At 44.8% G+C, this 1,153,433-nt stretch overlaps 1 protein-coding gene and 1 long non-coding RNA gene across 2 annotated transcripts; one reads left to right on the top strand and one right to left on the bottom strand.

The window, feature by feature from the left end:
* Positions 1-182,386: 182,386 nt before the first annotated feature.
* Positions 182,387-1,152,485, bottom strand: GRM4 (glutamate metabotropic receptor 4). Its single transcript, XM_069238851.1, has 11 exons — positions 1,150,349-1,152,485; positions 1,002,902-1,003,897; positions 758,417-758,633; positions 547,282-547,417; positions 491,009-491,163; positions 487,390-487,530; positions 384,675-384,875; positions 349,816-349,952; positions 339,133-340,071; positions 218,961-219,207; positions 182,387-183,225 (listed from the first exon to the last, which is right to left on the bottom strand). Exons 2-11 carry the CDS (start codon positions 1,003,409-1,003,411, stop codon positions 183,176-183,178), a joined length of 2,733 nt encoding a protein of 910 aa, XP_069094952.1. The 5' UTR covers positions 1,003,412-1,003,897; positions 1,150,349-1,152,485; the 3' UTR covers positions 182,387-183,175.
* On the top strand, positions 283,770-453,066 carry LOC138300025 (uncharacterized). The gene is made up of 4 exons (XR_011204868.1): positions 283,770-283,851; positions 449,741-449,803; positions 449,924-449,995; positions 450,158-453,066. It is a non-coding gene; the product is annotated as an uncharacterized lncRNA (long non-coding RNA).
* Positions 1,152,486-1,153,433: the final 948 nt, after the last annotated feature.

The raw sequence follows: 1,153,433 nt of genomic DNA, 5'->3' as shown, positions 1-1,153,433 counted from the left end.
ACAGATTCTTTACTCTTTCACACATCTCTGTCCTTTTCTTCATCTACTCCTTTTCTCCCTCTCTTCACCTGCCCTCATCATTGACTTTAACTCTCGCTACCTCTTCCTGTCTCTCTCCTCTATACCTGTTCTTTGACTTTCTCTCTTTACCTACTCTGCCTGACCCCTCACAAACGTTGTATTTCTTTTTCTGTACTCACCTATCCCCCTTGCTCTTTCATTTCTGTCTTCCTACCTGACCTCACTCCTTTTTTCTCTATGTCTCTACTTCTGTTTACCTCCCTCTAACTCAGTCTTCATATCACCTCCATTAAATCTATCTTGCCTCTCTTTCTACCTCTCCCTGCTACACTTCACCTCTCTGCCTCTCTATCTTCTTGTACCTCATCTCTCTGTCAGGAATGTTCCTGTTCCCCCGAGGGAGTGTATGGATCATGATTCAGATGATAATTCACCAATCTCCCTGTAAGAACATCTCAGAAGAAGGATAACATAACTACCTCAGGAATAAGGTCTGAAATATATGTACGAGGGGTTTAAGGGTAAGGTGGGTAACAGAGAGAACAAAACACAACGGCAACTGCAACTAGAGGACTACACCACGGTAGAGTCCCTCAACAGTGCATAATGCAGGAGAGCAGCATTTGCATCTGGTCAAAACTCTATGACAAGCACAGAGAGGTTATCACATGTAAATAATACCATGGAAGCACTAACATTTAAATAGAAAGCTGAGCTCACTTACCAAGTGTGTCGAACAGACACCAGGAAACACCACGAAGAATGAGGACAAGATGTCAGCTGGCCAGCTGAGAAAATGTAAATGATTAGTCCAATGTACACTGATTGCAGTAGACAAAAGCAAATATCATTAACCACAACAAGTGAATGAGGGGAACACAAACTGTGTAGTGAACAAAACAATAAAGATGTGGAATCCAGAACAATAAAAAAACTTATCAGGAGCTGAACAACGCACGAAACGTTGTCAAGCACAATCTTTCTAGTTTTTTTTTAAAAATATTTTTTTATTAACATTTTATCATTCAATAAACAGTATTATGTTTACAGCACCATCTTGTTTGCTTCGTGTTAGTGCATAACAGTGTTAATATCACTACTGTCTACATTGTTTGAATGTTCTACTTCATTAATTATTCGATAACCTTTATACTTTAAACGTATGCAAGAATGGAACAACAGTGGCGCTTCTTCTCGTATGGGTTGCCCAGTTGGCCTAGTGTAGCAGAGTCATGTTTTGCTAGCTATTATACAACACCTATAACTCGTTTCAAACATTAATTAACTTAAACTTAAACACGATGGCAAAGTAGGGGGTGGAGGCTGCTAATGCAGGGGGATGCCATTTCTTGGCTTTTCCAGTATGTATGGTGTCATTACTCATAGACTTGTTTGGTTTCAGGTGGGTGGGGCGTCTACCGGGTTCAGCCTGTCTGTTAACCAATGTCATGGGCTCGGTCCCCTGTTGTCCACCTTTTGTTCAATCTCGGCCTTATCGTGTCTTCCCTTATCATGTCCTAGAGGGCGAGGCAACATTTCCTCCCTTCCTATGTTTATCCAGTCTCCACTCCTGTTGGAGTGTCTGCGTCCGCTGTTCTCAATATATTGTCCCAGCTTGTCATTGCTACTTCCCATTTCTGTGCTATAGGGTGGCGACGCAGTCCCCTCCCCTCCTCGCTCTTCAGGACCTGGAGTTCGGCTCTAGCCCATGTTGTAACGTCTTGTCTCCACCCAACCCGGGGGGGCCGAAACTGTGCCTTCCAGTTCTTTGTGATCTGTCTCCTATATAATACCAGTGCCAGACTCAGAAATCGGGTCTCCACTCTTCCCCGCGGCAACCCATTCCCAAAGCCCATCAAACATCTGTCAGGGGTCGGAGTCAGGTTCATATTAAGGAGTCTCGATAGGTCGGACATCACCTCTTCCCACCCCAGTTGGATTTCTGGACAGGTCCATACCATGTGGTCAAAATTTGCGTCTACATTTTTACATCTGGGGCACACCCTAGGAACTCCCCCATAGATTACTGTTAGCCGATGTGGGGTGAGGTACGTTCTGTGGAGGTAATTATATTGTATATATCTCAGGCGCGTGCTGCGAGCTACGGTCCGGGGGTAAGCCAAAGCTCTGTTCCATTCCGCATCTGACGGTTCCCTACCGACTGTCCTCCCCCATCTCTCTCTCAGTGGCCGCAGGGAATCTAGTGCATCCTCAACTTGAACTCGGTATAATTTAGATATCAGATGGGACTCGTCTCCTGACGTCAATAGGAGATGCAGCACCCTGTGGGTAGCTGGTTCCGCATTGACCGTGATCCAGTGCGTTTTCAGCACATGTATCAGTTTATGATACATAAGGAACTGACCCGGGGAGACTCCACTGTCAACAAGATTAGTGAAAGACCTCAACACTCCCTCCTGAAACAGGTCTCCCACCGTTTCTATTCCTGCTCTTCTCCAGGTTCCGAGGCTCATGCCTCCCAGGTTCCTCTCACCAGCCTCGATCGTAAGTACCGCCAGGGGTAGGGCCGGAGAGTACGGGGGGACAGTGCCATCCCTTTTCACGCACCTCTTCCAACATGCTGACGCCACTTTTGTCATCAGGCTGTGCATGTGGGGATTAAGCTTCCTATTTGTCATTCGAGCAATGAACTGATTTATGTCCTCCACTACTTGGTGGGCGTATCTCTCCAGGTGACCCTTACCTGTAAGCCACCCGGCAACCCATTGCAGCTGGGATGCCAGGTAGTAGGCTTCAAAATCTGGTGCTCCTAGACCCCCCTTGTTAGTTGGCCTGCATAGTATCTGGAGCGAGGTTCGTCTACGGCCATCATCCCATATAAGTTCCCTGAGTAGGGTGTTTAGTTCACGAAACCACGCTGTTGGAATCAGAAGGGGCAGGTTAGCGAAGTAGTATAGAAGCCGGGGCAGCATGACCATTTTGGACAATGCTACTCTGGCCATTATCGTTAATTTCAGCGACCGCCAGAACCCCACTGAGGACCTTAGAGATCGTAGAGCTCTGCCCAGGTTACCCTCGCGCAAGTCTGCCCTGTCGTGAAACACCTGTATGCCCAAATACTTAAAGGTTCGAGGGGCCCAAATCATATCCCCAGGGCATGTCGTCGGGCGTTCGCCGCCCGGAGCCATAGGGAACACGCAAGTCTTGCTACGGTTGAGGCAAAGTCCAGATATGTTCCCATAGTTCTCCAGCACTCCCAGCGCCCATGGGAGATCCTTCTCTCCGTCCCTAAGGTAGACAAGTATATCATCAGCATATAGCGAGATGATATGTTCTTGGTGTCCCCATTCCACTCCTCTACCCACGCCCTCCCGCCGCATCTGGGACGCCAGCGGCTCGATGGCCAGGGCGAATAAAAGTGGGGACAATGGGCAACCTTGTCTGGTTCCCCTGTGAATTGGGTAAGTTCCGGATACTGTTTTACCTGTTCTCACTCTTGCCAGCGGTGACGTGTACAACAAGTCCACCCATTTGACCCAATCTTCACCCATTCCCATACGGAGCATCACTGCTCTCAAGTAGTCCCATCTGATCGAGTCAAATGCCTTTTCAAAATCCACCGCGAGCAACACCCCTGCTGCAGGTTTCATGTCGCTAGGCATATTCAGGACCGCAAAGAGACGTCTCAGGTTTAAGGAGGTGCTGCGATTCGGGACGAAACCATTCTGGTCTACATGTACCAGAGTTGGTACAAGAGGGAGTAGACGGTTGGCCAAGATCTTGCTTAGTATTTTAAAATCACTGTTTAGCATTGACAGGGGGCGGAAGTCAGTCACCGAAGGTTGCCTAGATTTTGTCTTAGGGAGTGGGACTACCATTGCCTCTCTCATGGTGCACGGCATTATCCCATTCTGTAGCGATTCTGTATACATCTCTACCAACTGGGGGGTCAGTTGCTTCTCGAATTTTTTATAAAAGTCCATGGGGAGGCCGTCTGTTCCCGGGGTCTTCCCTGAGGCTAATTGAGCTATAGCTTCACCGACCTCCGCCACCGTCACTGGACCCCCAGCCTATCCCTGTCTCCGGCCATCAGGCTCGTTATAGGTATATGTTGTAGGTAATTATCAAACACCTCCGTACTGATTTCAGCCGGTTTTCCATATAAAAAGGTGTAATATTCCTTGAATGCATCATTTACAGGGCCTGGTCTACTTCTGCATGACCCTTCCTTATCCAGCACATTCGTGATGGGCTCAGCCTCTCCACCCGGCCTCACCAACCAGGCTAACATTTTCCCAGACCTACCCTCTTCAGATTGTAGGGAGGCAAAGTATTTTTGTGTGCTGTGACATCTAAGTTGTTCTTCAATCTGGGAATGGTCCCTCTTTGCCTGAGTATATTTCTCATTTACTAGTGTGCCAGTCCCCTGAGTAAGTTCTCCCTCATGTATTATCTTCTCTAGCGTAGTCAGCTCCCTTTCAAGTGTGCGTCTCACTCCGGCCGATTGTCCAAGACAAAAACCCCTTGTCACCACCTTGAGGGCCTCCCATTCCGTAGATCTAGAGGTGGTGGATCCACTGTTAAATTGAATATGGTCAGTCAGGTGCTGTCTCAGGGCGTCTCTATATGCTGGGTCCTCAAGTGCTGTAGGGGATAATCTCCAGGCCGGAATGGGGGGCCTAATCTCTGCTGCCCTCCATGTTACCAATAGGGGGCTGTGGTCGGACAGTGTACGGCCCAGATATTCTGAGTGAACCATCCCACGTGCAAGGTCAGCCGTACACCCCACCCTGTCGATTCTGGTGTGGAGTCGATGAAGGCCCGAATAATATGAGTAATCCCTGTCGTGTAAGTGTTGTTCCCGCCATATATCCACTAGCCCCCAGTAGCTCATCCATTCACTAAGTTTCCCAGCTATCTTACTTGATATTACACCCTGTAGTGGGGGGGAGGATCTATCCAAGTCTACATCTAATATACTATTGAAGTCCCCTCCAACCAAAAGCTCTCCTCTCCTCTGGCGGGTGAGGTGGCTCGATAATTTCGTCAAAAAGGGGATCTGGTCTTGATTTGGGGCATACATGCAGCACAGGACAATCGGTGTGCCGGATAGCCGCCCCTCCAGAATCACGAACCTCCCCTCACGATCTATGTTGGAAGCTTCTATCTCTAGGGGAACCCCTGCACGGATCCAGATCATTACTTCCCTTGCGTACGCTGAGTACTCTGTTGCGAACACCCGCCCCCTCCACCTACGTCTCAATCTCTCAGGTTCACCAGCCGCCAGGTGGGTCTCCTGTAGCATTGCTACCTGTATATTCCTCCTTTTTAAATAAGCCAGTATTTTGTGTCGCTTGGCCGGTGACCCCATCCCTCTAACGTTCCACGTTAAGAAATTGTATTCTGCCATGTTGGTGATTTTAAAATTTACATTGGCTACTCTTTGCTACTTTTACCGTCTGCTGTCCCCTGATCCTTAGTGAAGCACTGTTACACAACCATTCACCACCCCTTGCCATCCTAACTTGTAACTGCTTATCCCAACTCCCCCTCCCCAGGGCACCTCTCAAACAGTAGGCTGCCCAAAAACAGAAAAAACACCCGTGCAACAGTGCAGCATGTTTCATCTTTTAGTTGCAGTTCTCGCCAGTCCACCTGTACAGGCGAGATTCCAGTAGGGGGGTGGCCCTGCACGGAGGGGCCATTAGAGCACCATTTGTGCCCGCCCCGGGGTATCCGGTAAGCCTCTGGGCCTCAGAGGTCATCCGCAGTCTGTGGGGTCACTACCGGGGCCTGCACCGAGCTGCTCGAGCCCCCCGCCGATGACATCACAGTCTCGTCAGATTCACCGCCTGAGTCCTCCCGGGGGGTTCCCTCTCCGTTCACACGGGCCGCTGCCTCCAGAGCTGCTCTTCTGCTACTTTCTTTTTGGTTCCGGGATGGCGCCAAGCGTGGGCGACTTCGGGTCCGTCTTCCCCTGGGGGGCCGGCGCGGTCCACCCCCGGTCGGGCCCCCCCTCCTGAGCCGCTCTGTCTGGGTCCCATGAGTTTCCAGCCATTCCCATGCCTCCTCCGGGGATTGAAGAAATGTTGTTTTACTGTCAAGCATTACTTTCAGCTTAGCCGGGTACAGCAACGAATATTGTATACCTTCGTCCCTTAGGGCCCTTTTGACTGCCATGTATGAGGCACGCTTACTCTGTACCTCTACTGTAAAGTCCGGGAACAGCGTGACTTCGCCATTTGCTACCTTAAATGGGCCCTCTTCACGCGCCCTTTGTAGCAAGATGTCCCTGTCTCTATAGTGCAGTAATCTTGCGATCACCACTCGGGGGGGCCTGCCCGGCGCCAGGGGCCTCGCAGGCACGCGGTGCGCTCTCTCCAGAGTGTAGAATGAAGTCAGCCGGCCCGGTGCCACTACTGTGCTCAACCATTTTTCCAGGAATTCTACCATATTTGATCCTTCTGCCCCCTCCGGGAGGCCCACCACTCGCATGTTATTCCGCCGGCTTCTCCCCTCTGCGTCCTCAGCTCTTCGCTCTAGTCGCATCACTTTATCTCTGAGATGCGACATTTCGGCCTGCAGGTCTTTTTGTTTTGGTGCGATGTCGGCCAGTGTGGTTTCTGTCTCTTTGACTCTGTCCGATAATTTGTGATGGTCACCCCTCAAGAGGCCCAGTTCAACCGCGACCTGATTGATGTCGTGTTGCAGTGTTAACTTAGTGTCTTCTATCGCACCCAATATTTTGTCCAGGGTGTCCTGTACATCGACCTGCGATGGACCCCGCACGTCCCCCCCCCCGCGCCCGGGGGCCGCTGTGCCGTCCATGACTTTAGCCCTGTGGCGGTTCTTAGGGGACATCGATTACGTAGGAGATCGTCCCCCCCCAGTGGCGAATCCGACCACAGTGCGTTAGCTCAGGGGATCCCCCATCTAGGACTTCCGTCTCAAGCGCAGTTCAAGGCCTGCAGGGGCCGCCAGGTAGAATCTCATCAGCACCAGAGACCCGAACTTTCTCGCTCTGGATCCCCGTGGACTCGGGGCGCGTTGCGCCAGGACACGAGGCGCCACACCAGTTCGATCACAGTAGTCGCCACTTCAGGAGCCGGGCCGGTCCGGTCAGGCAGGACGCCCACTATCGACCATCCCCCGCGGTGGGCCACCGCGCGGAGTACCGCGGACCGCTCCCAACCCGTTTCGGCAGGCGAGCCTTGCCAGGCAGTTCATCCACTCTTAAGGAGGTGCTGAAAAGCGCAGCTTCGCTGTGCCTTACCCCCGGGCCATCGGCCGTCCGCCGTTACTCAGTTCCTCGATTGGCATGCTCCAGTCAGGGTCACCCCGGGATTCTCATCTCCCCAGATGCAGCTGGGCGATCCTTCATGCTCTGTGGCCCGGGGCCCTCCATGCTAGTTCTAAGTTCAGGGGCCAGCGCCCCATACGCGCAGTAGGCCACCACGGGCACGACCATCCAACAGGGGGTCCCCCTATCCGCCGATTGTCTCGCTCGGCCGAGGGTCCGGTGTTTTCCTCAAGGGCGGCCCTCCCGGGGCCCGGCACGTTCCGCAGGAGTGTGCCGGTGCTCAAAGTGGGTGTCCGCTACACCAGAGGCCCCTTCCGCCAGACACAGCGTGCCGCATGCAGGGGCGGCGCCACAGCAAGGCTCCCGGCAGCCGGGCCCCCCGTCAGGCCCAGGGGCTCCGGTCGTTTCTCCTTACTTGCAAGGGTGGGGCCGGAGGGCCCGCACGCACCTCCGGTCGCCGTCACACCGTCCTCCGCGGTCTCGGGAACACAAGGCTTTCCACGAACAGCCCTGCAGCAACCCCCAGGCAGGAGGGGGGCCGCCCCGTCTCCCCAGCCGCGGTCGGCTGGCTCCCCCTCAAATGGCGCGCGGTCCCACGCCCAGCCGCGTGTCCGCTCACTCGCTCAGTCCGGCTTCCGACATTAACGCGGCGACAGACCCAAGGCCGAGGGGCTCGCCGGCCGCCTCCGACGGGCTCGTTCTGGGCTCCACCGGTGCTCGGGTCGCCCACACGGGTCCCCGCACTCGCTCCCCGTCAATTTGCCCCGGGGGGAGGCCCAGGATAACAGGAGAAGTTTAGGCCCCTCCGGAGCAGACGGATCAAGCGTGCGCCATCTTTGGCTTCGTGACCACGCCCCCCACAATCTTTCTAGTTCAGACCCCTTTTGTAGAAACCTGTAGCCTTGACCCATAACTATCTGTCTCCGACCTCGTATGGATTTGTGTGGAACTGCCACCAAGAGCTGGCCCTTCATAGTATCCAATATTTCCCTGAATTCCACGCATGTCAGTAACAATTTATTATGTCATTACATTGGTGGTCCCTTCCTTGGTTTCCCATTGATGAAATCATGATGCTGTCTTTCCCTTATCAATCATTAAAACACCACCTTTTTTTTATCTACCCTCCTTCACCCACGACGTATCTTTCTTTCTTCACTTATCTTTCTGTCTATTTTGCTTCTTAATTTTTTGACCCATTTTTATCACTTTGTACCTCTTGTTTGTTTCTGGCTAACTCACTTTTCTTTCTACAGCTTACATCTTTCTATTTGAACTATTTCTCGACTGCTTCCCATTGCTACCTATCTTCTTCTGCTTCGTCACCTTTCTCGCTGTGACATTTTCATTACCCCCTTGCGCTTCTCCTGTCCCCGGCTATCTATTTTACTTACTCAGCACAGTTAGGGCTCATTGCCTAGCTGGAGAAGAGGAGACGGGTGAAGACAGGGGGAGAGAATTAAGAAGAAACATATAAGATTTACCTGGTTGGAATGGTGAAAATCCTCAGAGCAAAGCGTTGATATTTGCTGTCGCAGTTGACAGTAGTGATGAGGGACGTATCAGATGTATCATTGGTTATGAACACTCAGCACTTAAAGGTACAATTTCAAGTGCTTTGCGCATGTTTTATTTTAATATTATGCACCAATCCTATAAACATTGAGTAAGTTAGCCATACTGTCTGTCTTCTACAGTGGAAGGTGCAGGCTAGCAGGCTGGACAGACACCCATTTCAAAGTAAAATATGGCTTCTGCGAGACAGAAATATTTGACCCTATTGCAAAAAGAAGTGACGATGTCAGTGTTTATTCAAGCTCTCCTTTATACTGCTTGGCTTTCTGGACTCTGGCAGTTTAATCTTTTGTTTTCTTCTGCATGCCCTATTGTGTTAAAGTATAATTTGTTATATTTTACATAATGGGTGCTTCAATTACCTGAAACTGGCTAAAAAATTCAAAGGTGGTCTAACAATGGGCCCCAAAATATGCAACATATGCACACAGTGTTTTGCACTTCTTTGTGATGTTTTGAGGCCTCACTCTCTCTGGTCCTGCATTATATGATACTGTGTGTCAAGTGTGGTGTAGCAGTTGATGGCTCAATGCTTTTAAATTTAAGGAGGCATACTTTGCGAAGAGTGAAGCAGGGAGACTATATACAGTGTAGATTTTTTTGATTTTTGTTTTATGGAGAGATGAAGTTTTACGACGCTCCGTTGGCATGCGGTCTAGGGACCTCCCAAAGGAGCGTCACTTAATGTCGTGTAGTATGGTGTGCTACAGTGTTAGGAGGTGTGCTATCATGTGAAATAGTGTGGTATACTTTAATATGGTACACTGCAGTGTTATATGGTGTTGAATGATGTCAAGTGATCTGCATGCTTTGAAGTTGGGGTGTATGATGTGCTATGTTGTGGTATAGAGTGGTGCAATGTGATATAATGTGGTGGAGTGTAGGGAGCTGTGGTGGAGAGTGAAGTGATGCTATTGTGCGGTGTGATGGTATGGATTTATGTGGTGAATAATGATATGATGTGGCATGGTAAGCTGTGATGTGTTGCAATATCATCCGTTGGGTATCCTGTGATATGGTGTGGTATTGTGTGTTATATGATGTATGATATGGGGATTGTTAGAAATTTGGTCTTTGGTTGGCAGTCAGATGACCCCTGTCCAAGCAAGGACCCTCAGTATAGTCAGGGCAAAGCAGAAACATACATGGTTAACTCCTACTCACCCTCTTGGTAGCTTGGCATGAGCAGAAAGGCTTAACTGAGAAGAAATATGTAAAGTATTTGTACCAACACACACAGTAATAGAGTGAAAGCACTACAAAATGTACAATATATCAGTTTAGAAAAATAGGTAACATTTATCTAAATCAACAAAACCTAAAGGACAAAAATCCAACATACACAAGTCAAGATATGAATTTTCAAAGTAAAAAGAGTCTTACTCCATAGAAAACAGTGGAAACGGTGTTGTTACATAAAGTATCTGTTTAGGGTAAAAAATAAAGCTGCACGTGTGTCGGAAAAGTCAGCAGTATGTTGATTCCTTACTTGCAAGTAAGGTTGTGTGTCATTTCTTCTCTGGTCGGGTTGGCGATACGTCATTTTTCTCCCCCGCAAGAGAGTGATGTGTTGATTTCCGGATGGGGCACCTCAGATCCGCACAGGTTCACGATGACGTGATGCCCAGGGATGATGCGTGAGAAATCCGGTTGCACGGTGTTGGAAAACCGTGCTGCTTGGGCTTTGCATCATTATCAGCCGAGTTGCCGATGGTGCATCGAAAATTTCCCCGCACAGTGTTCTGTGTGTGGATTTCAGCCTTGGTTCTGCCAACTTCACCTTTCATGGGCCCAGGAATTGGATAGGGCACCACTTGGCAGGACAGGAGTCTTAGCAGAGAGTCCGGACGCTGGCAGAGGAAGTCTTTGATGGCCCTGAAATTTCAGGACAGGGGGTAAACTCCGTCCAAGCCCTAGGAGATTCTTGTCAAGCAGGAATGCACAACAAAGTCCAGTCTTTGTCCACTTTCACAGGCAGAAGCAGAAACTGCTGGATAGTCCAACAAAGCATAGTCACAGGCAGGGGCAGCACTTCTCCTCATCTCTTCCGCTCTACTCCTTGGCAAAGGTTCCTCTTGGTTCCAGAAGTGATCTTGAAGAAATCTAAAGTCTGGGGTTTTGGGTCCACTACGTATACCCCTTTCTGCCTTTGAAGTAGGCAAACTTCAAAGGAAAGTCTCTGTTGTTCACAAAATCCTACCTTGCCGAGGCCAGGCCCCAGACATGCACCGGGGGTTGGAAACTGCATTGTGCGAGGGCAGGCACAGCCCATTCCGGTGTAAGTGACTACTCCTCCGTCCACTCTAGCACAGATGGCTCATCAGGATATGCAGGCTACACCCCAGCTCCCTTTGTCTCACTGTCTAGAGGGGATTCACAACCAGCCCAACTGTCAGTCTGACCCAGACAGGGAATCCACAAACAGGCAGAGTCACAGAATAGTTTAAGCAAGAAAATGCCTACTTTCTAAAAGTGGCATTTTCAAACTATCAATCTAAAAACCAACTGGACTAAAATATGTACTTTCAAATTGTGAGTTTAGAGACCCCAAACTCCAAATTTCTATCTGCTCTCAAAGGGAATCCGCACTTTAATAATATTTAGGGGCAGCCCCCATGTTAACCTATGAGAGAGGCAGGCACAGTGAAAACCGAATTTGGCAGTATTTCACTTTTACGACATGTAAAACACATCAGTACATGTCTCACCCTTAACATACACTGCACCCTGAACATGGGGCTTCCTTTGGCCTACCATAGTGGTGCCCTACATGTATAAAAATGAAGGTTTGGGCCTGACAAGTGGGTACACTTCCCAAGTTGAATTGGCAGTGTTAAAACTGCACACACAGACACTGAAGTGGCAGGTCTGAGCCATGTTTACAGGGCTACACATGTGGGTGGCACAATCAGTGCTACAGGCCCACTGGTAGCATTTGATTTACAGGCCCTTGGCACCTCTAGTGTACTTTACTAGGAACTTACTAGTAAATCAAATATGCCAATCATGGAAAAATCCATTACAGATACCATTTCATATAGGGAGCACTAGCAATTAAGCACTGGTCAGCAGTGGTAAAGTGCCCAGAGTGACAAAAACAGCAAAAACAGAGTCCAGCACACAGCAACAACCTGGGAAGCAGAGGCAAAAAGTTAGGGGAGACCACTTCACGGATGCCAGGTCTAACAGAGATTGTGTTGCATGGTATTATGTGTTGCATGGTACTGAGGAGTTTAATATGTGTGATCTGATATAATTTGGTTTGGGGTGGTGTGTTACTGTGAGGTATAAGATTATAGGAAGCTTTGAGATGAGATGCAACACGGGTGATTCAATTGTGGCATTGAGTAGAGCAGTATTGTCTTATAAGAAGGGCTCTAACAATCATTAGCATGGTTATGTTAGATGGCGCGATATGATGTTGCAAAGTGTAGTTTAACATGTAGTGGGGATGTGTTGTGTATTTATTGCGAAGTTATGTAGAGACATGGTATTGGAAGGTGTGGTGGATGTTTTCTGGTAAAGTGCAAGTGACTTTGTGTGATATAGTTTCAGATGTGTAGAGTGATTGATGTGCTGTGGGTACATGAGATGTGATTGGTAGTTCTATAGTTTGAGAGAGTGCTATTTGATGCTCTATGGTGTGGCATAATGCACTTCAATGTGATGTGTTGCGTTTGATCCTGAGACTGTAAATAGGAGAGAAGAGTGAGTGAGATTGAGTTGAAGTAGCAAAGGGAGCTAGTCACACACAAGCCAAAGTCACAATGTACCACAGATACTTTGTAAGTTGGAAAAGTCTTTCAGACTGGTAAAGTGCCTTTTGCAATTTATTGCAAATCACAAAAACGCGGGGGCACAAAAGAGGTGTGTTTTTCCTCATTTCGAGTCTTAAATGTATGAACTAATGCTTTTTAACTGTAATTGCAATTGTGGGCACGATCCAGTCACAGGTAGACGACACCTGACATAGGATAGTTAGCCATTCCCAAAGCAAAGGCATTCCCTGTGGAATAGTTTTTACACCATGAATGGTGGGAAGCAGCCTCAGGCGAACACACAGAGGCATGTGGAATCACTACATTCTACCACTGATGTTATTCTCCGCATACTGACATTTTAATTCAATAAATGTTGACATGTAGGGAATGTGAATGCAGGGATGTAGGTCTGATGTCCCCCGCAGACTTTCATCCCACATTTGAAGATATTCAAAGGGGTCACAAAATGCCGCCTGTTTCATATACATTAATGAGATCGAGAGTTTTGTGACCTGCAAATGTACATTTTCAGTGTAATGGATTAGTACTTCAGTTGTTTGGCAAAATGAAGGGCAGAGCACAATCCATTTGGTGTGCAAAAACAACGAGAGGTGTGCAAAGTGTATTTTGTACATCGGGCAATAAGTCCAGAACTTGAGGCATACAGGTTGCTCTTTGGGTGTATTACTTTTGTAATTTCTGTCTGTTTATAAACATTCTGAGCACAGCGCTTACGGTAGCTTATCACATTCATTGGTATGTGTGCACACAGCACATGCTTCCCGAACACTAGAGGTGTGCCTGTTGTTAGAGTTTCCCGCAACTATTTGATAACATTTTCATTTGTGAGAACAAAGTTTTAAGTTGATGGATGTTGCCCATAAAGGACAACTCCGCCCTCCAATTCTTCTTTTTCACTTCTTTTCTTTTGATTTCCTTTCCTTTCTTTTCTTTTGTAATGTTTTTTTTTCTTTTCTTGTCATCTGCTGATAGGCAATGACAACTGGCTTGCATTATAGAGATTTTACCTTCCCAGACACCTGCATGAGGATGGAAAATCTGCTCAAGCTGTGGGATCGCTGACTCTCATTGGCTTTGGGATCTGACCCAACTGCATGACATTTTGGACATTTTAGACTGAGTTTTCCTTCTGTTTGTTTTAAAGAAGAACGTAATCGGGTCCCAACCATCTTGGTCACTTTTACAATTGGTCCTTTCAAAACATGAAGCCGAGTGCTGCCAGTTTCCTTCTGACTAAGAAAAATCATGAAAACCCATGTGGAAGCTCTACTGACTTTCTCATCTGTTCCTGCTGGAGCTTGCCTACACAGAGTTCTCAGCCAGCCCAATGATTCCAGTGATGTGGACATTGCATCTTGAATACCTTTCTACCCCTTACCAAACATTCAGAGGAGGGTTGCCCATGAAGCCTACTGCTACAAGTGTGGGTGAAGTAAGTGAGGGTCTCTGCCTGGCAAGGCCACAGCAGCACCTTCTGTTGCTTTCAGAGTGTGAACCCCCCCTTAATAGATCTGATTTTAATAGTGCAGCTTTCAACCACGCCTATTTTTGACAATACATGTAGAGTGGGCTTTTTGTCCACCTATTTAAAACATTGAGGGCCATATTTATACTTTTTGACGCAAAACTGCGCTAACGCAGCTTTGCGTCAAAAAAATTAGTGCCGGCTAACGCCATTCTGAAGCGCCATGCGGGCGCCGTATTTATTCAATGACGTTAGCCGGCGTTAGCCGCGGGCGCTACCTGGTGTGCGTGAAAAAAAACGACGTACACCAGGCAGCGCCGGCGTAGGGGGATATGGAGCTTGGGCGCCAAAAAATGGGGCAAGTCAGGCTGAGGCAAATTTTTCGCCTCAACCCGATTTGCGCCATTTTTTTCGACTCCCAACCCCCATTGAAATGACTCCTGTCTTAGCAAAGACAGGAGTCATGCCCCCTTGCCCAATGGCCATGCCCAGGGGACTTATGTCCCCTGGGCATGGTCATTGGGCATAGTGGCATGTAGGGGGGCACAAATCAGGCCCCCCTATGCCACAATTTTTTTTTTTTTTTAAACTTACCTGAACTTACCTTAATGTCCCTGGGATGGGTCCCTCCAACCTTGGGTGTCCTCCTGGGGTGGGCAAGGGTGGCAGGGGGTGTCCCTGGGGGCTTGGGAGGGCACCTCTGGGCTCCTTCCGAGCCCACAGGTCTCTTAACGCCTGCCCTGACCAGGCGCTAAAAAATGGCGCAAAAGCGGCCGGACGTCATTTTATTTGACCCGCCCACTCCCGGGCGTGAATTTTGCCCGGGAGTGTAAATACGGCGCACATGCCTCGGAGTCAATTTTTTAGACGGGAATGCCTACCTTGCATATCATTAACGCAAAGTAGGTGTCCGCGCTAAAAAATGACGCAAACTCCATGGACTTTGGCGCTAGACGCGTCTAACGCCAAAGTATAAATATGGAGTTAGTTTTGCGTCGGAATTGCGTAAAAAAAAACAACGCAATTCCGGCGCAAACAGAGTACAAATATGCCCCTGAATTTCTTTGAACAGCCTCTTTCAGCTCTTGGCTTGAGGCTTTGTCAATCATTTCTTGTTTCAGTGCAGTGGAGTATTCATCTCTTACCTAAAGCTAGATTGTTAGGGTATATCCTTTCTCCTCCACTCATGTAAATGTAGTGAACTGCATGAAGGACTACTCAGCAACTACAGCCCTCTCCCACTCCATCTCTTGTGTTACACTTTAATGTACTAAAGCGGTATGTATTAACACATTAAACCCAAACCTCTTGGCCTTTCCAGTGCTCATTATGCAGGTAAAACAAGCTCCTTCCAATTCGAGGAGCTGGCCATTGCTGTCTGAGCAAGTGACACACACCTGAGCTTTGTTGGGTAACTAAGCTACAGGAACTAAGAGCAACAGGACATAAACCCCCAGAGCACCAGTGCTAATATAAAAAGGGGCCTATTTACAAGCCCTGTGCACCACTGGTGCGTCACTTTTGTGACACACCAGTAGCACATAGTAAAGGCCCATATCTAGAAGGTCTTGTAGATTTGGTGCACGGTAGCGCAGAGCAAGTCGCTGCAATGCCTTACACTGCATCAGGGAGGCAGGTCCATGGCCGTTGCAGTGGGTTTTCTCACTGAACATCCATGGGTTTTGATGCATTCCCAGATTTACAAGACTGTAAACCTGGGAATGCGTCAAAATGTAATGCCTCCCCAGGGGATGCGCAACAGGGAGAAATATCTTTATTTCTCATCGTTTTTCCTGTTTCTGTGTGCTGCATTCTGCAGCACACATAGAAAGAGGAAAAGGCCTCCATGGATCAATGGATTGTTTTAGTGCAGGAAGGTGTCCCTTTCTGCACAAAACAGTCCTGTATGCAAAGCAGGCACCCTTGCACTATGGTGCAAGGGTGCTTGTGTCGGAGCTAGGCAGCCTATTGTGGTCCATCGCAGGGCCAGAGGACAGAATGTGCTGTATCTTGTAGATATGGCGCTTTTCTGCCCTTTCCCTGTGGCGCAGGGCAGCGCAGCAAGGTTACTTGCTTCACTGCCCTGCTCTACGGGGCTTTGTGACTAAGCCCCAAAGTGTGTAACTCCCTTTGTACTGCAGTGGCAGTACACCGAGCAGGTAGCCTGGGATCCCTGAAACTGGCAGGCAGTACTTTGCCAGGTAGTGGAGGCCGTACCCTCCACTGTCTTGCCCAAGGGCACTTGCCCAGGATAACACAATGCGGCCTAGTGGGAATCCTAGGATCCATGTCTTTCAAATCCATAAGCAGCAAGTTCGCCTCTAGGCCACAGTATTCTCCTCTACATTTGCTCAACTCATCACAGACAATATGCCACGATGCCTTTCTTATCGAGCAGTTCATTCTTGTTTGATACCACATTCTCCTTAATATGCGGGACAGTGCTTCAGAGGTGGACTGACCATACAGCGAGTAATTAACCTTGATTTCAAGTCGTGGTAAAGCTGGAGACTGCGGTTCTAAACTTGCAGAGTAAATCCGCAGCTTGCATGGGCTGTGGAGCTCTTATCCGACACCGGCTTCGCGCTTGATGAACTAGCCAGGAAATACATCTTCAGGTGTCATTGCGCCGCTAAATGTCATCTTTTGGAAATGAGATGCAAGTGTTTGACATTAAACGTAGAACGACTCTGTCCATTCAAATGTGGTCTCATAGCAGCCCTCTCTAATAAACTTAATGGTTTATTTAGAAATAAGTCCTTAACTTTACCTCTAATGAACCCTCTGCCCCAAGAGGAGCGACTAAAACTGGACTATCAAAGCAGAAAAGACGTGGGCTATAGTCGTATTAGCTTAGCGTTCATTTCAAATAATGTTGTTGTTTTTTTATGGTGTTGACGGCGAGCCTTGGAGAGTGTCGTCTTGGCAAGAATGTGGGTTAGTTACAGCCTATGGAACACGCGCAGAGCGAGGAAGCGAGATGTTTCACTGCACTATGGATGCGGGCCTGGCTGCTGCCCCTACACACACACTCGCATCACACACACGCACGCAGGCATACACGCACCCTCCACACTCCTGATAGGAGCCCCTCCTTCAAGGAAAAGGGGGTGTACTAATGGTCCCTGAAGTGACGGGTACTGTACAGACAGACGCTGTACTGATGGGCACAGTACTTGTAGAAACGGTACCAAGCGGCGTGGTACCCGAGGATTCTGTACAAATGGGCGCTGCACTGAGAGGCAATGTACTGATGGAGACTGTACTGGTGTGCGCAGCACTGATGGACAGTTTTCTATTGGCCTCTTTTTGGTGTATGCTTGTGGCTGTACTACTGGGCACTGTTCTTAAGAGCTCTGCACTACTGTGAACTGTACTAATGGAGATGTTACTGCTGGACTTTATAGGTGGGGACTGTACTAACGAGGACTGTACTGATGCGTACCGCACTGATGGAGACTGCTCTGGTGTGCGTTGTACTGATGGGCACTGTAATAATGGTGAATGTGCTAATGGTGACTATATTTGTTTATGTTTATTGAGTTATATTTATTCATAAAAGCACACTTTTGTGACAAGGTTATCTTTGTAAAAGGTGTTTTAAAACAAAAAGAACAAATTAAATTGTATTGCAACATTTATATACAGCTTACTACCCCTATGTGGGACGCTGGAGCGCTTGCCTGCATGGGTAGCACTCAACACCGTGTAGGGTGTGTGGTTGGAAGAATGTTGTTTTTGTTTTGTTCCTACATGGGAAGTGTTACCATGTCATGTGTGATGGCCACTGAAGTGGGTTATCACCTCATAGGGTGCAGCACATTGCAGTGTGGTGGATTAAGAAGTGTGAGGGACAGGTCCTGTTATGGTGTTTCTTTTGTTCATAGTCCACTCAGCGGGAAAATGCACTGGGTTGTCCATTCTTAGATATATTGTATAAAGTTTATGGTCCCGAGCAGGCACAGCAGGCAAAACCAGCCCATCAAAAAAACTCAGAATACCGTCAGAACATTCAAGTCTTCACAGCTTGTGTAAATTGCCATGATGGACAAGCCTTGTATGTGGAGGGTAGAGATTATGAGAGGGTGGTTCATCCAAAGCTGTCGTGCCAACATTCTGAAAGATTTCTCATCTGAAACATCTTGCAAAAGTGGGGGTTCTTCTAAGCAGCAATTGAGATCTAGAGCGCAAAAGCTTTCCTTGAACATGGGTCAGATTCAGAGAAATACATTGGGGAATTGTTTGGTATAAAGTCTGGTGGTGGCTCAGAGGGCCTAAAGTGTTTACACTGCTTCACAGTCGGTCTTTGCAGTGCCTCTTGGGCAACAGAACTGTGGTCTAACTTTCGAGTACTACAGACAAGTCTGATGGACATATTCTGAAGTCATTGAAGCTTAGACATTAAAGATCCTCTAGTTAGATATGCCACATAACAGACTGTACTAGTGATCACTCTACTAGAAGCTCTGCACTGGGGACACTGTACTGGTGGGATCTCTACTGAGGTTTCTCGGCTTGGCAAGTTCCTACTCTCCTCAAAATTCTGATCCTATATGCTGGACCTCAACAACACCAATCATTGCACCGATCACTGGCCTTAGTCTCTACTACTAATTACCCATCTAAGTTACACCCTAACATGTCCCTACTCACTCTACCCAGCCTCTTAAGCTTATATTATGTTTACATTGTTACTTTAAAATCACAAGAGGCCTATTGAGTCCATTAGGGAGGGGATCCCCCTTACCTCTGCCTACTGTCTTTGTAGGAGGGCACAGAGTGCAGTCCATTCATTGCTGAATTGAAACACCATCAAGTTTAATGCCACAGATAGGTTCAGTTTTTGTTATGAACGACAAGGGAAACCTATGGATATCAAGGGACCAGGGGTTCACATATAATTATTAAAGAAACAATGGTTCCTAATTAAAAGATGAACATATATATATATATATGCATACAGGAGAACAATCATACCCTTATGTACAGTCCAGTCAACACAAGATATATTTTATTATCAATTGAATAACACAAAGGAATGCAAGTGAAAAACATGTTGAATAAGAACAGACTCGGGCAAGTTTGTGACAAAAATAAATACATCTGATCACTCACTATGCTAACTATCTGGGAGACAAATATATTAGATAAATCATACCATGCTAAACTGTACAGGAAGCTCAGTACACCATATTTTGATTATCATGTGCCTATACCCCTGTGAGCTGAAGTCTATTGGAGTTCCTGAAACCTTTCTGAAAGTTTCCATATTCAGAGCCTCTCAAGAAAAGTATCCTGGATCAGGTGGACCATTGGTGTCCATAATGGTGGAGTGTGCAGTGTGCACTTACAGCATGTAGCAAATGTGTAGTAAACAATGCAGGATGCACAGTTGTGTGAACACCTCATGTAAAGCTGCGCTCCTCCAGTAATTAAAGAAGCTGGTGCTTGGCTTTCAGTGGCATTCCGGACCGGTGAATCCAGTGACCATGACTGAGGTACTGGGTTTTTCAGAACCGGTACTGATCCGGTAACCCAGTGGTGCCAGGGTACACCCAAAGACCTCGGGTACTTTCCTGATTCAGACCACAGAAACTCAGAGTCTTCTAGGTGAAGTCAAAGATCGAATTTATTGGCTGCAACCAAGTAACAAGCGTCCTAGAAGTACAACAGCACGGTTTGTATGTTCTCAGGAGACTGTGTGTCAATGCAAAGTCAGGTTTCCTTATATACAGTTTTTTAAGCTTCAGGCAAACATCCTTGACATTTTGGTTGGTCATTCACATGTTTTCACTACAAAGGAAGTGCTAGGGGTAGAGCGTCAGGCCATTTAAGACCAGAGCTCGCTTGTATCTATGGCCAATTTTAGCTTTAGAGTGCCATTATAGCACTCCACTAATCCAGCTGATTGGGGGTGATTTGCAGCGTGAAATTTTTGGTTTATGCCTAGCCCTTCGCATACTTTCTTCATCACTTGATCCACAAATTCACTTCCATTGTCACTCCAGATCATTCTCGGCATTCCGAATCTAGGGAAGAACTCTTTCACAAGGGCTTTGGCTGTGGATAGCGCAGTATTGTCTTTTAGGGGATAGGCTTCCACCCATCTTGAAAAGGCACAAACAACAACGAGTACGTATTTTAAGTTGTTGCACCTCTCCATGTGGATGAAATCTAGCTGCAAAACCTCAAACGGATACGTAGGAGGTGCAAAATGACCAGCTGGAGTTGGGGTTCCTCTACCAGGGTTGTGTTTCAGGCATACCATGCAATTTTTAACCACATTTTCTGCGCATTTGGGAATTCCTGCATTTTGCCATACTGGGGCCAACAACTTACAAATCCCTTTCACACTGATGTGAGCCATTCCATGAGCCATTGTAACTACTGCAAGCACATACGCATCGGGTAGCAACCATCTTTGATGTTCTGACAACTCGACCCAACAACCATTCGCATCCAATTTACCCGTACTTTCTCTCCACACACTCAATTCTCTCTCTGTGGCTTCAGCTTGAATCGATTTCACGCTTTCTATCGTGTCTTCACACATTCCAACATCACCAATCCATCTTGCAGGGCCCGCGACATACATTCGGCTCATCACATTCCTTGCCGTTTCTTTTGCAACCTCGTCAGCAAATGCATTCCCACGACCAACATCATCAGTCACCTTTTTATGTGCGCTACACTTCACAATCGCAACTTGCAACAGTAAAGTAAGTGAATCAAGGAGCTCATTTACCAACTGACCATGCTGTATTTTAGTTCCATGCGAGGTCAGGAACCCACGTTCCTTCCACAAACGCCCAAAACTATGGGCCACACCAAACGCATATTGGCTATCGGTATAGATAGTCACTTTCATTCCTTTTGATACTGTACATGCTCTTGTTAGGGCTATTAACTCAGCTGCTTGGGCTGAATTGTGTGGGATACGTGCAGCTTCAACAATCGTACACAAAGTTGTCACAGCATACGCCGCAGTCGTGTCACCATTCGTGAGCTTAAAGCATGAACCATCCACCCACAAAGTACCATCACTCTTTGCAAGGGGAGTGTCCAGAAGGTCTATTCTCCCTTTCGTTTCTTCTTCTGTTCTGTGGAGACAATCATGTTGTTCAGAAGTATCTAACTCCGTCACAATTGGCAATAACGTAGCTGGGTTAAGTGTAGTGCATCTTTTTATATGTACATGGCTTGCTAACAATGTCAACTCGTAACCTGACAATCGAGCACTAGTTAAATGCTGTGTCTTGGTTCTGTTTAACAACGTGTCCACTGCATGTGGAACCATTACGATTAATGTGTTATTCATCACTAAACCAGCAGACTGTCGGATAGAAACAGCAGTTGCCGCTGCCGCTCTTAAGCAGCTTGGTAGTGCCTTAGCTACTGGGTCTAAGGTTGAAGAGAAATAGGCGCATGGACGCTCCCTGTCTCCAAACTATTGTGTCAAAACTGCTAACGCACAACCTTCTTTCTCATGGACATACAATGTAAAAGGCTTGCTGTAGTTGGGGGTACCCAACACAGGAGCTGAACATAATGCATCACGTAATTCGACAAAACTTTTCTGACAATCTTCAGACCATGGGACGGGATTTGGTGTATCTTTACAAGTTAATGCCACCAAGGGTTTGGCTATTAACGAAAAATTAGGTATCCATTGTCTGCAATATGATGTAATACCCAAGAAAGCACGCACTTCTCTCTGTGTTCTTGGCACACTCATTGCTGCAACAGCCCTGATTCTCTCTGGGGTCAGTTGCCTTCCCTCCTTCGAAAAGAGATGACCTAAATAGGTCACTTCTTTTTGACAATACTGTAACTTTGAAAGGGACACTTTGTGGTGTAAATCAGACAAATGACGCAATAATGACAATGTTGCTTCTTTGCAGATCTCCTTAGTATCTGCAGCAACTAGCAAATCATCGACATATTGAATGAGAGTGGCGCCATCAGGTAACATAAGAGTGTCAAGTTGTGCTTTCAAAGCCTGACTATAGATAGATGGACTTTCACAATAGCCTTGAGGAGCTCTCTTAAATCTGAAGCTTCGTCCTCTCAAATTGAAGCCAAAAATGTCCCTGCTCTCTTCTGCAATAGGGATGCTGAAGAAAGCATTTTTCAGGTCTATCACTGAAAACCAAGTGGCTGAAGCTGGAATCATTGACAACAATGCAGTGATATCGGGGACGACTGGAAACTGTGGCACAACTATTTTGTTCACCTCTCTAAGATCAATTACAAACCTATAAACATGTGGCTGAGTAGGGTCAGTATGCTTCAAGACAGGCAAAACAGGACTATTGCAAACATTGCCTCTTGTCTCTTCAATTACATCCTTCTCAATCAGATCACAAATAATTGCTAACAACGCTTTTTCCCCTTCACTAGAGATCTTGTATTGGGGAATACGTGGCATTTTAACATTGGCTTTTAATGTTATCACATATGGCTGAATTTCCAAAAGACCAACATCATTAGGTCCAGTAGCCCAAAGAGTATTAGGAAGAGACGAAAATTCTGGTGGAAATCTGTCCTTTGACAAATACATTGGTGAAACCACTTTCTTACCCAATGTGAGTTGCACTCCAGAAGGAGAGCAATACAATGTTGCATACAATCTCTTTAACAGATCTAATCCTAACAAGTTCTCGCCACAACCTGTCGTCAAAATAAGGGGTGTTTCAAATTTACAAGGTCCAACAGAAAGAGATATAGGGTTAGAAATCGGATTTCTAACTGGGGCGCCGGAAAACCCTACTGATACATTTGTTTCGCCAGACAAAGGTGCGCCAGGGAGTTTTGAGTGCATAATAGAACTCTTGGTAGCACCAGTATCCAACAGAAAAGGTTCTGACACACCTGATGCAATCACCTTAACATAAGGCCCACTCTAATCTACTGGAACTGAAACAACTCCCTCTCTTTGTCTATGGCTATCCTAGCAATCATTACTGTCCAAATGCTCATCCTCTGTATAGTAATCATCAGTATAGTACTGAGCCGTCCTACCAGATGCATTAACCTGTTGATCAAATCTGTTCATTGAGTTTTGAGGGAGGAATGGGCGCGCGCTCTGGGGAACATATCCACGTCCTCTTCCTCTAGGTGCTTGTGGAACACCTCGACCTCTTAAACCAGAAGTACCATTTGCGCGCTGTAGCAAAGCAGGGCAACTATACTTGAAATGACCCTCTTCCTTGCAATATGAACACTGATTGGGACCTACTGGGATACGTGGTTGAGCATACTCGGCTCTTTGCGAGTTTCTCTGAAACGGTTGGGCCTTCGTTTTCAATTCTTTAGTTTTCTTCTCTACTCTATCTCTCTCATCTTTATCTCTATTTTCGTAGTACTGTGAAGTAGCCAATATCTGCGCTGAAGAGGAAACTGCCCAAGAACTTTCTGAATCTTTTAACTTTTTACACAACTCAGGAAGCAGATTATGCACAAATTTATCGACGAACAAACGTTGACCACCTTCCGTGCTCATATCCTGACCACTGTGGTCCACAAACGTTTCTTCAAACCTGGTGAAGAAATCTGATACCGTTTCTTCTTTCTTTTGCTTACATGCAGACAATTTATCCCAGTTTACACGCATCGCAGGCATTATAGTTTTCATGTAATCAATAATCCTACCAGGAAGCTCTGTCACTAAAGGCTCAGGTTTAGCACCACCAATTTGTCGGGCATCTGCAGCAGCAATATTAGCCCATGTGTCACCTAACTCTTGAGCATGGTCTGTATGGCGAATCTTTCCCCATAAAGGCTGTGGAACAACATTCCCAAACAACATGTCTATGTCAGCTAAATTCATAATGCAAGACCCCGCAGTCTGTGACAATTCCTTGTAATACCCTGTAGGATTCTTACGGGGATCAGGCAATGTCTGCTTAAGGGCTAAAACTTCAGCTCGCTTCCATGGAACGTGTACCCATACACGCTGGAAATTAGGCAGGACAGCATCAATGTGATTAGCATCATCAGCCTCAACAGCGTCCTTCCATACCGGAGGGACTTTTCTCATTGGGTACTGTTGAACCTTTTTTTTAACAGAGGAGTCATGTTGGAACAATGACTGAGAAGGATCCTTATTCCTAAAGGACAACAACGTTGCAACTGCTGTCTCAACATCGGGACCCACAATCGTGCCCTTTGCAAACTCAAACCGTACACGGCACAAATCAGGCGGATTTGTTTCCAAATCATTATCTTCCAATTCCTCACAAAGGAAAGCACACATTTTCTCAAAAACGTATCTCTGTTTCGGTTCTTCCCACTGATGGAAGACATCCATAACAGACTCTAGTTCATATCTCGCTGGTTCAGTAACCCATTTATGCGCCAAATAATTCAGTGTCTCTTTCTCCCTACCATCAGGCAATTGGCTATGCAATTGTTTACGCTCTGAAACTGGGGTCGTAGCTAATGACCCAAAGAGAGGGGATAAAAGACTAGTCATAGTGTTTGTCATTCTCTGACGGATAGAGGGAGAGGTTGACAAATGAACAGGAGGAAAAACAGAATGAGACAAGGCAGAGACAGAAGCAGTGTCAGAAACAATACCAGGAGTGGTAGTCGCTATAGTAGTCAAAGTTGTAGGAAGTAAAGGCAGAGCAGATGTCAAAGCCGGTGGCCCTTGAGGAGGCTGCACCGGAGGAATAGGAACCAACTGAAGAATAGCTGGTGGGTGCTGTGGAGGAGCAGGAGGCAATGCAACCACTGGTTGTGCAACTAGAGGTTGCGGAGGTGCCGTGGCATTCTGCGCATAGGGTGGTGGCGAACTTAGCAAATGCAACATTAGGGGATCTTTTTCAGAGTCTTTTGCTGCATCTTGCTGAAGAGGCGGCAAAACTGGATAGCATTTATCTCCTGTCATTTTATGTCGCCTATGCAACTGCTCATTCAACTGTTCTACTTCGTTATCTTTAAACTGTATAGCAGCTTGCATAATCGAAATGCCTTTTTCTCTCTTATTTTTCTTAGCTAATTTAATTTCCTTTTGCTTGGCTTCCTTACGCCATAAGCGGAAAGAATCAAACATTGCCGGCCGGGCTTTCTTCTTAAAAAGTCTAACTTCGAGGTTATCTAAGATTTCTGTGTCAAAGCTACCATTTTGGGGCCATTTTAAAACACCATCTTTTCTGGTGTAACGGATCCATACTTCATTATATGTGATGGGGCCTACTCCGTGCTTCACATATAGTTCATAGGTTAGAGTTCCAATCGGAGGAACCGGACATGAGTCCTCCAACCAGGAGTCCCTTTTACAACCATGACAAAACAAATTTCCAAGTCTGCTAAGACCAGGCATCTTCGCTCACTAGTCTAGCTTCAAACTTCAAAGGATTATCGTTTACGATAGACTCGTGAATACACGAGTCCTTCGGCTTTGGTACTTGCAAGTTCCAAATCAAAGTGATCCCGCAGTGATACCAAACCAAATGTCCAACTAAGGACCAAACCAAGTGTCCAACTAAGGACTGGGAGACGCTCCACTTATACTTAACTGAAAATATCGATGACGTCACCAGAAGACTCGTCTTATCGTTTCGCTCTACCAAACAACAAGGGTCCAAATCAGGGCGATAGCCAGGGCAGCAGTCCTTCGTAGCCGTCGGGAAGCGGGGAACCTCGCAGCAAAGACTTTCGGACCACGTCGACATACAGGGGTCGATGAAGTGGCGGCCTTCCTCCAGAATTTTCACACGAAGCTCCTCACGAACCTCAGGCTTGGACCGGTACCACTGGTATCGCCCCACGTTGGGCACCAACTGAGGTACTGGGTTTTTCAGAACCGGTACTGATACGGTAACCCAGTGGTGCCAGGGTACACCCAAAGACCTCGGGTACTTTCCTGATTCAGACCACAGAAACTCAGAGTCTTCTAGGTGATGTCAAAGATCGAATTTATTGGCTGCAACCAAGTAACAAGCGTCCTAGAAGTACAACAGCACAGTTTGTATGTTCTCAGGAGACTGTGTGTCAATGCAAAGTCAGGTTTCCTTACATACAGTTTTTTAAGCTTCAGGCAAACATCCTTGACATTTTGGTTGGTCATTCACATGTTTTCACTACAAAGGAAAAAACAGTGTCATGATGAAACCTCATATTTCATGTCATCCAACCCATAATAAATTACCCGGCAAGGCCTAGTATTTTACATCAGATAAGTGTGGACCCCCAATAAAAACGGGCACCTCCCCCTCGTAAAGTAAGAAGAAGAAAAGAGCAGGTGCAGGTGTGAGCAAGATTAGGCAGGGTGTGTGAGCGATAATAAGGGTTTTATGGCATGGTGTGCCTTGATGCTATCTGATTCGGCCACTGGGAGAGGGACTGACCAAACAGGTTTGGCCTGAGGCAATGGTTCCAGCTTGCCCAGGTCAGAGAAAAGTCAATCAAGGTGTACGTGTCCTTGGAATCAAATCTGACTGTATTATAAGCCTATGTGAGGGCAACTTTTAAAAATGGCTACCGTGTATAAAATGGGAGCCACAAGTGCAGGACGAAAATGGCGATTTCGAGGTGAAAACACTGCTGGAATTGAGCGAAAATGCTCATGCTTAGTGAACTAGTCATTATCGGTCTTTTGATACTAAAATCGTACTGCTGTGGCAAAGTAAATTACATGGGTCCAGAATTTTTAGAACCACATGTCATTGCTGGAGATGATATGCACCTGATTTGGGGTTTTACACCATATAGCCTGCCTCGAAACTCAGGAGGTGTGCTTCGTGTCTGTCACAGGCTGTAGTGTGCTGAGAAATAAAAAGTCAAAAGAGGCCTCCACGCTGGAATAGAAAGTTCCAGTTAATTTGTTCACACCAGTTACTTACAGAGAGTTATGGAAATAATTTCTCTGTAGCAGAGTGAAAAACACATCTAGAAGGTAGGTTGCTTCTCAGGAATGCAGCAACAGTGTCACATTCTGGGCTGTTTTTCAGGAGTGCAGGATCAGTGTCACAAAGCATTACTTGTCACTAACTGCAAATCAGCTGACATCAGTGTCAATGCTGGCAAAACTCACAGGGTGGCATTACTTAGCAGATGATTTTCAAAATATGAGCTGTCAAGAAGTGACGAGGGAGCTGATATCTGATGCTGTCTATGTTGTAGAAGTTGATGGCAATTTAGGTAAAGTTTTCATATTCAGTTTTGAGAAGACGTTTGGGGTGGTGGGCATCTAAGAGTTTGACATGGCAGATGGAAATGTGCGTATAGTTGATGAGACTTAAGACAAACCAGAAGAACTGTCCTTTCTAGAGAAAGAAATCTATATTACAGCCCCCCTCGGGCACTGATGTAGGGGTGCCAGAAAACAACAGGTGTCTGGGACATTGAAAACACCATCTGAGGAGGTGTTTTTTTCTGTCTCGGAGCACAGTGCCATAGGGCTGTACTTGTATTGAAATATAGTGGGTTCAAAAGGAAGACTATGGAAAGAATGTCCCTTCCCCCATTGTGTAGGGTGGCTGCTTTATGAAGCCATGATTGCGATATTGAAAATAAAAGAAGCTGTAGGGCTCAAGATATGGGTAAGTTATAGGCTGTAAGGTCTCGCGATGTAGCATCACGAGCTAAATAAATGGGGAGGAGTCCATAAGAGACTGTTTCCACAATGTGTTTCTCGTGCACTACCTCTGTAACTTTGAACAAACATTCTGGGATAAATTATATTGTTTATTCTTTGCTTTGTGATAAACTGTGTCCATATGTATGTGTGTCTGCAGACCCAAAGTTCACGAGATCTGTGATGAAAGCATGAGGAAGTCTCTTTTGAGATGTACTAGTCGGAGTGATTTCGGTGTGAGTAAGACTCAAAACAAGTGGCTGAGACCAGTGCAGGTGGAATTGTTAAAAAATGAAGCACAACAGGCGCGGAAGCCCTCCAGTCTAACATGCCTTCAATGCAAAAATAACAAGCAGCACAGAAAATCAAAACATTATCTATTTCAACTGACCAGCGCTCTCCTTACATTATTTGTTTTAGTATATATGTTTTATCTCAGTGCAAGTCTAAGTGACAGAAACGTGTTACTTTCAGAAAAATCTAATTAGCAGGTGGCGGGATATTCTCCTGGGAAAAGTGTAAGACACTGTTGAGGAGAAGGTATCATTCATGGATACAGTACTGAGTTCATTATTCTTTTAGAAATCCACTTCTAACTGCCAACTCTTAAAATTAAAGTAGGCTTTGCAGAAATGCACAAGTATACTATCCCGAATAAATTGGCTTCTGAGCCTGTTAGAGTCATGGAACTTAGCAAGCATAATTGAGGCTCAATAACACTTCAGATCTGTAAGAACTTACATCCATATTTGAAAATGAAATATATCAGTACACACAATAATATATAGAAAACAACGCTGAGGTACATAATATGCAATTATGTCTCCATATGTTTATTGTAACATTTTCTATACACTGATTTACCCATGTATGATTCATTTTCCCTGTATGAGATGTAAGTTGTTCCGACATCCTACGCTGGTAAGAGAGGCGCTATAAAACAAATGAAATACATGTGAGAGAGCAGCTATGGAGAGTTGAGAGGCACTGTCAGAGTGTGCTGGTGAGGGAATAATTGAAGAGCCCTGATAAAGACTGCCCTATCCTGGTCACTGCAAGGTCATCATTTACTATTTTTTTTAAAACTACCGCAATTGAATATATAGGGGTCATTAGGAGTTTGAATTAATTGCCGCCAAATGACCGCCAGTGCGGTCAAATCCCCGCCGGCCCTATTTTGAATTTCCCACTGGGCCGGCGGGCAGAAACACCGTTTCCGCCAGCCAGCACAGGGGGAAACAGGGCCTTTACATTACCAATGTGGCGGAGCGGCGGGTCCAGCAGCACCTGTCACGTATTTCGGCAGTGATATGCATGACAGGGCTGTGCATGAGGGACCCTGTACTTCCCATACCAAGTGCATGGGCAGTGCAGGGGCCCCCAGGGGGCCCAAGTCCCCCATTCCCCAGGCCTTTCCATGGCGGTGTTAACCGCCATGGAAAGGCTTGCAGAATGAGACTCATAATCCCCAGCCCAGCACTGCTTGCAGCGCTGTCCTGGCAGATTTGAAACGCTGAGACCTCCAGGCTGCCCGGTGGTGGCAGCCTGGCGGTGGTGTCATTTCAACTGTGGCAGCTCTGCCACGGCCATAATATGGCTGGCGGACCGCCACTACCGCAGCAGTCCGCCCCCCATCGTGAGTCTGGCGGTCCATAGACCTCCAGACTGCTCGGTGGTGGCAGCCTGGCGGTGGTGGCATTTCAACCGTGGCAGCTCTGCCACGGCCATAATATGGCTGGCGGACCGCCACTACCGCAGCGGTCCGCCCCCCATCATGAGTCTGGCGGTCCATAGACCTCCAGACTGCCCGGTGGTGGCAGCCTGGCAGTGGTGGCATTTCAACCGTGGCAGCTCTGCCACGGCCATAATATGGCGGGCGGACCGCCACTACCGCGGCGTTCCGCCCCCCATCGTGAGTCTGGCGGTCCATAGACCTCCAGACTCATAAGGAGGGCCATAATGTATGTATATAATAAAAAATTAAAAATGTGTGGTATAATACACTGTTTTTGTCTTTTTCCCCCATATTTTCATTGGTTGGGGGATCCCCCATGCACCCTATGGGACCTGGTCTGACAAATTTGACAGGGCTACTTTGGGTTCCCAGTCGGGCCTGGAAGACCAATGATGATGAGACGAGGAAGTCCTCACTGGAGTGTGCGGTCACTAATTAAGGCTAAGTGAGACTTCATTTATTTGCATAAGATCAGTGTATGCATTTGGCCAGTTATGAGGGAACGAGTGGGAGTCTATTGAAGTGCACAGTGATCAGGGTCGGATTAGGAACTTGGGGGGTCATTCTGACTCCCGCCAGGTGCGGTCACCGCGCGCCCGGCGGGAGCCGCCAAAATACCGTACCGCGGTCGGAAGACCGCGGTGGGTATTTTGAGGTTTCCCCTGGGCTGGCGGGCGGCCTCCAAAAGGCCGCCCGCCAGCCCAGGGGAAACCGTCCTTCCCACGATGAAGCCGGCTCGTAATCGAGCCGGCGGAGTGGGAAGGTGCGACGGGTGCTGTTGCACCCGTCGCGTATTTCACTGTCTGCCAAGCAGACAGTGAAATACTCATAGGGGCCCTCTTACGGGGGCCCCTGCAGTGCCCATGCCAGCGGCATGGGCACTGCAGGGGCCCCCAGGGGCCCCGCGACCCCCCCTACCGCCATCCGGTTCCCGGCGGGCGGACCGCCGGGAACTGGATGGCGGTAGGGGGGGTCGGAATCCCCTCGGCGGCGCAGCGAGCTGCGCCGCCTTGGAGGATTCAAAGGGGCAGCGGTACACTGGCGGGAGACCGCCAGTGTTGCCGGTCTGACCGCGGCTTTACCGCCGCGGTCAGAATGCCCTGCGGGTCACCGCCGGTCTGTCTAAGACCGCCGGGGTCAGAATGACCCCCTTGGTGTTGCCTGGACCTTGGGCCATTCCCACTGTGACTCCCTTGTATCGGACGCGGCCCAGCAGCACTGTTTATCCCCTGACTCCTCCCTGCCAGGCCATAACATTCAGGCCATGGTGAGCAGGGGAGGAGAAGGTACACTGGGGCATCGCTGGGGGCAAGGTGCTGTCATCCCAAGTGTCTTTTAGGTCTTGGTGGGGGAGGGGGTGCTTTTGCAGAGTGCTCAATGAGGCCACCTTTCTAGGGGAGAAAAATAAGATGTGGACAAGGATCCTCAGCATCAGCTCAAAATCCTGTGAGCCTGGGCATATCACTTAATCTCCCAATTCCTAAAATAAATAAAAAATGAATTTGATCTGGGTTAATGTAATTGGCATGCATGTAAATTGCTCTAATGCCATTGGATCGAGTTAATGCTATATAAAACTACATTGACACAAATAATCCAGCCAGATTCTGCAAGGACAAAAGCATGATAATTGAAAAGAGGACCCTTATAAACATCCATATTCATTTTTAACAAGGTTTTTCTGCCTTTGTCTGGTTTATCTATCAGTCATGGATCATTACGGCAGCTTTAGTACACATTTTCATGCCAGTCTGGACACTAAAATACAGGTCAACTGGTAAAAATACAGCCAGGTGGCAACCCTAGCTAGATTGTGTAATGTGCCCTTTGGGCATTTGTTTTTTTACTTAGCCAGGCTCGCCAAACTGCAGTACTTCTAGTTTTCACCATTGTTACTGGCTACATACCCCTTAAAATACTTAAATTAATAATCATATCACCAAAATGAAATGAGACTAACCAAACAACATCCATGAAAGGGATGATCCAGGAAAATGGGGCCACTTTTTTGGGAGTGCCCGGACATAATTGTGATCCCAGTCTGAACCTGACAGTGATTAAGGCACACTTGAAGTACCCGCAGGCAGTGATTGAGGAATGAGACTCTGCAGAAGGGATGCAGGAATGATTCTGTCCCCACAATGTATTCCTCCCACATCTTCTCGTGGTCGCAGGTCAATGGCTGCTTCAGGAAGCTCGTTGAATCAGAAACAGTCTTGTTTTGCTCAGTATTAATCGCTATGGCCTTGAAGCTGAGTCAGAGCTATGTGCTGCTCGCCCCCTCCAGTCTCCACAGCCCTCTCCTTCCTCGAGCCCCATCGCCTACCTCCGCAACCTTTCCTTCTACCACCTGGGTTCTGTGTCTGCCCCCGGAGGGAGGAAGGGGGTGGGTGAAGAAAGAAAGAGAGAGGGGCGGGAGAGATTTTGGCAATATTGAAATTGCATTAGGGGGAATGTACTCAGGGAAGGTACCGAAGACCGCCCTCTCTGTCCAACCTCAGTATTGGCTGTCTTTGACACCTTCAACCTCAACTACATTGCATATCCCACGCGAATTTCCTCTCAGTTAATGTATCCATCTCCCGGAATGCTGCTTTTTCTTTTGAGGGAAGGAGGCATCAATATTGTAACCAAGGTGCAAAACATTTTATTCAGCCTCTGACTCACCCTGCCACCAGTCCTCTACCCTCCTTGCACCTGGACGTTCTGCTGCAGGAAACTTCACTATTCTACCGTTGTTTCTCTCTCCTTCCCTTCTCTTTTTTCTCGTCTTTGTAGATGAGGAGCTGAGAGACAAGTTCTGAGTGTATGATGCAGTATCAGCAAGGTATCACAGCAAGGTAAAGTAGGAGGGCAGAGAAAGCTGTGAGAATGAAGGCATATGGGACGAGTAACCAATTCGCTGAGTGTTTATAAGTAAGCATGAAAAATGAAAGTTATGAGTGACTGTCTCTTTTTGTGGGAAGATATATGTGGCTGGGAAATTAAGGCAGTGAATTCGTAAATGAGTGGATGCCTGAATGTGAGTGCTGGAAATGAGCATCTTTTGTGTGGTATTCCCCCCAGGAATTGTGTCTTCTTTTGCTTAACCCGTTTTTGTTGACCATGGGACTCTGCACACTTTTCACCTGCTAAACAGTAGTAAGGTGCTTGGGCTCTCCCTGATAAGCATGGTGAATTGATATACACCTGTTTGGCACACTTTATTTGCTTGTATGACCCTAGTGTATGGTACCACCTGTACCCAGAGCCTGCATATTAATGCTACTAATGGGTTGCAGCACTTATTGTGCTACCCACTGAAGCAGCATAGTAAGACGTGTTTCTAGGCCTGGCACTGCAACCGGGGTTTGCAGTTTAAATTGCCACTTTTATCTGGCTAAATAAACAATTTGCCAGGCCTAAATCATCTTTTTAATACTTTAATACTTATACGTAACCCCAATGTAGACCTTAAAGCACATAGGACGGATATTTATAATTAATGTATATTTAATGTATATTGGCAGGTATATTGACAGGTATATTTAATGTTTTACATGTCCTGGGAATGAAAACCTCCACAGTCGTTTTTCACTGTGACAACGCTGGCTCTCCCGTAGGTTAACACTGGTAACAAAATTACCTGTAATAAGTGCTAAATTCAGTTTAAGAGTAGGTAAAAAAATTGCTCAAGGATTCATTTTTATAGTTTTAAAATCCAATTTAATAGTTAAGGCGGAAGTTAATGTAATCATATGGAAATTACACTTTTAGAAAGTTGTCATTTTCCTGCCTGAAACTGAAAAGGGTTTTCTGCCAGCGTCCACATCACCTGCCCCCTCTGTCCTCTTCTCTCTTTCTTGATACTCATCTTTGCTCTCTGACTGGTATTCACAGTTATGAGCTTTCTCTCCTGTTTTCCCATACCCTCAATCCCTTTCCATCTATTCTTTCTCTACATGCATTGTCTCTTGCTCATTGGCTCCATGTCTTTTATGCCCTACTCTGTCTTATGTTTTCCTTTATTGTCTTTTCCATTAGTTTCTATTGTCACTCCGGTTTTTTATTTTCCTTATGGCCTACCCTCCCAAACCCTCTCTCTGACACACACACACACACACACACACATCACACACACTGTGTATCCCTCTATCTCTTTAGTTCTGTGATTTTGCTTATATTATTATTTTGCATTCCCCATACTTTTTTCTTTTCCATGTTTACTATCTTCCTCCCGCTCTTCATTTGCTCTGGTTATATCTTTCTTCTTCCTTTAAGCTGCCCTTCATTTTGTGTTCTCTGCATGTCTGTCTCCATTAAACACTTTGCTGGTGTTTCTGTTCCTTGCTGTGTTTATAACATAGCTTTCTCTCCTTCACCTCCATTACCAACTGGTTCAAGTGAAGTTACTATCTTTAATCCACTGCGAATGTCAGCTGGTGCAACACAGCCTGTCCTCTACAAGCCTTGAAAAGGGCTCTATGGATCGACGGACAACGAAAAGGCGGACTGCAGTGAAGGATTGGGTGTGGGACTAGAGACCAGGCTGAGACTCATCAATCTTCTGGTCTTTCAGACCTTTTTTCATTAACTGTGCAGCAGCAGAGTTTATACAATTTTTTTACGCATGCTCCGCAGTGTGTAGAGCTCCCTGCGCTCCCCCAAGATCTGGGACATTAAGGGCCTTATTTATACTTTTTGGTGCAAAACTGCACTAAGGCAGTTTTGCCCCAAAAAGTTTTGCACCGGCTTGCACCATTTTTTGGCACCAGCAGGGCACCATATTTATGGAATGGTGCAAGCCGGTGTAAAGGGTAGGCTAGCTTAAAAAAAAATGACGTTAGGCAGTTTTGAGTCAAAATAAATGATTCTGACCAGATTAACATCATTTTTTGACGCTAAGGGGCATATTTATACTCTGTTTGCACCGAATTTGCGCCATTTTTTTTTAACTCTAATTCAGTGCAAAACTAACTCCATATTTATACTTCTAGCACCAAATTTATGGAGTTAAAGTCATTTTTTGGAAGTGGAAACCTACCTTGCCTTAATGAGATGCAAGGTAGGCGTTCCCGTGCAAAAAAATGACTCTATGGCCTTAACACCATATTTATACTCCCAGGTAAAAATGGTGCAAGGGAGGGAGGAGGGGTAAAAAAATGGGGCAAAGCTTGCTTTGCCCCATTTTTTAAGACCTGGGTCAGGGCAGGTGTAAGGGGACCCTTGGCCCTATTTCCATGGTGGAACATCATGGAATAAGCCCAGAGGTGCCCTCCCTAGGCCCTAGGGCCCCCCCCCACCCACACTAGAGGGACTGCGAGGATGGGGGACCCCATCCCAGGTAAGTACAGGTAAGTGCATTTTATATTTGAAAGTGCCATAGGGGGCCCTGAAATGGGCCCCCATACATGGCACCGGGTGCAATGGCCATGCCCAGGGGAACCCTGTCTTCTGTGCTGGCCACTGGGGTGGTGGTCATGACTCCTGCCTTTTCTAAGGCAGGAGTCATGTGGCATGGTAGATTTAGCACCGTAAAATGACGCTAATCTGGTTAGAGTCATTTTTTTTACTCTAACCTGCCTAAAGCCATTTTTTGGTGCTAAACCCTCTTCTTCCATACTGCCAGTCCCACCCGACTAAAGTAATTTAAAAAAACTCTAGCCTACCCTTTGCACCGGCTTGCACCATTCCATAAATATGGTGCCCGGCTGGTGCACAGAAATGGTGCAAGCCGGTGCTAACCTTTTTGGTGCAAAACTGAGTTAGTGCAGTTTTGCAGCAAAAAGTACAAATAAGGGCCAATATTTTGTAAGTTTGCGCCACTTTTGTGTCATAAAATGACGTTAATGCAGTGCAAAAAAAGTTTAAATCAGGGCCTTTGTGCTAGATGGGTCTAGCACCAAAGTATAAATATGGAGTTAGTTTTGCACCGAATTAGAGTAAAAAAAAATGACACTAATTCGGTGCAAACAGAGTATAAATATGCCGCAGAGTATAAATATGCCCCTAAATATGGCGTTAAGGCCATAGAGTCATTTTTTGCACGGGAACGCCTACCTTTCATCTCATTAAGGCAAAGTAGGTCTCCACTTTCAAAAAATGACTTTAACTCCATAAATTTGGTGTTAGAGGGGTCTAGCACCAAAGTGTAAATATGGAGTTAGTTTTGCACAGAATTAGAGTAAAAAAAAATGACACTAATTCGGTGCAAACAGAGTATAAATATGCCCCTAATTGATTTTTCCAGATCATACCATGAGAAACAGAAGCTTTCCAGAGAGTATTACCAAGCACAAGAGTCAACCAGCTACTGTATTATTACTTTCTAATGGCATTTTGACAATCTAGGGTGGAACAAACATCCTCCTTTACCAACAGCAAAAGCACAAAAGGCAGTGTTCAAGAGGAGCCAGCGGTTGCAGATAGGGCCCCCAGAAAGTGATTTTTGAGGCCCTGCACTTATTTTGTCCACAAGAGATTTTGATCTAGTGAACAGAGAGAAAAAACATTAAATGGGTAGAGAAGGAAGACAAGAAAGCCAGAAAAATATTGGCATATGGAGAAAGAGGGGAAGAAAAAGAAGCTGCAAGACTGAATACATAGGCAAGAAGTGTCTGACAGTGGATGAAAGAGGCATGAGCAGGGTCATAGCTCAGTCAGTGAGATTCAGGTGTACGGATCTCAAAATTTCCAAATAAAAAAGCAGTGGGGTGCAGAGTGAAGGGTTGAGCTGACCATGGTTCAAGATGTACCATTTCCATGAGGAATAGGGTTAGTACTGATCTGCATTAGATGGGTCTCTGCTTAGAGTGGTGATGTGGGTGAAAAACAATGGATTAGGTCACTACCCTGAACACTTGTCACTGGTTAGACTATTTGCAAGCCTTCAACCCATCACCTTTTGGGTGTTTGATCGCCAGAAGTATGTTGTGAAATGTGAGACTGGTGCATCTTTGCAAGCCTAGAATTACAAAAGCCAGTAATTTTGCACCTAGTAAAAGCTTACTGAGAAATGAGGATGGCAAGAAAAACTGACACAGACATAGCAAACTGAACTCAGTGCCCCCAGGTCCACTACAAGCCAAGAATACATTTGAGGGATATCACACCCCTGAACCCCTCCACCCCCCTTAAGCTATGCCACTGCCCATTCCAACTGGGCCTAGTATTGTTCCCTGGGAAATCAGGCCTATGGTCATGTACAATGCAACAGCATAGAGTACCTGCCCTGGGATCACTTATTTTAAGTGTATTTTAATTGCAAGCAATCTTTATCTCTGCTACGAGAAGGCTTGATGGTAGAGTTGTCAAATCTGTGCATGTAGTTAGAGCTCTATATTTTCCCTCCTCGACTTCTACAAACCATTTTATCAAGTGACTGACAGCCGCGAGTGCTAAGCACATGTTGCAAATAGAGGTGGGTGCAGCAGCAAATGTGTAGACTGAACTGACCTACAGCCGGGCCCAGGATTTGGCTTGGCTCTAAGAGGCTGTGCACGAGCCAAGCCATGAAAACATTAGACCTGCATATTGTTCAACAAACGTAATGTAAACATATGATGCAGTCTCATCAAAACTCAAAAAATTATATTTCTTTAACATGCAGAAGTGCTTCCCCTTAGTATATCAGATTATATCACTTTATTAAAAGCATTCAGTTTTATCAAGTTATAAACATTAATGACTCGCTCCCAACAACAATATCATTAATGAACTAAAAGGCAAGTCAGTAGTCATGTAAACCCCAAATGTGGCCTACATTCTTATTATGTATGCCTAAACTTTACAATCAATTAAATCATATATAGGAGGTGTTTGTAAAGCGCTCATCCTGAAGACAAGTATTCAAATCTGCTCTAAAAAGGAGGCTCTGTAAAATAAAATGTTGCCTAGGATCACACAATTTGTATAACCAGGGAAGCTGTATTGATTCCAAGTTATGCTGGGTATTATATGAGAGGCATGGATTGGTATTCAACATTGTATGTTGGGGATTGTCCTGTACAATGTATAAAATTGTACGTGGGCTAGGAGTCCCAATTCTATGAGAAGGATTTCTTATACAATGACACTTCATATTGTATTGATTGTTCCCATCCAAGATGGCCGAATCTTTCTCCCCAGAGCCTGTTGATATCCAAAATCTTTTGTTATTATCATTATTATTCCCACACTTAAATAGTGGCTGGTTTAAGAACATGTGAGCGTGAGCAAGGCCAGTTGGCCAAAACTCATCGCATGGATTGGTGTCATACTAAATAAAATTGAACAACTTCTGAAGAGCTCTAAGTGTACCGTTTTGATATTGTGAATGTTGGTGGAAGAATAATATCAGGTCTGCTACTGATTCACAGTGACAACTCAGAGGAGACTGCACGTATCAGTTGGAAATTCGTATATATATATATATATTTATATATACATATATATATATATATATATATAAATATACAGATCAATATATATATGTGTATATATATATATATATATACACACATACATATATGTGTGTGTGTGTGTATATATATATATATATATATATATATATATATATATAGAGAGAGAGAGAGAGAGAGAGCGAGAGAGAGAGAGATAGATAGATAGATAGATAGATAGATAGATAGATAGATAGATAGATAGATAGATAGATAGATAGATAGATCTTTTTTTCCACTGAAAAAAACAAAGGTGAAAAGGATGTTATGGGTAATAAATAGAATACAAAAAATACCTTAAACATTCACTAAAAAAACCTAAGGTGAAAGGGATGTTATAGTCAGGCTCACATTTCACTCATACAAAACCAGTGAAATTCAGCAGTTATAGTTACCTGAGCTAAATATAACTTATATCTCGCCAGTAAGCCGGTAAGCCGGAGCATCCCAACCTCCATTAAACCACTCATTAATGGGGACCATCTGGGCCGCCAGGTAGTAGATGTATAAGTCCGGTATTCCCATCCCATCTTCATATGGAGATTTCTGCTACGAGCTGAAGGCCACCCTATGTCGGCCTCCTGCCCATATAAAGGAGGGGAGCTAAGAAGTAAGGGATTGGAACCAGGCCCGAGGCACCAAGTACGGGTAGTTTGTCAAGATGTACAAGTATAGGGGGAGACAGATCATCTTAAAAAGAGCAGTGCGACCCAGAGTGTTCAGGTGGAGGCATCGCCCCCGGCCCAGGTCCACATACACAGTCCGTGCAAGGGATTGGAAGTTTAGTTCTCAGGCCAGCTCTGGGATCATCGAGAGGTGGAATCCCAGGTATTTGAAGGCGTTACCCTTTACCGGGATGGTGGGACACTATTTGTTTCCCCCTGCCTGGCCTCGCACCTCCATCTCCACCAATACCGATTTCCCAGGGTTCAGGCACAGACTTGACGCCTCACCATACAGCATCAGGAGCTCGAGGCATTGGGGGCCAGAATCTTGAGTCCTCCCCAGAAACACCAGGACATAATTTGCATATAGGGATACACGATCCTCGCAGCCACTCCCCCATAGCCAGCCCTCCATAAGTGTGTCACCCCGGAGGAGGTGTGCCAGCAGCTTAATGGCCAGGGCAAATAGTAGGGGCGAAAGAGGGCAGCCCTGGTGCACTACTCGCCTGATCGGGAAGGGGTCCGGCAAGATGCCATTGACCCGCACTTCTGCCAACGAGTCATGATAGAGGAGATAAACCATCCTTCTAAACTTTGGGCTGAAACCCATTGTCAAAGGCCTTGTGGAAATCCACTAGGAGGAGCGACAAGTCACCCTCCAGTCTGTCCATCTGGGAGAGTGCCACTTGAACCCATCTTAGGCAATGATGCGTGCTCCTACCCAGCATGAAGCCACACTGGTCCGGATGAACAAGGAAAGGTAGCGTGTGGGCCAACGCTTTTGCGAATATTTTAATGACCATGTTAATCAGTGAGATGGGTCAGTATGAGGAGAACTGGTCGCGGGGTAAGTCACTCTTTGGCATAACCACAAAGGTGGCACTGTCCATACCGGGGGGAACGTGCCTTGTTGAGTTGCCTCCTCGTAGGCATTCACAAGATGGGGAACCAAGCGCAGATGGAACCTCTGGTAGTATTCTATGGGGAAGTTATCTGGGCCTGGGGTCTTCCTAGTCTGGAGCGCCAATATGGCACAGTCTACCTCCTCCTCCATCAGAGGCAGTTCCAGCTCTGCGGCCAAGGATGCCATAATAGAGGGCAGTTGAATATCTTCCAGAATGGGATTTTCCTGTTCTGCCAGGGGTAGGGGCACTCGGACATAGAGGTCCTCGTAATTGGAGGCAAAGGTGCACACTATCTCCTCCAGGCCCTCTCGAGCAACTCCGGTCCAGTCTCTAATGAGGGGTACCACCTGGGCTGAGACATCCTGGGTCGCCAACTAGTAGCGCAGCTTCCCAGCCTTGTCCCCTGACTCATAGACCCTCTTGGTCGAGGTCTGCAAGTACTGCCTGGCCTCTGCAAGTGATACTTGTCGAATCTCTGTGCGCAAGAGCACCAACAGTTCCTCTGTCTCCTTTTCCCCGGCCTGCTGAGTTCGACCTACCAGGTCCATCAATTCACCTTCCAGTTCAGTCACCCTCTGCGATTGCTTGGCCTCCTGCTGTCTGATGTTTCCCTTAATGACCCCCCTCTGGGAGGGCTTGCTAGCAGCCCATAGGATCCCCTTTGAGGTCACTGAACCCGCGTTCTCTTTAAAGTATTGGTCAATTTGTTAATCAAGATATTCGCCACAATCAGGGTCTTTCAAGTACCAGGCACTGAAGTGCCACATCGGGCTCCGGGTCTGCAAAGGAGTCTCCCAGTTCATCAAGATCGGAGCATGATCAGAGTTCCCGCGCACCAGTATTTGCACAGAGGTCAGCCCTAAGAGGTCTGCTGGGAGCCATATCTGGTCAATCCGCACCTCCGTGTGGTGTGCGCTGACTGATGGGTGAATGCCTACCAGTCGTCGCACACGCCCAGTGAATCTGCCTACACCACGAGACACGATGGCCCGCCCCGTCTGCCTAGATGGGGGTTGGCCGAGGTGTCCCGAAGCGGGCCCAGTCCCGCATTAAAGTCCCCTCCAACAATTGTGGTGCCCTGCAGAAGGGGGACCAGCAAACCATGCAGGTCGGTGAGCATGGACCCAAGGAGCCATGGGGGTGCAGAGCATAAAATTATGTTAATCTGTCTATTCGCTAGGCATCCCTCCACACCTGTGTATCGCCCCTGAGGGTCGGCATGGACCTGGGTCTCCAGCAGGGGCAGCGACCTGTGGAGCATGAGCACCACCCCTCTGTATCCCCTGGAAAATCCAGCATGGAACACCTGTTCATATCATACCTCCCAAGAAACATAAACCGGGTGCCAGCCAGGTGGGTCTCCTGTACGAGGACTATGTCCGGACGATACTTCTTGATATATTGCAGCACTGAAGGCCTCTTAATACGGTCTAACAAACCGTTGACATTCCAAGATAGTATCTGGAGCAAATTGCTGGCCTGTTAGGTAGAGCTTGGCACGCCCACTGCCCTGCTGCCAATCTGTTTCGCCCTGTGCGCTTGTCCCTCCAGGCACCCATGGACCACATATGGTTGCACACAGCACTCACTGTAAATGTAACAAACCTTAAAAGGAAACCGTTAAGGTAACTACAGTAAGAACAACTCATAGCAACAACCCAACCTCCGCCTCAACACCCCCCACCCCACACTTCACCCCTTGAAGCATCTGTCACCCTACCCCAACACATTGCTAACTAGCAATATCAGTCAAGTGTGGGGGTCCATATATTCGGGCGGTGCCCTAATTACAGATGTGCCACCTAACCTCAGCTAATAGTATGATTCAATCGGTGCAGTCATCTGGGCCATCGCCCCTCCTGGGCCATGTGCCCTTGCAGCCTCCAGGCACTGCCCCAGGTCCCGTACACAAGTTCACCCTGCATCCTCCAGTTCACTCCTGGGAGGTTGGGATTGTCTCTGCCGATACAAACAATGCAGGAGTGGCTATCAAGTCAGCGTCCAGCACCTGTTCCTCATGCAGGTAGTTAGCCAGATGATCATTGGTGCTCCCTCGTCACCCTTCGGCCGCTGTCTAGGCCCATCGTGACCGGGAGCGCTTCCTCTGCACACGCGCCGGGTGGGGGTCTGCCAGGGTCTGCTGTCTCCGGTCCCGCCTCTCCCCTCTGTGTCACCGATCTCAAGTCTCGTTTTTCTGTCGCCCAGTCCCAGGCCTGCTCTGGGATATCAAAAAATACGTAGTAGATTGAAACATCACTTTGAGGCAGGCTGGGAAAAGTAGCATATAGCGGAGGTTCAACATTCTAAGTTTCATTTTAACTGCCACAAAGGATCTGCACTTGTGTTGCACCGCACTGGAGAAGTCCAGGAAAATCATGACCTTAGAGTTTTGGTGTCATAGGTCTGCCTGGGTCCTGGCCTCTCGAGGATTGCATCCCTGTTCCTGAAGTTCAGGACCCGCAATATAACGGGCCGGGGGGGTGCGCTGACCGGGGGCTGAGGTGCCAACGAGCGATGTGCACACTCTATAACAGAGTTGGTGGACAGCTTCCCCACCAGCATCCAGGCTCGGAACCACTCCTCAAGTGTTACTGCCAAGTCAGATGCATCTAGGACCTCCGGCAAGCCAACCAGCCGCAAATTGTTGCACCGAGCCCTGTTCTTTGCGTCTTCCGCTCTTTTCTTGGTGCTTAAGGAGGGCCAGACCACCCTTTGCCGCTGAGATACGCTTCTCTGCCTCGGTAACTCTCCCGGTCCCACCTTGTAGGGCCTGGGGGATTAGCGAGAGATCTAATCAAAGCTTGTCCACCTCATGTTCCATGGCCACTCGCGATTCTTGGATCACCTTAAGGAAAGCTTCAAGATCCGGGTGGGGAGCTGTCAATTCTAGGGGTGAGCTACCGGCTCCAGCCTCTCCCCCCCTGTTGGCAAAGGGATCATATATTGGTCCACTGTTGTCTGGGCCTGCACACTCAGCTGCTGTTTGTTGGGGCCCATGGCTGCTCGTGCGACCTGCCCCCGAGACCTTCACCATGACCACTCATGGCCTCAGCCCAGCTCACAATTGGGGGGTGGAAATCACTGCACGCGTATCATCTCCACTTGGTCGTGGGGGGTTGGCGTGAGGGAGCAAAAATGGGGGCCGGAAGCTGAACCTCTGTGGCCCTGGTCCCCAACCTTCACTTCAACGACCCCTGCTGGGGTGCCATCCACCAGGTCCACCCCGGGCACCAATCTGCTTCCTGGGGGGACAGGAGGTGTATCAGCAGGCAGCCTACACCCCTTTGGCCTCCCCGCATCCCCCCGCAGGTCCGGCCTTCACCTGGTCACCGCTGCCTCCTCCAGGGCCTTCTGTCAGGGTCGGGGGCCCCTCATGCAGTTTCTTCATGCCATTTTGGCCCAGGAACACTTTACGCAGTGCCCGCCATGTTAGGGCTAGTGAGCACCGCGCGTCATCACAGGTCCGGATCTGCTGCCGACAACCACCAGGTCCGCAGGCCCCATCTTCCCTCACTCGCTGGCATCCTCTGTACTGTGGCTCCCCCTGCTCCAGCAACCGCGCAGCTCGGAGAATCAAGGTTCCTCACGTGGTACCCACCATCTTAGTGTCAGACGGGCCCGCTGCAGGTGCGTCATAGCACCCAAGTGCGGTAGTCCGGGTCCGTCGTGCCGGTACCGCCTCGCCCAGCCTGCCAGTGATCGTAGCTCTGTCTCGACAGCCCCTGTGTCCTCCGGGCCACCGGGGTCAGGTAGGATGGTGCCAGATTCGGGGCAAGCCTTAGAACCCCACTAAAGTGCGACCGCCATGTTGGCTGGCCAAGCCACGTCCCCGTTAGGCTCACATTTTAAATGTACAAAACCCCACTCATATTACATTGTTCACCCCGGGGAAGTCCCCAGGGCTGTGGGGGAGGCCATCGGGCCTCCCCATGTTAAAAAAGTATTTTTGCCACGAGGGAAGTGGTCCCCAGAGGCATGGTGGTTACACGCTCCTCCCGCTCATGTTACATTATTCGCCCGAGGAAGGTGGTGGTCCCCAAGACTGTGGGGGGACCAGGAGGCCCTCCTATTGAAGCCAAAAAAGTCCCCCTGAGATTTGGACCATCTGGGGGCTTATTTAAAAACAAGCGCTTGTTTCTTAAACATTTTTACTGCAAATTAGTAATTCTGTTACAAATTGTGGTACATTTTTTTTTTTTTTATGCTTTTAGCCCTGGGGGTCCCTTTGGTATTCCAGGACCAGAGCTAAGTAGTCAGGGTGTTGGTGCCCTGGCTTATTTTGTACTTTTCATTCTTTTTTCTTTCAGGGACTCAGCTTCAGCCAAGCCCCAAGATGGCTGCCCATATTTCAATGGCTTCCTTGGCTGTTGGCAGCCAATCAGATCTCAGCAGGAGATCCGGAGGGGTCGCAAATCCTTTGCGTCCCTGTATAAATTAATTTGAATTTTCTTTAAATTTTTCTAAAACTACTGAACAAATTTACTCCAAACAAAAAAAGTTTGTTTTCTGGACCAGAACCTACATTTCTGCCATATTTGGTGTAATTCCATCCAGTAGTTTGGGCACTATTGCTGTTCAAAATCCCTATGAAAAAATGAATGGGGAAAGCGTGTTTTGGGATCCCCCTTTTTCTAGCCCCCTGGACGGATTATCCCAAAACATTCCAGACAGAAGCTGACCTCACTGGCAAATTGTTTTAGAAAGTTTTGTGAAGATTCACCAAGCAGCGCTGCTAGCGTGCCCTGTCCTTAGTAAGTAAACTTACAAGGGGATGCGTATAGGCAGATGAACATTTTGGGTCGCATGGAGTATCCTAGCTATGTAGTGACCAGTGCTACTAGAATGCACTATAACCAATCAACAATCACTATTGGGAAACATTAGTCATTAGACAACTAGATCAACATTTAATGAATAACCACAACTCAATATACATTTTAACAATTTTATTTCCCTATTAGTTACAATTCTAATGCATCGGTTAATTCAAACTTTATTCAATTAGCTCAGAATAAGTTTATTAACGACCACCAATAACATAATCTAATCAGAACTTGAGAAAACATATGCTCGAATGTTTCAACACAAGCTAACAAATATGAATATATTGACATTATTAGCAGAGGACAGCAAACAGTTTGTCAATCATTTGTCACTGTCAACGTCACCCAAAGGACCCTTACCTAACCCAGATTAGCATTTAGCATGTGGGACTTCATGCAAAAACAATTTAGAAAAAGTGAATTTGGAAAACATCTAGCTACGAGAAAAACTATAAAAACAATGCATCTGGCTTTTAAGAGCGTGAGCCCAATGACAGAATCTCGAACTGTGTCTCTTGACGTCATCAATTCTCCCTGTAATTGTGAAGTTTTAGTCCCTTATCATGACTTTTTATTAGAGTTTTTCATTCCATCCCCCTAATTCCTAATCGGTCAATTAATCTGCATATGTGACACTATCCAATACATTAAATTCTACAAATCTATGAATTCTAGCATTTCACTGTTCTCAGTTCATTGATAGGTTCACTGTACGATGTCCTCATCATCCGGCTCATCAGGTATCGAAAATGTTGCATCTTCTTCTCCAATCAGTGCTTCTATTGATCAAGTCCTGGGAAAGTACATCGAGTCTGTCTTACACCAAAATTGTTACATATCCTAGTCCCTCATCTCCTGTTCGTCGGTACATTGCAGAAAATTCTAGCTAAGCAGATTTTATTAACGTATGAATTTCAGGGACAGTTCAATGCACCAGCTTCTTTGCAGTGCACTAGCAATTCAGCTTCTGCATTAGGCCTGGCAACTAGGCCACAACTTCGGCTAAGTTAACTCTGCAATATAATGCAAAACATAAGCTATACATCTCAATATGACATACTATTACATTATTATTAAATATTTTCATTATTTCACGCATTTTTTATCATTTTAGTATAAAGTTCCTATAAGTGGCGGCCACTCTCCACGGGCACATTTCCAAATGTGCACATTCATTTTTCTCTACAATTAATTTCTCTATGAATTTTTGTTAATCAAAACACATAAACATTCATTAATAATTTCTAATTAGCATATCTGCTTCAACAGCGCCAAAGGTATAAATTAGTTAAAAAAAATGCTTTTTATGTAGAAACTATGGGGGTCATTACAACATTGGCGGTATAAGGCGCTTACCGCCGTGCAGAAGACCGCCAATACACCGCTGCGGCGGCGGTAGACCGCCACAGCTATTATGACACACATCACGGAATCCGCCGAAACTCAGACACCCACACAATACCGCAACACCAAAGGTCAGCGATAAACATGCGGAAACAAATCCTCCACCTCCATGCCAACAGAAACACGCCCATGCCATTACGACCCACGAATCCACGCGGCGGTCTTTCAACCGCAGTATTCCATTGGCGGTACACACCGCTGCGCTCAAAATACACACGCATCTCAAAAACACAGCCACATTGGACAATTCAAAATACACACACCTGAGACACATACACACACCACACCCACACATCCAATACAATATAAAACACACACCCACATCACCCACAAACCCCTACAACCAAAAATTCTGAGAGAAGGCGAGAGAGAGAGCACAGAATTGACAACCCCATCACACAGAGGCACACTACACCATCACCCAACCCACATCCACGCACAAAACAGCACATACCACTACACTCACCACACTCATCACCACATACACCACCCCACACATCACACACACCACCCCATGGCACGCCAAAGACACCCCCGCTTGTCCGAGGAGGAGCTCAGGGTCATGGTGGAGGAAATCCTACGGGTAGAGCCACAGCTATTTGGCTCACAGGTACAGCACACATCCATAGCAAGGAAGATGCAGCTATGGCAAAGAATAGTGGACAGGGTCAACGCTGTGGGACAGCACCCAAGAAATAGGGAGGACATCAGGAAGAGGTGGAACCACCTACGGGGGAAGGTGCGTTCCACGGTATCCAGGCACAACATCGCGGTACAGTGGACTGGCGGTGGACCCCCACCTACTCCCCCTCAACTAACAACATGGGAGGAGCAAGTCTTGTCCATCTTGCATCCTGAGGGCCTCGGAGGAGTCGTTGGAGGAACGGATACTGGTAAGTCAAATCTTCACTATCATATCCCCCACCCTACCTGCATGCCAAAACACACCCCCCACCCTCATACCCTCCCCTATCACCCTAACTCCTCACTAATGTACCAATAACACCAACTACACATCCCAACCCCAAGACCTGCATGACACAATTAAGCATGGACACCCATCACTAAAGCATGCCCACTGCACATACCCAGAACACCCCCCCAACCATCATCACACAAATCCACACACAGGAATGCTTGCACTGGGGTGCACGCACACCCAACCATTGCACACCATGAAACACACACATGCAATAATCATGTACTTATACCCCCGCAGGAACCCGAAGGAACATCACCACACCAGAGGGTCCAGACAACACCACTCCACCCCCAGAAGAGGCCCACAGTGACGAGAGCAGCTCTGCCCTACTGGATCTTGATGACCAGCCCGGACCATCGTGGGCCTCAGGACAGTCGGTTCCCCTTGCCCAGCCACAGGCCAACACCGAACTTCCACCCTCTGGTAACACCAGCACAGCACCCACCCAGCGGGCCCAAACCTCCCTACCCAGGACAGGTCAATCAGCGGTGTGTCCACCACTACAGGGCACCCAGGATAACCCACCACCCCAACAACAACAGGGACCTGGGGGCAGTGGTAGTGGGCACACGGTCCAGGGGACGGAGGCACAGGATCATAGGAGAACTGGGAGGGCTGCTGTGCGACAGAGGGAGGACAGGCCAAGGGAACCTACTCTCCACGAGGCCCTCTCCTCCATCATGGGAGCCTACCACCACTCCCAGGAGACGATGGCAACGGTCCTGGACAAGTTGCAGGAGACCCTGCGTCTGCAGGAGGAGCAGTATTTGGGGTTCAGGGAGGAGCTCAGGACCATCGGCTCCGCTCTGGGCACCATCGTAGGGGTGCTGACGGACATTCAAAAGACCTTGAGGGACACCGTGGCACTCCAAGGGGCCCCTGACACTAGCCAGGACGACGAACTGCCCACCACTTCCGCCGGCGCTAGTGGACAGGACGCCCGCCACAGGACCACCACACCAGCACCCCACCCCCTGCAGACGGAGAACCACCCGCAAGCGGTCCCTGAGATCCAGGAACAGGACAGAGCAAGATGGCAAGACCCCCACCAGGAAATAAGACCACCCTGATTGTCCCCCCACTGTCCCACTTTGTTACCCTGTCCAAATCAGAACTGCCCCAGCTCCACTTCCAATGGCCAGATGTGCAATGTACCTGTGAGACTAATAGACTGCACTCTGCCATGGACATTCCTCCACCATCACCCATCCCCATTTCACAACCCCCCTTCATTTTTTAGCACTTAAATAAACACCCTTGAAACACTAAAAAAACTGGAGTCAGTCTATGATTTTGAACTTTGTATTGTCAATTACAGTGTCAAAATGGATTACCCATTGGAAGGCTAACATACCAATGTCACACATCACATGCCCTTCAATGATGCAAGCAGTTGACACGTAGGTTACCACATTTGTGAAACTGAAATGGAAGGGGACAACTCAGTTAACAAATAGTGAGTGAAATGTCGGTAAAGGATAGAGGTAGACGTGTGAAAGTTAATATAATGTGAAACCTGAAAATGTACTCACCTCTGTTTCACTGGAAATATTGCTGTATGACTGACTCCCTGTTGTCATTTTCTTCTTCCTCAGCTTCATCCTTATCACTGTCCACAGGCTCCACAGCTGCTACAACACCGTCATCTGGATCATCCTCCTGCAGAAAAGGCACCTGGCGTCGCAATGCCAAATTATGGAACACGGAGCAGGCGATGATGATGTCGCACACCTTCTTCGGTGAGTAGAATAGGGACCCACCTGTCATATGGAGGCACTTGAACCTGGCCTTCAGGAGGCCGAAGGTGCGTTCGATAACCCTCCTAGTCTGCCCATGTGCCTCATTGTAGCGTTCCTCTGCCCTGGTCCTGGGATTCCTCACTGGGGTCAGTAGCCAGGAAAGGTTGGGGTAACCAGAGTCCCCCAATAGCCATACACGGTGCCTCTGGAGTTGACCCATCATATCAGGGATGCTGCTATTCCGCAGGATGTAGGCGTCATGCACAGAGCCAGGGAACATAGCATTTACCTGGGAGATGTACTGGTCTGCCAAACAGACCATCTGGACATTCATGGAATGATAATTCTTCCTGTTCCGGTACACCTGTTCACTCCTGCGGGGGGGGACCAGAGCTACATGGGTCCCATCAATGGCACCTACGACGTTGGGGATATGTCCAAGGGCATAGAAGTCACCTTTCACTGTAGGCAAATCCTCCACCTCAGGGAAAATGATGTATCTCCTTACGTGTTTCAGCAGGGCAGACAACACTCTGGACAACACGTTGGAAAACATAGGCTGGGAAGTCCCTGATGCCATGGCCACTATTGTCTGAAATGACCCACTTACAAGGAAATAGAGCACTGACAGCACCTGCACTTCAGGGGGGATTTCAGTCGGATGGCGGATTGGTGACATCAGGTCTGGCTCCAACTGGGAACATAGTTGCTGGATTGTGGCACGGTCAAACCGGTAGGTGACGATTAAATGTCTCTCTTCCATTGTCAACAGGTCCACCAGAGGTCAGTACACCGGCGGATTCCGCCATCGTCCCATATGTCCCAGCTGACAGTGCCTAAGAAGGACAACAGCGAAGAAACAGTCACTATTCCTCCAGGTATGTACCCACAGTCACACACAAGATTACACAAGACAATTAACCCTTCCTGGATATGTTTTGAGTGTAGACCTCGGTATGTGTGACGCAGTAGTAAATGAAGCCATGTGGGCCCCTGAAATGGCGGCTGCCTGACCGCTAAACTGGGACAATGGGATTGTGGGGTAACAGCGCTGGCGTTACACACCGTCGCGGTAGGCAGTCGTAGATGGCGGCGCAATGCTGCATTGGTTAACATTGGACCCTATGGGTCCCAGAAGCCAATGAACAGGTGCGCCGGCGGTGATGATGCGCACCGCCGCGGACGTCACCGCCATTTTCTATCTGTTCAATCACTAGATACCTGATCTTCGACAGGAGAGGACCTACACTGCTAGTGCTGCTGTGACCTCGGTCTGGAAGTGACGATGGCTGCTGCGTCTGGGGAAAGGGCCCCTGCCTTCACTGCACAGGAGTTGGAGAAACTTGTGGATGGGGTCCTCCCCCACTACATGCTACTCTACGGTCCTCCAGACCAACAGGTTAGTACACAGGGAGCACGTTGTATGGGCTAGGCCTGGGTGGAGAGGGCTGGTTGGAAGAGGGAAGGGGGCAGAGTTTATAGAACATTAATGCATGTGAATGAATGGGCCACATGGCCAGAGTAGGGAGGGGGCCACTCAAATTGACGGTGCAGTTGGTAATGACTGTTCCTCTTTCCTTGTGCATGTCATGTAGGTCAGTGCCCACCAGAAGAGGGACATTTGGCGTGCCATCGCCAAGGAAGTCCGGACCCTGGGGGCCCACCAGAGACGGGGCACCCACTGCCGTAAGAGATGGAAGGACATTCGCCGCTGCAGCAAGAAGACGGCGGAGGCTCAGCTTGGGATGGCCTCCCAACGTGGGAGGGGTGCCCATCGCACCATGACCCCCCTGATGTTCCGGATCCTGGTGGTGGCCTACCCGGAGTGAGATGGGCGCTTGAGGACATCACAGCAGACACAAGGGGGTGAGTACACTCTCATTCAGCCGACTTTGCGTGCAGTGGAGGGGTCTGGGTGGGGGAGGTGGGCTGTGTGTGTCCCTAGGCCAGGGCGAGTTAGGTAGGCAAGGCCCCTCCGTCATGTAGGCCATGTGGCACTCTACCCCAGCTCAGAAGAGTGGCAAGTTGAGGCATAGTTGCCCCTTTGCCATCCATGTGCGCAGATTTCTACCATTGCCATGTAGGCCATATCCCAGAAATTGCATGTGCAGAGGCCAGGAGCACGGAATAATGCAGGGGGCTGCTGTGTCTGTATTGTCCGCCAACGGTCGCGGTATGCCATGCACTCAACCTGTCTTACTTCTGTCTCCCCCCCCCTTTTCCTGCTGTCCCTGTTCTTTTGTGCAACAGCATCATCAAGCGGAGGTACAGTGGCACCGGAGCACGAGGGAGCTGCATCCCACATGGCCATGGAGGGCCACACCACAGACTCTGAATGCACCAGTGGGACGGAGGGCGAGGGGAGCTTCACGTTGGCCACCGGATCACCAACCAGCGACACAGACTCGTCCGCCGATGGGAGCTCCCCTGTGGTGGCGGCACCATCTGTGCACCCCACTACTACAGGTACAGCCGCCACCTCCCCTACCAGCACCGCCCTCCCAGCAGCCCCTCAGCGTTCGCCCCGTGCCCGCTCACCCAGGAGGGTGTGCATCACCTTCTCCCCAGGCACCTCAGGCCCTGCCCCAGTCACCCCTGCTGCCCTCAGTGAGGAGGACATTGACCTCCTCAAGTCACTCACTGTTGGGCAGTCTTCCATTGTGAATGCCATCCAGGGTGTAGAACGAGAGTTGCAACACGGTAATGCATTCTTGGAGGGCATTCATTCTGGTCAGGCTGCCCTTCAGCGAACCCTGCAATCTCTGGCCTCAGCACTGATGGCAGCCATTGTCCCTGTGTCCAGCCTCCCCCCTCCAACTTCCTCCACCCAGACCCAATTCCCCGTACCCCAGTCCATCCCAAGCACACCTACAGACCAGCATGCACACAAGTCAACACCCAAAAGTAGCTCAAGCAAACATAGGCACCACACACACCACAGGCACTCACACAAGCATCACACTCATACAGACACAGCAACATCCACTGCCTCCACTGTGTCCCCCTCCTCCTCTTCTCCCTCCTCCCTCCCTGTCTCATCTACACACACACCTGCATGCACCACATCTACAGGCACTAGGACTCGCACCAGGACACCCAGCACCACAAGGCGCTCACCTGCACTCACCACCTCCACTCCCATTTACACGTCCCCTGTGTCCTCTCCCAGTGTGTCTGTGACGCCCCCCCCCAAAGTACACAAACGCCGGAAATCACTCACCCAACATCCATCCACCTCATGAGAGCCTCCAGTACCTGCCCCTGCACCCAAAACACCTAAAGTGACACCTCCTCTTCCTCCACTCCCAGACCCCCTCCAGCTACCCATCCCAGTGTCCGTCAGAAACTGTCCCTATGTCAAATTGACCTTTTTGCCCCCACCCCCCCTCCAATTCATCAGTCCCGTCGTAGCGCCTCAGCCAAAAAGCCTCCACTACCAGTGGTGCGTGTTCCAGGTTTTTGGAGTGCACCGTCCACCAGGGCAGGCAGTAGGACCCGGAGCCAAGGCACTGCCAGCCCACCCCCTGTAAAGGCTCTGAAATTGGGGAGTGGACGACGGGACCGTGTCAAGACTCCTGGTGGGACAACAAGTGAAATGGGATCGAAGGCGATTGGTGAGTCAGCTGTAACTCCTAAGAAGGTGGGGAAGGTCCAGAGGAAGTCTCCCCAGCCTGTTGTGAGTGTCACGGCGGAGAAGTGCGCCATCATTTCCGGAGGTCCAGACACAACCGCCAACACCGTTGTCACTGGTCCAGAGCCCACCACCAGAGTCACAGCCCAGGAGGGCCCAAGTATTGTTACTGGTCAGGAGACCACCGCCGGAGTCAGTGCCCAGGAGGGCCCAAGTATTGTTACTGGTCAGGAGACCACCGCCAGAGTCACAGCCCAGGAGGGGCCAGGATGCCACAGCCCCGCTGGCCAATGATGGAATGTCATGCCACACACCAATGTCCAGTGTGGAGATCGTCATGCCACACACCAATGTCAGTATCAGAACCGCCATGGCAAAGCACCGCTGAACAGGGCAAAGACCGACATGGCAAAGCACCGCTGAACAGGGCAAAGACCGCCATGGCAAAGCACTGCTGAACAGGGCAAAGACCTCCATGGCAAAGCACCGCTGAACAGGGCAAAGACCGCCATGGTAAGGCACCGCTGAACAGGGCATGCACCATGTAGGAATGAATGTACCGCCACATCAGGCATCCTTATCCCATGTGCAGGTGGGACAGTGACAGGACAGGAACTTTCACAGGGAGACTCATCCAGTCTGGGCACCAGTCCCCCTCCAGAAACAGTGGAGACCTGCATCTACTTGAGAGACTGTGGCTTTGCACTCCCCAGGATTGAACAGTGGGCAAACTAGCCACTGTAGAGACTTGAGAGACTGTGGCTTTGCACTCCCCAGGATGGCACAGTGGGCAACCCACCCACTGTAGAGACTTGAGAGACTGTGGCTTTGCACTCCCCAGGATGGCACAGTGGGCAACCCACCCACTGTAGAGACTTGAGAGACTGTGGCTTTGCACTCCCCAGGATTGAACAGTGCGCAAACCAGCCACTGTAGAGACTTGAGAGACTGTGGCTTTGCACTCCACAGAATGGCACAGTGGGCAAACCACCCACTGTAGAGACTTAAGAGACTGTGGCTTTGCACTCCCCAGGATACATCAATGGGCATGGAGCCCCGTCGTGGATCTGGCTTTGCAGTCATCCGGCTGAGGTGCCCCCCCTTCCCTTCCCCATGAGGTGCCTGTAGTGTTTCTATCTCATGCCCCGGCAGTGTTCTCTCGGATTTTGGTCAGGTATCTATTGTGGGCCTCGCCCATGCATTTTTGGACTGTTGGTGCACGGACATTGTTGTGTACAAATCTGCACTACTTCTTGTACTGTATATATAATTATGAGTGATTTAGAGATGTATATATGTATATTTTTTAATGACATGTATATTGGCACATTAGAATGTTTGGAAGCAATTTGCTTTGTCTTTGCATTCTTCCAGGGGGATTGTGGGTTGTTAATGTGATCTTTGCGACTGCATTGGTCTGTATGTTGTAATATGCGAGGGTGGGGGCCTACGTCGCTGTTGGTCGTAAACGAGCAGAAAGAAAATGGCAGGTAGAATTTGGAGTTCCGGCTCCATGGAGTCGTCGTTCCTCGTGGGATGTGTTCAGGTGAGCGTTTTCCCATAACATAAGCTGTTTCCGCTGTGTTTTTATCCACGGTGAATCCACCCCGGAAAACGTGGCGGATTGGCGGGTTGTAATGGTGTGGGCGGTACATTGTCTCCCGCCTGTCTGTTGGCGGTAACCGCCGCGCTGCTTGTCTGTACCGCCGTGGCGGGCGGTGTGTTAAAGTGGCTGTCTTTGTTTATAATTCCCTTTTTTTGTCCGCTGGCCTGTTTGCGGTATTACCGCACATTTTCCACCGTCCGCCAGGGTTGTAATGACAACCTATATGCTAACCTATCATTCTATTTCACTCCCCCCCTAATTTTACTTCAGCGGTTATTGTTTTGTCATTTTTAGCAATAATCTCAACTCTATTCTTGAAACTATGCCTCTCAGCATTAGGTGGAATCAAGACTGTACAGGCTTGGCTTTGGCACCCTGCCCTTTAACAGCATTGGTCATGGGCTTCTGAAACTTTGGTCCTGGCATGTAGGGTAAGATGTGTAAACACTTAGAATAGCGGGTTTAAAATATCTATTTCTTTTCTGAATAACTATTTGGTACTCACTATTCTTAATGCATGAAACTTTAATTTCTTTAATGATTCCTAGTGTGGTCGCAAATCAACCTCCCCCATTAATAATAATGAGATAGCTCACAATTTGCAACTCATTAGAAAAGACAGCCATCACAGGGGTGGTGGCCTGCTAAGTTCAGCAGACTACCATGACTGTGATTGTTTTTAAATTAAGCAGTATTTCTTTATATGAAACCCATTTTACTTAAAGAAAAGCAAGATATGTTTAATTTTGTATTTAGGGCGGGTGGGGGTCGGGTTTTTTGGGGCGGGGTGGGGGCTTTGGGTGATTTTGTATTCAGGGCAGGAGGGGGTTGGTTTTTAGGGACGGGGTAGGGATAATTTAGTTTTTAGGGGTTGGGTAGTTTTACTTTTGGGGATGGGGTCGGTTTTAGGGCTCAGGGTGGGTGGGGGGTATCGGGGTGGTTTTTAAAGGTGGAGGTCGGGGTACTTCTGTTTTTAGGAGTGGGTGGGGGGTCAGGGCAATTTTGTTTGTTAGGAGTTGGGTTGATTTATTTGTGGGGGTGGGGGTCGGTTTTAGGGATCAGGGTGGGGGGGGTATCGGGGTAGTTTTTAAGGGGGGGTCAGGGTTCCTCTATTTTTCAGGTGAGGGGTGGCATGCGACAACCACACATGCCGTTTACACACATGCCTCTACTAGGCATTCCTTTACAATGAAAAATCGTTGTAAAGGCATGCATGGTAAAGGCATGCGTGGAAACAACGTAGTCGTTATTCCGACCGTGTTATTCAGGCATGCGTGGTTGCCGCATGCGTGGTTCCATCATACAACCATTGCTATGCCTCAAGGTAAATGAACAAAAGCATTTTTTACATTTTTTCTGCTGCAAATCAAATCAAAATGAAATTATAAAACCAAATGTAAGCTGGATACAGCAGGGGCCCTTAAAGGGGGTACTCCCTACCTGGAAAAATTAGGCCTAAACTGAGCACCTGTCAATGACGCCTTGTTTGCAGACATTGGGCAGAAGACTGCAGACTCTATCCATCACCAGGTTAGTGGATTCTGACCATAACACCCTCATTTCATCAGAGGAAGTGAAACCCAGACCTAGCCAGAGGCTGTTCAGGGTGGCCTGTGTGTTGAGACCAAGAGGCTGTGGAGTCAGCAACTGGGAATATGAGGGTGTGTTATCCCAACTCTGTGGGCAGGAAGATACAGAAAGATTGAAGGGCAAATTAACTAAGGACTTGCATTGTCCTTGCATGACTGAAGTCGTCACAAGACAATACAAGTTCTTAACTGGGAATACCTGGCTGATGAGCTCTTATCAGGGGGAATTAGTCCTAGGTTGCTTGCGTTCTGGTTCAATGAAAAGCAATACTGCCTGCAGGAAATCTGCAATGGCTCCTTTTTAGAGTCAAGCCTGCAAGAGCATTCACAAGTGCATGTCTCTTGCTTGCGAAACACTGCTGCATACAAAAAGGGCTTGGAGCCCGCCCCATTGCTTTACCATGTGTTGCCTTCACATAATTCTTCTTTGTAGCCATCTAAATTGGCTGTTACAGCGGAAATGTAATTTTCAATCATTTCTGTGGAGTAGGACCAGGCACAGTTGATTTAAGTTAATCTGTGCTCGTCCACTGCTCAAGACAAGATTGAGGTACTATTTTTCTTTATTGATACTTGTCCCTCCCCGTTCTCTCATTGTTGCTTGCTTTTTTTTTGCTTTTGCATACTTGTATAGCGTAAACTCACCCACAGATATTCTAGCTCTTTACATGGCCAACGGTCAAACTGTCATGCATAAAACAAGACTAAAATGTGCATTTAAGATACATGTGTAATGGATGACTAGCTGAAAATGTTTACAACCACCATATTGAATGAATGAGATGCCTAAGATATGTTTACAAGATCTGCATGTAAGAACATGTTGAACATTTTGTTATAAAAAAACAGACAATCTCATGCTGAAAGACCCTGCTAGTACCAATTGTGTAATAAAAAAACACAGAAAATCTGCCTTCTGTTAACAACCTGCACATGCAATTGCATGCCGGAAAATAAGTTTACAAGGTCAGCAAGTGTCACGGGGAAAACGCTAAAAGGTCAAATAATTGGTGATGTACGGATACGCAGTAGACGAATGTGATCTAATGAGATGTATTCTCGAAGTTCAACATGCAAGAACATGTCCAAAAGATATTTACAGCAGGCACAAGCATTGCCTTGCTGAACATCTGTTAACAACTACCACATTTAATGACATGCTCAGAAAAACGTGTTTCTAGACTCACTTTGAAGGTACAAATTACCCAACAACTCTCCATAAATTGTACACCTTTTGCAAAATACTCCCTCAGAAACACAAACTGCTACCTTCAACAACTGTTTAAAGATTGTGAATTTAGGAAACAAAGGACTTAAGTTTTCTTTTCTCTCAATCAGTGCGGCTTTTCATTTGAAAGGATTTTGATATTTGATTTCAAACAGTTTTTATTGATTTCAATGAAATACAGCATAAGACTGTTATAAGAACAAATAGGTAACCTTGCAAATTAAGAAATTCAGGTTCTTCTCTAATTATACCTTAATTATGAGAGATATTCACATGTTATATATTTTATATTTGAGTGGATGGAACCTAAATAAATTGCAATATGTACCTTTGCGAAAGAAGAGAAGAGAGGAAGAAGGGGGAGTGATTTAGAGGAAGGAGAGGTTCAGGGTGGGTTATTTTTTTGTAAGTCCATGTCAAGCTTGGACCATAGGATGTGAGATGATTTTTTATTAAAAGGGTGGTTATGTAGCCCGTTATCCGCCCTCCCGGCAAAACATACCCAAGCCCACTATGCATGAAAGGAAATGTTGTAGTTTTTACAGTTAGCAAGTATTGTTTTGACATCTATGGTGAGTAGAACATCTATGAGAAAAGAGTTCGATGTAGATACTGAAGATATTATGTTAAGGTCTGAGTAGGCGTTTGTATCTTATGAGACTAGTATATGTGATAAAGATAACTGTGATAGACTAGAAGATGGTCTAGATCACCTGTGGGGTGGTGACAATGCCAGCAGGCTGCTGAAGACAGGAGGCCTCTTTTGTGTAGGTGTTCCAGAGTCCAGAATGCTCTGTATGTGGCCCACAGTTTGCATTGAAGGATAAGAGGTGAGATGTTATGTTGTAGCATGGATTTCCAAATTTAAAGCCAATGTAATGTTCGGATAGGGTCAATCTTGTGGTTAATACAGGATTTTGTTCATGTTTATTTTATTTCTTCTACGATTGTTTGGGGTGTTTATTTAAGTGTATTATAAATTATAGATACTGTGGTTTTTGATCAATAGTTTTTGAAGAAAGGTTAGGCAGTCTACTTTGTATGTTTTTTTCATTTGTAAGAGAGACTTTAAGTGACAGGAAGTGATAGAAACATATCGGGCAGAGTTAGGTGGGTTTATTCCACCTTGTGATTTGCTTAGTTGTAGTTTCCAAAGAGTAATTCCACCCTTTTTACCTTTCCAAATGAAAGCTGTTAATTAGGCGTTGTTTGAGGAAAAGAAGGATTTAGCGAGATGGAGTGGGAAGATATTGAGAGAAAAATGTATTTGTGGAGCAATCATAATTTTCCACCCCGCCCCACCATGTGATTAATTTCGGTGACCATTTCTCAGTACGTTTTTGGATTCATGTGAGTAGGGAACTTTAGTATCAGATATAGATTTTGCAAATTCTATTCCCAAGCATTTGAGTTTGTTCGATTGCCATTAGAGATTGAAATTTGAGGCCATATATGGCAAGCAGAATACATTAATTCTTTATATGAGGTTTATTTATATATGGCATATTCAGTGATAACTTTGAGTATTCCAGGGATAGATTGTTCAGCATCACTTGAGAATATTAAGTAGTCATCAGCATTTGCTGCTGGTTTTTGGAGGTTATTTTCGAATGGAATACTTTTGATTTTTGTGTTGATAAGAATAGTATGTAGGAGGGGTTCAATTGATAAGAAAAATAGTAAAGGAGACAGAGGGCAGCCCTGCCTCGTGGTCTGTGCAAGGTTGATTACCTCTGAGATCCGCCCATTTAGTTGTATTCTAGCTTTTGGGTTATAATAGATTGTAATGGCCATTCAAGTAAATCTTGGGCTTAAGTTGGATTATTCTAAGGTGGTTTTTAGAAAGGTCCAAGAAACCTTTGCTTTTTCAGCATCTAGGGACATGGATGGGGATTTTAGCATTTTGGGTTTTTCAAGAACATGGCAACAAGTTTGAATATTGTCAAATGCTATGCGTCCTCTTGCAAAACCTGTTGGAGAAGAGTGTATTAGCAGTGGAAGGACTTATTCAAGAGAGAGTACCAATATTTTAGTATATATTTTGTAATCTGAATTTAGTAATGAGAAAGGTTTGAACTTTTCCACTTCCAGTGGATCTTTCCCTTCCTTTGGAATGACGACAGTATGTGCTTCAGAAAACGATCCACTAATTATACCTGTGGAGTCAAAGGTATTGGATAGTTTCAGGATATGGAGTGATAGTATCTATTGGTAACACTGATAGAAAGATGCAGGAAAGCTGTCTGGAGCAAGGGCTTTTTTAGGCTTTAGGGATTTGATAGCTGGTGTGACCTCATCTAATGTGATGGGTTTATTAAGCTGTTTCTCTGTCCTTTTACAAAATTGTGGGAAGTTTAAGGGGCTTTAGAAAGGTTTTACATGCTTCTATATTTTTTAGTATGTTCAAATGTAGTCAGGTTGTAAAGCAGGGGGTAGAATCTGTCACATGTCTGCAATTGTATTAGGATCCGTTTATAATCGTCCTTGTAGATCTTTAAAAGCAGTGACATTCATGTTTTTCTGTTGTTTTTAAGAGTTAGGCCGAGGAGTCTCCCAGCTTTATTTTGTTCTAAAAAATGTTTAGATTTAATTTTGTCGGGCCAAGTGTGCACTATTTCACTGAGAATTTTGTTATATTCATATTTAAGCTGCTTGATTTTGGGAGTTCTGTCAGGATTAAGCTTCTTGGACCTGTTGTTTCTTAATGGCTGGATTTGTTTTTCCAGTTTATGAAGTGTAGAGTTCAGTACTTTATTTGCCATTAAGCCAATCATTTCTCCTATAACTGCGGCCTTCATAGTGTCCCACTTAGTGCACACATCAACTTCTGAGTCGATGTTATCTTTAAAAAAAGTTGGAAATTGCATGAGTGATTGTGTTTTTGGAGGTGGTCTTCGAGAATCTCTCATTCATTCTCCAGAATTTAGATGTTGGAGGAGTGTCACAGCGTTTCAGTGTCAGCATAATGGAAACATGGCCCAAAATTAGGATAGGCCCAATAATGGAATTGAAAGATGATTGGACTAGGGAATCTCTAACAAAGAAGTATTCAATTCTAGATAGTGAATTTTGTGTGTGTGTGAGTAGAAAGTCCCCAAATATCATTTAGGTCGTTGTCTTTAATTAATTTGTGGGGTAAAGCGTGCTATCATGTGGTCCTGTATGTGGTATTGTGGCAGCCTGTCAAGAGTGGTGTAAAGAGGCAAGTTAAATCAGCTGCTAAAATAATTTTGTAGTTGGGCGGAATTTCAAGTAATCTGTGGTTAAGCGTTGAGCAGGAGGTTGGTTCATCCGCAGCTGGAGCATTAATATTTGCAATATAAAAGGTGAGGTTGTTTTCAGAAATTTTCGAGATACGTCCTCTGCCTTGATTATCGAGAGCAGTAGTTTGGAGCTGGCAGCATGATTGTCTTGATATTGTTTTATTTATGTAGTGCAGGGGAGTAGGCATAATCAGAAATCCATGTATGTTGCATGCTATGAGCTTCTATTATACCTCCTCTGGTTTCCTGGAGTAGGAGGATATCACTCTTCAATTTACAACAGTGGTCCAGGATTTTTTTTCCTTTTAACTGGGTGACTTAGGCCCATATTTATACTTTTTGACGCAAAACTGCGCTAACGCAGTTTTGCGTCAAAAAAATTAGCGCCGGCTAACGCCATTCTGAAGCGCCATGCGGGCGCTGTATTTAATCAATTACGTTAGCCGGCGTTAGCCGCCGGCGCTGCCTGGTGTGCGTGAAAAAAAACAACGTACACCAGGCAGCACTGGCGTAGGGGGATATGGGGCTTGGGCGTCAAAAAATGGGGCAAGTCAGGTTGAGGCAAATTTTTCGCCTCAACCCGATTTGCGCCATTTTTTTCAACTCCCAACCCCCATAGAAATGACTCCTGTCTTAGCAAAGACAGGAGTCATGCCCCCTTGCCCAATGGCCATGCCCAGGGGACTTCTGTCCCCTGGGCATGGTCATTGGGCATAGTTGCATGTAGGGGGGCACAAATCAGGCCCCCCTATGCCACAATTTTTTTTTTTTTAAATGACTTACCTGAACTTACCTTAATGTCCCTGGGATGGGTCCCTCCAGCCTTGGGTGTCCTCCTGGGGTGGGCAAGGGTGACAGGGGGTGTCCCTGGGGGCATGGGAGGGCACCTCTGGGCTCCTTCAGAGCCCACAGGTCCCTTAACGCCTGCCTTTTGCAGGCGCTAAAAAACGGCGCAAAAGCGGCCGTACGTCATTTTTTTTTACCCGCCCACTCCCGGGTGTGAATTTTACCCGGGAGTGTAAATACGGCGCACATGCCTCGGAGTCAATTTTTTAGACGTGAACGCCTACCTTGCATCTCATTAACGCAAAGTAGGTGTCCACGCTAAAAAATGACGCAAACTCCATGGACTTTGGCGCTAGACGCGTCTAATGCCAAAGTATAAATATGGAGTTAGTTTTGCGTCGGAATTGCGTCAAAAAAAACGACGCAATTCCGGCGCAAACGGAGTATAAATATGCCCCTTAGTCCTTTGGTGTTAAGGGTTTTAAATGGATACCTGAGATATGTTGTGGGTGGTGAGATGTTTGAGGATTCTGTGTGAGAATATAGGGATTCTCCATAGGAGAGAAGGTGAAAGGTAGGCATAAAGGATAAGAAAACAAGAAACCAGAGCACAAGATGCAAGCTGTATTAGGTGTTTTTGAGATGAGCAACAACAATGAACCGACCATCTGGGAGGTGAAGTGAAACCTCCATTTTAACAACACAGAGCTGAAATATAACCCATTGCTCCAACCCCCGAACAAACGACCCCCCCCCAAAGTAAAAAAAGGGAAATGGACTCCTCGGAGCAAAGAGGACCGCAGCAGAAACATTGTGGGTGGGCTCAATCGGAATGACATTAATGGAAAAAGAACATTGTTATACACCAATAAGAAGGATCAAAAACATCTAGACAGCTTGTTGTAATAACATCTAAAAATGGCAAATTACACATGTAAAGTCCTAATTGACAATTTGGTTTGGAGCATCTCCAAAACAGTGTAGGGATTGGAATATTTATCTGCAAAACATTCTAAGAAAAAACAGCTTTAAATTGAAAGTAACCGTACAGTTTCTGAAAAATAAGTCAGATGATACATAGTTGATAACGGCATTAGAGACAAAATTCAGGTACATAAACACTGCAAAGTGAGGTTCATCATATCATCATATAGTAGCACAATATAGATAACACATTGTGCTAACCTTAGAACAATTACCGATTTGTGGATTTGTTGGTAAATAGCAAGATAACAGTAATATACTATTTAGGAATGAAAAAACATATTGCCTATGAAGGAATAGATGGATCAATGTTAAGATCTTAAGCAAAAATTACTGTGACATTAGATTATCTGATATTTGGCAAATGAAGAATTCTAGTTCTCTTGGTTCATCAAAAATAAGTAGTATGCCCTCAAAGATGATTCTTAGCTTTGCGGCCCAACGAAGAAGAAAGAGATGTTAAGGGATTTGTGATCAGAGAATAGATCTAAGACTTTTTTTCTTTATTCCGCTGTGAGTTTTGCGTAGTTTTGTGAAATGCCAATTCTGTGGCCTTTCCAGGTGAGAGTCTTAATTTTTTCATATGATCTAGGATCATTTCCATGTGTTGGTATCTTAGATGTCAGAAGATAAGGGCTCATGGTTTACTGCCTGTGGATGAGGTGTGGGTTGGGGTTCGGTGGGCTCTTTCCATCTCGAAGCATTGGTCAAAATATAGTTCAAGGACCTGCAGAAGCCAAGATTCCAGGAAGGACACACAGGACTTGTTGCTATCTTCTGTGTCTTCTGGTAAGCCAAAAATTCTAAGTTTGCCTCTTCTATTTCTATCTTCCAAGGCAGCTACTTTCTTTTCTAAAGAGCTTATTTTCTCTGACAACATTTCAGTGTTTTTAGTGATGGAGTATTGGTTGTCCTCAATTTTGCTTATCCTAGATTCAGCTTCTTCCATATGATGCACTAAAGAACGCACATCTTGCCTGAGACAGGTCATTTCTGAGTGTAGGATCTCAGTGTTTGCTTCGTTGACTGAGTTAAATCATGTAGGGCATTAAGATTCAGCAATATAGTTTCCAGGCTGTTTGATAAGTCTTGGTTCCCCTTTATTGGGGAGTCTGGTGATGGAAGGTCCTGTTTGGATCTTTTTTTGGTCTGGTTTTTGCTCTTTGAGGTCTTTATGATCCTTGGTTCCCTTGGGTTCTTTTTCTCTTCTGTCAGCTATGTTTGTGAGATAACTGTTGTCAAGCAGAGCTCACACATGCCTCTCAGAGGCTTAAAGTGCACTATGTGGTGGGAAGTGGGTCTGTTTTCTGCCAACGGTTGTGGTGTATAGAGGTTGTAGAGAAGAGATTGTTTGCAAAGAGTTGAGCACCATTGATTATGGTTACAATGGAGGTGCTGGCAATGTCCAGGTAAAACACAAAGTTAGATATTCATATAAACACTGGCAAAAACACTAGCTGTTTGGAGGCTATTATGGCAAAACACTGACAATAACGTTGACTGTTTGGAGGATATTATGGTTGAGTTATAGGGAGTCCCACATTCAAAGTATGTTGTTGCTGCAAGTAGACCTTGTTTAATAAAGACTGGATAAGGCTGGATGTTGCTGAAAGTTGAATAGCGAGACTGAGAAACAGTGTAGCAAACCTGAGGGAGGTGTAGGGGAATCGCCACAGGCAAACCAGGAATGTAGGAGGGCCTCGGGGAATGACCCAGAAGAGGCTGGAGGCGAGTTTTCCTTTCTGGGGAATCCGGTCAGAAACATCCCGCTTGGTTAGTGTTATCGAATCTTAAAGCTTAGTTTGTATCAGTTGATTATATTTAGTTTAGATTGTACCCCAGAGCATGGAATTCAGACATAAATGTGTTTTGCATATTAAGTGAGGCGGGCGCTGAGGCGGTAGTGCTGCGTGAGAGCAGGAGCCAGTACAGATGGTCACAAGGTTGTAGATGCGCAGTATTAAAGAACAACCGATTTGCCAAAGAGCTCATGTAGCTAACCGGAGATAGCAGTGTGTTCTAGTATATAGCACTGAATAATCGGTAAAATATCCTCAGGATATACCGCTCTTTGCAGTGAAGGAGATGGCAATTCATAAAGTGGGTATGGGCGCCATCTTGTCGAGCTGTTACATGTGACGCTGACAGGCTCAGAGTTACATTGCGAGGTAGTGTCACTCCAGAGTTTTAATTACACTCGTATCAGTATGGCAGATGTCTGGAGTGTTCGTGGCCTTGTTTCCCAACCTAGTCAACCTTCATGGTGTTTCAAAAACGGTGGGGTAATTTCACTCGGCTCCGGAGCTACGCTACAACATCACCATCTTTGTCGGGCACTAACCACGCCCTTCTTAAGGATTTTGATAATGGATTAAAAATGAAAGAAGGAGTCATAAACCAGACCTGACTTTAAACTCAGAGAAACTCTGGGAATTGGAAACCCCAATTTATGGAGTCTTACCATTGTCAATGAAGACTGGCCACTCCCGGTTGTAACAAGAAAAAATATGGATCTTTTGGTGGGAACTGTATGATCAGCAATACTGTGCGTTGAAACCCCATCTGCAGAAAATGACTAAGAAGCCCCCTCCTCTTTGTGCTACATGTATGTGATTTCTTTGCTGTTTTTCGAGATACAGCTTCTTATTCTTGATGTGAGATGTTGTCTTTATAGCTACTCAGTTTTGTGGGATCTTGTGCACAGAGGACCGCATGACAATGTACATATATCTTGTGTAACAGAGACTTTTGGCATGTCTTTCATTTCACTTACTTCTTATGAACAGGATTTAGTATGTCATTGCACGTGGATCTTGTACACAGATTGTAGCACACCGCTGCACGTCACGCTTGTAAACAGATTTTGTTTTAAACTATACTGGGCACATCATCTGGAAGAGATGGACACAGAGGAACTCTACCATGCTTACTGCACTCTGCATAAATTACCTAAGACCATCTATGTCATTTAGAGATGCCTTTTGTCCCTTGTTATGAGAGTGTATAATGCTTAATTTTGTCTTGCTTATATCTAGCTCTGGGCGGAACTCCGCGAAGTGACCCCAAAACCCTGGCGCGCATTGTGGAGTTCCACAAGTGGTGGAGTGCGTTAGGTCACGCCGTTCAAACAGATTTTTTGTGCCCCATGTTTTTGGTATCATGCTGTAAAATCAGCGCAAATGGCACCCAGTGCAGCGCAAGAGGGTGCTGCTTCTTTTCTGCCGCTCGAGTAGATTTTCTACTCGAGCTGCAGCTTCCTCAACGTGAACGGATGGTTTCAGAACGCAAGTGGTTATGGCCATCCACAACCGCCCTCATTGAGAAATCTCACTAGAAGGTGATCTTGAGTAAGAATTTCTTTGCTCACGGTCGCCAACTCAAAGCTGGAGACCGCGAGCGAGGAAAAAACTACGATACCCAGACTTTTTCAGAACTCCGCACTCTAAACAGAGCACAGAGTGGGAAAAACTCTGCAAACTCTGCACGCGGAGTGGAGTTCACTGCCCACCCCTTCTTATACCCACTAGAGGTACATACATGCAATGCCCAGCTGATCCCATTTGGTAAGTATACCTTGTATATTACAGCCTATATAACGCTTGCTTCTATCCAGAAAGTGGTGTAGACTTGAATCCCCCTCCGTGTAATCATTTTGAGGAGACACCCTGTTTATTCAGTCCCATATAAACGTGGCTTCTACTCAAAAGAAATTCACGCAGTGGAATCCCCTCTATATGTTCATTTCAAATGTGTACTGAACTATTGCATCCCACACAACCCGCTTTCCTATCCAAAAGAGATGCAACTAGCTGAAAGAACTCGTAGGTATTTCGGGGATGTAACTTGTTTATTGCAATACTATCTCACGGTTGTGTGTTATTGAAAAGAGATATGCGCATTCATGTCTCCCCTTTTGCACCAATTTCGGGGGGTGTGGGGCGTATTTATGATCTTTGACATACTAAGATATCACAGTTCGCCTGCGACATTTTCACATGTTTGTTTTTTAATTATTTTTCTAACACAGGTAATATGAAACCACTATTTTCAAGCCCAGACAAAGGAAGTGAGTTCCATACAGCGGAAATATTTTATACTGCAGTTGTTTGTGGTATTACAATGGGTTCAGAAAACACAGGTGCTTCTGCTTCCAGAGCTGTTATGTCAGTGTTTAATTTGTAAATAAAAATGTGCTGGTGCCCATAGCCCTCCTCTTAAACAGGCGGCTGCTGCAAATAAACGTGCGAGCACGGAATACTGAGACAGCGTTATCTTTAAGCCATCTCGGGCCTCTTCAATCCATTTAAAGCCACACACTGCCCCTTCAGCTCACTCTTACAGCTTTCTGATTTCTACCATTGGGACGCTTTTTTGTTTTTCTCTTCCTCCGTCTTTCCCATATGTGCCTTTTGCTCGCAGTAAATGCCTTAGACAGAAAAATAAGTGCCGGTCCTCAAAAATAAGTGTCGGTGCTCCACACCGGTAACAACAAGCACAAATTAAGCACTGTGGTATGTATAGATGACCAATTAATTTCTCATTGCAGTTCGGGTCCTTGAAAAACACAGTAATTGGGCGAGTTAGTCCAGTGGTTCAAATGGAAGAAACGCTTTCTGCATAGCCCATAATACACGTGCTTATTATATGAAAGCTCAGAACTGTTCAGCTGTCGCTCTGCGCGTACAGCCTCTTTCAATTTAGTTAAAATAATTTATAAATATGATCTCAAAATCAAGCAAAGAAAACCAGGACAAGATTCAGGAAAAAAACTCTTCCATTGAACTGCTGTCCTCAACTTTCTAGATTTTTTAAAATTATATGTAAGGCTGTGTTTCTTGTTTAAAGAAGGAGGGGTCAGTTCCCGGATGCAGGAGCTGAGAGGCTGTACAGTCTGAGGTAGGTGACCCCAGGAATCGCAATGCTTTGGGTTGGGGGTGTTTTTAAGGAGTAGGGGCCGAAAGAGGGAGGACTGCTCCTAGCCACAGTACTATACGAGATTTGCTTTGTCAATGTTTTGCCTTTGTTGAACAGCGGTTGCCGTGTAACATGTCGAAAAACATTGACAAAGCCCATAGACCTTGTATAGGCAGAACTATTGGCTTTGCCAATGCTTGTTTCTCCTTGTGGTGTAGAGATCCGGTAACCTTGGACTTAGAAGAACTAGGTGTCACAATTTCATCATAAGAATGCCGCCTGCCCTTCAATTTAAATTCAAGTTTTACCCACCATTTGTTGAACTTTTTTTAGGCCACATTTCACATTTTTTGACCGGCTGTAATAAAAAAAAATAGTATAAGACTGCATTTTTATTTATGTTATTATTCATATCTAATGTGACCAAAATAGGAGTCCAAGACATAACATGGTAATCAGGACTCATAATTGTTGTGTTACAGCATTATATTCTTCCACATGTTTCTTGTTGATCCATCCTATTGATTGACCTTAGGATAACAAGTAACATTCTTCATGCAATACCATTAACTTACCAGAACTTTATCAGTTCCTTCAAATTTCCAAAGGATAAGGCGTAGTTATTGCAGATAGCATTCTTGGCTTCTTTATAGGTTAATGGTTTTGAATTGCAATGATACAATAATACATATCTAATTTTGTATTTGATTTATCGGAGCTGTTGCAGCCTGTGAAAGTGACCAAGTGAGTTGAAGGGTATATGTAACAGCTTCAAAGTAGAATAACAAAAGCGGTATCTCTTCTTATACTTGATGTCAGCGAAGAATGCCCAAACAAAAACAAATGCAGTGGGAATGCAGAATATTGAATTTGACTATCTAACGGATAAGGAGGATCGTGGAGATGTACGTAGATCTAAATTAAAGTTAGTAACGTTTTGCTGGAAAGAGAATAATTAAATCAGACTGACATTATGAGTGGCATTAATCTGTCAGAGGAGTGAACAGTTATCAGATGCATAGAGATGACAAATTAAATTTACTGTGCTAATAAAATATACCTTGTCATACAGATTGAAGTATATGAATTATTGCATTCTGTTCTTAAAATTGGCAACATTCAGTTTTCTGCAATGGAAACAAAGATTAATTTTAGATTATTACTTACTAAGGTGAATAATTGAGTTTTCCTCTTCAGCCACCTTTGATGGCTAGGGAAATCATCCAAGTGGGGGCACCATTTGTTATAACCATTCTTTATTAACACTTTCAGTTTGTTGACATCTTCAGGCCCAAAGCTATATCATAGATTTCAAAACATGCATGTTAGTACATAACTTTGAACCAAATTCTTAATTTCCCATCCCTCTCACCAACCCTTGATATTGATTTTTTAGGACAATTTCATCCCACATATGAGATCTGGGTTTGAACAGGGTGTGGTGTCCCAGCTCCATGGGTAGGAAGATGCAGAAAGATTCGAGAGCAGATTTAGTAAGGACTTGCATTGTCCTTGAGTGATGCAAGTTGTTAGACGGCAACACAAGTTCTTAACTAGGATTTACTAAGCCATGCAAAACCGCTGTGCATGGTTTAGTAAAAGCAAACTAACCCAACGCTGTGCATTGTGCTGCCTTGCGTTACTTTGGGTTGGGTAGGCATTACATGGATGGAACATGGCTGGTCCCATGCATCCACACATCTATTTTGAGGCAAACACAGATTTACAAGGACTTGTAAACACAAGTTTGCACAAAAAATATGTGCCTGCCTGACAGAGGAGTAACAGGGAGAAATATCTTTATTTCTCATCATTACTTCCTGTTTCCATGTGTGCTGCTTACTGCAGCATACATAGAGAGAGAGGAGGGACATGCTCTAAGGATTGTTTTTTGCAGGAAGATTCCCTTGTTGCATAAAATGAATCCTGCCCTGCACAATGATGCAAGTGTGCCTGTGTTGACACTAGGCAGCCTCAGGGGCAACAGTGCAGAGAGAGAGCTGAAGAGCGCCATATCTTAATAGACATGGTGCTCTTCAGCTCTCTCCCATTCATGCAACGCAGCACAGAAACCTGGAAGAATGGTAAATCTGCCCTCTATGTTTAGGAGAAATATACAAATAGACATATGTGATTGCTTTGAGGAATACTTACAATTATGTTTCATAGAGGGGATGGGGCATAGCCATCCTGGCGACGAAGATGTGTGCACTGCTCTGAAGCTCCAGAGGACTCTGCCCAATCATACTACCTTGGGTGGCATCAAGCCCAGACATACCCAAATACTTGCCCTCCTACGTGTGTGGGAACCTTCTGCGCCCCCCTGATTGGGACTTAGACCCTGGCATGATCCTAGAAAGGCCGCTGCACTATAAACCAGCTACTGCGGCCTGACACAGCCCTTGTAGGCCCCATGGAGGTGGTCCACAGGTGAGCCTGAGGGCAAGGTAGTGGCCAGCGTTGCTCACCCCCTGTGACATGACTGACTCCGGTGGCTGGAGACTGTGACTGGCACCACAGTGTGAGCCCCCTGAAATGCCGCGGGGCTTGTCTACACATATCTGGAAAAGAGGCTGTGCTGGGGCTGATGGCCGCTCCAATCTGGAACGGGCCGGGGCAGACTATATTGCTGTGTAGCGGCTTTAGCACTGGCGCCTTGCTCTCCTGCAATTCATCGACTCAACCCAGCCTGAACACTACCGGTGAGTGCTGGTGGGTGCAGGGGCCTTGCCTGCCTTCTACCATTACCCTGACTACTGAGTGCTGATTCTTTCCTGATTGCAGTCTGGGCCTCATGCTGTGCCATTGCCCCTCCCTCACCTCTGTCGGCCAATCTACTTCAATTACACACTGCCCCAGCACTGCGTGAGAGGCGCAGCAGGTACAGAAACTGGGGACATGCTGCTGGGCTTAATGTTACAGCACTGCTGTGCTGGCAACGGTTGCTTGCCAGTAACTCTATCACCTCGCCACAAGTGTACTGCCTGGATGCCTCAATGTCCTCTCCACACCACCTACCCCTGCATTAAGGAGACGGCAATTCGATCACAGCTTCACTAAATAACAGGGACTGGCATATTTATACCTTCAGTGTTGTGAATCAATGCGAAGGCACTGGACCCAGGCTCGACCACGCACCGTGATACTGGCGGTCATCACTGTTGGTGTGGCTACCCAAGTTTCATCCCCCACGCCTCATGATAGAGTGCCCTGGAGGGGCCTGGAGGGGATCTTTGGGACTTGTTGCACCATTTCTAAGCTGCTGATGCTCTGATTTTCTGGGACCACCACACCAACATAGGCATGATGAGCCACACTGATCCCAAACAATAAAGGCTATTCTGAGGCAGTTCTAGGACCCCAAGTGAATGCCTTTCCTCATCAGACACAGAGGACCCTACACCAAGTGAAGTCGAATTTTCCTCTGTAGCAGATATGTCCGCCATTACGGCTGAACTGCATGCTGGCTTCAAATCTATTGATGCATGCTTTAACACCCTCATTAGCTACTTAGAACACATGGGAGAGTGACTAGACAGGCACACCGAGCGGTTGGATAGTGCAAAGTGTAGAATCTCCGGGATGGAAGACGATCCTGTGGATAGCCGGAAGATACTGGAAAAAGCTGAACGCCTACTAAAAACCACCATGACCAAAAACGAGGATTTGGAGGCACATTTGTGATGCAACAATATATGAATTACAGGAATCACAGATTCCACACATATGGAGCATCCTGATACGTTCATAGAGATCCTTTTGCTTGAACTCTTTGGTACAAAAGCTTTTACAGACACCTTTGTTGTTAAAAGGGCTCACAGATCACTTGGACCACAGCCAGTACCAGGAGTGCCACCACACCGATTATAGCCCACCTCCTCAATTTCAGAGACAGGGACACTGCACTACGCCTGGCCCATGAGCAGGGACCCCTTAACTATCAAGGTACAACACTACCCATCTTCTCAGGATTCATGCAGGCTGTGCAGAAGGCGCAGCATAAGTTTACTGATGTGAAGTGTACGCTTCAAAACCTCGGCCACAATTGCAGCATGCTTTATCTGGCGTTTCTGGAAATCAAGGTGAATGGCCGGCGCTACACCTTTCAGACCCTGGCAGAGGTGGCTCAGTTCTGAAAGCAGTGCACGGGTGGTGCAAACTTCCCATCATGGATCCCCACTGTCCACTCTCAAGCCACTGACTCGATAAGCTGTCAGCAGGACACACTGCTTTGAATGCTCCTACTTTACAACTGATTATCTAGACTTCCATTAAACCCCACAGTGCTGAACCTGTAACATCACGGCTACAGTGCCCTCCTGCACACTCAATAAGTATGGGGCTGCTGCCCACTTGGTCAGAGACTACCCTCCTACATACGCAATATTCAGAAAGGCGATGTCCTTGGTAGCGTCACTACACCCCCAAGGTGCAAATCAAAATGTTTGATTTGTGGGAGTATTGAAGGGATTCACCAGTTGTTTTTCTGATGGTGCGGGTGGGGGGTTGAGATTAACTTTTTATCTGTTAAGTTTGTTATTGTTCTTTACTCAGACCAAGCTCCTTCAATGATGTTACAGACCTTCCGACAGACACACCCTATACTTAAACAATACATAATATGACAATATCCTCTAGTAGTGCACAGAAATTCAGTCTGTAGCATAAGGTGTTTCAATAACTTTAAGAAGGGGAAACAAGTCCTTTCACATCTAAACAGACACACAGTCAAGCTTGCATTTCTTCAAGAGACCCTCCTTTCCCCACACACAAAGTGCACATATGCTACTACATGGGGGCCCAACCGTTTCTTTGCACACTATGGTTCATACTTTTGGGGGGGGAGGTTTATGCATACTTGTTCACGGGAGTATCCTGTTTCTTTACAGAGATTGTGTCACTGACATGGAAGCCAAGTATTTATTAGTCAGTGGGACCATTGTAGAAAGGTTATTATTGCTTGTTAACGTCTCTACACACAATGTAGATTCCCTGGGATTTTACCATGAGATATCTGCCCATATGGTGTACTTTCAGGCTGATCTTATTCTTATGGGTGAAGATTTCAATCTCTGTTGTAACCCTCCACTCGACACCGCTAGGTCTACTATAGTTACTAAGCCTCACTCATTGCAGGAACTCAATAAGCTTCTAGACACCTTTCAACTGACAGGTGTCTAGCGCAGTTGTAACCCACAAGGACTTCACATTCTATTCAGCACAGCACAATGTGTGGTCACACATTGGCCACTGGTATATGCCATGTGGAGCCTTACTATGTCTCACAGATATAATACACCCCCCCTACACTCTCAGATCATTCTCCAGTTGCAACGACTCTCCTTCTCCCATACCGTGAACGGTCAACACAGTACTGGCGATTCCCTGAGAAAGCATTGCATGATGATGTCTTTTAAATGGAATTTCATGACTACATTCAAAGCTATTTCAAGACCAATGTTGGTGCAGTAGCGGTTTGGGAAGCTTTTAAGGCTTATATTGGGGGGGTGGGCATTGCTACACATGCAGGAGTTCTGCAAAGTATCTGGAATCACCTGGATAGGGTCAAACAGTCATTGCATAACATAGACCAGGGTGATCTAACTGAGGCATCATGCTCCCGACTGTAGAACCAGTCCAAATTGCTACAAGAGCTCAGTGAACTAGCCAAGAGAGAGGTAGCCTATTTAGGTAAATACACCAGAGTTCGTCAATATGGAGAAGGTTAATGGCCAGGACATACCGGGCATGACTCCTTCAGCCAGACTACCATAACACTTCCGGAGCTTTTAACTGACAATGGCACTATGGCCAGTGATAACGTTACTATTACCCAACTGTTCTCTAGTTATTACCATCTCCATTTTTGGCGAGAATGATGTAGAGCTGACACACTACCTGACCGAAATAACTATGGTGTGGCTCACCAGTGGACAGCAGCAGTTTCTTGCTTCCCCGATCACATTTGAAGAAATAACACAGGCCATAGATGCCCTTAGTGGCTCTAGGGCCCCTGGGCATGATGGGTTCACTGGGAACTTTTCTAAAGCACATAAGCATACCCAAGCACCTCACCTTCTGGAGGTGTACGCCGAGTCTCTGCGGACAGGCGTTCTACCTCCATCTCTCCGTGAGTCTGTCATCACCTTAGTGCTAAAACCAGGCAAACCAGCTCACCATTGGAACTCTTTCTGGCCATTGTTCCTCTTAAATCATGATAAGAAGATATTGCCAAAGGTCCTGACTGCCCAACTTTCTCTTCTACTGGAAAATATACTTTTTCCCATGCAATCAGGATTTGTCTCTCATCGCTCCACATCAAAGAATCTTCGCACTGTTTTTGCCATTTTAAATCAAGTATCCCCCACACTTCCTGCGGTGGTCGCACTATTAGATACTGAAAAAGCGTTCAACTCACTTGAATGGCCATTGCTGCAGGTGACATTGGCCAAACTGGGAATACCTAACAGATTCTGTGACCTCATTATATTGTTATAGAAGGAACTCATGCCGCGACTGAGAGTAAACAGTACCCTCACAGCAGCCTTACCGGTAACAAGGGGTACATGCCAAGGCTGCCCCTCCCTTAATCTTTATCATAGCGATGGACCCACTGGTTAGGCACTTGCCGGAGTATCATTGGGGCAGAGGCCTACAGTTTCTACATGGCCCACGTTTAGTTTCATTGTATGCGGATGACATTTCCTTATTTGTGTGTGACCTGTCTGTTAAATCCCCCTCCCTCCCCCATGTGCAAGATTGAATGGTTTGGCTCTTTCTCTGTCTTACTGATTAACTGGGGCAAATCAGAATTATTCCCACTAACAAATGCCACTTTACCCTGCAACCTAGACTATCCCTTCCACTGGTGTACTGATTCCACAAAAAATCTAGGCATCTTTCTACACAGGGATAAATCAGGAGTCATCCATAGAAATTACGTTACGACCCTGCAATTGATAAACTTGCCTCACAGATAGAACAATCAGTTAAACTTCTATTATTGGTAACAAACAAATCACCATCATTAAAATTATGGTACTGCTCCACTTTATGGATCTGTTTCTTAATATTCCCATCTCAATGACCAATAACTTCTTCGCCACACTGCAGAAACTCTTGACAGGACTCATTTTGTGCAGACACTGACCACGCGTTGAGAGACCTTAACACTTCCCTATGAGGGTGGCAGGCTTGGAATCCCTGACATGCACCTGTACTACTTAGCAGCTCTATGTCACTATGTCTACCAATATTATCACCCTGGTGCTAGATGCCGTATATTAAACCTGAAAAGGCACAAGTACCTGACTCCCCCCCTCTTCTCTCTTACCCCAAGGTTCACCCCGTGACTCTGCAGACATACAGACTCTCTCCACAACATGCTGTGCCTGGTTCAAACTTCAGAGATACCTAGGCAGCGTAGCCTTTTATTCCCCACACATACCACTTAGGAACAACCCATGGCTACCACTGACACAGGAGGGCTAGGTGCAACGGATGCTTACCACACATCAACTACATGTGATGGGGGACCTTTTTATGAATGGCAGAATGAAGCCTAGCGCAACACTTTTAAAAGGAACTAGTGCAATGCTTATGGATAGGTTCACGTTTCATCGACTACGAAGCACCATGGGTGCAACCCTACATACATACCCCGAAGAACCCCCTGATTTCCTTCCCCTATCCTTAGTAATGTCTACCCATATAGTAATAGACTAGTCTCCCAATTATATCATACATTGTTGCAATTAAAGCCCGCTGTTTCAGGCCTTTTGTGCACCGGCCTGTCCTGTGTGCACTACATATGAGGCAGGTCGGTGCACAACAGGCCTAGCAGCTTTCGCCTGCCTACAGCCCTGGCCTGAAGTCAGGCCAGGGCCATAGGCAGTGAAAGAAAGGTGCCGTTTCAGGACTCTTGTGCACCGGCCTGTCCCTGTGCACACAGGACAGACTTGTGCACAAGAGGCCTAAAATGGCAGCTTTCACTGCCTATGGCCCACCTGAATGTGTCCGATCTCAGAAGTACTAAGCAGGGTTGGGCCTGGCTAACCGGGCCTGAACCCGATTAGTGCTTCTGAGATTGGGCGCTTCAGGACTCCGCGGGTCATGGAACTCCGCCTCTGTGGAATTCCATGGAGTTTTTATTCAACTCCTCGAAATTCCGCAGAGTCAGTCTCCGTGAACCGGCCAGGCTTAGAGGGGTGACAGAGATACAGGGAGACATAAAACTTGGTCCATGTACGAAGGAATGTGGTAAAGTTATGGATATTTATAGGAATGCAAATTAATTTGCATTTCGAGCCCATGCCATCCCTTTCTCTGGTAATCACACACAAGACAGTAGTGTCATCAGTAACCTGCTAAATATAAGCATGCCAGCTTTAGAATGTCCTCTCTCTGAGGAGAGACCCCTGACCTTTTGGCCGGAGCTCGCTCCCCTGCGCCGACAGCACCACCTTGCTGTGCCGCTTCTCCCCACCCCCACCCACGCGACCGATCGCGTGTTCGAGGCCCTTCTCCTCATCCCTGGTGTCTAGCGACGCTGGTTAGTGTTCTACCCTGTGCATTGTGTTTTTGTTATTGTGCCTTCCCACTGTTTCTGACCGTATCTTTTTACCTTCTCTCTTCCGCTGTTCTTTGCTATTCTGTGCAGTGTGTTTTGTCATTGTGCCTTTCCACTGTTTCTGACCAGATCTTTTTACCTTCTGTCTTCCGCTGTTCTTTGCTATTCTGTGCATTGTTTCCTGTTGTTGTGCCTTTTTTCCACCGCTTCTGACCGTATCTTTTTACCTTCGGCTGCTCTTTGCTATTCCGTGCATTGTTTTTTTGTAGTTTTGCCTTTTTTCCACAGTTTTTACCTTCTCCGGGCCATCTCGACCCTTTTGCGCTCCCCCGGCTCTGCTTATTCCCCGCTGCTGCGTCCCTGCGGCCCCGCCCTGCTCCCGCCCCCATTCACTCTCCCGTTCCCGCCCGCCTCTCGCCTCCCAGCACCCCCTCCATCCCACCTCCCCCTCTTAATGACGGTCGCTGTGCGGCCGTCCCGCTGGTGCGCCAGAGGCAAGCCCGTCTGCGCCCGTCCGCGCACATCGCCAGTCCCCCTGGCCCAACCAGCCAAAATCCCCCCAGACTACACTACCACCCCCTCTCGCTCCTCTCCCTCAACCCCGGAGCCCGCCCCAACTGCTTTCAAACCACTCCCACACACACACACACAAAGCCCCTTCTCCTGCCGCACCTGCCTATTCTCCTGCTCCAACCCCACGCACCCCACACCAACACCAAACACAACAGCCTCCACACAACAACATCCGCACCCACCAACAAACCCCACAACCTACCCAAGCCCCACGCCAATGCCACCTCTACCCTCAGCAACACCACAAGCATCCCCGCAAACACTATCACACATCACAACAACCACACCACCCGCAACCATCTCAGCTGTCTGCTACTAAACACCCGGTCCCTTCACAAACATGCCATAGAACTCTGGGACCTCATCACATCACACTCACTTGACATCGTCTTCCTCACAGAAACATGGACAAACCTCACATCTGAGCCAGACATAGCCACAGCCACCCCGGAGGGCTACAAACTCCAACGCAAAGACAGCCTCAACAAACCAGGAGGCAGCATCGCCATCCTTCACAGAGACACCATCAAGGTCACCACCAACACCCTCGACACCCTCAACAATGCAGAACGCATGCACTTCCTCATCCACATCAACAACACCACCACACTCAGAGGCACACTCATGTACAGACCCCCAGGACCACGCCCCACATTCTGTGACACCATCAGCACGCACGCTCTCACCTCCACAGACTACATACTCCTCGGCGACTTCAACTTCCACCTGGAAAACCCTCACGACCACAACTCCTCCTCCCTTCTGGACAACCTCACCAACCTGGGACTCAAACAGCTGGTCACAGCCCCCACCCACTCGGCTGGACACACACTTGACGCAATTTTCACCTCAAGCCAACACTTCACCTACACCCACACCACCAAACTCCAATGGACGGATCACCATTGCGTCCACTTCTCCTACAACAAACCACCCACACACCACCACCAACACATCACCCCCTACCACATGTGGGACAAGATTCCCACTGAGCTCCTGAACTCCCAACTGACACAAACCCCCCCAACATCACCGACCCCAACACCGCCGCACACAACCTCAACAAATGGATCACCACCTGTGCCGACGCTCTTGCACACCTCTGAAAAAACATCACCACCCGCAATATCAAGAACGCCCCATGGTTCACCACTGAACTCCACGAATCCAAACGCAAATGCCGCAAAGCAGAGAAAACTTGGAGACAAGAACCCCCACCACAAACTTCTCCGCCCTCAAAACTACCACACGCATCCACCACCAACTCATATGCACCGCCAAAAGAGCACACTACAAGGAACGCATTGACAACAACTTCCGAAGCAGCAAAGAACTCTTTACCATCATCAAAGAGCTCTCTAAACTCAAAGCCACCAACCGAGACCCCACGCACACACAAACCCTCTGTAACTCCCTCTCAAATCACTTCCATTGCAAAATCCTGGACATACACAACAGCTTCACACCACACACACCCTCCACATGCACCCTCCACCCACCCAACACAAACCCACCACACACACCCCCCAACCTACTCACCACCTGGGCCCCCACCACCGACGAAGAAAATGAAAACACAATGAACTCCATTCACTCTGGCTCCCCCTCGGACCTGTGCCCCCACCGAATATACAACAGGGCCAGCCCGGCCATCGCCCCCATACTCCGAGCCATAATCAACAGCTCATTCGAAACCGCCACCTTCCCAGACCTCTGGAAACACGCGGAAGTCACCGCGCTCCTAAAAAAACCCAAAGCCGACCCAGACGACCTCTCCAACTACCGCCCCATCTCCCTCCTCCCATTCCCAGCCAAGGTCACGGAAAAAATAGTCAACTCCCGCCTATCCCACTTCCTCGAGACAAACCACACACTCGACCCCTCCCAATCTGGGTTCCGCAAGAACCACAGCACAGAAACCGCTCTCATCGCATGCACCGACGAAATCAGATCCAGAGTCGACATGGGCGAGACCGTAGCACTCATACTCCTGGACCTCTCCGCAGCCTTTGACACTGTCTGCCACCACACACTCCGCACGTGTCTTCACGACGCCGGGATCAGCCACAAAGCCCTAGACTGGCTCACCTCCTTCCTTACCGACAGAACCCAAAAAGTCCGTCTCCCACCCTTCCAATCCTCCGCCACAAAAATCACCTGCGGAGTCCCACTAGGCTCCTCCCTCAGCCCCACACTCTTTAACATCTACATGACCCCACTAGCCAACATCCTCAAACCCCACGGCATCACCATCCTCTCATACGCTGATGACACACGTCATCTTGTCCCTCACCCGCAACTCCAACACCGCCAAATCCAACCTACACACTGCACTCCTTGACACCGCTGCCTGGATGACAGCCAACCACCTTAAACACAACTCCAACAAAACTGAAATAATCATCTTTGGCCCACACAAAAACACTTGGGACCCCTCGTGGTGGCCCACCACGCTAGGCCCGCACCCACCCCCGCAAACCACGCATGCAACCTCGGCATCATCCTGGACTCCTCTCTCTCGATGACCCAACAAATCAACGCCCTCACCTCCTCATGTTTCAACACACTCCGCACACTGAAAAAAACGTTCAAGTGGATCCCCACAGAGACCAGAAAGACAGTCACCCACGCACTCATCAGCAGCAGGCTTGACTACGGCAACGCCCTCTACGCCGGCACCACACTAAAACTCAAGCGCAAACTACAGCGAATCCAGAACTCAGCAGCACGACTCATCCTCGACCTCCCCCGACATGAACGCATCTCACCACACCTCAAATCCCTCCACTGGCTCCCCATAGACAAAAGGATCACCTTTAAGATCCTCATCCACGCACACAAATCGCTCCACAACACCGGCCCAACCTACCTTAACGAAAGAGTGACCTTCCACACTCCCACACACCACCTCCGCTCCGCCGACCTCTCTTGCCACTGTTCCTCGCATCAAACACACCACCACCGGAGGCAGATCTTTCTCCTACCTAGCCCCCAGGGCCTGGAACTCCCTCCCCACCCACCTCCGCAAGACCCAGGACCTCCTACTCTTCAGGAAGAGCCTTAAGACCTGGCTTTTCGAACAGTGATCTCCTCTCCCCTCCTCTCCCTCCTCCCGCCCCCAGCGCCTTGAGACCCTCACGGATGAGTAGCATGCTCTATAAGTCTCTTTGATTGATTGATTGATTGATTGATAGAATTGAAATTCTAAAGAGGGCTTGTCCCACTAACACAGACTCCTATGGGGTGATAGCACGAGTATACCCTTTACATGTTTATCGAATGTTTTCCTGTTATGAAATGGTGAAAGGTGACCAGAACAAGTAAAGATCCAATACTAACTTTTGGTATGAAAATGAATATTGCCTGCTCGAAGTCTACAATGGCTCCTTCCTTCTTTATGTAGTTTTGTGTCCCAGAAACCTTGCACACAGAACATTTAGGTGTCACAATTCAGTTACAAGATTGCCACCTGTCCTTCAATTAAAATTAAAGTCTTCCTCGCCTTTTGTCTTTCTTTCTTTAGCCACGTTTTGCATGTATTGACTAGCTGCAATGAAAAATATTTTAAGACTCCGTTTTATGTAAGCTACAATGCACAACATGACGAGAGTAGGCGTCCAAGACATAGGCCCTCATTATGACATTGACAGAAAATCCTACTTACCACCATGCCGACTACCGCAAACATAACACCACAGCGGCGGAAAACCGCTAACCATATTATGACACACACATACCAATCTGTCGCTACACAGCCACACACACAAGTCCGCCAGCCCAAAGGTCAGTGATAAACTGGCAGTATCAAAATCTACACCGTTACACCAACAGAACAACGCCCATCACATTATGACCCACAAATCACTGCGGTGGACATTCAATGGCAGTAAACCATTGGCAGTACATACTGCCCTGCTCAAAATACACACACACATACAAAACAACACCATACTGGACAATTTAAATAACACACACCTGACACCCATACACACGCCACACCCACACCACTATAAAACACACACCCACATTACCCACAACCCTTTACGAATACAAACAATCACCAACAGAGAGAGATACAGCAAGAGCACCCACACAACCAGAGCCACATACCACCATCACCTATACACCACCCACGCACCTTCCATCACACACCCCAAAACATCACCCCACACACCCTCACCCACACCACTCACACTACACCCATGGCACCACAACAACATCCCAGGTTCTCAGAAGAGGAGCTAGTGGTCATGGTGGAGGAAATTATCCGGGTAGAGCCACAGCTACTTGGATCACAGGTGCAGCAGATATCCATTGCTAGGAAGATGGAGCTATGGAGGAGGATCATGGACAGGGTCAACGCCGTGGGGCAGCACCCCAGAACAAGGGATGACATCAGGAATAGGTGGAACGACCTACGGGGGAAGGTACGTTCCATTGCAGCTAGACATCAGCTCGCAGTACACCCCTACCTCCTCCCCCACTACTAACAACATGGGAGGAGCAAGTCTTGGCAATCATGCATCCTGAGGGCCTGGCAGGAGTAGGAGGACTGGACTCTGGTAAGTCAACTCTCTATTACTATCACCTCCGCTACCTGCATGCCATCACATACTCCCACCCTCACCCTCACTCCCATTACTCCACCACCTCCCACATACCCCACCATCACAACCCACTCATCGCACTATCAAGCCCTGCATGCAACACCAATGCATGGACACCCCTCACAGACCTGCATGGACACCTATCACCACTGCATGCACACTAGAGAGAATCACCTAGCCCATGAAATAACAACTCACACACAGCAAATCTGCCACGGCAATAACAACCATAGAGGGCAACACACCCATGCACAATGTGTCGCACACAGAAACAATAACACTGGAATAACATCCCCACAGGTATCCCAGTCAATGTCACCGGAGAAGAGGCGCCAGCAACATCCAGTCCCCCCACAGAAGAGGCCCACAGTGATGCCAGCAGCTCTGCTCGCCTGGATCTGGATGACGAACCTGGCCCATCAGGGATCTCTGGACATTCGGTTACCCAGGCACAGACTCACACCACCACAGAGCCTCCCCCCTCAGGAAACACCACCACAGCACCCACCCAGCAGGCCCATACCTGTGTCCCCAGGACACATCAATCAGCAGAGTGTCCACCACTACAGGCACCCCAGGTCACCCCACAAACACAGGACAATCAGGGACCTGGGGTCAGTGGGCACACGACTCAGGGGACAGAGGCACAGGACAACAGGGAAGCTGGGAGGACTGCTGTGTGACGGGGGAGGACAGCCCCAGGGAACCGACTTTCCAGGAGGCACTCACCGCGATCCTGGGAGCATACCGACATTCCCAGGATATGCTGGGCCAGATACTGGACAAGTTGCAGGAGAACATGCGGCTGCAGGAGGGACAGTACCTGGGGATCGGGGAGGACTTGAAGGACATCAACACCACCCTGGTCTCCATTACAGGGTGCTACCAGACATGGCAAACACTATGAGTGAGGCTGTGGCACACCACCTGGCCCCTGACAATAGCCAAACTGCCGAACAGCCCTCCTCCTCCTCTGCCGCTAGTGGACAGGAGGCTCTGCCACGGGAACAACAGGTCACCAGCACCCCTCCTCCTGCAGAAGGAGAACCACCCCGCAAACGTTCCCGGATATCCAGGCAGAAGTCAGAGACTATTGCCAAGACCCCGCCAGGAAATAAGACTCTCCTGATTGTCACCCTTGTGTCCCATCTGTCACCCTGTCCAGCTTGAACTGCCATTGCTCCCCTTCCTATGCCCCCCCCCCTTGGACAATGCACCTGTGATACAAATAGACTGGACTCTATCTTGGACTTTCCTCCATCATCACCCCAGCCCATTACACTTCCCCCTCTACTTCTTAGTACTTAAATAAACACTGTTTGAAAAAATACAAGTATGGAGTATGTCAAATGATTTAAGTATATATTCGTTTAACAAGGTTTAAACATTGCAGTTCAACTGTACAGTAATGTATACATAGGAAAGACCTGTAGTTGGCTGCAGTGAACACACCAGGAGTGATAGTGGGGCACCAACATCTGTAAAAAGAGTTGCCAAAGGGTACAGTGAGTGGGCTTAGAAGTGGGAAATCACAGCCTGCCAGTGACAATCTCAAACACAAAACTGTCAATTAAATGTGAAGTTACACTGTCTTACCTGTGTGTCATTGGAAATATTGACGAATAATTGCAGTTCTGTTGGCCTCATCCTCTGCCTCATCATCTTCACTGTCCACAGGGTCCACTGCTGCCACATGGCCATCTTCAGCCTCCTCCTCCAGCAGAAAAGGCACCTGGCGATGCAAGTCAAGTTTGTGCAACATACAGCATGCCACAATGAACTGGCAGACCTTCTTGGGTGAATAGCACAGGGATCCACCTGTTAGATGGAGGCAACAAAACCTGGCATTCAGGAGGCCAAAGGTCCTCCCTATAATTCTTCTTGTTCGTCCATGTGCCTCATTGTAATGTTTCTCTGCCCTTGCCCTGGCATTCCTCACAGGGGTCAGTAGCCATGAGAGGTTGGGGTAACCAGAGTCACCTGCAAATATCGAGGGACAACTGTTAGCCACACACTAACCCTTAGGGCCCACACCATACCCATACACCAACATATACTGGGTGGGAACCAGAGCTCACCTATTAGCCACATCCTGTGCCTCTGGAGATGAGCCATCACATTTGGGATGCTGTTATTCCTCAGGATAAAGGCATCATGCACAGACCCAGGATACTTTGCATTGATGTGGGAGGTGTACTGATCCACCAGGCACACCATCTGCACATTCATGGAGTGAAAGCTCTTTCGATTTCTGAACACCTGTTCATTTCTCCGGGGGAGGGAGGAACAAATGGAATATGTATTCCATCAATAGCCCCAATAAGGTTGGGAATATGTCCCATTGCATAGAAGTCAGCTTTCACTGTGGCCAATCCTCCACCTGAGGGAAAACGGTGTAGCTGCACATGTGTTTGATCAGGGAAGACAACACTCTGGTCGGCACTATTGAGAACATTGGCTGAGACATTCCTGCTGCCAAGCCCACTGTCACTTGGAACGAGTCAGTTGCCAGGAAATGGAGCACTGATAGCACTTGCACAAGAGGTGGGATCCCAGTGGGGTGACGGATAGCAGAGATTAGGTCAGGTTCCAATTGGGCACAAAGCTCCGTGATTGTGGCCCTGTCAAGTCTATAAGTAAGGTTAATGTGCCTGTGCTCCATTGTTGCCAAGTCCACCAGGGGTCTGCACACGTGGGGATGTCTCCATCTCCTATTCATCTGCAGCAGTTGCAAACTATGGGGTAAAATAGTGAGCAACTAGTCAGTATCTCAATATTCCAACCACTACAGTTCAATGCATGTTGTGATTGTTACAGTTTTTTGTTGGAGATCTCCAAATGATGCATTTGTTTACTGTGACGCAGTTAGGATTCATGGCCTGCACCCCCCCTGAAATGGCATCCGCCTGTCCTGGATGGAGGGATAGGTGGAAATGAGGTAATTCCGTTGACGTTGTGCACCGTTGCGGGAGGCGGTCGAGAACCGCCGTGCAACTCCTCATTCGTTAACATTGGGCCCTATGGGGTACAGTGGCCAATGGTGATGTACGCCGGTGGTGACGGTATGCACCCGTCACCGCCATTTTCTATCTGATTCCTCACTTGCTACCTGACCTTCAACAGGAAAAGACCTACACTGCATGTGCTGCTGTAACCTGCGTCTGGGACTGACCATGGCTCATGTGACTTGAAAAAGGGCCCCTGCCTTTACCTCGGCAGAGTTAGAGCGACTGGTGGATGGGGTCCAACCACAGTACCAACTGCTTTTTGGGCCTCCAGACCAACAGGTGAGCACACCCTGAGTACGATGCATGGGGTGTGAATGCATGGAGTGCTGTGTGTGAAGACCTCATGTAGGGGGTGGGTGGTGGATGGGCCCTGGGCAGCCTGCAGCATGTGTGGTGGGCCATGTCTGTGCTAATGGGGATGGGAAGGGGCATGGTGGGCCATGAGTGTAACAGGCAGGATGGTCAGACTAATACCTTTCCCTGTGTCTATTTCCCTGCAGGTCAGCGCCCATCAAAAGAAGGGTATTTGGTGTGCCATCACCAAGGAGGTGCGGACCCTGGGGGTCTACAGGAGGCGGAGCACCCACTGTCTGAAATTATGGGAGGACCTGAGACGCTGGGCACAGAAGATGGCGGAGGCCCAGCTGGGGATGGCCTCCCAACCAGGAAGGGGTGCCAGTCAAACCCTGACCCCCCTGATGGCGTGCCTACTGGCGGTGGCCTATCTGGAGCTAGATGGGCACTTGGGGGCATCACAGCAGCCACAAGGGGGTGAGTACAGTGCCCTAATATACAAATTGTGCCTGGTGGTGTGGTATCCGGGTAGGGGGTGTGGGCCCTGCGGGTGCCCCTAGCCGAGGCCTGGCATTACAGGGTAGGTCTCATGTTGGGCAGGGTTCTGATGTGAAAGTACTCCAACCAAGCTAGTAGGCATCCACTACTGGGCAGGGGTCTGTGAGTCTCAAGTATGCTGCAATTGGAGTTAGGTGTCCCTATCCATGGGCTGGCATTGTGACTGGTAGTGCATTGCTGTAGGAGGCTGGACTGGCTTGTAGTGAGTACCAAGGGGTACTTCACCTTGCACCAGGCCCAGTTATCCCTTATTAGTGTATAGGGTGTCTAGCAGCATAGGCTGATAGATAATGGTAGCTTAGTAGAGCAGCTTAGGCTGAACTAGGAGACGAGTGAAGCTCCTACAGTACCACTAGTGTCATATGCACAATATCATAAGAAAACACAATACACAGATATACTAAAAATAAAGGTACTTTATTTTTATGACAATATGCCAAAAGTATCTCAGTGAGTACCCTCAGTATGAGGATAGCAAATATACACAAGATATATGTACACAATACCAAAATTTGCAGTAATAGTATTAGAAAACAGTGCAAACAATGTATAGTTACAATAGGATGCAATGGAGACACATAGGGATAGGGGCAACACAGACCATATACTCCAAAAGTGGAATGCGAACCACAAATAGACCCCAAACCTATGTGACCTTGTAGAGGGTCGCTGGGACTATTAGAAAATAGTAAGGGTTAGAAAAATAGCCAACCCCAAGACCCTGAAAAGTGAGTGCAAAGTGCACTAAAGTTCCCCAAAGGACATAGAAGTCGTGATAGGGGAATTCTGCAGGAAAGACACAAATCAGCAATGCAACAATGATGGATTTCCAGTTGAGGGTACCTGTGGAACAAGGGGACCAAGTCCAAAAGTCACAAGCAAGTCGGAGATGGGCAGATGCCCAGGAAATGCCAGCTGTGGGTGCAAAGAAGCTGCTACTGGACAGTAGAAGCTGGAGATTCTGCAGGAACGACAAGGGCTAGGAACTTCCCCTTTGGAGGACGGATCCCCCACGCCGTGGAGAGTCGTGCAAAAGTGTTTTCCTGAAGAAAGACCGCCAACAAGCCTTGCTAGCTGCAAATCGTGCGATTAGGCTTTTTGGATGCTGCTGTGGCCCAGGAGGGACCAGGATGTCGCCAATTCTGTCTGGGGACAGAGGGGGCGTCGAGCAAGACAAGGAGCCCTCTCAGAAGCAGGCAGCACCCGCAGAAGGGCCGGAACAGGCACTATGAAGTGGAGAGAAACAGTGCTCACCCGAAGTCGCACAAAGGAGTCCCACGTCGCCGGAGGACAACTTAGGAGGTCGTGCAATGCAGGTTAGAGTGCCGTGGACCCAGGCTGGACTGTGCACAAAGGATTTTCTGCCGGACGTGCACGGAGGCCGGAGTAGCTGCAAAAGTCGCGGTTCCCAGCAATGCAGTCTGGCGTGGGGAGGCAAGGACTTACCTCCACCAAACTTGGACTGAAGAGTCACTGGACTGTGGGAGTCACTTGGACAGAGTTGCTGGATTCAAGGGACCTCGCTCGTGGTGCTGAGAGGAGACCCAGGGTACCGGTGATGCAGTTCTTTGGTGCCTTCCGTCGACCCACGGGAGATTTCTTCGGAGCTTCTAGTGCAGAGAGGAGGCAGACTACCCCCACAGCATGCACCACCAGGAAAACAGTCGAGAAGGCGGCAGGATCAGCGTTACAGAGTTGCAGTAGTCGTCTTCGCTACTTTGTTGCAGTTTTGCAGGCTTCCAGCGCGGTCAGCAGTCGATTCCTTGGCAGAAGGTGAATAGAGAGATGCAGAGGAACTCGGATGAGCTCTTGTATTCGTTATCTAAGGAATCCCCAAAGACAGAGACCCTAAATAGCCAGAAAAGAGGGTTTGGCTACCTAGGAGAGAGGATAGGCTAGCAACACCTGAAGGAGCCTATCAGAAGGAGTCTCTGACGTCACCTGCTGGCACTGGCCACTCAGAGCAGTCCAGTGTACCAGCAGCACCTCTGTTTCCAAGATGGCAGAGGTCTGGAGCACACTGGAGGAGCTCTGGGCACCTCCCAGGGGAGGTGCAGGTCAGGGGAGTGGTCACTCCCCTTTCCTTTGTCCAGTTTCGCACCAGAGCAGGGCTGAGGGGTCCCTGAACCGGTGTAGACTGGCTTATGCAGAAATGGGCACCATGTGTGCCCATGAAAGCATTTCCAGAGGCTGGGGGAGGCTACTCCTCCCCTGCCTTCACACCATTTTCCAAAGGGAGAGGGTGTAACACCCTCTCTCAGAGGAAGTCCTTTGTTCTGCCATCCTGGGCCAAGCCTGGCTGGACCCCAGGAGGGCAGAAACCTGTCTGAGGGGTTGGCAGCAGCAGCAGCTTCAGTGAAACCCCGGGAAAGGCAGTTTGGCAGTACCCAGGTCTGAGCTACAGACCTGTGGGTTCATGGGATTGTGCCAACTATGCCAGGATGGCATAGAGGGGGCAATTCCATGATCATAGACATGTTACATGGCCATATTCGGAGTTACCATTGTGAAGCTACATATAGGTAGTGACCTATATGTAGTGCACGTGTGTAATGGTGTCCCCGCACTCACAAAGTCCGGGGAATTGGCCCTGAACAATGTGGGGGCACCTTGGCTAGTGCCAGGGTGCCCACACACTAAGTAACTTAGCACCAAACCTTTACCAGGTAAAGGTTAGACATATAGGTGACTTATAAGTTACTTAAGTGCAGTGTAAAATGGCTGTGAAATAACGTGGACGTTATTTCACTCAGGCTGCAGTGGCAGGCCTGTGTAAGAATTGTCAGAGTTCCCTATGGGTGGCAAAAGAAATGCTGCAGCCCATAGGGATCTCCTGGAACCCCAATACCCTGGGTACCTCAGTACCATATACTAGGGAATTATAAGGGTGTTCCAGTAAGCCAATATAAATTGGTAAAATTGGTCACTAGCCTGTTAGTGACAATTTGAACAGAGAGAGCATAACCACTGAGGTTCTGGTTAGCAGAGCCTCAGTGAGACAGTTAGGCACCACACAGGGAACACATACATCACTGGGGTCCTGACTAGCAGGGTCCCAGTGACACATAACAAACATACTGAAAACATAGTGTTTTCACTATGAGCACTGGGCCCTGGCTAGCAGGATCCCAGTGAGACAGTGAAAACACCCTGACATACACTCGCAAACAGGCCAAAAGTGGGGGTAACAAGGCTAGAAAGAGGCTACTTTCTCACACAACCCTCCCCAAACGAAGGACAATAAGGCTAACCTTGGCCAGTTGAGACTTTATTGTCTAAGTGGCGATAAGTAGAGAGTAGCTCTGCAATAGACTGGTTACTCCCTTTATCATCCACTATATGGTTACTTCCCTTTGGGGATGTAAACCACCCTGTTTGAAGTTTTTTAGCTAAGCAACAATGTGAAGATGTATTTTCAGAGTTTCTATCAGTAAGGTTTAGTTTAGAGCAGTGGAAATTGTCCACTGAACCTATTTGTAGTGATGGAAATGCCAGACAGGGATGCTGTCTCAGAAAAGCCATAGCTGGGCAAAAACGTTGTCCATATGGCTGGAAGAAAGAACAGGGATGCTGTTTCTCTTGAGTTGGAGCAGGGCAGGGATGCTGTCCTATGAGCTCCACACTAGGGCAGGGATGCTGTCCTAAGTGTTGTGAGGCAGTGCAGGGTTTCTGCACTAAAGTTTCTCTGGGAGGGTTGGAGGGATGCTCCATGTTAACTAAAATGGTGCTCTTTTTCTCACCAATGTTAGTTATCCCACAGAGAGGTACTTCTACCTCAGGGAGTCCAGCTTTGCCAGCTGATGATTCCCTTGGAACAGGTGCCACCCCAGCAGAGGTTTCTCCCACCACAGGAATGGTATCCTGAATGGTAGGGTGGTTAGGGGATACTGTGATACCCTTTTTACCTGTTGATGGAGAGGGATCCTGAGTTTTCAGGCCTTCTCTCCTTTGCTTTTTCATTTCAGTAGAAATGAGAGGGAACAATTCCTCAGGGATGCCCAGCATGGCTGCATGGGCATAAAACTCTACATCAGCCCATCCTGAGGCCTCTAGGTCATTACCTAAGAGACAGTCTACAGGTAAGCTAGGTGATACCACCACCTGCTTAGGGCCAGTAACTCCACCCCAACTAAACTGAATTATAGCTAAGGGAAGAAACTTAGTGGAGTTATGGACATCAATAATCTTATACTGTTGTCCAATGATGTGTTGTTCAGGATGCACTAGTTTTTCAGTCACCAAAGTGATACTGGCACCTGTGTCCCTGTAGGCCAAGGCCTCAACAGCATTTATTGAAACTATCTGCCTGTACTTATCCATTGTAAGGGGAAAAGCAGCCAGTGTGGCAAGGCCAATGCCACTAGGTGTGACAGAAACTGTCTTTGGACTGACTACCCCAGTTTCTATTATGGACCCATAAGTGAACCCAACTACACCCTTAACTTGACTGTTGCCAGCAGTCCCACCACTAGTACCACTACTGCTAGGGGCACTAGAGCTTGATGTATTAGTGGTGGTAGGCTCAGGGGGTTTACCTGGACAGGACTTATCCCCTGGCCTATGGCCTCTGTTTTTACACACAAAGCACCAAGGCTTTTTAATGTGTGCAGGTTGAGAAGAAGAGGAAGAATTAGTTTTATGCCCACCTTCTGAAGAGTGTTTAAGATTTGAAGTGGGATCTTTGGTTTTACCCTTATCCCCATGCTTATCTTGAGATTTTTCACCATCTTTCTTCTTGCCATCCTTGTCACCACCTGTATGAACTTTTCTGCTCACTCTTGTTCTGACCCATTTGTCTGCCTTCTTTCCCAATTCTTGGGGAGAGGTCAGATCTGAGTCCACTAGATACTGGTGCAACAAATCAGACACCCAATTATTAAGAATATGCTCTCTCAGGATCAAGTTATACAGGCTGTCAGAATCAGTAACTTTACTGCCATGTACCCACCCCTCCAAGGCCTTCACTGAATGGTCAATGAAATCAACCCAGTCTTGTGAAGACTCCTTTTTGGTCTCTCTGAACTTTATCCTGTACTGTTCAGTGGTTAAGCCATAACCATCCAGGAGTGCATTCTTAAGAACTGTAAAATTATTGGCATCACTTTCTTTCACAGTAAGGAGCCTATCCCTACCCTTTCCACTAAATGATAGGCATAGGATAGCAGCCCACTGCCTTTGAGGGACATCCTGTACAACACAGGCCCTCTCAAGTGCAGCAAACCACTTGTTAATGTCATCCCCCTCCTTATAAGGGGGAACTATCTTGTGCAGATTCCTGGAATCATGCTCTTTTGCAGGATGACTATGGGGAATACTGCTGCTGCCACCATGGGTTTCTAAACCCAACTTCTGTCTTTCTTTCTCTAGTTCCAAGGACTGTCTATCCAAATCCAGCTGTTGCTTCTTAAGCTTCAGGCTGGTTTGTTCCACTCTCAACTTATTGAGCTCCCTTTCTAACAATCTGTCATCAGGGTGGGTGGGAGGGACATGCCTTGAAACAGAGGTATGGTGAGAATTAACAGAAGGAGACCTATCCCTTACAGAAGGCATCCTAACGGCTTGGTTAACAGAAACATCACTTCTACTGTGGTGAGAAGGAATACTCTTGCTATGATGTGAGTCAACACTATCTGTATGGTGTGACTCTACATCAGTACCAACTATGCTAGGCTGTCTAGTAATGGGCAGGCTAGGAAGTTTCCTTCCTGAATCTTTTTCTAGGGGAGTCCCTGGATCAGATTGGGAACCATTAGCTACTTTTTCAACAGATGGGGCCCTTCTGGCCTTATCTTGTTCTTTAAGCATGCTAAGCAATAATTCCAAAGAAGGATTCTTCCCTACACTCAAACCTCTCTCTATGCAGAGACTCCTTGCTCCTTTCCAGCTAAGGTGATCATATGCAAGTTTGGACAGATCAACAGTTTGGCCTGTGCCAGACATTTTTTAGAAAGAGTTTAAGTGACAGAAAAAGAGAAAAACAATTTTTCAGAACTTTTAGAAAGACAGAAAAAAAACGTTTAAAACTTTTTAAGAACTTTTAGAAAGTTTAGAGGTACTTTTCAGCACTTTAGAAAAGAGGTGAGAAAAGAAATGCAAAACTTTTTGGTTAGGTGTACATACACTGAACTTGTTTTGTATATTTTTCTCTTATGAAAAGTACAATGACAAAAGTGGTAAGTAGTCTCAAAGCACTTATCCCACCACTGCACAACCAATGTAGGAGGCTGGACTGGCTTGTAGTGAGTACCAAGGAGTACTTACACCTTGCACCAGGCCCAGTTATCCCTTATTAGTGTATAGGGTGTCTAGCAGCATAGGCTGATAGATAATGGTAGCTTAGCAGAGCAGCTTAGGCTGAACTAGGAGACGAGTGAAGCTCCTACAGTACCACTAGTGTCATATGCACAATATCATAAGAAAACACAATACACAGATATACTAAAAATAAAGGTACTTTATTTTTATGACAATATGCCAAAAGTATCTCAGTGAGTACCCTCAGTATGAGGATAGCAAATATACACAAGATATATGTACACAATACCAAAATTTGCAGTAATAGTATTAGAAAACAGTGCAAACAATGTATAGTTACAATAGGATGCAATGGAGACACATAGGGATAGGGGCAACACAAACCATATACTCCAAAAGTGGAATGCGAACCACAAATGGACCCCAAACCTATGTGACCTTGTAGAGGGTCGCTGGGACTATTAGAAAATAGTAAGGGTTAGAAAAATAGCCAACCCCAAGACCCTGAAAAGTGAGTGCAAAGTGCACTAAAGTTCCCCAAAGGACATAGAAGTCGTGATAGGGGAATTCTGCAGGAAAGACACAAATCAGCAATGCAACAACAATGGATTTCCAGTCAAGGGTACCTGTGGAACAAGGGGACCAAGTCCAAAAGTCACAAGCAAGTCGGAGATGGGCAGATGCCCAAGAAATGCCCGCTGTGGGTGCAAAGAAGCTGCTACTGGACAGTAGAAGCTGGAGATTCTGCAGGAACGACAAGGGCTAGGAACTTCCCCTTTGGAGGACGGATCCCACACGCCGTGGAGAGTCGTGCAAAAGTGTTTTCCTGAAGAAAGACCGCCAACAAGCCTTGCTAGCTGCAAATCGTGCAGTTAGAGTTTTTGGATGCTGCTGTGGCCCAGGAGGGACCAGAATGTCGCCAATTGCGTCTGGGGACAGAGGGGGCGTCAAGCAAGATAAGGAGCCCTCTCAGAAGCAGGCAGCACCTGCAGAAGTGCCGGAACAGGCACTACGAAGTGGAGAAAAACGGTGCTCACCCGAAGTCGCACAAAGGAGTCCCACGTCGCCGGAGGACAACTTAGGAGGTCGTGCAATGCAGGTTAGAGTGCTGTGGACCCAGGCTGGACTGTGCACAAAGGATTTCTGCCGGAAGTGCACGGAGGCCGGAGTAGCTGCAAAAGTCGCGGTTCCCAGCAATGCAGTCTGGCGTGGGGAGGCAAGGACTTACCTCCACCAAACTTGGACTGAAGAGTCACTGGACTGTGGGAGTCACTTGGACAGAGTTGCTGGATTAAAGGGACCTCGCTCGTGGTGCTGAGAGGAGACCCAGGGTACCGGTGATGCAGTTCTTTGGTGCCTGCGGTTGCAGGGGGACGATTCCGTCGACCCACGGGAGATTTCTTCGGAGCTTCTAGTGCAGAGAGGAGGCAGACTACCCCCACAGCATGCACCACCAGGAAAACAGTAGAGAAGGCGGCAGGATCAGCGTTACAGAGTTGCAGTAGTCGTCTTCGCTACTTTGTTGCAGTTTTGCAGGCTTCCAGCGCGGTCAGCAGTCGATTCCTTGGCAGAAGGTGAAGAGAGAAATGCAGAGGAACTCAGATGAGCTCTTGCATTCATTATCTAAGGAATCCCCAAAGACAGAGACCCTAAATAGCCAGAAAAGAGGGTTTGGCTACCTAGGAGAGAGGATAGGCTAGCAACACCTGAAGGAGCCTATCAGAAGGAGTCTCTGACGTCACCTGCTGGCACTGGCCACTCAGAGCAGTCCAGTGTGCCAGCAGCACCTCTGTTTCCAAGATGGCAGAGGTCTGGAGCACACTGGAGGAGCTCTGGGCACCTCCCAGGGGAGGTGCAGGTCAGGGGAGTGGTCACTCCCCTTTCCTTTGTCCAGTTTTGCGCCAGAGCAGGGCTGAGGGGTCCCTGAACCGGTGTAGACTGGCTTATGCAGAAATGGGTACCATGTGTGCCCATGAAAGCATTTCCAGAGGCTGGAGGAGGCTACTCCTCCCCTGCCTTCACACCATTTTCCAAAGGGAGAGGGTGTAACACCCTCTCTCAGAGGAAGTCCTTTGTTCTGCCATCCTGGGCCAAGCCTGGCTGGACCCCAGGAGGGCAGAAACCTGTCTGAGGGGTTGGCAGCAGCAGCAGCTGCAGTGAAACCCCTGGAAAGGCAGTTTGGCAGTACCCAGGTCTGAGCTACAGACCTGTGGGTTCATGGGATTGTGCCACCTATGCCAGGATGGCATAGAGGGGGCAATTCCATGATCATAGACATGTTACATGGCCATATTCGGAGTTACCATTGTGAAGCTACATATAGGTAGTGACCTATATGTAGTGCACGCGTGTAATGGTGTCCCCGCACTCACAAAGTCCGGGGAATTGGCCCTGAACAATGTGGGGGCACCTTGGCTAGTGCCAGGGTGCCCACACACTAAGTAACTTAGCACCCAACCTTTACCAGGTAAAGGTTAGACATATAGGTGACTTATAAGTTACTTAAGTGCAGTGTAAAATGACTGTGAAATAACGTGGACGTTATTTCACTCAGGCTGCAGTGGCAGGCCTGTGTAAGAATTGTCAGAGCTCCCTATGGGTGGCAAAAGAAATGCTGCAGCCCATAGGGATCTCCTGGAACCCCAATACCCTGGGTACCTCAGTACCATATACTAGGGAATTATAAGGGCGTTCCAGTAAGTCAATGTAAATTGGTAAAATTGGTCACTAGCCTGTTAGTGACAATTTGAACAGAGAGAGCATAACCACTGAGGTTCTGGTTAGCAGAGCCTCAGTGAGACAGTTAGGCACCAGACAGGGAACACATACATCACTGGGGTCCTGACTAGCAGGGTCCCAGTGACACATAACAAACATACTGAAAACATAGTGTTTTCACTATGAGCACTGTGCCCTAGCTAGCAGGATCCCATTGAGACAGTGAAAACACCCTGACATACACTCACAAACAGGCCAAAAGTGGGGGTAACAAGGCTAGAAAGAGGCTACTTTCTCACAATTGCCTAGTGCGTAGGGCTGTTTCCTGTGTGTGAGTGTGTTGTGTACGCCAACGGTGGTGTTGTTAGCACCACTGACCATGTGTATCCTTTGTCTCTCCACCCCCTTTTTGTTTTGTCACCCTGTCCTTATGTGCACTAGCACCATCTGGCGGAGGCACAGGCAACTGAGGGAGCTGCATCCCACAGGACCCAGGTGCCGAATCCACTGACGGTGAGGGCACCAGTGGGACGGAGGGTGAGGGGAGCACCACAGCAGAGACAGGAGCAGACAGTTCGCACACGGATAGCTCCTCCAGTGGGAGCTCCCTGGTGGTGGCGGACACTTCTGTGACCACCCCAGCTACAGGTACAGCTGCCACCCCCATACCAGCACCACCCTCCCAGCAGCCCCTCAGCGAGTTTCCCATGCCCGTTCATCCAGGAGGGTGGGCATCTCCTTCGCCCCAGGCACCTCAGGCCCTGCCCCATTTAGCCCTGCTGCCCTGAGTTAGGAGGCTATTGACCTCCTGCAATCCATCTCTGTTGGGCAGTCAACCATTGTGAATGCCATCCAGGTGCTGCAAGCCCAAATGCAACAGACAAATGCATTCCTGGAGGGCTTTCACACTGGCTTGGCGGCACAACATAGATCAATCCAGGCTCTGGCCTCCTCTATGATGGCAGCCATTGTCCCTGTTTCCAGCCTCCCCCCTCCAACTTCCTCTTCCCAATTCTATTCCCCTCAACCCCAACCTATCCCAAGTACACAGTCAGACGAGCATGCACCCAGGACAACACACAAGAGTGGACACACAAACATCATCCAGAAGCAGACATACCAACATCCACTGTCTCCACTGTGGCTCCCTCCTCCTCCTCGTCCACCTCCCTCCCAGTTGCATCTCCACTACATCCTCATCCACTACCACCTTTACCATCTCACCTATCAGTACACGCCCCTCACTGTCAGTCACCACCCCCACATCCATGTACACGTCCCCTGTGTCCTCTCCCACTGTGTGTGTGCCCCCTCCTCCCAAAGTACCTAAACGCAAGCACTCAGACACCCGACAGCCATCCGACTCACAACAGCATCCAGCCCATGCATCTGCACCCAAACACAGCAGAAAGACACCTCCTACCACCACTCCCTCCACTCCCAAACCATCTCCCTCTTCCTCTCCACCATTGACCTCTTCCCTACCCCTCCCCCACATCCCTCACATCAGGCCAGGGTGGTCAAAACCCAGGCAAGCTCCTCAGCCACCCAGTCCATGGGCATAGTCATGTCCCCAACTACTCCAGTTGAGAAAGGATCACGGCCACCAGCGAGCCAGACGGACTGGGTGCCAGCCCCAAGTGCGGCAAGGAAGGGCAAGGAGTCAGCCCCAGCTGCAGGAAGGAAGGGCAAGGAGCCAGCCCAAGCTGCAGGATGGAAGAGCAAGGAGGCAGCCACAGCTGCAGGACAGAAGGGCAAGGAGGCAGGCCTAGCTGCAGGATGGAAGAGCAAGGAGGCAGCCCCAACTGCAGGACGGAAGGGTAAGTAGGCAGCCCCAGCTGCAGGAAGGAGGGGCAAGGGACCTGCAACAGCAGGCAGTAGAGACAAGGGGCCTGGTGCGTGGACTCAGTCGGAGCCCCCACCACCAACCATGGTGGTGCAGCCATCCGAGGCTGCAGGGGATGAGCTGGAGCCTCCCCCCACCACTGCCAGCACCGCCACCAGCACCACTGCCAGCAGCAGCAGCCCCAGTGGGTAGTTGTCCGAGGCTGCAGGGGATGGGCTGGAGCCTCCCCCCACCACTGCCAGCTCCACCAGCAGCACCACCACTGCCACCACTGAGCAGCCATCACCGCCGGCTGACAGTGTGTAGTCCTGCATCCATGGGCTGTTGTGCGGTCTTGCCCCTGCAAATCCTGTGGGTCTGACACCCAGGTGAGAGACTGTGACCTTGCACTCCGCAAGATTTGCATCTCAGGGTACAATGCCCCCTCCAGAACCAGTGGAGAAGCCATCCACTCACCCCATCCTCCACAGTCTGAAGCCCACAGGGCACAATGCCCCCCCCAGAACCAGTGGAGAAGCCATCCACTCACCCCATCTTCCACAGGATGAAACTCACAGGGCACAATGCCCCCTCCAGAACCAGTGGAGAAGCCATCCACTCACCCCATCTTCCACAGGATGAAGCTCACTGGGCACAATTCCCCCTCATGAACCAGTGGAAGAAGCCATCCACCTGAGAGGCTGTGGCCTTGCACTCCCCAGTATCAAGCACAGGACATGCTGACCCCTCCAGAGCCATTCGGCAAGTCACTCACTTGAGAGACTGTGTCCTTGCACTCCCCAGGATCAACCACAGGGCATTTTGCCCCCTCCAGATCCAGTGGGAAGGTCACCCATTTGAGAGACTGTGGCCTGCACTACCCAGGACAGAGTAATGGGCATGTTGCTCCCTCCAGGACCAGTGGCATTGTACCATCTTCCGGCAGAGGTGTACCCCCGTTCCCTGTCCCCCTGAGGTGCCTGGCTATTTTCAACCTGATGCCCCTGCAGTGTTCTCTATGTGTTGTTGTAGGAGTGAGGTGGGGCCTTGGACTATGTGACGTGGCCTTGTGGCCCATGGACATTGAGGGCTGGGCAGTGTCCCTACATATGTAAATATGTATATACTTGTTGATTTGGATGCATGCATCTATACTATTTTATCTTATTACACTCACTTTAATCAATTCCTTTTGTCCTTGCATTATTCCTGAGGGGTACTGGGTGAATATGTAATGTTACTGCATATGCTTTTGTGTATGGTGTTGGGGGTAGGGGTGTTGGGTTGTGCGTGTGTGTGTCACTCTCTTCCCCCCCATTCCCTGTGTGCTAGGTGGCAGTACTCACTGTGGTTGTCTTCGCCGACATTGGTGTTCGTAGTGGAGCAGAACCTAGAAGAGCCTGGGGAACACATGCAACTAGGGCTCCGTGGCGGCGTGGTTCTTCCTTGAGTCTCCAGAGGTGAGTCGTTTCCCTTCTGTGCAGAGTTTCCGCCTGGCTTTTGATGTCGTTGGTACCGCCCCGGAAAAGGTGGCAAATTGGTGTCTCATAATACATTGGGCAGAACATTGTTACCGCCATGGTGCCTGTTGATTTCGGCCTGGCGGTCGGTGTGTTAAAATGGCTGTCTGTCTGAGCGGTTTCTGCCGTGGTCATTGTTTCATATTTATTACCGCCAGCCTGTTGGCAGTATTACCGCCACTATATCACCGACCGCCAGGGTTGTAATCAGGGCCATAATATGGTCATGAAGACTCACAATTGTTGTGTTACAGCATTATATTCTTCCACATATTTCCTACTGATCTATCCAGTCACTTGACTTTAGGATAACAAGTAACATTCTTCATGCAATACTATTAACTTACGAGAACCTTATCAATTTCTTGAAATTTCCAAATGTTAAGCAGTAGTTATTGCAAATAACATTTTTGGCTTCTTTATAGGTAATAGTTTTGATTTGCAGTAATACAACAATATATGATTAATTTTATATGTGATTTATCGGAACTGCTGCAGCCTCTGCAAGTAGTGAGCAGAAGGGTACTTGTAAAAACCTCAAAACAGAATAACAAACATTTTATTTCTTCTTATGCCTAATCTTAAAGAAGAATGCCCTATCAAAAACAATTGCAAAGGAAATACAGAGTATTCAATTTGACTGTATAATTAATGAGGATGATCGTGTAGCTGTTCGTAGATGAGAATTAAAGTCAGTAATGTTTTGTTGGAAAGAGAATAATTAATTCATAGTGACATTTTTCTGTCGGAGTAGTGAACAGTTATCAAATGCACAAATATTACAAATGAAATTTACTGTGTTCATAAAATGTACCTTGTCATACAGAATTTGGTATATTAGGGTAGTGTTGCTTTCTGTTCTTCACTGTCCCTCATTATGACAATGGCGGGCGGCGGACGCTGCCTGCCAAAGTCTTGCGTCAGGATGACCGCATATGCAGCTGTCCCCCCTCGGTACCTATTCAATCAATCAATCAGTCTTTGTAAAGCACGGCTACTCACCAGTGAGGGTCTCAAGGCGCTGGGGGGAGGGGCCTCATCTGAAGAACCAGGTCTTGAAGTTCTTCCTAAAGATGGTGAGCGACAGGCTTTGTCTGAGGTGCAGGGGGAGGTTGTTCCAGCTCTTCACTGCACAGAAGGTAAAAGATTGTCCTCGGATGCGAGGGATGGTGGCCCAGGCAATCTGGAAGGAGCAGAGGGATCTGGCGGGGGTGTGGAAGGAGACGCGATGGTTCAGGTAGGCTGGTGCTGCGTTGTATATGGCCTTGTACGTGTGGGTGAGAACCTTGAAGGTGATTCGCTTCTCGACCAGTAGCCAGTGGAGGGTCCTCAGGTGTTGGAAGATGTGTTCTTGGCGAGGGATGTCCAGAATGAGTCTGGCGGGGTGTTCTGGATGAGTTAAAGTTTTTTGATGTTCCTAGTTGAGGTGCCGGCGTAGAGGGTGTTGCTGTAGTCGAGCTTGCTCGTGACTAAGGTACGGGTGACTGTCCTGCGACAGTCTGCTGGGATCCATCTGAAAATCTTCTGGTGTTTGCGGAGTGTGTGCCAGCAGGAGGAGGTGACATAGTTTACCTGGCGGGTCATGGATAGGGAGGAGTCCAGGATGATTCCTAAGTTGCGGGAGTGCTAGGTCGGTGCGGGGGGGTGCTGAGGGATGTGGGCTACCCGGAGTCGTCCCAAGCATTGGTGGCGTTTCCGAAGATGATGAGCTCCGTCTTGTCGCAGTTGAACTTGAGCCAGCTTTCTCTCATTCAGGTGGTGATGGCTTCCGTTCCTGCGTAAAAGTTCCTTTTGGCCGTGTCCAGGTCTTCGGTGAGGGAAATGATGAGTTATGTGTCATCGGCATATGACACGATATTCATACCGTGGCTTCTGACGATGGCAGCGAGAGGGGCCATGTATACGTTGAAATAGTGTGGGACTCAGTAAGGATCATTGGAGGACTCTGCAGTTGACTCCTGTCGGTCTGGAGGTGTAGGGCGGGAGTCTGACCCCAGGGCTCTTCCACAGATTCCTATGTCGTGGAGTCTGGTGCGCAGAATGCTGTGGGAGACCGTTTTGAAAGCTGCTGAGAGATTGAGGAGTATGAGTGCTGCGGTGTGGCTGCGGTCTAGGAGTAATCGGATGTCATCGGTGGCTGCCAGGAGTGCTGTCTCTGTGATGTGATTGCTGAGGAAGCCAGACTGAGAGCTGTCCAGGGAGTTGTTGGCCTCTATGAAATTCCATAGTTGTGCGTTGACTGCTTTCTCTAGTACTTTGGCGGGGAAGGGTAGCAGCTAGAAGGGCTGGAAATTCTCTAGTTCTGATTGGTCGGCCGAAGCTTTTTTCAAGAGAGGGCATATTTCAGCGTGTTTCCAGTTCTCTGGGAATGTGCCGTGCTGATGGAGCAGTTGATTGTGTTACGAAGCTCGGGCGATGAATGTGCTGGCTCTGATGTATATGTGGGTCGGGCAGGGGCACGTGGGGGCTCCAAAGTGGGTGCAGTTCATGATGGTGACTGTTTCTTCTGTGGTGAGCGTGGACCAGTCGTGGATGGTCATAATATGGCAGTCAGACCGCCCTTGTCGATGGCAGTCCGAGCGCCACCACGAGTCTGGCAGTCCTGGACTGCCAAACTCGTAATGAGGCCCCCAGTCTTCTCCAACAGGAAAAAATAAAGATTTATTTTCGATATTACTTACTATGTTGAATAATGACTCTTGAGCCACTTCGGATAGCTACTGGAATCACCCAAGTTTGAGCACCATTTGTTTTAACCATTCTTTCAATTTGTTGACATTTTCACGCCCACAGCTATATCATAGTCTTCATAGCATGCATTTTGATAAATAAATTTCATCAAATTCTTATCTTCCCACCCCTCACACCAACCCTTGATTAAAACCTTTGAGATCCCCACTGTGGAACATTATCCCACATAGAAGATCTGGGTTTGTCGCAGCAATATTGGCAGGAAGACGATTCCATCAGAAATAATCCTAAGAGTTACCAAATATGAACACCAAACACAGCTAAGAGCATAGTAAGATTCCCTTAGACTGCCAGCATAAATGACCACTAACCACCCGCTCATCAACAAGAGGCAATCAGGTGCGTCTGGATATCAATTGTCATTATAAATCTTTCCCATATTTTCTGAATTTTAACCTGAGTATGCAAAGTTTTGTTGTTGCTATTGACTATGCAGGATATCTTATCCAGTGATACATAATTTCTATGTATCTAGCTATCTCATGTGACAAAAGTGCTTAGCTGGTTAGATTTTGTTAATTAGCTATAATTTCTCTTATTATTCTCCACAACTCTGTCCAAAACTGGCTCAAGTTAGGACATTTCCAGATCAGGTGTACAATATCAATGTTTGAGTGTGTGCATCTACAGCACTTTTTTCTGAGGAGTGGGTCAGCCTCATTCAACATTTTTGTAGACCAGTGCCATCTGTTCCATGTTTTATAGCGGCCCAACTTCAGGTGGATTTCTTTAAGTAATTTGGTATGATCATCTATCAGTTCGGACCAATCATGATCTTGATTATCGATTAATAGATGAGATGACCACCAGTCTTGTTTGGAGATTGACTATCAAAAGGCCTGATCTCTGATTATTTTATAAGTTGTGGTTACTACTGCTTTGTATTTACCCGATGGGCCATATTTACAAGAAATGACTCATTGCTGCATTTGGGCAGTGATGCATCAAAAAAACGTGTTCCCCGGTATGACAGATTCCTAAGCCAAAGATGTGTCATATTTACAGTTCAGTGCACAGTGGCGGAAGGATCCTGCTAATGTAAAAAAAATCTGTCACATCCGTGTGTCCCATGTCCTGGTAAAATCTGACACTACTGCTTCAAAAGTGCTGCAGGGCTAACTTGTGGCACGTTGAGTAATGCAAATAGGCCCTGCATCACTTTTGAATGCGCAATGCATCAAAAAAGTTTTTAAAAATGATGCTTCATTGGAAAAAAATGTAACACTTCACAAGGCAGCCATGGCCCAGGTACCAGGCAGCAGCAGCAGAAACGCAACCCCAGCACCAGCCAGAAGAAGAGGAAGAGGAAGTGTAACTTCAGTGGGAAGGAGAATAACATCTTGGTCACTGAGATGGTAGAGCACCGACATCAGCTCTTTGTCACCTCCAAATTTACATTAGGGAGGAAAGAGGGCATTTGGCAGTCCATTGTTGAGAAAGTCAACAGTGTGTGACAAGTGAAATGGATCATTATTGTTTGCAAGAAGTGCTGGCACAATTATAATTGCCAGACAAAGGAGAAACTGGCTAAGAACTTGAAATGTAAGAACTTGAAGGCAGGAATGCAGACTGGAGGACGGAGCCCAGCACCCCAGGAGGAGCTGAATGCCTTGGAGGAGCTGGTGGCAGCTTTTATTGTAGTTGAGTTGGTGGCTGGAGTCTCAGGATAAGACAGTGCAACACACAAGGAGAAACCACAGACACAAGGTACGTATCAATAAGATGCAATGATGAAACAAATGTCAAGTTGTGCAGTTCTGCTAGCTATGTCCCAGTGCTCCACTGCACTGTCTGCAGGGCATAAGGCAGGAATATGGATCATGCCCTGTCAAATGCTTCTGAAAGGTCACTCACACTGCGCAGTAATATGTTGTACAGCTCAGTCAGGCTCCATGACAAGTACCCATAACATTTGTGAATTGCAGCACCAGTTCATCTCAACCTGTGTATTTTGGGATATGTAGTGCAATGTACAACATGAGTCACCAGAACTACAAGTCACACAATACAAAATTAAAAACACGAGGAGGGCATATTTACTGCTTGTGGGTGCAGAACAGTGCTGCAAGCCCTCTTCAAAAGAAAAGAGCAGGAATGCACCGTACCTGCGAGATACAGTGCATTCCTGTCCTTTTCCCCTGCACTGGTGCACAATGGGCTGCCACGCACCAATGCAGACACCCTTGCACTATGGTGCAAGGGTATCTGCATTGCAGGGATGATTGTATTTGTGCAGGAAGGAACATCTTCCTGCACTAATCAATCACAAGGGACATTTTTCTCTTTTTTATGCATGCTGCAAAATGCAGCACACAGAGAAATAAGAAAAAAAGATGAAAAATAAAGGTATTTCTCCTCTTTGTCCTTTTGCTATGCATCCCCTGGGGAAGAGGAGACTTTTGACACATTGTCAGGTTTACAAATCCTTGTAAATCTGGGAATGCATCAAAATCCATGGATGGTGCATGGGAATACACACCACAACACCCATGAAATGCCTCTTTGATGCAGAGTAAGGCAATGCTGTCACTTGCAATGCATTGCCTTACACCATATCTACAAGGCCATGAAAAGCCACGCAAAGTGGTTTTGTGTGTCCTTGTAGCTATGGGCCTACAGACTGCACTGCCGGTGTGTCACAAAAAGTGAAGCACCGGCAGTGAAAGCCGCTTGTAAATATGCCCCAGGGGCTCAATCACAAGCTAAGTGGTGCAGAGCAGCAATGCAAGTCATCTTGCTTCCCCATCCTGTGCCACCATGTTCACTCCCTCTGCGGTGATGCACACTGGGTGGGTGAGGGCCTGGTACACGCACCATGGTATCCATATTGCAAGGATGCCTCCTTTGACGACAGGATTGTCACTGTGCAGGAAGAGACACTTTCCTGCACAAAAACAATCATGCCAGGGTTTGTCCTCTTCCTATGTGCGTGGCAGAATGCAGCACAAGTATTAAAAAGAATACAACTAGGATAATAAAAGATATCAGTCCTTGTTATGGCTCCCCTGGTGAGGTGTTACACTTTTTGGCATTACCAGAGTCACAAAACCTTGTAAGTGTTGGCTGAGTAGGTGGAACTGCCATTGTGTCTGAATGAAGAGACATTGCTTAGCAAGGATAACAGAATGGATGTGTGTTCTGAAGGTAACATAAATAATACACATGTACTGCTGTGTCTGACAGTGTCATACATGTTGCAGCTGGGAAGGGATTACAGAGAATAGCACATCCTATATGTTATGTGGTCCTGGGTGAAGATGTAGCATCTGGCAGGAGGGAGTCTGACAGGAAATAGTATCACCTTGCCACATATTTCCCGGTTGGAGGATGTAAAATACGGATCTATCAAGGGACATGGAAAATAGTCGTCCAACACAAAAGGCAGGAGTCAGTAATGGTTGGAGACTGAGGTGGATGCTATCAGTCATGTTGCAAAACCAGTTAGATACATGTCACCATTTCCACTGCTCCCATGTGGGTACAGCTTGAAATATAGCTCATTATAAAAGCTAGACATGCCAGTACATTGGCCATGGTCACACATGTTGTTGGTGTTGTAGGCACAAGAGAGTCAATGTATGGCTTAAGTTACATCACTGTGTGGCAGTAAGTTGTGTCCCTGGGCCAAAATGAGGAGTGGCAGAGGAGGCATGTACATGTACAAGTGAGTTGACCTCAGTCAAAGGATGTGTCACTCTATGCAGAAACTCTAATCCGGCAAGCATCAACTCAAGTGAGTGTCAATGCTAGCAAACTACCTACTGTGACATTGACTATAGCCTCCAATTTGGTACATAGTGCCTACTGTTCACAATGATGAACCCACAAATGTATTAAATCATTACAAATGAGGAGACAGATATTGGAACTACATGGGAAATACATGCCCTCACACATTCCTGCAGTCTATCACTTTCTTCTGTGTGTAGGGTTGTGCAGGATATGTGTAACAAAAGCAACTCTTGAACACATGAATGCATGATGTGCATGATAGCACAACAAGGCAGAGTCCCATAGTGTACACTGTGAAACCCAGATGGCAGGATCATAACAACATCATGAGTAGAGCCACATCACCTGCACAGAAGCAGGGGAATGAATACTGGCACAGGGAATATAGACACCCTGGGGAATAGGTACAATCAGAACACAGTGTGGTCAACATGTCAAAACACAATCACCATAGGTATCATGTCAACCAATGCAAATCACCTTAACAGATGTGGACAAGATTTCTTTACATACGTTCAGGAATGGTAGGCCTAGTGACCTGTGTAACAGTGTTGCAATATGTGCCATTAGTCCAAAGGTCTGTCTGCTCAAACAGTGGTTGTAGTGATAATGCAGAGATACTGCCATTTTAAAGGCAATTACAGTGCATCTGATACTCAAATAATCGATGTAACAGACATCCTATACAAAAATGTTGTTTTGAAAGTCAAACATTACCAATTCAGTTTGCAAGACAGTTTACCCATGTAACATCTCAAAAAGGACACCCTGAACATTGCTCTCTTTTTTTGCAGAGGATGTACCTACACCTCCTGGGCACCTGCCTGTCCAAGATGACGATCTGGCTGAGGATGACAGCCTGCCCACCCTTCATCAAGAGAACCTCTGGGAAATCCTCAACAATGTTGCAGAGTCTCCAGAGGTTCCATCCAGTACACAACAAACACCACCTGCCACACCATCACCTGCCACAATACCCCAAGCCCTGTACTCTGAAGACCCCCAAGTAGAATTTCAACATCAGGTGGAAGGAGTCCAGCGGAAAATGCTAGATATTGGGAAGGGTGGGGATGGAGACCATGGCCGGCACCTTAGAAGCAGTCGAAAGGTGCCTCACTCCAAATAAGGACACCTCGTCTGATATACCAGACACTTACACTCCAATCTGTGGACTCCAGCATTCCCTGGCTGATATCGCTGGTGTCATGAGGCAGAGGAATGAACAACTGCCCTGCCAAAGTGGCACCAGCTAGCTTGCCACACAGTTTGGGGCTTTACATCAGATCCTGGAGTTCATGGATTGGAAGCAGGACATGGGAGCCTAGCACTGCGACCTTGGTGCTGTGCTGGCAAACTAGCAGGCCCTTCTCAGTGCAGTGTTGCCTCAGGAGCCATGTCTACTGACCCTAATGTGTGTGTGTGTGTGCCTCCTTTACCTTCACCTCCAGCACCTACAACACCACGTCATGGGAAGCATCACATACATCAGAGGAGGACGATGTGGACTTCACCACTTTCCAACATAAAATTGCACGGTAGCAGTTTTCTGTGCCAAGATGCCACTTCCTCCTTTGTCCAGTGCTTATGGTTATGCCAGTAAATGTCACAAATGGTAATGTCCTCAACTTGCTGACCTACCTGTTCACCTCATCCATCTGTGTACTGTCAATGTGGCTTTCCCTATTGGTAGTTTGTTTATTCTCCTCATCATTGAAACATTCCTCTAATTCACATTGCACATCCAGTGGTTCACCTATTGACTCTGCTGAAAAATTAAATGGTGAACAAATGTGGGGTGTTGTTGCTGTAAGAACGGTGCCTGTGATCTAAAACATTTAGCACATGTAGATAAATACACTGAGTCAAATCTGTGTGTTGTATGTCTGTAGTATGCAACAAATAGAACCTGGTGGATTGTGTGAGGCAAAATGAAAAAACTCCCCATAGGGACACATGCGTAAGGATGCATGGACAAAGCTCTACTGGCTCCAATGGTGCCATGGAAAAAACTCCACTGGCTGAGGGAAATAGATCATGTGAATCCCATATTTATGTAGACTAGCATGTAGTCACCCAAGGTTCCAAGCATGAAGTGCAACATGTAACATGCAGTCAATGTTGATGATGAATTATGTCACAGCACTAGTGGGGAGTCTACCCCTGGACACTAGTCAAAAACCTACACTGCTGTGACAAGAAAATGATGGAAGGCTCAGTGCATAAGGGCCTGTCAATCATTGTGTGACCACGGATATCCCGAATTCATGTCAATGGTTTTACATCACCACACCTCCAATGCATGTGGAATGACACACACACATAGATAAATAAAGTGAGGAATCATGGTTCAGTCCATCTCCCCTTTCACATTAAGAGTACCACTTACAAAGCACGACTATGTCTGTTAATCCTAATGTCATTCTGTGGTGTGCCCAACCTGACAGATTCCTCACCATAGTCATTTCACCAAGTCACACATGTCTAAAAACAATGCTAACAAAATCAAATGCATGTAGTTAACGTTACGTAGGTACATATGCTAACACTCCCGCAGTAAACATGAGCTAGACTCTTACATAGAATTCAAACAGATTTAATGTAAATATAAAACTTAGCCTACATAAAACTTCCTAATCTACACTACCTTAACCTATTTAAACTATTCTAAACCTAATCTAAGCCATACTATATAAACTACACTATTTTATCAAATCTAAACATACCTTATCCTAGCTTAGCCTTCTCTAAACATATAACACATCAGGTTAAACATTAAACCCCTCCACCCCTTTAATATACCTCTGGATACAGGATCAACAGACACTACCCCTATACAAAATCTACCTATACACATAATCCTAAAGAAATGTTTTTGTATTTTTTAAATTGTAATGTTTGAAAAAAAAACATACACAAGACGTCATCCCCCAACTACAAAAAGCCCTAAACACCCCGACTTGCAAAAACCTTACCCACCCCACATAAAATCTTAAAATACCTATACCTACACTATGTCTATACTAACTAACCCTAAACTAAGCTACAAAACAGTATTTACTAAAAACAACTTTATGCATGTGGAAGGGTAGAAAGGGTCCCTTTGCCTCATTGGGCTGGTAACAGTCTATCAACAGCCTGCTGCAGATCCTAGGGGATCCTAATGACTGTATCCATTTTGAATGCAAGGCCAACAACTCTGTATTATGGTCAGAAATGTCCTTCAAAATAAGCTGCTCAAATGAGCTAACATGTCCTGTGCTCTGAGCCTGGGGTAATGATGGTCCTATGAGTAGGCTGGTTGAGGTACTGGCAACAGGTTCTGCAGCACCACCTTGGTCTGCTGTGAGACCCTGGACTTTGCTAGGCTTGTCCTGTTTTGATGGTGTCTGTGATGTGATTTGCATTTCCCAGATGCCCCCTCCTCTGCAAATTGCTTTCCCATTGCCTTATAAGCTTTAGCAACTAGCCAGATGTGGCAGTACCATTCTTTGCATATGTAGTGTGCCCTTTTCTGCTCCGGGGTCATGTTTTCTGTTAAAGCAGAATGAAAAACTGCCAAGCAAAGGGTAACTAGGAACTGGTTCAGTCATCATGATCCTTATTTTCAGTTTCAAACATCACATGTGGCATTTCCTAAACCAAAAAATATATCTGTAAGTTTATAGTGAGCATCAATCTACCTTACATTTAAAATCTCCAAATCTACTGAGGCCAAACTACCAAGGCATAGCAACTCTTCGCCAATGTTATTGCATTAGCTTGGCATATCTAAGTACAGATTATGTTTAGGAACAATGCTGTTGTGTACACATGGAATAGGGCCATGTCATAATTAATGATCATTAGTGTCCCTTCTGCATCGTTCAATGGCCTTGATTCCATTGGCATAAGCCTAAGTAAGATAAGCCACGCCAGCAATGTACATGTATTGTGTCACAACATTGGGTATCTGATAAGGCAAAGACACATAGCTACATAGACTTAACATGTGTCAGGTATTAGATCTAAGAATGGAGGGTGGATAGCTAACTCACATCACATAAAGAATGTTGAAAGATCTCCTATATGAACTGATGTAAGTCCATGGTGGACCATCCTATGGCTCATTTCATGCAGCCACTGTAATAGCATATGTCCCTCCCTCTACACAGCATAGCGTTTGTCCCTACGTGTCAGATATTAATGTCACCTTGCTGCACAGCAGCACTCAGCACATCCATGTGATGGTTGTATGCATGTTCTACATCTCATCTGCCAGGAATTTAACTGGTAACACAATCAGAAGGTGGATTAGGCAATGGCATGTTGGATGACTATGCTGTGCAGACATACCTCTGATCATACACGCCTTGGTATTTCTGTTAAGAAGACAAGGCAAAGGTATGTTTATGTATTCACCGTATAGTATGGTGCATTAGACAATATGAGGGAGGCCTTAAAATGCTTCACCATGTGTGGAAATGTGACATCTGGGCTTGCTACACTTAGGGGCTTATTTAAAAGCCCCTATGTTCTGCCGGAATGTCACTTTTAGTGGCAGTCCTGTGGCATACACAGAGGAACCATAGTTACAAGGCCAAGTAAAGCCATCCTGCTGGCTTTTCGTTCTCTTTTAAATATGTCCCTTACTCACCTTTTGTGTGGACAAGCCATACAAATTTGACAGAGAATACAATGAGAGCTACAACAGTAGATTTACGCACCTGACATGAATTTGGAAGGTTTACCATCAGCAGCCATGTTCACCTATGAATCCACTACCACATATTTTCACAGACTATGGCACTTAGGTCATGGCTCCTTTGTCAGCCCATCTATCATGTGAATCAGCAAAGATGGGCAATATATTCACCTTGACATTAGTCAGATGTGACTGCACATTTTACAATTCAAATTTAGATCTCTGACCTCTCCTTTACATGACATATGTTTTATTTGTGTTAGGGATGCACATTGAACATGGCATTGCACACAGCATCCTACATCACACACAATCCATGTACTACACAATAAGCACTCAGGGTGACACTCACTGACAACATCTGGATCTTTGAAGCACTCCACCTCACCGACTGTGTATGGGTCTGGTCCACCTACAAGACATAACCTAATACATTGCACTGTGAATGTAGAACACATACACTGTGGGCAAATGAAGCACAGTACATATAATTACCAATTAGCTATGTAACTCTTCAGGTTGTAATTAGTCAAATGGCACAGTTGACATGCCTAAATGATACACATCGGTAAGGCAGGCTGAAGTGTAAACACATATGATGCCCCAAAACATGCATCTGTTGGCCAGGTTGCTGAACCAAATCAAATACCTCTCTACTACAAAATGTCACAAGGGTGGCTGACTTTCATGGCTCTGTTTACCTAAAGAACTCACATACCACAATCTGCAAGGTATTGTAATACCGGTGCCTTTCTCATATCTCTACATGTCCATGACAATGTTATGTACCTCACACAACAGCCATCCTTGTTCCTTAATCTGACTGAGCTCAGTACCTGTCAGTGATGCATAGTACCAGACATTGTCCATACATGTCCTGTGCAGCTCCAGGTAAGGCATTACAAGGAGGATCATGGGGAATTATCTTTGTGTTTTTCAGTATTGTATGTGTGCTGCCTTCTACTGCACACATAGAAAAGGGAAAACACCTCCATTTAATGTTTTGTGCAGGAAAGTGTCCCTTCCTGCACAAAAACAATGATCCCTGCAAAACAGACACCCTTGCACCATGACACAAGGGTGCCTGTGTTGGCGCATGGCAGCCCATTGCTCGCCAGCGCAGTGGAAAAGGACAGGAATGCTCCTTATCACATAGATAAGGCACATTCCTGCCCTTTTCATTTGGTGCAGGGCAATGCAGCAAGAATCCTTGCTGCGCTGACCTGTGCAAAAATGTTGTAAATAATGCTCATAGTTTTCTGGCGGCATGGCACCTTGACTCAATAACATATGTGTGCCACATAAACTATTAACTCAAATCATCTATATCCAAATGAGACACAGGGAAAAACTCACAGAATATGCGTACTTACCACCATCTCCACCAACTAGGATTCCAAGGTAACTTAGGAGGTCATTTTCAGCTGACCACATCCGCCAAGCGATGGTTGAGTTAGTGGGTCATCCTCTTAATGTTGTAAAGGCAAATTATGTGTTGCCACACCTTCTCCCATCTGGTCTTCGGCTTCTTTGTTGGGTAGCTCTGTATCACACATCCACCACTGGTTATCATGTTAGGCAGATAGTGGGTTATGCACCACAGGAACTCACCAAACTCCTGCTCATTCATATTCCATGCCCTTCCCTTCCAAGACATATCCCTCCCCAAACACAATCTGACCCTAAAATATCCAAAAATTCCACAACTACCCCTGAGAACAATAAAGCCCCAAAAGACAGACACCTGACAATAGACAGTGCAAATGATATAATCAATAAAGACAAAGCACAAATTAAACTTTAGGAACATTAAAGTGACAGCACACGCTACAACAGTTGTTAAAAGACACCCTCCAGCACAGCCAAAACATAACCTCCACCAAGTACAGACAAAAAGACTGTGGGGCAAAGTGAAAATAACTTCACATTTCCTGGTTTACAGCATGCCAGAGCCATTGCATAATTTCCTGGATGGATGTGTCACGTTTTCAGCTAATGCAACTGTTTCTTTACTCATCCAGTGTAAACATAGCCAATGCGTGAACTTCACACAAGGCTTGACAAGGCACCATGTGGTAAATCTGATGCATCGGCTGGGATGCATTACATCATCCAGACGCGATAGCTGCAAAAAATCATGCATTATGAGAATGCGTTTTTTTATGCAATTGTTCAAATGTGTGTTTTACAGCGTAGTGTGTGATGAAATGCATGTAAAAGAGTAAATAGATGAGTGTATTATATAGGAGAATTGAAGAGGATGTGCATGAAGTATATGAATGTGTTGCATGTGCATGTTGAGAGTGTACATATGTGTGACTTATTGCATCACTGGTGACCCACTACCAGTAGTGGACATTTCTTTTATTTGTGTAACAACATAGCTTACAAGAGGTGTGTCCTGCACTAACTCCTAAAATGCACACAATTTAAATTTTGCACTAACTCCAGGTTTGGGGCAGAGTTGAATTGCCCTGGTGGCTGCACACTGAAATGTTACACAGAGCATTGTTTCAGAACAGCTCCATGTTGCAATGTGCATGACGCACCTAGCTGCCATTAGATGGATTATCACAGATCCCCTTGTAGAATTATCATTGATACTATGCAGTAAAGCAAGGCAAGTTTATGCACTGCGTTTCATGGTATGGAGAGGTCAGAAATCCACCTTGAGCATGAAGATTTATTGTTTTTACTGAGTCTCTCTGCGCTGATGTAGTGCAGGCAGACTAGCACAACACAGGCACTCTTGCAGCATGGTGCAAAGGTGTCTGCGTTGTTTGCATGATTATTAATGTGGAGGAAAGGACCCCTTCCTGCACAAAAGACAACAAGTGAATTTGTTTCCTTTTACCTGTGTATGCTGTATAATACCACGTACATGAAAATAGTCAATGACAATGTCACAGACATATTTCCCTCATGGTCACACCATCCTCCATGATGCGTTGGTAAATTTTCAATCCCTGTGGTACATACTTCGTTCAGTCAGTTATTGAATGAAATCTGTGGGTGTATGCATGTTAACTGCCATGTTCTCCATATGGAATGGCTTTCAGAATGAGATTTAATGCATTACATCACTTGAAACAGATTTGTAGAAATATATTTTAGGCACACACAAGGAGTGTTAAATTGTCCCTTCCCTGGCTTTTGGATTGTGTTTGAACTTTTTGTCTAATGGATGCGTAACAACAGTGGTGTAATGTGGACACAAAATGGTAGGTGATTGAAGCAGAAATAATCAACATTTATTGACACTATGCTGCTCATATACAAGGATCCTGCCCCACAGAAAACTTCTTTTCTTGAATGTTTTAGTGTACAGGACTCACACTCACACTGTATGTGCAATGCAAAGCAAACATGCATAGCTCTGTGTGACCTTATGATCATTGGGAAAGGCAAGGAAGCATGAAGTACAGCATAGCTTGGGTCTGTATCAAGAAGCTGTGGCATGTGCATCACAGTGAGTATTAACAATCAATAGCCATGGAGATTGACATTGACCCAGGTTTTTTAGCTCACATGAACCTAGTGCAAGGCCAAACCTTTACACATTCCCAGAAGAGGCATAACAAGGTGATCCATTATCAAACATGCTTGTCTTTCAATTTCCCATGTGTTCTGCTAGAAGTATCACAAATGGTACATGCCAAACAAAATCATGTTTGGTTTATGGGCTTGAACCTGCTTAGGTGACTTTGACAGAACTTGACATGAGATTGGATAGAGGTATAAGCCTTTACTGCTACTCTATGTTTTAATCTTAAAATTCACTTTACTCATCCTGGCTATCCATTTGTGTTGGTTGTCAGAACACCCTTCAAGTCATATGGAATGCACACATGACACAAAGTCGATCAAGGCAGCCTATTAATGTGCCTTGAATTACCTAATAGCTATGAGACCAGGTTGAGCCACACATGATGACTTGGCACGCCCTCATGGATATTTTTGAGATGGATCTGCCGCCAGAGTTCCATGTTGATATGTGCATACAACAGGTACCAGAGAGCCATATCAAACAACCACCATATCATGTCACGGTACCACACATCTGCTGTATGGGTTTAGATATGGAAGGATATGTTGTGCATTGGCACAGTGCCATTATACAGAGGTTGACTCAAATTTTTCTCATCGGTTTGAGTTTGCAAGGCCAGCTTGGCTAGCCAAAAAGGGTTCTGAATCATTCCAAGGAGGGATCTGTTTGCTATTGGCAAGCATCATCATATGTTGAATTATTGAGGGGTAACTTGTACTTTGGATGATGGTATGCATTCACACAAGTGGTTAAGCTGTGCATCCATTATTACAGTCTGCCACTCTTAGCTGGAATGCATCAGTGCATGGTACCTTGGCTAGAATCAGCTTGCATTTAGTCATTGCCTCTGAATGTAACATGATCAGATGCTTTGTGTTGAGTTTTTACAGTCACACATGAAATGTAGTAAGAAGGGTTCACCTATCGTTTGTATCTCAGTGCAACGCAGGAACATGGTATGTGATATCCCTGCTTGGTCCATTTTCATGATCGCCTAGGGGAGCTAATGTGGCAGGCATTTGTAGTAGGTAGACAATCTTGTACTGCCATGTTTGTGAATCTTCCAATGATGTGTGTGTAGTGTTTTGTCTCAATGTATTTTATATTTGCTTGTGCACATTGATGAAGCCTATGTTGACTATATGGGTTGGACTGGGTTCCCATGCATGTTCTATGTGCCTTAGCTGATAGGCAGCAGACTATGAGTTGACTCGACTACTCTTCACAAGTATGTGGCTGTACAAATGTGTAGTTGAACAGCACATACATAGCTCTTGGACAATATTTACTTTAAAACATATTTTTATAACTGTTTTGTTGTCTGACGTTATTTACACTGCAAAATAACACACTGTCATGAGCTTTACCGACTTAGCCACATTACAATAGTTGTTTGTGGTCTGTATTCCCAACAGACCTGCACGTGCCACAGGTCATTGGCATGGACATTATTTTTGGCTAATAAGATGATGTGCAGCCCTGTTTATTACAAATTGCTACACCCCTTTGCTGTGTGCCAATGATTAGCAGATATGATTAGATGTCTGAGTGGTTTACAGTAACTTAGAATAAAAATTGCTTACACATTGTAAGTGTTACAAATTGTTTTTTATTTTTATTATTCTTTTGTCAGGTAGACATTGCATTTGTTATTTGCATCATTTGTTTCATGTATCTCTGAAGAAATTGTTCACAATTTGGTCTCTCCCCGGTGTCTCGGCAATTGATGCAACATTTTGATGTTGACACTCATCTTCCTGTTCATCCTTAGCAGGACCTTTCTTGCTCACATTTTCCTCATCCCATGGGACATTGGTATACAAACAAATATTATGCAGAATGCAGCAGGATGATTTTACAGACCATAGGTGGGGTGTAAAGCAATCTCCCCCGAACAAATCAAGACAGCAAAAGCATGACTTGAGTAGTCTGTTCAATAATGAACTGGGTTCTGCTGAGGACATGGTTGTAGTTGCGCTGTGCCTCCATCTGTGAATGTGCGTATGGGGTCATGACCATATCCTTGGTCAGCTGTAAAGTCAGGAGGGGAACAATCAAACAATGTTCATAATGGTGGATGTACCAACATTCATTTACATACTGTTGTATGTCCTGATTGACTCAATCACTTTTCACACAGTACAGGAGGTGTACTGACATTGTTACAACTGACACTGTACTACACATACAAGTGTACTGTCCTTGGTATTACGATTTGTCTAACTTGTGAGTGCCAATGCAATTCTAATAGTATATCCATACTATTAATGACTCACCATTAATAGTATGGATAGTCAGCAATTGAGCTGATACGTCTATCACACCTCTAAATTATTTCTTTATGGGACAACTGTTGGCATCTCTGAACACATACATGTCAGAATGTTCAAAATTTGGAAAGTGCAATGGATGTTGTCCAATTTATTCACATATATTTGTATGTGAAGGTAGTAGTCATTAGTGTTCATTAGCTACATCCATGGAGAGCTGATAAGTGCATGTCATTGTGCTACATGATAGTCTACACATGGCAGTGCACTGTGTCCAATGTGTTGACAGTACAAAAGGTGAGGGATGTGTAGGATTTTTGTGCTGTACAGTGCAACTGTGGAGCTCTCAGAACTGCCCTGCCTCACTTTTTGAGGATAGTGTTGAAAACATTTTTCTACATGATGCAATCTCCTGGGTTTGCCACCTGCACTTGCAGATGGTGAGCTTAATAGTACCAAGATGGACAAATTATGGAAATGGTGAATGGATGGATGCCTGGTGTATGAGCTAAACTTTGAGGCTAAGGTCCTATCTTGCTGCACATTGGGAAGCCTTGGGTGACTGTTGGAATAGGTTTTTGTATTACAAAAAGGAGCAGACACAGGATGGCTGGTTTGTTAATATGAAGAGTGAAGTAATTTCCAAGGAAGAACATGAGATTGGAATGGTCAAATATTTGGGCCTCTTCAAGTTCCACACGTATTGGATACATGATATTCCTCATGGTTGTGGGAGTTACCTGTGTACACACAGACATCACAAATGGAGGCTCTTCCTTCAACCCATAATTGTAACACATTTTACATTTTGTTGCATTGATGAGGATCTTTCCACACACACAGGGCCTCATTTCCAAGTTGTTGCCACAGGGCAGCACAGGGAGTCACTTAGCTGCACTTCCCTGCATTAATGAAGAGGTCATGAATGTGTCATAATATTTAAAAAGGCATATTTGTGTTTCTTCTGAATGCACAATATCACTGATTGGTGAATAGTGACAACACATGCCCCCTTGCACCACGGTGCAGGTGTGTCTGCATTGTGGACTCACTTGTTTTATGCCGTAAGGGATACTGCCATGCATAGGGGCAAACAATGTGCTTGTCAGTGATGGACAGTAATAAAATGGCTACATGTCCTCCCATCCTGATTGAATCCAATACTGATCCTATTTCTCTGACAGCCTTTACTCTGTAGGTCCATCATAGAGGTTTGGCTATGGTGGTGATGCAGTAGTCACCGCCATATCCAAACTGAAAGTCTACCTGCATTTAAGTCGGGTAGGTTGACCTTCATGTTGGCGGTATGGATACTCCGTCACCATTGCGACATACATACTGACAACATTTAAATCGGACCCCTAGATAAGATCAGCATTTATTTAATTGAATGAAAGTAGTGCTGACTTTCACACATGAGATGGGCTTCAGATGTGTCTTTAGAAAGGTTTTAAGCTCTTTTCGAGCCTATATTTCTCTAAACAGGGATAAGTTCTAGATCTGTAATGATATTGGTTAACTGTTTGTCCCACAGCTTTAAGTGACCACCCTTTGCTTCAAATGTAGCTTCAAGGCATCAGCTTTAATATTTAAACTGCTGCAGCTGAGTGTGGCAAATGCTGGTAATTGGTCAGTTCCTGATTATTAAGCCACATTACAAAGAATCTGTGATTTGTTGGTATGACTTTGAAGTAAGCACATTTTTCTATGCATTTTACATTGGAATAAGTCCAGCATTAAGGGGATTCTGGTTGGGAAAACATGTTGGGAATATGAAAGTAATAGAAGAAACTTGGCTTGTACCACTTTGAAGAAGGCCTCTGTTAAAGAGCTTTGCAGTTTGGCATTTATTTGGCAGATGGATAATGTGAAAATGGATGCTTTTTTCTTGGTGGTTGCTGCAGTGTCTTGAGAGTTAACGTTGCTGAGACCCTTTCCGTTCCTGATGGACCCAGTAGAACTCCAACTTAAGTGTTAGGGTGTGGTGAATCAATTTCATGTGTAGATTGTTGAGTTTGTGGTTACAGCAGCGCACGAAAGTTGTGTAAGACAAAGCTCCTGTGTGGCATAGTCATTTATTAGAACCCCAGATGGGGACGACACTACAGTTGCCAGTGGCATCAAGCAGAGCTAATGTCAGGAAGCCAAATGCCCAGGTAGTTGTATAATGGAATGTAAAGCAAAGTGTGACTGCTGAGGGACAAATGCTATTTTCCTTTTATTTTTACTTTTGCCAAGGATAATTTCTTAGGGTAGAGCGCAAAGCACTCTGTCCCTGTTGTAATCTCTGTATGGGCTTGTAACCATGACCATGTCAAGCCCATCAGTTTGGTTGATTCGTGGGCCCTCCTTTTAAAATTTGCTTGATTTAATTAGTGAAAGGCATGCATATGTCATGCCTTTTCTGGTGTTTAGCCTGCGTCGAGCGCACCGGCCAACTACTTAAAACTTACGAGGCTCCATGTTTTCCGTATGATTTCTGCACTACTTTTTCCCATTATTTCGTAGGCAGTGCGATCTCACTGGGCAGCAGTAGAGCGCTTTGCATGACATCGACCCTATTACAAGGATATTTGCACTTTTGCCGGTTCAATGGATATTTGCACTTTTGCCAGTTACATAGATAATTGCACTTTTGCCAATACGTTTCACTGCGAGTGAACTTCTGTTTCCTTTTGTGTGTTTGCTCTGCACTCATGGCGGCCATCGGCTCGCTTATGTGAAACCGTTTTACTTTTTAGTTTATGTGGCAAGAAAAGTCCGGTTAAGAGTTTACAACGCTAATAGCTTTAACTCGAGAAAACACGAGACCCATTGCATTACAAATGCTTGTCTTGTTTTGTCTTCATTGACCAAGCTTGTTTTTCTGACTGTAAATACGAGGCCAAACTTTGTTTCATAAACTGGTACTAAATCGTTTGCATACTTTAATAACTGGATGATTTACAGTACAATCCTGGGGAAAAATGACCACGCTCGAGTGAAGGCGAGCCTTATGTCTGCAGTATAGAGACTGAATGAAAGGGGAGCCAAGACGTGGCCCTGTTGATGTCTGTAGTGGTGTACACTGGCTTAGTGGCATGATTCCCTGGCTCTTGTCTTGACTCGAACCTGAGTGTCTGTATTTAATGAGATAATACGTCACAACAAGGATTTTGAGACATCCCATTTCGCATGTTAGGACCATAATGTGTTGCTGCTCTATCAAAAGCCACCGAACAAGTGATTAAACATGCAAAAAGGGAGTTGGGGTACCAGGTTTGTTGACAGAATTATAGACCGTGTCATTTAATGCTAGAATGTTGTCCATTGTGCTGCAGTTTGGCATGGATCCATTCTGAAAAAATGGAATGATATGTGTGTCATTCACCCATTGTTCTACTTTCTCCGGTAGAATTTTGGCATAGAGGTTAACTTCTAAATCCAAAAGTGCAAAAGGAGGGTAATTTGCTGGGTTGTGTCTCCCGCCATACTTGAATATTGATTGTAAAAATCAAGCTGTCGGTCCAACAGTTTAAATCGAGCTTATATGCGAGTTCTAATGGACCGTTTCACGCATTTGGCCTAGATGTCTAGTCAGTTCATCCGCGAAACATGTAACCATGGTGTGCTCGTTTTCTGTGATGACTGCAGCGTCTTCTTGAGAGTAGTAAAGTTTGTTATGTATTTAACCCACTCACTTGCATTTATCGCATTCCCCCAGGTACCGCTTGCGGAGGTGTCTAGGCTGTTTACAGACTGTAAAGATGTGGCTTGTTCTTTTGTCTCAGAAGACTATGGAGGTGGAGCCACTTCTTCTCCTTGTGTTTTCTCTTTTCTTCCCAACTATTTATGATAAAGGTTTTTTAGTTTGTTGAAAGAGGAAATGTCATGGGGCAGGTTTTCCTGTAGGTTCTTGTTTGTTTGCAAATCTCCGTCTTTGATGCTTTTAGTCTAGGCGTGAACCACTTTCCGATTAAGGAAAGTGTCTGTAACATCTGATTGCTGCACACATTCAGGTAGAGATGTAATGAACTTGCGCCAAGTGACTATGGATGAAGTGTTCTCAGCAAGGCACTCCTGCAGCTCCTTGATATTGGTAATTTGCTCCGAGACTTTTAGTTTGTCAAGATGTGTAGAGCTCCATTTTATTCTCTTCATAGACGCGGGTGGCAGTTAAGTTCCCCACAGTGGTGAGTTCCTCTGCTCTCTGATTTTTTAAATTATAATTTGAGGTTTATGGAAAATGATCACTTTCCATCCGCTGAATTATCTGAAATGAATTGTACACTGAAAAACGTTTTTGGGAGACAGAAAGTGTTGTCTGTCTTTGCGGTTTTACTGCATGATTTGTTTGTGGGAGTTTGAAGTTGAGTCGGAGGTTCAAGGTCTGCAAGAAACTGGAGACCAGATGAAAGAGGCTCCTGGTCCCACTGGTGACGGTGTTATTGACGTTAAAAAACTCTTCAGCATCTATGAGGGTAGTGTGAGCCTAGGTTAATATAATAAGTGTATATTGAAATCCCTCGTTATAACCACCTCGTGCCCTGAGTGCTTGAGTAGTAAGTCTTCAAGTTCTTCCAAGAAGGCGGAGGCTAACTTTCTGCGGTTTGCTTGGTGTAGCTTCAGGTAGATTTTAGCAATCTTTATAGAGAAGGTGATCTTGCCAAAATGGCACTGATCTAACATGATAGCCTGAGAATATTAGCTGGAACAATTTCCGAGTGTGATTTTAGTCTGTAGGGTAGTTGTGTTATAGAGAGCAAGCCCTCCCAACGGGCATCTGAATTTATTAACTTCTCTGCCGGGTGATGAGTCCCCTGATACCCATTTATAGGGAGTGATTTCGTGCTCTTGGTTTCTTGGAGACATAGGATGTCCCAATTGGTCAGGAATTCAAGGGTCTCTGATTTCCAGCAATCTATAAGCACCGCAATGTTCCAGGAGATTGGTTTGAAATTATTATGGTATAGTTTCCTATTGTTATTTTGACTTTGGACTGTGCTAGGAACAGTTGTGGGACTTTGAACCAAGGGATGTGGCAAGCCAGCTTCAGTCTTGCTTTATTGATGAAGGGTTGGACCTATTCATTTTGCAATATCTTTCGTTGTTTGGACCTACTTTAATTGAAACCAAAGTCCTAGGTGTTCAATGTGGTTCAGAGCTGCCTCGTACTGTTTTGAGGATGGAGCTGAGCCTTAGATTGGGCATTGTGTGTGCAACATTGCCTGCAGACAAAAAAGGCATCTGGATATTTGTCATGTTCTTCACGTCATCCTAATTTCCAAGCAACCAAATGTGTCATGATGTCTGTATATTGGTTCAGATATTTCTGTAGCGTGCCAAGTAACCACTGTATCTTCTCAGAGCAGATGGTCTTTGTTGGGGATGAATTGTATGCCGAATATATAATCAGTAGTCAGATAGGATAGGACAGTCTTGTGTGACAGTAAATTTAAGATGTTGCTTCAGTTTATAGTGTTTTGGTGCCAAAAGCAGATAAACTCTGGTGTGAGAAGAAATGTGTTGTGAGGCTGCTTCCCTTGATAAGGGAGGCTCTCATATCTATTCAGTGCATGGTTGCATGTTGGTGGTGGGTAGGAATGGACAATTGTGGAATCCCGCTGGTCTTCCTAGATGGTACCAAGTTGACTAGGAGGGAAGTTGTGTTATTGTTAGTGCTTGAATGGTGCCCCAGTCAGAACTTTAACCTTCCATGTGTGTTCTTAATGTTAATAAAGTCTAGGTTCTAGATAAAGAGCTAGGTTTGTTAACGGATAAAGCACTGACTACTTGAGTGCTAAGTCCAATAGCCCTATCATTCAAGGGAGCCCTAAATGAGTGAGAGGAGGCAGACATTTGTGAGGTCTCTTAATGTGATAGGGTGGGTTGAAAGAGAGATCGTATTCTCATTAATTTTTAACTGACTCCCATTGTCAATATTCAAGTCTTCTATCGGTATTCTTAAAGATGATGGATTCTGGATAGTACGTGGAAAGATACAATTGGTGGCTGGTAGAGGTTTAGGTGGGCTTCAACTGATGGCCCTATCTCCAAGATACACTAACTTTGGCCCTATGGTGTGAAATTGGGTAATTTTGTACTGTTTCAGAGCCTGTTCTTAGTTTGAAGGTTTCCAGCTTGCTTAGAGGGAGTTTCTAATGACTTTGGGCCTAATTTAGATGTTGGCAGCAATGATCTCTCTGTTGGTTTTCCGACTGGAAACACATCAGTTGCCATCATGGTCTGCCTGCTGGATTTAGATGTTGGTGGCTCCATGGAATTTAACATACCTGAGACCCGTCGACTCCGCCAAGGATTTGCACCTGCCATGACACCACCATATGAAAGAGTGGTTGATGGCAGGACTCCAGTCACACTTACCGCTGAGCAGATTTGGATGTGTCTTACCGCCAAGCAAAAAATGGAGTTCAGACCTCCACTTCTGGCTTGGCAGATTGGTGAGGAAGCGTGGTCTCCCGATTCCACACAACCTCGCCATCGCTGGACATGAAGAGAGACAATCTGCATTGGCTGTGTACGCTGGGTGAGGGGGGGCCACTGAAAATGGGCTCGGGGTCACTGCAGACACATACATGTCACAGTAATTTGTGAAATTTCTGTGACATGCAAATGTCAGGGACGCAGGTGGGTCAGACACGGACGGGGACACACCGGTACACAACACATTTCGGACACATACACAGCTGTCGTTATGGTGCCAGTATTCATTGCCAAATGAATGCGAGTACCACAATGACTGTACATTCACACTTGTCAACTGTGCCGATGTGTGCACATTGGAAGGAGACCGGTACCTGTGATGTTGTGCTTGAGTTGTGTGTGTGACTCAGTACATGTATGTGTGTTAGACCTGTCATTCTTGCTGTGGTCTCCCCTAACTTATTGCCTCTATTTCCCAGGTTGTTGCTACACGCTTGACTCTGTTTTGCTGTTTTTGTTACTCTGGGCACTTCACCACTGCTGACCATTGCTAAAGTGCAAGTGCTCTCTATGTGAAATTGTATGTGTAATTGGCTTTTCTATTATTGTCATATTTGATTTAATAGTAAATCCCTAGTAAAGTGCACTAGAGGTGCTCAGGGTCTGTACATCAAAAGCTACTAGTGGGCCTACAGCACTGGTTGTTCCTTCCACATGAGTAGCACTGTAAACATGGCTCAAACCTGCCACTGCAGTGTTTGTGTGTGCAGTTTTTAAACTGCCAATTCGACTTGGCAAGTGCAGCCACTTGGTAGGCCCAATACCTTTCTTTTTTATACATGTAAGGTACCTCTAAGGTAGGCCCTAGGTAGCCCAATGGGCAGGTTGCAGTGTATGTTAAAGTTGGGACATGTACTGATGTGTTTTACATGTTCTAACAGTGAAGTACTGCCAAATCCAGTTTTCACTTTTGTAAGACCTATCTCTCTCATACATTAACATAGGGTCAGACTGACAGTTGGGATGTTTGTGAATCTCCTCTAGACAATGACACGAAGGGAGCTGGGGTGTAACCTGCATATCCTGATGGGCCATCTGGGCTGGAGAGGAGGAGTGGTCACTCTCAACTGAAAGGGTTGTGCCTGCCCTCACACAATGCAGTCTCCAGGCCCCTGGTGTGTGTCTCGGGCCTGGCCTGGGCAAGGCAGGATCATGTGAAAGACAGAGACTTCCCTTTGAATTAGGCCTACTTCAAAGGCAGCAAGGGGTATTTGTAGTGGACCTAAAAAACCTGAAAATCAGATTACTTCAAGGATTCAAAAGGAAATTATGCCTGGAGAAGAGCTGAAGAGCTGAGGAGAAGTGATGCCCTGGCCTGTGACTGTGCTATTCTGGGCTATCCTGCAGTTGCTGCTTCTGCCTGTGCAAGAGGGCAGAGACTGGACTTTGTTGCCTTCCTGCATGAGAAGTGATTCCAAGGGCTTGGGGTAGAGCTTGCTTCCTGTTTTGAAGCCTCAGGAACAGCAAAGTTTCACCAACCAGACCTGAGTCTACCTGCTGTGGACTCTAGCTTGCCAGAGGGTGCCATTCCAGTTTCTGCCCCCCTGGAGGTGAATTCCTGGAGAAAAAACAGTCTAACAACGCCAAATAATGCCATGCAACTTTGCAAAGGGACGCCGCTGTCCTTCTTCCCTGTGGCACCGGAACCAACAACGCATCAGACCCAGCAAAACCGTTCTCCCCGACTCCGTGCACCGTCCTCTTTTCTACTTGTTTCTTAAGGTGCTGTACCTGAGTGGTCAAACGACTCCGTAAACGGTGCCATTGGTGTGGCATTGTAGGAAACGACTCCGTCACCACACCATATAATACCAACTTGCAGTATTTGTGCCTCAAGGCACTTCTTTCTTGCTTTTAAGTGCTAAATTTGTATTTTTAACTTTATAATTTTGGATTTTTATTGTATACGGTCTTGTTTATTTAGATAAAATATTTACTATTTTTCTAAACCTGTGTTGTGTCATTTAGTAGTTGTTCACTATATTACTGTGTGTGTTTGTGCAAATAGTTAACACACTGTCTCTGAGTAAAGCCTGCCTGCTCGTGCCTGAGTGTGATTCTCCTTTACCCTGACTAGAGTGAGGGTCCTTGCTTGGACAGGGGATAACCTGAATGCCACGGTCCCAACTCCCTTCCTACCCTCTCCACCCAGAACAAGTCCCTCCCACCAAAATAAAAAAATGAATAAAGGGCTCAGAAGAGGGCACTGTTTATTTGGGTCCAGAGCTGGTCCAGGCAGTTCTTGATCCTGGCGAGCTGGCTCTCCATACTGCCCATCCACTACAGAGCAGGAAGGGGCTTCAGCAGTTGCAATCAGGGACCCTGACAGCTGTTGGTGGTACTGGCGATGTAGTGGCCTGGAGGGTGGGGCAGGCATGCTGCTGAACTAAGTCCTGGGTCAGAGGCAGCTATATCCCCATCTTCCTCTTCCAGGACCACCAGCTGCCAGTATTCGGCCTGTATACTCTCCAGCCTCTGCTGCCGTAGATGGGCACTATCTCCTGCCTAGTGGGTGGTGCTGGTTGAACTGCAGGAGTAGCTATATCGAGAAAAACAAAAATAAAAAGAAACATTTTAACAGTGCTCCAATCAAGCACTTCTTCAAAAGTAGGTAAGGGGTGGCACAGTAACAGTACTTTGCTGGTCCCCTAGGGATATTGGAATGAGAAGAGTCACAGGGCCAATTTTATTTGTTTACCCACACATCTCACATAAAAAATCACTGACTGTCTGGTAGAAAAGAGTTAAGGCAGAATAACACCAGATTAAAAAAAAACGGTGATTTCATTTTTTCTTCTTTTAAAGGCTGTTCTAGTAAATAAACAGACACTTTTAATGGAAACATAAAAAATAATTACCTCTCATTTATGAGCAAGGTATTGTACACTATGGAGTTCAAGTTGTTACTCCAAATTAATGGAGGCATGCTAGCCACTGCTTCAAGTACTTTGCTACTGTCTGCAGCTGGGGCAGCTGTTATTGACAATTATCTATCTTTAGTTCCAATGGACCTGTTCTTCTCCAAACGTCTTTCACTTACTTTCTACCCTGATTCCAAAGAAGCAGATGATATGTCGCACATGTCACGTATAAAATGCGGATATATTATCCTGTCTGCCATTAGTAGACGGTGGAGAAAACAGTGCACTGCATTACAGGGAAAGGAACAGGCTATATAGATTGTATTTGTGATGTTTGTCACAGAGTATCCCTTACGCCAAATTTAAAATCAAATTGGGCACTTACTAGTCCCACTTTACTCACTGGCCTCACTCACCACCACATATTCTTTCCAAGAAATTCATTCGTTGGCCAGTAAGGAAAGGAAACTTGACTTCCTCTACTGCAGGGTAAGGCAAAGGAATTAGGCGGGTAGGTTTAGCTTTTGCTATAGAATAGAGGGGTGCCACTGATCATCGATTCATCATGTGCCTAAGCTTTGGCTTATTCAGTCACTGTTCAGGTGAAAGTCTAAAGGGAAAATCTGAACAGGCGTAAAATAAATCTGTTATGGGAAACATGAAATATATTTTGGATTCCCTTCACATGGTCATAAAAATGTGGCACATGCCAAGAATGGATTTTTCAATTTGTTTGGTAGGCTGGGACAGAAGAACTTAGGAAAGAATAAAGGAGTGAAGTACCAAGAGGTGACTGAGTGGGCAAAGGGAAACACACCATGGCCCTCATTACAACCCTGGCGGTCGGTGTTAAAGCGGCGGTAAGTCCGCCAACAGGCCAGCAGTAAAAAAAATTGAATCACGACCATGGCGAAAAACCGCCAACATAGACAGCCCCTTTAACACTACGACCACCATGGCGGTAGAAACAAACAGCATGGCGGTCACCGCCAACAGACAGGCGGAAGACAATGTACCCCCCACACTATTATGAGAGGCCAATCCGCCACCTTTTCTGGGGCGGAACCAACGTGAACAAAAACACGGCAGAAACAGGACTTGGAAGGGGAAACACTCACCTCTACACAACCCACGAGGAACCAGGACGCCATGGAGCCAGAACTCCAAATCCTCCCTGCGATAGTATTCCTGCTCCTCTACCAGGAGCACGAATGACGGCGGCGACGACCACGGTGAGTACTGAACCTACAACACAGGGGATGGGGGAGGGAAAAGAGAGTGACACACACACGCAACACCCCCACCCCCACCCTCACACACAACACACACACCAATACATGCTGCAACATTAGATTTACACCCTCCAGTCCCCCATGGAAGAACGCAATGACAAAAGGTTTGTAACGATTGTAATCAATAAAAATCCATCAGCCAAAACTTTAAATACAGTATAAACAATTATGTACACCAACTATACAAGTCCGGATAGTGCACCATTCATAGTCCGTGGACCACTGGGGCCAAAATGCATGGGCGAGGCCCACACTCGATACCAGACTCCAAACAGAGAGAACACTGGTGGGGCATCAGATCGAAATGAACCAGGCACCTCAGGGGGAAGTGAAGGGGGGGCACCTCAGCCGATGAGTGCACGACGCCAGCTCCACAAGGGGGCTCCATGCACATTGATGTATCCTGGGGAGTGCAAAGCCACAGTCTCTCAAGTCTTTTCAGTGGATGGGTTGCCCACTGCTTTATCCTGGGGAGTGCAAAGCCACAGTCTCTCAAGTCTTTTCAGTGGCTGGTTTGCCCACTGCTTTATCCTGGGGAGTGCAAAGCCACAATCTCTCAAGTCTTTTCAGTGGGTGGGTTGCCCACTGCTTAATCCTGGGGAGTGCAAAGTCACAGTCTCTCAAGTCTTTTCAGTGGGTGGTTTGCCCACTGCTTTTTCCTGGGGAGTGCAAAGCCACAGTCTCTCAAGTCTTTTCAGTGGGTGGGTTGCCCACTGCTTTATCCTGGGGAGTGCAATGGTACAGTCTCTCAAGTCTTTTCAGTGGGTGGGTTGCCCACTGCTTTATCCTGGGGAGTGCAAAGCCATAGTCTCTTAAGTCTTTTCAGTGGGTTGGTTGCCCACTGCTTTATCCTAGGGAGTGCAAAGCCACAGTCTCTCAAGTGGGTGCCTTTCTCCACTGGTTCTGGAGGGGGCTTGGTGCCCAGAGTGCTTAATCCTGCCAAGGACTGAGGTAGTGGATGTCAATCTCCACTGGTTCTGGAGGGGGCTTGGTGCCCAGAGTACTTCATCCTGCCAAGTACTGAGGTGGTGGATGTCTTTCTCCACTGGTTCTGGAGGGGACTTTGTGCCCAGAGTGCTTCATCCTGCCAAGGACTGAGGTAGTGGATATCAATCTCCACTGGTTCTGAAGGGGGCTTGGTGCCCAGAGTGCTTCATCCTGCCAAGGACTGAGGTAGTGGATGCCTTTCGCCACTGGTTCTGGAGGGGGCTTTGTGCCCAGAGTGCTTCATCCTGCCAAGGACTGAGGTACTGGATGCCTTTCTCCACTGGTTCTGGAGGGGGCTTGGTGCCCAGAGTGCTTCATCCTGCCAAGGACTGAGGTAGTGGATGTCAATCTCCACTGGTTCTGGAGGGGGCTTGGTGCCCAGAGTTCTGCGGGCTCTAAGGAAACAGTGCTGGCGGCGGGCTCTGTGGCATGGGTGCTGGCGGCGGGCTCTGTGGAAATGGTGCTGGCGGCGGTCTTTGTGGCGGCGGTGCTGGTTGAGGTCTCTGTGGCGGCAGTGCTGGTGGCAGGCTCAGTGTCTGCGGTGCTGGTGGTGGGCTCACTGACTGCAGTGCTGGTGGCGGGCTCAGGGTCTGCGGTGCTGGTGGCGGGCTCAGTGTCTGCGGTGCTGGCGGCGGTGTCTGTGGCAGCGGTGCTGGTGGCGGTCTTGTCCACCGTGCATGTTGGCGTCGACGTGGACCTGCCTTTGTTTTTCTGGCCCTTCCCCACATTGGATGGTAGCGCAGCTGTCTTGCCACTTTCCACTTTTGTTTTGCCTTAGCCCTTGGTGGCAGGTGTTTTCACCTTCTCCCTCTGGGATGTGGGCAACTTTTTCAGTTTTGGAGGTGGCGGAATGTCCTTGCCCTCGCTCCTTGGGACACTGGCAGCCCTGTTGCTTGGCACACTCCAAAATCCCGCTATTGCTGGCACCACTGTGCCCGGTGATGTGGTGGCTGAGGTGCTGGGTTGGGACCTGGAAAGGCGGGCCCTAGGGGACGGACGGGAGGTGTAGGGAAGAGGTCAAGATTTGATAGGAAAAGCTTTGGGGCAGGTAGATGGAGGGGGTTTGGGAGTGGAGGAAAAGGTAGTGGATGTAGGAGGTGTACATTTGCTGACTTTGGGTGAAGGTGCATGGGCTGGAGGCTGTTGTGAGGTGGATGGCTGTTGGGTGGGTGTGTGACTGCATTTGTGTTCTTTGGGAGGAGGGCTCACAGACACACTGGGAGAGGACACAGGGGATGTGTGAATGGTAGTGGGGGTGGTGAGTGCACGTGAGCGGTGTGTGGTGATGGGCGTGCTGGTGATGGAGGTAGTGGCTGAAGATGTAGTGCATGCAGGTGTGAGTGGAGACGAGACAGGGAGGGAGGAGGGAGACGTGAAGGAGGGGGACACAGTGGAGGCAGTGGATGTTGGTATGTCTGCATGGGTATGATGGTTGTGTGAGTGCCTGTGGGATGTGTGGTGCTTATGTTTGCCAGAGCCACACTTGTGTGTTGAGGTGTGTGCATGCTGGTCTGATGGTGTGCTTGGGATAGGCTGATGTACAGGGGATTGGGTCTGGGTGGAGGAGGTTGGATGGGGGAGGCTGGACAGCGGGACAATGGCTGCCATCAGTGCAGAGGCCAGAGCCTGAAATGCTCGCTGTTGGGCTGTCTGGCCAGAATGAATGCCCTCCAGGTATGCATTTGTTTGTTGCAAATGCCTCTCTACACCCTGGATGGCATTCAGAATGGTAGACTGCCCAACAGTGAGGGATCTCAGGAGGTCAATAGCCTCCTCACTGAGGGCAGCAGGGCTGACTGGGACAGGGCCTGAGGTGTCTGGGGTGAAGGAGATGCCCACCCTCCTGGGTAAGCAGCCACGGGACACACGCTGAGGGGCTGCTGGGAGGGCGGGGCTGGTAGGGGTGATGGCAGCTGTACCTGTAGATGCGGGGGGCACAGAGGGGCCTGCCACCGCAAGGGAGCTCCCATTAGAGGAGGAGTCGGTGTCACTGGTCTCTGCTCCTGTCCCCGTCGTGGAGCTCCCCTCGCCCTCCGTCCCACTGGTTACTTCAGACTCCGTTGTCTCGCCCTCCAAGGCCATGTGGGATGCAGCTCCCTCCTGCTCCGGTGGCACTGCTCCTCTGCCTGATGATGCTAATGCACACAAGAACAGGGAGACCACAAAAAGGGGGGGAGAAAGAAGAAAGACTTGTTCAGTGCATGCAATACAGCTACGGTTGGTGGACACTACAGACACAGCAGCCCTCTGCACTACTCCCTAATTAATCACAGGGACATGAGGTACAAGGCCGATTGCTGCACACATGGAAATCACAGGAGCCAGACTAGGTGTAGATGGCTATTACCACTGGTTGGGTTGGGGTGCCACATAACCTGCCTCACAAAGGGTCCTTGCCTACAAAGCTCGCCCTGGCCTAGGGGAACCCACTGCCCACCTCCCCCACCCAGACACCTCGTAATGCGCGCTGAGTCAGATAGATGTGACTGTACTCACCCCCTTGTGACTGCTGTGATGCCCTTAAGCGCCCATCCAACTCCGGATATGCCACCGCCAGGATCTGGAACATCAGGGGGGTCATGGTGCGACGGGCACCCCTCTCACGTTGGGAGGCCATCCCCGGCTGGGCCTCCGTCGTCTTCTTGCTTCAGCGGCGAATGTCCTCCCATCTTTTCCGGCAGTGGGTGCTCCGTCTGTGGTGGACCACCAGGACCCGGACGTCCTTGGCGATGGCACGCCAAATATCCTTCTTTTGGTGGGCGCTAACCTAGAGGAATAGTACAGGGAAAAAGGATGAGCTTTAACCGCCCGGACCGTCTCTGTCATTGGCCCACGTTCCCACCCTTGCCCTGACGCATATACACTCACTGTTGGCTCATGCTGGCCTCAGTCCCTCCACCACGTCCTTTATCTTCCATCCACACCACTCCAAACAGGCATTGCCCATACAGCATGCTCACAGTGTACTCACCTGTTTGTCTGAAGGATCGTAGAGTAGCGTGTACTGGGGGAGGACCCTATCCACTAACTTCTCCAACTCCTCCGAAGTGAAGGCAGGGGCCCTTTCCCCAGACACATGAGCCATCGTCGCTTCCAGACTGAGGTCACAGCAGCACTTGCAGTGTAGGTCCTCTCCTGTCAAAGGTCAGGTATCAAGTGAGTGAACAGAGAGAAAATGGCGGTCACGTCCGCGGAGGTGCGTGCCGTCACCGATGGCGTACATCGTCATTGGCTACTGGGACCCATTCGGCCCAATGTTAACCAATGCAGGGTTGCGCCGCAGTCTTCGGCCGCCTACCGCGACGGTGTACAACGCCTGCGCAGTTACCTCATATCCCCTTGTCCCACCTTACTGGTCAGGCAGCCGCCATTTCAGGTGGCAACATGGCTTTAATTTTAAATGCGTCACACCTATCTAGGCCTTGCATACACACAGTGACAGGCACATTGCGGATTGACAAATGTGTGCAATAAAATCTTTTTTAAATACCTCAATGTTGGCTGACCCTGTGCTCGCTGTTCTCGTCCATAGGGCACGTCCGCTGGGGCTAGTGAGGAGATGGCGGCATCCTCCGGTGTACATACCACTGGTGGACCTGTCAACAATGGAAGACAGACACATCATTATCACTTACCGACTTGATCGTGCCACAATCCAGGAACTGTGTGCCCAGGTGGAGCCAGACCTGATTTCAGCTATCCGCCATCCCACAGGAATCCCCCCTCTAGTGCAGGTCCTGACACTACTCCATTTTCTGGCAAGTGGGTCTTTTCAAACAACAGTGGCCATTGCATCAGGGATGTCCCAGCCTATGTTCTCAAACGTGTTGTCCAGAGTGTTGTCTGCCCTGCTGAAACACATGTGCAGCTACATCGTTTTCCCTCAGGTGGAGCATTTGCCCACAGTGAAAGGTGACTTCTATGCCCTGGGATATATCCCCAACATCATAGCTGCCATTGATGGGACACATGTGGCCTTGGTACCCCCCTGCAGGAGTGAACAGGTACACAGAAACCGGAAGAGCTACCATTCGATGAATGTGCAGATGGTGTGTTTGGCCGACTAGTACATCTCCCATGTGAACGCCAAGTTTCCTTGCTCAGTGCATGACACTTACATTTTGAGGAATAGCAGCATCCCTTATGTGATGGGGCAACTCCAGAGGCACCGTGGGTGGCTAATAGGTGAGGACAAGGACCCTATACAGTGTGAATAGTTGTCTGGGTCTGGGGTTGTCCCTAAGGGTTAGTGTGTGTCAAAAAGTTGTCCCTTGATATTTGCAGGTGACTCTGGGTACCCCAACCTGTCATGGCTACTGACCCCAGTGAGAAATCCCAGGACAAGGGCAGAGAACCGCTACAATGAGGCACATGGGCGAACTAGGAGAGTGATCGAAAGGACCTTCGGCCTCCTGAAGGCCAGGTTCCGGAGCCCCCATATGACCAGTGGTTCTCTCTACTACTCACCAAAGAAGGTGTGCCAGATCATTGTGGCCTGCTGTATGCTACACAACCTGGCTTTGCGACGACAGGTGCCTTTTGCTGCAGGAGGATGGTCCAGAAGGAGGTAGCTGTCGAGACTGTGGACAGTGAAGAAGAGGAGGCAGAAGAAGAGGATTTCGACAACAGAAACAACGTGATCCAGCAATACTCCCAGTGAGACACAGGTAAGAAGACATCACTGCCTCCTACATCTCATACAATTGTTCGATTCCTGGGAATCATGGTACGCTCCCATGATGTTGGAGAGGGCCTCGTGGAGAGTGAGTTCCCTGGGCCTGTCCTCCCCTTGTTGCAAAACAGTCCTCCCAGTTCCCTTGTTTTCCTGTTCCTCTGTCCCCTGAACCGTGTGCCCACTGCCACTGCCCCCAGGTCCCTGATGTTCTTGGTTTTGTGGGTTTCCTGGGTTCCCTGTAGTGGTGGACACACTGCTGCTTGACGTGTCCTGGGGACAGAGGGAATGGGCCCGCTGGGTGGGTGCTGTGCTGGTGTTTCCTGAGGGGGGAGGCTCTGTGGTGGCATGTGCCAGTGTCAGGGGAACCGACTGTCCCGAGGTCCCAGATGGGCTGGGCTGGTCATCTAGATCCAATTGGACAGAGCTGCTGTCATCACTGTGGGCCTCTTCTGTGGGGGGGTGGACATGTCTGGAACCTCCTGTCCGGTGACGTTAGGTAGGGGTCCTGCAGGGGTGTAAAGGCATGATTGTTGCATCTGTGTGTGCCATTGTGTGCAATGTGTGGGTGACCCTGAACCCCAGTGCTTACAATCTTGTCTAGGACCTTGTGTGATATTTGGTTTGGGGATCTGTGTGGGTATCTGTAGTGGACATGCTTTGGTGATGGGTGTCCATGCTTTGGTGTTGCATGCAGGACTTGGTGTTGGGATGGGTGGTTTGTGATAGTGGGACATATGTGAGGTGTTGGAGTGATGGGGGTGAGGGTGAGGGTGGAGGTATGTGATAGCATGCAAGTAGAGTGGGGAATATAATAGTAAAGATTTGACTCACCAGAGTCCATTCCTCCTGCTACTCCTGCGAGGCCCTCAGGATGCCGTATAGCCAAGACCTGCTCCTCCCATGTTGTTAGTTGTGGGGGAGGAGGTGGGGGTCCACCGCCAGTCTTCTGAACTGCAATCTGGTGTCTTGAGACCACAGAACGCACCTTCCCCCATAGGTCGTTCCACCTCTTCCTGATGTCATCCTGTGTTCTTGGATGCTGTCCCACTGCGTTGACCCTTTCTACGATTCTGCGCCATAGCTCCATCTTCCTAGCAATGGAGGTGTGCTGCACCTGTGATCCGAATAGCTGTGGCTCTACACGGACGATTTCCTACACCATGACCCTGAGCTCCTCCTCAAAGAACCTGGGGTGTCTTTGAGATGCCATGGTGTGGTGTGGGTGATGTGTGAGGTGGTGTGTGTTGTGATGTGTGAGGGGATGTGTTTGTGTGTGTTGTGTGAGGTGAGTGGATGTTGTGTGAGTGATGGTGTTGTGTGCCTGTGGATGCTAGTTTGTTGATGGTGGTGTCTCTCTCTGTGCTTCTTTCTTAATTTTTGTTGTAGGGGTTTGTGGGTGATGTGGGTGTGTGTTTTATATTGTATTGGATGTGTGGGAGTGGTGTGTGTATGTGTATCAGGTGTGTGTATTTCGATTTGTCCAATGTGGTTGTGTTTTGTATATGTGTGTGTATTTTGAGCGCAGCGGTGTGTACCGCCAATGCAATACCGCGGTTGAAAGACCGCCGCATGGATTCGTGGGTCGTGATAGTGTGGGCGTATTCCTATTGGCGTGACAGTGGAGGTTTTGTTATCACCAGTTTATCAGTGACCTTTGGTGTTGCGGACTTGTGTGGGTGTCTAGATTTACCCATTTACCCAGTACTCACCCACACTTCCTTTCACCCACCCATGCATGCTTTCCAGTGCTTAATTTGTAAATACAAAGGTGCCGGTGCCCAAAGCCCTCCTCTTGAACTTGCGGCTGCTGTAATTAAATGTGTAAACATGGAATACTGAGGCGGCGTAATCCTGAAGCCATCTCGGGCCTCTTTAATTCATTTAAAGCCACTCGCTGCCACTTCAGCTCCCTCTTGCAACATTTTACTTTCACCGTTTGTGACGCTTTTTCGTTTTTCCCTTCATCCGTCTTTCCTATATGTGTCTTTTGCTCCAGCAAATGCTTGAGGCATAAGAATAAGCCCCGGCCCTCAAAAATAAGTGCCGGTGCTCAGCACCGGAAACAACAAGCACAAATTAAGCACTGATCCTTTCCTTTCACTCATTTCACCCATCCTTTCTGTTAACCTTCTGTTCTTTCCCACTTCCACCAAGCTATCATTATGTGTGATTCTTCTGAGTTGAAGATGGAACAGGCCATAACCCAACCACTGCTGTAGCTGGTAATCTGGGGGGGTTCACAATCACGACACCCTTGTAGCTAGTGAGTATAATAGTAAATGTCTATAAGCAACCAATGTGACTTACCACTGCCCGCCCCTGCTGCCACTTCTCCGCCTGCTCCATCTCCTCCTGCAACAGCACTTGAGCCAGCACCACTGGTGGTCAGTGTGGCTAGAAAAAAAACATTATACAGTTTTTAGATGTCAGGTACACCTCCACTTAATTTTTTTATTCAAAAAATGCTACTGCAATTACTTTACTACAGTTCATTTAGCACTGCATTATCTATAAACAAAAATATCACTCTGAGCATTTTGTTGGTTCTCACTGTTAGAAAAGCCACCACTCAAGCCAACCAAAAACTTTTCGTAATGGAGGGACAGAGCTATATCCTATGATGATGATTACTCAGAATCATGGAAGTGCAATAAAGGGGTGGAAAAAAATGGTCAATGAAAGACAGAAAAAATGATAATGTAAGGATAGCAGGAATTTAACAAAACGATTGATAGGGGAGTTGGAAAAGAAAGGAGACAGCATAAAAAAAAAAATAGGGCAAAATTAAAAGTAGTATAATAGTGGGCAGAGGTAAAAGTTAGGGAAATGATAATTATAAATAATAGGACTTACTGAGATAAGCAGAGCCCTCAGCATTGGCGCTGGTGGTCGGAACGTCCTCCCCAGCTCTTGCCGGACCTGCCTCTATGACCCCCTTCCTGCCCTTGGGTCCTGATGTAAGAAATAAAGAAGATAAAAAAACAGATTAATGGTTCAGTTAATCTCCACAAAATTATTATAACAGGCAAACACACTAACATTGTATTAATCTGAATCAGATTACCTATTATACTAGTATGATTGACTATTATTGAGTTGGCTATACTCCTAAAGTCCCCATTCCAAATTTCCTTACCAAAATCAACATTTGGAACTAATGTCTTATAATGAACAATTTTTGATTCCATTCTCTTTTCTCAACACCTTGATGGACCAGCTCAGTATCCCTTTTTTGCAGTGCATAGATGCATATTAGTGCTGCACATCACTGCGAAATTGCTTGAGACTGAACAAGCTACCTAGATAAAATTTGCAGAGAAAGCTAACTCACTGATGTCACTAATCCACTATGGTGACAGGAGGACAGGGGAGTCTGCATTACAATGGATTCTTAAATAATCAGCCAAAGTGAGTACCAACAAGTACGACGAGATAGTGCCTAGCATCTGCCTCATAGTACGGACTACTACGTCCTGTTGTACATTTTATTTTCCCTTGACACTATTTTTTTTAAATTAATTTTATTTAATTTCCCCTTTTTTGGCCTTCTGATTGTGACATCACTCCCATTCTTGATTACTCTGCTTAACATGATTACCTTCACATTGGTTAATTATGCATTTCCTCCACTGGTGCTTTATTATGCCTCCTATGCATAGTCGTCTTATTTTTATGGCCAGGATGTTTTTGTGACTCAGAGGCACAATTTTCAGTTGTCCAGCATACTGATTACATCTATATTATAGTAATGTATATATTATGATAATTTTGTGGTTGGGATGAACTAGTTTTTTGTTTCTATTTAGGTGATGGGAATATGCATTATGTAATATGTTAGAATTTTGTGGGCATGCTCATAGGAATTTGTAGATTACTGTTGAAGTGGCATGCACCATTGTTTGTGGCATCATATGTCTCATTAATTTAATCTAACTTCATCTTGAATGCTCTAATTATACTTAATTGCTCATTACGTGACCTGTCAGGTCGTCCCTTTAATTAGACCACATATTGGTTGTACCACCTATTCCAGCGTATGTGTATATTATCGGGTGTATTAGGTTTCAGCCCTTTCAATTCATTTCTGTTACTTCATTTATCCTGCTTTAACTTCATTCCTGGCCCTAAGATGGCCGTCCACGGACGCATTTTCAAGTCCTGTTGATGGCTTTGGCCGGGAGCGTATACCTCTCCTGAGACTGCATGTGGTTAGTATCCACTCTGCATTGAGTGCACAACGGTAAGGATTTTTCTCTCAGAAGCTTTGGTTCCTTGATCACGTCCTCATTCCACTTAGTTTTCTATCCCTTTTCTACCTAGATCACATAACTTTAAGTATAGGCTTCTGTCCTCATTGGATCAGAGGCCGTTTTACTTAACTTGACATTGGCTGGTTATACAGTGGTTTGCTATTGCTCATGGTGTGAGACTGCGATCACAGGTATGCTTTGATTCTCTGAGTCCACTTCCAATTGTTATAGTACTGATTGATATAGATGAGGGACTTAACTGTTGGTTACTCTTCTTCAGGAGTTTTCTTGATCACATTATTAAGTAGTTTGAGGGACCATTTCTGTGGCCCTTGGAGTAGTTCAGCAGAACTTGCCCTGGAGCCTTAGTGTCCTTTGGGTATTAACTCCTTTATTTTGGATGGAGGGATTGTCTCTTGTTGGTAGGTGCCACATCCTGTTTGTATTGTCTTTCTCACTAATGCATGGTTATTGACCATAACTTTTTTGCACTTTTTTTGCACTTATAGCAGCAAGTGATAGTGATTATCCCTTATAAGGCTTGATAATTCCTAAGTCTTATATACTCACCATTGGACCAGTGGAGAGATCCTTTTATGCATGATTGCCCTACCATACCTAAACAGCTTTCATTTATTGGCCAAATATTGTTTTTTTTAATTCTTTTTCTTTTCTTTTGTTCTTACCTCCCCTACCCTTGTTTTTATGGGTTTTCTTTATATACCATTGTGTTATAATTCTCAGGCATGCATCTTGATACCCTGATGATGATCCTATAATTTAAGAAGGATCAAAACTTTGACGACATAGACACACTGACCCTTTTTGATTATGTACAATTGATTATGGGCGCATATATTTGTGACTCTGTATTCTTAGAAAGATTTTGTCACATCTATGCCTGAGCGACTTCTTGTTATTTATTTTTGTACCCCTGGGGGAGGGTCCTACCCCTACATATTATTTGAATTGTGTCAATAAAAACATGATTTAAATGGTTGATCAAACAAAGGCCCTCATTATGAACACAGCGGGAAAGACCACAGTGCCGGCGGTAGCGGTAACTACCGCCAACAGGCTGGTGGTCTGGGCCGCCAAATAATGAAGCACATGAAAAACAGGCAGCCTGAAAAACACTCACCTCCAGCAGAGGAGTGTAGACAACGATGGAAGAGGCCTCCCACAGGCGGACGGAAAGGCCCTACCCCCCCCAACAAATAATGAAGCACTAGACCGCCATCAGTTCCGGGGCGAGAACCACCGCCACTCAAAGGCTGGCGGAAACAAACCAAATAAAAGGAAACACTCACCGGAGGCTCACACAACACGCCGAAGCAGAGATGGAGAAAGAGTTGGAAATCATGCCAGTGCTGCTCCTTGCAATATACCTCCTGCGACCATGAACGCTGACGAAGACGACGACTGTAAGTACCGCAACCTACTAAACAAGGGAAGAAAGGGCACAGTGACATACCCACCCACCCACTCCACAACTCACCCACAACCCATCACAACATCACAAGCCATACACAACTGAGCAAGAGGTACTTACCTGACACAAACCCAAGACAACCTGCCCAAAGTACCCATATGTGCACAACACCCCCTCCACAATGAAACAAGGAACCACGGATCCAGAGTGTGCCAACACCAACACTGGGCACACAAACTTTATTAATGCTCCAGGAGCAACACATTATCCAAATTAGGCCATTGGCCAGTCCATATCAAAAAGGCTGATGGGCCCAAATGGCCTGAACTTGACTCCCACATGTCCACATGGTATTCCATCATGAAGGGGCATCAATGGGGCAACCGGGCACCTCAGGGAAGAGGGGTGGGGTTGGTAGGGGTGGGGACTTATGTCTGGGGGGGCTTGGGCTTACATTTGGGAGGTGGAGGGGGTTTTGGTTTAGCCTTTGAAGGTTGGAGAGCGAGCTTGGACTGGGGGGTGGCAGATGGTCCAGGGCCAGCACGGGGCCTCTTGCTCACTGGGGAAGGTGTACGGGGATGGAGAGGGTGGACAGGAGCGGACTTGGACATGGAAGGAGTGGACAGGGCAAGGAGGTGTGCAAGTTTAGGGACAAAATGGGGTGGGCCATTGGGTTAAAAAAGGTCTACACGGGATAGGAAAAGTTTCTTAGGGGCAATTGGGGTGGACCTGGAGGAAGGTGTGGGAGTGGAGGGAGAGGGAGTGGTTGTAACAGGTGTAGGTGTGCATGACGTGGATGCAGGTGCCTGTACAGTATGCTGAGGTGTGGTGGATGTGTGTTGGGTGGGTGTCTGGGAACGTCTGAGTGTAATGGGAGGAGAGAGGGTGATCACAGTGGGACAAGACAGGCTGCCAGTGTAATTGGATGTTGTCTAGGTGTCTGAAAGTTTGGTGAGTGTGCTGCAAGTGTTACTCAAAGTCATGGTGAGTGCAGGTGTGGTTTCTGGTGTGCATGACTGGATGTCTGAAGTTGTGGTGACTGCATGAATGGGATTAGAAACAGTGAATGAGGGTGCAGTGCCTGTGAGTGTGGATGTAGAGGGGACAGACAGGGAGGCGGAAGAGGTGGACACATAGTGGGGGAAGTGGATGTTGTTGTGTGTGTCTTTGTATGTTGGCTGTGTGTACGCTTGTGGTGGGAAGTGTGATGCTTGTGTTTCTCTGTGTGCTTCTTGTGTGTTGAGGTGTGTGCATGGCTGTCTGAAGGTGTGCTTGGGATGGGTGAAGGGAGTGGGGTGCTGGAAGGGGTAGAGGTGGTTGGAGGGGGGACAGAAAGACTAGGGACACTGGCTGCCATCAAAGAGGAGGCCAGAGCCTCAAAAGATGCCTGTAGGCCAGACATGGCACTGTGAATGCCTTCCAGGTATCCATTGCATTGCTGCATCTGGGATGCTAGCCCCTGGATGGCATTCACAATGGTTTTCTGCCCTACAGAGATGGTCCTCAGGAGGACAATAGCCTCCTCCGTGGGGGCAGCAGGGCTGACTGGAGCAGGGGATGAGGTGCCTGGGGCAAAGGAGACACCCACCTTTCTGGGTGTGTGGGCACGGGCAACTGGGTGGGGTGCAACTGGGAGGGCTGTGATGGTATGGGGGGTGGCGGAAGATGTCAAGGTTGGGTGGCCCCACTAGAGTCCGCCACCAACACGGAGCTCCCATCGGAGGAGGTATCAGAGTCACTGCCTCCAGTGGTAGTTGCCTCCCCCGTGGTACTCCCCTCGCCCTCCAACCCACTTGTCCCCTTGGCGTCAGTAGACTCTGCTTGTTGGAACCGTGGGCCGCTGCATCCCCACTCACCAGTGCCACTGCTCCCTCGCCAGATGATGCTGATGTACACAGACAACACAAGAGAAAAGGGTTGGGGAGACAAAACAGGAGAGAGAATATTAACATCTGAATGGATGTACATATCTGGTTCACCCATACTCTCACCCAGCTAATACACCAACATGCAGCACCTACAGCTATACTCATGGCTATGCCCCTGACTAGTGACCACAACCCTAGTATACAACCATCTCCAACATTACAGAAGGACCTGAATAACTGCAGGCCTGCCCCTTATCATCTAACTGCCCATGGGGGCCATAATGCTAAATGACATAAGCCAGAGTCCATGCCATTAGACAGCATACATACTATAGCACCCTCAGACATCCATCAAGGAGGCATTATATGGTCTTGGTACTGAACCCCTTGAGTCTGCTGTGCAGCGTTCAAGTGCCCACCCAAGTCTGGATATGCCACCGCCAGAATGCGGTGCATTATGGGGGTCAGGGCCAAACGGGCACCCCCTCCTTTTCCTTGCGATGGCCTGCCAGACTCCCCTCCTCTGATGGGTGCTGACCTGTAGGAGACAAACTGAGGTCAGAAAAAGCTAATTTGATACCGCTGGCCTTACGTCCCCTATGGGACAGACACTTAAAACAGCATTCCAGCACCTCACTCACGCTGAATGTCATGCATTAAACGTCTGTGCAGTTACAAATCATGCACACATGCATACAGCCATTTACCACCATCACACACATCCATGCACCCCATCCGCCTACTCACCTGCACCTCTGGTCGACCATATAACTTGGCACACAGGGGTAGGACCCCGTCCACCAGCTTCTCCAGCTTCTCTATGGGGAAGGCCGGGGCCCTTTCACCTGTGCCTCATGCCATATACAGGACCAGAGTCAGGACACAGCAGCACACTCAATTGAGTACTTGCATGCACGGAATCCGGGAGTCAAGTGAACCTGTGGTGAAGAAATGGCATGCCTTCCGCGGCGGTGTGAACCATCACCGCTGGCGGCGATCATGATAGGCCCATGTTCCCCATTGAAAACCATGTTAACCAATGAATGGGTGCATGGCGTGAACACCGCCTTACGCCATTACAACAACCACTAGAGGTACGAGGTCACTTACACTGCTACTACGCAGATATTATTTGGTCATGGGCCCCATGCAGGCCCTATGGACCCCAGCCCTCAAACGCATGCCCAAAAGACTATTTACTCACCATAGCAGTCCAGATGTATCAGTTAGGACATGTCACTCCAGTCTGACATCCTACAATGCTGATGTGTCACTTAAATGTTTGACAGCAGTGTTGAATACACAACATGTTGTGCAAATGAATTTGTGTACCTCACATGTGTTCTGCACTCCTCCTAGGTACGGACCCATGTGGCGAGGGAGGGCCCATCTGTGTACAGTCCACTTGTTGATTTGGAGACCATGGTACAACGTCACATCATTATCAATTACAGACTCACTCGTGCCACTATTCATGAACTTTATGCATTACTGGATCCAGTACTTAGACCGGCTAATCGGAATCAGCATGCCATCCTTACTGAAGTGCAAGTGCTCTCTGTACTCCATTTCCTGGCCAAGGGCTCATTTCAGGTGACAGTGGGCATGGGTGCAGGGTTTTCACAGCCAGTGTTTTGCCTTATGCTGTCCAGATTCCTGGATACATTTGTACAACACCTGCAGTCATATGTGAGGTTTCCCCAAAGTGCTGAACTACCTGCCATCAAGTCTGACTTTTATGCCTTTGCCAACATTCCCCATGTGATAGGTGCCATCGATGGCACCCACATAGCTCTCATTCCCCCAAGAGTAAGTGAACAGGTGTACAGAAACAGGAAGAACTTCCACTCCATGAACATTCAATTGGTGTACTGCAGACCAGTACATCTCAAATAAGAATGCCATGTTCCCTGGATCAGTCCATGATTCATTTGTGCTGAGGAACAGCAGTGTGCCACACATGATGGAACAACTACAAGGGGACAGAAGATGGCTCATAGGTGAGTGTGTCTGACACTTTTTCTGTACATAGCTGACAGCCAGGCTGTCTGCAACTGAAGGTAGTTAGTTACAGTCATGTTTGGCCCACTCTTGCAGGTGATTCTGGCTACCCCAGCATGCATTGGCTCCTGACACCAGTGAGGAATCCTAGAACAGATGCTGAGAGGAATTACAATCAGGCCCATGGACATACTAGAAGGGTGATTGAGCGCACTATAGGTCTCCTGAAGGCTAGATTCCGTTGCCTCCATATCTCTGGGGATTCCCTGTGATATGGCCCTGAGAAGGTGTGTACAATAGAGGTGGCCTGCTGCATGCTGCACGACGTGGCTGTGAGGAAATCTACCCCCGTCTTCTAGGAGGAGGGTGCTGTATATCCAGACTAGCTTTCTCTGAGAGGGGATGAGAGTGATGGTGATGATGAAGAGGGCAAAGATGTACACCCCAGGAACCAACTGATCCAACTATACTTACAGTGACTAAGAGGTACTGTTTGCTGATGATGTTGTCTGTACTGCATACTGTCAGTCTGACTTATTCTCTATGGGGGTCTGGGGCCTGTAGCTATTTACACTTTAACATGAATTTCAAGTTTCATGTGATATGATAAACAACTTGTTAGACATTTCTGTTTACTCCATGCCATGTTGTGCGTGGGGTGCAATTCCTGCAATAAGAGGTCTGATTATTAAATTTAACTGGCAAATGCATTCACACTTCGTTTTGATTCAACATAATGTCAGGGGACATTGACATTGGTGTACATGTGTTTTAATAGGTGTCAGGGATGCATTGGTGCTCTTTACAGTGATGGGAGTGGGCTGATGGTGGATGTCCATACTGGCTACATGGTCTCAGCGATTGGTGGCAGTGGTTATATGTCCATGTGTATTTTACTAGTTGTTGAGTTGCTATTGGCCGGTGAGGATGGTGGTTCAGTGGCACACTTGGGATACAGTTTGTGTCAGATTCACTTCTTTGACTGTGCCTTGGTCTTGGGAGGTGTACCAGTGCCATATCTGGGTCTGAGGGACCATTTGTGTGTCTGGTGTTGGGCTGTACGGGCAGGGGTGCTGGTCTCCTGTGTGTCCTTAGACAGTGGCACCAGTCCAGTTGCTGCTACTGATGTTGATGGCTGGTCTGTATCGTGGTCTGTGGTAGGGGCTTCCTAGTTTGTGGGGATCTCAGGCTGGGTTGGGAAGTGGTGCAGCAGCGCCCCTGCAATAGTGGCCATGGTGGCATTGAGCTGTTTCCACTGCTCCATGGCCTCTTGGTGGGGTGCTATCTGCAGCCTTTGATTCTGCTCCAGGGTGGCCACGATCTGGCCCATCCTGTCCTGGGTATGGTGGTATGCTCCCAGGACCTCAGAGATCACCTCCTGGGCTACAGCATCCATCCTTTGGCCTCCCCTCTTGGTCAGCAATGCCCTCCCACTGGTCCTAGCCCCTTGTGCCTGTGTCCCCTGCACAGGTCTGGTACCACTTGTACTGGGGCCATTGTCATCCTGCCTGTTGGTAGGTGGAGACTGTGGCTTCTCTACTTGTGTTCCACCAGTCTGTGGCCTGGATACACTGGTGTGGGGTTGTTTGCCATGTGCTGATGTTGGAGGCTGGGTGGTAGGGGTGTCAGTGGTGTCAGTGGTGTCCTGGGTGTGGCTGCTGGATGGTGACAGTCCAGGACTGTGTGATTGGCCAGGGTATTCCTCACTGTCCAGAGTTCCCTCTTTAGTGTTCTGAGTGGTGCCTTTGTCTCCATGTGGGGTAGTGGCACTCCTTGGCCTTTCTGTCAGGGTGGCATGGGTGGTGGTGCCTGTGGTGGGGAATGGACATGTATGTTACATTTACCCGATCGGATGGGGTGCACAGGGCAGGCCTATTTTGTGCAGGTTTTCCACTGTTGGGCCATGCAGGGTCCTTTTGTGAGGTTGCCATTTCATTTAGCATGGGATGTGGAGGTGCTTTGTGGGTGGTGTACTGCAATTGTGATACTTTGCAGGGGTGGGTGGCCGTGCACAGGGGGAGGGATGTGGTCCTGTTGGTGGGTTTGTGGGCATGCAAGGTGACTGGATGTAGTGATTGGGGCAAGGGTGGGGTGTGGTCCTGGTGGTACTTGGAGGGGTGAGCTGGTGCATGCATTACAGGTGTGGTGGATATGGGGAAATTGTAGATGACGTACCCAAATCCATTCCTCCAGTGAGTCCAGTGATGCCCTCCGGGTGCAGGATGGCTAGTAGCTTTTCCTCCCAGTTGGTGTAGTCGGGGGTGTTGGTGTGGTTCCCCCCCCCAGTCTTCTGGACCGCAATGTTGTGCCTGGATGCCATTAACCTCACCTTCCCGCACAGGTCATTCCATCTCTTGCGGGTGTCGTCCCTTGTGCATGGATAGTTTCTGTAGGAGGCTGGACTGGCTTGTAGTGAGTACCAAGGGGTACTTGCACCTTGCACCAGGCCCAGTTATCCCTTATTAGTGTATAGGGTGTCTAGCAGCTTAGGCTGATAGATAATGGTAGCTTAGCAAAGCAGCTCAGGCTGAACTAGGAGACGTGTGAAGCTACTACAGTACCACTTAGTGTCATATGCACAATATCATAAGAAAACACAATACACAGTTATACTAAAAATAAAGGTACTTTATTTTTATGACAATATGCCAAAGTATCTTAGAGTGTACCCTCAGTGAGAGGATAGGAAATATACACAAGATATATATACACAATAGCAAAAATATGCAGTATAGTCTTAGAAAACAGTGCAAACAATGTATAGTTACAATAGGATGCAATGGGGAAACATAGGGATAGGGGCAACACAAACCATATACTCCAGAAGTGGAATGCGAACCACGAATGGACCCCAAACCTATGTGACCTTCTAGAGGGTCGCTGGGACTATTAGAAAATAGTGAGAGTTAGCAAAATAACCCTCCCCAAGACCCTGAAAAGTGAGTGCAAAGTGCACCAAAGTTCCCCTAAGGACAAAATAGTTGTGTTAGAGGGAAAATGCAAGGAAAACACAAATCAGCAATGCAACAACGATGGATTCCTGACTGAGGGTACCTGTGGAACAAGGGGACCAAGTCCAAAAGTCACAAGCAACTCGGAGATGGGCAGATGCCCAAGAAATGCCAGCGGTTGGTGCAAAGAAGCTCTTACTAGGCTGAAGAACTGTGAATACTGCAGGAACGACAAGGGCTAGAGACTTCCCCTTTGGAGGATGGATCCCCCACGCCTTGGAGAGTCGTGCAGAAGTGTTTTCCCGCCGGATGGACGCCAACAAGCCTTGCTACACGCAAATCGTGCGTTTGGCGTTTTTGGACGCTGCTGGGGCCCAGGAGGGACCAGGAGGTCGCAAATTGGACCTGCAGAGAGAGGGGACGTCGAGCAAGACAAAGAGCCCTCACTGAAGCAGGTAGCACCCGGAGAAGTGCCAGAAACAGGCACTACGAAGATGCGTGAAACGGTGCTCGCCGAAGTTGCACAAAGGAGTCCCACGTCGCCGGAGACCAACTTAGAAAGTCGTGCAATGCAGGTTAGAGTGCCGTGGACCCAGGCTTGGCTGTGCACGAAGGATTTCCGCCGGAAGTGCACAGGGGCCGGAGTAGCTTGCAAAGTCGCGGTTCCCAGCAATGCAGCCCAGCGAGGTGAGGCAAGGACTTACCTCCACCAAACTTGGGCTGAAGAGTCACTGGACTGTGGGGGTCACTTGGACGGTGTCGCTGGATTCGAGGGACCTCGCTCGTCGTGCTGAGAAGAGACCCAAGGGACCGGTAATGCAGCTTTTTGGTGCCTGCGGTTGCAGGGGGAAGATTCCGTCGACCCACGGGAGATTTCTTCGGAGCTTCTGGTGCAGAGAGGAGGCAGACTACCCCCACAGCATGCACAAGCAGGAAAACAGTCGAGAAGGCGGCAGGATCAGCGTTACAGAGTTGCAGTAGTCGTCTTTGCTACTATGTTGCAGGTTTGCAGGCTTCCAGCGCGGTCAGCGGTCGATTCCTTATCAGAAGGTGAAGAGGGAGATGCAGAGGAACTCGGCTGAGCTCATGCATTCGTTATCTGACGTTTCCCCAGAGACAGAGACCCTAAATAGCCAGAAAAGAGGGTTTGGCTACCTAGGAGAGAGGAAAGGCTACTAACACCTGAAGGAGCCTATCAGCAGGAGTCTCTGACGTCACCTGGTGGCACTGGCCACTCAGAGCAGTCCAGTGTGCCAGCAGCACCTCTGTTTCCAAGATGGCAGAGGTCTGGAGCACACTGGAGGAGCTCTGGACACCTCCCAGGGGAGGTGCAGGTCAGGGGAGTGGTCACTCCCCTTTCCTTTGTCCAGTTTCGCGCCAGAGCAGGGGCTAAGGGGTCCCTGAACCGGTGTAGACTGGCTTATGCAGAATTGGGCACCTCTGTGCCCAACAAAGCATTTCCAGAGGCTGGGGGAGGCTACTCCTCCCCTGCCTTCACACCATTTTCCAAAGGGAGAGGGTGTCACACCCTCTCTCAGAGGAAGTTCTTTGTTCTGCCATCCTGGGCCAGGCCTGGCTGGACCCCAGGAGGGCAGCTGCCTGTCTGAGGGGTTGGCAGCAGCAGCAGCTGCAGTGAAACCCCAGGAAGGGCAGTCTGGCAGTACCAGGGTCTGTGCTACAGACCACTGGGATCATGGAATTATACCAACAATGCCAGGATGGCATAGAGGGGGCAATTCCATGATCATAGACATGTTACATGGCCATATTCGGAGTTACCATGGTGAAGCTACATATAGGTAGTGACCTATATGTAGTGCACGCGTGTAATGGTGTCCCCGCACTCACAAAGTTCAGTGAATTGGCTCTGAACAATGTGGGGGCACCTTGGCTAGTGCCAGGGTGTCCTCACACTAAGTAACTTTGCACCTAACCTTTACCAGGTAAAGGTTAGACATATAGGTGACTTATAAGTTACTTAAGTGCAGTGTAAAATGGCTGTGAAATAACGTGGACGTTATTTCACTCAGGCTGCAGTGGCAGGCCTGTGTAAGAATTGTCAGAGCTCCCTATGGGTGGCAAAAGAAATGCTGCAGCCCATAGGGATCTCCTGGAACCCCAATACCCTGGGTACCTCAGTACCATATACTAGGGAATTATAAGGGTGTTCCAGTAAGCCAATGTAAATTGGTAAAAATGGTCACTAGCCTGTCAGTGACAATTTGGAAGTAATGAGAGAGCATAACCACTGAGGTTCTGGTTAGCAGAGCCTCAGTGAGACAGTTAGGCACCACACAGGGAACATATACATGCACACCTATGAGCACTGGGGCCCTGTGTGACAGGGTCCCAGTGACACATACATATAGGCCACAAACCTCTGAGCACTGGGGTCCTGACCAGCAGGATCCCAGTGACACATAACAAACATACTGAAAACATAGTGTTTTCACTATGAGCACTGAGGCCTGGCTATCAGGATCCCAGTGAGACAGTGAAAACAGTGACAAACACCCTGACATACACTCACAAACAGGCCAAAAGTGGGGGTAACAAGGCTAGAAAGAGGCTACCTTCTCACACAACCCCCCCCCAAACGAAGGACAATAAGGCTAACCTTGGCCAGTTGAGACTTTATTGTCTAAGTGGTGATAAGTAGAGAGTAGCTCTGCAATAGACTGGTTACTCCCTTTATCATCCACTATATGGTTACTTCCCTGTGGGGATGTAAACCACCCTGTTTGAAGTTTTTTAGCTAACCAACAATGCGAAGATGTATTTTCAGAGTTTCTATCAGTAAGTTTTAGTTTAGAGCAGTGGGAATTATCCACTGAACCTATTTGTAATGATGGAAATGCCAGACAGGGATGCTGTCTCAGTAAAGCCATAGCTGGGCAAAAACTTTGTCCATTTGGCTGGAAGAGAGAACAGGGATGCTGTTTCTCTTGAGTTGGAGCAGGGCAGGGATGCTGTCCTATGAGCTCCACACTAGGGCAGGGATGCTGTCCTAAGTGTTGTGAGGCAGTACAGGGTTTCTGCACTAAAGTTTCTCTGGGAGGGTTGGAGGGATGCTCCATGTTAACTAAAATGGTGCTCTTTTTGTCACCAATGTTAGTTATTCCACAGAGAGGTACTTCTACCTCAGGGAGTCCAGCTATGCCAGCTGATGATTCCCTTGGAACAGGTGCCACCCCAGGAGAGGTTTCTCCCACCACAGGAATGGTATCCTGAATGGTAGGGTGGTTAGGGGATACTGTGATACCCTTTTTACCTGTTGATGGAGAGGGATCCTAAGTTTTCAGGCCTTCTCTCCTTTGCTTTTTCATTTCACTTGAAATGAGAGGGAAAGATTCCTCAGGGATGCCCAGCATGGCTGCATGGGCATAAAACTCTACATCAGCCCAACCTGAGGCCTCTAGGTCATTACCTAAGAGACAGTCTACAGGTAAGCTAGGTGATACCACCACCTGCTTTGGGCCAGTAACTCCACCCCAACTAAACTGAATTATAGCTAAGGGAAGAAACTTAGTGGAGTTATGGACATCAATAATCTTATACTGTTGTCCAATGATGTGTTGTTCAGGAGGCACTAGGTTTTCAGTCACCAAAGTGAAACTGGCACCTGTGTCCCTGTAGGCCAAGGCCTCAACACCATTTATTGAAACTGTCTGCCTGTATTTATCCATTGTAAGGGGACAAGCAGCCAGTGTGGCAAGGCCAATGCCACTAGGTGTGACAGAAACTGTCTTGGGACTGATTACATCAGTTTCCACTATGGACCCATAAGTGAACCCAACTACACCCTTTGCTTGACTGTTGCCAGCAGTCCCACCACTAGTACCACTACTGCTAGGGGCACTAGAGCTTGATGTATTAGTGGTGGTAGGCTCAGGGGGTTTACCTGGACAGGACTTATCCCCTGGCCTATGGCCTCTGTTTTTACACACAAAGCACCAAGGCTTTTTAATGTGTGCAGGTTGGGAAGAAGAGGAAGAATTTGTTTTATCCCCACCCTCTGAAGAGTGTTTAAGATTTGAAGTGGGATCTTTGGTTTTACCCTTATCCCCATGCTTATCTTGAGATTTTTCACCATCTTTCTTCTTATTGCCATCTTTGTCACCCCCTGTATGAACTTTTCTGTTCACCCTTGTTCTGACCCATTTGTCTGCCTTCTTTCCCAATTCTTGGGGAGAGGTCAGATCAGAGTCTACCAGGTACTGGTGCAACAAATCAGACACACAATTATTAAGTATATGCTCTCTCAGGATTGTGTTATACAGGCTTTCATAATCAGTAACTTTACTGCCATGTAACCACCCCTCCAAGGCCTTCACTGAATGGTCAATAAAATCAACCCAGTCTTGTGAAGACTCCTTTTTGGTATCTCTGAACTTTATCCTGTACTGTTCAGTGGTTAAGCCATAACCATCCAGGAGTGCATTCTTAAGAACTTGGAAATTGTTAGCATCATTTTCTTTTACAGTAAGGAGCCTATCCCTACCTTTTCCAGTAAATGATAGCCATAGGATAGCAGCCCACTGCTTTTGAGGGACATCCTGTACAGCACAGGCCCTCTCAAGTGCAGCAAACCACTTGTTAATGTCATCCCCCTCCTTGTAAGGGGGAACTATCTTATGCAGATTCCTGGAATCATGCTCTTTTGCAGGATGACTATGGGGAATACTGCTGCTGCCACCATGGGTATCTAAACCCATCTTCTGTCTTTTACTCTCTATTTCTAAAGACTGTCTATCCAAATCCAGCTGTTGCTTCTTGAGCTTCAGTCTGGTTTGCTCCACTCTCAATCTATTGAGCTCCCTTTCTAACAATCTGTCATCAGGGTGGGTGGGAGGGACATTTCTAGATACAGAGGTATGATGGGAATGAACAGAAGGAGACCTGTCCCTTACCAAGGGCACCCTAACAGCTTGGCTACCAGCATAATGTGAGAGCACATCATCAGTATGATGTGATTCAACCTCTGTACCAACTATGCTAGACTGTCTAGTAATGGCCAGGCTGAGAAGTTTCTTTCCTGAACCTTTTCCTGGGGGAGTCCCTGGATCAGATTGAGAACCATTAGCTACTTTTTCTACAGATTGGGCACTTATGGCCTTATCTTGTACTCTAAGCATATTAATTAACAGTTCTAAGGAAGGATTCTTCCCTACACTCAAACCTCTCTCTATGCAGAGACTCCTTGCTCCTTTCCAGCTAAGGTGATCATATGCAAGTTTGGACAGTTCAACTTTTTGGCCTGTGCCAGACATTTTTTTGAGAGAGTTAAAGTGATAGCAAAAGAGAAAAAAGTTTTCAGAACTTTTTGGAAAGACAGAAAAAACTTTTTAAACTTTTAAGAACTTTTTGAAAGTTTAGAAGTACTTTTCAGCACTTAGAAAAGAGTGAAAAGAGGAAATGCAAAACTTTTTGGCTATGTGTATATACACTGACCTTGTTTTGTATATTTTTCTCTTATGAAAAGTACAATGACAAGAGTGGTAAGTAGTCTCAAAGCACTTATCCCACCGCTGCACAACCAATGTAGGAGGCTGGACTGGCTTGTAGTGAGTACCAAGGGGTACTTGCACCTTGCACCAGGCCCAGTTATCCCTTATTAGTGTATAGGGTGTCTAGCAGCTTAGGCTGATAGATAATGGTAGCTTAGCAAAGCAGCTCAGGCTGAACTAGGAGACGTGTGAAGCTACTACAGTACCACTTAGTGTCATATGCACAATATCATAAGAAAACACAATACACAGTTATACTAAAAATAAAGGTACTTTATTTTTATGACAATATGCCAAAGTATCTTAGAGTGTACCCTCAGTGAGAGGATAGGAAATATACACAAGATATATATACACAATAGCAAAAATATGCAGTATAGTCTTAGAAAACAGTGCAAACAATGTATAGTTACAATAGGATGCAATGGGGAAACATAGGGATAGGGGCAACACAAACCATATACTCCAGAAGTGGAATGCGAACCACGAATGGACCCCAAACCTATGTGACCTTCTAGAGGGTCGCTGGGACTATTAGAAAATAGTGAGAGTTAGCAAAATAACCCTCCCCAAGACCCTGAAAAGTGAGTGCAAAGTGCACCAAAGTTCCCCTAAGGACAAAATAGTCGTGTTAGAGGGAAAATGCAAGGAAAACACAAATCAGCAATGCAACAACGATGGATTCCTGACTGAGGGTACCTGTGGAACAAGGGGACCAAGTCCAAAAGTCACAAGCAACTCGGAGATGGGCAGATGCCCAAGAAATGCCAGCGGTTGGTGCAAAGAAGCTCTTACTAGGCTGAAGAACTGTGAATACTGCAGGAACGACAAGGGCTAGAGACTTCCCCTTTGGAGGATGGATCCCCCACGCCTTGGAGAGTCGTGCAGAAGTGTTTTCCCGTCGGATGGACGCCAACAAGCCTTGCTACACGCAAATCGTGCGTTTGGCGTTTTTGGACGCTGCTGGGGCCCAGGAGGTCGCAAATTGGACCTGCAGAGAGAGGGGACGTCGAGCAAGACAAAGAGCCCTCACTGAAGCAGGTAGCACCCGGAGAAGTGCCAGAAACAGGCACTACGAAGATGCGTGAAACGGTGCTCGCCGAAGTTGCACAAAGGAGTCCCACGTCGCCGGAGACCAACTTAGAAAGTCGTGCAATGCAGGTTAGAGTGCCGTGGACCCAGGCTTGGCTGTGCACGAAGGATTTCCGCCGGAAGTGCACAGGGGCCGGAGTAGCTTGCAAAGTCGCGGTTCCCAGCAATGCAGCCCAGCGAGGTGAGGCAAGGACTTACCTCCACCAAACTTGGGCTGAAGAGTCACTGGACTGTGGGGGTCACTTGGACGGTGTCGCTGGATTCGAGGGACCTCGCTCGTCGTGCTGAGAGGAGACCCAAGGGACCGGTAATGCAGCTTTTTGGTGCCTGCGGTTGCAGGGGGAAGATTCCGTCGACCCACGGGAGATTTCTTCGGAGCTTCTGGTGCAGAGAGGAGGCAGACTACCCCCACAGCATGCACAAGCAGGAAAACAGTCGAGAAGGCGGCAGGATCAGCGTTACAGAGTTGCAGTAGTCGTCTTTGCTACTATGTTGCAGGTTTGCAGGCTTCCAGCGCGGTCAGCGGTCGATTCCTTATCAGAAGGTGAAGAGGGAGATGCAGAGGAACTCGGCTGAGCTCATGCATTCGTTATCTGAAGTTTCCCCAGAGACAGAGACCCTAAATAGCCAGAAAAGAGGGTTTGGCTACCTAGGAGAGAGGAAAGGCTACTAACACCTGAAGGAGCCTATCAGCAGGAGTCTCTGACGTCACCTGGTGGCACTGGCCACTCAGAGCAGTCCAGTGTGCCAGCAGCACCTCTGTTTCCAAGATGGCAGAGGTCTGGAGCACACTGGAGGAGCTCTGGACACCTCCCAGGGGAGGTGCAGGTCAGGGGAGTGGTCACTCCCCTTTCCTTTGTCCAGTTTCGCGCCAGAGCAGGGGCTAAGGGGTCCCTGAACCGGTGTAGACTGGCTTATGCAGAATTGGGCACCTCTGTGCCCAACAAAGCATTTCCAGAGGCTGGGGGAGGCTACTCCTCCCCTGCCTTCACACCATTTTCCAAAGGGAGAGGGTGTCACACCCTCTCTCAGAGGAAGTTCTTTGTTCTGCCATCCTGGGCCAGGCCTGGCTGGACCCCAGGAGGGCAGCTGCCTGTCTGAGGGGTTGGCAGCAGCAGCAGCTGCAGTGAAACCCCAGGAAGGGCAGTCTGGCAGTACCAGGGTCTGTGCTACAGACCACTGGGATCATGGAATTATACCAACAATGCCAGGATGGCATAGAGGGGGCAATTCCATGATCATAGACATGTTACATGGCCATATTCGGAGTTACCATGGTGAAGCTACATATAGGTAGTGACCTATATGTAGTGCACGCGTGTAATGGTGTCCCCGCACTCACAAAGTTCAGTGAATTGGCTCTGAACAATGTGGGGGCACCTTGGCTAGTGCCAGGGTGTCCTCACACTAAGTAACTTTGCACCTAACCTTTACCAGGTAAAGGTTAGACATATAGGTGACTTATAAGTTACTTAAGTGCAGTGTAAAATGGCTGTGAAATAACGTGGACGTTATTTCACTCAGGCTGCAGTGGCAGGCCTGTGTAAGAATTGTCAGAGCTCCCTATGGGTGGCAAAAGAAATGCTGCAGCCCATAGGGATCTCCTGGAACCCCAATACCCTGGGTACCTCAGTACCATATACTAGGGAATTATAAGGGTGTTCCAGTAAGCCAATGTAAATTGGTAAAAATGGTCACTAGCCTGTCAGTGACAATTTGGAAGTAATGAGAGAGCATAACCACTGAGGTTCTGGTTAGCAGAGCCTCAGTGAGACAGTTAGGCACCACACAGGGAACATATACATGCACACCTATGAGCACTGGGGCCCTGTGTGACAGGGTCCCAGTGACACATACATATAGGCCACAAACCTCTGAGCACTGGGGTCCTGACCAGCAGGATCCCAGTGACACATAACAAACATACTGAAAACATAGTGTTTTCACTATGAGCACTGAGGCCTGGCTATCAGGATCCCAGTGAGACAGTGAAAACAGTGACAAACACCCTGACATACACTCACAAACAGGCCAAAAGTGGGGGTAACAAGGCTAGAAAGAGGCTACCTTCTCACAGTTTCCCACTGCATAGACCTTGTTCACTATTGTCTGCCATAACTCCATCTTCCTGGTGATGGGTGTGTGCTGGACCTGTGCCCCGAATATGTGTGGCTCGACTTTGAGTATCTCATCCACCATTGTTCTTAACTCCCTTTCTGTGAAGCATGGGTGCTTAGGGGGTGCCATGGTGTGTGTTGTGGGTGGTGTGTTGTGTGGCTATTGGTGAGGGTGCTGTTGCGTGGTTGGGTGTGTGAGTTGTGTGTTGTTGCATTCAGCGTCTTCTTGTAGTGTTGTCAGTGTGGCTCTCCTATTGGCGATGCAAATGATTGTGGGGTGTGTATGTGAGTGTTTTATAGTGTTGTGGATGTGCGTCAGGTGTGTGGGTTTCAAACTTGCCAATGTGTGCACTTCTTGCTGTTGGGTCCCATTGCTGGCCGTGGCAGTCTGTACTGCCAATGGTCGTTCAGCATCCACTAACCGCTGCAGTGATTTGTGCATCATTATTTGGAGGGCGGGTGATTTATGTGCTCGCCGGTGGCCGGGTAGGGATTTTGGCATCTTTATATGGCGGGTTTCTGTTCACCGCCACTGGTGGTATTCTGTTCACCGCCACCACGGCGGGCGACGGTGTTTACCGCCATGTTCATAATGACCCCCCAAAGTGTCCTGGGGTTTATTTGCTCCCACAGTATTTCTGGTTATATGCTCTGTTTAGGGGACTCTTCCTTACAACAATTTTTACCCTTGTTTCCTAGATATCCTTGGGCTCCCCTTGTGTCTGTAAAACATGTAATAACCAAGAAAGACATAAAAGACAATTGATTTCCACTTGGGAAAAACATACAGCACCATGTGAATCTATACCCTGGGTGATGGTGGTTCCCTCCATGTCTTGTTGCTTAAGCCAATCCAATATCTTTCTTGTTCTGTCTCCATCCTCATGCTGCCTCGCTAGGTACTCAGAGCAATTTATGCATCTCAGCCTATCCACCAGGACAGTGTATCATTCCTTTATCACTGTCAGCACATCACAGATGGTGTGACTGACCTTTACTAAGTCTTACAATTCAGTGTCACACACCCTTGAGTCCCTCTCCAGGGTTTTGCAACTCCCTACAATTTCCCCGATGCAATGGAACCTCACCACCATTTTGAACTCCTCTCACTCCATCAAGAGTGTAGAGGCAATTCCTTGTTTTTGTGGAAACTATGGGGCATATTTACACTTTGTTTGTGCTGGATTATCGTCATTTTATTTGATGCTAATTCAGCACAAACTTAACTCTGTATTTATATTTTGATGCTAGACCTGTCTAGCATCAAAATATAGGAGTTAACATCATTTTTTGAATGCGTGAAACCACCTTGTGTCAATGAGATGCAAGGTAGGCGTTCCCGTTCAAAAAATTCATCCAAGCCCCTAGTGCTATATTTATTCACCTGTGCAAAAATGACGCACAGGTGGGAGGCGGACCCAAAAAATGATGTTAACCCCCATGTGCATCAAATTTTAATGCCTGGGTCAGTCAAGGCATTAAAATGAGGCTCACACACCACTACTTAAGGAAAATACACAGAAGCAACATTGGCAACCCACAGGACAAGATGGAAGTGTTAGTGCTCCAGCTTGGGACACGACGCAAAGGACAACAACCACAACGGCACCCTCCACCACTACTGCAGCAACCACAAGCACCACCACAGCACCACGGTCTCAACCGGTAAGCCATGCTGTGCCTGCTGCACCACATTGAGCCACAGATCACAGACAGGCTGCAGACACAACATAACATTCCACCTGTCACAAAGCTGTTAGCTGTCCTGCATATCCTGGCAAGTGGCTCGTTCCAGACAACAGGTGCACTGGTTGCTGGTGTGTCACAGCCGTCTTTCTCGGTCTTCCTGCCGAAGGTATTAGATGCAATCATCTCCCTCACATCCTGACACACCTGCTTCCCCAACACCCGGCAAATGCAGCAGGAGATAAACCAAGGCTTTTACCCATTTGCTGGCTTTTTGCATGTGCTGGGTGCAATGGACTGCACCCATGTCTGACTTGTCCCACCTGCAGCAACAGAACATTTATACAGGAACCAGAAACATACGCATTTCATAAATGTGCAGGCTATAGTTGACCACCGTGAACTATTTACGAACATTTTAGCCAAGTATCCTAGTAGTGTCCATAATGCCTACATATTCAGGCACAGCAGGATGGCCAATATGGCAATGGCCTACTTGTGGGTAAGTCAACAAACCTAGCAATGTACAGACAACACACCAACCTTGTAGGACATACAAGACATCCACAACTCAAAAAAAACACATGGCCAGGGTAACACAGATGTGCAGGAAATAATACATATGCACCATGCTGTAGTACAGCACAATCAGTGTACAGCACAAACACATACACCCACATGTATGTAACACACCCACAACTTGACAGGCATAGCACGTGAAGGACAGGTGGAGCTATGTACCCTTTGCTAACAGAAGGTGTCCACAAACTACTACAAGTGCCCACAGGTTGGCTACTAAATGCACTTCACACACACATTACACCAAACAAAGAATAGCACAGCAAAGCCAATGGCATGCACCATGGTCATGTAAAGAAAGTCACACATAGGCACAGCCCCCTTAAATTATTCTGTACAAGTCTCTGCCAGAACATACATCAAATGCCAGACAACTGGTGGCAATACTAACTACACCCCGTCAAACATACCTGACTTACCTGTTGTGTGCATATACATCTGCCTGATGCATTGGGTCACACACATAGGAATACCAAATTTACAGCCATTACATACCATGTGCCAGATCTGTGAGAAGTGGCACCACACCTACTGTAGTGCCACCTCACATGCACCACTTACTGACCCACAACACCATCATGTCTGTACCGGAAACAATAAATGGCCCACCATGGGGCAGAGTCACTGTTAGACAGTGCAGATCATGGATGCTGTAGTGGGACCCTGTATGAGTATTTAGGACATCACTGACCTCACATGCACTGTGCTAAGGGACACATTTGTAAAGTAGCTGTGCCCCATCCATTAGCCTGCACTGTGCATGTGTTGACAGTATAAATGCTGATTCAGGTATTGGAAGATAGGAGAAACGGGATACACACCCTTGTACACCTGATGGCTGGCATAAACATCAGCTGCCACTCAAGATCACTAAGGGACATATGTAAGAGCCCCTAGTGCCATCAACATGCTCTGCACTGTATGTACAAGTTGGCGGATAACCACTCTTTTGTGACTTGATGCCACATTGTAAATAGGGCCCTTCCCACGCAGCGCATTATGTGGAAGGGGCATGTTGCCGTCGGTGTGTCAACGCAAGACACATAGCATGATGACGGTGACTCAGATGTAGTTGTCACCGAAAACCTGAGGCAGTGCCAATATCAAACACTACCCCAGGGGTGGCGTTTGCAGGTTGCAATAAGGAAATAGACTGTGATTTGACCACATATGAATGTGCCACCTATGCATGCTGCATACTGCTGCACACACAGAAAGAGCATATTGCCCATGAAAATAGTATATGTATAGGAAGGTGTCCCTTCCTGCACAGTTTTATCCACCTCCAGAGGGCAGCTATCCAAGCACCCTGGTGCAAGGTTGGCAGAATTGTGCAAAGCTGATTATTTGGTGCCGGCACAGGGGACAAAATAGGGTTGCTTTGTAACATATTACACATGGGGCATTCTTGCATAGTGAAAATGATGCCAATTTTGGAGCTGTGTTGTGCACTGTCATTTACTCTTTAAAATGGGCCTAAGAGTTGCACTTCATCTGTACTGCCACATTTCAAAATGGCTGGGATGCCCAGGCTTTGTAGGGCTTCCATGTCGTCAGAACATCTGACCCTACTGTGTTGCAAGGATGTGTCATGTCCCCTCTAGTAATAGCACATTGCTACAAAGATTCACTACACATCACATGGGTCCATATTTAAACTTATTCACGCAAAACTGCGTTAGCTTAGTTTTGCGTGAAAAAGTTTACCGCCGGCTAGCACTATTCCAGAACGCCATTTCAGGCGCCATATTTAAGGAATGGTGCAAGCTGGCACTAAGGGTGGGCTAAAATCAAGGAAAATGACATTAGCCAGGTGGGGGTGACGGTATGGGGGAAGGGAGTTTTGCACTGAAAAATTACATTAGGCTGGATGGAGTAAACAAAATGACTCTTAGAAAAGACAGGAGTCATGCCCACCAACCCATTTGTCATTGCACCCGGTGCCATGTAGGGGAGCCCATTTCAGGGCCCCTAATGGCACTTTTAGGAATTGAACCAAATACTTACCTCTACTTACCTGGGGTGGGGTCCCCCATGCTCCGCTGTCCCTCTGGTGTGGGTGGGGGTGTCCCTGGGGCCTGGGGAGGGCACCTGTGGACTTATCCCATGGTGTTGCACCATGGAAATAGGCCCACAGGTCCCCTAATGCCTGCCCTGACCGAGACGGTAAATAATGGTGCTAAGCTAGCTTAGCACCATTATTTAGGCCCGCCTCCCTCCAGTGCACCATTTTTGCACAGGACAATAAATAAGGCGCTAGGGCCTTAGAGTCATTTTTCCCCGGGAACGCCTACCTTACATCTCATTGATGCAAGGTAGTTTCCTGCTAGCAAAGAATGACTTTAACTCCGTCAAAAGTCAAAATATAAATATGGAGTTAGGCTTGCGCTGAATTAGTGCAAAAAAAAATGGCGCTAATTGAGCACAAACAGAGAATAAATCTGGGCCATGGTACATACATACTGAGGATCAGTTAGGAATCAAAATTATATTTCCCAGGTCCTTGAGCCAATACCCACGATTGTCATGTCCAACAACACAATGTTAGTAAAACTTAGCACAAGGCTGAAGCTCACACCATACCACAAACACGTCTGAGTCACAACCAACTCCAACTAACAACTGCCATGCTACATGCTAAACCTGTTGCAAGATTTAACAACAACTAACATATTTTACCTTTGCAGCAGATCAGGGTTACGGCATACAGCCATGGGTGATGACTCCATTTGCAAACCCTAACACAGCAGCAGAGCGTGCCTACAATGAGGGGCGCCGTCAGACACGCAATGTGATGGAAAGGACATTTGGCATCCTAAAATCCAGATTCAGGTGCCTGGGCCTGACAGGAGGCAGCCTCCTTTATGCCCCATCCATTGTGTGTAAAATAATCCCCACATGTGCCATCCTGCACAACATATTTGTGCGAATAACATGCCATTGTAAGACCAGGTTGCTGACCTGCCTAAGGATGAGGAGGACAATGGTGCTGGCTACATGGAGGAGGAACAGCACAACACATTTGCTGGGGTACACCAGAGACAACATATTGTTGACAACTTTTATACATAAGAACCACAGAAATCTCCATGTAAAATTTGTAAATAAACATTCCACATTTTTCCACCAATCCCGCTTTGATCTATTCAATCCCCACTACATATACCATAGGAATGTGACTCTAACCTCAGGGAGCACGTAATAACCACTAAGCTGACAAGTACTGTAACAATATCATATGTGATGTTTTAGATCATACTATCATCATCACACACATCACTTACAGCCTTATCACTGGTATGTGACATTTGAGGGACACTATCCATGAACCACTACATATTTTGTACATTCACATTGCCAACTTGCTAATCAATAGTCCATCATATCCAATTACATCATGCCCTAATAGGATGTATGCAAGGGGCCCACACATGAGATAGGGATGTCTAAAAGTGGAACTTAAGTAATGTTGGAACTGAACACTGTCACAACTCAGTGTGATAGTTGCAATGGCTGCATGGAACATGTGTGACGAGGGGGGGGCTTCATCTGTAACTATGGTCATCATGATTTGCCCAGGGATAGCAACCAACGGAAGAAGTTGAGCCTGCACAGTCTATCCATGGTAAACTGTCCTGCCACTGCCATGGGGCACAACCTTGACAATGGGTAAACATGACATCACTCATTGCACAGACACGTCTGTGGAATGCACATTAGTATGTATGAGAATTTATGCAGCTAGGGCTGCAGGTCCGCAATACAAAAACAACAACTATTGGTCAATGCAATGAGTTAAATCAAAAATGTGTGATCAAACCATATTCTGGGTGGAATGTAGGCAGAGTGTGTCACACACACTATGTACCAAAGATGTACACATCAGACAAATATGCTGTTTTCACACATGTCTCCAGAAAATCTAACTCTAAATACTGAGACAGATAGGTAGGTAGCAACAGTTCACCCAGCATCAAAAATGCCTGACCTGTGTATGCAGCTTTAAATAGTATGCTCTATATGACAACATCACACATCACATACCAAAACACAATACACAATCACAATACAGAACAATTGCATGGTACTAAATGTTAAAATGTGTCCCATACATGTTATGGACTCCAAAAGCACAATCTGGACTGGGTGCGCTACTATGTATTGCAAAGTCCAATACAATCAGATATATAATATCACATTGAGTCGGAGTACACCTCGCCATGTAGGTAGGTTGTTCGAAGAGATGAATACAGACCTGAGATGATTTCTAACTCTTACATTATACAGTTGTGGTTAGAATCAGCCAGGTTGTGGGATGCTGGAAGAATTGCATGACCATGTTCCAAGGGGGATGTGGATGGGCAGCTCAGAGATACCCACTGATAGTTCCAAATAGTACACACCATGTCACCTGGAGACTACACAAGTGCTGTGCCATAAGTCATGAAATGTGTGCATAGCACTCATTACATCTCTTAAATACCACCAATGGTACAGGAACTAACAAGTTGGCAGTAGGAGAAGGAGGCAAGATCCCAACATCACCTAAGTCACATGTTGGATTCTGTCCCCACATCACCACACAATGTAGTTGTAGAAAATGTGTACAAAGCAGTAGCTGCCAAATATCTGTGATTGACGGAGGACATAATACATAACTTCACAGTAATGCCAGAAAATTTTAGGGAAACAAAGATTCTCCAAAACAGACAGTGCAACACATCAATGATTGCAGGCCTCTTCTTCACATATGTATATTGAGGCTGGCCAGGTACGTACATGACCCAGACATCTTTGGCACTACCATAACTTGACAATTGGCCTACAACTGCCACCATGACATGAGCAGCTTACGTACAACACCATCTGTACCATGCCATTAGTTGATCGTTGAGACAACTATACTCATGCAACCCCTAAACATGCTGCAAATGGAAACAGATGACGAGACCCATGAATGTGAGATGTCTCACATGTGCAAGCATCCAAGCACTGTACCTGAGAGGGGAAGGCCTGACATCAAGTGCCGCATAGCAAAGCAGTACATCCTGGTCTGTATGAACACATTTGTGCATGTGTAGAACCACTGGGGAGTCATCATAGGCTGCTGAGTTCCAATCATTAATGGCCAAGATCCCAGCTTTGTTAAGCCACAGACCATTGTCCTGACTACATCAACATATGACATAGTCAGGTGCCTGTTGTAGCTGCACAGGGACAAGAACAAAGTGGAGCAGCAGGGACTTGCAGCCTTCCAAACAAACATGTATTTCTGTTGCCATTCATACCCACACAGTGATGACAGAGAGTAGCCCTGCAAACTATGCCACACTGCAACACTGGTACCCGTGGTACAGCAGAGTATGTGACAGTAATGACAAACATGAACAAGACAAATCGGATAGTCCATTTGGAGATTAGCACACATATACAACATATCACTGCACACTTTCAACCATTTTGGCCCTGGCATTGTAATATGTCAGGATTCTGGACAGTAAGCAACCTAGAAGTACCATGATGGCATAGGTAGCAAAACATCTGTGACATCCATATATGATCTCCACATGTGTACCCACATACATATTGAATACATGCAAGTGATGTTACTGCAAATGCAATAGTCAAATTCCAAAATCTGCCCATGATGTAAGATTGTAATGTGACCTTGAAAATCCCCTTCAGACACTAATTGTATAATGTGTTACCAAAATGCACTTACACTTGTTTCTACACACATTGGGAATATTACATATATCACAAACACTGGTGTACATGACATCACCAGCAACTGAGATGCATGGGTAACCACATGACACACGTGTACTTGAGCAACAAGATGGAACATACAACTACAAACCACAGAGTCAACACACAATGCCACGTAACTCATCAGTGGAATGTGATGTTAAAGCAGGTCAAGTACACTGCATTCTCTGAGTCCAAATGGTAATGGCTGACAAATGACAGAGCATGTGTTGGAGTCAAGCCATCTCATATCATCAGTCATGGGTATGTCTAAACACTATTGTCATAGAGTTTACTATGTGGTACACCCACACATTCAAATACCTACACATATCTACACATAGGGCACACATGTGCCAAACATATGTGAACACACGATGTGCAAATGATTGCATGCTGTTGAATCTATAACACACTTATTGGTGGAACCGACCAATCACACCCTTACCACATTGATGCATGGACTTCCACATGTGACCATACCCCATATGCCACATTGCAGAACAACCCATGTCATATGTATGGTGAATCGGGGTGCACTCAAGGACAATGCAAAAAACCACGCAAACAAGAAATTAGTAAAAATAAATGACGCAAATGTGTCAAAAACATCTGCAAACATTGAGAAAACAACACTTGGGCCCTTAGTGTGACTTCTACGTTCACACTCCTCTTAATGCAGCCTTCTGTGAAATCGACACATAACCGTCATGTGTCAATGTAAATGACGCATGTGGCTTATGCGTTAAAAAAAACTACGCATATGGCTAATGCGTTAAAAAAAACATGCATAAGTAAAAAACGTGATGCACACGCCCAGGAAGTGATGTAATAGGAAATTCTGTCTACAAGCATGGTACAGTGGCTCTAGTTTCACTTTCTCTTTACAGTCTCTGCCTTTGTGACTGTGTGTGGTTGTGAATTGGAGCTGGTGGTCGATTGTTAAGTGTGATTGCAAGTTTGTGGTGTTCCTTGTGCTGTGTCCTGTATAATTTTGTGTGCATTTTGTCCTAGAAGTTGTAGTTTTGTATATTTTTCGTAGTGTGGGATGTCTGTACGAGGTTAGTAATTAGTTGGGATAGTTGGGTTAAGTTAGTGGGGTTAAGTTTCATTTTATTTTGCATCCTAATTTATTGGAGGAACTCAATACATCTGTTGACATGTCTGGCAAGGGGACGATGAGCAGAATGACTGTGGATGAGCTTGGAGGATTCATTTGGCTAGTTGCACACAACCTGCCAATGATGCTGCAAATGGGTGGCCGGGTGATCCCGGGTGGCTATCGTACAGAGGCCAGGCGGCGGCAGTGGGACAAGGTGCTCCACCACCTGAGGCGTGTCTACCAAACAGGCCGTAATGACCACCAGCTGAAGCATCACTTGGCAGATCTGGTGGCCAGGGAGCAGAATCTGCTATATCACCTGGGGATCAAGATCGGCGGAACTGTTGGTAAGTCTCCCATTGGCATATTATTGACTGCTTACTTCTTTTGAATGACAGTAGGAGATCAGTCGGAATGCTGCATGCAATGCTTGTGAACAAGTTGTATGCAGCCGGTATGAAGAGTATCTGCACCAGTTCAGACCTGGAGTTCACATGTCCAACAATGATACCACTGCAGGTCAGATGTCTGATGAGTCCTGCACAACCATCACAAAGGCATACATTTCAGAGCCCACAGTGTCACCTGTGCACCTGCATTGTGTCATGTATGAAACGCTAAGGCACCGCCACCCTACCATTTTTCCCAAGATTGTGTCAACAAAGTGGCAAAATGCATGCATAGTGCTACACTGTCAACATATCACGCACAAGACCTGCCCCAGCCATTATGTTTGCAAAGGGGGTTTACCTGCATTAAGGGGGCAATGAATATGACCGATTTGGTTCCATGAGACAACTTTGCCTCATAAGTCATGAAATATTCAACGCATGATCATTGCAGACATTAAGAAGAGCTGCACTTCAATTACAAAGTGCCTCTGAGTGCCTTGCAGGACCAGCTTAAGTACTTGTTGTAAGTTGTGCAAAGCGGCAGGGTAGTGTCATGTATTTAATACACAACTTCCCCTTACACCATGTTGCGCCGTTTTGTACAGACGGTCCACACATGGTGTTGTCAGGGGTGTGCTAAGGGGCACACTTCATGTGGGGAAGGCACTAGGGGCCAGATTCATGAGAGGTTAGCACCTCTGTTGCATCATTGTGTAATGCATTAGCAGCACAAAATCAACATCAAACACATGATTTGTAACTTAGCGTTGCTTTTGCTTCAGAAAATGACGCAAAGGCGGCGCTCACTTTTCATTACTCAAGTCCCAGGTGCTGCACCACTGTTGTCCTATTGGCCCCTTTGCATCATTAGGCAAGGCCATGTAAGGGAGATTGAACATGAATTGGGAAGAGAATACTGACAGTTCCATGTTCAAGTTCATGTTCTGTCACAGACAGCCTCTACCACCCCCATACCACACACATATGCCAAGTCTGTTCCACTGGCCTACAACTTCTCACTGACAGTATGAGGCTGCACTGCATCAGCTCCATCTCTGCCACATCACTCACTACCCTGCAACACCAGATGCATCATCTGACCACAGAGCAAGTGTGTCTGTGTTGAGCGCTATTTCTATGCCCATGCCCTTCTCCCTCACTGGATTGACAATAGTGTACAATGGCAACAATGGCAGGCCACCCACTATTTGCAATACATACATGTCACAATGCAGTCAATGTGCAGATAGGTAAACCAACTGCACAAGTCCACAGCCATAACTATTCCTTAAGTGTGTCTGCCTTGTGATGGCACATACATTTAACTCTGTTCATTGCAGGGTGTAATGCAAATCCCCAGCACCTTGCAATACCCACACAATCCCAGGGTAGTAGTGAGCTATGATGACATAGTTGTTTCCTACATCTGTTGCAGGCAGAAATGCCATGGGTGTGACAATTGTTCTGCCACTGCTACAACCATAGCATGGCTTTCAGATGAAAAATACATGATCAAACAGTCCCATTTGCCAATGGAGGTGTCGTGCCCAAAGACAGCTGCATGCCACATATAAATGTTGCAGGGTGTACCACCACAGAAGTCTCTGGCCCAGTGCTAGTGTTCAAATGTGTGGTTCTACCAAACCTGAGTGTATGTGTTGTGTGATCGTAGTGGTGTTTCTGTTGCATGGATTTCCACTAGGATGACTAGCTCACTCCTCTTAACTAATTCACAGTGAAATTTGTTGTCCACTCGCAGTGACTATGATTTGACACTAAGCATGGTTTACCATTCATGTCTTACAGGTGGACCAGCCCCCTACACAACTGGTGAAGTGGCGTGGTTTGAAGACCCTGATGCACCCAATAAGTGTGAGAATGTGTGTCCTGTGAAGTAATCCAGGGTTTGGTTTGAGTGAGTCATGTGTGTTGAATACAATGTCAAATGTGATAAACTGTCCAATGATCAGATATCATAGTAGCCTGGATGGTGATATCATGGCCCATCATGGCCCATTTTAAAGAGCCCCAAACACCACCAGAGGGTCATGTCTTGTGAGGCTTGTGGTGCGCAATGGCCAGCATCATATATACAAGGTGGTGACAAACCACAAGTAGGGCCATATGTAACTAAGAGTGCAACGCTGTGAGAAAATTGGCAGTGGCGCACTCCGTCATTTTCACAGCACAGGGATGCACTGTATTAAATCATATACAGTTCATCCGTGTGTTGTTGCTAAATTTACAACCAAGCCCCAACACATCCACACTTGTGCCATGGTGCATGGATGGCTGCGTTGAGAAGGGGGTTAGTTGTTGTGCAGGAGGTACACCCTCCTGCACAAAATAGTAACTCCATATGTGATTTTCTCTTACTCTGCGTGTCGCAGAGTGCAGTATGCATAGAAAGAGCAACAAACAAGGGGATATGCCAACTTTGCTTCTCATTGCACCCTGCTAATGCCACCACTAGTACTGGGTTAGGCAAATTTGCTCTGACTGAGGTGTAAGTAGACTTCAATATCTGGGGCAGCATGATAAGCTGCGATGGGTGTTGCTGTGGCATAACCACAGCAACACCCATTGCATTTAGACGCAGTACCACATTAACAGATTTGCTCACACCAGAGTCAGTACCGACTTCAACACACACCCCTGGGGGGGCCTTAGCAATGTGCAGCAAGGATGAATACTGTTATGTGTCCTCCGATTGGGATCTTAGGCAGCTCACATCTATTGTGTATCCTCTTTCTCGGTTACGGTATTGTGGCAACACAGGGGTGCGCCGTATTGATTCTAAGTGTCACATTTTCAAACACCAGGCATCTTGCTCTCATGCTCGTAGAAATGGTGCCACGTTTATAACAGAAAAATACATGTGTTTAAATGGAAGAATTTTAAGTCAAGAAACATGCTTCATAAAACAAAGACTTAAGGCTTAATTTTAAATTGGAGAAAGACATTAGGACTTAATGGGGCAGATTTAAGAAAATTGGCGCTACATCCAATGCAGCATCACTTTTCTTGCACCCTTTAGTGCTCCCCTAATGCCACCATGTCTGCACCATGGCAGTAGTTCGGGAACTAGTGTCAAACTTTTTGACACTAGTTTGGCACTTTGCAAAGCACATTGAGGCCCATTTTAAATAATGGTGTGCCTCCTCTTAATGCCTGCTCTGTGCAGGTGTTAAAATGTCACAATAAATGGAACTTAGAAGTCTTTATGCCATTTTTTCAGCCCCCCTAATGGGTGGAACGCCCCCCCTTACATACATTATTCCTGATTCAGGCATAATGTTACACAAGGGGATAAAAAGTGGCGCAATGCATGCATTGCACCACCTTGTAAATCTGGTGTGGCGATTTAGGCCTCGTTGGGCCACATTAGCATCAAAAAGATTATGATAATGTGATGCAAGGAGGTGCTAGGTCCTCTTAATTCTGGGCCAATGATTCATAGAAATTGTTTTTTACACTTCAAATTTCTCCCATTTAAAAAAATTGCTGTTTTCCAATTGCAAATATGGTACAGTGTCTACTGGCCACTGAGAGCAAAAGGCCTGCTGCTTGTAAATGTGACACCTTGAAGTAGCAGAAAAGTAAAATGAAGAGTTAATCATTAAGGTAACTTTTCATTTTAATTTTCTCCTATTGAAAAGCATGCAGAAACATCATTTTGTTCTCACACTCCAATAATGAGTCAAAAAGAACTCTTATTTAAGAGTTAAATACTTTTTTAAGAGTTAAATACTTCAGTGCTTCAGTTCTTCACTTTCCTGCACAAGCCTGGCCCATAAATCTGACTGAGCAGTGCTGAATATTAGGCTGTTCTATCTGCAGCCTGATGATAATAATGTAAAGTAAACACACCCTTCCATTAACCTTAAAGGAAACATGTGACCCTGTGCTGATTTAAAAATGAACTCAAGGTGAGCTACTCTGAAGCTACCTGGGGATTAGATCACAATCAACTGCTTGGAGACACCTGGGCTAAAGACAGTATGAATCTGTTACTTCCACTTGCCTCTGTGATGTTGTTGAGGAGAGGACAGCTTCCGGCTTAAACACCTACTCAGAGAACATCCAGGGCCAGGACCAAACTGAACTCAAAGCAGCCCTGAAAACTTTTGCCAAACCAGCCCCTGTGGGGTACATAACGATCGAGCCTGACCGCTACAATGGGGCTTGTGGGGGTTCTCCCCTCCAAGAAAATTTAAGAACAAATGACAAAAACTGAGCATTCTACAACACATTTTTCTTTATATATTTAATTGTATTTGTTTTTAAAGCATAGTAAATGATGACCCCTATGCACCAAGATATGGCAAACTTTATTGCGGTTCTTCAATGATTCCCTCACAGTCACCCTCTAACAGTGCCTCTCATCTCTCCAAAGCCCCTCTCTCACATGTATTTAATTTGTTTTATAGCACATCTCTTACCAGCTTAGGGTGTTGGATCACCTTACATCATGCACACATACAGAGAAAATGGATCATATGTGTGTAGATTAGTGTATAGAAAATGTTACAATAGACAAAGGGGAATACAAGGTGTGGAATTCACATGTTATCCATACTGGTAGGCATTGTTTTAATAGTGCTTGGTCTGGGGAAGCATAAACTCAGGATTCAGAACATAGCAGTGGTTAGGTTTTACTTTACTAATAAGAATTTATATTTACCCAAACAAATGCCTTTATGCAAAATTAGGAAATGGGAAAGAAACATAACTTTCAAACCTATACGAAGCAGCTTGCATTCATCTCTTTGATGACAGTTTAAATCTTACAGTGCTATATTATGATTGTAACTTATGAATTGCACAGTAAAAACAAGTGTCTCTGCGGCAAAAGCAGTATCCCACTGAGCATTGTACATAAAATACTGTTTGGTGATCTGCATAGTATACGTTCTTTGCAGCCACCATATTCACCCTCTGAGCTACCCTAGATAAGAGAAAACTGCCACTAGATAAATCTACCATCTCTCTCCAGCAGATACATTAATCACCAGAGTTATCTTGGCAGTTTTATTGTTGCCTGAAAACTGTTTGATACACAGGGAAGTCTGCAGGGCTTTTGAAACTGCTGCACTGTTACAAAATGGCCCCCATAACAGAATCAGCCCCACTACCCTTCCAGCCTCCCGGGGAAATACCAGATGCTTGGTATGGCCAGTCCAGCCTTCCTGGGAGCACTAGTCCTACTCCTCCCACTGCTGTTCAAAGCCTTGATTTTTGTATGCTGCATCCTGGTTCTTATCTTTCCGGTGTCTTTATCCTTCTTGGTTCAGCCACTTTCCTTATACCATTCCTCCCACTGCTATACTCTTTGCTGGTATGCCCCATGAATATTTAAGACAAAGGGGGTCATTCTGACCCCGGCGGTCAGAGACCGCCGGGGCCAGGGTCGGCGGGAGCACCGCCGACAGGCCGGCGGTGCCCCGCAGGGCATTCTGACCGCGGCGGTTCGGCCGCGGTCAGATGCGGAAAACCGGCGGTCTCCCGCTGGTTTTCCGCTGCCCTTTTGAATCCCCCATGGCAGCGGAGCGCGCTCCGCCGCCATGGGGATTCTGACACCCCCTACCGCCATCCTGTTCCTGGCGGGTCTCCCGCCAGGAACAGGATGGCGGTAGGGGGTGCCGCGGGCCCCTGGGGCCCCTGCAGTGCCCATGCCAATGGCATGGGCACTGCAGGGGCTCCCGTAAGAGGGCCCCACTTTGTATTTCAGTGTCTGCTTTGCAGAAACTGAAATACGTGATGGGTGCCACTGCACCCGTCGCACCTTCCCACTCCGCCGGCTCAATTCTGAGCCGGCGTCCTCGTGGGAAGGTTGATTTGCCCTGGGCTGGCGGGCGGCCTTTTGGCGGTCACCCGCCAGCCCAGGGCAAATCCCAAAATACCCTCAGCGGTCTTTCGACCGCGGAGCGGTATTTTGGTGGGGGAAGTCTGGCGGGCGGCCTCTGCCGCCCGCCAGACTTAGAATGACCCCCTAAGTATTGTGTCATAGAAATATTAAGGATAAAATGTTGAAACACAATATATCAAAAAGTAAGTATAGATTTTTTAGAACTAACTCCACATCTACTCTACGTACCTTAACAATATATATGTTTATTCTCAAGGTGTGTAGATGTGGAAAAGAGGAATAGCAAATCTGTACTTCACCCTATATACACTTATGTTTTGATATTTTGGTTCTTCGATATTTTGTTCATGATATTCTTGTATCACAAGCTTCATATGCTCAAATTTAGTAGTACAATGCTGTTTGCTGGTTCCTGTTCAGGCTCTACTTCCCTTTCCTGTCCTGGCTCTCCTGCTTTTCTTCTTTCTCATCACTTTATTCTGTTATCTGTGTCACCAAGTGTCTCTTTTGAGGAATGCATCCTGTGTCTGAGCCATCTTGAAAGGCTGGTTCCATGCCATCCTTGATGTATTTAAAACAAAGAATCTAACACGAAAACATTTAATAGTGGTTATCCTGAACCTTTTGCACATACACTAGACACTCCTCTCTGATAGGCCTAAAATGCTTACATCTGCACACTTTTCCACCGTTCACACCTTTTTCTACATCTATGCCTATATATGTTTCGATCACTGTGGAGAGATATCACGTCACAACCAGAGGCAAATATGCAGAATAATGAATTTGAAGGAAGCATCAGCTACCATCCTGAGCCTTCACATAGGCTCCAAACTGATCTTAATCAACATTACCGACCATTAAGAAACCGGGCAGGTCAAATAAAATACTTGATCATCCAGATATAGCAGTGTCTTAATTCATCAAAATGCCTTGATGAAGGGAGTGTTCTTGTGAAAAGTGTGTTGTCATTGATGTCATAAATATTCTGGATTGAAAGGTATAATAAGTATAAGAAGAGTAATTAGATAACTGAGTTGAAAGAGACTTCAATTGCGCATTATTAAGGAAGATGCTCTAATATGGATAAACTGAGTTTTGAATCCATTGTGGAGAGATATCCCCTTGGTTCCATAGTTTCCTTATGCATAGTCCCTGAGAGATATTCAGATGGGTTATTCAGAGCCTTGACCCAAAGATGTCACAGTTTTTTCCTCACTGCGTACTGGATTAGGTATTTGTCATATTATGAAAACAATACAAGTGCAGCCATGATCCGGCAGAGTTTCAAAGGATTCCCTAATTTTCAGTATCTGAGGTAATCTTCAAATAATCCACAAGTGAAGTATTAAAGGAAGTGAAATAAGTTTATTCCTTCATGCAGGATATATCCACAGCTGTACTTCCTTCTCCAGTAAAGTCTTTTCTCCAACTGTCCCGCCCAACATTCCACAATCATCCATAAACACTACTGGAATCTTCTACCTTTCACCTTCTACTCCACTCACCATCTCAAGATATCGCACATCTCCTTCCTTAGTCAAATAACCACACTAGAAAAACTACTAAAAGATACATTCAATATGCTAGATCTATGCAAACATGTGAACTCAAAAGGGAATCCATTAAATGTACACCCAGCAATAATCATATGTCTTCAGACATTTTACAGTCATAAACTATTAACATAGCATAATCATCAAATTTCCTTAGATGTTTTTGATTGCTTTTCCCTACATTCAATTAAGCACCACACTTTATTTCCCGTCTGTGCACATCATCATAAATGTCTTTTTTTCTCCTTAACTTTCCGGTTTTCTTTCTCCTTTTCCCATTGTTCTTGCATCTGACATGAAACTTCTTTATTTCCTCCTCCTTATTCATCCTCCCCTTTCTTTGAAAATGTTACCTCTCTATTAAGATGTCAGATGTGTCCATCCTCAGATTTTATTGCAATATTAAAAACCTTAATTATTTTCATTGGTCTGATAATATTGAATACATACTGTGAGTGACAGGAGCATTGATCCTCACAATGTCTCCCACTTTTACCCCCAAGTTTTGCAGCTTTCTTTCCATCCACGTACCTTTTCCTCTCCATCACTTTACATTTTACCTTCTCCTTCTTTTCCTCATCATCTCCACTGCCTTTCATTTCTGTACAATGATTGACCGTTGCAGGAGACAATATTGAATTTGCTCTCCTTCCTTTAAACAATTCAGAGCTTTTCAAGTGGTAGCATGTGATGTCTTCCTCTACACTTCCACCCACTTGAAAAGTTCCTTTAGCCACTTCTTTTACCAAGCTTTTTACTAACTGTATAGCTTCTTTTATTGTGCTTATCATTCTTTCTACTGTACCATTCGTCGTTGAGTGATATAATGCAGAATCTTTCTATGGTATGCCCCTTTTTTAAAAGAAATCTTCCATCTCTCTGTAAACAAACTTGACACCATTTTCAGTTAAAACTGACTCGAGCAAGCCTTCTCTTGTAAATATTTGTGATAGGAATTCTATGATCTCTTTTGATGTTATTTTATTTACAACCTTGGCTTCTGGGCACCTGGAATATAAATTCACCAAAACAATAATGAATTTCCTTAATCCACTACTCTTCAGTGGCCTAAAATGTCCATAGACACTTCACTACAAGCATATTTTGGTAACCCTCTCACTATCATGGGCTGTTCTCTAGTTTTACTTATTTATCACTAAGATTACATTCAATACATTCCCTCACTACTTTCTTCACTTCTTTATCCATCGCTGGACACCAATAATCAGCCTACAAATGTCCTATGGATCTAGAAATCCCTTGATGCCCTTCATGTGCCACACACAGCAACTTCTTTCTAACTGTTTCAGGGGGAATCATTCTAGTACCCCTGGACACAAACCCATTATCACAAGATAATTTTTCTTTAACACTCCAATGTGGTTTAACCTCTGGTTTAACTTTGGTTTAAAGTTTATTTTCTCCCCAGCCCTTCTCTAACTGGCACATCACATATTGCAACACCCAGTCCTGCTCGATTTATTTTCTATTTCTCCGCCATACTCACAATTCCCTCATACACAGCACACACTTTTTCTTCTATACAATCTTCTTCATTCTCATCCTCATCCACCATCGTCGACATACAGCCAGCTACAATATTGTTCTTTGCAGGTATACACTCCACTTTAAATTCAAATTCCTGCAAAGCCACCACCCATTTTGCTATCCTACTTGACTCATTATCTATAAACTTTTTCTCAAAAACTTCCCTTAACGGTTTATGGTTTGTCCTTATAGTAAACTCCTTTCCCCACAGAAAACATTTGAAATTTTCTCACTGCCCAATAAATGGCAAGAGCTTCACACTCAATTACAGTGTATGTCCTCTCTGCCGTTCTGAAGGTGCGTGTAAGGAACATAATTGTTCTTTCAATACCCTCATATATTTGAATGAGAGCAGCCCCTAACCCTTTCACACTGGCATCAGTGCAAATTATGTTTTTCTTCATTGGCACAAAACCTTTTCACATTCTGTACACATTGCAACTCCTTTTTCAAACATGAAAACTCCTCTCCATCTTTCTCTTCTGTTCCACTTAAACTCTACACTTTTCCTCAACAATCCACACAACCTAAAGGTTTTTCCAGAAAACAATTCCACAAACCTACTATAAAATTCTACCAGACTTAAAAAGGATGCTAGCTCATCCTTGTTCTGTGGTGCAGGCATCTTCATTATGCTTTGCACAAGTTCCCTTTTTGGTTTCCAACCACTTTCCATCAACATATAACCAAGAAATTCCAACTGTCTCTTATGAAATGCACATTTATTCACCCTCAGTTTTAACCCTTTTTCACTCAACTTTATCAGTACAGCACATACCCACAAATCATGTCCTTCAGGAGTGTCCCCAAAAATCAAGATGTCATTCTAATACACTTTAACTCCTGTTAAAACACCCAATAGATTCTCCATGAGCCTTTGATGACGCCGACACGAGGCCAAATGGCATTCTCTTAAATATTTAAGTACCATTGAATGTAACAAACACAGTAAGACCCATAGATTCCTCGTCTAATTTGATTTGGTGATATACCGAAATTAAATCCAAGGCGGAAAGACACTTGGCATCATCCAACATACACATCAAATCATGTATACTAGGAATAGAATATATGTCAACTATCACTGCTTGTGCACATTCCTGAGGTCCACACATAACTGAATATCTCCATTCTGTTTCCTTGCTATAACTACTGGAGATAACCATTCTGTCCCTTCTACCTTCTCAATCACACCAGTCTCCTCTAACTTCTCTAACTCTTTAGTTAGAGCATATCTAACCCCATATGGAACTTTTCCCACCATACACACCAGTGGTGTAGATCCCGCTTTTATTTTGATCTTGTGCACATATCCTTTCAAACATCCTAGTGACTTTTCAAACACTTCAGGAAACTCTTCACAAAATTAGCTCAATACATAACTCCTTTCATCCTTCTGAACTAAATCACTTATTTCATCCTTTTAAACCTTCACCACTTTGACGTTCAGATCTTCACTTAATCATATTGGTGGGTCAGAATTTGGATCCAACATTACTCCTAGATTGCACTAGTTAAGCCAACGTATAACTGCATCCCATTTGGTTGCCACATACACTTTTCCCACAGCCAGTCTTCCTAAATACTCCAATATCCCTTGAAAATACCCCACCAATTTTATTAGCTCCCCTCCATACCTGTAAAATCACTGCTTACCATTCCTCACAATTCCGTGGGCCTTGTATCTGCTTTAAACAATTGTACCTTTTCATTTATACCTTTCAAAAAACATTCTAAGGAATTATAGTCAATTAAGCCCCCGAATAAAACAGCATCCAGATCTTCTGTCTTTTTGCATTCATGAAATCATGAGGACTTACATTAAGGAATTAACCTGTAAGATCTTCTTGTATTATCTCACTTATCTTTCCCTGGTCATTTTTACTTCTACAGAATTTACTCCTGTGTCCTTTTTTTCAAAACTAATTTTGCACATTATTTTCTAAGCAGGACACCTTTTATCATTTGCCATGTGTCCCACTGCCCTGCACCGGAAGCATTTCCCTTTAAAATGTTTACTCTTACTTTGACTTTGCACCTTGATACTTTTGTCACTGCACTCCTTCCTATTTATGACTGACACCATTTCAGTCCTGCTGCAGGAAGCATGATTTTTTATCTCCTCAACACATGCCAAACTATGCTCTAGTCTCTTAACTAAATTAATCATCTCATTACGAGAGGGATCATCCCGTGTCCATAACTCCTCCCTGAATTTTTCATTATTACACCCCTGCATAAATAGATCCTGCAAACATTTACAGGCATGTCCAAACTTGCAAGATGATGCTAATTTTCTTAACACCGTAATATCTTTTTCAACAGTATCACCTTTTGCTTGCATGTAATTTCCAAAATGAAAATGTTCAAGGATGTACGATACTCTAAGTAAAAAATGTCAGTCTATTTTCCTGCTAACACCCAGACCCTCTATTGTAATACTTCCTGGGGGGAATACAGAAAGGCCAACTGCCAACTACACCTAGCCATGTGACCCAGGGAAACAGGTTGCAATCACCAAACCATTAAGACAAGAAAATGTCAACTTTCTAAACATGGCAGTTTCAGAATTGTGACTTAGACCCTGACTTTATCATTGAACAGGGTTTTAAATTACAATTCCTCGGACACCAAACAAGAGATTCCGACCTGCTCCCACACAAAGGTAATCACTTATTAAACTTAATAAAGTAACTTAATGTTATCCAAGGAAAGTGATGTGTCTGGCAATAGTGAAAAACAAATTTGAGAGTTTTTTAGTACCTGGACAGTCCTATATTTTGAATACAATGCACCCTGCCCTATGGGCTCTTTTGGACCTACACTAGGGGTGACGTATGTGTATTATAAAGGAAGGGTTAGGCCTGGAAAATGTTGCTTTTTGTCAGGACAGTATGACAGCTAACCTGAACCCACAGGCTACAATGGCAGGCCTGAGACTTTTTTAAAGGGTTACTTGAGTGGGTGTCGCAATAAGTTCTACAGGCCCACTAGTAGCATTTAATTTATAGGCTCTGGTTACATTTAGTACCACTTTATTAGGGACTTTCCAGTGAATTAATTGTGCCAATTGGGTGTAGGACAATGTTCCCATGTTTAAAGGAGAGAGTACAAAAACTTTAGCACTGGTTAGCATTGGTAAAGGGCATAGAGTCCTAAAATCCAATTAAAACTGGCTCAGAGCACAGGATAGGTGAAGGCAAAAGTCTAGGTGGTGACCCTGCAGAGAGGGCCAGGTCCAAAAGTCAAAAATTACAACTAATCCCATATTCAGCATAATGACTGAAGGTCTGATGTGACTGAAGAAATCGGAAGGCAAGTGGATGCTTTAACAAAATTTCTTGATGAAAACCAAAGACTGAAGAAGGCAAAACTGTGATAAATAGAGGAGAAAGAGGTGATGAATGTGATGAAAAATTAACACCTTTGAAGGCTTTGCAGTGCAAGGAAGTGTTCTAGGGCCCAACATTTTATAAGGACTACATAGGAAGAATTTGATGATTCATTAAGACATCACTCAAATTGGATTGTGCCAATTTGGGTTAGGGTAGTAAAAACAACTTGGCCAAAGAATGCTGGTATTTCAAAAAATATGGGCCCCGCCAAAAGCCTTAACTGGTATATGGAATGCACTAGCACAGCAGTGAGACAGGGATCACCAGGTAATGTCCCTGAAATAACCACAGCTGTGCCACATTGAAATTATACTTCCTACTCAAGGTGGATTGCACGCTGCAGGTTTAATGACCACATACGAGGCTCCCATCTGGAGAGAGATGAGGGTCTGCAAAGTCTCCTCAGGGGGTCCATGGCTGCTTAGGAAATTAAATAACAATAACAGAGTAATAAAGTGTAGATATATATAAAATGGCTAAATGTCCAACTGAGAATTTTAACATGTACTGTAAATGTCAAGGAATTTGAAATTGGAGTCTAAAAATTAAATAAGTATCCTCAGATTCATTTGTAGGAGCAGTACAGGTACATCAAACAGAATATAGTATGGGCAATGTGTGACCAATTGAATTTAGAAAAGCTCCAACCTTCCTATTAAAATTATTTTTAATGTATTTTTTTATTCATATTTGCAAACTAAATAAAATGTGTTCATGTTTGTGTATGTATTTAATGAATGCTTGTTTCTATACTTTTTGTGCATTGTTTTGCATTCTGAATCATCAACAATGTTTAGGTCAGGGTCCCCAATTTTCAGTAATGACTCAATGGGGGGATGCCCGGATTCCAATAATGATGCAGTGGGGGTCCGGGTTCCAGTAATGAAAAAGTGCGGGTCCACAGAATTCACAAGGTTTGCGAACCACTGCTCCAGGTTAATGTGGGAATTGTTCAAAAAATTATCAAGGCAGCAGCATGAACAGAACCAGGATTTTCTCAGGATCGCTTGCAAGGCAGGCAACACTTCCAGTCTGTAAGAAACTACAGCTTCCTTCTACACATTTGAGAGTCACAAACTGCAGGTACTTTGAACTTTTGAACTTCATTGAGCTTAGAGGAAAAATGCACGACAATCGATCTGACCTGAAAGGCTTAAGTGGGAAGAACAAAAACCTAGGTGAAACTTCCAAGCTGAAGGAAGATGTATCTTGCTGTTATATGTATAATGCACTGGGTTATCTTGAACAGTCTATATAAGTATTGTTTCAATTAATTGGTATAAAAGGGGAGACTTCAGGAATAGAGAAAATAGACACATTTTATCTCCAATATTGTAAAGAGGATTAGTCTCACGATGAGTGTGTTGGAAAATGGCTTCCTGTTGCAGTTACCCCCCACTTTTTGCCTGATATTGATGCTGATTTGACTGAGAAGTGTGCTGGGACCCTGCTAACCAGGCCCCAGCACCAGTGTTCTTTCACTTAAAAATGTACCATTGTTCCACTATTGGCACATCCCTGGCACACAGATAAGTCCATTGTAAAAGGTACCAGGGGTACCAAGGGCCCTGTGACCAAGGAAGGTCCCTAAGGGCTGCAGCATATGTTGTGCCACCCTAAGGGACCCCTCACCTAACACATGCACACTTCCATTGAAGATTGTGTGTGTTGTAGGGAGAAAAAGGCAAAGTCAACATGGCATCCCCCTCAGGATGCCATGCACACAAAATGCTGCCTGTGGCATATGTAAGTCACCCCTCTAGCAGGCCTTACAGCCCTAAGGCAGGGTGCACTATACCACAGGTGAGGACATAGCTGCATGAGCAATATGCCCCTACAGTGTCTAAGTCTATTCTTAGACATTGTAAGTACAGTGTGGCCATATTAAGTATATGGTCTGGGAGGTTGTCAAAATGAAGTCCACAGCTCCATAATGGCTACACTGAATACTGGGAAGTTTGGTATCAAACTTCTCAGAATAAGAAACCCACACTGATGCCAGTGTTAGATTTATTACACAATGCACACAGAGGGCATCTTAGAAGATGCCCCCTGTATTTTACCCAATCCTTCAGTGCAGGACTGACTGGTCTGTGCCAGCCTGCCACTGAGATGAGTTTCTGTCCCCCTGGGGTGAGAGCCTTTGTGCTCTCTGAGGGCAGAAAAAAAGCCTGCACTGGGTGGAAGTGCTTCTCACCTCCCCCTGCAGGAACTGTTACACCTAGCGGTGAGCCTCAAAGGCTCATGCCTTTTGTTACAGCACCCCAGGGCATCCCAGCTAGTGGAGATGCCCGCCCCTCTGGCCACTGCCCTCACTTTTGGAGGCAAGGCAGGAGAGGATAATGAGAAAAACGAGGAGTCACCCACCAGTCAGGACAGCCCCTAAGGTGTCCTGAGCTGAGGTGACCCCTGCCTTAAGAAATCCTCCATCTTGGTTTCGGAGGGTTCCCCCAATAGGAATAGGGATGTGTCCCCCCTCCCCTCAGGGAGGAGGCACAAAGAGGGTGTGGCCACCCTCCAGGACAGTAGCCATTGGCTACTGCCCTCCGGACCTAAACACACACCTAAATTTAGTATTTAGGGGCGACCCTGAACCCAGGAAATCAGATTCCTGCAACCTACACAAAGAAGGACTGCTGACCTGAAAGCCCTGCAGAGATGACGGAGACAACAACTGACTTGGCACCGGCCTTACCGGCCTGTCTCCACACTCAAAGAACCTGCACAGCGACGCATCCGACAGGGACCAGTGACCTCTAAAGCCTCAGAGGACTGTCCTGAACCAAAGGACCAAGAAACTCCAGAGAACAGCGGCACTGTTCACTAACAGCAACAACTTCGCAACTTTTTAGCAACTTCCAAAGAACTCACTCTTCCCGCCGGAAGCGTGAGACTTCACATTCTGCACCCGACGCCCCCGGCTCGAGCTTCAGAGAACCAACACTGCAGAGAGGACTACCAGGCGACTACGACCTCGTGAGTAACCTGAGACGACCCCCCTGAACTCCTGCAGCAACGCATGTAGAGAGGATCCAGAGGCTCCCCCTGACCGCGACTGCCTGGAACAAAGAACCAGACGCCTGGACCAAGTACTGCACCCGCAGCCCCCAGGATCAAAAGGAACCGAACCCCAGTGCTCTACAAACACCCCCTGGTCTCCCCTCCGAAGATGCAGACCTGTTGGCAGACTGGAACCAGAGCACCACTGTTCTCCATAGGCACCTATGTGTTTTGGGCCCTCCTTTGACCTCTGCACCTGACCGGCCCTGTGTTGCTGGAGCGGTGAATTTGGGGTTGCCTTGAACCCCCAACGGTGGGCTGCCTATGCCCAGGAAACTGAACTTGTAAGTGCCTTACTTACCTGAAAAACTAACCAATACTTACCTCCCCAGGAACTGTTGATTTTTGCAGTGTCCACTTTTAAAATAGCTTGTTGCCATTTTAACCTATACTGTGTATGTTATTGCTCTAATTCAAAGTTCCTTACTTTGTGGAGTACATTGCATTTTATGTATTTACTTAAAATCTTGAATCTTGTGGTTCTAAAATAAATTAAGAAAATATATTTTTCTATATAAAAACTTTTGGCCTGGAGTTAAGTCTTTGAGTGTGTGTTTCTCATGTATTGCCTGTGCCTGTGTACAACAAATGCTTAACACTACCCTCTGATAAGCCTACTGCTTGACCACACTACCACAAAATAGAGCATTAGAAAGATCTTATTTTGCCACTATCAACCTCTGAGGGGAACCCTTGGACTCTGTGCACACTATCTCTCACTTTGAGATAGTATATACAGAACCAACTTCCTACATTGGTGGATCAGCGGTGGGGTTTAAGACTTTGCATTTGCTGGACTACTCAGCCAATACCTGATCACACGACTACATTCCAAAAATTGTCATTAGAAACTGATTTTTGCAATTTGAACTATTTTTCTAAATTTGTAAAAGTCCTGCAAGAGCCTTGTGTAAGTCCCTGTTAGCATTTCTTTTAGAGTTTAAAAGTTTGTAAAAGTTTGGATCTAATTTCTGGAAGTAGTTTTTAGATTCTTAAAAAGTAATCCCAACTTTTAGAGTGGTAATGTCTAGCACAGATGAGATGGTGGTGGAACTCAACCTCACCCCTAACCTGCATCTAAGGATGTCAGAGTTAAGGACTCTCTGTAAGCTAAAAAAGATAAAAACTGGGTCCAACCCTACCAAAGTAAAGCTCCAGGAGCTTTTGGCAGAGTTCAAAAGGGACCATCCCTCTGAGGATAATCCTTCCGATGGAGAAGTTAGTGAACAGGAGGATGGATTCCCCCCTCCTGTCCTAATCAGGGAGAACAGGGTCCCTCAAACCCTGACTCCTCAAATCATAGTCAGAGATACTGGTTCTTCCACAGGGGAGACCAGTGCCTCTGGAGGCATTGAGGGCAGCCTCAATGAAGATGACCTCCTGTTAGCCAGGATGGCCAAAAGATTGGCTTTGGAGAAGCAGCTCCTAGCCATAGAAAGGGAACGACAAGAGATGGGTTTAACTCCCATCAATGGTGGCAGCACCCTAAATAGTGTCAGAGAACACACTGACATCCCAAAAATCCCTAAAGGGATTGTAACAAAATATGAAGATGGTGATAACATCACCAAGTGGTTCACAGCTTTTGAGGGGGCTTGTGCAACCAGAAAAGTAAACAGAACTCCCTGGGGAGCTCTCCTTTGGGATATGTTCACTGGAAAGTGTAGGGATAGACTCCTCACACTCTCTGGTAAAGATGCAGAATCTTATGACCTCATGAAGGCTACCCTGATTGAGGGCTTTGGATTCTCAGCTGAGGAGTACGGGAGTAGGTTCAAGGGGGCTCAAAAATCCTCGAGCCAGACCTTGGTTCATTTTGTAGACTACTCAGTGAAAACACTGGATTGCTGGGTAACTGTGTTGTAACCCCCCACTCTAACACAGCAGACAGGAACCCTGAACCCAAAGAAGCCTGTAACTTAGCCCCTTCCCTTGTAGGTGAGGAGCTAAAGGTGTGGTTCTGGGCACTGACAGCTGTCAGTGCCCTCTGCTGGGTGTTAGCCTTTATGGCTGCACTGCCCTGGGCATGGTGGTCTGACCCCATGCCAAATAGCAACTTAGGCCCCCTGACCCAGTATGTCATGGTGGGGTTACTCCAGCTATGAATAACCTCTTTGGGTAAGCTAGGGGTGACCCTGGCTAAAACAAGATTAGCAGAGGTGGATACCTCTAATCCCAAAATAGAGAGAATGGGTGAAGACACTAAAAACACAGACAAGAGGCAATTCAGACTAGGTCCTATCACTGTGGAAGTGGGTCAGTTCCTCAGAGGGAATGACCTGAACAGGAAGATGTACATTGAGGCCCCGCTGGAGAGGAATACCATGCAATAAGACCACTCTGCAGTTTCCCTTGGAGATCACAACAACCTTTTCTGGCTAAATCCTTCCAATAGGAATATTGGCTCCTGGTTCTAGAGTGATTGGACAATTGAACTTCCTGCTGGGAAGCAAGAACAATTTCATATATTTCTCCAAAAATATCAGAAAATGGTTAATACTGGAGTGTTAGAGATTGAAGAACATTTTCTGTACTTTAGTTCTGTGGTTTAAATACAAGACCCTTTTTGAGAGCCAATAGTTTTCAGAGACATAGCAATGGTTGTGACAGAACTGGGAAGATAGAGAGAAGGTCCTTGTTACCAAATTGATGTAAGCATTGTATTGGGCAAGCCAGGGAACCACCAAGATTATTGCATAACTGGGTGAAGGGTGAAGTTATAATATTGAATGAATGATACCAATTACTTATGATCACCAAAGGTCACAGTCAACATGTCTTTACCTGGACTGGAGACCGGCAGAGAACCATCCACAGTTTGGACCTGTTCCGAAGAGTCTTTACAGACTCATAGAACATTTCTGTCCGTGCCCATTTATCATCCATGTATAGTACACTAGCTCCACAATACAGTAGAGTGGACATCTCAAAACATTTTCCTTAGGGAAGACTAGCCAACAGAGGAAGCAGGAAAGGCAAGGAACGGGAATCTCTGGGAGATCCAACAAAAGGAATTTGATGCTCTCCCGCCCTCTTCTCCTTTACTAAGAACTAGTCATTTCCCAAAGGCCTTTGTGGATGTAAAGAAAAGCTTGGACTAAGTGTTCTAATGGTTCTCAGTACATGCAGAGTCTGTTCTTCTGAAGGTGTTCTATACCAGCAACTGAAAGCACTTCCTGAGATGAACAAATATGCAAGGATTAGGAAACGTCATAAGCAACGCATTGTAAAAACAACACAGATGTTTACCACGCAAGCATAACCACGCTTGCCGGAACAATGACTGCCTTTTTCTGTACCTTTACCCGTGCATGTGCCAAACTACACATAGGCATGGTTAAGGCACAGAAAACGGCAGGGTGGATCGGGAGAGCGCACGGTGAGGTAAGTGAGGCTGGGGCAAGGTTGGGGGTAGTTTTTAGGGTGAGGGGCGGATTAAGGGCTTGGGGTTCTATTTTTTTTTTTTAGGGGTGGGGTGGAGGTTTGCTTATTTTTTTATGGCTTAGGGTGGGGGTCTGGCTATTTTGTTTTTTTTAGGGACGTGGTGGGGGGTTAGTGTATTTTTTTTTTAGGGCTTAGGGTGAGGGAGGGGTGGTTTATTTTTTTAGAGGTGTGGGAAGGTTTAAGGGAGGGTGGGAGGAGAAAACAGGAGCAAAGATCCGGAGGGAATGCAATGAGATAAGTGAGGTTGGGGAAGGGTTGGTGGGTAGTTTTTAGCAGTGGGGTGGATTTAGGGATTTTTAGGGATAATTTACTTTAAGGTTTTAGGGTTCAGGGCAGGTAGGGGGTGTCAGAGTAGTTTTGTTTTTAGAACTAGGGGTGGGGGGCTGTGGTATTTTTTTTAGGGCTCAGGGCAGGTGGGGGGTCGAGGCAGTTTAGTTTTTTGGGGTGGGGTTTGAGTAGTCCACACATTTTTTTTAGGGCTTAGGGTAGGTGGGGGGTCGGGGTAGTTTACATATTGGGGGATGTTTGTTGGGTTCAGGGTGGGTGGGGGTGTCAAGGTATTTTCGTTTTTAGGGGCAGGGTTGGGGGTCAGGTCGTTTTTTTTTTAGGGCTCAGGGTGGGTGGGGGGTTGGGGTATTTTTTTTTCATGGGCAGTTGTAGGGGGTCGGTTAGCTTTTTTTTAAGTACTCAGGGTGGGTGAGGAGTCTGGTTAGTTTAGTTTTTAGGGCTTAGGGTGGGTGGAGGTCAGGGTACTTCAGTTATTAGGGTTGGGGGAGGTTTTAGGGCTCAGTCGTGTCTGCATAATCTATTTATTAGGGGTGAGGGTAGTTTTGGGGCTCATTTGTATGACAGAACCACGCATGCCATTTCCACATATGCCTTTACTAAGCATGCTTTTACAACAAAATGTGTTGTAAAGGCATGCGTGGTAAAGGCATGCGTGGAAAAGACATGGTTGTGGTTCCGACTGCGTTGTTAAGGCATGCGTTGTTCCGGCATACGTGGTTCTGTCACACAACCACATGGATTCCTCTCCACTAGCAGTTGAAGGTTCCTCAAGATTTTTTGGAATCTCCTGGTGAAAACTCTAGCGCTCCAGGCAACATGGGAAATTTGAGATTTGAGCTTCTCTGACTTACGTTACTGTAGATGGTGTTTAATAAGAAGTGCCAGATCTGTCAATCTGTATATGGTAGCAGCATGAGCAGAATGAATTAGCTCATTCATTATCTCCTCTCCGAGTCCTCTCCATTACATGGTCATTAGGGTCCACTTAATCCAGGTTGTCTCAGTTTCTGTCTGTGGGAATCTGGTGATATAATTTAGGACATCACTGCTACCCTGTTAAATATCACACAATGTTTCCTCAGTAGAAAACACCAGATCTAATCTCGCAAACATTTCCCTAAAGCTTTTAAAGAAATTGAACTTATTGGGAAGATTGAGATCTCCATTGTAACCAGTGACTAGGCCACAGCCTATGCTGGCCCGGTCAGAGCTCCCATTAGATATACCCCCATAGATTTATCTTCAGAGAATTTCATTGGATGGAAGGGGAAGTGCACTGTCAAGCCATACAAAAATTATTTTAAATTATTTCCAGAAAAAGACGGAATAGAAGATGACTACACTGGAAAATCTGCACCACTGGTAGACATGGCCTGACTTGAGGCCAGATTTTTATTCCACAGTTGCAGGGTTTCCTAGGGTTGCTAATGTGCTTTGCAAGAGCCTGGGAGGGATCTTGTCAAGGCCCTTGTAAGGGATCCATCTCTTTCTCTAGACTAATTAGTGTGTGCCGCAAGCAGGCAAGAACTGGACGTTGAGTTTCTCCTAATTTCTTGGTCTTTGTCTACCAGAGGTAAGGGTGACTCCTTCCAGTATCCAAGATGATGCTGGTGCAAAGCATGCATGCAAAGAAGAACACGCCAAAGGCAAAATGCCTCTTTGAAACCGGCGAGGAATGGAAGTCTATAAGGCTGAAGGTCCGAGCTTGGCTGAGATGAGCTAAAGCCAAGTGGATGCTGGAACAAAACTTTCTGAAGAAAATCCAAGAACAAAGAAGAAAAATCCTGGGACAAAATTTGACAGGGGGACTTTGAATGCAATGAAAAATAAACAAAACTGAATACTTTGCAGCACAAGGAAATATTCTAAGGCCACTCCATTAAGAGTCAATATAGAGGAAGCATCCGACGATCCATTCATTCCATCCAGTACATTGAGCATAGATAGCTGTCATCTTGAATTAGGATAGTGAAAACAATTTGGCCCATTGAATGGTGAGATTTCAGGAAATCACAAGCCCTCATTGGCATATGAAGGGCACAGCGACAAGACAAGCGCAGCCATGAAAGGGCCCAAAGATACCCACAGCTCTGCTGCATCATGCTGATACTCCCCAGCCCTTGGTTATCAGCACGCAGCAGGATTGATGATCACATAGGAGTCTCTAAAGTGATTAGAGATGAGTGCCATGGCAGCTGCATGACAATAACTGGGGGCTAAAACAGTAGGTGTGGATGTGGGGTCAAAAATGTAATTAAAAAATGTACTGTAATTATTTTGTTGGCCTTTCACCTACAGGTAACTGCTTATGAAGTAATTGGTCCAACAACAAACTTAGCTGATACAACTTAACAAGTTTATGTTGATTATTAAAGCATAGATTGTTGACCTTTAAACACATCTACAAAAGTCACAGAATCACTACCATTGATTTGCTGGGAGGGAACTATCTTTGAAATGTAACCTCTAATATACAGCGTTAGATATTCCTCTCTGCAGTATTTGCAGTCCCTGAAAATGAAAGACAACTACAGATATTAGTGTTTAAAGTACGATTTCAGCTATTTCCCCTCTCTATAGGTACGTTTTCCTGTTCACATATTCCACGATTGTACAGTAAATTGCACTCTATTGTTTATTACATAAATAGTGAATAATATTATTCACGTTTTGTGTAGTAAAACAACTGAATAAAACCAGGAATGTGGAGCCCCAAGCGACTTCCATTTGGAAAAGCAACCCCTGTGCTCCAGTCACTGACTGGGTGTCTTAGGCCAGGGTCGTAAAAGCAGTGCCAGGGGTCGCAAGGGGTCCCAGCTTTGGCGACCCCTAAATGACGTCCATGATGGGGCTTGGTTGAGACTGACGTCTTGCAGACACCTGATTAACAAAGTTAACGAACAAGGGGTCGCAATTCTGAAAAGGAGGAGTCATCTCTACAAAACCAAGCTTTTTCTCTTTTATTAGAAATATTCTTGTATAAAAATGAGACTTTTCATGCTTTTACACATCGGCATCGGATAAGTCATAAACAGTCAGGCACTGTACTTCGTTTTTTTCTCGCTTTGATTGGTCGGTACATAAAGCAAACGTGTGTGTTTTTTGTTTTTTTATCAAACCATATTTCGTTACATACAATGATCAACCAACAATGGATTCGGCACTGCCACACAGTCTGACGCTTTTTTTGTCTTGCTTTTTTTTAAACTTTTTTTGCACCAAAGTGTCGAGGTAATGGGCAGGGAATGGTATGAATGGGGGTGGTGGTAGAAATGAAAGCAAAGGAGAGAAGTAAATAGACCAAAAATAACTGGTGGGAATGGAAGATAAGAAGCAAAACTGAAGTCTTTGAGAGTGACAGAAGAAAAAAAGTACTTTTCCACAATCCACAAACGTTCCCACAATTTTTTGACAAAATTAAACGAAGCGGACAAGAGACGTCCTGCCCCGGAAAGACTTCCCGTCCGTCACGCGTGTCTATCGCGCAACCTTGTCCCGCCACCCCGGCATCCGGCGGAATGTTTGTTTGCCTTTGTGTCCCTTCGCTGGGTTTGCCATTAAGCCAGGATCATCTCCAGAAGCACCGCAGTAGCCCTTGGCTGTGGAATCCGGCACCCCGGCGCGCGCAGGAGAAACGTGCACTCCTTCTGCCGCCGAGTGGCGCTGACGGCCTCCCTCGTGCCCTCCCCGGGGGAGGGCTAATGGGCATGGTCACAAAGTTGCAATGTTAGATGGCGTGGTTGCTGTAGCTGACGTAGGTTTGTTTGGTCGCCAGAGCTAAAGAAAGAGAGGAAAGCAAAAAGAATTATTAATAAGTTATATTCATATTTCAAGATATAAATACCACCTGCTACAGTTCAGCCATTTAATTAGCGGTCAGGAATGAGTAATAGCTAGCACAGTGTCAACATCTATATGCTTCACTAAGTAACGGGACATTCTTACCCACTGAAGTAGTCAGATGCAGTGTCAACATAAATATTTTTTTGTGATTCAGATTCATGGTTTCATATTGCAATTTATTATCTATCAAATCAAATATTCATAAGGCACATACTTTCATCCTATATAAAGGCCTTTCTTGATGCGATCAAAAGATAGAAACCAGAGAGGAAAACAACCCTGAAGATACGTCTGTCATGTAAGGCTATTTTGTCATACAAACTGGCCATGCATTTCTTCCTAGAACTAAGATAATTAACTTTTCTTAAACAGGTTAGGGAGTTCTGCAAGCTAGCACATTGTGTTCTGAATGATCTTTCCACCCCCTTCATATGTGGTGCTCCTCGCCGAGAGAATTTGGGAACTTGACCACAAACTGCATGAGGGTTCGTACATCTGGATTTCTCAGGTACAATTGAAGGAGAGTTGTTATAGGGAATGTGCTGCAACCTTTGAAAGAGGTTCATTTTGATAGATGGCGTCAATGAAGCTCCCCGGTCTTTGCAGAGACATGGACATATTTTCTGAAGTCGAGGAGGACTCATGCAGCAGCATTTGAATATGTTGTAATCTGGCTACTGCTTTAGAATAAGTAATTCGCGCTTCTGGCCTCTGGATAACGAAAGATTAAATAGAAAATGTAAACATCAAAAAAGGAAAATGTCTAAAATAGAAATACATAAAATGTATGGTGACAACTCCTAATCTAATATGGTGGTGTAAATTAGATCAAAGGAACAGTAAACTTGGTTTTCCATTTTGAAGGACTGAGGTAAGTTTATAGGGAAGACACAAAATAAGACAGAATGCCAAACGAGTCAATAACGGGGGGATGGCATAGCCAGAGAAAGGGAGAGCTTCAAACCCTTGCCCTTTGGGACAATAACGAAGAGGTAAGGTTATTCGGAAGAACCTGCAACCTGGGTGAGATAGGTGAAGGCTAACCACAAACCTCGGGACAGACACAGACTTTCAGGTAGAACTGGATATCAGCCCTCAAGACGGTGCACGAATCAAGCCGTGATCTGCCAGAATCGTGCAATAAACAGCATAATGTGTTTTACAGTAGTGGCCTGTACTGTCCAGTTATCGTTTCATTATATATATTACTGCATCGCCCAGTATTGCGGTGGGAGTGAGCGGGTCACTAAAAAGAGTGCTGTGTGCCACCGTATTCGGTCTCATCAAGCAGTACTGTGTAGCGTTCACTTCATATATACAATGCACTTCAATGTTTAGTTCCCTCACTCAGTATTGTTCAATACTCAGCTGCATCTCCTGGTACAGTATGTAGCCAATCAGACAACATTATACGATGTCTGTTAAGCATGGCAGCATTAAACACTAATAGCCATTATTATGGAACAATTTTTGCAAGCATGATGAGCTGTGCAGAGTTAAGCAGCATCACTTACACTAGAGATCATGTTATGAATTCATTCGCTGCTGAGTAAATATGATGCATTGCCGAGAAGGGTTGTTGGGAGGACCCATAACATAACGTGTATTTGTAAAGCACACATATCCCCTAAGGGATCAAGCGCTGAATAACAGATGTTAATTGTTATCTAACTCAATGGTACTCATTGTATCGACCTCAGAAGGATGAAAGGCTGAGTGGACCCACCGGGATTTGAACCTGTGACCATGAGGTCAAACACAGGCCCCTACAGTGGACGTGGTAGGCCACTAAACTACCAACTTGGCAAACCATATTCTCACAACTTTTGAGGAGTTACGACAGGTGGGTCAGTTTCTAGTATTTGGGTCAGTGATGTGATATCTGAAAAAACAATTGGAACCAGAGAGACAAGGAACCAACCCCTCACCCCGACTCTCTGCCAAGTGTGTTGGCACATGATGATGCCACAGGAGCTTTAATAGTGATGTACCAAAGCTTAATTACACAGTCTAAGACAGATCTCTCCTCTTTTAAGGAAGTATGGGAAAGAGATGTTGGGAAGGACTTCCTTGAAAAAGTGTGTCCTCAAATACCCAGTACCCCTTGAATGCCTGAGAAACACATGGTTTCAGATCTTACATTATAAGATACTTCATGGAGCGTACCACACAAGTAAGAGGCTGCATATGATCTTCCTGGCAATCCAGACAGTTCTCCCAAATGTATCAGTACTAATGCATACTTACTACATATGTTCTGGAGCTGCCGAGATCTCAAACTCCACTGGGAAGCAGTGTATGAACTACTTAGAGAGGCTACTGAGAGGTACTATGACATGTACTACTAGGAGTCTATTGGACCTGCTTGAAAGGTAGACACTTGTCAGGCTTAAGAATAGGCTTGCTGATTTGGCATGGTTTATAGCAACCCGACAGATAGCCATGTCCTGAAGGTAGCTCACCTGCCCAGCCCCAGCATCCTGGAACGAGATTGTTCTTGAAGTGGACAGTGGCAGAAGCTGATACTTTGGCCGCCATGTAGAGGCAAACCAGAGGAAAGGTGAATATAACAAGATGGGTTGAGATGATTATTGTTTTGAAAGCCAAGACAAACAAAACACCACCTTCAAATGGTAGGCTTGGAAATAAGTGGGCGAACAAGGTGTATTAGAGGGGAGCACATGGGCCTGGATCACCTGCAGGAGAAATGCATGTAAGCGGAATACGGTCACCTTTTGCTGAATGAATCACTATCATATTGCTGGGGTGTTATTGTAATTCTCAGGGTGGGACACCTATCAAGATCAAAATTGGAACCTTTCATTGGGGTTCTTGGTAGGTGTTTGCCTACCCATGAATAGAAATATGTGTTAACCATATGTGATCAACTGCATTGTTGATGATTAGGATAACACGTATGACGCCTTGCCAATTTCTCAAATATTAAAGGCTTGATAGTTGGTTATTGTTTTTTTATTGTCATCTATGTGAATAACATGGAAATGTGATGTTGAACCTGTTTTGAAGGAAACACAAAATATAAATAAATGGAAAAAGCAACATCGCTTACATTCTTATGAATGTGTCCTCATCACACATTAATTTGTAATTGTAACCTCTGCTAGTACATTGCTGGGTTCAAGCTCCTTACTCAGTATGTTGAATATTGCAGAAAAGTGTGCAGAACCCCTTCCTTACATAGTGGAGAACAGGGTTCAGCCCATCGCCCAGTATTTGTTTTCGCAATATCCCCTCATGACCTAGAATAGTCCTGAGCTGTATTCCCCAGTGTTATGCAGTATTCCCCAACTATTTTACGATATTTCGTCCTATTCCCCAGCATGGCCCAGCATGTCTCCCCTTCACTCAGCACAGATCAATAATCAACTAATCCACCAGGACGGTGCAATCTTCTGCTCTATCCCAAATTTGTATGCAATATTCAGATCCACCTCAGAGCAGTGTGCATTATACAGGCTCACCTCCCATTATGGCGCAGTATTTAGCCCTCTCTTCAGTACTGTGCAGTACTCATCTCTTTCACTAACTACTATAAGATATTCACCTCCCTCCCTTGTCCAGTACTGTGCAGCGTACCCTCCATCCTTCAGTACTGCACAATAAACACGCCATTATTCCGTACTAAGCAGTACTCATTCCGGCCTTCCACTGCTGAACGGTGTTCACTTGGTCATGCAATATTCCAGCCAGGCAGTTAAATATTTTATTACTGATTAATTTAAATCACTACAAAAATACAGAAAGGGTTGTTTTTAGATTATTTATTTACAGACTTTAAAAATGGATTTGTCATAAAGTTAAAAACTAAAACCAGAATACACCGAGGGTGTACTTGATCTGCTATTTTTCCAAAATGTAAGGCTCCTACGGTCTTTTATTGGAGCTCTCTACCGAGGCCAATTCTAACCGTTTTGTTGCCTCAGCTAAGAAATGGTGCCATGCTGGCAGCTGAGGCTAAGAATGGCCTCCATTCCGGCCTTGTTCATCTGCGTTACCGCCTGGTCGTACGTCCAGTTCGCGGAGGAAGGGTCACAGACGGAGTTGCGATGGTGTATTAATACGCAGATTCTTGAGTAGTGCACGTAAGTTACGTGCGCCAACGTCTCTGGTGCACTGGTGCTCAAGCACCCACGGTATTTGAGCTGAGGGGCTTGTGAAAGTGCACCAAAGAGTGTCCTCTGATCGGGAAAAAAGACATCAGCAGTCAGTGTCGGAGCGGGACAGAAAATAGGCCCAGGCGCATGGCTCAAAAGCCACAATGTCCTGAAGGAATCATACATGACATGAGATCACAGGGAAACATTTTTAATTATTTATTTTACTACATAGTCTACTCCATTGTCAAGACTGTTATTGCCTGATCCCCATGTAAAAGCAATCATAAATCCTGTTCACCTAGTAAATGAAAGTGCATGATTTCATTAATTTCATGCATGAGAACAAGCACTGGCATGTCATTTGTCAGAGCGGGTGTACATGAGGGAGCCGGTGTGTGTGTGAGTGCATGTGAGAGTTTGTGTGTGTGTTATGCTTGTGAATGTTATGATGGTCCCGACATGCTGGATGTAATTCTTGGCTTAAGGGGAGAGGGAGACAACATCTGCATATGGGCACATTACCATGGCAAAATGCAGGCCCTGTAATAAAGAATGTAATTCTTGGCTTATGAGGGTTTGCAAACTCCTGGTGCTGACACATCGGAGGTATTTTTGCCAAACCAGGGGGCACGCAGAAAAAGAGGGCATCTATGGAAAAATGGTGGCAAGACAAATGAAGGCACGCATGCTTTATTGGAAACATCCTTAGGAAATTTCTGGATTTGGGATGTTGTATGTACTTTTAGAATTAGGGACACTAATGACAAAAAACTAGCTCTGCAACACTGGAGGTAATTGTTGACATATCGGGTGAACCCATGACAAATAAAAAAAAAATGTGCGCTACTTCGAGGGAGTATTATCCTTAATAGCACAATGTGAAAGTAATGGAGTATTTCATGAGTACTCTTTCAGACTCTAAGACTTTGAAGCACACTTATACTTTAAGATGCACTATTTGATCCCATATGTCTTGGTGGACAAATCCCCAAACCTGCCTTGAAGAAGTGTGGCTCATACTTTTAACTTGCCCCTGAAATTTGGGCAAAATGTTATGTCCCAACAAAGATCACCAGGAACAGTCTACCAGTGCTTGTGAATGTGTTATCTTCGTTGTTAGGGTGTAGGAAATACTTTAATATCATCCCTTACCTATAAAATTTGAACTTCAATTTACGTTGTGGTTCTCCTTCTGTAATGATGGCCATAATGTCCAACAACAGACTAGGCCCATGTCACTTTTGGGTGAGTCAAATACTGAGGTATCATTTGGGTTATATTATATCCAGCTACAAATTACGATTGGCGTTTCTGTTTGCTGTGTGATATGCTGATCTCCTACCAGAAGTTAAGGCAAATATCACTGTGTCCTTCGGGAGATGCCCTTCTTTCAATAGGCAACTGCAGGAGCGTTTGTGTAATCGCTGGTAGTGGCCTAATCAATGTGAGGTGCCTTCAAGGAACCCCATTGGTGAGGACTGATCATGCCATCCCAGTAGTCTCAAACATTATACCTATGAAATGAACTTGCACTGCCAGCCCATGCTAACTTTAGATAAAGCTCCTGGGGCCATATTGTGTACAGTGCCTTAGTTGATAACAGTCTTTTATGCCCATTTTTTGTACCCTGAGGGCAGCTTTCTGGGTTGGAGGAGGGGTCTTCTGGATCGCCCCAACTCATTGCTCACACCTGCAGGGGGATCTCTGCCCCCTTTGAAGGGCAGGCAGGTGCCACAGCACAGAGAGAGCTGGAGTGGCTGCTTCAAAAGCCGCTCCATCTTTCACTCATGCGCTTGCCTAGGGCAGCCATGAGTGATAGTCTGTGCTGTGGCAGTACTTTATCGGTAATAGGTTGAACTGTCCCTGTCTGCCAGTGCACTAGTTTGAAGGTGCGCAGGGTGTAACCAGGTACACCCCTATTTGTAAAATGTCCCCAGGGGTCATATTATCAAAGAAGCTTCAAAGCACCATGGTTAGTGTCTGCACACCACTAAGAGATATCTCCTTATTTGTGTGGTGACACAGTTACATTTAAACGAAGAAACATCTTTTATGGCACACGTGTCATATTAGAGATGTATAAAAAATGGAGGAAAACTTAAAAATACATGTCAGATACATTTATCTCAAGCACTTAGTAATTACTCTAGGGTGCATTCCAGTTCACCATTTTTTTCTCACTGTGCCACTGCTAGGCCATGTCAATATGCTTTTGTTTAGTTGTTAGACAGGTGCACCTTGAGTCTTATAGTGCAATGAGTTATGGGATCTGTTAGAAATGAGGTCTTTGCTTGGCAGTCAGGTTGCCCCCTGTCCAAGCAAGGATTCGCACTCTAGTCAGGGTAAAGGAGAATCACACTTAGTTAACCCCCACACACCCCCTTGGTAACTTCGCACGGGCAGGCAGCCTTAACTCAGAAGCAATGTGTAAAGTATTCATACCAACACACACAGTAATACAGTGAACAACTTCAAAATGACACAACACAGGTTTAGAAAAATAGTAAATATTTTATCTAAATAAACAATACCAAATACGATAAAAATCCACAATAGACTGTTAAAAATATGAATTTAGCACTTAACAGCACAAAAATAGTGCCTAGAGGCACAAATGCTGCAAGCTGGTATTAAGCGGCGTCGTGATAGTCGTTTCCTACAATGCGAAGCCAATGGTGCCATTTACGGAGTTGTTCGAGCCCTCAGGTACAGTACAAGGTACAGTACCTACTTTAGCAAGCAAGTAGAAAACAGGCCGGTGCACGGAGTCTGGGAGCGAAGGATTGCTGGATCCGATGCGGCGTTGGTTCCGTTGCTACGGGCAGAAGGGGAGAGGCCTTGCACAGCAGCGTTGTCTCCTTACCGCAGAGCTTCAAAACATGAGGCAACCCCTTTTCCAAGCCCTTGGAGTCACTTCTCAAGCAGGAAGGCAACAAAGTCCAGTCTCTGTCCCCTTGCACAGGCAGAAGCAGCAACTGCAGGATAGCCCGACACAGCATAGTCACAGGCCAGGGCAGCACTTCTCAGCTCTTCAGCCTTTCTCCAGGCAGAGGTTCCTCTTGAATCCTTAAAGTAATCTAATTTTCAGGGGTTTGGGTCCAACACTTATACCCATTTCTGCCTTTGAAGTTGGGGAACTTCAAATGGAAGTCTCTCTTATTTGCAAGATCCTGCCTTGCCCAGGCCAGGCCCCAGACACATCACAGAGGTTGGAGACTTCATTGTGAGCGGGCAGGCACAGCCCATTCAGGTGTAAGTGACCACTCCTCCCTCCACGCTAGCACAGATGGATCATCAGGATATGCATGCTACGCCCCAGCTCCCTTTGTCTCACTGTCTAGAGGGGATTCACAACCAGCCCAACTGCCAAACTGACCCAGACAGGGAATCCACAAACAGGCAGAGTCACGGAATGGTTTAAGCAAGAAAATGGCTATTTTCTAAAAGTGGCATTTTCAAACTACCAATCTAAAACCAACTTCACTAAAAAATGTTTTTTTAAATTGTGAGGTCAGAGACCCCACACTCTATATTTCTATCTGCTCTCAAAGGGAAGCTGCACTTTAATAACATTTAAAGACAGCCTCATTTAACCTATGAGAGAGATAGGCCTTGCAACAGTGAAGACTGAATTTAGCAGTATTTCACTGTTAGGACATGTAACACACATCAGTACATGTCCCACCTTTAACATTCACTGCACCCTGCCCATGGAGCTACCTAGGGCCTACCTTAGGGGTGCCTTACATGTATAAAAAGGGAAGGTTTCGGCCTGGCAAGTGGGTACACTTGCCAAGTCGAATTGGCAGTGCAAGACTGCACTCACAGACACTGCAGTGGCAGGTCTGAGCCATGTTTACAGGTCTGCTAATGTGGGTGGCACGACCAGTGTTGCAAGCCCACTAGTAGCATTTGATTTAAAGAGGGACTTACCAGTAAATCAAATATGCCAGACAAGATTAAGCCAATCAACAGTACAATTCACACAGAGAGCATATACACTTTAGCACTGGTTAGCAATGGTAAAGTGCCCAGAGTCCTAAAGCCAACAAAAACAGGTCAGAAAAAATAGGAGGAAGGAGGCAAAAAGTTTAGGGATGATCCTGCCAAAAAGGGCCATTTCCAACAGTCTCCATGTCTATGACTGATTTGCATACAATTGTTTCTGTCTTTATTGGTTAGTAAAAAACAATGGCCTGAAATGTTTCTGAGATCAATGTAAGCATTGCACTGATCTCCTGTTTTGCCATAATACAGATAAATGCAAAGAGGTATGTGTGTCAATAAAGAGGTGGACCAGAATTAGTGTTCCCCTCACATACCTATTTGTCAGGGGCATATAGAGGGCATTGGGACTCATAAGTGATCCCCATGAAAAGGGTGTGGTGCCTGTCTCTGGATCAGGAGTGCCACGCTGCCCAAGGCAGCTTGAATTAGAGTGGGTGCAGAGTTTGACTAAACCCAGTCTATTGGGGGCATTATGTCCCTATCTCAAAGGTGAGATGTGCCTTCAGCAGCGAAACACTGCATTGTCTGAACTGCCAATCAGTGTTTCCTGCTCTCCTACACATGAGCTGCTAGTTGGACACATGGCGCAGCCCCAGAAAAGGTACACTCAGGAAGCCTGCCCCCACCCCCCCCCCCCCCCTACCATTCTATCAATTGTTCTCAAGCACCGCACTGCACCAAAGCCATTGCTCTGGGGTGAAGAATCTGCAGTTAGAGTCTCTAACAGAAAAGGTGTTACAGAAGGTAAGCAACATGTTCTTCTCCCTCCCTCTAAACAGGCCAGCTCAGGACTACAACTATACACAAAATATCAGCTTGGACTACCAGAACAGTAACCAGCTAAGTAAACTATATCATATGAAATAGCATTTAAGGACTTGGAGGTCCACCTCTCACACAGCAACAGTAGAGTAAAGGTATGACACTTCCATTGATTTATGTGCCACCTATATGTGGTACCAGGGCACTATCACAGCATCATGTGACCCACTAATGGCAGAAGAACTACAGCACCACGTGGCCATCAGAAAACATCCCTGCAATGAATTCATTGGCCAAGCCGCATCCACCTCCTTCTATAGCAAGGAGCAAAGGCCTAGTCTTCCACTGCCATCGAACCACTGTGACACCCTATTCTGGGTATTCCCATCCCACGTATCTCTCTGTACGCGCAGGATTTCTTTCAAATAAATGCTCATGGTTCGTATTCTTTTGACAGTTTCAGGATGCAGTAAGGCGCAGACGCAGGCGAACACCGACAGCAATGCCTGGGTGGGCCTCTGAACTTCTGTTCATTAGCTCATCGAGCCTGGCGATGCTCGGAGTGCCTCTCCGGTAGATCCATTCTGATGTCAGAGGAAATCTCGAGTAAGCAGCTTTACTCATTTTCTCCTGCCACAGCTTCAAAAATATCTGGTACGTTGCTATTTCCCGTCACCAGCATCCCAAAAATAGTTATAATTAGGTGTCAGGAGGCTCTGAATGTTACTACGATCAACACGCGGCAGTGAAAGCATTTTTATCCACATGGCCACTGGTAGGAATTCCGCCTGCTACCCTCTCTGTACTTGGTACCAGGCCTGTCCCCTGCCTGGGCCTAGCAGGCAGCCGGGGTCTCTCTCAAGAGCGTCTCCCTGACTGTCTGGGTCTCACTCCTGCTACCGGTGGGGTCTGCACATCGACCTGAAGTGGAGAGGTATATTAGGAATTATCACTAGAGTCAACATCTGCAGATGTGCATGTTGGGGCAGATGTTGCTTACACATGTAACTGCACCATCAGTCACGTGTCACCATCAAGCCTCTAGGTTTACAAATGGCATAATTTGTACTCTCCATCTCATGGGAAGCTCTGCTATCTTAGCCCCTCCTTGGTCTGGCCTGCATCAGATCTTTCAAATAACCACTAATAAAAACATGCACCACTTCCTTAATCCACACTTGACATTTTACGCCTAAATACATTTCTGCAAACTTGTGCGACCACAGAGTGCACATTTTCGAGTCGACCACAGAGTGCACATTTTCGAGTCGTTTCTCTACCCCACTTGAGGCAAAACATCTCATTTAGTAGGTAACGTGTAATGGACACTAGCTCCTGACTCTTAGCAGACCACCATAAACTGAGTCTTTCGTGGAATGCCACGAGCAAAATGTATAGATGCAGATCTCAGGGCCAGGGTCCATGGGTCCAGTGAATTAAGCCAGAGGGAAGAAAGCAGCAAGTCTTCACGAATCCAGCGAGTCAAGTCATTGAGAAGTACTCATGCTGTAAGCTAAAGTCTTGATCCAGGCTTTAGAGCGGTGTGATGGATGCTGCTGCACTGGGCGCCAAGCTCGGGTGCCTCCCCTTTGCGTGAATGGCTAAGGCGAGATAAGAGCAGGATGCAAAGATCTTGGTGTGACTAGCATCATTTTTCAGGTGATAATAAAAACACCTTGATAACTCTGGTGATCAATGCAATTGATGGAGAGATCTGTGGATTGTCTAGTCACAGTTTTGACTCATGATAAATAGCATAGAGGATTAATGTTCCAGCTGAAAAGCTTGATGTGTAACATGCAGATCACAGATTTGTAGATTATGTAGCTAGCTCAGTGGGTTACTGATTTTGACACAGAGATACTTTTCTTACTTGGAGTTCAATTAAAATCCTACTAATACAGTATATTGAACAATGAATTTGCACAAAAGTGCTGCGTGCAAATTGCAGATGTAGTTTTAGAACCTTATTTTTTCAATATTTCATTCTTTTAGGATTGCTAAAATGGGTTCCTTTGGATAATAATGCAATTGTATTAGTATGACAACTCTGCTTCATAACATTTTAAATCCTGAATTTTTAGGGCAGATTTACCAACACTTTGCACCTGATTTGCATCACAAAACGAATGCAAACCTGATGCAAAATTTTTGTTTGTCTAAATTGCGATGGAAGTAGCTCTAAAGTAGCACAAAGTAGCACTATGACCGACTTCTCTTCACAGAGACGTATCATGGGTGCTAAATGGACATTCCTGTTCACCCACCCTTGGTTTTTGACACTAATCCTGATTTACTAACTTTGGTGGATAGGGATTTGCATCAAATAACCAGGCCTCCATGAGGCTGGCATAAAGTTGGGGAAAAGATTCATTTTCTCCAAACTCTTCCAACTTTGCATGTGTGCTGCAGTGTACAGCAAACATAACTAGTGGCAAAGTGCTAAACTTTGTTAAAGCATAGCATTTTGTGGTGGAAGGGTACCCTTCCAAGATAAACCCAATGCTTGAAATCATGCGTAAACCCTGCCACCAATGCAAGGTAGCCAAAGGTATGCCAACACAAGAGGAGAGAGCAACAGCTCTATATCTTAGTTGAAATGTTGCTATCTTTCTCTCTCCTTTTCATGCAATGCATCGCAGCACCTTTGGTTACTACACATGAGAAATCTTAGAAAATCTGCCCCTTCCTTTCTCCATACCAAGCACTCTTAACATATAATGCCTAACAGTATGGATGACGTGAATTTTACACCTTGTAGTCCTCATTGTCTTATGTAACATATCAAATACATTGCTTTAGACACTTTTATAATTACTTGTCTCAGTATCTGTTTGTTATGTAAAGCGCGCTGACACTCTACCTTGTGATGAGTAGTGCTATAAAATAAAAACATGTAAAAGAGGGGCTACAGAGAGAAGAGAGGCATCATTGCAGGTTGGAAGTGAGGACATCCACGAAGAATGAGGTAATTTTGGGGGGTTTCGGGGTTGCCCTCACAAAGATTGTCACAACGGGCACAGTCAATGCTAAAACTGGCCATGGCTTAAATACTCACTACAAGTCTGAACCACGATAGCAAAAGTCGAACAACCTCTTGTACAACTCCAAAAAGTCTGCTATGTATGACATTTCCTTATTAAGACCTGCTGACGGAATAGATCTATATTACAGCTAAACCAACTCATCTGTGTGATGTGTCTCTGTATAAGAGCGCTTAACAGTCTGGGCCAATTGCAAACCTGGCAGTCACCAAGTTTGTTTGTATCTCCTCTCTTTGTCGTTTATACCCAGGTGTGCCCCTACGACCCCCTGCAATGGTGGAGAGTAGGCCAGAGCGAAATTTGAACTAAGCCAACAAAATTCTCAAAATACCCGAGTTGTGTGTGAAGTTCTTGAAATCCCTCAAAATGATGGTATCTCATGAGACATTTTAACAAGATAAAAGGTGATGCAAGATACTGGCAAATCACATTTCACTACAAAAGCATAATTTCAAACAATTTCATGAAGTTCCATGAAATTTCATGAGAAAAAATGTGCGATGTCTCCCAGCCCTTGTGACAAGGGTGTCTGTGAAGGTGTAAAACCCATCTTGCTGGGTGGGGTGAGAACAAATTCACAGAAAAAATGGTGCCGTCTTCCAGATACAGCATTAATGAGGTTTTGCAGACCCAGACAGCCTGATTAATAAATACTCAAGAACTCCGAATGGTGGGGTGCTAGAATTTGACTCTCTCAAAGTAGGGGCATTGTGACACTATTTGAGGGAGTACGTCAGTCTGTCTCAGTCACACCAGTTTGGGTGCTTCTCGAAGTCTCAAGCCATTCTAGACATGTGAAGATATGCCCCTGGCAGGTGGAGAGGAATCTCCTCTGCAAGAACAGAGCTCTGGAGGTGATAATGCCCACTATCACAGCACTGAGATGACTCCCAGATCGCTGAAGAGACAGACCAGTAATGGAAGAATAGAGTTACAGACACACCTAAAAGTTCGCCAGCAAAGCAAGCGAACTCCTGTCCCTTGAGAAGCTTTCATCTTCGAAAAAACAACAACCACAAGTATCCAACCAAGCAACTTCCAGGGCTACACATGCTCCAAGCGCCATCCCATCCAAGGATGGCACAAGCAGTGGTAAAAGTGAACCCGAAAGACCCACAATGAAATCCGTCAGAGAGCTGAGAATAATGGCTTGTGAAAGGAAATTGCACGAAAGAGCAATAGGAATGAGAGATTTAAAAAAAGGAAGGAAGGAATGGAAGAAGGACTCATCGCGGGACAGAAGTCAAGGAAAAAGAAATGGAGCCCCTATAAAAGTCTTCGACCATTCTTCCTTTGCAATCTGACAGGTCACCTTACAGATAGGGTGCGCTCTCTTGATGAGCGGAAGTCGGCCAGCCATGGACCATGGTCCTGGAGCTGACGCGCCAAGGACCATAGTCTTTGCATACACTAGATTAGGTTTTCCACAAGCAAAAGGCTTTCTTTTAACCTGACTTCCAGCCTCATGCTTGTATTTACAAGGCACCATCTCTACAAGCCTGCAAGGCAAGAATACAGTGAGGTACTGATGGGGGCTAGTCTGCTTTTCGTGTAAAATGAAGGAGGGTCACAGCGCACACCCCAGCTTCGAGTTGGCCCTACCTTGAGAAAAAAACCTCTGTGCTAAGTAGGAAAATGCAGACTGTGTAAACGGCAGCAAAAAAAACGTTCGAGCAAAGAAGGGCACCTTGAATTGGGGATGAAACATAGGGTAAAGCTGGAGACTGAACGGAGTCTCTAGATATTAATGTAGGCACAGATTATTTCTTCCGGAGCTGCTTTTACTGATTCGTTGATGCAGAAAGTAAAGAAACTGCAGAAATTAAATGTGCCTCAGAACTCATGTTGCTTCTGGGCCCAGTATATTAAAGGTATCGCTATTACCAAGCCAATGGTACGGAGTGCACCGTTAGAAGCATGAACATGTGAGATGGCCTTGCTCAGATTAACATGTGGAACCTCTGGATCGCTGTCGATGCCTGATGCTAATGTTTAACTCGTTGGCCCTTCCTACTAGGCCACTGCAATAGCGAACAGTGATACATACACAATGAAAGAGAAATACCAATGCCAGAAAGGAGCAAAATGAAGAAAGGCAGGTATGAAAAAGGAGAGAAAGAAAACCCAAAAGAAGTGGTGACGTGCAAAAAAAGACAAACAAAAAAAACAAAAAATAAAGAAAGGAATGGAACGGAGAAGGTAAGAAAGGAAAAGAGAAGCAGGAGTGGAGCGTGATATGGAGGAACGAAGGAAGGAAAATATTTGGAGAGGAGGGGTGCAAGGAGGAAGGAACAATGTGGAAGGAAGTATGGAAGGAGGAGAGAAAAGAAGATGGCAAGAAGCAGGAGAAGAAGGAAGGTTTGAACAAAGACGCGAGAGCTTCCTGCTATGCCCGGGCTCATGGAGTTATCACCACCCACGAGGAGCGGCCGCACCGGGGCAAGCTAAGTCTATTACCTTGTGGATAACGTGGAGAAGGCAGCTTCTAACCGCCCGGCTTTGTGGGAGAGGGAGCGGCAGATAAGCGAGCCTGAAGAAAGGAAGGCCTTGAGTGCTGCCGCCATGATGCGGCGCACTGCACGCCCGCCCCCTCGCGAGCCTGGCGCGAGGACCAGAGCCTGCAGCAGCTGAGCCTGCAGCGGGCTTTTCTGACTGAGGAGGAAAGTGGGCAGCTGAGGCACGACAAAGACATGGTGGGAGGGGGAAAGGTAGACACAAAGAGAGAGAGAGAGAGCGGTGGAGAGAGTGAGAGGAGAGGGTAAGAAACAGAGTGGGAGAAGGGTAAGAAACAGAGTGGGAGAGGGAGCGGAGAGAGACACAGAGGGGAAGAGATAGTGGAAAGAGAGGATAGAGCGAGAAATAGGAAGGAAGAGTTTGGTTGAGAGTGTGAGAGAAAGAAGTAATTGCAGAGAAGAGAAACTTAACGAAAGAGCGAAGTTAACGGGATAAGAGGGGCAGCAACGAGGAAGCACATAGACTGGAGATAAAGAGAAGGTGGGAGAGAAGAGGAGACAGAAAGAGAGAAAAAACAGCTAGAGTGGGTGGGGAAGGCAACAGGACTCAGAGTGCACCTGACGGAGGGGACAGTGTGAGGCAAAAAGAGAAATATTCAGAGGAAGGGGAAGAGATAGAAGAATAAAAATACAAAGAAAAGTGAAAAGAGGGAGAGGACGAAGGGGACAGAATAGGATGAGGGGTTGAAAGGAAGTTAAAAGTGAAAGCCCGGGCCCTCAGGAGAGGTGCTGACCTCTTATTTCAAGGGTATGGTCGTAAAGGAGGTGTATTTATTTGGGAACTTTGAAACGCACATTTCATCCTGCAGTCACAACGCTGAGCTAGGGGATGCAATCGGAAACTGGATATACGCAAAGAGTTGCAAGGAATTATGTAGAGGAACCAAATTCAGGATGTCACGCCTCTATTCAGTATTTCTTTAGTACTGCCCCCCTTCTTCAGCAGAAATTCAGCCTGGGGAGACCCGTTTCCAGGTATTTTCTAAACCGGAAGTGGGAAGCTTTTGGTCTTTGACAGGTGCTCAAGAGAATGCCAAGTCCTTGCCTGAACACCCTGAGATGTGGTCCACGCCTGCGTCAGTCGAGTATCTGTTGGTCACTAAGGTGCAGGCTGGACGATTGAAGGGTTTTTGCAGATATATGGTGGAGTCAGCAAAGCTTGTGAACGGCCGGGCTCCTCATCATAACAAACCTTGAGGATGGTGCACAGGGCCTTGTATTTAAGAGACCAGAAGGGCCAGAGGCACTGAGACAATAAACTTTATGGAAAAATGGAATGAGGGCCTAATAGGGGAGGATAACGGCTTTTTGAAACGGTGTGCTAGGGGAATGAAGATAAAGGGTATATAGGTAAAGAAGGAGTAAGAACGAGTGAGTGATAAAGAGGGAGATGAGAAGAGATAGTCAGGAGTGAGAGAAGGGAAAGGTTAACATACTTGGATAAATGAGAAAGAGGAAGAGAAAAGCACGATTTTTAGAGAAAGTAAGTGACGAGGACTACAGATAGATTGAGGGAATACAGGCAGGGAGAGGGGTGAAGTAGGAACAAGGGGGATGCTAGAGGGATTTAGTAAAATGAACGAGCATGAGACTGGAGCTCGAAGGCAAAATATGAGAGAAAAATTGAGAAAACGAGATGGAGAAGCAGGGAATCAAACAAGTGGACGGAAAAAGGGAAAAGGATGATAGGCTGATTGCAGGAGATGAAGACGGTAGGAGGAAAGACTGCAAAAGAGAGCCAGCGAGAGAGAAAGCAGGAGCTATCTACAGCAAAGGACATGGGGCATGGGACAATATAGGGGTAATACTAATGTGTTTTTTGGATACTATTAGTGCCCGGGAGCTGTTAGGTTGATCTTGTTTGCTTTATCAATGTCCTGTTCTTTCCTTCATATAAACGTTGTGTCATACATATTAGCTGGGGAGCTGATCTAGGCTGTGTCGACGTCTGATGAGGAGTGCCACTAATGAGAGTTGTAATGGTTCTCAAAAGGTAGCCAAAAATGGCAGATGAGGGGCAGGTTATGCCCCGACCCCTTCACAATTTCATACTAATTCACTAACTCTTAGAAAAGGGGCATTCATGATTAGAAGTGTGAACAGGTATAGCAGGCCTCCTCGTCCTGACGAATTCCCCCCTTAAGGCAGGGCTTTGAGTCCGACCTGTTTATACTTTTATCTTGAGAGAGGACTCAGTTTGCTTCACAGACTATCTCTCCATAGTGCGCCCACAGGGATGCATGAGTGTCCACTAAGGTACATTTCACACAGTAAAGAAACAATAAGCAAGTCCATAGAAAAGAAAAAAGTAAATACAATTTACCTCTGTCCCAAAATTAAAAAGCATAGCGGGGTTACAGAATGCATTGTAAATCTGTACCGTGTTAAGCCCAGAAGACCGTGGGAATGAGCCAGGAGTAAGAGATGCACTGGCAGAGTGGGCGCCTCAAGGGAAGAAATCTAGATTCGGACTCTGAAGCACCCACACAATCAGAGAATAGAAATGCCTGGTTCTGTAACTGACTTCTAAGGCACCACTGCCACATGCTGCCGGCAGGGCTGCTCCCAATAAAACAAAAACAAATGTTTCTGTTCTGTTCTTCTTGGAGTTTGTGGTGAGCCTGACATGTCCTCCCAATAATTATAGCAATGAGAGGAGCACTCAGAAAATCACAAATATATTATCAAAACTGTTATATCCAGAGTCCGAATGTATACATTCCACATTCAGTCCATTAATTCCAGGAATCTAGTACAGGGAGTGCAGAATTATTAGGCAAGTTGTATTTTTGAGGATTAATTTTATTATTGAACAACAACCATGTTCTCAATGAACCCAAAAAACTCATTAATATCAAAACTGAATATTTTTGGAAGTAGTTTTTAGTTTGTTTTTAGTTTTAGCTATGTTAGGGGGATATCTGTGTGTGCAGGTGACTATCACTGTGCATAATTATTAGGCAACTTAACAAAAAAAAATTATACCCATTTCAATTATTTATCATTACCAGTGAAACCAATATAACATCTCAACATTCATAAATATACATTTCTGACATTCAAAATCAAAACAAAAACAAATCAGTGACCAATATAGCCACCTTTCTTTGCAAGGACACTCAAAAGCCTGCCATCCATGGATTCTGTCAGTGTTTTGATCTGTTCACCATCAACATTGCGTGCAGCAGCAACCACAGCCTCCCAGACACTGTTCAGAGAGGTGTACTGTTTTCCCTCCTTGTAAATCTCACATTTGATGATGGACCACAGGTTCTCAATGGGGTTCAGATCAGGTGAACAAGGAGGCCATGTCATTAGATTTCCTTCTTTTTTACCCTTTCTTGCCAGCCACGCTGTGGACTACTTGGACGCGTGTGATGGAGCATTGTCCTGCATGAAAATCATGTTTTTCTTGAAGGATGCAGACTTCTTCCTGTACCACTGCTTGAAGAAGGTGTCTTCCAGGAACTGGCAGTAGGACTGGGAGTTGAGCTTGACTCCATCCTCAACCCGAAAAGGCCCCACAAGCTCATCTTTGATGATACCAGCCCAAACCAGTACTCCACCTCCACCTTGCTGGCGTCTGAGTCGGACTGGAGCTCTCTGCCCTTTACCAATCCAGCCACGGGCCCATCCATCTGGCCCATCAAGACTCACTCTCATTTCGTCAGTCCATAAAACCTTAGAAAAATCAGTCTTGAGATATTTCTTGGCCCAGTCTTGACGTTTCAGCTTGTGTGTCTTGTTCAGTGGTGGTCGTCTTTCAGCCTTTCTTACCTTGGCCATGTCTCTGAGTATTGCACACCTTGTGCTTTTGGGCACTCCAGTGATGTTGCAGCTCTGAAATATGGCCAAACTGGTGGCAAGTGGCATCGTGGCAGCTGCACGCTTGACTTTTCTCAGTTCATGGGCAGTTATTTTGCGCCTTGGTTTTTCCACATGCTTCTTGCGACCCTGTTGACTATTTTGAATGAAACGCTTGATTGTTCGATGATCACGCTTCAGAAGCTTTGCAATTTTAAGAGTGCTGCATCCCTCTGCAAGATATCTCACTATTTTTGACTTTTCTGAGCCTGTCAAGTCCTTCTTTTGACCCATTTTGCCAAAGGAAAGGAAGTTGCCTAATAATTATGCACACCTGATATAGGGTGTTGATGTCATTAGACCACACCCCTTCTCATTACAGAGATGCACATCACCTAATATGCTTAATTGGTAGTAGGCTTTCGAGCCTATACAGCTTGGAGTAAGACAACATGCATAAAGAGGATGATGTGGTCAAAATACTCATTTGCCTAATAATTCTGCACTCCCTGTATATATTTAATTCAACGTTATTCTTGCATCTTCCTGTTAGCTTTTAGTGACTGTGCTGTGAATACATGTCTTCCCAATACAGTAAATATCGACCAACAAGTATCAAGTGTAACAACTATATATCTCGAGTATGATAACCATCTCTCTTTTTTGAAACATGAGTAGTGAAGCTCAGTTTTCAAGGAATACTCAAGCGAGGTGGTATAACCTGTATCACATCATTTCTACAGGGCCTATCTCTCCAGAAGGGAGATGGCATTTCCATAACTATTCTATCCTGATACTTGTTGGTTGACACAACATTGAATGGTCACATGCGTGCTGAATGATGAGTCTTCTAGCATGGGAAAGTGAAGAAGACATAGGCGGTGGTCAACAGTTATTGACCGCACTTCGGGCTGTGCAGCTTTTTAAATGAGGGTGGTATTCTCCACTATATTACACTAGGGTGCAGCACTACTGATTCTATCAAACCTGTGTATGTGTGTGTGTGTGTGTGTGTGTGTGGGGGGTCTGATTGTATGAATCGAACACACAGCAAATGAGGCAAATGATTCCAAGAGCCCATGAGAGTCCACCGCCCCTCTGCAATAACTGTACGAATGAATGATATAAGGACAAAAAGGGGCAAAAAAATATATTTAGCTAATGCTTCTAATTTATTCCTTTATAAGGGTCGAGCACACAAAGCGTTCTGTCCCTGGTGTAATCTCTCTGTGGGCTTTCAACCACGCCCATGTCACCCCCGTCAGTTTGGTTGGTTTGTGTGCTTGCCTTTTAAAATTTGCTTGATTTCAATAGTGAAAAGCATGAACACGTCATGCCTTTTCCTGTGTTTAGCCCTCCTCAAGAGCACTGGCCAACTACTGAAAATATACGAGGCTCGATGTTTTCCGTATGGTTTCTGGACTACTTTTTCTTTGTATTTCGTAGGCAGCGTGATCTCACTGAGCAGTAATCGAGCACTTTGCATGGCATCGACCCTGTTACATAGATAATTGCACTTTTGCCGGCTACATGGATAATTGCACTTTTGCCGATACGTTTCACTGTGAGCGAACTTCTATCTCCTTTTGTGTGTCTGCTTCGCGCTCATGGCGGCCGTCAGGTAACTTATGTGAAACTGTTTTACTTTTCAGTTTATGTGGCAAGAAAAGTCCGGTTAGGAGTTTAAAACGCTAATAGCATGAACTCAAGCAAACGCGAGACCCATTGCATTGTAAAGAGTAACTTAGGACACGTATCATCATAAAATAGGCACATCTTCATAGCAAAGATGTAAAACAACCGTCACAACTGGTCTCAACTCAAGACCGATCAACTTAGTGGGTCATCTGTTAAAATGAAGACTGCACAAAAATGGCCTGAATTTACTCTAAACTTTGGGAGAAACTTGAAAGAAGAAATGGCAGAGCAACACAGTAATGGGGACTGACAGCACCTTGAGGACTACACAAGTCAGTAGAAGCTTTCTGGGTGACGGGCACCCTTAAACACTCCCTGCAGTAAGATCACTAATGGGCAGCACAGATCAAACTCAACACAGTCTCTTCACTGTCCATCACGTCCCACACACAATGAGCAAGAATACATGGATCGAGTATCAGATGCCGCCCACGGGTTACAAAATTCCATGCTGCCATCAACCCAAGCAGACATCAGTTCCTAACATTACAAGCCCGTTTGAATACAGCTGTCCGCACCAGATAACTGTGGTACTGAGGCACAAGCCTGCACAATGGTTTACACAGCATCACGCAAGCTGCCTATATAGGGAGGCCAGTGTCAGAACTTCCTTCTAGTTTCTCAACAAACAACTTAACCCCAGATCACATGTCCCCCATCCTACATCAAACATCCAACGAGAGGGCAGTAAGGAGATCAGTGTACAAGACTGACAAAAAAAGCAAATGTATTTTTCAAATATAGGTCTGATTATGAGAAAGGGCAGTGTGTACTAGATTTTTTAAAAGTGATAACAACCTGCACCGACAGGATGAAGCTGTATTTTTCCAGGATTGGGCTGCCATTTGCATTTTTAGAGAAATGGAACATTATCATCTGAACATGAATGTAACCAAAATGTCACCTAGGTCAGCTAAACACCTTCACCCCTACTAAATCTTTATGCAAATAGTGGTACATTACAAGGGAGTGCTGTCAAAGTTCATAGTTTTCCAGTCGTAACCGGAAAGAAATCTGTTAAGCAGAATGTTCATTTAGCTTCAACGCCCTAAGTCGAGGCCGAAGCTGGTCGAATCCAGTCCGGAAGCCGGTTTCAAGAAATTTCAGTTGAGAAGTAATTCAAAAAGCCATTGCACCGTTCCACAGAGACCGTGGATCATTTTTTAAGGAGCGCGGATTTGACAGATCGTAAATTATGCTGGAGGAATGCCGAGGAACATTAAACAAAAGTCACAATTTAGATGTAAAGTAAGTAGCTCTAGCCCATACAATCATTTTTTTCTGTATTGCTTTTCACAAGAAAAGTCCCTGATCGCGGTCATTCTGTGAGTTAGAACGCCTCCGTTTTTTGTCAGCTTTCCTACTTTCCACTGCTTACCACAGCTGTGGGCGGAACCACAAGCGGCTTGGATATTTTTTGTCACCACAATTTTTAAGGCGCAAGCAGATCCTTTTTTTCCTTTTTAAAATGTTACTTTACTTTATGAGGATAACGTTGCCTTGTACTCATTTTTTTTTTTTTTTACTGAAATGAATAGAGCAAACTATGAATTGCGGCTTCCGAACATGATCAGCTGTGCGATTTTAATTAAAATCTGCTATCTTCCTATGTCTTATTAACTTAATGTGGATAATTGTTGTAGTTATAAACACGTTAATACCCCTCATGGACTCACTAAATATCCGGCCAGGTGCACTGTCATAATATGCATACTTTATGAGGCATTTCAGGGGGATAGTGGTCTAGTGGAAGTATTCTGTGGTCTGTAGTAGTGAAAAGAAGAGCTTTGCATCACATGACAAGGGTGCACATTAACCTTTTTTAGGTTTAGGGAAACTAACTTAGTATTCACAAAAATATATCTAAAATCAAAACATTTTCCCTTACATTTTAAGAATTTTTGAAGCAATAGTGCCCACTGTAGACCTCAGATAGCCGGATCCATGTCACAATTTTTTGGGACAGCCATGGAACTGTACTATGATATCCACTTAAATTAATCATTTGTAAAAGTATGGCATAGGGAAATCTTGAAAATGTAACTTGAACCCTGCAATCCTGAAACTGAAATAAATTTGTACAGCTGTGCACTAATGCACAACCTCTATTATTCTGGACATTTTATGCAACCTCTATTCCTCCTAATTCAATGGAATTGATCCCACAGCTCAATTGAAGTCAATTAACTGTTACCCACCAAATCACAAACTGTTTACTTTGGACCCAACAGCCATCAAAAAACTGCCACCCATACGTGGTTCACTTTGAACATACGGCCATCAAACTAACAACCTCCAACAACTAGTTTACCATGACCTAAGAGCCGTAAAACAAACTGCCATGCACAGCTGGTTTACCTTGAACCTAAGAACCATCAAACAAACTGCTTCCCACAATTGGTTTACCTTGACCTAAGAGCGCTCAAACAAGCAGCATCTCACAATTTGTTTATCTTGACCTAAGAGACATCAAACAACCTATCATCTACAATAGGCATACCTTGAATCTACATTAAAAGAACTTCTGAAGTAAGAGTGTCCAATGTAGACCTCAGAGGGCCGGATTCTTGTCACATGTTTTGGACAGTAATGGAATTGCACAATGATACTATGGGGAAATCCTGAAAATGTGTCTTTAATCCTGCAGTCCTGAAACACATTTGTACAACTCTGTTCTAAAGCACAAACTCTGTGATTTTGGACAGTTTATGCAACCTCTACCGCTCACAGTTCAATGAAGTGGCACTATGCACCCACAATCAAATCACAACGGTTTTACCTTGGATCCAACAGCAATCAAACAAACTGCCTCCCACAACTGGTTTACCTTGAACGTAAGAGCCATCATACAAACGGCCTCCCACAACTGGTTAACATTGACCTAAGGGCCGTAAAACAAACTGCCATCCACAACTAGTCTACCTTGAACGTAAGAACCATCAAACAAACTGCCACCCACAACTGTGTTATCTGGAACTTAAGAATCATCAAGCAAACTACCACCTACAAATGGTTCACCTTGAAACTAAGACCCATTAAAAACTTGCTGCTAGGCAAAACTATAGCTCCAGTTTTAAACAGAAAATAACCTCAGTAGTTTTTTAGTGGCACCTTGTGACTACAAGAAAGTGTTAATCTCTGTCAAGAAATACTTCCTATCTACAATGACATCAACAACCTTCCTCAAGCCTGACTGTATCAAAGTCATTCCCAAGGTATCTCTAGAACTCTCCCAGAACCTGGATCGTTCCTCGAGATGGATGGATTACAGTGGACAGAATGTCAATGATTGAAAAACAGAGGTTATGATTCTTTGTCCCAATCATCTGAACTAATTCCCGACTACACTGCCAAATTAATCTCTTGCCTCAGACCCTCCCTATGCTTTACTTAGTCACTGAAAATCCTTGGTGTTCATCTAAACACTGACCTAGAAATAAAGTCTCAGGTTAGCTCTACTGCCAAAATATTGTTGTACATTGTACCTAGAAAGGAATTGTAACTTTTATTCCCAAAACCTGCAACACCTTCTATTTGGCTCCTGCAAATCCAAACAGGGATATGTCAATGCCTTCTTTGATGTACGCGGCTACCAAATTACCAATTAAATGGCAGCCAGACTGTTCAAGCAGCAGTTGGATGACTGATTGTAGAACAGAAAAGCATACTTCAGTCTCTCCTATCCTCAAGAAGCTCCAGTACCTACCTTCCCTAGGAAGGATTAGGTTTGAAATCCTTTGATTCATCTACAACACAGCTGGCCAGTCTCAGACCGACATACTACTGCAGCAATAATATACCCTACCCAATTGCTCAAAAATTGGTCTAATCCCACTATCACCTCCTATCTACTCCCAACTCAAGATTTTCAAAAGGAGGAGCCTGAAACTTCTCTGTGTTTAATCCGAAACTGTGAAATCAACTTCCCCTTCAAATAAGAGCTCTCCCTTCCATCTCAACTTTTGAAAATGACCCTGAAAATATTTCCTTTAAGCTATCTTTGTGTCCATCTAGGAAGCGCCATGACTTGGCTCATACCTGGCACATTGATTATCAGATTCAAGTGTAGATAAAAAAACACATATCTATTGATAGCACTTAATGACTGTCCTCTCTATGGAGAACCTCTATTGAATACTCTTTCTTTGGATGCAGAGTGTGAAACATTCTCTCTATGGTGAGACTGTACCCAGTGTTTGCACTATTTTCAGTCTGTATAAACTATCCTTATTATGAGTTGTATGGAGTTTCCTGTATGTTATCTCTGGAATAACCTCTTTATAGTCAATCAGTAGGAAGGTGTCCCATATTGCATGGAATGCCCTCCCCACCAGTGATGGCCAGTAATTTGAGCTAGTGGGTGGGACACAAACACACATGCATACTCACTCACACCCGTGCATTCACATGCGCACATGGTCATACACACCCATTCACAGCACCAGTCACAAATACAAAAAACAAACAAAACAAAAAAAAAAATCTACCTGGCCACAGCAGTGATCTCGGGTGTGGGGAGGGAAGTCTTGGTGGCGCCTGACGATTAGGACTTCCACTTCCTCTCATTGCCTGACCTTGGTATGGTGAGACTGCAGACCTCACCCACTCTGTGATGAGCATCACTGATAGGCTCCTACTTTAAAACTGAAGCACCCAGGTCCGAGACCACCAAGCGCTTTACTGGGCCAGGAGGTCACACCCACAGGGCTGTGGCATCTTCAACCCGGCAACGTTCAGCTTAGGCAAACAGGCACCCGCACAATTAGCACATGTACAGAACTTGGCTGCTTCACCTGAAGTTTTGGCTGTTATGCTGACCTTTGCTTTGCCTTACAGACACTCTTCAAGTTTGGAAAAAGGTAGGGGGCGGGGCCCTCCACCTTAAAGGATGGGCTGCCACTGCTCACCCAGTCTCAATGATTGGTTTAAGTAAAGTGTTTTCGTGGACATCACCCAACATTGAGCATGTGCTCTATGGTCATTTACTAAGGGAAAAAGCATTTGATGCTCTACTTGTATGTTGTTTTATCTGTAAGCTGTGTGTACAGGGTGTTTTCACATTCACAGTGTTCAGAGTTGCATCTATGGAATGTCTTTGCTATGTTTAGAGGCAATGCGTACCCTTTTAAGGTTCAGAGTGACTGATGTGTTCTTTCTATACAAATAGTGTCCTCTACGAACAATTTGTTTGCAGTGTCCTTTGTGGTACCCTAATTAGAGGGTCTACATTATATTTAAAGTGTATGGGATTTCATCTCTGGTCACCATGAAAGGAGGGTTCTATTGGAAGTGGTGTACTGTCCATGACCTACGTCTATGAAGAGTTGTCTGGACTGACCTGGCCTCCATAGAGTCTCCTCACAATGAAAAGTCTGTTTGAAGTATTTGTCATACGTTCGGGATATGGAGAGTACGCCCCATATTCAATGTGAATCATGTGTCCTCTCAGCAAGTGGTAAGTCTGTTTTCTAGTCAGCATGTAAGGAATAGATTTTCCATGTTCAGATTGGTTGGAGTGGCATCTGTAGAGAGTCTATGTGTACGCCCTACTGTCAGCCTATCTATAGTGCCACCTGTAATGCAAGTTCAGTTTAATGAATTATTCATTGCGTGGTCAACCTGCATAGAGTGGCTTCTATATGTCTAGTCTCCACAAAGTGCCCCACTTACTGTTAAACTCTATTATGTTTTTTCTCTATAATGAGCCAGAAAGGGATTTCCTTTTAATAGCCAGGTTCTACAGAGATCTCCCTCGATAGTCAACCCACAAGGTGTGCCCTTTCTTTGTGAACAGCCTGTACGGAAGGACCTCTCTATGTCCTGTCCTTATGGAGCTACATCGACTTGACAGTTGCCTGCAGTGACCGCCCTGATTCTACGGTCAGTCCTTTTGGAGTGGCCTCTCTAGGGGCAGCCTGCATGGTGTTTCAACTGTCAGTCACGGCAGAGGCATCTGTCTGCAGTTTGCTTGTATGAATATCCTCTCTATGATGACATGGCTCTTCTCTGTGACTAAGGGCCTGATGTAGAGTTTGGTGGATGGGTTACAAAGGTGACTGAAATCCTGTCTGCCATATTATGATTTCCATAGGATATAATGGAATCGTAATACGGCGGATGGGATATCCATCACATCTGTGACCGAGGAACCCCATCTGCCAAACTCTAAATCGGGCCCTAAATCTACAGGGAAGCATTCTCCCTATGACCAGTCCTTATGGGGTGATATTTGCAGGGATAGTCTGCATAATATGTCCCCTCTGCAAGAAGCCTGCATGGAATGACATCTACATGGTCAGCCTTAACTGAGTGACCTCTGCTGGGCAGTCTGCATGGAGTGACCTCTCTATTATAGTCCTTAGGAAGTGACCTCTCTAGGGTAAGTCAGTAAGTGACTCCCTCTACTGTTCCCTGGAGGTATTTGATGCTGGTCTGCTTGCATGAAGTGTCTCTTAGTCAGTCGCGGCTCACCAGAGTTACAGGGGCGGGACAGCGGGGAATTTTTTAATAAACTTAAAAAAAATATATTTAAAAAAATTAACTTACCTCCACTCTGCTTCTCGCCACGCCGCCACTACCCGTCTTGCAGTGCAGACACAGGCTCCCAGGCTGCCCTGCGGTTAATCCTGACACTGCTCAGAGAAGCGTTAGGATTGGCTGGGAGCGCCCAGCCAGGGCGCTCCCAGGCAGACGGGAAGCCTGTGCATGCTCTCCATTCCAGCAACACAGTGATGGGCTGGAGAGAGCACACTGCACATGTGTGTTTTGCCAGCCCGAGACGGCCGGCCAGACATACATGCGCACTGACGGGAGTGCCCAGTGCACCCCTATGGCCCGCCCCTTTCACAACAAAGGATAATAAACATAGTTTGTTATCCTTCGATGAGGAAGGTTTGCAGCTTCTGCTCTTGCCGCGGGGGTTGGGGAGGTGGCACTTCTCTGCCTTAGCGGAGGAGCCCCCAGTGCGCTTAGTGATGCCCTGTATTCATGCTTCTCTCTGTGACTAGATCTGCAGGGAAGTGCCCTCTCCATGCCTGCATGTTGTCGTACTGTACGATGTGACTGCTGTGTGTTCAAGCAGGAAGGCTGTTGTCTTTGCGTGTTCTGGGTTGTAGTCCTATAAATGTTCACTAAGACAACGTTCATCTTTTCATGCATGTCACCAATCGGAGGTTTTCCAAGTTTCATGTGAAAAGTAAGAGAAATGCTCGAAACGCGATTTTCTCCCTGGAACGTAGACAAACGATGCAGCCTTGCAGAGGTATTTTGCACATGAGGTAAATGCTGAGTTTTCACGAGGGGGTGTAGAGCCAGCGAGTAGGGGAGGGGAAGAGGGGCGCTGGAGTGAGAGCGCTCAACACTTAGCGCTGTCGCCCAAGCCCATCACTGACAAATGAACCCTATTGAGTCTTTCAGACCTGGTTACGCTCAGGGTAACACTTGGATCAGGCTGCTCCAAATGGGAGCCGACAGGCCCATTTGTTAGTCCTTGATGTTTTCATAACAGGTTGGCCCGAGATGGAGAACCGCAAATTATTTTCGCGGCTGTTTATTTACAGGTACGTGACCAGCAAGCGATGGAAGAGGAAGACGCCGTGGCAGCTCTTCCCTTGCGTGCCATCAGGGGCGCAGGGGCGCCCTGCTCACGCGTACCCCGAGCTGTAAATGATTATTCTCCATGGTGTCAGAAGGAAGCTCTCTGCTGGGTGCTCGCGCCTTATCTTCCGGTTAGTGCTCCAAGTGGGGGCGTGGCTGATCTCTGTAAGGCCACGAGTGAGCTATAGTGATAGAGACCCTGGGGTTGCAATAGCAGGTAGTGCTACAGGTCAAAGTTGAGGTGCTTTGCCAGAGTGGTGTACCCATCCTAGAAATCTAGTATGAAGAGTCAAGTGAAGGGGCGGCAGCAAAGAGTGCCAGGCCACATAGAGGCACCGTAGCTCCAGTTCTGGTGTGTTTGTGTGTCGCACTCGTGTGTACTGACCTGGAGGTAAGGGGGGAGTCTATGTGCGTGTGTGTGTGTATATATGAGCACATGTAAGCAACGTAAGAGGCAGGAGACCATTTCTCAAAGTGATGGTAAAATCTGGCTCCGTCATTATTCTCCATCTCTACGAAGGGTTTCTGTTACTTTACAGTGTTTTCAAAACATATCATTGCAGAAATGCGCACTAGGGTTAGAATAATAGCCACTTCATTAAAGTCAGGATGTGGGTGTGCGTTGTAAACCTGCATAGTAAGTACTACAGGTCAAAAGGCAAGTTGTAGGAGCTTAAGTTGGAGTAAAGTGATTAATTCATGGGTCATCAGCAGACGATTCTGCTGCTGTCCACTAGAAGAATAGATGGTTAGGAAAACAGTTGTAATTACAAGGTAATGTGCACTAACGTCATCTAAATAATAGCTAGCAATTACACCAGAATTTAAGTGTACGTGCACACATTATTTAGATGACGTTAGTGCACATTAACTTGTAATTACAACTGTTCTCCTAACTTCCTGTTTTGAGCTAATATTTTTATTTACATTATAAGCAAGTCTTTGCTAATGAAACACCTCACAAAGTGGATTTAGATTATAATTTGAGATTGAACTATAAATGCTTCTTTGGGGAGATATTCAACATGTATTGTGTAATTGAGAGAATTACATATTTAAGCAGCAGCAGGAAAGTGAGGAGATACACTAAATAGCAGGTAGGGTTCTGAGAATTTCCAAATGGTCCCGAACATGTACACTGAATGTTGACAGCTGTGGGTTGGCCTAACTGAGTCCCTGGAAGGCTCCCTTAGAGAGTATTTGATTTGGGTTGAAAAGTTAACAATCTCTTAACTGTGAGGGCCCAAATAAAATGCGGGCTTCCCTGCTTGATAAAATTGAGTGACCTTGGGCAGAACTCTCTGTCAACGTGCCGTAGGTACATTTTGAGGCCCAAGCCTACCAGACAGGACAGTTTTCTGGTTTGCTAAAGACATCTTGAGGACATTCAGAAAGATGACCGAGGAATGCATTTTGCCCGTTGCTTACCATTGGCTTTGTGGATTGTATCTTACATTTTCTGGTTTTCTGTTTGCTGACCTTGTTTGTTTTAGGCTGTCCAGATTGAGTTTGTCCCTCCCTTTGGCCAAACCTTGTTTATTGTATTTGTCCACGAACTTGGTTTCTGTAACAGGCCTTTAAATCTTGTTCTTGTCGCATTTGCTATGCTTTCAGAGACAAAGGTGAAATGTCAAGCTCTCTCTTCCGAGGGACCTTGGTGTTTAAAATTTCTTTCTCTAAATTAAAAGTGGGAGAATTTATCTGACAACCCTGCTGAGTATCCATATGGGATAAGTGGGTGTAGGATGATTTTTTTTCTAGCACACAAAAGAAATCTAAATGAACTGTGCTGATGGTTCAGAATATATCAGAATTAGTACAAATGAAGCACATTTTTTTGTAATTCTGAAGTGTGGTGGAAACAAATATTTGAATACAATCAAAACACATCAATACGCTAGATGATGACAAATGCACACATTGGCCCTCATTTGGACCTCGGCAGTCTTTTTTCAAGGCAGCAGCTTGTTTATTGCCAGAGCTAGGTGTAGATTCTAATATTGGAAAATCATTTAGTGGGGACGGTACCGCGGCACTGACAGATATGTATGTATATGAGAACTGGATCCGCACTGAGCCTTCCAGTAGTGAGGTGGATTGACAGAGCTACGCGTTGGTCATAGTCATGGAATAGCAGTTGGTGCTGCTGGTGTGAGGTGGATTGGCAGAGTTCAGTGTGGGTTTGAACACTAATGCAGGTGCTGCAGGATTGAGGTCCATTGGTAAGCTATGTTTACAGACCAGTACTAGAACAACACTGAGTTGCACAGGTGAGGTGCACTGCCAGAGCTCCCGTGGTTCCTAGTACTGGAAGAGTGTTTGATGCTGCACAGTTGTGGTGCACTGGCAGAGCTATGTTAGGATATCAGTACTGAAACAGCAGTGTGTATTGCAAGTTAGAGGTGCATTGACAGAGCTCTGCTTTGGGTCCCAATACTGGAAGTGCAGTGGCTTTTGGCGGGGTGAGGTGCACTGGCAGAGTTATAAGTTTGGTCCTAGTTTGGAATAGCAGCTGGTTCTCTAAGTGTGACATGGATAGGCAGATGTATGAGTGGCTCTCAGTACTGGAACAGCACTGTGTAGTGCAGAGGTGAGGTGAACTGCCAGTTTAGACTGAGGTGCATCGGCAGAGCTACGGTTAGATGTCAGAACTGGGACACCGGTGGGTGCTGCAGGACTGAGGACCATTTGCAGACACATGACTGGGTGTCAGTGCTAGAACAACATTGTGTACTGCAGATTTGAGGTCTATTGCCAGAGCTATGATTTGGTATCAGAACTTGAACAGCATTGGGCTTTGCAGACGTGGAGTGCACTGCCAGCACTCCTGTAGGTCCAAACAGTGGAACAGCAGTGGGTTGGTGTAGGATTGAGGCATATTGACAGAGCTATATTTGGAAACGAATGGCAGAAGAGTTGATGTTGCAGAGCTGAGATGCTATACCAGAGCTCCTGTGGGTCCCAATAATGGAACAGCATTGTGGATTGAGGTGCACTGACAAAGGTATATTTGGAATAGCAGTGGTTGTTGCACGAATGTGGTGCACTGCAGAGCTCCCGGCGGCTCCCAGTCCTGGAAAAGCAGTGAGCGTTGCAAGAATGCAATGCATTGCAGAGCTCCATGTGGATCTCAGTAGTGGGACAGCAGTGAACGTTGCAAGAATGTTGTGCATTGCAGTGCTCTAGGTTACTCCCAGTGCTGGAATAGCAGTGAGTGTTGCAAGAATGTGGTGCACCGCAGAACTCCAAGTGGCTCCAGTCCTAGAAAAGCAGTGATTTTTGCAAGAATGCGGTGCATTGCAGAGCTCTATGAGGCTCCCAGTACTGGAACAGCAGCGAATGCTGCACAAATGTAGTGGAACAGCAGTGATAATTGTAAGAATGTGGTGCACTGCTGAGCTCCAGGTGGCTCCCAGTACTGGAACAACAGTGAGTGTTGCAAGAACGTGGTGCATTGCAGAGTTCCAGGTGGCTCACAGTACTGAAACAGCAGTGGCTGTTTCAAGAACGTGGTGCACTGCAGAGCTCCATGTGGCTCACAGTAATGGAACAGCAGTGAGTATTGCAAGAATGCGGTGCACTGCAGAGCTCCAGGTGGCTTCCAGTACCGGAACAGCAGTGAGTGTTGCAAGAATGTGGTGCATTGCAGAGTTCCGGGTGGCTCCCAGTACCGGAGCAGCAGCCTATGTTGCAAGAATGTGGTGCACTGCAGAGTTCCAGGTGGCTGCCAGTACTGGAACAGCAGTGAGTGTTGCAAGAATGTGGGGCGCTACAGAGTTCCAGGTGGCTGCCAGTACTGGAACAGCAGTGAGTGTTGTAAGAATGTGGTGCACTGCGGAGCTCCAGGTGGCTTCCAGTACTGGACCAGCAATGAGTGTTGCAAGAATGCAGTGCATTGCACAGCCACGGGTGACTCCCAGTATAAGAACAGCAGTAAGTATTGCAAGTATTGCAAGAATGCGGTGCACTCCAGTTGGATCCTAGTACTGGAACAGTGTCGAATCTTGCATGATTGTGGTTCTAGGAGCTAGGAGGTAGGTTTGTGTAGAAGACCTGTAACAGCAGTGACTGCTGCATGGATCGGATGCTTTGACAGACCTACGTTTGGACGTTTGGGTCGAGTACAGGGACATCAGCGGATGCTGAAGGATACAGGTGAGTGAGAAGAGAGATGGAGTCCTCTGAGACGGTCTTGGCAGAGATCCAGGAAAAACACAGGGGAGGGAAGCGAGCGATGTAGAAGAATTGTATAAAGCATAAATGCAGAAAGAAATGATTTATGATCTGCGGCAAGTTATTGTACAGAAAATGAACAAAAATGCAGAAGGAGAGACGAGCAGAACGCAAAGCATCTCCATCATAATAAATCGCTGCAATGCTCATAGTTAGCAGCTGGGACTTAATGCGCTGATGTGTTATTCATGTGTCTGTCACCAGGAGGAAGGAAGCGGACCAGAGCATCAGCAGTGGCTGTGGTGAGAGGGGAGCTGTGCATCTATCAGAGCCCAGAGGGCAAGATCAGAGCCGCCGACTTCAAAGGACCCTCAGTGTGACCTCAGAGCCTCAGACCTCAAGGGGTCCTACGTCTAACATCAGGTCCTCCGATCACCGGTAACCCTAAGTGTGACATCAGATACTCAGACCCCAAGAGGTCCTAAGCCTGACCTCAGATGCTCATACCTCAGGGGACATTAAGTGTGACATCACATACTAAGACAAAAATAGTTACTACGTCTGATATCAGAGCCTCAGAACTCAAGGGACCCAAAGTGTGACATCAGAGCCTAAGACTCCAAAAGACCCTCCATGTGCCATAAAACCTTGAGAGCTCAAGGGATCTCAAGTCTGATATCAGAGACTCAGACCTAAAGAGACTCAAAGTGTGAGATCACAGCCTCAGATCTCAGGGGGCTGTGGGTGTAATATCACAGCTTCAGACTACAAGGGGTCCTGAGTGTGAGATCAGATCCTCAGATCTCAGGGGGCTGTGGGTGTAATATCACAGCTGCAGACTACAAGGGGTCCTGGGTGTGAGATCAGAGCCTCCGATCTCAGGGGGCTGTGGGTGTAATATCACAGCTTCAGACTACAAGGGGTCCTGAGTGTGAGATCAGATCCTCAGATCTCAGGGGGCCCTGGGTGTAAGATCAGAGATGTATCCCTCCTGGGGCCGTGAGTGTAAGATTAGAACCTCAGTGTGAGAGCAGAGTCTCAGATCTGAGGGCGCCCTGTGCTGTGAATGCACGATCAGAGAGAGTCTTGGTCGAAGCCCTGGAGGTGTCACAGGTCTCAGGCAGGCCCCCCAATGCCCCAAAACATACGGCATGTCTGCCGTCACCTGCTGCATCTAAGCTTCCACCATGCAAAGAGAGGGACAGGATTACTACATCACATCTGCAAGAGGGGGGTCGGGTGACTATCACACTGTAGAACGAACTGACATCTATTTATTAGAGAGGCCATTGACTACTACTGAAATACTCCTGGCATGCAATACCTCTGGCAGCAGACTGCATGTATGCTAACACTTGGCCCTGCATATATAGCCATACAGTAGGGAGCTCTCCAGACCAGCGCCAGAATCACACACTCGACTGCACAAGAATTAACATTGCTAGTTTTTCCTTCATATAATGATATAATCACACACATTCAGAAAAGGACAATAGTTTTGTGTTGATAGAATGCATATGGAGCCCAGTCCTATAGTCTTGCATTTTTACACTGTTTAGTTAACGCGCTGCGTTTGGTCAGACTGGAGCCTTATCCCTCTGAAAGGACCGAGCTTCAGTTTACTGGAGCACGGCCGTCTGCAGCTGATGAGAGCAGTAGTTACCTGGTCATTATCTTCCAACGAGGCGTTGAGTGGGGGTTCTGCTCTTTTCTCTCTGTCTATAGCGGATCCGAAATGTGCCAGGTCCCCGACTCACCTCTCTCCATTCCAGCCCGGCAAATTCTGGTTCAAGCAGAGCTGAGTCCGAACAAAATATGGACTGGCAACGTCCCAGGATTCCAGTGAGACTTTTAGCCGCAAGCTCCACTCCGATTTCCTTCCCATTCGTATATTTTTTTGTGTGTTTTGCAGTGGGGTGGCACTGGAGTAGGATGCTTAGAGGAGTTCTCACGGTTGGTTGGAAAGTTTTATTGCTGAGCAGACTGTGCAATGATTCGTCAGATTGATCAACTGATTTGAAAGTCACAAGGTCGAATCCCAGTAAGGCTAACTCACCCTTCCATCCTTCCAAGGTCGCTAAATTAAGTGCCATAAATGGGTAATGGATATATCTGCTACTAGAAATTAGAGACGTGCAGCTTGAAACATTATATAAAAACTAGTTATTATAATTAAGGTTGGAGGCATCCACCTTTTTCAGGAAAGAGAGGGCGTTTTTTACCAAGCGGGCACATCCATCTAGCGCACTCAGATATACTTAGCACTAAATTCCTTGGTAAAAACATGAAAACACCTTTCTGGGACTTGGGAGTGAATTAGTGGTGCATCCATTACAACCCCCTATTGAGTTTATATTGATGAGTTCTAAACTGCACCCTTCTTTGGCCACTAAGGTGGGCCTGCAGTAATAACCAACTCTGGCCCAAGGCTGTTTAGCCTTGGGCTTCCAATGGAATCTTCCAAGAAGACTCTGTTTATGCAAGAGTAGCTGCCAATATAGTGCCCCAGGGAACAATTCTGGATCCCTTGCCTCTTCCCCGACAGGAAGATCCGGGATCTTGTCAGCACCGCCGGGGTCCCTTTATAGCAAAGTGGCATTCTCCTGGCAGAGTCACATTGGCTGTGGCTTTGACAGTCACAATGCTGAAAAAGAGTCCCTAGCTTTGGAACAATATTCTGTGATCTTTGCTAGCCCACCAGAGAAGGTGTTCATGATAAATCTGCTTCCTGCAGAGCTCCTTTGGGGAAGCCACGGGACTCCATAACTCATGGACATGGGCAACTGTTTTACTTCTGCAAAGACCCACACAGAAACACATCCCTTACAAACACGTCTTCTTATGAGCCCCTGCGGACTGGAACAGGAGGGAAACATTAAACCACTTTAAAAATATATTTTTTTACGTTGTGACATTTTCCAGTAGAGAAGGAACTACTCCTTTGCTTAAGTGAGAATATGTAAGTGTCTGCAGGGGACAACCGGTCCATCCATCCACACAGATACTGACACAGTCTGCTGATCATTTCATATGGACTACGTCTTCCCATTCCAAGTTTGTATTTCATTATTTTTTTTCTAAACTTTTTTGACTATGTACACCATGCATACATACATTCAATTCGTCTACTTCATTCTAAGGAGTGAACATTTTATTACTTGGAAAAGAAGTTCTCAACGATCCCTAGTTTGGGTTCATCTATTTCTGGTTTTATGTTATGTCGGAAAATTGATTTTTTTTTTCTTGCCTGTACTCAGGGCATTGCTTTCAAAGGAATTCTCATAACTCTCTTAATGAAGGTCTATGTAGAGAAAATAGGCCATTTTCAGGAAATCACTAAGCAAGGTCACCCCACCCACAAATAAATACATTTAGATATTTTTTTATAATGCAGATATTCATGTATGGTAGATATTTTTCACCGTTTGTTTTTGCAGTCCGCATTTTATCAGACTATGTTATTGCACGCTACTATCCGGTGGCCCGTGCTTATATTGTTGTAAGGTTGGTGTACATATTCACATTTAAAGCGATTGCTTCTGAGTCCTCAAAACAACCTCTCACTGTTGTTACCCAGTCCAAAGTTAGCTTCGGGAGAATCTTGAGGACTTAAATACTGCATGAGAAATCTTTAATTGCACACACCTTAATACTACAAATGGTAGAAAGGCATACTAGATGTTATCCTGTATCATCAATATCGAAGCCAGTAGCCAAGGCAAGAGTAAACTAAAGTTCTTCAGATGCATACCTAAGGAAGTGAGATGACATTTAATCAACACGAAGGCTGTCTTTTATGGAAAACGTAGAGCGGCATCCTGGTGCCGTTTTCTCCTTTTATAAATGGTTTTCAGTTAATACAAAACAATTGTCATTGCCCATATGTCAAGGCCGCCACACATAAAAAGCGATTAAGGCTGCAGACAGCCAGGAGGGGCGCTGGCGGGCCTTACCTTGTGTTTCCAGGTTGTCACAGAGTTCAGACTTGGCCTCTCCGTTGGGGCGGAAGCTGCCCTTCTGTGTGAACTTGTTGGACATTGTTGCAGCTGTTACCACCGCCTTCAGGCTGCGCTTACGCTTGGGCACGTTCTGCTCAGGGTGGAAAAGGATGATGTACACCTTGGGCATGTAGAGCATTCCCAGAGAGACCGAGGCGCTCAGGCTCACAGAGATGGTCAACGTCATCGTCTGTATGTACAGCTGAAAAGCGAAAGAAACCCAGCTAAATCAGTCTTTCATTTTTCACTTTCTTTTGGTAAATGTAGGATCTCTTTGAAGGGTGAGTAGAATAATTTACTTTAAACAGACACATAATCATAACGTTCATATTATGTAGGGGGAGGGAAATGGGAGAGAATATCTTTATACTATTGATATATTATCAAGCTATCTGTTCATAAACACAGAACTTTGTATCTTTGTGTATTAGGATACCACTTAAGATTGAATACATGAATACTTTTGTATTACATAGTTCGGAGTTGAAGTTTTTTAATGCGTTTTGCAGAATGATTACCCTGGCAAGAATCATTTAATTTTTGCTCAATTGCAAAACCTAGTATCAGAACCCTGATTTACGTTGCAAAACCTAGGATTAGAACCCTGATTACGTTGCAAAACCTAGGATTAGAACCCTGATTTACATGGTACAATGCCGCGGCATGGCTACTAGACACATATCACAGCTCCTGAGGGAAGGACTTACAAGCTCCCCCCATTGCACTAGAGAAGACCCACTGGGAACATGTGGACAGCTCAAAGCAAAGCTAGCAGGCATTGCCAGAGGCCTGACCTCAGTACTAACCGCTGAAATTAGAAATACACGCAGACTGTGAATATAGAAGTTCAACTTGCTTGACCTTCACACTATGAGGGAAGCCAATGAGAACGTGACAATGATTGCTGATGGAGGGCATTGTAGTTAGAGGAGGTGGCAGAAGCTGATGAGGGGCTACAGCTGTGTCTGCACTAATATAAGCGGAAGATGTGTATAAAGAGTGAAGGATATAGTGAACAGGTGAAATATACAAAGGGCAGCATATTTCTTCTACAAGTGGAAAACAGGTATAAGATAAATACCCTGGTCCTGCGCCTTAGCAAATGATAAATCATTTAATGATTTAGGTTAAACTCTGTATATTAAACTACCATTTCCCTGACTTCTCTATAGACTTTATTTGAGGAAACCATTGTGAGAACCCCAAGGACTTAATTTGCGGTTGCACAGTCATATGACTTTACCAAAACTTCAGGGAAGGTTACAAATCCCATGACATTCCTTGATCACTTTATCTGAGATTGTGCACCTTGGTACTTACTCCAGTGCTCCAACTGAAGTAGCAAACCATGTTATAATCTCTACCTTAAAATGCCGCCTTCAGCCTTTCACCTACTACTACATTACCCATGGCAAGGTCTAACCATGAAGTTTCTCAGCCATATACCTAATTTTACACACCCCATGATCCTCTTTAGGCTGCGCAGTATCCTATGATAGGCATCAACCCTCCACCTGATGTGACACACCCCAGGAACTTCTTCAGGTCATCAGAGGATACTATGCACAACATAAGCTTCTTCGGACTGTAAACTGATTCTACACACCCATAAGCTTGATCCAGAACTTGATCTCATGTTATGTGCCCGATAATCAACTCTAACACTTATACATTCCCTATCAATCAGCATTTCGTCATCTCATCTAAGGCTGTGTAGCTTATGTACTACTATTACATAACGTTACACACTGGATGATACGTCATGCAGTGTGTTGTAAAAGACTGAGGGCTAAAGAGAGGCACATGGATGAATAGTTTAGTGAGCTTCATATAAAAAGAAGCTTTAAATATCGGTTCGAATATATAGCATTACATTGTGCACAGAACCATTCCTCCACGTTGTGCATTCTGTTAGCTCTTTGTAACAGTTTTCAGCCCAACAGGGAGTGGCTGACCGACATTGTTGTCTTACCTTTAATCGAAACTACTATATTCTACTTGTTTGCTAGGTTATGTCGAGATTTTCAGTGGGCAGAGCTGATAGTCGCGTGCAGCTCATACACACATTTCTGAGGAGCCTCCTGCTTCACTTAGTAAACATTTCTGTTCCTTTTGGTACATGTTCCATGAATATCCCATTAATGGCACCATTCTCTTTCTTCAGACTAGAGTGTGGTGTCTGTGGGTATTATCTGCTGTAACAGTATGTATGTTGCCATTTTGGATGTAGTGACTGTGGTCCTAAAGGTGAGGTGAGTGAAATCCATTTCAGCTTCTTTTACCACAGATAAAGTCCCTGCACTCATGCAGACAATGCCCGCGCCCTAGAAACAGGGGTTTCCATCACTGGGCTGTCTGACTTGGATGTTGAATACACATAGCTCGAATCTTGCCTGGATCATGATATCTGGAACCCCGATAAGGGCTGGGTTCCCTTGGTACACTCTATGGGTGTGGGCACAGTTGTTAAGACCTACCCAGCAACCATAGCCTGGGCAAAGCATTGTCTGGGATGTGTGGAACCCAAGACATATCTAAGACTGGTAAGATACCTTTGGAGTTCATTTGCCAGACACCAAGTTTCAAGCATAGAACCATCTGTGATAAAGTTCCTGTTTACTTCAGTTATGTTATGTTGATTTGTATAGCACACTAAGCCGTAACTGCTTGAAAACACACACTAAAGATACTCAATTCCTTGGCAATTCTTATCGAAAGAGTAGTCTCCATGATTTAGTTTCACCAGAGGTAAATGTTATTCATTTGTGAATGACTCAGTATCCACCGACTCTTCTAGGAGCCGGAGATATAGCTTGGTGATAAGAAGGAAAAAATGAAGGCAATGTTGGAAGTGACGAATCAAGAGAAGATGTAAATGCTAATGGATGGATGGAGTAAGGCAGTGATGTACAGAAGGACAGCTAGGTAGTGATATGTGTAGGGAATGAGTAACAATGTGATGGATTAATAAACTGTACAAATAGTGATGAATGAAGGGAAGGTGCACATAGGAACGATACATGGAAGCTGTAGGCAATGCGTAAAGTTGTATGTAGCGCTAAATATACGAAAGGAGAAAATATGTAAGTATGCATCGGAGTATGGTGTATGGAACGCGCTGGTGCAGAGAAGGATTAGAAGACTGAAACTGGTGTGAATGGAAGCAATGAGAGTTAACAGGTGAAATACCGCTTTAATGAAGTGACTGGGAGAGTCTGCAGGCGGGGCACTGATTTATTTTGGCAATGTGTAAAGCATGAGAGAAAGAAACCTACAAGAGGAGTATGCGAATGAGCATGGACTACCTTTGGATAGAATGTAGGAAGTTGTCTACCTGAGGAAGATGTACGTGGATTATTAATGAATAAAGCTGCACCAGCAAGCAATCACAAAACAATAGGTTTTTGAATGAAGAAATAAAAGGAAGGTTTTAGGAAGAGACGTGCTGAAGGGAGTAAAGGAGGGCAGAAAATGTAAGTGAAAGATGGCTAGAAGGTACAGGGGAGAAATGGAATGTCTGTTACAGAGTTGATGGGTAAAAGGAATGTGTGAGGCGGAGATAGCTGTACCAAGCTATGGACATTTATGAATGCAAGAATAATATACGATATAGCTGTACGTAGAAGGTGTAAGGGCATGCTGTATTGAAAAGAAGAGGCAAGGGAGTCGTGCATGGAATATTAACAATATGATCAAAAACACAAGGTGGAAGAACACTATTCGTGTTCATCATTTGTGTCTGAGAGCAAGAGGGGAAGAGAGCACGAGCGAGGTAGGGATTGAGAAACAAAGAGAAAGCTTTCCACTAGACTGAACACATCTCCTTGCAAGGTGGTGAGACACATGTGGGATCAAACACCGCCTCCGAGCACAAGAATAGAATCTCACCTGCCCAGTTAGCGGAAGCGCCTTATTGAGCGCCATCACCTGCTCTGAATGCAGACTCTCAGCGAGGGCAGTGGATGGATAACACCCCCACACACAAAGTGTCCAGGGAAATATCTCAGACTCACACCTGTTAAGTCCTACTCGAACAAATCGAATTGCTAAACACACTGCACTCCAGCCAGGCCTGTGGAAGCAAACCGCACTCCTAGTAACTCAGTACTGTGAGGACAAATCACACTCCCGTCAAGCGAGCTCTGTAAATACACACTTCCATATTCTTAAAGTAGCACTGTGAATTTAGAGCACACGGGTTACTACGAACCACACCAAATCTATTAGTCTCCACAAGCTATTATTGGGCCTTCTGAACACATAATACACCCAAGCAGTCCCAACCAAGCATTTCCTGGGGGAAAAAGGGCCACCTCACCCAAACAACTCTGAGAGAACAAAACAGGCTTTTACTCAGTTAGCTTCACAAAAAGGTACACGCTTCTATTCACCCAGTTGTATGAGCATAGTACATGTACCCACTGAGTCAGTCCTGTGAGTACGTGCCACATATCAATCCACCCAGCCCACTGGAAACAAGCCTCTGCCAAAAGAAAATGTGTAATGAACAAGTTGGACGAGAATATACTACGCTCTAATCCACAATGTAAACATACTAAAATTCCACTCATTCAAGCATCAAGCTAGTACACAAGAAATCGTTTTTTGATTAGAATCCTGTTGATTGCACAAATGTGTAAACTGGCTCGTTTGGCACCAGCGCCTTCTGCTCAATACCTCGTATCAACGAGCACCACCCTACACTGAAACCTTTGCACCCTACCCCCAGGGCCCTCCTAACACTGCATAAAATAAGACTACTTGACATAGGAGTTTGCAGTAGAGCTAGTGAAAATGTAATTTGCATAGGTATAGAAAAAGTGGTATTAGGAGACTTCTAATTCCTTAGTGGCCTCTCAGGAAGTCACATCTCAGGAACTTTGCCCCTAATAACAGCTATTGTATTGTTTCTTTTAATTTTTTCGTATCTTTTCTCCTCATGTCCAGTGCACTAGAGAATGTTCTCTCTTTATACCTAGTGCTCCAGAAAACGCATGTATCTGTGGGTATCTGTACAGCAGAGACATATTCCTCCGGGGGATAGTAGAGTGCCATACATGGCCAGCGGCCAGGAACATGATGCAAGATTGTTACAGGGCTGAGTGGAGCAGGGTTACAAGTAGACACATGTTTTTTATTGTATTCATATGTAATTTTCTTTGAAAAGGTGAGCCTTCAGCTCTTTTCGGAATTGATCGTTGCAGGGATGTTGCAAATGTGCTCATGTAAGGCAATTGTGCCAGTGTAGTCCCTTACCACATGCAAATATGCGTTCGAAATACTTTCACATTAATATAAATGAGAATTCTCAAAACTTTTCACAGATTACTTCTATGGGACCTGTCACCGTCAGACTTGTCACAGGTCCATCTTTCAAAGCATAGCCCTGGTAACTTTTGAGAGTTCCAAATTATTAAACAAGGGCAAACCTATTATTAGTGCAGCAAGTGCGATGGCACCGGGTTGTGAGGGGTCATCTGAAATCTAAAAATGTATGTTTTTACTATCCAGCATAAGGAGGCATTTGCCATGCTTGCTCTTTACATCCTTGCTATGCAACTACCTGTTAATGTAAGTGAAAACAGTCAAACAAGAAGGTGTCCAGAACGCAGATCAGAATGACTGACTAAGGACACTTATATAGCTCACTGATATCCGATTGAGTGTCTAGGCGCTGCACTGGGCACTATACTCTAACCTTGCTCTGAATTTGCACTTGTGTAACTCATCTGATGCCAGAGTGGCGATTATTGTGAGAATCTGCTGGAAAAAGAAACATATGTAGATAGGTTTCTTTTCATTAAGATTTAGTGTTGTGCCGATATGAAATGTATACGAGGATTTTGCTCTCAGAAATAATTGGCACCTTTTCCTTAAGGACGGGCTGCGGGGAGAGCACCTCGCTGTTCCTTTTGTGGCTCCGCACAATGCAATACTTTAACTCGGGTGTGGGAGAGACTGTACATGGTGCTCGTGTTTCGTGCTGCTGAAGGGAATTTGCATGTTTAATGCAGCGTTTCTTCCACTGCGGAGCCTCTAATAGGATTAACTGTCTGTTCGCGGTCCTCGAGCTCTTTGTCATGTCTGGGTGGCTACCAATGGGCCTTTACACAGGGGCGGCCGCAGAGGACTATCATCGCGAGGCAGTGTGTTGCTGTTTATGCTGGCCCTGCGCCGGGTTAGCCCTCCACGGACGCCCCCAGTAAGTAAACTGCACCAATTGCAAATCCCTTGCTGTTGGTCAGGTTTCTAATTCCGAATGGGAGCAAAGCACTTTTTTTCTCAATGCGCCTACTCTGGTATTATTCACACTCAAAAGTCGAGATCACGAGAAGCAAATCTTTGGACCCCTCACAACCAGTGAGTTTGGAGTGCAGAACCCCCTCCAGTCCATCACCACATACGTCTCTTTATTCTTACTATTGCTGTTTTTTTAAATCCCAGTTTCTCTCTTTGACACTGTTTTTTCTCCTTTTTTTTTCTCCTTCCTTACCCATTTTGCGATTCTCTCCCCTCTGGATAGAAGTCTGTGTCGAAAAAGTAAGTGCCAGTGGGCCACACCTGCTCAAATTAAGCACTGCCCTTGACATTTGATAGATAAGCTATATGACAGACATAACAAAATGCGAGTGATATAATCTTTTACAGTTTCATAGAACTTACTTTTTGCAAAATCATTCACTAATCATGACGATCATGTGCATTAAGATATTAATTCATCCGGAAACCTAAAAGACTGACGACAAGTAACTAGGGGAGTCCTCCCAACAAATGAAAATACCATGATGGGACATCGCGGGTAGAGCTGCTAGCTGCCCACCCTTCGGCTGTGTTCAGACCCGTGGTGCTGATTGCTGCCCTCCTTTCCTTCCTAACGGGATGTTGGCTTTGGGGATTGCTTCGTGTTTGCATTCACAGGCACTTGGAGAAGCAGAACACACACACTTTTGGTAAGCGGAAGAATAACTCTCTTATAGGGAGTCAGAGAGGAGTCTTGGAAGGAGCAGATACAGAGGTGTTTCCAGAGAGAAAGAGAGGAGATGTAAGACAGAGAAGAACTGGAGATGCAAGTGGAGAAGGACAAGGAAGTCAAGAAGGAGATAAAATGTAAGAGAGGGGATGAGGGGGAGCAAAAGAGGTGATGTGAGAGGAAGGATAAAATATGTAAGAGAGCAGAAAAGGATGTGACAGGGGGCGGGGGTTGTGAGAGGAAGCAGAAGAGGAATTGCATTTAGGATGCATCAGAAGAGATGGAAGTGGGAGAGGGTAAAGAGATGGAAGTAAGGGTGATCATGGAAGAGGATGATGTAAGAGGGAGCAAGCAAGGAAATAGCATTTGGATGGGCAAGAGATAAGATTATAAGGGGGACAAGAGAGGAGATGTAGGAAAGGGCAGGAGAGGAGATGTAAGAAGGTGCAGAAATGTGAGAGTGCAGAAATGTGAGAGTGCAGGAGAGGAGAGGGGATGTAAGAGAGTGGAGAGATGAGATAGGGAGCAGGCGAGAGGATGGAAGAGGAAGCAGGGAAAGTTATTAGTGCAATCATGAGAGAAAATGATGTAAAACAGAAAAAGAGAGAAGATGTAAAAGAGAGAGCTGGAGAGGACATGTCTTTAGGATGGAGAAATAGAAGAGCACTATGAGGGATTAGGAGAGGAGATGTACGAGGGAGCATGAGTGGACATCCAGTAGGGAGCAGCTGAGGAGATGCACGAGTAACCAAAATAGAAGATGTGGTAAAAGAAAATGAGAGAAGTTTTTCTGATGAAGAAGGAAATGTGATATAAGAGGGATCAGAAGAAATGTAAGAGGGACACATAAGAAGATATAAGAGGATACAGAAACAGAGATGTAAAAGGGATTAGGAGAACTGATGAACTGATGTAACAGAACAGGAGAGGAGATATGGTAAAAGACAGCTGGAGAGGAGATGTGGTAAGTGAGTGGACTAAATGAGATGAGCTGAGGATGGAGCAGGATGGAATAGGAGAGGCGATGTAATGCTCATCAGGAGATGAGATGTAGGTGAGATCAGGAGAGGAGATGTGAGAAGGAGCAGGCGAGTAGATGCATGAGGCAGCAAGAACAGAGGTGTGTTAGAAATGTTTGTTCGGAGCAGAAAGCGTGGTTAGATCAAAGTAAGGAGAAGGAAAGGTGTTTGAACGGAGCAGGATCCCGATTTTTGAAGGGAGACCACGGACTAGTTACCAGAAACTGATGCCTACAGCATTCTGTATTTACTTTATTTAAACTGTGTTTTTTTCCATTGAATTTGATGCTCGACTTAAACTTGATGCCGTAAATGATTGCCTAGTTCAGGGGTGCACTTCTCAGCAGCACAGAAAGTGCAGTGCCAGTGGGACCCAGGAGTGTGAAGGACCTTTGTATTACAATTATATCTGTATTTCACTGCCTAAACAAGAGGGAAGAAGGACACATTCATTTCTTGTATAAGGGGACATGGCACTCTTATGACGTCACTGAACTATTTCGGCAAAACCTCAATTTCTCTGAGGGAGCAGTAGGAAGGATTAGTTGAATCCACAGAAGAGAAAATGTGTTTGGAGGTAATGGGGAGATATGTGCCTGGAAAGATTTGGAGGGCAAATGTGCTTGAACGGGGCACATCATATATGTTTAGAGGCGAGATGGCATAGGTTTGGAGGGAGCCAGAGAGATTGGTCTAGTGGAGAGCAGGAGAGGATTTAAATACAGCAGGACACGTGATATCTTTACATATTTCCTGAAATCTTGAAGGCTGGCATTGGAAACCACAGAACTCTTGCTTGAGAAAAAAACAACAATGAACGAATGCTGTCCTGTAGATATTCATAATGGAATTGCATTGATACTACTTTACACTGATATTTCATTATTACATAGGACTTCACTAGTGTCGGTTCAAATTTCCACCAACAATTTTACCAACCGATCGCAAAGGTCACCTAGAGAAAATATATTTTTGAGCTTGTATTAGTGAAAATGTAACGTGAGCACTCACTAGTAGGAAACAGTTGCACCAGTGCAGTCACGAATAATCGGGTCCGTGTCCTAATGATTTAAAAATAGCCCCCTAAACTGTATCAATCTCTCCATTCCCGCTCGTTCTGATATATATTTCTTCTACTTTCCAGGATAGATTACATGGAAACAATAAACCTGTTTCTTGGTCTATTCCTCAGTGTATTTGACACTGATATTTCGCAGGTTTGCTTGTGTAACTCTTTTCTTAAATTTAATTGTTTTCTTGTCAATAAAGTTTTGTCGAGAAACATAATGTAGCTAAGCATAATTGTCTGAAATGTCAGACACTCGATTCCTCAGCCAATAATGAAATAATTTAATTCGAAGACTGGTAATTTATTGGACTGCTATTTATTTAAAAATAAAAAGCACATATTATCCTTCAGCTAAAGATAATTTAAAACCCTTGCTGCAAAGAAGGACTAGTACCAGAAACTGAAGAGGAGTCATGTACACCTACAGAACAGCACACACCACATAGGACATTCTTCTACAGAGAGGTAAGAATGAGCGAAAAATATAAATCTTAGAATTATGTATGCCAGGGTCTGGTTGCCCATCGCTTTAAGAGGGCTGAAAAGGTATGGAGACTCTAGTAGGTGCTTGGCCAAATAAACGTAATCCGCAATTCTTTTGAGGGTGGCTGGTGCATGTAATTAAGGGCATGGCTTAAAAAACGCAAACTAAAATCCAGCCCAACAGATGTCACTTGACCAGTATGTGAGCATCTCTCTGGGAGTTTTCTGTTATTGCATCCATGCAAGTCGCACAGCAACCCACTCATACACTTACAAGTCAGATCTACTGGCTTTGCCAATGCTTGTTATCTGTGTCAAGTAGACAAAAACGAAGAATTTGGTGAGAGCAATTAGGTTTAAAATGTTTCAGTCCTGAAAATATGAGAGTGCGAATTAAGCATTATTAGTCTGTGGAAGAGGTAGTGGCGTTCGCACTGTCTCAGACACACTGTTTTCCTTTTAGCACCACTGTCCTCTCTGTCTTTCTGTCGAACACTTACGCCCTTTTTGTCCCCACGTTTCTGAAACCCTCAATCTGCAAATCTCAAACTCTCCCACAATTGCTATTGCATGTATGCGATTATCGCTGTGTATGCTGTGCAGAAAAGCCAAGGACTGGATATGCATATAGTGTGTACACCTTTATGACGCAGTAAGCAGCCGTGTCAGAAACTCACGCTGCCTTCAGCCTGCCTCAACTTCAGAGCTCTCTATCAGGCACTTCCATTAACACCTACCCAGTGCTTAATTTGTGCTTGTTTCCGGTGCTGAGCACCGGCACTTATTTTTGAGGGCCGGTGCTTATTCTTCTCCCCGAAGCAGTTGCTGCGAGCAAAAGACACATATAGGAAAGACGGAGGAGGAGAAAAACAAAAAAAGCGTCACAATGGGAGAAAGCGAGCTGAAGGGGCAGGGAGTGGTTTTAATGGATTGAAGTGGCCTGAGATGGCTTCAGGATTACGCTACCTCAATATTCCGTGTTCCCACTTTTAATTGCAGCAGCCGCGTGTTAGAGAGCTTTGAGCACCGGCACCTTGCTATTTACAAATTAAGCACTGCACTTACCCACAACCTGAACTCACTCAGACACCCGGAGGTGACTCAGTTCAAAGTATGCATTACATAAGAGTCTTATATTGCATGAAAAACACTAGAGTAATACATTGTGTAAACACAAATACTCTTAGGGAATGCAAGATGAAGTCAAATGTGAAATTGAAACAGGACTGCATCGCTAACATGGAATACATTAAGGGTTTTTACAGTCATTTGAAAGAAAACGATCAGTGTTTTTGCCAGTAAAATTAAGGGTAAGAAGATAGAGTCCAATAGGGAGTTGTTTCAAATTTGTGTTTTTTAAATCACTTCTGGGTTTAGAACCCGGCAGAACCCTACCCACTTAAAGCCCTGTGGTTGTCCCTGTCATGTCTGAGTGAGAGGGAAGATTTTCTTCACTAGGAAAATTTTGTCAAGTTATTCATTTTCATGCGTTCACAGTTTAAAATGTTCTCTGCTTACCTGTTCATTTGAACTTGTGAAGCTTTCCTTCAGTTAGTGAATCATTTTCACTCTGATTTAAACCAGTCAAACTGGAAATTATGTGCATAGTTTTATATCAAAATCTGCCATTTGTGACTTTACGACTGGTAAAGATAAATGTATATAGATATTTTCTACATACGTATACCTTTTGTAGAGATTTTCTATGCACATTGGCATTACACAGGAAAAGACTACAAGTTTAATTTTGAATACTAAACCAACAGCGGAGAAAAAATCCTGCCTGAGGGATTCGGTCAAATTTTATGTCTGATTACATTTGTGGAAATCAGTGGGGAATATTTTCCAAAATGTTTTTGTGTACAGTATTTCTCCAAATGCAGTCTTTCGTCTGCATAATTTTCCTGTACCAAGAGAAAAGTGTCTGAACTAAAATTGTGATTGAGCAATATTTCCACTAATCCCATATTGAATGCAAACTGGAAAATAGGCACAAAATGGCGCTCAAATTAACACTGACCACTAATAAGGCCCGAACTAGTTTCTGTGAAGTATATGTTTGGCACAACCTTTTTGGTAATGTTAATATGGATACATGCAACATAAATTGCCTCAAGCATCAAGGCATTCCGGTGAACGTAGTAAATCACAAAGACGTGTTTACTTCGCAGTTGCCTTTGCAAAACCGCTCCAAAAAAAATCACATCACAAACTCCTACATTCAACACAGAATGAATTTCTATAGTCCGAGCACGGGATACAACAAAGGCTGATGATGACACAGAAATTATGCCTCATTCCTACACACGTGAAAGCTTAGGAGATGCTATCCCACCTACATGCATGTTCAGAAAATAACAAACAGCTGAACTAGGCGTTCCAAGAGATTATTGAACATGTCCAAGTGTCTTTGCTAAACAAAAGGGGTGAATATATGATGGAACAATGAATGCTAGAACCATGCATGCCTGAACTACGCAGTCAGAACAACGACTGTGTTGTTACCACAAATGCCTTTACCACGTATGCCCTTACTATGATTTTTCATTGTAAAAGCATGTCTAGTAAAAGCATGTGTGGGAACGGCATGCATGGTTCTAGCATGCGACCCCCCACCTGCCCTAAGCCCCAGAAGTATCCCACCCTGCATACTTAAATTACCCGACCCCCCCACCCCTAAAACAAAACTAACCCGGATACCTCCCACCCACCCCGAGCCATAAACCCTTCCCCGACCTCCCCCACCCACCCACAAAAACAACCGACCCCCACCACGCCCCTAAAAACCAAACTACCCTGATTCCCCACCCCATCCCCAGAAACCAAATTACCCTGATCCCCCCACCCAGCCCCTAAAAACAAAAGTACCCCAATCACCCACCCCGCCCCCAAAAACCTAGCTACCTGACCCCCACCCCCAAAAACTAAACTACCCCAATCCCCCACCCCCAAAAAACAAACTACCCGACCTCCCACCCCACTCCCTAAAACCAAACTACCCCACCCCCAAAAACAAAAGTACCCTGACCCCCATCCCTCAAAACAAACTACCCTGACCCCCCTAAAAACAGAACTACCCCAATCTCCCCACCCTGTCCCCTAAAAACAGAACTGCTCCAATCCCCCCTATCCTTAAAAACCAGAACTACCCCAATTACCTCACCCCTAAAAAATCAAACTACCCCTTTCCTCAACCCCCCAAGCCCTTAATCCACCACACCCCTAAAAGCTATCCCCAACCCTGCACTAGCCTCTCTTACCTGACTACGTCCTCTGCTGATGTATTCTCCCTTTTTCTCTGCCTTAACCACGGCTGTGGGTTGTTCAGCACTTGCATGGTTAAGGCAGAGATAAAGGGAGTCGTTGTTAACGCAACCGTGCTTCTGCTTGCGTTAACAATGTAATCGTTGTTCCAGAGTCGTTGTTCTGGACGTTTCCCCCCTGAGAGACATAACCACTTCCATAGCTCAAAGAGGACCATATCTATGAGACAACTGGCAAAGTGTTTTGGATATTATCGGGTCACACATCCCCTGCTGCCAGGTGCCCTGTCATTATTATATTTCCTTTACCTCCGGGCTCATAATCTATAGATTGCTAAACATTGGAAGTGTATGAGAAAAGGCCTTTTCGAACCCCCTGCATTAGCAATTACTTAATGGCAGGTTCTTAATGGTCTTTCCGCCTGGAACCAGTAAAACAAAAGCTCATAATTAACACTAAAGAAAGATGGGTTGATACAAAAGGGAAAGAAGGATGTAAGGTTGAAAAGAAGGATGGGTGGGTGGAAGGCTGAATGGGTGAGAGGATTCATGGACAGGTGAAAGGGTGGATGGGTGAAAGGAAGTGTGGGTGGATGAATGACCGTGTGAAAGGGTGGATAGGTGAAAGAGTGCATGAAAGGGGGAATGATTGAGAAAAAAATCTTTGAAAAAGCATAGGGGTTGAAGGATGCAAGGGTGGGTGAAAGTGAATGGGTGATGTAAGACCTGGCATTGCAATTTGTTTTGGCTGGTATATTGTGTCTGAAAATCTTACCACTGCTAACCTGTGCTAAAGTGCAAGTGCCTTCTTTCTAAATTGTATTGAAGATTGATTATCCATGATTGGCATACTTGATTTACTAGTAAGTCCCTAGTAAAGTGCACTAGAGGTGCCCAGAGCCTGTAAATTAAATGCTACCAGTGGGCCTGCAGCACTGATTGAGCCACCCACATGAGTAGCCCTGTAAACATGTGTTAGACCTGCCACTGCAGTGTCCGTGTGTGCAGTTTTGAACTGCCAATTTGAGCTTGCACGTGCACCCACTTGCCATGCCCAAAGGTTCCCTTTTACTACATGTAAGTCAACCATATGGTAGTCCCTAGTACCCCATTGGCAGGGTGCAGTGTATTTAAAAGGTAGGGCATGTACTGATGTGTTCTACATGTCCTGATAGTGAAATACTGTCAAAATAGTTTTTCACTATTAAAAGGCATATCTCTCTCATAGGTTAACATGCGGACTGCCTTTAAATATCTTTTAAGTGCAGTTTCTCATTGGGAGCAAATATAGATGTGGAGTTTGGAGACTCTGAAATCACAATTTAAAAATACGTCTTTTGGTAGGGTTGGTTTTTAGATTGTCTGTTTGAAAATGCCCCTCTTAGAAAGTGGGCATTTTCTTGCTTAACCATTCTGTGCCTCTGCCTGCTTGTGTTATCCATGTCTGGGTTAGAATGACAGTTGGGCTGTTGTGAATTCCTTCTAGACATTGACACAAAGGGAGCTGAAGTAAAGCCTTCATATCCTGATGAGTCTCCTGGGCTAGAGTGGGAAGGGAGGAACTAACACTTACACCTGAAAGGACTGTGCCTGTCTACACACAATGCAGTCTCCAACCCCCTGGTGTGTGTCTGGGGCCAGGCCTGGGCAAGGCAGGATCTTGTGAAAAACAGGGACTTTCCTTTGATGTTTGCCTACTTCAAAGGCAGAACTATGTTTAAGTAGTGGACCCCAAACCCCAGATTTTCAGATTACATCTGGATCAAGAGGAACCTCTGCCAAGGAGAAGAGCTTAATGCTTGAGGAGGACCTGCCACTCTGCCTGTTGCCTTGCTGTGCTGGTCTGCTGCTGCTACTTCTGCCTTAAGAGGGAAAGGACTGGACTTTGCTCTCTGAAATCCTGCTTGTGAAGTTCCTCCAAGGGCTTGGAATGAGCTTGCCTTCTGTTAAGAAGTCTCAGGGCCATCATAGATTTCACCTACCAGCACCTGGGTAAACCTGCTGAGGACCCTGACTTGCCAAGTGGTGCCAATCCATTTCCTGGGCCCTTGGAAGTGAGTTGTGGTGAGAAAACAGGAAGTTTGTGTTTTAAGGACCTTGTGTGTAACATCATTGTAGTAGACCTCCTAGCCTTTTAAATATATAATGCACTACATCCACCAAGGGCTAAATGTATGGTTTCACTGCATCACTTTCTACCATTCTGTGTTCATGTAGCTATGCCCTCTAGGGGCTAACTATATGGTTACATGACCATGCTTCTTATGAAAACTATTTTTTGTAGTGTCATCTAGGGGCTGTTCTGAACATTACACTCAACATACTACAATATTGGCAGTACTCAGAAACTTGCCCCATGACGCTTTGCAGGGCATTCTTTTGACAAAACATTTTTACTCATAATTCAGCCTATGCACGTCCTAAGACAATGGGACCATCTTCCAAAATTTTCACCACAACATGCTCTCTCTGTGTAGATCATTTCTGGGTCCTCACACTGGGTTGGTGTGGGCCACAAAATAATAACATGTCCCACCACTCAGTGTGTTTTTAAACTCTCTTTTGGTTGGAACTTTTGTTTTGCACCTGGGAGAAGTTTGTGTTTTAGGAGCCTTGTTTGAAAAAGAAATTCCAGTAGGCCTATTAGCCCTTTAGTTATATGAAGGGTCACTGGAATTAGGTGGCAGAAAGGACCAAGATATGTTGCAGGGTTGACCAATTTATGTAGCAAAAAATTTCCAGTTATGCATTTACAACTTCAAGAGCTCCAACTCAAGTAAATGTGCGACCTATTGCATTGCAAATGCTTATTTGATTTTGGGAGTTCTGGCCTGATTTCAACTAATAAAACCATCTGGTGCGCTGCTTATCATGAGCGCTGGTGCTTAACCCAAGTAGCTACTGAGAGGTCTGTGTCAGCAGTAGTATGAGCAGGCTCCTCTGCAGCATCATTAATAAAAAAGAATTGCAAACTTCCTATAACCAGTAGGTTCCTCAAAAGGCATGTTGGAGTCTTTCTAGAACACTGCACCAATGACCAAATCTTCACCTTGTAGACACTAATCACAAGCAGGTAAGAGACACCAAGCAAAGTGGGAAATTGCCAGTATTTAAAAATAGGCTGACACTACTTAGAGCGTTTTGGTTGGAAATGCACTATTCTGGACCGTAATCAACATGAAATCAATAATGTTTCAAATTCATACAAGGTAAAGATCAGGAACATACAAACAGCACTCTTCATTAGGAGCCTTGGATGTGGCAGGATTGCAACCTGCTGTTTAGGGTATACATGAATGACATCACCACAACAGGTGAAGAAAGTAATCAGCATGGTGGAATATGGTAATGAAAGGGCCAGCGATGAGGAAACAGACTGGAATTGGAAAAATACAGCTATAAACCAGTCCAGAAGCTCTACTATGCTTAAAATCGACCTCCAACTCAGATGCTCAAACTTACGAAAATGTATAAAGGAAGAATGTCCTTGCAGAAAAAAGTTACACTGCTGGCACAAAGATACGCATGCCTGGAAGCACTGGAAGACAGGGCAGTGGAGAGCAGGAAGGCCATTTGCTGCTAAGGTTGAGAAGTCGTAGTCCTGAGGTATAGAAGCAGTTTCCACATCCTGTGCATAAAAGGCAGTAGCAGTTCAAAGTACAGAAAGAGTATGGACGACGCTTGGAAAACAGAGATTGTTGGGCTCCTTCCACAATAAAATAAAAGATCACAGAAAACAATACAGGAAAATAAGGAGACAAATTTCATATAAAGAAAAGGAAAACCTTTGGATTGAAGTAATCAGAGCACTACAGAATAAGAGAACAAAGCAGTTTTGGGGCATAGTGGGTAAATCCACACAAAAAAAAATATATATATATATTTTTCTCTTTAGTGGCAGAGAATAAATTGATTATTTAAATTTGAAACCTTATAGGCGATATACCATCTTTTCGATTTAACTGCCATTAGTTTGCAACATACCTTAGACCAATTTCCTAAGAATTGCTAAGAATTGTAAAAATATCTATTTAAAAGTAATATAAAGAAAACTAAAGTAATGGTATTCTAAAGGATCTGCAGCAGTCTAATCTTCAGCGCCAAGCTAAATGCTTAACTTTTTTTTCAAATGTATTTTTATTGTTTATAAACATAAATGGAGAAATTATGAAGGAATATAGGGCATTGTCGAAAGAATACTGTGCACATTTATATTATATCATGTCATTATATCACAAGCTAGATAGAGAAGAAAGGAACAGTCAAGGAGCAGTGGGGGTTGGGAGAACCACTTAAAATGCAGTTTCTGGGGTCCGCGATGCACAGTAAAGAAGTAATGAACAGGCATTACTACCTCAGACATTAATACCTATGACCACCTCGGCCCTAGCAACATGTCTATCACTGGTTGGTGCTGGTGTCAATGCCATGCAGCCACTCACCACAACAGGAGTGCATGGGGACTACCATATAGTAGAGGAATGCAATAAGTGTGTAGTCGTGTTACTAACACTTGACTAGACCATAGCAACTCTGGGGCGTTTCCTCTAGCATGCAGCAAGTGTAGTGCATTAGCCTCCACGTGTGCCCACTGCAGCAGCCTATGTGGCCCACTCTGTTTATTTGGGACAGAGGGTGCCTTCCATGTCATTGCAATTTGTTGTTTAAAGAGCATAGAAGCAAGGTCTATAAACCTATGTAAGTGTTTGTCCCCCTTGGCTTTAGGGCAAAGGCCTAAGAGGTAGGACTCAGAAGTGGGCTTCAAGGTGTGTTCTTCCAGTGTCACTGTGGTAGCTGTTACTTCCACCCAGGTCAATTGCAGCAGCGGGCACTTCCATACCATTTGGAAAAAAACAGCCTCCGCCAACTTGCACCACAGACACTCAGGAGTGGATTCAAGGAGCATATGCTTAGTTTGTGAGGGAGGGAAGATATGCATACTGTGTGTAATTAATTTGCCTAAAATGGAATCTGGGATTCCGGACACCTCTTTCAAGTGCTAAAGCACTCATGCCCAAAACTTGTCCATCAGTGTTTGCAAGAGGACTCTGTTCCATCTAGTCAGCATAATCCCCATGTTCTCAGTGCTAAATAGAATGTGGAGATAGCTCTCTGTGTGCCACTATGCATGAAGAGAGCATGTAGAATGAGCAATGGGGACGGTTCCGCCTTCCCGGCCTCCCATGTAGCCCTCACAATCCCCAGGATGGTGTGGCATGCCAAAAAGTGCCCTGCACCTACGTTCTAAGTGTTCGTTATATTCTAGAAGGCCGTAACGACTACGTCATGAAAGAGATCCCCTAATGTGTCAATCCCTGCTGCCATCTAAAGTGCCAAGCCAGGTCTCTCAGCCAGTTCCCAAATACCCGCCAAATGCTTCAGTACTATTGATGGCTAGGAAGGAATGTGGGGTTTCTTACTGTGAGCAAACCAATGGTAGCACAACTGCGCCAACACCATCTGGCTTGATTCCCATTGCGGTCTGACAATCACAAGCCATCAACCGAGTATAAACGCTCATCTCACCCAGTACTATTTGGACAACCACCCACTAAGAACAAGGAGTCGCATCTAGCCAGCGCAGCGGGCATTGTAGCAGTGCTGTTGCATAATACATTTCAAAATATGATGCACCAAGCCCTCTGTCAAGCAGGGGTTGTTGTGAAATGACAAGAGCCACTCAACGGCCTGCCCCCCCTCACATATCAATTCCAAAAGGAGACAATTCAACTCCTGAAAAAAACATTTTGGGTGCATGGGCAGAAGTGCTGCAAAAAATACAATAGTCTGGGCAGCATGAGCATTTTAGCAATCGCAACTTGCCATAATGGGGAGAGAGGTAACAAACGCCAAAAAGAGAGGCATCCCCCAATTGATCTTAGTGCCCTACCCCAGTTGCCCTCCCTTACAGCCCTGTCAGTTGGTAAATTTGACTGCCTAAGTAATTAAATATATTGTGTTGTGACACCATTTGATCTGGTGTTCTGGTGAAACACCTCTGGGGGGGCATAGGAGATGGAGCAAGAGGGAACACGCATGATTTAGGCCAAATGACTTGGAGCCCAGACACAACTCCAAAGTCATCTAATAAGTGCATAAAGCCTGGAAGAGACGTCCCCATCTCGGAAAAGAAGAGCAGGGCATTGTCTGCATAAAGTGACATGATGTGGTAGGTGTCCAACTCTGTGATCCTCCAGTCCTGCGCTCACATGCGCAGGTGGGAAGCCAGTGGCTTCATGGCTATCGTAAAAAGCAATGGTGATAAAGGGCACCCATGCCTAGTGCCCCGCTGGATGGGGAAGCTATCTCAGATCAGCTGACCCATCCAAACTCTAGCCATTGTGTTCAAATTTAGCGTGCAAACCCAGCCCACAAACAACAGCCCACATCCAGTGTTCTGCAGGATAGTCAACAAGAATTTCCAGATCAGGGTATCAGGAGCTTTTCAATCTCAAGGGACACACTCTGCCAAGTGCTTCTGGCAGGGTGCAGTGGATAAGCTGCAAGAGCTGCTGGTTATTGAGAAAGGTGTTATGTCCAGGTATGAATCCTGATTGATCAGCATGCATCAAACTACTGACTATAGGGAGCAATCTGTTTGCAAGCACCTTCTACAGTTATGCTTACGAGGGAGGTACGAATGCACATCTAAGGGGTTGCACCCCGGTTTGGGGAGGGCCGCGATCAATGCCTCACTCATCGACTCTGGAAGCTGGCCATTCAACTTGGCTTCATGAAACACATCCAGGAGGTGCTGGGTAATCAGGGAAGAAAATTTAGCATAGTACTCAACAGGCAACCCATCTGTTCCCGGTGTCTTGTTTCGGGCAATTTGAGCTATGGCCATGCCTATCTTTTCTAACTGGATAGCTTCATTTAAGTAGGGGACAGGCTAGGCAGCATGCTTAAAATGCTGCGCATCAGGTAAGGAGCACGGGCGCCCCCATACCAGCCTGTGTGAGTACCAATGAGTCATCTCCGCATCTGATGGCGTCAATTGGAGCACGCTGCTGGTCCTCCTTAGCCAGCCATGCTAGCAATCTACCTGACTGGTCTCCCTCTGTATGCAGTCTCCCTAATCATGTGTCTGCCTCTCTAGACTCTGAATTGCTGGAGACGCTCAACTCTTGTTGTGCAAGCAGCCACTTCTCTTTCTAAGAGGTTCAGCTTCCTCTCTATCATCATGAGCTCTTCCTGTAGCACGCAACGGACCCCCCACGTGGCAGCCATGCAGTGATCCCGGACAACTATTTTGTGTGCATCCCATTCCAGAGCCATGGATGGGATGGACTTATTCTTGAGGTCCAAATACTGAGTGAAGTATTTTGATGCATCTTCCCTGACTGAGGGATAAAGCAGCATTTCAGTCTGTCGCCACCAGGTGGGATTTCTTGGACTTGGTCTACCCCTTTGTAGAACTATTTTTTTGTAGCAGACAATGGTCCACTAGAGTGCACGCTAAATACTCCTATGTGATAATCTGTTTAACTAGTCAGACGGTGCATCTAATTAAATTTAGTCTGGTGTGGATGTTTTGCCCCAGGGAATAAAACAAATATTCACGGTCCGCTGGGGGTCCCAGGTGCCACACATTATATAATCGCCTTTGGGTTAGCCTATTGTGGAAGTGTCGTGTTTTTCTGATACATGTTGCATTGCACAAGGGAGGGAGAAAACAGTTCTAGTCCACAACTGGCACACGATTAGCGAACCCACCCTACAGGCTTGTTGCATGGGGATCCAGAAAAAGTGCAGGGGTAAGTGAGTCAAAGAAGGCCAACTGATTGGAGTTAGGTGCATAGATCCACACTAGTTTCAGTTGAGCCCTGTCTTAGTGCCCCTCCATTATCATATATCTGCCCTCTGTATGTGTATTGTGGCTAACCACTGTGTACTGTACCCCTGGAGCAATCCACATAAGCACTCCTCATGCATATGTTAATGTTGATGCACCATAGACCTGTTATCGCTACTTCACGCTGACTTTTTGGAGTTCTGCAGTTGTGAGCTGCATTTCCTGCAGTATGGCAATATGTATACGATGGTGCTTGAGGTAAGCATAAATTCAGTATTTTCAGCAGGAGTTACCATATTTTGCATTCCAGATCATCACATTGTGCTGTGGGGTAAGACTGTCCAAGCATGTTCACATGACATGTAATGGTAGTATGAGTTCCAGGCAACGAACTGGTGCCCCAAGTCCTCATGTACCCTATTTCCAACACTGCTTGCACTTGCACATTGTAAACCTCCCCACCACCGACAAGTACACCAGATAAGCTTGACTGCGAACAAACGCTCCATAAAACCAAACATAAAACAACAAAAACACCATAGTAATACCCCAATCCGGATCCGGTAACATATGAGTCCCCAGCCATAGACCCGCAGCAAGTAACCAAGACCTAAGAAAACTGTTCAATAGATTAAACATGTTCAATGGGTGAAACATGCCCACTTTGGAATCTTTGTGGAGCATGGAAAAACTAGTGCCCAATGTCCCCGTGGCATGAGCCCAATTCGGAGGACTCATCATCCAGCCCGCTCAAATCTCAGTGGCTTACTCTAGTAATGCCCAGTAGTGCTAGCAGTCCAAACCTGCAGGTTTGCACTCAGAGGACCCAGACGTGTGTGTACTAGAACTGTTGAATACCCACAGGTCGGTATTTGACCCTCACATAGGATCCACAAATACACTGCACTTTCACTGTAAAATCATAGCTCCACGCTGGGGCCCTCTGATTGAAGAGTAGCTTCAAGGTGACTCAGCATGTCCAAGGTATGATGTGGGGATAGAGGGTGGTGCTGGGCCACTGAAGTCTTGTGTCAGAGACTTACCAGGCTTGGGTTTCACCATCATTATATCCTTCAGCGTAGCCCCCTTAAAAGAATTGGAAAGGCAGCAGGCATGTTGGCTCCCTATTCCTTACAATGGCACGTACCAACAGCCCAGTGGCAAGGGAGCAGGATACAGACCTCTGCTTCCAGTTAGCAGAACTCAGGCCCAGGACAGCAACTCCTAATAAAGCCTGTGGCACCTCGACCTGCAGCAGGAGGTGGGTGCTCACAGCTGGGAACTCAGATTGGAGGGCCTCTGGCCTATACCAGCATCAAGGGCCCCTTATGTCATGCGCAATGTCACACTGTCAATCCATGAATGGCTTGTTCAAGGCAATCATTCCTCTTCAAGTTGTCTGCCCTGTCCTGAGAACCACTTCGGCCCGCTAGACAAAAGTGGTAAGAGAGGTGTGCAACTGTGTGGGGGGTAGCTGATGCAGGATACAAGTGAGCAAGACTACTGTTGGACAATCGAGCTCCAAGAATAACAAGTGCTGAAAGGGGCAAGCGGTGCTCAGGAAAAGAATAGCATGACGTGCTGCCCTAAAATAACAATAGGCACCACCGACTCACACCCCTTAGCATGCCCATGTCTGTTCTATAACAGTTGGGACCTCCAAGGGAGCGAGGTGCAGGGAAACCACTTAACTGTTCGGGACCGCCCCGACTCAGGCATGGCTCTAGGCCTTACCTGAGGCAGCACTCCTCACCTCCAAGGTCACTAAAACAGACGTAACGCACATTTCTCTCTTTCACAATGTGTGTCATTCTGCAAAGGCCGGCAGCCTGGGCAATAAGTATCAGTATATTGTGGTGTGATGGGGAGGATAAATGGAAGATTATGCATAGGCCAGCCGTGGAACACGTTAAGTTGCATCTGATACGGCCCCGATTTTGGCTAAATGCTTAACTTACAGATATTGTACCTAGTTATTAGTACTTAAGAGTGATCTTCTCTAATAATTTCACCAACAAATTGATTCTATGATAGTACCATCCAATACTATAGAAAATGCTTTAGGTAAATTAGGCACTAATGCACAGCACAAATCAACCAAGTTATTAGCTTAAAAAACTAAGAGCTTTCTGCTATACAGTAGCGAAATACTGTCCAAAAGGATTTAAATATAATTCAGTGTAACTCTGGAAAAGCGTAAGGTCAGGTAAAATATGCACCTGGTTTAAATCTCTTTCTGATACTCTAAACGATCTCTAAACCACTAGGATAGCACCCTACTGACCAGACAATACATTCTTTGTTATATCATGAAAAATGTTTTAGAGACGCACACAAAGTTGTCCTTGGCTGATCAATGTATAATAATTCAGGCAAGTCTGTTCTTAATGGAAAAAAACGGGTATGATATTTAGAGCACCAATACTTGGAAAATAGGGATCAGGAATGTGCCTAAAAGGGCATTCGCATTCAACGAACTAGACCAGAAACGATGTCTGAACAACCATCAATATGAATGTATAATTAATTTGGATAGCCCTCAAACACATTTGCTAAATATCAAATCTACAAAATTCGAAGGTGGATATTTGAAACTAAGAACGGGCGATATTCATCAAGAATGATGGGTGAGAGGAGTCAGAGTAAAAAACCTTTACCAAACTATAGTGTCCTTTATGTCATGGATCTGATCTACCCTGATTCACGTTTTGCTCTTTAACATAGTAATAGAAAAGCAATTCAGCACATTTCGATTTCCAGTTTTTACCAAGCTACAAATAGCAAGAGTTCAGAAGCTTATAAACTACGCGATGAACTGTAGAAGCATTGATATGCTTTGTACCATGGAAAATATGATATTTTAGCAGAAGAAATTAGGAAATTGATTTTTATAATTATCTGTTATGTGTGTGGCATGGTAGATAAACTCAACGGTCAATTGTTTTTATGCGTTTTTAGATATATTTGTATGGCTTAGTGAGGCATGGTATGAAGTAAACTTGAATTGATTTTATTAATGATCTGTCAACCCCGCCCAATAGTTCTCACAGCCAGGATGTCTGGTGCACCAAACATCAGAAACAATGGCAGCAATATGGATACAACCTGATTATTCTTCCCAGGACTCTTAAATCTTAAAGGTGCACAAAATATTCAAAGTCTGGAAGAGGCCTCTAGAGCAAAACATGGGCTCTGCATGTCAACCCCGAGACAACAACATGATCTTTCAAACTGAAGCCTAAAACAATCAAGGTATAGTTAAAACTCGATAAAACACGCATAGAAATCTATCTCTGCATAGCAGTGTTGCTTAAGTCCTCTAGAAGCATTAAACTACCGATATCCCATGCAATGCATTGCAAATACTACAAACCATAAAGAACACATTTGGAAATGAATCTTCCAATAAAGTAGGTGCAGATACTACTTTATGGTATATTTCTGCTATTTATATCATGGAGGAGGGGCAACCAAAGGCAAGAAACTCCCAGGCAGAACAAAACACACAAAGAAACCAAATGCTGCTCACCTACAAGTCCACAAAAGCATACTATGTGTGCACAGAAACTGCTCCAACAATGGAAGCAGAGCAGAACGTGGAAGGTGCTGCCTCTTGATATGTCTCTACAACAAAGAGAGTTGGATGTAGGTCTGTAGGCCTTTGGGGTTACAGGACTTTAGACGTGGTGTGGTCAATGTCGTGGATATGGCCAGGTCCTGTCAGGGAAGGACAAACATTGGAGACTACCAACCAATCTCAGAGCCTTCTCAGTGTGGTCTTAGGTTATGCCAACTGGGATCCATGTTGATGAATCTTTTTGGCAGAAAGTGGCCAAAGGGGATGTCCTGCATCCTGAGCAAAACATGGGCAAATGGTGTGCCCTCCAGGCTCTGGGATCAGGGTACAGCAATGACCAGATGACACAACTTGAACCTAGAGCCTGACTAGCATGGCCAAAGGCCATGCCACACCTCCTCGAATGCAGGTCCTAAGTCAGTGCTGAAGGGTATGTCTTTGACAGCTCACTTCAATAGCAGTGCCTTTTTTGCATCATTAATTACTTTTTCATATCCCTTGACTATTTTGCATCAAACATAGACGCACTCTTCAAAAAAGTATGTCAAGTTTGCTACAGATTAGTCACAGGGGACAAAGGGCATACACAGAAAGCATCACAATAGCAAATGTTGGCTTCCAAAATAGTAACAATTCAATAAGATGTTCAAAAACATCTAATACGATAAATAAAGGGCATAAGTTAAGGTTGTACATTTACAGTCAAATTTGCTATCTTTTGAGGTTTCTTTTTGTACTCAGCATTAACATCCAGTCAGAATTCACTTCTCTGACATATTTTTTAGAGAACATATATAGATATGTACGTCTCTACCCATTTCTTTCTCCACTTCCATCTACCTCTCGAACACCTACTCATATCTCACTTCTCCCTTCATCACCTCGCTGCCTGTCTTCTCCACTCCCCTCTACCTTACCCATGCCCAGTTCTCTTTCTTACTGTGTGCCAGTCTCACTCAAGGCCTTTTTAGACCGTCTCAGTCATCTTGCCTTAATCAATGACCTTCTCACGTTTACTTTCTCCTCCTCCTTTCTTTTTTCCTTCTCTATTGTCTGTTGTCATGAAACTCCTATTTATTTTGCTTGGTTTGTCCATTATCCCTCACTGCTGCCGCCCCCCTTATATTCTCTTTTCATTTCTCTCGCTCTCTCATATGCTCACTCTCTCGCCCTTGCTTGATTCTGCACACATACTCTTCTTCAAAAGTGTAATTGGAATTTCATCGGCTCGCTCCGGAGTGTGTTGTAATGTTAGTCACATCTCCCACACCGGCGTAGCCTTTCTGCAGTCAAAACTAATTTCACGCTCACTGTCCAGGACTAACAGTGACAGATGTTTTGCAAAATGAAAGCCCATTAATCTGAGAGTAGAATAATCCATTTTTCAATGGGATGCCTCACAAAATGCCCCATAAGCTAGAGACATGTCAATTGGGGAGCGTCAAAAAGGTGAGTGCACCATAGACTGGTCTTTTCTGGGGCACATTTAATGGGGAAGGGGGTGGTGACAATTCTGGGAGCAGCAGTAGCATTTTAAGTGGTATCCTAAAAGAGCAAAGAGGTGGAGCAGGCTTCGTTCCTTCAGTGTGTGCTGTCTGACTTCCCCCTCTTTGGATCCCCTTGTGCCCTTTCTAACATGGCGCTAGTAGGATTTAGTGCTCCTCACTAAAACTCTATCTCATACTTTGGTGGCGCCATGCTTTTCCCCAATATGACAGAAGCCCCTCGTGTACCCTCCAGCCCGGAACAACTTGCGTAAACTCAAGCTGTACTTCCTCTACCCTTTCTTGACCTCACTGTTGACCCGGTAGTAGAAGCTGCCCTTTCCGAGCTCAGTTCATAAACTATTCTAGAGGATCTTTCTCATCATCCCTGGGGATCTCGATGAACAAGCTCGCAAATAGCAGACCGCACACTGCAGAGCCCGCTGGTTGCAAATTTAGGAACATTGTCTTCCAAAAATATGGATTCTAAAAACTTGACCTAATGTTTCTTGCAAGTGGTGTTTGAAGCACAAAAACACGTGTAATGCAGAATGAAAACTGTAAAATACCGAAAAATACGTAGAAAGGTGCCATGAGGGGAAGAGACAAGGGGAAATGCTATACGAAGCGCTAACTCGCAGGCTGGAAGGAAAGCAAAGGGGAAAAGGGGGAAGCGCAAGGAGAGAAACTTCTGTAAAAATAAAACAAAAAGAAGAAATCAATACAAACACACCGGTGTTTTGCAACATCGATGCTTTGTCATCATTGTAATCACACGGAGCAATGAGAAGCTGCGCGGCCTGCTGAGTCAGCAGGGGCGCCGTATCACCTTCCTTTAAGACAAATGTTCACATTACTCTGTCAGTACTAAGTGTACCGGAACAGCAATGTTCCAAGGGAAGGTGAAACTGTAGCTCTCGAGACCAGTAACAAGTTATATGTAATCATTTCTTGTGCGATGTGATACCAACAATGTTACAGGATTCAAGGATGAAAAAGAAGGCTTACAGCCACTCCGTTTTACTAATGTCTTTCCCACTGGGATTCTCTTGACTCCTGGAGTCTGGGGCCGCACTCGTGACCCAAAGAGCAGCCATGGGTACAATGCTCAAACCAGCCCAGCTCCGTTCATCTCCTCACGCTATCTCTGTCTTTCCATCAGGCTGCTCTCTCCCTCTCCTCTCCTCTTTCCCTTCTGCCTCGTTGATCCCTTTCTCTCTACCTTTCCCCTCCCTCCATCTCTCTCTCTCCCTCTTGAATTCTCTCAGTGATTAACCTCGGGAACTTGGGAAATTGACAGCAGCACCAGGAGCATCGTGGGCTTTCAAAAGCGACATCCAAGGAGGAGACCATGGGGAAATCCCTGGTAGAGTAAAAGGCATGTCCAAGGGCTGAGTACTGGCGAATGTTCATCCTTCAGAAAATTGAAGGTATTGCTTAGCTAAGCTCAGCATACCATTGTCTCCCGGTGGTCATTCTAAGGCCGTCTTTTGACAGGTAAGAGTTATCAGTCTCATATCAAGAGTATATGTATTGGTGAAGTCTGTATCCGCCCCACCTCCGGTTTCTATTAATTTACTCTGTATGATCCGAATGTTCACCATACATGGTTGCTGAAATCCAAGGGCCATGTATATACTGGAACCTGTACTTTAAAGAAGCGCCATACCCTAAAGTCAATCCTTCTTCATATTGAGAGATACAAAGTTGATGGTGGCTAGTTCTACTTTTCTGTTGGCTACAATACAATATTTTTGCAACCGAAAACTAGTTCTCCCCCTCCCTCATCATGTCCATCACTGGGTGATTGTGCTAATTATTTGCAGGTACCTAAGATCATGCAGAAAACACTGAAGGCAGATCCAGGAGAGTGCTCAGTGACCAACAAAGACACTGTGAGAAAGTTGACAAGACACCCGGGGACAGGGAAGGAGGCGGGCTTGGAGCCCTAGCTGCACCACACTGTGTGTGGACTGTGAGCTGGAGGAAGGGGAACTATGTTGACTTGACGCTTATGCCTGTTAAAGAGCAGTACAGATATTTTTTCAGCATGTCCCCAGAAAAGACATGGCCCAAAAAAAAAAAAACTTCTCATAGAACACGGCTGTAACTATTACACAACCATAATTTAATGACTACTGTGGGAATGGGCATGGGGGAGTTATGGGCCAATCACTGGTTCGCTAGCTTTCATTGTGACAACTGGGGACTTTTATCTCTGAAGTCCTGTGGCACCTTATTATTACATCTAAAACTTAGCACCAGTTATCCTCATGATAGCTATGCAGATTGGCACATGGATTACTTAGGGAGGTGATGTGGGCTAAAAATTCAGAATTGGTGCATGACTTACTTAGGCAGGTGATGTGGGCTAAAGATTCAGAATTCAAACAACAATAGAACATATCACTCTATATTAAAAAACACACAAATAGTTTACTCTGTATACATCTAAATACTACACAGGAAAAGTAGAATTACATGGAAAATCTATACTTATGTAACACTGCTGTTTCACAGTGATCAGACCCTGCTTACTAACTTTGGCACTGAGTCAAAGTAATCAATAGCCCGTCTACATGCTTTAACAAGGGGTGATCAGAATCACTAAGCTAATGCAGGTTGGCTTTAACACAATTGATACTGAGTTTGCATTAATGTCTCAGCATATGTTTCAATCAAAAAAGCAGCCAGACCATCGTTTACGGCTTCATTTTCAGTTAGAATGTTATATGAAGTTCACAAGCCACGGGAAACTGAGAACTTAATTTGCTGCTTAGTGGGGGCATCATTAGGTCGAGGTCAGAAGAAAGTAGGCCCTCTGCTTATGACTCTTTGGAGGGCTTAGATGTTTTCTACCACTGTCACTACCACTGCCACTGCCTGAATCCAGTTGAGCTCCACTCTCCTAAGGCTTTTGGGTCTTCATTGGTCCCCACTCCGCGCCCCCACTCAAAGGCAAACCCATGCTAACAAAGTGACAGATCCTGCAACAGGTGGCCACAACGCGGGAATACAATGGGACAGAAAAGGGTCTATCTGGTGTGCATGTAGTGTACATGGGTTGGTGGAAATACAGAGGCCAACACCGCTTGTGCAAGGACTCTGACACTGCTGAATGTGGGAGAGATGGTACTGACTTTATTTGCCGATAACTGTGGAGTGCAATGTGAAATGCATGACACGCTTTTGTGTTTTTTAGCAACCATACTCTTCTTGGGCCTCTATCAGAAAACCTGCTAGTTGCAGTGAGGGTTTCTAATGCCTGCAGAACCCACACAGCTATGGGTGAAATGCATGCCCTAAAAAGTTTCCACAAAGTATGACTTTAAAAGGGGATAACTTTGCAAATGATTGATGGATCTGGATATGGTCTGTGAGGCTTTGAGGATTTAGCTGTGTTGGCATCCCCAACAAACACTCTCAGGCCAGGAAGGAAGAGCAATCAGGCTCACGGTGCTGTTAGGGGCAATCAGTAGCACACACAGTTTCGGGGCTGGGTAAAGCTTACCGCAATATCATGGAAGGCTGATCTTCCCACTGATCTTGACGGTGTAACTGATGATCAATTTCCTCAGCCAACTTCCTCAGTTAACAGGGCACTGGGCTGAGATCTCCATTACCGCACTCTTTTTGGCGGCAGAGATACCTCCTAGTATCCTCGGCAGACTATTTGGCTTCGTCCCAAAAGGGCAGAATTAAGCAGCTTTTCAAGCACAGATCAGGATCCTCAAGTCAGGTAAGTAGGCTGGCAGCTACACACCTCGACTCTGGAGCACAACAGACACCTCAGGTACACTGCTGTGGGCCTCCCTTCGTGGTCAAGAGTATCCTGTCACTCTGACTTGGGGTTTCTACCCAGCATTTATCACTGGTTGGCAGGCGCAGATGGGATTTACATATTGCCTCCTGTTTCGTATTACGTCTGATTTTGTGGGAGTTGGAAAGTGTCCTAAAGACGCCCCAGCCATATCCTTTGATCTGAACGTTCAGCAGCAACGAGGGATGGGGATTTGCCCTGACTGGGGATGGAAAACAAAGGCACCAAGGAGGGAGCACTATACCCACCTGCCACTTCACCAGTCAGTCTGCAGTGACAAGTCTGGTAAAAGGAGAAGCAGGAAGTGGCAGGGGCTCCCTACCTCTGTGCTTCATGGCCCCACCTTCAGCCCCGGAGGCCTGTCTCACTTCAAAGGGGAGGCTGCCATGCCATAACACAGAAGCCCTAAGTGAATATGTGTTAATCGTGTGTTCACTGAAGTGAAAATTAAATACCTGTAACTTTCCTAGTAGTCTACCAGAGAGTATGGGCAAGTGCCCTCCAGAGCCAAGCTGGGGACATTTCCATACCAAAATGTAGGTATCCTCTATGGCAAGACCTGTCTGAATTATTGTGATAATAAATTATCAGTGCACTGCGCTGTGCTGAACACCTAGGCTTCGTTTGTCTTGTTCCAATAATTTCCTAGCTATATGGCACAGGGATTGTAAATCTGTGTATTTTTTACTAACCCAAAAGTCGCAGGGCAAAATAGGCACAGCTGTGAGTACTGCACACTCCAATAGAGCTCCAGCCTCGTCAGATCTCACTGCGGGGCCCAGCAGAAAAGCCAGCGTGGCAACCTAGGGGGGAGGTTTTGAGTGATTAAAGCCCAAACCAGGCAAGCCTTGGGCACCCTGAATTCTTTGTCCACCAGGAACAAGAACCCATGGAATTGACGAGCTCCCCAGTGAGCGCTCCCTCCCTCCCTCCACCCTACTGGCTTTCAGTGGTAGATGCTCATGTAAACATACCTAATGAAGAGAGGCTTCAAAGGAGGTCTGACTGTAGATGTTGTGAGGACAGAGGATGGGTCAGTCTCCTAATTCCCACGGCATCTCTATGGCCTCTGAAAAAGTACAACACCATATCTAAGTTTCTGCCATGATTCCTGACACAGTCACAAATCCCCCTTGCTCGGCCCTCCCACATACAACTGTTTCTAATTTTACAAGGTTCTGTTTAAAATCTAATTTAAAGTAACCTATTCGGTAGAACATTGCTTCACTATCCTGTTTACAAGATTTTTCTAAATGGATCAAATTCCCAAGATTTAGAATCCATCCTGTTGAGTGCCAAAAAATGATCCCAGTTCTATTTTGCAGGATCACAAATGTTTATTTTCCTTTTATGGGAGACATTCTGCTGCACTATGTCTCATTTGTATTCAGAGGTATCCAACTTTCGCTTTCACCTTTCTTTCTTCCTCCCTTCATCCCGCTCTCCATGCCCAGATTAGCTTTTCAATTTCTCCCTCCTATGCCCTGAACTCTGTTTTTCCTTTCCCAAGTCTTTTATGCCTAGCTCTACCCCTTCCTATACCCTAGACTGTCAACCCATGCCTATGCTACTAAGCCTTAGCCTGTCTCTTTCTACATTCACCCTAGTATCTCTACCTACAACCTGGTACATCTATGCATACGTACACGTCTCGTGCCTGCACCTCTATTGCTACCAATCCTTAGCATCACTTCCCATCTAATACTCTAATACGTCTACCCATACCTACTCCTTTCTATACTTTAACACCTCTACCCCTACCTTAATTCTTATTCTTGTATCCACTGTTTTTATGTGTACCTATACCTTAGTGTTTCTACCTCTTCAAATACACTCTACAACTGTAGCACTGTGCCATTTGATTGCTTTTCTTTATTGGATTTTTCAAATTTTTCAATGAAACTAATTTCTCTAATTTTGCAAATGTACCTCAATGGAGTTTCGCTAACTGGGGTCATAACTAGGAAGGTGTTATCCATTGTGTTTTTTTTATTTTTTTTAAAAGGAGATATAGCTGTTTTGTATCTTTCTCGCCCCCCTTCTGCATTTCCTGCTCTCCCTCCTGAAAAGTAGGCCTGCGAGAAAGTTTAAATACGATGGGCAAATTCACAAAATGTTTCAAATAATGTGTTAGGCGAAACTTGTGAAATTTATCTGAATTTTGTGTTATGTTTATTTGTAGAACGCACAATCACCTGGTAGGGTATGCTTGTGGTAAGCAGGTGTGAGATTAGCCTTGCTAAGAGCGAACAAGGAAGCTATTTGAAAAGCCAGATCTTCAGCATCTTGCAGAACTCAAGAAATGAAGGAGTCTTTGATGTTTAGCGTCAACACTTAAAGGGCGATGTAGGAGAAGGCCCAAACTCAGGATCTAGTTCTGCATATGTGTAGGATGCATTATAGTAGGAGTCCGGCTGAGCAGATGTGTCTCGAAGATTTGTGAAAGGGGATGCAGCTGTTATGGTAGACAGGGCCAATGTTGTGTAGTGCGCTAAAAGTGTGAGTGAGGAGTTTGAACTGTGTGTGCTTGTGTATTGGGAGTCAGTGGACCTCCTTGAGGCATTGTGTGACGTGACTGCTGCAGATTTGCACATTCTAATATCTTTTTTACACCAGGCACCCAACTTGTGTATAAAAGTATTGTGCAACACCAGCGTGAGGCTTGCTCATACACAAAATGTCTTGCTGAGAAATATTCTTTGTCTGAGCCAGTCTCTTTCCGGTTTGTTGTGAGACGTTTTACATGAGGTGTGAACATGCTAAAATTTTCTAGATATGGGCATTCCACATTTCTCCATAAAACCATAATTTCACTAAATTTCTATGACACTTTGTGCAATTTCATGATGAAAACAAAAGAGGTGATTTTGCACACCCCTCAATATCTCTCAAGCTTCCTCCACCTCTATGGTCAGGCGCTTGATACTGACTACTCATAATGCACTATCACTCAGTCCAGTACTTCAGTCTCTCAATGTAATGGAAGTGGGTGATGAGTACAAGTATGGTTGTGATTTACTCTAATAGGCTAATGGCCCAGGAATAGAACCGAAGTGCCCTAGTGACTTAGATTGACATGCTCACCCTGCACAGTCTCTCGAGATCACAAAGCTCAGCAGTAGTTAAGGACGTAGGAAATCACCCAAAACAAATCCGGCAGCCTGGAGAAGCCAGGAACCCCTCTAGCAGTTGGAGCATTTCCAAGGACAACGGAACCCCCCAGCCAGAAGTCAGTCCTCTCCGCAGCTGCCTTGCCTGTTCCACAGTGCCCCGCGTGCATCAGAAGTGGGTCAGTGCCAGCGGGGGCCACGACAAGCTGGCATGGGAACTATTAGTAGAGCAGCTTAGAATCTAAGGACACTACTGGAAGTCAAATGATCATTTCAAATCTGATCATGGAGAAATAAGAAAAAAATCTGGAATGATAGGCAGGCACTTTTAGATGTCGGGAGTGCAAAGGAGCATTTCCCAGCATTCTCTAGAATTAAAGGCTTGCCGTAGAGGGGGACGCTGCTGTTCAGTTAATGCCTACTCATGTCTTCAGGTTAGACAAGTCTAATACATGATACATTTTACGTTTAACATGGTGGTCCTCATTTTGCTACCCTAGCCCTAAAGAGATACATACTTATAACGTGTGCACCAAGTATCTGCAGCACACGTATTGCCCACTGAGCTATGTGGCCAGGACTGCAAATTGTGACCTGCAGATTACACCCGGATCTCTGTAACAAAAACGCATACTCGTTGTGGTCTGTTACTAAGATTCATAGGTGTGCCTTTCAGATTGCACATGCTGATCTACACCAGGCACATTAACTATTTGAGCTATCGCACATATTTTGAAAGCAGAAAATATACTTAATTAGTTCCCCTTAAGAACCGAGTATGAAAGCTAAGATTATTTTAGCCATCATGTCTATGCACATTTGCACAGTAAATGTGCCCTTTGGCCTCAAGTTTTAAAATCTTTTCAAAGATGGAAGAGGAGAGTGGTACCAAAACATCATCAGAAAATCACTAATTTATCCTCAACACCAAAATATTGCCCCAATCAAGTAAATAATAGACCCAAAGGGGACAATGTATTGGAAATAATTGTTTACGACACAGTATTTATGTCAGATGATTTTTCTGCATATAATATTCTGACACACAAGCTGAAGAGCCCTCCCAAGCCTTCCTGACAGGGCCAGGCTCACTGTCTTTGCCCACTTGATCAGTGCAAAGTGGATGATAGAACCAATTTTGCCAGGGGCTGATTTTGATTCCCGGGAGCAGTGCGCATCTTCTGAAGAGCAACTCCTCTAACCTACACCTCTGTGAAGGACTGTCTATCAAGTACAACGCTCAATTCCATTACAGCTAACTTTCCGCTTCACAAGTACCCTACAAAAACATACACATATGTACTCTTGTACCAGGAAGCAGGAATTCAAGTCCTGGTGTCTCAAGTTGTGTGACATTCGGCAATTCTTTATTGCTATATGTCTCTATATCCAGTTGAATGAATGAAGAGTTTTATTAAGAGCAACAATTGCCCAGCGGCTTCGTGGCACTATGCGAGATAGGGACAGGTGGAGCTCAATTGTCAGACTGCTGGACAAAGAGACAGGTTTTCAGAGATTTCCTAAATATTGAGAGAGATGCATCTGCTTTTAGATTATAAGGGTGATGGTTCCAATATAATGCTGTGGACCTAAAGAAACTTCTGTCACCTCAGGATAAACGTTTGTAAGATGGCACCACCAAATACATGGTAGAACTGGAGTGCAGATTCCTGCCAGGCATGTACCACCACAGATTCTTCTTGAAGTAGGTAGGGCACACCCCATGAAGTGTCTTATATGTCTTATAAGCTGCGCATAAAGCCTTGAAGATGACACGTTGTTTAACCGGCAGCTAGTGCAATTTACTTATGGCCGCTTTCACCGAATGAAATTTAAGGATTTTCAGGTGGAACGTGAGGCAGCGTTTTGAAGAGTTTGAAGTTTCTTTAAGGAAACCTTGGGTAGATTTTAAAAAAAGACTGGCACAGTAATCTAGTCTTGCCAAAACAAGTGCAAAGACCACCGTTTTTAAAAGATCGAAGGGTATAACATTTTTTGTTAAGTGACCTTATTCACTTGATTATGTATTTCAGTTCATTATCCAATAACACTCTGAGATTGTTAACCTTCAAGACGGGTGTTGGAAGAGTTCCCAGATCCAATGGCCACCACAGCAGGGACCAAAGGCTGAGGTTATTTCCGAAAATAACCTCAGCCTTTGAGGAGTTCCGTTTACATTCCATCCTTTAACTTACTGCACTCATGCAGTTCCTAAGAAGGTCCCTTGAGTGGACATCATTTTATAAAATTGAGATGATCTGCGTATCATCAGCATACAATGCAAATGATAGGCTTGATGATTTTATTAGCGCAGCCACCGATGTTACATACAGGTTGAACAGAGTTGGGCTCAACGACGATCCCTGGGAACTCCACACGGTAGAGAATAAGGTTCTGAAGTGAAGTCTCCTAGAGACACTGGAAGACCCAGGTAAGCCCTAATCTCTTTTCTTTTTTCTTGTTTGTGCACACTGGTGCACAAACAAGGACTGAAACGGCAGGTTTCGCTGCCTATGGCCTTGGCCTGAATTCAGGCCAGGGCCTTAGGCAGCGAAAGCTGTCGTTCCAGGCACCAGCCTATCATGTGTGCAGTGCACACGAGACAGGCCGGTGCACAAGAGGCCTTAATCAGCAGCTTTCACTGCCTATGTCCCTCTCCTGAATGGGCCCGATCTTGGAGGCGCTAAGCAGGGTCGACCCTGGGTAATCAGGCCCGACCCTGCTTAACGCTTCCGAGATCGGGCGCATTCAGGCCTCCGCGGGTCACAGAATCCTACCTTCATGGAATTCCACAGAGTTTTTAATCAACTCTGCGGAATTCCACGGAGTGGAACTCAGTGAAGTCCGCCCAGGCCTAGATTTGATGTGTGTAAGAGCCTTTTCCAATTGATCTACTGGATGAGCTATAAACTGCCCAAACTTCTGCCAAATTGTGGTTAGTGACCGGTTGAGCACATTTTAAAATGTTACATACAAAAAGGAACACTGTTCAGACTTTGTGCCTACCTAAGCGCAGTGCTTTTCAAATCTGTTATATATGTGTTAGGTGGATATTCAGCATCTCACATACAGAAAACCCAGTTCACAGCAGTGCAATAGACTCATGGTAAAGTAAAGTGATGTGCCCAAGATCACACCAGTGTGAAGGGTAGGAAATGGCATGGGATCTTGACAGAACAGAGACGTGGTCGATTGCCCCCTCCCACAATCAGCAAATCAAGCCTTACAGCGACTTAAAACTCGAGAATTATTTTGAACAAGAAATAGTATTAATGTATTGTGGTCCAGCAATGATTTCTTAGAAGTCTATTCATATTAATCACACATCTTTATGATCCAGTAAAAACCACTAGTTCTATTACAGAACCAAAAAAACTTGGACACCAGCCAGATTTTCTCTATGTAGTTGATAAGGGATGTACAAAAGACATGCATTTATGCTAAATTGCAAGAAAATGTTGCAAACTTATGCGTAATTAATTACTCTAAAATGCAAATCTGTCATTTAGCACTATAGTTTAGCTCCAAATGTGTTGTTAATTTGTGATGCAAGGATGCATTTTGTGCTAAAAAGTTCCACAAAAAATAAAATTGTGGCAAACAGCAGCTGCCTTCATTCTTGTTATTTGCCTTGCTCTATGTTCCACTGAATAATTTAGAAGCGAGCTTAGGTATAATTATAAAATGTGGCTTAATGGAATAATTTTGGATATTTCACATGGCAAGTGTAGTGCAACATTTACAAAACGACGCCTTGTGATTGTATATGCCTTTTGGGTTAGGAGCACTGCAGTGGCATCACCTGCTAACCTAGTGACCGTAGGTTATATACAAGGTATACCACACAAGTAATCAAGAAAATTGTAGTTTCATAACAACATTCCCTAAAGAAGTCAGGTAAAAGGCTCATATGGTGAATCGCCATAGCGATAAAGAGATTCTGTCCAACCCTGGTGGCACTCGGCTGGGCTGGAAACCAACATCAGCCCTGGCAGAAATGTTCATATCTGTGCCACACTGCAGGAGTTCACAACTAGAATGGGGTCCTGGAGACTCGTATGTGCCATTGCAGCTCACCCTGCTCTGAAGGCAGCCCACAGCCTCTCAGCTTGCAGCCTACAAGGAATGTTAGAAAGGGTGAAAGGCTCTTCCGGCCATGGTGGCACTAACTTGAAAAGGACTTTTATGTTACTACTGGAAAATAAGTAATTTAGACATTACAACACTCATTAATGACCACTGACAATAAAATAATATTAATCAGATTAAATAATTCGTTTAGATTACTTTGTCGCCTCTACTACTTTGTCCTCAGCAGGCAACAATTTCAGAGGGTCCAAGAAAGAAAGGCATGTGCAATATTACATTAAAACATTGCAAACGTATTTTTCTAAAGAGTTTTCTAGAATAAAAAAATTAAATTACAGAGTAATTGCGTTTATGTACCTTTGTCTTCTAAACCTATCACATTACTTATGCTCGTCCATTCATTTTCACATTTTTCTCCTGGTTCAGTATACTCATTAATCACTCCCCCTGAGATGATTAACTGTACTTCCAAATTAACAACCATAATTCCAAACCACCAATCATCAGTGGAAATGGTGAATGGTAACAGAAATTCAAATTTATAATGTGTGAATATTCTTCTTTTTGTATAATATTTTGTTATGATGGGGGAAAACATATTCTATGCATAGGGATGCTGAATCTTTTCAAAAAAGCGTTTTTTGAAAGTAAGTCTATGTTTCACAACACTGACTACTTGCCCGATGCTGAGGGCAGTGTCTACAATACATAAGCCAACGTGCTCTGGGAGCCTGTGCACTATTGCAAGGATCACTAGAGTGTCATGATGATCTTGTTTGGTGCACGAAGTGGTCACACTAAATCTAGAGAACGGTGTGTTAGAAGCTTAGACTATAGGAGTAAAGCCTAGAAGAGGAAGGTAGTTTGTAAAGTCTTTGAGCTAAGACTAATTCAATATACCACATCCCTTCTGTAGTCTGTTACTCAAAGATGGGAAGGCACCCCTTGCAGCGAAACAGAGCCACATTATCGTTTCACCCAGCTTCTCTTCACTGATAACCCACTTTTAATCCTTTCAACACAATCTCTCCCAGGTGGTCCTGCCTGGTGCTACATATTAGTACAGCATGTCTGTGTAGCAGGAGCCCCTTTTATTACTGTATGGTGCTGCATAACCATGTTTTTGTCTTAGCCCAGATACTTCTAAACACCCACATAAATATCAGGTCATCATATTTCGGGGCACAGTCTGCAACTGGAATAAAGCCTAAAACCCAAGAATAACAACAGATTTAATAGTAACTATGAAATCAGTTATAATCAGTATTGTGAGACTCAGACATGATCACAATATGTAAACAGAGTTTTATCTAGCATTTTCTTGTCTGAAAACAACCCCTTCCCCTTTCATCATGCAGCAACTAGCAGCAACATTGGATTACTGCCACAAAGTACTATGGTGATGAATAAAGAAACTGTGAGCAAGTTTCACAGCTAGATAATGGCCATCACCCAAGCCAAGAAGAAGGCCATCACCTCCCTCAGGTACCAACTGTGGCTCGAATCCAAGAGAGAGTCAGCACCAAACTAATGCCTTCCGCATGCAAGATGTTCTACAGCGTCCAGGCGTATATCAAAGAAAGAATCCGCTGCCAGAGCTGAGAAACACCATAATGTGCAACATGGAGGTCATTCTCTAAATAGCTTCCTCCTGCAATTCCTCCAATGAAGCTGTATTTGGATAAATCAACAACAGAATGCACTAATTACCAAAAATCTGAAGCATGAACCATGTACTTAAATACTTGAGAGCCTGATGTCTAAAAACAACCTAATGCAGTAGGAGAAATGATAAATAATACTTCTTCTGTTGCGGCTTAAGGAAAGAGCACCAGTGGACAAGAACGGTAAGAAACCATCATAACAAGATAAAATAGAAAACAATTTAGGATGGGAGTGAGCTGGAAAGGGCGTGCAGACATCTCTCCTAGCTCAGAAACCAAGTTGAAGACAAACCCTCACAATCTTTTCAGATTTGAAAAGAGCTGGTAAAAAACATTGAGGCATGCAAGTTAGTAGGTTTGCATCGATTCAAAGGCATTCCAACCCTGGAACTATTGCTTACTTCTTCCTCGAGCCACAGTATGTAGATCTGCTGAAAGGTGGCAAAATAAGGTATTTACTACTATTCAAGCCCTACTATATAATTAGCCCTGGCATATTATCAGAGCTTTTATATAATGGGATTGCTGCCATAATTTGTCGCCTAACTACATGGTACCAAAAGGGACAAGTATATATTTTTTCAGGACAAGTAGATTCATGATGCAACCTGTCCCATGGACGAGGACATGTTTTATTAAATTCCACATCCCTTTACTAAACTAGCATGCATTAGCAAATTACGCTTAGAACTATTGGCTCTGACAATATTTGTTTATTCAGGGGTCTAAATTATATCTTTTATAGGTAAGGATCCTAACTATATTTGAGTAAAGGCAGAGGCAGACTTAAAACATTGCCCACCTTATTAATGAATGGCTTCACCCATTAAGGACGGCGTGGACTCTTTGTTATGCATGCTTCTAAGGTCCTCATTAGAGGTGACCCTGACCACATTGAATTGCACGCTGTGGTGTTTTAAACTGAAATTGTGACTGCGGAAAGCAGTTGAAAACTCTGTGTGAAACATTGGGGAAAGCAAGAGGAAATCAATACAGATACAATTCCGAAATAATATTTACCCAAAACTTGTTTTCCCATTTAGCTCCCCACTCCAGAATTATTATGCTCTCTGGTATCAGTAATTTTGGCGGTAGGCAAGTAGGAGGAATTATTCTGGAGCCGCCCTAAGTGTAGTCTTCTCGGGATATGTTTCTCAGGTATATCTGTACCACTGAGGGGCTTCAATGCCTGGGCACCACGCTCGGGCAGTGGTAGGCTTGACCTCATCTGCAATCAGAGCAAGGAGGTGGGGGTTGCAATATTTCAGGCTCCATTAAACAGTTACAAAAAAGCTATTCAGACTTCCAAATAGTCCTTCATAACATCCATTAATCTGTTTCTAACTGCTCCCAGCTTAAGCCAGATAAGGAATATGAAGCACAAGAAGATAATGTGCTTATCCTTGGATCATGCAGTGCTTTCAGGTGGAGGACTGCTGAATTAAACTCCTGTCTTCTGATTGGGCAGTCAATAGTTTCGAGCCTTTATTGAGCTGTCTTGTTCTGCGTATCGATGAATGGGGTTTGACACTGGGAAAATGTACGTATATAATTCTCAACGGGAAATAGGGTCATTTTTTACAGGCAAATTGAAGATCATTCAATATAATCTATTCCAACTAAAGACGTGAGCAGTTTGGCTCGTGCTTTTATGAAGCAAATAGAGAACAACAGCAAAGACATCAAGACTTGCATTAACGGGGGTGGCCACAGACATCCCAAATGCCCCCCCACCCACCACCGACTGTGCCCCGAAATGTTTTTTTTCTGTGATGGTCTGCTAGAAATTGTGTCTCTGGCTTGCATGGATATGAATGCGGCACGTCAATATCCCCAAATGTGCATTAGCACACACGCTTGTTTATCTTCAATTCCAATGTTCATCGCAATCACTGCATTTGCCATGTTGCTGATAGGAGATTACCGCATACACATGATTTTGTACTTGAGCACTGGAGCGTTGAGGAACTGCCCGATGGCAGGTCTGCTTTGCACTGCAGGAGAAGCTTGGAGGACTTGCTTGTTATTCTACCCCTGTACGCATATGATGATGTATATTCATGAAAAGGCCAGCTCCACTTGATGAAACCAAACTCAGCTGTTTATTGAAACTGTAATCAAAGTTCCACATCGCTAGAAGCTGAAATATTGCAAGTGACTTTGCAATACTTTTTTGTCAGGCAACAAAAATAGGTGAAGCATTGAAGAGAAAGTCACATGCAATGCCAGATGTCACTGCCAAAGAATTGTATGTCACTATATCTAGGTTAACAAATATTGCCCTACAAAAGTATAAGATTCATTGCATTGCTTACCGTTACATTGTCATGGGAAGTGTAAATCTACATTTCTTAATTCCATATCTAATCAGCTTGTTATTGTAGTGGTAGCTGATATACTTAATGCAATATTTTTTTCTCCTGCGATCAGTCGCATATAAATGTTCCTTATGGCCCAAGTCAGGTAATCGGTAGCAGGATGATGAAATATTATCCCATACCTGTTGAGTTACTAGTGTCATACCTAGATGGTATAAATCCCCATACTCGTTTAAATAGGTACTGATGTGACGTCAGAGCAATACATGTAAATTATTTATATAGCTGCAATGATGCACTTTCATCGGTGGTTACTAAACATCAATGTGTTCCAGATGTCCCTTTGATCTGTCTTTACTTTGGTTTCCAGGCAGTAATTCTGCTGTCAGTTTCCTAAGTCAACTTTGCATGTTGCACTGTCTCCGATGGTGGGCATGTCTCTTTCACAGGGATTATTTTACCCAGTCGTTTGGAGGGCATCCTATGAGTAGATGTCCATGACACATAGTGACTGAACTGGTGCTCACCCACAGGGACACTCTGGAGGTCTAATCATTCACTGATTACCTAAACAAGTTTTTTTTTCTAAGAAACGTTTTTAACCCTGCTCACTCAGATCTTCCACCACGAGTCTCGGTTCATGAGACGTTTGGAGTCTCAGTCAAATAATCCTAAATGTCACCTCTCACTGCTGAAGCCACCAGAACACCTACTACCCATCTGCCACAAACCAAACGACTCAGGCACTTCGCCTTCCATGGACTCTCAAGTAACTTGTGTAAGTTGCGCACATATTTGGAGCTGTGTCCATCTCAAACATTATATCTGAGCATTGCCAGCCGGCTAAAACTGAACTCGGACAAAATGGAGGTTCTCATCCTTGGGCCTACCCCCTCTGCCTGGGACTACTCGTGGTGGTCAGCCTCACTTTGTACCCCTCCGACACCAACCGACCACGCACGAAACCTCGGCTTCATCCTCGACTCATCCCTCTCTATGTCAAAACAGGTCAACGCCATCACCTCCTGCTACAACACCCTCCGCATGCTTCACAGAATCTACAAATGGATCCCAAACGAAACAAGAAAAACAGTAACTCAGGCCCTCGTCAGCATCAGGCTCGACTACGGCAACGTACTCTACGCAGGCATCCCGTCCAAACACCTGTAACACCTCCAACGCATCCAAAACGCCTCCGCCCGACTCATCCTCAACATCCCCCGCCGCAGCCACATCACCCCCCACCTAAGAGACCTGCACTGGCTCCCCGTCGACAAGAGGATCACTTTCAAACTCCTCACCCATGCACACAAAGCACTCCACAACACCGGACCAGCCTACCTTAACAACAGACTCAGCTTCTACACCCCCACCCGACAACTCCGCTCTGCCAACCTTGCCCTCGCCTCCATCCCCCGCATCTGGCGCAAATCCTCCGGCAGCAGATCTTTTTCCTACCTCGCCGCCAAGACCTGGAACACCCTCCCGTCTGACCTAAGACAGATCCAGGACCTGCTCACCTTCAGAAGACACCTCAAGACATGGCTCTTCGAGCAGTAGCAGCCCCCCAGCGCCTTGAAACCCTCACAAGTATGTAGTGCGCTTTATAAATAGACTGAATGATTGATTGATTGATTGATTGCCACACATTTATCAATCTCGTTCTGTTGCCTATGTAGTCAATATCAGATAGATACCAACTCAGTTCAGTAAAAAAAGTTGATGACACATCTCTTTAAGGAGATTTTGTTAATGACAACTTTCCCTGGTCCGAAAGACTACCCTTAACTATTTTTCATTTGTTGTACCTTTCAGGATACCATGCCTCTTCTTTCAGAGCTGCCTTGTGCTATGCAAATACTAACACATACAGGCACATTGATAGACACATAATATATAATTAATCACATAGATCATTATATTGATCATTATACTGAGCTGTGGCTACATATATATGTGTATATGTGTGTATATATATATATATATATATATATAAGTACAAAGTGTATTGTCCAGAATCAGGGTACACAAAGGGTTAAACCTACTTAGAAACAGTCACACTGATTAGGCCGCATGACTTTTAGCACAACTGTTTTTTTCTGTCACGTCCCTGTAGCATGCATTCTACACATAAACAAATTAGTCATTAGTATGTGTTTTCTTTGAAACTATTATACAGGCAATGATTTTAGCAATGTATTGAGGGTGAATGATCACACTTGACACACTAGGAGCTGAACATGTAAATGCTGACATTATTCAGATTTGAGATGAAGATCATGCACCGACCTGATGTTACAGACACAACCAGCCCTCCATTGGGTCTCCAGAACCACTGCAAAACACAAGCCTTACAATGACTGACTTTAAATACAGGGCTGTCACTGTGCTGATGATTCAAGGTCTCCTCTTGGGCTGTTAGGGGAACATTGAGTAAATATTGTGTATCAAAGCTCTGTTGTGCCTCAGTTTCAGCTTAAAGGATTCAATCAAACTGTGAGACAGGAGGAGACAGAAGACAATGACGACTAAAACCAGAATAAAAAGAGAAAAGTACCTGAAAATTGCACAGTGAAATGGTGGGCTACTTTTCTGTGAGGCAAATTAAAACTAGGAACCAATGCAGTGACTTGCTTTAACGGTAGAGCACATTAGAGAGTGTTGATTTAATGGCATGAGTAGCCTTGCTCTGTGGGACTAACAAATGCCAATATAATGTTCTCATTGTGAGCTCACAGGTATCCACCCATCAACCACATATGTAAAGTAACCCGCTAATAACTGGGGACAAATGAGTACTGTGCAAAAATGTTTTGCCTTATTTGCATTAGTGCTCACCAGAGAAGCAAAGCATTGGAACTCCTTCATGTTAACAACACATAGGCCCTAATTATGACTTTGGCGGTCCTTTCAGAAGACCGCCAAAGCCACGGGTGCCAGAACACCACCAGTGCTGGCAGTCTTCCGACCACCATATTACGAGTACTGAAGGATTTCTGCCACAATTTGGGTGGAAATCCTCCAGTAGTCATGCTGGTGGTTGGAGGTGCAGGGGCTGTTCCACCACCGGCCCCTCCCCACCAAAAGGACTCTGCCAGCCGTATTATGACCTGTAATATGGCCTGGCGGTGTGCTGATGGGAGGGCGCTGCCGGCAGTGGAAGCGCCTGTTCTTGCTCCCTGCCAGATGACCTCCTCGCCGGACAAGGCAAGTCGATCGTCCGACAGGGGAGCAGGGTGGGGTGGTGGTAGGTGTTGTGTGTGCGTGTGTGAGTGGGTGTTGTCTGCGTGTGTGAATGTAAGTGTGTATGTGTGTGTGTGTGTGTGTATATGTGTGTGTATGAGTGTTTGAATGCGGATTTGAATGCATGTTTGTATTCATGTGTGCATGAGTGTTTAAATGCGTATTTGAATGCATGTGTGTATGGGTGTTTGAATGCATGTTGGGATGTATGTGTGAATGCGTGTATGGATGTGTGTGAGTGAATGCGCGTATGGGTGCATGTGAGTGAATGCGTGTATGTACATGTTGGTGAATGAGTGTATGCGGGTGTGTGTGGGGGTGTGTGCGTGTATGTGGGAGGGGAGTGGGTTGCTGTACCGGAAGGGGGGGTTGGTGGAGGGGGAGTTCTGGTATGGAAGGTGATTGGGCGGGTATTGTGATTGCAGGGAGGATTGGGGGAGTGGTCTGCCGGTGACAGAAAATAAATTTCCTGTCATCAGTAGCCTTTCTGCCAGGGTTTTCGTGGAGGTGCTACCACCACGGAAACCCTGGTGGAAAGCCAACTCATGATACCACCGGCGGTCTTCAGTGGACCCCCGGGTCAGAGATGCTAATCTCCGGCCCTGCTGTCCAACCACCCTTGTAGTACAGGCAGAGATGTGGCGGGTTGTCAGAAGCCAACCCGCCACACTCATAATGTGGCAGTCTTCACACCGGATCGTCGGCGGTGAGACCACCACCGTGGCCCTGCCGGTCTTCGGACTGCCAGGGTCATGATGAAAGCCATAGTCTTTACCTCGCTCATCCTAAAATTCCCTATGTAATGGTGAATCAAGTGACCTGCATGCATCTTTGTGTGGTGTGTATGTACTATATGCTTGAGTGAGTGGTGCACTTATGTACTGTATGCATGCCTGGTGTATGTGTGTATGCATGCAATGTTATGTGATGCATATGTGTTTATATATAGAAATATGCTTGTGTGATTTAGGGCTGTGCACATGTGTGTGTGTGGTGAAAGTGTGTATTATGTGTGTGTTGGTAGTCTGTGTGTTTGTGCATGTGGTGTATGAGTGTAATATATTTGAATGGTGCATGTGTATGTATGTATGATGTATATGTATGTGTATATTTGCCTGTGTTTTATGTAAGCGTATGTGGTGTGTGTGATGTGTGTGTATTATGTAGAAGAGTCACAGATTTCCATTTTTACAGATTTGTACAGATAAATGCAGAAAACAATGATTGTCCTGTCTGTGTTTAAATTTTACTGCGGACAAATATGGAATTGTGAGAGACTCTAGGAGCTGTATTCCATTAACTCCAGGCAAAATCTATGCATATAGACAGCATGGAGATTTAAAACCCAGGATGAGAATTTCTTGAATACAGACATGTTAACATACATGTGTAGTATAACTCTAATAGGCACCCGTGGGTGTAGTGTTTCGTTATATGTGACTGCTTACTTTATTAAAACATGACAGGCATTCACATATGCATGCACCTTAAATAAATGTGGAAATATGCCATTTTACGACTCCATTTATTCTCAAAACACAAAATAAATATGGATAAATACCAGTAAGATGGCCAAAAAATAAATATGGATAAATACAGATGGAAATGTTAAAAAATAACTACTGTAAAACCTGGAGCCCTAATTATGTGTTGGGTGTGGTGTATGAATGTAGCGTATGAAACTTGAAACTGGTCCTGCAAGTACACTGTAACATTCCAGAAATCAGTGCCAAAAGCTAGAACAGGCGAATGGCAGGGCTGCACAGTTTGACTCGAAAGTTAGAACTATACTTAAGACCAAAAAGGGTAAAATGGGGGATGGGGGAGGCATATTGGTGGATATAGCCTTGCTGTTGGTGAAAGATGCACTGCCACCACCTGGAGATTTTCAGAGGGACTGTGGGAACAGAAATGGTTAAACGTTTGGCGTAGGGAGATCGGATAGAAGCTGAAACATTGAGGCTGGATAACTGAAAGTACTTGGCAAACGGGAACTCACACAGTAGTAGGAGGACATTCTAATTGCATTCCCTGCAGTACTCACCACAGAAAGCTTTTTGATAGAGACAATGGTCAGTGATAATTCCAGGAAATTAATAAATGACATCATCTTTACTATACGGCAACCACCCGTCACCTGACTTCTCCATTTCTTCTTGCTTTACTGAAAAAACGTCTAAAACATTGTTTTCAGAGTATACCCCAAAAACCTATTATGTTTTATGTTTATTATTTGGTACTGATCTCCTAAGCCTTTTCTTAGTACATTTTGTTTTTCAAAAGAACATGATAAAAGATATATTTTAGAAAAAGAATGCAATGTACGAGTGTGTTATAGATGTGTGTACCCATGTGTGTAATGTACATGTATGTTTAGGCATGTAAGCATGTGTTTCTGTGGTGTGTATTATGTATGTAGCATCTGTAATGGCATGGTGCAGTGTCTGTGTGGTGGATGTTTGTGTGATGTATGAGCATTTATGGGTGCAAGTATGTGTTGTGTGTGTGGTGTATGTGTTTTTTCTGTGTAGTGTGTGCACATTTGTGAGATGTGTGTGTTATGTGTGTGGTGTATGCGCAATGTGTGTATGTGGATTATGTGTTAATGATGCACAATGTATGTGTGTGTGATGAGCTTGTGGTGTATGAGGATAGTGTGTGGTGTATGCGGATGTGTGAATGTTTTATATGTGTGTGATGTATATCTGTACGTGTGATGTAAGCGTATGTGATGTATCTTCATATGATTGTTGTGTAATTGTGTGTTATATGTGTTTCGTGTGGCACATGTGAGTAGCTTATGTGTCTGTATGGTTCTGTTTGTGTCCCTCAAGAACCTTGTTTATAACAGATGGTTTCTTCTAATGGTTACAGAGAATCGACATGACAGATAGCTTAAGTTACAGGCCCAAGTTTGTGTCACCCATCTTTTGAAACACTGATGCTCCACTGGAGACATTACCGGTTTTGAGTAGAATCTGAAACTAATTTTCCTCCTTGTACATAAATGTTGATGCCATGTTAAGGGCACTAAAAACCTGGATCCTTCTGAGAAGTATAATAAAAACATACAACCCTATTCACAAAGGTAAACTTACATGTGAGTAAATCTACATGTGTAAGTTTACTCTTACGCTTTGGAGTAACATTACTGTTTTTGGCTATTAACCATTTACAAGTGTAAAGTTACACAAAAGTCGAAAGTGTACACATACATGTCTCCTCACCCTGAAACTGTGGGAGGAGGTAAATTGCAAAGTTACTACAGCTAAAAAGAAGTAGTAGTTAGTAGGTCCAGCACCACAAATGGCCAACCACTGATATGACAATGCCCTCCCATAGAAAGGAAATAATATAAATTTTACACACATATATATATATATATATATATATATACACACACACATATATATATATATATAATAATGTTACTTATAAATATACTTAAAAATAATCATTATGATAAAGTGTTTTAATAACCTTTCTACAACTTAAACATACATGTATGTAACTTTGATTTGTAAAAAATAATTATACGAATTTAAATTAATTCTCTGCATTAATGTTTGTAAATTTTGGTACATAATAAATCAATATAAGCCTTTCTTATGGGGTTTTTCAAATCCCCAGATCCATTATTTTCTGTAAAAATGTGTTGCAGTACCAGTAATTGCCCTGTGTGTGGCACCGAAATTAATCCAGCTCTGAGACAGAGTGCATTTATAAAATGTTGTGGGTCACTTTTGGCTGTAGAGACTTTGGAAGCACATTCTGTAAATAGGAATGGGTTTATTGTATAAGGGTGCAAGTGCCTCCCTAAACTCCTCTGTAACCCTTCAATAACCCCTTCTTACTACTCCCTTCACCCCTCCTCTTTAGTAGGAAGTTTATCCCATTTTTCAGCCACTTCTTCAGGTCCCTTTCATATTCATTGCTAAAAAGTATATTTATGTGTGTGTGGAGAAACCAGAGTTGGTAGTGCAGATGACAGGATAAAAATTGATAAGAGTGAGGGAGGAAGATCATACTCACGGAAATATGTGAATAGCATTTTGCAGTTCGATAGTAGTACTATTAAAGTATTACTAAACATAATACAAAATATTGTTTTCTAATGGGCCCCTTAGTTATCAGACGCTGGTCTATCTCTGAGTAGCGCCATTGTTTAATAATATCAGTGTCTGGCAAATGATAATGTTCACATAGGGATCTGCGACAATCAGGAGTACCTTTTGGTTACTGAAGAACAGAACTTTTATCCTTAACATGGTTAACTAACATGATAATGACAGGATGCAGGCATGATCGGTTGATGACTCTGAAATGGGATAAACCTGAAAAGAAATTAGAGGACTGAGTCCCCTGCCAAAGGACAGCTCCACCCATGGAACCATAATACCAACGAGAAGACAGATCCAACAAGATACCCCAGCTCGTCTTAAATTCTAAATTCAACAAAGATTTGTTTTGCCCCAAACTAGAGATGAGAACTGGTGAATCTATCATGAGCAGTCATCTCTTCTTTGTGCTGGATGCAGCTTGACACGAACAAAGGTTTAAGTTCGACATTTGACCTGCAGCCTCTGAGATACCGTGATTTTCGTAAGTGTAATGATGGGTTTGGTGGGATCTCAACTGGCCAAACATTCGTGACACTTCAAGTAGAAATGATACTTTTTTGGGCGCTCTCATTTTTCTCAAATTCCTCCTTAGGAATGCTGAAATGAACATGGTGAAGAAAGTCCCACGCACAGAGAACAGACATGAGCGAAATCAGAGAGATCAACACTTCAGGCAGGTTTTCTTTCAGATATTCAAAAGTAAGGTAGCTATACATTATTAAGATATTCACAGGTGAAGAAGCGGTACATTCACATTTCCACAAGTGAGGTAGCTATGCATTCAGATATTCACACTTGAGGTAGATATACTTTCGAATATTTACACGTGGGGTAGCTGTACATTTCGAAATTCACACTTGAGGTAGATATACATTCAGATATGCACGTGTGAGGTAGCCACTCACTCAGATGCTTCTTTTTATCACACAGAAGCTTAACATTTCGTCGTGCATTTCACAAAGAGAAAGGCATCCTTACGTGCAGACAGTACGCCCGATGTGTGCTTTTAACGAGTACTGGCAAACATTTAGGTAGAGCTCATAACTTACAACGTTCTCTTTGAGGTACTATCTCATCCCTTGTTATACTCACAATAAATGGCTGATGGGATACTGGAGACTACCAGCTCTGAAACCCAGATTTTTTACCAGGGGACCTGCCATGCCAAGTTATGTGTATTTCAATGACCTGCAAAAACATCTGCATAGTAGTGGCCATTTATTACCTAATTGAATGCTGATGGAGTGAATCTCTTTCTATGGCTGGGGATGAGCAGCACACACTTTTGAACTGGCCTCAAGGCAGTGCAGCCAGAGAACATATTAGGAGAGCTGCCTAAGCCAATCCCAACCTGCAGGTCGCCGATTGCCAATCATTCCCATCTTGCTGGCGGTGAAGCACTTTGTTGACTGCTGGATCAAACTAGGTATCTGAGAAGCCAATGAAAATGCGAACATGTGTGCCTGTGCAGTTTGAATGAATGTGTTTATGTGTATGTCTGTGTGTTTTACATTACTTGTGGTGTGTGTGTGTGCCTTCGTGTTATGACTGGCGTGTGAGTATGATCTGTGTGTGCTGTGGTATATATCTAACGTGTGGGCGTGTGCAACATATCTGGTTTTTATCTCTTGTGTGATGTGTATGGGTTTGGAAGATATGACTGGTGCATTACTGTGTTTGGCCTGTTTTCTCTGCGTGTAGTGTAAGCCTACCTTGTTTGTAGGGGTGTGCGTGTTGTGAATTATGTCTGGTGATGTGTGTGTGTATCCGTGTGTCCGTGTGTGTGTATGTGTGTGTGTAAGGAGGGTGATATGCCTGAAGAAAGGGTGTGTCAAAGATGTTTGGTACCTTTAGCATGATAAGTTGGATGTATTTTGTTTGTCCATTATGTCAGTAGTGTGATACATCTGGAGTTTGGGAAGCGTTTGGTTTCCTGACAAAACAAGATTCCTCTCTGACGTTATTAGTGCTACAGTAGGGATGTATGAAGAGTTCATGGGAGGGTGCGAGTTAGGACTGTGGCTATGGTGAGGTCAATTAAGTTCAGTTAAACAGTAAAAGATAGGACTTAAACTAGAACTTCTATTAGGGTTACATCTAGGCAGGGGCGGCCTCTTCCTGAGAGCAGAGGAGCATCGCCCCGCTAACAAAATGCCCCCAGAACTGAAAAATAAAAGTTTACTTATTACCACTTTATTTTTCAGCAGCCTGTCCTGAACCGAGTGTGAGGATGGGGTGGGGCAATTGCTGTTGAGTGGCAGCAGGGAGCTCTGCTCTTTAGTTTAAAGTGCCCATGTCCCTTTGGCTGGTCATCATGCGATGGCCAGCCTGACATGCAGACTTTAAACTTCTCTAACCCAGCTGTCTTAAGACAGCTGGGTTAGGGGAAGCCCAGGCCTCCAGCGCTTGTGAGAGCACTAGAAGAGGCCGCTGCATCCAATCCTGATGATTCTCTCATGCTGTTAAACAGCATGAGAGCAGCACCAGGAATGATTAGTGCAGTTTCCTTGGTCCCGTGTTGGAACTTCCAGGGGAGAGGGACAATGAGAGGAGAGGAGAAGAGAGGAGAGGAAGACGCCGTCAGGTAAGTACTATTTTTTTTGTTTAAATATTCTTATTCTACCACTCCCACTAACCTGTAAATACAAGCCATTCTGCCGCCATTGCATTTAAGATTCGATTTAGGATTAGGCTGAGAGTTTAGAATATGGTTAAAATTTAGGCAGTTGATGTTACGGGTTACTGTGAATTTGGGGGAGGTTGAGTAGAAATTACTTTCATTGCAGAGCCATTTGTTGTAGCAGGTTCGTTGTTGAAGACAAACAAATGTTAATTAGAACATTCAATATATAGGAGTACGTTACGAGGGTTCTGTGTATTGACTTTCATCCAGTTGAACTCCCCTTTACAAGACGGGCATCTGGCGGGACGTAGATAGGGCTGATTGAGAGAATCCTTGCCCTCTGGGCCCTCTTCTGTCCTCTACTTGCCTCCTTCTGTTTCCAACAAGGACCGTTCTCCCTGCTTTCTTCTTTCCACACATGGCTGTGAGGAAGGCTGAAGGTCGTTCTTTGTGGACCTCTTTCTCATGCATCGTATGTGGCGTCTTTGATGACTTTGTTTAGCTCCTACTTCAAACATCTCCCCTGCTCTGGACTTCCAGGCTCTGAAGCTGATTCTGTCTTGCATTTCTACTCGGTTTCGTTTGGGGAGGCATGGGGCAGACACTGTTTGACCGCCTTAGTTAGAATGGGCACCTGGTAGAAGTCATCAAGACATTGTCTTAAGCCTCTCACTGGACTGGGAGCAGTAGAAATAATAGGCAAAGAAAGAATCGTGGGACTGAGCCTCGGCAAACCTCTTGTAACTAATATAGCAGTTGTTTGCAGAGTCTGAAATAGTCCATAAGTTACAGTGGGCAGGAATTGATGAGTGGGAAGCGGCTGAAAATGCAGATCTGAAGGGATTACTGGACACACCAATAACAATTTATAGTAATGGAGCACGGAGGAAAATAAAAATTAAGTGACAGAATTTAGCAGCAGCATCTGGCCTGACAGGAATAACACCCAGAATGGGTTCTGGCAGTTTCTCATAGTGTCTGTGATCAGTGCAAACGAGAGACACTCTAAAGATCTGCTGATTTGCTCTTGCGTGCAACTGCTTTGCCTTTTTATTTTAGCCCCAGTAGGAACAGTCCTGTCCTTCCACTTCCACCTTTCGCCTCTCATTCCACAGGCCCGTCCAGCCCACACCTCCAGCCCATGCCTCCCTGTCGGCTGCCACTCGCTACTAGCCTGCAGACCGACACTTTGGTTCATACTGTGTCATCGTACAGTGTGGCATGACAGATCGGTAGATCTCAAATGTCCATACTCCACAACATACCAGAAGTTGATGAAACAATTGTTGAGAGGTAATTTGTGGTACAATGGAGGTAGAACATGGCCCCGGGATGTGCAGCTGAGGACTCTATAAGCTACACCACTCTAATCCTGTGTGCATAGGCGTACATGGTCTTTACATATGTGCAGTGTAACCCAGTGGCTAAAATCTACTTCTATTCCAATCACCCTTCCCCCGGCAGGAGAAAGTTGCCTGCCTACAGACAGGGATGTCAATTCACCAAAATTAAATTGATGGCAAATAACATAATTTCCACTTTGACCCTCCAACTAACATTGCTTCACTTCTTCAATTCCAAAGAAGATGAAGACCAGGCTTTGCAATGAACCAATATACCATAGGCAGGGTCTGACACCACACTTGCTCAGCGCTGGGATATTCTCCCAGGAGATAGTGCACTTTACGAATACATATAACAAAACATTAAATGACGTTTGATGCGGATGGCATCACATGAATAATTTTAGAGTTTATGAAAGTTTTAAAATGCTGTTTTACCCTTTACAGTACACTTTACTTCACAGTGTGATATTGTGTTTTTTTATATCATTGTACCACAGTGACTGCAAGTAGCACCAGTTTAGAATAATGCAGTGTCTGCCTGCTTGGCTGTAAATCGTCTGTCTACAGATTTTTGCATTGTGAATATAAGAAGCAAGGAACATGAGTGTTATAAAGATGATCCAAAGCGGGTATGGAAATGTTTCTTACATTTATTTCTTACAAGTTCAAGTTTCCGCAATGAAAATCCCAGCCTCCTCTCCTGAACCAACCGTCTCTCTCAACCCTTCTCCTTCACGCCCCCACGTTCTCGAACCTCCTTAGGTTCTACTTCTATACACATTACAACACACCTCCCCCCTATGCAATATAACCCAAAAAATGTCAAGAACTTTAAGAATCACAATAATAAAGAGAACATAACAACAATATAAAGATAACACAATTTTCAAAGTCCCAAAATTTGCAAGCTAAAACAAAGATACATATTAATTCACCAAACAAAGATACATATTAATTCCTAACAAAGTTCTTTAGATGGAAAGGAGTCTTGATACTTCTCTTTGGTCTTTCATCCTCCACATAGAAATACTTCCTCTTCATCCATTTGAGATGTAGTCCTTTAAGTGTGAAGGTGTCTTGATGTTCCTTTCAGATTTCCTCATTCCCATATTATCAGCAGGACACTTTGAAGTTTCCAAACTCGTAGCATGAGCATTGAACTTACTTATTCTATTTAAGTTCCAAATTCGGCCATCACTCAGTTTTACAGCATTAGTGAAAAGTTTCACAACCCTTAAAGGAGAACAAAATCTCTTACTACCAGTCTTCAACACAGGATTCTTGACCCTGACCCAATCACCAACCCTTACAAAAGTCTTCTTCACAGCATTCCTTCTATCAAAATAACTTTTACTCTTAGAAGATTTCTCTTGTTCCCTGAATTTCCAATCCTCATTAACACCCTTTCTTCCTTTCTCCCCCAAAAATTCATTGACCCAATGTGGCTCTAGAATAGTATTTCCTCGTCTTCCTCGAAACAAAACAAAAGGAGTCTGTCCTGTTGTAGAATGTGGAGTAGGTCTATATACAGCAATTTTTTTTATCACCTCTTGTTTCCAGTTAAGACGATTATCTTTAGCCAAAGATATAGTTTCCTTTAAAACTCGGTTGAACCTCTCAACTAATCCATTACACTCGGGATGATATAACGCACATAACTTATGTTTTATACCACATTTCTTAAGAAATTCTTCCATCTCTCTCGAAGTCAATTGTACCCCATTGTCAGTAAGGAAGGTGGAAGGGATGCCTTCCCCAGTAAAGAGAGTTTTAAGACTCTCTATTACTTTTCGCGTATCTATCCCTTTGGTAAAAAAAACCTCAGGCCATCTAGAATACATATCTATGACTACAATAATATAATCAATAGAACCATCACTATATATAGGACCCAAAATGTAAAGTGAAATATCTTCCCAAGGTCCCTTCGGTTTATCTCTAACTATCATCGGTTGAACTCTTGACTTCATAGTCTTCTCATTAAGAGCACACTGCATACAGTCTCGAACAACCCTTTCTACTTGAATATCCATCCCAAGCCACCAATACGATGATCTTAACCTCTCTTTCGTTTTAGATATTCCCATGTGACTGTCATGTGCCTGACCAATAAGTAGATCTCTTACACTAGATGGTGGAATTAATCTCATACCTCTAAGTAATAAATCTTGATCAACAGTTAATTGTTCCCTCACATTCCAAAATTCTCTGCACTCCACACTGCCTTGATTCTTGCTCTTCCAACCAGAACACACTAACTTGATAACTTCTTGTAAAACTTTGCCAGACTTAGTATCTTCACGCCACTTTTCTTCAGGAATCATTTCAAAATCCACCACACAAACTCTATCAAATTGCTCAAAGTCTTCAACATCTTCAAAATCTGCCATTTTAGGAGAAACTAATCTTGATAACACATCTGCAGAGTAATTATCAGTCCCAGGAACATACTCAACTAGAAAATCATACTCTTGTAAAGCTATGATCCATTTGGTAATTCTGCTTGAGATTGAATCAACACCTTTGGACTTAAAAACTTCAACCAATGGTTTGTGATCAGTTTTCACAACAAAAGGCCTTCCCCACATTTTTTTTTTAACTTCTTAATAGCCCAATAAACCGCAAGAGCCTCTCTCTCTATTACAGAGTAATTTGCCTCCGTATCTTTCAGACTTCTAGAGATGAATGCTATGGTATTCTCTTCACTACATAAACCTTGTTGCAGAACCGCACCCAACCCTTTACTACTGGCATCAGTTGTCAGTATAGATTGCAATTTGGGATTAAAATTCTTCAGTTTGGGAGCGTTACACAAACAATTCTTTAATTTGATGAATTCCTTCTCACACTCCTCATCCCAAAGAAATTCTTTACCTTTCTTTAATAACTGTCTCATATTGAAGCATGAGCTTGCAAAATCTTGAACAAATTTACTATAATACTCAGCCATCCCCCAAAATCTCATTAGTTCTTCCTTGGAGGTAGGAGAAGCCAAACCCTTAATCGTGTCAACCAGATCTTTCTTGGGAATTAAACCACCACCAGTTATGGTGTGTCCAAGGTAGTCAATGTTCTCCACTGCAAATTTGCATTTCTCCACCTTAATAGTCAATCCAAGTTCAGAAAGTTTCATTAACACCCTTCTGAGGATTTCATCATGGGCACCACTGTTCTCCCCATAAATTAGAATATCATCCTGATACACACACACACCATTGATCCCTTTTAAAATGCGTTCCATTGCCCTTTGAAATACAGACGGAGCCGAGATTAAGCCGAAAGGTAATCTAATGAATCTGAACGTACCAAAAGGTGTGACAAACGCCGTTAGATCTCTTGAAGATTCATCTAAGATGATCTGATGATAAGCTGACGTTAAATCAATAGTAGAGAAAACCTTAGCACCCGAAACCATAGTTAGTAAATCAGAAATGTTGGGAAGCGGATATCTGTCTACCATTACACATCTATTAAGCTTGCGAAGATCAACACAAAGCCTGATTTTACCATTAGGTTTTTTAGCTACAACTATGGGAGACAACCAATCAGTTCCCTCCACCTCTTCAATTATCCCTTGATCTTCTAATTTTTTGAGTTCTGATCGTAACTCATCTCTTACTGCAAACGGAACATTCCGTACTTTACTACAGAACGGTACAGCATCAGGAAGCAATTTGATTTTATGAGAATATCCCTTCATACAACCTATTCTGTCACTGAAAACATACGGAAATTCTTTACGCAACTTCTCAGTGAGATTAGTTGTAGAAATTACATCCACCCCATCTATGTCTCCTAAATGTTTTACTATAATAGGAGGTGAACTGTTGGGATCAAGCATTACTCCAAGATCTTTCTGATGCCACCAACTTATGATGCTATCTCCTTTTTTAGAAACGTAGACTTTTCCAGAAGTGAATCGTTGATCATACTCTATCAAACCAACAAAATAACCATGCAAATCAATGGGCTCACCACCATAACCACAAGGTTTGATATCAGGTTCCAAAAGATTAACCTTACCCTTTAACTCATTCTGATAAAACTTATTAGACACAATGGAAATCTTTGCCCCTGAGTCAAAAATTACTTTGGTTCTTTTACCTTCCACAGTAATAAAATCTAGAGGACCAGATAATCCGTCACTAATTTGAAGTACTATTTGACCACAGGCAAAATCAGATTCCACCTTACAGACATCAAAATCATTATCAACCACTCTAATATGCTGTTTTGTTCTCTTCAGATTACATACAACCGAAAAATGACCCTTCTTTTTACAAAACAAACCAAAATTATTAATAGCCGGGCAAAGTTTACTATTGGCAAGATGTTCCTCTCTCCCACACCTAAAACATTTCTTGTTGGCAACACTGGAGGATGATTCTTTAACAAGAGGTTTGATTACTTTGGGTTTAGTATCACCAACTACATTTACATCTTTGGAATCACTGTGTTTCACAACATCAACACACTTAAGGGAATGTTCTATTCTTTTGGCTAAAGAAATGACTTGATCAATCTGAGGATCATCTAAAAGCCATAGTTCACTTCTTACTTTTTCAACATTGCACCCCAACATGAACTGGTCACGAATTCTCTCATCTATTGTGGACCCAAATTTACATGAAGAGGCTAAACGTCTCAAATCAGTGATATAATTTTCAATAGATTCACCTTCCAATTGAAAACGCTTGCCAAAATAATACCTCTCTAGGATTGTGCTAACCTTAGGAAGATAATGCAGATCCAGCTTTCTAATACATATTTCATACTCATTCAAACTGATCGCTTCACTGTCTGGAAGATCAGGAAGATGGTCAAAAACCTCCTGACCCTCTGTTCCTAAACAATGAAGAAGTAAAGCAGTCCTCCTCTCATTGCTCAAAGATGTACCACACACTTTGGAGTACCTCTCAAAGACTTTCTTCCATTTAGCCCACTTAATTGGGGGTTCACCAGGAGTGGAAAGAAGGAAAGGCGGAGAGGAAACATTCTGCATATTGGTAGAATGAGTACACAAATAAAGTATTTAAATCACACTGTATATATAAATACAGATGTGCCAATAAAAAAAATATTTATGTATATATAAAGAATTTTCCCAGTAGAAAAATAAAAGCTTAAATCCAAAGTTGTTTGAAGAAGCATTTGAAATAAAGCATACGTTTAAAATAGTTTGAATATCCCCATCTCAAGATATATAAGAGTAACAAGGAAAAAAAAACACGAAGATTAATCACATAAATACTATAATTCTCAAGGAAAATGTCCTGGAAGAGTTTCCCAATGAGATATGAAGAACCGTCTCTGATTGCCGATGGATCACCGTAAAGCGTCTCCTGATTGTTAGGAGAAACTGTCGAGTGCAGCCGAAGACGTCTGGATAATTAAGAACGAGACGCCGAGAAGACGTTGTGCCGGCGTTGCTAGGTAACGACACGTTGTCCTTGTTGAATGTATTTAAGAAACACTAACATAAAAAAAAAAGAAAACTCTTGAAATTATTGGTCAATGACAGCCGGAAGAGCTGTACTCGTCTCCACCCCCTGATCTGTAGCCGGAAGAGTTGTTCTAGGATGCCGAGATGACGTTGTGCCGGCGTTGCTAGGTAACAGCATGCTGTCCTTGTTGAATGTATTTAAGAAACACAAACATAAAAAAAAAAACGAAAAACTCTTGAAATTATGGGTCAATGACAGCCGGAAGAGCTGTACTCGTCTCCGCCTCCTGATCTGTAACCGCCTCCTGAAACGTAGCTCCAGGTCCTGGCAGACGGCTGCTCGAAGATACGCCGAACTCGAAGATACAGAGGAGTTGGGATGTCAACACGCAGAGTTGACCACCCTCGTCGCCAGTGTTATAAAGATGATCCAAAGCGGGTATGGAAATGTTTCTTACATTTATTTCTTACAAGTTCAAGTTTCCGCAATGAAAATCCCAGCCTCCTCTCCTGAACCAACCGTCTCTCTCAACCCTTCTCCTTCGCGCCCCCACGTTCTCGAACCTCCTGAGGTTCTATTTCTATACACATTACAACAATGAGTCAATCAAATCCCTTAAACAAGCATTTGCAATGCAAAGGGTCTCACATTTTCTCAAGTTAGAGCTATTAGCATTGAATACTCCTAGCCGGACTATTCTTGCCACATAAATTGAAAATGAAAAGTAAAACAGTTTCACATAAGCGAGCTGATTGAAAGCGCTAGGGCATAAGCGTGAAGGAGGCACATAAAAGGGAAAGAAGTTTGCTCGCAGTCAAATGTATTGGCAAAACTGCAATTAGCCATGTAACAGGGTTGATGTCCAAGGCGATAACCAAACCACCCCAAGGAGGGACAAATGTAAAGCATTTACCAATGATAACGATGGATTTTTGAAGGGCAAGCCCATGAATGAGCGACAGTGATGGGTGTGAGGTGGGTGTGGTTAAAAAACCAAATAGATAACAACACTTCAGAAAAGCAGCGCTTGTGCGCTGCTACGTTCAACCTAAAAATGAAGGCATTGTCATAGATGCATGTGATGTCTTCTGTCGGAGCAGCCTGTGTGCCCCAGGCATGATAGCACACATCTCTGTGATAGCCAACAGCTGGAGTTAAGGTTACACTTGGAATTCGCTGTCTGCAACATAGCCAGAATTCTCGGAATTGAGACATTTATCTCCCCCTTCATGGTGGCCTTTGCGGATCCATGCAGCAAAGCATGTTACTGTAAAATCAATGTGGTGCTGCCTACCGCAGAAAGAGTTCAGTGTACCGCTCAACAAACCATAGAGCTCACTGCAAAAACCAGTTTTCAAGTTCAGTAGACTGCAGCCCCCCCCCCACCCCTGCAGATTTCAATGTTTTTTATGAATGGGGAAAGGGGGCAGCACTCTGTGATGTACGATGACAAATAAGGAATGTTACTTCTAGAGCCGCAAGTCCAGCGGAATACCAGGCAAAGTTTACTAGGCCTTCTGTTCCGGGATTATTGTACGCTGCTCATGAGCTTGGTGCTTGTGCAAACGCCCTAGAATCTTCCACTCTGACACCACTTTGTGAATTATATAAAATCATACAAGTAACCAGTAGCAGCTCCTGGGCTGGGGAAGGGGTAGGGTGGGGTGGAGTGGCCGGGGTGGGGGAGGGGTCGCTAAAATTTAATTTAATTAAATTAAAAAAAGAAACATGCTTACCTGTTCCGCACGGTCCCGCGCCGCGCTCCTCTTCCTTGCTGGCTGGATGCAGGCTCAGGCTTCCAGCCTGCCCTGCAGCCAATCCTGACGCTGCCCAAAGCAGCATCAGGATTGGCTGGGAGAGCCCTGGCTGGGCGCTCCCAGTCAGACTGGGAGCCTGTGCAGGCCCTCTCCAGCCGAGCAACTGTGTTTCTCAGCTGGAGAGAGCCTTGTGCGCATGTGTGTTTGACTGTCCCGAGACGGCCGGCCAAACACACATGCGCTCTGAGGGGGAGTGCTGAGCACTCCCCCCAGTGCACGTCATCCCCCACTGCTGGCAGGGGGCAACGCCCAAATAGAGGAGCCGCCACAGCAAGTCACACTGATAGTGGAAAGTGGGCACCTCAAAATAATCTCCACTTCCTGGTGGTGTGTTTCAGCTATTGCAATACGTTGCATTTCCTTGGGAGAGCGATTGCTTCTGTTAAGGTGCACTGAGAAGTGTAATTAAATGCACTGGAAATAGTTCAATTTCAGTTTCATGGGTGACTTCGCCTTGAGAGGAAGGCAGCCCTCTGCTCTGCCATCCGATTGGAAATGCAATTCACCGATGCTGTATGTGCGGGAAGCCACCGACTCCTTCAGATCACTGCCAAATGCAGCGGGGCTGTTAATTGGTGCCTACCTCGGAACTCCACGAAAGGCTGCTTTCTGCTTGAAGAGCAGAAACGTGTTTCAAGTTCAAACGCAGTCTTTAAACTCTGTGCATGCAGGACAGAAATCCGCTAGTGGCTGGGTGCGGTGATATGTGGGTGATTACCACTTCACAGCAGCACCAGGCCCGTTCATAACGAGACTGGAGCGCAGCAGATCGGAGATCAGCTCAGACGCCTTCCTTACAAAGAAGAGTTTATTTGAAATTGATGCAGAGGTACCATAGACTGGATATGTATCAACAGCAGGCGGTAGAGTCTTCACAATGCACTCTCGGGCCAATTCACAACTTTTTTTCTTCCAGGCATTAATCGGACATACAGCAATTTTAATTTAGACATGTGTTATATATGGGCAGGGCCACTGGAATTAAATAAATCAATTAAATAAGTCAACCCAATTTACGTAGAAGGGTTGACAATATTATGCCAGAACAAGAGGCAAATTATATGAAAATATTAGTTCATTATTTTGCCATTTCAACACACATTGCAACTTTGTGGGCAATGTTTACCAGTTTACCTCGTTGATGCAGCAAAAAGGTACGCATAAGCCATTAGTAAGGCTTTTCAAAGGGTCTGCCACTGCGCTGAACCTCTTTTTGGAGCATTTGATCAATTTGGACTAGAAACCTTTTTGTGGGTGAAATTAGCAAGATATGCAGCATATGGTAGATTATGTGGAAAATAGGGCAAATCAATAAATTTGCAAAAAATGCTACAGAATTGCATACATCGAGTGACTTCGGGTATTGTAGATTCACAATGATACACTTCTGGTTTGTGACTGTGTGTTCAGTGGTGTAACAAGGGTGCCATGGGCTCTAATACAAAGAGCAAAATGGGCACATGGACTCTGGTTTGAAAGTAAAAGGCAGGCTTAAACCCTTTGGAGCTACTGCAGATGATCCATTAATGATATTGCCTGCCGAACATGTGCAATATGCACTACCTCTGTGTTTATTACACACTTGCAATCTCCAAGTAAGTGACACAGGAGATACCATGTGAGTGGAGTGACTACACATTCACAGAAATAAAGGAATGCACGTCACATGTATTTTCATATTTAAGTTAGACACCAATGGATCTTTAAGCAGTGCACACATTGGTATAACACCTACATTTCAACTCCAAAATATCATCTGACCATAATATTATGGTAAAAATATTGTGATTACAACAATACGGTGGAAAAAACTTTCAAAGGTTAGTATATCATTATTATTTTATTTTTACAATAATACATATTGTTTATAATATTTATTATCATGTTGTTTTATTATTTTGTGTTAGTTTTAATTTTTTTATTCATCTTATCATTACATTTCTTTTTTTTTATTATATATTGTTGTGCAATGTTTTTGGATTGTTGGGCTTATTGGGGAACTGTGTGCAAAGTGTTCTTTTGAAATTATGTGTTAATTAATGTTAATTAATTGATATTTTAAATATTTAATTCCATTCATTGCTTTTTATATGTATACATGTTTAATTTATTAGTTAAGTAATATATTTCAATTTCAAGCTGTGGGATTCACTGGGGAATTGAGTATATACTCCATCAAAATTGACTAATATATTATATTTCTGACTGAAAATTGTTTATTTAATGTTTAGTCCATAGTCCATTATATAAATATATGTTTAATTAAAAACATTATTATAATTTTGTTAAGGGCTGTGAGGCATGTGGAGGAATGGGTGCATATATATATGTGTGTGTGTGTGTGTATATTCACACACACACACACATAAATATATACATATATATGTATATATATAGATATATATATACACACACACATATATACACACACACATATAAACTTAATTAAAATATTTTAAAAATTAGAAGTAAAATATGTTACAGTTCAAATTTGTAAATAATTTTGGTTTTCATTTAGTGTGGTGTGTTTTCGGGAGGGGGTTTGATGGATTTTAGTTACTTTCAGGATGTTTTACAAATTTTGCATTTACTTGAATTTTTTATAGTTCTGAAATACGTTTTAATTGGTTCTTAAATTATTGCTGGGTACAGTGAAACAGGGAATATGGTCCTCCCAATGTAGACAGTTTTCCACAGTAAATGTGACCCCCTCGCCAATGTATACATTTTCCCCAGTCTTTGTCAGATTGGGTATCGAATGGTAAGTTGCCCCCACCACCACCACATAATCTGTGCACTTTCCCAAATGGTTGTTTGGAGCTACAGTTGCAAATCTGCCTCTTTGCAATGTATGCACTTTCCCCAATATTTGTTAGATTTGAGTTAGGATAGTAATATACATAAAGCCCAATGTTTCTTAGACTTGAATGAGAACGGTAAATCTACCCATCAGTGTATAGACATTCTTCAGTATTTCTCACACTGGAGTAACATTAGTAAATCTGCTTATTGTAAATTGTCTTAAAACCCAATAAAATAAATAAATTGTCTAATACATGAAAAATTGTGTGTGTGGAAAGTAAGGGGCTTACTTACGGACAAAGAATATAGGTATATCTAAATACCAACCCTAAATCCCCCTGTATATACATTCTCCCTAAAATACATAAAACCGGGTATTTTCCACTGGGGAGACCAATAATACCAGGAATTGGCTCACCAACTGAGAACCTATCAGAATTTATTGATGTGTTTTTACAACCATATGTTCAGAATTTACCATCTTACATTAGAGATACTAAAGACTTGCTTTCCAAGGTTAATTATTATGATTGGATCAGTGGACATATATTGGTCACCTTGGATGTAGTCTCCTTGTATACCAGTATTCCAAGAGACAAAGGCATCAAGGCTATACAATACTTTTTAGAATCAAGAGATGTCACTCTACTTGAACATACTAATATGTTGGTAGATTTACTTGAAACAGTATTGGATAATAATGTATTTACACACAATGGTGCTTGGTACCGTCAAACACGAGGCGTTGCCATGGGGGCAAAATTCTCTCCATCTTTTGCCAACCTATACATGGGCTATTTTGAAAAACAGCATCTTTGGCACGATTGCCCACCGGAACTCACTGAACACGTCTTATATTGGGAGATTGGTACATAGATGATGTCTTAATGTTCTGGTCAGGTGATGTTAGGTCCCTTGATTTGTTTACTCAATATCTAAATCGCAATTCTTTTAATATTCAATTCACTAGTACCCATAGTGAGAAAGAGATTGATTTTTTGGATATAACTCCTTATGTTATGGGCAACAAGATCTGTTCTAAAATATACAGGAAACCAACTGCATGTAATTCCATTTTACACGCTTCACGTTTCCATCACAGATCACAGATTAATGCAATACCATATGGGGAAGCGATTAGGATCAGGCGCAATTGCAGTCAAGATGAGGTCTTTTTACGTGAATTAAATCTTATGGAACAACGACTTTTAGGGGTATCCCAAGAAATTGCTTAAAAATACTAAAGCGAGAATTAGTCGAGTGAATAGGCTTAATTTACTCTCGAATACCAATCGTACGACTTTGGGTACGGACAACAATCAAAAGAAAAAGCATATAGGAAAAGAAAAAATGAAATTATCTTTGATTTTCCCATACAGTGCAATATGTCTTGAGATTTATAAGATATGCCGGAAAAACTGGCCATTACTTTTATTCGACAATACTTTGAGTAAGGGAATTAATAGTAGACCGTGTATTGTACATAGTAGGGGACGCATCCTCAGGAACCAGATATGTCATAGTTATCTACCACCCTCTCCAGTGAAGAAGATATGGCTGCCTAATTTACCCAATGGTTTTTATAAGTGTGGGCGATGTAGCATTTGTTATTATGTGAAGGATAAAATCTCTACTTTTAGTTACCATACTAACAGAACGTATAAGATCACTAAATTTATGAATTGTAACACTAAATTAATTGTATATTGCCTAATTTGCGTTTGTAATTGTGTATATGTGGGTAGCACAATTAGGACATTTAAGGAGAGGATCCAGGAACATATTAGGGCCATACGACATAATGACACCAACTATCCCTTTGCACAACACAATAATTTGGCACATGGGCAGAGAGAGGTTTTGGACATATCCGTGCATGGCATTGACACCATAGGCACTTGCCCCAGAGGTGGGGATAAAAATCTGATGTTAAGACAGTTGGAGAGTAAATGGATAATTAGGTTGAGAGCTGTTGAGGCAGGGTTGAACACAGAGAAAGACCTACATGTATTTCTGGAATAAAATGCTGTGTATGCTTTTGATGTTTTACTAATTTGGTTTTCTCAAAACTGTATTCGTCAGATTAATTTCGCATACATTGTAATATGTATTATTACTTGTATATGTTGTTACTTGTTTTTCTGTCGAGTACTAACTGTATGGTTGTATTTCAGTCATGTAGTATGATTTTATTGTACATGCCCCCTTGTGTTTGGGTAGGGGTGGCATATATGATTCTAGCCTAGCATTATCCATACTGTATGATTCATTGACCTTAGAAAACCTGGCAATTTCCACCATGTTGTGGTTATTATTATTGTCTTACAACCATGTTATTATGACTTTGGCGTTTATTGCTGGAATACACATATAGGTCTCTCCACTTCACTGTCCTTTCTGGGTATTGACTCTTTGTCTTGCTAAGAGTTTATATACTGTGGGTCATGCTCTATTAATAACAACTGAGGGTATGTTTCACCTTCACACCTCAGTGGTTAGTGTAGTTCGTCCTGCTATTTTTATTGCAAGGTTAACCATGGTTTAATTACTGTCCCTTTAAATGGATGGCAGACAGGCTGGTTCGTGCTTTCTACTTTTATTTGCTTTCACTCTAGAACATTTTATGTGGTCGAAGATGGCGACCGGAGGTTATAGGTAATCCAACTCCTGTTTTGTTTACGTAGTCCTTCTTCTATTTTGATTACTATGAGGTCCTTTAAAATGGCTGACACGGGAGAATGGTAGCTTCGCGTTTCTCGCATAGACGGGTGCTGAACAGGATGATGACGGTAAGCTTAGCACACCTTGGGTTTGGGAGGCATGATCATTATAACTGTGTGCCCTTTTATGCCTTTACTTGGCATTACGCGCCGGCACCTTTGGGTTTGTCGGATATTATTATTAGGGGTGCTCTTTGATTCCTAGACCTATTATTACGCGCCGGCAGTGGCTATAAAATTATTTGACTTTTCGCTACGCGCAAAACTTTGTATTTCTGCCACTGTTTAGGGTGGGGGTCGGGTTCCATCGTAATTGAGACTGCTAGGTTGTTTAGTTTCATTTTTACGCTTCCCTTCGGGAGTTTATTTCATGGGTATCTTTTGGAGGGTGATAGCACATTTTTCTCTGTTTTATTAGATACTTTTAATAGCCCTTCTTGTGTACAGAGGTTAGGGCACCTACGTTACTGCGGAGTTCGCTATATTTTAGTTAACTTTCTTCTTGCTTGTATCTAACATTACTGGCTGGCTCATTTCTTCATTTAGGGAACTCGGTTGTTCGACTCATTTGTTCATTTGGTGTCTCTGATTTGGCAAACTTTTGCTTGTCCACCATTAGTGTCATGTTTACTATTGCCTCTTTTTCAAGGCTTATCAGGGTCGTTACATTATTACGTTTTTGATGCTTTGAATTTGATGCATTGCTATATGATAAGACATTTGGCGTACATTTGAATCCATCTTTATATCGTTCTGAAGACGCGCTTTTGTGGTATTTCAGGTAGGTTTAGTAGTGTTTGCTCGGTTTGTGATTGCTCACTTAGTTGTGTGTTCATACCTTTAACTCACTTGCTTGTTTTAATTTTAACATGATGTGCCACCATGTCTATGTGTTGTACATACTACTTTGGGCTGTAAGGTTGCTGTATATGCACTGTATGTTATTCGTTTCCCTCACAGGGTTTCGATAAGCACTTTATTATTTTCTCTCTTGTCACGTTCACATGAAGGAGACCCCTTTGTGTTTTGGTTTTCTTTTTAAGTTCAAGTTTATACCTGCATGGTCCTACATGATGGTAATTGGTACTTATGTTAGACAACAGTTTTTGCCAATATGATATGCAAGTCTGCTTTATATGTATTTGTTCAACAACCTTGAAGAAGTCTTTTTGACGAAACACGTGTCGGCTGTATTTTCATTTGAAAGATGTCTTGTGCACATGCAACACTTGTCTACACCGGAGATGTACAATTTAACCAATGAATTAAAAATATTTCTCCTGATGGAGTTTTACTGCGTTGAGATATGATTCTTGTCAACTACACAAAGGACTGACGTATGGACTTCTCAGTGGTGTGCCGTGCTACTTGATGTTATAAGATTGGGTTGTTTCTCAACCTGGATTTTGCACCTTAAGTGGCTGGGTGTGGTATTGCTTGGCACCCACGTGATTTAGCATTATAACTATAGCAACTTAGCTGTTATTTCAAGGAAGTGCGAAACTTTTTTGCACAGCCACTGTCATTTGTTTGTCATTAGTAAATCTGCACTCAATGTGCATTCTTCCCTGATATTTGCTAGAATGAGTTAAAATAATAAACCAGACTCCCCCATGTCTCCTAACACACTGTATGTATTTTCCCCAGAGATTGGATTTGGAATACTAAATCGAAATAGCAGAATGTATGCACTTTCTCCAATGTTTCTTGGATTGGAGTTAGGATAGTAAACCTAAACCCTCCACAACCATGTATGCACATTCTCTAATGTTTGTTAGATTGGAATTGGAAAAGTAATTTTCCTTGCCCACCCCCACAAACATACACTTCTCATAGTGTTTGTTAGACTGGAGTTCGAGTAGTAAATCTCAATCCTTCATTATATGCACTTTCTACAAGTGTTGTGCTGAGCTTACATTGTAAATCTGAACACCCATTTCCCATAGTGTGGGCCACTTCCCCAGTGTTCGTTAGATCAAAGTTAGAATAATCCTCCCTCACTACAAAAAAAGTATAAATCAGGGCCTATGTTCCCTACTTATGAAACTTCCTATAGCTTTATAGGCCAGGGTGAGGCCCCAAGACTGATTTATTCTTATTGGAGTATTACATAACCCACAAATCAAGTCTTGAACTTGATGCATGCTAGTAGGTGGCTCTATAAACAATGCAACAAGCAGTGTATTTGATGCATACTCGTATATGTTTTGTGTGATAGAATAGAAGCCAGTTCTTAGTTTAAGCTGATGATTGCCCATGGAGCCCACCAGTACTTATTTTTGGGGAATACCACTTATCAGATCATTGATGTAGCAAATGAGATTAAAAAACACAAGTCGGAAAGACAGAGAAAGATGGCAAAACTATCACACTGAGAGAAAGTAGGTGCATGCAAGAGTGAGATAAATGGGTAGGGAGTGTTTGATAGTAGATTAAAGAGGCATGAGGTGGTTTAAGACTCCCAGCTTAGGTATTCAGCACACCAATGTTTAATTTCACCAGACACAGGCTTCTGAGCTTGACCTTAGGCACCAGCACTCTTTCTTTAAAAAATTAAGCATTGGTAGAAGCCTTGATCATGATGCATGCTGGTATAACTTTGGTATGCTAGAGTACAGTCCTTAAACTCAATACATTTTAGTAAGGGGCTCGCTATGTCAAGCAAGGAGCCTTAAATTTAGAGCATGCTAGTATGGACCTTATAGGGTAAGCTGCAAACTTTAAACATAATGCATGTTGGTAGTGACTCTCTACACAAAGCAGATAGCCTGAAACTGTTTTCATGCTGATAGCAGCTTTGTAGGCCAGACAGCAAGCTCCATAGATAAGGAAATAATCTGTGAACTCGGGAAGGAGGAGGATATGCATGCAGAAAGCAAGTCTTGCGCTCAGTGTATGGGCAGGCTATCACTTAGCTAATCTGTGTGGTAGTGACACCTACATTTGGGGCCAGGGGCAGCGTTGTTATCATGAATAGGTGAGTCAATGAACCCTTAGAATAACATTTGAAACAGCATTTCAAAATGCAGTCAATAAAGGGCTGACAAAAAAAGAAATTCAAAATCAGTAATTTAGAGAAAACCATGAATGCTTGTTAAAATACTAAAGTGCAATACAATACACAAAAATATCACTCAGTCAATTCAATAGATCAATCCTCAGGCATAGAAGTCATTTGCCATGAATGCTCATAGAATTTCAAAAAGCTGCAACAATAAGCAGAATCTGGACATGAACCAAGTTCAGAATATGCAGCAAATCAACAGACAATTGAGCAGCGAACCCAAAAATATCAAATTCACCCCTAAATTGAGGGTCTTGTATAGCAATTTCTAGCGTAGAAAGCATTAAAGGATGCACAGTCAGCATCAAAAGAGCAAATGTCGCTTTTTATAAAAAAATAACATTTCAACATTGTAAAACATCATATTATACCACCATGTTACCACTACCCCCAAATATAAATATATTTAACTCGTTCTGACCTAATGTCATCAGAGGTGTAGGAACACGTGGTACAATAACAATGCAAAGACTCATAGCTGAACAGTCTACAGTGAGTGACCGGTGAGAGCCTTGAAAGTAACAAAAAGCTTCCTGTGAATTTTGGTGATAGCATATCATCACTAAACAAACAGTGTACATTCTGCTATGTGTGATATCAAGAGAGAAATATAGGCACACAATGAACATCATGAAGCAGAAGCCATATTCTTCAGGAATGGAATTGAGGCCTATATACACCACAATATTTTAATTTCAATTGCAATAGATTCAGGTCAAGAGGTTCAAATGATCCAAACTAGAAAATGACTCCCACCGCTACATTCTAGGATGGGCTGTACAGATCAACCAGAACGCCTTTAACTTCATGATTGTTGATAGGAACTATCGCCATGGAGTGACCTTTGAACTCCATGCCTATTAGTAGATACAGCCAGGGAAGTTCAGATGGAATAGGCTAGAGATGCTAAATCTTCCTTATGTCCACGATCAAACAGTAAAGGGGGACATTGCTTCAACAGGGCATAGGAACAATGCGTAAGCTCTGCCAAAAGCATTGTGTGTTTTTATGGAGGAGGAACTGACCCTAAGTGATAAGCAACAGCAACATATGAATGTATATACGCATTTACAACTGAAGTTCAACTGTAACTACTTGAAACCCTTTGGAAATGTTTGTCTCAAAAATCAACAGTGGATCAACAGCTGATTGATGTTATCAAATTCATCAGGTGAGGAGAGGGCCTTCTGAGTCAGGTACAGACAATAACTGAAGGGGTAAAATGGAAATTAAAGGTAAATTGGAATCCTGTCTTCCCACTATTCCTGTGCCTCAAAATACAACCTAAAAGACTGATTTCAGGAGAGGATGATGCTCTTGGATACCACCTAGTATCGACCAGCCCTGTTGCGTTGAGAGGTTAACCTATGCATTGCTCGACAGCAGATTGGCTCGTTGTAACTGTCCTTGAGTGAGTGGGCGCAATTCTCTAGTACAATTTGTTAAATGAACGATCTACAGTGGATACTCCGTAAGATTCCTGGCCTCAGAAATTATTTTAAGATAAAAAAAGAAAGGCCTTATGAAGAGATGTATACATCAAATGAGGTATTATAAATGGAATGTGACTTTGAAAGCAACATCTAGCCCGAACTAGAGCTGCAGATTCCACCCGTGGTGTAATAGTTGTTTGGTGCAAAGTTGAGTAGGCCACACGACCTCCATGTCCTACAGGACTGAGAACACTGAGTGATTTCTATTTACCTGGCACAGTGGGCATCTCTACTTCAGGTGCAGCACTCACATTTCCCACTGGCTTCTACTGGGAACCAAAGCAATAGAATCCAAAGGGTCAGTGACATGACCGCTGTTAGGCGGCTGTCAGGCTTGCTTCTGCATTCTATGCCTTCTGTATAGGGGTGAGGAAATGTTTCATTAGGAGAGTAAAGTCTCATGTAGATCCTAATGATTGCCCTTCCCGTAGTTTGAGAAGCTTCAAACGTTCCTGAAGTCTATGCAATTGCACAATTCTTTCACAGCAAACTGCAATATTTCCTTGTGACAACCGGCATGAAAATGGATGAACTCTTTTCTCAAAGTTTAAATTTAAAGCATTTCCTTGTCAGTTTCAAATAAATGGATTTTGGTGAAATTTTATCTCTTGAAACTAGTATCTTAAGGATTTTGGGGGCCACAGGCAAGAACTATTTTTGGGACCCTTGCTTGGAACAACTTTGAATTTTAATACCCATGTTTTGATAATTCTAGCTCGGTGCTGTCCAACAATATTGAATTATATGTTAAATGTTAATATACAAAAACACACAGAAATTAATTAGAAAGCAAGTCCATTTTCCTAGGGGGCCCCTAGGGAGGGTGGAGGGTCCGGGCAATTGCCCACTTTGCTCCATGCCTTGTGTCTGCTTGAAATAGTCCCAAAGGTCCTCACGGTAAGATCAAACGCACATGCAGGACTAGTAATGCTAGTGTTTGAGCAAACGAAAGGAAGTCTGTGAGGAAAACTCCAGTCCATTTCGCACACACCTCCTAGATTTGCAACCAATGCTTTTCACTTGTGGAGCGAGCTGTAAATGGCACTGTTGCCTTTGTACTCTGTTTCAATGGATTGCATTGTAGAGTTCAGCTTTTGGGCTCCTCCAGCTGAATAGAGGGGGTGGTAATTAAAAATAAATTGTGTTCCTCTGATTTTGGAGCTGAACTGTATGCACGTTGCGAGTACAGGCACAGAAGGTTCTATGGCGCTCATGGTGCCACTGCTGTTATTATTCACATTATCGATCATGCCTGCAACATTTTGTTTTCCAAGGTCTAATAGCGGTTAGACAAATAATTTTGTTTAGAGAGAGCTGCTTTGCTTTTGTAGTGTAATTTTGCTAAGTGTTTTAGGCATCTTGCATCTGCATAATTAGGCGGTAATGGTTTTGATATCAGAGCTAGTTCTACTGTTTATTTAGTTTGCTTGAATAAGCAACTAATTGCTTGTATGCTCATAATATGGCGCTAATTTGCATTTTTATGGAATTTGTCTTACAAGAAGCAATATTTTAAAGCTGCTTCAATTGTTTTTTTTTTAATTTTATTTCCACGTGTGAAAATTACTCTCACATATGCTCACATAATTGATTGAAGCAGTACAGACTGGCCCATTACATTTTGCCCAACTTTAACGTTGCCATATTTGTATTTTTACATTTCCAGTCTTATTTTATTCGCACATCTGCAATATTTCTGATCTCACTTTTATACCATCGTCTCATTTTCAATCTGGCTCTTTAGTGTTTTTGACATCCATCATTTTTATTATTCTTTCTTGTGCATTGGTTAGGTTTCAAAGCAAGCATGTGATCTTCCAGTGGAGTTCTTCTCTCGTGTTATGAGTGGTAATAAGGTACTTAGCATAGGTAACTGACAAAGCTCACGCCATTGTATTACAGTTGTTATTGTACCACAACTCAATGGCACCCATTTTGAACTAGAAAGGTGAAATGCACCGTCCCTCAAACAAGGACTGCATCACGAGAGTTGAAATTTACATGCAGGCACAGTTAGTCATTAGCACACTAAGCCACAGTCGCTCCTTCAGGTAAAACAGATGAATATGAGGCGTGCAAGCACATGCAGAAATCTACATTATGACTGAGCCCACTGAGATATCTGCGTGCCATCAGAGAAAAGACCTGAACCTGGGACGTACTGCAAGTTACATACAGAGCTCTGCATAAGGTGCTCAGTGCACGGACCTATTTTAAGACTCACTATGTAAAATAACTAAAACCTTTATTTGTCATTAACTTTTTAAACTGTGAAGATATCAGAATAACCTATCACCACTGACACTGAAATTATGTTGCAATTGAAGACTAAATTGTGCAACATGGTTGACTAAATTATGTGACAAAAAAAACAAATTGTGCAGCATATTTTCTGGACAAAGTTTTGTCGCATTTGTACAAATTTAACATGTAAATACACCTGAACGTGATGGAATCAGGTAGTGTCAAAGAAAGACAGTAAAGCAGGGGAGCCCCACCCTACAAAATACATGGAGGGGGCCTCACTCTTGAGGACCCCCCCAAACCAGTCAGGACCTCCTAGGCGAGGAACCTGCCACCCGCAAAAAGTGCCGGGCAGTGCACGGTGCGTGACTGTGTGCGGGGGCCCCCTGGAGCTTGGGCACCCTTGCATGACATGGTGTGCGAGGGGCTATCATTATGCCACTGCAATAAAGACCTTCACTGACTACCAACAGGTTTTTTTTAATAAAAAACTGAAAGCAAGTGGGTAACCAATTTCATATTGTTTCATATCGAGCAGAATCAGACCAGTGTTGCAGGATCTTGAAAGCCTTTTAAAGCCCAAAGCTGTTGAACTACCAGCCCAAACTAAGCCCCAAATGAACAGGTCCTAGTCCAAAAATTTGCCCAAAATATTAACACTGAAATAATGTAATCATAGGCTGAAGCAAGCATTTTGAAGCATACATCGAATTTCCAATTTAAGTAAATATGTGGAACTCCCAACACCCTAACCCTTTCTTAGACACTGCCCCACATTCTTTGTATGTACTTTCCTACATATCTTAGGGCCATATGTACGAACACATCTGGCCCTTAGTCTCTTCAGCAAACATGGTGCCTCAAAGGCAGAAGAGAATTAGAGATGGTATAAAGTAATGTGCCTAATAGGGAATCTTGTGTGGAATAACATAATTTACCAGCAACAAGCATCTTATTTTACACCCAGAATGCCCAAAGGCATGAATGCCTGCTTTACTTAGGAAGATGTCTACATTTAAAAACGACTCCATTAATCGCTGCTCTTGAAACAAAACTTTCCATAATTTCTAAATCCATCCATTCCATCCATGATAATCTCTCAAATGTACTTTAAACAGTGACATTTACCTTCATTGGATTGCATGCCATACAATGCAATTGAATCTTTTGTGCAGCACTTTTCCTCAGCATTCATTTCAAGACGCTCTCATGTGTGAATGGCCTCACTAGCACATGACAGCGCCTTAATTTACTTAAATACAGCATGTGTGCTGTTTAACGGAGATCAGCAAACTATCAGAGGGATCCAAGCTAAGGGTGGGCACTGGCAAGAAGATCCTGTACACCAACAGAGCACTGCAAACAATAACCACATAAATGATGCCAAAAACATGTTAATATATAAGATGTTCTAAATTCAAAAACGTGTATGCATTTACCACGCAAATGGACCATGGAAGGCAGGAGCTGTGTGCTGACCATGCAAGGCAGTTGGTATGGGCACTGGAAGCACAACACAACATGGAGGGCCTACACACGGACGGACAATGGAGAGAAGGTGGAAGGAGCAGCAAGCTAACCACACAGGATAGGTGGGAGGGAGCAGTAGCTGCACAAAGGACCATGCATTGCACGTGGGAGGGCTAGTAGCAGGACAACGGCCATGTTGGGCAAGATGGAGGGGGCAGGGCCATGCACAAAGGACCATGGAGGACAGAAAATCCTAGAAATTAACTAAAAATATACACAAAGGTAAATGTGATGTTATACTTAGGAATATTAAGAATTTCTAACTTTATGTTAAAAAAACTTTACAAATGCACTGAAGAAATACAAAGTTCAGAGGGATGTTATAGTTAGGTGACACTTTCACATAAAACATGCCTTTTGAAACTAACAAAGCCACTGGAATTCACCCTAAAGTAACAATTATTTGCGCCCTCGCCATGGACTTCTTTCGACCTTGCATATTAAATTACTGATGACATTTGTTGACTACATTTACAACATCCCTAATCACATCTGAAATGCTATCATACTCCTACATATGACCTAAGCATCACCCCAGATATTTGCCACAAATCTCTTCACCATATTCCTCTAAATATGAACTAAACCCTCTACTGCTTACCGTCACAGGTCTCTCCTTCCCTGTAGTGTATAAAGCTTTCTTGCAAACTTCCCAAATGCTTCCATAGCCCTGCTGGTGGGGGGTGCACTCTTGTTGCTACATATAATTCTGTAATTGCACAAGTGGGATAGGTTGTGCAATATAAACAACCAAGATAAAGTTAGCTGATTGTGCTACCATCCTTCCAGACCATGATGTCCTCACCGTACACACATTGTGGCAGCCAAATAAATACTCTTTAAAATATGAGCTGAGCTGTGAAGTGCTAGCTTTTAAGGGACACCTAAATAAAAAATGGTTAAGGTGTGGGGTGGTCTCTAATATCTAATTTTTTGGAAGCAGCATTGTCTCTTAAACATTTTTTGTGCATTTTGCAGCAGTCAATTTTATGTTGCATATAATGACTTAGATAATGACTTAGATATTCATAGTGCATTCTATCTCTGGGTGGCGCCTGGCCTGCAGTACTAAAAATACAGAAGTCAGTATTCTCCAAATTCTCTACTGCACCACCAAGATTTAATGCTGTGTGTCTCTAGTTACACCTAGACCTCTGCAGCACATTAACTAATAGGAAGTTTTTAATTTACTATAGTGCATTTACTACCGAGTAATGTAACGTTTTTTATTTATTTATTATTTAAGCTGTGCAATATTTTATATATAACTACCTGAGGATGAAAGACCAAAATTACTTACAGAACATTTTGTTGTTTTAACCACTCGATCCCGCTCCCGTTGCATGCAGCTTCACTGTTCCCAATTTCCCATTCTTCATAGAAGTTCAACTTTAGTAGTCAGTGTGTGCAAACCCCAGCTGCCACCATGCCAGGCATCTCATGATCATCTCTGGGGGCAGCCAGTGGCCACTAAGGCCAGTGCATGGCCTGAAGTGGCTGTGCCGCCACTATCTTTCTTACACACTATAGGTTACCTAAACTAGTGGTTGAAGTGCTAATGCGAATGCACGTCGACTGCTGGTTTAATTAACCTACAATGTGTAAGTCAGACAGTGGTTGGTGGATTGCACGCACAGTGTACTTTGAAGTTCGAACAGAACTTCTTATTTTGAAGTATGCGCATTGCTCAAGCACACCGCACACCACAGAGTAGCACTTACCTACATGTTGTGCTGACAGTGGGGTGTGTGTGCATTTTTAGTAGAAGCAGAGAGTGAGCTGAGGTTTGTTGGATGCAGGGCGTGGCTCAGACGAGGACTGCTGACCGACTGCCCACATACCACCAAGGGGAGGGGAGTCGGTGGTGAGATGAGACTGCTACTGACATTAAAGTTACAGCCCGGGTGCGATCGGACTCGAACTCCGTTGCCAAACTTGGTGCTGTGTCACTGACAATGCAGCTGCCCCGATGCCCCCACAACTGAAGGGCCTGGTCCCTAGCCAGCGGCCACCCTGACTCTAGGACACACGCTGTGCAAGAGAGACCCTCCTCTAAACATGCTGCTGCGGTGCATCATCACAGCTTTTAAGAGAGCCACGTAGGCAAAGCCAATAATTTTCAGCAGGGTCACCAATTGGTAGCACTTTCCTGCATTACTAGATTGACAGCTCTGTGGCCCCATAATAGGTGAAAACTCACCGCACCTTAGCTAGGATGTGTTAGCGCATGGGCAGCAGGCGTGCTTGCAGTTCACACAAGCACTGCAGCAGCACTGTACAATCAGAATGCTTCACTGTATCCAATTTGTGGCCAATCATGCTCCGTAACCAGAAGCAGCAGCCACTGCATCATGTGACACAATTAGTTGATACACAATCATCACCACGGCTACTGACTGTAACTCGCTGCCTGTGCTGGCTGCCATTGCAAATGATGAGAGAGTGTCAACCTCCACTGGAGTGCTGAAGACACAGCTAAGGCCGGCCCGCCGTGGTTTATAATTTGCGCACAATGGGCTAAATAACGCTGAAAAATGAGGCACCTGCAATTGGGGTTATTTCTCACACAAATGGGAAAAATATCGCCCATTTGTGGGGTAAACAGCCCAATCTGGCAAAACTGAATCAGACCCTAATCTATATTTAGTTAAGATTTTAACAACCTTTCAGACAGGTAGGCGTGGCCCAGACTAAACATGTACAAGCAGTTCTAGTGATGTAGGACTTGAGCATATAGTCGGAGGGTGGAATTGTACAAGAAAGAGGGCAAAACCACAAAGCTGGTAGAGGTAATATTCTGTACTGCACCGACAGGGGGCCTCTATTCATGTCAAAGGAGACAAGCACACATGCTCACAGGCAGTAGGAGCAGTGACCACAGCCAGTCATTCACAGTTCCTTCACAAGACATAGATCTCAGTGGGCAACACACATGCTAAATAGTGCTCACATTCTGCTTCACCTGCAATGGGTCCACCTCTGAGTCTGCCGGTGCATCCTTCACTAGGATGAGTCAAGAAAGCCTGATAGGATCCCCAGATATCTTTCTGATGCCTGCAAACTGGTAACAGTTCACTGTAAGTGTCTGACCATGTGCTGCAGTATTCCACAGCTACATGCCAGTCCTTTAGGGTCAGGAGCAGGCCTCTGACCCGGCACAGCACATGTAAACACTTCACCAACGGAAGACCGATGGACACTAGGCACCTGAAAGCTGCACAGATATCTCTGTCATATCCCAGCAGTGCCATTAAGGGGGCTGATGCCAGGAGTTCGCCAGTTATCATCCTAATTTCTCCAAACACAGTTTCCGCAAACCTCTGTAATCCTGGGCAATACCAAGCCACATAAGCGAACTCCACACCCTCCATGCCACATCGAAGACAACAAGAGTCAGCACATAGGCCATACTGGAAAAGATGAGCTGGTGTGTAGTACACTCCATCAGGTACTTGAAATGTAGTAGCTAGAGGCTGCTTTTCAGGAACACAGATTTTACAATGGAGCAGCAATAGTTCCATTGTTTGTCTTTGATGATAATGCCCAGATCTCTCTGCCAATTCAGCCTTACCTTTGTGATACCGTGCTTCCTGGGTGTACGCATAAAGTGTTGCAATAATGCTGCATGGAGTAGCCAGTTTGATCAGATGTGTCAGTGCCAGCAGTTCGGAGGGTTAAAATAAGTAATTCCACAAAAGGGCTCACATCTTATGGCATGCTCGAAAGTAATGGAAATGACCCATGACAGTAGACACGTCACTCTGCTCGCAAACATGTTCCCAGCTACACATCACACCATCACGGAATAGGTCGCCCATAGTCATCAATCCCAGGTCAATGAGTGCTCTCATTGCCCCCTTCTCCTGCCCATTGGGTAACCATGTAAACCATTCAAGGGGTGCTCAGGGCAACTAAAGCCATGATCCGTTCTGCCGCTGAAGGAGCTGCTGCCGGGACAACACTGTTGTAAGCAGCAGGTCAGAAACACTGTAGTGTTGTACCGGCTTCACAAATATTATCTGGGGAAGTGACAGTGGAGAGGCAGCATCATGCTCTAGCCACAAATGTGGTAGATCCCTTGGGCCGTGTAGCCAATAGTAGGCAGACATACCTTGCATGGCCCTATAATATCTCTCCAAATCTGGAGCATTCAGCCCTCCCATGTCATAAGGCAAAGTTAGCATGTCCCAGCTCACCCGTGGCTGCTTCCCAGCCCATGCCAGAAAGACCAGAAAGTTCTGTAAAATATCAAACACCTCTTGGGTCAGGAAGATAGGGGTATTTGCAAAAAGAAAAAGAAACCAGGGTAACACTACCATTTTCATGATTGCTATACTGCCAGTTAGTGATAGCGGAAGTCATATCCAGTGGTCTATGGCATCTGAGAGCTTATGCACCGCTTTACCATAATTGTCAAACAGTACTACAGACGGATCTGTGTGGATATGTATCCCCTCGTAATGGGCAGATTCATTCATCCATGGTAATATGTGTTCAAGCTGTACTGGAGTGGTGTCAACATGAGCGGAAAGATCATGGACTTATCCCAGTTAATACGCAGACAGGAACCACTCCAAACCGCACGATCTCCCAGAGAACTGGGGACAAGTTATTTTCAGGATTGGGCATGTACAGCAATGTGCCATCTGTGTGCACAGAGATTACCAGGTTATAATGCGGGATTGGAGTCCTCTGTGGACATGGAATTAAAGGGAGTGGGCTTGACAATGGTTCAGCTACAAGGGCACACAACAATGGCGATAATGGCCAGCCCTGTCTTGTGCCCTTTGTGATATCTATGGGATCTGTGACCATGTCATTAATCTGGACATGTGCCGTCGGTCTCATGTAAAATACCTGAACCAGCTGCAAAAAGACATCCCTACCCCGATACACTCCAACACCGCCAGCATAAACCGCCACTTTACAGAGTCAAACACTTTTTCTGCATCTAAAAAGACAGCCATGAAGGACAACTCTCCATCAACTCTGGAGATCACACTAAAAAGTGTCCAGTGGTTGTATGACAGGGATCGGACAGGAATGAAAGTGGTCGGTTCTGGGTCCTCCACCTCCTGGAGTAATGGTGCCAGCTGATTGGCTAGGATTTTCAAAACATTTTTGTGTCTATGTTCAGTAGTGACAGCGGTCTATAGAATGAGCAACAATCTGCTGATTTACCCAGCTCCAACAGTGATCAGTAGAGCCTCACACTTTGTGGGTGGCATACAGTTGTCCTTCACCATCTCTTCAAATAAGGTGATCAGGTGGGGGGTGAGCTTGTCCTGATAGGCCTCCACTGGGCACTGCAGGGCCATGAGGTGTTTCCTATAGGACACAAAAAGCCACTTCATACTTATATGTCTGAGATAGTATGCCGCTGCCTGATCATCATTAGAGAGCCACAACATGTAAAAAATCTCTATAATAACATCACAACGGTTCCAATACATGCCCAGTCATACACAAGGTGACCCCCCATTCATCTCACAACTCCAGGATCATGGCATCCTCTTGCCGACGCTGTAGGAGCAATGCCAGAGTGGCTCCCGGAAACTATCCCTCACTGTACACCCTTTGCAATTGCATATTTCGCTAAGTGGCTAACTGCGCTTTGTTCTACCTCGTTTAATTCTTCCATCTTAACCCTTCTGTCACACAGGAGGCCCTGCCCCTCTGTCTCCCTATGCCGCCTTTCCAAGTCGGCAATCTACACCTCTAAACGTGACAGCCGACCGCGCAGTGGCCAAAGCACTCCAGCATGCTTGGAAATGGTGACCCCTCAGATATAAACCTTAATGGCTTCCCAGACCGTTGCAAAGCATTCTACAGAACCAATGTTATTGTGGAAAAACTCATCTATGGTCTGCGCTAGCTTGTCTCGAAACACTGCATCCATGAGATGGCGGGAACCTTCATGTAAAAGCAGAGGGCTGCAAGCCATGCAGTTCCAACTCCAGTAAAACCAGCAAGTGATTTGAGCACTGACACAGCAAGCAAAAATCAAGGTGTGTGTGGATGTCATGTACCGTGGAATAGTGGGTATAGCCCACGCCCATTGGGAACTTATAATGCCATACATCCAGTAGACCACACTGGTCGGTGATTCAACTGTGATCCTACTCGGGGCGCAGCACACAGTTGAAAACGCCTCCCCACATCTGAGGCAAGTCCCCTACTGAGCCAGTTGAGCACGCAGATTATAGTAACACTGAGGATCATCATAATTTGGACCATACACCCCCATCAGCAGCACCGCCAGATCATCCTTATAACAATGCACCTCCACATATCTGACATACGGATCCACACATACTTCCTGGATCCTAATAGCGGAGCCCCTTCAAGCCCACACCATGTGAAGTAAAGCCGGTCGCACAACAAATGTGCGTGTATGTGACAGTGAGTTTTCAGACCACTCTTGGGCGCTAAGTGCATCTCTTGTAGTGTAGCAAAATCAACGGCATGCCACTGTACATATGCCACACCACTTTCCATACCTTCTGACAATCATTCAGATCCCTGACATTCCAAGTGAAAAACTTCAGGAGCGATGGTCTTCTAATGTCCTTTTCGTCATCCAAAGGTCCATCATCCATCTTCATGCAACACCTGTCATCAAGACAAGCCACCTGACTAACCACTCACAGTCTAAAACCAATGCCTACGCACATTAAACAGTTTCACAAATCAACCCCACCCACACTGTGTACCCCATCAACAGACACAGCAAAACTTTACCCTCCCCCATCTCGTCCAAAACCAAACCAACAGAACCCTGAACAAAACCAGGTGGTGCACACATGGCGACGGATGTTAGCCAGCCAGTCATGTTGAAGGAGGCCATACCACAAACACAATGTGTGTTTCAAAACTGGATAATTGCCATACTGGACTGTGGGTGCTAACCACATACACCGCCCACACACAACCACATACAGTATTCCAGACTTAATTCAGAAATGAGACCATACCACAGCAGCGACAGAAAGCAGCCCAAAGGATCAGCATTCAATCACCCCTATGGCATTTCTGCACCAGTTCACAGAGGCCCTGCTTCCAATACAGCAGGTCACTACATTGTCTAGTATTTATAGTTAACTGCACCCGCTATCAAGGGAGTACAGTGAATTGCTTTTGCCGCAAGGCCAAAAACTCTCTCAACCAAGGCAAGGAGCTTATTGTTCAATAAATGTTAGTCTTGCTCCTCCACGTTCTGAGATACCGCAGTATCCCCATCCTCTGATTTGGGAGAGTGTTTCTTGTGCTCACACCATCCCACACTACTTAAGGAACTGCTGTAGTTGCTTGTGGTTGTTGAAGATTGTTGCATTCCCGTCAACCATTATCTGCAGAAGTGCGGGATAGAGCATACTATACTCCATCTGCAGCTCCTGCAGTTTGTGCTTGGATGGGATGAACTGTCTCTGGACCTCCTGGACCTGTTGCACACAGTTCAGGTAGATCTACAGTTGAGCACCCTCATAGCGCAGTGCTTTGAGTTGACAAGATTTATAGAGTGCAGCGTCTCAGTCCCTGTAGTTCAGGATCCTTGCGATGATAGGACTGGCACAAGGGAATGGTGGGCATGTTCCACAACAAAAATGTCTGAAAACGTTTCACACCCCAACTAATCAGAGTGGAGTTGCTCTACGAATTGCTCCATGTCGCCTACATTAGTGTATTCCACCAATCCCACAATTCTGATGTTGTTACACCGCAATCTGGCTTCAAGGTCCTCTGCACTGGCCTGCAGCTTAAGGAGCATCTTGTTGAGCTTTTTTTGAGCTGTGGAGGCTTTGACCTGTCCATCCCCCAAATCTGAGCAACATCTCTCCACCATGGCCAGCTGTTCCATGTGTTTGTCAAGTCACTCCAACATGCGACCCATGCGGAATGTCAGAGCATAAAGTTTGCCATCTATTTTAGTTAAACTGTGCTGCATTGCAGTCAGGATCTATTTCAGTTCACTACTCATCTTCAGGTCAGTATTCTCCTGCCCAGGCCCTGATGCTGTTGCTCCATCCTCACAAGTTTTAGGGGTCTTCCAGATTCAAACGGCAGTTTTGATTACAACTTGTCCACCTTGCCCATGATGTCAGTTCCTCTCAACCAGCCCCTTGCACAGGGCCCTCAGCTACTCCATGTCTCTCAGGTGGATGCACTTCACGCCAACATGACACCCCTGGCCATCATCGTCAGATCATATGCACTCAACATCATCTCCTATGCCGATGAGACACAGCTCATCCTCTCACTGTACGAAGATCCCTCCACCACAAAAGCTAACTTCCACAGATGTGTGATGAATGTAGCGAACTGTATGCAGGACAACTGTCTCAAACTCAACACCGAAAAAACTGATCCTCACCTTTGGGAACAACACTTCACAATGGACTGACACATTGTGGCCTGTAGAGCTTGGCACCCCCCTCCCCACCAAGAGACCATGCCCTCTATCTCCGCATCACCCAGGATAGCAAGCTATCCATGAAGAAACAAGTTGATGTAGTCTTATCCACCTGCTTCTAGATCCTTTGCATGTGCCACAAAACTTCAGGTGGCTCCCGGCAAACACCAGAAGGACCGTCACACAGGCCCTCATCACCAGCAGACTGGGCTACGGAAACATGCTCTATGTAGGAATCACAGCACACTTCCTGGAGAGACTCCAGACAATACAGAACTCAGCAGCAAGACTCATACTTGACCTCCACAGAAGGATCTGCATCGAACCCCATATCAAGAACCTACACTTGGCCCCGATTCAGAAGAAATTATAGTTCAAGGTACCAATTCATACCTACAAGGCTCAGCACAACGAAGGACCAGCATGCTTCAACAAAATCCTGACCTTCCACTAACCGACCAGACACCTCTGATCAGCTTCCCTCTCCCTCACAGACACACCATGCATCTGTCGAGCCAATAGAGGAGGAGGGTGTTTCTCGCACCTGCCAGCCAAGGCTTGGAACAACCTGCACCTCAGGACCGCACCGTCAGTCCAACAACTGAGAAGAAAGCTAAAGACCTGGAACTTCGAATGATCATACTTCCATTCAGCAGCGTACAGCTCCAGCACCTTGAACCCTCACGGGTGATTTGCCACATCCATAAATGTTTGATTGATTGATTGATGGCAGCAAGGGAAAGGGTCTTCTCCTCTACACAGCAGCCCCTGCAGCAAAGGAAGGCAGCCGACCGTCAGCACAGGTCTGGTTGAGCCCAACACTGTGGACTGCCAGTGCCCAGGTTGCTCTCCACCTAGTGGAACCGCATCCTCACTAGCAGCAGTGAAGTTCAAAGTGAAGACTCAGTTGATTAATACTGGACCTGAACCTGCCAAAATGCCGCTTTGGGCCCCGTGCACTAGCTATGTCCCTGTGAGCAGACTCGGGCCAGCGAGTATCTTACAGCCTCAGGGTTATGGGCAAAGCAGCCACAGTGGGCAGCCTGTGTGCATGAATGCCTCGCTCCTTGTCAGGTAGTCATTCCAGGGTGGGGATCTTCCTGACTCCCGCACCACATCCACAGCTCAGTTCCTCAGCAGCACTGCAAAGCAGGAGGGATCCCAAAGCTTCGGGGGGCTGCTGAGCACATCGAGGCAGCAGCATATAGTTGTGGGAACCTCGCTATACCCGCAGGGTCCTAGGAGGCAGTGTAGACATTCCTCCCAGGTTAGCAGCCTCTGTGATGTCTGGTAGGCTGCCACTGCCTCGTGTCCCTGGGGTCTGCCATATCATGGAGTGCTCCATGCAGCTCTAGCCCCCTACACCCACAGCAGTCCACACTCACATCCCTCACCTTTTTGGGGAAAAACCACATGCTCAAAGTGCCATGAGTATCAGGCCCGGACCAAGCTCTCCCAGGGCGCCGGTCTTAGTTGTTGATGGTGGGCCGCGCAAACAGCTCAGAGTCTCAGCGCCACAGTCCTCTGCAATGGTCTTCCAGGGCCGGTTACGGCTTTCAGTTGCAGGATTTTCAGTCATGGCCCTGACTCCTGCACCAGGAGGCTAGGTTTGGGGTAGTTGTGGGGCCCCTCAACTGCGCAAAGCACCAGAATGTTGCTGGATAGATGTACGGCTGAAGGGTGCTCGCCTAAAGGGCAGCCATCTTCGAGCCTGGCAAGCTCCGCCCCCCGTGGCTTAGTGAGTTGCCACCCCTACTGACAAACTTGTCATCTCAGTATTCTATACTTCCTGGATTCATACCACAACCTGGGTGGGCTGCAGCTTGTAGTGACTGTTACACATCAAGTGGTATCATTTGTTAATACTTGGTGCATTATTAAAGATGACCTGTTTGTTAGTATCCCATTGCTACAATTATACATTGGACTCTACCATGGGCATCAATTCACAAAAATCCAAGGGGTAGCATAAGTTGCATCATGCATCCTTTGACTCCTCGTAGTATCCCCTGGCCCTGAAAGAAATTACTTTGTGTGCATATGTGCTCCTTGTGAAAGATCAGAATGCCATCACTCACAGTGTAGTTAGCCAGTGAGCTAATGTAGACTGCTCCATGCTGTAGTGGGTGGAAGACAAATGTGTATGACAGAACAACAGACTAATGACTATGTAAATGTGTATTTATTCACTGAAAAGTACAAATGTTAAGGAGACGTTACAGTTGGTGAAAATGTCAGCTAAACATACCATGTTAAACAAACAAAACCACTGAAATTCATCAGTTATAATTATCTCAAGTAACTTTAACTCCTGTAGTGAAGTAACAATAAATTGTGCCATCACCATTCACAGTATTGTCATTAATTTTAGATATTGCAGTGATATTATCAATGAGGTCATTGAACATGGCATGAGTGTTGTAATATGTGTGATAATTAGCAGTTCAAGGTGGGAGCCCAGGTTTAGGTCATAAGTAATAGTTACTTGGCATAAATATAATAGGTGAGTTTCAGTGGTTTAGTTAATTTAAAATGGTATGCTTTAACTGACAGTTACAATTTCGGCCATGCACAGCATGGGGGTGGGCTCTGCATCCAAGCCACTGTGGGCACCCAACCCATTACCGCCCATGGCCGAAACGGTGTTGGCTCAGGCCGCTGGCCAGGCCTTGCACCTAACCCCTGTGGGTACCCACCACCATGCTGCACACAGCTGACTATATCATGTAACAATATGAAGAGTGTAATTTATAATAAGGCACTGTTAGAAATTAGGTTTCTGGTTGGCTAGGGTATGCACCTCAGCAAGGCAGAACTTATCCACTCTAGTCAGGGCAAGGGAGTTACACGATCAAGATAACCCCTGCTCACCCCCTTGGTAGCTTGGCACGCACAGTCAGGCCTATCCCAGAGGCAATGTGTAAAGCATTTGCACAACACACACAACACACGTGACACAATATCCCCACCACAAAGGAAACACAACACCAGATTATATGAAAATATACTGTATTGTACACAATGCAATTATTAGACCAAACATCACTTATCAGTACTATCCTGCTACCTTAGCAGTTGTCAGAACGTTACACATTAGTTACTCTGCAAACTAGCAGTAGTCACACATAACACACAGGTTACTCAGTATTCTGCAACATAAGCAGTAGTCAGGAAACACGTTATTACACTAAAGCACTTGTCACACGAATCTCATAAAACATCCATAGTAGGATCATTAGAAAACATAGGGCGAGTCATAGAAGTACAAATCAGCAAATCATGTCCATAAAAGGAACATTTGCACATGTATATAAAAAAACACCATCAAACAGGTAGGCAATATATGAATCAAAAAAAGTCTCTAGCAAGAACATATGTTCTACATATTGGTCCTTAGTAAGTACCTGTAAAATGAAGGCACCTCTAGGGCCCAAAGAACGAAAAAAGATTAAAAATGCCCCCCCCCGGCGCTCCTCTGCGCATAACGGGTGCCTCCCTTATCTTTAGACCAGAGGAGGGCGGTACGCACCTCCTCTCTTTCCTGGATAGGCCCCTCTGGGGACCCATGATCACTAGGGGCCCCCCTGGCCTCAACCGGCCCTCAGAAGGGGGGGCCAACGTCCTTGAGATAAGGTGGGAGGAGGGGGGCTCCACACACCCCCTCCGACTTTGTAATGGGCCCCTCTGGGGGCCCATGGTCTCCTATGGTCTCCCCCAGGCCTGTCCGGGCCCTCCGCTCTGGGGGAGACCACAACTGCCAAAACTGGCCCGCACAGGGCAACACCAGGAAGTCCGGGACGTCGTGGAGCAGGGGGAGCCTCCGGTGAGGTTTCCTTTCCCCCTGCCCAGCAACAGTCCTTCACCAAGGGGCCTGGTGGGGTGAGGGAACCTCCGATGAGGTTTCCTCTCTGCCCGCCGGCTCTCACAGTACTCAGCGGCCCGCCCGGTCATTGAGAAGGGGGCAGGCACCAAATTCGGTGCCTGCCAGTGCCCCGGAGGCACTCCACGGAGCCCGCTTCTCCCCGGGGGCACGACAGGAGCGCTCATGCTCCAGGTTTACTGAAAGAGGTTTCTTCGGGTGCCTCGGGGCACAGAGCAGCCCGAGCATTCATGCTCAGGACAGCAGCTTTAACCTGGGCTGCGGCGGTGATTTATTTTGGGCAAAAAGAAAGTAGCGCTTCTCACAGCGTGGTACACCAGCAAGGGGGGAGCGCTTCAAGCACTAGGAAAATCCCCCAAAGGAGCGCTATCCCAAGCACTTAGCTCCTGAATGAAGTGAAGCACCCCTCGTGCTTCAGGGTCAATGCAGGGGTCAGCGGCAGGGGTCAGGGGCCACAGCACCCTGCCCCTGGGGAGCAAAGTTACTAGAAAAGGCCCAAAGGTGGAGGGCCCAACAACAGGCCAGCTCAAGGAGTATGCAGCAAGTGGAAAGTCCTCCTCAGTGACCAAGCAGGTCACAGGTCAGCACAGTAGCAGTAGTCCGTGGCGGTTCCTGGTGAGTTCCTCCAGCATTTCTGTGTCCAGTAGATGGTTAAAAGTCTCCAAAGTGTGTGGAAAATTCCCCTGTACTTATACTCAGTCCTTACAATGTTTTGCAATGGCAGGGAGAGGAGGTTCCAGCCAGTTACAACTGGTTCTGGGAGTACCCCGCCTCTCCTTCAGCACAGGCTCCAAACATCAGTGGGGGGTTAACGACCCTATTGTGTGAGGAAAGGGCACAGCCTTTACAAATGTAGATGTGCCCCGCCTCTCCCTTCTCTCAGCCCAGGAAGACTATTCAGTATGCAGATGCACCTCTGTGACACCTCCACCCTCACTGTGTACAGGCTGTCTGAAAAGTATGCACAAAGCCCCAACTGTCACTCTGCCCAGATGTGGATTGGAGTCAAGCTGCAAAACACCGGAGTCATAAGCACAGATAAATGCACACTTTCTAGAAGTGGCATTTCTGTGATAGTAATAAAAAATACACCCACACCAGTAAGCAGCATTTATTATCACCATCACAACCATACCAAACACGCCTACGCTACCCCTCATATATCAGACAATACCCCATACACATAAGGTAGGGCAATCCTATGAGAAGACAGCACTCACAGCAGTGAGACACCCGGTTCGGCTGTTTGTCACTACCAGGTCAGGGCACGCAACCTGGCACATGACCTGCCTTCTACATACATGGCACCCTGCCCATAGGGCTAGCGAGGGCGTACCTTAGGGGTGACTTACATGTAGTAAAAGCGGAGTTCTGGGCCTGGCAGATAAATTTAGATGCCAGGTCCCTGTGGCTGAAAACTGCGCCCTGCGCTAGCAGGCCTGATACAGGTTTGAAAGTCTACTTCAGTGGGTGGCGGAAACAGCGCTGCAGGCCCACTAGTAGTATTTATTTACAGGCCCTGGGTATAGAGATACCACTGTACAAGGGACTTATAGGTAAATTAAATATGCCAATTAGGTATAAGCCAATCATACCAACTTTAGATGGGAGAGCACCTGCACTTTAGCACTGGTCAGCAGTGATAAAGTGCTCAGAGTCCTAGAGCCAATAGCGAGAGGTCAGAAAAACCAGGAGGAAGGAGGCAAAAAGACTGGGGATTACCCTGCATAAGGAAAAAAGTCCAACAGGCACACTAACTGACTTTGTGATAAGGTCAAAATATAAAAAGTGATGTTTCATAGTGTTAGTTCAGAAGATCTAATATTTACCACTGACAGTAAATATTATGCTTTAGAAAAATATTCTTGAAATAAACATACTATTAAAGGCCTTCCACACTCGTAGGGAATTATCAGTCATTGACGCTCAATTATTGATAACTTTTAGCAGACCTTACTTAAGGCAGGAAGGCTCAATACTGTCTCATGAAAGATCTATTTCTCAATTTATTTTGTTAGCTAGCAGGCCCATAAACGTAAACTACAAACAACATTACTTGTTGCTCCCTTAGAGAAGTCAACAGCACTGTGCATCTTCATTGACTTTTGCTCTAGACTTCAGCGACATATGCTTCCACCCAAGATGCTATAAAAGGACAATAGCCTAAGGCTTAAGTGAGGATTGAAATTGCATATATCAGTGTACACATATGTGGAGGTTAAGGTCATCGGATGTGTTTTTCACCAGTTGTCTTGACATTTTCGAGGTCATTGGAGATGTTCCACATTGATTTTGTTTGTTCCTCCAACAGTGCAAAGGAACTGCTGGGCTGGGGGTACATGGAAAGTGTGCCCTGACACAAAGAAGTGGGTGGTGGCTGCTGCAGTCAGAAGGCTACTGAGAGACTGACAGCAGGTTGCATCTTTTTTATCTATGCAGAGACAATGGGTTTTATCTGCTTCCCAGGAAATGCATTTATTAGCCCCCTTGTGGAAAATCTGTTCAGTCCTCATAACAGGGATTCTTTATTTCCACCGCAATGCATGTTCTTGCACGAGTTTTGCACATAGACTGTATGCTCTGTGTGCAGTATCCAATTTTAGGGCACAGCGCAGCTCACTTATGATTGTTGTTCACTCTATCTGTGTTAAAGTCACTATGGTTTCCTTATATTTGGCATCAACAGACTGTTCCTTGGACACTTTATAAGAGTCTTACACTTGTTTGATTTCTGGGATGCAATCCATATTCAATCAATAGACCTTTCCAGGAACAGTGCAGTGATTGATACCAGGTTGGATCCCTGCCTAAAGCTCAACATTAGCAGAGATGTTTGTCTTGTGACACCCCAAACCACATACCTTTTGTAGAATCACATTTCCTGGGACCCATTTTGGGCCTGTTGGGCCCTGTGATACCCAATGACAACTAGGCTTGTTTCGGTTGAACAACTCATGACCTATGAACTATGGTTACTGATATAATTTACTGTTATTAGAACAGCCACCATGAAATATCATTGCATGCGAGCTAAAGCAATCTGTCTTGAGAAATGTACCATCCTGCATATGTGCTATTCTCAATTCTGTAGAAAACGTATCATGCAATATTAGAAACGTAGGACTTGTTCTGTAATTTCCTTGTCTGTGCTTTATTTTACCATATATGCTGTGTTAGGGAGAATGTATGGTAACATCTTTTGTAATTCTAAAGAAATGATCATACGTCAATGTCAAGAACCAATTAAATATACAAACATATTTGTGGTTTGATAGCTTAAAAGATCATGTACTGCTTCCTTCTTTAGACTGTTCAGGCTTGATCTCCCAGGATGTTCAGTCTCTGTGTGCACGTAATAAATTACTATATCTTAGCTAAAGAACAGGCTGGTCTTTGATTTCTGAGCAGAACTGAGCTGAGTTGATTTAGCTTCAAAATTTTGGTGAAGAATGTAGTGTTCGGATTGACGGTCTCCCCGGCCCGGCTCCCGGCTCTGTGTAGGGGGAGCCGCACCAGTGGCTTTCTCACTGTGTGCAAGAAAGGCACTTCCTAGACAGGGAGCTGGGCTGTCCTGAGTATTGGTCGCTTCCTTGGTCACCTCTCGTTTTGCTTTTCTTGGCACCCAGTTTGTGGGGATAGGGTGGAGCGAGGTGGAGCACCTTACTAACCTCTTAATAATAAGTTATTCCCGCCTCCCTTCATTGCAGGGATCTTGGGATGAGCCCTGTAAAATGTCTTACTACTTGGGTCATGGATTTTATGTTTTTGTAACCAGTTTCAAAGATTTCACAGAACGCGCAGTGTTGAAAATTCTGGTTATGAATTTTGAAAGTGGCACTGTACTGTAATGCAGAGAGAGAGTATTTTGCATTCTCCTAACTTGAAGACGTGTGACTCTACGTGAGAGGAAGACACAGAACTGGATTTTGACTTCAAGAAGTTGTTTAAAAGCCTGGGAAGAGACTTGGATCTAGAGGAGGAGTTCCTGCTGCTGCAATCGGGAGCACCAGATCAGATTAAACTATGCTGAGACATATGTGAAGGATAACACAAGAAGATAAGCCTGTTGTGGGAATCACAGGGATCTGCAACCAAGCTGGCCAGGACCAAACAGAAGTATCTTTGCAATATTGTACCACAAGATGACTGGGAATATGCTGGATTCGTAGAAGAACATTGCCTGATGTTGATTGTGCATTGGTTTTCGACCCACCTCCTAGATACAGATGCAACCTGTCAGTAATGAGCACCTGGACTGGAGTATAGCATGAAGAGTGTTGCTCAAACCTTTTTTGACATTTGGGGAGCCCATTTCTCTCTTCAGAAGCCTAAGAGGACCATCAGATCGCCCATGTCCACAGCAGACTCAAGTACATATTCATCAGGCTTAGTTTGGTCACCTTCAGGATTATAAAAAACATTCTCATTGAATATATGACTCTCTAGAAGTGCAGTTTGAATGTTCAAATGCGCCACAATCCCAGGGCAATTTCTTCTGTTGTCCCTGGTATAGGTCAACCTGTTAAGAGAGTTATGTGTGCCCCCATCTGTATGTTAATCAACTACAACATTCAATGTTACAGACCCATGAACGTTGGAAAGGCTACTGAGTGCCATTACAGAGGTACTAATCAATTTATCAGTGCCATTTGGCAATGTATAGTACCAGCTGCACTAGACCATGGAAGCCCTGGTACACTGGATAAGAAAGTGTTTTTGGATACACTTCAGTTCTCTATGTTAACCAGTGTGGTAGCTTACTGAGCTTTAAACACCACCCCTGCAGGAATGACTCGAGCTCACTGAGATATGGTTCTTGAGCCAGTGGCTGCAAAGAATACCAGGACAAAGAACAGACATCCTATAATTTAGATACATTGCTATTAGGAATGTGTGAAACTGCAGTCTCAACAAGGTGAATAAATAAGGCACTGCTCAATTGCAGGAAATCACTCCTATTGTACGTGTGCAGTCAACCTATCACCAACACCCATCTGTCCATTGTTGGCCCACTAAAAGAGCTGCCTCTCAGGGTGGGACGTGCACTTGGTGGGAATGGGTGGAGCTCAGCTGCATTCCCACACTAAGAAGCAACACTTTAGGGAGGCGGAGAATGGATGTTATGCTTCTGTTCCAGCACTTCTGCTAAGGGAAGCCAATCCTGTAGGCTGACATCCTGCCCTTCTTGGGTGGGGCATCTGGCTCTGTGGAATCACTGCCCGAAAGACGCTAAACTTTGCCTCAAGCAAAGTGGGGAAATGTCCCCAAAGTTTGCCCAGCATCCCTGGTGATCACTACTTTTTCCATGCTATCGATTGGTTGAGTTGAAATTGATCCGCATTTTAGTAAACCCCAGGCCTAGCCAATGAAAGGGGCCAGAACTGCAAAAGCCCCCAATACCTGTGAATCCTAAAACAGCATTTATTGCTGAGGCAGGGAGCCATAGTTAAAACGTATAAGTGCTAAAAAAAACACAGCAAAATCAAAGCTCAGCCCCCAGCAGGGTATACATCCTTCTGGCTTTCTGCATAGTGTCTTTTTTCAATGCTTTGTATTCTCTACCTGTAATAAAGCCCTCTTGCTTGCAAGTGAGAACCCCCCCAAAAAAAGCATCTTCATGGGGTCTACTATCTTATTTTAAGTTCCTTCTTTGACAGGTGTTGCTTCTGGCCACCATAATAACGTAGTAAATGGTGGTGGAGTGAACTACCTGGAAGATGTAATTTTAGTAAAAGGTCAATATAAGTTCCTAAAGTTCTTGGAACCACTGCCCGGCATCTTTGAGGGTGAGGTATGCGCTCACTGACAATGTAGCCTCACTTTTGGGGTGCATTATTCGTATTAACATTCAGTTGTGCAATTTCTAGTGCTTAATTTGCATGAGTGGTTTCAGGTCGGCAAACCGGCACTAATTTTGGGGATCAAGCACTTACTTTTCCTCATTAGACTTTTACCCAGAGCAAAAGGGAGAAAAACACAAAACAGGGAAGGAATAGGGAATATGAAGACGGACAAACTGTGACAAAAGGAGAAGACGAGGACGAAAAAAAAACTGTTAAAGTTAGAAATAGGTGTAGGGAGTGCCTAGTGGTGGATTAAAGGTGCATGAAGTGAAATTAAGACTACTCAACCATGGTATTCAGCCCCTCGCCCCCTAAAACTTTGAATGTGCACACCTCGGAATTCTGGGCAGAACTTTGGAACCTGGAAGTTATTCTTTTACAAATTAAGCACAGGGAATTTCCACTATTTGCCATGATCTGACGTCACATTTCTACCAGATTTGCCCCCCTTCGAACAGCTGCCTCCTTTACAGAGACAGCTAAATTGATAAATAAATACCTGTGCTCATCACAGAGAATTCTAAAGTGGTGTTTTTTTTCATTGTCAGTGTGGAAAAGACTCTGAAACCAGTGCACTGGCAGAAGGAACGCCGTGCTATTTTTATAAGTAAAGGAGCTGAAAGACTATTCATTTTATTGAGTGTAATTACGGAACCTTACCTCACCTGAGTTACAAATCTACTACCTGGTCCTAGAAGAAGCCTTGACCTCTAAAGAGTAAAGTGTACACTTGTAGTACTTGGGTAACAAATTGGAAACTTGTAGTGCTCAAGACTTTGGGGCACTACGTATAATAAATGGCACAATAGCATCTCCCTTAAACAATAAAACATACAATGGGGCGAGACACAAAAAGAGGCGAGGAGGGCTACTGAAGCTGGGTACACACCTGGAGCGCTGTCCGCTCCGTCCAATCAAAAGACAAACCACCTACCTGAAATTACATGGAAGAGTGCCAAAAACACAACATAAGATGCAGCTGATTAGAGGCCCCAGTTTCTTAGCAAAGAATTGACTGTGAGATAGTTGGCAGCTCCGGTACCACGCTGGTGACCGTCCTGCACTGAGTTGCCCTGTAATCATGAGTGAGCAAATGAGTGCATTTGTATTCAACACGTTGCCCACTAACCATCTAAAGGTTATAAATAACCGGGCGAAGTCCAGGTGGAAATGTAATGAATAGGGCACTCACAAAGGTGCATTTCTAGCTGGCCACCACGTTTTTGCAGGCTCTCCCGGGCTTAGGGTAGATTATTCCTCAAGGATCCATATAAAATTAAAAGAGTGTAAGACAGACTTTATACAGACAATGTCATCTGTTTTACATGACATTCTCAAATGGTTGTACCAGAAGTAATTATGCATTACCTAAGGCAGTCCCACAGTGGTTTAGATTTTTATAATTGACTCTTATAATACCTTTCATCTGGACCCCATTGGCACCCTGAAAATATTGACCAATTTAAATGGGCAAGTGACAAGCTCAAATACCAGGCACTTCATTTAAAGAGAATCCATGCTTTCTTCTACCAGAATTACACTGCGGACTTGGTGTCGAGTCTGTTTTCATAATTAGAGCGTTTGAATGAACAAAATTCATACTACAAAGGTAGGATTATCAGTGTCAAAATGAATACCTAACCTCAGTTGTTATACTTTTTACAATGCTTGCTGAATCTGACACCTGCAGAGATAATCAAAAAATGTGCAAGGGAAGATTGTGCTGTTTATTTGGAAACAAAAGCACCCAAGGGTATCTAAATGAATCAATTTGACTTCAAAGATAAAGAGAGGCTCGCTTTCCTATATGCGGAGAATATGTTTTTCACTGAACTCTCAGCAGTACGTGAGTGGCAATCTCTCTTCAATGATGAGCAATGTATCCCCATTTAATTAGACACGAGGGGCCACGGTTGCCCCTACCCGTTATCTAAGAGGCTATGTGTACCCGTGTTTTTTTATGAGCAACGCGGAGCCACATATATCCGTAGGTGATGGAAAGCAGCGTCTGCTGTAATGTTGCCTTTAACCCACAGCTCATCGCTCAAAGTTTTTTTCTTTGGATGAATGGAGACTTGTCTACCTTGCATCAACTCCATATTGAAGGACAAACTTTACATTTTGAAATCTGTAAAATGTATTGCTATGTATCAGAAAAAAAGAGAGACTTCAATTCTTATAAATTCGTCACTGCATCACAAGTCCATAAAGCCATCAAGGGAGGCATCTGTCCACTGAAAGACTAAGAAACTTTTTTGCCTGAAGGAATTACACATACTGCAGACACACGGTTGTACCAAACTTAGACATGAAAGGGCTTCTGCTACACTGAAAAATTATGAACAGTGGAGTCTCTAGGTGTGATTTTTAGAAGGGCACACAGTGGACCACAGATACAACTGGGGGGACCACATACAATCGGTGATCAAGAAAATTATACATATATGGCCTGAGAAAAGGGAGGTCGCCAAAACACGTTTCCCCCATCCAATTTCCTGTAGGAATTTTAAACAGCAATATAGAAAAAAAGATGAACAGAATTACACCACATTAGGCAGAAAACTAAATCTTTACTCAGAAACCGTGCCTTTTGTGATTTTCTTATAAATCCGTTAAGAGTTTTTGAGACATTAAGTTCCAAAATTAGTGGTATATTGACAATAGAATATTGTGTTCTAACTTGCTAAGAGGAACTTTTTTCCCCTCTCGGCTGCTTCTGTCCGCAAGAACAAGCAATGACATTGACTGGTTGCAACATCAACAGAAATAGTGATCTCGCTATTTCAGTCCATCCAGACATCCACTGAGTAATCCAAAGGGTGTAATGATGTTATAGTTAGGTAAGGCACTAAGATTTTATTTTATGTAAAGAAAACCTAGAAATTCACTGAAAAAAGCAAAGTTTAAAGTGATGTTATATTTAGGCCTTGTAATACTATGAAATCTGCTGTTTTAAAACAAAAATAACACTGAAATTCACCAATTATACTTTATTGAGTCGATTAAAGCTTGAACCTTCACCATGCACTGCCTATGACCTCACATATTACAGCTCTCATGGCCTATTCAATGATGTAATTGATGACACCACTTATCTCAAATTACATCATTGATGACATCACAGATGACATCATCCAACCTATCGCTGTTCAAATTACCCTATAAACCAGTCCATCATTTAGGATATTAAACTAAGTACTAAATGGTGCAAAATCATGTCCTGCATAACATACCCTTCAGACATACAAGTCCTTCTGGGTGAACCTCCAACACAAAGCAACACTCTGTACCGATCACTTTGTGGATGTACAACTTAATGTGGGAAATCATCCAGACACAGATTGGTAAGCCCCTTTTGTACATGGTGTTCGCTCTGTGCATAACCTTTTCATGGAGAACCAACTCCCTCCGAGACTCCTAAGGCCCTACTACTCACAGTCTTTGCCCTGTACGTAACCCTTTGCAGACAGCTGACCTCTCATGGACAATGAACCAGACATAGATGGGAATGTAATTGCTACGAACAGTCTTCATCCAATGCACAGCCCCTCCACTGAGAGCCCACACCCTCTAGACATATAAGGTCCCTTAGGCTGTAAAGCTCCTACTACATTCTGACTTTTCCCTTCCTCCATACACTCAAACCCCTTTGGAGACCAAGCCACCTACTACATACATCCTTTGCCCTGTAGCAACTCTTTTGCAGTTAGCCAACCTCTTATGGTCAATCAACTAGATGCAAACCGGCAGGTCTCTGCTGTTTATGGTCATGGCCTATGCACGGCCATTTACAGAGATCTCACTTCCTTCACACACCCAATACCTTTTAGGAGGCCCAGCATGCTGTTAAAGCATAACCTATTGACAGTGAAAAAGCTATAGAAAATTTGGATTAACTATAATTTAGGTCTAGATGATGTCACCAGTGAAGTCATCAATAGTGTAATTTGAGATGTCATCAGTGATGTTATCAATGATGTCGCTGAACATGTCATGAGTGATGTAATATGTGAGGTTATAAACAGTACAAAGTACGAGCTTAGTAACCTGTAACTGGTGAATTTCAGTGTTTTTGTTGTTGTTTTAAAACAATAGTTTTTATATTATTACAGGGCCTATACTCAACATCACTTCATCATGTCAAGCTCTGTTTTCTTCAGTGAATATATAGAAACCCACACGCATATATCTATATAAACAAACACACAAATCCACACAATAATAAAATAATCTAAACTTTTTATGCAGCCTGTGAATTAAACCTTACTATGGTCTGTGGAAAGGCAAGGTCTTTGGTGTGCATCAATCACTTGCAGTCTCCACTCAACATCACTTTTTCCTGCAGTCTCTTTGTTAGAAATGTATGCTTTTTTTCCACACGTTTCTGAAACAGTCAATCTCCATACCTCACACCTCATCTTGTTCCTCTTCAGCATGTATTTCCTTGTATCTTGTTATAAATGGGGTTTTCATCGCAGCCAGCAGAACCCACCACTCTAGTCAGGGCAAGTAAGTTACACACCAAAGACAACCTAAGCTCACCCCTAGTAGCTTGGCACAGAGCAGTCAGGCTTATCCCCAGAGGTCATGTGTAAAGAGTTTGCACAACACACTCACACCAGTGACACAACAAATACACCACAAAAGAGATTCTACAACAAGTTATATAAAAATAAGCAGTATTGCATACAAACATTATTAGACTGAAAACAACATGAATCAGTAATACTTTGCTAAGTAAGCAGTTGTCAGATCATCATCATAAATGAAGAATAACACACATTCCCATATTGCATATGCCACATAAAACATAATCAAGAATGCCAAAAAAGAAATATTTCCACCTCGTCAGGATAAAAACATCATAGAAGAGACATTATTGCGCATATCACTAGGCCCCTAAAGTGGTATTCTGTGCCCTTATCTGCAGGAAGCACGACCTACATCAACTTTGGAAAACATAGATATGCAGTATGTCGTAAGGAAAACCATTTGGCACCACAAGCGTATAGCTCAGCACTCCTGGGCTCCTCTTATAAGTTATACGGCACCAAGGCTTCACCAGGTTCATCACAGGAGCTCTTGTGCTCCTATCATTGGGAGTACGGTAGAAGCACCATGCTCTGTCCTGCACAAACAAGGCTCCCGCATCCACAGGTAATCCCCACTGTGGGGGGCAAGACAGCCCATCTTTTCTTTGTCCGCGGGAAGATCTCTCCCGGTCTCCTGGCAGGGCAGGGCAGCGCTCAAGTGCAGCTGCCCACGAACATGCAGTGTAGCTACTCTTCACAGGCGGTTCACTCCCTGCCTTACATGGGTCCCAGGAGCGAGTCCAGAGTGCTCCAGGGCCCTCAAGGCTGATACCTTGCTCCTCGGGGAGCCCCATCAGCCCAGGAAGTATCCTTAGTGTCTGAGTCACAAGCCGGCTACTTCGATGCTCTCGCATGGGTTGCAGCAGTGAATCCTCCTCAGTGAGTCCCCGCCTGTGCCCCGGGGGCACTGGGGAGTGTGTGCTTCATTCACACAGGCCAGGACACAGCCGCTGCACTCTTCCTTCCCTCCCGTGGGTAACATGGCACAGCGACAGAGACCTGTGCCTACTAGGAACGCTGGCCCACTACGCTCTCACTGCAAGAAACAAAAGTGGAGTGTCAGGCACTCGCTGTGCGGTACTGACCAGCAAAACAATGAAGGAAATTCACACAGTGCTTGTGCTCACGATGTGAAACAGCGCTCTTCAAGCGCTGCCACAACCCAATGCGGGGGCAAAAACGGGCACACCACCCAGCCCCTGGAGCACACTGGGGACAACAAGCAGGATGCAGGCAGACCAGCACAAAGGGTCCTGGGCACAAAGTGGCAGTCCTTCTTGTGACATAGCAGGCCACAGGTCAGTACAACAGCAGGACAGTCCTCATGGTGGTTCCTTCCTGGGCAACAGTTCCTTTCAGCAGCATCTGGTGCAGATCTATGCAGTGAATAGGGGAAGCAAAGTCAGGGAGTACTGGGAGCAGGGCAACAATAAGAAAAGCAATCCAGATAAGTCCTTTGTGCCACCTAGCAGACACCACGCAGCAGGGCAACAAACAGAAGAGCAGTCCAGGTGAGTCCTTTTGTGCTGCTCAGCAGTCCTTCTGAGAGAGGTTAATTCTCAATTCCAAAAGTGATCTAGAAATCAGAGGGCAAGCCCCTTCTATTATACTAAAAAATGCCTTTGTTCAGGTGGGTAACTTCAAAGGAGACCTTTCAAGTCAAGCACAACAACAGTTCAACCCAACCCTGTCCCCAGACATCAGTAGGAGGTAATCAGTCCATTGTGTGAGGACAGGACACAGCCTATTCACATGTAATGTGTGAGCAATCCTCCCTCCACCCTGCCCGGGAAGACTATCAGTAAGCAGATACTTCTTCTGTCACACCCAGCCCCTCCTGTGTGATGGCTGTCTGGAAAGTATGCACCAAGTGGAACAGGCACTCTACCCCAGATATGGACTGGAGGCAGGCGGCTAAAGCACTAGAGTTATAAGCACAGAGAAATGCTCACTTTCTAAAAGTGGCATTTCTACAATGGTAATAAAAAATTCACCTACACCAGCACGCAGGATTTCTCACTACCTTTACAAACATACTAAACGTGCCCACTCTATTCCTCATAGATTACCACTTAGACAGATGTCAGTGCATTTCCAATGCAGCCCTACGAGAGGGGTATCACCCACAGTAGTGAGAAACTAAATAGGCTGCTTGTCATTACTATGACATGTAGTACAAGAAGACATATGCCCTACTTTTTACATACAAAGCAGCCTGCCCATAAGGCTAGCTAAGGTCTACCTTAGAGGTGACTTAGGTGTAGCAAAAAGGGAGTTTAGGCCTTGACAAGTAGTTAGACTTGCCAAGTCAGTGTGGCAGTGAACTGTGCACGCAAGCCCTGAACTGGCAGGACTGAGACATGTTTGAAAGGCTACTTCTGTGGGTGGCTCAATGTGCGCTGCAGGCCAACTTGTAGAATTTAATTTACAGGCCCTGGGTATATGGTATACCACTTTACAAGGGACTTACTTGGAAATTAAATAAGCCAAACAGGTGTAAACTAATTATACCAAGTTGTAGGGAAGAGAGCACATGCACTTCAGCACTGATTAGCAGGGGTAAAGTGCCCAGAGTCCTACAGCCAACAGAAAAAGGTTTAGAAAATAGGAGGAGGAAGGTAACAGGTTTGAGGATAACCCTGCAGAGAGGGTCATTTCCAACACATCTCCTACCCTTCAACAATCATCCCATCACAATGCACCCACCTGCCTGTGAACACTGAATTTTTAAAACTTTTTCCTTGTCAATATTTTGACAGCTGTGTACCTCCTTTACACACATTCACATATAATCACAATTACAACTGGCACATCTGATCATTGCGCTGTGTGGTCTTCAGACAGGCCAATGATTGGAAGAGCATGTATTCCGAACTCCTTTATGTCCCACTGACAGGAACTGTGAGAAATGCACTCTGCATTCAGCCTGAACTCCATAGCTGTTAATCATGGGCCACCCACAACCTGAACTCACACAGCTACACAGGAGTAACTATTCACATTATGCACTATACATGAGTAATATGTTGCATGGAAAAAACACACACAAACACACTATCTGGAAAAAGCAAATATTCTTAGGGAATGCAAGGGTAAGTAAAATGTAAAATGCAAATAGGAACAAGCTCTCTGATCCCGGATTGGAAGAGCAATGTCTGTTATTTCAGCTGCACCTGTTTGGCAATGGTGTGGCACAAATGGGACCAGGACATTTACAGATGGGGCACCTTCACCATCAGCCTCCGTTCACCCCACTAGCGACACCACTACCTATACAATTATAGGAGGACAAACTTAAAATATGAGTCTCATTAATACTGGACCCACATGTAGACCTAAATGTCTACATACCATCAGTTTAAAAAGAATATATCAACTGTTTGTCACCAGTGGAACATCCTGCAGATAGACTTGCACATATATCTCCCATGTATTATCCCAATGATGGATTGTGTGTCTGTGGGCGGTTGGGGGATGAGCATTTTCTGGAAAGAAGACATGTCCTGAATTAAAGACATAACTGGGTATAGTATCTCAAATTACCTGTTCAAGATGTGATTCAGCGAAGAGGATCTTAAAGACATCTTTCGGTTGCTCCTAAATTAATCATGGCTCACTCCTGGGAAAAGACACAGTCTTAACCATCCTAACCATCGATTCATGGTGGAACAAGATATTAAACATGTGCCTCAAGGAAATATAACTTAACTCATAACTAAATGCAAGGTTAAGTTTGATATTATATTGGGCTCTTTTCTCGAACAGACACAAACTAACACCAGCAGCTCTGAAAGGGGAAATAGAGGGGTCTTAGAAATGCATATATGTGATTGAATGTTTGTAGGTCTAAAACATCAAATGGCAGTATATATAATGCAAACTTTGTATGTATCCCCTGTACCAAGCATTCCCCACTTTTTACACTCCTGAGATTGTAATACTATTTTGTATGAATACATGCCATAACTCACGCTATGAAATATCAAATTATTTTTATCGAACTGGCTAGTAAGAGTTATTGTACAACAGTTGTTCTCGTGAGTACAAAGCTTCATGCAAATAACTTTTTGAGAAAATATATATACATGTGTTTCAGCTCAGAAGTCACCGTTCAGTAAATTACACAGGCAACTCCAGCAGAGACCAGAAGTTCAGTTGCATACTGGAATATAGTTTTAAAGTCTCAGAAGCACTTCGGGGGTTCACAAAGAACTGTCTCATTAGTCGGGCACTAAGAAAGGTGACGTGATCTCTCTTAGAGACCCAATAAATCAATGTGATAGCTGCAGTTTGGGCTTGCAATCTGTAAAGTTTGACATTGGGAGGGTCGGAATAAAGGTTTTAGTAGTCAGGATTTGAATATGGCAAGACTGTTATATGATGGAGGAGCTAGGAATAGACTAGAAGTTAGCCATGATGTACAGAACCTGGCTGTGTTTTGTTAGTAGTGATTTCACCCACCCAAATTTAAAATTGGCTGATACTATCCTACAGAAAGGAAATTAATGCTGGATCACAAGCTTTTATGACTTACCCAGGGAAAGGACCTTGTAGTGGCTTCACTGTGCCAAACATGAAGGAGGACTGCTTTGTCCACTTTAGTAGTAAAATCTATGGAGGAACCTTTTATAATAATATTATCAAAGCTATTTTCTGATGGCAGAGCAGCGTTTGAAGGAGGGTTCTTGATGTTCCCTCTTTTATTTGATAAACAAGTTTCATTTAATTTTTCAGTAAAGATATGTAGAAGGCATGTTTCCAAACAAACGCAAGCATAGTGAGAGTGAGTCTCCTGTTTAAAACATATAATCACCATCTCCGATCAATTACTCCCCCTCACTAGTCCCCAAGGGTCCATCGACTTCACATAACATATCGTCTAGTTTAACAGATAAACCATAGTATTCCCACATTTACCCTACATTCTAAAGATTTGTTTGGGGCATCCTCGGGCTCTGTGGATCGGTTCCTCCTGCCTGGCACACCAATCTATGCTGGTACACCACTGGCTTAACATTGGAGGATCAGGGTGATTCCAGGATTGTGCTATGTCCTTTTTGGCCACCACAGTGACCAGGCCCACCAAAGCTCTATACTCCATGGGCCCCACAGGTCTACCAGCATCCCCAGCAATGCCAGTTTAGGGGTCAGTTGGATCTGGGCATCGAGGACAGCTGAGAATGTGTTTCCAATGTTAGACCAGTATTGGGTAACTTTTTGACATTGCTACATCATGGGATAAAAATCGACTGTGGGAGTGTGGCAGCATGTGCATATGGCATCAGAAAGGATACCCGCTGCACCAAGGCACCGGGGAGATGTATAGGTTTGGTGTAGGTACTGTAATTGTATCTGGCAGAGATGAGCTGATATCGCCAGCTCGCGAGGAGCCATGCATGCCTCTCGCCATTAAGCCTCTTTCATCTCCTCGACCCATTCCTCCCACCTCCGGCGAAGCCTCTCCATAGTCTCTGGACTGTTATTTATCAAAGTGCAGTACAGCTGAGAGATACCACCCTGCTCCATTCTTCCCATCACTTTCTTGCATCAAGACGATTAAATCCTGTGAGATCCTAACGGCGGGCAGAAAACAATTAAGAGCATCTGGAGATATTTATGCAATTGAGTGCTAGAAAGGGAGAACTGGGTTTGGAGGTCGGTGAAGTAGTACATGCAGAGCCTTTCCCATACATCAGCTAGTGTAGTGATCTCCAGCCGCATTCCATCTTATAATCTTTATTTTTAATTAAAGGATCAGTCAGATTTTGGCATTGGATAGCGTAAAGACTAGTGAATTCCCTCCGCGGATCCCATCATGTCAGCATTTCTGTTTGGCTATAATGTTGGCCTATTTGTGTTTCACTAATTAGGTATGGGACACCAGATTATTTTCAAAAGATTGCAGTTTCCTCCATTTGGAATCCCACTGATGAGTAATCATCTTTGTCCCTGCATCAATGTTTTATGGTCTACCCATTTTGAGAGAAGAATTCTGGTGAAACAGTGATGCAGTAACTTCTCAAGCAAGCAAGTGGTGCTTCACAGTTGTCTGTAAGATGGTTTCAATATCCCTTATGCAAAAAAATTCCCGATGGTTCAAATTTCTAGGGTATGAATTGTGTAGGGATACTGAACATACAGATTATTTAGACAAAAAGGAGCAAAAAGTGAGCTGAAAACCTCAACAGCTAGGATATATCTTGTCACATTAAATATTTTTTTTTAAACACTATGTCCATAGTATGGCCTTTGAAGCTTGAGCTTGGAGATGCCATCTGGCTACGGAAAAAAGATTCTGCATTTCCAAAAAAATCAGATTATGGTGTGATAAAGTGCCTTTGAGTTTAATGCATATTGCACTCCAATAAATCATAGCTACCCATTTCCCAATGTGCTGGCTAATTTGGCCTCTGGACTGCATGTCTTATGTTATTGGAGAGGTTCAGAACTTCATTTATAAAAAAAAAGTGTCAGAGCCCAAAGTTTTGCTCAGAAGCCCACAGCCGCACTATCAAATGTAAGGCATGAGGTATACCCAGACTGTAGTCCTGATTCCAACTTATGCCTCTTGATTTCATATTATTTTTCATCTCTGCTTTCTTTGCCACTGTTTTTTACACTTTCTCTTTGTCTTTCTTTTCCACTTTTATGTTTTCTCTCTTTTGCTCTGGGTCAAAGACTGATGCGCAACAATAAGTGACTTCTCTAAATATGAGTGGCAGGGATGCTCCACCTGTAACAATCGTCTCAACTTATGTACTAGAGGGTATTTGTAAAGCACACTGCCACTGAAGGATCCTGAAGCCAAGAAGGGAGTAGAAAGCAGAGTCCTTAAGCTACCTAAGCCTAAAGACAGAATAGCCAATTTTTAAGGGGGTGTTTAAAGTCAGGAGGTACTCTCACATCCTTGCTACAGTTATAAAAAATTACTAATGCATAATTGAACGTGGTATCTTCAACGAATGTTCCTAAATATAAACTCTTACTAGGCATCCAGCACTGAGGCTATGATGCCCTATAATCACATTTAAAACCCTTACATAGTCCATGGAGATTTTAGAATATCCAGACTCAAACACATAAGCAATATTAGCCCGAGCAAGCATCTCCCAGTCTATTACTAAACAAATCCAGCCAGCATCCTAACATTATGGTGACAAAGGACTAGCCTGTGGCAAAATTATAAATACATTTGGGCTATCCAATTTGTGTAATCTTGTGCCACCTTTTGCCGGTTCAAGCAAAAAGTGATTCTGCTCAAACCAGTCTCCTACTAGTATCTCACTTGAATATTTTTCGCTAGGTGTATCCTATACTCATATATATATATATATATATCATGATACTAGCAAAGCTTATTTCATGCATTTTGCACAATGTGGCATAATATGTGAAAACTGTCAGGAAATTATGAAGAATAGCCAATATCTAGTACAATTTCAGACCCTGTACTTTGGGTCACGTGGCAAGCAGGGTCGACTGGACTTGAACTGTAGGGGTTGAGGTCATTTGCTTCTCAGCCAAGTACAACCTATTCAGCAATTTACTCTCAGCTGTAGCTATGACAAGTAGTCACTGTATACTTAGGGAGGTATTGTGGGGGTTCTTGAGCTCAAAGCTCAACAATTAACCAACAGACCCAATAAAGTGAATATGTACAGCCCAGTGCTTTTCGGTGCAAGAAAGAAAATTCTTTAAACACACAGCTGTACTAAATACTGTATGCTTCAATAAACATATAGAAGTCAGTGATTCTGGGCACAATTGCATTTAGACACTAACCCCACCCTGGTCTCAGTCTGTTCCCTGGTTCTGGGTTCCCCTTCCACTAAGGGTTATCATCAGGAGCAGCATGCATCAGGCTTAGGTACATTTTGAATTCCCAACAGTTCAGAAAGGCACTCAGTCTTTTTATCTTAACCCTTCTAGTTTTAGATGAGTTCTCACAAGTAGTATCTGGTGCTGCTGTGTATCCAGAGCAGCTCTTTTGTGCATGTGATAGAGACACAGAGAACCAAAAAGCTTTTGTAGGAGTTCATTGGAGCAGGGCGCAGCTTGCATTCAGCAGCAGGTCCGCCCAGCCTTCCACTTTTGTTCACAGCACCCAGCCCATGAGATTCATGAATCGGCCACAGTCCCCTGGAAGATGTGTCCACCAGGAAGGCTACTTCCATGTCTCGGGAGGCATGCTTGTAGGACTTCAGAGCAGGTACACAGCTCCTCCAGAAGGAAATCCAGACTTCATGCGATGTCCCCCCATCCCTGGTAGTCTGATTGTCAGGCTGGTTAGCAGTTCTTTGAGTACTCTGTGGAGCACTCCCTTCCTTAGTCATAAAGTTATTGGAATTGGACCAAGGTTGGACTGCCCTGTCCTGAAGCATCCCAATCAAGGGCCCAAAAACGTGTGAGGTTTCTGCATATAGCTGGCATCAGTCCACCTGAAGAACAAAGTATGGAAATTCAAAAGAGCAGACCTCACCTAGAGACTTCCTCACTTTTTACAACAGAGTCTGCAGTACCATGTCTCATCCCTACTAGTCACTAAAAGGCAGTGCCAGGAAGACTAATCACCTGTTCTTTGTTAACCAAAAGGTTCATAGAATATCTAAAGACACCCCTGTTTCCACTCACTGTATGAGTATCTTCCCTTCAGCTGCAGAAATGGAAGAAAAAAACTTCAGTGGTTGGGGACACAGTCCTCATCCTCCCACTTTTACTAGACTAGGTCAGAAGAATCCAAATTGATCCCACTGGACCTCATTACTCTGGTTCATCCACACACCAAGCATGTGCTACACTGCTACACACAGAAATAAACTTAGCATGCGTGTGTGATGCTAGCGCAAGGGTCTGGGCAAGCAGATAGAGCTGGATCTTTACACAGGTGGGCCAGTAGTCCTCACTCTGAGTGACAGAGATAAAAAAGGTCTAGTCTCAGTATTCATTCTCTTAATCCTAGTATGTTGCTACCACAATGTTCTATCTTCTAAACCCATGACAGGGACATTAGTCCACTGTCAACAAAGAGGGAACACTTGGTGTGCCTCTCTAGGTCATAGTACAGGTCTGGAACCTCTCATATCATATTGAGTGACAGGCCTAGATTTCTGCACACAAGTTTAGATTAGCGTGATGGCAGGGAAAAAATTAAAACGTCAGGATACCATACATACAAGCAGTCAGGCAGTCAATGCAGAGGAACAACATACAACATGGCTGCTCATGGTTTCCATGATCACATTGCACCCACAACTATTGTTTTTCAGCTCACAGGATTACAATACTACGTGTATCAATTTTCAGCTCAAAGTATTTTTCTATACAAAAAAGTTTCTGACTCAAAACAAAAAGATCAATTTATCACGAAGTGTCTCACACCATAGACGAAAGGATCTCTCTGGAAATCTGGGACAATGGGCTGAGAGCAGAACTTTTTTTTTTTTTTTTACTGAAACAATCCTTTTCAACAGGGTAGAATGCTCTCCATCCCCAATCAGCAGAATATCAATAAAATTAATCATACAAGGGGTTACCCCCATTCATGAGATAACTTTGCGACTGGAAAACTTGCTTCCAGTCAAACATCTCTAAGGCAAGGTCCAAAGTGATCTGCAAGCAGCTTTCTATCCTTTGTGAACTTGTGAACATCTTGTACTCTGAAACAGCATCATTGTACTCATACATGACAAGATCCTGAGGCGAAGTAGAGGATGATACAAACAGTACCACTTCTTCAAAATAGGCAGCTCACTGCCGTAACAGTCGTGCCCTCAAATGAGGGTTTTTTTCTGGTATCTCAATCAAATCTCTTCCTCTGTACACTATGGTAACCGCCTTGCGGCCGCCAATGCAGCCACACTCCCGCCGTGCCCATTCTGACATCCCCGCTGGGCCGGCAGGCGGAAACAGAGTTTCCGCCCACCGGGCCAGTGGGGATGTCGGCCGCAACATGGGAGCCGGCTTCTAATGGAGCCGGTGGTGTTGCGGCCGTGCGATGAGTGCAGCTGCACCCGTCGCGCTTTTCACTGTTTGCTGTGCAGACAGTGAAAAGCAGTGTGGAGTTGTGCCCGGGGGCCCCTGCACTTCCCATGCCAAGTGCATGGGCAGTGCAGGGGCCCCCAGGGGCCCCATGACTCCCCTTCCCGCCAGCCTTTCCAGGCAGGTCCTACCGCCATGGAAGTCTGGCGGGAAGGGGACTCATAATCCCCTGGGCAGCGCTGCAAGCAGAGCTGCCCTGGCGGATTAAAACTGCCGGCACGACTGTGGTGGGAAATTACTGGTCCCGGCGGTGTGACCGCAGCGCTTCGGTTGTGGTTATAATCGGCAAAATTGTACCGCCAGCCTGTTGGCAGTACAATCGCCGAAACTGCCTTGGCAGTCTTTGACCGCCAGGGTTGTAATGAGGCCATATGTATTCACTATGGCGGCACTCTAAGCAATCACTTGAAGATTGTCCAAGATGTTTTCTAATTTTATCTGTGACTTTTTCATCATTAATGTTGAGCATTTCTGATACTTTGCAAATCTCAGACATGTAGATCACAGAGTATTCACAAAGGTCCTAACTGTACATGAACTGTGACTGCACACGCCTAAGGACTTGACCTCTTGCTTAGCACAGAAAATCGAAGCCTACCACATCTAAGAATCTGCGTTTTTATTTTGAGCCCGAGTAACCAGATTCTATGTTGGAGCAAGACGATAGGCATTCGGCAGATCACCTCTCTGAACTTGGTAACTGAGTTCATATCAGAACAACAGTGATATTATAATTTGGACAAGGTTAACAAAGACTTCTCTTACCCATAATAGTACTGAGGTTGAAAAATAGATGACAAACAGGCTACAGTGGATTGAATGGGCCCAGCCCACACACTGGACTACAGTGAATGTGGCCCATTGTCCAGTTATGCCATCCTTAGTAGAAGAGCTACCACAAAAATGCAATACATTCCTTTAAAGTCAGCTCCTTAGAGAACAAGTGACAGAGACAAGGCAAAGGTTTGTTTAGACTATTTATGTCCTCCAATCACCAGATGTTATTGACAGCAAGAGCATAAACCCCAGCTCAATCTTTAAAAGGCTAAGAGGGTTGCATTTGAAAATATCGATAACAAAATTATTGCCTGACATAAATATTGTTTCCTAGATACTGTTCACAAAAATATCACCCCTTTAGCTGTAGATTTCTACTGTTAACTCAAAGGGGGTGAAACTTCTGGAAAATATATTTGGGCTATTCTGTCAGATGATATTTTGGGGATGATATTCTTTTTAGGCTTGGGCGGAGTTCACGGAGCCCGACTCTGCAAAATTCCACAGAGTTGAAGAAAAACTTTATGGAATTCCACAGACGCGGAGTTCCGTGACCCGCAGAGTCCTGAATGCGCCTGACCTCGGAAGCGCTAAGCAGGGTCGGGCCTGGCCAGCCAGGCGTGACCCTGCTTAGCGCATCTGAGATCGAGCGCATTCAGGAGAGGGCCATAGGCAGTGAAAGCTGCAGTTTCAGGCCTCTTGTGCACCGGCCAGCCCCATGTGCACTGCATTCAGGCCAGGGCCATAGGCAGCAAAATCTGCAGTTTCAGCCATTGTTTGCTCACTAGTGTGCACAAACAATGATATAAGAAAGTAAGAGATGAGAACTTACCTGGGTCTTCCAGGGGGTCCTTCTCTCCTTGTCGTCTAATGACAAGTCTCACTTTGCAGCGACTGCCTCCCTCTGCGCTGTGCAGCCCATAACTGGGCTGCAGCTCGTACTGGGTGAGCTCTGCTCCGCTGGCAGGGCTAGCTGAGTTTTTGGACTTACTCCACGCTCCAAGCGGAGCATGGAGTTCCAAAAACTCCATTAGCTCGGTCAGCAGAGTGGAGCTCCCTGCACACCCCTAATTCTTTTACCATAACACTGTGAGGCCTTTATGTAGGAGTTTCATGCAGGCACCAATCATTTATATTGCTTTGGAATGAACGAATGAGGGTAACCTGTTTGCTAAACTGCCTTTCATTTACTGGCATTCATGAACATAAAGAAATCCGCAAGCTTTGCCAATGCTAAAACCCTTGCCATAGAGGAGTGTAAACTGACCATGGTGAAGACACAAAAACAGCAGAAGACAATTGCTGTCTATAAGCCAATCTGAGTCCCCACTTCTGTAAAGGACTATCTCGAACATTGAGGATGCCCTGCTCCATTACTGCCATTCTAATCACAGCTCCATTACCCATCACCTGCCAGCACAGTGTCCTGGGATGTTGTTGTTGTTCTTTCTGTACCATCATTACAGGAACCAACTTGAGTGACAGGAGATTTGTACCTAAGAATCAAAGAGGCTGAAGATGCCACGGTCTTCAAACTGAAATTGCCTCCCACGACTGTGCCTGTATCTACTTTTCATTCTTGATTTTCCTGAGATGCTCTGTGGGTCTGTGTCAGCCTATTCCAGTTCAGGGAGACTTAAAAATATCTCCACGGTTTCTGCTGGTGTCTGAAAACTTTCTGTGTTTGACATGAACAGACAGCCCGGGCAGGGGCGGTAGAGGGTTGGTGAGATCTGCACATAATGGTTATGATTGATATTAATGAATTCACTAAAAAGTAAAACAATGCTATTTGTGGAAAAATTGGTGGTATTTACCTAATATGACTGGTATCTGTGGAAATAATAAATGTATATTCGGTAATAACTTGCTGGTATTTCGGCCCTATAATTGCCTTTTTCTGTGAAAGAAAAGTATGATGCTTGAAAAAAAACTTAGTTTACTTGCTGCAAAACAAACTGATACTTTGGGACAAAATAAGTGCATCTACTAAATATTTTCAGCTGGTACTTGAAAAAGCAAACAGATTTATGGATGCATATTAAGGGTGTTTAGTTACAATTTCCGCGATCACCAACAGCACTTTTTCTGCTGTATCATTATTTCATGATATTAGATGTATATTCATTAAAATACCAGGGTGAGCTGCAGTTAGATAGCACACACCTTCATAAGTGGTGTAAAGTAAAATGATGGGACCCTCCTGCAGAATATGAAGAGGGTCCCCTTATTTTCCCATAGCTCCAAAATATGCATTGGTCTTGGCATAAATGCCCCCCCATCAAAGGGTTGAGCAGTGGCGGCCCGTCCTTTAGGGCGGAGGGGCCACGCCCCCCACCCCATGAAGAGTGTCTGTCAGGCTGAACCATGGTCAACCTGACAGACACTCTTCATGTTCAGGTCAGGCAGCCAGGAGCAGACATGCACGATTTGCGCAGACTCCTGGCTGCCTGAGCTGAACTTTGCTGGGCTGAGGAGATCACAGCTCCTATGGGCGTGACCTCCTCGGCCCAGCAAAGGTGCCTCGAGGCCCTCCCCTGGGTGACGAGGAAAGCGTCACCAATTGACACTCTCCCTGGGCGCTTCAGTTTAAGCCCTGAAGCCCCCCGGGTGAGTGTCAATCAGTGACACTTTGTCACAGAGTGGGGTGGGGTCAGCAGTTTCACTGACCCCATCCCACTCTGTGACGAGGCTGGGACTGCTGCCTTCCCTCATTGGCTGACCTCAGGTCAGCCAATGAGGGAAGGCAGCAGTCCCAACCCTCCTGGGACCTGGAGGCTAAAGGTAAGTGTGTATGTATGTGTGTTATGTTTTACATTGAATGTTTGGTGCGCGCGTGCATGTTTGAGTGTTATGAGTGTTGTTAATGGATGTGCGTGCGTGCGTGCGTGTGTGTGTGTGAAAGAATGAATGTGTGTGATCTTGTAAAATGAATGTTTGGTGCGTGCGTGCATGTTTGAATGGAATGAGTGTTGTTAATGGATGTGCGTGCGTGCGTGTGTGAAAGAATGAATGTGTGTGATCTTGTAAAATGAATGTTTGGTGCGTGCGTGCATGTTTGAATGGAATGAGTGTTGTTAATGGATGAGCGTGCGTGCGTGCGTGTCTGTGTTTGAAAGAATGAGTCTGTGTGTGTGTGTTTGTGTGTCTGTGTGTGTGTGTGTGTGTGTGCCCCGCCCACCCCCCTCCCAAAGCTGCCGGCCGCCACTGGGGTTGAGTGCCCCTGAATGGTTCCCATGCACCGCAGGGCCTGCATGGGCCAGTGTTACACACTTGCCTTTCACCCCCAACAAACACTGCTTGGGTAAACCCTTTTTTCCAGCTGTAGCCCCTCAACAGTCTCCTGTTAGTTACCAGGCCCTAGGGTAAGGTAAGGTAAGGTAAGGTAAGGATCGGCAAACTAGAGAATGTTAACATGGATCTAACTGTCCTGCTAAAAGGTTCTCTTCCTACTGTGGCTACCTCCATGACCACCAAAACTAGGAGCAGCAAAGGTGGTGCCAGGGGTACTAGTGGCCAAGCCAGGGTAACAGCCTCTATCCTTCACTGCTCCTAATTGACGCCCATGTTCATGATTCATGAAGGTGCATGTCATGAACTATAGCGATAGTTTTTATGAGCTTGTTATCACTATTGTAACTGTTGCTTGAGGCCTGAGCCTCTATATTTGATGTGATGTAACTAGACAATCTGACCAGGAAGATTTATTGACATAAGGAATGGCTTATTTAGCTGAGGTCTGAAGTTATGAGATCTGTTTAACTTTTAATTTTCCAGTCCTTCCCCTTCCATGCAGATACTTATTCATGTTGTGTGACAGATAATTACTTACAATACTTAGGTATGGACAGCAAAATGAAGTGTAGGCAGACGTGAAGGCAGGTGAGTCATACATTTTGAAAAATGATGGGTTCCTGAGAGAAAATGTAAATGCAGATTATTTGAACTGCCTGTAGAATGCATAGCTGTGTGGGTAATTTATTTTAGTAGTAAATGCTACAAAACGCAATCTTTGATTTTATTTTTTTTAGAATGTTCTTGTGAGTAGGATCCCACTTGCACTTAATGCCACAGGGTATTTTTGGACTGGCACAGCAGGCTATCGACTATAGCAATATGTTATGTATACCCCTTCAGACAGTAGGATAAAAAGGTGAGGGGTCCCTAAAAGGGCCTTGGCCAAAGAGGCGTAGCTAGGAATTCTTTACAAAAGGTGTGGCCTATGCAATTAGGGAATATCTGAGCACATGTGAGCTAAAATCCTGTGCTTCACATAGCATGTCTCTGCTCAGTATTTGGGTGCCTCTACGTGAGTTTTCTGTTATTGTATCCAGACATATCAATGAACTTACACCTAAAAACAAGCTCACTTTTGATAAATGAGTATCAAAAATGATTTTGTTCTGAATATTTAGAATGGAAAATATTTCAGTTCTGAAATGAAACAAGAATTAAATATCACTAAGGTTTGTTGAAAGGGTAGTAGTCTACAAGGTTTCTCAATAAACCCCCACCACCCCCTTGGTTATCTCCCTCACACTTCTTTCCTCTGTTAGTCACTTGTGTCCTTTTTCCGAACATCTTTCTGAAATTCTCCATTTGACATACTTCCTCGTGTCACCTCCCCTCCACCAAGTCCTCTCTCACACACTCATGTACACTCTCTGTTATTTTCTTTTGCTTTGTTGCTGTGAAATAGCTATGCACTTCTCCACCTCACACATAATATGATGATTACAATTGGCACTTATATGACCATCGTTCTGTGTGCTATGCAAAGAGAACAAGGATTGGATGAGCATGTAATCTGGACACCTTTATGGCCCACTGGTAGACACTCACACTGTCTTCGGCCTCAACTCTAGAGCTCCCCAGGTGTGCTCAGTCATGAACACTCACCCACAATATGAACTCACCCACTTAGTGGTGACTCATTTCACACTGTACAAGAGACCTGTGTTGAAAGAAAAAAACCTACAGAAACAACATCTGGAGAAAGTAAATAATCCTTGGGAATGCAAAATGAATCAAATCCTGAAATTAAGATATGGACTGCATCCCTGACAATTACCACAAAGGTTTTTACAGTTGTTGTTGAGAAATCAGTTCGTGTGTTGCTTGTAAAGCTAAGGACATGAATAGATGGCCCACTAAAGACCCATTTTAAAGATCAGGTCTTGATTTCTGCTGGGTCTAGCAAGACCGGGCCCACTGAAAGCACTGCCTTCAGAGGTGCCTCTGTAACCAATTTCATTGGAAATGTTTGCAGCAAAATGCATGCACCCTTGACCCCCATGTTCTGCCAAATGTTTTGAATGGGAGAATTCTCCAAGTTTCCCTTTGAAGGAGTCAGGCTTAATCGTGCAAGGGGGATCGGAGGATGCCAGTTGCCTAAAGAAACTTCATGAAAACAACCAACCAGGCAGAAGGGGAAGCTCCAACTGCTGTCTCCTCTTCCAACCTTAACATTCTAAGAATACATAGGGGTTATAACATTGGAATTAGAACCAAACACATCTACCTCCTTGCAAACCAAAAATATTAAAATAAAAACTTAGAAACAAAAACAGCAAACAAAAATTGATTAATCTAGAAATAACAATTGTTCATTACAGACAGTTACACATTACACATAGACCTGGAATTTTATTAGAGGCGTCCTCGCATCTGACAGCCTCAACTCACATGTGTTCCTAACGCGCACAGCACCACCGCCCTATCCACCACACCACCCCATCACATTTCTCCTGTCTATTGCTACTGTGCTGAAGTGAAATTTGTTCTCCTCAACCTTGACTACACAATCTTTAACTTTCATAGCTTTCTTAGGTTGAGAAAACCTGGATCAACCTTTTACCCCGAGCCCAGGAAGCCGAACCTTAAACAAAATCTCCTGGTTTAATGGACGCGGTATACTCTATTTCCGTTTTTACTAAATCAGCATACTTTTTCGTGATATCTCATGTTTCAGTTTTACAGATGATAGATCTCTCTCTTTCATGAAATCTTCCATCCAACGGACCAACCAACTTAGTTGCAATTTCTTGGCCTTTGAGAAGAGTGAAAGGAGATACCCCGTGGCCGCATTAGGGGTGGTATGAATGGCCCACAGTAAATCCCTTACTTCTTTGCCTCAATCCAGTCCATTGACAATAGACAACTGAATTTTGTCTTCGATGACCCTATCACACCTTTACACCAGACCATTATCGGTTATGACCTCATCAGGAGCTCATCCCTCATGAAGACCTTTTGCAGAAACTCAGTTACCTCCGAAGAATCAGCTGACCTCAAGAACTCCACCTCACACCATTGTGAAAAATAATAAATAAGTACCACCCCATACCAACAGTTTCCCTCACTACATTGAGGGGTCAAATTATGTCAATTCTTAACTTAGACCATGCTCTATCAAGAAACGACGCTGCTTCACAGGACTGGGAACAGTGACTTGGGACTTGTCACTAATGGCACATGCTACACATTCTCTAACAAAATGTTCCACCTCTTTGTCTAAATGTGGGCACCAAAATCTGCCTCTAATCCTTCTTTTTATGGCTTGCATTCCTACATGGCCCTTGTGTGCCAATTCAAACACTTTGTTACGAATTCCACTGGGTACAATCAAAGTATCCCCTTTTCTCGTTAACCCAGATACAACATTTAACTTAGAAAAAACATGTTTATAAGCATCAACATGTACAAACGTCTTGTCCTTAGGCCAGTCCTTACCAATGAGACTCCCGATAGCCATCAAATCTTAATCTTCTTCTACAGCAGATCTCCTTTCAGCTTCAGTTATGCACTCATCCGTAAAACTGGATATTGCTCTGACCATGTCAAACTCATCAATATCTACAGCATCCTTTACATCACTTAAGGGTAAACGGGACAGGCACTCTACAAAAATGTTTCTCACACCCGGAATATACTCCACCCAGTACTGGAACTCTGAAAGCCTAAATTGATATTTGGCAATATGTGGTGTGGCACTGCAAGCACCTTTATGGTGAATAGATTTATTTACGGTTTGTGGTCCACCATAATAGTGAAATGCAATGTAAAATGATTGACAGCCCACCAACAGGCCAAAGCTTCACATTTGATTACTGAATGTGTACTCTCCGCTCCCCTTAAAGAATGAGATGCAAAGGCCGCTACTTCATCTTTCCCTTCCCACGTTTGAAACAATACAGGCCCCAATCCATATTGACTGGCATCTATGACTGTGACAAATTCATTGTCTATCTGCTGACTCCACACAAGCTTTTAATTTTTCTTGAACAATTTAATTAAATTGCAGGTTCTCTCAGCACATTTGGGAATTAACTAGAATAAAATTATTGCATGCCAGAGAATGACTGAACTTGATCCTTATTAGTGGGAGTAGGAAATTCGAATATTGCCCTTACTAAACTATCTTTTGCTTCCACACCTTTCTCAGAAATCTTGTACCCTAAATAGTCCACACACTTGACTGCAAATTTGCACTTGTCTGTCCTCAATGTAATGCCTCTCTACCTTAAAACTGATAATACCATATCCAATGATTTGTCATGGGAAGACATGTCCTGACCAAGAATCAGAATGTCATCTTAGAAACATTGAACAATGGGTATACCGTGACTCCACAACTCTTTGAAAAACAGAGGAAGCGGAAGCCAAACCAAATGGCATGTGCTTAATCCCAAATGCACCTTCAGGCATAATGAATGATGTTAGATGTCTTGACTCATGTGTCAACACAATCTGGTGGTAGGCAACTGTCATATCATAAATACTTTGGCACTTTGGCACACTTTGGCACACTTTAGAGAGGCCAATATCTCTGTTATGTTTGGTAAGGGATGTCTGTCCACCCAGATTCTTTCCTAGAGGCCACGTAAGTCAATGTACCTCCCCAATTACCCATTGGCTTTCCTTGCCAGTAAAATTGGGATAGCCATTCGGAACTCTCAATGATGCCCTGAACACAGGGATTTTTTTTATTCCCTGCTGAGCTCTTCCCTCATGGTTAAAGGCACTCATATCACTTTGTGTACCACTGGAACAGCCCTAGATTTCAATATGATTTGATGAGAAAAACATTTGAGTTTTCCTAATTTCCCTTGAAAAACTTCTGGGAATGCTTTCACCCATGGACACATACTCTCAGATGCAACACACTGTTTCTTTAATAACACTTGCTCTTAACTCTTGGAGTTGAGGATTATCCCCTATTTCCTTTGCTTCAGCCACTCTAATAGGCACGACCCATCCTTAGCTACATACACAGTAGCTTGCACCTTATTCCCCTTGAATTCCAACACTGACTCAAGTTCACCCACCCCCTCTAAAGATTATCCCCCAGACACCATGGGTCGCACACTTGATTTTTTCAAAATAAGTTATTTGAATCTTTCCTATTCCTTTATATCAATTAAAGTGAAGAAAGATCCTGAGCCAGTCATAATTTTGACAGGAACATCTCCCACATTAACTAAACAAAATGGTCTCTTTACCTTCTCAGATCCCATCTGCATAACAACATTACACATTTTCAGTTCACTCTCCTCCTCCATTTCTTGTACAAAAAATATAACATTATCTTCATCGGACTGAGAACTATATCCTTTGTTGCCAGTAGTTTTAATTGCATTAATCTGTTTGGACACATATTTCTCATTTCCAGATTTGCACACCTTGGCGAAATACCCTTATTTCTTGCACTTTGCACACTTCTTATCCATAGCAAGACACACAGGAGAATTTCACAAATTATTTCTATTTCCACACCTATAGCATTCCGTGACTTTTTTTGTCTCCAACGTCTTTTCTTTTTGTTTCCCAGAGTTCCCTCCCTGAACAACTTGTACATGAGACCCCAAAAATATTTGTTCAATGTACATTGTATTTGCTTCTATAATGTTAGCAATCTGGATAGCTTTGTCCTGGGTTAGGTTTTCAGTGGTAAACAACTTTTCTTAAATCGTTTTGTTATTTGTTTTTTCTACAACCTGGTCCCTGATAATTTCTCCCTCAAATGCCCCATAATTGCATATAGAAGCCAAAATTCTTAAAGCTCCCACATAATATTCAATGGATTCACCAGACAATTGATGTCTTGCATAAAACGTATGCTTCTCCATTATTGCATTTTGTTCTTGGAACGGGCATCTAAGATCTTAATAATGTTTGCATATGCATCTACAGCATCACCCTCCCCATCACATTAACAATGGGAAGATGTATTAAAACTGTCCTGCCTTCTAACCAAAAGAATGTCTTAAAATGGCATATTTCCTTTTTATGTGAAAACATTTCCCCTACTATGGCCTCCAAATAAGCCTCAAAACCCTCTTTCCACAGTTCACGTTCTCTGTGGGGAACCCCTAGGACAGGTAAAAAAAAACGGGAGAGGGACGATATGCTGTTGCATTTTGCTAAAAATATATTTGTCAACAAATAAGAATTTTAATGTTAATGCAAGGTGTGTGAATCACAGTAATTCACTGTTGGCGAACATGTGTGCAGATCCCGGCTATTTAGGTAGCTAGGTAGGTAGCTTAGTTAAAAGGGTGAGTGAATCGCAGCGGTCTGCTTAAGTTACCTGTCAAAAGTGTTCTCTCGCATGAAACTGCATAGTTTCTGCAGAAATGCCAGAAGAGAAAGTCGTCCTTGTGAAGGTGTGCGATCACCGCCATGAACAAGTTTACTTAATATTGCTAATGGTGAGCGAATCACCGTGATCCGTTTCAGTTTCTTGGCAGCGCATAGGAGCTGCATAGAAGAGCTTTTGAAGAAACCCTGTTATGCAATGAGAAGACATAGAGAAGCGTCGACTTTTGATGTTTGAGCGCGTTGCATAGGATACGTTGCTATGCAACTAGCAGGGAAGTAACTCCAGAGGACCATGGTGATGACGCGTGATGCACGCACACGCGCGCGCAGGGACAAGCCCGAGACTCGTCCAAATCAGGGCTGATTTGACTCCAAAAGAGTCAAAATCCCCAGAAAGCTGATTAAAAACACCGCTCCACCGTGCTACCAGCACACTAAGGCAACGTCCTGGGCAGGCACGACAATGGAACTGTCACAACAAGGTAACAGCAGCGAAATGCCAAGTGCCTCAGTTGGTCATGGCTAAAGGTTTTCTCAGCTCATCACCACTGCAAGGAGATTCGGATGACGCCCGGTGCCACACAAATTCTTTCAATTATTTCCTTTATACAGCATGCACAAACAGTGAAAACGACTGACCAAGGAGGGAAAGCTACAACTGCCGTCTCCCCTTCTAACCATAACATTCTACGCATACATAGGGTTGCTAACATTAGAATCAGAACGCAAATTAGTGCCTTCAGACGTGCCCCTGTAACCAATTTCATTGGAAATGTTTACAGTAAAATGCATGCACCATTGACCCCCATGTTCTGCAAAATGTTTCTAATGGGAGAATTCTCCAAGCTCCCCTTTGAAGGAGTCAAGCTTAATTGCCTTGTTCACTCACATGCGGCATGTTGGCAGGGCATTTATGCCACACTGACTGAATGCCAAGCTTGGTTTTATACATTATGTAAAAATGATCGTGTTTAACCTCAGCCTACTGATTTCCACACAACACCTTAGTCAAAAGAATGACATTAATTTCACTATATCATGAGTCTTGGAAGCTACCAGTTTAATTATAGAAGCTTGTCAATTTAACAATCAAACCTGTCAGTGTCTCATAAGCAAACATTTCACTGACGATAAACCATAACTACAGCATTACATGCTACTGAATCAAGAATGTCCAATTTAGATGCAGGAGAACAATACCCATAACGGACTTTCAGGATACCATTGACAATGTCAATAACTTTCATTTAGATTAACTGTATATAAATATGTTTTATGTGGCTGGTTCCAGAACATCAAACATGGATTTGTCCCTGCTGGACTTCATTGGCCAACTATGGTCTTTTCAGGCCAATGAAGCTATGAGATTCTGCAACTACCATGTTTTCTGAATAATTACAGGTTTGCTGCACTTGCCACACAACCCATCCTATGCTATATGATATTCAGAAATTAACAAAAAATGGTTATACTTCAAACAGATTGAAAATTACTAAATAAGCTGCCACATCTGCTGCTGCCCAGAGGCTGGTCCTTTGCCACACACTGGCAGGTCACCTTTCATTTACTGACTACTGTAGTTAAGTTTTAAACCTATACCTAATGAGGTGAAACCTTTGCCAAGATAATGTTAACATATAGAAAAATGGCAAAATAATGTCATAATACTGCCTCAAAATGTGTCACATTATGCTGCGTAATTTTACTTTTTTTGTTGTGTAATTTATTCAACCATGATGCATACTTTGGTCTTTCCCTGTGACATAATTCCAGTGGCTCACCCTATGCTTCCTTTGGTGTCTGTAATAAGCATCTCAGGAGAAAGAGGCTTCCCTCGCATCCTCAGTTTATGGTGACAGTGGCTATTGATAAGGAGACGAATGGCTATCTGCCAACTTTGATACTCCTATCTTGGTTGATATCTTGGTGAATTTGTATTCAGGTTTAACAGCTAGACTCCATTGAAGCGAGGGAGTGCTGAGTAATGTAACTAATTGGGTTTTCAGAGCGACATGCATTTTTTGTATTTTGTAAATTGCTAGACAAATTAGCTTTTATTCTCCAAAGTTAGTCATGGAGCGTATAACAGGTTGTTCTGCTTCTGGCCACAAACAGGCCAATGACAAACTCAAACTCAACCTATGAAGGTGAGAAAGGGTTTGTACGGGTCCCACCAATGCCATACACCTTAGGCTTGCAACCCCCCCTCCCAACACACACACAAACAAACACTCCGACGCCACCTCCCCCCCCCCCCCCACCCCCTGCGTCATAAAAAGGTCCATCAGTCATTTCCACGGTGGGACCCCGCCAGAGGACGTTTCCGGTGACTGTCACTTTCCCCAGCTCCCTGAGGTTCACTGCAGGAGTCATGGGGAGGCTTCAAGCAAGAGACAAATAGAAAGAGGGGAAGGTAGAGAGAAAGCGACCAGAGAGTAAGGAGAGAGAGAGGATAGAGAGAGAATGGATGGATGAAAAGACGGAGAATGTCTGAGGAGACAAAGGGCGCAGGGGTGGTTCGAGCATTTCGCCGGGGTTGCTTTGGGTTCCCTAGTCGGGCGGTGCAGCTAGTTTTGCCTTTTGCTCAGGTTGCAGCGTAGCGGGCAGCATCCTGTGCAGGAGCGGAGATGGCACCTTGCCTAGCATTCGGGTTGGCGGGAGTCTGCGCTGGTGCTCTTGGCAGCCCCGCAATAACCCGACAGGCCTCCGTCAATAGGTGAAGCGCCCGACGCATAATCGGCGTGATTACCACCTTGTACTCATTATGCACAGCGCACTGCTCACATTCAGGCTGCACGCAGGGAGCCTTTCTGCAGTTGTTGTTCCCTCCCTCGCGCTCTCGCCTTGTTTTTCCACATGCCTCACGCCAACACAGTCGCTGGCACAGTAGCAGGATGCCTGCACCGTGCCTCATCTGCTGCCTTGTCCCGGGCGAGCAGAACATATGCCCCGGGAACAAAACCCTTGCCTGCCTTGCAGGCATCAGAACATATACAATGAATCTTCCCTTACAGGCCAATGGGCAATACGACATAACCAGATGTAAGCACTAACCAAATGGCTCGTAATGTGGCAGCGCGGGGCCCATCTCCGGTTTTTATGCTCCTGCAGTGAGAAAAGTGAATTCACTAATCCCATATTTCGAGTTAGGGCTTGATGCTCAGACAGTACAACTCGGAAACAGTGAACAGGGGTGATCTGTGCTGTCTAAAAGAATGCAGCAACTTAAAGGAACATCGGTTTAAATAAGTTCACTTCCCACCCTACAGGCGCTTTGGAACATGTTCTTATCTCTGCGCTGAGCTAGCGCAGCCCATCATTGCACGGCCCCTGATACCTGTGCTTAAATGGTATGCAAGTGACTGAGCAGGGACTAACAGTCAGTCGGTCTCGATACTGGCAGTGGTGTGAATGTGGTACCCATGCAGTGAGTGTCTTGTCAGTATAGGAAGGAAGGAAAGGAAGGGCAAGGAAGAAAAAAGGAAGAAAAGGAAAGGAGGGAAGGAAGGAGAAGGGGGAAGTTCACAACTTTCATAATAAACAGACTTAGGATGACGTGAGGAACAATAAGAAAAATAAGAGAATCAAGGTGTGAAGGAAATTAAGAAAACAGTAGCAGGCATTTGAAAGAAAGGAAAGACCTCAACTGGTAGAGTAAAAAAAATAAATGAAAACACATCTGGAAATCGCTTTTGTTATATAGAGAAATCTCTGAAGTTACCGCTGGGAGTCCAGGATCTAAAAGGATTAAGACTTACAGGGTTATGGAACTCTGCGAAGAGGCTAGATCCTTATATTTGCTCTCACTGGAGTCCGTAATCATCAACAATAGAAATCTGCAGTACCAAGGAAATGAAAAGACAAAAATTAAGTGCTTACTTTCTCTGCTGATTGAGAGGTCCCGAAGAAAATGGGGATGAAGGCGAGCCAGACAATGCAGGTTGTATACATAGTGAAGCCGATGGGCTTTGCCTCATTGAAGGTTTCTGGGACCCCACGAGTCTTGATGGCATACACAGTGCAGGTCACCATGAGAACCATACTGTAGCCCAGCAAACAGATCAAGGATAGATCAGAAATGTCACACTTCAGGACCCCCTGAGCAAAACGTGGGTCCGCAGTCCGCTGGTCCTCATAAATGACGACAGAGTGGGAAGGATCCACAATGAACCAGATGCAGACCCCCATGAGTTGTAAGGAGATAAGGCTGAAAGTGATGACCAGCTGTGAGGCGGGGCTGATGAAGCGTGGGGCACTTACTGACTTCTTGCCCTGCTCAAAGATGCGGTAGATGCGGTTGGTTTTGGTCAGTAAAGCGGCGTAGCTGATGCTCATGCCCAGGCCCAAGAAAATGCGCCGCAGGGAGCAAATTCCTTTGTCCGGCTCTGCGATCATTAGGAAGGTGGTGGCATAGCAGAGGAAGATGCCAGTGAGCAGCACATAGCTCAGCTCCCGCCCTGAGGCCTTGACGATTGGCGTGTCATTGTAGCGCACAAAGGTCACTATAACAAAGAGGGTGGCGATGATCCCCATGATAGCGATGAAGACCGGCACTACAGCCCATGGCGAGCTCCACTCCAGCTTGACGATGGGAATGAAGAGGCAGGCAGTGTGGTTCTCATTTGGGCGCATGCCAGTGGAGCACACCTTGCAGGTGTAACGGTCCGCCAGGTATTGGTAGCCAATACAAGGGTCACAGTGCCAGCAACAGGGCATCCCCTTAACGTACTTTTTACGCTCACCAGGGCGACAAGGCTGACTGCAGATGGAAGAGGGGACTTGGCGCAGACCACCTCCTGGCCAACTCATACGGTCAATCTGGGGAAAGAAGCAGAAATGAGAGAAGGAACAGTAACTAACACTAACATAAAAGTGAAAATCAGTAGACATGTCGCTGACCATGCAGACATTTAATAGTACTTTCTTAGTTTTGGTGTTTACTAATTGTAGCTCTATCTGTCACAGTTAACTAACCAATAAATAGACAACGCTCTATTGTTAGAATAACCATTATCACTTTGTGCACACTCACCAAGTACTTCATTGTGTAACCTCAGCCATGTCCTAAGACCAGTGGAGTACTGAAACTTGAGGGCCCCCTCTGCAAAGTACATGGAGGCCTCCCCTCTGGACTCACTCAGGAGCTCCCACGCCAGGGCCCCCGCACCTCTGGGGTTATGGGGGCCTTTGTTGTGCCACTGCCTAAGACCTGCATGTGACTTGGTAACCCAGCACAGTCAGTGCTCCATCAAAGGATTTCACCCATGCCCCAGAAGGATGATAACCATGTGGTCCCATTACATCCAAGACTTTATTAAAGTATACTAGTCAGGGCATAAAAGAAGGTAATTAGCATCCATCACGGCCAACACTAAGGTAAAGTATTTTATCCATGTCCCAGAAGGGGCATATGACCTATGGCCTCTCCCATGTGTAAAATTCCATCTAATCATTTCTGTCAGGCTCTGATTAATGTTTGCTGGTGTCCATACCACTCAGTACTCCATCAACGGATCTCCATGCTCCACAACCAACACTGTTCATACTTGTACATCACATGCAAGCATCCATTAAAGAATCTCAGTACTCCCTTGGAGCACATTATCATGGACTTCCAACGCTCCAAGGCTCCATCAAAGCATCCTAGCCAAGCCCTGGCACGTGTGATATAGCAAGCACCCAGTGCTCCATCAAACTAACTCAGCTGTATATTAGAAGAAATAAATGGCCATGGGAGTTCATAATAAACAAGGTCCCATCAAAGGATGTCAGCTAAGCATAGAAGGACAATATGGTAAGCAAATATCCAGCATTAATGGACACCAGATATTCATTAAAAAGCTCACTCAATTCTGTGCCTCAAATGAAGAAACTTCTCCTGTTTTCAGTCTCTAAACTGCTCTATCAAGAGAAGATGGACTTCGTTTTTTAAGGACTACTGCATCGCGGGCCCACTATCGCATTTTGTCATCGACTGGCTGCTGTCTTGGGGGCGGTACACGATATGCCAAATTGAAGGGCCTTTGCTTCTCAACCACTTGGAATTCCTCTGGGTGGCATATTGTTACCTCATTTTTTTAAAACTTTAATTCTGCACCATATTTTAGCCATTTTAGTAACTGTCAATTACCCAGCGCATTACAAATACTGATTAATAATAAACCATTAGAGGTGCAATGGATGTCTACTTTATGGTGAAAGACATCTTTAATCACAATTACCTTAATAAATGATACGGAATTTAATTACGTAAAAACTTTAACCATCACAGGTCCTTAAGAGTATAAGAAAGCACAGACAATAAGAACACTTGAGGGGTGATAGTCATAAAAGTACATCAAAACGGTACAGATAAAGCAAAAGCACACTCTGGTACACATTACAGTCATAGATTCACTCAGAATATGTCTTCAGATTTCCAACAAAGTGAGCTCATTTTCTTTAAGTGTACTCAGTGTCCCTTTCCATGAGGCATGTGACGTCATTTCCCTCACCCACTCCTAAAAACAAAGTCTACATTTTATTTTCCCCTAACGAACGGTGATCCTTTTCACAATGGTGAGACTTTGGCTTTCCAAAGCAGTGTGGTCCACTATACACTTTCAAACTTCAGACATAATTAAAGATAACATAATTCTAGGCGCTTTCACCGTTCTTCTTGAGGGGGGATGTAGCCATCGGGGATGAAGCGCTCCTTTGGAGCATGGTTAAATCTGATGTGCATGGTATAAGTGCCCTCTTGTAATAACACAGACAAGCTAAAATGGTGGGATGGGATGCTACCAGGTCAATTTACGTAGGTTTACACGGGTTCACGTAAACATGTATTCCCGTTATTGATAAAAGCAGCTCACCAAACACAATCTAACTGGTATGACCAACAAGTGGGTTTTGTTAGAATGGCTTACTGGCTTTGTGTCACTCTCACTGTCTCTGGGTATGTTACTGTTACAGTCTGAGCGTCATGACTTGAGCTGGGTGGGTCTTCTTTCGTTTCATAGCTAATTCTAAATTGTGTTGGAAATCCGAAAATCTAATTAGTCTCAATGTAATTATTTTCACAATACCTAAGCACTATGAACTACAGCTTTTTCTGTCTATCCATCCTTTTCAGTAACAGGGTTTTTTCAAGTGCCAACAGCGGGTTTTAAAGATTTGCCTACCAGACAGCTCAAGATGTCAGGATGCGAAAAAATTACTGTGGGCTAACCAAGAATTTACATTGAGTTGACAGCCTGCCCACTGCTTTCTATTGATTGGCTTTATTGTCACTCTCCTTTGCGTGCTTCTTATTCAATGGCTTGCCTTCCTCTTCTTATGGTTGTCCCTCCCCTGAAGTATAGCCTCCTCGCCATGTTTCTGATTAGCTGACTTCGGTCTGATCTGTGCTCACTTTTAGGGAACTACTTTGTTCCATAAAAGTGCAAATGTTTTCAGCTCTGTCCTTCATGTGCTTTTCCACCCCAATGCTCGATAATGCTCTCTCCCTTGTGTGCTGCTCTCTCTCATATGCTTTTCGATCTGACAAACTCCCCCTCCCTGCCACTCCATGTTGCTCTCTCCCTCACGTGCTGCTTTTGCCTTTGCTGTTCCACCAGGCTTTATTTTTATTTTATACTCTCACCGACGCCACCCTCTGCCTGTTAATGCTCGATGAAGTGACTAATTGCTGAGGCTTCTCCACCTTAAAGAAAAGCACTTTCATGCTTTACTTCGTAGGCGCACAAATTCTTGGTGACACATGCATGCACTTGTGATGGATCATTGCACTTTATTTTTATTTCACCCAGTGCTGCACAGCATTAGCAAAGAATGTTTTTGCCAATGTTGTCCAGCATTGGCAAACAGCATTTGCAAATCCAACAGGTCTAAAATGCATGACCTATTGGCTTTGCCAATGCTTGTTTCTTCATGCAGTACAGGCAGAAGTTTTTTCCTCTTCCCCCTAAATAGAAAAAGTACTTCCTTTTCCATGGTAACCACATTACCAATCATGTGTGGGCAATAAATTCTACTCTGCCAGCAGATTTTGCGGAATTTCGGACACTCCGTTTTACGCTACTAACACAGAGTATCAAACAAATTCTGTCAACCGCCACACAGTGGAGTTTTTTCTTGCATGTGGCTTGCCAACAGCAGTTTGTGAGTACGAGTGAGAATTGGTGTACCCTAGCCTGATTTTAGGGTGCAAGGAGAGCGCTCTGCGAGATTTTCTCACCACGAATGGTCACGTGCAGCCACGACCATTTGTGGTGAGAAAGCTGCTGCTTGAGTAGAAAATCTACTTGAGTGGCAGCAAAGTAACTTGAGCACCAGTGCCCTCTGGCACACGACGTGGTGCCATTCATGCTGATTTTTTAGCATGGAATGAGCTCCCAGCACTGAAAATTAGAGCAAGCAGCGAGATGTGCTGATTTTGGCCCTATCACCCACCTCCACGGATTTTCTTGTAACTCTGCAGAGTTACATGAAATCCATGAGTTCCGCCCTCCCCTGTTAACAATAATGTAAAACCTCATCTAGTTAGTCGTTTCATTGAACAGTCACATAACATTTAGCCTTTATGGCATTGCACTGCAATGCCATTAAGGTCAAACCTAACAAGCATTTGCAAAGTCAGCAGGTCTCGCTGTTGAGCCCTACTCGGTATGCCAATGATTTTTGGCAATGCTGAATAACATTGGTTAAAAGCAAAACCTTTTTCCAGTTCTGTTTGGCATTAGCAAAAAATATAAACAGCACAATGACGTGGCCTCTGTTGGAGGATGTGTCATTCTGTAGGTGCATGTGCCATCATGCATGCACACACTTACAGAATGAAACGCATGCTTTTTTATTATTTATTGACTAACCTAAGATCAGTCAATACAAAAATAAACTATAAGTGCACAAAAGAGGTTTTGCGGAGGAGTAGCAGCTATATGCTGCCTTGACCTCAAACACATATATATTTAAAAAGTGTATTTATAAAAACGAACTGCAGAGGTGGTGGTAATTTAGGAGTGAGCCAGGATTGGGTAGAAATGGAGAGTGGGCAGAGGCATGAGGGAGAGAGCAACACATGGGGCAGGGCAAGAAGCACACAAGAAAGACAGCAGCATGGAGACCCCGGGAGAGCTACACAGAAGACAGAGCAACCAACCCGAGATGGAGAGAGCAAACAATTGCTTAATTTGTGCTTTTTGTTTCCGGTGCTGAGCACCGGCACTTATTTTTGAGGGCCGGGGTTTATTCTTCTGCCTCAAGCATTTGCTGTGAGCAAAAGACACATATAGGAGAGATGGAGGAAGAGAAAAACGAAAAAGCGTCACAAAAGGAGAAAGGAGAAAGTTGCAAGAGTGAGCTGAAGGGGCAGGGAGTGGCTTTATGTGGATTGAAGAGGCCCGCAATGGCTTCAGAAGTACACCGCCTCAGTATTTTAGCAGCTGTGTGTTTTAGAGGAGGGCTTTGGCACCGGCACCTTTTTATTTACAAATTAAGCACTGGAGCAAACATAGAGCAGCGGTATGAATACTTTTTGTTGGCAGGAAGGTGAGAAACTCGACAGAAAGAGAGACACAAAGGACCCATCCCATAGCTAAAGTCCCAGGAATTAAGTGAGTTTGTGGCTGTGGCATTTTCTTCATATTTATGTATTTTCCACACTTCTCACATAACTCATTATCTGCTGCATAATCTGCAAAATTTAAAAAATAAAATGTTTTCTACCTCAAGCATATGAAACATTACTAAGAATGCAGCACCACTTGTTGCTGTCCAGTGGAAGGCCCTGCGCTAAGGTTGACTGGTCATTTTTCGTTTGCTAATTGCTCTATTTGGGTGTCTGAGTGATACTAATGAGAAAAAATCTTTGTCCAGATAGTGTTTACATGTCTACAAATTACAAAATAATTAGGTAATATCACAAGAAAATGTGCTGTGTTATGTTGCATACGTCTCTTTTTCTTGACGCATAATCTAGCAAACCCTGCCACATAATTTGGTCCTCCCCTGCTACATAATTTCAGTAGTCCTACCCATAAATTCATCATGAAATGTGTGCTTGCCCCCTAAAAGCCATAGTCACCGGGGGGAGGGGTGGGGGAGGGATGGATGAGAGACCAGGACCTTTCAAGTAACACGGCTCTGCATAGAAAAGAGAATCAGAGAGAAAACAAGCAGCCTTCCTGAGAGGTGGGGCCCACAGCACTCTGTCACCAAGGAGATGCCACCGGTAGATCCCCGTGAAGTGCTAGCGAGGCTGTAATAGGCATTTGATTACAGCAACAAAAGGAGGAACTGATACAGCAAAGGACATGGGCTGGTATTATCCATTTACAGAGCCTTGTCGGGTAGAGGGACAAAGGACAGGCAGATGAACCTTGCATTAAGGGAGGTGTAGCCCTTGTCCACACAGGCCTCCAACACCCAGCTCTGACCATGCTGTTACATTACAAGAAGACCGTGCTGCCTTCCTGAGGAACCATGTCAGAGCCGAGCTCACAGAATGCAAACCTCCCCATACAGAACAGAACACAGGATGTACACCTACCCACACAGCACCGGACACTCAGACCCTAAGGCAAAATCCCAGGTGAGCTCTGTTCTACAACAGAACAATTACCCCATTAGACATAGTCGGCTCTTCTTAAAAAGCCATCTTATATCACCTCTGGGACACAGACAAGACCCCGCTCCCCCAAAGCACAGTGTGGAGCCCTTACAGAACCATGCTATACCTATTCTATAACATAATGCACTCCGTACAAACACATCCTAACGGAGCTCTGGGGCTCAGCCTAGACTAATTTGACAGCCCTTTAAGAATCATCGAATACTACCTTTATAATACAGGATAGAACCCCCTCTAAAACCAGAGGGTGCAGAGAACCTTAAATCCCATCCTATATAGGCTCTGTCACAGAATGAAGAAAAGCCAACACCCCAAACAGCAGTCAACACATAGAGACAACAAAGGGGAACATTTTTCGAAAGCACACCTCTAAAATGTTTAACATAGGCATGAAATAGAATAAATTGCATAGAAAGCTAGGCCTTACAGAACATCTGCTGCCAAATGATGCATAAACAGGTTCACTTTGTTTTTTGAGCCTCACATCAAATTGTGAACAGGTTGCACAACTTTAAATAATAACAGTGTAGTGGCCGATGCACAGTTAGCACCTGGAAAGACCCCAGGAACAGACGGCCTCCCCATGGATTTTTATAAAAAATACAGATCACTGCTGGCTCCCCAACTGATGGAGATGTATGCGGAGACACTGAAACAAGGAGAGCTACCGTGCACACTGCGGGAAGCCTTGGTGGTGCCACTCCCCAAGACAAAAGACAGGGAAGTTTCGGTGGCGGACTTTAGGCCTTTATCAATGCTAAACAGCGATTTCAAAATTCTTAGCAAGATCATGGGTGCTCAGCTACTCCCCCTTATGACCAAGCTGGTGCACGCTGACCAGAACGGTTTTGTCCCCGGCCGTAATACCTCCCTGAACCTGAGACGGGTTTTTACGGTTCTGCACATGCCTAAGAACCTGAGGCCGACGGCGGTGGTCTTGCTCGCGGTGGACTTCGAGAAGGCCTTCGATTCTATCAGGTGGGACTACTTAAGAACTGTGATGCTTAAAATGGGGCTGGGGGAGGAATGGGTGAAATGGGTGGATCTGTTGTACTCATCCCCACTAGCAAGAGTTAAGACCGGAAGGACGATTTCTAGTGCATACCCAGTTTACCGGGGAACTAGGCAGGGCTGCCCCTTGTCCCCACTGCTGTTTGCTCTGGCAATTGAGCCCCTGGCCTCGCGGCTGCGATGTGAAGGCATGGGTAGGGGAATTGTGTGGGGTCCGGATGAGCATATTGTTTCTCTGTATGCTGATGATATACTTATCTACCTGAGAGACGGGACAAGCGGACTCACGTGGGCACTGGGGACGCTGGAAGACTTAGGAGACATATCTGGTCTCCGACTTAACCGGAGGAAAACATTTGTATTCCCGGTGCTGTCAGACGGCATGCGCCCTGATGCGTGCCCAGCGGATATAAACTGGGCCCCGCGGACTTTCAAATACCTTGGCATACAGATATTTCACGAATTGAACGACCTTAGAGACGGGAATATTGGTAGGACACTCGGATTCCTGCGCACCTCGGTGGGGTTCTGGAGATCATTGAAGCTAACAATAATGGCCAGAGTGGCGCTCTCAAAAATGATCATGCTTCCGCGCCTCCTTTACTACTTTGCTAACTTACCGCTACAGGTCCCCTCTGCATGGTTCCGAGAGCTGAATGCTCTGCTCAGAGAGCTGATATGGGATGAGGGTCGCAGGAGAACAGTGCTTTCGACCATCTGTAGACCGACACACTTGGGGGGGCTGGGTGCTCCTGACTTCGAGGCTTATTACTTGGCATCCCAGCTACAATGGGTGGCCGGCTGGCTGGCGGGCAGGGGGCGGCTGGACCTAGCTACCGCGCACGGAGTAATAGACACAGCTCGGATAGCAGCAAGTATGGTGGGCAGGAAGATTGCCCCCATAAGAGACAACATAATGTGCAATGTGGCGATGAAATGCTGGAAACGGTGCGAGAAAAGGACTGGGGTGGGGCCGCCGTACTCTCCCGCTCTGCCGCTGGCGGCCGTCGCTCTGGACCCGGGAGTGGGGGAGCGAGGGGGGCTGGGATTGGGACCATGGACGAGAGCAGGGATAGTGACAGTGGGGGGGCTATTCAAGGAGGGGGTGCTGAGGAGCTTCGCTGATGTAGCAGGGGGGGGAGTGCCGCAAGGACAATTTTTACTCTTCAGGAGGCTGGTGCACACCCTGAAAGAGCATTGAGACACGATCAACGCGGAACCCACGATTCACGGGGTGTTGAACCTCCTGTTGACAGCAGGAGAGGAACCTCACTTGATTGCAAAAATATACCGGGCCCAAATAGAAGCAGCAGTGGACCCCCTGCATTCCCTAAGAGAAAAATGGGTGAAGACAATTGGGCGGGATCTGTCTGAATCCGAGTGGAACAGAGCACTAGCTTATCCCAGGATGATCTCGCGCAACACGAGGCTGAGATACGTCCAATAAAACTATCTACACAGAACATACCTCACTCCTCAACGACTGCACCGCATATATGGGGGGGGTGCCCAGGACATGCCCAAGATGTGGGGACGGTGAGGCCGACTTTGACCATATGGTGTGGGGATGCACAATACTCCAGAGGGGTTGGGACGCGATGATGGCAATCCTCACGGAGCTGTTCGAGATGGAGCTCAGGCCAACCCCTGTCATGTGTCTATTGGGCCTTAGAACCGGCATCAAGTGGAGTAGGGTAGGGGTCCGTTTCCTTGACCTGTCCCTAGCCCTATATAAAAGACTGATTACGAAGGGTTGGAAGTCTCCCACTCACCCATCTCTGACAGAATGGAGAAGTGATGTCACAAGATGGTCCAGAGCTGAGCTGCAGGTCCTTAAGGCCGAAGAAGCCAGGGGGTACGCCAGACTCCCATCGCCTCGGAGTGGGAAAACCTAGTGACAAACTGGGATGACCTAACGAAGAGACCAAAAGCACCTGAGGGGGTGGGATGAACTAATTGAAATGGCCAGCAGATAGGATCGTGGGGGAAGGTCCCCGTAACTATGACAGGAGGAATACTAGGCGCCCCTCCGAGCCAGACGCGGAGAGTGAGTGAGCGGGGGGACAGGACACAATAACTAAAATGATAGAGGACGGAGGGGCGCGAAGCACAGGCCAACCCTACATAACAAGTAATGCCCTGACAATTGCCCCATTAAGAAATTAAGCAGATCCACCCACTTAAGCCAATAAGTTTATTCAAAGTTTGAAGTTGAGTTAAGTCTGTTATTAGTTCACAATATCCAAGAGGTAACAAGGGGTACTGAAAGTACTGACAACATAAAAGTGATCTGATTTAGAATTGGAAATACTGATGTATAAGTATTATATTATAATATCATTGAAATGTACAAGTAATTGTAACACGCATCGCAAGCAAAGTATAACAGAGTTGCGGCTCAGTGAGCAGAAATGTACAATAAGGACAAAATGTTACAGTAAACAGACCTACATATGTAAAACAGCAAACAGTTAATAAAAATATATTTGAAAAAAAAAAAAAACAGTGTAGTGGCCGAAACACATGGCTGATGTTGTGCTTGGTACTGAGAACACAACAAATGTAAGATTACACCCCTTACCCCACAGTGCTGTTTCATTACAGAACCCTCTTTGAGCCCTGTGACAGTAGATGTAATAACACCTTCAAGACTACTATACATCCAGTCCTTGCAGGCCATTTCAGACCATTTTTGTCACACAGGATAAAATAATATCTGCCACAGCAGACAGACTGCAGGCTCGCAGACCATGTCAGACCCCCTCCGTGACACAGAATAGAAATATACCTGCCACAGTCCTTACAGGTCATGGCAGGGCAGCTGTGGACACAAGATAGCATAACACTCCCAACAACATGGCTTGGAATCCATTTGCAGATTCATCCTGACAGGATCTGTGATCCAGGGCTCAAGTATTACCCTTGGGCCATACACTTGCCTTCAAATGCAGGTGACCAGCCCATTGTCCGATGACTTTGTACTCTGGCGTTGAGTTCTTGAACTGGTACTGGTAGATGTCGTACCGCCCCGGGGAGTCTCCGTTCTCATTAAATGTCACTGGTGTGCCAGCAATTCCTACAGAGAGAGAGAAAATCACAGGTTATCATCTTTATTGTCACATTTCAGAGACCTGGGCTTGTAGATTGAGTGTGGAAACTTCAAATGGAGTTACACTGGAAACAGAGGTTCATTACATGGACCCCCCCCTCCGCTTGGTGCTGCAGTACTTGGATCACACACAGCTCTTCAATTGCTGCTATGAACATCTCTCTTCTATCTGATTAATTGGACCCTCTACAACAGTGATTTTGCCTGTGGACCCCCACATAACCTGTACTGGAACCTGGTGATGCCTAGTGACTCACTACTGAAATCCAGGGACTCCCACTGAATCATTTCTGGAAACTGAGGACCCCGGCCTAGGCATTTTCAATGATTTGAACCACATAACAATACACACAAAATACAGAAGAAAAAAAATTCATCAGACTTACACAAACGATTAAATATGTTATTAAATAACTAATACGTTTTAAACAAATCTAAATTTGAATTTTAATGGGAAGACTGGAGCTGTTCTAAATTCAATTAAGGCCACTCATTGTCCATAATATATGATGTCCGATGCCCTTTCACTGCTCCCACTAAGTCATCCGCGTATGAAAGAGCTGGGACTTAGAACCCTTCAACTGCTGAGACATTTTGTATTGCTGCCAGGTAGTTTATACATTGACAATATGTGCGCAAGCAAGCACCTCTGTTTTTCTTCACATACAGTGGCAAATTTGCTGCTGAAGATGTCCTTTTGATTGAGCCTGAGATGTCATGCTGGAGAACAACATTTTTACTAATGACAGTGAAGCAGGCAAACCATTCAAATTGTTCCGTAGCTTATGTCTCGGTATTATGTCAAAGGTGGCCATGAAGTACATACATGTATGCTACATACAACGGCATCTTTTTTGCTGAGCTGTACTTGTGTATGAAATGATGAAAAGTAAATATTTAGTCAATCGTTGACAGACCTTTCTCAATCCGTCTTAGATTGGGTTTGATATTTTTTCCCTTTTGAACCCAGTTGCCTAAAACCCTGCGTAGCAGCTTGGAAAAGGTTTTACAATTGATGTCTGTAAGACTGATTAGTCTGTTAAATTTAGGGTAGTTTTTTAGAGCCCTTCTTATACAAAGATACAATTATTCTGTTCTGCCGGGTTGCAGGGCTAGTATTTGTCATGCGGGCTCAGAGATTGCTGCTGTTATGGGTGCTTTGTCACCATTTGGGTGAAGATTTCTGCTGGTATGATATTTGGGCCCAGACCTTTTCCCATTGCTATGTCCTTTATTGGTGATAACAAATTCTGCTCTTTGAATATACTTTGGTATAAGTTCCTCCTCGCAGAACTTCATGTCTTTTGTTCTCATTTGTTTATTAGAGGTTTTACAGAGGTCTGCAATGTGGCATTGATCAGTAGGTTAAAATACTGAATGTATTGTCTCCAGTTGTGTATGAAATTCTGGCTTCTAGGAAATTTATTTTTGTTCCAAGACTTTGTCAATTTGCTGCCAGAATGACTGCCCATCTTTCTCGAAGGCAGCTTTTTCTAGCATTAGCAATTGTCTCAAAGCATACCTTGCTTTCTTTTGTTTGATCAACTATTTGTAGGCACATCTATCTTTCTCGAATTTCCTCCAGGGCGCCACCTGTCCCCACTAAAGTTTTCCGGCCTTCATTTAATATTTTGTATTCTTTATCAAACTATCCTGTGATGGTGAACTTTCTTCTGACGTTCAGGATTTTAGAGAGCTGTTTTGAAACTAATGTTAGTAGGGACTTGATAATCTCCTGACAGCCAGTGTCTTTGGATAGTTATTTTCTGTCTCCATTTTAAGATACGTTTTCAGTGTCAGCCCCGTTTTGCTATTATTTAATTTGGGGCTGATTACATGTTACCCTTATCTGACCGTAGAATTAGTAGTCACTGGTTCTTGAGATCGGTTTTCTTTGATGAGTAGGGATAGGGCACTGTGGTCACTTTCAACTTTACATAAAACATTTGGATTTTCCAAACTAGACTAGTCCTCGAACCCGAGGAGAAGGTAGCAAAGGGCATTGCATGTTGGAATCTGACTTTTGTGGAATGGTAGGCACATTTCCGTGATAAACATGTGGTTTTCTTCTCCCCTAGTGTTTTAGTCCAGTTGTATTTGGGTAGCTATCTCAGGATCAGGCCTAAAATCTTCTTTGGACGTTTTGCTTAACTTGTTGTTTTGTTGCCTGCTGACTGTTCTTTTCTAGTTTACAATATTCAAATGAGGAAACAACGTAGGCTGGTATTCTGTCCCTGTCATCTTTCTTCATGTGTTTGAAAATTAGGATGCAAGGCTACTTGGGTCCTATTTTCTTCAACGTTGTGGAGCCTACACAATTCACTATTTAAACCGTGTTCTCTCTGATGCTTGTGTTTACTGACCAACAACTCAAAGGATATTTCATTCCAGTTTGTATGCTACTTTCTGAAATGGGTTGTAAGCGGGACAGATCTCAGCATAAATTCATCCAATTTGAGTTTAAGTGCACAGAAAGATATAATCAGTTAAAATATCTGGCTCTTGAGTCTGTGTTGTGCCTTTTCACCATTTTGAGGGCACTCATTTTGATGGTGTCATCTCACAAGCTGCCTGTTAACCACTTATAGACTTTTTGAGTGATAATCTACATTCATTTGCTGAATTTCTGAAGAATTGGTTATGGCGAAGTTTCATGTGTCACGCAGTCTGTCTGTGACTGTCTAATCATCTAGTACATTGTTACAGGTGTATATTAACCTTAGATTTTAGGTTGCTTGTGATTTGCTGTTGTCTGATCATTGGGTTGATCCGACACAGTCACTTATATACAAATTCTGCAGCATATTTGTTTGTTCACTACTTCTTTGGTGTCCCATCTGTATGTGTCCCATCGTGATAGTTGACTTGGACATTTAGGGACTCATTACAGCTTTGGCAGGCAGCGTTGGCCGCCCACCAAAGTCCTGCGATGGGATGACCGCCTATGCGGCCGTCCCTCCACGGGCCCTATAACGAGTTTCCCGCTGGGCCTGCGGGTAGAAAGATTGACACCGGCTCATAATTGAGCTGGCTGCAATGTTGCGGTGTGCCGGGTTTGACACCACCCGTTGCGCTTTTCACTCCCCATAGTTCGGGCAGTGAAAAGCGCAACAGGGCTGTCCATGGGGCCCCCAACACCCCTTTCACCAGCCTTTGCCTGGTGATCCAACCGCTAATGCAAACGCTGGAGGAAAGGGGACTTGTAATCCAGAGGGCAGAGCTGCTTGCAGCATTCCCTGGAAGATTAAGACCGCCGGCACCGCCAGGCTGTCAACTGGCAGTGCCAGCTGTCGGACCATGTCGACTTTGCCAAGGTCATAATATGGAGGATGGACCACTGCTTTTGCGGCGGTCTGACCACCATCGTGAGTCTGGCAGTCCCAGGACCTAAATGCTTTTTTGGATTATGGCTTTTCTTCTAGAACTCACCTTGGGGCTGGATTATGGCAAGGCCTGGGGTATCGTTTAGGTGGAGCTTTTTTCCCTTGCCCTTTACATTTTGCATGTTTGATGTTTCAGTCATGTAGGTTAATTGTTTTTTATTTTCAAACCGTTTGAGGGCATGTGAAAGGTTCTCAGTTGGGCCTCTTAATTTGAGTTGTGGTATATCTTGTCTTAAATCTTTCACCTCCTGGCTCAATTTCAGCATGTATGAAATTAGGTTAGTGCATATGTGAGGAATTTCTTATTTTTGTTCTGTTGACTTATTTCTATGTTAGTTAGATTTCTAGGTTTGTATGCTAATTCATCTACAAAGTAGATTTTTTTTTATAGGAAGTTTGCCATTATATCTTAATTTGTTACGAACTGGGAATTGCACAGATCCTTTTTTATTATGATTATGCTTCAGGGTGTGTCTCTATCTTTTTTGTGTTTATACATCCAGATCTTTTGCATTGTTTTCAATAGAACAGACCATGATCTACCCCTACACCAAGTTGAAAAAGTACCAGACGATCAACCTGATCTAAAAACAAAACGTACAGGCAATAAAATAGCATTGCATATGAAACTAAATATTCTTCCAACTGAGCCAGGATTACCAATAAAAGAACTGCAAAAAAACTCTCTTACATCCCTTGACCATTCAGAAGCATCTGGTTTCCAGCATCAAGGAAAATGCCATGAACAATAGCCTGCATGGTATACATACCAGTTATCACAATATATAAAGACTATTATCCAGCCTATAGTATTCCTTTAAAGAAGAAAATGTGATTTGTTTTCAATTAGGATCATTTCTCAGTTAAAACACTGAACAATGGTGAAAATTAAAAGTCTATATCACTTACATCTCTTGTGATGCCCCCAGATTTAAAACAGCATGACACTACATAGTCAGATGGCCATTATTGTCTATTAATTCAATAGGACTATATTACTCTTTCGAGCATTACCAGGTCCTTGAAGCTGTAGGACTTCTTCGACGTACCAAATGTGACAGTGACTATGATGCCATTCTAGTGTATGGGATAGAAACTTTGGCCTCCAAATCCTCCTTGACTCTTTGGGGAGATTAGGCAAGCAGTCAAAGACTAGCTCATGAAGGTTAGTCAGTCAGCCAGACAGCACCGCTATGGCACACCCAACAAGTGTGATGAATCAACCAGGGTTATCACTTTAAAATAGACAGTACTTTAATAAACACCATAACATAATTGTTCAACATATTTGAGAAGAATGTTGGTAGGCTCATGTATCTACCCCTAACTGCTCAAGTTAGCCGTGGCTATGCTTCATGATTTGAAGACAGATTTGGGCACTGTCTCCCATACAACTGTGCAGGATACCTCTTCATAGGAGGCAATAACCCACTGTCCTCTTATGAAAGCTCCATGGAGGGCTCTGAAGCTGTCCAGGGTGTTGAAAGTCTTTAATGCTGATGTCTAAGGAGGTATCTTGTGTGGTAAACCGTAATTTTGACAAATGTCTAAAATGAAAAAATGTCAGCCTGACGAAACTTCATTTTAGGGAAAGGTCAAAATTATAAGATAATTTTTCCACAACAATACGTTTCCATGTAAAACATAAATGTTATTTTAAAAGTCAGCATGATAAACAGTAGAATGGAAAAAGGGTTAGATATTCAGTATCGGTGGAAGTACGGACGGGAATGGGAAATAGTAAGGGGTTTAAAAAAGGGAAGAAAGTGGGAGAGCGTGTAAGGGTTTTAAAAGGAAGTAAAGTGGGAGAGGGAGTAAGGGGTTTGAAAAAAACATGCGCTAAGAGAAAAGGGGACTAAAAGGTTTGAAAAGAGTAAAGCAAGAGAGAGAGCAAGGGGTTTAAAAAAGGAATAAAGCGGGAGTAGGGAGTTTGTAAATAATGTGAAGAAAGTGGGAGAGGGAGTAAGGAAGTTAAAAAAGGGGAGTCAAGTGGGAGAAGAAATGAGGGATTTGTAAAAAAAAAAAAGTGAGAGAAACGAGAAAAGAGGAATAAGAGATTTGTAATCAATCAAGTAAAGCGTAACTAGCACTGAGTGGAAGTACGGGGCTTGAAAAGGAGTAAAGTTAGAGTTATGGGGTTGTAAAAAAAGGAATTAAAGTGGGAACTGGGACGATGATTTCCAAACAAATGGAGTAAAGCAGGAGTGGACACAAGGTGTTTATGAAAAAAGGAAGAAAAAGAAGAGACAAACTAAGTGATTTAACAACATGAAATAAAGTTGTAGAGGGAGTGAGGGATTTGGAAAAGGAGTAAGAGGTATGCAAAAAAAGGAGTAAAGCAGGAGTGGAGTAAGGAGTTTAAAAAAAGAAAGTAAAATTGGGGCATGAGTATGGGGATCACAGCCAACCAGTCATTCTGTTCGTCTGTAGACCGTTAGATCACAGTTGAGGTTACAGAATGGGTTTTCTGGAATAATCTGCTTCTTTGAGGCTTAATGCCTGTTACTGTTTGATCCTTTTACTCATAAATGGACCAGGTTTTCCGTTTTCTAGGTATTTTTTTCTCTAAATGCACTGTATTCAATATTCTCGTTCACTGGATGAAAAGCATTTCTCTACCCAAAATCCAAGTGCACGTAATACTATAAATAAGTGGCCACATTATCTTTAAACTTCGCTAACACGAAGATAAAACCACATAACTTTGTGGTAATCTTCTGACTTACACGATATGCAGTCTAAAACTACATGTTTGTGGGTCACCACCTATTTATTGTACTGGGATGCTTTCTTAGTTTTAGAACTTAAATGATCACTAAAAAGGCGGGTTGGCTGGTTGTGACATAATTTGCAATCTAATTGCCTACAAATGAGCAGAATGACTGGTTGGCTGTGATCCAACGGTGTATAGTTAAAGGCAGGGACTGGAATGGAGGACACTAAAATGTGGTGCTATTCGAATGGAATAGAAGCCATGCAACTTTGAAATCAGGTATACTCCAGAAAGTGAAACTATGTGGAGTAAGTTGGAAATTATGAGAACAATTAATACAAAGTGGGGTTTTTAATTATTTTTATATGATGTAAGTATTTGCATTTTTGTGGTATGAGAATAAAATACATGTATTTTTCATATACAGTCTGAAAATCAGCAATTGGTTCGCATTGAAATTAATCCCTTTTCTTTTTATTGAATGGCTATACCAGTTGGATTTCTGGTATTGTTAGGGTAGAGACACAGGGCATTAATGGGTTAAACAAACCCAATTCTATTGTATTTAACTGTGCACCCTCCTTTCAATCAAATGCATGGCAATTGGTTTATGATAAAATGGGAGGACTTGGCCAGTATTTCTGAAACACTCATTCAGGGTTGAATTTTTCATGTGATAATGGGTGCCTGGAGAGCCTGGCACTATTCATTGTGGGATTGGGACCGCTTCCTGGCAAGGGTGTGTGAAGATGGTAAGTCCAACATTCCAAGTTTAAAACTGACAAATGTCACAATCAGCAACAGCCAGGTTCTCTTCTTTGATTCACTCAGGGAAGATGGCATGTTCCTATACTGTTGCTCTTTAGCAAGCAGGTTGTGTACTTCATCTTACAAGTTAGACACATTGACAACAACTCTTTATATGGTCACATGCGATGTTAAAAGTGACACTAAATGAAAGAGCAGGGGCAGCTTCTTTGCTATGGCGAAGTAGCATCGCCCCACTGGCATTGCCAGAAGCGATAGTTTACTATTGCTTTATTTTTTTGCTTCTGACATAGCCAGCAGTGCAGGGAGGGGTGGGGCTGGGCCATGGGAAATGGGAGGGGAAAGGAGGGGAGAGTGCACCTAAGTGTGCATGTGTGTTTGGCCGGCCATCCGGAGAAACTGCACAGACCCCAGGGCTATGTCTGAGCGGCAGTCACTGCCGCTCAGACCAGTTCTGGTGCTGCTTTTATGCAAGGTTTGCAAGAAAGCAGTGCCAGGATTTCTAGGGAGCCTACGCTGGTGTCCCAGCAATGAATACTGGGACACCAGAAGAAGAGGAGTGCGAGGCGGCAGGCGGTGGCAAGCACGGAGGCAAAGTAAATGCTTTTTTATTTTTACCTCGTCTCGCTCGTGCCTTGAGTTATGCGGCTGCTGTCCCTGCGAAAGAGAAACATTTCCACAGAGTTCGTCATCGGCTGTGGAATCACAATACTATAGTCAAGCCTCACTTGTGCAGGGACCTCTGTTGTTCGTTATTACATTCTTGCACTGTTATGTGAAACTCCGTGGAATTTACATTGGCAGTATGCAGTAAAAATATATAATCGAAATATGAAAACCTGCATCTAGACATGCCTTTTCCACATAGCCAAAGTAAGGAAATTGCTTTCTAGAAATCTGAATGGGAGACACTTTGGGCATACCCTTACTCGGCTCACATTGGTTTCCATGGTTTCAAGCATGTACAGCTAGCAACTAGGTGGTCTCTGGGATAAAATGTAAAAAGTATGGTAGACAGCTGTGACAAACAACTGCAGACTTATATCCTTTTGTGGATCTACACAATGTTTGAATAGTGCTTCCCCACCCTGATGCACTATTTGATTTCATGGCACAGTAACTCACACCCAGCTCTGCAACAAACCCTCAACCTAATAAACAAAACGTTCTGCTACTAAATACACATATCCACCAACAGCTTAAACAAAGTTCATCAAATCTGTGCACTGGATCTCGTTTGGCGAGTCCACCTCTCTTATTGCGCTGTGCCAGTCTATCCTACCCCCGGCCCCCAATTCTGTACCCCACCGGCCTGCCAACATCGGACCATTGTTTTGAGCATAGACATTTTCCTCATGTTGTACTCTCTTCTGCCTTTGTCTTGCACACAGTGTCGGCCGGCAGCTTTAGGAGGGAGGTGGACGGGCGGGAAGCACACACACACACACACTCATTCTTTCACACAGAGACATGCACGCACATCCATTAACAACACTCATAACATTCAAACATGCACTCACGCACCAAACATTCATTTTAAAAGTTCACACACACTCATTCTTTCACAGACACGCACGCACATCCATTAACAACACTCATACCATTCAAAGATGCAAGCACGCACCAAACATTCATTTTAAAACATCAGACACACACACTTACCTTCAGCCTCGAGGTCCCAGGAGAGTTGGGACTGCTGCCTTCCCTCATTGGCTGACCTGAGGTAAGGCAGCAGTCCCAGCCTCGTCACAGAGTGGGATGGGGTTAGTGAGACTGCTGACCCCAACCCACTCTGTGACAAAGTATCACTGATTGACACTCACCCTGGGCGCTTCAGGGCTTAAACCTGAAGCGCCCAGGGTGAGTGTCAATGGGTGACGCTTCCCTCGTCACCCAGGGGAGGGCCTCGAGGCACCTTTGCTGAGCTTAGGAGGTCACGCCCACAGGAGCTGTGACCTCCTCAGCCCAGCAAAGTTCAGCTCAGGCAGCCAGGAGTCTGGCAAATGGCACATGTCTCACTCCTGGCTGTCTGAGCTGAAAATGAAGAGTTTCTGTCAGGCTGACCTTTGTTCAGCCTGACAGACACTCTTCATGAGGGGAAAAAGGTGGGGGGCGCCTGCTTGCACACCCCTCTGATGTCCATGAAAGGAAGCAGCAGTCAGTAGTCAATATTTGGTGTTAGCCAGAGATCCTGGGGGCTTACACAGACCTGGGGAAGGAGCCTTGGTCACTCGCCCCTGTTTATCCAGTACCAGGCACCACAGCCAGCTTTTACAATTAGCTCAAAAACTTGGACTAAAGTAACCCTTCCACATTGCAGGACTGGGCCTATCTCTGTCCGTGGCTCTCCCAGTGAACCCCAAACCTGAACTGTGGTTGCATATGCTGTTCTGCCATGCAGGTTCTGACACCGTTCTGCCTAGCTCCCCGATGCTGTTCAGTAACAAACCCGTGTGCAGGACTTGCTGCTGATTGGACCAACGTGCTCGTGTGGAGTTTTCCACACACTTACAGACCCCGAGGGCAGCAGAGACCTTGGACCGGGCCTGCTCTCGGTGCAGCCGGCCTCTCTCGCGCCACACTTGCCAAGGGAGGCCGAGACTGCGCCGACAGCTGAGCAGCACGCGCAGCACGCGCAGCAGGAAGCTCACTGCCCGTCACACAGCTCATTACTCCTGACGTACAAGACGGCTGATTAAATATGACATCTGTTGCCATTCAAGTTCACTGGAAACTCCTCCGGAGCAGCGTTTAGAGAGGGCGCCCGGGGAAGAAACACTCGGCATCCGAGGGAAAGAGCACGGGGGAAGGGGTAAAGGCAAAGCACTGGGGGTGACTGTGGGCATCGTGGGAGGAGGATTAACCAGGAAGTGAAACAGGAGGGCGTATAAGCTAGAAGTGACGGGGGATGCAGAAGGGTGCGGGAGACTGGGGGCACAGTGGTCAAGGGTCACGGGAAAGAAGAAATGCAGGGAAATGTGGGTCATATGGAAGGACATGAAGATCGGGTGTATTATGAACTTGGAAGAGGGGGAGAAAAGGAAGAAAAGAGGGTGAAAGTTAACAGACCTGACAATTGCATTAGAAGTGGGCGAGCCAGCGAATTAATGAAGAGAGAGGAGCTGGAGACGAGCCAATGGTCTGGCTTGGCTTTAAGAGCCCCTACATGAGCCGCGCCAAGAAAATATTTGTCATGCAAATGGTGCAACGAATATTATGTAAACATAGGAAAGGGCCCAGGAACGTTTAACTTTAGTACTTTAGATTATATCAGTGCACTGAGTGCAATTTATTAGAAGTGACTTCCTAATGATAAATTTAAGAACAAACCCATCCTGCCCTGATAATGATGCCATTAGACAACAGTGAGAGGAAAGTCAGGCGTCTCGACCCGACTGTATTTGATTTAACGTGTTATTAAACTACCTACCAGAAAGTATTGTGTACAGCGCACACCCTGAACTGATGTATTTCACCTAAATGCCTAGCATCACACAGCTGAGTGAGCAAGAAAGCTGGGACTGTTCACGGTTTTCCTGGCTCCGAATTGTTCATTTCAGCCACTAGACGGATCTCTGGTTTTACTTCAAAGGTTAATGTTTCGCGTTTAATTATTTCAGGTGCTAAACCAATACACTCTTAGACAAATGTAAATTATTACATGTTAGATCAGGTTGGCAAAAGTAGCCTTTCTAGTTAAAGGGAAGGCGACTTCCTGGCAATGATGTCATCTGCATCCCTTGGCTTTAGGAGCGGCTCAGCATTTCAACAAAGGCAATTGCACATTTAGCAGAACAAGAGATGGGGAGCTCAAACAACATGACACCTTCACATCAATAAAAATGACCGCTGTGGCAGAGCTCCCACTGTGAACGGTTTTTTTGTACGTTTTTTTACCCTCTGCATGTGAGAGCTGTGTGTCTATGGGCTGTACTGCTCCGCACTGTCCCTGTCTGAGTAATGGCTGCCCCGGCAGCGGAGGAGCAGTGCACAGTGAGAGGAGGTCTGCAGCAGCAGTGAGGGGCAGCCACATGGAAGCTCAGCTCGCTTCGGGCTTGAGGGTTACAGAGGACTTCGAGTTCGAGCCTGCGGTGCCTCTCCCACCTCGAATCTGCATTCACTGAACACACACAAAGGAGTCTCTTTGAGCGGTTGTCAGGTCATTGTTGTGTATTGTGAACCAACTTTACATCAACGTCAGATGCATAGATGAGAGGGTGTGCCTACTCGACACCCACACTTCTAAGTGAGGGACAAATGATCACTACTTATAGTCCACAGAGCCACCAGAGACTGGTGAGGGAGGGAATCCACGGACAGGGAGAACCAGACTGGAGAAAACACAAGGAGTGAGCTCCCAAGGAACTCGTGCTGTGCCATGAGGTGTTACTCTAAACTAGTGCCCAAACGCCTTTACCCCAGAACTCTTGTTTAAATGTATTTTGAAAGCATACCAGATTGACAGTGCTCCGTTGCTTGATTTATTGATTGGGTGTACAGGGAGTGCAGAATTATTAGGCAAGTTGTATTTTTGAGGATTAATTTTATTATTGAACAACAACCATGTTCTCAATGAACCCAAAAAACTAATTAATATCAAAGCTGAATATTTTTGGAAGTAGTTTTTAGTTTGTTTTTAGTTTTAGCTATGTTAGGGGGATATCTGTGTGTGCAGGTGACTATTACTGTGCATAATTATTAGGCAACTTAACAAAAAAATATATACACCCATTTCAATTATTTATTATTACCAGTGAAACCAATATAACATCTCAACATTCACAAATATACATTTCTGACATTCAAAAACAAAACAAAAACAAATCAGTGACCAATATAGCCACCTTTCTTTGCAAGGACACTCAAAAGCCTGCCATCCATGGATTCTGTCAGTGTTTTGATCTGTTCACCATCAACATTGCGTGCAGCAGCAACCACAGCCTCCCAGACACTGTTCAGAGAGGTGTACTGTTTTCCCTCCTTGTAAATCTCACATTTGATGATGGACCACAGGTTCTCAATGGGGTTCAGATCAGGTGAACAAGGAGGTCATGTCATTAGATTTCCTTCTTTTATACCCTTTCTTGCCAGCCACGCTGTGGAGTACTTGGACGCGTGTGATGGAGCATTGTCCTGCATGAAAATCATGTTTTTCTTGAAGGATGCAGACTTCTTCCTGTACCACTGCTTGAAGAAGGTGTCTTCCAGGAACTGGCAGTAGGACTGGGAGTTGAGCTTGACTCCATCCTCAACCCGAAAAGGCCCCACAAGCTCATCTTTGATGATACCAGCCCAAACCAATACTCCACCTCCACCTTGCTGTAGTCTGAGTCGGACTGGAGCTCTCTGCCCTTTACCAATCCAGCCACGGGCCCATCCATCTGGCCCATCAAGACTCACTCTCATTTCATCAGTCCATAAAACCTTAGAAAAATCAGTCTTGAGATATTTCTTGGCCCAGTCTTGACGTTTCAGCTTGTGTGTCTTGTTCAGTGGTGGTCGTCTTTCAGCCTTTCTTACCTTGGCCATGTCTCTGAGTATTGCACACCTTGTGCTTTTGGGCACTCCAGTGATGTTGCAGCTCTGAAATATGGCCAAACTGGTGGCAAGTGGCATCGTGGCAGCTGCACGCTTGACTTTTCTCAGTTCATGGGCAGTTATTTTGCGCCTTGGTTTTTCCACACGCTTCTTGCGACCCTGTTGACTATTTTGAATGAAACGCTTGATTGTTCGATGATCACGCTTCAGAAGCTTTGCAATTTTAAGAGTGCTGCATCCCTCTGCAAGATATCTCACTATTTTTGACTTTTCTGAGCCTGTCAAGTCCTTCTTTTGACCCATTTTGCCAAAGGAAAGGAAGTTGCCTAATAATTATGCACACCTGATATAGGGTGTTGATGTCATTAGACCACACCCCTTCTCATTACAGAGATGCACATCACCTAATATGCTTAATTGGTAGTAGGCTTTCGAGCCTATACAGCTTGGAGTAAGACAACAGGCATAAAGAGGATGATGTGGTCAAAATACTAATTTGCCTAATAATTCTGCACTCCCTGTATTGACAAACCTCTGGAAGGTGGAAGCATTATTACTTTGTGATGACTTTACACCTTAAAGAATGACCAGCCAGTAACCGGCTGAGGTGTATCCCAAAAATACCCTCCATAGAATATGGTCACATATTGAGGAGTCCTCCAAGTAGATTTCATTGAAAGGGGAGAACCCTCTAGTTGCTGAATGAAGTGGAGAATTATATTAATCAAACCACCATCTATGTTGTCATCTGTGACAAAGGAGGTTAAACAATCTTCTAACATTGCATTGAGCCCAAGAGGCAGAAAAAGGTTTTTAGACCGCCTCAAGTTGACTGGTGATCCAACATCTCTTAATGCAGGTGGGGAGCTGAAATACTGATTGTTAAACTTGTCAGCCTTATGTTGTTCTTCCCCCACACTTTTTGCCTCTCCTTCTCCAATATGCTGTACCTATTTTTGTTTGCCTTAGTACTCTGAGCACTTTATCACTGCTAATAAGTGCCAAAGTGCATGTGCTCACTCCTTAAAACATTGTAATATTGTTATTCCTCAAATGGCATATTTAATTTACCTATAAGTGTCTACTAAAGTGCACTACATGTGCCCAGGACCTGTAAATTAAATGCTACTAGTGGACCTGCAGCACTGATTGTGCCACTCACTTAAGTAGCCCTTTAAAACATCTCTCAGGTCTGTCACTACAGAGGCTGGGTGGACAGTTTACACTGCTGTTCAATCTGGCAAAATAAACCTTTTCCAGGGCTCAAACCTTTCTCTTTAATACATATGTCACCCCTAAGGTAGGCCCTTGACGGCCCAGAGCGAAGGGTGCAATGCATTCAAGGAGTAGGACATGTAATTTTTTTTTACTTTTACTTGTCCTGGTAATGAAAAAGTCTTAAATTCAATGTTCACTACTGCAAGGCCTATCTCTTCCACAAGATACCATTGGAGTTGTCTTATTACATCTCTTCAATGTAACTTCCAAGTGGGAAGAGATAAACCCTTCTTGTTTGGTGTTTCTGGAATCACGCTGCAAAATACTTATGGTGAAGTTGGATTTTGAATTGTAATTCTGAAAATGCCACTTTTGGAGAGTTGGCATTTTCTTGCCTCACCCATTTGGTGACTGCACCCTCTCTCTGGTTACATGACTGGGTTTAGGTGGCAGTTGGACGTTGTGTATTCCTCCTAGACAGCCATACACAATGGGAGCTTAGGTGTGAATTATTAGGTCATTCTGGGCAGGATGGGACGTGGGAGCTGGACTCAGCCTCACTTACACCTGATTGGGCTGTGTCCTTTCCACACACAAAGGGCTAAACAACCCTGTATTGTCACTTCAGTCAGCATGGAGCCAAGGCAGGGGAGGAAGGGGATTCCTTGCACTTCAAACCTACTGTCTTGAAGCTTCTCCCACCTTCCGGAAACGGGGCACCAAAGTATAAATACTGGACCTCAGACTTCACCACTTCAGTACACATCTGGACCTATGGATAGTCTACTAGGAAGAAAGAGTGCTGTGTTGCTGGAGGCCTGCCACTTTTCTGGCCTGCTGTTTTGGTGGGCTTCTGCTTTGCTGCGCTGACCTGTGACTGCTGCCTCTTGCCAGGGAGTGAAAAGGACTGGACCTGCATCTCTTCATCCCAGAACCCAGAGTGACTCCAAAGGCTAGTTGGCTGGCCTCCTGACCTGACATCTCAAGGACAGAAAAGACTTCCAACCACCCTGCTCCTGCACCTGGATTCTGCTCAATGTGTGTCTGCCCTGCCAAGTGGGGTCACTCTAGTCCTGGATCCTTGGAACTGGGCCAGAGATGCTTTGCTCCAGCGGAACTGATGCATCCACTGCTGTGGGAGCAGAACCGACGCATCGCTGCTGGTGCATTGAGAAAAATCGACGCACCGCCTCTATTGCAGTGGTGGGTGGTGAGGTCTGCTCCACTGGCTGAGTTATCAGAGTTTTTGGCACTCCATGCTCGGTTTGGAACGCAGAGTTCAGCCAAAAACTCTGCTAGCCCGGCAGCAGAGCAGAGATCACCGGAGTGCGCACTGGGCCATGCGCAGACAGTCTGCAAATGAACTGTGTGGTCCATAACTGGGCTGCACTTTACACTCAGCCCAAAACAACTTTTTCCCCACTATGATAGGCTTTGCTTTCTTCCTGTCGGCGTGGAGCTACTCTAAGATGCTGCTAAGAAGCTGCACCGGCCCCAGAACCTGGTCCTGGCTTCCTACCTTTTACTATCTCAGCAGCCCGGGAGCAAGGGGACAGCAAGAGGCAGACGCCAGGCTGCTGGCAACAGGGAGCCTCCTGGACCCAAATCACACCCTTGTTTCGCTTTCTCCTCTATGCGCACACGAGGGCCGGCTGTGGGGGTTGACAGTATTTCCATATGAGGGCGGTTTGTGCTTGGAAAAAAATGAAACGTGCAGTCACAGCTACACTGAAAATAACCGGTCTCCTCAGAGTCCCTGGGAAAGGAAATGGTGTTATGGGGTGCGCTGCTGAGGCCAGCAGAGAGAGTGGACACCGGGGGAGCATCAGCTGCTGAGTGGTAGACTGGCAGACCCCCTGACAAAGAGATGTGTATGGCCTGAGAGAGTGCCTTAGAGACCAGTAGCAAGCCAGTATAGGCACTTTGTGAAAATACTCGGCTGCTGGTGGTGAGCTGGTTTGCAGCTGCTAGGTCTATGCCCTAAAGAAAGAGTGGTCTGAGGCTGTGTGTAAGGGCAGAGGAAGAGAGTGTAAATCTGGTGCAAGTTGGAGAAGGGAAGTGTGCAGGTGTAGAGGGTAGCAGGCTCCAGGCAGGTGGGCTGTGTCAGCACAAGAGGCCTGAAAGAGCAGCTTTCACTGCCTATGGCATACTACCCGGGCCCGAATGTGCCCAATCTCAGAAGCGCTAAGCAGGGTCGGCCCGCCCGACCCTGCTTAGTGCTTGTGAGATCGGGCACATTAAGACTAAGGTGGTAGGGCAGGCGGCACTCCACAGCACGCTGACCTCTGTGGAATTCCACAGAGATCTTAGCTGACACCATGGAATTCCGCAGAGTATAACTAAGTGAGCTCCTCCCACCGCTACGCTACTACATGAGTCAGAACCAGCACAACGAGAACCACAATACCAGTGTGCCGTGCATCTCAAAACCGACAGTGCAGCATCCTCACCCCCCGTTGACAGCAGCCTCGATGATGCAACTCCATATCGCAGCATCTGCGCTCATCAGATCCGATGCATTGCTTCCACTGTCCAACATATCCTCAATGATGATGCATTGGGAACTCGCACCGCAGCTTCACCGAACCTCGGAAGTGAAGCAACACCGCTGTTGCATGAAGAAAAGCAACACATCCCTTCTACTGTGTGGTTCGTAACTGATGCATCACTTACAACCCAGATTAGAAGCACTTTGCTTCAGCGGACCCAACTGGGTCTCTGTAGCCAGCCTGCACTCCATTGTGGTTGGCCTGAACTTTTTACTTTGTCCCAGTGTGGTGCGGTCAAATATCCCAAGTTGGAAATTCTTGCTTCTAAGCGTTATCTTACAGTTCAATCTTTGAAAATTCATAACTCAAGCTCTGCTTATTGGATTTGTGTCGTTTTTGGTATGTTTTTATTTATTAAAAGTAGTTCAATTTTTTCGAACTTGGTGTGGGGTCTTTTTGTGTGCTGTTTTCACTGTTTACTGTTTGAAGTGTCACATGAATTCTTTACACATTGCCTTCTGGTTATGCCTGACTGCTCCTTACCAAGCTACCAGGAAGTTGAGCACAGGTTAATTTAGGGTTTACTTGTGCCTTACCGTGACTAGAATTGTGGTTGCTGCTTGACTAGGGCTCACACCCCAGTCAATCAACAACTACATTTCTAACACTGATCTTCATGGCCCAAAGATTTATCCGAGGTGGGGATGAAAGTTCAAATCAGTAGCTCTTAACAGCATTTTTTAAGGAGACAAGCAAATGGCTTGCAATAAACATGACCTGGATCATGATTTCATTGTTTCAATCTCATAATCCCAATGGTTTTCATAAGATCTGTGGCCCCATGTGAAGGATTTTATTTTGTTTTATTTTGTGTTTCAAGAGCCTTAACATTACATTGGTGGGAGTGGCTGATTATCTTTTTGTTGCTTGAGGTGTTCAACATTCGAATGTGGGAGTGCCTACTTATCTTTTTTTTTTTTCTCGATTTGACTCGACATTTGAGTAGTGGGAGTGCCTACTTATTTTACTTATTTGTTTTTTTCTTCAGGTGACTCGATATTGGTTTGGTGACTGCTTCTCTTTTGGGTTTTTTACTTCATGTGATTTGCTTTTGGATTGGTAGCAGTGCATACGTATCTCTCTTTTTTTCTTGAGGTGACTCAATATTGAATTGGTTGGAGTGCTTGCATAAATTGTTTTTGCTAAAGGTGACTTGACATTGGATTGGCATAAGTGTCTTCCCGTGACCTGCGTGCTTGTGTTTGTGTTTTTTTGCGTCATTTCTGAGAGCGAACAGATGTTCTGTTTGTTTCATCCTCTAAAGAGCAAGGTATGTGCTGTTTTTTCAACCTATTAAGGGCTCTATTTTCACCATCCACCAGTGAATAAAGTCTGACTTGTGGACCCGTCTGGATGGAATACTTTGGGCCTGATTTAGATATTGACGGATGGGTTACTCCATCTCAATGGTGACCGATATCCTGTCTGACGAAATCTAAATCCCATAGGAAATACTGGGATTTACTGTTGTGACGGAGTAACCCATATGCCAACATCTAAATCAGGTCCCTTGTGTTTTCCTGAAGACAGTGGTAGCTCTTCCAGTTTTTGGTTTCTCACAAAGTCTCGATAGGTATAGCATTTTCTGTTACGGGTGGTTTGACTGTGTGAGATATCTTGCCACTATCGCCAGGTCAGGCTATGTAGTTTCGGTTACAATGTTTGTACAATGGCAAATAACCATGTTCGTTTATAAACCCCAAATAGGGAAAGGATATATAGCTGTGTGTATGAGCTCTGCAATGCATGTGTATTTCTTTATTTATTAGTATTGATGGTTTCTACTGGCTCATTTCAGCCCCAGAGCAGAGTCGAGGTGAAGCATGGACTTCTGAGCTATGTTATTATTTGTAGAAATGTTTTAAATATTGTATATGCTCTTACATATATTATATATATGTAAAAACATTTGTTTATTACTCTAATGCTACCTGTAGTTACCTCACATCTCTTCAAACACATCATCATAGATTGTATTGTATTTTAGATTGCTGTTGTGGTGCCGCAGAAGTGCGTTAACCAAATAGTAGTTTGCTGCACAGGAGGGGATTGCTTGGCTGAAAGAGTGTAAATTTAAAGTGTGGCCAATGTGGGTGTAATTTTCGCACCGTGCATGATTTGCCTTAGTGGTGCTCCCATCCTGGTCGCTGGGACGGAAGAGAAGTGAGAGACAGAATACGTGTTTACATTAATGTATTACTAAATCTGATTGAGAAGCTATGAATCATAAGTGTGATCTATGTGGGAAGTGTTGTGGTGTTATGTGTGATGAGCAGTCAAATGCACTTTTTGTGTCACTGCAATCGTGCTCCTGTACTTATGCTTGAAGTCGTATGACGTACAGTGGGAAATAGATGTGCTTGAATATTAGCCTAGCAACCTAGTGGAGGTTCATTGTTTTCATTCTTGCATGGGTTTGTGCAGCAAAGGGGCAACCCACAGAAATGTTCTGATAACAAGGCAGCAATGGTAAATTCATAAAAAAGTCCACTCCAGGAGCCATCGAGGGGAGGACGGTAAAAACCCACTGGAATTCAATGGCTACAGGCAGCTAGGTCAACTTTATAGAGGATTCACCAAGAGAGTAGCATCTCACTGCATGCGCTGGAAGCAGACAGCCAAGGGCAAGATGCCTCAGAAACTACCCAGGAGTGACAGAAGAGAAAACTAGGGCCATGTTCTGGCTATGGGCAGCCAGTGGCCATTATCATTATTGGGCAAGAAGGCCTACAAAGAAATGAAACTGATAACCTATGAAAGATAGACACTAACAAACAAATGAGGCAATTACAAATCAAAGAGGCTATGGCTTAATGTCAATTCCTACTTGTCACATTCTGCCAGTTACCATCAACAGTGATAAGCTCCAAGCATATTTTATATTTGCTTGCTATGGTAAAGTCTCTATAAGATTCACACAGGAGAACCAGAGGAGAAACTTGTGGCTTGTACTCATCGCTCTCTGTCACTGTAGTGACAGGTGAGCAGACCATAAGCATGAACGGACTGTAGACAGCCAGGGTATGCGTTTTGCAGTGTCAACCCACGAGTTACTTTGTGTAATAAGCATAGCAAGTACATAGAGTGCCACAGTAATAGTGTTGGTCATATCGTAATGTAGGAATGGAAATTATTTTGTATTTTGTAGGTTAGGTGAAATGCAAGGGGCATTGTTGGACCTCACATCCTTGCTATGGTCTTCCCTTAAACATTTTGCATTCAGCCCTCCTGTTTTGCTGGATGTGTTTTGTTAGCTTTAGTCCTGTGCACTTTACCACTGCTAACCACTGCTAAAGTGCTCATGGTCTCTCCTTCAAACATAGTAAAATCGGCTTACACTTAATTGGCATATTTAATTTAGGTGTAAGTTCTGGTAAATGGTAGTACATGTGTACAGGGCCTTTACATCAAATGCTACTAGTGGACCTGCAGCACCCATTCCAACACCCACTGATTTAGTCTTCTGAAACAATCCTTAAGCCTGACAATGCAGCCTGAAGAGTGTTTTTAAACTGACATTTCACCCTGACAAAATAAACCTTTTGCTAGGCCCAAAGCTTCCTTTTTAAAACATATAAGTCACCCTTAAAGTAGGCCCTATGGGCTCACAGAGCAAGGTAAGTTTTATTTAAAAAGTAGGACATGTGGGTTTAAGTTGTACTTGTGTTAGCAGTGATAAACTCTGAAAGTCGTTTTTCACCCTCATTGACTAACACTGGATTACCGTATTACATTTATTAAGTGATAACTTTGACTTGGAGAAGAGAAAGATAATATTTACACTCAAATTAACTGAAATGTAAAATCCTCTTTAACAGTAAAGTCAGATTTTAAATCATAATTTTGAAAATGCCACTTTTAGGAAGTTGACGTTTTCTTGTTCTAACCATTTGTGCCTTCTGCCACTGTCCTAGGCCACATGAGTGTGAATAGCTCTGCTGTTGGGATTTGTGCATTCCTTCCAGACAGTGGCACAAACAGGATTAGGTGTGGACAGGAAGGGCCATTAGGCCACGATGGTGTGGAGGAGGGAGCTGAACCTAGCCCCACTTACATTTCAAAGGGCATTGTCTTCCACACACACAAAGGAACCTGACACTAGTCTTCTAACCCCTGGACTTCTTGGAAGGAGAAGAGAATACCTTTCTGGAACCAGGAGTGAGGGGTAGTGCAGGGTATCATAGGGAATCCCTCCACTTCTGCAGCTGGCACCAGGTATAAAGCCAGCACCAGAGACACTCTTCAGTACTCTGCTGGACCTGTTAACATTACAGAAGAAGGACTGTCTGGCCCCCCACCAGAGGACTGTCATGCTGCTACCAGAGGATTCCCCTGCTCCTTGAGGCCTGCTGTGCTCTCTGAAAAGAAAGACTGGACCTGCTCTCTTCATCTCAGGGTAACCTGAGTGACAGTTGGCTGACCTCCGGTCCGAGCTACAGCTACAGGGACACTACGAGCTCACTGCATCTGCACAGCTGACCTGCTGCAGTGGACCCACAACTGGACCTGTCTGACCCCTGCTGCCCTGTGCTGGAGTGAGGTCCTGATCCCCAAGAGGTACCACCCCATGGCCTGGACAGTTGGCTAGCATCAGTTGAGCACCTACTTGGAAGAAGTGTGAAATCTTGAAGTTTTGGGCTCTTAGGACCACAAAGGGGAATGTTCGTGCTGATACCCTGCCACCTCCAAGGTGAAGCTCCAGCAAACCTAACTCTTTGTGCAACAGTGACCGCCAGTTACAACTGGCAATACGAGATTTGCCCCTTGCACTGCAGCAACAACAGCTCTCAGTGACCGCCAATGCGAGGCTCCGACAACAGTAGTCTGTGATGCCTGACTGGCTTTTTGCACTACAGCGATGACAGTCCATGCTGCCCAGCCTGCTCTTCATGCTACATTGATGGCCCTCTGTGACACTCTCCATGCTCCTTGCAGCCTCCTCCTCTGCAAACAGAATTCTTCCCACCAGACCTTGGGAAGCCAAGTCTCCCAGTGGTACTGACCTGGAGCCTGTATTCCGCCTGCGCTCCATCGTGGTTGGTTTAAACATGTGACTTTCCCCCAGTCTAGCATGACCAGATGGCCGCTAGTGACGCTTTGTGCTTTTAGGCACTATAGTTACTTAAAACTGTAAATTGTTTATCTCTGGTTTCATTGAGTGGATTTTCATCATTTTGGTATAATTTTAAATATTTAAATTTACTCAGCTTTTTTCAATTGGTTTGGGATTTTTCATGTATTGGGTTTTCATTTTATTGCTGTTTTTGTGCTGCATAAATACTTTACACTGCCTGTAAGGTAAGCCTGAGTGCTTTATGGCAAGCTACCAGAGGGTTAAGCGCAGGTTAATTTAGTCACTTTTGTGGTTCACCATGACCAGGATTATGGTTGTTGTCTAAGTGAGGGCATTCACCCCCCCTCAACCAATAACCTTATTTCTTACAGGCAGTGGTCTAGGGAAGGATCTGTTTAGAAGGAATGTTAAGAGGTAGGGGTTCTGGACGTGGAACAGCATGGGTCCCAGGTGGCACAAACATAGAAGAAGGCTAAGAAAGACACCTTTATCTCTGCTCCCTTTACCTGCATGTCTGGGCTGGATGCTCTTGGAAGGAGGGTTAGGCAGGATTTACATGTCAGTCAATGGGAAGTAATAGAGAGGGTTTGCAAGACAAAGGGTCGAGATCACATTACATAGCATGCCAATTGGGGGGAGGTGGAGAACAGGAAGAGGCTGGACTAACTTGCAGGGAGCCAACAATGTGCTTGCACAGAAGTAAAGACCCTAATCCAGCACCTTCAGCAATTACAGTATAAAATTAGATGATATATTTGGAAAGTAAATAAACAATTGCAGCACAAAGTTTTAAAACTTTTGTTGAGCACAGTTACCATAGCTTATTTGAGAGGAGCTTGCACTTTGTGCCAGATAATCCTGGGTTGGGCTCACAATTACTGGAACATCTCTCTCCTGTGAAGATGGCAAGTGAGGGACATTCTATCTAGGTGAGTTTTTTAAGTGTCATCGTGTCAGATAGCTGACATCACATGACTCAGTGACCAATCAAGTTGCCTTAGTCACTGTGAACATTCTGTGAGTGTAAGGACAGTAACAGGCTTAAAAACACAGATTTGTAACTTGCATGAGGATAACGTCTAGCATGCACACAAACCCACACAACTGCCTGTCTACATCAAAGCACTCGTACCAGCACAGCTGAAATTTGCATACAAGTTGTAATGCCATTGACATGTGTGTCTTAGTGAAGAATACTTTTGATTTTTTGTTTTTGAAAGCAATTCCAGTAGTGATTAAAGTCTCGTGGAGTGGTAGTCTCATGCACTGAGAGGCCACGACGTTTCTGACTTCTCTGAATTGATCCTAATTGATAAAACGATCCAAACATCCCGGAGAGGTTAGCCAGCCAAGTAGAAAAAGACCTGAGAGATGTCCATGTACTGAGACATCATCATGCCACCCTACGTGGTGAAATGTCTGAACTTTCAGATGATGCCTCTGATTCCGGAGTTTTGAGAAGCACGGGTGGACTAACAGAATATCGAAAGAAAGACAGGTGAAATCACAGGTCTTCTTTGTCCATTCAATTTGTCTGAATCCCAAGAATCTCAAAGAAGAAGAGACATTGTCACACAGATACAAGCATCCTTTTACAAATCTTACCTCTTGAATCAGGGTAGGATTAGGTCTCCCTGAAGGTAAGTGCTGTTTATCTTGAAATGTCTGCATACAATCTGTTCATTGAACATTTTCAGGGTGGTGACTAAGTAGAGACTGACTTGATTATTTGTTACTCTAAATATTATCGATCTTTTTAAAGATGGTATTATCCCTAATTTTAGGGCAAATAGGATGTCAAATGGCACTCCAACAAGCTCAGTGAATGGTGGTCTGGTGGAAACCCTGTACAGTTTACATCTCAAGGACTCCGATGAATCTCCTCGACACTGTTGAAAAACAATGAGCTACCATCCATTAAATTGTTTAATTTATAAAAGGAGAGGAACTGGAATTGTACACCATAATGCATGAAGAGTTCAAAATCTCCTGTTCCAAAGGCCTGGGATTCGGTCTTCCAAATTTTGAGCCAGTGAGGAATGTAGGAGGAGGTGGCACATCTTTGGTCCTGGCAGAGATAGGTAGTAAAGCCTCCACACCCAAGTAAGGACCTATGTGAGCCTTGAATCACAGACGGACTTGCAAAAGTGGGGCCTGTGACTGTTACTACTAGCAGTCAGTTCTTAGGGGAGGCCAGCAGGGGAAGGAGGAATCTATCAAGGGCATGGAAATCATGATCACGGCTAATGAGACCGTCAACTGGAAAGACCATTTGCTTAGGGTTTTCTGTGGACTTTACCAAAACGTTATTGCCCTTGGAATAATCTTATGTGGAGCATGGAGAGTTAAGATGCCCTTATTTGGTGGCCTGAGTCTGTGTTTTTCAAATTGTGAGCCAGTGAGGTATTCAGGAGGAAGCACATGTTTGGTCCTAGCAGAACTGAGCAGTAAACCTCTATCCCAAGTCAGAATCTAATTGAGCCTTGAATTATAGATTTACTTGCAAAAGTAGGACCTCAGTCTGTTACTAGTAACAGTCAGGTCTTATGGGAGCCCAGTAAGGAAAAACAGAATCTATCAAGGTTATGGAAATTATGATCACGGCTGATGAGACTGTCAACTGGAAAGGACCGCTGATTAGGGTCTCCTGTCGTCTTACTAAGTTCTGTTCTAGGTATTGTTCAGAAAAATGGTACTGCCCTTGGAAACATTAATGTGTGGAGCACTTCTCCTGCACTTTGGCTGTAGTTCGGATGGGGGTCAAATATGCCACAGCAATTGAAGAAGGAAGACGTGTGTTGAAAAGCACCCTCCTGGCCACCTCTTGGCATAAAGTCCAGAAATTAGGTGTAGAATTCCGAGTTGATGGCAGAAGGGTCTTCAAAACGGTTTTTGCTTTAGCACAACTTGGTTTAACTGGAAGTTTTTTTTATGCTCTGAGACATTAATAAAGATCAAAATACACACACATTTCTGTGTATTGCATCTCGTTGTTTTGCTTTTTTGCTAACAAAAAGTGTAGACCCAAGTATTCCGTTAAAAATGCGATATTTGCAAAGATCACAGCGGAAAGTAAGTGTGTAGGTGGGCATTCTTTGGGCCAGGGATAGGTGCAAGCAGGAGAGCTGCTTATTCCCCTGCATACGGAGCTGCACCTCACCAACTGGTACCACACCATAGTGAAACGGACAATACACTAAAAACAGCGGAGTACCACCCTCGTCATTGTGCAACATGAGGATTCCTTCATCAAGGATGAACGAAGCAAACGCGTTTAGAGTCAGGGAAAAAATGAAGCATCTGGATTTTGAAACCATGCATAACAAACGTGGCACTTTAAACTCATTTTAAATCACTATGGAAATACAAGAAGGAAATACTCCACGTGTAACCATTTAAAAATCAAAGCAAACTTATTCTGCAGTATTTGTTCTACTTATGTAATAAACAGTCTAAGCCATGTTTTTTTTTGTTTTAAAGCACATACATACATACATACCAGTATACATACTCAGGCTTTGGTCAGCTCTGTTCATCGATTGGTCTGTTCAAGTGTCATTCACATTTTGCTTCCACCCATCACAGAATACAGCGTGGGCCAATGGGTCAGGAAACTTCAGCCATTGACTCTCTTCACTCACTAAATGGATTTTACTTGTGCACACCCAGCTAAAATGTAGCCCACATCAGAGATAGGGTTGTTCTGCCAGTCTCTGCTTCCGCTTCAGCTTTAATGGGCTTTTTTACATTTATTTTTGCAATGGGTATTTTGATCTTTACTTTTTTTTTTCAAACAATTCAGTGACACCTTTAGATGGGAGCATTTTTATTTTAAAACTTTTTGTGCCTCCCGTGCATATCTGCACAAAAAAATGCAGGTGTGGAAGATCAGACAGACCTTTTGGCTTGGCCAATTCTTGTTACCGATGTAAAACTATCCAATTACATATGCCAGTGATGCAACTTAAAGAAAGTATTCTTTAGCATTGTTTGTGTAAACTCCTAAAGACATCTGTCACGGTTGAATCGGCCTTTAAAATAACCGTAGTGACTGCACTGTGTGAGAAACCTCCTCTGATCCAATAGATTTGACCAATTTTACACCAGTCTCAAACTTACCCTATCCAGCAAAGTACCAGAAAAACTAATTAACAAACAGCTTCAGGACTCCATTGGGAAACATTGGCAAAGCCATTAGGACTTGCCTATGCAAGAGCTATGGGATTTTACAATGTGTTTTTGCCATGTTGTACACCAGTGAGGCTGCTGTTCAGCATGGCTAAAAGTTAGTGGCGTAGAGGAGAGTAGCATGGAGTGTAGTAGAGTTGAATGGCGAAGAGTAGAGTAGAGTGCTGTAATGCAGAGTGGCAGAGTGGGTCGTGTATTGGAGTGGTGTAGTGTGGAGTCGCGTAGTGTAGCATACATTGGAATGGCATAGAGTAGAGTGGACTGATGTAGAGTGCATTGGCATGGAGTGTTGCAGAATATAGTGGCGTAGAGTGCAGTGGCATTGCGGGCAGTGACATTGAATTCAAAGGCAAAGAATTCAGTCTTGTAGAATGCAGTGGCGTAGATTAAAGTGGTGCATAGTATAGTGCAGTGGCACAGAGTACCGTGGTTCAGGTGCAGTGGCACAGACTAGAGTGGTGCAGAGTGGAGTAGCACAAAATAGAGTGGAATAGAGTTAATTGGCGGAGAATGCAGAGTTGCGAGTAGAGTGTCTGAGTGCAGTGATGCAGAGTACAGTGTGAGTGCAGTAATGCAGAGTAGAGTGCAGTGGTTAAGAGTGGAGTAGAGTGCAGTGGCATAGAGTGGAGTAGAGTGGCATAGAGTACAGTGGTGTAGCGTAGAGTGCAATTGTTTTGCATGGCATAGAGTACCATGGGGTAGAGTAAAGTGCTGTATACTGCAGCTGTATAGAGTGCAGTATTTCTATCCAACACACCAGAAATAACAAAAATGTGCTACATTTGTGTTTCTAATTCTGACATAATTCTGAAATACTTACACAGTTGATTTAAATGTTGTTTTGAGCTAGAAAAAAACTATTTCCTAACCCCAGTATCCAGCAAGATTGGCACATATATCCTCTTGCTTTGGAGTCAGAGAAAGAAAGGTAAATAAGCACATTCGGAATACAGGCCTGGCATTTGACCTCGGTCTTTGAATTCACAGCACATGTGACGAGATATGAACACGATTTACAGGCCTGTTTACTGAAAGGGAGCACTTGGAAGGCTACAGTAAATAGGGTTAGACAAGTGAAGGTATGAACTCAAGCTGGACAGCCTAAAAAAATGGAAAGTCAGCAAATGGAAAGCAAGAAAATGTCAGTTTGCAAATCACAAAGCCAATGACATGCAACAGGCAGAATGCATTCCTAGGTCAGCTTACTGAATGTCCCCAAGATGTATTTAGCAACCACACAGCTGCACTTTCTTGTAGGCTGTGAACTAAAAAGACACTCCTATATGCATACCAGTTGGAGTTCAGATTAGCACATGCCAGGAAGAGAGTGCACAGCCATCTCTTGGACAGCATGAGAGTGAGGTGAATGGCGGCAGTGTGTGAGCACTTATACTGCTGCCTTTTTGAACGTTTAGTGTACTGTCCACCTGTTGCTCTTGTCCCTGGACAGGTTGTGAGCCTACAAGTGGCTCCTACACACTGTGAACATGAATTGCACACAGAGGAGACTGCAAGGAGAGTGTGGTTAGGCTACTGGTGGACAGTAGATGTCCTGCAAAACACATTTTTCAAAAAATGCTTTTACCTTTCAATGTGCTCGTAAAGAGGAACGGGGCCACCTACAGTGAGGAGGTCCTAGACAAAAAGACACTGGCCTCAAAGTCTTTTGCCAGTTTGCCCTAATGGCTAGTCCGCTGCATCTCCTGCTCTGTGGATTTGAGGGCTATCAGATTAAAGATGCTGTCCTGATATAGGTGTCTCCCGTCATTTCTATCTGGGAGATCACACTACTGCCATTCTCCTTTATACCCCAAGAAATGACCGACAGTCACAAAGCTTCACCTTTCCCCCTCCTTATTTATTTATACATTAACCCACTCATGAGCCTCAAGTGCCCATGGAATGTCCTTTGCCAGGTGAGCTAAAGATACCCAGCTTATGCTAATTGTTACTGCCCACTCCTCTGAAGGTAAACATCCATTCTCCGGCCCACTGGACACTGGACAGGCCCAAACTAGCTAAACCTGATTCCACGTGAAACTGATAATGGTAAGCATGTCTCAGCATCACTCCGACAGGATAAAATGTGGCCCCACAAGACGGATCCATGCCCACTTCCACTCACAAAAGTAAACAAAGCTATACAAATGATAGACTTCCAGTTGGTATAGGGCCCACAAATGTCAAATTTAATCGTTATTTTTAATTCTGAAAAGTATAATATTTTTAAAATTTCAAAGTTTCTTCCACAGAGTAGAGGCACTGGCACTGCCAGGGTAGGATTATACCAACAGTACCTATCGAGGCACACCTAAATAGCTCCTAGACACATTACAATGCCCACTAAATGCCACTGATCAGGCGTTCCTGTGCAATGTCTAAGAAGTGGTCGAAAGGGTGAAATTAAAACCACTGCGCATGACCCAGAAGTGAGGGACAGAGGGAGACTGAAAGAGTTTGCTGTTGCCTCTGAGAGAGGATAGGGCACCTGGATAGAGGATGCTATCTTTGGGAAGAGTGTTAGCATGCAGCATCGACTTGCAATGGGAGCCTTTTTCGTCAACTTAGTCTTGGTCCGATGCCTCCAGCAACAGTAAGACTCGAGTCACAACTGACAACAGAATCAGAAAAGTAGAGTAAGGCTGCGCTTTGGCATATGTGTGCGTTCATTTTTTTATTTATTTTTTTAATTAAAGTTAGTACATATAGCTGATGCTTCTTAAAAGGAAGACCTACATCTGTGTTCCCTCTCCAAATGGGCTTTAATTTGGGCCGGGTCCTGCTGGTGCTCACCATCAGCAGTTCTAAAAGCAGGTGCTGAGACGGGTGGCTATCGGGCTCTCCATTATTCCCTCACTCTTAGGATGAACCAAAAAAATCTTAGCTTGGCAGCAGTACCGCCCTTTACTGCTTTTGTCATAGTTATTTCACAGTCTAATCATCTCAGAACTGAAGCATTTCCAATGTTACATACAACAAATACATTGTTGTACTTGTTTATCTTATGCACCTAACAACTACTGACAAAGCACACAGTCTTGGCTTGTTTTAGGCGTAAGAGATGCAACGACAGAAAGAAACAGCAAAATACCATTTGGGCGGCAGGCTATTCTAAGCACAGATTCTAAGCTTGAAGTGCTTTGAACCGTGCCCTTAATTATACAGGCACCCCCTTGGCACGCCCAGTTTTTTCACCCCCCTTAAAGCCCTGCTCTTCATCCAGTACCTCACAGCTCTGGGGGTCAAGACATTTGCAGATCGCAGGTTTCCGCTTCGCTCCTCGGAGTCCTGGTATATCACATTTTGAATTAAATCGATGAGGACCAGGGCTGAGTGGAACTGATGAAAAAAACTGCGGCCATTCCCCCATTCCACAAGCAGCATATTCGGCTGAACGCCCCTTTTTTATAATGTTCGGAATATTCATTTCGGAAACTCTACTTATATAACGCACAAGGCTGCACTCGCACCAATAAATACTTAATTTGCTGTCCTTTCCACCTCGGTGGAATAGCATCAGCAGAATCAGCATTTTTCCGCACAGTATGCAAAATATTGAGGAACCCCCCCCCCCCCCCCCCCCCTTCTGCTTCCATGTGGAAAATGTCACCCACATCTATTCATGGACAAACAAACCAGGGATCGCGGCTGGTTTATGTGTGTAATGAAGATGCCATCGATCTATCTAAAAAGGTCATTTGTTACCCAGAAGTAGTAATCCACGTCTTGAATAAAGTTGCATCCTATGTCCACAGTCACCTTTCAGAGAGGTCACCTCTTTGGTAAACAGCACTCCCTTGCGCAGAAGTCAGGTTCTGCTGCTTTATGCTCTGGTGGGCCGGTTTTTACTGCGGGATTTATCTGATATTATCACAAGCATTGCCCACAGCAAGCATAGATGTATGTAGAGCCCCATAACTTGCAAACAAACTATGCAGCGGGTCTTTGCATGTCCAATCTGCCCTGGTTTTCAACTGTGGGCCTCCTTTTAGCTATTGATTCTCTAATGGAGGCCACTTTTAAAGTGGTGTCAAGACCTATTTCTATCCCTGTCCGACCTTGGACGTATGCAAGCTGTCAGTACAGGCCAGAGCATCAGAGACCTGGTTACCAGAGAAGTTACTCTTCCCCTACCCATATGATTACAGAAAGAAAGAGCTTTCGCTGCCAGAGGTTGTCATGCAATTTAATCTTCAGTAGCCAAGCAACAGGTCCACTTAGTAATTGCTGTGATGTAGCGGTGGATAAGCTGCAGGAAGGGCAAGCAAGCCTCAAGCCTGAGGACTACCTTTGGCTCAGATCAGGGTCCTGTTGGAACCTCAAGCCCATAACGAGCCGAGCTTTCGTGTTGCTTCTGCCTCCCACCCTCGCACTACCCTATTGCACAGAGAGGTAAAAGCAAAGTATTTAGGTTTGAAATAAAAATGAGATACGAATACCCATTTAGTGGCTGATTCATACAAAGTGAAACAAGAAAACCTGTATTAGTTGTGGCTTCCACGCTTAACCAAATTGGGTGATCTTTGGCAAATATTTCATTTTATCGATCTTCCTTCTTCACTATTGCATATGAAAGCACCTTGAAAGACAAGAGTTCAGAATTCCAGCTTTATAAAAACATGTTGTGTTTAACCTATTGTGTTTAATTTAGACTATAATATTGCTCTGTCTATTAAAATCTGGCCTCATACAGTGTTCACATGACAACAGTATTCCCTTGTATTTCATTAATGGGACAGTTGCCAGGGTGGTATTTGTGAGGATTGGGTGTACAATATGGTATTGCTGGGAAGCCTTACCATGCAGTACACTCACAAATACCGCCTTGGATCCAGTCAGGTACATTTACTTAACTCAACCCTAGGTAGCTGTGGCTTTGAGCAGTAAGGCTTAGTAAAGGAACAAGAGAATAAAAAAGTCAAACAGGAAAGAAACAACACCAGTTTTTAAAAATAGGGCAGGTGTTCATACATTTTTAGAGACCTTAATCATCAAAATCCACCAGAGGATTCTGGAGATACAGATTTTAGAAATAATAAATAACTTTTATATAAACCGCAAACAAGCATTGGCCAACAGAAAGTTTAGAAACTTTTGAAAAGTTTATAAAAGTTAGTTTGACAACTCCAGCCCGCGTTGTGTGACCAAATCCAACAGGACAGAGGTCTAAGGGGACAGAAGGATACTTTGGACAGCTACCTGGCCACCAGAGAGTTTTTAGAGCAAGATCCAAACTTTATAGGATGACCGCCATAGATGAGAATGGATTGGTCCTGATGCTAAGGAATGCAGGCTCAAAGATACTCCTGATGCCGTACAGTCGATGGAGCTGAAGTCGGGTTGAGTCCTCAGTCCACCAGTGAGTAGGGGGCGTCTCTGTCCACGGATCTCAGGGTCCCACAAAGTCCTCTTTGCAGGGTTACAACGGCTGCTGATGCAAACCTTGCCTTTTTGCAACACAGTGGTCACAGTGAAAATCTTTGGTGGAGGCTGGTGTCCCTCTTGAAAAACTAATTTGGTCATAACCAACAGCCACGGGTTCAGCAGACACAGGTGCACCTTTTGGCTATCCCCGAATTGTCCTTTGGGGTGCCCATCATCTGGTATTAGCAAAACATTTGTGGTGGCTACCAGAGATGTGACGGGCTCTTTCAGCTTTAATGTCCCCACTGACATTCCAGGAGGTCAGCCAACTGGCTCTTTGAGTCTCTGCTTCCAGCTATCCCAGATTGTCACATTTTAGCACACTTCAAGATGGCATAAGCCTTAGTCGGACATTATGGAGCAAGGTAGCCCCCATAAAGGTGTGACTACCTGAGGTCAACACGCACATGGTAAAACCAGTTTGGGGGAAAGATTCCCCTCTCTGGCCAGGTCTCCATGCTGTCTACAGGAACAAAAGGCATCCTGCTCAGGGGTGTTGGGCCAGGCGGCTTCCTCTTTGAAGCACGCCTCTGGGCTAACCTCGCTGCTGTGGCACTGCCTTTGTTTCTGAGTCTGGGAGTCGTTCACATGTCTCCCCAGGCGGTCAGAAAGCTGTCTGTCTGTGTATGCCTTTATGAGGCCACTGAATGAGCAGGACACAGAGTGGCAACTTTCTAAAAGTTGCCTACCTTTAAGAGGGACACTACTTTCGACCTGGGTTTAAGGTTGCATTTAATGCCACAATTAATTTGATACCTTACACGACTGAATTTGGTAGTCACAGTCAAAAGTTAGCCGGGTTGGGATGCTGCCAGGTAACTCTGTATTGGCCAATGGGGCAACCAATTTTCAATTTTACCCACAGCAAAATGACAATGTGGAAGTGTTGCTGCTAAGACATAGTGCAAAACATATGTTTTACTTAGCAAAAAAAAGCTCCCTGCCATAGGACTCTATAGGCCTTCCTTAGGGGAGACTTACATATAATATTAAGAGGAAGTGTGGCTTTGCAGTTGGTTTAAATGACAATGTCGAACTGTCAGTGTAAACATTGTCCTTCCAGTCTGCAGAGGCTGGCTGAGAACCATTGTGTACATTGTCACACGAAGGATGGCACAAACAGTGCTGCAGCCCTGATTAGATACTCTGTTTTACATACCCTGGGTACCACATACTAGATACCTATAAGTAAGCCAGGCCTTGCCAACTCAGTGTATCCAATCCAACATACAATTTGTATGAGGTTAAAATACTGGCAATGAGGTCTGGTTAGCAGGCCTCAGTTCACTCCCAGAGTCGAAAAACCAGCAGCATCAGCTCAAAAATGTGGGAGTAAACATGCAAAAAGAGGAGTGGTTTAATGTCAACACTTCCACATTTAAAAAAACAAAACGTTTTTTGTAAATTTTGAAGAGAATTCATCATATTTTATGTGATATTTGTTATATGATTTATATGGCAGACATGTTTTGGTCTCGGCTCATGCACAGGCTCTAAGAGCCAAGCCAGACCCATGGATCAGCTCTGGCTTGGCTCCCCCTTTTAATTTGTTGGCTCGTTCACCTCTACTGGGATCACAGTGATTCGGTCCAGCTCCAAAGGAAGCCAAGGAGTGAACAACCTGCCATAGAGGCACTTATTTATACTGACCCTTCTGACTGTCTCTCTTCAGATGGAGGCAATATGCCCTTGGTTTCAGTCTGAATACACAACAACCACTGGCAAAGAACAAAAAAAAGTCTCACCTTTTGGCCCAGATAAGTCTTTGAGCCCAGGTAAGCCCACAATAAGTCTTTTGCAACCAGATAGCTCCACTGTTTAGTGGGCTCTACCTAAACAATTAGGATTCTGCCATAAGGCAGCTCCTCTTTGTCTACATTGGTATTTTGCCCTACACATAAGAATGCTGTTGCAGGTTAGAGTATACTAAGAACCTTGGTAAGAGCAATGCACACAATGACGTCTCAAATGGCTACGAGTAGCACCTGTTAGTGTTTATTAGATCAGGAAATAATCTCTGTTTGTATACTACAGGAAGAATCCAGAAAGGGTGTGGATCCTGACACCATTGTGTGCTGACCCTCTACGAAGCACATCTTTCTTCTACCAGATACCACACAAATTGTATGATGGTCCACCAGATTCTGTCTCTAACGGTGATGCAGATGGAAAGCAGGTTCTTTAATTTCCCATACTAGCTGATGACCTCTCTGTGCCTTGTACTCTTTAAAGGATGCATAGTTTGTATCCCCTACATGCACCAAAATATTGATGGACATGCTGAGAAGTGTGTGTCAATATCCCTCTCACATCAGAGGCCAATGTACTGATCAAGAGTCAAGAGCAGCTTGTCACATAGTTTATCAATTGATGTAGGATCTATCTAGGAGCATCAAGCTCTAGGTCTCATGTAAACACCAGAACGTCTCATTTTTCAGATACTGGCTTGCAAACTATCTGAATGGTTGACAACTACTTTCCACTTCCTATTGTTACTGCTGTGGAATATCTCTTTTCTAAAACACATTGTTATCACATATTCTCCTGGAGATTAGAGTAAACAATTGCCTAATATGCCATTTTAAGAATTCTGAGATGAACACATATTAAGAGGCCAGCCATCTGTCTGGAATGTTTTAGGGAACCTTGACCACATTAAAGAAACCTGATCCTGTGGGGAGATGGAGAATGGAAGCAGATCAAGTAGTGCAACTAGAGGAAATAAATGAAAGTGGAAACATTTCAAGGGAAGTAGAGCAACAGAAGGGTTAAAGAAAAGAGATAAAAACACTGGAACTGATTGAAAAAGAGAGTCAGGGTACAAGAAAAGAGGAATGGAGGCAGAAGAGGAGATGAGAACTAGAAAGAAATCAAAGCTGCCAGTGAAAGAAGAGGAGGAGACACAGACGGTGTGGATGAGTATAGAGACAAAAGTCAGTGGAAGGAGGGTAGCACGCAGAGCAATGCTTGGAGGTGGAGTGCCGGTGGGTTAGAACAGAAGGAATGAGGTGGGATAGAGACAATTGAGAAAGATGTTCGGAAGTGGGATTAGGAGAAAGACATTGGGTGTGTGGCCGGAAGTAAGCCACTTGTGCGGATAGGAATGCACAAAAAAGGAGCAGATTGAAGGAGTGAAACAAACAATGTATTTGGAGTATAGAATTGAAACACAGGTGGTGTGGAGAGAAGTAATTTGGGGAGTGGTGGCAATGAGACAAAACCTGAAGTGTGAGCACAAACAATGTAATTTCCTATATAATTTTTGCCTGTAGTTACAACTTGGCTGGCAATTCCGGTTTGGGCGTAAACTCCTTTTTTTGCTCGAAATTGTATCATGGGTTGAGTGCCAACTGTGCCCTCCAGAGTTGTGGCTGTAAGAACCTGCTGCACACCAGGGAGACAACTAGAGCATAATATTTTTGGTGCACTCAGAATGCAATTTTGATATTATCCCTCATTCAGAGGATTGTTACTCGAAATCAGATGCAGATTGCACGTTCCCTTATTACGTAATACTGCTGATGGAAACTGGCTACATGTGACTGCATGCCCCTTGTAATCTGGACCTTTGTGGTTCCTCTGTGAATAGACTGTGGGGAGGCTCATAGGTTAAGAGCACCTTTCAGTTTCGTATCTGGCTTTCACATTGGCCATCTTACCCACACCCACATGTCAGATCTAGACATGTGGGACATGTTCAGAGCAGGTCTTTGGCTTGAGGATCTTGGAGAATGTTTCAATAGGTTCACAGTGCCTGAAAAACCAAGTGACGTTCATGGCATGTTTATCATTGCCTAAATCGAGGATCGTGAGAACATTGTCCTGATGGCCCACCTGAGAAGTTGACGGTCCGGATGTACTTAAGCAGCTCAACGCCATCCACTGGATCCATCCTGGAGCAGAGCCCAACCTTCCCTGGACACAACTGCTTGTGCATGTTATGCAGTGCATGAGCCATTGCATAGACAGCATCAATGACAAACTGCACCTTCCCCTCCTGCTCATATGTGGAGTCTTGTCCAATGCGCTCACGGTCTGAGAAAAGAGACACAAAGAAAAAGGAGATAAAATCCTCATGTTCACCGTACAAGGCAAATGTACACAACTGTCTTCTGGGCCTTACTAATGGAAATGACTTTCTCCATGCTCAGCCCAACTTCACCATTCCTCTGACTCACCATACTTAGTGCTATTGAAGTAATCAACACAGCCAACCCACGTACAAAAATCCTGCACAATGGTGTTCTGCAGCTCCATTACAACCCTCATTCCTACACCATTCTTCACAGCTTGTCCACCGTCAGCGTGCCTGCACCTTTCCATACTGATTCTTCACATTGAGCATTCCCGCTTCACGTCATGTTGCTCCATTTATCTTCTCTACTCTAAAAGCCTTACCACCTCCCTTGCCTTCAGCAGTTCCTCACCATTACAAGGCATTTTTTGAAGTTATATTTTAGTGCATCAATAACAATGAGAAGAATGCATTTTCTACACTCACTGATACATGTATAAACTGTTGTAGTATTCTTGCTTTTATAAAAACATTTTTATAATGTTTAGAAGTGTGTTTTATGATGTATGTTGGACAGGCCATATTTTAGTGCAAACACGGCACCCACCATCTCTCCTCGCAAACTCTGCAGCACACAGTCAAGCAAAAATGTATTGGTTTATTTCCACTGTTATTGGTATTCTTCTCTTGATTAACTTTTCCTTATTCCGCCACAATTTTTAACAATCCCAGGTCTTTCTGCAAGTTCACTGTGCTCCATTCTTTCACATAACAAAGTTTATGTTTTATGTACCTAGTTATTTTCTAGCATCTCCAGGCGACATTAATATAGAGGGTGATGAATAATTATTCATGGAGTATGTTAGAGCTTAGGTATTAAGGCAATGTGACGTTTATTTTTCATGTGCTCTGACTGGCTGATGAAATGATACATTTACTCAGACTGTGGTCTCTGTATTTCCATTTGCAAAAAATAAGATATAAAAGCCCTCAATGTTGGGGATGAGCTGCAGATTTTCTGAATGCTACTAGGGATGCTGTGCATGTGTCTATTGACTTTGCTGCCCACTTGGGATTTTTGCATACTGTGTATAAGTCATACCTCTGCTTTTGAGAGCCATTAATTTTAATTCTGTAATAAAACTTTTAGCTTTCATTGATCTGGACACAATTATTGAGTGGGCCTCACCATTTACTTAATGATTTGTATTTCTGATTGTGATGACTGGGGAGGCGGCTCAAAGCAGGGGTACATTGCCTCATATAAATTGAGACTTAACACAGTCTCCGATACAGTGAAATGTGGGAGATCTGTTTGAGGTAAATTTTGCAGTGTGAAGATTTTTTTAACCATTTTACTCCCACACCATTCTGCACTTCATCGCCACAGGTCCTCCAGCACCATTTCCAGAAGTTCACTCATTATCATTAAAGTACATGTTTCTATATTCTCCCCAAATTTAGCACTGTTGCGCCATTCCGGCTTCCTGACCATAAGAATAGTTAGAGGCAATAGGGTCAGCAGAACGGGCAGGCATAACTCGCGTAATCCACTGTAGTCTAATCACACAGAAATACCAGCCAATTTGCAAGATTACGGGAAGGTATGCGAGAAGAGTAATTTTGCATTTAGCGCTATTTATTTAGAGCAGAAATGCCTCCACACGTCCAAATGGGCATGAGAATGCATTTTATGCTAAGAAATAGTGCTAAATGCAATAGAAAACAAATATGGGATGTGATTAGCCACCTGTGCACACTAAATGTGCTCTTGGGGTTTGCTTAGTGCAAAATGCATCCTTGAGTCCAAAATGGACGCAGGAATACATTTTGCACTAAGAAATAGTGCTAAGTGCAGTAGAACATGAATAGCAAATGTGATTGGCCACTCCCTCTTGTTAGATGTGCTCTCACTGTAGGCTCACCCCGCCAAATTCCTTATAATTACACGAGCAGGAGTAATTGCTTAATTAGCAGAAGTTCAGCATCAAAGAGTAACATGGTATCACCAAAATTACTCTGATTACTCCAGTGTAATTGAAATTACACCTACGCCTAATCAGCATCTCACCCACACTAGTCTGCTCAGTTATATAGCAGTCAGCAGAACTACAATATTTTCTTAGAGTTTGTTGGCTAGGGAATGCATCTATGTTCGCAGCAGAAGATTAATTTACACACTAACTGGACACGCAGGGTCCTATAGCTACCCTTCAGTCACTATATTAAGAGGCCCAGGCCCACAGCTCTACATGGAACATAGTAAGGGTACAGGATACAGTGCAACACGCATCCAGCCCTTCAAGGGTACAGGATACAGTGCAACACGCATCCAGCCCTTCAAATGAATGAAATTTTGTTGTATTTAAAATTATAATGATTTTTGTTTACAGCAATCAGGGCCCTCTGGAACGCAACACGAGCCCAATCCACAAAACAACATGCATGGATTTCAGTAGAAATATATATACACAGCACTTGTGAGGTATAATACTCAAAGAATGCTTAGAATATTATGTTAGACCCAGAATCCTTCTTCAGCAGCACTCAACAGGATCCTGACATAGGACACATGGGCAGTTGGGGGGAATTTACAATAGGTCCAAAACAAGCAGGTAAACAAATCTAAAATGGCACAAATCACTTGCAGAACATCTCAGTGTAATAATAAAAAACATAAAGCACACTCTCTGCAAATGCAAAATGGGGACCTATTGCACTGGACTTTAGGGCAATCAGACAATGCCTAAACGGCGGGTCTGACAGTAAGAGTGCATGTTATTTCTTGGCTGTTTGTGGGCCAGTTTTGTTGCCTAATGAGTCATTTTTAACTGTTAATTTTTCTGATATTACCATAAACATTGCCCGCAGCAAGAACAAATGCCTCCAGTCATCTGCACATTGCAAAACACCTGTAGAGCATGCTGGCATTCCATGGTAAAATACATTATTTGAAAAGCAGAGCATGAGGGGGCTTAAGGGAGAATGGGAAGGGACAGCCGTGTGGATTGTAAGGGTTACTAAAAAACAATGGCCCACATTTATGAAAAAGTGGCGCCTCAGCTATGATGCGCTAGTTTTTCTGCACCCATGGCACTAGTTAGCACAATAGCGTCAACATTTTTGACGCTATTGTGGAGCTTTGCTACACTAGCGTCAAAAAATGTTATGCTCGTGTAGCAAAGTGCAAGGAGACCCATAGGTTTTTATCTGTTAAATTTCACTGCCCCATTTTTGTGGGCCTTCTAGCCCCAGAACGCCCCACTTGCATACATTGTGACTGGTGCAGGCATAATGTGGCGCAAGGGGATACAAAGTGGCACAATGCATGCAGGGAAAAGGCCACCTTAGCGCCGCCTTAGCATCAGAAAACTACACTAAGGTGTCGCAATGGGCTCTTAAATATGCCCCAATATGTTGTAAAACTGAACTGTTTTAAGAATTTCAAAACGGAGAGGAGGGATAGAGTACGTGTGTATGTTTTTACCTGTGTGTGCATGTAAAAATCCTAGGTGAAAGCCAACAGACACCTCACCATACCCGACTGAAGGCACCTCTGCCCAACATTTTACAAGATAATGGATTTATTATGGGGTTATAACACCCCAGTCACCCCTTCTGAAGCTACACCCCTGCTGACTGCTCAGCCCTATTTTCTGTCCCAGTCCGACCCTGCATACAGACTGGCTGACATCAAAACAAAAGACTGAGGTAAGAATCTGCCAGCAGTTTGCACTGTAAGAAGCTTCACTTCAATTCATTTACAATTTATGAAGCATTCGGACACTTCGTGGAGAAGCTTGATGCGGTGAGGCACCTAAAAAATCAGGAAGTAGAAAAAAGATAAGACAACCAACACTTAAAACACTTAAACCAAACAATAAAGTTTTCAGGGCCTGTTTAAAAGAAAGGTGATTCTGCAGTGTGCACAGGGACGTCATCCGGCATCAAAGGGCATAAGTATCTGATGGAGCGACCCCCAGAGAGGTTCTACTTGGGCCACGGAGCAGGCACAAGAAGTCGACTGTTAGAGTGAAGAGCTATCACACTGTAGTACCTAGAAGATCTGCCTGTAAGACCAGAGAACAAGCTGTGCATCATGTGTAGAATCAAGAGACACTTTCTTCTATAAGGTTCGACTTAGAAATACATTTGAGACACTTACAGTGGGGAAACGTAAGCCTTTGGTAGTAAACCTGAAGGAGGCCTGCCAGAAACATTGGGGAGACCAGTAAACTATCTCTATATGTGTCACAAAGAAGAGGCTAAGGGCCTTATTTGGAGTTTGGTGGACGGGATACAGATGTCCTTTCCGCTGTATTACATGTGCATTTAAGCCAACGGCACTTGTAAAATGGAAGAACGCACATCTTTACATTTTGATGGAGTACTCCTTCTGTCAACATCTAAATGAGACAGACTCCATCTGTCAACATCTAAATAGGATTATGTGTGGGTCGGAATTACAAGTTGGGTGATATTTAATGCATCCAGTTATCACTCAGTGAGTCAAATACCTCACTCTTCACTGAATTTCATCAAGTCAAACTTGCAAGAATTTTGTAGGGGAAAGAATACAGTATTTACTTAGGCCTGGGCAGAATTTCAATTATGCGGGAGTAACCTGGGTAATTTTGGCAATTCTGTGTTACTCTTTGGATCAGATTTACTGCTAAAATGCAATTACGCCCTCTTGCATAATCAAGAGTAACATGGAGCAAAAAATCACCCCACTAGAGTACATTTAGTAAAAGGTGAGCAGCTGCTTGCACTGCTGTTTATGTTCTGTTGCATTTAGCACTATTTCTTAATTCAAAATGCATCCTCTCATGCATTCTGGTGTGAGGGTACATTTTGTGCTAAGGAAATAGAACTAAATAAAGGGAAAATCCTACCCCATGTGCACACTGAGCAAGTGCGAGCGGCTGATCTTGACTGCTTATCATGTTCTGTTGCATTTAGTGCTATTTCTTAGCACAAATGCCCCCTCGTGTCCATTTTGTATGCAAGGGGGGTTTTTACGCTCAGAAAATATTGAGATGTGCAGAATAACTCCTCCTGTGCAATTATGCATAATCTCACATAATTTAGGGGTCCTTCCATATGATTATGCTACAGTGAATTACTCGAGTTATGGTCACAGCTATATTTACCATACTATGCAGTTTTTGGTGCATTAAGCATAAAAAATCAACATGTTGTTCTGCAAAAAGTCATGATACGTGCTATTTATTGCATCCGCTAAATAATGAACAATGCAATATCATTAGTAATCAGGTGAGATAAATAGCATGTTCATTCTGACGAACTTGAAATGAGAGCTCCAGTGTGAAAATGATGGACTTTCCAATGACCCAGAAACTGCAGAAGAAATTGAAATATTAATTTTATTTTTATGTGTTAAGCTTGGAAACACTTGTTTGTCTTGTCATGCCAATCAAGAGCTTTGCATTGTATTGTGGTAACAGACGCTTCTCGCTTCAATATCTGTCCAATAAGCACACATTCCAGCAGAATGTGCTCATAAAGTATGAACTAGCTCCTTTTTAGAGTTCTACATTATAAATTACATAGCAGAGAGGCAACTTTAACGTTTATTCCATAACTCTGTGGCCATCTCCGATGTCTGATCACATCTGGGGCAATTGTCAAAGTCTGTCAGCTTTTGTCACCATTAAATGTGCATGCGTTTGGCTCAAGTAATAAAAAATAAAAAAAGAGGGGCAAGCGTATTGTCCCATGAAGGCAGGACCACGTGCTGCAACATTATAGACGTACACTTACTCATTTAAGGTGAGTACAGTAATTCTGAGTCAGTGTGACACCAGAATTATGACATTGAGGCTTTAGTATGTTCATAGACATATCCAAAGGATATAGGAATACTGAACAGATGCCAAGATTCCCAAAACGTACCCCAGCTGTAATCCACATTGAGAAGTAACCAGCAGGTCTTCACTGAGAAGATCTGTAAAGCATTCTAGAGAGGGTCCCTGCTGCCTACACAAGGAAAGACCCTACGTAATAAGATGCGATGATCGAAGGATTAATCTTCAGCACAAGCATACTCTCAGATCTGTAAGCCACCTGGAGGATCTCAAGTGTCCATGGTAAGCCATCTTTGCATGAGTGTTTGGCCCTCGTAATTGGCTTCTGAGTGATCCCTTGTACCAATTCAAAAGTACAACATATCAAACAGAATTATGTGATAGTGAAATTATTTGTCCTGCTCCCAGGTTTTTGGGGCATAGTTAACACCTGATGGGATTCAACGGGTAGATCAGAGCTGAGATCGTAGGTCATCCATGGGCGCAGCTATCAATGATGTAGCCGGGGCAGCGGCACTGGGGCCGAAAGGTGAAAGGAGCTTCAGAGCGCTCTGAAGCAGTTGCAGACTATTAAACAGGCTGTCCATTCCCCTCACAAAGTGTTTATGCTGCCCCCCTTGGCTGTCTCTGTGTTGACACTTCCTGGGGGCAGGCGGAAGAGCGAGACCGAGGCAGGCCCCAACCCAGGGAAGATGCAATAGGGAGCATTCGCAGTCTGTACACTGCGCTCATTATGGGAAAGGCATTTGAGGAGAAAGAAAAGGAAGAGAATGAAAAGAGATGAAAGAAAATGCGACAAAGGCGTTAGAGGAAGAAAATGAGAAGGACGGCAGTGGAGGGAAGGAAAAGGAGCATGGCAGGCAGGAGGAAAACAACTGATACAAAAAGAAGGAGGCCGGGGGAAAGAGGAGGGCAATTAGACATGTGACAGAAAAGTGAGGGATGAGACCTGATGGAGGGAGAAAAAAAAGGGATTATGATGGAAGAGCACAGATGGGCAGTTAGGTAAGAAATAGAGAAGAGAAAGAGAGATATAATGAGAGTTAGAAAAGGAGAAAAACCTAAGAAGAACCAGGAAAATAGAAGGGTAGCAAAGGGAGTGTGAAGAACGGAGAGAGGAGAAAAGACTGGAAGGATAGAACATTTTGAAAAAAACAGTTAGGCAACGAGAAGGAGGGATAGTGAGATTTTGAGGTGAAAAACAAGGGAGAAAAAAGAATTGACTGTGGAGAGAGAAATGGAAGGCTGCAATGGAGAAGGTAGAGGGAACGAGAAAATAAAGGTGGATGACCATACAAAAGTAAAAATGACAAGGACATTGTACACGTGTGCAATCATTTAATTAATTATTAATTAAAAATAAATTACCAAATATTCTAGTTTATATTATTCAGATTGTCCTTTCCTTATTAGTATGGGCAATTCCACTGTTATCTTTTCACACACTATGCCTTAAAAGGGTGACTCCAACAAGGACTTGCTTTGAGCTTGAAGGCCTTGGCACACACCAGCAACTCCCCACACAAGACATAAATACGGCTTAAGTGGCAGCTAATGCCAGGCTCTCAGCCCTCATTGGAGCGTGAACATGTCAGGTTTAAATTTCAGATACACACAAGCAGAGTTCCTTATTATCAATCCCTTGCACATATGGGAGGACGCCTGCTGTAATTTGTTTCCCGTTTGCAGTAGGGAAGAGATTCCAAGGGGGAATCCACCTTAACATGATCCACTTCCAAGTACTGCTCACTGAAAACATTGCACAAATAGTGGTCAAATACCATTTCAATCCACTTAGCACTGCAAGATTACTGGCTGGCTTTTCCTATTACACCCACTCCGTGAGAAAATGGGCAAGTAGTAACAGGACAATGATGAATGATTTTCACCAACCAATCAGAGTGTTTTCCACCAGCCAATCAGAATGTTCTAACTTCGGCAGCTGTTTCAGAAATTATTTTCAGCTGCTCTCAACACACTCTGATTCTTTGAGATCAACAAATAAGAATTGCTGAACCAGCTGATGTTTCAATAATTCTGACTCGATTCTCTCACCCAATCGGAATGAGGCTCTGATTGGTTTTTGACCCAGGGAGATGTGGGCAGTCCGAAAATGAGTGGTGTTTAGGTGAAAAATCCACGTTTTTTCCTTCTTGTCGAGCTGCAAAGCAGATTTTGATGGTATTCTTTGCCATGACCCTCTCCCAGTGATTAGTCTGTAAAAGAATGAGTGCTGATGACCAAAGCTCTGTTCAGAAGCCTGTAGCCGGAGCTATTAAATATCTGCGTAGTCTTCAATCCACCGCATGACTCTTTAATCCATTCACAGCCAATTCCGACCCGTTTATCTAATTTTTGCAGGTTCCTGCTTTCTCCCTTTGTAACAGTTTTTCTGTCTTTCTCTTCCTCCATCCTTCCACTTTCTCTTGATCTTGGGAAACATCTGATGATGAGAAATAAGCACTGGTGAGCCCCACCAGTTACCACCCGCTCAAATTAAGCATTACCCTTTTCCAAAAAGACCCTGGCCCATGCATAGCGACTGCAGTTGACTGCCTGCTGTAGAATCTAAGCTATATCACTACAAATTATTGCATCTACAGCATTCAGAATCACCACAGTTAGTCAAAGTGCAAAGTCATAGCTTTGTTCGAAAATCCTGATCCCACTGCCAGGATGCTCTTTGCGAATTGGTCTCAGCCTGTCCCTGGGTCATACTTTTTTTTAGCGAGAAATCCTCAAGTCAATACCATGATAGAGGCTGAAGCTTCATTACATTTGCTTTCAGCACACCCTGTACATTCCTTCAGCCTAATGTGGTGTCTAGTTTTCTTAAGCCATAGAAAAATTAGCAAACTTGAACTTTAATCTATTATAACGGCAGCGCCTTGGTTCTGCACATCAAACCATGGACATAACTAGCATCACTCCCGTACCAGAACTAATGTTAGCCTATTAGAAAGCCAAACTGACATCCCTTTTGCCTTTCCTGTGAACTAGCTCAGGTAGCTCCACAGGTTGATAAACAGGTCATAATAACAATAATATTCTTCTAAACATGTTAGCAAGCAATACAGTTCTATACCTGTAGTCGAGCCATCATCTGCGAAACACAGGACTTGCGTTGTGGTCCCCGCAAACTTTGTATAAAAGGTTTTTACAGCTTTCGATGTCTGTAGAAGATATGAACTATGCGAAGAGCAGACGGAGCAGTAAAAACCCTTGCTTCAAACTTTGCTGTTAGAATAAGATCTGTTGCATCCCTCGCCAAATCAGCTTTTATCATGATCCAAGTGTTTGACTCCAGTGTTACACCGATGTTTAACAACGTGGCCGAAATGACTCACCTTCATAATTACACCAACAACCTTCAAAGGTCCACTTTATCAAAAGCTGTTGAAATATCGAGAAAGGCAGCTTTTTTTTGTGTCTACTGGTCTGGCAGCAAACTTCAACAAGGCGATGCGAAACAAGACAATTATCAATGGAGAGTGGGCCTTCCGATAACCTACCAGCTTAAATTGTAATAATGATTCCTCATCAGTCCACCTTTGTAACTCTGAGAGGATTCGCCTCTGAGATGAATGCGACATTAATGATGGCATCCATCAGTGTAATCATTCAGGAACACGTCGGATTGGCTTGACTACCTTTTCTGCATATTAGGACCATAAATCCTGCTTTCCATGAAAAAATGGGGGTTGATGTGCTGGATGAAGCCTGGCTGTTAATTAGAGTTGGAGGGAGAACAGAGCTATAACAAGAGCTGCGGGAGTGGTGTGAGATTCAGCCTGCTATGTTTGGTGGAGTTACTGGAGTTGTGGGATTTATAATACTTAGTATGTTGAAACGTGTGCCAATTCCATATGTTATTCATTGCGTTTTGGTAAATGACAGTACCTTCTGCTTGATGTGATGCATATGCATGACAGGAAATTAAAGGAGCCAATTAGCCAATAGAGCTATGAAAAAACGCTATTTTAATGATGCATTTCTTCGGGAATGTGATCATGAAAGTTTACTGATGAGTTCATCGGGTTACAAGAGTCTGAAGTGTGTGTTGGACCACAGTTCTTATTTTCAAGGGTTCGAGTAAATCATGATTCTGTATAAGGTTCAATCTACCCAATGTATGCAGATCAAGTTGGGATAATGATCATTGCACAGGCTGGTAGCTATGTGCTTAGTGAATATGTTAAGTGAATGTGGAATGAGAGATAGGATTGTGACTCCAATGTGTGCTAAGTGCTACCTTGGTTCATTGGACAGGTACGTTGGCACACAGGTAAGTTGTTCCAGTTCTCTTGTCTGGGACGATTGTTGGTTGCACAGTAATTGTGTTTTTATAAGGGGATTATTACTAGTGCATCTTTTTGACCTTATAAGGAAACAAGGTAACAATGAGCGTGCCCGCAAATAATGGCTCTGTTTCAGTGCTACATTCTGTATCCCATCAACTGGTGGGCAGGCTATGAGAGTGGAGTGCTGTTTCATGAGGTCAATTGTGGACAAAGCTCTCTTGAGGTTGCGAGAGCATGGAACACTTTGGTTGATTGTCTAAATGAGCCGGACCTTCCATCTGTGATGTCGTTGCCAAGAAGTAGGGAAGACCAGTGGGTAAGTGGGAGCTAAAGGAATAGGGCTGCTAAAATATATTTTCAATTGGACTGTTGTGTTCCCTATATAACAGTTTTGAACTAAGATTGTGGTTGGAATAGTATCTACGGTCCTGGATCTAATGTTAACAGAAATGTGCTGATGGTAAATGGCACAGCTCAGGGGAGGAGGGAGGGACGTATGGGGTACGGTTGTTTGTTTGTTCTTAGAATTCCGAATTGTAAGCCGAGTAGGGAAACAAAATGAGGGGCATGTGGATCAGGAATCGTCTGTATATGTTCTATAAACTAATAAAACTCTGTTTACAAAAAAATATTGCTTGTTCTTAAGATCCCTAATAGTGTGACTTCCGGTAAGATTGGTAAATTGGATTGTTCCTACATGCAAATGCAATAATCCAACTTTTGTCTGTGTGATGAGGGTGTGGCGGATTCCTTGAGGCCACACACTTGTTCAGAGCTTTGCAAATACCTGTGAGCATTGGGCTAATTTATTAATTCCTCCCACCTGTGTAAAACCTCGATGTAGCTCTAACGCGCTTGACAGAACCATGGGCGTAGGAAGTGTGGGGGACGCGGGGGACGTATCCCCCCCAGATTTTGGAGGATGGGGGACACGGGGGACGAAGGTGGGGGGGACAAGGGGACAAAATAATTTCCCCTCACATCTATTATTCAGAGGGCCATTAGCGCACAAAAGCGCTACTTTTAATAGCCCTGTAGGGACCATCCTCCAATCTGATGGTAACAGAATGAAGGTGAGTCAGGAGGCCCTCAGCCGTTTTGTTTGTCCTGTTCACAGCTGTGGGCATTAAGGGTGCTCATAAGAACAAAGGGCACGAGGAGGAGAAGAGTTTTGGATAATTACTGTCTGCATTACCTGCTGCCTTGAAGAGGAGCACTGCAGGATGCCTTCAAGAGGAGCTGCAAGACAATGAGGAAGATCTAAAGAGGAAACAGAGTCCCACTCGCCCTGATGCATGCAGGCTAGAAAGGAGACTCTGTGAAACACAGTATTTGTATTTGCCTAAGATCACACCAGTTGGTGAGACAGTGAAGTCGAAATTGGGCCCAGATTTTACCCTTTCCCACAACAATTTAGGTATTAGAAGGGTATATTTTTCTAAGATTTATGCTTAATTCTTTTTTATCTAGGTAATGAAGGGTTTGATTATAGCGTGGCTAACAGGGAGAAGCCATATTTCATTTTGGGCTGTTATACTTAGCGTTATTATTTATGTTGTTGTTATCGTTACATACTTAAGCACATTGAAGTATAATATATTTTCTCTATCTTTTCTTCACTGTACTCTGAAACAATCTACCCTATGCCACTGCACCCTACACCACTTTTCTCCACTCTGTGCTACTCTATGCCACTGCAATCTATGCTTTACCACTCCACTCTACATGACTCTACTCTGCAGCACTCTACACTACGCCACTGCAATCTATGCTATTCTACTCTAACCATTGTACACTACACCCCTGCACTCTTCACCACTTTACTCAAAACCAATGCACTCTATGCCACTGCACTTTATGCCAATCTACTCTGCACCAGAGCACTCTATTCCACTGCTTTCAATGCCACTGTACTCTGCGCCACAGCACTCTAGGCGACTGCACTCGATGCCACTCTACAATACACCACTGTACTCTGCGACCCTCTAATCTGCAACATTACACTCTGCCACTGAACTCCACACCACTCTACTCTGCACCACTGCATTCAATGCCACTCTACTCTGTCCCACTCCACTCTTTTCTGCACCACTGCACTCTAATCTACTCCACTCTATACCACTCCACTGTAGGCACTTTACTCTACTTTGAAATCATCTCCTCTATGCCACTGCAATCTACACAATTCCACTCTTTGCTATGCCAGTCTAATCTACCCTGCACCACTCCAATGTACCCTGCGCCACTCCAATCTGCTCTGCACTGCTCTATGCTACTGCACTCTACATCACTATGCTCCACTCTGCAACAATCTACTCTTCACCACTATACTGAACTCTGCAGCAATCTACTCTATGCCACGGAACTCTATGCAACTCTATTCTACTCTGCACCACTGTACTCTAAGCCACTGTTCTCTACTCTGCATTACTCTACATCACTGCACTCTACACCAATGCATTCTATGCCACTCTACTCTACACCACTGCCTGTTATGACACTCTGCTCTGCAACACTGCACTCTGCCACTGAACTATACTCCTCTCTACTCTGCACCACGGCTCTCTACTCTGCACCACTCAACTATAGGCCACTCTACTGCACTCTACACCAATGTACTATATGCCACTACACTCTATGCCACTCTACTCTGCATCACTGCACTCTACACCATTCTACTCTACCTTGCACCACTCCACTCTACCATGCACCGCATCACTCTATGACACATCACTCTGAACCACTGCAATCTATGCTGTGCCACTCCACTCTGCTCCCCTCTACTCTTCACCACTCTACGCTACTGCACTGTACGATAAACCAGTGCAGTCTTCGTCAATGCACTCTACACCACTTTACTCAAAACCAACGCAGTCTATACCACCACACTCTACACCAATCTACTTTGCACCACTGTACTCTATGCCACTTCACTCTAGACCACCCAACTCCACTCTGACACTTCACTCTGACATTACACTCCATGATACTAGACTCTGACACTCTATTCTATTAAACTCTAACAATTTCTCCACTGTGTAACTCCCTACACAACTCCCTATACGCCACTCCATTCCACTTTACTCCACTCTATGCCACTCCACACCACTCTATGCCACTTCAATCTACGATACTCTACTCAACGCCACTGCACAACCCTCTATGCCACTCCACTATACAACAATGTACTATGCTCAAAAGCACTCTACCCAACTTTCTCTATGCAAGTTCACGTTACTTTACTTCACTCTACTCCAGTTCACTCATATTTATGCCTTTCCACTCTACGACACCCTGCCACTCCACTCTATGACACTCTATTACACTGTGACACTACTCCACTCTACTACTACTTTATGGCATTGGCGCTTGATTAGAGATTCAGATCTCCATTGATTGCCTTGTCACTCATATGAGACGTGAGTCAGATTTATCTTGGCCGTTTTGGTTACAAGCACTCTGTAACCCTTTTAACTCAAGCTTAACAAAGGCTTAGGATGATCCTGATACTTGTCTAGGGGATCGAAATATCATCAGCCAAAGTACCTTGACCTGAATTTGTGATAGTGTACATAAGTTGGCATAAGCATAGGTACTATGAGCTAATGACTTCTTGATTCACTATTTGAGTCATTCATGTAAAAGTGGGTGTATAAAAGCTTGTAAATCATTATTGTGGATGCTTACCTTGTAGGAAAGTAGCCTCTTTCTAGCTTGGTTACCCCCACATTTGGCCTGTTTGCCAGTGTGTTTGAGTGTGTCTACTGGGATCCTGCTAATCAGGACCCCAACAGTTATGCTCTCTCCCTTAAATTATGGTTGTTGCATACTGGTAACTCAGTATTTCACCCAAGATTGGCATACTGGTGCCCCCTTATAAGTCCCTATTATAAGGTACACTCTACTTACTCCATGATACTATGCCACACCAGTCGATGACACATCATTCTCCTTTATGCCATTAACTTTGAGCCATGCTGAATAGTAGTCTCACTAGTGTACAGCATGGCTAAAACACATTCGCAAAGGCAATAGAACTTACATAGGCAAGACCTATTAGCTTTGCCACTGCTTGTTTATAAGGTATGAACTTTAAGGTGACTTTCAATATCCTTATGTACACAGGGGGTATTTTACCCCATATAATACATGGTCACACCACCAACTTTCCCACAAACCACTTAAAACCTTAGTGCATAGGTTCTGTCATTCCAAGCTATTAAAGTAGAGCAGAAGAAAGAAAAGCAACATTAAATTTTTTGCTTTAAACAGCTTTATTAATTATGCTTCTTGACCTGATCTGCCTTTTCCCTTGGCTGCTAGTTCTGGCAGAAAGCATTGTAATGTCAGAACTCGACTGTAATAACCCTATCATAGTCATTTTCTGATGTCTTTTCTTTATAATCAGTGAATGTCTTTTCTTTACACGCTGTGACTTGGTGCATCACAAACAGCTGTTTCTAAAGAAATTAGTGACTGCAGTTTATACAGAGATTAGAGAATTCATGTTTATATAGACTGTAACTCCAAGAGTTTCTTCAGTTGAAATGCTCACACACAGGAGTAGAAGTGTTATTAGAACTATGGTTTCTGAGCACAGTTTACAACTATTGTACCTAATCGCTTTTGATCTCTCCAGTACGGTTCCAATTGTCATGAGGCGAAGGGCATGATGGGTGTGGGGCACAAAGGGTATGTTCTTCATTTTTACTCTCCTACCTTGATTTGCTTGGTGCATGAAAATGCAAGGTTAATCAACATGTTATTTTCACAATTGAGCTAATTACTTTGTGAATATAAATAACAATAAAAGATACTTTCAGACTGTGTAAACATGCCTTCCTTTCTCCCTATTTCACTTCCATTATATATGATTGTGTATATTTATCGGAGACTGCAGTTCGTAAACAACGAGCGATTTGTATAGGGTTGATTGAAAGTCCCCAAGGCTGTCCCTGTCCCCCCCAGAAATTTATTGTCTCCTACGCCCCTGGACAGAACTAATTCCTTACTCCTATAAAATGTAGAGCTCAGTTCCCTCTCCCTCTATTTTCGCCTTTGGCCGTGCGTGTGTCTACTTTCTTGTCAGTCCTGTTCACCCTTCAGCGGATTACCATTCCTTTCGGACGTCGCTTCTTTTGCAAACCCTTTTGCGGTGCTCCGCTCTCAGCCAGAACCCGGGATGAGTCTTCTGCCATCTAGCTCTTTCCGCTCCTCACTTACCCTCGTCCCCTCACTCTTCCTTAATTAATTAGGTCTTCGAAATGAATCCATACCATGTTTCTACTTGTAGCATCCCTTGTATGGGCCCGTGTGATTAAGTATGTCAGTTTCATTGTTTGAATAAAAGGGAATCAAAACTACAACTACCAGCAGGCACTGGGTGGTAAAATGAAGGCCGGGACTTCACCTCGCATTCACACAGGCTCGCGCAGTCTTTGTATCCCGCCGCTCTGCTGCCTGCGCCCTGCCCTGCTCTGCCTGCCTCTAGCCTGCAAGCCCTCAGCCTGTTGCCTTGTCACCTCCACCCACCAATGAGTCCTCTGCCCGCCTGAATGCTCAGCTCCGGCTGCTCGGATCGAACTCCCCCGTGCCTTCCTGCAAGGAGCCTCCCCGGGGCTGAAGTCCGGGGTAATTACAGGAGACAGCTGCCTGCCTCCGCCGCCGTAACGGCTCCTAATGGGACATGAAACATGCTAATCATTCGCGAAACGGCCCCCATTACTGTCTTACTCCGACACATTAGTAAAACAAACAGAGGCGAGGTGGGTGCTGGCAGGAGGGGCAGAAGACGGAGATTGGACTTGTACAAAAACGTACCCTGAAATGTTTCACACCATCGCAAACAGGTCTTCTAATGCCCTTGACAGAAGGAACTCGCGAACAGTTAAGAGAAACACAGTCAGAATAACAGTCAGTATATATATATATATATATATATATATATATATATATATATATTTAAAAAATAATGGAACCAAATAAGCACCAATAACACCAATATGTATGGATTGTCAAACTGATGTGATGGCGTTTTTTTATTTTTATTTTGTATTATTATAGGCATGTGTCACAAATATACAGCGACGAATAAAAACAAAGCATGCCTGCATCCTGAAGTGGTGGCCATATGCTTGCAATAACAATAAAAATTAATCACCACATATAATTTTAAAGCAGCTTTAGTGGTGCTTCCTACCAAGCAGGTGTACTCAGAACAAGTATAGGCATTTTTAATGTACATTGCAGGAAAAAATAATCCTATTTATGCAAAGAAAAGGCACTAATGGCTTTGTATTACTGTAACTTGAAGACATAGTATACACATACACGATCAAACACAGAAAGGAAAGACAAAAAGGGACTGTCAAAGCAAAGAATCGGCTTACATGCCCTGTCATTGTCATGTATTTCTTTTTAGGTGGGTGTACACAAGTAATCAATCAATATGCAATCTCTCACAGTATGAGGCTCACAAGCTCAAGTGGGCCCCATGCATTATGGTGTAGTGGGCGGAAGTAAAGTGCGAATTCTAGGTAAAGAAACCAATAAATGAAGACAGCTGAACCAAAAACCCTCTATGTATGTGCATATACATATACAGTAACGGTGGCAGGTGAACTTTCATACACGTGGGGCGTAAAAAGGTGGTGAAATTCCATCGATCTGGCACAGCTCTTCTGACTGCCTCTAAGAGGCCCTGTATTGGGGAGCAGTCGTAACGTTATTTTCCCTTAATTTTTCTTATATCTTTTTCCCCGCAACTTTGTGTTTCACTTTTAATGTTTCTTCACCTGTGTTTATGTTGCACACCTTTTAGCTCTGAATTGTCTCAAGCTTTTACTCTTGGTCCTGGCTTTTTCATTCTTTTCCTTTTAACCTCACCCGCCTTATTTTTTTCTTCTATCTCTTTAAAGCTTTTTCTGTTATCTTTTTGATTTCTGAGACACCACAGTCTTCTTTACTCTGTACCTTTATCTCATGCTTTAATTCTCTCACCCTTTGACTAACACTCACTCGTTTTTCTGTTCTTCTCCTTGTCTCTCTCTTTTTGGATTGCATACAGTCATTCACATGATCAGGTGTGTCACATTAGTCAGTCACACAGTTTTGTATTTTAAACAATTAGACAGTGACACCTACTGGAATGATAGACCTAAAATAGTGCGTAAATTAGCTCTATAACTCAGGCACCTTAACTCACTATTAGTGAAGGCACGTCTAACAGAACGACCAAAACCAGTGTCAGTGTCTCCACTGCTAAGGGCATGGGCAAGTTTAAATACAAAAATCTAAAAATGGCAGCATTTAAGGCTATGTATTTCATTACTGTCCGCACGCTATACCTGATAGGTTGCTGTCCAGATTTGAGTAAAACTGCATCAGGAAAAGTTTTCTTTCCTAAGCAATGTTCATCAGCAGCTTGCACAATTGTTTCAGACGGTCTGAGAGTGGAAACAGTTTTGTTTTCCCTCTTTCAGTCACTCAGGTGAAGAGAAGGCTTGGAAGTGTATATGTCATCATACAGTAGAATGGAAATTCGGACTCACCTGACCAAAAGTAGCATGTCAGAATGAGGGTTACTACTGCTGAACTTCACGTGCGCATGCGCTTTATTGAATTGTCACAAGAGCAGGCCAAGCATGACGTCTGACGTTTTGGTGGGATTGAAGAGTGGGTTATGTCCTCTCTTCCACTTTCTACTGTGACTGTGTAATTTGGGGATGAAAGTCACAGATCAATGTGCATGTGCATGACAAGTTAATGAAGACACAGTTAAGCAAGGAGCGTGAAGTTAGTCACTTTGCTCCAATGTGCAAGGCTCTGTCATTAGAACAGCTAATCCGGAATGACGTAAGGGGCAGTCATTTATAATTTGTGGGGCTGAACCCCAACAATCTAAAGAAGAAATCGCCCCTGAACCGTTTTCGTTTTTTTGTTTTCATTATAAGAGGGTGGTGAGAAAGATAAAGTTGTCTTGTGGACCATGAAAAAGGGATCCCCTCTATAATGAGCATTTGCAATGCAATAGGTCTGCAGCAAAAAATGAAAATATTGGCATTCATTATTTTATTTATTTATATTTTTATTTTGGGGTCCCCCCTAACATAGTGTGGGGACCCAGAGATTACCTAGACAGAAAGAGTGTGTCACGTTGAACGTTTTGATGGTAGTCCCATTGTCCTAGGACCACCACACAGTGAGTTATGGACAAAAATGTTTTGTAAAAGGAACGCCCTGCAAAGCGCTATGGGGTGAGTTTCCGAGTGCAGCAAATATTGCAGTATCTTGACTGTAATGCTTAGAACAGCCACTGGAGGGCACCACAGTAAAAACAGCATTTGTGCGAAACATGGTCATGTAACCATATAGTCAGCCCCTAGAGGGCATAACCACAAGAAAAGAGAATGTCAGAAAGTAATGCAGTGTAACCATATATTTAGCACCAGGAGGACAAAGTGCCTTACACATTTTGAGGCCTAGCAGGCCTACTGCAATAATATTACAAACAAGGCCCTTAAAAACACAAACTTCTCCCAGCCATAAAACAAAAGTTCCAGCCATGAGAACTTAAAAAGACACTGAATGGTGGGTGAGGTTACTATGTTGGGGTCCCCCTAAGCCTAGTCTGGGGAACCAGAGATGACCTAGACAGAAAGAATGTGTCATGCCAACCAATTTGGTGGTGGTCCCTTTGTCGAAAGCCCACCCACAGACTTATTTATGGACCAAAATGTTTTGTAGAAGAAATGCCCGGCAAAGCATCATGGGGAGAGTTTCCTGAGTGCAGTGAATATTGTAGTATCATCTTTCCCGTTGTGCCAGGTGAGCTGTGTTGATGATTTCTGTGTTTTTTCTGTTTAAAATGCACCACTTTGTATATTTTTCAACTGCTAAATTTGTACGTAAGTGGTACTCATGTAAAGTGCTCCTCCGATCTAGTTTGCGCTATATGAAACTTCAAATAAAATAAATAAATAAATAAATAAAAAAGGACCCCCTCCTCCAGCTTGCAGCCTTTGAGCGCAGACACCACAAAGAAACAGCAGCATGCTCAAAGACAAGGAAGACAAAGAAACAACATACAGACATGGAGAGTGAAGCAGAGAAGTAAAAGAAAAAGTAGTGCGCCTCACTAAGGTATATGGCCGGTCATGCAATAATCCATGTAACAGGGTCAGTCTCCAAGGCAGTAACAAAGCAGCCTCAAGGTGGGACAAATGTAAAGTATTTATCTACAAAATCAAGGAAAGTTTGAAAGGCAGGCCAAGGATCGAATGAAAGTGGTGAAAGCCTACAGAAGTATATTACAACATGTCAACAGATAGCGCATGTGCACTGCCTAGGCTTGACCTAAAATGGGACCAAAGACGAGATGCCTGCTTGTAATGTTGAAAAAAATACTTAGGGAAAATAATACAGACATCTCTACTTTTATGTGAATGCTATGCATTGGCAAAAAATCCAAAATTGCCTAACTTTTTACATGTGCAGAAGTATGGAAAATTAAGCGTAAGATTGTGAGGGGTAAGCAAGCAAAGGAAATTTATAGGAACTTAATGATGGTTGCAAACTATGTATTCTATGGAAGGCAAACTCTATCATTGTAACAGTAAACATTTACAAAAGAGGTGTGTTAAAAGGCAAGAAGCTTTTCTGACCATGAAAACAAATTCACATCTTTGCCTAATTAGTTTTGATATAACACAAATTGCATTCCTTTCCAAATACCAAACCACAAGCCTCTCTGCTTACTTTAAATGAATCCTTTAACGAAGAAGCAGCCACAAGCCTTCAGGGGCCTGCTCTACTAGCCATAAAACGATATTTCCATTCACACAATAATAATATTACCCTGAACCACCATGTCTGTTAAATTACTCTCAGTTTCCCTCCATCTCTTCCTGATAAACACTAGCATCTTCCTACTCACAGAAAAACCTCCCATTCACAGTGTAGTTGTTGACAATGAATTGAATAAATCTTTGTCAGCCATCACCAACACTCTCAGTTTTTAGACGAGGACTTAACTCTACATGGCAACATCATGACCAAGACCATGAAAGAAGCCCTCACAGTCAATCAACACCATGGGGTATACCTCCCGCATACCAGTACCACCACAGTGTTAAAGCACAGATTATACCTCCTCATCTCTTTAACACTCACTGCTTCCCTGCCTGTATCTCTGTCCCTAGACTGGACCAAATGCTGTTGTGGCTGCTCTGGATTCAATATCACACTTAATTTCCACTCCACAAAGGTTCACAAAGGTCGCACAACACAACGAACAACCAACACTCTACATGAGAGGCTCACAGGGCTCTCGCTAACCCCAAAGCATAACACTGACCAGTGCACTGTCACTGGCCTCTGTAATCCATTCTGCATCTCCTGCCTCAATATCATGCAACCTGCCGACATCAAGTTAGATAGAAAAACTGCCAACAAAAGAGTAATTTGCCAACTTGAACAACGTTGGCAAAATTACATACAGGAGAGACCTTGCAACACTACCATGCAAACATAACAGCAACACAGCCAAACAGAACATTTACACTAGCAACATATCATAGGGTCAAGGGCAAATAACAAGAGCAATAACCCTTCTTGGTCAGCAACAACTACATATACCCACACTCCCATCCTTCTGTCCCACAACAAATGTAAATATTAAATGACATCAATAAACTTTAACTAAATCAACACATCATACTCAGTCTACATCTTATAAAGTCCCAATAACAATCCAAAAATTACACCTTGTGCCATCAATTCAGTAAAACATTTTGTATGATGATGACAGCAGACCTTCCCTCAAATACCGAATCAGTGGTACACAGTGAACCCCATCATCAACATTACCGTTTCCTCCACCACTCTGCTCCTTACTAGTATTGTGTCCGATAAAAAAGAATGTGAAAAAAACACAGGAAGTAAGTATTTATTTGTTTGCATGATTAATAAAAATCATTGCAATCAGGTACGAAAAAGAGTTAAAAATGAAGCACAGACAATGCATTGGCTACGATGGACATCATGAAACTAAAATAGGGGTACAAAAGTACAAGATAAAAGGTTTTTAAAAAACCCACAGGTAGACTAAAATGCTGTGGTACTGGTAAGCCAGCTAAGTGCAAATGCTGCAATGTTTCTTGTCGTGAGGGATGAAGGGTGGGAGGGAGAATGGGCAACCACAAAGCCTCACCAAGTCTGATAGTTCTGCTTTGTGCGGGAAGCTCACTGTTTTATTATGTTAGCTCTAGAGCCTGACGGCAACAGGAATAAAGAGTGAGTGGGGAGTTAAAGTGCTGTGCAGATTGTCATACGGCATGGAAATAAACCAGAAGGAAGGAGTCAGACATGTTGCAGAAGCTGTTGATCCACCACGTTCAAACTTCCCTCTTGACAATGATTGCTTAAGCAGGTAGTCTGCTTTTACTATAACTTTTACAAAGCATGCCATATATTTAGGTGTCAGCCCCTTTCGACAGAACAGAATTGTGCGGCGGCAGGTCCTAATGCCATTGGCATTTAAGATGTTTCAATGTATAATTCACACGAAGGAAGCAGATGTGGACATATACAAAGTATATGTAGCAAACCCTCTCAAGGGGTTATTTGTGCTGGAGAAGTACTGTGTGGAAGTAGAAAGATGAGGCAGAAGGCTTTGGTCTGTACGGCATTCAAGAAGTTAGCAAACTTGCCGGGAATAACTTCCAAGCCATATGACAACATAGGAAGAAACTTTTCGTTAATAACAGTAAGCAGTGGGCACCTAGTTGGGCTTTGCAATTTGGTTGACAGGACTTGTAAGGCTGCAATTTGGGATGCCATCCTTGTTTCCAGGGTGTTTAAATATAGTTGGTGAAACCAGCGATCCTGTAGCTAAAAGCCAAAAAATATTTAAAACAGCCACTTCTGCCCACCGGATGTTCCCCACAAAGCCTTTGCTTTTTCTTAATTACTCACTTTCCAAAGATGACTACTGTATCTTGGTTTTCTCCAGATTCACAGATAGTTCATTTGACTTGCAATATTGTGTATTGATGGATCAAATTTAACAAGGTTAGCAGACCAGTGCCAGAAAGATTCAATAAAACGATGATCTATGCATATAGTAATTCAGTTATTAGTTGCTGGCCCAGCTTGGGAGGTTGGGAGCGTGTAGAGCCCAAATGCACGCACAGGTCTTCCAGGTATAAATTGAATAAAATTGGGGCCATCACACAACCTTGTTTGATATCTCTGTCTCTGTGAGTTTTGGAAGTTACTCTTCTATTGCCAGCAAATGTAACCTTGGTTTTGTTTTCTGAATATTAGAGCTGTATTCCTTTTAACAAATTTGGCGGAATATTCCAGTCCCCTAACTTTCTCCATAGCCAGTACCTGTCAACCGAGTCATATGCTTTGAATAAATCCACAAAGCAAGTGCATAGCGCTAGTTTCTTCCTTCTGTATTTTTCGGCTAAAATAGCCAAGGCTGTAAGGTTGTCAGAGGTACTCAGTGATGGACGGAGCTGGTTTGAGTTAAGGGTATTAGGTTTAAATCTGTGGCCCAGGCTTCCAGGTCCTCTAGCAGAAGGCTCACAGACATTTTTGTGTTGATATCAAGTAACACAACCATAGGGTAACTATCTGTTTTACCATGTGGCCCTTCTTGTAAATAGGGTGTAAAGTTACCCCTTTCCATGAATCTGGTACCTTATTTTTCTTAATGCAGGCTTTGTACGTTTTGTATAACTGACTGCTCCAGAAACATGGTTGTTTTTAAATAGGGCTGCAGGAAGGCCATTTGGGGCAGGAACTACACAGCTTATACAGGGCCGTAATCTCCCTTCTATTTTTTGCTCCTCAAAGTTAAAGGGGGATGACTCACTGCATGTGTTTGATAATTCAGCAGCCTTCTGGTTATAGTATAGTTTGGAGATATGCCCTACCTACTCTTCTTCTGATACAGTATTGGCTAGAACTTCGACGGACCCACGCTCGAGTTGATTAATAATGGAGCAAAGGAGATTGCTGTTCTTTCCCTTATAAGCCTCTGTGATTCTGACCCACTTCTGGTCATGAGGGCCTGCTTGGCTTCCAATAACGCCTTCTTGTATTTCTTTCTTAGTACCAGAAAAGTACTAAGAGGGGTGTTTTCCGAGTGTTGGAGCATTAGGAGTCTGGCTGCTTTGTTGCTTTAGGGCCGGCATGAACCATCGCTTTTTTATCAGCTCCTGGCACGGAGGACTGATATTATTGAGGGCCCAACTGTTTCCTTAGTGATGTCAACATCCCCTCGCAGTTGTAGATCACATCTGAGTTTCCCCGTTAAACTGTTAGTAGGCTAGCTTTCCATGTTCCATACTTTTTCGAGGATATATTCAACCATCGTATTCATAGAAAATGGCTCCCTGGATCCTGTTCTCCAAGATTGTTTTTTTATAATTGTCATACTGGTTGTTGTTCAGTATTTTCATAAGGTGAGTATGACGGTCACTCTCACATCTTACTTCTACGTGAAAGTCTGTATATAATGAAATATCACAATAGAGGCAAGGGTATAATCCAAGGTTGATACGGATTTCTTTGATTTATGAGTGATGTTCATTGGAGAATCCTCTGGAAATCTGACATTAAGGGCCCCCAGCCTTCCATGACTCGTAAGCAAGTGTGGTTTCATTTATCATTAGGCATGGAGTATAACACAGGAAAAACTAGCCAACTGCTGCTGCACTATCCATCTCCCCTTTATGGATGATGTCCTGGAGACAGTCCTACCACCTGGAAAAACAGAAGCAGAACACAAAACAATACGAGCTGTTGCCAATGTGTTTAGATTCACATGCCGAGGCTCCTGAACATGCCAGTAATACCTGGCGCTGTGGATCACCTACACATCACCCATACATTCTCTAATTCTTGTATGCTAGATAGAGTCCCTTCTTTCTCAGTGATCTATGCTGTCTCAAAATGTTTATATTGCAAGAATGAAATTTGTCATAATATGGTGTCCCTGGTGTCGTTCTCTTTAATCACACCACACCCACACATCAATATGCAGATGTCATGCCTCTCTTCTCATATTATTTTTGCACTGAGATCCAGTAAATGAGGGCTCACTTCAGTATCACCTAGATGTGACCCACTCTACTTCCATATCAAAAAACGCTCTCTGACATTCACCTGGCAGACTTGTCTATATTTACTGTTTAAATTCTTTGGGCTTCTATGTGGATTTCAGCCAGTCACATAAAAACCATGTAAGCAAAAATCTCAGATAGCCTTGGTCCAGCCAAGCATCATTAAACGATCCCGCTCCCCCTGCAGCCACCGATATTCACACATTTGTGCTTGTCCTTTTACTTTTGCACATTGACAATGGCAATTCATTTCTCACTGCTCACCAAAATGTCACCCTTGTTTCAGTTAAAGGTGTTTAGTTACGTTCATTTATATCATTATGAGATAGGGAAATAATTATTATGAAACAAAAACCTACGAGTAGTCCAGCCACTACACTTTCCAGTCTGCATTCGACTCAAGGCACTGTTATCTTCAAGGTTAAACACCGAGCAGAATGCCTGAATATCTGATTCATTCTGCACCACTTAGGGTATCACTCTGGCCAGACTTGTGATCCAGAAAACAGCAAAGGGAAGTGTTAGACCTGACAGCCTTAGGGTAGTCACCCCTAACTTTTTGCCTGCCTCCCTCCACTTTTTGGATACTGTTTTTGCTGGTTTTTAGACTCTGCGCACTTTACCACTGCTAACCAGTGCTAAAGTGCATATACTCTCTCCCTTTAAACATGGTAACTTTGGATCATACCTGATTGAACTATTTAATCTACTTATAAGACCCTAGTAAGGTGCACTACAGGTGCCTAGGGCCTGTAGATTAAATGCTACTAGTGGATCTGCAGCACTGGTTGTGCCACCCACTCAAGTAGCCCCCTTAACCTTGTCTCAGGCTTGCCATTGCAAGACCTGTGGGTGCAGTTTCACTGCCACCCCGATTTGGCATTTAAAAGTACTTGCCAAGCCTAGAACTCCCCTTTTTCTACATATAAGTCACCCCTAATGTGTGCCCTAGGTAACCCCTAGAGCAGGGTGCTGTGTAGGTAAAAGGCAGGACATGTACCTATGTAGCTATATGTCCTGGTAGTGTAAAACTCCTAAATTCGTTTTTACACTACTGTGAGGCCTGCTCCCTTCATAGGCTAACATTGGGGCTGCCCTCATACACTGTTGAAGTGGCAGCTGCTGATCTGAAAGGAGCAGGAAGGTCATATTTAGTATGGCCAGAATGGTAATACGAAATCCTGCTGACTGGTGAAGTCGGATTTAATATTACTATTCTAGAAATGCCACTTTTAGAAAGTGAGCATTTCTTTGCACTTAAATCTTTCTGTGCCTTACAATCCACGTCTGGCTGGGCTTGGTTGACAGCTCCTTGTGCATTCACTCAGACACACCCCAAACACAGGGTACTCAGCCTCACTTGCATACATCTGCATTTTGAATGGGTCTTCCTGGGCTGGGAGGGTGGAGGGCCTGCTCTCACACAAAGGACTGCCACACCCCCTACTGGGACCCTGGCAGACAGGATTTAACTGAAAGGGGACCTGGTGCACTTCTTAGCCACTCTTTGAAGTCTCCCCCACTTTAAAGGCACATTTGGGTATAAAACAGGGCCTCTGCCCTACCTCATCAGACACTTGCTGGAGAAGAAACCTGAACCAGAAACTACATCCTGCCAAGAAGAACTGCCTGGCTGCTCAAAGGACTCACCTGTCTGCTTTCTACAAAGGACTGCTGCCTTGCTGTTGGCCTGCTGCCTTGCTGAACTCTTGTCTGGCTGTGAAAGTGCTCTCCAAGGGCTTGGATAGAGCTTGCCTCCTGTTCCCTGAAGTCTCAGGACCAAAAAGACTTCCCTCTTTCGCTTGGACGCTCCGTGCGCAGAAAATTTAGACGCACAGCTTGTTCCGCGGTGAGAAAAACACCGCACACCGACGCGACGCTCTTGGGACGACCGAAAATCTGACGCACGGCTTCGCAAGGACAACGCCGCCCGACCTCTAGAGGAGAAATCGACGCAACGCCTGCCATGAGTTCGTAATTTCGACGCGCAGCCCCGCAGAACGACGCGCAGCCGGAAAACAAGCAGGAAAATCCACGCACAGACCCGGGACATCTGGTAATCCCCGCGATCCACGAAAAGAGACTGTCCGCGCGCCGGAAAACGACACACGACTTCCCCGCGTGGAAAATAACGACGCAAGTCCATGTGTGCTGAGGAGAAATCGACGCACACACCCTTTTTCCACGCACCTCTTCTTTTGTGGCCCTCTGAGGAGTTTTTTCCACGCTAAACCAGGTACTTGTGCTTGAAAGAGACTTTGTTTATATTCTAAAGACTTAAGACACTCTATATCACTTTTCAGTGATATCTCTACAATTTCCCATTGCAACTTTATTCTTTTTGACCTACAATTATCCTGATAAATATTATATATTTTTCTAAACACTGTGTGGTGTATTTTTGTGGTGCTATATGGTGGTATTGTATGATTTATTGCACAAATACTTTACACATTGCCTTCTAAGTTAAGCCTGACTGCTCGTGCCAAGCTACCAGAGGGTGGGCACAGGATAATCTTGGATTGTGTGTGACTTACCCTGACTAGAGTGAGGGCTTTTGCTTGGACAAGGGGTAACCTGACTGCCAACCAAAAACCCCATTTCTAACAGGAAGCATAAGGAAGGAAGCCTTCTTCAGCTGGGCCATAAAACTCAGGAATGAGTTGCCTCATAAAACCGAGACAGCTCCCTCCCGATGAGCTGGGGCCAGAGGTTCTGCTGCAAACTGCGTGTCCTCAGCCCATCTCAAAGAGGTACCAACAGACCTTTTTAGGGGCGAGGGTGGAGGCTATGGAAGATAGGACTATAGAAGATAGAAAGACTTATATGGTTTAACCCATACGCTTCCAGGGTAATTAAGGTAGCTGCAACACAAAATACCATCTCATCATGGGCTCCGTCGCTGGCAACATGTGCGACTGCATTAGTGCTCGCTCTCGTTACAGTTTTCATACCGACCTCCGTACCTCACACCTTTCCTTTGTTTTCCTATCAGCCGCCTCGGTGTCTATCCTCCAAGCTCCTGTCCTCTCTTACCCCAAACCCTCGCTTTCCTCAGATTGCTTCATCTGGTTGCAGTTCGACCTCCTGCAGGATTAGGGACTTGGGGAGGGTTAGGATACTCACTGGGTTCAGTGCTTAGCATCCTCAAACCTGACACCCCTCTCTATGGGTTATTAGCAGCCTCGACACATATCTGTCATGTAGGTCTGTGATTGTTATCACTTGGTGCATAACATGCTTGTCAATATGAAGACAACATTTTCCAAAAGGTTTAGGAGATTTGAGACAGCAACAAGTGATCAGGTGGGAGAAGGAGCACTGACAGAGTGAACATGTAGGGTGTGACAAGGACGTGGGCGGGGCCAGCCATTCAGAAGTGCAGACAATGGAACAGGATTGGACCACTGGTGTGAGATGGAAGGCAAGTGGACGTAGCAAAACATTGTAAAAAAGTATTTTGGCATGGGGTGGGCAAAAACATTTGAAAGCTAGCAGACGGAGCAGGTGATTGGGCAAAGGAGCAGAATGTGGAATGGAGTGGACCAGGCAGAGGGCGATGTGCAGCAGACATGGGTGAAATTTCATTTACACCAGCATAATTTTGCATAATTTCCAGCATTTCACATTTTGATTGTCACATGAAAGGCCTGATAGTACACTATTAAAGTATGTGTTGTAATAGAGACTTTGTTTGGGCAAAAATAATGTTGCTGCAGAATGGTAAGAACACAAATGAACCAAACACGAGTGAGTGGTGTTCACGCCATGCGTTATTTTGCACTATGTCTTAGTAAATGTGCTCGCCTGACAAAACGGAAGCAAGGACATTTTACACTAGAAAATTGTGTAAAATGCCGAAGACTGCATGTCACATAATGGTGCATACTATTACATAATGTTTTGGGCTTTTCCCTAAACAAATTTCTATCATATCTACTGGAAATGATTAAGTGGAAGGTGAAGGGGATTTAAATGGACTTGGGACAAAACTGATTTTGAAGGGGAGCAGAGTTTGAAGGTGTTCCAATGTTCCTTTATGCACGCATACTTCCAGGTGCACCAGGGTTGAAAAATAGGATAACAGTCTTGCATGAACTATTGACTATTAAGTAATTCACAACAATGCTAAAGGCTCTTCTCTCCAAACAATGTCTAACTAAAATGACTGCCCACCTCTTCCACTCCCCACAACACCAACCTTACATGACCTGTGATGAAATGACTTACACACTCAGGTGTAATCTTTGCAGCCCTATGACCTTAGGTGAGTTGCACGCCATCCATGATCCTCAAGTGCTGCTCTCTTGCTACAGAAATATTCCAAATAAAGTTGACTGAGCAATCAGAGAGGGATAATGCTTAGATAAAATACATGCATTGTATTTTGTTTATTTTTGCTACAGAAGTTAGCCTCCAAAATTTGTAAAAACAGTCTTCTCGTTCTATTTTGTAAGTTAAAGTCCTATAGTTCTAGGAGCTTTAGAATGTCCTACACTGTTTAGGAATATTAAGCAAGGTGTAATGTACCACTGTAGATGACCATTACATGATTATTCGGAAATTGATTGGTTACCAATCCAAATGTATGTGTAAAGTTTAAAGCAACATCAAATACACTGCCTACAACCTAATTTTCTTAAAATTCAGGAATAAATCTGCTAAACAGATATTGTGCCCAAGGCTTAGAGAAGATGAATTCAAAGAACAGCATTTCAAAACATTGGGCTAGGCCAAGACAAAGGGAGAACAGAATGTCTGGAGTCTATACAGTAAGTCAATCAAAATGAGTTTATCTAGACCCTAGTGTATTTAACAAGGACAGAAAGTAAAATAAATGTATATGCTCGCTCTATTAAGCACAAAATATATATCTAATACTACAATTTCATAAATAAATATTTATTAAAACTCTCTAAAATGATTTAAAACTTCTTTTCAATTATAGAGAATAAAACCTACCCACAGCACAGATTACATCTAAACAATAACACCAGAAAAGTCTTTTACTTGCCTCATTATGATTTCTTTTTCCATAGTTCAATATTTTTGGTTAACAAATCATTGGTCTTAGTCGTTTTAAAATAAACAGTCTAACAACACGTGTGCAATAGTACATTTGAAAGTTGTGCCTCCAAGAACATTTCTCTCCATTTTCTCGAATCAGATTTACTAGCTCTAGATGCAAAAGGTAAATATTAAAACCTATTCTCAACTTTAGAGGAGCTAATCTCATTTTGGCATTAGGCAAAGCATGAATATATCGATAAATAAAATGATCCTTTTCTTCAAACCTGAAGGTACTGATCCCGGTACTTGTGTTAAGAAGTTGTAATTATATTACACACAAAGGTATTAAGGATTGGTGTTAGACTCAGTTTCCTGGGCACCAGGGCACTCAGGAGCTACCCCGCTCCAATTGCATCAACTGGCGTGTCCCCCAATGGTGTCCTGAGGTCTCATTACTAGTGAACCCAAAACTAGTTAACCAAGTACCCCTCTCCAGCACTTGCTCTCTCAGGGTAGCAAGACAGTGCAGTTCAAGGTTTACTCAAGGAGGTGAGATGGGTTTAGATGTTCAGAATGCAGGGTATACTGTACTACCAACTAATAAGGTCAATGTAAAGTCAGTGCTGTACTTTTTAAAAAGACAAGTACTTTGTTACACATAAGATCAATATGCTACACATAAAACTAGGATAAACAGTGAAAACTAGACATCTCTATAACCCTCTGGGCCAGAGTTCTGACCCCAAACAGTATTATAGCGCCTAGACACTAAGATTATAAAACAAAGATAGCATGCAGACACAAAATTAACATTGCATATTGCAGACCATGTTGCACAGGGTTGCTGTCATTCGCTAGAGCCGTGATACCAATCCTTTTATGGCAATGGTGTAGTTTCACCATATGATGTGAAGACAAACGATCCAAATCAGCCCCAGAACCCACCACCCAAAGAACAGAAGTGCCCTCTTATCCTTAGCAAGGACACCGCTATGATGGCATCAGGGATCTGATCACAGGTGCTTGATGTCTTGACACAGTTTACTGGAGTCCCACTAAACCAGTAGCCACTGGCTAGCTATAGGAGGGTATCAGCTTGCCAGAGTGCCAGTACGCCCTGGTTCCCCCATGTGTTACAAAGAGAAAGGTAGGGGGCCTGTACCACATGACACTCTTCCCCAGCTACAGATTGTAACTGTAAGTATCCCAGACTCCAAAAGCACAGGGGAGGGGTCTGGCCAGAAGTGACCTCATGTTCAAAGGCTTTGTGGAATCAAGCTTCCCAGTCTTCCTCTGTTGATGTGCTGCAAGCTTTCTTATCTTGAGCAGCTGTTTTCAATTTCCTTGTCTTCTCAGACGATGCTGCTTCCCTCGATGAGCCCTACACACAGCTAGTCCTTTGCATCTGCATTCAGATTGTTGATTGATCCTTTTGCTCTTTCACATCTGGCAAATTCCTTCACAGCAGAATCCATCCATCACAGAGAAATCTTTCCATTCAGACATTAGGGCACCTAAACAAAGATAAGAGCAAGTGTCTACCCCAGCCAACCAGGCTTCTCCAAGGACTGGGGGGGGGGGAGGGGCATGAGGGAGCTGGAATGTCAATCAGAACAAGTCAGCTGACATTAAACACAATGACTCACCTCACCATTCTCCCCTAGGGAACCTAATGGCTCTCAAGTACACATCCCAGGTAGACAAAGGCAACAGTGCCACAGGCAAATAAGACTGTACAGACTTGATCAGGAGGGTGGCTAGTAAGCCCCCCAACCAAGGGTACAAGGATACAGGTATCCCTGACTATAGATGTATTGCTACCACCACTGTCAATCCACCACCGCCTTGGTAGAGAGAGCAGTAGCCACTCTCTGTGAAATAGGGGTGCACTAAGAATGCCCCCCTTCGACCTCAGAGCTAAGCTTTAGGGTCTCAGTCCATGTAACAGGGAGATCCTCACTGAACATGCATGTTTGTCATGTTCACTGAGGTAGGGATCCAGAAACCACACAGTAACTTTTAAGTGACTTACCTGTAGATCACCATAAGGCAGGGGAAGCAAGTTCTCCAGAGACTTAACATCCCAACAATCAGTAAGTATTTTAGTTGAGAAATTTGACATAGCATGACGGGAACAGGGAGGAGCAGTGAAATGGGTAAGAGCATTTCAAATAAGGTTTTGGAATGTATGTTTATGGTTTTTCGGCTCCATTACTTTTTTCTGGGATTGGAACTGAAAATCACACTGTGACTTTGTACCAGGAATTCAGTGACAGAGCAAGCACTATTAAAAAAACAACCTTTCTTCCCCAAAAACAAGGGCGGGTCTGCACATGTTAAGTGTCCTGTAACATTGATATCCTAAAACAACTTCTACATGGACTGTAGTGAAATGAAAAACAAGCAACCAAGCCACTAACATAATCTTATGTCTAACGTGGAGATCAATTTCCCAAAGAAGGGCTCTCCAGGAATCTTGAGAAAGTGCGCTGTGCTCCTCAGCACTCTTCACTATTTATATCAAAGAACACAGGTGGTGTGAAAGGAGTGTCTGCAGCATGAACTGCTTCTCTGCACTGAGAGTAACCAGGGTGCCTGCCAAATAAGAGCCGTAAACAAGCTAGAACCCACCAAACTTAGGACTTGAATTAGAGTTTGGTGGATGGGGTTACTCTGTCACAAACTTGATGGCTATCCTGCCCACCGTATTACGATTCCATTATAGCCTATGGAAATCAGAATATGGTGGACAGGATATCTGTCACTTTTGTGATAAAGTAACCTGTCCACCAAACTCTAAATCAGACCCGAAGATTTTCAAAGGAAACACGTGATACACAAACAAAACTTAATGGTGCTAACATTTCAGTCTCTGAATGATCAGCTTACAGGAGCCTTCACGATCTTAATGTACTGTCCAGCAAAGTTGGACAGGGTCTCCCAGTTGTCTAGGTTTCCAAATATGATGCTTCCTCTCCCATTAGCCACTGTGAAAAGGCCTGATACAGAGATAAAGTGGAAAGTAAAATTGTTGTTTCTGTGCTGAGGTTTTTTTTCCCAGGGTTCAACGAGAGGACATACCTGGTGCAGGTCTTTACTTTGCAAGGGAAAGCAGTGAAGTGTTTTACTCAAGAGAACTTGATCAATAATCAGAGTGGGGAGCAAACAGGAGCCTGACAGAAACAAGACAAAAATAAAATCGAAGGTTGGATACGAAAAGAGAAGGGACCCAAGTACAGGTAGAAAACAGATCTTCTTCCCTTCAGACTAGAGGCCCGCCTTACCAGATACCGCTCGCTCCGTACACTCGTTCCCATCACAAGTTCTTCAAAGCCCAGGAGATAAGGGAGAGCTATTGGACACACCTCGAGCAAGTGCCAGAAGAATTCAAACAAGAAGTACAAGTAAAGACCACCGAACCTGCTATCAACAGCAGCTAGATTGTTTTTTGCAGACATTTCAACGAGTTTATTCATTTTTGTTTGCTTGCTACATCTCACACAATTTTTACCACTCCGATCAGGACACTTAAAAGCAGTTGATTAGACTGGGGGCACTTACAAGAGACACTCTGTCTATCCCATATTATTCTGCATCTATTTGTGTGCGTTCAAGATTAAACTTGTTTTTGTACAATACTTCACGAACTGGTTCGGTGTTGATCTATTCCATTGCTTACCCAAAAATATTTAAAGAGGTTCTGCTTTCTCTGCTGCTCACAGACGGGACTGTACACCTTAAGCTTTTTGAAACCAGGATGACCGCAATTGTGAAGGTGGAAAGCAGGGAGGAAGGGGCGAGACTGGTACCTTGTGCTCTGAAGCAAGAATTACTAGTGTGTTTCTCTGTTTTGTGAGAGAACTCTGTGGACGGAGCCTGCAGGTGGAGGACCTGTCAGGTCAGCAGACCCTCTTCCATCCAAACATGAAACACCTAACAGTGCGTGTGTTAAGCCTGCAGCTGAGCTGAGGTGCAGAGCCAGTGAACATACTTCCGTTGTTGGGGAGCCCCATCAGCAACTTGCTGAGCCAACCGACTGTATACTTCATGCAAACTCGGTTTGCGCAATGTGGCGAGAGTTGTTGGGAAACGAGAAGGGGCAGGATAGCGCTTCGCCAGGGTTAAACGTGTGTGGTTTAGTCAGAAAAATGTGCCCACGTAACGTGCTGTCCCTGTTCAGAATCCACGCTCTAGCTGGAACATTTCCCTCACAGTCTCCACTTGAGCCAGACGTGCTGCATGGTGAGTGTGGGATATGTACAGCCCCTTATCCCTTTGAATTCATGCAAACCCATCATTCCTACACTTACTTGTCCACTTCCTAATTTCGGTTTTCTTCCGCTACTCAAGATAGCTGACAGATCGAACCCCATGATGAACATGTAAACCATGTATTGAAACAGTGGAATAAGAAGACTGAGGGGGTCATTCCAAGTCTGGCGGGCGGCGGAGGCCGCCCGCCAGACTTCCCCCCTCCGAAATACCGCTCCGCGGTCGAAAGACCGCGGAGGGTATTCTAAGTTTTTCCCTGGGCTGGCGGGCGGTCGCCAAAAGACCGCCCGCCAGCCCAGGGAAAAACTCCCTTCCCACGAGGATGCCGGCTCGTAATCGAGCCGGCGGAGTGGGAAGGTGCGACGGGTGCTGTTGCACCCGTCGCGTATTTCACTGTCTGCCAAGCAGACAGTGAAATACTTGTAGGGGCCCTCTTACGGGGGCCCCTGCAGTGCCCATGCCAGTGGCATGGGCACTGCAGGGGCCCCCAGGGGCCCCGCGACCCCCCCCTACCGCCATCCGGTTCCCGGCGGGCGGACCGCCGGGAACTGGATGGCGGTAGGGGGGGTCGGAATCCCCTCGGCGGCGCAGCTAGCTGCGCCGCCTTGGAGGATTCCAAAGGGCGGCGGTACACTGGCGGGAGACCGCCAGTGTTGCCGGTCCGACCGCGGCTTTACCGCCGCGGTCGGAATGCCCTTGGGAGCACCGCCGGCCTGTCGGCGGTGCTCCCGCGGTCCTCCAACCCGGCGGTCATTGACCGCCAGGGTTGGAATGACCCCCTGAGTGTTGCCCAAATGACACTAGTGGCCACCTCATCCAGTATGAGCTCTAAGTGCTTGCTAGGTTTACGGCTTCCCCCTAGATTCCAACATGCTGTGAGATATTTATTCCTAGTGTGCATGCATTTCAATGGATCTAGAACCTCTCTATAGGCCCTTTGCGATGGAAAAGGAGTTACTTTTGGTGCATTAACAGGAAAAAAAAAGTAAAAGTAGAACACAAAAGTGCACATATAATGACAGGCAATAAAAAAAATCAAACATGCTCTTGATGTGTGCTCCAAAATAAACAATACTAACTGCATGTACATAAATTAGTGCCATGAATGTAAGAAAGGGAGCATAAAATAAGGACAATAATTAAATAAAGCAGCAGTGACTGAGATGGCACAATCACTGTAATTTGCTGAGAGTTAAAAATAGAAGATGTTAAGGCAGAGCGAGGTGAAATATGAAGTAGATGACCTAAATCTGCTGGAATGCTTATTGCCACTTGCATTAGCTTGCACCTGTAATAATGTAAAATGGGCTACAAATGGTCCTCAACTCCCCCCAATTCTAAATTGAGTGGCTTAAAATAATTAATCTTTTCAATCTCAATTTTCACTCACTACTCAGAATCACATTACATTGCACTCTGATCATTACTGTATTCTTGTCTATGTACAGCAAATAGCATTTCATTATCCACAAATCAGTTTCTGTCAGTTCAAAAGCCATTTTTACTATAGTTCTATTGCTGCATGGTTTCGGGACACCTACAGGTGTAGTATTACTTTTATCACTGCACTCTTCTTCCACTTGTGTGTGAGCACTGGATCTCTTGAGAAAAAAAACAGAAAGTATAACAATGATATGAGAAACAAATCGACTGAATACATTGTTATACAGTACTTTCTGCCTGTCTTTTCTCTCCTCATTCTTTTTCTGTCTTGCCTTAGGTACAATGTAAAATGTTTTATCAAAGATATATAGACAAACTGAATTGTTCTCTTTATATTAATGGAGACATACTGGTCTCTTGAAGTGATTAAGGGGGTTATTCTAACTTTGGAGGAGTGTTAATCCGTCCCAAAAGTGACGGTAAAGTGACGGATATACCACCAGCCGTATTACGAGTTCCATAGGATATAATGGACTCGTAATACGGCTGGTGGTAAATCTGTCACTTTTCCGTCACTTTTGGGACGGATTAACACCTCCTCCAAAGTTAGAATAACCCCCTAAGTCTTAGTGAACCACTGTTTTCCTGGAAATTTTGTATCACACCAGGTTCTCACAAGTCTTTGGGTTACCCTTGTTCATAATGTTGAACCTCTAAGCCCAGGACACAGACCCCATAAGGAGGTTGGTTGCACGTGAGCTGTTATCGGATAAGCCCAGCCTTGTCAGTCTACCAAGAGACAGACCACAGGTGGAAGTCTGAAGATAAAGGGAAGATCAACAGACCTATGGGTGTACGTGGTGCAGGACTTGGGCCTGCTGAACTGTTAGTGGGAATGTAATCTCCCTCTCTAACCAAGAACTGTGTTTTTAGGAGAAATGATCAAGGTGCACTGCTCTCCTGGATGCTGTGGGGGCCATTAAAGAGCATGAAGATTCTTCTTATGAAACAGACCCGTTGACCAACTGTGACCAGACCCAAACTCGAGGAAGATTCTTTGTTGGAACTGCTAAGTGAGTGACATAGCAATCTTATGTTCACTGTAGCTGGTATGTGGAAAGAGGACTCTCCAGGGGGTGGCAAGGACTTTGGTGTTAAATTGACCAACAGGCTGAGGAGCCGGAGGCGCCATCTAGGCATAACTGAAAGGACTGAAAGAGACTATCTGCCCTGGAGTCGCAAGCTGGACACACCCACACAGGAACTTTGTGAAGATTGTGAGCTGTGAACTGGGGAGCTTACATAAAAGTTGACACTCATACAGTCCGTTTGGCCTGGCTGAAGGTAAGAGGCAGATTGGAGCTGGGAGTCATGCTGTCTAACTGTAATAGGAAGAAGCCTCTAGTGGCCACATGTCAACACTAGACAAGTACAGCTAAAGACTTTCAGTGCTGCCCATACATAATGGAAAAGTAATGTGGAATGGAAAGTTAGAAAATAGAAAGTGGAATGCCAACTTTTGTAATTTTGACCTTATTTTAATCATAAATTACTTTTTGTGCTGGGTGCTTTACTGAATGGTTTCTTGCACCGACTGTTGTGCTGGCTCTACTAATTGTTAGCACACATTCTCTAAAGTCACTTTCCATCTCAGGGGTAGACGAGGCTGCCTTAGAGAGGCTGTGTAAGCTTGAGTGGAAGCTAGTTGTCTGTGGAGGTGGGAACATTTTCCATAGTGACTAACCCGGATTCCTACACTCCCCAAAGTTGTAGACCTTTACAGCCTTCCACAGGACATTCTACACCCATCTTCCCAAATCCCCAACTTTCACGCCTGACACTCCACTGCGCCATACTCACCCATTTCATCAACTAATCAAATACTTCACCGCTCGCCACATCTGCCATGTTTGTTTACACATGAAGTAAATGTGTGAATGCTAGACCCATCGCTGTGCACCTTCCCCTATATAGTTCTGTCTATAGAATGATCGACAAGACAAAAGACATCATTAACTATTTTGACACTCACTACTACCCAATACACTTTGCTATTAGTGAGACTTGGCTAAATTCAAAGAAAACCACAACACCAGTACCTATTCCTACTGAATTCACCACATTATCCCATATGCCACAAAGCAGGCATAAGAACAGGGGCGTGGCCTTTCTCCTAAAAACACGTTTCACTACACCCACTCCAGCATGAGCCTCCCCTCCCTCATCCCCGAGTACCTATATTCTTGCATTTCCGAGTAGCGTGCCACAGCTGCAAGGCATTTCAACACCTTGTATGGGGTAGTAAGTGCTGTATAACTACAATCTACAATTACAATCACAATAACCATCAACTCCTATCATTGCACCATCCATGTTCACATTGTGGCCATTTACCGACCCAGTAAGAAATTTTGAATTCATTTTTTCGACCTTGATGATGTTTCTATAGCACCCATTAATCCTTCCATCATTCTTGTGACCGTAACATCCATCTAAAAAAATCACCAACACGTCACCCAGTCTGTCTCCGATCATTGACTGAAAAATGCTCTTCTCCCCTACACCTTCACATGGCAATCCGGTTGACCTAAATCTAATTTCCAAAATACTCACCAAATCCCCACCCATCATTATATATGTCACCCATCATTATCCTGCTGACCATACCAAATTTCATTCTCCAACCCATCCACCCAAGATCCATATCAACAAAAATAAACACTCCGCAAATACTATGCCAACATTCCCAATTCAAATGAATGCCTTACATGAATACTCAATGCTACCTCTTTTGAGCAACTGAATAGCACATAGAGTATACCATTTGGCTTGCTTACACAATCCTCTCTGTAACAGCACTGTAGTGAGCCCTCAACAACCATTGATTACTCCACCTATCCAAGCATTTAAAATAAAAAATATGTGCATTTTTCATAAATTCATGAAAAACCTGACCACAGGACTCTCACAAATGCTAAATCCTCCTAATATCAGAATATAATCTCTACCCACCCTCAATATCTTGCCCACACATTTAGAACCCATCCACACATCTCTCCTCATTTAGAGCTTAGGACTTTGTCTCTCCCTTCTGTTTTAAAGACTTGGACATTATCTGGGCAACATTTTTCCCAAACCCATTCTTTTCATTTTACATATCTTGCCTTTCCAGTATCTCTAATAATCTCACTGTTTTATCTGGAATGTATTCCACGAATACTCACACTCAAACCATCTGAACCATCAAACCAACCTTTCAGTCCATGTATACACAGATCTCAAAATCCATCGCAACAATCAGCCATTGGATGACTAATTGATCAATTATTCTGAATCCACCCTCAATGGAAATAATCTACTTTCCGACCATTTCAGCACCCACATTTCCTCTGCCGTATTTGTTTCCCTCCATATTTTCTGATTCCAAGACCCTCATCTACAAATCTCAGAGTGCACTTCAGCCCCTACTGAGTGTGGAAACCTTAATAATAAATACACCCAAGGAAACCACAATTCAACTATATATCAAATAATATCTTTAATTCACTTCCTCAACAAAGTCAGGACACTGATATCCTCACTGGTTCTCCCAGTGTTCTTGATTACTGTACCATACTTCCAGAAGGCCTCCCCTGTACTATTTTACAACACTGGACAGAGTCCTAAAACTTTGCCACAAAGACCGTTTACAGTTACCTTTAAAGTTTTACTCTGTCTGACCATATGCCTCTATCAATCTATCCGCTAGCTCCACTATCTGACTCATCCCAAACTCATTCTACCCTTATGATTGCCAAAATAACCTTTTCCAGAGTCTTCCCTCCTCTACCTCTCCCAGCTCACCCTAAACCTCAGTTTACGACTATGAACTCCCAAACAACCCTACTAAATTCTCCTTCATTTATCTCTCCTTTGACTCATTCCAGAACCCATTTAACTACTATGATATCCCTAATACCTTTCTACAGACTCTTACATCCTCCACCTCTCCTTTACTCATGCCAAACCTCATCTTACTATTATGATCTCCCAATTAACACTTCCGGATCCTTCCCTCCTCTTACCCTCCCCTATTCTATTCAAATCAAATAAAAGACTCACATGGCCTCTGCTCAAATTAACCCATCCATCCCTATACTTATACTATACTCATACTTCCCTATATTAATCCACCACAAATACTTTTGGGTCCCGGAGTAGCATGCTACTTGCCAAAAAAATGTGTCAATGCCTTGTCAGGGGTAGCAAGCACTATGTACATACATACAATTGCAATCACTGTACTCCTATGCCAGACTACTGAAAGCAAACCAGACCAGTCAGAACAGTAAAGCACCTAAAACACATCCACACTCCTCGGAGTGACCTAATATAACCCAATCAAAAGATGAAGAATTGTCAATGAACTAACAGCAGACCTGCTTTTTGAATGGTAATTGACATCCATCACCGCCCAACACACGTCATTCCACCAGGTCTTTCACTTCAAAACCCAGGGAGTGGAGGGACTCAATGATACGGTAGGAAGAGACATGTCGAGCATTCCCCACCATTGTCATTAAGGCACAGTCGACTCAGTACACATAAATTAAAATTATTCCAGAACCAGAGGCACCACATGGACAGGGAATCTGTACTCTGAAGAGTCCCTGGCTGACGTGAGTGTGGTGGAATTAAAAACTCATTTTACATATGGTGAACCACCACGGTTCCCAGATGTGGTGATCAGATGTTACCATCCATGCCATCAATGAAACCATGTGTGACGTGATGTTATATCGCCGTGTGATATCGGCAAGGCACCGTAAGTGCAAGAAAGAACATTGACAGCCGCCAAGAATGGCCTTTAGTGAGTTTACCTTAAAACCCTGACATTCTTCAACTACAGTTTTTTAAACTGAATTCACGTTTAATTATCTGCCGCAAAACAGGGGCATGGTGCGATTTGTAATGTTAGATTAACTGGTGTTTTTTCAATGAATATATACATCTATATATATCCAGAACGCTCCAACACTACGGGTATATTTACGTACATCGCCGAGGCGGTGTGATGCGCAAGGTGTTGAGAAAAGTGCGTATACAGCACAGGAGGGGGCACGTGTCTCACTTCATTCACAAAATACTTAACTCTGCGCTTTCGCAGGAACGCCTCAGGTCCTCGTTAGGGACATAAAGTGGGATCAGCCCTTCAGGGGTGAAAAAACAGGGAACTCAGTTTCAAAAGAGTTTGTGAATTTAAACTCCCAGCACTGAAGCATTTCAGAGCCGCTGCTCCACGCAGCCCCTGATCACAGAAGACCCTCTCCAGAGATTCAGGAAAGGTGTTACCCTTTAAGAAGGAAACCATCTGCTTCGGGATCGATGATTGTGAAAGGCATCCACCTGTCACCTACCCATACACCGACCAATTACCACACAACGCCTGGGACCACGCACTCGCTAAATTCTGTATATATAAACCACACTGAAGTGAACACAGGTGAATCCTTGTGAAATGTTTTTTGATGAGAAACACATCTGTCTTTTCCCAACCTCTGGTCGTGATGCACAATTATCCCAAATGTCCTTATCCTCGAGCTGTCAATCAATTCTCTGACAAATGTGGGTAGTCTCCTATGGAAGGAGCTCGCAGAAGTTAAGTATGTCCCTTGGAAAGTGTGAGTGCTAATCTTCGAAACTTAAAAAGAAGGCATGTCATTCTTGCTCAAGTGATTTGCTCCAGCAGAGCTTAATATGAACTATGTCATAAACAGGCAATCTAGTGGGTGCAGTTGCTGCGGCACGAACATCTTTCCCATGTTCTCGCATTCAGGGCCGCCAAACTCCACCTGAGACTCATTGCCATCTTCTATCCCAGACAAAGAGTTGTCTCACTCACTTTGCCACACACCACACCCACCCTCTCAGCCACCCCGCTGTGTCAGCTAAATACTGGGCCAGGTATCTAATAATATACTTAAGGGAAAGAATACTCCTGACATTAAGAAGCGCCTTGTCTGCTTGTACAATTTACCCATACCTACCTAGAGAATATTTGGTCACGTTCTTGGATTATATTGATGACCTGAGGGTTTTCGACCGAGGACTCATCATTTACATCACTTCAAGCATTTTTACCTTTCCACTTGAGGGAGTAATGATTATTTTTTGTTTGATCATGTACTGGTAGAACCAATTTCTGAAGGTATCTAGTAAGTAGGGTTCATCCATACATCATATCATGTTTTGGCAATCATCTAAGCACTATTAGCCTTGAAAGGTCACTGTTCATGGTTAAACACATGTTGGCTGTTGTCTTGATGACATAGTACATCCCCCCAAAAAATATACGGATATAAACCTAGGGAGAATGACGTGGTCCAGTGCAAAAATCTCCGTACATGAACCTATAGCTGAATTCCACCAATTAGGGTAGGAGTCTTTTCGATCACCACATGCATTAGTCTTACAGGAACAGTAGCCCTCACTCACCATTGGGTGACATACTTCATCATCGGGCCATGCTCTTCATCGGGCCATGCTCTTCATCAGGTACTCTACTGATGACACCTAAATAGGCCAAAACCAGTCTCAGGTAGCTTGTGTTCTGGTTCAGAGTGACCTGTCTTAGCAGTTCAGGCTGGCTATTTTGCCTGATTTACCTGTGGCTGGTCATGCCTAGTGTTGCAAGGTGGGAAAAAAATTATGAACTGGGATTTAGCCCGATGATTGTCTCTCCAATGCGGGTACCACAACATTAGCACAGTATGAGGGACCATCTTCTCCAGCACTAACACAGAGTGAAGGTTCCTCTCTTCCAATACCAGTACAGCTTGAAGGCCATGGCCTTCAACACCAACACAGACTCAAGGTCCGTTTCAATCAGCACACCACAATCTGGGGGAACTTCTCAAAAACAGAAACGCAGACTGAGAATTGATTTTTCTGACACTAGCACAGCCTATGCATTATTCTCATCCAGTACTAGCAAAGACATGGGGAAAATTGCTTCTTTTAATACTACTGACTGAAGGTTCTTCTTATCCAACACACTCACAGACGTTGGGGCAGTTTCTTGTGACACTAAGACAGATTAAGGAATCTTCTCATCCAACACCACCATAGACTGGAGGCTTTTCTCTTCTGACAGTAGCATAGACTGGCAAACCCTTGTGTTACTCAAAGCAGACAGAGTAACGTTCCTCAGACAGCAGCATCATCTGAGGGACTGTCTCCTGTGACACTAACACAGACCATGGGGTGTTCTCATCTATTATTAGCAAAGCCTAAGGGTCATGTGATCTTTCACACAACATGAAATTGTAGTACTTCATATTCAAAACGCCATGGACAGGGGAACTTCTCACAAATGTAATACAGACTGAGATACTGTCTCCGCTGACACAAACATAGACTGAAGGTTATTCTCATCCAGCACCATAAGAGACAAAGGATACTCGTCACACAACAGCAGCACAGAATTATGTCCATTCCCTTTTGAAATTAAGACAAATATGCTTATCCACTCTCAACATTAGCACAGACTGGCAATCCAGAACAGACTGAATGCCCTTCCTCAATCACCAGAACAATACAAGGGATGGTCCCCTCTGACATTAATTTTCACTGGTAGTCCTTCCCGTGCAAAACACTATGCAATGTGTGAACTTCTCATGGACATAAGCACAGGCTGAGCGACTGTCTCCTTTGACACAGAGCCTGAATATTCTTCCCATCCACACAAGCATAAACTGAAGGACATTCTCTTCTGGTTCTAAGGCAGACTGAAGGTCTTTCCCATCCAAACATCAAAAAATTGGGACACTTTAAAAAACACAGCTACAAAGATTGAGGAACTGTCTCCTCACACAGACACAGGGTTCTTGTCATCCAACCCCAGCAAAGATTAAGGGTCATGCCCTTCTGACTCCAGCTCTGACTGACAATCCTTCTTGAGGACCTCGGAGCATACTGGGGGGGGGTTTCCTCCGACAGCAGCACGGTTGGAGGGACTGTCTCCTATCAGACTAATGTAGACTGAGAATTCTTTTCATGTAACATGAGCACTGAATGAGGAACATTTTCATCTGACAGTACAACAGACTGGTGAATCTCCATGTACAATACATAGAAGACAAAGAGAACTTCTCTTGGACTGCAGCACAATTTGCGGGACCTTCTCTGCCACTACCAGTTCCTATCTTTTTCTCTTATCTAGCACTCACACCTGTCAAACAACTTTCTCTTTTACAAGCAGCATGAAACGGGTGTCCTTTTCCACAGACATTTAAAGAAGCTGAATGTCCATCACTTTCAACAACATCTTATGTTGATGGACATTCTCTATCTCTACCATCAGCATAAGCTGTGTTCACCTCTCTCTAACCCACACAGACTGGGTTCTTTCATTTCCTGCAGCAGAACAGACAGGGTCAACTTACCTTCTCCAGCAATGTCATTACAGACAGAGGGAATTATTCTCGACAGAAGCAAAGACTGGCCATCTTTCTGCTAACACAATAGATCAGATGTAGGCAATGTCTACAAGAGAACATCACAAATTGTGGTAATTTCTCTGTCTCAGATGTCAATACATGGTAAGAAAACCACTCCATTGTGACAGTACAATAGAAAGGTCTACCTTCTCCATCTCAAACACCACTACCTACATTGCTACCTTGCAGTGACCAGTTTGAAACAGAAGGAATCAAAAAGACTGGAGTAGAGTAAATACAACCCAATTCCATTGCAAAGTCGGCGGTGGAGGAAAATATGGAATCAACTGTAACAGAGAGCAGAAAGAAAATCACAAAGCCATGGATTACAGGATTCAGAGCAGTTTGGTTAAATAGGGTGTGAGAAGTCAAGAGATGCAGGTGCCATGTTGATTTCAGACACATCTTATTCATATTGCTAACAGTGTCACTAAGGGAAGCCTAATGTATATGGTGTGTTCTACACACATCATACATGTCTGCAAACAAAAAAGCTGTCAGCACAATGTTAATCAGCTTCTGTTTAGGTCCTCAGTATGTGATCTATGCTAAGAACTACTTGACCACCATAAGTTAAAATGATACAGGAGGTTGGAACTGTCTCTGAGTAAAGAAAGTCACCCATGACTTCATCAGCCACACTGCAGAGAGAAAGAAATGACACTAAGATCTACAAAGGGCCTGATGACCCAGAAGAGGCAAGAATAAGGCAAAACGAGGTTGTAAATAGTATTCTATGGGCCCTCACTACGAGTTGGCCACTATTGTATACAGTAATTATCACACCTGATAAAAACTAACACTGAGGTGTTTGGTATTTACAGTGTATGATAATTATCTCCTATTAAATGTTTATCTGGAATAACATGCAGATTTTGTTGCTTACTCCATAAAAATCCACATCCTCCTGTATTTACCAGGCATTTTCCCTCAGCAGTTATGACCTTCCGATATTATTTATAACAAAACTCATAATTCCAATGTTTGGTAACATGAGTTAATGCATATATCTAAATTTACTGGACCTCTCCTACTGAGAACCAGGCAGAAAGCCAAGCACTTTGGGGGAAGTAATCAAGAGATTCTGTTTACCATGGGGAGAGGCTATTGAGATCCTCACGCACGAGACAGAGCTTGAGAATATTTTATCCAATGGCCCAAAGTGTAGAGAGAGCAAATGAAGGGTCGGGAGTAAATGTGACATTTAGGTCTGTGAGGGTGGGAGGGTGATGTCGTGTCCAGGGGCGTAGCTCCAGGGGGGTGTTTGGGGTGTTACATCCCCTAATAAGTGTATTTTCTGACAAATAGTTGGGTACAGGTGCTTTCAGTTGGGTATGATGAGGTGTCTGTCGGATTTCACCAGAACTTTTTAACATACACACAGAATAAAACGCACACACACTGTGTCCCTCTCTGTTTTGAAAGTCCTCAAAATGATTGGCTATTTTACAAAATATTGTGCTTTCTCTCTTAGTACTCCTATTAATCTGCACACCACTCCCCCTCCACTGCCCCGTAGGCTCATCTCAAGCACCTTACTTGTCCCATATTGTACTTAAACATGTCAGCCTGATTGAAAATCTGAGGCTCACACACCCCTACCTTACTGATCAAGATACGCCCCTGCATGTGCCCCCTGAGTATATCATTGGAATACAGTCAGCTGAAGCGCATGGCAGGGACCAACTCTCCCAGCCTGGCACCGCCACAACCTTTACTGACACAGGCATGGACTGAGGGAGCAAATTTGACTGTCCGATGCAAGCAGAGTTTGGGAGAGATTGATACAGGCTGAAAAAGCACCTCCCTTTGCCTGACAGGGGCACAGACTGAGAGAGCTCGTCGTCTAGAGGGAAGAGAGCGACAAGTACGGACTGAGTGGGACTCAAACAACCGTGGCCCGAGGGAGGACCTCCGTCGGCCTGGCGCGAGCGCCTCTCATCCCCTGGCACAAGCCCCGCCCAGGGCTACCCTCTCCTTGCCTGGCACAGGGACAGGCTGAGAGAGCATCTCCCTTTGCATGGTACACGGAAAGGCAGAGATAATCAATCCTCTGTCTGCTTTGAAAGCAGGGAATTAGTGCGCACTCTCTTTTTTTGACACAAGAACAACTGAGGAGGGTGCCCTCGCACAAACACATTTGCAGGGCCCTCTTTCCTGTCACAAGAACAGGCAAAGAGGCATGTCCCGTCCTCCCTTACACCAGGCAGTCGCAAATATTGACGAAGAAGCCCTAGCAATCTAGAGCCAGCACAAGCGGATGGGCACATCTTTCGGCGTGAAAGGGACCCACTAAAGGGGCCCCACTCAGCTGCAAGCTTCTCAGTCATACCCAACCCATCCCCCCACCCCCCCTCCACACACACACCAAACACAAGCTCTTCTTAGTGCCTAGCTCCGGCTCTTAGTGCCTAGCTCCAGCTCAAATTGCCAAATGCCTTCTGACTCTGACAGGGCACCTTATACTCTGCCAACTTTGGGGGAACAGTCACGGTTCTTAAACATGAAAGGCCGTTCTGAAGCTGGGTCCCAGAGATAATACTGCAGCAGGGAAGCTCTCAGTCGGAAATCAAAACGAAACAGGAGGAGGCAGCTGCCTGCCTCGGCACCGAGACGGCAAAGCCACCCAGAGCAGACTGGCAGCGATGATGGTGGTCTGGCACTCGGAAGATAAAGCATTTCGGAGCTGGCTTTGCACGGCATGTTAGGAGCTCTGCCGGAGCCGGTGTGATACAGCTGGGTGCCCAGGCTTTGCCCGTCACTGTAGGGCCTCCTGATAGCCCACGTGGTCACTGGGCTAAGAGCTGTGAAGGGAGAGTACTTAGGACATTACACGACACTGGCACACGCATTCGGGCTTTACTTTTGCAACCACCCCACCCGAGTCTGCGACCTGTCTGTACATCGCCAGAATCACCCACTGTTTCAACCCTCCATGTCCGTCTTGTCTTTTTCTCCCTACGCCTCATCGCTCAATGACCTCAGGCTTTCCTCATCCCTCCCTTTCTCCTCTCTGCGGGACAGAAGGCTGGTACTGCCAGTGGCGTAGCGTGGGGGGTGCAGGGGGGGGCGGCCGCACCGGGCGCAACATCTTGGAAGAGACTCGAGTGCTAAAATCCACGGGTTAGGGGGCGCAAATTACTTGCCTTGCCCCGGGTTAGGGGACGCAAATTACTTGCCTTGCCCCGGGTGCTGACAACCCATGCTACGCCACTGGGTACTGCTATTGGGGGGTGGTGGTGGGGGGGGGGGGGGTGAGATGTACCTTTCAGCGTCTTTTTGTTTTCTTTTTGAATTACTCCTGTTTACCACATTTTCACAACGCGCTCAGAGGTATACGCATCATTAATGCAGCAAATGTGGTGGAACTGAGGCCAAGGACAAGTGAGGGGCCTACGGTACTGCAGCTACAGCTATGATTTACTGCCCACGGTGGGAGGGGGGGGGTTCTTTCTTACTTTAAGACCCCCGCACACAAGTCAAGTTTATTTAAATGCATAGTTAATACAAACCAATACATCATACATTTAAAAGGATACCACCCCCTTTCAGAATAAGAGGCAATTACCTTCCATTCTAGTCTAAAAGGTATTCTTAAATTTTTTTAAATATAGGATCAATATAACTAACCCTGATTTCTTTTCTTCTAATTATGCAATCCATAAAATATAACTAATGTTAATTGATTTTTGGCAGAGTGCCCTTCTTATTAAAGCGGGTATATTTTAGTCATAGCCACATAGATATTCCTATAAAGTGCATCAATTTCACAGTCTCCTCATGTTATGTATATAATTCTAAACATGTTAGAGAAGTATCCTAAAAGCTTAAAACAAGTTATGAATTTATTTACAATTAAATTGATACTCCAGGCTAAAATACCTCCGTTAGTACTGTATGAAGGCCTTATAGGCCAGTGGAAACCATATATTAAGTTTATACTAATTGATGAGCTTGCTGAAGTTTTTTAGATGTCAGACGTAAAAAATTTCTAAATCTGGCATTCAAGATATAGTCAGTAGGTTTAAAGCAGGCAATCACCACTTTTCTGCAGGACCGTATTCCCCTTTGATTGAGTGCTGCTTTTAATAGCATCTTGCATTCATTCATTAGGCCATTACAGATGCATGTCAGAAGAGTAATGTCTTCCAGCCCACAACCACATAGCCTACACTGGGGAAATGACACAGTACATTCCCATGGTGCTTGGTGGACACAGTCAGGAATAAGGTCAAATCGCTGTTTAATAAAATGATCCTTCTCAACTTTTTACCACCCGGCCTCCAGGCCCCCGGCACACGTTTTACCACTGGGCCTGCCAGTTTTAATTTCCTGCCTTGAAGCATTCAATTGTACCCAGTTACTCTGAATGCTCCTTCTTTCATCATCACAGGCACTAACTTCCAGAGTAAAGAATGGGTGACAGTCTTGTTGGAGGCAGTATGCACTTAGAGTGGTTGGGATGAACCCTTTCTCTTTTACCCAGAAGGAAGAGTTCTACTAGTTTTCACCTAACTCCTATGTGGTCACTCCATGTTGTGTATAAATGTGTGGTAAATGGATCTTACGCCTGCGTGGAGTCCCTGGCCACGTGGATGTGGCATGGAAATTGTGCTTTTCTGCCTTTGTTTGTCTGGCACTCCTCCACATGCCCCTGTGTTGTGGCTCACCCTTTCACAAGTTCCTCCTGGTCTCTTAAAGAATGCCTTTGCTTCCTGAGATCTGTTTTCCTCTACAGTACACTAGTTTCAGTTTCATCCTCTCAGGGGAAGTTGACAAATCTGGCTTTGCCTCTGGTTGACTACACTAGGATTTTTTTAAGGAAGTTGGACTCCTGTCCATCTCCCGGAAACTTAATTTATATAGGGGCCTTGGCCCAGTACACAATGTAGCTGTGACTTCATCCCACCATGCAGGATTTCACTCCTTCTTTGGAAAGTACTAATCACTGCGGAGCTCTGTCTGTCTGCCTGCTGAAGGGCTCACCTAAGAAATCAGAAGAAACTCCAGCAAAATACAAGGAATAGCCTGCATGTTCCACAGCAGAGAATAGCAATGGTCACAAGAGTGGACACTGGCTTGAAGGCCCACAAAAGAGCTGCAGTTCTCCTATGATTTGTAACTTTCATGATTGTCGACTATATTGAGGACTGACAACTATATTGATACTTTTTTATCATGCTGAACAAAAGGATCTGAAACTCACTGTTATCTTGATCCATAGGACTCTGAGACGCTTATACTGGACTCAACAAGCACTTTTCGATACTGCATACCACGAGGTATGGAAGGCTTCACTGACACTTATCTCAAAATAGGTTGTGGTAGACGTTTTGGTGCCTGAGCAGTGAATGGGACCCTCTGAAATTCACAGAAAGTCAGTTTGATGCCTGACACTTTTTATGGACTGCTAGAGCTAGAACTACCATTCAAAGCTTTGGAAATCTTTCACTGGATGGACCCTAAATGGGTTATCCGCTAGAATAGGTTTTGAGGTTAGGACATTAATAATCCAGATGCAGGAAAATCGTCATCTTAGTCTTATGTGTGTAAAGGGTGCCCACTCCAATGCCTCATGCCTCACTGGGTGGAAGTCATAGGGTAGTCATGTGTGCCTACAGAGACTCGCAGGCCACCAGGAGGATCTTGGCTTCAAGCCCAATCTAGCTGGATGGAGGCAGGTGGGCACTTGTTATTGAGGAATTAGGGGTTCAGCTAGAAGAACACAACCTGTTCCTTAGTCAGTACATGGAAGTAGTCTCCCCAAGCTGAATCACTACACCTGACCTGCTCACCTAGATGTTAGTGATCATAAGTATCATGCTCCTCTGGATTCATCTCCTTCAGACCACTGATCCACCCAACCAGTGTCACTTGTCATTCTCGGCCACCGTCCATCATCCGGGATTGGTCCCTCATTGCAGAGGCTGGGGCTGCTTCTGCTCATTCAGACAGCTCTTAATCAAGCAACCATGAAAGGCAGTGCCTTCAGGTAAACTTCTCCAGCTGAGGGGTCAGTGGGGGATGGACAGCATGCAATCCCCAAAACACCCAGGAAATGCTGAGATCAATGGAGAATCTTCTACTCTTCTTCAGTTCATGGCACCGAGGGATTCAGTACTATTTGATTCTTCGAAAGCTGCAATGCTTAATGTCTAATGTCAGTCTGCAGTGGGATCTTCTCAGATCCTAGCACCAGGGAAGAGGTATCAGTGAGTGCTGTATGCAGGTTTCCGCTCAGAAGTCAGACATAGAAAATTAATTTCTTACAAGGAGCTTTTCCTGCAGGCAGGGCGAGACACAAGGCCCTTATTCCACTGTCACTGCTTTTTTCACACAAGATGAGTGTAACAGCTCCATAAACCAAAATAGAATTTCTCAAGCCAAAATATAAACAGAGAGAAAAATACCCCCCCCCCCTTCACCTAAGCACAAAAAATCAGAAAGACACAATGGTGAAGAATGGAGAACATTAAATAGATACAATGGTTTCTAGTTGTTATCAGCATTACTAAAAGACTGGAGAAGCAACCAAAACGTTAATACAAATATCCATAAATTTTGTGTTTTCTGCTTTGACCTTCACAATTGGATGGCTTGCTTCCCCTCCCTCTGTGCTGGATTCGTATCTGACCTACAACCCCTGTTGAAAACTGCTGTGTGCAGGAACCTTTATGGCACTGGTCACTGGAGAAGCACTAGGGCTGGGTAGAATGTTCAAATATGCATCTGCAGGACTCGTTGTCTCTTGGGTCTGGCAGGACTAATGCCAGTAGCCTCACTCCTTTGCAAGCCTCCACTCCTCAAGAATGTGCCTGGCAGCAGCCACTCAGCCCAAGTGAAGGGGGATGCTCTGAACTTGCCTATGTTCTTTCGAGGTCCGGCTGGAACCACTATGTGGTCACAAGCAGGGGTGTTCGAAGATGCAAAACGTTTCTAACAACTCGTTCTTCTTGCAAAAGCAACATAAATGTGCGCAGGTTGCACAGTTCTGTAGGATCGTGGTTTCATGTGAAAAGCTTGACTTTTGCATTGCTGTAGCACCTAACAATCCTTATTTCCACCATTTTGCAGCAGTGTATAACATGCTGATCTTCAAGCTCCAATCTACATGTTAAAAGAATAAGAGATGGGAGACAAAGTGCAAAGAGTTGTTTTGTGCATGGTTCATGCGTGTACATGGTACTCCTATACCTTGAACCTAGCTGAAAGTCACTGGAGCACTCTACCGGGTCAATGGCAGACATACGCTGGAGGACTGCTTGGAGGAGTCACTGGAGTCTAAGAAGTGCAGTGTGGACTGCTACTTCAAAGTGTTATTCACTTGGGGTAAAAACTACTCTTGTGGGGGAGGAGGGAATGCAGGAAACTCTTTAAGCGAAATGAAGGTCAGTAATTGGGAGCTACTTAAGCCTATCCTCTCGTAATGAAACATTTGCATATGACATATTTTAGCTAGAACTGATGGCACTCTAAGATGAGCTGATGTTACCGGGGCTGCGCGGAATCGGGCGTTTGTGACTCTGACATTACAGGGGGGCTGTCCACTCAGCAGGGGGGCATTTGTGGCTTTGATGTCACCAAGCCTACCATATGTGCCGCTGGCACTGGAGGACTTTCATGGGCTGAAGATACCTTGCGTGTCTCTTGTGCTGGTACCACCGCGGAGGCTTCAGAAGCCTATAGCGTTGGGTCATTGTGTGAGACGATGGCTCTGTAGCCGGTGACTCCAAAGGGGATGAATGTTGTTCACTCAATAATGCAGCTATATCTTCACACCAATAGACTCCCAATAATCCCACCTGTGTGTCTTTCGCTGCTGGAGTGAGTACCTGCCAGTACATTAGATTTACATTAGATTTAAACTCACTTGGAATCCTAGTTTTTACTTTGCTTACTCCCACTTTCACAATAAGCCGTTCAGACAGGCAGACAGGAATACGACTCAATAAACGAGAAAATAAATTCTAATGATCTGAAAACCACAGCTACTTCTAAGTGCCCGCACTTTAACATCTGAAACACATGGCAGTTATTTAAAAACGTAATAAAACTCTTAATTTATTCTACAGTTTTAAAATGCGTTCAAAGACTAGCAAAAAATGTAAATGCTTATATGCATTGCAAGAAAGGATATCTAAAATGTTTCTAGTTATTATCACCTGTTGTTATAGCTGATATGGAAACAGGTATATTTCTGTATCTACAAGTTCAGCAGGATGCGTTGGAAAGTGAAGGATTCCAAATGTAATCTGTCCAACAGCATGGAACCCGTTACTCGTGCATTCTGCGAGCTTGAACAGTCATCTAGTTCTGTACTGGGGGTACCTGGTGTCATCTGGCTTTAGTCAGTGGGGGGAGCAGGGGGCTCCCAACAGCAGTGAGTAACCAGCCTGACCCAGACATAGACAGTGGTTCCACCAACCACAAAGAGCCCCTGGAACACAGCCGAACACCTTACACCAAAGAAAACAGTAGCGGTGGAGGTGGGACCTCCATCCAGCCTCAGCCCTGGGGAGAAGATGGCTTCAGAGCAGAAGGAGAGCATGGACAGAGGCTGCTGTAGGAGAGAGGGCAACAGCACAGAGCCAAGAGAAGACATCAAGAACACAGAGATCTTGCATCACACAGGACGCAAGCACATGGATGCATGTAGAGCCCCAACTGCACAGCAGCATGGAGACAATGGCGAGGAACAAAGAGAGCACACACTCATATGCAGGGCGGATACCAGAGAGACAGAGCTCAGTGCCTGGCACAGGAAGATGCAGAGACAGGCTGGGCACTGAACAGTAAGTGGGGGCAGACAGGGTCCTTATTATTACAAAAAAAAAGTTTGCCAGAGCGCAACAGCGCTGGCAGTAATTCTAGAGTGTGTACTGCTGAATAGCATAAGTTTAGAAAGGTATTAAATGTTGGCATTCCCCTGGATGGTGCAGTAATTGATGATATGTAAGTGTGGGTTGTGATTGAGGGTGTAACTGTAGCGGTAACTGACAGTAGCTGCAGACATCAATATCGTGAGGGCAGTGATTGCAGCCATAAACAATGTGCTGGGGCAGCCAGCGCAGTAATAAAACCTGTGCCAGGTGGAATGAGCCTGGGCATTAGTTATGTGTTGGCACTAATGAATGCAGATGCACTACCTGTGCTATTGACTCCAGACATATAACCTTTACAGCGGAGTAGGCATGATTGGAGACCCCTGGCTTTGCTATGACCGAACAGGAGAGGACACAGTCTACCGATGGTGAGACCTTCCTGTCCCACCATCTTCTTGTGATGACACAAGGATGCTTTTAGGCTTTTTGTGTGAAATTGTGTAAGTGAAGGCGGTAGAACTGAAGAGTGTCTGGTGATGTACATGGGGGCATGCTGCCTGGCGTTTTCACACTGTGAAAAGTGTCCAGTGGCACTTCTGCAACATGTTGTTGTCACACTTTGGGCTTCCGATGGAGTTACTCAATCCTGGCCCTGGGTTAATCTGTTACCCCACATTGCAGTTTTAACCTATGACAAAGTCACCTCACCATTGCAGCTCGGAATGGGAAAATATGTGCCTAATCACAGTTGTCAAACTAAAATTCTACACACTTTGCCTCGTTCTGAGCTGTTTTCAACACCAAGTTCTACCAGGTACAAAAGTTGCATGGGGAAATCACAGGTGGGTGAAATGACTGCTCATCTTAAGCACCCTACTTATCCGGGGGTTCACCACAGGGATTGAGCAGTTTGTATTGTTGGTACCTAAGATGCTTCCGTAGCTGTTCCACATCTGCCCTGGTGTGAATCTTTCAGCTCTAGGAAGTTCAAACCTAAGTCCAAAAATGTGCGTCGTGGCCACACTCTAACAAAACAGGGTTCATATATCTTTAGCCCAAAGCCCAGACGACATTTGCATGCATACCATGCTTAGTTTTATTAATTTTTGCTAAAGTGCTCCTAAAACTAACAGTGGGGATATGAGTAACATAAATGACACAACCAACTTATAAGCATCTTAATGGCACACGTTTTATCGACCAGAGCACGTTGAAAGGAGGAGTAAGCTGACTATGAATGAAATGCGTGCCCTTCAATTGCACCTCGAGCTCATTAGATGCATCATCCCTCCGAGATATCTTATCGGTTGCACACTGTGCTCCGATCCATTCTTCATAGCCTATTGTACTCGTACAATCCAGCGCATCATAGGGGGTGGAATAACAACTCTGCATTTCTGTATCATGCTTCCACTGGTATCTCCCCTAATTGCAGATCTGGGAGCTGCAGAAGTACTTCTCAGCCGTCCTCTGGGACATTTGTCCGAGACAGCCAGAGAACGAAAGCATCAGAGGCACCTGGGGAATCGCTCCGGGGATGGGAGTTTTAAATATTAGGACTGAAAGGAGAAATGAGAATTCTCTCTATTCCCAGAAACGCATACATTTAGGAAATACAGGCATGTCTCCGGAAGATGGATGCTGTGGGTGATACAAACCTAGTTTCCTAGGCAGCAGGATGTGATACCCTGATGCATCGGCGAACAACAGGAGTGTTTGTCACGCCTAGTCCTCCATAGGAGTGATGTATTTGATAGGTCGAGGTCACTGGCTGAACGACAGATGGAGTGACTGACTACTTCACAGATTTATTGACAACGACTGACCGAGTCACTGACTAAATCACAGCTAAGTCGCTTATTGCTTAACTAAGCCAATTAATGATCAACTGTATAATTGACAAACAGATGGTTTGAATAAATGAGTGAGTGACTGATAGACAGACTATGCAAATTCACTGACTCACTTTCCTCACTGGTGACTCGCCGTTTTATTGGCTGACTGACCGAATGGGTAGATTACTGACTTATTTTTGAGAAAATGGCCATTTGACTAGCTAGTTCACTGGCTAATTAATTGATTGAATGACAGATTGGTTGATTGATCAACTCATTTAATGACTGATTGATTGAATGGGGGCTTTCTCTCATATCTCTTGCCTTCATTATCACCTTTGGGATGCTTGCAAAATATGGGTCACAGAAATTGGCACAATACTGCACGTGAGGCCTCTAGAAGTGGATACAGCAATCCAGATGATGCTTTCAGAATGAATTCAAGATGCCTAACAAACGAATGAGCATTTAACGGGAGGGGTGGGAAAGACTAACAAAACCTCACATTTCCCTTGGCATATCTCTTCCTCTGCATCTTGCTTCATGACTTTGTCATGGTGTTTACTCTTTTAGAGGCCATCAAATTACCACAACCCCAAGACACTTGAAGGCAAGGAAAGCTTCCACTGCTGAGGCATGTTACAAAATTATTCTGTGTATGCCAGTGAATCCTGCACTGCTGCTGCATGTGCTAGAACTCCTCCTTCAATGTCAATGAAGCGTGCACTGCGGCTGCATATTATAGAGCTGCTCACTGTATGTCAGTGAAGCTTGCATCGCTGCTGCATGTTATAGAACTGCTCCTTGCATTTTGGTGAAGCTTGCATTGCTGCTGCATTTAATAGAACTGCTCACTGTATGTCAGTGAAGTGTGCACTTCTGCTGCATGTTATAAAACTGTTTCATGCATGTCAGTGAAGCTTGCACTGCTGCTCATGTTACAGAACAGATCACTGTATGTCAGTGAAGCTTGCACTGGTGCTGCATGTTATAGAACTGATCCTTGCATGCCAGTGAAGCGTGCACTGCTACTGCATGTTATAGAACTGTTCATGAAGCTTGTACTGCTGCTGCATGTTATACAACTGATCCTTTCATGTCAGCAAAGCTTGCACTGCTCCTGCATGTTATGAAACTATTCTGTGTATGTCAGTGAAGCGTGCATGTCTGCTACATGTTATGGAACTTTCTGTGTGTGTCAGTGAAGCTTGCACTGCTGCTGCATGTTATGGAACTAGTCTGTGTATGTCAGTGAAGCTTACACTGCTGCTGCATGGTATGGGACTAGTCTGTCTATGTCAGTGAACTGTGTGCTGCTGCTGTATGTTATAGAACTGCTCCTTGCATGTCAGTGAAACGTGCACTGCTGCAGCATGTTACAGCACTTCTCACTGTATGTCAGTAAAGCTTGCACTCCTGCTGCATGTTATAGAACTGCTCCATGCATGTCAGTGAAGCTTGCACTGCTGCTGCATGTTATGAACTGTTCCTTGTATGTTAGTGAAGTGTGCACTTCTGCTGCATGTTATAGAACGGCTCCATGTATGCCAGTGAAGCTTGCACTTCTGCTGCATGTTATGGAACTGCTCCATTATTACCAGTGAAGCCTGTCCTACTGCATGGTCTGGAACTAGTCAATGCATGTCAATGAAGCTTGCAGTGCTGCCTCCTTTGGAGTACCTGTTCTGAAGGCTGCATGTACATGGTTCTCTGTACTGTTGCTTTTGCTAGTACTGTTCTTGTAGACCTTGCAAGGTCTACAGCTATTCTAGTTTTGTTTTGGTTATCTGGCAGAGGGGAGACACTGCAGCCAGGCCACTGTTTTGCTTTAGTATAGCCAGGGCTTCCTGGGCAGATGTTTGGCTGCATTGCCTCTGTATGAGAGTGCAGGCACTGTGAATGCTTTCGTTCGGAGAACCAGTGATGCCAGCAGGGAATGTCGGGCTGGTCCCACTTGCAGTAGAGTGCTTGAGGCAGTATCTGGGAACTGGGATTGAGCTGACGTCAGTGAAGGAGCTGTGTCCCAGCAGGAGCCCAGGGAACCTTCTTTCACACACTCCCAGTAAAGGTGTGTTTTTAAAGGGGCCCAAGGGCACTCTCCTGACTAGCCAGTCATCCGTGGGGCGATGCACTGAGTCTTACAAAAATAGGTACTTGCCTGTCTTAGGGTGAGACGCTGTGCGATGTGTGAATTGACCCAGCCTTATAAAGTTTGAGAATGAGAGAACTGAAGCGTGATCACATTCCAGCAATGAGTACCAATGAGGTGACTGTGAGCCGAACACGCCGAGGGGCTGGAGGGGCCGGCATCCTTCGGTTACCTTGTACTGCACTTGTGCTTTGCCCTTGTTACATCTTTTTTCCTCGGTGCTGCCGGATTGCAATCTGCAATCAACCCCTGAGACGCGGAAGAGCGCGGGCTCATGCTGACTGGTGAAAAAGAGCTGCCGAAAGTAAGGACTGTGTGAAATGCTAGAGGGCCGCATTATCCTCTCACCCCCACTGTGCGCCCAAAGGCCAAGGGTTGTTAAACGCTTTCAAACTACTTCTCCCCAGCTCTTCCCCTTGCACAGATATCATGATTCACAATCCTTATCACAGAACATTTGAAAACTGCTCTTTACGTTCTAATATTTTCCGTTCGCCTAGATTATCTGTCCTTCTGGCAGGCCAGGGCTTCGGACTAACAAGAGTCGGTGAGGGATGGCACCCTGCATCGCTGCTGCCCACGGTGGCCCTGTCCTACAGGGGGAAGTGGGCCTCGATGAAAAACATCTCACTATGTAAAAGCCAAAACGATTGGCCTTGTCAAAATGTATTACTGCTAAGTCTCACTTGGGTATACGCCCCTTCAGATATTTAACTTGAAGGATTTCCTATCGGAAATCATGTATCTTTAGTCCCGCAGTTATTTAGTATAGTCTTCAATTGACGCTAGCTCTTACGCCAGTGATGTGTATCAGACTGGCTACAACAGTTATGTTCATGGACACACAACGACCCTACATGCGCAGCAGTTAAACTGCCAGAAGGGTCCAGCGGTCTCCCACCTTCTAGTACCTTCTATTCAGAGCCTTACAGAAGTCTGAAGCTACGGGGTTACGCAGGGGGCATTCATTGAGAGGACCCAAAGGGCAACACCTGTGACTGTGAGTCACATGAACCGTATCAACCAATAGGACGTTAGAGAGCACGCGTGCCTGTAAAAGATGAATGAAAAGTGGCAAGACTGAGCTGTAGTCATGTGTGATGGAGTCAGATGTGCTAACATCACAGCTCAGGTGCAGTGACGATGTGACGAAAATAACACTCAGCGCTTGAAAGAGGGTGAAAATACATCGAGAAAGCAGTGACAAGGAGGTATAACGATGCGTGCAGAGGAGCGTAGCATTGTACAAAGATGTAGAAGAGTGAAGTAAAAACGAAGGTAACTATAAGAGAGATGATATTAAACCGAATGCATCCTGATCATCGCTGAAGTTGAAAAAAATTGACTCTGGGTAGCTATAAACTGGGGGTCAAGGTGCGGCAGTGCAAAGGGGTGGAGTCACAAGGGGTGGAGCTAGAAAGTAGAGTCTGACAGTCAAAAAATATTTATTTATTTAAAAAAAAAAATCGTTTCAAAGAAATTGGCAACAAGGACATATTTGAAAGTAAATCTGCTCTATATTACTGAATTGGTCACAAGCAGGCTGCATTTTAAAATATCGTATAGGCTTACACCTGCTGCAGAGGCCATTGTGTGCCCAGGGACTTTTGAGGGCATTATACGAGCAGTAAGATAACGAGCAGTAAGATAACGTTAGAGGTTAACCAAGTTCTGGGAGAGTTCTGTGTTTTGTCCAATGGTAGTTTTGACTCATAAAGTAGCATTGAGGGTTAATGTACTTGCTGCAAAGCACATTGTTTTGCATGCAGACCACAGCTTTTTTTTTTTTTTAGCTAAGTAAGTGGGCTGCTGCTTTTTACACTGAGATCATGCTTTTGCTTCCAGTTCATAAGTTGCAAGGCTTCTAAAATAGCACAGTGCTCTATTTACTGGCATCAATGAGTTGCAGGCAAACTCTGCACCATGAGCTTAGATCCTTATTGTCTTTCCTCAATCGGTTGTTATTCTAAGATTGCAAAGATGGTTCCTTTGGGAAGTCATGAAGTCCTAATAGAACCGAAAGCTACAATCACTGCATTAAGTTTTATATCCCGACTTTGTGTTTACCCCATCCATTTACTCAACATATGATCAGGGCCACTGGAGTTATGCAGCAGGAGAGGGCCAAATTATGTGGCAGGTTTGAGTAAATTATACATCAGGAAAGGCAAATTATGCAGCATAATGAGGCATATTTTAGAACGGTATTACTTCGTTATTTTATCATTTTTAACTTGGTAACACTCTTCAGGGCATTGGTTGAAACACATTAGTACCAGCTTAACACCCAAATATAGCAATATGCAACAGAAACATGGCCAGTCCAGTTTTGTAAAGGGCATTCCACTGCACAGCACCATTTGTTGTTTTATTTTTAGTAACTTTTGAACTGTTTGAGCTAGAAATAAAGTTTTTCTTTTTTTATAAATCTGCAGATAATGTGGCAGATGATGGATCAGGTGGCAGCGTGACAAATCTATAATTATGCAAAAATAGCTGCAGCTGCACAATCACATATTTCCAGTGATCCTGCATATAATGTCTACAAATATGGATGATATGCGATTTCTACACTTTAAGTTATAACCCTCATTGTCTCATGCAACATTTCCTGTACCTTGATTTACACATGTGTATGATTTATTGTGTCTCTGTGTGCGATATACACTGTACACTGGAATTAGTAACATTATAAAAGAATTAAATAAAAAATAAAAAACTGTAGGTGCCATTTAGATCATTATTTGTGTAATTACTCATGCAGACAGATACATCTTGTATTCTTACCATGTAAGCATATCTCTTGTATAGGGAGTTGGACAAAGTTAAAAGCCTGCTTCTAAATTATAGTTTCTCTTAAGTACTTGTGAAGTGATAACATGCTGTGGACCTTTGTTTTCTTCCATTGCTCTGGTTTTTAGGTGTTGGGCTCCAGATAGCTCCAATCCAGATTTACACTCAAACAAAATGAGGGCTGACAGACTTTTAAATTAAGACTTTGGTCCCACCTTGAAGTGTAAATAAGAAAGCCCCCTCACCACATGCAATGGAATGCAGACAATGTGCGGGCTCTGCTGAATTATGTAATGGTGTCGGAAAATGACACCATGACAAATTCAGCGTGTTTTTCCTTGGTTGGCCGGATCCCAGATCCGTCCAGAAATAGTTCTCAGAGCCAGGATATGGTACGATCCTCCTACTTTCCAGCAAGGATCCTGAACTTCATTTCTGATCAGGAGCTTCAGTTAAGGGAATCATAATGGTGTCCATCAAAGAAAAACACATTTTGTATATAACAAATATTAAAAATTCCTCTATAATGAAGCACCTGAACACGTTATGGATGATGCTGGAACCACAGCCACATTGTCCCATTGCCTGCGAGAGACTTATTTGAGAATTTACTGACTCTTTGATGACAGGAAACAATACACTGGCTGTCTCAATGACTATTGTGAGTAAGTAGCCTCTTTCTAGCCTTGTTTCCCCCACTTTTGGCCTGTTTGTGAGTGTATGTCAGGGTGTTTTCACTGTCTCACTGGGATCCTGCTAGCCAGGGCCCAGTGCTCATAGTGAAAACCCTATGTTTTCAGTATGTTTGTTATGTGTCACTGGGACCCTGCTAGCCAGGACCCCAGTGCTCATAAATTTGTGATCTATAGGTATGTGTTCTCTGTGTGATGCCTAACTGTCTCACTGAGGCTCTGCTAACCAGAACCTCAGTGGTTATGCTCTCTCTGTACAAATTGTCACTAACAGGCTAGTGACCAATTTCACCAATTTAAATTGGCATACTGGAACACCCTTATAATTCCCTAGTATATGGTACTGAGGTACCCAGGGTATTGGGGTTCCAGGAGATCCCTATGGGCTGCAGCATTTCTTTTGCCACCCATAGAGAGCTCTGACAATTCTTACACAGGCCTGCCACTGCAGCCTGAGTGAAATAACGTCCACGTTATTTCACAGCCATTTACCACTGCACTTAAGTAATTTATAAGTCACCTATATGTCTAACCTTTACCTGGTAAAGGTTGGGTGCTAAGTTACTTAGTGTGTGGGCACCCTGGCACTAGCCAAGGTGCCCCTACATTGTTCAGGGCAAATTCCCCGGACTTTGTGAGTGCGGGGACACCATTACACACGTGCACTATACATATGTCACCACATATGTATAGCGTCACAATGGTAACTCCGAACATGGCCATGTAACATGTCTAAGGTCATGGAATTGTCACCCCAATGCCATTCTGGCATTGGGGAGACAATTCCATGATCCCCCGAGTCTCTAGCACAGACCCGGGTACTGCCAAACTACCTTTCCCGGGGTTTCACTGCAGCTGCTGCCAACCCCTCAGACAGGTTTGTGCCCTCCTGGGGTCCAGCCATGCTTGGCCCAGGAAGGCAGAACAAAGGACTTCCTCAGAGAGAGGGTGTTACACCCTCTCCCTTTGGAAAAAGGTGACAGGGCTGGAGAGGAGTAGCCTCCTCCAGGTTCTGGAAATGCTTTGATGGGCACAGATGGTGCCCATCTCTGCATAAGCCAGTCTACACCGGTTCAGGGATCCCCCAGCCCTGCTCTGGCGCGAAACTGGACAAAGGAAAGGGGAGTGACCACTCCCCTGACCTGCACCTCCCCTGGGAGGTGCCCAGAGCTCCTCCAGTGTGCTCCAGACCTCTGCCATTTTGGAAACAGAGGTGCTGCTGGCACACTGGACTGCTCTGAGTGGCCCGGGCCAGCAGGTGATGTCAGAGACTCCTTCTGATAGGCTCTTACCTGTGTTGCTAGCCTATCCTCCTTCCTAAGTAGCCAAACCTCCTTTTCTGGCTATTTAGGGTCTCTGCTTTGGGGAATTCTTTAGATAACGAATGCAAGAGCTCATCAGAGTTCCTCTGCATCTCTCTCTTCACCTTCTGCCAAGGAATTGACCGCTGACTGCTCTGGAAGCCTGCAAAACTGCAACAAAGTAGCAAAGACGACTTCTACGACCTTGTAACGCTGATCCAGCTGCCTACTCGACTGTTTTCCTGGTGGTGCATGCTGTGGGGGTAGTCTGCCTCCTCTCTGCACTAGAAGCTCCGAAGAAATCTCCCGTGGGTCGACGGAATCTTCCCCCTGCAACCGCAGGCACCAAAAGACTGCATCGTCGGTCCTCTGGGTCTCCTCTCAGCATGACGAGCGAGGTCCCTGGAACTCAGCAACTCTGTCCAAGTGACTCCCACAGTCCAGTGACTCTTCAGTCCAAGTTTGGTGGAGGTAAGTCCTTGCCTCCCCACGCTAGACTGCATTGTTGGGTACCGCGTGATTTGCAGCTGCTCCGGCTCCTGTGCACTCTTCCAGGATTTCCTTTGTGCACAGCCAAGCCTGGGTCCCCGACACTCTAACCTGTAGTGCACGACCTCCTGAGTTGTCCTCCGGCGTCATGGGACCTTCCTTTGTGACTTCGGGTGAGCTCCGGTTCACTCCACTTTGTAGTGCCTGTTCTGGCACTTATGAGGGTGCTGCTTGCTTCTGAGTGGGCTTTTTGTCTTGCTGGACGCCCCCTCTGTCTCCTCACGCAATTAGGGACATCCTGGTCCCTCCTGGGCCACAGCAGCATCCAAAAACCCTAACCACAACCCTTGCAGCTAACAAGGCTTGTTTGTGGTTTTTCTGCACGGAAACACCTCTGTAAGCTTCTTCACGATGTGGGACATCCATTTTCCAAAGGGAAAGTTCCTAGTCCTCTTCGTTCTTGCAGAATCTACAGCTTCTACCATCTGGTGGCAGCTTATTTCCACCCACAGCTGGCATTTCCTGGGCATCTGCCCACTCCCGACTTGATCGTGACTTTTGGACTTGGTCCCCTTGTTCCACAGGTACTCTCGTCTGGAAATCCATCGTTGTTGCATTGCTGGTGTTGGTCTTCCTTGCAGAATTCCCCTATCACGACTTCTGTGCTCTCTGGGGAACTTAGGTGCACTTTGCACCCACTTTTCAGGGTCTTGGGGTGGGCTATTTTTCTAACCCTCACTGTTTTCTTACAGTCCCAGCGACCCTCTACAAGGTCACATAGGTTTGGGGTCCATTCGTGGTTCGCATTCCACTTCTAGAGTATATGGTTTGTGTTGCCCCTATCCCTATGTGCCCTCATTGCAATCTATTGTGACTGTACATTGCTTGCATGGCTTTCTATTGCTATTACTGCATATTTTTGGTATTGTGTACATATATCTTGTGTATATTTGCTATCCTCATACTGAGGGTACTCACTATGATACTTTTGGCATATTGTCCTAAAAATAAAGTACCTTTATTTTTAGTATATCTGTGTATTGTGTTTTCTTATGATATTGTGCATATGACACCAGTGGTATAGTAGGAGCTTCACACGTCTCCTAGTTCAGCCTAAGCTGCTCTGCTAAGCTACCTTTTCTATCAGCCTAAGCTGCTAGACACCCCTCTACACTAACAAGGGATACCTGGACCTGGTGCAAGGTGTAAGTACCCCTTGGTACCCACTACAAACCAGGCCAAGCCTCCTACAACTATGAATTACGAAAACAAGCTGTCCCAACAGACAAATATCAGAAAATGCTCTTTTATTTGCTGTGTGCATCAAACACCGTCCTGCTGCTGCCATGATAGAACTGTTTGACATACTTCTGATGACATCCCGATGCCATCAGAAAACATGCTGTCTCACCACCAATGGCATCAGAGCACACAGGGCACTGTCATCGTCTTGCATCTAATAACATGAGACAAAATACTGTCCTGTTGTCGATGACACCGGCACACACATCTCATTGTTGTCAACATCAGAGAATGCCGTCACTCCTAATGACAAGCCCAGTAGATTATGAGAGCAGCAGAGCTGCAGCTCCTATCTGTTCAGGAGGTGCATTGGCACAGGGTCCTAGAGGCCTGAGGGGCCCGGTGAGCCCGAATTATTACTGTATTTTATAACTGAAACTGCAGCCAGGCTACCATTTCCTTCCTTGCACTAGGGCCCAAGATGCAATGTCTGCACAACTGTGGAGGAGCGATCCCAGTTTGAGTGCCTGGGGAGCAAGTGTGTGGGAGCGACTGAGAAAAACCATAACAACATAGCCCAGTCACAGAGCATGTGAGCAAAGCAATGGATGGGAAATGGTGACAAGTCACATTTCTGGTTGATGAGAGCCTAAAATACTTGCTGATTGGAATTTACTTCATGGAATATTGGGAAGTCTGTACAAGTGCTCATGATATATGTTTGGCCAACTTTAAAGGATACTTCATTCTGAACAATTTTAGGGCCTGCGTGTGTTTATATGAAAGAGTAAATAACATACATGAGATCATTCCTTATAGGAGTTTGTCCTCCTTCATTGTGAAAGTTCTTCATATGAGATTATTTTTTTGTGACTGTGTGATTCTTTACATACTTTTGGTCATTAGGGAATTGCATAAAAAGGGTTGCATTGTCTGTCTGCGTTAACCCAGGAATCAAATATTGAGCCAAACATCCAAGAGGTTCCCCTCACCAAAGAACAAAGATGGGTATATCGCCTCAAGACCCACACGATGGAATCAATGATCACATACTAAGGTTACAAATAAGTACTGGTAGTTACTTTGACTCTGGACATTAATCTTGACTTTTACACGAAATCCAGTATGATTAGTGGACTAACCATTGACATTCCCCTTTCTCTACATCTACACTTTAATGCTTGTCTCCAGGGAACATGTCAGTCTGACGCACACCCCCACAAGCCTCCGTTTGTGATCAGAAACCTGCAGTAATGAGAGTACAGTATGTCCTTTGATACTAGGCACTCTGAACCCAACTTATCCCACCAGTGATCATAAAATTATTTTATGTATTTATTCACATTTTTACACCTTCAAAATAGTCTCCGCGTGGAATAAATAAATATATACATCACTGGGTTACCATGACGACATCGCCTAAACAAAACTATGCTGCTCTGTCTCGAAGGCCAATGGCACCCAGTCACCAGAAGGAACCACCATACCACAAACCCCACATTGCATCATGGATAGCGCGACGAGTCACACATTCACATCCTGAATGTCCCAGAGACCACAAGGAGGAGGTTGACATGCCAATGACATGCTTTTGTTCTCAAAAACATTCACACTGCCCCCATTCTCCAATATTTGGGGGCGACTCAGAGCAGATAGGATCCTTGGATGAAATTAGTATTCATTCTTCAACTCCCTACGACCCTCACTAAGCAATAACTGGCAAATGACTGATATACTTTATCTTCGTTTCCACCTCAGTGTGAGGGTCCTTTTGTGTGCTCCCTTCATGGGGCTATAATTCCCATATTTTAGGGTATGAATGTCTAAGTGGAGGACACATCTATGCACTGAGTGCCATGTGTGGTTTGCATTTCATCACACTCTTTATGTGTTTTTACAACTGTTTGTGTGTGATTTGCAGTGCACTTTTTGAACCTATTTGTTGTAGCACCGAACACGTGCTGGAGAGACATAACTCGTGACATCTTTCTTCCTTTTAAAGTTGTCTCGTACTTATGTGCATTACTTTATCTGTATCCCTCCAGGACTACCCTCAGCTAGAACTCGTTGGAGAACTGCGAGTATTTTGGGATGCTTTACAGGAATGATGATCAATCTGAATTCAGCCTATAACATGTATTATGTGTTTGATTAACCAGATTATAGCGATCCAGCTACTGAAGAAAGCCAGGGACGACGGAGGGGTCCACACAACGGCTGAAGTAGGTTGACCAGGTGGATGCAGAAGTAAGAATTAAAGATTGGTGGCAGACTCAGGGATTTTTAAAAACATTATTTACATGGATCTCGCTCTCTCTCTCTCTCTCTCTCTCTTTCGTCAGGAAAGCCATTTTTTGCAGTAATAATTTCCGATGAAGGAGCCTGCCCAATGATGAAACATGCCACCAAGGTTGGTGAGTGAGAGTTCCCCTTACAATTTTTTTTAATGAAATTTAGTGTACCTGATGGCCATATGTAGGATAGACAAGGGCCTGCAGTAATTGTTTTAAATTCACAAGGAAGACCCTTGGTGTTCTGTTTGTCTAATGTGTTTATTGCTTATTTTCCCTCAACAGATGTAATCCAGAGGAAGAGGATGAAACAAGGGATGAAAAAGAACCTACAATAGTGAGTTAGGGAGAAAGGGGGTGTCTGTTGGTGCATTAAAAGGCAAGAGCTCGGAGCAAGACTAGGTGGCTTCAAAAATGTGCACTGGTGGAAGTATATCTCCATGGTATTTTTGACTCTCTCAAACCAGAATCAACAGATCTGGGTTAGGCATATATTACAGGAGGTTGCAGGAATAAGCTACACAAACTACTAGCAGGGGCTGCACGTTGCAAAAGTAGCCTAAGTGGGGGAAAGCGGCCAAACTTTAATTCAACAGTTCTCCCACTCATCACTTAGGAATACCGGTTTCTCCGTTCCAGGTACCAGGCTGCTAGATGGCACTGTAGTCCACAGAAGTCAAGACACTTTCAGAAGATGCTCGTGGGGCCTGTCTGAACAGAAGGTGCTATCATAGGCACATTACAAAGGACATGGCAGTGCTGATGCAGAGGGAAGAGTGCAGAGGCAGGATGGAGGACTTGGCAGTTGTGATGAAGTTAGAGGAGATGGAGCGGACATGGCCCTCCTGTGGCTATTGTGTGGACAGAGTCAGGAGGCGAACGCAGAGCTGATCAAGCAATAACCGCCCTAAGATGCGCCTAATTGTGACTTGGGGACAAATAAGCAAGCAGACTCTCATGAAGGAAGGAGGGGGTTTGTTACATGTGCAGGGGGTGCTCCCTCAGGCTGCGAGGGGTGGGGGGCACAAACTGCAGCTGCTGCCTCTGTAACCCCAGCAACCCCGCTATCCAACTGGCCAAGCGCTGAAGCCATGAAGAGGTATAAAAGTGAAGCTTCATAGAAAACAGAGAGTGGGGGCAGAGTTAGAGAAAGAGAGGGCGAAAGAGAAAGAGAGGGAGAGAGGCCAGTGTAGGCTTGGTGCAGGGTGACTGCGTCTGAAAGTGGAAGCTCACTATCTAGGTCACTGAGATATGCTTGCTTGCACTGGCTCCCTACACATCAGCCTTGTGGCTTTTCAAACTGCTCCTTTCCTTCTAATTCTTTAGTTTGTTCCATCTCTGGCCTTCATTTACAGTATTTTTCCAAATCTAAGGCTATAACTAACGCTCTCTTTATATCCTTAACTAATTTAAGTCAGTTTCTCTATCTTGCTCTGTAGGTATTATTTAATTCTGCCACCCTGTCTCCCTCTGTGTCAAGCTCCTTTCTCACTATCCCTCTCTCCCTACTCTGTCTATTTTAGCCTAGTGTGTATTGCTTGCTCCTGTTGTTTGAAGCCCGGAGGTAGTTGTGTTCTAGCACTGATTTCCCCTGCCCTCATTTCCTTCTGACCAACTTGTACTTGTGGGTCATTCCTAAGGCATTTTCCATAGTGTGCAACTTACTGGCAACCTATGTGAGTATTCGGGGATCAGGGATGCGAATTGTGTCAGTGGCTTCGTTGTGGTATGTGGTGTGCCCATCAATCCCGCCGAGTAACCACTCCTTTTCACAGGATGTTCCACAGCGTCGTGAAGGATGAGGGGAGTTTGCTCTGTGGCCCTCTATGCTGCACCTGTGCTGTTTAAGCATGCTTTGCTGACGCCCATCAGACACATTGTTTCACTCTAAAATACTAAAACGATTGAATTTGCCAATGTTTGTTTTGCCTCGCCAGCCCTCTGGAGAATGTAGTCATTCCTTCTTGCATCGTCTAACACTGATTTGCCACACTCACGCATTCCCTCTCCTTCCCCTCACTCACCTTTCTCATTCAAACACTCAATTTCTTATTCACTTCTGTCTTGTCTCCTCCATTTCCTTGATGTTACCGCTCTCTTTCAACATGCCTGTGTGTGTCTCTCTCCTCAGTGGTCCCTTCTCTCTCTGACAGTCTATTCATGGGTCTGTCATTCCCTGCTCCCCTACAACTTACGCAAACTCTTGCACTGAATCTCCTCACTTGCGTCTTTTCTCTTTAGCTTAGTGGCCTCCCTTCCCCCACTACTTTCTCCCTCCATTGTCCTTTTATTCATTCCTCATCCTCTGTCCCCGGCACTTACTCCCCTTCCCTTCACGCGCGTCATGTCCAAAACAATACTAACTATTTTGGGAAAATAGGCGACCTTGACTGGTACACTTGCTGTTGCCAAAGTCATTTTCCATCATGTGACATCACAGCACAAGGGAGCAGCTGCTGGGGGCCTCCCCACCCCAGGCAGAGTCTGAGGCAAAGGCAGCCCAGAGCTTGCAGTCAGGAGGCGAGCTGTGCCTCAGTGCAGATGGAAACCGCTCCATAGAGGAGGAAACGCTGTAATTGTTCTCTATTGTTCTTTGTCGACACCGCAACAAAGCACATCTCCTGGAAATGTTGTAAAAAGAAAAAAAAAAACAGGGCATGCGGGCATTATAAGCAGAAATCTGGGAGGCGGCCTAGGAAGAGTGAATGGATCAGGGGTGAAAGGCAAGCAGCTGAGATCACCAAGAGGGCAGAGCTAAATATAACTGTTCACATCACATGAGAGAGTGACTTATCTGATATTACCTGCTAAGACCGGCCAGTTTGTTGCTGCCTTCAGCTGACTTTAGAGCTCGAACTGTGGAAAATGAGGTTTCAGAGCAAGTTTATGGATTGAAAGGGTATGGTTAATACATATCACCTGGGAGCGAATTGCAACAAAGTGGTACTAGAGGGGGAAAGCATCTAAATCCTCAGGGGTTGTTTTGGGGGGGCAAAAAGATAAGACTCTCTGGGTTTTCCAAGTGTTGAGGAGCTCCTCCTTGGGGCATGCCAGATTTTGAGCAGGAATATAGGTGACAAAGTCTCATTAAGGTAGATGAGAAAGAAGCCACGAGTGATCTTAAAGACTGAGGCCCATATTTATACTTTTTTAGCGCCACATTTGCGCCGCTTTTTAACGCAAAAGCGGCGCAAACATACAAAATACAATTGTATTTTGTAGGTTTGCGCCGCTTTTGCGTAAAAAAATGACGCAAATGCGGCGCTAAAAAAGTATAAGTATGGGCCTGAGATTGTTAATTATGAAGGAAATGAAATTCTCCAACCCGATGCTGGGAATGTGAGAGAGGTGGAAGTCTGGGGAAGATAAACAAGGTGACAATTGTGAAGTGAAGGACCACACCAAAGGGCGTGAAAGGGTATCAAGGTAGGGCGAACAAGGACTATTGAAATACTCTTGTTTGAACATTACTAACATTGAGTAGAGGTCTAGCTGCGTGAAATGGAAATAGGTGACAAATTTGGTGGATCATAAGTAGCCAATATCTTGCTGCAGTGGCTCTAGAGCAGATGATGTTTCTGAACCTAAAACTGCTATCAAATGAAATGGATGTGTTTCTGTTTGAGGTGGATGGCGACACTGTGTTAGGTCAGAAGGAGAAAGGTTGGGGCATAATTCAGGGTGCTGTGGAGATGGAATTTAGAGCCTCCCAGGATGTTTTTGCAGGGGTGGCATTAAGGAGCTGCAGGGGACAGAGATGAAATAACATGTATATTGTCTGCAAAGTGGTGACAGGAGGAGGCAAGAAAATGAAGATCACGCTCAGAGGGGAGGTCTAGGGCACAAATGGAACAGGAGCCAGCACTGAGCCTTGAGGAACACCAGAAGGTAGTTGGGCCTTAGGGGTTTGCACTCAAGACCACAAAGGTCTAAAGGATCTATCAGAATATAACACAGGATTCAACTGTACCTAATGGTGGGAATGTCTAGGGTTTCAAGTGGTGTGGGAAAATGGAAAGGGTAACTGCTTTCACGTAGTGCTGAGGTCGAGCAGGATGAGTCAATAGTTTGCTGATGTTCACAGGCGATGAAGTGTGGTACGCTGGTGAGAATGGCTTCTTTGGAGTTGAACATCGTTGTTGGACCTGGCTTTTTGACAGGGACATCCCCAAACTTTTTGCCTCCTTCCTCCTATTTTTTCTGACCTGTTGTTGTTGGCTTTTGACCTCTGGGCACTTTACCACTGCTAACCAGTGCTAAAGTGCATATGCTCTCTGGGTAAATTGTACTACTGATTGGTTTATCCATGATTGACTATTTAATTTACTTGTAAGTCCCTGGTAGAGTGCACTACATGTGCCTAGGGCAGGTAGATTAAATGCTACTAGTGGGCCTGCAGCACTGGTTGTGCCACCCACCTCAGTAGCCCCTTAACCCTGTCTCAGGCCTGCCATTGCAAGGCCTGTGTGTGCAGTTTCACTGCCACTTTGACTTGGCATTTAAAAGTACTTGCCAAGCCTAGAACTCCCCTTTTACTACATATAAGTCATCCCTAATGTGTGCCCTAGGTAACCCCTAGAGCAGGGTGCGGTGTAGGTAAAAGGCAGGACATGTACCTGTGTAGTTATATGTCCTGGTAGTGTGAAACTCCTAAATTCGTTTTTACACTACTGTGAGGCCTGCTCCTTTCATAGGCTAACATTGGGGCTGCCCTCATACACTGTTGAAGTGGCAGCTGCTGATCTGAAAGGAGCAGGAAGGTCATATTTAGTATGGCCAGAATGGTAATACAAAATCCTGCTGACTGGTGAAGTCGGATTTAATATTACTATTCTAGAAATGCCACTTTTAGAAAGTGAGCATTTCTTTGCACTAAAATCTTGTTGTGCCCTTCAATCCACGTCTGGCTAGGTTTAGTTGACAGCTCCTTGTGCATTCACTCAGACACACCCCAAACACAGGGTACTCAGCCTCACTTGCATACATCTGCATTTTGAATGGGTCTTCCTGGGCTGGGAGGGTGGAGGGCCTGCCCTCACACAAAGGACTGCCACACCCCCTACTGGGACTCTGGCAGACAGGATTGAGCTGAAAGGGAACTTAGTGCATTTCCTAGAGACTCTTTGAAGTCACCCCCACTTCAAAGGCACAACTTAGTATAAAACAGGGCCTCTGTCCTACCTCATCAGACACTTGCTGGAGAAGAAACCTGAACCAGAAACTACATCCTGCCAAGAAGAACTGCCTGGCTGCTCAAAGGACTCACCTGTCTGCTTTTCTACAAAGGACTGCTGCCTTGCTGTTGGCCTGCTGCCTTGCTGAACTCTTGCCTGGCTGAAAAAGTGCTCTCCAAGGGTTTGGATAGAGCTTGCCTCCTGTTCCCTGAAGTCTCAGGACCAAAAAGACTTCACTCTTCCTCTTGGACGCTCCGTGCACCGAACTTTTCGACGCACAGCTTGTTCCGCGGCCAGAAAGACGCCGCACACCGACGCTGATCAACGCGACGCCTTCGGGACGACCGAAACTTTGACGCACGGCCTCGCAAGGACAACGCCGCCCGACTTCCCGGGAGAAATCGACGCGACGCCTGCCGTGAGATCAAAACTTTGACGCACGGCCTCGCAAGGACAACGCCGCCCGTCTCCGCAGGAGAAATCGACGCGACGCCTGCCGTGAGATCCACACTTTGACGCACGGCCTCGCAAGGACAACGCCGCCCGACTCCGCAGGAGAAATCGACGCGACGCCTGCCGTGAGATCAAAACTTTGACGCACGGCCTCACAAGGACCACGCCGCCCGACTCCGCAGGAGAAATCGACGCGACGCCTGCCGTGAGATCGAAACTTCGACGCGCAGCCCCGCAGAACGACGCGCAGCCGGAAAACAAGCAGGAAAATCCACGCACAGACCCGGGACATCTGGTAATCCCCGCGACCCACAGAAAGAGACTGTCCGCGCGCCGGAAAACGACGCCCGACTTCCCAGCGTGGAAAATAACGACGCAAGTCCGTGTGTGCTGGGGAGAAATCGACGCACACACCCTTTTTCCACGCACCTCTTCCTTTGTGGCCCTCTGAGGAGATTTTCCACCAGAAACCAGGTACTTTGTGTTTGAAAGAGACTCTGTTTACTTTCTAAAGACTTAAGACACTTTATATCACTTTTCAGTGATATCTTTACAAATTCATATTGCAACTTTGATCGTTTTGACCTGAAGATACCCAGATAAATATTATATATTTTTCTAAATACTGTGTGGTGTATTTTTGTGGTGTTATGCTATGGTGTTGTATGATTTATTGCACAAATGCTTTACACATTGCCTTCTAAGTTAAGCCTGACTGCTCGTGCCAAGCTACCGGAGGGTGAGCACAGGCTGATTTTGGATTGTGTGTGACTTACCCTGACTAGAGTGAGGGTTCTTGCTTGGACAGAGGGCAACCTAACTGCCAACCAAAAACCCCATTTCTAACATTGGTGATCAGCGGTGAGGATAGGACTTGTGTTTGTGCAGTGACATACAGTAGCTAAGTATTTCACTACCTACCCACAGTTGAAGGTCAACTTGATTTTTCATCTTTTTTGGCTCTTGGTTCTCTGATGTCCTCCTGGATATACTATTGATATTTTGGACTTTGGATTTTGGTTTTTGCTGATAAGATCTTATCAAAATGGGATTGTGTACCTACTCATTCTTTGTTCGTACTGACCACCTCACTAAGGCTGACCTAAGGAAGCTTTGCAGACAATGGGGCCTTCCTGTAGCAAGGAGATCTACTAAAGCGGAGATGCTCCATCACTACATAGTCTGGGGGGAGGAAAGATGGGCAGAGAGAGAGGCAGCAAGAAACCAAATGACTAAGTACCCCTCAGATGAGGAGGAGGACTACGCACATGAGGAGGAAGATTACTCAGATGAGGAGGAAGACTACTCAGAGTTGGACAGTGACCCAGAAATAGATGAATGGCTCCGAAGTCAAAGGCGACAGGAGCAACAATTAGAGGAGTATCTTGCAGAGGTTGAGGCAAAAAGACTCTTAGCCCTGGAAGAAGAAAAGATTGCAGCTCAAGAGCTGAGCTGTAAAGAGCTGAAACTGGAGGCCGGAAGGGCTGAGTCCAGTTCAGATGGTGGCAGCAAAAATCTTGCATCTAGTACTGCTGAAGAAGGGCACAAGCCCAGAGATGTGGTGCCCAACTTGAAGAAGGGAGTTGACACACCCCAGGCAGTTCAAGGGTATGAGGTAGTTCCCGTTATGCACAGGGTCCCTGAGAAGGATTGGGGAACTGGCACAGGGAGTCATATTCCTACTGGGGGGAGGGACACTTTACTGACTCTAGCAGAGAGTGACAGAGAAAAGGGTTCCCTCCTGGTGGACGTCCTGGATATAGAGTGTAGAGACATCCCAGAAGAGTTTGGGTTGAGTGTCAGGGACAGACAGATACTGTCTCACCAGTCTCAGGAGGGTGAAGTAGAGTGCTTTTCCAAGGTTGAGTTACTGGGTGGTTGGGTGAAGGGTACTGTGGTTAATACATGTGAAGGGCAGAGTGATGTAATTGCTGGAGAGCATATGTCTGGTCCTTATTTTCCAGAGCTACGCCAACACCAGGTGGAGTGTGAGTTCTCTGACCCCAGGGAACTTACAATGGAGGCAGACTTCTGGGTGAGTACCAGAGAGTCTGAAGAGGCATTTGGGGGTGCTCCTGAAGGGAGTGGTCTAGGTGGTTCCCAACCGAGTGTGGTGGGAGAGGATTGTATTGTCCCAGGTAGGTCCCAGGTCCTAGAGGGTTCCATGAGGGAACACCAGGAGGAAAGCCTAGCCTGTACCGTAGGGCCACCTTTTGAGGGAAGCCCCGCAGTGTCAGAAGAACTTGGGGGGGTGACTGTAGCCAGCATCCCAACAGTTCTGGTGTCTGGCAGTACCCCTCCTAGTGAGGGGGTGCAGAAGTCCAGACATAGGGTTGAGAGGGGGTTGCAGACCCCAGTGGAGGACCTTGAGAGTCAGGGGACAGCTCTGAGAGCAGAGCCCCCCAGGAATGACCCAGGTGAAACCGTTTCTGGTTTGGGGGAAACCCAGACTCTGCCGGATGGGCAGAGGTCGGGAGACCTGCGCCAACCAGACTCTTGTGTGGCCCTTGGGGACGGTGTGTCCCTTGTGGGGGGTGAGAGTGCCCCCCAGGAAGTCCTGGCATGCCAGGCAAAGATTCAACCTCAGGGTGGTGACTCTGGGTTGGATACCCAGGTTCAGAGGTTAAACTCTGACCTGGTGGGAGGTAGATGTGCCTCCCAAGAAGTCCTGCTGTGCCAGGCAATTGTCCAACCTCAGGGTGTTGACTCTGGATTGGATGACCAGGTTCAGAGGTTAAACTCTGACCTGGTGGGGGGAAAGGTGTGCCCCCCAGAAAGTCCTGGCGTGCCAGGCAATTGCCCAACCTCAGGGTGGTGACCCTGGGTTGGGGAACCAGGCTCAGAGGTTAAACTCTGACCTGGTGGGAGGTAGGTGTGCCTCCCTGGAAGCCCTGGCCTGCCAGGCAATGGTTCAACCTCAGGGTGGTGACTCTGGGTTGGCTAACCAGGTTCAGGGGATAAGCTCTGACCTGTTGGGGGGTAGGCGTGCCCCCCAGAAAGTCCTGGTGTACCAGGCAGTGGTCCAACCTCAGAGTGCTGACTCTGGGTTGGATAACCGGGTTCAGAGGTTAAACTCTGATCTGGTGGGGGGTAGGTGTGCCCCCCAGAAAGTCCTGGCGTGCCAGGCAATTGTTCAACCTCAGGGTGGTGACTCTGGGTTGGATACCCAGGTTCAGAGGTTAAACTCTGACCTGGTGGGAGGTAGGTGTGCCTCCCAAGAAGCACTGCTGTGCCAGGCAATTGTCCAACCTCAGGGTGTTGACTCTGGGTTGGATGACCAGGTTCAGAGGTTAAACTCTGACCTGGTGGGGGGTAGGTGTGCCCCCCAGAAAGTCCTGGCGTGCCAGGCAATTGCCCAACCTCAGGGTGGTGACCCTGGGTTGGGGAACCAGGCTCAGAGGTTAAACTCTGACCTGGTGGGAGGTAGGTGTGCCTCCCAGAAAGTCCTGGTACGCCAGGCAATTGTTCAACTTCAGGGTGGTGACTCTGATTTGAATGGCCCAGTTCAGAGGTTAAACTCTGACCTGGTGGAGGGTCAGTGTGCCCTCCAGGAAGTCCTGGTGTGCCAGGCAATTGTTCAACTTCAGGGTGATGACTCTGAGTTGAATGGCCAAGTTCAGAGGTTAAACTCTGACCTGGTGGAGGGTCAGTGTGCCCTCCAGGAAGTCCTGGCGTGCCAGGCAATTGTTCAACTTCAGGGTGGTGACTCTGAGTTGAATGGTCAGGTGCAGAGGTTAAACTCTGACCTGGTGGAGGGTCAGTGTGCCCTCCAGGAAGTCCTGGCGTGCCAGACAATTGTTCAACTTCAGGGTGGTGACTCTGAGTTGAATGGGCAGGTGCAGAGGTTAAACTCTGACCTGGTGGGTGGTAGGTGTGCCTCCCAGGAAGTCCTGGTTTGCCAGGCAGTGATCCAGTCTGAGGGTACAGACCCTGGGCTGGAAGACCAGGTTCAGGGTGTCCCCCCGGACCTGGAGGGAGGGGCTACTGATAACAGTGCCCCTACCATGTTGTCTTCTGAGGAGGCCACTCCTAGTTGGAGGGTGCTGGACCCCAGAAGGGAGGGCAGGGGGAGGGAAGCCTCACCCCGGGCCCTAGTCCAACCTGAAGGTACAGGCCCCAAGTTGGAGGGCCAGTTGCAGGTTAACAGCCCTGCACTGGTGGAGGAATGGTACAGGGTGACTTCTGTAAGCACCCTGACCATGTTGGACTCTGGGGGTACCGCTCCAGGAGGGAGGGTACAAAGCCCCAGAGGGGAGGACCAGGTTCAGGCTGTCATCCCTGACCTGGTGGAAGGGAGAGTGGTTAAAGGGTGCCCAGCACCGGGGGCTACCGCCCCCCACTCTCCAAAGCCACAGTGGTTGGAGAGCTTTGAGAGGCCTGGGGCCTGGCTCTCATCCCTGGCAGCTGTCGTTAATCACTGTGGCTTGCTGTCCGGGTGGACAGAGTTATCCCTGGGGAGGGGACAAGTGTCACACCCCAGGGGTAGAGTGGGCAACACCACTGTGTTGGTCATGGTGGTACTATCCTGCTCCTGGGATACATCTGTGAGCAAAGTAAGGTTAGGTGCTGCACAGATGGGATCCGCAGGTAAGGAGAAAGGTTCCCCATGGGTTGGCTTAGTGGGCCCTGAGAGTATGGACAGAGTGATCCAATTGGAGTCAGGAAGGCGAAGAACTGGAGCATGCCCCTGCTGTTGTGGGCCTGGGTCCTTGTTCTGTCGCCTCAAACAGGGAAGTACATCAGGATAGTGATTGTTCTCCCCTGGCTTTAGGCTGGTAGGGGGTCATGTTGGACCTGGCTTTTTGACAGGGACATCCCCAAACTTTTTGCCTCCTTCCTCCTATTTTTTCTGACCTGTTGTTGTTGGCTTTTGACCTCTGGGCACTTTACCACTGCTAACCAGTGCTAAAGTGCATATGCTCTCTGGGTAAATTGTACTACTGATTGGTTTATCCATGATTGACTATTTAATTTACTTGTAAGTCCCTGGTAGAGTGCACTACATGTGCCTAGGGCAGGTAGATTAAATGCTACTAGTGGGCCTGCAGCACTGGTTGTGCCACCCACCTCAGTAGCCCCTTAACCCTGTCTCAGGCCTGCCATTGCAAGGCCTGTGTGTGCAGTTTCACTGCCACTTCGACTTGGCATTTAAAAGTACTTGCCAAGCCTAGAACTCCCCTTTTACTACATATAAGTCATCCCTAATGTGTGCCCTAGGTAACCCCTAGAGCAGGGTGCGGTGTAGGTAAAAGGCAGGACATGTACCTGTGTAGTTATATGTCCTGGTAGTGTGAAACTCCTAAATTCGTTTTTACACTACTGTGAGGCCTGCTCCTTTCATAGGCTAACATTGGGGCTGCCCTCATACACTGTTGAAGTGGCAGCTGCTGATCTGAAAGGAGCAGGAAGGTCATATTTAGTATGGCCAGAATGGTAATACAAAATCCTGCTGACTGGTGAAGTCGGATTTAATATTACTATTCTAGAAATGCCACTTTTAGAAAGTGAGCATTTCTTTGCACTAAAATCTTGTTGTGCCCTTCAATCCACGTCTGGCTAGGTTTAGTTGACAGCTCCTTGTGCATTCACTCAGACACACCCCAAACACAGGGTACTCAGCCTCACTTGCATACATCTGCATTTTGAATGGGTCTTCCTGGGCTGGGAGGGTGGAGGGCCTGCCCTCACACAAAGGACTGCCACACCCCCTACTGGGACTCTGGCAGACAGGATTGAGCTGAAAGGGAACTTAGTGCATTTCCTAGAGACTCTTTGAAGTCACCCCCACTTCAAAGGCACAACTTAGTATAAAACAGGGCCTCTGTCCTACCTCATCAGACACTTGCTGGAGAAGAAACCTGAACCAGAAACTACATCCTGCCAAGAAGAACTGCCTGGCTGCTCAAAGGACTCACCTGTCTGCTTTTCTACAAAGGACTGCTGCCTTGCTGTTGGCCTGCTGCCTTGCTGAACTCTTGCCTGGCTGAAAAAGTGCTCTCCAAGGGCTTGGATAGAGCTTGCCTCCTGTTCCCTGAAGTCTCAGGACCAAAAAGACTTCACTCTTCCTCTTGGACGCTCCGTGCGCCGAACTTTTCGACGCACAGCTTGTTCCGCGGCCAGAAAGACGCCGCACACCGACGCTGATCAACGCGACGCCTTCGGGACGACCGAAACTTTGACGCACGGCCTCGCAAGGACAACGCCGCCCGACTTCCCGGGAGAAATCGACGCGACGCCTGCCGTGAGATCAAAACTTTGACGCACGGCCTCGCAAGGACAACGCTGCCCGTCTCCGCAGGAGAAATCGACGCGACGCCTGCCGTGAGATCCACACTTTGACGCACGGCCTCGCAAGGACAACGCCGGCCGACTCCGCAGGAGAAATCGACGCGACGCCTGCCGTGAGATCAAAACTTTGACGCACGGCCTCGCAAGGACCACGCCGCCCGACTCCGCAGGAGAAATCGACGCGAAGCCTGCCGTGAGATCGAAACTTCGACGCGCAGCCCCGCAGAACGACGCGCAGCCGGAAAACAAGCAGGAAAATCCACGCACAGACCCGGGACATCTGGTAATCCCCGCGACCCACAGAAAGAGACTGTCCTTGCGCCGGAAAACGACGCCCGACTTCCCTGCGTGGAAAATAACGACGCAAGTCCATGTGTGCTGGGGAGAAATCGACGCACACACCCTTTTTCCACGCACCTCTTCCTTTGTGGCCCTCTGAGGAGATTTTCCACCAGAAACCAGGTACTTTGTGTTTGAAAGAGACTCTGTTTACTTTCTAAAGACTTAAGACACTTTATATCACTTTTCAGTGATATCTTTACAAATTCATATTGCAACTTTGATCGTTTTGACCTGAAGATACCCAGATAAATATTATATATTTTTCTAAATACTGTGTGGTGTATTTTTGTAGTGTTATGCTATGGTGTTGTATGATTTATTGCACAAATGCTTTACACATTGCCTTCTAAGTTAAGCCTGACTGCTCGTGCCAAGCTACCGGAGGGTGAGCACAGGCTGATTTTGGATTGTGTGTGACTTACCCTGACTAGAGTGAGGGTTCTTGCTTGGACAGAGGGCAACCTAACTGCCAACCAAAAACCCCATTTCTAACAATCGTGAAACCAGACTGAATAGATTCACACACATTGCATTAATAAAGGTGCATAGTAAAGAGAATAGACATCATAGGTTCTGGAATTTCGGAAAGACACATCTTTGAAAGGTTGGTGGTAGCTGGAATTTGTCTCGGTGTTGGTATGTTTGAGCAGTTTCAACCAAATTACGGTAAGATCCAGTTGCGCAAGAGACATTGTACAGAAACGCCACACAAGTGAGAACACTAGAGGATAGGGTGAGTCTTTAGTTCTGTGTGAGCTGAAAGCTGCAGGTGGTGCACAGCTTGGACTGACTACTGGAAGTGCTGGGTAAGCTTCACCGGAGTGGTGAGTGAAAAGGTGGAGGTGAGTGGTGATGGGAGAGCTGCGAGCAGGCTTGATAGGGGGGATGTGAGAGAAAGAGATGTTAAGAACCTGTTGCAGCTAGACATTGGTGGCATGTGCTGGTTTTGAAAGGAACCATACCTAAACTGGAAGTGGTATCTCAAGGCATTGAAACGGTCATGTGCTGCAGTGAAATGATTGAAGACAGACATTTGGAGGTGGTGCTGAGAAGAGGGGCAACGTTAAGATGAGTTTGGGCGATATAAGCAGGAAAGGCTTGAGTTAAAGGAGCATTATTTGGAAGAGTGGCACTGTCAGTGTTGTATGTTAAATAGCATAATATGTGGGTGCTGTTTCAAATGAGAGTAAAGTGGGATAGCGTGTTTTATAGCAGGATTAGGTCTAGAGTTTTAACATAAGTATGTGAAAGGAGCGATTGAAGGTTAACTAGGGAAGCTTGTCAAGGAGAGTGTTGTTTCCAAATATTCAGGTGCCTTTTCATGTCACTGACATTGATGGGAGGATATGTTGAGCAAAGTCAATGATAGTTTCCAGTTAGTTTCTCCTTCATGCATCAGAGATGGAGGAAGGAAATTATGAAAGACAACTCAAAACTTTGCAGAAACTCAATTTCCCAAAGGCTCTAAGCTAGATGGAGAGGGGGCATGCATTGAAGTTTGCTAGGGAATTCAAAATGCAGGTCAGGGCAAGAAGAGAGAGAGTGATTCACAGTCCATTTCCACTATATCCACTCAGGCTGAAATAGTTTTAGGATGCTGCTTAGAAATGGGTAGGTAGAGTGATGGAAGAAAATTCAACTGAAGCGGGCTTGATCACTGGAAGGGTTTGTGTGAGTAATGTATTAAGTAGGGGAACCTCACCACACTTTCAGTTAAGGCACCCCGAGTAAATAAAGAAGACAGGTTTCTTTTTTCAAGGCTGCAGATGAAGCATTAGCATTAGTGTCAATCAATGGACCAGCTGTGACTATAAGTGGAGCAGTGGAGCCTGTGAATGAAAATTGTCCAGAGCTAAATTTATGTTCTTGCCGACTGATCTGCATTCCACAAGCAGAGGAAGCAAGACATTGGAATGAGCACTTCGGTAGTCTTCCACAGATTGCATGTTCAGCCTTGATGGTAGATGAGGTTTCACAGAGGCATCTGTTGGGATGCCTATGAGAGTGCTAGGGTGGGTAAATGTATGAGAGGACCCTGGGGAGGTGGTATTACGACTGGCCTTGTAGGCAGGTAAATCTGTGTAAGAAAGGGCATAGGAGGAGAGCTATGGCAGCATCATAACAGTGGCAGATGAAATCCAGAATCCAGCGAAGTCATACTGGGTACATGATCAATGTGTGTCCACAGCGGTCATAGCTCATTCGAGGTGGAATTTGCAATGGAATGTGATTCATCCTATTAGAGTGAGCACGATCATGTGAAGTTTGATCACAGGTACATTACACTTATTTGACAGAAGAGTATGGGCAAGGATATCATCAAGAAGTCAGGTCGTATATGGCCAGCAAATGCTTTAAAGTGTTCATAGTGGACACAGTACACATATGATGCTAAGCGTCAGGGGCGCATACTACTCAGGGTGTTGGGTTGGTAAAAACGATTCAAGGTTCAGATTTGTAGTGAGCATGTTTACTTTAGAAATCATGTGGTGAGGCTTCATATTTCCTAAAGGAGGCAAGGTCATTGACTGAATAAATGACTGCACGTAGCTCATTACTTACGTTGAATATAGAGACCAGAATTTTGTGCCCATCACTACATACTACTTGTTCAAATTACGCACCCTTAACCAAATGTGCACTGCTTTGAAGTATTTTGTAGGCCCACAAGAAATCATATACATGTAGTAGGCATGCAGGTTGCATTGAGGGAATAGGAATTGGAACCATGAATGCTGGAACCACGCATACCTAAACAACGAAGTAGGAACAACGCCCACGTTGTTACCCCAAATGCCTTTACCACGAATGCCTTAACAATGATTTTTTATTGTAAAGGCATTCCTGGTAAAGGCATGTGTGGAATGGCATGCGTGGTTCCAGCATGCAACTCCCCCACCCTGGACCCCACCCCTAAAAAAAATCGTACCCCAACCCCTCAGCCCCACCCCTCCCCTAAAAACAATTCTACCACTACCCCAACACCCAACCCTAAAACTTAAACTACCCGCCCCTAAAACTACCGCAACCCTCCACCCCTTAATAACTAAAAATACCCTGACCACTCCACCCCACCCCTAAAACTACAAAGTCCCCCCACCCTGCCCATAAAACTACTGTGACCCCCCACCCTCAAAATCTAAACTACCCGGACCCCCCACCCTGCCCCTAAAAACTAAAAATACCCCGACCCCCCACCCTGGCCCTAAAACTACAGCAACCTCCATCCCACCCCTAAAACTACTGCGACCCCCACCACCTAAAACCTAACTACCCTGACCCCCCACCCGCCCCAAAAACTAAATATACTCCAACCCCCACACCCCACCCCTATAACTACCCCAATCCCCCTCCCCTAAAACCTAAACTACCCCAACCGCCACCCGCCCCTAAAAACTAAAAATACCCCAACACCTCCACCCCACCCCTAAAACTACAGCAGCTCCCCACCCCGCCCCTAAAACTACAGCGACCCGTCCCCCTAAAACATAAACTACCCAACCCCACCACCCGCCCTTAAAACTACAGCGACCCCGCTCCTAAAATTACTGTGACCCCCACCGCCTAAAACTTAAACTACCCCAAACCCCCACCCCCAAGAACTAAAAATACCTCAAGCCCCTCCCCTAAAACTAATGTGACCCCCGCCACCCCCAAAAACCCTAACTACCCCCACCCCTCATCTGCCTCTAAAAACAAAAAATGCCCAGTCCCCCACCCCTGTTTCTAAAACTGCCCCAGTCCCACTTAGCTGATCGCTTTCTCCGACGACGAAGAAGCCGACTCCCTTCTTCTGTGCCTTAACCACGCATGCACGTTGTTCAGCACATGCGTGGTTAAGGCACAGAACAACAAAGTTGTGGTTAACGAAAGCATTGTTCCACTTTCGTTGTTCATGACTTCGTTGTTTCGGAGTCGTGGTTGGGGATGTGTCCCGCATTGAGTCAGTACTAGGTGGGCCATGCTTCTCCCATAGCGGCCATAATAATAGACAAAAGCAGATCCAATGGGTTAACGAAAGACACATGGTTGTCAACTGGCTCATGGGGCTCACTGTCTCACGAGGGTAACATGCTTTGAGTCCAGACTCTTTTCCAAGAATGCTTTATATTCTGTAATGTGTATTTTACTCTTCCTTTTATAATGTTTTGACACTCAAGTCCTAGATCTAAAAGACCAGAACTGAAGGAAGCTGACTGTAATTACGTATTGCCCACTGACACCTATTCAGGAGCTTTACATGTGCAGGTGGAGAGTCCCCATCAAAGCTCACCCCATGTCATATCCGTCAAGTTCCTCTGCCGGTAGAACAAGACTCTTACCTCTTTTGTCAGAGTAAGAACACTAATCACAGCTATCACACTACTCCTTCCGCCTTGGTCTGAAGTACCCTCAGGGTCAAGAAGTAACTTAAAACTACCCGATATACATTCAGTTTACCACCATCCCTTCTGTTACCAGTGTTGGCTGCAGGGCGAGAAAGCGCTCTTCCATTCCATCATTGGTCCTTATGTCACAGTTCCTGATAGGAACTTCTCTTTGAGGCCAACAATATATGCCTGATGGTTGACACCACCAACTCGCATCCACATCAGGCCCTGTTGCTAAACACAAAAGGAGACTATCATGTTTAGTATCTGAACATAAGGGTTTCCATAACTGCTGTCAAACTTCATGCTTTCTGGTGGGAAGGTGTGAAGGTGATTGTAAGAATTCAAGATGGGTGAAATTTGTATTCCACCTGTGGAATGTTTGGAAATTTGGAATTTTGCAGTTCATGGAATTGCTCCAACTCAAAACTTTATGCATGTGGGTTTTGCAGCATCTTCCCCTGTGGAAAAGTAAAATGTGGATCCGTTTTTGGCAAAAATGGAAATTGCATATTGGACTAGTGCAACGTAGACTCCATCCTTTGCACATCACCATTGCAGAATTACCCATTTATAGTCAACATTATATTCACTGTATGCCTTATTATCTACTTGTGTGGAGCATTTAGATGCACTAGTAAAATGTAATCACTGTAAAGACTAAGGCCCTGATTTAGATCCTGGCGGAGGGGGATAGTCTGTCAAAAACGTGATGCATATCCCGTCGGCCTTATTAAAATACCATTATTTCCTCTGGGGATCGTAATAAGGTGAATGGGATATGTGTCACATTTGTGATAGAGTATTTCAGCTGCCACAATCTGAATCAGACCATAAATGATTATAAATGCTGGCATTAATATTTAGTTAAATATGTTTACATGTATTCATTATTCATGTTTTACACTTATACTTCAAGTTATACTTTGCTGATGTAACATGTACGCTCTCATCAATGCACATTAAATGCGTAGTTAAATGTAGCCTGATTACAGGCCTCGTTCTGAAATGTACTTTGTTTGGTCAGCATGCTCTTTGCAGGAGCATTTTCATGATTTCATTTGATAGAGAAATGAATATTGTTGTTTGTGTTAGTCAACTGATCGTATGGCTTGAGAAGAGAAATCTTGGCAAGGAGTGTGGAGACCTAACATGCAGATGAAGCTTTCTATTCATTGTGTACCAGGAACGCAAGATATTCAAGTTTGAAATAACTGTTTAAGTTTTTGTCAAATGGAAAACCTAGGTGACGTTGCAAATGGACATCACAACTGATGAATTGATTTGTTCCTTGTGGTGTGGAAAAAGATGTGAATATTTCTGAAGCTTCTGTTTTTCTTTTACTGGAGTCAACACTGTTAGTGGTTGAGAGATTCCCTTTAGACTTTGAGGAGTATAAACCTCTCTTCTTCCCTTTATTCTTCAAGTGTGAAGCGTCAAGCTAACTACTTATTCATTTTTCCTGGAGACTTCTACTAAAGTTTTTGGTATGCTGACACCTTCCTGATATGCACGAATTTCCAAAGACCCTATTCCAAAACCATCGGAATTCCCTAATTAGAGCTATAACTAGATGACATTATAAATTCTCTATGTTTAGGAGAAAGAACCAGAGTTTCTTTATGGAAAACCTATTTCTAATTCTCAGTTTCTGTATTACAATGACCTGCAACTCTTCTATATCTTTTCCTGCTACGGCTGACCTTATTGAGGTATTTTAGCCTGCCAGCTATATTGCTGTAATGTTTGAATATACCATTGGCATGCATATTTATTGGATTGATGAATAACTTCAAAGAAAACCCCGTTAACTTAATTTGGTGATTCCTAGTTCACATTGGGGAGGCACAATGGTTTCATTCACAAGCCTGAACTATATTATTGATGTCATCTCCCATTCAATGCTTTCTGTCAACTTCAATAGGTCCATATAACCAATGGGGAAAAGTTTTGATGATCATAGTACGAGATTATTGTTTACTTCCGTGCGCATTCTCAATTCCTTTTCAACAAAAGATTTTGCAGTGGGAAGAATTTTCAAAGATGATCATTTTTTTTCTACATTTATACCTCAACCTGATTTTGTGGAAGAATTTTGCTGTTGCACTACTCTTCAAACTTTCCATTTCTACAGCTTTATTTTAGCGTTTTGTTTCTCATCAAAACGCATTTACACAGATCTGTGCTCTGCAAACCGTGCATAATTTTTTTTTTAATGTCCCTCTTATTTTATTTATTTTCCCTTTCCGTTCCATTTGCAGCACTTTGGGCAACAGTTTGTGAAACAGATGAATGAATGAGATATTGTTAAAATGCACATAAGCCCTGTGAGTGTTGGTAACCTCACTCTGGAGACAAACAAGGTGTGTTTGATGTACTTGGTGTACTTAACAGTATATAAAAGGTCCCGGTACCTCTGTGAAATTCCCTATACATTCTGTTCTCTGAAGGTTGCTCCATTGTCCGGTGGTTGGTTCCTCTCTACAGAGCATCGAACCAAGAACTGTGTTCTTGGTTCGAGGCTCTTGCTCTGTACATAAGGCTACGCTTTATCTCCCCCAAGGTCTCAAAATGTGTGGCACAAGGGTATTTCTGTTTGTATGGGCTTGATTTTAAATTTCACAAATTTGCAAGAGACTACACGTTGGATCCACTGAGAGCCCTTGCACATCAATTCTTCTATCAATGATAAAAAAGGCTCTCTCTGAGGGCAGATCCAGGTGCAGTGAGTCAAGATTAATCCTGAAAGCTTTCCCTTTATTGAGGCCGTATTTCATCTTTTTATTCTATTTACTTTTTAACTCTTTAATCACAAGACCTTGTCTCTTGAGAAAGAAAGAGACTTCCATCAGCTTAAAAAATAATTTCCTCTGCATGAATTGCTCCTTTGGGTGGCTGGCGGGGGCAAGGATGTTAAAAAAGCTTTTCATTCTGTGGATCAGCAAGGCAATATTACCTTGCATGCTTTTTGCTTTTAATATTAAGATATTGCTAAAGCTCCCAATGCCATGTCTAAGAATCCCGCATTACTCTGCCATCCCTTTGACTTATGTTTTCTACGTACACGTACGTGTTTCAAGCAGTGGGGTAGTTCCACCGCTTTTTCCCAGCAGTGGTTTTGGCTTCAAGTCCAAGGGGAATAACCCTAAAAGGGCTGACCGGCCATTTTAACACTATGGCATTTTTCCAGTGGTCTGCAGGCTAAGGGGCCTGCATGGGCTTCCATGACAATGAAAGCCCCCATGGCCCTTTCTAGAGGTCTCCTTCAGTGTGAAGCTGGTTTAAACATGTTTCCCAAGGCTGATTATGGTATCTAGACAAGGTCAGACAGATAGGGACCTGATTCCTTGTTTCAGTGACCAGTTCATTGTCCTGTCATTCCTTCTGTCGACACTTGTGGCTCAGAGGGACTAGAAGTGAAGGCCTGGCACCATATTCTCCTCTCTGTGGGGGAGTCATGATGGATTCCTCAGCTCTTGCACGTTGTCTCTATTTAGCACTGCGAGGAGCTGCAGCAGTTTGCTCTGTCTTGGGGTACACACCTCAACTGACTGCTAGTGGCTCTTAAGGGTAAAGAGCAGGCAGGAAATTGGCACCTTGCTTGCATTTAGCACAAATGTGAGAGTAGCTTATTACTCAAAAGATCATTTCAGTCTGAAAGCTGAAATAATACAGATGCCATTCCACATGTTAATACATGTTTTTTTTTTTTTTTTAAAGTTAAAAACAAACCCTGGTTCTGCTTGTTGCGTGTATTGTAAAATGTGAACGTATCATGATGGCGGCACTTACTTTAGTACCCAAGCCATACCCTCCTAACCAGTTTCAACCTGTCAGACAGAATGTCACAGTTACACTAGCCAGCCAGGCACATATGCAGGCCCTTGTGAGACCGGAAGTGGTCACCAGGGCCATGCTGGAGTAAAATCATAGACTGGCTTGAAGCGTGGTTGGCTGCCGATTTCCACATCTGCTATTCTTCCAGAAGCGTCTGTCGGACGGGTGCCTTCAATGTAAATTCTGTAGCAAATTAAACCATTCAAACCACTATGGTTCCTACGTGTCTCTTGATACCTGGATATTACTTCTGTTACAAACCATACACAGTACTAAATAAATATATATATGAAACACAAATCTTTAGTACCTCCTAGAAGGGAAGAGGGTATCTGCAATAGTCTGGATTTAGTTTCTCCTGCATGAGTCAGAGATGGAGGAAATGATGAAAGGCAACCCCGACCTGTGCAGAAAACCAGTTTCCCAAAGGGTCTCGGCTAGATGGAGAGGGCACATGCATTAAATATTGCCATGGAGTTCAAAATGTGGGTCAGGGCAAGAAGAGAGAAAGGCGACTATGGTCTATGAGGGGCGATGGATCGAAGGGGGATCAGTGTGAAAGGGTGACCAGTCACTGAAGAAGAAGAAGAGAGGGAAAAATAAACAGAGTAGAGGAACTAAAGGTAGAGTTATGAAAAGGAGCTCAGATACTTAGCAAAATGCAAAAAGTGGAAACTATGAGAGAATTAAAGATGATTTGAGGGAAAGAGAGACAGAAAACTGAAGAAAGTGAAGGGAAAAAGAAGAGAGGAACTTGAGATAAAGGTGAATGAAGAGGAGGGTAAGAAGTAGCAATACAAACATGAAGAGCTCAAGATAGAAATAGAGACAGGAAGAGAGAAATCAAAAGTGAGCAGCAGAATGATGTTTAGAAAGAGAAGGGATATATAGAGAGAAACAGAAAGAGAGCGAAAGGCACATCATCTCAACATGTCACACACAACTCTACATAGAACAATCTGGATATAACTTCGAGCACTTAACCCAAGCTGTCCAGATAACATGCAAAATACTTGTCAATGAAAATGACAGATAATCCTGCTGGAACCCAGTGGGTTTGGTAAGATCTCCTTCACTACCATCCAACACTACAGCTTACTAACAAATGAATGCATACGATGCACTTACTGGAAGCAGGAAAAGAATCACAAAGTTGATGATACACCTTCAAAAGTCAAAGCAAATTCCACTCTGCAATGGGATGCTGGAAACCTATGCTGGTAGCTACCCAGGTTCTGTTAATTCTATTTGCCAATATTAGAGGCAGAATGCATGCTACAACAAACATTGGAAAAGCAAATCGGTCTCATCTCTGCAAGCGCTATTGACTTTGCCAATATGTTTTAGCGATGTTGTACACCATCTTGGCTGCTGTTCAGCATGGCTCAAAGTTAGTGGAGTAAAGGAAAGTGACATAGAGTGGAGTGTCATAAACTAGAGTGTTGTGAAGTAGAGTAGAGTGTTATGGAGTGGTATACAGCTGAGTTGAGTAACGTGGGGTGGAGTGAAGTGCAGTGTCATGGAGTGGCATATAGTGTTGTGGAGGGGGTAGAGTACCATAGAGTGAAGTTGATTGTCATAGAGTGGAGTGATATAGAGTGCTGTGGAGTGGTGTTGAGCAGAGTGGAGTGGTGTAGAGGGATCTGCGTAGAGTGGAGTACAGTGCTGTAGGGTACAGTGGAGTGGCATAGAAAAGAGTAGTGTAGGATAGTGGAATGGCAGAGTGGAGTGGAGTACAATGTTGTAGCGTGGAGTGGCATAGAGTGTCAAAGAATGAGTAGAGTAGTTTGTCATAGAATAGAGAGAACTAAAGTAGCATGGAGTGGCATAGAGGGAGTTGCGTAGCATGTACTAGAGTGGAGGAGTGTCATAGAGTGGATTAGAGTGTTGCAGAGTGGAGTGTCATAGCATGGAGTAGAGCATCAGAGTGGAGTGTTGTAGAGTGGCCTAGAGTGGAGTGGCATAAAGTAGTACAGAGTAGATTGGCATAGAGTACTGTAGCATACACTGCACCGGTTTTGAGGAAAGTGGTGTAAAGTGCTTTGGCAAAAGTAGAGTGGTGCAGAGTGGAATAGAGTGGTGTGATGCAAGAAAGATTGCAGTGGCATAGAGTGCAATGGCCTAAAGTGGAGTGCACAGGGTAGAGTGGCGCCGGGTGGAGTAGAGTTGCATGGAGTGCAGTGGCTTAGAATAGATTGTTTGAGAGTAGAGCGAAGTGGTGCAGGGTAACATGAAGTGATGTATGCTGATAGAGTGCGTAGGTGTACATTAGAGTGAATTAGAGTGCAGTAGTGCAGAGTGCAATGCTGTGGAGTGCTGTGGTGCAGAGTAGATTCGAGTGGTGTAGAGTGCAGTGGAGTGATGCAGACTGTAGTGGCATGGATTGTAGTGGCAGAGTGCAGTGGCATAGAGTGGAGGGGTGCAGAGTAGCATAGAGTTCAGTGGTGGAGACCGAGTATTGCAGAGTGCAGTGTCTTAAAGTGCAGTGTTGTTGAGTGCATTGGCAAAGGGTGCAGTGGTGTAGAATAGTGATTCAGAGTAGATTCCTGTAGAAAGCAGTGGCATACAGTGCAGAGGTGCAGAGCAGAATAGAGTGGTATAGAGTGCAGCGACAGATCACAATGATGTAGAGTGGCATAGTGTGCAGAGGCATAAAGTGCAGTGGCGTAGAGTAGAATTTGCAGAGTAGATTATAGTTGCATAGAGTGCAGTGGGGCAGAGTAGTTGGCGTAAGCTACATTGGTTTTGAGTAAAATGGTGTAGAACACATTGGGATGAGTGCAGTGATTTGGAGTAAAGTGGCATAGAGAGTAGTGGCATACAGTAGAGTGGTGCAGAGCAGAGTGGTGCAAAGTGGTGCAGCATAGAGTAAAGTGGTGTAGAGGGCATTAGTATAGAGTGCAGTGGTACAAAGTAGACTGTTTGAAAGTGAAGTGGTGTAGAGTTGAGTGGTGCAGGGTACAGTGGAGTGGCATAGAGTAGTGGCATAGAGTGTAGTGGTGTAGATTTGAGTGGTGCAGAGTAGGGTGGAGTGACCTAGACTGAAGTAGTGTAGAGTGCAGTAGTGCATAGTAAATCAGAGTACAGTGCGCAGAGTAGAGACATGTAGAGTGCAGTAGCGTATAATGCACTGGCACAGAGTGCATTGGCAGAGTAGAATGATGCTTATTAAAGTGGCATTGAGTGCAGAGTAGAATATAGTGGCATAGAGGTCAGTGACGTGGAGTGGAGTGGCACAGAGTGCAATAGCATTGAGTAGAGTGTTGCAGTGTAAAGTATAGTGCCATACAGTGCAGTGGTGTAGAATGTATTGGTTTTAAGTAAAGTGGGAGTGCATTGGCATAGGCTGCACTAGCATAGAGTGGAGTGGCATAGAGCGGAGTAGTGCAGAGTGGAAGAGAGTGGCATAGAGTGCAGTGGCATAGAGTAGAGTGCAGAGCTGAGTGCCGTAAAGTTCAGCGGTGGAGAGTGCAGTGTTGCACAGAGTGGTGTGGCATAGAATGGGGCAGTGCAGAGTGGAGTGGTGCAGGGTAGATTGCAGTGATGTAGAGTGGGGTTATGCAGAGTAGAGGGGCATAGGGTGTAGAGTGCATTGGCTTGGAGTGGCATAGAGTAGAATGGTGCAGAATAGAGTGCAGTGGTGTGGATACAACAGCATAGAGTAGAGTTGCGTAGAGTTCAGTGGCAGAGAGTGCAGTGTTGCAAAACAGACTGTTGTGTAGTGATGTATAGTAAAGGTGTGTAGAGTGCAGTAGTGTACAGTCCAGTAGAGTAAAGTGCCATGGAGCGGTGTAGAGTAGAGTGGAATGGGTAAAGTGGACTATGCATGGTGTGGTAGTGCATTGCCACTACAAACAAAACCTCTTCAATTTAAATGATCATTACATTTGCACAGACACAGAATTTTAGTGAAAACAGTATACAGCGCACAAACAATATGTGGAGAAGTCATCACCTAGGGTACTGATTTGTTTTGATTCTATTAAAATATTTGTTTCCTTCACACTACAAAATCACCAGAATTATCCTCAGTAGCCAGCATGATTGTCACAGAAATCCTCTCACTTTGAATTCAAGAAAGAAAAGTAAATACCAACCTTCCTGGAAGACAAAGTCTGACATTTGACCAAGATCTAAAGGCCCATTTACTAAAAGGGAGCATTCCGAATGATACTCTAAATAAGATTTGGGTAATAGAAGGGACAAACTCAAGTTGGACAGCCTGCACACACTAAGCCAGCAAATAGACAGCAAGAAAATGTGAATTATAAACTACAAAGTCAATGGAAAGCAATGGGCAAAATGCATTCCCAGGTAAGATTTCTGAATGTTCCCAACATGTCATCAACAATGGCTTCGACCTAAAAATAACTCTAACATAGCACAACAAAATAACAATAGCACATTCAAAACCATGAGCAAATCAATATAGACTAGAAACACAAATTCAACAGAACACATTAGAGCAGTGTTTCCCAAACTGTGGGTCATGACCGAATGCTGGGTCACATAGAGACCTGGGCGAAATTTCAATTATGCAAGAGTAATTGAAGTAATTTTGGTAATTTTGCATTATTCTTTAATGCAGAATTACCAATAATAATGCAATTACTCCTTCTGTCATAATTAATAATAATTTGGAGGTAAAAACCCTACCAAGAGAGCACATTTAGTGAGTGTGAGCAGCTTCTCGCACTCATTATTCACGTTCTGTTGCATTTAGCGCTATTTCCTAGTGCAAAAAGCATCCTTGTCTTCATTTTGAAAGTGAGGGCACTTTTGAGCAAATAAATAGAACTAAACATAGAATTACTCTTCTCACTTAATTTGGGAAATTCTTAGGGGTTATGCAACCACCCCCAGTCACAAGCCGGTTTTTGGTGGGTTGGTATAATCCTATAAAAATTGGATTAAAGTCTGTATTTATCTTGTCACATTGTCTGCACTTCAAAGACAGAGGTCAAATATCAGGCTATGTCCTTTGACTAATTGCTGTATATTTTTAACATGGGGATTGAAGTTTACAATCTCTTCTCACTTTGCAGTTAGGGAAAAGAAAAGTAAAGTGAATTATGAGCTATCTTGCTGGTTGACAGGGAATGTGTATGTAAAGGCTGTAGAATGTCATTTTTGTGACTCACAACAAAATGTAAATACCTGTAAAAGAACTGTATACATTCAGCAGTTAGGAAAGCAAAAACAAAGTACATTTTTTGTAATTCTGAAGCTTGGTGGAAACAAAGATTTTAATAGTGTCAAATCGAGACACTTTAGTAGGTGATGCACAAATGATAAATATTCACTGAAACCCAGTTTCCACACATTACCATTTGTGTGCAATTTAGTTTTATCAGTAAAGCAGTATGTTCCTGCCAGTTTAGAAGCCATTTCAATGGAAAGTGTGCTAAAAATTGCCTCATGCCCATTAAAGCTAGGTGGATCGTAGAAGTTGGTTGTTCTAAACATTGGGTCATAACTCTAAAACGTTTAGGAAGCACTGCACCAGAGAAAGCAAATGTCACATTCCCAGCACACCATTGGTATACCATCCATGATCACTTAGCACTATCCATCATGATAGGCCACACACAAATACTAAACAGAATCTCTTGACGTTCACCTAGCATAGCACAGACAGACACACCACTGAGTTTGTTATATTCATTCCAAAACACATCCAAAACTTGTGCTGTTTAAGTGTTTATTCTGTGTGATTTCCCCTAATATTGCCCGGAACTGCACAACATTCAACAGGTCTTGTTAGACAGAAATATCACACACGCAAAACATGGCCAGATACGTTTTATGATTAGCAATCAGACTGTGCTTAATCTCAGCACCGAGACAACCTTAATACTGTGCATCCTAGCAGTGAAAGGAAGCAAGCCACCCTTCCTGACACGAGAATTCATGGGATAATGTGTCTGCCTCTTAGATCTGCTCACTTGAAGGTTCACAGTTTCAAATCCTAAATGCACGAGCTCAGCTTTTCATCCTTCCAGTGTCTATACAATTAGTAGTTTTGGATATACTAATGAATCCCGCTATTAACGGCTCACACATAGTCTATAATATGCTTACTAATAATATTAATATTATTATCATTAATAATAATAACAACAACAATAATTATAATACTATTATGTACGCGCTCCAAGAGCTTATAAACAAATCAATTGTGTATAATACAGAAGGGCAGTGCCCTGATCACGTGTATCCAAACAGTGCTTTGTTGTAAAAAAAAGTAGTTTCAATTACCTTGTAATGGCTCGGTGAGTTTAGCACGTGCCACACAGAGCCATTTAACCTACAGGCTGATTGTTCACTTAGTGGCCAAGGAGCTCAATTTTTGTTGCAAGCTCCAATGCCAGATGGAAAGCGTGGTAGGTTAACCTGCCTGCCGCAGATACCTGCGTGCAACCTGGCTGCACTTTCTATCAAGCACTGACACCTTTGTGTACCCTGCCTGTGCTGGGTATCGATCGGTGTGAAATAGCTGAGAGGCATAATCTGCCAGCTATGGAGAGGTCCATGTAAGCAGCAGGTTGCACGTTCCCTGCACAGTAAGACAGCATGCTCCCATTACAGTGAGATAGCATGTTCCCTTTACAGTAAGATAGCATGTTCCCTTTACAGTAAGATAGCATGTTCCGTCACAGTGAAATAGCATGTCTCATCACATTAAGACAGCATGCTCCCATCACAGTGAGATAGCATGTTCGCAATACAGTGAGATAGCATGTTCCATCACAGTAAGATAGCATGTTCCCATCACATTAAGATGGATAGTATGTTCCCATCACAGTAAGATAGCATGTTTGCATCACAGTAAGATGATTGTATGATGGAACCGCGCTTGGGGCAACCACCCATGCCTGAACAACGTGGTCAGAACAACGACTGTGTTGTTTCCACGTATGCCTTTACCACGCATGCCTTCACAACGATTTTTCGTTGTAAAGACATGCCCAGTAAAGGCATGTGTGAAAACGGCATGCGTGGTTGTCGCATGCCACCCCCACCCTAAAAAGAGAAGTACCCCAACCCCCACCTTTAAAAACTACCCTGATACCCCTCACCCACCATGAGCCCTAAAACCGACCCCCACCCCCAAAAATAAAACCCAACCCCTAAAATCAAAAGTACCCCGACCCCCCCACACCCGCCCCTAAAAACAGAAGTACCCCGACCCCACCTTTAAAAACTACCCCGATACCCCCAGCTAGACTGAGCCCTAAAACTGACCCCTACCCCCTAAAATAAAACTACCCAGCCCCTAAAAACAAAATTACCCCAACACTCCCACCCTGCCCCTAAAACCTGACCCTCGCCTGCCCTGAATACAAAATAACCCCAACCCCCCACACCTGCCCCTAAAAACCCGACCCCCCCACTCGCCTAAATACAAATTTACCCCGACCCTCACCCCTAAAACCCACCTTAAATAGAAAACTACCCCAACCCCTCACACCCGCCCCTGATAACACGACCCCACCCACCCTAAATACAAAATGACCCCAACCCCTGCCCCTAAAAATCCGACCCCCCACCTGCCCTGAATACAAAATTACCCCAATCCCCACCTGCCCCTAAAAACCCGACCCCCCACCTGCCCTGAATACAAAATTACCCCAATCCCCACCCACCCTAAAAACCCGACCCACCCTAAATACAAAATTACCCTGACGACCACCCCTTAAAACCTGCCCCTGCCCTAAATACAAAATTACCGCGACCTCCCCACCCCCACCCCTAATAACCTACCCCCCAGCTGCCCTAAATACAAAATTCCCCCAACCATCCACCCGCCCCTAAAAACCAGACGCCCCACTAGCCCTGAAAATACAAAATTACCCCGATCCCCACTCCTTAAAACCCGCCCGCCATAAATACAAAATTACAGCAACCCCCTCACCCCCACCCCTAATAACCTACCCCCACCCCCTAAATACAAAATTACCCCGACCCCCCCGCCCCTAAAAACAAAATAACCACAACCCCCCACCCTGCCCTAAAAACCATAGTACCAACATCCCCACCCCACCCCTTAATGGACCTTCCTTTTTCTCTGCCTTAAACACGCATGTGCGTTGTTCAGCGCATGCATGTTTAAGGCAGAGAAAAAGGCCTACGTTGTTCAGGCAAGCGTTGTTCCGCTTGCGTGAAAAACGCAGGTGTTGTTCCAGACGCGTTGTTCCGGATCTTTCCACTGTAAGATAGCCTGTTCCTATCACAGTAAGATAGATTGCATGTTCCCATCGCAGTGAGATACAATATTCCATCAAAGTAAGATAGCATGTTCCAATAACATTGAGATAGATAGCATGTTCCTATCACAGTAATGAAGCATGTTCCATCACAGTAAGATAGCAGGTTCCATCACAGTAAGATAGCTCCCGTGGTTAACGTGCTTACTGCGAGCTCTAGCTCACCCTGCAATTGACATATCTCTAATGCCCATGAGATCGCTCAGGTAGCAGTGCGACAGCTACGCGGATCTACTTGAAGCCTGTGTGTAACAAGCTTCGATATTAAAACAGAATAAGATCGATGAATTCCTGCCCATCACACTTCACTGCACTTCACCCATTTACTGCTGCGAGGTCGACAAAGTAGTGTATTCACATCTTCATGTGTCTGATACCAGTGGCAGAAGCAGCTCCTCCTCGGGCTGGGACTCATTCCTTTCACTCTTCTCTTCAAGAATGGAAATGCACATACTAATGTATGACACAAAGGATTTGTAAAGAAAAGCAAAGAAGTACAATCCATACAAAAACCCTAGACATTGTTCTTAAAATCAGGACTGTCATCTTTAAGAGGGGCATCTGTGCAGATCCAGGAGGGCTCTTGGCACATTCCGTCCTTATACCCACTAATAACTTAGATTTACAAGGAGAACTGCTTGATCTATCTTGTTGTTCTTTTCTGTCTGTGTTCCTTTATACCCCAAAGAGAAGTGGAATAGAAAGAGAAACAAGCGCACAACAGACTGATTAAACAGCAAGATATTCAGTGTTGTCTAAATTAGAGGAAATGTTGTCTGCAAGGAGAGAGTATGTTTTTTAAACTAGATGGAGCCCCACATACTTTGATTCCCCTCCCCAAATTAGAGTCCCTAAATTATGATAATACAATTTAGGAGGTTAATTATACCTTAAAGTCGGGCTGATGTTTACGGAAACTCTCAACTAAGTAGTGATGTTGATTAATCCTGAATTAATCCTCAATGAATAATTCTGTGGACTATAAAGAGTGACTATATTGGCCGATTTCTTCATCAATAGTGTGTGAAGCAATTGGATTCAAATATTTGTATTGTACTGATTTATCCAGCCGCTGCATTTTGAGTACGTGGAAGCTTCGTATTTTATATTAGATACAACAAGCATAGGAAAATAGTGCGATGTGATGCTGCATAAACACATTGACCGCGTGAACTCGTGTTAGAGACAGAAAAGGAAAAGTACTATACAACAGTTATAAACAGTTTCTAGCAAGACCTGAGGATTAAAGAAAAAAGACATGGTCCCCATGAAGAATGATAAAGCATTCACTTTCTGACTGGGGGGAATTTTGAGTTACAAAAAGGTCAGATTTTGAGGGGTTCATCCTGAGGCAAGTAGCATACATCCATTACCCCAAGGACATTGTGAAGGTTATGCAAGCCTGCATTGCTCTCCTTTGCAATGTTTAACAGTATCGGTGTGTGATCAGTATACAAGAAAAGGCTTTACTCCAGCTCATGATGCAGAGAGGTGAGAATGCACAGAGACATTAAACAATAAAGGTGAGAGCGACCCCGGGCGCTGGCTTCTGAGAGGATGTGAAGGTCCCAAGCACAATCCACAGCGTTCTGTCAGTATGGAAAGATTCCATCCAGTATAGCATCTTAACACCAGTGATGGACTCAGATAGACAGGTAACAAAATTTGATGGAGAGACAGTGTTGAAGGCCACTGTAAAATCAGGGCCGTGACACCACCTTGATCACCTTCAGTGCTCAGTTCGCTGAGCATCAAGGCCAACACTAGTTCAGAGCTGAAACACCAGTTAAACCACTTCCTAAAATGATATGGACCTGGGGCCAGATATACAAAGCTATTTTGTGGTTGTAAAGTGTGAAATTCGCCTTTTGCGACTGCAAAACGGCCTTATTGGATGCACTATCCCTATTTTGCGAATCAGTATCCTGTTACCGACTTCCAAAATAAGAATTGCCACTCTCAAGTAGGAAGGGACATTCCAAGGGGGTCCCTTTCCTAATTGCAACCTGCGGGCCCATGTATGATTGTTTTGTGACCGTGAATGCGGTCGCAAAACAATCACAGTTACCACCAACTTCAAATTGGCCATAACCCATTTGCAAACTGGAAGGGGTTCCTCAGGGACACCTTCGCCTTTGTGAATGTGGGTGCTGACATTTTTTCAGAGTAGGCAGTGATCCCACGGACCACTGCCTACTCTGAAAAAATGGAAAGATAACTTTTAATTTTCGTTTTTTAAATGCATCCCATCTTCCTTTGAGGAAAATGGGATGCATTTAAAAAAGGAAAATTGCTTTATTGAAAAAGCAACCGCAAAGATGGTGGTCTGCTGACCACAGCAGGTCACCATTCCTATGAATGTTCCCATTCACAAATGGGTCGCAACTTGCTTCCTTCCCTCCTGAATATTGATGAGGCATGTCGCTTGCCACCCTCTTGCGGATCACAAACAGTGTGGTTGACACTGTCGTACATTTTGTTTTGCGACTCGAAATTTGTGATTCGCAAAAAAAAAACGCAAATTGCAAGACACAAAACGAAATGGTCATACAACTGGCACAAGGTTATGCCCTACAAAACTTTAAAGCTGGTGGGTAACAGTGTGATTTGAATCAGAGCACTGCAGCTCAAGGGTTATGTTTCAGCAGTGGGTTATGTTTTTTATTGTATAGCCTGCAGGTCATAAATCCCAGCTGTGGCAATGTAGCTCAGTGTGTCATACATTCACTGTAAAGAAGGCCATAATACTTGCCTGGAAAATATTTAAAACCCTCCTTGTTTTAACTCCATCTTCAAAGTCTGATTAAATAATTATCGCGTAGTATTCTTTTTAAGTAATGCCAACATTTCATTTATATATGAAAAGCAATTCATTTTTAGTGTAATATGAATAACCATTACTAATTTAGTTAAACATATAAACTTGCATAAGCCAAATACATTATGTATTATATGCCCTGAAAGGACGAGCGTTTCATCATCAGTCATAAAATACAGCAAATGAACAAAACTTGTCCTCTCACATTCTGCAAGTATAGTCATGTACGATTTATTCCGTTTTCCTTGAAAAGTCTTTTGTTTTCCTTAAAGCTTGAGAAAGTAAATCACGTTCATACCACAATTTATCTATTTGGCAACTTGTGAACCCTTGCCGTGGGCTATATTGTTGTTTCCTTTGAGGAGTTGCTGAGGCAGGAATCAAGTTGTGGAAGAGTGCCGCTCACCTCCATTTGACCTTCAACTCCCGCTCTCTGCTGTGATACTTAGCTAAACGGGACTATTGATTGCCCTTGAGCTGGAGATGGGGTGGTTGGGAAAGGAATTTGCAATCGCTTTCTGCTCTGTAGATCAGCACAGCTAAATATATACGGAATGTCTATGGAGCAATGGCTCTGTAAGCTACACTTCCTGTTGGGTGGCAGAACGTCCACCACACAGACACATGCCTGTGTACTGCCGGGGCAGTCCCAGTTACACTTCCAACATTTAATCCAGATTCCCCAAAATTCCCACTTAATTCTAGCACTGACTCCCAGGACATTTATCAAGAGATCCATGCACAGTCTTGAGTCTAAGAGCTTGTTGAGTCTCCTGACACCGCCTGTATGTGTAGGGTTGTGCGGCATTAAATGTGGTCGCTTAAGTACTTTCACTTTCTGGCCACGAGGTCTGGGCCACCAGGCCTTTTGTTACCTTCCCCTGTCTCCGTCACAACCATCACCATCCTATCCAGACGGGGCAGGGTACAACATACATTTCTCCTCCTTAGTGCGACAGATGGGTTGACCCATCCCAACATAGCATCGCTCAGCAATATCTTTGTGAATTTATCACTCTCTATAATTTTGCCTGCATCTTCTGGAACTACACGTCATAAATGTGTGCATTGGGGGATGGAAGGGACAGGGAAATAGCAGGACAAATAGAAGGCTTCAAAATCTCCTGTCCAGTTGTGCAGGAGCAGATAGTAGATTTACTGCACCTTTGCCAGCAGCCCCTGCCCCTGCCCCTCTTCGCTTGCTGTTCTGCGGAGTCATATTTGCACCTGGTAAAGATGGATGTGGTGCTTGTGGAATCAGTAATCTCAGGCCCGGAAATACCACAACAGATGTAGTTGCTCAGAAAGATAGCCCCTGCGTATGTCACTCCACGCAACTCCTGATAAGGTCTAATATTCGAACCTGTAAAATGGCCTGAGAGATAGATCTACCGTCTTAGCCATCAATTAGTGAAATAGATTTAACTTTGAAGACAACTGCTGTGTAACGCCTGCATGTTTACAAGTTGGATATCTTAAAATCTGTCTTAGTCAGGAGATTTTAAAAGTAGATTAATTTGTGCCTTTTTAAAGTAGAGACCTGCGACTTTATGGTAAGTTCACCATTAAAATCAGCAATGGCGAGGGAGATAAAATGTGCTATTTTGTTGTTATATGCTTTGCACAGCGTAGAGTTCTCCATTACAATTCCAGAGCAATGATTCTTGTTGGGAAAGATCCGGAACAACGCATCCGGAACCACGCCATCGTTGTTCAGGCAAGCGGAACAACGCTTGCCTGAAAAACACAGGACTTTTTCTCTACCTTAACCACGCATGTGCTGAACAACGCACATGCGTGGTTAAGGCAGAGAAAAAGGAAGGTCCATCGGGAGAGGACGTGGTCAGGTAAGTGGGGCTGGGGCAGGGTTGCAGGTAGTTTTTAGGGGTGGGGGCGGGGGATGAAGTAGTTTGGGGTGGTTTTTTGTTTTTTTTGTTTTTTTAAGGGGTGTATACTATGGTTTTTAGGGCGGGGTGGGGGTCAGTGTAATTTTGTATTTAGGGTTAGTGGGGGGTCGGGTTTTTAGGGGCAGGGTGGGGGTCTGGGTAATTTTGTATTTGTGGGGGTGGGGTAGGTATGTTTTAAGGGTGTGTTTTCATGGGTGGGGTCGGGTAATTTTGTATGTATGGTGGGGTCGGTTATTAGGGGTGGGGGGTCGGGGTAATATTGTTTTTAGGACAGGTGGGGGGTGGTTATTAGGGGTGGGGGTTGGGGTAATTTTGGTTTTAGGACGGGGTAGGTTTTAAGGGGTGGGGTACGTTTGTATTTAGGGGTGGGGCTCGGATTTATAGGGGTGGTGTGGGGGGTTGGGGTAATTTTGTATTCAGAGCAGGTAGGGGGGTCGGGTTTTTAGGGGTGGGTGTGGGGTGTTGGGGTAATTTTGTATTCAGGGCAGGTGGGGGGTCGGATTTTTAGGGGCAGAAATGGGGGTTGGGGTAATTTTATATTTAGGGTGGGTGGGGGCTGGTTATTAGGGGTGGGGTGAGGAGGTCAGGGTAATTTTGTGTTTACGGCAGGGACGGGTTTTTAGGGGTGGGGGTCGGGGTAATTTTGTATTTAGGGTGGGTGGGGGGGCGGGATTTTAGGAGTGGGAGGTTGGGGTAGTTTTGTATTCAGGGCAGGCAGGGGGTCGGGTTTTTAGGGGCAGAAGTGGGGTGGTCAGGGTAATTTTGTTTTTGGGGGTTGTGTAGTTTTATTTTTCAGGGTGTGGTCGGTTTTAGGGGTTGGGGTGGTTGGGGGTATCAGGGTAGTTTTAAAATGTGGAGGGTCAGGGTACTTCTGTTTTTAGGGGCAGGAGTGGGGGGTCGGGGTAATTTCGTTTTTAGGGGTTGTTTTTTTTTTTTGGATTGAGGGTCGGTTTTAGGGCTCAGGGTGGTTGGGGGGTATCAGGGTAGTTTAAAGGTGTGGGTTGGGGTACTTCTGTTTTTAGGGGCAGGGGTGGGGGTCGGGGTAATTTTGTTTTTAACTGTTGGGTTGTTTTATTTTTGGGGGTGGGGGTCGGTTTTAGGGCTCAGGGTGGGTCGGGGTTATCGGGGTCGTTTTTAAGAGTGGGGAGGTTGGGGTTCTTCTGTTTTTAGGGTGGGCGGTGGCATGCAACAACCACACATGCCATTTCCACACATGCTTTTACTATGAAAAATCATTGTAAAAGGCAGGCATGGTAAAGGCATGCATGGAAACAACGCGGTCGTTGTTCCGACTGCGCTGTTCAGGTATGCGTGGTTGCCGCATGCGTGGTTCCATCATACAACCATTCCTGTTAGCATTCTGTTATATGCTTCTGCTTCCATCCTGACTTCGCTTGTCATTTCCCATGTCTGCAGCCAGCTACATAGGCGGATCCGTTTAAGACGCAGGACTCTCCGCCCCACCCTTACCGATCGCAGCACGGCCTCCGGCACCAATTATAAATATTCCTCTCCATAAAACTGTACGCCTCATGATGGTTTGCAATAAAAAGGATTGTTGTGAGGTCGCTGGATGCTCCTGGGGCAGCTCACTGCCATGTAATAACATCTCATCTGGTGTCAGCTGGTGCAACCCAGAAATACAGGGAAGATCTGTCCTAAAGCAATGATCGGATCCGCTTATTCACAGAAGCAGGGTTAGACCCAAGACCGATCAACCAATAACCCAATTCCTCACAAGCAGGCTCTCTCTTACGCCCTTCACAACAACTGTATGCGTCAGTCCCAGAAAACTGTCACTGCCAACTCTTCCCCCAACAAATAACTCACACCAATACAACTTTCCCACGATGGCAAACGTCACCACACACAGTGACCATGAACTATTCACAGCCCAACAGCTGTCACCTCAGCAACTCCCACCTCACAATTATGAACCAACCCATGACAATTTCCACTCCAGATAATTCACACCCTAAGCATTGATTATTATGGGAGCTCCAAATCCTGAGAACTCATTATTACTATTATCACTCTAATAATTGTCAATGACCATTTTCACTCCAACAACTGCTACCCAATACCCCATCCTCTGAAAACTCCTCCCAATAAAAAAACTTGTCAGTGACAACTCTCCCCAATGGCAATTCATACCACCGTTTTCAAACAACAACAGCTCGCAGCTGACAACTGTCACTACCAACCCTATGTATGCCAAGACTCAGCCTGACGGTTGTCACCCCCTTACAGTTTCCACTATGTCAGATCTAATTTTGCATAACTATAATCCAAGACAAAGCCTAGTCCTGACAATTCCAAGCCCTGATAGCCCCAAATCATGACATACCCCACTGTGACTGTACCCATCCTGATAAAATCACTATGAACATTTCACACCCTGTCTATCACAAGCAAAAATATTTTCAGAAAAAGCTCATCCCAAATGAGTCTTAACCTTCTAACTCCCACTACTAACACCTTTTCCTATGAAACCTCTGAAACTATCACTCCTAGCAGCTAACCAAGTAACACCTCGATGATGCCCACCCCCAACAACTCCCACTCAACAAATCCCATCCCTGAAATCTCCAACTGCCAACAAATCCGACTGCCTTTGAGGTGGTCTCATTGAAGCCTATGATAAGGTCCTTGACAAGGCAGTAATGATGTCAGGGACTGGGCATCAAAGCAGTCCCAGTGAGGACAGTGAGCTCACAAGTCGACCAGTAAGGAAATCACTGAGGTGTTAAAGTCCTCATAATAAGTAACACATCCACATCATTTGTTTCCAAGGACCATGAAAGCATACTGTTTTTGTCTACAGGAGATTGCCCTGTCCAAGGCTGTGTTGCAACTGTTTTTTCTACAGGAGATTGCCCTGTCCAAGGTAGTGCTGCCAACTGATTTGTCTATAGGAGATTGCCCTGTTCAAAGCTGTGTTGACATGAATTTGCTCCAGTTTCAATCATATGCCCATTTAACAGTTAACTGATGCTAGGAACCTCTCTGCCATTCATCCATATTAAAGACTAAGGGGGTCATTATGATCCCCAGCGGTTCAGACCACCATGCCGGTGGCGGGTGAAAAGACCGCCACCGGCATGGCAGTCTGAAACGCCATATAAACAACACATGGAGGGCCAGGCTGCCGCCGACAGGAAGCCTGACGGTGGAGGAAATCATCACCCGACAGGGCAGCGCTGCTGCCCCTCGGATAATGATCCCTTTTTGCACCAGCCATTCCCTGATGGGTTCCCCCGCCAGGGAAAGGCTGGTGGAAGGGGTGCTCCGGGGCCCCCTGCGGGCCCCTGCACTGCCCATGCATTTTGCAAGGGCAGTGCAGGGGCCCATGGGCAGTGCCCCATTGCGCAGGTCACTGCCGATTTACGGGCAGTGATCTGCGCGATGGGTGCAGCTGCACCCGCCGCAGAGAGGAATTGACAGGAGCTGCCGGCAATGTCCCGGCCATACATTCTGGTGGGCCGGTGGGGGGAAACAATGTTTCCGCCCGCTGACCCAGCAGAATGTTCTTTATGCGGCCGGCAGGGTCCCAGGGGGGCTGGCGGTCAGTAGAATAACCGTCAGCATGAACACGCCGGTAAACACCGCCATGTTCATAATGAGGGCCTAAGTCCAGACTCATAGCTGCCACAACTATATCCAGTGGACTCCATTTTGCATATACCAAAGGAAAACCCAGATACCTGATCAATCGTATGGTATCTAGGACATTGCCGCTTTGGTAACAGATATTTGGGATTGGAAATTAACTCTGGTCTACTGTTGGTCTTTTGTGAAATCAATTGCGAACCTGACTTTTGGCAGAATGCCAAACCTTTTGTGTTTTCAAACCGGATTTAGGTAGTCTCATCTACTAGTTTCTTTCACAGACATGACATTAAGGAACACTATCATATTTCTCATTGGGGAAGATTGGGTTCCTGCTGTTAGTGTGACTATGGTTTGAAAGTTGAATGCATTGTACCCAGGCTGGCTGAAATATTAGATATCTCCCAAAGCCTCCGTTGAAGTCTCTTTGACAACTATGAGGTGCCACTTACTTGTGCACTTCTTGATGTTGCTTCCTTTCTTCAGTGCATGGCGACTCAGCTTACAGTGAAAGTTATCCTCCCAGAACTCTGCAAACCAGATGTTCCGCCTGTTATTGTCCAGCGTCCGGCTTGTAAAATATCGATCAAAACCTGCCAATGATAAAAATTAGAAGGAACCTAAGGGAAAACTATATATCACAAATGGTCAACTACAGTGGTGACTAGTGAAACTGGAAACCCTTGGTCCTCTCTAAGATATTTCTACAGAAACACTGAAATAATCAAACATAACTATCGTTGAGGGTCTTCAGGGAAGCAAGAGGGCATATTACAAGAGAAACTAAATAAACATGCACAGCTAGTAGTGTTCAGAAATAAGAGAAGAACCTGCAAGTATCCCTGAGATCTGTACCAACGTCTGCTAACATAGCTCAGTGGGTGCAACAGTTTCAGCTGAGAGGAATTAATTTGTTATCTGCAGGTCAGAAGGTTGAATCCAGGACTTAAATTTAGTGAATTTAAGAAATGTGGGGCTCCTGTTCTTATCTTTTTGTAAGTCAATGCTCCTCTCCTAAAATATTCAATTCAGTTTCTATTCATCGGTTCATGTGGCATTATGTTGAATGTGTGTTATATATCACATTATTGGCCCTTGGAGAGAGGAGCGGTGATAGTAAATTTGACAGACTATCAAAGGAGTTAGCAAAGGATCAGGTGGATTTTCAGAGCTAGATGGAAGCTAAAGTGCCATCAACATACAATGTGACAGGAGTTGATTTGTTGAATCCAGGTTAAGGGGTCATTACGACTTTGGCGAATGGAAAAGCCTGTCTGCCGAAGTCCTGATGGGCAGGTTGCCGCCAGTGGAGCAGCCTTCCCGAGTGGCCCCATTAAGAGCTTTCCACTGGGTCCCTCAACAGGCCCAGCGGGAAATGGGCAATAGCTCATAATAGAGCCAGCAGCAATGCTGTTGTGGGTAGGGGGCACCAGCACCCATCGTGATGTTTAAAGTCTGCAAAGCAGACAGTGAACATCGAGATGGGGCTGGCCAGGGGGCCCATGCACTGCCCATGTCAAGTGCCTGGGCAGTGCAGGGGCCCCCTGGGGCCCCCTGCACCCTGTCTCTGCCAGCCTTTACATTGCAGGGCTACCGCCATGTATTCGCTGGTGAAGAAGGGACTCGTAATCCCCAGGGCAGCGCTGCTTCGAGCACTGCCCTGGCGGATTAGGACTGCCAGCACAGCCAACACCACCAGCTCCTCCTGTGGAGGAAAACTGGTAGTGCTGGCGGTCTGACCGTGGCACAACCACCACAGTCGTAATGTGGCTGTCAGACTGCCAGAATGGCAGCAGTCCGACCGCCCCCACGGCCCTGGTGGTCTTAAGACCGCCAGGGTCGTAATGAGGCCCTAAGTCTCACTGTTTTATCCAGATTTGTGATCAATGCAATAAGCCAGCCATAAATGTTAAAGTATAAAAAAGGATTCTAAATGGGGACGTCTGTATAGAGGAGGGAGGTAATAGGGTACTCCAGGGCCCATTAAATGGGAAAGAGGTGTTGTTTAAGTTCCCTTGTGCGCACTGGTCGAAGGCAAAAGCAGTGCCCGGCTGCACCAATGAGGACATCTGCAGCCATTTCTACAGACACATTCTGGCAAAGTGCTCAGTGACAGGGAGTCCTTCTTTCCAAGAGATTGACTAAACAGAGAACAGCGAGACAGATGAGCACTTAGTAAAATGCCAGTGTCATAATATCAGGGTGAGTCAGGAATGGGTATTAATTACAAATGGAGGAAACAGACAGTAAATGACTCCAAAAGTTACATTAAGCCTGGGAATGGCCAGCGAACAGAAAGTCACACAGGTCCTATGGGCACCTGCCACTTCTCTCAGAGTCACTCTGTGCCAGTCCCAGCTTGGTTCAAAAGGCATCTGTGAGAAGCAGGCAGAATCAGAGCCAAGCCGGTTATTGGCATGATGGAATGGATCCACTTCTCTCTAATAGGCGCAGCTTGGACAAAAAATCTTGCTGTGACTGTTAGAATGAGATATAATATTATTTTTTGTGAGCCATATGGCAATAGCAATTGCTATTCATGTAGTTGTTATACCGAGCCGCATCCCTTTGATTGGTGCAGTAGGATGGAGCCCTCCCGCTGACTGTCACTGTAGACACTATTTCCATTTCGGTCTATGACGCAATGAGACAGACTCTCTATGACAGGAACAGTGAGACATGTTCCTCTCTCGGTGATTGGCACAATGGGATGTGTTCCCCTTTCGGTGATTGGCACAATAAAGTGGATCACTATCCCTGAGTAAGCTATGGAGAACAAGCTTCCTCCGCAATACCATCTTACCAGAGGGGCAGCTTTAAACAGTGCTCAAAGCGATGACAGAAAAGAGGAATCATTAACATCTCTGATCTGACAGGGCACGAGGGATGGGCTGTCACCAGCCAGAGATAAGTGCTCGGCAGAGAAGACCTGTGTTCGCAAAGAAGCTGGCAGCAAGAGGCACTGGTGGCAGCGCCGCGAGGAGACATTCTGAAGATAAGTGACCTTCACAGAGCTCTGTGATTAAAAGCAATGCAAGAGGGGAGCAAGGAGAGAACACAAGAGAACAGTGAAACCCGGAAGACAGGAGAAGAGAAGAGAAGAGAAGAGAAGAGAAGAGAAGAGAAGAGAAGAGAAGAGAAGAGAAGAGAAGAGAAGAGAAGAGAAGAGAAGAGACAAGACTGTCGTATAGCAAAAAAAGAAATTAGAGGAAACGAAATAAGATGGGAACAAAGGAAGAGATGATCGGGTATTGTAAATTAAATAATGTAATAGGAAGGAACAGTCTGAGTTGGAATCATTTGCAGAGCTGGGACAATATTAATGAGTGGGATAATATGCAAAAGCCAGATAATATAATGAACAATAGGAGGAGATGGGATAATATGGATAGATGGGTGACATGAGAAGAAAAAGTATTGAGTGATGGACGAGCATGAGAAGATGGGGCAATATAAATGTGCATAATTTTCAGGGATGGGTTAATAACAGTAGATAGCATGAAGACTGTGCTGTAACACAACTAGATATTTAGATACACTAGATAATGAGACATTTTATGGGGGTCATATTGTATATTGATGTAGAGCAATAAGGTGACAGTCAACAAAGCGAGGAAACGAGATAATAAAAGGAAGTAATACTGTACAAGGAGATGAGGTATTATGAGCAGATGGCATTTTATGATGTGACACAGTTAACAACATAAGATGGGTTAATAATAGGAAATGTGACATTATAAAGAGGTGACTGGCCCAGGTATATCAGAATAATTTAAAGAAAAACAGAAATAGGGGAAAGAAATAAAATAACAAATAACAAAAATGCATAAAAAGAAAATGGAAATATGAAGGAATGATCTAAACGGTCTAGTTAACTTGTGTAGAATTCAAGAAATAAGAACAAAGATGAGAAATTACAGCAAGAATTACTGAGAATAAAAACAGTGAGAAAGGGGATGACAACAAAAGGAGATACTTTGACAAAACAGAGAACACACAAAAAAAGAAGATATAAAAGCAGAAACAAGGCAAGTAAAAGTAGGGCTGCAGAAAGCCGGGCAGCCGTCTTACCGATAACGGAAACCCTCTTAGGAAGGATGGTGACAGATCCCTCAGCCACATCCTCTTGGTGCAAAACAGGGGAGATCTTGGACCCCCAACTGTCCGAACCCACCCATACGAAGTGACCAGTCTGATTGGCCTTCTTTGCTGCCACCAGTACTTTCCTGCAGAAAAGAAATGAAGTTCCAGATTAGAAAATATAACCTTGTCAAGGGTATGGCAGAGACAGTAAGGGCACAGGCAGAGGGAGGATTTGAAACCACATTATAAGACAGTAGTCTTTTACAGCCACAGAAGCATGTGTCTACACACCCAAGTAGATGCTTGAGAGAGGAAGGGGAAGCCCAAAGCACTTATGCGGATACAGAAGATCTTAGTGAGATTCACATTGCCTAAGATCTCCCGAACTATATGGAGGAAGCCAAAGCCAAAATCTCAATGTTCTTGAATACACACTGCCTGCCCTTGTGGACAGATGTTTTTATTAGCTCTAGTTGTCAGCACTGGACTGTATAAGTCCAAATAAAAACATCAAGGGGTATTCTTATAGTTATAATATATATATATATATATATATATATATATATATATATATATATATATATATATATATGCGCTTTTTATATAGAAACTAGGTCCTAACTATAACTATCTAGTGGCAGCCGGCACTAGCTAGTTATAGTTAGGACCTAGTTTCTATATAAAAGCATTTTTATTTTTCTTCCCTATATCTTTGGTGCCGCATGACGAATCTTCCTGAAAAAAATTTCCAGTCCCGTCAGCTGCTGCCCAGAAAGCTTCAGAGTGATCCGTTCAGGGGTGGCGAGAAAAATGCAGGGTCCCAAAACACATTTTCCCCATTCATTTTTCAATAGGGATTACGAACAGTTATAGCGCAATAACGACTTGACGGAATTACACCAAATTTGGCAGGAAGTTAGGTCCTGGTGCAGAAAGAGTGCTTTTTTGTTTTGATGTAATTCTGTTCAGTAGTTTTAGGGAAATTAAAGAAAATCCAAATTTGAATATCTAGGGATATGAAGGATTCGCGACCCCTCCTGATCTCTGATTCAACAACAGAAGTCGTTGAAGTGTTGTCAGCCATCTTGGGACTCAGCTGAAGCTGAGTCGCAAAAGAGAGTAAAAAACAAAACATTATAGGGGCTAGGGTACAAACACCTTGACACCTTAGCTCTGGTGGTGCACCCCCCACCCCTCCCTGGGCTAAAAAGCACTTAAAAAATTTTTTACTTGGGAAGTTGCAAGGATCCGTGGATCCACCGTAAAATCAAAAAAACTAAAGAAATGAAAGGTGGGCTCCTGCACTTCGTTACTATAATGCCCCTGAGTGGGCCAAGTCTTTGGGGCTTTTGTACAAAAAATGCACCACCACCTCCCCGGGGCTTATTAGTTTTATGGGAGGGAGACTGCATGCCCCCTTTGTTGCCCTCTGGACCACCACCTTCCCATGGCAGTTATCTAATGTGGGGGGTGTGCTTCTTGGCCCTCTCCCACTGTCCTGGGAACCAACCCGCCCCCTAGGGAAAAATGCAATTTATTTGCAGGGGCCACGCAGCCTTCCCACCCCCGCAGACCACCACTACCCGGGCAAAATATTTAAAATGAGAAAAGGGTTCCCTTTGGGACTCCTGCACCTTGGGGATCACGATCCCTGGGGCTATGTCCAAATTGGAGGGGGCCACGCAGCCCCCCCTCTTGGACCCACAGATGGCTCTGGGGACCACCACCCACCAGGGCCAGCTCCTACTATGTCCCGGAATACCCAACCCCGGGATATAGCTGTTTGCTGCAGCCAAGCCACAGCAAACACTTCGGGTTTTGACAAAGGTCCCGCTGTCAAAATCCGAAGCTTTTATCTGTGTCCCCTGGCCTTGTGCAGGGAACAGGGATGAAATGCATCAGCAAGCACGGAGGTGCCGTCAAAGAACCTCTATGGTTGCTGAAGCAATGGCACTGCAACGGAAGCCTTAAAGTTTCCCCGCTGTGCCAGGATGCCGGTAAGGGCTTTTTTAAAAAAAAAATTAATAAATAAATAAATATTTGAAGGCTGACTTGCAGTCCCAGATAGCCCATAAAGGGCTACAAAAAAAAACAAAAAACACACACCTCAGCTGGACTCATTTCCCTTTTTCTTTTTTTTTTCTTTTTTATAATATAAAAAATTATTATAGTTTTTGAAAAATCAAAAATATTTTTTTTATTTTAAATCAAACACAAATATCTCATTCTAAGTATATGATATATTAAAGCCTAAAAAACTCAACTTTCCTCTCATTTTCCTTCTCTCTATCTCTCTTTCAATCAATTTCCCCCAGTTACACACCCACTCAGACACTTACGCACCCACTCACAGACCCACTCAGACACTCACGCACCCACTCACAGACTCACTCAGACACTCACGCACACACTCACAAACCCACTGGCACCCTCATGCACCCACTCACAGACCCCTGCACACACTAACGCACCCACTAAAACACTGATGTATGCACTCTCACACCCAGATAGGCAATCTGACACCCACTCTCACTCCCAGATACACCCTATCACGCCTATTCTCACACCCAGAGAAGCTGTGGCCAACTTCCGCCACACATGGCCAATGGGCTGTGCACAGCATGGGTTTGGGTGGTTAGGGGGTAATCGTCTCAGGGTCTGGCTGCAGGCCACGTCTTGCGGGCTACCCCCTTGCACATGGGTGAAGGCCGTGCACAGTGCAAGGTTGGGTGCTTATAGGGGGTTGATGGCCATGAATGGTGGAGGTTGGAGTGAAATTACTATTCATTAAAGAAAAACATAGAAATTCACTGAGAAACCCAAAGGTTACAGGGACACTATAGTTAGGAAACAGAATTAATAAAAAACATACAAATTCACTTAAAAAAACAAAGGTTACAGGGATGTTATAGTTAGGCTCACATTTTAAACATAGCAAACCATAGAAATTCACCAGTTATAGTTATAGTTATCTCAAGTTACTATAATTTGTGCCGTAAGGTAACTATAACTCGAGCCTTCGCCATGCACTTCTAATTACCCCACAAATTACGCCACCCATGACATCTTTGGTAGCATCATTGATAATATCAATTTAATATTTGCAGTAAAAGTTTTAAAGAAAAAAAACTGTGCATGGCGGGGGTGCAGTTATAGTTACCTTAGGGCACGAGTTATACCCACAGGAGCTGGTTTCGTAACTACCATCCATCCATCCATTTAGTAATGGTTTGGCATTATGTCTATTTGGCGTGCCATTATTTTTGGTTAGCAACGGTTCTGGTAGCACCGCAATTCACTCCATATCCAATTGCCACAACTTCACTGCTGAACTGCTTTCAGGAGGGTGCTTCCATCGTGACTGTGGCCTTCATGTTATATATACACAAACTGAAATAAATACGAGTTCCATATAGCAACCGAGATGAAATTCAAGTATCTCCATTGTGGTTCAGTAGATGTCCGAGAACTTAAATGTGCGCAGTTGCTTCCTGTAGAAAACATTCGTAACTGGCAACATGTTTTTCACCACAGTAATACACAAACTGAGACCCAGCTGCCCTCTCCTGCCTTTTCGAACTTTTTAAAACGTTTTTCTTACCTAAACCATAACCTATTTAGTTAACTTTCTGCAGCTTTTAAAAATGGAAGAGACCCTAGAGGAGTACAGGTAAATGCAACATTTCCATTTCCAGTTTTGCTGGTGTTCATGTCTACAGACGGCTTCTGATGTTACTTCTTGTAAAAGTTGCATGCAATTAAAAAAATGAATGCTAGTAAATCAGATGCTAGAAAGAAAAGTAAAAATATTGCACATAGAAGCCGTTTTTGATTAAGTGCCACAGAAGTTAAATATTTGCAGTATGAAAAAGCAGACCTTCCCCATGAAACATAGTTGGAAAGGAACCTACAAGACACCTACTATGTAATACCGAACATTGTAAACTACTCTACAACTCACAATCAAGCTCCAAATCCAGGAGAGGGAGGATTCCCTCATCTGTCTCAATGAAAACCACAAGTCTGCCCTGTTTTATCCTTGTCTATTGGCAGCATGCAACAGACCACTGCTTTCCAACATGAATCCTTTAAAAGGTTTCCATCAATGCTCTGCAACCAGAGTCCACGAGAAAGCGAAGGTTTGTGTAATGGAACTGCTCAGGGAGAATGCTAGAGAGTTGGCAGGGTGTTGTCTAAGCTGCCAAAGTGAGGTACAACTGAGCTCCCACTAAGTGCTAACAGTTTCTGTAATTTTACAATTGGCTCACGCGTGGTAGCTGAGATCAAGTAATAAGGCCTTTCTAAGAGAAAGTGTGTATGTTATATGTCCAACAACTAATCAAAAAACACTACAGCAGAGGCTTTCTTTTAAGGATGGATTGTTATCACAATGCACTGAAGCCTGTAGGTAGGTATTGTGTTACAAGGAATCTCACAAATTACAGTAATTGGCAAGAGTTTGGTGTTGGTGATACACCCAAACAAACCATGTGGCTAAAAGAAATGCATTGCAATAATCCGTAGTAGACTCTATTAGAAGGGGCATTATACTGTTTTGGCATCTGTGATTTTATTTTTTATTTTATTATAGTATACCAGACGATTGCCTTGTGTGAGAGCTGATGATCAACACAGTAGGTCTGATTGTTTGCTATGAAATGTTACATGAAAGGAAGAAGGTCCTACCTATGCATTGGGTAATGCATAGGTTAAAGTCAATAGGATGGATTATCACACTGTAACAAAGCCTACAGATAGGTATTTTGTTTCACGGAATGCCACAGATTACTGTAGTGGCAAGGGTTTTGGTGATGGTCACCCCCTCAGAGAAAGTGCGGGTTTTGAAGATTTGCATTGTGAGAATCCATGTTAGGCCCTCTTAGAATAGATAGCATATTGGCTGAAGGGCATACTCTTACATCGGGAATCCTCTTACTTCGCTCCTAAAGCATGGAATGGCCTTCCGCTTAATATCAGAGACTCCTACTCTTTCTTTGAGTTCTGCACTGAGCTGAAGAGCTGATTTTCAAATACGCAACCACTGTAAGCAGGGCTAAGCACATATACCTGCTCAGTGCTAGGATACCCTTGTAGGTGAAATACACATAACAACTGTAAATAATGAAAAGTTGTAAATCAAATTACTTTCAAAGAAAAAAATGTAATCAGACAAGTTATGTCTTATATGGGCAAAAATGTAAAATTGCTATTGCAAAACTAAACATAATAATTAAGAATAAAACTCAGCCAAAAAAAGGCCAGGTTATTCTTAAGTTTTATATAATTGTCTCATTGGTACTCCAGTTTAAAGAAGTTGAATGGTCAAAGCAAAATACTTGAGGCACTTGGTGGGGCACAGCAGCACAATGACAATGTCACAATTCAAGTGACTCCTGTTTTACTTTACTTGAATGTAAAGAGATTCATGTGAAGCAGCAAGTCAGATTATGAGGAGTGGGTGGTTAAAACAGGAATGACAACAGGTGTAGGCGGCTTAGTAATACCGGGTTACTGGCAATGTTGTGTAGAATTATTCAACTGAATGGTGGTACTCCAAACAGATGCATATTTGTTGAGATTTACTTCACTTAAATTGCTTTCCAACATTGACAACCTCTGCAGTTCAACATATTGTTTTTTAAAAGATTAGTTGAAAAGTTCTCTGGAAAAGTTAAGATTTTATTCAGGGACAGTTTCTTCCAGGAACAGATTCTTTCTGGGTCGCTTCTGGTTCTAGGCTAGGGTAAATCCCTCTTAGAAAGGGCAGCACCTTCCAGCAGGCAAGTTTGTTTCACCATCTTGGAGCAAGTTCAACTAATGGGCAGCCTTTCTTTTGCATGATAGCCCTAGAAAACATAAACCTGGTCCTCCCAGCATTAGAGAAGAGTGCATAAGGCGGCAGACCTTTGCAAACACAGTTGAAAGCAAACTCCCCCCTAAACTCTGAAAAAGAGTCAGAAAGGGTTCTCTGCAGGTGCACAGGGACGTCCACTGTTATCTATAGGTCCCAGGCAGGCTCTGTTCATGCAGTGATTGATTAAAACGGTGTGTTTTGTAGGCTAAATCAATTTACTCTATATGGTAATTCTTAAATGAATCCTAATAAAACACCTCTCTTGCACCTCCCATATTTTCAAAAAGCGTGATGTAAGTCTTGTTCTAGGAATGTGTTTTGTGACATTAAGGCCCTCATCCTGACCTTGGCGGGCGGCAGAGGCCGCCCGCCAAAGTCCCGCCGTCAGGTTACCGTTCCGCGGTCGAAAGACCGCGGCGGTAATTCTGACATTCCCGCTGGGCTGGCGGGCGGCCGCCTTCAGGCCGCCCGCCAGCCCAGCGGGAAAGAGGCTTCCACGATGAAGCCGGCTCGGAATCGAGCCGGCGGAGTGGAAGCTGTGCGACGGGTGCAGTTGCACCCGTCGCGTATTTCACTGTCTGCGCAGCAGACAGTGAAATACATTTAGGGGCCCTCTTACGGGGGCCCCTGCAGTGCCCATGCCAGTGGCATGGGCACTGCAGGGGCCCCCAGGGGCCCCGCGACCCCCCATACCGCCATCCGGTTCACGGCGGGCGGACCGCCGGGAACTGGATGGCGGTAGGGGGGGTCGGAATCCCCTCGGCGGCGCAGCAAGCTGCGCCGCCTTGGAGGATTCCAAGGGGCAGCGGAAAACCGGCGGGAGACCGCCGGTTTTCCTGCACTGACCGCGGCCAAAGCGCCGCGGTCAGAATGCCCTGCGGGGCACCGCCGGTCTGTCGGCGGTGCTCCCGCCGACCCTGGCCCCGGCGGTCTAAGACCGCCGGGGTTAGAATCACCCCCTAAATCATTTGAAGAGTTCCATACAACTAAGTCCAGGAGTGGAACCATGTGCAGAGTTTTGTTGAACACTCCCATTCTTTCAAGATTTAACCATGCCCTATGCACTTCATCTCCTTGAACTGCAGAAAAAAAACAGTTCCCTTAGGCAACACATGAGCTGGGGGTTTCTCAGGGAAATAACAACAGAAAGCCTTCATGGATCTGTACCATGAAAATAGAGGAGGGTTATAGAAACCATTTGCTCACAGATGTGTTAATGACTAGCCGTGACCAGCCCCTTCCAGCAGCATAGCAGGCACCAATTGTGAAGGGAGGGTGATTTGTGACATATATGTGTATGCTGCTGGAATGCAGAGTGTTGGAAACTACTACAATTTGTGTGGTATTCCTCAGATTGTTGCCATCAGTACCCTATTTTTGCTTAACCCATTTTTGTTGGTGTTTGGACTCTAACCTTGCCCCTGCTAGTCCGTAGAAAAGTGCTTATGCTCTTGCTTTTAAAACATACATACAAAATATACCTGATTGGTACATTTACTTTACTTATAAGTCCCTAGAAAAGATATTATGTGTAACCAGGGCCTGAAAAATAGATACTACAAGAGGATTTCAGCATTCAATGTGCCAACCTCTAAAGTTGCACTCTAAAACATGTCTCAGGCCTGCCCCTGCACCCGTTAGTGCTGTTTTAAACTGCTATCTCAATCTGGAAAAATAAACGTTATGCCATACCTAAACGTTCTTCCTTAATATATAGGAGACACCTCTAAAGTAGGGCCTGAAAGCTCATAGGGCAGGATGCATAGTAGGTAAAGCGGAGGACATGTATATTTAATATTTTACGTGTCTTGGCAGTGAAAAACCTCCAATGTCATTTTTTGCTGGGGCAAAGCTGGCTTAGGTAATTGTGCCTACTACCCATCCTGAAGTACAGGGCATCAACCAGGATGTGCCAGCCATCTGTGTCATAGGTTTTTCTTTCATTCTGACTCCAGTTGTAACCCATCTCTGTGCACTCAGCCTGAGGCCTCGGTATCCAGTGTTTCTTGGCTGTCCTTTTTTTTCCTTTTCTCTTGAGGGTTCCTGGTCAGGGGTTGCCTGTTGGTGGTTGATGCGTACTTGCAGAGGGTGTGACCTAATCAGCCCCAGCATCTTTTCATGATTTTTTCATGAGCAGGAAGTTGGAAAGTCTGTTGCCCAAGGTCGTTGTTGCTGATGTTGTTTGGCCAGTGGATTTGGAGGATTTTCCTCAGACAGATGTTCCTGAAGGCCTGGACTTTGACGGTGGTGGTCACTGTTGTCCTTCATGTTTCTGCTCAATACAGAAGAACTGATTTTATGCTGGTGTTTAAAAGACTGATCTTGGTTTGCAGCATAAGGTCCTTGGAGCTCCAGATCTTCGTTAGCTGAATGCAGGAAACCCTTACTTTACTGATGCTTGCCTTGACGTTCGTGTTTGTGCCATCCTGCTTGTCTATCACACTGCTAAGGCAAGTGAAGGACTCAACCTCTTCCAGTGCATTGCCTGCAAGAGTTATTGCAGTTGTGCTGGCTGTGTTAGCCTACAGGCTCTTGGTTTTTCCCCTGTGGATGTCAATGTCAAGTAATGCCTATTGTGGCTGGCACATTTTTAAACTTCTCTTGCATTTGCAGGTGTGGGAGAGTAGAGCCACGTCATCTACAAAGTCCAGGTTATTGAGCTACGTCCAAGATGTCCACTAGATCCTATTTCTTCTACGTGCTATGGCTGTGTTCATGATCCAGTATATGGCCAACAAGAGAAAACAACCCTGGCAGACTCCGGTCCTCACGTATAAGGCTTCAATGAGTTGTTCTCCATGGATTATCTTTCGGGTCATTCCCTTGTAAGAGTTCCTGATAATTCATAAGAGTTTCTCTGGCACACCATAATGGTGGAAGAGTTTCCTATGGGTCCCTCTGTCCACACTATTGAATGCCTTCTCAAAGTTGATGAAGTTGAACCAAAGGGGGGTAGTTCTATTCCATCTGCCGCTCAAGGATGCTGTGTAGTGTTGCAATCTGGTTTGTGCAGGATCTGTCTTTGTGGAAGCCAGCTTGCAGTTTGAGCAACTGGGTGTTGCCTTGTTCCTTCATTCTGTTTAAGATGACTCTGTTGAACACTTTGCCTGGGGTTGATAGAAGAATTATCCCTCTGTAGTTTGTGCAGTTACTCAGGTCAGCTGACTTAGTGATCTTAATGAGATATCACTCCTTTCAGTCTGCTGGCACCTCTTTCTCTTCTCAGATCCTTCTAAACATGGGGTAGAGCATGCTTACTGATGTTTCAATGTCTGCCTTCAATTCTTCTGCAGGAATGTTGTCCGTTGTTGCTGCCATTCACGCTTTGTGCTGGTCTTTCTTGAGACCCAGTACTGTCCAGACTGTGTCTATCAGGTCTCTTTGATGCCAAGCAGGGCAAGGTTGTATTTCTTTTTTATCTCTGCTACCACTTGGGCTGTCTTGCATGTTTTGTAAATGGTCTTCACATTCCATTTCCCAATGGTGATGGTCTTGGTTGAAAGCAGGTGAATCAGCTTTTTGGCTTCCAGGGAACTCTGGCTTTCAGCACAAGGAATCATAGCTCTATGTGAAGGAGATTCCTGTCTCCCAGTTGCCAGGTGTCTTTTGGTTGACATTTCTTTTGCTAGAACTTTTATACATGTTGGATTATCTAGCCCCACCTCCAAAGTCATTTTTTGCTGGGGCAACGCTGGCCTCCCTTAGACAAACACAGGTTTAGCAAAATACACTTACTTAGGTAACTAGCCCATAACCCTACTTATTTCGCAGCTGGGTTTAATAAGCATTTCATTCAGTTTGGGAACAGCTAGGAAAATACTTATTCCACTTATTTTAATGGTAATTTAAAATCTTCTTTAATGGTAAATTCTGATTTCAATTTTTTTTTTTTTAAGTTAGCATTTTCCTGCCCATGTCAAATTTGCCTTTCTACCAGTGTCCAGGATCTCCTGACTGTTGATGGTTTGCTTACTGCAAAGCATGTATTGGAATTTCACAGTGGACAAAGGACCAGGGTCTAGAGGAGAGTAATCTCCCTCATATGATGGCTGGGGAGGGGCTGTGCCCCACCCTGGTTGCACTTCAAAGAGTAGTCTGGGGTCTTTACCCAGTCCTCTACAACTTCAGAAGAAGCCTGCTCTGTCTTTACAAATGCAGCTCACACCTTTGATTCACTGTCTTCAAGGTCCTACACTCTTAGTTGGAGTTAGAGCACACTTCTCCCTTCCCAACTGAAGGTTTCATTGGATCCGATGCAGCTTGACAAGGAGCCCCATAAAGCCGGACAGATCCTTACCAAAGACTTCACTGAATCAGACACCAAGCCCGGCAGAGGAGTACAAATGCCAACTCCAATCATCACCTGAATCAATGCAGCATGATACAGCTGATAGATTCACACCCTGCAGCTCATCAAAGGCTTCACCCAGTATGGTGTTGAGCAACACAGACCCCGCAGAGTCATGCAGGTCCGGACTGAAACCTTTGCTGGAACCAACTGTTGGAAAGTGAGTTATTGGTAAGGGCAGGTAGCTACCTACACTTAGCAATAGGCCACAAACCCCCACTAGTTCCTGTCAAGGCCTCAGTATATTAATCCTTGCTCAACTCTTGGTTGCTTGACCCACAAGCATTTAGGCTTAACTTAGGGGACAGGTGTATAAAGCAGTTAATATCAACAAAACAGTAAATAAGTAAAGCACAACACACAATAAAAAACCAACACCTGTTTATAACAATAGGAAATATTTGTATCTTTAAAATGACACCAAAATGACAAAAATCCAATGTAGGAAATCAGAAATATGATTTTTTAAAGATTAAATGTAAAACTAGCTCTTAGAAGCACATAGCACGTAAAGGGTTAAAAAAGGTAGCACCGGACAGGGACAAAGTCCAGAGTTAAGGCCACCCATGATGTAACACTTTTACACCTACTTTCAGAAGTGTTTCTTGATTCAGGAAAGTTGTCCACAGCACCAGCCAAGGGTTCAGATGCTTTGGTTTGCCTCTTGGGGTCTGGGCCTACAACTCCCACAGTGCAACTCTTCAACTTATTGAGCTTTTTACAACAGTTGTCCAAACTTCTGGATCTTGTTCCAGAGGTTATTTTTGGGTCTTTGAAGGGTCCACAAACTTGATCCAAGGTTCCAGAAGCTCTGTGTTACTCCTTGGAAGTTGGGACTATAATTCTCAGAATGCTCAAATGGCCACTGGACGCTGGTCAGCTGGGCTCTTCTTGTAGGACTTGATGGTCAGCTCCTTTGTACCTGTAGCTTACAGGGAGTCCACTCCTGGAGTTTCAAGAGCAAGGCAAAGACCTTTTATTGGTGAAGTCCAAAGTGTGCAGATGGCACAGTCCTTGTGAGTGCAGTTCTTCAGGTGCAGGCCAAGGATTCAGCATGGCAGTTCTTCTTGTGCAATATCTTCTTCCAGCAGGGATATGGATTGTGGGGCAGCTCTGCCTTGCTCCTGGGTTGGGAATCAGGGTGGTGCTCCTGTCCAATGGGGGGCAGGGCGACACCCTCTGGCGTGACCACTTCATGTGAAGTGTGGCAAAAATCAATCCCAGAAAGCAACATTCTCCACTAATCCAACATGGAGAAAATTCATTCTTGGAGGTTAGATTGGGCTGTGTCCACCCAATGGTGTGGCAAAGTCTCTCTTAACACACCCCTTCAGCCCCTCTCCTAATCTAATCATTGGGGAGCAGAAAATGGGGCAGGGCTAGTTTCTATCCCAAGTGGCCCTCCCCCTTTGAAGACCAGTTTGGCTACTGCCATCTGCTGCACCAGTTCTCCTCCCACCAGATGCTCCCTTTGTCTCAGCCCAGGCCTCCTCACACCTCATTAAGGTAGCCTGGCTCACGCTGCCAGAGTCTGACCAGTCCGTAAAAGACACTAGAGGGCTGAATTTGGTAACTTTCAGAAAGAGTTCTAAAACTCTTTCTCTGTGCTAGTTATAATAAGTTCAACCTTGGCAAGTTGTTGGATTTATTATAAGATTTAACTTGATACCACATTTGAAATATTTAGCTCCTCGCTGTCAGAAATAAGACTTTATTATTTTATTTTAAAATAAAGTCTACCAATGTTAGCCTATGGAGCCCACTGACTACACTGGGGAAAATGAATGTGGCTGTTTTCTCCTTACCAGGATCAACAAAACATCTTTTATAAAGTCCCTGCTTACGTTTACACTGCACACAACACTTGGGGCACCTAGGGAAAACCTGAGGGGTGACCTGTATGCAAAAATAAGGTACTTTGAGACTTTGGAAGTACTTTTAATTCCGAAGTCGAATTTGGGGTTAATTTTAACTGAAAAGCAGCCAGCAAGGCAGGCCTGCCTTTACAATGACACTGGGCACCACAGCAGTGCATCTATGGATGCACTAACTATGCTGAAGCCCCTAAACCTATATGCCCTACCATGTACTAGGGACTTATAGGTTGGTTGTCAGAGCCAATTATAATTAGGCATAATTTGCATATACCATTTTAAACAGAACACTGACCCTGGGACTCGTTAGCAGTGCCCAGGGTACAATGAAGAAAACACCAGCATCAGCAGAAAATGAGGGCAGAAAGTGAGGGGACTTCTGTAATCAGCCCAGTTTTCCCACACCAACCCATTACAATACAGGATGACGCAGAGCCCCAACGAACCATGCTGCGCCATCCTTGCATCCAAGTCAGAATGTAAAACTGCAGGGGGTGGGATCTTACCCTGTGTCCAGACTGCACTCCATAGGGTTTTGCCTCAACTTGTGACTTTGTTTCTGTTATGCACTGCCAAATGCCAGAAATTGGTGCTTCACACTTTTTCACACTATTTTTCCTTACAGTTTTAAAAACTCATAACTCAGGTTCTATTAAATGGATTTTTGTCGTTGTGGTGTAATTTTGTTTATTAAAGTTTACTCTATCTTTTCTAAATAGGTTTGGGATTTTTCTTGTGCTGTATTTTCAGTTTATTATGGTTGAGTGCTGCATAAATACTTTACATATTGCCGCTAAGTTAAGCCTCAAAGCCTTTGTGAGAATAGGTTTATTTAGTGACCTCTTTGGTTCACCCTTACATGAAATTATATTATTATTTGAAGTGGGCTCTCACCCCCTTCAAACAATAATCCAATTTCTCACACAGGGTAGCTGAGTACATGAAGAATATACATCTTATCTCACAAATTCAAACAGTGTTGATAGGTTTGCATATAACTTCATCACTGATCTTTTCAGCTCAGCTTACTTGCAAGCTGTGAAGTCAAATGTCATCATATTGTTCACACAAACGTAACACACTAAGGGGGTGATTCTAACCACGGCGGTCTTAGACCGCCGGGGCCAGGGTCGGCGGGAGCACCGCCGACAGACCGGCGGTGCCCCGCAGGGCATTCTGACCGCGGCGCTTTGGCCGCGGTCAGTGCAGGAAAACCGGCGGTCTCCCGCCGGTTTTCCGCTGCCCCTTGGAATCCTCCAAGGCGGCGCAGCTTGCTGTGCCGCCGAGGGGATTCCGACCCCCCCTACCGCCATCCAGTTCCCGGCGGTCCGCCCGCCGGGAACCGGATGGCGGTAGGGGGGGTCGCGGGGCCCCCGTAAGAGGGCCCCTAAATGTATTTCACTGTCTGCTGCGCAGACAGTGAAATACGCGACGGGTGCAACTGCACCCGTCGCACAGCTTCCACTCCGCCGGCTCGATTCCGAGCCGGCTTCATCGTGGAAGCCTCTTTCCCGCTGGGCTGGCGGGCGGCCTGAAGGCCTTCGCCGCCCGCCAAGGTCAGGATGAGGGCCTAAATCCCACATTTTTCATAGCAATGGCAAATCATCAGCATGGTATGCCTGAAAAATATGCAGTTAAACTAACTATTCTAGTTTTAGAAACCATATAGTCAATTTGTCCTTCACCATCTTTTCCTTATGAGTACTCTGGACAGCTGCCAGGGATCCTGCACAAACACAGGTCTCACGAGAGTGACAGTAGTTGCACTGTACAGAATAAACATTTTACAATTTTAAACATAGCACACGTGACTGGGACGAATTAGTAGGCCTCATTCAGAAGAGAAGAGCAAATTCCAGATGTACAGAGCAACAGAATAAAGGGAAGCTCCAAAACATTATGGGGGTCATTCTGACCCTGGCGGCCGGTGGCCGCCAGGGCCACCGACCACGGGAGCACCGCCAACAGGCTGGCGGTGCTCCCACGAGCATTCTGACCGCGGCGGTTCAGCCGCGGTCAAAAGCGGCAAGTCGGCGGGCTCCCGCCGACTTACCGCTGCTCGGGGGAATCCTTCATGGCGGCGGAGCGCGCTCCGCCGCCATGAGGATTCTGACCCCCCCTACCGGGAAAGCCGCCATGAACAGGATGGCGGTAGGGGGGGTCGCGGGGCCCCTGGGGGCCCCTGCCGTGCCCATGCCAATGGCATGGGCACGGCAGGGGCCCCCGTAAGAGGGCCCCGCAAAGTATTTCAGTGTCTGGCTTGCAGACACTGAAATACGCAACGGGTGCCACTGCACCCGTCGCACCTTCCCACTCCGCCGGCTCGATTACGAGCCGGCATCCTCGTGGGAAGGGAGTTTTTCCCTGGGCTGGCGGGCGGTCTTTTGGAGACCGCCCGCCAGCCCAGGGAAAAACTCATAATACCCTCCGTGGTCTTCTGACCGCGGAGCGGTATAATGGGGGCGGAATTCTGGCGGGCGGCCTCCGCCTCCGCCGCCCGCCAGAATCAGAATCACCCCCTATATTTCCTCACAAGGTGATACAATTACATTCTAATGGCTTCATTTTTGCACAAAGCTCCAAATTCAGCATACAAAAAAATCAGGAATCTTTGAATCCTGGACTTGGACCTATCGTTCACTGAGCAGTGAAATAAAATGTTAATAATGATCAACTTTCAGCAATGCTTCTTTGTGAAATCATAACCGTTGTCTGCACAAACCACCGGTGAAACTGACTGGAGCACTGAGCAATGTCTGTCTAAACAACTACAAATGTATTTCTCGCCTATCTAAAAATGCATTGAGAACTTACAGTCAGTAAACTAGTGTGGGGTCAGATAGCAAACTCTGAGGAAATGGATCACACAAACCTGTTTTAAAACATCCCACAAGCTCCCAGTCAAAGTCATTATCAAGGTTAAAACCTTGTGCATTATTTTTACCTGCAGGCACACTTTTTGGCAGACTCATAGCTACACTGGATTACTAACTAGTGAAGCATTTCAATCCAGCCTTAGGAGTGCAACTCAACTACCTTACCTTCTGAAAACTGCTAAATACAAAAACGTTTAATTGAGCTCACGGTTAGGACTATCAAGATAAGTGATAAATTAAGATGGCTGATCCCCAACTGCATATGGTCCAAAACTAGTAGCTAAATATCCAGAGGTGGTTTAGGGAACCAAAAGCAATCATGGCAAAAAATATTCAAAACAGCCCCACTTCTTTCCTCTCCTCGCCCACTCACTTTGCATTGTCTGCTTTGCTGAAGATATCTTGAGGACATTCAGAAAGCTTCCCTGGGAATGCATTCCACCTGTTGCTTATAATTGACTTTGTGGTTTTCACATGTTCTGGCTTTATTTGTTTTTGGGTGCCCGGCATAAGTTTGCTCCACCCAAGCAGTAAAACTTGTTCAAACTACCTCTCCTTGTATTCTTCCACAAGTGCTCCTTTCCGTAAACAGGCCTGTGAATAGTGTCCTTATCGTGTTACATTTGCTGTGCATTCAGAGACAGTCTTGCTGGATACTGAAGGTAGGAAAGATAATTTTCTAACACACAACATTTAAATGAGCTTTGCAAGTTTTTCAGAATACATCAGAATTATGAAGGCACAAATGAAGCATACTTTTGGTTAATTCTGGAGTATTCTGGAAACAAATACTTTAATATGATGAAAACAAATCACTACACTAGTAGATGCCATTTCCACACAGTGTGTGTGTGTAGTTTTCTTAGTAAAACTGTATGTCTGTGCAAATGTAATGTCATTTCAATTGAAGATGTGTTGTCTGTAATGGCAGTGCACTACCACGCCATGCATATTCCACTCTATGCCACTGCACTCTAATCTGCACCATTCTATGCCACTGCACTCTACTCTGCACCACTCCTCTTTAGACCATTCCATGTAACTACACTCTGTGCCACTGCACTCTACACCACTCTGCACCTTTTACCTCCTCACATGCCACTGCACTCTGGGCCACTGCATTCTACTTTACATCACTCAACTCTATGCCACTCCACGCTACACCATTTCACTCAATGTCTCTCTTCTCTACACCACTCTACTCTATGCAACTCCACTCTATTCCACTCCACTCTGCAACACTGCACCCTATGCATATACACTATATGCTAATGTACTTTTCTCTGTACCACCCTACTCTACGCCCCTGCACTCTAAGCCATTAAACTCTTCCCGTCCACCGCTCCACTGTATGCCACTTCACTCTACTGTGAAACAATCTACTCTAATCCACTGCTCACTCCACTCTATGCCACAGCACTCTACACCACTCTATCCTAAATCATTTCACACTATGCCACTGAACTCTATGGTAATGCACTCCACACACCTGCACTCTATATCACTGCAATCGCCACCACTTCACTTTAGTCTGCACCACTGTACACCACACCACTGCTCTCAATGCCTCTCTATGCAGCTGTAGTCAACGCCAGTGTATGCTACATCAATCTACACCATTGCACTCTATGACACTCTACTCTGCAACACTGCACTTTCTGCCTCTGAACTCTACACCATTCTACCCTGCACTACTGCACTCTACGCCCAGCACTCTCCATCACTTCACTCTATGCCTCTCCACTTTACCCAACCCCACTCTGCACCAGTCTTTGCAACTGCACTCGCTGCCACTCTGCTCTGCTCTGTACCACTAAACTCTACACCACTGTACTCTATGCCACCCAATCTGCACCACTGCACTCTAGTATGTACCACTCTAATCTACACCACTGCATTCTATGAAGCTGCATTGTACACCATTGAATTGTATTCCACTGCCCTTTACTCTACACAACTCTGCTCTATGCCACTGCACTCTACTCTGCACCACTTTACTCATCTCACATGCACTGTCCATTTCTCTACACTATTGCACTCCACAACACTCTACTATGCAATGATGCACTCTTTGCTACTCTGCTCTGTATTACTGCATTCTATACCAATGTACTCTATGCCACTGAACTCTACGCCTCTCTACTCTGCAGTCTTCTACTCTATGGCACTAACCTCTACTCTGCACTACTCTAAGCCACTCTACCCTGCACCACAGTGTGCCACTGCACTCTATGCCTCTCTACTCTACATTAATGTTCTCTATGCCACTGTACTCTATGCCACTCTACTCTACACTACTGAACTATATGCCATTGCATTCTACTATGCAGCAATCCAATTTATGCCACTACACTTTACGATGGTGCACTGTACACTGTTGAATTATTTGCCACTGCACTCTACGCCACTGTAGTTTATGCCAATATACTCTGCAACTCTGTACTTCAATGCACTATAGACAAGTGCACTCCACTTATGGCACTCCACTGTACGCCAATCTATGTGACTCCACTCTATGCCACCCACAATAACAACACTCTATGCCTTTCCACTCTACAACACTACACTACACTTCTTCATTCCACTCTATATCTGGCGCACAACATGGCTAAAACACATTGACAAAACTAATAGCTCTTGCATAGGCGACACATATTGTCTTTGCCAATGCATGTTCTCTTCTTCCTGTCTGTTTGCTTTCCTTCTTCCTCCATCCCTCCCCTCCCTCTCACTTGAAGCCCCACTGTCTCCATTGCAATTAATCTTGGGGATCAGAGGAAAGTGAGAGAGGCACTAGCAGGAGCTGCAGAGCGCTACTATTTTTGAGGTCTTAACCTTGAGCTCACAAACAACTTTTCAAAAAATTACATTAAAAACATAAACTACGGCTCAATTGCTAGTCTTGATGCCATCCGTTTTGACTTGAGCTCTCCCAGAATGGGTGTAACCTTAAAAGTATTACTTAAGATTGTAGAGTCGCCATCTGTACAGAGATGCATTAAGGTGCCAGCCTCTGGATAAAATGATTTTACTCCAAGGTTTTATTTAAAGTGTTGTTCGTCAATTTTACACCCACCCATTTGGCACAAAGTTAAATGGTGAACAAACAAGAAAATCTTTACTTATTTTTCACTGGGAAATTATTTTTTCCAGTAACCTAACACAAGACCTGCCTAGGGTTCTCATAAGTGATAATCCTTGGCCCTCTCTTACGCATGTACTATATGGCCTCTGGATGCCCATGAAGGAACCAAAGACTGGAGATTAATCTTTATCACCCAGTCCTGGCTGTGTCCAGGAGGGGTCCCAAAAATTATGCCTCCATATTTTAACTGTCCACATAATGGAAAATGCAAAGCAGGCCTTACATGTGGTTGTATGCAAAACTGTATACACAAGGGTGTTTATAAACAAGTTTATGAAAAGCACTATGATGTAGTTAACGCTAGCCGAATCATAGCGTTTTTTTAACCTACAACCATGCTGCACAGCAGACGTGCTGCTGTACAACATGGCAAAACCACTGACAAAGCCAAATAACTCTACTGTTTGGCTTTGCCCATGGTTTTTGTAAGGACTATAATGGGCCCAGCATTGACCACTTCATAGAGCCTTTCTTTTTTTATTTTTTTTATTTCATCATTGTGGCACAGCAGCCACGCTGCTATATAACATGGCTAAAAAAAATGACAAAGCCAATCAAGCTCACATAGGTAAGACCTATTGGCTTTGCCAATGCTTGCAGCAGACCCGGACCACCTTAGTGGTATTTCTGAGTGGCTGGTAATTTTGGGACAGAACCAGTTAGACAGTGTTTTTAAAGGGTCAGTAGCGATAGGACAGAGTTGGTCACTTGCAAGACAGTCTGGTACTTCTGAAAAAAACTGTTGTGGTGAAGCAGCCAAACTCAAAGGCAGTAGGTTAATGCCTTTGCTAGTCTAGTTAAGCACCTGTCAGATGTCATGGGTAAAATGGTGCATCTAAATGATAGGTTTGTTGGGAAAAAGTCAGTCACACGCCCGAGAGCGGAGCCATTTGATTTAACAAACTGAGGGCAGATGGCACAGAGGCAGGAGATGTACACTGAGGAAAAGGGAAGGAAGAACAGAAACATTACATTTCAGTCTCCACGGCCTGAGAGAGTGGTCAGTCAGTACACTCGTCTCTTCCAGAAAGGACCATATTATATGAAATGAACAAGGCTGGATGTGACTGCAGTAGAGATTTTCCAATACGGACAGAAAGTCCAGACCCTGAGAGCTAATAAGACTCTTGGCCCCAATAAAGGCCAAACCCTCCACTAAAAGTAAAGTAATTCCACCATATTTATCTTTACTGGATCAAACAAACCTTTAACAGCATCAAAAGTTAGTGTTAGTTCCCAAGGCATGACGCAGATTGCAAATTGCAAAGAAAGTGGCATTTTGTGCCATCTACATGGGTGCAACCTTTTTATTAGTTTGACATTCAATCATTTCTATTTAAGCCTTTAGTTATATTGCTAAAAAGGGATCTACAATTCCCAGCATGCTTAGTACTGCTGGTTGAAAAAAATGCACTCGCTGATAATCACCCTTCGTCTACTTGCATCTCATCGGGGATTCCCAACTCACAGAAATGCAACACTTCCCACTGTCGCTTGTTGTTTTGTTAAACACGCATGTTTGCAGAGTCTGAGGTTTCGAAAGAGAAAAGTTTGCATATGGTGCCACAGCTGTCAACTCCCGCCCTATCTGTACTCCATAAAGAATGAAACTGATTTCATGGGGGGTGAGGGAAAGACATCTGTTGTCGTAATCTGCAGGCCTTGACTGAAAAGTACCTCCATATAAGAGTCAAAGGAAAAGAGGGGGACAGGATCCTTCTGACAATAACCCGCCTGCCATGAATTTTTGGTACAGTTTCTGACGAAGTTGAGATTAGGGGTGGGAGGAACTCATGGAGTTTTAGTCTGTGGAATTCCACGGAGTTACATAAAAAAATCTGAGAGATTCCACGGAGTTTCGCCCACCCTTAGTTTTGCTTTAAACACCCGAAGCTGCTTATGCCACGGGATGCTGAAGTCCATGGCGTTAATGCCCACTTGTTGACTTTGAACAAAGCACTTGTTAGCCAATTTCTGGCAATGTCCATCTTTTGAAGTTCTGGTATTTAAGGACCTAGGTGCTGCCTAATATCTGCTGCTTCTTCAAGTCCCGACCAACAGCAGTTTATAGGGTTAGTAATGCAGAGTTTGCGACTCACCCGATCCTGTTGCTCCGGACTGCTGGTAGCCGGTGCACCGGTGCTTAATTTGTGCTTGTTGTTTCCGGTGCTGAGCACCGGCACTTATTTTTGAGGGCTGGCACTTAGGCCCTCATTCTGACCTTGGCGGGCGGCGGAGGCCGCCCGCCAAAGTCCCGCCGTCAGGTTACCGTTCCGCGGTCGAAAGACCGCGGCGGTAATTCTGACTTTCCCGCTGGGCTGGCGGGCGGTCGCCTTCAGACCGCCAGCCAGCCCAGCGGGAAAGAGGCTTCCACGATGAAGCCGGCTCGGAATCGAGCCGGCGGAGTGGAAGCTGTGCGACGGGTGCAGTTGCACCCGTCGCGTATTTCACTGTCTGCGCAGCAGACAGTGAAATACATGTAGGGGCCCTCTTACGGGGGCCCCTGCAATGCCCATGCCAGTGGCATGGGCACTGCAGGGGCCCCCAGGGGCCCCGCGACCCCCCCTACCGCCATCCGGATCTCGGCGGTCCGACCGCCGGGATCTGGATGGCGGTAGGGGGGGTCGGAATCCCCGCGGCGGTGCAGCAAGCTGCGCCGCCGCGGAGGATTCAATGGGGCCGCGGTACACTGGCGGGACCCCGCCAGTGGTGCCGGTCCGACCGCGGCTTTACCGCCGCGGTCGGAATCCCCATTGGAGCACCGCCGGCCTGTCGGCGGTGCTCCCGCGGTCCTCCGCCCTGGCGGTCAAAGACCGCCAGGGTCAGAATGACCACCTTAGTCTTCTGCCTCGACCATTTTCTGTGAGCTAAAGACACATTTAGGAAAGATGGAGGAAGAGAAAACCGAAAAAGTGTCACAAAGAGAGAAAGTAGAAAGCTGCAAGAGTGAGCTGAAGGGGCAGGGAGTGGCTTTAAATGGTTTGAAGAGGTCCGAAATGGCTTCAGGATTACGCTGCCTCAGTATTCCGTGTTCGTACATTTAATTGCGGCAACCGCGTGTTTAAGATGAGGGCTTTGGGCACCGGCACCTTTTTATTTACAAATTAAGCACTGCGGTGCACGTTTCTTCCCTGCTTGTGCTCCTGACATGCTGTTTGTCTAATGCTTCCTCGTAACCCCTTCTCACAACGGCCACTCAGACGAGAGATGTGCTAGACACGAGTCCTCGTCGTGCGCCGCCAGTTAGAGATGGCCCACGCAGGCTCAAAGAAAAGATTGTCTGCCCCTAACTTCCGGGGTTAATAAGAGACCAGCTTCTACACAGACACATAAGAATGACAACAGTTGCACAATTTTGGCTGCCATGCTATCCCTAAGATAGCTAAACAGGTCAAAAAAAATTCTGCCACACAGCAATTGGCTGAAATCGGTCAGAACTCCGAAATTACAATAGTAACGCAAAGTTGTCAAATTCCACCAATTTCACGAAAGGAATGACATTTTCTGCCCAGGTCTAGTCAGAGGCTCTTTTCTGATGTGTAAACAGATGGGGTAAGAAGTACTTTGATTCATCCTTTCATGGTATATCTTTTTGATTGTCGGGTAATGAAGAAAGCATTTATTAATGGTTCCACTAAAGAGGGTACTGTATTATTTTTGGATGTACTGCCTGTGTGTGAGATTTGCTAGAACATACAATGATGCATTGTGTTCTTTGTGTGTCTATAATGCATGGAAAAACAGTTTTCTTGGAGTGCTTGTTGATAGGGAAATAAGATTATCTGTGTGCCTTTCTAAGGGTATATGATTTCTTGATGTTCCTAAAAATGGGTTTGGCTTCTCCTGGTGGGAGCCCCTATGTGGAGGAGTTGTCTTTGGACACCCTTTCTTAATGCACTTAATGTGGAGTATTTTCTTACCCACTGATAGTCTAAAGTGTGCTTAAGGCTTTTTTGAAACCTAATAATGTGGTGTCTGCTCGAGGCTCCATCTAATAAGATTATTGATGTGTGTGCGCAACAATAGGCATATGTTTTGTTGCTATGCCCTGTGATGTGAAAGCGTTCACTTGATGTGCTTGTTGATGAGATACATTGTTGCCTCTGCCTGCCCACTGTTGAGATAAGTGTAACTTTTGGTGTGGGATACTTTTTTAATTTTATTATGACAAGATAATTATGCTTTTCTGTGCACGCCCACTGATTTCCTGCCTTTACTACAATCCCACTGATGAGATATAACTTTTTTTCCAATTTCAAAAGCTACATCAATGATGGGTCTGCAGGAATTCTATAAAACTGTATTTCTTGTGTAGTAGCTAATTAGTATTCGTGGCGAGTGCAACATCACTGAGAGATAAAGATAAACCATAATGGCACCATGTGTCAGCGGTTCCATTAAAAGCACAAAGATGGGCTGTCGCCAGGGACCCAGACACCTCACTTACTGCAAAGATTCATTTAATTAAAAATGCTCAGAGGTGGTAGCAACAAAGCCTCCCCTCTCCTGTGTTTCTCTGCTCCAACCTCTCACTCTCTCTCTATTCCCACTGTGTTTGTACTTTCTTCTTGTACTTTAACACATGCTCCCTTGTAACTTTCCATTGCCATACTCTCATAATTCCTTACAATTTAGCTCAAAGAGATCTTTCTTCTTTTATTCTTCTCATTCCACGAATATTGGAATGTGCAAAGTTTTTATTGTGTAAGTTTAGTCTCACAGAGCTCCCAATTGTTTCCTTGCCTATAGTTCACTCAGCTTCCCATTTTTTTATGTTGAATCACTTGGGGATTTTTTTTCAGTACAAGTAGGTAGTGGTGGTTCCTCGCAAAACTTCTGTATGGAAATCAATACATTGGGTACTTTTTCTTCACAGGTACTCTAAAACCTTTTCACGCCAGTAACTCATGAGAATGTTTTAGGTGAGTGTATACCTCACGTAGGGCATCATTATGAGTTTGGCAGTTCATAGACCGTCAAACTCACGGAGAGGATACCACTGCCCTAGCACTGACGTTCCCCCTGAGCGTATTACTATGCTCCTGCCTGAAAGTCAGGAACATTGTAATGCACATTTCTGCCTGGCTGACCGGTGGGGAACAGCGTTAGTATCTTGGCTGTGGTTCCCTTAAAAGAACCGAGGCCACTATCCTAACACTTCAGCACCCTCAGAATGCACATTCTGACAGTGCGCATTCCGATGGTGCTGGGCAAGTGGGACCCCAGCACTTCCTTTCCACCAGCCTTTTCATGGCGGGCTCCCCACCATGAAAAGGCTGGTGGAAAGAGGAGTTATAATCAGCCAGGCACTCTGAGCTCAGCGCCGCCATGGCTGGCTGGAAGCCCGACCGCCATCATGTTGTCGGGAACTCTGATCCTGGCAGGGGCTGCAGTCCTCTGGCAGTCCAACCGCCGAAGTCATAATTTGGCGGTCAGCCCACGCAGGACGTGGCGTTCTAACTGCCACCACAAGTTTGGCAATCTCATGACCACCAAACTTATAATGAGGCCGTTAGACTTTTCTCAAGGCTACTCCAAAACTGTTTTCCAACAATAGCCTGAGAGACTTTGCAAGTGAGTATGTAGCTTGCTTAGTTTTTCTTTGCAAGTAACTCAACATAAATTACACACTGGTATAGAGTACTCACAAGAGCCATTTCTCACTCACAATTCCATCTTAAGTAGGACTTTGCGACTTCCGTACTTTTGTACTAATTGAAAGTACTGAAGGTTCAGGAGAAAAACACTTTATTGCTTTGCACGTTCTTCGTTAATTTCGAATTCTACATTCAGCGATCTCCCACTTGGTTGCAACCCTGTTAGCCTCTATCTCTGTTTCTTACATTACCACTCATAACCTTTGTTGATGCAGAAGTCAGTCTTCCACCTTCTGTGTTATGTTCCTCTTAGTAATAGTTGTCTTTTCTTGCAATGTATCATTGTCTTCCCTATTTGCTTTCATCCCCAGCCCTTCTCAACTCTTGTCACATCTCCTCATAACTCCTCTGACCTCGTGTCACACTCCCTGACTTGACCCCTCCAGCATCCGCTCCATTTGCCCCCTCCCACTAAGGATCCGTGGCTCCATCCATAACTTTTCCAGCTCATACCGCCCTCTTTCTCCCTGCGCTTCCTCCATAGACCGGCTAATCCCTTCCCTTTTACCCCAGTCTCTCTCCCCCTCGCCCCGTTTCTCTCTTGCGTGTGCTTCATCTATTCTTTAACATTCTCACTGATCACTGCCCTTGCAGTCCGGCGATCACCTGCTCCCTAACTCCTGCAGGTCCCTCCCCATCTCTCAGCTTCCCCTTCCCCTCTAGTTCGGCCCTTCTACCACGCCTTACCCAGCCCTCCTTTGCTACTTTCCCACTCGTCCATCTCACCCTTGAAGTTGATTCTCTCTCTCCATTCAATTCTTCCCTGTAACCTACACACTCCCTTTTCCCTCTGTTTTCTATTCGCCTCGCGACTGCTCCCACCCATCTCCCACCCTCTGCGCCACCTCCTTCGCCCTATTTGTTATTCTATCCGCCTCTCCTGGGCTGTATACATCCGGAGATGTAAAAATCCCCCTGCACTCTTCACTTATTAAATTCCAGACGGATTCACAAGATATTTCATCACTCAGGGCGCCCTCCCCGCCCCCCCTTTCCAAACACTGCCTACAGGTTGTTCCAACAGCAGCACCGCGAAGACAGGACTTATTACAGCTATTGGAGGCGGAGGCCATCTCTATGCACTAGCAACGAGTGGGTAATTTAGAAAAGAGACGCATTCTGGTGCATGCCCGATCTGAGTTGTTGCACCATCCGTCCTGGTTGTGTGGCAGTGTAAAAAGGAGGTGGAGGCCGGGATGGGGCGACGTGAGCTGCTAGAACCATTCATTAGAGGTGCCACATGAGTTGGGCGCCGTGATGTACAGTTCTTTGTATTTATTTATTTCTGGATCGCAGCATGCCCGAAGGCTTCATGGCGCTAGTAGGAATATACAGAAATGTACAGGGCATAGCGTTTAGAAATGACGTTTAGCTTTGCAGATCAGTATCCCAAAATCACTAGAGAGCATGGTTGATGCCAAGGTTGGAGGGTGGATTAAGGTGTGGGATGATGTTGTGATGGTTTGGCTAGGCTTGGGGGTGTGAGCTGGTTGGAAGAGTGCCTTTTGTGGTCCAGGAGTGAACTGCAGTTCAGCAGTGTAGCTCCAATCTCCCTCTAGGGAAGAGGGCCAGAATGCAATTCGGTCTGATGTTTTTGTGCTTCTGAACGCGTGTTTATTCAGTATTGGCAAAAAGGCGTGTTCTGGTGGAAGGTCTTGTGTGCAGTGGCGGGGCAATTGCACATCCTGACTTTCGGGGGCTTAGACCCGCCATGCTCACTGTGTGGCTCAGCAGTCAATGGATGACGCAGGGTAGAGGAGCTCGCAGGGATCTCCTAGTGGCACCTATTGAACATCTGTGTCCTCAATGGATAACATTGGATAACAGTAAGCGGGGGGCTTGAAGGCGGCAGAGAGCAGCTGAGCTGTCCACGGTGCTGAACCTATGTCACAATGTCAGCAGCAGCCTGGGATGAGTTGGTCTGAGTGGTTCTCCCATGCTTGATCTGTGGATCAGCCTTTCCCTCTGCAGCTACTTCCCTCTTTAAGCTGCGGTGCTGGAACGATTTTCAGAGTGGTGGTGCTGACATCAGTGTTACATCACTGAAGTCATAGCGATTGTGAAAAGCCCAAGCGTCATACAAAGAACAAGCATAGCCAATAAGTCACAGCCATTCAGCAGGAGAGTGGTAAAGGCGAGGAATGTAACAGTGGTGCATTTTGGACTACACTGTCACAATTATTTTACTAAAGTGTGGTGTAAAGCTCGCATTTTACAGACTGCACATTTTCTTCTGCAAATGTCACAAAACCCACACTTTCATATAGTTGACTGATAAAACTACATAGCACACAAACGATAATGTGTGGAAATTATGTTTCAGCAATTATTTATAGTTTGCTCATTAAAAAGTAAAGTGCCTTTGACTGTTTTGACCCTAATATTTTTTTTCTGTCACACTTTAGACTTACAAAAAGCGTACCACTTGTGTTTTCCTAACTTCTTATATGTTTTGAAATACATGAACAGCTCACTTACAGGTACTTATTTTTTTTAAGGGATGGGATGGGGACGGGGGAGTATGTCTGTCTACAGGGAGTTTGGTGGGCTACATGCATAATTAGTACCCTTATACAGTATGTTCCTGATCGTACAACAGGATAAAAGAATGGTGTAAAAGAACCATCCCACATAGGAGGGCCAGTCCTTGTTTAAGGCTGGTCATTTTCCATTTGACTCATAAGTGGATCTGGAAATGGCAGTCATCAGACTTTTGTTTAACTCACTATGTAGAGTAGCAAGAAGACTAACAGGTCAAACGTCAGTATCCTTCACCTGCTGGAAGATTCTTGTGCTTTGCTTTTATCAGCCCGAGAGCTGAAACATTTCCACAACAACAAGGCTAAACAGCCTCTCACCAAATGTAATAAACGACTACAAGAGATATCACTTTCTGTGTAGTTCAGATAGAAAGATTCTACAACCAAACCACCACAGGCACCACACACATGAGTCCTCCAGAAGCCAAGATACCTCTTGCAACTTCGTGTCTTTTAATTAGGAGACCGCATTTTAAATGTATTTTGAAGACACGAAAGACTGCAATATTTCAGGTTTTACAGGAATTCATATTACACATTTCTAGGGTTTGTCCCCCGGCCTCACTAAGAACATTTTGGAAATTTCACACTTCAATCAGGATTTGAGGGGAAACGTCTGTTTGAATTGTTATACTCCCAGATCTCAACCAGAAAGGTGGGCAGGGATCGTTGTCGTTTAATGGATCAGGTTTAGAACCAAGTTCTGGATTTGCAACTGCAGTGTCAATGGTTTGTTTGTTATCCTATCCCAGGCACCAGGTGGGTCTTGGTGTAAGTGGGTCAGACTCCTGTGAAAAGACTACTTTCGTGCAGACATATACCTTATACATAGCAGGGCTATGCTTTGTCTGGTTTTACTCCTTCACGAAACAAAGGACTGACTTATTCACCCTAAACCCGCACCAATGAATGACCCATCTTTGACCCACAGAGTCAACCTGTGCTTCATCTTAATAACTGTCTATTAAGGTGTGCATGCTTATTAAAACCATGGTCAAAAACTATGGTCCTCTTCCATTCTGTATGTGGATGAATGGCACTTCTTTTACCTTCTGTTATGATGCAACAGAACATGTGCAGTGACTAGAAGCCACAGAATTCCACAAACTGAAATTAATATAATTGGACGCTATTTTAAATACTTGCACACATTTGAATGAAATAGTTCATTGAGGTGCCAGGTGGACTCCTCACCTTTGAGCAGATTGCACAGACTTCCACGAAACCAGTGCTGGGATCCATTATCGTTAACACTGTCCGATCAGTGTTAAAACAGCAGTTTTACAGGCTAGTATGAGCAACAATCCAATGTTTTGTATATGTTGAATGGTACACTTTTTCCTCACAATCTGCGTACAGACCACAAAACAGAGCAGTCAGTGAGTTCTTATGAGCACAGGTAATAGTGGAAGCTAGAGGGGAGCTCGCGGTTGGGAATAGGCTCAAGGTCAAAGAAGATGGTCAGTCAGTTATAAAATACTTTTGGTCTCCACAACTGTAAGTGATAATGAAATCTATGGATAGCAAAGGTGTTGCTAATGTTGGAAATTTGGAATGTTGGAATTTTAGTTGCAAGTCCCAATTCAAAATCATATCGACCCGATCTGAAGAAGTGATTAATTTGTGTTTGAGACGGGATTATGCCTTTGGGTACAGGACGATTTTCGGGAAGCACGAGAGAGAAAAGACATGAAAAAATCTGAAGTCTGTGTTGTTTATGATGAGCACCATAGCCTCGCAGGGCTCTCAGCACCATCCAGCAGGGACTGAGAGCAGAAAAACAGGCTCATTAGTAGTCAGTAGAAGTAAGAGTGGCAGTGGAGAGAATGTAGAAGGGAATGAAAAAAGCTGAGTGAAAAAGAAGGCTGTGTTATGTTCAGAAAGCAAATTATGGGTTTGACTTCAAATACATTTATAATCTGGGACATGAGTTTGAGTGACTAACCTGCAGTTTTCAGAAGAGGGCAGAATAGGATCGAATCTAGTTTCCTACTGAATCCATTTTTTTGATTCTTTCTCTTCGTACGACAAGAATTAGTAGTGACTAGAAGTGAGTCGTTTGCAATACACATTGGTTCCCGATACTATAAAGAGTGAGTAAAGCTCCATTTTTATATTAAGAAAATGCACTTCACACAGCTTGAGAACTACAAAAGCATGCACGGAATCAAGTCTGCCGCCTTTGGAAATCTAGACTTGGGTAATTTCCTCATGCCATCATTGACATTATTTTCCTCTGGCACGCCATGAAGGGAGGGCAGCAGTGCCTATTCTCATTTTTTATGTGCTGCTACTGATCAGCTAGAAATCATGCCTTTTCTCCTTCAAAAACTTCAGGGTCACTGGAGCTCAGTGCAACCATAAGGGTGCCCCAAGCACTTTTCTGGTGGACAAAGTCAACAAGGGAGTTTTAGAAGGTTCATTCTAGGTTTAAATACTTAAAAACTGCCCAACAAAACCGTGCCCAATCCCTTTATTCGTGAAATGTGAAGAAAATATTACAAAACTTAAAAAATATATCCACTTGACCTCACCATTGAATGCTGCCTTTTAGTAGTGAAGATCTATTCAGACAATGACAAGTATGCAAATCATTCAGCAGAAGCGATTACATACGCGTCCACCAATCCTCGGCCTCAGTTTTGCATGCTCAGGACACCTACAAATTCATGGATCATCACATTTTAGATTGCATGGTTATTACAGAATCTGGCTCTATGCTCCTAATGATCACAATATAAGCGCGAAAGTCCGCAATGGATACATCATACTCAGAAGAGATTGATTAAACGGAAAAGTGGGTGTGGTGGAAGCCATTAATAAGGCTTGTCTGGGAACATTGTTTCAGTTAAGGATCTGAGAGCTGAGATTATTCAATTAGTCAATCCTCTACGGCAAAGACCAGCATAAAAGTGTTCATCCTGCATAGAATACATGATTACCATTGAACGTTTGCATCCTAATTATTAGATTATCTATGCAAAACTATCTAAAACACCATTAATTTCTAAACCTGAATGCCCCGCTTGAATATTGTGCAGTATGCTAAGTCCCCAATCCACAGCAAAGGCCATATGCCAGATCTATTTTTCAGCTGGAATTTAGCCCCTGGAGACATTGGGATGAGGCCTTCTGCTTGATCTAACAATCCAGCCATGCACTTTCATATCAAAAATGGAATCTGTACAACCAAGCAGGACCTTCCAAAGAACGTTAAATGAGATGAGAAATATGGAGAAAGTCATTCCAGAGTCCCTTCTCTGCCTCCGTAAAATGTACAAACTTTCATGTAGACTGAAAACAAACAAGTTAATATCATTTCATCCCTATCACCATTTATTTAACACTTATTAAAATGAACAATACCCTGTTTTATTGAGGTGCTTAGGTCCCTTCAACATACAAAACATCAGCTCGAAGCTCTGTAGGACTAAAATTATCAATTACCAATTCCAGAAATCAGTATCAGAGATTAAGAGCCTGATTTAGATATTGGCAAACGAGGGACGGATATCCTGTCATTCGAAACATAAATAATCTGCCAATACCTAAATCAGGCCCTAAGTTAATCAGTCTCTAGCAGGTGGATGAGATAATATAAGGTACCCTCTCTATTAATAGACCTTCATCTCAGCATATAGCTCCCCAAATACTGTCAATCCATGTGCGACAAGACATTGGTTTCCTTTTTGAATTAACAATATCTGATAAAATGGACAATATTGCTTAGATTGAGGTGTCAGAAGTCTGTCGGTATATGTAGAGACCCTTGTTCATCACTTTCCTGCCTTCTAATTATGTCTGCACTCTATACATAATTATATATACATACATGTGGACTATATACAAATACATGCAAACATACATACATACATATATACATAAAAACATGCACAAAAACATACATGTGGAGCACTCTTATCTGAAGGCCAAATTATCACTTCAAAGATGGGCTATAGTCATTAACCAACAATTTTCACTGAGACCTCCGGGAGGCAAAAATCCCAAGCAGAATGTTCTATCATCAGCTGCGCCTGAGACAGGTGATTATCTCACACCTCCCCCCTTGAAAGGTCAACTCATTGTGGCAACAGGGAATATTATACTTAATTATGTTAAAACCCTGCACCCAGAACCAACCTAAAACTGATACAGAATATCCCAGGTACTTGAAGCATAGGAGTTAGAAACATTTCGAACTCTCAGAAAATATTTTCCTTTTTCTTAATCGTAACTCAGTTACGTTTAATGGAGAGTGACATGATGAACAGTGCCCAGAACCATGGTGATGTACAGTGCACTGTTATCACCAGCACAATAATGATCATTGTGACAATGGGATAGAGGGTGAAAGAGAAATAAATAGAGTAAGAGAAAAGGGAGAGGGAGATGAAAATAAGAATGGGAGGAAGGTAAATAGGCATATAAAATAGATAGCAGCAAACTTTAGGATCAGGATTAGGAAGATATGGAAGAAGATGAGAGTAAAGGTTGTGAATGGCTGTGAGGGGGCGAGGCAGAGAGAGATACATAGTGAGGTGGAGACAAGGAGGAAGATAAGAGAGGAAAATAAAGAGGATTATTGAACGTTAAGAAGACAAAGTAAAGAAAGAAACATATAAAGAAAAAGAAAGAAGTCCCCCTTGCCATGAGTTTTTTCCCAGAGCCCGCAGCTGAAGGCTACATGCATCATGTTTAGGGTGTGATGAAAGGCTAGACTTAGTCCATATTGCATTGTGCTGAGCAAAAAGTCTACAGAAAGAGGTTTCTAGGTGGACAAGAAGGATCGTAAACAGGTGGAGCCGATTGCCACATCCTATGTCCATTGCCCTGTGTCAGTGGTTCCCAACATTTTGACATCTGTGGACCCCCATTTCATCATTACTAAAACCCAGGGACCCCCACTGAAACATTATTGGAAGCTGGGGTCCCCCTACTGAATCATTACTGAAAGCTGGTGGTCTAATCTGTTAATAATATTTAATTTTCTAAACAGTGGGGGACCCCCTGAAGCAGCTTCGCAGACCCCAAGGGGTCCCCAGACCACAGGTTGGGGACCACTGCCCTATGTGCATTACTAAATGTCCTAAAAAGATGTTAATTGGTTTCACAACACCAAAGAAGAAAACAGCTGCTCAGCACAAGGCATGACTGAATGAGTTGACATTCAACAAGAGGCACATTGCATGTAGTCAAAAACAATGAGGATGACTGCCTGAACCAGTGTTTGTTGTAGGTGGCCAGTGTAATCTGGGGACATTGTGTGATCAAGGGCCATGTACTAGACTATGGGGGTCATTCCAACCCTGGCGGTCGGTGTTAAAGCGGCGGCCAACCCGCAAACAGGCAGGTGGCCAAAAAAATGGAATTCTGACCCTGGCGGGAACCGCCAACACAGACCGCCACTTTAACACTCCGACCGCCACGGCGGGACAAACAAACAGCGCAGCGGTCACCGCCAACAGACAGGTGGCAGACAATGTACCGCCCACCCTATCACAACTCACCAATCCGCCACCTTTTCCGGGGCGAGAGCCCCGCCGATAAAAACACGGAGGAAACAGACTACGAACGGGAAAACGCTCTCCCTACACACTCCACGAGGAATCTGGACAGCATGGAACCAGAACTACACATCCTACCAGCAATTGTCTACCTGCTCCTCTACCAGGAGCACGAACGCCGGCGCAGAAGACAACGGTGAGTACTGCACCTACGACACAGGGGAGGGGGGAGGAGAAAAGAATACGGGCACACACATACGCGACACCCCCCCCCCACCCAACTACCTACACACCAATGCAGAGCAACAACTCAGAGTGAAACCTCCACAAACCCCCCGGAAGAATGCAAAGACAAAATAATATGTTATTGGAATTCAAATATATTGTAAGGCTAAGTAAATAAGTAAGTCGAACATCCCATAACTATATACACATATGTAAATTGTCCCGTCAAAATTGGCTTTCTGTCATTGTACGTGGGCCAATGGTCCTCAACACATGGGCAAAGCCCACACATGAGACCCGAATCCATTGGAGAGAACACTGCAGGGGCATCAGATAGGAAAACTACAGGCACCTCAGGGGGAAGGGAAGGGGGGGCACCTCAGCCACATGAGTCCACGACGCCAGATCCACGAGGGGCCTCCATGGCCACTGTTCAATCCTGGGGAGTGCAAAGCCACAGTCTCTCAAGTTCAGACAGTGGGTGGCTTGCCCACTGTGCCATCCTGGGGAGTGCAAAGCTACAGTCTCACAAGTCCCTACAGTGGGTGGCTTGCCCACTGTGCCATCCTGGGGAGTGCAAAGCCACAGTCTCACAAGTCCCTACAGTGGGTGGCTTGCCCACTGTTCAATCCTGGGGAGTGCAAAGACACAGTCTCTCAAGTCCAGACAGTGGGTGGCTTGCCCACTGTGCCATCCTGGGGAGTGCAAAGCCACAGTCTCACAAGTCCCTACAGTGGGTGGCTTGCCCACTGTGCCATCCTGGGGAGTGCAAAGCCACAGTCTCACAAGTCCCTACAGTGGGTGGCTTGACCCACTGTTCAATCCTGGGGAGTGCAAAGCCACAGTCTCTCAAGTCCAGACAGTGGGTGGCTTGCCCACTGTGCCATCCTGGGGAGTGCAAAGCCACACTCTCACAAGTCCCTACAGTGGGTGGCTTGCCCACTGTGCCATCCTGGGGAGTGCAAAGCCACAGTCTCTCAAGTGGATGCAGACTCCAGCGGTACTGGAGGAGTCTTGGTGCCCAGAGTGTATCGTGCAGCCCTGTCCGACACTGATCCGGGCCTGCCCCTTCTGCCAATGTGTCAGCGGTGCTTGAGTTGAAGGGCCCAGCGGAGCGGTGCTTGAGTTGAAGGGCCCAGCGGAGCGGTGCAGAGACGGCGGTGCCCAGCGGAGCGGTGCTTTAGTTGAAGGGCCCAGCGGAGTGGTGCTTGAGTTGAAGGGCCCAGCGGAGCAGTGCTTGAGAGGAAGGGCCCAGCGGAGCGGTGCTTGAGTTGAAGGGCCCAGCGGAGCGGTGCTTGAGAGGAAGGGCCCAGCGGAGCGGTGCTTGAGTTGAAGGGCCCAGCGGAGCGGTGCTTGAGAGGAAGGGCCCAGCGGAGCGGTGCTTGAGTTGAAGGGCCCAGCGGAGCGGTGCTTGAGTTGAAGGGCCCAGCGGAGCGGTGCTTGAGAGGTAGGGCCCAGCGGAGCGGTGCTTGAGTTGAAGGGCCCAGAGGAGCGGTGCAGAGATGGCGGTGCCCAGCGGAGCGGTGCTTGAGTTGAAGGGCCCAGCGGAGCGGTGCTTGAGAGGAAGGGCCCAGCGGAGCGGTGCTTGAGAGGTAGGGCCCAGCGGAGCGGTGCTTGAGAGGAAGGGCCCAGCGGAGCAGTGCTTGTCTTGAAGGGCCCTGTTCAGCGGTGCTTGTCTTGAAGGGCCCTGTTCAGCGGTTCTTGAGACAGCAGTGCCCTGTTCAGCGGTGCTTGTCTTGAAGGGCCCTGTTCAGCGGTTCTTGAGATGGCGGTGCCCTGTTCAGCGGTGCTTGTCTTGAAGGGCCCTGTTCAGCGGTTCTTGAGACGGCAGTGCCCTGTTCAGCGGTGCTTGTCTTGAAGGGCCCTGTTCAGCGGTGCTTGTCTTGAAGGGCCCTGTTCAGCGGTTCTTCACATGTGTCTCCAGGGCACCAGATCCGGCCAATATATGGTGTTCACTCGCCATCCGACTTCTCACTTGCGGGGCCCTCCTGTGCTGGTGTCCCGTGCCCATGGGTGTACTCCTTCACCCCTGGAATGGGGCTGGTGGGGCCCTCCTGGGCAGCTCGCCTGGTGCCGGACTTGTCGGCTGTGCTGCCCAGGCCATCCTTGCCTGATCCTCTGTGGCCCTTGCCTCCCTTTGGAGATGTGCCAGGTGGCACCCCACTTCCTGACGGTGCCAGGGTGGTGCCTGTGGAGGCTGCCGTCTCTGTCCTCTCGCGCCGGCCCTTGCCTTTTTTGGATTTTTTCCCAGGGGGTGGGCTGGCTGTCCCTTTGCTGCTGGCCGATGTACCTGCCCTCGAAGGTGGTGGACTCTAATATCCCTGGACTATGGTCCTTGTAGGTCCAGGGGTTGTGGTGGCTGAGGTGCTGATTGGACTTTTACGAGATGGAGGGGGTGGGTCAGGTGATGGAAAGAGGTTAATTTTGGAGAGGAAAAACTTTTTAGGAGCAATGGGAAGGGTAGGTGCAGTGGGTATGGGAGTGGAGGAAGAGGATGTGGTTGTAGGAGAGTCAAGTGTGCTGTCTTTGGGTGCAGGTGCTTGTGACGGAGGCTGTCGTGAGGTGGATGGCTGTTGGGTGGGTGGGTGCCTGCGTTTGTGTGGTTTGGAAGAGGGGGTGACAGACACACTGGGAGAGGACACAGGGGACGTGTAAATGGCAGTGGGGGTGGTGACTGCACGTGTGCGGAGTGTTCTGGTGGGTGTGCTGGTGATGGACGTAGTGGCTGATGAAGTGGTGCATGCAAGTGTGAGTGGAGACGTCACAGGGAGGGAGGAGGGAGACCAGAAGGAGGGGGACACAGAGGAGGCAGTGGCTGTTGGCATGTCTGCATGTGGATGTTGCTTGTGTGAATGCTTGTGGGATGTGTGGTGCTTATGTTTGGATGAGCTGACCTTGGGTGTTGAGGTGTGTGCAGGCTGGTCTGTAGGTGTGTCTGGGATAGGCAGAGGAACAGGGGAGTGGGACTGGGTGGAGGGAGTTGGAGGAGGGAGGCAGGAGACAGGGACAATGGCTGCCGTCAGTTCTGAGGCCAGAGCGTTGAACGATCGCTGATGGGCAGCCTGACCCGAATGAATGCCCTCCAGGTATGCATTGCTCCGATGCACCTCCCTTTCCACCCCCTGGATGGCATTCAAAAGGGTAGACTGCCCAACAATGAGCGTCCGGAGGAGGTCAATGACCTCCTCACTGAGGGCAGCAGGGGTAACTGGGGCAGGGCCTGAGGTGCCTGGGGCGAAGGAGATGCCCGCCTTGGTGTGCGAGCGGGCACGGGGCGAACGCTGAGGGGCTGCTTGGAGGGCAGAGCTGGTGCGCTGGGTGGCGGCTGTACCTGTTGTTGCGGTGGGCACGGATGTTGCCGCCACCACAAGGGAGCTCCCTTCGAGGACGTGTCGGTGTCGCTGATGTCTCCACGTGTCCCCGTTGTGGAGCCCCCCTCGCCCTCCGTCTCACTGGTGAAATCAGAGTCCATTGCATGGCCCTCTGGGGCCATGTGAGATGCAGCTCCCTCGTGCTCCAATGCCACTTCTCCTCCGCCAGATGATGCTAATGCACACATGAACAGGAAAAGCAGACAAAAAAAGGGGGGGGGGAGAAATAAAGACATGTTGAGTGCATGCATTGGCAACACAGTTGGCGGAGAGGACAGACACAGAAGCCCCCTGCACTACGCCGCGCACTTGGGGTACACTACTCAATCAGTGAGACTTGGCCTACAAGCCAATGGACGACATCTGCACACATAGGTGACACAAGGCCATGGATACTGTACTTGGCACCCTACAGAGGTGGAGGGCGGGGGCACAGGGCCATGCCTTACGGAGGGGACTAGCCTACAGAAATCGCCCTGGCCTAGGGATACCCACATCTCTCCTCCCCCACCCAGACACCTCCACTGCGCGCTAAGATAGCAGAATGTGCTTGTACTCACCCCCTTGTGTCTGCTGTGATGTCCTCACGCGCCCATCCAAATCTGGGTAGACCACCGCCAGGATCCAAGACATCAGGGGGGTCAATTGACGAGTGGCACCCCTCCTACGTTGGGAGGCCATCCCCAGCAGAGCCTCCACGGTCTTTCTGCTCCCGCGGTGGATGTCCTCCCACCTCTTGCGTCTGTTGTGGACCCCCAGGGTCCGGACGTCCTTGGCGATGGCACGCCAAATGTCGACTTTCTGATGGGCGCTGACCTATGTGACATGTACAGGGAGAGAAAATAAAATATCATCATTTTCTGCATGCTCGATGTGAGTGTCCCCCCACCCCCACCCTTGCCATGTGGCACATGCTCTCATCTGTCGTTTGATGCATGCCTCATACGCTCCCCTCCGCACCATCGTTCATTCACCCCACTCAACCCAGGCATTGCCCACAAAGCATGGTCCCAGTGTACTAACCTGTTGGTCTGGAGGACCGTAGAGTAGCGCATACTGGGGGAGGACCCCATCCACGAGTTTCTCCAATTCTTCAGAAGTGAAGGCAGGGGCCCTTTCCCCAGTCACAGCAGCCATTGTCTCTTCCAGACCGAGGTCACAGCAGCACTTGCATTATAGGTCCTCTCCTGTGGATGATCAGGTCTCGAGTGATTAAGCTGATAGAAAATGGCGGTCACGCCCGCGGTGGTGCGTACCGCGGCGGTGCGTACCGCGACCGCCGGCGCACTTCGTCATTGGCTCCTGAAACCCATAGGGTTCTATGTTAACCAATGCGGCTTTGCACCGCAGTCTTCGACCGCCTACCGCCACGGTGTGCCACGCCAGCGCATTGACCTCACATCCCATTGTCACACTTCACAGGTCAGGCAGCCGCCATTTCAAGGGCCCACATGGCTTAATTTCTACTGCGTCACACCTTGCATTGCCACTCAAACAAGCCATTCAATGCATAGCGAATCGTGTACTGTGCAAGCTGTGGGAACGTACCTGTGGTTTGCTTGACTCTGTGCTCCATGTTGTCCTTCCTAGGAACCGTCCGCTGGGACTTGCGAGGAGATGGAGGAATGTACCCGTGTACAGACCGCTGGTGGACCTGTCGACAATGGAAGAAAGACATGTCATACTGACAAACAGACTTGACCGAGCCACTATACAGGAACTGTGTGCCCAGCTGGAGCCAGACCTGATGTCACCCATTCGCCAAACCACAGGGATTCCCCCTCTGGTGCAGGTTCTGTCAGTACTCCATTTTTTGGCAAGTGGATCATTCCAAACAACAGTGGCCATTTCATCAGGGATGTCTCAGCCTATGTTTTCTAAGGTTTTGTCCAGAGTGTTGTCTGCCCTGATGAAATACATGCGGAGCTACATTGTTTTCCCTGAGGTGGGCGATTTGGCTACAGTGAAGGGTGATTTCTACGCCCTTGGACATATTCCCAACATCATTTGTGCCATTGATGGGACCCATGTGGCTTTGGTTCCCCCCAGTGAAAGTGAACAGGTGTACAGGAACAGAAAAAGTTATCATTCGATGAATGTCCAGGTGGTCTGTTTGGGTGACCAGTACATCTCCCATGTAAATGCCAAGTTCCCTGGGTCAGTGCATGACGCGTACATCATGCGAAATAGCAGCATCCCTTATGTGATGGAACAGCTACAGAGACACTGTGTGTGGCTAATTGGTGACTCTGGTTACCCCAACCTGTCGTGGCTACTGACCCCAGTGAGGAGTCCCCGGACCAGGGCAGAGGAACGGTACAATGAGGCCCATGGGTGGACTAGGAGGGTGATCGAGCGGACCTTCGGCCTCCTGAAGGCCAGGTTTAGGTGCATGCATATGACAGGTGGATCCCTAATGTACTCACCGAAGAAGGTGTGCCAGATCATCGTGGCCTGCTGTATGCTTCACAACCTGGCTTTGCGACGCCAGGTGCCTTTCCTGCAGGAGGATGGTCCAGAGGGTGGTGTTGTGGCAGCTGTGGAGCCTGTGGAGAGTGAAGAGGAGGAAGACGACGGGGACGACACAGACAACAGGGACACAGTGATACAACAGTATTTTCAATAACACACAGGTACGAATCAACACCGCCATTTTACATGTACTTACAGTCTCCTGCCTCTCTACTGTCTGAGTTTCCCCCCAGTTTATGTTAACTGAGTTGTGACTTTCCCTTCCGTTTTCAGAGATGTGGGCCCCACTGCGTGACCTCTGCTTTGTTTGCCCATGGACTACAGCTGTGTGACAGTGGTATGTTGTCATCACAATGTAACTGAACATTTTGGCACCGTTATGTCTAATACATTTGTTCAAAATACAAGCAGACTCCAGATAATTTTAGTGCAATAAGTGATTTTATTTAAGTGCTAAATTTAGGGACATGCTTGAAAATCGGTGATGGGTGATGGTGGAGTAATGTCCATGGCAGAGTCCAGATTTTCAGTCTCACAGGTGCATTGTCCATATGCCTGTGGAAGGATGGAGCAGGGGCAGTTTAAGGTTGGACAGGGTGACAATGTGGGACAGTGGGATGACATCAGGGGGTATCCTTTGCTGGCGGGGGTCTTGGCATCCTACTCTGTCTTCTTCCGAGATCTCAGGCCCGCTTGCGGGGTGGTTCTTCTTCTGCAGGAGGTGGGGTTCTGGTGGCCTGTTGTTGTGTGGGGGCCTCCTGTCCACTAGCGCCGGCGGAGGTGGTAGCCTGTTCTTGGTCCATGCTAGTGACAGGGGCCCTTTGTGGTGCCACATGGTCCCACAATGTGGTGACAATCTGGTTAAGAGCCACGACGATGGTCCCCATTGCGGAACTAATGGTTCGGAGTTCTTCCCTGAACCCCATGTACTGTTCCTCCTGCAGTACCTGGATCTCCTGGAACCTGGCCAGTACCGTAGCCATCGTCTCCTGGGAGTGGTGGTATGCTCCCATGATGGAGGAGAGGGCCTCGTGGAGAGTGGGTTCCCTGGGCCTGTCCCCCCCCTGTCGCACAGCAGCCCTCCCAGTTCCCCTGTTTCCCTGTGCCTCTGTCCCCTGGACCGTGTGCCCACTACCACGGCCCCCAGGTCCCTGCTGTTGTTGGGGTGGTGGGTCAACCTGGGTGCCCTGTAGTGGTGGACACACTGCTGATTGACGTGTCCTGGAGACAGAGGCATGGGCCCGCTGGGTGGGAGCTGTGCTGGTGTTCCCAGAGGGGGGTAGGTCTGCTGTGGCCTGTGGCTGTGTGAGGGGAACCGACTGTCCCGAGGTCCCCGATGGGCCGGGCTGGTCATCTGGGTCCAGGGAGACAGAGCTGCTGTCATCACTGGGGGCCTCTTCTGGGGGTGGGATGGACATTTCTGGACCCTCCTGGGCGGTGTGGTGGCGTTCGGGTCCTGCAGGGGTATAAGAGTATGGTTATTGCTTCTGTGTGTGCCATAGTGTGCAATGGGTGGGTGGCCGTGTACCCCAGTGCTGGAATTTCCTTGTGGGGGCTGTTGTGACGGTGGCTTGTGGGGGAGATGGGTTTGTGCAGTGGGCATGCTTTGGTGATGGGTGTCCATGCTTTGTGGACGCATGCAGGGCTAGGTGTTGGGATGGGTGGGTTGTGATGGTGAGCCATTTGCAAGGAGTTGGTGTGATGGGGGTGGGGGTGAGGGTGGGGGTATGATTTGGCATGCAGGTGGGGTGGGGGGAATGAAGTAGTGAAGATTTGACTTACCAGAGTCCATTCCTTCAGCTACTCCTGCGAGGCCCTCAGGATGCAGGATGTGCAAGACTTGCTCCTCCCATGCTGTAAATTCTGGGGGAGTAGGTGGGGGTCCGCCGCCAGTCTTCTGCACCGCAATGTTGTGCCTTGATACCATGGAATGCACCTTCCCCCGTAGGTCATTCCACCGCTTCCTGATATCGTCCCGATTTCGTGGATGCTGTCCCACAGCGTTGACCCTGTCCACTATTCTTTGCCATAGCTCCATCTTCCTGGTAATGGTGGTGTGCTGCACCTGTGTCCCGAAGAGCTGGGGCTCTACCCGAACTATTTCCTCCACCATGACCCTGAGTTCTGCGTCAGAAAACCTGGGGTGTCTTTGGGGTGCCATGGGGTGGTGTGGATGAGGTGTGGGGTGGTGTATGTGTTGTAGAGTGTGGTGAGTGTGGTGGTGTGTGGTGTTTTGTGCGTTGATATTGTGTGGGTGATGTTGTGATTTGCCTCTGTGTGATGGTGTACTCTATTCTGTGCTGTCTCTCTCTGGCCTTCAGTCGCAATTGTGGTCGTAAGGGTTTGTGGGTGATGTGGGTGTGTGTTTTATATTGTATTGGGTGTGTGGGAGTGTTGTGTGTATGTGTCTCAGGTGTGTGTATTTTGAATTGTCCAATGTGGCTGTGTTTTGTAAAGGTGTGTGTATTTTGAGCGCGGCGGTGTGTACCGAGAATGGAATACCGCGGTTGAAAGACCGCTGTGGGGATTTGTGGGTCGGAATGGCATGGGCGTATTTCTGTTGCCGTGACGGTGAAGGTTTGGTCATCGCCAGTTTTTCTCTGGCCGTTGGTGTGGCGGACTTTTGTTGATGTCGGGTTTTTGGCGGTTTGCCAGTTGCGGGTCAGAATGACCGTGGCGGTTTACCGCGACCGCGGCGGTGTTATGGCGGTCTTTTGACCGGCGGTAAGCGCCTTTTACCGCCGAGGTCAGAATGACCCCCTATGTCTTCTGTGTATGGCCCAGGGCCGTGCCCACTAAAGAGGAGGGAACAGGGTCCCGGAGATGCCTGTGCCACAGGCTGTCTCCGGTGACCTGTACACATGTCCAAGGAGGTGCACTGTAGGCTCAGAGGAAGAGAGGTAGGGAGTGGGTGTGGAGTGTGTTCAAATGTTACAACACTACGGCCTTCATTCTGAGTTTGGCTGGCGGCGGTAGCCACCAGCCAAACGGGAACCGCCACTTGGCCGCTCCGCGGTCAAAAGACCGCGGAGGCCATTCTGGCTTTCCCGCTGGGCCGGCGGGAAAGGCCCTGCAACAATGAAGCCGGCTCCGAATGGAGCCGGCGGATTTGCAGGGGTGCGACGGGTGCAATTGCACCCGTCGCGATTTTCACTGTCTGCAATGCAGACAGTGAAAATCTTTCTGGGCCCTGTTAGGGGGCCCCTGCACTGCCCATGCCATGGGCAGTGCAGGGGCCCCCAGGGGCCCCACGACATCCGTTCCCGCCATCCTGGTTCTGGCGGTGAAAACCGCCAGAAACAGGCTGGCGGGAAGGGGGTCGGAATCCCCATGGCGGCGCAGCAAGCAGCTCCGCCATAGAGGATTTTCCCAGCCGGGGGTAATCCGGCGGAAAACCGCCGGACCCGGCTGGGCGACCGCGGCTGTAATACAAAAGGAAGCACCGCCAGCCTGTTGGCGGTGCTTCCGTGGTCGTCGACCCTGGCGGTCGATGACCGCCAGGGTCAGAATGACCCCCTACGTCTGGTCTGCACCACTGAAAACAAAGCATTAATGATGAAACGCTCTAATAATTTTCATAAGAATAAAGTTGTTAGAGTGAATAACACAATCATGGCCGCTGCACCCACTACTGGTGACCTCCCAGATGATGTCACTGATGAGTTCACAAATTACCTCACCAATAGCTACAGTGAAGTTGTTTTGAATATCTGCGCCATTCAGTGTCTGTGGAAAAGCCAAACCCTGAATGTAGAATACCTTGGGTATAATAAAAGTCTGAATACAGTGAGTGCTTGAGGTGGCTTTAACTCAGGGATCACTGGACCGGCTGGAAGGCCATATCCACTGGATGTTGGGAGAAGAGTAGCCGAAGGCAAGGCACTGCACATAGAATACAGTTGGATTTGCCTAAGCTATGCCCTTTGAACTGCAGAGGTAGGGGTGTTTAGTACGGGGTGTTGCTTTAGTCAAGCATAAGTCTTGTTTCCAGAGCCCAGTGGCCACCATCAAAGTGGGTTCTGGACTTGGCATGCTTTCTGCATTTTGTGGTGTACTCAAGTTGATTATTTCAGTGATGCTATTGATGTCCTGGCAGAATCGTTCAAACACTACATGGACTTATTGCCCTCCTAGCTAAAATGGAGAGTACTGCAACAAAAATAATTAACTGATAAGGAACAAAATCGTAAGTGAGCAAGACTATGAATGTTGGAGCTCTGGGCTTCCACCAGCTATTGTATATTTATGAATATGGACATTCCTGGGCTGATTTACAAAGCATGTAAGAGTACCTGAAAGAGTACTGTTGTAGTACTTCTTCCCATACTCATGAATGCTTCTTTAAATTGGCCTCATCTTGTAAATGCTTACATTTTGGAGTAAGCAAAGAAAACCACAGCATCTAGGAAGGATTGATGACACAAACATTGATGATCTAATTTGATCAACAGTGATGAATGCACTGCAAGCAGGAACTAGGTACTCTAAGCTCTTACTAAACTCCATCATGAGCATGTCACATCAATGTCCGCATTTTGTTCTCTAAATAGACCAGAACCCTATTTGAGCCAAGCACTGTTTTGGGCTTTTTATGCAATGATATTACTGATTAACCACAGGTGTTGTGCTTTTACCAAGTATTCATTTCATGGGTTTTATATTTTAAATGTTCGTGGTATAAAAAGGCCCCAGAAGTGTTTGAAAACAGTCTTTTTATCAAAGAGCTATGACTGATAATCTTTAGGGTGAAGTAACATCTGATGGCACCTCTGCTGTTCCTGATGATAACATTGTGTACATCACATGTGAGGTCAAGAGCAGTGGGTTGGAGCAGTTTTTACTGTACTGATCACTAAGGTGAGCGACTTCAAGAGCTTAGGGGGCAACAAAAAAAGACCCCTAACCTTGGCAGAGGTGATACGCATCTACAACTATAAACAAACATCTAAGGGTCCTATTAAGAGTGGTCTGTTATTTCTGATCCCAAATACCACAATTTTATTCAGAGACATTTCGATAGGTCAAACCTGCCAAAATGTACTGAAGCAAAATGTCTAACAAATACTGCGCTTGCAACGCCAGCTCAGAAATCCATGTCATTACCAATTTGGATGGGAAAACGCTTGAAAGCAGGAATTTATCGGATTAGATAAATACCTAATCTGAGGTATCTCTTTTTATTTGGCAAATACATAACTGTTGCCCCATCGCGGTACTCATAATGAGGGCCTTAGTGTTTTTTTTTAGATAACAAATGTTTTCTTATCTGAGTTTAAAAAACAGTAAATATGAAAGTGCACAGAGTATTAGATATTATTTACTACCATTATTGAGTGTGAAGACAGAACAGGATTCGTGAGATCTGCACCACTAGTGAGTCCTGAGAACGCTCCCGTCCCTGTTAAATAGTATTTAACAGTCATTGTATCTGTATGCAAAGATGATCTAAACGAAGGGATTTAGATAGAACAAGAACACAAGACGTAGACACTTAAAGTCTCATTAAAAATTCCCGTGAGTCATGACCAGCTGTACACTTCAGTGATCTCAAAAATTAAAAATGGAAGACGATATCCTATACTATAGTAATGATATGGAATTATTCTTGAACTCTCGTAATAAATGTCTGAAGATCAGTTTGCTAGATCATTTGCTCCACTATAACATTTTTATTTGGGACAAAGTAATTTCCACAGACATGACATGAATAAAGGAGAGAGAGAGAGAGAGAGAAAGTGAGGGGTACAGAGATGGAGAGTGAGAGAGAGGGGTAAGTCTGATTGAAGGTCAAGAGGATCCAATAGGACTAAAGGAGAATGACACTATGGTAAAATGAAAAATATCAGATGAAAAGTCTTAACATTGAAAATCATACCACTCAAAACAAATTCAAAAGAATATCTAGAAATTCAACAGAGATGGACACTGGGAAAGAAAATTATTAAAATAATAACTCAGATTAAAAATAATAAAATAACTGTGACGGACAGACAGGAGGGACGGTTATCAGTGGATACACATTTGGCTGGAAGTCAGAGGAAGGAAATTAAATATGGAAAAAAAATGAAAAGAAAGAAAAGGTGCAAAACAAGGAAGAAAAAAGAAACAGAGGCGCGGGACAATAGCTTTAATGTGTAAGGGAACACAGCAAAGAGAAAGGAAGCATCATTAATTTTAACTTGCTCTGTAACAATTGGTTAGATCCATGACTGTGAAGCCCTGTTTCTTTGCTCAGATTGATGAGCATCAGTGGTACGGATCAGAGAGAGGTGCTGTAGACGAGCATGCACAGATCAGTAATGGCTCCCCCGGGGTGGCGTATGCTGGGTGCCAGCACCCTCCTGCCCAGGAGCATGTGCCAGGCACCTCAGGCAGCGGCTACAGTGTCATGTCGCTACAATCGGCCTTGAGCAGCACTGCCAGCATTCATTCCCACGTCTGTCGAGTAATAATTGAATATGCAACTTCTTCAATAGACATCAGTGGCTCAGAGTCCGACAATGGGCTAGATACTTACTGACTCAGTAGCCACCTCAGTAGGGCCTGAGAGGACTCATCTCAGCCTGGGACCTGGGCTGTGCTGTTACTGGAGCAGCCAGAAAGGGAGCCCCCCACAACATCAAATTTGTCTTATCGATGAGCAACCAGAGCCTCTAAATGTAATTATATCATGACTTAGGACCTGATTTATAGTTTGGTGGATGGAGTTTACTCCATCGGAAGGGAAGAGTACATTATTTCCGCCATCCAGACAATTCTTCGCCTGTCAGATTTTGAGATGTCCACCAGCCACATAGACATCTCTCTACATTGACAGGACCACTTTTATGGTTGACGGGCAGTACCATCAACCATGACAGCCGTCCTTCAAACTTTCATGTTTTTTTTAAACAAAGATTGGGTTTGTTTTTGAAAAATAAAAAAACTGATGGCCCCCACGGACTGGAAGATTTTTCCCAGAGTGTGTCAGTCATTTTGTTTTATTTTTTTTGTTCCGACTCTCACTGCCTGGTTTTTCCTGGCAGTGACAAACAGGTTAAATAGGCATAAACTTCCACTATATGTACACATCACTACATTGACAACACTGCATTATAATACATTACCACTGGCATGTCTTAGAGGTAAGAGGATGAGTTGGTGTGGTTAGATAAAGGGCAGTAACAGGTTTAGGATTATGTTTATGGTAAAGGGTAAGATACGGTTTGGAAATGGGTTAGGAATAGGTCTGAGAGAAAGTTTAATTACTGTGCCAAAATATACATAATTCCTGAATTTCGTGTTACAAAAATGTTCCATAACCTTTTGAAATTCCATGTAATGTTTGCATATAAGAGATTCGTTTGCACAGAAAATATTTCACCACATGGTATTTTTTGTTCAAATCAGTCTCCTGATGGTAAATCATGAGGCATTTTACCTTAATGCGCTTCTATATGGAAAATGTCACATGAGGTACTGGCAAGCTACATTTTGCCTTTATAGGATTACTTAATGGAATTTTTAAGACAGTTTGCTCATTTCATCCACCATTAGTTAGGGCTTGGGTTATGGCTAGATTTGAGGCTAGGGCAAGAGGTAGTGTAATGTTTAGGGTTAAGGGCAGGGTTACGTAACGCACAGACTGCTTCGTTAACCCCAGTTCAGTCAATTCAGGGTTTTGACCAATTTGGAAATTTCAGGTAACTTGGGCACTTCATACTGGCATTTCTGGGCTTGTTTTTTTTCTCCCCGCATTTGTGAAACCAAAAAGCAGCAGATTTCATCTGGTTTGTTTTTCTGCAAACGTTTTCACTCAGCCCTACCAAAATGCTTGCTGATTCACATGCAACAGATTCCAGAATTTCAGGAATTCATAAAGGTTTTAAAGTGAAGCCTTGTACATTCACCGCAGCTGCAAATTTCCAAGAGTCTAGAAAAGCTGAGTATATTGTAAAATCGCTTTCATGAAAACGACTGTTCATCATATGTCATTATACAAAGGGAGTAATTGGATATGCAAAAATTCCTCCACGTTTATAAAATCGATTTATTTTATTTCTCCCCAGCAGAGAAAACCCTTTTTTCTGTTTAGAAGCTCATTTCTTCATACGCCAAAAATGTTAAAGTTTTTCGTAGCTCCTGTCCAACTTGAAAAAAGATTTACTTACACCTCTGACTGAAGTAAATCTCCAGCCATTTCTAGGACGGCAATGTACAAACAAGAACTTTCAGAGATGTTCCACCATGGTATCCCCACTTCCTGCCCCTGACACTTTACTCACAAAAAATCTTTAAGCATGTAACTCTTGAAGCTTTTATGAATTACAAAAGAGGTTGGACATATTAAAATGCTCATAGCCAAATGTATAAATGCAGAGAGCATTGTGACTCAGGCCCACGAAGTCTAAAGAGGAATCTGGAGTGAGTGTGATTAATGTGAGAAGTGAGTTCTGGAGAGCTATTGAGTTGTGCTGCTGGGAATTGTGAGACAAAAGTCTGTTCTGGCAGTTTGGGCTGGACTGTTCATATTGGAAGAAATGGACCCGATTTCCTTTTGGAGAAAGGGGCAGCTTGTGTTCCTGTTCAGAAAGGGCTTGCCCTGATAGTTCAGATTGGACTGTTCCTTCTGGAGCAAGTCTAAGGCTGAATTGCATTTTGCATGTTCTTGTCTGAGGAGGCATTGTGGGCAAAAACACGATGGGCTGAAATGCAGCCTGAAATGATTACCAGTAGCTGAGATTAATTCAATCATTCCACACTGCAGTTTTTATTTGCTTGTTAAAAATGTTCAGGAATTCTCATGAATTTTGTGTGAAGAATAGAGCATCAAATGTGGCAGGAGCCTTGAAGGGTATCCAGTAAAGAGGCTCAATACTGGGAAGCCTGAGTCCCATGTCTTCTTTCCATCGACTGGTCTTGCTGCAGGTTTCCACTCTGCAGACGTATTGCTTGATTGCACCTGGTGCCAGGCAATTCTGCATTGTTGCACCGCAATTTTGTACAGACGCTAGCACTCAATGACTAATGCAAAAACATTTCGCATTGATTAATCAATGCAGAACCTTTTCTCTAGCTTTTGCTTCTAAGCAAATGTGACCTGTATTTGTATGAAGCCAAATACATATCTATGGTGCTTTTGTTTTTAGCAATTGAATTTTATCTTCATGGTTTCTTTTAGCATTCACTGATTTGTATTTATCGAAAACATGTGCAGGCAATTTAGTTAATATTAATTATTACTAGAATACTTTAATCCTAATGATTACCTTTAAGCAAATGCAAACAAGACAAAACAGCAAGCGCATTTGTCCGTCAGAAGTACAATGTATATATTCTGCCAAAGGAGATGAGGGTCTGGATGCTTTAGCAAGGTGGGTTGGTTCAGTTAGTGAGTGGAGATGGTTGCTGGCTGATGGTAAGTCCCATGATTGTCAGAAAGCACTCATGTGCTATAGGTATATCAGATTGGCTGGTCCCATCTGGGGTTAAGCAGTGGTTTCAGTGGAGGGTGATTTCACTACTAATGACCATGGTGCAGGTTGGCAATGAAATAGACTAGAATGTGGTAAGTAGTTTGCTCCTTGAGGCGGATTGTAGCTATTTGACATTTAGAGGCAGATTTACTACGTTTTCATGCAAGACTTGCATGAAATTGAGACAGCAGAACTGCTCCATATTTATTAACATATGGTGCTGTTTCTCTCACGCCCTCACCTCCGGGGAAGCATTAGTGTGCCTTGTACCACCGCGTGTGCATGATGTCAAGTGTAGTCCTTGGACTGGAAGGCTAAACTTTCAGTACAAAATACTATGCTTTGACATAATTTAATACTTTTCCCTCTTTGTATGAGCAAACTTGAAATGTTTGATCGCACTTGACTTTCCGTGAGTGTTTCTGTTATATTGCATTCAATTTAAATTGGTGGTGATTTTATGTTTCAAGAATTTTGGTTGTACAAGAGAGGTGATGTGAGGCATCAAAAGTTATTGTTCAGGGCAATTTGGAATGTTCAGTTCAAAACGACTCGTTCTGAAATAATTTCCCCCAAAATACTCGTTTTCGTGCAATTTATACATTTCAGCCTTCCTAATCTTTTTGTTTCCTATTAATTACACAATGTATATTCATTGTGTAAAATGTCTTTTTGCATTGACTCCATATAGTTGCTTCTGAATAAAATAATATAATCCTCTTTTTTGCTTTTAAGTAAATGTAAATTGCTACACAAGTAATGGATTTTGTTTTATTTATAGCAAAGTGTATCCATCTTTTTAACTTGTGTAAAATCACAATAGCACTAGTCTGTTATTAATATATCGTCATTGTCGGCTTGACAAGCGCCAAACAAGCCAAAATAGCATTATATAAAATGAATCAGTATATTAAACAACACAATTAATCATTAGAGGATATAAACATGAGCTCATTATCATTCTTAATATCAGGAATGCATGTTTTTACTGTTTGGTACTAAAGAACTGTCTCATGCATTAATTTTCATCATCAATCAAACATTCATCCGTTAAGGCACATACAAGCATCCGCGAATTGATTCATGGTTTACAAAGAGAAAAGTGAAAAAAAATATATACAAGAGTGACTAGTCAGCCTTATTGTGCAGACAATAAAATTGTTTCTCCTTCTCTAGTCTTACTCAAGCACCAACTGCTCGGTAGATGCTTGATTTCGAAGACCATCAATTATTCTATCTTGACTATTATTCAACAAGATGAAATAAAGTGTGGGCTTGTAATAAGAAATCGTACAAGAATGTGTATTCTTCTGCCTCAACCCGTCTAGATCACTGGCGTTTGCGAACATTGGTAGTCATGGATGTTTAAATACTGACATGAACCTCCCCAGGTCAATTAAAATAAATTACGGCCCATATTTATACTTTTTGACGCTAAACTGCGCTAACGCAGTTTAGCGTCAAAAAGTTTTGCGCCGGCTAACGCCATTCTGAAGCGCCATGCGGGCGCCGTATTTATTGAATGGCGTTAGCCGGCGCAAGCAGACCGGCGCTGCCTGGTGTGCGCGAGAAAAACCACGTACACCAGGCAGCGCCGGCGTAGGGGGAAAATGGCGCATGGGCGTCTTAAAATGGGGCAAGTCAGGTTACGTCGAAAAAATCGTCGTAACCCGACTTGCGCCATTTATTTTCGACGCCCATCCCCCATCAACATGACTCCTATCATTGTAAAGATAGGAGTCATGCCCCCTTGCCCAATGGCCATGCCCAGGGGACTTCTGTCCCCTGGGCATGGTCATTGGGCATAGTGGCATGTAGGGGGGCACAAATCAGGCCCCCCTATGCCAAAAAAAATTATTAAAAAAAAAAAAAAAAATACTTACCTGAATGTCCCTGGGGTGGGTCCCTCCAGCCTTGGGTGTCCTCCTGGGGTGGGCAAGGGTGGCAGGGGGGGTCCCTGGGGGCAGGGGAGGGCACTCTGGGCTCATTTTGAGCCCACTTGTCCCTTAACGCCATGCCTGACCCAGGCGTTAAAAAGCGGCGCAAATGCGCCGTTTTTAGCCACGCCCACTCCCGGGCGTCTCTTTTGCCCGGGAGTATAAATACCACGTAAAGGCCTGGGAGTCATTTTTTAGACGGGAACGCCTCCCTTGCATATCATTAACGCAAGGAAGGGGTTCACGCTAAAAAATGACGCACATTCCGGGAACTTTGGCGCTATTCGCCTCTAACGCCATAGTATAAATATGGCGTTAGTTGGCGTTAGTTTAGCGTCGAATTTGCGTCGAAAAAAACGACGCAAATTCGGCGCAAACGGAGTATAAATACGGCCCTACGTTGGTGCAATTCATGTAATTTCAGGAATTCACAATATGCTTGTTACGCAAATTTTTCAAAATGATGGCATCACCCTACATCACATAATTATTATGCTATTTGTGGTGGAATAATAGGAGAGGAGTATAGAACAATCTTAATAAGCAGAACACAAGTGGAAGTTGTTCACAGCACTTGTGGTTTTTGTACTTTTTCTAGCGCAAAATATGTCCTTTCCCCAAAAATTGGACCAAGGCCCCATTTCACACTAATATTTAGTGTGGAATGACAGATTTTTTTATTTCGCATTATTTTGCAATTTTTTTCTGAAATTGTGCTCAGTTAACAGGGGTGGCCGTAACTCGCTTAGTTATGCCAGATTACAGAAACAATACACTAGATTATGCTGAATTTAGGTGAGGAGCGTTACACAGCCCTTAGTGATATTTTCTTAGTGTAAAATGGACCCTCAAAACCAAAGTGGACCCAATAATGCATTTTGCGCTAAGAAAATAGTGCTAAATGCAAACAGAATATGAATCGTAGCAGCCAACAGCATGCGGCAAACACTCCCTAACTTCACTCTTTCTGTGCTCCTTGAGTAGGATTTTTGTGCCAAATTACTCATAACTAAGTGAATGGTTGTAATTGTGTAATGCTTGGTAATTTTGCTTTAAAGGAGTAACACAAAATTACTCAAATTACTCCAGCGCAATTTCATTTTTTTACCCAGGCCTAGTAATTACATAAAAATAAATTATGCAGATTTTGCACACCGATCACTATCACTGTCAGGTCTAACCATACAGATGTACATTAACAAAATATATCACTATGTCCCTCATGATGCCGTCTTAATGCCGCTCCTTAGTCTAAGGAAAGGGGTCCTTTTCTGCTATAGATAACTAAACCAACTACAAAATAGTAATTTGAGACAAACTGACCAATTTGATTAGCAATCGAATTCAAACGTAATACATAATCAGCAAAATTGAAGTGGATACGTAGGCCCAGAGTTCGCAGGAATGATGAACATGAGTCTCATCAATGCTGAAAAAGTGGATCAAGACCTGAACTCTATCTATGGGTTACCCAAGCAGTATTTTTTAATTGTTTGCACCGCCTATGGAGCCAATGGCATTTCAACATAGATTTCGTCACCTAAACTAATAATGACACTATTCATATTCCATGTGCACATTCGCTGTATTGCTTTAAACCTAAACCAAACTGAACTCTAGCATTAATTTTATTAAATACAAATAAAGTGTGATTAGATTTTTTTATAATTTTTTTTTAAACTTCAAAGTTGCTTCAAACATGTTTTGGTTGTATGTCAGAATATCATAGTCAGAAATATTGTCTGACATAAATGTCTTGTCCTGAAAATTGGTTACAAAAATGTGATAGGGTGTAGACTTTCTATCATTAACTCCAATGGGACAATAGTTTGTAAACTACATTTAGGACACTAAAACATTATTTATGTTAGATGATATGTGTACCATGTAGTACCACAATATTGTTCCTCGGGAATAACACAAAGCCAGCCTCATAAATTGGAGGTCAGTAAAAGAGAGCGAAAATGATCTTTTTGTACAGCAAGATTATTTCTCAATTCCTTTGAATGCACTGAAATCAATTGATTTTGCCTCATTTCTTTGACCTTAATTCAAATAAAGTTAAATAGGTGGCTACAGTGTTTTTGTTCTTAGTAACATATGTTTAGCTTTATTGTTTCTATTAGCATTTGCTGTTTTTTATTTTATGTAAACAAGTGCAGCCTCCTTAGTTAATATTAATTATTACTAAGGTACTTTAATCTTATCGATTACCCTATAGTGATATTTTCATAGTTCAAAATGGACCCTCACACCCAAAGTGGACCCAATAATGCATTTCACACTACGAAAATAGTGCTAAATGTAACAGAACGTGAATCGCAGCAGCCCACCGCATGCTGCAAACACCCCCTAACGTCATTCTTCCTGTGCTCCTCCAGAAGCATAACAACTTATAAAAATGCTTTTTTTATTTCCAATTTGCAAATGTGATCTTTCACTTGCTGATGACTCGGGGGCCTGTTTCAGATGTGGCATAATTAACCGTAAAATGTATATGAGTGTCCATTCGCCCCTGACCTTAGAAAAGGAGAGGTGGGTGAGAATGCTAGAAGGCAGGATTCCAGTTGTGATTTCAACAAGAATTAAGAAGGTATTTTTTTAAGTGCAAACTAAGGCTCAGGCTTGGGGGGAGAGGGTTGTCTGAGGAGTATTCTGAAATAAAATGTTCTCATACACTTTTGCAAAGATTACAAGCCTGCAAATTTTGCAAAACTGCTAACAGGGGAACATTCATGCAAAAAATGTTTTTGTGAAGAATTTCGTTTCCAAAACCATTTTAAGAAAGTTCTCATCCTAAAAATTAGTTTTTCATGTGCAGAGGAAAATATTTGTAACTTACCAAACCCTTAGTCAACAGACCGCTCCCATCACATTTGGGTGAAGATGTAAGCCACTAGATGCCCTTTGAGAAGAGTATTTGCCATTTTGTAAACAGCCTAAGAAATCTGCAGAGCCTTTCGCATGACGGACGCAACTGGTTGCCGAGCAACCAGTAAAGGCACCAGTCCCCAAGAAATGTTTCACCTAAACAAACTGACATGGTGTGAAAAGGTTCTACAAATTTCAAATAGACTGGTGTAATTTTTTAAAACCCACAATAATAATTTAGTAACACAATGCACAAACTAAGAGACCCTGTCCCTCAAACAAAGGTTGAAGGTCATTCAGGGGTTTGGAGGTTTTATTGCCTGATCAACAGTTATTTTACATCCTCTAGCCAGGTTCCAGGGTAAAGCTGGAGTTATAGTGGGTGGGGTCTCACCAGGGTCTCAGTAAAGGTAGCCTTGTAGGGTACAGTCCGATCTGACTGGACCTAGGTGACTATTTGTCCTCATTGAAATGTACAAATGGATGAAAGTAGCCATTGGGAGGGAGCATCCTATCATGACAGTTCATTCCAAATGCAATCAATCAAGCGTCACTTCCTGTTCTCACAATCAAGGAGTCAATCTTTAAGAAAAGAAGCGCCCCTGGCGCCTCTGCGTGCCCTATCCTGGAAATAGTTCTTACAAATTCTAGGATGGCTGACCCATGTCTATTTGAAGCATAATACGTCACTCCCACATGAGGCAACAGTGAACGCAAATGCACAGATCAGCATAAATTTGTTGTGTTTCATCTCCTGTGGGCCAGGAGGTATGTGGCACACAAAAACCTCACACAGCTTCAAGCACCCCTTGCATTCCTGTAGCTTCGTGTTCAAGCTGCTCTCCTAGGGGTTTAGGGAAATATCCTTAGACAGTGATTTCCAATTCATCGACGAACCCATACTCATTTGATCCACATATAAGACCAATGACGGTGAGGATGTTTTTTCCCTGAATTTTGAAACCGTTTCAAGGCCTGAAACATAGTACACCGCAGAAGAGTGAGTGCACCCTCAGTTATTTTTAATCTTATCTGTGGAGCCCATTAATAGAAGTTTAGAGGTTACTCTAGGAGACTAGAACCCGACTATAATGAGTTCAGTAGCACTGGAGTAAATAGACAACACAATGAGGCAGCGGTGAGCTCCACACCTGAATACATCAGTTCACGGGAGTGACTGATACCCTGAAGAACCTTTAGGTGCGTGATAAGTAAAATAAGTGCCACATCTCATGGATGAGACTCTTGCTCCTTTTACATAAAACAGCCGAGTCACCTTTTGGATTTACTCACTCCCTAGATGTAATAAATACAAAAAAACACACCCAGAAGAAAGTTGGGTCGCTATATAGCAACTGTGGCTGCCTGTTTTCCTCTAACTCCCCCATATTTAGCTGCGTACAGCAAGGGCCGAGCCGGGGCCGGTATTTCATAAACCTGAATAACTTTTCACACCCTTAGAACGGTCCCTCACTCTCCATAGAAACTGAAAGAAGGTAATCCCTCGGTTCCAGGGAGGCGAATGTTACCCACGTGTCAGTCTGCACGTCCAGTTGGAAGGTGGTGACGTCGACCTTTATAAATAGCTGCCACACAGCAGGTTATATCAGCAAGGTGACCGGGAAATAAGACCCTCGTAGCCTGACCCCTGGCCCCCACAGCCCCTTACAGCCCATGCTACGCCCAAGAGTTAAGGTTTTGATAGGCAAAGTTGCATACTAATGCCAAAGACCTATATCAAAATATAATTCCTTACATATCACAATATCAAATAGATTTTCCGCCACCAATCCATGCAAAGTCTTTTTTTATTGGTGCAAGAAAAGGTTTGTGCAGCTCCTAGCTTTCGCCATTCTTTAAGTTTGCAAAGTTTCCAAGGTTATTTTCGCACCATGAATGATTTTATTTTGGCATTGCAATTTACTTTTATTTGCATAATCAGATAGCCCTCCTACTATTCGAATCCACCCAAACTGGAAATAGTATGCACAATTTTCTCAGCTCGGTCACGTTTTGCAAACCTTTTCTTTGTACAGTTATAAACGTTTGAATTGCTTTTCTCACTGCACGGTTATGTTTTGCACATATTCCCCATAAGCAGTGGGACCGGGCAGCAGAATACCAACAAGACCCTAATGACAATTTGAAAGATAATACAGAATCAGGTGGACATTGGAGTTTCTGCCCGAATTAAGATTAAAAACACGCACTCAAACCCTCAATTCTGCTTTTGACCATAACATTTAGAAGGCAGGAGGAACTTCCTTGGGGAAACCAAGAACAGAATAACTGGAAAAAGAAATGAAATTAGTGTCCAAACAGCCAGTCGCCATTTTGAAGTGCAAAATGTGTAAAATCATACCGCATCTGTGCCCCTTGCTATTGGAAATTCTGCGAGCAGTAGTGGCATTACTGCATGAATTTTCTTGCATGCCATGTAAGGAGGGAATAACTGTTTCCTGTGAAATAACTCTTTTACCGACCATTGGGTGCCTTTTTATTAAAGATGTAAATGTTGTGAAGTTCCACATACTTTCACGAAGGTAGAAAAAGTATTCACAAATTCACACAGTCCTAGATGCTATTACGTTGCACACATCTGACACAATAACCTATGGCATTGTGCAGTTATTCTGGAGTCACAGATAAAAGCAACTGCTGTGTTTACCCTTCAGCAGCAACACCTGCTGAACAATGGATCCCGAGACCCTGATCACAGGTGGGGATGGTGGACGTAAATTTAGATCTCTTTGCAAACTCCTGCGTCCCGCAGAGATGGACATTCTGAGATCTGCAGTTAAAACTGCATCCCCATAACTTTCCCCTGAACAATTTCAGTAGCTCAAACCTGCCAAAGTTTACCAGGTAAAAACGTGCTAAATTACGATACACAAAGCAATTACCTGGTAACAAACTAATGCCACAAGTAATTCCTAATTTTTCAGAGGAAAACTCAGCATAGAAGGCATTTACCACGCCTTGCAAATACCTCACCCTTAATTCTCAGTATTTAACGAGTGGGGTAGACCCTTTCCTCAGCCACTAGGAATCAGAGGCTAAGTGTTAATTCCTCTATTTCAGCACACAATATAAGATTTTGAAACAGCATTGTGCTACAAATATTTTACAACTAGCTCGTACAGAAAGATAACCTGCTCAATATTTAAATTACATAAATAACAAACAGTGATATTGTTCTTGCTTATTTGTTTACAAGTGTGCAGTGGTTTATATAAACCGATCTTGTGCTGCTAATAAGATGCTCACTGCAACTTTTGTTTCATCTAATTGCTGTTTTTATCATGCACCTCAATATTTGACAAATATTCAAGAATCAGTATATTATCATTATTTTGTTCTAAATGTCTAATTCTTATATATTTCCTCAACCCAGACCTAAATGGCAAACCTACCACTTGCCTGTACATGTCACACGACCTCGCTCTATAGTTTTTTCCCTAATTCCTACACTCTATCCCCTCATTTTCTCGTGCAGTAGCATTATAGCCAGCTGCCGAGGGCTATACTGGTTGTTAAAGGCCCTGACTCTTCTAATGAGTGTGAGAATCTTTAACAACTGGCTGAGCAGTAGACAGAAATTGTATAGTGATATTAGACCATTCCATCCACTGAGGTAGAACGTCATTAAGAAAGGGGAAACAGAAAAACAAGCATTGGCATGTTGGAGCAGAATCTATGACTGTGAGCCACTTCAATTGTCATCAAAGGAGCTCCACGAATTCCGATGTTCTACTGCCCAATCAGGACCTCTCAACTTCTTGTTATCTCACTCCCTTTGTCCCTCCTTTATCCCACTTGTCTTTCACCATTCCTCTGTCATTCCCTCATCACTTTTTTTCTGTAATTAGCCGCTTTCCTCTTTATTGCTTTCTCTGAGAGACTATCTTCTTCCCTTCCCACTTTCTATTCACTATCAACACAGGTGTTCACCCTTTTCACCCCCACTGGAGAGCATTACCAATGAACCCGCTGAAGAGAGATGTTCCTACTAAGCTGGTAAAAACTCCGGGAGCGGGTGCAAACATTTTCCCTTGGAAAGGACACCAGAATACCTTCAGATGTCCTGCTTCATTTCCCCATCCTGTCACAGTGCAGAAGGCCCCCAACTCACCTGATATCATCCTCATTGGCGAAGATGATGACTGCACGAGCGTTGGAGGTCTCCAGTAGGCGTTCAATTATCTTGTCATATTCGCCAGGCTTGGGTTCTCGTGGGATCTTCACTGACTGTGCCACGCAGACACCACCTACAAGGGGAAGCAGCAAAAAGGGATCCTTAAAAATATGTCTACCTCTCACCCCAAAACCATACATCTCAAACTGCAGGCAACTCTATTAGAAGACAAGCACCAATTAGCATTTGAGTGCAAAAATACCCGGATGAGAGCATGAGGCATTTAAATCCTGCACTGTGATCCCCCTAAAATTAAACATTCAATACTGACAAAATCTTGGTATCCTTGGCATCTTATTTCTTAGTCGAACAATTATTCAGTTTTCAAATGTCTAATGTCAGAGCAGATCAACATACCATGATTGTTTCTGAAGGACGATAGGCCACACTAAGACCCCTCCAACAGTGAGATGGATAGGAGACATAAAAAAGGGACAAATATTGAAGAAAGGACAGGACAAAAAATGGGGAGCGTAGAAAAGGCTTCTGAATGGAGATGCCTAGCCTGAAATCCTGTTCTCACACTGAACGGAGCGAAAGGTCTTCCTAAATAGGTACAATGTTTGAGGGCTGGGTATGGGGCAAACTTTTGATTAGAGAATTGCAGATTTTACTATAGAAGGTGCCCTCACCAACCTCTGCAAATTGATAACTTGCAAAAAAATATGGTACAACTACTCGTTGGCCCGTTTTCTCTTCACTCCACCACCTGGCTTTTTCTGTCTTTGTTGCTAACTGGATTATTTCACAGAGAAGCTTCCAGAGTTCTTTCGTACTGTCAGAGGCATTTTCCCAACTTACTGAAAGGGCTCAAGTGGAGCCTGGAGATACAATTATCCTAGACAGTCAGCACAGCTGGCCGCAAACAAAGCCTATTACTCAGAGACATTTACAAGTGATGAATCTGGGTTGAAACAGCTAGTCACATCGCATCTGGCCTCAATTCAACATCTCAGACCCATGGATTTGGCTTTCACTCCTAACAAATGTTTTCTTAAAGTATCAAATGGTGTCCAAGAATGGCTCTGTATTGTGCCAGTCATTAAAAATATCATTTGATGGTCGGTATTTACATTGCAGTTGAACTGTCGGGCATGTTTTGTTTTAATATCAGACGCATCATTTTAGTTTTTAGGGGTGTACTAGACGACTTTGCAAAGGTCAAACTATTTCGCAATGCCCCCTTTGCATGGAAATTCCCAAAAATCATGTTGCATATAGGGCCTCATTACAACCTCGGCGGTCTTTTAAAAAGACCGCCGAGGCTGCGGGAGCCAGAATACTGGCGGTATTCCTGGCTCCCTATTATGACTTTTCCCCTGGGCCAGCGGACGGTAACAGTGTTACCGTCCGCTGGCCCAGTGGAAAAGTCACATCAACATTGCTGCCGGCTCGTAATAGAGCCGGCAGCAATGCTGATGTGCAGCGGGTGCAGTAGCACCCGTCGCGCATTTCACTGCAATAAATTCGGGTCTATGCCTGAGGGCCCCGGCACTGCCCATGCCAAGTGGCACCCCAAGTCCCCTTACCACCAGCCTTTCCATGGCGGTTGACAGGCTGGCGGTCGGGGACTCATAATCCCCAGGGCAGCGATGCTTGCACCACTGCCCTGGGGATTATGCCCGCCAGGCAGAAGCCTGGCGGTATGTTGGAGGGGCCGGCGGTATGGCCGTGGCTATTGCGCCACGGTCATAATAGCTGGCGGAACACCACCAGCCTGTTGGCGGTGTTACCGCCAGCTTACCGCCGGCCTCCAGGGTCGTAATGACCCCCATAATCTTTTTTTAACATAACATTTGTCTACCCTATCAGGAAACAACTAATATTTATTTTTTATTTTTTATTTTTCTCTTATACAACATCAGTATGCTTAGCTAAATATGGGCAACGTTAATCTTGCGAAGAAAAATTCTGTATAGATCTCCAGCTTGGCTGAATTTTATCACAGAGGAAATTACCTCCAAGGTCCAAAGAATCCTACAATACACACAAAAATCTTACATTTGTGAAGGAAGTCCAAAACCTTTGCAGGTTGTGCTCAGTACAAAAATCATGAACTTTTCAGGCAAACCAAATCTTTGCGTATCGCTTATGCAAATCACTCAGTCATGAGAGACATATCTGTAGCCCACTACCACTTTGCCATCACGCATTGTGCAAAATAATAAGAGATGCCAGATAGGGTACCAATAGCATTCAGGTAAATTATTATTTGTATGTATGTTTTGATATTTGTAGAAAATGAACCTAGTTCAAAGGAACAGTGCGCTGAACGGGGGCATGACATAGCAAGACATAAATATTGGAGAAAGCTCAAGGGGAGACTGTTGGGTCAAGAGCACTGTGTCTTGAAGAGGTGAGTCTTTAAATATTGTCTGACTTGAATGAGGGTTGGTGCTCATCTAATGTCGAATGGGATGTTGCTCCAGATCCTGGGGACATAAACAGAGAATGCTTGCCTTTCATTTTTCGTTCTTGCAGTGTTTTGTTTCCTTTCTGTTAAATCCTGGCTTCTGGTCTGGCAATACCCTCAAGATGCAGATGGCTTGTTTGCCAGGTAAATTGGGGTTTTTGGTTGAGGGTTTTATAAGTGAGGCAGACTTGGTGATTCGGTGTAATTTCTTCACATCCTGACTCTGCATACAGGATAACTTTAAGGTGCGCTGTGGTTGTACCAGGGAGACTTCTGAGCAAGGTATTTCCTTCATCCAGATATGAGAGATTAGGGATTATCAGCTGTGCTGGTCATCTTCTGGTAGAAACAACATCACATTCAGTAGAAACAGCATCATATTCTTCATGTGGGAGAGTTGGAATAAAGCCGTCTTAGTCTTCCTTGCTATGTGTTGCTTGACTTAGAAGTGTGTGTTGAGGGTAACTGCCAGTGATTATGCATAGTCTGTCAACCTTGGAGTGAAGACAGATAGGTTTAATTTGGAAACTCAGATTTGACCTTGGGGTTGTTCTGTTCTAAAGCAAACAGAATGTATTCAGTTGGGTGGGGTTTCACTTCAAGAAGTTGATTCACGTTCCACATTTGAATGCTTTTGAGGTGGGGTTTTAGTCTCTATACGTTGTTAAGTGAGGATATATTTAGGTAGAGTTGGTTATCACTGTGTATTGGTGGCTCTTGATCTTGCTGTCTGCAAGAATAGATCCAAGAGGTTCCATGTAGAGGTTAAAAGTAAGGTAGAAAGGATGGAGCCCTGAAGTAATCCGCAGAAGCGAGGGATTGTCTGCCATTTTGTGGAAACTACTTGCTTAAGCTAGTGCTGGTTGGTGAGGTAGGATGTGAACCATTTCAAGATGGTGGCTGAAAATCTCATGCATGTTTTCTGGTTGCTGATCAGAGCTGGAAGGTCAACTGTGTTGATAGCTGCAGAGAGATCGAGCAGGCCTAGGGGGCAGGGGTTGCTCCTGCTGCTAAAGAGAAAGTAATTGTTGACTGATTAAATTGTGGCTGTTTCACGACTGCTGCATGTTCTGACTCCTGATTGGTAGTCCGCAGAAGAATATTCGTGCTAATGTGTTCCTGTAGCTGGGTAGTGGCTCCTTCCTCAATTAATTTTTCTATAAATGGAAGGATAGCAATAGTGTGAATGTTGGTCAGGTAGGTTGGATCCAGGGCTGGTTTCTTTCGAAGAGGAAGGATCTTCCCTGTACTAAAGGTATCTAGGAGTTGTCCTTGGATTAGTGGCCATTGACAACATGGAGCAAGGAGCTGAGGGCTTCTCCTTTGAGAGATTTGAATATGGAAAAATGAAGGATGTTGTCTTCATTTTAGGTTGCCTCGCAAGAGTTCAGGATAATAGAGAGATCCATATACGAGAGTGGATTGAAGAAGGTCTATTTGATGGTGAGGTGATGTATGTTGGGTTATGGCTGGAAGTGAGTGGGCTAAAGTGTGAGGGTTGTAGAATTGGTAAATGGTGTTGGATCTGATTGTGTCTACCTTCTCAGCGAAGAGCAGGTTGATGGCATTGTCTTTGTCGACTGAATCAGGGAATGTGTGTTTCGACAACCTTGAAGAGAGCTTTGCTTCTATTGTTGCCTCACTGATGGTCTTGTAGAAAGAGGCGGCAGCTATGTTATGTGTTTTGATTAGGCTGAGGTTATCAGGAAGTTTTGATCTACTCTGTTTCTTTTCCCATTTTTGTGCATTAAGCTCTGGAGTGTACCAGGGTGCTGAAGGCTTTGGCTTAGTGGATCGGGTTTTCAATGGAGCATGGCATTCACTATGCATTCTCATGGTGGTGCTGTATATGTTGAAGAATGTATTAACATCTGTTGTGGGCTGGAAATGTTCTGGGCTGTTTAGTTCTCCTTGGATTTTTCCCCAGATTGATGTCTTTGATGGATTGGAAAATTACTTTTCCTATTCTTGTTTTTTCATGATGCTGAAGTGTAGTTTATGTAGTGGTAAAGGGGAGGGCATATTGATAAATCCAGTCAAGGACTATAAATATCTGGCAATGAATATACGGGGAGACTGATAAGATGACATCTAGTGTGTTGCCTTTGGAGGGGGCTGAGATAGTAATGAGTTGTTTATTTGTAGTGTGTAGAGTTATTGATGAGTTGTTTCATTCTTAGCAGGTTGAAGGCTTTCTTCATAAATTTCACTGTGGAGTTGCTAGGGAGATTGAAATCCCTGAGGAATGTGGTCTAGATCTGTTGGATAGAGGCAGAGATGATGAGGTCTGGGATTTCTTCTAGGAACAGCTTGCTTGGTCAGGATGGTTTGCAGATCAGATGAAAGGAGGCTGCTTTGGAGGTAGAGAGAAGAAAGTGGCAGAAAGGGAGCTTAAGAGGCTTAGATATGGCAGAGGTCCTCATAGTGTAAGGCAGGATGTCCTGTGTATAATGAATGTGGGGTCTATGTGCTCTATCTAGTAACCATTGGGGATTAGAACATTCAGGATGTGCACAGAGGAGGGTGCGAACTAGGTTTCAGTGTTAAACAATGCATCTGGGTTGTGATGAGTGATGATGTCAGTGATGTGTGGAGCATGTGGGATTGTAGAGTGCACATTGATGAGCAGCAATAGAGTGTGCTGTGGGAGGGGTGTGCCCACACTTTCTCATAAAACGGAGATCTTCATTGGAATTAGTAATCTGAAGGGAACGGTATCTGGATGAATTTCTAGAGACTATCGTGACAGTTTCTGTATAAAAAAGTAGACTAAAACATTTTATATCAGTGCACCTAAATAGGGGAAGAGGAGTGTTGGCTGATTTTTACTTTTTCTGAACATCTTTGTAGAAATAATTTTACTCCCTCAATCTTAAAATGCCGTTATTAAATACATTTACATACCTTCAGTCATGTGTGACTATGGTCATACTTATGTGCATTTACCAGCACTCAAAGTCTGTAAGGGTATCCAGAACAGTGGGGTAGTGCATGCCAGGAAGACGAGGAGACTGAGAGGAGAGAGAAGAGAAAGAAGCGAGAGAGAGGAGAGAGACAAACTGGGTGGTCAAACAGAAAGAGGTGGTGAATGGCGAGATAGAGAGAGAGAGATGGAATTAAGATGTAGGTAGAACAACCTGGCTAAGTATGATAGAGACTGAAGAGAGGAAATAGACACATCAGCAAAGGCTGACTGTGCGCAGTGGGAGAGAACATGCGAGCTCTGCACAGATGCAAAATCTAAAGTAATAAGGCAGTTACGAGTTTTTTCAGTTCAATTTATTTTATTTGTGATTTGGAGCTCCAACGAGTTCCACATGATGAAAACGACACATAACTGATAGATAGAAGAAAAAATGCCATGCATGATTATACTATGAAATTGATGACCCACCACAACATAATCAATTTCATAATATAAAGGTTTTGTCAATAAAGGTGTAATTATAGAGTTTTCTTAAGGAATGGGTAGGCAAGTGATGGTACAGGAACCGAGAGAACCTAGCTGGGATGCAACAGAGCGCTGAAAGATATCACAGGTTAATGCAGTAGAAGCTTTTTCTGGTGTAGTTACTTTGATTTGCCCATGTGTTCTTCTGGGTGAAAAGCCGCTGATGGGGAGTTTATCATTAGACATAGACATTCAATGTAGACTAGGCCCCAAAACTAGGCTCTATCATTCATTAGCCACTGCTCTCGGGTTCTAAAGATAAACTCATTGGCTGCTTTGAGGCTCAGGACATTTTCAGGATCTGGCAGCAGGGGAGCCACCTCTTGCGCTGAATCTGAGTCAGGCGGCGCGCTGCCTGAATTGTCCCCTTTCACCTAGACCTACTGATGCCAGAGGCATCTGTAAAACCAGTGTTGGGGGGAAGACATATTGTTCATTCTGATTCATTCTTTTGTGGCATCAAGAAGCAGGAATCTGTGTTTCTGAGCTGATCCCAGTATTTTTATTTCCACCGATTTCCACCCAAGAAATTTCATCAGTTTTCAGCGGCCAATGCTTCTGGGTTAAATGCCACAACTTGTAAGCTTGACAGACTCACTCAACTCATGATAGCAACTCTGTAATGCCCATCGGAACGTATAGTTTGTTGACATTTCGGCCCAACTCATATAATTTGTGGAACATCCTCAGGCTTTGATGAAGGTTAAAAATGTATAGAGTACCCTATGGACCCTCTAAATACAAAACCTTCTTCGGGTCCTGAAAGTAGAGCGGGTCATCTCATTGAAACACGAGGAGAGGGCTTTCTTCTTCATATTTGGACCCTTAGCTCCTTGGGCTTACTTTCCTGATTTGTTTTTTTTTTAACTGTGTTTCGTGTTTTGCACCAATGTCTTTTAAAAGGAATGCATGATGTAGTTATTGTGGCTCTGCGTGGGGGCACATATAGAGTATTTCTGTGGTATTTTTTCTAAGACTCCAGATCTTGCTCTATTCAGTCTGCTAAGCAATATGTTAAAAATAAAACAAATAACAGAGCCTCAGAGGAAAGAGAACCCCCGTGGATCCGTTTTTGAGTAAGGCTGAAGAAAATACTTTGCAGAGACCTGACTCCCAGGGTTGGTGCTCCGAGGACTGAGCTGCGAAATCTTTCTCTGACCACTCGGTTTAAATATAAGGCATCTGTTCTAGAAGGGGTGCTTAGCCACGGTCTGTGCTTTATCAGTATGTTATTTAATTTCAGTTTGTTTTGTAGATTGCAGCTTTTTTTTTTTCATTCCATATTGCAATGAGCTGACTAGCGTCAGCAAATGTAACTTAGGCATCATTTGAGAAAAACAGTAGCTTTGATTTTTTTTTTATAAAAAGCTTTTTCTGTGTTCAAACACCTACACGTGTGTACAGGGGGTTAATTTAAGAAGAAGGTAGACTGAAAGATGGGAGAGTGTGCATTTCTGAAAACCTGCTGAGAAGTTTCAAGAAATGTCAGTGACAGCTCTGCATATTACAAGGAAAAAATACGCCTGGGTGAAATTTAAATTATGCTAGTGTCATTTCAGAAAATTTCAAAGTGCACTTGTTATGCAAAATTCTTGAAATTCCACCATTACACTACGTTGTATAATTATTCTGCCATGCATGGCAAAATTATAGAGCAGGAGCGTGGGAACAGCGTGAACAACCAGAACGCGAGCAGCTGTTGTTTGTGACAATTGTGGTTTTTTTTGTGTAAAGAGCATTCTCATGTCAAAAATTAATACAAGGACTCATTAAAGGCTAAAATTTAGCACAAAATGATTTCATTTAGTATAATTACGCTGTTTCTTTTAAGTTTTCTGAGATGTTGCTTAATTACACAAAAGGAAAACACGGATATTTTGCACACCCCTAGTAAAAATATGAGTGGGGTACATCAGCACGTTACTGTTACATTCTGGTATCTATATGCTATCAGAATGTCAACTGTTCTAATTGTTTTAGTGTCAGTCAGTGGATCAAAATAACTACTCCAGAGATATCTTTGAAATCCTCAGCTTACATGTTCTAAATCTAATCTTGGGTGAGAACATGCAGAGGGAGAATTCAGCTATTTACATATATGCGTATAATAAGCAAGTCATAAATTCTAATCCTATCGGGAAGCTTCATTGTGTAAGCATAAAACCTCAGCTTTCATCAGAGTGTTACCTGTAAATAGCAGATTTTAGTCCTAATCAGTGAGTGAAATCTCAGAAGTGCAATATCAGAGGAGCCACTCAGTGAGTAAGATAAAACTGAAAAAAAAACACAAAATTACCACTGTGGTGAAATATTGCACTACCGAAAACCACACAAAATCTATTCATCTCTTGCCCTGTCCATCCCTACCCACACCGGCTCTCTCTGCTGTTCTTGTCTAGGGGGCTCTTTCAATCAATTAAATCTACCACAGGGACACACCAACCACGGCATCAGCTTAAGAAGTGCTGTTCTAAAGGCTGAAATGTATTCCCCACCTGTCCTACCCATCTGTTTAGCACACAGCTTTGCACTGAACAAAGTGAAAACATGTTTTTTTTGTGAGAAAAAAAACAAAGCAGGGTCAATTCACAAGTCTACCTGCAGGTTTAAGTTTAGCTGACAACTACGAAGCCAGTTTTGAAAATCACAAAAGTTGGTTTAGCACTCATAAAAGGATTTAAACGTGGACGTCTTTTAGGGGTTGCCAGTCAGGGGCATCAGAGACAATACATTTCTGGGGGGGGGACAGCGACAGCCTTGGGGACTTTTCAATTGACCCTATACAAATCGCCCATTGTTTGCGAACTGCAGGCTCGGGTAAATGTACACAATCATATAGTTTGGACGTGAAATAGGGAGAAAAGAAAGGCATGTTGTCACAGTTTGAAAGTATGTTTTATTGTTACTTACGTTCACAAAGTATTTAGACCAAATATGAAAAAAAAACATGTTGATTAACCGTGCATGTTCATGCACCAAGCAAATAAAGGTAGGAGGGAGAAAAAGAAGAACATACCCTTTGTGCCCAGCACCGATCATGCCTCTCACCTCATGAAAATTGAAACCACACTAGAGATATCAAAAGTAATAAGGTACAATAATTGTAAACTGTGCATTGAAACCCTAGTTCTAATACCACTTCTGCTCCTCTGTGATATCTTGGGCAGGTCAGCTGCACATCAGTCAAAACTGGGAGAATTTATACTGAAAAAGCTTTTGGTATTACAGAAACAGCAGTCATTAATTTCCATATAATCGGCTACTTCTGATGCATCAAGTCACTGATTATAAAGAAAAGACATCAGAACTCGACTATTAGAAGGTCGTTACAGTCCAGTTCTGACTCACAATGCCTTCTGCCAGAGCCAACAACCAAGGTGAAAGGCAGGTCAGGACACGGAACATAATTAAAGCAGCTGTTTAAAGCAACACATGGAAAGTTTCTTCTGCTCTATTTTAATAGCTTACAATGATGGAAGCTGCGCACTAGGGCAGTGATTCCCAACCTTTTGACTCCTGAGAACCTCCATTGAATAGGATGACCAGACTTCCCGGATTTGCCTGGACAGTCCCGGTTTTTCGATGACTGTCCCATGTTGCAAAAATAGATAAATGTCCCAGTTTTGAGAGAGGGTCGGCTGAGCATGCACATGTATCACTGTGCTCTGAAGGCTCATGTTTAAACCGCCCATCTCATGGCACCAAGGACAGAGATGTGTTTAAAAGACACTCCTGTTGTGCTGCCTGACTTAATTCAGGCTGCACAGCAGGATTTATTGGGTGGTTAATTACCCCCTGCAGAGCCCATCACCTGAGACCAGAGTCACAAAGCCCCCCTTGGAATACATGGCAGCGTGCAGAGTAAGTCTTTAATTTGCGTGCTACAGAGGTGTGTGTTTCTGTAGCATGAAAATTTAAGACTTCCTTGGGCATGCTGTAGTGTGTTCCATAAGGATATGGAAGGCGTTAGCCGAAACGCGTAGACATTTGGTTGGGACAGCGTTATCTTTATCACTATTGAGAAAAAAAAAAAAAAAAAAAATGATATCTTTGGAATCTTATTTTTCTCAGCTTGACGTCAGATCCTTATGTGACTTTGTGCAGCCGTTCCGTGAGCAGCTTTTCACCGTTCTTGGAGTATGTATATATATATTAATTGATATAGAAATAAGACTAAATGTTGGCACTAGTTACTGCAGTGTCAACATTTAGTCCTATTTCTATGTAAATGACTGTCCCATTTTTTTATACTGGAAACTGGTCACCCTACCACTGCATCATTATTGGAAGCGGGAACCCCCAAGTAATTTGTATGATTTGAATTTCAAACAGTAATTCGCAAAAAATACACAAGCAAGTTCACACCAAACAAACACTAGAATTACTAAAGATCTTATTATTTTATATTGAAAAAATATCCAAGAACCGAAAAATCTTAATGGGCTGCATCTTAGGTGACTACATTTTTAATGTTTGGTCTTATTTAGGAAAGCTGAATACTCAGGTCAGATTCTACATTTCCCAAGCAATTTCTGTTTTTATTTTTCAAGTACATAAGATTTGAGATGGCTTTTTCACATAAATATGTTGTGGGGAAAGGAAGTAGACCATAAGGGCCTCCCATCTCTCCATAGTCTCCCTGTCACGTGTAATTCAATTGTTTAATAGCACCTCTCATACCCATGTAGGGTGTTGGAGCACTATACAGGGGACTACAAGGTGTAGGATTCACGTGTCATCCATACTGGTAGGCATTTTCTAAGAGTGCTTGGTGTGGAGAAGCACAAACCTGGGATTCAGAACAAAACACAATGGTTAGCATTGACTTTAATGATAAGAATATATTTCCAACAAGCAAACCTTTATTAGCAGCATAAGGAAAATGAAAGACTGGGAAAACAAAACATATCTTTCTAATTTGTGCCATGCAGTTTGCAAGCAGCTGTTTGATGGCACCTCATAGCTCACTGTGCTAGATTACGATTGTAACTTATGACCTGCACAACAAAAGAAGCTCTGTGACAAAAGTAGTAACCCACTGCAATAGGCACATAAAATACTGTTCTTTGCATGATACATGTGCTTTGCAGCAGGCATATTAACCATCTGCACTACCTTAGATGAGTCAAAACTGCCACTAGACAAAATCCCTACCTCTCTCCAGCAGATACATTAATCACCAGAGTTAGCTTGATGCTTTTGTTTTTGCCTGAAAGCCAGTGGTGGCTGCTACAGAACAGGGGTGTTGGGGGTGGAAAAATAAAAAAAGAACACTTAATCTGTGTATGCCTGCCGTCTCTTCTTCGTCCTCTTCTCTTCCTGACTTCCGGTAGCACAGAGGAACACAGGCTCACAGATTCCCCTAAGCCAATCACAACGCTGCTGTCATCAGCATGAAAGCAGCATTATGATTGGTCTGAGCAGCCTGGTTCAGCACTCAGAAAGGGAGTGGGAGCTTATGCATGTTCTCCACCCAGCTGTGCAACACAGCGGGGTGGGGAAATGCTAAGTGTTCATGTCTGTTTCACCAGTCCAAGACGGCCGGCTAAACAGTTATGCGCAAATATGCGGCACATACCACTCCTCCTCCCTGTGACACAGCCCATCCCATCCCACCTGCCCTAACCTGGCACTGCACTGAAAAATAAAAGGATAATAACATTGCGTTATTATCATTTTATTTTTCCTTTTATGCACTCGTCAGAGCAGTGGGGTGACGCTCCCCCGCCTAAGAAGTCGCTGCTGCTGAAAGCTGTTGGATGTACTAGGAACTTTTTAGTGCTTTTAAAACTGCTGCACAAAGGAAGTAATAAATATAAAAACACACATGCTTTTAGAGGCCCCAGCTGGAGAAGTGCCTTTCTGCCGACCGAGGCCTGCGGATTCCCTGGGAATGTATCACAGATCCCATGGGGGCCTCAGACCACAGGTTGGGAACTAATAAGATTTTAAGAGGCTTGTGGGTAAGTAGATGGTGTGACTGTCTTATATGGGCTATTGTACCCCTTGGCATAGATGATAAGGATACTGCAAGTCATCTTGGAGTTCCATACTTTATAAACAAGCATTACCAAAGCCAATAGGTCTCACCTATGCAGAGCTTTTGGTTTTGCCAGTGTGTTTTAATCATGTTGTAAAATAGCATGGTTGATGTTGGGCATGGCTATAAGTTAATGGCATAAAGGAGAATGACGTTTCATAGAGTGTTGTCGATTGGTGTGGCATAGAGTGTCAAGGCATGAGTAGGGTGTCGTAGAGTGGAGTTGTGTCAGAGTGGAGTAGAGAGGAGAGGCATAAAGAAGAGTGGAGTGGTGTAGAGTGGAGTCAAGTAATGTGGAGTGCCGTAGAGAGAATTGAATAGGGTGTCATTGAGCATAGTACATTGTCGTATAGTGCAGTATCATGGAGTGTCGTAGAGAGGAGTAGAGTATCGTAGATTGAAGTGGAATAGAATGTCATGGAGTGGCATAGTGTGTCATGGAACAGAGTGGAGAAATGTAGCATGGAGTGGTGTAGAGGCAGTTGTGTAGAGAGTCACAGAGTAGAGTAAAGTTTTGTATAGTGGCACAGAGTGGAGTAAAGTTTAATGGATTGGAGTGTTGGAGCGGAGTATTATGGAGTGTAATGTCAGGGTGAAGTGTCATAGAGTGGTCTAGAGTGAAGTGGTGCAGAGTACAGTGGTGCAGAGTAGATTGGCATAGAGTGCATTGGTTTTTAGTAAAGTGGTGTAGAGTGCATTGGTATAGAGTGCACTGGTTTAGAGTAGGGTGCACTACTCTAGTGGTGAAGAGTACAGCCACAGAGTGGAGTGGTACAACAAAGATTGCAGTGGCGCAGCTTGCAGTGGTGCAGAGTGCTGTGGCAAAAAGGGCAGTGGTATAGAGTAGAGTGGCATAGAGTGCAATCACAGAGTGGCATAGAGTACAGTGATGCAGAGTAGAATAGAGTGGCGTAGTGTGCAGTGTTGCAGAGCAAAGGGTTATAGAGTGCAGTGGTGTAGAGAGCAGTTATGTACAGTGCAGTGGTATAGAGTAGAATAGTGTGGCATATAGTGCAGTTGCGTAGAGTGCTGCAGTAAAGTACAGTGGTGTATAGCAGAGTGGTGTGGAGTGCATTGACATAGACTATAGTGGTGCAGAGTAGAGTATAGCATCCTAGACTGGAGTGGGGTAGAGTGCATTGGGGTAGAGTAGTACAGAGTAGAGTAGAGTGGTGCAGAATGGAGTGGTGCAGAGTGGGTTGCAGTGGAATGAAGTGATGAAGAATAGAGTGGAGTGACATAAAGTGGAGTATGCATAGTGTAGGAACACACTGCATTACAGGCAACACACCTTCAACTGAAATGACCATTACATCTGCAAAGACTTACAGTTTTACTGATAAAAGCCCTTTCACTTTGAATCCAGAGAAAGAAAGATAAACACCAAGCTCCATGGGAAGACAAAGCCTGTAATTCAACCTTGATCTTTGAATGCACAGCAAGTGAGACAAGATAAGAACAATATTTAAAGGCCTGTTTACAGACATTGAACACTGGTGGATGGATACAGTAAACAACTGATGCTCTACTGGAGGGACAAACTCAAGCTGGACAGCCTAAATCAAATACAGCTAGAAAATAGAAACCAAGCAAATGTGAGTTATAAAGCACAAAGCCAAAGATAAGCAATGGGTGGAATACATTCCCAGGGAAGCTTTCCAAATGTCCCCTAAATGTCTTTAGCAAACCAGGCAGCTAATGAACACAGCGTTCCTATATATTTTTATGGCGCTCCTCTGTGACTTGCAATATCCTTATACCGTATGGCAGGGGGTACTTTATGACTTGTATTAAGAACTGTGTACTGAAAGTTATAACCTCATGCAAAGCTTGGGGAACCTGCACACTGAACCTCTATACCCCCTTCTGATAGACCTGTGCACATTCCGCCACCCCTACATCACTCGGAGGGACGCTGTGTGAAATGGAACATTCATGATGAGCCAATTATGATACATGTCAGAAGATTGACATGCAGAATTACCACTTCCTCTTTCAGACTCAGAGACATCTGAGGTCTGCTATGTACCTTTTTATTCCACATTTCTGAAGATGAGGATGTTGCATCATCGACCTCCTCTGGCCTAACCCACAAATCAAAGTAAAGATTCTATGCCCATGAAATAAATGCTGCCACTACTCAGAGATCTGACAGACTAGAATACAATATAACATCTAACCACTGTGACAGTCAAACTGTATCTTGCTTTTTAGGGCCTTTTATGTCTTATGGACCACAACTGCACTCACTGTATTTTCCTGTAACATTATGAAATGTGTGCAGATTTATGCAACCGCATTGATATGAACGCTGTATTGCTGATGCCTGGGTTGGCTATCACCAGGGCCGCTGCAATGATGCGATTGTGCGCTGCAGTTTTTTTGCATAGTTATGGATTTGCTTTATTTGCCACAAAATCCATCATCTGCTGCATAATCTGTAGATTTAAACAAAAACGGTTTAAAAGTTACTAAAAGCGCAGCAACACATGTTGTTGCACAGTGGAAAGCCCCTTTGCAAAAGTCGACTTCTAACCTTTTATTTGCTTGTTGCTATATTTAGGTGTTAAGCTGGCACTAAAGAGGTGAAACCTAAGCCCTGAGAGTGTTAACAAGTGTAAAAATGTCAAAATACTGAAATACTATCACAAAACGTGTCACATTATGTAGCAAAATTTGCCTCTTCTTGCTGAATAACTTATTCAACCTTGCCACGTAATTTAGCACTCCCCTGCTGCATAATTCTAGTGGCCCTGACTATTACCAATGTATTCTCATGTACCTGTTATTTTGTATTTGCCATTTTTTTCTGTCTCTACTCATAAACTTTGAAAATTAATGAAAAAACAATTATTATACAAGTCAAACAAAATTGTTAAATACAGAAAAGATAATATGCTTCAATATACTTTTGTCGCGTAGCCTCTCATTATCCTAATGAGACTACTGGATTTGGGCGGCAGAATTACTTGCGCTGTGGGGGGCTGAGTCTGAACCCACTACAGGTGACACCTGTGGGCCTAATCCGAGTTTTGTTCCGGCTAACTAGTAGTGCCCAAACTCCACCCCAGAGTAGGGATGATTGGGCAACCGAGCGCATAACACAATTGACTCCTCAAGGAAATCGTGGTCACTCAGATCTCATTCGTTTCTGTAGTTACATTAGTCTCACATATACAAGGACAATCAGAGGCAGAATATAGCTCAATAAGGTTTTATTGAAGTGACTGCAACTTAGATAATAAAGCATGTATTGCAATAACTAAGACAATGAAGCATGACAGGATTAAAATTGTGACAAGGAGACTAAAACATAAAAATAACGTTACATATTGTCACTACGATCGTTAAGAATAGCCCTACCTAGGTTATGTTAGAGTACAGCATGTTAAGTCTAATTCTGCCCTTCGGGGTCCCCTGGGAAGACATCAGCCCACATACCTGAGCAAGAGGCCTGTATCCTACATAAGCAGCAGCAGCGAAGCACTCAGCAATCAGCATACAGTTGTGGTCATCTGGCCGGAATCTCCCTCTAACGTACATGGGGAAAAGTAGTGTTTTTATAATAGAACAGCTGATGTTCCAAGAAAGGATCCCCATGTAAGCGTATGTATGTTTCTGTGAACATTAGAGACAAAGCGTACCACGTTTGCCAGCAACCTATTTTACTGCAGCTTTGAGAAAAGCACAGAGTGAAAGAAATGTCTTGTTTAAGAACAAAGTGCTGGCCTAGGCAAAGAACAGCTACATAGAGAAAATAAAATAAGATTGCAAATGTGGTTATTGTTAAAATAATAAAACAAAGCTGAATAAAATGAACCTAGGTTAAAGTGCACAGCGGCAGGCCTAGTTTGCTAAAATAACGCGTATGAAGCTATAACTAAAATGGCTACACAACACTTCAATATGCCTTAGTATGTAACGATAACAACGACACAACTAAAAACGGTAGGTAAACTGCCCAAAATTAAACGTGGCTTCTCCCTGTTAGCCAGGCTGTAATCCAACCTTTCATTACTTAGATAAAAATCTTTGGGCTTGATTCACAAAGGTAAACTTAGACGTTTGGTCTAAGTTTCGACCAAACGTCTAAGTTTACGATCTTTTGGAATTCACAAAGGGCATTTACAAGCAGTATCTTTATGTCTGCACTCAGGGTGGATCTCCGTTATGTGTAAATGTTAGAAAGAGATACCCTTCTGGTAGCTAAATTGTATAGTGTGAAAAGGTAAAATCTCACCTTCCCTGTTTCACTAAATGGTGTTATCCTAGGCGACTACAAATACTCTGGGAAAAAGTCCTAAAAAAAAGAAGTGGGGGGACTAACTAAGTTAGGCAGTATGCAAATGACATCACAACGCATTACATCATGGTGTATGACATTGCACTTGGCATCACAACCCATGACCTCACAGAAAGTGGCATCAGATCTTAACACCTCAAATACATATGTTTAACAGGTCTGTCATGAGTACATTTGAGCTACATTTACCAAATTCGATTTTGCTTTGGGATTGTGCCAAAAAGTGAGGCAGCCTTAATACAAAATCTGGGCCTCAGTTTATACGTTTATTTTTTAGATGCTCTGCTAGAAAGAAATTGGAATAAAGGAGAAACGTGGCAGTAAATCAGTTCTGCGTGATTGGTGCAAAGTCTGCATTTTAAAATACCTTGGGGGGTTAATGCATCTACTGAAGATATCTTTGTGTGCTCAGTATATCTCAGAGAATAAATTGGGTTGAACAAAATAGTGGTATTTAAACTGTTATTTGTGTAAATACCGGGGCAGACCAACACATCTGAAATTCTTACAGTGCATACCTATCTCTTATATGCAGGGGCTGAACAAAGTGAAAACCATGTCTCTCTTAGATACCTGTGAAGTAATAGCAAGCTGTGTGCTTTTGTTTCCCAAATAGCAGCTAGGTGTGAGGCTCCAGACAGCTTCCAGTTACAATAATCAAACAAAAGGAGGTCTGATGGCCTCTTAATTTCAACCTTTGTCCTGGGCCAGCAGAAATTTAAAATCAGAAAGCCCTCTCCCATGCTGCCCAGAAGGAATGAAAGAGCTTTTGAAAGTGTGTGCAGGTGCTTCTAAAAATGTCAAAGTACATCGGGTCAAATTCGCCATATTTTACAGGGGCCCAACTTCTTGGGAGGGTAGACTCCTTTCTAGCCTGGAGGAGTTTCCCTCATTATCCTGCGGGGCTTGTCTTCAAGGTGGCAGGTGGGGGTAGGTCTGAGGATGGCAGGACAGCCATCAGCAAACAGGGCCATGCTAAGTAGCGCTTTTTGCGCTAATGGCCCTGCAAATCACAGAAATGACAGGGGGAATTATTTTGTTCCCTGTGTTCCCCACACTCCAAAATCTGGGGGGATTCATCCTCCGCATCCCCTACACTTCCTACCCCCATGTCGTCAGAGGTCACAGCTGCGAACCCTGACACATCCTTTGCTACCCCTGGTACTGCCTTTGCGACCCCTGGCCTCAAAGGTGGTAAAATCAGTGGCAGCAACACGGGGGCAGCTCATCCTTAGGGAGGTCAGTTGGGGCTCCACTCCCTTTGTTTTCTGTTAGATTTTTATTACACTAATAGTGAATAATATCATATTATTCACTATTAGTGTAATAAAATGGAGTTCAGTTAGCTGGAATATGCCCTTCCATGGCTGTGAGGTAAGTAAATGCTTTTAAATGTATGTTGTGTGCGTGCTTGTAGGGGAGAGTGGGTTTATGTGTGAGATAGTGTGTGTATGTAAGTGTGAATTTGTGTGTATGTATAAGCATGTGTGTGTGTGTGTGTGTGACTGAAAGTGGTTGTCAAAGGGCATGTAATGTCACTTCCGGTACCCCTGGCATTTCGCTGAATTGACTACATTGATTTATCCCTACAAAGATTGCTGTGTGGAGAATGGGCGTTACAGGTGGGTAATGCCCTTTAAATTTGTAAACACACACAAATGTATATGTTTTGGGCAGTCTGCCACGTCTTCCAAATCCAGACAAGGTCAAAAACGTTCCCCACTAATGGTAGCACTAAATCCCGTCACAAGCTAAGAAAAAGAAAGGAGCATTCCCAAAATTGTTGGGAGTGTACGTTTCACTACAGGGAAAAGGTATTTTTTGTAGGGAAATAAAAAAGATACATTTCGATTTCCCGCTTTTTTTTAAATGAAAATATAAACGTCTATATTTGAAATGCAAATGTAAAACTTCACAAATGTTTCTACTAGTACACCTGGAAAACAGTGACTCTCGGGTTTCCAAGCATTCTTCTGTGCACCTGTATGAATTCATTAAACTCGTAAATCTGCAACCATCCAGGTTGTCTTTCAATGCAAACAGCCGAGTGTATTCCTTTGCGATGTTTCTTGTATGTAGAATATGCATGTTTAGTAGGAATTCCTATTTACTAATCTAATTCACCAGAAAATGCTCTAAAAAACCTGCTCATTTTTTCTACTCATTCTGTTTCCTTATTCTTCTCTCTTCTTCCCGTTGCACCTTTCCTGTAGCTTATGTAAAGTTTTCCAGTAAGATTGTCACATTCCTCACCACTGAGGCAAATATCTCCAACAACCATCAATCACTTTATTGGTTGGGTTAATAAAAACCATATCAATGTTACATTAATACACGCAATGCATAAAATTTACTACAGTTGTGAATAAAATCATTACAAAGAATCACATCAACGAAAAAGATAAAACCACCATGATTGCCCCTGAGGCAAACACATTCTTGATCTACAAGGAGAGGAAACAAATATGTCAAAGTTCTGCTTTGGACATTGTTACCCCGGCCCATGTAAAATATGCATCTACTCATATTTTTATCTAATAAATCGAAGTACAAAAAGTTGGGTCCACTTGGAAAACAAAGGTAGCTGCTGTTCTGACGGACAGTCTCGGCTATTGATGCAGTCCTGAGGGTGGCTACTGAGAACTGTTTTTGTTCTTCAGAAACTAGGACTCTGGTGGGCCTGTGCTTGAGAATCGCGTGGTGAAGGGTTGCTTTGCAAGGCCCGAATCCTGATAAGCCGCAATTACAATAAATGCTGATGATATTTGCAGTGACACATGCCAAGGCCTAAGGGTTCTAGAAGCAGCTTTCCAAGATGATGTTATGCCCAAACAATTGATTGGTAGCCAGGCCATGCGGTATATGGAAGTGCTCCATTGCATTAAAGGCAGGAAGCTGACAAGGATCAGACCACAATCACGAAGATATCAGAGCATCTCTCTGGGCAATGTCCGAATTATGTGTTCTTTCCTCTAAGGATGTCCCAGTAGAGTGTATGGAGCTGCTGTCTTGTTCTGCCCCAATGGCAGGTTTTCACCATCACATTCAGCTCAGTGTAATTGAGTATCAACACTAGTTTGAAAAGAACCTTATGTAAAGCTTCTATCGCTACAATAAACAATGTCTCTTCAAAGGCACCCTGGGTCATTGAAGAAAAGTCAGTGGTATTTAGATAATCTAAAAAAAAGATGTAAACAAACTCACAAGCTTGAATACTGTTTCAAGGACCCCTCACTATTTCACTACTTACTGAACCACTTTAAATCAACCAAAGCCACTTTTTCTGATAGTAGCAGCCATACCTCCTTCAGAAATGACATATCCAGTGAAGCTCGCAATTTATAGCACATGCCTCCTTCACTCATGGAATATTGTTTGACAAGTTTAATCACTGTTGGACAGATACTGCCCCTGCTGACTTTGAGGATTGTAAGAAAATGCCTCTTTTGAATGGTGACCCCTATTTTGTTCTGGAGTGATGCTGCATACCATACTGGGACACTGCTAACTCTTGATTGGCATATATAAATCAATAGCACATAGTACAAAGGTACACACTGGACCTGTAAATTAAGTGTTACTAGTGGGCTGCAGCACCTATTGTGCCACTACTAAAGTGACAATGTAAAACACATCCCCATGCCTGTCCCTGAAGCCTGGGTATGCAGTTTGAAAACTGAAAATTTTACTTGGTCAAATAAACCTTTTGCCAGACCTAAACCTTTCTCTTTAATACTTATAACTCACCCCTAAGATCGGCCATAAGTAGGGCAGGGTGCATGGTATTTAAAACATAACATATGGGTTCTTATGTTTTACATGTCCTGGAAGTGAAAAACCTCAATTCTTAATTTTTGTAAAAAAATTTTTACTGTGGCAAGGCTAGCTCTCCAACAGAAAATCACTGAGTTACATTATAGCACCTTATACTGCACAACTTCAGTTTGGGAATAGCTAGAAATATGATTCAAGGATTATTATTTAATAGTAATTTAAAGCAACCCTAATGGCCAAATCAGATTTTAATTAATATTTTGAAAATTACACTTAGAAAGTTGTTATTTTCCTGCCTAAGCCAAATGTGCCTTGCTGCCAGTGGCCACTGACACCTGACTGTGAATGAATTTCATGTGGTGAGATGTTTATTGCCCCTAGACAGTGAGCAAAGGACTTGTGTGTGGGAGATGTTTTTCTCCCTTAGCAGGTTGGCCTGTGGGCTGTGCCAGCCCCTTCTTGAGCTTCAAAGAAAGCTTGTCACTGGCAGATGTAGCTCACACCTAGACCTATCTCCCTTTTGTCCTCAAAGCCAACCTGTTTCCTAACTCAGTGGGAGGGGCAGGTACCCCAGAACTGGTTTGAAGTGACCACAAGTGAGGGTTTCCCCCTTATAATAGTCACACCTCTGGGTGGAGACATGAAAACCTCACAAGGCAAGAGGAGTTCTGCCATCTTGGTTTTCGGAAGAGGGGGCACTGTGGGACAGTTTACCATAAAACACACAGAAGTGCTGCAAAAGTGAGTGGGGGCATACTTGGGAATTTTTACTCTATTGATTATGGAGGGGCTAGGAGTTTCCCCTACCACAAGCTGGCACTGGGTTAAATGTGATACAGAACATTCAGAACATTCCTGGACTGACCTGTGGAAGACAAAAGAAGGAAAATATCTGCTGTTGTGACCTGTGAGGATAACCCTGAGGGCCGGACCGGTTCCCAATTGCACCTGGGACTAATAACTGAACTCCAAGGATCAGTGGGTTGACCTCACATTAAGCTACAAGGACAGACATGCTACAAGCAGTCCACTTTTCTGATGAACTGAGCTGACCAGTTCACTCGACCTGGCCTGGACCCTGCTTGTGGCTTCTTCTGGAGTCCTGACCCCTAAATGTTGTCTCTAAGGTCCTGAGGTCCGTACATAAGTGTCAGAGTGTACTCATCCTGCCTAACTGCACAAACTGGGTCTTAAAAACGTTTTGACAACTTTATCTCTGAAGAATATCAGGAGGCTGGGACTGACGTCAAGCCGAAGCTTCTGACATCGAAAAGCTGCTCAGACTCAACTTGCTGGTACATACAGCTGAAGGAGATCTGACTTCTAGAAAGATCCTATGTCCGAACGTAGAAGGCTTCACTGAAAGCAATGCTGAGCCAAAGCCAATCAATATTGAGACTTTCCTGGGCACAGAAGCCAGACTTCACCAGCTCAGAGCTTTTCTGCTTTCATCGATCGCCGCACTTCATTCTTCAGCAACCTGCTTTCATCAAATTCAGACTCAGATTCAACTTGCAGCTTACCCCGTCAATGACTCATTAATGGCCAACTTTTCTCCAGAACAAATTCTAAGTCCAAAGATAACTCTTTCACCAAGACATACCTAGACCTCACATTTGACCCGTGCTCCATCAAGGTTGGCCTCAACTTTGACTTTGTCCTGGTCTAGTGCAACTAGTTACCCACAGTTGGTGTTTTGTACTTTTTGGTGCTAAAATGTAATCCAAACTTTAAAAAAATGTATATCTCCAGTTCCCCTTATTGGAGTTTTGACATTTGATCTAATGTAGTTAATTATAATATTGTCTCTTATTATAAATTGGAGTGCTATTTTTATTCTGTTGTGCTTCTGACTTTTTAACTCTTTTGGTATTTCTAACTGATTAACATATTTTCTTAAGTTAAGTCTGCCTGCTCTGTGATATAGCTACCAGAGGCTGAGATCAGGTTTAAATGACTGAATCCTTTACTGGACCTAACAAGGATAGTGATATACTTACGTGAGGTGGACTACCATCCAGCATAACTAGTAATCCACTTTCTCATACCTATAATGACCTTGCCACATTCTATCATATTGCTCACATATCATTCATCACCGAAATGTTTTTTAAAAAGCGGGTAACTCTCAGCTGCATGAACAATACACCTCTTCACGTCTACCAGTTTGTTTTTCAGGATGAGATGGGAAGAGGGTAATAAACTATCCAGATTGTTGATTAGCTTGTGGTAATAAAGTTGAAAAACATATTTTAAGAGAAGGCTGGCAAGAATTTTTTTTAAGAATTTGCAAATTACGATAAAAGATTGCACTTGATTAAGAGAACTTGTAATTAGTATTTCCATAGCGGATATTTTTTACATACAGTTTGTTCAGTGGCACTGACAATGGTGATCCATGTCTTCTCATTCTCCTCAGCTTCCCATCTCAGTTGACTAACTCAAACAATAAACATAACTCAACACCATTTACACATAAATGAGCTGCAATGAAATGGCTGCGATATGGTCTTTTGTTATATGCCATCAGAGACCACCATGTTCAAATGGACACCTCTAAAAGAACATACCCTTTGGCTGAACCACACCTCAAGCCTCCCAGCTTTTAATAGTCTTGTTCAGAATCTACAAGGAAGCTTGCAAAATGTTCTTGCCTACAGCAACTATCATGTTTCCACATTACAAACACATCACGCAGATCCCTCTGAAGGTCTCACCTTAGAATTACATCAACCATTTGAACGGCTATTCCTCATATCATAACTGAAGGTAAATACCCTGAAAACTGATTTCATCCTCATTGCTGATGACAGAAAGCAAGCTTAGGTGCAGAACTAGCTCTCAGCTATTAACCTAACAGTACAAAAACTCTCAGACAAGGGCAAATCTCACAGTTGTTACATCAACAACTTCTTTTTCAAGGTCTACGTAGTCAAGAAAGGATAGACAGCTGGGCACCACTTCTAATTTCCATGCAGAATTTAATTTTACAAATTGACCTCAGAATGGTGGACTAGTCCCTAATTCTGTATCCTCTAGGTGGCAGCCATGCACGTCTCACTGGAACACTAGACATCAATCTAAAACCCTTGAAGAACAAAGTGCATTTTGTTATCAGACTCATTAAGGGATTAGTGAAGTATCATCACATTACATCCACAGTTAAGCTTCAAAAGCTCTACTGGTTCTGCATACCTGCCTGCATCACTTTCATGATCTTTTGCACCATCCAGGGGCGGCTCCTCCACAAGAGCGGAGGAGCATTGCCAGCTAAAAAAATGTCCCAAAAATGCCCCAGAGCTGAAAAATAAAATCTGAATAAACTTTCTTTATTACCATTTTATTTTTCAGCACCCCGTCCTGAACGGAGGGTTAGGAAGGGGCGGGCCACTTCTGCTCTGCTGCTGAGTGACAACAGCAGGGAGCTGTGCACTTTAGTCTAAAGTGTGCACGTCCCCTTGGCCGGCTGTCTTGCGATGGCCAGCCGGACATGCACACTTTAAACTTCTCTAACCCAGCTGTCTTGAGACAGCTGGTTTAGAGAAAGCACAGGCCTCCAACACTCTGGTGAGGACTGAGAGAGCCAGCTCCCACCAATCCTGATGCTGGTTTCATGCTGGTTATCAGCATGAAACCAGCATCAGGATTTGGTAGCGCTGTTTCCTGGTCCCTGTGCCACGTAGGAGCCACGACGAGAGGAGGATGCCGTGAGGAGAGGGAGACCCGTCACAGTCAGGTAAGTGCCTTTTAAAAAAATATATTATTATTGGATGCCCCCAACCCCCTGCCATAAATAGAAACCAGGCAGCACTGGCACCATCTTCAATACAGTAGAATCCAGCACTCTACTCTACCATGCAGAAAACTGTGCAGGCCTTAGCTGCTCAGGGGAACACATTGCCTTGATATTTTCACGAGAGACTAAGAGTAGCGGAAGACAATCTTTCACCTGCTGCCCATTAGCGGTCTGGATCAGAGGACCTGATTTGAAGTTTGGAGGACAGAGTAATCAGGGTGATGGAGAAAATCACACACACCCTGAGAGGCATCCTGCCCCCACCCCCCCCCCCCACATCTAGAAATGCATGTCTGCCCAACAGATATTTCTTAACATTAACAAGAACCACCGAGATTCCTGCCAATGTTTTAAAAGTTTGTTGGTCAGCTCCTTCAAACATAATGGCTGCCCATCAAACTTTTACATAATTTTGTATTTTTCAAAAACAAACTCCCAAAGTGGAAATTTGTTTTTGAAAAAATAAGAACTAATGGCCAACATACCATGGGAGTTTTCTCCCCTGGTGGAAGGGACACTATTTTTTTTACTGTCCATCACTGCCAAGTTTTATCTAGCGGTGACGGACTGCAGTATAAAGCCATCCAATCACTGACTTTAAGTCAGAGGGCTGACCTCCGACAGCCCATACTCCATCTGGCTGCTGGAGAAGTATGTCAGTGATGAACCTTGCCTAGACTCATTTGTTTGGGATATTTAGGGTCCACCCACCTTTAAATTGGGCGACCATTAGTTTGGCGGATAAGGTACTCCATTGCCATTGTGACAGAGTGCCCTCTCTGGACACTCTAAATCTGCCCCTGAATCTTGACATAGATCTGAGCAGCATCCTCACTCCTACAATACAGGAAAAATTTGAAAACCACCTTTTCCAGGCACTATTCATTCACAAGAACTAACTTCATCTGAACTCCCATCGTCAAGCAACTTACACCTTCGCTGGCATCCTTTGAGCATCTGTACCTCCTACAGTTCATGTGCCTCGCCCACCTACTTTACAACTAGGCTCATGCTTGACATGTACATTACATGTGCAGATACATATAAGATGCTAGCTTTAAGTTGACATGAAGATGAGAAATTACGCAACGTGTTTGAACTGTACTGGCTGACAAAGAAAATATCTTTTTGCCCAAGCTAAACTTTTGCCATCAGTGACTCTCTTTTTAAAACAAAGTGTACCCTCATGCAAAAGTCAAACGAAATACTGGCAAACCCTATTACCTGCAAAATACATAATATGCATCATTTTGTAAATGTTCCATGAACGTTTGTGAAGTTTCATAAAAAGTATTCAATTCTGCACACTCCTTGAATGATGAAGTACTAACAGAGAGCGTATTTAGGGCTTGAGTACAAAGGATGGTGTTATTTATGGCCCTTGATGAATAATGAGAACACAGGGTAAGTTTTTTTATTGGGTGATATAAATAACACCAATTACAATTTCATAGAAATAACATGCCGATTTTTGTGTTTAAGGCACCAAAAACTGAATGTTATGGTAAATACCGTATGTTCTTCCCTGTTACATTTTGGAAGGTTTAACCTGCAGAGATGTAATGAAAATTGAGTTATTTAGCGCGTCCAATAATTATCGGATGCCTTAAATACCTTTAACTCATAATTCCGACCCATGCATAAGCAAAAGTTTGCCCATGGGTCACAATATTAGGAGCCACTGTAATCAGGTCATAAGTCTTAAATCCACAACAATCACGCATTACACTTTAACATGCCATTGTGAAATGTGACATCAAGATTATTTTGTGGATTCATAAACGATTTTACAATGAGGGGCATATTTATACTCTGTTTGCGCCGGAATTGCGTCATTTTTTTTTACGCAATTCCGACGCAAAACTAACTCCATATTTATACTTTGGCGTTAGACGCGTCTAGCGCCAAAGTCCATGGAGTTTGCGTCATTTTTTAGCGTGGACACCTACTTTGCGTTAATGAGATGCAAGGTAGGCGTTCCCATCTAAAAAATTGACTCCGAGGCATGTGCGCCGTATTTACACTCCCGGGCAAAATTCACGCCCGGGAGTGGGCGGGTCAAAAAAAATGACGTACGGCCGCTTTTGCGCCGTTTTTTAGCGCCTGGAAAAGGCAGGCGTTAAGGGACCTATGGGCTCGGAAGGAGCCCAGAGGTGCCCTCCCATGCCCCCAGGGACACCCCCTGTCACCCTTGCCCACCCCAGGAGGACACCCAAGGCTGGAGGGACCCATCCCAGGGATATTAAGGTAAGTTCCGGTAAGTATATATATATTTTTTTTTTTGTGGCATAGGGGGGCCTGATTTGTGCCCCCCTACATGCCACTATGCCCAATGACCATGCCCAGGGGACAGAAGTCCCCTGGGCATGGCCATTGGGCAAGGGGGCATGACTCCTGTCTTTGCTAAGACAGGAGTCATTTCTATGGGGGTTGGGAGTCGAAAAAAATGGCGCAAATCGTGTTGAGGCGAAAAATTTGCCTCAGCCTGACTTGCCCCATTTTTTGGCGCCCAAGCTCCATATCCCCCTACGCCGGCGCTGCCTGGTGTATGTCGTTTTTTTTCACGCACACCACGCAGCGCCGGCGGCTAACGCCGGCTAACGTCATTGATTAAATACGGCGCCCGCATGGCGCTTCAGAATGGCGTTAGCCGGCGCTAATTTTTTTGACGCAAAACTGCGTTAGCGCAGTTTTGCGTCAAAAAGTATAAATATGGCCCTGAGTGTCTGGAGCTAAAAATCCTCTGTGGTGCGCGGGGGTGAGCTCCAGTTTGGGGGGGGTAAACAGATCACACTGACTGATTAGGTCTAAGACAAGTTAGTTTTATAGTTATGGTTGGGCGCACACGGGGCGGAACTGTGCGCCACAGCCGCACGTAGACATGATCAGAGGCATAACAGAGGCGCCTGCGGTGCGGGGAGGGGACCGAGGCTTACCCATAGTGGAGGGGGCCCTCAGTGCTTACTAACGGGAGTGTGGGAGGAGGCCTTCAGCACATCTTGCGGAGGGGGCGTGGGGCATGGTTTACTACCTGGACCTCAAGCCTGGGGAGGCATCAGGAGACCATTGCAACCAACCCTGGAGCAAAATGCTGACCAGAAGATCAGGACAGATTTGGAGACATCTCTCCCATAGTCAGGCAGGCATTCAGGAATTCTTTATCTGGAAGCAGGGATGTTCTTCATTCTATTAGTTCCTAGCAGATTCTCTTCATGGGGAGATCACACAGGAGATTTTAATGGGTAAACTAGTCCTTGTAAATCCTAACAAAATTCCTAAGATTCCCATCCTCAGTACTTCAGCAAAGCATTTTCCGTGGAAGCCTAACAATGCACACATCTATCTCAGACTTCAAAGCACTCAGAAATGTGATTTGCGCTGTCAGTGTGAATCTCTCTACTACTTTCAAACTCCACCCCTGGTGCTTCCATTCCAACCCAATGGACTTCAAAGAAAATTTCATGTGCAGTGCTGGCTCTAGTGAGGTTGGGAGACCCATCTACAGACTAAGAACAGTAACTCAGAGGCTTTTTCAAACTCAAATGTTCTAATTGACAGTTTCTAGTGATATCTGCTTTAGTATCCCGGTGGCTGCGGTGACAGCTCTCTGAACTGCTTGCTAGCTGGTCGGCAGAGACCCACAAATGGTGTGGAGGGGTACTATCACACCCAGAAATGCCTATGCCTTTTGGAATGCTAAGCACAGAAAATATATATTTCAGCTTCACAAACTGCCTTAAGCTAATGGAAAATAGCCGACCTATACAGTGTGAATGTTGGTGTTAATTACCCTTTACTACTACAAATGACAGATTTAAGGTTTGAATTATTTTTACACAGATGTCACAAGTTCTGCTGCTGTAAAAAAAACAAGCAATCTAAAATCACTTACAATGTTTCAGCTGCAGATGAGAAAAATATTTCCCTCAGATATCCTACCCTGTGAAGTTGTGCAGCGGCACTGTGCAAAGATACTTGTCATACCAGAGTGAGAATCAGGAACATTTAGAAACAAAACATATTGACTATTCAAACAGAGCACACGTCCCTATGGTCCTATTTAGCAGACTCTAACCATTCCAGAGCATCAGACGCTTATCTCAGCCCCAGAAGTCCATGTTTGCTGAATGACAAAGACGCACACGCATATGAATTTTTGGAGTCACTGGTGGTGGTAGTGAAACCCCCCACTCACCTGGTACCACCAAGATCCTACCCTGTCTGAATGTACACAGGCCATCATGCGAAGGTATCCCACCCATGTGATGGGGGCAGCTAGGGAGGGGGCACGTTCTTGAAGACCCCATTACTTAAGAATCTGCATGTCCCTTTAAAATGTATTCAGTTCATAAGAGGTGGAAGAAGGTGCTGTTTCATAATAGCTCAGGAAGTTAATGCAAGGTTTTCATTGGACTGGTGGGGAATGCTTAAGCAACCTTCCCGACTGCGCATGGAAAAGCATGGAAAACCAATCATTGCAAAGTGGGATAGAACGGAAATGCTCTCTTCAATGAACAATGTGTCACACTGTTCCTCCCGCTCTTTGCTTTCTTTACTGGGCGACGTTTACCCCGGAATTGATGCCTTCGCAATGGATGCGCAGAGAGCAATTTATTGCATAATGACCGGGTTTTAGCTTCAATGATTCCAAGCAAAAGATTCTGATATTGTTAAACTCGGTGTGGCGTTATTATGCGTTATTCGTTGAAGGCAGACACTGCTCCAAGATGGTTAACAATCTCAGGTGTTCGTCGGGCTCGTCGTACGGACGCATCCAACGTGCTCTGAAAGTAAGCAGGGCAAGCATGTCATTGACGTTGTTTGGGGTAGTCGCCCACTCAACCGTCCCCGCATTAAAGGTATGTCATCTGCATCCGACCGGTGAGGCCCAACAGGCAACCACATGTTCGGCCCAGTCAGCCAGTGGCAGCAGGAACAGGTTTAAGGCGATGGAAAGGAAACAACTCCCCCTGCCTTCCGGGTTGGATGTGGAGCCTGCTAAACCTCGAGCCGTGTGGCCGAGCCATCTTCCAGTATATCAGCTATGGCGCAGATGTTAAAGAAAACGCAGCACAAGGGTAGAAAGGGACGAGGAGATGGAGCGGAAGGGAGACGACGTAGCCTGCTCCAGGGGCTCCTGCCTTAAATGGATGGCCTTCATTTGCATGTAAATGGAAAGGAGCACGCAGGCGGGCACGCGCTCATGCACCCAGATGATGCACATGTGAGGATAATTAGCAGGCCTTGTCATTGCCCATGGATTTTCTCCTCGCATACACCTGACTGACATCCTGGGAAGGAGCGGCGAGGAGACAGCCGGAGGCAAGCAGCGCAAGATCCATGCTCAGAATGAGGCAAGCGTGTTGTGCACGGTTCGGGAAACCTCTATTCAGGGTGTTTCATAGAGTAAAGAGGTGCTCTGTGTCTGCGGAAAGTCTGCGTCACCCCTAATTCACGGATGTCCCAATAACATGGCATCAGCTGGTTGGCCTTTCAGAAAGAAAATATACTACAGCAGTTCCAGCAAAGCAATATACGTTCCTATATGAGTGAGAATAACTTTACCACTCTGAGCCCAAATTTGTACCTATTTTAAACCAATAGCCAGCCTTGAAGGTGAAACGTAGCAGACTATGCTTGAGAGCAACAGAGCCCTCAGCACATTTTTGGTTGAGTGAGCCTGTGACAGCTGAGAACCTCAGAGATAAACATGCCCGAGCCATTGTTTCTTCAGCACTCTAGCTAGAACTTGGGTACTATCAGGACGCATCCCATTATATTTCAGCTTATCTATGCCATTGCCATGGAGACCTGACCATACGCAATGGAGTCAGCTATGTTGGGTTCAGGCTTTCTCACTGCTAAAGATAAAGCTAGGGAGGTCCATTCAAGCACAGTGAGCTAGGAGTCCACACCTGTGCTTATCCATTTTAAGTAAAGAGAAAACAGGAATCTCCATAAGGGAAGGTTTCTGATCTAATGGGAACACATTAAGGCAGAAATTTTCACCAATGTTAGCGTGATAGCCAAAGGACAGCAAACTAAAGCAAACCAGTCCACCCCAAAGGAACTGGTTTGGCTTCAGCAGATACTCCAAGGAATACTTTGTACATGCCTAGAATAACTGGGACTAAAATAGCAAGTCTTAAAACAACACAACTAAATCTAACATGACGCAGCCTGAGACAACAGACCATAAAATCCCATAGACAAAGCTAGCATAACATATATGAGTGTATATCCAGGCAAGGGTTTTTTAATGGTGCATAAGTGCCAGATCCATCCCATATTTTTTGGTCACCCACATGTCACGTACATAGAATTAATCTAAATAGAAATTATCATGGAGTAGATCTGCTCTCCTGTACAATATTAAGCAGCCTTGCCCTACAATAAAATGATCAAGGCTAGCATAATATAATCTAAAGATCTTAAAGATAGGGCAATATGGATCTATTTATTTGCCAGTTGTAAAAAGCGAATACACTTTATGAAGATTGCAGAGGAACATAAACGTATTAGTTGCATCTTCTGAAAGCCAGTAGAGTGCTTAGAAGGCAGGGATGCTTGAGCTCACAGAGCTATATTCATATTCTGGTGCTGCAACCATTGTTACCTGGCAATAGGTTTCTTCTGATGACCAGCATAGATGATATTGCAGTAGTCAAGATATACCATGACAAGGACTCTCAGCATCTTTTTCTGGTGGTCAATTTGGATGGGAGAAAAGATTTTTCAGAGCAGAGCGAGCTGCAAATTAGCAATCACATTTGAACATGTAGGATACAGACATTTAATATAAACAGGTAAAATAGGATAACATCTCATCACACAATACACCACAAAGCAGTCTTCAATGTTTGAATATCTGTAAAGGTGTAATGGAGGTAATTACTGCATATTTAGGAATGCAATAACCATTGAGTGATCCTTTGCTCTCATCAAATATCAGGCCTATATGGGCACTGATTTCCATGTCTCGATACCAATGGCTGCCTCGCTAGGCCTGTTACCAGGAAGATGTGACTGAACACTGTGCATCAAAACCTGAAGTCTCATTAGACGAAATCTCATCACTTATTGAGAGGGTGGGGAGGAGGCTTGCTCACTTTGAGAGGAAAAATCACACATTGAGCAATGTCTGCTGGCTGTGTGCGTGGTTGCCCAACATTGACTGGGTAAAGGAGGAGGTAATGTGCATGCTGGTAAATGGTGTGTGTCTCTCACCTCACAAGACTTGAAAACAACAAGCTGCTCCCCGAGGGAGCCATTCTCGAGGAATCTGCATGCTCGGAGAGCTCAGTCACTGCAGCCGGAAGGATTTTATCTTTTCTATTAGATTTAAAGCAGGCAGCAGCGTGGGTAGCGACACGAGGTTGAGCATAGGAGGGAGGGATGTGTGTGTGTGTGTATGTATATGTTTGTGGACATGTATAACCCACGCTGTGAGGGATGGATCTGTACTCATAGCGTGAGTAATCACTGTTGGGCGCAGACAAACACTATACTTGTGAGGACAGGTGCGTTATGAGGACCCATCCCCATAGTGTGTTTAGGTAGTTTCAAGCAAGTGCATCAAAAAACTAAAAGTGCAGTTATATTTCCTTCGGTTGCCTTTATAATCTACCCTAATATCAAAGTGTGCATGGAGTTAGAATAGTAAATATGTTATAAGCACATGACATGAGAAATTATGTGGATCTGAAAATAACTTTTAATAACCCACCTTTTGTACATAGGCAACCTTTTGTTTACAAATGTTATTATTGAGTAGAAGTTATTTTAAGACAACTATTTAAGCCTAGCTATTAATATTTAACCAATGGTACACTCTCGAGGTCTCCTTAGAACCCAGAGATGAATGGACTGGCCGGGAGCTTACCTTGGAATGTTGGTTGTGAGTTGTGGAGAGCAGCGGATGGCATGTGAGGAGTTTGATGGAATAAAAAATATTTGATCCTACTTGATGTTGTTGGCGTTGTTTACAACAACTTAATTGGCGACGAGGATGGGATACTGCGTAGGGGGCAGTTGAACTCCTCGCCCCTGTTTCCTCGCGCCATCGTTTGATGTTCTGAGTCGCTTCCACAAAGCTACTGTAAGGAGTTTGTGTGTTTCCTGAAGATGCCGGTGCACGCTCACGTTAGTGTGTTGTAGAAGTACCTGTCTCCGGTTATAAGACTCTAACTGGAGTCTCCTCTTATTCGTGGCGGACGTTGTGAATTTAGAGGCGAAGTGACAGGTGCCGGTGAGTTAAGACGTGGAGGAGTCAAGAGGCGGAGTAACGTGGTGTGTGGAAGAAGCGTATTCCCACAGCACCAGCACACGACGCGAACAGCATGAGGCTGATTTCCTTGTTTTGCTTCCGGAAACTACAGCTGAGTTGCCGAGTGACTGCCGCGCCTAACGAGGGCACCAAGCAGCGTTTAGGCTGCAGATATTGCGGGGAATCGGAAGAGATTCTTTGAGGATTTAGGGACAAGTATTTCCACGTTAACAAGCTTATACGGTATAAACTTAAAAATTAAGTATAGACAATCGTTATTGTGGAATTCAGGCTAAGACCTTAATTTTAGCAGACTGCAAAATAGGAAACCATTATTGCTGGACAAAATAATATTAGTAATTTTGTTGAACAACTGTCTATACAAGTATTTGGTGTAACATGGCTGCTGCTAGTATCCCAACCTCCTCCGTTTCTGAATGAGGTAGGGGAACCTAGCCTACTTTGGAAAGACTGGATAAAATTACTTGAATCGTACCTGATAGCTATAGGTGGGGAAACATTTTCACCACTGAGGAAACAGCACATCCTTCTTCATAACTTGGGCATACAAGGTTGTAAAGTTTATGATAATTTATCATTGCCTGAGGAAGAGGAGGAGGAGGGAGATGAACTAGACGAATATGAAAAAGCACTCAAGAAACTGAAATGTCATTTTGGTTTAAGAGTTAATGTCATACTAGAAAGACACAAGTTCTTTAGCAGAATGCAAGGCAAGGATGAGAAGGTTTCAAGCTATGTTGCTTGCCTGAAAGGTTTAGCTACAACTTGTGATTTTGGAAATCTTGAGGATTCTTTAATTAGAGATCAATTGGTAAGATGCACCAACAATATCAAAGTACAGGAAAAACTATTAGTTTTAAACCCCACTTTAAAAGAGGGTATTGAGGTTCCCAAGAGTATTGAGCACACTGCAGAGTGCATGAAATGAATCAAAAGTGTTTCCATAGAGGAAGAAGTAAGGGAGGATAAGGTTAGTTCTAGATAGGAGAGAACCAACCCTTGATGAGGAAGTTAGAGTCCATGAGGTCTCGCAAAAAAAAAATCCTGAGGGCATGAAAAGCAGGTGCTATAGGTGTGGTAACAGCGGACATCTAGCCAACAACCCGACATGCCCCGCTCGGAGTTGTATATGCCGGAGATGTGGAGCCAGGGGACATTAGGCAAGAGTATGTAAAGGTGACAAGAATGAATACAATGAAAGGAGAGTAGTGCATAAACTAGAAGACTCCCAAGATCTCCAGGACAAATTTGTGCTACAAGTGAAAGGAGGTAATGAGACCAAGAGTAAAAATGAGGCATATCCTTCCTGTGACATTACTCTGGATGGTGAGCGTGTAAGAGTATTTGCAGACTCATGTTCTCCGTTCACTTTTATAAATATTGGCATTTACGAAAACAAATATAAGAAGAAAGGATATGTACTACAACCAGTGGACATTTCCCCGGGGGGTATAATAATGATCCCATACCATTGATGGGGATGTTAAGCATGCATATAACATTTAAGGGCAGACAAACCACAGGCAAAGTATGTTTTACCAGCAAGGGATCCAATCTGTTAGGCTGGGAACATCAGTGAGAATTGGGCATATGCCTGGACCCTAACATGGAGGACCCAGTACTACTAGTGGAAGCCTTAGGTAGCGAGTATACAATATGTAAAGAGTTTCCCGAAGTATTTAAAGATAAATTGGGTCAACTGAAAAACTACGAACATAAAATTGTTATAAAGAAAGGGGCAGTCCCAGTAGCTCACAAAGTAAAACCGTTTCCACTCCTTATGCAAGAACATTTGAAACAGGAATTAAACAAATTGGAACAGTTGGGGGTCATAGAACCGATTGAGAGCTCCTTATGGTTGGCACCCATTGTAATAGCCAGGAAATCTGGGGTTAAGGGCATATGTGTGTGCATGGACTTAAGAGACTTGAACGCCAATATTTGGGTAGAAATGTTTCCTTTGCCTAGGATTAATGAAATGTTAAGCACCATGGGCCCAGCCAGATTTTTTTGCATCATAGACCTAGCCTCGGCCTACCACCAAGTTGAGTTACACCCTTCTTCACGATCTCTCACCTCTTTCATCACGCCGTTCGGATCTTTTAGATATTGCAGAATGCCGTTTGGCCTGGCATCTGCGGCGGCTGTATTTCAAAGTATTATGCAAAACATCTTGCAAGACATTGAGCGTGTATTGTGCTTCCAGGACGATGTGTTGATTTATGGTGAGAGTAAAGATGAACATGATGATACTTTAAGGGAGGTATTCAAAGCTCTGAGTCAGGCCGGTATGACAATTAAAAGAGAGAAGTGTCAGATTTGCGTAGAATCGGTAGAATACCTAGGACACAAGATCACGAAGGAAGGCGTCCAACCCAAACATGATTTGGTAGAGGCTGTGAAGGAAGCACTAGTACCCACTAATAAACAGGAACTAAAATCATTTTTGGGTTTGGCTGAATATTTGGCGAAGTTTGTACAGAATTTTGCCATTGTCACAGCTCCTATGAGGGTACTTTTGAAAAAAGATGTTCCTTTTGTATGGAATGCTGAGTGCCAATCGGCATTCAGTAAAGTAAAGGAAGCCATTGTTCAATCCCCATATTTAGGAAATTTTGATTCGAAACTAAAAACGTGGTTGACTACGGATGCTAGTGGCCAAGGGTTGGGAGCGACATTGTCTCAAAGTGTTAACGGACAAGAAAGAATTGTAGCCATTGCATCAAGATCGTTAAGTGGAGCAGAAGGGAACTATTCCATTATTGAAAGGGAAACCCTAGCATGCTTTTGGGCCATAACACACTTTAAATTATTTTTATGGGGTTTACCATTCACAATCAGGACTGATCATAAACCTCTTGTTAACATATTTACTACCCAAGGTAGAGAACGCGCCACTCCACACATAGCCAAGTGGATGATTGGCCTTGAGGGTTACAATTTTGACGTGATATATGTCCCAGGTAGCAAGAATACTATAGCTGATTATTTGTTCAGATCAAGTAGGAGTGGCTCCATAGTTGTAAGTTGGAAATACAGACATCTGAACCAGTGTTATTAGTGGAACTAGCAAGTCTTACTAAGGAAGAATGGGTGGAAGAGACCAGGAATGACTGGATATTACAATTACTCCAGGAAAGAATCGTCAGAGGTTGGCCAAATAAACTAAAAGATTTAGAAGAAGATCTTAAGGGATACTGGGACATCAGGTCAGAACTTCACATTTCCGATGAGCTGATTATGAGAGGAGAAAGAGTTGTACCCCCTAGTAAGTTATGGGATAAATTAGTGAGGCTAGCGCACAAGGGACATTTAGGACGAAGTCTTACAAAGAACAAATTACGAGCCACGTATTGGTTTCCAAAGATGGATTGGCTTGTAGAATGTGCGGTAAGAGATTGTATCGCATGTGCCATGAGTGATAAAACAAATCTGACGCTCAAAACTCCGTTGTCACCTATGAGTGTCCCTTCAAAACCCTGGGATAAACTAGGACTAGACATATTAGGACCTGTAAATCATCTGGGTGGAAGGGGACGTTATATCTTTGTATTAGTTGATTATTATTCGCATTGGACAATGTTCAAAATAGTGAACCAAATAACGACAATGGATGCTGTTAACTTTTTATCAGAAGCATTCATGAGGGAAGGGGTTCCCAGTACACTTGTCACTGACAACGGTGTGCAGTTCACTTCAGAAGTCATGAAGGAATTCCTCAAGAGTTGGGGTGTTCAACATTTCAGTACTGCCTTGTATAACCCCCGGGCTAATGGTTTAGTTGAGAGAATTAACAGAATGTTTAAGGAGTGCATTCAAAGGGCAAGGGTTTCAGGCATGTCAGGAGAAGCAGCACTTAACCAAATGTTATGGTCGTACCATACCACTCCTTATACAGTTACAGGGCTATCACCATTCCAGTGCTTAAAAGGAAGGCAACCGGGAACCAAGGTTAATCCTAATTGGTTGAAGGGAGGGGAGCAAGTGTGTGAGCAAAGGGAAGCGTTTGCTGAATGTATCCAACAAAAACAGGAAAAATACAGGAGATGGTACTATTAAAAAAATGGTACCAAGGACAGACTATGGCAAGTAAGGCAGTGGGTCAGGGTCAAACTTCCAGTTCACACACAGAATATTTGCAGCAAATTTTCCAATCCACTTAGAATTAGAGAAATTTACAAGAATGTTGTCAGATTAGAGGATGGTAAAATTTGGAGTATGGACCATATTGTATGTCACCAAGAAACAAAGAACAAGTTGGGATAAAATTCTGGAGTAGGAAATAATGACTTTAATCCAACGGACGTGCAGCATTTGAGCAGCAACACCAAACCAGGAAAAGCCCAGCATGGCACAAAGACTTTGTATTCCCACATTAAGGAAGGGAGATATGTTATAAGCACATTACATGGGAAATGATGTGGATCTGAAAATAACTTTTAATAGCCCACCTTTTGTACATAGGCAACCTTTTGTTTACAAATGTTATTATTGAGTAGAAGTTATTTTAAGACAACTATTTAAACCTAGGTATTAATATTTAACAAATGGTACACTCTCGAGGTCTCCTTAGAACCCAGAGACGAATGGACTGGCCGGGAGCTTACCTTGGAATGTTGGTTGTGAGTTGTAGAGAGCGGCGGATGGCATGTGAGGAGTTTGATGGAATAAAAGATATTTGATCCCACTTGATGTTGTTGGTGTCGTTTACAACAAAAAACCCACTTCATTACAGTCAATGTACGATCCTCATAAACAAGTGGTGTTTGGGGTGGCGTGTGTGTATGTTTGTGTGAGACAAACACAATTTCCTGCAAGGACCATCACTGTTCCTAAACCAAAATGTGCAATGTTTATAGGTGCTTCCAAGACAGTGCATCAAAAGCAAAAAAAGCACAGTTATTTTTGCTTTGGTCTGATGTGCAACCTACCCCAGTATCAGAGTGAGCACTGTGTTAGTATAGCAAATACACACTTCATTATGGTCAGTGACCGGTCCTAATATGTTTGTGCTTCCCCCACATGCATTTCTAGGCCTAAATTCATTGTTGCTTGTATATCATTTGAATTGCTTTCAGCATGTCTCAGGCCAGTTAGTTTTTCTCTTTTGTGAGCCTGAGAGGATGCCTGCTGTATACCTGATTTGTGTGGCCCAGTCTCACAAGGAAGACATCTTCAGTCACTATTAGAGTGTTCAGGCTGGTTTGATCTGCATCCCTGACAAGGAGGAAGGGGAGTTTTTGAGAAGGTAGGAGAGGGGAGTGAGAGACGGGAAGCTGGTTGCATTAGCTAAGAGAACTATCTAGGGGAATTCGCATATTTATTCAGAGGATCCCAGTCTCCAGGAGTCATATTGAACCAGGAAAGTTTCCCCCTCTAAAATGTGAATCACAGTTGGGGAAAGAGCCCTCAAGAGCTAGGCCCTGGAGGAACCTAATAGGTGCCATTGTCTCAGTTAATCTCCTGCTTCCTGAGTGATGACAAGCTCCAAGTAGGATGATTTGATGGTGAGTGAATAGGACAGAGTGTACCCCAGGAAAGTCTAGGCTATTGTAGTACCCTCAATGGGTTGAAGGTTGTCCCATGGGCAGGAGAGATGCATTCGGTTTCAACAGAATTTTATACATGGAGAAATCCACCCTTCCTCTGGCGATCTGTACAGTTTAGGAGACACTGGGAGGCACATAAACATTTATAGGACTCACAGTTCCCCTGTATTATGTGCATGTTATGAAGATTAAGTGTCTTAGACAGCTTCCCGGGTTTTAGAGGGCTTAAAGAGAAAGAATTGAGTGGACCCCTAGGGTGAAGGGATATCTACATATTTACCTCACTAAGCTATAGGGGGGGGGGGGTAGTTAGTATACGGATCTCAGATCCCCACGTGGCTGAAAAAAAGGAGTGGCATTCAATGAAAACCCAAAGAGTTCTAATGCTAAACGTGCTCCAGGAACAGTTATCCTAATAAGCTTCCATGTGGTTTACAGGCATAACAGGGACCAAAAATTTCATAAATGAAAGCAGACTCGCTGCCTGAGCCTGAGGATTTGCACTGGAAGCTAAATTGTGCAGTATGATAAAACAAGGAAAACAAATAGTTACACCAGGATGTGATCACACAATCCACAGAGAACAAGGATAGCCAAATGCAGCAAAATAATGAAATCTCTCTCTCAAAAAGGTCAGGCAAATGTATCGCTCAGTGCAGAGTTCAGCAAAGTGTGGATCACAGTTGAGGTAAAGAGGTTTGTGGACCCTAATGCATATATGTTTGACGACAAAATGTAAACACCTTAAAGAAATAGAGTGCAACAGACCATAAACAGACAACATTGTTTATAGGATAAGACCTAAGGAAAAGTGGAAGGGATCAACATTGCACATAAACCAAAACAAAAGGGGTGAAGAGGTGGCATTTAATATTGAGGCAACTTAGTATCAGTATGCTGGCCTGTATCAGAGAAAGGGGCAACCTGAAAGGCTGCTTGCATGCATTCATTCACCTTGACAAGTTGATGCCACATACTGCTAGAAAGGATTCAGTTTGCTGATAACCTTTATGGGAAAGTGAGAGCCATTTTCTTGTTTACTTTACAGAGCGTCAAAACTTATGCCAGCAAAATCCATTAGAAAGAGGCCTACACAATGCTATTTCTCCTAAGTCCAGGGGCAAACTATGGCGGGACAACTCTGAAACACTACATAGCATAGCATAGCTGGAGTCTGCATATAGACTCATTCTCTAATGGTACCTTACCCCAAAACATCTGCAAAATATTTTCCTCACCACATGTTGACTATGGCAAGACAGAAGGCAATTTCATGCCCATCTAGTGGACTTGCACACTTATCCAGACGTATTGGAAATAAATTGTAGGCCACCCTACCTTTTAAATACACTGCACCCTTCCCATGGGCCTACCTAGGGCCTACCTTGGGGGTGACTTACATGTGGTAAAAGAGAAGGTTTGGGCCTGGCAAGTGGGTGTCCTTGCCAGGTCAAATTGGCAGTTTAAAACTGCACACACAGACACTGCAGTGGCAGGTCTGAGAGATGTCTACAGGGCTACTCATGTGGGTGGCACAATCAGTGCTGCAGGCCCACTAGTAGCATTTGATTTACAGGCCTAGTCCCTAGGCACCTTTAGTGCACTTTACTAGGGACTTACTAGTAAATCAAATATGTCAATCATGGATAATCAATCACCAATACAATGGCCATTGCCTGGGTGCAGTGTATTTAAAAGATAGAATGTGTACTGGTGCAGTTTCCCATTAGGAGCAGATAGAGGTCTGGAATTTGGGGTCTCTGATCTCACAATTTAAAAATTTCTTTTTTGATGAAGTTGGTTTTTAGATTCTAAGTATGAAAATGCCACTTTTAGAAAGTGGTCATTTTCTTGTGTAACTATTCTATGCATCTGCCCGGCTGCTGAATACACATCTGGGTCAGAGTGAGAGTTGGGCTGTTTGTTAATTCACTCTAGACAGTCACACAAAGGGAGCAGAGATATATCCTGCATATCCTGATGGGTCTTCCTGGGCTGGAGTGGTGGGAGAAGCTGACACAGGGGTGACACAGGGCTGTGCATGTCCTCACACAATGCAGTCTCCAATCCCTCAAATGTGTCTGGGGCCAGGAAATGGAGAGACAGGGTTTTGTGCACTACAAAGCCTTTCCTTTGAAGTTTGCCTAGTTCAAAGGCAGAAATTAGTATAAGTATTGGACTGCTGACCCCACAACTTCAGAACACTTCTGGATTGAGGATATTCTGCCAGGGAGAAGAGCTGGATGCTTGAAGAGGACTTGCCACTCTGCCTGTTGCTTTGCTGTGCTGCCCTGCTGCTACGTCTGCCCTGGGGGTGAAAGGACTGGACTTTGCTTCCTACATCCTGCTTTATACAGTTCTCCAAGGGCTTGAACTGAGCTTGCCTCCTTTTGAGAAGTCTCAGGGACATCAAATACCTCATCTGCCAGTGCCTGGGCTCTTCTGCTGAGAGTCCTGACTTGCCAAGTGGTACCATATCTAGTCCCTGGGACCCTTGAAAGTGGAAGCTGGAGACCTAAAGAAAAATCCACCCACCGCAACCATTATGGCACAGAGTAATTGATGCAGTGCCTGCACCGCAGCTGAAAAATCCAGGCAGCGCCATCGAAATTGACGCATCTCCTGCTTGATCACAGATCAATTGTTGCTGTGCATGTGGATTTTCTACGTATCATGCTTGGGCGTCACATAATCAACATCAGCACAAGGAACGGAGGCTGAGTGACCTGAAATTGACGCATCATTTTTCTGAGGGGGAAAGAATCTATGTATCTCCTCCTGGGCAGGGAAAGAAATCGACGTACAGCCTCACTTGTGAGTAAGGAATCGATGCATCGCTTGGTTTTCGGATGCATCACCTATCCCGCGGGAGGGGGGGTGGTGGTTGTGGTGGTGTTGGCGGCTGCAGAGCTCTCTGAGATAAGCCTGGCTGCTTGCCAAGCTACCAAGGGGGAAGTAGGGTTTATCTTAGCTGTGTGGCTTCCTTATCCTGACTAGAGTGGGGTTCCTTATGTGGACAGGGTGCAAACCACTGCCAACTAGAGACCACATTTCTAACACAGTCCAAAATGGTAGTGCACACACTTTTTGAGGTAAAATATAATAGATTTGCATTTCGTGTGATTATGTGTAATTTCACATAATTTTCCAGAAATTTTGGGCGATGACGCAGAAACAAATTTCTTACGAATTTCACACACAGTTAGTTACAGCATGGGTAATAGGCACAGCTTCTTTAACATTGTAGTAGTTATGTTTTGATGTTTTTTTCTGCCATTTATGTTACTATTTGTTGTACAGTGAGGTGTGGATTAAGCAACACTTGACAGTTGTCAGATGCATTATTAAAACCTGAAACCAACTGCACATAATCATACAAAAATTCTTAAATTCTTCAGATGTTTAATTTGTATGGCTTAACAGCTAGTTATGATTTCTTGTGATATGGTTGCTTGGAATGTGACTTACAGTATAGTTTCGTGAAATTACTTTGATGAAAATGGAAAATAATGTGCTGCCACTAGAGTGGGCGGGAGCAAAAAGGGATGTGTTGGAATCAAACAACGTGCACCTTCCCCAAGAGACGCTTTTGGAACATAGGATTGATCATATACCTCCCCTATTGAAGCACATGGAGAACTATACGAATTCCTTATCAGGAATCTTCATTACTCCGATTACCCATCCTCTCCCTGTAGGTACAATAGGAAGAGAAAACTGTTACGCCACAAGGGCATTGTCGATTTAAATGCACTCGGATCCTGCAGTTCGAATAGGCACAAAAAGCCCTACTGAAGGCCAGCCAAGTTGATTCTGCCTATAGCTGAAATGGCAGAACAGAGCAATTGGCTTATATTGTTTTGCGTCGCTTACTAGATACAGATTTCACTCTAATTACCTTCCCGAGAGTAAGGCAGAGTGAATCTTGTTAGAGCAATCTATGCTGGAGGCTGAGCGATTCTCACTCTGAGCCCCAGAGAGACGCTTTCCTCCCCCGCACACATTTATTGTCTGACTTCCTTGTCTCTGCCTTACTTGTTTCACTCCTTCTGCCCCAGGGAGATGCCTGTTCGCAGAATCTTCCTCACCGTCCTGCCCATTGTCTGTGCATATCTACTGTGGCATGTGCATCTTTTTCTGCTGTGTGGCCTGCAGGCCTGAGCCCTTATCTCTGTGTTAATTTTAACAGTACTCTACTTATGTAGTATGACCCTATTACAAGTTAGGTGGATTAGTGTGATATTTACCACACACGGTAACTACTACTACCCCGGGTGAGGTTTTTACCAGGTGATGTAAATACTTCCCAGTGAGACTTTCTAATTCAGGTGAGGTACAACATGTAGAATTTGTAATTAACACACACTATTCCACATATTTTTCCTTTATATAGGCCTTTCACCCAGATACATTTCAACAGGCTTGACCTGACAGAGTCTATCAGGGGGAAACTGAGGATAATTCTTATAATGATTTATGACAGCAGTGTCCCGCAGGTGTCTTTGCTTTCTCTGAACACCCTACTCCCAAATAGGTGCCTCTATTTCTGAAAGATTCAGTGATGCAACCCCACTTCCAAACTGGTGTCTGCACTGTCTGATAGTAATCACATTTTGTTTTTAATGCCAGAGTTTGCACTTTTTCCAGAGAACATAAATATTAACCAACACTTACAAAGACTGCCTACACTTTATTCCACCTCATGCCTCTACCTTACACTACTCACTCTACACTTCCTATTTATCTCACTCTTCTTAGTTCTTTTCCATCTTGCGTTACCTCCTTTTCCTGTTTTTATCACTTGTCCCTCTCTCTTTCTACAATTCACACTCAGATGATAAAAAAACAAGTCCTGGTCCGCACCTTGAGTGCCAAGGTAAACCATTTGAGGAAATTACGCACTAGGAGCAATCTAATTGAGTTGCAATCAATTTATAAACCTCAGGTAGATGAATGGCTTTGTTGGCCGTGTCGCTGCCATTTTGTGAGCTGTGCTCAACAACAAAGGTTTCTGGAGAACTACGCGACATGGCTCTAATCATGTCTCTGGTAGCAACAGTGGGACTACTAGCAGATTTAGACATCCATGATGATTATTCAAGTCTCAAGTGGGGCAGAAACCATCTAAGGAAGGAATGCCCAAAGATGGGTATTAGGCCGGAACAATGACAGATTTTCAGGTGTAGATTTCTAACATTCCTTTGATGAAAAGGAAAACAGATATGCTCCCACTGGTATGGCAGAGGAACACAAAAGAAGGCAGGCTTCAAGCACTGACTGTGCACTTAGACTTACTGGATGTAAGTACAGCTCAGGAGCCTGGTCTGAAACTCTGGCATGAACTACTGGCCGTTGTGGTTCATGTTGATCATTCTTGACCAGAAGGATGACACCGATGACACCATTAGTACAATGAATGTCTTTAGCAGGCTCATGGCTGGCACATGTACTCCGAGTTGTACCATAGGTAGAGTAAAATTTTAAACTGCTTTACAAATGCCACGTGGAGACGTAGAGAACACTCTAGCAGGACTGATGGCAGTATCACGAGTCGTAGGCATGGCAATGACAGTCTTAGGAATTTCCCTTGTTGTAGTGTTAGGACTTAATCTGACACCCGTACTGTAGGGAGGTCTATGACAGCCTTGGGGATGGCTCCTGCTATCAGAAGACTGTCTCCTTACTATTCTACAAGTGGATCTGTCAACCTCAGCGATAGCTGTAGACACCTGACAGATAACGTCAGCAGTCTTAGGGGTGGCTTTCTTTGTCATCCAAGGGTTTAACCAGGCAGCCTCGCAGCTCCCTCCTGGAGTCTCAGGGATGGTGCTTGGTGATTTAGTGGTGGTTTTTGCAGTCTCTGGACTGGCTGTTGTAGACTCAAAGACTCATCCGAAAGGGATTTCTAAAGAACACCTGGGATGGCTCTGGCAGTCCGGCCCTGTGCGGTCTTAGCTTTGGCTCTTGCACTCTTGGGGATGTTTAAGGCAGCCTTAGGGTAGCTCCTGCAATCTTAACACTGGCTATGTATTCTCCTAGGGATGACTTACAGATAACTCTGGCAGCCTGGTCATTGGTTCCTGCAGTCTTAGGCCTGCTCTCTTTGTAGTCTTCAGGGTTGATCTGACAGCCGACGGCATGTGTATGGCAGCTTTGGGGTTGGCTCCTGCAGTCTTAAACCTGTCTTGGTAATTTAATTGTATGGGTGGCTCTAGCAGTCCGTGCTCTCACTCTTTGTAGTTTTAGGGTTTGAACTGACAGTCTTAGTGATGTCTAAAGTAGCCTTTGGTGGACTCTGGCAGTCAAATATCTGGATCTAGCACTGGCTCTAGTGGCCTTGGGGATGTAGGATGGTCTCTATGTACTCATAGGGGCAGGTTGCACAAGCAGTCATTTGGGAGACTCCACTCACAGTCATGGAGGAAGGTCTAGAAGTTCTGACCAGGGTCAGACACTCTTAGTGACATCACAGTCAGTGGCAGTCTCAGTAGCTACATGAATGGAAGCCTTAGACCCGCGCAGGGCCCAGCAACCTTTGATGAGGCCTCGTGGCTCCAGGGGGTTATGGCAGACAGAACAGTGTGCCCTAATCCATGGGACGGGTGAAAGCATGCGCCCCCATCAGAGTCCCTCTTTGTCATCAGTTCTTTCTTGTGTTTAGATCGAGACAGGCTCGGGATTCCCGACAGAGCTACGTTTTCCAGCCCATTTGCCCTGCCAGTCGACACCCCCTACAGAAGAGCATCGAGGTGAGGCAGCTCGTGGCCATGAAGTAAACTGCTGTGGGCACTGGCGGGAATCCCCTTGCCGTACTTTCTAAATTTAGAAACCTCAGCAGTCAGATGCAGAGTTTACAGAGTAAAGGAGAGACTTGAAAAGGGGTGAAAGAGGAGTAGAAACAGAAAGGTAAATGGTGCGTAGAAGTGAATGACTGAGAAGCTGTATTTTTCCAGTTCCTCAACTACCAATGGGCACCGACTGGAATTAGAATTGGGTTTAGGTTTTGTTTACTTTTCATGAAGATTATTTAGAAAGTTGTGGACAATGTTCAGGGCAGTGGAATTATGCATCTCTGTGGTATTTACTACATAATTGTTTGAAAAATGTGAAAAAGTATTTGCAGATTTTAACAAAAAATGTTTTTTCTAACACAAATGGATCCAAATACTACCAGAGAATGTATTGCAAACAGCTGCATCTGCTGCCTTTTCCTGTTTCTTATTATATAGAACCCTGCCAAATAATGTTGTCTTCCCTTACCAGAAAAATCTGATGGCCCTAACAATGGTTCGGTAATTACCTCCACGTCTCTCGGATATAACTAAGGATAGGTTGGATGTAAGGAGAAAATTAAAAGAAAAAAAAAAAAGGGATATCAGAAGGATCCAAATTATCTTCACATCCCATTACTAAGGGGATAATTAGGATCCCCTGATATCTGACTCTTAAATTTTAGTGCTATCAGGGACATCCTGAATAAAGGAAATCTGGTGTGTTCCCCTAGATAATATTACTTTTCGTTCCTGTATAAATCTTAGATCCCTTCTAATTATATTAAGAGCTCTGAGGGCAGGTTGAACCTTCTTGAGAAAAGGCAGGTCTTTAATGACGTGAGACAATGATAAAGTGTGTCACAAATCGTGGGTCAGGGTCCTTGTGGCCACTACAGGGGATATCACTGAGGGTTCACCATCTGTTATTTGGGTCCTGATTATGGTATGAGTTCAATATGTTTCTGGAGATTTTTACCTGCAGATCATAACACCTGTTCTGTTGAGGGGCTATGCCTCTTGGTGGATGCAGGTTCTCAGATGGGGTCACCCTCTTCAGCCTCCTCAGGAGGGATGAAGATTTGTTTTGGGGGTGCATATGTGTATATGTATATATATATAAACAATGTGGTCTGAAAAGCAGAGCACACAACTGTTGGTGCAGGTGTCAGGGTTTAAGACCACAACCCTCATTTAATGTTTCTCAAAAGCCAAAGAAACACCGCACTCCCGGAAACAAGATAGGCAGATTTTAATCTCAAATGCAGGCAGCAGGGTCAGGTACCACAACGCGTTTCAACATTCCGTCTTCCTTGGGTGGTATCAATCTGTTAGCACATTGTTGTTTTCCAGCCCATTTTATAGGCACACACGGCATTATGGGATATGTAGTTGCAATTATTGCTGCAAGCATAATTAATTATGGTGCAGGCGCCACGAGTCTCACAGTAATAATCAAAGTTAGTAAAGTTCCATTATTTATGTCACTCTCAAGATATTCTTGTGCAAATTATTGCTATTGTTCTCTTGCTGTTGACAGCGTGCCTGCACCATTACTAGCAGTAAATAAATCACTTGTTTAAACAGTACCTATGCGTGTCAGGGAAAGTTCATAGTTGGTGCCCCTGTCTCTGGACCCTCTGGGCATAAAGGGCCACATCGGCATTCTGGAGTATGAGTTCAAAAAGGACTGTGCTCACCAGAACAAGTGATTTATGTACTGCTAGTAATGGTGCAGGCATTTAAAGATGCACATGCTGTCAACAGCAAGAGAACACTAGCAATAATGTGCGTAAGAATATTGTGAGAGTGACATGGGTGTGTGTTTGAAAGAAGGGTGACATGATAGAGAGTGAGAGAAAAATATGTGGCTGAAAGAAAGAGAGTGAATAGATGATAAAGAGAGGGGCGATACACAAAAGTGATAGAGAGATAGATAGGTAGATAGGCAGAGAGAAAGAGTTGTAGATAGTGCAAGGAAGAGAGACATGAAGAGAGAGAGGGATACTGTGATAGTGACAGGTGAGTGTGTGCTAGGAGACATGGAAGAGAGCGAGAGAGAGAAAATGAGAGCCTGTTTTGTAGCAACATAGGCAGCGCAAGAGAGCCACATTTAGCACTAGGTAAGGGGCGAGCATGAAAAAGCAAAAGGAAAAGCAAAGAATATTGAGAAGGTGGTGGTATCAGGCACAGTCTCCATCTTTTCATTGAGTAATTTATAGTATGCACCTGTGTACTGAACTACCCTCAACAGGATATTGAGAAGGGTGTTAAAATGTAAAGAGAGAGAGTGAGTATGTGTTTGCAAGAGGGACAAAGAAAAAGAGAGAAAAAGATAGAAAGAGAGGGAAAGAGACTAAACGGCTTTCTCTCTCTATCTCTTTGAGAAATTGTGACTTGCCTCTCAGCGTGCCTGTGATCTGCTGTCTTCCTTCTTCTAAGTCCTATCGCAGTTAATGTTACTGAAAGAACTGCCTTCCCAATTCCATAATGTCCCTTCCCTCCTCCATCCTTTCTGCCCACTACTATCCATCACATTTGGAGCACAAGCAAAAAGGTCAAAAACATGCCCCGTGCCAAGCTAAAAACGCTAAACGTGCCAGTGGTCCAGGAAGTGAGGACACTGGCAAAAAAGAAAAATACAAGCACCAGGTGAATATTCAAAACACAGCATCGACAAATAACGACAAGAAACATCAATATGGCCAGAGAATCAGCAGTCACATGCAATATTATTATGTCACTCGCCCAACCGTCCGTTCACTCTCACCAAACAACCTGTAATTATGATGGGAGTGCCGTGGCATCAGGCCTTGGTGCTCAGCAGGAGACACGTTTTCATGACACCCCCCCAATTGGTACGCACAGAAAAGTAGTGCGCTGATGCCTAGTTGAAGTGCTTGTTTGAGCAACTTTGTATGATTTACTCCCACCTAATAATTCTGCTTACTCATTCCTGAAGGTTATGTGGGCAGGTTGTTCGGATTGGAAAGGGCTGTGACTTTGAGCATGAAATGGACGCGCCGATAACCTGTTTTGAAGAGCATGTAGGCGCTAGTCTTTGATTTAAAGAACACACAGTTTCCTAAATCCTTTAATGCTTTATACACACCAGTCTACTCCAAATGATGAATGAGTGCTTTAATATCTGCACCTGCTCATAGGACAAACACAGATGTACTTGGCAAAATTGGTCACTCCTGTTGCAACAGTGAATACAAGAAAAACATGACTGCCAGCACTAAAGGAATTGGGGGTGTTTATTCTGAGACCGCACTCAGTCTGGTCTACCTTTCTCACTTTGGAAACATGTGTTTCCGATTGATATTGGCAGGACTCAGTGGTGTGCGGCCCAGCCACATGCCTGCAGTGATATGCTCTGGTCCGTAGGATTAGCGCCTCCCTTTATCTTCTGGTGCAAGCACTTTAAATTAAGGTTATCTACTTTAAGCTAGATGCTTGTTTCCAGCAAACAGAGTTACAACTTCCCTAAAGAACTCAGAGGGCCCACGGTCTTCATATCTGTGTTGCTCGAGGTGCGAGCTTCTTCTTAGATAAGAGTCTGAATACTCTCCTTAACTAGCAACATTCCTGTGACTGTATCAACAACGCCTGCCCACACCATCTATAATCAGATGACGACTGAGTTGGACAGTCAGTCACTCTAAAAACGTTTTTGATTAATTACCTTATGGGTTGTTTATCGGCAGGAGAATGCTCAGTTGGCACGAAAATCCTTTCCAAATTCAAGTGCTCGAGCAGATCACAAGAAGTAACTGACACAAGCGCCTTAGCTTGCGGCTATTACATCCTCGTTTGATTGCAGGGGCCTTCCCTCCTCATTTGGCACAGAGGAGATGCCTTGGTCATTTTGTTTCTCTTTGTTCGTTCTTGATATCCTTGAATGCCAGACTCTTACGCCTAAACAAAGAAGAGTCTTACAGTTGGGGCAAAACACTCATCAGTGTGGTCCACATTCGTCAATGAACATTGCTTAGCACCCTGAAGAAAACTCATTGCCAACCTCCATGTGAAAGGTTCCATCCCAATGTATAATCCATAGAATGTGGGTAAAGACAGAACACTCTCTAGCACTGTCACTGAAAGCCACTTGCCATGGTGAGGTGCGGTATACGTTTACCAATGTGGTGGTTGTCATATCGTTAGCAGCGGCCATGGGTGCCCATCGATCATAAAAACATTCAGCTGCACCAACGCAGGCTCACAGCTGAAACAAGAGGATCAATCACTAAGCCTCCGAGACTGAACCATGCTCTTGTATGAGGAAATACAGAATATGAAAATTGTGTTGGTTTGAGAGCAATGATCAACCTGGAGAGTATGTGATGGAAGAATAGTAGAAGATAGTGACGTAAAACCTCCCGGGTTCCTGCTCTCTACCTGGCTGTAAACAATGCCTGGATCCTGAAGTAGAATCTGTTGGATGGAAATATCCATAGACTTGGATTATAACCACTGATAAAGCAGTAAAAATGTGTCATTACCTCTCAGCAATGAGCATAATAAGAGCCAACGGGGCCCAGGAGAAAGTGTAACTAGGGATGCTGAGGAACCGCCAAAAATCAATGGTTCAGAAGAGTAGACACAGAGATCCAGGTCTAAGCATTAAACAAGGACAGTCCTGAGAAGCCAAGTCATTGTGGCAAATGTCAGACAACCAAAGTGTCTGATGTCAGGATTCCATGAATCAGATTGCATCAAGGAAGAGGTTTGCAGCAGTACTGCAGAGGTGAAACTAGGAAGATGTTTACAATATAAGCCTCAGTGGGCTTGCTAAGATTTCTGAAGTAAGATGTATTGGCATAATGACTCTAATTGTGACATGAAACACACTCTTCACATTAAAAAGCATTGCAGCCTGGACTGAAGATGCTCTTAGTCGGCCTGCAAAGAAGTCATAGTGGCTGACCATTTATTTAAAGGTTGGTATTCATGACGCCTTTATTTCTGTTTTTTGCATTTGCCTGTACTACGCATACTCATGGAAGCCCACTCATGCTCTCACACATGCTCAAGCAACAGCAGAGTCACTGTTCTAGTACCGGATATCTCTCCCTGCCTACACACCATCAAAGCTTCTTCACAAGACCAATGGCCTCTACTTGACTCTGAATGGTCCACAGGTCATAATTCTGAATCTCTTTATCCCAATAAATGGATCACGCACGCCATGCCCCTGCAGAGAATCAGTTTTCAATGTGCATTTAAGCAGAGCTCCAATGTGCCACAAGCATGTTGGTCCTGCATTATGATGTGCTTGCATATATCTTCAACAGAGTTATAACAGAATCAGCTAGAACAAGTATAAACCTTATAGGCTTGCACAGGCATCATTTGCCACACCTCAGTTCCAACTAGCCACAATCTTTTCTGCGATTGTCTACAGGTATTCCATCGTTCCTCGCAATGCCACGTCTCTAGGAACAGTCTCCACGCTGATGTGAAGTCTCCTCCAGATTGAGGCATAATAAACATAAGGAGAGGACATGCTTAACCATTACGCCAGAGTGAAATTTAAATTACACCAATGTCATTGGTGTAATTTTGGGAATTCGGTATGATACTTCGTGAAATTTCCGAAATTTCGCCATAATATAGCATTGTGTAATTAAGCCACTGTTCACGCAAAATTGTAGCACAGGAACAACAAGAGCGACTAGAACGTGAGTGGCTATTGTTTGCGGCACTTGTGTTTTTCATGCTTTTTTATTGCGGAATGTTTCCTCGAGACAAAAATTAATGCAGGGAAACATTTCACACTAAAATATAGTGCTTACTGACAGATTTGCAGTTCATCCAATTACATGTAATTGTGCATAAACTAGGTTGATTTTTGTGTGTAAATATATAAAAGCTATTTATGTGAATTTCACACATCCTTATTAATCAATCAAGTACTAAATCTGTCTTTTCTTAGGTGGAAACACTCCTAGTTCTACTACTTATTAATTTCGTGTGTGAGAGTTATTATCTATTGCTTGGAAACATCAAAAGATCTCCTCCAGCTCCGCAAGGAAAAGCACATCTTAGTCAAGTTATCATCTCATTCTTCCCAATGCCTGATGGCAGTCCGCTGGGAGCAGGTCAGACGGTCATGGAGAATGTCCACAATAGGGTGCCAACACTTTAGACTAAGTCGGCATGACTGCTATAGGATTTCATCGAATTTCTATGGTAAATTGTAATATATTGTCTTCGATCAGAGACTTTGACAGTGTAGATGATATCAATATTATGCTGCGAATTTCATTGGCCCCACAAATCAGGGGCGTAGAATAAGCCAGAGGCCTCTGTTTGCCTACAAGCGGGCCAGGGTATGTAAAAATGTACAGGGCCCTTCCCCAATTTTGCATGGGTCGTGGAGACACCAGTTTACACTATGCAACTGCACTCGCCCTGCAGTCTCAACCATGCTCTCTTGTCCTCCCGGCCATATCACTCCTTTTATCCCGGCACTAGGAGACCAAATGTGGAGAGTGCAGTGTTGTTCCGCGGTACCCTCCATTGCCCTTACAACAAGCGAGAGGAATAGTCCTGCTCCCTTTCCCTGATTTTCAAAGCATGTACTAAGCATATTTGTCAAACTTCTTTCACTGTTGCAGCTAATTCATCAGTTTGGCACCAGTAATACATAAATATTTGTTTTCATTAGTGAATGAGTGAACATATACACATAAAAATAGCACATGTAATGGAATGAATTGTGCAAATGCAGCGTCAAGGGGATATTTGGCTGGTAAATATAGTTTCATTAACATCATAATATAACATAATGCAGTATGTATTCATGAGATGCGCTGGAACCCGGTCATCGACTGGAAAATCAGTGGTGCATGAGGTGTCTGTGTTGCTCATCTGTGTTTTACGTTGGTATCAATGGATAAATAATATACGTTCATCTTGAAAGTCACATTTTGTCTATTGAAGGTGTATTGTATTTATTTTTGATGTAGCTAATCCCATGTCTGGACACATGGATTTCCTAGTCCGTAAACCTCAAAAATTTGCTTCAACAAAGGTAAACATCAGTTCGAGCTACGTGTGTCTCCCATATCTGGGATTACCGAAGCATACAATAACAAGTATTTCCCACAATATCGTGTGTTTTTCCACTTATTACAAAAGTGTGAGTTATCAGTCTAAGTTAATCACACTGAGGTCATCTGGACCCAATACATGCGGAGCAAGGGTGTCAAAAATGTTCCGTCCTATTTTTTCGAAAACTTTGAGGCCCAACTCCATTTCCACCTCATAAGGCATGCTATTATCCTAGAGCTGACCTCTCTGCTGCCCTTCCATGACCCGGAAGCGCACCGTCTCTTGTATCATTCGCCCTGTGCTATGAGTGTGGCGTTAGATGGCCCATGCTTCCGCCCTCTGGAGCAGCAGCGTGCAGGCCCGAGGAAGTGAGCATGTGGTGAAGGGCCGACAGGCCTTGTATTGGGGTGATACATGTCCTCGTGTTAGCTCTCTGGGCTACTCTTTCTCTGTCCCACATGACTCAATCGGAATCTCTCCAGATTGGGTTTGTGAGCTCCCAGATGGTGCTGACAGTGGGTGACTGCACAAGGGATACTTCCCCTAGCAATGCACCCGCGGTAACCCATATGCTTCGCCATCGCTCCGTTCATTTCTTCCAATCTATTGACATTTTTTTTTTTTTTGCCAGAGGCAACATAAATTCAGTTCCATTAGATGCTCTGGTAGTTAGAAATGTATCCTGCAATGGTTGCCCTTTAGCTACAAATTTCTTGCATGGTGATGCTGAGAGCCTGTCCATCTATGGTCACGTTTATTTTTAAAGATCAGGTCATTGTACTTAGAAGCCCACAAATGCTAAATAGTCCCCCTAGTGTTCGTCTAACTATAGGTCGTAGCAAACTTCCAAGGCTTGCGCAGCTAAGCCATATGCTTCCTAGTAGTTTTTAGGGAGTCAGAAAGATTTATGAGTAGAGATGGGCATCACTGATATAATTATCTCTAGTGTAATTACTGCAAAATTACCTGTAATAATGCATAGCTACGTGAGAAGCGTAATCCAGCAATTAGCGCTATTTTCTTATTTGAAAATGCACCTTTGCATCGAAAATGGGCCCAGGGATGCCTTTTGTGCTAAGAAAACAGCACAAAATGCAGCAGGACATAAACAGCAGTAGCTGGCAGACGCTCACTCTCTCTTAGTTCATTGTTCCTGTGCTCCTGCGGTAGGATTTTTGCCCCAAATTTCTCTTAATTTCTCAAATTGGTTTAATTGCAAAAATTGTGTAACTTCACATCCCAGAAGTAATGCATAATTACTGAAATTACTCTGATTACTCCAGCGTAGCTAAACTTTCAACCAGGACTATTTCTGAGCTGCAGTAGTAAGGCATCTCAGGATAAGGTTGTCTGGAAAGCAAAAGCCCTAACACCCTGGCGAGATTTCCTAATCTTGTGAATCTTACACAGACCTGGCCAGAAGAGCTAGGGCTACAGAGCAGTGCATATGAAGAAAACATTTGCATGATGAAGAGCGGCCTCTATGACTGAGGGCTTTAAAACAAATGGATACTGTTAGACTTTTCATCCTTGGTGTGGTCTCCCTCAACTTTTTGCCTCTGTTTCTCAGGTTGTTGATGTGTGCTGGACTCTGATTTTGCTGTTTTTGTTACTCGGGGCACTTTACCACTGCTAACCAGTGCTAAAGTGCAAGTGTGCCTATACAAAATGTTTATGTAATTGGTTGATCCATGATTGGCATATTTGATTTACTAGTAGGTCCCTTGTAAAGTGCACTAGAGGTGCCCAGGGCCTGTAAACCAAATGCTACTAGTGGGCCTGCAGCACTGGTTGTGCCACCGACCTAAGTAGCTCTGTAATCATGTCTCAGACCTGCCACTGCAGTGTCTGTGTGCGCAGTTTTAAACTGTAAATTCGACTTGGCAACTGTACCCACTTACCATGCCTAAACCTTCCCTTTTCTTACATGTAAGGCACCCTAAGGTAGGCCCTAGGTAGCCCCAAGTGCAGGGTGCAGTGTATGGTTTAGGTAGGACATGTAGTAATGTGTTTTATGTGTCCTGACAGTGAAATATTGCTAAATTCGTTTTTCACTGTTGCAAGGCCTGTCCCTCTCAAAGGTTAACATGGGGGCTACCTTTAAATCTGATTAAAGTGTAGATTCCCTTTGGGAGTGGATAGACATGTGGGGTTTGGGGTCTCTGAGCTCACAATCTAAAAATACATCTTTTAGTAAAGTTGATTTTAAGATTGTGTGTTTGAAAATGCCACTTTTAGAAAGTGAGAATTTTCTTGCTTATACCATTTCTGTGACTCTGCCTGTTTGTGGATTCCCTGCTCGGTCAGCTTGACAGTTGGGCTGGTTTCACCTCACACTAGGCAGTGACACAAAGGGAGCTGGGGTGTAGTCTGCATTTCCTGATGAGTCATCTGTGCTAGGGTGGAGGGGAGGCGTGGTCACTCACACCTGAAAGGGCTGTGCCTGCCCTCACACAATGCAGTCTGCAACCTCCTGGTGAGTGTCTGGGGCCTGGCCTGGGCAAGCCAGAATTTCACAATCAAGAGAGACTTTGCTTTGAAGTAAGCCTACTTCAAAGGAGAACATGGGTAAAAGAAGGGCACCAAAAACCACAGACTTTAGAACACTTCTGGAAACCAAGAGGAACCACTGCCTGGAGAAGAGCTGAAGAGCTGAGGAAGAAGAGCTGCCATGCTTGTGACTGTGCTGTGTGGAGCTATCCTGCAGTTGCTGTTTCTGCCAGATTAAGAGGGCAAATACTGGACTTTGTGTGCCTTCCATCTTTTAAAGATCTCTAAGGGCTTGATTTAGAGCTTACCTCCTGTTGTTTGAAGTCTCAGGGTCAGCAAAGACTTCTCTCTGCCACCACCTGGAGTCTCTGGAGAGACTCCTACTCTGCCCTGTGGTGCCCGTACAGTTCCTGGGACCCTGAAAGGAGAAGTTGGCAGCCTAAGAGAAAGAAATCCATGTATAGAACGCTGTGCGGGGAAAAGATCGACACAACTCCCACCTGCCGCTGAAAAATCGATGCACCGCTGGCTTCGTGGCTAAAAATCGACGCTCGCCTTCAATGCGGCCCAAAGATCCACACACAGAGCTGGAGAAATGACGTGCAACATCGCTGACGGAGGCGGATGAGATCGCAACCTGCACTGCATGGTTTACCGATCATTGTGCGGCTGGATTTCCGATGTAAACACCGCTGGGTCTGTAAAAACAACACAAGGCCTGCACGGACCCGAGCGTTCTGGCCGGATCGACGCATCACACTCCTGCAGAGAGAAGAAACAACGCGCCCGTCCCGATGAAAGGAGAAAAGACGCAAGGTCTCGTGAGTGAGTGAAATCAACGCATTGCAATCTCTTTTTGATGCACACTCGCCCGTGCGGGTTTATTTTTGACGCACCCAAGGTACATTTTCACGCTAACAGTGTTAGTGTGTGTTTGAAACTACATGAAGACTCTTTTTGCTTTTTAATTGATAACTTGACTTGTCTTGTGGATTTTTGTCATTTTGGTCTTGTTTTGTTTAGATAAATATTTTCTATTTTTTTAAACCTGTCTTGTGTCATTTTGTAGTGTTTTCATTAAGTTACTGTGTGTGTTGGTATAAATACTTTACACCTAGCATTCTGAAGTTAAGCCTACTGCTCATGCCAAGCTACCAAGGGGCTAAGCAGGGATTCGCTGAGGGTGATTCTCTTTTACCCTGACTAGAGTGAGGGTCCTTGCTTGGACAGGGGGTAACCTGACTGCCAACCAAAGACCCCATTTCTAACAAATACACTTTTAAAGAGAATTCGTTAATGTACAGGAAACCAATGCATAGCTCAGAAGTGGCCCTAGATGGGCCCACTGAGGGGCACTTTAAGTAGGAGTTTAGCAGCTGCATTCTGTACAAGTTGAAGTGTAGGAGTAGTTCAGGAAGAGTGACCAAGATAATGCACATTAGCACAGTCAATTCTTGCACTCACTATCATTTGACGTGGTAAAGAATCTGATAGTGTTTTTGTGACATTAGAGGCAACATTTTTCATAGAACTTTAGGATAGAGAAAAGAGATGTCTTACACCTTAGCAATCTGGATTTTAAAAGAACTATTCTCATGAAACTCCATACCAAGAGTTTTAAATGTCCTGGTAAGTGAGTGTATCTGGCCATCAACCTGACGAAGATCAAGGAACAGCCACACAACACCATAAACTCACTTTTATCTAAGTTCACTTTGAGGCACTTACTGAACATCCAGTCAACAGTGCTCGAAGACTCAGAATTTTTTTCTATTTCAGGATTTAATAGTATTCTCATCTGGTCTCTGAATCAACTATGTGTCATTGGCATAAAGCATACAGGAAAATGGAAATAACTAATAAGGTTTGCAAAAGGAGGCACAAACTGGTTGAATAAAGTGGGGACCAATTAGAAGCCCTAGAGAACTCTCCAGAAAGCTTAAGTATGTGATCACTTAAAGGGTGGAATTACAACCACCTGGGTGCACTCTGTAAACTAAGAACCAATCCAACCCAAGACCCTTCCTCTTACTCTGGATGCCTGGAGCTTCTTCATTAGTGCATCATGTCAGATTGTGTCATCAGCTGCAAAGAAGGTCCAGAGGATCAGTTCAGCCACACCTCCCTGATCAAGGTTCATGAATAGCTCATTTACACATTTATCATTGCCACGCCCATACAGTGCTGAGCCTAAAATCAGACTGAGCAGCAATTATCCACAATAAATCTGGCTAGCTGAGAATCTTTGTCTTTGCTTAGGTTAATACATTTGACATACACATCTGTTGAATGGAATTTTCTGGTCACAATATCTCCAGTTGACAAATCTCAGGCTGTGATCACTCTTTATCGGATTAGCAGTCTGCAGATAGTTGAATATCCTAAATTCTTTCATTCATGGGCCATTCTGAATATTGACTTGAGGTGCGAAAAGAAACCCAGGTGAGTGACTGAAACACTTCCATCTTCGTGCTTTCTAATTGTAAGAGAAAACTCAACTCTACACAGTTGACTAATACCAGGAGCATTCTAAACAGCATTAAAACTGCCTGTCTCACTTCCTGCCATTACCTCAGATCTCACCCACTAACTAGTACATTGTAAACAATGTGCACCGAACAGTGATCCACATCTTTACCACTGACTGCTTCTGTTACTTGAAGGGTTATTAGTCAGCATGGAGACACAACTCAAACAATAAACTGTGCATTTGTTGGCCACCTAGATAAAGATATGATTCATAATGGCTGCCACAGAACACCAGACGAACCATCAAACAAGCACTCATCACTAGCAGACTCAACTACGGCAAAGCACTCTACACCAGAATCTTCAAGTAGCTCACATAGAGAATCTAGACCATGCAGAACGCCGCTGCAAGCCTCATTCTCAACTTCCCACATCTCACCTCAGGGTGCTCTTCTGCCTCCCATTCACCAACGCAGCCAGTTCACATAAAAAAGCCTTGCCCAATACTAGACTAGCATACCTGAACAGCTGAATACACTTCTACCAGTCAGTCAGACACGTTCACTCAGCCTCACTCTGACTCATGCATCCCCCCGCATTCACAAAAGAACAGCAGAAGGGCGTGCATCCTCCTACATTGCATGCAAAACTAGGAACAAACTCCCTCAGCACATCAGAGCCTCCTCCTCAATTCTTGAGTTCCACAAGAAACTGAAGACCTGGCCTCTGAAATGATCACGCGGGGATCTCTCTCTTTGCTCTTGCTCTAGCACCTTGCCTCCCGGGCAACTTGCACACTCTACATATCAACATAATTAACCTGAAGGTCATTCTAGGTGCTGTAGTGACTTTGAAGTCAGGAAGAAATGGAGTTTGCTTTCAATTTCAAAGCAGGTAACACCTAGTGTATCAATAGGAGCAGTGTACAGTAAGAGTGGGTAGTAGGACTCTTACATGATTTCCTATTACAGAGGAGTAAAATCTCGGGATCTGGTGCCGCAACTGACCTGATACTTGTGGGGAAATGGTATTTTAGTGTCACTCAGAAAGAGGGGCTTAGCATTTTAGTGAAGTAAGTTGCTTGCAAGCTGCTTAGCACACTCAGAGATAAGATTTAGCAATTGGACTTTAGGGCCAATCAACGAGCTGTGCAAGTAAGCAACATATAGGCAAATTCACATCTTTAGGTAGGATCTTCGCAGCAAAGTCAAGGTGTTAATAGTGTTCTTGGTTCTCCCATACATCTATGGGAAACCTTTGCGAGTCTGCAGAATTCAGAATGAAATGAATTTGAGGTTAGGTCATACATTTTTTAGCAATGCACTTTTCAACATGTCACAATCACTATAATGCCGTATATCACGTCCTTCACTCACAGCTAATCACTTCGTGAATCACTGCTACGGAGTGCACACACGCAGAGAGATGTCACAAATGCCATAATGCTTTTAGCATCAACACACTTTAGGAAGTCATGAATATAGTCATGAATATAGAGCTCAGTTTAATGCCTTAACCTCATCAGTGGAATCACCCCAGAGCTCCGGGTACATACTAGTGTTGGCGTAATAGCTGGCAGCTGCTCCTGCACATTGAGTTTTCCCAAATCAAACTAGTGTTGGTCAGAGTAGAAGCACATTACATATGGTTTGTAATTTCATTGTTATTACATTCGATGTTTTGAATTTTCAATTATTTTTTACACTTTAACTTTTATTTTACTCTAAAGGTGTGTTTTCTGTAGAAATTTGGATGCTGCTTGTATAGGTCCTGATAAAGGTCAGCTCGAGACATGAACCATATGTGTGAACGTACAACGTTCACTGCCCCGGATGCTATGAAACAGTAGGTCAAAATAATAAGTCACTTATGTGCTTCAGATTAGAACTTAAAATCCAACCTCTTCTTGCCATCCATCGGTGGGTAAAACCCTTGACCTGTGGCAACAGCATTGCTTATATGCCTCAGTGGGTTTGCAGGTGTTTTTACTGGTGACATTGTTGTAGATTACATTTTCCATGGTAATTGCTGACTAAAAACACTTTATGAAAAATTACAAACAATTGCTGTTAATAAATGGTGTTATGTGAAGATGGGCCAATGTATCAAAAACACAAAAGGTGATGAGAGGAATGCTTGCAGTTTCTCCAACTGCTTGCAATCTCTCAGGGTAGAAGCCAACCCATCCTTCTTTTGACCACCATGCCACCTCAGACTAGACCCAGACATATGCAAATCAGTCGTTGGCCTGCTCCAGTAGAGACAGGTCAGCCTGCACTGGTTTTGGAGCAGATGTGCTAATATGAGAAATTTCTAATGATTTGCGTATGCATACTAACGATAAATATTGATAAAAGAAACTAATAATTGAAAATAAGGTGTATGAGTAAAATGTGCCCACGGGGAGTGGTCACCATATTTTTATGTACTAATTTGTACTAATATGTCATATTTGATTGTATAATCTATGTTTTATGATGCTTCACATTCTTAACTTAGCCAAACTAGAGGCCTGGTTGGCGCTGGGCCTTGCTTGCTTAAACATGGAGACGCAATGAGCTGCCAAGGACTGAAACTGGAGAAAAAGACCTTGAACTGCATAGAGTTCAGACGGGCTTTGCTAGAAAATTTCTGCAAATGTACCATAGGACAGGAGATAATGAAAACAAATTGATACAATTATGGTAGAATAGGCTAAACGTACTTTCCCAGGACTTGAACAATAGAGGCACTGACTAAAAGACTGTGGGCAACAATTTTGTTACCTGAAGAGCCGGATGATGTTCTCATCGACAGAAGGACCAATCTCATTAATGGAACTTTATGCTTGAGCCGACGTAAACAAGTGGTAAACAAAAAGTATAGGTTAGAATCATAACCCCTGCTGAGGTTGACCAATTAGCAATTTGTGGGACGGACTGAGAGACCCTACTAAAAAGTCATGACAAGAGAAGAGAGAGCAGAGAGGCGAAAGTTGATGACGTCGGGAGACGCTGTCCGAAGTGCTGATAATTGGGCTTACTCTCTGTGAGCCTGATACTTGTTGATGACTGATGACCTGGAGACGAAGACTGACTCGTTGCTGATCTATCTTGGATAGGTTGTGATAACAATGTGACTGACTAATGTGTGCTTTTTCTTCTAGGTACCAACTGCACTGTTTTAAAATGTTTTTCTCTCTTTAGATAGATTTATATATTGATGATCCATTGGTTACAGCTTGACTAGGATACTCCATGCGATCCAAAAGGTTTATCGGCCTAAATGCGTCCCCTTGTAAGTTTACTTACTAAGGACCAGGCGCGCTAACAATTTTTGGTAGCAGCTTGATGGTTAGTTTCCTTGGGGAACTAGTTAAGTGGTGACTAGTGGTTGTTGTAGTAGTTTAAGTTAGGTACAGTTGTTTGAATTTTTATGAGATTTGAATTTTGTTTTTCTGACATGGCAATGGTAGCAAAGATGATGTCTCCTTAAACCCAGAAATGACTTTCCCAGATCCTGGATCCCATTGGTAAGATTGAGTATGTTCTCTGCGTATTTTGAGATAGTATGAGAGTAGTAGGTTGTGCTTGCACAGGCTTAGGCAAATCGTAGGTGAATTGTGATGTATGTGAGGTAAAAAGTAGTGAGTCTGCGTACTCCAGTTAAGGGCTAAGTCACCAAGTCAGACTGCATGTTAGTTGAGTAAAAGAAGCTTTGACTGAGATTTGTCAAGTCCTATGTGCACCAGGACAGACTCATTGATCAGTTGAGAGTAAAGTTTGCGGGTCAAATTTTACTTGCGAATGTGGGGGACTGAGAAAGAGGAATAGCTGAAGAGCCAGAAAAGCCATTAGTAAAAATCCGTAAGGTCCATGAAGTGATTGTGTCCCTTCCTGTAGTAAACCAGCAGGTTTGTTTTCAGTTATTATTTGGTGAAGGCACTCGCAATAAATTGCATTAGTAGAGTAAATCGAGTTGAGGATGACAAGCTGCAAGACTTTGTCAGCCGCTGTGTGTCAGTGTGACGTCAGTGTGTTCCGCGCTGGGATAAGTCAGTTAAGGCCAGATTTAGCAAGCAGTTTTGCCCATTCTGTGTCTATGGGAAAATGTGTTTGTACATATGGACCTTAGTGAGAAGAGCCGCAACCGGATTGGTAGCCGTCCGTGAGAGGCAATTGGTTGAGCAAACGGGTGAAGGGAATCTCGGGAGTAAAGGTAATTTCATTTATTGAATTAGTAGTTCACAAAACAGACAAAATTAAGTTTTTCAAGGCATTTAAGAGTGCAATGAAGGGCGATTCTTACATTAAGGCATCAGTGGGGGAGCCAACCCCCCGGAGGATACTCCGGAGCATCTTGTGATGACAGAGAAAGGCATAGCTTTGTGTCTTTGGTTAAAGCAATGGAGTAAATTGACTAAGAATCAAGGGACATTAGCTTTCCCGGAGCATGGAACATTTAACTTTAGAATTTTGGACCAGTTGCGATTATCATTGTATGACATGAGGCAGTTACTGAGACCGGCACAGTTTGAGAATTTAGCAGTTTGGGAGCTAGTGGTCAGACAGCAGCAAGAGCTGAAATTCAATAGAAGGATGAAGAAGGTAGAAAAGTTACTAGCGGAAGCTGGATGGGATTGGGAGCAGAAGAGATGGAGGATGGCGACTATGAAAGAGATTAAGATGTTTCCAGCAATCACAGAGGGTGATGACTCAGATAGAGGGGATAGTGCCAAGGAAGAAGAGAGTGAGGAAAGAAAGAAAAGGAAGAAGTCTTATGTGGATGATGATGATTCTGATGTCGAGGATCTCATTACGCAGTTGCTGAGAGATAGACCTCCACCTATGATGACCTATGCAGGGGGTCCGGGAACTAGTGATACAGCCCCTCCTGCTACTCCTGGAACATCCCAGGGAGCCGCAGGAGCAGTACAAGCAGAAGGAAGACAGTTACCAGGGGCAGTACAGAGTACACCTGTCGCAGTAACCAGTGATGTAGCTCAGGCGCATGTACATATGCCTTCAGTACTGAGAGTTTATCCAGATGTGCCAGTTCTTGAGACTGTTTCAAATATCGTAGTGCCAAGGGAGCAGGTACTTTCAAAGCCAATGTTGCTCCGGACAGACCCGACACCAATGTTATTACCCCCAGCACAGACGCAGGGTATGACAAAGTTTACCCCATTGACAGGGACATCGGTGGATCTCACACCAGTTATGAATCAGGCAATGGGAGTACCACTCACACAGGGTGCAGGTGCTAGAACAGCTCCAGATGCAATAATGCTACCAATTACTGTTGGTACAGCGGTAGCTTTATTTGCGCAGAAGAAAACGGAAGCAGGGGATGTGACGGATATACCACCAGCAGTATTATGAGTTCCATAGGATATAATGGACTCGTAATACGGCTGGTGGTATATCCGTCACTTTACTGTCACTTTTGGGACGGATTAACACCTCCTCCAAAGTTGTAATCAGGCCCATTGTCTATTACAAGTGATTATCCCAGATTGAGAGAGAAGCCAGTTGAATGGTATCAGCAGACTGAGAGGTTCGTGAAACTCTCTAAGAGTTTGTGGGAAGACTTGAATACCTTATTTGAGATAGTTGTGCCAGCCGACTTATGGGTTGAATGTAAGAGGGCAGTAGACTGGCCAACGAGTGAACCTGAAAGGAACAAGATTACAGGCGCACCATCACCTGAGGTAATGAAAAATTATTATAAGGTGATTGAGTTCCTGAAGACTAGGATTTCTCCTAAAAATATTGATTGGCAAAGGATTGACAGGACAGTCCATGAGACTAAGGAGTCAATACATCCTTACTATGAAAGGTTGTTAAAGGCTTTCAAGGAGTACAGTGGCAAGGAAGCGGTCAAACCAAAAGACATGTTGCATTTCGTGTTTAGATTTGTTGAAGGGTTGAGACCTGAAGTAGGGCAGATGATTCAGAATCATTTGATTTGCTTGCAGGCAAAGCCGATTGATGAGGTGTTGCAAAATGGTAAATATTGTAGTGATGAGATCGAATTGAAACAAAAGAAGTTGAAAGAAAAGGCAATGGTGATGCAGATTAAGGCAGCACAATCAGGAGTACAAGGAGCTTTAGTGCCGCCGATGCCGCCGCAACAGAGAGCTGTCATGTTTCAACCTCAAGTGAGGGGTAGAGGTCGCGGGATAGATATGATGCGTGGTCCGGATCTAAGCATTGTGGTGGTTCAGAATGACATGCAGGGCATGAAAAGGATGTTGCTGTGTCATTTGTGTGGAAACGTGGGACACTGGAAGCAGGAGTGCCCATTAATGGTGCAGGAAGGAATGGTTCAGCAAAGTGATGTTGGTGCAGCTCAAACTGTAAGGGTCCCAAGAATGAGGGGCATAGTTCAGAATGCTCAAAATCGAGGTCAGACTTTCTTGCCTGTACAACAGTTGCAGGTGCCTCGAGCACAATTTACTTCTCTAACACCAGTACAACAGCAGGTTTCTATGGTGCCTAGACAGCAAATGCACATACCCCAAGCACCGATGGAGCAGCAACAAGTTATGCTTACTCAACAGGTCACAGGTCAGAGACCAGACAATAGTAACAATACAGTACACCAGTTTCCATTTCACAGTGAGGATGAAATAAACGATGAATGGATGAGTGACAGTTCGGATGAAGGAGCTTGCATTCTTGCTGCATCGCTAGAGGTAGATCAGAGAGGGCCTTTTGTGAAGGGAAAAGTAATGGGACATAAGGTCTCGTTCTTGGTTGACACTGGAGCCACGCGCTCCACAGTGAGGAGTGGGGAAGTACCAAATGTACCCCTTTCTGGCAGAACAGTTCAGGTTGCGGGAGTGGAGAATAGGCAGTTAACAAACCCTATCACAGAACCAGTGCAAGTTGAAATTGGAAATTATTTGGGACTGCATAGATTTGTGGTGTGTGACTCAAGTCCTGTGTCCTTGTTAGGCAGAGATTTATTGTGCAAGACCAAATGTTCCATAAACTGCACAGATGCAGGGATAGAAGTCCAAACAAATAGTGATGATGAGGAGGAACAGGCATCAGCCATGGTACTTGATAATGCTTATGAAAAATACCCATTGATTGAGATTTTTCCGATGTTCACTATAAGGGAGTTGCATGCAGCCCTGCAGGGAACTGTAAAGGAGAAGGTTTGGGATTTGACAGGAAAGGAAGTGGGATTGATCAAAGGAGTGGAACCTATTAAAATCACTTTGAAGCTGAATGTTGAGTGTCCAAAACTTCCACAGTACAGCAAGTCACAGGATGTGATGATGAAAGTGGCGCAGATAATTTGAGATTTCCTAAAACAGGGCGTTCTAAAGGAAGTGTTGAGCAGCCCATGTAATTCACCGATAATGGGATTGAAAAATCCACGTGGGAAGGTACGAGCTGTGCAGGACTTGCAAAAAGTGAATGACATGGTGGTTAAGTGCTGTCCGATTGTACCCAATCCAGCAGTGATACTGTTTCAGATTCCTTGTGAGGCAGAGTGGTTCACAGTGGTTGACTTGTCACAAGCTTTCTTTTCGGTGCCACTTCATGAGGATAGTCAGTTTCTTTTCAGTTTCAAATTCCTAGATAAAGCCTATAGCTGGTGCAGGCTTCCACAAGGGTATACGGGGTCACCATCTTTGTTCACTCAGATTCTAAAGAAGAACTTGGAGTCATTGGAATTACCCTGCCAATCGACTCTTGTGCAGTACATTGATGACTTATTGGTTGCATCCAGAACAAGGGATGAGTGTGAGCATGACTCGATTGCCCTGTTGAATCATTTGGGAGACTTTGGACACAAGGTTTCACCTGTGAAATTGCAGTATTGCCAGAAGTCTGTCAAATACTTGGGTCATCAAATTGAGAAAGGGCTGAGAAGAATTTTCCGAGAGAGGATTACAATGATTTTGCAGAGAAACCCCCCGACTTCCCAAAAAGATGTGCACATGTTTCTGGGAATGGTAGGGTACTGTAGGCAATGGATTCCGAATTTTGCTGAGATAGCAAAACCCCTACAGCAGTTGACACACAAAGGAGTTACAGTCCCCATTAGCCTAGATGAAGATCAGATGAGGGCTTTCACTGAATTGAGAGAGAGTTTGTGCAGAGCTCCAGCGTTGGGAATGCCTGATTACATAAAGCCTTTCACATTGTTTTGTCATGAACGTGATGCTTGTTCTTTATCTGTTTTGACACAGGTCCATGGAGGTGCTTATCGCCCAGTAGCTTATTTTTCAGCTACATTGGACCCGGTTGCAGCAGCTTTACCAGGTTGTCTGTGAGCAGTAGCCACAGTTGGTCAAAGTCTTTCCCAATGTGAAGGGGTGGTCATGGGATACCCAGTGACGGTAATGGTACTACATTCTGTTAAAATTTTACTGATAAGGACGAAAACACAACATTTGACGAGGGCCAGACTGACAAGGTATGAGATGAGCATATTGGGAGCTCCAAATCTGACTTTGAAAAGATGTACAGTGTTGAATCCAGCAACATTATTGCCAAGTGATACTGTTGAAATTGAAAAGGAGGAGGATATAGAACATGATTGTCTTGAAGTAACTGAGTTATGTTCAAAGCCTAGACCTGATATCAGAGATGCTCGATTAGAAGAAAATGACCATCTTGGCTTTGTTGATGGTTCATACCTTAGAGATGGAATGGGCACTTTGAGAGCAGATAGGGGAACACACTTTAATAACAAAGTGATTAAACTCTTATGTGCAGCACTAAACATTGAACAGAAGCTCCACTACAGCTATCGTCCAGAGGCGTCAGGACTCGTAGAGCAAATGAATGGTACTCTGAAATCAAGAATTGCCAAAATGTGCGCAGCCACCAATCTGAAATGGCCGGACGCATTGCCTCTAGTGTTGATGTCAATGAGAAATATACCTGACAGAAAGACAGGGCTGTCCCCACATGAGATTCTTATGGGACGAGCAATGAGGTTGCCAGCAATACCAGCCAATGCTCTTGTCAATATTACAGATGATATGGTGTTGGACTACTGCAAGGGTCTAGCTGATGTGGTTCGATCTTTTTCTCAGCAGGCACAAGCCGCTACCCTGCCACCTATCCATGGCCCAGGTCACAATCTAAGTGCAGGAGATTGGGTCGTGATCAAAAAGCATGTGTGAAAGACTTGCCTGGAGCCACGTTGGAGAGGTCCATATCAAGTGGTGCTGACAACTACAACAGCTGTGAAGTGTGCAGGTTTGCCTAACTGGATACATGCGAGCCACACAAAAAAAGTGGTGTGTCCTCAGGATCATGAAGAAGTGTTGTTGAGGACACCAACAGCAGCAAAGCAAATAGTTCTACCTGAACCAGAACCAGAGCAGGTCGAGCCGGACGTAGATCCAGAATTGGCAGAGGATGGATCGATCACCCCAGTAAGAGACGAGGGTGCGGAAATTCAGAGGACAGAACAGGAGATCAACTCGGCAGAAGTGACAAGAGATCCATGCACAGGAGAGGTTCTCACAGAAGCAAAGAGTGCTGAATCAGAAAGAAACCAAGTGCTAGAGCCTGAGGGGGAAAGAGTTGAGACAGGTCAAAGCCAAAGTCATCTGACTCCTCATGAACCCGTTGCAGGTCCATCAAGAGAAGGCACTACAGATAAGGTGAAGGAGAAGAGTCTGATCTTGAAGAGATTGTTGACAGAAGGGGCAGGAAAAGGAGACTAATGGCCTGCATCTCAAATAGGCAAGAAAAAGGATTTGGTTATAAATAAGACAATAGAGGAAGAAATAGACACCACAAAGAAAAATGAATTGAGTGATGGAGAACTGACAGGAGAAAAGAGGTTGAAAAGAAAGAGAGTAGCAAGTCGAAGATACGCAGGACCAGAGTGGGCATACGCCACAACAAGTGATTGGCAAAACGAGTTTATGTCTTTTTGCTTTGACAGAGAAGTTCTGAATCAGTATTTTGATGCAACCTGAAGGAGAAGATCAATAGACTGAGTCGTGAGCAATGGAAAAAGAAACTGAGATTATTGTTTTTACCGGAAGAGACACTGATAGCCTGATATGACACTTAGAGTCCCGGAGATGACCAGCTGCTAACCAATTTTTGACAAAGGAAGAAAAGGGGGTCTTGTTGTATGAAGCTGAAGCGTGAAAAAGAAGTATATCTATATATATATATATATTTTTTCGTGTTGCATATTAATTAACATTAGGAACATTAGGTATTGTAGATATTTGAGTGTAGGAATGGCGATTGTATGTGGAATATTGTTTCTAATAATGATTGTGGGAATGTCAATTCATGAGATGAGAGAGGCTAAAGTTACATCTGTACTTGAGACTAGTACACTAACAGCTATAGAGAGGTTTAAGATGGATGAGCAATATTTGCATGAGTATACTAACGCAAAGGAAGAGCTGTCTTCTAACGTCTTTTATCGTTTATTGAGTGAGTATGTGGAAACAATGGATGCCAGGGATTGTCTTGTGTGTATGCAAATACCTTCCTCTGTGGAAGAAAGGGTCACTTACCATAGTCTACCTCTGACTTACGGTATAACTTGTAGTTTACTACTACCTTGTTTCTATAATCAGGAGTATATACAATATTTTTATTCAAATTATGACATGGTATTTTCTTTTGTACCTATAATTAGATATTTGAGTAAGCTAGCTAAGGATCATGATATAGTATTAGTTAGAGGATTCTTTGAGCCTCCACTGAACTTTGGCACGGCTTATGCACATCGTAACAATTTAACTTGTTTATTAATACCTATGGAAAAGAGCTTTATTGGCATACTGATGACAGGAGAAAAGCACTAAAAGAGAAACTAGAGAAAGGGTTAGAGAAAAGAATTTACAAGAATGATTATGCTTACACTGCTATTAAAACACAAGGGAAATTAGCCTTAGATGCATTGCATGTAGGGAAACTTTGTATATATAAGCCAAAATCACGCACTGACACTTTATTTGTGGGAACGAGAGCAATGTAGGCATGTGTTTTTGTTTCAGAGCAAATGGACGTTTATGCTGAATGGTGCAGACCCTGTGATTCCTGGCATTTATTAATTTATTATATTTGTGGACTTAACGCTTATTACCGTCTTCCTAGATGATGGTATGGGACATGTTACTTGGGAATAGTTTTTCCTAAGATTTATCAAATAGATGATTTGAAAAAGATACCGAAAATGACTGAGTTACACCAAATGAGACAAAGGGGAGAGACAGCCTCTGCAATTGTAGGGGATATTTTTGGAGCAATAATTCCTTCTGGAGGAGTTATATTGAATGCAAATTAGATATGAAAACTATCAACTATAGTGGATAATATGTTAACCAATTTTACAGGAGCTAAACATTTACTAAAGACTGAATTAGCTGCGGATAGAGCTATGACGCTTCAAAATAGGCTTGCTTTAGACATAATATTAGCGAAGGACGGAGGAGTCTGTAAAATTATTAATGCAAGGCACTGCTGTTTATATATGCCTCAAAACGAGAAAGAGATAAAAGATTTGCTTACTAATTTAACTAATGCAAGTAAGGATTTGAATGAACTGAAGGAACCAGGAGTTTGGGAAAAAGTTGGAAATGGATTTGTCACTGTGGTAAATTGGTTTAGTCACATTTGGGGTAGGATACTGTGGAAAATTGTCCAAGGAATATTAATTGTGATCATTGCTATATTAGGATTATGGGGGGGCATCTAAATTATGGCAGAAAATTAAATTAAATAGGGCTAAAAATGATCAGAGGAGGGAAGAACGACCCAGAAGAAGAATCTATAGGGAAAATGTAAGGAGAAGAGATCAAAATGTAGCTGAAAGTAATTTATAAAATGATTGACAAGGGAAAGGCGTGATGACATATTTAGTCATCAGAGGAGGGACTGTTGGAGCAGATATGCTAATATGAGAAATTTCTAATGATTTGCGTATACATACTAACGAGAAATATTGATAAAAGAAACTAATAATTGAAAATAGCGTGTATGAGTAAAATGTGCCCACGGGGAGTGGTCATCATGTGTGTTAACAATGCTAGAATAATGAAACATATTACAAATTCTGTACTAATATGTCATATCTGATTGTATAATATATGTTTTATGATGCTTCATATTGTTAACTTAGCTGAACTAGAGGCCTGGTTGGCGCTGGGCCTTGCTTGCTTAAACATGGAGACGCGATGAGCTGCCGAGGACTGGAACTGGAGAAAAGGACCTTGAACTGCACAGAGTTCAGATGGGCTCTGCTAGAAAATTTCTGCAAATGTACCAGAGGACTGGAGATGATGAAAACAAATTGATACAATTATGTGTAGAGTAGGCTAAATGTACTTTCTCAGGACTTGAACAATAGAGGCACTGACTAAAAGACTGTGGGCAACAATTTTGTTACCTGAAGAGCGGGATGATGTTCTCATCGACAGAATAACTAATCACATTAATGGAACTTGATGTTTGAACCGACGTAAACAAGTGGTAAACAAAAACTATAGGTTAGAATCATAACCCCTGATGAGGTTGACCAATTAGTAATTTGTGGGATGGACTGAGAGACGCTAATAAAAAGTCATAACAAGATAAGAGAAGAGAGAGCGGAGAGGCAAAAGTTGAGACACTGTCCGAAGTGCTGATAATTGGGCTTACTCTCTGTGAGCCTGATACTTGCTGATGACTGATGACCTGGAGACGAAGACTGACTTGTTGCTCATCTATCTTGGATAGTTAGCTATAACAATGTGACTGACTAATGTGTGTTTTTTCTTCCAGGTACCAACTGTGCTGTTTTAAAATGTTTTTCTCTCTTTAGATAGATTTTTCCAAATTAATGATTTTTGCCTAAATTGTTTTCACATGCAGACCCACATGCTGATGCTAATTTGAGTTAGGTAGGCTGACAAGTGTGATTTAACAGTGACAGTTGACTGACTGACCTGCATTGCTGAATTATTCAAAATGTTAAAGAATTTGCTGACTTTTGCGGATGCTCGTTTTGCTTATCAATAATTCATGGTGAATAGTTGTTTATGATGCTAATAAAGTTTGATTAACAATAAAGTCGAATACAGGTTTTTGTTTAGAATTGTAACTAATAGGGAATACAAATTATTAATCTTTTTGAGAGTCATGGTATTTACTTATTAGATAGGGTTTACTTGGTGTTTCTTGTTGATTATAATGTATATTGATGATCCATTGGTTACCGCTTGACTAGGATACTCCATGCGATCCAAAAGATTGATCGACCTATACACGTCCCTTGTAAGTTTACTTACTAAGGACCAGGCACGCTAACACTTAAGGCATTTGCTCAAACACACAAAAGGTGATGGGAGGAATGCTTGCAATTGTTATACTCATGATTGGCAATTTCGCAGGTAGCATTGCAAACCATTGTTCTTGTGCCCACCATGCCACATCAGATTAGACCTAGCCATATGCAAATGTTCCTATAGGAAAAGTCCAGTCTGATCTGCCAAGCCAGGTCCTCTCTGAAAGTGGTTGTGTGTGTTCTGGTTCAGGGAGGACGTGGCCTGGCACTTCGGATTGGGCTGTTCCTACTGGAGCAGGGGCAAGACTGGTTTCCATCCCCTTTTGTGTGTCCAACGTGAGGTTAGACAAGTCCACCCTTATTGGAAAGGCAAAGCAGTCCAGGGCCAGTTAGTCTCATGTGCTCCACAACCAGAAAACAACAGATGAATTAAAATCATAATGTGGAGCAAAGAATGTATGAGAAGAACCAGTGAGATGGTAGAATCCCTGTACTGGGAAACATCATCACAAAACTAAGGCTAGAGTTGTTGCCTTCCTCAGAAAGTCTAAAGAACAAACAAGAATCGGGAGACAGGGAGAGAGGCAGTGTGCACAAGGCAGGCTGGCATAGTCTGTACCAGCTCCAAATGGAAGGGAAAGGTATGCAAGATGACTGAAAAAAGAAAAACCTTAAACAGAGTTCGTTAGTACGAGAGGTAACCTAGAAGACAGTGAAAACCAAAAGACAGAATGGCACGAAGGGAAAGAACAAGAAACAAAAAAGAACATGAAAAGTCAGAGGTGACTGTGGCAATAAGGCTGTGGCCTAAAAATAAAAAGACGACATCTCGAACCGTATACTGCTTCATAAAGGCAAAGATCCAGTAGTTAATTGAATTTTTTTTTTTTTAAAGTGCCCTCTGCTTTAGGTAATATAGTACCCGCCACAACCCTCTCAATAGCCTTTACCCCCATTGTATTGCTGCCTCTTTTTTAAATAAAAATACGCAGAGCGCCAGAGGGAGGGGTGCATCTGATATGATTTCTGGGCAGCCGATATGTTGGTATGAAAGGAGGGCTTTTAGGAGTGAGAACTGCAGCCGTGAGAGCCCTTTGTCGAAGGAGGTGAGAGGCGCGTGTTACAAATAAAAAGAACAAGTGAGCAAATGGGGTAATGAAGAACAGCGGTATAGAAAAAGAGGAAAGGAGAGGTGAGGTGAGGAAGACAATACAGTAGGGAACAGAAAGGAAGAGGACGCATTGGAGGAAGGGGAGGAATATAAAAAAAGAAAAAAGCGAGAAACGAGTGGAAAGAAGTAGAAAAGAGATGATAGAAGAGGGGGGAGTAAAATAGAAAAGACAGCATTAAAAATTGAGTTAAGGGAAGTATGGAAATGAAAAGAGCAGATAGATGTACATGAAAGGAGGTTGGAAAATAAGAGTTTTGAGAAAACTCCTTGGAATCCGTGTGGCATTCAGCATTCTGTTCACATTTGTTAAAGAGCATGTCTGACACTAAAGAGCTAACTACACTTTCCACTCAGCACTCCGGAGCAGTTCATCAAATGTGACATGCTGAAGCGGTAACTGCGAGGGCCATGCCAGGAGTCTGCCAGGAGAAATGCTATTCAGCAGAGTGCCATTGTCCTTTGCCAGGACAAAAGGCAGGTGCTCTGTCTGAATCTGTGCCACTCTGAACCCCCAACAAAGCACACCGCTGGAGCAGAGGGGCATCAGGAGAGAGCCACCGACAGGCAGGAAGTGGAGGAAAACAACTAAAGAAAATTACAAATTCATATGCACCTATAGAGAGTCTACAGAGTGGCAACCAGAATAGCAAAAATACAACACTACTCCACACAAATTAGTGTAGCTGACTTCCCATCAAAGGAACAGCATAAGATCAAGTGTGCCAAAACCTATAATCTCTATTGTCACAGGCCTTCTGCAACAAGAACTCACAGAACTAATTTCATATACTGAAAAGATAGAAAAGCGCCTTTACGGCAAACTATCTAACACTCCTTTGACATATGACAGCACCATTACAATGCTGAACAACATCAGCCTTCGAAACCCTAGTTAAAACAATTCTACAATACCCTCAATGCAAGCAGGCTATCAGAATCACTATTAGACTCCCACAAAAAACCTTCCTAGAAGTTATTGGAACTAGGATCTTCCACGCTCAGGCTAAAGACCTCTTGCATTAGAAAACTCCTAATTAAGACAAATCAGCCCATTCCTAGCCAAATTAATTGAAAGAACAGTTTACTCAACTTTCCCGTTTTACTGAGGAAAACAACTTTATGTGGGATAAACAATATGGATACAAATTAGGTAAAGGCACAGAGTTAATTCATCTTCTATTCATAAGGAAGGACCTAAACCCCATAGTGAACAAGAACAGAGTGCGTGTCTTCCTACTTCTATACTCATTAGCAGTATCTGGCACTGTTCGCACCAGAGACTAGTACACAGACTCCAGCATCCCCGACTATTTGAAAACATCCTAATTAAATAAACTTGAAAAGTATACCTCAAAGACAGATACCTTCTGACTTCCCAACTACCCTGTAAATCCACTTTGCACCCAACATTGTGGCATCCTTCAGGGGTCAATCTTATTCAACACCTACTTAACATACTTATTAAACCTGATCAGATTGTTCAATCTAGCCCTTTACAACGATGCAAATGATTTGCAAACAATTCTAAAGATGGCCCAGAAAGCCTTCAAAAGTCAAAACTTGACAATTGCCTCCGTGCCTTAGATGCATGGATGATGATTAACCACTTAAAGCTCAATGCTGTAAAGACAGAGGAATTTGATGTCCAGCCAGCCGCAGTAAGAGAAGTAAGAAATGTAATAGTAACTATGGACTTAAATCTGCTCAAAATACACATACCACTGAGATCACAAGGAGCACCTTCTACACAATGGAAATGCTGCAATGCATCTTGGCATACCTTGAATACCAACAAAAACGACAAGCTATTCCCATTTGTCTGCCCTCCAAGCTTGGCTATAACAATAGCTTATACCTTGGTGCCACTGTTTCATGATAGGAACATTTCAGTGAATCCAAAACACTGCAGTAAGTCTCCCCATCGCCTTAATCTTTAGTCAAAGTACTTTGCATTGTCCATATAGCCTTCCATGGAGAGGACCACTATACCAACAAATTAAATGTAAACACTACAAACAAAATATGGATAGTAATTCTGCATTACAATAAAAAAATCCATATGTGATTCTGCTTTCTCTGTACATGCTGTCAAGTTCTTGAACCCATTACTAGCAAAAATGTAAAGCATTCAGGAGCATTTAAGGTTCAAATGAGAAGTGAAAACATGGTTGCTCTGAAGATATTTACACATACCAATGATGCGGGGCTATAATCCAGAATGAAAACATTTCTATCAGAATAAGCATACTCTAGAGCAATGGAATAGTTCCAACCAATAAGTCATGCCAAGAAAATAGACACGGGCACCAGATCCAAATTAGAGAACTCTGCTGAATATAACCTCACAATGACCTTGGCAAAATAATGAAATATAATAACCACACAATCCAAAAAGAATATAAATTATATATGCCTGTGTAATCAATACTAGAAGTACTGAGTGCAACTTTGCATGTAAAGACCCACAATCTGCCTAATTACTTATCGAGCTCTAACCATAGGCACCCTCATACTTCAAATACATAGCAAAAAAAGTATGCCCTACCTCCTACCACTAGATGAAGTACTATTACTCTGGTCTTTATGACGGTCCTCCCATTAGCAGTTTGAATTCATCCATGCCACTATATGAAAACATATACCGCTTCATTGCCTGATTCATCGTTAATTAACAGTACAGTCATACAATGTATGAAAGGACCTGTGGGATCTTTCTGGCAACTGGATGACACAGGTGAAGGCTGTATCAGCCTGCTTAAATTATCACTCAATGCTGAGCAGACAGGCTTGCCAAACCCAAAGATATCTGCCACATGTTGCTAGCAACCAGAGGACTCAAACATAGTCCATCCCTCGGGTCTCAAACAAGTCAGACTCTCTGAGAACTGACACACTATAACGACAAAAAGAATAACAATAACGGTGCAACTTGGCAAATCTCTTCACTTGAAACCTCAAAATGTCAATCATAAAGGAGGATTGTTCAGCAGTCTATTAAGTCATATCTCTGATCCCCCACCCACTCTTTATCCACACGTATTAACTCTCCTGGATCCATAAGAAGACAGAGTGGAAGACCTCCTGCCACAGACAAAACTGAAAATCAGATCGAAAACATAAAAATTAACAAAAAACACAATAAAGTGGCCTGCAGAGCTAATAAGAGCTGCCAGCATAACACTGATTATAGTAATTTTGGAATCCGTCTTAAAACCATAGGATCGTGAATTATATCATCCACTGTCTCTCATGAACTTGGACAATAACATTTTCACTCAAATTGTGGTGAAATGGCTCAGTCCTCTAATGAAAAGCCTGCTCTTGCCTGCACAGTCTAGCTTTATACCCGCGAGGCTACTTTTAACATTTTCAGAAAACTTTTCCCTCTCGTCCATCAGATTCGAACCAAAATAGATGCCTTGTCTGTTTTCTTACGTTGCGAGAAAGCATCTCATTCAGAAGAATGTCTTTTCCTGTTCACTGTGCTCTGAAAACCAGGTTTAAGCATGAACATATTAGCCTCTTAAAAATACTTTACTCCAAGCCCAAGCCAAGGTGTGCTCCACTGGGTGGATCTTACAAGTGTTTAAGATCCACAGAAACATGTGACAGGGCTGTCCACTTGATCTGTCCCCTTCACACTGGCCGTGGAGGGCTTAGCGCCATGGCTCTGCCAAAGTCATCTACATAGGGGCATTGCCTTTCCGAATATGCATACTCTTCTTGTTATATGCCAATGACATCATGTTGTTTGTTAAGAACCCTGAGATGAATCCGACATCAATAGTAGATGAGATACGTTTTGGGACACTACCAGGAAAACATTAATTGGGGGAAATCTGAAAAGTTCCCCCTTACAGAGGCCTCCTGTAGACCACAACTTTATTTTCCCCTTCACCGTGGTGATGGCTCGGTGTAATTCCTGGGAATTTACATACATAGACATGAACAATTGGTCATCCCCGAAAAAATAATGACCCAATCGTGGACAAGCTGACTGAGCAAACAGAAAGAGGTTTATGGTGCTTTTGTCTATGGCAGGCATGCCTGATCAATTTAACAAAATGCTGGTACTTTCCAGATTCCTATATCTATTCAATAACATATTCTTACTCCTTGGCAAATCCTTCTGTGAAAAACTGCAGTCATTATTCACTGGGTTGGTATTGGAAGTGAAAGCCTGCGATTGAAACAGGACATCCTGACTTTAATATTTTGAAAAAGGGGGATTTGAAGTACCAGGCCTGCAAAGATATAACCGTGTCACCAAATCCCATAATGTGATATGTTGGCTAGGCTCACAATAGAAGGCCCCACATTTACCAATAGAAATGGACCAACTAGAAGTGGGGATATTAAACACTTGCATGGTGATCCCCCTGCCCAGGATATTGCAACTTGCACAAGCGCTCTGGTGTAACAACTGGTTCTTGTGGTCCAAGGTTAGAGGACATGAGCTCTCCGGGTTTATTTCCCAGAAATGTCTAATTGACAAGCCGGCTCTTCCCTTTCCGAGGTTATGTGAAGCACAAACCTCAAGCATCTAGAAGGCTGGTGGCAGAATTGATATTTGCCGAAACAAAGACTGCTGAAACCTTGGATGAAAGCATAACACCTTTTGGTTAAAAGATGCTGCTACTGGGGAAGCCATGCAAGGGACCCATTGGTCATGTTCAATTTATTACCAAGAGAGGTACATAAAGGTAATACGGATTAATCAGCATCACATTCAGTAACGTATATGACAGTCATTTAATGAATGCACACAAACACCATATGCCTGCCTGTTTTTGCAGATATATTTCTCATATTACAATACAAAAAGAGCTTCACATGCGGTGAAGATAGTGCTCAATATATGAAAATAATATTTTCAAGATCACATAAAACACTGGTCGTACTCAATGGTTGTTGTGTTCTAGACACAGAGAACCCTATCATCTACTTAACAAATTATCCCTATAGAGTGAATCACATAAACAACTATGAGCATACTTGTCTTGTCAATGTTTTGACCGGAGCATAATTTGGAGGGTCTCATAAGCACAAAAAATTCATATGAGCCGCCAGTGTGGATGTAGTCAAGTCATCACATCAAGGTAAATTGTTTTAGATCCTTTCGAGATGAATGTTGACCACTGGTTAAGTGACTGGAGAGGAAATCCGTAATCGTATTTTGCCCCTATTTATGCACCAGGATATCATTCAAGAATGACGTGTGCATTGGGGGGAGTGGGAAGCAAAAATGCTGTTTACCCCGTGTCTCCACAACAGTGTATTCTCCTAGAATCGCGATCTGTTTGTGTGTACTGGAGCATCCCATACACAGTGATAGATGTTCAGAGACAGTAATAGTACCCCGGTCCAGGTGGGTTAATTAGGTGAGTCATTGTCTAGTTATCACTATGGCATCTGAGTTACAGGTCCTGCAGGCCAGATCCCGAGTTAGGCCTTACCCAACTCAATAGCGGGAACAGGAGTTGCATTGGCTGCAGGTGCCGCTGAGAAGGGCGGTGCCGGGGTCGGGCACCGCTCTGTATCCTAGTGTTACTTAGATCATCAACGATAGGGCCTGCTTAGGTGTACAATTACTGCCAGCTCATTGACCCAGCAGGATCCTGAGATGTTAAACGATGCTGGCAAGCTGTACTGTTAAGTTCATGCCAAGCACATGAAAGAATTTGCTAGAGATTGAAGACCAATCACACAGCAGTGCTATTATGATGAAAAGCCTGTATTTTTTGTTTCTTTTTATTATTGATAATCCTGGAAAATAAAAGGAAAGTTTAAAAAAATACATCCGAAATACTACATGTCTTATAACTCCTGGCTAGTGTGCATTGTTACAGTCAATCTTTAAGAGACATGAGAAAGAAAAACTCATTAAAAAACGACCCGGGCAGAGGCATTTGAGAGATATGGTAAAGCATAAAACAACAGTCTCTACATAAGTAAGATTTAATACAAGCGCTTGTAGCATTTCTTGCATGATTGCTTTCTTCTTCAATACACTTCTCAAAACCATTATGTGCCACAGGCATTCTTTGGGTATGTGATGAAATTCTGAATGCTGCTTATGTGTTCCTCCAGTGGAAATTAGATCTGTGATGAGCTACACTATTTTATTCCATTTCATTTGTCCCAAGCTCGACATTGTGCCTCATGCACAAAGAATCCATTCGGTAAAAGTGACGGCAAATTATTCACTGTTTTTTCCAAACTGTGTTTGATTTTGCGAAAGAACCTATGAACTAATCGGTTGAGTCACAAAATACAGAATTGTAATAGATCGCAATTCAAACTACCCTCATCAATATTCATGAGGTAGGTACCATTGCAACCCACAACAATTAGCCACAATCGCAGGGATGATGGCCAGCTGGCATCAACAGACCACCATGTCAGTGACTGCATTTAAATAAAGTAATCTTTTTTTTTCTTTTTTTAAATGTGGCCCTTTTATACAAATTTAAATCTTTTTTAGGAAAAGGCTGTGTACCAATGGACCACCGCTTGCTCCTAAAAAAATGTGTTTGGCAACGTTCACACAGGGAAAGGGGTACATTGAGAACCCCTTCCCATTTATGAGCGGATTAATACCTCTTTTACATTGTAGTATTTAGAAGGGAAGCCCTAAAAATGCCCCTTCCAAAAACAGACTACTTTTTGTCTCCTAAGCCCATTTAACAATTCTGAAAACCTTTTCCAAATCATTATTTGATTTAGCACATTTTAAAATGTTGCTCGTCAGTCTCAAACCCTCAAATCTGAGGGTTTGCAACTATTAATACACTTTGTACAGGATACTTACAATCTCTTACATAGCCATCAGGCACTTTCTGCAGATAACCAATTACTTCCCAAGCTAAGAATGAATTTCACCTTTATTCCGGATTTGTTGGACAATGGCTGCAGTAGTGCCTTGGACGGTAGTCCTCATTCCTTAAAGTACGGTAATCTGACCACTAGAAGTGAAGGATGAATATGGCTAGTGCTGGGTATTAGGATGCTGTCCATTCTCAAAATACAAAAGAGTTAATCTATCGACACTACTCAGCCAGGTGAGCATCAGTGGTAAAATCTGTGGTAGGACCACTGTCGGTTACTGTATGACCAATTGTTTTAAGTACATCACCATCAGTATTAAATGCATTGCCACTAACATCAATTACATCACTACTAGACTTTGTTGCTACAGTATTTTCTTTTGTAGTTTTATACAGTGTAATCTTGGCCCAAGGTTGTCAGAGCAGTTTAGTTGAGCAACACGTTACATTACACAAGATCAGAATTGCTGCTTTTTTGGAATGCTTATTTAATAAAATATTGTTCATGAGAATTGTTTTTTCTATTAGCAATACATACAGCTCACTGTTTTCAATGCATGTTGGGCCTGCATGTGTATTTTTGACCACTGCAAGCACCTACACTTCACAGCTGTTTGTTTCAAGAATGAAGCTTTGGCTGTTTTTGAAGGGTTATCCCCAAAGATTTTGCCTTCTCCTTCCTATTTTTTCTGACTTGTGTTGGTTGGCTGTAGGCCTGTGGGCACTTTACCATTGCTAACCAGAGCCAAAGTGCATAAGATCTCTGTCTAAAATGTATTGGTGATTGGTTTATCCATGACTGGCATATCTGATTTACTTTTACGTCCATACTATAGTGCACCAGGTTTGCCCAGGTCCCACAACTCAAATGCTACTAGTGGGCCTGCAGCACTAATTTTGCCACCCACGTGAGTAGCCCTACAAACATAGGTCAGGCCTGCCAGTGCAGTGTCTGTGTGTGCAGTCAAGGCCCAAGCCTTCTTTTATACTACACGTAAGTTACCCCTAAGGTAAGTGGGTAGATTTCACCTTATGATTATGAGAGGACTACCTTAGCAGACAGCTTCTCTGCAAACACACTGACACACATCAAATATACTGCCCCTCACTCAGCATGACCACTCTCTCACAACTACTGTATTACTCCAAAGTGAGCATGCTAAGACAAACCCAAACATACTGCACCACATCCAACACTTATAGACACCTCCAGAAAATACTGACCCATACACATCACAGCCTGAAAAGCTCAGACATGCAACACCCCAATCAACATAATTAGACACCAACGACACGATACACCCCATACAGCAGCACAGACAAGACATACTTTAAAATATTGCACATCACTAAGTAAACACAGTTACAAGTAGTGCAAAAATTTACCTATTCTTTGTGTCTAAACGGTCTCAGACAGCCAATCAAAGAACATTTAGTATATTGAAATGCAGCCAGCTCGGCAGTGACAGAAAACACACGATCATGCTAAAACTAGGTCCATGGAACTGATGAAACTTAGTGTAGTCAAAGAGAGGAGTCTGTACACATTCTTGAGCAGCCCTCATCCCACTGCTTATCAGTTTATGTCTTGCTTCACTCAAAGGCATTCCTCAACTATCACCTCTTGCCCCCACATCGAACAGCATGTAAGCCACAGACTTCCTCAGTGCATTTGTGTTACAATAACTGATCCGCAAATCCACTGTTTAATGTTTGTATGTTTGCAGATAGATGCAGTTGGGGGACATCAGAACTCATTTGTACAGACGCAGCTGATTTGTTATCAGAGCAAGAGAAAGAAAAGCAGGCAGGCGAGAATGGAGGGGGAAGAGAAAGGCATGAAAACAGTAACAAAGGGGTGAAAAATAACCTACATGAGTGAGACAGACAGGAATAGGAGTGAGTGATTAATACCGCTCCCCCGGCAGATTTGGCAGAATTTTGATCACTCCGTGTTACCCTTATAACGCGCAGTTCCGGCCAAGGGAAGTTTGCCAGCAAAAATTGGTGTCCCTTAGGTTTATTTTCAGGTGCTAGGAGAACACGCTGGCACGGAAAATCAGTGCAAACACCAGGGTATGCCAATTTCCACCCATTCACGGAACTCCACGGAATCTCGCAGAGTTTTCATGTAACTCCACGGAATTCTGCGGAGTGAAACTCCGCAAGTTCCGCCCATCCCTAGACAGGAAGTGTAAGGTGGTGTAAGAAAGAGGCGTGAGGTGCTGTCAAAACCAGGCAGCACTAGCATTCCGCAATCCCAGCATTTGGGCACATTGGTGAATGCTTCTTGAGCCATTGTCATTATTAGAAACAAAATAGCACTGCTAATGACAGCAGATGTATTACCTTATGAGACGTACTGTCTTACACTGCTTGTGGCAGTGCAGGCACAGCATGCCCGCCCCTCCAGCCACATGCCTGGAAGCTGCGGCACTCAGGAGCACTCAGGCAAAGTAGACGTTGGAGTTGTTCGAAGTCTGTTTGCATATCCAATTTCTCTGCAAAGGGAAAACGGCTTTCAGTCTGACCCTGGAGGATAGGGAAGACGCTTAGCTGTTCTGTTAGGAACAGACTGATCGTCTGTGCGTGCCTATAGAGTGCAGCGCCGCTGTGCCTCCTCTGGTGGGACATATTGCGATATATGCAAAAGCAGCCTTCTGCACACAACATACTCTTCATCATCTATCTCAAGCTGGGCTGGCGGCAGCAGGAACTGGGCCTAGTGCTTAAGCGGTGGTGTAGCTTCACCGGGGTGTTTGGGGTGAACTCCTCCCCTAACTGAATGCGTTCTTGGCCTGGTGGCTGTGTCAGGGGGCCTGAGTCGAATCTGTTAGCTCTGTGTCAGTTTTTCTCATCATGCACCAAGAATTAAAGACAAAACAGTGACCTTTGAGGTAAAACATTAGAGAGAGACACAGAAATATACATCTAAAGACTGAATTTCAAAATGTTAAACCAGATAATCTGAAATCAATACTAGTTCCCCTTCTTGACCAAGTTGTGTGATACTAGGTAAATATTGCATTTCACACAGCATCCTTTTGCTTTATTATCACATATGAGAGCAGATTTAAATACTTTAGTTCAGGATGTGCTCTGTACCAGCACCTCTTATGATTACCTTAATAGGTTATAATGTTGCTCCTTCTACAGTAACAATCTAGGCCACAAGTAGTGTTTACTTGACTACTGACTTGCCTCTTAATCCACTAATGGCATTGTCCTCTTTGGGGTGGGGGTGGGGGGGGTGATTTATTAATGTTTCTAAGTTCATATTTAAAAACCTTTAGGTGAAACACTTTTGCATGTTAGAGAAATGCATTTTGTAGTAGTACAATAGCAGTAGAAACATACCACAAAATGCTATTCACAAACTACACTTCTAAAGTAATACTTTTTTTGCAGATTGTGAATAGCCCACAGGCCTTGGTGGAGACATGTAAATTACACTTTTGGTGTAAATTTACAATCTAATTTTGTGAATAGCCAAAAAGTAGTAAACTTTCTCAAAATTGTAAGTCCCCTTTGTGAATCAGGTCGGTATATTGACTGGTTTACTAAGCAAATAATAAATCTGCACCCATAGAAGTATTTCTTGAATGGGTACACATTTATTATTTTTAGAATTCACAAACATTGTCGGTAGTAGACTTGGAAAGCTGCATCAGTTTCAGGTTTCCAGGCATACTACTGGAAATCAAACACCCAAAATGTGATGGGATGAATGCCTGCAGATAGTCTAACCAGTGGCAATCACTCGGTTAGCATTCCAACCCACCATTTTACACACACTGTGCTACTGTAGACAAAAGCCTACCTAATGCACACCAGTACTAACTCTGTTCCACATGGAAATCGTGATTCCTGAACTTTGGTCATCTCACCCCTGCAACCTGTAGCCCACTGCTTTTTCATTTGAGCAATTTGAGGGTCACGTCCCCCCAAATCTCACTGAAAAAGCTATGCCTCTGTGCTTACCATAGTTGCCAAGCAAACTCCATGCTCTGCATAATGCCTTCAACCAATCCTGGCTTTTTAGTCAACATTACTTTACCTACTGGGACTTTTAGGCCCATGATTTCTAATGAGAAAAGAGACACTACATGGTCCAGAATACAAAGGTCTGATGAATAAGAATTCAGGCCTGGCAGAAGACACTTGGCAACTATAGTTTTCTAAAGATATAGATATGTACCACTGGGCAAGGAAAGATGTGTGACTTTTTGATGTGGTGTAAGAGTGATACATTTTGGAGAAATTGGTTCTTACTTTAAGAGTCCCGATACCTCAACTAAGAGGTTGTCTCTTCACTGGCTTGTTGCTTTGTCTAAGTGCCAGTAACCCAGAATCAATGGCAGTTATAGCCCTGAGGGATAATGTGTAGGTAAAATATACAGTCTTATTGGCCAGAAGCTGCGCCCCATGAGGACATTAATGAAGAGCAAAAGCCATTACCGACAATGATAGCATGAAACATCAAATATAATAACCCGGAAATCCATGACATTTTGCTTCAATTATTTTCCAGTTCGTATTGAAAACGCCTGAAGGTCAGGAAGTGGCTTCTCATTAATGTGTTGTTGTATTCCATGGCAGAGAACTTCCGCCTGAACATGGAGCGCTGTCCTTGTGATCACAACAGAAGGCCAGTAGATAATGACAACAGGCTATAAAAAACGTCAGTAATGAAATGGATAAAAATAATCAAACACGACTTACAAAAGTCATTTTAATAACGAGTACCCTTGTTGTTTTTAAACTGACTGCTGTATTTATGAGCTAGACTTCCACCCTAAAAGTCGACCAGGCTATATGAAATTGCTCTCATCAGTTGCATTACAACGAAAGATACTGGAAACACTATTAAAATAAGTGGAGTAATGAAACATATACATGTGGCATCAGCAAATGATGATATCTAAGGATGCACTGATTCGATATATGAATTCTGTGCCAAGTTAATATGTCACTATGTGTGTTCTAGTTGGTGTATTAGCAATATATTGAATTTCCTATATTGACCTAAAATTCTATCAACTGCAGAATATCAACTCTACACACATACTGATATAGTGGCTTATGCAAAAAAGGAAACTGGGAACTCTGAGTAGTTCCCAAGTTTAGATGAAGAGCAGCTCCTTTCTATGGAGCACCCTACAACACCATCTCAAATGTTAAGCATAGGATTAGCACATTGCCATCCATGCCGAGCTGAAAAATGAGAGAAGCCTTTTTACCAAAGGTTGTTTTTATTCATTCCAGGTTGGGGTGGATGGTATTTTACCAATCCAAAGCTGTAATACTGCCCGGAGTGGTAAAATACTTTTGCCATTTTTCAGCTCTACTTCTTTTTTTTAGATAATAATATGAATCTACAAAAACATTTACCAATTCTATCTGTAACACCAAAGTAAGCATATACAGTTAAGTATAGACTAGCCACTGTTAACTCCACAGCTCCACTGCTGAGGAGTTATAGTTTGGCGCCGTTTGGCGAAACAACCTCACAAAACTTTTTAAAAAGTCTTATCCACCTTATCACCATCCTTGAAAGTTTGGGTTGATGCATCAAGCAGGGCTGAGAAAAATGGGATGTCCCAAAACCCTTTTATGCCCATGCAATTTTCCATAGTAAAATTAAGGACCATACAGCCAAAATGGAATTAGGCACATTTAGCAGAAAGCTAGATATTAGCTCAGAAAGTGTGCTTTTTGTGATTTGGTGTAAATACCAGCAGTGGTTCAACCTAAATGGGCGTTGGAGCACCACCCCAGCCTCTTTATTTGGGGTTAAAAAACAAGACATATACCCACACATGCTTACAATATCACTCACCCGCACCCTGAGTCACTATGAACCACAGAACTTCACTCACACATGCACACATGCATGCACAGCACTCACCATTTGTCACAGGCATAAAAAAAATCTGTGGATGGCAGATATGCACAGCCTAGCTTCCACATCCATCAATCAGATGGATGGGCTGATGCTCTCACAGCCCTGAGACCTGAGAGGTCATTGCTAAAATCTGCCTCCCAGTACTTCAGGCTAAAGCCCTAAGGGCCAGGAGTGCCACCTCATTCAAAGAGTGGAGTCATGCCATTGTGCCTTTACCTAACTTATCACAGGCTGGTATGGGGTCATGGAGCCTCGTGGACCCCACCCCACTCTTTGATCAGTTGGGGAAGGGTGGATTTTGAGGCTGCAGCAAGGAAGCAGAGTACTGGATTCTGCGCAGTGTATCAGCTCAATATTCAATGATGTTCTGTGCAGAATCTAAACCAGAGCTTCCTGTGCTTCTAATTCAGCTGTACAGACTCTGCAGCAGGACAGGTCATGCTGCTGAGTATAGGAAAGCTGTTTTGCTTTCAGTCCAGTACTGTGTGACCCTCCCTAGCCCCTGGGAAGAGAGGTTAGCGGCGAGTGAGTTAGCACCTTAAAAGTGAGAGCTAAGGGTGAGGGTCGACAATGGCTCTAAAAGCGTGTACACAGCCTGAGCCCTGAAAATATTTGACAACCTGAAAGCAAAGTCCAGGTCAGAATATTAGAGACTTGGGGCCTGATTTAGAAGTAGGCGGAGGGAATACTCCATCACAAACATGACAGATATCCTGCCCGCTGTATTACAATCCCCATAGGATAGAATGGGATCGTAATACGGCAGACGGGATATCACTCACGTTTACAACAGAGTATTTCTCTCCACTGACTTCTAAATCAGGCCCTTAGTTATTAAGTGTTTTTAAACATGAATTGAGACATGTTGCTGCTACTGTCCTGATGACAATGTTGTTTTCTGATAGCTAAAGGCAGAAAATGTTCTGAGGCCTTGACCAATTTTTCACTTAATGCTCTCACCAGGAAGCAACAGTCACTCAACTTTTTTAAAACAGACAGACTGGAAATACACATATTCCATTCAACTAATGATCTCTATGATTTGTCTCTTCAGGGGAGAGTACATAATGGTTGCAATGGCTTTGAATACAATGCATGCTGTTTTATCTATAGTACTGTCATGTCACCACCAAGCGAACAAACTGAGAGCACTGTGTACTGAAGTATTATACGGTAAAGGCTCCATTAGAGATATGTATTAAATGTGCTATTTACATATAGGAAGCGTCACAAGACTTTTTGCATTGGGACAAAATGGTTTATCTGATTCATGTTGTCTTCCTCTTAGCATATTTTTAAAGTCAGTAGAAAAGGAGAGTGGATGCATGCCTCTGTCCCAGTTATGCCGCTCTCTGACACATGCCTATGTGTTTTGACCAGAGAATAACTGATTTCCTACTTGACTAAAATTACCCCTCTTAGAATATCTGCTATAAGTCATGTGATTTTGGATGAACATTTGGCTGTGTACAGGCCGAATAAATATGTCTGAGTTCAAAGTACTTCTGGCTACGTCTGGTATCTCTTGTCCCAGTACTGGGTTTAGCTCACATTCAAATCAAACTGGCTGCTGTATGTCTCTGGACCACAGCCTCTGTTAATATGTGCACCTTGCTAGAGCACTCAGTATGGCACTTCATTGGTTCCCTGCTGTGGTGCCACTTTGTATCATAAATGTATGTGGTATCCAATAGTTTTCTAAAAGTGCCCCCCCCCCCCCTTTACAGGTTTTCCTGAGGAAAATCAAAATACATCAGAAGACACACACTAAGGTACCAATATATGATTGTGGTATTGCACCGTCTTGATCATCTCCAAAATATTGTCACCAACTGTGACAAAAGCAATGCTTGAGCTTGCTTTCAAAGCTTCATTTCCATTCCTGTCGCCACTGGTGCTGGCACCCACCTCCTGTATGTGTCCTACTACATCCACCTAACCGTTCCTGCTTCTACCCTGATGAACGCTATTATTGAACTAACAGTTAAGTAAGTTGTCATGCAACATTATAGACTATTAATTGAGAAACAAGACCCCGCTTAGGCCTTAGTGCAGGATTCCAAAATATGGACTTGCTGTATAGCTGAAACCAGAACGTCAGGCTGAGTAAAGTAGATGAAGGTGATGCCAGTACGTCTGTGTCTTCATGTGAAACTTAAACTGGACAGCTTTGTTGATGTATAATGTGGGAGACTTGCTGATGATGATGTCTGTGGAGTGAGTCTTTCAATGTCTGTGCCAGAATCCACCTTTAAAAGATGCCATGGAACATTTTACCTTATCTTTTAAAACATTTTTACGTGCAGATGCCCCCTCCCCCGAAATGCCTTTTTACGCTCCACCACTTTCAAACTTCACCAGCTGCCACTGGTAAATCTATTGTGAAGTTAAGGTTCAAAATGTATGTATATATCATGCTGTGGAGGGTCTGCAGTGCCAACAGATCTAGAGATAAAATCTGATTTGCTGCCACCACATCAACAAAGTTGTGATGGCAGACATTTTTAATCAGAGACTCAGTACCCTATCCAAAAAATAAGTATATATAACATATAGATGGGCAGGGATACCCTACAGCTCTAGATCTGGTGGGGGTGGTCCCAGAGGGACCCTGCCTGGGACCAAAAGCTCTATAGCAGGCAGGGAACTGCCTTGTGCTAGGGATTAGATTAACTGGACCGCTGCTGCCATTGCCTTGGGATGTGGGATCACTGGGACCACTGTATGGCTTGAGGAGGGGGCTCATGCCCCTTCCCCACAAAAATGGAATTGCACAGGGCCCTTTGGAGGCTCAAGGATGGGGGCCCGACATCCCCCTTACCACAGCAGAAACATCAGTCCCAGGGGATGTGGTCCCCAAGGACCTTACATGGCCTGGGGGGAGGAGACCATGCCTTCTCCCTTTCAGTAAAGAAATTGGCCCCAGGGGATGGGGGCCAGAGGCATATAGAAGGCTCGAAGATGGAGGGGTCGCAATCCCCTTCCCAAAAAAATAAAAGATGGCCCTGCCAAATGGAGTTCATGCGACCCTTAAGTGGATCAAAGGGGGGCCACTCCCCCACCCCTTTGAAAAAGAAATCTGCCCGTGGTATGGCGCAAATAGGTCCTAAAGAAGGCTTGGGAAGGGGACTGCACTCCCTCATTCCAGCACAAATTATATTTCCATTAATGAACCACAAGAAAGCCATCAATGTTCTAAATATTACAGAAATGTCTGCCAAAAACATTAATTTCAGGACAGCCATTTTGACAATACTTAGGACAAGATTAACCATGGATGACCTGATTAAATAAACGTATGCTGTCAAAAGTATTGGAGTAACAGTTAAGGAGTGCCTGAGAGATCTTCTAAATCAAGTATATATACTATGAGTTGCTACAAACATAATGCAACCATATTGGGCCTCTGGATTTATTACACCTGCTTCAATACAACAGACAATGTTTGTTTATCTTTTGGTTTTTATTAGATTGTGGTATGTCATAGCTTGAAAAAATACAATGAAGATATTTAACAAAATACAATAAGATGTGCAAGTCAATATACACAAATGTATTTAAAAAATAGACATACTCTACAGGATTTTGCTCTTCAAAGCTTATACCTATGGTCAGTTCCCTAGCGGGACACATGATGGAAGAGCTGATCATATCACAGACAAAGTAGCAACAGGTGGCATGAATACACTGCACTGTTCATAGCTGTGACAAACTACAAAAATGTAATAAAATAAAACTTTTAAAGAGCCAGTAAACCAAGTTTCACAAAGCCAAAGAGATTGTGGGGAGTGAGGGGAGAGAACTGGGAGATCAGGGGCTTTTTTTTCATCATAATTGAAGGGATATCTTACAACAGAACCACTTTCTCTTACGAAAAACAAATTTTAAAAACTGTGCAAAAAAGTCAAAGACTTTTGTAGAATGTGAGGTGTTTTTAAGGACTCATCCAGTTATAGAGCATCAAACGTAGGCCCAAACCGGCCAATGGACTATGCTTTCCTATTGACTGCCTCCATGATTTTGTTCTTATAGCTCCTTCCTAAACTAGGACCATATATCATAAACAGAACATCAAGTCAGTGGAATAAATGTACTACAATAATAGGGATTTGTACCAAGTTCAGTATTATGGTGTTGAGTAGGTTTAGGAATAACTGTATTCAGGCAAACTTAATACTTGGCCTATAAAACTATCGTCTGGTTGACACGAAAAATTGGATCAGAGAAGATGAGATTTGACTATGTACATTCAATATTGTTTTGAAATGGAAGATCATATATCACTGCAGTAATGCTTAATGTATATTCACGTTTTCTAATTTTCGGGATTTACCATGAACCAATTAACACTACATCATGCACTGGAGATTAATGATGAGGTTATCTAGCATGCACTAAATAAAGTTCTAAGGGGGTCCCACCACTCTGTATTTTTTGTATTTGCTATTGTTTGAAAATGTTAACTTAGATCATTATATCCCATAAGATTCTCACGAGTTGTATTATTTTCAATTGAAATCATTATTGTTATGAATATAAATGACATTGGTGAAGTGGTTGAAAAAGCTTGGATTGACATTTGTGTTTCAATAGAATCTCTAAACTACGTAATGACTTCTAACGTGGAAAGCTGAGGAAGAGTCAGACCAAATATATTGAATTTCAGAAAGCTTACATTGTTCATGTTTATATGAAGTATGTCAAAAATAACACCTATATGCGTATATTATGTTTTATACAATTGTTTTCAATATATCTTTTTACCGCACTAATGAAGTGACAGAGTCATGAAACGTGTCGGATGTTTTTATTCGGTAATGTGTATTATCAAATAACTTCAACAAAGACCAGTTTTAATATGAGTCAGGTTTGCCTCTAAAACGGTGATTTTGTATTCAATGAACAATGTTGGTTACAGATGTCTTTGTGACCTACGAGTTGGTCCAGTCTGCACAAAGGATGATTAGGAATCCTCCTATCAGAAAAGGAGCCCACTGACCAGGCGAAATCACTTGCTCACATGGTATCCCCAAAGCTGGATATGGCACGGTGTGATGGTCCATATCATTTCCGGGAATCTAACGTGATTTTCACATATTGTGCTGGAAAACCAATTGCTTATTCTAACTGTGGATACCAGAAAAATAGTTTTTTTTCCCTTAAGCTAACCCCTGGGGAAATATACACTTTGGGTTCTGTTGTTTGGGTTTTGAAGCAGGGACGTGGGAGATGCTGCATCAGGTGAACTCTACTTTTTATTTCTGAATAGTGCACCCCCTGTCTTCATTTTATTGGCTAGATAAATACCCCAGGCTACCAATTAATCATACTTTAGTAATTTTGCAAAGGGACATCTGTATACCCAATTGGTGTTGAGGCTCACAATCCCACAAATTGCTAGTTTCTTCAGTCAATATGCCTCATCAGCCTTGGCGTTTTGCAGACCACAGAGAAGAATCTCAGATCTATCATCACACTATTCTTCCAACAGAGAGTCTACAGAAACTATTTAAAAACAGAATGTTTATCTATTCATTAAGTCTATAATATAGAATTTTAGAAGATGGAACTTTGAATATCGGAAGATTGGGGGTGGGATTGGGCTGTTATTGCAAAAGCATGTAAGTAAAACTGTATCTGCAGCCATCAGGTTGAGAGTTTGACTCTCTTCTGAGAATGTCCCCTTTCCAAAGTGGAGAAGATGGGTAGCATTGTGTTTGTTGAATATTGTAGGAAGGTGGTTTATTAGCAGGGTCAGGTAGGTACCTACAACTAGTAATAACACCACAATCACAAATAAGGTCTATTCAAGTCTCAATAATTTAATCATTGCTTAACCCTTGGTAGCTTGGCTGACGCGCAGTCAGGATAGACTTAGGAAACAGGTGTGGAAAGTGTGTAGTATCCTCAAAACAGTAAATAAGTAAGACAAAACAAACATTAAAAATCCAACAACAATTTATAAAAATTGAGAATATATTTATCTTTAAAATTACACCACAACAACAACAGTCCAATGTAGGCAACAGGAGATGTGAATTTTTAAAGATTAAATGCAAAATTGTGCTTTCTAGTGCTCAAAAGTGAAAAATGGCAACGGCAGCTATTTGGTTGCACTTGACAGGGACAAAGCCAAAGTTTTAGGCCAACCGTGATGGAGCGCGGATCAGATAGGGTAAGTGGGATATCCCAGTCAAAATTTACTGTTCCACTTAGACACTTTTGTTTGGAGCTTTTTCTCTTGACGTCGAGCGATCAGGTACTCAGATTCGGATTTCGGTTCAACATTGATGGTCTGCTGCTGCATGATGCCTGGATGAACTCCTGAAGGAGGTTGTCTTTCTCCCCAGCAAGGAGCTCCAAAGCTTTCAGCGGGTCATACTACTGCAGTCAGGCCAATTCGCTGTAAGCGGCTTGACTTTCAACAGTGAGCCGGTCTTCTTCCTGGAGCTTTTTCCACCACCTCCAAAAGTTGTCCAAAAGTTCCCAAACTTTCAAAACTTCTTCTGAAATGTCCTTTCAGGGTCTTGAAGGCTCAACAACACCAGCCAAGGGTCTGGAAGTTCTGATGTGCCCCTTTGGGGTTTGGACACTACAATTCCCACAATGCACCTGGTCAATCCAAGTAAAGTCCAGGTGAAGCTGGTCAGCTAGGCTTGTCCTGTGGTAGTTGATACAGTGGACTTCTTCCAGTTCTTTTCTTCCTTTTGCTGTTCAGGGAGTTCGCTCCTTGATCTTTTAAGACAGGTAAAGTCCTTTTTGTGAAGCCATGAGAGTGCAGTCGGTGCAGTCCTTCTGAGTGCTGTCCTACATTTGTGCCGTCCAAGGGTTCAGCAGGGCAGTCCTTCTTCTCCAGATGTTTCCAAGCAGGGAGCTGAGGTTTAGTGCACCTCTCCCATAGTTGTTACATATTCTGGGCTGGCAAGAAGAGGGGCACCCCAATGGGGTTCAGGTTGTCCCCCTTTTTGATGACCACTTCCTGGAAGCGTGGCATTTTTCTGTCATAGAATGTACATCTCCACAAAAATCAAAATAGAGAAAATATCTCCTTGGAGTTCATGTCTGGTTAACCCAACTCACAGGTGTGGCTAACTTTTCCCTATACTACCCTTCCAGCCCCTATCCTAATCTAGTTAGTGATGCTCCCAAAGGCTGGGGGTGGGCCTGGTTCCTATTCTATCTGTGCTTCTCCCTTTGAAGACTAGTTTGGCTACCTAGCCCCTGTCGTGGCATCTGCAGGCAGCAGATCTCCTCCCACCCAATGTCTCTATCAATTAGGGAACATCTTGGCTCAGGCTGTCAAAGGCTAGCCAAACAGAAGAGGCTGCTACAGATCTGTTATAGGTAACTTCAGGAAAGCAAGTTCTAAAACTTGTTTCCTGCAATAGTTATAATAAATCCAACCCTGGCAAGTTGCTGGATATATTGTAACTAGTATTTTGGTACATTGAATGGGTGTTCTAGCTCATTCCTGTCAAATGTGAGACTTTTTGAAGTTTAAAAAAGCCTTCGCGTATTAGCCTCTGGAGCTAGGAGCACTATGATGGGGAAAAACAAAAATGGGAGTTTTTCTCTTACCGCAGCATATAAAATATCATTTATAATGTCCCTGCTTTCTATAGCTAGGCACTCTACCCTTGGGGCACGCAGGGCAGAGCTTAGGGGTGACAGATGTAATAAAAAAGGTAGCTTTAGACAGGAAAGTACTTTTAATTGTAGGGCAGGGCTGGCTTTTGCATGACAGAAGACATGACAGCAGTGCATATTTAAGTGCATTAAATCCACTGGGGTCTCTAAACCTACATGCACTACTATATACCAGGGACTTACAGGTAGGTTGTATGAACCAATTGTAACTATACCAATTGCCATATACTTTTGAAACACAGCACTGACCCTGGGTCTGGTTTGCAAACAAATGGGGGTGATCAGGGCAAAAAGGATGTCTTTCTCACAAATAGGATCCTAGAGAAGGTACATTGATGGTAACAAAGGTGGGGGTTTATATCCTCCCAGAATCTATTTGTAGAACTCTCTAGACATGATCTTTCTTCTGTCCCTGATAATAGCAAGCTGTAACATTCACTGACATTTGTTCATTACTAACTTTTAGAACTTGAAAGCGACCCTTTCCGAACTGGTGTCCACTTAGTGGGCCATTCCCTTCAGCTCGGTGTTCCCACAATATACAAGGTGGCAGCACTATCCTAAACACATTTCTTCTTGAAAAGTTCTTCTTCTTTTGAACACGCAAGGTATTTATGGCTGCTCTATCCTCATTTTGTATCATGTGTTGATAAAACCTTTTAATTGTTTTTATTGATGTATGTATCCCCACAGAAACTGCTCCGCTGCCTTTGCCAGTGAAGTGGAGTGCAGTCTTTAATGCACTTTGAAATACATCATACAGACCTCAGTTGAAAAATCTAAGTGGTATTATTTTGCTGTGAGAATGAAGGATAAGCAATTAGATATCTATGGAACAAACCCAAAAAATTTAAATTCATTTCAGACTCCCTTTTGATACACTCAGTTACATCCCTAACGCTGCACTGTAATGTGTGTCATTATGTTTTGCTAACCAACTCCAATTGCTGTGATTGCCCTGCGGCGGCAGCTGCAAGTGTCTGGGGGGGGACAATGACAGGGACGAAGGAAAAAAAGAGGAAAAAAAACACTTACCGTTCTCATCATCATCGCCACCGACATCTGAAGCCTTGCTCCTCTTTTGGTGTCCCAGCCTTCACTGGGACCCCAGCACAGGCTCCCCAGCCATCCTGGCACTGCTTCATTGCTGAACCTAACATAAAAAGCAGCATCAGGATTGGTCTGAGCAACATGGACTGCCGCTCAGACACAAACCTGGGGTTTGTGCAGTTTCGCCAGCACAGCTGTGTACACAGCCGGGTTGCAGAAACCTAAATGTGCATGCCTGTTTGGCCGACCTAAGACGGCCAGCCAAACACACATGCACACTTAGGGGCGCTCTCTCCTCCTCCCCACTCCCAATTCTGTGGCCCAGCCTCCCACCCCCGCACTGCTGGCTGAGCCAGCAGCTGAAAAATAAAACAATAGTAAGCTGTTGTTTTATTTTTCATCTGCTGGCTCTTAACCAGGGGGGTGACGCCCATCCCCCATTGTGGAGGAGCCACACCTGGGTCATTGCACAACTAATCCTGTGCTCCTACTTCGTGAATAGTAAGTATCCCCAAAACTCTGTCTTTGGGCTGACATGTCAATATTATGTTTAAGATGAACTCTAGAGAACTTGATTTTGGAAATAAGGTAGTTGAACAATTACAACTTCATGAAATATGGAATAGTCACAGTCAAACTTTACTCTCCCACACTCATCTGCGCTCCTTGGTAGGGGGCTGTTGATCACATTAACTTAACAAAATGCAGAAGAGATTGAGATGAAAAAACGAATGGAACTGCAACAAGCAGGTAGAAAAATCCAAGTTACATTGAAAAGTGCAAAGGATGAAGCAGAACTCCCTTCCAAATGGAGTGCAATAATAAAAGCAGGAATGAGATATATATATATATATATATATATATATTCACTTAAAAAACAAAGGTTACAGAGACATTATAGGTAGGCTCTCATTTTAAATGTACAAAACTATAGAAATTCACCAGTTCTAGCTAGAGTTAACTCACGTAACTATGTCAGCCTCACTATAACATCTCTATAACATTTGTTTTTTTTAAAGTGAATTTCTAGGTTTTTTTTTACATTTTATTTCCTACCTGGAACGTTCCTGTAACCTTTGTTTTTTTCAGGGAATTTCAAAGGTTTAAACGTGTAACAATTTTAATTACTATACGTTAATCCAACCACCACCACACACAGCCTTCGGATGTGTGCGGTGGCCATTGGCCACAAGGCCAACATCCTACAAGGACCCAACCTTGCAACATGCAAGGACTTCTACCATGTGCAAGGGAGGTTGCACAAAAGACCTGGTCTGCAGCCAGACCCCTAACCACCCCACCCCATACTGTGCATGGCCCTTTGTCTGTGCGCGATGGGAGTTCGGCTCAACCTCATTGGGTGTGAGAGTAGGAGTGAGAGAGTGTATCTGGTAGTGAGCGTGGCTGTCAGACTGTCTGTCTGGGTATAAGAGTGCGTACATCAGTGTTTTAGTGGGTGCGTCAGTGTGTTCACAGATCTGTGAGTGGGTGCATGAGGCTGTCAGTGGGTCTGTGAGTAGGTGTGTGACAGTCTGCATGGGTCTGTGAATGGGTGCGTGATGATCGGCTGGGGCTGTGAATGGGTGCAGGAGGGTCTGAGTGGTTCTGTGAGTGGATGAGTAAGTGTCTGAGTGGGTGTGTGAGTGGGAGAAATTGATTGAAAGAGAGTCAGAGAGAGAGAGACTTTAACACATAATGTATGTCGAAGCAGCAGTAATACCTCACTCACTGCCCTTGCCCCTAAACACTGGCTCTCGGTTATCATTCATAGCAACAGTACATCGATTGATGGCACCTTTATGCAGCATTTCTAGTGGAGGCACTCAGATGATTTAAGAACACAATTACATTGCTTTGCTTGTTTTTTGTTGCACTAACACCGGCTAGTGGTTTCAATGTGGTATATAGCAAAATAGGAGGCTCACTATATAAAGCAGAGTTATGTGCATAAATCATTATCTTAGTGACAATGTTAATCTAGGCTATGGTATGTCATGGTAGAGGGGCATTACTAGGGCTGGAGACTAATTGTTGAAGTACGTGACAGCTGCATAAGGTAGGGACTACAGTAGGGGGTTATTTTGGGAGGGGGGTTATTGCATTTATGGTGTGGCACCTACCTATCTAGCCTGACAAGTAATTTCTAATGAAAAGAAGAAAGAACTGAGCTTGAGAGGGCTAGGTTCTGCTAAAATATTGTAAGTGGGCCTCCCCGCTCTCATTCCACCATGGGCACTTTCAGTCTGCACCCCACTAGACGCTGAGGTGGGGTGGCAGATGGGCATGGTAGAGACAGTTTTGAGTCCACTTGTCCAATGGGTCCACGAGGCTAGGGGCTGTGCAGCTGTATGTGGGCCATGGCACAAAATGAAACCACAGGGTGACCTGGCCTAGGAAAAGCCAAAGCCTCAAGGCTTTGTTGGAAATAATTTTTCAGAAGAAAATGTAAAGTGTTGTGCACAGACTTTGAAATTCTAGTGAATTTCATAAGAGAGGGAATCATTTTCTATGTGGCTCTGTCATCAAAGAATGAATATTTAGATATTTAAATATGGTGGAAAATGGGCTAATGACATGGTTCCTGTGGTCTCTTCTTCATGAATGTAATGTTCTATAAATCTATACAAACTAGGAATACTGAGTGAAGAAAGAGGTAAAACTTCAGCCAATTGGTGCGGTCTGCTGAGACCCTTGATGCCCAATGCAGCTATATTTTGAAATGTTGATACCGTTCTTTAACACTCTATAAACCTGCAGGATTTAATAAGGATCTGCAGAGACTGTACGGTAGCATTGCAGGCCTATGCATCTAACGGAAAGGTCAGACCTGCCAACTCACATGGTGCCACAGTGCCTCACACAATATTGTCTCAGCTTCACACAGTTTACCAGCAAAGAGTGCTAATAACATTCTAGCACAAAAGAGGAGATGGAAACACTCCAGTGGGTTTCCAGTTTGTGTTTAGGAGATCTGTACTTTTGAAATCTATGAACGATTTCAAGACTTCCCCAGCTCACCCACGGCAGGTGGCTTCAAATAACCTTTTGGTTTGTCTCAACAGGAAAGAGAATCGCCTCCCTCTCCGACGCTCTCATCACTCCCATGTCCCTCCACACAATCTAAGGCTGTTGGCACCTGAAAGACCCACCTCATTTCCAGGCCACACCCCTTCCGAATTCACCTCCCAACTCACTCAGCAAAAAAAAGATTCCAAGCTGGCAGATAATGCGAGGTGGAGCCGAATTACACTAAAATCAGTCCAAACTGCACAAATACAGTGGAGCGCAAGTGCTCTTAAATCAGGCCAAACTTAACAAAATCTGAAGAGCTCTAGTGACCTATGAACAAAAAGCAAAAGCAAAATTAATCTCAGTATCTAATTGTGACAACATCAGATTCCACCTAACAGGCTTAAATAGTACCATTTTAGATCAAAAGAAATAAAACCATTTCTTCTCATCACTATAAATAAATGGAATATTTGTATCATTTCTAGAGTGCAGTAAATGTAATGTGCACTGGCGCTAACATACAGTATGGGAAGGTGTGTATGGCTTATATGTCTTTTTTAGCAATCAATGTTTTTTCTTCAACCTATTTTTTCACAATATTTGTGCCAATAGGATCAAAGATACAACTTAATTGAATGCAAATATAATCAAATATATATTATTATTTGCATCTACTTTTCTTTTAAGTAAAAGTAACAGTCAAGTCCAGAAAGCAACCTATACGAAAGCACATACATCTTTAGAAAATTTCTCACAAAAATATATAAACTCTAGTAAGACACCTGAACACTGTAGTGATTTCAAACTACTTTATTACATTTTATAACAATAATACAGCATGAAATAAATTAGAATACAAGTGTATTAAATATTATATAATCAAACACGTTTGCGTATAGTCTGTACCGAGGCTTGCTAAAACGTCTCCCTAGGATGCTCTACAAAGTGCATCTCTTCCATATGTTTTCAACATGGTTTTTGCCTTGAAGGACTGTCTGTTTGCCTTACTGCCAAAATTTGGAGCAGCCAGGACCTGCACAAGCATTGGCTCTGATTATAGCGGTGGGTGGATGCAAAGGAATGGAAGGAGGGGCAACAACGACATCCAGGGAGAGTGTGAGGCGACTCTACGATGGGCCCTGTCCTTCCACCCCAGGCTTGGGCTTTCAGGTTCTGCATTATTCACAACGCCTTCTCTCCAAGAACGAGGAAATGTGCTGAGATGGATTCTGACCTTCCGCTTCCAGAAGCCATTACACACAACACTTTTGTTATTAAGGAGGAGAGATGCAGCGGGAGTGTGCGAGTACAGCGACAGCCTGCCTCCACCCCTGATGCTGATAGACCAAGAACCATTTCAGAAGAGAATGGAAAGCATGGAGGATAACCTCACACAGCTCTAACACCCTCCTGAATTCCCAAGGTCACCACAACACAGACATGTCAAGTCGGAATCAGCGCTCCCCACCGTGCTGCGCTCCCACCCTAGATATATAGCATGGCTTGGTCCCTACAGTTGATACTTATGGTCACCTAAAACCTGAACAGCCAGCTAGACTCATCCCTTCCAGCCAGAATTTGTTCCGGCCCATGTTATTCACTGTCCTTCTTCTGCCTGGCTCTTAGGTCTGTCTGTTGTTCTGTGTACATCCTATGTCTCTCCATGCCCTTCCGGCTCCTTTCCAGGATTCTTCCTCATCCTCCTGCCTCTTTCCCAGCTCTATTTTCTCTTTATCCTGCTGGTGTCCTGCGTTTCTCATGCTTCCTCATACAAATTCTCCATGTGGTTCGCCTGCCTGCCCAGGTTGTCCTAATTTTCTTGCCTGAGGGTAAAAGCAGGACTGAACATGAGGGACGTGGTGGAAAGTCCTTGGTCGTTCCCACTGGCCGGTAGAGTATGCGAAACACAACAGATTGCGGGAGAAGGGACTGTCATTAATATGAAAAAAAAAAAAATGCCAGTAGGCAGGCGGGAAGAGGAGCACATACACAGCTGGCATCAGGGTCAGACTGGCATGTCATCCCATTTCCCGATGGGCTGGAGTCCTAGGAGGCCAGCTGTGAAAGCCCACGCTGCTCCTGATGCCTTTGTCCTTTCCTGGGGTCTACAAGGTTATGTGCAGCAGGCACAGGGAAGCTTCAGGATAGCGAGAGAAGGGAAAGGAGGGCGGGTAAAGGTGGAGAGAGAGCTATCATAGAGGGAGAAGAGAGAGGGGGATGCTCAAAAGAAGAAGCCTGCTTGAGGACATGAAGGGAGCAGGCTGGTTTGAACATTTTTGAAGGGCTGCTTTTCGTTCCTCATTGCGGCCCCGGCTAGCATGAAACCCTAAGACCCACTCACATGGATTCACAAAGGGAGCCAAGCTTTGGCACCAAGGAAGCGATCTAAACAGAAATCAAGGTGCACACATGTAGAAGTGAGGTATGGAATGAATTCAGGGCAACAGCGTGGAAAAATAGACTGGAGCAAAGGAAAGAGGTAACGATATGGATGAAGAGGAAAAGGAAGACGGTGAAGAACACTGGCCTTCTTCATTGGAAAGGTTACAATACCTGGCAGGCTCACTTTTGAAGAGACCACAGACCAGTCTATTGCCTCTAAAGAGCGGTAGGACCATGATAAATGCTTAACAAATGTTGGACACTTCACTGACTCAGTACCAACCTTATTAACCATTTTGAGATACTGACTAGCCTGTGGAAGAAACTGATGATATCTATTGCAAACAAAATGTGTGTACTGGATGAGAGGTAAGTAACATGCACTCATTTATTAACACAAACCAAGTACAAACATAGCAAAGAAATGCCACCACAGCTCCTGGTCACCCGCTCCAACTGCCAATCCCCGAACACTTGCCTTAAAATTACAACATGACGCACCCAGAATTCCAACCATGACACTAACCATAGCTACTAGACCACTACCACATATTCCCCTTACTTTATAACACAAAACATCACACACATGCCAACCAAGCATAACAAAGGAAGATAGGGGCAAATGAACCATTTCAACTACCACAAATAAACTATACATTATTGTTAGCACATAGCAATAAATCAACCACACCACAGAACAAAACTATTAAAGTTTCTAGATTTTCCTCCACATAGCACACTGTGTTGGAAAGAATTTACCAGAATTGCTGCACCTTCTCTTTGAACTCTTTGCATCTTACCAGCAACAGATGCACTCTGACACAAATCCTCAACTGTGTCACTCAATGAACCAGAAACCGTAACACTTGACAAATCCACCACTGTCCCTCTTGATAAAGTGGAATCACTCGAAGATGGAAACTCATCCTCTGAGAGAGCTTTCCTTTCTTCCCCTTCATTCATATTCTCTTCTTTATCTTGTAATGGACTCCTTTGACATCCACCTCTCCAAATAGAAACCTTTCTTACGTTCCACACTTTAACATCTTCCACCCTCACAGTTCTTTTGAAAGTGTGTGTACCCATCAGGGGAGAATACTTTTTTGCTGTTTCTTTTCTATTTTCATCTGGTCTCTCACCCACTGGCCTACTGAAATGTTCTGCTTTTAAGGACTTATGAGCAGTGCTCATATATTGGCTCATTTTCTCTTTGACTGTAACTATGAGCTCTGACGTCTTTGCAGACAACACACTCATCAACAGTCTGTTGCTTTATTAACCACCAAGGAATTATCTTAGAGCCAGGAGGATGATCATGCAGTAACTGAAAGGGAGTACCTCATGTAGCATGGTGAACCTTCATACAGTAAGACAACAACATAGCCCGACGTCCTTTCTTCCAACACAAACCATTGTCACTTACCAACTGTTTGATATCCTTGATTACGTTGTTGAATCTCTCAGCATGTCCACTTGCTTCAGAATGGAAAAACAAAATCTTTTTATGCATAATTGCCATAAGCTTACGATAATATTTGACACAAGCAATAGTGGACTACAGACCATTGTCTGAAATCAAACTTTCTAGAAGACATCCTCTTAAAAATACACCATCAAGAAATTCAGGGTCTGTATCGGTATCAACCTTTTCCAACATTCTGACTCCAGGCCACTTAGAAAAAATAATCTATTAAAACAATTTCAAAAGGTTATTTTTGTGGCAAGACTGAAAATGGGCCTATGATGCCTCCAGGAACAATCAGGTACTTCCATTGGTTTAGGCTCAACCCTTTAAGACTTAGCTGTTTTGTCACTGTTTAAACAAATAACACAACTTCAAACCCAGTTATCTATTTTTTCATTCATTCTTGGCCATCCCAAGATTTCACTTGCTTGTCTCTTGCTAGAAGACATCCCTGGATGCCCTTCATGACATTGTTTAAAAATAACCTTACTCAAGTAAAAGGAGGTACAATTTTATACCCACGAGCCACAATATGATTTTCATAACTCTTTTTTGGCACACACATTCTAGATTCTTTATCACTCCCCATTACATCCTTCACGGTAACAGCTGCTTCACTTTCTGCCTGACTAGATATAGTTTCTCCTGAACACTTTTATGGAAATCTAGATTTGAAATCAGCATGCACATTGCTTGCACCGGGTATGTATTCAACCACAAAATGAAATAAATGAAACTTTGCCACTAGTCTAGCTAATCCAGAAGTTAAATTCTTACTTCCACATGGAGATAGGATATTGACTAAAGGTTTATGGTTAGTTCTGAGAGTGAATCTAATCTCCCATATAAATGTCCTGTAATGCTGACAAGCACAGGCACAGGCAAGCATCTACTTCTCAATAACTGAGTAATTTCTTTCAGATTCCATTAGCTTTCTGGAATGATCGAAAACCACGCAGTCTTTCTTTCCATCTTTCTACATTAATGCAGTACCAACACCAACATTACTAGCATCTGCACAAAATACTTCCCACTCTGAAATGGTTTCAAGCAAGGTGCATTACCAGTTATTTCTTCAACTTCTCAAAATCGCTGTTTTGCTGCTTTCCTCACACAAAGTTGACATTTTTTCACAAACTTTGAGTATTATTTGGTGAGAAGGGGAGGCAATTGTTTCTTCAACTCTTGTGATGGAGCTTCCAAAAAAAGTCTTTATATAACTATTCTAGGGTTTTATATCCTAAGCTGATTTGCAATGTCAAATATATTCCACACTTCTGCAAGTGAACTGACACTTATCCATTCTTTAGGTTAAACCTTTGAGATGTAACAATCTCAAAACACCCCATGTCTTGCCATGTTCCAATTGATTTTCTCCCAAAAAATGTAAATATCATCAGATACACCATATAAGGTTTACTTCACTAGTCTTTGGAATACCAAGGCAGCACTTGCTAATCCAAAAGACATCCTGATGAACTTTAAAAGTCCTTCCAGTGCATTGCTGGCATAAACTTTGATTCTTCATGCAATACTACGTGATGGTAGACACTATCAAAATCCAGAGCGGTGAATGCAGAAGCCCTTGCTAATGTAAAAACCAATTCATGTGTGTTGGGAAGAGGATGTTCAGCCAAATTGCATCATTTAAGATGTGAATGTCAATACATAAAGGAAGTTCCTCTGATGACTTAAGGGAAATAACCACCAAAGAGACCCATAGTGAAGACTTCAAAGGTATAATGATACCTTTTGCACACAAATCCTATAACCTTTTTAAGTTTCCCTCTACCATTGTTTATTACAAACAGGTAGTGCACCATTCTGGAGAACTATCTTATGTTTGAAGCAACATTTTCCCTTTTCTTTGAATCCTAACACTGCCCAAAAGAACAGTATAATTTTAATGCTATGTCCTGTGCAACCTCAAGGGCCAATTTCTGTAGGTAACAACTTACTGTTAAGTCATGATTATTCATCAAATCTTGGCCAATTATAGAATGCATAACACACAAGTCCATCAAAACGTGAAACTCAACACAATATATTTTAATATAGGCAGACTGTAGCTTCCCTTGAGTTTTCCTCTCAGTTACACTGAGCACCAATACCAACTGAGTATTCAGATCCTTCTCATTTTCTTCTCCAGCCCTCTTGACTATACTGACTTTCCCAAAATTGCTAATGCTACACACCAAGGTAAAATGTACCTTTATCTTGCATTTACTACAAATCTTATTTGCTCCTGGATATCCCTTGAAATTTCCTATGTTGGTATTACTACCACATCAATAACAAAATAGGTTTCTCTCAGTGTTTTAATTCCTTTTTTCGTCACTTTCTCCCCATTCTTTTTTACCACTAAATTTGCATCAGTAGTTTTGCTTATAATTTCTCATATACGTTTTTCAAATTCTCTATACCCTTAGCTATGTTAATCTTAGAACCCAAAGTTAAATCGTAATATGTCCACAATTGTTCTTGCACTTTTTGGTTTTTATACCTCATTAGTATCTGGTCTCATAACTTGATCGTAGTTAATGTTCTCAAAGTCACACCATGCTGCTAAAGTCCTTGAAACTACAAGATACTCTTTGATAGATTCATCTTCTTAATTACTTCTAGAATAAAATGTAAAGCATTCCATAACCGTATTCACAACTTTTACCATTTCTTAACCCTGGCTGTTATGTGACACACTGAAAAACATTTAGGTTCCCACAAATTGTTGGGTTCAAAGGTGGTAATGTTTAAATTATTTTAAACCTGCACCTCCTGACAAGTGTTTAGGCGGAGCTGGTTTGCATTTTGCAGCAAAGTCTTTTCCATCCAGTAATTCCACATAAGCCACAAAACATTATACCAATCTGCATTGCATGATTTCCATTAATTGTTCTCTCACATGCTGCAGAAAAACCGTTATTGGTGCCACTGGAGACACGACAAAGAAAGAGGAAATTAAGAAATCTTTGTTTCACTGCTCCCAGCGTCATTTAGAAGTAGATTTGGACTCAGGGGCATTAAATTTACAGGAGGAGTAGAAAGGTAAGCTCATTCTTCAATATATTAATTTGAACCATCATTATAGGACTTCGATTGTGAGCAGTCTCTGCCAACTAGTTGAAACAAGATTTCCTTCTGGTTACTTCTGATACTCGTTTCCAGTCTTGCAAAGACGTCGTGTACACCGGATGAGAGGTAAATAATGTGGGCTCATTTATTAAGTTAAGCCAAGTATAAACCACATCTCTAGGTGGCACATACTACAACTGTTAATCCTCTGAACACTCGTCCTATGATTTCAACATGACACACCCACAGTTCCATCCATGACACTCCCCATAGCTATCAGCCCACTAACACAATCTCCCTCGTGTACAGAGGTCAGCCCACATCCGACAACACTTCTCCAGTTAAGAAAAACTATTCATCACCACTTCCTGACACACTCCTGCACACAATGCCTAATCAGCCACCACTAGCTTCAAGGTTGCAGGGCACATTATGATTGGACAGGTTGTGGTCACTTGTCTCTCCCTCCTACTCTCCAGGAAGTTCCCAAAGTGTACTTTCTTAGTGAATTTAGAAAATGGATGACTATTGTAACGTGTTGTTCAGCTAATCTAAGCTAATCAAAGAATCTTACAACCAACCTCAAAAGGAATGATAATCTGGCAGCTTGAAAACTTGTGTGGTGGACATTGCCACACCTCGTGCCACAATGAAGCACTGATCAGAACATGTCAAGGCTTTGATGCATTTAAGCAGAATAATGTATGCAAATATCCCATGTAAATGATAAAACACCCAACATGACTACCTCTTCTTCAACAGGAAACACAGTAATAAATGGCTTATGCATAGCTCAGGTTTATTTATACTCTGATCAGAGTATAACATTTAGGGGTCATTATGACTGCGGCGGATGGAAAAGCCTGTCCACCAAAGTCCTGACAGACAGGTTGCTGCCAGTGCAGCTGCCTTCCTGCAGGCCCCATTACGAGTTTCCCACTGGGTCAGTGGGAAATGACCTACAGCATTGTCTCTGGCTTATAATGCAGTCGTGGGTAGGGTGCACTGGCACCCGTTGCAATGTTCAGTGTCTGCAAAGTAGATACTAAACATCATGATGCGGCTGTGCAGGTGGGGCCCTGCACTGCCCATGCAGGTGGTACCACCATGAAACCGCTGGCGGAGAAGGAACTTGTAATCCCCAGGGCAGCGCTGCTTACAGTCCTGCCCTTGCGGATTAGGACTGCCAGACCAACAAAAACTCGTAATCTGGTGGTGCTGGTGGTCCGACATTGGCACTACCGCCACTGTTGTAATGTGGCAGTCGGACCGCCACATTGACGGCGGTCCGACCGACACTGTGGCCCTGGCTTCCTTCATAATGACCCCCCTAGTCACACTTGGAATCATGTGAAAAACACATTATGCACCACCACAGTCTGTGATCCACTTCTTGCAAATTCTATAATTATTTCTATGTCATTGTGCAGAAATGCAAAGACTTATAATTGCTTCTGATTCCTCTCTGTAAATGTCAAAAAATTAGCACCTCAACACTTTCAGGTAACAAAGAGCCTGATGTAGAATTTGGCAGATTAGATATTGTGTCAAAATGTGAAGGATATTCTATCCGCCTTATTACAAGTGCTAGTAGCTATAACCAGGGACACTGGAATTATGTTATGTTACATTTTCTGCATTTTCTGCATAATGATAGATTTCCCACATTTCCCACATATTCCATCATCTGCAGATTTTAACAAACAATATGTTGTTTCTAGCTCAAATGGGTCAAGACTTGCTAAAAACATGGAGACACGTGTTGACGTGCTGTGGAATGCCCTTTTGAAAAGTTGACTGGTCCCTTTTCTGATGCATGCTGAGTATTTAGGTGTTGAACCGGTACTAATGAGGTGAAACCTTTCCCTAGACTGTTTCAACAAATATAAAAATGATATTATGAATTGCATGAAATGTGCAGCATTATGCTGCATCATTTGCCTTTTCTTGCTGCATTATTTAGGTAAACCTGCCTTATAGTTTGGTCCTTTACTGCAGCATAATTCCAGTAGCCCTGTGTATAATGCACTTGTAAAACAGCAGACAGGACATCTACCATGTTAGCGATGGTGTATCTCATCTGCAAAACTTTAAATAAGGTCTCAAACCATTTAACAGAATATATATTTTGCAGCAAAGGTAAGGGTTGGCGATTCCTCTGCTACATTTTACAGTTCACTCGATTTTGATGGTGTTTACAGAAAATGCACCATGTTTCCTTTTCAGAGTTTTTGATCAAAACCTTGCAGTAAAAAAGCTGACTATTAATATAAATAAGCCTACCGAATTTATTGCTGAGTTAACCAAAAACCTTCAGCCTTTGCTTTCGAGGGGGAAGCGCCGCCTTGAGATAGCAGTACTTGTGGATTGCCTGCAAGGGAGGTTTCAGGCTGTAAATGCTACAAGGAGCATCTACAAAAATGTCATTGCCCCTACAGAACTGACAGTCATTAAGTGGACAATTTGGTGGGTTTGGCTTGTAAAAAAAGGGACTGGCATCATATGACTGGGATGCACTACAAGAAGGACTAGTATTTGATGATTGTTTGCCCCGTTTTAAAGTGGGCAACATATGTCTGTACTAGGAGTGGGTGATAAATTCCACCCCGCCCTCGGATTTGGCAGAATTGTGTCCATTCTGTATTACACTTGTGACATGGAGTTCTGGCCAAATTCAGTCAACCGCCGAATGGTGGAATATTTTCTTACAGGCAGCACACCAACGGTGAGTTGGCAAGCGCAAGCAAGAATTGGTGGTCCATAGTATGATTTTCAGAAGCTGGGGGGGCACCCAGTGGGAATTTCTCACCACAAACGGTCACTGGCGGACTCTACGTTTCCAACTGAGAAAGGTGCCACTTGAGTAGAATATTTACTCGTGCAGCAGCTAAACCAACTCAAGCAGCCCCGCCCTTTGGTGCTCCACGTGGAGCTATTGGTGCCGACTTTTCAGCAAAGAACAAGCAACTGTTGCTAAAAATCAGCTTGACATGCCAATTTCAGCCGGTTCATGGGACTGTGCAAAATCTCACAGTGTTTTCATGTAACTCAGCAGAACTCTGTGGAGTAAAACTCTGCGAGTTCCACACACCCATTATCTGTACTTTTTTAAAAAGAATAATAAAACGTTCCTCAGTTTCACAAAGCAGATTCATTAATTAAATCAATTATTAGGAACAAAATCAGTTTGCAAAAAAGTCAATCAACCTATTGGTGAAATTAATGCAAAGGGAAAAACAGACATAGTTTTAGGTTAAAAAAAAAATGAAACTACCTAATCTGTGATTAACAAAAATAATTTATTGAGATTAGCAAGAATACAGTATGGAGAGTCAGACCCTTTATATATCGTAGGGTGTTCTTTCCTCATGCAAAAGTCTTGCATAAATGCAGAATCTGACACCTCCCGGTATCCTTACAAGATACTTCCATCTTTTAGGAGGCAGAAACAGAGTAGCAGTTCTCCAGATTTGCAAGGATACACACTGGGAAGTGCCCTTAACCACAACCCAAGAGCTGAATCCAACCACATGTATCTCAGTAAACTCATGAAAACTAAACTCTTCAGGCTCTCCTACTGAGACTGACAAAAATAAAGTCTCCATTTTACATGATTACTCATCCTGCCCAACTGGACCCTAACTTTCCCTTCCAACAAACACACTTTACTTCCTTACTTCTAAGGACTCTGAAGTTGCTGACAGACCACATGCAGTGCTATACAACGCTGAATAAATAAACACATAAGAAACACAAGTTCTGATTTCCATACAGTTAATACTAACTTTTCATTAAACTAATAAACGAATAAAAGTTACAATGGCATATTGAATATATTATTGAAGATGGCTTACCCTAGAATGGTAAAGTCTTTGGTCTACTATGGTTCTTCTGCCACTATTCAGGGTGGTGTTTTAAAGAATAATAATCAAGAAGACAAACATCAGAAAACAGTGTGTCCCTACTACATGGCACAGCTGTGAGGACTGGTTAAGGGGATCCAATGGGCTTTAGATTTTACTGGGCCTCAATTGTGGCACAGAACACAACTGGTGTCCACGTACTACCGTTTCCCCAAATTGAAAACTAAGAACACAATTTCCTCACTTGACACACAAGGTAGCAACAGCAGAGCAACCCAAGGCTTCCACATGAAGGTGATGTGGCTTGGAACCTCAGACATCAGTTAAACTCATAGTAATGCTAAATAAATCATTGGCCAGGCAGTTAATTTAAAAACAGAAAATTACTTTAATATACATAAAGCTAAATGCTACGAATTGAATCACAGATGTATACACATAGGGGGTCATTCCTAGATTGGCGGGCGGCGGTCGCCGCCCGCAAAGCGGGAACCGCCAGAAGACCGTACCGCGGTCAAAAGACCGCGGCGGTCATTCTGAGTTTCCCGCTGGGCTGGCGGGCGACTGCCAGAAGGCCGCCCGCCCGCCCAGCGGGAAACCCCCTTCCACGAGGATGCCGGCTCCGAATGGAGCCGGCGGAGTCGAAGGGGTGCGACAGGTGCAGTTGCACCCTTCGTGATTTTCAGTGTCTGCGTGGCAGACACTGAAAATCTATGTGGGACCCTGTTAGGGGGCCCCTGCAGTGCCCATGCCAGTGGCATGGGCACTGCAGGGGCCCCCAGGGGCCCCACTACACCCGTTCCCGCCAGCCAAGTTCTGGCGGTGAAAACCGCCAGAACCAGGCTGGTGGGAAGGGGCTCGGAATCCCCATGGCGGCGCTGCTTGCAGCGCCGCCGTGGAGGATTCCCTGGGGCAGCGGGAAGCCGGTGGGAAACCGCCGGCTTCCCTTTTCTGACCGTGGCTTTACCGCCGCGGTCAGAATGCCCCCGGAAGCACCGCCAGCCTGTTGGCGGTGCTTCCTCCGTCACCTACCCTGGCGGTCATAGACCGCCAGGGTAGGAATGACCCCCATAATGCTGTTAGTGAAACAGTATACAAATCAGTAAACACAATAACAATGGAACAGAAGTTTAAAACCCTTCCTCAAAGGGCCTCTTCAATAACCAGGATACAAATCACATACCCTAAAGATTTATCACAGAGGATAAGTAATGCTATAAACCTAGTCTGCTGACATTATCTGGAAGTTACCTTGTGAACAACTGCATGTCGCCAGGCCCTAACATGAAAAACCACAATACTCCTAACTGGACCTCTTGAAATAACATACACTCTTCACCATCAACACAGTGAGACCTACAGACTATTTCAATGTAACCACAATCAATACAAAGCCTACTTACAGTAACATTTGTTTAGGTCAGAAGTACATGCTTTAACATCAACAAAACATTAATATATGTTTTCTATCTACAGAGACCTAAACAAAGCTTCAGATAGACCTAATGCATTTAAATGTTAAAAGTAAGCCCATCACCTGAGTAAATGCCTATTTTCATTATCACTGGTCTCTCTCCTGAGAACTAATCGAAACTCCAGCTGGACTCAGTTTTTCACCACAGGAACCACTGGTCCTCAGAGACTCCTGCCTCGTGTACCACAATTGTTGTGCAACCCTCAGCATCCTGTAATCTCTGCCGAGGTCAGGCACCACAGGGCCTTTATAAAAGTTAGACTTCAGCAGGATGCTCTAAGAAGGAACACCCTCCTTTCCTAGTGCAGCTGTGTTATCTTCCAGATTGTGAACTCCAGCCACTAGCACCTCCTTCTGGAGGCCCTTCTGCCTCCAACCCTGGTTGATCTCCATTTGTTATCCTTCCTGCACAAGTGTGTTCTGTTCCTCTGTGTGGCATACTTTCAGTACCTGTTTTCCCAGTGAGCTTGGACTCTTCCCTCAAGACAGATGAAGCTTTTCCACTTCAGTTAGGCTGGAGCCTCTTGTAGGGCAAAATAATCAAATATTTGGACTGATAACTCTACAATTCTTCTTTGAGCAATGCAGTCCAGCCATGCCCTTATTCCTTCTATGGAAAGGCTACAGCACCTGTTGTCACCATTGGAAGGAAGACAGGCATCAGAGATTCCATCTCTGGTGCTCAACTAATAACAAACCACCATGCTGATTATATAATATAATTCGTTCTTAAGAATACTGCATTACTTACCAGGGGGTTCTGTCCCATACTTATGCTAAATTTGTAGACAGAGATTGTGTATTCCACATTATATGCACCCCTACCAGACTAGTGAAGCTATAGCCTTTGTCCTCTTGTTTCAGTGGGAACAAGTAAGGTGCAAAAGAGGGAAGGACTTCCTTTCTCAGCTACCTGTCAACCTATCGCTGGTAAGACTTCTGAGAAAAGAATGGAGCAAGAAGGGGTAAGGATTGTTCCTAGAGTTCAAAGTGCCCTCTGTCTCCTGTCCTCTTACCCTCTACATTCCGGTTCACTTCAAAGGACCTCATAGATGCTTTGGAGAGCTATCCATTTCATATTGCTCTCTGGCAGGTTCATATCAATCTCCATCTTGGGTATTACTCCCACTCTGGAGATCTTAAATGGATTTCTATCCCTACACAGTAAAGGGCTAAAGATAGTGCCTGTGTTCACTATAATCCACACATGCACAGTTTACATGCACTTTCTATTTATGTCCCCTTCAACCTACCTAGAGCCTCATTTATTAGTGTCCACAGTTAGCTGGCCTTATATTAAACATCTGGAACTACAGGTTGCAGTTCAGTTCAGTGTCTCCAATTTAAGTAGAGCTTACAGGGTAATGAGATTCCCTTAGGAACACGAGCAATACAGATACAATTCTTTAGAAAGCAAAATTTCCTTTGAATTTTCATTCTGGGAAACCCATTTTCCTAACATTGCCAGTTTAATTCATCCATCTGGAGTTGAGGCTCTATTGTTTGTGGAATGTATGACGTTACAACTCATGCCTTTACCACGCATGCATTTTCCATGCAGCCTTTACCACTCATGATATGTATACTTAAAGTAAGCAAAACCATTATCTCTATTTATAATTTGAATCTAACAGTATTTTATATGAAAGGTAACCCACCCAAACCCCCATTCTTTTAAAGTTCCTCCCAACTTTCCTTTACCACTATCCTCCTAAAAAAAACTAAAATTAACCATACTTCCCTTTAGCACTATCCAACCCTAAAACCCTAAAATCAATTTTACCTCCCTAAACCAATACCCACTATACATTTACCCTCAGCTCCCTTTAAGAGTACCTGCCACAATTATCCTACTCTCCCTTTACCACTACCCACACTTAGGGCCAGATGTAGGAAACAATTTGCGACTCGCAAACGGCAAAAATTGCCCTTTGCGAGTCGCAAATCGGAGTTTCCTATGCAGAAATGCATTTTGCGAGTCGGGACGTGTCGGGACCGACTTGCAAAATGCATTTCCGACTCGCAAATAGGAGTCGCGTATGCGGTCGCAAATGGAGTTGCAGTTACCATCCAATTGAAGTGGATGGTAACCCACTCGCAAATTGGAAGGGGTCCCCATGGGACCCCTTACCCTTTGTGAATGGACCACAAAATATTTTTTCAGGGCAGGTAGTGGTCCAAGGGACCACTACCTGCCCTGAAAAAATACCGAAACAAAAGGTTTCGGTTTTATTTTTAAGTGCAGCTCGTTTTCCTTTAAGGAAAACGGGTTACACTTGAAAAAAAAAAACTGCTTTATTTAGAAGCAGTCACGGACATGGAGGTCTGCTGACTTCAGCAGGCCTCCATATCTGCGAGTGCCCATAGTCGCTATGGGGCATTTGCAACACACCTCATTAATATTAATGAGGTGGGTCTTTGCGACCCCATAGCGAGTCGCAGACGGTGTCTGAGACACCGTTCTGCATTGCAAATTGCGAGTTGCAATTTGCGAGTCGCTCGGACTCGCAAATTGCAACTCGCAATTTGCAATATTGCTATATCTGGCCCACAATCCCTAAATTTAGCATTACACTTATTATATAAATATATATATACAAAATCATAGAAATTCACCTTTTATAGTTAGAATTATCTCAAGTAACTATAACTCATGCCCTTGCCATGCAGCTTTTTATCATTTTTTTACTGCAAATATTACATTGATATTATAAATGATGTTATCAAATATGTCATGAGTGCCGTCATTTGTGGGGTAATTAGTAGTGCATGGTGAGGGTGTGGGTTATAGTTACCTTAGGGCACAAGTTATAATTACTTGAGATAACTCTAACTATAGCAGGTGAATTTCTATGGTTTTGTACGTTTAAAATATGAGCCTGACTATACATCCCTGTAACCTTTGGTTCTTTAAGTGAGTTTCTGTGTTTTTTTTTACATTCTATCTCCTAACTAATACATCCCTGCAACCTTTGGTATTTTCAGTGAATTTCTATGTTTTTGTTTTGCGGCTGTGTGTGGTAGAGGTTGGTTGCAGGGCCTGGACTGTGGTCAGGGCCTGCAGCCAACCCCAATAACCACCCAACTGCATGCTGCACAAGCCCCTTTGGATGTGTGCAGTAGTCTGATGAGTGTGAGAGTGTCTCTCTGGGCGTGAGAGTGGTTGTGAGAGTGTACGTCTTAGTGTGAGAGATGGTATGAGAGGGTGTGTCTAGGTGTGAGAGTGAGCGTGAGAGGTTCTGGTTGTGAGAGTGGTTGAGAGTGTGTCTGAATAAGAGAGTGAGTGTGAAAGTGTCTCTCAGGGTGTGAGCATGAGTGTGAGAGTGTCTGGGTGTATGAGTGGCCGTAAGAGTGTCTACATGGACATCGCAGTGCATGAGAAAGAGTCTGTCTGGATGTGATAGTAGGTATACGATTGTCTGGTTGTGAGAGTGTCTGGGTATGAGTGTGTGTGTGAGTGTGAAGCACTCCCTTGGTGTGACAAAATCTATCTGATTGTGAGGGAGGGTATGACAGGGTGTGTCTAAGAGTGAAAATGGGTGTAAAGTAAATATATATATTTTCTTTTTTTATTTTGTGAAATCCGCAGATTTACATGCGGATTCTCACCAAGGGTCACACTGGACCCCGTGGACGCAGCCATGGATTTCATGAAATGACAAAAAAAAACATTTTACACTAGTATAAAATGTTATTTCTTGTTATCTGACATATAAACATTGGGTCAGGGAACCTCTACCCTGACCCCTTTATTTTATTTCCAGCCCCCATTTCACACCTGGAGACCATTCCCTGATGAAACAAAATGGCAGCCACATCTTTCTTAACATGTTGCGGCCAGCCAATCAGGGTCTTTCTTTCACTTGTGACTCAGCGGATCGATTTACAAGGTATCCAAGGATTTTACGTGTGCTCAGATATCTATATTTTTTGTGCTTTAATATCTCTAAAACCGCTGAACGGATTTACACCAAATCACAAAAAGTGTGCTTTCTGGATTAACACCTACCATTCTGCCAAATTTGGTGTAAAACCATCCAGCGGTTTGGGCTGTAGTTGTGTTCAAAATTCCTATGGAAAAATAAATGGCAAAACATGTTTTGGGTCCCCCTCTTTTTCTCAGCCCCCACTTGACAGAATACCCCTACACTTTCTAGACAGCAGATGAACTGACCAAAGTATCATTTTTGAAAATTTCGTGAAGATTTGTCAAGCGGCAGCAAAGTTGTTGGCAAAACAAAAAAATATTCAGTCTCTGGAAACTAGGTCCTAACTATAACTACCTATAGGTGACCGCTAGTAGATAATATATATATATATATATATATATATATATATATATATATACACACACCCAACATATATACAGGGAGTGCAGAATTATTAGGCAAATGAGTATTTTGACCACATCATCCTCTTTATGCATGTTGTCTTACTCCAAGCTGTATAGGCTCGAAAGCCTACTACCAATTAAGCATATTAGGTGATGTGCATCTCTGTAACGAGAAGGGGTGTGGTCTAATGACATCAACACCCTATATCAGGTGTGCATAATTATTAGGCAACTTCCTTTCCTTTGGCAAAATGGGTCAAAAGAAGGACTTGACAGGCTCAGAAAAGTCAAAAATAGTGAGATATCTTGCAGAGGGATGCAGCACTCTTAAAATTGCAAAGCTTCTGAAGCGTGATCATCGAACAATCAAGCGTTTCATTCAAAATAGTCAACAGGGTCGCAGGAAGCGTGTGGAAAAACCAAGGCGCAAATTAACTGCCCATGAACTGAGAAAAGTCAAGCGTGCAGCTGCCACGATGCCACTTGCCACCAGTTTGGCCATATTTCAGAGCTGCAACATCACTGGAGTGCCCAAAAGCACAAGGTGTGCAATACTCAGAGACATGGCCAAGGTAAGAAAGGCTGAAAGACGACCACCACTGAACAAGACACACAAGCTGAAACGTCAAGACTGGGCCAAGAAATATCTCAAGACTGATTTTCCTAAGGTTTTATGGACTGATGAAATGAGAGTGAGTCTTGATGGGCCAGATGGATGGGCCCGTGGCTGGATTGGTAAAGGGCAGAGAGCTCCAGTCCGACTCAGACGCCAGCAAGGTGGAGGTGGAGTACTGGTTTGGGCTGGTATCATCAAAGATGAGCTTGTGGGGCCTTTTCGGGTTGAGGATGGAGTCAAGCTCAACTCCCAGTCCTACTGCCAGTTCCTGGAAGACACCTTCTTCAAGCAGTGGTACAGGAAGAAGTCTGCATCCTTCAAGAAAAACATGATTTTCATGCAGGACAATGCTCCATCACACGCGTCCAAGTACTCCACAGCGTGGCTGGCAAGAAAGGGTATAAAAGAAGGAAATCTAATGACATGGCCTCCTTGTTCACCTGATCTGAACCCCATTGAGAACCTGTGGTCCATCATCAAATGTGAGATTTACAAGGAGGGAAAACAGTACACCTCTCTGAACAGTGTCTGGGAGGCTGTGGTTGATGCTGCACGCAATGTTGATGGTGAACAGATCAAAACACTGACAGAATCCATGGATGGCAGGCTTTTGAGTGTCCTTGCAAAGAAAGGTGGCTATATTGGTCACTGATTTGTTTTTGTTTTGTTTTTGAATGTCAGAAATGTATATTTGTGAATGTTGAGATGTTATATTGGTTTCACTGGTAATGATAAATAATTGAAATGGGTATATATTTTTTTTTGTTAAGTTGCCTAATAATTATGCACAGTGATAGTCACCTGCACACACAGATATCCCCCTAACATAGCTAAAACTAAAAACAAACTAAAAACTACTTCCAAAAATATTCAGCTTTGATATTAATGAGTTTTTTGGGTTCATTGAGAACATGGTTGTTGTTCAATAATAAAATTAATCCTCAAAAATACAACTTGCCTAATAATTCTGCACTCCCTGTATATATATAAATATATACAGATACACATATATATATATATATATATATATATATATATATGTATACACATATACATATTAATATATATAATAATGTCTGTGTCTCTGTGTGTATGTGCACTTACCATACACATACTTACTGTGTATGGTAAAGGCATCCATGGTAAAGGCATCTACATGCATGGTAAAAGTATTGCATAGTAAAGGCTGTTACCCTTGGACACACAATATCTATCAGTTGTAAACTCATATGTCAAAAATACAAAGGTGCTGAAATGTGGGATTATAGGGGTGATAATTGAACAGTTCAAATAATCTATCCTGGAAATTAATTTCTGCTTCAAAATAGATGCAGTTACATAAAAAAATGTTGAACCTTTAGCTATGCAGGTTAGAGAAAATATATATGTTCCCCTTGGGAATAACCCTCTTTAGCTCACGAGTCCCTCGAACATAATGAAGTGGAAGGATGATCTACGTTTGTGAATTGTGAATGGGAAACACTCCATCATTCATTCAGTTCCGGTTTGCCCTATTTATTTGTAGAGAGACAGCTTTTTCCAGACCACTGTCCCTAGAATCTCAGGTGCAGTTGCCCTCTACATTGGTTGTCCATGGTGTCTATAATGGATTTGCAAATTTAAAATTAACTTTAAATGTTAAACAATTAATTATTTTCCTGGTATGGTATACACTTATGTGTTGGTACCAATTAATACTGTGATTTTCTTATATGTAGTCTTGCTTGTTATAGGCTTTGTATCTGAACCAAAGTATTTTATTGTGAAATCTTATGGAAATGATTCTTATTTTGTCTTATACTTTACGAAACAGAGCACTATGCTACTTTATGATGCAACTGCTGTTAGCAAACTACTAGCAAATCACAAAAAATGTAAATGGTCGAAGTGCACTAAAACTTTCAGAGCACAGATTAGACCACCAAGAGATTCTGGCCATACACTGCGCAACAAAAGAAACCTCAATCAGAAAACAACCCAGACCCCTTCCTCTCCCTCCACCCCCAAGAAATACCACCAAACGGAGGTCCTTTGAAAGTAAATTTAACCTGATGTCTCATATCTCAATACAACACGAGGCTTCTTCTGGTGTTCTGATATTTTGTGCTTGATAATCTGGTTTACTATCTCCTCATGACCTAGGACCAATACAAGAAACCTTCCGAAAGCCCAGTTCACTTCTATTAATGCTCTTGCATCGGTGATCTTGTGATACCTCAATTCTGTGTCCTCCTTTGTGAGGTGTCAGTAGGAGGAAAATGTGGTCCTGTACCAGGGATGAGATACTGCTTTCATTCGTATGCAGTATTTTTGCAAGATATTGTATTCTAAGACGTGAAGTTTGATTGCTTTTGTTTAGGAAACATGACTACAACACCCGGAAAACACAGGGTTTTAACATGAAAATCCAGGGATCAAAGCATGATGTTCCAGTGACATTATCAAAATATCAAAATGTGCATTAGGTCATTGGAATGTTGAGCGCTGCATTTAAGAGAATGGCGAGCATCAGAACCAGTAAAAGCTGGTAATGTACTGCTGCTCCAACATGCCAAACGTTGTCTCTCTGCATAACCTAATATACAATAAAATAATACAACCTGGCATACCATAAAATACCCTAGCAGAGCATGAACCAACATCAGGTGCGGCCCATGAAGAGTGCCGGTCAGGCTGAACAAAGGTCAGCCTTGCAGACTCTCTTCATGTTCAGGTCAGGCAGCCAGGAGCAGACATGCGTGATTTGCGCAGACTCCTGGCTGCCTGAGCTGAACTTTGCTGGGCTGAAGAGGTCACAGCTCATGTGGGCGTGACCTCCTCGGCTCAGCAAAGGTGCCTCGAGGCCCTTCCCCCGGTGACAAGGGAAGCGTCACCCATTGACTTCAACCTGGGCACTTCAGGCTTAATCAGTGACACCTCGTCAGAGAGTTGGGTGGGGTCAGCAGTCTTAGGTCAGCCAATGAGGGAAGGCAGCAGTCCCAACCCTCCTGGGACCTCCGAGGCTGAAGGTAAGTGTGTGTGTGATCTTTTTAAACGAATGTTTGGTGCGTGTGTGCATGTTTGAATGTTGAGTGCTGCTAATGGGCGTGCGTCGTGCGTGTGTATGTGTGAAAGAATGAGTGTGCTTCCCGCCCGCCCCCTCCCTCCTAAAACTGCCGCCCGCCACTGACCAACATGGCATTATGTAACAGAAGTCTATCCTGATTTGAGCAGCACCAAACTGAGCCAGATATTGGCATTATTTCAACCAAGGACGGTTGCAGCAACGCACTGTCTCTTTAAACAGACTATGGTAAAGACATTTTCTGCAGTTCCTGCATTCCTAAATAAAGCACTGGGTAAATGGAAATCGTGAAGACAGCTATGCCCTAGGAAGCAATGATGTATGACCTACTTACCACGTACCTATGGGGGATATCCCAATTAGGGAACAAGCAGCTATTTCTTTGCTTTACTTTCAAATGTATAGGCTCAGGGAATCCAGGTCTGCTGACTTTAAACGTGTGTGTAACATTTACACAGTCTTGTGCAGATAACCTGATGCTGCCTGGGAGGTTCACTTATTTTATTTCAATTGTGCTACAGGATATGTGCCTATGTTTGTATCAGTTTGAAATGTAAATACCTCTTGGGCAATTAAGCTGACCTGTCAGTTTATTCCATCTTATTAAACTCTGTTTCTTGTATTTAGTAGAATTAAGTTTGGCTTGGCATGTGATTTACTCTACTCCAGTCCTTCTAGCCTTTGAGAGGAGTTTTTACATTATAAAATACCCTGGCTTTCCTAAAGATTAGTTCTTCTCTGACTTGGACCTTATACTTGTAATCTTAGGATGGACAAAAGTTTAAAATAAACACTGATCACAGAGCTGTAGTTCGCAAGTCATTCTCTGAAATACTACAGATCCGGTTGAAAAGGAAAACAGGCTTCATTACTAGGGATGGGCAAAGACTTCCAACCCCGCTGGTAAAGTTCATGGAGTTTTGCCCACTCTGCGCAGAGTTCCAAAAAACTCAGCAAAGTGACACAGAGCAGAGTTCTTTCTCTTGTGCGGCTCACCAATGTTAAGTTGGCAAGCAAAAGAAATTGCTATGTTGACGACCACAAGCGAGATTTCTGAATGGAGGGTCGCAGTAGGTCACAACTGCCCACGTTGAGAAAGCTGCCGCTCGCCTTGAGGAAGCTGCTGCTCGACTTGAAAATCTACTTGGGTGGCAGAAAAAAGTTTGTGGCCTCTGGCGCTCCGCGTGTTGCTGTTCTGCTGATTTTACAGCATGGGAGAAACTCCTGGTGCTGAGAATCAACACAAACACTGCCACTTACCCAAACTCTGCCACTCGCAGAACTCTGCCTAGCGCAGCACAGTTTTTTCAGCACTTTACTGAGTTCCGCATAGTAGAACCCAGGCCTCTTCATCATACCGTGTTGGTTCATAATATCCCATCCAAATGCAAAAAAAGAAATAGAAAATATACTACAAAAACAAAATATTAATGCTCTCACTCATCATTAGAAATATCCAGCTTCTTCTTGGTACGTTCATTATAATCGAGTTAACTTTCACTCATCACTGATCAAAGACCATAGTTAGAGAGAGAGAGAGAGAGAGAGCGAGAGAATGAAAGAGCGAGAAGAAAAAAAGCAAATGGGTTGAAGCGTTTAGCTGTAGCCAACCAATCAGAAGGCTCGGATTGCTGTTAATAAGTAATATTATTTGCATCCAGGCCAAGACTTCTATAGTTCCAGATGTTTAATATACAGTAGTGCCTGGGGAGATAGTCAGCAGAAGAGGCAACAGGGCTGCGTAGCACATTAAAAGCTTACAGTCCCAGCATGCTGCCTGCAGGGCTTCCATCCAGCTCTCACAGAAGGGGCAGAAAAAACAGGCGATTTTGGATAAATTTAAGTGAGAAGGAAGGTGGGGGAGGAAGAGGTTCGTGGAGTGGGACGAAAGACGACGGACCTAGTGAGGGTAACACATCGTATTCAGGGTATAAATAGAACTGTATTCAGGAAAATAACACTCATTACTATCCCTCATCTTCCTTTGGGTCTGAGCCTAAGCGTATGGCCTGATAACAAGCATTATTATGCATTATTATAACACTACTCAGAGTTCCTGAGGGGAAGGAAGAACACAGAGTTGCCACGAAAAGCAGAAACCAACAGATGCTAGAGTAACACAGATTCTAGTATTATTCTAATTATTATTAATTCCATGCATTCATGTGTTGTCCATGAATGACACAGGGTTGTGAATGCTTCTCATGTCACCACTTAGCATTATTTCCAACTCGGCATCATTGTCCTCGTTTGACAGCATCTCTGTCTTCCACAAGTAGCCATATGGACTGCTGAGCATTCGATGATTACCCTCTTCCCATTTTGTAGTACAGGCACACAGCAGCACACTGCTCCTCTATCTAGGTTGCTGCTATTTAGCAGCCTCGGTTTTTGGTTCCTCTTTCCTTCCCACGGGCCACCTACTTCTGTTATAATTGACACCTTATTACAATTTGCGTTTCAATCTCTCATACTTCCTCCATCACACTCAAGGTCAGACTAGCCTAGAGGGCAAACTGCCAAAGCACGAAAGGTTGTTCTGATGTGTCTGTGTGTGGTTTCTTTTGGGTGTTTGTGGTCTGATGGGTCGTTTTTGTCTATTGTTATTACCAAAAACGTTGCCTGCACCAAGCACAAATACATGCAGTCTCCTAACCCCTCGCAAAATAGTTATATGGAATCTGGTTACAAGTTACAAACTGCCCTAATTTGAAAATGTGGGCCACTTTTTTAGCTATGAGGTTTGCTAATGGGAATACTTTTATTTTGATGTGCTGGCCTATTTTCTGTCCCAGTCTGAGTTTGATTACACCACGAGGCGCTGTGCCCAAGACAAAACCACCTCTCTGCTCACTCACATATGACATTAATATACTTTGTACAGAGCACCACAGCAAATACAACATTCTACCCACCATGTACTCCCCCATGACTACCCATCCAATGAAGAGCTCATGATCCCACAACAGGGTATGAAGCGCTGTTAGACTTATTAGCAATGGTTATGCCGAGACATGGGTCCTGTGCTCATTGTACAGTAAGGCTTAAGAAAATAGTCTGAAACTAGTCTGGGGTTGCTGGGGCTCCTGTTTAGACAGAACATGGCTGGGCACTCGGGGCAGGACTGGGCCTATTAGCAGGACCAAGTTTGATTTGCATAGGGTTGTTTCCTGTCTGAGATGGCACATTGGGCAAACAAAAGCTTGTGAACATTGTTGAGAGTTGCCTGGGTCTTGTAGTCTTTCTTTCTAGCCACACATCTGACATGACACAACCACAAGGGTGCACTGTGAGGTTAGTGTGGCAGGCCATTGCCCTTGAGCACAAGGAAGAGCAACGGGCCAGGACTTCCCCTCAGCAGGTCGAACTCCATCTCATGTTCCATACTCAAAGCCTTTCCATGATGAGCCTTCTCAGTCTGGCTTCCTTTAAGAGTGGTTGCTATAGCTTCCTGTATGTGAAATAAACTGTAGTTTCGGCTCACGTTTCATGTGTTCATGCACTGATTGGAGAAAACTTGCAGGAGGAGTTGTATGTATTCAGTAATAATGATGACGGCAATTTGTGCACGCATGCTTTTTGAATTTCAGAAAAAAAGAATCTTGAAGCAATTATCTGATGCACTTGTAGATGGCCTCTACTTGCAGCATGTGCCTCAATGTGATCTATGTGAAAAATCAAGATGAACATCAGTCTCTGCTCACTTAGAAGAAAACCAGGCAGTGGTCATACCTGGAGCTCCAACAGGGGTGTCAAGTGAGGTATGTCAAATCTAGGGCAAATATAAACTTTTTCTAGAACATGCATTAACACCATTCAGTACAATTCTAGCTGTTCAGACGTTCTTTTCAGTGGATAGGCATCAAGGGAGCACGAGCAGAGATGTGGTAGAACCATTGTCTGGTCAAAACACTCAGAGGGAACGTTCTGCACTATAAAGAGCTGAATGTGACTCTGAGCCCTCATATGAAGACATCACAGGACTTGAAATCACGTGACCTTTGACACGTTGACGGGACTTGTACTGCATTTTAACTATTGCTAACTGAAGCAAGCAGGCCCTTAATTCAGTGATTTATAACCAGGCCAATTCAGAACTCTTGTAATTTTTAGTTTTTTAACGACTATTTGTAAAATGCACGCGTATTAACATATTCCTCGATAACCAGTAATCAATATCTTAACACTATGTCCTAATGACCAAAACAGTTGTTTTTTCAGCAGCTTCCTAAAGTGAACAATAAAATAAATATGTCGCAAGAATGATGGCAGAGAGTTCCACATTTTGGCCGCAGCAAGTCAGCAAAAGAGGTAGTGTTAGACCTGGCATCCTTAACGTAGTCTCCATTGTCTTTTTTTACTTTTCTACCTATGTTTTCACTGTGTGCTAGACTCGATTTTTGGTAGTCTGGGCACGTTACTACTGCTGCCCGGTGCTAAAGTACAAGTGTTCCCTGTGTAAATTGCATGTGTAATTGGCTTTTCCATGAGTGGCATATTTGATTTACTAGTAAGTCCCTAGTAAAGTGCGCTAGAGGTGCCCTGGGCCTGTAAATCAAATGCTGCTAGTGGGCCTGCAGCACTGATTGTGCCACCCCCATATGCGTAGCCCTGTAAACATGGCTCAGACCTGCCACTACAGTGTCTGTGTGTGCAGGTTTGAGCTGCCAATTTGTCCTGGCAAGTGTACCTACTTGCCAGGCCCAAACCTTCCCTTTTTAAACATGTAAGGCACCCCTAAGGTAGGCCTTGGGTAGCCCCTTGGGCAGGGTGCAGTGTATTTTAAAGGTGGGACATGTACTGATTGTGTTTTGCATTCCCTAACAGTGAAATACTACCAAATTTGGTTTTTCCTGTTGCAAGGCCTATCTCTCTCATAGGTTAACACGTGGGCTGCCTTTAAATAATTTTTAAGTGCAGTTACGCTTTGGGAGCAAATGGAGATGTGGAGTTTTGGTCTCTGAGCTCACAATTTAAAAATACATATTTTAGTAAAGTTGGTTATTAAATTGTCTGTTTGAAAATGCCACTTTTAGAAAGTGTAAAGCACACAATGTTCATGGAGGAATCATTCGCATACAAATATTTCAGCGATATTAAATCCTATTAATGTTGTAATTAACCATAGATCAAATTACATAAATGAATAATTCTTTAAACCGCGTGTAATTTGTTACTGGGACAATGAAGAATGTTTACATAATCATTAATAAAATATCCATCAATATAGCAAAGCTACAAAGAGTATTTGTAGTGTTTTTATACAAATGCACTGGTGACCCCTCTAGTCCCAATCCCTTTTCATCCAAGGGACAGAAGGAGAGCACCAACCCTCCTGACTCTCCAACCACAAAAGGGTTGAGTCCAATATGCAGCCTTTCAAACAATCAGAAATCACTTTTAGAAAGTGGACATTTTCTTGCTAAACCATTCAGTGACTCTGTTTGCTTGTATATTGCCTACCTGGGTCAGCCTCACAGTTTCGCTGTTTGTGAATATCCGCTAGTCAGGGACACAAAGGGAGCTGGGGTGTAGCTTGCATATCCTGATGGGCCATCTGGGATAGAGTGGAGGGAGGAGTGGTCACTTACACCCAATGCAGTCTCTAACCTCCTGGTGTATGTCTGGGGCCAGCCCTGGGCAAGACAGGATCTTGTGAACAACAGACTTTCCTTTTAAGTTTGCCTACTTCATAGGCAGGAAGGGGTATAAGTAGTGGAAACAAGACCCCAGATTTCCAGATGACTTCAAGAATTCAAGAGGAACCTCTGCCAGGATAAGAGTTGAAGATCTGAAGGAGAAGAGCTGCCCCTGCCTGTGACTGTGCTTTGTTGGGCTATCCTCCATTTTCTGCTTCTGCCTGAGAAAGGGGTCACAGAGTGGACTCTGTGATATATTTCTGCTTGAGAAGTTTCTCCAAGGCCTTAGACTGAGCTTGCCTCCTGTTTTGAAGTCTCAGGGCCATCAAAGACTTCCTATGGCAGCACCTGGACTTTCTGCTGAGACTCTTGCCCTGCCCAGTGGTGCCCTATCTAGTCCCTGGGCCCTTGAAATGTGGAGCTGGTAGAACAAGGACTGAAATCCATGCACATGAAGCCATGGGGGAAAATGTTGATGCACCACCTGCAATGCGGCTGTAAAAACGACGTGCTACCCACCATGGGGCTGAAATCAATGCAACACCTGCATCACAGCTGGGAAAATTTATGCATTACCTGCACTGCAGCTGAAACACCCTCTTGTGGCTGCTAAAATCAACGCTAACCCCTAGCAGCATGGTTTTGCATCACCATTTGTCTGGATTTTACATGCATCATCGCTGGGATTCAAAATCATTGTGATCCTGCGAGGACCCGAGGTGCCCCGTCCAGAAATGGACACATTGCTCTCTTGCAGGAGAGAAAAATGACGCATCGCCTACCCGACCGGAGAAGAAACGATGCACGGCCTCACTTGAGAGTAAGGAATGGATGCATCGCTGACTTTCCCGATGCGTGCTCGCCCGTGCGGCTTTATTTTTTACACAAACCAGGTACTTTGTGTAACAACAACATTTCCATTGTTTTCTATGGAGTAAGAAACTATTCTTTTGAAAATTCATAACTTAACTTGTGTATGTTGTATTTTTGTCTTGATTTAGATAAATATTGGCTATTTTTCTAAACTGGTGAGGTGTCCATTTTGCAGTGTTTTCACTGTATTACTGTGGATGTTAGTACAAATACTTTACACATTGCCTTTGAGATAAGCCTGACTGCATGTGCCAAGCTACCATTTGGTGACCGGGGGTTATCTTAAGTGAGTATCTCCCTTGCCCTGATTAGAGTGAGGGTCCCCGTTTCGACAGAGTGCAAACTGACCACCAACCAGAGACCCCATTTCTAACAGGTAGCCAAAAGACAGTTCTTGCTTTCGGGACAAGAAGATAATGTAGATGACTGCAAATCCCCAAGAATCAATACCACGTGGAAGCTATGACCTATGAATGCAGACTTTAACACTACTGTACTCCGCACAGGTAGCCAGTGTAACTGCTTCAAAACCAGAGGGAAGTGGTGTTGGTGAAACATTGCTGATTAGACGAGCTGCTGTATTTTCGATCAACTGAAGATTTAAATGTTAACAGGGGCAGGTAGATAACCAAAGTGGACTAAGGCATTCATAGTTGGAAAATTAAACTTTAAAACAACAAATGAAATAATGCTGCTCAAGGTTTTCACTTGAAAAAGCAGCAACTTGGATCTTTGGCTTCTTGAGCCTCAAAGGACAGGTTTGAATCAATCATATTGTCCAGATTACATGCCACTTGGAAAGGCATAGGGCAAGGACCCATACTGTCCAGCCAGGCAAGCAGCTTAGATGCAAGTGCTTCCTCTGGGGAGACTAAAAGCTCGATTTTAGTTGGACTCAGTTTCATAGCATTTAGAAACATCCAACAACAGAGCAAGGAAAAAATACAGGCCATGGTTGAAGCACTTAGGGGGTCATTCAGACCTTGGCGGACGGCGGAGGCCGTCCGCCAAGGTACCGCCGACAAATGACCGCACCGCGGTCAAAAGACCGCGGCGGCCATTCAAACATTTCCGCTGGGGCGGCGGGCGCTCTCCAAAATAGCGCCCGCCGGCCCAGCGGAAATGCCCCTGCAACGAGGACGCCGGCTCAGAATTGAGCCGGCGTAGTTGCAGGGGTGCGACGGGTGTAGTTGCACCCGTCGCGTATTTCAGTGTCTGCAAAGCAGACACTGAAATACTTTGTGGGGCCCTCTTACGGGGGTCCCTGCAGTGCCCATGCCATTGGCATGGGCACTGCAGGGGCCCCCAGGGGCCCCGCGGCACCCCCTACTGCCATCCTGTTCATGGCGGGTTTCCCGCCATGAACAGGATGGCGGTAGGGGGTGTCTGAATCCCCATGGCGGCGGAGCGCGCTCCGCCGCCATGGAGGGTTCAATGGGGCAGCGGTAAACCAGCGGGAGACCGCCGGTTTACCCTTTCTGACCGCGGCTGAACCGCCGCGGTCAGAATGCCCTTGGGAGCACCGCCAGCCTGTTGGCGGTGCTCCCGTGGTCGGTGACCCTGGCGGTCACCGGCCGCCAGGGTCAGAATGACCCCCTTAATGTACTCCGAGGAACTCAAGACCAATTGGGTGTGGCTAATATACATGGATTATCTGATCCCTCTTTGTTTAAGCAGATGAGCAAAAGGGCATATATAGAAAGAATAGAGCCCTAGGTACACCACTATTTAAAGTACTGAGCTCAGTTTTGAAAGGAGGCAGCCTGGTTAACTGTTGAGGATTAGTCAGATACATAGACGGATACTTAGGCACTATACCCGAGATGCCCAAGCACCTCAGTCTGCTAAATAGGATGGATGAGCCGATGGTGTCAGAGGCCGCAGAGAGGTCCAACAAGGCCAGGCCCCTCTCTTTCCTTTATCCACTGGTCTCAAGAAATCGTAAGGAAACGAGACAGTCACTAATTCTGCACGTTTTCTCCTCTCTATACCTGCTCAAAAATCAGTTTACGTTTGTAAATTACACATATTCTTCGATTGTGTGGAACTGTATGATTGTAAAGCTTATTTAAGATTGTGGATAATCTACCAGAGCAGTCGAGGGGGGGAAGTGTGTGTGCTAAGGAAAGGCATGCTTAATGCACGGAAAACGTGCACATTTGTATATTTGGTTGTATTCACAAAATCTTTGCAAGGTCATTCCCACTCAGGAAACACTTGTGAACTTACTCCCAAGGTAAGAGTTGAAAGGGAACACACACAATGTGGGTTTGGGTTTTGGTAAGAGGTGCTCTTGAAATTGAATATTACGTTCCTTCAACAGGAAAAAAGATACAGGTGAAATTTGAGAAGTCAGATTTCTGCTGTATTTAGATGGATAGTAAACTCTGAGGAATCTCCCCTCACTGAGTGGCACGGAAGTGATTCTACTCCTGGAAATCTGCAACTGGTACAGAAACACAGAAGGAAACTGAGAGGTGTCATTTTCCCTTTTTCTAAATTATCTTGTGAATCGAGCCCACTGACTTAACAATGAGCATTTGTAGACTCCCCAAGGGTGGAAGCAGTCCAAAGGGTTTGCATGCAGCACACAGCCGCATGAAAAGCTATTGGTAAATGATGCAACTGCAGTGCATGCTGTGAATACCTCAGATTTGTTACTCAGCCTGCCTTGGTGGGACTCTTTCAAATATACTGACATCACTTTTTGTGCTTGAGGGTATGACCCCTGTTGCCACCACATGTCAAACCCATGTAAAAAAAAAGCAGGGGGTGCATCCTTTATACTGAAGGAGGTACCACAGTGCTGAGATCTTTTTCAAGGAATGATGATGCTAAGTATGCTAAGACAAGTATAATAAGCACATGCGAATATGGATACCTCTACCTCACGCACTCTTCTGCTCAGTGCTACGTGCAACTACAAATTGGCTGTGATGTGGCTGAAGCACACGTCTAGGTCTCATGCAGAATACTTAACTACTTCCTACACCGATCATACAAAAATGAGTAGCTGCTTGTTGGACCCACCAGAAACAACATTTGGGCATCGTTAAGGTAGGAATACGCTATTCAAAATGCTGCAATACAATACATGAAGTCCACCATGAAAAGGCACTTTCCACAGACATGGGAGCAGGGCCATCAGTCTTCTCTCTGAATCTGGGCTCATATGAATACATTATGTTAAGATTGGTCATATTAGCAGGCTTAAAATGTAAAACAAACGAAAAGGTAACCATTTGAGAATTACGCTCCCCCCTATCTCCGAAGAAGCAAATTAAACATAAAAAAGTGTTGCTTGTCAAACATCTCCCCTTGTACGTTATAACTGTGTGCTGGGGTATGAAAAGCGTGTGAGCTCTGCCACATGTACTTTCATTGATTTATAGTAATATTTGCACATTTTACTAAAGGGTTTTACTGTATTCGCATGGAAACGGGCACAATAAAGGGATACGTTCCGAGAATTCGCAAATATGCTGTGAGGCAGAAAATTGCACTTCCACAGTTGGATTCAAGTAGGTGATTCCCTCTTCATAGAAATCAATTTCCTAGTGTGCTGCAGGGTGTCCCGATGCTTCGACCCCAGACAGACGAAAAACATACTGCGCAGTCATACCACATGCCTGCACCGTGTGAGTAGGACAAATGGACTATTTCACTACTTACTGAAGCCTGCACTGCTCCAGGTCCAGATTCTGCCTGCTTGCTCTAGGCATCAGCCTGGAAAAAGAGTAACCCCACGTACTCTGTTTTACATCTCGTCAACTCAGTGAGCAGATTTACTCAACCAATGCAGCAGCAAAGCGCTCTCTACAGCACCTACACTCACCCCTTCAGCGACTGTACTCCAGCCCTAGGGCAGCGCTATGCAGTGGTTTACTCATCCCGTGGTGCAGCTATAATCAAACACTACAGTGGATGTACTCGAATGCTACAGTGGGTAAACTTAAACTTTATCACTCAGCCCCTGAAGCATCTGTATTCGACCTTTGCAGTAGATATTCCCGACCATACAGGTGCTATTCTTAACCCCTACAAAGAATGTCCCCAGTCACTACAGCAGCTATACACAGCCCCTTCAATGGTGATCCTCAGCCACTATATCGGTTATACTCAACTATTTCAGCAGCTATCCTCAACCACTACAGGGGCTATGCCTATCTACTACAGCAATATCCTCAACCTCTTGAAAGCTATACTCAAACCCCACAGAGGTCATACTCAACCTTTAGAAAGCTATACTCACAACCCTACAGAGGCTTGGCTCAACCACCAGAAAGTTATACTCAAACCACACAGAGGCTAGACTCAACCACTAGAAAACTATACTCAAACCTCACAGAGGCTAGACTCAACCACTAGAAAACTATACTCAAACCTCACAGAGGCTAGACTCAACCACTAGAAAGCTATACTCAAACCCTACAGAGGCTACACTCAACCACTAGAAAGCTATACTCAAACCCCACAGAGGTCATACTCAACCTTTAGAAAGCTATACTCACAACCCTACAGAGGCTAGACTCAGCCACTAGAAAGCTATACTCAAACCCTACAGAGGCTAGACCGAACCACTAGAAAGCTATACTCAAACCCCACAGAGGTCAGACTCAACCTCTAGAAAGCTATACTCAAACCTCACAGAGGCTAGACTCAACCTCCAGAAAGCTATATTCAAGTCATACAGAGACTAAACTCAACCTCTAGAAAGCTATATTCAAGTCCTACAGAGGCTAGACTCAACCTCTAGAAAACTATACTCAAACCCCACAGAGGCTAGACTCAACCTCTAGAAAGCTATATTCAAGCACTACAGAGGCTAGACTCAACCTCTAGAAAGCTATATTCAAATCCTAAAGAGGCTAGATTCAGCAACTAGAAAGCTATACTCAAACCCTACAGAGGCTCAACTCAACCATTAGAAAGCTATACTCAAACCCCACAGAGGCTAGACTCAGCCACTAGAAAGCTATACTCAAACCCCACAGAGGCTAGACTCAACCTCTAGAAAGCTATACTCAAACCCCAAAGAGGCTAGACTCAACCCCTAGAAAGCTATACTCAGACCCCACAGAGGCTCAATTTAACCATTAGAAAGCTATACTCAAACCCCACAAAGGTTCAAATCAACCATTAGAAAGCTATACTCAAACCCCACAGAGGACCAAACTCAACCACTAGAAAGCTATACTCAAACCCTACAGAGGCTCAATTCAACCATTAGAAAACTGTACTCAAACCTCACAGAGGCTAGACTCAGCCACTAGAAAGGTATACTCAGCCCCCAAAGAGGTCAGACTCAACCTCTAGAAAGCTATACTCAAACCCTATAGAGGCTAGACTCAACCTATAGAAAGCTATACTCAACCCCCACGGAGGCTAGACTCAACCATATAGTGCTATCCTCAGCCATTACTGAGGGCTATCCACAACATGCAGAAGCAGTTATCCTCAACTCCGGCAGAAGGAATTTTTTAACCATTACAGCAACTATCTTCACCTCCTAGAGCAGTTATCACTCACACCTACAACAGCTGATATGAATTCACATGGCGGCAACTCTTAACCACTACATCAGCTATTTTCAACCCCTAAAGCAACAATTCCTTGTCTTTGCAGTGGACATTCTTCTCCGACCATTCTTCTCTATCCTTCTCCTACCTGGCGCCAAGACATGGAACTCCCTCCCCGCCACCCTCAGGACCACCCAGTGGACCACCTCGCCTTCCAGAGGCAGCTCAAGACCTGGCTCTTCGAGCAGCAGTAACTCCCACCCCCTAGCGCCTTGAGACCCTCACGGGTGAGTAGCGCGCTTTATAAATATTATTGATTGATTGATTGATTGACATTCCCTTAGGAGTCCTCATGCTTCCGATCATTCACATCTGGACCCAAACCAATCGAATATCCCATCCAACACACTCCCAATGGTTTATGTTAGAAAATGTCTGGTGAAAAAATGGACTGCCCCGCCTTGAGCTATATACACCCTTAGTATCACACAGCCTCCAAATGTGAAAAGGTCCCTCCCCCCATTCCCCCAAACCCGTCACGTAATTCATCATGCAGGGTTCAGTTCTGCCACTTACATAATAAAAACGCCAACTTTCTAGAATAATCGATTTCGAAGCTAAAAAAATCTGAGGGTTACACTTATTTTCATCTTTCTTTGCAACTGTCACTTAATGCATTCCTGCAAATTCCCCTAAGCCTTCTTTAGAGTAGTCTTCTAACCACAAACCAAATCAGTGATACTGTACTACATTCAAGTACCAGTAAATGAAACATACCTGTGCATAGGAGATCGTCTCTCCAGGATCAGTGGTTTGCTAAGAGACAGCTTGTGTATCTGACTTTCTGTCCCAGAAAACCTGTGTCCTGAATTTACCAAAGGATTCAACTGACTTGCGATGGAGAGAGATGTAAAGCAGCAGAAATGGCAGTGATGATCATCTTGCACGCACAAAACCTATTTTGCACTAAAGTTCACCCTCGTGCAGCCTTGCATGTCTGGAGCAGAACAGCAGAAAAGCAAAGGTTTTGATGCAAGGTCAGATCTACTTAAATAGTGTGATAAGTCTGCACAAAAAAGAGGGGAGGACGTAACTTAATTGGCTGTAGAGTAATTACGCAATATTTTGCAACATTACACAGAATTAAATAAGGAGCATATCCCTGTGTTTAGCAATATTTTCGTATGGCAAAATACACCCTGACATCCAAAATGGACGTGAGGCTCAATTTTGCATTAGGAAAATAGAACTAAATGCAACAAAACAGGAAAACCAGCCATTCATACTGTGGTACTGTGCTCTCAAGCATTATTGGCCCACAATTATGCACAATTGTGCAAACTGGCATAATCGCATATTTTGGTGTAATTTCACATCACAAGAGTAACACAAAATTAACAGATTACTCTAAATTAATGAAAACGTCCCCAAGTTTATAGAAAAGTCCTAATGCTAAGTGAAACCAGGCACAAGCAATGGGTCAAGCGCTACATCACATGACATATCTACATGCAACATGTTTGATTTACTCTAATGCACACATAATATACTTCTGACCCATATGATGTCTACACATAGATATTTGTACTGGAGTGTGTACCTCGATTACAAATCTTACTATGGTCAATGGCTAGTTTTAGCGCCTTAGCGCAAGAATGAAAATCATGCATAATAGCCATCTTTGGGGTAAGCACGGCAAAACCTCTTGATAAATCTGGGGCTCCACTACTTTTTGTCCCTCACATACTGCAGCACCCCAATTCTTAAGCAGCGCTCTCTTTATAAAGCATAGCAAATCTGGACCTTTGGGTTTCCTAGGGGCCTGCTCTGTCTTTTCATCCTGTTACCTCCTTTGAGGACTGATAACTCCTGTTAGGTATGAGCTTATAAAAATGTAAGTAAAATATACAATTTAAGAGCACGATTTAATCATACCTGACACCATTATAGTGGCTTAATCAGGGGGAACAAAAGTAACAAAAATACTTCATCCAAGCAATCTGATCAATATCATTGTCATGCAGCAGATGAAAATGTTTGCTGCAGCAACCAATAGAGGGGCTAGGACGTGTCTCCTGATACCGGAGACAATGTGGGTGTGTATGGGGTACTGGGGAGGGGTGGGAGCCACAGAATTGCATATACTGCCCTAAAATTACAAAATAAACAATCCTGTTCTTTTTTCAGGGTTAATTGTAGTGGTGTAACATTATCCCCTGCACCCTCTTTGGGGGGTGGAGGGAGGGGCGATGGGGGGTTCGAGTACCAGAGGGTCCCCTCAGCACAGTACACTGGCTGGGGCTAACATGAAGTGTGTATACAGCAGGAGTCGCCGAGAAGTAGCTCATAAGCTACAGGTAGCTCTCCAGCTACCTGTAACTAGATCTCCTGTGTTCAGCCCACCCTACTACTATATGTACAGCAGAATTAAAATGCACATATTTGAAATGATAATACATTTTCAGAACTCATAAGCTAATATTTGGGGGAAAATGGTTGAAGTTCTAACATGAATTTAAAGCGGTTATTTGAATGAAATATCATCATGTCGCGCTAGAGAGACTTAGTACTCATATTATTACCTTGACTACTATTGAGATTGTAGTTATGGCTATTGTGTATTACCCACTTAAAGGCATTCCAAATTGATAAAGGTTTTTTTTTTTTTACTGCTGGCAACCCACCCACATGCACTGATGCGATCACTGCTGAAAGTCCTGGATGGGGTGGTCACTATTAAATCACTAATATTAGTAGCTCAGGATGAATTTTACTGATCATGAGTAGCTCTTATGATACAAAAGGTTGGAGAACCCTGGTGTAGAGAAAGGACAACAGGTGAAGCATGGGGAGATGCAGAGAAAGGGCAACGTGTAAACAATACTGAAGTTTACATTTGGGAAAACAAGATAAAGTTAGGTAGAGCGCGGGCCCGGTATCACCTGAGTCGCTACTGACAGCGGTTACAGAAGCATAACTTTATTTAATGAAAGAAATGAAGGCTGTAACTGATCAGGAGCAATAATGTGTGAACTGCAATTAATCAAATAGTAAGATGTTGCTACATATTAAGAGTGTCACTGCATATTAATGTGTTGACAGAGACATCCATATCGCTCTGAGCTGGGTTTTCTACATACACCCCACGCTCTCCAGTTCCTTTCCGCACCTTGGAGAACAAATGCCCCTGGAACTCTATCAAGAGTGAAACATAATCACATTCAACCCCTGCAATACAGGGGACCCCCAACACTTCAAGTGGGACAATTAGGCTCAAAGCCAATGAATATCTGTGAGATATGGGACACTCAAGACCTTCATTACATTCTGCAGGGGTGCCCCATCATTTGTGTTACACCACTGATTCGTGGATTTAACTTTTTGCCTCTGGGTCCACAAATGTGTATTTAGTATCTTAAAGCATTGAACAAAAAATCATAGTTGATCGGCACAATGGAAACCAGAGCCAAAGGGGTTCTGTTGACTGCCCACAGAGGTTCGGGCGCCAGCCTGGTGGGAGGTCTGGCCCTGCAGCAACCCTTGCTTCACACAGGTTTTATAGAAGATGGACATAGTACATTGGTGAGTTTAGATCATGGTGTGTAAAACAGCCTTGTGTGTGTTGTAATGTCTACAAAGCTTTGGCAGCACACTGCCTTGTAATACCTTCCCTCCTTCCCTGATAAACAATCAGTCTCAGTGTCGCCTTCCCTGCACCCGCCCCGTCAATCCTGGATCCGCTGTAGCTTCTAAAAAGTGTTGCGTGGTCAGGAGCGCTGACTTGACACATTTAACCAAGCCCTTCCAGCAGACACCAGGCACATTCAGGAACCAAGGGAATAATGGCAGAGATTAACCAGATTCCTGGGGGCCCCGGGCAGACATTCCACAGACATACACAGACAGAAGTGGATTCAGGGTAAATTTAGGGACCTAGGGAAGCAGGACAGGCATCACACTCACACACATGGGCCTGGATGGACAATTGATACATTGAGGGGTCTGAGATATGGGGATGGACTTAGACTTATTTGAGTACCTGGAAACTGAGGGCATATATAAAACAAGCATTTATGGTCCAAGCGACAAAAGTCAGACAGCTGACACATTCTATGACTATGGGATTCAGGGCAGATATCTGAGACTTTCAGGGATCTTGGGGACACAACACAGGCAACGGACATATCCAGGGACCTGGGGACTGAGTACAGACATCAGGGACCCAGGACAGATATTAGACCCATACAGGGAATTCAGGACACAGAGTGAGTATCAAGCAGATTCATGGACCTCGGGTCACAGGATGGACATCAGACACCTCTGACACCGGTGGATTCTGGGAAGATATTAGATATATTCTGGGGCCATGAACTGAGGTTAGGCATAGATACATTCAGTGATCGAGGACATACTAAAGACATCAGACCCATTCTGGGATTAAGAGTTCAGAACAAAAAACTGACACCTTCAGGATGTGTGGACTGAGGGCAGACATCAGAAACATTCAGGGATCCTGGGAGACAAGGAATAAGTTATACACATTTAGAAACCTGAGGACACCGAACAGAATCAGATGCATTTAGGGGACCAGGGCACAGAGTTGTGTTTACTACAGACCGGGAGACTCAGGGGAACATTAGACACATTCACGTCGGACCTAGCACAAAGAGTATAGGAATTCTGGGACCTGGTTTCTCAGGGCAAACATCAGACTCAGACTGGGGTCCTATGATCAGATGATAAACCTCATACAGGTGTCAGGACCTAGGGACCCAGACCAAGCATTAAACATGTCCAGTGAGAGGAGGACTGAAGACAGACCTGCTGCACACATGCCTTACTTCTGGGCTAACACTGCAATATTGTAACCGCTGAGTGCTTGTTGCAACTTCACTAGAGGAAATATATACGTGGGGTTAATGTATTGTTTTTTCTCATGGTGAATAAGTGGCATTATGTATCACTGTAAGTGCTGAGGGGTGCACAAACAGATGGACATGAGGAATCTTGGGAGAGGGAAGGAAGGGACATGATGTGGGATAAGGAGGTAGCCTTGTGGGTGGCATTATCTTGCACAAAGGGAAGGAAGTAGACTGGGAAAGGGTGATAGTGAGAGAAACCATTGTCCAGACCAAGAGGTCTAAATTATGTTTTTTTATTTTTTTTTTAAATACAAACCTATGTGTCGCTGATCGGAGTTTTCCTGAATTTGCCCAGTGCTGTGGTTCTTACCCTCACCAAACCCCTGGCGTCGATATGTTGCCTAACACGTACAGGACTTCAGGCTACAAGCATTGCTGTTTCCTTGCTGTAATTTGAGCGTAAGCGAGGAAACACAACGGCTGCCAATCATCTTCACCATGTCCTTTCCACATTCCGAGAAGTCCCGCCTTGGGACTTCCTGCTGTGGGTACTGGAGGCAGCACGTGGCACCACCAATTAACAAAGAAGACAGATGCTCCTCGCGGTCCACATGGCAGCAAAAAAAAGTCCCTACTTTCGTGCATGTCACCTTTATTTAGCTTTTTTCCTTGGGGGAAAAAATAGTCATCATCACAATTTCTGAAACTGTGAAACTTGTGTTATTTTCAAAGGTGCAAAGTTGCAAGCAATCAGGCGGCATCATATTTTGGCTCAGCCCTTATTAGGAGAGGCCATAGATAGCTCCTGGGGAGCAAAGAACCTCCCTCACCTCAATTCATAAATTAATGTTTGAGATATCTCGTGCAGCTTATTCCAAAGAGATGCATTTACTGGGGGTTGACTCCAGAATTTAGAGTAACACCGCAGAGCTTACCTCAAGATTAATAGCAAAGGCAGTTGAGTCCTGGGCAGTGCTAAGTGCATGTGAACAACGGCACAGAGACGCTTGTGTTGGTGTTTACTGCAACACTGAAGATCCTTCGTCAGAGGTTAGGATCAGACTGCCAAGCTTATATCTGCATTGTCAGTAACACTGACGATCAGAGACAGGCATTTAACCCTGTCACGTGTTTGTCGGTGTTTATGGTGACACTGAAAAAAGTAACACGGTCCATCTTTCTGTCAGTGTTAACACTAACGCAGAACCCCCTCATCAAGAGGTCAGAGCAGCAGTGTCAAGCTTTTGTCATGGTTTCCAGTGACACTCGAAGCCATCCTTCAGAGGACACAGGAACGCTGCCTGGGTGGTTTTACCAATAACTCTGCCGTGATTTTACTCTGATTTACAGTAAAGGTGTAAGACTGTCGTGGGGAGGAATTTACAGTAATACTGGGGAGCTTTTGTCAGCTTCATAGAAAATCACACCGAGCCTTTTGCGATTTCTACATAATATTGTGACGTTTTCCACGGGATTATAATAAGAATCTGGAGGTTTTTTTTCATATTAACAGTGATATAAAGGAGCCTTTGTCAGTTTTACAATCACAAGATTAAGATGCTGTCATTATTTATAGTTCCACTGTTTGGATTTTCCCACTGTTTACGGTGACACTGTGGAAGCTTTGTCAGGACTGACAGTAGAATTATCAAAAGTTGTGATTGTTCAGAGTAACACTGTAAACCCTTTAAGAATAGTTTATTAACAACGTAACACCCCTGTCGGTGTTTAGCAGTCCACTGTAGATAGTTTTCGGCATTCAAACGTGAATACTCGCTGGTGATCTTATCTCAAGGGTGCCAGTAACAGTGGTGGGAGGGGATTATATGTGTTTACAAGAGCAGTGCCGCGTCCTGGGGGGCTCTACGGTATTACTGCAAGGTTAGCTTGTGTACTGATACCACGTCTCCTTTGTCCGGGGATACAGCAGCGTCTGTCCTGGTTTACGGGGGCACTGGCCCTCTTCACAAAAGAGTCAAGATATACATTTGCTGTCAGTGTTAACAACGACGCTGTTGAGATATATGTAGCTTTTCCCAAACTAATACACGATAGAGATGTTGTCTGGAGTGGCCACCGAGCTTTAGTCAAGTGTAGAATTCTACAGGGAGCTTAGGACAATGTTTATGGTGACCTCGTGGGGGCTTCAGTAAGGTTTAAAGTTATACAGTGGTTATTATTTCAATGTTATTCTAACACTGGAGCTTTGGTCAGTTTTTATAGTGACCGGGAGGGGCTTTAGTGAGCTTTAAAGTAATACAAAGGTAAACTGTAAACTTATATAGCACACTACTCACCCATTAGGGTCTCAAGGTGCTGTACACATACCACTGTGGAACCCCTCCTGGCTTTTCCCTGTGAGGCGCCCACTCCTGGGCAATCCCCAGGAATCCAAGTGCTGTTGTGGAGATTAAGCAAGCTATTGCCCAGAGCGGGACCCATTAATTAGACTACGCACTAAGGTGAGAATTATCTGGTCCAAGGAAATTGAGCCCAAGACTGCCGAGGTAGGAATTGAACCCTGGTCCCGGGCCAGATATCTGCATCAAGGTCTGCCGCTCTAACCATTGTGCCACACTTCTTATTATATCAATACTATATTAATCCTGTGAATCTTTGGTCAGTTTTTACAGTGACCGTGTGGGGCTTTAGTAAGCTTTAAAATAATACCAAGGTTATTAGTTCAAGGCCATATAAACACTATGGAGCTTTAGTCGATGTTTACGGTGACCGTGTGGGGGCTTCAATAAGCTTTAAAGTAATACAGTGGTTATTATTTCAATGTTATAATAATACTGTGGAGCTTTGGTCAGTTTTTAGAGTGACCTTGTGGGGCTTTCGTAAGCTTTAAAATAATACCAAGGTTATTACTTCAAGGCCGTATGAACACTGTGGAGCTTTAGTCAATGTTTCCAGTGACAGGTTGAGATCCTACGGGTGATTAGCTGCGTTTTAGAAATCAAAGATTTCTTGGAATCAAGATTGAGTGGTGGTTATTTCAATGGTATAATAACACTGTGGAGCTTTGGTCAGTATTTACAGTGCCACTTTAGATTTTGTATCTGTGTTTACAGTAACACCGGCACACATCTGCCATAGTTTACATAAACAGTGTCAATGAATTGACACTGTAAATAAGTAGCAACACCACGTAGCTTTCTAATGGTTATAGTACACAAATGACTATTTCTTCTGCTATTTAAATGATACTGGCAGGTGGATTTTTGTATTTTTACCCAATATTTTAAATATTATGTTTTCGAACTTTTACTACAGTGATGCAGTGTGGATGTAAGTGAAATGTTTGCTTGGTATTTCAAACATCAAGAGTTTACATTGACAGGATTAAAAATCATGATATTGAGGGGGGTGGACAGCAAGAGTAAATTGCCTCCCTTGACCAACAACACCTGCTGTTTAATAGGGAGTTCCCTCAAAACCCATTCCACATACTTTAATTTTCCACTTCATAAAGCATGCTTAACTAGCCTATTTGTAGTTCACAGCGTTCCCAGATTTCTAGATGTTTACACCCTGCGATATCTCCCTGCAGACTGTCCACACTTCATCACAAGTACTAGTTGGAGTTAAAATCGGATGTGCTTATTTCTTGTGCGTAGGTTTGAAACCATTTTTTCTGCAAGTTGGAATGTGAATTGATGTTGGTTGTTCTATATCTTTTGTCAAATAAGTTAAAATGGGCACAAAAGTCACAATTTCCGTCTGAAAACCCATGTGCAGAACATTTTCCTAAGCACTGCTAAAAATGCAGTATTTTTGAAAATTCTAGCTAGTTTACGACAGGCTGACAAATCAATGTAGCTTTGCACACCCTTGCACTGTTAGGGTCAGCATCGCATGTTTTCCATGCTTTTGCTGAATTGTCCTTTTTTGGATAACAAAAGTTAACTGGATGGCATTTTCTAATTTTTAATCTTTATGTTTTCCTTATTTTCCATGTTTTTTTATTATTTACGGAAACACTCTAGACCTTTTCTCACTAGTTACCAAAACACTCGAATTTGGTCAGGGTTAGCATTAATTTTTCAGTGACACTGTACATTGGTCTGCAAGTTTTTTTTGTCTAATTGTCCCGTAATAAGTCTGAGCTTCATTACAACTTGCACTACCATTGAAGATGTGTTTTCCCTGTTTACTGAATAGTAACACATTAAATTGTGTGTCTCAGTTTACAGTTACACTACTCACATGTTGACCAGATTAGCAGTGTTGCAGTCTGAGGCAGGAAGGCTTTGTGGAACAGAATCTTCATGTAGTCATACAGACTGTCCCATTATCTCAGCTAATTGTGTTCAGACTGAGAGCTAATGTAGGAAATTGGGCCACTGGTTGAGGAAGGTGAAGCCCTACTCAAACAGCAACCACATTTCTTGTCAGGGTGAAACACAAATAAACCACAAATTAACCTGTGCTCAACCATCAGAGCAGTCAGGTTGTAACTCAGAGGTGATGTGTGAAGTATTTATGCAGCACAGTAGTGCTTCCCAGCCATTTAGAGGTGTACTGAAGATTTGCGTCTGAGGGTCCACTACTTATGCCTGGGGCCCACTTTGAAGTGGGAGAAGCTTTGAAAGCCCTCCTCCTACAGAGGTGGCTGGAATTTCCTGCATCTTTGCCTGGGTCCCAGCTTGTCTGGGGACACAAAAGACTAGTGTGAAACCCTCTGTGAGTTTGCTGAGGCAGAGCCATTGTGGTGTATAGGTGTGGTAGGTGACAGCTGCACCCATCCATCAAGTCAGAGATGGTCCACCCTGCCAGCACGTATTAACGCTTTGTTTCACTGTCTGAGTGCAGTACACAAAGACTATCTGCCAGCTACACCTAGACATGTGATTAAGGATACCGGCTGCAGGCACCAAATGGTTAGAACGAAAATGCCAATTTCTCTAAAAGTGGCATTTTTTTTATTATTAGGACTTAAAATTCAACTTTACCATTAAAGATGGTTTTAACTTACAATTTGTAAGAGACCAAACTCCACATTCCAACCTGCTCCTAATGAAAAGTTATCACTTATTAAAAGTAATAAGGTAACCCAATGTTTTCCTATGGGAGAGGCAGCCCTTGCAGTAGCAAAAAAATAATGTAAGAGTTTTTCATTACCAGCACTTGTAAAACCTAAAAGTACATGTCTAAGGGCCTGATTTAGATATTGACAGACGAGTTACTCCATCAAAAATGATGACGGATAACCCATCCACTGAAATCTAAATCCCAAAGGATATAATGGGATTTAGATTTTGGCGGACAGGATATTTATTACCACTGTGATGTAGTAACTCGCCCATCAATATCTAAATCAGGCCCAAAGTTTTTAAATAAATTGCACCCTGCTGTGGGTGCAGCATGGGGGCGCTGTTAAGGGCCTACCCTTGGGGTTACTCATAGGTACTAAAAAGGAAGGGTTAGGCCTGGCAAAAGATTTACTTTTCAAGGTAAATATGGCAGTTTAAAACTGTGCACACAGGCTGCAACGGCAGGGCTGAGCCATGTTAAAAGGAGTACTTGAATAGGTGGCACCATGAGTGCTGCATGCCCACTAGTAGCATTTAATCGACAGGCCCTAGGTACATGCAGTACTACTTTTATAGGTACTTACAAGTAAATTAAATGTGCCAAATGTTTAAAGGATAGAGAACAAGCACTCTAGCACTGGTTAGCAGTAGTAAAGTGCACAGAGTCCTAAAAGCTAACACAAATGGGTTCAGAAAACAGGAGGGTAAAGACAAAAGGTTTGGGGATGACCCCACAAAAAGGGTCAAGTCATATAGTTATCTATGAGTTCGGCCATCATAGACTTCCAGAACTTAATTTTCATATTGCATTGCAGATGCTGAAAGAAGTGATGGGGAATGTTTCTGCAGGGCTTTTGCAAGTTTTCACTTGGATTTGGTGAGGTTTGCTCTCTAGAGCATGATGGCAGGAGTTTAAGAAAGAAGTTTGCATTACTTCAAGGAAGTTTGATGTTCTTGTGAGGAGAGAAGTATGGATGGTAAATGGTAACGGTGCTATGGATATGCCTTTGAATATGGGGCAGTTCACAGTTCGCGGTACCAGGGGGAGACATTCATAACATATGCCTCCCCAGAGGAGTTGGTTGTCCTAGTCTGAAAAGTATTTAGAAAGGAAGAATAGATCTGGGGAGGTCACATGCATGGGGCGACTGTAGTGCACATAACAAAGACAGCAGATTGTGTGGGTTGACCTTCCAAAAAGTAAGGAAGAGAAAACAGCTTATTTAATAAATTAATATATGTGGAGCTGGAAGTCAACTCCAATCCCCTGTTTACTTATGCTGTACATCATGCTCCTGGCAGTCGACCATCTTACAACAAAAGGCCACGTTGGCTCCTTATCAATGCTCTCAATTGCGGATGGGTGGGTAACTGGCAAGCACATGTGCGAAGAGATATTGTGTGTTTTTACAACTCAGGTGTGCCTGCTTTATGGTGACTGCAACACACCCTTGTAAAAAACGTTATGATCAACCAGTACCACAATAGTAAATGTCACTCAGCACAATGTTTTGTTGCAATTTTCTAATAAATCGATTTTTGCTTTTGTGGTTGGTCATCTGGCATCATTGCTAAACACCACCAAGATCTGACATTAGCAAGTGTCTGTGCAAATGAGATTCATCCTCACATCTGGATGCTCAACAAAGCCTGCAGTCTCTGGGGTAGCCCGTCATGAATTGCGGCAACTCACTCAACCTAATATAGATGGTCTCACAGGTACACACCAACTACCAGTCTAAGAGAAGTACATTGGAAGGCTCAGGATCACTTCAGTGGAGAGGTGGCTCTACACACAAACGAAAGTGTTTCCATTCTGCCTGGATGAAAGGTGTCCTTTAAATGCAAATTACTTTTATTATTTGATTATCTCACCATCTGTTTTCCCTGTCAAGTTTCTTCTGAAGAGCTATCAACGCTGCATTGCATGTAAAACTTAAATGGTTTTATAAATCACATTACTGTGTACCATCTCCCAGAGCCCCCATTCTGTGATGAAGCATCGTGGTCCTCTGCAGCTGTACAAAAGACACCCCAGAGCATGCAGCCAATCTGGTCTCTTATGCATGCCATCACGATCTCTGCAGATGATCAACTGGTGTGAGCTGCTATTAGTATGAAGGGAGGAAACACCACACAACAGCCAAGAGTTGCTATTAGTATAAAGCAAGGAAACTCCACACAAGACTCACGGCTGCTCTTAGTATCCGGTGAGAAAACACCACACAATAGCCAAAAGCTACCCTTAGGGAATATCAGGGAAACAGCACACAACAGCCAAAAGCTTCTCTTAATATAAAACAATGAAACAGAGCAGGGCAGCCAAAAGCTGCTCTTAGAATACAGTGAGAAAACAGTGCACAACCGCCAAAAGTTGCTCTTAGTATAAATCAAGAAAACACTGCACGGCAGCCAAAAGCTGCTCTTGGAATACAGTGAGAAAACACTGCACAACCGCCAAAAGTTGCTCTTAGTATAAATCAAGAAAACACTGCACGGCAGCCAAAAGCTGTTCTTATGATAAATCAAGGAAACACCGCACAACAGCCAAAAGCTGCCCTTATGATAAATCAAGGAAACACCGCACAACAGCCAAAAGCTGCTCTTATGATAAATCAAGGAAACACCGCACTACAGCCAAAACCTGTTCTTAGTATAAAACAAGGGGACATTGCACAACAGCCAAAGCCTGTTATTAGTATAAAACAAGGGAACACCGCACAGCAGGAAAAGGCTGCTCTTAATGTAAATCAAGGCAGCACCGCACAACAGCCAAAAGCAGCTCTTAGTATGCAGCGAGAAATCACCATGAAATAGCAAGAAATGTTTTAGCAGACAGCGAGAAAACAGATCACAACAAGTAGCTGATGTTAGTATAAAACGAAAAATGGAACCTAACAGCCGGTAGCTGCTTTAACACCCATTACTTGTGGTGCTGTGAAAAAAAAAAACTCCAGTTTCTAAGTTGTATAAAACAATGTGTTATTGTATACTTTGGCCCACAGTTCTCAGTAGGATGCTATGTCCCAAACATCTCGTGATACCGTAACACAGCACTCCTCTAAATCCTAGAAAGTCCTGGATTGTGCTCCCATACGGACTCCTGACGGATTTTTGTATAGCGTGAACCCCATAACAATCACCTCCAGGGGCTTGAGGTACCAGGGTGTTCGTTTGGTGGTTTGTGGACGGGGTATATTGCGAGCACTGGGAGTGGGAGAAGATGGCTGCCACGGCAGAGTTAGCACCTCACACTGCCCACCAATGGACAGCGGTCTGCTCATATATGAGAGGTGAATTCACAGCAGCAGTCACCTTGGAGCAACTGCAAAATAATTCCCACGCGCCTCTGCTCACATCCAGTGATGCTGTGCCGCCCCAGATGACCAGGTCAAGGGTTGAGGTTTACTTGACACGTCCAGGGAGGCAGGCTCCCTAGAAACACGACTACGGTAATTACTGCAGCTCCCACAGTAAGAAAGATCTCGAAATAAAAGCTGATACACAGTGAGCACTGTGTACATAAAAGATGTGCCTGCCGGGAAAGCGGAGTGGATGCTCCGAAGGACGACGGCGTTCCACCGGGCCCGCCTATTCCAACATGGAGAGACAGAACTAGGACAGCCAAGTACAGAGCAAGTGTTCACGCTGACGGGCACCGCCATGCAACACTGAATAACAGGTGAGTGATCTCATAAGTGCGTCAGATGTTAAATTCAGAAAGAAACTGTGGTGTATGTAGAGCAGGAGTGTTCCCGTCATCGTGTACACGCGAGGTGTTCAGCATCCGTGACGGACGAGTGAGATGGCGGGACTATTCTCCACCGTGCGTCGCGTGGTAAGACACGTCTGTGCGTAGACGAGCAGCAGAGAGTAGCCAATCTCGTGGCTGCTGGCAGTGTGTGTTAGTTGTGTGTTTGAATTCATTGTTGCGGTGCCGGAAATAGGAAAAAAAAGGTTCTGAGAACCCGCATATTTTATGGGAGAGGGCAACAGAAAGAGATGGAGACTTGAAGGCACAAGCAACGAGGAGCACATTCAATTCAAGTTTGCTTATTATGGCCTACAAATACAAATGCACTCGTTTTGCAATTTTGGCCAAAAAAACATCAGCAAGGAAAATCGTGACAGCAAAGCTGTTCTGCCCTTTCTTATTAGCTATAAGAAAATAATAACTTATTGTAACTTAGTTGTGATATGGCATTTGCTGTCGACATCTTTGGGTATCCCAAAAATCTCGTGGTATAATATGGCTAAGATAGCTCAGAAGGCTAATGCACTTGCTGCAGAGAGCTGTGCATCATTTCTGATCACAAGTTTGAATCATTAAAAATAGCAAAGCAGATTAATGCATACGTATTGATTGTAACTTACAGGTCACTGTTTGTATGATAGGACAGCTCAGTGTTTCAGTGCTGTTGGTGGAGAAAGCCTTATGTCACAGGTTCCAATTCTGTGGGAAAGAAATGGGTTATGCGTCTACTGCAAATATCTGCATGCAATGTAAGATGCAAGGCAAACGTTTGAATCTTTTTACGTTTTAACCCAATGTTTTATTTCCTGCTGGGTTAATAAAACAAATATTATTACGCTGTGTAGTAATTAACATCTGTTATTTCACTCATAACCTAATTAAGTTTGTATGGTATCCTTGTATAAATACAAATGGGTAAAAAATGTGCCTACCTACAAACAGAGTTTACAAAAACAATCAATCAATCAGGAAATGTAAAGCATGGGTAATCATCCATGAGGGTATCCAGGAGCTGAAAACCCTGCAGCAGGGAGGGTCTAGTTGAACGGTCTGGTCTTGAGTTCTTTTCTGAATTCCAGCAGAGAGGATGAGGTCCAGAGGTGAAGGGGAGGTTGTTCCAGGACTTCACAGTGAGGTAGGGGAAGGAATGTCCTCCACTTTTGCTTCAGCAGATGCAGGGGTGTGAGCGAGGAAGAGGGAGTCGGAGCGCAAGGGTCTGGGAGTTCATGGAAGTAGAGATTTATAGGTGTGGATGAGCATCTTGAATTGACATCTCTTCTGAACGGGGAGCCACTGGAGCTTCTTAAGGTGGGGGTGATGCTAGCCTGCTTAGGGAGGTCGAGGATAAGTCTGGCCACAGAATTGTGTATGGTCTGCAGTCTCTTCAAGAGGTGTGAGGTGATCCCTATGTAGAGTGTGTTGCTGTAGTCCAGCCAGCTGGTGACTAGGGCTTGAGTGATGGTATGTCTTGTGTTGACAGGGAGCCATTTGAAGATCTTGCAGAGCATGCAGAGAGAGAGGAAGCAAGTGTAGGAGACTGTGCGGACCTGGCTTCTCATGGTGAGCTTTCTGTTCTGAATGATGCCAAGGTTGGGGCATGATCTGTTGGAGTGGGTCCTAGTTTGGATGGCCACCAGACATTGCTTCAAAGAAAGGTGTTGTTCCAGGAGATCAGTACTTCCCATTTGTCCGTGTTGAGTTTTAGGCAATTGTTCTTCATCCAGTCTGTGACGCTAATCATGCACCCATGTAAGTTGGCCATTGTGGTGGAGGGGTCTTCCGATCGCAAGAGGATGAGCTGGATGTCATTGGTATAGGTTATAATATTAAGTCCTTGGGACAGTAGTTGTTGAGTTCACTGATGTCAATGGAAGGTTTCTTGAGCAGAGGTTTCACTACTGTGTGTTTCTATTCTTCAGGGAAGTGGCCATGGTGATGCATGCATTACGGATGGTGGTGAGTTTGTTGCCGATTGTCTTCCTCCCGAAGTTGAACATGTGGTGGGGATAGGGGTCCGAGAGAGCTCCTGAGTGGACAGAGTTCATGATGGCTGTGGTATTCTGAGTGGTGAACTGATCCCAGGTAGTAAGTGGGAGGTCGAGTTTAGCATCTGTGGGGGTGGGGAGGCTGAGGATGTCAGCAGCAATGGTTGGGGTTTGAAGTTTTTGTAGATGGTGGAGATCTTGTTGTGGAAGAAGTCCACCAGAGTCTCATAGAGAACCTACGAACGGGTGATTTTCGGTGGCTGCCGGGTTAGAGAACTTTCTGATGATGTTGGAGAGTTTTTTGCTGTGGATGGGAATGGTCTTGATGCTGTTGGTAAGGGCCCTCCTTTTCGTTTCTTTCAGGAGTTGGTGGTATTGCTTGAGGGATGTTTTTAATGCGGCTCGGTCTGTGGGCTCCTTGCTGGTGCTCCATTTCCTATCATGTCGTTTGCAGTTACAATAAAACAGTTTCGTATGTTGATTTATTGTTTTACATTTGTGACAAGACAGCAAGTGTGTTTTGTATGTATCTCCTCTTATGGGCTTTTGATTGTGGAGCAAAATCTGTCTCAACCCATCTGACCTCTCCTCAGATAACTGATCCCAACATGGCATTAACTCAGACAAAAAGGACTACAGATTTACCTTTTTAATGAGGCATGTAAAGCTGAGAGGGTGGTGAAGAAAAGATCCATGGATGCCACGACTCTCTGGAGGCTACTGCTCCCCCTGTAACACACTGAGTAAACTTGTCCTGATCCCTCTGTGCAGATCACCTAGTGTGGACTCATAGATCCAGTTGGGATGAATCAACTGGACCAACACGGTTCGAGTACAAGGAAAGCTGCTGAAGCGTGGGCCCGGCAGATCCCATCTCCATTCCTCAGCTAAATTAGTGCCCATTTACTGCCACCAAATACTGCTTTGGGAACTGTAGCACCACACAATTTAAACATATTGCACAAGAAAATAAACAACTTCAAAAACCAATAGTGATAGAAAATACCTTTATCTACACCTACAAAGAATGGGTAAAATAATAAAGTGCAGCTAATGTTCAGGAAGTATAGATGGTCTTTACCTCACCAAGGGTCTGTCTTTGTCTTAAGTTGTTCCTGGGAGGATTTGCACAGATCACCCGTAGTTTACAACCTTCACACTTTTCCCCGAGGGGTCGATATTGCAGTGGTATGCCTCCGTATGGTACACACATATGAAGAACCGAATATTACGTCTTGGCACGGCATTCCAGTATGGAGCACCATAATCCCTGGTTGACAGCCCAGTAAATTACATTGTTTAAAAATCAATCTGATGATCAAATCTAACCAACCTAATTTTCTCTTTCAATCCATGCTGGTCCCACTTCTTGAGACAGTAACCACTTAACAGGCTGGTCCTGGACCTGATAGAATTTCAGTATAGGGCTCTAGGACCCCCATACAGACCACGTGCCAGAATCTCCTGTCTAAAGAAAGTGCTCCCTGGTGTAACCAATAGGCTTCCCTACTCCACTGCACTGGAGAAGGACAGACTGTTCAAGCCTATACCTCAGCGCTTGAAGTTTGCCTTATGCATGGACAAGCCCTCAGTCTTTTGCTGGACTACCACTCTACATGCAGCAAGCCAACTACAACCGACTGTCTGACCTTGTTGGCATTTAGAGCTTCAGTCATGAAACAAAGTCAAAGTAAATATTAATGACAGACTTTCTTAGCAATTATCTAATGGGGGGACTCATTTGCTGCCTTAAAACTATTTTATCATCACAGGAAGGATGGAAGGCTGAGTCGGCCAGGATAGCTCACCTGGAGGTAAAACAGAGGGTTTCACCCCTGTAACTCATCCTAGTGACACGTCATCAGCATGTGAAGCACTGGTTAGGCTGTTAACGGGGAATGAGCAGAACAGTGTAGGTGGTATGGACTTGTCAAGAGGGTGGTCTGTGGCTGGAGCTACTCTCTCCTTTGCTAATAATTCCCACGTGCTTGGAGGGAGCCCAGTTAAAAACGTAGCAGCTTTCATTCAATGCCTCCTGAGTTGCGAAGCTTACAAGGGATTCCTTGGATAACGGCTGCCATTTTGTCTCGCTCTGCTCATTACTAGAGCGAAGCTGATGCGGTGTCATAGAAAGTCTTACACACAGCTGCACTTTCTCTCGCCCAGAATGGCAGCAGGCAATGGGCGCTTTTCAACATCACTGGCCAGGTACATGTCAACAAGCGTGAGGTTCAGAGTCACTGCTTGTGCAGTGTCCGCACAGGCACCAACAAAGCCTCTCTCTGAGGTCAGGTGTGACGTCGACGCCAAAGCTGAGCCCCTTCCATGGTGCGCGGTATTTTTGCCTCAACCTTTACCTTCTTCTTTAAATATAAAACACTCTTTCATCCCAGTACAAACCCCACTGTTAATATGTGTGATACCAGCTCACGTCAGGCCTTGTGGGTGCACGCTGGAATACAATTGCCAAGAAAGCACAAGCCGCCTCATTTAGATGAAACTTATTCCAGATAACGGAAGTACTGTTTTCTAAAGGGTCAGCTCGGACAACTGACCCCCAATCCCAATAGATCATACCTCACTCTGCCTCTGACCGGGAGCTGCCACCACCTTTGAAGAAGCGGATCCAGTGACCTGGGCTCTTAATGTGAAATTAATGCCTGTGCTATCCGTGGCCGGAGAGGTATTTTATTCCACTGGACTATCTACCCTCTGGTGGGCTGGAGCCCTTGGAGACCGAATTTCAAAGCCCATCGCTGTTCCTGGTGCCTCTGCCCAGCTTCTCCTCAGCTCCCAAGCTTAATTGCAGCAGGCACTGGAACACCTCAAGAGAGAGAGAAGGGAGGGAGGTAGGAGAAAGGTAGACAGAAAACCACCAGAGAGGGAGAGGAGAGGAGAAGGAGGAGAGAGAGAGTAGATAGATGGAAAGGCAGGAAAAGCATGAGAAGACAAAGAAAGCATGTTGGTTTGAGCATTTTTACCAAGGGCTGCTTTTGGTTCCCCGATATGGCCCTGATGCGATCTAAAACGTTTAGCAGCCCTAAACCAATGTTCCCCGGGTTGGCACATAGTTACACTGTTGCACATTATATGTAGACAAGCTTATGAAAAGACTAGGAATGGTCCCTTGAAAGACTGAATATGGTCATCTTTGGATAGTGGTTTCCCACATTACATCTGAAGCTGTGACCCTAATTATTGGAATAGGTGCTTGGGATCAAGATGATGACAAGCTGATCTCATTTGTATTAACATCGTCAATATTCTTAGCGTTCCTGCCAGATCTGCAAAAACTACCTTCCAGTTGCAGAGGTCACCACCCCTACAGGCGACAGATAATTTGGAGACTGCTGGTGCCCTAAATACCTCTTACTAAAGCCTCTAGTGCCCAGAGCATTAATGGTCTGGGAGCTGAAAAGATCTGGAAAGCAGAGAAGCCCGCTGGAGCTTCTGGGAAAGCTGACTGAAGGTGAAAGTCTGCCTGTTCGAAGGCCTCTTTGTTGCTGTTCACTGGAGGAGTGAGAGAGACTCTTGCCCTGGCCCACCCTGTCACGTGCTGGGTCTTTTTCCTATTGAGACCTACCTGAAGAGTCCTGACAAAAACTGCAAAACATCAACTGTGGGACGCTTTGACTGATGTAAAGTGTTGTTAGTGGTACTTTTGTGCTGCAGGCAGCTTTTCCATCAGTGGACACAGTGTAATTATAACACTGTAGGACTAAATGCAATTGACAATCCCTGTAAGTGTGTAGAAGGTTATCGCTTGACTGAGCAGATGCAACAGTGAAACTTTATTGTAAATGGATGATCATGAATTACGAGACAAAGATTGGGCCCCTGTGGGCTTGTAGACGTCTGGCAATATGGAATCAAGAAGTGTTGTTGCCCAACAAGGTTTTGATCACTGTGTTTACCTTGATTCCATGCCACTTGGTCAGTATTCAGCATCCTTGTTTGGGAACATCCCAGGAAAGCTACTCTAAGGTTTGTCTCTCCCTGTAAGAAGTCACCTTATTTAAAGAATAGCTGATCCTGTAGCTTCTGTGAGAAGTCTTGACCTTCAGTACCAGTGGGTCATTGGGTTTTGTAAGGGACATCACATAAGCTTCATCAATGGGACGCAGCCTGTTTCACCTCCAAAACCTTGTAATGCCCCCCCTCCAGCAAGCACACAGTAGTAAAGGAGCCCCCCTTGGGATGAAACACTGGGTGAATTCTTGGTCAATTGGGTTCTAGCACTGCCTGACTGTCCTCCAGGTGCTTCAGGACCTCCAGAGTTATCCAGTGCCTTTGGGGCTTGTCACTGCCATCTCTCCTCTGAAGTACCAATTGAGTGCTACCTGCCTTCCATTTCAGTGTGTACTTTCATGTGTGCTATCCGTAGACACTGATTGTCATTGTGTCAAGTGTTCTTACAGGGCCTTCAGCCTGGACTCTAGGATTGGGCATTACAATGCCATCCACTCCACGCGTATGGGCAGGGTTCCCATGTGACGTGTCCTCGCTGGTGTGGTGTGTCTCTCCCTCTCCTTTCCTTATCCACATACCCCTCTTCCTGCTATCCGGACTGATGCAGGAGATTTCTGTACCATCCCACCACTCAGGAAGTCCTTAGGGAAGATTAGTGGATTATTTGTCTGAGTCCAGCGCATGGCTCTCCCTCGCAGGAAAGGGCACATTCCTGACCCTCTCACTCTCATCCTTCACTTAATCCTCCATATTATTACTCTTCCTCCCTTACCAACACACCCTCTCCCTCCCTTGCTATAATCTCCACTTCTTTACCTTAGTCTACTCCCCTTAAACCTCTGTCTACACCCCCCTCGCCTTCCATCAGCCTCCTTTCCTCTTCTGACAGCTGCCTTCTTCTAACTCCTCCTTCCTACCCCTAGCTCCACCCTCCTCCCTTCACTTTTCTTTACCTTTTCCCCCCTTTTCTCCTATCTCACAGTTCCATCCCTTCTTGCACAAATAACCTTTGCTATTTCATCCTACCGCTCTTCGTTGATCTTGCTTCCCCCATTCCCATTCTCCTTTCATATTTACTGCTCCCTCCTCCACCGTCATCGCTCCCCGCCTCCCTCCCCCTCAGCCTGTGTTTTGGTGTCAGTGAAATCAATGTTACTGTCGCGCAAGCGTTCATTAACTGCTGCTCTCATCCATGATTTGTCCTATCAAAGCTCTAATGAGCTGCTTGGGATTAGCAGAAAACAAAGGAAGAAGAATAGGAGCCACCTCCCGCCCAGCAGGGGGCCCGGTGGCTCTCACGTTTCAGAAGTCAGTGAGAGGGGGCGCTAACCACCCGCATAGAGGCGGGGAGGTCAGGACAGAGGTGGGCAGGCAGAGCTGTATGCGGGGTGGTCCTCATACAGGGGCAGCCTGGTCTGCTGCAGGTCAGGGCTGATGTGCTCTGGCAGAACCATAGGAGCCCTGGAACTGCATTATATGCTGCAGGTCAGGACTGTGGTGCATTGGCAGAGGGGTCTGGGTCCTTAACCCGAAATAGAAAAGCAGGGTGCGCTGCATGTCAGGACTGTGGGTGGTGGGAGTCCCCAACTACTGGAATATCATGGTACACTGCATGTGAGGACTGTGGGTTGTGTGGGTCCCCAAGTTCTGGAACAGCAGGGTTAGCTCTATGTCAGGACTGTGGGTAGTGGGAGTCCCCAACTACTGTAATTTCAGGGTGCACTGCATGTCAGGACTGTGGGGCTTCCCGAATGCTGTAACAGCAGGATGAGCTGCATGTTAGGACTGTAAGTTGTGGAAGTCCCCAATTACTGTAATTTCAGGGTGTGCTGCATGTTACGACTGTGGGTTGTGTGGGTCCCCAAGTTGTGGAACATCAAGGTGAGCTGCATGTCAGGGCTGTTGGTTGTGTGTATCCCTCATGGCGGAACGCAGTGCGGTATGCATATTTCGCCATTGGCAGAGCTCATCTGAATCTCAGGGAGTTTTTATGTAACTCGACTGAATTCCGCTGAGGGAATCTCTGGAAGTTCTGCCCAGTGCTTAATTTGTGCTTGTAGTTTCCGGTGCTGAGCACCGGCACTTATTTTTGGGGGGCCGGCGCTTAGTCTTCTGCCTCAAGCATTTGCTGCGAGCAAAACACACATACGGGAAAGACGGAGGAGGAGAAAAACAAAAAAGCGTCACAAAGGTAGAAAGCAGAAAGCTGCAAGAGTGAGCTGAAGGGGCAGGGAGTGGCTTTAAATGGATTGAAGAGGCCCGAGATGTCTTCAGGATTGCAATGCATCAGTATTCCGTGCTTGCACGTTTAAATGCAGCAGCCGCATGTTTAAGAGAAGGGCTTTGGGCACCGGCATTTTTTTAATTTACAAATTAAGCACTGGTTCTGCCCATCCCCACACAGAACCATGTAGCCACAACTGAGAGGAAATCAATGACTTCACAGTAGTGCCACTGCCCCACGGAATGAAAGTGAACCATGCTACCACTGAGCCACAGCTCAGATATCACACCGCAATACCACATAACCGCATGGTCAAAGTCACAGAGCAGTGGCTCTGTGCCACAGGTTCAGTAGCACCACGGAATGGAAGCAAACGGCCGAACTTCTGAGCCGTGGAATACGAATCAAACTCTACTCTAGAGGTGGGCGAGTCACTGAAGGCTCCAGGCAGATGACTAGCTCTAACTTAAACTAAGGTCATCTGGGACCCTCGAGCCAAAAATGAGTGCAGCCTTCCTGTGGCTTCTGCCACACACACTCAGCTCATTTTAAACCCCCACACATCAGGAAACAGAGGTTTTTTTTTTACAGCTGAATAGCCAAGACCCTGTAGAATGCCGTGAAAGTGGTCATAGAGGGCTGTTATAGCAATGATCTTCAGTCTGTTGAGAGAGTGGACGATTTGAAAAAACATTAACTCAGTGCTTCTGATCACTCTACGGGTGAGCTGTTGCCCCTCTCAAGGGAGTAATGAAAAATACACTGAACCTGCATGGTACTGTCTCTGGCAAATGGAGAAAGCCTGACTGGTCTGCGGGCAGCCGAGCTTTGTACTTCACTGGTGTTAAGGAAACCTGCAACTCTCAGGCCTCCCCAGGGCTTTTTGTGTTAATACTTTTTATCTGTCTTCACTGAAGGTGTTGGGCCTCTCCTGAAAATGTTCCCTTTGTTAAGACATGGAAAAAACGATATAGTCACTAATATAGAGCGATTTGCCTCCCCTAGATTTGGTAATTATTTAATGAAAATCTTCTTTTTCAGCTTGAACTACCTGGTGGTGATGTGTAATTATTTGACACAGTGTACTCATGTAGACCCCTCAAACGATTAAATACAAAACATTAAACTTTGATGTAAAACGGAAGAGGAGAACGAGGTACCCATGTAGTTGCTGCATTTCACAATGTGAAATTAGGAAACCAGGTATGAATCCTGGCTACCCTGCTTCACCAAATTGTGTGATCCTAGACAACTACTTAATTTCACTGTACCTCCGCTTCCTTTATCATCACATTTGAGACCACCTTAAAATACATCAAGTGAGAATGTGCACTGTTTAAAAAAACTATTGCACACTGTTTAATAGAGTATAATTTTGCTCCGTATATAACAACAGCGTATGCCACATATACAGTATGGATGATAACTGATTTGCCTCTTGTTTCACTAATGGCAGGGAGGCATGAATTTTTCTAAGTTCCTGTTTAGAAAGTATCATTTCTAATAAATGCCACTGAATGCACTAATACAATTTAAGGTTAAATGCTTCTGCGTGTTAAAGAAATACGTAATTTTCAATTTTGAAGAGTCTTTAATCTTTGATGTACGATTTACATGCAAAATATATTGATAGGCTCATGTTATGATTCTTGGAGCAAGCTGCACATTTGACTCAGCTGTGGCACAGCGCTGTTGATTCATTTGCTATCATGCTCACCTTTAGGCACTACCACACAGGCACAACTACATTAGGACACAACACTACAAGGGTGTATCACCATGCTACAATTGAGACATATTAGCAGCACAGCACACTACCGCAAAACCACATAGGCAGCAGTCCAAAGCAGCACAACCAAGCTGAATTCCAGTACGACACTGCAATGCACAACAACAATCAATCAATCATAGCATTTGTAAAGTGCAGCACCATCACGCCCAAGGGTATCTGGGCCCCGAGGATGCTGTGTGTGCATCAAAAGGCCATGCCTTGAGTCTCCTTCTGAAGCCTACCAGGGTGCGAGCTGTTCAGAGGTGGAGGGACAGGCTGTTCCAGGATTTGGCTGCTGTGTCGGAGAAGGAACAGTACGTCTGAGCCCCAGAGTGGAAACAGACAAGGCTGCCATTGTGCCAGCTAGAGCAGCAATGAGCTACAGTGCTACCACTGAGACAACACAGAGAAGTACCACTGAGCCATGGAATGGAAGCAAAGAACACTAGCACACAGCCATAGCTACAGCAACAAGCAACACTATCATTACACCACGATTCTACCACTGACACTGACAGTAATAACACAGAGCACAACCACTGAGCCACATGCAGGAGTCCATGACTGTACAACTAAGCTGAATGCCAGCAGTGCACAGCACTACAGAACAGTACTGCTGAGAAGAGAATAGAAGCAAACCACACTCTCTGTGTTACCGTGGTACCACTGTACCAAAGAGTAGCCACACAGAGCACTACCACTGAGCCACAGAATGGAAGCAAACAACAGTACTGCTTAACCACAACTACAGCGCCAAGGAATTCTATCAATCAGCCACAGTGCTACGCCTGACACAAAGACTAGCAGCACAGAGCACAACCACTGAACCACATGGGGAACAGTCCAGCACAATACAACGGAGATCAATGCTAGCAGTACACTGGAGTACATCATGCTGCACTTTAAAATGGAAACAAACATTGCTACTGTGCCACAGCTACAGAGGCACACAGTTCTACCCGTGAGCCACAGCTACAGTATCATACCGCACCATCAATACACTATAGTGCTACCACTGAAACAAACACTGTAACCACAGAGAAATACCACTGAGCCTTGGAAGCAAACAGCACTAGCATAGAACCATGGCTACAGCAACAAACAACCCCCTCACTGAGTCACAATGTTAACTCTAACTGACACTAGTCACACAGTGCACAACCACTGAGCACCACACTAATGTAACTGCAGTGTAACTGGACCTATAATGCACTTACTGCTCCTGAGAAGGACTTGAATAATGTTATGGTGGGTATCACACCATTCCATAACCCCATAACCCAAAGTCAATGGTTAATCCAGTGGTTATTAGTTATTGGTGTATATTGTTGCTTATTGGGTTAGACTTGTTCTTTTAGTAAATTGCTAGAGGCATAACTATCCATTTCTTGTGGTATATTAGGTTAGTAGAGGTTAGGTGAAATAATTAGTGTGCGTTCATACAAGCTGACAATAGGAGAGGTATATAGGCTACAGGAGGGTGGATAATGTTAGATTACCCAGAAGTTTCTAATGTTAGAAAGGTTACCCAGGAGAATGTGATGTGTGAGGACAGGCATGGTAGGTTAGGTTAGTGAAATACAATAGAGAGCAAGGCAGACAGGCAGAGGGCAGAGTAAGCTACATTCAAAGGCATAGAGTCATGCAGAGGATGAACTAGAATGAGAGGAATAGTAAGTAGAGAGAATAGCCACTAACTATGAAACCAAGGTCATTTTTCATGCAAGGTTTTAGCAGTATGTTGGGAGTAGTTTTTACTTCGATAGGAGGCAGTCTGAAGATATACAAAGAGTAGAAAGAAAGGTTGAGGGTTGTTACCTCCGGGCAGGTGATGTACGCTATCGCTTCTTTGGGTCTTCACTTGGCTGTTGACACAGTCTGTCTATTTTTCATTACATAGATATAGAAGAGTATTTATATTATTTCGTCTTCTTACTTTCCTTATTGTGATAGTATGAGCTATGTGGCATGTCCAGATAGCTGGAGTTATGTGGTGCATTTACAATTTACTGCTAAGATATGGAGGATTGGGCCACCTCAAGGATTTGCATCAAGTTATTATGTGGAGAATTAGTTTGAGAAGGATGGATGGCACGTTTTTGGAGGGATGTGGTTTTCCCTGAAATTAATAAGGGGCTGTTGTCAAGGTTTTCTGCTTTTGTGGTTCTAACTAACCCTTAGATAACCCACTGCAATACAACTGAGCTGAATACCAGCAATGCACTGCAGCACACATCAGTACAGCTGATTCACAGAATGGAAGTAAACAGCTTTATTTCCGCACCCTGCTCAAATAATACACAGCAATACACCTGCACCTCTGAGCCCCGGCAGCACACAGCACTACCAGTGAGCCACAGTAGCATCCAGCAGTACCACCGAGCCACAGCAGCACACCTTGCTACTGCTGACCCACAGCAGGATCGAGCACTACCACTGAACCATAGCAACATCCAGCACTACCACTGACCCACAGCGGTTGTATGACACAACCACACATGCCTGAACCATGCATGCCTTTACAGTGAATTTTGTTGTAAAAGCACGTTTGGTAAAGGAATATGCATAGTAAATTGCACCCCATCACCCCCCCCCCCGCCTGCGCCTAACGCCCGATACCCCAGACCTGCAATCCATCCCACCCCAGCACTTAAAACTGCCCTTTACCCCTGCCCTCAGCCCTAAAGTTGACCCCGCCCTGCTCTTAAAACTACCCTCACCCCCGCTTTGAGCCCTAAAACTGACCCACCCTGGCCTTAAAACTATCCCTTCTCTTCCCCCCCGCCCTGAAGCCCTAAATTCCTGCCAAAAACTACCCCGACACCCCTGCCCTGAGCCATACAATCGACCCGCCTTTAAAACTACAATTTCCACCGCCCTGAGCCCTAAAACCCGGCCCCACCCCTTAAAACTACCCGACCCCCACCCACCCTGAGCCTTAAAAACACCCCTGCTAAACCCAGCCCCGCTTCACTTACCTCTCCCGATCCTTCTTGTTCCTCTCTCTCTGGCCCCTCCCCTGAAAATTGCCCCTTCCCCACTAAAACTAGACCAACCCACCTGCCCTGAACCCTAAAACTCTGCCCCCTGTCAAAAAACTACCCCGACCCCCCTCACTCACCCTGAGCCCTAAAACTACCTCCAGCCCGAAAAAACTACCCCTCCCTAAACCTGGTCCCAGCCCCACTTACTTCTCCTGATTCTTCTGGTTCTGTCGTTCTCCTCCCACCCCTACAGCTAGAATGCAGACCGTTCTCTGCCTTAACCACACATATGCGTGGTCAAGGCAGAGATCCAGAGTCGTGGTTCAGACAAGCGTTGTTCTGCTTGCGGGGAAATGGCACGCTTGGCTTAGCCCGCGTTATTATGCCCATTTTCTAGCCACAACGGCATCCAGTACTACCAGTTAGCCACATCAGCACACAGCACTACCACTGAACCATAGCAGCATCCAGCACTATCACTGGGCCACAGCTACACTGGGAGTCAGTACTATCGCTGTGCCACAGCAACACAGAGCATTACCACTCAGCCACAGAAACATCCTGTATTACCAGTGAGCCACAGCAGCAAACAGCACTACCACCGAGCCACAGTAGCAACCAGTACTACCAGTGAGCCACAGCAGCATCCAGTACTATCACTAAGCCACAGCAGCACACAGCACCGCCACCGAGCCACGGCAGCACACAGCACTACCACGAGTACCAGCTACAGCAGAATCCAACATTAACACTGAGCCATCAGCCCAGGGCAGCCCACAGAATGGAAAGAGGGCGGGGCAAAGGAGGGGGCAGCAATGATACGGCCAAAGCTGCAGAAGTCCACGAGGACCCTCTGCTTCTCGGCGGGTACTCTTACCGTAGATGGATATGAACTGATTAAGTCAGTATAGCTAGTCAGTCAGTAGTTCGAACGGCCCATGTTGTGGTTATTTAGTATGGTGGTTTATTGTTCTATTCTGCTGGCGCAGACCCGTGCTTCCTTTACGTTATACGTAGATTTTTATAACCGTTATCAAATAATTTCCCCTGTAATGTAATTATCAAATCTTGGAACCATGTTACATTTCCTCAGTTTTTCAATTCTGCTTTTCAGGTGGACATGTTTGTGGCCGTCCTGACAGTGGCGAGTGGAGCTGTCCAGAATAGCCGGCATGTGTCGGCTCCTGGCTTCTAGGCCTCTGAGCCTCATCTAGGTGTGACCGTCTTTTTCAGTCAACCCCCAACGGCAATGGTACAAGCCACTTAAAGTCTGTATTAGTCTTAATGTTTAGTCTCTTGCCACTTCCTTCAGCTACTAAGGCGGGGAGACTGACTGTCAGTCATGACTTGCGCCGCAGACACCGCGGGCTCTCTGCAGTTCCCAGGTGTAGTGCTTACTAGCCACTGCAGGGGTAAGAAGGCTCCTCTCAGCTATCAATCACAGGATCCCCTTTTACCCGTACTGCATGATGAGGTTAGACCTGATCCCACAGGATCAGCCTGTAGCCCTCGGAATTCCCCAGGAAGGCTTGTATCGCCATTACTATTGGGCCTGTTTCTGCAGCTGCAGTCTTGGGGTGAAAAACAACATGTCCGCAGAGGTACCACAGGCCGGGTAATTCCGATCCCATTGGAATTAAAGGGCAACTCATACGATGCCCCAGTTACCTGAGGGATGATTAAAGCATCAACACATCTGATTCCACTTAGTTAAAATACAAAATCGTTAGTGTAGAGAGACATGCTTTCTTTTTGTCCCTTTACATTGACACCAAGTGGTTGAGTTGTAGCAAAAAAAAAAAAAACAGAGTGGACATAGAAGAAAAGGGGTGGAGGCGTGCCAATGGAAGCAGCTAAGGTGGGGAGAGGACTGGTCACAGATTACAGCATAGGCGCCTCCCAGCTTGTCAAATTTTAAAATAAGAAGAACGAACAATTGTAAAACAAAAAGTGGCAACTACAAGAAGAAACTGGACTATGGAATTGATTCAAGAGGTAGTGGAGCTAGTAAGAAGAAAACTAAAGAAAATCTGTTTAATTTAGTTTTCCCTCACTTCCTCGCCTGTTGACACTGTGTTAAGTTCAATGAGTCCTGATCTGGATGCTCCATAGACCCTTGGCTATATGCTGGAAGCCTTTATGCGCTCTACCACACCGCTGGTTTGTACACAAGGCTAAGCACTTCTGACACAATGGCATCTGAGCGTGAAACCCTTTGGCACACGCTCAATGCCTGCAGGTCAATGCCTCAGCCAGCAGGGGGCCTCATTGGGCCAGGATTGGTCAGAGAATCTCAGAGGACCATAGGAAGTGGGCTGCAGTGCCCGTGTAAACGGAGATGGGAGTCGAAGAGCAGAGCGCTCGAAGAACTGAAGCATAGCCTAAGGAGCCAAGGGTATGGATGAGGCTGTGGGGACTGAATGGCAATTTTCTCTCTCGTGCCGTTTTCATTTGAAGGCAATTGGATGCTACGCATCAGTGGGCGAGAAAAAGGAAATCTGAGAAAGAAATGACTGTAACCTGCCTACAGATGTGCAGCAATCAGAGGAGTGAGCTTAAAATCATGTCTGCATGCTTTCTTGCATCCTCTCAACTCTGACCTCTCAGTACTGCTGTGCTCTCCTATCTACAAATTCCCTCTCTCTGCCTTCACCTCACTCTTCTCTCTATCTCTTCTTCTTCCTCGCTCGGTTCAGAACACTGTTTTCCCTCTTTCCTTCTTTATTTGTTTACACTCGGCTGTATTCAGTAATTCCCGCTACATACCGGTCTCTGTATGTCTATCTTTCTCCTCTGCAGTAATTTCCTCTACACTCCAGTCTCCATCACTCTACCATAAGTGAACCCCAATAAACCCTAGTGTTACTGTCTCACTCCCCATCTTTTTTATTCTTCTCAGCCCTTCTCCCATTCTTTGTTCTCATCAAATAGGTTTCCATTCAAATCTTCATCTCTTGCTGCCCTCGGTAACTCTCTCTCCAACCTAGACTTCACGCCCCACTGTCTCTTGTTCTCTCTCCCATCTCAGTAATTACCTTTCCACTTTACTCTCCATCTCTCTCCAGCTCATTTCTCTTCCCTTTTGTTACTGTATGAAGTATTTATTCCAATTTCTAGTAACTGTGAAGATGACGTGGGATGATGGTGGTGTCAGGAACCAGGTAAGATCAGGGGCTCACGGCCAGCCAAGAGGATGAAAGAGGAAACAAAGTGATACAGTGCTAGACCCGGCAACTTGGGGTGCCAGGGCCTGAAAAGCACTTAACGGTGTTGTAGAAAACAAACACACGTTGCTGCCTTCTGAGACAGATGAACTGCCACAAGGTCGTGTAAGTTACCTGCAAACACTCCAGAGGGCCCTTAGGAAATTGTTATTGGGACCAAATGGAAGAGGATGGCAAGGGAGGGCAGATTAGAACAAGAAGATTGTAGGTAGGCACCCCACAGTCATACACCTATACTCTGATGTTGTCAATCCTTACAGTTGTATGCCAGAATGTTGCATACAGTCCTACCCTACATCTTGTGACATAAATATTGTGCTGAAATGTCATTTAGAAAACATTGTATATTTTCTATTATTAATTCCAATGGAACTATATTTTTTTAGACAATATTTAGGACACAATATTCATGTCTGGTGATATTCTGACAAAGATTTTCAGGTACCATACCATCACTCCTTCTTGTTTCAGACTGGAGCTCGAGTGGAGTCTCTCGCAGCCAATCTAGACCAGGCCACTTGGACTGAGCTGGCACCAGCGGGTTGGTGGCGGGGCACCTACAGGCATTATCAAAAGCATGTAATTGCATCAAGGAAAGTTAAATATTTAGCAAATAGTGCACAAACTCACTGCACTTCCAAACCTGTGCTGCCACTGCACTACTCAACCGTGCATCTCACCGCCTGCATCTGGATGTCTGTGCTCTCTGGTCCTTTTCTCAGGGCAACTGCTGATTTAAACTGTTTCCAAATGGAAGGGCGCTTTACCTCAGACTCCAGGGCCCTATGATGACCAAGTAAGTGTCAGAAGTGAATTTGTCCCTGTGCTGGGTATATCCCTCAGACCCAGGAGAAAAGTGTCAAGGAAATTAAATGGAGGTGCCAACACTTAAAATGTAATTGTATAATACTGAAAAATGTGTATTGTTCACAATGATGGATAGAATTCAACATTGTACACAAAAGAGTTGAAGTTGAGTTTTAACAAATATTACTCATTAATCCAAATTATTGTAAATATATGTTGATACATACAAAAATGTTTTATAGACAAACACATAATTAAATTCCACCCTTTAAGTATGATGCCTAAATATGACGACTTGTACATCTTGTAGTAAAACCCTCCATTATGCTGCATGGTGGGTCGAATAAAAGCTTGACCAACACATGTCTCGCCCTTTAAGGACTCGCAGGCTGGTGTTTTTTTGCACGGCTGAAACCGCCAACATTCCTAAAACACCTCTTATTGTAGTAATACAGTCTTGTTCTTAATTACAAAATGCATTTGTGCAATGTAAAATCCGGACACTAAGTGGCACACTTGCTGAAAACATCTAAAAAAAATCACATTTATCACAATCATTGGTTATTTTTTTTTTTTTAAATGATAGAAATTAGAACATTTGGAGGAAAAAAGAGCTGGTGTCAAAGAACCACCAGTGGGAAGTCCTATAGGATGGACATTCCATAAGTGGCAAAAAGCAGAATTATGGAGATGCAAGGAGGAGACTAGAGGAGACTAAGGGAGAGAAGAAAGACGGAGAGTAGAAAGGGAGCAGCAGTAGTGGAGGGGGAGAGGGGAGTATTGGCAATCTCATGTGATTCTAGACGGATAGTCCATTCGTGGAGTTTGTATCTTAATGATCAGTGGTAAAAAAAAAAAAAATCATAGTCCACGTGATTAGCTTGTAAAGGTTAGTTATTATGATAATCTTAGAGCAGCAAGAATGGCATTTTTCTAGGTTAGAAGGTCCTCAGAATGGCCACAAATTACCCTTTGCCAACTTACATCTGAAACCTCATTCTGTCACCTCGTTCCTTTCTGCCTCCTGGTTTACTCTACCTGCCGAACTATTTGGCGATTAGGAATATCATAGCTTTACACCCACATGCACCAAGGACAGGTGAGCTGCATGGATGCATGGTCAGGGATGAGGGTGAGTACCACATTAGAAGGAGAGGCTCTTGGCTGACTAACTTGGGAGTGCTCAACATTTCAGGTCCCTGAGAGACGTGGAATCCAGTCTAAGGCAATGTGACCAGCCAACCCCTGTTTTACTGTTCTTCCATGGGAGGGCCTTTGCAATATATGCACTCCTGCACTAACTTTTAACAGAGAGTAAGAAGAAGAACATCCCAAAATTGCAAACTTTCCTCCTTCATCCGTTGCTAACTGCTGCTGGATGCCTGCAAACGGATTTTGTAGATTCTATTTCTCCCGTTTTCATCCTACTTCTTTTTATGGACCCAGGGACAGACAACGTTGATATCCTTCTGTGGTCAGAGGACACCTGGACTTTCAGTGTTGTGCTGGCTAGGCCACGCAATCCGCTCTTGAGGCTTCAGTGCTATGTTACCTGCAAAGGAAGCTCATCGGGGCATATCAGAGCAGTCTTTGGGTACACTATAGGCAGGACATTCAGAGTATGTCCTTTTGAGACAGTAGAACACTTGAGTACTTGCTGCAAACCATGAGCTATCTGGGGACCAGCCATGTACTGACGAACAATAGGAATCTGGCATTTTAGGACAAATACTGCTTTTTTGGTGGGGAAATTGGGATTCATTTTAAAAATATTTTCTGTAACTGAAAAGTTGATGTTTCAGACAAAATTATTCCAATTCAGCACAATTTTTAAAGCTGATATTTGATGGGTACCTCGTGCAGGATTCGGGAAGCTTATTTCTAATTACTGACATGACTGTTGTCTTATGCCTTGTGTGAAGATATTTCATCATCCATATTGGAAAAATCTTTCTATGATAACAGTACTGCTTCCTAGGGCCAGAGCATATATGATTGTGGTTACATGTCTGATCTTGTATTATCTGTGTGCAGCACTGTTATCTGTGGCATGCAATTGTGAGCTTTGTGTAGTTTTAGATCGTACAACCTGTCCCTTCCAATCAGATTTTCAGAATCTGCATAGAAGCAGCAAGATGGAAACCTGAAAAGATACATATCGGGCCCTATGAAATCGTATGATCAGTTTTATAATGGACAGCATTAGACAAATAATTTGGGAAATATTGTTGAATAAAGTACTGTTTTGTCCCCATTTATCGAAGACCTTTTTAAAAGGGTGAGCTTCAACAGTAATCCTGCCTGGTGCAACACAAATGCTTTAGTGCATTTACGCCATTAGTGTCCCCTCGTGCATCTAGAATTTGAGTCCATTTATGTGAAATCTGTGGTGTAAATTCAACATTTGGCATTGTTTCCTTTCCAAACTGTACTGATGCAGAACTCCATGATGCCCCCCTAAAAAGTCAACCTTTCATGCCCTTCATATTCACACAATCCTAATCAAGCCAGGTATTTATTCTCTACCCTTTTAAAAGTTTGCCAGTCATCAATGTTTAAGGGCAGGTCTGGTGCAGGCACCAGAACAGTGGATGGTGCCCACAGTGCAGTAGGTGGCGCCAATTGTGAAAGCAGATGGCAATACTCTAAGAAAAGTTTTAGGTCTTCGAAAATATATATATATTTTTTTACAAATGCATCCGAAACCACCTGGTGGAAGCCAGATGCATGGAGGCCGGTGTTGGAGCTTGACAGTATGCCCAGCAGTGGGCCCTGGCAGCATGAGGTTCACGTGTGGCAGCAGACCCGACGAGAAAGCTGCACAGCTTTGAGTCAAGGGTGGCACTCATGCACTTGGGAACCTGGTGTGGGAGCCCTGCAGCATGGAGGCCAGGTCGAAACAGAGCAGCATAGGGCTCAGGGCTGGGAGACGCCATAATGAAAACCAGAGTTTAGGGCTAAACAGCATGGGCCCAGAAATAGGAACTAAACACAAAATAAATGCTCCTTGACTAAGAATGAGGCTTATGGTGGGATCTGGTGAGAGTGAGACATGAAGGTAGAAGCTGGAACCCTAGAGCCCTCGGGTGAGGAGCCGCGCCCAGAAAATGCCAGAGATGAGTGTTAACAGCAGGGTGCCCATGCTGGGAACTAGAAAGAATGGGGCCCAGAGGTGAAAGGTAGACAGCAAGGGGCACAGGGGTTTGAGGTGGGCAGCATGGCATCCAGCTGTGAGAGCAGGGAAAGATGGGAGTATGTGTGGGGATGGCCTTGGCCGGCGCAGGGTTCTGACACAGGAGCACACAAACACAGAGTCTTGGCAGGGGCTGCTGAAAGAGAGCGGGGCTGGACCACAAGAGGAAGCATGGAGCCCACTAGAGGTAACTGGCTGGCAATGGACCTGGAGGCCGAGCCCTGAGACGGGGGCTGGAAAGCACATTATTTTAAGTGATTTATTTTGCTAATCACACATTTATAAATCTATAAGAAGGGATATGTGGCTAAAAGGCAACCAAGAGACTACTAGTGCAAGTCTTCAGCAACTGATAGAATATCATATGGCATACGTGACATTCTGTGAAAATTAAGAAACAACAATCAGGAAACACAATAACTATAAATCGAAAATCAAATAATTCCACAGTGATAATGTAAAATAAAGGACATGAAGGGAGTGAAATTGTTCAAACAGTATCGAAACATTCATTAAGGAACCAGTGGCAAAGCCAATAGGTCTGGCTACAACCGTCTGTCTATGCCATAGTTTTTGTATGAATGCCGAGCGGCTGTGATACAGATTATCCAGTGTTAGAAGCAATCCTCACAACAGCATTGGTCTTCAGAGAGTCTAGCAGAGAAGGGACTCGATGGTGGGCGATTTATGGTCCTGTTTGCACAGCCCGGGTGGCAAGGTGCGTTTGAGTTTTTTACTAAACATAATGTTAAAACCCAGGTTTGATAGAAAATCCCTCCATCTCTAGGAGAATTTTAACAGCATACCTTCATCTTCACACGTGGATTATTACGTCAGCTGGTACATATATAAGGTCTCAGCGCAGATAGAAAGATTCGCAGTAGTAAAGAGTTATACAGATGCAGAAACATAACATTAAAAAAAAAACAACAACAAAAGGAAACGCGAAAGGGGTGCGATAACGCCAGCACAGGAAAGCAGACCTAACATACAACAATTTCCTAAATACTGAAATAAGAGTGTAAATTCAGATAGACAAAGATTCTCCCACACAGCCCTAGAGGCAGCCTCGGACCTGCTGCCTCCTGGGCGTGAGATGCTCTTGACAGAGGAGCTGTGAGCGGCGAGAGACGGGAAGATGCCAGATTGATACATAGGAAGCTATGAGACATGATCAGATTCAGGCCCCGAGAAGCAACAGCGCTGCGAGGCAGACAAAATTACAGAACACTGTGATCAAGTGGGTGCTTCAGTTTCAATCGATTAAAATCAGGCTCTTAAAAGGCCGTCATGGGACTAAATGAAAAACGTGTATTTGGTGATAATCACAGAGGTATCGCATCAAACAAGTACTAGAAACACTCGATAGTGCAATCCGGTGCGTGCGTGAGTGGAATAATACAAACAGATTTGGGACAACAGTTCTTACGAGTAAAAATGTCCGCAAACAGCGAACCATGCAGACCTGTAAACAGAAGCCTTGAAGACGCTTCAAAAAGAAGCCATCGTTGGCACAAGACACAAACTGAGATGAGCGTGTGCAGTTAATCTGAGAGCCCGGTAACGCAGAACCCAAGAGTCCTTAACTATGCACCAATGTTGATTGCCGTCATAACGTGTGCCAACGTGCTCAGAAGACACCCCCAGCCTTGAGACGAGAGCGTTCAAAGAGAAACAGATACTGATGCACGCCCACAGACGACACACGCGCATGCGTACACTCACATGCATGTCACATGCATGCAGGCACGCTCGCGCACGTGTGCTCATACACGCTTGCATGCAATTATAGGGCGTTACACGGTCACGATCAGACTGACTCAAACATAGACGCCTGAGCATTCACTCCCACACAGAAATAGGCTGGCCCAAAGATACACACACATATGAACGGACTCCCCATACACGCATGGTGAGGCAGAATCACAGATGCGCCTGTAAATGTGCAAGCTCACACACTCATGGTCAGGCAGGATCGGAGACACACTCACACGCAAGGTCACAAACAGTCACATTTAATCGGCCTTAAAGAAGAATAAACACGCTCACATTAATGCGGCCATGTTTAACCAGACTCTCAGATGCGTAGAATGTATGCATGTTCACAAGCTCATGCTCAAGCAGACTCCCAGATGCGAACATGTATGCATGAACACACACTCCAGCTCAAACAGACACACACATACGCGCACGTGTGCGTGTTGGCATACTCATGGCAAGGCAGACTCAGAAATGCACACACATAATATCTGTACATTCACACGTGCTTGGGTAGACGCAGATGTACACATCTATGAATGCTCACCCACATAAAAATGCTAGAACAGACTCATAGACACGTATGAATGCTGAAACACACACACGGTCAGGCAGATTTATAGATGTGCACATGTATTCACGTTCACACAGCGGTTAGCCAGACTGCATGCTCATATTTATACACACGCATTCAGGCAGACGCACATATAGGCACATATATGCATGATCTCACACACAGTGTGAGCCAGAGTCACAGATGTGCACATGCATGGACATTCACACACCCAATCTGGCAGACTCAGAGATGATCATTTTCATACATATGGTCAGATAGACTCACAGAATCGCACATCTGTCCACATGCACACTGTCAACGGGTGTCCACGTGCATGGACATTCACCCCCTCCCCCCCACCACTATAACAGATTCAAAGATTGTCATTTTTACACATATGGTCAGATCACACATCTATGTACCTACACACACACACTTCAGACTCACAGATGAGTACATGTATGCATGCTCACACACACAGATGGTGAGGTAGAAGCACGGATGTGTACATGTATACATGCTCACTCACACGGTCTGGCGGACACACAAATGTGCACATTTATGCATGCCTTCCCACATGCACATTATCAGGCAGACTCACAGATGTGCAAATGTATAGATGCTTACACATACACATGCCCAGGGAGACTCACATATGTGCAAATGTATGCATTTTCACACGCACACGCGGTCAGGCAGACTTACATATGTGCACATGTATGCACATTCACATATCCCGTCAGGCAGACACACACGAATGCTCAGGTCGCCAGCTAGGTCAGGTGCACGGTGGGGACACTCTGCTTTGCATGGAGTTGGGGGGTGGGGGATCGGCATTTTCAGACTTCGGGAGAAAGCAGGGGAGCTGTGCACTGACTCCGTGCGCTTTATCACGCCGGAGAGAGCTGGGTTCCGGAATTCGAAGCTCCCAGAGTGCTGCGGGCCATTAGCGCCTTTCGTGGGCGGAGAGCAATTTCCTGGAATGATGGGCTGGGGTGCCGCGCTGTCTCTGCTCGTCTCACTCTCAAGCTCCTTCAAGCCACGGCACAGGCCTCTCGCCCACAGCGCTAACTTCCCCTACATCCGTCAGCTTCGACGCCTCGCACCTCGTATCTCACTTTTACAGCGCCCCTGTCTACTCCATCTCAAGCCCCGCCGTCACTGTTCATGTTCACTCCATCTCCCTTCAGCAGCCGTGTCCTCAGCTTTACCCCAAATCCCTCACACACCGCGGGTGTCTCTCTCCGCCTCACTGCGCTTCAGCGAGCAGCTAGTGCCATCTCAGGTTTTCAGGATAGTAGGATGCCTTTCTAGGGGCTGTCCAGCTCTCCAATTGTTTGGCGTTCCCCCTTGAAGAACTGCTCATCTTCACCCTGGTGACCTCACCAAGTTACCAGTGTGTAACCCGAGTGAGTGCACACTGTCTGGCTGAGTACCCAAAGTGCTCTCGATAATTATCAGGATTGTCTAAGGAGTACTTCCTGGCTGGTTGAGGTTAATAAGGAATGGTGAAAACATCCTCATGCTTGCCTCCAGGTTTGTGCTAATATGCATGGGTAACTGTACACCTCTTCCACCTTCCACCCCTTAGATGGGTAGTTACCTAGGATGTTGCGTTTACCCACTAGAGGGCTGATTTGTGGATGTGACCCTCCTCACACCATGTGCCAACCAACAGTAATAAATACATATTGCTCCAGACTTCACGCAGCCAGCATCCGCAGAGAGGTCCTACAATGGATACGTTCCTTCCTCTCTGGTAGAATCCAGAAAGTCAGTCTGCAGCCTTACCTGTCAGAACCTACACAGATCAGCTGCGGATTTCCACAGGGCGCCTACCTGAACCCCACGCTCTTCAAAATCTACATGGCTCTGCTTGCATCTATCGTCATAAACCACAGGTTGAACATCACCTCTTACGCTGACGACACCCAGCTGATCATCTCTTTGACCGAAAACCTCACAACCTCCAAGAAGAATTTCCATAACGGGATGGAAGCCGTCACCGCCTGGATGAAGGATAGCTGCCTCAAGCTAAACTCTGACAAGACAGAGATTCTCATCCTGGGACCCTCCACATCAGCCCGGAACAACTCCAGGTGGCCATCCACCCTCAGCATCCCCCACACCCATTCAGACTACACACGCAACCTCGGCTTCATCCTGGACTCGTCGCTCACCATGACTCGCCAAGTCAATTCAGTCACATCCTCCTGTTTTCACATTCTCTGACTGCTCCAAAAGATCTACAAATGGATTCCAAAAGACTGCCACAGAACCCTGACCAATGGCCTGGATACCAGCATACTTGACTATGGCAACGCTCCCTAAGCCAGCACCATCCAGAAGAACCTGAAGAAACTACAGCACATCCAAGACGCCTCTGCCAGACTCATCCTGGACATCCCCTGCTGCAAACACATTTCCAATCACCTAAGAGACCTCAACTGGCTTCCTATTGAGAAAAGGATTAACTTCAAACTCCTCATTCACACATACAAGGCCCTCTACGACCTAGGACCCGCCTACTTTATCCACCGCATCACCTTCTACTCCCCCAACAGACCTTTCTGCTCCACTGTACCCGCATATGGAAAACCTCGGCTGGTGGAAGATCCTTCCCCTTCCTTGCGGCAAAGAGTGGGAACACCCTGCCCCTGCACCTCAGGCAGTCACCATCACTGCATCAGTTCAGGAAGGACCTTAAAACCTGGCTCTTCAAATGAAGCTCAGAGGACAAACCCCCACAGCACCTTGAGACCCTTGCGGGTGAGTAGCTGCACTCTATAAACTTATATTTGATTTGAACTAAATTGCTGGAATACATATTGTGGTTCACACCTAACAACTCCATCTACCACTGCAAAAGAAATACGCCAAATAATCGTTGTCTCTCATACTGGTTGGATGTTAGAAGTGGAGTACAGCTTCTGATCTGACTGGAAACTGAACACGCATTGGCAAAGCCAATGAGTATCGCCTATGCAAGAGATATTGGTTTTGCCATTGTGTTTTAGCCATGTGGTACCCCATTGTGGTAGCTGTTCAGCATGGCTAAAAGTTAGTGGCATAGAGGAGAGTAGGTTGGAGTGTCAGAGTGGAATGCCAAAGAGTAGAGTAGAGAGTTGTAGAGTGGAGGGCAGAGAATGTCGTGTATTGGAGTGGCATAGTGTGGAGTCGAGTAGAATGGCATACACTGGAATGGCATAGAGTAGAGTGGATTGGTGTAGAGTGCATTGGTGTAGATATTGTAGACTATATTGGCGTAGAGTGCCGTGGCATTGAATTAATTGGCATACAAATACAGCATCAAAGAATGTAATGCCACAGATTAGAGTGGTGCCTAGTAGAGTGCAGTGGCGCAGAGTAGAGTGGCATAGAGTTGAGGGATGCAGAGGGCAGTGGCACAGAGTAGAGTCGAGTGGCATAGAGTGCAGAGTAGAGCTGAGTGGCATACAGTGCAGTGGTGTAATAGTGCCGTAAAGTGCAGTGTCAGAGTGCAGTGGTGTGGAGTGGAGTGACTTAGAGTTAATTGGCGCAGAGTTCAGTGGCAGAAAGTGCAGTATTGCAGAGCAGAGTGTCAGAGTGCAGTGGTGTAGTGTAGAGTGGATTAAAGTGGCATAAGTACAGTGATGCAGAGTAGAGTGCTTTGACATAGAGTGTACAGGTTAAGAACAGAGTGGCGTAGAGTGCAGTGGAATAAAGTGGAGTGGTGCAGAGTGGCGTAGAGTGCATTAGAAGTACAGTAGATTGTTTCAGAGTATAGTGAAGTGGTATAGAGTGGAGTGTTGCGGGGTACAGTGCAGTTGCATCGAATGGCATAGAGTGTACTGGCATAAAGTGGTGTAGAGTGCAGTGGCACAGAGTGCAGTGGTGCAGAGTTGATTACAGTGGTGTACAGTGGATTGGCGTATAGTGCAGGGGCATAGAGTTGAGTGCTACAGAGTAAAGTGCATAGGCATTTAGTGTATTGGCATAGAGTGCAGTGTTGCAGAATTGCTTAGAGTACAATGGCGTAGAGTGAAGCTGTGCGGAGTAGATTGGTGTGGCCTAGACTGGAGTTGTAGAGAGCGCAGTGGCAAAGAGTGCAGTGGTGTAGCATAGAGTGGCAAAGAGTACATTGGCATAGAGTAGAGTAGTATAGGGTACAGTAGAGAGGCATAGTGTGAGGTGGCATAGAGTGCAGTGGCATCGAATGGAGTGGTGCAGAGTGCAGTGGTGTGGAGTGGTGTAAAGTGGAGTGGCATAGAGTAGAGTGCAGTGGTGTAGAGATGTCCAGAGTAGAGTGGATAATTCATGGTGTAATAGCACACTCCCATTCTAGACAAAACATTTTCAGTTGAAATGACTATTGCATTTGTACAGACATACAGTTTTACCAATAAAACTATACAGTGCACAAACAAAAATGTGTGGAAATTGCATCAACAAGTGTAATGATTTATTTTGATCATATTAAAGTATTTGTTTCCAACACACTTCAGAATTAACAAAAAATGTGCTTAATTTGTGTTCCTAATTCTGATAAATTCGTGAAATACTTACAAAGTTCATTTAAATGTTGTTGTGTGCAAAAAAAACTCTTTCCTACTCCCAGTATCCAGCAAGATTGTCACATAAATCCTTTCACTTTTAAGTCAGAGAAAGAAAAGTAAACAAGCACCCTTGGAAGACAGCACTTGACATTTGATCTCTGTCTTTGAATGCACAGCAAATGTGACAAGACAAGAACAATATTTAAAGGCCTGTTTACAGAAAGGGAGTTCAAGGAAGAATACAGTAAACACAGTTTAGGCAATGGGAGGGACAAACTGAACCTGGAGAACCTAAAACAAATAAAGCCAGCAAATAGAAAGCCAGAAAACATAAGTTACAAAGCCAATGGTAATAAACGGGTGGAATGCATTCCTAGTTCAACTTTCTGAAAGTCCCCAAGACGTCTTTTGCTAAACAAACAGCTGCGCTGTCTGGTGGGCTGTGACCTAAAAAGCATGGAACCATGGTGTCCTGCACTGTCAAGCTCTCCATCACTGTACCTGCCTGATATTTACAGGACATGGAGCTCTAGGTTGTCCATCTCCCTTCAGGGAGAAACAGCTAGAAGAGTTATACCTGACTTGTCATTAAAGGGTTTCCCTAATGATCAGAGACATCCCTGACCATTATCAGCATCAGTTGCCCCCCGCCACGCAGCTCCACCTGGTAGCTGTTGCCCCTCTGTGCTGCTCTGCGATCCAGGTCTTGTGTTCAAGGCCCTCCTCTACCTGCAGGCTCCCGCCTGCACCTCATGCCTGGTGGTCCAGAGGTGAGTCTGTCTCTGCTTCCTGTCCCTTCTCATCTCTTATTCTCTCTCTAGCCTTTTTTTTTATTTTCTATATTTCTGCTGGATTTCTTTTTTCCCCTTAATTCATGACTCTTCTTTCCCGTCCCTGTTTCTGCTCCATCCCTGCAACCTTGTCCCCTGCCAGCACCGCTCCCCGCCTCCCAGCTGACCAGCCCCTCCCACCTCCCTACCGCTATTTAATGGCGCCGTGCCACTGGACACGTCCACCTCAGCTGCTTCTTACTCAACACTCGCTCCCTCACCAAATACACTGAGGATATCTGGGACCTGCTCGACTCCATTTCCCCCGACGTCGCCTTCTTCATAGAATCCTGAATGACCCCCACCCCACCTCAGCCCAGACATCGCCATCACCATTGCAGACTGCTACAAAATCATCCACCAGGACTGTATCAACCGACCAGAAGGAGGCATCGCCATTGTTCACAAAAACACCCTCCGCCTCACAACGAGTTCTGACGACCACATTTCCGACATGGAACACCTACACTTCCAGATCCAGACCAAACCAAACACCACCCTCTGTGGAACTCTCATCCACAGACCCCTCGGAACTCGTTCCCGCTTCAGTGAATACACAGCTGACTTCATTGCACACCACGCTCTAACCTCAACAGACCACATCCTCCTCAGCGACCCTAAAGATCATGAAAAACATAAACTCTGGAGCCCCCTCAGGCCACTGCCCTCCCCACATCTTTAACCGAGCAGGCGCCATCATCGACCCCGATTTCTGCTGGACCATTAACTGCTCCATCAAGTCTGCCACCTTAACAGAAGACTGGAGACAACCAGAACCTGACGGACCTAAAAAATTACAGACTCATCCTGTTGCTCCCCTTCCCAGCCAAAGTCATCAAGATGGCCATCAAAGCCCAACTACCTAAGTTCATCGAAACTAACCACACACTGGACCCCTCCCAATCAGGCTTCAGAAGCAACCACAGCACCAAGACTTCCCTCCTTGCCGCAACAGATGACATCTGCGCTCTCCTCGACCGAAGCAAAACTGCAGCCCTCATCCTCCTGGACCTCTCTGCCACCTTTGACACCATCTCCCACCACACCCTCTGCACTAGACCCCATGATGCTGGCATCTGTGGCAAAACCTCAGAGTGGATGCTCTCCTTCCACACTGGCTGAACCCAAAGAGTCAGGCTCCCACCATTCTCCTCAAAACCCATGGAGATCAGCTGCGGAGTTCGTCAGAGCTCCTCTCCGAGCCCCACCCTCTTCCACATCTACATGGCCCTACAGTGAACAGTAGCAGGATTACACAATAGGGCATAATGACGTAATTTTGAGAATTTTAGATAACAAGCTTGACATGAAATTCCCAAAATTACATGAATAATGCTCAAAACCTCCTGAGTTAAGGCATTATGTATGGCGTTCTATGTTTCATTTAACTAATAAATAAGTGTTGATTCCATCCCCAATTATTTCTCGAATACAGTGAGATCTTTGGTGAACCATGTCACCACCTGGTAATGACTCGTATGCCTTATTTAAAAACAATTTGTTTTCAAAATAGCTGAGGCCCTTGTCACCCATTAAATCTGGTTAATTACATAAACACAGTTTACGCAGCCATTTTGCATGTGAAAGGTGTGTCGGGTGATACGTGGAATCCTGTCTATAGACAACAGGGTGTTTGAGAGACCTCTAACCCCTTCCTTCGTATCGAACCTTTTCCTTCTCACCTGCTGTTTATCTCGCAGGCGCGCTCCCTGCTCAGGCAGAGGCCTGTCTGACAGGGCGAGTGACAAATCTGGAGCGTTTATCAGCGATCGCCTTCAGCAGCACTCCTCGGCGTCCACTCTCCCTGCCAGAGCCGCAGGCCTGTTATCTGTCATGTCAGAGGCCTCGGCTGGGATCGTCCAAGTGATTAAACTCCTCTTCGGGTCCTTTGCCAGACAGCGCTGTGATTAATGGACCGCAGGAGCCACCTCCGCCCACACAGGCCAGAGCACCCTGCTCCCCGGAAGCTGCACCACATTCCTGAAGTGCGGGGCTTCCTGCTGATCCAAACCTGGGGCGCAGGCGTAGCTTTGTCAAAGCACCTCACGCACGACCCGTAGCAGGCTACTTTACTTCCTCCTGACCCAAGCCCACATTCCTGTTGTGTAGGATTTTCCGCTAAGCCAGTCCTGGGACACTTCTGCAGCTCTGACACATCACCTCATTCGTGACCTTCAGTTCTACCGTCCAACTGGGCACATGGTCTATGAAAAGATCGGGCTCCTCGCATCTGACCTGATGCTCACAGTGAAGAGTAGGACTTCCCGCTAATCCAGTGTTCGGGCGCATGCGCACAGCTCTAGTTTATCACCTCTAGTGTGACCTATAATGGTGTGTTCCAACTGAGCACATCGCACATTAAAAGACCAGGTTTCTTATTCCTGAAGTTCAGTCCTACCTACTAATCCGGAGAGGCGACTCAGTTCAGCTCCAGCAAAAAAAAAAACACACTTAAAGCCGGGTCTGCAGTGATACTTTTTGTTCCAGAGATGAGAAAGAGCATAAGCGTGGCAGTGAACCTCGCTCCATGTCTGATGGCTGCCCTGCTACCTGCGAATGCAGACCAGGAACCCCGAAACAGCTCTCTCGGACCGCTTCATTTGCGTCTTACTACCTTCATACTGAAACCGCGCCCGAGGAAAGGTCCGCCGCTTCATTGGGTGCACCGCGTTCCTGCCCTTCAGAATCAACTACAATTTCAGCTCAGAGGCCAACAAGCAGCTCTTCCAATTCACCCAGCTCTCTGTCGGATGCGTCATATTGGGGATGTGCAGCTCAAATCAGGGGCGTAACGAAACTTGAGGGGGCCCCCTGTAAAGTACGTGAAGAGGGCCCCATCCTCCCTGAACCCAGTCAGGGTCCTGCCATCAGTGCACAGTATACTCTCCTAAGGGGGCCCCATGAGCTCGCCCCCCTGCACAGCGGGAGCTGCAGGGGCCTTTGTTAGGCCCTGAACCTCTCCTAATTGCAATGCTGCCTCATGTTCCAGAATGTGACCTACACACTTGTCACTCCATACTCCACGTACATCATCACCACCAGCAGTGCGGTTGGGTACTCCATGAAGAGCGTAACTAATGCACCTCACCCTGCTGCAGTGCACCCCCGGCTCAGGCCGCTCTGCCAGAGCATCTAACTCCTCACATAAACCACAGATCACCCACCAGCCTCGCGATGCAATCCCTGCTGCACGCCGTGGTCTTTATTAGATTAATGCTTATCCGTGAGGTCTCAAGAGATGGGTGTGGTCTTACACAGCACAGACAAAGCCAGTGGAGGGAGGGTGCAAATGTGCGTCCTTTATCTGTTGATCGAAAGGAGATAACAGAAGCAAAGTACCTTTGAGAATTTTTGGTAAGAGCTGGAGTTGTTACCATTCCTATGACTTGGAATAGGTAGGATAAAGTTGTGAAGAAAATTAAGTAATATATTAAAATTTCAGTAAGCGATCTAGGGCCGGTCCTAGGATTTCTGAGGCCCCGCAGAACAAGAACATGTGAGGCACCTCTAAGATGTGACATCACACAGGAAGTGATAACACAGGAAGTGACATCAATTGAACATTAATGTTCAGGAATTGTTGAAGCATCTTTGCAAGAACAAGCTTGCCAAGTGTGGCTATCACTTAAATGGCTAAAAATATAAAAAGTAATCCTAATAATATAAGTGTGTATATATATTTTAAAGTTGTATTACGTGGAAATACATTACATTAATCAAACTGGCTGAAAAAGCAAGCCTAGATCTCTCTAAGAGTGATATGATTGCTACAATATTCACTAAGTGTTTCCAGATTAGGATATGATTAAAATTCCAAGTTAGATTGTCCCAGAACTATACAGTGGAACTTAAAGTGACTTCCCAGCCCTTCCTTTATTCTAGTGAAGTTCAAGACAAGGCGTTTGGTTTTCAGCAGGCCTGGGGGGGTCAACATAAACAGATACATGCTAGATAGGCAAAGTGACCTGCAAGAGCTGCAGCAAATAACAGAACAACAGAAAGCAATAGATTCCAAACAATAAGAAGAGACAGGACAGATGTATTACACAGGTGGGGAGGCTAATGTACTGGTAGACAGAAGCACCAAAGGCTGGCCAACACATGCACACTGAGCGCCTCAAACTCTATTTTTAAGAGATGCAAAGATCGGAACTAACAAAGATATACAGAAGAGATGGCTAAAAGGGAAAACAATTTGTGGCCAGGGAAAAAAGACTGCCAACGCTATTCTGGGAGCAAGTCACTTAAGAGACAAATTGAAGCAACAAAACAAAAAGGACATACTGTAGCAGAATCAGTGCAGTTCACAGGTATACGGAAAGGAAATGCAGCAAATCAGAAAAGGTAGGTTGGGGGACGTGGGGGTTTGACTTGCAAAATAATGCTAAAGTAATACCAGAGACTTACATTTTAAAAACAATTAAGTCATATATCCTTAATATCTGTGAAGACAGTTGCCAAATTGCAAAGGGACAGAACCACCAAAATATTGCCTCTCAACTCATATTTAGCTTAAGAAGAAATAGCCAAATTGTGCCTGCCCTCAGGTAAATCCATTGGATCTTGGTTAAAGAGATAATTGAATGGAACTCCCTTGCAAAACAATTTCCATTATCCACAAGTCACTCCCCAGATACATAACCAAACACTTTTGGTCTACAAACCTTAAATGCAAGATCTGCCTCTAAACCTACAGGCTACCTACTCACATAGTCTCAGTGTTTTGCGGATCACGCCATGTGCATTGATGTACTCTTTGGAATGACCCATTGTAGGAGGCTGGCCTGGCTTGTAGTGGGTACCAGAGGTATTTACACCTTGTGCCAGGTCCAGTTATCCCTTATTAGTGTAGAAGAGGTGTTTCTAGCAGCTTAGGCTGATAGAAGGTAGCTATGGCAAAGCAGCTTAGGCTGAACTAGGAGACATGTAAAGCTCCTACTATACCACTGGTGTCATATGCACAATATCATAAGAAAACACAATACACTGATATACTAAAAATAAAGGTACTTTATTTTTATGACAATATTCCAAAAGTATCTCAGTGAGTACCCTCAGTATGAGGATGAGAAATATACACAAGATATATGTACACAAACCAAAATTATGCAGGAAATAGCAAAAGGAAGTAATGCAAGCAATGCAAAGTTACAGTAGATTGCAATAGGAGCACATAAGTATAGGGGCAACACAAACCATATACTCCAGAAGTGGAATGCGAACCACGAATGGACCCCAAACCTATGTGAACTTGTAGAGGGTCGCTGGGACTGTAAGAAAACAGTGAGGGTTAGAAAAATAGCCCACCCCAAGACCCTGAAAGGTAGGTGTAAAGTGCACCTACTACCCTCAGAGAGCACAGAAGTCATGATAGGGGGATTCTGCCGGAGGAACAAACACCAGCAATGCAACAACAGTGGATTTCCGGACCTGAGTACCTGTAAGACAAGGGGACCAAGTCCAATAGTCGCAACAGTGTCGAGAGTGGGCAGGAGCCCAGGAAATGCCAGCTGAGGGTGCAAGGAAGCTGCCACCTGTTGGAAGAAGCTTGGAGTTCTGCAAGAACGAAGAGGACTAGGAACTTCCCCTTTGGAGGATGGATGTCCCACGTCGTGAAGAAGCTTTCAGAGGTATTCCCACGCAGAAAGACCGCAAACAAGCCTTGATAGCTGAAAGGGTCATGGTTAGGGTTTTTGGATGTTGCTGTGGCCCAGGAGGGACCAGGATGTTGCCACTTGGATGAGGAGACAGAGGGGGTGTCCAGCAACGTAGGGAGCCCTCACAGAAGCAGGCAGCACCCACAGAAGTACCTGAACAGGCACTTAGAAGAAAAGTGAACCAGAGTCCACCTAAAGTCACAAAAGGGAGTCCCACAATGCCGGAGGACAACTCAGAAGGCTGTGCACTGCAGGTTAGAGTGTTGGGGACCCAGGCTTGGCTGTGCATGAAGGAAATCCTAGAAGAGTGCACAGGAGCCGGAGCAGCTGCAAATCACGCGGTACCCAGCAATGCAGTCTAGCGTGGGGAGGGAAGGACTTACCTCCACCAAACTTGGACTGAAGAGTCACTGGACTGTGGGAGTCACTTGGACAGGGTTGCTGAGTTCCAGGGACCAGGCTCGTCGTGCTGAGAGGGGACCCAGAGGACCGGTAATGCAGTCTTTTGTTGCCTGCGGTTGCAGCAGGAAGATTCCGTCGACCCACAGGAGATTTCTTCAGAGCTCTTGGTGCAGAGAGGAGGCAGGCTACCCGCAGAGCATGCACCACCTGGAAAAAGTCGAGAAAGCCGGCAGGATGAAGCGATACAAGGTTGCTAGTAGTTGTCTTGCTCCTTTGTTACAGTTTTGCAGGAGTCCTGAGCAGTCAGCGGTCGATCCTTTGGCAGAAGGTGAGAGGGAGATGCAGAGGAACTCTGGTGAGCTCTTGCATTCGTTATCTGGTGAGATCCCCAAACAGTGACCCTGAATAGCCAGAAAAGGAGGTTTGGCTACCTAGGAAGGAGGATTGGCTACCAAGAGAGGTAAGAGCCCATCAGAAGGAGCCTCTGATGTCACCTGCTGGCACTGGCCACTCAGAGCAGTCCAGTGTGCCACAAACACTTCTGTTTCCAAGAAGGCAGAGGTCTGGGACACACTGGAGGAGCTCTGGGCACCTCCCCTGGGAGGTGCAGGTCAGGGGAGTGGTCACTCCCCTTTCCTTTGTCCAGTTTCACGCCAGAGCAGGGCTGGGGGATCCCTGAACCGGTGTAGACTGGCTTACGCAGAGATGGGCACCATCTGTGCCCATCAAAGCATTTCCAGAGGCTTGGGAAGGCTACTCCTCCCCAGCCTTCACACCTATTTCCAAAGGGAGAGGGTGTTACACCCTCTCTCAGAGGAAGTCCTTTGTTCTGCCTTCCTGGGCCAGGGCTGCCTGGACCTCAGGAGGGCAGAAACCTGTCTGAGGGGTTGGCAGCAGCAGCAGCTGCAGTGGAGACCCCGGAAAGGCAGTTTGGCTGTACCCGGGTTCTGTGCTAGACACCCAGGGGATCATGGAATTGTTCCCCCAATGCACTCAAAAAGTCCGGGGAATTTGCCCTGAACGATGTGGGGGCACCTTGGCTAGTGCCAAGGTGCCCACACACTAAGTAACTTTGCACCCAACCTTCACCAGGTGAAGGTTAGACATATAGGTGACTTATAAGTTACTTAAGTGCAGTGGTAAATGGCTGTGAAATAACGTGGATGTTATTTCACTCAGGCTGCACTGGCAGGCCTGTGTAAGAATTGTCAGAGCTCCCTATGGGTGGCAAAAGAAATGCTGCAGCCCATAGGGATCTCCTGGAACCCCAATACCCTGGGTACCTCAGTACCATATACTAGGGAATTATATGGGTGTACCAGTATGCCAATGTAAATTGGTAAATTTAGTCACTAGCCTGTTTGTGGCAAATTTGGAAAGCATAGAGAGCATAACCACTGAGGTTCTGGTTAGCAGAGCGTCAGTGAGACAGTTAGGCATCACACAGGGAACACATATAGGCCACAAACGTATGAGCACTGGGGTCCTGACTTGCAGGGTCCCAGTGACACATAACAAACATACTGACAACATGGGGTTTTCACTATGAGCACTGGGCCCTGGCTAGCAGGATCCCAGTGAGACAGTGAAAACACCCTGACATATACTCACAAACAGGCCAAAAGTGGGGGTAACAAGGCTAGAAAGAGGCTACTTTCTCACACCCATCTCTTCTCAGCTGCCTGCACCCCACTCCCCCATCTCCAGTATACTGCCGCCCCTTCTCCTCCTCACCTCCCACAGGAGGCTTATTCTGTGTTCCTAAAAAGCAGCCCTTCCCCATGCCTCACCGTCACTCCCCAAGGTTTGGGATTATTTGTTGTGGGAGGAGCCACAAATCATACAGTGCTTGCCCATTGTCATTCTGCACATGACAATGAGCAGGCTGGCTTTGTGAGCACAGTCAGACTGACTCTGTGCACACCAACTGTAAGGCTGCAGCATCTTTTTGGGTTGTGTACCAGTGGCCAAGCCAGCCCACACAAGGAGCCAATTCATCTACAGTAATAAAAAGATCATCTCACCATGTGGATTCTCTGCCTATACTTGAATCTAGCCCCTTCCTTGGGCCTAGCAGCACTTAAGTCTTGCAGGGTGGACTATTGTCCATTATCACTTTGCAGGACATTTTACACTCACAGACCTATTGTCACAGACCATATTTTTGGCTGTTTCATCCCATTACCACCTGATCTAAATCAGTACCTTTTAAAAGACATAGCTAGGCGGACTGGATAAGGTTCTTATCGGTTATGACTGTTGTGACGTACTGTATTTGAGTTCCAATAATTTTATCAGCTCCAGGAGTAAGCTCTAACTGCTCACTATTGCCACTGTTGGAAAGAGAAGTTTTTAAAAGGAATAACTCTTAAACAAATTAAATTAAATAGTTCTGAAACAACAATCATAAACAACTGTATCCTTTACAGATGCTGCCAATTGCTCACCTATTGCACCTTAACCAAAGAAAAGGTCTCACAAATACTTTAGCTTTTTGTCTTTTACAGAATGATATTGTGAGACATTTGAGAAAAATTAGCAAAGAGATATCAGAAGAAGCAGAGAAGTTCTAAGCCTGCTCAAGGTTTTATGAGCAGAGAAACATCCTCAGCTTGTGTTTTTGCATTGGTAGCAACATATGACAAGGCAATCACGATATTGCAAAGGGAGTTTAGGGCAGGAGCTAGGATCTCTAGATCTCCAGTCCAGCCTAGGCAGGAAAGAGTCCCACTAGGCATGTGTTTTATTAGAAAAGGCAACAGCAGTACACTGAAAGGAGGCTTTAAATTGAGCAGACACACTGAGGATGGTTCGAGATCAAACCCTTTGTGAAGGATGACACATACATCTCAAAACTAAGGCAATATTTACATTTATTACAGGAAAATAAAGGGAAAGGGAGTTGCAAAATTTGATAGAAGGCTCAAGAAACTTAGCAGCACACTGGTTCAACATTTTTATCTCTTCTCCAATCTCTTACCTTTTTGCTGACTCTGCCAACTTACATCGACCTCACCCCTCCATGCTTTACTTATCACCCCCACTCTTTCCCAACCTATTACCTGCTCTTGCTGCTTCAGCACCTGCTGATATCCACTTTATCCCTGCATTATCTCCAGTTAACCTATCTCTCCCCAAGCATCTTACATTCGCTCTGTTTCTGCCACTCTTACATCCATCTTTCCCCTCAATGCTCTAGTCCATCCCTCTCATTTTCCACCCAGCCTCTCACCTTCTCTTGCCTCCATTTTTTTGCTGGTTCTGTCCCCTTTACATTAATCCCTCTCTTTTCCTCAGCCTCTTTTTGCTGGTTCTGCCCCTCTTGCATCCATATCTTTCCTCCATATGCTGGTTTTTACCTCTCTTTTCCACCTAGCCTGTTATCTTTTTTCAGCTTTTCTCTTCCTTTACATCCATCTCCCCCTTTCCAGACTCACACTCTACAAACTTTTTTTACATTTTTGCAAGGATTGTTGTCCCTCCTAACATTATTCATGTTTAAAAATGCTATTATAGGCGTGCAAGCCGCTAAAAACGCAAGCCAAAGGCCTAGCTGTGCTCAGCCAAGATCCTCTTGAGACCTCAAGCCCAAAATGAGCCAAGCTTTCACGGGAGGCAATGTGGCCTCATGGCTACAGCTGCCCACCAAACAACAAAAGGAGCCAGGCTTCAATCCCTGCCTCGGCTCAGCATCCTGTGGATCCAGGCAAGTCTCTGTGATGGGAAAAAATGACTGTAGTCCGTGTCTTTTGTTATGCACTCTTATCTTGATGGCCAAAGTTTGTGCTATATAAAACTGCCAAAAATACAATGTGGATCCAACTTGTCTCCCAGACTCTTGTCTCATCCTACAAGAATTAAAGATGAAACATTAAGCTTTAATACAATAAAAAGAAACCAATATAGTAGCTGAATTGCACAGTGAGAAACTGGAGAATCTACAATCAATCCCAGATTGACCAAACTGTGTGATCCTAGACAAATGCTTTATTTCAACAACCTCTATTTTGTTCATTATCACACATCAGAGCACATTCAAATGTGCCCAGTCAGGGTGTGTGCTGTACAAAATATCTTGAGTTGGATTTAATAGACTACAATGTTGCTACATTTTTAATAAGAATGTAGCCAATATAGAATACACATGAACCCTGACATACCTCTTAGTCAGGGCCACAGAAATTATTTGATTTTGCTGTCACTGCATTTTCTGCATAATTATGGGTTTGTGGCATTTGACACATAAGCCATCTGCTTCATAACCTGCAGCTTTTAACAAAAAATAATTTTGTTTCTGGCACAAAAGGATCAAACCTCACTAAAAAGCAGCAGCTCCCCACGTAATTGAGGTACTATTTCTTATCTGTCCCTCTTCTGCTTCTCTCTCTACGGCACTTTTTTTTCTTGTTTTTCATTTGATAGTATAGTACAAAAAGTAAACCTAAACTAGTCTAAATCAAATCTTCCACATTCCATGCTCACAGCGCCATCTCTTGAGTGCCACATGTACATTTATCCATTTACGAGGCTTACGAAAACTTTGTCATCTTCCCTCAAAGGCTTATTGCCCAATCCAAGTTGTGTGTTGTGTTATCACTACAGCTGGTATCTCAGTGCTGACTTCCTTAAACTTTGATGCAGTAAGTGAATGGGACATCAATTAAGTGGCGCATTGGGCGAGCCAAGATTGTTTCTTTTTCTTAACGAGAGACAGAGGGGCTTTGCACTGTTTGTGATGTTGGGTTCAGTCAGTGCCTATTACTTGATCGACATCTAGGTGTGAGGTATTGGGTGCACAAGATACTCAGATGCCCCATCACGAAGTGCAGAGTAGATATATTAAATGCAGGCATAAGCTCACCAGATGACTCAAATCACGTGAGACTTTCGTTTAACAACTTACTATGTTCTGGGAGTGGTAGTGCTATGTCATTTGGACAGAATTTCACTTTATTGTTTATAGAACGAAAGACAGCTGGGATACGGAAGACTGTCCAAAAGTGGGAACAGTAACTGGCTCTATGGTAGAAGAGGAAAAGGGCTTTAATAGAAAGGGGCTTCTTGATAAGCCACTGTAGTTTGATTAGGTGCACGCCATCCCATGAATCAAAGGTCACAAAACTTTGAGTGTATCAGGTATAATAACATTTGAGAAATGGTTTTGGCATAGATTGCATTTTCCTAATCTGAGATCCTAATTACAGTAACATAGCATTTTAATGTAAGCGTGGGATGGATATGTGGCAAGCAACTGACAGATAACAGTGCAACATCAGCTAAAGAAAAAGGGTGCACATGGGGGATCCTGTACCCTAGTTTTCATTACTGACCGCTCAGCTACAAACATTTATGACCGAATGAATGAAATGTTCATACTTGACTTGCCAAGGGTAGTGGATTCTCTACTGATTAGTCAGAAGCATTTAGGATTTGCACAGTGCCTGTGATGATTTACCAGCCCCATGGCCACGCAGAGGCCAATGATCTATAGTTCTAAGACGGGGGAACACTTGCGGTAGGTGGAATTGCTTTCAATGAAAGTCTTTTCCAGCCACGGAGTGTATTTATGTGCATGGTGGTTGCATTTTAAATGTGTTAACTGTAAAACTGAACTGCATTGACCGTTTATGTGATCATTTATTTATACACCGCACTTGGACAAGGATGTGGCCGTTCAGCCAGAGTCGCTGACTTTAGAACTGGGAAACTAGGATCGAGTCTGGGTGTGACAAAAGGTTGTTGAAATAATGTCAACTGTAGATTTTACTGTTGGTAGTAAATCCACTCATGGAAGCAAATCTTTCAAATGCACAATAGGTTACAAACCTTGTTAGAAAACATTTTTCAAAAGAATTACGCTAGAAACAAGGGGGCTTACTGGGACCCAAGAACCATCTTATGTGAAGCAAGTTGTTATCACATCAAGGTCACAAAACGCTCAAAATCCACAGTATGTTACACATGAGTAAGATCACAAGGATCTTGACTTTTAGAGAAGTAAATTAAACATAACAGGCTACATTTGTTGAATTTTGATGGCACCCATCTCCTTTTCCTCCATCCTAGGTGATGGGGCATGGTTCTTTCTTTTGCCGTGAACTCTGTAGGAAACCCTGCTTTTCATTCATGCGCGGGGCAGCGTTCACTCCTCACCTAAGGGCACTTCAAGTACCCATCTAATTGCTGTTATCATGCAGGTGCAGCGATTCTATGTATGAAACCTTTTCAGCTCATTACTGCGAGGACCTGGGGAGGGGGGACCTTTCCCTGGGCCATGCAGTGCTGCATCACTGCTGCTTCCTGTGCCTCATAACACTGAAGTCTTTGAAAGGCATAGCGGGGGGCCCTTAAGTGTCAGCAGGAGCGGGGCCCTGGGCAGCCACACGCACTGTCCATGCCTGATTCAATCAGCAATTCAATGTATGTGAAAGTGCATGAAACCACTATCTCAGTCATCACCCCCTCAATCTTTCCGTGTTCTGGTCCTTACTAGCTGCTTTGTGTTCATCTCCTTCCAGACATCACGTGACCAAGGAAAATTCGAAAAAAATTGGCATCCTTCTACTACCTTCCAGCAAGTGGCATAATGCAAAATGATACCCCACCCCCTGCAGCATCTGATGAGGGGCCCCTGCGTCTCCCATATGTCACAGGATATTCCTTTGCTATTCCCACAAATAGATAATGTGACATATACATAAAATGAGCCCAGGTACAAAATAATACAATACTTTTGGCAACTGACTGATGAGGTTGTATACAGGGACATCTTAAGGATTTTGGGGGCATGGGCAAATGTATTTTTGGGGTCCCTGTTCAGAACAGCTTTGAATTCATGACACTGTTTCAGTTCCCTCATGCCCCCATTGCTGGTCACTGACAAGGAACAGGCACACTGGTTCAAATTATAAATGTGTCTATATCTAATATTCAGAGATTATGATGTGTGTTTTTAATATTATAACACAGCAGCAGGTCACTAATATTACTGCAAATAATCTCTGTGACACTCTCTTGTTTCTCATATTTGAGGTCCTGTTGTGATCCAAAAGAAACTTTTTTTAATGGACGTTGCATGAAAAATAAACACAACATTTGTCTGCAAAATGTCTGCAATAGGCTCTCACATATCACCCACATCAAAATTAAAATAAAGGAAAATAATATTTAAAATGATATGTTTACGAATTATTCTAGGTCATCAAGGCAAGGCCCTCTGCAGAAAAGAGCTGGCCCTTTCAGGGACCCCATTGAAAGGCCGGGTCCATAGGCTAGAGCCCCCTTTTTACCATGGCTTAAAACGTCTCTGGTTACATCACAAGAAGAAAAAAACATAGATGGTGATAAGTCATGGGATTTTACAACACAACAAGATGGTATTCCATGGACATAGCCACCACATGTATTCGTGAAGATACATTTATTTATAGTATAATTGTGTGTGTATAATAAAATAATTATTTTCACCTTTCTGAAACACTTGTATATTATTTGCAATATGCGTTAGTTGTGTGCTCTGGATAATTGTGTATTCTATTTTTCCAGAGTCTCTTGTAGTGACTCCCTTAGTCACACCTTGTGGCAGCAATCGTGTGGTCTGTTGTAGCACCTTGTTTAATTTAACGTTGCTCTTGCAATAATAAGGCATATTTACATCGGGGATTGTGCCGGTTTTCTTCTTTCCACTGCTACCTCTGTGATGGTTCGAGGAACCAGCACTATATAGAGCTACCTCTGAGCCAAGGAACCAGACGCTTACTTAGTTACCATTGGGCCAAGGAACCCGCATTACACAGAACTACCATTGAGTGAACTGATTAGCACTGAGTAAATGACCCAATGATTAGCAATGAGTAAAGCAACCATCATTACACAGAGCACCCATTGAGTGAAGGAACCAGAATTATACAGGATTATCACTGAGCCGAAGATCCAGAAGCATACAGAAACACGTTTTTATGGAATTGCTGTTGTGCCTTGAACCGACAATAAAAATAATTACCAATGTGCCAGGGTACCAACATTTTACTGAATTATCACTGCACTGTCGAAACTGAATTACACACAACTACAAGTGGGCCGAGATGTCAAACGAAAACAGAAATACCAGGGGACCTAGAACCTAAAAATTAAACTTGATTTACGGTAGGATCTAATAAGCGTCAAAGCCAGCAGCTCACAATGTTACCTCTGAGACATGGGTTGACCAGGTACAGGACTACCACCAAGCTATAAAGATTTCGGGTAATATCATTGCTCCTGAGTAATGGAGTTTCATTCCCCACTGCTTGAATCAAGCCACAGACTTGAAGCACACACAGCTACCAGGGAGCTATCAAGCTGTTTGCACACTTTCATGCCATGGAGGACCAGATCCAGGCCTAAATATCCCAACATTAAGACATGTCGTCAGAAGAGCACAGTGTTACTATGAAGGTACAGTGCCAGCCGTGCTCCTCACTGCAGATCCCAACCGAGTTTTTGCACAGCAGACATCACTACTATCATGCCATCATCACTAGCAGGGTATAGCAGTGCCTATCAGCCTCTTGGTTTTGCTTTTATATTGCACTCGTATCAAACGCTGAAGCTGGATGTTGGATCTATCGTCACGGTATTTGCTCCGAGCTGCTGAGGCGCAAAGAAAGAGGAGTTAACACGTTCAAACTTTCAATGTCTGAGGACCAGGACTTTTTGTGCCACACAATATCCACTATTCAACTTTCTCTTTGATGGGTTCTCCTGGAATTTCCGTCTTTTGGTGGAATCAAAAAATGCAGTCTTGTGATCCTTGTCGCCTGCACAATCGACTGCCATCTTGTTGCATGGGGCGTGCTGGCAGTGCCTCACATATCATCTGTCTCATCACCCATCTCCTTAAATTGGCCAGGATGATTAGCGCGCCAGGTATCTTCAGAAAGGAAAGCTTACTGTAATGCCTCCAGACTTCCTGCTGGGAAACAAGGTAATTGAATCCGCACTGCACAGGAAATCTCACACCTTCTATCAGGCATCTCTCAGACAGCACAGCACTTCCTGTCACTTATGATGCCATTTAGAGGCAGATTGTGCTGGAGACCACTGTGAGCTTTATGGATTTGAAAGACACCAATACTAATTTTTCTTGTGGGCTCAGATTGAAAGAAAGGCACCATTGTCTGTAAGGAGGTGAATGGATTATTCATCGGTCTACAGAAGGAGAACAAGTAAAGTTACTAACTTTACTTGTCCTCTGCATACTAGGTTATCAGTATTTGTAGGAAACAATAGGAAACAACCACTGGGAAAGCAGATGGGTTTGACATTGATAATTGAGCGGTGATAAAATCAATATAAATGCCTATTGAAGTGCAAAACCGTTTAAAAAAGATTCCTTTGTTCCTATATTGCAAAGATAGGATAAATAATTAAGTGAGCGATGGCAGAGTGTACTTTGCAGGTGTAAAATAATTCTTCATGCATTGTAATGGATGCATAACAATATACCATAGGAGTCAATAGAAAGAAGGTGTGACTAAAATACTCCTATTGGATCGTTGAAGATGTAATTGACAGTGTCTCAAAGCCATGCTTGAATGCTCATAAGCCAAAGAAGCCAACAGCGGAAGAGGTCTGAACCAAAGCCCCTTAGAGAAAGTATAAAATGCAATTTGTTAGCTATTAATAACACAAGTGCCACTACATGTCAAACCTAAAAATGTCTTTCCAGAACACTTCCACGTGGCTGGATAGCTCAACAGTTGTTTTTTACATTAGGGTGCCTGTCACCAGTAAAACATTACAGTGACGTAGACTGTCTTGATCTGTGCGATACCTATTCCTCACCTACATTTATTTTTCCCAATGCCTCATTATGATAAATGGGTTATTAATCTGGGATAGGTGACACCCATACCAACTCAATAAAATCACTTTGGTTAGGTCAAAGCACAGTTTTGAGAAAATCTCTGCTTAACCCCTATGAGCTACGGCACAAGCGGTGGGCAATCTTCACAGAAGTGTGTGCTGAGCTTAAGAAGTACCAACAATTTCAAAGTTAAGTATGCGGCAAAATAAAATTCCCAAGCAAATTTAGGAAAATCAATAACATTTTATAAGCAAAATTACATGATGATCATCAAAATAGGTTAAGGGGAACCAGAGATACAATTTGTAAATGTTTAAGGTATAAACAGCTAGAAAAAGGCACTTTGGAAAATTAACAGTTTGTACAGAACGCAGAACTAGTCACAATTTCAGGAAAACCACAATGGAGCAGAGGTCGAATACCACAAACGGGTTGTCCCAGTCAATGGACTGACCTTCAGACTTTATCCAACTGATGGAAAAGCCTTTTCCTGGTCAATTCTGCTGCCTTACCTCTTCAGAGCAGGCTTCTGAAATTCCTTCTGCCTTTGTAGTCCCTGAAACTGGTAAACAGGAGGCCAACCACTTGACCTTTGGGCAACAGTTCTGGTCAATGTGTGTCAGCAGAATTCAGAGTCCTTGTGTGAGTTCTCTTCTTCTAGCAAGAGTTGAGTCTTTTTCCAGAAAGACCTTCTTGTTCGAAGGTCCAGGAATTTTCTGAGAAGGTGGTGGAGGTGGAGGTACCAGACGTATCCTGTGCACTAGCTAATTATTAAATAAATTCTACTTCCCATTCCTAATAATTTTCTCACAAAACCCACCTCCTTTTGGTGCACTCTCACTAGGCCAGGCCTACAAAATGAAATAGATTTGGGGTTTATTTCACTCTGAGAGGACCCTGACCCATATGTAGTGTGACCTCTTTTGGTATATAATCACCCTGCCTGTGGGTTCACAAGGCAATTATAGGGGTGATTTATGAATATATAAAAATGGGCTTGTCCGATATAGCAAAGGAAGTTTCCCTGTCATGTTTCACTGCAGTGCATTTGAACTACAGTCTAGCCACAAAATTATATTTTTGCCAGATATATGGGTGTTGTAAATATATACTGCAGCCCATACATCATATTTAATTTTGCAGAGCATAGGCAAATTGTAGGTGCTATTTACAAGATAAGAATACAGGTAACTTAAATAGGCCAAATTGGGACTTCCAATGTACAGCAAATGTAGAGGTGAAGCACAGGCACTTTACTAGTGTGTAGCAGTGGTAAAGAACACAATGTCCTAAAGACAGCAAAAACATGGTCCAGAAAAAGGTGTAAAATCCGGTATGACAATGTAGACTGGTGAAGTTACTACAGCCAGTAACATAGTTTCTCACTTAGCATACATGCTCTGAATTCAGAAAGAACCAATGTGATGAAAATTCTGCATGTTCACTTCAGAAGTTGTGGGCCTCTACTAACCAGGGGTACTGACACTAGGACAAGTTGTGTTTGCCTAGATGACACTGCAGAAGCCACCTGCCAGTGATAACATTTCTTACTGCTGTTCTCAGAGGTAATGTACATAGTCAGTATCACTGATAAAGAAGGAGAGGCCCCAAATCCTAGCCTTATCCCACCACGGAAAAAGGATTTAATGCTACTACTTGGACTTTATAGTTGTTGTTTAAGTGTCTTTCAGGTTATATTGTTTTTGAGTTCTCTAATAAACACCACATTAGGCCTAATTCACAAACTGCATTTTGCAGTACATAAAGAAGTACTGCAATAGTACTACTCCTGTACTACAAAATACAATTCACAGACCTGTAGCTGGAGATCGCCACCTCCACCTTTTTATATTTTCTGTGGGGAAACCTCTATTAGATGGAAGGCAGCTCTGCACAATAAGGTATATATTCTTGTAGTAAATGTGAGAGGTTCAAGGAGGAGGAGCAGAGGGAAAATAAATGAGGGGTCTAGGGAGGAAAATGCTAACGCAAAAGCACACCCACTCAAGAGTGAGGACATTTCTATTCCCAGCCTCTGTTGTTTTCTAATAGAATGTGTTTAGGCCAGGCCCTTCGTCTAACTCCCAACATGTGTCCAACCTCTTTGGCAAGCTTCCTGGGTAACATGCAAGCTTCTTTGAGGTATCTCACTGGAGTGCCATTTTAGAACCCATGAGAGTACTGCAGCCTGAAAAACAACGTGAATCACTGGGCGGTCTGTCTAGCTGGTTCTTGTGGGTCAAGGTGTTCTTACCTCCTATTTTTTAAAACATTTTCAGGACCCCATGACCTGCAATGGCCAACGCAACAGTTTCTTAGGATGTTGCGGCTGGCCAATCAGAGATCTAGGTACCCCATTGGCTGATGGGACAAAAGGCCGCCTCAGCCAATGGGATTAGTGTAGTTCTTTTGTAATTTTCAGTGCCACAGGACTCCCGTGGGACTCCCACAGTACATAATGGTCAAGCTATCACTAACATTCCAGGAAATGAACCCCTTAATGACCCCCACCAGCACCTATTTAATTGTAAATTCCTCAAAAACTACTGAATGTATTAACACTAAATAATGAAAAGCACACTTTGTGAGTAAAGTTTTAACTTTCTACAAAAATTTGTTTTAATTACATTCAGACATATTTTTCTTTATTGGAGAGTAAAGTTTCCATATGGGAATTAAAAAGGAAAAACAATGTTTGGACCCCCTTTTTACGTGGCCCGACAGACCAGCGCAATTTTTATAATATGCTCAGTTAAGAAACTGAATTAAATTAGCATAGTTTTATTTAGAAAGTATTAATAATTTAAATTATTTGAACAGTACCTAACTTAAAATGTACTAAGTTAAATAAAAACGTAAATGTTAGTGGGGTGGAAATTTAATTATAATTCAAATCTCATTTCTAAATGAAATCTGTATATTTTTATTTAATACACATTTATTTTGATGAATACATGTGCTGTAAAATTAATTTTATTACTTGACAGTTCATAATCAATATTTTAAATGTATTTAAGTTTATGTTAAACATGACAATATTTTTACATTTTTAAAATATTAATCAACTTTAATAATTTTCCCTATACATTTACATAGGGAGATCTCCACCACAATGGTAGCGATCTCCACATACATGTACAAAGTTACTAGCAGTAACTTTACACCCATAAAACCTTTTGTATGAGGCTCCACCTTCTGATTTGAGGAATGGGGACGTGAGTCTACACCTAGTGCAAATCTATACTCAGAAACAGTGAATAGTAAAAAAAAGTGTTGATTTACACCTAGATGTAGTGGTAAATATACACATGAGTAACTACACAAATGTATATTTAGCTTTGCAAATCAGTCCCATGAAGAGTATTGGCACTTTCTTTTCCATTGAAACATGCATGGCAGAGTTTGAATTGCATGCTTGCAGTCAGATCCTTCTGAATGCTTTATCAGTTCAACACTGTTGTTAGGTTTGATAAAGATGCAACCTGCATAGGACAATGGAAAGATTACACAATGAAAAAGGAGATATTTCCAAGGTACGAGGGCCTCTAAACTGTAATTTTTCTACGAATTAGAATCAGTCAGAACTATGTTACCAAGTCCAGGCTTTTGACCTAAAAAAAGATATAACAGGATATTGACTCCCATGCCAATATGCTGTTTGCTCCCTGTCTTGATGCAAGATTCTGTTCTCAGGTAACACCAGTGAGTAGGATTGCACTGTCGGCATTATGTGAAACGCTGCCCTGGCGGTTATAACATTTCTGGCTTGCTTACTATTGGCCTAGTGGTTGTGAATACCTCAAGTTGCCAACCCTGCCGGTGTAGATTCTGCAACCCAACAAGGCCAGTGGGTATCCCTGACCCATATACATATTCCACATTAGTAGAAACGTGATAGAACACTGATCATTGCCTGCATTACCACCAGAAGAAGGCCCGCCTGGCAGGGTGAGAAGGGGCGTTGTTTTAATGCTGTAACCTCACTAAACACTGTAAACAAATCAGGAAGGGTGTGGCATAACAATATTGAGGTCTTGATATACACCTGAACAATACTGATTGCAGAACATCAATTACCACTAAGGACGTGATTACAAGTGAGGTGGATTTAGGTGTGCAGATCTCAGGTGGCCAGAATTAACATTACTGGCTGATATCCCTGCAACTAAATGCAGCTATTCTGAGTTATTGTCCCCAGAACAGTACATAATATACCGACCTGGAATTACTGGGTGCTTTTCTACATGCGGGCTCCCCTTTCCGAGTGGTAATAGGGGGTAGGGTCCTACGCTGGGCAGTGGTGTGGTGGGTGTCAGGGCAGGGCATGGAGTGGGCTGGCAGGGTGGGGCAGTATTCCATGCTGATCATGTACCCTAGGAGGGAGTTGTTGGAGCCAGTGATCGCAACCCCTGCTGAATCCACACGCAATTTTACCAGCTGGTGTTTCTGGCTATAAAAACCGGGCCCAGTATTCACTCATGCAGAAAATTCAAGTGTAGGAAGACTGGCCTCTTGTGATCAGGAGAAGCAATATCCCACCCAGGGATACTGCTTTGCCAGACTGGTTATAGGCCACGGTATTGAGAAAGTAATTATAATAGTTAGTAAAGGTTTGCTACTCTTAATTCCACATCTGCTTGCCTTGACGTGACAACCCATGATACGACTGGTCAGACTCACATGGGCAAACTGCTAGGTCAGAAGACATGATGCTCCATTCAAAAATCCCGTTGCTGGGAAACCACAGACCTGCAGAGAATATGCTGAACCTTATGGTGCTCAACATTACAAAGAGGTCATGAAATTGGTGAATGCTGTGCCATACAAGCAAGGTGTAACATAGCTTGTAGGGTTCTCCAGGTAATTAAACATGATTCTGTCCCATCAAAATAAATATAGCAATCTTAATCTAGAGATCACAGGTGCATCCTTCGTCTCCTGACAATAAGACATGGGTCCAATATCACTACTACTAATTATAATATGACGATGGCATAATAATAATAATAATAACAATAATAATAACAATAATAATAATAATAATAATAATAACAACAATTATTATTATTGTTATTATTATTTCTTCACTAGTTCGGTGGAAGCACGCGAGGCGGGGCAAAGATGCACATATTGAGGCGCGTGTACACTTGCAGGAAGGAGGAGGGAGCAGTGCACACAGCGAGCGCGAGCGCTGATCTCCCGAGAAGCGCCTCAAGGGAGGACTCTGGGCCCTCTCTGTTAGTTTTCCGGTCTCTCTCGGGCTCGGTAGATGAAATCTGAGCCGTTCCTATTTATAGAGCTTGACTCCAGGTTTTGTACCTACACGGCTCTCTTCCCGACTCCATCCAGAGTGCCGTAAACACCATTAAATAGTGCAGGGCGGGCTCGTGTTCCTGAGTCCCTGCCAAAGATTAACCTTGCGTCCAGCACAGGCGGGAAAGAACAAGCCGGCAGTCTGTGTGCTGCAGCAGCATTTACGGGTCCGGAGAGATCTTCCAGTCCACTGCATAATCATGGTTTGTTTGATGAAGGCAGCATGGGGTGACAGGCACCAGGAGTCCTCACCCCCACCCCCTCAAATATCCTGCTCTGCAACGCCACGGGCCTTAGCCTCCTCCCTGCCAGCGAATCTCTACTGCTGCCCAAATTCATAGAACTCAAGCGGCCAGCCAACCACCAGCATTCACACAACCTACCCCCTGCGAGCCCTCCTCCCCCTCCCTAAACCCTTCCCACTCTTAGCACTCCATACTATCTATACAGCCTGCGCTAGTGCACCACTCATGCAGCTCCAACACAGGCGCGTCTCCTGCACTACCAAAAAAACCACAGTCACAGCTTCTACTCCATCTGTGACCCTCAACCCCCACCATAGTAGCGCTTCTACACCGTTCGTGCAATCCTCCCACTCTTAGCACTCCGCACTATCTATACAGACTGCGCTACTGCACCACTCATGCAGCTCCAGCACAGGTGCGTCTCCTGCACTACCAAAAAACCACAGTCACAGCTTCTACTCCATCTGTGACCCTCAACCCCCACCATAGTCAGCGCTTCTACACCCTTCATGCAATCCTCCCACTGTTAGTACGCCACACTATCTATACAGCGTGTGCTACTGCACCACTCATGCAGCTCCAACACAGGCGCGTCTCCTGCACTACCAAAAAAACCACAGTCACAGCTTCTACTCCATCTGTGACCCTCAACGCCCACCATAGTAGCGCTTCTACACCGTTCGTGCAATCCTCCCACTCTTAGCACTCCGCACTATCTATACAGACTGCGCTACTGCACCACTCATGCAGCTCCAGCACAGGTGCGTCTCCTGCACTACCAAAAAACCACAGTCACAGCTTCTACTCCATCTGTGACCCTCAACCCCCACCATAGTCAGCGCTTCTACACCCTTCGTGCAATCCTCCCACTGTTAGTACGCCACACTATCTATACAGCGTGTGCTACTGCACCACTCATGCAGCTCCAACACAGGCGCGTCTCCTGCACTACCAAAAAAACACAGTCACAGCTTCTACTCCATCTGTGACCCTCAACCCCCACCATAGTCAGCGCTTCTACACCGTTCGTGCAATCCTCCCACTGTTAGTACGCCACACTATCTATACAGCGTGCGCTACTGCACCACTCATGCAGCTCCAACACATGTGCGTCTCCTACACTACCAGAAAAACACATTCACAGCTTCTACACCATCTATGACCCTCAACCCCCACCACAGTAGCGCTTCTACACCGTTCGTGCAATCCTCCCACTGTTAGTACTCCGCACTATCTATACAGACTGCGCTACTACACCACTCATGCAGCTCCAACACAGGCGGGTCTGCTACACCACCAAAAAAACAAAACAGTCATAGCTTCTACACCCTCATCCTCCCACCATAGTCAGTGCTCCTACACCCGTTTATACAACCCTCTCACTGTTAGCACTCCACACTATCTATACCGCCTGCGCTACTGCACCACTCATGCAACTCCATCACAGGTGGGTCTCCTACACTACAAAAAAAACGCAGTTGCAGCTTCTACACCATCTATGACCCTGACCCCCCCCCCCACCATGGTAAGAGCTCCTACACCGTTCGTACAACCCTCCCACTGTTAGCACTCCACACTATCTATACAGTCTGTGCTACTACACCATTCATGCAGTTCCACCACAGGTGGGTCTCCTACACTAGCAATACAACTACCCCACAGTCAGAACTTCTACACCATCTGTGACCCTCAAACCCCCCACATTCCCACTGCAATCAGCGCTCCTACACCGTTCATACAGCTCCCCCAACAGTTAGCGTTCCTGGACCATTCATCCATCTTGCCCAAAGTGAGTGGGTGTGCACCATTCCCTCAACTCAGCGCCACTCAGAGCTTCTACACCATTCATACTGCTCACCGATTGTGAACATTCCAATACCATTCATACAACTGGCCAACAGTCACCATGACTGCAGTAGTCATACAACTGACAGTCCTACATCACTCACATAACTTACCCACAATCAGCATACATACACCATCCATACAACTCACTCCATCACCCTCCAGTAACACTCACACAATTCTCCGACTTAGAATTCCTACACTATTCATACAATGGATGCTCCAACACCGTTCATACAACTCCCCCACAGTCAGCATTTGTACATCTACACAAATCCCCCAAAGTCAGCTCTCCCATACCAAACAACTCAACAACAGTCAGTGCTCCTGCATATGGACGCAACTCACCCTCCTTCAGCACTCCTAGACAACAATCAACACTTGTACACCGTAGTCAGTGTTGCTACAACATGAATGCCACTCCCCACAATCACAGCTCCTACACTATTTGTACAAATCATCCAGTCAGCAATCCTCCTTCATTCATACAACTCTCCCACAGTAAACACTTCTGAAACATTCATCCAACTTACCTACAGTGGGGACTTCTACACATGCATTCAACACAACCTCAATCACCACTCCTACACCATTGATATAACTCATCAATAGTGTGCACGTCCACCATTAATATCACTCACACATAGTGTGCAGCATTTCCAACGTTAATACCACTCACTTACATAGCACATCTATGTAACTCACTCATGGTCAGAGGCACACCAACACAATTCATACACCTCTCGCAGTCAGTACTCTTCCACTATTCAAAATGTCAATGCTCCTACATAATTTATACAGCTTCCCCACAGTGAGCACATCTATGTCATTCACATGTCTACCCCACAGCCTACATTCATGCACTGTTCATACAATTAACCTGCATTCAGCAGAACTCTAGTAGGCATTATGCCTGGGTAAAATGTATGCTAATCTGGTGTTCTCTTGTGTAATTTCGATAATTTGGCTTATGCGAAATTTCCAAAATTACACAGTTATGCCATTGCATATAACTATGAGTTGTTCAGGGTAAATATTTAGCAGAGAACACAAGAACAGTGCGAACCACCAGAATGCCAACAACTCTGCTTGTGGTGCTTGTTTTTTGTGCTATTTTTAGCTACATATGTGCCGTACTCACATCGAAAAAGGAACGTGAGAACCCATTTCAGGCTAAAGTATACTACAAAACGCCAGTCTTGCGTTTCAAGTAATTACACATATTTTTCTGAAATGTTATATAATTACACAAATGCAAATTATGCCAATATTGTGTACCACTAGTATTCATGCAGTCATTGTTTCTGCGCTATTCACAAACTCCACTACAGTCAGTGCTCCTACACTATTCACAAAACTCCTAATTGTCGGTGCTTTTATGCCATTCATCCAAATCACCTACAGCTGGCATCCCTACACCATTCATTCAAAGCCCTCACAGTCAGCACCCACACACCATTCATACACTTATGGTCGCCACACCATTCATATAGCTTCCCCATAGTTGATGACTGTTAGAAATTGGGTCTCTATTCGGCAGCGTTATGTACAGTGTCCAAGTAGGGACCACAATCCTGCTTAGGGTAAGTTAACTACAACACCTATATTAACCTGTGCGCACCCTCTGGTAGCTTGGCACAGAGCAGGCAGGCTTTACTTAGAAGGTAATGTGTAAAGTATTTCTGCAACACTCATGCAGCAATCACAGTGAAAAACAAAACAAAAAGACTCCACACCGGTTTAGAAAAATAGAGTTGTTTTATCTGAGTAGATCAGACCAAAATTAAAAAAATCCAATTAATGCATTGAGACATATTCACTTTAAGAGTATATCAAAGCAGTGCTTTAAACAGGCTTGTTTTAGAACCTTTACGGTACAGTGCAGAAAATGTTCAGTTCACTGCGAGGAGCGCAGCGAGGAAATGCCGGAATCTGTTCAAGTCCAAATCATTTCGGAGTTGTGCGTCCCGACACAGAGGGAAATACCTGGTGAGTGATGAGGTCACTGGACAGCGGAGTCAGGCTGGAGAGACGGTCGCAAATCCAGCAAGAGCAGGTGAGCACAGCGAGTTACCGTTGCCTTAGGGACCGGGCAGAATGCCTTTGTCTGCAGCAATCGGAGAGGGCAGGGATGGTGCACTCCGCAAGTCGGTGTGGTCCTTGGACCAGATCCTTGGTGAGGGCCAGACTCAGCAACACATCGTGCCTGCAAGAGGAGACTGGCAGCAAGGACGTTCCCTTTCTCCTGAAAAGGGATGAATAGGATCGGTGTGCGCCACACTCTGGCTATGGCCGATCACACAGAAAGGCGCTCACAAGTAGAGAGCGAGTCTTTGATGAATTGTGCAGCAACTTCCAATTACACTGCTTGTAATGATCGGTGTGACAGGGTCAGACTATCTGCTCACAAGGTCTTGAATGTCCACAAAGACCTGAGGGAAAAACAGGGGGCAAGCCAGAAAGTCCTTGCAGTCACTCTGGGATAATCTTTGGTTCTTGGTTTGCAGGACACTGATTAGCAGGCAGCGTGGCAACATAATAAGGCAGAGCAGCAGTTACTGGGAACAGTCAATCCTGGCAGAGTGGTAATCCTGGCACACAGAAGTCATTTCTCCAGCAGAGTTTCCTTGAGTCCAGAAGTGTACTGATTTGTGGGGAGTCAGAGACCCAATACTTATACTCAAAAGTGCCTTTGATATGGGGGATAACCTCAAAAGGTTTCTCTGAAGTGCACTGGTCCCCCTTTCACCCAGCCCCGGCTCTAGACTATTAGTGGGAGGTAATCAGCCCCTTTGTGTAGGCTCTGGTCACTACCCTTTAAAGTGTAAGTGTGAGTCCTTCCCAACCTCCTCCCCAGGAAGATCCATCAGTATGCAGCTTAATGCAGATGCAGTCTGTGTTGTGGGTGTCTGGAGGAAAGGCACAAGTGTAGCTGCCAGGCTGCAGGCACACAGGACAGTGACAGCAGAGAAATGCCCTCTTTTTAAAATTGGCATTTCTAAAATAGCAATAATAAATCCGACTTTACCAGTAAAGAGGATTTATCATAAGCATTCCAATGATATCAAACATGATTCAGCTACTGTTCTCCTCTGTGATCAGGAACTATACCTTAAAAGTATTTTACTGAATTTCCAGTGCTGGCCTATGAGAGGGACAGGCCTCACAGTAATGAAAAACAACTTTGGGAGTTCTTTATTAACAGGACAAGCAAAACTCAAAAGTAGATGTCCTGCCTTTTACTTGCATGTCACCCTGTCCTATGGGCTACCCAGGTCCTACTTTAGGGGTGACTTGTATGCAAGAAAAGAGGAGTTTCTGGCTTGGCAAGAGGTTTTGAATGCCAAGCTGAGGTGACAGTGAGACTGCACACCCAGGCTCTGCAGTGGCAGGCCTGAGACAAGGCTAATTAAGAGGGTAACTCAATCAGTGCTGCAGGCCTACTAGTAGCATTTAATCTACAGGACATGGGTATATGGTATACCACTGTACAAGGGACGTACATGTAAATTAAATATACTAATTATGGATACACCCAATGTTATCATGTTTTGGGGGGAAGAATATTCACTTTAGCACTGGCTAGCAGTAGTAAAGTGCTCAGAGACCTGAGGCCAACAAAAAGATATAGCAGCAAAACAGGAGGTAAAAGGCAAAAAGCATTGGGTAAGAGCACATTAAGGATGCCAGATCTAACAGTGACCCCTCAAAATAATGTGCTGCCTCTGCAGATATAGCACTTCTATATCATGCAGACATATAAGATTCTTTACGGACACAACCTGTAACCAACACTTCTGCACCGTTCTATGCTGACATGCCTATTGTATATTGACAAAGGCCTGTAGCCAACATTCCTACACCATTCTCTACTGACACAACCTGTAGCCAACACCTTTGTATTCAGATACAAGGCGTAGCAAACAGTTCTAAACCGTTCCATACTAACACAAATTATGCCATAGAGGCACAAGCTGTAGCCAGCACTTCTACCCGCAGTGCTTTATTTATACAAGAAAGAGTACAACTGCCCAAAGCTCTGCTCAGAAGCCCATGGCTGGGGCTATCATATGACAGTGCACTAAATACCAAGGATGTGTAGTGTAGAATCCACCTCACTCATCTTTAATCCACTACAAGGCACACTTTGTCACTTTATTTCACACTTGCAGGTTCCTGCTTTCTCCCTTTCTAATAGTATTTCTGTCTTTCTCTTCCTCCTTATTTCCCCTTTGAGTGATCTTTTCTCTCTTTTTCTCGGTAAATGTCCGATGAGGGAAATTAAGTGCTGTCTCCAAAAAATAAAACGGGGGGGACCCCATTGGTAGCCACCGGCTCAAATTAAGCACTGTCTACCCCATTCTATACTGACACAACCTGTAGTAAAATCTTCTGCACCAGTCTAAACTGACACTCTAGCTCCCCCACCAGCCAGCGCCTCGTAATAAACAGCTTGCACACTGCAGGTGTTTCTAAAGCACTCCTAAAGATGGTGAGTTGCCCTCTTTGTCAGTGCACACAGGTCCAGCTTTAAATGCCCCAGGTCGCTCTTGCTCTCAGAACATTGAAACTGGCCCCCATCGGGCTGTATTTTCATGGCCTTAGCTTTACTGGTAAATAAAACTGATCGATTTCTGAACATTCAATCTAAAAACTTTAAAGTGTTTCGTGCAAGTGATTTAGTTCCTATTTATATTTCACGTTTTTTACTTAATCTTGCATCAAAATATCAGTAGGATAGCACACTATAGGGATAACAAAAATGTAGTTTATGTGCCCTTATGTATATAATTATAAGCCACACCCTTAATTGTATATGCCACGCCCCTTTCGGATCCCCCCTCCCCCAAACACACACACACACACGCTTTTTGCTCCACTCTTAAACTCGTGTATACAGTTACCGGGCAATGTTTCATCCTCGGCCATACCTGCAGATTCCTTTGAGTTGGGGACTCTACTCCACTCTGCATAGACCCCCCAGAGTCTATGCTCATATGTAGCACATTAACCTTCGACTCTATGCTCTGCATTGTTTGCCAGTTGTGCAGGGGGATGTTCTACGCTGGTGTTCTACACACATTTTTCATTGTTATGTCGCCGCCTTTTCCTAATTGCAGGCTTTCTCACATAATCCATTCAGGTCATTCGGATCAGGTTCTGCCTGCAACGCACCTTACCTTATAACTACCCTGAAACACGCCAATGTGATCTCTGCCTACCTGTGTGTTGGGAGCGAGCTGCTCATTTTCTGTCAACAGATAAAACGTTTCCTTCTTCCTGGTGAAACCTATGTCCATAATGGATGATGTCAGGCTGCTGGATGACAGCGTTCAAGAACCACTGTCTGCGCACTTGATAATTACGCAATAAGAGTAGAAAACGACGGGTCCTTAGTTGCCTCACTAGCCACTATAACAAATCAAACACAAACGCAAAGCAGCGCATTGGGCAGAACATAATGCATACATCCATTCACTACATATTGCATGCATACCACCAGTACCAACCACAAAGAAAACATCTGCAACACCAACCTGGCTCCCCACACATCCCTCACCTTGACAAGGCCCAGGCTACTCATACACCTCCTTGACTTACAGTTTGGCTACCCCATTCCCGGCACCTACTTTATCTCAGATACATCCATGCTATTCCGCCCACTGGACCCATTCTCTCCATCCTGCTCATCCTCAGTACTCCTAGACCAGTCAGTACACTCCTTAGTTTCCAGTTCTCCCAAGACATTCTCCACTCTTCCTTATTTCCAGGTCTTGTGCATGTTCAACATCCTCCACTTCCAACTCTTCAGCTCCATATCATATACGTCACTTCCATCAATGGTTCTCCCACTCCCTACATTTCCATCATTAGCGGATCTCCTGGGCCATTCGCTTCTGCTGCGCTGTAGCAAACACAGATCCACAACCACTACTGTTCCCTCAGAGCTATGTTCTTCCTGACCCAATACGTCCAATCCTCCTCCCCCATTCCGTCATCTTCATCCGTGCAGCTTCCCCAAGCCCGATGTGTCCTACCCCGTTCCTTATCTTCTCCCATTCGTGGAGTCCTGTTCATTCCCCACATTTACCTCACATGCAGAACTACTTTCTCATTTCCTCATTCTCTCCCCTTAATTTTTCTCTTCCGCCAATCCTAAGGCTCATCCCTTCTCCTCCAGCCACAGGGCCAAACAACACAAAACACTCTCATCTCCCTAGTTATGAACACAATCTTTAATTGCTTCTCACTCCTTCAACCTAATGTGCAGCTCTCTGTTATCCATGGCAACTCCTGCCAGATAGGAATACTAAATATATCACCTGCGACTCACACGGTCCATAGATCTGGGGTGCTAACCTGCCCTTGTGTCGCTTGCTCCTCCACGTAGAATTCACTCACCACTTCACCATTCTCTTGGACGCCTTTATGCATCTGCACAGTAAGCACTTCTTATTTTCCAGTCCACATCAGCTCAGAGTTGTGCTGAGTTCAGTACAGATTAGCATCTGTAGTCTTAGAACGACTATTTACCCTCTGAGGCGCTTTCGCTGGATCAAGTCATCTAAACAAGTCTGTCAAGCTCCTTCGCCTGCACCAGCATATCATTAGCTGCATTCTGCACTTTCCGTTCTGCTGCGCAGAGGTCCCTGTGAGCCAATGGTCAGGGCTGAGGCAGGATCACAGTCTCTTTCTGATGACTTCCTACCTATGAAGACACTAAAAGACGTAGTTTTTGAGTGTGTTGCTGCCTATAGCCTATGACGGTGTTAGCCCGCTGTCTATCAATCCTTCAGGGATAAAGTTTCCCTAGCGGTTCATCTCAGGTCCTGTCCCTCAGCCATTACAAGTCCTAGCCCATCTCCAGTTTCAGTTTTCAGAAGCCTTCTTCCGTCACACTGCCATTTGAAATCTTACCTCTGCATTTGCCCAAATATCATGGTCTCTTCTCTTCCTCAAACAGAGAATGACCCCAATAACGACAAGTGCTTCTATTTCTGCTGCCATCAAAGATACCTCTCTTCAGCTATTGCTGGCCGTGATCCTTTCTGCCTCATTAATTGAGAGCCAACACTGTGACTTCAGCCCTCTGAGGGTCATTAGCCAACCACTAAAAAGTGTCCCACAGTTCCCAGCCTTTGAAGATTCCAACACTTATGGCATCAGCCTTCCTCACTTGAGAAATACAGTCAATCAGGATACTTTCCATCTTGTGAACACCCTCCCCATTCATATTCAGTATGTTTCGAAGCTATGGTAGATTTCGTTCTGCCTGAATTTTGTGTGTTGTTTCTCTTTCTGTCTCTATTGCTTTCCCTTTCAATCCTTCTCTCACTCTCTCATATCTTCATATATGAGAACCCTTCTCTCTACTCTCCCTCCCTGTCTACTCTTCCTCTCACTTATTCCTCCTTCTGCCTTCCTCTACACTTCCTTTCCCCTTTTCCACCTTCTCTCTTGCTCTCTCTTGATCTCTGTCGACTCTGGATAAGCCCTTTCTCACCAGCAGGTGCAGATCCTCCACTGTGGAGAAGGACCACAAAACGTTAAACAATAATAAACTATGTTTATTATCATTTTATTTTGAAAGGGTGGGGCCATGGTGATGACAGCACTTCCCTCAGTGCACATGTGTGTTTGGCCGGCTATCTCAGGCTGGTCAAGCACACATGCGCACTGTGCTCTCTCCAACCGGGCACTGTGTTGCCAGGTTGGAGAGAGCAGGCAGAGGCTCCCAGTACACCTGGGAGCTCCAAGCCAGGGCGCTCCAGCCAATCCTAATGCTGCTTTCATGCTGCCTTCATGTTGCCAGCAGCATGAGAGCAGGGTTCGGATTGGCTGCAGGGCAGGCTGGAAGCCTGTGCCTGCACTGGAGCCAGAACAGTGGTGCGGAAGCCGGTAGTCAGATAAGGTTTTTTTTTTTTTTTTTCTGTTTTGCGTCTTTGTCCCCCTCCTGCCACGCGCTGCTGCACCTCTTTTCCACTCCGTGAGCCAGCCTTGACTGCTCACCAGTCAGTGGAAGTCCTCCCCCATTTCTATCTTGGTTCTTCAGCTCCTTCTATTACCGCACAACAGAATCCAGGAGATCTCATTCGGAAAGATGCCTTCTCAACTCTGATTTTTTTACATAGCCTAGGATTTCTACTGTGCTTGGATTGATTTTACTTATAATAATACTTTCGGACTATTTAGATTGAAAACCAAGGTCTTCCTGGAATGTTGTAATGGGCTGTATCCTTTCCCAACTCAGTGTATCCACTTCAGAAGGACGAAAAGCAAAACCCAGCTGCCCAGAATGGAATTTGTAACCTACTGAAGATGCTCAGAAATCTAAGCTAAGCAGCACATGCATTAATGCCACGGGCTGTTGTGCTGCACTGTAATCCTAAAAGGATGACTTAGACTCGGGGCAAAATAAGGTAAACTGGCCTCTTCTCAATGGGCAAATTCTTTTTTCCACTAACTGTAACATATGAAGCCTTCCTAATAATAAGAGAAATGCCTACGAAATGCAAGTGTAGTCATTAACTTGGGGGAGGAACTCGGACGCTGAAGAGACGATCTATCAGTCTCTGATTTAAAGCTACATTGGAAAGCATTACTATCATTATATGTCCAGAGACGAGGAATAGGTCATTGCAAATAGTATGTTTCATTTTGTTGCTAGAAAGGAATTAAAATGTACCTCATGAACGATATGTTATAAGGTCATGCAGTGTGCTATATATTACAGAGCAGGGCTGGCTCCAGTGGGGGGGCGTGGGGGAGGGTAAGAAATTAGAAAGAGAATTGGTCTCCCTCCGCCCCTTCCCGGCAGCAACGCAGGTCTTCCAAATGGAATTTGGGCCTTGGCTGCCGCCTGGGGTGGAAGGCAATGCCATCCCTTTGGTGGGCCACAAACCTTGCTCTCCCCACCTCAAATTGGAGCCGCCTCTATTACAAAGACCATTCTGTTGTAACACAGAACAAGAATTCAAGATGGCTGCCTTTAAAGTCTCTGCTACTTTGACACAATGCTCAGCCAATAGGGAAGCTGTTGAGATGGCGCACTTGTGGAGCTAAGGCAGACATTACCAAAAGGGAGATAGTGACTTAAGTCATGGTGGAATGGGAAGATGCAGGAGAAGCAACTTTCAATCTGGGGAAACAGATTAGCACATATATTATTATCATTATGTCAAAAACTGTGCACTCGCGGTAGCACTTCCCACAAACAGTCTAGGCCCAGTTCAATAATATCAGCACGTTGATGGGTTTCGAAGCATCCACTCGAGTTCATTGGAGCATATTCACTGTCTTCATTGCATATTTTACATCATACACACAATCTGCAAACGTCTTTTGCCATTATAGATGCGCATGCGCTTTGCTAACCTGGGATAAACATAGATCTTCATTACCAGATTTTCAGCTTAAATCCCGTGGGGATGTCACGTCTGCAGCTTTGATTACGAGTACACTGCAGCCTCGTCTTTGTGCCCTAAAATATATCCGTGAGCCCTTTATTGACGTTTCTATTAACTCCCCCCCCCCCCAACACTGAAAAGAAAATTGATGGAACCTTCCATTAATCCTTTCACTCTCACTACCGCGCTAGAATTGAATTGCAATTTATTATTGCAGCTCCCTTGAGATCAGTGGTCTGTCCCACCAGTTCTCCCAGAAAGAGACATCAATCGGTCCTTCCGTGACCTCTAAGACCCTTAGGAAAATTATGTTTTGTCCGTTTTATTTTAGGTATTGTAAGAGCAGAAACCTAGCCTAAAACAGCAGAGCACGCTAAGTAGGACAGAAATACAGAACATACGACTGTTGAAATGGCAGTAATTGTGTATTTAATAACCATTTTACATAGCAAGATCATATTAACTAAATCTGATGCCTAAAACTTCTAAAGTAGTAGAATCACTAGAATGTCACCTTTTCATACATCTCTTCTCAAGGGGAATCTGCGTGGCCATTTTGGCACTCCATCTAGAACGAATAGATTGTTCCTTGAATCACTTTTTTCAAGGGAAATCTGGTTGAAACCTCAGCTACTCACGTCAGATACATATGGTATGTTCTGCATACCTTTTCAAAGGGGTCCATGATTAGCTGTTCTAGCACTCCGAGTCAGGGGTGTACAATTTTCTCAGTGGTTCCCTTTTCAGGGAGAAATCCTTTGCCCTCTAGGGGAGCCAATGACAGGCCTTCACAAAAGTGTTTCCTCACTTAAGGGTCAAGATGCAACATTCATTCAACTTGTGGAGTGAATTTCTGGTAAACGACGGGCATTTTTTCCATTCCAGAGCCACCGACTGATTATTGGATATTTAGCATCACTGAATATGCCCCTGAGCATTGGTAAACTCGTCAACGGCCAAGAGGCTGGAAACTTTGTAAACTTCACATACTCCTCCTTTTTATTTCTAAGCCCTTTAGGTGGAGCTCACTCTCACTCAGTCGCTCTCTCCATCCTTTCATCTTAAGATGAGTGGTGAGTTTCTTGTATGTCCTGTGTGCCAGTCAGGCTACACACCCCAGGCAAGGTCATGTCTTGTAGATCACACGCAAGGCAAGTCTACGTCTAAGCTTCAGTGCTGTGTGGAAACAGCACTAATGGCAAGATATTAGCCAAGCTACCTCTGCTGACGTCTACTGCCACAAATCTTGCTTTGTAAAAAAATTTGGGTGTAGTGACACCTGACAATTTCAGCTGCAAGAACTTCAAATATGCTTGAAATAAATCTGTGACATTATTATTATTATTATTATTATTATGATTAATTATAATTAATGTTTTATTAGTATCATTAGCAGTCAAAGTAGACGTTTATGCTACCAGGAGAGGCAGACACTGCATTTTATGTTAAGATAGAAGGTAGTGTTGTTGTTGTGAATTCAGATAAAATTGACATTCACAAGTTTTATTTCAATCAACCAATCAACCAATTTGTAGACCTGTGAGGGTATCCCAGCGCTGCAGGGTCCAGCTGATTAGGCGAATAACCAAGTTTTCAGGGACTTTTGGAACTCTCGAAGAGATGAGGAGGTTCGTACATGAAACGGTAGCTCGTTCCACTTCTTTACTGCAAGGTAGGAGAAGGAGTGCCCTCGGCATCTGCTACGTCAGATGCGGAGGTGAGGGTTAGACAAAGGACGTGGAGCGAAGGTGTCTGGTGGGCTGATGGAAGTTCAGGTGCTGGTTGAAGTAGGCAGGTCAGCAGTTGTGTAGGACCTTGTATGCATAGGTCAGAAGCTTGAATTAGCATATTTTCTGTACAGGGAGCCAGTGGAGTTCCTTGAGGTGGGGTGGGGATGAAGTCAGCTCATCAGGGAAGATCCAGGAAGAGTCTGGCTGCAGAGTTCTGTATGGTCTGTTGTCGGAGGAGGTGAGCTGTGATCTCTGTGTAGAGAGCATAGCTGTAGTCCGGTAGGCTAAACATGAAGGACTGGGTGATGGTTCGTCTGGAGCTTTAGGATAGCCATTTGAACATCTTACAAATGCCGAGGAAGAAGAAGTAGAAGGAGGAGATGGAGTTGACCTTAGTTGTCTTGGTTAGCTTGTTGCCCAGAATGATGCCTAGGTACCTAGTGTGGTCAGTTGGGGTAGAAGGAAGGTTCAAGTTCTGAGAGCCACCAAGATAAGTCCCATTGGGAGCTTTTGTGTCGTAAAATCAGTAACTCTGTCTTGTCTATTTTGAGCTTCAGCAAAGTTTGCAGCTTTGAGACACTAAAAGGGCATGTATAGCATAAGATGTTTGGACAAAGTATTGTGTCCAAAATGTTGTGGGAACAAAATATCACCTCAAGAATATAAAGGGAATTAGGATTGTGAAGGTGAGTTTCTATGGGTATGGGAAGTTTTACTATAGTTAATTCCACATGTATGTATCTTGACAATATAGGTATATTTTCAAGGTACGTATATATGGAGTTAAGAATAGTAAATCTATACTTACCTGATTTGGACTTACCTTCTTTATACTTTGATCCAGGATATTTTTAACATGATATTCTGTCCATACAACATTTTTGTCCTCAATATTCTGTCAGTGATCTAGTATCTGAAGATGACTGACAGTTGGGTAATATGGTATCTTTACCAAGCTCAACAATCAGAAAGGATACTGCAAATACCATATATTCAGCTGTTTCTCAGAGATGGAAACAGGCTGTCTATAGATAACCCTCGAGGCCAAACCGGGCAATGATCAGAGAAGCCTTTAGTGATGGGCCGATGAAGGTTGGTCAGTGCTGTGCCTTTTCCAATACGCCAAGGCTGCACAGCTGCCAGATTTGTGGCCTGAGGGCAGTGCCAAGTGAGGCTGATTGATCCTGTGCCTCTACTGACATGTCATAACTCATGGCCCCGCAGGCTACGCACCAGCAATCTTCATGCACAATATTACTATATAAAACGGCACGAAGCGTCTGAGTTGATGCCGGAGCTATGCCTTTTTACACACTGGGCAATGGGAGAGCACTTGCCCTTTGCTGAAGCTCTACGCTAGTGAGCATTATCACATTGCCCTCTGTGTGGTGCACCATGCCATTTAAATAAGAAACGTGAATGACAAAGGAACTTTGGAAACTTTATTTTTAGTATATGCCAAATCCCTAATCAAGGCCTTAACCCTAGGTCAAACACCAGTTCCAGCATTAAATCCAACTTCAGTCCTATCAACAGCCCTAACTGGAAATCGTAGTCCTTTCCAATTGACCCATAACCCTGGCCAGAGATGAATTCAAATTTACTTCACTATGAGGTTGTGTTTTGACCAGACTGCAATACACGGTTGTGCATGCGTCATTTTCTGTACCCTCCCTCCCTTTTGTGGGTGGCGTATCCAGCCAGGTGAACCACTGACGCATGTATCCGTCATGCAAGTGCTTCCTCATACCACAGATTACTCGGCAGTAATGCTCTCCTCTCCACTGGAGCACAGTGGCATGCAGAAATATGGAGGGTCACGTAGCGGGGCACGCGGGTGGATGGATGGAGGGGGCGGCAGGCTTTACTGGAGCTGTAAAAGGCATTTTGTCGCAGGTCCATCTTCTACCCAGAGTCATTTTCTTGCCTTCCCGCTCGCGCGCCGAGGGCACGCTGGCAGCTGGCGGAGGCCTGATTTATATGCTGCGAAATGAATCGATGGAGAATACGGCCAGCCACATCTTTAATCTTTCAGAAGGATTAGTCGGAGCGCTGCGTCGATGCTCACACACAACAGATTTCAATTTGGAGCTTCGAGGGGTTGCCAGGGGCCGACGGCTCCCTCTCCCCGGGTTCTTGCAGCAGATTTGTTTTCCGCATTTACACTCAAAATGAAGATGCTTAACGCATCAAACTTCGTTAGCTGTGGGCGCGCGGAGGGTTCAAAGCCTGTCCTGAACTGCTGGATAATGCGCAGGGAGGGGCTCACTTGTGGAACAGGTGCCATGTGTGTGCAAACTACTCAGCAACACGCCTATCACTAAGGGAGTCCGCGACTCTGCGAACTGCACTCAACAACAGGCCTCTCACCTGAGGTGCTCTGCGAACTGCACTCACCAACAGGCCTCTCAGCTGAGGTGCTCTGCGAACTGCACTCACCAACAGGCCTCTCAGCTGAGGTGCTCTGCGAACTGCACTCAGCAACAGGCCTCTCAGCTGAGGTGCTCTGCGAACTGCACTCACCAACAGGCCTTTTAGCTGAGGTGCTCTGCGAACTACACTCACCAACAGGCCTCTCAGCGGAGGTGCTCTGCGAACTGCACTCACCAACAGGCCTCTCTGCGAACTGCACTCAACAACAGGCCTCTCAGCTGAGGTGCTCTGCGAACTGCACTCAGCAACAGCCCTCTCAGCTGAGGTGCTCTGCGAACTGCACTCACCAACAGGGCTCTCAGCTGAGGTGCTCTGCGAACTGCACTCAACAACAGGCCTCTCAGCTGAGGTGCTCTGTGAACTGCACTCACCAACAGGGCTCTCAGCTGAGATGCTCTGCGAACTGCACTCAACAACAGGCCTCTCAGTTGAGGTGCTCTGCGAACTGCACTCACCAACATGTCTCTCAGCTGAGGTGCTCTGTGAACTGCACTCAACAACAGGCCTCTCAGCTGAGGTGCTCTGCGAACTGCACTCAGCAACAGGTCTCTCAGCTGAGGTGCTCTGCGAACTTCACTCAGCAACAGGTCTCTCAGCTGAGGTGCTCTGTGAACTGCACTCAACAACAGGCCTCTCAGCTGAGGTGCTCTGCGATCGGCACTCACCAACAGGGCTGTCCCGCGACAAGCCTCTCCTCTGAGGGGTTCTGTGAAATGCACTTGGCAACATTCATTCAATAATAGGTCTACAACACATGCAATGGGTAATCAAGGCCTGATCTACCACACATGCAACCAGCTTCATTAAAAAACAGGGCTCTCTCCCCGGCCTCCACTGAACGCTCATCAGAACATTCGTAGTAAAGTATTGAAGTAGGCCCACCTGTTCATGACACTCACTAAGCTTACCTGCAAAAGTGCTTCTAGGGCACCATTCAAAAACAGTCTTTTCCACACATACAACTGAACTGTGTTCACAAACATTCTACCTAAAGTCTGCCTACCATTGTGCTCTTAGAGCTACATTTAAAACAAAACAGGCTTACCAATCCATGCACTCAATGAAACATATTCAAAAACAGGTCTACCCACCCATTCCCTCAATGAGACCTATTAAAAAACAGGCCTACCCACCCATGCACTCAATGAGACATTTTCAAAAACAGGTCTCCCAACCATGCACTCAGAGAGATCTAGTCAAAAACAGGCCTACCCACTCATCCATGCGCTCGAGACATATTCAAATACAGGCCTATCGGCCCATGCACTCAATGAAAATATTAAAAAACAGGCCTTCCCACCCACGCACTCAAAGAGATCTGGTCAAAAACAAGCCTACCCACTCATCCATGCGCTCAAGACATATTCAAATACAAGCCTATCGGCCCATGCACTCAATGAAAATATTTTAAACAGGCCTTCCCACCCAGTTCAATGAGACATATTCAAAAACAGGTCTGCCCACCCATTCCCTCAATGAGACCTATTAAAAAACAGGCCTACCCACCCATGCACTCAATGAGACATATTCAAAAACAGGTCTCCCACCCACGCACTCAAAGAGATTTAGTCAAAACCAGGCCTACCCACTCATCCATACACTCGAGACATATTCAAATACAGGCCTCTCGGCCCATGCACTCAATGAGACATATTCAAAAACAGGCCTTCCCACCCACGCACTCAAAGAGATCTAGTCAAAAACAGGCCTACCCACTCATCCATGCGCTCAAGACATATTCAAATACAAGCCTATCGGCCCATGCACTCAATGAAAATATTTAAAAACAGGCCTTCCCACCCAGTTCAATGAGACATATTCAAAAACAGGTCTCCCCACCCATTCCCTCAATGAGACCTATTCAAAAACAGACCTACCCACCCATGCACTCAATGAGACATATTCAAAAACAGATCTGCCCACCCATGCACTCAATGAGACCTAGTTAAAAAGAGACTTACCCACTCATCCATGCACTCAAGACATATTCAAATACAGGCCTCTCCGACGATGCACTCAATGAGAAATATTCAATAACAGGCCTTCCCACCCATGGGTTCAATGAGACATATTCAAAAACAGGTCTCCCCACCCATTCCATCAATGAGACCTATTCAAAAACAGGCCTACCCACCCATGCACTCAATGAGACATTTTCAAAAACAGGCCTCTCTACCCATGCACTCAAACAGGCCTAGTCAAAAGCAGGCCTACCCACTCATCCATGCGCTCGAGGCATATTCAAATACAGGCCTATCCGCCCAGGCACTCAATGAAAAATATTCGAAAACAGGCCTTCCCACCCATGAGTTCAATGAGACATATTCAAAAACAGGTCTGCCCACCCATTCCCTCAATGAGACCTATTAAAAAACAGGCATACCCACCCATGTACTCAATGAGAAATATTCAACAATATGCCTTCCTATCCATGAGCTCAATCAGCCGTATTCCAAAACAGGCCTACCCACTCATGCACTCAATAAGCCATGTTAAAAAACAGGCCTATCCCACCCAAGCACTCAATGAGCCATGTTCAAAAACAGATCTACCCACCCATGCACTCAAGGAGCCATGTTAAAAACAGGTCTACCCACCCAAGAACTCAATGAGCCATGTTAAAAAACAGGTCTACTCACCCAAGCCCTCAATGAGCCATGTTAAAAACAGGTCTACCACCCATGCTCTCAATGAGCCATGTTAAAAACAGGTCTACCCACCCATGCACTCAATGAGCCATGTTAAAAAACAGGTCTACCCACCCAAGCACTCAATGAGCCATGTTAAAAAACAGGTCTACTCACCCAAGCCCTCAATGAGCCATGTTAAAAAACACATCTACCCACCCATGCACTCAATGAGCCATGTTAAAAAAGAGGTCTACCCACCCATGTACTCAATGAGCCCTGGTCAAAAACAGATCTACCCACCCAAGCACTAAATGAACTCTGTTCAAAAACAAGGCTACCCACCCATGCACTCAGTGAGCCATAACCAAAATTAGATCTACTCACCCAAGCACTTGCTCAACTCCATTTTAAAATATGCCTGACCACCCATGCACTTACAAAGTGGCCCAACCCTTGCACTTACTGCGTACTGTTCACAAATATTCCTATCCACTCATGCAATCACACAGCCTATCTGCAAATGTGCTGTAAGAGCTCCATTCAGAAACAGGCCTACACACTCACGCACTCACTGAGTGCCTTTCATGGACAAGCCTATTCACCACAGCGCTCACCGAATACTAATTCAACTACTGACTGGTGTTCATAACCATTCCAACTTGCAGGCGCACAGGCTGCGCAAAGTCCATTCACTTGCTAAATCTGCCTGCTCCTGGGCTCACTATGTGCTTTTTACAAGCATTCCTGCCCACCCACATACTCACTAAACCTATCTGCAAATGTGCTGTCAGTGCTGTACTCAAAAACAGTCCTACTAAGTCAGACACTCCCTGAGTGCCTTTCAGAGAAAAGCACATCCCCCATGCGCTCACCTAGTGCCATTCAAAAAAAGGCCTAGCCGCCCAGGCGCTCACTGAGCTCTCCGTAGCCACAAGGCTTCCTAAACGTGACTTCCACCAGGCTTCACTCAGGCCCAATATTCATATGTGAGTGAGCGAAAAATGTATGTCACGTGACACAAAAGGAAATGGCTCCAGGCAAGGGGGGAGGAGACCACGCTGTGAGTCGAGTAACAGTTAAAAGTGAGAAATTGTGACACACCTTCAGAAATTAATGCAGCGTTTTTATAGGATGATGTGGGAGCGTAGGCGAGGGCTTTAACTGAAAAAACTGCAGTGTCTTGGAAACCAGGGTAGACTGGAAGTTTTAGCTCTTGCTAGCTCAAAGCTTTGGACAAGAGGCAGGGGGCCTACAATATTTACTTATGCCTGTAAGGAAACCTCTACCAGTGAGCAAAATCCAGCCTCTGGGACAGATGCAGATGGAACAAGCCGGGTGGCATACGGTCATTTGTATGCTCACTATGAAAGGCAGAACTTAAAAAACCGTGGGGGGGCCACAGTTCTCCTGCAGGCCCATATTTGATCTACACTACATCAACAAGATTTGTGATTTTTATCATGCAGATACGTCAGATGTGAATGTTTCCCACACATGCCAAGCCCCTGTTGGCTAGGGATGCACCAAATATACTTTTCTGAGGTAACTCTGATCTATCCAGCAGCATGGTAGCTACTTGGGTGGCAGTGACAGCACAAATTAGATTCTTTTGCGGGACAAGACCAATATTGCAAAGTTCCCCAGAACAGTGTCCACTGCCCTGTGTCAATCAATGAGTTCGTCTATTTCAATGTATGTATTTATATTTGTATAGCCCTGGCACTTAACAGACTCATACGCAACCCAGGAAGTTATGGTACTTGGAAATATTTCAGCACGAAAAGGGTATTACTCTTGAGTTTAAAACTATGTCTAACTTCAGAGTGTATGACTTTGCAGACTTTTTTACATTTTTAAGTAATTCTAATGAGATACGATCCAATGAATGTGATATTTTTTAATAGTTTATTTATGAGCCATCGTTCTCTTTTTTTATTTATTTCAGCCAAAAATCCACTAAGAGCTTCTTTACGTTTGACATGCCCTAGGTCACCGCAATTATACTACTAATTATACTACCCAGAGTTTGAGAAACAGAAGAAAATGGAAGTTAACATGCCATTCATCAGCTTTGAATTAAATTAAACATGGTATTAATGTCTCTATTTTGCAAGTCTAATAGGTCGTAGAGCAAAACAAAACAAATATTATTTGCAACTCTAATGCATCATAAAAGAGACATTGATGTGTTTCAATGGATTGATGTTTCCTGTATAGGTACCTGTGCAGCGTATTGACTGACCAGTTTCCCAGTTATGTGCATCAACCTACTAAGACTTTGACTAGTCACCTACCTTTCTACCACTAGCATTTGCTCAATTGTTTAACCTCCACCAATCGATGAGCCTTAATTGCTTTAATATTTCCGCTGTGTACTCCCTCTACTTCCTGTCCATGAACCACTTGCACATCCTTTTTCTATCATGCTGTAGTCTCAGTTCACATTCCCCCTCAATCTACGCATTGACTGGATTCCCTGGGCGTCACACCTCCTCCCCACCAGAACTGACTCACCATCCTCGCGGGATTTCTGGATGAAGGCCTCCACTCCGCTCTCCCCGTAGCTGCCCTCAGAGGCTAAGGTGGAGACATAATTCCACTTCAGGGCCTTCACAATGTCCACCATCGCCTGCGCCTGGAAGGTGTCAGAAGGCACCACACGGGAGAAGAAGTCGTAGCGGCTGTTGTCACTCAGGTCAGGTGCGGTCGAGGCATAGCTGATCTGAGGAATCTGTGGGGAGAATACAAGTAGGTTATTGTCACTGGCTTCCAAAGCAACATATTCACTCTGAGAAACAACAAAAAGAATCATAAACAACATTTCAACACTCTGTCGAGGCCTTGACTATGCTGGTTGATTGAAGTTTTATTGATACCGAGCAACCTACACTTCCACTCCCAGGTGGCACTGAGCTGGACATACAAGGGGGGTCCAGCTTCCTCACAAAGAAATGATCAGCGACAAGACCACCAAACCGAGAGATTGGGAGTGAAACTGACAATTGGAGATATATATTTCTGTGCTAAAAATGAAAGACTTTCTAGTTCACTCACAGTTCGCCTGGTCCAAAGCTTTTAGTGTCTCCATATTGTCTGGATTTCAGTGGACAGACAACGAACCCCCCACCAAATAACTTCAAGACCGAAAAGTAGACATAAAGAGAGGAGTTTGTATACCAGTATTGTATTCTCTTTTTTTTAAACCTTTTAAAAATAATTTTACAGAATTCATTACATATTATTAAGGGCGGGAGGCGAGCTCTGCTCCACTGGTGGAGTTAACAGAGTTTTTGGCACTCCGCAATCAGCTTGGACATTGGAGTTTGGCCAAAAACTCTGCTGGCCCCGACACAGAGCGAAGCTCACTGCACTAGTCTGTTATGGGACACACAGTGCAAGCGCAGATTATCTGCACTTGTGCTGTATGGCCCATAACTACTGTACAACCCAGTTATGGGCCACACAGCTCAAGTGCATACAATCTGCGCTTGCGCTGTGTGGCCCATAACTGAGATGCACTTTATTCTGCCGGTTGGTGTGGAGCTGCTGCAAGCTGCTGCTGAGGGGCTGCACTGGCGCCAGCTTTGGATTCAGGCCTCCCTTCTTTCACTGTCCTCAGCAGCCCGGGAGCAGGAGTCAGAGGGAGGCAAACAGCCAGGCCGCAGGCAACGGTGACCCTACTGAGCATTGGCTGGAGCATCACCAAAGTAAGACAAGCCTTGTTTTGCTTTGACTTCTATGTGCACAAGGGGGCTGGCACTGGGCAATGACAGTATTTGCATATGAGGGAGGTCTGTGATTGGAAAAAAAGAATTGTGCAGTCACAGCTCCACTTGAACAGAACCGGTCTCCCAGATTCCCTGGAAAAGGAAGTGGTGTTGTGGGGTGCGGTGCTGAGGCCAGCAGGGAGAGCTGGAGACTGGGGAGCATCAGCTGCTGACTGGTAGTCCATCAGCCCCTGCAAGATAGAGATGTGTGTGGCCTGAGAGAGTGCGTAAGAGCCAGGTGGCAAGCAAGGCAAGGCACTTTGTGAGAAAAAAAAAACTGGCTAGTGGTGGTGAGCTGGTTAGCTGCTGCTAGTGCTGGGCCCTATTGAAAAGGCGGTCTGAGTCTGTGTGCACTTGCAGAGGAAGCAATTGCAAGGCTGGTGCAAGACAGGGGTTGTACTTGGCCTGGTGCAGGACAGGGGGTGTGCTTGGCCTTGTGTAGCAAGTTTGTGAAGGAAGGCAGTTAGTGAAGTTAAATGTGCAGGTGTGGAGACTTGCACCCGATCTCGGAAGCACTAAGCAGGGACCTGCCACCCGACCCTGCATATCGCTACTGACATCGGGCGCATTCAGGCCAAGGTGGTAGGGCAGGGGGCACTCCGCGCACGTGCAACTCAGTGGAATTCCACAGAGTTTTTAGTCAACTCCATGGAATTCCACAGAGTAGTATTTCGTGACCTCTGCCTACCCCTACATATTATGTGCTCATTAGGTGAAACCACACATCCTTTTATGGTCAGGTCTGACAGCGCCACTCTCACCAGACATTATGTTATCAACAAAAAATAGCTTTTAGAGTATTAGGGAGCTGAGGCTTCAACCACATGTTTGTTCCCTGATTTTAGGATTTGATTTGGTGGAAGATGTGTGCGTCCACTAAAAAGTGTGCTAGTATTGCACTTTTTAACTTCTGGCAAAGCTTATACTCAATACATCCGCATTTGATTTGTTATGGTGGTAAGCCAATAATCATAGCTATAAGCCTAGTTATGTAATTTGGGGGTTCCCAGGCATCGCAGCTGCAACCCCTAGCTTGCCACATGTGACCACTGGCGCTGCCTTTGTGACCCTTGGCCTGAGTGGTGGCACCTTACATATTAACTTACTGCCAGTTATGTTGACTGCCATGTGTGCAGCAACAAAGGACCTCCACTTCTGTCTGAGCACGTTTCTTTATGGTGCCCAAGCTGTGGTTCAGGATCTTAATTTCTGTTTTGACTGCTCGCCTCCAGGTGTTCTTTTGCCTGCTTCTCTTCCGTCTGTTTTCCGGGTTCCAATGGGGAGCTGTTCTTATGATGAAGTGTTGTTCTCTTCTGATGGTGTGCCCTATCCATTTCCATCTTTTTCTCATAATGATGCTGTCCGTGCTCCCTTGCATTTGGTGAGCAGTTCCTGGTTGGAGATGGTTTGCAGGCAGAAAATCCAAAATATTCTTCTCAAGTTACTGGTGTGGAAGGCTGACAATTTGGTGATGTTGCTTTTCATAATCTGCTAACATTCTGATCCATAGTAGAATGTTGACAGAGCACAGCTCTGGTAACACATCAGTTTGTAGTTGGTGCTGTACTGAGATTACCTCCTAATATTGTTCAGCATCCTCAAGGCATTCCTGTTCTTGTTCAGGCTGCTCCCCTCCATCATGTCTGATAGTACTGCCTAGGTATATTAACTCTTCAGTCATGGCTAGGTTGTTTCCATCTACTTTGAGTGATGAGGTGTTAGGGATGTTGGGTGGCATGACTTCTAATTACTTTGTGTTGATCTTCAGGTCCATGTCCTGTGCATAGATGTTGAGGCAAGACATCTTTTACTGCATATGCTCGTGTGTTAGAGAGAGCAAGACTAGGTCATTTTCATAGTCAAAGTCCTCCAGTGTAGACTTTAAGATCCACTGATGCTTCTGGCTTGTTCTTCAGTGTGTATCATATATCACCCAGTCGATAACTAGGATGAGGAGCAATGCTAACATCACACATTTCTGTCTCACACTGTTCTTGACTTCAAAGCTATACTCACTATCTCCCACCTTGAAGGTAAAACTATCATTCAAGTATTATCATGGACTCTCTTCATGAGGAGACATATCTGCTGTGGTATGCCTCTGTGGATGCTGTCAAGGGCTAGCTCACTCTCAATGAAGTTAATGTATAGTTGTATCTGCCACTCTGTGCACTGTTCTATGATGTTGGCAAAGGCGATGTCAAGAACAAAATGTAACCAGGGCAGTGCTGTGCACTGTTTACGTTCTGCGGCTGTGATTGAGATGTCAAGCATTAAACACTAAGGCGGTCATTCTGACCGCGGCGGTCGGCGGTCGCCGCCCGCCAAGCGGTTCCCGCCAAAAGACCGCGGCGGCCATTCTGGCTTTCTCGCGGGGCCGGCGGGCGACCGCCAGAAGACCGCCGGCCGGCCCAGCGGGAAAGCCCCTTCAACCATGAAGCCGGCTCGGAATGGAGCCGGCGGAGTTGCAGGGGTGCGACGGGTGCAGTGGCACCCGTCGCGATTTTCACCGTCTGCAAAGCAGACAGTGAAAATCTTTGTGGGGCCCTGTTAGGGGGCCCCACGGCACCCGTTCCCGCCATCCTGGTTCTGGCGGTGGACACCGCCAGAAACAGGCTGGCGGGAAGGCGGTCGGAATCCCCATGGCGGTGCTGCAAGCAGCGCCGCCATGGCGGATACCCTGGGCCAGCGGGAATCCGGCGGGAAACCGCCGGCTCCCCTTTTCTGACCGTCAGAATCGCCCAGGAAGCACCGCCAGCGTGTTGGCGGTGCTTCCGCCGCCCTCCGCCATGGCGGTCATGGACCGCCAGGGTCAGAATGACCCCCTAAGATCTATAAAACAAATGCATGCAACAGTGCAATATAAAGTCTTCTGAATACAAAAAAATGCAATTTAAAAAATACACATTTTTAAACAAAGTGTTTCCAACTTTCATTATTGTGAACACATGGTAAATGATGTCTTTCAATAAAAATGTCACCTAGTGAGTGATAGATAATGCCTTACAAGTGAAGCTAATCAAATGTATTAACAATGTTAAAGAATAATTTTTGCCAGTAACATAGTTCATGTTCAATGTATGATTTACATTAAGAAATACAGGTGGACAAAACATTATTTGTTTATTTTCCATCTTTCTGTATTTTACCATTACAATGTATGCTTGAAATACACACTAGGGAAGCCATTAAATCGTGACAGCATGAGGTATAAATAATGTGGGTTCCTATTGCTATTCTGTGTTTTTAATGGCACTATGTTTTCCTCTCTCAACAAAACATAATTTTTATGCAATAAAAAAGAGAACTGTGTACTGCTGCTATCATGTCACCACCCTATTTAGAATGCACGTGGTTTATAAAATGGAGGTTTATCTGTGTTAGTAGCACATTACTATTTATTTGTGTGCTTAAAAGTCTTTTAACTTCAGCAGTGTCAGTTATTGTGATGTCATCAGGATTTGGGCCATGTGACATCACTCTCTGGAAGGATCTAGTGTCAAAGATCATATGATGTCACGCTCTGTGATGTCAGTGGGTCATAGGGTGATTATGTAATGTCACTTTCGCTACCCCTGACATTTTGGTAACTTGATGCCCACGTATAAGCCTGATGTGTTTATTATGAAATGGTACATTAAAGGCAGCAGTCCTAAAGCAGTTATCATGAAAAGAATTTATTAACATCAGTCCATTTAAGGGTAAATTGCTATAACTTTGTATGAAAACCTGCAGAGAAGGATTTTTCTTACATGGAATAAGACAGATTACCGTAGCAAGCAAGAGTTTTGATGTTGGTTACCTCCTAAAACAGATTGTGGATATAGAAGGGTTGTTCAGTAAGAATCCTTGGTAAACCGTGGTAACACAGAATTTTGGTTGTACCATCGTGCGTCACAGAAGTCACATAATAATATAAATGACAAAACATATATGTGTTTCTCAATGTTACTAATGTAAAGTGGAGCACCTAAATCATGTTATTGAAGGTGTGTCCACTGTAGAGATCAGAAGTTCATACACATTTGTGCTCTAATGTGTGATTTCAAAATGTTGAATTGAAGTACTTATGCATGTTTATATTCATGTAGGTTGACAATGGTATACAAATGTAACCACATATAATCCTGTTTCAATTATGTCATGTATTTGTTTATAATTGCAAGATGCACTTATAATCATCTATTCGAAATGTGCATCTAATGCCATATTAAGTTAGCTTAACCGAAGGTCTGAAATGTTTGATTTCTTGTATTAAACTTCAATGTGGAGTTTTGCTTGCATTGGAATATTCTTTCTTTTGCAGGTGTATTCATGCAAGTCCACAGTTAATAAAAGACATGTTGTGTGTGAAAGATAGTGGGGTATGGGAGGATACTTTGGCAAGGACAAAAGAGTGCTAACGAACTGAAAAGTAAGAACTCCTGTTTGTGTGTGCAGCCCCAAGAGACATCCAAGACTGTCCAGGTGCAATGGAAGTTGCCAGATTCAATTGTGCAAAGACAATGGAAAATGAGTGGTGTTGATGATGTGGACTACTTGAGGATTCCTTTGGTTTAATTGGTATGCCCCCTAGTAAGTGGGGAGCAGATTCCCTTTGACCCTTGATGTGAGCAAGTATTTTAGAGACTTGAAGGGGGCAGACCTCTCTACTCCTATTCCTTTGTGTGACTTCAAGCTATACATCACCTCTTTACCAGAATATCTACTGAGGTTTCTGCAGTGCCGACACTTTTCCATATTCCTAATAATTCCTGTATTCACAAGAATCAGCTAGGATTTCCATTAGTTTAGTGCAGGGTATTTAAGTTAACATAGTTTCTCCAATGATTAAGCAGGAGGATTGCAGCGTGTATACTCATCATCATATTTTATTTCTTATCTTTTGTATTGCTTCAACTGAAATTCTTGTATGCCTTATGCTCATAAGATTCAATTTCATTTGAGGCTTTACTTCACTTTTGGTCAATTTGTACTTATACAGGATGTTATTGAGATTCATTTATATCAGACTGGCTCTCAATTTGTAATAAATCATTGAACTTTATCCTCCGCATCCTGGACTTAATGTGTGGCCAAATAGATTACATTGTAAATTAATTGGAAGTGCTAATTTTAACTCCCCTTTACCCTCTCAGTACGCCTAAAAAGGACTGTTGAAAGAAGAGAAGCAAGAAGATGGTCCTGGAGCATCATCAACCATCTTAGGAGAGGTATACGTTTGCCTAGCGAACTGTACTTTTATATACCTTTGTAATTTTATGACTGAGTGACTGATGGCTGCCTTGTAGAAAAGTTTGTACACAAAACAGTAGGACTGACTTGGTTATGGTGACAAACTATGGGCTTGAATAGTGCGTTGAAAGAGTTATGCCTAAAGCCATAGATATGACCTAAAAGTATGAAAAGTTATGACAAAGGCAATAGGCCTAGATTTATCTATTGTGAAAAAATGTGTTAAAGCCAATCGGCCTTTAACAATGAGTTGCTATCACATTATGCTACAATATATTTTGTTACAAATAATCTCACAGATTACTGTAGTAGACAAGGTTACTTTGTTGTTGGCCATCCACTCTAACAAACCTTAGAGGTGTTCCCTATGATGATTCTCATTAGGACCTATAGAGAGGGGGTTCTGTATATTGTTTTTCAAAGTGTATTTTTCTACAAGTTTGAAATGTTATAAATGTATGCATGATGATTGCCAGTTTATGTGTACTTATGTAGGCCTGTGTTAGCTGTGGTGTCTCACCAGTGGCAAAGGCTACAGGGCTTATCAGTTAATTGGGAAACGTTATGCCAGACTCCATAATTCAATATCTTTATTATGAATACACCAAAACCCCCTGTGTTCCATATCAGGAGGTCTTGACATGTTATGCCCCCCTTACAGAGCCCTTACTGAGAGCTGTAAGAAGTCAGGACCCAATGATACGGAACAAAGGAGTTTTGTTCTTTTCTATTGAAAACAAAACAGATGGGCTAATCTTGCTTATAATAATGACTACATAGTGGAATGCCCCGAAAAAGAGGTTTTCACTTGGAAACACATGTTGTCTGTTTGTAGTTTGTGAAGATTCAAAGTATAATGATGTGTAATAATGAAATGTAATACACTGGATTGGAGGAAATAAATTGGAGTACAGCATCTTTTGATTTTGAACCACATATACTTGAGTACAATTTAGGGTTAACTTCCTTTGAGGAAGAATATTGTTTTACTTTGTTAACAGTGACTTTGTATACTTTTGTAATTTTATGAGTGTATTTCTGATGAATGTCTTGTGGGAAAGGTTCAACTCAATACAATAGGCCTGAGCTGGTTATGGAGGCAAGCCAATGATATCAGTTATAGGCCTGATGGTTCACTAGGAAAACATATTTCAGGTACTCTAGGTCTGATCAGTATATTATGAAAAGTTATAACAAAAGTAGAAGGGCTGATTTATTTACTATGTAACACATATGTTAAAGCCAAAAGGTATTACAGAATGGATTATTTGTACACTGTGTTACATCCTGCAGTCAGATATTTTGTTAGAAGAAATATCACAGATTACTTTTGTTGGGAAGGGTTTAGATATTGATTACCCCCTTTGACAAACCCTAAAAGTAGAAGATTTGCACTGCAATAAGTCTTACTGTAATCTCTTCAGAAGGCATGACATACTTAGCTGTCTGCCAGGGTGTTGTGATAAAAAAAGTAATCAAATACTTCGTAGTATATTTTTCCGTATAGAAATACATATACATTCATATAGATGCATAGAGGGCCTTTTCCACCAGTGACCTTTCTGAGTTTCATTTTCATTAGCCTTCCACTGTGCTTCCTCCCACCTAAACTGAGTGTGCTTCAGTGCCATGGCTGGTTGACCAGCCCTTTAATTTTCAATGTTTTCCGTGTATAGTTCTCCGCTTTTTATATGAATTTTCTTAAGAGGGCACTACAGTTTCCCAGGCAGTGCAAACGGGATAATTGGTAGGATTCATGTGAGTGGGTAGCGAGCTATATTAGTCATAACCCTGTTAGATTAATTTCTGATTAATACCTTCTGCTCTGTCAAAATACTGACTGAGGAGGATTTCTTGCTCTGTACATATGCATGAGTGTGGCACCAGAATATCATGGTCTAAAGATTGCCTGATAAAAATAATGTGCCCTAGATATAGGTATCAAAAATAGCGCCCCATGACAGTTAAACACTGAAAAGCTACACTCAGTGTGGCAATATTTTTATAAATGGTATTCAGGACATAATATTTATGTGAGGAGATAATTTTGTCAACAATATTCTGACGTGCAACCATATTTATGCCACAGCATTTCGTTCATCCCTTTTGGTCTGGGATAAGGTTGGCCTTTATAAAGAAATCATAGCGTAAATTTCAGTTAATCATATTGACTGTTTAGACGCATTCAGACCTCTAGGTTGCTTCTAATCTCTTAGTAACCAATGATAAAGCTGTGTTGGATTGCCTTCAAGCCGCCTTCTGAGCTTCTCACAGGAATGCCATATTTACTCTTCTCTCTCTCTCTGAACATCCTGCCAAGGTTAGAAGATGTTAATGTTGTGCAATGCTTGATCCAGCTTAGGAATGAGAAAGACTTTTTATGGTGTGCCCATGAAACTGTAAGAGCGACCCCAATCCCAAACAGATCCACTCGTATGTTTGGAGGTTGGCGAGTGTGCAGCGGGTCTCACATTCTAAAACCTGAAGTGACTGCCCAACCCCTCAGGGTTCATTCTTGGCCTATTCATTCATTCGTCTTAGCTATCCGTCACATCCATGGTACCACTTCCGACCACGGACATGTGGTACGTTACAGTCCTCATGGTGTCCATGGTTAGCACCATGCTCTATTAGCAATTATTAAGAAAATAAAATAATAGGACCAAGGCACTGACCAAAAACATAAGCGAGCGCTAGATACCTCAAGGGGTGAGGTCTCCAGAAGATTAGTTCACCTGCCTGACCTGTTCCTTCCTCAGTCACACTCCAACTCCATGACGTTTCAGTCACACAGCAGCTTTACAATGAACTCGCTCTGTGACCTCGCAGGATCTGGCCTCAGGGGTCAAGTGACATGACCTGCGCATGCCTCACATCCAAACACACTCAAAAACAGCACACGCAGAATGAATGCTGCTCCCCGGAACACAACCTAAATAAAGGAAACCGCTTAAAAGCAGCAACGAGGAAACTTCCCGCAGCATAGAACCTCAGTCTACGCTCCCAGAAATGCTTTGATGTGTAAGACACTATAAGGAAATGCCTAAGTTGCCGTACAAAAACAACATGCAACGTAGGTGCTCATCTTAAAATGTAAGATATTAACACAACCATTGTGTACTAGCTGTCCTTAAACAATGACCATTCAAGTTTCAAATTGCGTATTGACTGATGCCACTTTTAATATTACACCAAAGCAATTTTTATTTGCAGTTGTTTGTATTAACCATATGTGGTTTGTCTCACAAACTGCATTTCTACAATGCCTGTTCATTTAAAGGAATGCGATTAATTCTGACTCACAGCATATACATACCATGACATGTTACTTTCATCAAAATACTGGTGCAAGCAGCATGTCAATAAATGCAGACAACCGTGCCCTTATTTTAAATGTACGCAGGCATAGCGCTGTGTGGTAACAGTATTGCCTCATGACGCTATTACACATTGCACTTTTCAGAAGCTTCTAAGAGTGACCCTAAATGGGCAGAAGGGAGAAAAAACGGAAATGACCTCTATGCACAGCTTACTTCATTCTACGCCCAACTGAGACAGGAAGAGACAGAAAAGGGGTTTATCACATAAGCTGCCCTTGTCTTTCTCGCGGACTCACTCTCTCTGCCTTGCTCATCTGGTCTTCCCGTGACACCATGTGAATTGTGAATAACATGATTCCAATTGAAAAGATCTGGGATCGACTACACTTCCCCTTTCCCTGACCCACGACTAAACCACTAATTTTGTACAGCACCAACCAACGAGCATGACTCACTCCAGCTGCCCTGCCTTCCTCCCGTTAACAACAAGCGGAGAACTGATTGGCCCTATAAATATGTGATAATATTTCTCTGCTGCCTTTTGGCTATATTTGTGTTGTGTAAATCGCACATGCATACATGCAAGCATAGGAAGCGGTTCACAGCTACTATTCATGGGTCTATTTTGCACTCAAAGCAGCGGCACACACTTCACTAGATATGTGCTACATATGCATGACGTTTACGTATAGTACATAATTCACATGCCTGTATATAAGTTATTCATGTGTGTCTGTTATATTTATGGAGCTTATCAAATAAATATTGTTGGAAAGTGGATTAATGGTAAGGGCAGGTAAGTACCTGCACTTACCAATAGGCCACTAACCCCCACTAGGTCCAGTTAGGTCTCAATACATTAATCCCAGCTCAACCCTTTGCAGTTTGGCAACGAGCAACAAGGCTTAATTTAGGAGACAGGTATGTAAAGTATTTAAAAATCACAAAAGAGTAAATAAATAAAACACAAAACCCAATAAAAATCCAACACCAATTTATAAAAATACATTAAATTTTATCATTAAAATGACACCAAAACAATTAAAACCAGATAAGGGGAACTGGAGATATGAATTTTTAAAGAGTTAATGTTCTGTAGCTCATAGAAACTAAAAGCGCCACTCTGGTCATCTGGTCGCACTAGACTGGGCCAAAGTCAAAGTTTGAGGCCGACCGAAATGGAGCCCTGCTCAGCTACAACAAACGGGAGGCCGTGGTCAAAAGTTTACCTTCAGACTTAGGGGGTCATTACGACCCTGGCGGTTGACGGAGAAGTGGCAGTTTTACCACCAACAGGCTGGCGGTAAAAAATTGGAATTATGACCATGGCGGTTACCGCCATGGTCATCCGCCACTTCTCCGATCAGACCGCCATGGCGGAGACGACCGCTGGGCTGGAGACTTGGGTCTCCAGCCCGGCGGCCGTCACAAGACCGCCGGCGGTATCATGACCCGCCTTACTGCCATGGATTTCATGGGGTTTGGAACCGCCATGAAATCCATGGCGGTAAGCACTATCAGTGCCAGGAAATTCCTTCCCTGGCACTGATAGGGGTCTCCGCCACCCCCACCCCTCCCACGAGTCCGTCCCCGATACCCCCCACCCCCTGCACACCCAAAGGTGGCAGGACCCCCCTCCCCACCCCTACCCCCGACATCACAACACAGACACACACCCGACACGCATGCAGACACCACCAACACACATTCCCGCACACACACGAACAAACATGCCAACAGACACACACACAGTCACACACGCACACCCTCATTCAGACATACACGCACACATCCATACAGACATACATACAGACAGACACGCACACATTTTAATTCACACTACATCCCCGCATGCATACACGCACTCACACCCCCCTCTACATACTCACACCCCCATGCACCCACACATCACACAACACCCCCCACCCCCCTCCCCTAACGGATGATCAACTTACTTTGCCGTTGATCTTCCGGGAGGGGACAGGATCCATGGGGGCTGCTCCGCCGCCAGCACACCGTCAACAGAACACTGCCACGCCGAATCACAGAACGTGATTCGGTGGGCGGTGTTCTGTTGACGTGGCGGTGGAGATGGAGCAACCTCCACTTCCCCGCCAGTATGGCTGCTGGCGGCTCTACGTCCGGAAAAGGACGGAGGGCTGCCAACAGTCATAAGGCAGAGCGGAAAACCGCCACCACATGGCAGTCTTCAGCACAGCGGTCCCTCGGCGGTCTTGTGAAAAGACCGCCGAGGTCGAAATGACCCCTTAGTCTTTTTCTTGAAGATTTTCTTCAGCTGGGCAAAGTCACCAATCTGATCTGACCTCCCTGGAACCCTCTTCAGATACATGTCACAGGAGGCCTCGGTGAAGAATTCTACCTTCGGACTTAGATGATTTTTCAGGACGGAAATCTTTATCCGTGCCAAAGCTGAATCTTGATCTGACGTCTTTGGAGCCCTCCTCAGGTACGCTGCACAGGAAGTTCCGGTCAACGTTTTATGTTCGGACTTTGTCTCTTTTTTGCAACTTTTTCCTTCCGATGGCGGCCAACCCTCCACAGTAGGCCGATGTAGATGCAATGTCATCGGATCACCTTTGTAGGAGCCCCCAGTGAAATTCTGGAAGTCTGGGGGCTCCGGAGATTTTTAGAGGGACGAAACTGTAAGTCAGGCCAGCTCGCAGTTGAGGTAAGCCGGCTTGACTCACCACGACAGGGCAGTCCCTTTAAGGAGCTTTTTTCCAAAAGTTCTCCAAACTTCTGGGTCTTCTTCCAGAAGGTCTTTAAAGGTGCTTTAGGAGTCCACAGCTCACCCCAAGGCTCAAGAAGCTCTGAGTTGCTCCTTGAGGGCTAGGACTCCAACTACTAGAATGCACCTGGCTCAAACTCCAAAATGACCACTCAACAGTGGTCAGCTGGTCAGTTTCTTCAGTAGCTGATGCAGGGGACTCTGGTTAGCTATTTTCCACCTGTAGCAAACAGGGACTCCCCGTTTGAACCAGTTGAAGCCAGACAAAGTCCTTTTACCTGTGAAGCCCAAGTGTGCAGTTGGTGCAGTCCTTCAGAGTGCAGTGTCCTGATGCAAGTCAGGGGTCCAACAGGGCAGTACCTCTTCTTATGTCGTTGTTCCTTGCAAGGATCGGAGGTGTGGGTGCAGCTCTGCCATATTTATCCTTGCTCCTGGGGTGGAAAGCAGGGTTGGCAACTGTCCAATCACAGAAAGGCCACCACCCTCTTGGATGGCCACTTCCTGTGAAGTGTTGCAAAAATCAATCCAGGGAGCAACATTCTTTAAAAATCCAAAATGGCAGAATCTGGATTTTGGAGGTTAGGCCTGGCAGAGTCCACCCACTGGTGTGGCAATGTTCCCTCAACACACCCTTCTCCAGCCCTCTTCTAATCTAATCAGGGGGGCACCTGGCTGTCTGGGTTTGCAGGAAATGGGGACGTCCCGAGCTGTTCCAAATGTTCTTCCCTCATTGGAAGACCGGTTTGGCTGTTCTCCCCCATCCTGTTTCACCATCTGCTGAGGCAGATCTCCTCCCCAGGCACTTCCTTTGACTTTAGACCAGGCCACTTCACACCTCATCAAGGCAGCCTGGCCAGGCTGCCAGAGGCTGGCTAATCTGAGATGGGCACTACAGAGCTGAAGTTTGCAACTTTCAGGTAGAGCTCTAAAATTCTTTCCCTGAACTAGTTATATTAAAATCACAATGTCAAGTTGCTGGATTCATTATAACAATAAGTTTGATACCAAACTTGTCATATCTAGCTAGACTTTATTAATTTAAATAAAGTCTCCCCATTTTAGCCTATGGAGCCTATTCACTACAATGAGAGAAAAACAAATTTGGTTATTTTTCCTCACCAGGGCTTATAAAACAATTATCATAAGGTCTCTGCTTATAGTTACATATCACCCAGCCCTAGGGACATTTAGGGAACACCTTAGGGGTGACAGGTATATGTAAAAAAAAAAGTAGTTTAACACTTTGGAAGTACTTTGAATTCCAAAGTCGAATGTGCATGTAACTCTAAATTAAAAGCAACCAGCAAGGCAGGCCTACCTTTAAAATGACCATGGGCACCTCAGCCCTGCACCCCTGAGTGCACTACCTATGCTGCGATCCCTAAACCTACCTACCCTACCATATACTACGGACTTATAGGTAGGTTGACACAGCCAATTATAATTAGACTAATATGCATAATCATTTTACTCAGAGCACAGGCCCTGGGAATGGTTAGTGGTGCCAAGGGCACCATCAGAGTCAGGAAACACCAGCAAAAAATGGGGGCATAATGTAAGTGGGCTCCTGCAATCAGCCCAGTTTTCTCTCAAATATCATTGGTGGTGTATCATGGCCAATGCATGCATTTTGCTTCAGAAACAAGAGTGCAACCTTGGGTATGACTGCAGCTTTCCATCCAGAGATCTCAGAGGGTTGCCATTGTAAAGTTGCATGTATCTTCCCGCATATTAAGAGGGATTTCAGCTTAGTGACAGAAATTAACAAAGTGAGAGGTGCTTGGTTGGTGCATTCAAAAGGTGTTGGTCTATGTGAGTAATGGAAATAGTTCCAGTATCTTTGTGTAAAGTTTTTAATGATTTGATAGGTGTGAGCTTACCTTTCACCTCCAGGTAAATACAATCCATTGACATCCTAGTCTACTCAACACCATTCGAGCTCAGGCAGCACCTACCTCTAATGAGCGAGTGAAATGCTTACACACATATTCACTGCTGCAAGATACTTTGCAGGAAGTGTGTAGTGTAATGTTGCCTCTCCTCAACCTAGCTGAATGATATCTTAGAGAACAGGAATCTCCTTTCGAATCACCAATCTGGTGGTTTCAGGGCTGGTTTCAGCACATGTTTAGAGGCCTTCATCCACCTATCAGCAGCATCCAACATAACCGACTATTGTAAACTTTTCTTTACTCTGGCGCATCAGATGGGCTTGAGGGCCATTTTTTTTAAATGGTTTGCCTCGTTTCTTATAGGCATACAGATAAGAGAAAACACATGAGAGCCAACAGAAACGAGTTGTGGAGGCTCAGTGTAAGAAATGGGGTCTCTAGTTGGCAGTCACTTTGCACCCTGTCCAAGTAGGGACCCCCACTCTAGTCTGGATAAGGGAGATACCCGCTCAGATAACCCTTGCTTACCCCCTTGGTAGCTTGGCACGAGCAGTCAGGCTTATCTCAGAAGCAATGTGTAAACCATTTGCACCTAACACACAGTCACACCTTGAAAACACTACAAAAGGACCCACACCAGTTTTAGAAAAATAGCCAATATTTATCTATAGAAAACAAGATAAAAACAAGAAAAATCCAACACACAATAATAAAGATATGAATTTTGCATGAATTACTTAAAAATACAGTTCCTTGAAGTCGATAGCTCCACCTGGGGCTATCACGGCATCGTGAACAACAAAACCAACAGTTCAGGCCGGCCGAGGAGTCGCGGTCCAGCTACGGTGTCAGGAACACTTGCAAACAATACCTTGGAAATGCAGGGCATCGTGATCCTCATGATGAGATCCGGAGAGCGGCATCGCTGGCGTCAGTTCTGGAGGTCGGTGCGGGGGTTGTCGGGCCCTTGAAGTAACACACGTTGCAGATTGAACTCTGGGCTGATGAAATCAGGAGTGCTGGCGTGGATGGTGTTGGGGTTGCGGTGCGAAGTGGTACGATGTGACGTGCGGTGCCCACAGCTCACGTGCAGGCAGTGGCTCGGTGACGGCATCCAGCAGCGTCGGTAAGACCAGGGCTACGGTGTGAAGCAGGGCGGTGCGATGTGTGGTGTCACCAGGTCACAGTGCAGGCAGCAGCGTCGTTTTTTGCTGAAGCACTGTCATCGATAGGCCCAAGTCGGCGGTGTGGCACGGAACAGGCTCTGTGCGGCATCCGCGGGTCGCGGTGCAGGATAGGGATGCCTAGTGACATTGGAGTCGATGGTGCTGGCGCTGGTGGACTGGGGCTGCGGTGCAGGATGGTTCTTCGTCTACCTCATGAGCGGTGTCCACAGGACACAGTGCAGGCAGCGGCACTGGTGTCAGGAGGAGCATCATCATCAGGGATGCCCAGGCTGCGGTGTAAGCAAGGCGATGCCAGAGTGCAGTGCCCACAGGTCACGGTGCAAGCAGCGGCTCGATGGCAGCGTCAGTTGGCGGTGAGACCAGGGTTGCAGTGTGAAGCGGGCCGGTGTGGCTTTGTGCGGTGTCGGCAGCTCACAGTGCAGGCCAGCAACATAGCTGGCAGCATCACTGTGGTTTTTCTTCCTGAACAGCACAAAACACAGCATTCCCAGTGATGTAGGCAGGTGAAACTGAAGTCTTTGGTGTCCCTGAGACTTCCAACAGCAGGCAAGCTCTAGTCCAAGCCCTTGGAGAACTTTCTCAAGCAGGATACACAGCAAAGTTCCCTCTTTGCATTCTTTTAAGGCAGAGGCAGCAACTGCAGCTCAACCCAACAAAGCAACACAGCAAAGGGGCAGTGCTTCTCCTCCAGCTCTTCAGCTCTTTTTCTAGGCAGAGGTTCCTCTTGATCCAGACAGATTCTAAAAATCTGGGGCTTTGGGTATACTTCTTATACCCCTTTCAACCTTTGAAGTAGGCAATCTTCAAAGGAAAGTCTCTGTTGTTGACCAGATCCTACCTTGCCCAGGCCTGGCCCCAAACACATACCAGGGGGAGTGACCACTCCCCCTCCACTCTAGCCCAGATGGCCCATCAGGAAATGCAGGCTACACCCCAGCTCTCTTTGTGTCATTGTTTAGAGGGAATTCACAACAGCCCAACTGTCAGTCTCACCCAGATGTGGAATATGGAAGCAGGCAGAGGCACAGAATGGTTTAAGCAAGAAAATGCCCACTTTCAAAAAGTAAAGAAACACAATGAAACAAAAAAGTGGCATTTTCAAACAGACAATTTGAAAAACAACTTTACAAAAATATGTGTTTTTAAATTGTGAGTTCAGAGACCCCAAACTCCACATCTCCATATGCTCCCAAAGGGAAACTGCACTTAAAAGTTATTTAAAGGCAACCCCCATGTTAACCTATGAGAGAGATAGGCCTTGCAACAGTGAAACCTGAATGTGGCAGCATTTCACAGTTAGGACATTTAAAACACATCAGTACATGTCCTACCTTTAACATATACTGCACCCCGCCCATGGGGCTACCTAGGGCCTACTTTAGGGGTGCCTTACATGTATAAAAAGAGAAGGTTTAGGTCTGGCAAGTTGGTACACTTGCCAAGTCGAACTGATAGTTTAAAACTGCACACTCGGACACTACAGTGGCAGGTCTGTGCCATGTTTACAGAGCTACTCATGTGGGTGGCACAATCAGTGATGCAGGCTCACTAGTAGCATTTTATTTACAGGCCCTGGGCACCTCTAGTGCACTTTACTAGGGACTTACCAGTAAATCAAATATACCAATCATGGATAAACCAAGAAACAGTACAATTTACAAAGACAGCATTTGCACTTTAGCACTGGTTAGCAGTGGTAAAGTGCCCAGAGACCTAAAGCCAGCAAAAACGGGTCTGAACAATTAGGAGGAAGGAAGCAAAAAGTTTGAGGATGACCCTGAAAAAAAGGCCAGGTCCAACTCTCAGTATTCACAACAACACTTTTTAACATTTACATGGAGCAGCTGGTATAAATACTGAAAGATTTGTGAGGCAAACTACACCAATATGATGATAACTCCCAAATATTCTTTAAAACATCAAACATCAAAGACCTTTTCAATCTATGAAGTGCCTCTCTCTCCTACCTAACTGGGTGAAAGACGTCTTCCTACAGCTTAATCCAGAAAAATATATTGTTTATCTTATTGGCAAGAGTTCTCCTGTCTCACTTAACTCAACTCAATGTAATTCTATATCCTGCAGCCAGATTGATTGAAGGACAAACAGATTTTATCACATTGTGCCTAATGTTTACACTCTCTTAAGGCTGCCCTTTCTGGATCGGAATCAATACAAACCGGGTGCCACTGCACACAAAGCATTGATTGCGCAATAAGACTCCGCCATATATGGCTACACTAATCTTTATTTCAGGAGATTCCAGGGTTCTGTGAAGAAAGGCCTCTCTTCTCCTCGAAGCTCCATATATGCTTTTCCAGAAAACAATCCTTCTCGGTTTCAACATGGATCTCCCTTGCAGTAGCCAGAAGACATAGTCTAAAGACAGGACTGCACGCATGGATCTGATGTTCTACTACTTGCAGCGCATGTCAATATCCACACGAATCCCACCTTCAGAATGATGCCCATGCCTGGTAGCTCACTTGGAGGCGCTAATCCCACAATGTTTCAAAGGGTGTCGAGAAAAAGGCCCCACAAGTGTGTGTCTTGCTGAATTAATGTGGGGCCTTATAAACAGAGATTTAAGAAAATGGAAAGGAATATGCAATACCTGCTGAAAGAACACCGAAAGAGCTTTAAGAGACACATTAACAGCAGCAGCATGATACTGACACACAACACTTTAACAGTGACACCACGTTATGCAAACATTGATGATGTTAGCAATTAAAACTGTGAAAGGAAGCTACACAATTGTTTTTTGGGTGAAGTAGATACAAACTGGGCCCTATTTACCAGAAAGTGGTGCATCACTAGTGATGCGCCACTTTTCTTGCAGCCCCCTTGCGTCCTCTAACGCCACCACGGTAGCGCCGTATTTACAATACGGTGCACCTAGCGCATATTAGGGGTAATAGCGCCATTTTTTAGGCGCTATTGTAACAGTATACTGGATTAGTGTTAGAAATGGGGTCTTTGGTTGACAGTCAGGTTACCCCCTGTTCAAGCAAGGACCCTTACTCTAGTCAGGGTAAAAAAGAATCACCATCAGCTAACCCCTGCTTACCCCCTTGGTAGCTTGGCAGAGCAGTAGGCTTAACTTCAGAGTGCTAGGTGTAAAGTATTTGTACCAACACACACAGTAACTTAATGAAAACACTACAAAATGACACAACACCAGTTTAGAAAAATAGGAAATATTTCTCTAAACAAAACAAGACCAAAACGACAAAAATCCACCATACACAAGTCAAGTTATCAATAAAAATGCAAACAGAGTCTTTAAGTAGTTTTAAACACACACTAGCGCTGCTAGAGTGAAAATGTACCTGGTGTGCGTCAAAAATAACCCCGCACGGGCGGGTGTGCATAAAAAGTAACTCCGCACAGCGGTACTTGAGTCAAAAATCCAGCCGCACGATGATCCGAAAATCCCGCAGTGCAGGTTGTGATCTCCCGGCCTCCATCAGCGATGCTGCGCGTCATTTCTCCCGCTCCGTGCGGCGATTCTTCGGCCGCGTTTCCTGCGAGCGTCATTTCTCAGCTGCGGAGCCGGCGGCGTGTCGTTTTCTCAGCCGCAGATCGGATTTGCGTCAATCTTTTCCCCGCACGGCACTCTGTGCGTGGATTTTCTTGTCTTTAGGCTGCCAGCTTCTCCTTTCAGGGTCCCAGGAACTGGATGGGCACCCAGGGCAGAGTAGGAGTCTCTCCAGAGACTCCAGGTGCTAGCAGAGAGAAGTCTTTGCTGTCCCTGAGACTTCAAACAGCAGGAGGCAAGCTCTAGATCAAGCCCTTGGAGATTTCTTCTCAAGATGGAAGGCACACAAAGTCCAGTCTTTGCCCTCTTACTCTGGCAGAAGCAGCAACTGAAGGATAGCTCCACAAAGCAAAGTCACAGGCAGGGCATGATGTGGCGCAAAGGGTTTACAGGGTGGGCAAACCTAGTTTGTGCCACCTTGTAAATATGGCGCTATGGTAGTGGCCCGTTAGCATCACAAATGTGGCGTTAAGGGGTGCAAGGGCCTTGTAAATCTGTCCCAAATTGTTATTCTGTGATATTAACTGTCGCACAGTTCACATTCCAGAGAGTATCCCTGGTGAGTGTTGCACCATAATCTCGAGGCCTAAATGTTGTCTGGCAAAAATATTTCCTTCCAAGTAACAAATATAAAAATGTCAGCCACTGGAGTTAATCATAGAATAGCAACACCCATTGGAGCAATATGTTTCTAAAGGATATTAGAATGTAATGTTTATGTTATATGAAGCCATCAATGACACAAACAATGGTATATTGTTTCAGTGATACAATATGTAAGACTGTTGCAGTGGCACAAACCACGGGTTGTTGTGGCATTCATATTCACACCCTTGCTTGCGGATTTTGTCCCATGATACACATGGGACTCGCTTGTCACAGACTGCATTTTACAAGTGAACAGCACGTCAATGTGTAAGATATTCTATTACAGAGGAAAGCTCCAGGTGAAACGCATGAATGGAAGCAGGCTGCCGTACTACTGTGGGTTCATTCTCACAAATGAAGCAGATGGCAAAATAGCAGCGACACTGAAGCGAACAGAAACAAACCCCAGTGTGTCTTGTGCTGTAACAACGCCCTGCGCCAGGTGAGTGCGCATGTTCATCTTCTTTACTTCCTCTAATCCTGCTCCTCTTCCAGTTTCTTAATGGTATTTGTAACCCTATGTTTTCTTTCTACTCTCTACATACTCTTGCTCTCAGGGCGTCCAGGCTCTTCTTTTATCTATCATCTCCACTGCCTTACGGCTTCTCTCATGTGCTCTCTATTTCAACATTCCACTTCTTTCCTCGCATGTGCCCGTTGTCACCCATCCTGCCATCCTGCAAAAAAGAACTCTCTTCCATTAATTTCCCTTTCTCTGCACTCCCTCTCCCATCTCTGTTCACTCTCCCTTCATTTTTTTCTAGCACTTTTTTCCCAAACTCTCTCCTTTATTTACTATATCCTTCTCTCTTGTCTCTCTTTTGTTATCGCCCACTGGCCTCCACGTGTCATCACTATTGTATTCACTCTTCTTTCTATTTGTCCACACTTTTTCATCTGTCCTGCACCCCAGCATACAACATTTACTTCGAAATATCTTCCTTTGTTCGCTAGCTTTTCCTTTTCTACTCAATCTCTATTTGAAATGAGACATCAGATCATAGCCCAGCTCACTAGAGGGCTTGGACGATTTGCTGGTTGAGTTCAGATTCTTCTTACAAACTTTGGCAAAGTCAATTGGTCTACAGAATGAGCCTGCAGAAATCAGGTTTCTATGCAATATTAAAGCCAGACATGTTGGTTTTGCCAATGCTTGATGGTAGTGGTGGTGATGATAGTGGTGTTGGTTGTAGTGGTGTTGGTGGTGTAGTGCTAGTGGAATGGGGTGGTGGTATTAGTAGTATTGGTGATGGCGACGTTGGTGGTGGTTTTGAAGGTAGCACTAGTAGTATTGGCAGTACTGGTGACATTGGTACTACTTATGTATTAGCATTGGTTGAGGTATTTCTGTTGTGTAATACTGCTGATGGTGTTGTGTTAGTGGTGGTGGGTCTATTAGTGATATCAATGGTATGGAACATGGAGATGTTAGCAGTGGTACTGGTGGTGGTAGCATTGCTGGTGATATTGCTGGTGATAATGATGGTAGTGGTGTTGGTGGTATTGGTAGCGGTACTTGTGGTAATGATGTTGGACCGGATGGTAATGCAAATGTCTGTGGTACTGATGGTGGCGTGGTACTGGTGGTGGTGTGGCATTGTGGTATTGATGGTATAGAGTAATAATAAAATATTAAAAACTGCCTGCTGCAGTAAAATAAGAATCACTTTCTGTATACAATCCGTGCACTACATAAAAAGTTGAATTTGGTAAAAAGTGAGATTGTTGGGTGCACTGTTTAGTTGTAAAAGAGTCCCTCATACATTGCGATGCAAGCATTCCATATGAGATGGAACAATACTTGTAAACACCCAATACCATGATGGCAAGAGACAACTACACTCATGGGGTTGTCTAAACTGTGACTGACAATTCCTCATGCCAAGAACTGAAAGATGCTGATCCAGATAAGCTGATGGTGGAATAGGGTTGACCCAAAGCCCACTGTGTACATTGCAAGAATTACATCTTGCAGACAGATGCACTTTCAACATAAATCTAAAAACACTTTAAAGCAGGGAGTTCAAGGTTTTGGGAGATATGTGGCCTTTCTCCACTACATCTTTGAACCATCCAGTACACTCAGTAGATCTTTGAATCATCTCCATTTGTATTACTGTGTGTGGCATGTGATGAGTTAACTATGGACATTAGCTCACATGTTCTCCATCTTCCAGATCCTTCTCTTGTACAGATGTGGAAAGACATGAGCCTGTTGTTCTTCTCATTTCCCCGAACTCCAAACACGGCAGTATGTTTGCTAGGGTTTGCATACACAGTCAGGGAAGCCTGAATGTGCTTTTTGTTACTGTTGCCAACCATGCCCCTCTGACATACCAAGGTCTGCCAGCTACTGCTAGAGGGTCCTGCAAGGTGCAGCACGGACAGGCCAAACCGGTTACAATCTAGTGGCCTTGGGCAGTCTATGCTGCCACAGTGCTTTATGCTCAGGCGCTTCCTGGTTCTGCTGTGTAATGTGGCATTGCCACTTTGGGGAGACAGGGGAACATGTGGTGATGATTATAAGTTGTCAGTCAGAGTTGCCACAGTGGTTAAACACGGATAATCCAGCAAGGAGCTGCACTCTTCTCACTGGGAGCCTGGATGGAAAAGATGCGACCTCACTGCCAGACTGGCAACTTTGAAAGTGGGGAGCCAGGTTCTAGTAACTTTGTGGGGTTAAAATCCTATGATTCTGGACAAATCACTGAATGTCCCTGTGTCTAAAAAAAATCTGACCTTCTGTAATATGATCTTGTGCTCATTTAAAACACTCTAATACCCTTGGGCCGAGTTCCGCTATATAAAAAATAAATACAAATAAAAAAGCATGTGCTTTTTAAGCGATTTTGCTCTGCAACTGATCTCCTGAAATAGGTGCAAATCCCTGTCGTGAACATAAAACCTGTTCGAAAGGTCGAGTCAGAAAGAGAGGACAAAGTAAACACACAATTCTATGTATACACAGGTCGAGAGATATGGAAGTTGGTTAGAGGAAGGAGATGGGGGAGAGAGCGAGAGTGTGAGGGGGCGAGAGAGAAAGAGACAGAGATAGAGAGAGTTTGTGTCTGTGTGTGTGAGAGAGAGAGAGAGAGAGAGCTCGACGTACAGGAGAAGAGAGTTGATGAGGACTGAGCCAAGATGAGGGAAGCAAAGAAAAGGAGAGAGCATGAGTGGGAGAGACAGTGGGAGACAGGGTGAGAAAGCTCAGGCACTGAGGCAGCGAGAGCAGGCCCAGGCACTGAGGCAGGATCCGCACAGAGATAATGACGACGAGAACAATAGAGGGAGGGCGGCTGAAGCTTTCCCTCCGCAGGGAGCTCGTGTGATCCCGCTCAGGTGCATGTCAGCTCCGCCTGGTTCTGAGGATTGAGGCGTGGGGGCGGACCCTTGAAGCCAGCGGGGCTTTCTCGCTCTTTTTTCCTCACAAAGCTGAAAAAAATCAAAGAGGCTTCCCCTCTGAGCCTGCAATGGAAGGCGAGAGGTGGGAAAGTGCATTAAAAATCTTATTCATCTAAATGAACTAAGGTCACCCTACAACCTAGTGGTCCCCGTGCTCTCATTTTAGGATGAAGGCTTATATTGGGAACTAGTGCAGCATCCTCCGGGACCAAACAGAGCCTTGAATCCTGGGAGGCCAATGGGAGAAGGACCACTCCTGGCGCATTTGCGAAGAGGCCTCTTTATTGGAAGCAAGCGAAGCTCACAATTATTTACAATCCATCTGCTTAGCCGCGCACACTAAGTGTCCCTCAACAATGGTCTATCAATCAATTCTAAATCATCACTCACCCTTAAACATTGCCCACCCCTTAAATGTCTAACACCCCTTCCCCCATTTAACGCACACACATCCAACCCTTCGATCTGTTAACTTCTTAAACCCTCTTCCTTACTCTGGAATCTCCATCAATTTCCTTTCCAGGCTGTCTCCTATTCTTTCCTTCATCAAATCTTTCCCCGTACATCTCTTCTCCCAGGTTTCCCAGCTCTCCCTCTGCCATCCCTTGAGCGCTTTCTTTGCACTTACTTCCAGCACAACCAAATCAAACAATATGTACTGGGTGCTGACCGGCCCAGCATTTTGCTCCTGTTTCTGCGGGTAGCAGACCTACCCAGATATCTTTGACACTGTGGACCCAGACTTCCCATATATCTTGCACTTCGATACAGAACCCCAACAGACTCCATACCTCGACACAAGTACAGCCTTATTTTCTGCGTTTAGAAAAAAAAATATGGAGTTTATCCTTTCTTTGTTTTTGTACCTTCTGAGTTCCAAGTTAGTATGGCTAGGACTTGATAAAGACATATTGATGAAACACGTGTTGGCTGTTTTGACCGCTCCTCAAGAGGGTACTTTTTCCTCTCATCAAGAAAACCTTGAGACAAATCAAACTGATACATCTCACAAGGCCACAAATTTGTAATATTATTTGGATCGTTTGTTGTAACTTTTGAAGATTGCATCTAACACTTTTTGTATGGATTATGTCATTGGAATAAGCATAGCAAAATTGTTCAATTGTTTTGTTATCAATTGATCTACTGACCTGGTCTTTTACATTTGACAATAAAATAGAACATCACAGTTTGAATGTTAAAAGTGTGATTTGCAAATATTAGTGGTTACTTGATGGTGTTCTCCAGATCAAATTTTCACTTTATATACAGGACAATACCTGCTTCCAAACACAACCAGGTAACCTGTACCAAGGTAGGCAGTGAGATTCACATTGCACCGAGGGGTTGAGAAATCCCTCAGACATATGCGCACTTTTGCGATGATGTGATATGTCCACCATGTCATACGTCAGTGAATCATCTGTCGCATACCCAATGTCCTTGTGGGAAGAGAGTGTCTCACACACTTCTGTGTGAAGCCGCCTTTGGACCGCAATGAGGTCTTGTGACGTCAGTTTCTGTGAATGAGGCGCACACCCACTGAAAACTCAGGGAGTGTAGGGGTACACTTTGAGAAGGCGTAATTGCCACGTTAAGCAAGCAGGTTTAAAACCATCAGAACAAGGTCTGAGAAGTTATGTGCACTGGCTGTGTGCTGCCCCCTTAAAAAGCTTGAACAACACTTTCTGTGCAGTGTATTGTATTTGCATTTATAAAGCGCTTACTAACCCGACGAGGACAAGATGGAGGATTATTAGGAAAGCTGGGTGATGAAGTCTCAGAATCAGAGTCACGTAATTCGTTTCTGGGAAAGAGCCACATAGGCCTACTCCACAAAGAAGAAAATTCACGGTGGGAAATTCATAGTGGGCAGGCAGGATATAATTAATTTGAACAGAAGCATCCATCAGTTAAAATTTAATTAAGCTAGGCCTTGTTCGTTCTGTGCCAGGGCCGCCCTACTTTGAAGCTGCCTGTGTCTTGACAGCTCCTCCTGTCTGGCCGACGTTTGCAGAAGGAAGCTGAGCAATTGCAGAGCAGTGCAGCCTGTCTTGGATGTGGGTGAAAAATGTATACAAAAAAGATAAAGAAGAATTGGCAAAGGTATCAAAGGACAATGCCTCTAAGAGTTGAGTGCAGAGGGACTCGTTACCGCTGTACTGATGGGGCTGTTGCGAGCCTTATGGCAGGAGTTGCAGGAACACAGAATGAGTGGCTACAGTGGATTCAGACGAGCTCTGTGAGGCCGGATTGGAACAGCGGGAGGGGGGGCATCTTTGATCAGATGATTCCCTCCGGCTTCAATTAATGTTCACTTTATAGTGTGAATTGAAACAAGCACAAGATGAGAGGGGGTGGGGATAAACTTGCTGAATATGGCTTCCAATGGAAATCACAATTTGCTAAAATGACAGATTTTCAAGGGTACATTTCCTCTTTTTGATCTCAGTCTCTCTAAGCTGCAAGAGAGAGGGACGCCTAGTGCAAGATTTATCCCCAGATGAAAGACCTCTCTGCTTTAAGGTACATAATGAGCAAAGAAAGCAACACGCTCCAGGAGATGATACAATCCCAGCCGGCACGCCAGTGCCTGCCAAGAGAGCAGTCATTAACTCAAATAAGAAACCACTGTGAGAGATGTGATGCGTCTCAAAGCCACCACTGACGCTGCTGTCGCAGTTACCTGCGACTCTGAGTGGTGAGCCTTGCTAGAACAACACAATCCAATGGATTCTGCTCAAAGTCACATCTTCTAAAAGGCCACTCTGGCCAATTTCTGCCAAGCCTGACGTCCCTTGTTTACAAACAACCCTGTTCCCAGCAATCTTTCCGTCCTCCCAGCAGAATAGTTTTTCAGCTCAACACTGCTTGTACCTCACAGTTCTCCATTGCAGTGTTGAGAGAAGGCTTCCATTTCTCTATTATCAACAGTCCTCTAATCCTCTAGTCTCAGTAGTTCTCTAGTTCCACGTCCAGAAATCCTCTAGTGCTTATCCCAGAATTCCCTCTTTTGATTATTCCCAGGAGCCCTCTAGTCCCACATTCTTAGCAATCCACCTGTCTCACTTCCCAGAACGTCCCCGGTCTGCTCTTATTACATATCCTTCAGCGCACATCCCTGAATTTCCACAGTCCCATATTCCCAGTTCCTCAGTCCCACATTCCCAGAAGAGGTGCAATCCTCATTTACAGAAGTGCTCCACTTCCCTCTTTCTATCAGTTCTCCAATCCCAGGTTCCCAGAAGTCCTCTTACCAAATTTTCTACAAACTTACTGTCCCATTTATATGAGCACATACATAGTTCCCCACTCGAGGTACAGTTTCTGCGCTGTTACTGTCTGTATTGATCCGTATCCTTTTGCAGACTGTTGTCAGCCCCGGTGCCACAGCCCGTCAAAGGCTGCTCCCTAGGAGGATGGCGGCTATTCTTTACAGTGTCAGTGGTGACTTGTGTTAACCGGGAGGTTTGTGCGGTGCATAGAGTGCATTTCTTTGTATACTCTATGCATCTTGCATATTTCACTGCAGTTGTGTATGGTTTATGTGTATCTTTGCTGTAAGGAAAATGTGTGTTAGTCTGGCGTACTGTTTCTGTGGGTGTGAGTGTCTATGTGCTATGTGCACCCTATAAATTCGTTGTGAGCTGGGTGTATTGTGTATTATGTGTACCTGTGTCCGAGGACTGATCTACACTGCCAGCGACTGAGGGCAGAGCCTCTGCACAGCCCCAAAGTTATTGTCTGCTGTGAGTGTTGAGCATTCCTGCCCGTTCCCAGTGTAATCTGTATCCTAACAATGAGATCAGAGCCAGACCTTCTTAATTAACAATCCTGGCGGTGCCAATATGGTAAGTTCCGCCACCATCAGCAGCTCGCGCCCAGCCTTTCATTAGAGCCATTAATAATTGAGATGAATCTTTTAATATGAATTTGTCTTCCCTTCTGGACTCCAAGACGAGGAAGCGGACGATTATTCAACCATTGGTGATTACAGTTCACGCCCAGTGTTTTGGGTGGGGGGGCGGTCCGACCGCAGTACCCCCTCATTCTACTGAACAAGTAAGTACCTGCTGCCAGGGCAATGATTCGCGATCCAAGAGTCACCCCCGCTGGGGTAGGTGTCAAATATTAAAGGGGAACCTTTCTGCGCTGGTGTGGCCTAAGCAAAAACAAACAAAAGCAAAACCCTCCCAAAACTGAGTACATCTGACATCATCCAATCTGTCACATGGATGTCAGAGGTTCGGATCTCATAAGGCAGGGGTATTTCTCTCTAACGGGTGCGTGCTCAAGTTACAGATAGACAGCAGGACAGCTCCTCAAACTGCTGAGGTCATACAGACGTCAGCAGCTCAAGTTATGGGCAACAAAACTGTCACTCAGATTTCAAGGACGTTACAGCATTAGATGTTCTCAGGAAACAGATATAGCAAGTTAAATCCTTGGACATAAAAATATCTGCCAGTTTCCACGAATTCATCAAGCACAAGATGACAGAGCTTTCTATTGGGCAACTCAATTTTACAAGGTTAGACCCTATACAGCAGATTTATCCTTGGGGCACTACTTATCTCACATATCTCGATAACATGAACGTTCCTAAAGTTTCCCACATATTACTGGCTGGCCATTAGACAGCTAACTATCCAACAGGTGCCAAAGGCTAAGGCCTTCAACAACAGACCTGTCTCTCAGATTAGGGAAGTATTGAGCGATCAAACCTCGGAGGCAGAGCTATCCCTAGCATCACGCATCTTTGAGAAGCTCAGAGACAGCCCGTGTTACAAGCCTCTAACTTAGGACTTTTCTAACACGGCCAGCCTGATGTACACATCCTTTAAAGGACAACCTGCTCTGTGTAGAGACCTGCTTAGTAAGTGACCCTCTCTGTTCCTTGCTCCGCAAGTATTTGTATACATAGGTTAATGGTGTCAACCTGCCCCAGGTGCCCTCAAGGGACTCTGCGTCTATGGGTGAGTGCGTGCCTCAGCGTGCCCGCGGGGACGGCGGTAACACAGGTCTTGTTCAAGCAGTTAGGGCTAATTCCAGAACCCACGTAATGAATTTCATGCTAATCTAACTCAGAGGCTACGGATCCGCAATATGATCAGATGTGGTGATTTAATTAGAATTCTCTCCATCATGTCGTTAGGAGGCGAGCTGTTAATTAGAAGTGGATAATAAAGCCCGAGGGGCTGAGGGAACCCAAGCCTGTGAACAGTGTGACCGGCCTGCTCCGAGGCTGGTTCTTCAGTAGAGCCACCAGCGGGCCGAGAGCATCCTTTTGAAGAGCCTGGGCCACTACCCTGGTGAAAGAAGCCATGACTAGTCCTTTTCAACTTAGTGGACGCCAGCTGCCCCAATTCTTCTGGATTCTAGAGAGATGGGCTTTGTCTTTCTACATCACTACTTGAGGAGCCTGATACACCATAGACCTTGTCTCCTACCTGAATTTCAGCTAGTGATGACATTCAGACCGTTACAAAAAAAGCTAAAAGTTCTTATATTTAGGAGTTTCTCACCAACTAGGTACAGCCCAACTGTATCCTTCTCCAAGTCACATCAATCCTACATGACCACGGAAGGTGCAAGTTCACCTTCCCGTCTCTCACACTGCTCGATGGCATGGTCTTCACGAGGGCGTCAGTGGAGCCTGTCTCCATCGCAGAACCTTGTCCTCCATGGACTCCACTAATTTATTGTCATGAGTAGAGCAGGAAAATAGTGGTATTTAAATTGATATATGTGTAAATACTGGAACAGACCAACACACCTGACATTCTTGCAGTGCATGCATATCTTTTATATACAGGGACTGAACAAAATGAAAAACAGCCTCTGAAGTGATAACAATCTCTGTGCCTTTGTTTCCTTCAGTGCAGCTAGATGTGAGCCTCCAGAAAGCTTCCAACCAAGCTAAACAAACAAAAGGTGGGCTGATAGTCCTTTAATTTTGGCCTTTGTCCTGGACCAGCAGGAATTTCAAATCAGAAAGCCCTTTCCTGTCCTGCAACGAATGAAAGCATACAAGGTGCAGGTACTATTAAAAGTATGTGCAGGCACTGCTGAAAGTGTCCTACTACATGGGACAAATTCTCTATATTTTACTGGGGCCCAATTGCTTGGCAGGGGAAAATAGTGGGTGGATGCCGTCCACCCGTTTGTACCCCTGACTTGTGCCCTGATCCAGGGTCTAATAATACCCTTGTAATTCCCCATTTTGGCTGCTGGAATTTGACTTGAGATGTTCCCATGGATCTCACAATTCCGATGGGGCTAGAATCTTCTGTTACTGACCTCAACAGAATACACGTCCACTCACAAGGAGGGCAAAAGAAGGGAATGTATGATTTCCTCATTATTTCTGCTTGTCGTCATTCCAAGAGTTCATACCTTTTTCTCAGAAAAGTGTCTATTCACTGCCTGCTTTCTCTAATGTATTAATGCTCTGATTATGTAGATATCTCTACCCTATGTCCTCTGTCCTATCTCTTCTGTCCCCTGCCTTCCTCAGTATGCTGCTGTAATTTTTTGCACCTCTCATCCTATGATTCAGAGGGGCACCGTCTCGAAGTAGCTCTTCAATGGTCTGTCATTGGACTAATTTTATCCTTCTGAGATGAGGTTTCCAGAACCAGACACCATACAGCAGAAAGGGCTGGCAATTAATACATCTTTGGTTAACATATTTTACTAGTTTTTCCACAGAATCAGCCTTTTTCATGCATATCAACATGTCTGAGTTTTTTCACAGCACATTGTCTCTCTATTTGTAAAGCTTAAGTCAGTGGAAATTGACCATCTTAAGCTACAAATAGGCCAATGTCCTTCACAACTGTCACTGATAAAGCCACTTAAAGGGGACCATAAAGCTGATGATTCTGCCAACTGACTGACCACAGTGGCTTGCCAGGTTGTACTCCATTTCCCAGCACTGTTTAGGATCGAGCCTGCAAGTGCATGCGCTAGCACATGCATCTTGCTTGTGAGACTCTGTTGTGTACAGTAAAGGGCTTAGAGACCGCCAGTCACTTACCATTTGTTGGCTTGCATGTCACGCTGCCTTACAACCTCGGAATTCGTCACTACACGCCTGACATTATTTCTGTTCCTCTGTGTGAAGGAGAGACCAAGCACTGATTGATTCAACTTAATCTGTGCAAACCCGTTGCTGCTATTATGTGAAATTTCTGAAATGATGCTTTAACACATAAGCATGCAACACACCCCAATCCACCCCACTCTGATCCGCCCCACTACAATCCATCCCACCCCACCCCTATCCAACCCACTCCACTCTACTCCACCGTACTCCAGTCCTCTTAACCCACCCCAATCTAATCTGTCCCACTTCAGTTTGCCCCACTCCAATCCAAAACAATTTACACTGCTCCTAAAAATCCTACCGTACTCCAATCCAAAACAATATGTCCCACTCCGATCTGTCCCACTCCCATCCAAAACAATGTGCCCCTCTCTAATCTGCCCAATCCAAAATAATCTGTCCAACTGCAATCTGCTGCCCTCCAATCCAGAACAATCTGCCCCACTCAATCTGCCCTACTGCAATCCAAAGCAATCTGCCCCACTCCAATTTGCCCCACTTTCATCCAAAACAATCTGCTCCACTCCAATTCAAAACAATCTGCTTCACTCCAATGTGCCTTACTCCAACCTGCCCCACTTTAATCCAAAACAATCTGCCCACTTCAGGCTGCCCCACTCCGAACCAATACAATCTGTCCCACTTCAATCTACCCCACTCCAATCTGCCCCAATCCACACAATACACCCCTCTCCAATCCATTCCATCTCACCCCAATCCAATCCATCCCACTCCATCCCCATTCACCCCACTCCAATCAACCCCATTCCCATCCAATCCACCCCACACCAACCTAATCCAATCCACCCAACTCCAATACAATCCACCACATTCCAACCACCCTAACACAATCTGCCCTAGTCCTATCCAAAACATCTGCTCCACTCTAGTCTGCCCCACTCCAATCCAAAACAATCGTCCCACTCTAATCCTCCCCACTCCAGTCCAATTCAATCTGCCCCACTCCAATCTGTTCCACTTTAATCCAAAATAATCTGCCCCACTTCAAACTGCTCCATTCCAACCTGCCCCACTCTACCCTGTCCCACTCCAACCCAAAAACAATCACCCCACTCCACTTTACCCCACTTCCATCCAATGCACCACACTCCATCCCAATTCACCCCACTCCAATCCACTGCAGCCTACCCCACTACAATCCAGTCAACCCCCAATCCAATTCAATCAACCCTAGTCCAACCCAGTCCAATCTATCTCACTGCAATCCAATACACCTCACCCCAATCCAATCCAGCTCACCTCACCTCAATTCACTCCACTCCAGACCAATCTACCCCGCTTCAGTCCAATCCACCCAACTCCAATCCAACCCACTCCAACACAACACACCCTACTCTAGTCCATGTTACCCAACTCCAATACAACCCACCCTACTCCAATACAACCCACACCACTCCAATCCAGTTCAACCAATCTACCCCTCCAGTCCACCCAAACCCAATCAAATTCACTGCTCCCCAATCCACCTCATTTCAATCCACCCACACCACCCCAATCCATCCCACTCCATTACAATTTGCTTGAATCCACCTCACTTCAGTCCAATCCAGGCCACATTAATCCACCCTACTTCAGTCCAATCCACCCCATCCAAACCACCTGAATCTACCCCACTCCTATCCAGTCCACCCCTCTCCAATTAATCCATCCAACACCAATCCAATCCACCCCACTCCAATCAAATCCAACCCACTCCAAACCAATCCACTCCACTACAGTCCAACCCACCCCAGGCCATTCCAGTCCACCCCACTCCACTCCAAATCATCCCACTCCAATCCACCCACCCCAATCCAATCCAACCCAATCTAATCCACCCTTATCCAATTCACCTCATCCCTATCCAATCCATTCAATCCAATCCAAAACTCAATCCAATACAACACTCAATCCAATCCACCACATTCAATCCAAACCACCACACCCCACCCTAATCCACCCCACCCTAACGCAACCCATCCCACCCTAATCTATCCCACTCAAACCAATCCACCTCACTCCAATCCGCTGTACTTCACTCCAATTCTAACCATTCTAATCTTGCCACCCCACTCCGATCCACCCCACTCTGATCTATCCCACTCCAGTCCACCCCTAATACAATTCACCCCACCCCACCCCATGCCACCCAAATCCAATCCACCCTACTCCAATCCAACCCACCCCTCCAGTCCACCCCACCCCATTTCAATCCATTCCACCCCACTCTAATCCACCCCACTCCAATCCACTCCAATCCACCCTGCCCCAATCCACCCCACCCCTATCCAATCCACCTCAATCCACCACACTCAATCCAATACACCCCACCCACCCTAATACACCTCACTCAATCCAATCCTTCCCTCAATCCAATCCACCCCACTCAATCCAATCCACTTCACCCCAACCCATACCACCCTAATCCGATCCATTCCAATCCAATCTGCCTACCTGTGATCCCTCCACTCTAACCTACCCACTCTGATCCACCAGAACCCCGTGTACCCCACTCCTGTTCACCCCACTGTAATCCAATTCACCCCAGGCCACCCCAATCCAATCAACCCACCCCACTCCAATCCAATGCACCCCCCTCCAGTCCATCTCACCCCAGTTCGCCCACCCCAATTCAATCCAATCTACCCCACTTTAATCCACCAACTCCAACCCACCCCACTACAATCCAACACATCCCACTACAATCCAACCTACCCCACCCCACTGCAATCTAATCCATCCCACTACAGCCCACCACACCCCAGTCCAATCCACTTTACCCCATTTTAACCTACCCCATTCAACCCAATCCACCCGAGTCACTCCAACCCACCACACTCTCCTCCAATCCAACCCACTCTATCCCAATCCAATCCACCCCATCCCACCCTACCCTAGTTTAGTGCACCCCACTCCAATACAATCCACCCAGCCGACCCCACTCCAGTCCACCCCACTCCAATCCAATCCACTCACCAGTTAGATCCACCCCACTCCAACCTAGTAAATCAAATCCACCCCTTTCTAGTCCAATGTAATATATCCCACTCCCCCACTCCAATCCACCACACTCCAATCCAATCCTATTTCTCCCATCCAAACCAACCCCCCCACCCAATCTAATCCACCCCACTCAAATCCACCCCAATCCACTCCACCTCACCCCATTTCAATCCACCTCACTCCAGTCCAATCCACCCCATACCAATTCACCCCACTCCACTCAATCCACCCCACTCTACCCCAATCCCATCCACTTTATTCCAATCCACCCCATTACCTACCTCAATCCACTCCACCCTATTCCACCACATTCTACTCTATGACACTCTCTGCCACTGAACCACTGAAATGTGCTCCCCTCTACTCAACTCTATGACATTCTACTCCCCCTGCTCTGCTCTATGACACTCCAACAAATCCACTCTACTCCCCCACTCCACTTTGTCACTCCATGCCACTAATGTTTATCCAAGCTGGATAGCAGCCACATTGATATACGAAATTGAAAAACACATTGCTAAAGCCAATAGCTCCTTCATAGGTGACACCTATTGGCTTTGTCAATGCCTGATTTCTCCTGTCCCCTCTCCCGGTATTGTGGAACACCGTCACTTTGTGGAAAACACATAAGTGAGTAGTGTGGGATGGCATCATTGTTCAGTAATACATACAACCACATAAATAGCAAGTTGTGTGAATTTTTGAATTGGGTGTATTACATTTATATAACATTTCTTTTTCTGGGATATTTTGTTTGTTTTTGTGTACAAAGTAGAATTAAAAATCAAATGGTGGCTTTTTTAAAGTAGTGAGGTAATTTAACAAATTGTATTCGTATGTGACTCCAAATGTGCTATGCAGTGAGCACTTTACAAAGCTCCTACATTGTTTCTTATTTTCTCTGCTTGATTAGCCTGTTTTCGTCACTTACCTGTTTTGGCCCCAAATCCTGTGAAGGTGGCAATTCTAGATATGTCTTTGAAATTCCTTGAAAACTCATGTGACCCTCTGTGGAGACTTTAAAGAAAAAGGCCTGTTGGAGTGCTCACTTCCGTGACCAGCAGGGGCAGCTGATAACAGTGCCACTCTTGAGCCACTCCTGGATAAAGTTACAGTCTCCTTCTCCATCTTCACCTATTAGTGTTAAGGGTCCCCTCTGGTGGGTTTTTGGAGCTGGCAGTGATGGTTCCGGGACAGTGATGTATTCTGTTTGCTTATCATGCCCTCTGCCTTGTGCATGGTTAGCGTTCTGCTTGGTTCAAAATGGAGACTGCCTTTTATAACTTTACATATCCTTAATGTCTGTATTCTCAATCCAAGAAGACCGCCATTGACTTTTGGGTTAATGATCCTTCACTTCCGAGTTAAAAGGTGTTCTAACAGTACATAGACTAGTAGTTCCTTCTAGTCTATGCCCGGCAAGGTCAATAGGTTTTGTGTTATTTCGCTGCTGACCAGTATGCTCACTCGGCCCCCTTCCTTTGTGTGCACCTTTCTTTGTGTTTTGGGCCCCCTTCAGGTTCTTGCACAACAGCTTGCTAAGTTATTCTAGAAGGCTTACCAGTTAAAGCCAGTCTCCAGTTTGGACTGGGCCCAGGTTGTCCTCAGGACTGGTAAGTGTTTCTGCTTTTGTGTTACCTTGAATATTTTTAAGTGTTTCATGTGACTTTAATGAATTCCGTACTTTACAGTAAGTGGTGTACTCCTGACTCATTTACTCAAGCTACTGACACAATGTTGTTTTCTCTGTCTACTCTATTTCCTTTCCCCTTATCATACACTCTCTCCTGTTGCCTGCACTACAAACAGGGCTGAGGGCATTAGGAAATTGTGATGCGTACGGATAATCTGTACTGTTCTCTGCTCTGGTCATGACATCTCCTCCGCTCTGGAACCTTGGTTTGCCTGTCTATTTAATTAAAGAACCAACCATCCCACTAGCAGGAGATCTGCGTTAGAGTCTGAAGCTGAGCCTGCCACATGACAATATCATACTGTTGTATGTTAGAATATATTGAGGAAAATAATAGCTGCCAAAATGTCATGGGCATGTGTGTGTGTGTGTGCATGCGTGTGAGTGTTTAGGTTTACTATTTGCAACTTCAAGTAAAGATTTATACACACATACATATACTTATATATGAATATATAGTTTTTCACTGAAAAATAGTTGTACATAAGTGACATTAGTATAACTTGTACTGCCATATATTTCATATGTCAGCAGTGATGTAATATGTGAGATCATGCATCATAGGTTTGTAAATTATACTCATGTCAGTTGTGTATAACTCTTAAATTTCCCTGGTTTAATATTTTTTTTAAATGGTAGTGCTTGATCAGTCATTTTCTAAGGTTTTTTAAACATATGTTAAAATCTTGCTACCTTCCTCACATATAACTCCACTTTAACCTTTGTTTTTTTGATTGAATATCTATGTTTTTTTAATGTAAAGTAATATATTATTAGAATATGTTTGTGGCCATCCCTTTCCCGTGCACAGCATTTGGCGGGAGGGGGTGCTTTGGCTGCAGGGCCTGCACTCAACCCATTAGATTAAAGCAGCAGGAGTTTGTCAATTGGCAGACTTTTTTAAAGGTTTTTTAAATCCTGTGGGCTGACTGGAGGCAGCAGTAGGGTCCCTGTAAGAGCTAGGTGCTCAGAGTATCCCTACCCTGCCCCCTTCTATATATTTTTTAACATAATTTCAGGACTCGTGGACTGAGTCTCCAGGTCTACTTTTCTTCATGTTCCAGCCTCCAATCACAATGTTTAGTCCCATGGGAACCCTGCAGGACTGACCAGTCAGAATGCACATTTCCACTTTTTTCCCAAGGCAGTTCTGCTAGAGTTTTGCGGCAGTCCAGCAGCAACAGATATCTTTACATTTTGAGGCTTAATTTCTCTAAAATGGATGAAAGAGTTACAACAAATTACAAAAACATGCATTCTGGGTAAAGATTTAGCTTTCTGCCAAAATTAATGCAATTCTGTTCAAAAAAGTGTTTTGGGCCTTTTCTTTTTCTCAAACCCCAGTTGACTGTTCACTTTGAAACTTTCCATGAAGGAGCTGAGTTGGAGAAACTTTTTTTGGTAAGTTTTATGAAGAGTCGTCAAATGGTGTCAAAGATATTAGCAAAGCAAAAAGTGTTCTTTCTATGGAAACCTTCACGCATGTATAACTATATACAAAGTCAAGGTTCTAGTCAATATTGTGTCCATGGCAATTAGGCATGCCAATATTAAAATCTCGACATTCTGGTAAAAATAACTATTAGGCCATTGACTTAGTATTCACTCTATAAGGTCTCTTAGACCCCATTGTTTCCTTTGTGTGCTTTACCCCACCTTTCTTATAGATTTGCACATTAGAATGTTTTTAAAATTAAATACTTACAGGGCATTCATATGTGTTTACTTCGATTGTAATTGTATCATACTTTATCTGGGACCTTCTCTCTTCCCCTCATACATTGGTTATGCCTTGAATGCTTGACCACTGCTACTCTCTAAGAGTTTAACCTCTTCTGGGTTCTACACTGCCCATGCCACTGGCATGGGCAGTGCAGGGGCCCCCTAACAGGGCCTCATAAAAGATTTTCACTGTCTGCTTAGCAGACAGTGAAAATCGCGACGGGTGCAACTGCACCCGTCGCACCCCTGCAACTCCGCCGGCTCCATTCGGAGCCGGCTTCCTTGTTGCAGGGCCTTTCCCGCTGGGCCGGCGGGCGCTCTTTTGGCGGTCGCCCGTCGGCCCAGCGGGAAAGCCAGAATGGCCGCCGCAGTCTTTTGACCACGGAGCGGCCATATGGCGGTAACCGCGTGGCCGTCAGAATGACCACCAAAATGTCTCCAGTTGTGCATGCATCTTCAGTATGTGTGCCCCCAGGGTGTCCACAGAGATGCTATGCCCCTGTCATGCATCCATCATGTGGATGTGTCCCACATTGGTGCCACAGAGATGAGATGAGAATCCGTTTTCAAGCATCCATCTTGTGGATGCGTGCCCCAGTGCTACCACAGAGGTGAGATTCCCCAGTCATGCATGCATCTTGTGGATATGTGTCCCATTTGCGCCACAGGCATGAGATTCCTGTGTCATGCACACCTCTTGAGTATGTGTTCCCCTGCGGTGTCTATATTGAGAATGTGTGCCCATTGGAGCCACATAGATAAGATGAGATCCCTCTGTCTTGCATCCATCTTGTGGATGTTTGCCCCGGTGCAATCATAGAGGTGAGATTTCCCTGTCATGGATCCATCTTGTGGATGTGTGCCCCAATGGTGCAACAGACAAGAGTTGCCCTTGTCATGCATCCATATTGAGGACGTGTGCCCCTTTAGTGCCACAGAGATGAGGTTCCCTTGTCATGCATCCATCTTGTGGATGTGTCCCCCAATGGTGCCACATAGATGAGATTCCTTTGTCATGCATCCATCTTGAGGATGTGTGTCGTAATGGTGCCACAGTTGTGAGATAAGAATCCCTTCTCATGCATCCATCTTGTGCATGTGTGCCCCAATGGTGTCACAGAGATGAGATTCCCTTGTCATGCATCCATCTTGTGGATGTGTGTCCCAATCGTGTCACAGAGATAAGATTCCCAGTCATACATCCATCTTGTGGATGTGTGTCCCAATAGTGTCGCAGAGATAAGATTCCCAGTCATGCATCCATCTTGTGGATGTGTGCGTATCCCAGAGATGAGATCCCCAGCCGTGCACGTGTCCTGAGGATGTGTGTCCCAATGGTTTCCACATGGTTTGTTCTATTGATAACTAAAGCTTGGAAGAAGATTTCAGATCATGTAAGGACTGAACCTACCCCACCTAATGTAATAAATGTGATAAAAGCCCATCCTTTAGAAGTAGCCAGTGAACCTTAAATCATGCGATTCGTAGCTGTTTTCCTTTCTTTTTTCCTTACATTACAAAGCATTTTTATCTTTGCTTTATTCCGCTTTTTTTTATATATAAAAGTGCTATAATAAATTAAATGAATACAAATAGAAATAGAAGTATATCCCCTTGAATGCGAGACTTCCCCAGATATACATACAGCTTCTGTATATGTCCCCTGTGGTTCTGAAGGAGATGAGATGTCCACTGCACGAATACATGTTATGGATGAGCGATCCTATTGTTTCAATGGGAGATGAGAATACATTGCCAAACACGCATCTCGGATGATGTGTTCCCATGGTCCCATGGACCAGTAATGAACACAACAGCCACAACGGGACTATTAACTTGAGAGCACTGATGTTCACACTGTGTAGATCTGACAATGTTACACAGGGAAAATTCGGCAATTGTGGGGTGTGACCTACGGAAGTTGAAGTTAAAGTTTTGTTGTATATGTGTTGTCAATCAAAGTTCACGAAAGATTCTATTTTGAAAGCTACAAATGGATGATTTCTTTATTGATATAAATGAAGACTGTAGATAAGACGAGAAGAAAATGTGTATTTCATAGTATGATCTCATTCTTTCAAACCACAGCCCTTAACATCTATTCACTTATAAAGCCTAGAGCTTCCCCAATCCTACTTAAATCTTGTTTTAAAGTTTATGAACATCTAATTGTTCAACTTTACTCTCATGGTCATCGGAGCCTCTAACTTTGAAGTTATAGCACCTTGTCTAGGCTGAGATGCTTAGCCAGGCTCTCTCCGACTGCCCCAGCAGAGAACTAAATGAAAGGTGTATCTGCGAGTCCCTCTCCTACCACTCTCGGTGTGTGTACGAGAATTACACAGTCCTCAACAGGCTTACAAAAGAATAAACGGGAGATGGTAGGAGATTCTGATGCTACAAAATGAATACATTTCTCATAGCGACATCCCAGGTTCTCATAGACCACTGACTCTTTGCACGCAAACAGCAGCAATGTTTTGGTAGCAGGAGATATGATTTACGGCTGCACCAGTATCCAGCTCTTTGATTCCTAGTTCATGTTATAATTGGGAAAATCCATGCAGCTAACAAGACAAGAGACACAGTATCTGAAAATTCTGGTTTCATAGAGTACACATTTCTTAGAACACAACCGTTATCACAGTCAGAGCGAGAATACAGATGTGTACAGTTTTTTAAAGGTTTTGTAGAATCATTTACAATCAACTGTAGAAACCTTTTCCCCATTAAGCCAGTTGCCTGGAACAGATGTTACAGCTCATGTTGTTGAAGCGTCATTAGACTTTAGTGCAATCTGGGAGAATTCTGGATGCAAGAAATTATGATTCTTTTTTCATTGTTAAAAACATTACGCTATCTGTTTTGGTTTCTCCATAAAAGCTCTCTCAGTAACGATTTAACCGGGACCATTGAAAAGTCCCTCGAAAAACCCCAAGGAAGCAGGAGAGGAACTGTTGCCAAGGTGACTGAAACCAAGCCTATGGATTCAATCAGTGACAAGGAAGTGTCCTGCGAAGAAGACATTAAGAAGGACCTGCCAGAATATACATGTGCGAGGCAATCTAAAGAGGCTTCAGCTGAAGTTACACACATTTCAAACATCCACACATGGGAATCTGCCACCAAAGCCAAAACTGTTACAGAACTAAAGGAACTTTCACAGAAAGGGTCTGGCGAGGGTTTTGTGGCAGAGGTTGACCGTGACGCACTACACTATGAGCCAGTTGTTTCAGCTACCCACACACAGAAAGTTGCTACTCACCTGACAGTAGAGGCAGATTTATCCAAACAAGCAAGAATATTCTGAAAGTCAGCGTTAGAGACATCTGATCCAAGGCTCTGGATAACTAGTAATAATTTTCAAAAGCCACATTTCTTTAAAAAAATCTTCTCACACAAGCACACACACAATAACATATCAGGGTAATCTCCACAGAAGTATCTATCAAAATACTTGATGTCTGTGTCTCCAGAGTAGTCAGACATTAATAACTTGCAGTGAGAAACAGTTTCTTATCGACGCAGAATAAAATTATGCATGATGATGACAGCCTTTATCAGGGGAGGACATGTCTTTAGATGTGCCTTTGACTGGCATCACCTGAAGACATACTTTTAATGACACATACCGTAGGCTTGTAAATTACATTTTTAGATGTGTTTAAAATACATGAGGTGGACTCTCCTCATAAGAGATCAAGAAGCTCTGATATAGAGACACATACCCAAAGGGGAAACAATCCCCTGGCATTTGCAGCAGGCCTGCAGCCTTTCATCAGTTCCGATGAACTGCACCACAGTGCTACTTTGATAAAGTCTTTCTTTGTCTACATCTTTTCACAGGCGTTCTTCACGCTGCCATTAGCGATTGTGGTAGATTCTTGTCCATTGGGAGCCTCACTATAGATTCACTTCGTTGAGTCTTGGAGTTCCCCTTGATGAAACACCTTCAGCAACTCCCTCCTTGTTCTGGTCTCAGTCCCGGTTCGCCACTGCTGCCATCCTCGGCATCCTTTATTATTCCCTTTATACTCCCAACAGAAAGGACATCAGCCAACAGTCTGTTCCTTTCTCTGGCCTCAGTTCCCTATATTGTTTATATCCTCAGATTCAGAAGCCCTTTCCTATCCTGTGTACCGGATGGGACGCATGTCCTTTGTCCGTCCACTTTGTCGGAAAATATGCCCCCTCGTGGCCATGACAACATATGCTCTGCCTAGTTTCTTCCACTTCCTTGATCCCAGGCTGCCCCTGACCCTATCTCCTGCTTCTTATGCTCTGTTTCCCACCATGGAGTCCTCCTGGGTCCTCCCCTTGATGGGATCATCATTGTGTCCCACAAATCACCTTGTGTGAGTGCAGCTTCATAAGCCACAACAAGGGGATCTCTTTCTTACCAGAATTGGCATCTTGAGAGCCACGGATATGGTCCTTTCCTCTGTTCAAACTTTCACCTTTACGCTGGCAGGTGATGTTCCAGCACAGTCTCTCTTACCCTCAGCAGGGGCATAACTCAGGCCCCTGCTACCCCTGCAGCGCAGGGAGTCCACAACCCTCAAGGGGGGGCCGAACCATGCAAAGGGGTCCCACTTAGCCTAAGGCCAATGAATATCCCTGAGATATAGAAGAACCAGGAGCTCCTCGTCACATTTTGTAGGAGGGCCCGATCACTTTGCATTACGCCGCTGGCCCTTAGTAGGGGTCTGTGACCCACTTTATGACCCACTAATTAATTGAGGGTATATGGCCAAAATGTTAATGATCCAGTACATACAATATTCTATTTAGAAGGTGTAGGAACATCGGAAGCAGTTTATAAGGGATGTAGAATTTCTAGTCGGATCTGCAGCATTTTTTTCTGAAATGCTAATCCTTCTCTCTCTCTCCCCTAATTGTTTAAGAGAAAACAGCTGGCCATTAATTAAAGACATCATCAAATACCAGCCTCATATATCCCAAGACATAAGCTTATTTACAAAGCAACCCCAACATACAAACCACCAACACACTGGAATATTTTGCTGCTGCAAATAACAATAAATAATTGTCATTCAGAGAACAGAGACTTTAGCTAAGGTGTAAATTGATAAATGCAGCAGTGTATTAGAGTGCAAGACTGAAGCTATTTTCAGCAAATCAGCGGTTTCCCACCACCCTCCCTTTCACATCCACTGAATCACGCACCAGCAACCTAATTTGTTGTGTTCAGAGACGTGACTTCCCGCGAACCTGCGTAAAACCACAAAGCTACCGCACTTAGCAGACATCCTGCGCGTTTAGATGATTGACCACGAGGAAACAAAATATGCTGTAGACGGAATGCTGAATACCAGCTCTAATTTTGTTTTTTGCTGCTAGCCTTCAGTGGAGATTGACGTTGTCTCACTTGGCTAGTGATTGAAGCCCTGCATCTTTCACGAGCGTGTTTCTATAAAAAGTCACTGCAGAGAGAGGGAAAAAAGTGTTCTTTTTTTAATTTAGTTTTTGCATCTGTATGTGTTTGATGCTGCTTTTGTCCGCCCCAGAGAGCTTTGATTGTGGGAATGAATGAAAGGTGACCAAATATATATGTAGTCTTTCTTAGAAGACAGGAGGAACTGCCTGGCACATCGAAGATTTAGGACCTTGTTAGAAGTGTGGCAGTCCAAGGAACGCCACACTCGCGTTGACGGTCGAACCACTGTAACTTTGGCGGTCCGATTTCCCAATAAAAACCCTGGCAGGCGGACCCGCCAACATGGTTGCCGATGGCATGACGGCGGTCGGGCTTGTAACCAGCCAGTGCGCCGCTTAACTCAGCACCACCTGACTGATTACAATGCCTCGTTCTGCCAGCCTTTTCATGGCAGTGACCCTGCCATGAAAAGACTGGTGGAAAACTAGTGTCTGAGACCCCTGCATTGCCCATGGGTCCCCCCACCCAGCACCCTCGTAATGCGCTTTGTCTGGTTATCAGACAGTGCACATTCCCTAGGGTGCGGGAGTGTTAAGATATTGTCCTCGGATCCCTTAAAGGAGCCGAGACCATTATCCTAACACTGTTCTCGCCACGTATCACAATGTTCCAGCCGGTCAGCCCAGCGGGAACACGTATTACAATGTTCCTGGCGGTCAGTTCAGCGGGAAGATGGTAATACGCTCGGGATGAACATAACTGCCATGGCGGTGGTGTCCTCCCCGTTAGTTTTGTGGTTCCGTGGTGGGACCACCAAACTCATAATGAGGCCCTGAGTGTAGACCAGAACTGTCACGGTGGCTGAACTTATGGATACAAAGGGCCTGGAGGTATTGACGAACTCCAGTCTTTGTCACCTCTGAGCATCTGTAGATAGCAAAGATGGCGTTCAGCATGAGATCAGCAGAGGTCAGAATCAAGAGCTGTGTGTTGGGCCGCATGCCTAGTTATGCATGGCATTGGTACCTGTACCTTGTTGCTCTAGATTTGGTCAGGCTAAAGAGCCTTCTTTGGGTTTCTGAAACCAAATCATCCCAGCGAAGTGATCAGCAGCAGATGGCTGCTCATTGTTAGGGAAGGTGATGCAACTACCTGTCAAACAACAGCCATCAGCGGACTCTCATGGAGTTCCAAGGCGCAATCATATATTTGATGAACAGGGGTGTAAAGGTAGCTATCATCCTAGAGGCACACACAGCTATGGTCAAGTGTGGAGAGCTGAGGCATTTTGATGTCAATTTTCATGACCATCTAAAATAAATATAAATAACTACAAACCACTGCCAATCTACAAATCCTGGTGCAACAGAAGCTTTAATAATGTATCAAATATCATTAATCTGTGAAAACTGTTCTCTTAGCACCCTACTGTTCCATGAAGAGTGCCTAAGATTGCTTGTCTTTGTATGACTCTTACAGTCTCCTCTGCTGCTGCCCACAGTTGAATGGCCCTTTTATGTCAGCATTGATCAAATTGGGGACTCCAACACTAGTATAGATGTCCTTTATCCCCTATCAGTTATGCATATAAACAAAGTTATAAGGGAAGCAACATGAACACATCCTGGATACTCAAACATGGAAAGGAAAAGTAGTGAAAAAGTCAGACAGCTTCATAGATCGCTGCTGAGTAACATTGCACCACCATGGAAGGTTTTTAACTGGATGCTGATGACAAATGCTGACTTCGCAGCACCTAGCACAGCCCGTTGAAACAGTAAGGGGCTTACTGAAGAAGACTGAAGTCCGAGGCATCATGTATAGTAAGAACTTAGACCTTCCCGTAATGGAAAATGATATGAACACATTGACCTTTTGCAGCCCAAAAGTCTGAAACTGCCCTCGACTACAAATCCTCATGAAATTGTCCTCCTACAGAGTTAGGATTCTACCTCACAAAAGCAAATCACATTTGCTGAGTCAGGTAGGAGTGTTCATTTAATACTGTAGATTTTAAATATACCATTATTTGACTTTAGGTAGCCGTGATGTTCCCAGTGAGTGGAATCAAGCCTTATGCAGATGCCTGCTTGGGTAAGCAGCAGAAGGGTGGCTATAAAACTGGGAGTCGTGATAGGTGTAAAGGGAAGAGTGCAGGAGGTTCTAGTCATAAAGGCATAATGCTTTGAAAAGAGTAGTAGAACCCAGAAACACTGAACTCTCCCAGTCCAGAGCTGGGATACCTGACACCACTTCCTGTCCCAGAGACTAGACAGAACTGAAAGGAGGAGAAAGTTTAGGACAAGAGATGTGCATAATAATTTGGTGCATTATTGAAACATGGTGTGCCCAGGCACCATCTGAGATCATATGGAAGGCTAGGGCGTGAGTTTGACATCTCATGATCTGGGACAGCACAGTGAGTGGGTGAGCCCCAGTGATTTGCCAGCCTCTGTGGAAGACACACAGTGCACTGCACAATTTGGACAGTGCTGCAACAGGGTGTACCTTTTCTAGATTTAATCTAAAAGAATTGAAATGTGCCACTGACAAGTACAAATACAAAATGAAAAGGTTCCGGAAGGAATGCCTGAAATATCAAACTCTGTCAATGTTTTTGCTCACTGTGTCATTTCAGACAGCAAACAACCTTACTCAAACCAGTCTTTGCTCCACTCAAAAAGGGGGAACATCTAGACTTAACTTCTAGGCAATGACCCCTTTCCATGCAAAAGCACCTGTTTTGTCCTTATTAGGCCTCATCTATGAAGGGCAAGGGGATCCATAGCTAAGTAAACCTGTATCACTTAGATCACGCCGTAGAGAAAGAGAAAAACAAAAAGGTAGGGCTGGTCTAATTGAATTATTGTTAGCTAAAGGTAATTACGAGGCCTGGGTGAAATTTAAAATACAGCAACTTGTGCAATTTCAGGAAATTCGCACTATGCTTGCATGCGAAATTCTCAAATTTATGCTGTGGGCCACATCGCAAAATTACACTACAGTCACAGCAAACTTTTATTGTAAGCATGCAGGAATAATGCAGATGGCCGGAACACAAGCCACTCACTGTTGCTTCCAGAGGCGTGAGATTTTTTGCACTATTTTTTATAATGGAATGTGTCTTTGTGTAAAAAAATCAGGTGAGGGCATATTTCATACTAGAACATAGCGCTAAATAGCAGATTTGCATTTTGTGTAGTTATGCATAAAGTCACAATAGTGCCAAAATTCCCCCGTAATAACACGAACTCACAAGGGGCAAACAAACGAATTGAAGCGACTCAGGCCTCTATCAGCAAGAGTATTCTCGGTAGCTCTTCTATGATGGGGTGGCCCCCTCTGCATTCCAGTGCCGAATCTTCACTGCTTTCTCAAGTGAGCTCTGTTTACAAAGCTGATGATCGAACAATGCTACAAACTTACTTTGCATGATTTTACCTTTGTCTCGTTAGGGCATACTGCTTCATAAATGTTAATTTGAAAACACATTTTGTTAGGGCCTTTCTAAGCATGTTTGAGAATGTTTGAGATGTAGACTTTCTCAGTGCTAAAGCGTCCTCCCCTGAACATACATCTTTGCCGTCTTGAACAGTCAGTCACTAGCACCTCCAAGGTCAAACTTCTAGCATTCAACCTTGCACGCTCAGTCTATTGACTCTACACAAAGTGTGAATACAGATGCTCGGGGAGCCTATCAGTTGACGGCAATTCAGATGAAGCATTGCTTGGCAGAGTGGTCCACGTGTGCTACAGAGGTCATCAGATTTAGGTCTGAGAGTTGATCTCCCCTTTGAGAATGTGATAACGAGTACAAGGTTTTTGGGCTGAGAGTTGATTTAAAGTTTTTTTTTACATGGGCATGAGGACTCCATAGTGGGTCAGGGGTAATGGTCTTGTGGTCATCCGCATGACCAGAACTGCAGGGAGAGAAAGTAATGTTCCAGTGAGGCAAACCCACCAGCGGAGAAATGTGTATATATCCAGCTAGACTGATGTCTCAGCAAGAGCAGTGATGCTGGGACAGAGTCAGTCACAAACCACTCTCTCCTGCTTATGTAGCTTCATGGTGAAGGGAAAAACAGAGCGATGGAGAGGAAGACAGTAACAGAGAGTGAAGGAAGAGCGAGAGAGATGCAAGAAAGGGTAGAATAAGGAGCAAAGAGGAAGGGATTAGGAAGGGAGTCTAACACAGGAGGAGAGGAATAGCTGTACGTACAGGGCGGACTCTTTCTCAATGCTGGAGGAGCGTCGCCCCCCTGGCCAAGAGCTAGGAGATGAAAAAAAAAAAAATGATAAGTTACACAATTGTTTTATTTTTCATCTGCTGGCTCAGTTGTGAAGGGAAGGGTGGGGCTGGGCCACGGGAGGTGGGAGAGGGATGAGGAGAGTGCACCTAAGTGGCATATGTGTTTGGCCAGCCATCTTAAGCTGGCAAAACACACAAGTGCACTTCGGTTTCTCCAGCCTGGCTGGAGAAACTGCACAGACCCCAGGACTGTGTATGACCGCACTCTGAGCCGCTCAGAACAATACTGGCACTGCTTTCATGCTAGGTCTACCATGCTATGGGAGCCTGTGCTGGTGTCCCAGTGAATGCTGAGACCCCAACCATCAAGAGCAGAGGAGTACGAAGCGGCAGGAGGTGTCAGGAGATGGCAGGTAAAGGTAAGTGCTTTTTAAAAAAAAAACGTTTTCCTGTCCCTCTATGACATTTGCAGCTGCCGCCGCTGCCAATTTAAGTGGGCCCGCAAAAGACATTTGTACAATAACCAGTTCACTCTGTGTGCATGTGGGCTGCATATGTGTTTGTGGAGGGAGCTCGTTCACATTTGTGGCATTGAGCACACATGGGTATGTGGGTGAGGTCATTTTTACTCAATTTCTCAAGGTGCTACTCTAATGTGTGTCTAGTTCCTCAATTGACTTTCTTTCCCTTAGAATATTTGCATCCAAGCACTCTACCCCATCTCTAGCCCCCTCCAAAGTCTGAGGATAATTCTATCATTCTTTAATGTGTATGTTTCGCCATCCCATTGTTTCTCTTCCTCTCTATTTCTCCCTCTCTTCCCCCTCTCTTTCTCTCTCTCTCTTTCTCTCTCTGTCTCTCTCTCTCTATATATTTATATCTCTCTCTTTCTCTCCCTCCCTCTCTCCCGCTCTCTCTTTCTCTTGGTGGGTGTCTTTCGTACTTTGTCCATTGCGCTCCATCACTAAGGGTAAGCAGCTTTTGTGTTTCAACCCTCTCTATTGCTCTTTCACTCTCTCTCTCTCTCTCGCTGTGAAACTCTTTAATAATCATACAGTACCTGTGGCTACCTTTCCCAGCAGATTGGCTAGCTCTACCCTTGTCTTATTTGCACCTTGGACAAGTCCTACGCTAGAATATGCATTGCTTTGCACTACTTTGCCCCCCCACGGTCCTCCTTTCTCTTTATATTCTTTTGCCCTCTCCTAAAACCTTTTACTCCCCATTGCTTTCTCTGGGCCCTCTTCCAATCTGTTTACCCATCCCACCTTCCGCTCCACCTCATCTTATACCTGGAGTCCATGCCTTACAACTTAGCACAGCCCCTGAACCTGGACCTTTTGTCGCTTTTGCAATCCTACTCTTTCCATAGGCTTCCCTAGGCCTTACAATGTGCTTTGTCATGTTCCTTGCCCCATCTCTCCTGTTTTTCACTTGCCCAATAGGCTGTCTTGAGCCCTTCCAACTCTCTGCCTGCCTCTATAGGCTGCTCACAGCCCACCCCATTTATCTGCCTTTCTCTACAGGTTGCCCACCTCTCTGCCTGCCTCTATAGGCCGCTCACAGCCCACCCCATTTATCTGCCTTCCTCTACAGGTTGCCCACCTCTCTGTCTGCCTCTATAGGCTGGCCACAGCCCACATCATCTCTCTGTCTGCTTCTAGAGGCTGCCCACAGTCGACCTCATCTCCCTTCCTGCCTTTATAAGCTGCCCACCCCATCTCTCCCTACAGCCTGCCCTAATCCGTCCTATGTGTACGGGGATTCTCTAGCACTCTTCCCAGGCTGCTGAAGCCATACCATCTCTCCCAATATATATGCTTTTCTCTTCGTTAGTAGTCACGGCTGGCGACTGGGAAAAGTGGCGGGTGGGAGGAATAAAACAAAAATAAAAAGTCAATTTAAAAAAAACGTACCTGAACCTCGCCATCGCTTTCCGACGCTCTCTGCTGCACTGCAGGCTCCCAGCCTGTTCTGCTGCCAATTATGACACTGCTCAAAGCAGCTTTATGATTGGCTAGAGTGCCCTTACTGGGCGCTCCAATGCAGACTCGGAGCCTGGGATTGCTCGCTCCAACCTGAGAACACAGTGCCGGGTTAGAGAGAGCCCTTGGGTGCATGTGTGTTTGGCCGGCTTGAGACGGGCGCCAAGCATATATGCGCACTGAGGGGGATGCTTTGTGCACTCCCCTCAGTGCTCGTCACCCCCATGGCCCCACCCTTTAAAAATAAAATGATAATAAACATTGTTTATTATCGCTTTCTTTTCAAAGGTTTGCAGCTCCTGCTGCTGGCGGGGGCGGGGGACACGCTCCTCTGCCATAGTGGAGGAGCCGCCCCTGACCAGTAGCTCCTCTACCTTCTGCTTGGCTCTCTCCGCTGCACTGGATAACATAAGCTTTCATTTCTATGCCGCTGCCTTCCCTTATCTGCCCACTGCCTCACCAGCAGGAATGTTGTTTTCTCATTTGCAGTCGATTTTCTTATCATGTTCAACCCTTCTGAAGACCAAAAGTGCATGGAAGCTGAGAGGATGATAGAAGGCCAGTGGGGTAACAAAGGCCCCCGCAGCCCCGTGATGCGGGGGCCCGGGCTCCAGGAGGCCCCCCTCAGCACAGTACACTGTGCACGAGCGGCAGGCCCTTGACTGGGTCCAGTTGGGAGGGGGCCCCCTCAAGGGACTTTGCAGGGTACCCCCTCAAGTTTGTTATGACACTGTAGAAGGCGGACTGTGCCTGCGGTTTAGAGGCAGGCATTGAAGGGGAAAAGTACTGTGAAACAGTAATAGAGGCTAAGCAGAGACTGGGCACTACCCCCTGAGGGGCAGAGATAGGGGCAGGCGTCACTGACAGGGCAGAGATCTTGGGCACAGTGGTAGGTACTGTGGCAGAGGCCAGGGACAGAGAAGAGGCTGGGATGCAATTGTATAAGAGGGTCTGCAATCCATGGAGAAGGATGGCTTGAGGCAGGGGCTGAGGGATGCAGAGTGGATTTAGGTCTGGATATAAGGCGCATGTGGAGAAGAACAGAGATGTGGACTGGGTGAAAATGTGCAGCTGAATAAAAAAAACTGGGCTGAAAGCAATCACTAAGGGGCAGAGAGAGAGGGAGACAGTTCAGTGATAGTGGAAGATTTGGTTGTAAGAGTGAGTTGGGGAGCGCTCAGTGGAGTAGCTTCATGGGTGTGTTTGGGATGTTCAACCCCCCTCCCCACCAATACATGTATTTTCTGGAAAATAGTTGGGTTCAGGTGCTTTCAATTGGGTATGGTGAAGTGTCTGGAGCCAGATTTCACATGTAATATTTCCATACAAGCAGACAAAAATGCATACACACTCTCTCTGTCTCTCCTTTAAAGTCTTCAAAAATATTGGTTATTTCTCACAAAACATTGCTTTCTCCTTTAGTGCTCCTACCAATCCACATTTGTCTCCCTTTCCACTGCCCCTTTAGCCCCTCTCATGTGCCCTGCTTGTGGCATAAGTCTTTTTCACACTATACGCCAGCATGATTGTTGAGAAATCTGAAGCTCACATCCCCCCAATCTTATTGGCTGTTAGAAATGGGGTCTTTGGTTGACAGTCAGGTTACCCCCTGTTCAAGCAAGAACCCTCACTCTAGTCAGGGTAAAAGAGAATCCCCTTCAGCTATCCTCTGCTTACCCTCTTGGTAGCTTGGCAAAGCAGTAGGCTTAACTTCAGAGTGCTACGTGTAAGGTATTTGTACCAACACACACAGGGCCTCATTCTAAGTTTGGCTGGCGGCGGGCACCGCCAGCCAAACGGGAACCGCCAAATGGCCACTCCGCGGTCAGAAGACCGCGGATGCCATTCTGGCTTTCCCGCTGGGCCGGCGGGCGACCGCCAAAAGGGCGCCCGCCGGCCCAGCGGGAAAGACCCTGCAACAAGGAAGCCGGCTCCCAATGGAGCCGGCGGAGTTGCAGGGGTGCGACGGGTGCAGTGGCACCCGTCGCGATTTTCACTGTCTGCAAAGCAGACAGTGAAAATCTTTATGGGGCCCTGTTAGGGGGCCCCTGCACTACCCATGCCAGTGGCATGGGCAGTGCAGGGGCCCCCAGGGGCCCTACGACACCCGTTCCCGCCATCCTGTTTCTGGCGGTGAAAACCGCCAGTAACAGGCTGGCGGGAAGGGGGTCGGAATCCCCATGGCGGCGCTGCAAGCAGCGCCGCCATGGAGGATTCCCTGGGCCAGGGGAAAACCGGCGTGAAACCGCCGGTTCCCCTTTTCTGACTCGGCTTTACCTCCGCGGTCAGAATGTCCCTGGAAGCACCGCCAGCCTGTTGGCGGTGCTTCCGTTGCCCTCCACCCTGGCGGTCATAGACCGCCAGGGTTTGAATGAGGGCCACAGTAACTTAATGAAAACACTACAAAATGCCACAACACCAGTTTAGAAAAATAGAAAATATTTATCTAAACAAAACAAAACCAAAACGACAAAAAACCACAATATACAATTCAAGTTATCAATTAAAAAGCAAAAAGAGCCTTTATGTAGTTTAAAACACACACTAACACTGTTAGCGTGAAAATGTACCTTGAATGCGTCAAAAATAACCCTGAATGAGCGAGTGTGCATCAAAAAGGGCTTACGATGCATCGATTTCACTCACGAATGCGACTTTGCGTCATTTCTCCTTCCGCCGCGTTGGGGCACGTTGTTTCTTCTCTCCGCAGGAGAGCAATGCGTCGATCCGGTCAGCACTCTCAGGTCCGGGCAGGCCTTGTGATGTTTTTACATGCCCAGCGGTACTTGCGTCGGAAATCCAGCCGCATGATGATCTGAAAACCACGGAGCGTGGGTTACGATCTCCCAGCCTCCGTCAGCGATGCTGCACATCATTTCTCCAGCTCCGTGCGTTGATTCTTCGGTCGCGTTTGCGGCGAGCATCGATCTTCAGCCGTGGAGCGGGCGGCGTGACGTTTCTTCATTCGCAGATCGGAGTCGCACCGATCTTTTCCCCGCACGGCGCTCTGTGCATGGATTTCTTCCTTTTAGGCTGCCAGCTTCTCCTTTCAGGGTCCCAGGAACTGGATGGGCACCACTTGGCAGAGTAGGAGTCTCTCCAGAGACCCCAGGTGCTGGCAGAGAAAAGTCTTTGCTGTCCCTGAGACTTCAAACAGGAGGCAAGCTCTAAATCCCTTAGAGATCTTCACAAGATGGAAGGCAGACAAAGTCCAGTCTTTGCCCTCTTACTCTGGCAGAAGCAGCAACTGCAGGAAAGCTCCACAAAGCACAGTCACAGACAGGGCAGCTCTTCTTCCTCAGCTCTTCAGCTCTTCTCCAGGCAGAGGTTCCTCTTGTTTCCAGAAGTGTTCTAAAGTCTGTGGTTTTGGGTGCCCTTCTTATACCTAATTTCTCCATTAAAGTAGGCCTACTTCAAAGTAAAGTCTCTTTGAAATGTGAAATCCTGCCTTGCCCAGGCCAGGCCCCAGACAATCACCAGGGGGATGGAGACTGCATTGTGTGCGGACAATCACAGCCCATTCAGGTGTAAGTGACCACTACTCCCCTCCCTCCTAGCACAGATGGCTCATCGGGGAATGCAGACTACACCCCAGCACCCTTTGTGTCACTGTCTAATGTGGGGTGCAACCAGCCCAACTGTCAAACAGTTCCCAGACAGGGAATCCACAAACAGGCAGAGTCACAGAAATGGTTTAAGCAAGAAAATGCTCACTTTCTAAAAGTGGCATTTTCAAACACACAATCCTAAAATCAACTTTACTAAAATATGTATGTTTAAATTGTGAGCTCAGAGACCCCAAACTCCACATGTCCATCCGCCCCCAAAGGGAATCTACACTTTAATCAGATTTAAAGGTAGCCTCCATGTTAACCTATGAGAGGGACAGGCCTTGCAACAGTGAAAAATGACTTTAGCAATATTTCACTGTTAGGACATATAAAACACATTACTATACGTCCTACCTTAGCCATATACTGCACCCTGCCCTTGGGGCTACCTAGGGCTTACCTTAGGGGTGTCTGACATGTGAGAAAAGGGAATGTTTAGGCCTGGCAAGTGGGTACACTTGCCAAGTCGAATTTACAGTTAAAACTGCACACTCAGACACTGCAATGGCAGGTCTGAGACATGATTACAGAGCTACTTATGTGGGTGGCACAACCAGTGCTGCAGGCCCACTAGTAGCATTTGATTTACAGGCCCTGGTACCTCTAGTGCAATTTACTAGGGACTTAGTAGTAAATCAAATATGCCATTCATGGATAAGCCAATTACATACACATTTTGTAAAGGAGCACTTGCACATTAGCACTGGTTAGCAGCGGTAAAGTGCCCAGAGTAACAAAAACAGCAAAATTAGAGTCCAGCACACATCAACAACCTGGGGAACAGAGGCAAAAAGTTAAGGGAGACCACGCCAAGGATGAAAAGTCTAACATTGGCCAAGCTACGCCTCTGGGAGCAGGAGAGGGCTCACCCGATTGGTAAAGAAGGAACAGCACAAATAAAGTGAGGTGCAGAAGAGAAGGCTGAGGTAGGGTCTTGTGCAATTTGTGACAAACAGTGGCATGGGGCTGCTATAGGCACACAGCAAAATTGAGAGGTAGAGATAGTAGCAGAGCAAAATAATTACTTGGCAAAGGACTGAAGATTGAGATTCAGGGGAAAGGAATGGGCAGAAGCAGAAACTGGAGAGCAGATGCTGGAATTTAAAGGCAGAGAAAAGGCTGGCATAGAGAGTGGGGGTGAGAGGCAACTGGGAACTGGAAGCATAGGCCAAGTAGTAAATCATGGAGTGATGGTTAGCAAATGAGCAGGAGATCATGATCTGAAAAACAGCACACAAATGGACATGGGCTCACGTAGTGATTCATAAGCGCGATATCTGGATGGTCACAATCAATGAGAAAGCTAGCAAATGATAGCCAGTCTGAATTGAGACTGGAGACATAACGTGCATAGGATGTGGTGGTCATTTTCGATATGGGATCTTCACCGCCAACCTTCGTACAACTTTCATTACTGATGCGCTGCCATGCACTAAGTACACTCACATCTTAAGTTTCCAATTGTGTAAATTAGAGCTTTCCCTACTGATGCGCTGGAGCGTAACCTTACTAATTTGCCCAGCAGAGAACACCAAGTAAATTCCTTTTGGCACTTGGATGTGTGGGTAGCAAAGATGAGCTTTGCAGTGTGGGGTTAAACACTCAGAAGTTCATAAATGAACCAATCAATATGTAGTCTCTAAAAGAATAAGACTTACGAGGAGTTCTCCAGATAAGAACTAGCTGGAATGTCAGGATGTCACTGGTTGATTGGGCTTATGATGCAGCCAGGATGGATCATGAAAGTTATAAAGATTCTACAAGATGAAAGGTTGTGAGGCTCTGGGCATCGGCAGTTAGTTATTGAGGCAGTGGTGGTGTGGCTGCAACTTAAGAAATAAAGAAACAGATGTTCAGTATCAACAACGTGCTGGCCTCATTTCATTGGCCTGGGTGCTAGTGCTGAACAACACTGACGGATTCATCTAAAGGTGACTCTTTACCAGTTAGGAATGAATTCCACTTTAAATGAATAACTGAGAAAGCAGTAGGGGTGCACCTAACTGGCATAATTCTCTCTAGAGTAATCACTGCAAAATTACTCATAATTAGAGGTAATTGGGTGAGAAACATAATCTGGCATTTAGTACTATTTTCTTATGCACCCTTGCGTTCAAAATGGGCCCAAGGAAGCATTTTGCATTATGAAAACAGCACTAAATGCAACAGGACATGAACAGCAGTAGCCAGCAGCTGCTCGCTCGCTCTTAGTATGTTGTTTCTGTGCTCCTGCAGTAGGATTTCTGCTCCACATTACTCTTAATTACACAAGCTGGCATAAACGCATAACTTTTGTAATTTCGCATCACAAGTGCAATGCATAATTACTGAAATTACTCTGCCATAATTAAAAATTCTCCCAATTCTAGAGAACAGCTATCTGCCTGTCTCTATAGGCTGCCCACAGCTGCCAAAGCCATACCACCTCTCACCAATAAATGCTTTTCTCTCCATAGGATACCATTAGCCCCTCTACCTTCTGTTTGTCTCTCCTCGCTCCACTAGCTAACTTGAGTTTTCATTTCTATGCAGCCTTCTTCCCTTGTCTATGCACTCCCTCACCAGGCAAGAATGTTGTTTTCTCATGTGTATCCTTCAAGACCTTCCTCAACATCTACCACCACCTGCTGAGGGAAATTAATAAAAAACCCATAGCCACTGTAGCATTAAAACCAACAATAACAGCAGTAAAGAACTATTCAACATTGTCAAAGACTTCTTCAACCATGCAGCCAGTGAAAACAACATCATCACCTCACAAGAGCTCTGTGACAACCTCGCTGGCTTCTTCCATGACAAGAACACAATCATATACAGAAACTTCAAACCACAAACCCACACCCACGGACTTCCTCAAACGACATGCCCTCACCGCAACCAACCTGAGCCACAGACCAACCACCTGTAACCAGCTCTCCACCTAGGACACCACCTCCATCATGAAATCCATCCACTCAGAAGTTCCCACAGACCCATGCTTGAACCACATTTTCAACTTCCAAAGCCACAGGATTTGCCAGGAACTCACCGCCCTGCTCAACACCTCAATCACCACAGCCACATTTCCCGAAGTCTGGATATACGGCAAAGTCAAACCACTACTTAAAAAGCCCTCCAATAACCCCAGCAAACTGAAAAACTAGTAGCCCATATATTTGCTTCCCTTCCCGGCCAAGGTTCTGGAAAAGACTGTCAACATGCAGCTCATGAAGCACCTTGAGCAGAACCAGCTACTCGACACCTCCCAAACCAGATTCAGCAGCAATCGCAGCAATGAGACCACCCTAATTACAGCCACCAAAGACATACGAAACCTCCTTGATAGCTCTGATCCCCCTTGACCTCTCGGCAACCTTTGACACCATATCCCACAATTCACCGATCAAAACACTCCTCCACATCGGCATCCAAGGGATCGCACTCAGATGGATCACCTCCTTCCTCACCGGAAGGACACAGAGGTCTATCTTTCACTCTTCACCTCTAAACCCAGGGATATCATCTGCGGCGTCCCCAGGGCTCACCCCTCAGCCCTACTCTCTTCAACACCTACATGACCCCACTGGCCAACATTTTCAGAGCACGTGGACTCAACATCATATCCAACATAGATGACACTTAACTCATTCTCTCCCTCACGACGACCGAACCACTACCAGGACCAACTTCCACAGGTGCATGACAGGCACCGCTGACTGGATGAGGAACAATTGCCTGAAGCTCAACATGGACAAGACAGAAGTACTTATTTTTGGCAACAACAGCAATGCCTGGAAAGACTCTTGGTGACCCCGAGACCTTGGACCCACAGCAACCATGCCAGAAACCTCTGAATCATCATTCATCACAAGCTCACCATGAAATGACAGATCAAAGCTGTCTCCTCCACCATCTTCTTCATGCTGTGCATGCTATAGAGAATCTTCAAATGGTTACCCCTGCACACAAGACACACTGTGACACAGGTCTTCATCATCAGCTGACTGGACTAGGGCAATGCTCTCTACATAGGGATCACCACACACCTCCTACAAAGACTTCTAACCATACAGAATGCCTCAGTCAGACTCATCCTTGACCTCCCCCAACAAACCCACATCACACCTCACCTTAGGCTACCCCACTGGCTCCTTATACAGCAAAATGACAATTCAAGCTGCTGACCCTAACACACAAAGCCATACACAACCAAGAACCCGCCTACATAAACCACCACCTCAACCTCTGCCAACAGTCTAGAAGACTCTGCTCCCCTTCCCTATCATGCGCCCAAATGCCTCTCATCCACTGAAACAGAAGCAGAGGATGCTCCTTCTCCTACATTGCAGCAGAGATCTGGAACAGCCTTCCCTGCAGTGCCTGACTATCACCTCACTTCTGGAATTCTGAATGGCCCTCAAAACCTGGCTGTTCAAATAAGCCCATCAGGATCTGCAAGCGTCTAGATATCCTACCGGGTGGTTCCAGGGCCTTGTGTCGGATTCCTGCATTGAAGAGGCGTGTTCGGAGGATTTGGTTGGTGTGTGGTGTGTTAGAGTCGGTGTGGAGCGTTTTGGTGTGGTTGGTGTAGAAATGACATGTAGAAAAATACAGAAAATACAGAAACCGGAACAAACATAGTAAAGTAGAACTGAGAACCATAGTGATATTCATACATTAAACGTACCAGTAGACAAAATAAAACTTAAACATGCTTTCCAGGAAAAATTAAAAACAGTTCTCTTTATCTAGTCGGGCATCTCTAATAATCATGAACAAAGCAATTGCTACGTTTTTTTTGTAAAGGTACAATTTTGAGATAAACAAGGAAATATTTTCTATCATGATAGTCTCCCAAATGACCACACTTGTCTAAGAATAAGCCAAGGGCCACATGTAAACCTTTTAATGGTTGCAAATGATTCAGTTTGGTATTCGTGACTGTGATTTTATTTTTTATTTTTTTACTAATCTCATTTTAAAATTTGGAATCGTTTTTACGACTTTTAAAGTGGGATCCCGATTGATACCTATTCGGTATATAGAAAGGGCATTTTGTAGGTGTCCTTCCAAAAACTGAATCAGTATCATAACTATGTTTTGGGACCAACAAATACAGTGACAAAATATTGAAATTTTAGAGACACTTCAAAATACGAGTAATGTGTTTACAAAAAAGGAATCATTTTGTTTCAACACAACCCCATTTTCTTTAGGGACAATGAGCTGCATGTAAAAAAACAAACTTTGCTTGAATCAAAGATATGCTAACCCCATCAGACCACCATCCCTTGCAATTGCTTCAAATTGTAGTGAGTTGCAATTTGCAGCCTACCATATTAATATTCATACGGTAGGTCAGTTTGTGACTAACTATGATTCAGAATATTTAAACTGCTCTATGGGCAGATGTACGAATATCCAGTTGCAAAATGCTGATTGCAAATTGGGCCCACTATTTATCCCAGCAGGAAATATTTTTTAGAACCAACCTATGCACTAACAGGTCAATTCTTAAAAACTGCTATGTTGGTCCTAAATCATTGATACATATGGATACGAATCGATATTACGAAGGGACACCTACAACACGTCCCTTCCAAATAGTGATTCTTTATCCATTCCTAAACTGATTTCAAGAGTCTGTAAAAACGTTTATGACTCTTAAAATGGGTTTAGTACATTGAAAAAAGTATTTTTTGTAATCAAAAGCTCTAAATCTGAAAGTTAGAAACCAAAAACCATGCTTTGCTCATGTTGCCCTAATACTATATAGGTCTGTTCTTACGCTTTTTTTTACTGGCCAGGATTGGCGGGAGCAGCCTCTCCCAGTGGTACCCAAGGCACTGGAGGCCTATGCTTGCTCTCAGCACAGCAGTCTAAGATGCTGGGTTGAGAGGTTTAAAGTACGCATGTCTGGTTGGCCGTCGCAAGATGGCCGGCCAAAGAGACATGCACACATTACACAAGTGCACAGACAGCCCACCACTCCTCCCTGCTACTGGCACTCAGTTAGCCTCACCCCATCCCGACACTCGGTCCAGGACGGGGGATGAAAAATAAAATGGTAATGAATTAAGTTTATTACCATTTTATTTTTCATCTATGGGCAGTGTCTTGGGGCATCTTCAACAGTGGGGCGACGCTCCTCCGCTGTAATGGAGGAGCCGCACCTGATAATCTCCAGCAGAAATCGGTGTGCGACCCCCACTGCTCTGGTTCAAACCCAGTCAGTAATGAAGGAGCTGTTATCCACAGGTCGATAAATATTCTGCTGAACAACATTAACAACGTTTATGAGGACAAAACAAGAGTTAATTTTCCCACTAAAGTTTTAAACGTGATTTGCAGATTATGTAAAATTCTGCAAGGGATATTTAAAAAATGAAGGTATTTTTCTGTATCCATGTTTAATTTCCTAATTCTTGAAACCGCTATTTTAGAAATTATTTCAGAAATCCCCAAGAAAATGTTATTGTTGGATATGAAAAGCTCCACATAGGGGAGACCTGCTGTTTATTAAAATTTCAAATATGCTCCAACAGCCACACACTTCATAGCCCTAACATCCAAAAAGTTGTGCGAGAGTAGGCAAATGTAGATGTTTGGCAGGGCCTCTGCTTAGGCACCCTTTGTGTACTACGTCTCTCAAGATGTACGGCAGAAGTTCGGTGGGGAACTGCACAAGTTTCATCATGAACGGATCTGTGGAAAAATTGTACTTCCACTGGGTTCTATGTCAGAAGCCCTAGTCATTTTAAATCTAACTCTTGACACTTCTCGGTATTGTGTCCCGATGAGCAAAAGCACTCACTCTAAACCCTCTACCAGCACCACTGGGCATTATCAAAAAGCTCCAGAGATTACAAAATGCAGCTGAGGCTTTTGAAAAACATTAAGAAATATGAAGTAGTCTCTGAGGCTAGAAAATAATTGTACTGGCTTTTCAGGCACTCTGCATTGCTCACAGGACCTTAGACCAGATGGGCCCCATAACCCTGAGAAATAATATTGCATTGTATGTTCCCTCGAAATCCCTACGTTTCATGACAGCAAACAAGGTAATTTCTCCTACTCTACATGTCTGCTCTGGAACCAATTACTTGATTATCTAAGAGACCAGTCCAATCTTCTCTTTTTCAAAAAACATCTTAAAACCTGGATTTGTTCTGCATAACCACACCTTTACTTATTAGCCTTGATATAGTTCGGTAGCACCTAGATGCCCACGGGCGATTGCGCACTTTATAAAATCAGTAACATAACATGACATAAACCTAGATATAAAAACTTGGTTCAAAACTTCAATGGGTGACCAATGAGGAAGACATCTGGCACACATCGACCTTTCCAAGCGTTCAGAGAGGATCAGAGATATGACACCCACAGAGTTGTTAGGAGAGCAGCTCATGGACAGAATAATAAAGAGGGACAGAGGTGTGCCATGGGTACCTGGAGAAAGTGGCAGCCACAGGGGTTGGGATCCCTTGCATCTGTATTGGTCAGGCGAAAGTGATGATTCATGCTCACACTGCAGAACAACCATGGATGGGCCCATGCCGCAATTCATTTTGAAAGCAAAGAAAACAGATGATGGACCAGAAACAAGCATCTTGGCACCGGTTCTGGGGTATCACCCCTCATCAGCCAGGCTAGCTTGAATCCCGGGGCACAGTGAGCACGGGACCCACGTCTGTGCATACCCTTCCCGCTTAGGGTAACAAAAGAAAAAAGAACAGATGATGGAAGAAATGTGATACAAATCAAACATTCACCCCCAGTCACCCCCAGCCACAGATCTGGGTTTAATCCATCATTTGTTTGCTCACCATGCCACCCCAGTTTGGACCTAGCCATATCCAAATCAGTCTTGACCCTGCTCCCCATGGGAACATTCCAGATCGAACTGCGAGGCCAGGTCCTCCCTAGACCAAAAACAAGCATACTGGGATTGGTTTTGGGGTATCACCTATCATCAGCCAGACTAGCTTGAATCCAGTGGCACAGTGAGCATGGGATCCACGTCTAGGCATACCCTTCCCACTTAGGGCAACAAAAGCAAAAAGAACAAATGATGGACAGAATGTGGAACAAATCAAGCATTCACTGCCGGTCACAGATCTGGGTGTAATCCATTGTTTGTCTTTTATCACCATTCCACCCCAGTTTGGACCCAACCATATGCAAATCAGTCTTGACCTCACTCCCCAGGGGAACAGTCCAGTCCAAATTGCCAGGCAAGGTCCTCCCTGGACCAGAAACAGGCATCCTGGGACCAGTTTCAGTATATCACCCCTTATCAGCCAGGCTTCCTTGAAACCAGTGGCACAGTGAGCACGGAACCCACATCTGGGCACACCCTTCCCACTTAGAGTGGCAAAAGCAAAAAGAACAGGTGATGGATGGAATGTAGAACAAATCAAACATTCACCCTCAGTCACAGATCTGGGTTTAATTCATTTTTTTTTGCTCACCATGCCACCCCAGTTTGGATCCAGCCATATGAAAATCAGTCATAACCCTATTGCCCATGGGAACAGTCTAGCCCAAACTGCAGGCCAGGTCCTCCCTGGACCAGAAACAAACATCCTGGGATTGGTTTTGGAGTATCACCCCTAATCACCCTGGTTAGCTTGAATCCAGTGGCACAGTGAGCACGGGACCCACGTCTGGGCTTTCTCTTCCAACTTAGGGCAACAAAAGCAAAAAAGAACAGATGATGGACGGAATGCGGAACAAATCAAACATTCACCCCCAGTCACAGAAGACAGAACAGAGAAAGCAAAGGGTCTGGGTCCATAACTGCAGGTCCAGACTAGTTTTTATTCCTATTGGGCATCTTCCCTTGGGCTAGAGATGTAGGAGGCTGGTTGGTTTTTCAAAGCCGAAGGTGCTTCCTTTACTTTCTTCAGCTCCCAGGGATTTCCTGCAGAAGAGACAGCTTCAGGCATGAGAGAGAGAGAGAGAGAATTCAGAGAGATGGTAGAGAAGGAGATAAACAAAGAATGAATGGATGACTGAATGAATGGAAAAGGAGAGGCAGAAAGGGGAGAGGGAAGGGCTGCTTTGGATACTTTTTTATATGTTGCCTTTGAGTCCTAGTCCTGCCCTGTCTAATTTATACTAAACTTCCTAGCAACCATAGCACCATCCTGCTCTCCAAAATGGATGAATCACTTTTTTGAACTAATTGTTGTCTGTTTTTGGAATCTAATCTAATGCAATCGAATATGCTTTGTGAATGACAACAGGGATTTGCAAGCTTATATTCTAGGTTATTTCGACCCTTACATTCCCCTCTTTTTAAAGAAGCTTTTCCTACAAGTGACATGGACTAAGGGTCTGGGTACAATCTGTGAGGGAGGTGAGGACATTACCTCTGCAATCCTGATGGTACTCCGCCCATAAAATTTAGAGATGGCCTAGCAGTTATCTCTCTACTTTGAAATGAATCACCATCACAGAAGTCCCATTCAAGTTACGAAAGCTTTGATGGCAGCCCTTGAATATTTTAACATTTGTTTTTGTTTTTCAGAAACAAACTACTAAAACAGTAGTTTGTTTTTGAAAAATAAAAAAAAACTAATTTACTACCTCCTTCAAAAAGGAAGTAACAAGCTTCTGATAAATAGATTCCTTCACTAGTTGTCCTAAGTCACTCAGCTTGACTATTGTCATGTTGACACCTCTGGATCCTGGATCTACCAGGCTGATTGGTATATTGTATATACATTTGTATTTTGTAATGCGCCCTGCATATTCCTTTTGCTAGACCTGGCATCCTCGGAATGGTTTCCCCATGTCTCTTGCTTCTGCCTCCTGTATTTTTGACTGTGTACTGGGTTTGGTACTCTGGGCACTTTACCACTGCTGATCAGTGCTAAAGTGAAAGTGTTTTTTGTGTAAATTGTGATTATGATTGGTTATCCATGACTGGCATATTTGATTTATTAGTAAGTCCCTATTATGGTGCACCACGTGTGCCCAGGGCCTGTAAATCAAACGCCACTAGTGGGCCTGCAGCACTGATTATGCCACCCACATGAGTAGACCTGTAAACATGTCTCAGACCTGCCATTGTCTGTGTGCAGTTTTAAACTGCCATGTTGACCTGGCAATGGCACCCACCTGCCAGGCCAAAACCTACTCTTTTAGTACACATAAGTCACACCTAAGGTAGGCCCAAGGTAGCCTCACGGGCAGGGTGCCGTGTATTTGAAAGGTAGGGCATGTACTAGTGTGTTTTACATGTCCTGACAGTGAAATACTGCCGAATTCAGTTTTCATTATTGCAAGGCCTATCTCTCCTATAGGTTAACATGGGGATTGCCTTGAAATACCCCTTAAGTGTGATTTCCCAATGGGTGCAGATAAAGTTGTGGAGTTTGGGGTATCTGAACACACAATTTAAAAATGCATCTTTTGGTGAAGTTTATTTCTAAATTGTAAGTTTGAAAATGCCACTTTTAGAAAGTGGGCATTTTCTTGCTTAACCATTCTGTGTCTCTGCCTGTCTGTGGAATACACGTCTGGGTCAGTATGACAGTTGGGCTGGTTGTGAATTCACTCTAGACGGTCACACAAAGGGAGCGGAGGTGTACCCTGCATTTCTTCATGAGTCTTCCTGGGCTAGAGTGGTGGAAGGAGAAGACACTTGCACCTGTATAGGGTAGTGCCAGGCCTTGCACAATGCAGTCTCCAACCCCCAAGTGTGTGTCTTGGACCAGGGCAGGAAAGGCAGGGTCTTGTGCACTACAAAGACTTTCTTTTGATGTTTGCCTACTTCAAAGGCAGAAATAAGCATAAGTATTGAACCTAAAAAACCCAGATTTTAGAACACTTCTGGATCAAGAGGAGACTCAGCCAAGGATAAGAGGTGAAAAGCTGTGAGGAGGAGTACTGCCCCTTTGCTGTGTGTGCTTTGCTGGGCTGGCCTGCAGTTGCTGCTTCTGCTTTGGAGAGGACAAAGAGTGGACTGGACTTTGCTGTGTATCCTGCTTGTGAAGTTTCTCCAAGGGCTTGGACTGAGCTTGCCTCCTGTTAAGAAATCTCAGGGACATCAAAGACTTCACCTTCCAACCCCTGGTTCTCTTCCTGAGGACCCTGACTTGCTAAGAGGTGCCCACTCCAGTTCCTACTCCCTTGGGAGTGAAATCTGGCATAAAACAAGAAGAGACAGGAATATTGACTCCAGACGACTCTAGAACTGGTGTGGGAGCCGCTGCCCGGCTCCATGCCGCTGCCGGCACCCGAAGCCATGGTCCCCACTGAAGTGCGACGACCACGACCAACACCACCGGCCTGATGCCATTGCAGTGCCTCTGAAGTCCAGCAACATCATGAGTCCCGAGTGCCATGCCACTGACTTCTGTGACACCTGACTCCACCGCAGCACCTGTGGCCCCATGGTGTGAACGTGACCCCACGAGGTCGCCCCATTGCCCCTTGACCCGCTGGACTCATCAAACCCTCTGAATTGTAAGGAACCGATGCCTCGCCGCGACGTCGCCTCACCTCCCCCGCGTAGCAGTACGGAACCAACGCTGCACCAACTCCAGAGACGCCTCACCTCCCCAACTCAGTGCCACATCTTTGACTCTGCTTTGTTTCTAAGGTAATAAACCTAGGGTCCGTGCGACTCCGTGACCAGCGCCGCACTCCCTCACGAGTGGCATCAGACTGTTGGGAACGACTCTGTCATGACGCCATGATAGCACCAGTTTGAAGTATTGTGTTTCTAAGAGCTTTACAGGGATTTAATCTTTTTTAATTCATATATTTGCTTGTGTATGTTGGATTTTTGTCATTTTGGTATTGTTTTACTTAGATAAGTATTAGCTATTTTTCTAAACTGGTATGGTGTCCATTTGTAGTGTTTTCACTGTGTTACTGTTTGTGGGCACAAATACTTATCGCATTGCCTTGGAGGTAAGCCTAACTGCTCATGCCAAGCGACCAAGGGGGTGAGCAGGGATTATCTCCGGAGTGTGACTCCCTTACCCTGACTAGAATGAGGGTCCCTACTTGGACAGGGTGTAAACTGACTGACAACTAGAGACCCCATTTCTAACACCTTCTTACATTGTCTCTTGAATGTAAGACCTGATTGCTGTTTCTGCAGTGCTCTGATATCCTGATGGGTCATGTTTGCGCTATATCAAACTCCTCAAATAAATAAATAATGACTCATACCGTGGGAGCTATCACCAAAGGTGCGGTGGTCATTAGTTTTTTTTATGTCCCTCACTACACGCCTGGCAGCCTCAGACAGAGAAAAAATAATCACACAATCTTTTCTAAATAGTGTGGCAGTGTGGTGGGTTTACTCTGACGGCCTCTATTCCATTGGGTCTCTGGAGTATGACGAGCCAATGGGGGTTCCATCATTGAAAAGCTTATGGTCGGCCTGTCTCTAAATGAGGCAGGTGAGCCACGAGTTTGGTGGACGGTACTCCATCATGTTTGGATGGAATACCTTCTCTGCCAAACTAAATCTGCCCATAAGTAGTGTTTAAAGGTATCAAACAACTAGGTAAAAGTGGACATAAAATACCCACTTGGGTGTTTTTTCTGCGTGTAAACGGCTTTTAGGGCGACCGTGTATCACCTACAGAGTTTCTGAATGTTTCAACAAACTCTTTGGGCGAGTAAGAAGATAGATTCATCTCCAGAAGAATCTTGTTTTCCCTATTCCACTTGATAGGCTTAATGGGAAGCTAATGTTCTCTGTGTCTGACCTGCACCAAAATAAAGCCTCTCGCAACTACAAGGAGTACGCATCACCGAGTTACAAATGGGCTTAGAAAAAAAGCTAGAGACTTGGAAAAAATGAAAACTCAGGTCTTTTAAAGCAGAGACTCCAAAGTGCTTCTGTGAAAATGTCAAATTACACCCACGCTATTAGCAGGAGGCCTCTGCTGCTCTTGACGAGTAAGCAGGTGATATGAAAAAGGCACAGAATGTTACAGATTACTCTGCTTGTGGGAGTATTAAGGTAAATGAAGATAAAAGACTGTCACCCCCTCAACAACTATTAGTCCAACTCTGCTCAGATTCTGTATATACAAAACTGGTCCAAGCTCAAGATCTAACATTAGCGTATTTATCTCAAGTTCTGAAGAAGTGGATTTCTGACTAGCACAGACGCAGTCATGAGTGCACAAATGACCGTCTTATGTACTTGTGGAAGGGTGTCAGGCATTGTCCAACTCTTCAATCATGGGAAGCCTCTTTGCACTGTTTTCAGCATCACCTGTACTCGGATGGAGCCTCACTGCAGACATCTGCAAGGCTGGCCATGCACCACAGCATCGTGTTCCTTTTGCGAAGCCCTGGAGAGAAGCATTCCTCCCCCTTTACCTACTAGTGTGAATTTGATCATTAAAGCATTATAGTGCACAGTAGCCCCGAAAATGTACTATTCCATTACTACTATGTGTAGCACATTATCAACTGAAACACCTAAAATACCCGAAGAGGTAGCCACAACCAACATGGCATTCTTCTGTGGTTCTTTCTTGAATATATTCAGCAGACATGATTTCCTCTTTCGTACCCCTTCGTTTCCTCCCATGCACCCTTGATACATCCTCAGTTCACTTTCATAGGAAAATATGGCGCCATTTTGGCATAATGAAAGCAATCCCAGGCCAAAGTCATCATGCAGCTAGAAATGCATATTTTTGGAAGCGAAAGGATTCACCCTAAATGGGTACAGCTTCATTGAATGGCAAATAGCTTCTAAGGTTCAAACAGTTTAAAGGTCACGAACACCGAGAACGAAGAAAGACGTGATTGGTTTATCCTAATGTATCATAGGCTTACTAAGCTCATATCTTCCCACAGAAGCTCTAACAGAGTTGAACCTCCCCCGATGATCTATCCAGCCCAATTCATCATAGGGGGACTTCAATCCAACATTGGCTGCTTCCGACAGATCAGGTTCAAGGAAGTGGGAAAGAGCCGGCAGGATGAACATGGAGCCATGTGTTAGAAGCAATGAAGGTTTATGGAGAAACACATCCGCCTCCTTCCCCATGCAAGCATTTGTATAAAGACAAGATATATTTCATCCTTGTATCACTTGGGCTGATAGCGGACAGATGAAATGTTTTCTGACCATTCACTGGTAACTTTGTACATGATTAAAAGGACAATGTGGAACGAGCCGGGAAACCAGGGGGCTTTTAATGCCCGGCTTCTAAAAACAGATTGAAGCCAGAAGTGCAAGAGCGCATTCGTAAAATACTTTTTGGTTGATTCAGGCATGACTAATCCCCAAATAGTACGACCTAACCACTTTGGTTTCCTGTAGCCCTTTTCTTTCGGCTGCTTGAAGACTTCTCTCAATGGAGAGACACAGTGCTTCATAAGCTGAAGTAGGTTTTTGGTGGAAGACAGGTAGAACTTTTTACATGCAGCAACAGGAATTCAAACAGTACTTTGAGGTACGTTTTGGCAGCACACGCAGATCAAAAGTTGAATGTTGGTTGTCCAGGATCCAGTTTGCAGTGTTTCTCGTAGTAGGGTTCTGTTGCAGGTAATTAGTATGGACATAGCGCCCCAACTTACTGGGTTGCAGCATTACGATCTGGAGCCCCCATGGGCTGGGTCCCCTCACTCGCGAGTCACTGGCCAAGGAGGCGAGCATCTGGGTTAGGGTACCGGTGTGAGCGTTGGATGAGCGTTGGCTGGGCAGCATGCTCTGAGGGCATCATTTCTGCTGTCGTGACTGTCGGAACTATTTAGGGCACGACTGTCCTCGCTACCTCCGTTCCTCCAGAGGCTTCACAACGCTGGCAGCAGTGGGCGTCATCAACACCCACCCATCCCTCTTATCTTTATTATGTGTTGTGGGGCACAGAAGTGAACCCAAAAATCACCCTATAAAAGCGAGGGAGTCCTCCTGCTAGTTTCTTAGAGCAAGATGGAGCGGGACAGCAATTTGAACCCCAAAGAGGAAGGTTCACACGGGAGGGGTTAGTGGCACCCAGATGGTGTACGGCATGGGGCACCAGCCCCTGGTCTCACTTTAGGAACCCTGCAGGCAGCCAGGTGCTGGAGGGGCGGCCCCTAGGGTGCAGACAAGGTTACCAGGAGTGGGGAACGCCCTTCAGGGGCACTGGTGGGACTCACCTGAGTGGTTCGCTTGGGATGAAGGTTGACTGGAACTCAGTGCTGAGAGACTAACAAAGGGAGGATCCCCTAAGATGAAGGCTGTTTTGTAATTTCAATGAGTTTGCATTACTGACTATTAGTTGCAAGTTTCTTTCTTGATTCTATTAAAAGGATTCTTTGTTTGTTTTGATATGATCAGATTTATGAATGTAATCATTCAAATATGTCATGTTTTCAATCTCTGGTATCTGTCATAAACATGGCTCTCTTTCCAAAGACAAAACAGTTGCCTGTCATTAACTCGTTGGGTGTCAGGGGGTTCACATCCCGGCATTCGGGGGTTCTGGGTCCTAAGAACAGATTAGCTGTACTTTGCAGAGATTTTGCGCTATTTTTTAGTGCAAAATGCAATGCATCCTGACATTTTGGGAGGACACATTTCACACTAAATGGCAGAAATGCAGAAAATGACAGACCGACATTTCGAGTAATAATATGTAAATTTGCATAATTTTTTGGGACATTCTGTGTACTTTAAATTGCACAAACTTTGCCCATACCTAGCACTTCTTCTGTTTTGGGACAGGAAGGAGAGGCACATTATGTATGACTCATGAATAACTCCTCTGTCCCTATATAGCAGCTGAAAGCATGGGTTGGAGATTTCGGGGGCATATAAAATCTAAAATTATAGATGGCTAAAAAGTGGACAATGGGATGTTCTTCACCTGGGTTGTCTGAGTGACATTAGAGGTAATTGAAGCTTCACCCTCTTTGTCTATTTGATGTCCCTCAAAACCGTTTGTGAAAAGCATCCCTGCTAGTCACTGTTTGCTATCTAGAATTATAATTTGATTGTCAGGAACGCAGAACCTTGAATACCAAAGTAGGTAGATTCTATTTTATGTCATTTGTACCTTCCTCTCATTGATGTCAGGTGTATGCTGTGGTTTCTAAGTGATACAAAGACATTTACAAAGGTCAATCAAGAAGACTCAACATTTGCTTTTTTTAAAGGGGAAAACTGTTCAAGAAACATTTGGTTTCTCTGTGCGAATTTGAAAAAAGGTACTCTGAAGGATTACAGACAATTAGCAGTTCTTTTTTCAAATGATTTGCTGTTTGGACTAAGCCCAATGCTGCCTAATATAAACCATTATTTTATATTTTTGAAGTTGCTTCACTGAAAGGTTTTTAAACTAGTGCATCCTAGACTCCTGCTGAAGCAGTGGGCTGCTTTACAAATATGATCAACAAAACAAAGAGGGGAAGAGCCAAAACATCACACCTGGAACAAAAAGCGATATATCAGAAAAAGAGACGTGAAGTATATAAAACAAATAACAGCAGTAAGCATATATCCATAATACACTCTGGTTCATCAAATAACAAGATATTAATGTGTGAAACAGTTTACGTGTATGGTAGTATTAATTCATGTCTAACATTGTGTTGGGCATGGGAGAGTAAGCATTTTATGGAAAAAGGGCTTGTCCAAATAAATACATGTGAAACAGAGCCAGATATACAAAGCAGTTTTTCCATCCAAACTTTGAGACCAAAAAGCTTGTTTTAACAGTGTCTAAAACCCATTTTAGAAGTCAATAACTTTTTACTGACTCCTTAAATGAGTTTAGAACTGGATGAGCAATTGCTGTTTGGAAGGGAACATGTTTTAGGCATCCCTTCCAAATAGCGATTCCAATCCATATCTCTCAATGTCTTACGATCAAAAAAGCACACATAAGTCTTTGAAAAGTTACTGAACCTCAAGTTGTGGAGGTAACCCATTTGCAAAAGAGAAGGGGTCCCTTGTGGACTCCATTCTGTTTGTGTCTGTCAAATACGTTTGTCAGGGATAGGCAGGGTTCTCCTGGATCCCTGCAAGCTCTCAAACGAAAGTAAACTTTTCTTTTTAAACACATGCGGGTTTCTTTTAAGAAAAATAAGCTACATTTAAAAAAAAAATGAATTCATTGAAATGCGTTTACAGAAATTGTGGTCTGCAGGCCGCAGCAGGCCACCATCCCTGTGATGGTATTCAGTCATAGTAACTTGCAGTTTGTGACCCACCTCATTAATCGTCATGAGGTAGGTCAGATTCTGTCTCACTACGATTGTGATTTTTAAGAATTGACATATTAGTGATTACTCGTCACAAAATACGGTCAGTTTGCAGCAGTATTTTGTGTCCAGATAATGGTACGTATGGGCTACATTTCTTTACAATTTTGCATTGCAATGGAAAGTCCGTAGACATGAGAGACACTCATACAAACTGTTATTTTCTAATGTCCTAGGGAAAGCCCCCCCTAAAGATGGAGCACCCCTTGGGGAAGAGACATCTTCTCTGTAGACCACTCCGGAGCTAGGACATCAAGAATCTAATTTGAGTTTACAGCTGTTCATTCCTGAGAGAAATGGCTTTAGCTCACTTTAACTGAAAAAAATGGCAGCTCTCAGTGAGAAGCATAAAATGTATAATAAGCACTAGATGGCATTTATTTTAAATGGCCATTACTCCCTGATCAGCTGTGAGCAGAAAACGAGTGCATTTGTCTAGGGCTGAGTAATGCACACAGGTCCCTGGCGCACAAAGGGAAGCTGGTAAACCAGCTGTGTCGCGTCATGAGGCCTGTTCTGGGTAGAACATGCCTTGATTACAGGCCATTTACCTTGAAGCTAATGGGGTATGCGTGGAACGTACCTCCCACCCACAGCCGCCGCTGGAACAACTCGGGGGTTCCTTCCTGAAGATTGTAACTTTAGTAAAAAGCAGTTGTGCGTCGTTGGGACTTTGCCAAGCAAGAGGTGCTAAACGAGGAGTGTGTTCTAGGACACGGCAGGGGCACGCTTTACTCCTAAGTTCTTCAAAATACTCGACTGAGCTCTGCCAAGAAAAACCTTATAACACCAATTGACTCTTTACGCTCTAGTCAGTGGTGTAACACAGCAAGCATTGGCGAAGGCAGTGGCTTTGCAATTGTCTTTTAGTCAGGATGTACAGCAGCGTTGCTGTGCAGCCTGGCTAAGAGTAAACTTAGAAAAAAAGTGCTATGATGCAGCCAGCGATGGCCATTTCATAGCGCTTTTTTTGTCTTCTGCTAAATGGGGATCGCCAAGATGGACAACGAGAGGGAACGGACACAATTGGAGTGAACAGGACGATGATAAAAAGTGCTTTGATGTGTCCAGCGCTGGCCATGCCATTGCGTTTTTGTTATTGAGGGTGGGAGAGAAGGCAACACAGGAGGTAGTGGGTGGGATGGCTGAAGCAACACAGTCAAGGGTAGGGGGCAGTAAGAAAAGAAGCAACACAATGAGTAAGGGGAGAGAAAAAAGCAAGGGGGGGTCAGGGAATAATAAATAATAAATAAAATAGCACTCGAAGCCCAGTGAGCAGCGGATGGACAGCGAAGGACACTAATAAAAGTAAATCAGGTCTTGGTTGTTTCTCCAAACTGCTGAACACGAAGTGACATTAAGAAGTGTCAGCCAATTAAGAGGCGACAAATCAGTGACAACAAAGCCAATAAGTAGTGAGCAGAGGGTGGACTCCAAGCTCCACAATAAACTATATCCCTCGCAGTGACAGCGCTGTCAGCGGGTGAGGACAGCGCTTTCGGCGGTTGGGACCTGAAAAGGACTCCACATGCAGAATGTGATGAGGGGCCTGTGACACTCCATATCTCACATATATTCATAGGCTTTACCCTGAAAAGGGGCCCCTGAAGGCTACAAGGGCCTGTTTTTTGCCCCCGACTCCAATGGTCTGAAATACCCACAAATACATCAAAAAAGTTACCTGGAGTGGGTAACTGTTATGCTGATAAAGGTTTGAGTGCCTGGAGTGTGTTTTACTGGATGCACATCACTAGACAGAACACTGTAAAACGGGTAGTCTGCAACATATTTACTGCTCATCTGACTTCCTAAATAAAAAAAACCAGCATAGCTATCATGCTAAAGTGAAAGAGGGGAAAGGGGAACAAGTGTGGGCGAGATCTGTGTTAAACTAAGGGAGCGAGAGGGATGGGCCAAAAAGGTATTTACTGAGAAAGAAACTGAAACGAAGGGTGTGTGGTGGAAAGTAAGAGGAAGAGGTAATGTGCTCCTAGCACTAGAAAAGAAATGGGTAAAGAAACCCGGGACTGCAGGCCTTAGGGAGATGAGCATTGCCCTGCCACCCCGGGGGAGTAACAAAAGGGTGAGAAGAGACACCGAGCAGTCAGCAATAAATTGTGCACGGTGACAAAAAGGTGTAAATGTGTGTTTTATGTGTAGGGTGTGGGGGAGGGTGGCCCTTGACCCTGTGCATGCCTTGGCTGGTAACATTTTATTTTACCTGGAGGCATAGCTCAAGGCAATGGCAACACACTGGTCGGTGCTGTGTTTTTGTTACTGCTCAGAATAGAGTTTGACTTTGAGCGTTATTCACATGGCCCAGGAAGAAGTGGAAGATTTCCATTAAACTCAATGGCTGGGGCAGGGCAGGCCCTGTGAGACAATGTAGGAGTGGGTGTGTCAGTGGCCTCTGCCTCTTCCACTGCGATGCAGAAACTCCTCTCGATTTTCCTATGATAGGTGGGCTGGGATGTGGAGGAGGAGTCCAGCAACTTCCTCCCAGGTTCTTCTACAGTGAGGGTTAATAGTTTGTCCCACTGCAGTTGAGTCACCAGGCCCAGGGAGGTTAAGTGCATTGCCTAGGTGGGTGAGTTTTGTGTAAAGTTTTGTTTTGGCCTGCTGCAGTTCACCCTGCCTTCCCTCGCTAGAAGCTCTCTCATTTTTAGTCCTATAGCAGCACGCGCATGGCATCTAGCATAGGACCTGGCATGCTGGCTAGGCCTCTGGACTCCATGTGAAGTGCCAGCCCTCTCCCCTGTGCATATATCAGGAATCCCAGTCAGACTCAGAGATAGCTGAGCACCCTATACAGGCAGAGGCCTCAGAGGAGCGGGAAATGTTGATGGAGTTGGGGACTGGCATGTCATTGATGCCCATTCTGGAGGCTAGGTAGGGTGCACAGGTGTGGGTACCCCGGGTGTGGACATTCTGGTGTGCAGGACATACTTTCAGGGTAACAACAAAGTCAGAGCTGGTTACCAGGCGGGGCGCACCACCTGCTTTTAGTGAGCAAGGACTTGTTGTGGCTTGCAGCGCTAATAAGGGGTGGGTACGGCGCGAGGGGGGGGATCGGTGAAGTGGGGGGTACATTTAATTATAAAAAATATTTTTTTTAAACATACCTTCTCCGCGGCCACACCATTCCTCTTGCTCCCGTCGCTGCAGGCAGGCACAGGCTCCCAGCCTGCCCTTTGGCCAAAGCAGACGCTGTTTAGAGCAGCATCAGGATTGGCTGGGAGTGCCCAGCCAGGGAGCTCCCAAGCAGACTGGGAGCCTGTGCAGGCTCTCTCCAGCCGGGCAACAGTGTTGCTGGGCTAGAGAGAGCCTACTGCGCATGTGTGTTTGGCCAGCCCAAGAGTCCTCCTCAGTGCTGGTCACCCCCATAGCCCCGCCCCTTTCAGAGCGAAAGGATAATAAACAAAGTTTACAATCCTTTTGTTCTGAAAGGTTTGCAGCTTCTGCTGCTGGCAAGGGGACGGGGGCGACGCTCCTCCGGCCCTAACGGATGAGCCGCTCCTGGCAAGGACAAAAGCACCCCGATAGAACATGAGGTGCTCATGGACATCTTCCCTGCCTGGGGCTGGCAGTGCATGGGGTGTCTGCTTGCAGGTCCAAGTCCACAGCGCGCCCTGGGCAACCTTCTGTACTGCTTGTCTTGGACATGCTTGAAGAGGCTCGCTGCTCGCCTCCCTGCAGACCCCAGAATCGTCTTCTGAGAGCCCCGCTGAAAGTGCTTGACTGAGGGGCTAGCTATCTACCAGCTCTGGCTGTAGCACGCCCAGTGGACCCTGGAAGCAGCACCGTCTCACCCGACCACCGGGACTGTGGTAAGGCCCTGCGCTCGGCAGTACACACTGTGCCCACACCACGCCAGTATGAAGCTGACTGGCCTGTACAGAAAGGTGGATGTATACTTTTACGACAGGTGCTTGAAAGGTCGGGCGGGGGCAGAGTCAATCATATGATGTCAGGCTTTCTGTGATGTGAGGCATGTAGGCACCTATGAATGCAAGAGTTCAAGTTAGCCGGCATAGAGTTACCGAAAAGGGCAGAATAACATTTAGATACACAAAGTCCAAAAAAGTGCAGTGTTTTGTATATTGTTATGTTTAGCGCCAGATATTTTCCGATAGCATCTGGGAGCTTCCGTTGAAATCACCCTGCTGTCCTAAATGTAACTTTTGAATGGTGGAATGTTTTGCTGTTTTGCTGACTCCTCAAAGGTCACAGGGTTCATACTGTTTCAGTCTTCAGGGCCACACAGTCAGACTCCACATGATGGCACTTGCGTCAGCTGAGCGCCTGCTGCGTAGATGTGAGTGTACCCTGTACCCTGCAGAATAACATGCCTGACCAAGGCCCAGAGCTACAGATATCCTTATGTAGTGTACATGGGATCCCTGCCAACCCCAGTAGGACTGCTCAGCAGGATAATGCACCTGCTCCAAGGAACTGAAGGTGAGGTGCATTTCACGTCTTCATATCACACCACGATGAGTAAATGGGGTGATGTGCACTGGGCACATATGTGTAAAGCTTGCTTTTTGAATTTCCATGCCAGCTAGCTCAGCCGGTTAATGTTCATGCTGTAGCGATCTGTCATTCTGAAGCTTACAGATCTGACTTCAGTGTCCTGCCCTTAAAAGCACTATGCATTCAGTCGGAATATATTATGGTCAATAGTAACACTAATATTCTTAACTCAGAAGACAAATCCGTGCCTGCTAGGTGCTTCGTATATGGTAAATTATTATATTGAGAAGCGCAGTGTTGCTACTTAGGTCTGCTTTTCAAGCTCTGCATTTCAACCCGTAGAGCGAAACAGACTTTATTGTGGTGAGACAAATATGAGTGTGTTTTCGTCTGAAAATGCACTGAGACAAGGAATCTGACACTAGGTACGCGTGGCGTTATACCCTGCTATGAACTGGGCCCATGGCCGTGTTGTTCGGTCTCAGTAAGGTACCCACATTGCAGGTATCTGTAGCGCAGAAACATGACAGGCTGAGGCCGGGGCAGTGCGGGCAACAATGGACAACTTCTTCACCGCAGTGTGTGCGGTGTATCTGTCCACAACAGAGTAGAGGGGACTTAGAAATGTTCTGGACACCCTCCATCAGGATTAAGTTGCGCCATTGAAACAAGGAGTCTGAAGTTTCAATTCCTTTGCACTTGAATGAAAGGATGAAGGGTGTATAGCCAGGGCACTGGAATTATGTAGCAGACGAGGATCACGCTACATGGTGGGGGTGACTAAATTATGTGTCAAGAAAAGGCAAATAATGCGGTGTAGAGCAAAACATTTCGTATTAGTATCATTGCATTATTTGGAATTTCTACTGCTGGGGCATGTAAGCTGTGTTGGGGAGCAGGGGTATTCCCTCTCCAGTTGGGGGCAGGGCCATGGGGTGTGACTGCATGCTGGTCCAGGCTCACATGGACCCTGGGCATCCTGCAGTACTGGGTCATGAAGGCTTTACCTCTCTAGTGGGTGGCTGACAGTGCCCTGGGGTGTGAATGTGGCATGGGCTGCACCCCCATAGGGCAGAAGTGTGAGGCCCCTTGAGCCAGCCTTCAGGTGTGACTTCAGAGATGGCAATGTGTGCTTACTTCCTAGTGCCAGTGAGAGACAGTGCTATGTGGGGCCAAGCCTCCAGAGGGCAGCAGTGAGGGGCAGCCTTGAGTGCAACTGGGGCATGAAAGCATTGTGGAGTGGGGGTGATCCTTGATCTGCCCCTTTGCCGATGACGGCAGAGCCTTTGAAGGGCCAGCCTCACAAGCAAAGCATCCTTTGCACTAAACGCCTGCTTCCGTCTGTGCAACTGGATCCTGCTTTGAAAGTGGAAGGTGTGCCACTTAAACCCCCACTACCCCTCATGTTCCAAGGCACGTGAGGACGGACATCAGATACAGAGCAACCAGCGCCTTTAATCCTGCCATGCATGCCTGCTCGGTTTCTTTTTGCCCTCCCATTCAGTGCTTTAAATGGGCCGGTACTCACAGGTACTGAGTACCGGCACTTCTTATTTTTTTCACTCTGAGTACCGGCACTTCTCTGCTGCCAAGGAGAGTACCGGTACTCATGAAAGGTAGGCTCATTAGCTGCCAGTGCTGGTGAGCACTAGGCTCTCAGAGTTGAACCCGCCTCTGACAGCAAAGGTGCTTCTGTCGCCCTAAACTGACCCGCGCTGAGCTATTCAGCGGGGATTATGTGCCTAATGTCTGGGTATTTAGATCACGCTATGTTTGACAGAACAGGGTCCATTCAGGCCCTGTGCTGTCAATCACATTTACGCACTCGTGTGCTTTTGTGTAAACACAGGAATTGAGGCAGCCCCGCTGACAGTGACAACTAAGAAAGCCATGGGAGGAAAGTTTAAAATGGGTTTGATCCCACCTGAGTCTCTTGAACGAGGGTCTGCTTATGTATGCGTGTTTGCCTGCTTGTATGTGTGTGTCTTTGTGTGAGAGAAAAGCGAATGAAAGAGGGAGAGAATCGGAACACTTTAAGGAGGACTGTGTGGAATGCTTTGGGTGTGCGTGTCTGCTTGTTTCTTTCTGTGTGTGCACGTTCAAGAATATATAGTATTGTACAAAAGGACAGCAAATAACAGTATGCCAGTAAGATAAATAGCATTGTGTTTCGCTTACATTTTGTTTAACGAGTTAACTTGATTTGTTTATTCACACACATTTCTCATGGGCATGTGCTGCAACTGGTATATAAGTCAAAGTATCCTCGTGTCTTGCCCTTAGCCCCGCCCCTAGCCACACCCACCACACTACTAGTATATGTTAATGAGTGACTGCACTTATTTTTTCCCATTTAAAGCCCTGCTCCCATTCATACCTGTGCAATACTTGACAGCTTTGATCCCACTCTTGTATGCATACCTGTGCAGTGCCTGCCTGCTTTGATCCCAGCCCTGTATGCCAGCCCACTTTGATTCCCTCATCCTAGGCGTACATGTGCAGTACCACTTATCCTGGATCCCACCCCCTACATAATGTGTAGTGCCTGTCCGCTTGATTCCATCCTACTGTGCATACCTGTGTAGTACCTGCTTGCTTGGATTTCTTGCTTTGGTGCATATATGTCTGGTTTAACTTGTCTCTAATGCTACATTTGAATCCCCTTTTTTAAATCTGAGGTGTACAATACACCATTTAAATCCATTCTTTTCCAAATCCCCATCTTCTTCCCCCCCGACTGGCATTCTCCTTTAGCACTTCGGAATCGTTTATTATACTTGGACATAGCATTTTCGCCTCCCACTACTTTCAAAATCCACCAGCCACCACTGAAAGAAACCCCACCCAGATAAAGACAATGATAGATGTACAATGCACTAGAGCCTACCGTAACAACGTTTATGCGTGAAACCACGAGGATCGAACATCTCATACAATGCACTTAGAAATTATATTTTGAAGTAAAATTGCTGAGTTAATTCTGGAACATGCATGAGATTTGGTTCACAGTGGCAGGCCATGCTCTGTTTCAAACCGCGAACCTAATCCCACAGCATTTCCCCATCCATCACCTCCACACATCAGAGAATTACACAAACACCTGAGGTCAGTCTGTCTTTCAGCTCTATTATTTTGTCTAGTGCTCCTGTGGGAACTTGCAAAGATGTGACATTAATGGGGTTAGAGGGCATGGTGCCCCAGTTGTATGAGGTACAAATACTCATAACTAAGAGCGACCAAAGAGTGCAATACACAATGTGGAAGTTGATGACACCGAGAAATAAGGTGGCTAGTTGCAATCACCTGCGGTGTTGTGCGAAAGATGACAATGTGAAGAGGTACATTAGTCATTGACCGGAGGATATAATGAATGAAGTGAACGTGGGACTTGAAGGTCTGACTCGCTGATGCTAAGCACAGCATCCCTGGACCTGTCAGAAACACCTGACCCTGAGAGCAGCAGGCGGGCGCTGGAAGGTACAGGAGGGACTGCTGCAGGACGGTATTCAAGAGCACTCCTTCATTCAGGCCAACAGTGCAAGCTCAAGGCGCAGGAATGTCATCCAGCTCAGATATCCCGTTACACAAACAACTCCAGAACAATGATACCCCCTTATCATACAGGAAGAGTAATCCTTATCCTGTGCTACAAATAAAAAACGATGTAAAATAGCCAGGACACGAATAAAATGCTGTTCCATGCGCGCAGGACACCTATAAATAAATGTAATCAGAAATGAAATGAGGTTTGGGATACTGATATATTACACTGCTTAATATGGGAGACTATGGTTATAGGTCAGTGCGAGATTCACACGTTTAAGTGATCAAGTGATTGATTACTTCGGTTCGCATACAGTGAATGATTACTTTTGAAACTGTTGATCTTTGTTGTCTCTTTACACCAAAAATGTTTTCATAAACGATTTTCTACGAAAAAGCCTTAAATCAAGATGTGCAGCTGTACCTGTGTCATGCATGTTCTTACTGTTTCAGTGGTAGTCTAATTGCGCTGCAGCAGTTGTCCTGTGTTCTTCGTGTGTTTGAACTACAGCAGTCGCCTCTTCTTGCAGTCCTTTGCCACAAAACATCTTTACCCAGCAGTCTTCTCCTTGCAGCATCATTGAAGATTCAGCTTCTCTGCACTTTCAGTCTGTGTCATAACATGATCCCCTTCTTCATGCCTCTGTCTAGGGCATCTAGTCAGTAATCTAGACCTCTCTGAGCAGGAAACCTGCATGTAAATACATCCCAGTAAAGTAGTCCTTCACAGTCTAGCAGAATACAGCTCTAACTGCCTTTAGTATATGTTGTTAACAGGTATGTGCAGTGTAGTAGTGCATTGTCCCAGAAGTCATCTGGCTTCTAACGTTATATTCAATGAGCACACATTTGCAAATTAGCAGTGTATACAATGGGTGTGCACCCTGTAAATTGAAGCCCGAAAAGAAGGTAGGCAAATATTGAGGACAAAATATAGAATCCACAATATTGATAAGTAAGTACATATTTTCTATACCTAATTCCACCTTGAGGATATATATCTTTAATGTATGGAGATGTGGAGTTAAGAATAGTAAATCTATGCTTCCTCTATATGCACTTGCCTTTCGATGTTTTGGTCTTTGATATTTGGTCCACGATATTCCTGTACCAAGCCTCGATATTCAAAAACACAATCCATTGCTCAGTCTTCTGAAGACTAGCAGTCTTTGAATCAGCAGATGTGTGTGGGCAATAGTATATTGCCTCAGCAGCATTTGAATTTTAGAAGTATATTTTGCTAATAGTCATTTTCAGTCTAGTAGTACAATGAACTTGCAGCTTTTTGAGGTCTTGCTGTACATTGGCCTAGCAGCCGTTTGTAGTCTAGCAGTACATTGTTTCAGCCGTTGTTTGCAGGCTGCACGGCAGCAGGTCTGATTCCCACAGCAGTCCTTCTGACACCCAGAGGTCTCTTGTTTTAGGAGTCCGTCTCAGATCAGTTTTGTATTCCGCCTGTTTCCATCACACTGTTCATTTATTCCCCAGTTCATGAAAAATGATTCCAACATCGCAATACCCCCAAAGCCTGAGCTTGTTAGGGCTGCGGAAAAGTGAGCCTCATGAACGGCAAAGCTTGGCCTGTGACTGACTCTACCTCAGCCATACCGGCCTCTCAGAGGAATCAACCTGTCATAAAACCTCCCTATTTTACCTGTACACCAGCTAATTGCTCCTGAAGGTCAGAGGACAGATGTCTATAGGGTGTCAGCACCTCCATCCGAAGGGATTCTGGTCCTTGGACCTGGCCCAGTGGTTTGTGGAAGTCAGGGGGCAGACATCTATAGAGTGTCAGTGCTTCCATCTGAAGGGCTCCTGGTCCTCAGACTTGGCCCAGTAGCTCCGGAAGGTCAGGGGATGGATGGATGTCTATAGGGTGTCAGTGCCTCCATCTGAAGGACTCCTGATCCTCAGGCCTGGACCAGTAGCTCCTGAAGGTCAGGGGACAGATAGATGTCTATAGGGTGTCGGTGCCTTCATCTGAAGGGCTCCTTGTCCTTAGACCTGGCCCAGTGATTCCTGAAGGTCAGGGGACAGATGTCTATAGGGTGTCAGTGCCTCCATCTGAAGGTCTCCTGGTCCTTAGACTTGTCCCAGTAGCTACTGACGGTCAGGGGATGGATGGATGTCTATCGGGTGTCAGTGCCTCCATCTGAAGGGCTCCTGGTCCTTAGACCTGGCCCAGTGTAATAGGCCACACACGAGACACCCTAGCACAGAACACACAGCACTAGGTGACTGCAAACGTGGAGTCTGCCTTACGCAGCACCAACTTTATTTTATAAACTCTCCTCGCCGCTCCGCCCCTGCGCTCCGCCAAGGCAACAAAGTATAGGAGAGCCCTGGTGGCTCTCTACATCCCTCCCATGTTTTAATAAGAAAAAACAGAAGGATGGAAAGAAGAAGGGGGAAAGGAAAAGGGAGAAAGAAAAGAAGAACCAATAGCAAAAAAGGTACATGACATGCTCAGCTAGAATCACAAACTATCTGTATCCAACCCCACTGTGTCAACACACCCCCGGATCCCAGCGTAGAGGTCACGAGGACCGGGATACAGTTCACAGCGACCTGGTCAACAGACAAAATCCTTCAGCTGACTGTTCGGAGCCGGGTTGGGCCGCAGTTGATATCTCTCACTCCGACTGAGTGCTCCCCCATTGTCCATGTCACCAGACGGGGTGGGTCTAGCAGCGGGCAACGCTACCGGGGCCTCCGCCGTTCCATTTTCTCTACTTTCCAGTGCATCTGTGCCTCCATCTTCCTCTTCTTCGTCTCCGGATGGGGGTGAGACACCAGCTCTTTTAAAATGCGAGGCGTTCCTGGTTACTCGTTGCCTGCCTCGAGCGGCTGTTATCATAGAGCCTCGAACGCCTACTACTTCCCACACCTCTGGCTCAAAAGGCGTCTGGAATTTTCCTCCATCCCGGCGAATCGTCACTACCACCCGATCACCTTCCTGAAAGTCGCAATGACGGGTCCGCCTCCTCTCGCTGGCTTTTTGATTTGTTCGTTGCCGGCGCCGTTGAGTAGCTTCTACATCCAGCTCAGGGGACTCCCAGTGGGGACCTGCAGGGATACAGTCCAGAGGGGAAGCCTTGAACAACAGAGCCACCGGGGCGCACCCTGTGGTACTGTGAGGGGTCTGCCGGTAGGCACCTAAGAAACGATGCAGGCACTGTTCCCCATCTTCTCTTTGCTCCGCACCAATCCTCAGTGCACGATTTAGAGTCCTTATAAATCTCTCTATGTCACCATTGGCCTGAGGCCAGTAGGGCATGATCTTACAGTGGTGTATCCCCAGGCTATGCAGATATGACCTGAACTCTTGCCTGTTGAAGAAGGGACCATTGTCCGTTCTGACTTCTTCTGGGAGCCCAAACATCGCAAATGTCCTTTCCAGCATTGGCCTTACATTTTCAAAAGAGGTGGATGTTACGACCTCGACGACAGGAAATTTGGTGTACACAGTCAGCCTTCCGTCCGGGAAGCTCCCGGAGACCATGGCTTTTGGCAGGGAGGTTCAGTGATTACTGGGCAACTGGACGGTTCTCCTGACGTGATTATGCATAAATGACAACTCCCAACCAGGGCATCAACTTGGGTGTCCATGCCAGGGAACCACACCCTGGCACACAGCCGCGCCTTAGTCTTCGCCACTTGAGTCCACAGGCTCTGAGGAAGCACGATCCTTCTTCCCCGAAGAACCAGGCCTTTGCTGCCCGTAGATAACTCGTCCCGTACTCTCCACACTCCTTGCATAGCCCTCTTGTCTCCAGGGCCGGACATCTTTGTTGTCACCAGGAAGTGCTTCCACCTTCTGTGTTCGAGTGCTTCCTTGACTTGTTTCAGCACCGCATCCGTTTCAGTGGCTTTTACAATGTCCGGCACGGTTAGAGCCTTGGGGCATGCGGAGTGACCACCATGCTCACAAAGACTTCAGTGCTTTCCTCGTCTCGTTCGTGGTACTCTTCCGGTGTCTTGGGTGAGGGGTGTCTGGACAGGTAGTCGGCCGGGTTGTTCACCCCTGGTCGGTAGACGACTTGGAATCTGTAGGGTTGGAGCAAGACAGCCCACCTTTCGATCCTGGGAGGTGCCAGGTGCATGCTTCCTGCGAACAACGAGACCAGTGGCTTGTGATCTGTCACCACTTAGAACTCGTGCCCATAGATGTACAAATGGAAGTGCTTGCACGCCCATCGGATCGCTAATGCCTCCTGCTCAATCTGGGTGTAGCGTTTCTCGACAGCTGACAACGCTCTGCTGGCATAGACAACTGGAACCCACTCTTGATGTCGTTGCTCCTGCAAGAGGACAGCTCCCAGACCCACCAGGCTAGCATCCACCACTACCTCCGTTCTTTTATGAGGGTTGAAGTATGCCATGGTTGACTTATCCAGCAGCGCTGCCTTCACATCTGAGAATGCCTTGTCCGCAGCTGTGCTCCATTCCCAACTGTGTGTTGCTTTGGTGAGTTGTCGGTGGGGCTCGGCCATTGTCGCCAGCTGCCGCAATACGTTGCCATCCCTAAAAAGCTCCTTACTTCAGTGGTGTTCTGAGGGAGCGGGGCTTGACGAATGGCATCTGCCTAGCGGGGGTCTACCTGCAGACCTTCCTTTGAGAAGATGTATCCAAAGAATTCTATGGATGTCTGGTAGAAGGCACATTTCCTTTTGTGGAGCGTGAGGCCGGCGTCTGCTAGACTCTGTAGGGTGGCCCTCAAATGGTGATGGTATTCCTCCCGCGTCTTAGAGTATATTAAAATGTTGTCGCTCAGATTGATCACCCCTGACAGTTCTGACAGTGTTTCCCTGGTGGCGTTATGGAATACCTCAGCTGCTGAGGATATCCCAAAACTCAGTCTTCGGTACCGTCTGAGCCCCACATGTGTCGAGAAAGTGGTGATGTTCCTGCTGTCAGGGTCTAGCTCCAGATGGTGATAACCAGAGTTTAAATCGAGCTTGGAGAGCCATTGTGCTCCATTGAGGTACTCAATTAAATCGTCCATGGTGGGCGTTATGTGTCGCTCCCTTCGGATGGCTCTGTTCGGTAGTCTCATGTCCACGCATTGACGAATGGCACCAGGTTGCTTGGGCTTTGGCGCTATCACCAAGGGCGAAACCCACGGTGTGGGCCCACCCACCTTTTCTATTAATCCTTGGTCTTCAAGCAGTTGCAGTTCTTTCTCCACGGCCGGTCTTAGGTGGAAGGGCACACAGCGGTGTCTTAGCGCTACCGGGGTGACATCTGGGTCGACGTGTAGCTTGACGCACTTCCCTTTCAATCTTCCTAGCCCTTTGAAGAGTTGTGGGAACTCACTGAGGATGCATTCGATGTGAGAGTCATACACTTGACGCGTGAAGAACACCAGTTCTAAGTCTTCCGCTGTGTGACATCCCAGAACAATGCCTCATTCTCCGGTCATTACATAACACTTGGCAGAGGTTGAGAGCTCCCCACTAGTCACAGACACTTCCTGTGCCTCTCAGGGGAAGTGGGTCTCTTCCTCCATACGTATATATCTTGGTGGTACTCGGGGTTATATGTGGTGTGGGCGATAGCTGTCGAAACATGGCATCATCCATTACATTGACTGATGCCCCTGTGTCTATGAGCACTGTTGCCAACGTTGATCCTTACTGTGGCCATGGGGGGCGGTCGCCTCTTCTGTTGTCTCCAGCCGGTGAACGAAATAACAAAAATGTCCTCTTCCTCGTCTTCTTCAAAGACGGGCATTTTGGTGGTTGTCTGCTCCGTCGGAGCTTCGTCTTCGATGGTTACGCTCTTGACCCGGTCGTCCTTTCCCCCTGGGTCTCCTTGTCGGCTCCTTCCAGACCTGCACACTTTGGCAAAGTGGTTGCTTTTACCACACCGGTTGCATGACTTCCCTCTGGCCGGGCACCCCTATGCTGCCTTGTGCTCGTACCCGCAGCTTCTGCAAACTCGCTCGCTTGGTCTGACGGTGGGCGGTCGGCGCCCTGGTGGTTGGCGGGGTTGTCAAGCATCCACCTGTTCCTCCTTCACCTGGGCCGGACGCTCGGCTGAGGCAACCGACATGGATTGTCCCCGTGCCACGGCTATGGCGTCTGCTTGGACTGCTGACAGTTCGTGGGAGCGTGCGAGGATCAAAATCTCATCTAGGGAAATGCCTGGCTGGTGCATAATCAGTTTCCTGAGCATGTTGGACCGGCATCCTTGGATGATCTGAGCTCTGATCTCCTCTTGTTGGTTTAGGCCCACACACGTGCTAGCTAGTATCCTCAATTGTGCGTATAACATGTCAACAGATTCAACATCCGTTTGTTGGGCCTGGTGGAGTTTGAATCGTTCGTAATCTGGATTTAATTGAGGGTCAAAGTGTTTGTTCAGGGCAGCCACGTCAGCGTCGTAATCCGTTCTGTCCTCGGTGTCTGGGAGTGAATCAAAAAGCTCTTGTAGTTTGTCACCCCCATCAGTAGCATCAAGGACCTGCGCACCGCCCCGTCTGATTCTCGTGTGGCACAGGAGTAGTTCTCCAAGCGATTTAACCACAGGCGCCTCGCCGTTCTAGGTTGGGGGTAGGCAACCAGAAGTCGTCGTCAAGTGAACGGGCTACTTTGCTCCAGTTGTGCTGACCGGGTCGCTCTTCTTTTATCGTGTTTTGTTTATTTCTTTTTTTTGTTTTCAGTCCTGCTCGTCGCCAGTGTAGTAGGCCGCACACTAGACACCCTAGCACAGAACACACGGACACTAGGTGACTGCACACATGGAGTCTGCCTTACGCAGCCCCAACTTTATTTTATAAACTCTCCTCGCCGCTTCGCCCCTGCGCTCCACCAAGGCAACAAAGTATAGGAGAACCCGGGTGGCTCTTTACACCCAGTAATTCCTGAAGGTCAGGGGACAGATGTCTATAGGATGTCAGTGCCTCCATCTGAAGGGCTCCCGGTCCTTAGATCTGGCCCGGTGGCTCCTGAAGGTTAGGGTTCGGAAGTCCATGTGGTGTCAGGGTTTCTCCTTCCTGAGGGGCTCCTGGTCCTCGCAGCTGACGCTCGCAGGTAAGCACAGCAGCTGTTGGAGCTCTGCGCGGGGGCCTGTCACTTCCCCGCCCTTCAGAGCTCGTTATTTCACTTTGTGGTCAATTCTGAGTCCTTTGATGAGGCAGATCCATAACGAAGATCGAAGAGAGATTGGGAGGCCATGTTGGCCCATTATCCCTCTGCCGATAACCTTGTGAGGTGCAGCAGCGTGCATGAGAAAAGTGTTTACTTTCGGTCTCTTCCCCATCAATTTCTTGTCTCTTTCACTTTTGTTCCCTCCCGCATTACACACATTGCCGCGGCGCTGCTCTCGTTAACCCTCTCTCCCCTTCTTTGATAGTTCCCTCTCATTTTAATCCTCCCTTTAGTGGTGACACCCCCTCTCCCTAATCCTCTCCTCCTCTCTTAATAAAACATCTTGTGTCGCTACGTTCATTACTAACATCAAATGTATCCCCTTTCGTCTATGCTTTTCTCCATCTCCTTTCATCATTATTTCAGTCTGTTTTTTCATCCTGTAACTATGTCCCCCATCCTATATGGTTCCATTTTATATGCTTTATTCTCTTTGTCATCAAAAGTAACCCCTCCGGCCCCCTCCTGTCTCCTTCTCCCTGCCTTCAGGTTTATTCTTACTGTCAGTACCTACATGTTTTGCTTATTCTCCGTTCCCTTGCTGAGGCGCTGCTCCACAATCACTGAAACAAGCAGATCTGATGACCCCCCTCTACAGACCTGTCCTAGATTCAACAATCCTGGGCATCTGCGGGTGCACTGCAGCTCTCCAGTCATCTGGATCATGTCAGTCCCAGAAAATCCTAGGCAGATCACTGCAGCTCTTCTGCAGGCCTGGGCGAAATGTAACTAATGTCAGCCTAATTGGCGTAATTTTGGAAATTTCACATTACGTGTGTTACTCAAAATTCCCAAACTTAAACCATTATGCCACTTTTTATAGTTACAGCACATTCTCTGTAAAAATGTACTACTATTATGCAATTTGCGGTAAAAAATTACTTCAAACACACACAAACAAAAGAGCACAAGCGGCAGTTGTTTGGGGTACTTTTGTTTAAATAAGTCCTTGCATCAAAAAAGAACAGGATGACACATTTAGCACTGAAATGCAGTGTGAAATAGTGGATTTGTATTGCATAGAACTAAGCATACTTTCGCCTAATTTTGCAACAATTTCTCATAATTATGAGAGAGCAAATTATGGAATTTTTGCACACCCCTATTATTGCTTGAACTCATGCCTTTGTGTTTAACTCTATACACAGTGATATACAACCTCTGCTCTGTCTAGCACCTTCGACACAGAGTAACACGGTACACAATCAGCAACTCATTACTCGCAGCCAACAGATTCAAAACCATTCTGAGTAATCGAAAACAAGTCAATCAATCAATCAATCAAGTCAAACACAACTAACTCTTTCATAAGTCCATACCTGTCACTTGATGGACACCCACGTCCTTTCAAAAACACCCCGCCATGCATGAACTTAATCAGATGCCTCAGCCTCTCTTTACACATCCTGACAACCCAAATTCAACTTAAGGATTCCAGCACTAAGGCCCACTTCTGAGCTGTTCCCGAAGCCTTGAAGATTCAGAAAGTGTGGCTAGAAAAGCTGAGTTCTACCCAAACAGTCCAAAACTTGTGCTTCTTCAACCCTCGTACACTATACTCTTCCAGCATGCCCTACACCCATCTTCACTTTCCCCTCTTCTCACGTACACTTCCTGAGTCAACAACACAGGGGTCTCCCAAAATAGTGACAAGAGCATGTTGACAAAATTGAACCACCATGACAGAAAGGCTTACTTCTAATTGAGGCAACCAGGCTAAGGGTCACTTCCATCATGTCTGGCTGTCGTCAGTCTATAATGCCCACCCTAACTTATAGGCATGTGCCAAATCTTTTTAAATTGCCTCCAGGCACCAGTTAACTCTTCAGAGAAGATTCATCAGGTTTGTCTGGACTCCTGGAAGATCTGATCTTCCATCATGAGACCTGACAGGAGGCCAAATCTATGGGATATCATTGTACTGAAAATGTGGGACCCACTCAGAGCAATGTGCAATTTGTCTGTTTGCAAAAAGTCCTATTGTTAGCATACCATTGGCTTAGAACCCACACATTCCTTACCATCAGTTGGCTTTATAGTCACTCTCATTGCTTGCTTCTTTTGTTTTAGGTGTGGCCTTTACTTTCTCTTCTTGTGTTTTTCCCTCACCCCAGAGCATGACCATACTACTTGTGTACTTCCACTCCTCACTTTTCAGATACTAAATTTTTCCATTTTGGTTAATCACTCCACAAGGATGCATGTGTTTTCCTGCTGTCTCCCTTATGTACTACTTCTCCCCATGGACTGCCCTCCACTTTGTTTTCTTACCTGTGTGTTTCTGGGTCCCTCAATCCCCATGTTCTTCCTTTCACCCTGCCTAGTATTTCTTCCCTCTACCTGCTTTAAGAAAGAAACACACCTTTTTTGTTTTTTTCTGTTATATTTATCAATCAAACTCGAATCACTAAATAAAAATAAAATAAACACCTGTGTCATTTTTATAGGCATGCAAAATACGTGGTGAGTGCTCCTACAAAATGGTGTGGCATGCGGATTAATATGCTTTTGTTTTTCATCTTTACTTATGCTGCACAGCATCAAGAATGTTGTATAGCATCGCTGAAAACAATTGGCAAAAGCCAATAGGCCCGAAGGTAAGGTTTCTTGCTATGAGGGGTGACAGCCAGGGGGGCTAGACAAGGCATGCTACTCTGCTTTTAAGACCTGCGGGAGGGTCTAGATATCACACGGTAGTGCGTCATGTGTGGGGGTTGGATACTTCTACAGAAAACTTCAGAGCCTGGGGGTGACGCTGTTAAGCACTTCAGTCCGTTTACTATGTTTATCGACCTAGTAAAGAGACTATTGAACAGGATGGGCCTCAACGGTAGTGGCCGGTATGTGACTGACTTTTTGGGCCGGAGTCAGGAAAGCTATTTACACATTTGCATTCCCAGAAGTTGTTTTTCGTAGTTGTTGATGTCACATGACCCTGTTGACCCCATCCCCCCCAACTCCCATAAGCTCATACTCCACTCCCCCATTCTACAGACTGTTAACTAGTCCATGAACATGGCGAAATACTTAGAATGTGCACGAAATTAGTAAAGAAATTGAAACAAGCGTGGCGTTTTACAGTAGTGGTAGTCATGGACAGACAAGTAATTTGGATTTATTGATGGCCATGTTTGGGTACCATCTCTCACAGGGCTAGTGGTCAAGCAAAAGGATAAAATGCCCTGCAGAGTCGAGAGGCAGGCAATGAAATCTGCAAAGCCTGTTCCTGCATTCTACTGCAAACCTTCATAACAACAACAAGTGCCTGTCCACCCACGCAGGTGATGGATGCGTGATTCGAGGCTGAGCGGGTTCGATTTGCCCAGAACTACTAATCAAGTACAAAATGAAATACACTAACGTTCTCGCCCCAAGAAACCTGAATATCAACGGGACACGTCTCAGAAAATTGAAAATGTTTCAGCTAAACAACTTTCTGGCATCAAATACGTCACAGGCCAGTATTCCCTGATGCTAAGACAACGCTATTGCACCTGTATTAAAACAAAAAAATCAGTTCAAAAACTGTGCCAAACTTTAAAAATCTGGCACTGTATTTGCAGCGGTATCTGCATCCAAATCTTCAACTGAGTCACCAAGAGGGCCCCCACTCTCTAGAGTCCTTAGCCCGATAACCTGTACCTCACCAGTTCACGTCTTTAGCCTGATCCCTGACCCCTCACCAGTTCGCACCCACCTTACCAGGCGATGCCTCTCCAGGTCACCCCCTTGCCCTGATCATGGACCCCTCACCAGTTTACACCCCTCCCGTGATCACCCAACAGGCTTCCCGAGTTCAAGCCCACTTCATCAGGTGACCCCTCACCAGTCCACATCTTAGGCCTGACCACCTATGCCTCACCAGTTCACTCACACCTCCCCAGGTGATGCCTCACTAGTTCACGTCTACCTTACCAGGCAATGCCTCACCAGTTCACACCCATCTCTCTAGGCGATGCCTCACCAGTTCACGCCCACCTCACCAAGTGATGCCTTACCCATTCACGTCCTTGGCATGATAATCGACCCCCATCATCCTAAACCTGCCCCCTGTGCCTCACAAGTTCGCTCTACCTCCCTAGGTGATGCCTCACTAGTTCAAGTCCATCTCACCAGGCATTGCCTCACTACTTCACCTCCACCTCACCAGTTCACATCCACCTCACCAAGCAAAGCCTCACTACTCCAACGTCCTCCTCACCAGGCAAAGATCGACAAGTTCACTTCCACCTCACCAGTTCACATCCACCACACCAAGCAAAGTCTCACTAGTTCAGGTCCACCTCACCAAGCAAAGCCTCACTTGTTGGTACACCCTCATCACTTCACATCCACCTCACCATGCAATGATCTCACCAGTTCACGCCCAACTCACTAGGCAATACCTCACCCTTTCACGTCCACCTCACCAGGCAAGGCCTCACCAGTTCACGCCCACCTCTCCAGTCAAACCCTCACTAGTTCATGTCCACCTCCCTAGGCAATGCTTCACCAGATAACATCCACTTCACCAGGCAAAGCCTTGCTAGTTAACACCCACCTCACTAGGCAACACCTCACCAGTTCTCGCCCACCTCACTAGGTTATGCCTCACATCCACATCACCAGGCAATGAATGCCCCACCAGTTCACGCACACCTCTCCAGGCAAACCTCACTAGTTCACACCCACCTCACTAGGCAATGCTTCACAAGTTCACTGCTACCTCTCCAGGCAAAGCCTCACTAGTTCACACTCACTTCACCAGGCAATGCCCTTATCACTTTACATCCACCACACTAGGCAATGCCTCACCAGTTCACACACACCTCACGAGTTCACACACCTCTGTAACTATCTTGCTAATGTGATTTATATTTCAGTAGCAACAGAGTGCACATGTAACGTATGAACACCGTAAGAACAATCTGGACGACTGCAACAAAGATGTGTTCAAGTGACCTAGGCAGCACTTTACCAATCATGTGCATATGTGACATAAATGTGACTATAGCAACCATGCATTCAATATGTTCCACTATAACAGTCATGCTGACATAACATATACAGCCATAACAGCGCTGTAGACGTAAGACATTTACAGCTTCATCAAGAACGCACACACATATGCACCGGTGTAACAACTATGACTGCGTGTCACATATGTACGACTACAGCAAACAGGCGGGCATGTAAAACACCCTCCTCTGCAATAAACAAGCAGATGTTTAGTACGGATGCATTTGGCATACATTCAACTATAACTATGGGGATATTTGGCATAATTACCATGGTAACAACAATGAACGATTGAAACAAATGCAACGGTTGCAGCTACTTGGGGTCATGTGTCATTCTAAAAGCCGCTGCAAAACATGTTTCATATGCACTCCTGACGAAGCTATGTATAGCTACAAATGACATACCAGCACTGTAAAAAATGAAAATGTAGATTTATATAGCGCGGCTTGACACCCGTGAAGGTGTCAAGGCGCTGTCCTTGGGATTAAGAGATGTGCCCAAAAGCACACGATGTTGCGGTGACGTCGAGGCTCAAATCCCGCTCTTCAGCTTCCAAGGTGTTCGCGCTGACTGCTGCGCTACGTCCTCAGCGCACGTGTGCGTGCATCTATTCTCTATGCACGCATATAGCGTACTTGGAAGAGGTTTACCAGGGTAACAAACATGAAGATATGTCCCACGTAGATATGAACGGCATTATACCACCGGATTCAACACGTTTATCCTCTGACATATATGCCACTTTAACAGCAAGCATACATGGCAAAATCTACTGCTGTGTAATACCCAGGCGAACACAAAGTATATGTGTAACTGTAACAGCTGTACAGACACGTGCTATGCTCGCACTGCAAAACAATGATGTGGACAAGTCACATGGACATACAAAATGTCCACGGTAACAGCCGTCCATTAACCTACAATTTATAACTGTACCACTCCAAGGGGCACGTAACATGTGTACTACTGTTAGAGCACTTGACACAAAAACAAGCCTTGAGACATTTTTGTTCATGGCACATGCAATGCAAATCGCGTGTAGGTTAAATGACACCTTTCTGTCTATGATTTCCCCTATTGCAATAAGTCGCGACCAGCTTTTCTATGGCACTCCCCTGGCGTTGGCGTCTTCAGTCTCTCATAACCCGCACCCTTCTCTCATACGAGAGAGAGCGAGAAGGGCCCTCGCTCCACTGAGCTGCACCTGCCCTGAAACCTGGGCCTATAATTTATTTCAATAATTGCAGAGAAAAGTAACAGACGAGATGAGAACGAAAAATTAATCAACGCTCCCGCTGTCTACTCCGCTTTTCATTTTAATACTCGTTATTTATCTGGTAGGTGATAAAACGGGGAATTAAACGGGATGTTATTTTTTGTCCCTATTGAAGCTAAATGGCCTGCGGGATTAGATCCGCGACACGCGCCGTAGGGAGGGGTCGACCCGGGTCGAGGAGACGCAGTTTCGAACACGGGGTTCGTTGCCTGTTTATAAAAGGCGCTCACTGCAACCGGGGACAGGTGGGGGAGGCGGGCCCCAGGGCCCAAACCCGGGAGTTACCACACCTAGAAGGCACCCAGGCAAAGGCGCTTGAAGTGCTGGTTTTGGGGTGCTGCAGCATCCACAAAATAACCATGCTATAACCATGTCGTTTTGTTAAGCATTGAGAAACCAGGTTAAAATGTCAGGCTATGTCTTCTGACAAATTGATGCTAATTGGTTTACCAAGGCAACTGGTGTTTACTTTTCTTTGACTGCAAATCCAGACGATTTTGTTAAGCGAAGTATGTGGCAGTGTTGCTGGTGTGAAAGGAAAGGCTGTGGGATGTCATTTTTTTCAAGCACACCACAGCATTTAAATACCTATAAATTAACTCTGCAACTATTTCAAATTATATTGGCAGTTATGAAAGCACACGAGAACTTTATTTTGACACTTTAAAGTGTGACGGAAACAAAGATTTTAATGCCATCAAAATAAACCAAGTCACTTTACTTGGTGATGCACAAATAACAAATATTTGCTGAAATCCAATTTCGATACATTATCATGTATGCACTGTGTTTGTTTATCAGGAAAATAGGCCTGAAAATTTAAATCCCCATTTCAATGGTGAATATGCAGCGTGAAAATGACAGTGCACCCACACCAAAAAAAACTTTAATATTAATATATTTGCTACAGTGTGTTCCAAAGTGCACCAACAGCTGCATACCACACCCTTACTACTTTCCTACTGAAGAAGCGTAGCTCATTTTCTATACTTGTTCTTTGTGTAACACTTGGACAATGCCTGTGACTTCAGTACTGCAGCATTGATGGCAGTACCCCTCTTCTGAAAATTGTCCCAGCACCACTGCACCCAGACAAAGAAAGATAGAGGGTTGAGGTTAGGAATCTACCACCTTAGGGAAGCACTTCACAAAAAATAAAATAATTTTAAAAAAGGGTCTATTTAAGCCAGGAATGGGGTACCATGGCTGGATATAAAGATCCAGTGCCACCACTCAGCATAATTACTGCCCTTGGTGAACCCATCCTTTACGCACCAATGGCAAAACCGCTACCAGCAAAATCATGCTCCTCCAGAGACCGGCAACATTTTACAACTTCACTGGTGCAAAGTTTCCCCTCGTGCACACACCTGCACAACTGGGTTGTGATTGTTTCCAAGCAGCAGGATGTCCCACACAGCAAGGGTGGATCATCCTTTTGCTGGGCAACAGCTTCAACCGCATTACCCATCTGGGTTGGATTGGGGTTAAAAATAGGCCCAGTCCCCCCAAAAAAAGTGGCACACATTCACGGTTTATGACATCTCACAGAACATCGCTTGGTTAGTCTTAGGGAGCTAACTTTGGGAGAAATTTGGAGCAAGTGAAAGTTTTTCAAACTTGCATGTCCAGTGATATTGGCAAATAATGTAAACACAACTATTCCACTGTAGCTCATCTACAGAACACCTGCCAATCACCTTCAGTTCTCCAAATCTCCACACTCTACAGACCCAGTATCAGCTGCTCCCTTGTAGGCGTCTAGCCCATGCTCGCCCTCACATTCCGAACTCACCGGCTCACCATCAGGAACAAGCCCCTGAACATGCTTAGTGGTCCCCTCTTTCTACTGACCAAGATAGCAAGGCTCAACCTCAGATCCGGAGGATTCTATTCAATCTCAGAGGCCCAGACTCTGCTCACCCTAAGGTCCTGAGGGTTGTGTGCACAATCACTTGCTCCTTGAGCTACCCACTCTGCCCCAGGGCCCCTGCACTCATTTTCACTCACAGTTCTTCTAGGGCTGCTGCTCATATTCAGACCCCTGGGGATGCAGCTGTCATTTAATTCTCCAGAGACTTCTCCTCACACTGAGTCCTCAAAGACTCCAGCTCACTCTCAGGAGCCTCTTTCCCACTTTTGCCCAGGAGCATCATCTCACTCTCGGACCCTGCCAACCACGTTCAACATTAGATTCCCTTAGGCTTCTGTTTACTCTGGAGCTCTTCTCACTCTAAGGCCCAGAGGCTCCTGTTCATCCATAGATCTCTGAAGCTCCACCTCAAAAAAGGCCCACAGGCTTGTGTTCACTGCCGGGGTTCCAGCAGGTACCCTGCTCAGTGTAGGCTTCTGAGGCTCTGACTCAGTCATCTGGTCCTAAGATTCCTGCACAACCTCGGTTCCATGTGGCTCCTTCTCAACCCTCAGCTCCCTGAAACACCTGATTGCCCGTAGATCCTAGAGGTTCCAGTCCACCCTTCGATCCCCAAAGGCTCCATGCCCAGCACATATGAGAGAGGAAATGTGTATCTCCCTATAGGTTCGGTTCATTTACTCCCCCTGAGACTCCTGTTCATCCTCAGGCCACTGAATTTTCTCCTTAAGTACATGGCTCTGAAACCCCTGCTCAACTACAGATCAATGAGTCACCCTAAGTCTCATGAGGATTTTGTTCATCCTTGGATGGGCCCCAAATCCCTGATACCATCAGGCACCTATGTTTGTAGACATCTGAGACTTCCATGGCTCCTCCCTTTGGCTGCCACACAGAGGCTTCTCCTTGTGATGTCTGGTAGTTTCACACATCACGGCATTCGATGAGTTAAATTGGGGCAGAAAAATGATTTGAATGTGCCGCTGGCAACAGGAAATGACTGTAACCAGAACCTTTCCTTTCCTCTGTATATCATCTGTACCATCCCTGTCTCCCTCTGTCACACAAATATATGTCGAGCCCATCCCTCCGCTCTCTTTCTATGTCTGTTATTCTGTCTATCCAACTCTCATTAAAACTCTTTTTCTTTCTCTACCCCCTTCCCTGTCTTTCTTTCTCTCCCATTCTACATTCCAACCTCCTGATGTTCTCCCTCCCTCTCTTCACAACTCATACGCCCGCTTCTTCTCTCCCTTCCATGCTACATCTTCCCCCCTCAGTTCCTGTCTGTTTTGTAGTCCCTCTCTATTTCCCTCCCTCCCTCACTTTCATTCTCCCTCTTTATCTCCTATTCCAGGCCCCTCTCTCTCATTTCTGTCTCTCCTGCACTCTTTCTTTCCTTATATTCTATCTTTCCTCTCCGTATTACCTGCTCTCTTATTTTCTATCTTTCAGTGATGTTTTATTTCAGTTCTCCGTTTTCTCTCTTGCAAACGCCCCCGCCTGCTATCGTGCTTTCGTGAATCAGTCCCATTCAAATACCTTAATTCTTCAAACTCCTGTGAGCCCTGCATTACATCCAAAGTTATATGTCGTTGTATCCCATGAATTACATTACATCAGCAAAGGTGGACAAGGGAAGTGAAGGGACCTTTTATACCTCAGTCATGGGTGGTGGGAAAAAATTGTGCCCTATTTAGGTTTATATGCTAAAGGATGATAAACCTCCTTTCTCTGGAGGAAGTGCTAAAAAACAGAGGAGAATCCACAATTGGTATTTCCTTTACCGTAATATCTCTGGGTGAAGGACATTCGACCAGTGGGTTCTCCTCCAGATTGAGCTATTCTTCCTGAAATCAGAAGTTTCTTCCTTGCCAAATAATTATAAATCAGACCCCTACACTGGTGGGCTGCAAAAAGCCGAAGGAGTGTGTGTGTAAGCCACCATCCATCCATCCATCCACCCTTTGTTCTTACAGACCTAGGAAACCCTCTCTTTTCTTCCTCTCTCCACCTTTTGCTTCATTACTCACTCCTCTCTCCTTTTTTGTCCCTCATCTTTATCTTCCCATGGTCCCTCTTTCCCTCATCCTTTACCAATCCCTTCTTTTACCCCTCACTCTGTTCATGTTATCCTTTCTCACTTCATCTTCTCCCTCGCCTCTAATGTTCTCTCTCTCCTTTTATCTTTGTACTCAACTTTCAGCCATCGTTCTTCAGATTTAACATTCTTTTACTCTCTCCTTACTGTCACTTAGTCTGCCACCTCACACCTTTTTTCTCTCTACTCCCCTTTCCCACTTCTCATTTCGTCTCTTCTTCACCTCTCTTCTCAACCTTCTGTTTTCTCCTTTTGTCTGTCTATCTCTGCCTCACCCAGATCTCCAGATGTTTAATCCTTAATACAGCAAGAGTGTATATGTCTTAATAACCTCAAAATTATGTTTTCTTTTTACTTGTTTCTATTTTTATTGCTTAATTTTAAAGCAAGTTCAAACATCTGTTGGGCTCTTAGTGTTTCCTTTTTTCAATTCCACAGCAAGAAGTGACCCCTGGTGTGCAAAAGCTGCTTTGGCCCTATTTCCACTGTTCTTCAACCACTGATACACTCTTTCACAGTCCCCGGTGAAAAAGCAAGTAGAACTTAATTCACTGGGATGAAATTCCTATTCACAGCCCAATATGATCAGCAAGCAGGTAGCAAGGACCAAATGTACAAAGATTCAATTCCCAAACAATAGTCATAAATTGTACATCTACGATTTGCAAATGGAATCGGATTTTGTGAACCGACCTATGTACTATTAGAACATTGGAATGTTGGCATGTCCATTGAAGACAATAGACTGCTGCGGGCTTTTACAGGCCGGTAAAAGCCCGCAGTGCCAACATTCCAATGTTCGCTTTGTTCACAGCAACAGCTGTGAACAAAGCCTCACGGAGCCCGAGGGGATTTAAATCCCCTCGGGCTCCGTGAACATTTTTTTTTTTTGATGGAACATTCTGCCCTGTGTGGCAGAATGTTCTAATAGCCTTATAACCCGCCGTAGCGGGCTCTACCGGCTATTAAAGTCCCTCTCCCTTGTTAAATGCCCTCGCCTTCGGCTCGGGCATTTAACGCGGGGAGCGGGCCTTTAATAGCCGGTAGAGCCCGCTACGGCGGGTTCTAAGGCTATATTAGAACAGGTCACAAAATCATCATTTGCAGGGGTTCACAGAACAACCTCCTTAATTAATATAAATATGGCAATTTCCATAAAAATCTCCCCCCTCCCCTTTTGATTGGGTCCAATCACAGGGATGGTGGCTTGAGAGGGTCAACAGACCACTATCCCTATGATTGCATTTCAAAATATGAAAACAGCCTGTGTACCTTAAAGAAACTGGTGCTGCTATTTAAAAAAACCTATCTGTTTTGGGAAGCTGCAGAGAGAGCCACTGCCTACTCCGCCTCAGACTGGCAACCCGATTCCCAAAGGAGAAGAGGCCCTAATGTGCCCCATACCCTTGCCACTTTCTACTTTGTGAATCAGTTATCGTTTCTTTTGAGGAATCAGTAACTGTTCCGTGGGTTGAGCCTGGAATTGTGTTTGCAAACTATTGAACCATACCACACAAAATCACAATTTAGAAGCCAATTCCAAACAGCGATTTGATACGATCACAAAACCCATTTATGAGTCAGAAAAAGTTTTCTTGACTCACAATATGGGTTTTGTACGTTACAAAAATAAATTTTGCAGTCCCATACTCAGTGATTTTGTGAATCCCATGACCTGTGATTGCGAAATTCCTTTTGAAATCTGTCCCAAGATCGTTACCAACTGCTGCTGGGTGGAGGAGGGTCAAAAACATAACTTCAGAACAGCCAACCTCTCTTCTCAGCTGGTAAGACATACCCCCACCACAGCTCTCATTTCCACCACCCGATTCAAATGGCAACTGAGTTGCAGGCTGCAGCTACCCCGACTACCCACACTTCAGGGTTTCACTATCATCACCTGGGGCATGGAATGGGCCCTATCACTTGTCATGCTGTGCCCACCCCACCTCCCTGCTCCCGTCTTGCCACTGCAAGTAATCCTATAGTCGTTCTATATGACAATGAGCAGGCCTGATTTTCTGTAACTGGTACTTTTCTGCTCACACATTTAAGGCTGCATCAGCCTTTCTGTGAACCTACTAAAGAACCAGTTTAGGCAAGTTGGACTGATTAACCCACTGCAAAAATGACCAACTAGCTTGCCCGAGTCATAAGCAGTGCCACTGGCATTGTGCGATTCTGCTTTGATTTCCACATAATTATGGATTTGCTGCATTTACCACATAGCCTATGATCTGATGCATACTTTGCAGATTTTCCCAAAACAAATTGTAGCTCAAACAATCAAAAGTTACTTAAAGAGCAGCCACACATTGTTGCTCAATGGCATGCCGTTTTCAAAAGTTGAATGGTAACCTTTCAAATGCCTATTGCTCTATTTGAATGTTAAACTCTTACGAATGAGGAGGAACATATGCTGAGGCAGTGTTTACATGTGAAATGCAGCAATGGTTTCACAACATGTGTGAAATTATGCTGCATAATTTGCCTTTTCTTGTCATATAATGTATTCAACCCTGCTGCATAGTTTGGTCCTCCCCTGTTGCATAATTTCAGTGGCCCTGGTCATAGGCCAATCGATCAATGGGAATGGATGGTAGTTCTGTGCCTGTTGATGCTTAGTGTTAATGGTTGTTAAGCAGTACTGGAACTGGAAACAATTACTCCGGGAACCCATTAAATGGGGGTCAAGGTGTGGCAGAGGAAATTGTATGGAGTCATGGAGGGTGGAGTCAAGAAAAGCTAGTCTGACACTCAACATATACATTTATTTTTTCAAAAAACAAACCCCAAAGAAATTGCCAACAAGGACAAATGTGACAGCACATTTGTGTCTGAACTAATTAGTCACAAATAGGCTGCATTTTAAAATCTATATTGGGATATGGCATCTGCTGTGAGATCTTTGTGCGTCCATCAAATTTCAGGGGATAATAATAATGGCAAAATAACTCTGGTACTTAATTCACTTGCTGGCAAATCTGTGTTTTGTCTAATCACAGTTTTGACTCATTAAGTAGCACATAGGTTTAATATGCCTGTTACAAAGCACATCATGTAACATGCAGATCGCAGATTTGTATTTTGTGTAGGTAGAGATTTGGGTTACTGCTTTTGGCACATAGATCCATTTGTTACTTCCAGTTCATAAGTTACAATACTTCTAATATAGAACAGTGAACTATGAACCGGTGCGAAAGAGGTGGACCTAACTGCAAGTCTTGGGTTTAGATCCTTATTGTTTTTACAATGTGTTATTATTATAAGTTTGCAAACAAGGGGTGCTTTGAGTAGTAATAAAATCTTGTAAGGACACAGAACTCCAGTCACCCCATTATGTTTTAAATCCTGACTTTGTGTTTCTCCCAACCTTGCACTCTTAACATATAGGGGGTCATTACAACCTCAGCGGTCTTTTTTAAAGACCGCCGAGGGACCGCCGTGTGGAAGACCGCCAGTAGTGGCGGTTTGCCGCTCCGCGTATTATGACTGTTGGCTGCTCTCCGTCCTTTTTCGGACGGAGAGCCACCAACAGCCATACTGGCGGGCGGCGGGGAAGTGGAGATTGCTCCACCTCCACCGCCACGCCAACAGAACACCGCCTAGCGAATCACGTCCTGTGATTCGGCGCGGCGGTGTTCTGTTGGCCGTGTGGTGTCGGCGGAGCAGCCCCCATGGCTCCCGTCCCCTCCCGGAGGATCGAAAGACCAGGTAAGTCGATTGTCCGTTAGGGGAGGGGGGTGGGGGGGTGTTGTGTATTGTGTGCATGCATGGGGGTGTGTGTCTGAGTATGTAGAGGGGGTGTGTGAGTGCGTGTATGCTTGTGGGGGTGATGCGTGTATGTCTGTGGGTATGTCTGTATGGATGTGTGTGTGTATGTTTGAATGTGGGTGTGCGTGTCTGACTGTGTGTGTGGATGTTGGCATGTATGTCGGTGTGTGTGCGTGTGTGTGTTGGTGGTGCCTGCATGCGTGTCGGGTGTGTGTGAGTTATGTGATGTTGGGGGTCGGGGTGGGGAGGGGGGCCCTGCCACCTTGGGGGGGTGGCAGGGGTGGTGGGGGAAGGACTCGGGTGGGGGTGGGGGAGACCCCTATCAGTGCCAGGGAAGGAATTCCCTGGCACTGATAGTGCTTACCGCCATGGATTTCATGGCAGTTCAAACCGCTGGAAATCCACAGCGGTAAGCCGGGTCAAAATACCGCCGGGTCGTCTCCGCCCTGGCGGGCAGAACGGAGAACCGGCGGATGACCATGGCGGTAACCGCCATGGTCATAATTCCACAAGGTAAGACAGCCAGCCTGTTGGCGGTCTTACCGCCGGTTCTCCGCCTTCCGCCAGGGTCGTAATGACCCCCATAATGTCTATAAACAATATGAGACTTGTACACCTTATTACCCCTTATTGTGTTATGTAACAGTTCCTATATACTGGTTTACACACTTGTATGATTTATTGTCTCTGTGTGTGTAATGTAAAAGACTCTGACATACTACAGCGGGATACCTAGTGAAATAAAAGAACAATAAGTTAGATAAATTAGGAAGTGCTGTTTAAATCATTATTTTTGAAATTACTCCTCATCACACAGAAACATTTAGCATTCTTACAGTGCAAGCACATATCTTGCATTTGGGGGCCGGGGGTTGAATAAAATGAAAAACATACCTCTGAATAATAGTTTCTCTAAGTTACTTGCAAAGTATTAACCTATGCTGTTGTTTCCTTCCATTTCATTGCTGTCTAGGTGTTAGGCTCCAGATGGCTCCCTGCCAGAGTGATACTTGAACAAAAGGAGATTTGAGGGCCTCTTAAGTCAGGCCTTTGTTTTGATCCCAGTCTAAACTGAAAGTAAGAAGGCTCCCTCACCACCTCCAGGCTGCTGCTCCGAACGGAAAGGAAACAGCATGCAGGCATGACTGAATTGTGTCCTACTGTTGGAAAATGTATAGCAGGAAAACCACTATATATTTCACTGAGGTGGCCGGATCCCAGACCTAGCTCGGAAATAGCTGCTGGAAGTGGGATCTGGTAGAAATATGTACATTTATTGGTGGAAGTTACCTGGTGGTGTGAGGGAGAGAGGATGCATTAAGGTGTTGTAGGTGTGGGGGTGTCAGGTGAAAGAGTATAAGAGTAAAGGTGCGGGAGGAATTCCCATGCCATACTATAGAAGGAGCATCTGGTGGCCTCATTATTCATAATCCTGTCTAGTATGTCTTTTTACTAATCCTGCCTAGTTTTCTTTGCTATTACTCTTTCCTAAATTGCTGCTATTGTTAATGCTGCCTGGCAGCTCTTATTGCTAATCCTACTTGATTTGGTTATTGCTGATAATTCTACCTTGCGACTGTTGCTGCTTTAATTATTGCTAACTTTGTCTGAAAGGGTAATTATTACTAAGACTGCCAGATAATCACTATAGTGATCTTGTCTCGAAGTTCTGGCAAAAGGTGTTTGTGAGCTGATGTGTCAAATTTTGTTACTGATAATTATTGCTAGTTATATTTGATGGTCAATATTCCCAACCCAGTTTGTCTAACTGATGCATCACTGATTTTATAATTCATAGCAGATTTGCCAACTAAAATAAAATATTTTACTTTGTGGGGCTAGGGTCAGGGGTGGCTTCTTCGCAATGGCAAAGGAGCGTCACCCCTCCTTTCCCCCAACCCTGGCTAAGCTAGCAGCTGAAAAATATAACAATAGTACATCATTGTTTTATTTTTCAGCTGCTGGCTCAGCCAGAAGCATGTGCAAGGAGGGGTAGGCTGGGCCATGGGAGGGGGGAGTGGAAGTAGAGTGCACTTTAGTGTGTGTGTGTGTTTGGCCGGCCGTCTAAGGCTGTCCAAATACACATGCGCATTTAGGTTTCTCCAACCTGGGTGTGGAAAAACTGCACAGATGCCCATGCAGTGTCTGAGTGGCAGATCAAGCCACACAAAGCAATCCTGACACTGCTCTCATGCTAAGTTTAGCATGAGAGCAGTGCCAAGATTGCATGGGGAGCCTGTGCTGGTGCCCCAGGGACTGCTGGGACACCAACACCATTTAGAGGGAACAGGAGTGAGGCAGCTGGCGTAAAAAAAAGATATATTTTTTTAAATGTTTTTTTTTTTTTTTCACACTCAACCCCTCCTCTTGAGATTTCTGGTGCCTGCCGCTGGATACGGTGTGGCATTGGAGGCAATGAGGTCTCATGCTGAAAACTACCTTAAAGGCACTTCTGCCCCTGCTCCTAAAAACCTCCCCTCCTTCATAAAAGCAAAAAACAAAAGCTTGCCGAGGCTTCAGCTCACATCTTGGCTTTTTTCACACACTTTAATGGAGATGATAAATGAGTCAATCTGCTAACTCTACACATGCTGGAGTCACATTAGCTCACAGGATTGGAATCAGGTAGTAACCAGAATCAGATAGTCATGCACATGATATACTGAACTAACTCTACCATACACAAGCAGGTAGGGTGGAGATCAAAGTTATAGAAAGGGATGCTACCATCATGCTAGATGATAAATTAGTCAATCTGTTAACTCTACACACATGCTGGAGTCATATTAACACACAGGATGGAAGACCAACATAAAATGCTTTTGCCTGACCCATTTTCTATTTCAATGTGGAGCCCACAGGCACTCTGACATTGTAACACATAGTAATGCAGCTAATGTCTTCTGACTTGAGAGCCCTGATGAGGCACTGAAGTGCATTGGTGACAGTGTGCATGCTACTCCATAAGAGTGTATCTGAAGGAAGAGTATCTGTCATGTCACCTACATGGGGAGTGATTTAATGTTGTGGGTAAGATCCAGAGTTGTGTTCCTATCATGTTTTGTCACCGCGCCTAGACTTGAATCTGAAGAGGGATAGAGCTGATGTATATAGATAAAGACTGTGGGAATGGATTGCAGCATACGTGGAAAGGGTTTCTGTTTTGCATGATATAGCAGAGACTGTTCAATTGAGTCAATGTTTGTTTGAGGTTGTGCATACACTAGTGTTTAGGAACAGAGCGAACGCACTCAAGCAATCATGCAGATACCTACCATCTTAAGAGTGGTCTACATCACACAAAACATGAGAAGAGCCCAGCAGTGAAAGATGCTACTCTTCAAGGTGCATGCTTCCACTGAGTACAGAATAAGCTCTAGAGTCCACTCAGGAGCAGCAAAGAGGCAAGGAACATGAACTGGCACTTTACAGCCAACCAGCTATAGTCTGTGGTCTGAGGGTCGACCCAGGAGCAGCTAAGCAGGAACCCAATGGAATAGGTATGAGGCTTCCATCCATTGTACACAATAGTCGAAGAGCATTTAAAAAGTGTGGGAACTGTGAAATGTGCATGAAATGGTGTGGGGTCAGTGAGTGTCGTGCGGAGGCAAAAGTGTGGCTAAAAAAAAAAAATATTCTGTAACTTTATTTTGGTCTTTTGTTGTCAGGTACCTACATATAAAATACCATGCAGCTTAGATGAAAAATACTTAAAAAAAAGATGCTGCTCAGTGGAAAATGCACTATATTACATTAAGGAACTTCTATTGATTAATGTACTGCGGAGTCCTATGTGTAACTGGAGAGCCACAGACTTAAATCTTGGTTTGTGCAGTGGAGAATACTGACTTTTGTATAGTGCTACAAGGTCAGAGCCTGTGTGAATATGTAAGTTATTATTTTAAACATGCATTATGCACAGTATAAGATAGAATGCTACACAATTTACAAAAAGGTCTAGGAGAAAATGGTGCTTTCAAAATATAGATTTGAGTAATACCCAGACTATTCATAATACATTTTTATATAAATGTCTCTTCAACACCTCTTCAGCGGTAGTTAGCACTATACAAATACAGTTTTTAATTAAAAGCACGCACTTCACAGCACAGTTGCTAACTCTCTGCACTACCACTCAAAAATAAATCTTTGTCATCCAAAGCTTTAAATCATTTGATCAATTAAAGCAAGTACTGGCTCCGAAGCGTCCTTTACATTTGCAGATTAACTCGTTGCGCACATTTGCATTTCTTTTTGGGAAGCAGGTACCCTGGCAGGAAGGCTTATTTAACTATCTGCATGGCTTTTGTTTTACCGCACAGGAGACTCACTGCTTGACGCTTAAGCTAAAGTACATTTGAAATATCAGAATTAACCGTCCCGGGACAGTTGTCTTTTTTCAAAAAGTAGGGGAACGTTTTTTAATAAATCAGAAAAGTAGGGTCCCCTCCAATCCCGCCCACTTTGATCGCTGATTGGGCATGATCTGATGGGTCCACCCAGATGCAGTGGTGAAGGAGCCCATGGTGATGGGTATCTTTAAGCCGAGGGAGCTGTGATTTGTGAGGCTGCAGGTTCTACTGAGGGGGGGAACTGTGCTTTGTGCTGTAGGAACTCCAACTGAGGGGGAAGTTAGGTGAGAAGGGGGCTGTGATTTGTGTACTTGGAGCTCTAGCTGTGGGGTGCCTGTGATTTGTGTTGCTGGAGCTGAAAATCAGAGGGAGCTGTGATCCATGCCGTTGGAGCTCTGACAAAAAGGGGCTATGATTTATGTTTTAGGGGGTCTAGCTAAGAGGGAGCTGCTATTTGTTTTGTTCAAGTTCTGTTGTAATTGTGTAATTTGTGTTGCTGCAGTTCCAGCTGAGAGGCAACTGTGATTTGTGCTGTCGGGGGACCCTCTGAGTGGACCTCTGATCCATGTTGTGGGGGCTCCAGCTGAGAGGGAGCAGTGACTTGTGTTTTTAGGGCTTTGGCTGAGAGGACTGTGATTTGTGTTGTTATAGCTTCGACTGAGGGAGAGCTGTGATCAGTGCTGTTGCAGCTGCAGCCGAGGGGGAGCTGTGATTTGGGTTGTTAGGGCTTCGGTTGGGGGAGAGGAGCTATGATTTGTGTTGCTAGAACTCCGACCAGGGAGATGTGACCAGTTTTGCCGTGCTGTAGGAGGGCAGACTTTCGGAGCTGCTTCAGGAGAACTGGATATAGTTATCTGATCTGCTGATGCTGTCATTGTCCCAGTTAGGATGTGGCCCTCCCAAGGCGGCTGCCCTCTACGGGTGGCACTTGCTAGTTTGTGAAAAAGCAGGTCCCCGGCATGGATCTCTCCCCCCTTCCAAGGTTCCGTGGTTGCTGCGTTGATAGCAATAAAGCATCCCAGAACTTTGAAGGACCCACCGAATTCCAATTATTACTGTTTTGTTATCCACCTAGGTGAAAGGGGCCACTTTTCTTTGCTTGCATTTAGGTTCAGGGCACCCTAACTACGCCACGGATCCATGGAACGAGTGAGCTCCGTGTCTCTGCATCACTCCCCCTGCCCATATGCCGCAGAATCATTTGGTATACAACTCGCTGTGAAAATGAACGACCCTGGCCCCGTTTCCCAGGGATCGGCTGTAAAACTCCAGTCTCTTAGCTCGTAATAATCGCTTGCAGCAAAGCATGCGAGCGCGCACGTGTGCGTGTCTAACTCCATGAGCGCCGCGCAGCGAGCGACGGGGCAGCTCTCCATTAGCTGAATTATTTATTCCGCACATTGTGGTTAAGTTAAAGATAGACGCTCTGCCTGCGGGCTTCAATTAGACCATCGCCAGCCTCACTTTGCTGGGTGGCGCCCTGCTAGGTTCACTCACAGTCCGCCAGAGAGAGAAGGGGAAACAGGGGCACAAAGCCGGGAATCCCTTTCTGCCTTCACCAGGGTCTCTGTCTGTCCACGAGGGCTGTCCCGACCCTGCCGAGAACCGCAGCATCTGCTTCAGAACCATGGACAGGGCCTCCCCGCAACTAGCTGCTTTTCTAGGGCGCATGCGCGCAGTGGAAGCGAGGCGACCGAAAGCAACCCAGGGCATCTCTAGTCCCACTTTTCCAATTTAACCAAAATTGTGTGATACTGGGAAGAAAATCACTAACGAGGCCATCTTGCCTCATAAGGCGATACAAGGGGCAAAATCAGTCGGAACATGTAAAAATAGAGCCGGATTTGCATTTTTCACCCGATGATACATACCATCGATGGAAATTAACAGGGAATAGAGGGAACAAATGTTATTTGATCAGTTTTTTAAACATATTATCACCCACTGCACAGTTTTTCACTGAATACCTGCTGGTGGTTAACTCCCTGAGCAAAAAAACGAAGACCTGCAGTTTGCAGTCAGCGGCTTATGGGAGCTTGTGCTACAATGGAAGGACAACTCCACATGCTATTTGCATACATTTCAGCACTCACTTTCAAGTCTAAATAAATCCGTTGGTCTGCGTGTGTGTTTTGTTCACTACTCGGCCAAAACTGAGATGGTAGTCACCAATAGTTTACAAAAACTGGGCAAGAAGAGTTTACCTCTGGGAATTCCTGGTGACCCCCTCCTGCCCCGTACTCGCAAATTTCATCTCCGTTTTTTCTTTTGTGCTCTGCTGAAGTGGTTCTTAATAGCATGACTCACCTTAACAACAAATCCAGTGCTCACTAGGACACCTCTGGAAAAACTGGGATGGGGAGACACCAAAATATCCACCGATATTTCCTCTAAGGGGGATAACCGTTTTTTGGGGTCCTAGATGCTAGCAGACGTATTGGAGTTTGCACTAGTGAAGAATAGCTGCGCCACAGGGACAACAGTTTCTGACTGCCTCCTGTTAAGTCTAGTTGGTGAGAATCCATTCATTCCTTCCCTAAAGTGGCCCTTCAAAAGTTAGAGCGTCCCTGCTTTTTCTAAGCAGTCACTGCTTGGGCGGAATGCCCAGAGTTTATGGCCACAGCAGCTTGCCCTGGAGATTAAGCAGCTTGTTCACGGGAAACCATGACAACCGAAGCATGCTAGAAGTTAGACAAGTCTGCACTGTCTGTCTGGCAAGTATCCTGTGGCAGGCTGTTTGGGAGGCAGGAGACACCTGCTTCGCCAGGAGGAAAGCCTGTCCAGTGTGGCGTGGGCCCATTACCAGTCTTGGGACTGGATAAAGGGACCGTGTCTGAAAGTGAAACTTATGGGTGCAGCAGCAACCTATACCCTGTGCCCCAGAGCTCGTATAGCCATGCACGTTTGCTCTTTCTTGCTCTCAGTACTGCAGCTGAAGTCAATCCCTTCTTCCTGCACTCATTAGAGAAGCTCACATGGGTTTGAGACCCATTTACAACGAGTCATTACCTTTAAAAGGGCCATGAGGTGTCCAAGATGATGTCGCGATGGTAGCTCGACCGCGGAGCTCCGCCGCCAACATTGACAGGATGAACAGTAGGGGACCGAATCGGACCCCGCCGGCCCTCGCTGCACACCAGTGGGCTCCCAGACACTGGGGGGAGGGCTCCGATCCTAGTATTTTACTACGAAGGAGCAGGAATTGGCAGCAAACCTCGCCCGACACGAACAGGATGCTCGCCCAAAATAGTGGTTGGCATGCATTGAGTGGTACAGCGGCCTGTGAGGGACCTGGCCGCGGTGCTGCTGGGGGTGGTCCCCTAGGCTGCAGCAACTAAAGGCTGAGCAAGAAGCCGGTGGGCTCGGCAGCCCCTAGACTCGAAGCCTGGGAATTGCGGCTTGGTGTGCATCATCGCTACCCTCTGCTGATTCGGAGCGATCAAAATTTTACCGGAGAGGCTCGGCCCCGCACTACAGACACACCTAGGGACGCCGCCCCCACTTTTCTCACCAGCGACATGACCCGATTGAAAAGAGATTGGAGAGAGCGGACTGCATTGATCCGGCCTTAATCTACCAGGCCGGTGCCAGAGGCTATAGCCAGGCCTGCACTTGGCGGATGCCCACTGCTGGATCACAGCGTCTGCACATTGAATTGGTAAATGACCCTATCTGTGGTGTCCAGGCCAAAGGAGCGACCCCTACTGCAGACAGCACCATATACCCACCTGGAACAGATGGAGGGTCTGGGGCAACCGGCCTGCAGAGCCTTGGCGTAGCATACCCCGGACCTCCAGCAGAGAGGGGGTAAGTGGAATCATCTTTCCGTGCCTAACTCAGCTGGGCCCTGTACTACTTTGGCTCCTCTGGGGCTGCAAAGGAGGCCCACATGAATGAGACCTGTCCTGGGCCCCCCATTTGACAGGTCATTGCCCTCCAGCCCGCTCCAATGCATGTAACTTCGCTCAGTGACTCGAGCGCAGCCAGCGGTCTCTGAGCTGCAATTTCATCACCCTTATCCTGTTCTCGTGGGGACGCAGGACCTACTCTGCATTAGCAGTAAGCAGAATACTGGTGGAAGCAGAGAATAATGTTTCATTACACGAGGGCCTTGCCCACAAGTGCCTCTAACTGGCCCTTTTTAACAAACCTGTCCAGAAGAAAGTGACAGCCATGGAGGACACCTCCCACCCACTTTCCTCACAAACTGAGGAAAGCCCCACTGACCAAATGGATTAAGATGCCCCGTCACCAGACATTTCCTGTAATCCCTCTTTGGGACACTGCGAGCCCTCAGACAAGAGATGGCAGCAGAAGTAAAGGAAGTCAATAGAGAGATCAGGGAACTAGGCCAGAGGGTGGACGCTCTTGAGCGGTCAGCCGACACCTGTGAAGAAGAATTGGACTCCTATCAGCATGAACTTCTGGAACTGCAGGACCACAATACGGATCTGCAATATCAAATGGAAGATCCTGAAAACTGATTGAGGCAGTCCAACATTAGAATCAAAGGAGTTTCTTTCCAAGCAGACAGTGGGAACCTGGAAATATATGTCCGTCAACTCTTTCTCTACTTGGTGCCACACCTCACTCCTCAAGAAATCGTACTGGACCAAACACACAGAGCGGACCACCCAACTAAGACCCCAAAGATGGCTCAGGACATTCTGACCTGCTTGCACTACTATAAACAGAAGGAGGCGGTCATGGCATCGAGTTCAAGGCCTCTAAAGTGTGGCTATATCAAGACCTCTCTCCCATTACCCTTCAATGGAGGCGCCTGTTAAAGCTGATCACAGACATGCTGCAGAAAAGTAGATCAAATATCAATAGGGGCATCTCTTCCATTTGAATTTTACTTGGAATAAGGAACTGTGCACCATGCACACCCTGGAGGAGGCCTCTGACCTCAGACTTGTGGATACCAAGCCCCCGATGAATGCGGAGGCCAGGGGCACCTCATCGCAGACCACCAGCTCGCCACCCCTAGTTAAAGAAGCCAAACGCAAAGAGCATATCTAACCCCATGAATCTGGAGGGCCGCAGAGTGAGGACGGCGCTCCTGAATCGACTTCGCCACCGAGAAACTTAATCAGAACTTGACAATGGCATGTGAATGGTATTGTAGTCATGCTTCCGCCAATCAATGTGCCCTAAGGAAGCTGCACTGGGATGGCCTCCCCTATGGCGAGCTGCCTGACAGTTCTTGCTTACGTGATCAGATGTGGCTATATGAGTGGCAGAGCTCCACCTGTGCTGACCAGATACAATCTCATATTTGGCGGCCACGACATAGCCCATACCTTCACTGTAACTCGCAACCACTGGTAGGGTGTGCAATAGTTATGTTTATTTGAATGTTCTCACCAATGTTCTTTCCCTTACCTCCCCATTTGCCTGCCTCAGGTGAACGCTACTGGAGGTATTTCCCACTCTTTCCTATGAGCTCTACCCACCTACTGCTTGTGGGTGGGATTACATGATGAAGGTTGTACTTACGCCCCCTCACCACTACACTATAAATGGTCAAAATAGTTAGCTATAATGTTAGAGGCCTAAATGCACCGTCCAAACGCCTGGCGCTTCTATCAGTGCTGAAAGCTACACAATGTGATATTTGCCTGCTACAAAAAATGCATCTCAGCAAGGAGGACTGAGGGCATCTAAGATCTCGCTGGTTCGATTACCAGTATTTGTTGTCCACTGGTGGGAGTAAAATGGGAGGAGCCATTCTATTAGCGTCCCATTTCCCATCCCAGGTAAAGTGGTTCAGACACAAGCCGAAATACCGGGTAGGCTCTTGTCTCTCCATTTCATGTTACATACCTATACCTTTACCCTTGCCAATCTCCATGCTCTGAATGACCACCAGGAGTCCTTTATCTTGGAAGCAGTGGTGCCGGTCCTGACCTCTGGGGACACAGAGCTCTTAATTGGGGGTGACTATAACTTGGTGACAGACACTGACATCAATAGATTCTTGCAGGGGGTGGATCAATCGGGGTCACTTACACCTCAGGGCCACCAGCAGCCTGAGGAGTTCGGGCTCGCGGATATATGACCCTGTCATCACCCGATTGAATGGGACTATACATTTTTTTCAGCTGCCTACCACACATATGCAAGGATAGACTACTTTCTTGCAACTCTGTGCCTTTTTAATAGCAGCCACGACGGCAGACATTTAAACAGTGCACTCTCTGATCACTCATCAATTTGTCTTACATTGCATATGCCTCACCTTACCCCACCACAACGCACCCGGCATTTTCATCATAATCTCTTAGCACACGCTAACATAGTTAATGAAATATGGACCATCATCACAGATTTTCTAGAACTTAACGACACACCAGACACATCGATAGCACTCCTTTGAGACACCCTCAAAGCTGTCATTAGGGGCCGATTTATAGCTATTGCAGCTAACCTAAATCAAGAGAGACAAGAGAAGAGCAACTCGTTCTGGAGGCTTGGGTGAGGAACCTGGAAGCTGCCCATAAATGGACAGGCTACTATAAGATAAATCGTCAGCTCAACATGGCTCGCAAACAGCTTAGGGCGCTTGATATGGATGAAGCAGAATTTGCTCTTCTCCCTACCAGGCAGAAGTATTACACAGGGGGCAACAAAGCTGACTGCTTGTTGGCCCCACCGGTTTCGGATGCAGGCAGTTCATCTAAGGGTGTCTGAATTGTAGGGGCCGCATGGTGTTATCTCTTAGAAGATGCCCAGATCGCGCATGCCTTTGAGAACTTTTATGCTACCCTATATTTGGCTGAGTCTTTGGACGAGAATGACGCTATCATATATAGTGAAAGCCCTGCTTGAGCAGATCACACCACAGGATGCCTCTCACCTGGACCAGGATATTAAGACAGATGACGTTCTGTTGGCTATCTCCTGGCTTCCAACAGACAAAGCACCATGCCAAGATGGTTTCACACCCGATTTCCGTCCCCCACACTTCCCGTCTCTGCTCATCGATACCACTAGTTCACTCACAGACTCAATAAAAATGACTACTATAACTCTTATACCTAAACCTGGGAAAGATCCTAGGTAATGCTCCTCATATCACTTAATATTGTTGCTAAATGTAGATGCAAAGATCTTCACCTCCATACTCGTGGTACGCCTTGCTCCACACATGCCGCAACTGATCGACCTTGACCAGACAGGGTATATACCAAACCGGGAATGTAGTGATAACACCAAACGCCTCTGCCATTTAATAGACAAAATGTAGCTCTCTCATGTCCCCGCCCTTTTACTATCAGCTGATGCTGAAAAGGTCATATCTACATCTAGTGCTAGGTAGGGTGGGTCTTGGCCAATGCTTCAGAGACTGGATGTGGTGTAGCTATGGAAATACCCAAGCTGCGGTCTGAGTTAATGGCTTAACCTCATCTATTTTTGCTATCACTTGGGGTACGTGGCAAGGCTGCCCACTCTCACCGCTCCTCTTCGCTCTTTACATGGAGCCCTTTGCAGAGGGTGTCCGCAGGAACCCAGCAATAACAGATATCACAATAGGTGGGAGAGAACATAAGCTGGCACTCTATGCTGACAGCGTTATGGTAGCCTTTTCGCACCCCCTGCAATCATTGCCTCTGTTGGTTAATAAACTCACAGCTTTCTGCAGAGCCTCTGGATTCAAGGTCAATTTACAAAAATTGCAAATCCTTAACCTTACTGTTCCCAAACCGGACCAACTCTCCCTTAAGCGCCATTTTCCTTTTGTATGGGCCAATCAGGGGGTACATTACCTGGGCCTCCAGATTAATGTCATCATTACTCGGACTGCGAGGCTAACTATAATGCTCTTCTCTCAGCTACCCGTTCTACGATACACACATGGAAGGAGTATGCTCTCTTATGGTTAGGTGCCTGGTGGCTGTTACTCTGCATTCTCTATGTCATGCAAACTTTACCACTACTGCCCCGACGTCAAGCCCTAATTTGCCTACAGAGCATCATGGCGGACTATGGCTATGGCCAGGATAGCCAAAAAGCAGGCCTACCTCCCTTCGGCAGACGGCAGCCTGGGAATTCCACACCTTACATTTTATTATCAAGCAGCACTGCTCCGGTATATGGTGGAGTGGGCCAGGCCCTACTCAGAGAAACAGGCCACTGTGGGTTTTCATATTTGGAAAGTACCCTATTTGCCTAAGCCCCACTGGCCACCTGGGGGTCTACATTTCACCAATACTAAGGGCTGTTAGGGTGCCTGGGACAAGGTTCAAATGACGAAGAGGCTGTCCACCTCTATTTCCCCACAAACTCCAGTATTTGGGAATCCAAAATGTCCCCTTGCTTTGCAGGGTCACTCTTACAAACAATGGCAACAGGCTAATTGTAAGCAAATTGGGGAACCTTTTCACCCACATGGGCTCATGGCATTTTCCCAACGGCAACAGGCATATGGCCTCCCCTCCTCAGTCCACTGGCAATATGTTGAGATCCACCACTGGGTCTTGCAATCACACATATGTCCACATGCCAGCCAACCTCTTCTACCTTTTGAAAAATGGCTGCTTACCCGGTATACAGACAAACATATACTATCTGACATTTACGCCATACTCCACAAAGCGCACAGACACACTAAATCCAAGGCGCAGATCTGCTGGGAAGGTGAATGTGAATGCCCCTTCACTAATAAAGAATGGTCAGACATCCAAAAGAAACACTTCTTAAATTGGTGCATTACTGGTATTATACACCTGCGCGCACAGCCTTATGGAAACAGGATGGGGATGCCTCTTGTTGGAATGGCTTTGGTCAAACAGGAATACTAACCCACTCTGGAGCTGCCCCAAACTTCACCAATATTGGGCAGATATACTGGCGGCCATAGACCACATTTATTACACTTAGGCCCATATTTATACTTTTTTTGTGCCGCATTTGCGTCATTTGTTTTACGCAAATGCGGCGCAAACTTAACTCCATATTTATATTTTGACATTATCCACATCTAACATCAAAATATTGAGTTTGCACCATTTTTTAGATGAGTGAACCTACCTTGCATCCATGAGATGCAAGGTAGGCATTCCCATTTAAAAAATGGTGCTATCCCCATAGCCACCTATTTATTCCCCCATGCTAAAATGATGCACGGGTGGGAGAAGGGACTAAATAATGGTGCAAAGCTTTCTTTGCACCATTATTTAATGCCTGGCTCAGATCAGGCATTAGGGGACCTGTTGACCCATTTCCATGGTCAAACACCATGGAATGGGTCCACAGGTGCTCTCTCCAAGCCCCAGGAACACCCCCACCCACACCAGAGGGACACCGGAGGATGGGGGAACCCCATCCCAGGCAAGTAGGGTAAGTAGAGGTAAATATTTTTAAAACAGTTATAAAGTGCCATTGGGGGCCCTGAAATTGACCCCCATACATGGCACAGGGTGCAATGGCCATGCCCAGGGGACCCTTTTCCCTTGAGTTGGCCAATGGGTTGGTGGGCATGAGTCATGTGGTATGGATGGTTTTGCATCAGAAAATGACATTAGGCAGGTTAAAGGCTTTTTTTTTTTTGCCTCTAACCAGCCTAACGTCATTTTTTTGTGCAAAGCCCCCTTCTCCCCTACTGCCACCCCCACCCGGCTAACATAATTTTCTTTTACGCTAGCCCACCCTTTGTGCCAGCTTGTGGGATTCCATAAATTTGGCGCCCGGCTGGCGCTCTGGAATGACGCAAGTTGGAGCTATACATTTTGACGCAGAACTGCGTTTGCGCATTTTTGCATCAAAAAGTATAAATATGGGCCTTAACTACCCAACTACTTTTCAAGGTATGTATTACTGGACCTCCCAAATGTCATTACATGCCCCCTGAAATCTGCAAATTGGTGTGCCCTCACGCTAGCCCTTTGCACAGCAAAACAGGTCCTCTTAGCCAGACGGGGCACTGCAAAAATCCCTACACATTTAGATTGGTTACTCAAAATCTGGGAACTAATAGGTATTGAAAATCTGACAATAATGATTGATCAAAGACTTCCGTAATTTGTAAAATGTGGAAACCCTGCCTGAGCTACTTGTCCCAAGAATTTAGGAAACTTTCTTGCCCTACTTATTTACGTGTTTTACACCTCACCATGACAGCACAACAGGAAGCCGGAGCTAGCTGATGGACAATGTACATCTACACTAATTTATGTACAAGCTGTTGGACAACGTACATCTACACTAATTTATGTACTCAACTATCTACACCCTCACTGGGGACACATAGGTTAGAGAGATGGGTCCCACTCCAGGCTACTTTTGATACGTGCAATAGACACCTTCCTCCCCTTATCCCTCCCCTCCCTGGTTCCCTATGTTTTGTTATATCCTCACCAGTCGGTGGATGTAGGTGAGTGTTGTTGTATTGCCCTTAATTACAATTCAACCAATAATCAGATTTGAACCTGAAAAGAGCTGTGATACATCCTTCCAAAGTCCCATGAAGCCCCACCTGAACCGAGTACTTCGCAAAGCCAAATCATGGAAAGTACCAGAATCCCGTCCACAAACCACAGAAGAGAACTCTACATAAAAGATTATACTGACTAAAACATTAGACTCCCACATTTGTCATCTAAATTACGTGATTCTGCTTACTTTTTATGTTAATTAAATAGTTACTTCTGATCTAATAATAACCGTGATTGGACACACCTTTATTGTGATTGAAGTACACGTGTTATACCGCATCTGACTCATTCTCCGTGATTCCTGTCAGGGGCTTGGCCTGGATATTCCAATTAAAGCACTCAAGAAGTAAAAATGTCCAAACTTCAAAGTCTCCCTTTGCTACTGCTTGGTGGTACCTGTAGAGTCCAGCTGGACTCATTCTAGTCTTTTTGCCAGCCACTCAGCTGAGGGCTGGTCTTACTTGTGTAACCTACACCCACCCAACACAGGCGTCACCAGTCAGGTGACCCTGCCAATAAAAGGGGCCGGGCGCACGTGCCTGAGGCCAGTTTATTACCACCCCACCACCGTGTCTGCGTCCCCTTACTTACCAGCATGAGGGGCTAGGGCCCAACATTACAATGGCGACGAGTGGGATCTGCAACCCCACGTGGTTGCAGACATTAACCTAATCGGTGGATGAAAGAGGAGAAGTGAGGCCTTCGCAGCCCCAGTCCCACTGGAGTAAAAGAAGGGGGTGAGTGCTACTGATAAGCGCGTCCCGCAGCACTGCAAAAAAAAAAAACGGCTGCGGGCGCCGAAAATAAAGCGCTACAAAGTGCGCAGATTTGATTTCCCCAGCCCAAGAAACAAAATGGTGTGAGGCCACCCCCGCCCCCCAAAAGTCGGACGCAGCGCGGCCCGCAGCGTGAGAGAAAGCTGCTGGGTCCGCGTGGTATCTGGGGAGGAAAAGGCGCTGTTGTACTATGGGAAAATAGGAAAGAATGCAGCCTGCAACGTGCCGCTTACGGTAAAAAGCGGCCGCGCGCGCAGAAAAGAAAAAAATATGGTGCGATCGAGCACCAAGAATTAAGACAATGACCGGGGGCCGTTTCCCCTTGTCATTCTTAAGAGGCGCTGTCGCGCGCCATGCGCCGCAAGAAGAAGTGCCCAATTGTGCTGGGCGGTCGCCCCTTTTCATTTATTTATAAAGAATGGTGCACTCGCGCACCAAAGAAAATGCCCAGGGACGCCCCCCACCCCAGAAATGCCGGCAAAACGGCCGCAGCACGGAGGACTGCTGCGGCCGCAACGAGAGATCCGTGACGTGCTGGTATGCACCTCCAAAGACAGAAAATGCCCAGAGCCTCCCCCACCAACTCTTGTGGGCACCGAGTAAAGAGGTGCAGACACGCACCGAAAGAAATTTGAAATAACATGGTGCAGACACGCACCAAAGCACCAGGTGCCCAGGGCCTCGCCCCCACCTCCCAGAAGTAAATAAAGAAGAGAGGTGCTCACACGCACCTACAAGAAAGAAAAAACAGTGCCCGGAGCCTCCCACCTCCTCTCACTGAAATGTGTGCCCTCTGCATGCCTCTTTAACGAGGCTGTGCAGCTTGAAAACAAAGTTTGGACAGAAGGAAAAAAAAAAACAAAGAGAAAAGGGAAGACAGTGAGAAGATAGAAAATAAATAAAATTGCACTTACCTGCAGCCCCCACCAGCATGAGAAGTCCTCCCAGCAGCACACCCTCCTCACCAGCCGGCATCTGTTCAAACAAACGAGCCGGTAACAGGAAAGACTGTCTTTCAAGCTAGAAAAAAAAGTGCACTACTGGCATCCAGTGGCCAGAGTTGGTATTGCACCCTATTTCTGTTTTAAAGGGAAGAGAAGCTTGGATGAAGGAAAGTTCACAGCAGCACCTTCAGAAAGTGACTGCTCCAAACCAAGAGTGCGCCTGTGGACAGAAACGGCGCAGAAGACTGAAACAGCGAGAAAGAAGGAAGCGACGCGGGCGACGCCGCAAAAGGGAAGGAGAAGACTGCAGCTGTCCCAGCCAAGCTGCAACGGTGAGAAACAGACGCAAGTGCCACGTGAGGTACGAAGAGAGCGCGCATGGTCTGCGCAGCCCCTGGTGGCCGTCCGCCACCACCGACGAAAGAACGCCACATGCCCCAGCAGTGATGGTCATCACCGCAGGACAAGAAAGGGACATGCCAGGCGTTGTCACAGGACGCCCAGAAAAAAAAAGAGACTGACACGTGCGCAGCGTGCACAGAGAGCTGGCCCGAGAATGTGACGACATGGGTAAAGTCCGTGAAGATGGAGAGAGTACACGAGAGCGTGACGTAACGCACGGGAAAAGAGGCCATGTCAGCTGGCCGCGCAGCGACGGAAGATGGCCACTGTTGGCCCATCAGTGAGCAGGTCATCTGAACTGACCAACCCTGCCAGAGCAGATGGCAGGAGTGAGCGCCGTAACAGCGCAGCCTCGAGGCGCAAGAGCGGCGCCCTCGAGTGAAGAGAAGGAGGAAGAGAGCGGGGACCCTCCTGCCAGAGAGAGGTCCACCAAGAGGATCCGGGAACGGACCAGACCGGGAGAGGTCTGCTTGAAGAGCAGATCATGTCCTACCCGCAGGACTCAGCCTGTGAGAGGCTGCGAACGAGCAAGATGCACCAGAGGAGGTGCAGTGATAGGTCCATGTGACGCAGCATGCGACCTGTGGCACAACGCCACATCGAGGACGAAGAGGAAGATGCACCAGCGAAGGTGCAGTGATAGGTCCGTGTGAAGCAGCATGAGACCTGTGGCACGACGCCACGTCGAGGACAAAGAGGAAGATGTACCAGCAGAGGTGCAGCGCAAGGTCCATGTGCCGCAACATGTGACCTGTGGCACGACGCCACACCAAGGAGAAGAGAGTGTGGCACGATGCCAACAAGAAATGAGGAGAGGAGTGTGACAGACCGGTCACACCACAGATCAACTTCATCGCAGGTGTGAAAGTGGAAGGAAGGAGAGTGACACAACTGAGGACTCGTGCGAGCAGATGAGGAGGCACCCATCAGTACAAGACAGCCACCGGGGTGAGCAGACATCACTGAAGACAGCGATGCGGGTGGTCCCCCACGCTTACCAGTGCGACGGTCCTGTCACCTGTCACCGGCTGCTTGGCTGTGATGCCATCCCTGACGCCGACTGCACAGGCCACACAAGACCCGCCGTGGCCGCTACGTCCATCAAGTGGTCCTTCCGCTGACGAAGCCGCCGCCACCTGTTTGATCTGCAAAACGATGATAAGAAACATCATTATCATGATGAGGTGCATCGCCCAATCATCGAAGGAGGAGCACAGCACCACCTGAGTGGAGACAGTCAGCAACAAGAACCGATGCTGACAAGGCATGTCTGGCAACGTAGAAACTTATCATCTGAACACTTGCCATGAGCTCCGTGAACCAGACGCCTGCCGGTGAGAGCAGACCAGATCATTTGGACCATCCACCCTTGGGGTTGCACAAGACTAGGACGTGGCCCTGTTGGGAGTTCAGAGAGACTCCTTTGGCGTGGCCGACGTTGGCCCGCACAGCCCACGCAGTCCCGCCGCAATCCAGGGACAAGGGCCTCCAACAAATTCCTGTGAGAGCGGAATATCGCTGAGAGAATGCATCTGAGACAGCTCCACGTCAGGCATCCGGAAGCACGGAGGTCTCATATCGAGAGACTGGTCACCTGAAGACTTTGCACCGTGGCCAGAGCACCTGAATCCGGATGGCTCGAGCAATCGGACCCTGCATCAACAACCCTTGTGGCTCCATGCGAGACTAGGATGTGGTCCTGTAGGCTGTTCCTCTGAGACGTCCTTGCTGGGCCTGAGATAGGCAAGCACAGTCCACACAGTTCCGTGGAAGCCCGTGAAAGGGCCTCGAGGAGACTCCTGCTTGATGGAGATCTGGCACGAGAGGGAAGACTGCCGCTTCTCTGCCGCTGGACTCCCAGGTGCCCCAGGCCGTCACGTCATCTGCAGTCTTAGGAGGTAGACAATCTCCAGAGTCAGAATGCCGTCCAGAACTGTGTACAGTGGACTCCCCACTGCTCCAGATGCACCCGCATCAGAAACTGTAAATAGACTTTGACCACATGAGCCCAGGCAGGACCGGATCGACAATATCCAGCGAACTGTGAGGTCGTGGACAAGCGACTGAAGTATCTGGACTTCGTCCACACTGTGTTCGTGCCCAGCTGTACCTGGTTAAATTATGGACTCGTGCGGAGGTGTCCGGGTGCTCCCAGCTGCACCATGTCCACTGCAATTCTGCAGTCTGCCTTTTCGAGGCCGAGAGACGGATTGTGGTGCTTTGTTATTGTTTCTTTTACAGGTTGGACTTTTGTTTGGTTCCTCAATAAAGTTTGGGAGGGATGTAGAGTCCAGCTGGACTCATTCTAGTCTTTTTGCCAGCCACTCTGCTGAGGGCTGGTCTTACTTGTGTAACCTACACCCACCCAACACAGGCTTCACCAGTCAGGTGACCCTGCCAATAAAAGGGGCCGGGCGCACGTGCATGAGGCCAGTTTATTACCACCCCACCACCGTGTCTGCGTCCCCTTACTTACCAGCATGAGGGCCTAGGGCCCAACATTACAGTACCTACAGGTTCAACCATCAAATGCATGTCATTTGAGCCCAGACCTATGACCACTGTTTTGTTTGAATATTTTGTACTGTTAATGAAAAGACAATCATGCAGCCGGACTCTCCCATTAGTGTATGGTGAGGAGGTGTACGTGCTTCTCACAATTCACCTTGAAAAACATATTTCTTAAAGACAGGACATTTGCACTTACCTGATATTTGTAGAACTGTTCGCCCCCCATCCCCCGCCCCCAGGTATCTGGGCATTTATTTCTGCTGAGCTAGAGGAAGACGAGAAGAAAAGCGAGTTTCGGATGCCAGCCAATTCTGCTGCGCACTTAAGGGAAAAGGAAGGCGATTCCTTGACCATCAAAACCAGCGCTCCCTGGTCGCCGCTTGACCCGGATCTCGAAAGAGCTTTGAAAATGTGTGCCAAGGCCTCAGGATGCTCTCAGTTCATCATATTCAAGAGAAGTGTGAACAATACTCTGCTGTCTGGGGGCCCGGGCACAATGCAACCTCTCGGTGCAAGGAACCTGTCCTGCCTGCATCACGAAGCAAGCCTGTACCGTCTCTGTGCAAGAACGGCTTCCTGTCTGTAAGGAGCAGGGTGCACAGCCTCTATCTATACCCTCCCCCCCCCAGTGCAGGTAACCTTTACTGTCTGTAAGAAACAGGGTGCACAGCCTCAATCTATACACGCCCCACCCCGATGCAGGTAACCCTTCCTGTCTGTAAGGAGGTGGGTGCACAGCCTCTATCTATACACCCCCCAATGCAGGCAACCCTTACTGTCTGTAAGGAACAGGGTGCGCAGCCTCAATCTATACACGCCCCACCCCGATGCAGGTAACCCTTCCTGTCTGTAAGGAGGTGGGTGCACAGCCTCTATCTATACCCCCCAGTGCAGGTAACCCTTACTGTCTGTAAGGAACAGGGTGCACAGCCTCTATCTATACCCCCCAGTGCAGGTAACCCTTACTGTCTGTAAGGAACAGGGTGCACAGCCTCTATCTATACCCCCCCCCCAGTGCAGGTAACATTTACTGTCTGTAAGGAGCAGAGTGCACAGCCTCTATCTATACACGCCCCACCCCGATGCAGGTAACCCTTACTGTCTGTAAGGAACAGGGTCACAGCCTCTATCTATACCCCCCCCCCCTCCAGTGCAGGTAACCCTTACTGTCTGTAAGGAGCAGAGTGCACAGCCTCTATCTATACCCCCCAGTGCAGGTAACCCTTACTGTCTGTAAGGAACAGGGTGCACAGCCTCTATCTATACCCTCCCCCCCCCAGTGCAGGTAACCTTTACTGTCTGTAAGAAACAGGGTGCACAGCCTCAATCTATACACGCCCCACCCCGATGCAGGTAACCCTTCCTGTCTGTAAGGAGGTGGGTGCACAGCCTCTATCTATACCCCCCAGTGCAGGTAACCCTTACTGTCTGTAAGGAACAGGGTGCACAGCCTCTATCTATACCCCCCCCCCCCCCTCCAGTGCAGGTAACCCTTACTGTCTGTAAGGAGCAGGGTGCACAGCCTCTATCTATACACCCCCCAGTGCAGGCAACCCTTACTGTCTGTAAGGAGCAGAGTGCACACCCTCTATCTATACCCCCCAGTGCAGGTAACCCTTACTGTCTGTAAGGAACAGGGTGCACAGCCTCTATCTATACCCCCCCCTCCAGTGCAGGTAACCCTTACTGTCTGTAAGGAGCAGGGTGCACAGCCTCTATCTATACCCCTCCCCCCCAGTGCAGGTAACCCTTACTGACTGTAAGGAGCAGAGTGCACACCCTCTATCTATACCCCCCAGTGCAGGTAACCCTTACTGTCTGTAAGGAACAGGGTGCACAGCCTCTATCTATACCACCTCCCCAGTGCAGGTAACTCTTACTGTATGTAAGGAACAGGGTGCACAGCCTCTATCTATACCCCTCCAAGTGCAGGTAACCCTTACTGTCTGTAAGAAGCAGGGCACATAGCCTGTACCTCTAACCTCCCTCAACCCCTAGTGCAAGTAACCCTTCCTGGCTGGAAGGAGCAGGGTTCACAGACAGCATCTCTACCCCCCATGCAAGTAACCCTTCCTGGCTGTAAGAAGCAGGGTGCACAGCCTGCACCTTTATCCTCCACCCCGTACAAGGAACACATCCTGTCTGTAAGAAGCAGGGCACACAGCCTGTACCTCTAACCGCCCTCAACCCCTAGTGCAAGTAACCCTTCCTGGCTGGAAGGAGCAGGGTGTGCTGCCTGTACCTCTACACCCCCTCCCAGTGCAGGTAACTGTCTGTAAGGAGCAGGGCGCACAGCCTGTACTTCTACCCTCCACCCCGTGCAAGAAGCAGGGTGCACAGCCTGTATCTCTACCAGCCATGCAAGTAACCCTTCCTGTCTGTAAGAAGCACGGTGCACAGCCTGTATCTCTACCCCTCCATAGTGCAAGTAACCATTCATGTCTGAAAGAAGCAGGGTGCACAGCCAGTACTTCTACCCCTCTCCCCATAGTGCAGGTAACACTTCCTGTCTGTAAGGAACATGGCGCACAGCCTGTATCCCTAAACACCCCCCTTTCCCAGTGCAAGTAACCCATCCTGTCTGCAAGAAGCAGGGTGTAAAACCTCTGCAAGCAACCTATCCCCTCAATAAGTACCACCGCGCTCTGCCGGCAGTGCCTCTATGTGGAGAACACACCCTTTCTGGGGATAACATATCGTAAGTCTATAAATACTCTCAGCAATCTAAAACTGGTAAAGCCTATAGACTTGGCTTTCGAAGAAGAGCTGTGGTTGTACTTAGTCAAGGCAGGGTGAGCAATTGTAGTATCCAAGTGCTGGTCCCTACTGAGACGCCAGTGCATTCTGGTACTTCCAGTCTTTTATTTCACAATAATGCCAAAACCACCAGGTAGGGGGGCTTGGTTTGTATTTGGCAACATACATATTGCAAGTAGACCGAGGTGGAGTTTGCAGAGTTCTGCTAGGCAGAACTCTGCAAAGTGCTGAAAAAAATCCGCCGTGCTACACGGAGTTCCGCGACCAGTGGAGTTTGGGTAAGACGCGTTGTTTGCACTGATTTTTAGTGAAGGAGTTTCTCCCTTGAGGTAAAATCAGCACGAACGGCATCACGCAGAGCACCAGAGAACGCTAACTTCTTTGTGCCGCTCTAGTATATTTTCTACTTGAGCAGCAGCTTCCACAACGCTTTCTCATTGAGAGCCGTCATGGCCTACTGCGACCGCTCACTTTCAGAAATATCGCTCGCACTCGCCAACTTAGCAATTTCTCTCACCCATCAACTTACTGTCAGGAAGAGAGAGAAAAAACTCCGCTCCACGTCACTTCTTCCTGGAGTTTTTCAGAACTCTGCGCGGAGTATGGAGTAGGGGAAACTTTGCAAGCTCTGCCGGCAGAGTGGAATTCTTCCCCCACCCCCTAATTACAAGTAGCACACAATATCATTATTATAACCAGCACTTTTTTGTAATATTTTACTGATATCAGATATTCCTGCCATTCAGTAGCCTGAATTTGCCCCCTCACTCAGTAATATTTAGTACACGGTGATGTTTTCAACATCACTCAATAATACTTACAAAATGGTGATATTTGCACCAACACTCAATAAGGCTTATGGCACAATCATATTTGCATCATTGTTTGGTCATCTTTACTTGATGTCCACAATTGCCATAAATACTTACTTACCTTTAGAGTGTGTTAAATATAGACTAAAATATCATAAAACATGCTCAGATTTGCCGCATCACTCAGTAGTCCTTGCAGCATATTCACAGTTGCACAAATGCACAGAAATCCACCACCACAAATCCTTAGTGCATTTTGAGATGTGTCTAATCAGTCAGCAATTCTTAGTGCATGTTTGGATTTGCTTCATCATTCACCAGTCCTCAGTACATATGCAGGTTTGCACCATTACTTAGCCACAATCAGTGCATGCTGGTATTTGCACCACTACTCCTCAATACTGAGAGCTTGCCCAGATGTGTACCATCACTTAGAAAACTCAACCTACTTTCCAGACCTATGCCATCCTTCAGCGATCCTCACTGCAAGCCCAGCTGTGGACCATTACTCACCAGTGAAACTCAAGCAGTTGCACCACAGATATTGCTCTACTGACGTCTCATTATTTTTCCCCACACATTTTTGAATGCTGAGTAGGGCCATATTTGATTTTTCTGATTATATATGGCAAGGAGCTGCTCGATCAAGAGTGTGCTTTGGGCGACTTCTTTCCTCACATTTGCTGGGGAAGAAGACACTTTTTATAAAGTATGTGTCTGTCCCTCAGCGCCCAGAAACGCTGCAGAAATGTGCTAGGTCTCTCCAAAGCACAACCTGCTGTCTCTCACCGTGGTAGGGATGAAAACAGCACATAGAAAGCAGAGGGGACTGGGAAGAGACCGCTCTGGTCTCCCACCATCCCCTGCCCACCTTCTTCAGTAATGCATGAAGCTTCCGGGTGAATAACAAGAACCGTACTGCCCATGGAGCTCGAACTGTGACCTATTCATTCTAGGTCAACAGCTCATTCAGGTGGAGAAGAAGAATTGCTGTTTCTATTTCTGTTTTCATATTGCTGTGATCCTTCCTTGAAATATTTGACCGACTTCGAAGCGTTCATGCACCCTGCGCCCCTCTCTAGACTCATCTGACTGTGCACCTCCTAAATAGTCAGGTAATAGTGCAATGATGATACTGCTTGCCTCTCGAAGGATAGTTACACTCACCAAAGGCTGCTGGTTGTGGAGTGCTTAATGTGTAAAGGACACAACATCCGCTGGATCAGAGCTCATATCTTTGTTCCTCCCTCCATGTACTTTGCATTAGCTCCACACAACAGCTGAAGCTACCTCCAGCCTGACCTAAAAGGCACCTTCTTCCCAGAAGCAGCATCCTCGCAGCTTCAGCTCCTCTGCGGACGGTGCCCCTGGCTGGCAGTACACCATGTCTTAGGGCCTGTCCCCCAGAGCGGCAACTGCTTACTAACCCTTCGCTACCTGTCGAGGGATTGTCCATGGCCTGTAAGTAATCTCAGTGAAACAGCGGATTTCACCCTCTCCCCTTCCTCCGGGCTTTTTCAAGTCCTTTTCTTAAAAGATGAAAGGTCTCGGCTTATGATAACACAAACATTAAATTCCAGGACAGAGGATCTTTGTGGAACTATATACTCGGTTCAGTTCGAGGCCGGCTTTAGCGCTGGTGGCGCCCTATGTGACAGTCTTTTTTGTCCTCCCACCCAATCCCATGACGTCTTCTTCAGATTCCCTCACTACCACCAGGCAAATATGCCCCTCATCTCTCCATAGCCCTCCTTTCACATATATTCATTTGCTTTAAAACACTTGTAAAGGCTGGGTTTACTAATCCACTCAGCTATCCACATAAAATATAGCTCTGTTCTTTGCAGCAGGCACATTAACCCTCTATGCTACTTTATGGCGAGTCAAAGCTGCTGCTAGACAAAACTCTCTCTCTCTCCCTAGCAGGAACATTAATCACAAGAGGTATCTTGACATTTAATTGTTTCCTGAAGGCTGCACGCACACATAACTTTTCAGCAGGTGCTTTTAAATCGCAAGTTTCCTAAGTCATTGCTAAACATAGCATCCCCATGAGGTCCCAAACCAGGTCAGCACCCGGCGTGCATCGCCCTGAAGACTGCCCTCTTCCCAGGTAACAGTTCAAAGCCCTGTGCTGATACTGAGGTGGCCTAACGCAAGCGAATACAGTGAACTCATAAAAGACTACAGCTGGCGCCACCAGACTCAAACCTATAATGTAAAGATTGCACACAGATCCATAGCCATCAGGTTCCAAGGATGTCTAACAGACAGATAGGTACACTTGATGTGTACTTTGAGGTATTCGTATGTTTGAAGTTTTACACAAGTTACCTGTTTAAATGCAGTTTGTCATATTGATGGAAATGCATCTTCCAGCTACTTACAATGATTCTCCAATGACTCATTAACTGCCCTGAATGATATCTCATAATGCCTACAGTTTTCTAGATTGCAATTTTCACCAGTAGTAGTGCTCGGACCAGCTCTAGAAAGCATCCACCGAACTGAGGGCATTTGGCCTATTTTTGATCAGGTCATATGAGGATGCAATGGTGTATTTTGGGCCTTTGACCAGCTGAAGAATCTCCCTGCTCTGCACCAAGGACTTCAGTGGTTTCTGCATTCACGCAGCATCTCTTGCAGAACTGTAGCTGGATGCTTTCTGAAGGTGATCTATCCCAGTCCGCACAGTCATCGGTCACATTTATGGTGCACAGTGTGGAACTCGCGAGGTGGCGCTGGGCAGATGCTGAGAGCACTTTTACTATAGGACTAAAGTATGGTAACTGTTTCTTGACGATGTAGAATCTGCAGAGGACTTGTTTTCAAACTGTTTTATTGCATATTTAAAGCTTCCAGCTGTGCTTCTTCTGAGCCGCAGGTAGGCACTGCTGAGAGTACGCAGTGTCGTTCCTTTTAGCGTAAACCACGGACTGCCTCCAGCTAACTTTAAGAGCCAGCCTCCTTCCTACAACTAGAAACTCCTTATGCTCCCATATGCCCCTCAAGCATCATAACTTCAGTAAAGTCACTTGTATATGTTTTTAGGTCCAGAAACTGGTAAAAGCTTTCAAGAAAGGAGCCAAAAGTCTAAGGAGTATGCTTAAAGGCACCATCCATTAAATGATGTCAAAGTAGGTCTCAACACTCAAGCAGAAGTCTTGGAACAAAGGGACATCCTGGAATGCCTACTGTTGGTGATTGTTAGGGAGTCAGGACTGGGTCAACAGAACTATTTTTTCACCCCTTTGAACTGACTTCGAACATTTCGCCAATTCCCCTCCTCCTACCGCTCCCTGTGCCAAGACTGGCCTCTTTCATCGGCTTGGCTGCCGTGCATTTCGGTTTCTTTTCAGACTTTAAAAGCTTTCTATTTTCAGTTTTTGGTCACGGAAGTCATTTAATCCTAACAATTGAATCATGGAAATGTTTAGGCTTCTAAAAGCATGGAATGACATCCCCGTTTTTTAGGCATGGAATGTATTGACTTTCTCTCAAAAAAGTAAGCTGAAGGGGTCACAATTGTTTGCTTGACCACGAATCGTAGGGAACATTGGGCATGCGTTTCAAAGGGAATTCTGGGACAGATAACGAGCAAATCACAATGCTCTTGTCAGAAATCGAGGTTCATCATTTTACACACAACAATCTCCACTGCCAGGACCACAGTAAATTGTCTAAAACGATATGAATTTTTGGGTGACCAACCCACTCACATAGCGATATGAAATGAGTCCTCGGGCACTGGCAGAGGGATACAAAACACTGTTACTCCCACTTATACCTAACTAGCAGGCAACAAAACCATAAAAACTCCAGGCCCATCCTAAAAGCCATCCAAGTATAAGCAAAAGGAAATTGCTTGATAAATGCAATTTTGAAAATGTTTCCACTTTTGCCTATTACATATTTCTTATGGTTATTTGATATAGAAAGTGTAATTAAATATACAGAATGAGATACAATGTAATAATTTTAAAAAACGAGACGTGTGTGACTATATTGAGTGTACAGAACAATTGTGGGATGTCGGACACAAGGATCAGAAACAAACGGCCAAGCATTCCTAATAGTTTGTGATAAACACAATGCATTTCTATTTACACTCACAATCGTCCGGTCATCCAGATTTACTCTCTCACTAGTGAGAAGCAAAGGCAATTTAATATCACTTATCTCTTTAAAGGCATAAAATGGCAAAAGCTTGTAAAACTTTGCTAATGTTCCCAGGATCTACTTGGAGTAATCAATGTGACAACAATGTAAAATACCAAGCCACTTAGAGTTTGGTGGAGTGGGAGCGCTCCATGATTGGTTGGTGTTCGTGCTCTGCCAAACTCGAGGCTCCCCGTGCTGAAGTCAACGAAAATGCTGGGTTTACATTGGCCAAGTCCCAGCCGGCTCCACCAGTAGAACCCCTTGAACTGGCGGCTGACCCTCCGCAGGGCTGCCGGGTCACAGTGCTAAGGCGCGGTGAGCTTGAAGAGGGAAAGCATCGGAAGCATACATGGGGCACCAAGCGCAATCTTCTTTCCACTTCAGGGCCAATCTTTTTGTTTTTCTAAAAACAAAAACTTACTTTCGAAGTGTGTTTTCAGAAAACAAAAACTTTGCTAAGCAAGCACTTTAAACATAGTACCTGCTCAGGAATGCATTTGTACCCTCAATGGAAGCACCACAACAGCAGCTCCACCTCAGGTACAGACGCCCCTGCCTGCCTGGTGTGAATCTCTGGATATTGCAGGCGGCTCGCAGCCAGGGAGAGGAGACACAGCCTTTGTTGACTGGGGAGGCTCCCGCCAGGCTTTAAATGCGTTTGGGAGATTGTATGAGGCGCTGCAGCTCTTTCATTGAAATGTCCACATGTGGTTCAGGAGGGTGAAATCTGTGGCAGATTTTCATACTAACTATGACGTTGTATATGACTTCCAGTGAAATTTATTTGCTTTTGTTTAAATCTTGAATATCTGGGATAGATCCAGGGCCTACACTGGACGCCCAGGCCTGCATGCATTCCTCACTGTGCCAGTAACTAATCGAGCCCAAAACTGCAGAGTGTCCAGGTGCTTGCATCTGAACACAAAATGCAGAATTACAAGGATAGTACTGCAAATCTCTGCATTCAGAAAGGCTACTTTTTTTACAAGACTTACCGCATGTTTGCTCCACATATCGAATTACCTAAAACTCCACACCTCATCAGCATGTGTCACTTTAATTGATTACCTTTTAAAGTATTAAATGAGCTTTGGCAGGGCCCTCGGGGATGTTTTGCGATGTCTTTTCAAGTAAATCCTAAATGTCTCTTTAACCTTCCGCTCTCCTTCTCACCACCTGTGCCCGTTCCGTATTCTTTAAAAGCAGCAGCATTTTGTGCTTCCCCATCTCTGCTCTATAGACTGGGTAAGCGGCATTACATTGGATTTGCCCTGCATCAATGGAAGAGCAGGATTACATGAATGAATGGGTGGATGAACGTAACTACAGTGAATAAGACACACAGCTTGTAGAGCTGCAGATCGTCGATGCAGACCGACGCTCCTGTATTCTTGGTGAACTACAATGAATAGACTGACTGATCTTTTCCTACTGTTCACTTTTTGTCTCCCAAATGTATTGAATATTTATCTATATTTTTATTTGGAGACTATAAAAATTATATAAAGACCACAAATTCAATTATAGTGAAAATGACAAGCAAAAGACGATAATATGAACAATTTCCCCCCAAAGGGTTGTTGCTGCAATGAGGGTTTTAATTGCACCTCATTTCTCATCAGCAGTGGCTCCTGAGGCAGATTGCTCCAGGGGTCAGCACCTTCTGCCACTAGATGGCGATATCCATATTTTACTAAATATTAGCACCAATTAGGTTCCAATGAGGGCAGAGCACAAAGCTATTCTCTCTGATCTGTGATGTTTTTAAATGGAAGGCCAACCTGAAGGTTACCTGAGGAACTGAGGCAAGTGATGGAGTGATTTAAGGCCGCATCCCAGCCTCAATGTCCTGTTCTACACAAGTCCTGACTGGTGAGGCCCTTTTATAGGTCTGGCTAGACAGGGTTTTAAGTGGGACAAAAAGTGTTGGGGTGGGGATTCTAAACTACATTTCTGTGATGTTCACAATGTGCCAGCTGTCCAGCATGTTGATTCCACTCTGAACGTTCCGTTATTGCAGCTAAACATATAACATAACAACTGACAAACACCTAAAACCAGCAAGGATTATTGGCTTTGTCAATGGTTGTTAGTTGTTTAACATAAATGAGTAACAATTATATTATTGAAAATGTATCAAATCTGAAATTGAGACTGAGAGTTAAATATTACTCAAGCCTCTGTAAGTGGACGTGGTCTCCCGAGAGTCCCAATAACTCCTCTTATGTTCACTCTTTGTTAGACATGTAGGCTCTTTTTGTCTCCACAGCTGGCCCATCTGCTTTCACTCTCTGTTGAATGCACTTTTTTTGCATCTCCTTCACTCCACCATCCCCCAAGGACACAACGCATCCAGTCACCTGTAAATCCAGCATTTTTGTTTTACTTTCACCTTGGCAATATTTTGACACATGCATTTGCATAGAATCACAAACACAAATTGAAAATATCACCATTGCTCAGTACGCTCCAAAGACTGGATGATCAAGTATTCTAAACATCTTTTTGACCTAGTGACACGCACTGAGAGAAACCCTCACTGCCCTCAGCTCCAGAGCGCTCAATTGTGGACCATTATACAGATCTGGAGATGACTCAATTTTAAAGTATGCACTATAGAAAAGTAATATGCTACACAAGAAAATATAGGAGCACAACATCCTGGAAATAGCTCACGTATTTGCATTCCCCAAGAGTGTTAAATATGTAAAATATAAACATCAAGTAAATTACTGACATGGATTGCCTCATTGCAGCAGCCCTTAATACCTTTGCTCTGAGCCCCCGCTATGAAAAATGTCTTTCAGTGTAGCACCCCTCCAAAACATTATGAGCAACACTGGGGGAACAAAAATGTCAGGTCTGAGTGCAGGGGTGTGGGAATTATGAGATCATTGCAGGGGTACTCTTTCTGTCCACGATAAATGTGAGACTTCCGTTAGAGCAAATCTATCAAATAAAAAACAGAAACTGACCAAAAACAGTGATCTCCATGATTGGAATGATATGAGTCCCATTTACTTCGGAACACCAATGCAACTGCACCTGATGTACTGATGTGCCTCCATCCCTCGGTAGCAGGAGATTGCCTCTGCTGCTTTTACCCCTTTCCTAAAATGCCTACCATCTCTCCACTCTTCAAATATGCTTTCTGTCCATTTCAGGAAAAATTATGCTCAACCCAAATGTTGCCCTCCTTTTTGCAGTAAGGAAGTCCTCAGCCTTAATGCTAGCCAGGAAAATTAGGGCCCATATCCCTGTTTTTTTAAAGTAGATGGTCATAATAGTGATGCAGTCGCCCTCCAGATCCCTCTGCTGCAGCACCTGCTTCACCATTGACAGCTACTGACTTGCGAGGCGCGCTTTCTCCTCTGTACTTGAGAAAAATATGTGCCTCATCTTGGCTCATTCCCCTCCTGGCATCTCTCTAATACCCAAACTAAGGTATTGCATCTGCTTCAATTTTCTCCTTCCTTGGGCCATTGCCCTGAGACTAAAAGCAACACTGGAACAGGAAGGATGCACTGGCTCCTAATGCAAGTAAGGAGGGATTTTAAAACAGTCAAAATTGGGGTCTAGTTGGTCCCTCAAACTGCTCGGCCCTGGTGCCACTGCTCCTGAGGCACCAATGATACCTACAACTCTAAGTGGTAAACTGTCTGCACTGCACACTCCATTGAGCCATCACTCTTAGGCATGAGTCTCAAAGCAGGCTTTCTGCCCCACCCCCTCTTGCTTAGACCCAGTTCCATGCTCAGAAGGGGTGACCTCTGCCCTAATACCAGCAAGGAAAATGTGCCCCCTCAATTCCCTGTTTCCTACGATGACAGACATGATTGGGATGCAGAGGCCACTCACACCCCTGGCTAGTGCCACAACACAAGCTATACTAATGGCAGTGATTGACCCAGTATCCACCCAGGGCATCTCTCCCTGTCTCTGCACATTTGGAAACATAAAATGATCCCCCAAGTAGCACAATCTCTTCGACACTATCCATGGATCACTTCCTTTCCTCATTCTCCTGTGCCATTACTCTGTGGACCCAGGCAAAGGGGGAATTAAGGCTCCGCCTCTGAATGTAGCCCTTTGCACACTGGTGGCGTGTGGGGGGGGATTAAATGGCAGTGCCCCTGTTCTGTGAAGCAAAGGGAGAGGGCAAACCAGAAACAAGCCTTTTCCCCAGAGTGCATTCTACCTGAAAGAAATGTAAATGTGTGCAATTGGTTAGTCAGCAATTATAAAGGTTACTTGGAAGCTAGTACAGGCTTTAATTGATGAATCACTTAAACCTTCCAGGTGTCAAAGATTATTCCTTTTGAGAGGTTATGTATTGTGTTATCAGTTAAGTTCTGTGGTGCATCTTTTTAATAAACACATAAGGGGCGTGGCTTGATGCCGTTCGAGGATAGCCGCCTTCTGCTGAGCTCCGCGACGGGAGTCAGGAGAGCCGGCAGATTCATTTGGGCATATTTAATGACCCTGCAGTTGGGAGAACTCGAGGGAACCAGCCTGGATTGAAGTATGCCCCTTGAAAGGACTTCAGAGGTACTTTTTAACCATCTTTAATGATTTTTATGGCGGCCGTGTGTGGATTTCCATTGCGGCCACCATTTTTTTTTTTTACCTCACAATTCTTCTTTTTGAGTATGCTTCGATGCCTAAAGGACTTTTTCTGCATTTTTTGACCTGCAGGTGTAGGTTTTTATGCTCTCTGCTCATTGTGCCTTATCTTTTGGAGCAATTTTGTCCAGCTTTACTTTGTTTTTTCGTTCTACTCTCTTTGCTGAGGTGAACCTTTACTTTATAAAGTATATACTTTATGACATTTTTTGGCAGAATTATATATTTTTGCTTATGGGCAGATCCAGGAACCTTCAGTTGACTAATAACAAAGTACAGTGTAATAAAAATCCTGATAATATTCCTCTATCAAACTCCTTTGCTCCTGTATCAAATATGGAAAGTACAGGAGCTACTTCTCTCGATGTTACACCTTTAACACTTGTTTCTCCTCCTGCTCTGGCTAATAAAGTTTCATCTAAGCTTCCGGTAACGGTCTTGACATCCAAAAATAAGAGAGCTAAAAAGGATCCTCCATCCCCTATTAAGGTAGTAGATACCTTATCTATGGAATTACTTCTTGTGGAAATAAGAGCGCTTAAACCTTATATGGAGGACACAAATAGAAAATTACAAATATTGGACGACAAATGGTCTCTTGTGCAGAACAGAGTCTCTTGTGTGGAACGAAGAGTGGAAGTGCTTGAGGATTCAGTTACATCGATACAATCTTTACATTCTAAAGAAAATCAGAACCGCAGGAATAATCTACGTATTTATGGTCTTCCTGAAGGAATTGAAGGTTCAGACCCTTTATCTTTCTTTCAAGCATTTTTGCCCAAGATTCTGGACCTGCCTATTTCTCCTGTTATGACTATACAACGAGCACATACCCTTGGTCATCCTTCACTTTTGCCTTCAACGTCAAGGAAACCGAGAAGAATAATACTGTATTTTTGGAGTATACAGTCTTGCTGAAGGTTCTCAGAGCAGCAAGAGCCAAAGGTCGGATCACGTGGTCAGGGTCCAATCTTTTTTTTGCTCAAGATTATGCTACTTCGACGGCAGACAAATGGAAGAATTTTCTAGATATGCATCCGGCATTGAAGCCGCTTAATGCTCGGTATGGTCTTTTTCATCCGTGCTTGTTCAAAGTGACTTACAACAATAAGACTACAACATATGAGGACCCAGTGTTACTTCAACGGTTTATTGTCTCTTGTAGAGGTGAAACAATGGACACTTCCAAATTATCAGAGACTTGATAATTAAATTATTTGTTTTTTCCTTTTATCTTGCTCCTATTTAAGGGATGTGGCCTTTGTTGGTTCAATGCAAACTTAATAGTGTTCGATTATTTAAGAGATTGAAATGTTTCCTGTGTTTCTCTGTTTTTAGATCTTTTTTGCATTTAGTGTGCCTGTCTTTTGTGATTGCAACCTGTGTGGTCGGATCTCTGTGGTTATGGAGTGAGGGTTGCGTCGTCCTCCCTTTCTGGTTTCACCACCCTCACGTTGTTTTTGTCTCATAGGTATGTTTTTATTATCCATTCAATGTTCTTTCTGGAGTTTTAATGTTTTCTTCTATATTACATTCTCTTTGTTTTCTTTAATTTTATCTTCTCTTCATTTCCTTTCTTCTCTTTTCTCTTTTCTTTGTTCACTTGTTTATACTTCTATTATTCACTTTTTGTACACTAAATATTTTCTTTTGGTTCAATTTCTCCATAATAATAGGTGGTCTATATGCATTACTCCCATGATCATATTACTTATTTTTTTTATATTAAATGAAAATTAGATTTCTTTCATGGAATGTTAAAGGTTTGGGATCCCCAATAAAACGTCAAAGAGTTGTAACTCAAATTTTAAAATTGAAAGCTGATATTGCCCTGTTAAAAGATACTCATATGACAAGTGCTGAGGTGGGCAAACATAAAAGACAATGAATGGGTCATGTTTTTGCTTCTCTGGGTACGGGGAAAAGAAATGGGGTTACTATACTTGCAATATGGTTATGGATCCCTTCCTTGACCGTAAATCTAACTCTAGATTTGTACCATACACCATATTTTCACAGTTTACCTCCATGATTGAACAAAGAGCATTAACAGATGTTTGGAGATTGTGTAACCCCCACATTACAGGAATTCTCTTTTTTTTCTCCAGTGCATTCTTCCCAATCGAGGATTGATTATTTATTTGTCTCACAGCATCTCGTGCAACATGTTTTGGGTTCAGAGACTGGTAACATATTAATATTGGATCATGCTTCAGTGAGTTTGGATCTTGATATTATGCCACATAAACAGCCAAGTAATAGATGGAGATTTATTAACTCATTACTTCTTGATACTAATTTTACTAAGCTTTTTGAGAAGTTTGTTACACAATTTTTTGTAGAAAACGATAATCACCAGCTATCTGTTCAGATTATCTGGGATGCTTTCAAAGCGGCCTCTATGGATTTTATTATTTCTTTTGTTGCAAATAAACTGAAAATGGCTAATACAAAGTTATTTAGCTTAATGGATCACATTAAACAGCAAGAAAACTTCCAAGCCTGAAAGTTGTCTTAAGGAATTACTTCAAGCTAATTGTACTTTTAATAAAAACTCGACTGATATTGGTAATTCTTATCTTCTTAAGTCTAGTGCTAAGTATTATGGGGGCCAAAATAAATCAGGAAAACTTTTAGCAAATTATCTTAAAATTTAAAAGATAAAACAAGGATTGAATCTATGTATAATTCTTCCCACCTTTTACTACAGAAGAATGAAGATATCTTAGATGAATTTGTTAATTTTTTCACACAGTTATACACCCCTGAGTCTGTTCTCACGCAGGAGTTTATTGGGAATTACTTGTCTACTATTAATGCACCTGTACATCCCTCTTCTGAGTTTACTGCTCTCGACAATGACATCTCAATTAAAGAAATTTGGATACACTAAATCTTATAAAAAAAGGTAAAGCTCCCGGCCCTGATGGCTTTACTATTGAATTCTATTAATATTTTTCTAAATTATTAGTTCCAAGACTATTTAATTTTTTAACTTATTTTGTTAACACAAAATCTTCTGGAGGGTCTTTTCAGGAGGCTTTAATTGTCCTTATACCAAAAGATAACAAAGGTCCGAAGTTTTGTAAGAATTATAGACCTATATCTCTAGTGAACTTAGATTATAAAATTTTTGCTAAGGTTATTGCTATTCGTCTGGAATTGATTCTTCCTAAGTTAATTGGTAAGGAACAATCTGGCTTTATTAAGGGACGTCTATTATCAGGCAACACACGCTTATTTTTTAATATATTAAGTAAATCTGTGACATATGGAGATTCACTTTCTGCAATTGCTCTTGATGCTGAAAAAGCTTTTGATCGTGTTAACTGTTTTTTTATTTTTTCAACGCTTTCATGGTTTGGCTTTGGAACTACATTTATTGATCTTACCTTATTATTATATTCCTCTCCTAAGGCTGCTATCTATTTATATGGTCTCATCTCTCCCTCGTTCTCACTTCATAGATTAGTCCGTCAAGGATGTCCGTTATCACCGCTTCTGTTTGTTCTTGCCTTGGAACCCTTTTTATTGAAACTTAAGGCTAATTCAAATTTATATGGTTTCCGGTTCGGAGAGGGACAGATACAATTTTCAGCTTATGCTGATGATTTCTTACTGTTTATGTCAAATCCGAAATCTTCACTTCCTTCTTTTCTTTCTGAGGTAGAACATTTTGCTTCTATTTCAGGGTATAAGTTGAATAAAGAAAAGTGTGAAATTCTCCCCTTAAATAAATTTTGCCTTCCGGATGACTTTAAAGCTTCCAATTTTCACTGGAACAATGACAAAATTAAATATCTTGGTCTATGGTTTAAACCTTCATTTCGGGATACAATTTCTTGTAACTTCTTGCAATTATTCTCTAGCCTTGATTCTCTTATATCTAAAACCCTTTATTTCTATCCTGGTGGGGTAGATGAGATTCTCTAAAGATGATGTTACTTCCTATCATTCTCTTCTGTTTATCAAATATTCCAATTAATATTCCAAATAATTTCTTCAATACTTTGAACTCTATTTTAACTAAATGCTTATGGAATAATAAGAGATCCAGAATGTCTCTTCAAAAATTGATGAGACCTAAAATTCATGCAGGAGTTAATTTTTCGAATATTCACTCTTATCACATGGCTTTTTCTCTCAAGCAGGCTTCCTGTTTATTGACCGAAGATGTTTCTACTTTTTCACCTTTATGGGTTGAGGTTGAAAAAACCTTTGATGCTCCTTTCACGTTTCCAGAAGTATTAACTCTGTCAAAAAAACCTTCATCTATTTCCCTCCCAATTTTGAAAAATTTATACAGAATTCTACAACCTATTTTTGCTTCATATGATGGAGACAGGGTGCAATTTCTGAATTTGTCAATCTGGTACAACAAACTCATCAAGTTAAATAATAAAACCATTTACTGGAAATCGTGGCATTTGAAGGGGTTGAAATGGGTTCACCAACTTTTTGACAATGATTCTCCTCTTTCTTTTGATCAAGCACGTTTTATTTTTTTTCACTTCCATTCTCTTTTAATAAGAAATATGATGCTCTAATACATGCTATAAATACTTCTTCTCAATCTTTCTCAGTTCAGCAAGCACTATTAGTTTGTTCCTCTCCAATTAAGAACTTGTTGCTTCAGTCTGCCTCAGCTTCTAGTATTTACCAAACAATTACAGCTCTTCCTGCAGATAGACCTAAATCAGCAATAGAAATACAATGAGAGAAAGATTTGGCTATTTCACTTTCACCCTCATTATGGAATAAAGTGTGGATTAAAATATGAAAGACCTCAAGAGCAGCTAATGCAATTTTTTTTTATATATATATAATAGACTATTAATTACACCTTCATCTTTACATAAAATGAATTTAAACCTTTCGACCCGCTTGTTGGTCTTGTAGTGAACAGGTTTCAGATCTCAAACACAAGCTCTTTGAGTGCCCATATACTTTTCAATTTTGGGTTAAGGTTTGGAATCAGATTAATATTATTTTTAAAACTCAAATCTCCTTATTTTTTGCAAATATATTTTTAGGCAGCCTTGCCACAGACTGGTCACATTTTCCAAAAAACTCTATTGTAATTTTAGATTTATTGTTGGCTGTTTCTTTTCAACAAATTACGAAAACTTGGAAGGACTCCTCTCAATTATCCTTTCAGGCTTGGTGGTACGGTATATGTTATAACCATAGGTTGGATAGAGCTTATGTTTAGCCTGTGTCCCTGGGTATTAAAAGAGACATGTTATGGTTACCTATTAAGAATTACCTAAACTCTTTGGCTTGCTCTTCATGTAATCATTTTCCTAGAAATGAGGAGGTTTCTAAACCACCATGAATTGTTTCTCTTTACTTTTTATTGTACTTAACCTACTGTTTATAACTTTTTCTAAAGATATATTTAATATATGTATGTATATTTTGCAATTTAAAGTATTAATTAATATATGCATTATGCTTCTCACGATGTGCCTTTTAGGAAATTGAGCTGTTACTGTTTTCTTTTCTCTCTTGTTATCAAATGTATTTCTATCTTTTGAATATTGTATGAATTTCCAATAAACTTTCTATTTCAAACTTTAAAAAAAAAAACATAAAATGTTTGCACTAGATACACTATGATTACGTATTGCTTAACTATATATTTTGAAAGCTCTTGTTTTTATCTAAAAACACTACATAGTCACAGTGCTTCTGTCACAGACCGGGACCTCAAAGCACTATAAATACACAACTCCCCACTGTAGTAACCAGAATTCAATTCAATGACTTTGGTCACGCACACACATCTGCACTGGTTGCATTAACGAACTAACTATAACATAAGAGAGTACATTTTCTCACCAATTAGTTTCTCTAGCATTTATTTTGCATTCAAGTTGTTTGAGTGTTATTTTATATACAGTTACCCAAAGGCGAAAAAATGAAAAACTTGCAGAATATTTTGTTCTTTTTGTCCCTGCCATCAAACTCACTGACCGTGCCACAAGATACTCATGATTACAGATCCCACACATTTTTATGCGCTTCGCCAAATGTTTGCAAATGAAGACAGCCTGGAAAAATGGCAATCATAGGTTGGCTTCCAGGACATCTTCATTTATAAGTACTTGCAGATGCATTTGTACCCTCCTGGGAATACAGCCATGGTCATGTGCGGAGGTCGGGGGAGTCCACAGTTTGAAGACCTTTGCCTTAACATTTTTTACATTCATTGTTCAGAAATCGATCAATGGTTTTGCCAGGAAGGTCAAGAACATGAACACAGGACCCAATAGGGACTACCTATGTTTAATTACTACTGGGTCTGCGACCCACATGGACTTGGCCCACTTAAAGCCCTGTGGCTAGACAGACCTCATCAATGTAATGGCAGCTGGAGAGTGCGACTGTGCTCATCCATACAGATCTGTGTTTCTTGTACAGGAAAGTAGAAATGTGAACACCCTGCCCAATGGTAGTGGACTGCCTTGGCACTTCCTAGGCCCGGGAAGGATGACAGAGACTGAATGGACATTATCACATAGTACTGTCTTTTCTTGTTGGGGGTTGATACAGGGCCCATGGAAGGAAGATGAACCAATGGTGCTACCTATGGCTGTTCTGAGTGCAGGGTCTGTCATTCTGCCATCCATGCAGAGTCAAGAATTGTGCCTGCGCGCATGCAGTGGACCAATGGTTCCACCAATGACTGTTCTGAGCCTGGGTGCACGGCCAGTCATCCTGTCATCCACGCAGTGTCAAGATTTGAGCTTGCACATAAACTCAGGGTACCTTTGATCTACTGCAGGTATGTGAAAGCATCCCTGCCAGCCGACCCCCGGGTGGATGTTAGGAGATCGGGAGGAGCCGGAGAAACGTTACAAGGGGTGCTCTGCAGCTACTGATATCTGAGTCTGTAAAAATCATATTCTGAGGGTTGGCTGTCTGCCTCAGGATGGACCTGTAAATACCTATTATATGAAGATGACTTGTGGCCGTTAGGTATGCGGGGGCATGAGAACCAGCTGCAGGATTTCAGTCTTCTCTCTTCAGGAAAGAGAAAAAAAACAAGAAATTCAAATATGTGATACCTAGAAGTTAATGCCCTGGCAGTACTCTCCATAAAACATAAATATCAGGCTGCCCCTCCGACATTCATGCTGTACCAAAGTCACTATGCAAATCATCTACTCTGGTGTTAATTGGTGTATCTCCACTGCAAATCTTTGTCTAGGTTAGGAGGCGGCTGATGTAAATCAGAGGTTCCCTGTGAGGCTTTTAATGTCCATTGCAGCATCTATTTTACAGGCAGGTCTTATTGGCAACTTAACAGGGTCTTAATCACTTTGTATACAGCGGTTTCTAATTCTCGTTTTTCTATTTCACGTCATGGTAATAACATTGGTCAATTGTACCTCTTTGAGGAGTACTTTTTTAGCCTTAAAAAAACCATTGGCTGAGTAGGCTCCGACAGGACTGAGACGGCACAGATCGCAGAGCGCGTGCTTCACTCGCTGAGCATTCTCTACCTTTGCACTTTTTTACAAATGATTAATGGCGTAGGTGCTGCACCAGCAGCCTCCCCATATTACCTCTTGGTTGCAGGCTTTCATTCTGCTGCAAACTGCAACGTTCTAGGCCGCTGTCAACAGTATGCCGGCCTTTCAGGTCTACTTGCCTGTTTCTGAGAAGAGGGAATTAACAACTTGTGCTAAAATATCTTCAATGCCCCTCGGAAGCTCCAAAATGCCTTCTGAAATGAGCCCTTCTGTATCAACATCGACAGAAGCACCGAGAATCCAGGAGCAGGACAGGAAGTGTTAATGCAAACAGGAAGTGGAGGGGAATCCATGAGCATTACAGGAAGCAATAGAGTAGACAGGAAGTGGAGGGGAATCCAGTAGCAAGACAGAAAGTGTTAACATAATCAGGAAGTGCAGAGGACTCCATGAGCAATACAGGAAGTGTTAGAGCAGACAGGAAGTGTAGAGGTATCCAGGATCAAGGCAGAAAGTGTCACCGCAGATAGGAAGTGTAGAGCAATCCAGAAGCTGGACAGAAAGTGTGAATGCAGACAGAAAGTGCAGGGACATTCAGAAGCAAGCAGAAAGTGTTAAGGTAGACAGAAAGTGCAGCGAAATTCAGAAGCAGGACATAAAGTGTTAGCACAGACAGAAAGTGCAGGGACATCCAGAAGCAGAACAAATAGCGGAGCATGGAAAGAAGCAGCAGAACTTGAAGCACTTGAGTTGACAAGAAATGTTAGGATACCAGAAAGCAGTACAGGAAGTGACTGGCACTATTCACAGGGCACGTAAAGGAATCTGAGAAAGGACAAAAAATGCACACACAACCATAAAGTGTAGTAGAATATGGGACACGAACAGGAAGTGTTTGAGTAGAACAGGAAGTGTTTCAGAAGGCGGGGGTGGGGGGTAAGTGTCAGTGCAGCATGGAATGAAAAGTATGGGAACCCGGATGCAGGACATGAAGTGCTTAAACAGAGAAGATGTGTGAGGGAAGCTGAGAGCAGGGCAGCAAGTGTCTGAGCTGAGTGGGTGAAAGTTTAAGGCAATCTGGAAGTGAGACAGGAAGTTTTAGAACAAACAGGAAGACAGTATAGGGGAATCTGGGTATGCGCAAGAAAGTCTTCTAGCAGGTAGGAAGGACAGCAGAATCTGGGAGAACAGAAAGCGCTTGAGCTCAGAGGGAGAAAGTATGAGCAGATCTGGGAGTAGGGCAGCTTGGAGCAGAGAGGGTGGAAATGTAATTAAATCGGGGAGGTGTACTTCTCTAGGGTCCGGGCCTTCCTCTTTTACTAAAAACGGGTTCCTTTAGAAGAGCCACCAGTTAGTGACCCCTTCCCTTCGCTCAGGTGCTGCTCTCACTGAATCTCTGCCATATTTCAAAACAAGGCTTTGCCAGGGGCTTGTTGTGTGCCCTGCGCCACTCTGACTAAAGGGTACACCCTAAAAGAACTCGTACATTGTTTTGTGGAGTTAAAAAGAGGGATTGGATTTCTGGACCTAAATTGGTATTCTGGGATTCCGTTACCCAGCTTGTGAAATAAAGGGGCCTTATTCCTTTGCAAACTGTATGCCAGTGAGCGACAGATGGCAAGGTGTGAAATCTTGCTGCAGAATATGGATTTTAAGAGGCAGCCCTCAGGAAGATTGACATACAATGAATAGACGTCTCTATATCTTGCAAGTAGCTAATTGGCGCTCTTTATCTCAAACCATCTGTCTGGTTTCTCTACGCTATCGGTTTTTGCAAAACAATAGGTATTTCCCTTTACCAACTGCTACTCATGGCCCAGGAGAAAATCAGGCCCTTGTCAAGAGCAAAGTAATCCAGTGGAGAAGATTAGAACTGCTTCCTAGTGAGCACCACGGCTCCTGATTTCCTTCTGCGCCTGGTGTTAGCTAGTCTGCTTTGTGTGTAGATATAATAGCATCAATTATTATAGTTTGCTTACCGGTGTTTTGCTACTATGCAGATGCACATTAATGCCTTGGCCGAAATCAATTCAGCTTCTCGGACTCTTAGGCACTTTTTCAGGAGATGCTTTCAGTGTTCGTTTTCCCTTTCACTGAATATTTATTCTCTGAAAACATTTGTGTGACAGAGGCGTGTATTGATCAGTGCGTTTGGTAATGATAGCCCTCTTCGTTTTTGCCAATAAAGCATTAGCAATGTAAGCTCTATTAAAACATGGTAATGGACAGAGAATTCATGAAAACAGTATGAGAAAGAAAAAGACATAGAAAGATGGGAAGGAAGGTAGGATAGAAGAAGGAAGAAAGATAAGATAAATGCAAAATATGAAAAGAGAAAGTGAAGAATGAGGAAGAATAAAAGAAAGAACTAAAAAGAAAAACAGACAATAGTGAGAAATACATGACAAGTGAGAGAGAGTGGAAAACAAAATGGAGATAAAATAGAACTCTGGAATTGTGATAGTAGAAACATCCTTACAGAGAGGCGGCCAGGCATCGAGACCAATACAGAGTATGAGACTGGCAGACAGAGATAGATAGATAGATAGATAGATAGATAGATAGATAGATAGATAGATAGATAGATAGATAGATAGAGAAGGATGTGTTCTTTACATTTCAATTGGATGTAAATAGAATGCTTAATAACAGATCTACTAAATGAAATGGAACCTGGAGGGGCAAGAAATAGGATGGATGCAAGAGGAAATGTTATGGGTTCAGTGGGACTATAGAGCACTAGGAAGTGAGGGAAGTTGAGCAAGCAGTGTTTAAATTGTGTTGGTGGTTGTGGATGGTAGGCACCAGCACTCGTTTCTGGGGGACAGGACTTATTTTTCATCATCAGACATTGACACAGAAGAAGTGAAAGGTAGGGAAGCAATAAAAATGAGAAAAAGAAAAATAACAAACATTGGGAAAGGGAGAAAGCAGGAATGAAAAAGAACCTGCGAGAGTGAGATAGACACAAAGTGGATGGTGGTGGTAGAAAGAGGTAGGAGGTTGAATCAAGACAAGGCAGCCATAGTATTCAGCAAAGTCAGCAATCTGTCTTGCCAATGCTGGGCTGCAAGCAAAAACAAGCATTTGCAATGCACTGGGTCTCGCATTTGCTAGAGTTAGAGCTATTAGCGTTGTAAAATCCTAACCAGGTTTTTCTTGCCACCTAAACTGATAATGAAAAGTAAAACAGTTTCACATTTGGAAGCCAACAGTCACCATGAAAGTGACACAGAAAAGGAAACAGAAGTTCGCTCGCAGTGAAGCATATTGGCAAAATTATCCATGTAACCGGCAAAAGTAGAATTATCCATGTAACCAGCAAAAGTAGAATTATCCATTTAACAGGGTCAATGTCATATAAAGCGATAAACTACTGCCCAGTGAAATTGTGCTGTGTAGGAAATAAAAAAGAATAGTGCAAAAGCCATTTGGAAAACACAGAGCCTCATACGTTTTCAGTAGTTTACCGGGGCTGTCAAGGAGGGCTAAACACCGGAAAGGGCATGACATATGCATGCCTTTCACTAATGAAATCAAGTGAATTTTAAAAGGCAAGCCCACAAACCAACCAAACTGATGGGTGTGGTTAAAAGCCCACAGAGAGATTACAACACGGGCCAGAGCGCTTGTGCGCACTCGACCCTGAAAATGTTGGGCCCACCACTTTTTTCTTTATACAAATTAAGTACTGTGAACACGTTCTAGTTATGAAACTAACGTGCAAGATGCTGAGATCTGCAACGTTTTCAATATTTTAGCTTTAAGAGTTCATATGACATGATCCCACTACAGATTGCTCACCATAGCTCAATGCAGTACACTAGAGCAGAGGAATAATAAGGGTCAATTCCCACTTTTAATGTATAATCCACTCAAGCAAAAAGACCAAAGCTCTGCTACTGTATGCCTCTTCTTCCAAGGTTCCCTCAGCATGAAACCACTGTATATGCTGTGAGGACTCTGCCAAGAGTTTGGCAATATACACAGATAGATGCAATCTCTCACTCACCATGGAGCATGATCAGCCTTCATGCACCTCCAGGAGCACAGCTGCACAGGCTTCCAGGAACTCCATAACAGACTGCACAACGCTTAGCTGTTGAAATGTGAGATGCACCAGATCTCCACATTCTTGTGCACCAGCAGACAACATATCTAAAATTTACAAGAGGGTTTAGATCTTAGTTAGTCACAAGGAAACCCCCAGTATGTGCACGATAAACCACTAACAACCTGAAATGCCCAAGTAGGAACTTTTGATGAACTAGAGTTCAGCACACTGAAAGGCACAGTAAAGCCGCAGTCATTACGATTGCTAATCTTTACTGCCTGTTGTGCAAAAAGATGACAAAGCTAAGGTGACATAGTTAGAATTCAGGACATGTTGTTCTTCCCAGTTGGGGTTCTAGTGATTGAGATGGTAATTGCTGCCTAATATGCGATCCGAGCTTTGTAGATGACTTAGACAGCCGAGCAGAGATGTTTGAAATAATACTCCACTTATCTACTGGAGCTGAGGGCTTGCATGACGCCTGCTGTTTTCTACAAAGCAACCTGGATTAAGAAATAGAGACCAGGGTGACACCTAGAGGTCAGTCTGGAATGTTGCACTTGTTGAAATGCTAAAGAGAATCTGCATTCTAGGAGTCCACAAGAGGTCACTGAGGAGTCTCCTAAAACAGAGAGAACGGGGGAGCGCAAGAGAGAAAGAGAAAGACTGACAAAGAGAAGGATGCATGAGAACAAATGAATAAAGAGAATGTCATCTATCCATATCTTCCCGATTTGGCTGTGTCTGTGTAGAGGGGAGCTGAGACAGCGGGTGCACATTAGCCCAAGAACAGTGGTAGAATAAAACAAAATTAAATATCTACAATTCACTCTAAAAGATGCAAATCCAATCAAGCTACTTGAAGTTAGAATGCATAATGTCAAAAATACATGTGTATCCTACAGTGTCCTCTCATTTGCCACAAGTACCAGTCATCACTTCATTCTGATAAACACTTGTGCCTCATTTATGAAAAGTTAGCACCGCCTTCATGTAATTTTTTTTTTACTCAAAAGCGGTGCACCGCTTTTGCATCAAAAAATTATGTAAAGGCGGCGCTAACTTTTCATTAATCAGGCCCTTGCTTTCTTCCCAGCGCACAATTGCACGTCACCCCTCTAAGGCGCAGCTGGTCTACTCCACCAGTCTTTACCAGGGGCACTAGAGCACAGCCAGGTCTGTCAGTCTGTCATTTCTCCCGTCCTATAGAACAGAACAACCCCACAAGCCCATGCGACTGGGTCTCTCTTTTAACATCAACCATTACATTTGCCAGTGCTGTGATACTGAACAGCAGCCCTTGTACCCCTCGCATGCTTCTGCCTAGGGGTCAAAGTGGGTGGGATCTGAGGGGGCACAACGTGCCCATACTTATTTAATTTGACAAAAACAGTTCCCCTACTTTATGTTAAAAAATAACCCCCATAAGGTTAAGCCTTACATTTGAGATGCTACAGCTGAATCAGAAGGGGAGAGACTCTCCTTTGCTGTGACACGGAGGAAGTGACAGACAGCTGAACCAGAAGCAAGCTTTTCTGCAAAGGTGTATGCATCCAGAAAGAAATGTGAATGTGCCCATTTGATCAGTCTGCAAATGTAAGGTTGCTTGGGAGAGGTTTTGGCTTTAATTGAAAGAGTCACTTGAACAAGTACTGAAAGGTGACCTGATAAACTGTGGAGTGAGTGCTTTTAATGGGCAGTTATAACAACTGTTTGCACTAGGTACAGTATGCATGTTGCTCAGATGTATATTTTGGAAGCACTTTTTAATGTTAAACTCAAATCTTTTTGTGCATTGTGTGGCAGCATATCTTATACTGTGTGTAATGCAAGTTTAAAATAAGGACATACATATTAAACGTGCTTTCTGTTACAGGCTTGGACCTCGCAACACTAAAAAACAAACACTGCACTATTCTACATTGCATCAACCAGAATTCAGTTCTGTGGCTCTCTGGTTACATACACAGACTTCTGAAGTGAGTGAATTAACCAATTGAGGTTTTGCAATGTAAAATAGCGCATCTTTCACTCATTAGTTTAACTTGGGCTTATTTTTCATTTAAAGTGTGTTATTTTATATGCAATTACTTGAAGGTAAAAGACCAACAAAATAGTTACAGAATATTTTGTTCTTTTTAGTAATGCCTTTGATCTTGCCACAGTCTCAATGACCCCGCCCTCATTGGACTCAGGATCACAGTTCCTGTACTTTATTTAATGCACTTCAACTGCTGCCTCTGCCACAACAAGCACAACTGACCTCATTGAGCATCTGTGATCACCTACGGTGATATTACGAGCCGCAATTTGATATATGTGTGGTGCACACTGGCAGACTGGTATATGTAGCATAAGACTATTACCAGGCCAGTCATTTTGATGGACTCTTAAAAAGCACTGAAAGAACGATGTCTGTGGGCTCTGACAAAATGTGAAATTGCAGTTATTTCTACTGGAATAGGATTTAGTAGGGACCTTTATTCAGTAGGGCAAACTGTATCAGATAGGGACCGTATTGGCTGCAACACAAATATTTCCCTGCTGTGCGCAGTTTTTAGGTCAAAGCCCTCCAGACAGTGCAGCTATCTTGATGCGAAAAGATTTCTTGGCGTCATACTGAAAGCTTCCTTGGGAATTCATTCCACCCATTTCTTACCATTGACTTTGTGGTTTGTTACTCGTATTTTCTGGCTTTCAGTTTGCTGACTTTATTTGTTTTAGGCTGTCCAGTATGTCTTCATCCCTCCCGTGAAGCAAAGCTTGTTCACCAACATTCCTTGTATTCTTCCATGAGTCCTCACTTTCTGTAAATAGGCCTTTAAATTTTGTTCTTATCATGCTACATTTGCTGTGTGTGCAAAGACCGAGGTCAAATGTCAGGCTCTGTCTTCTGAAGGGGCTTGGCGTTTACTTTTCTTTCTCTGACTTAAAAGTGAGAGGATTTATGTGACAATCTTGCGAGGTACTGGGAAAGAAATGTTTTTTTCTAGCACACAACAAAATGTAAATGTTTATAAATAAAACATAAATATTTTGGAATATTTTAGAAATAATAAAGCACAAATGAAGCCCATTTTTTGCAATTTGGAAGTGTGGTGGAAACAAATCTTTTATTATGATCAAAATTAATATATTGGATTACTATTTTGACACATTATCGTTTGTGGCGGCTCTATAGTTTTATCAGTAAAAGTATTTATGCAAATGTGAGGGCCATTTCTATTGAAAATGTGTTGTCTGTAATGGCAGTGTGCTAACACACCATGCATACTCCACTCTAAGCCACTCCACTCTACGACACTCTATGCCACAACACTCCTCTCCACCACACCCCACTCTACGCCAGTCTATGCTACTTCACTCTAGCACACTCTACTCCATTCTACAACACTCCACTCTACGATACTCCACTCTATGTCACTCCACGCTATGCCACTCCAATCTAAGACATTTTACTCCACTCTGTGCTAAACCAATCCACTGAACACCACTCAACTTTATGCACTTCACTCCCCAGCACTTTACTACCCTTTACGCAACTCAACTCTGTGTCCCTCTACTCTACACCCCTCTACTCTATGACACTCTACCTTACTCCACTCTAATCCACTCAATGACATTCCACTCTATCACACTCTACGTCACTCCACTCTATGACTTTTTACTCTACTCTACCACACTCTACTCCACTCTACTACAAGCTACTCCACTACGCTCTACTTCACTCTATGCCACTATACACCATTCCACTCTATGCAACTTCATACTAGGCTACTCTACTCCACTCCCTCTATGACTCCATTCCAATCTACGACTCTACACCACTTCACTCTATGACTCTACTCCACTCCAAACCACTCGATGACAATCTGCTCTTTGCCACTCTATGACTCTATACCACCCCACTCTACTTCATTCCACACCACTCCATGACACTCTACTCTATGCCACTCTATGACTCTACATCACCCCACTCTACTTCATTCCACACCACTACATGACACTCTACTGTATGTCACTCTATGACATTCCAGTCTACAACATTTATTCCACTCTACAGCCCTCCAGTCTACTCCACTACACTCTACTCCACTCCAGTCCATGATACTCCATGAGACTGCACTCTTATGTACAACACTTTACTCCACTCTTTGTCGATCTACTCCACTCTTTGCCACGCTACTCCACTGTTTGCCACTCCACTCTATGACACTCCACTCCATGCCACTCTCCTCTATGCCACTAACTTTTAGTCATCCTGAACAGCAGCCGTGCTGGTGTATAGCATGGCTAAAACATATTGGCAAAGCCAATAGCTCCTGCATGTCCAATGCTTGTGTGTGCATGGCACACAATGTCATAAAAGACTCATCGTTTATTTTGTTTTTCGGAAATGTAGTGCTTTTGTTTACAGAGGCAGGGTTGGAATCCATCAGAATTGCCAGCAAACTCTATGGTCTTCTAGGTAAATTATTCAATAACCTGGAGCAGTAATATTACAGAAAAAATGGCAGTCAATTTACACCATCTAAAACCATAATCTCTATTCATTTCGAACTTGGAAAGAGCAATTCATTTCAGCAGACACTAAAAACTGGAAATGTTGTTTTTATTGTAACGTGACTTTAGGCCCTTAGGGACACTCTTCTATAGGAACAAATTGGAAAATGCAGCAGGAAATCCCAACTGGCGACGGGAAAATCCAGACGGGGAAGGAGCCAGGCATCAAGGGCAAAAGGCCAAATGGTATGGTAGACTCCAAATACCAAGGACTATTTTATAAGAGGCATTTAATGCCCAGCCCTTTATTCTATATAGTGCTTCTCCTTGCACCGGTATCCTCTTATGTGCCACATTCATGCCCAAAAGTGAAGCACACAAACGTCATTTTCATATCATTAACAAGGATTGCTTTCAATTGTTCAGGTATCCAATCACGTCATCAGGGCAAAGTTCAAATAATCTTATTCCTCAAAATCGTAAATAATTCTTCCAGTTTTCAAACACAGCCACACAGGATTGTCTACGTCCACCAAAGGTATTGGAGTGCCTCGTGGTGAGACGCGCCTTCCATTAGTCAATGTTATAATGACATAAACATGAAATAGAAGAATACAACCAGCAAGAAGTAGAATAGAGAAGTAAATAGAAAAAAATGAAAAGTCTTGAAGGATTTTGGCGACTCATTTATGATGGTTATATGCCCTTTGTGTCAGCATGATTTGTTTTTTAGGCCAAGGGTCACATTGGTGTTTACAAAGCGAATAAAATCCTCAACATTACATTGCAGTTGGACTTTTAACATAAAAATGATACTTTTGAATTCTATTTGTGTGCATTTATACGATTTATGGAAGTGTACTGGCACAGTATTATTTGCAAAAATATGGATGTTCATAAGGACTAAATTATAAGGAATGCAAAATTCTCATAATTTCTTTTTTGCGTGGCTGCACAAAATTTCAGAAAAAATATGTAAAATTACACTAAATTAAAGTACGGTACTAAGCACTATATTTTAGTGTGAAATGCGTCCTCGTGTCCTTTTTGACCACAAGAATGCCTGTGCCTCTTTTAAAAAATGCAAAAAAAACACAAGTGCCACAAACAACAGCCACTCCAGTTCTAGTTGTTTGTGTTGCTCCCGTGCTCCTGCGGTAGGATTTTTGTGCGAATAGTCTTTAATTACGCAAATAGACATATAACAATAATTCATAACTTTCTGAAATTATTTAAAAACGGGTAACTCAAAATGCTAGAAATTACACAAGATTATGAAGATGTAATGACAATTTTACCAGGTCCTAGAGGAGTTAGACGGTCTCTTTAGTATGATATGGCCCTGATTGCCAGATGGTGAATTTTAAACCACAATGGGTTAGTGATGTTGATAACTAAATTAAGTGATTTGAAGACCACTTCAAAGGTTGGTGTAGGAGATCTGGTCTCATGCAGTGTTTCTGGAAAAATTGAACTAAACAGTTCATTTAGAAGGACACTGAGCTAGAAATAAGGTGAAATTAAGCTAACATTTATATAAGGTTTGGAGCCCCTCGCCCAAAGACAGTGCCATGTGCGGCAACATAAAGCATTCAAGGTCAGTAAACCAAAACAAACCATGATGAAATTGCAAAAAAATGATTTTTAAAAAGTCTAAGAATTTCCTACCATCACATTTTTTTAGGAAACTGTTGCAAAAACGGGAATTTTAACGCAGAGGCTGCTTAAAAATTTCCATTTTTATATAGAACTTTATCAGGAAAACAGAGAGCCTCCAAATGTGTATGATAAAGCAAACTTTGCAAGTTCTACATGTCCATTAAGAGGGAATGCCTTTTTCTCTTGCCTGGTAATACGTATGTCCACATTTTTATGTGCTCAGGTAGAGACAGCCTCCAAATGCCTAGGAGTATATAACACCATCCACCACCTGCCATGCAATAGGTTTGGTCAGTCTCCACATGGCCGGTACCAGATATGAACAGACATGTGCTTACAGACTTAGGCATTAATGTAGACTTCTGATTTTTTGAGAGAGTTGTTACTTTCAATCATGCCATGATAAGTTTGCTGTTTTACTAATTTGTTATGCAAGAACTGTGTATGAGAACACTTGAATTTTGGGATGAGTGAAGAGACTTTCCATTACTACGAGAGATGCTGTCCAATTTTCCTTTTCTATTAGAAATGCTGCCCTTATCTTTTCTTGATTTTTAGTGATCACTTGGGACTTTGAACTATTTCTGATTTTGACTACACTGTATAATTTCATGGCATTTATTCTGCACCATTTTATTTTGAGATTTTTGTAAGAAAACCTGTCAAATTTTGTCTGATCTATAACTAATTTATTGAGTGGTCACAATGATTTATTTTGCTACTCTGCTAAATTGATGTTGGGGGGTTCCTTTTTTGCAAGATCATTCTGGAGCAGACCTGCTTGAGGTAAATCTCTATGCAAGAGTTGCCTTAGAGCAGAGGTGACTGGCACATACAAGAGGAGTCAAGATGTATTGTGTGCATGAGTTTGATTTTCTGCAGAGGTACTGGTGCATAGCAGAGCACCCAATGTATGTTGAGTGCGTGAGCTGCCCTCAAGCAGATGTCACAGGTGCAAGAAAGAGCACCAAAGATAGCCTTCAAGTAGTGGTGACTAGATCATCGAAGAGCACACAAGATGAATTGTGTGCTTGGGTTTGCTTCTAACAGAGGTGGCCAGTAGATAGGAGAGCACCTAATATGTGTTGTGTGCAAGAGTTGCCTTCAAGCAGAGGTGAAAGGCATATGGAAGAGAATGCAAGATGTATTGTTTGCATGAGATTGCTTCTAGCAGAGGTGACTAGTGCATTGAAGAGCGACCAAGGTATGATGTGTGCATGAGCTGCTACTAACTAAAGTGACAGGTGCATTGAAGGGTACACAAGATGTGTTGTGCATATGTTTTTGCATCTAGCGGAGGGGACCAGTGCATGAAAGAGCACCAACGATGTCCTAAGTGCAAGAGTTGAGTTCTAGCAGAGGTGACGCGCACGGAAGAGCACCCAGGATGTATTGTGCACCTGTATTTGCTTCGAGCAATGGTACTTAGTGCCTAGAAGAGCGCCTAAGATGTGTTGTGTGCATGAGTAGCCTTCAGACAGAAGTGACACGTGCAGATGTGTTGTGCACATAGGGGCCCTGAGCAGAGCTCCTAGAAGAGGTGCTGGACATTTGGAGTAACTGTCAAAGGGAAAAGATGAACTTACGAGTTCCCATCCAATGGGTTGGGATGTCACACAACCTCTAGCAGCGGTAGTGAGAAATGAAGCCATGGGTGTCACATAAAGTGGCCTGGAGGCAAGCCAAAGTAAGCCACACGAATTCGTGATAACAAGAGAAAGTCTTTGGTATTGGATAACAAAGGAATGGCTGAAGAGCCTGGCAGTCTCTGCTTTGCTGTGTCAGGGGCACTCCTTCGCATTCTAAGGTAATACTAGTGGTGCTTTATTGGTGCTCCGGTGAGGCACTGTATGCTATTTCGGCTCTGAACAGGTAAACGCAGCGTTGACCACAGTAGGTGTTCTCAGCAGGGAAGGCGCCACTGAGCCCCTCTCTTAGCCTTCCATCCCAAGGGCAGGATGTGTTTTCTGAAGACATCTTCCAATTACAGAGAAAATACTACAGATATCAGACTAGGCAATCCATTAAAATGCCAATAATCCCCGACGAAATGTATGATCTGATGCAATTTTGACAGTTCAGGAGGGGGCTGGAGCGAGAGGCAAGAAACTTGATCCACCTGTCTCTGCGCCCGCGCGGGGAGACTCGTGTTACTGCAAGAGGGTAACTGCAGAGTCAGCAACTAATGCGAGGGCGACGAGATGGGGCGGGAGGGAGTTGGCTATCTCTCGGTCCTCACAAGAGCTCCAGGCCCCAACCTGCGTCAGTGTCATATGGAGTCATGGTCGAGCTCAAAACTCGACAATGGGGGTGTCAAGCGAAGCGTCACTCACGGGGCTCTAAGGTGTTCCAACTCCGCGCCTCCTCTTAATGCTCAAAAACGAGCAAAACCTGCCATCGGAAGTTCACTCTTATGTCCGTATCTCACCGGCCTCTGGAAAAGTAGTCAAACAGCCAGAGTGCTGAGGTAGTGAGGTCTGTGCACATCCCCACCTCCCCTCGCGCCTGTTCACATCCCACTGGAGATTAACACGTCCCTGGCTGGCTCCAACGCGGGGCTGGAAGCTATGGGGAGAACAGCTAAACTGTTATCTGGCCTAAAAAAAATGGCAAGGTGCAGCAGGGCTGCGTATACCTAGGTCTGTGCTAATAAGATGCAGCCCAGCTGCATCACGTCAAAAGAAGTCAATAGTGCATCAATAAGCTTCCTGTAAAGTACGTGCTGCTGCGTCTACCGTGCGTGGTACGCATGCGCAAAAGAAGATCGGTATTGCGCACCCTTCCTTGTTGGCAGCCTCAGGGCTATTATTTAAACTGCTGCCAGGGAACAACTGTAAAGTCAAAAGAGTGACGACTTCGTTCTATTGAGCATCCTACTACCGGGATGCTACGATCCCACCCAGCCTGCACGCGGCCAGAGCTGTGGAGCTCCCATGATCCTCAATGGCTGGGGACAGTCCGAAAAGCGCGTCGAGCAAAGTGTGCTCTACATATTGGGAAAATCCAAAGGTTTCATGTCGATTGAGGATTATACACCACGAAACATGAACACTTTTATATAATTGCAGTGGCGTAACAAACTTGAGGGTGGGGGGCCTACTAAATACCTTAAGAGGGCCCCCTCTCCCTGGACCTAGTCAGGGGCTCCCGCCCGTGCACAGTGAACTGGAGCTTGCCACACACACAGACCGTGGGGGTTTCGGGGGCCTTTGCTACGCCACTGTATCATTGGGCTTCACATACCAGAGCATGGTTAATCTGTAAACGGGAACGCCATGTTAGCGACCTGCAGTACATGGCACAGAGGCAAAAGGGGCATTACCCGTGGCCTAGCGGACAGCTATTCCACCACAGTCCTGGCCCTACTAGAGCAGTCACTGAGGGGAGTAAGTAAATTGCACCAGTTTGGGGATTTCGAGCGACAGCCCTAGGACCACGCGGAGCTTTCGGGGGCAATGCAGAGGCTGACACAAGGAGCAGCCGTGATCCAGTGGAGCTGCAGTGACCACACAAAAGAAGCAGGGATGTTAAGTAGTACTCTTGCACCTTTAGGGGCACCAATGGCAGGCTGGCCTATTCAACATCAAATTACTAGCTTATCCACGAATACTTAATGGACATTCAAATCCTTGATCAGCACTCTAATGTATGCTGCACGCCCCTTGGCATAGGATGGCAGCACCCTAGAAAGTGAGCCAACAGTGTCTCTCGAATGGCCTGGTATTTTCTTGCATATTTAGATCCACTTTTAAGTGACACATGAATGGTGATGGGCTCTATGTCCTGGCACGATATTTAAATTTTGTGTTATTTCTCCTGGAGTAGGATTTCAATGCCCATTTCCTTAGAATGACATATTGGATCCGATAGGCACAACTATCTGCGTTACATCCAGTCAATATACTGGGCAAATAATTTTATGATAGCACACACCGGCTTTGCTGCTGCAGAGAAATATCTGCTTCCAGATCTCGTAAGAAACCTGCCTGCAAAACTATGTAAATACGCAGTTTGGTGATTTGTTTAACTGTCATGCAAGAAATTGCCCCTAAAAAGCCCTAGGAAAGGTTGCACTTGAGGCTGGTATGATGTTCTGCCAGGCATGGTCTTGATTCCCTCAGGGCCTTCATTCCTATGGAGAACAGCAAGCAATCCTGACCCCCTGAGTCCCCCATTCCTCATTTGCTTTCAGGGCTACTTTACGACCGGCAATTAAAAGACAACATGAGAAAATAATGTATATAACAGCGTTATTTCCAAAATATATTGCATGAGTCAAAGGTTTTGTATGCTGTCCTGATGAGTCTATTTGAAACGTTCCCAACCCTCTACATTGGTTACAACTCCCAAGCTTCATCCACGTGCAAGAGAGTTGCACCCCCAGTCCTTTGAACCTGAGCCCCCCACAGCGATCAGACCGGAAAGGTGATGAGTGATCGTAATTAGGAACCTGTAATCTGATTACATACCCCTGTGATAGCGCGCAGAGGAGGGTTACGTCATAGTACAGCAATCAATATTAGAAATCTGATCACTTTAGCGGGCTCGAAGTGAGGAATACAGCTTATTCTCAGATACATGTGTGCTCTATGCTACCAAGTGACATTAAGTGTAGGTTTTAAAGACTGGCAAGGGTATTTCAGCGACAATATTATTAACTCCAGCCAAAGTGCCTAGTACTAATCTAACCATAACCAGAATACAGCAATCGAGACGACTTCGACTAGGGGGTGTAGGGGAAACATCACTAACAACGCGGACCACGCTATGCTATGCATTGACCACACTGCCATTACCACGGATATGCGTGTACTACGGCATGGTATGCATGGTATGCATGGTAACGGCAGAGAGAGCAGTCCAGGCGGAACAGGAAGGAGCAGCGACCATAGGAGAGAGAGGTAAGTGGAGCCGTGTTTGGGTGGTTTTTTTTTTAGAACAGGGCAGGGTAGGTTTTAGGATTCAGGGTGTGTTGTTCAGGTAGGTTTTAGGACAGTGTGTGATAGTTTTTAGGACAGGGTAAATTTTAGGGTTTAGGGCAGGGGGTCGGGGTTGTTTTTAGGACAGGGTGGGGTAGCTTTTAGGGCAGGGCAGGGTAGCTTTTAGGGTGGGGTCGAGGTAGGTTTTGGGACAGGATAGGGTAAGGTTGATGGCAGGGGGTCGGGATAGTTTTTAGTACATGGCAGGGTAGCTTTTAGGGCGAAGGCAGTGGTTCGGTGTAGTTTTTATGACAGGGCAGGGTAGGTTTTAGGGTTGAGGCTGAGGGATCGGGGTACTTTTTAGGACAGGATGAGGTCATTTTTAGGACAGGGTAGGTTTTAGGGTTTAGGGCGGGGGGTCGGGTTAGTTTTTACGACAGGTGGGGTAGGTTTTAGGATAGGGCAGGGTAGATTATAGGGTTTAGGGAGGGGATAATTTTTAGGACAGGGCAGGGTAGGGTTTAGGGTTTGGGGGGCAGGGGTCGGGTAGTTTTTAGGGCAGGTTGGGGGTAGGTTTTAGGACAGAGTAGATTTTAGGGTAGGGGGGTCGGGGTAGTTTTTAGGACAGGTTGGGATAGTTTTTAGGACAGAGTAGGTTTTAGGGTTTAGGGAGGGGCGGGGTAGTTTTTAGAGCAGGGAGGGGTAGGTTTTAGGACAGGGCGGGGTAGTTTTTAGAGTTTAGGGTGGAGGTTGGGCTAGTTTTTATGATAGGTAGGGGTAGGTTTTAGGTCTAAGGGCATGGGTTGCATTCGATTTTGGGACAGGGAGGGGTAGTTTTAGGGCAGGGTAGGTTTTACAGTGTAGGTTAGGGGGCTCTGGTTAGTTTTTAGGACAGGAATGGGTAGGTTTTAGGACAGGGCAGGGTAGCTTTAGGTGGGTTTAGGGTGGGGGTCAGGGTAGTTTTAGGAAAGGGCAGTATAGGTTTTAGGGTTTTGGGCGGGGCGGAGGTTCGAGGTAGTTTTTAGGAGATGGTGGGGTCCTTTTTAGGACAGGGTAGGTTTTAGGGTGTATGGCGGGGTGGTGGGTCGAGGGAGTTTTTAGGACAGGGAGGGGTAGGTTTGAGGACAGTGCTTTTAGGGCTCAGGGGGAGGAAGGGGTAGTTTTAAGGGGTTGGGCGGGTGGAGTATGCTGTCAGGCATAAGGGGCTATGCATGTTCCTTTACCAAACATGCTTTTACACCGAAATTCATTGTGAAAGCATGAGTGGTAAAGGCGTGCATGGTAAAGATGCGGTCCTTGTAGAGACCACATTGTAAAGGCTTGCATGATGTATGCATGCGTCGTTCCATGATACATACAGGTGTAGTATAGCGGACGTGGCCTGTACTCAAGGTGTGGAGAAATGAGATCACCACTGCCATCGAAATCTTGATGAAAACTTAAATATTTCCCTTACTCCAAGGCGTTAGGACAGAATATAAATATCCAGGGCCACTAGAATAATGCGATTTTGCAGCCACAGTGATTTCTTCATAACTATGGCTGTGTCTCTTTTGCCACCTGGTCCATCATCAGCTGCATAATTTCCAGATTTTTAAAAAAAAAACATTGTTTCTAGTACAAACAAATCTAAAGTCACTATAAATTTAGTGACACATTTGCAGAACTGTGGAAGGAGTTTCACAAAGAGTTTCACCTTTCTGTTGCGTATTGTTATATTTGGGTGATAAACTGGTAACAATGAGGTGAAAGGAGGCCAAGACACTGTTAAGGATGGTAAAAATGACAACCAAATGAAATGGTACTATCACAAAATGTGCCACATTATGGCACATAATTTGCTTACCTTGCCACATAAATTAATCAACTGTTCTGCTTGATTTGGTCCTATCCTATCGCATAATTCCAGTGGCCCTGGATAAAACCCTGCTGCTCTCATCACCGATATGGGTCTTCTTTTTTAGAACTAGAGGGTGAGTGATGGACTCTCTAAACCATGGGTACTCGCAAAGATTTTCCCCGGGGGCCAACAGTTTGGTCTGTGATGTGACCGAGGGCCCCATTGAAGTGAGCAGGGCGGTAGTCGTGGTTGGGGGTGTGTTGGAAGTAAGGTGGGTTTATGGGAGTAAAGCATAAACATCTAGTGGCTGAAGTGCACAAAGTCAAACCATAAAACCAGGCATTAATCTTGTCTTCCCCACTTTATGAAACTGTGTGATCCAATGCAATATTTATTTCCACTTTCCCTCCATTCTCACATATAAAAGGACTAGAAACACAGGAATTCAGGATGAGTGGTGTATGAAATGGTATCTTGTGTCTGATTTAATAAACAATATTGTTGTTCATGTATAACACAAAACCAGGCCACTTAAAGGGCCACATAACCACTGACTTGTCTCTTAGTTCACTATTGGCATGGTTTCCAGGGTGGGGAAAGAATTAATGTTTCTAGATTCATGTTTTAAAAACATCACTTTTCAAAATAAAATAAATAAAAAACATCTCAAATTTCCATGTACTTATATAATCTGACTTACCAAGGTGAAATTGTTCTGCAAGTTAATAAAATACACTTTTTCAATTCTGAAGAGACTTATATTTTTACCCTCTTGCTACAAGATGTCTTTGAAAAAATTAAAGTGTTCTGAAAGTTAAGGGGTGGAGGACACCCTAGTTATATCCTTTTTTAAACTGTAATTAACCTGTAAATAAACGTTTTTTTTAAGTTAGTGCTCAGTCTGATAAAAAGCAGCTCAGTGCTGCTTTTGACCAGGGGGCCGCATGCATAGGCTTGAGAGGCCACATGCGGCCCCCGGGCCGTACTTTGAGTACCACGGCTCTAAACCTTCACTCTGCCTCATTCAGAGATGAAGACTATAGGTCTCTGAACTCAGACCAAACCCCTGACTCCATGAACTGAAGGTGCGCTCAGTTGCTAGGCGGTAGTACTGGGTGATGCTATCCCCAAGGCTGAAAGCGTGAGGAGTGCACTGCCATCAACACATTGAACCCACAGTTGTGCTACGTTGTGCCAGTCCTGGTACTGTCCTGCATGGTTGACCTCATACCGCCATAGTCCGGGAATGACCTCAGAGTAGTGCTCAGTTGTGTCAGCCCATGGGTCTATGGCAGTGCTAGGCTGTGCTGGACATCTGTCTCCATGGAAGTGCTGTGCGATTCCAGTTGCGTGGCTCAGTAATAGAGCTTGTTGCCTGACACCACTGCCACTCAACCCCATATCTTTCTGGTGGTGCACAGCAACTCAATGGACTAATCCTATCATGTTCAGTTCTGGCTGGGCCTACTCAGCCATTCATCCTTCAGAGGTCCATAAAATGGGCTTTATTGAGTTGAGTAACAATAAACATCAGTTGTTCAGCACCAGTAATAATGTGCTCTAATCAGTGCTTAATTTGAGCCAGTGTTTTCTTGTTCTCGGCACCAGCGCTTTATTGTCAGCTCTGGCTCTTATCACAGCCTGGCGCTATTTGTCTTATTTATTTTACGAGGAGTACAACACCTGGTGTTTAATGAATAAATATGCATTAAAATCACTAGAACCTGCCACCCATTGCGATGGCTAGTAGTGATAGTACGGTCATTGGCAGAGCTAGTGGGGGAATGGGTGGTGCAAGCTGCAGGGGCCTCTTGACAAGGGCCCTGGCACTTCTGTGGTTTTTACAAATTAAGCATTTGTTTTTAAATTGTCCCACAGAGCCACCATAGCAGGCTCCAGGCCAGACTGCAGCGGAGTAGGCTGTGAAAAAATAGCTTGCTCAACAAAACGCTTCTGAGACAATGTTTATCTTGTCCCATCCCCTCTCAGACATCCTTCATCTGCCAGGCCACTCACTGGGCGAAAGGACAGGCCAGACTGCTTCTCTCAAGCCAGCACCATCCACACTTCCCGAAATACGAAGGGCAACCCGGAGGTCAGGGCCGGATCCAAAGGAAACCTGACACAGGAGCAAAGCATCCCGGGATCAATACCTGACTCTGTAAAACACAAGGCCCCGCGCGCCGAGCTCGGCGCAGCAGCCTCCGCCACACGGCATCGATCAGGAAAGCACTGGACATAAAAACATTCAGGATCACTTGGTTCAGCAATCAGGGAGCGCTCTCAAGCAGCCAGCGGTCCTGACAGAGCTGCCTGCTAGGGCGGGGGTTGTGGGAGCGGCTCAGCACGCAACGCACACATTCCACAACTGGGCTGTGGGTCTGGAGGGCTCTGCCCAAGGGGGACCGCTGGCACGGACTGTGTGAGTCGTCACATGTGATTAAACATACCTCTCAGATGAGCAGCACTATCCAAACAGTGAATTTATAGAATTTATAGCAGTTCTGCCAGAACCCCATAAAACTAAGGACATTGAGCAGAAGTTTATTTTTTACAATCACTGAATTCTGCTACTATAAGGCCTCAAATTGCTAAAAAATAAATAAACTGCCTGGGTTGGCAAATCAACATAAATCGTTTACTGCATTTTCACATAACTCAGAATTTGCAAAATGTCGCAAAAATAAAATCTCTGCCCCATCAGAAATATTGTTATCCCATCCTCTTGCCTGCGAATCTGTCTAGCTGTTTCCAACGCTCTAAACTCTTTGGTCACTGCACAGTTTGTAAACAACAGCAGGCACGTCACATCCCTTCAGCAAACTACCAGCCTCAGAGTAATCTCCCTGCTCTGGACACTACTCTATTGGAAAGCGCTGTGGTGAGCTTAGCCTCCAATTTGCACCCTCGAACTAAACACATTGAAAAAACAGTCTGATGTCGCTCAAATATCTGCTAAGGTCTTAACCACAAATGCCAGCAGAGATTATCTTCACCTGCTCAATCTTTACAAAACACCGTAATAGCCCCAGGACGTAAATGTAGACAGATGTCTCTTCAAATCAGCGTGCTGGGAAAATCTGATAAAAATGTTTGGTGTGACCAATATTTTCAATACTGTTCCCTGAATGCGCCTGGCCAAACAGCGACTCGTGGCACTATCCGACCTCCAAAAATGTAACGCCAGAGGTCCCAAGGCAACCACAAGATGTGAACACATCACAGGTCTGCCAAGTAACTTCCAACATATACTGCGGTGAGTGTGTAATACTTGAATAGTCCATAATGGTGACTGCCTCTCCGTATAACACTTTAAAGAACTGCTTCCGTAACCCTTAGACAGGACCATGAGCCGCATCACGGGCGTCTCAGTAGAAGAGTAAGCACAACCTTTGTATGATCTTTTAGAGGTAATGACTTACTGTCCTTTACCCTCAACATATGCCTTCCCTTTCAATCTTTCATACTCACTGTCCGTTTAAGGCAGTGTTGAATGGCCCCCACCCTTTCCTTACTCAAGTTAAGTGAAGTTGTGGATTTTTCTTCTTTGTAACTTTGATGACATGCGCAGTGAAAGCTGATGATGTACTGATGACCCACATTGTGGGGTTGATATTTGCACTGGTCAGTATTTTTGTAGTTAATTTTGTCAAATGTAACAATATAGTACAATTGGATTAGTCTTTTTATTAATTATTCTTGTGGCCGTCAAACTGTTTATTACATTCCTCTTTGCCTAACAGTACTCTTTCGATCCATGCATTGGCCATTGAATTCCATTATGTGCATTAATGCTTCCTGTGTTGTCTTACTAATGGTGATGCAAATGCTTAGAAATTGTTTAATGATTGATGTGGGGATACTCTGTGTGTATTGTTTTTCTATGTACACTGCTGGATCCATGTCCTATATTAATCTCTTAGTATGTGTCCTACAAAAGCATGTGAAGTTCTTGAACACTGCTGATGCTAAAAGATCCTGTTACTCTACATGAGACTTGTCTGTACTCTAAAGTCTCAGCTCCACTTACTTGTAAATAGGCATTTCACCCACTGCTTTCTCCGGGACTGGCAATGTACACCGGAGAAGCAGCATTATTCCATAAGCTAATCCTTTCAAAGGAATCTTACTTAGATGTATCACAGTTACAGCTGTCATCTAAAAGAAAACCCATGGCTTTATTAACATGTTAGATCCTCAGATGCAACATCTTCAAAACTTTGGATGAATATTCCAAGAGTTTTCACAAATGTAATGGTTACTTACATCATATTGTAAAATCAGTGCTATAAATTTACATCATTCTTTTCAAACTATTAATCTGCAAGGAGCTGGGGATCTTGTGGGAAAACAATGTTGCAGCAAATACTTTGGACTGGCTACATATTCTGGGCTGGTAATCCTTATCTACCATCGATATATTTGTATCTATGCCTCAAAAGGCTCATGATGCTCTTTTTCTAGTGTTCCTTTCTTGGTTTCTATGGTTGTGGGTGGAGCAAAGCTCTAAGGCCCCTTTATTAAAAAAACCACAAGGACTTGATTTTTTTATTCTTCACTAGAACTCCTCAATAGAGTAAAAATGTATGTGGATGCGTTGAGGAAACTTTCACTTGCTTGGTATATGGGCTTAATTTTCCTCACTGACGTGCCTTTTAAAGATCAAATCTAACCTAGATACCAGACACAGAAGATGAAAATAAATAGAGGCTGAAATAGGTGCGTCTTTCGAGTTCTTGGGCCAATACTCATAAGACATCAAAGATATATATATATGCCAGTGGGGACTCACAATATCAATGTTTTCACTGAGACCAGCAAGAATATTGACTACCCTATCTTGTCATGATGGGTAGATGCTACACCTTGCAATATTTTTTTGATGAATGTAATGTTTACTTATGGTTCTGCTTCGCATCATATAAATTGAGGAAGTGCTCCATCTTAAAATCTGCCTTCATGCATTTTAATGATAGATAACAACAACCTCTACATCACCATTCTCTGAAGAGTGATAAAAGAGCTTAACACTCAAAATAATGCATCTCTGAAATAGAGCATAAAGTGGTGACGAGATCTGTGCAAGGGGTGGTGGCCAATTGAATTTTGTATTTTTACTGTGATTAGATATTCACTTTGTACCTCCCTTTTTGGAAATAAGACCTCTTTTCTTTGATAACCTAATCATTTACCTGAATCATATTTTTGAAATGTCTTTCATATATTATATTTATAATAGATATTGGACCCTCATCAAATAAAATATTCCAAATGCAGAATAAGACAAAGAAGAGAGCCATGGACCACTGAGCCTATCCTACATCAGTGGCAGATCTGTGGCCCACAGCACCACCACGAAATTCCAAAGATCAGTCCCTCTTGGCCTGCCTAGTGTGCTACATATGGAAGACTTACAGGAAAGCAAGTTTGTCCCTCACTGCATAATGTACTAGGTATGTAAATGGTTTGTGTGCCTAGTGTGCTAAATGCAGAAGCGGCTCAAGAGTCTATTTGTAAATAGCTGAGTCTTACAGGCTACAATTCTTTCCTTTACTGCATAGTGCATCATGATGCACCAAAGATGGAAAGAGTTATTTCCCAATGTATGTCACAACTACAAGAGACAACAGTGTCCGAGTGGACGCCCGGGCTGCCTGATCTGCTCCTTGCTGCATGGTGTGGCACCCACAGATAACTGGGTGTGTCACTGAGTCTAGCCTTAATTGTTTTCTCATTGTCCTAGAGTTTGACCATCATTGCAAGATTCAAGATGAATGCACCATTGAGACAGACTGTTATTGCATGGTGAACAGGAGCCAGTGTGAATGGGCCCTCGAGTCGAGCCCTCAAGTCAGGCCATTAATGAAACGTTTCAAATATGAGTGGCAAGGTCCTGGACCAGTGTCTCTACCTTATTTTTCGAATTCTCTCTCAAGTACATGAGGCAGGAAGCCTAGATGTTTGATTCCTGTAGCAACTTCACTTGAAACTGATCCCATAACTGTTTTTACTCCCAGACTAGGACATTTGCACAGGTCGCAGGAACAAGAAACTTTAGGTCCTCGGGTACAACTTCAATATGTGTTGCAAAATCTACTGTTCTCCCCATACAAACAGCAGCTGCGACCCCTGGCTTGCTCTTTGCGATATCTGGCACTGCCTTTACGACCTCTGACCTTAGAGGTGGCAAATTCAGTGCCAGGAACACCGTGGCAGCTCGTTCTTAGGGACATCAGTTGGGGCTCCATTCTGTTTTGTGTCAATTTTTTATTACACTAATAGAAAATAATATAATATTGTTCGTTATTAGTTTTATTTAAAAAATGGAGTACAATTATCTAGAATATGCCCTTTTCATGGCACATGAGGTAAGTAAAAAATGTTTTAAATGTATGTTGTGTGCGTACTTGTGGGTGAGTGTGTTTATGTGAGAGAGAGTGTATGTAAGTTTAATCTGTGTGTATGTGTATGTGTGTGTGTGTCACTGAAAGTGGAGGTCAAAGGACATGTGACATCACTTCCGCTGCCCCTGGCATTTCAGTGATTTGAAAGCCATGGGTACACAACTTTACTTTTCTCATATACGCACACAACAGCCGCTGCTTCCTCAGGCATTGATCACATGCTGGTCTCTGCGTGGCCAGGCTGAAGGAAGAGGCGGGGCAGACTCTTCTTCAGTGCTGGATTAAACCCTGTGGAGACCCCTAGGCAGTCGAAATATCGCCTCCTTGCAAATTATCTTCTAATAAGTTTTTCATTTTATCAACTAACAATTTCAATAAACCAATTTTATTGCACAAAACTAAACATTACACATACTTTTGCACCAAATGTTTTTTACAATCTGACAGCTGATAGAAGATGAGCTTTTAAGAGACAAACTATTATGTGATTCTGATGTCTATGGTTTATGTACTTTAAGTTGTTAATGGGTACATAACATTAATATTGTATTTTTTCTATAGAGTCTTTAATGTAAAGTTTTCGTTCCTTTGAGTTGATTCATTTTTTTCTATCTTTTGGAAACAATTTAAGAATACTTGATTGTATTTTTCTTTGAAGGTCAAATCAATATTATTTTGATCTGTTGTCACGGGGCCCCCAAAAGGAGTGGGACCCTTAGGCTGGTGCTTACTTTGCCTGTTTGGTAATCCGCTCCTCTTGACCCCATCAGCAGAGGAGATGAATTGCAACTCTGAATGGGCAGAGAACAGGTGTTTACAAAGCATACTGCGGCATGTTTCAGGACTGACGAGGTCACAATGGTGCTGTTGCAAGAGCAAAGAAACACACTTATTCTTTCAACGTACATTGATAAAACCACAAATCAATGTCTGAGTATCTGCATTTCTTTCTTTCACGCCAGCAGTGACAGTTTAAATGCACAGAACAATTACCGTTGATTAAGCGAAGGTTGAAGGAATCCAACATGATTGCCGAAAGCACACACCAGGGCACGTGGGAGCTAAGGGCGGTGGAGTCCTGTACAAAGACCTATGTGGATATGGAGCGAATCCAGGGGTGGGTCAAGTGCAAGAAAACAATATATATATATTTTTTAAGCTGCTGGCTGAGCCAGCATGTGCAGGGAGGGGCAGGCTGGGTCATGGAAGGGGGAAGGAGTGGAGTGCACTTAAGTGCGCATGTCAGTTTGGCCTGCCATCTTAGGCCGGCCAAACTGAAATGAGAACCTAAGGTTTCTCCAGCCCGGCTGTGTTGCACTGCTGGGTTGGAGAAACAGCAAAGAACCCAGTGCACTTTCTGAGCAGCAGACCAAGTCTCTCAGACAAATCCTGGCACTGCTCTCATGCTAGGTATAGCATTAGAGCAGCGCCAGGAGTGCATGGGGAGCCTGTGCTGGTGCCCCAGGGACTGCTGGGACACGAACAGGAGAGAAGAGGAACGATGCGGCCAGCAGCAGCTGGCGAGGTACATTTTTAAATATTTATTATTTAATTATTTTCCTGTCACTGACCCTCCCCACCCCGCGCCCCTGCTTGAAATTTACAGCAGCCACCACTGAACAAATCTATCAAAACGCTGAATGACTGATGCAAAATATATGAACATTTGCTGTTTGTCTCTGACCAGTTAATTTTCTAAATTAATCCCAGTAACCCACGAAAACTCTGTGGACAATTTGAGGGGAATCCATATTCCTGGCAAGAAAGATGACCATATCCTTCCAGGTAATAATGGACAATGCTTCCTTGTCCTGATCTTTTCACCTTCAAATCATTGAATTCAGGGGTGTTAGTCTATTTACCCACCTGAAGCAAAACAAGACTACAAAATCCAGAATATATTAGGCCATCACACAAACGTACAGAACTGGAAGCAACACCTGTAATGACCGGAGAGAGGTGTTTACCCTACTGCCAAGTAACAAAGGCCTGCCCATTCATTTGAGTTAGAACTAGAAAGGTTAACCCAGTCAAATGCCCAGGTGCCCAAAAATTGCACATGGAGGTGTGCAACGAAGACTAAATGGTGGCATGAACCACAACAACAAGGGATGGGGTGGAGGTACGACCGAAAGTGGAGGCATCACTAAACCCACCAAGAGCCAAAGATTTATATGAAAAGCGCAACGCTTATACAATGAGAGGCCTGCAGCTCTTTAATAATCCAATTGTGAGTTTGCGGGGGGGGTCCATCAGGAATCGTACATCAGCTGCATTTTTTTTTTGAGAGAGGTTGATGGTGCTTTTTTTTTTGTTTTTTATACTTTTTGTAACCCTTAGGTGGACCCCTAAAGGACACTGCAGCTATTATATAGGAAAAGCCTGGTCATCGTATCTGTACTGAAAAATACCACTTTCGGATATATTTAAGCAGGCAGTAGTCCTGTCCGTGTTTCTACAGCGCCTGAGGAATCTTCTTCTATGGAGTTAGCAGTAGTCTTTTCACTATTTCCACGGGAATCACAAACATTAAGTAAGGAAATACAATTTGTTTGCCCACTTTATGTCCACAGTGCTGTAGGAATAATAACAAGACTACAGCCCCAATGGCAAAGCAGGCAGTGATCTTTCACCATGCTTACAGTGCTTTGTTGATTGGAAGAAGGCCCAGCTATTTAGTCGTTGTAATGGGTCTGCACCCCACATGCATAGCGGAAATCTACGGAATGCTTTGATGCGTCAAACACTCGCCTTTGGTAACCCTACAGGTTCACAGACAAATGATACATACAGTGATATTTACACTACAGATAAGTAAAATCCAGCCACTATGAGGAAACTAGTTCTTCCTTTGAAGAAAAAGCACTTTTGCTTAAAATGCTGACAGGGACTGGTGTGTCTGTGCACCGGAAATGTAAAAAACAAAAGTACATGTAACATTGGCTTTTGGCGGGCTGGGGGATTAGGGGGCCTTGAAAAAGGAAAATCCTGGCATTTGCTGAAGGGATTAAAACGGTATATAAATGCTTGATGCTGTTCCCGACTCTTTATGAACAGAAGGCTCAAATATTTCTAAAGCTTTGGGAGTTCAATAAACAATTATTCACACTAAAATATAGTTGATTTGGATTTTGTCAGATCTAGTTTTCCAGGTCTACTTCTGAATCAGTGATGATGATGGGTGACCAAAAGGGAGTAAGTGGCGCTGCTTGTCAACAATCCAATGTATTCCAAATAATACTGATGGTGCACTTAAAAGAAGATCACCCTCTATTCCTTAATCTCAGTGAAAATCACTGATAACAGTATTAATTTATATAAGGCACACATCCAACATGAAGTCCATTAAAGATCAATGTTCATGTCTTTATTCCTCAATTTGAAAACAAACATGCATATCCTTGTTCTTCAGATCTTCAGTTTCCAGCCGTTACTTGTCAGTTGTTACCAGATTCCGCCAAAAGCCATGCCAACACGTGTTTCGTCAGGGGTGTACCCCATGACTTCACCAGGGCTGTAATTGTACATATATAACATATTGTCTATGCAGTCCTTACAAAACACAAAATCATTCAAAAAGATGTGATTTTGTGCATATCTCATGCAAAGAGTGGGAAATAAATGTCTCCATAATTAATACCAAGAGTGCTCATTAACTCATTATTAATCATGAGTGGATGAAAAAAAAATGCACTAAAAAAGTAATAGGCAAAAGAACATTTACAAATGGAGAACTAAGTGCTTTAACGATATTAAGAAGTAATTCCCCACTTATATATGCCTAAAAACGATTTAACACATAATTACTTCATTACTACAATAGTCATTCCAAATCTAGTCCAACAATGTGCAAGCATACAAAAGTGTAACCTTACCCTTAATTGATTGTGATAAGTGTTACAAAGTATTAAAAAGAAAAGAAAAACCTTCCACCTAGCAAGAGATACATGTTAAGTCCTATTTTTATCTTTCATAGGTTTCTCATTGATTAAGATTGATGGTTCCTATAATGAAACCGATAAAATGAATGACAACATCGGATATTTTGAACACAGGAAGCTCAGCATATAAACTCAACATATAAATAAATTCTAACACGGCTCCTGCTATGGTAGCATCATCAAAGGAACTGCTCATGAGCGCGGCTACTGCTGTGAGTACGTTATTGAGAAAATTACTCTAAATCGCGGCTCTTGCCGCAAATATATTATCAAGGAAACTGCTCCGAGGCGCAACTCACCCAATTCTACTTCCCGGGATATATCACATGTATCCCTTACATGAGCGCTCTATACAAAGCATATACTACGCGCACAAAAAGCCTAATTATCCCCCAAAACTACTTACGGCATTACAGCGGCTTCCAAATTTACACGAGTACGCCTTCTCTTCTGTTCCACAGTCCGTTATCTATTACCCCTATTTATCTTTTCACTCAACTACAGAAATAAAAATAGGACTAAGTCTTTCAGCTGAACATCTTGTTTACACGAGTACGCCTGCTCTGGTAACAACTGACAAGTAACGGCTGGAAATTGAAGATCTGAAGAACAAGGATGTGCATGTTTGTTTTCGAATTGAGGAATAAAGACATGAACATTGATCTTTAATAGACTTCATGTTGGATGTGTTCCTTATATAAATTAATACTACTTCTGATTCATGCTAGTAAGCTGCTACTCACTACATCAAAATAAAGCAACCTCTTATTCAGGTCCTTCTTTGTCCCATTCTGTGTGTAAATGCTATATTTAGTGTAGCTTGGCACTTTAAGAAGAAGAGCACGGGCGCCCTGCACAGGAGAGGTGTGTACAGCAGGATTGTAAGTGACGGTGAGTCTTTCCTTGAATTGTGCAGTGGGTCTCTCTCTCCCATTCTAGGTCGCTGCTGGTGCAGCCCGCCACTAAACCCCAGTGGCTCCCTCTGTCCTGGCGGGGTCTCTTTCTAGCTTCACGGTATAAGTGAAATCTACTGGTGCATTAATGCTCATGCCCTGAATAAAACCAACAAGATCACGTTACTTGTCGATACCATGAGATGCTATACCTTACCCCTCCTCCCCCTTTGACTATTTAGAACAAAAATTGTACTTATATCCTTGGGAATGGTGCATAGCAACTCCTCCAGAAATAAAACAGTTGCATGAGCGAGGGCCTCCCTCTCATTTACCTGAGACAAAGTCGACCTGAATCCTTCTACCTTAAAGATCCTATCTGCCCACTGGCCCCCAGGTAAGTATAAATATTTTTCAGCATGTTGCCTTAATGCCAAACCTAGAGCCTCCACTCTGCCTTCTAGACGTTTTTATAAGCTCTATAATTTGTTTTTCTTTGCAATTCTCTTTACCAAGCATGTAAAACACAAATAACTGATTCTTTAATCTGAAATCCCTAAAATATGTTTCATAGTAAAGACAACTCATAAGTGGATATCTTATCTACCAACCTTGCTGGCTAATATTTGCATTACAAAAGAGTACATTTAAACCCATTACTCTGCAAACCAGCATCGTGTGAACATTAGCGTCTGAAATACGAAAATAGCACCCTGTGTCTCTCTCAACGATAGGGCAACAGGAACATGATTTCAACCCATTCTCAACAGAGCAAGTCACCTTTGCCAATATTTCAGTACTGAGAGGAACATTTTGACTTTCTGAATAACTACTGGCCATGTAATGTCTCCTACAAGCACACAGCTCAAGCTTGTCAAATTTAAATAACATAGACTCCTTCAGCCTTCATATTTAGCCAGTTTTAGATCCGTATTTACCTGCAACCTGATGACAGCTTGTGCATTGTAATCCCACGCTGGGATGGCATTATTCAGGAATGCATAAATAGAAGAAACAAACTGTATCTTCAGGACCTAAAAAGGTAATGCTCCAATTCGTCTGGACTATGGATTCTTCCATTTAAGTCAGTTTCGATTATGCCATAATGAACGCTATATCATTTTCTCCTAGGTGAACAGCCGTACCAGGAATGAAGGATCATCAAGCAACAGCATGTTTTTGCTTACATGACGCTTATTTTTTTCTCGTGGCATTATTAAACAGAGACCCAAGTTAAGGCTTTATGGGTCACTAACAATGGGTAGGTCCCACTAAAATGCAAAACCACTACATATATGCTCACCACTAACTCTTCCTCCCTGTTCCATCAATCTGTCAGCATCAGGGATACATCTGCCTTCACAGCTGCTTCACTCTGGATCCAGCGATTATCTGGTTCACTCTGGATTCAGCGATTATGTCGTCCACCTCTCACAGCACTGCATTAAGGGAAGGGGGTGGGTCAACGAAAGTTGCGTCAACATTCAGGAACTCTAGACCTCTCTCGCGAGTTACAACGAGAAAGATCCCATGCAGGGTATTAAACTGTAGTCTGAGACCACCGCATGAAGGCTCTTCAGGAGACCTGATGAACAGCTTCCTCCAGACTTCAGCTCAAGTCTATTCTCTCCTCAGAACTTTGTCCCCAGTCCTACTGTCAGACAGCTTGCTGTCCGCTCCAGCCTCCACACTCCGTGATAATATCACATATTCTGGGGTACTGGCTGCCAACAGAACGTTCCCTGAGTGAAAACATATGCAGAAGAAACCCCAGCCAAACGGGCACACCAGACTGTGCTGACTAGGTACACGATATGAGAAACATACCCATTCTAAAGCAACGCTCAGTCCATCTTTAGCCCAATTCAACTCTGCCAAATTACTCTCAGACACAGATTACCTAAATGTTCACGTTCTGTGGAAACAATTGCTTTAAAAGGTGAGGGACATCCGACAAAAATAGCCCTGGGAGACAATTTTCACACAAGAATGATGCAATTTCTTGAGAAATAAAAGGAAAGATTGCTCTCAATACCATTAGCAGACGCAGTAAAAAAACTGTGCTCGGGTATTACTACTCACATCTGAAAAGGCCAAGAACCACACATTCAAAGAAATCTACAAACATAAATAACAAACATAACAAATCCTTTACACATCTGCAAGTAACTGACTTGTTCCATCAGTGTCCAGGGGCTCATAACCAGTATGCAGCATTGTTGCACGCATTTTTTTCTAGTATTTGACCTTCTAAGCAAGGATCAAATTGCTTTAGAGGCTGTCACACTGCAATGATTTAATTCATCGAATATTTGAACGTAATGGGTGTTCTCACTCATTGAGTTCAATTATTAAATCAAATGTCATCGCATAAGTGGTCATTTACAAATTGGGCTCAAGATTTAAGAGGGAAAGAGAGACTGCAGATTGTACTGACATTGGCAGAGGCAGAGTGCTGTGAACATTTGAGTTGTTTAAGGGGAGCCATTATAGCACCGTTGCAGAGCATTACAACTAATAATAACCAATGTAACAGTAATTACATTTTTAATAAAACACTGACCTGGTTCTTGGCATCAGAGGCATATTCTATTTCTTAATTGAAAATTGCTTATTTATTGAGATGATTGAATGCGTCAATGAACGCAACAGAGTTTATTTTATAAATCTACTGAAAAAAACAAAGGCTAAAGAAAACTCATAGTTAGTTTTGGTTAAAACATCTTATTAAATGTTTAAAAAAGTGAGAAGGTCCCTTAAAAAACAAAGCTAAAGTGCAGTTATGTTACACATTAAAACCGAAAAAACACTGAAATCCGAAAGTTGTGGTTAGGACCTAAATCCATAAGTTGCACAACAGCCATGCAAATCATAAGTCACACACCACATGCAAAGTTGATTAACTCACTCTTAATGAAACAGATGCACCTATAAATGTTGTAAATCATCTACAGATAACATTATGACACATTACCGATTCCACTTTCATAGAGAAAACTATGAATATAGTTTGATTTATTGTTTTGAATATATTTTGTTTTTAAATTACATTCTGCTTCTTAGTATTGTTATTTATTGCCGTTAATATTGTGAAGCCACAAGCATTGCGTTTGGTGTATGAGTTATGGTTTGCTTGGCTGTTGTGTGAGAGTTCCTTCCTGGGTCCAGGATTGATGAAACCAGCATAGGGTTTGTAAGTTCTGTGATTCACAAGTTCTATTCTGTTTTTTTAATAAATATTGAAAAATATTGTTTTTAATTTTTGTTTTATTAATGGGAGATCTCTTTGTGCTCCCCCATATGGGCCTAGGAATTATAATTAGGGTGGGGTGAAAAGTTCTGTTGCTCCGGTGGAGTTTGCAGAGTTTTGCCCACTCCACAGTCCACTTGAAGCGCATAGGGTCAGAAAAACTCTGCCAACCACCGCCTGGCAGAGATTTTTCTCGCACGTGGCTTGTCAGCATTATGTTGGTGAGCAAGAAAATTGAACACTAGACCACCTCCTGGTGAGATTTTTCAACACCGGCGATTGTGGCAGGTCACTACTGCTCGTGTTGAGAAAGCTGCAACTGGTGTTGAGAAAGCTACCACCCGAATAGAAAATCTTCTCGAGCGGCAGAAAGAAGTAGTGCCCTCTGGCGCTCTGCATGACACAATTCGTGCTGATTTACAGCACAGGAGAAGCTCCCTGTACTAAAGACCGGTGCGAGCAGCAAGACGTACTGGAATTTCGCAGCTCGCGGAGCTCCACAGAATCTCGCAGAGTTTTTAGGCAACTCCAAGGAATTCCACGGAGTGAAACTCAGCGAGTTTAGCCCAGACCTAGTTATAATTGTTGGACTTTGACCTCCTTCTTTTCATTTTTCCCTGCACAGTGCTCAGTGCAAATGTTGGGTAACGGTGTCCACAACAAAACACTTTCTGTGATGGCCAGTCAATCAGAGAATGCATAATTCATAATTCTGCTACCAGATTGCTAAATCCACAATGAAAAATGGAGAAAAAGCTCCATAGGCCAGCATGTGCCTTTATTTTTTAAATTAGAGTCACAAATCCACCACAGATTGGTCAATCTGTTGAGGATCAACAAAGTACGAATCCAGATGTTTTAAAATTTAAACTCTTCATGCCCACATGAGAATATATTATAGTTACATCTGTATAAGTCATACTGAGTTCAGAATTTCCAAAGGAAGAGCATTTTTGGATAACTTGGCATCTGTTTGATGTATCAGCATGAAAAATTTCAAAAAACAACTTCATCTATCTTGCAACCTTCATGGAAAGTTTTCGGGGGATCCATATAGTGAAAGACAAGATAAAAAAGGGGGCCCCAAAATATTGATTTCCCATAAAATTACCATGGGAAACTTCTGAACAAAGTATAAATGGGCATTATACTTAGGTGAAAACAAATGTCAATTAAAAATACCGTTTTAAACTAATAAAACCATTGAAATTCAGCAGTGTTTTTATCAGCAATGTCATTTCAGATGTTGAAGTGATGTTCTCAGTGATGTTGTAGATCATGTCATGAGTTACGTAAAAGGTGGGTTAATTAACAGTGCATGGCAAGGGCGCGAGTTATAGTTACTTTAGGGCACAAGTTATAGTTCCTTGAGATAGCTATAACCGGTGAATTTCAGTGACTTCTTAATTTAAAATGGTATGTTTTAACTGATATTTTCACTTAGCTATAATGTGCCTTTAAACTTTGTTTTTTCCAGTGAATTTCTAAGGTTTTTTTTTAAATTGAAAGTAAGATATTAATTTCATACCTAACTATGTCACTTTAACCTTTGTTTTTTCAGTGAATTTCTAGTTTTTTATATGTAAAGTATTATTTTATTACCATACGAAAAGCCAACGCCTCATCAGTGCACTTCCTGTGCCCTACTTATGTCTTTTTTTCACTTTTTTAATGACTCAGGCTGAGTTCCAAGTACTATGATGGCTGCTGCTACATCGTTGTTGATGTGATGGCAGCCAAACAGATCTCTCCAAGAGGTCTGCTGGCCTGTGCATCCTCCAGGGCATGATAAATACAACGTTTTTGAGCATTAATTCCTCAACAACTACTAAATGGATTTACACCAAATCACAAAAAGCACTATTTCTGAACCAAGATCTAGCTTTCTGCCAGTTGTTTTGTAAATCTGTTTAGTGGTTTGGGCTGTAGCTGTGTGTAAAGTTCGTATAGAAAAATGAATAGGGCCCCTCACAGGCCAAAAATATATATTTTTAAAATTTTGCTTCAAATATGTTGAGGATCCATGTTAAAATTATGATAAAAAAGGGTGGACTCCGGCATGGTACAAAAAGAATACACATGCCACCCCCCTCCTCTAGCATAAAAAGGCCCTGGGCCCAGGGATCCCATTTCCACGGGGACAACATGTTTGTAAGTGGGAGGGAGGTGCATGCTCGCCTCTCCAAGCCTCTAAAAAGCCCCAGGGACAAACAAGTTAAAAGGGAGCCGTGGCACACACACACCCTCGCTGCGCCAGTAAAGGCACTAGGAACCTCATCTCCTGTGGCAGAAACTATTACTCTGTCACAGGGAGTCCACTTCCTGGACACTTCCTGGACAGAGTAGTTTCCATGCCCGCATTAGCACTGGCAGGTGAGAACAAACATGCCTTCCCTGTTTACAGCAAACCGAGCAGAGATTTAAAAACCTCCCACCGGGTTGGAGCAGACTTCTATTTCTCTGCCCACATTCCTGGGTGCTTGGGACTTCCTGGGTCCTTGGGGCCATAATAGGCTCAAGGAGGAGGGCTGCACGGCCCTCCCTTCCCTTTGTAATGGCAATAGGTCTAAGGGCCTAACAAAGCTCAGGGGAGCAGGGGGCCCTCCAACCCTTTTATTAAGGATTCTGGCACTGGTGGATGGGGTCCCTGGGGAATAACAAGGCTCGGGCAAGGTAATGACATGCAGCCCTGAGGATGTGGTCCTTGGTCCTAATAAGGCCCAACCAGGGGGGCTGTGCTGCCCCACCCTATTTTACTGTTATGTGACCCCAGAGGAATGGGGTGCCCAAGGCCACTAATCGCTCAGGAGGATGGCTGCCTGTGTGGATGGCTGAACACAGGGCCTGGCCGATGGCCATAATAAGTGTGTGGTCAACCCCTTTGTGGGCAGAGCGGAAGGCTGTGCGCAATGTGGGGTTGGCTGCCCGCAGAAGGCTTGGCCACCAGGCCTCGCCACAGACAAGGTCCTGTGGCTAACCCCCTGCTGCTCATGACTAAAGGTTGTATGAAGTATGGAGACAGCTGCTTGAGGGGGATTGGATGCAGGTCTTGTGGCCAATCCCCCACCTCACATGGTGGAAGACATGTGTGGTGGGGGTTAGATTTACGTGTGGTAACAAAATATTACTTTTCGTTCAAACACATATATGTATGTATACATATATATAAATATTTTAAGAGGTGGTGGTTAATAAACATTGTTCCATTAAATTGCATCACTTGCAGTGTCCCCCAAGGATCATCCCTCAGCCCCAAACTTTTTAACGCATATATTACCCCACTAACCAACATCATCAGATCCCACAACTTCAACATTATATCCTACGCAGACAACATCTAACTCATTCTCTAGCTCACTGACGACCCCACCACCACCAAAACCAGCTTCCACAGATGTATGACAGGCATCGCTGGCTGGATGCAAGAAAACTGCCTGCAGTTTTGCTCCCGCTGGCCCTAATATAAGCTTCCCCCGGGGCCAGCGGGCAGAAACAACATTACCGCCCAATGACCCAGTGGGAAACAGCCCAAAACACTGACACCGGCTCGTAATCGAGCCGGCTGCAATGTTGCCATGGGTCGGGTGCAACAGCAACCATCCTGCTTTTTACTGCCTGTAATTCAGGCAGTGAAAAGCGTGACAAGGCTGTCCATGGGGGGCCCCTGGCACCCTGTCTCTGCCAGTCTTTGCATGGTGATGGAACCGCCATGCAAAAGTTGGCAGAGAGGGGACCACGTAATCCCCAGGGGAGTGTTGATTGCAGTGCTGCCCTGGCAGATTAAGACCACCGGCACCACCAGGCTGTCGATCGGCGGTAACCTGGCTGTGCCAGAGGTCGCACCGTGGCAGCTCCAGCATGGCCATAATGTGGAGTCCAGACCGCTGCTTTGGTGGTAGTCTGACCTCCACCGCCAGTCTGGCAGTCCCACGACCGCCAGACTCGTAACAGGGGCCTGATTGTTTAAGGTTAGTTGAAAACACAAAATTAGCATGTAGCTTTAAAGATGAGCACAAACCTAAACATATTGTACATAAATCTATGAACAACCTTTTGTTTTACAAATGTGACCTCTGTCTTCATATGAAATGATAAACAGCAGTGAATATTTCAATGTTGTTTTGGCTCTGTGTGTAGTCTGGGAATTGCTTTACTGGTTTCTGAAAATTGTGGTGGATTTCACCTGTTAGGTAATTTACCAATTAGGCTATCTGGGAGGTTACAACTACTGTAATTGATCTGAATAGGGTTCCGAGATGAAATATTGAAATCTGTTGAGAATTCTATATTTCGATTATTGCAAAATTGTAAATAATAATTGGTCCAACAAGCTCCTTAAGAAATTGCCTCTGAATTTGACAGTTTATAATGTGACCCCATATATGAGCAATTTCAAAGATCAGTTGAAATGCTGGGCCAGATGTATCAAAAGATTTTGCATTTGCAAACAGTGCGAATTGGTAAAGCACCAGGTGTTTGTCCCACGCTGCTGAAAAATCAGCACAAATGGCACCCCACGCAGCACAAGAGGGCACTGCTTCTTTTCTGCCGGTCATTAGATTTTCTTCTTGAGCAGCAGCTACCTCAACGCGAACTGAAGGTTTCTCAACGCAAGTGGGTCACAACCATCTGCAGCCACCCACATTGAGAAATCTCGCCAGGAGATGGTCTGGAGTAAGATCGTCCTTGCTCGCCAACTCAGTGTTGATGAGCAAGGAAAAAACGCCACTACACTGAGTTTTTCAGAACTCCGCGCTGTAGGCAGAGTGGGAAAAAGTCTGCAAACTCCGCGAGCAGAGTTCACTGCTCATCCCTATTTAATATGTCACCATTACAGAGTGGTCCTTTTAAATATGGCAAGGAGTTCATCTGCTTTATTCTATGAAAACGTTTACTTATTAAGAACACGTAGGGAATGTTCTGAGTTCATCTGCATTGAGTTACATTTGAACCAAATTGGAGCAGCATGAAAAGATAAAACAAGCTATGAACAAGATACATTTCAAAGTTAGTGTATGAAAGCACGACTTAGGGAAGAACTGTAGCGCCTGTGAGGAACATCTTTCAGGCAGCAGGGTATATCATTTAAAATCACTACATTTTCTAAGAAGAGAGCTATAAAATAGATGGCAATTACAAACACAAGCGATGCAGTCTCCGTCATTTAACAGGCTTCATTAGTGCAACATATAGAAGTAAAAAGCAGCTGTCAAATAACACTCTTGATTCACATTAAAGGTCCAGCAAAGAGTAAATAAATGTTACTTCATGGCAATTGTTGCCTTGAACGCGCAGTTTATTTTAAATATTGTGCTAAAGGCACTTTAGCCAGAGACAGTGAATAGTACTGGAATATGAGCCAACGCTGACTAATAGATATAGATCGAAGGGCTCTAACAAATGTTTGTATGTGCTATAATCATGCTAGACTTTCAGGACATCTACTTGAGATAAATGTACATGCACAAACTGGATCAAACCAAACAGTTCATTGCTATTCTGAGAACCTGGCATGACTTGGGCCCTCTAGGAACAGAGTTGGGGATTTTCTGATGAATGATCTTGACAGTAGCAACAGCGTATCTGTTAATCCCATAAACAGGTGGCAAGAACCGAGGCTGTAACAGTAAAGGCTTTGAGGCTCTGTCACTCACTAAAATTGGCACTCGTCAGAATGTGATCCAGAAGTTGCATTATGAATGTCTCTCTTATTTGTTTATGCATTTATTAATATACTTAATTTGTATAGCACGGATCACACCAAGTCATCAGAAAGCTTCAAAATAATACATGTAAACTCATAATGGATCTTTGTAACAATATAAAAATAGATAACTCAAAAACTGGCATCACTAAAATGGCATGGATTGTCGCCTCAATGACACTTTTAAGGGTAACAAAGAAACTGAATATTAAAGGGGGACCTAAGGCTTAACCTAATTAGAAACATCCCCACTCATGAAGCACACACAATCGGTATGAATATGAAAGGAAATAAGATGATCCAGGAAAGCAATTACTTCCTTTTAATGCAATTTTGAAAAAGTGCAAATGGCTATAGAAGAAATGAGGGAGCATTTGACCATGAGCTTATGGAACTCAGTGGAATCTGGTAAAACAAAGCAGAGTAGTGTTACAGCTCCCAAAGTTTCAAGAGCAAAACACACTATTTCAAGGCAGATTAATTGCAACCAGAAGCTCATACCTACACAGGACAAGACCTACATCAAGAAGTCTTTTAAGGGGGCCACGTTCGTATCAGGAAGCAGACCTTCACACCACAATAACATTAGTTAGAAATAGAGGTTCATGCCAGCATTAATAAATAGCGGCGGTGAAAGGGTCACAAGACATCGCTATAGCAGTGGGTTTAAAATCTACAAATTTCAGTTGAAACAAACACAAGCCAAGCCTTTTGTGCTGATAGACAAACAGTGCATGATATGGTAGCATATAGGAAGGTAGATGAGTAACAATGCTGAACCTGGGATGAGTGTTTTGCCTCAATCACAAGCTAAAATCTGTAACACATTCACACACACGTGTAACACAGAATACCCAGAAAATCTATGTATCAAACTGTGTAAAGTTGTTGTAACTAAACCATTTCCAGGAGTAGCAGATCTATGCCACATTTTTAGGATAGCCACATAATTCACATAGAGATTACCCTGAAAATGTAGCCTTTTTTGCCTCATGTGGTACAACACTAGTTTGCGTGGTGTAACTAGCATAATTCTCTCTAGTGTAGTTACCAGTAATTACTGCAAAATTACTCGTAATTATGATTAATTATGTGAGAAGCCTTTTCCAGCATTTAGATTTATTTTCATAGTGCAAAATGCATGATTGTGTCCAAAATGGTCCAGAAGATGCATTTTGCTCTAAGAAAATAGCAATAAATCCTACAGCCCACGAATAGCAGTAGCCAGTAGCCACTTGCTCACTTAGGTAGTTGTTCCTGTAATCCTGTGGTAGAATCCTTAATTTCTCAAGATGGACTAATTGCATATTTTCAGTAATTGTGCACAACAAGAGTAATGCATAATTGGCGACGTGGCCAAGATAGTGACCGGTGTGGACATGAGCTGCTGAAGCTCCACACCAGGCTCCAAATCATCCTGTTACAACTAGCCCCCATAAGTCCACAGGGCCGACATTAATAGTGACGCAACACCCCCTGGGGCAGCAGGACACCAGAGAATGTGGAAGACAGTGGCGAGGGCCAATAGTGCGATGCAGCGTGTACTCTGCTTCACGTCTTGGGGTGTGGCATGCGGCCCATGGAGAAAGGCCACTGAAGCCGTCCCCACGAGTGCAGCTATAAAATGTGTGACTGTGGCAACTTATCTGGCCGCAGTGAGGGGTGGGCGAAGGAGCTGCGACCCATTTGCGGCCACGAGTGATTTTAGTCCCAGGCAGTACCTGTGCCTCCGACAGAGTCTACACTTGAGGCTCCTGGTGAGGTTATAGATGCTGCAGTGGATTGCCTGCATGAAGCAGCCTCTGACATAGCAAATCAAGTGGAACCAGATCAAGTAGGGCGGCAGCGGGGATTGAGCCATCCATCTCCAGCCATGATGTGTGGTGGGCCATGGGGCGAAAACTGGTTCAGGGTCGTGAACTGCACTGGTACCTAAGCCACAACTGGGCCCCTAGTGGTGGCAGTGTGTGAAAGGGAGAGCAGGATGGAGTATGCCAGCAACAAGCCCTCCTCTCCCCGGAGACAGCAAAGTAGTGCAGGGGGATTGGTGCCACAAGCAGCAGGGAAAGGGATCTGTATGTAAGAACCATGCAGACGCTGCAAAAGTAAGGGCCCACTGCAAAAGCCATAGGGGAGGCAATCCCAATAGTGTGGCGACCATATTCCTGTTGGATGAGAGACATTGACCTGCAGCCTCAGGGCCCAACAGTGGGGGTGCTCACCGCCTTCCTGGTTCTCATCCTACCCACTCTTCATGTATCCGTGCAGATGCCTGACTCCAGCCACAACAGGTTGAGGGTGTGACTACTGGAGCCTCAAGAGGAGGCCACTGTGAGTGGCACTGGTTCTTTCCTTGTGCTTCCCTTTCTCCTCCATATAGGCAGCTTGTGATCCTCCCACAAGATGGTGAAGCCCAAGAGTGGCCAGCCACTGATGTTGGCCTCATTTGAGAGGTGCGGTACCCCTGCCACATCTATCCGAGGGCTGGGCATCATGGCCCAACTGGAAGACATGTTGCAATGACATTCAGAGCAGTTTGCCAAGATCTTGCAGGCTATCCAAGAAACTAAATCCACCCTAAAGGTCAAGATAGACTCCGTCTCCTTGGAGGTGTCCCTCGTGTGAGCTGATCAGCAGAAATAATCTTCGCGGTGGATGACATGGAGTCAGCTCTTAATATGATGCACCCTTCTCTCAAAGAGGTGCAATCGCTGGTGCATCTAATGCTGGCAAATGTGAAGCACCTATAGCAGTGAGTGGAGGACGCATAAGGTAGGTCCTGCCAAAATATTGTCCACCTTTTGGCACTGCCAGAAAGGGTTGAAGGTCCTAGCATGGAACTGTACCTCAAACAATGGTTAACAACAACTGTGTTGGCAGGGCAGATTCTCAAATTCTTTTCACTGATGAGCCTATTGGATTAAAGGAAAGCCTCCCCCACAGGGTGCACCCCCGTCCCTGTAATCACCTGCTGCTGAACTACCACGTCAGGGATGTATTACTTTAGGCCTTTTGCTCTTATGGCCCATGGCATTGTGATGGAGCAGAAGTAACTGCACACCCCGACTACATGGCAGAGGTACAGAGTCACCCTAGTTCTTATGTGGGGTCAAACTGCAGCTTCATCACATGGGACAGACATATGCCTTGCTCTTCCCGGCCCGCTTGTGTTTGGTGGTGGATGAGACCACAGACTTCTTCTAGACAGCTGAAGAGGCGAGGGCCTGGATTATGACTAAGAGGGAGGCACAATCTGCCTCAAGAGACTCATCCTACAGAGCAACGGTAAATGCAAAAACAGCAACAGAAGCACACTGGCCACCCTAGAAATCATCCTACCACGTAGCAGGCTGCAACGAAGATCAGGAGAGTGGTGGCAGATGTCCTGCTACACAGGCAGAACTCATACGCAGCCCTGATACCAGATGAAGGCTCAGACAGTGACTCCAATTCTAATGACTTGAGACTGCTGGTGGAGGAAGGGACGGGTGGTCCACCACTAACCCCTGGAACGGTGGACAATATCACCTGAGGACCACAGTAATTAATGTGGGTTGTGTGGTTGCAGAGTGAAAACACAGGAGAAGAAGTCTCTGGATTTTGCACCGTCTGGGAGCCCTCTCCTTGTTCTGTAGGGGGCGGGGATGGACTGAGCTGGAAGGGCCGGCCACCATGGACACTGGGGACCCAAGTTATACGTGAGGGGCACACTGACACATGCAATGATACAATGGTCACCCCCCTCTTACTCGTTTCCAACTTGGACATGTTTAAAATGTTTCTAGATGTCTGGTCATCTAGGTGTTGTCATTCTACTGTTGCAGATAGCTTGCAATGCACACTGAAAGTCTTGAAGAGGGGCACAGGATTGGGTCAGTGAGGAAGCTATGTCAAGGGAGTTTTACAGGCACAGAACACACAGGGTTGGGGAGGCGGGACTAAATGAGATCAAAGGCAAAACTGCGCAGGAGGCATGGGCAAGGTTGGATTGGGTACACGCATGCATACTTGATGGGAGAAGCTAACAAAGTATCCACCCTGACTATTGCCTCCTGATTTGGAATATCAGAGGTATGATCACACCACATAGAAAGAGGCTGAGAGTCTGTGTATTCCCATCTCACACTTCACTGCATACACATCACATGCCTGCAGGAAACTGACTTAGTGGTGGAGGATCTCCGACGAATACAGACAAGTTGGAGGGGGACTATCTATGGCATGGCCTACTCGGCCTTTTCACAGGGAGTGCTGGTTTGACTCGTCCCAGGGGTTCCCTTCATGGTGCATGCCAGCAGACAGAGCAAGACGTGTGCTACATGCTACTAGAGGGGCTATTAGATGGGGATCCCCTTTCTATTGTATTGTTATAAGCACCTAATACTCGACATGCTAAATTTCGCACTGAACTATCAGCGGTACTGTTACTACAGCCCATGGCACCCTCTGTTTGGGCAGGTCACTACAACTGCATTCTGGAAATGTAACTGGATTGGTCAGTGCAGCCTGCAGAGGGGGCTGCATACATTCAGGCCACTTTCAGGAGTGGTTAGTGCATATTCAAATACACGATATAATGTAACTGAAGCACCCAAAAGATGCGGAATACTCGTTTTACTCTCTAGTACACAATATACACACACATCTGGAACTTTTCCTCTGCACCACCGCGCTAAGCGACCGGGCAGAGTCTGCTGCTTATTTGGACTACATGGTTTCTGACTACTGCTCACTACAGTTGGTACTGAGGTGTGGGTGCAAACGGGCGGTGATCCCCACCTGGTGCCTAAGGGTGGACACTTTATCGGACTCTTCATTCCGGGGCACTATCTCAGTGAGTATTACCCAATACTTTACATAGAATACAGGCACAGCGACGACCCGCACTTTGAAGTGGGAGGCACACAAAGTGGTCCTGCGAGACCACTGCATAGCCACCACGTGGGGAAATGTGGGGTCCCTGCGCAGAAAAATACTACCTATGGAACAGGAGCTCCAGGACCTTGAACGTGATGCCCCAAGACATGCAGAAAAGTTGCAGTCACTCAGGGAACTTCGACAGTGGCACCCAGAACTTGGGGCAAGACTGGCAAACCTCAATTCTAAGGAAAATCCCACCCACCTCCACGACCAGGGAGACAGAGCCAACAGGATGCTGGCATGGTAGCTGCAGTCTGGGACTCCCTATGTCCCCCATTGGGAGCATCTGGTCTGATGGGGGTGGACTTGACACTCCCAGGCCAAAATTAACGCTGCTTTTGTGGCCTACTGCAGAGTACTATATGCAGCACATGATGTGATCAGATTCAAGATTTCCTACAAGACACCCCCCTCCCCTGCCTGCACCCACTCCAGCGGGAGGAGCTGGATACACACTTACAAGTAGAAGAGATCAGAGAGGCCATCACACAAATGGCACACAATAAGATGCCAGGAACCGATTGCTTACTGTCTAAGTACTATGGGGGTCATTCTGACCCTGGCGGTCTTGGACCGCCAGGGTCACGAATGACGGAAGCACCGCCAACAGGCTGGCGGTGCTTCAAATGGCATTCTGACCGCGGCAGTAAAGCCGCGGTCGCCCTGCCCAGGCCGGCAGTATTCCGCCGTTTTTGCCCCGTCTGGGAGAATCTGCAAGCAGCGCTGCCCTGGGGATTTTGACCCCCGTACCGCCAGCATGTTTCTGGCGGTTTTCACCGCCAGGAAGAGGCTGGAGGTAAGGGGTGTCCTGGGGCCCCTGGGGGCCCCTGCCCTGCCCATGCCAGTGGCATGGGCAGTGCAGGGGCCCCCTAACAGAGCCCCGGCCAGCTTTTCACTGTCTGCCTAGCAGACAGTGAAAAGCGCGACGGGTGCAACTGCACCCGTCGCACCACCGCAACACCGCCGGCTCCATTCGGAGCCGGCTCCTGTGTTGCGGCCTCATTCCCGCCGGCCCAGCGGGAATGTTGGAATGGGGACTGCAGAAATTTGGCCGCATGGCCGCCGCCCGCCAGAGTTGGAATCACCCCCTATATGTCTTTACTGCCATGCTTGCCCCCACCTACGGAACATGTACAAGGAAGTGGCAGAAATTGAGACACTCCCACCCCCCCCAGAGGGGTACTAACAGTGGTGCTGCCAAACCTGGGAGAGATCCTCAGGATGAGCGTTCTTGCCGACCACTTTGAGTCCCAGCTACAAAATATTGGGGAAGAGCTTATTGAATCAACTGCTACCAGTGGGTGGCAAACTGGTCCACTCTGACTGAAACAGAGTTATACCCAGCCGTAGCACCTTTGTGAACATCTGCCACCTGTTGAACCTGGTGGGTTCCCCGGACTGTGTTGCTGCGGCGAGCCTAGTTGTGTCTCTCGATATAGAAAAGGCATTTGATTTCCTTGGCTAGAGATAACTTCTGGGATGGCTGGGGATGGGCCTGCGCTTTTTGAGATTGATAAGAACACTGTACAGTAACCCGATGCCAGATGTTAAAACTGGCACCTACATATCAGACAGCTTTGAAATATGTCAAGGCGCTAAGCAGGGATGCTGACTGTTGCTGCTCATATTCGTGCTTGCTATGGAGCCCTTAATGGCCTGGCTCTGCACCAAAGGCGAGACCTATGGTGTGCTTGCAGGTGGGAAGTGGCATATTGTGTCTCTATATGTGGATGATGCCCTGATATACTTGCCCAACCCCTGGGTAACCTTGGAACCCCTCAGGTCCATGCTGGACAGATATTGGAGAATTGTCAGGACTGTGCATACATTGGTATTTGTTCCCAATAGTACGGATGTAGGAACAAGCACTTAGAAAAGCGATGCCACACACTGGTGTGGAGGTTTGACACTATCAAATAACTAGGGGTGAATAATATTACACCAAAGTAGATTTAATATTCAGGAATGTAGATAGGGCTGTGGCATCTGCTTGTGGCTCCGTCTCCTTCTGAGTGTCACTCCCTTGGCTCTGGTGGATCGTGTGGTGATCGTGAAGATGTTGGTCTTGCCCAGGCTACTATAACTATTTTCGGTGCTTCCCTTACTCGTTTTGGGATACTTCTTCAGTGGGTTGAACAGGCTACTGTCCAACGTGATCTGGGTGCAAGTTAGGAAGAGCCTGGAGGAGAGGCTTCTGGGGGCTCCAGATTATGAGCTATACGGTGCAGCAGCTCAACTGCCCTGGCCGATGAAATGATTGGGGACTGCACTTTTTTTGGAGAGTGAGACAGTGCAATGCACACTCTGGGGAGTCAGTATTGCCTTGGCTATGGTACGGTGGCTGCCCGGCCTATCCTGAAAGCAGAATGATGACAGTGGCATGCCTCTGCTGGCACAAATATATTAAGGATTCCACCAGCCGATCTGGCAGCTGCCGGGCTTATTGGATTCACTCGGCCGAGGCGAGGTGCATGTTTGGAAGGAGGCAGAGATGCTGCAGACTGGAGATCTATATCAAGAGGGGCTCCTACTGTCTTTCCAAACCCTCAGAGATGAATATGGAATCCCGGTGGGAAGCATTCCAGAATATAATGTCATCAGATGGGCAGTATCTATGTTATGATGAGGGTGGGACGGTATAGCAGAAGACATTGCTCCTGCTGCAGGTCCTGATCACCCACTGGGTGGTACAGGTAAGCATCACGGTGATCTATAGCATGCTTCACAGCCCAGCAATGCAGGGTGGTGTTGCTGGCGAGGGTCCAGTGTCTGACCACCCTGAATACCGCAGGCCATGACACAAGTGAAGGGGGTCTCCAAGAAGCTACAGTTCCTGCTGCAGACGGTTTAACTACTTACACCAGACCTACCTGACACCACGGAGAATACACAGGATGTTTCCTGGGGCTTACCCAGAATGCCCCTGCTCCAATACACAACCCTCTGACTTCCATCATATAGTATCAGCATGTCCCATGCTGCAAGAGGTGTGGTGTGCGGTTACAGAATCTCTATTGGAAGTAATGAAAATAACAGTGCCAGAATACTGGCTATTAGGCGTACGCCCCACAAACAAAAGTGACAGACAAACTGACAGGTATATTGCATTGTCTCTGGTTCTCTTCATGAGACTGATAGCAGTGGCATGGAAAGCCAGCACGGCATCGTGGGTATATCGCTGGCTACAGGACCTAGTAAAGTGAGCCAAGGCAGAGGTGAAGGTATTGGCAGACCTTCTCTGATGGGAAGGGATGCAGAGACCATGGAATGGGACACATACATCCTTAGCTTGGAGGCCAAAGATGATGTTATATCGCCATGAAGATACAACACTGGGGCTCTTACTGCAGGCTGAGGCAGTTAACTGTGCTCTACGCATTTCCTCCCTATGCATGTCTCCCTCACTTTTACACCTCTATAAGGAGGCCTGACCAGACCGAGGCCCATTGCCCATCGGCTGGGAGATGTACTAAATATGTCCCATCTTTCTATGAATGTTTGCCTATCTGTGTCCTGCCCCTCCCAGTGTAATTGCAATTATTACCATAGTGCCCACATGGGTTTAGGCTGTGGAGATGGAGGGTTGAAAATTTCTGGCGACACCAAATGTATGTATTAAGTGAACTTTTCCTACTGTGCACTGTGACTTGTATGTGCTTTCCCCCTGAACTGTTTCATTGTGTTCTAGTGTTACAAGGTCCAAAACAGAGATTAAAAAAAGAGTAATGCATAATTACTGAAATTACTCGGAATACTCCGGTTTAATGGAAATTTTGCCCACGCCTTGTATAGCATCAGAAATGCAGACAAATAACTACTAAAATGATACCTCATAAAGCTGTTATTTAGTGGCACAACACACAGCCCAGCTAAGCCACCAATCTCATCATGTGAAAAAAAACTTAGGGCCCTTGCCTTTCTATCAGACTGATTATCCACATCAAGAAGGCATCAAAAAGAATAATGATTTTGAAAGCTGGATGGATCCATTCCCAATTGCTCTCCACATGCAAACTGAAATCAGAAATCAGTCACTGTTTGTTCTGACCCTATTGTGTTCTCTGCATACACCAACTAGGACGATAAATAAGTGCCTCTTTCTTCGTGGATTGACAGGAACCAATACTTCAGATAACTTGATATTCACATTGTATGATATGGTCCCAGCGAGATAAACAATATTTTACATAAACAGAAAAACCACAAGGCTGGGTCAAGAGGGGCAGTAGCCTAATCTAAAGATCTGAAGTGACCTGAAATCCCAAGCCTGAGTCATGCCTTATTTAATTATTTGGCCTTTTAATACCCAATCAATGCACAATCAATGTCAAGGTATTTTTTGTCACTAGGTTTTACAATAAGAAGATTTTCTGCTAAGAAAGTTCTTGGTCAAAGTACTTACAAGGGATTTTAACTTCCTGGTTGACTGCTTAAAGAATGGTGAAATGACTAATGGTCTAGAAAACCTGGAAGTACTCTAGATCTAGAAAAATGTCATCGGTCAGTGTGCACTCTAAACCGTAAATTCATGTCCAATCCTAAAAAAGCGGATTAACCATACACCCCTTGTCCACGGAGTATTTATTTTCCCATTAATCAAGTTCCAGTGTCCTACACTGGCCCATATTCACAATAAGATACAGCTTGAACTCAGTCCATTCAGACAAACCAGAACGCAACTATAGAGGAGTTTGAAATGGATAGTGTTCAGCCAAAAAATCGAACAGTAGACACAACAAGCCCCGAGATTAGCAACTCTTCTCCCAGCTATGTCTGGAACAACAAGATGAATCATCTTCCCTCAGCTGCAAGATGAACTATTTTCCTCACCAGCCTGGATGAGAAAATGTACAATAATCTAGCAGTACATTTTTTGTTTCACTTATAACTTTACCTTTTACTGGTGAAGGCCTTTGCCACCTTGAAATTTGCGAATATATTATAATTTGCCACTTTCGCGCTGTGGAAAGAACATTCCAGAGGAAAGAGGGGAGCACTGTAACAAGTGTCTAACCTCAGGCAGTAGTAAGCGACCCAAAGGTGTGACAAACTAAAGTAATAAGCCACGAAAAAAATATAAGAACTGCCCATGATTCACAATTCAAAGCAACACAAATGGGGAGAGCTGATGATTGGTTGGGGACAGTACCTGGTTGCAGGCGAGGGGTGTAAAAGAGGCCCCCACAGCCCTGCAGTGTGGGGGGTGGCCCTCAAACTCACTCATACTGGAGAGAGCCCCCTCAGCCTCTATTGACGTGAGGATGAGGGCTCCTTCAGCATACCTTGCAGGGGGGCCACCCTCACATTTTGTTGCACCACTGGGCCAGGTCCTACAACCAGTCCCTGCTACACTCGCCCAAAAGCCGTGAGCAACATGGGTTGGGAATAAAGTATTATTAAGACATTAACTTAAAAAAACACAGTTAATAACATTTGGTGTGCAAGTTATGATTTGCATAGCTTTTGCCCAGCAAATTTCAGTGTTTTGCTGTTTTAATTCATAACCATAACTGCATTTTAACTGTCATTTTAGGTGAGTTTCTGAGGTTTCATTAAACATAGGTTGAGATGTTATAAAAAAAAGATAACCAAAACCTCACTTTACCCTTTGATTTTCTGAGTGATTTTTTTATCATTTACCACATCCAAAAGGTTTGTCTTCCTAATCATCTGCAGGTGGCATACCCACAGCTCTGCATGGGCTTTTGTCGTGCATAGCTCGGGGTTGGCCACATGACCCTGCCTCCTTCCAGTCCCTTTACCAAAACCCTCCTAAGACATCCATCCTCACCTAAATGTGGCCAAATAATCTGTTATGTCTGACAAGTGTAATAATAAAAGCATTTTCACTCATTTAGTACTACAGTGCAAAAGTAAAATCCTTCATTATTACCTCATTGGGAACTACCTGAAAATATATGGTTACTGTCTCAAAGATGTCATCCTTGATTTAGTTGATAGAAGAAAACCTTGGAGCTTTACAAAGCTTGTGTCATGGCTCACTGCATGAATGTAACCACGTGTGCTCTGGATCTGGTTATATACCTCTACTTATAACTACTGTGCATGGAAACTTGCATGCCGTAGCCACACATCCATCTCCACTGAGTGTAATATGTTGTTTATTACCATTACTGAGGGATTGGAGAGGACATCAAGAAGCACCGGAGGCTTCACCTCATACTTCTTCCAGTTCATTCTTGTGTGTTATATATTTAACATACTTGTTCAAGACTCTTCTTCAATGAAAAGCCCAAGTGTCTAAACTGATTAAATACACTAAACCAAAAAGTAGCCCCCACAATAAAAATGCAGAAAAGAAATTCAGCCAATAAATGTTACAACAAAGAGCTATCCAGCCTGGAAACCTTAAAAGGATATGCTGAAGTGTGAAGCCACAGTTGCATTAATGTAACTCCTATTGGATAAGATATACTGTAAAATATGCATTAGGTGATACCACAAAGTGGTCACATGGAGCAAAATAATGTACTATGTGAACCAGATTAATAGCACTATCAATCTGTTGATCCACAATTTGAAGACTGTAAGTAAATTAACTGAGATATCACAAATCACTGTCATTCTACCTCAAAAACATCACACTGAGCCCTATTCACATGACATCTCCATATTCTGTTTTCATCATTTAGACAAATGTGGTGATTACGGTTTTTTGCTTGTTTGGTGTACATTGCATGAGTCACTTGTACCAAATGCTCCAAAGAGCTGCAAGCTTACTTAGGAGGTCAAGAGTCTGGTAATGGTGTGGCAAATGAACAGCAGTTACACCCACAGCCAAGAGCATAATGCAGGCCCTTTAACCCCTGTGGTGCGGGGGAGGGAGGGAAACCTCCAAGGGGCCCTAGACGTTCAGCGGGGCCCTTTCAGCCTTATGCCAATTAATATCCATGAGATACTGGAGACTCAGGGGACCCTCATCATATTCTGGGAGGGGAGCCATCAGTTTGTGCTACACCACTGTCAACAGCAAATTATGTTATAGAAAGAAAATCTGTTTTAGGTTCAGATTAACAAACATTTTGCACTGGGTTTGCGTCACAAACGTGAAGTAAATCTGGCAAAATGTTTTTTTAATTTACTTTCCTGTACAAAACTTGTTTATCTTTTGGCCACAGTGGTATAGGGACCCTGGGGCCCAAAGTGGCTCAGGGAGGGAGACTACGCTAATGTGCTGGGTGCAGGCCAACATCTTCCTAATTATTTTTATCTATTTGTGACCCAACATGGCTCCTAGGTACCACTCTCTCATTAAAGTATTACAAATCTACTCTTCACTTTTCCCTCTCTTCATTCTAGCCAGAACTAGAGAAGCAAATGCAGAAAGGTGCTATCTGTAATACAAGTGCTGTAGCTACTGTCTTGCAGTGACCAGGAACCTCAACGGACAACATCTCCAGTATTAAATCACTATGATTAGATGAGAAAATAAAGACTATCCACCTAGCAGGTGCAGAGCACTCTTATTTACAAAATGAAACCTTCCGAATCTTAGGCAAGTTGATTGATCAAGGTACTTTCAGCAACATGGTTAGAAACCTTAAAGAAACTTTGTAAAGACTTAGGGTCTCATTTATATCTTGATGGTGTTACTGTCAAACCGCCGCAGTGGCGGACCCGAGAAGACCGTCAAGTTGACAGTGTCCTGCCCACAGTATTTAGATGTTACATTCCTGCTCGCGGTGTACTGGCGACGGTTTGCTGATGGAGGGAGGACATTGCTGGACTCAATGGACCTCGGTCAATGGCAGTGGCTATGTAATACAGGTAAGTCACACACACACAATTTACCTTTGCCATGTGTCCCCTGCATCACACAAGACACAACACACCACATACACACCATTGTCTATTGCCATTTCATCACAACGCAACACATACATGCTGCAAATACACATTGATGTACATCCATAACACAACATACACAAACTACCGATACAACACCCACACCGGACACAACTACAACCACAACCAACACAACTACACACTCATCTACACAAACACACTCCACAACATCAGAACTACACACACCACGACAAAGACCGCCACACAACAACATTCACCTGAATGTTGCACGCAGTAACACAACACGCAACACAACATACACAACAACATCAATGCCATATGCAAGTGGCACACATACTGACACAGCCACATCATGCACTCCAGCTCCCTCCACCTCACCCAGCTAATCGCACTGCACGCACAAATACACATACTGAGTAATACACACAACTAGAAGCACAACATGACAGGAGCCGGTCCCCTTGCAATGTGCACACATGGACACAGTTGACAAGTACAGTTGTTACTTGTTAATGAATACTGACGCCAAAATGACAGTTGTGTATGTGTGCAATATGTGCTGTGTACCAGTGTGTCCCCATCCCTGTCTGACCCACTCGTGTCCCTAACATATGCATGTCACAGTCATTCAAAAAATGACTGTGACATGTATATACCTTCAGTGGTCCTGAGTTCACGTGCAGTGACCACCCAATGTACACAGCCAATGAGGGCTCCCTACCTTAGTGTCCAGCAATGGGGGGACGTGTTTTTCTCTGTGGTCCAGTGGAACCAGAGACCTAGGGTGTTGTCCAGCCTTGTCCAGCCAGAAACAAAAGTGGAATCGGGAAAAAAAAGGTCAATTTTCCCCCCTTTCCCCTCAATCCGTCAACTCAGAAGCAGCAGTTAGGCACATTTCAATTGGTGTCTGACCAGAAACCACGTGACCTATTTGACAACCACAAATGTTCAAGTTCTCCAAGAGATCTCTTCAGCCTCCCAATTATATAAGCAACTCTTATTGCACAACATCCTGGGAAGAGCAGTTAAAAACTTCATTGGTACCTCAGTTGATCAAGGCATGGTACTGTTAGTGGTAAAAGCACTGTTGTAGGACTACTTCTTAAAAAGCCACCTGTAGATCCTGCTGTCTGGCCATTTCACCAGGGCCCCGAAAAGTCAGAAAATACAGGGCAATTCCTAAGTTAATAACTGTCATTTAGGACAGGAATCCCTCAACCTTGTGGATTTGAACTCTGCTCAAAGTCTGAAAAGCTCCTCTTTGTGTCTTTATTTTTTAGCTAGCAAGATCTAGGAGGAATATATGGGTTAAGAATTCAGATACAATGTGACACAATCAAATACAGGTCAAAAAAGTTCGATGTGCAGCACAGATATAGTTTAGACAATATAAGGGCTTTATTTAAACTTTACAGTAACAGAACAGCAACATGCTACTCAACAAACACAACCTAAAGGTCCTACTATCTTCAGGGGGTTGAGATACAGTCAAATGTCAGCATCCTGTTGCCACCTCTAGACACAACTAATACTATGACGCCACTATGATGGCCCAAGTAAACTATAGGGAAATGTTGCTGTAAAGAACGTCCTCCCTACAGTGTCCCGGAGACGTTGGACTGCTCAGATTTACCAGCATAACCTCTACTTTGCAGCAGTTCAAGCATGGACAAGAGGAGATCTACCAAGTCCCTGCAGGTCATCTGTGGCACAGAGGCCAGGGCTTCTTAGTAACAGTAGCTTCAAAAGCAGGCAACATCCCTCTAAATTTCCTGCCACACTGTAGCTAGATAGCTCACCTGCCAGGGTTCATTGTTGCAGACATGAATGTTACTACTATCCCAACCTATTAATGAAGTCACGATCCAAAGTGATTCCTAAAGCTAGTTCTGTTATAGTTGCTAAAAGACTGAAGGGATTTTGGTAAAGGGTATTCTCAAGTCAAAGTTTGGGATTGCATTAGTCTGTTTTTTACAAATGTAATCCAACTCATACTGGGTTGTCACCCCCTCTCCAACCCTGATGTGCCATTCCAGCTTGCAACAGTATCTGTAATGGAACTGCTCCTATTAACAGGTCAATGGCAATCAGGAACTTTGTCTCCGTATATCGGTCTGCCCATCTCACCCTGTCTCTCTCTCCCCTCTCTGTCCCACTTTTTCCTCTCTGACTTTATTACCCATTGTTTCCTACTCTGCATTCTTCTACCTATCTTACCTTATCACTCACTGCTCATTGACCTCCTCTCAACCTCCTGTTTGGTTACCTGTGCTTTACATCCTTCTCTTGATGTCAAACACATGTTTGACTGTCTTTCAGTCTCGATCTCTTCCCATCACAAAATCTCATCTTGAATGTCAGGGATGGACATACGTTGAGTCCCTATACTATTTTCAGAGCGGGGACACCCAAAGGAAGAGTGGATGATATGAATACACTATTGTCATCAGGGTGGAACTTACCTGGTTCCCCTTAACCATGGCTTGGTGTTTGCTTTTGCACTTACTTACTATGTGTTTTTAAACCCTCATACCATTTGAACTCCCCACAGCATCCCTAAATTTGAAAATTGCACATGGAGGGGGTGGGGGGAACAGTTTTTCTGAGGAACTGGGCCAAAGAGTCAATTATGAAAGACACAAATACACACAAACCATCCCACCTATACCACAAATAGCTATCAGTACACCTTTAAAGGGGGACACTGGCAGGTTTGGAAGCCTAGGAGATGGAAAGTAGCCAAACTCATCAGAATCTAGGTTGCTGACTTTCACAAGGCACAATCAACTTGTGGGTTGGGTGATACCCTTCTAGGGTACTTTGCGTTACTGCAGCACAAAATCCATCTCACCATGAGTCTCTTGGCTGGCAAAGTTTTGCTTAGTTGCAATGGTGTTCTGCTGTCATTTTAGTTGACAATCAGCCTCTGTACTCTACATCTTTGTTTTGTTCACTCTCTCTGTTCCCTCAGTATACCTCCTCCTAGGGCCATATGTACAAACACATTTTCCCATTGACACAGAATGGGAAAAACCCTTTGCTACATCTGGCCCCTAGTTCCTTCTACCTTAGCTTGCTTCCTTGTTTTGTTGTTGGAGCCTTGGCTCCTGTTGCTGTGATCAACATCTCTTGCAGTTAGTTGCAGCGGTTGTCTCCCAAAATTACTCGGTAGCTGGAAAGGCTCCTGGCATTTTTTGCATTCATCAGGAGGCCACTGCCTTTAGAGACTGGTACGCTATATTAAAAACACTTGAATAATGTTCGCTCGCAAATGCTGTTGCACCTCATTAAGTGTGAAGAACTGCATTCCATTGAAATGAAGATCTGCCCTGCACAAGAGAGATGGCCATCACCGCTCCAATACCACGGAACATATGTTTTCTTTCTCTCCTCTCTAACCCCTACTTTCCAAAGATTGCTTCATTCAGTACAAGTTCAGTCTCCTGCAGGGGGTAGAGACTCAGGGAGAGCGAGGATACTCATCTGGTTCTCAGCTTGGCAACTCGAAACCTGGCAACACCGTTGCCACTTGGCGATGTAGCAATGTTTTCAATGTGTTTCAATAGCATACAAGAAGCAATTTGGGGCTTTGACCAGTTAAACAACCATTGGCAAAGCCAATAGGTCGGGTTTTAAGGTGCAAAAGTATTCAAATATCATATGTGGATACCTGTATTAGCATATTAAAACAATACAAATTGATTTTGCCAATGCTTGTTTATTAGTGAATTTGGAACGCTCCAGCAGCCAAAATAAGAGCTTTGACTAAAATATATAAAATGTCGTCTGCAGTGAAAACAGCAAAACAAAAATACTTTTTTTTCTTTATGCATTTCTTGTATGACAAAAAATGTAGGGCCTGATTACAACTTTGGCAGAGGGGGTTAATCCGTCCCAAATGTGACGGAAATTCCGCCCGCCGTATTACGAGTCCATTATATCCTATGGAACTCGTAATACAGTGGGCGGGATATCCGTCTCATTTGGGACGGATTAAGACCCTCAACCAAAGTTGTAATCAGGCCCTTAATGTGTGATTATTCTGTGTATTTTAAATGTAATTGCCCATCATCCATTTTAAAGGAAAAGCGCCATAGAAAGTGAAATGATAAACCAATCACTCTTTAGCATTAGTTGATTAAATAATACTCCTCTGGGCGAAACCAAAGCTGGCTCTGTGCACCTTTTTAGGAATTGGTAACAAAAGATAATTAAGATAACTGCCCTATCAAGCCAGAATTAAAAACTCACCAACAATGTATCTACCAAATAAAAAAAATGTCACTTTGGTATTTTTAGCTTAATTACCCCTTATATGCGGTTGATAAAAGGTAAATTTGATATATATACACTCTATCGCATTTCAATGTGCTATTTTTGTACAGGGTTCATGCAGTCAGGGAGACATTTGAGAACCCTGCACAGATGAATTTATATTCATACAATGGAATACCAGTTGTCTCAATAAAATTATGACCGAATGCAGCCTATTAATGTACACAATGAATATGTTTGTCCTCATATGTGTTTGAAAATAAATGATAACCGTCTACCAGTTCATAGATTTGTAAACAATTCGTGCATTCCCTAATGTATATGTATTTGCTTAATAGGTAAACACGTATTCATTTGCTCATATTTATACAGGTGATTTTATGTCTGTAAATGCATCTACTATCGCCCAATAGCACCTATGGGTTTTTAGAAAAAGTAGTTGATGAGCTTTAGAAAACCTCAGCATAGCGATGTAGGCTCTTATTGTATATAGCATGGACCAGTAGGCTTGATAGTTTGTTTTGGATGGCGTACGTACATTGTAGTGGTAAATGTGCATTCATACATTATACATACAATATTCTATCGTAGCTTTTACTGTAGAATAAGTTAAGTCTCGGAGAAGAGTCAGATCGCCCCAGATAACCACATACTGTTCTAATGGCCACTCGCTGCTACGTGTGCCGAATAACAATAGGGTCATGACATCATTTCCTGGGGCCTCATCTCCTTTGCTGTCACAGCGCATTTAATATGCTGATTAGTTGCCCCACGTAATTTGAAGGACTTGTGCCCTGCTCTTCTCCATTGCTCTCTTCTCCTATTAAAGCCCTCTTTTCTCCTTACTCCATCCTGTCTTAGCTTCGATTGCTAGGTCTTTGCCCTCCTTCTTCCTCTGTTCCTCCCCTATCCGTCCTCCCCAAGCCTCACCTTTCTGTCCGCTTCATTTCTCACTCACTCCCCAACTTCCGCCTAGTTCCTGCCCATCTACCTTCCCTCCCACTTCACCCTTGCTCTTTTACTCCTCTCCGTTTGTTTCCAGGTCTCCCCTTCCTCCCCACTACTCTGTATGTTTTTCTTTCTCTCTCTGCGCTTCTTCTTGGTACCTCTCCCTCCCCTACTGACTCTCATACCTTCCTCCTCTCTCTCCCCATCCATAACATACTCCCTTCTCGCTCCACTTTCTAATTTCTGTTCTGTTAATTATTTACTAGCAGCCTATGTCCCTGTCAGGCATTAACACACTTTAAAAGCAGCCAAGGAAAATCAGAAATCCATCAGCAGTATGTTGTTTTCCCTGCTGCTAAGAGCCCCCAGCTCTCTGAAGGCAGAGGTAGAGGAGGGCGGGAGCTGGAGGGCACATGGGGTCTGGGTAAAGTGGGGGCGAGCCCTAGATTCGGCACCGACAGTAAAACTTTAGGACTCCAAGGGCGCAGCTAGCATTAGTGCAGCGGGTGTAGTGGCAGCAGAGACCATCTTTGTGAGGATCCTTTGCACCCAAAATATGGATCTTTTTTACTGCTCAGCTTGGGGTGGGAGAATTTTCTTGCGTGAATAAAATGGACGTTCACACTTGCACACAACTATTGAAGAAATCTCAATACAACTGAGAGGCCATATACACAAGAAAGTAAGCTCTAGATATTAAGAATCCAAAAGATTAACAGCCTTTATACACCGCAGATGAATCTACGGACATATGAGGCATTATTAAACAAAGTGCCCCAAGGGTGCAAAGGCTGCTTGCATTTGCTTTTTGCTCCTCCAAGGGCACTTTGATATTACAGGAGGAACGCAAGACACTTGGCACTCTGCCGTAATCTGGCTCGAGCTGGTGCATATTTTACAACAGTGCCATACCAAGGGTGGCTTTCCCTTGCATGCTTGGGGCCCCACCCAAATGAGGCAATATCTGCCCCCTAAGCTCGTGTTGTATTGCAGACCAGGCGCCGCAGCAACATAAGCTGTCGGGTCAATTTGCCATGCGTTAGGTGGCAAATTGCCACTTGAGGGTGCCCCCTAGGAGAAGGGCACAGAGGGCCACCCTGAATCTCACGCCCTTTCTATCAAAGTTTCTAAAATCTAGTGCTTTTCAGTTTTTATGTCCCTTTTACTAATCCGTGCTCACTACTGTACTACAAAGGACACCCGCGCCAACAGAAACTTTCTTATGTGCAGGTGGCAAATTTGCAGGAGACTGTGCAATGCCTCTACTGAAATCTCCAGTTGCTTTTGGACAAGAAGTCAGAGTCCAGCCTGAAAAGATCCTACGCTGCCTTGAACTGGCCCTGGGAATGGGATGTGTATAGTGTGTTTCTCAAAATTGTTCATCAAGACTTTTAATTGCTTTCCATGGCAGGAAGGGAACGACTGGTCTCAGTTACTTGCACACATGGAAACTGAGGCTGATTTTTTTACAACGCTTCCAACAACATGAAAGCTTCACAATGGCATCCAGTGAGGTGGTCGCTGCCTGGATTCAATTGCATCAGAGATAATGGAAAGTGGATGGAGCACAGAAGTCCTAATTATTTGGAATGCCTTTAGAAGTAAGCAGTTGTTTAGGGATGAGTTGGAGGCTGACCGATGCAAGTCCTTTAAGAACCAGAAGTATGGCCAAACGTTCTGGCCCGTGTGTAGGCACTCCAAGAAAAAGAGGAAGCTCTATGAGTAGTTCAACCCAGATACTACAAACCAATTTTGATTTTAGCACATAGGCACTTGTGATACATCCCTCCACCCCCACCCCCCGGAATCTTGGCTAGTCTCCTGGGAAAACCCCAACAGCAGTCTTCGCTATACTGGGTTCCAGGTCTAGATATGCCAATTGCAGGAGGGCCCAGTGAGGAGCCTACTGCCTTGGTGTTCTGCAGATGTGGAGCTAGTTAGTGCCAGACAATTGGATGCTGGAAGTCATTAATTGTGGGTTAATCTATGAAATTCTCAGACCCCACTTAAAATTAAAACTTCATATCAAGTTCCTTGCAGTAGGTTTGCATGAAGAGGTGAGCCTTGTAGGATCTTATCTGGACCTTTCTGGATCCTGATACAGAAGGTTTGATTATTTTGGTTTCTGTCTTGGAACACAAACAAGAATGGAGCTCACTTGCGTTCCCTGTGATAAATCACTGGTGGACTACAACTTAGTGATAGACCTGAAATAGATCATTCATTATGCAACAAGGATCCACTTCTAAGTGGACATTCTCCAGCAGATCCTGTGTCTTCTCTCAAAGAGGATTCCCAATGAGCTGCAGTATGGTTATCTCCATGTTCCTGTCGGTGCCAGTGGTTTTTGAGGCTCGTTATGTGAGGCAGCAGTTCAGAGTGTTGCCTTTGAGCTGAAAATCTACCCCGTGTATATTCACCAAGATCTTGCCACCTCTTATGGTGGTTCACTAGGGGAGGGTGTGTTGATCCATCCTTTCTCTGGAAGACCATCCAGTCCATGCCCCATTGGCTAATTCAGGACATAGTTCAGTCAGGCCCTGTCTTCAGGCACATTGCTTCCTTGTGCCAAGTCTCCCCTTCATCTGAGCCAGGATACGGAGTACAGAGGGTCTTCAGTAAGGACTGACCCGGTATGCTCTTCTTTACACCTTTTCCAACTGCCAAGCTTCAGTCACAACAGATTATCCTGTTACAAAAGGCTAAAGAATGGCTTTGGATGGAGGGATACATGGTGAGTAAGGCATCTGGCAGGTTAGTTGGCAGTGTACAGTCACATTTATGTTAAATGCATTTCCTTCAGTGCTTTTGTTCCTTACAAGCCTGAATGTTTGTGGTGTTAAGAGTATACCTCCTGGTGCAGCACAATGTGCATCAGTGGGTTCCAGCTTTAAGGGACTTCGAAGTACCTCTCCCAACAATGTGAAGCATCTGCAGTCATTTCCAGTGGTAGCTCTAGTCTGTAAGCAGAGAGCTCCCTTTTCCCCTCACTCCGCTTGTGTTCACTGCAGGTGCTGGAAGCTTGTAGTGAGCCTTGATTGGGGGGGCAGTAGGGTTCACAAGAGCTTGGATACTCCTCCAATTAGATGAAGTCTGTAGCAGTCCAAAGGTATTTTGATCATTTTGCCCAAGAGGTAACAGCGTTGCAGCACATACTAACAAGAGCATATTGGTATAGGCTCGGGGCACTGTAAACATTTGGTGTTCGAAATATTGTCTTGAGAACAACAGGTAATGGTGTCCAGGCAACTCCAATAGTTCATGAAAGCCTTCCCTTGCCTCCAGTATTTCAAAGGATTTGCAGCCAAGATGGCATCTGCATCAACAACCTCCTTACCAGCTGGGACAATGCCCTGCTTCCCCAATTTTACAAACAATTTCTGGAATGGAGCAATGGTGACAGCAACGGATGTTCTGTTGAATCCTTGGCACCAGGGGCTCTGTTCATCCCATTCTCCTTATTCCCCAATACTGTGTGAAGGTGCAAATGAATGTTTCACTGGTGATTTCAGACAGCCTTTTGTAGCCCAGGAGACTATGCTTTACACTCAGGAGCACCAGGGAGGATTCACCTGCTAAAACCTTGTTCACTGCTCCATTCTCCTTGGGCTTCAACTTTCCACCCGAGTCTAAGGTTCTTGGTGTGAATGAAGAGAGGGTCCAGCTTCAACACCTAGGGCTTTCTCTTCCAGCATCTTTCTCTACTCAGGCTTTCTTGGCTGTCCATTCTATAAACACATGGACGACCACTGGACAACTCTTTAAAAGTTGTGTCAGTTTAAGTTGTTATCTCCTCTCCAAAGTGACCCTGATGCTCTCTCAATCCCTGCAGCGTGGATTTGGGCTGGGTTTGTTTGCTTGCACTTTTGAATTGCAGGGGGCCACTAGTTGGCCCTTTCAGGGCCCTTAGACCACATTTGCTCCATTGAGGCACTGGCCTAGATTGTTGTGGGGGTTTGACCTTCTGAGGACTAGAGTTAGGGATTTTGCTCCTTAATACTCCCTGTTTGCCCTTGTGCTTGCCTTCGCTGACTCTCACTCAATTATTAAGATGGGGTTAGACTTCTAAACAGGGCCAAGGAGGGTCTTGCTGTTATATTTTGATAAACAAACTTCAGATTCAAATTTGCTTGTCCATTCCTAATGAGCTGCTTGAAACTTGTCTGTAATTCGGATCCCAATGAAATAGTTGTTACATATATCCTCTGCAGCAGGCAGGAGATTGTGAAAATGGTTTGTTGGAATCTTGACTGTCTCTTATGATAGGAAATTGCCCACTCTTGGGGGTTTCAATACATGGTACAGCGATATCAGGAGAAGGATGAACTCAATCTGATGTGAACTTTTGATGAGCTAGGATTCAAACAAAGGTCATGTATTACTAGGAATGCTAGACAGTGTTTCTAGACTGGGTGCCCACAAAGGGGACTCACAGTGGCCAGTCATTGCAAAATTTTCTTTTTGATAAAATTGATCATATTAAAGTAAACATCCCTGTACAAGTAGTGACTGTTGTGACTTTATTGACTCCTTCTTGTACTTCACAGGATCAAACCCTTTTTTTAGGAAAAATCTCACTTGACAAAATTATTGGGATTATCAAATCTGTTAGTTCACCCTTCTGTTAGTAGTAAGGAAGAATAGAAGGATTTGGGTCTATCTATAAGAGAATACTTTTTTTCTGCACACATTGAAATGACCTTGAACTGTCTCAAGTAATAAAGAATGGATGAACAGGAGCAGACAATGATTTAAATATTTCTAAAACCAAGGGCCATATTTATACTTTTCGACGCACAACTGTGCCAACGCAGTTGTGCGTCAAAAAATCTAACGCCGGCTAACGCCATTCTGAAGCGCCATGCGGGCGCCGTATTTATTCAATGACGTTAGCCGGCGTTAGCCGGCGGAGCTGCCTGGTGTGCATCAAAAAAAATGACGTACACCAGGCAGCGCCGGCGTAGGGGAATATGGAGCTTGGGCGCCCAAAAATGGAGCAAGTCAGGCTGAGGCAAAAATTTTGCCTCAACCCGATTTGCGCCATTTTTTTTTACTCCCAACCCCCATTGAAATGACTCCTGTCTTAGCAAAGACAGGAGTCATGCCCCCTTGCCCAATGGCCATGCCCAGGGGACTTCTGTCCCCTGGGCATGGTCATTGGGCATAGTGGCATGTAGGGGGGCACAAATCAGGCCCCTATACCACAAAAAAAAAAAAATATATTACTTACCTGAACTTACCTTATGTTCCCTGGGATGGGTCCCTCCATCCTTAGGCGTCCTCCTGGGGTGGGCAAGGGTGACAGGGGGGGTCCCTGGGGGCATGGGAGGGCACCTCTGGGCTCCTTCCGAGCCCACAGGTCCCTTAACGCCTGCCCTGACCAGGCGCTAAAAAACGACGCAAAATCGGCTGGATGTCATTTTTTTTGACCCGCCCACTCCCGGGCGTCATTTTTGCCCGGGAGTGTAAATACGGCGCACATGCCTCAGAGTAAATTTTTTAGACGGGAACGCCTACCTTGCATATCATTAATGCAAAGTAGGTGTCCACGCTAAAAAATGACGCAAACTCCATGGACTTTGGCGCTAGACGCGTCTAACGCCAGAGTATAAATATGGAGTTCGTTTTGCGTCGAATTTGCGTCAAAAAAACCAACGCTAATCCGGCGCAAACGGAGTATAAATATGGCCCGAAGTTTCTTCTTGTCAGTATCTATCACAGGCTGAAAAATCACAGCTAGTCATATTAACAGTTTTGGGTAAGTTTTTGGACACCGTTAATGTGATGATGTTCCCTACACAGCGATGTGATAAAGTGTTGGTACTAGATTACTTTCGTCTGCAGTGCTTCTTTTTATCAAGTACGGGGTTTGCAGCAAACACATGTCAGTTAAGCACATTCTCACAGAAAGAAACTTGGGATGGGAAAGGGAAAGACAAAGTGATGGTTATTTTGACACAAATCTTCTTCATTACTCTGATTCCCCCATCCTCGCCCAAATACTTACGTTCCTGTCCTCTCACCTTGGAGGGCTTCGTCTACCATACATGGCTGTTGGCTTTGTTTGGCCAGGAATTTCTAATTCGATGGGCACAGGTGCCATTTAAGGCCTAGTAATGGACAGGACAGGAAAAATACCCATGAAAAATAAAATAGGGCAATATTTTAAGGTCGTAGATAGGAAAGTAAGTACTTAGGAAGGGAAGGAAGAGCTGGAGAAATGAAGATATCCACTAAGTAATCCAGCTTTTAGCTATCTACAGTGCATAGTGTGTGTTTTCTCTTTCTCCATATATGTGCCCCAAGCGCTTCCTCTTGTCTCCGTCCCTCCCTTCAAAGAGGGTTAAATGATTGATCCTCTTCCTCAATTCTTCACACAGCTCTTTTCTAGGCCTCTGTCATCACCTTTGAGTGGAGGAGATGTATGAGTATAAAGCCACCTGGGGGCAGAATTCTGGCCCCTACCACTGTATCCAGCTGAACAGGCATAAGCCCTAGTGGTTTAACCTTCATATCAAGAATGAGGTAACTCCTCCTCCTGTGTTTTTAGGCCCACCTACCAAAGTTTTTCTGCTTACTTTGTTTGCTATGCATCGCTTTGTTTACCTTTTCATTACTGCCCCTTCCATTGCCAACCTGTGTAAAGGACTCCAGAGCCTAGTCTCCCACCCACCCCACAGGCCATTTGATTGGATTGCTCTCTACCACAATCCACCCACCTAGTCTTGGCCTTCTACCAACCCCTGGGGTAGTTCCTACTTGAACAACTAAACCAAGGTACCCATTCCAGGCATCTAAGTAAAAGGAAGAGAGAATAATTACATCTTCCTGTACTGTGTTCCCTATTTTAGGCATAGAATAACCTAGAGACAGTCTCCATGGCATTTCCACCTTTCCCCTTCCATTCTCCTCCTGATTGGCAAACATTCATTACTTCAATTCCTTGTGGAGTAATGCATTACGCCTTCAACTCCTCAGTCTTTATTCCTGCAGGAAGCCTATTAGAGCCCTGTTTACTCATCAATCTAGGAGACATGGCCTCTGGCATTTGCGCTCTACCGGCATTTGCAGAGTCACTGCTATGTAGACTCATATATTTCAGGTGTTAATACCTTCCATTGGATCTTCTCCCTGAATGACAGTACAACGTCACTCTGCACAACAGAATGGGATGCCCACAAGCTAATGGTGCGGGGCCACTGTATGGCCGCGTTGGTGGGGGTTTGGCGGGTATTGGTAAGAGAGATCACAGAATTGGAGTCTACGCTGCGTGAGGTGGAGATCCCGGTGGCAGGCAATGAGCTGCCAGTGGAGGAGCTGCATTCAATGAGAGCCAGACATAGAGAGGCAGATACCAGACTGAGCAAACATGACTACAGACATTATGCGACACGCAGATACGCGGAGGGTGACAGGGTGGGCCGCTTGTTGGCTTGGCTTGTGCGGCAGCCTACACAGCCATTGTTGCAATCCGCTTATTCTTAGGGAGGATAGTTAATTCACAAGTGGAAATTACCAAAGCCTTATACACCTACTACCGGTCCTTATATTCACCCCTTCCTCCCCAGCCAGCGGAGCAAATGGCTAACTTTTTGATGTCCGCTCCCCGGAGATGTCTACAGACTGCACAGGTGGACACATTAGATGGCCCAATTGCAATAGAGGAACTTTGATTAGCGTTATCACAGATGGCCCGTAGCAAGGCACCTGGGTTGGACGGCCTGCTAGTTGAGTATTTGGCATCCCAAGCTAATCACCTTTTACAGCCACTGCTATGAGTGTTCAATGAAGCATACAATAGAGTGCAATTGCCAGACTCATTGAATAAGGCTCTAATAGTTGTGCTCCCAAAACCAGGCTGCGATCTAGATGTACGCTCATACGGTCCGCTCTCCTTGCTCAATTCAGACTGCAAGTTGTTGGGGAAAATCTTAGCCAATAGACTCCTTCCCTTTCTACTGCAGCTGATCCATGAGGAACAATCGGGCTTTATACCTGGTAGAAATACCTTCCAGAATATCAGGAGACTGCTTCATATAACACACAATAATGACCCCGAGTCCCCTCCCTGTGCGGTGGCCCTATCATTGGATATAGAAAAGGCGTTTGATATGCTAGGCTGGGTCTTTCTTATTGGTACGTTAAAAGTGATGGGATTCAGAGTGGGAAACATTCAGTGGATTCAGACAGTGTATGCTAGACCCACGGCCCGCATTAAAATGGGACAGATCATCTCTGATTCCTTCCCCATAGGCAGGGGCACCAGACAGAGCTGCCCACTGTCTCCCCTACTCTTCGCAATAGCCATGGAACCACTGGCTGTCAGACTGCGCACACGGGCACATATGTGGGGCATCCTGGAAATTAACACATACCATATTATATCCTTGTACGCGGATGATGCCCTGATATACCTGCGTGATCATGCTGCTTCCATGGTTGGAGTGATGGAGACACTTGACACTTTTGCTCTCATCTTTGGTCTACGGGTCAATTGGTCTAAATCTTGCATCTTCCCTCTTTCACCTGTACCATTGGCGCTCCGCTCAATCCTACCATCTTATCAACCACCATGGTGCCATTCTACTTTGAAGTATGTGGGGGTGCAGATATCACTCCGCAGATGATCTCAGGGAAGGCAACATAGACAGGGTCCTTCGCTCAGTCCACAGCTCTCTGCCATTCTGGGCGGCTCTTCCTTTGTCACCCATGGCGTGGGTGGCCATCGCAAAAATGCTCATCCTTCCAAGATTTCTATACTATTTCACAACACTCCCGATTGTCCCACCTCGCTCACTCTTCAAGTCCCTGCAGTCCCTGCTGACTGACCTCCTATGGGGCAGGGACAGACGCAGGGTTGCGCTGTCCATAACACAATACCCACAGATAGAGGGAGGGCTTGGCATGCCCAATCTCGAACTGTATTACGCAGCCGCTCAGTTACAGTGGCCGGCCTTATTGCTCCGCGAGACCACCTGAGCAGAATGTACAGCGATAAAGAGAACAATTGCGCTGTCTTCGGTGCTAACCTGGCTGTCAGACGGGCTAGAGGTAGCCAAATCGTGCTGGCAGCGATATGTCCACGGCAGGGGCTCCCAGGTGCCATACTCCCCTTTGCTCCCCTGGATGCAATTGCCTGGAGCCCATGCCCCGACAAAGCATCATGCTGTGTCTAAGAGGCGCAAAATTGGTCTGTGGAATGTAGGTGAGTTTTATGCGGGCTCCACACTGAGACCTTTTAGTGAGCTCATGGAGACTGCAGAGATACATGCCGGTGCCTTCCTAACATACAGCGCAGTCAAACACTTGGGGACAGGGTAGGACTGAACCGCAAGAGTCGCAGCTGCTCACTTTGAAACTCTCAGCTGAAAAATGCACGGGGCGCAATATCAAGATTATACTCGACATTACTAGCTCGGGCTTGTCCTGAACTGACGCGCGCTGAAGCCCGGTGGGACGAGGTGCTCCCATCCCCCATCCTCTAACGCCTGGACGACGGCATTATCTGCTGTGAAGACTGTTTCTCGCAACACTATACTCCGTTACACTCAGTTTAATTATGTGCATCACTCTTACTTGTCCCCGTCCCACATACAACGGATGTACCCTGAATCGAACCCGCTATGTCCCAGATGCGCACAGCCATCAGCTGATTTCTACCATATGGTATGGAAGTGTCCCCCATTAGTCACAGCTTGGCAACGAATCACTGACACTATAGCCGATATCACAGAACCTGCCTTGAATAGGGAGCCTGAGTCTTGCCTGTTAGGTCTACGCCACCGGGCCAAAGGTGATAAACAGTTACACAGATTCATTGACCTGGCCTACATAGTGTTCAAGAGCCTGATAGCAACCCACTGGAAGGCTCCACACGCCCGGGATATGCCAATTGGTTACGTGACCTGTTGCAATGTTCCCACGCGGAGGCCCAGACACTACGCCAACTACAATATAGGGGGCTGGCCCAGGGGGGTTCTGAAATATGGGATGCCTTCATTGTTAAGATGGAAGCCAAGAATGATACACACGCACCTTGAGCCCTGTGAACATTGCATGGTATATGGATAAACTGCCTCTTCCTGTCCTAATGTCTGGAGCGCCACATCGGTGGTGACCTGCATGCCCAACCCGCCATATATTATGAGGCAATAGCAGAAAATACACTTGCAAGACTTCAGTTATGATCCCACCCACGCGCAAGGGTCCTGGCTACGTAGGGACTGAGAAGGGCCTCTGTATGCCTGGCATGCTCCCTCAGCATAGCTAAGACTACGCAATAGATCACATAAGAGTCCCTAACACATCAATCAATGCATCACTGTAGGAGGCTGGACTGGCTTGTAGAGAGTACCAAGGGGTACTTGCACCTTGCACCAGGCCCAGTTATCCCTTATTAGTGTATAGGGTGTCTAGCAGCTTAGGCTGATAGATAATGGTAGCTTAGCAGAGCAGCTTAGGCTGAACTAGGAGACGTGTGAAGCTACTACAGTACCACTTAGTGTCATATGCACAATATCATAAGAAAACACAATACACAGTTATACTAAAAATAAAGGTACTTTATTTTTATGACAATATGCCAAAGTATCTTAGAGTGTACCCTCAGTGAGAGGATAGGAAATATACACAAGATATATATACACAATAGCAAAAATATGCAGTATAGTCTTAGAAAACAGTGCAAACAATGTATAGTTACAATAGGATGCAATGGGGAAACATAGGGATAGGGGCAACACAAACCATATACTCCAAAAGTGGAATGCGAACCACGAATGGACCCCAAACCTATGTGACCTTGTAGAGGGTCGCTGGGACTATTAGAAAATAGTGAGAGTTAGAAAAATAACCCTCCCCAAGACCCTGAAAAGTGAGTGCAAAGTGCACCAAAGTTCCCCTAAGGACAAAGTAGTCGTGTTAGAGGAATAATGCAGGAAAGACACAAACCAGCAATGCAACAACTGTGGATTTCCAATCTAGGGTACCTGTGGAACAAGGGGACCAAGTCCAAAAGTCACAAGCAAGTCGGAGATGGGCAGATGCCCAGGAAATGCCAGCTGCGGGTGCAAAGAAGCTTCGACTGGACAGAAGAAGCTGAGGTTTCTGCAGGAACGAAAAGGGCTAGAGACTTCCCCTTTGGTGAACGGATCCCCCTCGCCTTGGAGAGTCGTGCAGAAGTGTTTTCCCGCCGGAAGGACGCCAACAAGCCTTGCTACACGCAAATTGTGCGTTTGGCGTTTTTGGACGCTGCTGGGGCCCAGAAGGGACCAGGAGGTCGCAAATTGGACCTGAAGAGAGAGGGGACGTCGAGCAAGACAAAGAGCCCTCAATGAAGCAGGTAGCACCCGGAGAAGTGCCAGAAACAGGCACTACGAGGATGCGTGAAACGGTGCTCGCCGAAGTTGCACAAAGGAGTCCCACGTCGCCGGAGACCAACTTAGAAAGTCGTGCAATGCAGGTTAGAGTGCCGTGGACCCAGGCTTGGCTGTGCACAAAGGATTTCCGCCGGAAGTGCACAGGGGCCGGAGTAGCTGCAAAGTCGCGGTTCCCAGCAATGCAGCCCAGCGAGGTGAGGCAAGGACTTACCTCCACCAAACTTGGGCTGAAGAGTCACTGGACTGTGGGGGTCACTTGGACAGCGTCGCTGGATTCGAGGGACCTCGCTCGTCGTGCTGAGAGGAGACCCAAGGGACCGGTGATGCAGCTTTTTGGTGCCTGCGGTTGCAGGGGGAAGATTCCGTCAACCCACGGGAGATTTCTTCGGAGCTTCTGGTGCAGAGAGGAGGCAGACTACCCCCACAGCATGCACAAGCAGGAAAACAGTCGAGAAGGCGGCAGGATCAGCGTTACAGAGTTGCAGTAGTCGTCTTTGCTACTATGTTGCAGGTTTGCAGGCTTCCAGCGCGGTCAGCGGTCGATTCCTTATCAGAAGGTGAAGAGAGAGATGCAGAGGAACTCGGCTGAGCTCATGCATTCGTTATCTAAAGTTTCCCCAGAGACAGAGACCCTAAATAGCCAGAAAAGAGGGTTTGGCTACCTAGGAGAGAGGAAAGGCTACTAACACCTGAAGGAGCCTATCAGCAGGAGTCTCTGACGTCACCTGGTGGCACTGGCCACTCAGAGCAGTCCAGTGTGCCAGCAGCACCTCTGTTTCCAAGATGGCAGAGGTCTGGAGCACACTGGAGGAGCTCTGGACACCTCCCAGGGGAGGTGCAGGTCAGGGGAGTGGTCACTCCCCTTTCCTTTGTCCAGTTTCGCGCCAGAGCAGGGGCTAAGGGGTCCCTGAACCGGTGTAGACTGGCTTATGCAGAATTGGGCACATCTGTGCCCAACAAAGCATTTCCAGAGGCTGGGGGAGGCTACTCCTCCCCTGCCTTCACACCATTTTCCAAAGGGAGAGGGTGTCACACCCTCTCTCAGAGGAAGTTCTTTGTTCTGCCATCCTGGGCCAGGCCTGGCTGGACCCCAGGAGGGCAGCTGCCTGTCTGAGGGGTTGGCAGCAGCAGCAGCTGCAGTGAAACCCCAGGAAGGGCAGTTTGGCAGTACCAGGGTCTGTGCTACAGACCACTGGGATCATGGAATTGTACCAACAATGCCAGGATGGCATAGAGGGGGCAATTCCATGATCATAGACATGTTACATGGCCATATTCGGAGTTACCATGGTGAAGCTAAATATAGGTAGTGACCTATATGTAGTGCACGCGTGTAATGGTGTCCCCGCACTCACAAAGTTCAGTGAATTGGTTCTGAACAATGTGGGGGCACCTTGGCTAGTGCCAGGGTGCCCTCACACTAAGTAACTTTGCACCTAACCTTTACCAGGTAAAGGTTAGACATATAGGTGACTTATAAGTTACTTAAGTGCAGTGTAAAATGGCTGTGAAATAACGTGGACGTTATTTCACTCAGGCTGCAGTGGCAGGCCTGTGTAAGAATTGTCAGAGCTCCCTATGGGTGGCAAAAGAAATGCTGCAGCCCATAGGGATCTCCTGGAACCCCAATACCCTGGGTACCTCAGTACCATGTACTAGGGAATTATAAGGGTGTTCCAGTAAGCCAATGTAAATTGGTAAAATTGGTCACTAGCCTGTTAGTGACAATTTGAAAGTAATGAGAGAGCATAACCACTGAGGTTCTGGTTAGCAGAGGCTCAGTGAGACAGTTAGGCACCACACAGGGAACATATACATGCACACCTATGAGCACTGGGGCCCTGTGTGACAGGGTCCCAGTGACACATACATATAGGCCACAAACCTATGAGCACTGGGGTCCTGACCAGCAGGATCCCAGTGACACATAACAACCATACTGAAACCATAGTGTTTTCACTATGAGCACTGAGGCCTGGCTATCAGGATCCCAGTGAGACAGTGAAAACAGTGACAAACATCCTGACATACACTCACAAACAGGCCAAAAGTGGGGGTAACAAGGCTAGAAAGAGGCTACCTTCTCACACAACCCCCCCCCAAACGAAGGACAATAAGGCTAACCTTGGCCAGTTGAGACTTTATTGTCTAAGTGGTGATAAGTAGAGAGTAGCTCTGCAATAGACTGGTTACTCCCTTTATCATCCACTATATGGTTACTTCCCTGTGGGGATGTAAACCACCCTGTTTGAAGTTTTTTAGCTAACCAACAATGTGAAGATGTATTTTCAGAGTTTCTATCAGTAAGTTTTAGTTTAGAGCAGTGGGAATTATCCACTGAACCTATTTGTAATGATGGAAATGCCAGACAGGGATGCTGTCTCAGTAAAGCCATAGCTGGACAAAAACTTTGTCCATTTGGCTGGAAGACAGAACAGGGATGCTGTTTCTCTTGAGTTGGAGCAGGGCAGGGATGCTGTCCTATGAGCTCCACACTAGGGCAGGGATGCTGTCCTAAGTGTTGTGAGGCAGTACAGGGTTTCTGCACTAAAGTTTCTCTGGGAGGGTTGGAGGGATGCTCCATGTTAACTAAAATGGTGCTCTTTTTGTCACCAATGTTAGTTATCCCACAGAGAGGTACTTCTACCTCAGGGAGTCCAGCTATGCCAGCTGATGATTCCCTTGGAACAGGTGCCACCCCAGGAGAGGTTTCTCCCACCACAGGAATAGTATCCTGAATGGTAGGGTGGTTAGGGGATACTGTGATACCCTTTTTACCTGTTGATGGAGAGGGATCCTGAGTTTTCAGGCCTTCTCTCCTTTGCTTTTTCATTTCACTTGAAATGAGAGGGAACAATTCCTCAGGGATGCCCAGCATGGCTGCATGGGCATAAAACTCTACATCAGCCCAACCTGAGGCCTCTAGGTCATTACCTAAGAGACAGTCTACAGGTAAGCTAGGTGATACCACCACCTGCTTAGGGCCAGTAACTCCACCCCAACTAAACTGAATTATAGCTAAGGGAAGAAACTTAGTGGAGTTATGGACATCAATAATTTTATACTGTTGTCCAATGATGTGTTGTTCAGGAGGCACTAGGTTTTCAGTCACCAAAGTGAAACTGGCACCTGTGTCCCTGTAGGCCAAGGCCTCAACACCATTTATTGAAACTGTCTGCCTGTACTTATCCATTGTAAGGGGACAAGCAGCCAGTGTGGCAAGGCCAATGCCACTAGGTGTGACAGAAACTGTCTTGGGACTGATGACATCAGTTTCCACTATGGACCCATAAGTGAACCCAACTACACCCTTTGCTTGACTGTTGCCAGCAGTCCCACCACTAGTACCACTACTGCTAGGGGCACTAGAGCTTGATGTATTAGTGGTGGTAGGCTCAGGGGGTTTACCTGGACAGGACTTATCCCCTGGCCTATGGCCTCTATTTTTACACACAAAGCACCAAGGCTTTTTAATGTGTGCAGGTTGGGAAGAAGAGGAAGAATTTGTTTTATCCCCACCCTCTGAAGAGTGTTTAAGATTTGAAGTGGGATCTTTGGTTTTACCCTTATCCCCATGCTTATCTTGAGATTTTTCACCATCTTTCTTCTTATTGCCATCTTTGTCACCCCCTGTATGAACTTTTCTGTTCACCCTTGTTCTGACCCATTTGTCTGCCTTCTTTCCCAATTCTTGGGGAGAGGTCAGATCAGAGTCTACCAGGTACTGGTGCAACAAATCAGACACACAATTATTAAGTATATGCTCTCTCAGGATTGTGTTATACAGGCTTTCATAATCAGTAACTTTACTGCCATGTAACCACCCCTCCAAGGCCTTCACTGAATGGTCAATGAAATCAACCCAGTCTTGTGAAGACTCCTTTTTCGTCTCTCTGAACTTTATCCTGTACTGTTCAGTGGTTAAGCCATAACCATCCAGGAGTGCATTCTTAAGAACTTGGAAATTATTAGCATCATTTTCTTTCACAGTAAGGAGCCTATCCCTACCTTTTCCACTAAATGATAGCCATAGGATAGCAGCCCACTGCCTTTGAGGGACATCCTGTACAACACAGGCCCTCTCAAGTGCAGCAAACCACTTGTTAATGTCATCCCCCTCCTTATAAGGGGGAACTATCTTGTGCAGATTCCTGGAATCATGCTCTTTTGCAGGATGACTATGGGGAATACTGCTGCTGCCACCATGGGTTTCTAAACCCAACTTCTGTCTTCCCCTCTCTACTTCTAAAGACTGTCTATCCAAATCCAGCTGTTGCTTCTTGAGCTTCAGTCTGGTTTGTTCCACTCTCAATCTATTGAGCTCCCTTTCTAACAATCTGTCATCAGGGTGGGTGGGAGGGACATTTCTAGGTACAGAGGTATGATGGGAATGAACAGAAGGAGACCTGTCCCTTACAGAGGGCACCCTAACAGCTTGGCTACCAGTATAATGTGAGAGCACACCATTAGCATGGTGTGATTCAACCTCTGTACCAACTATGCTAGACTGTCTAGTAATGGGCAGGCTGAGAAGTTTCTTTCCTGAACCTTTTCCTGGGGGAGTCCCTGGATCAGATTGAGAACCATTAGCTACTTTTTCTACAGATTGGGCACTTATGGCCTTATCCTGTACTCTAAGCATATTAATTAACAGTTCTAAGGAAGGATTCTTCCCTACACTCAAACCTCTCTCTATGCAGAGACTCCTTGCTCCTTTCCAGCTAAGGTGATCATATGCAAGTTTGGACAGTTCAACATTTTTTCCTGTGCCAGACATTTTTTTGAGAGAGTTAAAGTGATAGAAAAAGAGAAAAAAGTTTTCAGAACTTTTTGGAAAGACAGAAAAAACTTTTTAAACTTTTAAGAACTTTTTGAAAGTTTTAGAAGTACTTTTCAGCACTTAGAAAAGAGTGAAAAGAGTAAATGCAAAACTTTTTGGCTATGTGTATATACACTGACCTTGTTTTGTATATTTTTCTCTTATGAAAAGTACAATGACAAGAGTGGTAAGTAGTCTCAAGCACTTATCCCACCGCTGCACAACCAATGTAGGAGGCTGGACTGGCTTGTAGTGAGTACCAAGGGGTACTTGCACCTTGCACCAGGCCCAGTTATCCCTTATTAGTGTATAGGGTGTCTAGCAGCTTAGGCTGATAGATAATGGTAGCTTAGCAGAGCAGCTTAGGCTGAACTAGGAGACGTGTGAAGCTACTACAGTACCACTTAGTGTCATATGCACAATATCATAAGAAAACACAATACACAGTTATACTAAAAATAAAGGTACTTTATTTTTATGACAATATGCCAAAGTATCTTAGAGTGTACCCTCAGTGAGAGGATAGGAAATATACACAAGATATATATACACAATAGCAAAAATATGCAGTATAGTCTTAGAAAACAGTGCAAACAATGTATAGTTACAATAGGATGCAATGGGGAAACATAGGGATAGGGGCAACACAAACCATATACTCCAAAAGTGGAATGCGGACCACGAATGGACCCCAAACCTATGTGACCTTGTAGAGGGTCGCTGGGACTATTAGAAAATAGTGAGAGTTAGAAAAATAACCCTCCCCAAGACCCTGAAAAGTGAGTGCAAAGTGCACCAAAGTCCCCCTAAGGACAAAGTAGTCGTGTTAGAGGAATAATGCAGGAAAGACACAAACCAGCAATGCAACAACTGTGGATTTCCAATCTAGGGTACCTGTGGAACAAGGGGACCAAGTCCAAAAGTCACAAGCAAGTCGGAGATGGGCAGATGCCCAGGAAATGCCAGCTGCGGGTGCAAAGAAGCTTCGACTGGACAGAAGAAGCTGAGGTTTCTGCAAGAACGAAAAGGGCTAGAGACTTCCCCTTTGGTAAACGGATCCCCCTCGCCTTGGAGAGTCGTGCAGAAGTGTTTTCCCGCCGGAAGGACGCCAACAAGCCTTGCTACATGCAAATCGTGCGTTTGGCGTTTTTGGACGCTGCTGGGGCCCAGAAGGGACCAGGAGGTCGCAAATTGGACCTGAAGAGAGAGGGGACGTCGAGCAAGACAAAGAGCCCTCACTGAAGCAGGTAGCACACGGAGAAGTGCCAGAAACAGGCACTACGAGGATAAGTGAAACGGTGCTCGCTGAAGTTGCACAAAGGAGTCCCACGTCGCCGGAGACCAACTTAGAAAGTCGTGCAATGCAGGTTAGAGTGCCGTGGACCCAGGCTTGGCTGTGCACAAAGGATTTCCACCGGAAGTGCACAGGGGCCGGAGTAGCTGCAAAGTTGCGGTTCCCAGCAATGCAGCCCAGCGAGGTGAGGCAAGGACTTACCTCCACCAAACTTGGGCTGAAGAGTCACTGGACTGTGGGGGTCACTTGGACAGCATCGCTGGATTCGAGGGACCTCGCTCGTCGTGCTGAGAGGAGACCCAAGGGACCGGTGATGCAGCTTTTTGGTGCCTGCGGTTGCAGGGGGAAGATTCCGTCGACCCACGGGAGATTTCTTCGGAGCTTCTGGTGCAGAGAGGAGGCAGACTACCCCCACAGCATGCACAAGCAGGAAAACAGTCGAGAAGGCGGCAGGATCAGCGTTACAGAGTTGCAGTAGTCGTCTTTGCTACTATGTTGCAGGTTTGCAGGCTTCCAGCGCGGTCAGCGGTCGATTCCTTATCAGAAGGTGAAGAGAGAGATGCAGAGGAACTCGGCTGAGCTCATGCATTCGTTATCTAAAGTTTCCCCAGAGACAGAGACCCTAAATAGCCAGAAAAGAGGGTTTGGCTACCTAAGAGAGAGGAAAGGCTACTAACACCTGAAGGAGCCTATCAGCAGGAGTCTCTGACGTCACCTGGTGGCACTGGCCACTCAGAGCAGTCCAGTGTGCCAGCAGCACCTCTGTTTCCAAGATGGCAGAGGTCTGGAGCACACTGGAGGAGCTCTGGACACCTCCCAGGGGAGGTGCAGGTCAGGGGAGTGGTCACTCCCCTTTCCTTTGTCCAGTTTCGCGCCAGAGCAGGGGCTAAGGGGTCCCTGAACCGGTGTAGACTGGCTTATGCAGAATTGGGCACATCTGTGCCCAACAAAGCATTTCCAGAGGCTGGGGGAGGCTACTCCTCCCCTGCCTTCACACCATTTTCCAAAGGGAGAGGGTGTCACACCCTCTCTCAGAGGAAGTTCTTTGTTCTGCCATCCTGGGCCAGGCCTGGCTGGACCCCAGGAGGGCAGCTGCCTGTCTGAGGGGTTGGCAGCAGCAGCAGCTGCAGTGAAACCCCAGGAAGGGCAGTTTGGCAGTACCAGGGTCTGTGCTACAGACCACTGGGATCATGGAATTGTACCAACAATGCCAGGATGGCATAGAGGGGGCAATTCCATGATCATAGACATGTTACATGGCCATATTCGGAGTTACCATGGTGAAGCTACATATAGGTAGTGACCTATATGTAGTGCACGCGTGTAATGGTGTCCCCGCACTCACAAAGTTCAGTGAATTGGTTCTGAACAATGTGGGGGCACCTTGGCTAGTGCCAGGGTGCCCTCACACTAAGTAACTTTGCACCTAACCTTTACCAGGTAAAGGTTAGACATATAGGTGACTTATAAGTTACTTAAGTGCAGTGTAAAATGGCTGTGAAATAACGTGGACGTTATTTCACTCAGGCTGCAGTGGCAGGCCTGTGTAAGAATTGTCAGAGCTCCCTATGGGTGGCAAAAGAAATGCTGCAGCCCATAGGGATCTCCTGGAACCCCAATACCCTGGGTACCTCAGTACCATGTACTAGGGAATTATAAGGGTGTTCCAGTAAGCCAATGTAAATTGGTAAAATTGGTCACTAGCCTGTTAGTGACAATTTGAAAGTAATGAGAGAGCATAACCACTGAGGTTCTGGTTAGCAGAGCCTCAGTGAGACAGTTAGGCACCACACAGGGAACATATACATGCACACCTATGAGCACTGGGGCCCTGTGTGACAGGGTCCCAGTGACACATACATATAGGCCACAAACCTATGAGCACTGGGGTCCTGACCAGCAGGATCCCAGTGACACATAACAACCATACTGAAACCATAGTGTTTTCACTATGAGCACTGAGGCCTGGCTATCAGGATCCCAGTGAGACAGTGAAAACAGTGGCAAACATCCTGACATACACTCACAAACAGGCCAAAAGTGGGGGTAACAAGGCTAGAAAGAGGCTACCTTCTCACAATCACCACGTCCCCTAATCCGGATATTGACACACCCCGCCGTCCTAACCACAACACCACCTCTATAATCGTTACTAATGTGGCACAGTTCATTGTTTTGTTCGTATGACATAATCCTATGTATATTGTATTGCATGGATTTGTATGCGTGTATACGTCAACTCACCTTTGTAGGCGTTTCCTCCTGACAATATATATACTATGTTCAATAAACAGATTAAAAAAAATACCTTCCATTGGATCCTGCCTCCATAAAACTGATTTTAATCAGTGTGGTCAATAAGTTGTGCCTTGCAGTGGGTCACACCGCACCACTCCTGTGTAGACTCATTGAACTATTACATGCTTTGTGTTTTTTAGAAATCTCTACCATCCAGTGGGCTGCCACGTCTGGAAGACTCCCAGAGACTCATATGCTTAGTGTTTTTAGAGAAGCTCTGTCTTTGACTGGGTTGTACCTCCACAGTTCCTGGGTGGACTGCATAGACACCTCATCTACTTTGTGGTTTTGAGAAGCTAGGCCAATGAGAGCTTTCTCTTGTAGTAGATTGCATTACCTTCCATCAACTTCCCTGCACTTGTGTTCAATTTCCTGGAATGTCTGGAATGTCACTGTAACACCCTCTGCTCAGTTTATGCCATCTTCATCACCACTCTTTCTGCCTGTAAAAATGTACAGGACACTCCAGCTTGCACCTTTCTACTCCCATCATTCATTCTCCTTCCAATTAATCTCAACTGGATATGAAGGCCAGCATTCATACCTTTCCTCCACCATACATTACTTCTTCACTAGCCTTAATCCTTTTCTTCACCTTGCCTCGTAATCTATCTTGTTTTCACCCCTGTTTTTTACCTCTGTACATTTCTCCTCACATTTTGGCTTATTCAACCTACTTGTTACTCTTCTCCTCCATCATGAACTCCTCCTTACCCTATCACATTGATTACTGTTCTAGCTCCGGAAGCATGTCCTTACAACTTCTTTTCCACTTATTGTCTCTTCTATCTCCATTTCTCCATACTATTAATCATCTGCCACCCTCTAACATACTTTTCTCATTTCTATTCACCTACAGCCTGCCTTCAAACTACCAATCTTTTTCCAGTTACTTCCTTGACATTGCTAGGGACATCAGCATCAAGCACACTAATTCCTTCATTTAGGCCAACTCAAACATCTGGTTCAACAAAGCTGATTTGACTGGAACTAAAGCCCTCATTTTGAACCTTTGTACATCCTCCAACTGGTCTTTTATCCTGGGAACACAGCTGGACAATCCCGGAACAACATATTTGTCCTTCCAGGGCATATTAACATAACAGCAACTGAAACCACTACCATGAGAGCCACTATGAGTTCAACATCTTCTACATTCTGATTACACCATGATCTATGGCTAACATCCCATTTAAAGGCCACTGCAAAAAACATAAACTCAGCCCTCCCGAATAATAACTATTGGGAATTTTACTAACGTCCATAACTGAAGCACAACAGCTTTGCCTCTGGCTCTCTGAATCCTTCGAAAAATTGATCTCCTTCAAGAAATCAACACACTTGCAACAGCCATGGAAGGCCAAATGGTTTTCCCAAGATGTGATAACTCTATGGAAAGCAACCAGAAAACTCAGAGGAACATGGGGCACACAAAACAGCCACACAGCAGACTTTGACTCAGATGACAATCAAGAATACAAAGCTGCCATTAAAATTGCTAGGAGACTAAATTACTCCTTTAAACACTGAAGCAACATTAAAGGTCCTCACAAAATCATAAGAAAATGAGTCAGTGCACCACTTTTGGCATTACCTACTCTTCTACAGGACACTAGCAGACCAATACATTTTCAATGCCAAGAACTTCAGTCCTTTAGAAAGTAAGCTGTTGTGTGTCTCTGTCAGTATTAGAAAATGTAACTGGTTGTTGTTGGGTGAATGTGGAAGCTAGACATGTTGCACAGTGGATTCTTGTAAATGATTGGCCTTGTACCTTATATATGCAAGTGAATAGCTGTTCGTTGTTTCATGTTTTGTGAGAAAGGGAGGTGTTTAATATCTTAAATGCCCCATTTCCTTTATGCATCAGCTGCTGTCTAGAATGCTGAAAGTGAATGTTGGTTTGTGGTCTTGAATGGTAGCTATAAGTTAGAGGAAGGATGAAGCCCTGAAACGACTTAGCTGCTACTGCTGTAAGCTAAGGGACTAACATAAAATAAAGAACATTCCTCCTACCTGAGCGGCTCAAGTCCTATGTGTCAAGACCCCTTCCTTCCCAACCACAACTGGTGGCCCGGACTAAATATATTCAAAACATATGCCAGACATAAAAAGACTCTGTTTAAGTAGTTTCCCTCAGTTGTTGCTTGACGAATTTTAGATTTTCATGCCAGTCCTTTCTTGGGGAAGTTCCTAGACTGAAAGGTTTCTGGATTGTCCGCAGATAGTGGCTGTCACAAGAAGAACTGGTAGTTTGCACAATGTGGGGATACATAAAAAGCCTTGTCCTGTAAACTCAGAGTCGTTATGGCAAGCAAGCCCACAAGATAAAAGGGATGGGAAGTTTGGTGATTTACCAGGGGAAATCACCTTCATTCACAGGAGCATCTACTATCTCGTAAGCTCATAGTGCGGCTTTTCAGTGCACACTCAAACACAGACACATTGTCCTGCTACTCTCTGGCTAAGAGGGGAATGTGACCAACATTATTAACATGGCAGAGCTGAAAGTACAGTCATACTTTAGCCCAAAAAATGAGAATCATTGGTACTGAGACAGCTTTTCTGCATTTGAACTAAAATGTGCATTAATGTCAGTTGCTCCGTGCCTTAACTCATGTGTGAAGACTGGCATAGATATGTTGCAATTTAAACAAAATCATTAGGATGTGTGAAAGTCTGTTTTTCTGACTTCGGCTAATTAGGCCTTAACATTCTTTTTTTGAAAATGGATGCCGTATCACAATGTTCATTCTGTGTTTATATTTCTCATCTGACACTACACATAACAGAAGGTGAATTGTTTCTTTCTATACAATACTGTTCTCTAGAGAGCTCGCTAGAGGAGAACATTTTGCTACATTCTTCATCATTCTTCCTGCTTGCACAATTTATTGCATTAATTCAAAATGGTTCTCTACTGTTTATGTAACTAGTTTGATCTATCATCTCAGAACGATATTAGGTCAGACGCGGTAAACTGAAATTCATGTAGTGGGTTACTGCTAAGGTAGTAGGGTTAAGACTTTGAAAAATTTGAAAATATGATTTGTTGGAGCAATGTTCATACCATGCTGACTTTTTCAGTTCCAGGATATTCTATTAAAGAAACCTTTATACAAACACATTAATTTGGGGAAGAACTAGAACTTTTGGAGACCTTTCCTGAGCTGCACGATTTCTTACTGATTTTGCGGCACACTTGAGACTTAGCATTTCTTGGATTTTTGACCATTATAATTTTTTTCTGTATTTGATAATCTTCATGGCAAATTGCTTCTGTATAATTCAATGAGCTATAACGGCAACTGCAATTTTCTATTTTCTGTATTGCATACTTACATTTGCAATAAACCTTCATGGTTTTCAAAATTCTAATTTTGAACTCTTGTTTGAATCAATCCTTTCTTTTGATTGTATATCGAAATGCTGATTTGAATCTTGTCTCGAAGAACACATTGCCTCATTGTTCCTGAGGTTGCCACTGTCCCTGGTCCACCCAATGTTTGGGTGTGCCACAGACATGCAGGTTTCCTAGAACTCTACGCACCCACATGACCAGCCAGCAACCTTCAGCAAGTTGGTCTGGGGGAGGACCCCACTCCTTAAGGCAATGTTAGAAGTACCCTTTTAGAATGCCACTTTTCTCAGCAGCCTCCTAGGGCTGTGCAGAGGGGCACTTGAGGCTAAACTACACATCTGGACATGCCATAAAAATGTAGGGTAGCTTCAAGGTCTAATAATTCCAAACGGTTGGTACAAACAGCTGTAGACTGTTACCATGTGATGCATTTCCCGGAATGGCTCACTCAAACTATATTAAAATTCGGAGGTGATTATTTTAGAGTCGGACCCCTCTGAAAACACTTCAGACACAGTAATTTAGGAAGCATAACGCTGAAATATCATCACATCAACCTTCATGAACTGCCTCAGTTAACTCGTTATGCCCATCACTGTGCAGGACAATCTTGCCTCATAGTGCCACAGTACAAATGTTTAGTGACACACGACACTGTCCATCGTGTTGGTTGCCGATCAGACAGTGTATTGGAAGCACTGAGCTAAAAGTACAAGACATCCGAGCGTTCAAAATAATTATATATATAAATATATATATATATATATATATATATATATATATAGAGAGAGAGAGAGAAGGAGAGCTCTCCAAAGCACAGAAAATCATGTGGCATTTACCTCTAACTATTGGAGGGTGCCCAGAACATTGCATAAATTCTCCATCAAATGCCACAAAATACCCCACATTTACAGTGCCTGAAGTGGATGACATACTGAAACTGGCAAATATATTCAGTATGAATTCATTATACAAAATAAGAAACAACCATTCTTCGGAATTGTCTTCCAGGAATCAATTTTACATGCACTGAGTGTCTCCAAATAAATGTAACATCGTATCACTAAAATTGATTTTGCATTCTAGGAAATGTGTAGAATTTATTATCCAGCAGATTAGACTACATTTTCAGCGATGGTGGTTGTTTGCCTCAAAAACATCATTAGAGAATGCTATAATTATGAGAGGCTCATTTTCACAAGACACTGCTCACTTTGCAACAGAAAAATAGATTGTAAGAAATGAAATGTTCAATGATGTTTTTGTCTATTCTTGTCTCCAAAAAGACTTTAGATGCTCCTCAGCTGTGAGAGACATAATTGATTGTTTTTATGTACCCTTTCTGGTTCTACCACGTAAAATACATTTCAATGTATTTCTACTGGAAGACGATATGCGTCCCTTTTCTGCCCCCCAAAGTATCCCTCTTTTGAACTTTACAATGTCGGGATAAAATCTATCTGTCAACTTTCAACCCCCTTATTCTCCTTCGTATCCCCATCCTGCTCTTATGAATTATACATATAGTCCAGCACTCCGGTGTGACCATTATGCAAGTGAACTGCTAAAGAGCATTGGAAAATACCTATATTTATTTATAATGTATGTATATAAATATATGTTTTATCATTTTTGATGGATCTTTACATAGAACTGGCATGTCGCTGCCAAGCCACATTGGAGCACGTGAAGTCTTTGCATTTCTGGTACCACGGGCTAAGAACAGAGCATTTTGTCTGTGCTTCAGCTTTGCTGCTTTGAGAGGAACTTGAGATTCAAGTTGTTTAAGAGCGTCAAGAGTTGGATGTTCACATGCTGAGAGATGGCCTATTATCCTGCACCCAAGTACATTTCAGAAGTATAATACACATTCACATATGATGAATTTGGGGTAAGTTCACAATTCTCCTAACACAAATGGAAAAGACTTGCACCTAGAAGATACATCACTATCATTCGGAGAAGATGAATGTCCAGAAGCTTTAATCCAAATGACCTTTATCTAGGGCTACAGACATGCTTGTGAATTTTTATACTAACTTTTAATTCTAAAACATTTGGGACCATGAAAAAAATGTGATACAAATATACACCAGTACTCATCACACTGAGCCCAAAGAATGAAAATTCCAGGTATAGGTAGTGCGCAGAAATGACACTCTGGAAAACAGTTATTATCAGATAATCAAATAATTTCCAGTGGTGGGTGGTGACCTCTGAAGTAGTAGAATATAAAAGCTGGACCAAATTTCACCAAGAAAGAAATGCAACCGAGCTTGAAGTGGAGGGGATTTTGGTGGGTTTCTAGCACAGAAAATGTTGACCAGTGAGGCCAACCTGTACATTTTAACGTCGAAATACTAATGAATAGACTGCAAAGCCCTAGGTTTTATACATAGGGGGTCATTCTGACCCTGGCGGTACCAACGACCGCGGATGCACCGCCAACAGGCTGGCGGTGCATCCCAGGGCATTCTGACCGTGGCTGTCAGAAACGGAAAACCGGCGGTGTCCCGCCGGTTTCCCGCTGCCCTGAGGAATCCTCCATGGCGGCGCTGCAGGCAGCGCCGCCATGGGGATTCCGACCCCCTTACTGCCAGCCTGGTTCTGGCGGTTTTGACCGCCAGAACCTGGCTGGCGGTAACGGGTGTCGTGGGGCCCCTGGGGGCCCCTGCAGTGCCCATGACAACGGCATGGGCACTGCAGGGGCCCCCTAACAGGCCCCCACTAAGATTTTCAGTGTCTGCATAGCAGACACTGAAAATCGCGACGGGTGCAACTGCACCCGTCGCACCCTTCCCACTCCGCCGGCTCCATTCGGAGCCGGCATCCTCGTGGGAAGGGGTTTCCCGCTGGGCTGGCGGGCGGCCTTCTGGCGGTCGCCCGCCAGCCCAGCAGGAAACTCAGAATTACTGCGGCGGTCTTCTGACCGCGTAGCGGTATTCTGCCGGCGGAACTTTGGCAGGCGGCCTCCGCCGCCCGCCAAAGTTAGAATCACCCCCATAGTGTTGAAAGCCCACTCATGAAATATTCCATCATTTTCATATTGGGCCAAACAAGTCTGATTCTCCCCAATGGGATTTGGGGGCTAACACTCCATAAACACGGTTAAAAAACTGGAAGGAAAATGTTGGTTGTGTTTCAATCCAATTTTCCAAAACAACTACACAAAACGTTTTAGATTATACAAGCATTTTAAAAATAGGTGGCTATGCAATTTGATGAAGACCTCACTTCTACATTCCACATCTCATTTGTCTACCCTAGGGTCACCCCATCGCTAAATGAGGCAGGCAGACCAAGGATTTGGCAGACACCATACGCCATCATGTTTGCAAATGAGTACCCTGTCTGCCCAGTTCTAACTCATGCCCTTAGACTTAAAATGTGAGAACTATGTTAAAAACTGTCAAATTTATGTTAAAATCTGCAGGACTTTATTCTCTCAAAGTCCAATATCGAGCTGGAATGTGCCATTCTCTGGTTCATACATTACTTTGCCTACCTAGGTTATGAAAAAAGGTATAAAGCCCACATATTTAATTTTACCAGTAGTATGTTTGACAATTGAAAATTCGAAGGTGTATTTTAATTGCTTTCCTTTTATAAGTAGAGTTGGATTATTTCTTTGAAAACAGCATAAATTAGTCGGTGTATTATACATTTTTACATCCTACTCAAAAATATTTGTACATAATTGGTGTGGTTAATTTATGGTTCATCACATACGCTGTCTTATCTTTCATAGTATGTGTGTTTAAAATATTTACCACTTTCTTGAAATGCATTTATGAAAGTAAAATACAGATGTGTCTGTAGAAATGTACTATATGATGCCGTACTGTCCTTAATTGTATTATTTGTAATAAATCTATTGAATGGTGTGAGCAGAAACCACATAGATGTTGTCAGCCAACACAGAATGCTTTATTTGTGCTGTTAATACATGGTGATTAATGATCTCTCAATTCAAGGTTTTTTTATTGGAGAGGCAATGACATTTTTAATTATTGTAGTTATACCTATGCCTTTCCAAAAAGTAAGACAAATTCATTGGGTTAGCTCATTTGTATTGCTGATGGTGACATGTTGACATTTTCCGACTGATTGGACAAGTGTGTATGAATTGCCTTTTGCACCTTCCTGCATATGAGATGTATCTGAAGATCCAACAATTCACATTTATCTTTATTATTTTTGTACATGAATGATATGTTGTATATATTGTGTAGGGTGCAGTCCATGTACCTCTTTGTCCATCCATACAAAACGTTTAGCACATTATTTATTTTTGATAATCATCATAATCACTGATAGCTCTCTCTATATTGCTATATAGTGTACAAAATATTTAATTAAATACTTTGTGTAATTTAATTTTTTGGCTAAAACTGAGGCCTTCGGCGGTTCTTTGTTCTGCTAAAGTTTCTATGATCAAACCTCTGTGTGCGTATTGGGTGTTCTCTTTTTGTTGTTCAGTGATGCTTAAAATTGCCATTCTACGAAAGTAAAGGGGCCCAACATACTTTCTAGACTGTCCACAGTATATCACTACAACACATGACCATTTTACTGTAGGAGTGCCTTTTTGAGGTTTGATATCAACCAGTTGTCAAGGTTGGTGGCCACCTTTAGCCAGTAAGTGTCTTTCAATTTATGACAGGGAATAGCGACCACCATATGCCTGCACTGCTACTGGTAACATACGTATTGCTATTAGTAGTAGTATTGTTTTTATTATTATTTAAGTGATCATTAATGCATAAAGCATGTTCTTTATCTCTGCTACACTGTAACTGGTGATATGCATATTCTTATTAGCGATAGTGTTGTTTTATTACTTAAATGATTGTTATTGCATCATAGATGCCATCTCTACTTCCAACTTGGCTGATGTATCTTTATTCAATTCACTGGATTGAATGCTTGCATCCCTAATAATAGTATGGGGCACATACTGTAAAAAAAGGCCCACTATGTGATGACAACCATGAAATTCTGCAAGCGGAGCAGCATTCGTCATGTCTGATGATTGTGCAGTGAATTAAATTATTCATTATCGCGTATGATGGATACTGCACTTTCTTCGACTTGAGGTGTTACTCCAACAAATCTATATAATTTATGCATTAATTTTTCATTTTGTTTACTTTGCCTTTGCATACAGTAAATCGCCTTGCTCCGCTTGCTTCTTCGAAGGATGATCCAGTTAAATGGCATCTGTTGGAAGGAAACAATTTATACCTTGGCTCTTGTTTGGAAGCAGAGAAGTTCCTGAATAGGGAAACTGTAGCAATTCATTCGGTTTTCTTTCTGACTCAGGATACAGGGCCGGATTGCTGTTGGATCCCATTGAGCATTTCACCAGTGGGGCGGAGACATTGGTGGCCTGTTCATCAAAGGCCGCTGATGCTGCCTCAATCACTTCCACTAGCACCCCAAAATGTTTTGCAGCAGTCACAGGTTAGGTTCTAGAGATGGATTGGGGAGGGGAAAGCGAGAGAGAGAGAGATAGACGATGAATGGATGGATTGATGGAGAGAGATAGAGAAGAATGGGGTGGGACTGGCCATTTTGTGCCATGGCTGCTGTTGGTTTGGCCCTCCTTAGGAAACATTCTGTTATCAGTTGCTTAATAGCCCTGCCAAGAGTCCTAAAGCGAGTAAGGTAAATAGGTACCAGCTCCCTGACTGAGTAAAAAATGGCTCGATCTATAATTAAAAATTCAGTTTTGCGATTCACACAATGTAAAAACCGTTGCTGATTTGCAGTGGGACTTAGCGTTGAAAATATTTCATTCTACATTGATAAGGGATACAAGTTAGCTTAAAATGTAAAAACCGCTGACTGCTTTTATTACTCAAAATTCAAACTTTTTATATATATGAATCTTCTTCCTCCCCTCTACTCCACATAAATTAATTATACATTCAAAGGAAAATGTTGTTAATCGGAAAGAGGTATAACAGTAAGCATGTTACTTTAATGTAAAAAATCACATTTTTGCCATAATATGGTGAAAGTCTAGTGAAATTCTCGATATAAAGTTATGTTTTTTTGTTACAAATATCTTTGTGGTCACAATGAGTTTTCTGCCTGATTTGAGTTGTAGAAATTATAATATTCTTGAATTATCCATACTAATTGGACTCCAACAAGCTACTTTGAATTGGCAAGATGCATAAACACCATCTGCATACATAGTGGAATGGTGCATATTTCATAAATACAGTGTATGCTGTTTATAAATAGAATAAGAGCAAAAGAAAGTCAGTACCTGATCAAAATAATCTCAGCATACAGGCAGGGCATGTTCTCCGTGCACGTGACCTCCACTCTACATTTTTAAGGTCGAGCCTGGGTTGCATGCGCTCGCGCATGCGTATCGCAGCGAGACGCTTTAGTGTTTAGAAAAGGGGTCGGAGCCCTGTCGACGTCACATCAGTGTTTTTCATTGGTTCGTGGGCTTGCCTAATAAAATCTGCTTGCTTTCATTAGTCGAAGGCATGCATACGTCATGCCTTTTCCGGTGGCTAGCCCTCCTCGAGCGCATCAACCAAGTACAGAAAACATGCGAGGCTCGCTGATTTCTGTCTGGCTCATGGACTACTTTTTCTCTATTTTCCTAGCGCGATTTCGCTTGGCAGAAGTCGAGCGCTTTACATAGTTAATTGCACTTTTTCGGGTTACGTACATAAATGCACTTTTGCGGATAGGTGAAAAGTCGGGTTAGGAGTTTACAATGCTATCAGCTCTAACATGAGCAAACGCGAGACCCGTTGCATTGCAAATGCTTGTTCTTGCCTGCAGGCACCAGCGGCGACAATGGGTGACGCACTCTCAGTAACTTCACAGGAGCAATGGCGGCCACCTGTGACCACTTGTGAATCTAGCTTTTATATTCAATAAATGTTGTGTCAACTGATGTGCGCTTGATAGAGCGAGACGGGACGTGCGTGACCGAGTATGAGAAAAATCAAATGTGCGTTTTAATGAGAAAAAGAGAAATAAAAAAGAAACAGAGGCGTGTACGTGTAGCAGAGAAGAATGAGTCAGTCCTTGTAAGTAGCAGCGAAATATTCCGACATACTTAATAACCACATGTATCCTATTATTCCAGGCTTACGTGCTCTTTTTAATGGGATAGAAGATGGCGCCTGCTGTTTGGCATTCCTCATAAATGAATTCCAGCCTGCGAACGAGGGTCCGGAGAGTGCATTATTACTGCGAAGGACAAAGGTGAGCATATCCCTTGCTCTCGTCTGTGGTCTAACCCGCTTCTCACATTACTCTGCGCAGCAGGATGTCTCGTCTGCTGACAAACACAACAAACTCAACAACACGGGCGATGCTCTGATAGCTACCTGCTTACAAGGAAGCAGCCAGATATTCAGGCTCCGGAGAGGTCTGCTGCAGACTAAAATGTGCCATAATTGTGTTCGGGCGAACATCCGGCTCCTCTCCGAGGACCCCTCGGGCTCGCTCAGCTCTTCGAATGCAGGGCACGTGTTAACACAGACGCCACTCACCCTCCCTGAATCTGATCGCATTTACTTACAGGTTGTTCATTACACCTGCAGACGGTGTAATATCGTATCTGTTTCAGTGCTGTATGTAAGGTGGCGCTAAAATTAGTGCAACAGGTGCAGAGATGTAAGAGGCACACAGCACCCCTCCTATGGCTGTGTTGTGCCACCCAGCTAGGGGGAGCTCGGGAGCACATTTTCTTTGCTTGCATTAGAACCATGGCATCGTGGCCTCATCGCTGGGAGAGGGCCAGATCCCACGGGTTGGCAGCCACAAGAGTCACTAACATCTGGTTACCTCAGGGAGTAGGGAAACAGAAGCAGCATTCAACTCTGTGTCGCTAAAATCAGCTTGGGAACCCATTCTAAGGCGTAGAAAGCTGCTGTTAACTACAATTATTTGCCTCATTCTATGTTCATTGCAAACTATGAAACAGACAGTGTCAGTCGACTTGTTTGCTTACCTAATGAGATGAGGTTGTTGGGACATGTTCTAGTGATCTAATTATCCAATGGATGCTGCCTGGCATTAATAGTTGTTAAAGCGTCCGTTTCCTTCTTAGGCACCCATGCCACGGTCTAGAGCCAAGAATCCATGGTGAGTTGTTAGCACCCTCAGCAGAGGGCAATCTTGCTTAATTAAATCCCCCAACAAATAGCGGCATTGATTTTAAAATTCTGCAAATGTTCTCAATGCAGCGTTTGCTTAACTGAAACAGGCATGCAGAGTTATTTTCCTAATAGATGCCCCATTCTGCAGCACAGGTAAGTTCTTCCCTATGGAATCAAGAGTTCAACATAATATAAGAAAAATGGTTATTGGCTTGACATGAAGAATATGTAACAGTAACAGTCGAAGGTGAAGACATTTTAAGAAATCTGTTAAGATGTCTGTAAATAACAAATTGTGTATTTTTGTTCAAAATGCATAGTTGCTGTCAGCAGCGCCGTGGCTCGGTCAGTGATATTTGAGGGTTGCGATTCTGAGACTTCCCAACACTCTGTAGTGTAGCAAATTAAAAAAGGAAAGTGTGAACAAGGATTGGCTTGGAACCAGCCAGGGGTGGTGAGGGCTTATTTTCGGCAGAGGCTTGGCTGCTGTCTTAGAGATGCCGGGAGAGGATAAATCAACCTGGTAATAATAAACGCTGTTTCTCAAACTGAGAGGTAGGACACGGTAGCCTGGGCATGTTATCTGTTTTAGCGTTTCTCTTTTCAGCAATAGAATATGTGATTTTCAACATTCAACAGAGTGGATGTTTAAAAAAGAAAAGAGAAGCAACATATACACATTAACCAACTATGGGTCTGAACATCAAGCTTGTCTAGCTAACAAGGGTGAAGTGGTAAGTATGAACATGCGTTTTTCAGGAGCCGCTACTCTCCTGTGGAACTCCCTCCCTGTGGACCTCACTATAAGCACATTCTGCAGCCTTTCCACCCGCACCCGAAGAAGCATCTCTTCAGATGGACACATATTCCAAAGGCCTATGTGTACTTGACTGCATGCGTTCATGTGCTGCTATCTCCTTTCACATCAGACTATCTTTAACACTATACGCTGCTCTGTGGTATGCTATAGAATACTAAGATGTAATTGGAATACCATGATGTAAGTATGGGGTGTGTGATGGGAATAGAATGTAGAATGTACATATGAGAAGCTCTACAGGAGATGGTTAGGGCTGCAACAGGGAGCACCTTGTGAGGCATGTGACTCAAGAAACAAGGTTCTAATGGCCCAACTCTCTCATCCAATAAAAATCCAGTTTGTGGGTTATCAAATGGGGTATGGACCAATTTGCCCCAAATCAAAATCTTGAAGCAGTGGAGGATTGAGAAACCCACATTGCATTAAAATATAAGATTCCAAATAGTATTTTATGAGGATTTGCAATATAGAACAAACACGTTGGGTTGAGATGGTGAGTCCAAAGCTATTTATTGATGGCCATTCAAACAGAAATCATGTATGTTTGAGCAATGAATCAAGGTACAAACTGAAGGTCATCCAGGTTTGAGCCAAGAACCAAAAGCCAACATGTGTTTCGCCCCCTATGGTAGGTTTACCTGGGGCTTTTTCAAGGCTGTAAGGTAAATGTAATGGTAAGGTCAGTGTTGAGGAGGCTGTTGTGAGGAAAGCAGGTTTAGTACATATGATGCTTTTGTATAATTGAGACAGAGAAAGTACCATGGAAGACCTTATAAATTCAGTGCTGTTGTTGAAGAGGAAAGATATTCTGAATAGCACCACAAGTGTATGTGTAGAGAAAGATTTCCATGGAAAGTGCTTGTGACTGAATTATCTACTAGTGTTATCAGTAGGTCATGAACCATGGGGGCGAAACACGTGTCGGCTTTTGGTTCTTGGCTCAAACCTGGATGACCTTCAGTTTGAACCTTGTGAGTCATGTACCTGTCTTCTCTTTATTGGTATTAAACTGAACTTCAACCTACCCTGTGTGGAAGATTCTTAAATAAGAAAAGTGTCAACGAGGTTGTGATCCAAAGAAACAAGGAAATAAACAATGTGAACAAGGCGCAGGTAGAGTTTTTGGTGTGACTACGATCGGAGTCAGAGAGGAGGCGGAGAGGAGCTCTTAGCTCATATTGAGATTGTGCTTAACTGAATCCAAGGAGGAGATCTATAGCAACTACATAATAAGTAATAGAAATTGCGAGTGACTTACAGTTGGTGGGGCTGTTTTTTTGGGGGGTGAGCGCCGTTACTTCATCTCACACCTTTGAGTGATGCATTCTATTAGCAGTTAAAGTAGCACTGTGCTGCTCCACATGCACATAGCCTGAGCTAGTGGAAGAGCCGAGAATGCGTTGCATGCATGTTTGTGTATCACGCACATTCTGGGCTGGTAGAGGGGCCATGGTCGCATCACACTCTGTGCGTGACATATGGAGCTGGCCAGCCATACAAAATAACACTATGCGTCAGACTCTATTAAAGGAAAGGAGTGCTCTTTGCGTCTACCTGTCACCTAATTTCTTAGGGAAAGGTGGTGTAAGCTCTTCAGACTCCCTTTATGTACACAAGTCCATTCTTCAGCACGTAAAGTAATCAACATCGTTTTATGTAAATCAGCAGTCAACCCTTTTTGATGAGATTTTTACAGCTTTTTGCATATGGTTGTGTGAACTTCTCAATTTTACAGTCACACGGTGAAAAAAGCAAATTCTACAGTCATGTGGTGAGACTTGATGATTTTTTTTGGTTACCTGAGTAAATGTGGTGAAGTAAGGACAGTGGTTTGAACTTCCATAGAATGGTAAACACTGAACAATTCCACATTTTGTCAAATTCTATAAGTTAGTCAACGAACATTCTCTCTATGCCCTCCACAAGCTTTTTGGCTGGTGGGAGCTGAACCAGTCTTAAGATGGACAGAGTAGATTAAGTATTTTCAGATCTACATGGAGACAGTAGATTTTGATGAGAAAATATCTCCAGAACACAAGAAACATATTTTACTAGACTCATTAGGGCCGCAAGGACTAAAAACATATAACCAAATGAACAAACCTGTTACTGTTGGTGGTGATGGTAATGCATTTAACCCCTACGGTGCCTTGGACGAGGTGATCTCATTCAAGGCACCGGTTCCCGGGTGCCTTGGACGAGATCACCTCGTCCTGCACCCGGGAACTGGGGGGGGGCGCTAGCGCTCCCATCATGAGCCCCCCACCCACACCCCCCGGTCGTGGATGGAAGGGGAAGCCCTTCCCCTTCCACCTCCGACCCCCCCCCTCAGCAATCCGATGATGTCAGCGCGCATAGCGCGCAACGTCATCCAATATATTGCCGAGGGACGCGCTGGAAGCCATTTGATTCCAGCGCGTCCAGGAGAAAGGATCGGCAAGGTGAGTCTTTTCTTCTTTGGGGGCGGGGGGTGGGGGGAAAACAGACACGGGGGAAAGGAAAGGGTTTTTCCTTTCCCCCGGTGCCTGTTTTCTGTGGATTCCAGCTCCAGGATCGCGGGCGGGTCCCGCGATCCTGGAGCAGGAATCCCCACTAGGCACCAGGGATTTCCTTCTGTTGGTTGTTTTGGGGAGTGACCCCTCGGGCAAGGGTCGCTCCCATTGGGGGGCATTTTTTTCCTTTTTCGGCCCCCCGGGGGCAGATCGGCCGATTTTTCGGCCGATCTGCCCTCAGGGGGGATCGAAAAACCACTAGACATCAGGGATGTTTTATTTTCTGCATATTGTTTGGGAGCGACCCCTTGGGCAAGGGTCGCTCCCATTGGGGGTCATGTTTTTCCTTTTATGGCCCCCACTGGGGGCAACTCGACCGATTTTTCGGCCGATCTGCCCCCGGGTGGGGGGGGTCAAAAAACCACTAGACACCAGGGATGTTTTTTTTTCTGCATATTGTTTGGGAGCGACCACTTGGGCAAGGGTCGCTCCCATTGGGGGATAATTTTTTTTCTTATTTGCCCCCTCCCCCCGGGGGCAGATTGGCCAATTTTTTGGCCGATCTGTCCTCGGGGGGGCGAAAACCACTAGACACCAGGGAAATTATTTTCTTTGTTGTAGGGCAGCGACCCCTAAGGCAAGGGTCGCTGCCCCGGGGGCAATCATTTTTTTATATGTTTCGGCCCCCCCTGGGGCTAGATAGGCCATTTTTTTGGCCGATCTGGCCCCCGGGGGGGGTCGAAACCCACTAGGCGTCAGGGATTGTGAGGTGTGTTTTGTGTGTTTGGGGGCACCCCTTGGGGCCCAGGGACAATTTCTAAGTTCTTGGTGGTGGGGTGTTTGTCAACTGGCGAAGTATTTGTATTTGTGATTATAACAGTTTATTTCTTCTTTTTGTTCTAGTTCAAAGCTTTTGCGTCCTTTGGTTTTCAGAGGTCTATGTTCCAGGCAAAGAGATAAGTGTGGACGAGTCTTTGGTCCTTTTCAAGGGGCGTTTAGTTTTTAAGCATTACATTCCTAGTAAGAGGGCACGGTATGGGATTAAATTGTAAATGCTGTCAGAAAGCAGTACAGGATATGTGTATAATTTCCGGGTCTACACTGGTAGGGATTCCAGTATTGACCCTCCTGGTTGTCCGGCCACTTTTGGAGTTAGCGAAAAAATTGTGTGGGAACTTGGTAGATGACTGTTTAACAAAGGTCACCATTTGTACGTAGATAATTTCTACACTGGAGTGCAGTTGTTCAAGGAGTTGTTCAGAGTGGACACTGTTGCTTGTGGCACAATCCGTTCTAACCGGAAAGGCTATCCAAGGGAGCTTGTCTGTAAAAAACTTGAGAGGGGACAGTACAGTGCCTTGTGGAATAATGAGCTGCTAGCTCTGAAAATTTCAGACAGGAGGGATGTGTACATGCTATCTACCATCCATGATGAGAGTACTTCCCCTGTGACTGTTTGGGGTCAGGTTGCGGAAGTGCGCAAACCTGCGTGCATTTTGGACTACAATAGGCACATGGGTGGTGTTGATAGAGTAGATCAGAGGTTGGAACCTTACACTGCTCTTCGAAAGTCTTACGTGTGGTATAAAAAGTTGGCCCTACATTTATTTCATTTGGCAACTTTAAATGCTTTTATTGTGTTCAAGGATTGTTCACCTGAGTCAAGGATGACACTTGTTAAATTTCAGGAGTCAGTGATAGAGAGCCTTATTGTGGTGGAAACGGGCAACAGTTCCTAGAGTAGAAGTGGTGGAGGATGTGGCTAGATTGAAAGATCGCCACTTTCCAGATCACATTCCTCTCACTCCCAAAAAAGACTTGCCCACAAAGAAATGTAGAGTCTGTGCCCGGAGATCAATCCGAAGGGAGAGCCGGACGTACTGCCCCGAATGCCCTTCAAAGCCTGGGCTGTGTGTGCCCGGCTGTTTTAGAAGTTACCACACAAGGAAAAACTTTTGGGAAATACCGTGAGCGTAAACTGCCTATTTTATATTTTCATATGTTTGGTTTCACGGTTGGCATTACTGTCATGTATTTAGTTAGAGCTTTTGTGTTTGTAGTTTTGTGCTTATTTATAATTAGTTAGTGGTTTCTTTGTTGTTTAAAAAAAAGTGATGGCGGTGTGCTTGGAGTGGTGCTTGGCTGCCAGTGTGCATGGAGTGGCGCTTGGCTGGTCGTGTGCGTAGACTGGCGCTTGGCTGGTGGTTTAAGTAGTGACTTGCTGTTGGCCACTGCAACACACTTCTAGCCAAACGCCAATCCGCACACTCTCAGCAGTTGGTGTGCATGCTGTATCAGGCATGTGGGCGTGTGAAAGTGATGGGCCCTTGAATGGCGCTGTCTGTTGATGTGAGTGTTGTAATGTGCTGGGCCTGCGGCTGTCGGTGTGATCGGTCTTGTGCGTGTCATGTATGAAAGGTGTGTAAATGGACTGTAAAGCAGTTGGTGTCTTGTCGCGGCTTTACAGCTCACATGCTGTGAGTCATTGGTTCAGTTTTTTGGCCTTTCAGTTATTAACAGTGCATTTCATTTTTGTGAAATCTCTTCATAATAAAATTTTATCTACTGAACCATCACTCACCCTCGTGCCAAATCCAAACAGTATGCGTGGTAAAAATGACAAAACCTGCTCCACTGTAATCAGGCGTCGCAGCACACCCGTGACATGGTTGGTGTCTCGGGTGGGACCCCGATGATGAAACATGTCACCAACTTGGTTGGTGGGAGAGGGGTCTTTTTAACATAACCTAAGTGCATTTATTTTCACAACTTTTGTGTTTGGAACATCACAGAAGGACGTGGACACATCAAAATGATCTGATACAAAACTACTTGTGTTTCGGGGGGAGGGGCACCTGTGTTTTTAGTCCCGGCTGCGGCCTTCATTTAGGGAAACCTACCGAACCCAGACATTTTTGAAAACTAGACACCTGGAGGAGTCCAGGGAGGTGTGTCTTGCGTGAATCCCCCAACATTTTCTTACCCAGACTCCTCTGCAAACCTCAAAATCTGTTTCAAAAGCATATTTTCCTCACTTTTCTTTGTAGAATCACTGCTCTGGCACAAATTTCGTACCACCCAGCGTTCCCCTCAGTCTTCCAAGTAAAATGATATCTCACTTGTGTGGGTCCCCAAAGCAGAGTCAGCCTAAAAATGTATAAAAGAAAAAATTGTGCTTATCAACTTGCTGTGCTATCCCCTCAATTTCTACACGTTTTTGCCTTTTCCTGCTGTGGCACCTGAGCCACCCACACAAGTGAGGTATCATTTTGATCGACAAGACAAGGGGAACATTGGGTGGTAGGAAATTTGTACTGGCACAGTGATCCTACAAAGAAAAGTGTGGAAAATGTGATTTTGTTTAGCAATATTTGAGGTTTGCAGAGGAGTCTGGGTAAGAAAATGTTGGGGGTTCCACGCAAGCTACACCACCCTGGACTCCTCTGGGTGTCTAGTTTAAAACAATATCTGGGTTTGGTAGGTTTCCCTAGATGACCACCACACCTGGGACTAAAAACGCAGCTGCCCCCCCCCCTTGCAAAAACAGATAGTTTTGAAATAGATCATTTTGATGTGTCCATGTGGTGTTTTGGGGCATTTCCTGTTGCGGGCACTAAACCTACCCACACAAGTGAGGTACCATTTTTATCAGGAGACTTGGGGAAACATTAGATGGAAGGAAATTTGTGGCTCCTCTTAGATTTCAGAACTTTTCATCACCGAAATGTGAGGAAAAAGGGTTTGTTTTGCCAAATTTTGAGGTTTGCAAAGGATTCTGGGTAGCAAAACCTGGTGACAGCCCCACATGTCACCCCATTCTGGATTCCCCTAGGTGTCTAGTTTTTAGAAATGTCCAGGTTTGGTAGGCTTTCCTAGGAGCCAGCTGAGCTAGACGCCAAAATCCACAGCTAAGCACTTAGCAAAAAACAGGTCAGTTTTGTTTAGGAAAATATGATGTGTCCTTGTTGTGTTTTGGGGCATTTCCTGTCGCTGGCACTGGGCTTACTTACACAAGTGAGGTATCATTTTTATTGGGAGACTTTGGGGAATGCTGGGTGGAAGGAAATTTGTAGCTCCTCTTAGATTCCAGAACTTTCCATCACCGAAATGTGAGAAAAAAGGTTTTTTTGTGTGTCAAATTTTGAGGATTGCAAAGGAATCTGGGTAACAGAACCTGGTGAGAACCCCACAAGTCACCATATTCTGAATTCTCCTAGGTGTCTACTTTTTAGAAATGTCCAGGTTTGGTAGGTTTTCCTAGGTCCTGGCTGAGCTAGAGGCCAAAATCCACAGGTAGGCACTTTACAAAAAACAGGTCTGTTTTCTTTAGGAAAATGTGATGTGGCCACGTTGTGTTTTGGGGCATTTCCTGTCGCGAGCACTAGGACTACCCACACAAGTGAGGTACCATTTTTATCGGGAGACTTGGGGGAACGCTGTGTGGAAGGAAATTTGTGGCTCCTCTTAGATTCCAGTACTGTCCATCATCGAAATGTGAGGAAAAAGTGTTTTGTTTGTCAAAGTTTGAGGTTTGCAAAGGATTCTGAGTAATAGAACCTGGTGAGAGCCCCACAAGTCACCCTATTCTGAATTTCCAGAGGTGTCTAGTTTTAAAGAAATGCACAGGGTTGGTAAATTTCCCTAGGTGCTGACTGAGCTAGAAGCTAAAATCCACAGCTAGGCACTTTGCAAAAAACAGGTCAGTTTTCTTTGGGAAAATGTGATATGTCCATGTTGCTTTTCCTGTTGGCGGCATTAGGCCTACCCACACAAGTGAGGTTCCATTTTTTATCAGGGGACCTGGGGCAATACAGAATAGAAGAACAAGTGTTATTGCCCATTGTCTTTCTCTACATTTTTTCCTTCCAAATGTAAGACAGCGTATAAAAAAGACGTCTGTTTGAGAAATGCCCTTTAATTCACATGCTAGTATGGGGACCCTGGAATTCAGAGATGTGCAAATAGCCACTGCTTCTCCACACGTTAACTAGTGCCAATTTTGGAAATATAAAGGTTTCCTTGATACCTATTTTTGACTCTTTATATTTTACCAACTAAATTGCTGTATACCTGGTATACAATGAAAACCCATTGCAAGGTGCACCTAATAGGTACCTAGGGTTCTTGATGAACCAACAAGCTCTACATAACCTCGCAACCAGAAGAGTCCAGCAGATGGAATGGTATAGTGCTTTTGAAAATATGACATGGCAGCAAAAAGTTACAGAGTAAAACGTGGAGAGAAATGGTTGTTTTTTTTGCCTCAATTTCAATATTTTTGTATTTCAGCTGTTACTTTCTGTCGAAAACCCTTGTAGAATATACACAAATGACCCTTTGCTAAATTCAGAATGTTGTCTACTTTTCAGAAATGTTTATCTGTCTGGGATCCAGCATTGGTTTCACACCCATTTCTGTCACTAACTGGAAGGTGGCAGAAAGCACAAAAATAGTAAAAATGGGGTATGTCCCAGTAAAATGCCAAAATTGTGTTGCAAATTTTTATTTTCTGATTCAAGTCTGCCAGTACCTGAAAGCTGGGAGGTTGGTGATTTTAGCACTGCAAACCCTTTGTTGATACCATTTTCTGGGGGGAAAAAACACAAGCTTTCTTCTGCAACCCTTTTTTCCCATTTAAAAAAAAACTCTTTTTTTTGCTGTACTATGGCTAATTTCTTGGTCTCCTTCAGGGGAACCCACAAACTCTGGGTACCTCTAGAATCCCTAGGATGTTGGGGAAAAAGGTAAAAAAGGATGCAAATTTGGAGTGGGTAGCTTATGTGGACAAAAGGGTATGATGGTCTCAGTGTGAACTGTCCCAAATAGCCAAACATAGGCCTGGCATCTGAGTGGGAAAAAGCCTGGCAGCAAAGGGGATAAAGGAGCTAAGCGGTTTTCCACAATTGATTTATCTGCCACATATCACTAGATTCCCCACTCTAAAGACAGTAAAGAATACACTGCACTCATTACACCGCAAGGATGTTGTCAATTTTAAAGAATGCCATTTGGCTTGGCATCAGCGGCTGCCGTTTTTCAACGATTAATGCACCAATTATTTGGAAAGAATAAATGTGCAAATTGTTTTCCAAGACAACATACTCGTCTTTGGGAAAACTAAAGTGGAACATGATGAATCAATGGAAAAGGTCCTGAACATCCTGAAAACACATGGTTTAATGACTGAATTTTCTAAATGAATGTTTGCTGAAAGTAGTGTCACTTACGTAGGACATGTAATTCTCAGTGGTGGCATAAAACCAAAACCTTCTTTGGTAGACACCATATAAAATGCACCAGCTCCACGTTCCAAAGATGACGTACAATCATGCATTGGTATAGCTGAGTTCTGCTCCAAGTATATTCTGAATTTTGCAGCTAGACAATTATTGAAAAATAAGAGCAAATTTGAGTGGTCACCTGAATAGGAATCTGATTTTTGTAGTCACAGAGTGTATCACTAATGTGACTTTGCTTAAACGTTTCGACCCTGAAGCATGTAACATGATCACAACGGACGCAAACAGTAGAGGTTTGGGTGCTGTTCTAACACAGGTATAAGATCGAGTAAGACCGTCCGCCGAACTCATGATCAGTCCCTATATCTCTGGAACATTTCCATTAGATATGCGCTTTATATGTGTATACACACATGTACATTGTATTTATCTTGTTTCTCTTAATAGTGTATTGTTTAAGTGCGCTTTTCTTATAAATTAAGTTTTGTTTAAGGGTTATGTTAAATAAATAGAGAAAGGGGGATGTGTTGTGTTATAGAATACTATGATGTAATTGGAAGACAATGATGTAAGTATGGGGTGCGTGATGTGGGGATAGAATATAGAATGTACAGATAAGATGCTCTAGAGGAGACGGGAGCAACACAGAGCGCCTTGTGAGCCATGTACCTGTCTGCTCTTTATTGGTTTTAAACTAAGCTCCAACCTACTCTGTGTGGAAGATTCTTACATAACACTCTGTCCCAGTCATACTCCCACTTCCACTTATTTTCTCTCTCGCCCATTTAGTGCCCTCCTTTCCTTCCTATCCTAGATTCCCTTCCCATATCCTTGCCTTCTTCTCCACGCGTCCTCTCATTCCCTAGGTTCTCTAGTACTCCTCCTACATGCCTTCCTCTGGCTTCTCCTCTCCCAGCCATCTCTGCACTCCCTCGCAGCCTCTTCCCCCATATTCCACTCTCCTGACCTCCTTCCTGCTCCTAGCTTCCAATCTTACCCCTGCTCTCTGTCTGTCGCCCCCTTTTCTCATTAGCCCCTCTGCTCCACTGCTCTCCCAGAACCCTTCTCCACTTATTTGACCTCTGCCCCTCAGTCTCTTTCTTCTCCCTCCTATTCTTTCTTCTCTATTCCTGCCTAACCCATAATCCTCACTTCCTATCCAATTCCTTCTTCACTGTAAGCGCCTAGACCTATCGCGTCCCTTCACCTATACGTCTATCTCTATAGCTCTACCCCACTCCATTCTCTCCACCCTTTTTCCCTCCCTTGTATTAGCTCCTTCTTCTTCCTGTTATTCTCCTGTTCATCCTCAGTGATTATTCCCTTTCCTATAGTTTCTTGCTCAAAGAATGACTTTTGCGTCACTGATCTAAGACATTTGTATCACTGTTTATGTTACACTAGAGAGCTGTGGTACTCAAAGTACAGCCCGGGGGCCGCATGCGGCCCTTCAGACCTTTGCATGCGGCCCCCTGGTCAAAAGCAGCACTGACCTGCTTTTTATCAGACTGAGCACTAACCTAAAAAAAAAATCTTAATTAAACAGGCGTTTATTTACAGGTTAATTGCAGTAAAATAGGATATAACTAGAGTGTCCTGCACCCCTTAACTTTAGGAACACTTTAATTTTTTTAAGACATCTTGCAGCAAAAGGGTAAAAATATAAGTCTGTTCAGAATTGAAAAAGTGTATTTTATTAATCTGCAGAACAATTTCACCTCGGTAAATCAGATTATATCAGTACATGGAAAATTGAGAAGTTTTTTATTTTTTTATTTTTAAAAGTGATTTTTTTAAAAACATGAATCTAGAAACGTTCATTCTTTCCCCACCCTGGAAACCATGCCAATAGTGAACTAAGAGGCAAGTCAGTGGTTAGGTGGCCCTTTAAGTCGCCTGGTTTTGTATTATACATGAACAAAAATATTGTTTATTAAATCAGACACAGGAGAAAGTTTCATACACCACTCATCCTGAAGTCCTGTGTTTCTAGTCCTTTTATATTTGAGAATGGAGGGAAAGTGGAATACAAAGTTGCATAGGATCACACAGTTTCGTAAAGTGGGGAAGCCAAGATTAATGCCTGGTTTTCTGGTTTGACTTTGTGCACTTCAGCCACTAGATGTTTATGCTTTACTCCCATAAACCCACCTTACTTTCAACACACCCCCAACCACGACTACCGCACTGCTCACTTCAATGGGGCCCTCGGTCACATCACAGACCAAAATGTTGGCCCCCGGGGAAAATCTTTGCGAGTACCCGTGCTATGGAGAGTTCGTACACTTCACAGTGTTAAGTGCCTAAACTTCTGTCAATTAATAAATAAAGCATGTAGGATGGCTGTAATACATCCTCTCCTACAGCCAGGAAAAAGCAAACAAATACTTATAGGGATGTACTCTAGTCATGCTCTCCTTCTCTAATTGGAATAATTTTGGGAATTTCACAATTGTTACACACAATTCCTAAATGGGAGTCCTTTACGCCACATTGCATTGCTATACACTGTTGATGGCAAAATGTCACAGCGAGCACAAATGGACACAATGCGAATAGCTGCTGCTCGCAGCATTTATGTTATTCACAGTATTTTTCACGCTAAAATAGAGCACTAAATGACATTTGCATTTTGCGTAATTACACATAATTTCATGTAACTTTCCTGCAATTTAGCGTAATTACATGAAAGAAAATGATTCATATTCCACATACCCATTGCCATTAGCTGGTTACTAAGCCATTAGTTCTTACTGAGAGTTCATTGCTCCTTTTGTTTCCCCTGTTGGGTTGTGTGTGGTCAGTGGAGGAGGGCAGAGCCGAAACGAGCACTTGTAAGGTTCAGAGGGACACCCGACTTTGCTGCTGAGTGATGCTGACTCCAGGGGGAAAACAATCATACCAAACCTCACCTTATTCGCAGTACCTATATCCTTCTAATGACCACATAGTAGGTGTATTTGGAGTTTCAACACCAAACCACCCCGCTGAAGCTAGGCCCCTGACTGGCAGGTGGAGCATCAGCCTATGTTTTCAAGCAGTTAATAAAAAACTCCTGCAAGATGCTTTGTAGCCCTTTGTCTCAATACCACGAACTGTTGGGGCACATTTATTTTTATCAATGGGGAATGCATCAACATAATTGTTCATAACCTTACAATTGGCAAAAGACTTACACAGGAAGCCATCTTAAGAATAGATGGTTCGAGTTAGACCTGAGGGATTTGAGAGACTTTGGACGAGGAAACACACAGGACCTGGTTTAGAACGCTTAGCTATGCATTGGAAAGCCACGTTTGTGATTTACAAAACCTAGTTTTACGCTTGTAAAGAGACTAACGTCCATGTCAATTCCCAGGGATGTAGAGTGGGCGTTCCAGAGTAGGAATCGCTTGAACGTTTGAGAACACAAACAAACCCACTTCTCTTTCAGAATGTGCGACGTTTTCTCACTCCATTCCAACGCTGGAAACAGTCAGTCTGGTGTAAGGCATGAATGGGATGGAACTGGCCCTACAACTGGTGGGAACTGGTGGGAAAGTGGTGAAGGGAGTTTCTCCATAGCGAAAAATGCTCTGTATGGAGAAAAAAAGCTACAAAATGCAAATGAACACACAACAAACATACCCTATGCGCCGACATACGGTATGTACATTTATGCATGAGGGAAGGCCTTTGTATTTAAGCAAACAGCAATTCACAAACGTTTTCCAGGAGAACTCGTGGAAACCTACAACTGTTTCAGCATTCGAGGAGTCTCCAGGAAACTGTTCTGAAATTAATAAAAAACAATTTACTCCTATCATAGCAGCAAAGGTTTTTGAGTAAATGTAGGATTTTGTTTAAGTATCAAACCCTCAATGTGGTACTTGGAGACATTAGGAATTAATTCTTCAAGTGCTAAGTGCAGCAAACCACAATGCCTGCTCACTGTTGTTTGTAAAATCTTAAATGAGACCACGACAAAGAGCTCAAAAGAACTCAAGACACATATTAGCTCTCTTATGAACCCGTTTCATTTCTTGGACTGAGGCCTAAAGTCATGCTGTATACAGAACTTGACCTCTGCATGCTCCTGCATGTACACCACTATTTCGTTGGAATAACAGGTGTTATTGGGTGCTTCCTCACGTAATCGAACCTTCTATAATCATGTGTTTATTAATAATGGATTAATTGAATGTGACCATTGGTCTACAGAAATACTTTTACGTAGCGTTCTTTGATATCAACATTGAAGAAATACCAGTCAACCACTAACTGAGTGCTAACACAATATTTAATTGAATTAGGTCGACATTTCTTGCAACAGAAACATTGTCGTTGGATAGGAGAAGCGTATTTTACTTGTAAAATGTAAACACCTTTGACATATGCAAAACCTATACGCATAGCTACCACATAATACCTAAAAACTCTTCAAATTAGACATTTACGGTAGATAGTCAACATGAACATCCACCCTCACTATTCTCTTGTCACGACTCCACACTTGGCATCACACATGATAGCACAAATTACACTATCAATATAATTACTGTTGACATCACGTATCTCATGAACATTTACGTAAGCACTGGCTTCGCTCACTCTGCTATGGTGGGAGGTCCCGAGAGATGGGCCAGGCTGGAGATGTGAGGGGCCTGGTTATATGATGTGGGCTTTAGTAATAACTTGCATAGTCTCCAATCATACTATGCTCCAAGTTTCCATGTCGCTGAACGCAATGCACATGACTTTCAAAAGGAAGCAGCAGCCATTGGGTGGAGGTCGTGATCTCTGCCCATGCCATATGTCTTGTTCTTGTGCTGCTGACTGCGCTGTGCACACTGTATGGCCTTGCGTTGCAGAACTTGGTAAAGGGAATGAGCTTCAATTACGTTCTGACACAGACCTCGAGACCCCATCCTGCTGCACGCAGCCTTTGACTATAGGCAGCAGGCGCACCCTACACACAGTGGTCCAGTCACACTGAGCTCCTTATGTGATGCCATCAATGATGTCAATGGAGATTTAATAAGTGAAGTCACTAGTGCTGCCGTTGATCACATGATTTAATTGTGAAGTCTTCTGTGGCCCTATGAGGTGCCTCATTGGCATTGGCTTGGGAGAAAATATTGTATCACTCACTATAACAGGCACATTTCAGGGGTTTTTATTAGGTGTTGGATTATAACCATGTCACTTCAACATAAGAGCTGTGGGGGAACCTCTATGTTTTTTCATAGTAATCATTACTTAGTCATCCATTGGTCCTCCGTTATGGTGAGAATCCAATTTAAGGACGCTTCCCTTTGCCCATCCCCTTTTTTCAGTGTCCAAAGATCTGGGCCATTGGGCATGTGGAGCAGGCACTGGGAGGAGGGCATAGGCTTCACATGCACTCTGTACCAGGTGCCCCTCTCCCGATTGCCAGTTGGACACAGCCTTGGATGTGCTGTGTGCATCCTGCACTGAGTTTAGGGGTGATCTTTGGTTACACCCTGGATCTAGTACCCCTCTCCTCAGAGCCCTCCGCAGGCCGTGGTACTATTTTCTTATCCTGTATCTAGACATGATCAGTCGAATGAACCTTCTATCTCTATGTTGTATGATATGATATAGCATAATTTATCGTATCATATGTGATTTTATGTGGGATGTTCCTGATCACCAATATTATGTATTGATGTTATTGGTTGCAGATGTCATCAGTGATGTAAATGGAGCTGTTGTTTTGGGTCACGAACAGTGCACTAGGGCAGTTAAATATCTCACCATAATTGGAGAATTCCAGAGTTCTTCGCTTTGTGACCATCCTCTGTTCTCCACGGACCTGTCTGTGGCTATAATGCCCCTGTTTACACACAGCTCTAACAATCAGTCAGACTCTCCTACCACACTCTAGATGCTTCTTTTCCGCCTTGCTTTTGTCTTCCTTGTTAATATATGTGGATGATGTATTGTGTCGGCGATCACGGGTTATTTTTTCCTGTTCCTCGAGCCCTGCCTCTCCTCATCTGTCCCCAGCCACCCCACATCAACTCCCTAGCCTGGCACATTCCCTTTTCCCCAGCCGAGAGAGACCGTGTTTTAGGATATGAGACTCACACCTACTGGTTGCGGTGGTAGATGCCCCTCTGCTGTTGTTCTGGTAGCTGTCCCCCTCTGTTGTCATCCTGGTAGCTGTTGCCCTAGTCTGTTGTCCTCGTAGCTTTCGATATCTGGGCCTGTCTCTGTAGCTGCCTCCCCCTGATGCCATCCTGATTGCTATCCCCCTCTGCCGCCCTCTACTGTCCACCTCTGCTGCCATCCTGGTAGCTGTCCCCCTTGCTCTCACCCTTCTAGCTGCCCCCTCAGCTATCACGCTGGTAGCTGCTCCCCTTTACTGTCACCCTTGTAGGTCCCCCTCTACTTTCTCCCTTTGTCGCTGCCCCCTTTGCTGTCACCCTGGTAACTGCCCCCCTTCGCTGTCGCCTTGGTAGCTGTCCCCCATGCTGTTGCCCTGGTAGCTGTCCCCCTATACTGCCCCCCTGGTAGCTGCCCCCTCAGCTGTCACCTTGGTATTGCTGGCACCCTGGGAGTTGCCCCCTCAGCCATCACTCAGCCCCTCATACACTTCCCCAATACTGTTTTTTATTCCTTTTTTTCTCCCCACGCACTCTTTCTCTAAGCCCTTTTCATCGGTCTCCTCTCGCACATGACCTCGTCGGCTTAAGCCTCTCGCGGACTCATACAGAGCACCAGTCACTGACGCAGTCACACTAGAAGCTTCATATAATGCTGAAATGTGTATTTTCCAGAAAGTGCTAATTATAACGTTTTCGGCAGTAGAATGCCATATATAACTTGAGGTGCCTCCCTTTAGCCTTCCGGCCATCCAAACTTAGCCGGCCATATTAGGACCGTCGCTCTGTAATGAATGCGTCGTGACTAAATGTACGGATGGACAGACGTGAAGTTCAAAGCCTTTACCTCCCACTACACAAAGTCACTGCTTGCGCTAATCTGTTGCTTTCTATGTCATTAATCAGAACAACATTTTTCTAAATATACATATATGGCGCGTTTGATAGCGACCAGTGAAATATGGGTTTTATTCTAATTGGACAAGTGTGATGACATGGGCTATAAATCAGGAGGACGCAAAGCGAAAGATTTATGAAGCCTTTACCCCGCCGGGGAATACAACTGGATTTCGGCCTTGTTACCTCTGCGTACTTTACGTGCATCACTGGCCCCTCAGGATTCCATTCTAAGTCAAAGTCCCTGCTTTTCACATAACGATTTTCGAAGTTTTGTGGGATGTGAAATCGCAGGATAGCTTAAAGGCGGGAGAGTACATTAACTTTTGCAATCTCACCAAACCTCACCTCGGATGCTACAGAGTTTATGAGTAAGTCTTCCCGTGTTAAAAATGTCATGAATAACAAGGCGAGCTAATATTAAGGGTGTGAAATGGAGTAATTTGTTTTTGCAAAACTAAACGAAATGTCAGGAAAATGATGCGCAATTACAGCTAAATTAAGTATGTTGAGTGAAAAGTGAACACAAGGTCACGCCTCATGTTCAGAAGTCTCTCACAATACCCTCAAGGGCTCTGGCTCTTAGCGAAAATGCCTTTTAGGACACATTTCTGTTTGAATTTGTCTCCAGCAAGACATTTTCTGCTCAAGCCAGGTCTCTGCAGTAAACAATTGTGCAAAATTTCATGCTACAATAATTTCTGACAACACGTGTAATTAACCCTCTATGATGCAATGTACACTTGCATGGAGATAGTAGTAAACTCTTGCAAAAAATGTACTTGCTACCAGATGAAACATAGACTCACAAAATATTCGTTGACCATTACTACACAGTTATGGCCAGCACAGCAATTGTTAGCTTGCAATATAAGTCAGCATTTGTTAATGGTATCTAGTGAGAGAGCTGCTCGTCACAAATGTATATGCCAGCAAGTCCAACTCAGGCTTTCGTCAGTGTGAGTCCTATAAAATCTAATTACATTAAGTAATGATAGCACCTGTTATTTACAGTGCTATATTAAAAACTAGTTGTCATTAATCACTAGTTGGTCAGCTTTTGACTCTCCAAATCCTGGCCATTCTTCATGCTGTTTGAACTAGGCCCAGGTGAAATTTTAATTCCACTAGCAGAATTGGAGACTCTATGTTACTCTTCTAATGCGGAGTTCCCACCAAATTTTGTCAATCATCTCGTGGTGGAATTTTTTTCTCGTTCGAGCAACATGATGACAGTGGGAACAACACAAGGCTTCAGAATGGAAGCTTGCAAGCGAAAACAAGATTTGGCGTTTCCTTAGTATGATTTCGAGTCGCTAGAAGGACTTCCTATGAGATTTTCAAGTGCAGTCATAAGCGGTTGTGGTGAAAGGGTTGCTTGCCAAGTCGATTTGCTACGCAAGCAGCAGCAAACTCAACTAGAAAATAGTGTGGTGCCGTTTGTGCTGATTTTTCAGCCCGGAACGCACTACTGGCACTAAAATCAGAGCACGAACAGTGTGCCATGCATTTTCTGTCCATTGGTGAAATTTTGTGCAATCCCACAGAATTTGTATGTAATTCCACAGAATTTCACAAACTGATGTTCTGCAAATTCCATCCAGGCCTAGTTTGAACTTTATGGCATTTTAGGACAATCCAATTGAAAAAAGACTTTTCATACTGAATGATAATTAACCACAAGTCACGCAAAGCCCAATAACAGATGCATTAATCAATTCACACCAAAAACGATAGGCTGTAAATTAAAGTATGATACAGTCATTATTAGACAGAGCGATTTGAAAGAGTGCAGCTGTACTAAAAATACATTCTACACATGCCTAATATTCTTCTGTGTATATGGTTGATTGTTCAATGTCTCTCTCACATAAATGACCTTGTTTGCCTGAAAACATCAAAATGTACAGTCACTTGTAATTTGTTTGCTGGCCCTGCAACTAAAGTATCACATCTTTGAATTACAAACCACACCTGAGCAATACAAATAAATCCTGATATGGACAACAAAAACTAAAGTGGAGCATCCCTTAAACTTCATGCTCGAGTTGATCATCATTTGCATCGATTCAAACTTTCTTTCACTTCTAAGATTTGTCAATTTTAGGAGGGAGCAGATGTTATAATGTATATTCCATTTACCTCACTAGGAATGATTTACATTGAATGCAATATTGTTCTGAAGTCAGTTAAATGACACAAGGAGTTCTTTGGTGTTCTTAAACCGTAGCTATTCACACTTATCTGAGCGTAAAGCAAATAAAATGAGAAGCCATTGGAAACTGGGCTTGAGGGAAGGGGCTAGAGGAGAACAGGACAGAGCACAGAAAGGTAGGAAAGATGTGAAATGGAACTTGATGGGGTTATTACTCCAACCTTGATTCCTTTTATGAAACACTTTCTAGGCTCTTAGCTGATACTGAAAAAACATCATTCATATAATTCTCACCTTTTCACATATTGAAACAAACCCCACAGCATGTTCTTTCATGATTATTCCTCCAATGAAATAAAAAAATCACTCTGTGCAGCACTGTATTTTAGGAAACATGAAAGCTGGAACCACGGATACGGTTTTCCAGGACGAAAAGATGCCTTTGTGAACAATGCATATCACACATTGCCAGGGAGGTATCAAGGCCTATTATTTAGGGTCCTGGGTTAGAATCTTCATGCCACTGTACACAACATTGTGGCTGTGCACACTGCGATTTGCAGTGTGGGCAATGCAGTGCACGTCATTGGACCTGCATGCTGTGAGAAGTACAAGTGGGGAATGCAGGGCTACATTCGCCTGCCCCCCCAATAACATTTTGTTTCTTTCAACCATAAGGGAGGTTGGATAGGGGACTGTTCACATCGGCAGGTTCTTTATGCTCCACTTAGGAGATAGGTATCAGAGTATTTCAGCGGGCCCATCCTTGGAACACGTTTTTTTTGTGTTTCCTCCCTTATTGAAGGAGTTGGGAAAGCCCCAGACTGGCCCAGGAAGTGCCAGAGGTTTTCCGTAGTCAGATGTAGGCTCATTGGTACTCGGGTTGTGGAGACTGCACACAGGACATGCCCAGATCCGCACTGCCTGCCCAGCAACTACGGGCATGGCAGGCATTTATAGCAAACAGCCACTTTGGGCAGGGGTGCTGGGTCTCATAAAGGGGATATTTACAAAAATGAAAATACACCCTTAACATCGATTTTAAAGAATCTCATGTTCAGGTCTAAAAATTACAATTCCACTCATGGTAATTACTGGAAGAACACTACATTCTATCAGTATTTGGGGGGGAGGATGGTGGTGAGCTGAAGTTGCCAAGAGTGCCTTCTTTAAAACAAGGGTACAAGTAAACACACATTCTTACATGTTTTTTCTGCGGTGCAAAGGTTAGATTCCTTGTTATTGCCATGATACTGTCAAAATGTCTTAAGAAAGCACTGTCTACTGACACCCAAAGTGAGTATTGCAAGCTTTTAGCTGGAAAATAAATGTTATTAATAGTCATCAGGAAAGTTCAATGTGATTTTATCTCACGGCACAAATGTAACTCTTTGTGTCCCAGTTTCAGTTAAATGTCTTTTATAATTAATAGACATGAAAAAACTTCACCACATAGACAATGTATGAAGATCAGCATCCATAAATATACTATTTGTTATCACCCTTGACGGAGCAGAGAGGCTTCACTTCTCGTGAGTCATGGCCATGATGTACTCTGCAGGTCCGCATACATACTATATTTCAGCTCTTTATCTGTGTACACATGTTGCTATAGATGTGAATAAGGCATTAGGTCAATGACATTTAACCATTAACCCTGTGCAACTATAGACAGACACACACTGCTTACCTTAAACAATCGCAGAATATTGGCAACCATGATGGAAACAGAACTGCCTGAGGCCCCAATCACCCCCACCACACGCTCTGGCTTTGTTATAATTGGTGGGCCACCATTAATGCATCGGACTTCAGTGCTGTCCTTCTCAATCAAAGCCTGTACAAACGTCAAGGACTGCTCCAAAGCATGGGTGTCACGCGAGCAGGTGTCCAGAATACGAGCCCCCAGTGTGATGTTGGGAAGCAAGTCTGGGTCATTGTTGATGCGATCCAAGGCAAAGAGCATGGCTTCCAGTCGGTGAATACCCTTTTCTTTCTTAAGTTCACCGCAGGCCTTCCCCTCTGCTCCTCGCCCGTGGACAGGAAACAGACCCCCCAGAGTGATATCTCCATCAATGCGGACTGAGTTCAAATGTGGATGTCCCTGGCCCTTGGGTTTTGCGGAGGCAACGTTGTGCAAGCTGAAACAGCCCCCAAGAAGCACTAAGAAGGGAACATGTCCTACTCTCCATACCGCCATTTCCAAGAACACAAAGCCTCACAGGGTCAAAGTAGCCCCATCCAGATGTCTCGCTTCGTCACTATTGGTTTCTGTATGTTTCTTGATGTAATGCCATGGTTTAACGTACTATCTCTGATACCACTTGCTACAACTGCTGAAATTAAATCGGTTCTCAGCGTACCCCGTTAATGGCTTGTCTCTGAGATTCCATTGACCTGAAGGTGTTGAAGAAAGAGGGAAGAACTTTTCACCTAAAATGAAAAACGCAGAGCTGACCCTGTTCAGAGACACCTGTTTCGGAAGGTTGACTTTAAGGAGAATCGTCACCAAGTTTCTGTCTGAGGCTTTGAGAGAAATTTATTTGCGGTCCATCAGTGTCCACAATATGCTTATCTGGCATCCAGGATAGACCTCCAACAGGTATCTCCCATCATGGACAAAGCTTCCACGTTTAGCAAAATGTTACACCAGCGGGATAGACACATCCACTGCTTTGGCACCACCCTTAAAAGACAGCAAAAGAAAGGCCACAATTAAACAGAGATCACACAAAAAGGACTGCAGCAATACAGTTCTACTTCTATAACATTGCATACTTTGCTCCGTATCTGTAATCACATTCTTTTAAAAGTGGAATATTTAGTGCAACATATCTTGCAAGCTCTTGATGAAAATTACTTTTGCCAGCTTTCCTTTACATTCCAACTAAAATACTTAGTCAATCGTTCCCTGAAGAAATATCACTTATAAAGATAGAAGGGAGTGTTGTATTTCTCGGATAATCGTCGATTTGTTTACATTACTGAAGCTTTGCTCTCAACTCTGATTTCTCACAGTATCAAGAAATCTTGTCAAAATCAGTTTGTTGTGCATGTTTATTCTCTATAATTCTTCTTGCTCCTACAAGGGATGTGGACAAAGCTTCACTGTTCAATTCCTCTCTGGTTTAAGACTTTTGAAAGGTTTTCACATTTTGCAAAATGGGTATTCTGAAACAATTATGTATTAGTCAATCCGTAATCTAAATTCCATTAAAACATATTGTTAAATAAAATGTAAATGTATGTTGGCGACTATTGTTAACAAAAAGTACATATTGATTTTGTTGTAAACTACCACAGACCAGGAAAATTGGGCCACAAGGTGCATTTTATGTAATTCTTCCACTAGTAAGTTGTTAAGCCTTTTGAAATTATCCATACTTATGAATATATTCATCAGAACAAAGTTGACCTCCAAAATACACGCTTCCAGGGCCAAGTGGTTTGTGTACAGATTAAAAAGAAAACCTGGGGCACAGTACACCCCAGAAGAGGAGGACTAATAGATTGGGAAGAGATCATTTTCCACAACCCTACTGCAGCCTCCTTAGCTTATTTTTGCATCGATAGTTTAAGATTCAATCTTTATCCGTTTACATAAAACATCTATGATGTTTCTCTGTTGACATCAAATAATGATTAATTTGCTAGACACGTAGCAATTAACTGTCAGCAAAATTAAATAAGGCAAAATGAAAACATTTCAATGTCGAGGGAGAAAAGTATGAATTCACAATTGATACATTGAGCCGGGATGCTTTCTCACCACAGCAATGCTCCTAAATAATTCAGCTTCGTATTTTAAACGGTACTTGGTTGGTCTATTGCTTCTACTACACAAGATTCTTTCAAATGATGCATGTTTACTTCTTGTTCAATTTGGAGACATCCTTCAATAGTTAGCTTGCTGGATACGTACCATAAGGCAACTATCATACCCCTGCCGGAAAGAGTCTGCCCTTATACATAGCCAGAGCATAAATACTTTTCTCTGCTCTTCAGTCTGCCCAGGATCTATCACATCACAGCTTGTCACTAGCTACCTACTTGCAACTTGATAGTCTGCCTCGCTGACCTTACGCAATGCTCCGGCAAACTGTTACAATATAGAAGGGATAAAGTACCCCCTGCAATACATTATAATTATATTGCAAGTCACCGAGGAGTTCCATAACAATATAGAGGAATGAGGCTGATGGCCGAGTTCCTTCATAAGGTTATGGAACTCTGAGATGACCTGCAATATAGTTATCACATTCGCCAAGGGTTAATTAATCCCATGTAGTACACGGTCACATCAATACCTTTCCGTTGGTCCGTAACTCTTAAATATGAAAGAGAGAGCATGTTTGCAAACATGAAGAATAAAAAAAAAACTTTTAGTGGGAAAGTAAATACATCAAAAACCTGTTTGATACGTGTTCCAAAAAGAAACACTTCAATACAAAACTGCAATAGCTCTAATTTGTAGAAACATGCAGAAACGTTCTAACCTTAACTTTGCTATAATGATCTAAAGAGTACAAAAATAAACATGTCTTTCTACTTGTCACTGAAATACAGCAGAAGAAAGAAAACCAGGGCTTTTGATTGTGTTTATTTAAACAGCTGCTGTAATTGTGCTCTCAGTTCTGACGGTCTTTCACCTGGCAGTTGGTTTTAGCAACAGACACCATGACATCAGAACTTGACTGTCGTAACTTATAATAGTTCTAATGTCTTTCCTTTATAATCAACGAGTGAGTGTGCCACTTGTTGCCAATTAAAGAAATTAGAGATGGATGTTTATACAGGATTGCAGAATCCTATGTATTGTAAACATGTACATCATCAATTGTTAGAGCAGAGTCACAGAAGCAGTAAATTAGCTAAACTTTGCAATTCAAGAGAGGGGTCAGTGTGGCTAAACAGGCCTCTGGACACCTTTGAAAACCTGGCACAATAATTAAGTCCTTTTTGTCCCACTAGGGGCACTCTTTTGAAGACTTTGACACCAACTGTGCTTTCCATGCTATTATCAGTAAATATGGTGACACATGGGGAACAGCCGGTACCTCCACAGGTTTTGAATCCTAAATGAGGAGAAAGCAGTAGCTGGTTGAAAATGATCAATGAACAGAAAATGAATTAAGCAATTATCTTTAGATAATGATGATTGAATAGTAGCAATTGATTGCAAAATGTAATTAGTGATCTTGAAGTACAAATAATCTTTTACTCATTATATATCTAGTCCATCAGGGAACATATCACCAAAAAAACAAAGACAGACAATTACCAGCTGTCTCTCCTAAAGAAAGTCAAACCCTTCCTTCCAGAAAGTGACTCAGAACTGTTGTTCAAGCCCCATTCTCTCATATTTGGATGGTGGTAATGCCCTCCTCCATGCCCGCCTACACTCCACACTGGCACTCCTTAGGGGCATCCTACATGCCATAGCATGTCTCATCCAATGCCTGAAGAAATAAGATCACATCACCCATCCTGCTGGAACTCCTTTGGTTCGCCTTGCCAGCCCACACCATCCACAAAACCCCACAGCATAATTATAAAGCCATCACAACCAGGACCTCCACTTATCTTGCAGACAAATTCCCCTTCTCTGGTGATTCTCAGCATGGCCACAGCAAAGACCATCAGACTGTAGACTAAGACATGCAAAAAAGAAAACAATAAGACAGCAGGCTTTTTCTATCTATGCACCCTGGATCTGGAACAACATCTCGTTGCTCCAATTTAGGAAAGCGTTGACGACTCACCTCTTTGAAGAACACTACATCACAATGCATTAACTGTCCACTCCCCGGCTCCCTCTCCTGTTGCTCACGGTCTTTCTGCTTGTCTTTCACCATGTGAAGCACTTTGGCTAGGTTTGTGCCATAGAAATACCATATACGTAAATACACTATATATGCAAGGGTAGCGGTACCAACCTTATTCGCTCCGCATTTACCCTTCATTGATTCCTTTGTTGGCAGGTAAGGGTCAGGACAAGTACATTGTTTCATGAATGGCATCGCCTTCTTTGCCTGGTGAATATGTCTGCTACTTCCATTGCTGTGGATGGTACCATGTGAGAGTCACAACTGTTAATTACTGTATCCATCACTCGTTCCCTAAATTAATATACATCCATTCACTAATGCTGTCAGCAAATCTTACCTTTCGTGTGTTTTACCTGCAAGTACAGTTTATAAACTACCAGCGTCGCCATGGGCGTAGGAAGTGTGGGGGACGCGGGGGATGTATCCCCCCCCAGATTTTGGAGGGTGGGGGACACGGGGGATGAAGGTGGGGGGGACAAGGGGACACGATAATTTCCCCTCTCACATCTATTATTCAGAGGGCCATTAGCGCACAAAAGCGCTACTTATGATAGCCCTGTATCAACCATCCTCCAATCTGATGGTAACAGAATGAAGGTGAGTCGGGAGGCCCCCTGCGCCCTCTGCCCTTTTGTTTGTCCTGTTCACAGCTGTGGGCATTAAGGGTGCTCATAAGAACAAAGGGCACCAGGCGGAGAAGAGTTTTGGATGATTACGTCTGCATCACCTGCTGCCTTGAAGAGGAGCACTGTAGGATGCCTTCAAGAGGAGCTGCAAGACAATGAGGAAGATCTAAAGAGAGAACAGAGTAGCACTCAGCCTGACACCTGCAGGCTAGAAAGGAGACTCTGTGAAACACAATATTTGTATTTGCCTAAGATCACACCAGTTGGTGAAACAGTGAAGTCGAGATTGAGCCCAGATTTTACCTTTTCACACAACAATTTAGCTATTAGAAGGGTATATTTTTCTAACATTTATGTTTAATGTTTTGTTATCTAGGTAATGAAGCGTTTGATTACAGTGTGGCTAACAGGGAGAAGCCATATTTCATTTTGGGCCGTTATGCCTAGCGTTATTATTTATGTTGTTGTTATCGTTACATACTTCAGCATATTGAAGTATATTATCTTTTCTCTATCTTTTCTTCACTGTTCTCTGAAACAATCTACCCTATGCCTATCCCACTGCACCCTACACCACTTTTCTCCACTCTGTGCTACTCTACGCCACTGCAATCTATGCTGTGCCACTCCACTCTACACCACGCCACTGCAATCTATGCTATTCTACTCTAACCATCGTACACTACACCCCTGAACTCTGCCAGTGCACTGTTTACCACTTTACTCAAAACCAATGCACTCTATCCCACTGCACTCTATGCCAATCTACTCTGCACCACAGCACTCTATTCCACTGCTTTCAATGCCACTGTACTCTGCACCACCGCACTCAATGCCACTGTGCTCTGTCCCACTGCACTCTTTTCTGCACCACTGCACTCTAATCTACTCTACACCACTCCATTGTAGGGCACTTCACTCTACTTTGAAATCATCTCCGCTATGCCACTGCAATCTACCCAACTCTACTCTATGCTATGCCAGTCTAATCTATCCTGCACCACGCCAATGTACCCTGCACCACTCTATGCTACTGCACTCTACATCACTATGCTCCACTCTGCAACAATCTACCCTTCACCACTATACTGTACTCTGCAGAAATCTACTCCATGCCACTGCACTCTATGCCACTCTATTCTACTCTGCACCACTGTACTCTACACCACTCTTCTCTACTCTGCATCACTCTACATCCCTGCACTCTACACTAATGCATTCTATGCCACTCTACTCAACAGCACTGCCCTTTATGACACTCTACTCTGCAACACTGCACTCTGCCACTGAACTATATTCCTCTCTACTCTGCACCACAGCACTCTACTCTGCACCGCTCAACTATATGCCACTCTACTGCACTCTACACCAGTGTACTATATGGCACTACACTCTATGCCACTCTACTCTGCATCACTGCACTCCACCACTGCACTCTACACCAGTCTACTCCACCTTGCACCACTCCACTCTACCATGTAACGCATTACTCTATGACACAGCACTCTGAACCACAGCAATCTATGCTGTGCCACTCCACTCTGCTCTCCTCTACTCTACGCTACTGCACTGTACGCTAAACCAGTGCAGACTTCGCCAAAGCACTCTACACCACTTTACTCAAAACCAATGCACTCTATATCACTACACTCTACACCAATCTACTTTGCACCACTGCACTCTATGCCACTTCACTCTAGACCACCCAACTCCACTCTGACACTTCACTCTGACATTACACTACATGATACTAGACCCTGACACTCTATTCCATTAAACTCTAACACTTTCTCCACTCTGTAACTCTCTACACAACTCCCTATACTCCACTCCATTCCACTTTACTCCACTGTATGCCACTCTACACCACTCTATGCCACTTCAATCTACGATACTCTACTCAATGCCACTGCACAACCCTCTATGCCACTCCACTATCCAACAATGTACTATGTTCACTGTAACACTCTACCCAACTTTCTCTATGCCACTTCACATTACTTACCTTCACTCTACTCCAGTTCACTCTTCCTTATGCCTTTCCACTCTACGACACTCTATTACACTGTGACACTATTCCACTCTACTACTACTTTATGGCATTGGCGCTTGATTAGAGATTCAGATCGCCTTCTCACTCATATGAGACATGAGTCCGATTTATCTTCGCCGTTTTGGTTACAAGCACTCTGTAACCCTTTTAACTCAAGCTTAACGAAGGCTTAGGATGATCCTGATACTTGTCTAGTGGATCGAAATATCGTCGGCCAAAGTACCTTGACTTGAATTTGTGATATTGTACATAAGTTGGCATAAGCATAGGTACTATGAGATAATGTCTTCTTGATTCACTATTTGAGTCATTCATGTAAAAGTCGGTGTATAAAAGCTTGTAAATCATTATTGTGGATGCTAACCTTGAAGGAAAGTAGCCTCTTTCTACCTTGGTTACCCCCACATTTGGCCTGTTTGCCAGTGTGTTTGAGTGTGTCTGCTGGGATCCTGCTAATCAGGACCCCAGTAGTTATGCTCTCTCCCTTAAATTATGATTGTTGCATACTGGTAACACAGTATTTCAACCAAAATTGGCATACTGGTGCCCCCTTCATAAGTCCCTAGTATATGGTACTTAGGTACTGAAGGACTCCTGTGTGCACTGGCTGGTCTTCTGTGGGCTCTCTGAGTTGCTGAGAGCCCCCTCTGACTCCTCCTCCTGGGTAGAGTCCACCAGGTCCCTCCTGGTCCCAGGCAGTGCCATTTTCCGCTAACCGTGAGTTTTGCGGGTGCCAAGGTTTGTTGGCGGAATCCAGTGACGCAAACCAGACTGCCATCATCCATCCGGTGTGGGATATCATCTGCACCAACCAGGAACCCGCATCCATCTTCTTGGGTGCAGTACTGACTGCTGTTGTTCACCAGTGGTTCTTCTTTTGCATCTTGATTCGGGTTAGCAGGGGCTCCTGTCCTCCCTGGACTCTTCTGTGCTTCTTGGACCTAGTCCCATTCTTCCACAGGTCTTTAGGTCCAGGAATCCACCCTTTGTGTCTTGAAGTATCTTCAGGTTCTTGAATTATCTTCTTTCTCGTGTTCTTGTGTGTTCTAGGAAAGTTACTGTGATTTACTCCTGCTTTCCTGGGCTCTGAGGTGGGTTCTATTACTTACCTTTGGTGTTTTCTAATACTCCCAGCGCCCCTCTACACACCACACTTGCCTAGGTGGGAAACCGACATTCGCATTCTACTTTCTTAGTATATGGTTTGGGTTTCCCCTAGGCCCATTTCTAACCATTGTGATTTTCACTAATTGCACTTTTCTAACTGTTTTTATTGCTATTGCTGCATACTAGTGCATCTCTAGCGCCTTGAGACCCACACGGGTGAGTAGCGCGCTTTATAAATGTTAATGATTTGATTTGATTTAGTGTATATAATTGGTGTATTACTTACCTCCTAAGGGAGTATGGTCTCTATGGTATTTTTGGCATTTGTGTCTCTAAAATAAAGTACCTTTATTTTTGTAACACTGAGTATTTTCTTTCATGTGTGTGAGTGCTGTGTGACTACAGTGGTATTGCATGAGCTTTGCATGTCTCCTAGATAAGCCTTGGCTACAGCTACCCCTAGAGAGCCTGGCTTCTAGACACTGCCTATATTTCACTAATAAGGGATAACTGGACCTGGTATAAGGTGTAAGTACCATAGGTACCCAATGCAATCCAGGCCAGCCTCCTCTAAACCACTGTACTATATAGGTTACTTTTTACATTTTTATTGTGATCGGTGACATTGGGTCATCCAGATAACTTGTGTTATGCCCGAATACCAGTCTTTCTCGATTTCCCCTGTTGATGTTTTCCCACTACATTTGATCTTTTATATTTTGATTGAATAAATGTATGAAACATTCCATTTGCATACTACTTTAATATCATTGTTTATGGGAATGGTGATGCATTTTATTCAAAGGACCCCTGTTCCTTTAAAGTTAGTTTACTGCTCCATTTTAGGACACTCTACTTACTTCATGACACTACGCCACACCAGTCGATGACACATCATTCTCCTTTATGCCATTAACTTTGAGCCATGCTGAATAGTAGTCTCACTAGTGTACAGCATGGCTAAAACACATTGGCAAAGGCAATAGAACTTGCATAGGCGAGACCTATTGGCTTTGCCAATGCTTGTTTATGAGGTATGAACTTCAAGGTGACTTGCAATATCCTTATGTACGCCAGGGGTATTTTACCTCATATAATACAATGGTCACACCTACAACTTTCCCACAAACCACTTAAAACCTTAGTGCATAGCTTCTGTCATTCCAAGCTATTAAAGTAGAGCAGAAGAAGAAAAGCAACATTCCATTTTTTGCTTTAAACAGCTGCATTAATTATGCTCTGTGACCTGATCTGCCTTTTACCTTGGCTGCTAGCTCTGGCAGAAGGCACTGTATTGTCAGAACTCTACTGTAATAACCCTATCATAGTCATTTTCCAATATCTTTTTTTTATAATCAGTGAATGTCTTTTCTTTATACGCAGTGACTTGGTGCATCACAAACAGCTGTTTCTAAAGAAATGCATGACTGCAGTTTATACAGAGATTAGAGAATCCATGTTTATAGCCTGTAACTGCAAGAGCTTCTTCAGTTGAAATGCTTCTAGTTATGACTGATGTGGAGCTGAGCTGCCCAAGATCACACACAGGAGTAGAAGTGTTATTAGAACTATGGTTTCTGAGCACAGTTTACAACTCTTGTACCTAATCGCTTTTCATATCTCCAGTGCGGTTCCAATTGGCATGAGGTGAAAGGCATGATGGGTGTGGGGTGCAAAGGGTATGTTCTTCCTTTTTACCCTCCTACCTTTATTTGCTTGGTGCATGAAGATGCAAGGTTAATCAACATGTTATTTTCACATTTGAGCTAATTACTTTGTGAATGTAAATAGCAATTAAAGATACTTTCAGACTCTGTAAACATGCCTTCCTTTCTCCCTATTTCACTTCCAATATATATGATTGTGTATATTTATCGGAGCCTGCAGTTCGTAAACAACGAGCGATTTGTATAGGGTTGATTGAAAGTCCCCAATGCTGTCCCTGTCCCCCCCAGAAATGTATTGTCTCCTACGCCCCTGAGCGTCGCCAGTAGTTTTCCAAACTATGTGTGAAGGGTCTGAGTTACATATAACAGCCAAAGCATGATTGATCTGAGCCCCTACCCCCAACATTTCTACCATTATATGTTTCTGCACATCACTGCTTGTTTTGCTCACATGCAGCTGTTTTCCTCCATCACTCCTCCGTGATCGCCATGCCTGGGGAAGGGGGCGTTCTTCACGAGGGAAGGAGTAGCTGCAGTTCTGCGTCGGATTCGGACTTCCATGCTTGTGAGGCAAACCTCTGTTCAGCACAGATACGCACTCAGATGAGAAGATGTGCAAGTTTTACTAATGACGATGCCAATTACTGTAAATAGAATTCAACATCTCAAACCTAAAAAGTGCAGCAGTACCTGAATAAATGCGAGAATCGTCTGAAACCCCCACAGACGTCTGTTGAGCACACATGGCTTATTTCTAAGGAGTGACTGGACACAATGTTTTATTAATAGAGGAGGGGCCTTCAGAATTGAGACAAGTCTCTATTTCGCCTGGAACTCGCCCCACCCTCACAAAGAGAAAACCGCCCTCTGGACAAGCAGAGATCGAGCAAGGCCGCGAAGGGTCCCTTGGCAAGCAAGGGAAGTGGGCTCAGCCCCCAGCTTGGGTGGTGTAAGGAGCCATTTGAGGAGTCAGCTGCCAGTTCTGAGTGAAGCGTCTGGCTCAGAGGGCCCCTGGCATCCTATTTCCGGGTGCCATCTGATGTATCTGTGATAGTTCACCCCTGTTAGACTCAAACTATTTTTTCTGTCTCACTGGAATCGTGCATTTAGAAACCTGCATGGCCTGAACACAACGTTAATGGGGCATCAACCTCAGATATGTTCCTGCCCCGCCGCCAGAGAAGTCACGGATTGAGTGGATGCACTTGGGCGAAGGAGCTCGTTACTGCTCATTTTTGCAAACACGTCTCCATCGTGACCTGTACATGTGCCGGCTGGACGGTCGCGGAGTCGCATACCGAAGCTAATGCTGCATGCCCAGCTGGCCGTGGAGAGAAACCTGGAAGGCGAACGCTTTGCTCCCTCGTGTGCACGATGCAATAACATTTGGTAAGACATTAGCTCAGCTCCCTCTGATGCTTCCACTTGTATGAGGGCGTGAGCATGTGATCTGAATAAATCTGTAATGTGGAGTTAGCCAGGCCTGGTGAGGAATGCCAGCTTGGACCGGTACATCCCAATATAACCCATTCACGGCTCACATGATCATGCTTATAGTACATAGTCATAGGTGGTGCCTTGTTCAATATGTACTTTACTGTACACTGTGGCCATACTTTCAGCATAAGACCTCATACTCCGAAGCATTCACCGTTTACATGTGTACGGTCCACACACAATGAACTTGACCATACACTACTGTCAGAGCACGCTGTATCGTCCCAAACCATCCACACTCTGTGCATTTCCCAAAGTACTACCCATACAATGTGCTCATTATCATTCAATGTAGTCCGCAAATACATAATACTGCACAATGCTGACCATACACTATGTGCATCACCCTACAGTACTGTCCACATGTTTGTTGTCATACAGTACTGCCCATATACTATGTTCATTAACATACAGTTATGCTCACACACTAGATACATTAGAATTTATATTGTCTGCATTCTACATATTACTTAGAGTACTGTCTACGCATCATGTACAGTACCATGATGTACCTTGTCCTTCACTACTGTCCAGGATCCCTGACCTATCGGGGCTCACCTTTTCCTACAATTACCCCTGGTCACAGCTGTCTCCTAGAACAGTGGTTCCCAACCTGTACTCCGGGGACCCCAGGGGCTCTGCCAAGCCTCCTCAGAAAATTAAATAATGTTAACATATTAACAGATTAGGTCCCCAGTTTTTGGTAACGATTCAGTGTGGGGTCTCAAGATTCCAATAATGATTCAGTGGGGGTCCCTGGGATCCAGTGATAGTAAAGTGGGGGTCCACAGAAGTCAAAAGGTTGAGAACCACTGTCCTAGAATACCGTCTCTTGGAAATTTTTTCCTGCCTGCTCTGCACAAAGTCTAAAATGCACACCAACCTGACATCTAATAGTAAGCTTGCAGACTCTCCTGTCGTCATCTGTTCATTCATCCACCTCCCTCACTTTGCCAGTGTCTTCTACTCTCCCACTTGCTCACTGTTTTCCTTTTCACCCCCACGTTGCCCATTCTTCTTATGAATTGGTATCTTTATTTTTGCGCTTTCATTCTCCCTATCATTCTCCCTATCCCTCTCACTCTTCCTGTCACTCTCACGCTTTCTGTCTCACACTCTTGTTTTTTTTCATTGTCACTCATGCTCTCTACAGCCTCGAGGTCACAATCACTTCCCATGTCTGGTTTTGTCTGTGATCATCGTCAGTCTCTCTGTCACTCCCCCCCCACCCCCCCACAATGACATTCCAGCACTCTTGCGCTACCCGCCACTTGCCCTGCCATTCTCACTAACACTATCACTCTGTCTCAACAGCCCCAGCCACTTTCTCTTCCTGCTGACTCCCCATGTCATGCTTTCACTCACCTTGCCACTACCACATTACTTCCACACACTCAGTCACACTGTACCGTATCTCCTCTCATCATTGCCCTTTTCCGTTTGGTAGCTCTCGATCCCTATCTGCAGTCCGTCTCTCTCGGTTACTCTCTCTGTCTCTCTCTCTATCACTGTTACCCTCCATGTTGCCCTTGTTGTCACTCTCAGGCCTTTTCCCAGACACTAGAGGGTGTGGGGACCACCTGGCAGTATTTGGTATGGGATTGGCTGTGTTTCCTAGTGACTGATGTCATAGGCGTCCACAGAAATTGTTTCGGGGGGTAATCCACAGTATCCCAGATTGTTTTTGGCAGGGGCCTCAGTCATACTGGTGAAGGCAGCCTAACACTATGCAGGGGCGGCTCCTGTGTGGGCAAAGTGGCAGGGCGGGGGCACAAAAAAACATTACAATAAAAAAAAAAAAAACTTACCAGACTCGCCGCCTCCGCCACGCCATGCCACTCCTCGGTCTTCACTCACAGCAGGCCCAGGCTCCCAGTCTGCCCTGCGGCCAATCTTAACGCTGCTTTCATGCTGCTGGCAGCATGACAGCAGCATTAGGATTGTCCGGATCGCCATGGCAGACAGGGAGCCTGGGCCTGCTGTCTCCAACCCAGCAACACAGTGCCGGGTTGGAGAGAGCTCAGTGGGCATGCGTGTTTGGCCGTCCTGAGACAGCAGGCCAAATGCACATGTGCACTGAGGGGAAGTGCTCGACCCCTTGAAAAATAGAAATTATGATAAATATTGTTTATTATCGTTTTTATTTTTCAACTTGCAGCTGCTTCTGCTAGTGGGGGCGACGCTTCTCTACCATAGCGAAGGAGTCCCTGCCGACACTACGGCAGCCGTAGTGTTATACTGCACTGTGAGCCTGCACATGAGGCTGTACTTAATTCCAGCACCCCTCTCCCACCCCCCCACAGCCACCCCCATGGACACCCATGCCTGATGGCCTCCTTGAATGTTTTGGATGACTTGATCTAACAGAGGGGCCCAGATCATAGAAGGGAATGTGAAGGTTGAGACAAGGTACAGTGTAACAGAACAGACTATCACTCACAACCAAAAGATCAGCATTCAACCACTGGGAAGACGAGGCAGAGGTCGATTGTGGTATTTGTAGAAAAGCAGGGTGCTGAATGTGTTTACATACATGCACTGGGATCACTATCAGTTCACAAGAGCTGGACGCCCCTCCCCACAGAGTGGGCAGCTTTCTGTGGATCTCAGTGTCCCTTCCAGAGGAAAATCAGGATGCCATGATGGACATAGTATTGGCTTCGCAATTTTAAAGTGAGGTGGTGTTGACTCGAGGGTGCGAGCTTGTGTATCAAGCTTTTTTTGGGACGGGCCTCAAGGACAGTGTTCATTTCACCAGACCATTGGCTGGGAGCTATATCCTCTGAACGGCAATAACAAGGGCACAAGTACTGGCCTGTTTGTGTGTCTGCCTTGTTGCCTTCTGAGACTGCAGGGGAGAAGCTCTATAGAGCTGTGCTTGAATGCATGACCAGGCTTTTGGTTTTTTAATGCAAGCAGTATTAGTTAGGGGCATATTTACAAGAAAGCGGCACATCAGTCCCGATGTGCCACTTTTCTTGCGTGCCCCTACCATCACATAACAACACCATGGTTGCATCGTATTTACAATACGGCGTGGTCATTAGGACAATAGTGTAAAAAATGTTGACGCTATTGTGGAGCTCAGGATTAGAGCCAAAAATGAGTGCACTAATCATGCAAAGTAAAGGGAGTCCCATTTAAAACAATGGGAGGATCATTTTGACGCCGGCCTTAGGCAGGCATAAAAAATTACGCTAAAAATGGCTCAGTGAAAGCTTGTAAATTTCACTGTGCCATTTTTACAGGCCTCTTAATGGGGGAATACCCTCACTTGCATACATTATACCTGGCGCAGGCATAATGTGGCGCAAGGGGTTATGAACTTTGTAAATATGGCACAACAAAAAGGCCACCTTAACGCCACATTGGCGTAAGAAAAATGACTCTAATGTGAAGCAAGGTGGCGTAAGGGGCTTGTAAATATGCCCCATAGTGTCCTAATAGTCAGTGTATGCAAGTCCCCATGTAGGATATTCTTCCTGTACCTAATTTTCTGTATTTATGTCAACATATTGCTGCTGTCCAAGATGGTGTCATGTTAGGAAGTATTTAGAACATGCAATGAACCACAGATTTGCATTACATACCATGTGTATGGTAGGGGTGTTTCATTTGTTTGCACATGTGACAGGCAAATAATGCAACGTTTATCTGTGGCTGTTGTGATATCTGGGGGAAGGTGAGGCACGCTGGCACAGGGGGAGTTAAGTGCATCCTTCACTTTCCATAATGTCTTGCAGGCTGGTGGCTGTTCATGCCATTTGATTCTGATGGCTTTCGGGAGAGAACGAGTGGCACAATGCTGTACTGACCACAGCATTGCTATCTTGGATAATATGCCATTCACACTGTAGTTTTCTGGAGTAGCTCGATACTGGTAATGTCCTGGGAAAGCCAGAATCTCTGTAGATCTCTAGTCTATGCAGTCATGAAGAGTGCTCCCTTGTGTTAACCTTTTTGTCCTTCCTGCCTCCTTGTCACTCTCCCCATTACTCACTCTTCTGTGGATTCTTCCTGCCACTCCGCCTTACAGGCTCACTCTCCGGCGCTCTCCCCACCATTCTTCCTCTTCACTCTCACCTCCCCAAGATCACACTCGCTTTCCCATCACACTCTCTTGTACCCTTGCGTTATTTCCCAACTTCCATTCACAGCTCCGCCCAGTACTAGCAGATACAAACAAATAGGCATAAATCTAATTGACGCACATTTGCACACAGATACAAAGACCCTTGATACCCACATAGGTACAGACACAAACACGTGTCTGCAATCGCAAGCACATGTATGAAGTCCTATGACAATCCTGCACAAACCAAAATAAATCCATAAAGATTCCAGAAGCCTATTTAAACAGAGACAAATTAACTTAAAAAGACCCTAGTCACCCATTTTAAAAGAGACAAACTAACATATAAAGATTCCTGGGATCCATTTATATACACATTCACCCCTCTCAACTATGCATCAAAACATATTTATGTGCCTGCAGATGCAAATTTGTTTAAATAAAAAGATAGATGCTGGATGACTGCGGAGACATCCTTTAAATATGAAACAAATGGCATCTCAAGGAGGCAAATGTAGCAGTTGCACTCCAAGATGTTTGCTGTCTAAATTTATTTAAGGCTTTCATCTTTTCAAATCATGTTAGCACATGTGTAGTTGTGGTTACAGCCACTGAAACGGCATTTTTGTTTTGCTTAGTTTGGTGCCATTCAAGAAACCTGTACACACCTTTCCAAAAAGAAGGTTAATCTTCTTTGGGTTCTTAAGGGCAAGTTTTTTGTAGATTCGTGAAGCAGAGCCAACAAAAACAGGGCTCATAACGTCCATCGGATTCTTAGATAGATACAGAATTATAATAAATTTGACATCTAAATAGTACTTTACTCAAGGAAGTGATTTTGCTTAGTTTGGTGTAAATCCTTCACTAGTTTTGGAGAAATTAGCATTCAAGCATTGGTATGCTCTATGTTTGGAGGAGTTAACGTTTAGAGATAGCTGGTCCATTAATACACAGATTCTCTTCAGATAAATGACTCTACAGAGGATGTGCAAATTCGGTAAAAAAAAGATAAGGCACATCATTAAACTAGAGAGCTTTTTCTCCCAATGTCCATTGGGGATTAGCGAAACTGTTTGTGGGTACATAAATCCACTGTGCTCTTACTGGTTGTCCACCAAAGACAAATATGGGGGACTGAGCACAGTGTTGGGAAAAAAATAAAAACAAAAATGGGGTAAGGAGGAAGAGCAAACCTACCAAGACCCCCAGGAACATGTGGCGGCCCCCAAAGGACCCCTGCCATTTAAAATAATATAAAACAATGTTTTTTATAATGGGATTCGCTAATCCTGATTCGCTTATAAAAGGAAATAAGGAGTGTCTGCCCAAAGTTTGTAAGAATCAGTTGTAGGTCACTAAAAATTGGGCCTGGCTGAAATTACCAAAGAGTAAGCAATCATGTCTTCTCAAGTAGTTCTTAGTAAATTGGGCAAAAATGCCTACTGCAAGAGCACCAGAATAGAGAATGAGGGGCTGCTGGTTGCTGCTGTTTGTGTTCTGTTGCATTTAGTGCTATTTTCTTAGTGCAAAATGCATCCTTGAGTCCATTTTTGACACAAGGGTGAATTTTGAGCTAAAGAATAGCTTGTATGTGCTCCTTGTGTAATTCCACACAATCTCACAGAATTCTGTTGTAATTTTGCATAATTACACTATAGGAAATTATGTGAGTTATGCCTACCCCTACTAGAAACATAAGTGGTGTGAGCAACAGCCACTCACGTTCTGGCCTTTCACATTATTCTTGCATGCTTGTGGTAACATTTTCCAGAGAACTGCATGTAAATATGCAATGTGCATAATGGCATAATTTCAGTATTTTGTAACAAGCATAATGTGAAATTCCCAAAAATAGATGAATTACACAGCGTAACTTAAATTTTGCCCATAGTTTTAGAGACATTGATGAAAAGTGTAGTTACCCTTCAGTAGAAAATGATGTACATTTAGAACAAAGATAATTGTGTGGCTAGGGAAAATAGGGTGTGCAGCCAAGTGAAGAGTGGGGAAGTGAAAATTATTAAAGTTAGTATCAGAACTAGTAATAAAAATAACATATTTAATCCTGAGTAAAGTTGTTTTTTATTAAGATGTTTGTAGTTTCAACATCACCTACAAATGTCAAGCATAGTCAGGGAAATGTCACACTTCCTGAAGGCAGGCTAAGTTTCCCAGCCTCACCTTCCTTTGAAGAGATGAACTTAACTTATACTGCCAGGCCAGGAGTCAGCCTGTGGGATTTTCCTCCTAGTTTCCTCCTCAACGACCCCTGGCTGCCTTTAGCTTGAATGGCAGTAGAGAAATGCTTCATGCCCTGCCCACTGGAAGCCCCAACCTAGAAGGGGGAGTTCTGGCAGAGGAGAAATGCTGGGGGACACCCACGCACAAGGATCAATTAAAGGGCACGAGGTGGGAGTATGTGGTGGAGGGGTAGTGGCCGTAAGCAACAAAGGAAATGTTTTGCCTTTATTTATTGATTGATTTTTGCATACTTATATAGCGTGGACATTACCCAAGGGCACTAGAGTGCATACAAGAGAAATATTTTATTACGTGGCCAAATATACCTATAAGTCATTGCAAAGGTTGTGAATTCAACATGGTTGTTAGAACTGGCGTTTCTGATTATCAGAGTATGCACCCTGTACAAGCAAGAACCACCGCTCTAGTGAGGGTAAAATAGATAAACACTTAGAGATAACCTGTGCCTACCATCTGGTAGCTTGGCACACAGCAGTCAGGCTTATATAAAGAGGCAGTGTGTAAAGTATTTGAGCAACACACACACACACAGTAACACAATGAAAAAAACACAAAAAACACTGCATGCAGAGTTAGAAAAATAGATTACATTTTTATGAGTAACACAAGACCGAAATGACAAAAATCCATTAAGCAAGAGTTGAATTATGAATAAAAAAAAAAGAAAAAAAAAATTAGTGCTTAGAAGTCAATAGTGCTTAGAAGTTACTTGAGATCATGCTAAAGAAGGGTAAATCGAAGTCCAGGCTGACCATGATGGAGGGCAGATGGCTACAGGACCCACGCAGGCCCCACTGAAGAAGTGCAAAAACAACAAGTGATGGACGGAATGCTGAACATTGTCAAACATTCACCCCCAGTCACAGATCTGGGTTTAATCCATCGTTTTTTTGCTACCCATGCCATTCCAGTTTGGACCCAGCCATATGCAAATCAGTCTTGACCCTGTTCCCCATGGGAACAGTCCAGCCCGAACTGCTAGGCCAGGTCTTCCCTGGACTGGAAACAAGCATCCTGGGACCGGTTTCGGGGTTTCACCCCTCATCAGCCAGGCTAGCTTGAATCCAGTGGCATGGGAAGCACGGGACCCACGTCTGGGCATACCCTTCCCACTTAGGGCGACAAATGCAAAAACAACAAGTGATGGACGGAATGCTGAACATTGTCAAACATTCACCCCCAGTCACAGATCTGGGTTTAATCCATCGTTTCTTTGCTGCCCATGCCATTCCAGTTTGGACCCAGCCATATGCAAATCAGTCTTGACCCTGTTCCCCATGGGAACAGTCCAGCCCGAACTGCTAGGCCAGGTCTTCCCTGGACTGGAAACAAGCATCCTGGGACCGGTTTCGGGGTTTCACCCCTCATCAGCCAGGCTAGCTTGAATCCAGTGGCATGGGAAGCACGGGACCCACGTCTGGGCATACCCTTCCCACTTAGGGCGACAAATGCAAAAACAACAAGTGATGGACGGAATGCTGAACATTGTCAAACATTCACCCCCAGTCACAGATCTGGGTTTAATCCATCGTTTTTTTGCTGCCCATGCCATTCCAGTTTGGACCCAGCCATATGCAAATCAGTCTTGACCCTGTTCCCCATGGGAACAGTCCAGCCCGAACTGCTAGGCCAGGTCTTCCCTGGACTGGAAACAAGCATCCTGGGACCGGTTTCGGGGTTTCACCCCTCATCAGCCAGGCTAGCTTGAATCCAGTGGCATGGGAAGCACGGGACCCACGTCTGGGCATACCCTTCCCACTTAGGGCGACAAATGCAAAAACAACAACTGATGGACGGAATGCTGAACATTGTCAAACATTCACCCCCAGTCACAGATCTGGGTTTAATCCATCGTTTTGTTGCTGCCCATGCCATTCCAGTTTGGACCCAGCCATATGCAAATCAGTCTTGACCCTGTTCCCCATGGGAACAGTCCAGCCCGAACTGCTAGGCCAGGTCTTCCCTGGACTGGAAACAAGCATCCTGGGACCGGTTTCGGGGTTTCACCCCTCATCAGCCAGGCTAGCTTGAATCCAGTGGCATGGGAAGCACGGGACCCACGTCTGGGCACAAATGCAAAAACAACAAGTGATGGACGGAATGCTGAACATTGTCAAACATTCACCCCCAGTCACAGATCTGGGTTTAATCCATCGTTTTTTTGCTGCCCATGCCATTCCAGTTTGGACCCAGCCATATGCAAATCAGTCTTGACCCTGTTCCCCATGGGAACAGTCCAGCCCGAACTGCTAGGCCAGGTCTTCCCTGGACTGGAAACAAGCATCCTGGGACCGGTTTCGGGGTTTCACCCCTCATCAGCCAGGCTAGCTTGAATCCAGTGGCATGGGAAGCACGGGACCCACGTCTGGGCATACCCTTCCCACTTAGGGCGACAAATGCAAAAACAACAAGTGATGGACGGAATGCTGAACATTGTCAAACATTCACCCCCAGTCACAGATCTGGGTTTAATCCATCGTTTTTTTGCTGCCCATGCCATTCCAGTTTGGACCCAGCCATATGCAAATCAGTCTTGACCCTGTTCCCCATGGGAACAGTCCAGCCCGAACTGCTAGGCCAGGTCTTCCCTGGACTGGAAACAAGCATCCTGGGACCGGTTTCGGGGTTTCACCCCTCATCAGCCAGGCTAGCTTGAATCCAGTGGCATGGGAAGCACGGGACCCACGTCTGGGCATACCCTTCCCACTTAGGGCGACAAATGCAAAAACAACAAGTGATGGACGGAATGCTGAACATTGTCAAACATTCACCCCCAGTCACAGATCTGGGTTTAATCCATCGTTTTTTTGCTGCCCATGCCATTCCAGTTTGGACCCAACCATATGCAAATCAGTCTTGACCCTGTTCCCCATGGGAACAGTCCAGCCCGAACTGCTAGGCCAGGTCTTCCCTGGACTGGAAACAAGCATCCTGGGACCGGTTTCGGGGTTTCACCCCTCATCAGCCAGGCTAGCTTGAATCCAGTGGCATGGGAAGCACGGGACCCACGTCTGGGCATACCCTTCCCACTTAGGGCGACAAATGCAAAAACAACAAGTGATGGACGGAATTCTGAACATTGTCAAACATTCACCCCCAGTCACAGATCTGGGTTTAATCCATTGTTTTTTTGCTGCCCATGCCATTCCAGTTTGGACCCAGCCATATGCAAATCAGTCTTGACCCTGTTCCCCATGGGAACAGTCCAGCCCGAACTGCTAGGCCAGGTCTTCCCTGGACTGGAAACAAGCATCCTGGGACCGGGTTCGGGGTTTCACCCCTCATCAGCCAGGCTAGCTTGAATCCAGTGGCATGGGAAGCACGGGACCCACGTCTGGGCATACCCTTCCCACGGAATGCTGAACATTGTCAAACATTCACCCCCAGTCACAGATCTGGGTTTAATCCATCGTTTTTTTGCTGCCCATGCCATTCCAGTTTGGACCCAGCCATATGCAAATCAGTCTTGACCCTGTTCCCCATGGGAACAGTCCAGCCCGAACTGCTAGGCCAGGTCTTCCCTGGACTGGAAACAAGCATCCTGGGCCCGGTTTCGGGGTTTCACCCCTCATCAGCCAGGCTAGCTTGAATCCAGTGGCATGGGAAGCACGGGACCCACGTCTGGGCATACCCTTCCCACTTAGGGCGACAAATGCAAAAACAACAAGTAATGGACGGAATGCTGAACATTGTCAAACATTCACCCCCAGTCACAGATCTGGGTTTAATCCATCGTTTTTTTGCTGCCCATGCCATTCCAGTTTGGACCCAGCCATATGCAAATCAGTCTTGACCCTGTTCCCCATGGGAACAGTCCAGCCCGAACTGCTAGGCCAGGTCTTCCCTGGACTGGAAACAAGCATCCTGGGACCGGTTTCGGGGTTTCACCCCTCATCAGCCAGGCTAGCTTGAATCCAGTGGCATGGGAAGCACAGGACCCACGTCTGGGCATACCCTTCCCACTTAGGGCGACAAATGCAAAAACAACAAGTGATGGACGGAATGCTGAACATTGTCAAACATTCACCCCCAGTCACAGATCTGGGTTTAATCCATCGTTTTTTTGCTGCCCATGCCATTCCAGTTTGGACCCAGCCATATGCAAATCAGTCTTGACCCTGTTCCCCATGGGAACAGTCCAGCCCGAACTGCTAGGCCAGGTCTTCCCTGGACTGGAAACAAGCATCCTGGGACCGGTTTCGGGGTTTCACCCCTCATCAGCCAGGCTAGCTTGAATCCAGTGGCATGGGAAGCACGGGACCCACGACAAATGCAAAAACAACAAGTGATGGACGGAATGCTGAACATTGTCAAACATTCACCCCCAGTCACAGATCTGGGTTTAATCCATTGTTTTTTTGCTGCCCATGCCATTCCAGTTTGGACCCAGCCATATGCAAATCAGTCTTGACCCTGTTCCCCATGGGAACAGTCCAGCCCGAACTGCTAGGCCAGGTCTTCCCTGGACTGGAAACAAGCATCCTGGGACCGGGTTCGGGGTTTCACCCCTCATCAGCCAGGCTAGCTTGAATCCAGTGGCATGGGAAGCACGGGACCCACGTCTGGGCATACCCTTCCCACTTAGGGCGACAAATGCAAAAACAACAAGTGATGGACGGAATGCTGAACATTGTCAAACATTCACCCCCAGTCACAGATCTGGGTTTAATCCATCGTTTTTTTGCTGCCCATGCCATTCCAGTTTGGACCCAGCCATATGCAAATCAGTCTTGACCCTGTTCCCCATGGGAACAGTCCAGCCCGAACTGCTAGGCCAGGTCTTCCCTGGACTGGAAACAAGCATCCTGGGACCGGTTTCGGGGTTTCACCCCTCATCCGCCAGGCCAGCTTGAATCCAGTGGCATGGGAAGCACGGGACCCACGTCTGGGCATACCCTTCCCACTTAGGGCGACAAATGCAAAAACAACAAGTAATGGACGGAATGCTGAACATTGTCAAACATTCACCCCCAGTCACAGATCTGGGTTTAATCCATCGTTTTTTTGCTGCCCATGCCATTCCAGTTTGGACCCAGCCATATGCAAATCAGTCTTGACCCTGTTCCCCATGGGAAGTGTTTGACAATGTTCAGCATTCCGTCCATCACTTGTTGTTTTTGCTTTGTCGCCCTAAGTGGGAAGGGTATGCCCAGACGTGGGTCCCGTGCTTCCCATGCCACTGGATTCAAGCTAGCCTGGCTGATGAGGGGTGAAACCCCGAAACCGGTCCCAGGATGCTTGTTTCCGGTCCAGTGAGGACCTGGCTTGGCAGTTCGGTCTGGACTGTTCCCATGAGGAACAGGGTCAAGACTGATTTGCATATGGCTGGGTCCAAACTGGGGTGGCATGGTGAGCAAAAGAACGATGGATTAAACCCAGATCTATGACTGGGGGTGAGTGTTTGACAATGTTCAGCATTCCGTCCATCACTTGTTGTTTTTGCTTTGTCGCCCTAAGTGGGAAGGGTATGCCCAGACGTGGGTCCCGTGCTTCCCATGCCACTGGATTCAAGCTAGCCTGGCTGATGAGGGGTGAAACCCCGAAACCGGTCCCAGGATGCTTGTTTCCGGTCCAGTGAGGACCTGGCTTGGCAGTTCGGTCTGGACTGTTCCCATGAGGAACAGGGTCAAGACTGATTTGCATATGGCTGGGTCCAAACTGGGGTGGCATGGTGAGCAAAAGAACGATGGATTAAACCCAGATCTATGACTGGGGGTGAGTGTTTGACAATGTTCAGCATTCCGTCCATCACTTGTTGTTTTTGCTTTGTCGCCCTAAGTGGGAAGGGTATGCCCAGACGTGGGTCCTGTGCTTCCCATGCCACTGGATTCAAGCTAGCCTGGCTGATGAGGGGTGAAACCCCGATACCGGTCCCAGGATGCTTGTTTCCGGTCCAGTGAGGACCTGGCTTGGCAGTTCGGTCTGGACTGTTCCCAGGAGGAACAGGGTCAAGACTGATTTGCATATGGCTGGGTCCAAACTGGGGTGGCATGGTGAGCAAAAGAACGATGGATTAAACCCAGATCTATGACTGGGGGTGAGTGTTTGACAATGTTCAGCATTCCGTCCATCACTTGTTGTTTTTGCTTTGTCGCCCTAAGTGGGAAGGGTATGCCCAGACGTGGGTCCCGTGCTTCCCATGCCACTGGATTCAAGCTAGCCTGGCTGATGAGGGGTGAAACCCCGAAACCGGTCCCAGGATGCTTGTTTCCGGTCCAGTGAGGACCTGGCTTGGCAGTTCGGTCTGGACTGTTCCCATGAGGAACAGGGTCAAGACTGATTTGCATATGGCTGGGTCCAAACTGGGGTGGCATGGTGAGCAAAAGAACGATGGATTAAATAAACCCAGATCTATGACTGGGGGTGAGTGCGTGCTTCCCATGCCACTGGATTCAAGCTAGCCTGGCTGATGAGGGGTGAAACCCCGAAACCGGTCCCAGGATGCTTGTTTCCGGTCCAGTGAGGACCTGGCTTGGCAGTTCGGTCTGGACTGTTCCCATGAGGAACAGGGTCAAGACTGATTTGCATATGGCTGGGTCCAAACTGGGGTGGCATGGTGAGCAAAAGAACGATGGATTAAACCCAGATCTATGACTGGGGGTGAGTGTTTGACAATGTTCAGCATTCCGTCCATCACTTGTTGTTTTTGCTTTGTCGCCCTAAGTGGGAAGGGTATGCCCAGACGTGGGTCCCGTGCTTCCCATGCCACTGAATTCAAGCTAGCCTGGCTGATGAGGGGTGAAACCCCGAAACCGGTCCCAGGATGCTTGTTTCCGGTCCAGTGAGGACCTGGCTTGGCAGTTCAGTCTGGACTGTTCCCATGAGGAACAGGGTCAAGACTGATTTGCATATGGCTGGGTCCAAACTGGGGTGGCATGGTGAGCAAAAGAACGATGGATTAAACCCAGATCTATGACTGGGGGTGAGTGTTTGACAATGTTCAGCATTCCGTCCATCACTTGTTGTTTTTCCCACTGAAGAAGTACCTTGAATGGAAGGCGCATCGACGCTGAGGACTCAATTTGTGGAGCAGATGAGGAGATATGTCACTGTCGATTGAGGAAATGTAGGCCATGTGTTGATTCTGAGCTGCACAGCGTCGAGGATGCATCAAAGATCAAGCAGTGATGGGCATCGATGCATCGTCGTCGAACCGCTGGGCTACAGACAAGGCTTTCAGCATGAAGCAATGCATTGGCACCAAGCCACACAAAGTCGGAGCTGCGTTAGAGTCCAGAGACGATGCATCGCTCATTCGCCAATGTGGTGTCCATGGCTTGGGCAGTAGTGGCAATGCACCAGTGTCAAGTGGAAATGTGCCTGTTCCGATCAGCGCAATGTTGTTGATGCATTGGTTTTCTCGGGTTGCAGCACAGGTTCTCACTTCCAAGGGCCCAGAACTGAATTGGCAGCACTTGGCCGAGCAGGACTCACAGAAGACAGAGTCCAGGTGCTAATTGCAGGTTACAGGCAGTCCTTAATGTCCCAGAGACCACGGGAAAACAGGTCGTAAGCCAATAAGTCCTTGGAGTCACTCTGGGTTCAGATGCGAGGGGTGCAGTCCTTATCATCAGCAAGTCAGAGATCAGCAGGCAGCAGGCCAGCAGGGCAGCTTATCAAAGCAGAAAGCAATCCTTATAGAGCAGCAGTCCAGAATAATGGCACTCCCTATAGCACAGCAATCCCTACTCTTGGAAGAGTTCTTCACAGGTCCAGTAGTGTACTGATTTGGTGGGGCCACAGACCCAGTACTTACACCTAAATGTGCCTTTGAATTGGGGTGACTTCAAAGAAGGGTCTTTGACATGCACAAATATCCCTTCTTCCTCAGCCCTGGCTTCAGACTATCAGTAGGGGGTAATCACCCCTTTGTGTCAGAACAGGCACTCCCTATTCAGGTGTAAGTGTCAGCTCCCACTACCTCTTCCTGCCCAGGAAGAGCTATCAGAATTGAGATGAATGCAGATGGGTTCTCTATCATACCCATCCTTTCTGTGTTTGTGGCTGTCTTGAAGGAATACACAAAGTCTAGCTGTCACACACCCCAGACGGGTAATGGAGACAGGCTGCAAGGCACACAGAGCAGTAAGAGCAGAGAAATGCTTACTTTCTAAAATTAGCATTTCTAAAATAGCAATGTTAAATCTAACTTTACCCTTAAAGAGGATTTATCATTATCATTCCGCAGATATGAAACATGATACAGCTCCTCCTTTCTAATTGGGAATTACAGCTTAAAAGTGTATTAAGGATTTCACAATGCTTGCCTATAAGAGGACTATGCCTTGCAGTAGTCAAAAATTAATTTGGCTGTTTGTCTCTACCAGGACATGCAAACCTTAAAAGTACATGCCCTACCTTTTGCTTACACAGCACCCTGCCCTTGGGGCTATCTGGGTCCTACCTTAGAGGTGACATGTGTAATAAAAGGGGAGTAATAAGGATTGGCAAGTAGTTTTAAATGCCAAGTCGAAGTGGCAGTAAACTGCACACAGGCCCAGCCATGGCAGGCCTGAGACAGGTTTGAAACCTGTGTGGATGGTACAACCAGTGTTGGAGGCCCACTAATAGCATTTAATTTGCAGGCCCTAGGTATATGGTATACCACTTTACAATGGACTTACAAGTAAATTAATCAATTGTGTATACATCAAAGTTACCATGTTTAAGGGAGAAGCATATGCACTTTAGCACTGGTCAGCAGTGGTGAAATGCTTAGAGTTCTAACGCCACCTAAAGGATACAGCAAAAATATGAGACAAACAAGCAAAACGCTTAGTGTGACCCTTCTGAGAAGGCCATTTTCCAACAATGGTAGATGATTACATAAAACAAAATGTACACAAAGTTTATATACCGTAAAAAGGATTGAGATAGAGTAGATGTTGTGCCAAGAGTTGATTACAATGTCTTAGTTAAAGTAGGGTTAAAGTAGAGTTCTCAGGTCCATTTTGAAAGTAGTCAGCGAGGTAGTTGTACATAGTTTTTGAGTTAATGAGTTATCTTTGTCACACAGGATACCCTTTTCTCTACATTAAAAAGAATGTCACCAGATTCACAGTGAAGCTGTGAAGCATTGTACTTTGCACTTCCCACATCCCCAACTTAGTGTCAGGTTAGTAAACACCAGCGTGGCATGAAAGAGGCAGAACGAGGTAAGTCAGTAAGGGAGTGTTAGAAAGGATCAGGAGTGTCTGACAGGATATGGGAACATCACAAGGGGTTAGAGTAATGTCCCTACGTCTATGAGACAATTTGACAAAGCCCTGCAGCGCACAACTACTACTGATGCCTGCGCCTTTGGAGTGAGCTCTGATTTTACACCAGTGAGACTAAAACAGGAGTTCGGTAATGAATTTGCCTCTGGCATGTTAAAAATTAAAACGCCCAAATTGAGGCATCTGTTATTAGAGAACGAGGTGGTGGCGAGTATGTGCACACTAGTCTATGACGAATACTACAGTGTTTTTTTCCCCTTTATTTCGATAAATATTAGCAAAGCCAATCGTTTTTTGCAGCAGAAAAAGATGTTATTGTTCATGCAAACAGACACTAGACGGACGAAGGATGTGTGTCTTTTCAATGTTCACACTCTAATGACAGTTAAAACATAATTAACTAGCTTTAATCACGCACATAGCCTCGTTTATTTATTCAACACATACACACACCAATCGTGTATACACATTCGCCAACCTCCTTCGTGAGCGCTCGCCTTTCTTCAAAGTAACACACAAACCTCACTAATATATACGCACATACACCAACCTCATTCAAATACACACAAACCAAGTCTGTTCCTAACACCAGCCCTATTCAAGCACATCCCAATACATAACTACACACTCCCTCGTTATTCCCACACACAACCTCCTCATCAACACACGCAAGCCCACACGCACACAAACACCCCTCATTGAGCGCACATTCCCCTCCAGTGCCGCGCCCCGCTCCGAGGTGCACCCATGCGCGGGAGACCACCCCGTGACGCGTTCCCTCTGCCCGGAGACAGGATTCTCCGCTCAGTTTTTTCTCTTCTCGGTGCCACAGCTGCTTGGGCTGGTGGCACGCCGACTGCGTGTTAACTAATTTAAAATTGCCCTGAAACGTCGGAGGAAGTTCAATGGCATAAAACTGAATGTGTTCATTAATCAGTCACACCGAGCGCATATCAACGAGCCGAGAGTCCGAGAGAAGCACTAGAGGGAACGTGCGCAGTCTGAGCAGCCAATGGGAAGCCGCGGGCATACGCACCGGGGGTGATGTACACAGTCAATAGGGCATATGGGAAATGGAGCACAGAAACACTAAAGGTGATGGAATGAACGAGGCATATGTGTGGCTGAGACATGGCGTATTAACGGGGGAGGTTTTATATGAGATATAACCATAGGGTCCATGGTAGACTACGGCCCACAAATGCCAGGGGCGAAGTGCACAGAAAAAGAGCCCATGGAAGTCAGAGGCACAGCAGACACCAAATGGCGTCCAGGTATGTGCCCAGAGCACAGATAGCTTGCCAAACATCACGGCCTCTGTTTTGTCTTCATTGACTTTGGAACAACAATTTTGGCAGATCCAGCTGGAGACGACTGTCATGCAATGAGAGAATTTCGCCGGTGTTAAGATGATACCTTCTCTGATTGAAGCAATCATTTGTGTATCATCTCCGTAAGCGCTCCTATGCCTCATCAGGTGTAGTAAGCGCTATATAAATGCAACTACAGTACAATAACAGATGTAATTGAAACTGAAGAATACAAGGGCAGCTTACGGGGAGTGAGAGATATTAAATAGAGTAGGCGGCAGGGAAGAACTTGAGGTACCCCACATTGCAATGAAAATGGATGGGATTAAATGGGAGGCAAGCAATAATTTGCCATCTGTCACTTAAAAAAGACAAACAATGTTAAGGCCTGGTTGCCAGGCCCAAAATCAGTGAGGTGTGAAAAAAAAGTTATTTATGGGAAACTGCATCAAATACCACGGTATGTTCAAGGAGGAACAGAGCAGCAGATCGTACCTGGTCCAAAATGAATCCTATGCCAGTAGTCATGGCCACTAATGCTGTTTCCATTTTGTGAAGTGGCCTGAAGCTGGATTGAGAAGCATGTAGCAAATTGTTATTTTCAAGGTAGACTGATGGTTGGAAATGTATAGCTTTTTCCAGGATATTAGAAAGGGTACCAGCAACCTGAGTCTGTAGATAGTAAGAGAAGATAGGTTAACTGTACTGCAACTATTATAACCTTTTTCCAGGAGGATGGTGCAGTTGTAGATTTTAGCGATGAATTGCACAAAACAGTCACAATAGAGCAAATCTAATTGGGCACCAGTTGAAGAATATCATTTGGATGGGGTTGAGAGGAGAACCAGACTTAGTCCATAGTAAAAGGTTCTCAATATAATTTTCGGAAAAGGGGGAAAATCAATACACAGATGACCCTGTTTTAGAAATGGCAGGTTTGACCAGACAACAAGGAAGATCTCCAGGAAGGATGGAAAAAATCTGAATAAATGACCCCTGCTCCCTATAAAAATGTGTCTCAGAGCCAGTATCTCTGAACTTCTCCAAAGAGAACATAGAAGAGTGACTCAGAAGTGACCCAATCATATTTTAGCAGACTCTATAGGCTGGCACCAAGTTGATAATTTAGCCCCCTGTAGTTGCGATAATTTGTTATACCAGAACACTTTACAGTTTGTTTTGTTCTGAAAATTTTGTGGTCCTCACAGGAAATTCATTTTTCCACTCCTGGAAACGAAGCAGTTTAGGCAGGCTAGACCCACTCTAATTTTTCTTCAAATGCTATCCCATGTCTGCATTGATGTAGCAAAGTTTTTAATGAACGCTGACAGGATCAGGAAAAGAAGGAGGTGATTGTCATATGCCAATAGAAACAATAGGCAATCTCCTCCTCTCCAGCCTGCTCTCCAGAATGAAGCTCCCTCCTCACCTGCCAAGGGTGATGAGAGGCTTAGTTTGCTGGTCTTCAGTGAGCCTAGAATTAGGATTTACTTCAGTGTTCTACTCCTGATTTGGCACCTCTGAAGGTGACAACACTCCCTCAATGAAAGCTGGCCTGATTGGCTGTACTAAGGAAGAAAAGCAAAAGAGTGTGTGAACCCCAGGTAGGGGTGACCTACGGAATTGTCATTTCTGCTTTATGGTAAGATACATCCACCAGGCCTCTGCATCTGCACAAGCTGTGACTTGCCCCTGCCTATGGAGTGACCAGCACCATTATATTGTGTCAACAGTTGTGTTTGTGAGTGTTTTTTTTGCTGTTCTAAATTCAAAACCTCTTCTCTTTTATCCACTTCTTGCACGTACCTTTCTTGTAGGTTGCCGTGTGCCTTTCAGCACACCATAAACACCATTTTGTGCCAGAGGGAACAGGTTTCTATCTATGCACCATGATCTCTTACCTTACATCACGTCATCTGTTTCCTACCACCTGTAATTCCATAAATACTTCCCTTGCACCATCCTGTACACCATGGTTGCCATGTTGTGTTGTGCTCAAATCTGTCCGCACAAACCGACAGCATTTCTTTGCCACTTCCTGCATTCTCTCACCATGTTATGTCAGAGGGTGCCAGTAATTGGTTTTTGTGTGTGTGGGAGCGGCCCTCATCTTTCAACACCTCTGTATGAACTTGGGTTGTTGGTTGGGGGGTGGATGAAACTCTCCTCAAGCAGTAACCACAATTCTTCCCAGGGTGAAGTCACAAACAAACAGTAAATTAACCTCTGCTCATCCCTCATGTAGATTGGCACAGAACAGTCAGGCTTAACTCAGGGGCAATGTGTAAATTATTTGTGCAACACTTCAAACAATCACACAGTGAAAACACACCATAAGAGGAGCCCACAATTGAATTACAAAAACAGATTCCAAAAAAAAACCAACGTAACAAAAATCCAATTAGTAGAGCCAGAGATATTCCATTTTAAATGTTTTAATGAAATAGCACCAAAATGTGTGAAGCATCAACAGTGGACACCTGCTTATGCTGTACTGGGAAACAGTCCAAAGTTTACACCAATTGCAATGCAGCACAGGCCAGCTACAGGGACCAAGTTAGGCTGGTGAAACGAAAAACCTGAAATCCTGGTTTGCGAAGCATTGTGAGGGTGTGTGTCAAATATATGTCACACAGCCAAAGTGATGCATCTGTTCTGTGATGTAGAGAGACTGCAGTGTGTGGTACTGTTGCATCATTGAGGCTGTGCCCAGCTCCTCCCATCCTGTGAGTGATAACCCATCCAGATACAGCTAAGCTTGTGTGTAGCTGTCTAAGAGGAATACACAAAGCTTAACTGTCAGCTACATCCAGTCATGTGACCAGGTATAGACTACAGGCACCAAATGGCTAAGGCAGGTTGCATTTAGCAGTGTATTCTCCCAGCCTCTCTTTAAGAAGTGGCAGCACCGAGTTCCATAGGGATGAGGTTAAGGATCCCGCTGCAGAGTTTTTAATGGTGTGGCTCTACCATAGCAGGTGCAGCCCAGAGATTGGGCAATCAGCAGTCCTGAAGGGGTGTAGCCCTGCTGGGTCCCCAGCAATGCAGCTACTATCTGGGCCTACTGTATTCAGCAAGTGCAAATCTGACCAGGCCTTCAGAAAATGACAGCTGCAGTTCCCATCTGGTCCTATTGTGTTTGGCAGATGCAGCCCCAACTGGGACTTTTGGGAATCTCATAATTGCACCCTCAATCAGGCCTTCGGCAGTGATGCAATCACTGTATTGCAGTTCCTGCAGCAAATCAGAATGATAGTCTGTGGGATCCATAAATGCTGGGTCCCTCTGAAATGCTCTTGCACAGTTTACTTCTTCCTGTGTGCCTCAGAGCCACCAGCGACATGCTGGGCCTCACTCTTTCCTTGAAATTCTCTTACCGTGCAGGGCAGGCAGTCTCTTTCCCCCTCTCTGGAGGCAGGCTTTTAAGCATCTCAGAGCAGGTATACTGCTCCCCCAGCTGTAAATCCAGACTTCAGGTGATGTCCATTGACCTTTGGGAGACTGGTTTTCAGGCAGACACCAGCTGTGGTTCCACAGCACTCCTTTGATAACTCTGCAGAGCACTCCCTTCATCAGTTATAAAAGACCTGGAACTGGAACAGAGCTGTGTTTTATGAGTTACACAACTTCCATACAGGGGATGTGGATCCACTGTATTAAATTGTAGAACTGGTTTGGAGCACTTCTTTTTTCAAGTGTCCTTCCTAGGCTGTTCTCCAGACCCAGTCTTTGTGAAAAACAGGTGCCTTCATGATCATCTGTAACTAGAGCTACATGTGTCAATAAAAATGATACCAAGATACTAATATTATTAGTGCTGTCATAGTGACCACGTCACACAAGATTATGTAAGTGGCCACCCCAGGCAAGATTACCAGAAGTGATCACCTCAGCGCATCATGCAGAGTTGCCAGCACTAATATAAAAATGTTTTTTTCAATTTGGAATACCTCTACATGGATTTTAGATGGGACCGATATTTACAATGCCCCATGCACTAGGGTAATATTTGTAATATTGCATAATTTGCCACTCAAACATAAGCATTGAAAATGTTTTGCAAATTCATTTTTCTCCAAACATCAGCTTATGAGTTCTGAAAACACACACATTTTCATTGAGAAGACACACCTTTCAATTTTGGATACATGATTCATTATTTCAACTGAACAAAAGTTTCTAATTTAGTTTGCTGTGCTGCACACAGGAGGGCTCCTTCCAGGTAGCTGGAGGGCTACCATTAGCTAAGGAGCTACTCTTTGGAGAGGTCTGGTGTACAGTGAGGATTCTCTTTGCTGGCAGCAATGGGGCTGTCTCCATTCTGGACCCTCAGCACCCACAACAGAGGCACAAAGAGGTGTGAGCTTTCTGCATTTGGCTATTGTCAGCCCAACTGACGGAATAAACAGGTGTGGACAAAGGGGCAGACCTAACCTAAAGACTTCCCCACCTTTCTACAATAGTCTGCAGCCCCGCCCCTTACCACTATCATCCACAAAAAGGCAGTTCCCATGAAGACCAATCAGGAACTCCTTGCTGACCATAATGTGTCTAGGCTTCCTAAAGGGAATCCTGTCTCCATTCCACACTTCAGTGGCTGGACCTTGTCTGGGTGGACAGTCCTCACCCTCTATCTTGTGCTATGCCAAGGGTACTCACAATTATACCATAGGCCTCAATTATTATGGCTCACTCATACTACACATGAGTTGTCCTTACCACACACACAACCAACATAAAATGTCAGGAAGCCAGGGCTACACACAGTTGAGCACTCAGGCAGGAGAACACATCGGGATACAAAGCAACGAACATTCCTGTCCTAACACACCTAGTGGAAGAGAGTGTGCAATCAGGTGTGGTACTTGCCCCAAATGAGTGAGGTTGTTCCCCAAAACGTAAAACTTACAATGAATGAGATTGTGCACCCAAAAATGAAACTCACATCTAATAAGTGTGACTGTGCTTCAATACACTAGACAGTATCCACGGTGGTGTAACATAGGCCTCCACAGCCCCCGAGGTGGAGGTGGGAGGCCCTGAGCTCCAGGGAGCCCCCCCAGCTCACTACCCTGGCCTGAGAGCTCCTGAGTGAGTTTGGAGAGGAGGCCCTCCTGGTACTTTGCAGGGGGGGGGGCTCAAGTTTCGTAACGCCACTGAGCACCCAATTAATGGGGCTATGCTAGTTCTCCTCTGTTCTCCTACTGTCCTTGATGTTCTATCTCCCCACAGTCTTGTATGGTTTCTGGACAAAGCAGTGAAGCCCACAAGAAGCTCATACAATAGACATATATCTTAGACCGCTGACCGCATTCAATTTAACTGTGTGCTTTTGACCCAATGTGATTAGAGAAGTTATTTTCATTTATAAATAAAATCTGTCTGCACATTTCATAATTTATCTTATTTTCTGTGATCCATTGTTTGACTGTGCACTCATTCGAAAGCCTCTTCAAACAGCGCAGCCTAAATTGTTAGAGCCCTTCTACTGACGCAGGAATTAAGCCTACTTGAAGGCTGCCTCTCATTTCATCCTTTCAAAACTCTTCAGGTAAGCTGAGAGACCCTGTCTTTTTCATCCTTGGCAGAGGGACGACTGCCCTCAAAAACGTTACAGGCTGCATTCCAGGCTTACAAGTGACAAACTAAAGCATCCTGGGAGTTGTACTCTTATTGATTCCACTGACTGCTTCCAACCTAGACTAACACACCAGAAAACATGGTTTGGTAGGTGAAAAATTCCTGCAAGATTGGAGACAATGTTCATAATGACCTGGCACAAAGTGGTTGTGAATTGGTAATCTAAACTTGGGGGACTGGAAAGGCCCTCATTTTACCATAACCAGGGATATGATCTGGCAGGATCCTTTGACGTTCTTGGGAGCAGAGTTACTAGCATTTTGAAACATGGAAGCGCCACTTTTTTGGTGCAGCCACAACGTAATATGCAAATAGAAATTTACAAAGCCATACAAGACCAATTTGTAGCACCCGCCGTTGCTTTGTGAAAAAAATGTAACACAACACAGCGCATAGCACTGTCTTGCATTACCCTGCACAAGGGAGGCGTTCTATGAGCAGCGAATGGGCATTCCCATGCATCCACCTATAGATTTTGATGCAATCCCAGATATACAAAGGTCTGTAAACCTGGGATAGTGTCAAAATGGTGCACCTCCCACACCCAGGCGTAATGAGGAGAAATATCCTTGATTCTCCACGTTGCTTCCTTTTTCTATGTGTGATGCATATAGAAAAAAAGAAAATGCCCTTTAGGATTCTTCTTGTGCAGGAAGGTACCTCTTCCTGCATAAAAACAGTTATGGTCGGACTGCAGGCTCCCTTGCAGCATAGCGCAAAGGTGCCTGCACTGGTGCTATGCCTCCTTAAGTGCGCCAGAAAAAGGAGGGAGCAGAAGTGTGCATATCTTAGTAGATATGGCTCGTTTCGGCTGTCTCCATTTCATGAAGCACAACAACTTTGCTTACCTCCCTGCGTTGTGTAAAACCTTAGTAAATCTTCCCCATGGTGTCACCAACACACCAGGAAAAATGGTACACAACAGAATGTACATATTGGCAACTGAGGCAGGGTACACACTACCACTAATATACACAACCAGGAGACATATAGAAGACCATGCATAGCACACACTCGAGGTACACAACAAGGGATTGATGTAAGACAGCACAAACGTCCTGTCCCACAACAACGCTACAACTATCTCTCGTCTTCTCAGCCAATGGTGGGTTTCGCCTACAAGTAGCTCCTCTGCCCCTGCAGTGTATCTTTTTGGGCCACTCCTGAAGTTACATGATCAAGCGCAGGTGTGGCACAATCATTCACATTTGTGTGTCGGTCAGTGTCACATAACAGACGGGTGCAAGACTAGGGTATTGACTTGCTCCACAGATGAGGCCCTCTGTAATGATGGACAGCCATAGGTAAGTGGCAGGCCCTAGCCATCCATTGTTATGAGCTGTGAACCTCTCTGAGAGGGAGCCATGGGCCAGCGACAGGCCCCGCGTGCTCAGCAGTCCTTCACTGTAAAGGTGTGCTTCAGTCGACAATCCATATGGCTTCCATCAAGCCTTCCTTGATTATTTTTAACATTTTTTCGCTGAACTGTACAATTCCCCTATAATTTCGCGATCATTCAGCGCTGCAGTACTTGCACGAATGCCCCCAGCTTCTGTAATTAGTCAAGTCCCCCGAGAGTAGACGCTTTCTATGCCTGACGTGGCGGCAGCATTACATGTAATGACTTCAAGTGGGACAGTAATACTAGCAGTACCAGAGTCCTCCGGGGGTGTAAGCAAGGATTAAGTCCTCCTATTGTTTTGGAACCTGTGAGTGAGCGTGTGTTGGGGAGCTACCCCGGAGGCACATATCCCTGTATCCCCATGCGTTCTTCCCACATTCCATGGCAGAGCCATCCTGTGGGACTGAAGCTCTCATACTGGTCCTGTCCGCAGAGAAAATGTTGGCCACATTTGGCCTGTCTGTTGCGTCATCTCCCTTCTCAGATCATCTACAGTATCTCTCCGTCTCATTTCCCAGTGATTTTTCAAGGTCTACATTGACGTCAGAGTACCTGGACTAGGAACTCACCCGTTGCCTTGGTGAGCCTTCTGGACTGAAAGGGGTCCATTGCTGGGCAAGTTCTCCCTGACCGAGGAAAAACAGGGGCTGTGGGAAGAGGGCCTCCTGTCCGTCCATACTCGCTGTTGTGACTGAGGTCTCTCAGTAGGTCTGAGCTCGAGCTTTCAGGGCTGGGCGATACGTCAGTCGTCCCTCAGGCAGGAGAAAGCTCTGCAGCCTCTGGCCGACCTCAGGCACCCGGGGCAGGCATCACTGGCACCGGAGAGAGTATTATCGAATTACTCCACACACCTCGCCGGGAATAAACCACTTCTAATATTGGATTACATAACAGATTAATTCTATTTTGAATGGGCTGCTGGATATTCCTGCACGACGCTAGGGTTATCCTTTCTGCACTATTACACAGGTATTTCTGGGCAACAGTTCAAGGGGGCTGGAGTTCCGGGGTTCTGTGACATTTCATGATGAATTCGAGGGACAAGCCACGGCTCCGGAGCTTCCAGGTGAGAGTTTGGTAAGGCAGTCTGGAGGACTTTTCCTAAACGTGTGGTGCATGGAGGTGTGTGGTTTTATGTACTCAGTTACTTGATCTCTGTAATGCAATAATGGCGAAGTGACTGTATTTTGCAGTAAATTGTATGCAAGTGTCTGTCAGAGAGTACACGACAATGATGTGTGAGTGGCGTTGTTTGTGCAAACGATTCTGTTTGTATATGCCTAACCATGTTTTGTGTAAATTGTTGTGTGTGACTGAGAACGACAGCGTAATATGTGAAATATTGGTTGTGAGTTTTTTTATGTATGTGAGTGGCTTTGTGTGAATATATGACAGTGTGACTGTTCTTACGGTACACGGTGGCACTGACATTGCATGTGAATATGTCTTTATCAAGTAATCGAACGTGATGTGTGAGGCATTGTAATTGTATTTTTATAGCGCTTACTACCCCTGACGAGGCGTCAAATTGCTTTTCATCAAGTAGCACGCAACTCCGGAACCCAAGAGGAATTAGTGGTGGATTAGTATAGGGAAATATGAGTACTAGTATAAGTATTATTATGGGTTAATTTGAGCAGAGGATATGTGAGTTTGTTAGTTAGATTGACTAGAATAATGGAGGAAGAGAGGAGAGAAGAATCCAGAAGTGTTAATTGGGAGCTTGTAGTAATAGTATGAGGCTTGGAATGAGGGAAGAGTCTGTGGAAAGGGGTTAGGGAGATCATAGTAGCAGTGTGTGTGTGGCACAGTAAGTGTAATATGTGGGTGGTTGTATGTGAAAAATCCTAACGCATGAATTACTGTTCTGACACTGCTGTGCGGTGGGTGAGCGGGTGTATGTGTGATGTGCGAATGTGTGCATGTTTGTGTGTGCGCAAATGGTGTTGAGGGATTTGAGGTGGTTCGGCCATCATGCTTCCCAAGTATCACTCAACACTCAGTGGCATTTCTTTGAAGTCGCAGCACAGCTATTATTTCCTTGAAGTTAAAATAGGAAATATGTAATGCATTGTATATTCTATATTCACCCAAAACCATCTTAAGTAATTTGATCTCAATTCATATTTGCCAAATAGGCGCTTGGGGATGTGTTTTTTCCTCAATCTCTGCGTAAACTTTCATAGATCAGCAAAGCGTGAACATTTCTTTTGTATAGCCTGATTATGCAGTTACACAAGAATGTATGCCGAGCTGCTTGACATGTCCTCCTGTCTATCACACTACTCACTGCCGCACTTACAATCAAGCGCTCCCATACATGTGTCCACCTTAATTGTTGTTCTAGAAATCTTAATATTCAAACCTCTTCAAACAATGCTGAGTTTAATCAAATTGTCAGATTGGAATGATTTTAAGTTGGAGCCTAAATGTTTCAAAAGAATCAATTTCAAACGAGCATGTCTAAAATAGAACTCACTAGCTTGACATGCCCCATATAGGTTTGAAAAACTCTGGGGCAGCCAGGATTTTGACGTGTTCAAGAAGGACACAAAGTTGCACGATCCTTTTGTTTGTTACACATGTGTCCTGGAGTAATAGAATAACGCCGTCTAGAAGGGTATCTTATCGAATCCTCAACTTCTCAGCATCTTATTTTCCTATCAAATAAGGGAATAGTACACAGGATTTTTTAAGTATTTCTTTTACCTCGTCCGCAGTTTGATACTTCACACAATCTAAGTACCACCATCCTCCACGCACAAAGGGCAGGAGCTGGCAACAGCAGGAGCCTGGCACTGGAGACAAGTAACCGTGAAATGGCTAGCATGGCTTTCAGCTGAGCTCCACTTCTAAGATGAAGACTGCACTAGGCCGCAGACCCCGCACTCATCATTCTCAGAAAAAGACGGATAGCTCGTCCTGATTAACCAGCAGTTAAACACATACCATGTGACTCTTTGTAATCTTTTCTAAGAATGCACAAGACAGATTAACCTTCGTGGATATCAACATTCTTCCCTGATGCTCAACAGGGAATTTAATTCAGCAGGGTGTCAGACCGTGACCCCCAACCCTAGGGTTAATAGCTTTTTGTGCATGATCGGATGCTCTTTCTCCTTGTCTTAAGTCGGGAAAAGGCATCATTCTTCTGCCCTCAAATGGAAAACCTCCCCCCTGCTGATTCCTGCACAGAACAAGTGTTCTCCGCTTTGTAAGTGGACCGACAAAAGACAGCTTTTAACTTTGCTTTAGGGCTTAAGTTATTCTTGAGTTCACATATCGTCCCACAATGGCCTTGAGGATTTCATCACAGACCAGAATATTTTTGTCTGTTAGTCTAGGAACATCAGTAGAGTGGGTGCATTTTATATTTCATGTATATGTTTGGTTTTAAGTGTATTGTGGTGGTTATTATAAACCAGACAGTTGTACCAAAATGCGGCATTTTGATTGGCTAGCTGGTCGATATCTACCCAGGAGATTCATGGCTAGTACAGCAAGCAAGACTCATCACAGTTTGAACGCACAAATCATCTCCCTGTGAAGATCACAGAATCCTGAAAAAGTTCATCCAGCTCACAGAATGCGCCTGCACCGGGAGGCATACTGCTGGAGAACACCGTGTTAGAAACATCCATTCTACTGTATAGAAGGCTGAATATATACATGCAAATGTTGCTTTTGTTTGCTGCTCTTGAAATAAACAAGTCAGTGAAAACACTCCTTTACATTTTTTGGCATTATATAACTACACCGTTTCCAGTCAGTGAAAATTGTGTAGCCTACCAGTTTTCAATGGTTTTTAAAAAAGTGTCCTCATTGTTTTGTCTGACTTATGATGTCAATTATTTTACAATCTGTTTTAAATCATCATCTCTGAATTTCTCAATTTATAAGGTATACAAAAACATTTTCTAAATACATTTTATAGGGGCTAAAATAGAGAGATAGAGCAGCATCTTCTTGCCACATCTGTTTACTCTGGATACTCATCTTCTCCGTTGTTTGATACCTCCATTTTTGTGGCAGCCATCACACTTTTTTTAATTGTTCATGTAAATGTATGGGTAGTTTTTTAGAGGTTCAGGAGGCTATTACAGACTTTACAGACGAAGGAGTTATTGCTTGGACATGTATGTTTTTTTTTGTTACTCCCCCCCCTTCCTCTTGTCAGTAGGTGCATCTCCCTGCATGAATGTGCCCTGGCTTACATTTTTTTATACCTCAAATTACATAAAAACCTATACCGCCTCTAATATTTTTTTAACCAGTTTGTTTCAAACTTGCATTTATGCTTATTTATTCCACCCTATTCCACAGATACGGTTTTAAACTCAACCACTCCTATCAATAAAATGACTGTCAGCAGTACCTCAGTTCTGTCGTGAATACGGAATGCCAGCACTCTACGTGTTCATTAAAACTCCTTGGTGAAGCTACCGTTGACCGCTGGGGAGCTAACTAACAGACAGCTGGAATTGGAAGTACATGTTTCACTCAGCATGCCAGACCTATTTTTCTGACATGGATAATGAAGAATTTTAGAGATTTATAAAAAAAATGTTTTGCCGTCTGAGGAATCTTAAATAACTTGTAGACGAAAACAATCTCAGAAAAACGTTTACTTTCAAACACTGTTCGTCAAATCAATCAGAATATTCACAATTTTCACAGGGTAAAATCACCTTAAAAACTCATCCTATTTCATAAAATTAGTATGATGCCACCAACTTATGATTTATATTGTGACTAAAATCTACTATCACTCTGTAGATTTTTTTAATTTTGTGACCTTCGAAAGCTGACATTTACTGCAATGCAGATCAATGGGACAAAAAGAAAGGAGCCTTACCACACAAAAAAAACTACAGATATGCTTCCTGTAACCCTCTATCTAGGTAACCCCATAAAACAGACACCAACTACCAAACAATTTTGTGAACTTCACCTTAATTTTTAAGGATCTGATTTATAATAGCAATATTATCGAAGAGGTAGGGTATTTTCAAATAGTGATTGACTGAGTGGAGCAGGGCCCTTGCCTTCACCTCGGGACTCTCTTTCTCCACCTCAGTCAATAACTAGCTTGGAGTGACCCCTTCCCCCAATAATGTTGCCCAATTAGAATATTGGAACATTGGGAGCTCCAATGTAGGCAATAGAGTGGCTCATAGCCAATAATGGGGACTGCACACCTCTGCTTCAACATATGAATGCCTTCCAATGCTTCCCCCTTTATAATTGAAAACATCCCATCCCCAGTAACTGGAATGTTCTACTAGCATTATAAACCTTTTGCATCACACTACACACACTCTTAAAGGCCCTTGTCAGTCACCCAGGCCTATAACTTGGGTTTAGGGCCCTTAACAACTATCATGGCTGTCATAGTTACATTTTAGTTAGTCGCTTGGACACAGTAATAGCCTAGCTTACACTTGCGACGTGTGCCCCTTTTATTCAGAATTCATGCTCTGTATTTCTGTATTTAATTGTATTCATTTTATTATTGCTCCTTTAGTGACATTGTTTTTAATTCCATTATCAACTGCTATTCTACGAACGCGTCATTATCAGTGCTATGTATGACATACTTTCCATCATTTTCTTCCCTCAGAATTACAAGAACAGAATCCAAGGCACACAGAATAATATTTTGCATTGCTGGTCCCAAGACTTAACATAACAGTCCAGCACTTAGGTACATACCCACATCAGGGTTCTGTGCCTGAACTGAACCATGTCCCCTATAAAAACATGTTGTAGGACAAAGGGCATTAGAGGAGGTTCCAGCCAGAATTTCCATCCATGCTGCATGTTGGTTTTCGGTAGACCTCAGCCTTTGTGTCTCCACAGATCCTGATCTGGAGACTGGCGGCCTGACCATGTACTAAGGTAACAGGGGTGGGGTGTGCTTCTCATGGACACTGTATGGACAGATTTGGCTTACATTGAGATGCTCTCACTCAGGGGCTAGAGATTTGGCTTTTAGGTAGGAACTGTATATTCATGTTATGACAATACGTTGGGGATTTTCATATTTACATCTCTAATTTCGACAATACTGATTTTGTTTTTACCCATTATCCTAATCATTGCAGCTCATGCATTTTAGAATAGATTGCAGTCTTTTTAATAAATGTATTGAAAACTGTCCCTCATCTCTTTTCTTGCCTATGTCTGTGAAAGAGACTTGTATGTGGAGAGAAAAGGGTAAGACTTGTTTCCACCATGATTTTCCTGAGGGTTTTTCAGAGTCCATGCAAGGCTGCCACAAATCGTTTTTACAGGTTGAGTTTTGGTGAGGTGCTGCTAGTGAGCCGGGAGGGTTTGGGCAACAGCTGCCAACTGCTGTGGGAGTGACTCAGTCACCTACAACACAGAGGTACTCCCACCCCAAATCCAGCAGTCTCATCAGAGAACGAGAGACCAGATGGCATGGCCCTCAGAAGTAGGGTATATTGCTGTAGTCACTAATTTTCACACACTATGGGAGAAATAAGTTATTGTGGATACATCCCCTGGACTTCCATTAAAAGCCAATAGTCATAAGAGAGTGGAAGCCAATATAGATTAAAGTCTCTAAAAAAAGTTTTTTTAAAATTTGAAAGAGACCCTCACCCACCCAGCATGCTTCATCATCGGATCGTCTCACCCGACACCTAGTGTGTCGGGTGGGCTCAACTGCCTAAAGGAGGGAGCACTTCTAAGTTTGAGGCTTAGTGGGATTTGTGATTTCTACAGTTGAAATTACCTTTCACCCCAAATCTGAGTTTGGTATTAGGACTGGGACTGTTGTGAACTCACTAATTTCCCACCGGTCAGATATGTTCTTTTGAATGCTTTTTGTTATCTGGTGAAACATGCTGTTGTTTGCTTATCAATGTCTACATACTGACCACATTTTGCACTACCAAGTACATTCGTTAAAAGTGTTTGTTGTTTATTATCGTGTGTGTGCTTGTGAAGTTGTTGTTACTTAACACTCTGCTTTTTCACAAGAAGGTTATAAAATAGCTGAGTCCATCACACAGAGTTATCAATAACAGGGGCATAGTTAACTTGGTAGCTGGAGGGAATACTATGGGATTCTGAATTGTAGCAGGAGATTTCGCTCAGATTTCAGGAATTCAAAAGGATGAATCAGTAATATAACACTGATTCTCAGGTAATTCTTAATTTTCCCACTGAGTTTCTCTTGAACATTTCTTCTGGTTTCAGGAGCCAATGTTTGGGTGAAAAGCATAGTGTGTTGCATTATCTCGGAATTCGTAATCCCGATGGCTCGGTCACCTTCATTTTCCATCCCCATCAGGTTTATAACAGGATTTATAATGATGTCCTATATGGAATATTTGAGCTCTATTGGAGGGTAACAGAGGAACCGCAGATTATTACCAGGAGCCAAGCGGAGCAGTGGCAAAGAAGACTTAGTTGTTAATCAGTCTGACAAATTGTTATCACCAACAGAACTTAGGGTACTAAATAAGCGTTTAGGCTTTGTTCCTACCCCAAAAGAAGATGCTTTCTGACTAAACTGTGAGATCATTGCCTTTTTTCAGAAGATTCGTTTGCATTTTTTCTTCAAGGATCGTCCTGTGACTACCTTGATGGGTGACACACATTTGAGAAAACCTTCTACTTTCACGCCACCTCATAATCTGGTACCTATTGAAGTTTTGACATTTGAAAAGGCAATCCGTCATGAAATTGGTTTATTACAGCCTATACTACCGTTTCAAAATCTATCTAACGATGAAAGACAGGCTATCCGTTCCCTCTCTCAAGATCCAAACATCACTATAAAACCAGCAGATAAGGGAGGAGCCATTGTAGTTTTAGACACCACCTTTTGTACACAAGAATGTAGGAGACTTCTGAGTGATAGTGCATATTATGAACCTATCAAGGCTGACCCCACTAAAAGATTACAATAAATTATTCGTAACATGATAGTGGAAGCAGCCGGTGCAGGCTGGATTACACATCAAGAAGCTTAATTCTTGGATACTGAGGAACCGAGAGTGCCTTACTTTTAATGTCTCCCCTAGATACATAAGGGAACTCAACCCCCAGGTCATCCTATTGTTTCAGGGATTGGATCTACTTTGGAGCCCCTATCTAAATTCTGTGATTTTTTTTCTCCAACCTATTGTCCAGAAAACTCCAATTTTTCTAAAAGACACAAAAGACACCTTGACATTGTTGGACCTCATCAACATCAGCGGAACCACAGATATGCTGATATGCCTTGATGTTGAGGCATTGTATACCAACATACCACAAGATGCCACTCTAGAAGCAGTAGAGGAGATTCTCACAATTGACATTTGGCCTCCTAATACCCCAATTAGCTCTTTTTTAGCATGTGCTACACTAGCCTTAAAAGATAACTTTTTTAAATTTGAAGATGATTTATATCATCAGATCCAAGGCACATCTATGGGTAGAACCTTTACTCCAAGTCCAGCCTGTCTGTATATGTACTCCTTTGAGAAACGCTACATTTTAGAACCCACACAACATTTTTTTTCCAGCATTCGGCTATAGCGGAGATACATTGATGACATCCTTATTGTATGGAAAGGGGCTACAGAAGAGGCTAGTCTTTTTGTAAAATGGGTTAATACTCTAGACCAACACCTACTCTTTAGTGCTACCATTTCTGACAAGGAGGTACCTTTTCTGGACTTATGGATTATACTTAAGGACAGAATCATATGCTCATCCATCTTCCACAAACAGACTGACAAAAACAGTCTTTTACTTTTTGATAGCCATCATCCAAAATCTTTCAGGACCAATTTACCTTTTGGACAATTCCTCAGACTGAGATGTAATTGTAGTGACAGTTATGATTTTCATGCACATTCTGCTATGCTTAGCCATAAATTGAAGGACCGACACTACCCACCCATCACGGGTTATGGCACAAGCTAGAAAACGAGCCCGCTTTATCCCGAGGGAAACCTTTTGACTGATTCTATGAGAGTATGAAGAACAAGACTGACTTGTGTGACTTCATTAACTCCCCTGAGCAATCGGGTAAAGAAGATCATCAACCAGAAGTGGTCTATTTTGACTAGCACAGGGGAATCCTTAGAAAACCGTTTGTTTGCTTTTAAGAGGACACAGAACATCAGGGACCTCATTATTCATACCAGACCCAGATCAAAAAAGTCCTTTGACACTAATTTACCACAGTCTTGGCTAAAGGTCTAAGGACATCACCCATGTGGACATTGTAACATCTGTCTGTTATCTATGAGTTCCACAGAATTAGAGCTAGGAGGGACATATAAGTGGCAATTGATTAGACATAAAAATTGCAGCACTAAAAACTGCATTTACATGACTCTATGCCCCGGTGACCTCCGTTACATAGGTATGACCACAAGGATGGTAAAAATACGAATTAAAATACGAATTAACGTACATCGGAGTATCATTCGATGCAAACGAGCCTCTACAAAGCTGACAACACATTACATTGAACAAAAACACTCACTGGATGATATGAGATGGGTCATTTTGGAGTGTGTATTAGACAATAGGGAATGTACTAAGAGACTATTTGAGAAAGAACAGTGTTGGGTGTACAGATTGGGAACCCACATCAGGGGCCTCAACGATGAAATACCCTGGTCCGAATTAATATAAACTGATTCTTCATGTTGGTATTGGTTCAATGAAGATATGGCCAATGTTTTCTTCCCCTGTAATCAGATATGAGCTAATGATAGACCTGTTAAATGTTTTTATATCTGTTCCCTCATGTTGGGGCTCAGAATAGCTTACTACACTTTGGGAATCCAGTATTCTTCACTTATAGATTTGTAGATATAGTTCCACCTATAATTATTTCTACATTGATAGCCATGTCTTTTGAATTAATATGTGGCTATTTTTCTGCTTTTCAAGTTGGCGACCGTTACTCTAGAGGAGTACAACATTGGCCCTTCTTTATGTCTATGCTTTTTAGCCAAAGTCTTGTGTGACCTTTCAAAGATGGCGACAGTAATCTTTGTACTATTAACTTGGTCCTTCTTTGATTTCTATGCTTGCCTAACAAGCTCTACCTACCTATAAAAATTGGGCTTCGCGCACCGGAGCATGTTTCCAGATACGCGGAGCAGGGGTAGGTGCTGACGGCAGCTACGGTTCTGTAATAAGTAAGTACCCCTTAAAACCCCCCTTTTGAGCCCTGTAATATTCATTAGTTCTATGAGCTGCGCTGGGGTAGTTACCAGTAGTGTAAAGCTGCACTGTCTATCTAACATGAGCCTTTATGGGGGGGATACAGGCAACAGAGGTTCTTATCTCTCAATGAATGTTGGTACCTACACGTTTCACTGCTAACGTATATAGGGCCAGATGTAGGAACATTCCGAATTGCAACCCACAAATTGCGAGTCAGAGTGTCTCGCAATTTGTGAGTTGCAATTCGAAATGTTGGATGGTGTCCCTGACACCATCTGCGACTCGCAAGGGGGTCGCAAAGGCCCACCTCATGAATAATCATGAGGTGGGTCGCAATTTGCGACTCCCTTGCAAATGGCTGCCCTCACAGGGATGGTGGCGTGCTGAGGACAGCAGACCACCATGTCTGTGACTGCTTTTTAATAAAGCAGTTTTTTTTTGTAATGCAGCCCATTTTCCTTCAAAGAAAACGAGATGCATTACAAAAACGAAAAATTAAACGTTTTTGTTTAATTTTTTCAGAGCAGGCAGTGGTCCATAGGACCACTGCCTGCTCTGAAAAAATGTTTGCAGTGCCATTCACAACGGGGAAGGGGTCCCATGGGGACCCCTTCCCTTTTGCGAATGGGTTACCACTCATTTCAAAAGGGTGCAAACTGCGATTGGTTTGCGACCGCGTTCGCGGTCACAACCCATTCCTGCATTGTACTGCGACTCGCAATTAGAAAGGGAACACCCCTTCCTAATTGTGACTCGCAAAACGAGGTTTGTGCATTGCAAAGTGCTTTTTGCACGTCGCAAACAGCGAAATTCGCTGTTTGCGACATGCAAGATGCTTTGTACATCTGGCCCATAGATATTTATGATGATCTTGCACAACTGCACCCCTTGCGCAGTGGTGAAGCGGGGTGTATCTATTTATAATGTGTGTCTATGATTCGAGACGATAACAAGTAGTTTAGGTGTTAGTGATATAATGCTGAATCCAGTTGATGACACTCTTTCTTCAACTGGCTGTATTAGCTTATGGTGGGAGCTGCCATTAACTCACTCCACCAATTTGTAATTAATGCTTACACAATTTCTAACAGCAGTTCATCTTGATATAATCCTTCTGTTTGGTTGTTCTGTGTTAATCACGCAGATGATGTTTACTTCCATATTCAATGTTCCTGAGGAATATTAGATTTTGTTCCCTGAGACAGTGGACTCATATATACTTAAGGTACTTTCAGTCTTATTATGCATTCTCTTCTTGATATGTATTAACCATTGTTATTCCTGATACTCCAGATCTCCTGATGAAGATATCGGCGTGATTACGTAAGCCTCCTGCGTTTGTCCATTGAAGCCCATTCTCTAATAGGAGGAGGGTAAGAAACTCAGCTTTGGTGTGATTTAGAAGTGATAATTCACAGGTCACTTGAGCACTACTAGGGTTTCTCACTCGTGTGCTCACTGACACGTTCTTTCCGATTTGGTAAGATACCGAATTTTGGGGTCCATGCTAATTTTCTCTATATTTTCTCTTTGTTTCTGTGTTTCATTTTTCAGGTTCCTGGCCATCAAACATGTGCTTATTATAGTAGTGAGGATTAGGTAGGTTCTAGTTAAGGTCCCGACAAATCACACCCAGATCTTTTTGGACGTATTTTGAGCGAGAAACATGTTGACCTTTTTCTATTTTTGGTGGTATTGGGACTTTCCAATCCTGCTGCATAAGCAGTTGACCCCTAGACTATAGGGCTCACTGGGATTTGATTCTATTTTGTGTAAGGGAGAGATAGACATTAATATTTCTTCCCCTCGTGCAGTTGTTTTTAACCTTGACAGAGGCCCATATCTTCATTAAACATTCTACCACATGGTCCCTCTAGCCAATTTTAAACAGTTGATAAATACCAGTCCCACATTACTTGCATTCACTTTCTGCAATTTTTCTACAAAAAGATCTCCGGTAAAGAGCCCCCTTGTGGGGCCCGTCAGATATTGCAGTGCCGGTCTGACGAGGAGCAAAGCCCAATGATGAAGCATGTCACCTATTGGTGAGTGAGGGCTCTTGTACCTGCTAAAGGCTGTTCCCAGGAACCACAGCTGGATCCCCCTGTAATCAGGGTAAGATCATTAACAGTTTTATCATCTTGGAACTGTGCTATCATTGTTTTTCGATCTTCCTAATGTAACCACTGCAGAATCCATCACGTGTGCTGCTGAAGACCACAGTTGCCACCCCATTTCAGCTTTATTCTGACATCTTATTGCTCTGTAGCTCCCCTAGTGCTTTCAGGGTCCCTCAACCAAAAAATAGCAAAATAAACAAAAGACTCCTCAGACGAAAGCATGAGGAGTAAAGCTACAATCAAGTTACAACCATGCAGTACTTAAATATGTTAGAGTTAAAAAAAAACTTGCAGTGCAAATCTACCGTCCCTTGGCTTCCACTTCTTGTGGGTTATATTGTGTCTGCTCTCTGGTGTCTTACCATTTCAATGGTCTGAGACTGCCCTCAACTACAGTTGAAGATCTGGCGAGTGCCTCCCTGACCTCAGCAGCAACAATAATACACAAACGTGCATAGCATAACATAACACAGATCTTATGAACTGCCCACCCTACTGTGTTCATGTAAAAACAGAAGAGGAAATACATACAACCTTAAAAATATGTCTTCAGTTCAAAGATGATGTTTCAAGGTACCTCTTGCGTGCATTTTTGATTTAGCTGACTTCAAAGACCCAAAACTGACTGTGGAGAACCATATTTCCAGCTATGTCACGAAGACGTTGGTGGATGTTAAGGAATTCCATCACTGTGCCTTTGGAGATGATGCAAGTGCTAGCACACTGAATGAGAAAACAACAAGGTGATGGGTGGAATGCTTGAATTAATCTCAGCCACTGGCTATCGCTACGGTGCATTACCAATCCATAGTTTTTTTGCCCGCCATGCCACCTCACTTTGGGCTCAGCCATATGCAAATCACTCTTGACCCTGATCCTCCTGGTAACTGTCCAGCGCGCACTACCAAGCCACATCCTCCCTGAACCAGAACATAAGAAACCTAGGACTGGTTTAGCCATTTTTAGAACTCTCCAGCCAGGTATAGCTTGGTTCCAGTGGTACAGTTAGCAGGGGAACCACATCTGAGCATACCCAGAGCACACTGAATAAGTGCAATGGAGTGTGACTACACCCAAGTATTTTGCTTCTATATGCTGTAATGCAAAGAATAGAAACATGTATGTGAGCCAGCTAATATTGGTCACAGCCATCCTTAAACAAAGCACAACAGTTCATCCTAATGCTTACTTATACCTATCATTATTTGTGTCCATACCCATGTTTTTCACTTGTATAAAAAGAAAGCAAACCATTTTTAAAAGGTTCTAAACCAAGCTGTCTCTCAGTGCTGGTGAGGTTACCCACACCAATGCACTGTAATTTATACGGATCTGAATTTTCTTTTGCAGCTCTATTTTTTCATAAGTGAATTAATTAAGGTAAAAAAAAGCCTGTTCACAAATATGAGGTTACTGGAGTATGTTTCTTCATTCCAATTGGGCTTTTCCCAGATCCATGTAGTCACAGAGACAACCAAATAATATCAAAGGTGAGATTGCAGGTGTTTTTCTGTATCCAGCACACAAAGTACTTTGTATGTGATAATATGTTGGCATCACAAGTCACATTAACTCTCCAAGTAGCTTGGGTAAGTAGTCAAAACCCAGCTCAAAAGAGGTGGTATGGCTATGGGTAAAGTTCAGAACATTTATCACAGCTGCAATAAAGACTAAATGGGAAGCATGCAGGTTCACATTCAGGAAGAGAACAGTCCACACAGGTGATATTCTCAGTAGAACTTACCTGTGCTTGTGTTGGGCTCCAGATTCCATTTCCAGTATTAGGCAATTTGATAGAGAGCCCATTGTCAATAAGTGCCAGTGTGTTCCTAAAGTTTGCATTGACAAATAGTGGTGGGCAGAACTCACGGAATATTACTCCACGGAATTCTGCGGAGTTACCTAAACACGCCACAAGATTCCGCTGAGTTCCACAAGAGGTGGTATTCCAGTCCTATACAATTGTATTGTCTGTATTACAGATGCATATACTGTCTTGGGACAATGATGCGTGCACTGATTGATGTGTGTGCTCATCAAGCTGTCTATCCACCGAAGCTATTGATACATAGACTATTTAGGACACAAGGACGCTGCCTTTGACAAGTTTCAGGGAAATATGAGTGCATGCTCTAAACCTCATCAGCAAAAGAATCTCTTCTACGGGCTTGCAACAGGCAGAAGGTACAAGCTCCTTTCTTCAGACTGCAAAGTCATTGCAACCTGTCAGATATGCAAAGTTGGTATATCTTTGAAACAAATCTGGGTTTTTCTTAAAGTCTGTCAAGCACTGCACTTCAATTGTTATAGGTAAGCAAAGCTACAATTATCAGTACAAATAAGTGGAAAGTTGGAATTGACACACTTTACTTATTCCTTATTGCAATTAAGGTTGGTAGGGTGTGGTCTATGTGGTATCTACCTCTGTGAATCTTTGTCAAGGATGAATGAATTGGATCATGCCAGGTGCGGTAGGAGGGCAACTAGCGATCGTCACCCCTCTCCCAAAAGGCACAACTGTCCCTAGTTTTAACATGGTGTAAGCATGTGATACCATTCACCCAATGCCTTGAGACCATCGAGCACCACAGCACGTCCAGCCTCTTTGGACATGCTCACTTGTCATCACAGATATCCCCAACAAGGGTAGGCAGAAACTGTCAAAGCCAGCACTGAAGGAGTCTCCACAGGCCTCTCAGCGACTGCTCTTGCAGCACAGACCAAAAAAGCGAGCCAAGCAAGGGCCCTCAGAGAGAAACACAACTGATACACCAAAAGCACTACCCTTAGACAAGGGTCTGGATCTAAAAGACTGACCTCCTGTGGTTGGATGAATGCAACACCACTAAACCAAGAAAACTATAAGCCACTTTAAACACACTGAGTAGAAACACAGTCAGGATGGCAAAGGATCTTCTTTCGTTACTTTACAAATACAGGCTTAAATCCATATCCTCTTTTTGCAGTGTGAATCCAGGGAGCCTGACTCTGAAATGGTCAACCCGGGCAGTGCATGCACAAGAAACCCAGTGTATTAGAAAATGCACTTGGCGAACGTAGCGTACAAGTTAGCACACCAGGTAGGGCGGTACCCTTCTGTACAGCTACATATAGGGTGGCGGTAAACTCTGCCACGCAACGGTTGGTGGAGTTTTTGCTAAACTCCGCTCTTCAGCATCCACCTGACGCAGTGCTGCCATATTGACTTAAGTGTGCATATCAGAGCATTCTCCACAACTGTCTCCCGGGCTACTAATCAAGCATTAGCTGCCTGGCATCTGTGAACCAGGAACACCGATCAGCAAGGACACATAGGGACATATAGGACGATACTGAACTGGCTGAGATTTGCAAATGAAATCCAACTAGAGTGGGATTTAGTGTCACATTTAATCTAATGCTCTGGGTGATTTGTGTTATTGGCAACATCAGTTTCCCCGCTCCATGGTGAGGCAGTGCTCTGGCTGGGATCCATCCAATGTTCAACCAGACCAGCTTACTTTGGAAACTATCTGCCACGCCACATTACATGTTAGAAAGGCATGCTGGGAGGAGAGCACTCATGTGCCACCCAGAAACAGTACTTTCCTCACTCAAGTCCCATGGACAATGACTTTCAACTCACATTTGGTCTCCGAAAGGCATGAGAAAGCGTGCAAATCTAGACCAATAACTCAAACTCAAACATTGAAAATGGCATTCACTTTCCCTGAAAGTGCACGTTGACCCCTCTACCAATGATAGAGTATAAACATTGGTTAGGACTTGCACAGACTTGCCCTACAACCTACTGGACATCAGGAGATGTATGCTGCCCAATCCTCCAAACCTAGGACTATCCTAGGTCACTACCTGGAGCTCTGCCTGACTGTTCTGCCCAACCTGCTGCCTAGAAAGCCCTCCTGCATCGAGACCCCAGCTACCCAAGAAGTCCTAAGAAGCCATTCCAATGCCCCTTAAATCCAATGAAGAGTAACAACTACTTTTCATACAGTGCAAGAGTTACCCCTAAGCATGGTTACTCAGTCTGGCATGATAACAGGTCTCATCCAACGTTTGTATATTTCTGTTGACTCTGCGCATCTTTCCTCACCCAGAGCATCTTCAGTACCTCCTATGTACCGCCTATGTTTAAAATAATGTGAGCATAAGCCCATCATCAGCCTCTTGTATAGGTAGCAGGAGAGAGGAGAGGTCGGTGATATATCCTGCTCTGCCAGCAGAGTTGGAGGAGTTTTGGTCACTCTGTATTACACCTGTAATGCAGTGTTCTGGCCAAATTCCGCAAACTGCAGTTTTTTCTCACTGTGGTTCACCAAATGTAAGTTGGCAAGCATGAATGAGATTTGGGTTCATATGTACGAACACATTTTCCCATTGACACAGAATGGGAAAAACCCTTTGCTACATCTGGTCCTTGGTGTCTCCTAGCATGATTTTCAGTCGCTAGGAGAGCTCCCGGTGAGATTTCTCCAACAAGGGCACTGCTGGAGGTCCCAACCATTCGCAGTCAGAAAGCTGCAACTTGAGTAGAAAGCTGCTACTTGTGCGGCAGCATAATCAACTTCAGAAGCTATGTCCTCTGGTGTGTGGTATGATGCTATTCGTGATGACCTTTCAGAACGGAATGATCGCCCAGTGCCAAATCGTAACATAAGCAACTCAATGTGCCTATTTACGCCCATTCATGGAATTCCATGGAATCTCACAAAGGTTTTTTGTAACTCCACACAATTCCGCAGAGTTAAACTCCGCAAGTTCCACCCAGCGGTCCCCCATCCTTGCCAAGTTGTGCTGTGCTCCAGCAACTGAAGTGCGCCACATGGAAGTTGAGCACCCACTTGGATTTTGAGGTCTCCCTATGTGCCCTTTGCCACCTCACTATAAACCGCTTACCAGTGACTGAGATATGAGTGATAATGGCTCCCTGCTTTGTCAATAGAGACTCCCACTGGACTGAACACCATTGACTCCATGTTTTTACTTCAAGCAAGGCACAAAACGTTGCTCTTCAAAACTCCATGGACCTTGCAATCCTGTAAAGAGGATAATCTAGTTTCCTTGTATCAAGCATTGAAATCATTCAATTGGAGCAGTTGTTACAGCGGATTCGTCTTTCAAGGTTTGTGATTTTCCAAACCTAGTTGATTGACTAGGTTGAGACTCCTGTGGGACACCAGAAAGGGAATGCCTCCACTGCAGATAGGAGATTTTGAGGTATTGGTCCTGATATTACAATCACCCAAAGGGCAGCATACAAATGTCTGGTAGAACTCACGATAAATGGAAATGCATTTTTTTAATTAAAATGTATTAATTTTTTATTAGGACATAGGCTGATTTCCAAAAATAATCCCATAAGGACTGTAGGGCTTGAGTGGAGGGTTTCCCCCTAGGATATTTTCTGACCCCAGCATTGTTAGATTCTTTCTCTAGGTACCCCAGGTGAACTTTCACATGCATCAGTGTTAAAATCTTTCAACAGTCTGAAGAGCTCCCGAGCCATACATGTTGGTGAAATCAACAGAATAAGGTCGGCCTGTGTTTTCATAAAATATGTATTCTACTGAACAAGTCTGCCGAACATTATCATTACTTTGATTGCAATATTGGTACAATTTTGTATTGGTACAATTTTGTATTGGTACAATTTTGTATCGGACTCAGCTGGCACACCACCTCCTGTAGCCTTGCTCGTGGCTGCTTGATCAAGTACCCAGGACAGTCCAGAATGGTTTTGAAGGCACAACATTCTATCTCTGATCCCATAACTAGGGCACTAGAATACATGCAGTCTCTGCTTTGATACCTCTAGGTACCCCAGAAAACTTCAATGATCAAAGAAAATGTGTAATATTCAATCTGCCTTTTTACGCACCTTAATTTGATTTGCGCCAGCAACCTCTTTAAAGGTTTGTCAGGTTAGTTATGGTGGGGTCCCAAATTCCACATTTTAGCAACCTGGCTTCAGATTTCAATGTATCTTTTCGAGATTCCATTTTTGCCATTTTTTCACAATTCAGTTGTATTTACTCAGACCACATCTTATTACCTCCTGTCTCTTGTATTACCATTTGCCTTACATTGTCCTTGGATTGGCTACTACAGATATATTTACTTTGACACTGTTTCTAGGCTGATCAGTGAACGTTCGCCTACCTTCTACCCCTACGCTCCTTAGATGACGGTAAAGTTACAGAATACTTGTGGAAGTCTGATGCCTGTTCCTGTAGCACACTGGCTTATCTCATGTCGTATTTTAATGAGGAACTTGGAAGTGACTGCTGTGTAAGGAAGGCCTTAATTTCGTTCAGAAGATGGTCTTTAGACTACAGTGAAGATAAGTCTAGTCCAAAAAAGAGTTGTGAGTCGATTGATAGATAGATATGGCTCTGATTAACAGTTTACTTGCTGTTCCACTAGCGTTTCAGAAGGTGTCTGAACACCTAATAGGCAGTTTTATGACTACTGATGAAGGCTAGAGATGATCAACATTGCAGATCATAAGTTAATATTTCATTCTTGGGTAAGAACTATTTTCTAGCAATCAAAGATGTTTATAATGTTTGTCCTCTCTACTTTCAGGTCGCTTATTATTGAGGGACGTTTCAGAATGAACGTGGGAATCTTAAGGGATCTTGTCCGATTGATACTGTGAACAAATGGCCTCATGTTAAGCATGCGTTTTTACTGATATGTCATTCGAACTACATTCATGGTGTCACAGCATGGCAGGTATACTGATGTCCTTTTTGCCATCCCTGGTTCTTTCCCGAACAGGATCCAAGTCGTCTATTTACCAGTGAGCCATCTGAAGTTAGTAGCCTTGCAGGACATCTCCTCATAGTATTAGTTTGTTGTTTTGCCTTCTTTGGGATAGTATATAAGAAAATGCAACTTCATTCCATCTTTTGGCCTGATTTAAAACTTGGCGGACGGGTTACTCTGTCAACTCCGTCACAAGGATGACAAATATCCCATCCATCGAAATAGAAATCCCATAGGATAGAGTCGGTTTTAGATTTCAGCGGATGGGATATTCGTCACCATTGTGAAGGAGTAACCCGTCTGCCAAGTTCTAAATCGGGCCCTTAATCTCTTTGTGTATCCTTGACTTTTCTCTTGTGGTGCCAATTCTTCTCTCTCTCTCCCATTCACAATCGCACACTGTTCTTCGTACTTATCCTACTCTCTCTATCTGTTCTTTTCATTTTACCTCAGTATTGCTAGTTGGCATGACAGATCGGTTTACAGGTTTGTGAAAGCTGTGCAGGTGTATGGGTGCCTAGCATCCTTTTACACCTCATTTGTGTGGTGTCAGGTGGTGGCACTGGCTGACACACAGACTGTTGCCTTTTCTGCCATCTCTCGTTGTTCTCTGCGGTAAATTGGATTTTCAGTCCGCCATTGCTTATGATTTTTCCAGAATACAATCCCTATCGCAGTAATTCTTTGTCTCTTGGGCTTTTGGATAATACACAGGGAAGCCTTGTTTGTTTCCTAGCAGGTCCGTGTGACATTTTTGAAACGCTCTTTCATTTTGTGAATTCCAAGTGGTTTTTCGATCTGTAGCATAAATCATTAATTGTGCGCTTTGTTGACAGTTGTCAGTTGTCTACCGTTGGGATTGTTCACAGTTGTAAATATTCTTCTAAGGTGCAGCTCCTGTTTTGCATTTTTCAGTATTTCATGTTGTTCTCTGACTGGGCTTGCCAGCTGGTTAAATATTATTTTTTTCTTTCAGTAACAGTTGCAGGGATTGTTTCAAGTGTTTGTATTTTCTTTGTACTGTTAATGACGGTGGGAGTAGCTATCAACAGTGCAGCAGGTGCAGTGCTCTCTGAGTCCGTGAGTGCTGGGGGCTCTCTCCTGCCCAGTTCTAGCTGCAACTAACTTCTCAAATAGTGGCTAAGGAGCCCATTGCCCTGGCTTGCACCAGGGCCTACGCCACTTTTGTTGCCTTACTTTTAATGTTGCTCTCTCTCGCTCTCTTTCTCCTCTCTCCCACCTCCTTTCTCTCAATGTCCCTTTTCTCTCTCCCTTGTCTCTCTTCCAGTCTCTCTCTCTCCAATTAGGCCAGCCCTTTCTGATCAACAGTTTGTGTCTTTTTTCAGTGGCTCCATCATTACACACATACCTTTAAGGTTTTGATAGTCAACAAGGTTTGCTTTTATATTGAGGGCAGAATGAACTCATCTGCATTATTGAAGTGGCGTTGTGATTCGTTGGAAGCAGAACAAGGGCATGCGTGGGTTATGAGTGGGCTTTTACATTTGTATACCAATTGTAGTGAAGCTATTGATTTGGACTTCATTGTCTGGTGCGTGGGCTGGGAATGTGTGAGGGTGCTAGACACTGGCCCTTTTATTTGTGAAATGTGCCCTAGCATAAGCTGGCAGGCTGCCAGGCAGAAGATGCAATAAAGTACTTCTCTGACTTTGCATTATTCAGTAACTCACTTCCAGTGTATCAGTAAATGGCTGGTGAAGGCCGAAAATATGGATTCGGTGACTGCGAATTTGTTGTCATGGTTGAGAAGCTTAGTCCCTGAGAAAGGCTTTTTTGGACTGCTGATAACTCCTCCATACAACGAATCATGCACACACACTCCCTCAGATACACACATTTTGGTACAAAGCTACAAGAATCTATTTGATTGTTTTACAGCAACTCTTGAACTTAAAACCCTCCCTGTACTGCTCCCAGACACTGAGGTATGGAGGCGTTCAGCTAACCTAACCAGCAATTAAATTAGGGATAAACAAAATTAGCTTAATTTGTTTTGCGTAACCATGTGAAATTTCGGCAAAAGTACCTGAAATTATGTGTAATTTTTTTAAATGCAAATCGATCATTTTGCTCTATATTTTAGTGCAAAATGTGCCCTCTCGTCAATTTTTGACATGAGGATGCATTTTGTGTTAAAAATAGTGCAGCTGGTAGTTCTGTTGTTCCTGTACATTTGCAGTAACTTTTTACCAGGAATGGCAGGTAATTACATAAATAGACATAATGGCATCATTTCAGGAATTTCATATAACAAGCTTAATATGAAATTCCCCAAATTATGCGCACTACGCCAGCATAATTTAAATTTCCCCCAGGCCTAATTAAATGTGTATATATCAACTGTCTGCCCTGCGAGCAGTGAAACTGTAAACTGCACTTCTATTGGCTTGAAAGTGATATCCAATAAGACTTGTGCAAAGCTGTGGATGGAGTTCCTCAGTAAGCATGGATGAGCCACACAACCAAGTAGCCGTTCTCTGCCCTTCTGGCCCTTAGCCCTTCAATGGGGATTACAACACTTTAACGAGGGTTGTTCATCAGTCATAGATTTCCACCTGCTCGTGTTTGGGCAGAGCCGGGGAAGGCAACCCTCTTTAAGGTGACAGACAGACATTTCTGGGCCAAAGCGCACATGTATCTTTTCTTCTAGGGCAACAGCCCTTTATGGTCAAATCCAATTTTCTTTTTGGGGGGTAACAGGACATGAGGCAATGCACACTCTACTCACTAAGCCAGTTTCCCCTCTGGCTTACAATATACTCATATACAATACTTGAGTGTGGAAGCCTATTAAGAGGCATCTCCATAAGTGTAGGGGCTTTAAATGGAAAATGCCCCTTCCTCTATTAGTCCTTGCTCAATTTTCCCTGTGAAGCCTTACCCTGGCTCAGTCCAAAATAATGGAAAGCATCAAAATGACTTCCAGGCTGTATGCTCTCTCAAATGCACTCTTCGGAGGCACTGTTCAAAGGCAGATGGCAATTTCTCCATCCTAACAACACAAGCAGATTTTTTTTGGGAGGGATTAAGCCTCGGGGAATCACGATGCCACACAAAGATGGCCATAGCAGCCTACCATGAGCTATTCCCTTCAAGAATTCATTAGCCCCTTATTGAAAAAAAATTTCCTTGATCCTATTGTGTGTGTGGTCGGTGTTGGCCCTCTACAGTCAGGTGCTCAGCTCCATTGAACATAGTCGATTACATTCAGCCTATTAGGGATAGAGGAAACTTCCCTCTCTTGGTGTTCATGGATGTACTGGCAGTGTTCAACATGGCTGGCCATCAGGTTTTTTCAACAGACTCAACATTGTCGCTGGGCGATGTGCGATGCTTCTGTGGCTCAGCTCCTTATTATAGGATCAGTCGATACGGCAAAGGAATATCTAGTTTGATGCCATGATATCAGACTGTTCAACAGGATTTAGAGTGTATTAACAGTGTTTTCGGCCCGCATCCAAAAGCAGGGCTGTCTTTCACACAGGAAAATGCATATTTGAACACAGAGTACATAAAAACACGATATGCAATATGTTTAACTCCTTCAATTTTTAAAAGTCATGTTAAAAAGGATACAAGGCTCCTTCTTCATATGACTACAGAAGACCACGCTGCTCCTCGTGGTATATCAAGCCATCGGCCTAGATAGTTTGTTTCAGTGTACAAGGGCAAGGCCAATAAAATACCCCATCAGTGCCAACTTTGCTCTCTGTTCCCAGTTTTTACTCAAAAATATTCCAGTCCATTTTGTTGCTTAACCAAACAGGTCACTCAGGAGAAAAAAGATTTGTTTATCTGGCTCGTCTAACTGTTCTCTTTGAATCAACTTACTGATGGTGCTAGTTCTTATGGAAGTGTATATAGACCTGTCTAATATAAAATGTCTCAGATCGTCTGTGGCGCCACAGAGGCATTTAGCAGAAATTGCTGTATGTTTTCTATTCAGGGTATTGTTTAGCAGTAAACAACCTCCTCTCGCCAGTGCAAAAAGTCTCCTTTCTCTCTGCTTTGCCAATAGAATTAAATGCTGTCATTCACTTGGAAAAGGGTTGAACATTCCCTTGTCAGTGAAGTGAGATAGATTGTCCAGGGCAACCATTCTCCATTCTTTTACAAGGTGCGTGCATTGTTTGATGACCATAGAGTTTAGGTGTCTCTTTGAGGTCATTTGAAGATTGTTCTTGGCTTGAGACAGTGCCCAGTTAGGGATCTTACTTTCTTTAAGCTAGAGTGTTACAAAAGGGGACTCACTATTCAAATTCAGTTGGAAACTGTCCAACAGAGCTTCTACCCCCATATTTTCACTTACAAAACCGAAGGTTACAGGGACGTTATAGTTAGGCTCACAATTTAAACTTGCCAAACCATAGAAATTCACCTGTTATAGTCCGAGCTATCCCAAATAACTACAACTTGTGGCCTAAGGTAACTATAACTTGTGCCCCACCATGCACGTTTTTTTCATCAAAAATATTACTGCAAATATTACATAGATATTATTAATGATGATATCATGAGAGCCGTAATTTGCGGGGTAATAAGCAGTGCATGGCGGAGGTGTGAGTTATAGTTTCCTTGGAGCATGAGTTATAGTTACTTGGGATAGCTCTAGCTATCACATGTGAATTTATGTGGTTTGGTATGTTCAAAATGTGAGCCTAACTATAATGCCCCTGTAACCTTTGTCTTTTTTAAGTGAGTTACTATGCTTTTACTAATTTTATTTCCTCACTATAACATCCCTGTAACCTTTGTTTTTTTCAGTAAATTTAAATGTTTTTTTTTTTAAACATAAAGTAATTTTCATTACTATACTTTAATCCAACTAACACCGCACATGGCCAAAGGCAGTGTGTGGTGGGGGTTGGCCTCAGAGTCTGGCTTGTGGCCAGGGCATGCAGACAACCCCTGTAACAACCCAACCCCGCGCTGCGCACAACCTTTGGCTGTGCTCACTGGGGGTTGGACACAGGGCCTGTCCTGTGGCCAGGCCCTGTGGCCAACCCCTCTAACTACCCAACCCTGTGCTATGCAGGGCCTTTGGCCAAGCACAGCAGGAGCTGGCATCAAGGCTTGCAGTGAACCCCTATAACAACCCAACCCTGCACTGCCCCCCCTCCCCAGGCTTATCTCGGTACCTGGGACCCATTCGCCCAGGGCACAGTCTAAAGATGTAACTTTTTTGGGTCAAGGGTGGACGCATGCACCCTCTCCCCAGGCCCATCTTGGCCCCGGGGATCCCATCCCCCGGTACCTGGCATAATTTTTATTTATTTTTTTAGGATGGGGCCACGTGACCCCCTCCACAGGGATGATCTTGGCCCCAGGGACCCCATCCCCCGGGGCCCAACATTTTAAAAAAAATTGTGGGGGGGGAGGGCATTCAGCCCGCCTCCCCTGGGGTCTGGCCTAATTTTTTGGGGAGGGGGGAGTGGGGAGAGCAGCTCCCTTTCTGTGAGAGCAATTTCCTCTGTCTCCCTACCTTCATCTCCGTGGGCAGGGAGACAGAGGAAACCTCTTCTCGCAGAAAGGGAGAGGTGTTTGACAGCTCTCCCTCGCCGCGAGCAGAGTGTTTACTGTGACTTGGCGGCAGCTATGAAAGCTGCCGCCAAGCCACAGCAAACAGCTATGTCCCAGGGATGGTCACCCCAGGACATAGCAGGAGCCAGCCCTGGGGGGTGACGTCTCCGGGACTAACTGTGGCTCCATGAGGGGGGGCTACATGGCCCCCCTCCAACAAGCATAGCCCCAGGGAGCTGGTGGTCCTCTGGGCTGCTAGGGTCTGAAACTAATTCCCTTTCATTCTTATTACTATAGCCCTGGGGAGGGATGCACTCTATTGAATTGCATTTAAGCCCCAGGGAGGTGGCAGTACCTGGGGCGGCAGGGGGATGGCCCCCCTCGCATCCATAACAAGTAAAGCCCTGGGGAGGTGGCAGATCCCCAGGGCAGCGTGGGATGCACAGCGCCCCACATTATATTTGATTAAAGCCCCATGGAGGTGGCAGTCCCTGGGGCTGTGAGGGCTGTTTCTTAGCTCTGGAGTGGGGTTGTCCCTTTGGGACCCCAGCACAAGAGCTAAGGGGTCAGGATGACTCTACTCTGGCCCCTTTTGTATTTTTTACACTTTTTACTGGAACTCTGCTTCAGCACTTCCTTCTTGAAGTGTTGACATCCAATCATATCTCAGCACAAGATCAGGAGGGGTCATGAATCCTTTGCATCCCTATATATATACAAATTTTGATTTTCTTTAATATCTCAAAAACTCCTGAACAGATTTACACAAATTAACAAAAAGGGCTCTTTCTGAACCAAGAGCTACCTTTCTGGCAAATTTGGTGTAATTCCGTCCAGTGGTACAGGTGCTATCCCTGTTCAAAATCCCTATGAGAATTGACAAGGGAAACCTTCTTTTTTTTTAGCTCCACCATTTTCTCGGCCCTCGCTTGATGGATCACCCCAAAACTTTCCAGATGGCAGCTAGGGTGACTGTTGAATATTTGGAGAAAATTTTATGACGATTCCTCAAGCGGCACCAAAGATATAGGCAGGTAACAAAATGTTTTTTCTATAGAAACTAGGTCCTAACTAGATCTACTTACTAAAGTAAGATGGAACTGTTTTGGAAAAGACTTACTAGAGGAAAAAGTCAGCTAGAATGATTGTGAAGGCTTGGTTTGCTTCCTAATCCATGTGGACAAACTTTAGAACAAACATAAATAATAAAAAAAGTAGGGGTATAACCACAAAATGACGTCCCTGCAAGTTTGTGCAATAACAAACATTTGTTAGTATCGGTACCTGCAGAGAAAAGTAATTAATTTAACGGCATGATCACCTAACGCACAGTTGCAGCCGCTCCGGTGAGCTCATATTTGGGCTAAGCAAATAATCACTGTGCAGGGATGGCCGAATGTATCATCTCTACAGGCGCGGCCCGTCCTTTATGGCAGAGGGGCCACGCCTCCCCACCTTTTGTCCCTCTTGAAGAGTGTCTGTTAGGCTGAACAAAGGTCAGCCTGACAGAAACTCTTCATTTTCAGGTTAGGCAGCCAGGAGCAGACATGCGTGATTTGTGCAGACTCCTGGCTGCCTGAGATGAACTTTGCTGGGCTGAGAAGGTCACAGCTCCTAAAGGTGTGACCTCCTCGGCTCAGCAAAGGTGCCTCGAGGCCCCCCCTGGGTGACGAGGAAAGCATCACCCATTGACTTTGCCTTGGACACTTCCGATTTAAGCCCTGAAGCGCCCAGGGTGGGTGTCAATCAGTGACACTTCGTCACAAAGTGGGGTGGGGTGAGCAGTCTCACTGACCCCATCCCACTCTGTGACGAGGCTGGGACTGCTGCCTTCCCTAGTTGGCTGACCTAAGGTCAGCCAGCGAGGGAAGGCAGCAGTCCCAATCCTCCTGGGGCCTCCAAGGCTGAAGGTGTGTGTGTGTGTGTCTGATGTTTTGCATGTTTGAATGTTATGAGTATTGTTAATAGATGTGCGTGCGTGTATGTGGTGTGTGTGAAAGAATGAGTGTGTGATCTTTTAAAATGAATGTTTGGTGTGTGCGTGCATGCATGTTTGAATGTTATGAGTGTTGTTAATGGATGTGCGTGCGTGTGTGTGAAATAATGAGTGTTTGTGCTTCCCGCCCGCCCCCCTCCCTCTAGGCTGCAGATTGCTCGAAAGGCCTGCATAGAAGTGCGAACCGACCTTCCGTGCCACAGCACGGGACTGAGGCCTTCTGTCAAAGGAATAAACCTCACCACCTGGCTCTGGGCAATCCCCAATCCCTTAAAACAGCTGCAGGGGCTGCACTCAAATACGCTGCGTTTACCCCGGTCATATTCCCAGGTGCCAGCCGTTGGGCACTTTTATCCTTATAAACGAGGACGTGCTTGGGATGCTGGTATCGGTTCCTGGTGGCACGCCAGTCCCCAGGCTCGCCCTCTTACAGAGGAAGGGTTAACAGAAAGCCCAACGGAGTTAACTGAGACTTCGAGCAGAGCCTACAGGGAATCCAGGGTTCTTGCTCCCTATGATATTAAAGTTCCTACCCTTTTTGACCCCTGAATTCCGATCTGCAATAACACATACAGAATAATGTGTCAATATTACCACATGTTTTCTCTGCTTATTTGCAGGCTCCTACCAGGGGCCTAATTCAGTTGCCTGCGGTGCAGGGGACCCCGGCCCTCATTCAGTCAAATGTCAATGAATATCTTTGAGATGTGAAAGACACAGGGGCCCCTCTTCACATTTTGCAGGTGGAAGACAGAGTTTTTGCGTTACGCCACTGCATCAGCCTTTTAGCGGCTGTCAGCTGTCTCGGAATTTTTGTAAAGATGGCGTATTACAGCATTCCTCTCTGCATTCATGGCAGCAATGCGTAGTAACCTGATTCCTGCCGTCCGCGCGCAGCTCCGGATGCATCAGTGTAAACACTCAATAAATTGTGAGTTACTCCGCCCTCGTCATCCCAAAGCCATTTCTTGGGGGCATGTTCCCTGCCAAGAAACCGTGCTGGGCCAAGAAGCTGCCAGCCCACTGTATCAGAGGCACAGGCCAAGGCGCGCGCCCGTCCAGTCACTCACGCGCACACACATCTCACCAGCCCTGACCCAAGGGAGGCCAAACCCGCATGAAACCACCGAGAAGACGAAAACTGAGGCAAACACCAAGAATAGCCTGTAATCAATCACTGCTGGAAACTCGCCCTTCCTGGCAAGAATGGCTGCAGCTAAAAATACCCGCAGCAACTCTGCTGCTGACGGGTGGCACATCTACCTGTCTGCCTACCGAGGAAGAGAGCTCAGGAGCTGCTGAGCAGGGACATGTAAGTGTCCCCTTCGCCCCCTCCTCCCCCTGTTCCCCCCACTCCTGCAAGGACGTGCAGAGCCTTCTAGAACAAGCCCGCGCACCCGAGGCTGCCTGGTGTGAAATAAGGACGATGTAAAAGAAGGATGCTGTGCATGTCCTGGCCCAATGGAGGCAACTCGCTCCCCCTCCACTTTTCTCTCAGACCGAGGAAGACAGCACAGTGGATTAATGCACCCACTGCAGGGAAATACCTCTAAAACTGGATGTCAGAGATCAGGCCCGATCAGGTTGATCCATTCTATTGATGCTGGCAACGTAAGTGCCACAGAGCTGGGTGGTATATTTATTATCTTCATGGGTAACATGTTAATATCTTCATGGCACCCTGCCAGGGTGACTTCATTTAGCAAACCCCATTAGCTCTTCCGAGTTCATGAGAATGTGGATAGTCGCAACCTTCTCATGGGGCCTTTTCAACATCCATTGTCAATGCACTGGCTTGAAATTGTCGTGGACTGTTGAGAAGGACGTAATTTTCCCAGACATGTTTACGTCTTGATATCATGCTGGCTTGGTATATTAATCAAATAATTGACAGATAGTGCATTTAATGGAAGAACACCAGTTTTTTTATGCTACAAATGTATTGAATGCGAAGAACGGCCAAGATCAGGCATTGAGGAGCAATGTTAAAAAAGTGTGATGGCAGCAGGTATAGCAGTCATGTCCCCATTCCTAATTCATGAGTTCAATTGTTTGCAAATTTGTTCCAACTGGGCTCCATACTTGTAGAGTGTCTTTTGTTTCTCGAAGTTTAAGACTAAAACTGTATATAAGTAATGGTCTTTGTGTTATAAAGTCTGCACCCATGTATCCTTTCCCCCCCTGCCTGCACATCTGCTGGAGCAACTAATAATCTTAGATTATTAGATTTGGAATGCCTATTCTGGTTGTCATTAGCACTCGACTAATATTCTTTGCCCAGATTTCATTTGGAATCCTTTTGGCACTGGGATTCCATTTTGTTTCGTCTTGGAGTTGCCATTTCAAGTTTGGTGTGTTTGCTATCTCTTTTTGGTTGACTGATATCTATCTTATTTAGAGATGATACGGGTTCAGACACAAGCTTGCCTCTTATCGGCTTTTGGATTTTGTGCTCAGACAAGTTATTGGGAGAAGCAATAAATATGGCAACACATCTTTAATGTTTGAGGCCAGTTTGCCTTGGTACCTGTATTAAGTGTGATATGTTGGACCAGCTGCTCCTGTCTAAAGCTCAGCCCACTTTACTTGCCTTCGGGAAATTTTAAAGACCCATCTCTTCCAATAATTTTTGAAATAACATGGTTCTCCAACTCTAAGGTTTGACGCCCACTTTCCTAATTGCAACAACAAAGTAATTCTCCTTAACTGCGAATCCCAGCTGCCATATTCTAATGCATATATTATTTCACTTTCTTTTTCCAGTTTTTTTGGTTTCCTCTGAGTGACTATGTACTTCAACTCCAAAACAGTATTTGATTTGTACTACAATGTCAATCACCCGCAGTCATGTGAGCCGACTCCCTGTTTCATAATAGTGCATTTATTCCATGTCGTTATGTTTCATGTAATGTACATCCTCTATTCCATGTTGCTAAGTTTTATTTAAAGTGCCCTAAAGGCACTTTGCCCAGCTGCACACAAGAATCCCACAAAATATACACAGCCAGTAATTAGTTTACTTCTTTGCAAAGATCTTTATATTTCTGATTAGCATGCAAAACACATAGCAGCTGTTCATTTAATGCATTGCTTTGGTTACCTCTCCAACTGTTTACCATTTCATAGAGAGGTAAACCTTTTCTCTAGGGCCTGAAGTGTATTTTGTAGTTTATATAGTTCTTCATAGTGCCGCTGTTTTTATTATTATATCTTCACATGTTTCTTCTCCATGGAAACAAGTGTATTAAAATATTTATCAAATAAACACAGATTAAGGCAAAGAGATTTGGAAGTGCTTTATATATTTTTTTTGCATTTGTTTAGTTTTTATGTTCTGCTCTGTGCTATGACTACAGTGACACACATCACATCGCATATCAGCATGAGGTAAGACAGATCTCACTGCACTTCACTGGATGCCCTGTAGGACACTTTACTTGGGAACACCTGCGAAGAGCCCGAGAAGAATGATTCTGTGCATTGAACAGAGCCTTTGTACCTACGAGAAACCTGGAACCATAAAGGGCGTCCAGATTCCGCAAACCGTTCGGGACCATACATATGATGAGAAAACGCAACGCACATTTGCGTAACAGAAATCTGTTCTTGAGAAGACATCATTTTCCTTTAAAACAGACTTGAATTCTCAAAACCAGGACTTCGGCAGCCATCTTGAAAAGTTAAGCTATGCATCGAGTGGCCCTTGCCCAGTGGCGCAGTGATGTCACTCTACCGGAGAACTGTGGCCTCTGTATGCTTTTGTCAGAAGACTCCTTTCGATGGGAATGGAAGAATCGTCGTAGGCTCTAGTGTGGGCGAGGGGACATGGAGACTTGTCCAGACCTGTCGTTCTACTCCTGGCTGCACATCGTTGAGGTAGCACGGCCGTAGCAGACGTGAGTTCACTAATATCCCACAATGCATCACAGACCTATGCAAGATAAAGACGGGCATACAATTCTCCACTTTCATGCATGTGGATTAAGGAAAGGAGAAAACATGTAATGGAGGTATTGTTTTTGTAAAATAGCAATGGACGTTAAGTCAGCAGGGTGTTTTCTTTTAGTAAAACACTGAGGTAAATAAGTCGCCCAGTACCCCAGCAAGTGAGAGCAGAGTAGCAGACTGAGCCACAGAAATCTTTGCCTACAAACTGCGTGCTCGAGACGCAGGAGCACAACACTGACTGCTGTGCAGCCCTGACTGCCTGTCCACGCGCCCAACTGCCAAACAGTTGCCCCTTCCACCCTAAATTCACTTTGTTGGAACTGCACTGAGTTAGGCCGTCTCCTGGCTCAGAAACTAGAAACTCCCATAAATATTCCGTGGCACATAATCGTGACGGTTTAAATATTTAAAGACTCCGAGGAAACATTTCAATTATAAATGTGAAGCTATTAAAACATTTTAGCTGTTATTCTTCAGTTTTCAGTTCATAAAATGAACGATGATCTGGTAAAATATTAATGCCGATTCTTTCAATTAAAAAGTGAATTTTAAATAGAACATTCACTACCGAAGACATTCGCTGAAGGAATGTCTTTCCCATCTGAGCTCAACACCCTCATCTCAGGAACTGGGGAAGTAAGACCATCTATCCAAAACCCTCGTATTGCAGCCCTCCATCCTCAAGTGCTGGGGTCCTCTTATCGGTCCCCCCAAAGCACGGACCTCCTTCCACAATCTAAGATGGCAGACTAATCAATGGTCCCTCCTGAAGGAGCTTGCCTCAATCCTTAGATAAAATTATGCTTTTAACCAATGGCCCCTACTGACAGGAACCCCTCCCACCTAATCCCTGAGACGCGGAGGTCAAAGTGAGACCCTTAAGCAACTATCAGGATTCACACACAAATCTGGATACGTGTCCGTGAGCGTCTGCTCCTGGTGGGCATCCACGGCCACTCTCTGGGACGGACAAGAGTCAGCAGATTCCTTGGGGCTCAACTGCAAATCTCACATTATAGGGGTCCTCTGTTTACGTTTGTCCTCTATTGACATAGCTCAAGTAGTCCTGAGCTCCTCCACTCCTGGCAATATACTTCCACAATCTCCTGTAGAGGGGACTCTTGGTTTACCAGTGTGGCACAATGGTTAGAGCAGCAGACCCTGATGCAGAGATCTGGCCCGGGGCCCGGGTTCAATTCCCACCTTGGCGGGTCTTGGGCTCAATTCCCTTGGACCAGATAATTCTCGCCCTGGTGTCTAATCTAATTAATGGGTCCCACTCTGTAACTCTGGGCAATAGCTTGATTAATCTCCACAACGGCCCTCACAGCGCTTGGATGCCTGGCTTCACCCTAGGGCTGTCCAGGATTGGGCGCCTCACAGGGAAAAGCCAGGAGGGGTTCCACAGCGGTATGCGTACAGTGCCTTGAGACCCTAACGGGTGAGTATGTGCTATACAAGTGCGAAGTTTACCAGTGCACTTTTCAGAATTTCTCAAATACCTCATCCCAATGCTCATAGTTAGGATTCCTCACAATCAACAATTCACTACCTTAATTGTCATTTGGCAATATCTGCCTTCCCTTGCCTCTCTGATACTTTCTGCCTTCCCACTTTCTGTCGCTGCCCAGGGTCCCTTTCATTTTCTCATCTTTGCTGCTTCCAAGTTTGCTTCTCTTTGCATAAACTTCATAATGGGCTTTTCCTTTATACTTTTAGCATGTGCAAGTATGCACTCCCCTCTGCCCCGGGCTCTTCCTTTCCTAGACATCACTTCCCACAATGTCCATGTAGGTTCTATGTAGTCTGCCTCGATCAATGTAATATTTACAATTCAAGAGGTTTAGTTACATAGTAGAAAAGGTAGGAACACCATTTCTGCTATTTGATGTGAATGCGGAAAGCAGACCCTCAGTGACATTTTTCCTTATTTCATCTATCCATCCTTCCAAGGAACTGCCAGGATTCAGATGTGCACAAACTGATAGGCAGGTGGTCCAAGGACTGAGCACCCCATATTGAGTGATATATGACATAAATATCACAGATCACAAAGTTCATATGTTGAAATATTGTTACCTGACTATATGCTTTACATGGCTCCTCCCTACAGAAGTTGTTTAGTGCTATTTATAATACTATAAGCTGTCTCGTATGACGTGAAGAGAAAAGACACACCTAAATGTCACCAGATCAGGGATTCAAAAGGAGCAAAATGGGTAAGTGTAATGTATAGGTTCAGGATTGAGTTCCATACAGCTGCAGAGCACTTCTGCCGAGACATGTCTGTTACCCCAGAGTCTACAGTATCTAGGATAGTCATTCCAGATTGGTAGAGTGATGCTTCAACAGCTCCCCGGGGGCACTTGGTCCTGTCCTCTTCCGGCTGATTTGAAGACTGCCATCACTTAACCACCTCCATTCATGTGATCAGATCATAAATGAATTCAGTGTTGTTTCCAAACAATAGCAACAAGAACCACCATTGAATACAAGCAAAGACTTGCCAAACAGGATTTCAAGTAGTCAAGTATGACTGTTTTGAAGCAAAATAGGACACAAAATAAGCCCAGTGTCTTGGGAAATCCTCATATGGTATGAGAATTTTGTGAAAACCTAACCACACTTGTGCACCAATAGATTCATCTCTAACAATAGAAAAGAAAAGGCGATAGCTGGGAAAATAATGAAGAAAATAATGAAATTGTTGTACCAGGTTTTCTGCATGGTCAATAAACGTTTACTTTGGAGCCAACAATTTGTTGTATGGGCCACCACTCAGCCTACAAGAGTACACTGGTGAAAACTTCTATCATGAAAGATTGCTATAGATTAGCGAACAATGGTAGAGTTGGAGCATTGATTTTGTTGGACTTGATTGCATCAAGCAACACCATCGCTCATGAAATTGCCTACTGAGCCCATGCAGATGCAGTATACAAGCACTCACTAGAAATGCCTAATTTCTTCATGACTGGGCCCAAGCAGTCACTGTGTCTGTTTTTTTTATGAAATGGAGGACCCTACGGGCATAGTCCCTCAAGGCCTGGCCTTCTCACCTCTGCTCTTTAATATCTCCATGTACCTGCTGATGGAGCTGCAGCGCTTGTGGAGTTTACTCTTCCGCAGCTGTGCTAGTTTCCCAAATCTGCCCATCAATTTCTAGAGACAAGTTTGAATTCACCTCAAATGTACTGGACCTTGATAACCGGATGGGATCGAACCTACCAAAACTGATCTCAGCTATTCCACCCCATGGCCACGTGGGATCTGGCACAAGGATCTGAGAGTAATGCTGGTGGACAAGGTGAAGAAGCTAGGGGCCTGGAGATATTCAAGTGTGAGACTGTACCATAAGTGCCCAGGTGGTCAACACAGGCTTTTACCATCCTTAGTTGTAAGCATGCACTTCCATTTCCTAGCATCCTCGGAGACCACACAATGTGATGTCTCTCTCCAGAACGGACAAAGAAAACAGTGCAAATGTAACTACTCAACTATCTAGCACAGTACCTGCAAAACTTAAAATGCCATGACCTGCATCTTGATGTAGGTACAATGTCAGGCCATGTCACACTGGCTCGCCGGTCACTGTGTTGGCATCCCATGCAGAACGATTCAAGGCACTTTGCTTAATTAGTAAAGATATGAAGAACCCCATTTACTGAGCTACTGACTCTCCAGATTTGAACCATCAAGAATCTTAGAGCAGCAAGGAAATCAACTTTCACTGTACATGAGAAAAAAAAAACAAAGTGGGTTTTTTTCCCGTCGTTTATGACCTCCAGCATCTGGTACTGCCCGTTACCGGGTTGCAGGGATGTGAAAGACCACTTCATCTTTAGGGTGACGTTAAATAACGCAACTTTCGGGAAGTATAGAAACCTCACACCCTGTAATCGGGAACTGTCTTCGAACCGCTACACCTTTTTGAATTCTCTCTTCCTCACCACAGCACCAAGAAACTACTTCAGTGGGAGATGTCGCTTTGTATTACAATTAGCATATAGCATGACATAGCAAATGAACACATTTCTTCACAGATATAAACCCAACCAGGTGCTTTACAGGCACTCGCGCTCTCCTCCCTTCTTTAGCCCTCTCCGCTCTTGCGGTGTTTCACCCCTTCTCCCTCTGTGAACGTCCCTCATGCCTTCGCTCCCTCCGTCTCTTCAGAAAGGCGCTTCCCTTTGTCATCGCAGGTCGCCATCAGTTGCATTTCACTTTCACGATCGTGCTCCCTTTAACTCGGTTCCTTTCTTCTTTCTCCTCTCTTCACCCTTTCACTTTCATCTTCTTTCCCTCCTGCTCGCCCTCGTTTCTCCCCCTCCGCTTTCGCTCTCGCTCACTGCCTCGCTGGTTCTTCCTCTCAGTTGCACGGCCGCGCCAGGCCAGGGCACTTTGCTTTGCACCCGGCGGGCGGCCTGCATTATTGATAGCAACAGAAAACCTCACAGCTAATGAGGCGGTCGTAGGAAGGGGGTGCGCGCCCTAGAGGGGGAGGGGCGCCCGGGAAGGAGGTCGGAAGCTTGAGGAGTCGTGCCGGAGTACGGAAGACTGTGACGGGGAAAGGAAACTCAGAAAAAAGAATTGAAGGTCGGCTAGGGGTGGTTTTGAAGGACTGTAGCAGTGCTTAATTTGTGCTTGTTGTTTCCGGTGCTGAGCACCGGCACTTATTTGTGAGGGCCGGGGCTTATTCTTATGCCTCAAGATTTGCCGCGAGCAAAACACACATATGTGAAAGACGGAAGAAGGAAAAACTAAAAAGCGTCATAAAGGGAGAAAGTAGAAAGTTGCAGGATGAGCTGAAGGGTCAGGGGTGGCCGTAAATGGATTGAAGAGGGCCGAGATGGCTTCAGGATTTAGTTATAGTTACAGATTTAATTACAGCAGCCTCGTGTTTAAGAGAAGGGCTTTGAGCACCGGCACTTCTTAATTTACAAATAGTAAAGTCGAACAGAACCTCGTGCAGCTGTGTCAAAGCTAGAGCTGGAGTATGGACGGTGATAGAGGAGTATGGAAGCTTGACGTGCAGTATCAATCTTTGTGCCGATGCATGGAAATACACTATGGAATGGGGTAGTATTTCCTAGTCTAGGAAGCTCAGCCGGCACTAAGGGAGCTCCCACAGTGGCATGGGTATGAATGGGAGTGTGGAAGCTTTAGAACAACAAACTTTCAAGACCAACCTAACTTTAGTGAACATGAGGTGGGCAATTTTTGAATGTACCTAATGCATCATGTGGCAGAGCATTGTCATTTACAGACAACCCATTTTCCATTGAAATGGCCACCAAATCTGCCCAGACATACAGTTGTACTGATAAAACTATATAGCACACAAATGATAATGTGTGGAAATCTTTTTTTGTGTGAATATGTATCATTTGTGCATCACCGATTAAGTGTCTTCACTTGTTTTGATCCTATTAAAATCTCTGTTTCCAGCACACTTCCTAATTACAAAAAAACCTTCATTTTTGCTTTCCTAACTGCTGGATGTATTGAGTTCATTCACAAGTATTTACATTTTGTTGTGTATTGCAAAAACAACACTCTACATGTTTGCAATAAGAGAATGAAAAGTAAACAACAGTCCCTATGTTAAAAGAATAAAGCAGCCTGACATTTAACCTCTGTCTTTGAATCACTGGCAAATCTGACAACTTTAACACATAATTGAAAGCCATCTTTATTTATTGCTCTGACTTTCCCAACCCACCAAAATGGGCTCACCACCCACCAGTGGTTCATGACCCACAGTTTGGGAAACACTGCACTAAAGTATGGAAGATCAGACTGGGATATGGCCCTTGCAATTGAGTATGCAACCCTGTGCTGTAGCCTGCAAACTCAAGTTGCGACAGGGAAGCTCAACTAGAGTACGGAAGCTCAGCCAGCAGTATGGAAGCTCAAAGAGGAGTATGGCTATTGCACATGATTACAGGACCTTGCGCTAGAGTGTGAAAGTTCAGAATGGAACTTGGGAGTCTGGGCTGCAGTATTGAAGTTCAGACTGAAAAAGGGAGGCTCGCAACACAGTTTGGAAGCTCAGTTGTGCTTAACGTGAGCCGCTGGTTGCCACTGGCACTTATTTTCAGGGACAGGCACTTATTTTTGAGCATCAGATAATTACCAAGTACAAGAGAAGGAAAAATACACAAAAGAAAAACAGTCACAGAGGGAAAAAGCAGGAAACTGCAAAAATGAGATAAAAGGACACAGAGTGTTTGGTAGTGGATTAAAGATGCATGAGGTGGTTTAAGACTACGTAGTCTTGGTATTCAGTTCATCGACATTTAATTGCACTGACCGCAGGCTTTTGAGCAGAGCTTCGAGCACCGACACAAATTCAGAACTGAAGCTCAGACATGAGTATTGGTACTGAACAGAAATATGGAAGCTCACACTGGAATATGGGAGCTTGCAATGGAATATGGAAGCCTTTGCTGTAGAATGCAAGCTCAGACTGGAATTTGAAAGATGGTAATAGAGTATGGAGCCTCAGCCACCAGTATAAGATTTCAGACAGGAGCATGGGTGCATGCACTGCAGCATAGAAGCTCAGAGTGGAGTAAGGAAGCTTGGAGACAAGTATGGAACCTCAGTCAGCAGTGTGGGATCTCACAAAGGAGTAAGAAAGCTCATGCGGGGACATGAAAGCTAGTACTGGACTGTGGAAGCTCAGCTAGCAGTATAGGAGTTCATTCTGTGGTATAGAAGCTCCCCCTGGAGTACGAAACCTGGTGCTACAGAATGAAAGCTTTTGGTCAGTATGGAAGTTCACACTGGAGGATGTAAACTTACAAGAGCATATATGTCAGGCAGGAAGATGCATGCCTGGATGGGATGGGAGCTTAAGGCCAAGGTGGAAGATTGAGTCAAAGGATAGAAGGTCAGAGAGGGTAACTGAAACTCAGGCACGAGAAGAAGGAGTGGTGTAACGAAGAAGCATGTCCAACAGATAAGGGTACTTGGACATGCTTTGCATAGAAGCTTGCGCAGAGTATGCAAGCCTAGGCTGGTGGATAGAAGCTTGTGCAGGGGCTGCAAGATTAGGCTGGTGGGTTGAGGTTGTGCAGGATATACAAGTGTAACCTGGTCAATAGAAGCTTGTGCAGGGAATGTAAGCATAGGCTGATCGATAGCAGCTTGTAGAAGTGTGCGTGGGAAATGCAAGCTGAGGCTGGTGGATGGACATTTGTGCAGGGTGTGCAAGCTTAGTCTGGCAGATACATGCTTGTGCAGGGTATACTAGCTTAACCTGGTGAATAGCAGCTTGTGCAGGAAATGCAAGCATAGGCTAGTGGATAGAAGCTCGTATAGATTATACAAGCTTAGGCTAGTGGATAGAAGCTTGTGTAGGTTATGCAAGCTTAGGATGGTGGCCTGGAGCTTGTGCAGGGCATGCAAACTTTGGATTTTGAATAGAAACTTGTGCATGGAATGCTACCTTAGGCTGTGGATTGAATTTTGTGCAGGGTATGCAATCTTAGACTAACAGATGGAAGCTTGCACAAGTTATGCAAGCTTAGGCTGGCGGACAGAAGCTTGTGCAGAGTATGCAATCTTAACATTTTGGAGAGAAGCTTGTGAGGGTATGCAAGCTTAGAATGGGGATAGAGGCTTGTGCAGCATATGCAAGCTTAGGCTGGTGGATAGAATCTTCTGTAGGATATACAAGCTTAGGCTGGTGGACAGAAGCTGGTGCAAGGTATGCAAGCTTAGGCTAGCAGACAGAAGCTAGGGTAAGCAAGCTTAGAGCATGAAGCATGTGCAGGGTATGCAAGCTTAGGCTGGTGGGTATAACTGTGTCCAGGTATTGCAACTTTAGACTTATAGATAGACGCTGATGCATGGTATAGAAACTTACCCCAGTGGTATAAGCTTTTGTGGGGAATGCAAGCTTAGGCTTTTGGATAGAAGTGTGTACATGATATGTAAGCATAGACTGGTGGATTGAAGCATATGCAGGGAATAAAAGCTAAGACTGGTGGACAGAAGCTTCTGCAGGGTATAGAAGTATGTTTGAAGATATGGAAGTAAGGGACGATAGAAGCTTGGCTAGGGCTATGGAAGCCTTCACAAGAGTACCCACATTTCGGTCAAAGGATAGAAGTTTGTTCAAGAATATGGCATGTACGGAAGTATGTATGTAAGTGTGTATGAATGTACAAAAATTGCATATCACAAATCCAACATAAAAAAGGAAGGGCGTACTACTTTGGAGTAAAGAACTAATGTTGGGTGGGAGAATGGAAGACTGGGCAGAAATATCCTACTGTAGTAGAGAAGCTCTGCAAAGAGAGCAGGAGCTGAAGATGGAGAAGGGCTGTGCTTAATTTGTAATAAAATGAGTGTTCAGGTTCTTGCTTTCTACCTTTCTCATTGTTTTTCAGATTTGTGTTTTTTTCCCTCTCTTGCTCGTGGTCAATGTCTGATGAGGAAAGTGCCGTTCACTAAAATGATTGGCGGTGGACCTCACCGTCAACCACCAGCCCACATTAGGCACTGAAAAGGGAACCCAAATAAACTGCACAGCGCGTGTTTCATCTCTACGTACCTACCACCCAGCATGTCAGCAGTGATGTGATGCAGAGCCACGTTTGGGGCCACTAGCTTCTGTCTAATTCCTAGCCAGAACCGCTGAAATGGTGGGAATCTCTAGTGAACATCTCCATCCTCTTAGGAACGTTTGACATCTACTCTATCTCTCCCTCCCTCTCCCAGCCCCTGACCCCTCCTTCTTCCACCTCTCCCATATTCTCACACATGCACATTTTTCTCTCTCGCACGCTTCTGGTCTCTAGCAATTTACTAAGTGCTCCACTCTCTGCCACCTCCTGTCTCTGCTAACCCCTCTCCTCTATCTCTAAGCCAGTTTCTGTCTCTGCTTTGCCTCTTTTCTCTCTCTCTCCTACTGCTAGTCCTGCTGCCCCACCGCCCGTCTCCCTGCATCCTCCCGTCCCTGGGAATCGTTTTCTACCTACGTCTGTCCATCTCATGCTTTTCCAATGCTTTCTGCCAGCTTCTACAGCCCTCTTCTACTCACAGTTCCTGCTAATCTCCTTTCACTTCATCTCTGCTACTTCCGGTGTGTACAGCTGTTTCTCATCTCTCTCTGCTACTTCCTGTTCCTGCTACTCTCTGGGTAGATGCTCTCTCCTAATTCCTGTCTGCACATCTTTCTCTAATCTCTCTGCAATGTCCCGACTCTACTCATCTGTGCTCTCTCCTCCTTCCCGCATCTAAAATCACTTCTCTGTCTTGCCGTTTCTCTCATCTTCACAGCCCCCTCCACCTCCTCCCCCTACTTTTTTGCTCAATGTAATAATGTTTTATTGGCAGTGCGGAAGGTACACCCCGTGCCAAAGCTTCAGTATATTCTGTGATATGAATGTAATTGTGCTTTCAAAGACTCCTTTCTTTTTCCTTTTAACAAGTTATTAGGAAACTGTTAGCTCTACTTCTGAAGAAGCAATCTTGGGCATGGTGCCACCGAGCAAGGTTGTGTTGGGACCTTCTTTGTGGTACATCCTCAAATAGCAAAGGCTCCTCCAACTCGGGGAGCTGCACATATGGTGACGTGACCCTACCCAGTCGCCGCGGCCCTCAGGCGGGGCCCAGCGGGATTCATTGATCTGGGTGTGACCCCTGAAGCACTTCAAGGGTTGTCAGGGGCTGGCAAGGAGGCCCTGCCCATTAAAGGCTGTGCAAGCCAGTGAATGGGTCTCTTCTTGCTTGCTGCCTCAGTAGAGGGCTTCACCTGGACCACCGCACTGCCGCAACCTGTTTAGGATGCTGAACTTCCTTTTTGTCTCCTTTTTAGGGTCGAGCACGTAAGCGCTCTAGAGCCTGTTGTAATCTCTCTGTGGCCTTTCAACCACGGCCACTCTTGCTATTCATTCTTTATTGTGCTTGTCTTAAATGCTTCATTTTTATTGGTGCATTTTGTGAAATGTTCCTACTTTGTGTGCTGAGTTCCCTCCCCAGGTGTATTAATAAGTGAACATTCCTGAACATTTCTGTTGGCCATCACACTACGTCACTCTTCCTCCTGTTACAGCATGTGATGGCCCCTCCACCGGTTTCAGTTTGCCTTACATCCCAGCCGGGATTATTTCTAGATATTCAGGCAGGGAGCTAATAACTCTTGCGCTCATGGCAGCGTTGGTGCTTTGAATCAGCTCGTTTATGTCAATTGTTTTACACTTCATTGCCAATTTATGTGGCAAGAAAAGTCCAGTTAGGAATTTACAACTCCAATTGCTGTAACACAAGTAAATGCGAGATCCTTTACATTGCAAATGCTTGTTCGCCTTCTTTTGTCTCCTCTTCAGGGTACGGACTCTGCAGCACTCGACGCTCCACGCTCTGCAAGCAGCCGCCAGCTTTAGCCGCTGGAAGCCAAACAGGCTGGAGTTCTTATCTTACCTGACCTGAGTTAGTACTCAGTGGCAGCTCTTGTGGCATGATAGGGGGCTGCAAGGTAGAAGGGATTAGGAGGTGGGACCGGGGGCATTGTACAGCTGTGGAGTGGGCTATTTGCCATTTGAATTGTGGTTGGCACAAAGGCCAGGGCCGAGCACATTTCTTTGCCGTGTTTTTTCCCACTAGAAATTAGTGGATAGAGAGTGCCTGAATGGGGCTTGGAGATTGCTTGGCAATTTTTAATTGCGTTTTGGGGAAAGGGTGGGCTCCTTTCAGTGTTCTTAACTTCAGTGTCTGGGCATAGTGTCCCTTGGTTTGTAGCACAGTTAGGATTGGCTGGTGGCGCAGGCGGCTAATTTACAGGCAAGCTGTTTAGGCACAAAGGAGCCAGTACAAGTTCCTGAGGAGGGGGTATATGTGAGACTGTCTTAGTAGCTTGAGTATGAGCCTTGCTGCTGGGTTCTGAATGATTTTGAATTTTTTCTTAAGTTGTAGTATGAGTCTGGCAGAAGGCGTTACCCTAGTTCAGGCAGCTGGTTGGGAGTTGTAGGAAAATGGCTTCTTATTGCAGTTACTCCCCCCCAACTTTTTGCCTGATATTGATGCTGACTTGACTGAGATGTGTGTTGGGACCCTGCTAACTAGGCCCCAGCACCAGTGTTCTTTCACTAAAAATGTACCATTGTTTCCACAAGTGGCACATCCCTGGCACACAGATAAGTCCCTTGTAAAAGGTACCAGTGGTACCAATTGCCTTGTTACCAGGGAAGGTCCCTAAGGGCTGCAGCATGTGTTGTGCCACCGTATGGGACCCCTCACCTAACACATGCACACTGCCATTGCAGATTGTGTGTGATGGTGGGAAGAAAAGGCAAAGTCGACATGGCATCCCCCTCAGGATGCCATGCACACAAAATACTGCCTGTGGCATAGACAAGTCATCCCTCTAGCAGGCTTTAAAGTCCTAAGGCAGGGTGCACTATACCACAGGGGATGGCATAGCTGCATGAGCAATATGCCCCTGCAGTGTCTAAGTCAATTCTTAGACATTGTAAGTACAATGTGGCCATATTAAGTATATGGTCTGGGAGTTTGTCAAAACAAACTCCACAGGTCTATAATGGTTACACTGAATACTAGGAAGTTTGATACCAAACTTCTCAGAATAATAAGCCCACACTGATGCCAGTGTTGCATTTATCAAAAAATGCACACAGAGGGCATCTTAGAGATGCCCCCCTGTATTTTACCCAATTCTTCAGTGCAGGACTGACTGGTATGTACCAGCCTGCCACTGAGACAAGTTTCTGACCCCATGGGTTGAGTGCCTTTGTGCTCTCTGAGGCCAGAAACAAAGCCTGTCCTGGGTGGAGGTGTTTCACACCTTCCCCCTGCAGGAACTGTAACACCTAGCAGTGAGCCTCAAAGGCTCAGGCTTTGTGTTAAAATGTCCCAGAGCACTCCAGCCAGTGGAGATGCCCGCCCCCGGACACCCCCCACTTTTGGTGGCTAGTCCGGGGAGATAATGAGAAAAACAAGGAAGAGTCACCCCCTTAGCCAGGCCCACCCATAAGGTGACCAGAGATTAAGAGACCCCCTCCTTGGAAAATCCTCCATCTAGTTTTGGAGGATTTATCCCAATAGGAATAGGGATGTGCCCCCTCCCATAAGGGAGGGGGCACAAGGAGGGTATAGCCACCCTCAGAGACAGTAGCCATTGGCTACTGCCCTCCAGCCCTAAACACACCCCTAAATTCAGTATTTAGGGCCGACCCTGAACCCAGTAAATCAGATTCCTGATGACCTAACAAGAAAAAGGACTGCTGACCTGAAAACCCCGCAGAGAATGAGGAGATGACAACCGCTTTGGTCCCAGCCCTACTGGCCTGTTTCCAGATTCAAAGAACCTGCAATAGCAACGCATCCAGTGGGACCAGTGACCTCTGCCGATTCAGAGGACTGCCCTATAAACTCAAAGGACCAAGAAACTCCAGTGAACAGCGGCTCTGTCTAAAGCAACAAAGAAGAAACCATCTTTAAAGGGACTCTCACCTCTCTCCTGAAGCGTGAGTCCCCAACACTCTGCCCCTGACGCCCCCAGCCTGTGTCCAGAGAAACCAACACTGCAGCGAGGACCCCCAGTCGACTCCCATGGCGTGTCCACCCTGAGACGACATCCCTGCACCCCCACGGCGACACCTGCAGAGAGAATCCAGAGGATCCCTCTGACCGTAACTGCCCGGTAACAAAGAACCCGACGCCTGGAAGAAGCACTGCACCCGCAGCCCCCAGGCCCGAGAGGAACTGACTACTAGGGCAGGAGTGACCAGCAGGTGACCCTCCTTCTTGCCCAGCCCGAAAGCCCCCCTGTGCCCTGCCTGCATTGCCAGAGTGGCCCCCGGGTCCCTCCATTGATTTCTATCTAAAACCCGACACCTACTTTGCACACTGCACCCGGCCGCCCCTGTGCAGCTGAGGGTGTATTTTGTGTGCCTGTTTGTGACCCCCCAGTGCTCTACAAAACCACCATGGTCTGCTCCCCGAGGACGCAGGTACTTACCTGCTAGCAGACTGGAACCGGAGCACACCTAGTCTCCATTGGCACCTATGTTATTTGGGCCCCACTTTGACATCTGCACCTGACTGGTCCTGTGTTGCTGGTGCTGGGTGTTTGGGGTTGACTTGAACCCCCAATGGTGGGCTGGCGATGCCCCGGAGACTGAACTTGTAAGTGCTTTACTTACCTGACAAACTAACCTTTACTTACCTACACAGGAACTGTTGAATTTTGCAGTGTCCACTTTTAAAATAGCTTATTGCCATTTTTGCCAAAACTGTGTACTTTATTGTTTTACTTCAAAGTTCCATACTTACCTATGCCAAGTATCTTACAATGTATGTTCTTGTGGTTCTAAAATAAATTAAGAAAATAATATTTTTCTATATAAAAACCTATTGGCCTAGAGTTAAGGCATTGAGTGTGTGTTCTCATTTGTTGCCGGTGTGTGTACAACAACTTCCTAACGCTATCCTCTGATAAGCCTAACTTCTCAACCACACTACCACAAATAGAGCATTACTATTATCTAATATTGTCACTATCAACCTCTAAGGGGAACCCCTGGACTCTGTGCACCCTATCTCTCACTTTGAGATAGTATATACAGAGACAGCGTCCTACACTGGTGGATCAGAGGTGAAATCTAAGACTTTGCATTTGCTGGACTATTCAGCCAATACCTCATCACACAACTAACATTCCAAAAAGTGTCATTAGAAACTGATTTTTGAATTTTTGACTGGTTCTCTACATTTTTTAAAGTCCTGCTAGGGACTTGTGTAAGTCCCTGTTAGCATTTCCTTTTCAGTTTAAAAGTTGTTAAAAAGTTAGGTTGTAAGTACTAGAAGTAGTTTTTAGTTTCTTGAAAAGTAATCCCAACTTTTAGAGTCATAATGAGTAACACAGATGAGATGGTGATGTAACTCAACCTCACCCCTTACCTGCATCTAGGGTTGTCAGAGCTAAGGTCTCTCTGTAACATAAAAAAGATAAAAACTGGGTCCAACCCTACCAAGGCCAAGCTCCAGGAGCTCTTGGCAGAGTATACAAGAGACCACCCCTCTCAGTTGGAGGTTCCTCCCTCAGATAAGGAAGAAATTTGTGAACAGGAGGATGAACTCACCCCTCCTGTCCTAATTAGGGAGAACAGGGCTCCTAGAACCCTGTCTCCGCAAATCATAGTCAGAGAGCCTGGTTCTTCCACAGGGGAGTCCAGTACCTCTGTAAGCATTGAAGGCAGTCTCAATGAAGAGGACATCCTTCTAGCAAGGATGGCCAAAAGATTAGCTTTAGAGAAGCGGCTCCTAGCTATACAAAGGGAAAGAAAATAAATGGGTTTAACACCCATATATGGTGGCATCAATTTAAATAGGGTCAGGGAGAATACTGACATCCTAAAAATCCCCAAAGGGATTGTAACTAAATATGAAGAAGGTGATGACATCTCCAAATGGTTCACAGTTTTTGACAGAGCTTGTGCAACCAGAAAAGTAAGCAGATCTCAATGGGGAGCTCTCCTATGGGAAATGTTCACTGGTAAGTGTAGGGATGGACTCCTCACACTCTTTGGTAAGGATGCAGAATCCTATGACCTCATGAAGGCTACGCTGATTGAGGGCTTTGGATTCTCAATTGAGGAGTATAGAATTAGTTTTAGAGGGGCTCACAAAACCTGGAGCCAGACCTGGGTTGATTTTGTAGACTACTCAGTTAAAACACTGGATGGTTGGGTAACTGGAAATGAAGTGCATGACTATGATGGACTTTATAATTTGTTTATGACAGAACACATTTTAAGTAACAACTTTAATGAAAAGTTGCATCAATATCTGGTAGGCCTTGGTCCAATTTATCCCCAAGAATTGGGAAAGAAGGCAGACCACTTGGTCAAGACTAGGGTAACCAAAGCTTCCACTGGGGGTGACCAAAAGAAAGGGGTTACAAAGCCTCCCCAGGAGAAAGTGGGTGACACTCCTAGAAATAGAGAAAAAGAGCCCTCTGAAGGCCCCCAAAAACCTGTCCAGGTGGTTGGGCCCCCAGCCACATCCCAAAACAAAGTGGGTACCAGGGTAAGAACTGGGATGCCACTAAGACATGGTGCCACAACTGTAGACAGACAGGGCACCACATCAAGGACACTTCTTGTCCCAAAAACAAACCCCCAAGCAAAACCCCAGGGGTGACCAGTGAAGCCATTGGGGATGACTCCTCAGATGAGGAGGTCCTCATAGCATTTCACCTGGAAAGTGGGCCCAACAGGTGAGTTGGAGATTACAGAGGTAAGTAGACACTTCCATCACCTACTGGTGAATGGAGTCCCAGCCACTGCCCTGAAAGACACTTGTGCCAGTCACATTATTGTGCATGATAGGCTGGTGCTCTCAAACCAGTACATCCCAGGTGAGACTGTCAGAGTAAGGGACAGCCCAGCCATGGTCACTAATAGGCCTGTGGCTTTAGTGCCCCTAGAAGTGAGTGGGATTTTTAGCTGGAGAAGGGTGGTAGTCAGTACAGACCTCCCCCTTGATTGCCTCCTTGGAAATTACCACCCAGAGGTTGGTCAGAAACCAAGGACAGGAACTGGTCCAGTGCCAGTCCGATCCCACGGATTCTGGAGGTGCTGCCCCAGCAGTAAATGCAAGTAGGCCCCAGAAGAAAAGAAGGAAAAAGCAGTGCAGGAAAGGTGGACAACCTTTAGCCAAGGTTCCAGTAAACCAAGGAGTTTCCGCTCTGGTAGGGGAAAACTCCAAAAGTGGAACTGGTCCAGTCCAACCTGACCCACAAGAAGCTCTGACTAGTCAGGCAACTGTTAAGCATGAGTGGGTGTTTACTCCAAGATGTAGCAACCCCACACTCTACCACAGCAGACAGGCACCCTGAACCCAAAGAAGCCTGTAGCTTAGCCCCTTCCCTTGTTGGTGAAGAGCTAAAGGTGTGGTTCTGTGCACTGACAGCTGTCAGTGGCCTCTGCCTGGTGTTAGCCTTTATGGCTGCACTGTCCTTGGCATGGTGGTCTGACCCCATGCCAAATAGCAAGTTAGGCCGCCTGACCCTGTTGGTCATGGGTGGGGTTACTCCAGCTATGGGTAACTTCTTTGGGTAAGCTGGGGGTGACCATGGCTAAGATAAGCTTAGCAGAGGTGGATACCTCTAACCCCAAAATGAAAAGAATGGGTGAAGACACTAAACACACAGACAAGAGGCAATTCAGACCAGGTCCTATCACTGTGGAAGTAGGTCAGTTTCCCAGAGGGAATGACCTGAACAGGAGGATCTGAGGCAGAGTAAGCCCTGCAACAAACAAGCCTGTTTTCCCTGCTCTTCCGCGCCTGATAGACTAGGAAGACTCTCCTAGCTTTGGTTGAGTCTCCTGGCCTGTGGGCTGTGGGGGGGGCATGGTCTTGTGTAGGAAAATGGCTCTGTGTTGCAGTTACCCCCCCACACACTTTGTGCCTGATATTGACTTGACTGAAAAGTGTGCTGGGACCCTGCTAACCAGGCCCCAGCACCAGTGTTCTTTCACTACAAATGTACCATTGTTTCCACAAGTGGCACACCACTGGCACACAGATAAGTCCCTTGTAAAAGGTACCAGTGGTAACAAGGGCTGCAGCATGTGTTGTGCCACCCTAAGGGACCCCTCACCTAACACATGCACACTGCCACTGCAGATTGTGTGTGTTGGTGGGGAGAAAGTGGTAAAGTCGACATGGCATCACCCTCAGGATGCCATGCACACAAAATACTGCCTGTGGCATAGGTAAGTCACCCCTCGCATTTGCTCGAGTTAGAGCTATTAGCTTTGTAAAGTCCTAACTGGACTTTTCTTGCCACACGCGATCGCACTGCATTTTAAAAAAATGTCATTTGTGTGGCAAGAAAAGTCCAGTTAGGAGTATACAACGCTAATAGCTCTAACTTGAGAAAATGCGAGACCCGTTCCTATTAGCTTTGTAAACTCCTAACCGGACTTTTCTTGCCACACAAATGAAAAAAAAATGCAGTGCGATCGTCTTTTCATTTGTGCGGCAAGAAATGTCCAGTTAGGAGTTTGCAACTTTAATAGCTCTAACTCGAGCAAATGCGAGACCTGTTGCTATTAGCTTTGGAAACTCCTAGTTGGACTTTCCTTGCCACACAAATGAAACAAAAAACGCAGAGCGATCGCGCTGCTTTTTTTTTTCTTTTCATTTATCTTGCAAGAAAAGTCCAGTTAGGAGTTTACAACACTAATAGCTCTAACTCGAGCAAATGCGAGACCCGTTGCGCCGATCAGCGCATACGGGGATGAAAACAATAAGCTGTAGGGCTCAACTCTCAAAAACACATGGACGTGTTTTGTGACCTTTTCAAAATAAGCACGAGAAACTGAATTATGTTTACACAACATAAAAAAACAGTGAGGGCAGAGCAAGCTGACCCTGGAAAAGCCCCCCTCTGTTTTATTATGTTTGCAAAGGGAGCTGGTGGGGAGGAGGGACTGAGCAAGCACACACAGTGTTGAAGTGAAACAGGCAAATGCTAAAAAAAAGCCCCTTACAGAAGAGATAAACAGAACATAGCATAATTACACAGTACTTTGCGCTGCTCCCAAAGTGAAAAAAGGCAGGACAAAGAGGCAGAACTGACCACTAGCAAGCAAGGATTTTTGAAGGACACTGCAACTAACAAATGGAAACGCTGGAACTCACTCTATAGTATACTTAAAAGTATACAGCAGGCCGAACGCTAACGCTCAACCTAAAAATGAGGAACAAAATATGATTAAAACAAAATAACCAGGAAAACAAGCCAAAATACAACACCATAATAAGGAACAAAGTACACAAATACAGGTTATAATAACGTAAATACAACATGGGCAAAGACTGCAAGAGTCACGCAGTTGGAGACAGCACCAACAGAACGCAGGCAGCTGGATTGAATGCAGGTTCTCAGGACTGTGGCTGAGAAACAGAATCCTCTGCTCTATCAGCCGGCAACTGGGGACCAGCAGACTTAACCAGGAGGTCTAGGAGGAAGGGAACTCTGCTACCGGTCATAATCTCATTACTCAAGATATGATGTTGATGGATGCACAGGAATAAAACATTTAGCTATGGATGGAAAACTCCAGTGCATTAGTGTCTTTGTTGAGGTTAGGACACAACTCTGTAATTAATGATGTAAGATATGGGTTACTGTGCATAATAACTGTATGAAATTTGATGTTTGTCTAAATGTTTGTAAATAAATATGGCTGGGAGTCTTTTGACCCCTAATTCCATTGTGTTTTGCTCTGTCATCTGCCATTTCAATGTAGTGGGGTGTTGTGGGTGGCAGAGTGGTTCAAGGGTAGGATTGAGAAGGAGCATCGTCAACTGCCTAGCCATATAAGAATTTCCCTGTATTACCCCTTTCTCAGCTGTTCCCCAGCCAACCTCAACTTGAAGTTTCCTTCTGGCTGTTGTTCACTACCAGTGTCGTTGGCAGAATTCGGCCATATGACATCAAACTCTTCTCCACATCCCTAGTGGTCACCGTACGGTAATCCAGGGCAGGTGGCGTAGCCCGGGGTGCAAAGTTTTCCTTTTGTCCTGGGTCTTCGTAGCTTTATGTGTAGATAGATTTGTGAACAAGAGGGTCAGCCATGGGCGCACTTTCATTCAAAGATCTAACTCTTAGGTAAAGGCAATTGAGGTAAGAAAAAACCTTCTGACATATAAATTTTACATGATTTTAGAACACTTGGAGCCGGTGCAGAAAACTCTTTTATGTTTGTTTAGACTTGTGTTGTGTTACTGTTGTGTTACTTTGGGTCGACTAGGATTATAGTTAGAAATACTTATATTTTTATGTTGTTTCTTTCTGTGCAAAGAAGTCCTTGCCAGGAGCGATGCTCAAGTGAATGACCCGTGCCCTTCATAAGGAAGTTTTGAGAAATTAAACTACTTTCTAAAACTGCAAAAGGGAGTTGGAAGTCTAGAACACATGTTTGGGATTCGGGTTTATCGTTAAACTTCTAGTAGAATGGGTTTGAGATTAGATTGTAGTTACTGAAGTCATTATTCAAACATGATGAGCCAGTTATGATCGGTAAAGTAAGCTTTCATAGGACATTCATCATAATGAAAAGGATATTTGTATTAAACAGTGAGGCGACTGCATGGAAGCAGATACTGAAAAGCTGGAAGTCTCCACATAAATTGAATATTCATAAATAAATCTAAAATTAGCGTTAGCAACCTGCACTGAAGATGGCCGACAAGATGGGAGTCTATTGGCAAGTTTGAACACATTTGATTGCCTCTCTAGTTTCATATTGCTGTACATGATGTATGCATCCACAAAGTTAGATATGCTTTAATATTCTCTGTTTTATGGAATATAATAGTTCTTATGAGGCTAAACTGTAAGGTATTCATTTAGTGCATGGTGTAAAAACATGGTTTCTGTAAAAAAAACTTGAATGTGCTGCAAAAATACTTTGATTTCCCCAAAAAATAGAACGTATCTATAGTCATACTTGTATCTGCTCTTAGTGATGAATAATGTTGGGCTTAGAGAGGTCAAGCCTCTTTCAATATCTGCTTTCTGTGAACTATGACTGGCATGTCGGTGTGTTAAGTTTATAGCCGGTGTTTCACAATTATGATGTCTGTGTCACAGATGCACCATGTGTTTGTTTCATGCACTCAATCCCATCATCAAAACGTGAAAATACATTTGGAATTAAAATATGTATTAAAATGCATGATGGGTGATCATATTTCCCCATTCTAATATAAATCCGAAATCTAATATTAAGCTTTCGCTTGCAAATGTTGGCCCTGGAAAAGCAAAAGTGGATTGGAGGAAGAGTAGCTGCCTATGTCTGCCTATACACATGGTGAAAGTCAACCTCCTTTGAACTTGAGTGTGCTGATTCTGGCAAATAAAATCCAATTGCCCATTATTAGTTCATTATTATACTTATATGTTAAAAGAAAGAGTTATTTCTTTGGCCAAGAAATCCTGCACTGAAATGATGCTGAGGAGGCTGCTGAGAAAAACAATGAATGGAGGGCATGGGTGGGGGAGAAAATAGGTGAGAAAGCACCATCAGGGAATGAGGAGGAAGTTCCTGCCCAGGTGAGAGAGGGGAATACAGAGAGCGGTACTGGGGGGGAGAAATACACGAGGGAGATAACTGAAAAAAATGCTTTTTCGTTGAGCGCTTCATGAAAAAGGAAAAGAGTTCCCAAAAAGAGAGCACTCATAAAAAGAATAAAAGGACCAAATCAGAGAGGTGGTAAACAGTATGCTAAATGGGAGGGACAAAGACAAACTGGATTGGGTAAAACAATAAAGGCAGAGCATAGTAAGCAAGCAAATGTGAGTGACAAAACACAAAGCTAATGGTAACCAGTGGGCAGAAAGCATTCCTAGGCAAGTTTTCAGCATGACCTCAATTGGTCTTTGCAACTAGACAGCTGTGCTTTGTGGTTGGCTTCGATCTAAAAAGGAGCTTTCTGTGATTAGTAGCAAGTTTGATGAGCAAGGTTAAACTCACAAGCAGACAAAGATGGCAATGTAAAGTGCAATATACACACAGATGCTCAGGCACACAAACAGAGATTGACAATAAGTATTACTTTAGTGCAAAATAATATGTCTAATGATAGTGAAGCAACCTAAACAGCCCAGGAAAGGATATTGATCCATCTGGTGCATAAGGAAAGGTAAAAGAAGTAACTATTAGCTGGTGACAGTCTCCTGAGGAAAGGCGGATGCTCACCAGAGCAGTCTATATGAAAGTCTCCTTATGGACAAGGCGAAGTCCTGAATAGTTGTCTGTAGAGCAGACTATGGAGATGCTGCTGCATGTGCTGCTGGTGGTCCAAGGATGGCTTGATATGAGGCACTTCCACCAGTGTGAATGTCTTGTGGCCACTCTTTGTGTCATGACCGCAAAACCTTTTACTTCACTGTCGAGCATCATCACTCAGCAAGTGACACTGAGGGACATGGCAAGTCTTTTCACTGGTGTTAAGAGAGAACCTGTTGTCTATTCTCTTGTCAACACTGCAGCTATGGTTATGTACACAACACATTATATATATTCATGACAAGAGAGCAGCAGTTCGCCTACTGTGCTTCCATATGTAGGGTCTGATTCAGACAAACAGGTATGAATGACAAAGGCGACTGCTAAACCCCAAAACACTGTGTGAACCAAATTATAATTCTTCGCATAACATCTCAAAATGACTGAAGACTCCATCATTACCCAAACCTTATCACACGTCAGAAGCCCTTCTAAGAGGGTAACCCAAGAAAGACATTAATAAGTGTACATAAATGAGTCAATTCACAAAGCAATACAGAACATGTACTAAAATACTAACTGAGGTTTGCTTAAGCACCTAACTCAATTGTTTGGTAATATATGAGAGACATCTGCAGCTCCTTCACGAGATACACAATGCATGTAATATATGACAAGTATGGTAACCCCATAAGGGTAGGTAATTCTCTGAGCATAATGTATACAGTACACATGACTAGGGTTAGGAATGTTGCCCCCTGCAGATGGCAGCATTGCTACCGGCTCAATTACGAGCCGGCAACAATGCTGCTGCCACTTTCCCACTTTGCTGACCGCCAGAAACCTCAGTTTCCGCCGGTCAGCCCATTTGGAAAGCCACAATTGGGCTGGCGGGGAGGTCGCCACTACAGTGGCGGCCACGCTGTCGGGAGTTTGGCGAACGGGTCTTACCATCTGCCAAACTCATAATCAGGGCCTCAATTCTGACCCCTTTGTGTGTAAGTTAGATTCTTGGATATGTGTAGCAAGTGCTTTTCTAAAGGGTGACAGATGACAAAAAAAGTCATCTTTTAAGGAAAAAAATGCATTACATAATACTGATTGATCCTCTGACATACCCTTTGCATTCTGTTTCTCTGATGCTCAGGCACAATCCACATGCATATTAAGAGCCTACATCATGCACACATGGAACAAACCTGTGTATATTCCACTTCTACCCAACACGTGAACTAACACACTCTTTCACAAATACAAATACTCTCTCTCTCATGCTCCCTCTCACTCTCTCAATTTCCCTTTCCCTCTCTCCACAATAGGGCAGGAAAACCAAAGTCTCTGATCCCCCAATAGAACGTTGCCCGGCTGCATTCATGAGGGAAGCTCCCAGCTGATGTAGCAAATATAAGTGGCATTGTTCCCAGCCTTTTGAAGCACCAGTTCCCTCCTTCTGTGGAACACAGAAGCAAAACTTCATGTGCTGTCCATCTACACATCAGATGTAAACCTTACATCCCTATACAAAATCTCACAGAGATAAATCACTGCTACTGAAAGTATATGTGTAGCAGAACTTCATCGTTAGAGGTCGCCTGTCCATTTTCACAGCTTCTCAAGGCACAGAATTAGCCCTGCAAACATCAGAGAAGACCTCCTTGTCTCCAATTATCTTTCTTGACAGCACAATCGACCTTGCTCAAGAAATGGGTAGGGCTATGAAGGTCAATTTAAGTGATTCATTAATTTCTCCACAACAGATGTCAACAAATATATCCAATCATGTGTTTTGTCCTCTTGTAAAGTGCAACATGGAGCCCTCATACATAATGGCCCTCATTATGAGGCTGGCGGTCAGTAGACCACCAGCCTCACCGTGGCGGTCTTACCACCATGGACCCAGTGGTAAAGACCGCCACATCAAGGTGGCAGTGCAGAGAAAACACACTTGCTTTGCCTTGGCCATGCACCCTATGTTAGGCTGATTAGCACTTTTCAGAATTGGAGCTTCAACGTGAGCATCTGCTTTGTATGTATTTGTATGTGCTTGCCTCTAATTTAAAAAAAATGAGCATTGTGCCAGAGTGAATCCTGCCATACGTATTTATCCAAGAAAAGGCCACTGTTTTGTGTCAAAATGTCTATCTGTTAGACCTGACAGCCTTAGGGTGGTCACCCCTAACTTTTTGCCTGCCTCCCTCCACTTTTTGGACACTGCATCTGCTGGCTTTTAGACTCTGTGCACTTTACCACTGCTAACCAGTGCTAAAGTGCATATGCTCTCTCCCTTTAAACATGGTAACCTTAGATCATACCCAATTGGACTATTTAATTTACTTATAAGTCCCTAGTAATGTGCACTACATGTGCCTAGGGCCTGTAGAATAAATGCTACTAGTGGGCCTGCAGCACTGGTTGTGCCACCCACTTAAGTAGCCCCTTTACCTTGTCTCAGGCCTGCCATTGCAAGGCCTTTGTGTGCAGTTTCGCTGTCACCTCGACTTGGCATTTAAAAGTACTTGCCAAGCCTAAAACTCCCCTTTTTCTACATATAAGTCACCTCTAATGTGTGCCCTAGGTAACCCCTGGAGCAGGGTGCTGTGTGGGTAAAAGGCAGGACATGTACCTGTGTAGTTTACATGTCCTGGTAGTGTAAAACTCCTAAATTTGTTTTTACACTACTGTGAGGCCTGCTCCCTTCATAGGCTAACATTGGGGCTGCCCTCATACATTGTTGAAGTGGTAGCTGCTGATCCGAAAGGAGTAGGAAGGTCATATTTAGTGTGGACAGGGGGTAACCTGACTGCCAACCAAAGACCCCATTTCTAACACTATCCAACTGCAACACGTTCTACTGGCTAATTAGTGAGTGCTACCTCCTTGGGTAAATGTATACTGCATCTCCTACAAAGCAAGGAAATGTCTCCACTGACCTTGTGTGTCTGTAACTTTGCCAATTGTTCCTCATTCATTTTCATCAGATAATATTTAAGGTGGTACTGCAGATCTGCTTTCCCACCTTGAAAATTAGTTTCGTTTGTTTTGGAGACTGCGGGGGAAGCTTCAAGGCCCCCGTGGTCCCAGTTGGCTCCCGACTCCTGTTGGAGCCAACACTGCTTCCGCAAGCAGAGAGCTGCATTAAATAGCAGCTCTCTGCTTGCTAGAGCAATGTTTTCATCTGCAAATATGTGTGCAGGGAAACAGATGAAACCACCTCTTTCACCAAGGGGGAACTGTTGGACAGCTGCTGCTTGCTGAAAGCGGAGTTTTGTATGCTTTTGCAGCTCCCACCAAACAAAAGCAAACAGCTACCTCCCGAGGCTTGGCATCTCGTGAGGTAGCAGGAGCTGGCTCTTGGTGGTGGCAGTCCCCAGGGCCATCTATGGCTTCATGAGAGGAGCCCCCCTCCATCTTTAGAATTTAGCCCCGGGGAGGTGATGGTCCCTGGGGCCAGGGGTCCATGACAGACTTCCTGCGTATATGTTATTATAGCCCTGGGGAGGTGGTGGCCCCTGGGGCACCTGGCGGACTGGGCACCCCCTTACATTGTAACGATTGCTCTGAGGAGAAGGTGATGCCAAGGGCTGAAGGTCCACAACAAACCCCCGACATTGAGGTATTGCAGTCCCGGGGATGTGTCAGTCCCTGGGACTACAGGGGAGTTGTGCGCCTCCTCCCATTGTTGTTAAAGGACATTTGCCATGGGGAGGTGGCAGTGCACGGGCCTCCCTGCTTTTAATAAACTACACTTGTCCCAGGGCTGTGGGGGAGCTGCATGCCCCCCCGGATTCACTCAATAATTTTTTCTCTGGGGAGGTGGTGGTCCCTGGGTTCAGGGGGTGCGCGCCCCCCCCTGCATATTTTTCTATCTTAGCCCTGGGGAGGTGGTGGTTCCTGGGGCTACTATAAGCCCTAGGAGGGGGAGGAGTATTGTGCACTAATGCCCCCAGGACCTGGCCTACCTGGGGCAAAAATAAAAGAAGAGTGTGGGAGACTGCACTTTCAAAAACAAAAATCTCATCAAAATCTGTGGATCCATCTGCAAATTTTTCAGAGATTTGTTACAAAAAATGCTTTTTATTTCTGACAGGATCCTTGGGGGACCCTAGAACAAGGCTCGGGGCCAGGAACACCTAACCTGGCCCCTTTCTTTTTTTAATGTTTTTTTATGGGACTCAGCTGAAGCCAATTCCAAAAATGGCTGCCAACATTTCCTTGTTGAAGTGTTGGCAGCTACCAGATATCAGCACAGGGACAATTGGGTCCTCCAAGTCCATAGATATATATATTTTTAACCTTGAATATGTCAGAAACTACTGAATGGATTTACACCAAATCACGAAATTCACAATCTGCGCACCAGGACATAGCTTCCTGCCAAGTTTAGTGTAATTCCGTTCAGCAGTTCTGGCTATAGGTGTATTTAAAGACCCTATGGGAAAATGGATGGGGAAAATGTGTTTTGGGACACCCCCCTTTTTCTCGGCCCCCGCTTGACGGAGCACCCTGAAACTTTCAAGACAGCAGCTAAAACAACAGTCGTATTTGTTTTGATAATTTTGAGAAGATTCGTCAAGCGGAGCTAAAGTTGTTGGCAAAACAAAATAACGCTCTTCCTACGGAAACTAGGCCCTAACTATAGCTATCGACTGGCTGCTATCTATCTATCTATCTATCTATCTATCAAATAGATAGATAGATAGATAGATAGATAGATAGATAGATAGATAGATAGATAGATAGATAGATAGATATTGTCAAACTACTGAGATGTGGCGTTAAGAATAGTAATTCCCCTTCATTTAGACCAATATTTCTTTGAGTTAGAAAAAGCACTAACTGAGGGAAAAAGCATGTGAAATTAATTAACTTTACCCCCTGCAGGCGCATGATACCGCGCTCAGTTGTGTGCAGCACCCTCAAAGCCCATCATAAAATGGCCCGTGATCTTATAAACATGGCACTGTTCAGGACATACTAATGTGGGATTATTGTAATTTCCCCTGGAACAAGGCAATTCTGCAGATGTGGCATTTTTCCAATATTATGGATTTGCTATACTTTCTATATAAACACAATTTGCAGCTTTCATCAAAAAATGTCTGTAGCTGAAAAGTCGCTGGGATCATCCATTGTGAACATGATAATGTCCAGACTGAAGGGCAGTTTTAAACATAACTGTGATGCGCCAATTAAAAGAGGTTCATCTTTTAAAACTAAAAGTGTGACCATTTAGGCTTGTATTCACTAAATTTAGTATTGTGTGTTTTATACAAATTCCTTTAGTCTGGGAATTATAAAGGACAGTGGTAAAAACATATGTTTTGTCCTTACATTCCAGACAACATTATTACTTGGTGGTGAATAGCAGTCTGCACGTCTGAATGCTGTATATATATTCATTTTTCTGTCTAAATAAATCGTCGTATTTTCTATTCAAATGGGATCGATTTTGTGAAATGTCAAAATTACGACATAATAACGCCAGATAATGTCCCCTCTAATGACAAATAACCTGCCTTTACATGCCACATAATTCAACCAAAGCTGATGCCGAATGTGTTCTTGCTTTGCTGCATAATTCCAGTGGCCATGGTTATTGTCCAGAGATGGACAGATCTACGTGAGGGGGTGGGGGGAGCGCGAGGGGGAGGTTTCTTTGGCAAGTGCCTGTTTCCCCTCTCACAGTTTTCATCCTGCGATATTAATTTGTAATTTGCAATGGGAGATGCAGAGAATGAATTGGTTGTTCAATCCTCGGCTCTAGGGGGGTCTCCAGAGTCCAATACTGTCACAGAGAGACTTTGATTGGACCTCTCCTTCTGCCACCTCAGCATTTTCACTAAGGATAATTTGTGTTTTTTGTGTCCTACATCGTGTTTGGGCGGGAAGGGGGTAATTTCCCCTGAGTGCTGTTTGCAGCGTGAGCTCTTTCCTTGCACTTTGGGGGTCTTTCCATGGGGAATTGGTCGCATCCTTATTAAGGTCCGTGTCACGTGGTGCGGACACTCGCGCGCCTGTGATTTCCTGCATCCTCAGCTCGCGGTCACTGATGCGCTCCCTGGTCATTATGTGCCTGAGTTCAGCACTTGTAACTATTACCAGATCTTCTGTCAGGGTGTAACTCCTGCCTAATGGCCCCGCTCTTCATCTCACTTCATCTACGTCCCTCTCCAGCCATCCATCTCTCACAAATACACTCGAGCTCCCTCTGCATGTCCCCAGGAGCTCTTTGTATCTCACGCTCCCCTCCCCTCGTCTCTCCAACTCACATACCCAATCCCTCGGACCTACCCTGCTCTCAGATGTCTAACCATCCATTCCCACTCCTCCATTTCTTCTCTTTCTCCACCTCTCACTTCGTCTCAGACGGTTACTACGCAAGGCTCACAAGCACATCCTTGTCGTCTCCCTTCTCTCCTCCTCTATGAAGGTACCCATCACTCTTTTACAATTGCCACTTCTCTACCTGTCTAACTCTCTCACATGCCCTCTCGCTCAGTCTGTCATTCGTACATACTCCTCCAGACCACACAATATCTCTCCCTCTTCTCTCTCTATCTCGTTCGACTTTCCCACACGATTCCTCTCTTCTTCCTCTTGGGCATTTCTCTTGGGACGCCCCTTCAGGTCTCCTTTCCCTCAGTCCTTCTCTGTCATTCTCCTCTTTGCTCTAATTCTGTGCCTCCCTTTCTTTCTACTTCTTTATCCGTGTAGGCTTGTAACGCAGGGCCCTGCAGCACTTTCAAGCGGAGTGACCCCTTTCGGGGGCTACCGTTCAGCCTAAGGCCTATGAATATTTGTCAAGTATGGGAGTCTCAGGGAGCCCTCATCACATTCTGCAGGGGCCCCATCATTTTAATTATGCCTTGTATCTGTGAGATATTAAATATTCAGGGGCCGCTCGTTACACTTTGCAGGGGGGGCATCATTTTAAGTAATGCCGCTGACTTTATCTAGACAGGCATAACACTAACATGATAATATGTAAATACACTAGGGTGCCACCCCAGGGAGTGAAAAATTGCACAACACCCTAAGGAGCATTAAAGGCATTAGGATAATAATACACACATTCTACAAGTGACCTCAGAACTTCCCATGGCAGTAGCTGCTGCTATACAGAACCACATCTCACCTATATAATCCTGAACATTGTCTGCCAGTGAGAAGCTTTGACATGCATTTATGGAGGAGGAGATCACTGATGCAATATTGAGGCTACCTACCTATAAATCCCTTGGGGAAGACGGGTTCCCCAGTGAGTTCTACAAAACCGCACCACACCTCACCAGGGCATTTAACGAGGCGGCAGACAGCGAATCATTACAGGCTATATCTAACAAGGCAGTCTTCACCTTCACTCTAATGACGAGAAAGATCCCCTAAATTTCACCAACTCCTGCTAGATTTAATTGATGGCCAAGATCCTGGCAACTTTCCTAGACAGAGTGATCCTGCAGCTGATCCATGACTTCCACGTGGGTTTTGTTCCGGGCTGCAGCACTCCTAATCACTTGTGGGTGCTAGCACATATCCTATGGCCCACAAAAGGTCAACTAAGAAGATGCTGACACACTCCCTGGATGCTGAAAAGGCATTTGATCAGATCAAATGTTCACCCCTTTTCCAAGTCATGTCTTGCATAGGCCTCGGAGATGACGTCATTCAGAAAGTTTGCCTGCTCTGCAACTCCCCGTCAGCGGAAGTGTCTTGCAATGGATTTCTGGCCAAAGGGTTATGTGTGAGTTGTGGCACCCACCAGGAGTGTCCCCTTTCTCTGCTTCTCTTCATTCCTTGTGACTGGACCATTATAAATCCTAATTTGCTGGCCATAAGAAGTGCATGGGATTCCTATAGAAGCCGGAGAGATCAAAATCCTACTTTACGAGAATTACATCCTGCTCCTGCTGTCCCACCTGTGATCCTCTATAGCGACAGATATGTCAATCATTGAATACTTCTCACAGCTGTTGGGTTATAAAATCAATTGCTCATGGAGTGAGGCCCTCCTGATGACCTGAACCGTCACCCTGCATGCATTTATAATTATACTATAACTTTGGTACTGAGTGGGCTCTGCTATCTGGGCATCCGAGTCAATAGAGGCCTCACATGCATAGTGAAGGACAAACTCCTCCCCCTTTTAGAGTGCACCCAACAAAATCTCCCAAAGTGGTCCCACCTCCAATTGTCCTTTTTGGGGGAGAGTAAAAATTACTACAGCCCCTGGATTTCACTGCCTTTTTAGTATGCTGCTCCTCTGCGTACCTAAAACCCTACAAGCACAAATTGAAGCTGACATACAGTCCTATATTTGGAGTGGGCGTAAGCGGCGTATTCGAGCCTCACGACTTTGGGCCACCTCATCTTACCCTCTACAAACAAGCCTTCCACCTCTCCCAGATGACAGCCCACCTGCACAGAGAGACCCCGTTTTGGGCTTGCCAGGAACGCTCCCATCTGTCACCAGGGACAACACTCTTACCTCCTTATCACTCTGTAAGGGACCAAGGCATGGCCTCTAATCCAATATTGGCAGCAATGGTGTGACCCTGGCGTGAAGCATTCCAGGTGCTCGGAGTAAATCCCTACCGCCACCAAAAGGCCCCTGTGTGGGCAGTCACCCACTTCATTGGATGGCCTAGAAAATCTGTGGCATACAATGTCTTGATCATGTTTTTATAGTGGACAAACTCAAATATTTTGCCCAACTACAACAGGAATTGAGGCTTTGCCTAGAAGACCGCTGGTGCTACCACCAACTATTTCACTGTCTTCGCACAAATCACCCAACCTTTGGACCTGCCTCTATCACCTATTATCCAATACCTTCAGGCCTATGGCCATTACAAAGGCTTAGCATCTGGTTTCTATGTAGTTCTCATTAAAGGTTAACACTACCCCCATCTCTCTCTCAGCTACCACTCTCCGCTGGCAACCTCTCTTGGGCAAAACAGATACCCTGGAAGACCGGGTCTTTCTTCTTTCAGATCATAATAGGGCTCTAAGAAATCTAGGCTACAGTGGCTTTACTTTAAAATCCTACAGGACTGGTATTGGACCCCTTGGAAGCTCCAGGGGGCACACCTTCTACTCACAATAAGTGCTGGCGGTGCAATACATCCCACTGAGAGCTATACCACATCAAGTGGACTTGCCCAGCCATTGCCTTCTATTTGAATCTTATTTGGCAACACTTATGGCTGCCCAGCGCACTCCGGATTTCCCCCTTGACCTTATGGCTGCACAGCACTCTCCGGATCTCCTCTCTGAAACAACCTCCCATAAGCACAGATAGCTCACCACGTCACTGGCCACAATTAACTTTGCATACTCCACCACTGACGAAAGCCTACTCTTCTCCCCCAGTTGGATTGACACCTTGAATTGTATTGTATAGCAGGATATGAGAAACTCACAAGACGAACAACCAATCTCATATTTTTGAAGTCATCTGGGGCCCCTTCATGGTAGAAATGGTGACAAATTCCACCTAAACCCTACATTTGGCGTAAGACACAACATAGCAGACCTGGGCCCGGCCACACAGCTATGAAATATCGGAAATACCCTGCTGATTCCCATCAGTGCACACGTCACTATCGATGGTCCGAGGTGTCCCTATCCTGATATAATCCCGTATCTCCATGTCCCACTCTCCCACAGGACACAGACCGCCACAGGCACAAATAGCCTGGACACCATGGCCTGCAGCAGCTTAGACACTGTCTTCTAGTACAGGTATGGTGTGCTGCTGTCACATTACCCGGACCAACTAGGCTCTACATGCTCCTGTATTTCTTTATCTGCACCCCCTTTGTTGTAAGCCCATCAGGGTGCGATTTTATATTGAAGTGGCACATTATCGCTAAACATCTAAAAAATAAATGTTGGAAAAAAGTAAACATTATGACATAGTCCTTCCTAGCAGCCACCAAATAATGGTCAAAGCAAAACCTACACCTCTGCTGGAAGAGCCTGCGAGACGCACACCAGCTAGCCCAGTGGCATAACGACCCCCCAACTGCAAAGTACCCAGACTCCCCGCCCCACTCTAAGTCCGGGGTCTGCTGCCCATGCACAGTGTATTGTACTGAGGAGGGCCCCCAGAAGTTCGCCCCCCTTGCACCGCGGGGACTGCGGGGACCTTTGTTACGCCACTGATCTCGCCAAAACATATAACCACTAGAAGAGCCAAGTGTCTGGCATTTGTGGTGTGTGTGCACAGAGGCGCATAGTGCTAAATAGATTGTTTGTTTGGAAGCTCTGCAAGCAGATATGCCCAGCAATAAGCTTAGCTTTACTTGAAGTGTGTAAGCCATCGATTCCCAGTATACACCAATGAAGTAATTTGTGGCTTCTCTAATGCCCTGTGGGTGCAGATGTCTTTCAATTGTAGACCCCTCTCCGGAAACCACACTTCTTTTACCACCTAGTGCCTGCCCACATCTCTCCTTTGTGAAGAGAGAACAGGCAGCCACGTCATGCTCTGCGCCGGGAGAGTGGTATTTTTTACAATAAGCCGCCTTTGGCTTGGCCTTACCTTCCCACAAGTGCTGTTTTCACCCTCTTTCTTACATCTATCACTCCCACCCTCACGAACTGCACACAAGCTGGCCACGTAAGACCAGAATCTAGCATGTGGGTTTGGAAGATGCTCTACAGCACTGGCTTGAAGGGACTTTTTGACCAGTAGCAGTGCACATTAAACAGTGAACAGGAGGATGCAGCAACCCTGCAAATAAGACCAAACGCCTGTGAGCAGATTCATAATTAATAAAAAACATTGATTGTCTAAAGAGATGAATGATTAGCAGCTAAAACAAGCTTGCTGCAGTTGACAGAGCTTTGTTTGATTTCGCTTCACCAAACTAGGCCCAGACTCCACATTGAATCCTAAATATTACCATGTTTTCATCTTTCACTGACTCCACATGCAGCAAAATGTGCACTGAAACATTACTAAATGCATTAAGTTTTGTAACTCTGCTTGCGCTCTATGAATGAAAATATTGCTCTTAGCAGGCACCCAGGGAAGCTTCCTCTCAAATGTTGCTATTTCTTCCATTCGTTCTGTCCAACCTCAATGGGCATATTCATTGCATAACTTTGTTTTATATGTAACTAGATTAGTACACATCTGACGACATTAGGCAAGAAGTGGACTAATTATTATTCATTTAGGGGCTGGTGTTAGGACGGTGCTAGGTATTGTTGCATTTATTCTGTACTGTGAATCACGGAGCCTCTGTAATATTTTGTTCACCTTATGCTGACCGTTTACATTGGTACTGTGTATTTTCCTATAAAAGAGGGCTTATTTGAGGGCTAGCCTGTGCTGGTTTCCTAATTCTTAGAGAGCAGATTTATGATGATTTATTGAAATCCCTGCACTATGAATAATTTGCTGATCCTACATGTGAAAGACCCTAAGTCTCAGGCTGCATCTACTAGCTTAAATGCCACCCCATCTTGTACTGGCAACTGACTTCTGCAATGTTATTAGGCCTTATGCTAATTTTCTGTATATGATTTATTATGCATTTACCTGACTTGAGAGTAACCATATTTTGCTTTCTGTAATTAACTTTAAATATTTAATAAGGCTTCCTGGTTTCTAACTTATACCTTATCTCAAGAGGGCGTGCTTAATTGACTATGCTATTTGATTTGCTGACAATCTAATCTACAGGAGGGCACATTTCCTGTTATATGCTTGAGGACAACATGGCCCTCAATCCCATGTATGCACTTTACCTTTGGATTAGCAGATAAGATAGCATCATCAGACCCAGCAGTGTGGACCAGTACCAGCATTAATGATGTTTTGAGAAACTGGGTCTGTCATGGAGTCATGAGAGACTGTAGCCCATTGAGCATGACTTGGTCAGATATCTGCTGCCTCTGACAGTTACGGGCATGCAAGAAAAATAAGTATTGTGCTTAGTGTGAGCTTGACATCCTTTACATTGGGCAACTGTGTCCGGCCGAGAGGGACAAAAGCTATTCCATTTCAACATTGACCTTAAGGTGAGATCTTGATGGCAAAGAGCGTTGACTTTGATTTTATTGTCATTGGAGCTATCTGTATAAGCATTAGAGTTCTAAAGAGATTATGGTTTAGCAGTATGATAGGAATCTAAAATAAATTTAAGCTCCCCAGATGATATTAAAATCTGATGAGGATCCTGATCTTATCTCTGCGCCCACTACCCAAAACGTTTGTCACTGATGAACCATTTAAGAGATCTGTTACACTAAAGTTTGGTACCATGAGTAGATTTGCTTTACGTGGTTAGTCCATTCCTAACTTAACAAGCCCAACTGTTGGAACACTGACTTGGAGCTCAGTTGGAGCTGTAACTCCTCCAGAACTAAGTCCAGCTTTCCAGTCACTAACAACTGGATTTCAGGGGCCTCATTACATGAATGCTGGAACTTTGATAACAGGTGGGTTGGAACTCGCAGGTCACGTTTGGCTGGTAGGTTTCTGAATCTTCGCAGAATCCCAGCTAAACTCTGCTGACCTGCCCATTGCACATTTAGACACAGAGAAAAAAGGACAAAGGGTAGACCTATTGCAGCATACCTGAAACAAGTTTGGTGTTCTACCTGGACCTTCTGTCTTTTAAAATACACTGCAAACTACAAACTGTGTCTAAATTTGAATTTGGAAATACAATTAATTCCAAACTCCAAAACTACCTTTTTATTACATTTAAATCACCCCTAAGGTCTGTCCTAGGTGCCCTAATGGTAGGGTGCATTGTTATAAAAAGAGGGAAAATATAAAATATGCTTTTGTATGATATGCCCTGGTTAGGAAAAAACAACCAACGTTGTTTTTCCCTATTCTAATGCTGCTCGCCCCATAGGCTAACATTGGAAGGCTTTGTTAAACTTAATAAAATCTAACTTTTGATTGGGGCTAGCAAGCAATATCATTCAAAGTATCAATATAATGGTTACAATAAATCCAAGAACTTGCCAGGGTTACATTTGTTATACCTATTACAGGAAAGTAGTTTTAGAACTTACTATCTGGAAGTTACTTAAATCAGCCCTTTAGCAGCCTTTTCTGATTTGTCAGCCCTTTACAGCATGAGCCAAGCTGCTCCCTGAGTAGGTGTTAGGAGACCTGGAGCAGAAACAATACAGCCATTTGGTGACAGGAGACTTCCTTATTTACTGTTTTATACCTGTCTCCTAAACTAAGCATGACTTCTGATTTGCTAAGCTACCATGGTTTGAGCAAGGATTAATTTACTGAGACTTGACTGGACCTATTAGTGATTGTGGTATTAATACTAGCTGAGGGTGCACACCCCCACCTACTAATAACCCACTTTCCTAACAACTGACCACTTGGGTATCCATTTGGCATACTTGAGGCTATGAGACACCATTTGTAAGCAACACAACCCACCACCAACACTGCTGTGGCACAGACCCAGGATAAAAGACCCCACAAGAGGCCACTGGTTATTGTGGATTATGGAAGCACTGAGTAATTCACCACTCAGGAGCACATCTTTGTGTGAATTAGACTCAAATAGTATGATGTGCAGCAGGATGTAGAGTGTGAAATGCCGCTGGGAAATAGGATGACAAGAATCAGAGACAGGCACTAAGGGATCAGCTTTGCAATGGAGCGCCATGTTAAGTTTAATAGAGAAGCAGGGCGATGTGCAGCAGGGGTGACAGATAAACACAGGCTAATGTGATATAGATGGGCACAGGAAGGAGCTATAGAGCTTTCAAGTTTTTCAGAGTCTTCAGTGACAAACTTGTGCAGGCACTTTTTTCTTTTCTTTGTATACTGGTACTCACAGTGTCCTGTTTAAAATGTACCATTCAGTTTCAGTGCCAGAGCAAAGGGAAAACTCATGGCTAAAAAAGCTGCTCATGCCAGACATGGAAGAACTTGAGAATATTTTGTAAATAACAAGAAGGTCGTTTTCATATAATCTAGGAAATGAATGTCAGATATTTCTTCAGACGGCGAGCACGTTATTTGTGAGTAGATCCCATACGTAAATGAATTTCATTCGTACATTCTCTTCTGAACACAGACTATGCGCACGGACAAGCAAGAAAACACATGCATTTCACATGCCAACACACATGCAAGTGGCTCCATGTCAAGTGAGAAACCATCATCCAGTTCAGGATATATATCTACCAGCATGTTGCGTGCTCACATCGGGAAGACAATACATACAATGGTAAAAGTGAACTACGGTCCCAGCATTTGAATGGCTTGGTGGCTTGGAAATTCTTCGGTGCCCATGCCTATTTTCTGCCCCAGTCCGACACTGGCTGTTCCGTATGGCAGTAAAAAAAATGGTTTCTCGGTGCTGAAGAAACCAATAAAAAAGAAAAAGAAACAACTTTTCCAGCTTTGTAAGTTCAGTAGCCTGCAAAGATTGAAAGAAACGTGATGTTCCTAGTAAGAAGGCTTTGAAACTACCACACACTGTAGTGAATACATTTATGTGCATGAAGATAGGCCTCTGGGTAAAATGGCTGACATCTATAAATACGGAATTTGATTTTGTTCCAGGGCCATTACAGTAAAAGCGGCCACATTATCACAGCGGAGGAGCAAAACTCTTGACCAATCACACAACCATGAATTCCTTTAGCCACACTGCGCGGTACGCCTTACTTGTTTTACCACCAAATGGTCTGACGTGGATCAATTCTTCAATCTGCATTCAAATAGCCAAACCAAAAAACCTCCTGCCTCAAAAAAATTGAAAACCAGCAATAAATGCAAATTCTTCCTTGAAGGTGCAGGTGCTGAACAAACTACATAATATAACTATCTGGCTATCAGACTAAGCCTACGTGGAACTTTTATCCTAGCAACACAACATAAGAATATAAAGCAGCTAAAGTGCCCTCAGAAGGAACTCCAAAGTGTTGATTCACCCGCAAAATATTGCTAAAGTTATGACATCTCCGCATTCCACAAACCACCATTAAGCATGGAGTACATAGATTGAGAGAAAGAAACCCCGCACCAGATGTTCTATAAAAGGAGCCTGCATTTGCACAGAAAGGAGCCAAACCATGGACTTAAAGCAGAACTGGGCATATGCCCTGGGTGGCTCAACGTACAGAGGCACACCCCTATATTCTGGTTGGTTCAAAGACCGCAAAACCAGACCCTATAGATCCAATTAGCAGCCCTACTAGTGATGGTCAGGTTCCTAGGGCACATTGTCAATGTACCCATGTAAAACCAGCTGCCAGACCCAGGTCAGGAGAGAAGAGGAGGGATTTTTCAGAAATGTAATTCAGGCACTAGAAAGTAACTACACAGCTTGCACTGAGACTTAGCAGGAGAAATATGAAATAGAAAGCTACAGAATAGTTGCATGAGACTTCCATTTCGCAAAATATTTGAACGTGGTCCAAAAACATAAATGTAGAAAGTCTGCTTTTTTCTGCATGGTCATTCCATGATTTTTTACCTTTTGCTGCACCCTATATTTATGCTTGCAGTCGTAGTCTGTGCACTTTACCCCTGCTAACCAGAGATGAAGTGCTTATGTTCCTCTTTTCAACGTTGTAAAATTAGGATACTGCTAACTGGTATTTTAACTTACCAATAAGTCTCTAGTATATGGAACAAAGTGTATTCACATCCTGTAATCTAAATGTTACTAGTAGATTGCAAGCCCCATTGTGCCATCCACCACAGTGACAGTGCAAACACTGTGCCTACCATTTGGCGTTTTAGTTTTAAAACTGCAAATTCAACCTGTCACAAAAAAATCCTTTTGACAGGTCAAAAGCTACCTTTTAAGTATTTATAAGTCACCCTTAAATAAGCCTTACTGCCCATACAGCAGGGTGCAAGTTTTTAAAAGTAGGGCATGTTGAAGTTTAACGGCTTTACAGTGAAAAAGCCCAAAAAGCTATTTTCACTGTAGCAACGGTGGGTGTTCCACAACAAAACACTTGGGGCCAGATGTAGCAAGCAGTTTTGCCCATTCTGTGTCTATGGGAAAATGTGTTCGTACATATGGCCCTTGGTTCCTCTATTACCTTTAGTCATGCTAATTTCAGCTTGGAAGCAGCAAGAAATATAATTAAAGGACTATTTTAATAGTTATTTTAAATCCAGTTTAATTATAAAAATTGAATTTGTAACACCTATTAAGAAAAAGTTACCTTTTCCTTGACTGAAGCCTCTGGAGGCCCATTTGTGTTTGTTCTCCCACTTCTGACAGCCAGTAATCAGCATTTGAAAGGTGTGAATGGATACAAAATGCCTCCTTGAAACAAACAAGAAGCTTATTTGAATGGGCAGCGAAGACCCCACTGAACAAGACAGAAAAGGCATGGCGGGGATGTGAGCATCCTTTTTGACATTAAACTGTCAAATCCTGCTTGAATATCAAACCCTGCATGAAAGTTGTGCTGGTTTTTTCATATAACACTTGGGACACACTTCATTGAGCGCAGCCTCCCCCCTAAACACAGGTAAATGTTAGCTAACAACTAGGCAGGTCCCTTCCTCCCCCCCAGCCAGGCTGGCTCCAATCACAGTGGACCGTTGTTTGACATTATAGTGTAAATCCCTGCTTGGCAGATTTGTTCAGTTTAAATATAACCCTTCTGGGACACTTCTTCAGAGGGAGCAGAATGTCAAAACAGTTTTTGTGTATCCATGTTCTGGCTCCTGAAAATCGTATTTATTCTTCTATCACACTTCTATTGCTGGGTGTACTGGAGTATTGTTGCTGCCTCAAACTGGATTTTAGTGTTAGATGTAGGAGGACACAAAGATTACCATAGTACACTCCCCACACACCCCCAGTCCTCGGAGTCCAATGTTAGTGTGGCTGAAGACAGTATCTGTTTTTAAAATGCCCATAGTGGATGGAATCAGCCCTGGGAATTTTCACTCCATTGATTATGGTGTCCCTAGGGGTCATTTCCGCCACTAGTTCAAGCCAGGCAAAAAAGTGGCACTCCAGATACCCACCTCAGAATACTCCTGGACCTGAGGAACAGCAGAAGAAGGCAGAACCTGATGTCTGATACCTGAAAGGAGCCTAGAAGACTGGACCTGCTCTCCCTATTGTACCAGGAACAAGAAGTGAACTACAAGATTCACATGGCTGACCTGATGATTAAGCTACAGGGACACAATAAGATACACTATGCCTTCTCTTGCTGCTATCTAGCTGACCAGTGACCACTGGACCTTGACTGGACCCTACTGTTTGGCCACTGACTGATACCCCGCGAGTCTCTAAGTGCCTCCCTTTGGTTCTAGTGGGCTTTAGAACTGAATTACTATGGTGGTTTGGGACTTAAAGGATTAAGTCAGAAGGTAAAAGATTTTTCCCAGGTCAAATCTAATTGGTTTATCTTATCCGTGCTCCATTGAAGGCCAGTGTAAAATTGGTTTGGGTCTTTTTCTACTGTGATCATTGACTATGATTGGCACTTTGTGTTTCTTGGCACAATTGGTACTTGAAATATATACAAACTCATTTTGGTGAAAAAATGCTTATCACATTTTATCCTATTTTTCAAATTTGTTTATGCATTGTAATTGTGTTGTATTTGGCCTTTATTATTGTTTTACTACTACATAAATACTTTACAAATTACTGCTAAGTTAAGCCTGTCTTTTCTGTGCCATATTTACTAAGGATTTGATTATTACTTGAGGTTGGTACTTACCCTCTGAAAAACTTTCTCACAATAAATCACAGACAAATGCTCCCTAGTCTAAATGATCACTGATTGGAACTACTGTGTCCCACTTGCAAACCATCTAGGACACTCATTTCCTCACATTCTCCTCGGAAAATGAACACTTCTTGAGAAAAACAGAGGACAAAAATCACTGGCTTATTGTTGACGAAATACTAAAAACAGAGGAGAGAGAAACAAAGTATACCTCTTCGTATCACCTAGAGAGATATAACATATTGTGAATAAACTTCATTTCACAAGAAATATGATAGAAAGCAGTGAACAAACTTGCAAAGCATGTACCACAGGTAGTTGATTTGGAGCTACTTTTCATGGTTGTGTTTTGTTGCATTGTATTGCATTTAATTATATTGTACTGTATTAAAGAAGGTTAATTACAGATAGTGTCAGGTATGTGGTCTCTAGGCCTAAGCAAGTTCCACTTTTGTTTTAATTGTTGAAATCGAGCATCCTCTATTCCCACTCGCCCAAACAAAATACACAAATAGCGAGCTGAGTGGAAGCCCACTTGTGCATAATGCCTGTTCTCTTTTTTGTGCTCCAGGTGATCTGCAATATTGTGAACTCATACTGTGGGTGCGTCTGCACTGTCAATCCACAAACTTCCCATATACTTTAAACTCTCATAGGTAGAACCTTAACCTTCCCCTCCTCCAAGAGGAGAGAAAATAGTGCAGACCACTATTTCTAGCTAGGCATTTTAAAATAATCTTTACCCTGGAATCTTGTTTTTTTAATTCAATGGAAATGCATAAGCAAAGGCTACAAAAGTCTTTATGGGGCAGAACGAGTCAACTCCTTTGTAAAAGTGAGATGCACTAGGTCTTGCATATAGCCTATCAAACCTGCAGGTGAGAATAGAACTAAAGCGCCTAGAAGGTGTTCAATTTTGCTGCACACTCAAGAACAAGATAAAAGCATTGATTGCTACTATGCGTGGGCAAAATTTAAATCATGCTAGAGTAATCAGAGTAATTTCTGTAACTTTGCATTACTCTTTTGATGCAAAATTACAGAAAATTATGCTATTACACCTGTTAGCGTAATTATAAGTAAATTAGGCACAAAAACACTACCGCATGAGCACAGGAGCAACAAACTTCGCAAGCACTAGCGGCTGCTGGCTGCTACTATTCATGCTCTGATCCATTGAGCAATATTGTCTTAGTGCAAAATGTACCCACAAGTCCATTTGGAAGGGAGGGTGCATCTTGCGTCAGGAAAATAGGTCTAAAAACTGGGTTACGCCCTTCATATAACTCTGCCCAGTCTCTAGTAATTTTTCTGTAGTTTCACCTAGAAACAGTCCGGCTAATTAGGCGCGTTATGCCCACCCCTTAATGCTACCTATCAAACCATCTTTGATCAAAAGAAGGAACGTTAGCTGATAGGAAACAGAAGGTAAGAACTGGATCTGGTCCCGTCCTGTATGAGTTCCAGGGGGGTTGGACAGCAGCCAGCCAATAGCTGGGTGTGTGCAGGGGAGCTCGTGCGCAGGGAGGCAGAGCAGAGCTTTAACCTGGCAATGTATGTTTCGAACAAGGCAGTGCCATCTTAAATAATCCTTGATTTTTAATGTTTATTTATCGGCAGACCTCGAGCTCAGAAGGTATCTTTGTATGTTAGACTTACAAGGACTCCACTGCACCCCAAGTCTGGCATCACTCTGCTATTCAGCGAACCCCAGCATACAGAATATCTGCAGCTCGCACACAGACTTCAGTGCAAAGCCAGCCCTGAAAAACAAGCCCCATTCCTTTCTGCCACTGGGTGGGCTGTAACAGCTCCTCGGTGAGAACAGAGGCGGTGACGAAGCAGCGCTTGACTAATGAATAGGCATGGAAATTAGACCACCCTCGCGGCCCTTAACTGCAGTCAAGAATTTGCTCCTGTGCCACCTGCCATGCCATTCTTTGCAGCTGTCAGAGTGGCATTTGTGGTCACTTGAATGACCCAGAAACCCTCAATACAGGAACAAAACAGCAAAGTCATAAGCAATTTGCCTTCTCTCAGGCAATACACTCAGGCACTGGGATTGGGTATTGTGAAATTGACACCCTGAAGGAAAGTTAAAAGGACAGAATGAGGAGAGCACTCGCAATTAAAGATACCTTTGTAAAGAATTTACAAAAAAAAAGAAAAACATTTAAAAGGAACGCCACAATTCTCGAATCAAAGGCTTCGTCGTTTTCCATTCCAGCAATCAATTGGTCTTGGTGAGAAACCACGAGAATTCTCTATGCTATGATTAGTTCATCAACGTCTTAAAGACTTGCACTTATTGTAATGCCTTATTGAACTCGGCCATTATAGAAAACTGATATGTTAATTGAAAGACCAACCATCTCGAAGAAGTGAACAAAAAGGGAAGGAGCTGTCAGAGACCCTCTCACGGATCAAGGTCAGATATGGAATATTAATCACTCTTTTATTCTAGATTTGCAATGGAATCATGTGAAAGCCTGATCCTAGATATTTACAGAAAAAATTGTAGAGATTGCCACTCTGAACAGCCTCAAAAATGTTATGTTTTGTATAGGTATTTTTAATGCACACGGACACCGAGGTTTCTTGGCTCGAGGATAACCTATAAATATTGCATTTTTTAACCTGCTGAGTTATACTGGAAACAGAAAAGCTTTCAGTGGCTGTCGGAAGCATCTCATAGAACATTCTGATGGCTGGAAATAGGTAATGAATTCCACATTTTTGCAGCAGAGACTGAGGGCGCACCGTCGCCATACGTAGACATTTGTCATTCTGAGAATATTTAGCAAAAATAGCTCATCAGGATCTTAGATTACAAGAGGCTTTGTGCCATTCAAATTTTGCAGCTAAGAAATCAAGAGATTGTTGGTAGATAGTCCCATCGGCATTTACCACTGTTACATGATGGCATGTGTCTACAGTAAGATGGAGCTGCAGATCGTTTTAAGGTAAGAGATGCAAGTGCTGGCAGTTTAATTTGCATGTTGTCCAAATGTTAAATTAGCGCCCTGATGAATACCCAGACTGCAAACTGAGTTGGCAACTGCTGGGCATTAATTCACGACAGTACATCAGGATAGGTTATTAGATGTAATTCCTCTGTCAGGTGAAATCTGACAGATCTGACTAAAGAAAGTTCAGCACACCAAGCGTAAGGTGTTTGGTAGTGAAGGAGTAGTGGAACATCTCGTTTAAAAACAAAGATCAGCCACATGTCTTCCGCATACATGTAAAATTTAAAAATGGCTTTAAAGCATCTGTGGATACCCTATGTTGGCCAGGTACACGGAATGGAACACAGCCATCTGTAGAAGATCCAATTTTTAGAAACAAAGCAATCCAAGGATAGCCTCTTGTGGAGGAAGATTTGCCTTAAATCCTTTTTCTATGAAATTTATCTTTTTAAGCTAATGCAGCATTCATTGGGATTCAAGAATGCTTCATTATATCCATTATGTGAACCCAGGAAGTCTTGCACCAAGTTTCTGGACGTTAGCTGATTTCATGTACTTTGGAAGTGCATAAGGAAGTTGTCTCCTTGGACAGCTCTCGTGAACAGTTTTCTTCTCCTGTATGGTTATCTGAAAGAGAAGACCTGAACGACAAGCAACTGCATGCTGCCAGGTACTGTCAAATGCTTTTTAGGGTCTAATCTCAATGCAACTCGGCCCAGTTCCGCCTGAAATCTTTTTAACAGATGGATCCCATTCAAAACATGTCCAACTGACCAAGCAGTATAGGGTCCTTAATCTACCATCAAAAGAAAATGCACTTAAAAAAAAATCACAACTAGAAAAAAGCTTTTGCCTTCTCAGACATAAAATATAATTATACATAGATACACTACTACAGATGATGATTTCTCCATATTTCACCGTATTTCACAGCAGAGTGAAATATAAAGAAATCATGAACATCAAGCTTTCTTCAGAAATGATCTTAACTTCTTTCCAGGAAAATGTGTCCCCACCTGTCAACAGTTGGAGACACACCAGCTCACAAGGGTGAAAATGTCCTCAGCTCTCAACAGTGAGATGTACACCTTGCTTTCCCAGCAAACTCTTAACAGTGAAATATAACCCTTCTTTTCCCAACAAACTATTCACAGTAAAATATATCCCAGCTGTCAACATTGATATGTACCCCATCTCTAAACAGTGAAATGTACCACCAGTTCATCCAATGAAATTTCATGTATTGTTAGATTGTTTCTTTTTAAAAGTATGAAGATCGCGTATTTTTGAAATATTGAATAAGAAATCGTAACGCGGCAAACAAATTATTTTTAGGATCTATTTATTGGACGCAACTTGTGCTGTGTGTAGGTATTTAATCACTACCAATGAAAAGGAGTTTTAGATGATTTTTAAGGGGTTTTATTATTTAAGAATCTATATAGCTATTAGTTCAGCGTAATGGTCGATATATAACTGTATTGTACTTTATATCCTTGTTTAATAGATCAGGGCCTAAAAAAGCTAATTTTGGCAGACATGTTAATCAAGCAAACCACAGGAATATCTTGGAAATAACACTCAGTTGATAAAGCCGCCAGTGCGCCGTATCCAGTTGTGGCGAAATAACGTTCATCAGGGAAATGAGGGAAGTAAGGAGTCTTTTGGGATGTAAGCCCGTTTACTATGCAGACACCTGTGCACCATTACAAAAAATGGGGTTCGCTAGCACATTTCCTCAACTCATACACGCAAAAACACCCACACATAAACATGCACACCCTTTGCATATATCACATGCAAAAGCCAATTAGATACACGTCACACATAAACACCGTGCACACCACAAGCATCTCCATTTCACTCTGTGTTTCTTTTTCCTTCTCTCTCTCGCTCTCTATCTTACTGATTATCTCACGCTCTCTCTCTCTCTCTCTCTCTTTCTCTCTCGCTCTCGGTCTCTCTTCAGCATAAATTCTCTCTGCTATTCGCACACTGAGACTTATTTATAAGGAGCTTGTGCTGCCATTGAGCCATTTGTTTTTACTCACCAGCAGCGCTATTGTAGTTCCATATTTACAAGGTGATGCATTTGACCAGATGAGTCACTTTTTCGAGGCCGTGTCAGAAAAAACATGTGCGGGAACCAGCTGCGTCACACACATTTTAATGTACGCATTGTGGGCGTTCTGTCAGAAGAACCCACTTACTATTGATGCAGTGATATCTACACGTTTTTAATTGTGTGACGCTTCTTCAAGATGTGTCTCGCAAATCGTGAGATGTGTCAGAATTCCTATGCCCCCTTAACCCAGGCGTAGGAACTGATTCTGTGGCTTTATAGCAGGAATCTGATCATCTGAAGTCACTTTACACACTGGAATATGTCAGTATTTAACATCCCCACTAGTTGTAGTAGGTCTACACATGTGACAATCATGTTGTAGGACTTCTTGACCAAGCTAGACCATGATCCCTATGATATCATCACCCACTGTAGCAAGGCAATGTGACGTTGTGTGCTACTTGTAAAGGACAGGCCAGGATTGTCACTTCTCGATGGAGGAAGGGGTCCCCAAGTCCAATCCGGTGTTCTCAGGAGGATAACAGGTAAGTACAAACATAAGGTAGGTAATACATGGACTGCCATTTTATATTACACCATACACTTGCATTCCCTCCCACAGCACTGTCCCTCACTATGTCACACATACTCAGATCTCCACATACACTTAAGTAGACTATGCCCACTGTAATGTGACACATAGCCATACTGCTTACACTACATCCAGGACCAAAGTTGTGTCAGTTGTGAGGCCAACTTCAGCAATGTACCACTTTTGAGGCTGGTGCATTGTGGCAGAGTTCTCCTTGATGCGTCAGTATTTCTGCTGCATCCTTAGGTCCTTGTGCTATGGTGCCTCATTTTGTTAATATGACGCATCCATGCAGCCCAACTTTTCTTGATGCATCGCTGCCTTAACGTAACTTGTAAATGAGGCCCTCTGCACCTTAAGAGCCCACCTTCCCTTGAGAATGAGCAGTCTGAAAGGAATGATGGAGAAAGAGGGTGCAGTGAAACTGGCAGGGGTAAACATATGTAAGTGCTCTGTACAATCATGAACCTGTGATGCCCTTATAGTCAGGCTGTGACCCAAGTAATGCCACAGCCTTACCTGGTACCAAACTCAGCGTGAGGTGAAGCAAGGGCATAGTACCACCCACCATCAGCTTAATAGACAGGCTGAGTACAAAGTACTGCCAACAGCAAGATGCAGCTAGCATCCTCTGACAAGTCAGGCCACCCAGGCAGTCTGTGGAATGAGAACAGTGCCAAGTGGCAACAGACTATCAGGCACCGTGATGCCAGCACAATCAATTCTAAGGGTGATCGATAAGGAGGGAAACACGCTTACTATTGACTCAAGAGCAGAGCAGCATGGGCAGCAAGGAGGCATTGTGGGGGTTGGGGACAACAAAAAAGCAAAGACAGGCTGAAGAGGGCAGACAGGCGGGAATGTCAGCAGAGGAGGAAAGGATCAGACATGGAAAATTAGAGAATGTGGGAATTACTATGAACATGGGGCGAAGGTTAACATGTGTCTGTCTACTCTGGGCCAATGATCTGCTTAAGTCCAATGCCCTTGCAGTAGGGTGGACAATAGGAAGAGAATGTATTGCTGAGAAGAGAGGGGCACACCTAGAGAAGAAAGGAAAGCATTAACTGATAGAGAGGAAGAGTGTAGATGGGAAGACATGGGAAGTGGCAAATAATGAAGAGAGAGGAAGGAGTCATGGTGAAAACAGCTGAAGAGAGCGGGAGAGCGGCAGAAAGAACAAAATGACTGTGTGAGAACGAATGAAGGTGACTTGGGGGAAGCAACAGCTAATATAAGGCAATTAATTGAAGCAGGTCAGAAGACAGAACAGTCCCAAAAGGATAAAATGTACGGGATGTAAATAGTGTCCTCGCTTCCTCCAGACACAGGCAGCATTGCTTATTCGATGAGGGATGCTTAAAGTGCCCTTCTCTGCCTGCTCTGATGCAGTCAGTGCCAGCTGACCCCAGTCTCACTTGCCAGGAGGTCATGATTTTAGGCAACAGCTCTGGGTCTGGGTCTGGGCTGATGCCCAATGCTGACAAAGCGCTGGTCTGACGGCGCTGCCCTTGAGCAGAGTTCATTCCAAGTCTCTTCCGCTGTCGGTCTTTAGAAAATATAAAAACAGTTAGTATTTGGGTTAGCTTGTTTCTAAACACTCAGGACATCTACAGATAAGCAGGCTAAAGCGTAGGACAGTAAAGGGATTCACTAGCTCACAGAGGGATTCACCAGATCTCACATTTTGGTCACACAGTGAAACCAGGATTAAAACGCAGATCTCTTTGATGAAACTTGATTGCTATTACCCCACATGCCTTTGTGGCATTGGCAACCATAGACAAGCTGATGAGTCCAGACACAGGTCTTCTAATTTCTTCGATACTTTGATGCACTAGCTGGTTTTAATTCAGTCTGGCTGGAATCTCAAGATGCATGTAAAGTTATATCTGTTTTTTGAAAAATTACAAGCAGCCAGTTGAGTCTTGATGCAAACATTCTCACGAAGAAATATGCTCTCAGAGTTTTTTGTGCCTGTTTCTTCTTCTTGTTAGTTGCAGTAAAAATCCTAATTGTGTTAGTTATGCCCTGGTGCAAACCCAGGGCTCAAAGTGTCAAAATGTGCAAGCTATGCCTCACTGATGAGAATAAAGCAGGCACAAACAGGTTTGAGGTTGTTTGTATTCCCGTCTGATAGGGGCCAGGCCTGGCAGTTCGAGCTGGCCTGTCCCTACTGGAGTAGGACCAAGAATGATTTGCATATGGCTGGTCTCACTGTACAGTGCATTAGGGGCAAAAACGATGGGCTGAAATGTGGCCTGAGTGATTGATAGTGACTGAGATTAATTCAGGCATTCCTTCCATCACCTTATTGTTTGTTGCTGTCGGTGTATCCTGTGCTCTCTGTGTCACAGGATTCAAGCTATATTTCACTAATAAGGTCTAACTAGTCCCAAACAGGCCTTGGGTTACTTATGTTTCCATCAGGAAGGGACTTGGCATGGTAGTTAGACCTGGACTGGTGGTACTGGAGCAGAAATAAGACTGCAGTGACAACATAATAGTGGAGGGTCTAATGTCAAAAAACGCAATACAAAATATGCACACACACCTTCAGCACTAACCTTGATAGGTATAAACCAGACACATAAAGCAGCAAAAGACAGATTCTTCCCCAATAAAATGCACAGCTCTCTAAGCCCACCTTGATTAAGAATCTATCCACCCCAAGCACTGCTGAAGAAAACTTTAGTCCATCTTAAGATATATGGATTTATTTGTTCTCCAACAAAACCAAAAGAATCTGTACAGATATACTGGCAAGAATCTGTCTTGGAAAGTAAGAGGCTTAGAACAATTTAATTAACCTCCTGAGCACAGACCAATGTGTCCTCATCTGTTCTACTACAAACTTCTGACCTAGTTGTGTCAAACGGAGGCCACAGCCACATATCAAGCACTTAATTATTAGCAATCACCCCACAAATAAGACCAATGATAAAGATATTTATACACATTGGCGGTTTCCTAGGGACCCTGAAGTAACCACGTGAAATGCCAGAAATATAAAAGTCTACTGTTCAATCCATATTAAAGTTACCATCAGCTTAAATCTCCCAAAAAGTATTGTAAAAACAGTTGCAACACCACCCATATTTTCAGTAGCTGTGGACCTGCTCTCTGCCCCTCCACAGAACAAACAGTTTTCAAGCTCAGTTGCTCAGGGACTAAGAGAGGATGGCTACTTTAATACGTTTTAACCTGCTTCTGAATTTGATGCCCAAAGACCACAATATACCCTCACAGAATTTAATGTTTAGCAGAATCAGCTGTAGCCTGGGCCCATTTTTTCTTCTAAGGCCAGCACCACAGAATGGTCACAGGCTACACTGCTCATACGTGCTGCCAGTGACACGGTGTCACTTCGCCTACTTTAAATGCCCGTAACATCCCTCCTTTAGATAATAGTGACACTTGGCTAATCAAGTGCTATAATAGTACAAAAAATTAATGTCAGCAGCAGGCTACACTTACACCACAGCAATAGTGGCAACCTGCTATCCAGCCAGAGGTACAGAAAAAGGATTTAATATAGGTGGCTTGGAGGGGTCAAAACACACAGGCAATAAAAAAGTTAGAAACATTCTAGGCCTGATAAAAAGCAGTGTTTTTACGAGATCTGCACTACAACCTGGGGTTATTTTAGAGCTGTGAAATATATACTGATCAGTCACAGCACAAAAAGCACAACAGTATGAGGGGAATCTTTCTCCTATTTATATTAATGAGGCAGGGATTCCTTTTGTGAATCACACAACCCTCCTTCCCCCCATAAGTGCAGGGGTGGAGTTCTGCGATGAACAGCAGAATGCCAACACACCAGCCCTTGTCCCTTAAAGGTCTCTTGTAGGACTTAAGGAGCTGCAATATTTTTAAGTTGTTGGCATAATATTAATGAGAAATGGCGGGCACCATGCGGCTCTACCCCAATGTCATCATGTGACCAAAAATAGTTGGGGTCGGATGGTTCGAGCCTTAACTATTACAAAGTTATAACACCAAACTCCAACTATTGAATCAGATGGATTAATCACCTGGTAATACCACCGAGAAAATGTTGTCACTGTGTGTTTCTGTTTTACCCATGACATTTTACCTGAGAGATTATGGCTTCACATGTTGTAACAGGGGATTGCGTGCAGCTTGTTTTCCCCCCTTTTTGACAAGGTTGCCCCGCTCAAATGGTTCTACACCATGCCTGGAGAAAATTGTGAGGAAGAATCATAGGTCCAGGCACATTGTGTGTTGACCTCAGAATCTACATCTAGGTGCAAACACGATTTGGGCCTCACACTAGAGGAGGCCGTAGCCCACACATACCCTATCAGGGTGGAAGCTGGCGCTTCGTGGATTGCTTCGGGTAGTGGTTCACAGTATATTGACCGGTTCGGAACACCTCTCATGGGAGATGATGTTTCATTGGTCCGGCCAGGCTCTAGACAGTTCATCAACACTTCCGACATTGACGGTGAATGAACAATCAACTTTTTACTCTTCTCCCTCCAATCTATACATATGATCATTATTGTAGGTTTTTAACTTGCCTCAGACTTGCGGGTTTTGTAAACCAGAAGCAGCTGTGGGACAGTATGAGAAAAGTAGGGATCACAAGGTATCCATCCTAACTAAAAAGCACCAGACGATGACAGCAAGCAAGGAAAACATTTCGAAGAAAATTGTTGGAACTTTCCAGACGCTCTGCGGCATCTCCTTGGACGTTGACCGTGCAACATAAATCCTGACAGGAACTCAGGCCGTCCCTGCCATCAGCAGCTCAAACACCAATCCCCTTAATCACGGATGATTCCATTTTTATGACCAAAACCACTAACACATCACATAAAGAGATTTAATGCTTTGGGAGCCAGCTGCTTGGTAAGTCATCTTCTCTTTAATATTCAGAACACGAAAACCATGTCCACTGCGGTACAAACAGAATCTAATATTTACCAGCAACAAGAACGCAGCAGAGCTAATCTGTCAATTTACATACAGAGTATATTCCACTGATAAGCACTACGTCCCCTCAAGGTATAACTTGTTTTCTACAACATATGGGGAAAATCCTTTAGAATACTCATGCAAACCTAGGATATGTACCTCCTTAAACCCAGGGGTGCCAAAAACGAAGCAAATAACTTTGAGCCTTTTAGAAGGTAATTGTGTGAGACAAAGTACATACATCAATGGCAAAGTCAAATTCATTATTGCAAATGGATTTAGCTTTTGATTCTGCTGACCAGAGTCACCATTGCACATTCATCTAGACTGCCCAATAATCATTTGTAAAGAGCAGCAATTGAGGAAATCACCGTATTCCTGATGGTCCTATATCATGAGACACCCATATTCCAATCGCTAGCAATAAAAGAGCACAGAAAAATTGTTGTAAATTATGTTGTCCGGGGGCGTGGCTGGAAGCCGATGGAGCAGCACGTGTAAAGCGGAGCTCCCGAGGGCTGCCAATCCTCGCATCAATAATCCTGTTGCTTGGACCCCGACAAAGAACTCGGAAAACATATTGCACCTAAAGAAACCCCCGGTGTACTGAGAAACGGCAATCGAAGAACTTAAAACAGTAATTTGAAGGCTTCGCGGACCTGCGAGCGATGAGGCAAAATGGTGGCCCTGCAAAGACACGAGACTGAATGGCGGACAATGGCGGAGAGCTGAGGAACTGAACTGAGGAGCCGCGTAACATCAGCGCAACAGGAAGTCACCGGAGCAAAGAGAACGCGCCCGGAACCTGCGCCGGCCTCGGAGCAGCGACTCAGACGAGTGGTAAGGGGGACCGGAGGAAGGAACCCGGGCAGAGAGCTAGGCCTGGAGGTGGCACGGGAGAAACCCAGCGGGAGCACGTGAAAGACCGCAGGCGCCAGTCCCGATCCCGCCACCAGCGCGGAGGAGAGGTAGGGGAGACTAGAAGCAAAGGGCCAAAGAACGGCGAGAGGACCCAGCGGCGAGCCCAGGGGGCCCTGAAAATTGCGGACCGCAGACCCTGTAGGCCACATCGGCCGGAACAGCGCGGGTCCCGGGGGGAACTGGGGGAGATCGCCCAGGGAAACAAAATAAGGCCCACTCCCCAGAAAAGGAAACTGGCAAATAGAAAATACATCCTAGGGTGATGCAGCAAGAGCAGTACAGGGGAGTGGATGACGAAAATATGACCAGATGCCCAGCCTGCCAATGCAGGGCAACATGATTCGTGGAAACTGCAACACGCACTGCCAGAAAGGGGAAAAGTAAGCAGAGCTCTCCCTGCCATAGGACTCAACATAAAAGACATCTAAGGCACAAGCAGCCCAGGCGGGAGCCCGCATACAGCGAAACAAAGACATAGCACACACTGAAAATGGGCAAACCTAAGAAGCGTGAGGGCCCAGGAGAAGACAGCAGCTCAACAAAAGAAGGGACGCACGGGGAGGCCAATGAGGGAACCACCCTAGACACTCTACTGCAGGCAATTCAAGCCTCTAGAGAGGCCCTGGAACTTAAAATAGACACCCTGTCTGTAGATCTGACGCTCTTAAGAGATGATCACAGGAAACTGTCCGACACAGTGGCGGCCAATGAAAAATTGTTAGAACAACTATCTCCTGAATATAAGACACTCTCCAAAACCACAACAACTCAGATGGCCAGGGTAAAAATACTTGTAGTCACGCGCAGAGGATGCCGAAAACAGGGCACGAAGGAACAACCTGCGCTTGGTGGGCATCCCTGAAAAATCGGAACGTGAAGCACCAGACATAGAAACCTTCCTTGAGCAATGGATACGCAAGGAAATAGCACCAGAGGGCCTAACACAACACTTCGCAATGGAAAGAGCCCATAGGGTGCCAGCGAGCCCCCCCCCCCGCCCGGGGCTAGACCACGCCCGATCGTAGCAAAACTCTTGCATTTCAAGGACCGAGACTTTATCCTGTCACAAGCATGGAAAAAGGGCGAGATTAAGCTGAGTGGACAACGAGTAATGATCTTCCCGGACTTCACTAAAGACACTCAGAAGCAAAAAGTCACTTTTCTGGAGGTCAAACGGTGCCTTAGAGAAAAGGGCATCCATTATGCCATGCTATTCCCTGCCAAACTAAAGGTCACCACGAATAATGACACATATTTTTTTACGATGCCACAGCAAGCACGGGAATGGTTGGAGGAGCAAGGCCCGACAGAGCAGCGACCCAGAGAAGGAGCGGGCAGAAAAAGATAAAGGCCCCCCCGGCGACGAGAGAAGCACATGATGGACTTGACCCCGCCGTTCACCCAAACCATACGGGAAAGACAAGAAGCTGTGAAGGCAGTGGCATCCCTGGGGCATGGTAGTGCCACCTCCCTGCACCGGACCGAGTCGTTGTCCGAACAGCATTCAGGACCTGAGGAAACCTCCTGCTCCTCACAGGACACAGCTGGTGGCCTTCCGCGAATCACCCCTGGGACATCAGACGAGATCATCTGACACGCCACAACCAAAGGAAAAAAAAAAAAAAAAAAAAAACAAGAGATCAATAAATAACGACCTCAACCACTGACAATGACGTAGCAGAGCAAACCCTGCAGTAACGAGGATAGGCCGCAATCCACTCACCGCAAGTATAACCGAGGTATGGGGACACCAGGGAGAAGACAAATGGAATGTTAAACATAAACAACAGGTCGGGGCCTAAGGGCCTGGCACTCTGCCCCAGCCTCGCCCCCTCTAAACATATCTACAATGGTCAGCAAGTTGGGGACAGTTTGGACAGGGAAAGTTCTCACACCGGTCCTGGGGATAGGGAGTTTGGTTTACAAAAAAGTTGTTAAGTTAGCAGTTAAGGGGTTTCAAACAGGGGGAATAAACTTACATGGGGAAATCAACCGACAAAAGCTCCAAGGCGCTATCGCACACGAGGCGAGGGCATGCGCACAGAAACACCAGAGATTCATTTATAACAAGGACACATGGAAAAACCACTAGATTACAAATTCCTCACATGGAATATTGGAGGACTGAATAGCCCAGCTAAATGATACATGGTATATAATCAACTTAAAAGACGAGGGGTACAAATAGCAATCCTACAGGAGACCCAACTGATAGGGAAAGAAGTAGCAGCTCTGTCCAAAAGATGGAGAGGTCAGATATATGCCACAGACTACTCGGCATACGCGCGAGGAGTCCTGATATGGATACGCCCGGGGACTCCCTTCCAAAAAATAGACACGATAATAGATAGAGACAGGCACTACGTGCTGGTAAAGGGACGACTAGGGGGTAGGGACATCACACTGGCAGGTATTTATGCCCCCAACCAGGACCAGAGCACTTTCCTACAGGCACTGTACTTACTGCACATGCTATGGACCTGCAGAGAGCTAACAAATTACTGGGAAGAGGTAATGAGAGATACCGAAAGAATTACAGGAAGGAAACTGGCGAGAACCCCAGCAGTAACCCTACTAGGAAACTTTCCCAGACCCAACTAAAAAAAAAAGAAGAATAAATTCATAGACTTAGCATTAATCTTAGGAAGAAGAGAAATCACAATACACTGGAAAGACCCCAAAGGACCCAGGGCGCAAACGTGGAAAGACACTTTGATTAAATGGGCGGAACCAGAAGGCGAGGCGCTAGGCCTAGAGTTGGCAAACGGAGCGGGAAACGCAGAGAGGGCACAACAATGGGACAATCTGATAGACCGTATGAAACACCCAATAGACAACTCTCAGGACCAAGACATCCCTACAGAGGAATCAGACTCAACTGAAAACAATAACACAGACTAGCAAACAGGCTTGCCCTATGCCAGACAATAAACAATTGATAGCAAGAACCAAAGTGACAGCCCCTAGAGGAAAGGAGCACAGGAATCTGCCCTGAAAAACTGGGGGGGAGGGAGAAAGGAGAGAAAGGAGACATAATTAAAGATCTGTAACTATAAAACAAAACAATAAAAATATATTTAAAAAAAAAAAAAGTATGTTGTCCAGTAGATGCAAAAAGACACCAGAGGTAAACCAGTAGCATACGCTTTATTCCTGATAGAACTTGTTTACGGAAGGTACCCAACACAACATCTTCATTACTATCCTGCCCAAAAGTAGGCTGTCTTCAGGAGTCAGCTTTATCAATTAACTTTTGGGAGCATGTGCTTTAAGAAAGGAAAGCTCCTGTTGTTGTCTGCGTGGGAAGCTCCTAATTGATTGAGTGGTTCATTTTGTTTTCCTGCACACTCTTCAACAAATTATAGCTCATTATTCTTTTTTATGCTGCGCTATATCATGGTATATTGCTTTTGTGCTTTGCAATGTTTCCTGTGCTCTTTCACATTGTTACACCATGTGTTACTTTATTTTCTGTGTTTTATTTTGCTGTTCTATGTTCTGTGTCAGTATTGTATAGTACCAAAATATCGTGTCCTTAATATTGTCTGAGAAAAATAGTGTTTCATAAATATTGTTTCAAAATATCACACTTCTGAAGTTAATAAAAGAAACTCTACTCCAATTAGTTTATTTTTGCATCTTTTATTTAGATATTTAGGCAACAATATTTATGTCAGGTGATATTTATGTTTACGACATTCTGGCATGCAAACGTTACGTTACTTGTTATGTTATTTGTTATGTTATGCTATGGTTGCTCTGCAATATCAGGTTATACTCTGTTATACCATGGTACACTATGCTAAGCTAGGATGACGCTGGTAGACCCCACCTTTCACCAAATAAAGGCATAATGATGCTGAAGCAGAGCCCATCACTGCTTATTTACTTACTTCCCATTATGCCAACTGCCCTGCAGGGCAGAAACGAAGGACCTCCACTTATGTCTGTGTTGGGCAACTTTCAGTATTGTGCCCCAGCTATGGTTTAGGGTCTTCATTTCTGTTTCCACAGTTCTGCCAGATCTTTTTTGTCCTGCCTCTCTTCTGTTTGCCTTCTGTGATCCAGTGGAGAACTGTCCTTCTGTTGGAGTGTTGTTCTTTTCTGATGTTGTGTCCAATCCTTCTCCAACTTTTACACATGATGATGGTGCCCATGATCCCTTGCACCTGGTGAGCAGCTCAGAAAATGTGCAGGATTCTTCTCAGGTTTCTAGTATGATGTCACTTTTCGTCATCTGCCAGGATTCTGATACATACAAGAGTGTGGACAAAACACATCTCAGGTAAAACCTCAGTTTGGTGTTGGCGCTGTACTCAGATGACCTCCACATATTATTCAGCATCCTGAAGGCATTTTTAGCCTTGTTCGGTCAGCTCTTAATATCACTGCCTGTCCATCCTTCATGTCTTAAAATACTACGTCGTAGGTGAACTCTTCAATCATGGGTAGGTTCTTCCCATCCACATTGATTACTTAAGGGTTTGGGATGTTGGGTGGCATGACTCCTGATTTTGTTGTGTTGATCTTCAAGCCCATTTGTTGTGCATAGATGTCGAGGCGAGATGTATTTTCCTGCATATGCTGATGCATGTGAGACAGCATGTCTATTTCATCCACATAGTCAAGGTCCTCTAATGGAGAACATAAGATCCATCTAACCACTCTGGCATTGCCTTCAGTTGTGCATCCCATATTGCAGTTGATGATTAGGTTGAAGAGCAATGCTGACATCATGCATCTCTGTCTCACACTGGTCTTGACTTCGAAGCTACGCTTACTGTCAACCACCTTGCAGGTAAAATTATCATAGAAGCTCCTGATGAGGAGAACTATCTGCTGCATTATACCATTGGCTCTCAGCATACGCCAAAGCCCAACGCTAGCACTGTGCTCTAAAGAGGAGCAATGAATGCTCCCTAACTGGTTCACTAGCACAAAGAGAGGTAGCGTTAGATTATTCTGATGGATAAAGGAGAGTGTTCACAAATGCAGCCCAACATAGGCTTAACAGCATCCTCCTGAGCATTGTCTCTTGATTTCGGTCACTTTCAGGAGGGGACCCTTGGCTTAAGGGCGTGCAAAATAGCATACACTTCAGTCTAAATTCCTTCAGTATTTTAAAGCCCAGATCCGGATTCATGTCTGTGCACAAGTTCTGCAAAATCTCTTTAGATGTGCCAATGCCTAATTATGATTATGGGGCCTGATCTCACTTTCAGCCAATGTTGGGCTCTTATGGAAATATTTCCAAAAGCGAGAACTATCTGGTTCTCCTCCTGTGATGCACTTGCCACCCTTTGTTACACATTAATTTCTGCATAACCCATAAAGTATAAACATACTTCAACTTACTGAGTGACCTGATCTTCATTCTAGATTCTGCAGGGTTGATAGAACCGGCAGAGACGGAGCAAGAGTGAGTGAGTGACCGATTGAGTGTCCGAGTAAGGAAGTAAATGAGTGGGTAAAGAGGGAGTGCACTTTATGGTCTTGTTTGGGGAATGTTGAATGTACAGAACAATAGTGAATAATTAATTGTCACACGAGAAGCTCATTTTTTAGCCATGTTGCGCCTTAGTATTCAAATCCTATCTACAAGGGTTCTGCCTTCAAAAAAACATTTATTTGCCATAACCTATTGGTACGTCAATTTAACTTCAATTTAGCACAAAGATTTTCACACACATACATTGTTCAAATGCTGGGTGCAAGAGGAAGGAGTACTTATCTCACTTGCATCTCAAAACATAAGGTGCTTTACAAAGATCTTGTTTCTGCAGCAGGCTGCAAGGTATGGACCAAAACTTTTAATTGCTAAGTTCTATTATGAAAATACTACAAATTTCAACTTTAAAGCTTGCATGACAAAATCAACTGAGTGGATGATTTTATTTCTACAGTCTGTTTGTGTTTGACTTTGTTTTTCTGTTTCCAGACATGAATAAGTAACTAACTTTTACATTATTTCCTTAACTGTACTGTTGTTCCGGTAAGTTACTGCAGATGTCAGGCATGAATAGCTTTGAACTTTGCATTCTAGTACTTGCAGTTTTGTATTTGCAACGTGCAAATACAAACTGCAAACACCCGTATGCAAACTAATTTAAAAAAAGCAGAATTGAAAAGCTCCTCCTTATTTAGCGAACATCACTTTGCATAAAAGTCGCTAGTTCCAATGTGATTAGTGAAAATACAAGTTGCAGAATCCAGAGTGGTGGCAGAACGCTAGGAGTTATTTGGGGTGTCACACTTAAGAGTGGCATTTTTGCAGACAGCGGTGTGTGGCATAGTAGCAGCCCCTACGCTCTATCACTTGTGTGTGTAATAAGGGCTGCATTTTAGTTACTATTTTGAATAAGACAGCAATCATCATGGTTCAATGTGTGCCTTTCAAGCGTGGATACTTAGTTGTACTTTTCTAAAATTTTCTTCACCAACAACTGTTGTTAAATAACAAGCATTTTCAATGCAACGGGTCTCGCATTTGTTCGAGTTAGAGCTATTAGCGTTGTAAAGCAAAAAAAAACGCAGCACAATCGCGCTGCGTGGAAAATAAATAGATAAAGTAGTCCGGACTCCAGGCTGAAAACATCGAGACTCGTATGTTTTTAGTACTTTACCAGTGCTGTGTAGGTGGGCTAAACACCGGAAAAGGCATGACGTATGCATGCCTTTCACAAATGAAAGCAAGCGGATTTTAAAAGGAAAGCCCACGAACCAATGTAAGTGACTGATGTGGCATGGGCATGGTTTCAAGCCCAAAGAGAGATTACAGAATGGAGGGAGCACTTTGTGTTCACCCATTAAAATGGCATATTGAAGCAGGCTTAAGCTGATTGCTTTGTATGAGTGGCACCAAACAGCAACTTGCTTCAAAGGACCATATTTGTCATCTTCTCAGTCATGCTCACCTCAAATGATAGTCAATATAAACTCGAAAATGGCCATAGCCAGAGAGTTGTGGTTTACTTGTGGGTGGTTTGTTTTAGTGTACATTACATGTGCTTCATTTAAAAAGATAATTTTCCTTTACTAAGTAAACATTTTGGACAGACCAGTGAGACTTTTTCAGTGCAAAGTACAAGGAGCAATTGTGGAATTTTTATTATTGTTTTTCCATAAAATGATCTGCTCTTTCAATAAAAAATACACTTGTGTAAGGCAGGTAAAAAATAAAACGTGTTTAACTTTGCTCTTGGCCCTGTGCATGCTCTTGTCTCAGGCCTTGTGGCAACTTGCCGCCACACTGCACTCTGCTTCTGAAGATCTCATATATTTGTATGAGCAATTTACATAAGGCATTATTTATGCATGCAACCCAGGGAAATGTATGGAAATTAGAAGAATTTTCTAGATTCTAGCTGTGTCTAAGACTTTCTTGCACAAGGAGTTAATAAAATGTTCCCAAACCTTTTCAAAGAGGCTTTGGGGCAATCCTCTTTAGTAAGGAGAACATTGAAACCTTTCCCTTTCTCCACATTACACTGGTTTCAAGATATAGATGACTTTGCATTGTTTCTGTGTAGAACAACTAAATAGCAGACATAACCAACACATATCACAAATGTGCAAAGTAGTATATGAATTGTCAGAGTAGGGAGCATGTAGTAAAAGTATATGACAGAACCACTTGTCAATTAAAAAAGGGCCTGATTTTGAGTTTGACAGTCGGAAAACTGTGTCACAAACATGATGGATATCCGGTCTGCTGTATTACAAATGCCATAGAGCGTAATGCACTTTTAACACAATGGGCAGGATATCTCTCATGCTTGTGATGGAGTATCCCATCCGCAAAATTCCAAATTAGACCCAAAGTCTAGCGCTTTGAAATGCTGATGTGCTCATTAGGATAACAGGGAATACAAGAAGCACCTCTACAAAAGGATAATAACAGCAGAGTGAATGAGGAAGAGAGCTAAGGAAGGAGCGAATAAAGATCAAGCACAGAATTAGGGAAGATGCTAAGTGAATGACAAAAATGCACGTTTTCCATACCAAGAACATTAAAAAATGTTGAAAGAAATCCACTGTGAAATCACTCTTCACAATAAGACGCAAGACATTAAAGTAGGACTTCACTCCTCGACCAACTTTGCAACTATCTGAGCAGCAATAACTGGAAACTCAAGCTCAGGGGAGTGGAAGATCTTATGTTTTGCGCTGATACCAACGGAGGCCACACCTTTGGGATAATTCCCTTTTTGCAGTAGACTTTTTACTAAGACACTCAAAAACGGCCAGAGGAAAAGGAATGGACAAAACATGTTGTTATGTTTACTTTAGTGTTGGTGTTGTTTTGGTTGTTGTCACTTTGTTTTGTCTTGTTATGGTGGTGCCTTGTACAGTCCGTCTTGCATGTTCATGTAGTTGCATGTCACTTCGGGCAGTATTATTTGGCTGTCTTTAGTTTGTACTCGCTGTTCCAAAGGAGGACGGTGTGTTATGTTTAGTTTTGTTTACAGTGTAGTTAGATGTGGAATGTAACCGAGGGTTATGCCCAGTGCGGCCGGTAATTTTAGGAGGGAGGAGGGCGGGTGGGACACACAGCCACAATATACTCTCACATTCATTCTTTCGCAAATGTGTATGCACGCACATCCATTCACAACACTCATTATCAAATATTCAAACATACAGCCACACATGCACCAAATGTTCATTTAAAAAAAACACACACACACAATTACCTTCAGCTCTGCCTCGAAGGTCCCAGGAGGGTTGGGACTGCTGCCTTTCCTCACTGGATAACCTAATGTCAGCCAATGAGGGAAGGCAGTAGTCCCAGTCAGACTGCTGACCCCATCCCACTCTGTAACGAGGTGTCACTGATTGACATTCAGCCCTGGGCACTTCAAAGCTTAAATCTGAAGCACCCAGGACCGAAGCAATTGGTGACATTCCCCCTTGTCATGAGGGGGAGGGCCTCAAGGCACCTTTGCTAGGCTGAAGAGGTCAAGTCCACAGGGCTGTGATTTCTTCAGCCCAGCCAAGTTCAGCTCAGGCAGCCAGGAGCCTGCGTAAAGCACATTTCTAGCTCCTGGCTGCCTGACCTGAAAATAAAGTGTCTGACCTTTGCTCAGCCTGATAGATGCTCTTTTTGAGGGGCAAAAGGTTTAGGGCATGGCCCTCAGCCCCAAGGTGTGGGCTGCAGCTGGTTACACCTGGAGCGTCAGCCACCAACTGACCCACGTGGAATCTGGCATCGGAATTCTCAATACCCACATTCCACGTTCCAACCCTTGGTTACATTCCACACCTAACTATGCTCCAAACAAAACTAAACACAAGTATAAGCTAAAATCCTGTCAGGTTTTGGGGATAGACCCCCATAGTGATCTGAGATAGAGACTTGTTTGTAATTCACGTTAGATGAGATTATTTGCATATTTGTTGTCCATTTTAGAAGTTTCACTAGATTTTGTTCATAAGTACACAAAATAGCCCAGTCTTGAAATGTTGCAGAGCAAAACAATCAACATACTGCGGAATAAATTATAGATGACATTCGCAAGCAATTGCACTGTCGTATTAGAAAAAGCAATATCAGGAGACACAAGAGGGCATCTTGATGTTGCAACCGTGTAATATTGCTTTCCCTTGATATTTAATGTGACTTTAGTAATATCATATCCTAGATGCTAAGCGATGTAAATGAGGTATGTATTTCTGAAGTTACATCTGGTGTACTCTTTGTCACCAGCATAGTATTAGGCAGTGTTGAGGTTCCATGGCTTCTTCATTGTAAACGTCTCAAGCCAATTTCCTAACATTGTGTTCTCCAAAGGATAGCCAAGTACCGCACTATCTTACGTTTTTTTGGTGAATGACAATAATAGGGTAGACTTCTTTTACAACTTTCCAAACTTCTAACATTAGCATGCCAGTAGAAATGTGTTTTATAAAGTAACAGGAATCGTTATGCAGAAGCAGGGAGTGAGTGTAGAGAAAACGAGAAATGTTTGATACACGAATACAGTGACAGAATCAGGAGCACTAGTGAGAATAAGTGCTAAAAGCCATGGAACTGATTCACCATGATTGTGTGATGTGAGCTTGTGCAGCTTACTCTCTAGATATTCCTGGTCTTCAGTAGCAACCCAGAAGTACTCAAAGTGCAAGTCACAGTGAAGCCTTTATGAATGGGACCCAGTGTGTGGATGTGTTTAACATGTGTATGTTCCATACTTTTATTTATTAAATAAATCTGTTCAGACATTCAGTCCACAAAACTTTTCAGTTGAATTCATTCAATATTATTGATGTACAATTAGCGTGTACAAAAAAGCATGATAAGCAAACATCCTTAGCTGATACCAAGAATTTAAGCAAAACATACATATAGATTTTTGCTATTAGCTGATGTGCGGTTCAGAAACAAGCTTAACAAATGCCTGCGGACAAATTCCAAAATCTATGCTATTAAGTGTAGATGAAAATAGCATTGTTAACAGCAGAATTATGGTATTTCAGTTCAGCAATTCCATTGAGTAAATTGTTGGTTCAACTAAGAATGCCTGATCATGTTTATAATTGTATATGTGTAATAATACATGAACTCATGTTAATGGGCCAGACATAGGGGGTCATTCTGACCCTGGCGGTAACAACAGGCTGGCGGTGCTCCGCCGGGCATTCTGACCGCGGCGGTACAGCCGCGGCCAGAAGCGGAAAGCCGGCGGTGTACCGCCGACTTTCCGCTGCCCATGGGAATCCGCCATGGCGGCGCAGCTTGCTGCGCCGCCATGGGGATTCTGACAGCCCATACCGCCATCCTGTTCCTGGCGGTTCACCCGCCAGGAACAGGATGGCGGTATGGGGTGTTGTGGGGCCCCTGGGGGCCCCTGCAGTGCCCATGCCAATGGCATGGGCACTGCAGGGGCCCCCGTAAGAGGGCCCCACAAAGAATTTCAGTGTCTGCTTTGCAGACACTGAAATTTGCGACGGGTGCAACTGCACCCGTCGCACCTTCCCACTCCGCCGGCTCCATTCTGAGCCGGCTTCCTCGTGGGAAGGGTGTTTCCCGCTGGGCTGGCGAGCGGACTTTCGGCGGTCGCCCGCCAGCCCAGTGGGAAAGCCAGAATGACCGCCGCGGTCTTTTGACCGCGGAGCGGTCTTTCGGCGGGAACCGCTTGGCGGGCGGCGACTGCCGTCCGCCGCGGTCAGAATCACCCCCATAATGTATGCAAGGGGGCGTTCCGGCACTAGGAGAGGCCGTAAAAATGGTGCAAAGGAATCTCTAAGATTCCTTTGCGGCATTTGTATCAGCATTTTTAAACGCCTGCTAAGTGCAGTCACTAAAAAGAGCCTCACATTTTGTTCAATGGGCCTCTGGATGCTTAGCGGCATTAGAATCATAATTTTTTACACTAGTCCTGCAAAGCACCGGACTAGTGTAAAAAATGATGACGCCAGTCCCCCTGGCTACCACCATTGTGCGTGGTATTTTAAATATGCCACACACATGGTGGCATTAGGGAGGTGCTAAAGGGCACAAGAAAAGGGGTGCTGCACTAAGTGCAGTGCCACTTCTCATAAATCTGGGCCTGAGTATCAATGAGCTTAAAAAACAAATACACTGGTCCTACAGAGAAGGAGTTTCTTCTTCCTTAGCTATTACAAGCCAGGGCCTTGCCCTTCCCGACTCCTGAGTGCCATATCCAAGCTTACTAAGACCACGCAATTATCAAACAGAGAGAGGGGGTTTGTGAGGTGTAAGGTCTGGACAGACACGATGGGCTCAGGGTAATTGGATTACCAATAAGCCATTTAAACATGACTTCCTCGTTTGCTTCCTAGTCAGAGACCATGCAGAAAGTAGCATCCATTGAGCCTCAGATGGCATCATTGAGGACACTATTCCGGGGCTGAGAATGGTAAAGACCTTGGCTTCGAGTACCTGAAGAGAATGGGCTCTCTCTGGGCAGGCCAGAGGTATTGTTACATTTTAGGCCCTGTGGGAGCAGCACTCCCCTCATTTATGTAATGACTGGGACAAGAGAGTGAATGAGGGGGTGCTGGCTTTGTGTGTCACGCACCTGATTTAAAAGTAATTCTCGCTGCAGTAGGGAGCCAATTAAAGCGTGTTGTGGTAACACAGAGCTGCTTGTGGGGTGCAGCACTGCACGTGGAGGGGCCAGTGAGGTTAGAGGATTCGAAGCAAATGCCGCGTTGCCTCAGCCTAGGCAGACACACTCCAGGGCAGGTGTAGAGGGAGCCCCGCAGATTGGTGGGGTGAGAGAGAAAGAAAGGAACGCAGGGGGATAAAGAGGTGGCAGCCGTGAGTGACAGGAACAGTAATGGAAGTGACAGGCACTGTGGGTTGGAACTCATGTCTCCGCGCTGCCTCTCACTCTTCCTGGAGCACCCCACCCCGGCCGGCGCTTCACGAGTGGGCTGCGGGCTAATCCCTTGGATCCCCACAATATGTGCGAGTTATTATTCGCGCGACGGAAGCCGGCAAGCAATCAAACAGGGCTCGAGAGGCATTATTTCACGCAACGCATTCACGAGTTCTGAAGGGTGCCTCTGCGGCGGCGGGGGACTGGGGCGGGCGCTCCTGCGCGCGCGCGCACCGGCGGCCTGTGGATGCAGTGGCCTATCTGCAAACACACTAAACCTACAGGAAGTGCAGAGGCACTGGCTAATCTAAAAACTCCTCAGTCCCTGCGAAGGCGCCTGCTGTGTCGCAGCACTGATGGCCTTTTACAGCTGGCAGCCGGCCCACAGATGTGCTCAGGGGCGTGACGCAGCTCCTATAGTACAGTGCGCCCCCCCGCCGTTCAAGTCCCTCCCAACCGAGGTAACGAAACTACAAAGTACATGAAGGCCCCGCTCCGGACTCACTCAGGGGCTCCCAGACCAGGGTACCGCGAGGGCTGCCGGGGCCTTTGTTACGCCACTGCCCCAACCACTTCAGAGGGCCCCCATTCAGCCCATGGAAAATGTATATCTGTGAGATATGGGAAGCTCTGGGGCCTTCATCACAATCAGCAGATCCATCATTTTGCATTACCTCACTGTTAGTGCTACATGCCTTTCAGAAGCAGTTGCCAATCTGGAAACCTCCCATTGTCCCAGTCCGAAGCCTCAGTTGTAAATGACATTGTCCAAATCCGACACATTTCTTATATCCTCTGTCTTCTTGGTTAAACTCTAGCATTGCTGATCTTTCACAAGCTCTGGCCTTTCTGGAAACCCCTTAATCTCCCAGCATGTCACCTCCTATTCGAGCACCTCAGCCCAACTGGCAACATACCTGTGCACGCCTTTCAGAAGCACCAGCCTTTCTAGAAATCTCCTAAATTCACGGTTGACTGCTTGCAATGTGACTGATTCGGACCCAGCCCTTGAGTCCCTTCACAGGCAGCGACCTCCCGCCAAACTCCCTAGACTTATACGTCTTTCACCTTAACTGGCCATTCTGGAAGTTTCACAAACGCCATGGTACTACCGGTTGTTCAGTGTCACTCGCCTTTTCTATCAATGACTATTACATATCACTGAGCATGTGGCTGTCTAAGCCCTCCTAGACTTTTAAAAGCCTTGATTTCTCAGGGAAGCTGGCGATATTGTATTCAGTAACCTGATATGCGACTGACTGCCTCAGCTCAATTGGCCTTTCACCTGTCTTTCTCTGTCTGTCATAAAACATATCAGTCCTGCAGACCTTTCAAACCCGCTGCCAGTCTACAAGGTTCACACTGTTCAAGGCGATCGGACGTAACAGCCTATGCTGAGCCGTGCATGCCTTTCCAACTCATCGGCTTGTTGGGAAACACACCGGACTTGTAGGCCTTTCAGAGGCAGTCGCCTGTCAGGAAAAGTGAACAGTCTGAGCCACCATACTGTCAGTCTCCCACTCGCAGGTGCCAGGAATCACCTTGACCCCTTGTTAAATATAAAAGTATATTACTTAAACCTGAAAGGAAGGGTTCTTAGGGGGGCGCCCTGAACCTTTGGCACTCCATTTCAAATTTCATCACTGAAGATGAAATGCTTTTCCAGGCGCTCGGATTCCATTTAACAGAGCCGGCCGGGTCGACCAGCAGCAACGTTTGCTATTTATTTTGAGTCATAAAAGAAGAGCCCTTTGGCACCCCACCTTGATGGAGAATTCACTGGTAGGAGGAAAGAAATGAGTCGCCCTTAAAGAGAAACGCGTCTGCACCATCACCAAAACTCCAGGGCCTAGCAGCTGGGGCGGAAGGCCAGTTCATTTAGCGCCATCTGCAGGCACTAATGTGTAATGTGCGAGTTACACACGAATGGCGGGGGAGGGCGTGAATCTGCTTACAACCTGCCAGAGTGGATTACATGAATGCCACTTAATTGCGATTGATAGGCTGAATAACAATAGACTATGTAACTGAAGAACTGTGTGTCATAGAAAGCATCAGCCATTGTGCTTCATTTAGGGACAGCAACCGAGGGGGCGTGACGTATGCTTGTTGGGGGTATATCATTGCACATAACACCAGAAAAACATTGGGCCTCATTCAAAAGCCCTTTGTGCCACCTATGCACGATTTATTTTTACACAGCGGTGGCACAAGCAGTACACTACACAGCAACAATGACGCATTCGGCCCATTGCATCAGTTGTAAATCCTTGTGTCACATTTTACCTGCACCAGGTATAATGTATGCAGGGCAGGCGTTCCCACGGAAAAAGCCACGTAGAAATGATGCAGTGAAATTTACTGACTATTACTTCACTGCATCAAAATTTTACCACCAGCTCAGAGCAGTGGTAAAATTGACACAGGGCTTTTTCCTATGGGGCTCTCATCGCACGACTGGAGTTGCAATGATGGAGTTGCATCAGTTTACGATGCAGCTCCAGCAATGTGTCAGTTTAGCACCAACAGATACGCAAGAAATGTTGACGCATCTGTGAAAACGTGCACCATGGAGCTCTGTATTGTATGTACAGCAAATCCATGGCCCCGTTAGGGAGTGTGAGGCAGACACATGAAATCTGATGCATTGATGACAATGCATCAGATTCTTGTAAATGAGACCCATTGTGTGCTGCAAGGACAGAAGAACAGCACTCTGGGACAGTTTGCACCTTGTTGAAATATTGTTGCTTCAGATTTGGACATAATCCTGATTGCCAGCTCTGATTTGCCAACACACCCCACCAGATCACCAAGTGCCCAAAGAACAGCAATATTTTATTCCCTGAGAAAAACCTTTCTGATGGGCTATGCTTGGCTGATGTCTCTGCTAATTCAGATGAAAGCCTGACAGAATATCCTCACACTGCTGGCCACCCCTCCTTTTGGGTGCAATTTGATTCTACTAACTACTTGAGGAAGCTCTCCTTGTGCCCTTCCCCCACATCCTGTATACTGCAAGGCTTCTCTTTTGGCCTTTGGCACAGAGAATGGATTGATCATCCACAACCACCTCAGGCGAATGCCAGTGTGCTAGCTCAAGGAGCTCACAAAGACTTCCTTCTTTCTGACTGTCAGGCTAGATCTTTAATCAAGCACTGCAGCCAATCGAAGCTGGGACCCTGTTCAGCTCCCCAGATCTCAATGCAAACTGAAGCCTTCGCCTGGATCCACAGGAAGAATTTGACGTCAAACCTGCGAGAATCATGCTTATGCTTCTCGGAACTTGGAATTACACCTGGGCCGCCCCCATGCAGCAGGGAACAAGCTGTAATGCTACCCCGATGAAGGGCTTATTGAAGAACTATCACCACTCCCAGCATGAGGGAGCTGTGAAGAGCTGTTGCTATTTCATGTGTTCAGACAAGGAAGGATGTAGTGATAGATCAAGTGGTACAGCGAGAACCTGAGTGATAATCTACAATGGTTCTGGTGAGCAGCACTAAGCAATGACTCTGATAAATGAGGATCTCCCATTCACCAATTCATGAAGCATTTGTTTGCCCCACTGGAACCCTTCCATCCTACTCTACACCCTCGCTACCTGCTTCTGGCCCTGTTGGGCAGTCTTGGGCTTAAATATTCCTGGTAGTTATTGAGAAGCTCGGAGATACCCATTGTAGGAAATTGGGTTAGTGGTTGGTGGGGAACCCTACTCAAGCAGCAAGGTGAAGTCACTAGCAAACCCCATATTAATCTGTGCTTAACCTTCTGGTAGCATGTCACAAAGCAGTCAGGCTTAACTTATAGGGAATATGTAAATTAATCATGCAGCACTTCAAACAGTAATAAAGTGAAAACACAACACAAGAAAAATCCCACACCAATTTAGAATAATAGAGTAAAATGTTATCAATTGTTTGAGACCACAATGACAAAAATCCAATTTGTTGAACCAGAGATATGCAATTTTAAAGATTTCAGGTAAATATAGTCCCTAAAAGCACAAAGCACCACTCACAGTTATATGGTCATGCAAGCCAGAGTGAAAGTCACAAGATCAGGCCGACCACGATAGCATGTAGGATCAGATACAGGAAACAGGTTAGTAACACTGAAAGAGTTACCATCTAAAGTCCAGAGTGAAGAGTTCCGTTTGTAGTAGAGAGGGTTGCGAGGAGCATGGAGAGCATCGTGGATGGTCTTCTATCTAGGGTGAAGAGCAGGCCAGGCGTTGCAGGAGATTATTGTTATAGCACGAAGATCCTGTTGAGTCTAATGGACAGTAATTGCTGGAAATTCACATTGGTGCTTACCATGGGCCCTGTATGCTGTAATGTGAAGTGCAGATCTCACATTGCTGGCCGTTGCTAGAGGTCACTGTAGTGCAAACAGTCAGGTTCAGCTTCACATTGGCAGATGGCGTGAGTGGCTAGATCTTGGCACAAACAGGCAGATTTGCAGTCATGAAAAGCCCAAAACTTCTGGATTTCTCCTTTTCTGGAAGAGGGAGCTCAACTGATGCCTCACAAAGGGTCCAGGACCTGAGGGGGCACCCCTTTGGGATCCGGAACTCATTCCAGCAGAGGCGACAGGGCTCAACCTGGTCCAGTTGCAGGTCTATGAGCAGGTCAGCTGGGCAGATGCAGGGAGGCCTCTGAAGCTTGTTATGTTCTTCTTGCAGTTTGGCACTGACACTCCACCAATACTGACTGCAGCACCCTGAACTTTAGGGCTTTTCATAGAATCCACCTATGCCGTAATCCACAAAGCCTAAGAAAAGGCCTAAAAGGTGCCTCAACACCTTCTGGAGCTACCGATAAGATAATTTTTTCAAACATGTTTGGTGGTTCCCGGGTTATTAGCCTTTAAATTTAAGTTCCATGATGCCTCAATCATGAGCAACTGGCCTCCCATCATCCGCACATACAAAGGATACAATATTATTAGACTTCAGCTGTCCTGTACTTTTGTCTCATGATTACCAAGTCCCTTCCCAAAAGTTCCAGAGGCCAGTATGATGCCAGTGGTGAAAGATCTTTCCAACCTTGATCATCAGTTCATCAGATATCAGACTTTAAATGTTCCTGGATTTTTCAACCACCAGCAACTGGCCTACTGTGACACACTGCAGAGACATTGACACATTAACCCTGCCCAGAAGAACAGCTCATCACTAACATAATTATTCCCTGCTGGTGAACCTTTCTAGACATACTGAAGCAATACTGTTGGCACAGGTTACCATTGCTATGCTGCTCTGAACTCTATCAGACAGTTGTTAGAGACTAGGCTAACACCTGGGTATATATTGTACCCTTTCATTGACTGTGCTTCTGTGGTAACCCCAAACCCTGAGCCCATTCATAGTTCCCTCAAGTTGGCCCCATAGACGTGCATTAAGATTTGTTGTATTCCTATGGAGTAGTATTAGGATATGTTTGCTTTCATGTTTGGACAGCCATTTGTGCTATCTAACACAGGTTGTTCAGTGTGGTTCTCTGCTGTATCTGTTCCATTTGCTCTAATGTGTATTGAAGATATTCTCTTGGTAACACAATGATAGTTGTTGGGCTTGATGCACATTCCCATTGTGTTTTATCGAATCTGAGACCATACACCTAACAGCCCCACAGTAAGTTATGACTGCTATACTACAGCTACCACTGGAGAGTCAGGCAAAGAAGGTAGTCTTGACAACCCTTTGCAAGCAATGTATGAAGTAAGAGGCAACTTTGGCCCACTGATCTTGGGTTTGTTGGCAGGAGACCCAGGATATTGGTTCTGAAGTTCAGTTAATCCAGACTCACCACAAACAGTTAACTGTAAACAAGAGAAACTAAACTGTCTGGGTGTTTATATCTGTTATAATAAGTTTCTTGTGAAACATCTCAGAAGCCCATAAATTGATCTGCGGAGTACCTCAGGGCTCACCGCTCAACCCCACTCTATTCTACATATATATGACACAGCAAGCCAACGTCATCCACAACCGCGACCTCAACCTTCTCTCATATGCTGATAAAACGTAACTCATACTGTCCCTATCAGACAAAACCCCTAATACCAGCAACAGATTCACTGCCTGCATGATCGTAGTCGTCGTCTGGATGAAGTGCAAGTGTATCAAGCTTAACACTGACAAGACAGAAGTGTTGATCTTTTAAAAAAAAATAACTCACCCTGGAATTTTACCTGGTGTCTGGTCAACCTCTGACCATGCCCGTAATCTTAGTATCATCATTGACGACAAGCTGGACATATGCGCGTAAGTCAACACCATCACAATCACATTCTTCCACTCCCTGAAGCTGCTGAATATCTTCCAATGGCTCCTAAGCAACACTGAGAAAACCGACACCCATTCCCTCATCACAAGCAAACTGAACTACAGGAATGCCACATACTCTGGAATCACCAAGCAACTCACCAGAGGACTACAGACCATACAGAATACAACAGCCTGGCTCATCCTTATACTTCCTTGGCGGGCTCACATCACACCACACCTCAGAGAGCTCTGTTGACTACCTAAGCATGAGAAGACTGCTAGAGGCACGTGCTGCATTAGGCTGGCCCACAGGAGCATACAGTGCCGGCAGAACAGCACGTAAGCACAGAGAGAAAAAGAATACAGCAAAAGGGAGCATACCGAATGGAGGCAACGGGCCAAGAATAAGGAGGACCATAGTGTGGGACACGAATAGCCTCACTAATTGCATGAGAGCACCACAATTAGAATTCCTTCTGTTTCACAAGATGTGAGTCTCACACTTTGTTGCACACTCTCTCTCACACTGAGTGAGAGTTTCTTGGTCTCACATTTTTGGGCATTCGTGATGGCCCCATTCAATAAAAGACAGGGTGCTTTGAGTTGCTGTGGTTGAATCCTCCTAAATTGTCATTCATGCAGACTTTGACCTTCTGTCTCTGATTAGGCCTAGTCTGTTCTGACAACAGTTTACATATCTAGTGACAACTAAAGGACATGTGTCAGGATTTAAATAGGCTCAACTGCTTGGCCGGTATGCCATTCAACTGAGAAAATAAGCGTAACCACACCTTGTGCCGGTGCCTGCTGCTGAGTGCAGAGAGAGGAGACTAAAGGAGATAATGGGGAGCACATCAAAGCAGGGGATGGGGAGCCACCACACCCCTAAACACACAGCAGTCATCGACTGAACATGATGATCAGTTGGTAGGAAGGGGCAATCACAGCTGACACAGAGGCTGTGGTAAGGCAAGAGGCAGAATGGAAGTGAGAGCACAAGGAAGCTGAGTAACAACAACCTGTGACAACAAACACAACACACTAAATGAACGGTGATGGGTGCTCGGGGCAGATGACGAGACGAGCAGGGACAAGGCACAGAAATTAAAAAAAATCAGTTATTGTCATAGCATGAACATGGAGGGAAGGAAGTGGTAGGCAGTCTATACTGAGTACAGGGTGGTGGATGACAGATGCTGGAGGATGAGAACACAGAAGTTGTGTAACCAGTGATCACAATGCGCTGCCTGCGGCAATAATTTAAAAACGGTGGTGACACACAAGAGGTGGGTGAGGACACAGGCTATGGCAGGGGAAAAGGAAGCAACCTGCATGCTGCAACCAAGGACGCAGAAGTCAAGAAAGGCACTGGTGCCTGTTGCCAGGCACCGGGGAGCAGAGCAGAGTGAGCAGGGACCACTGATGGGCATCAGAAGTGTGTTAAATGTGTGCTCACCTAAGCTGTCATCAGCATACAGCACCCAGGAAGAGCTGCACTATGCTTAAAGTTTTTAATTCCATAGGTAAGCAACAGATTGCTGGGAGAGGAAGTAATAGGTCCCCCAGGGGAACTTCTCATAGCTAACAGTTGAGAGCTCTCTTACGAGTACTTCAGGGGCTCCTTAATAGCGCCCATGTTGAATCAGTCCGGCATTCTGACCAACTCCGGAGGTATCCAGGGTGTTGAAACTACATAAGATAGCATTAACCCTTTGTTTTCCCCGTGAGCTTCCAGGTGCGAACCAAACTGGCTCTTGAAGTGAAAACCATTGCCCTCTCCGGTTCTAATCTGGAGCTGTCTTGAACCCAGGCAAAAGTTTTTGGGCTCTTACCTGTGTGTTCATTAACGTTAGGCTCATTAGACTATAACTGCTTCATCTGATGTTTACTCATTGCTAGATTAAGTTTTTAATAAAGTGCAATATGTAATTCCAAAATAATCGCCTAAACTGTGCATTTCACCTTTGCTGTGAGATACTGTATCTTTTCTATACCTTCCCGCTAAGGCAGTAAACGAGGGGTTGGTGTATCAAACATGCTACCCAGGAGAGTCGAGGCTCTGAGGCCGTAGTTATCACCGCAGACCGATACCCCGCATCCCGCTCAATACGAATCGCAGGACGCCTCATCTTAAACACTGCTAGGAGGTCCCTAAAGCTAAAAGGGTGAGAAACAGAGCCTGGCCTGTGGCCTGCGCTGCATCGTCAGCATTATGATAAACATCACTGCCCTCCCCACAAACCCAGAGCAGAAAAAACACTGAGGTTCGCCCTGACAAGCCCCCCGCAGCTCCTTCCACTTGGTGGCCAGTGCCACCAGCGAGCGCAAAACACAGTGTTGAGCGCCCTCCGCTTCATTAGGCTGCAGTCGCTATGCTCTGTTTACATTTGCAATACGTCCAGCCTTGAAATGGAGTCATCTTTACTATGCGGATGATAAATTGGACGTATTAAGGAATTCATTCAGCTTAAGAAAAAAATGATAATGTATTTCCCTCCCCCACAGAGTCGGCTGGCAGGAGAACGAGCCGCGCGAAAAACGTAAACCACGGCCGCTCCACCCAGAGGAGGTGTTTTCCTGTGTTTGTGTGAGATGTGTGAGCGTGAGTGTGCCTGCGATCGTGGGTGTGTTTGTGTGCTTCTGTTTTTTGATCCGTTCAACCGGTTAATATGTCCCACTTCCTGAAAGAGCAGTTTTCATGTCACTATTTGACTCGGTGAAGTGAGCATGTGGGCGGCTGTCTGTTTATTAATGTTCTCACCAGCGAGTGAGTGTTATTTTATATTGGATATTTACGTGTCGTGTGTCTACGGCCAATTTGAGACTGCCATGGGCAGCAAACACTGGGCAGATAGGCTCTCGTCCTACTGACAGGGCCAGCCTTTAGGGCGAGCTGGGCTCATGCCCAGGGCATCGACGTTCAGAGGGGGCGCAAGGGGCGGTCTCCATGCAGGTCATGCAGCAGTCTCACTCTGAAATGGCCCCAGCGGGCAGCACACGCTGCGTTAAGCATTCTTTCTTTCCTCGTAGTGGCTGCATGCGCCCCAATAAATCCTCACAGTTTCTCATCTCCTCACCCTCTGCCCCATCTCATTTACAATTCCCACCTGCAGGAAGGATCTTCCAGTGAGAATGGGGAGGAGTGGGCAAGTTTATGTAATCAGCCGAGGTCCGACCCTGAAAATAAAAGTCCAACACACCAATGCAACACCGCCAGTGCTTTAAATGGGCCGGTACTGTGCGGTACGAAGTACCAGCACTTTTTTATTTTTAGAGGGAGAGTACCCGCATTTCCCAAGGAAAACTTAATAGTTTTAACTGGAGAGTACTGGCACTTCTCAGAAATAAGTAGGTACCCTGGCACAGAGTACCAGCACTTCTATTTTTCCATTTCAAGCACTGTACGCCGCCAACCTCGTGGTCACATTTTACTTAGTAGCAGCAGCAAGGAAGAAATGGGCAGACAGGACAACAGACAGCTGGGCAGTTGCGTTCTAAAACAGTAAGGCCCAGATTTACCAACGTGTTGTACAGTGCAGCTGCAAAAAATGCTGTGCTGCATGTGTAGTACAGAAAATGCACTCTCATCTCCCTTCCGTAGCGCCGGTGCAGAAATCTGCTGCCATGCGCTACACACACGCACATTTGTACCATACTGCAAGGGTGTCTGAGTGAGTCTAGCATAGGTTGTGTACTGGAAGGATAGCTTTCCAGTACAAAATCCAATGCTTAGACACGCTTTAAAGCTTTTGCCACTTTGTATGTGTGCTGTGGAGTGCAGCATTTATGCAAAGTCGGAAAAGAAAGGCGAAATAATAGTATTTCTCAGTGATAGCGCCTAGTTGGATTGGGGGCTATACTTTGATGCAAAACCCTGTTTCTTTTTTTTTTTTTTTTAGTAAACAATGTATTGTGTCAAAAACCTTGGGTGGTTGCATGGGAATGCCAATGCACCACCCATGGAATGCCCCTCAGCACTAAGAAATGCAAAGCAGCACTATGCACTGCTTTGCGTTACTTTTAACTGATTTTCCAGCACAAAACAAGTTCTGCACTGGGAGGTAAATAAGTACAATGAGATTTTGCATCAATTTGCCTCACTTTTGTGATACAAACATGTGCAAAATTATAGTAAATATACCCCTAAATCCAAATTATTGTTTTCTAAACATGAAACTTACTTAAATTTTCCTGGTCACTAACTATTGACAGATATGAAACTACTGTGCTAAATCACTAGTGGCACTTCATTAAGTTCTACAATTTTTCTTTAGATTCTAGCCATTGCAGTTTTGTTACTCCTCACTATATATACATGGTTTTAAGTACCAGGGTGCAAAGAAAATGCATATTTGCTCAGTTAATGAAGATAATGGTTTAGTCCTAGTGTATCCCAAGTTACAACGTACAACTAGGATGAGAAGCAGGGGATGAGAGAGCACCAAATTTGGTTCTGCCCAGGGCGCTATTTGAGCAAAGGCTGGCCCTGCCTACGGAACAGAATGTCACTCCATGGTTCTCTCAGCTCTGTGCACAACGCAATCTCTCTCCACGGACCTAGAGCCTGAACTCAGTGTTAACCTGCTGAGGGGGGATCGCGTGATAATCATGGACCGGAAGTACATTTCATCAGAGGAAGAAAGATATGCAGCAAAGGGAGAAAAAGCAAAGGAAGAGCAACAATGACAAAGGAAATATCAGGCATGAGAAAGAACCTGCATACGTGAGTTTAAGAGACAAAAAGCGTGGAGGGGTGGAAGAAAGAGGCATGAAGTGGAATCAAGAGAGTCAACTTTGGTATTTGCAGCCCGGCATTTGACAGCATAGGCAGAGGACTAAGAAAAAGGGTGGGACACTGAACGTCTTTGTTTGTGTATTTATTTGTCATAGGATAACATCAGAGGATTACACTTAAAAGTGTGTTTTAGAAGCAAAACTCCCTCAAAGATATTGGTGAGTAACGACAAACTTGCAAATGTGTGCATTTAAAACACCTTGCACTCCCACAAACTCCCTGGTCATACATTTGATCACATGACAATTCCATGAAACTGGCCATGTGAACGAATGTACTTAGATACACAGGCTAAGTGCATGTACACCCAAGTGCATTTTTTCACACAGAAATTAATGTACAAAAGGTGTTAGATTAGAACCCAGTGTTACTTTATTTAATGAGATCACAGTGGATTTTTCTAATGCTGGGATGGGAACTTCAGGGCTGTGTTTTTCATTTTCACCCTTGCTCTATGAAAGAAACACTGTTAAGGACCTTACATCCAATAGTGAAGGGTACCTTAGTCAGGCCTCTTCCGCACCAGTAGGAACTGCTGGACACTGGAGACACACAGGCATTATGGGAAATGCTGCAGATGGGGTGCAAGGCTGCCATATGTGAAAGGTCTGGTTCCATGTAGGTTTCTTAAAAAGAGGTGGATCAAATTTACCTGACTGAAAAATCCACGTTGATTTGTTAACCACTAGTGTACGGGGACACCCCACTTTCAAGTCTTTAGAACCACAGACTGTCTATGGCCAGTGCAGGCAACATCGAAGGTAAACCATTCTTCCCCAAAATCACATACATCCCTGGTGAGGCTCAGAAATGCAGAGGTTTGCTGCGCAATCTCTCTAGGAGAACATGTTGTGGCTGCTGGGGAGCTTCACCCCAAGTGCCCTAGTCAATACTGCACCCCAAAACGTTTATTCATTCAACTAGACAGGTAAAGTTATTCACTTGAGAAAGGATGAGCATGTGTACCCCAAACCAACAGGCATCTCATGATTCTGTGGCGCACAATTAGAGTCACCACCTTGTTCCATGTCTGAGACTCACTCTGGAAGCGGATAACTCAACTACGGAAACCAAGAAGGGGCACCGTAAGCTACTAACAGCCATGGTCTTGTGTTTTACGAGGCCATACTGCAACTTGGTGCCACTATGGGAGGTCCACAGCAATCTTGTAGCCATCTCAATGCTGCTCCCTGCTGTTAGGACTGATGCAGAACTCAAGTACTTACAGCAGTTTGTGGCTTTGTCTTTAGCTGGGGCTTTTCTTGCATACATCCATTTCTCATAGTCATTCCCCAAGACTCACTGATTGAAGGCACTGTTCATTAAATATTGCATCTCCAAAAGTGACTCAAATACTTGGCCAGAAGATGTGTGTATTCATATTGCACAATAAACAAAAACTGTCCGGCACCAAGGGCCTTGTCTGCACAGCAAAACTTTTCCCACTGGAAGCAGACTTTAAAACTACCATCCAGTCTTTGATCCTTTCCCATCTGGATGGAGGTAATGCTTTCCTGGCCGGCATGCCTGAGATCCGCTTGACTCCACTGTACAGCATCCTCCCTTCAGCAGCATGCCTCATAAAAGGCCTTCGTAAGTACATCAGGATTACACTGATCCTCTCAAGAACTGCACCAGCTCTCACTCCTGCCCTATCACATGCATGACCTGCTGTGCAGCAACATCTTAAGGATTTTAGGGGCCCTGGGCCACACATATTTTGAACTTTTAATGCCATTTCAGCTTTTTCATGCCCTCTTCGGCCAGGTCACTGACAGTGCACAGGCACACTTCTCCAAATTCTACCATATTTAAAGATAGTAACTACTGATTTCAATATTGTAAAACAGTAGAAGCTCACTAAAACTACTGCAAATAATCTCTGTTACACCCTCCCATTTCTCATATGTGAGGTCCTGTTTTGATCTACAAACTTTTTTAATGGATGTTGCATGAAACAAACACAACATTTCTCTGCAAAATATCTGTAAAAGACTATCATACATCACCCACATTAAAAATAAATTTAAGGAAGTGGTATTTAAAACAATTTGGTTAAGAATTATTCAAGGTCATCAGGGTGAGCCTCTCTGCAGAACACAGCTGACTCTTTAAGGGAGCCCACTGAAAGGCTGGGGCCCTGGGCGAGAGCCCACTTTACCCCTTCATTAAAACATCTCTGCTGCTGCGTGTTTTACATGGCAGTCAATTCCACATCTAGCAGTTCCTAATAACTAAAGTCAATGCCTCAGCAAAGCAAGTGCAACACAGAGGCTACAATCAGAAAATGCCAGAAGGTAAGATGCCAGGCATTCTCCAGCCATGCTTCGAGGGTCTGGAATGTCATCCTCAACAAGCTCCATCGCCTCTCCTCTTCTGTAAAGGGTTGAAGAACACCTAATCACAGTGTAATCGTGAAGATGCCAGCTCATCCTATGAACTCCCATTACCATCCTTCAAGCTGCGTACAAGCCACAGCTGCACCTTTCTCCACATTAACAACCCCTTCTTGTTATTGAGCTTTGCGCCCATTAACTCTATATGCTAACACTGTTGCCTGCAGCTGTATCCTCGCTCTCCTTCTGTGGTACACATTGCAACTAAGGGTGGGAGGAACTCATGGATTTTTACTCAGCAGAATTATGTGAAGTTACATAAAAATTCTATGAGACTCTGTGGAGTTCCGCAAGCGGTGAAAATCAGTACGTTGCACTGATTTTTACTGCAAAGAGCTTGTACCACACTGAAAAATAATCAGAAATGCATCATGTGGGGGGCCAGAAGGTACTGCTGCCCGAGTTAGTTTTATTGACACTCAAGTAGATTTTCTACTTAAGCAGCACCTTTTTTCAAAACGAACAGTTGCAACTGCCCGCGACCTCCCACTTTGAAAAAATCTCACTGGAAGCCTTCCTATAGACCAAAAATCGAACTTGGGGATGCTAATTCTCAATTGCACTCACCAACTTACCATTGGCGACCTGCGCTCAAGAAAAAACTCTGCCACGCAGCAGTCGGTGGTGTCTGGATGGCCAAAACACCACAAACTCCACCAGCGGAGATGAGTTTATTGCCCACCCCTAATTGCAACCCCTTCATGTACAGGGTTCCAATGCTTTGTAATTCGTTTTATACAATAAGGTCACACACATTTGTATATGCATACAAACACTAATAGACAGGGGAAACCTAGGTGGTCTTGCTGTCTTGTGTGGGGAAGGTCAGGCTACAAGCATATGGGATGGGAACTCCAGCATCTCCTTGTAAACTGTGCCATGTTTCCTGTGTTTTTATTGGGGTGTTCTCGAAGTGCCTAATTCAGGTGGCAGCCATGCAGAGGCTGGTAGGAGTGATCTCTGGATAGTCCCTAAGAAAACAGAGGATCTTGCATCCAGGATGCTGAAATATAGAAATAGGTCTAACCTGGCTCACAAAATACACACACCTAGCTGGAAGCACTGCACTTACAAACATGAGATGATGGAAGGATCTCTTCATATGAGCAATCACCTTGCTGCCATCATGAAGAATAAAGGTCCGAGGCAGGGAAACGAGGTATCTAGCAGGTAGATAGCTAGGAAAGGTTGAGTCACCACAAAACTGCTGGTAGACCAGCAGAAGCCTACTGTTTCCTTAGTTGCATCCAGAACTGGTATCCTGTCATGTCTTTTTATTGAGAACTAGTATAGACAGTATCCTGAAGTAAACTGGTATTCTATTGAATCTGCTTTTGAGAACTGGTATCAACAGTATCCGGCTGAGATAGTATCTGAACTGGTATCCTGTCGCCATTGAGGACTGGTATTGACAGTATCCTGTTGAGTCTAGTATCCAGAACTGGTATTCTGTTGCGTCTGGTATTGAGAATTGACACCAACAGTGTCCTTTCGCATCCAGTATCCAAAACTGGTATCCTGGTACATTTGGTATCGAGAACTGACACCGACTGTATGCTTTCGAGATAGTAGCCTGTTGCGTCTACCATTGAGAAATGGTATCAAGAGCATCCTGCCGACATAATATCAAAACTGGTATACTGTCACGTCTGGTACTGAGAGTTGGTATCGACAGCATCCTGTCGAGCCTAGTATCCAGAACTGGTATCCTGCTGCATCTGGTACCGAGAAGTGACACTGACAGTTTAATTTTGAGTCGACTACCCAGAACCGGTATCCTGTCACGCCTGGTATCGAGAACTGACATCGACAGTACCCTGTTGAGATAGTATCATGTTGCACCTGTTGTGGAGAATTGGTAACGAGTTGAGACTGGTATTTAGACGGTTTGGAAAACTGATTTGAGTCTGTTATCCATAACTGATATCAAGAAAAAGTATCCTGTCGACTCTGCTATCAGTCAACAACTGGTATCCTGCCGAGTCTGGGGTCAATCAAAGACTGGTAACTTGTCGAGTCTGGTATTCAGGACAACTGCCCTGTCAGGTTCAGAGTCCCGAAGATAAAAGTTGGGGGTAAATGAAAATACCGGGGGCTGTGAACATTCCACAGCTCAGGACTTTCTATCTTACGGCATGCGCGATTCTTGTCTGCCTTTGAGACAGCGAGGGACAATGAGTAGGAATTGGTGCGTGACACCTTGGACGCTCATTGTTTTAAAGTACGTGTTTATTTTACAGTGTGTATTTTGGTGCTCTTGTGCGTCTGCGACACAGTACTTAAAATGGACCGCTCTGCGAGGCTGTTCTGCCTGTGTGGTGCTGTCTCTGTGTGGGCTCGTGTGCATCACCTCTGTATTTAAGAATGGAAGCGGAGCTGTGTTTTTGCCCCCTTATTTCCTGCCTTATTTCCTGTGTGTGCTTGTCCCCCCTCGTTGTTCCTCTTCAGACGCGCTGTGCACCCTGTTTTTGAGCGCGAGCATCACTGCGCCATCAAAAAGAACATTCCTCCATCAGCAAAAGCAAAGAAGTAATTTTCAAATCTGTAGCTGCCATGTTGTACAAGGGAGATGGGGGAATTCACTAATTTGAGGAAAGATTAGCAAAACCAGCGTGATTGGGAAGATGGGAGAAATCCCACAGGCTGCCAGGGAGCTGTAGATCAAAACCATTAGCGGTAATTGCCATCGAAGGGATCGTCGTAAAGCAACAAATCCTGATGAACAACCAAAATAAACAGTGTCCTCGCGCAGGCGTGCGCGCCAGCCAGGCCTCGGGAGGAGCAAATCGTGGGATTGGCGCAACGACGCTGGAAGTGGCTTGGGGGAGGGTCCCGGCAGCCACTAGAAATGCAAATTACGGGGTCCAACAAGCGTTCCAAGCGTGTCCTTCATCAGACCCTCTTGTGCGACTTCCATTCTGCGTCACAGCGCCGTCAGGGAAAACCCCAAAACGCATTCTCTTCCAGACCCACCCGGGCTCGTTCCTATGAGTTGTAGGGAGTGATGCGTCTGTACTTTCCTCGTTCTCCTGGGATCCGAGGCTGTGGCAACGCAGTAACGCAATTCAATAGTGTGGAAATTAGTTTGAACAGTATGGGAAATGGGTGAAGAACCATACTGGGGCGGCAAGAATCGCCGTACCACCACCAACAGCGGAAATGACAGGGAGTGGTACAGAGAAGACGAAGAGGGGTGTAAGGGTGCATGCAAGAGGACTCATCTCAAAGCATTCACTCATCTTCCTCATCTGGGGTCAAAGATACATGGTGCCAAGGAAGCAGCGGCCTCGCACAGCCCTCTTAAAATGTGTGTGATTCCCTGTGAGATATGGGAATGCAGGAATGACTGGGACAGTCAGTGCAGATAATGGCGCACTGTGAAATCCAGGGGCATAGCTTGGTCAGTAAGAAATGGGGCAAGGGGGTGAGCTTCAGATTTTATTAAAATACATTATATGAGAAGCAGGGCAATGTGGGGCTTAAGGGGCAGAGGAAAAAGCGAGGAATGTGGATTGCTACGGGTACTTAAAAAACAAAAACAATTGGAAACTAACCAAGTGACACGTAGCAGACTGGAATGCGAGACCACTGCCTCAAGCTCAACACAGAAAAAAGTGAGGTGATCATCTTTGGGAACAACCCCTCCCCCGGGATTACTCATCTAGGCCCACCGTTTTCGGACAACCCCTGACGCCATCGTAACACGCCCGAAACCTAGGATTCTGAACCTTGTTTCAGAAAACAAATAAATGTTGTTGCATTATCCTGCTTCCACCAACTGTGCATGCTCCGCAAGATTTTCAAATGGATCCCCGCCGAATCCAGAAAGGCAGTAAGCCAGGCCACAGTCATCAGCAGACTTGACTGGATTAAGGCACTGCCCTATACCTGGAACTCCCCACTCAACTTTTCCTCAGACTCCAGACCATATAGAACTCAGCAGCTAGACTTGTCCTAGACCTACCCAGAAGAATCAACATCACCCCCACCCACCTCATGGAACTTCACTGGCTACCCGCACACAAGAGATGCAAGTTCAAGGCCCTTACCATAGTCTTCAAAGCCCTCCACAACATCGGACCCAACCTCATCAACCACAGACTCTTCTTGCACCAGCCCACCAGAGAGCTTCGCTCAACCCACCTCACCCTCACCCAAGTCCCAAGAATCTGGCGTTCTGGAAGCAGAGGCTGTGCCTTCTCCTACATTGCAGCCATAACTGGAACAAACTACCCACCCACCTTCGAACCACACCCACCCTCCCTGAATTCAGGAAAAAGCTCAAGACATGGCTCTTTCAGAACTAACCCACCCGACTCTCAGCCTCAACCCCAAGCGCCTGGATAACCCCTCATGGTTACAAGTTTCATGCATTATAAATCAATATGGATTTGCAATTGAAGTGTTGAGGTCTTCATAACAGACATGACAGAGAGTTTGTGCGTGTGTCTTGGTCAGTGTGGTCATGTATGAATCCAGGCTGAAATCAGACAGACACCTCACCATACCAGACTGAAAGCACTTGTACCCGAATATTTACTACAGAATACATGTTTAGGAGGGTGTAACAGCCAACCCCGATCCCCTAGCTCCCTGGTGAAATCATTGAACTGTACAATTCCTTTGGGTTTCTGGTTGAGTTGCCTTAGGGACTTAGCCATCAATTTATGTGGAATTGAGAGGTCACAGCACCAACAATAATTTATGTTAGGAGTCCGAGTCAAGGAGGGCAGGACATTTTCACGGTGGTAACCTGGCCTGACCTGCCCCTAAAAAAGTTAGGGCCTTACTCTCTGCTATCATGTGGCATGATTATGGACACCTATCAGCTTTCATTTGTTTTTAGGTCATGTTCCCTGCTCCCCACACTCAAGGATGTCCGGCACTAGTTAATTTGTGTTACACAAAAATATATGAGTGGTTGATCCACCGTTTTAGGGGTTGGCGGTCTGACATTCACTCCCAGGTCTTTGCCATGAGTTGCCATGAGTCATCGGGCACTTGAGTGATGGCATCGCGCAGCCACACACGGCATCTGGCCTCAGTTAAGCTGTTCATGGGACCTGAAGCCCATCCCTACCTATAATTCGGTGAACCCGTCTCCTATGGTAGGGGGAGGGGAGAAATAGTCACCGCATCCCTATAACCCTCCTTTGCTGCTCACCCGCTACTTGCTCTTGTCAACAAGCAGAAACAATTTCCCAGTACTGGACTGCAATTCAGCCAACATTATAAACAGTCGTGTGGCTTCGGGGACCATTACGTGAAACACAAATAAAATGCTGCATTTCAAATCTATTTTACCAATATTGGAATAACATTTAAATTGTCGAACACTCACGCAAACCGCGTGACATTAGCTCGCCGCTGATCTCAAGGCAGGCGAAAGTGTCCGACTCGTGGCACGTCACGAAGCGCTGTAAAGCAACCAGCAAGCCCGCAGGGGGGCTGGGATTATCTATATTAATTTGACCATCCCACAGCTGACTCAGTCGCTCTTTCCAGACCCCAGCGTGTCATGACGGCTTTAAATGCTTCCCCAGCACTATTGGGAGGGCAGTGTGCCTGACCTGCCCCCGCCCCTCTTCTCGGGGTACGCAGGGATATGAGCGTATAATTCTTGCAGGCAGCGGTGTGGAATGGAGAGACATAACTCAGGCGTCCTCGGCGCACCGCTCGTGTTTTATTACAGCCCATTAGCAGCGCCCTCCTGCGCGGGGCTCGGTGTGCGAGTGGGAGCCCAGCCCTGCCCGAGACCCCTGGCAGGGAGGCAGAGAGCGCCCCGGCTTAAGGTGCCGTTGTGAAGGGGGCCCTTTCGCACATCCTCCTGCCGCCGGCTTTCCCCGCTGCCGGCAACGACGCGTAAATAACCTCCGTCTCTGGTGGTTTGCAGCGCATGGATCTCGCCTTTACTGTAACCCCCATCGCGCCCGACTAGTGTCATATTACCACCGGGCTACGCGAATTGGGATCAGCTACACGGAAGGCCCTTCAAATAATGTTGTACTATTTTTACTAATACACCGTTCCCTGCTGGAAACATAATATGAGCTGGTATTGCCCAGAATAACCCAAGAAACGTAGATTTACCTGCGCAAGGGTGCAGTCTGCACATGTGCGTCTTCCACCCAGCCGGACGTTGGGGTGTCTCGATGCAGACCCAGCACTCCTTTCACTGCAGACAAAGCCCCCTCCGTCAAAGCAGTGCGGGGGGAACCTACAGGTGCGTGAGGATGTCCGAACCCAGAGTGTGCGTCCCCGGGAGCTGTCCGCGCAGCCCTGCTGCTGGAATGTCCTGGTGCGTTCACCAAAGGTGCGGGGGAGCGGGGAGGGACGGGAGCAGGAGGCGCTGGGTGACCCTGGTGCGCAGGCAGGTGCAGGAGACCCCTGCGCAGCAGCACAAAGACGCCGACACAAGCAGGTGCAGAAACAGGTGTAGGGCTCCCTGGTGCAGAGCAGGTCCAGGAGACCCCAGAGAAGAGGTACTGGAAGACCTGCTGGAAGTGCAGACTTGGAAGATCCTAGTGCACAGTCAGCTGCAGGTAGCGAGGATCCCGGCGCAGCCGCAGGTTCAGTACATCATGATGCAGAATCACATGAAGGGGGCCCAAGTGCAGAAATAGGGGCAGGAGACACTGGAGCAAAACCGGGTGCACAGGACCTAGGGATGAAGCAAGTGTAGGAGACCCTGGCGGAATATGAGGTGCCCAGGAAACGAATGCAGAAGCAGGTGCGAGGGGCCCCGGTGCAGAAGCGGAGCAACAGACACCGTTACAGAAGCAAGTCCGTTGGCGAGGGGTGGTCCCGGCAAGGAGGTGGAACAGAGGGGCTGGCGTAGGAAACACTGGTGCAGAAACAGGCGCCGGGGACTTTCCTTCCCCAGGAGAAGGTACGTGAGGTCGGGATTTCTTTTCACAATGACCTCGTCAGGAAAATCTAGAGCTTCACCCTCTGAGCAGGTGTACTCACCAAAGGCGCCCCCAGAGGTATAGGAGGCGGATGACCCTGGGCACGGAGCAGTTACAGCCACACTTGCGCCTTAGGGAGCGGGTGAAGTTTCCCCTCTCAGGGAGCAGAGACGCCAAACTCTCTTCAGGGATCTGGCGCGAGTACCCCGCGCGCCAGTAACACGGGCACGTCTTCTAGTCGCGTCCACGCACACCCTACAGGTGCAGGAGGGCAATCCAGGTGTCTCGGGCAGCTGTCCCTCCTGCGCCAGTGCTGAAATGAGAAGGCGCCTCTCCGAGCCTGGACTCTGCCCGTCACAGGGGGTGGAGAGGCTGGGTGGATGGTTTCCGCTGCAGGTGAACCGAACTCTGCCTTCCCACGGCGCTGTCCGGGCAGTACTAGTGCTGAAGTCAAACAGCGCTCTGAGTCCGGTGTCTTCTCTGGGAGCTGTCCAGAATCGCTCCCAATGCCGACCTTGCGGGCTCCTCTTACAGCCTTGTCCTGCAGTCACTTAAGGAGCCAGACCCAGGTACTGGAGGTCTACCTCCGCTTGGAGCTGTGCCCGCTGCCCTGGTGCCCTCCAGCCGCGCACATGCGCAGGAATGAGCCTGTCTCCTACGGGAGCAGGTGAGTGGCCCGCCCCGGGGCACTGGTCCAATATCCGTCCCGCAGAAGCCGCCCTTTCTCCGGACGTACGCACGATGGTCCGCGGGCTACCACAGCAGAGGCGATGAATATATTAGGGTGCAACGTTGTCAAAGTCCTCCGAGTCGCAGTGATTTAGCAGCTAGGAGGCAGGTCACCAGCGGAGCCCGCGCGCTCCGAGGCTGAAGGAGCTCATTGATGCTCAGCCAAGGAATGAGGAGGGGGGCTGTGTGTGTGAAGGGAGAGGGGGGCTCCTGGCAGCGGGATGAGGCTAGAAGAGGAGGGGTGCTGGATCAGGGGAGCCAGTGCAGAGGAAGGAGACGTTCACACGGAGCAGCGCCAGGAAGGGCCGGGACAGAGGTGGTTAGAGCGGGGAGGCTGGAGCAGGGGAGGAGGCGGGATGGTGTGTGGGGGGAGCTGCGGAAGGTGGGCTTCAGCCGGGGGCGGGGGCAGAGACAGAAGCAATAAGAGCTGCAACGGGAGGATGCAAGGACTGATGAAGTAGAGGAGCAGGGGCTGGTGGAGGAGGGGCTGGGGAAAAGAGAAGGTGCAGAAATCCACTCCAGATCCAGCCAGAGTGGAGCAGGAAGGCAGGCAGAGGGAGGCTGCACGGGGAGCTCCACTGGCTGTCTCTGAAATGCAGTTTTCCCACAAGATGTGCTTGAAGGCGCGGGGGCGGGGGGAGGAGCGCTGTTCAGAGGGGCTCCTTGACGCATCCGGTCGGGGGAGCTCCTTGAAGGGGGGGCCGAACGAGGACGAGAGCTTCTCCTGGGCGTGCAGGCTCCGCCGCTCCTTCCCCAGCCACGGAGCGTGCACCCCCTGCCGCCAGGCGCACCTTCGCTGCTGCAAGGAGAGGGGGCGGGAGAGGGCGGGAAGCACCGAGCCGGGGAGAGCGAAAGAAGGTCTGGGTGCGCTCAGGCTCAACTAAATTAATTTTAGCAACATCTGCTAAGCAGCAGAAGGAGCGGCGAGAGGGCAGCCCCAGAAGTTTTTCGCCGGGGGAAAGCGGGGTGTAGCCGACCTCTGTAAGCAGTGGACACCCCCCGGACTCTTCGCAGAGATGGCAGCTTGGCGGACGGGCCGAGCTCTGCCACAGCCTGCCCACAAGGGTCAGCTCCAGACGAGGCCGAGGGGTGGGGGTCAGAGGAGTGTTGGCACCAGGGATGCTGGCGGGGAGGCCGGTGGGGTTGGAACTTGGCAGGATTGTCTGGGGGTTAAGGAACGCAGGGGGTCAGTGATGTGATCGATTCAACGTAAAGTGGAAGTGGAAATGGCGTCAGAGATGCGGACACCTCCCTGGAGATGGGAGGGGTCTCGGGGTCACTGGCATACCTGTAGTTCAGGACCAATTAGAGGAGGGGATAGAGGTGGTCTGTGTGGAGCTCAGGCAGCCCGAGGCAGAGATGGGAAAGGTTCTTCCTGGAGGCGAGGGTGGTTTGAGGGTCAGTGACAGAAGTGCTTTTTTCCGACAAAAGTTATTTGTATAGTGTCTATCGGTAAGACATTTTTTGAAGAAACGATGCTGAGCTAGCTCCTTCATCCTCTGGGTGCTTGAATGGTATGGGGGCCAATGGTGGGGCGG

Source organism: Pleurodeles waltl, chromosome 6 (genome assembly GCF_031143425.1).
Source record: "Pleurodeles waltl isolate 20211129_DDA chromosome 6, aPleWal1.hap1.20221129, whole genome shotgun sequence".
NCBI lineage: Eukaryota > Metazoa > Chordata > Amphibia > Caudata > Salamandridae > Pleurodeles > Pleurodeles waltl.
This window is presented reverse-complemented; position numbering and strand designations above follow the sequence as displayed.

Coding starts and splice junctions, on each gene's coding strand:
- GRM4 (XM_069238851.1), bottom strand. CDS start 1,003,411: ATGGCGGTATGGAGAGTAGGACATGTTCCCTTCTTAGTGCTTCTTGGG. Junction 547,418..758,416: donor CCAGAAATCCCGCGAGGATG/GTGAGTCAGTTC, acceptor TTCCCCTTGTAG/GTGGTGTCTGCGTGGCACAG. Junction 183,226..218,960: donor TGACAACCTGGAAACACAAG/GTAAGGCCCGCC, acceptor CTCTTTCTTTAG/CTCTGGCGACCAAACAAACC.